General features: G+C 39.5%; 38 protein-coding genes, 3 long non-coding RNA genes and 2 other non-coding genes across 68 annotated transcripts; 22 read left to right on the forward strand and 21 right to left on the reverse strand.

Annotated features, from left to right (window-relative positions):
* The first annotated feature begins 928 nt into the window (after positions 1-928).
* LOC123878887 lies at positions 929-22,003 on the forward strand. Its single transcript, XM_045926267.1, has 3 exons — positions 929-2,791; positions 3,036-7,271; positions 20,119-22,003. The coding sequence occupies exons 1-3, from the start codon at positions 929-931 to the stop codon at positions 21,928-21,930; spliced, it is 7,911 nt and encodes a 2,636-aa protein (XP_045782223.1). The 3' UTR covers positions 21,931-22,003.
* A 7,423-nt stretch (positions 22,004-29,426) lies between these two features.
* LOC123878911 (helicase domino) lies at positions 29,427-41,036 on the reverse strand. The gene is made up of 11 exons (XM_045926282.1): positions 40,376-41,036; positions 39,317-39,492; positions 38,845-39,250; positions 38,624-38,764; positions 37,260-38,545; positions 35,900-36,550; positions 33,255-34,230; positions 32,530-32,745; positions 30,641-31,582; positions 29,984-30,115; positions 29,427-29,492 (listed from the first exon to the last, which is right to left on the reverse strand). Exons 1-11 carry the CDS (start codon positions 40,433-40,435, stop codon positions 29,427-29,429), a joined length of 5,052 nt encoding a protein of 1,683 aa, XP_045782238.1. The 5' UTR covers positions 40,436-41,036.
* A 4,457-nt stretch (positions 41,037-45,493) lies between these two features.
* LOC123880677 (protein-tyrosine sulfotransferase) lies at positions 45,494-48,690 on the forward strand. Of its 3 annotated transcripts, XM_045928930.1 has the most exons (4): positions 45,494-45,808; positions 46,844-46,940; positions 47,419-47,445; positions 47,640-48,690. In XM_045928930.1, the coding sequence occupies exon 4, from the start codon at positions 47,670-47,672 to the stop codon at positions 48,669-48,671; it is 1,002 nt and encodes a 333-aa protein (XP_045784886.1). In that variant the 5' UTR covers positions 45,494-45,808; positions 46,844-46,940; positions 47,419-47,445; positions 47,640-47,669; the 3' UTR covers positions 48,672-48,690. The 3 variants fall into 3 exon arrangements, with proteins under 3 accessions (XP_045784886.1, XP_045784876.1, XP_045784896.1); XM_045928920.1 differs by lacking the exon at positions 46,844-46,940; XM_045928940.1 differs by lacking the exon at positions 46,844-46,940 and having other exon boundaries at positions 47,645-48,690.
* Positions 48,691-52,721: 4,031 nt separating this feature from the next.
* Positions 52,722-56,605, forward strand: LOC123880690 (probable G-protein coupled receptor Mth-like 1). 3 transcript variants are annotated; one of them, XM_045928961.1, is made up of 3 exons: positions 52,722-54,062; positions 55,545-56,202; positions 56,243-56,605. In XM_045928961.1, exons 1-2 carry the CDS (start codon positions 53,005-53,007, stop codon positions 56,182-56,184), a joined length of 1,698 nt encoding a protein of 565 aa, XP_045784917.1. In that variant the 5' UTR covers positions 52,722-53,004; the 3' UTR covers positions 56,185-56,202; positions 56,243-56,605. The 3 variants fall into 3 exon arrangements, with proteins under 3 accessions (XP_045784917.1, XP_045784928.1, XP_045784909.1); XM_045928972.1 differs by having other exon boundaries at positions 55,545-56,197; positions 56,238-56,605; XM_045928953.1 differs by having other exon boundaries at positions 55,545-56,605.
* Positions 56,606-142,585: 85,980 nt separating this feature from the next.
* On the forward strand, positions 142,586-425,902 carry LOC123881079. Its single transcript, XR_006799404.1, has 3 exons — positions 142,586-142,621; positions 284,886-284,890; positions 425,866-425,902. It is a non-coding gene; the product is annotated as an uncharacterized LOC123881079 (long non-coding RNA).
* On the forward strand, positions 221,997-250,977 carry LOC123881066 (rhomboid-related protein 2-like). Of its 2 annotated transcripts, none has more exons than XM_045929631.1 (7): positions 221,997-222,261; positions 246,087-246,190; positions 246,366-246,728; positions 247,107-247,259; positions 247,794-247,969; positions 248,295-248,476; positions 249,281-250,977. In XM_045929631.1, exons 2-7 carry the CDS (start codon positions 246,161-246,163, stop codon positions 249,403-249,405), a joined length of 1,029 nt encoding a protein of 342 aa, XP_045785587.1. In that variant the 5' UTR covers positions 221,997-222,261; positions 246,087-246,160; the 3' UTR covers positions 249,406-250,977. The 2 variants fall into 2 exon arrangements, with proteins under 2 accessions (XP_045785587.1, XP_045785586.1); XM_045929630.1 differs by lacking the exon at positions 221,997-222,261 and adding an exon at positions 228,266-228,485.
* Positions 251,756-265,822, reverse strand: LOC123881046 (mucin-5AC-like). Its single transcript, XM_045929591.1, has 11 exons — positions 265,757-265,822; positions 257,531-257,584; positions 256,722-256,934; positions 256,476-256,553; positions 255,912-256,142; positions 255,271-255,480; positions 254,231-255,023; positions 253,729-254,159; positions 253,526-253,642; positions 253,255-253,449; positions 251,756-253,168 (listed from the first exon to the last, which is right to left on the reverse strand). The coding sequence occupies exons 1-11, from the start codon at positions 265,797-265,799 to the stop codon at positions 252,225-252,227; spliced, it is 3,309 nt and encodes a 1,102-aa protein (XP_045785547.1). The 5' UTR covers positions 265,800-265,822; the 3' UTR covers positions 251,756-252,224.
* LOC123881076 lies at positions 283,275-287,991 on the reverse strand. The gene is made up of 3 exons (XM_045929640.1): positions 287,909-287,991; positions 283,931-284,095; positions 283,275-283,746 (listed from the first exon to the last, which is right to left on the reverse strand). The coding sequence occupies exons 2-3, from the start codon at positions 284,078-284,080 to the stop codon at positions 283,603-283,605; spliced, it is 294 nt and encodes a 97-aa protein (XP_045785596.1). The 5' UTR covers positions 284,081-284,095; positions 287,909-287,991; the 3' UTR covers positions 283,275-283,602.
* Positions 292,679-366,615, reverse strand: LOC123881049 (probable GPI-anchored adhesin-like protein PGA55). The gene is made up of 6 exons (XM_045929595.1): positions 366,464-366,615; positions 322,890-322,963; positions 298,620-298,667; positions 297,769-297,948; positions 297,084-297,275; positions 292,679-296,780 (listed from the first exon to the last, which is right to left on the reverse strand). The coding sequence occupies exons 1-6, from the start codon at positions 366,469-366,471 to the stop codon at positions 294,604-294,606; spliced, it is 2,679 nt and encodes an 892-aa protein (XP_045785551.1). The 5' UTR covers positions 366,472-366,615; the 3' UTR covers positions 292,679-294,603.
* Positions 329,163-351,346, forward strand: LOC123881083. Its single transcript, XR_006799408.1, has 3 exons — positions 329,163-329,172; positions 342,790-342,797; positions 351,224-351,346. It is a non-coding gene; the product is annotated as an uncharacterized LOC123881083 (long non-coding RNA).
* Positions 337,017-337,098, forward strand: Trnas-uga. The gene has a single exon. It is a non-coding gene; the product is annotated as a tRNA-Ser (tRNA).
* Positions 376,135-376,216, reverse strand: Trnas-uga. The gene has a single exon. It is a non-coding gene; the product is annotated as a tRNA-Ser (tRNA).
* Positions 377,565-394,252, reverse strand: LOC123881065 (ester hydrolase C11orf54 homolog). Of its 3 annotated transcripts, XM_045929627.1 has the most exons (9): positions 393,830-393,997; positions 393,552-393,640; positions 392,907-393,005; positions 391,797-391,972; positions 390,997-391,176; positions 390,392-390,488; positions 390,098-390,264; positions 389,366-389,553; positions 377,565-377,758 (listed from the first exon to the last, which is right to left on the reverse strand). In XM_045929627.1, the coding sequence occupies exons 1-8, from the start codon at positions 393,925-393,927 to the stop codon at positions 389,380-389,382; spliced, it is 1,080 nt and encodes a 359-aa protein (XP_045785583.1). In that variant the 5' UTR covers positions 393,928-393,997; the 3' UTR covers positions 377,565-377,758; positions 389,366-389,379. The 3 variants fall into 3 exon arrangements, with proteins under 3 accessions (XP_045785583.1, XP_045785584.1, XP_045785582.1); XM_045929628.1 differs by lacking the exons at positions 377,565-377,758; positions 393,830-393,997 and adding an exon at positions 394,074-394,252 and having other exon boundaries at positions 386,521-389,553; XM_045929626.1 differs by lacking the exon at positions 377,565-377,758 and having other exon boundaries at positions 386,521-389,553; positions 393,830-393,996.
* Positions 377,755-384,615, forward strand: LOC123881059 (E3 ubiquitin-protein ligase rififylin). Its single transcript, XM_045929617.1, has 7 exons — positions 377,755-378,034; positions 378,668-378,859; positions 379,327-379,413; positions 382,041-382,217; positions 382,522-382,707; positions 382,966-383,151; positions 383,421-384,615. Exons 1-7 carry the CDS (start codon positions 377,770-377,772, stop codon positions 383,594-383,596), a joined length of 1,269 nt encoding a protein of 422 aa, XP_045785573.1. The 5' UTR covers positions 377,755-377,769; the 3' UTR covers positions 383,597-384,615.
* On the forward strand, positions 385,042-411,430 carry LOC123881081. Its single transcript, XR_006799406.1, has 3 exons — positions 385,042-385,297; positions 409,257-409,265; positions 411,420-411,430. It is a non-coding gene; the product is annotated as an uncharacterized LOC123881081 (long non-coding RNA).
* On the reverse strand, positions 389,198-449,162 carry LOC123881039 (vacuolar protein sorting-associated protein 13D). Of its 4 annotated transcripts, none has more exons than XM_045929566.1 (70): positions 448,927-449,162; positions 448,512-448,702; positions 447,257-447,436; positions 446,547-446,795; positions 446,251-446,418; positions 437,917-438,070; positions 437,095-437,276; positions 436,380-436,702; positions 435,619-435,966; positions 435,037-435,211; positions 434,625-434,808; positions 434,097-434,211; positions 433,584-433,707; positions 432,725-432,882; positions 432,251-432,392; positions 431,514-431,692; positions 430,743-430,900; positions 430,111-430,401; positions 429,594-429,745; positions 429,043-429,181; positions 428,348-428,563; positions 427,653-427,866; positions 427,247-427,375; positions 426,785-426,947; positions 425,918-426,070; positions 425,213-425,371; positions 424,863-424,989; positions 424,259-424,395; positions 423,493-423,738; positions 423,132-423,281; positions 422,560-422,701; positions 420,862-421,153; positions 420,232-420,394; positions 419,518-419,719; positions 418,993-419,175; positions 418,519-418,850; positions 418,013-418,137; positions 417,330-417,467; positions 416,765-416,939; positions 416,346-416,516; positions 415,872-415,974; positions 415,158-415,354; positions 414,565-414,663; positions 414,291-414,478; positions 413,558-413,723; positions 413,028-413,161; positions 412,717-412,942; positions 412,173-412,314; positions 409,428-409,659; positions 408,943-409,123; positions 408,074-408,259; positions 407,277-407,480; positions 406,745-406,975; positions 406,101-406,294; positions 405,436-405,580; positions 404,558-404,772; positions 404,138-404,245; positions 403,668-403,779; positions 403,211-403,403; positions 402,848-403,014; positions 402,297-402,542; positions 401,679-401,884; positions 400,955-401,156; positions 400,479-400,661; positions 399,970-400,144; positions 399,644-399,775; positions 399,083-399,346; positions 398,530-398,698; positions 398,135-398,415; positions 389,198-389,208 (listed from the first exon to the last, which is right to left on the reverse strand). In XM_045929566.1, the coding sequence occupies exons 1-69, from the start codon at positions 449,021-449,023 to the stop codon at positions 398,169-398,171; spliced, it is 12,573 nt and encodes a 4,190-aa protein (XP_045785522.1). In that variant the 5' UTR covers positions 449,024-449,162; the 3' UTR covers positions 389,198-389,208; positions 398,135-398,168. The 4 variants fall into 4 exon arrangements, 3 of the variants coding, with proteins under 3 accessions (XP_045785522.1, XP_045785521.1, XP_045785523.1); XR_006799399.1 differs by lacking the exon at positions 389,198-389,208 and adding an exon at positions 395,494-397,474 and having other exon boundaries at positions 398,022-398,415; XM_045929565.1 differs by lacking the exon at positions 389,198-389,208 and having other exon boundaries at positions 395,494-398,415.
* Positions 449,163-449,600: 438 nt separating this feature from the next.
* Positions 449,601-454,600, forward strand: LOC123881069. The gene is made up of 6 exons (XM_045929634.1): positions 449,601-450,021; positions 450,295-450,420; positions 450,577-450,618; positions 451,279-451,346; positions 451,690-451,893; positions 452,368-454,600. The coding sequence occupies exons 1-6, from the start codon at positions 449,697-449,699 to the stop codon at positions 452,470-452,472; spliced, it is 870 nt and encodes a 289-aa protein (XP_045785590.1). The 5' UTR covers positions 449,601-449,696; the 3' UTR covers positions 452,473-454,600.
* Positions 454,601-460,460: 5,860 nt separating this feature from the next.
* On the reverse strand, positions 460,461-469,539 carry LOC123881064. 2 transcript variants are annotated; one of them, XM_045929625.1, is made up of 6 exons: positions 469,064-469,539; positions 467,784-468,017; positions 467,038-467,151; positions 463,560-463,902; positions 462,832-462,955; positions 460,461-462,410 (listed from the first exon to the last, which is right to left on the reverse strand). In XM_045929625.1, exons 1-6 carry the CDS (start codon positions 469,199-469,201, stop codon positions 462,254-462,256), a joined length of 1,110 nt encoding a protein of 369 aa, XP_045785581.1. In that variant the 5' UTR covers positions 469,202-469,539; the 3' UTR covers positions 460,461-462,253. The 2 variants fall into 2 exon arrangements, with proteins under 2 accessions (XP_045785581.1, XP_045785580.1); XM_045929624.1 differs by having other exon boundaries at positions 467,784-468,032.
* A 723-nt stretch (positions 469,540-470,262) lies between these two features.
* Positions 470,263-476,484, forward strand: LOC123881061 (protein CNPPD1). 2 transcript variants are annotated; one of them, XR_006799401.1, is made up of 6 exons: positions 470,263-470,466; positions 471,372-471,468; positions 472,181-472,386; positions 472,872-473,000; positions 473,449-475,633; positions 475,731-476,484. XR_006799401.1 is itself a non-coding variant. In XM_045929619.1 (5 exons), the coding sequence occupies exons 1-5, from the start codon at positions 470,416-470,418 to the stop codon at positions 474,169-474,171; spliced, it is 1,206 nt and encodes a 401-aa protein (XP_045785575.1). In that variant the 5' UTR covers positions 470,263-470,415; the 3' UTR covers positions 474,172-476,484. The 2 variants fall into 2 exon arrangements, 1 of the variants encoding a protein (XP_045785575.1); XM_045929619.1 differs by having other exon boundaries at positions 473,449-476,484.
* A 49-nt stretch (positions 476,485-476,533) lies between these two features.
* LOC123881057 (caspase Dronc) lies at positions 476,534-486,839 on the reverse strand. Its single transcript, XM_045929615.1, has 9 exons — positions 486,665-486,839; positions 486,170-486,320; positions 485,325-485,511; positions 484,935-485,015; positions 484,729-484,842; positions 483,475-483,656; positions 482,644-482,870; positions 478,476-478,657; positions 476,534-477,541 (listed from the first exon to the last, which is right to left on the reverse strand). Exons 2-9 carry the CDS (start codon positions 486,299-486,301, stop codon positions 477,309-477,311), a joined length of 1,338 nt encoding a protein of 445 aa, XP_045785571.1. The 5' UTR covers positions 486,302-486,320; positions 486,665-486,839; the 3' UTR covers positions 476,534-477,308.
* A 6,346-nt stretch (positions 486,840-493,185) lies between these two features.
* On the forward strand, positions 493,186-493,846 carry LOC123881075 (selenoprotein M-like). The gene is made up of 2 exons (XM_045929639.1): positions 493,186-493,386; positions 493,489-493,846. Exons 1-2 carry the CDS (start codon positions 493,291-493,293, stop codon positions 493,729-493,731), a joined length of 339 nt encoding a protein of 112 aa, XP_045785595.1. The 5' UTR covers positions 493,186-493,290; the 3' UTR covers positions 493,732-493,846.
* A 661-nt stretch (positions 493,847-494,507) lies between these two features.
* LOC123881041 (eIF-2-alpha kinase activator GCN1) lies at positions 494,508-517,443 on the reverse strand. Of its 3 annotated transcripts, XM_045929568.1 has the most exons (41): positions 517,351-517,443; positions 517,174-517,276; positions 516,285-516,480; positions 515,628-515,808; positions 515,309-515,473; positions 514,469-514,721; positions 513,649-513,827; positions 513,248-513,445; positions 512,721-512,873; positions 512,278-512,437; positions 511,312-511,641; positions 510,886-511,079; positions 510,270-510,448; positions 509,818-509,947; positions 509,463-509,543; positions 508,715-508,938; positions 508,125-508,324; positions 507,499-507,672; positions 507,295-507,425; positions 506,832-506,968; positions 506,052-506,283; positions 505,699-505,932; positions 505,003-505,197; positions 504,695-504,823; positions 504,080-504,203; positions 503,446-503,682; positions 503,007-503,186; positions 502,261-502,550; positions 501,675-501,870; positions 501,057-501,378; positions 500,396-500,588; positions 499,776-499,913; positions 499,212-499,364; positions 498,737-498,925; positions 498,061-498,320; positions 497,387-497,738; positions 496,823-497,053; positions 496,106-496,301; positions 495,518-496,005; positions 495,092-495,319; positions 494,508-494,672 (listed from the first exon to the last, which is right to left on the reverse strand). In XM_045929568.1, exons 1-41 carry the CDS (start codon positions 517,363-517,365, stop codon positions 494,550-494,552), a joined length of 8,073 nt encoding a protein of 2,690 aa, XP_045785524.1. In that variant the 5' UTR covers positions 517,366-517,443; the 3' UTR covers positions 494,508-494,549. The 3 variants fall into 3 exon arrangements, with proteins under 3 accessions (XP_045785524.1, XP_045785525.1, XP_045785527.1); XM_045929569.1 differs by lacking the exons at positions 517,174-517,276; positions 517,351-517,443 and having other exon boundaries at positions 508,715-508,940; positions 509,465-509,543; positions 516,281-516,422; XM_045929571.1 differs by lacking the exons at positions 512,721-512,873; positions 513,248-513,445; positions 513,649-513,827; ... (4 more) ...; positions 517,174-517,276; positions 517,351-517,443 and having other exon boundaries at positions 508,715-508,940; positions 509,465-509,543; positions 511,312-511,630; positions 512,278-512,407.
* Positions 517,444-517,938: 495 nt separating this feature from the next.
* On the forward strand, positions 517,939-522,358 carry LOC123881058 (U11/U12 small nuclear ribonucleoprotein 48 kDa protein-like). The gene is made up of 7 exons (XM_045929616.1): positions 517,939-518,047; positions 518,123-518,272; positions 518,733-518,898; positions 519,217-519,279; positions 519,948-520,086; positions 520,784-520,940; positions 521,362-522,358. Exons 2-7 carry the CDS (start codon positions 518,159-518,161, stop codon positions 522,055-522,057), a joined length of 1,335 nt encoding a protein of 444 aa, XP_045785572.1. The 5' UTR covers positions 517,939-518,047; positions 518,123-518,158; the 3' UTR covers positions 522,058-522,358.
* A 3,541-nt stretch (positions 522,359-525,899) lies between these two features.
* Positions 525,900-603,154, forward strand: LOC123881051. Its single transcript, XM_045929599.1, has 11 exons — positions 525,900-526,161; positions 553,703-553,797; positions 555,705-555,795; positions 560,953-561,003; positions 586,347-586,474; positions 586,608-586,823; positions 587,255-587,401; positions 598,788-598,922; positions 600,178-600,316; positions 600,680-600,841; positions 601,009-603,154. The coding sequence occupies exons 2-11, from the start codon at positions 553,730-553,732 to the stop codon at positions 602,278-602,280; spliced, it is 2,409 nt and encodes an 802-aa protein (XP_045785555.1). The 5' UTR covers positions 525,900-526,161; positions 553,703-553,729; the 3' UTR covers positions 602,281-603,154.
* Positions 603,149-615,573, reverse strand: LOC123881050 (dentin matrix acidic phosphoprotein 1-like). Of its 3 annotated transcripts, XM_045929596.1 has the most exons (12): positions 614,777-615,573; positions 614,086-614,318; positions 613,480-613,583; positions 613,091-613,244; positions 612,729-612,899; positions 611,370-612,484; positions 610,911-611,118; positions 610,515-610,628; positions 609,115-609,198; positions 607,477-607,648; positions 606,861-606,945; positions 603,149-604,679 (listed from the first exon to the last, which is right to left on the reverse strand). In XM_045929596.1, exons 1-11 carry the CDS (start codon positions 614,983-614,985, stop codon positions 606,912-606,914), a joined length of 2,598 nt encoding a protein of 865 aa, XP_045785552.1. In that variant the 5' UTR covers positions 614,986-615,573; the 3' UTR covers positions 603,149-604,679; positions 606,861-606,911. The 3 variants fall into 3 exon arrangements, with proteins under 3 accessions (XP_045785552.1, XP_045785553.1, XP_045785554.1); XM_045929597.1 differs by lacking the exons at positions 603,149-604,679; positions 609,115-609,198 and having other exon boundaries at positions 606,885-606,945; XM_045929598.1 differs by lacking the exons at positions 603,149-604,679; positions 606,861-606,945; positions 609,115-609,198 and having other exon boundaries at positions 607,627-607,648; positions 610,392-610,628; positions 614,777-615,571.
* Positions 615,574-615,919: 346 nt separating this feature from the next.
* On the forward strand, positions 615,920-626,354 carry LOC123881071 (E3 ubiquitin-protein ligase RNF185-like). Its single transcript, XM_045929636.1, has 4 exons — positions 615,920-616,422; positions 617,619-617,757; positions 621,915-622,077; positions 623,362-626,354. Exons 1-4 carry the CDS (start codon positions 616,268-616,270, stop codon positions 623,457-623,459), a joined length of 555 nt encoding a protein of 184 aa, XP_045785592.1. The 5' UTR covers positions 615,920-616,267; the 3' UTR covers positions 623,460-626,354.
* A 561-nt stretch (positions 626,355-626,915) lies between these two features.
* On the reverse strand, positions 626,916-632,128 carry LOC123881055 (pre-mRNA-processing factor 19). The gene is made up of 8 exons (XM_045929609.1): positions 632,000-632,128; positions 631,622-631,771; positions 631,011-631,144; positions 630,196-630,336; positions 629,670-629,852; positions 629,042-629,283; positions 628,505-628,649; positions 626,916-628,229 (listed from the first exon to the last, which is right to left on the reverse strand). The coding sequence occupies exons 1-8, from the start codon at positions 632,016-632,018 to the stop codon at positions 627,738-627,740; spliced, it is 1,506 nt and encodes a 501-aa protein (XP_045785565.1). The 5' UTR covers positions 632,019-632,128; the 3' UTR covers positions 626,916-627,737.
* Positions 632,129-635,014: 2,886 nt separating this feature from the next.
* On the reverse strand, positions 635,015-653,460 carry LOC123881042. The gene is made up of 10 exons (XM_045929572.1): positions 653,308-653,460; positions 652,444-653,232; positions 648,872-651,025; positions 648,023-648,248; positions 639,904-640,215; positions 639,278-639,431; positions 638,068-638,130; positions 637,917-637,977; positions 637,526-637,771; positions 635,015-637,413 (listed from the first exon to the last, which is right to left on the reverse strand). Exons 1-10 carry the CDS (start codon positions 653,458-653,460, stop codon positions 637,222-637,224), a joined length of 4,350 nt encoding a protein of 1,449 aa, XP_045785528.1. The 3' UTR covers positions 635,015-637,221.
* On the forward strand, positions 641,315-643,799 carry LOC123881070. The gene is made up of 2 exons (XM_045929635.1): positions 641,315-641,756; positions 643,068-643,799. Exons 1-2 carry the CDS (start codon positions 641,585-641,587, stop codon positions 643,742-643,744), a joined length of 849 nt encoding a protein of 282 aa, XP_045785591.1. The 5' UTR covers positions 641,315-641,584; the 3' UTR covers positions 643,745-643,799.
* Positions 641,754-644,588, reverse strand: LOC123881060 (protein ALP1-like). Its single transcript, XM_045929618.1, has 2 exons — positions 644,158-644,588; positions 641,754-642,992 (listed from the first exon to the last, which is right to left on the reverse strand). Exons 1-2 carry the CDS (start codon positions 644,508-644,510, stop codon positions 642,116-642,118), a joined length of 1,230 nt encoding a protein of 409 aa, XP_045785574.1. The 5' UTR covers positions 644,511-644,588; the 3' UTR covers positions 641,754-642,115.
* LOC123881053 (BTB/POZ domain-containing protein 9) lies at positions 653,368-666,229 on the forward strand. 5 transcript variants are annotated; one of them, XR_006799400.1, is made up of 17 exons: positions 654,849-655,050; positions 655,912-656,017; positions 656,492-656,655; positions 657,046-657,109; positions 657,666-657,822; positions 658,259-658,358; positions 658,491-658,619; positions 659,142-659,301; positions 659,802-660,024; positions 660,482-660,641; positions 661,275-661,402; positions 661,943-662,182; positions 662,502-662,580; positions 662,832-662,985; positions 663,400-663,426; positions 663,763-664,025; positions 664,162-666,229. XR_006799400.1 is itself a non-coding variant. In XM_045929605.1 (16 exons), exons 2-16 carry the CDS (start codon positions 655,936-655,938, stop codon positions 663,924-663,926), a joined length of 2,031 nt encoding a protein of 676 aa, XP_045785561.1. In that variant the 5' UTR covers positions 653,368-653,477; positions 655,912-655,935; the 3' UTR covers positions 663,927-666,229. The 5 variants fall into 5 exon arrangements, 4 of the variants coding, with proteins under 4 accessions (XP_045785561.1, XP_045785560.1, XP_045785557.1 ...); XM_045929605.1 differs by lacking the exon at positions 654,849-655,050 and adding an exon at positions 653,368-653,477 and having other exon boundaries at positions 663,763-666,229; XM_045929604.1 differs by lacking the exon at positions 654,849-655,050 and adding an exon at positions 654,248-654,352 and having other exon boundaries at positions 663,763-666,229.
* A 575-nt stretch (positions 666,230-666,804) lies between these two features.
* Positions 666,805-668,068, reverse strand: LOC123881063 (GTP-binding protein 10 homolog). The gene has a single exon (XM_045929623.1). It carries the CDS (start codon positions 668,009-668,011, stop codon positions 666,851-666,853), a length of 1,161 nt encoding a protein of 386 aa, XP_045785579.1. The 5' UTR covers positions 668,012-668,068; the 3' UTR covers positions 666,805-666,850.
* Positions 668,069-668,298: 230 nt separating this feature from the next.
* On the forward strand, positions 668,299-672,679 carry LOC123881067 (post-GPI attachment to proteins factor 3). The gene is made up of 7 exons (XM_045929632.1): positions 668,299-668,650; positions 668,831-668,985; positions 669,421-669,576; positions 670,517-670,641; positions 671,146-671,282; positions 671,847-672,051; positions 672,540-672,679. The coding sequence occupies exons 1-7, from the start codon at positions 668,515-668,517 to the stop codon at positions 672,604-672,606; spliced, it is 981 nt and encodes a 326-aa protein (XP_045785588.1). The 5' UTR covers positions 668,299-668,514; the 3' UTR covers positions 672,607-672,679.
* A 530-nt stretch (positions 672,680-673,209) lies between these two features.
* LOC123881044 lies at positions 673,210-677,546 on the reverse strand. The gene is made up of 4 exons (XM_045929590.1): positions 677,349-677,546; positions 677,049-677,128; positions 674,220-676,966; positions 673,210-673,915 (listed from the first exon to the last, which is right to left on the reverse strand). The coding sequence occupies exons 1-4, from the start codon at positions 677,351-677,353 to the stop codon at positions 673,304-673,306; spliced, it is 3,444 nt and encodes a 1,147-aa protein (XP_045785546.1). The 5' UTR covers positions 677,354-677,546; the 3' UTR covers positions 673,210-673,303.
* Positions 677,547-677,978: 432 nt separating this feature from the next.
* On the reverse strand, positions 677,979-682,527 carry LOC123881047. Its single transcript, XM_045929592.1, has 4 exons — positions 682,290-682,527; positions 682,081-682,181; positions 679,155-681,442; positions 677,979-678,884 (listed from the first exon to the last, which is right to left on the reverse strand). Exons 2-4 carry the CDS (start codon positions 682,166-682,168, stop codon positions 678,099-678,101), a joined length of 3,162 nt encoding a protein of 1,053 aa, XP_045785548.1. The 5' UTR covers positions 682,169-682,181; positions 682,290-682,527; the 3' UTR covers positions 677,979-678,098.
* A 664-nt stretch (positions 682,528-683,191) lies between these two features.
* Positions 683,192-684,234, forward strand: LOC123881074. The gene is made up of 2 exons (XM_045929638.1): positions 683,192-683,525; positions 683,975-684,234. Exons 1-2 carry the CDS (start codon positions 683,262-683,264, stop codon positions 684,167-684,169), a joined length of 459 nt encoding a protein of 152 aa, XP_045785594.1. The 5' UTR covers positions 683,192-683,261; the 3' UTR covers positions 684,170-684,234.
* A 6,946-nt stretch (positions 684,235-691,180) lies between these two features.
* On the reverse strand, positions 691,181-703,208 carry LOC123881054 (D-glucuronyl C5-epimerase B). Of its 2 annotated transcripts, XM_045929608.1 has the most exons (8): positions 703,010-703,208; positions 701,874-701,991; positions 700,685-700,827; positions 693,332-693,907; positions 693,089-693,223; positions 692,673-692,857; positions 692,423-692,587; positions 691,181-691,699 (listed from the first exon to the last, which is right to left on the reverse strand). In XM_045929608.1, the coding sequence occupies exons 2-8, from the start codon at positions 701,983-701,985 to the stop codon at positions 691,333-691,335; spliced, it is 1,683 nt and encodes a 560-aa protein (XP_045785564.1). In that variant the 5' UTR covers positions 701,986-701,991; positions 703,010-703,208; the 3' UTR covers positions 691,181-691,332. The 2 variants fall into 2 exon arrangements, with proteins under 2 accessions (XP_045785564.1, XP_045785563.1); XM_045929607.1 differs by lacking the exon at positions 703,010-703,208 and having other exon boundaries at positions 701,874-702,006.
* A 2,099-nt stretch (positions 703,209-705,307) lies between these two features.
* On the forward strand, positions 705,308-727,091 carry LOC123881056. 4 transcript variants are annotated; one of them, XM_045929612.1, is made up of 5 exons: positions 705,424-705,524; positions 719,365-719,483; positions 721,245-721,341; positions 722,609-722,782; positions 722,863-727,091. In XM_045929612.1, exons 2-5 carry the CDS (start codon positions 719,463-719,465, stop codon positions 723,768-723,770), a joined length of 1,200 nt encoding a protein of 399 aa, XP_045785568.1. In that variant the 5' UTR covers positions 705,424-705,524; positions 719,365-719,462; the 3' UTR covers positions 723,771-727,091. The 4 variants fall into 4 exon arrangements, with proteins under 4 accessions (XP_045785566.1, XP_045785568.1, XP_045785567.1 ...); XM_045929611.1 differs by having other exon boundaries at positions 705,433-705,594; positions 719,335-719,483; XM_045929610.1 differs by lacking the exon at positions 719,365-719,483 and having other exon boundaries at positions 705,308-705,524.
* Positions 727,092-731,461: 4,370 nt separating this feature from the next.
* Positions 731,462-745,207, forward strand: LOC123881062 (myeloid differentiation primary response protein MyD88-like). 2 transcript variants are annotated; one of them, XM_045929622.1, is made up of 7 exons: positions 731,462-731,753; positions 732,590-732,807; positions 738,084-738,271; positions 738,691-738,856; positions 738,950-739,118; positions 739,940-740,075; positions 742,935-743,069. In XM_045929622.1, the coding sequence occupies exons 1-6, from the start codon at positions 731,629-731,631 to the stop codon at positions 740,043-740,045; spliced, it is 972 nt and encodes a 323-aa protein (XP_045785578.1). In that variant the 5' UTR covers positions 731,462-731,628; the 3' UTR covers positions 740,046-740,075; positions 742,935-743,069. The 2 variants fall into 2 exon arrangements, with proteins under 2 accessions (XP_045785578.1, XP_045785577.1); XM_045929621.1 differs by lacking the exon at positions 739,940-740,075 and having other exon boundaries at positions 742,935-745,207.
* A 326-nt stretch (positions 745,208-745,533) lies between these two features.
* LOC123881052 (probable elongator complex protein 2) lies at positions 745,534-753,829 on the reverse strand. The gene is made up of 13 exons (XM_045929600.1): positions 753,605-753,829; positions 753,111-753,402; positions 752,581-752,799; positions 752,149-752,364; positions 751,392-751,606; positions 750,845-750,992; positions 750,248-750,445; positions 749,752-749,871; positions 748,571-748,736; positions 747,686-747,950; positions 747,428-747,491; positions 746,408-746,561; positions 745,534-745,711 (listed from the first exon to the last, which is right to left on the reverse strand). The coding sequence occupies exons 1-13, from the start codon at positions 753,728-753,730 to the stop codon at positions 745,573-745,575; spliced, it is 2,322 nt and encodes a 773-aa protein (XP_045785556.1). The 5' UTR covers positions 753,731-753,829; the 3' UTR covers positions 745,534-745,572.
* Positions 753,830-754,005: 176 nt separating this feature from the next.
* LOC123881048 (regulator of telomere elongation helicase 1 homolog) lies at positions 754,006-757,126 on the forward strand. The gene has a single exon (XM_045929593.1). It carries the CDS (start codon positions 754,089-754,091, stop codon positions 757,032-757,034), a length of 2,946 nt encoding a protein of 981 aa, XP_045785549.1. The 5' UTR covers positions 754,006-754,088; the 3' UTR covers positions 757,035-757,126.
* A 186-nt stretch (positions 757,127-757,312) lies between these two features.
* LOC123881072 (39S ribosomal protein L21, mitochondrial) lies at positions 757,313-758,088 on the reverse strand. Its single transcript, XM_045929637.1, has 2 exons — positions 757,943-758,088; positions 757,313-757,835 (listed from the first exon to the last, which is right to left on the reverse strand). The coding sequence occupies exons 1-2, from the start codon at positions 757,989-757,991 to the stop codon at positions 757,360-757,362; spliced, it is 525 nt and encodes a 174-aa protein (XP_045785593.1). The 5' UTR covers positions 757,992-758,088; the 3' UTR covers positions 757,313-757,359.
* Positions 758,089-835,671: 77,583 nt separating this feature from the next.
* On the reverse strand, positions 835,672-836,952 carry LOC123881068 (carbonyl reductase [NADPH] 1-like). Its single transcript, XM_045929633.1, has one exon. It carries the CDS (start codon positions 836,942-836,944, stop codon positions 836,057-836,059), a length of 888 nt encoding a protein of 295 aa, XP_045785589.1. The 5' UTR covers positions 836,945-836,952; the 3' UTR covers positions 835,672-836,056.
* Between the last annotated feature and the right edge of the window lie 52,708 nt (positions 836,953-889,660).

An 889,660-nucleotide genomic window follows, 5' to 3' on the forward strand; every position in this document is an offset into this window, starting at 1 on the left:
GGACCGAAGGCTGCGCCCCCGCGAGCATCATCACACGGAGGACCAGTACATCAGGCCATCAGGTGAGCTCGAGGGAACTCCTAATTCTTATGCAGCAGACCCCCCGTGTTTGGGCTTGTTCAGTTCAGCTCCGCGAGCCCCTTCCACACAAAACCCCCCTGACCCCCTAACTCGGACCCCCCAGACCCCCTATTTTTCAAAATTTTTGAATACAACTTTGAAAATTTCACAAGTCCTGGACCTTCCCGACCCCCCCAACCCCAAAATTTTTTGACCCCGGGAATCGACCCCCCACGGGAGACCCCCCGGACCCCCCACTTTTTTACATCGGAAATAGTCCCCTTATGAAACCTTTCCCCCCCCCCCTTTAACATTACCCCTCAGGTGAAACCCCCGCGGGCTATATCTCGGGAACTATAAGAGTTACCCCCCCCGAGTTTGGGTTCATTCAACGCGCCCTGGAAAAAGGAAACTTTTGGCTCCGGCAGAATTCCAAAATTCCTTGCGCACGAACTCCTACGGCCCAAAAACACACTTGGGATCTTTCCAAATTCGGACATCTGATTTGGATTCACCATAAAAATTAATTTCCCCCCCCCACCCCCTCGAGCAAAAACCCCCGCGGCGGCTAACTCAGAAACTATAAGAGCCACCCCCCCCGAGCTTGGGCTTGTTGTAACCGGCACGAGGAGAGGAATCTTTTGGCCCCGCCAGATTTCGTAATTTTATCTTGCGGAGACCACAAATCCACAAAGGACGACCCAAGTGACTCACTGCACAAAAGAAGGCACAAGAGCCAACAACATCAAGCTCCAGCGTGCAACGGGCAGCACTCAACGCACAGCATTAGTTATAAGTAGCTAGTAAATATAGTAATTTTAGATTAATTAGTGTTGTTATTTAGTTTAAAACAAATTAAAAACATAAAATGTCTGACAACCAAAAGCTAGCGGCGACGGAGACTGGTTCGGTTTCATCCAAAGCATCAACCAAGTCAGCGACCACGGGAAAGTCGGCCTCGCGCCCAACGAGACAGAAAGAGCAGCTGGGTGCGAGGCCGACAAGGCCCACTCGGTCGCTACGAGAGAGGGTCCTCGCTCGAACTGCATCAGCGCGGTCCTCAATCAGCGAGGACACCTCTCTACAGTCCCCGCCGCCGTTGCCTCAGTCACTCCCCCCGTCCCTAATGGACATCTCAAACGAAAGGGTATGCACATGGGACCAGGAGGAGATCCCTCCTCGGCCTATACAATCAGACGACGAACTTTCGGAGGGCTCATCGATCTCTGAAAGAGCGCCGTCGGGCCGCCGCAGTATGCTCTTCACCACGTCCAGACGGACGGGAGTCGAGATGGACGCGGCAACCAAACTGGCGAACGAAACGCTCCTCAAAGCGAAAGAAGCTATTGAGGCAGCTGGGAATATGAAAAAGGAATGCAAGGCTATCGCACTGGACAGCTTGCAGGTTCTCTACGAGACTGTCCTCTCGCTGTCGGACTCCAGGTCAAGGCACAAGCACAACCTGGAGAAGGAACGAGCCAGGCACGCCCAGGAACTGGTCAGGGTAGAGCGCGCCCACAATAAACAAACTGCGGAGCTGCTCAAAGACCTCAACCAGCGGCTGAGTGAAGCCCGAAGCGACATCTCGGGAAACCTAGAAGAAACAAGAGCAATCAGAAGCTGGCTAGGGTACGAAACTCAGGAACCCTATAGACAGATCAGTGAGATAGCCGAAATGACAAAAAAGATAACCGCCATGGAGAGAAGCATTGGTGAACGGTCCCATACACAAGGGACAGGTCAAAGGATGACAGACATAGGGCCGCTCATCAATGACCACCAAAAAATGACATCCCAGCTGGACCACATGACCAAACAACTGGACGACATGAGACGGACATTAGACAAAAACTTCGAAATGACAAAACAACTGCAGCTGTGGACGAACCACGACAAAATCGGCAAGGGTATGACTGAGGTCAAAGAGGCCATTCTACAGGCTGAAAAGAACCTCAGTCAGACCATTGCCGAGCAGCCAACACCAACACCGCAAGTCGGACATGAGGCGCCGCCAAAAGGGGACCTCATGGAACAGCTCCAACCAATTACAGAAAAGTTGGAAGCGGTGTCGTCGGAACTCCGCACCATGCGGGAGGCTAGGAACAAAACCCCGCCTCCCGCCACAAGTCTGGGCACTGAAATAGCCCTAGCAGAACTGGTCAAAACGGCCACCCAAACTGCGGGCAAGGCAACATACGCCCAAATAGCACAGAAGCCCAGACCCCCAAGACCCAACCACACACTAATAGTGTCGGCTACCGACCCCGACAAAACGGGGGACAAGGTAATCGACAATATCAGGGCGGTGTTGGACCTCCAGCATACGGGGGCGAAAATAGACAAGGTGCGGAAAGCAAGGAACCATAAAATCATCCTCAGCTGCAGCACTAAGGACGACCTCACGATAATTAAAAACAAACTCAAGACGGACAACGGCCTAAAGGCAGAAATCCCTAAAACCAACAATCCTTTGGCTATTGTAAAGGACGTTCTCACCTATAACTCTGATGCAGATATTGTAAAATTCATAACATCCCAGAACGCGCACCTTCTGGAGGGAATTCCGGCAAAGGACGTGGCGGTCCGAGTGCGCTACCGCAAGAAGGCACGTAACCCGCTCGAGTGCCACGTCGTGTTGGAGCTGTCACCAGAGGTGCACAAGCGATTTATCGACCATGGGAAAATATATATAGATCTGCAGAGGAGACCGATCGAGGACCAGTCGCCACTAGTACAGTGTGCAAAATGCCTCGGTTTTGGGCACACAAAAACAATATGCAGGGAGGCGGACCAACTCTGCAGTTACTGCGGGGGGGTGCACTCATGGGAGGAGTGCTCCCGCAGAACAGGAGGAGGACTCCCGTCTTGCAAAAACTGCCAAAGGGCCAATAACAAAAATAATGATCACATCGCTTTCAGTGGGGATTGCCCAGAAAAGTGTAAGTGGGACTCCATAGCGAGGTCCCGAATAACTTATTGCTAAAGGTGCCCCACTGAATGACAACACAACAAAGCCAAAATACACTACGCTAAAATTTATCCAAGCGAACCTACAAAGATCCAAGCTCGCCACGGCGGAACTGCTGGAAACGGCGAAGAGAAAGGGAATCTCAATAGCTCTGGTCCAAGAACCCTACGTGGGACGATCCGGAGTCTTGAAACAACACCCAGGCACTAAAGTCATCCAGTGCACTCTGAACCGTCAGAAGCCAGTGAAGGCGGCAGTAATAGTGTTCGGTGACCAACTGGAGGTTATCCATGACCCTCAGTTGGTGACTGAAACGGAAGCCGCTGTCCTCCTGGTGGCAGGGACGCTGAGGCTAGGAGTCGTGTCAGTCTACTATGAAGGGGACCAGGACATAGAGCCCTACCTAGTCCGCACACAAACAGCGTGTGAAAAGCTAAATGTCAAGCACCTCATAGTAGCTGGTGACGTAAACGCCTGGAGTCACTGGTGGGGAAGCTCGACTGAGGATCAGCGAGGAGCAGCGTTTTCTGCCTTCCTGAATGGCATGGACCTCCAGATTCTTAATACCGGAAATACGCCAACCTTTGAGACGCACAGAGGTGACAGGCTATGTACCAGCATCGTCGATGTCACCGCCTGCAGCGAATCATTACTAGGGAAAATAAGGAACTGGAGTGTGGACCGAAGTATAACAACATCAGACCATAATGCAATTACCTTCTCTCTGCCACTGGGAGTAGCCTTGACATCGCTCAGGCCTCTCACGACACGGAGATACAATACAAAGAAGGCACGCTGGTCTGACTTCGCAACACACCTCAGAACATCTCTTAAGGAAAATAACATTACACCCGATAGAATCACAAAGGCCAAAACACCGGAAGAACTGGATACAATCATTCAAACCTATATCAACGCCGTTCAGGAAGCATGCAATCGTGCAATACCTTCAGTCGAACCAGCGAAAGGAAACCCCAAACCACCATGGTGGACCAGTGACCTAGCGCAAGCTAAGGCTGATGTGTTGCGTAAAAAACGACGCATAAAGAATGCTGCACCAAGGCGTCGGCAGCTAGTCATAGACGACTACCTAGCAGCCAAGGAGAAGTACGCCAACATGGCGAACGACGCCCAAACTGAGAGTTGGAAGGAGTTCTGCACAACGCAGGAAAAGGAGAGCATGTGGGATGGTATATACCGTGTCATAAGGAATACAGCCCGAAGACACGAAGACGCGCTGTTAAGAGATGGTGAAGGAAACACCCTAAGCCCGAAAGAATCAGCTAAACTTTTGGCAAACACCTTCTACCCCGAAGACACAACAGCAGCGGAAACATCATACCACATGCGCCTCAGGGAAATGACGGAGGGAAACAACCATAGAGTGAAGGAGCAGTTGTCAGAGGATGATCCACCATTCACGCCAGCGGAGCTTGACTCCGTACTCAAGGCACTAAATCCCAAGAAAGCCCCGGGACCAGATGGATTAACCTCTGACATCTGCACTAAGGCCATAGACTGCGGAAGGGAGGAGTTCATGGCGATAGCAAACCAATGCTTAGCGCTGACGTACTTCCCCATGCAGTGGAAAGTGGCCCACGTCGTCATACTCCGGAAACCCGGTAAGGACGACTACACTCACCCAAAGTCATATCGACCCATCGGCCTACTATCAATCTTCGGCAAAATCGTCGAGAAGATGATGGTGGGCAGACTGCAATGGGCAATCCTTCCAACTCTCAATAAGATGCAGTATGGCTTTATGCCACAGCGCGGAACCGAGGACGCCCTCTATGACCTTGTAAATTACGTGCGCTCTGAAGTACAACAAAAGAAGAGCGTACTAATTGTATCACTGGATATAGAGGGAGCCTTCGATAACGCCTGGTGGCCCGCACTCAAATACCAACTTATATCCAAGAAGTGCCCCGCAAACCTATACGCCATGGTATGTTCGTACCTCACAGACAGAAAAATCAAGGTTAATTATGCCAGAGCAACCCATGAGAGGGAGACAACAAAAGGATGCGTCCAAGGATCTATCGGTGGACCAACCTTTTGGAACCTCATACTGGATTCTCTGCTTAATAAACTAACAAATGAAGAGGTACACTGCCAAGCGTTTGCAGACGACGTGGTTCTTGTTATCTCAGGACATGATATGGACGTAATGGAGCAAAAAACGAACGACACACTGGATGGAATAGTGAGGTGGGGGAAGCGTAATAAGTTAAACTTTGCCGCACACAAGACCAATGCGATGCTTATAACAAAGAAACTTAAGTACGACACCCCCAACCTCTATATGGCCAACAGTAGGGTAAATCTAGTCGACGAAATAAAGCTCCTCGGACTAATCATGGACCGTAGACTTACCTTCAAACCGCACGTTACCGCCATATGTAAAAAGACGGCGGACATCTACAAACAGCTAGCGTGCGCAGCGAAGGTAACCTGGGGTCTAAACCGCGAGATAACAAGGACCATCTATGTCGCGGTGATTGAACCCATCGTGCTATATGCCGCAAGCGCGTGGTACCCTGCCACGGAGCTCCAAACGGTCAAAAACCAGCTGGAGTCTCTTCAAAGGGGATTCGCACAGAAGATCTGCAGAGCGTATCGCACGGTCTCACTCACCTCGGCACTCGTCTTGTCGGGGCTACTCCCCTTGGATTTAAGGATACAAGAAGCGGCAAATCTATTCATGGCCAAAAAGACCTGGTCAAAAGATTATTTGCCCCCCGAACGGGAACTAGAAAGCAACATAAAACACATCAACCAACCACACCCGTCACACCTTATAACAACAAAGTACACGATCCTAGAGAGCTTGGATCAAAACTCCCAGGACTCGCACCACATAACGGGCCCACATATTTACACCGATGGCAGCAAACTAGAGGGAAAAGTAGGCGCTGCCCTCACCTGGTGGGAGGAAGGGAGAGAAACAAGATACGCCCTCTACACATTGGATCCAGCCTGCACTGTTTTCCAGGCAGAGCTCTACGCCTTACACAGGGCAGTTCTGCTTGCAAAGCAAAGCGGGTTGCCAGTAGTCAACATCATGAGTGACTCGAGATCGTCACTCGAGCTACTGGAGAATCCAAAAACAACACACCCACTGGCTAGGAAAATCTTAGACAACTTGAGAGAAATTCACCAAGACAACAGAGAGGTGCGTCTGTTCTGGATCAGAGCCCATATAGGTACCCCAGGAAATGAAAGAGCGGATGAACTCGCGAAAGCGGCATCACAAAGAATCAACTCTATTCCAAACTACTCGAAGATCCCCCTATCCTATGTCAAAAGGAAAATACGAGAGGAGTCTGTACGGAAGTGGCAGGACAGGTACAGTACTTCTCAAACAGGGCGAGTTACGAAGATCTTCTTCCCAGACGTGGCAAACGCCTATAGCACGGTGAGGAAGATCAAAATAACTCCTCTGCTCTGTCAAGCCTTCACAGGACACGGGGGAATAGCTGAGTACCTACATCGGTTCAAACTGAGAGACAGCCCGGGGTGCGAGTGCGACCGCGACATTAGTGAATCGGTCGAGCATATCATTCTGGACTGTCCTCGCTTTGAGGCGATGAGGATGGGAATCGAAATCGGAGCAGACGTAAGACTCACGACAAAGACATTACACGAGATTCTTCGCGACAATGACACAAGAGACAAATTAACAGACTTCATAGAAAAAATCTTCCGGATTGCGACGAAAAGAAACAGCACCATGACACCAAGACAGGCTGAAACAAGCCATACAGCCGGCACTGACTCTGTGAACCAACCCGTCACACCCATAGACATTAGTCCTGCAGCAGTGCAAACCATTACTATCAAAGAACTGCTAAAGTCTGGGGAAAAAGGCGAACCGGGGATCAGACTGCGCGGAGTAGCCACGTTCATGGACACCAATCTCGAAGCGTTGGGAATTTGCTTCTGTAATGCGCACGGTGCAGCCAGAGTGGAATTGTCCCCAGGACTGGCCGCTCTGCTTAACGGAAGCACATCTAAAAATACCATGAAGCGCAGAACATACAACGCAATGCCTGTGACTACAGTGGCTGAAAAGCGCTGTCGAATAGTGCGAGCAAAGAACAAAATCATCGCACTATTTGAATGGGATCTCCTCGAGACCCCATTCACACAGGCAAGTTCTGTGCTTAAACGCATAGGAGAAATGAACGTGGACGCACCGAGGCGTATCAGTGTCGATGCGATGGCTGTCGGATACTCAAAGGGCATAGTGTAGTCTGAAACTGCAGCTCTCAAGAAGGTATTGGAAGAGCATAGCAAGAAACTTGCAGAAAATACCGAAAAAATGGACAGGCTGAAAGAGGCACTGCGGACTAGCCAAGAAAATATGCCAAATATCTCATATGCTAGTGCAGTGGCAAGACAGCCTACAAAATCACCACCTAGGCAAACAGTCCTCCACTCTATAGCCGTAACTACAGAGGATGAAGGAATAACGGGTGAAAAAGTACTCGATAAAATAAGGGAAGCAGTTGACGCTAAAGAAGAATGGATCAGAGTTGATAGGGTGAGAAAGGCGAAAAATAGGAAGATCATAATGAGTTTTGAAAAGAAGGAAGACAGAGACAAGGTAAAGGAAAGACTGAGGGTGAAGGGAACCGATCTCACCGTCGAGGAGGTGAAAAATAGGGACCCGCTTCTGGTCCTCAAGGGAGTCCTAACTGTAAACACTGATGAGGACATAACAAAAGCCTTGAGGAACCAGAATAGGGAAATTTTTGGAAACCTCAACGACGGGGACGACCGGATCTCAGTCAAGTACAGAAAAAGAACCCGCAATCCGCACATGGCCGATGTGGTACTGAGCGCCTCGCCTGCCATCTGGAGGCAGATCACGGTAAAGGGCAATGTCCACATAGATCTCCAGAGGGTCAGAGCGGAGGACCAGTCTCCACTGATCCAGTGCTCGAGATGCCTGGGCTACGGCCACAGTAAGAAATTTTGTAAGGAAACTGAGGATGGGTGCAGCCACTGCGGAGGACCGCACCTTAAGACCAAGTGTGCGGAGTGGGCCGCGGCCACCCCGCCCTCGTGCAGGAACTGCTTGAGAGCGAAGCTCGATAATAGAGAGCACAACGCTTTCAGCAGCGACTGCCCGATTAGGCGGAGATGGGACGAACTGGCCCGCTCCACAGTGGCGTATTGCTAAGGTTGCGCATGTGGATACGGTGGCACTTCATCTCCTCCAGGCGAATCTCCAGAGAAAGAAATTGGCGTTCACAGAGCTGCTACTCGAGTCGGGGAAATGCGGGGCGCACATAGCGCTAGTACAGGAGCCATATGTTGGTAGAGAAGGCAGGGTCTCGGGTCGGAGCGGGATCAGGGTCTTCCAGAACGTTGACAACGGGGAGGGTACGGTAAAGGCTGCAGTAATTGTTTTTAATGCGGACCTCCACGTCATACAGTACCCAAAACTCACCACGAACAACATCGCGGTGGTGGGGATCCGAACCAGCGCCTGGGAGATAGCCCTGGTATCGCTCTACTTCGAGCCTGACCTAGAGATGGACCTCTACCTGGCGCACCTCCGCAAAATCCGGCTTGAGTTGGGAGCACAAAAATGGATAGTCGCGGGTGACTGCAATGCCAAAAACATTTGGTGGGGTAGTCCCGTGACGGATCGCCGGGGAGAAGAACTGCATGGGACTCTGGAGGACCTGGGTCTTGTTATCCTTAACAAAGGGGAAATTCCCACGTTTGACGTCGTAAGAGGTGAGCGAAGATACACCAGCTTCGTCGATATCACAACGGCGTCACCCGACCTCCTGGACCTGGTGGACGGCTGGCGCGTGCGCGAAGACTTAACTACCTCGGACCACAACGGCATATCGTTTAGGTTACACCTAAAACGCACAAGACACAACTATATCAAGCACACAACACGATCATATAACACACGGAAAGCCAATTGGACCCAGTTTCGTGAGAAACTGGGTCAAATTTTGCAATCCCAAAACATTACAGTCACAAACATCCAAGACACTATCACAGCTACACAATTAGATTACATCATACACAAACTTATACAGGCGTTAACTGAAGCGAGTGAGTGTGCAATTCCCAAAATTAGGAGGAAGGACACACTCACGTTGCCGTGGTGGTCTGAGGAGCTGTCGACGCTGAAGCGCGAGGTGGCCACCAGGAAGAGGAGGATCCGGTGTGCGGCACCGATTCGACGGTCGAAAGTGGTCGAAGAATACCTGGAGGCCAGGACAAAGTACGAGACCAAAGAAAAAGAGGCTCAAACTAGGTCCTGGAAGGAATTTTGCGGGAAACAGGACCGAGAGTCTCTCTGGGGGGGTATATATAGGGTGTTGGGCAGGACGGCCAAGCGGGAGGAAGATCCACCGCTGGTGGTAGAAAACACGGAAATTGATGCCAAGAGCTCCGCCCGACTTATGGCCGAGACCTTTTACCCCAAGGACTCCGAAGAGCAAGACTCCGAGGAGCACCGACGGGTGAGGGCCCTGGCGGAGCTCACGGATAGCGAGACTCCCTCGGACCAGGGGGACCCCCCGTTCACTCATTTAGAGTTAAAGCTGGCGAGCCGTTCTTTCGACCCGAAGAAAGCCCCTGGAGCGGACGGCTTCACCGCCGACATATGCCTGCATGCGATAAACCTCAACCCGGACCTCTTCTTGTGCCTTTTCAACCGGTGCCTGGCAATCCACCACTTTCCCGGAGCCTGGAAGGAGGCCACAGTAATCTTCCTTCGGAAGCCCGGAAAGGCCACCTACACGACCCCAAAATCGTATCGTCCTATAGGCCTCCTTCCGGTACTTGGAAAGGTCTTGGAAAAGATGCTTGTCACTAGACTACAATTTCATATAGCGCCTAGGCTTAGCACACGCCAATTTGGCTTTATGCCCCAACGGAGCACCGAAGACGCCCTCTACACCTTAGTGAAACATATCAGACATAAACTAGACAGCAAGAAGATTGTCGTTCTGATATCACTGGATATAGAGGGCGCATTTGATAACGCTTGGTGGCCCAAAATAAAGGTCAGGCTGGCGGAGGAAAAATGCCCCATAAACATCCGACGGCTTTTGAGCAGCTATCTAAATGACAGGAGCGTCAAAGTCAGGTACTGTGGGGAGGAGTACGCAATAGCTACCGAGAAGGGTTGCGTGCAGGGATCTATTGGCGGACCAATATTATGGAACTTACTTTTAGACCCACTGCTCCGGGACTTGGAAACTAGTGGCGCGTACGTGCAGGCATTCGCTGACGATGTGGTGTTGGTGTTCGAGGGCGACACGGCCCTCGAAATCGAACGGCAGGCCAACGCCGCCCTTGAACGTGTGAGAATGTGGGGAGCGGCAAATAAACTTCGATTTGCGCCTCATAAGACCAATGCAATGGTTATGACGCGCAAATTAAAGTACGACGACCCGCGTCTACGCATGGGCGGGGTCGACGTTGCCTTGTCGAACGAAATCAAACTGTTGGGTGTTGTCATTGACCGAAAACTCACATTCAACGCCCACGTCGCGAGTGTCTGCAAGCGCGCGGTAGCCTTCTACCATCAGTTGGCACGAGCAGCTAAGGTCAGCTGGGGTCTCCACCCCGAAGTAATCCGTACTATCTATGTAGCGGTGGTCGAACCTGTAGTTCTGTATGCCGCCAGCGTATGGGCGCCTGCTGTGGACAGGCTCGGAATCCGGAAGCAGCTGAACGTGGTCCAGCGAGGCTTCGCACAGAAGCTCTGTAGGGCATATCGCACTGTCTCCCTGAACGCGGCCCTGTTGCTCGCTGGGATACTCCCACTCGACCTTCGCGTCCGCGAAGCCGCGGCGCTGTATGAGGCGAGGAAGGGGGTGCCCCAGCGAGAGATAGGGGATCGGGAGGTAGAGCGAATGTCCTCGGCCCTTCGGTCACCGCATCCCGCCAGTCATCTCGACCTCGAGTTCAAGTGCCTGATGGACCAGGAGCAACTTATGGCCAATAATGACAATGACTTCAATATCTATACGGACGGTAGCAAGATTGAGGGCAAGGTGGGGGCGGCGCTATCCATATGGAGTGACGCCGCCGAAACCAAAGCCCTCAAGCTTGCGTTACCGTCTTACTGCACGGTCTACCAGGCGGAGCTTCTGGCGATATGCCGGGCGGCACGGATGGCCGCAGCAAACTTGGCCGGATCTGTCGGAATTTACTCCGATTCATTGTCAGCATTGCAGACGCTGCAAAATCCAAAGGCTCTCCACCCCCTGGCGGTAGAAGCGCGAGGGTTCCTGCGAGACGCTTTGCTCCAGAACAAACGTATAAGCTTGTTCTGGATCAAAGCCCATGCAGGACTGGAGGGGAATGAGCGTGCCGACAATCTGGCCAAGGAGGCTGCTCTGAAGTCTAAACGCAAATTTGACTACGACAGCTGCCCCGTCTCATTCATCAAGCGGAGCATTCGTATGCGATCGCTTGATGAATGGAACGACCGGTACCGAGCCGGTGAAACGGCCGGCGTCACCAAAATATTTCTTCCTGATGCGGTGGCGGCCTACAGAGTTGTAAGTAAAATGGAGGTGGACGGACTCGTCACCCAGGTGTTGACGGGGCACGGCGGATTCTCCGAGTACTTGCATCGCTTCAAGTGCAAGGAGAGTCCGTCCTGCATCTGCGACCCCGGGGTGTCCGAGTCTGTTCCCCATCTCCTGTTTGACTGTCCAGTTCATGCGTATAAACGAATGAAGCTGGAACAAGAGATCGAAATTCAACTGTCGATAGGCAATATTGCGGATATCATACACGATAATAAAAAAAGGGATGTTTTCTTTAAATATTGTAAAGATATATGCACAGAAGTAAATAAGCGAAACAGTAACCTGATTGGGAACAGAGCGGACTAATGTAGACACAATGTTCCTTGTATATTATTGAATATAGTAACCAACATGTGTAAAAATTAGATCCGCTCTGTCCCCAATATCGTATTGTTAATTATTCATCATAAAATAGTATATATAAATAATAGTATATATAAATAGATGTAAATAGATATAAGAATGTAATTAGATTTGTGTAATAAAGAAATAAAATAAAAATAAAAGAAAAGAAAACACCCCCGAAAGTAGAAAGATGGATAGGAAGGGAACCCACCCATCGAGTGAAAGAAGATGCATGAAAGAAAGATCTAGTATGAAGAATGAAAGTACGAGCAGAATGTTAGCGAGAACTGGAATGAAAGAGTAGCCAAAAACAGAAAAGCAGTCACAGTCTCTGATAACGTCAGAGGTCAATGTATTTAACAATTAAAAAAAAAAAAAAAAAAAAAAAAAACCTAACCTAACCTAACCTAACCTAACCTAACCTAACCTAACCTAACCTAACCTAACCTAACCGATAGCAACGATAAACGAAGCATGAAACCCACACGCTCCCTTTGAAAAATTAATTACTTCGGAAATTGTAGTGCTGCGCGCGTGATTTTTTGTGCAGTGAATAACAGTGTTGTGACTCACCAGGATTATCGTTTGCAGCGTCATCCCGCAACGGTATCCTGAGATACAGTGTCCAAACTTTAACCATCAATACAACCGCAGCCCAACATCCAACAAACAAGCCACAAATACCATCTAACAGCCCGCAAGAAGATCTACCGGAAGGTGAAATCCGCTTGAAGATCGGACGCCGGGATCACCATAAAAAGGTACAGCGAAATTTGGGAAAACACGTGCTTCTAGCGTGGAAAATTTTCAACCGACCTAGATTTCGCGGCGTGCCTCGTGTACCGGTGACGTCGGCCGACCGGCGAACTTTGCCTAGTACTCCAACACGGGACCGAAGGCTGCGCCCCCGCGAGCATCATCACACGGAGGACCAGTACATCAGGCCATCAGGTGAGCTCGAGGGAACTCCTAATTCTTACGTAGCAGACCCCCCGTGTTTGGGCTTGTTCAGTTCAGCTCCGCGAGCCCCTTCCACACAAAACCCCCTGACCCCCCAACTCAGACCCCCCAGACCCCCTATTTCTCAAAATTTTTTGAATACAACTTGGAAAATTTTACAAGTCCTAGACCTCCCCGACCCCCCCAACCCCAAAAATTTTTGACCCCGGGAATCGACCCCCCACGGGAGACCCCCCGGACCCCCCACTTTTTTATATCGGGAATAGTCCCCTTATGAAACCTTTCCCCCCCCCCCCCTTTAACATTACCCCTCAGGTGAAACCCCCGCGGGCTATATCTCGGGAACTATAAGAGCTACCCCCCCCGAGTTTGGGTTCATTCAACGCGCCCTGGAAAAAGGAAACTTCTGGCTCCGGCAGAATTTCAAAATTCCTTGCGCACGAACACCTACGGCCCAAAAACACACTTGGGATCTTTCCAAATTCGGACATCTGATTTGGATTCACCATAAAAATCAAATTTCCCCCCCCACCCCCTCGAGCAAAAACCCCCGCGGCGGCTAACTCAGGAACTATAAGAGCTACCCCCCCCGAGCTTGGGCTTGCTGTAACCGGCGCGAGGAGAGGAACCTTTTGGCCCCGCCAAATTTCCTAATTTCATCTTGCGGAGACCACAAAACGCACAAAAAACGACCCACGTGGCTCACTGCACACAAGAAGGCACAAGAGCCAACAACATCAAGCTCCAGCGTGCAACGGGCAGCACTCAACACACAGCGTTAGTCATAAGTAGCTAGTAAATATAGTAATTTTAGATTAATTAGTGTTATTATTTAGTTTAAAACAAATTAAAAACATAAAATGTCTGACAACCAAAAGCTAGCGGCGACGGAGACTGGGTCGGTTTCATCCAAAGCATCAACCAAGTCAGCGACCATGGAAAAGTCGGCCTCGCGCCCAACGAGACAGAAAGAGCAGCTGGGTGCGAGGCCGATAAGGCCTACTCGGTCGCTACGAGAGAGGGTCCTCGCTCGAACTGCATCAGCGCGGTCCTCAATCAGCGAGGACACCTCTCTACAGTCCCCGCCGCCGTTGCCTCAGTCACTCCCCCCGTCCCTAATGGACATTTCAAACGAAAGGGTATGCACATGGGACCAGGAGGAGATCCCTCCTCGGCCTATACAATCGGACGACGAACTTTCGGAGGGCTCATCGATCTCTGAAAGAGCGCCGTCGGGCCGCCGCAGTATGCTCTTCACCACGTCCAGACGGACGGGAGTCGAAATGGATGCGGCAACCAAACTGGCGAACGAAACGCTCCTCAAAGCAAAAGATGCTATTGAAGCGGCTGGAAATATGAAGAAGGAGTGCAAGGTTATCGCACTGGACAGCCTGCAGGTCCTCTACGAGACTGTCCTCTCGTTGTCGGACTCCAGGTCAAGGCACAAGCACAACCTGGAGAAGGAACGAGCCAGGCACGCCCAGGAACTGGTCAGGGTAGAGCGAGCCCACAATAAACAAACTGCGGAGCTGCTCAAAGACCTTAACCAGCGGCTGAGTGAAGCCCGAAGTGACATCTCGGGAAACCTAGAAGAGACGAGAGCAATCAGAAGCTGGCTAGGGTACGAAACTCAGGAACCCTATAGGAAGATCAGTGAGATAGCCGAAATGACAAAAAAGATAACCGCCATGGAGAGAAGCATTGGTGAGCGGTCCCATACAGAAGGGACAGGTCAAAGGGTGATAGACATGGGGCCGCTCATCAATGACCACCAAAAAATGACATCCCAGCTGGACCACATGGCCAAACAACTGGACGACATGAGACGGACATTAGACAAAAACTTCGAAATGACAAAACAACTGCAGCTGTGGACGAACGACGACAAAATCGGCAAGGGTATGGCTGAGGTCAAAGAGGCCATTCTACAGGCTGAAAAGAACCTCAGTCAGACCATTGCCGAGCAGCCAACACCAACACCGCAAGTCGCACATGAGGCGCCGCCAAAAGGGGACCTCATGGAACAGCTCCAACCAATTACAGAAAAGTTGGAAGCGGTGTCGTCGGAACTCCGCACCATGCGGGAGGCTAGGAACAAAACCCCGCCTCCCGCCACAAGTCTGGGCACTGAAATAGCCCTAGCAGAACTGGTCAAAACGGCCACCCAAACTGCGGGCAAGGCAACATACGCCCAAATAGCACAGAAGCCCAGACCCCCAAGACCCAACCACACACTGATAGTGTCGGCTACCGACCCCGACAAAACGGGGGACAAGGTGATCGACAATATCAGGGCGGTGTTGGACCTCCAGCATACGGGGGCGAAAATAGACAAGGTGCGGAAAGCAAGGAACCATAAAATCATCCTCAGCTGCAGCACTAAGGACGACCTCACGATAATTAAAAACAAACTCAAGACGGACAACGGCCTAAAGGCAGAAATCCCTAAAACCAACAATCCCTTGGCTATTGTAAAGGACGTTCTCACCTATAACTCTGATGCAGATATTGTAAAATTCATAACATCCCAGAACGCGCACCTTCTGGAGGGAATTCCGGCAAAGGACGTGGCGGTCCGAGTGCGCTACCGCAAGAAGGCACGTAACCCGCTCGAGTGCCACGTCGTGTTGGAGCTGTCACCAGAGGTGCACAAGCGGTTTATCGACCATGGGAAAATATATATAGATCTGCAGAGGAGACCGATCGAGGACCAGTCGCCACTAGTACAGTGTGCAAAATGCCTCGGTTTTGGGCACACAAAAACACTATGCAAGGAGGCGGACCAACTCTGCAGTTACTGCGGGGGGGTGCACTCATGGGAGGAGTGCTCCCGCAGAGCAGGAGGAGGACTCCCGTCTTGCAAAAACTGCCAAAGGGCCAATAACAAAAACAATGATCACATCGCTTTCAGTGGGGATTGCCCAGAAAAGCGTAAGTGGGACTCCATAGCGAGGTCCCGAATAACTTATTGCTAAAGGTGCCCCACTGAATGACAACACAACAAAGCCAAAATACACTACGCTAAAATTTATCCAAGCGAATCTACAAAGATCCAAGCTTGCCACGGCGGAACTGCTGGAAACGGCGAAGAGAAAGGGAATCTCAATAGCTCTGGTCCAAGAACCCTACGTGGGACGATCTGGAGTCTTGAAACAACACCCCGGCACTAAAGTCATCCAGTGCACTCTGAACCGTCAGAAGCCAGTGAAGGCGGCAGTAATAGTGTTCGGTGACCAACTGGAGGTTATCCATGACCCTCAGTTGGTGACTGAAACGGAAGCCGCTGTCCTCCTGGTGGCAGGGACGCTGAGGCTAGGAGTCGTGTCAGTCTACTATGAAGGGGACCAGGACATAGAGCCCTACCTAGTCCGCACACAAACAGCGTGTGAAAAGCTAGATGTCAAGCACCTCATAGTAGCTGGTGACGTAAACGCCTGGAGTCACTGGTGGGGAAGCTCGACTGAGGATCAGCGAGGAGCAGCGTTTTCTGCCTTCCTGAATGGCATGGACCTCCAGATTCTTAATACCGGAAATACGCCAACCTTTGAGACGCACAGGGGTGACAGGCTATGCACCAGCATCGTCGATGTCACTGCCTGCAGCGAATCATTACTAGGGAAAATAAGGAACTGGAGTGTGGACCGAAGTATAACAACATCAGACCATAATGCAATTACCTTCTCTCTGCCACTGGGAGTAGCCTTGACACCGCTCAGGCCTCTCACGACACGGAGATACAATACAAAGAAGGCACGCTGGTCTGACTTCGCAACACACCTCAGAACATCTCTTAAGGAAAATAACATTACACCCGAAAGAATCACAAAGGCCAAAACACCGGAAGAACTGGATACAATCATTCAAACCTATATCAACGCCGTTCAGGAAGCATGCAATCGTGCAATACCTTCAGTCGAACCAGCGAAAGGAAACCCCAAACCACCATGGTGGACCAGTGACCTAGCGCAAGCTAAGGCTGATGTGTTGCGTAAAAAACGACGCATAAAGAATGCTGCACCAAGGCGTCGGCAGCTAGTCATAGACGACTACCTAGCAGCCAAGGAGAAGTACGCCAACATGGCGAACGACGCCCAAACTGAGAGTTGGAAGGAGTTCTGCACAACGCAGGAAAAGGAGAGCATGTGGGATGGTATATACCGTGTCATAAGGAATACAACCCGAAGACACGAAGACGCGCTGTTAAGAGATGGTGAAGGAAATACCCTAAGCCCGAAAGAATCAGCTAAACTTTTGGCAAACACCTTCTACCCCGAAGACACAACAGCAGCGGAAACATCATACCACATGCGCCTCAGGGAAATGACGGAGGGAAACAACCATAGAGTGAAGGAGCAGTTGTCAGAGGATGATCCACCATTCACGCCAGCGGAGCTTGACTCCGTACTCAAGGCGCTAAATCCCAAGAAAGCCCCGGGACCAGATGGATTAACCTCTGACATCTGCACTAAGGCCATAGACTGCGGAAGGGAGGAGTTCATGGCGATAGCAAACCAATGCTTAGCGCTGACGTACTTCCCCATGCAGTGGAAAGTGGCCCACGTCGTCATACTCCGGAAACCCGGTAAGGACGACTACACTCACCCAAAGTCATATCGACCCATCGGCCTACTATCAATCTTCGGCAAAATCGTCGAGAAGATGATGGTGGGCAGACTGCAATGGGCAATCCTTCCAACTCTCAATAAGATGCAGTATGGCTTTATGCCACAGCGCGGAACCGAGGACGCCCTCTATGACCTTGTAAATTACGTGCGCTCTGAAGTACAACAAAAGAAGAGCGTACTAATTGTATCACTGGATATAGAGGGAGCCTTCGATAACGCCTGGTGGCCCGCACTCAAATACCAACTTATATCCAAGAAGTGCCCCGCAAACCTATACGCCATGGTATGTTCGTACCTCACAGACAGAAAAATCAAAGTTAATTATGCCAGAGCAACCCATGAGAGGGAGACAACAAAAGGATGCGTCCAAGGATCTATCGGTGGACCAACCTTTTGGAACCTCATACTGGATTCTCTGCTTAATAAACTAACAAATGAAGAGGTACACTGCCAAGCGTTTGCAGACGACGTGGTTCTTGTTATCTCAGGACATGATATGGACGTAATGGAGCAAAAAACGAACGACACACTGGATGGAATAGTGAGGTGGGGGAAGCGTAATAAGTTAAACTTTGCCGCACACAAGACCAATGCGATGCTTATAACAAAGAAACTTAAGTACGACACCCCCAACCTCTATATGGCCAACAGTAGGGTAAATCTAGTCGACGAAATAAAGCTCCTCGGACTAATCATAGACCGTAGACTTACCTTCAAACCGCACGTTACCGCCATATGTAAAAAGACGGCGGACATCTACAAACAGCTAGCGTGCGCAGCGAAGGTAACCTGGGGTCTAAACCGCGAGATAACAAGGACCATCTATGTCGCGGTGATTGAACCCATCGTGCTATATGCCGCAAGCGCGTGGTACCCTGCCACGGAGCTCCAAACGGTCAAAAACCAGCTGGAGTCTCTTCAAAGGGGATTCGCACAGAAGATCTGCAGAGCGTATCGCACGGTCTCACTCACCTCGGCACTCGTCTTGTCGGGGCTACTCCCCTTGGATTTAAGGATACAAGAAGCGGCAAATCTATTCATGGCCAAAAAGACCTGGTCAAAAGACTATTTGCCCCCCGAACGGGAACTAGAAAGCAACATAAAACACATCAACCAACCACACCCGTCACACCTTATAACAACAAAGTACACGATCCTAGAGAGCTTGGATCAAAACTCCCAGGACTCGCACCACATAACGGGCCCACATATTTACACCGATGGCAGCAAACTAGAGGGAAAAGTAGGCGCTGCCCTCACCTGGTGGGAGGAAGGGAGAGAAACAAGATACGCCCTCTACACATTGGATCCAGCCTGCACTGTTTTCCAGGCAGAGCTCTACGCCTTACACAGGGCAGTTCTGCTTGCAAAGCAAAGCGGGTTGCCAGTAGTCAACATCATGAGTGACTCGAGATCGTCACTCGAGCTACTGGAGAATCCAAAAACAACACACCCACTGGCTAGGAAAATCTTAGACAACTTGAGAGAAATTCACCAAGACAACAGAGAGGTGCGTCTGTTCTGGATCAGAGCCCATATAGGTACCCCAGGAAATGAAAGAGCGGATGAACTCGCGAAAGCGGCATCACAAAGAATCAACTCTATTCCAAACTACTCGAAGATCCCCCTATCCTATGTCAAAAGGAAAATACGAGAGGAGTCTGTACGGAAGTGGCAGGACAGGTACAGTACTTCTCAAACAGGGCGAGTTACGAAGATCTTCTTCCCAGACGTGGCAAACGCCTATAGCACGGTGAGGAAGATCAAAATAACTCCTCTGCTCTGTCAAGCCTTCACAGGACACGGGGGAATAGCTGAGTACCTACATCGGTTCAAACTGAGAGACAGCCCGGGGTGCGAGTGCGACCGAGACATTAGTGAATCGGTCGAGCATATCATTCTGGACTGTCCTCGCTTTGAGGCGATGAGGATGGGAATCGAAATCGGAGCAGACGTAAAACTCACGACAAAGACATTACACGAGATTCTTCGCGACAATGACACAAGAGACAAATTAATAGACTTCATAGAAAAAATCTTCCGGATTGCGACGAAAAGAAACAGCACCATGACACCAAGACAGGCTGAAACAAGCCATACAGCCGGCACTGACTCTGTGAACCAACCCGTCACACCCATAGACATTAGTCCTGCAGCAGTGCAAACCATTACTATCAAAGAACTGCTAAAGTCTGGGGAAAAAGGCGAACCGGGGATCAGACTGCGCGGAGTAGCCACGTTCATGGACACCAATCTCGAAGCGTTGGGAATTTGCTTCTGTAATGCGCACGGTGCAGCCAGAGTGGAATTGTCCCCAGGACTGGCCGCTCTGCTTAACGGAAGCACATCTAAAAATACCATGAAGCGCAGAACATACAACGCAATGCCTGTGACTACAGTGGCTGAAAAGCGCTGTCGAATAGTGCGAGCAAAGAACAAAATCATCGCACTATTTGAATGGGATCTCCTCGAGACCCCATTCACACAGGCAAGTTCTGTGCTTAAACGCATAGGAGAAACGAACGTGGACGCACCGAGGCGTATCAGTGTCGATGCGATGGCTGTCGGATACTCAAAGGGCATAGTGGATGACTTCATTGGGTGCATCGAAGCCTCAAAAACACACGAGGTGGTGGTTTATGAAAACAGAGGTGAAGACCTCAGTTTTCTTAAACCGCAAAAAACCAGCAACACAAAACCACCTTGCTCAAGCACTGACCCAGAGGGATTGTCAAGAACTCCTGCGACACTTAGCGGCTCGGAAAAACTGCAGCTGAAGCTAGTGTCAGCAGGCAAGGCAACCGCTGGGGTAGTTAGCAAAGGAAAGAGCATGCTGAGCGCCACGGTGAGTACACTAGCCGAAGCTATCCAAAGCATGTCCGGAAGAATAGACAACATAAGAGCTACGAAGACAACGAAGAAAGTTGAACAGGCCGTACGGACTTTTACCGAACCCACGACAGACATCCGACCAGGACCATCCGGACAGGACAGAACTAGAGCTGATAAGGGACAAGTCTCCCCACCCGTCCTTAGAGATGTCAAAAGGCCCCTAGATCATGTCATAAACGCCTTTCTCGAATTCCAAGCCATCACAAAAGCAGAACAGGAGGTCAGCCGCAAGACTTGTGCAGACATCATGCAGGCTTACCTCCTGGAGAACACCAGCCTGCTAAAAGTGAGGCTGAGGGAGGCGGAGGCATCGATCTACAATAACAACACCTCTGAAATCATCATCGGAGAGGAAGGAGGGGACCACATGGCCGCATATAACACCAAACGCGGCTTCGTCGAACTGGACGAGGAGGGGACGAAAGGGAGCGGTAAACCAAAGTTCCGAACTGATCCAGATGACCCGGTGGTGGTTGTCGCCCGCTGCACCAGGATCATGTTACAAGAGAAGATCCTGGAGAGGGCTAAAACCATCGCCGGTAATAACAACGAGGCCCTGGTGCTCTGGGAAACTCCGAAGATCAAATGGGTTAACGGAGTGCCAGGCTGTGGCAAGACGACTTGGATCGTGAGGAACTTTGACACAAGTAACGACATTGTCATAACCAGCACGACGGAGGCAGTTAACGACTTGAGGGAGAAGCTGGAGCCCAAAATTGGAGCGCAAACCAAGAACAAGGTGCGCACTATGGCCTCAGTTTTAGCCAATGGTTTTAGGGAGCCTGATCGGAAGGGATGTAAGCGTCTTATTATCGATGAGGCTCTCATGAACCATTTTGGGGCCATAATGATGGCAACCAAGCTAGCGGGAGCCAGCGAGACCCTCATGATCGGTGACATGAATCAACTGCCGTATATCGACCGAGAAAACCTCTTCAAGATGTCCTACTGCCGCCCTAACCTAATCGCGTCAGTCGACCAGGAGCTGTTATGTACGCACAGGAACCCACTCGATGTAGCGTATGCCCTCAGTGAAGTATACGGGGGCATATACTCATCCAAGACTCAGATTCGATCCCTGGAGCTGAAGCAGTATACAGGCGCGAACATCCCGAAAGGTACAGACAACACCTTGTACCTCACTCACACACAAGGTGAGAAGGAAACCCTAAAAAAGGAGGGTTTCGGGACGGGATTGGGATCGCGTGTGAATACCATCCATGAAGCCCAGGGAGCGACCTTTGAGACAGTGGTAATAGTGCGTACATCACAGAAGAAGATACAGCTCCTCGACAGTGTACCACACGCAGTCGTGGCCGTGTCACGTCACACAAAAAGCTGTACATATTACACCGATGACAGCAGTGACGCGACCGCTTTATTCATCTCGAAGGCGGTCAAGGCTACGTCCACCACCATCAGGGACTATAACATCAAGATGGCGATACGGGGGGGAGACGAGGCAGTCTGGAGGCAACTACTTACAATAAGTCCCTAGAAACTAGAGTCTTACTTAAGTAACTAACATAAACAATAAGTGACGTGCACGTTTCGATAAACTAACAGAGTAACTGTAAATTGTTGATCACTATAATAAGATTAATATAAAAAAAAAAAAAAAAAAAAAAAAAAAAAAAAAAAAAAATAATAATAACAATACTAATGATAATAATCTAAAAAAATAAAAAAAAAAAAAATAAAAAAAGAAAAAAAAAATAAAAAAAAAAAAAAAAAGAAAAAAAAACCATGATTGCTACATCAACACAAAAAAAAAAAAAAAAAAAAAATTAATTAAATATAAGTAAGCATGTATTTTAGTTTGTAATTTAGTTTTAAGGAAAAAAGCTGTGTAGAAGTAATTAAATAACAAAATAAATCTAAAAAAGGTCGCGGACCACGCGTCTGCGGAGTTGTCAATTATTTAAAAAAAAAAAAAAAAAACCTAACCTAACCTAACCTAACCTAACCTAACCTAACCTAACCTAACCTAACCTAACCTAACCTAACCTAACCTAACCTAACCTAACCTAACCTAACCTAACCTAACCTAACCTAACCTAACCTAACCTAACATAACCTAACATAACCTAACATAACCTAACATAACCTAACATAACCTAACCTAACCTAACCTAACCTAACCTAACCTAACCTAACCTAACCTAACCTAACCTAACCTAACCTAACCTAACCTAACCTAACCTAACCTAACCTAACCTAACCTAACCTAACCTAACCTAACCTAACCTAACCTAACCTGGCGGCCTACAGAGTTGTAAGTAAAATGGAGGTGGACGGACTCGTCACCCAGGTGTTGACGGGGCACGGCGGATTCTCCGAGTACTTGCATCGCTTCAAGTGCAAGGAGAGTCCGTCCTGCATCTGCGACCCCGGGGTGTCCGAGTCTGTTCCCCATCTCCTGTTTGACTGTCCAGTTCATGCGTATAAACGAATGAAGCTGGAACAAGAGATCGAAATTCAGCTGTCGATAGGTAATATTGCGGATGTCATACACGATAATAAAAAAAGGGATGTTTTCTTTAAATATTGTAAAGATATATGCATAGAAGTAAATAAGCGAAACAGTAACCTGATTGGGAACAGAGCGGACTAATGTAGACACAATGTTTCTTGTATATTATTGAATATAGTAACCAACATGTGTAAAAATTAGATCCGCTCTGTCCCCAATATCGTATTGTTAATTATTCATCATAAAATAGTATATATAAATAATAGTATATATAAATAGATGTAAATAGATATAAGAATGTAACTAGATTTGTGTAATAAAGAAATAAAATAAAAATAAAAGAAAAGAAAACACCCCCGAAAGTAGAAGGATGGATAGGAAGGGAACCCACCCATCGAGTGAAAGAAGACGCATGAAAGAAAGATCTAGTATGAAGAATGAAAGTACGAGCAGAATGTTAGCGAGAACTGGAATGAAAGAGTAGCCAAAAACAGAAAAGCAGTCACAGTCTCTGATAACGTCAGAGGTCAATGTATTATAATTTAAAAAAAAAAAAAAAAAAAAAAAAAAAAAAAAAAAAAAAAAAAATAACCTAACCTAACCTAACCTAACCTAACCTAACCTAACCTAACCTAACCTAACCTAACCTAACCGAATCGCGCGCGTTTTAAGTGCTCCAACGCCCGCTCCGCAAAGTTTTAATCTTTGGAAAATAGAAAAAGTGGTTTTTTCTTATCAGATTGTGAAGTGTTATGCATCAAAAGTTGCGCCTCGTTTAGGCCTTCAATTTGGCGGAAAGTGCAAAGAAATAAGTTGAAAATTGGACGGGCAGTGGCCAAAAAACCTAAAAGTTTGAAAATTTTCGAACTTAAACGGCGTGCGCCACAAAAACCAGATCGACGACATACCTTTTTTGTTGCTGGAGTCGACGAGCCTTACGGAGCCCTACAAGGCGACACCTTTGCTGGATTTTTCCTGCACCGCTAAGTGGGGGAAATACAGGAAAAACCACCGACCACGTGGCCACGTGGTCCAGGATCGAGACGACTTGGGTTGCTCCGGGAGGCCGCATTTAAAAGAAGAAATCAAGCCCCGCACGGCGACACTTAGATTTTAAAAATCGGTTAAGTATTCGCAGAGTTATTGAAAATTTTAAAAATTTCAAAATTTCAAAATTTTATTTTAAAAAATATAGATCGAGAACCCCTATTTATTTTTATTAGAATCTGTAGATCTCAACTAGTTGTACACACATTTTAAATTTCAAAATTTTCGGCCTAATAGTTTATTAGATATTAAATTTTTTAAAAAATTCGGGGTTCTCACGACACTCTCAAAAAACGGTGCAATAACTCTGCAATACACCGGACCTACCGCGTGCATAGGCCTTAGATTGTGCAGTGATAGTTAATTAGACTGTTAGTTAATTAGTATAGGTTCTTGACAGTAGAAGGCCCCATACACCTCCAACTTTTTAACTTTTAAAACTTGTATATAGCAAAATACGTACTAACAGTGGACACTAAATTCTATTAATTTTAAGTTATTTAACTGAGTAGACTGTACACTGCTAGTTAGTCAGTACTTTAAATAAGTTAGAAATAGGTTTTAAATTTAGTTAGTTATAAGTATCTTAGGCTATCTTTTGACTGTTGGGCCTTTTACACCCAAAAATATCTCTGTCAAAACCAATTCCGACTACACAAATCTTTTCATTGTGTAAAGGACGATTCTTTTTGATGTACAAACCTTATGGAGGCTAGTTTGTGTTGACCATTAACAAGACTCATTGGACCAGATTGATTGTACACTGATAGTTAGTACTTTAAATAAGTTAGTAATAGGTTTTTGACAGCTGGAGGCTTTTTACACCTCTAACTTTTTCAAATCTGGTTTAATTTGTTAAAAGTAGCTTTAAGTTTTAAGTTTAATTTTAATTTTGACTACAGGCCCTATACACCACTTAGCGATTGACTGTAAAGGTTAGGTTAAGGTTATTGACAGCTGGAGACCCTATACATCTCCAAATCTAATAATTAGTTTAACGGGCTCTTTACACCTGTTAAATTAGTAAATTGACATAGGTTAGGTTAAAACAAAATCTGTGCTGTTATAAGTATACTGTCTTCCTCGGAACAAAATGCTTGGATTAAGAACACCTATCAAAACACAGAGCCCTGGAGTTCCAAGGAAATCAATTTCTGCAGCTGGAGAGATGGCCGAGCCTAAGCTTACTCAGACGCCGAAGGCGGGCGAGGATGCGAGTGGGTCTAACCTGCCGATGCATGAAAAAGACGATGCAGCCAGCCCCCCCAAGCCGGGCACGCTGGACACGCCGCTGCATGGCGATGGTCAAGTGACTCAGAAAAAAGGGACTGCGATGAACCTGACGTACCAAACGTTCACCTCCCCGGGGCCGGACACGAGTATAACTAAAGGGAGGGTTGCGGAAGCAAAAGGATGCCTCTTGAAAGCCAAGCTTCAACTCAAAAACTCTCGCAACCTTAGAACCGACATTAAAACGGACGTGCTTCAGGCCATTGAGAGGCTGTACCAGCTCGTGAAGGAGGCAGAGATGGCGAGACCTCAGAACGCCGAAACTTGCACCGATCAGAGCAAGGTTAAGGCTAAGGAGCTGCCGAATAAGCAAGCGAAACGACAAGGCGCGCAAAGCGAGAAAAGTGAAGGTGTGCTCGCAGTCGATATAGTCCAAAAATTGGACGACCACCAAAAACAGATTATGGCCGAACTCCAACACCAGAAAGATTTGGCGGCCGCGTCCAGACGAGACATGGGTGCCATAAAGGAACAGATGGAGCGTCTTAATGAAAACATCCAGGAAAGGGCTACCACATATGCGGCGGTGGCAGCGACCGCCAAGCCCGCTGGTGCTACCCTCCAGCCCCGGCCTGTCCACTCAATCGTAGTGTCTTCCGTTGACACCCAAGATACCAGTGAAGACGTCCTCAATAAAATTAGAACAGCTGTGAACGCGAAGACATCAGGCGTGCGAGTGGATAGACTGAGAAAGGCAAAGGATCAAAAGGTAGTGCTGGGCTGCCAATCGCGAGAAGAGCTTGCCAAAGTGGCAGAGAAACTCAAGTCTGGCAGCCCAACACTCCTCACACAGGAGGTAGAGAATAGGGACCCCCTCATTATACTATTAAATGTCCTTAACATTAACACAGACGAGGACATCTTGGGCGCCCTTAAACTCCAAAATGAAAACGTGCTGGGGGCGATACCTGACGATGACTACAGGGTAAGCGTGAAATTCCGAAGAAGAGCTAGAAACCCGCTCGAGAACCATGTCGTCCTGCAGGTGTCGCCGCCAGTATGGCAGTGCGTCACAGCTGTGGGGAAGGTCCATATAGATTTGCAACGAGTTGTGGCTAAGGATCAGTCCCCGCTGGTTACGTGCTCCAGGTGTCTCGGCTACGGGCATGGTCGCAGGGCCTGCCAGGAGTCCGTTGACACCTGCAGCCACTGCGCAGGTCCGCACCTGCGTAGTGAGTGCCCGGCGTGGAAGGCTGGAGACCGACCCACGTGTCGCAACTGCCAGAGTGGCCGACTGGACCGGACGGATCACAACAGTTTTGATGATAGCTGCCCGATCCGGAAAAAGTGGGATGCTCTGGCAAGGGCGAGAGTGGCGTACTGCTAAGGGCTCCTCGGGCGAATCAATTAAGTCTAATAATATAACCCAAGGTAACTTCCAAACAAAACAGCTGGCCTTCAAAGAAATGACGCTGGAGGCACAAAAATGTGGGATTAGTCTTGCCCTCGTTCAGGAACCATATGTGGGGGCGAAAGGAGAAATCGCACAAAAAAGTGGCTTCAGGGTAGTTCGGCGATCACAGAATCGGACAAAGCCAGTAAAGAGCGCAATTGTTAATTTTAATGACGAAATGCAGATCGTTGAATGCCCCACAACCACTTCTGAGAATATAGCTGTCGCGATTATAAAAACGAATACAATATGGGAACTTGGAATCATCTCCGTATACTTAGAGGACAGCCTCCCCGTGGAACCAAATTTATCACAACTTAAAGTAATTATAGAGATTTTAAAAACAAGATACATTTTAATAGGGGGGGACTTTAACTCATGGAGTCCATGGTGGGGCAGCAATTCAGAGGACCTTCGAGGAAAGGAAGTACTCGGAGTTTTTGCGGAGATGAATCTAAACACACCGAATGAGGGCAGGACTCCCACTTTTTATACGATAAGGAATGGTAGGGAATTTAAAAGCAATGTAGACATCACTGTATGCAGTCAGGCCAAAAAATCGCAAGATCAACCTCTCGTAAAGGAAGGAACCGTCCTAATTCCGGTAGAATCTGCAAGATTACTGGCCAACACTTTCTTTCCCCAGGATGTGGAATCTGATGACAATTCCGATCACAGGAAAATACGAGAAAGGGCTGGAAGTATAATAGAACCTATGGAAGATGAAATAAAGGACCCTCCCTTTACGAGAGAGGAACTAAAATATGTGATCTCAACATTTAACCCTAAAAAAGTACCAGGAAGTGATGGTTTCACGGCTGACATTTGCGCGGAGACCATAAATGCTGACGCAAGTGTATATTTGGCTATTGTCAGCAGGTGCCTCGAAATATCATGTTTTCCGGTACTCTGGAAACAGGCAACGGCAATCGTTCTGCGGAAAACCGGAAAATCTGACTCCAGTCAACTAAAATTATATAGACCCATAGGACTGTTGCCGGTCCTCGGAAAGATTCTGGAGAAGATGATCGTGAGGAGGCTTCGATGGCACCTGTTGCCAAGAGCTAATCCAAGACAGTATGGACTCGTACCACAGCGCGGTACCGAAGGCTCCCTCTGGGACTTGGTGCAACATATACGAAGCAATCTTGATAATAAACTTATCAATGTTGTCGTATCACTGGATATAGAGGGAGCCTTTGATAGCGCGTGGTGGCCGGCGGTGAGATATCGCTTACTGGACGAAAAATGCCTCCTGAATCTCAAGCAAATTGTAAATAGTTACCTAAACGATAGAGAAGTCAGAGTACGCTAAAATAAAATTGTTATAATTTTAATATATTAAGCTAAAATAAAGATTGATAGTTGGATATTTATTATAAGAATAGATATTGTTAACTTCGATAAAAATTTTGGATGTAATATAATAAAAATATAATAGGTAAAAATAAAAAAAGTTAAAAAAAGGTCTCTGATTCATGTCAGAGGAACTCTGATTCATTTAAAAAAAAAAAAAAAAAAAAAAAAAAAAACCTAACCTAACCTAACCTAACATAACCTAACATAACCTAACATAACCTAACATAACCTAACATAACCTAACATAACCTAACATAACCTAACATAACCTAACATAACCTAACATAACCTAACATAACCTAACATAACCTAACATAACCTAACATAACCTAACATAACCTAACATAACCTAACATAACCTAACATAACCTAACATAACCTAACATAACCTAACATAACCTAACATAACCTAACATAACCTAACATAACCTAACATAACCTAACATAACCTAACATAACCTAACATAACCTAACATAACCTAACATAACCTAACATAACCTAACATAACCTAACATAACCTAACATAACCTAACATAACCTAACATAACCTAACATAACCTAACATAACCTAACATAACCTAACATAACCTAACATAACCTAACATAACCTAACATAACCTAACATAACCTAACATAACCTAACATAACCTAACATAACCTAACATAACCTAACATAACCTAACATAACCTAACATAACCTAACATAACCTAACGGTTAGCATTCTGTCCTTAAGTTTACAAAGTTATAAATGCTACTCTCTTCTCTATACTTTGTTCGAGGTAGGGCGCTGCTGACTACACGTTAGGTTGGTCGCTAATATCTCATTAGATGTTTACTTTGTGTTAATCTTGAGTACGTATATAACAGCGTTGTGCTATGCTGCAGTTAATTATAATTTTACAGATTTTTCAGTGCAACGGTTCAGGAGATAAAGAGGCTGTTACTTCAAGTGACGTGATAGATTTTTTTTAATGTTGTCTTTCGTAATAGGGTTGTTTTATACTTAAAGGCGTCCAGTTGGCGACATTAAATTTGTATGGGCATAAATCCATACTAATATTATAAATGCGTAAGTGTGTCTATCTGTCTGTCCGCTTAACCGATTTTGATATGGTACAGATTTATCTTACATCCCGGGGAAGGATATAGGCTGCTTTTTATCCCGGCCGACATACGCGCGGCGCCCCTTTAGAGCGCTTCCCAGGCAGTTCCACCACCAAAAAACACCAACTAACACAAAAACCAGCCACTCTTAACAAAAAAAACACTCCAAACAAGCACAGCACGCGCGCCAGCAAACGCCATCGCAGACGAAGACCAACAGAGTTCTCACGGGGTTTTAAAGTAGCGGGTATGTGCCTACCATGATTAATAACTATAAATACTATATTGACACAAGACCTACTCGTATAAGCGGCAAATCATTGTTTTCATATTAGACGCGGCGTCCAGTCAACTTCACAGTGCATGGCTCGGTGTGCAAGACGCCATGCATACTGACAGCCATAATTAGAAAATTAAATGATTAGTGACACTAATATTTTGTAAAAGTTTTGCCTTTGAATCCCTCACTACGCTCATGATTCAAACTTCAAAGCAAATTAGATTTTTATATATTTCATTGTCATTCATAAAATAAATAATAAAATATGTAAAAAACGAATTTTCTTTTATTTCGGTTTCATTTTGTTTTACAATATAAGTTTAAAGTCTGTGTAAAACACATTTAATTAAAAGTCAATAGTTTAAATAATAGATTTTACAAAATGCTTATGAAATAAAACGTTGGGATTTACAATTAATTATATACAAAAAATTCCAACGTTTCTGGAGTCCAGAGCGTTCTAAATTGAAAAGCAGTGGCGTCGCTCGCACGTTTCTGCGCCGAGGGAAGGGCGGTGCGAGTGAAAGTCTCCGGTGCTCAGACACAGTGTATTCGCGGTCAGTGGTGCGCGTCGGGCGGCGCGGCGGGCGGCGCGGCGGGCGCGGCGGGCGCGGCGGGCGGCGCGTGCGGCGCGAGGTGCGCGAGCACGACGTGCGGCGCGTGCGGCGCGGCGGGGCGCGCGCGGCGCAGCGCCAGCTGCTGCAGCTGCAGCGTGCGCAGCGCGGGCTCGGCGCCCTGCAACAGGCGCGCGTCGTCAGCGAGCTACGCGGTATGGGGCAGGGGGCGACGCCTTCCAGCTCCAGCGTGGGTTTACATTTTATTAAAATCCTGTGGAAACTCTTCGATTTTCCAGGAAAAAGTACCAAAGTTGACAGACGCATTTATACCATTAATTATCTTATGGATGAGTGATAATAATCCATACTTAATATTATAAATATGAAAGTGTCTGTCTGTCTGCTACCTTTTCACGGCCCAACAGTTTAACCGATTCTGACGAAATTTGGTACAGAGTTAGCTTATATCCCGGGGACGGACATAGGCCACTTTGTATTCCGGAAAATCAAAGTGTTCCCACGGGATTAAAATAATTTAACTAAAACTAAAATAATTTTGAGATTGAGTTTTTGAGCCTTATTAAGTTTGTCTAATAAAGTTGATCCACATGAACATACAATACAAGTTGACAACAATAATGATAATAATCGATTTCCGAACAAATGGCAGATAAAAAGTATGAGAGGATCTAGGGTACGGTACCTGTGCGGCGGGTGCGTGCGCGTGGTGCAGGATCTTGAGGTGGTGGCGCGCGCCCAGCGCCTGCTGCCGGTACAGCAAAGGCGCGCGCGGCGCGGCGGGCGCGGGCGCGGGCGCGGGTGTGGGCGCGGTGGTAGGGGCGGGCGCCGGTGCGGGCGCGGGCGCGGCTGCGGCGGCGGACGTGGGGGCCGCCGGCGCGCCGGCCGCCTTGAGCTTCTCCTTGGCGATGCGCTCGGCGCGGCGGCCGGCCACGTCCATGGGCGAGGGCGGCGCGTCGTAGTCCACGCCGTGGTCGGCCAGAAGCGCGGCGTGGCGCGGGTTTCGCGGCGCGTCGTCGCGGCGGCGCGCGGGCGCGGCGCGGCGGCGCTCGGCCGCGGCGCGCAGCGCGTCTAAGCGCGCGAGCGGCGGACGCGGCGCGTCGTCGGCGCGGCGGCGCGGCGGCGGGCGGCGGTGGCGGCGGCGCGGGTCGGCCAGCGCGTCGTGGCGCTCGCGGCACGCGCGCGGCGAGCGGAAGGCGCGCGCCGCGTCCGCCACCAGCTCGGCGAGCCAGTCCCAGTTGGGCGCGTGCGCGGCGGGCGGCTCGGCGGGCAGGCGCTGCAGGCGCAGCGCGCGCCGCAGCGCCGCGTCCTCGGCGGGCGCCCAGTCGGGCGGCGGCGCGGGCGGCGAGCGCGCGGGCGGGGCGCGGGCGCGCGCGCGCGGGCGCGGGCCGGCGCGCTCGAACAGCGAGGGCGGTGCGGGCGCGGCGCGGGGCGCGGGGCGCGCGCGGCGCGGCTCGCGCGGCGCGCGCTCGCGCCAGCGGCACGGCGGCAGCAGCGCGTCGGGCGCGGCGCCGCGGCGGTAGAGCGCGCGCGCCCACGCGTCGCAGTACACGTCGCCGTCGCCGGAGGGCGGCGTGGGCGGGCACCACAGCGGCATCTGGTCGGCGCCGTCGCCGCTGAGCCACACCTGCAAGGGAGGGCGCGTGAGTCAACACAGCGGCGACACTGCACCAAACAAGTACAAGTACACGACTCACCCCCGACACACGAAGACACTGCAGACTCCCAGATGCACACGATATAAAATCACTCTTGCAAAGAATCGTAGGTTTAAAGCAGCCATTGAACCAAACGAAACTTCTTTACCTGCATTAGGCGAGGGGCGAGGGGCGAGGGGCGAGGGGCGAGGGGCGCGGCAACGAGCACACGGTGAGGGTGAGCGTGTGATCATTGGGCACAGCGCATGTTGTTTGTCATTTCGTGACAGATGTCTCATGTGTCGGCCGCTGCGTGTGCTCCAAGGGGAGGGCCTGCTTCGTTGCTTTTTGTGCTTTTTTAATGTCGGTAAAGAAGTTCATTTGAAAACCAGTCGAACTTATAAAGTTTATATGCATTAATTTATGTACTGAGATTATTAAAACTCCTGAAATGGTATTGTAGGTTCGGCCCGCCCGTTCCTTGCAAGCGTGTGCGCGACGGGCGGCACCGAGGGTGGGCGGGGGTGGGGGTGGGGTAGGCGCCGCTCGGTGTCGCCCGTGAATGCTCGCGCGCCTTACATCCCTGACGTTCGTTTGGTGCGCGGCGCGACGCGCGGCGCGACGCGCGGCGGCGAGCATTGACGGGCGAGAGCGAGCGGCACCAAATGGAACGTCAGAAATATATAGGCTCGTGCGTTCGTGAAGTCGTTTATTGTTCCTCGTGTCGGGGGCCGGGCGTGAGCCAGGCGTCCAGCGTGCCGGCGCGCAGCCGCCGCCGCGCGCCCGCCTCGCCCTCGTCCAGCGTCCACAGGTTGATGTGCACGGCGCCGCGCGAGCGCGTGCGCGGCGCGGCGGGGACGGGTGTCGGCGCGGGCGGTGCGGCGGGCGGCGAGGGCGGCGGCGAGGGGGGCGCGCGCGGGCGGCGGCGCGCACGCACCTGCGCGCGCGCGTCGTCGCGGCAGTAGGTGAGGTCGGCGGGCGGTGGCGCGGGCGCGGGCGCGGGCGCGGGCTCGGGCTCGGCGTGCAGCGCGCGGCGCGCCTGCTCCCACTCGCGCAGCTGGCGGCGCATGTCGGCCAGCGCGGCGCGCTCCGCCTCGGCGGCCGCGTCGCCGCTCTCCACGAGCCGCATGGCGTACTTCTCCACCGGCGTCAGCTGCAACACCACCACTCGTCAACTTATCGCTATCGTACTGTAACTGGGGGCATCCGACAACTTCTCAGTTTAACCCGTCGATAACAATTGTATCAAAAAATACAATGTGCAATTTATCCTCGTCCCTAATCCATACTTCCATATTAATATTATAAATGCGAAATTAATATAATTATAAGGAACACTTTATTTTATGTGGCATTGCAACGCATGCCGGGTACAGCTAGTTATATATAAAATACTATAATTTTAATTTTAATGCGCGGCAAATTCAAATTATGCTGCCATATAAATGAAGAACTTCATTTACATAAATTATTATTATTAAATAAATAAATAAATTAAATTGAATAAAGGCATCATATTATTCTGCTGTTTCGACATTTTTATGAAACTTAACCTTGAATGCTTTAAAAAATGAAAACAATACAACTACGATTATTCGATACAACAAGCTATTGGTCGCCATTTGAGTTGTATGGGAATGGATAGTTATCATGAGTACGCACCTGCTTCATGAGCGCGGCGAACTCGGCGCGGTGCGGGTCGTGCGGCGCGGCCGAGGCGGCGGGCGGCGCGGAGGGCGAGGCGGCGCGCGACGCGGCGGGCGAGTCGGACGCGGGCGGCTCGGGCTCGGGCTCCAGCGGCAGCGTCTCGTCGAACTCGGCCAGCTCGCCCTGCGCCTCGGCGCGCGCCGCCGCCGCCGCCGCCGCGTCCGCCTCGTCCTCGGCGGCCGCCAGCGCGCTCTCCAGCTCGCCGGCGGCGGGCGCGGCCAGCAGCTCGGCCGCGCTGGCGGCGCGCAGGTACGCCGTGGTGAAGTGGCCGTCCTCGATGGCGGCGGCGCCCAGCGCGCGCTTCTGCTCCGCCTTGCGCAGGATGTTCTCCTCCACGGTGGCGGCGGTGACGAGGCGGAACACGTGCACGTCGCGCGTCTGGCCGATGCGGTGGCAGCGGTCCTGCGCCTGCGCGTCCATGGTGGGGTTCCAGTCCGAGTCGTAGAACACGACGCAGTCGGCGCCCGTGAGGTTGAGCCCCACGCCGCCGCTGCGCGTGGACAGGATGAAGGCGAAAACGCGCGGGTCCGCGTTGAAGCGGTCCACGAGCGGCTGCCGCGCGTCCACGCGCGTGGCGCCGTCCAGCCGCAGGTAGGCGTGGCCGTGCAGGCTGAGGAAGGCCTCCAGCACGTCCAGCACGCGCGTCATCTGCGTGAAGATGAGCACGCGGTGGCCGCCCGCCTTGAGGCGGCGCAGCAGCGCGGCCAGCGTCTGCAGCTTGCCGCAGTCGAACTGCAGCAGGCGCGGGTGCGGGAACGCCACGGCCTGGCGCGCCGCCGCCGCGTGCAGCAGCGCGAGCGCGGCGCGCGCGGGCGGCTCGGCGGCGCTCTCGGCGCGCGCGGCGCGGCGCCGCCAGTCGCGCGCGCCCGCGCCCGCGCCCGCCAGCAGGCGCGGCGCGGCGGCGCGGCACGCGCTCCAGCATACGCCGAACCTGCGCACGACGCACCCACGTCAACACACTGCACTGACCGCTGCCACGACAACAGCGGTTGTTCCACTGTTTAATGGAGCGTCAGTACAAAGTATCAAGGTGGAAGCGACGGGCCTGCGCGCGAAATTCAAATTTAATTTGGTTTTTCGCAATTTGTAAACTAATACGACAACGTAGGCTTATGGTATTTTGTTTGTGACAATGGCAGTATCATCCTCACAGGTTTATACAAAAATCTTTACTTGAAAGGGTCCAGTTTAAGAAATTAATTCTAGTATCAAGTAATTTGTGAGAATAGTCAATACTAGAATTAATTTCTGAAAACACAAATTAAATTTGAATTTGGCGGGCAGGCCCGTCTCATGCCCCTTAAGGTATAACTAGATAGATGATCTACAAAAAAAAACAGTTTTGGTAACAGCTTACAAATTATTTTATAAATGGTTTTCAGTATTTGTTGTGTAAATATAGTTAGTATATGGTACATGATAAACCGAAGTTTCATATCCCTCACTAGTTTAGTTTTTGAGATAGCCACTGACAACTTTGACAGCCTCCCATTTCATTATTTTTTGTAATTCATTTCGTCAGACGGACGGATGAACAGACAGACAAACAGCAAAGTGACATGATTCTGTTTTTAACCTTTGAGTACAGAACCCTAAAAACTAACAAGATAAAGTTGAAAACTAAAACCGGACTGTGATCGTCTTAAAACACTGGAATATTAGAGTAAAATTGTTTGTCTTTTGTTTGGTGTACTTTAATGCTGTTGTACAGTTATACCCATGAATTCAGAATTCTCTCGAATATTCACAAATATTTTTGGAGACCCCACTTTTTTCGATGTAACATCCTCTAGGTCAATTTTTTCGTATAAAATACTAGCCGATGCCCGCGACTTCGTCCGCGTGGAATTAGGTTTTTAAAAATCCCGTGGGAACTCTTTGATTTTCCGGAATAAAAAGTAGCCTATGTGCTAATCTAGGATAGTATCTATCTCCATTCCAAATTTATGCCAAATCCGTCCAGTAGTTTTTGCGTGAAGGAGTAACAAACATACACACACACACACACACACGTACAAACTTTCGTCTTTATAATATTAGTGTGATAGCCAATGTCACCCGGACCTTTACAATAAATCAATTGACACCTCATTCATCAAAATCGGCCCAGTAGTTTAGGCGCTATAGTGGAACACACAGAATCTGGATACAAACATACATTATACATTTTATTTTTATTAATTTAATAAATGACTACTCCAGTCAGGACATACAATCACATACGCGCGCGCGTATACAACCGAAAAACCGCCACAGCATCCCTGAAGGAGATTCTGGAGCCTGGAAGAATTGCTTAGACCAAAGGTTTGTGATCTTTCTTGTTGGATTTGTTTTTAGGCCTTATTTTGTTGTTGGTCTAGGTTTTAGGTTGTACCATTTCCGCAAACGCTCCCGGATCCTTGGCTATTTACACGCTGAGGATCCACATGCATACATAAATACATACATACTGCTAAAATCATTACCCTTCCGTTTGGCTTTGCCGCAGTCGGGTAAAAAGTAAGTGGGGACAAGAGAATAGATGCTAAATTAGATCCAGCGGGCAGAGACGATCAGCTAACTGGATCCTGTGCCTAGATACAAAGCGTGCAGCTTGTCACCTCTCGATGGTGTCGCGCATCTCGTCGCACAGCGCGGCCAGGTCGCGCGGCGCCACGAGCGGCGCGCCCGCGTGCAGCGCCGCGCGCAGGTCGGCGCCCCACAGCGGCAGGCGCCAGCAGCGCCGCTCGTTGTCGGCGGCGGCGCGGCGCGCGCAGTGGCGGCGGTGCGCGGCCAGGCGCGCGGCGGCGGCGGCGGGCGCGGCGCGGGGCGCACGGCGCGCGGGCGGCGCGGCGGGCGGCGGCGGCGGCGTCTCCGGCGGCGCGGTGGGCGGCGCGCGCGGTACGAGACGCAGGTGCAGGCGCAGGCGCGCGGGCGGCGGGCGCGGCGGCGCGGCGCGCGGCGCGTCGGGCAGCTCCTCGACGAGGCGGCGCGGCGGCGCCAGGTGGCGCGCGCGGTGCGCCGCGAAGGCCTCGGCGCCGGCCGCCTCGAGCGAGGCCAGGTCGCCGCCGAGGCGCGCCGCCAGCGCCTCGCGCGCCGCCACGCCGGGCAGCAGCGCGCGCGCCGGCACGCGCAGCGCCAGCGCCGGCAGCTGCAGCGGCGACTGCACGGGGCGCGGCTCGAACAGGTCGGGGTGGTTGCACACCTTGCGCAGCTGCATCAGCACGTTGATGACGCTCAGCAGGTTGCCGGACTGGAGGCTCTCCTTGGTCCTGCGGAGGCCGCGAGGGTCACTCTACGCCGGAGCTATTCCATTCTTCTCACTAGTTGGTGATGTACCAATCACCTACCTACCTACTTAGCACCGGCCCATCTCAAAATAGACACTTTTCATAATTTTTGTATTTTCCTTCTAGTGATGGTACAAAATATGATGTGTATAATAATATTTTTACTAGTTCAAAAAAGAGCGCCTTTGCTACCTAAACCAGTGAGCAAAAGTCGTTTTTGCTCAACCAATGAGAAAAAGTTTTTGCTTACCAATTGAGAAAAAATGTTTTTTAGAAAGCTCTTAATAGACATTTCTTTAATTCATTGTCTTAAAAATTATTGGGAAATTTTGTGATATCGAAATAACTACCTCATATTAAGCTCATATGGTTATTTGAACGATACCGTAACCGAATCAGGCTATTACGGTCCTGGGAAATCAAAAGTTCTCACGAGATTTCTAAAAACCTAAATCCACGCGGGTGAAGCTGCGGGCATAATCAATCACTACATAGTATAGAACAAAGTCGCTTCCCGCTGACTGTCTGTCCCTATGTATGCTATAAACTACGCAAAACATTTTGATGCAGGATGGCATGTCTATCTCTTAGAGATAGCCCATTTTTTACCCTTTGCTTTTTACGAATGAATGGCTTATTTACGAAAGGACTTGATGCATGAATCCAATATAAGTGAGGCAGCGGTACTCACTTGGCGCGAGACATGAAGTCGTCGTAGAGCGCGCGCTGGCGCTTGGCGAGCCGGCACAGCAGCACGTGCTCGAACTTGCGCGGCATCTGGCGCTCCACGTCGGCCTTGAGGCGGCGCAGCAGGAAGGGGCGCAGCACGGCGTGCAGGCGCCGCAGCAGCGCGTCGTCGCCGCGCGTGGCCACGGGCGCGAACCACTCGCGGAACTCGGCATGCGACGCGAACACGTCGGGCATGAGGAAGTGCATCAGCGACCACAGCTCCAGCAGGCTGTTCTGCAGCGGCGTGCCCGTCAGTAGCAGGCGCCGCTCCGCCTGGAAGCCCAGCAGCAGCTGCCAGCGCTGCGACTTGAAGTTCTTGATGTTCTGCGCCTCGTCCAGCACCAGGTAGCGCCAGCGCTTGCGCCGGAAGCTCTGGTGGTCCTGCACGACCAGCTTGTAGGACGTGATGCACACGTGGAACGAGTTGGCCTTGGTCCAGCCCACGCGCTTCAGCTTGCGCTCCTTGATGCTGCCGTAGTAGGTGAGAATCTTGAAGGCGGGGCACCACTTCTTGAACTCGATCTCCCAGTTGAGCACCACGCTGGTGGGCGCCACCACGAGGTGCGGGCCCCAGTCACGCCGCTCCAGCGCCAGGTGCGCCAGCAGCGCGATGGTCTGGATGGTCTTGCCCAGCCCCATCTCGTCGGCCAGGATGCCGTTGAGGCGGCGCGCGTGCATGGTGGCCAACCAGTGCAGGCCCACGTGCTGGTACTCGCGCAGCGCGTGGCGGAGCAGGCGCGGCACCGGCGTGCCCACGTCCGTGTCCGACAGCGTGGTGCCCGTGGGCTGCAGCGACGCCGCCAGCGACGCGGCCGCCTCGACGCGCGCCTCGCCCGCCTCGCCCGCGCCCTCCACCAGCGCCTCGAGCCGCGCCGAGCCGCCCGACGCGCTGGACGCCGCGTCCGCGTCGCTGTCGTCGTCCGAGGCGGAGGGCGGCGGCGAGTGCGCGGGCGCGTAGCCCGGCGGCAGCAGGTCGTCGAGCGCCAGGCGCGATTCGCGGCGCAGCGCCTCCAGCTCGTCGTCGTCGTGCGCCGCCTCGCGCTCGGCCGCCGCGATGGTCTCCTCGTCGTCGTCCGAGTCGTCGCGCGGCTGGAACTCGTCGTCGTCGGGCGGCGCCGGCGAGGGCGCCAGGTTGGCGGCCAGCTGGCGCGAGTAGCGCTCCGTGCGGTCTACGATGTAGCTGAGCTGCTCGTCCAGCGCCTCCTTGCGCGCGCGCTCCACGCGCCGCACGCGCTTCCACTCCACCAACTGCAAGCAGGACCGAGACGATGCAACATTCACATTTCATCCCAACCAGTCAAATCTAACTACAAAAGTATCCTTTACCTTTTCCACGTTGGACCAAAACATCCGGATCTCCTTGGCAGCGAAGGCGGCTATCTTCTTCAGCTGCAACTCTTGAGCCTTCTCGGCCTTCTGCGCGGCGGCCGCTTTGTCTTGGAAGTACTTCTGCACCGCTCGCGCGCACTGCAACCAGAAACGGCACGTTGATCGACCGACGCTCGGGCTGCGACGTGCGGGCGCGGGGTGCGAGGAACGCGGCCTACCTTCTTGGCGGCCTGCTTCTTCCACTTGCGCTCGTGCGCGAAGTCCTGCGCCAGCCACGCCATCTCCTCCAGCAGGTAGTCCCAGTGCGTCTTGGGGCGCGGCGGCTCCAGCACGCGCGGCAGGCGGCGCTCCGCCCACAGCCCCGCGCGCGCCAGCTCGCCCACGCGCGCCGCCACGTACGCCTCCTGCTTGGCCTTCTCCACCATCTCGTCGGCGGGTGCGGCGGCGGCGGGGGGCGCGGCGGGGAGCGCGGCGGGCGCGGCGGGCGTCGGCGGCAGGGCGGGGCGGCGTGCCTCCACGAAGGCGGCGAGCTGCGGCGCGGGCGGCCGCTTGCGCCACGCCGCGTAGTCCATCATGTTGCCGCCCGCCTGCAGGAAGTACAGCTCGCTCAGTTGCTCCGTGAACCTGTAAGCAGCGCGGCGCTACAGCGGCGTCGGCGCGGCGCCCCCGCGCCCCCGCCCCGGCACTCACCTGTCGCGCAGCGTCTTCAGCCGCAGCAGCTTGTGCTCCAGCACGCGCTGGCGCAGCGCGGCCGCGTCGTCGAGCAGCTTGGCGCGCTTGCGCGGCGGCTCGTCGCGCTCGGCCGCCGCGCCGCCGAGCGCGTCATGGCCGCCGGGCGCCGCGCACGCGCGTCCGCGCTCCACGCCCTGACCGCCGATCGCAAAATAACCAATTTAAATAAAACTGTTTAACAAGATAAAGTTGAAAACTAAAACCCTACAGCAATCTTCTAATAAATTCTAAATATTATAGTAAAATTTGTTTTTCTGTCGCTTGGTATATTTTAATGTTGTAGTACATTTTTATTTATGAACTCAGAATATTCTCCTCTTTCATTTGACACCCCACTGGATACAATAGCAAAAAAAAAATATTTTGGAGACCCCCACTTTTTTTCATGTATCATCCGTAAGGTCAATTTTTTTCGTATAAAATGTAGCCTATGTCACCTGGACCTTTACAATAAATCGATTGACACTTCATTCATCAAAATCAGCCCAGTAGTTTAGGCGGTATGGTGGAACACACAGAATCTGGATACAAACATACATACATACATACATAGACTGCTAAAATCATAACCCTTCCTTTTGGCTTTGCCGCAGTCGGGTAATAAGTGAACAAACTTCAAAAGCACTAAAATAAGTGAACTAATTATACATTATTGATATCATTCTACTTGCTTAATTAAACACACATGCCATTTTAATTTTTTTGATACTGTTTTGGGCTAAGGCTTGTATCTGTTAATGTACTTAGTTAATGTGTAAGGGCAGATAGTCGCAACTTGAAAATTGACATTTTCGCCAAACAGAGTATAGTTATACAGGTTTCTATACATATACTTATGGCTCTTGGCCATACTAATATCGCAGTGATTTGAGACAGAGAAACATCAATTGTTCCATCTCAGACAATGCAGTATCTGAGCTCTATAAAGGCAATTCGCTGCAACTTCAATTGCGGTGGTTAGCTTTTACACATTTGAGCGTAATACTAAGAAGTAGAGGATATCAGTGTGACAAATACCATGAGTGGCGAGATCGAAGTGGCTCCAGGGGGTGAGGAGGGCTCATGTCGTGCGCTCATGCTGCAACATTGCGGACGAAACTAACTTCCATGCTCTGCACTGTTTACTTCCTATTCACTTCACCAGTCACTTGTCACTATACACCAAGTCCACACATCAAGCTTTATCACAATCCATCTATATGCATTCGACGGCAAAATACTTCACGATTAATTTATAATTATGTACCTAAACTTATATAAACTTTTATTATTGCCAGTCCTCCGAAATAGGTAACTATCATTATAATTTTTTTTTAAATAGTACAGTAGGTATCAATATCTCGCGTTTGTTGGAGCCTTTGATTTGTTCCAATAATTCAATTCAAAAGTGCTGTGAACCCTGTTCAAGCCGTCACAAACAAAACCCTTTGACTCTAATCCGGCGTCCGCCATATTGAAGGTTTGAAGCAGTTGATGTTTCACTTTACAAAGCGACTTTAAATCGGCGAATATTTTTCCAAACACTACATGATCCACAAAAATGATATTGATTTATGACTTATTTTGAAAGCTACTGCTTAAAACCACTAATATTTTTTTTAAATGCATAGAATATCACTATATTTCAATTAATTTTTTCTGCAATTTATTTTTTGTCTCATTCATAGGGATGCACATCGTTTCGACCACTTTTTTTTTTTTCTCTCTCGTCTGGCTTTTACAATGATTAACCAATGTCAAGTTTGTAGTTATTTGTAACAAGTTAGCTAAACTATACAAGTACGGACCCCGTCTGTGCCGGCGCTCGCCGACATACGCACGGCACCCCCTTAGAGCGCTTTCCAGTCAGTTTAAACAAAAAAAAAAACACTCCAAAAAGCCACAACACGCGCGCCAGCAAACGCCACCACAGACGAAGTCCTCGACCACTTCGACTATCCACTTAAGTACTATCCAGTATCCTGTATGTTATTGGTCTGTGGCTGCCCGCGAAATTCAAATTTAATTTGGTTTTTCGCAATTTGTAAACTAATACGACAACGTAGGATTATGATATTTTACTTGAGACAATGGGAGTATCATCCTCATAGGTTTATATAAAAATGTTTACTTGAAAGGGTCCAGTTTAAGAAATTAGTTCTAGTATCGACTAAGTAAAATATCATAATCCTACGTTACTTGTCGTATTAGTTTACAAATTGCGAAAAACCAAATTAAATTTGAATTTCGTGGGAAAGCCCGTTGCTTTCACCTTAAATACACAATTTTTGTCTATCGATCTTCAGAAGGATCGACTTATCTAGATCGTAATTTTATTTCATAGTCTACGATATATTTTGATAAATTCTACTTCTATGCCATCTCAGAACGTTTTTTCTAGCTGACTAATTAATATCATATCACCATATCACTTTATGAAAATCCAACTTGGGTATTTCGGCTGGAAAGGCTGTTAAAATTACTATTTTTTGAAAGTTCAAATGTTATGGATTGGCATTATGTAAAAAGTATGAAGCAATGAAATCGTATTGTTAGTGCATAAAGGAAGATATTTTTGTATTATACAAAAGCAAATATTTTTCAATAATTTTATTAGTTCGATTCAACAACACACTACCGAATTTGATTCAGAATCGATTCATAGCAAAAAAACGTTATTCCTATAGTGCGTTTCATCAAATAGTACCTATGGCGTTATGTTGGCTCCCCTGTCTGTCCAAGTCATTGGCGCCATATTTGCAGAAGACGCAGATTTTGTTTATTTTCATTTGATTTTCCTAAATGAATGAAATGAAAATCAAATGAAATAAAAAAAAGTTGAAAAAACTATAACCCGACTACGGAAAAAATAAGACAACTTGAACCCGACTTCGTACAAGTAAAATAAACTAAAAAGAAAGAAACAAGATTGTGCTTAGTGCTATCATCGTCTTGATTGAGATTCAACACAAAGGCCGTGTGCCATGTTTGTGTATCAGGGGGCACGGCAGTGCCCCCGCCAAGACGAGCCAAACGGCGGCCGGGGCGCTACGTAGTACCTTTTTCTCGAAGTGTTTCGCCGTATTTTCGACCCGTCATAACTTCGGTCTGGATGACGCTAGAAAGTTGAAATTTTCAGTATAAGGTGTCCTCAGCAAATATACCAAATATACTAAGTATCAAATATCTAGCTTTTATAGTTACAGATTTATTGATACCTAAAATACGCCGTTTTCGTCCCTCACTGATGATCATCACAATTCATAGTCTGTAATTCTAGGGTACTTCCAGAAGTCCTAGAAGGCTGAAATTTGGTATGTAGACTAGAAATTGCATACAAACTACAGGAAAATTAAGAAATTGGCAATGCCCCCCTCTACGACTCTTATGGGAAAAGCAAATCTGTAAATTCTGTCGGTAGAATGCTGATATTTTCAGGATAAGATGTCCTTGGCAAATCGATTAAACGCATTGAGTATCAATTGTCTAGCTTTTATAGTTTCAGATTTATTGACAGTCAAAACTTCTAGTCTGTAATTCTAGGGTACTTCCCGAAGTCATAGAAGGCTGAAATTTGGTATGTAGACTAGAAATTGCATACAAACTACAGGAAAATTAAGAAATTGGCAATGCCCCCCCTCTACGACTCTTATGGGAAAAGCAAATCTGTAAATTCTGTCGGTAGAATGCTGATATTTTTAGGATAAGATGTCCTTGGCAAATTGATTAAACGCATTGAGTATCAATTGTCTAACTTTTATAGTTTCAGATTTATTGACAGTCAAAACTTCTAGTCTGTAATTCTAGGGTACTTCCCGAAGTCCTAGAAGGCTGAAATTTGGTATGTAGACTAGAAATTGCATACAAACTACAGGAAAATTGAGAAATTGGAATTTCCCCCCCTCTACGCCTCTGTATGGGGGAAGCAAATCTTTAAATTCTATCGCTAGAATTCTGATATTTTCAGGATAAGATGTCTTTGGCAGATTCATTAATCGTACTGAGTATCAATTGTCTAGCTTTTATCGTTTCAGATTTATCGACATTCAAAACCTCTAGTCACAAATTCTAGGGTACTTTCTGAAGTCCTAGAAGACTGAAATTTGGCATTAAGTAGGAATTTCAAGAATTATGAACAACAGATAAATTAAGAAATCGGGTCCCCCTTCATCCCCTCGTATATGAGATGCATATCTGTAAAATCTGTTGCTCGAATACTAAAGTTTACGGCATAAGATGTCCGTGGCAGATTTATCAAACGTACCAAGTATCTGTGTTTCCTGAAGTCCTAAAAGACTGAAATTTGGTATATCTGCTTCAAAATTGAGTTGCAAGATTCCACCCGAACAAATATACTTACATACGAGTACATTGCAAGTTGAATAAAAGCTTTTAAAAAAAGAGGTAACGATAGAGAGTGGGCCATGAAAATGATGTACCTACAAGAAATAGATCCGAAAAAAATTTAGGGCACCTGCCAAAAAGAAATGAAATCCCACCAAAAACATTTCATGTAAAAAGTTAGCCAAGACTCACAAGTTCATAATGTTTTCACTGGTAAAAAGTTATGAGATCTCTAGTAGAGCCAAGCCCCTAGCTGAGCTTAGATATGTGCTGGCCATGGGACCTATCCCAAGTCCAAAGTAATATAGCTCTTAAATGTTCTTGACTGTATCAAATTTATAACAATAAATAACAAATCACTCTACTTACAAGCTCTGGTTCTACAAACCCTATATCTTGGTAAAAAAAGTACGGCTTGGCCGTTTAATGTTCGTAAAACTATTACATGACATAACATATTAAACGTTAAAAGTTATTAAACGGCCAAGCCGTCTTTTTTTTACCAAGATGTAGGGTTTGTAGAATCAGAGCTTGTAAGTAGAGTGATTTGTTATTTATTGTTATAAATGTGATATAGTCAAGAACATTTAAGAGCTATATTACTTTGGACTTGGGATAGGTCCCATGGCCAGCACATATCTAAGCTCAGCTAGGGGCTCGCTCTACTAGAGATCTCATAACTTTTTACCAGTGAAAACATTATGAACTTGTGAGTCTTGGCTAACTTTTTACATGAAATGTTTTTGGTGGGATGTTTGTTACTCCTTCACGCAAAAACTACTGGACGGATTTGGCTGAAATTTGGAATGGAGATAGATAATATCCTGGATTAGCACATAGGCTACTTTTTATCCCGGAAAATCAAAGAGTTCCCACGGGATTTCAAAAAACCTAAATCCACGCGGGCGAAGTCGCGGGCATCGGCTAGTAACTAATATTAAACTTTAAACTGGTTGCCAGGAAAATTAAAAATAAATAAAACTGTTATTTCGTGTGCGAGACCGATTCACAGATTCACACTTTCACAATTGTCAAGTGTCACTTGACCGGTTTTTTTTTTAATTTATACAGAGTTATAAGTCAAAGAGTATGTATTCACTACGATACTTGTATAGTTTTTTTTTTCTCTCTCTGGCTATACAAAGATTATCCAATGTCAAGTTTGTAGTTATTTGTTACAAGTTAGGGAAATTATACAAGTATAGACCCCGTCTGTGCCGGTGCTCGCCGACACACGCACGGCACCCCCTTAGAGCGCTTTCCAGACAGCTTTACCAAAAAAAAACACTCCAAAAAGGCAGAGCACGCCCGCCAGCTAACACCAACACAGACGAAGTCCTACTTGTAGTTTTCCTAACTTGTAAATAACTACAAACTTGAGATTGGCTAATCTGTGATGATCTGTGTAAAGCCAGACGAGAAAGAAAAAAAATTTACCTCAGTGGACAAAAATGTCAGTGGGACTTCGTCTGTGATGGCGTTTGCTGGCGCGCGTGCTGTGCTTGTTTGGAGTGTTTTTTTTTTGTTAAGAGTGGCTGGTTTTTGTGTTAGTTGGTGTTTTTTGATGGTGGAACTGACTGGGAAGCGCTCTAAAGGGGCGCCGCGCGTATGTCGGCGGGCGCTGGTGCAGACGGAGTCCATACTTGTATAAATTCAATAACTTGAAAATATCACAAACTTGACATTGGCTAATCAGAGTAAAGCCAGATTTAAAGAGAAAAAAAAAATGTCAGTGTGTCAGATTGACATTTGACACGAGAGTAATTTTTGTCTTGTCAGTTATCTAGGTCAGATTCGTGGTCTGTGATCTAGGTACACTAGGTAGCTAGGTAGGTACCTATTCGGCAAAGTATTCGATTCTTGATTTTGGACTGTAATTCTTTGATTTGTGAAAAAGAATAATAAATTCTTTGAAATTATAATTAATAATATTTTTATCAAATTGATTGACCACTTTCAGTATTTAAAAATCTTTTGCTTGAGAACTAGGTACCTATCTTAAGACGTTATTTTATTTTTTGCTTTGACAAAAGTAGTCGAAATTATTTATTGTAGTTGTCGACCAAGATGTGTTGGCAAAACAATAAAATAGTATTTCTCAGTTTCGGGGTACTGTGATGTCCGCAGGTAAGTGGAATTATGCCTATCCGAAAACATGTAGAATGTAATTATTGTAGAGTTGCAGCACTAGCCTGTGGATTGATTGTATGTGTTGCATTGAAACCAATATCAACAGTTCAATAAGTTATTAAATAAAGCCTAGTGTAATTTTATAATTTACTTATTACTTAATAGGCGTTATTATTTAACTGCTACCTCAACTTTTAGGGTTCCCTACCTTAAAAGGAAAAACGGAACCCTTATAGGATCATTTTGTTGTCTGTCTGACCGTCTGTCTGTCTGTCAAGAAACCTATAGGGAACTTCCCGTTGTCCTAGAATCATGAAATTTGGCAGGTAGGTAGGTCTTATAGCACAAATACAGGAGTAAATACATATGTTTCAATTTTCAAAGTAAGATAACTATACCAAGCGGGGTATCATATAAAAGGGCTTTACCTGTACATTCTAAAACAGATTTTTATTTATTTTTATGCATAATAGTTTTTGATTTATCGTGCAAAATGTTGGAAAAAATACCCGAGTATGGAACCCTCAGTGCGCGAGTCTGACTGGCACTTGGGCGGTTTTTTATGCGGTTGAACACTTAGGTTCTTTTAGGTAATGTGGGTGTGTGAGTGGTTTCTAAAAGTGGGGAGAACAGAACTCCTCAGTGGATAAGAGCATATTGCTCGCTATCAGTGTAATAGCTTAGTAACAGTAGGGTTTTAACTGGGCATAGCGTATTATAGACAGTGGAGCCACTAAAAATTGTGAAATAAAATTTTCAAAAGAAAAATAAAACTAACTTCAAAAACCACAAACACTAAAAAGTAAAAGATAATTTTTGTTTAGCTACACATGAAATGTACCTAGGTATGAAGTTGGGCGAGCTTCAAATCAAATCAATTTTATTTGCTTATATGCAGGTTAAAATAGTTATTACAAATTGGTTCTGGTATCACCACATTTGCCATGGAATGTGCACACTTGGATTTCTAATTTTGTTTTATTATGCTCGCTCAACTTGGAATTTGGAAAAAATAAAAATGAAAAATTTCAGTGCAGTGAAAGTTTAACCAGAGTGAGAACCTCCCGCCCCCTTCCTGCCTGTGTCCCGCAACTCAACAAGACACACACACACACATTCTATAGCAACCGTAATATTTAGTTTAATCCTATATAGCTTGACAGATTTTTCATAACATTTTCTTTTATGTAAGGAAAGGAAGTTTTTATAAAGGACACGATCCCCTCCAGTCCAGGTACAGGTTGCTGTGTCGGGGTTGGTCGAGCCGTCCACTGCATTTTATCAGAAAGTGTTTGTCACCAGACTCTATTCAGCGGAGGAAGGAGGTGCCACGGGATGTTTTCAGGCAGACAATTTCTGATTGTGGCTCTAATCCCTAATGTTTAATATTATAATGAGATGTCTTTCTGCACTAGAATATATTTATAGGAATTACAAATTACAGTGAATGGTAGGGAAATTCATTATGATAAAAATGATCACTGTGGCGCACGATGTCGCAAACTTTTTCTTAATTTAGTGTTGGAAGCCATTTGCCGAACATAACATGGTTATTAACACTATATAATTTATGAGTGAGTTGTAAAAAGAGATGACGTTTGTTGCAGGGAGCTGATACCTGCCACCGGACTATTGTAAGTCAACGAGAGAGTTCATTTATTAACTAATTTACTAGATGAATCCTCTTAATACTAATGTTTTGAGTTTAATGAAACTATTTCATGCTAATACCAATACTAGTCCTCCCGCTCCAGCTTCCGTCCAGTGGAAATCCTGGAAATTGAGGTGGACTTTTTAAGAATTCTGAATGACATGTTTTAATTTTAAGGAAAGGCCTGCGCGGGGACAGCCGGGCGGCATGTGGCGGGCGCCGCGCGCGCGGCTGCTGGCGGCGCTGGGCGCGGGCGCGCTGCTGTGGCTGTGGCTGTGGTGCGGCGCGGGCGGCGGCGGCGCGGGGCGCGGCGCGGGGGAGGCGGGGCGCGTGGCGGGGCGCGAACTGCCGCTCATCTTCATCGGCGGCGTGCCGCGCTCGGGCACCACGCTGATGCGCGCCATGCTGGACGCGCACCCCGACGTGCGCTGCGGGCAGGAGACGCGCGTGGTGCCGCGCATCCTGCAGATGCACCAGCACTGGATGCGCTCGCAGAAGGAGAGCGTGCGGCTGGAGGCGGCCGGCGTGAGCAAGGCCGTGCTGGACAACGCCATCGCCGCCTTCTGCCTCGAGGTGATCGTGCGCCACGGCGAGCCCGCGCCGCGCCTGTGCAACAAGGACCCGCTCGTGCTCAAGATGGGCACGTACGTGCTGGAGCTGTTCCCCAACGCCAAGTTCGTGTTCATGGTGCGCGACGGGCGCGCCACGGTGCACTCCATCATCTCGCGCAAGGTGACCATCACGGGCTTCGACCTGTCGTCGTACCGCCAGTGCCTGGGCAAGTGGAACCACGCCGTGGAGCTGATGCTGGCGCAGTGCCGCGCGCTGGGCGCCGCGCGCTGCCTGCTGGTGCGCTACGAGGCGCTGGTGCTGGCGCCGGAGCGCACGCTGCGGCGCGTGCTGCGCTTCCTGGCGCTGCCGTGGAGCGCCGCCGTGCTGCACCACGAGCGCTACATCAACGCGCCGCACGGCGTGGCGCTGAGCGATGTGGAGCGCTCCAGCGACCAGGTGGTGCGGCCCGTCAACCTGGACGCGCTGGACAAGTGGGTGGGGCGGCTGCCGGCCGACGTGCGCGCCGACATGGCGGAGCTGGCGCCCATGCTGTCGGTGCTGGGCTACGACCCGTGGGCCAACCCGCCCGACTACCGCGCGCTGCCCGACGCCGCGCCCGCCAACGCCACGCCGCACGACGAATCTCGCCCGCCATAATATAAACGTTTTATCCTCTTGTACTGTCTCATTTATCAGTTATCACCCCTATGCCACTTGCACGGCGACTTTTCCGAAGTTTTACAAAAGCAAATCAGTTGAAGTTGTCTTACCTTACTACTTATCCATCCATTGGTAATTAAAAACTTGATCAAAATAATTTACTCTGACTGGAATGCTCTGCTCAAAAGCTGGAGTAAATAATGACCGATTCATGTAGACTGCTTTGTCACGGTGTTGTAACGTGCAACTGGACGAATCGGCTGCACGACCACGTGTCTAGTGCTGCAACATGCGGGTGACGCTGCTGTGGAACTTGCCTTGGATACCTTCAGACAAGAAATCAATAATCTACCTACAAAGAAGCGGCAAATAGTTAAAATTGCTTAATTCTTTATTTCCAATTTATTTCTAACATTGTTCATAAAGTATACAAGTAGCAAATAAGTAGGTAGGTACGTAAGAAATAAGTTTCAGTTGTTATAGTAGTATCGCATATCGGTTGTGAGGCTGACCTCTGAGCTGTTTCGCAACTTAGATAAGCCGCAAATCATTTTTAAGCGCAAAATACGATAAAAATATCGAGTCAGTAACGACATCTACGACAACATTAGCGAACGAGTATATGATAATGTATACGTGTGGCGACAGACAGTGCTGGCCGCCCGCCGCCGCGCCGTCTCCGCGCGCTGTTCTGCAAAACGACGACAGGTGGCGCTTGTAGCTGGCTTAGGCTGCCAGCAAATAAAATCTCTTTAGACAATGTTATTGTTGAAAATCGAGTACATTTTATCTAACTGGATGATCGGGAGAGCCGTCCAGTGTTTTTCACTAGGAAAAAATAATAAAAACTACTGGTATCATGACATTCGAGCAGGTGCTCAAATGCTTACTATATTATCGTGAAGTTACGTATACGGAATGGCTCTTAATATTAAAAAAAAAAAAAAAAACCGGCCAAGTGCGAGTCAGACTCGCGCACTGAGGGTTCCGTACTCGGGTATTTTTTCCAACATTTTGCACGATAAATCAAAATAGTATATTTCATTACAAGTGCGGAAAGGCTGTCATTGCAAAGAGTTCCGACAAATGTCTACCCGAGCCGAGGCGTAGCTGAAGGCGAGGGTTGACAGTCGGAACGAGTTGCAATGACGGTTCCGCACGTGTACTGAACGACTATTTTTAATACAGTTGCGAAAAAATGAAGCAATTTAATAAAATAATAAAAACACAATAAACTCAACTAACTTAATTTAATTTAATTTAAAACAACTTTATTGTTAATAGATATAAAAAACTAGGGTCGAAATTACTCATTTTAGGCAACCATCAACTAAACTTGTGTTGAACAAAATGAAATTTAATGAGATGAAATGAAATGAAACCTAACCAAACTCATTCAATCAAATCATTAAATCTGATATTGAAACAAATTAGTAGCTTCTTTTTAGAAATATACGTATTTGCATGAATCATAAAAACTTCTATGAATTTTTTTAGTAAAAACTTCATGGTTGGTTTTTCTTTTTAATATTTTGACAGTTGGGAAAGAAAAAGCACGAGTGCGGGAAAGGTAAAAAAAAAGCACGATTATGTAATAGCACACATCCCGAACGCTATACGTCCCTGCAATACGCCACTTTTTGAGCAACTGTATTAAAAACTATTATACATTAAAAAATCTGTTTTACAATGTACAGGTAAAGCCCTTTCATATGATATCCCACTTGGTATAAATATCTTACTTTGAAAATTGAAATGTATTTTAATTTTTTTTTTTAAATCATGTGACCACAAATTCGCGGTTTTCAGATTTATGTACTAGCGCTATAAGACTTACCTACCTGCCAAACATGATTCTAGGTCAACGAGAAGTACTTTATAGGTTTCTTGACGGACGGACGGACGGACAGACAGACAGACAACAAAGTGATCCTATAAGGGTTACGTTTTTCTTCTTGAGATACGGAACCCTAAAAATAGTGAAATTCGGGTTTTTTACTTTTTTTTCTCTCTCTCGTCTGGCTTTGGAAAGATTAGCCAATGTCAAGTTTGTAGTTATTTGTAACAAGTTAGTTAAACTATACAAGTATGGACCCCGTCTGTGCCGGCGCTCGCCGACACACGCACGGCACCCCCTTAGAGCGTTTTCCAGTCAGTTTTAACAAAAAAAAAAACACTCCAAAAAGGCAGAGCACGCCCGCCAGCTAACACCAACACAGACGAAGTCGGTTTTTTACTTAGCGACACCACATGCAAGGGGTCAGCGTGACACTTCACAAGATGGCGGCGTTAGTTCCGACTGGCCACGCGCCAAAAGATCCTGGTCGCGCTGTACACGCCTGCGCCCTTCAAAACAGCTCGTGAGTAAAACGTACTCTGGTGGTCACCTACAAGTACATACCTTCTAGTCTTTCCTCGCGACCTAGAAGATGCCCCCTCGTGGATTTAGGTTTTAAAAATCCCGTGGGAACTTCTGATTTTCCAGGACAAAAAGTTACGGATAGGCTATACCGGATGCTGCTATTCTGTACCCGTAAAAATATTTAAGCGGATGATTCTTTAAAAATCCCGTGGGGTCCCCACGATTTAGGAATGCAATTCCATACAGCGTCACGGTTGAGGAGTATGGACTTCGAGTTCAACTGTAAAGTTTTTACTTAGTAGGTACCTACCTCCAATTGTGCATTTAATAGTTTTGATTTATCGTGCAAAATATCAGAATAATACCCGAGTACGGAACCCTCGGTGCGCCAGTCTGACTCGCATTTGGCCGGTTTTGGAACTATTGAAAAATGCATTTGGTCACGCTCCGTCTTGCCTGCGCAGTTAGTACTGCACACTGCAGAGGCAACACCGAGAATTGTGCAGTCCAATGTTTAGCAGCTTTTGGCGTCCACACTCCACAGCACGCACTGAACTGCGCCAACTGGCTTGAGCTCTCGAGTCTCGGTTGAGATGGATCGCGTAGCCCCGGACGCCGGCACTGGGCGGGTCGAGGAGCGCCAGTGTGGCAGCTGCCCTGCCAACTGTCAACATGTCACTACTCACTACCTCACTATCGCATTCGTACAGTATTATCGATTTCAACGCGTGCGAGGCTGCGTTTAATAAAGCGTCCAATTTATTATTAAGTATTTATTTTCGTATTCTAGGCTAAGCACTTTCTTTACTTTATGATTTATCTTCATATAATATATTATTGTAAATTGAATACTTCAAAAGAGCAACCGCCGAGTTTCTTGTTGGTTCTTCCCCATGGCCGTAGCCAGGGGGGGGTTGGGGTTCAAACCCAAAAGAGAAATTGTTTCCAAAATGCATAATATACTAGTTCTCGAATTTACAAGCTTTTTTGTAAATTTTTGTAAAACTTCGTTCAAACCCCGTGAAAACTCTGATTTTTTGGAATAATACTTTTTATTCAAATTCAAATTATTTTTATTCAATTAAACTTTTACAAGTTCTTTTGAATCGTCAAAAGCATCTACCACTGGTTCGGAATGCCTTTCAAAATCTAGTTTGAAAAATATCGCAATCCGTGTTTGTCTGTGTAGGTGTATTCGCTCATAGCCCCTGAACTGGCGGAGGTCTCGGTGGATCGTAATACATCGATGATTGCTGCGCTTTTCAGATACTACATCAGATTAGTACAACTCATTTTACGAGGATGCTATGTAGGTATTGAGGGATACCTGAGTGCGGGGACACTTGAATGCCTGAGAGTTCTTCAAAATGTTCTCAAAAGGCACGTGTGCTAAGGCTAACAGCCTAAACTCTTCTCATTCTGGAGGGAGACCCATGCTCGCTAGGGCATCGGTGATGGGTTCAGATGCCGATGATATTATGTCGTACCTATTCTCTAGCCTAGCCCCTAGCACACAGTGCAGCAAAGTTCCTGCACCACGTACGTAGCTCTGCCGGTGCGACTCTGAGGGAGCACAGCGCTGATGTCGACTGCTACGTTGCAACTTGCAAGCTGCGGCCTGCCAAACGGAATTGCAAGTGTACACTATCCGCCTTCCGATCGCAGGCACTATTCACTTCGTCGAGCGTCGAGCGAGTCGTGACTCGTGTCAGTGTCGCTCGAGCTCCCGCAGCGACAGGTCGCGCGCGCCGCGCAGCACTCCGCGCCTCACGTGCTCCGCTCTCTCGACGGCATGTTGTGTTTACTGTTGACGGTGTGCCGGTGAACTTCCGAGTGCATTCCGAACTTTCACATCGAGGAAACTTCTAAACTAAATAAGCGACAGTTCAGTGCAGAAACAGTGCTCTCGGACCTCGGCGGATTTACTATGCGGTGTCGTATGTGCGGTCGCGCGCGGTGAGACCCGCGATGCTGGCGACGGCGCTGCTCGCGCTGCTGTGCGCGCGCGCGGCGCGCGGCGAGCAGGCCGCGCGGCCGGCGCCCGCGCTCGTGCCGCGCTGCTGCCCGCCCGCGCACAGCCTGGCGCCCGACAGCCTGCGCGTGGACGAGCTGCGCGCCGCGGACGTGGCGGCGGCGTGCGCGCCCGACGAGCGCGCGTGGGCGCCGCTCGTGTTCGCGCCCGCGCGCAACCGCTTCCTGGAGCGCGGCTTCGTGCCGCAGAACTGGCGGCTGGCGTACGCGGCCGTGCCGGCGTGCGACGCGCTGCGCGTGCTGCGCGAGCACGCGGCGGCGTACGCGCTGCTGGCGCACAGCGGGCGCCTGCAGGTGCGCGGCGGGCCGGCCGCGTTGCCGCCGGAGCGCTTCTGCGCGGACGCGGAGGCTGCGCTGGCGTGCGCCGAGGACGTGGGCGGCGGCGGCGTGGCCAAGTGCTGCGCGCCCGGCCACGCGTTCGACGGCGGGCGCTGCGCGGCGGCCGAGGCGCGCGCCGAGCGCACCATGGAGGAGCTGCGGCGGCTGGGCAACGGCAGCGCCGTGCGCGCGGGCTGGCCGGCGTGCGCCGAGGGCTCGCAGTACGCGGTGGCGGGCGCGCTGGCCGGCGCGGCGCTGGAGACGGACGGCGCGCTGCGGCTGGGCGCGGCGCGGCTGGCGGCGGGCGCGTGGTGCGCGGAGGCCGTGGACGCGGCGGAGGGCGCGCGCGTGCTGGCGTGCGCGCGGCCGGCGGCGGCGCGCTCGGCGCGGCACGTGGTGTACGGCGCGGGGCTGGCGGTGGGCGCGGCGTTCCTGGCGGCCACGCTGGCGGCCGGCTTCGCGCTGCCGGCGGCGCACCACGCGCTGCACTGGCGCTGCCAGACGCACTACGTGGCGGCGCTGATGCTGGGCGACGCGCTGCTGGCGGCCACGCAGCTGGCGGGCGAGCGCGTGCCGCCGCCGCTGTGCCGCGCGCTGGCCGTGTGCATGCACTTCCTGTTCCTGTCGGCGTTCTTCTGGCTCAACACCATGTGCTTCAACATCTGGTGGACGTTCCGGTGAGTGTAATGACTGACGAATATCTATTAGCCTCTACAGTTCATTGTTTCCCCGAGCAGTTTTGTCCATTTTTGTCTGTCCTAACTCGCCGCTATAACAACAAATAATATACCTACTTAATTACAAGTGCAAATTAAAAATTTATAACACCCCCGATAAGTGAAGGTTACAGTAACTAGAAAAGAGCTGATAACTTTCAAACGGCTGAACCGATTTTCTTGGATTATAGCTAAGAACATTCTCGATCAAGCCACCTTTCAAACAAAAAAAAAACTAAATTAAAATCGGTTCATTAGTTTAGGAGCTAGGATGCCACAGACAGATACACACGTCAAACTTATAACACCCCTCTTTTTGCGTCGGGGGTTAAAAAAATTCAAAACGGCCGACATGGAAGGAACCGGTCAAGTGCGAGTCTGTCGCACCGGGGGTTCCGTACTCGGGTATTTTTTTCCGCCATTTTGCACAATGAATCAATAACTTTGATGCCCAAAAATAAATAAAAATCTGTTTAGATTTTTAGAATGTACAGGTAAAGCCCTTCATAATGATGGCCACTTGGTATAGTTATCTTACTTTGAAAATTGAAAATACATCGTTTTTAGGGTTCCGTACCTCTTAGGAAAAACGGAACCCTTATAGTTATAGGATCACTTTGTTGTCCGTCCGTCCGTCCGTCCGTCCGTCCGTCGGTCGTGTCTGTCAAGAAACCCGTAGGGTACTTGCCGTTGACCTAGAATCATGAAATTTGGCAGGTAGGTAAGTCTTATAGCACAAGTACAAGAATAAATCTGAAAACCGCGAATTTGTGGTTACATCATTAAAAAAAAATTAAAATGTGTTTCAATTTTCAAAGTAAGATAACTATACCAAGTAGGGTATCATATGAAAGGGCTGTACTTGTATATTCTAAAACAGATTTTTATTCATTTTTATGCATAATAGTTTTTGAGTTATCCTGCAAAATAATAAAAAAAATACCTGAGTATGGAACCCTCAGTGCGCAAGTCTGACTCGCACTTGGTCGGTTTTTTAGGGTTCCGTACCTCAAAAAGAAAAATAGAACTGTTACAGGATTACTTTGTCTGTCCGTTTGTCGGTCTGTCTGTCCGTCTGTTTAGTCTGTCAAATTAAAGCTATTCAATTTTTACTGGCTAGATTTTAATCTAGATTAATTTAGATTTAGAATGTTCTATATTGCAGCTATATAGAGAGGCATATTCGCCCAGCGAATAATCTCTTAAAATAAAGATTTAAAAAAAAAAAAGTAAACCAAGAGTCATAATAAAAGAGCTTTACCTGTACATTCTAAAACAGATTTTTATTTATTTTTATGTATAATAGTTTTTAATTTATCGTGCAAAATGTTTGAAAAAAAATACCCGAGTACTGAACCCTCAGTGCGCGAGTCTGACTCGCACTTGGCCGGTTTTGTAGTTGGGTAGTGTAAGTCGGGAAGCTAACGCGGCCGATGTCCGCAGGGACTTCCGGCCCACGTCGCTGGAGCGCGGGCAGGAGGCGTGCCGCCTGCGCGTGTACATGGTGTACGCGTGGGGCGGGCCGCTGCTGCTGGCGGGCGCGGCGGCCGTGCTGGACCGGCTGCCGGCGGGCGCGGCGCCCGGCGTGCTGCGGCCGCGCTTCGCCGTGCAGCGCTGCTGGTTCTACGGCGACATGGAGATCCTCGTGTACTTCTTCGGGCCCGTGGGCGTGCTGCTGCTCGTGAACCTGGCGCTGTTCGCGTCCACCACGCGCCAGCTCACGTGCGGCCTGTGGCGGCGCGACGAGGTCAAGTCCACGTCGGAGCGCGCGGCGCTGGGCCGCGTGTGCGCCAAGCTGGTGGTGGTGATGGGCGTGACGTGGGGCGCCGACGTGGTGTCGTGGGCGGCGGGCGGGCCCGAGTACGTGTGGTACGCCACGGACCTGCTCAACGCGCTGCAGGGCGTGTTCATCTTCCTGGTGGTGGGCTGCCAGCCGCACGCGTGGGCCGCGCTCAAGCGCGCCGCGCACGCGTGGTGCGCGCGCGCGCCCGCCTCGTCGTCGCAGCTGCCGTCGTGCGGCGAGTCGCTCACGCACACCACGGCCGCGCCGCCCGCGCGCCTTCCCATGGAGACCGTGTGCTGACCGTGTGCTGACCGTGCGCTGACCGTGCGCTGACCGTGCGCTGACCGTGCCTAGTGCGACGCTGTGACAGTACTCCTGCTCCCACGTGAAGTGCCACGTATTTATTCTGCAGTATTATTTTTGTACTATCGTATGTGAGGACTGAGGATTGCGACTGCATCGACTGTCGGTGTGTAGAGGCTGTATATAAGTAAACATAGGTATCGTAGAGTGTACTACGTCTGTATGTATATAATAAGTACTGTTACTTGTACGTATTTGTATGATAATAATAATTAAAGATTATGTATGTACGACTGTACGTGTTATTATATAACAAAGCATTTGATGGACTATTGACGAAATGTCTTCGCCGAACGTCTCGCCCGTTTGATTCGATGTTAAAATAGAACTGAATGTGGAAATAAATTGTTTTAATTAATTTCTCAAGTAATATTACTACTATTAGTATAACTTGTCTAAGTACGAGAGGCCGGGGGCAGCGGGAAAATCATAAAAGCTTCTTTTCAGATCTGGGACGAACTACTGCTTGTCATAAAATGAAAGTGTCTCGTTGTCAATGTTCGGTGTGCCTAATCAAAAAGCGAGTGAGTACTGGTAGGTGGTCATTAGTGCATACAGATATAAGGAACGAGCTAATTAGTAATTAGTAACGATAAGGCAGACATAACTATACTAACGCCATCGCCGCGCGCCGCTGCCCGGCACTGATTTGAAATAATTATTTATTTTATGAATGACAATTGTTACCGCAGACGAAAACAAAAAAAAATGTCATTAAGAGGGGTCTCTCCGTCACTCGCTTCATACAAACGTAGTTCCAATTTCATTTGAATAGTAAGCAACCAAAATCCATGAAATTTTGCAGACATATTCTAGAAACTTTACGGTTAATATTTACGGTTTCGCGGTCTTAAAAATTTACATAAAAACTTTGAGCCCCTGTAATTTTAAAACTACATATTTTAAGAAAAATCTAAAACACCACAGGCACAGGTATTAGTTTCTAGAATATGCCTGCAAAATTTCATGGACTTTGGTTGCTTAATATTCAAATGAAATTGGAACTACGACTGTATGAAGCGAGTGACGGAGAGAGTCCTGTTGAGTATCAGTAATTTATTAATGAGGTACCTACTTTCTTTGGAAATACTTGTAGGTAAAGTATTTAAAAAGTAACAAAATGTAAAAGACTTTGTGCCTATCGCTGAATTGTTAATATTATGTCAGCGTGAAAGTGTCAATACGGTTGCATTATACATTATATATATCTCGCGAGATTGTGAACTGGCCAAAGATGGTGAACCTCTCTATTTTGAGATCGATATGTCACAGCGAAATGGCATAAACCGGGAGTTTGTTAATACGACTACTCTACTAGACCGCTTCACTAAACAAATCTAGTGTTAACCATGTGATAACATAGAATACTGAGCGTAGTTTATGCAATGTAACGACAGATCCAACTGACCTTTTTTCTTCACAAAAATACTCTAGGGGTGGGATAGATGATAGACTGCATGGGAATTGGGATGATCAGATTTTGAGTTTGGTCTAGTAAAACACTAATTAATAATATAATAATAATAATATTGGCCAAGAGAACCTAAGTATTTATGTACTAACCTTACCTAACTTTCAATTTTGGAGCCCTTCTTCTTTCTCTAGGATTTTACGACCTATCAAATGAGGTAATCGCATTTAGGTTCTATCGGCTAATATTATCAAGTGTTTCATTTTCACTTTCGCTGCGACATACAGATCTCACAATAGCGAGGTTCACAATCTCGCCAAATAGATTATAATCTAACCGTATTTATAATTTTACGGTGACATATATTTACTTCCGGAAAAGTCGCATGAAAATAACTATAGGTGTATTATATATATACATACATCTTGTATTTTGTCGCTATTGAGGTGAAAATTTGTACACGAAAGCAAAGATTTTTTCGTCTCTTGTTTTGAAAATACCTATACACATTTTCGTCTCCGTCTTCTTTGTTAGCCCTTACTTGTCCACCGCTGGACACAGGCCTCCTCGCGCCAGCTCGGGAGTGTCGTCGTGCGCATAACATTATACACATGAGTATCGTAAACCTTGAAGTACAACCCGGTTACTAAAAGATTGATGTTTGTGAAAAACTCTGGATGCTATGTAAGTATTGTCTTAGTTTGGCGTTTATAATACATTGAAATTGAAAAAAGTGAGGTCCATTCTTTTAGTAACCGGGTTGTAGCTATCAAAATAGGTTCGTAAGTCGTAACGTAAGAGTAACGTAGTTAAGAGTGGGTAATATGTAGTTGGAGGAATGTGCTCGCCGGCTGCTGTGTGGTTGCGAGTGGCGAGGCGCCGCAGACGCCGCCACGTCCCGAGCGGCAAGGTCGCTGTGGCTGCAGGCCCGGCCCCGCTTTCACCGCGCGTGGAATGTGTCGTCCCAACGCGACGTCACACACATGCGTCTGCGCACGCACACACGCACACGTACGATTTTGTACGTCGAGAACCTACTTCTTATTGAACCTTTTGAAAATGTAACTTACCTACATCATCCACTTTCTGGCAATCAATGACGTTAATTCTACAATGACCAGATGTCTCTTATATTCAGACAGGCTCAGCAGGAAGACTTATAAAGGGAGCAAGCGCGTGTTGGGGACTTTTGTATAATCACGAAGGATTGGCACGCGCTGGCTCTTAGTTTATTATTAGTTTGATTGATTAGATTTTAGAACCTAGAAATCACTGGATTTCTATATTAAATGTTAACTGTAACATTTTTTTAAGTTTTCTTTATAATACGTAGATACCAAGCTACATGATGCTCCAGACTTCGTCCGCGTGGATTTAGGTTTTTAAAAATTTCGTGGAAATTTCACTGAGATAGATACCTAAGTTAATAAAATTAATTAGTATTACTAGTTCAATGAGGAATTCTTTGTTTTCCGGGACCAAAAATTCTAGCAAACAGACACACACTTTCGTTTTTATAAAACGAGTAACAATGATGAACACATTATCCTTGATGTCTTTGCTGACAAAGGCTTACACTTATGCTGAAAAGATCAATGTCGGAGAATGTGACGGGACAGGTGCGTTCGAGAGCTGGTTTCACGTCGCGTCGCACCCCTCCCCCTCCCCCCCACACGCACGCACACCGGCGCTGCTCCTCGCTTGCTTGCAGTCAGTCTGCTTAGTCTAAGACTACAATATAATATTATCATCAACGCTTGATAGAACCGTGTAGGTAACAAAGGTGTAAAAACAATAAAGTCAAACATTCGGTACCAGCTGATTGTAGATGTACCGACGAACTTGAGCATTAAAACAAGATATTTACATTTTCAGTCAATCTTAATTTAATGTCGTAGATTCGACGCCCGGATACTATCAACGTCGCGTCGCGTCGGTGAGACGTGAACTCTCACAGTAAGCCCACAGCGGATACGCAGTCACGCGAATGTAACTGCCCCAAGTAGGTGACTGCTGGGACTGCGCACTGACTGATCTTCCTATAACATTCGCTGAGGAGAAGGGAATTAGTCGTTATCAGAGGACATCGATGGCGAGGGCAGCAGCTTCGCTCGGCGATCGCAGTAAACAATTGTGGTTACAATTGTGGTTTCGCGGAATCGAGTCATTTGTTCTGCATACAACGGTGTCTCACACGCGGAGATGTGGCGGCCGCTACGCACAGGGTTGCCACTACTGTAAATGGAATAATAACATGTTTCTAAGGGGGGCCAACTCACAAAATATAAGAAAAAAATAAACGCACCTCATTGGAGCACCCGCTTCGTCTCTGTCGAGGTCCCACCACTAAAATATAAGGTCCGTATAGAAACCTAAGATGGGTTTAATAAAAACTGCCACCACTTACAGGCTAGCCCATCTCCCTCTTAGACTGCATCATCACTCAAGGGCTAACTTGTATAATTGTACAGAAATCAAAACCTATTTTTTCAATAAGTAATTTTTTGATACCTACTAGGTACATAATATTTCGTTTTAATAATACTTAATACCTATACCATTAGAAGGAGACCTAGTAAATAATACTATCCCTCTTCAGTCCAGAGAACCCAACTACATTATTCATTATTATGTAATTCTGCACGGCGTCTACTCCTCGCATACTACTGCAAGGTTGGACAGTTTAATGGATCGCGTCGAGCGCCGAGCGTAAGTTAGGCATAGCTTCGATTGGTCGACAACCCTAGGCGCCAATCTATGCAGCAACTCACTCATGTCCTTATAAGATAATAAATACTAAGGCATAGAATTAAAACATTATTATTAGTTATGTAGGCGTTATTAGTGTATGTAGTAAGGCATGCGACTCCAGCGGTGAGAGGCAGCCCTGGCGCGGCGCCTGCACTGATAACACTGCACGGCTTGCAGTGCGCCGCCCGCGCCGCCGCCGCCCGGCCGCGTCACGACAACTACTCAGATCATAGATCACACTTACCCATTGTATCAAACCTTTCCAACGCTATTTGTAAGAGCAACGACATGTCCTAGGGGAGCCCTATTCAAACATATGTGGTAGATATTATCTTCGACTGTACGTAGATAAAAGGATCAAGTGACTCCCAGATCGATATCACCCAGGTTGATACCTGGGTTTAGAAACTTAAAATTCAGCACGCGGGTTTCCCTCTGGACAAACAGACCGCACTAAAAATATAATTTTTAGTGCGGTCCGATGCGGCGGATAGTTGATCGACGACAACTTGGGATAGTATTATAATGCTTCCACTTATTATATTACACATAATCAGTAGAGGCTTCTTCCTGCTACGCGCGGGGTCGGTCGGCTCGACTTGTGTCATCCGTCAACGCGATAGGCGTTCGATATCCACTATCCAGTAAACACTCAAGTGTCGAAATGTTCTAGCTAAGGATACAATTTGTTATTGCATAACATTAGTGGAGTTGTCAGACCAGTCCACGTTCGGTCGTGTTGGCAACAACTCGTTCTCACGTTCGGTGTTGCTTGGTGTTGGTGGTTATGCTGTGGTCGTGACGTCAGAGCCCCCTCCATCGAGACGAAAAAGATGGCGCTAGGGCGAGGACGTGGCGTGCAACGACAAGCTTCAGTTGCTGTTTGCGTTCCAACCGATTCACATTGCATTATACGGGTTGATTTTACTATCTGAGACTTTAATTGTTTACATCAGAAGTGTGTAGTAACTTACGCTTTGAGGAAAAATCGGTCGAAACGCAAACGTACTTTTCTACCTAGAGGTCTTCAAGTGCCAGGACACCGTCGGCCGCGATGGAAACGTAATAAGGTATCTCGTAAAGATACCGAAACTGTGAGTACTTTGAATAATTATTAAAGATTAAGTGAATATGGTTTAAATTACTAAATCGTATTCTCAAACTTTTGTATAGTCAGGTGAGATAATTCGTTACTAAACTAAGTTGAAGGTATCAGCTAAAAGTCTGACACGATTTAATATTGCGTACAGTCTATAAGTGGTCCTCGTGGGAATAGTGATCGGTAAACGAAATTGTCTTTTAGTTCCAAATTCAAAGGAATATGTTTTAAAATGGTTAATTTTTAGTTTGTTCGAATTTTATTTTGGAACTAAATGTTAAATTCACGTTTGTCTCAACTTTTTTTTTTCGAACAAAATATTATTTAAATTATAGTGGGTCAATTATTATAGTAGAATCAGTAATATACGTCCTTAGAAGATAATAATTTAAAAACGTGTGACTATTGAGCTTGTTATTTACATAGAAGTTTTTATACTAAAAATATTAAACATGTGGGTAGTATACGTGACGAACAAGTTAAAATGTTATCGAAGAATGTCTTAGGTTAGTCAAACTTCACAAGCGAAATGTTAGCTCAGATATAAATCATGATAACCAATCCTGAACTCGTATACTGAAATGAAATGAAATTTATTTATTTGCTGAATATCAGTTGTTGAGTTAAAAATTATAACTAAGCAGCGACCTTCATATTCTACTTCATAAGCATGCAAATATTTAATACTCATCAGGAATAATCCGTACAAATAATCCTGATGAGACCAAAAAGTGAATTAATTTCTATGGTAACATGTCTCTTAATTAAATGTCAACATTAATATTATAATAATAAGTTATTATATTAATTGTAAGTAAATGTTACATAATATATGGGGTTAAAAAGTGTATATTTTTGATACATGTCACGAGGTGTTTAGAGATACCGGAAGTAGTTGTCCGCGCATATCAAAATCGTCAGTAAAGGGATTTCAGTTTAAAAACATTTATTTATCAATAAAGAGCATAACAGTCCTTTTAAATATCAGGAATTACAGCTATTTACATTTACAATGGTAGGTACTTACGCACATGATATCAAGTATCCATTTTAGTACTTCATATTATCTACATTGAATAATTGTGTGGGTAAGTAATAACATCCATACGTTTACAATACTAGTTTTTAGGGAAGTTTTCGTAATTGTTCTTCTTTTAAAGCATAATTGGGAGTGTATATATCCTGTTATTATTTTCCTGATAGGAATACAAGTTTGAAGCGCGTACGAGTGACTTATATTTAGAATTTTCGTATCTTTATAGAGGTAATTCTTTATTCTTCCTTTATTTGCATTCATGTCTTACATCATAAATAAAAAAATATCATAATATTACAACATGAAACCCCGTTGGGGCGTTGCAAAGTAAAACATATGTAAATAATCAAAGGTAATATTACAATTCTTATGAAATATGAAATATGAATAGCAAAAATTATGAATTAATTATATGGTCATTAAATAAAAATAAAATAAAAAGGTCACATATAAATAAAGACTATGGGAGTTTTCAAATTATGTCCTATTATAATTAATCAGACTTTAAAAAAAAAGTACTTACAAATAAAAAGTGGTTAACAAAGTTATTACAATCTTTTTATATCGTATTATCGTATAATTGAGGTATATTCATTCAATAGTTCATGCACACTGTAGTAACATTTTTGGATTAGCCATTTTTTAGTTTTGTTTAAATATTGTTTCTTTTGTTTCATCTATTATTATTGCTATACAGGTTATTTAAATCAGTAAATATTTAAAAAAAGAGCCTTTGTTGCAGTTTTAAATAAGTACTGTACAGGTTTACCTTAGTGCTACCTAAGTAAATAATTAATTAGATAGATAATAACTTTAAATTATTACAGTAAAGATTATTTACATATGAAGTTTTAGTTTTATTTTTTTATATTCTGCGTGATCATCGACATAAGCATCCCCTTTTCGATATAATATTCAATATACAATAGAATAGAATAGAATAGACTAGACTAGAATAGAATATGATATAATATAAAAGAATAGAATATAATATAATAATTCAAGTAAACTTTTACAAATGCTTTTGAATCGTCAAAATAATTTACCATGCATTACAATATGATGTTTGACTAGAGCGTTATAATATTAGGGCGTACTTTTGGCATACAAGATGAATAATTTTACGTAAGGTTTCTATTTAAAGATAAAGCTGATTTTTTTTGTTGATACAAGGGTTTTAGCAAAATTACAAAAAGGTAATAAAAAAAAAATGTGTTAACATTCCTTTTGATTCAATTGCGTTAAGCGAATTTATTTTTAGGTTATAGGTATGTACCTATTGGGTACTAGGGAGTAATAACTTGCTTGGACGGAATGTAACAGAGTGATCCGATTTGGTTTATCCCCGAGAAAAGTAATGTAATAGTAGTAGACTCGTATACACATTGACCTCTGAAAGCATTTTAGCTATTTTTTGTACATCCAAACAGAGAACCGTTTTGTATACATGTACAAGTCAATTAGATTGAACTAGAACGAAGGTAAAAGGATTGTACATTATATTTTAATAAAATAGACACAGACAGACTAGTAACGATGAAAGTAATATTTCTCTTCAGAGTTAGAACTAGTGCCTGTAGTTAGTCTGTTCAATTCAAAAGTTTTGTTGCATTTGTTGGGTACCTGCTTCAAAAACAAATAATAATTACGGATTGTGGTGTGTATAATATGATAATGAAGCTTTATTTAGTTTGTAAAGTTATAGTATATCATTAATAATGCAAATTAGAATAATATTAAAAAAAAATAACTATGATTTATGTTGGTAGTTAATACCTAATATTACAAATTTGGGTAAAAGCTTCACATTTGCGTTGAACAAAGAAATATTCTTGTCCGGATAGCTAAGTGGGTATTATTAACTTGAGAAATTTTCATTAAAAAGATTACAATAAGAGGGTAGACAAATGCAACATTTTTATGCTCTCAGCTGCAATTCTGTGCTATAATCAGGACGGGCCGAAAATAATAAAGAGTGACAGTAAGAGTATATTGTGCGAATAGAAATATTAAATAGCATACAGTGGCAGTAGATGAATTCCCTGCGCGAATGGACAGATGAATGAGTTAAAAAGAAAGTCTTGGTTTTGGCAGTGGCATGCATCGGTGTCGCTCATAATCCATGACTCTCTGTTTATCATTTTTAATTAGCCTAATAATTATTTGAGATAGCGTAATTTAATATTTGCATATATGGAATATGAAATACCAATTATTATTATTGTTTGATACTAGAGTAATTCATGAATTAAAATAGTTTGTGGGTTATAAGATTATATTTGGTGACCAACCCTTGTAATTAATAATGCAGTGAACTAGTGAAATCATTAATATAACTGCAGTTAAGATATTGATTAGTTTAAAAAGTGATAGTTTTAGTATGATAATAATTATTTAAAGTTAACTTTGATAGCACCAGCTTTACAATCAAATGATCCGTTTATAATAATAAAGCATTGATAGTTAAAATAAAATGGATGAGATCAAATATGATTCTTATGAGATCAAATCACTTGTATTATGGTGAACTAGGCACCGGTGATCCCTTGCGTGGATGCGCGGTAGATAAAGATAGTGTGGTGATTGCATACGTGGATGAATAGTGTCGGAGCACTGTGTGGGTGCACGATGCTATGGCATTGAGTATGTGTTCAGAATTTAGTAAAGAATTTTGAGATTTAGTAAAGAGGTATGATCTGATTTTAATCGTGAGTGCTAATGCATTGCTTCTTTAAAGAATATTCATGGAGTATTAAAAACCGTGTTGGCAAGGCTACCCTGTGTATTATGTTGAGTAATCTATTTAAAATTAAGTATGTATAGCAACATAATTGATACAGCGAGCCGTGATAAAATTTTGGAAGAATAATTAGTTGGAATATTGCACCATGGATATAAGATATCACACTGGGATACGAAGCTTGAACTTTGATAAAATATTCGAAAGATAATTGGGAATATTGTACCATGAATATAAAATATCACATTGGAATACGATGCTTAAACTTGAAGGCGAACTTGGTACGCTTAAGTGAGTGAAATGCTCTTTAAGTGCAAGTGGTCTTCAAGCGATCTTCTACGATGCTTGACCTTGATGGCGAACTTGGTACGCTTAAGTGAGTGAAATGCTCTTTAAGTGCAAGTGGTCTTCAAGTGGTCTTTTATAATGCTTGGAACTTGAAGGTGAACTTGGTACGCTTAAGTGAGCGAAATGCTCTTTAAGTGCAAGTGGTCTTCTAGTGGTCTTCTATAATGTTTGGAACTTGAAGGTGAACTTGGTACACTTAAGTGAGCGAAATGTTCTTTAAGTGCAAGTGGTCTTCAAGTGGTCTTCACCAACTTGGTACGCTTAAGTGAGCGAAATATTCTTTAAGTGCAAGTGGTCTTGACCAACTTGCTGCATTTAAGTGAGCGAAACGCTCTTTAAGTGCAGTTGGTTTTCAACTACGACAAATCTGGTCCCCTAAGTGTGGCAAAGTCCCTTTAGATGCGGTTGTTTTGTTCTTTAAATTGAAAGCTGTTGTTGTGATGAGTGATAACGAATGGACAATATTCCCGGATCTTACGAGTACATAGTGGAGGTATCTTGTTAAGTTGCGAGCTGTCGTATGATTGTTAAGTGATAAGTGACAATGAATGGGCAATATTCCTTAGGAAGTTAGGAAGGATCCTTACAAGTAGGTAATGTGAATCAGGTGTTAACGGTTGTTTATTTTGCAGTAATTTTATCCCGACTCGTGGGGTGCCCGGGACGGGCACCATGCAGCATGGCCGTGTTGGCAACAACTCGTTCTCACGTTCGGTGTTGCTTGGTGTTGGTGGTTATGCTGTGGTCGTGACGTCAGAGCCCCCTCCATCGAGACGAAAAAGATGGCGCTAGGGCGAGGACGTGGCGTGCAACGACAAGCTTCAGTTGCTGTTTGCGTTCCAACCGATTCACATTGCATTATACGGGTTGATTTTACTATCTGAGACTTTAATTGTTTACAGTCGTGGATTACAATATGAAAGTGATTGAATAATAAATGGGTCTAGTAGTTGTAATACAATGTAGTGAAAGGTTCCCTGTTTATTATTATCACCGGCGGCCGGCCTGCCACCGCCCGCGCCACTCACGGAGCGGTTTTCGTGCTACTTGTGGGTATACAGAGATTTCAACGGAAGGTGTGACTAAATCCTTTCTGGTGACTTGATGTACATATGTCAAGTCAAACAGATGGGCGGTGCTTCCGTATACAATTTTGTGACTTTGATCCTGCTTTTGCGGTCGCTCCTAGCCTAGTTACACAACATAGCTCAGAATTTCCTACAACAGGCAAGGCAGCGGTGTCCAGTGTTCGAGTCACTGAATTTCAGCTAAGAGTGTGACAGCGTTGAACTGCTCGCAGGTGCTCGTGATGGTCACACTGCACGCGCACAGGCCTCCCCCACCCCTACCGCCTCTAGCTGACACTCTCTCATTCAATCGCAGGAAGAATCCCATAGATTCAGCCAACTCACAGTAATCTCGATTGTAACGTACAATACGTATCCATAACCATCTACCGTCACACAGTTATGCAATGAGCCTTACTTCTTTTAGATGTTATTTATTAAAAATTTTATTAAACAAAGGTTATTATGATGTTAATGAATTTTTGAATGACAAATTTTAAATAGTGAATGCAATAATTAATAATAATTTGACATGTTTGTTATATAATATTAAATAAATTCAATAAATTTTGCACGCCATGCTTGGCAGAATATGCGGTTCCATATAATATTGAAGACCAATGTACTTGTATATTATACCATATTCTAGCAAATAAACACTTCTTATTCTTATTCTTATTAACGATGTGATAATCACAACGTTAGTGCCGAGAGGGAATGCTCTCTATTCTCTGCGTAGGTATGATAGTTCGATTAGAAGCAAGATACGAACGCAGCGATGCGCGTTTCGACAGGGCTTTGTAGTGGAATCAACGGCGCGGCGGCTACTTGTTGTTATGTCGTAATGCTGCTTCCTCTGACCCGCTTCCTTTGTGCGTCCCGCGGCTCCGGCACCCGGCCGCCGCGTGCGGCTCGCCAGTCGCCACCCATCCCATACGAGCTTCTTAGAACCGCTCCACTAATTGCGTAGCGTAACATGTGCGTATTTGACCACGCGCCGTCACTCGTCAGCTCACGGCGGGTGGGTTCTGCTGCAGTGGCTAAACTCTAAACACACGTCTAGTCTCATGTAGTGAATCATCGAAGAATAATGTCTGAGATCGCGTTGTATTCGAGAAAACAACAAAATGCGGTACCTACCTTACCTAATATAGAGGCCGATTCGTTAATCGCTTCGTACATTAGCGGTCGAGCCGGTCCTATTTGCTGACAGTTACAAAAGATCGCACAATAATACTTTGGTCTGCAACAATATTACTTATAGCAATAACGGCTTTTATTTCGAGGTTTATTCCGAAAACAGAGAAAAAACCACTTTCCAGCATCTGATATGTAATTACATAATACATATTATAAGGAACGGTTTGGGTTAGCGGGTGGTTCAACTCGAACGCATGGTCGGCCGCCGCTCACTACGAGCTGCCCGCTGCTGACGCGGACTTCACTTTCAATACGATTGTTTTTGTAACTTGCAGCTGAGCGCGGCTTGAGGCAGCGACCTTTGATAATTACAAAAAATATGCGCCGAAACGAAAAATTCCTAATTGCATACGTTTCTGAAAACCGGTCCATAAAAATCCATTTTGAAAGTAGAGCGGTAAAGTTATTGACCAATTTCTGTGACGTTCCGTTCCTTGTTTCCGCCGTTCACTGTTTATTGCCCGTTACAGGTTCGCGTACCCACTACCGCTACCCGGTGATGTCTCTAGTGGTACTAGTTTCTAATCTCTTTGGTCAATATGTAAGAGAAATATTTAAAATCTCTTTGATTTGATAACATGGGATAGTTAAATCATTTTTGCGCGTCATCATAATATAAAGCAGCGCGGCGCGGCGAGGCGAGGCAGCTGCCACACTAGCGCACGTGGACAGTTTCTGTTTGCTAGCATTCGAGTTTAAAGAGTCAAAGTCGTCGGCACTCGCCACCGTTACGTAATGCTTACATTATCACGACTGCTGCTGATTACTCGTAGGCGGGCTGTTTACGCGGACAGGCCTGGGTGACATCGCTTGCGTCGGCTCATGTACCGCCGCAACGACGGCTTTATGATGATAACAGAGAGTCTTGAAATATTACCAGGAAAGCAGAATAATTAATTGAACAAAAGATGACAATTGCGTTCAGGTGGTACGTCGCTTCAGTAATGTGTCAACAGCGGGCTCGCACTAGATAGTGCTAGATAGCGTCTGACGGAGCACAAGCCCGGCGCGTGCGCACGCCGGCCACGAGGCACAGCCTCCACACAGGCACAGGCATTCATTCAGAATTATTGATGTAGGGTTGCGGTTTGGCAGTGCCCATAGAGTAGGATGTATATACGGTAGCAGTGCCTTAAAATATCAATTTCAGGTAGAATATTATAACGTACCTATGAGCGTCGACGACGTTGAAAGCCATGAATGTCGCAAAATTAATGTCCAAAATGACAAGTTTGGGAAGTTTATCATTCTTTTTCTGATTTTTTCTTCAGAATTTTCGTCGGATCAGAGTTATAATCTAATTGTAACGATAGCCAGCCGCCGCCGGCCGCGGCCGCGAGCCGCGAGCTCACCCGACCGCGAAATTGCGGCTTACAACTTCATACCGACGACGCTGAGACGAGTCGCGAGAGAGTCAACTTACTAGGTCTTTCCGTTCTCTTTGGTGATTTTGTGATAAACTGCAGTAGCTATAGTAAAAACAAGGGCGATCGCAACTTACGAACTGAAAATTTGCCACCGCGTTTTTGATTCAAACCGCTAAGATATCATCATCTTAGCGGCATCAGTTTTCCCCTCCATTTTTAATATAGACAATTTTTATATAGTCAAGGATAAATAGCCATCTTCCAGGCAAGCGAGCTACATTTAGGCTGCATCATCACTTGCCAGCTACAGGTACGATTGCAGACGAACGCTAATCTATTTAAAAAAAAAGCTGAAGCTGTATAAAATTTAACATCGTCAACAGGGTCATCAAAGTCTTCAAGAACTATAACTTAGCGACTTATGAGTTCCTATTCGAACACAATGTGAAGGTCCGCTGGAGTGTAAGTACCTACTCAGCCGGTCGGCGAGGATTGGAATACAAGATTCCGTTCGGCACATGATCGTCCGTTTCAGCTGAGCTCGTAGAGGCAATGTGTCCGCAGCGGAAGCAATCGGGCACAAAGCGATCCACCCCACAGACAAACACAACAATGTTGCACGCCGTGTCTGCGAGCCTGCCTCTGTCGTCCATGGAATCTCACGCCTTTAGCTAAGTAGGTACCTACCTCTCGGAGAAATGAGAATGTCGCAGGTCAGTGGGCTGCGGGGCGCGGGCAGCGAGTGACCGAGGCTGCTGAGTGTTACAATGACAATCATTATTTTAGCTTTCATTATAGAGCTTACTTACCTACTTTATACATCTATAAACAACTGATGTGAATTTTGAAATCTGAGGAATTTAACTTATCGCCTGACGATAGAATAATTCCTCTGTCGGATTTCACTTGAATGGTTATTTATTACGAGTACCTTTTAAAATTCTTATTTTCGTAGAATTAGTTACTTGTAAGACATCTTTTTTTTATACTTATTAAAAACAAAAGCGCACCCGTAAAAACTTTTTCTAGAATTAGTATTAGTGCTCAGTGCTCTGTGATTAGTATTATAATAATAATAATAATTGGAGAATTTTCTCTTACTTTCTGCTTTTACTTTGTTGCCTTTGTTGCTTTTTACGGAAGAAGAACATGTAGGTACATTTACGAACTTGCACCGTATCGATGCAGTTCGCTTGAACTTCACATTTATGAAAAAAAAAATCAAAAGAAAAATAAAACAGACTTTAAAAACCACAAACATTAAAAAATAAAAAATAATGTTTGTGGTTTTTGAAGTCGGTTTTATTTTTCTTTTGAAAATTTTTTATTTCACAATTTTTAGTGGCCCCACTGTACTGTAATATGCTATGCCCAGTTAAAACCCTACTGTTTACTAAGCTATTACACTGATCGCGAGCAATTCGCTCCTAACCATTGAGGAGTTCTGTTCTCCATCTCCGAAGGTATTCATCAGATCTTCACCAAAATATGGCACCACCTGCACAGTTATACCCTTGCAAACAAAAAAAAATTTCCAAATCGGTCCAGGGGTCGTTGAGTAATCGGGGAACATACATGAGAAAAAAAAGATTCCGACGAATTGAGAACCTCCTCCTTTTTTGGAAGTCGGAAAAATGGTTGACGATCATGATTATTATTAAGACAACGAAAGGAACTTCTCAATTTAGCGGTTGAGAGGTAAACAGTTAAATAAACAACACTTTCGCATTGAAAATTGAAATGCAAAAAGCGACATTATAAGAGCCACTGAGCTGATAAATTGTGGTAGATTGGGCCCCAGAAATTGGGGGGAATCTTGTACCTGCCTACTATGATTAGGAAAGTCGTATCCTGTACTTTCTAATACACGCAATACAAAGTGGGCAAAACCTCGAATCCCCTGTAATATTTCGCAATGTTATGACAAACTAATTTTTCCTCGCGATCATTACGAGCTCTTGTATAATGTTACCGTGTGTTCAGCGATGTACATGTTGCACTAGATGCGACACGTACAAGTTGCGATAATATGTTCCACCCACATCGCGCATCGGTGTCCGCATTACCACAGTTGTAAGTACATCGTAGAACTGTGGCATTACTGTTTATCGTAATCCGCTTTAGACGTATATTCCGCTGTAGTCCGTTTCTACGAACACAGCTACGTTGGAATCACAGATAAGGCAAAGGATAGACTATGGGTACTAGAGCTACCCGTGTGAGTGTGACCAATAATTTAGAGTTATCGCGCCAGTTTACTAATCTTTACAAACGGACTACGTCTCGGTTGACGGCTGGAGCGCGGAACATGTTGTCACTATAAAGCGCGCCGTCTAGAGAAACATTCATATCGTTGTTGGTGTGTACTCAACGTCTGCAGCTTTATATTCCGAGAGTGTCCGCCCAGCATCCGGCTCGGCGAGTGTGAGATCGATGGCGGCGCAGATGATGATGATGATGACTTCAGCGCCTGGCGAGTGGCGAGTGGCGAGTGGCGAGTGGCGAGTGGACACTCGTAGCGAATATTTCCAAGACCGCTATTAGTTTTTTGCAATCGTTGTTGTAGTGGGCAGGTACTTAGTCGTTATTAAAATCTGGTTGTTGCAAAGACATTAGAGTATAATATTTATACTGTATTCATTCATTTCATTCAAGGTAGGTATCTTGTATAGTTGTAGGCGTACTGCATACGTGACTACACGACATAGGCTTAGGTAAGTAAACGGTCATCGCACCAGCTCTGTTTGTGTTAGTGTCGGCGCGCGGCGCGCACTCAACACCAGATAACGGCTGTTGTTTAATCACTTCTTGTTTCTTCACCGGCCAGCGGCCAGTCTACTGCTGTGACGTAGGTAGGTCCGTTTGAAATAGATACTTAGTGTACATATTTGCCCAAACAGGAGCTTGCGTCAAACAGTGACAGATAGCAATCATGAGCTCGTATGCGTACTGAGACATGATACTCGCGACTTCATCCGCGTGAATTTACTTTTTTTGTATTTCTTTATACACAAAGTTACATGAAGTCGAGGCTTTGTTTGAAAATTGATAAAATATTTACCACATTTATTTTAAAAATTCCAGACAATCAAAAATTTAATATAATCTTATCCAGATCCGTTACTATCGTTGTAATTCTCAAGTTTTTATTTGAAAAATATATTTTGAGTTGTTAAATCTTACCCTAAACTTAAGACTGCGGCCGCTGGGAGCGGCGCAGCGGACGGCGCGGCGGGTGGCGCGGCGGGCGGCGCGGCGGGTGGCGCGGCGGGCGGCGCGGCGGGTGGCGCGGCGGGTGGCGCGGCGGGTGGCGCGGCGGGCGGCGCGGCGGGTGGCGCGGCGGGCGGCGCGGCGGGCGGTGTGGCCGGCGGACGCGTCCTCATCGAGCGCGAGGCGAGAGCGTAGCACCGCGCCCGCTGCCAGCTCCGCCCGCCGCTCCGCTCGCCGCGCAGCAGCGGGGCCGCAGACAGAGTCTCTTCTTTATCGATATCGTTGTTATAGTGCGTTTCATCGGATAGTATCTATGGCGTTATGTTGGCTCCCCTGTCTGTTGGGTGGTCATTGGCACCATATTGGCATAAGAAGACGCAGATTTTGTTTATTTTCATTTGATTTTCATTTCATTCATTCAGGAAAATCAAATGAAAATAAACATAATCTGCGTCTTCTTATGCAAATATCGTGCCAATGACTTGGACAGACAGGGGAGCCAACATAACGCCATAGGTACTATTCGATGAAACGCACTATAACTGAAAAAATCCTTCAGAGTTTGTCACTAAAATTGTTTGTTGCAAATCCATGGCCATTGATGCCATACCTTAGATACCTAGATATTTTGTACTTGTGAAATAATTTAATCGAGTTTAATATAAATCGTTGCTTTGTACATATAAGTTTTTTACCTATACTTTGAGATACGTTTTGTGTTTTGATTTTTGACCAAAATCTAGCTAATACCTACACCGATTTGAATTTTCTAACTCCTTTGCTTTTCGTTGAAAGAAAAACATCGTGAGGTTATCTGAGTAGCGAGTAGCGAGTAGCGAGTAGCGAGTAAGCTCTATAACTTGTAATCCTCTCACCTTAGACAAAGAAGGCGTTTTTTAAAGGTCAGAAGTGGCATAAAAGGCTGTTATTTACCTCATATACATAGTTTATTTTTACCTCATATAGTTAGCGTGCAGATGGTTGGTATCACCAGCGCTCGCCTGCGGGCAACATGGCATCAGAACGCGATGCCAATGAGCGCCAGAGCCTCATGAATACTTCATCACTTGGGCCTATCTGTGGAATGTCGGTGCAGGCCTGCTGATAGTAACAAGGGATCGCAGCCCGCGGCCGCTCCCCGCGCCTGGGACGGGGCGAGGCAGTGTTTTGTCTGCAGCTAATCTCCGAAGAAGTTGAATGAGATGTAACTACGCTCTTTGTTCGAGTACATACCTGCCTACATACATTTCATCTGAAGTATAGATTATCAGCTTTTTCCTCAAAAAATTTGAATGAAGAATCCCGTTTTGTTTGAATTGTATGGAACTATCGATGTATATAATATTATGGAATATACTCGGAGCTGGTCGCCTACTATGCTTATGCCAATCCCGAGTTGGAATGGTTGGACCGAGGATAATGTGATCGTAGGTAGGTAGGTACTTAAACAAAAACTTTAAATAATCCCTTTGTATTTATATATCCCCTTGACATGCCAGTACTTTCTTCTTTTGTAAAATCAACGACTCGTTTGATAAATAAAACATACTTAGGTACCGTTCTTCAGACAGCACGAAAGTCAGAAAGCAGCAGTCTTTTCTTTTTCGCAATTATTTTTCGCAACTATTTTGGAAAGCAAAGCAAACGTCTTTTGAAATGTGACTCGCTTTATTTCTCTTTGTGTTTTAGTTAAACAATCGTTGCTCGTAGTGTACCTATCTATGAGTTCATCAAGAGTTATGCTGCAGCGACGTGTGTACTGCATGCTGCTCTACGACTATGCCAGGAATCGAACCTGCGACCGCCCACTTGTACGTTACAGCACCACAGAGCCAGGGAGGTGTCACACACAACATACCGTCGCGACGTGGTCGAAAGTGATCACGGCTCTATATTTATTTATATCTATGTAATTAGGTAGGTGCATGATACCTCTCTCCTGAACGAACGGAGTCTACAGCCCAGTACTTAGCTGCTAAATCTATTTATCTACTACATACACCGAGGTAGGTGCGAGTAGGTCCGCTTACAAACAAATATACTTTGGATCTTTGTTCTGAATCATCAAGTTCAGTGGCAGCACGTGGAAGTGGTCAGTGGACGTTGGTGTGACGACTGATCCACGCGACGTGGGCGGCGGACGAAATCGTCTTTCCGGATTAAGGAGTTAAAAGGTAATTCACTGACCGGTTAGAGGGCCAGGGACGCCAGGGACGCCAGGGACGCCAGGGACGCCAGGGACGCCAGGGACGCCAGGGACGCCAGGGACGCCAGGGACGCCAGGGACGCCAGGGACGCCAGGGACGCCAGGGACGCCAGGGACGCCAGGGACGCCAGGGACGCCAGGGACGCCAGGGACGCCAGGGACGCCAGGGACGCCAGGGACGCCAGGGACGCCAGGGACGCCAGGGACGCCAGGGACGCCAGGGACGCCAGGGACGCCAGGGACGCCAGGGACGCCAGGGACGCCAGGGACGCCAGGGACGCCAGGGACGCCAGGGACGCCAGGGACGCCAGGGACGCCAGGGACGCCAGGGACGCCAGGGACGCCAGGGACGCCAGGGAGGTCCGAACAGTGGGATTTACAACATTAAGTAGAGATTATCTGCTTTTTCATTTGGGATTATTAATACCTATTAATAGTACAAGTTATTCACGCATCACTACTTTTGTTTTGGAAGATTTGTTATGAGCTCGCAAAAACTGAGTAAAATCTGTTTTAACCGACTTCCAAGAAGGAGATGGTTTTCAAATCGGCCCGTTTTTTTTTTGTTGTAGTTTTTTGTTTGTGCACAGAATCGGGTGTACTTTACTCATAAAAACCGTTTTTTAATCGGCTTACAGCGATGATTGCGAAGGGACGTCATGCGAGTCGCGCACACGTGCTGCGGCGCGCGAGTGTGAGTGACGTGACGTGAGGGGCGCGTTTGTATCGCATTGCATTTGGGTTTTTTATTATATTCGGAAAAAACTAGCTCAGGTTACAGTCCCTTTTATCCATTTCAGGTCGGTTGGAATTTTCCATGGCTTTATTCAGATGACAAAATTATAACGCACGTTTTTAAATCATGAGTCTTGCCAGCCTATTGTTTTACATACAATAAGTAAATTGCGGTTCCGCGTGATAACGCGTGGCGACCCAGAGGGAACACTTTAAATCACGCCTCGCCTCTCGTGAACGCTTCCTCATCAAAGTCCACTGCTGCATATCCACACACGCTCCACATGGTCTTGCGCGGTCCGCGGTGCATTGCCTGAATCCGGTGGATCCCTGCTGCGGCTCGTTTGATGTCGTCTATTGACCTAGGGGGTCGTCTAACGCTGCACTTTCCGGTGCAAAGTGGCCATTCTAGCACTCTATCAGTTCATTGACACTTCGACTTCGCAACTCGTTGAGCCACGTCGCCTCCTCCATGTCCATATTGTCATCATGTCATCATTCCATTGCTCAACCAAATAGTTAGCCACCACTGAAGAGGGCCATCGCCCTGAGCAGTCACCCCGGGACCCGAAAGGGTCCGCGTGGACGACCTCGAACCAAATAGACTGAAGCTTGCACGCAGTGGCGCGTTGCGGCTCGACATCTGAGCTCTGAGCAGTGCAAGGCGCGACCGGCGCTCGCCGGTGTGAACTTAGTCTACGAAACATTTGGATTCAAATTACCCATCTGATGAATCACTTTACATCGATTTTACATCTGAGGAGGCCCTCAGCAGTACTATTTGATGTTACTTATTTATGAAACGAAGATTTGGTAAATACTAATAAATAAAGTCGGCGCGGGCGTAGGCACGAGTAGTAGCGGCTGATGATTTATAAAAGTGAAGTTATGAATGATAGGTCTATGTGAATAGGAAAAGCCTTTTTTGAATGTTGCTTTTAATTTATGTGCCACGTTCGGTAGCTCGTACTATGTGCTACGCGTGTTGATTGCAATATTTATGCGTAGTCAGATATAAAAATATTGTAAAAGGGGCTGCGAGACTTGATAATAAAGATAGTAACCATGTGTCCGATGTGGGTATGCTAGGTATATGTGCAAGCTGACCCCGGCGACAGCGAGTACAGTCGCGTGGCGGCGCGTGTGTGGCGACGCGTGTGTGGCGGCGCGACCGGCAGTACGATTTGCAGGGGGTTGGTGTCTCAAGGTCAGCGTGTTTATGTGCCGATAAGTGGTAATCTATACTAACATAAAAAAAAGGAAAATACTAAGGAAAAGTTAACATACAGATAGATATAATATTATGTTAAGTAAGTATATATAAGTACTATAGGGTGATGTCGGTTGGAGGCTCGACACGACGGGAGCGAGGCTGTGTGGCTGTGCATTCCTCGCAGCCCATATTGCACCGACATCGACATACCTATGCGATATACTGCATAATGCATACTACTGCTATTGAGACCGAGCATGAATTGCCTTAATAAGAGCTTTTAATGATCGCCTTTAAACAGATACAAAGGGTTTTGTGATTGCATTACTAAATTATCTAGAGCCTAGTAGCTCTCAATACAGGTAAGTAAGTATCTCATTTATCTGTACATCATGACCTACCATACAATTATTCAAAAGGTTGATATAAAAACTAGCTGCGTGGTAGGAGCTACCGCGCGTCAGAGACAGGAACCTCCTCACAATGTACTATGTCCGTCTCCCGCCAATTACTTACCTTATCTGACGAATCATTTGTATATAACAGCTTCTGTTCGTAGGTAGGTCCTTACTCCTTACGTATCGAATTACTTATTTTCAAAGGGAATTCAAAAAGGTTACTCTTACCTATTTCAGTGAACATATTAATAATTATGTTTTGCATTTACACTTAAATTGTATTGCGTTTGAAGGAGTTGTAACAGCCCACATCCCGAACGCGAGTTGTAACAGCCCACATCCCGAACGCGAGTTGTAACAGCCCACATCCCGAACGCGAGTTGTAACAGCCCACATCCCGAACGCGAGTTGTAACAGCCCACATCCCGAACGCGAGTTGTAACAGCCCACATCCCGAACGCGAGTTGTAACAGCCCACATCCCGAACGCGAGTTGTAACAGCCCACATCCCGAACGCGAGTTGTAACAGCCCACATCCCGAACGCGAGTTGTAACAGCCCACATCCCGAACGCGAGTTGTAACAGCCCACATCCCGAACGCGAGTTGTAACAGCCCACATCCCGAACGCGAGTTGTAACAGCCCACATCCCGAACGCGAGTTGTAACAGCCCACATCCCGAACGCGAGTTGTAATAGCCCACATCCCGAACGCTATACGTCCCTGCAATACGCCACTTTTTGAGCAACTGTATTAAAAAAAATATTTAAGTACTTATGTAATTTTTATTGTCATAGTTTGTTGCAAAGGGGCCCATTAGGTAAGCCTAATTACTAAAACTAAAAGCCTGTAAGTACTATTAGTGCGTTGAGCTAAAAGGAGGATCATTTGCCGCGGTCGGCGAGTGCGGAAATGCAATGTCAACTGCGGGGGAGGTTTGGTTTCACAATGAACCCTTGTCGCCGAGCAGGGTAATGTTACACAGACTGACTTAACACTATGATAGTTTGCGTATTGGATTACCTGCCTAGTGAAAACCACATGTGCTTCGAGTAGCTATGCTAACCTTTGTGATCGTTTCTATTCATCATGAATAACCGGCTGAAATCAAACATTTAATACTCCCGATACTACTTTAGTGAGCGATGCGAAAACAAGTAGAAAGCGAAAATAAGTTAATTTGAAATCACCCGCGGCCTTGACCTCTGGTTGTACGCCAGCTGCGGCCTGCGCGAGTGACGAGTCTGCGGGTTGCACTCAGAGGACTCGCTACGAGGCAACGATTAGCCTATATATATTATGATTATCTAAAGAAACCTACAGGAAAGTAAAGTTCTTTGAAGCGGCAATATAGACGCTTGGCTCGCAAGGAAAAAGGAAAAAAGGGATCCTGGAATTGATTCCTTTCAATATAGAGATACATTTTGTGAATTGGTTTTTCGAATATTGAAAGACTACACCCTGTAGCTGTGGCCGGGTTAGCTTTGCTCGGTGAGCGTTAGCTTCAGAAACTTTAAAACATTTGAAACTTACAATAAACACCAGAGCTGAAAGTTCAAGAGTTGGAAATCACCATTTTGAACTGTTAGATACTATTAAGCTAAATAAATGTGAGTTTAGGAAATACTGCTTATAGTTTATTTGAAAAGGCAAATGCAATGCAGGGCTGAAATAAGATTTCCTAGCCCCCGGGACACGTGCATATCTAATGGCAATGCATTAGCTCGACGTGTTCCGAGCGATGCATCACGTAGCTCGCGCCGCCGAGTGACTCGGAGACTACATCACTGTGTTACGACTCGACTCCAGCACAAACCTGGAGTACACGTCTTTTTAACGTTGCAAATAATAGTAAATCCTCTTCATCAAAAGGGAAGATGCAAACACGCGGAGCACTCGCGTCGACGGCCGCGGCCGCCAGTAGCACGTCTGATCCGAGGACTGCAGGCAATATGGTCTAATTTACAGCTTGCGATTTCCCGCGAGCTACGTGCAGAGACATCAAAGCCGGCGCATCAAGCGCTCGTGATTAATTGCACCAATCAGCCGAATCAGAGGCAATTGTGGATCTGTTCCCTCCACCCTCTGCCTCTCGTGCCTTCATTCATTTCGAACTAAGTGGTTTCCGACTTGACCACATTACCCGCCGCTTAGAGCACTATCTGATGTGAACTCTTTAAGGTATCACTTATCAGCGCTACGAGAGGAGTCAGTCTAAATTTAGCTTCTTCGTAAGTCAAACGGCGATAGCTTAACGACTCTTGGATGCACGACACATCGAGATAAGACGTTTCTGGAACTGTATGAAGGTTTATTGCCATTTGTCATATGAGGTTTTTCTAGTCTGCGATTTCACAAAGTAATTTTATACAGAGGGCTGAGGGCACGATACGATAAGCAGTTCAATATAAGTTCTATATTATGGAGTTTCTACATGTTCCTGTTCCTGTATAGTTGTACTACGTACTGCGTAGGTATGCCAGTTTCCTATAGGTACTATTATAGCTCCGTAATACTAATCTGATGATCATTACCTATGATAATGAAGAAATCATTGGGACTGTGCAGGTATTTAAAGTCCCTGCATCACTTCGATCGACTCCGATTCATCGTGATCGCAAAATCCGTCACAGAAGATGTAATAGGTCCAATGGCATTACTCGCGGCCGCCGCACAGCAGCACTTGTCTGACTGCAACTAGAGTAGCTTTCTCAGGGTGTACTTACTAGTTGAGTTACACTAAAGTAACAAAAATAATGAATATCACTACAGGTCCTCCATCACTTGCACGCTGGATATGATCACGCTATTTTGTTGTCGGTCAGACTTTTAAGCTCGATCTAATATTTTAACTGAAACAGTCTATTTACCTTCGTACGAGACTGTGGTATATGCAAGGTTTGGTGCAGTGAAGTAGAAAGTTTCACAGTAGGTAGGTGTAGTCGTGCCTCGCCGATCGTCGCGCGGCTTCCATTCGTCCATTCATATGCAGAACCTTATCAAAGACCGTACTATACGCCGAGGGGCGGCGGCGGCGCGGCGGTCGGAGCGGGAATGTTTGCCCTCCGTCTACAGACTGCACATCTTAAAATTTAAGACGTGCAATCTGTAGAGTGTAGACATCTTTCTCTTTCAAGCAAACTTTAGTTTTGTTGAATGAAATTACTGAAATACCTTAGTCCAGCAGAGTCTTGTTACGAATACGATCAATACTTTCTTTGTGGATGAACATTATAAGGGTAATGTATCCAGTTTAGTTGTCAACCTCAAGTTATAAATTTTTGAACTAACTAACGCTCCGTGAAAAAGCTCGGTTTTTCTAATCTGTATGGAATGAACATTGAACATGAGCAACCATTGCCGGTTAACCTCATTCTGCATGTGTGCGACACTGGCGCAGGGATCTGTTCCGAGACACATCTAAAAGCCATCAATCGGGAATGAATTAAACCATTGATTAACAGTATAATTTCTCACTCTGGCACTCTTGGCAGAGTGGTCGAGCGACTTCTGTTAGCTCACGCTACTCGGGGGACGGACGTGTTTGTGGGGAACGACCAGGTGAGCCCTGGCTTGGACCTCGCACGGGTCGGACCACGAGGTGTTCGACAATAGGTACCACTCTTCGTCGTTAAACGTAATGTGTTCCAAGCATTTGAGGATTCGCAGCTGTACGAGTGACAAAAGCCTTAGCTTTATGAACAGTATGACGACGACACTGGTTTCCATCGGTGGTACACCTAATGCGTGATCTGTAACCTGCAACTCTTCCGAATAGAGTTGACGTATTGAAAATGCTACATTATCGAAACTTTATTATATGGGTAAAACCATAGATAATAGTGGATATTATCCAAGTCAGCCTCCATACTCAATCAATTAACGCATCGTTCCTAAGAGGTTCATCATCCGGATATAAGTTAATCCAACCACTCGACTTGTGATGATTGATGGCGATAGTGATTGATAGTTCCGAGGGCGCAGGAGACGCGCGGAGGGACCGGAGGGGAGGGCAGGGTGGGGAGGGGCGAGTGAGTCAGCGCAGCACAGATCTTCCGAGTTCAGGCGAGAACAATCGGGCTCTGTTGCGAGCTCGTCTGTAGCGATATCAGCTTCCAACGAGAGTTGAGAGCGTTATAATTAATCACAATAACTTCGGAGCGTGACGACCTTATGGCAATCCTCACTATGCGTCGCAGGTTCGAATCCTGAGCAGAGAATTCTGAGATGTTAACAAATAAACTTTCGTTATTAACACGAACAGGAAATGTGTCTTCGTGAATTCATGAGGGTTCCTACTTCCTACATTAGATACAGTAAACACATTTTCAGAAATATGTTTTAAGGGCAAAATATATATTTTCCACGCAGGTCTGAAATGTATCCGCGCGTGTGGCCTCCGCCGATAACATATTGCGTTAATTGATTGCGGAAATACATTAAGGAAATCAAAATAGCGATGACAACCTTTAATCCACAATATTCACATCCATCCAAATGTAATAAAGCAGCAATCGACACGAGTATTGTAAGAGGTTTAATGTGATAGTAATAGCACAGTTTAACGAAATACTACTTCAAGGCTGTGTGTGTGTAACAGGTACTGCCCGCACTACACCGTGTGGCTCGCTAGTGTCTCTTATTATTATCGCGGAAGGGAAAACAACTTCAGTGGCATGTTATGTACCTTTTAGTATTTACAATGCCTAAATATCAGTGAGATCAAGCTTTTGACAAACCGACTTCCTTTACGACAGTGTAAACTGTTCAGGAATAATAATTTTCAACTAATATAAAAAATTATAGCCTTGGACACTTCGCTAACTAGCGGCACCTAGTGTGTGGAGGTTTAGTCCCTACAAAAGACCTATGCCCAGCGGTGGACGTCTAGCGGGTGATAATGATGATGACGGTCATCGTCGCAAGTGCTTGATGCTTGAGGCTTCCAAATAGCTAAAGACTCTAAATGCATTAGGACTCCAGTGGGGAGAGTCATCGTCTAGTGTGAAAAGTTGCTCAAATTAAAGACGAAGATGAATATTATAGCTGTAACTTGTATTTTCAGTAGATTTACGTGTACTTCCTTGGTTCCCTTAGTCGTATCAGTTTGTGGGTGGCTGGGTGATACCTGGTAGGTGGTCGGAACAATCAATCGGTGCAAAGTATTGCAGGAAAGGCTCAAACAGGAACGCTAGCGAAATAATTAGGGAATTTTTGCAGCAGTGAAGAATAATTTGTAATACAAAGCATTAGGCTTGTTGTTGGGGTGTCCTTGAAGCAGTGTTAGTTAGCCAGGGTGAAGCGAAGTGTGATGAAGGGGTGAGCACGGAGCAAGCCGTCCCTCGGGAAACTAAATTAATTAAACAGCCGTCGCCGCCATCCTAACACACATCATAATAAAATAATTATTATATCTGCCCAATCCAGTCCACTATAATACTCTGCATATAATTACTTTACTTTGGCTTAATATAAGGATTAGTTTAATGAAGTGCTTGAATTGGATTAGCAAGACAGAGCCTTAGTAAATGATACTTTATTATTATTTCAGTAGAGTTGTCTAAAATCTATCAAAACAATTACTTTGACCGTGCCCTTTACAGTACCTATACGTTGAATGAATTGAACTGGAAGTGTAGGTCTGCAGTGCAACATAATGCACTGTGCTCTATTTCTGTCCTACCCGCAATTTGCTCGACACTTTGAAGACACCTGAGAGAGCGGCCGGCAGTCGGCGGTCGGCGCGGCCGCATCCGTGTCAGCGTGTCAGCGTGTCAAAAGACGCCTATTTCTGCGCCGATGTACCGCCGATGTACCGCCGATGTACCGCCGATGTACCGCCGATGTACCGCCGATGTACTCGCGCGACCTGCGTTCCGCATCGTTTGCGTTACGTACTAGTAGGTATACTATTTGACCAGCAATGCCATTTTGCACACGAGGAGCCATATAAATGCGATAGTTTAGGGGCATATCTTATTGGTTCCTCTACTTACTCCTTAGAAGCGGAAATCTTCATGAACATCGGAATCGGATAGTGCTCGTCTTCAATTTGCAAAAACCCCTCCTTTCTCAAAGCAATATTGTTCCCACTCTGTTGGCCTACCATTACTTCCTGGCTTATTTTTTATTTCTTTACATTATGCCTTTCATATATAGGTAGGTACTTCTGGATTATTATCAACCACTTCCTTTTCTCCTCCAACATTGTACATATCTTATTCTTTCTTAAACTGAAAAAAGCATAACAAACTAATTAGTATGCTGTGCATAGTCCATCATGTCCGTCCCATATTCTTATAGACTTCAGGTTCAAGGTATATGCGGTAATATCTCTTTATTCGCTTGTTTATGCAATAGCACAGTTTAACGACATTTAAACTGTGGCAATAGTTACCCTGTTGGGCTACATATGTGGGAAGGATCCCGCAAGTGGCGTTTGTTTGGTGACCACCGCGCACCTAGAGGCGCGGCGCGGCGCGGCGCAGGCGCAGGCGCAGGGTTCGACGATCGCGCCAGATAGTGAAACCGTTGACGCAAGCAACGCTGATTTATTGCCACGCTGACTCAGTTCACGCAACCGATGCACACAAACCATTAAATAATTATTATCAATTATAATATGTTACACACTAATTATAGAACAAGATTAAATAATAAGTTAGCAGGCGCCAGCAGTAACGTTTGCTTCTATCTTACTTAGGAATCCAATATTCCAGGAAAATGTGTAACACTAATGGTTTCCAAAACCAGTTAACCATTAGAGAAGCTGGCGATCTGAACGGTGGAATTATGTGTTTGATCAAAATTCTTTTTTTTTCTTTAATCCAATTTTTTTTTGCCGTGAATACAAATAAATGTCTCTATACATATACACACCTGTATTTCCAAGCAAAACGATTTAAAACTGTGCTTTTGAGTCCAAATTAATTACACATGAGTTCATGAGTATGAACAGCTTTTTTCAGTTCTTTAAATACATAATTATAAATTATGTACATAAATTGCACATAAATCAAATACATAAGTTGCTAATTACATAGTTCGCCAGCTCCTCGGTTGTTATTTTGAAGCAGAAAAGAAAAGGCAGTCAGTTTTCATCTATTGTTCTAAAAAGAATGCTAGGATGTTAGACGTAAACACTGAACGCGATGAGATCACTTCTCACGCCAATCTCGCGGGCGATCGCTGACACTACTCACGATTAGTAGACGACGTTGCGGGCACATTGAACACACCACCACGTAGTGAGATGGAAAGCGATAGATCGCTCAGATCGCTCAGTGGTTATCGTCGTGTAAACGCGTCGCATTAGCATGCTGCATGCTACGTGAGATGGCGGGGCAGCGCGCGATTCTCGCTAGTCGTGTACGCGGAGGGAAGCTGATGCATCTGCGTTGCTCGCTAGGGCTGACAACTAAGTACCGGTATACAGTGACATTTTCTGCACTGTAAGTATATTGTTAGTAAGAAGCTATATGTACCGAAAAGTTGCGTGTGTCGCGCTTCTACTGCATGTGTTGTGTCGCCGTGGGCAAACACATACAAAGAAACCTCGAACTCAACCAGAAAATTTTACAGGTTCTTTTGAAACGTGAATTAGGTCTTTTTGTTGCGTCTCTACCAGCGGTCTAAAAAGCAGATTCTCTGTCTCCCTCTGCATTGTATTCTTCATTGGTGAAAGTCGTTACCCTTTCCATTATTCACATCGTAGGAGTTTTTAGGATACTATTGCAGTGGCTTCCCAAATCCTTCCGCATACGACTCGAGTAAAAGAAAGAGATTTTAACTTTTGGGTTTAATGTTTATTATCAGATGTTAACGATAGTAACAAATAGGATAAATTCGGACTCCCAAAGTCAGTCACCTACCATTTACCGACCGGGGTCAACGTTATCAACAGGGTGATCATTTCATATACGTATCCCTTCATTCTAGTGAGAAAGCAAATAGTAGCGGAACTCGCACGTGACAGCCCTAAGACCTGCAGATGCAGGCCACCATCTGGCGCCGACACTTCACACTCCACAGTCACACATTCAATTCGTGTTTATATCGCGTTCCAACGAGCCGTTATGACGCGCCATTCATTATTATGGGAGCCATATTAAGTGGCTGACAATCCCATTTGATTGTTTGAATTCATAAAACATACATTGTCTTTTGTTTTATTTGAGTACATATACCTAACTACGCTACGATGTCAGTGATTCATTGCTGTACGTAATTAAACCGGTACGCGCTCAGTTAAGCACGGGACACGAATATGCTACCGATACCGACTTTCTTTTTCGCTGTCGCAAGTGAAATTGTTGTTAAACGTCGAACTTATAGGTGGTTCCTTATCTAAGCTCATTAAGATAGTTGCAAATTCGTATTTTTAAAGGTTCTCAATTCGGCCTATTTTTAAATGTAGACATGTACGTATCACTGTATATGATGTATTATGGTGTAAAACTATAGGTGCCGACTGAGTTATAGAGATTCAGTATTAACATTATAATCTCAACCTTGGTAAAGCCATAATGAATTTTAGTATAAGTGCATACATACATACTTAGCCGTGTACATAGAGAGACTATGAAATACAAAGACACTTAGATGTACATACGTATATATTCTTGACACGGTTCTTGTCACGATTTTTGGAATAACGCACGGGGCACGTCTCTATAGAGGCTGTGATAAATCGTGAGCTTGTCGTGAGGCGTGAGGCGTGCGGTAGGTCGTGTGCACGGCAGCCGTAGTCGTCACGTCGCGTTACACACAGTACCGTCTAACTCCGAGCCATCGTTCGGTGCTTAGCTGTGCCGGAAGTCAGAGGTCGGCTGCGGACGTTACTCGACGTCACAACATGACATTGTAACACTGCCTCGTTACAATGCTCGATCTAGTGGCCAGCTGATTCGAGTGTGGCTTAATTAGAGTTTGAGTTCCGTCGGACCTGATGAGTGAATGGGGGTTTCTGCCCGATGTTGGGAAACGGCGGCGCTGTACCGTGTCTCTCGGAATGCAGTAAAGCAATAGTCTTGTGTCTCATTGTTTTCTGGTCTAGATTGGTCAGTTGGTGATTTTTTGTCTAGTATTGTTTCTATTCTTTGCAGTTTGCGGCATATTATTGCGACGCTATTTTCGTACAACTCAATAAATAAACTCGCAAAAACTCCGCTCACGCACACGAGCTGATATTTGTAGTCGAGGGTTGTCGTCCGCCGCACGGGGCGCACCCACTGAGCGCTAGAGCACGGTGTGCGGCCGCACCCACACCCTGCCACGTGTGCGCCTCACATTCAGCAGGCAAACAATTAAACACACATTAGTATGTCTATCAATTTACGCCTTTTAACCTCAGTTACCCGCCATGAATCAATACACTTTGTGCTGGGTAAGGTGACTACCCTAGTTGGTATCTCTTTCTTTTGGTTCTAGGATTAGGTACCTAATTTTTAAATATAAACTCGTGGCAAGGAATCGCAGTTAGGTTTGGAAGGAAGCAGCAGACGTTCAAGATCGCGTGCAGACGTCGCATTAGAGTGCAACGATCTCTCTGCGGACATCGGTAGGTACCTATTAGGTAATAGGTATTCAGAACAAGTCACTCCACCGATCCATACTTTAGACACGTCCTTACGTTAGCCTGTTAGGTAACAATACCGTTACACCCCATGCATGCATTTTCCGCGAAGTGCACCAGCGCGCGCCGCATACACGTCTTTCCAAGCGAAAAAACTGCTCCTCACCTCCGCTCTCCTCCGCTCCGCGTCGCTTGGCATCGTGACGTGTACCTAGTTAAGTGACACACGCTGCACCAATTACGTATTGCAGCTTTTTTCGCTTCACATTATGTATAATATTAACACAAAGAGATGCTCGCGACTTATAATTATAATATGCTTTACAGTCATCATTATAAGTTTCATTGCAACCTCAGTTCTTCATCACATCTTCACCAATAGTTCAATTTCATAAAAACCTGTGTACACCAACCGCTGGACGTGGGCCTTTCCCGGCAAGGACGTTGTCCTCAGCCTGCCTCATCCAGCCACTTTAATTCTTACTATAATATTAAGTAGATATTTTATAGACAGAAACTGGCTGGCTAGACGAATAATTAAACTAATTGAGTGAAGAACTTAGGATTGGTCAATTGGACGCGAAGTGGGACACGACCGCCCTGACTGGCATCTATAGTGTCCTTTTTGGTTCACTGAGACTACGAATTAAGTAGGTAGTAAGTAAGTACCTACCGCAGGATCAATCCTCAGACATGACCGATCAGTTTTCTTACCATACGTCGTTATTGTCTAGTTCGTCAGATGGTCAGCAGGTAATCAGTAGGTAAGCTGTACATGGCGATGCAACTAAACAGCGCTAGTCCTTACTGAGGCGACGCGGAAGCGCTGCGCGGCGCATTCCGCCGGTCGCGGTAGTCAGTGCCGAAGCCCTTAACCTCAGCACGGATTTAAATGGAAACCAGGAACACCACGTTGTTCATAGCTGCCCCTTATGGAAATACAAGCTGTTGATAAGACTTTGTCGCATTTAAGAGGGGTGTCTCCGTCAACCAAAGTCCATGAAATTTTGCAGACATATTCTATAAACTAATATAATATGCCTGTGGTTTTGCAGATTTCCGTCAAAATATTCGGTTTCAAAATTACGCGGTCTTAAAAATTCACAGACAAATCTTTGAGCCCCTGTAATTTTAAAACTACATATTTAAAAAAAAATCTAAAACACCACAGGCACAGATATTTGTTTCTAGAATATGTCTGCAAAATTTCATGGACTTTGGTTGCTTAATATTCAAATGAAATGGGAACTACGATTGTATGGAGTAAGTGACGGAGAGAGCCCTGTTAATAACAAAATTTAATGATAAAGTAGGTAGTAGGTTCACAGCAGAAATGGTAAATAGTAAGAAATTCGTTGTTCAAAACACTTGACGAACAAATCAATGAAAAAGCTTATTTATTTATGCAATTTAAAGTAAGTATAATATATTTTCAAAAAAAAAAATTGTAACTAACTACTCTCGTCAAAGTACTTGTAAAGTTCAAAAGAGCTGGTAGTTAGAAATTTAAATTTTCAACGAAACTTTACGTAAGCTAAAATGCTAGGGGTTCCGAGTAAAGATTTTGTTTCCACCAACTTCCGATACCCTACAATTATATTAGACGTCGGTGGTCCAAAACATGACAAAGAATCACAAATGGAACATAACAAAAGTATTTAAACCTCTCTATGCATTTTAAGAACTTAGAAAAGGTTATAGATTAGATAGGGCGAGTCATAGCTAAAGTATTTGAGAAATTCTCTTCCAGAAAAAAGATTTCACCATTACTTTTTTAGCTAGACTCATAGATAACGATTAACGATAGTAAACAGTGATTAGATTCCCACTTAATGATTATCACCTCCAAAGCTCCAAAAAGCTGCTTTTAAGAAAATAAATAGGTAGGTAGGACAATAGTGCAACGGGCAATCTATAACCGTTGAGTAGATCTCATTCTCGGACCGTTGAACTTGCGAAGACTATTGGAGATCTTACTGATACTGATTGTAGATTATACCATTTTAATTACTGAACAGGGGTGTCATTATAGAATGCGAATTCTGATCGCAGGCTTAGTGTGGATTGGCAGACTTCACACGCCTTTGAGAATATTACGGGGAACTCTCAGGTATACAGGTTTCCTCGCAATGTATTCCTTCACCGATAAAGCAAGTGATATTTAATCGATTAAAACCTCCGGAAGGTAATTGCTAGCGGAGGACCCCCCGAATAGGAGGGCAATAGTCTTAGCCACTGCGATCGCCATATTGATATTATTATGAGTGTGTAGTGTTGTTTGTATTACGTGGTGTGAGCAGATATCAGCAAACAACAACAAGGCAATAAATAGCGCCGCAGCTGACAAGGGCAGGGGTCGCGCTGCAGCCTCGCGCCTCGCGCCTCGCGCCTCGCGCCGCCCCAGCGACCAGGCTCTGACGAGCATAAATACTTGCATCAAAGGAATACGTGCATTGATAAACTATTAACATCCATTATAAACATTTCATAGTTTTGGTAGAAGAGCGGATCCAAATCCTAAATATTATTGGTATTACAAAACAAAACCGTTAGATTATTATAAGTAATACTCATCATGCTAACAGTACATTCATATTGCATACCAAGAAATGGTAGCGTGTATTTTTGGGTCCAGTGTACCTCATGGATTGAATACTTTTCCAAGGATGACGTTGAACTAACGCGATTATATGTGTTAACACACATATAATCGCGTTAGCTTTAAGTTTACTAGAACAGGTACACTAGGGGATGTATCCTGGCCTGATGCCTGTCCCGTTCCTCTGGTTTCTAGTCCAGCATGTTTCAAGGATTCTTGCTATTTCAATGCTTTGCACGTACGACCAGGTCAACGACCCAGATCCTAAAAATATATAAAACTCAAGGTGGTCGCGTTCAAGTTCAATTACGCAAGAGATAGGTATTAGGAGCCAGTGTACGCATTATTGTAGTCACGTAGTCATTGTGCCCTGCGATTGTTCCACTGTCATGTTTGGCGCTGTTCGTCGACAGACGCAGCGGGCGCCTGCCCGCTACACACCTATTTTCTTACACCCTATAGATACAATATTCGGTAATTTGTTTTGTCCAAATGGACGTAATTATTACTATTTTTTAAAAATCAAAGTGGCAAACTAGGCCTGCAACCTTACCTGTGGCGTCCACACACTGCTCTACTCGCACAATTAATCGCGACGCCGCCTCACTAGGTCGCTCGCCTTTGCAACGCGATGTACGTCGAAGTATTGCGCTATTGCATACTTACCGACCGAGCGATGGGCGTGGTCGAGGAACACGCGAGTAACGCGTCCACACTACGTCCTGCCTCCGTGCCTCGCCCCCTCCCATGCCACACGGGCAGTGTGTGGACGGGGTATCACAAGCATATTATTGATTTCTGCGATGATTTTACATAAAATATAACAGAGTCGGCATGAAGATTCAACGTTATATTATCTATCAACATTTTATGTGAGACGTGCACAACGATGTCACAATTTGACTCTTGCTGCTGCGATTGATGTCAGCGCGTGTGAAGCGGCCGCGAGGCGCAAGATAGTCCCGCACATAAATAGATCCGCGAACAATGACAATTATCGCCCTCGCGGTTATCGCCGCATCGCTGACGCCCGCCGAGTGGCGTACATGGCGTACATGGCGTACATGGCGTACATGGCGTACATTCGCCACGTGCGCCACTCTCGCTGCCACGTTACATTTGTTTAGTGACGGACAAAAAGTCAGCTCTGTAGTTACCCAATCGGAAAAGTATTGTATTGTTGATGACCAGTAGCAATACTACGGGCGTTATCGACTGTGACTGTGAAATAGGGTTTATTTTTATTTGCTCATAATGCCCGCTGCCTATAATATTATAATATAAGTACAGATCTATGTATTTACTCTTCATAGGGGATATAGGGCTAACATATTGCAGAATTGAAATTTTAGTATACAAGGAACTGCGAGCTTAATTCGCGATAATCCGCCAAAATAGACTAAACTGTAAGTACATACGTGCAGCGCAGCATGCGACCGGCACCGCCTACGTTCCCACTACTAGAGAAGAGGGAAAAGCAAGCAATACACACCACCGACACGCAACACCACACAAACTCCGAGGACACCGGAGCATCCTCACAAGATACAGACTCTACAATGCACAATTGCACTCTACAATGCACAGTTACATTTTAAGGGTTTTTTAACCTCTCATTTGTGTTTTGTTGTGCAATAAAGCATATACATACATTATATACCTACACAATTGTGTGTTTATCACGGATTTCCGCAAACTAACGCCTGCTTCTATCCAACATTTTAGTATTTTTCTTTTCTTTTTTAACTTTCAAAGTAATGTCGCGTACTTATTCGCCGGAGTAAGTAGTTCCTACCTACCTACGTTCGGTGACTTTTCCAAAGGTTTTGTTATTCCAGCATGCAACCTGGATTTTTCATCATCTTTTACGACTATTTATCATGCTATCACATATACATTCTAGTTTTATAATAGTCTCGAAATTGAAACGTTTACCTATTTATAAAACACCATGATTAAGTAATATGTAAGTACATAGATCCTAACAGACAGATCCAGTTACTATACAACGGATGAAGCGGCTACGAAAATAAATATTTAATCAGATCCTAGATTCTAGACCCTGATTAATTGACGAGCGCTGCCCTGTTGTCCTGACGTGTAACGGGTGCTCTACTGTGCCCCGAGGGTCGGCCATTCCACCAAACTGATTAGGTATACGTATTTTTGACATTAAAACGTTTTCATTTCTTTGATGACTAATAAAATCTATTCGGCTAAATTGTAGGGGCACGCCATTGTCCTGTTCGATAAAAGTGCCCTTTTGTTAGTGAACATACTTAGTACAAATGCGCAATAGCACGGAAGGGTATGGTTCCACATAATCTATGTTATTTACGCTCCATACACGTGCATACTGCATACAGCTGACCTTTTATTTTGTGTGTTCATTGCTTTTCTACGTTGGCTGCGTTCTCGTCCGATGGTATGGTAGTGACAATCGTTCGAAAAGACATCGGGCTATGTAGGATTTTTAGTATTTAGTATTTTTACCTACATAAATCGATGGATTCGAAACTAACGAGTGAATACGTGAGTACAGCTGGTACATTGTATACTTAAAATAACAATAATTCACGCTAGTTTAAACATTAAAATACATCATCATCATCATCATCATGATCAACCCATTTCCGCCCCACTACTGAGTACGGGTCTCCTCTCAGAATGAAAGGGTTTAGGCCATAGTCTGCCACGCTGGCCCAATGCGGATTGGCAGACTTCGCAAACCTTTGAGAACATGGAGAACTCTCAGGCATGCAGGTTTCCTCACGATGTTTTCCTTCACCGTTAAAGCAAGTGATATTTAATTGCTTAAAACGCACATAACTGCAAAGTTAGTGGTGCGTGCCCGGGATCGAACCCGCGATCTCCGATTAGGAGGCGGACGTTCTAACCACTAGGCTATCACAGCTTTTTTTATTAAAATACATAAATCGATTAATTAATAATTACTTTAAATTTGAACTGTCTAACATAAAATGTCTCGTCAGTAATTTTTGTTACACGCTCATAGTCTAGATGCATAAATGTAATGATTTTATAACAATATCATTGATACGGTTTACGCTACAGAGCAAGGCAAGCTGGATTTGCATACTTGGCCGGGGTCAACGGCCTCTAGGCACAGTGCTGTATCATTGCATGCCGTGCAACTCGGCACGCCGGCCGCGGCACTCCGGCATGCCGCGAATGTGACGAGTTAGCAGACCAGCGGCGGAATGCCATTATTTATAGCGGAACCGGTTCAGTTAATTAGATTATGAGCACCTACTCACGACCGGTTGGTCTCCGGAGAAACTATTTTAAGCCTGGTATGGTGTTGCAATGGAGAACAATGCTAGGTAGGTAGTGAGCAGCTAGACTCAAGGGAGAAGTTGTGTCGCTTTCTCTTTAGCTGCTTGCTTGGTGCATCCTGATGAAGACCATTGCATTTCGAGTTTGGAATTAGCGAATACATCGTGAAGATTGCGTGCTGATATGGAAATTAGTAGATATGTATACGAGTATGAATAGCGCGAAATAGTGCCTTACTGGTACAGTTCACTAAATTCTGGAATTTTTTGACAAAAAATAACGTTGCTAAATAGTGAATAGGTAGGTACTATGGATAAGTTGGTACTTACTTGGATAGGTTGGTAAAGAACTTGAAAAATATTGTACCGAGCTCTGGGGTTCAGAAACGTTTCGTAAAAGGAAGTGCTACTTTTAAGTTTTACTAATAAAGAAAGGTGAATGTTATTTATCTTAGCCTATACATATAACTAACAACAGAATAGGTACATTATGTTTTGTAGGACAAGCGATAAAAATGTAAGTAGGTACCTACTTAAGTAAGTGTATTTAACATTGTTATCATTGGCTCCGTTAAATAATGGAGTTATTTACATACTAGCGAGTAGCGACACACTTACTTCCTCGTACATGGAGCGTATCAGTTAACTTAATGGTGAGAGTGAAATGTGATAGTAATTGAAGAAAAAGTTGGCTTTGGTTCATCGATGTATCTTGAATCTTACGTCATCGTCATTGACAAAGTCAAGAGACTTTTGCAATTTCTCTTGACTTTTTGAGCGCGTTTTTTATCTTCGAAGGGCCCATCCATATACATCGATGCTTTGGTTACTTTCATTTTTTATCGCATTTTTAATTCACTTCAAAAACAAGGTTTTTGATCGATCGATAAATTTATTTAAATAATTGCCGTATACTAATATGTATACATCTAGGTATGTAGTAACATAGCATCATAGCGGCACACAAATGCGTCATTACTACAGTGTGCACATAAGGTCTGCAGATATGTTCATAATGTCTAAATCCGGAGCAGGCTCTGCATAATATCGCTATGGAGGAAAGCCGAGGCAGTGTATGTGAAGAGAAAGGCCTTGGCTAAGCGGGTCCGGGTAGCTTCCGCTGCCTCTTTGTGAATAACTTCATATTTATAAACGTAGAGCCTTCAGGCTTTACCCGTGATACATCGAGCTAAGGCAGGTTATCGCGCAGACGTATTATAGCTAATTCTCTTTCTGACTTCATAATAAAATACATATTGAACCTTTTCAATTGCTAGAAAGCGCAGTAAAAATAAGTTGGCCTGTGCACGTCCTTTTCATTGTAAGTGTACTTACCTACATGTGTTGGCTAGGACATACCTATCAGATGATGCCTGTGTCATTTCAGGTATAGCTAGAGGTGTAAGTATAACAAAAGTAAGGTAGGTATTTAACACGATCGGAAAGTAAACAACTGCCACTAAAGTGACGGACTCTGCCGTGAAAGAGATCCCACGTGCGCGGGCGCAGAGGGGGGTTTGCACGTTGCGTCCGGCCTTCTTGTTATGAAACCGGACTCCGGAGTGCAGCGCGAACGCGGCGCAGTGAGCGTACAGTTGGCTACACAAAATTCTATTTATGTGGACAAACAGCGGGCTCTACGGGTACACTTTAGTTTAAACAAATACAACCGCTCTGCTGCTGTGTACCTATATAAAACTCAGCGAACTTTCATCGATAAGCTCGTTCAGTTTGCGCGATTGACCGGCACCAGAGCGGAGTGAACTATGCCAGTACAGTACACACGAGGGCATTGAAAATAACGTAAACAAAGCAATAACGGTGTTCAAAATGTCGAAATGCATCGAATTACACCAAACCTAAACTTATTGGACAGCAGCTCTAAATACATAATCTATTACGAATAAATTGCGATGTGATTGCGATGCAACTAGTCAAGTCATCCTTTGTGTCCCCGGCAGCAGTCGCCAGGTGTCAATTCGGTGGCGTAACTGTAAGCCACTACCGTACCTGCGTAGTACTACGCCGAATGCACTAATTGCCACCACATTGTCTACTTTACGAGTTCGAGGAACGCTGCAACGCGAGACCCTTCGCCGCCCGGCGATTGTTTGATTCCAGTGAACTATTGATTACCCAGAAATGGAGAACACTTTACTTACCTTGCACTTTGCATGCCTTGTAACACGTGACTCGCCTCGGGTTACAGTATACACTAGAATTAGATCATCATTATCATGAGCAAACAATGACCGCCCTACTACTGAGCACGAGTCTCCTCTCACAACTAAGAAGGTTTAGGCCGCAGTCTGTCATGCTGACTCACTGCGGATTGGCAGACCTCACACAGCTTTGAGAACATTATTAACATCTCGGGCATGCAGATTTCCTCACGATGTTTTCCTTATCGTTAAAGCAAATGATATTTACTAGTAATTGCTTCAATAAAACGCACATAACTCGGAAAAGTTATAGGGGCGCGTGCGGATGGAAATTTTCTGAGAGGCACTCTACCTTTTTGATGAAAACTAAAAGAAAAGTTCAACACGCTTTCAAACAGACCGAGATGCACCAAGCTTACTCCACTCCACTGTAAACTGTTGGGAAATAGCCACAGTCAGCTATTTTTTCTCTAAGAAAATAGATAGGTAAGTAGGTACCTACTTACCAACCTGAAATAAATTACATTTTTTTCTTGTTTCTCCTCGTAAGCAGCTGAGCCAATTTTCTGTCATTTATCGTTGATTAATTTGGAGAGAAAAGAAAAACTTCACATTAATATCTAAATAATATTTTTAAATTAAATCATAACAAAATATTAATAGTAAGTACCGAAATATTCTATGACAATTAATCATAATACATATGAATTCTCACGTTACAGAGTGGTCGTTAATTCGTGCGACGTGTGACTAACATAACAATTGGGCAAGTGCGAGTCAGACTCGCGCACGAAGGGTTCCGTGCCATCGAACATTTTTTTTAAATTTTCATTGCAGCCTCTTTTAAATTTTAAGAAGGTGACAGACAGACGAATGGACGGACGACTGCTGGATGGGCGGATAGCGTGAACGGAGGCTCAAATTCAAATTCAAAATATTTTTATTCAATTAGGCTTTTACAAGTACTTTTGAATCGTCAAAAGCATCTACCACTGGTTGGGAATGCCTTTCCCACCGAGAAGAACCAGCAAGAAACTCGGCGGTTGCTCTCGTGTAATCCCGTGCTCGGTAGTAAAGTCCCTTTGGGAATGGAACTCTGAAAACTAGGCACATCGAAACCGAGCTATTAATGCCGGTTCGCTTTTGCGTAGGACACACACAAATAGAAGGAAGGCAAAAATAGCACGACAATATCCTCACGACAGAAACTCTCGGCTCACCGCGCACTGCGCAGTGCGGACACACGCCCGTCACTTCGCCGCGGACACACAGGGATTCATTGTCTCTAATTGTTTTGGACGTTATTTACTATCAGATTATTGTTTAGCCGATGAGAATCACGCAGGATAATCGAATACGTGACCAACTTTTGTGAGCAAGTTTTTTGTGTGGCTTTTTAACATTGCATTGGAATAACATCATTACAAGATTCAACTATATTTATTTCATCTAGGTCAAATGTCAACTAATATGGCTCTTATCAATCTGGTATGTCAACACTTTAGCACGGGCCTACCAACCAACATACCAAAATATTGTGTTGCTCATAGCTACAATACAATGACAAATATGTCGGTGGGTATTGGAATGGAGAGAGCGTCGCTATTTCATGAATAGTTTCGGCACATGACGTGCCCTACAAGTCGAGAGTTGTACCTCTCTTGACCCTTCCAGACAGCTTTCTGGTGGCGATAATGAAATAAAATTAGATTTGCGATGCGTTTAGAAAATCTTGGTTATATAATACTTTGTCTCATAGAATTTTATACTTAGTTGCATGTTCTAAGGTCTTTTAATATCTAAGTCACTCTAATAATTTCCATTGTTAATTTCCCAATCGTGTATGTTTTAGCTAGTAAGATACCTATGTTATTAAACATTTCTTTGGTGTACGCCACAATATGACGGCATATTGTCATTATAATATTATTCCAAATACAAGCTTATTACGCGACTACTCAAAACAATGGACATAAACTTATGAGTAGAGAGAGCTACTTAAGGTCTGGACAAACAAAGCGCTGCGGCAGTAATCATATGATGGCAATCGTCATATTGATCGAGTACTGATACGATTTACTTACACGACTCCTCCCCAAGGTGATAATATTATGTTCATTTAAGTAATTGTTTCATTTTGTTTTCAGTTCGCGTTCACACGATACCGCAATACAACATCGTTGGATCGGTTCACTAATAAATGCATTCGTCACTTTTGATTCATTTACATTCAGACGTTTCAATTTAAGTCAAGGATACCGAATGAAAAGCTTCTAACAAAACATAAACAGTCTGATATCAAGTTAAGCACGTACCTCAGTCACTGTATAAAGACAGGGTCAGTAGTCCAGTGCCTTAGATCTCATGGTAAATGATGACAATGCCGAGCCTATAACATGGGGTCTCAACGTCGTCCCTTTGTTCGCACTTACCACACGATTGCTTTGTCTCGATGGGTTCGTCGGACCTCTGTATATAATATTAATGCATAATAATAATTAAACAAAGTTGGAATACATATTATCATATCCTCACTCTGTGCTTCAGTGTTCACGCTTCCATACCAGTTTTCTTGTACTACAACTTCAGGAGATTTGTACTGAACACGTGTCGACACGCGTCGTGTGTCTCCAAGGCTTTAGCACGTAAGTTAGTATCTAGAACACACTAGGTCTCAAGTGTCGTTGTGCCCTAGAGACGCAGGCACTAGGTGGGCTGCAGGTGTCGTGCGTCACGGGGCGTCGTGGCCTCGTCCTACCGGTCAGCGGTCTGCAGCGAACAGTCACACGACTTGACATAACGACTAGCGACGAATGAAGACCAAGAGGCGCTTACCCTGCGATACAGGTCTTGCCAAACTTACCAAGTACATGTATACTTACATAAATTATACTGATTTTACATGCTTCTACATACTAATTACACTATGACATGCTATACCGACCTACCATTCAACAGAAACTCCTGCACAGTTTTTTTTGCTTTTTTCTGTCATATTCTTTTATTTGGTCCACCACAGTCTCTGGGAAGTGATTAAGTAAAGAAGGGAGGAGTTAGCGGAACCCTCCTCATTAATCACTTCCCCTCATTATCCTTGCATGTGAAATGGGACACTCGTTTTAGCTGTTGTTTCGGTTGCTTATGAGAGAAATAAGAGATGTTATGAAAAGATTAAACGATTTTTTAAAAGCCACAAATAGATCGTTCAAAACGTTCATTAATTATTCATATTATGTACCTAATTGGATGCATATTTAACATTAATTACCTAATTAATTATACTAAATAGGTATAATAATTATGTTATTATAAGTGGTATAATAGAAGAACTTGGTAGAGAATTGAAGCCATATGTTAACCCACTTTATAACGCACAAAACAAGGTGGTCTGTTTGCCACAATAATGTGTGAAAATTTCAAAAATACCTACCTATTTCTTTCATGTAGGCCAACTTATGAATTTTATGATAAGTCAAACTCAAGAGTCAAGACTCTATCACAGATTCGGAAGCAAATTCTACTAAGAAGAGCAGCCAAGAAACTCATTAGATTTGTTCAAAAGACAAAAAGTAATATTACTAGTGTATAGTGCTATAAGCGGTACCCTGGAAAGTTTTTTCACAAATAAATCCTACAACCTAATATTATAAACCCAAAAGTTTGTATGTATGTATGGATGTATGTCTGTTACTGTTTCACGCAAAAACTACTGGATGGATTTGGCTGAAATTTGGAATGGAGATAGATTATACCCTGGATACATAGGTTACTGTTTATTCTGGAAAATCAATGAGTTTCCACGGGATTTAAAAAATCTATAACCACGGGAACGAAGTCGCGGGCATCAGCTAGTACTGATAATATATCAATAAACTATTGCCGTGTCAATGTAGAAAGGAATTAGGTGCCACACACCACAACCCCTATTCATAGTATATCTAACATTTCCTTCATTTCTAGCATCTATAATTTATTTCGCCGAGTTTAATGGATGTGGGCACTCTCGAGTGTGGCTTGTGCAGTTTCGTGAAAGCGCTCCGCACTCATTTCACAGCTTTTCATTAAAACTCGTCGCAGCTCCGACCATTTCAGTTGCGTGTTCGTTAGGCTTTGCTTCCACTCAAGGATTTTATATCATTAAATACCGTAGAGTTTTGAATTAAAAAAAAAAAAGCATTTCTACAAATAAACGTCGAAAATCATGAAGGATGTCATCAATGTCCATAATCATTTCGGAATCATCGTCATAACGATGATTCCGAAATGATTATGGACATTTTCAAGCCATCGCCGCCCCACTACTGAGCACAGATCTCTTTTCATTATGAGAAGACCAAACTCCGCCATGCTGTCCAAATTCGGGTTAGCAGACTTAACATACTTTTGAAAACATAATGGACAATTTTATAATTTCTTGATTTCTTAATTTCTTAGTCTGGTGGGAGGCTTTGGCCGTGGCTAGTTACCAGCCTACCGACAAAGCCGTGCCGCCAAGCGATTTAGCGTTCCTGTACGATGCCGTATAAAAGCCATACGCCTTCCAGGTTAGCCCGTTTCCATCTTAGATTGCATCATCACTTAACACCAGGTGAGATTGCAGTCAAGGGCTAACGTGTATTTGAATAATAAAAAAAGATAATAGTAACGACGAACGTAACAATAGGAACGGACCGGGAAGTGGACGGCAACTTTAATCCATACAGTTTAAAACCTATCACGAATGAACAGTCAGTCATTATGGAGTCGCGAGAAATAAACCCGTCAAGAGGGAATGAACGCGCGTACGGGAGCCGCGCGCTCATGTCAACGAATCGTAAATAGTGACCGATAGGCGGCTCTGTCTCTCCGGCGTATTCCATCGAGCAAACGGGAGTACGAGACACAGCGGGCGCACGAGCGGCGGCGGAGGCACAAGCGGCAGAGGGAGCGGGAGCGGAGGCGGATATTGTAAATGCTAAAGGAATTCTAAAGTTTGAACATAATTAGCTTGTATTCTAACGAGTGATGTACAGTTTCTTCCATTATAATTCCGAGGAGCCAGGGTCGAATGCTGCTGCTGCGTTTACATGCCGTCGCATCGCGTACTGCGTAGTACGTGCGTGTGCCTCGCGTATCCACGAAAAAAGATTTTTTTATTATTCCAATATAAGCTAATCCTAGTGGCAACCTCACGCAGTGGTAAGTGATGATATGTGTGGTAAGATGGAAGCGGGCTAACTTTGAAGGGGTTTGGCAGTTTTAATTATACGGGGACCCCTTATCAATGTCTACACGGCATCGTTCCGCACCGCTAAATCGCTTGGCTCTGCTGGTAAGGGGGGAAGAACTACCGACAGCAGAACTCTTCCCCCCACAGCTCCGCCCAGACCAGAGCAGAGACTGCCCTTGCTGAGAATCGAACCCAAGACCACTCGTCCACCACTGCGCCAGAGAGATCGTCAAAATACGGAATTTCCACGAATGTAAACGGGACTACTTTATCACTACACACAAAAGCGTGTGTTTTAGAAATCTTACATTTAATAGTAAATACTCGTACATTTCAATGTAAAGGAAGGGTTAGTTGTTTATATTACGCTGTGTCCATGTCTCATTCTAATCACCCGCCTATACGCCCGTCGTAAATCTGTACGCGACAGGGGTGTACATGGAGGAATCAGGATGTGTTGTGAATATTCAAATGTTACTCGGATATTTGCAAGACTACTTAATTGATACCGACCCGACCACTAACATGATATATTACCATAGCTCAATATACATTATAATTTGTAGCACAACATCAAAATAATAGCTACCCTTGGTTTGAATTGGTAACATTCTAGGCAATCTGAAATCCACGGTCTTGTGTCGTGTCCAGTGACTAGGTATGTGACTCGTGTGATACCATGTACTGTATACTGTATAGTTCAGTGTAAAGAGACACAGTAGTCTGACGCCTTTGACCTCGTGGTAATGATGACCACGACGACCCTATAGGGTTGTAACTACGGAGATCAGATAGGGTCGCTTCTTCCTACACTATTGCTCTGTCTAGACGACTTTGTCAAACCACTATGTAATATCATAGTTAGCTTTACTCAGTGGTACAGTCTTGTACAGGGTAGTGTACGTACGGCCGGCGCAGGCCTGATGTTTCCCAGCCGCCTACAACTTCCGACAGCCGCGGATTATGCTCAGATTTGTTGTGTTTATTCCCAATAATTGATTACATAAACAACACGTGTTAGTTCTGATACGTGAGGTTGGAAGAAGTTATGAAATAGATAACACGTTGTATTCAGACAGGTTGCATTTAGATATGTAGGCAGTTGGAACTGATAAATTATTATTGTGTGAGTTCAAAGCAACATTGAGTGGTTTACAGATTGAACCTATAATGGATAAGACAACGTGTCTGAAAACATATCTACAGATGTAGTTCGTGCAGGCACACAGCATCAGTATTCATCCAATTTGCGTGATACTTACTCGTAGTTTGATTCAATCGGCAGTTCGTTGTACGTGTGCTCGTTATGCACATCCCCATAAGGTCAAATCTTCAAGCCACATACAAATTCGACGATAAATTAATTGACGGAAAGTAGCCTGTTTCCTTCACCATTATAAGCAAGTGATATGTATTAAGATTCCGGAGCCCTCCGACAAGGAAACCGATGTCTTAACCACTGGGCTATCACCACTTTTTCCCCACCCTTTTTTCTTTCTTTATTATTCTTTATTTGCGAGTACATACCTCTTACATCATAAAAATACATATAAAATTATAACATGAAGTCCTGTCAGGGCGGTTTTGGGGCAATAGCCCCATTCGATCTAAGTATATTTACTCGATCTAAGTACGGTATTTCCGTATATTTGTTAAGTTGACCGCGGCCCAAACGTGAGTAACAAGTTGGAGAGAGCACTGGGTGAGCAAGTAGTTGGTGAACAGCCCGCGCGACGCACGCAGCCTGCAGGAAGCTTGAATGGGGAGCGAGTGTAAAGGGCGAAGCTTTCAGTCGTCCTACCTATCAATGGACAACGGGGAAAGTTGGTGAGTGGAAAGTTTAGTACGAGATTTTGAATTCGAGCATCGCTGCATAACAAACACAGAGGAAAATAAATCTAAACTTCCTTGATTTAAAGTTAAAAATTCAGTCATCGTCGTCATCATATCGTGAACCGATAGGCGTCCGCACCTGGACACAGGTCTCTTGTGGGGATTTCCAGTTTCCATACGCCATGGTCTCGCACCACCGCCGCTCAGCGTTAGATGTCGTCTGTCCAGAGCTGTGCGTTGTCAGTGCGGAGTGTTCCCGCGCTACGCTTTCCGCTCCCAACTCACCTTTCGAGCACCTTGGGACTCCCAACACCTCTCGGTTTTTCTGTGATAAGAATTCACAACTATCAGTTTAAATTTTTCAATGTTTCTACTTGTAGGAGTGCTGGCTGTAGATAAATGGACGAACTTGAGCTATTAAAGCTCTAAAGCTCAAAATGGTGGTCCAAGTGTTTCGGCGCTCGAATACTGTCAACGTTGGTGAGATGTGAAATCTCATACTAACCCTACAGTTAGCAGCTGTACCACTTGACGAGTAGTCACTTCATTTCACTCGCTTAGCGTAGCGCTGTTACCGCGGGGCCACAACCTTGTTGCGTTAGCGACTACGTAGCGGCTGCAGCAAGCTCTAAAACAATAATTATGATTAGATTCTATGGCCCGCGCCACTAGGGTTAGACGTTCAGACAAGCCAGAAAATAATATGCAAAAGTACTGGTAAGAGCAACCCAGTTTTTGCTGATCCTTTACGGTAGGAATAGCATTCCGAACCAATGGTAGATTAATTTGACCATTCAAAAGCACTTTCTTCTTCTTATTCGTATCCAATGCTTCGTGGAGTTGGCACGACATGTCTTCTTTCCACCCGCTTACCCTTCAACTCATTATCCACACCTTTAACACGCTTATATCCTCTTTCACCCAATACATCCATCTTTAATTTGGGTTTCTTCTCCTCTTTTGCCTTCCACATTCATGTTTAACATAGATGTTTTTCCCTCTCCGCATTACAATATGCTCATACCATGCCAGCCTATAGTTACTAACCTTCATCTTTTGCACCACTGGTGCCATTATAAAACTTCCCGTTATAAATAAAATAAATAAATAAAAATAAATAAAAATATTTTATTTCAGACAATAATAATTGTGTCCATAATTTTTTATATGTATATCCATTCCTTAGCTTATCCATCGTTGTCACACCACACATCCATTTCAACTTTCGCATACCTATCGGTTGCATTTACTCGTCTTTTCCGTTTTTCGTCCCTTCCGCCCAAAAATCTAAACCTCGAAAGCACTTTGTAAAAGTTCTATTATATTCTAATAGAAAGCCAAATCAGCTATAACGCCGCGGTCGTGGCCCCGTGGTAATGCAGTTAGGGAGTGCAGTAGCGGTCAAGTTGAACGCGAGGTAACCTCGTTACGCCACAAAGAGGGCAGCAGAGGACGGAGGCGGGAGGGTCGCTTCAAACGGTTAGCAATAAGTGTTCTATAATGCTTTTAGCGACCCTATCTATTGCCTGCCAAGTTATACCCCTGTACAGGTGCTCACTGTGCCGTGTAAAAGTCAAACTCCCTAACTATAGTCTCTATAGTCGGTTTAGTAGGTATACGTATAGGTTGCAAAATGACCTGTACCTTTTTGTTTGTTCGTCATCTAACAACAGTTCCTCTAGCAGGTACTATGAAAAGCGGTATTCGTCCAAGTGGCTGTCATTTTCCATAATTACAAGTTCTACAGTAACTACTCTTATTTTGTAGTTCTGTGACTTCGAAAACATCTTTACCCAGTTCAATGTTACTTGGCCATTGAAAATCTACAGCTCGATTGCGGCAGAATGACAGCTACAACGTAACGATCGCGATCACTTCTGATTGGTTGACGCTCGCTCGCTATTGGCTACAATGCATTGTTGCTACAAGAGTTGCATAGCCAATAACAGAAATTGCGATTGTGATAATGCTGCAGATTTTACGTAATCGAGCTACTGTGCTATATTGCATAGGTAGGTATTTATAACGTAAACAAAACACATGACAGTAAAATCAACGGTAATTTAATAAAAGTAGCAACAAGTTTAGTTCCATTTTATTGCAGCCGCAGCGCGCAGCTCGCGAGTTGGCAGCGAGCAGCGAGCAGCGAGCAGCGAGCAGCGAGCCACTTCCACTCGCTACTCCCTGGTGCACTGCAGCATTGTATAATGAATGTTGCTGCTGTTGTGTCGCGTCGCGTTAGTACTGCACCTAACTACATCGGCAGCGACCAAACTATTCTGATTGTTCTGCGAATACAATACGGCAGCTTATGCTGTGTACCCTTCAAATTGCCACAGTCGAATACTCCCGCTGCGCGTGTAGGCTGTAGTGTGGGATAGGGAGGGACGTGAACGCTTTATTTTGTAACGATATATCGTTACTCTAGAATTAGGTGCTTGATGGCCGCGACTTCGTGCGCGTGGATTTTTAAAAATCCCGTGGGAACTCTGATTTTCCGAGATAAAACTAGCATTGTCACTTGGCGTGTATCATATCGATCTGTTGCTCCGTTGCGATGACAAACCAACAAACAACCTCTTCCGCATTTATAATATAGGGAGTGATTTTTACGCAAATAGTTTGTTTCCAAATAACCAGCAATTGCCTAGCTAGGTACACTGCCAAATTACTTTGCAGTGTAGGCAGTTTTAGATTTGCTAAAATGATACTTAGAAACAAATGAAATAATTAAGTAAATGGGAATAGCTTTAAAACTCATTAGTATTCATTACTTATATTATTAGTGCCTATACTATACAGAATTACGTTACGAAATTAATTTTACACATGAAATGAGAAATGCTGGTAGGTAATGTTTAATCACAGCGTGCGATGTGATTTAAAATTACAGGTATTACTTTTTATGCACTATCAACCATTGCAATTATCGATTAAGCACTATTACAATTATCGATACAATCTCGAGTAACATCGATATGTATAGCGTCCTCCCTTAAACTGCAGGACGCATTGCGGACAATTCCTTTTTGCGGAAGTATGCAAATAGTGTTGCGTCTCAGATATGCAAGGCCACGGTTCGATGACCTGTTGGAGTTTACACAGACAGATAGACATAGCTATATTATGCTTAGTACAGTTTGTCTTTTGGGAAAAGAACCTTCAAAGTTCCCTGACCTCAATACTAGTTTACAGTTACGAAATAATTTTACTACCGCTTAAAATTAACTTTACAGTTATTTCCCTACCGTCATACAAAACTAGACGGATCTTACAAAACGTGTAACGCAACACCATACTATTATCCAATGTTATTTCAAGGAACGTTCCGAACGTAAAAGTGTTGTGATGAAATTGCTGTATCATTATAATTTCCAGGGCGTATGTGTTTGCGCAACACGGATGCTTGCAGACCGCACTGTGGACTGATCACTGACCACTCATCGCGATTTCCAAACTTAACTTTAAAATTGGCTAAACAGTTTGTCATTCCTAATTACTTCTTCGTCGTAACACTTGGCAGTGTATTTGTGGTCTGCCGAAGTGACGTGTGTGCGGCAGATGTTACACGCTTCACGAGCATTCACCACACGTAGCCTCTAGCCAGGTGCAGGTACACTCATGCTAGGGGTCCTTCGCATGGGCGACCTTCTTCTTGCTCTGCTGACCTCCTAGATTCCCCCACCGGGCGTTCTGTCCAGCAATAATTTAAACATCCAATGAGCAGAGAAGAATGCGCGCAGTATATCGCTCGAATTGGATTGCCTAGGTACGTATAGGCACCTAATTCGAGCTACAGGCATCAGCTACTTAGGTACCTAGCGAGCAAGAGATTATGAGCAATAATTGCCATAATATCTGGACGATTTGCTGAGCAGATATACCGCGTGCGGAATTTCGCTTGCAATCTTTCGTTGGCTTTCAAGCTGAGCCAGCGGAAAATGGATTTGCGATTAGGCTCTGACGCCATAAGTTCGGAAATAGAGTTGATTTGCTATTTATATAATGCCCTGTAGTGGTATGTAGTAGCGGGCGATTAGATAATGTGTAGTTCAGCATAAATCATAACCTCGTTTCGCGGCTGACGCAACGACGCTCGCGCCGCGCTCAGCTCAACAAGATTGAACAATTTGAACAACAAGCTTTTATGCCTATTTGTTAATGCGATGACGAATGGTGGCTATTAATCGCTTTGAAACGTAAAAAATATTATTTTTGAATAATCTAAATAAACATAGTGAACGTTGGGGTTCCAAGGTGCCAGAATAGCGACCTCGTACAAGAAAGCTGAAAGAGCCGCTGAATTCAGCCTATTCATTCTTATTTAGTTTAGAATTCAGTGCCTATATAGATATTATGCTATAAGGTAGTAAACATATATCAATTTAAAGTTTTTTCGCTCGAAAGTGTGAAAAACTCTAAGTACGACTTTTTATCAGATACTAGTAGGTATCTACCAAGGACCAACCCATATCAGAAACATTCATTGACAAAGTTATTTACCTTAAAAACCCAAATATTTTGCATTGGTAACTAATTGTACATTGTGCAAAATCCTGTTAATAAGTAGGTAAACAGAAGTTTTAGTGCTAAACAAGTGTGGAAATCGTTTTATTTAATCGCACCAACCGCTCCCTCTGTGTACGGCGCACCCTCGCGCCCACATTGTACGATCTCGTAAAAGTTTAACGGCGGCGCTCGTAAACTGTAAAAGTGAGTGTTCAGTTCAGCCCGGCTCACCCGCTGCTGGCTCCTCGACCCGCTTGTTGACTTACGACTTTGTGTTCCCCACGGCCACTGCATGTCATCATTGATGAGTTATTCATTTGAGTTCTTGATGTTCATTTATTTGTGTAGCTTTGGGTTGATTCTTACTTATCTAATCCATACTTATATTATAAATGCGAAAGTGTGTCTGTCTGTCTGTATGTCTGTCTGTCTGCTTATTTGGATTTCTGTGGTCTGCTACCTTTTCACGGCCCAAAAGTTTAACCGATTCTGACGTTTGGTACAAAGTTAGCTTATATCCCGGGGACGGACATAGGCTACTTTTTATCCCAGGTCTTTGACTATGTCCAAGCCTAAAATCCCGTCGATCCAATGCTCCGTTGCAGCGTGATCCAGTAAACACACTTTCGCATTTGTAGTGTAGTGGGATCCAAGGGGAATCAAATGGAAATAAGTAATTAAATACACAGCGAGTAGGCACCTGCTTAAATGCTAGTAATAATGTGAAAAGGCTTTGAATAAATAAATATGGCTACTTATGGGCTCTGAATAGATATGTAATGGTAATTTTATAGGCGAAGTGACGAAGTTTATCTTTAAACCTTGTGTACGCAGAGCACTGGTAAAGGATAAATCACCCACTCAAGTCTGAGATCGCTTTCAAATCAAATAGTTAGGTGACGATCGCATAAGCAGCTTTTATCTCAACTGCATAAAGCAGAGAGAGGGCTGAGAGTCATGACATGCGCCCACACTCACGCCCTCACATTGCCTTCACTTTGAATAGCTATATGTTAGTAGAGTTTACACTTTAGAAAACTATTTACCTACTAGCTGATGCCCACGACCCCGTGGGAACTCTTTGATCCCAAAGAGAGATAAAAACTATATTATTTTCTAGGTCTCTAGCTTATTATATTCATAAAAAAAATGAAATCAATCCGTTGCTCCTTTGAGACGTGATTGAAGGACTAACCAATAAATCAACAAACAAACACATTTTTGCGTTTATAATAATATAATCAAGGGTAGGGATTGGTTCCTAGAGTTTTCTAAAGATCAACTAAGTACCTAGTTACATAATATTTGATTATTGTAAAAGTTGCAATCGGCTATAATCTCTGCTGAAAATTTCGCTGACTTGGCTGAAAATATATGAAGTTTATAACTTGTAACTGATAATAAGGCTTTGCCAGCGCTACAACTAAAGAAACAGAGAAGACCAACGATTGTTGAGGCGTATTGTCCAAAAGGACTAATCGCGTTTCATTGTATATTATATCGTAACTTTCTACCAATTAAAATCTATTGAAACCAGTACTCTTGAATCCTCGGTAGGTACTTATAGTGGGTTCAATTGGAAAGAGAAAGTATCTTATTACTAAATGCAACAGTGTTCGCCACAAAGCTCTTTTGTTGGCTCCAATTTGTAGGATTGTGGGTTAGGGGTGCCACATTGTTTGAAAATATTGTACTGAATTATAATTATTCAGCTTTGAATTAGAATCCACATTAATTTGGGGAATTCCAAGAACGTAGTAAATATACGCGTGGTGTTATTAGGAATTCAATCGGATTCTTCAACATTGTGGAATGGTTATTTTCAAGTCCCTTGATAATATTTTCAGAATTATGAAACATCTAGACCTGTGTAAACCAGAAGTTGGGCGGGAGGCTTCGGCCACGGTTAGAGTAATCAAATTTTGATTTGAGAAGAGCAATCGCTGAGTTTCTTACTGGCTCTTCTAAGTAGAATTTGTATTCCGAACCGGTGGTAGAGTCACTGATGTAGCATAAGAGGCACTAGTGTGTGTGTGTGTAGCGTAGTTGTAAGGCTTATTTAAACGTCATTCACTGATTGATTGCTATTAGACAACGAATTTGTCCTCGCAGGGCGAGTCGCACGTAACACCTATTTCACTATAAATATCGTTGCTAGTTTTTAATTTAGAAGACATTGTGTTAGGGCTGTTACTCTTCTGGTTAACAAAATCGTTGGTTGTTTATTCTGTTACAGGTTAGTCTTTGACTGCGATGTCACCTGGTGATAAGTGATGATGCAGGCTAGATGTACCTACTAACGTGGAAGAGGTACGGCAGTGTTATTAAGCTCTCTATCGATTTCTATGCGGCATCGTATCGGTATGATAAATCTCTTGGTGCATTGGTTTTGCCGGTAAGGTGGTAACTAGCCACGACCGAAGCCGTTCACCAGACTAGACCAGAGACAATTTAGAAATTATAAATTCCCAAACTGCCTCTGCAATCGAACCCGGAACCTTTCAATTATGTCTTATGCGTTCACCACAGTGTTGTACCTATTCATTATTTTTGTCTAAACAAAATATCGTTTTTAGAAGTTGACCGATATTATTATATAAGTGTATTTGTTAAAAACCCATCGAAAGTGAAAGTAAACGTTACTTTGTTGCATGCCGCCATGTTCACGATGCCACAGAATATACAATGACAATACATCTGCCTGCGTGTAATCAGCTGGGGTCATCAAATCTACTGCGGCCATTGTGTGAAATGTGCGAGACATCAGTTTACGAAGTGAAGTGCCAGGGACGTGGCTAGCGCGTGATCTGTTCAACTGTAGATCCACTACACATTGAGCAAGTGCCAGCCAATGTGAGCGCAGGCAACGCGAGGTACGCCGAGTAGGAAGGTAAATCTTTGCCGAGTGGCCAAGTACGGTAGGCCAAAGTGTACAAGGCTCCTTAAATAACAATTAATCAATGGTAAGTAGGTATATCAATGCACAGCTGGCGTAAAGAGTGTATAAATTATATTTTGGTGAGGATACGGCCGCGCCACGTCACGGTTGTGTGTAGATGTAGGTTTAGCAGCAATCTGTCGATTCATTGCATCGCAGTTCGGTCGCGGGCCGACGGAGAAAGTCGTCCTGTTGCTGGAGGCTGAAGGCTGGAGGGGGACTGGTCTGAGCACTTTGCTGCTCTTTTGTTTCACATAATTAGAGTTATCGAGTCAAACGTAATCAAACCGTTTCGTTCCGTTATGTCCACTTTCCAATACACAGATATTAGTAATTAGAATTAAACTTACACCAGTTTAGATTGTTCAAGTATTGGTGAACTGTAGGTACATAATTATAAGTGTTCTTATAGAAATCATTAAAAAAAGTGAAGCCAATTTTGTCATCGTCATCAACCCATCGCCAGCTCACTACTGAGCATGGGTTTGTACAGAATGAAAATGGTTTGGTCGTAGTCCATACACTGACTGAACACACTTTTTTTAATTCATTATAGGCAAGCGTTTGAACACAATCACACCTTATAGAAAGTGATGATGTGGCCTAAGATGGGACGCGTTTGAGAAAATTATGGTGAACTCTGAGGCACGCAAGTTTCCTCACGATATTTTTTAGGGCTGCGTGCCTGGGATCGAGCCGCAACCCTCCGAACAGGAGGTCGATCGGTCTTAACCACTATGATTTTGCTGCTTTTTGTCAGTTTACCTGATGCTAAAGGCTGATGACATAATGAGAGCTGATGACATCATCGATTATATCTTTTAAAAAAAATTTTTCCTTTTAAGGAAAGTCGTTCCGCAAAAATTTATTATAGTGTAGTTAGGTAAAGATTTAATGTTATTATGCGTGGAATCTAGATAAATAGTCATGGGTGTCTTATTTAACTTAAACAGATATTTAAGTAAAAAATCATTCGTGTACTCAGCTAGTTTTGCCTTAATAAATGCTTTATTAAAGCAGAATGTTTTTTATTTTTTGCTAGGTTATACTCGCAACTTACTATGCACCCACGGACGACACAAATTTCAAACCTCTATTTCACCCCCTTAGGAGTTAAATGTTCAAAGATCATTTCTGAGCGGATGCCTGCGTCATAATAGTTATTTACATGCTAAATAGCCGTCCGGTAGTTTCGTCCATCAGTCAGTCACCTTTACCTTATATAATTATTCAGATTGTCAAACATATAACATTTTGTATGTAAATAAAATGTAATGGTGAGCCAGTTCAAGTATCGCAGTTGGAAAGAGAAAGTTATGTCTTTACTGAATGTTGCTGAGTTCGCAGTAAATCGGATTGCATAACAATATGTAAAGCTTACTTCACTTCCAGGGTTGCCGTTCAAAGAAAGAAAGAAAGAAAGTAGTAGTACATTTGGCAAAATAGTGTAATATATAATGTAGTTCACTGTTAAAAATACATAACGTAAGAGAAACTCTTACTCTCAAAACTAGCTTTTATCTGCCGTGAAATTTCATTTAATCGAGTTTTTTTAAATCGAAAACTGATACAAGTCATTCTAAAAAAATTTATGACTGCCGTGCCAAAAAATATAAGTACAGCCGCCATATTTAATTTTTTCAAAAGGCTTATAGCCAGTGTCACTCGAGATGACATAAGGTTACCCGTACATTCCAATCTGTTTGGACATTTACAAGTTATTGTGGGATAAAGAAACTGAAATTCGTACATTACATTATGAATTCTAAAAACATTACACTCCTTTTTAAAACGTGTAAAAATGTGATGTGTGGCAACCCTAGCTATGAAGATATTTATTGGTGGGTGTAGGTGGACGCAAAGGTTACCGGAGTCACATAGCGCGCTATATTATCTAACAGATATCTGCTGTAGTCGTGAAAGAGTTATTTATTTCGGTACGCGGAAACGATTAGCTGTGTGTAGGGAGCACATGTTAAATGATGAAGCATTTCAATACAAGACAAAATAAAGAAACTAAACTGAGGAACAACAAGCTTGACCTGCAGGAATTTATATACCTATCTATGGTGCCACATTTTGAAATACAATAAGTATAGCGAAAAAGTTTGCTGTTCCTTGTGTAATAACAAATAATCAGATCCGAAGTGAAAACTGTGTAACCAATATATTCGGATACTAGATGATGATGAGAACTCTGTGACAAACAGCCCGTCCCCGGGATGCAAGCATACCTGTAATCTCATTCCCTTTCGTCAAATGGATGTACCTACCTAAGTGTGGATTACTACGAACAAGTTAATTGCGTGGATACAATGTATACAATCTAGAGAGTGTAGGTATTGGTCGCAATGAAGAAATGATTTGATTGAACACAAAGTTACAAGGTCTACACATCTGTACAAACCCAGTCTGCTTTCAACTGTAGGTACCCAGGTATAACAAAAAGGTACTCAGTACTGACACAAAGTGAATGTACTTACGCCGAGCACCTAGCGCTGGTGTCAACAAGTGCTTTCAAAGCGAGCTTTCCCTCAACAATAACCTTTCCATGAGTGAAGGTATTTCAAAGGGAAGTGCATTCGAAAGCGCACATATTCGCCATTAGGTACCAAAGCATAAAGCTAATGGTGCAGACACGTCGAATAAAACTTTTTCTTTTGCAACCTCGTAGGTAGCCTACGATTTACTTCCGCATAGTTTGACCTTTTCAAATAGGATTCTAAATATTTCTCACAAGCTGATGTACATGCATTTTTAAAACACATGTTTACAAACAGCAGCTTTGAATTGTTAGGAAAGCTTTTCGGCTGAACGCCTTCGCTAGGGACAGGGGTAGGTATTGGGGGTGCAAATATCTCGCTTTAGTAAGTCACTGCTGCGAGTGCACATCGGATGAGATGAGAGGGGAATATGACGAGATACGGACCGTCTGGGCCGGGTTTATGCCTGATCTATATGATAGTTTAAACCTTTATTCCATTTGTATAATCTTTTAAATTTTAAAGCGCTTGTATGACTTGTGTCAGCTTATCACTGTATATTATATTGGAGACAACTGTGTTATTTTAATTAGAGAAGTCTGTAAACCGTTATAGCTACTTGTTCACAAGAATATTGGTATGATAGGAGCCACAGACAGTTCACGTGGCGAGGGTGACTCAGCAGCGAACTAACAATGCCTTGAACTATTGTCTCTGTCAACACCACTGCGACTCACACTGATAACATATTGCTTTCTCGGAATCTCCTCTACTTCGATTTGCACTCACTAATTACTTATAACTGTATCTACCTATAAATCACTCTGACATAATCTCCGTATAGTAAATAAAATATAACTGTCTGTCTGCAATTTCGAAATACATACTGTACCTTTTACCCCGTTTAATTAGTTTGGCATTCACCACTTTTTACTTTTTGTACCTAATTCTCATTTGTATGTTAGAAACTCAGAATCAATTTTGACTGGACTTACAGAGGTACGTAGAGAATTAAACAAGGAGTGGTACAAACTGCATTTGACTCAGGAAAACAAAGGGTTTTACTTTTTACGGGATTGAATTTAGTGTTTTAACAGTAAATACGCAAGCAAGGCAGACGTGGTCTGTAAAACCAGACTTAATAAAACTACAGATTCGGTTAGTCTGCAGCCACAGATGCTAGGCACTTAGTTAGGTATTCTGATGAATGAACAGCGTGTGGGCTCCTCTCGGCGGGCATTAGTATGCGCCGCGCCCGCACACAGCGCGCGCTATCCAGCATCCTGCCTGTGCCTACGTCATATCTCCACGTGACACATCTGATTGATGAATCCTAGTGGTTTTCATATTCGGTATATACAGACCTTCTCCGTCGCAATCAAATTTACCTGCTTCCGTTGCCAGATGAAAATCTTTAAAAATAAAAAATAGCGAGCAAACGAGCAAGCGGGTCACCATGATTACCGCCGCCCGTGAACATTTGCAGGAGCAGAGGAACCGCCAATAAATTGGCGGTCTTTCAGGAATTTGTTGTTCCGCCCCTTGAATAACCCCATGCTGTACAGTGTACACGTACACACTGTACGCCGTACCACGTGCGTAGGTTCCTAGTGAAATAATCTGAATCCTTTACGCTGGGACCTTGAGCGGTGGCTAGATAGATAATTGCTCAATTAATGCGCACAAAATACAGATTTGGGGAGAGATCAGAGGCGCCAAATCCAAATCAAGTAGTCAGAAAGTTTATGCTTCAACAATGTTTTCTCAAAAAACAATGTGCAACATCGCTCCAAAGAATCTTTCAAAATATGTTATTTTCAATGGAGATGAATGTTGTCATTTCTCTGGTCCACGCGACGTTATCACAACAAGCTCATAGCTTTGTAATACATTCCTACTTCATATTTATACTTTATACACATCGAATTACTGGTGTATTTCTTAGTATACTTAGTTCGAATATTAAAACAAGAACAAAGTTCTGTTAAGATGTTTGTATATAAGCAATAAAGAATAACATGGTAGGTATATAGGGAGCCTATCTTTACCAGCTCACGTAAAGCAATGTCGGGCGGGAGACACCAACTTACTTTGGGAGGTAGAGGCACAAAGTGGAAGCACTTGGGCTTGCTAAGTAAGTGTAAAAACCCTCCGCGGCAAATATTGTTATTGTAATAGGATAGAGACTTTTACTCCAGAATTGATTTTCACTAAGGCACTTGAACGAAAATTAATCCTATGGTAAAATGTACCTATTTGTATTGTTACATATTATTACATAAGAGACACTTAATTTTGGTTGATAGGTAAATAATTATGCTTCATTACCTAGGTATTTGTGCAATGTGTAACTGTAGTTTTGCTTAGCGAAACACTTGTGTGTACGGTTCATTGTGTTGGGCGGTCGGAGTTGTGTGGAGCCCCTTAGCTGTGAAGTAAGTGCTTGCAGCTGGCTCGCCGGCCGCGGCGGTCGTGTCGTCCGCGTCGCGTCGCGTCGCGTCGCGTCGCCGTCGCGCCGCTGTGCGTCACAACGATGTGCGCGCAGCTGTGATTTATGCGCACATGCAGGCTGCAGACAGCCATTCATCATGTTATTAATTAAGATTATATTAAATCAAGAGTTTAATATACTTCTTCGATATTATGTTATATTCGTCATTACTTATAATAATTCTTTAATTTACATATTTAAAGCCCTTCATAGTTTACTGTACGTTTCGTTTACTTTTGAATTACACAGTTTCGCGTAATAATCTCGAGGAAGCCCCTGCGATTTTTCGAGATAAAGAGTTGCCTCTATTCTTCCCTGCGATGTAACTGATCTCTATACCAAACGTGAAAATCGGTTAAACGGATGGGACGTGCAAATCTGCAAGACCATTGCGCATTTACGTGTATATTAATTAATTAGTATGGTTATATGTAAGCTGGAGCTCTGATATTAAGAATCTAAAGTAGGTAAAAAATAGTACAAACTCTTTTGAAAGTCTAGTATGCTCTATCTTTGTAAATCAGTCTTTCTGTTTTTAGTCACTACCAAAATTTCGGAACGCAAAAGCTCGAACAAAGATTTGCGTGAAATATAAAATAGAAATAATTAACAATGGTAATAAGGGCACGTAATGCAGTAGAAACCCCTGCTAATCCCTTGTCGCAAGGGGCTGCGGAACCCGCGAGGGCGTCGGTACATCCTAAATCATTGGACTTCGCTTTATATGCAAATGAGCATAAGCTGCTAAAGAACAGTGACCTGCTACACACCACTTAGTGCTTCATAGTCTGATTGCATGACATGCAATTTTAACTCGCTTGTCTTGATAATTATTTACAATCGATTTCTAACCAACTTCCAATTAGCTAGACCTTTAAAATATAGCTCATAGATAGAGAAATCACAAGTACAAAAGGTAGAAAATAATAATTAATTAAATAAAAAGTTTTTTTTTTTTAAATTAATTAATTATTAAGTGTAAGTAAACTTTTTTAAGCGCAGCGGAACGTATGCATCACACAGAGTAAGGAATGCGTGAATTAGTTGAATCGCATCGGAGCACGTGCTCCGTGACGACCCCCCGGGCAGTATGGCGTGCTCATTGCTCTAGAGTGTGCAGCCTCCATCTTCCACAAGATCTAATGTCATCTGTCATCACTTACAACAAAGTTAAACAATATTATATTATTATATTTTAAAGTGGATATACATATAGCAATACTTTCATATTGTGTTTTTGTCACCTCGACACCTTTTGTAAACTCATCGTTTCATTATGGGTTTATTTTAATATCGCACTAATTATACTTACCTACTCTATAAACCTAAGGTTTTTGTAAATAAAATACTTGATATAGGTACCAGTATTTTACTGATATATCATCTGGACTCTGGAACCACCTCCCCCTAACCTTTTAGACTCTCTCACAGTGTGCCATGCGCGTCGCAGCCCGCACTACTCGCAGTCTCCCGGAGACCCTTTGAAAAAGGACCCCGGACGGGTCCGAAACTGATCCCACTAACGCGTGAGTTTCAGCCATCAGACGTTTATATTTATAACCAACCTACCTTTTAGGAACTGATTAAAAATATAGGCCATCTAAAACCCATCTTAATACCTAAGTCCTTTCGATAGACAAACAGATGATTACGATGGCTTAGTACGTATAATGCCTTTCGTTTGATAAATTTAATTTAACGTACAATAGACCCTTGCGTGGGCATGGTTTAATTTGGAAGCTCCCAGGGCAGGGCTAGTCGCAGTACGTACAGTTCGTTATCGCCAGCCCCGGGGCGCGCGTCCTGTGGGCGGATAAGCCGCCGCAGACGTCGGATTCACTCAATGAGCCGCCGCACGCCGCCCGCTATCCCTTTCACGTGCATGAGAATGTCAGATAATCTATTCACCGGCATACGCTATTGTAAGTATCTATCTATTGACTTAAAGCTTTATATACTATGAGTATGTATGATTTGTAGGGGATTGACTGCCAAATTTATGTGTTGGGATTTCAATTTCGCAAGGATCTATTTTACGATACGAGTGTTTGTGCGTTATGCGCGATCGAATGTGTTGAATAACAATGAGATGGAATTATTTGGTTTTCAACCTTTAGTACAAAAGGTCAGTCGGTTCGAAGTGCATTTGCTTAGATCGCACATTTATTACGAATTCCGTGGGAACTCTTTGATTTTCCAGAACAAAAAGTACCTAGCCTATGTCTTTCCTCGGGATGTAAACTAACTCTGTACCTTTCATCAAAATCGGTTAAACTGTTGAGCCGTGAAGCAGACAGAGTAGACACACTTTCGTATTTATAATATTAGTTTAGATAATATTGCATTTGGATGAATGCGCTTATGAGTTATGACTATAGAATAGTCATCTACTTTCCGTCTGCTCAGAGGCGACACGATGACGATCACAATAAAACAAAGCAAGTACATTTAGTTGGTGTTATCGGCTGTCAGTCATCCGGCACAGTGGCGTCTCGTTGTGCGAGATGCGCCTCCGAGTCGTTAAGTTATCTGAGTGGGGCGACGCGCGACGCTCACACGACGCGTCCACCGCACTAACATCTGTCACCATAAAGTGCTGCAATAAAATATATTTGCAATCGCTTTCGTTCAATAACAAAGTTAGCCTTTGACTGCGAGCTGTGCTGCAGCGTGAGATGGAAGCAGGCTAATTTGCAAGGAGTATGACAGTTTTCAGTACACTCGCTTTTTCGCTACATTCTAATTCGGCACGCTTGCGCAGTTTGTCGGTAGGGTGGTGACTAGCCACGACCGAAACCTCCATACTAGCTGATGATCGAACCCGAGACTCACTGCTTATGAGACAATAGGGCTCATTGCTGCGCCAGGGTGGTTAATGGAAAATCATTACGTCGGATGAAATATGAAGCAACGCTCAATATCAGTAGAATCCTGATACAATTCCGGCATAATAATAATTATTTTATCGCTACACTTGGAAAGAGACATGCGCGCGCGCCACTCGCCACGTCTGTATAAGGATCTATGGATGCTACAGTTATCATGACTTTTCCCCGTTTTTCTGCCTGTATCCGTAGATAGCGTTCGCTAAACACCGCAGGAAACACATTCCTGTAGCCACAAGTACCTATGTCCTCAAAAGGTATAACCGAGCATGGATAAAGTCCCTCTATCGTTAGTGAGGACACCAATGGCTCCAGGTCTGACAATTCTGGGAAAACGAACCTCGAACGGTATTATTGTATCCTTTGAAGCAGTTATGGGTACCTTTTTACTGTTTTCTGTAGTGTATACTTACCCGGTTGTCTTGTTTCAACTCTTGGTTTACTTACATAATAAAATATGTTACTATTTATGTATTCATATTAGCATTAGCGATTACGTCATATCGACTGGCAGCCGGAAGGTACTACCTCAATTTTAACTTTACGGGATAAAGGAAAATATGTTTCCTCGCTAACTGGTGACTGTATACACCTGCCAGTTTTGCTGTTTGCTTTTCGAATATTTAACAGTCACAGTTTGTTTACATAAAAATATTTTTATTTCTATTTGTCTTGTACCCTGTGTTTCACAAACGGAATATAGCACAAAGAGCTAAGATTTCTTGCTGTGTGAAGACAAAGACGTTTCCTTGTTGCAGTGGACTCATTAGTGAGCGTCTGTCCCACAGCACCCCACAGAACCCCACAGCCACATGCCTCTGATCGCGCGCCAGCTGGTTCTAGTTATAGTATATCTTACAACATTCAATACGTTTCTATTAGGTATGTATTTACGAATCGTTATTTTCCAGTTAAACCGTATTGACATATTATTTTGAAAATGGAATTTTTGAAAGGTCAAGTGCGAGTCGGACTCGCACGTGAAGGGTTCCGTACTATACCATCGTACAAGACAAAACAATTTTTTTATTTATTTAATTTTCACGGCAGCCATTTTGAAATTTTTCTTATTTGTTGTTTAAATAGCGACAATAGAAATAAACCATTCAAAATTTCAACTATCTACCGATTACGGCTTACGGGATACAGCCCATTGACAGACAGACGGACATATGGACGGACCGACAGCGGAGGCTTAGTAAAAAGGTGCCACCTTCGGGTACGATACCATAAAAAAAAGACATTCTATGTCGTCTACGACTCATGCGAGACTCAAACGACAACGAAACAGGAACGTCAGCCGCGCGGCGGTCACCTCCCCGGTATTTAATGGCTCCACTTAAATCCATCCTTGCAAAGTCCTCTACCTGCATGTGAAAGTTTCATAAAAATCGGTTTGGCAAAGATCAGAATTTTGAAAAATGAGTGCTTAGATTTTAATATTGTTTAATATAAAATAGTTTTTATATTTTTTTTATCCAGATACAAGTTAGCCCTTGACTGCAATCTCACCTGGTAGTAAGTGATGATGCAGTCTATTATGGAAGTGCTTCATTTTCGAAGACACATTAATTCGAATGAAATTGTTGCAAATAATTGATTCAATAGAATCTAAACGTTTTGCAATGTACATTTAGATGTTACAGATGAATATCAATAACACTTTAACCCAGCCTGCGGCACCGATACGGAATAAGGTCGGCACCAAATCGCACATTACCGACACTTGAAAGGCGAATTACTGTATTCTAGTACTCTAGTACCAGTCTATTTATCTCGAAAACTACCATCGTTTTCGTGAGTTCCAATATTATCTACTAGATGATGCCCACGACTTCGTCCGCGTGGATTTAGGTTTCTAATAATCCCGTGGGAACTCTTTGATTTTTCGGGATAAAAAGTAGCCTATGTCCGTCCCCAGGATATACGCTGAATCTGTACCAAGTTTCATCAAAATCAGTTAAACTGTTGGACCATGAAAAGCTAGCAGACAGACAGACAAATATTAAAAAGTGTGTCACTTTCGCATTTATAATATTAAGTATGGATTATAAATATTACAGAGCAAAATTACCATAGAGGCTTGTATATATTTTTTATTTTAATAGGGTTTCGCTCATGTGATCCGGGAGCCCATGGCATTATTATCGCAAGAAACCTCTAATCAGCTGAATAAGTAATTAAATAAAAGAGTTACGATCCTCAACAATGAGCATTCGTAGACAGGAGCAAAGTTTTTTTATTCTGATAAAAGTTAGCCCTTGACTGCGATATGTCCTGGTGGTAAGTGACGATGCAGTCTAAGATGGAAGCGAGCTATCTTAGAACGGGAATGGTAGTTTCATTAAACCCATACTCCTAATCGGATAGATTTCAATACGGCCGCTGCGCTGGCTCGCTGGGTGCTTATATTTTGTGGAAGAACTCGCAACGAATTAAGTTTTCGAAAACTATAAAGTCTCGTACTATGAGTGATGATGATTAATCCAAACACATGGATCCATAATATCTATGAAACAGTTCATTCCAAGTAGGTTTATCGAGTAATGGCCTAATAGCACTCTAACACTGACTCAACTTGTATAACATTCATCGAAGCTCTTGAGATGAGGCTAAAAACTAGCCACATGGCTATTAACTGCCTGAACTGTTTACGCCGGTGTTTAAACAGTTTACACCACTAGGCGTGGTTTTATATTCGGATAGATTCTTCGAACGGCTTACCTGACGCGTACTATAACTTGTATAGTGTATTAGGAGTCGTTGAGTAGGCGGAAGATAAAATATAAAGGTCTGGACAAACACGAAGCAGCACGGCAAAACGTCACGCATCGTGCTTGAAAGTGGTGCTATACATTTTCATCAATAACTAACATGCAAAAGTGGGTTTTTATTTGTTAGTTTGTTGGTTTATCCTTCAGTCACGCAGCAATGTATCGATGTGATTTTTTGCATGGATATATTTAAAGACTTGGAGAGTGACATAGGCTACTTTTTACCCCAGAAAATCAAAGTTCACGTGGTTTAAAAACGTCGACAAAGTCGCGTGCATTAGCTAATAGTGTATAAATATTCTGGCTTCAGCCATGGCGCGTCCATTGCAACCGCCTATTGCTCTGACCGCGATCCACGGATTTTTTTAACGTGTGATTGTAATCCAAGGAACGATATTAACGACTACTTATTGCAGAGCATTGTTATCACGTTATATTACGTGGTTATGTCCAATAGTGTGAACGCCTGTGTGTTGTAGGAGACAGGAGCTGAGTTTTCCGTAAAGCATCGCTACCGCTGCGCGGTGTGTCTGTCCGATCCTTAAAGTGCAGATGAGGACGATAACCACAGCTACCTAACACTCACCTCTTACAAACAATTCACAACAGATCGGTGAGCATCGCGTATGGGAATTATTTTTTTACAGGAGCTCGTCGCAATGACTTCTCGCGTTCAAATATGGCGTCGCGTCAATGGTTATGCGCGGCAGTGCGCAGGCGCGGGTGTTAGCCTAAGCTTAACCCCTAGCGTCATCTATGAATCCAGGAAGGAATTAGCTCAGACGAAGGAAGGCGACCGTTCCTGTAGATATAGTTTTTAAACCATAATTTGCGTTTACTACTAGGTTTCCGTTGCACAACCATTACCTCACACCTCTAACATTGCCTACACAATACATATTATAAATGTGTACATAAAAAATACAAAAAATCTGCAAAATTATGGTGTAAAGAATCTTTAATATGTAAATATTTGAAATGTTTAATTTTGTTAATAGGGTTTTTGAGCCCTGCCTTCCTACCTAGATACCTACCTAGATACATAGGTAGTAGGTAGATACCTACTGAATGTTAATGAAATGGGATGCGCTGAAACAGTTTTTATAAAGCGAGTGTTAATAAGTTGGTATATTTACCCACTCGCCGGGGATTTGCCTGGGACATGGGCGCGGGCGTAAAGGCACAGAATTAATTATAACAAATACCTACCTACCTACCACGGATATCTAGGTAGGGATTACTCAGGAAAAATAGGAATACCGGCTAAGCGCGGTTAGAAATCCCGTGGAAACTCTTTGATTTTCCGGTATAAAAAGTATGTCCGTCCGTGATATAAGCTAACCCTGTACCAAAATTCGTCAGAATCGGTTAAACTGTTGGGCCGTGAAAAGCTAGCTGACAGACAGACAGACTGACACACTTTCACATTTATAATATTAGTATGGATGTATATTTTATTTTCTTAACTATGAGTACTTTAATCAGTTTTCAACTTCTTATTAGCAGTAAAAGTAGTAAATAGGAAATTGAGAACGTGGAGCCGCCACGCGACGCGAATTTTATCTTTTAGCAGCTCGTTTTAGTTGTGATCCAAATGAAATGAATTTATTTATTTCATGTAGGACAGTCACAGTGCCACTCAACTAGTTATAAAGAATTAAAATAGCATTAAATATATTAATACAGAGGTAATTTTTAATAGTTCGCAATGTAGGTATTGCAAATAAAATATCTGACTGATGCTAGAGAACAATTAACATTGCGTAGATAGGTTCCGCGGGGTCAATGCCACGTCGTAGGCGGCGCATTGAGCCCGAGTTTTACATGCATTGTGGATTTGAAAAATAGTAAATCACTAAAACTGCAACTATACGGCAAATAGTTATTGGTAAAAGATTTTGTTTACTTTACATTGATTACACCCTGTATATTATTCTAAGCTAATATTCATCGCTCTTTCACATACATAAAGAAAAGGAAACTGTGCACGTGTCGGACATGTATCTGTTTGATATGAATGGGAGGCGCATCGATACGCGCCTGCTTGATGTTTTATTGATGGTCGACGCATAAATAACGGGTAGTTACAAGAATTGGGCGATCAATCCCGGCGCATTAGCTCTGCGCTGATGGCGTGGCTCCAGAATCAGGTGCGAGTTAGATGTTAGAGGCTACATTAGAAGCATTAGAAGTCAGTGCCAGTTCTAATGTCCACTTGTGCAAATGGCCATGTGCATGTGATTTAAGGCTGTAAGCTTCTTACCCGTATCTATTGCTGCGTGAATGGAGAAATTACATTACAATTTATTATTTAGATGGAAAGAAGTTTATTTGTAGGGAGCATGATCATCATCATCGTTAACCGATACATACCCACACTAGAATAGAAATGTTTTTATTCTGATAAAAGCTTTACAAGTAAGTTTTGATATAGGTCTTCTTTTCCACAGGTCACGGGCGAGCGCCGCTTGATGCCATTTGTCCACCTAGTGAGGGGTTTTCCAACGCTTCGCAATCCAATAGTTAACTATGAGCACCATAAGAAAGCTCCGAGTCAATAAGCGGGCTATGGAGAGAGCTATGCTTGAAGTTTCTCTACGTGAGCAAATTAGAAATGAGTAGATCCATAGTACCAAAGTATTCGACATAGCTCAACGGGTGGCAAAGCTTAAGTCATATTTTTATTTTATTTTAAAGAATATTAGCCATGCTAATCATGACTAATACTCCCCTTTCCCCTCCAATTAAGCGTAAAGCTTGTGCCAGGAGTGGGTACGACAATAGTGCAACGGGTGGGGTTTGAACCGCCGACCTTAAGGAATTCAGTCCGCTCCTCAACCGTTGAGCTATCGAGGCTTTATGGCACTGAGCAGGGCACATGTCTAGTTTGGAAAACCGACTGACATTGTATTTAATTGATAAAACATAAAACCCGAGATCAAGACTGTATGGTGTCTAGTGGATAAGGTTTGTGTTGGCAACGAAGTTGACACTGCAGTAACATTCCTGAGTCGAGGAATCTCGCACAAGGGCGACTGGTCTGTTCGGTGGCCGGTTGTTGTAAGCAATCCGCGGAGGTAGTTAAGAAAGTTCACCTTATCTTAACCTTAATGCTTGGATAAACAAAACACATGAAGTTCGAAAAGTTTCGATCAAATGAAAAGAAAAACAAGTAGGTACGTGTGTCAGGATTTTTGGGACTCACTTCAATCCTTAACCGATTTTCAAAAATTTCACTAGAGTGAAGCTGGGGAGAAACAGCTAGTAGCGCAATAAAAAAGTTGTATTATACTGATCATATTAATTTTTATTGCTTTACATTTAAAACTGAAGGTTCTTAATTCTAATCAGTTATGTTTAGTGGCCGGCCTCGGCGAAGAAAGCCTATAAAGCGTCTCGTTAATGGACTCTTTATTGGGCTAAAACGCAATTTAATTTGGAAGGATTAGAGTAAGGAAAGTATCGCGTGACGTCACGAAGGCCGCGTCTGGCGACGGACGGTGATTTATGTGCAGGGACTGGTGCGTGTGACGTTGTTCCCACACTGCCTTAAGGGCAAGATATTCAACTTTCGGGTGATTTAGATGTTCAATAAAAGTCAAACTAAAGTTCTACTATACTATACAAATATACTTAATTTGTCACACACATATTTCAGGTACGTACGGGTTGTCAAATAATAATCGGCGAGTAGCCCAATAAAGTGAAACTACGCCCTTGATGCAGACTAGCCGGCGGCCTTAGGGGAAATTTGGGAATTTGTAATCTCTAAATGGTCTCTGGTCTGGTCTGATGTGAGATTTTACTATCTGCCACTTGGATATTTACCACCCTACTGGCAAAGCCGTTCCGCCAAACGATTAAGCGTTTCGATAGGATGCTGTATAGAAATCGATAAGGGGTATGGGTTTAATAAAACTGCCTTACCCCTTCCAAGTGATCCCGCGTCCATCTTAGACTGCATCATCACTTACCACCAGATGCGATCAGTCAACAAAGGTTAACTTGTAGTGGAATAAAAAACTACACTCAGACACAGTAGTCCGACGCCATTGATCTCGTGGTAATTGACGACCAACGACCCGTCGACATTTTGAAACATTACGTAGGCCAGTTCGGGTCACTCCTTCCCTTTGTCCCGCACTTGCCATACTATTGTATGTACTGTATTGTATATACTGTCCAGACGGCTTCGTCGAACCTCTGTATGTAATAGTAATATATATTTATTCTCCGGTGAGCTATTGCCACTTAATATGGCGAACAGCTTTAAAAGCTACCCTGGACATAAGGAAGGTCAGTGAAAAGGATTACTGTTGTTTGGAGGCCACTGTCGACTCGTTACTTTAAACGTTGACCTCAGCCTGTCCCGTCTCCGCCCTCCCCTCTGTCCTCCATTCTAAAGATATAATTGGAAGCGGATTAGATTCATCTTAATGCGCTATTTGAATGTACGATTAAAGCTTGTTAGTTTCGGATTGCGAGGGTATTTGGTTACTGAACTATTTAGCTAAGTAGATTTAAAGTGATTTGGCCTCGCGCTCAATATGTATGCATGTTGTATGTATTCATTGAAAGGCTCAGCATAAGCTAATACATAAATTATTTTGGAAACTTCCGTTCGTTAAAAGCCCATTCATCTTTTTCAGGAAATATCGAAAGAAAGAGGCCACGCGGATGTAGCACGATCAGCGACGAACACGACAATCATTATCAACCTGTAGATGTCCACCACCACACCCGGTCCTCTTCACTTTCCTCTTCACTTTCCGCCAGCCTCTTTATATCAGTTAGCCGTGCGCAGCGGTCGAACGCGGTCATGTCTGTAATTAGTTAGTGCGTGAATGCGTACCTACCGAATCGTTTGTTAAATAAATAATTATTATTGTTAAAATGACGAATCCTTGTAGCTGTAAAGTCATAATAAATGAATTATTGGCGTACCTACAGTGTAAACGCAGCTTAATGGATGAAGTTGCTCTTATACAAGTTTGTTTATCGGGTTTTAAGGAATCAGATATCGAAAGTGCAAAGTTAGTTCTCTTTGAGGCTACCAAACAGAGGATCACCAGGAAAAGAGACGTAGAACAAAAGAAGACGCTAAAGGAGATCGTGAGAATCCTTAAGGAAACAGATCCTGAGGATCTGCCCATTTTCGTGGCGAAAGATCTGCACCGACTTCCACCTGTGACATTTGACCACGTTGACGCCACAGCATTATTAAAGGATCTGTTGATTTTGAAACAAGACGTGAACACTATTAAAACCAACTACGTGACTTCATCTCATCTGGACGAGCTGAAAACCCTATTTCAGCCGAAAAATCTAAACGAATACCCGAAGTTGAGGGTAGACGAAAAATTATCTGCGCGACCGCCGCCGGTGATATCGAAAACGGTTGGAGCAGTGACGCCCGCTGCCCCGGCCCCTCCTCCGTCCGACCACGCCTCCACGCCGCGGCTGCCGGCGCTTCATTGCGGCTCGGCGGCGCCCGCGCCTCCGCGGGCTCGTGAACACCGAGTCCGTCAAAACTCCGGGGCCGCTGCCTCTGCCACGCTACAAAAAGGAGGTAAACAAAAGGACAAAAGGCAAGTGACCCTTATTACTAGTAGCCCGAACTCCAAAAGCCTCTCGAGCTTTTTTGACCCAGAAGGCGGTTTCGAGACCGTTACTCACAAGAAAAGACGCAGGAAAAACAAACCTAAGAACAACAAACCTACTCAATCGATAGGATCTGTAAAAAGAACTGGGACAGCTGTTGCATCGAGTAATATTAAGGTGGCACCACGATTGACATACATCTACGCGTCCAGATTCGATTCGCAAACCACCGACAGTAATATCACAGATTTTCTACTAGAAAACAACGTCGAGCCTGTAAAGGTTGAAAAGTTAATTCAATTCAAAAAGTCTAACTTTTCATCGTTCAAGATAACAGTAAATAAGACGGAAGAAAATACCCTACTGTCAGCCGATCTTTGGCCAATAGGTATAGAGTTCAGGCTATTCCAATTTAGACCTAAACGCTATTATCGCTCGATCGTATTTCCCGCTGATCAGCCCTCTACACTGATAGGCGTCGAGAGTACAGTCGTAAGCAAAAATGACTAGTGTAAAAATGATTTCATTTAATTGCCGATCGGTCAAACGTTCCTGCCAGCATATTCGAGATCTATGTAGTGACTATCAGGTTATCGCGATCCAGGAGCACTGGCTTCTACCTGATGACCTTGACTTCCTGAATACTATCGATGATAAGTTTAGAGCGTACGGTGTGTCTGCGGTCGATACGACGACTGGTGTACTCAAGGGTCGACCCTACGGCGGCGTCGCGATACTATGGAGAAAGGATATGTTCCCGACTGTCACCCCTATCGACTGTGGTAACCCACGTGTGGTTGCAGTTCGCCTAGAGCTCGCGCGTCGCAGTATCATAGTGGTGTCGGTGTACATGCCCACAGAGGCCGCGGATAACCTACCGGTGTTTACGGAATGCCTAGGAGTCATTAGTGCAGTGATCGCGTCACATGACGATGTAGAAAGTGTCATCTGTCTAGGTGATTTTAATGGTGATGTGTCACGTAAACATAGCCTATTTGGCCGCGAATTAGTTGCCTATTGCGAGGAGGAAGAATGGACTTGTGCGGATGTATGTACTCTAGGCGTTACATCAGGTACATACACGTACCTGAGCGACGCGCACGGCACGACCAGCTGGATCGACCATGTCGTAGTCACGAGCGCTGCCCTGCGCGCGCTCAGGAGTGTGCGTGTACTCAACAACGTCTATTGGTCGGATCACTTTCCTTTAGCTGTTGACTTTGATTTTGATGTAATTGTGCCAAAAAGTAATTTGATAAATAGAATACATGTGAATAAAATTCAGTGGGGATATAGAACCTCGGACCAGCAGTGTGAATATACCGAATTATGTAGCCAATACCTAGATAAGTATAAATATGATAACCTGCCGTGTTATGGTACTTCTTGTAACATGCATGGTCATCACCAGTATATAGATTCATTATATGCCAGCATGATTGAATGTTTGTCTAGGGCTGCCATTGACACCTACACAGGAGGAGCTAGGATCAGAAAAAAGACAGTGGTGGGCTGGAATCGACATGTGAGGGACTCCCATGCCAGGGCCAGACATTCATTTCTGATGTGGAATTGGCATGGGCGTCCTTCTCATGGCGATATTTACGAGGAAATGACTAATTCAAGAAAAACTTTTAAACAAAAATTAAAATGGTGCCAATCTAATCAGGACAAAATTAAAATGGACATAATCGCAACCTATAGACGAAATAATGACTTTGGAAAATTTTGGAAGGAAACGAACAAACTACAGCCTAAATGCAGTACTCCTGTGTCGGTGGGTGGTTTACACAACCATAAAGATATAGCAAACTTATTTGTAAATAAATTCCGCGTAGACTGCCCGATAGTCGGCGCGTGCCCTAGCGCTGAGTCACTCTCCGGTGGCGGCGCGAGCGCGGGAGACTCGCGCGCGCTGCATGTGTCGGCCGACGAGCTGGCGCGGTGCGTGCGCGACATGCAGCGCGGCAAGTCCCCGGGCCACGACCACCTCAGCGTGGAGCATGTGCTATATGGGGGCCCTAGGCTCTTCCAAATAATGGCTACATTTTACAATACATGTATCGATCATAGCTATCTTCCTGTAAATATGACGAAAACAAATGTAATACCGATCGTTAAAAACAGAGCTGGTGACGTCTCCGACCCTAAAAACTACCGCCCTATTTCTCTTGCAACAATATTCTCAAAAATTTTTGAGAGATTGTTAATATCTCACTTAAATTGCAATATCGAATTACACTGCGGTCAATTTGGCTTTCGTAGCGGTTTATCAACAGACTTAGCTATTTTTGCCTTAAAAAGTACTGTAAACTATTATCTCGCCCGGGAAACATCCGTATATGGATGTTTCCTGGATCTGAGCAAAGCATTCGACACCATTAATTACAATATTTTGTGGAATAAGCTACGAGCTACAAAAGTACCTAGTAAGATAGTGGATTTGCTACAGTTTTGGTATACAAACCAAATTAACCAAGTAAAATGGCAAAATGACTTTTCCGATACCTACCGGCTGAACTGCGGTGTTAGGCAGGGTGGTCTGACGTCACCAATTCTGTTCAACCTCTATGTAAACGAACTGATCGAGGAACTGAGCAGTGCTAGGGTAGGCTGCCAGATTGGAGGCGTCAGCGTAAACAATCTTAGCTACGCCGACGACATGGCCCTGCTCAGTCCCTCGGTCTGCGGCCTGCGTAGCCTAATTAACATCTGTGAAAAATATGCAGAAAATCACGGTTTATTATATAATGTGGCAAAAACTGAAGTGATGATATTTAAATACAAGAAAGGCCCAGAAAATGTACTGCCAATAAAACTATATCGTCGTCCTTCGTGCTGGAGGGCGACACACGACAGGCATGTCCTGCCCACTGCCACTTAGGTTTGCTAATGTTTGGGCTATGTCAGCAACCTTGGTATCCTGCGGATCCACTCATTTCGGATCTTAACTCTCAGGGAAACTCTTAACATAGCTCGTTGAGCTAGTAGGAGTATCAAAATATCTCCTTTGATATTTTTGGAAAGTGACCACTATTCTCTGGAATAATGCAAGGAGGTGTTTTTCACAAAAATTGCAAAAATCCTGCCGGTTTCTAGGTAGGTACCTTACAAGAATTACAGTATCAACAAAGCATGAAACCCATTCTTCGTAAGCTACGGTCATCGTCGGTGGAACTAGATAATTGCGCTAATGCGATGGGCATTCAGATCTCTAATAGTACTCAGACAGATATACAATTAGTGATATGCGCACACATAATACCTAAAGCGGAAACAAAGCAATTCATAGCATCAGAACGCAGATTCATTCATAAAGCTCAGCGCAGACGAACCGCAATCTGCTCCCGCGTACAACGCTAGCCCACTCAGATTAGCCAGCGTTTTGGAATAGAGTTCTAAAGGAAGTCGGAGACAAAGCTTGTGGATAGCACTCGTTAGATCATTCTATCTTCCAATTTTTTACTAAATTAACCCTATAAAGATAATCTATTATAAACTTACATCATAAGTAACCGAAAATAAATTTGCTCCGTAGCCTGGCGGTTAAAACATCAGCCTTCTTTTCGGAAGTCGGAGGCTCAATCCCGGCACGCACGTCTAACTTTTTAGAGTTACGTGTGTTTTGAATAAATAATGAAATATTACTTCCTTTAATTGTGAAGGAAAACATCGTGAGGAAACCTGCATGCCTGAGAGGTCTCCATTATCTTTTCAAAGGTGTGTGAAGTCTACCAACCCGCACATGGTCAGCGTGGCCTAAGCCCTTCACATTCAAAAAGAGACCTATACTCAGTAGTGGGCCGGCGATGGGTCGATCATGATGATGGTGACTTCTTAATAGCTTACAATTAAATTTTTATAAGATATTATCTAATTTTTCGTGCAAAACTTTTTTCAGCGTCACGTCAGAGAAGTAAGTCGTCTGCGCTAACCCTAATGTGCATTAGTTATTTTTAACCGAGCTATGGCAGATAATGCCTGGTCCAGATAAGGTGTGTATTGACTCGCAACTGGCGGAACGTAAACAATCCTGTCGTATCACTTCCGCAAGGTGTTGCAGATACTCAGCCAGCTGTAGATTAATACTTGGAAGTCGTTGATAGAAGGTGACTCCGCGCATTGATCCTACGTAGTGATAAACAACTATTGTTGCTATTTTAGGGTCAGGGTTTGATACACTGAAGATTGAAGATTGATTATCTGCCGACCTTTAACAATAATAAATATATTGTACTTACTATGAAAACATAATGTAAAGGAATCACTATCCTCCGAGAACAGAGAGAGAGAGAGAGAGAGAGAGAGAGAGAACTATGAGGTATAAAGACATAAGGTAGCTTTTATTGATATCTATTACCTACCTTATTTCAACTTTAAGCAGCTTTTCCTCAGAAAACTTTCTCATTTAAATTCTTGATCCTCGAGACTAGGGGTTTGCACCCCTGCAAAGCAAACTACAATACTACACTAATTTTAAAACACATAGATGGCATTGAAGTAGTCCAAACATAATTTATTTTGTTTATTTAATTTATTTATTGATTGAATGCTAAAATAACACTTAAAGCTAGCCTTATCTAATTACTTTAAAAATTATGCCAGTACGGAATGGTACCAAGGGTACTAGCTGCATTCCCTCGCAGGAACAGCCAGGCTGATCCTTTGCGCATAGAATGAGCTAGCGCTTCTGGTATTAGATAAGACTATTTACCACGCTTTAATATCTCGCAATTTTTTTTGCACTAAGACTTCACGGCCCCAGGATCTCGGCGGCAAACGGTTTCAGGCATTTCTGCTGGGCTCCCGGTCTTGATGCTGTGCCCCTGATATGACACTTAAAATAAAAGTGAAACATGTGCTGCGTGTCAGCCCTGCCCCGGCAGCATTGGCCTTGTTTCGTGGTGACGTCACGCGGCATTCCTCCCTCTATTTCAAGGCCGCGGCCGTCACGTAATCCTTCAAGACTCCTACTTCGTATGCGCGACGCGGCATCGAGCGATGTTAAGCGATGTTAAGTAATGTTAAGCAGTGTTAAGCTCGAGAGGTCGGGATTCGGGAACGCGCGAGCACTAATGTCGGAGATTATGACTTGTTTACAGGCGGATGTAACTCTCTTCTCCAGCACTTGCTGTGTGCGGAAGTGTGGATATTAGATGATAATTTACGAAAGTTTTTGCGGTGAGTATGATTCGGCAGCTCTGCATAACCTTTACATAAAATAATTTAATCCGTCCATCATTCATCGGTATTATGGCCAAGACGCTGGCGCCAATGTCTCTCTAATCTAGATCACCAGACTTAGTCGTTAGGATTAGTTAGCTCCTGAAAAATTCGAGTTCTATTTTTATTTTTGTGCTTTGCCTTCCTGTGAGTAGAGCAATTTAATCTTTTCTTGAGAATTGTCATACGTAATGCAAACTTAGTGTCCCCCGGACATATTATTTAAACGACTGATCTAATGTGCTCCCTACTATTATAATCTCTATGGGCGCAGATTACGAGTTCGTAACGTTATGTTATGTTATTGAATGGTCGTAAAACCCGCAAAGTGGCGCGCGCTAGCCGAGCGACCGCGACTGCCGAAACAGAAACGCGTCGATGTAACCTTCGCCATTGCGCGTCGGCGGAGTGCGCGGTGCACAGTTTATGGCACATTACGGAGCTTTGGCCGCGCGCTGTTGCATCGACTCGCACATAAGCCACGGCCACACCTGCGCCACAGTTCACGACAGTTCGGAAACCTGTAACAAAACGTTGAGGCTGCACCTACACTGACAGGTGTTAAACGTTACCTACATTGAAACTAGGTAGGCTATGAAACGACTACCTATCTTTGATTTCACGTCACATAGAGTGGTAACTATAGCCACGGTCGTAGCGTCACACACCAGACCAGAGATAATTTAGAAAATATAAATTCCCAAATTACCCTTGCTTAGAGCCCGGCAGTCTGGCGTAATTTGAAAGGTATCAATTCATCATCAACACCAAGAGTTTCTTTCCTCACTCTAATTCACCCTGCCTGCGCGTCATGAACGCGGGATGCGGGAAGCGATGCGGGAGCGTGCACGACGCGAATCTACAAGTGCAGGTGTAGTGGTCGCGTAAGCGTGCATATGATACTGAAAGATAACCGCCGCGCGGCTGACGTTTCCGCTTCGTAGTAGTTTTGGTCGCGCAGGTTTGGATGATGTGTTAAACACTGCGACCTAAAATATTCACTACGTCTTAATTCAACTCTCAATATGAAGTATCTACTATAGAAAATCAACGATGAATTTAAATCCAATTCATAGTAACCTACTTAATATCCAAAAGTGTGTCTGTCTGTGTTAGCTACATTATCTCGGACCATCCGTTTAATCGATTTGGATGGATTTTGCATTCCAGCACAGAGGAAGCTTTTACCCCGAAAAATTAGAGTTCCTACAGGATTTTTAAAAACTTAATAAGTATACGTGAAGTCGCGGGCATCGGGTATCATACCATAGTCTACTCACACCACTAGTCGATTTGTACACGGTATCATACGCAATTATAAATCGAAAATTCCCTGACTCCCACTTATCGGTGAAAACCAGCACCGCAGCACAGGGAGGTAAAGAGGGAAGCGGGGAGATGTAAAATGAACAATAACAATAATTTGGTACAGCATCAAGCAGCTGAACTCATCTTCATCAGTCACGCTGGCTGCAGTTATCTCCGCGTTATCTCACTTGCTTTGGTCTAGTAGTGTGCAAAAAAACAACGCCACTAGATTTGATTTCCCTATGACTTAGAAGATACGATCAAAAAATATGGCTGCTTTTATAATATTTGAGTAACAACGACTTTTGAGTAAATATTGGCATACGTCATAACTATTTTAATAATATTACAGTCTACAGTAACAATAAAAAAGATAAAAAGTTAAATAAGTCAACTACCAACGTTCGTTGACCTCGACGAAATTTTTTAAAAAATTTTGAATTTTTAAAATTTTTTCGTAGTTTTTTATGGTATCTTATAGTAACTACTATCACCTGTCTTCGTTTTTGCTGGCGTTCGGGTTACAGCCTGTATTATCGGAGCCTTTCAAGTTCCAGCTGGCGTCCCCAGAACTCCGTTGGCGCCGGTCTATACTGTTGCAATAATTGTGTGGTTGTGAATTTAGATCTTTAAAATGAAACTGCGCCGAATTTCCATCGCTTGTATCTGTATTGTACCTACTTAGTTCGTAGGCTTCAGAATAAACACATTACGCATACACTCATTCTATTTCCATTTCTCAAATTAGGTGGGCGGGTACGTTCGGTTTATGCAAACTGTTGCAGATCTAACTTTAGCCTGTAGTAGTATGTTTCTAATTTTAGTACTGATTCCCGCAATGCACAATTTGTAGTCAAATGTGCATATACAGTGTTTGTCATACAACACCAGATCGCGATGACGTAGGCAGCTGACCGCAATGTTGCCTTATCGAAACAATAAATAAGTACTACTCACCGAATCCTTGATATTAATGTTAGCATGTTTGTAATCTTAGTTTTGAATCACACACTATTTTACTACTTCTAGAAATTCAATAAATATTAACTAAGAAGTTTTATACTGCTAGTTATAAGACCTGGCTTCAATTATTATTTAGGTATATTATAGGCTGCTTAGTGCACAGTCAGATAAAATATAACCGTACATATAATATAATGTATTGTGACCGTTAAGCATTAAGTACTAGGTACCTACTTACGTCCTTGTCTCCGTCCATATTAATTTTATATTTATATAAATTATTGGTTATATAAATGCAAAAGTTCATCTGTCTGTTTTGTTAGCTTACCACGGCCCATCCGTTTAAACGATTTTGACGAAAATTGGTAAGTATAAGAAATAGCTTGCATCCCAGGATTACTTTTTGTCCTGGAAAATCATAGAGTTCTTACGTTAAATCCGGCTGGACGACATCGCGGGCATCATTTATTTGGTACCAAGGTAGCTTGCATCCCAGGATCACAGGCTATTTTTATTCCAAAAAAAAAACGAAGAGTTTCCGCAGAATTTTTCAAAAACCCAAATCCAATTCGACCTTCGAACGGATGAATTCGTGGCCTTATCTAGACTAGTATGAAATAAAAAGAGTTGAAAGATCATAAAACAAAGCATTTTATGGCTCGCAGTTAATTTATTATAGCACGTAGAGCCTCCGCGCGCCGCCGCCGAGGCTCCAGCGGGATCATACACAAATACCTACTCCCCACACGCCGGCCAAGGCCGTCTAAATATAGGCTCTTCATAAATATTCCTAAGAATCCTAAGGTAACAGATCACTTTATATGCCTTAGTGAAATCCTTCAGAGGCCAGTCTCCAATGCCATGCACAGGGTTTGAAGCCAGTGAAAGCATTTAATTTCCCACTTATCTATATTATCACAGCCATCATAGTCTATTTACTGGTAAGTCACAATGAAAAAGTAAGCATTGCGTTTTTACAACTACAGTGCTTTTATGTCTCTATGACCCGCATGCTACCACAGCGCCACTGAGCATTAAATTGAGTAACTTTTTTTTTGACATTTGTTAAGCTTGTATGGTACTTAGATAAAGGAAGGTATGGTATATGGATATAATATTCAAAAAAAATGAGCGTTAAAAACGTTTCAGTTTTCAGCTATGGGGTTAGTAAGTACCTCATTCTTAAGTAACTAAAAATTTCTTTGTTTTCAACTATTAGACTCCTAGAATCTACTGAAAAGTCCTCTCCAATTCCTTATAATTCTAAATCAAAACTCAGATTTGAAATAAGTAATTCACACTAATATATATTATAGGTACATGCGAAAGTGTCTGTCTATCTGTCTATCTGCTAACTTTTCAAGGCTCTTCCATTTTACCGATTTTGACAGGAAAAGCTGGACCCAAGGAAGAGACATAAGCTATTTTTCACCCCCGAAAATAAAAAACTTCCCACGGGAATTTTAGAAATCTAAATCCACACAGGCGAATCCGCTGGCATCATCTAATATAAAATAATTACCTACTTCGATTCTTGAAATGATGTCAGGTCGAACGGAATAGCACAATTTGCGCACTAGTGCAAAGGCGTGAAAATCCTAAAGGTGTAAACAATAACACGTAGTGATTAGTAAGTGGGTGAACTTGACCCGAGGTCGGTGTATACCTACAGGCTAGTACACTCTTCTCCTTGTTCAGCGCTGCGTGATAATTGGAACTAAGTTGTGTTACCTTGTAATTTTTAGCCCGGCAGGGATTTAAGGAGGATGTATGCAGACATACACCACATTACCAGTTGTATATTTAGTCATTATCATCCTGATCCCATCACCGTCTTCCAACTGAGTACGGCTCTCCTTTCAGAATGAGAAGGGTAAGTTAGAAGAACCGCGCTGGCCAAGTGTGGTTTGGCAGACTTCAAATACCTTTGAAAATAGAGGTCTTGTCGATTTCCTGCTGTACGGTAGTAGAAAGATGTACCTACCCATGAGGAACCAGGTCATAAAGCTCTCGGGTACACATTCCCAAATATACCCATCCTGTAAAATTTACTGGTGAAACCAGTTACTGTACAATGCTAGTGGTTAGCGTCTTTTAGAACAAGTCAATATTTAAATACAAGTTGTTATCTCTAAGCCTATCATATTATTAAACATAATATGCAAACAATATATCGTCAATGCCCCGCAAACGTCCATTACTGCCGAGGTCCATTGATATGCCACGAACGGTCAACTCATTAGCAACATCGTCTTTTGCGTGCATTGTGGCCTTTAATCGAGTACTTGCTTTGTTGGCCGAGCTTTTATTGTCTTCTCAAGTACATACGACTCATGTTTATCACTACATTGTTGTTCATACTACTTAATATGTAGTTTTATTGCGAGGCTTGCACTTAACGACAATCATAATAAAACGTTTAGGTTGGCGCGAGCTTGCCAAGAGGATGCCTATTAACTGTGCATTGAAGGTATGTAGGTTATACGCGGCAGGAAACACGGATACCGGAAGGGCATTCCACATCTTAGCGATGCGTATCAGAAACGTTGAGCAAAAACGTATGGTGTGGATGTCGTACTAGTAATTTGTAAGTTTCTCTTTTTGACAACGCTTATCTCTGAAACTGTAGAAGAGCCGTTTTTGTTATTTCGAGAGCTATAAGCTCATATTCCTAAACAGTATGTCACCAATGCGTATCACTTATAGCGAGCAGCACAGCTTTGCAAGTCAGTTTGATATTTGCCAGTTTATTTCTTTGTGCTTTTCCTTCTCTGCATCATTTCCTTAATATTTTTTCTAGGTAAGTAAGTATATTTTTAGATGCGTATCTCGTAATGCGTTAAGTTTGATCATATGTTAATTAATCTGTTGAATAAAACTTGAAACACCTTCACCTTCTTACGCTGACAAAGCCAAGGAGAGTAGTTAGCAAGTGGCTACGTACGTCTAATGCTATTTTATGCCAAGTACGTTTCAATGGAGGCAATTGGCGTAGGTACAGTAAGTTTGTATATAAATGACATTGTTTAATTCCCGATGGCCTCGGTCGCGGTGAGGCGTCTCGCGTTACGTGTGGTATTGCCATTGTATTGGATAACTGCAGAGAGGAATTTTAATTAATACCTTAGGCTGTAGAAATTAAAAATAGAAGTCGCCTTATGAACGGCTGTATTTGTAAAAGTCGCCATAGGAATATATCGCACGGAGGCAATGGGGACAGAGTTTATTGAATGTTGAGAATAATATAATTGGTATGGCTGGGTAGCGAGCAATCCTCTTATGGAAATGACCGATTCTCGTCCGGGAAATTACGGTTTCAAATCTGAACACTGATTAGATCAGAGATCACGTTCAGATTTGAAAAGTAAGCCTCATACTAAGAGATACAAAGGTATTTAAGAAGAGATATTGTGGTGCCTAAAGTCTTTTCCATTTTTCTACAAGACTGAGACTTGAACAAAATTAATATGGTGGATGTTGTTACGTATACAAAAAAGTGGGGCCTTTGAAATTTTTTTTTTTGCTAAGTATGAATGGGATGTCAAACGAAAGAAAAGAAAATTCTAAGTTCGTTAATATAAATATAGATACTAGATCCTTAGTACAATCTTAAAATGTACCAAGCGCAGAAAATCAATTTTACTCTATTTCAATGTTTATTAAGAAGAGTAATCGGATTTTAGTTTTTAACCGACTTCCAAAAAAGGAGGAGGTTCTCAATTCGTCGGAATCTTTTTTTTTTTTTATGTATGTTCCCCGATTACTCAAAGACCCCTGGACCGATTTGGAAATTTTTTTTTTTGTTTGAAAGGGTATACTGTGCAGATGGTCCCATATAAATTTGGTGAAGATCTGATGAATATCTTCGGAGATGGAGAACAGAACTCCTCAATAGATAGGAGCAAATTGCTCGCGATCAGTGTAATAGCTTAGTAAACAGTAGGGTTTTAACTGGGCATAGCATATTATAGTACAGTGGGCCACTAAAAATTGTGAAATAAAAAATTTTCAAAAGAAAAATAAAACCGACTTCAAAAACCACAAACACTAAAAAGTAAAAAATAACTTTTATTTAGCTACACGTGTAATGTACCTAGGTATGAAGTCGGGCGAGCTTCACTCTTGGATTTCTAATTTTGTTTTAATATGCTCGCTCGACTTCATACCTAGGTACATTACACGTGTAGCTAAATAAAAGTTATTTTTTACTTTTTAGTGTTTGTGGTTTTTGAAGTCGGTTTTATTTTTCTTTTTGAACTTTACTTTGTAAGCACTGGTTACTATATACTACGTACTACGTCAATAGAAGTAATGAAGACTGATATTGATTTCACTTTGAAGAGAATAGCAACATTTTAAATAGCGAAACTTACAAAAGGGCAGTAAGCCGGCAAACGCGTGGAGAGCTTCAATGGCTAGAAATAGAAAGGTTAAAGTTAAAAATAAAATATAATTAAGCCTTCAATTGCCACTCCAGTGCGCATCTTCAGCGATGACGTCACGTCTGTCTAGCTGTTTGCGCAAGCAGGAAGCACCCCGCTATGGAATCATAAATTCAGGACGAAACGGGAATTTTAAACTAAAAATGAATACTGAGTTAAATTAAGTCAGTAATAATATTTTTTGATGTACCCAAACTAAATTTACATCTTGATGTAATAACTACTGCGAACTGCAGATTTACCAGTCAGCATAAAATAACTTAGGGTGCTCAGCGAACTATTGCTGAGTTTGCTTAAATTGAATAGGCTGAGCTATCTTCTTCTATAATTCTTCACTGGGTTTTCCATGGAGAAAAAAACTGGCCAAGTGCGAGTCAGATTCGCGCACTGAGGGTTCCGTACTTGGGTATTTTTCCAACATTTTGCACGATAAATCAAAAACTGTTATACATAAAAATAAATGAAAATCTGTTTTAGGATGTACAGGTAAAGCCCTTTCATATGATACCCCACTTGGTATAGTTTGCTTATTTTGAAAATTGAAATACATTTTAATTTTTTTTAAATGGTGTAACCACAAATTCGCGGTTTTCAGATTTATTCCTGTACTTGTGCTATTAGACCTACCTACCTACCAAATTTCATGATTCTAGGTCAACGTGAAGTACCCTATAGGTTTCTTGACAGACACGACGGACAGACAGACAACAAAGTGATCCTCTAAGGGTTCCGTTTTTCCTTTTGAGGTACGGAGCCCTAAAAAATTATACTTAATTGTATTTTTACATATAAATGTCTGACAGTAAAGTCACGTGTTTTGTCGGCGTATGCCCGACTCATTTCCGATCCGGCCCGGTCCCTTTTTCAATGGATCTCTGCTTGCAATACGACCCTAAGGAGACTGCGAGTTGAGCGGGTTGCTAGTTGCTACTTGCAAGGCATTCTGTGAGGATAGCTAAGGTTAGGGGAGGGGGAGGTGGCTCCAGATTATATCCAGACTGTTCCTGCTGTTCTTCATCGCCGCCACCGTCACCATAGTCTAAGCATGCGGAACTAACGGTGTCCCATCCCAAGAATTATGGCGTTGCCTTAGCGTTGAAAATAAGTTTATACGCACGCTATAGGTATCTATGCTGACGACTCACGATTGACCACAGTTATTATTTCACCCAAATATGAACTTAACCACTTTTGATTTTGCAGCAAGCGACTTGGAAATTTTCAGCTATCCCGAAATCGACCAAAGCGCCTAGAAAAGCTTTTGCTTCAAAAAATTTAATGTCCCATAAAATAATGTGAGTTAGTTGGTCGCCGTACGCAAATATCGGGCTATTATGATATAACTTAGGTGATAATGGAAGCAGCATTAATATGCAACGCTATTATTGGAAAGTTTATTGTTTTCATCGATTACGAGTTAACTGACTGACGCTGACATCATAGTGGATGTAAGTAGACGAGATTGTGGAGTCCGTCCTCGATAAATGTGCTCACTTGACAACTGAATGAATGATTGATAATTCTGATAACAAATTAGTAACTACGTAAACTTTAACAGGGCTCTCTCAATCACTTACTCCATACAATCGTAGTTCCAATTTCATTTGAATTAGGGTACAGATGTTAACTCAAGTGGATGCCATGGAGTTTTTGAAAACCTAAATCCGGACTGCGTTAAACTTGACGCGGACAAAGTCGTGGACATCATGTAGTATCTGTTATATAATTCTGCGACACTAGGCGGTCTTATCCTCTGAATAAGAATATGTTAATATCCAGCTTCAGCGTAATGGGGCCGTTAAACGTATAATGCCGCTATTTGAACTTGTCACCTGTCACATTAATGTTACTGCTGAAATGTTTGTCGGCGCGCAGCGCTGGGGTGCTATTCACTAATGCGCGCACGCGATGCTATCAACACATAACACATACCTCTTGATCGCAGCGGACACGCGACGCGTCACGCCCGCGCTGCGTGTCTAGTCTAGATACAAACAACTGAGCTAGATCTTTTACAGTTCGTTGTACACTCTCAAACATTCATTAAACACTAGCTAACAGCGACTTCATCCGCGTGGATTTAGGTTTTCAAAATTTCGTGGGAACTCTTTGATTTTCCGGGATAAAAAGTAGCCTATGTGCTAATCCAGGATATTATCTATCTTTTGCGTGCAAGAGTAACAAACTTATATACATACATAGTACATACATACACACAAACTTTCGCCTTTATAATATTAGTGTGATTTGTGATACGAACCGCAAAGGAATTCCGGCATCCGCGTCACTTGCGTATAAATTTTAGGCGAGCGCGCGTCATCTTAGGCTGCATCATCGCCAGCAGCTTTGATTGCAGCCAAGTGCAGTGCTGTTAGGCAGGCATGGTCAGGCGCAACGCTACACGTGCCTGCTTAGCGTTCCCACAGTCGCCGCGGAAACTGACAGCTGACGCGGCAGGACTCGCGAGCACCGCGTGCGAGGACTGCGAACCGACACATCACAATTACCTAGCCATAGAAGCCTCCGCTACAAATCGGAGTTAGGGAGTTAGTATAAGTATTATGTAAAAGCTTAGTAACAAAAGTCCTTTCGCTCCCCATGCAGTCGCTTCCAATATAACTAGTCTATAAATTAAAGTCGTGATGCAAACATCAGTCAAGCAACAGGCGGTAGCTATTATCTCTGCATCAGTTACAGCAACTGATTGTGGCAGAACTGAAACCCAAACCTATAGTATAGTATAGTGGACCTCTAACATCTTGAATGACCTTAATTTTTGGGGCATTGGACCGCAGTGTTTATCTCAATTATAATGATTCAAGCAATTACAACGATGGAGGCCATTGTTCTCTAAAAGGCACAAATTCAGTTCAAAATACTTACTTAAATTCGTAACTGTGGAATATGACACATCATTACGACAAATTCAAAATACTCTTTATTGTAGTGATTGTAGTACAATTTTGTGATACGAGCTTTGTCGATAGTGACGAAAGTACCTACTTCTATTGATGCTGCAAAACTTTGGTACCTATCTATCTATACTAATATTATAAAGAGGTACTGCTATCAGGAACTATACTGAACCGATTTTAAAATATTTTTTACCAGTCGGCTATATATAATTTAAAAAAATTTGAGATCCCTACAAAAATTGTAACAACTAATAAGCTACCCGTGCGAAGCCGGGGTGAATCGCTAGTTTTGGATAAGTCCTTCATTGGCTACTATTGGCTAAAATTGGTAAGTTTCGCAACGTAGCTACTGAATTCTACGATTCAACCAAGAATAAGAGAACAATAACCAAATTAAATTGTGAATGCCACCAGGTTAATGCAAAGTAAAAATGGGATAACAGAGTTTAACCGCAGTTAAACCATGAAACGGCCGCCGTATCTCGTGTTTCCATCAAACAAAGCAACCAGAAACAAGTCCGGCGAGACGGTGCCTTCGCTGGCTATGCAAAACAGACGGGACCAGTTGAAAGCAAGATAAGTTGCGCCTTTCACGCGCGCCTGACACCACAATACTGCAGGCCCCGGCTCACCCCGAATAGTTATTGTTCTGTGGGGCTTACGGACTCCCACCACACTCCTACATGCTGTCGATTCAAATAAGAACATAACTTAATAAAACTGAAATTAATGAATCAATCTTTCCGCGATCTGTCGATAAGTTACTTCGACGTTGTTAATAGACAAAAAATACTACAATTTGGACAAAATATAACAACGTTGCTAACGTCGTCAGATTCAATCAATCTGTAGTCTATCGATTTGTTAGCAAAGTTATTATTTTTTGTCAAGAATAGTATTTCATTTTCGGCATATCCATTGACAAGCGTGGCACGTGTTTTGGGCATCGTCTGTGGGCACTTGGGCGGCTGGCGTGGGCGGGCGGGTGGCGGGGCGGCGGGGGCGGGGGCACTCGAGCGCGTAAAGATAAGATAACGTCCGCTCACGCAAGCGGGGCTTTCTTTTATTCATAGAGGTGTTGTTTATTACATCTTCATTTGGTTATCTCTGCTTTATAGCATGTAAAATGTCTTCTTAAAGTATTTATTTATAATAATGTATAAACAGTATAAAAAGTCGCATTCCTCGTTATCCGGTGTTTCCGCTAAATCCTGTATTTCATTTAATCATGTCGTCAAGCTTACCCGCGCGAAGTCGGAGCAACTCATTTAATTGACAGGGCAACGCCCGCGGCTTCGTTCACACTGAAAACATAAATCCTCTGTATTTCCTATCTCGTGGCAAAAAATGCGGCCTTGTTCCTTGTCTACAACAAGGAATCTCTGTTCACAGCTTTCTAGGTCCAAGGATTTGGGCTGCGTGTTGATGAGTCTTTTATATACTTACGTTTTGATAGCTATGCGGGTAACTATATCAGGCCAGAATGTTCTGGAAACCAGCACACCTGTGCAGCGTACACGGTCGGTGATTTCATCCGGCTAACATGCAAAATGGCAACAGAAGCAGGTGGTGTATCTAATGTAGGTAAATGAGAATAAATCTCGAATTTATCCGATAGCGCACGCGCAACAATCATTCCGTATGGATAGAGTGTAAAGGCGGCTTGTTTATCTTATTGAAAAGAATTAATGTTACGAGATGTCGTAGAGCATACATTAAGAGTGCTCTTCATGGTCACCCCAAGTCGATCGTGAGAGCAAGCTATTGCAATCAGTATTAATCACAAAACTAGATGATGCCCGCGACTTCGTTCGCGTAGATTTAGGTTTCTTAAAAACCCCGTGGGAACTCTGTAATTTTCCGAGATAAAAAGTCACCTAATATGTCAGTTTCCGGGATGCAAACTACCCCTGTACCCATATAAATCGGTGAAACGGATGGGCCTTTAAAAGTCCCGTGGGAACCCTTTAATTTTTTGGGATAAAAAGTAGCTTATATCCTTCCCCGGGATACAAGCTAACTCTGTACCAAATTTCATAAAAATCGGCTAAACTTTTGGGCCGTGAAAAGCTAGCAGGCAGACAGACAAACATACTTTGCCATTTATAACTACTAATAGTATGGATTGCAAAACTATTGCTTTAAGGCAAACTTTACTTAATAATGATTTCAAAGATGAATGAATGAATGAATGAATATACTTTTATTGTACACCACAACATTAGTACAGAAAAAACACATACAAAGCACAACAAAATAAAAGATCTTAAATTCTGTTATAAAATTTTGATTAGTTTGCAAAAAATTAACGTAGTACCAAACGATTGATTCGCGTTGTTCACCAACATGCATCTCGCTTCTGTTTATGTCCCGCCCGTAAATGTTCAATGTTGATTGCAATAGCATGGTCTCACGGCCGACTTGAAACGACCATGGAGGGCGCTCTTAAAGAGTGGCATCGGTATCGCTGTATGCTCGGCACACACTTCCTGTAAGGAGAGGAGTAAGGTCGCGGTCCGCCACCACTGGCGACACATTACGCACGTCCTCTGATCTTAATGCGCGTCTCGGCTCGTATTTACATCACACATTAAAACTTTATAGATCCCCGCCTCATTGCAATGGATGAGCTGTCAGCGTGTGCCAGGAGAAAACTTGCATGCAAATCGACTTTGAAATTACCTTTTGACGTGACAACGTCTTATAATTCGATAGAGCCGGCTGCACGCACGAAAAAACATGACTCATGCGGCGTTACCTCGCTCTGAGGCGTTCCATGTAAGGCTTGAAGTGCAAGCGAGAGCGCGGAACGAGCGACAAAGAAGCACAATCGGCCTTTGTTGTCACGTTCAACTATCGTCAGTAAACCGACTTTACAGACAACCAATTTTTTTTTGAAATAATAAAGGATGTAAGGAGAAGTAGGGCGTAGAGCCATATGGCTCTGATATCAGACGGTTAATTTTTCGTTCATTTCTTTCTTTCATTCGGCATCTTTCACTTAAAATGAAACTCTGAACACAAAATGAATCTAAAATAACAAACAAAATGAGATTGACCGACTCTTCAACGCCCAACTTCTGAAATTTTGCAAAGAAGTTCTCTTTACAATGTAGACAAGGAACAATAAGTTCTGATTTTAGAAACCTCCATGAGACTGAAGCCGCGGGCGGTTGCTAGTTATATTTTGTAACAGAAACGTAAGCTGCTTAATTGTACCCTACTGCGCACCGCAAAGGGGTGATTATGTGTTCATCGATCTACATATTTAAATCTATTCAAGGGCTAACTCGTATGTGAATAAAAAATAAGTGCACATCCTTTACTTGTGTTTGGTTGTAAGTGTGTGCTCTAATTAAACGAAATAATAACTTAATTACGTATTCCGTTTCGGAATAATTACATCTCTTCCTATTTTGCGTGAAGGGACGGCGGCTAAATTAATAATTCACAAAATAATTACTGGCTGCTTTAATCTGCGTTATATCAAGTGTTTAAATATTCAACAAAGCGGCTAACATTTCCCGAATGATGATTATCATATCATACAAGTATATTAGCTAGTTGTCGCACAAAGGGACTAATTCCTATCTGGAAGGTTTTGCTGAAACGTTAAGCCGAAAGACCTATTGTTCTTGATACCCAATTTAATGTTTAGCAAAATCTGGGAGTCGTTAGATAAGATTTCGTGATTTAATTCATATAATAATATAAATAGTTAGGTATGTTACTAATGGATAGTGTTTATTGGAACTTACTAATATGGTGAAGCCCCGTGCTTCGGAAAGCACGTAAAACTATTTACCTAGTTCTATACCTGGTATTCAGAGGGTCGTCCCATTTATTAGGGTTCCGTACCTCAAAAGAAAAAAACGGAGCCCTTATAGGATCGCTTTGTTGTCTGTCTATCTGCCTGTCAAGAAACCTATAGGGTATACTTCTCGTTGACCTAGAATCATGAAATTTGGTAGGTAGGTAGGTCTTATAGTACAAGTATAGGAATAAATCTGAAAACCGCGAATTTGTGGTAACATCATTAAAAAAAATTAAAATGTGTTTCAATTTTCAAAGTAAGATTATACCAAATGGGGTATCTTAAGAAAGGGCTTTACCTGTATATTCTAAAACAGATTTTTGTTTATTCTTATGTAATAGTTTTTGATTTATCGTGCATAATGTTGGAAAAGTACCCGAGTACCGAACCCTCAGTGCGCGAGTCTGACTCGCACTTGGCCGGTTTTTATTATTAGAGTGAGGCATCGATGGAGTGAAGGAATGGAAAGTACATTTGTGTTCGCACACTAAACTTGTCTCCTGCACAGTTGGCTCGCCTCTGCCGAAATTCAGTCAGGAGTATTCATTATGCAACATTTTATTAATAAACTATCCAAAGGATTTTGTGGGATTTTTGAAAACTGAATCAAGCGGACGAAGTCACGGTCAAAAGCTATTTGACAAGTGTAAATTAAAATTTATAACACCCCCGACAAATGAAGGTTACAGCAACTAGAAAAGAGCTGATAACTTTGAAACGGCTGAACCGATTTTCTTGGATTATAGCTAATAACACTCTCGATCAAGCCACTTTTCAAACAAAAAAAAAAACTAAATTAAAATCGGTACATTAGTTTAGGACCTACGATGCCACAGATACACAGATACACACGTCAAACTTATAACATCCCTCTTTTTGGGTCGGGGGTTAAAAATATAACAGCAGGATCGTAGTCGTAACTCATAAGTTCAAAATATCCTGCAAATGTTTTTCACCCTATTAAATATTTCTTTAGCAAAACAATAAAAAAATGAACAAAAGAAAGACTCGTTCGTTCCATATTATGATGATTTTTGGGTATAAAAGCGAATAGGTATAAAGCAAAGATATACGCGCCTGTAAGTGTAACAAATATAACTGTAAAATATTTAAGTACATGTTCGCGCCGCAAGGTGTCGTCCTTGTGAGATGAAAGTGCCTCGCGTTTTACAGCTTTTACGACAGCGTGTTTATTTACATATTCAGTTTTTTACACGACTGCTCAAAAAAAAGAGTGTTATGTTTTCAGAGTTCATTATATTATGTGAGTTTATTTATTCCACCACTAGCAACCTTTCTCAGCTTCGCACGGGTAGTTTATTACAATTTTCATAGGAATTACTAATTTTTTGAAATAAAATATAGCCTGTATCAGTCAGGAATAATGTAGCTTCCTACTGGTGAAAGCATTTTGAAAATCGGTTCACTAGTTCCAGAGATTACGCCCTACAACCTCAATTACGTGTTTATAGTATTAGTAGAGATAAATAAATGCCTGAACACTAGGCATCTGTCTGTGGTATCGTAGCTCCTAAACGAATGAACCGATTTTAATTTAGTTTTTTTTTTGTTTGAAAGGTGGCTTGATCGAGTGTTCTTAGCTATAATCAAAGAAAATTGGCTCAGCCTTTGAAAGTTATTAGCTCTTTTCTGGTTAATGTAACCTTCACTTGTCGGGGGTGTTATAAATTTTTAATTTACACTTGTTACTTATTTTTTTTACTTACGACATGTTTCCAGATATTTTATGCATGCGAGAAGTTTATAGTTTTAGGTTTTGGTACAACTTTATTCCCCACTTTATCCCCAGGGAGGACAATCAGACGAGTTGCAGGTAGGCGCGGGATTTGCGCGGCGAAAGCCCGTTGCGTATCCATTAAAGTCCCTGCAAGTCCACTGTCCAGCTGATATGGATGTTTATCGGTCATCATTGATGGTATCATTATTATTAGTATTGCATTTGAATTTATAAAAACGCATATAAAATACTTTTATTGAAACTATTATAATTACAGGTGTACATGCTAGAAATTTAGCAGGTAGACATGAATTGTAAATGTTATGAATAATTACTATAGCCATTATTATGCTTCCAAAGATAACTGGAGATTTGGCCAACAGACTGTTTGATGAGAAATCCGAGATTATATACGGCTTATGGAAATGATTCAACCTGTTGATTAACAACATTGTTAATAATAAATGTTTAATTTACCAATTGCTTGTCTACAATTAAAGATTGCCAAAATCTCCTTTTGTATTCTACGAGTACAACTGATACATCATTAATAAAATGGTAGGGACCGTGGCCAGATGATATGATGATTTGATCATGTAGAGAGACTCTAAGCATGCCTCTTCATCGCCGGCGAGTGAACTAGGCATATTATTGTCTTACTTTATTGTCGTTTATTATGACGAGGAGGCTGTCACACTTTATCTAAGGCGATGAGTAACAAAATAAGTCCAGAGTGTAAAAGCCAGCGTTGCGTGAGGTCCTCGAGCATGAAGTGTAACTAAGCCCTAGTTAATCCTGTGGGTTGCGTGTTTACGACGCTCCAAACCGCTTCCTACTTACCGGCCATTACGCTGTGTGTGGGACAGGGTACAGGATATTAAAGGTGATATTTTCTTAACGAGTGAATACTTTAAAAAAAATAGACGACTTCGTCCGCATGAATTTAGATTTTTAAAAATCCCGTGGAAACTCTATGATTTTCTGGAATAAAAAGTTGTCTATATGTTACTCTCCTCTCTCTCTCTCTCCTTTTGTCGCAATCACGTAGCAATGACGTGGATTCGTTCCGCCGTTACGATGGGGTTGAAGGACCAACCAATAAACCAACAAACAAACATACTTTCACATTTGTAATATCATCTTGATTTCACCTTGATGCCTTCTTCCGTATACAAATTGTGACTACGGTATAATGTCATTCCATTCAAACTTATTTTGACTTATTTAGTAACAAGTGTAAATTAAAAATTTTCAACACCCCCGACAAATCATTTTCAAATAAATAATTATGTATATCTAGGCAACGTCCATCTTGACAGCTTGACATTTGTCAATTGACACTTGAATATTATGAACCTAAGGGTTATCTAACCTTCTTTTCTACAAGAAAACTAGAAAATAGCTGATAACTTTTAAACGGCTGAACCAATTTTTTTGGATTATAGCTAAGAACACTCTCGATCAAGCCACCTTTCAAACAAAAAAAAGTAAATTAAAATCGGTTCATTCGTTTAGGCGCTACGATGCCACAGACAGATACACAGACACACAGATACACACGTCAAACTTATAACACCCCTCTTTTTGGGTCGGGGGTTAAAAAATGAATATTGTCTAGTAGATCAGGACTCGGGGCTTATGTTTTTAAAGAAATTATACTCTCAGAAAGTAAGTATCTCAGTATCTGGAAAATAATAATCAATACAACAAAACCATTTTTTGTTTGCAATGAATGTTAAGTATTTTGTCAATAATCATGTTCTCCACGCACCGTACCTTAACTTGACTGAAATCTGTACTGCTTGCGGTAGGTACCTACTACCTACCCGTTATCAGCGGGTTTGTAAGCTTTTATGATTACTTACCGTTTATAGCTAAGTAAATATTATAGGGTATTTCAAAATTCTTAGCTAATTATCTAGTTGGGAATGATTAGGCAGGTAATTCCAGTTGTTGAATGCACGATTCATTTTAAGATATATTGATTTAGGTGGTGACTTGAACAACGGCAGTAGAAATACACACTCTGTAAAAATTTAACGCTCTACCTATTACGGTTCATGAGGTACAGCTTGTTAGCAGACAGACAGACGGACGGACGGACAGTGGAGGCTTAGTAATAGGGTCCTGTTGGCACTTTTCGGGTAGGGAACCCTAAAAACTCAGATAATTCCGAAAGCTCAGCGCGTGGGCGGCGTAAATTCGCTACTTCCGGTCCGGCACGGGGCTCCATTTAGCTCCATTAGGCAGTTCGGAACACAAAATCTTAATGGCCCACTTCCGGTGGCCGGCAATTGCATTTGCATCTTGCTGTCACGAGGAAGCCAAAGTTAAGGGACACTTACGAACTCTATCTATATTCATAGTCACTGACAAAGGTATTAAGTGCTACCACCTACGTACTCACTTTGCATCAAGCATTTAATAGTTATGGTCATTATCTTGATCAACCTATCGCCGGCTCACTACTGAGCACGGGTCTCCTCTAAGAATGAGAAGGGTTTGCTCATAGTCTACCATACTGACCGAGTGCGGCTTGGCAAGCTTCACACACCTTTGGGAACATTATGGAGAACTCTCAGGCATGCAGGTTTCCTCACGATGTTTTCCTTCACCGTTAAAGCGAGTGATATTTAATTGCTCAAAACGCATGTAACGCCGAAAAGTTAGCCCCGGGCTCTGATCTTTACTACCATCGCAACATTTCCTGTAACACAGTGTGTGGTGTAAATTCGTATGCGGCCTGTTCAAGAAACTCTTAGCTTACCTATGTCTTTACAAGCATTAGGTAAGTACATCTCGAATGCGTTCACTTTTTAGAGTTCCGTACCTCAAAAGGAAAAAGGATCTTTTAGGAACCCTTATTGGATCACTTTGTTGTCTGTCTGTCTGTTTGTCTGTCAAGAAGCCTTATTGGATTACTTACTAAAATCATGGTCAGAGGTAGGTCTTATAGCACAAGTAAAGGGAATTTGTGCTTACATTATAAAAAATAATTAAAAATTGTTATTCTTTGTCCGATGGTACGGAACCCTTGGTTTGCGAATCCGATTCCCACTTGACCGGGTTTTTTTTGTTAGCATCCAAGCTTTAAAAGCTACAGAGAAAAACAGTAGACACAACACCGTACAGTGTTCGAAGAGACAAGTGTCCATTACACGCTAACGTACAACTAACACGACTAATGGCCAACTTCCGGCGTTGTAATACATCTCACTGACACACGCCGAGACTCGGACGCGTTGACAACTCGATTATACGCATTAACAAGTCCTTGTTATACCCTGACGAAGATTTATTACACATCACTAGCTGACCCGCCCCGGCTTCTTTCGAGTGGAACTTTTGAAAATTAGCGAGGGGGTGAATTTCGAAAAATTTTAAAACACGTAGGTACCTACCTACTTCTTATTTACTGTCCGAAAGTCCAAGTAGCAATTTTTATAGATAAAATTAGATGAATTTTCATGCATGATTTCATCCAAGGGGTCCAAAGATGCTAAAACGGCGACCTCACATCAGAAAGCATAGCACTAGAAGGCCCCCCACTATATGGACATGTGCAATGATGTTAGAATAAAAAGAAGGACATATGACATCAGACGAGTAGCAGGGAGCAGCTGGATGCAGGCGACACAAGACTATGGCGTGTGGAGGTCCCTACAAGAGACCTATGTCCAGCCGTGGACCTCTGTCGGTTGATGATGATGACGAGGTGATCTCTGCAAGCATGGGCTGGCATATTCGCAAAGTTATTCACTTCCCGGTAAAAATCACCCGGCAACTATTACTTATGAAAAGAGTCTTTGATAATAAATAAGTTATTCAAAGTAAGTTGAATTTCATAGCCAATATTTTATGAATAGTTCGGGTGTGGGAATTGAATAGTTCCAGTTGTAAAGGTGCAAATGATGAGGAAAAGGTTCACATCAAATGACATGATTCCTTTCATTACAGATGAACAAGCTTTATTAGAAGTTTCCTGAAAATACCTAACTTCGTCATTTTCTGAGCTAGGTCAACAGTATCATAACAAGTGACAGTAATTTAGTTGATTTTGTAAAGTTATTTTTGATGTGTGATAATATCATGATGATATGATGTGTGATGTTGAGAGCCGTGCAATATGCTAAGTGGTTAACAGGGCTCTCTCCGTCACTTACTCCATACAATTTCATTTGAATACTAAGCAACCAAAGTCCATGAAATTTTGCAGACATATTCTAGAAACTAATATCTGTACCTGTGGTGTTTTAGATTTTTCAAAAAATATGTAGTTTTAAAATTACAGGGGCTCAAAGATTTGTATGTAAATTTTTAACACCCCGTAACTTTGAAACCGAATATTTTAACGGAAATCTGGAAAACCACAGGCATAGATATTAGTTCCCGGAACGTTTCTACAAAATTCCACTGAGTATAATTGGTTAGTATTCCAATGAGAGACGAACTACGTTTGTATGGAGCGAGTGACGGAGAGACCCCTCATAAGAGGTCCGCCTCCTATTCATAACCTATTCGGAAGGTCGCCGCGCCGGTTCTATACCGGGGACCTCTAACTTTTCGGAGTTAAATATGTAATATTTTAAATATTAAAGATCAGTGTTGCTTTAACGGTGAAAGAAACCCGTATGCCTGAGAGTTCTGCATAATGTTCTCAAAGGTGTACGAAGTCTGTCAATTGACGCTTGGACAGCTTTGCGTACTATGTCTTAAACCCTTCTCATTTTGAGAGGAGATCTTTGCTCAGGAGGCCGGCAACGGGTTGATCATGATGATGATATCCACAAGTAAGGCGGCAAAACATTCTAGCCTGACAATGCGACAACGCATCACCACAACCCTTCCAATAAAGCAATCCAAGCATGTCACATTGGAGCAGAATAATGATATTGTCGGATTTCCATTCGCTTCATACTACGGGTTACGGAGTAATGTATTCGTTGAGAAATGGGAGTAGGTACAAAGTTGCTTTCAAACTACGGAAATATAATATTATAATAAAATACGTTAGATGTAAAAATAATGTAATATTATTAATAAATCCATAATTGATATATCCATACTAATATTATAGATGCGAAAGTGTGTCTGTCTGTCTGTCTGTTTGTTAGCTTTTCAGGGCCCAACAGTTTAACTGATTTAGTACAGTCATCCCGAGGATGGACATAGGCTACTTTTGATGCCAGAAAATCAAAGAGTTACCAAAGGATTTTTAAAAATCTAAATCTAAATAGAAATAAACCAGCATGAATTGAACCTGCATTCCTATGCTACTATGTTTACCTAGTATGTTTGACCACGGTCCTTTCACTGTCAATTTTTGATAGGTATGTATTAAAAATTTATTTCAGAAAAACTTCGCCACTTACTCGTATCTGTCGTGACGTAAGTTTTCATAACTAGTGGAGTTCGCTCCGATAGAGATCCGTGGGTCAGGCGTGAGCATAACTTAAACTGCCAGCGACCATCGATTCTGATAAGAAACTTGCTCAACTAAGCTTGACATTGAGATAACCCAAACGTCCCAAAAAATATTACGAGTTTAATAAATACCACACAGAGTGTGAAGTTTCTGCCAGCACTAGGTACTATAAAATTACTGATCTCTTCTCACACCTCGCAAAACAATAAAATCAAATCTTCGTATGCTGAAATTGGTACATACTTCTGGACTTATTTATTCAGATACAAATAGCCCTTGACTGCAATCTCATCTGGTGGTAAGTGATGATACAGGATGGAAGCGGGCTAATCTGGAAGGGGTATGGCAGTTTTTATTAAACCCATACCCCTTTGGTTTCTACACGGCATCATACCGGAACGCTAAATCGCTTGGTGGCAACCAGCCACGGCCGAAGCCTCTCACCAGACAATCTCTCTTAATTTATGGATTTAATGTTCTGTGAATGGCCTTAATGCTAAGTTCCAGGTGACAGCGCGCGAGCAGTATTATGTCGCCCGCAGAGCGTGCAGCGCGGCCAGCCAGCGTGCAGTAACGGGACACCAGGCTGTCACATCGTCACGGCCGCTGCGGTACATTCATGCCGCTGCACTTCATATTCAGACGCACCGGACCCTCATCTGTGTCAGCTTTACATTGGAAAACTTTACTAATGACTAATATTCCCCTTTCCCCTCCCTACATACTTTACCTAGATTCAAGATTCTTTATTTGCAGAAAAAAAATTACAATGAGATGTTATTACGTATAGTATTGTCCAGTAGTAATGTTTCACCTCACATTGCCTCACATAGTCAATCAGGCAAAATTAGTTAAAATTCGAAAATACATCTGTTGTGTAGAAGCATCCTAATCATCATCATCATGATCAACTCATCGCCAGTATTCAGTTGTGACTGAGATGTCTCCTCTCAAAATGATTAGGGTTTTGTCATAGTCCACCACGGTGAACTCTCCAGCAAGTTTTCCTCACAATGTTTCCCTTTACCGTTATTTGATTGGTTGAAACACACTAACTCCGGAAAGTTAGAGGTGCGTGCCCGATCCAACTCCGGAGACCCCTAAACTCCTCCCGACAAGTGTAAATTATTTATAACACCCCCGACAAGTGAAGGTTACTGTAACTAGAAAAGAGCTGACAACTTTCAAACGGCTGAACCAATTTTCTTGGATTATATTTATAGCTAAGAACACTCTCGATCAAACCACCTTTCAAACAAAAAAAAACTAAATTAAAATCGGTTCATTAGTTTAGGAGCTACGATGCCACAGGCAGATACACACGTCAAACTTATAACACCCCTCTTTTTGAGTCGGGGGTTAAAAAGGTGAAAGAAAGAAAGAAAATACATTTATTTTTGAAAGCTGTGCCACACATTATCAGTTATAGGGTTGTTACTATGTTATTGCACTTAGCTTCACAGTTGAAGGAAGCCGTTGAGAAAAACATTGATACAACTTGAACATTTCCCGTTGCGCATTTCAATATGCAACATAATATGCAAATGGGGTTTTTACGCACAGTTGCAATGAAGCGCATGCTATTGCAGCATTTACATAATGGCCAGCGAGCTTCGTCCGCTTACTGCTCATTGCTATGCTGACGCGGCAATGGAGCGTGCGGTGTGACGACACGGCCATTGATCGCGCTGAATACATTCCGTGGCAGCTGAAGCGTGTAGGTACGCACATTATACACGAGAGATATGCATTGCTTGTTTATACAATACTACATCCCCCCTTAGGGTTGAATTCCCAAAAATTCTTTTTCAGCTGATGTAAGACAAAAAACCTCTTTGAAAGCGATGAAAACGTTTTGACAACCTTGAAAAGAAAATATCCCTACCAATATTTTGTCTTCTAGCTAGAAATAGCTTATGCCCGTGGCTTCGTCTGTATGGACTGCATCAATTTCAAAACCCTATTTGACCCTCTTAGGGGTTGAATTTCCATAAATCCTATCTAGTTTATGTCTACATCATAAGAGCTACATCTGCATGCCCAGCCCGATCTGTCCAGTAAGTTTGAGCTGTGCTTTGATAATATATCAGTCAGTCAGTAACTTTATTTGCGTTAACGTTATTTAGAACGTTTAATATAAAAGAAGACTGGCCTTTCCCTGACAATTATTACCGCGTGGAAAACCCAAATCTATCAAACACCAAAAGGAGTTTCCATGCGATTTTTAGAAATCTAAATCCACGCGAGTAAATCCGGCTAATCTGACCATAATTTATTTATGTATCGGCCTTCCTCGTGGCGACAAACTATAGGTATCTATAAATAGCTGATGCAAGTTTAGAGCGCGCCAAAGAGGCTAACGATGTTCCGTGACGCGGCTGAAGGGGTCAACTCACGACGGAAATGACTGCGGTATCGAGCGCGGCTATTTTGACTGCACTGACTAAATTATGCCGTCTGACTGGCCTGTCTAAACGCGGCACTCAATAAATAAATATATCCATATTCGATACCTTCCTACTGATTTTTACAAGATAAAGTTAAAAACGAAAATCCGACTGGGATCGTCTTGATAAACGCTGAAATATTACAGTAAAATTGTTTTCCTGTCGTTTGGTATATTTTAATGTTATTGTACATTTACATTTATGAACTCAGAATTTTCTCCTCTTTCATTTGACATCCCACTCGATAAAAAAAAATTTTTTGGAGACCACCGCTTTTTTTGATGTAACATGCGTTAGGTCTATTTTTTTCGTATAAAATATAGCCTACGTCACCCGGACCTTTACAACGAATCAATTGACATCTCATTCATCAAAATCGGCCCAGTAGACGCTACGGTGGAACACACAGAATATGGATATTGGATACATACATACATAAACTGCTAAAATCATAACCCTTCCTTTTGGCTTTGCCGCAGTCGGGTAAAAAAAGCGAAAGTGTGTCTGTCTCCGATTTCCGGTTAGCTTATACCGGAGTCGGACTTGTACTACTTTTGGTCTCGAAAAACCAAAGAGTTCCCGTGGGATTTTTAAAAACCTAAATCCACCTGAAGAAGAACAAAAAGAAATACACGCAGATGAAGTCGCAGGCGTCATCTGATGTTGCTGAGTGAGTATATCAACACTGTAGAGATTTGAGATTTAGCATGTATGATGCAGGTTACCTCTACAGCATAGGGTCTATGTTGTAGAGATATTATTTATATTAGAGGTAGAATTACTTGAAGGATAAAGCTCTAGTGCCTAATAAAGGTTTATTTATGGGTACATTGAAATAAAACTATATTTCCTTTCAAAAAGTTCAGTGCGGAGGAAAAATTAAATCTAAAAAAGTTAGGTAGTATGCGAGCGTATTTTGCATAAATTATTTAAAAAACTTGCATAGGCAGCTATTTTATTAACTTTAAACCAAAGATCACGCAACAATTTACGCTAGAAAAGACAACAAAACAAACCCATCGAAGCAGGAGTATGATTATTCTAATCAGTTAATGAATATTTACGAGTTAAGTGCAGCTTAAAAAGCTCTTCCTAGGTAGCTGTTTATGTCTGGATGCGGCATTAGCGATGCGCGCTGCGTCTGCGCAGGCGCCGACGCAGCGATGTTGATTGCGCGCTGCCTCGCAATGCCACAGGAAGCGATAATTATACCTGCCTTGTACGTCTGATGTCTAGATTCTTAGAGCCAAGCACTAAACACATTCCTTTCAAGGAAATGGCTGTAGCGCCACTTCTATTCAATTGACGATATAGCCTTTTGTAAGCCTTAATAGCATCGTTGCATCCTTCTCCTCTGTATTTTTTATGCTGCGACTACATTATCGGCCATCAACGCGTTTTTCAACAGGATTTCCCGTTAACCGTAGGTGTGGCCACGATCAACGCGATAATTTGATCAACGGCATTCAACAAAGAGGCAATTATGTCCGTGTATCTGTGTGTGTAACTGTGTGTGTAACATCGTAGCTCCTAAACGAATGGATCGATTTTGATTTAGTTTTTTTTTGTTTGAAATGAAAGGTAACTTGAAAGAATGCTATTACTTCAAAATTTTTTCAACTTGAACATTATGTTAGGTGATGGTACATACTACTGCTACTACTGAGTCACACGTTTTTTTAAATTTTTTAAAGTATCTAAAATCAATGAAACCTGTAATCGCTGCCTGTAAAACACAAAGCTCTCGTGATATAATAAAGCACGCGCTAAGCCTCTGCATGGGCAACCAGCTTAATATACCTGGAGATTAGAATAAAGCAACCCGTGAGAACCCCGCACCCCGGAAGCTGCGTAGACACTGGCCAGTGCGCATGCGTGCCGCGCCGCCATCAGTATGCGACGACGACGTACCAGAACAAAGGAAAGTAAACAATAATAAACCTGTCTACCGCCGACTTTCCAGTTATGTGCGCTTTGAGCAGTATCACTTACTTTAATGTTAAAGGAAACCCGTCGGAAGGAAACCTTGCCTGAGAGTTCTCCATAATATTTTGCAAGGTGTGTGAAATTTTCCAATCTGCAAGTGGCCAGCGTAGTAGACTATGACCTTCGCCCTTCTAATTCTGAGAGGAGACTCGAGTATTGGACAATTCAAATAGCTGTCTAAATTACTGTATAAACATGTGCTTGGAAAATAAGAAGAGATAGGTATACCTACTTAGAAAGATTTTTACCTCCTGGTTATTAATTCGAACCTCCAAGATTTATGAAACCTTCCGGCATCAGTTTTCCCCTCCACTTTTGATCTACAAGTCAAGAGTGAATACGTATCTTCTAGGCAAGCGCGCTCTATCTTAAGCTGCATCATCACTTGCCATCAGGTCTGATTGCAGTCAAGCGCTAGTCTATAATTTGAAAAAAAAAATATTCAAATAAACTTTTACGAGTACTTTTGAATCATCAAGCACGGACTGACTGGTTCGAAATGCTCGTCCTACTTGAACTGTATCAGACATGCGGTAGGAATGTCGTCACGCGGAAGTATACGGTAGTAGAGCTGCGCTGGTCGGAGGGTCGCGCGGCACGGTGCGTCTTGATAGCCAGGTCGCGGCGGACGTGGCGCCGACCTGCGACCTGCGATAGCGCCACGGCCAGGAGCAACGACCTGCATCTCTCTAGTGCGCCGCACATCTCGCCGGAACCGTGCGCGCTGCACCGAGATCGTTTTTATTTTGTGGATAGTAAATATAAGTCCCATACTACGCTTGCATACGCGGTCTCCACTCAAGGACTTTCCGGTTCCAACGGCCATCGCCTCTACGACAGGCATGGCCTGCCTGCTGCTACTTCAGCTTGCTAATAGATTGGGCTGTCAGTGACCGTGGTTCTCCCGCGGATCTCCTCATTTCGGATCTTATCTCTCAGGGAAACTCCTAACATAGCTTTCTCCAGCACGATGGACCGACGATATAAAGCGGCTGGCGGAACGTGGCTGGATTAGGAAAGTTGAGGACCGGGTGGGGTGGCGTTCTTTATAGGGAAGGCCTATGTCCAACTGTGGACGTCCACAGGCTGATGACGATAATGAAAATATATAAGTCGACTAGTCCGTGCTTTAAGTTTTCCGATATTTATGTATCGCCTATGGACCAGCAGAGGTAGAGAAGGGCATATACCTACGTGTTCGAAATATGATCCTGGAAGCGTATGCCATCCATGCTTCGGATACCGTGGACAGCCAAGCGTACAAATATGTCTATCCTGTCGCAACTTGGCATAACTACTCAACTTTCCTCCCCTTGTTACCAAGTCCGAAAGCCGACTTTTTACCGGTCCGATATTGAGTTGGAGATCAATGAGCACTTAGTTACGAGTACGTACTACACCGACAAATAGTTCATCACACTTCACACTTCACCTCAATGTTGTGTTCACAACACTCCTCCCACGAACCACGCTGAGAGATCGAAAGTTTGATTTATCTATCTTCACGTCACGTGCAGCGCTTCTCAAACTTTAGTTTTTACTGTCTTGTAAATGGCTGGTTTTTCTTCTTTTTTTTGTACATGGTTTTAAAATAACTGTATTAAAATAACATTTTATCAAACTTTTTTAAATTACATAAAGTTTGAAACAAAATGTAGGCAGATACAGGGAAGAGTGGCAAAATGGCATATTTTATTCTAGGCTGGAGTGGAGAACTGGGAAACTTCAAATAGCATGCTTCAATATCCCCCCCGGATGCAGCAAGCAGATGGGTTTGGTGGCCTTCTTTCACTGCACGCACTTTCTTTGGAAAAACCTGAGCAGTAGTGTACAAACTACAGTGCAAACGTTGAGAAATAACGGGTCGGTCTGACCCGAGGTTTGTATAAGACTTGTTTATTTTTCTTTACATTAGCGGGTTTTTAGAGGTCTTTACCTAGTAAACAAGGAATCTTTATAGTTTGGTCATATCCGAGTGTAAGTATACATGTCTGTGCGTCCATTCGTCCGCGGCTTAGCTCAGACTATTAGTATGAAAAAAGCTAGACGAGAAAAAAATAGTTAGTTTAGACGAGTAAAATGGTTAGTTGGATAGGTCTCTCAAAAAAATTGCGTGTCAAAACCATTTTTCAATTCAGGCACAAATTTTTACTAGAGTCAAGTGTGTAGTTACCGCTAAGATTGACCGCCTCGCCGGTGGCCGGAATTCGGTCAGGGGAACGTTATTTAGTAAGTATGTAACCTCATATCTCAAAGCGTCTCCCATGAAATGAACAATAATCCCCTGTCGGCCGTGTCCGCTGTCACCGAAGTGACGCATTGGCACATAAACCAGCGGCTCCAAGGGGACAGCATATTCACGTGACGGGGAACACGATCCCGGATGCCTTGACACTGTTTCCAATGTCAGACGATAAAGCTTTGTCACTAACTCGTATCGACTAGTTCTGGAAAACCAATAAATAATAATTTATTCAGGAGAACTAGCTAATACTCCCGGCTTCGTCGGATGTAAAATCCTGCTTGCGTTGCGTTGAAGGGAACAAGTCTAATTATAATTAAAAAGATTAAAAACAAGACTGCTCTGCCAGCCAAATTAAATTTATTTCTCAAATATTTATAGTCCGTGCCACTTCGGATAAACGATACAAAATATATGTTCAGGCATTTAGAAGTTATGGTGGAATAAAGAAACTCACATACATACATGAACTCTGAAAACATTACACTGCTTTTCTAGAGTCATGTATATTATTGTCAGTGTGTAATCCTTTTACAAACAAACGCGCAGTTTTCTTGTGTTTATCGGTTATTGTGTGATTTGTGTTGACACAATTTTTTAATGAATGAATGAGAAATGACTGCATCGTTGATATAAGGGTCACAGGGACAGGAAATTTATGAGCATATAATAAATTACTAAATATTTCTCCAGGCGTTTTACATTGTTAAGACTAGCGGTCGCGCCCCAGCTTTGCATGGCTGGAATTTCCATAAATCCAGTGGAGATCTATGTTATAAAATGGTTCAAAGTGATTAGTATTATAAACATACTATGCAGGTATAGCTTAATTGATTATATTATTATTACCTTGATAAGTAGAATTATTCTCGACTAGCTGATGCCCGCAGCTTCGCTTGCGTGGATTGGTCAGATCCCCTGCAGCATCAGGATTGAGGAGTTGGACTCCAAATTTTTTATGAGACAATGTCGCAAAGTTCCTCTATCGATTAAAAAAGAAATGACGCAAATCGGTTCAGAAATCTCGGAGATTTCGGTGTACATAGGTAGAAAAACACAACTCCCTTTTTGAAAGTCGGTTAAAAAAGTAGCCTATGTTACTCCCTGGTCAATTCTCTACTTGTCTGTGAAAATCCCGTCAAAATCGGTTCAGCCGTTCCCAAGATTAGCCTTTTCAAACAGACAGACAGACAGACAGACAGACAGACAAAAATTTTAAAAACGTGTGATTCAATTATAGTATCGTTCAAATAACCATATGACCTTAATATGCGGTAGTTATTTCAAAATTACAGACAGACACTCCAATTTTATTTATTAGTATAGATAGGAAAGTCATTCTGAACCAGTGGTAGGTAGATGCTTTTGACGATTCAAAAGAACTTGCAAAGTCTAATTGAATAAAAATATTTTGAATTTGAATTTGAATGTCCCAAAAAAAGTTTTGACGGGAATCGAACCCGGGAACTCCCACTTATAAGGCCAAAGAGCTCACAACTGTGCCAGGGACAGTTTTAATATAGTTAGGTGAATAGTCATCTTATAGGCAAACGCGCTCCATCTTAGGCTGCATTACTTGCCAGTAGGTCTGATTGCAGCCAAGCGCTAGTATAGGAAAGGGAGATCGTAACACGTATCCAGTTATATAACCATTACAAAATCATACATTTAGTTTATTTAGTGGAATTTGACCGTGGCCCACGTGTGGCCCACGTGTGGCCCACGTGTGGTCCTCGCGCGAGACGTTCGACGCAGTCATTAGAGCGACGGCTGCAGTCGCCGCGGTCATTACTGTCAATTATCGCGTCATGACACCTTCACGCCGCGCCAATTGATGGCGATCGGAGCTTTCATTTTTTATTCTGTTTACGCCCGCTCTTCACTCGCACTGCGAAATCAAACGCTGCGGACTTGAATGACCATTGAGCTGCGAAACAAAGAGTCCGTACGAATCGCACCGAATTGCGTGGAAAATAAAATAACTATAGCAATAAGGCCACCTTTCCAACATCAGTATAGTTTCTTCTAATATTTTCTATATATATGTTTAGTTGTGTAATGAGGTTTTGCAAAAAAGATATACTATACACAAAGTTTCGCAAAGCGCGTACAGAAGCTGAGACGGCATGTACGTTACATACTTTCCGACGTGACTCTAGGACGGAGCATAGCAGAATATATAAACAGTTAAACTGTTTGTTTGCATGCTCTTTGTTCAAATCTTTGGCGGTCATTATATTTTGTTAAATGGTAGTTTTTATCCAAAATCAGTCTAAGAAACCTCATAATGATTTAAAAAGACATATTTAAAAAAAATATATAAATGTAATTTATCTCAGGTAGCGGTAATAGGTTTGAATAACTATTGTAAATTTTAACCTTACATCTTTTAAATAGTTTATTTTTGAAATAGCTGTGATATACTGGGAAATGGCCACACGCACTGACTCTAAGGCTTCCTTGTTTTAATGGTATGGATGGTATCGCCATTTTGGGTTCTCTCTGCGCGGCTTTCCTCGTCCAGTTTATTATTATGTATTATACGCGATGAGACGACTGCGAACTAGACAGCGAAAAGTTGTGAAACCCTGCCACTATTTCTCGGGCAGAGATCAGTTGCGGGTAAACTTCACAGCAGTGATTGACGCAAGAGTGTAGAGCGGGCTTAAGAGATTATTTAAATAATGTCATGTTTATTTATTGGTAAGATGTTCTTAAAATATTTAACTTTTTATCCACGACACTTGATTACTTTACCGCCAACCGGTAACTGATGATGGTGTCAAAATGTTAATGTTTTAGATGGAAAAAGAGGAGGTATGCTTAAACTTTTTTACGGAAACCATGGATCCATTGAAAAATCTTTAGAAAAACTACCGTTTAGTTGTTTATAGGGCGTTTGATCTCAACTGAAATGTGTAGACTGGCCATAAGCAGTCGTTCGATATTAAAAAATATTCGACCACAAGTTTTTATTAGCTTTTAAAATTTGTACCTTTACGAAAACTAAGGTTCAAATTTTTAAAGAAAACTTGTGGCTTTATAGTTTTTAAATCAAATGACAGTTTGTGGTTGTCTAAAAGCTAGATTCTAGACGCAATCTTAGCCTCTTAGGTATTATTATTGGTCTGTAAGGAAGAATTTACACAAGAACTAGGACGCGTTTTAGCAATGATCTATCAAAAAAAACATTTGAATTTGATAAGTTTTTTAATACTTTCATACAACGGAATACACGACCCGTTTTTGGTAGTTGATACCAGCGTAGCAGTTCTGTGTACATAGTCCCTTATTCCCGGCATCACAACGTATTGTCGGCGCCTCCTCCAAATGTCACGCGGGACTGTTTTCCGCCGTTCAAATCCGACATTTCAATTTATTGCGCCTATTTCTCGTGTCGTATCGTATTATTTTTATATTTCATACAAAGACATTTAGCTAAAGAGAAGAGCGGCTATCGGTACCTGTCTTTAAATACGAAAATCATTGTAGAAATATTGTAACAGGCTTTATATTTTCTATTCATCGGAAGAAAAACATTTTGAACTAGCAGATGAAACATTAGTTATGGATTACGAATCCTTATAATTTGAATAGCGTAAAGTAGCCAAATAGCGCCCTTTTCTTGAATTATGACTTTGGTAATTATGTCCTATCTGTCACTAATATGGAGTTTAAATATCCTGTCTAAATCACGCCTCATCAAATGATAATATTATCCGAGAAAATAATATTCCAACCACGTTCAAAGCAGGTAATCACAAGCTTGGTTTAGACGATAGCCGCTTTGTCTGGTTTGTTCTTCGAAGAACTTTCGCGTTAACGTTCGATTAGATCGCGAAAATCCCAGATTAAACAATCTTGTTTACTCTCATCACGATCAGCGTTTTCCTGTAATTATATCTCTTTGAAGAATCACAAACCCAAAGAAAAAGAAGGATGGATTGATTGACGTAACCTTTTCTTTTAGTATTTATTGATGTACGATTATCTTGCCTTAAATTTACTCATTTACTTACTTACTTTTTCTTACCCTAACATTAACGGGTAGGTACCTATGCATTTGTATAAATATTTATAAAAATTAATCATTTCTTTTACATCTCAGCAACAAGAATTTCTACCAACGTTTTTTAGGAAATGCTTTTATTTTGGATCCGTGACCTCTTGCTAAGAACCCATGTTATTTTCTATTTACGGCTTTCAATTCTGGTTTCCCTTTGATAACCGTGGTAACCATATTCATTTAAAGAGCGGTGTAAGCCTAGGCCCTAGGCCCTAGTGGTTAAGACGTCGTTGGCCTTCTATAATTCGCGAGGTGGGTTGTTCTATCCCGGACACCTCAACTTTTCCCAAGTATGTACGTTTAGAGCACTTAAAATATTACTTGCTTTAACGGTGAAGGAAAAATCGTGAATAAAACTGCATGTCTGAGAGTTCTCCATAATGTTCTCAAAGGTGTGTAAAATCTGCCAACCGCACTGAGCCAGCGTGGCGGACTATGTCCTAAACCCTTCTCATTCTAAGAGGAGACCCGCGCTCAGTAGTGGGCCGGTACTGGGTTTATCATGATGATGATTTGTTTAAAGATACTTTTATTTCTTTTTCATCCAAATTAAGGCCGTATCGAGTACACCATAAATTATTATGTTGGGAAAGCGGAACTTTAGGCAGAACCGACCTCGGCCTTCACGACACGCTGCCTGCATTTATCTCCCACACAACCCGCTCTATTCTCAACCTTATCTCGTTAAACTGAGAGTATATTATGCGTTAACCGATGGAAGTTAATGAGTGGATCCAAAACGTGTATGTATTTGGTGAATAACAATCAAGATGGGAGGATAATGTGGAATCGAACTGTGTCCCGTGTTTGGGGACGCTTGCATCAGTTAATAATAAAAACCGGTCAGGTGCGTGTCACTTCACGCATGAGGAAGGGTTCCGTAGCCAAACAAAATTATAAGTATAGATCAAAATCTAAATATATATAAATAGAAAAGTCCGGATATGACTCATTAACGCCCAGCCCAAACGCTTTGACATAGAAAGCTGAAATTTTACACAGAGGTTCCCTTATTGTCGGTACCTGACCATTATGTAACCTATTCATAGACAGTGAATGAGGCCAGATTTTGGAAAATTCCTACAGGAGCCGCGGGCGATCGTTTTTGTTCTTACGGTTTTTTTTTTTTATCACTATTATATTTTAAACCGTAAAAACAAATTCTGTTTCTTTATTCAGAAGGATATTGGTTCATTTATCGGCCACGGGACCCAAATAAAACGTCGTTTTATAATTAATACAAGCTGATCGTATCAGCTGTTGGTATGGGCCGTATAATTGGGTTACGCAATGTTTAAGAGCCTTCCTATATGGACTGAGGTCATTGAGGCCGTCTGCAACTTGATACTTGCATCGGATACTGCAATTTGTAAATGAGATGACAAGTGTGAATCATCATTTTGAGGCAGGACTTGTCTATTACCTTCACACTATTTTTTAAGGCTTTTAAGATAAATCACACTCGCTAGATCACTGTTACAGCCGATCACACAGCAATGCACCATAAATGGCTTTCTAACACACCTTCAACACTTTTAAAACGGAAAACTAAAATCTCGTAAAATTCGCAATAAATATGCTTAATACTATCACAGGGGCTTGTGACCAACAAAGGCCCTAGCCTCAGATGTGTTGGGCACAGATGAATAATGTGCCCAGCAAAAAAAGCTAAAAAAAAATTGTGACAAAGCCAAAAAATATATTTTTGTTTTTGTCTTACCTCTTTAACCTTTAGAATTCGCATTCCGAACCGGTAGTAGAGTGTTGACTAATCATAGGTAAGTGGCACATGCTATCCTATGTGAAATAAATTCATTTCATTTTCATTTTGACGAGTCAGTTTGAAAAGGTCATTCGTAGTGCGCTCATATTTTGATTCAGCATTTTCGTAATGTCTGATTTTAAATAACCTTATTAAAGGCGGTCTCTCCATCACTCGCTTCATACAAATGTATTTTGAGTCTTATTTGAATTAACTAATCGAAGTTAATGAAATTTTGTAGACACATTCTGGAAGCTAAATATCTGAGTGTGTGGTTTGCCGGATTTTCGTAAAAATATTTGGTGTTAGAGTTACATGAGTTAAAAGATTTGTATTAAACGCGTACAATCTGAGAAAGTCTACTGGTCATATTTCTACGGTATAACTCTAAAACTCTATAAACGTAGGGTAAACCATGCTTTTGACATGACATGGAGAAAATATTATAGCGAGTCTTTTTTCAGATTGTACTCCCAAAAATCTTTTAAATCATATTTAACTCTAATTTTTACGAAAATCTGGCAAACCACACACATTGATATTACTACCTACATAATTTCATCGAATTCAATTGGTTAATATTCAATTGAGAGTCAAATTACGTTTGTATGAAGCGTGCGACGAAGAGACTGCCATTAATAAGGCTAATTTAAAATCTGCTATTACGAAAATGCTGAGTCAAATTACGAGGAAATGTTATCGTGTTCCACATTACACCACGTACCTACGTCGCTTGTATTCATTACAATATATAGCTTTCTTTCATTACTGTTCAATAAAAATTGAGTTGATGCTTTCAAACGTTGTGAAAATAAACAAGAGTTCAGTGGCTTTAATAAAGAATTGTAGACATTACTTACTAATAAAACCTACCTTATGATTACTTATTTTAGTAAAATAGGTATTTTGTATTGATAAGTTCCATGAAATAGAAAGCTAAAGATGCTAACCTATCTAATCCATCATTGGTATTTTCAGAAAATATCATGTTTTTTTTATAACTCTGCTATCAAAACAACATTTTAACTTCCTTCGGTCGAATTATCTTTGAAAAGTTTGCGTGATCTGAATATTTTATAATAAAGACAGTTTTAGATGAATTTTCTTTCATTTTCTTTTTTACGTGCTTTAATAATTTTGATTTTAATACGAATTTGTTTAAACTCCAATGTAAAAATACTGCAAACAGATCACAAAAATGAATCTATTATAAGGTATTCAAAGGGCCATCCTTCTTAAATATTTTTATCTTATATTACGTTTGTCCAGTCGCAGGAACAACGAAAGATTCTAGGCACTAGCCACTAACTATTATGCGCTACATACCTCATTTGTTATGGTAAGTATATAATTTATCAAATACGCTGGATAGTTAAAAACCTCCCAAAACGCATTAAATAAATGACTTGAAAGGAAAATCTAAGTAATGGGTGTCGCGCATCGCATTCCGAGCGCAGCACTCTCTCCGCTCCAAGCCAAGCTAATGATCTACAAATATGTGGACCAATTAACTGTATGATGCTGTACTGCTTGTGTTGGATTACTGTTCATCTGCTCTGTGCCAGTAACATCGATACTATAGTGTTTGTAGATTACATTATGCGCACTTATAGACAAGTACCAGTCACCAGTCATATCATTGTGATTTGTAGGACGTTTTTAGGGTTAATCGGAACCCTTATAGGATCACTTTGTTGTCTGTCTATTTGTCCGTCCGTCCGTCTGTCTGCCTGCCTGTCTGTCTGTCTGTCTGTCTGTCCGTCTGTACGTCTGTCGTGTCAGTCAAGAAGACCTATTGGTCGGGTCGGACCTTTGTCGGGTTTTGAAGCTCAAAGAACTGCTCCACCTAAAGGAATATTTTAGGATTATGGTTTTGTGAATGTTTCGTACATAGATTTATTTTGTCTAGACTTAATTAATTGATATTTATACGAATTATGTTACTCTATTTCGATAGCAATCTGTTTTAATTAACTGCCATTAAAAATGGTACAAAAAAGAACGTCTGTAAACTTTGAAAAGAGTCTTGTGAAATAAAAAGCCGAGATAAGACAAAGTTTGCTAATAACAGAAACAAGTTTAATGATTAATTTATGTAAGTAATGAGTTGCGGCGGCGAGGCGTTGGAAGCTGGCGCTGTTGTGGGCGGCGACTGTCAACTGTCGAGGCAGTCTGTGCCTCTCACTTCAAGGTCAGTAAATGTAATAGTCACGCTGATTTACTGACCTGAAGATATTATACAGGTTTGCGTGTATTTAGAGCTAATAGTCACGTTGATTTGCTGCGCTGAAGATATATACCTACTCTTACCACAAAAACGTTAGGGTGGGTTTCTACCCAAGCGGAGAGGAGTAGAGAGGAGACGAATGTTTCGTAAATAGCCCCTGCCCGGCTAGCATGGGCCTACTGCCCATGCTAGCCGGGCTGGGATATAGCTATTTTCACATCTTCTCTCCGCTTAGTTTTGATGGAAACCATTCAAACGGGGAGGAGAGAATACCACATTATTTTATTTTTCTATGGATTTTGCGTGAATTGTATTGGTGCTAACTTCGTCGTATTCAAATCTTTAATAATACTTAACTGACATGTCTAAAAGAAATGGTTTTCCACAATATTGACTATGCAAAAGCAAGGCATTAATGGTAGAGTTGTAGAGAAGTTTGTATAACCAAGTAAGCACCTTTCACTGGACCTAAAATGCGCCAAAAAATGAAATTTTACCCCTTTTCACGGCTTTGTACTTGACTTTAGCTGTTGAAACCTGTGCAGTTCAAACTTTCCTGAATTGAGGTAAACTTGTGAATCTTTAAGTTTCTAATATCAATGTGAAATGAGCAAGTTTGTTATCCACTCATGGTCGGTGGGCCCTCCCGCCTCGAGAGACTGTACCCAGAGCCTTGTTAGCCTTGTCACCGCTTTCATTTACAGCCTAATTAATTGCTGATCACATTTCAAATACTAAGAAGGTATCTACTTAAGTTTTTAATACGGCAAGTATCCGTTAGTATGGTAGCGAGTCTTTTTCTTAAATCTATGGGTATCACGCTTCGGTGTTGGCCTAGTGGTTAATACCCACGTCTATCTTTTATTGGAAGGTCGGGAGTTCGATCCCGGACACGCACCTCTACATTTTTGGGGTTCTCGTTTTAAGAAAATAAATATCACTTACTTTAACGGTGAAGGAAAACACAGTGGAAAAAACTGCATGCCTGAGAATTCTGCATAGTGTTCTCAAAGGTATGTAAAGTCTGCTAATCCGCACTGGGCTAGCGTGGCGGACTATGGCCAGACCCCTTCATTCTGAGGAGACCTGTGATCATTGGTGGCCGGAAATGGGTTGATCATGATGATGACAATTCTTCCTAAATACTAACAGCTCGGCATAAAGTTACTACTTGCTACGTAGCAACATGAAGGAGTTTGTCCCAGCAAATTGACTTCTACCACACTAATCCATTCATTCGTATGAACCTGAGAATTATTAATAGGTGTAAAGCCATTTATGTAGGGAAATCAGGGTTTAATGAAACAATTCTCCATCCAAGTTAGCTCGCTTCCATTTTAGATTGCATTATCACTTACCACTAGGTGAGATCGTAGTCAAGGACTAGCTTGTAATGGAATTTAAAAAATTTGAATAGCTAACACGAGTAGTTAGGTACCTACATTTTTTTGAGTGACGAATAGACACGATGATCCGTTAAAGCAATTATTCAGCCTTGGTAGATGTTATAAGTACTAGAAGTAAGTTAATGAGGTAGTAGGGCGCACAGCCACATACTAGTAGCGCCGCACCGTTATGCCTGCCTCCTGGGAACCGGGCCGACCCACTAGGTGCCACTACTTTAGCGGCTAACGGAAGTACCTCTTATATGACTCTATGAATTATGATTATGACATACTGACCTTCTGGAAAATAAACATACCTAAATGTTTTGGCAAATAGAACATTTTTTAACAAATTCTTCGTATCACATGTACCTGTGTTTTTAGTTTTTATATGGACGAAATTTTATTGCTTGAAAAATATTTATTTCAACCAAAAAAATCAGTCCTAATGCCACTACAAAGTAGTAAATGTTTGATGTACATCAATGTAGAATGTACATTCTACATACCTAACTTGTAAATCCTATTTTGACCTTATTAGGTACTCTATAATATTTACATTGCAACCTAGCGCTAGTCTTCAAATTAAAAAAACGTGGGACAAATAAAATTAAAGAGTACCTAAAAAAAGTTTTGTAGAGCAAATTGAACAGTCTGCTGATCATGGAACGTCTGTCAAGCTATCAAGCTAGCGGTACCTACTTGACGAGCTCTAACTTATTACAATGATAGTCCTACGAGCACTAGGAGACGTTTCCGCCCCTATCAGACTGCCCCTATTACATAACCCTGTCGCTATTTAAATTATTAATAAGTAGGTACTGTTATGAGTCTTGTGGTTTTTTATTACCATCACCGAGGTCTTGAAAACTAGATAAAGGTAATATTTTAGTATAGTATAGTGGAGGAGGCGGTATATAGTGTACGAGTAGGTATAGTAAGTAGTTTTGCGAATCTATTCGTTAGAATTAGAACATCAAATTAGTTGCTTGGAACTTACAAGTGTAAATTAAAAATTTATTACACCCCCGACAAGTGAAGGTTACAGTAACTAGAAAAGAGCTGATAACTTTCACACGTCAGACTTATAACACTCCATCTTTTTGGGTCGGGGATTAAAAATAAATATACAATCTAATAAATATTTATGTATAGGATCAAGCCAAAATATAATAATTAGTGACATTTAAACGGAATCGTTTTCTCGGAATTCTATAAAGCAATATGAAGTTTGTTGTTTATTACTTTGTTTTAATGTAATAATGAGAAAATTCAATATTACAATCATTTTGATATCATATTCACTCACCCACCCACTCACTTTGTCCATCAGATGTTACTATAACAACTTACTAACTAATTTTAATATATTATAAAAGTCGAGGAAAAGTTAGAATAAATAAACAATTCAAAGAAAGAAAATTATTCGAAAATTATTATTATTTATCTTTCAAGAAACTTTCTTATTGGGAAACCTCAAGAAAGTTTATACTAAAGTTATTATTTATAACTTTCTTGTTTTTACTGAGAGAATTTTGATATTATTATTTTACCAACCTTTTATGGACTGACTTAAATAGGATTATTGTCTCGTACCTACCCTACACTTAGCACTAAGCTACACGCTTTGCTAGAGGGAAAGGTAAAACAGGTATTATAATAATGAAGGCATCTATTGAGGATATAAATTACATTTCTGTAGAAAATGTATCTATTCGGAAGTGATTACGTATTGATTTCATTAAATTGATTAACTTTATTGGTATCATTCAAAATCAGAAATGCGATTCATAGTTAAAGTCACTTTGTTCAAGTCCTTTTGTCAGAGCTTCTACACGTGCAGTCTGTGGGTTGACTATACCCAAAAATCTATAAACGCTCTCCGAGTCCAGTATAATAACATCTTCAGTGTGCCTAGTGGGAGATTTTTAACCTATTCGATCGCGTAAAAGTTAACTGCGTTTTGTATGGAATTGAAACAGCATCATCTTCTTGTCACTAGATGGCGTTGTTTCAATTCCATACAAAACGCAGTTAACTTTTACGCGATCGAATAGGTTAAAAATCTCCCACTAGGCACACAGAATAATGTTGGGACTGCCTCGGTACTGTAGCGCGTCCGGTATGTTTGCGGAGAACTGTGTAGACGGTTTCTTCGCAATCATGCGGAAAAGGATCGCCTCAATTAAAAGCAGGCTGGAGAGAAGTCCCAACATTGTTCTGAAGGTGATAGCAGACAGACAGGACAGCGCTCTCAAAGCGCACTGGATGTCTGCATTAGTTAATAAGTACATTAATTATATTAACTAACATAGAATAAGTTTCTTACTAACATACATTACATTATAATTTAGTTACTAACATAGGTTAAGATGTTTACTAACATAATATTGTGGGCCTTTGTTGCTTGAATAAATAAAAGATATTATTATTATTATAGGAGAACCAGAGTAACTGACACGATTCAACGGGTTGCGAAGCTGAAGTGGCAATGGGCAGGGCATATAGTTCGAAAAACCGATAGATTTTGGGGTTCCAAGGTGCTAGAATTTCGAAGTAAGCGCAGCGTTGGGAGTCTTCCCACTTGTGGACTGAGTAAATCAAACGAAACCCAGCCGTTGGATGGCAGTGGCGCAACACCGTAGCGTGTGGGAATCCCTACAAGAGATCTATGTCCAACAGTGGACGTCTAATGGTTGATAATGTTGATGGTGATGATTGATATCATTGAAACAGTTCTGTAATAGTGGTTGCGACCGCCACCGGCGACCGGTTCCAACCCGGCGCGCTAACGGGACGGGTGATTACGGACCGCACTGCAGCTCAAATTGGAAATAAACCTGTCATTTCCCAGCACAGTAGTTATTATGTAGGTAATTGCGACATAACGGGATAATACCTGATGGACGTTTACCTTTACCTTGATAACATTGTACGAGGCTCCGAAAAAATGTTGTTGTAAGTTAACTTATTATTAAATATACACTACACAGTGAAACAGTGAAAGCTTGTTTCAAAGGTTTCATTAATTTACGGAAATTTAAAGTTTAATTTACGATGACATTGTATGATTTTTTTCGGAAAAGTAGGTCCTAAGTATAATAATATCATGTTCAAATTTACTTAATCGGAAAAATGAGTTCAATATTGCAGCTACTTGGCATGAGCTTTTCTATCCAAGTTCGATAGAAGCAAGTGTTCCTTGGTGGAAACCCATGGAAAATATGGAAAAGCGCCAAAATAGACAAATCTGTATGGTACAATGCGCAGCATAACGCTTTCCCATTGCTAAAGAAGCAGCAAAAGCACAGATTGCCTAAGTATTGGCAAAGCTTTTCTAGCCCCCGACCCAAAAAGAGGGGTGTTATAAAGACGTGTGTATCTGTGTATCTGTCTGTGGCATCGTAGGTCCTAAACGAATGAACCGATTTTAATTTAGTTTTTTTTGTTTGAAAAATGTATGTATGTAGTTTAGTAGTAGTATTATAACTATCTAAAAGGTCCGAGTATGTAGATATTTTGCGTCACGCTTTTCAAACACAAAATATCTAGGTACTGTTTCGACAAGTGTAATCTCATAAGCCCACTGTATCTGTAGGCGGGAGTTAGTTTTATGGCGGCACCCGATTTCCATGAAGCCCCAATCCAAATGATATTCCGATCCGGTAAACATCTCGTTTTCTGCTCAAATATTGACATGTTGCCAAATCTGACCGCAGGACACACACACACACACATAAAGTTTTTTTTTGTTGGGAAAATTTCAGATTGTCAGAAAAATATATGGAAGACTAGCTGACGCCCGCGACTTCGTCCGCGTGGATTTAGGTTTTTCGAAATCCCGTGGGAACTCTTTGGTTTTCCGGAATAAAAAGTAGCCTATGTGCTAATCCAGGATATTATCTATCTCCATTCTGAATTTCAGCCAAATCCGTCCAGTAGTTTTTGCGTGAAGGAGTAACAAACATACACACACACACACACACACACACAGACACACACACACACACACACACACACACACACACACACACACACACATACAAACTTTCGCCTTCATAATATTAGTGTGATTATTTGTATGCGAATGTTGATAATTCCTAGGAGTTAATAGCTATCTAGTATTTATACAGGGTGTAACCAGAACGCTCATTATTATTGAACTTATTGAAAACTTAGCGTTATTATTATACTACCTTAACACAATCTAATGCCAATAACCATTTGCCTTATCTGAGTTTTTTTACTAAATTCTTGGTCCTTGTCATTGTATGGGATTACGTAACAGAGAGCCATATACTAACTTCTCACCGTGGAAGAGTATAGAAGCTTCCAAATAACACTATCTGTTTCGTAGAAGAAACTAAAAGCTCGTAGAATTGTCTACAACTATAAATAAAGTTGAAATGAAAGCACGCCAGTAGAGTGCGGTCACGTGGTCGATCAGACTCCACAGGTTCAGCGGAGTCCGGGGGGAAATTACCTCGCCAGGAAATAACTCAACTCAAGCAAAAGGATAGCGGCGAGAGTTCACGTGCGAGCGGCGCTCTTTGAATGCATATTTGCGGTTCTTAGGTTCCGTACCTCAAAAGGAAAAACGGAACCCTTATAGGATCACTTTGTTGTCTGTCTGTCTGTCAGGAAACCTATAGGGTACTTCCCGTTGACCTAGAATCATGAAATTTGGCAGGTGGGTAGGTATAGCACAAGTACAGGAATAAATATGAAAACCGCGAATTTGTATTTATATCATTAAAAAAATTAAAATGTCTTTCAATTTTCAAAGTAAGATAACTATACCAAGTGGGGTATCATATGAAAGGGCTTTACCTGTATATTCTAAAACAGACTTCTATTTATTTTTAAGTATAATAGTTTTTGATTTATCACGTTCAAAAGTGCGTGCCGATTGTTATACAATGTTTTGCGTTTGTTATTTTAGCGTGTTACAAAATGATACAATATGTTCTGTTATAGCCACAATGATTATAGCCCACTACAAAGTAGGTGCGTGGAAAACATTCTGGGGTGTTATTATTAAGGTTCGGACGTACTTTTCGCTTTGTATTGCGTTAATATGTTTACATTTAACTTGTGAGTGCCTACGTTAATAGATATCCGTTGTTTTCAATAAATAAAAAATAGTAAAACCATTGATGTTATTGCTTTGCGAATACTTTGCTGTAATTTGTAAACATATTACCATTACGTTAATATAATTGAATGAAACTTGAAAATATTAAATATTTAGCATCAGTAGGTGATCAAAGTTATAAAATTAAATTTTCGAAGACTACTATTTAATTTATAGTAATTTACAAGGTACTTTCAATAATTTTAAAGGTTCGAGTAAGTGCCGTTAAGTGAGTATAATACATAAAGTATTTGTAATGTAATGCACACCGCGCACCGCGTCAACGCACATCACATCAGGGGACTGCGAAATTATATCCGTGTTTATTCGGTACAACAGTAAAAGTAGGTTCTAAATAAAATAAACGTGCGAAACTTCTGCGCATCTGAGATATGCCTTGTTCACGATAAAAACCGACCAAGTGCGAGTCGCTCATTTAGGGTTCCGTACATAATTTTTTGGTTACAGCTTCCAAACTGAAGCTACTTTGTGAATCGTTGATTTCAGTATTTGTTATACATTTTCCTGACTTACTGGTTTCATTTTTTAAATAGATCCTCTCATAGAAATTATCTGAAACTGGCAGCTTTGAGGTTTGTAACTCATTTCGTCTTCAAGCTGTGACACGCGGACAGACAGACAGGCAGCAGACATTGATAGGAATCCGTTTTTAGCCTTTGGGTACGGAACCCGAAAAATCAATAGTCATTTAACTTTTCATGTAGGACAACTACTTAGTCGCAACCTCGAAAGCTCCTCGACTCCAACTCACTCGAGGGAGCCTCAAGGTATGACTCGAACGAACCTCGAAATTGGTATTCTTAGTTGTGAGGGTAAGGAAATAATGAGGTTCCTCGAATGAGTGTGAGTCGAGGCAAAACGTCATGAATTTCGTCATCATTTGGAGGAATATTTCGTTTTTGAACGAAATTTTGCTTGCCTTTTATTTTCAGGGGTCAAAATACATTGTATACCATAATAACCTGTTGCATTTTCTGTCCTTTACTGTACCTATACTTTGTTTCGCTTACTCATTTAGACGCACTGGCCAATCAATCATGTTTCTTTGCCGCGTTCGTTCGTTTGATTCACAGTTTGTGAGTGATCTAGGTCCCATATCAAAATATGGTATATCTCTAATGAGCGTGCTGCCCAGCCAAAAAGTTATGTGTCATCGCCACGTTTGTTCGTTTCACTTTCTGTGAGGTACATCAACCTCCCAAAACAATACCTTCACACATAAATCTGACGTGCTGCCCAGCCAACAAGTTGCGTTTCATCACCGCGTTCGTTCGTTTCACTTTCTGTGAGTTGGACCTCCTGCCCACAGCCCAACCAATAATATACGTTGCATTACCGGGTTCATTCAGAGAAAACCCGTGCTCTGTAGTGAACCGGCGACACTGGGTATCATGATGATATTAAAAACACCTCATTTAATCAAAATAGATAACAAATAAAATGCACTTTGTTCCAGTTAACATACATAAAACATCCTCAAGGTAGATCGCGATCAACCTTACGTTTCACTCAACTCAAACTCACTCGAATGAGGAAACTCTTTGAGTGGAGGCGAAAATTTATAACTGAGAATATAAAAACGCCTCAGTGAGGTTGAGTCGAGTCGAGGAAATCATGAGGTTACGACTTAGAATATGGGTGTTAGTATCTCTTATGCTCTCTACTTCTGTGTATGATCAGGTTTGTAAAGCTCTCCCGAATAAATAATCTTGTAGCTCTTATAGTTCTTTTTAAATGGCTGTGACACACGGACAAACGGACAGTTGGACTGGACGACACTATAAGGGTTCGTTGTTTTACTAGGGAGCCTTAAAAGCTAAGTTTGAAACATTTTTCTGAAGCTACAATAAATGGGCATGGCATTTCTAATACCAGTTGTGCTATCTGAGTAAGGAGGGTTATGCAAGCCTCGTGGTTTGCATGCCGGGAGCCTGCCAGCACTGATATGGTCTCCTGCGGCTTTTCATATAAGGCTAGTACATGGTGGTACAACTAGTTGCGAGATCAGTTAGTAAAGGTTATTGTTGAGGGTAATTATAAGTCCATGGATGAGGTGTGATTTGCAATTAGCGATGGGCATGATTGCTAATTTTAAATCATTTTCATTTGGTGAATATTTTTTTTTCACAGTGATTTCACGGGCGATTTTTCAAGGGAATGTTTTCCGTTTCAACACTTACAATCGTTATCATTTATTTAGGAATTATTGTCAAGATCAATAGCGCTGATATTTCGTAGGTACGTTTTCAAGTAAAGCGAATATTCGCACTAAGTATACAATTACCCATTTTTTGAATTTGCTTTTGAATCGTCAAAAAAATCTACCACTGGTTTGGAATGCCGTTCCTACCGAGAAGAACCAGCAATAGTTTTGATATTTTTCTTTGGAAGTCGAAACCTCTATTTGACACACGATTATTATGCACCTAGTCGTTTACTAAGAATCACGTCGTCGAGTGGCGACATAAGTAAGTACTTACCCATTTCTAATTTTAACATTAGTGAGCTACAGAATTCCAGTCACATTTACAAGTGCTAGAAGTCATGTAACTATATTATTGCTCCCTATTTCCATGAAATGCATACTCGTGTTTTGCATTTAACACATTCCACTAACAAAGAGTTATACGACTCTTCTAAAAAACTATTAGCCGCCAGATTTCGTAGAAACTTGAACAAATTCTTATCTTTTGTAGTAATTCTGTAACACAGAATATCAGGTCACTTACATGCTAATGGAGAAATAGGTAAGCTATGTCTTTTCTTCCTTTCTTTGTTTCCATTGCCGGCCCACTACTGAGCCGGGGTCTCTACTCACAGTGAGAAGGGTTTAGGCGATAGTTTGCCACGCTGGCCCAATGCGGATTGGCAAACTTCACACACCTTGCACATGAAGAACTCTCAGGTATGCAGGTTTCCTCACGATGTTTTCCTTCACCGTTAAAGCAAGTGATATTCAATTGCTTAAAACGTTCAGTTATGTGAACTGAAAAGTTAGAGGTGCGTGCCCGGGATCGATTTGTTTTGTTGTTGCCGTTTAGTAACAACAAGTTATAAAAAACCGGCTAGAATATAGTGCTTGTCAAATAGATACGCCTTCTCTTGTTTATATCGTATCGGTGAAAAATATGTTTTTGGCCCGCCCCGGAAAATGAACCCTCGCCGCAGTCAAACAAGCTAACCACTAAACCTACGTGACAGTTATAACATGTAGTGTATGTTATTAATTAAGTAACTGCACGGCTGCGGCGGACAGCGCGGTCGCTTTACACAAACATTAAACTTTAATTACCTAACTAAACCTCTAACCTCAATTAAACTTTAACACAACTATTACGCGAAGCTAGGAAGTTTGCAAACTTAATGATCGCTCGTTTCCCCGCTTTAGGTAATTACTAATTATTTATTTATCTTTCATGTACTTATTATTTAAAATCGTTTATTTCTTCAATCTATCATTTTGTTGTACATTTTGTATTTGATCTCGAACAATGAATACTCAGGTACATTTTAAGTGTTTATTTTATCTCGATTTGATCCAAATTGCGTTGTTTGATATAATTTTTCTTCCCACACTCGAAACAATCAAAAGCCGTAGACATAGTATAGGCACGAATCTTTAATATTATTATATTAAAAAGAAGAATTTTCCAACATCCAATTTTCGTATAGGGTTACGTTCATTTATCTAAACATAAAATGACATGTGGTTAGCAAAACATAATCTCATTTTCTGTACATTATTTTCACGGAAAATTCTGTAATGTTCTCACATAATAGGATATATTTATAATATAGTTATATTTGTTCACGGAATCTATCTATCATCAATCCGTTTCGTACCTCAAAAGGAAAACGGAACCCTTATAGGATCATTTTTATGTCTGTCTGTCTGTCGTGTCTGTCAAGAAAATCTAATAAGCTAATTCCCGTCGACCTAGAATCATGAAATTTGGCGGGTAGGTAGGTCTATAGCACAAGTAGGTACAGGAATAAATCTGAAAACCGCGAATTTGTGGTTACATAATTAAAAAAAAATTAAAATGTGTTTCAATTTTCAAAGAAAGCTAACTATACCAAGTGGGGTATCATATGAAAGGGCTTTACCTGTTAATTCTAAGACAGTTTTTTATTTACTTTTATGCATAATAGTTTTTGATTTATCGTGCAAAAAGTCGGAAAAAATATTCGAGTACGGGACCCTCGGTGCGCGAGTCTGACTCGCACTTAACCGGTTTTTTTATTTAGGTACCTAAGGAAACTACGAGTTTAATTTTACGTTAAAAAACAAACAAGGCAGCTATAAAAGTCAATAAAATTGGTTATTCGAAGCAATTTGTCGTGCGCTGTCCATACAAAGCGAGCAATCTGGAGCGACGCGCGACTCCAAGGCTCTTTTAATTTACGTCCGACCCTGCGATAAATCTCTCAAAGCAGACCTTAGGTAAATTGGACACGATGTTATCGGCTCGGGGAATCGTTTTAATTCCTAAACCTACCTATAGTTCGCGATAGGTCGTGGTGGCACAGGTCACGGCGCTAAGCTAGCGCGGCGACGTGCGCGTGCGTGCGCGAGAGTTCACGTGCGAGCGGCGCTCTTTGAATGCATATTTGCGGTTCTTAGGTTCCGTACCTCAAAAGGAAAAACGGAACCCTTATAGGATCACTTTGTTGTCTGTCTGTCTGTCAGGAAACCTATAGGGTACTTCCCGTTGACCTAGAATCATGAAATTTGGCAGGTGGGTAGGTATAGCACAAGTACAGGAATAAATATGAAAACCGCGAATTTGTATTTATATCATTAAAAAAATTAAAATGTCTTTCAATTTTCAAAGTAAGATAACTATACCAAGTGGGGTATCATATGAAAGGGCTTTACCTGTATATTCTAAAACAGACTTCTATTTATTTTTAAGTATAATAGTTTTTGATTTATCACGTTCAAAAGTGCGTGCCGATTGTTATACAATGTTTTGCGTTTGTTATTTTAGCGTGTTACAAAATGATACAATATGTTCTGTTATAGCCACAATGATTATAGCCCACTACAAAGTAGGTGCGTGGAAAACATTCTGGGGTGTTATTATTAAGGTTCGGACGTACTTTTCGCTTTGTATTGCGTTAATATGTTTACATTTAACTTGTGAGTGCCTACGTTAATAGATATCCGTTGTTTTCAATAAATAAAAAATAGTAAAACCATTGATGTTATTGCTTTGCGAATACTTTGCTGTAATTTGTAAACATATTACCATTACGTTAATATAATTGAATGAAACTTGAAAATATTAAATATTTAGCATCAGTAGGTGATCAAAGTTATAAAATTAAATTTTCGAAGACTACTATTTAATTTATAGTAATTTACAAGGTACTTTCAATAATTTTAAAGGTTCGAGTAAGTGCCGTTAAGTGAGTATAATACATAAAGTATTTGTAATGTAATGCACACCGCGCACCGCGTCAACGCACATCACATCAGGGGACTGCGAAATTATATCCGTGTTTATTCGGTACAACAGTAAAAGTAGGTTCTAAATAAAATAAACGTGCGAAACTTCTGCGCATCTGAGATATGCCTTGTTCACGATAAAAACCGACCAAGTGCGAGTCGCTCATTTAGGGTTCCGTACATAATTTTTTGGTTACAGCTTCCAAACTGAAGCTACTTTGTGAATCGTTGATTTCAGTATTTGTTATACATTTTCCTGACTTACTGGTTTCATTTTTTAAATAGATCCTCTCATAGAAATTATCTGAAACTGGCAGCTTTGAGGTTTGTAACTCATTTCGTCTTCAAGCTGTGACACGCGGACAGACAGACAGGCAGCAGACATTGATAGGAATCCGTTTTTAGCCTTTGGGTACGGAACCCGAAAAATCAATAGTCATTTAACTTTTCATGTAGGACAACTACTTAGTCGCAACCTCGAAAGCTCCTCGACTCCAACTCACTCGAGGGAGCCTCAAGGTATGACTCGAACGAACCTCGAAATTGGTATTCTTAGTTGTGAGGGTAAGGAAATAATGAGGTTCCTCGAATGAGTGTGAGTCGAGGCAAAACGTCATGAATTTCGTCATCATTTGGAGGAATATTTCGTTTTTGAACGAAATTTTGCTTGCCTTTTATTTTCAGGGGTCAAAATACATTGTATACCATAATAACCTGTTGCATTTTCTGTCCTTTACTGTACCTATACTTTGTTTCGCTTACTCATTTAGACGCACTGGCCAATCAATCATGTTTCTTTGCCGCGTTCGTTCGTTTGATTCACAGTTTGTGAGTGATCTAGGTCCCATATCAAAATATGGTATATCTCTAATGAGCGTGCTGCCCAGCCAAAAAGTTATGTGTCATCGCCACGTTTGTTCGTTTCACTTTCTGTGAGGTACATCAACCTCCCAAAACAATACCTTCACACATAAATCTGACGTGCTGCCCAGCCAACAAGTTGCGTTTCATCACCGCGTTCGTTCGTTTCACTTTCTGTGAGTTGGACCTCCTGCCCACAGCCCAACCAATAATATACGTTGCATTACCGGGTTCATTCAGAGAAAACCCGTGCTCTGTAGTGAACCGGCGACACTGGGTATCATGATGATATTAAAAACACCTCATTTAATCAAAATAGATAACAAATAAAATGCACTTTGTTCCAGTTAACATACATAAAACATCCTCAAGGTAGATCGCGATCAACCTTACGTTTCACTCAACTCAAACTCACTCGAATGAGGAAACTCTTTGAGTGGAGGCGAAAATTTATAACTGAGAATATAAAAACGCCTCAGTGAGGTTGAGTCGAGTCGAGGAAATCATGAGGTTACGACTTAGAATATGGGTGTTAGTATCTCTTATGCTCTCTACTTCTGTGTATGATCAGGTTTGTAAAGCTCTCCCGAATAAATAATCTTGTAGCTCTTATAGTTCTTTTTAAATGGCTGTGACACACGGACAAACGGACAGTTGGACTGGACGACACTATAAGGGTTCGTTGTTTTACTAGGGAGCCTTAAAAGCTAAGTTTGAAACATTTTTCTGAAGCTACAATAAATGGGCATGGCATTTCTAATACCAGTTGTGCTATCTGAGTAAGGAGGGTTATGCAAGCCTCGTGGTTTGCATGCCGGGAGCCTGCCAGCACTGATATGGTCTCCTGCGGCTTTTCATATAAGGCTAGTACATGGTGGTACAACTAGTTGCGAGATCAGTTAGTAAAGGTTATTGTTGAGGGTAATTATAAGTCCATGGATGAGGTGTGATTTGCAATTAGCGATGGGCATGATTGCTAATTTTAAATCATTTTCATTTGGTGAATATTTTTTTTTCACAGTGATTTCACGGGCGATTTTTCAAGGGAATGTTTTCCGTTTCAACACTTACAATCGTTATCATTTATTTAGGAATTATTGTCAAGATCAATAGCGCTGATATTTCGTAGGTACGTTTTCAAGTAAAGCGAATATTCGCACTAAGTATACAATTACCCATTTTTTGAATTTGCTTTTGAATCGTCAAAAAAATCTACCACTGGTTTGGAATGCCGTTCCTACCGAGAAGAACCAGCAATAGTTTTGATATTTTTCTTTGGAAGTCGAAACCTCTATTTGACACACGATTATTATGCACCTAGTCGTTTACTAAGAATCACGTCGTCGAGTGGCGACATAAGTAAGTACTTACCCATTTCTAATTTTAACATTAGTGAGCTACAGAATTCCAGTCACATTTACAAGTGCTAGAAGTCATGTAACTATATTATTGCTCCCTATTTCCATGAAATGCATACTCGTGTTTTGCATTTAACACATTCCACTAACAAAGAGTTATACGACTCTTCTAAAAAACTATTAGCCGCCAGATTTCGTAGAAACTTGAACAAATTCTTATCTTTTGTAGTAATTCTGTAACACAGAATATCAGGTCACTTACATGCTAATGGAGAAATAGGTAAGCTATGTCTTTTCTTCCTTTCTTTGTTTCCATTGCCGGCCCACTACTGAGCCGGGGTCTCTACTCACAGTGAGAAGGGTTTAGGCGATAGTTTGCCACGCTGGCCCAATGCGGATTGGCAAACTTCACACACCTTGCACATGAAGAACTCTCAGGTATGCAGGTTTCCTCACGATGTTTTCCTTCACCGTTAAAGCAAGTGATATTCAATTGCTTAAAACGTTCAGTTATGTGAACTGAAAAGTTAGAGGTGCGTGCCCGGGATCGATTTGTTTTGTTGTTGCCGTTTAGTAACAACAAGTTATAAAAAACCGGCTAGAATATAGTGCTTGTCAAATAGATACGCCTTCTCTTGTTTATATCGTATCGGTGAAAAATATGTTTTTGGCCCGCCCCGGAAAATGAACCCTCGCCGCAGTCAAACAAGCTAACCACTAAACCTACGTGACAGTTATAACATGTAGTGTATGTTATTAATTAAGTAACTGCACGGCTGCGGCGGACAGCGCGGTCGCTTTACACAAACATTAAACTTTAATTACCTAACTAAACCTCTAACCTCAATTAAACTTTAACACAACTATTACGCGAAGCTAGGAAGTTTGCAAACTTAATGATCGCTCGTTTCCCCGCTTTAGGTAATTACTAATTATTTATTTATCTTTCATGTACTTATTATTTAAAATCGTTTATTTCTTCAATCTATCATTTTGTTGTACATTTTGTATTTGATCTCGAACAATGAATACTCAGGTACATTTTAAGTGTTTATTTTATCTCGATTTGATCCAAATTGCGTTGTTTGATATAATTTTTCTTCCCACACTCGAAACAATCAAAAGCCGTAGACATAGTATAGGCACGAATCTTTAATATTATTATATTAAAAAGAAGAATTTTCCAACATCCAATTTTCGTATAGGGTTACGTTCATTTATCTAAACATAAAATGACATGTGGTTAGCAAAACATAATCTCATTTTCTGTACATTATTTTCACGGAAAATTCTGTAATGTTCTCACATAATAGGATATATTTATAATATAGTTATATTTGTTCACGGAATCTATCTATCATCAATCCGTTTCGTACCTCAAAAGGAAAACGGAACCCTTATAGGATCATTTTTATGTCTGTCTGTCTGTCGTGTCTGTCAAGAAAATCTAATAAGCTAATTCCCGTCGACCTAGAATCATGAAATTTGGCGGGTAGGTAGGTCTATAGCACAAGTAGGTACAGGAATAAATCTGAAAACCGCGAATTTGTGGTTACATAATTAAAAAAAAAAAAAAATGTGTTTCAATTTTCAAAGAAAGCTAACTATACCAAGTGGGGTATCATATGAAAGGGCTTTACCTGTTAATTCTAAGACAGTTTTTTATTTACTTTTATGCATAATAGTTTTTGATTTATCGTGCAAAAAGTCGGAAAAAATATTCGAGTACGGGACCCTCGGTGCGCGAGTCTGACTCGCACTTAACCGGTTTTTTTATTTAGGTACCTAAGGAAACTACGAGTTTAATTTTACGTTAAAAAACAAACAAGGCAGCTATAAAAGTCAATAAAATTGGTTATTCGAAGCAATTTGTCGTGCGCTGTCCATACAAAGCGAGCAATCTGGAGCGACGCGCGACTCCAAGGCTCTTTTAATTTACGTCCGACCCTGCGATAAATCTCTCAAAGCAGACCTTAGGTAAATTGGACACGATGTTATCGGCTCGGGGAATCGTTTTAATTCCTAAACCTACCTATAGTTCGCGATAGGTCGTGGTGGCACAGGTCACGGCGCTAAGCTAGCGCGGCGACGTGCGCGTGCGCGGGGTGTCCCTCCGCCTCATACCCCGGTTGTCATCTCAACCTGTCGCTATACCTACCTATTCACAATCCCCCACTATAACCCGCAGCGTCAGTGTTTTCATAATATCGTTATACTTGTAATAAAAGGGTGGTATTCCCCGTTGGCTCCGAAGTATCATTTCGCAGATTCATCTCCTGGCACGGCTCGAGCATCTTATTGAATTACCTATAATTTGGTTCGTCGAGGCGAAAGTCTGGAAAGCTTTATATGAAAAACAATTATGGGAAATTATTAGGGTTAGTTAGCTTCTTCTTATTTTTACTTAGATACTAGCTGATAACCGCGACTTTGTCCGCGTAGATTTAGGTTTTTAAAATCCCGTGGGAAAAGTGCGGAGACGAAGAGTTCCGTACTATCGTTACAAAATTATGTAAAAAACTTAATATTACATGCCGAGTGTTTTGCAATTTTCATTATTTGTTGTTATGGCGGCAATAGAAAACACTCTCTGTAATATTTCAACTTTCTACCTATTAGAGTTCATGAGATAGGTATAGCCCGCTGATAGAGAGACGGACAGACCGACGGACTGATAGCGTAGTCTTAGTAATAGGGTCCCGTTGGCCCCTTTGTGTACGTAACCCCAAAAAGCTAGCAGGTTAATTTTTGGAACATTTCAGTAAATAAAATCATAATAATTATGCAGTTTGTTAGTCCATCATTAAAATCAGCATTACGTATGCCTAATTTAAAACTAAACTGTTTTGTATTTAGTCAGTATGTTTGGATAGCCATAAACCAAACTGTTCTGCGCTAAACTGACGGCGAATAAACAGGTGTTAAAAATAACACAGGATATTTTCATACGGAAAAATCCATTTGCAATTATCACTTTGATATCAAACAGTTGAACATAGCCTTTGTGAATTGTTAGCTGTTTACATTTATGTTTTCGGAGCCCATAGATCTTGATATTATACAATCGTTTAAAAGTAAGTGAGTCCTTGCTATTCTGTACTACGAGTATGTATTGCTTCACCCATCACTTCAAGGAAGGAATTCGTAGGCTAGAAAGCTAATTTTAAAGACGCCTACGCATACCTCATCATTACAAATCACTCACAGTACAATCTATTGAATTGTGGAATGCCTTGCCTCTTGCTATCAGGGAGGCCCAGTCGGTTGATATCTAGAGGCTAGTTAAAGAACACTTTCAGTCACAATCAATTTAGCTATATAGTAATTCATTGAATTATTGATTGGCACTTCACACTAAAGCTCTTAACTATATTGTGAGGATTTTTCATTTATGTATGTACCTATCATACAAAATTGTTATACTTATAACGTCCACGCGAACGAAGTCGCGGGCATAGGCTAGCCTGCAATAAAAAAATTAGCACGTGCCATTTAATAATAAACAGTAATAATAACTAAGTAAGTACCTAGTCATTAACAACACGTGTAACCGACGCTTCTACATAATAATCTTGTTATCAGTATCTGAACATCTGGCATCGATAACCAATTTTCAGCTTCAACAGGTTCATAAAATTAGGTTTCAAATGGTTTTACACGTGGTAGAGATGTTTCAGCTCAATATCGAACCGATCTCTTGCTAAATAAATTAAGTACTTGAACCGTTAGAAAATCAAATTAAAATATTATAGATGAAAGACACGTCTCTTGTCGTAGGTATGTAGTTTTAAAAAATTTAAACATATCAAGATATTATGAGTGATACATACTACATTCTTACTACGTAGACTTTAGTGGAAGAAGCGCAAGAATTCTCTTATGAGCATTCTTTATGCATGATACAAATAACTTGTCATCCATAATAATTCATACAATATTGGATTTGATATTGAATATAATATTGGATTTGATAATAATAGGTGTATCCATATCCTCCACGTTGATAATATGTACTAGCTGATGCCCGCGACGTCGTTCGCGTGAATATAGGTTTTTAAAAAATCTAATGGGAACTCGATGATTTTCCGGGATAAAAAATAACTTATGTGTCAATCCAGGGTATAGTCTATCTTCATTCCAAACAGCCAAATCCGTCCAGTAGTTTTAACGTGACAGAGTAACAAACATACATACATACACACAAACTTCCGCCTTTATAATATTAGATAATTAGTATGAAGTGTGATGTGAATTGTGATGCAAATATGTTTTATTGTATAAGTAGATAGTAGATAAAGCATTGGTTCTTTGTTAGGTAGGTAATTTTAATATTTTCACAAAGTCTTGAGCTATTCTAACATTTTCAATAAAAAAAGTTAAAAGAAAGGTGTCAAAATATTTTTTACTAGAGGATGCCCGCGGCTTCGTCCGCGTGGATGTAGGTTTATGAGGATCCCGTGGGAACTGTTTGGTTTTCCATGCTAAAAAGTAGCCTATGTCCGTCCCCGGGATTTAAGCTAACTCTGTACCTTTCGTCAGAATCAGTTAATCTGTTGGGCCGTGAAAAGGTAGCAGGCAGACAGACAGAAACACAGACGGACAGACAGACAGACGAACAGACACTTTCGCATTTATAATATTAGTATAGATTAAGTATATCCACTGCGGTTCCACGAAAATAACTCATCCAAAGAGCTAATTTTAAATAAAGATTTTTTCCAGTTTTTCTGATTATTGTAAAAAAGATTCCGCAAAAAATTATAAAGTGTTTAAGCATGTGGTTTTCTAGCTAATTTATGTATCCTCTTATCATAAAAACTGGCGACGCTAAAATATTGCGCGCTTACAGAGGATATGATGTATTAATATTACCGTGGTATAAGTTTGCAAAATAGAACACTAATAAACATCTCAAAATTTATTATTACCTACCTAGCTAGGCAAAAAGATAGCCCTCGACTGCGATCTCAGCTAGTGGTAAGTGGTGATACTGGCTAAGGTGATATAGGCTAACCTGGAAGGAATATGTATCACGTATGGCAGTTTCATAAATCCACATCTTCTATCTTCAATAGGTTTCTTATCGTACTAGAACTCTTGGCATATCGTGCTTGTCTATTTAGCTGCGATCGAAATCCCTCCCTAGTTCATACTAGAAACTTCCAAATCACCACTGGTGGGATTGCAACTCGGAACCTCTCACTTTATAACCCCCGACCCAAAAAGAGGGGAGTTATAAGTTTACGTTTGTATCTGTGTATCTGTCTGTGGCATCGTAGCTCCTAAACTAATGAACCGATTTTAATTTAGTCTTTTTTGTTTGAAAGGTGACTTGATCGAGAGTGTTCTTAGCTATAATCCAAGAAAATCGGTTCAGCCGTTTGAAAGTTATCAGCTCTTTTCTAGTTACTGTGACCTTTACTTGTCGGCGGTGTTATAAATTTTTAATTTATATTTATTCAGTGAGAGGTTCCGGAATGCAATCCACTATAGCGTTCATCACTGCACCAGAAAGGTTGTCAAAATATATCGCTGTACGTAGACAGATGGTCGTGCCTGATGCAGGCGGATGGCTTGCAAGGCAAAGCCGTTTTATTGAAGCCGCCGGAATGAGGCCGCCGAGTGAGTACTGAGCTGGGCAAGGAATGTAATGTTTTTACTGTCTATTTGCGATATTCGATAAATGGGGTGGTTATAACAAATACCTAGATATTATACGTATTCAGATAATATTATTAGGTACCTATTTATGGCCTCAATATCGTTTTGCTTTGTCAACATCGATGTTTGTCACAAAGAAATTGCTTCAGGCTGGCGTCCTTTTTCTTCAACGGGTTTACTGCAGAATCGCTAAAAAATGGAAATTTTCAAAAACTGACCTTTAGAAAAGAATGCTACGTAAAAGCAAGGTTTTTAGCTTGGTGCTATGTGGGTCCTATAAAGCCAATTTTTTTAGAAACATGCCTTTCTATTTCCATGTTTTTGGCGATAACTGAATAAATTACTCTTTAGGGTTAGTTTTAGAGTTCCGTACCCGAAGGGGCAACGGGAGTACGGGACCTTGTTACTTAGGCCCCGGTGTCCGTCCGTCCGTCTGTCTCTCAAAACAAATTGGTAAACAAATTAAACATTTCTTAAACAATGATACGGAAACCTGCTTGTATGAGTAGTAGGTACTCGCACCTGACAGATTTTTCTAAATTTCCATATTTTTGGCGATAACGGACTAAGAAAGTAGTATGTTAATATTATCTGGTACTAATAATACGTGTCCGCATACCTAGGTAGGTATCTACCATACTTTCGTGTAACGAATACATCAACTGATATTTTTACGCTCGTATTTCGGTCACCACACTATTCCAGCCGGAACGATATTTTTATTAGCTATTCTAGATTTATTTCAGTCCAGTCTCTCAACCTCTCTACTAATTCATTAGAACATTAACAAATAACTGTTAACAATTAACGATCTGTGTTTCCTACCAATTACAATCCGGGTATCTTTAAAACAAGAGTGAATAGGCACCTTCTAGGTAAACGCGTCCCATCTTAGACCACATCATCACTTTCCATCAGGTGTGATTGTGGTCAAGCGCTTACCTATAGTGAATTAAAAAAAAAAAAAAGTTGTTTTACTTACTAATACGCTCTTATCTATAATCTCTGAAAATAATGACAGTAATCGACTCTCTTTCTGTATTATACTGAATAATGATCCTCCTTGTTGAGGGTCGAGACCTCTTAGGTACTTAACCTTCTTGGGAAAGTAATTCGGTATGCTCTCAGATCTTTCCGATCTAGACTAACAAGTCGAGATTAGACTTTACTGATGGTTAGAGAGACTGACTACGGAGCATGGGTCTCCTTTCAAGACGAGGAAGGGTTTGGCCATAGCCCCATAGTTCACCCCGCCCTGCAGGCTTCATTCACCTTTGAGAATATTATGGACAGCTCTCAGGCAAAAATCAAAAATCAAAATAGTTTTTTTTTTTCAATTAAACTTTTACAATTATTATTTCGTTACTCTTGAATCGTCAAATGCATCTCTCACTGGTTCGAAATGTTTTCTTCACCCGACGTTTTGGTTACACGTTTCACAGATGTCGTGAACTGTACTATTGACATAGTAAAATAGTGAATAGTGAGTAAAGTAGGTATAATAATAGCGGCCGCCACAGACGGTCAAAGTCCTCGTCTCACCTTGGCTATGAAACTCTATCCCCGCCGCTTCCTACAAGGCTTCACTTAATATTCATATTACCGAGCTCTGATTTTCTTACTACATAGTTTTAACTACAAACATTTATATTAAGTAGAGGCATATAATATTATGCTTGAGATTGTTTGCTAACTACTGTGGCTAACTATTATCCATACAAATGTTATAAATGCGAAAGTGTATAAGATCTGTGTCTGTCTGCTAGCTTTTCACGGCCCAACAGTTTGACCGATTTTGATAAAAGGTACACAGTTAGCTTACATCCCGGGGACGGACACAGGCTACTTTTCCTGGAAAATCAGAGAGTTCCCACGGGATTCTTAAAGGTCCATCGGTTTAACAGAATTATATATTTGATTCAAAGGTAGCTTGCGTCCCGGAAATTGATGAGTCAAAGAGTTCCCTCGGGATTTTTAAAACAACCTGAAGCCATGCTGATAGCGCCGTGTTCGTTGTCTACCAATGTCGTGAGGAAATAATACAAAAGTTCATACTAGAAAATTACTGATTTAATTTCTTTGATTTTAATGACAATACAATAAGCCATTAACGCGGTGAGCGGGGAACAACTGACTCCACCAGATCATTTCAACAAAAAGCCAACTTGGCGAAACGCTGGCATCAGCTTATTATGTTCCCTACACAATTATTTTGACATAATGTTTTATAAAATAGCCCGTAATAATCTGTAGTGCCAACACCTACACAATTAACTATAATTGAATTCATTTAGGAAATACGTTACGTAGTATACAAACAAACTGGCGAACCCGGAAAATGATACTTTGAGAAATGTATCCGCAACGGACGGGCGTTAACCCACTCACTGAGTTAAAAGCGCGCCTGACCTCAAATCGTGCTACGGGCTTTGAAGGCCTGGACCACAGAATCTGTGGCCTGGACAGATACAATATGTCACGGTAACACCACAGCAGAATGTTATACTGAACAATATTTTTTGAAAAAAAAAAAAAAACAAATAGGTGGTTCTGGATATTACTACCTCACAAAATTCTCTCTTCATTATATTACTGAAGTATAAAATATAGATTAAAGGTGAGTATCAAATCTAAACATTTGATTAATATTAGCCACCATCGTCAAGAATCTACCACCTATAAATAAATTATATCGACAATCGCTGGCAAGAAACTCAGCAGTTACTGTTTTGAAATGCAAAATGTTACAAAGTATGTTCCTTGTATTCTAGCTCGTAGCTGCGGTCATGCTTCATGTCACTCTTGTAACCGATAATAACATAATTTATATCAATGCTTGTGCCGCTATGTGTTTGTCCAGACCTTTAACTCGGGTTTAGACGTCCAGCTGAAGGGCTTAGAGATAAACAACTTTGTATAAAGTACACCCACCAGGTTCAACAGTAAAAGTTTTTCAGGAGAGTATCTCAATGTGACATTTAAACTCTGTGCTCTTCACTTATTTGCAAACACGATTGTAGAATGAAAGTGTCTTTTTTCAGTCTCAAATCGCAAATGTTTCAAAGTTGTGTCACAAGTTCACGACCTTTTCGTCTTTTTCTTAAGATTGCTTCAAGCTACGTTTAAATTATCTGCTCAAGAATTAAAATGTAGCTCACTAGCGGTCCCGCCGCGGTTTCGCTCGAGTGAAATTTAGGAAAATCGATTAAATGGTGGAATTTCAAAAAATCCTGAAATATACTTACTTCTTCATTTTTGTTCGAAAGCCCAAATACCAATTCAACGAGAGACTTAAAAAAATATGATTTCCATACAAAATTCCAATACTTTTCAAAAATCCTTATCTACGAGATACTTAGTGAGCTCGTGCGTTATAACAGAAACCTACTTACTGTCCAAATGACAAGTTTCTAAAGATCAGCCAGTCAGTCAAGTCTTCTGTTTTTAGACATCGTTGTAAAATACTAACGATGGGTCTTCGTATTGCAAGACCAAAATAATATTGGAAACTCGACGTATCTACGAGTTATACTAATCACTGCTCTCATTACACTCAACGTACTGCAGACTTACACATCAAAAGTAGCTCGCTCCAACCGTTTCGCTAAACTTTGACTTTGTCCGTTCGCTGTACCGTTAACGGTTAGCGGGCAATCGAAAGCGATATGAACCTTATCTAGTATTGAGTAGGTAGTTGACAAACTTCCACCCCACTTGCCGATATAATATCTCAAAGTGAAACTTGGACTGTAACCAGCGACACTCAGCTGTACTGAAACTTTGTCGTATAAAGCTGTCAAAGGTAGGTCCAATGAATTAACGAATCGAAATGAAATGAGCTTATAATTTATATTATTAAATGTACGACAGCCTTGAATAGCATGTGCTACTTAATATTGGGATATGTCAAAACTACCACTCGTTGTTCTTTTTTTTTTTTTAAAGCAACCTTACATTTTGACGAACTTCAATAATGGCAGTTAAGAAATTCGTTAACTATATCCCACCAAAAACATTTCATGTAAAAAGGTAGCCAAGACTCACAAGTTCATAATGTTTTCACTGTTAAAAAATTATGAGATCTCTAGTAGAGCCAAGTCCCTTGCTGAGCTTAGATTTGTGCTGGCCATGGGAGCTATCCCAAGTCCAAAGTATATAGCTTTTAAATGTTCTTGACTATATGACATTTATAAGAATAAATAACAAATCACTCTACTTACAAGCTCTGATTCTACAAACCCTACATCTTGGTAAAAAAGGACGGCTTGGCCGTTTAATGTTCGTAAAACTAATACATGACATAACATATTTTAAGGCCATAAGGAATAGTTTGTTCGACAATTACTAATTTGTATTGTACTTCGTGATGGTCCCAGAAGCTATTCCGGGCTTAAATGTTATTCCAGATAAAAAATCCACGAACTGTAAACGGCCAAGCCGTACTTTTTTACCAAGATATAGGGTTTGTAGAATCAGAGCTTGTAAGTAGAGTGATTTGTTATTTATTCTTATAAATGTCATATAGTCAAGAACATTTAAAAGCTATATACTTTGGACTTGGGATAGCTCCCATGGCCAGCACAAATCTAAGCTCAGCAAGGGACTTGGCTCTACTAGAGATCTCATAATTTTTTAACAGTGAAAACATTATGAACTTGTGAGTCTTGGCTACCTTTTTACATGAAATGTTTTTGGTGGGATTTCATTTCTTTTTGGCAGGTGCCCTAGATTTTTTGGATCTATTTCTTGTAGGTACATCATTTACATGGCCCACTCTCTATCGTTACCTCTTTTTTTAAAAGCTTTTATTCAACTTGCAATGTACTCGTATGTAAATATGTTTGTTCGGGTGGAATCTTGCAACTCAATTTTGAAGCAGATATACCAAACTTCAGTCTTTTAGGACTTCAGGAAACACAGATACTTGGTACGTTTGATAAATCTGCCACGGACATCTTATCTTGAAAACTTTAGTATTCGAGTAACAGATTTTACAGATATGCATCTCATATACGAGGGGATGAAGGGGGACCCGATTTCTTAATTTATCTGTTGTTCATAATTCTTGAAATTCCTGCTTAATGCCAAATTTCAGTCTTCTAGGACTTCAGAAAGTACCCTAGAATTTGTGACTAGAAGTTTTGACTGTCAATAAATCTGAAACTATAAAAGTTAGACAATTGATAGTCAATGCGTTTAATAAATCTGCCAAGGACATCTTATCCTGAAAATATCAGCGTTCTAGCGACAGAATTTACAGATTTGCTTCCCCCATAAGAAGCATAGAGGGGGGGCAATTTCCAATTTCTTAATTTTCCTGTAGTTTGTATGCAATTTCTAGTCTACATACCAAATTTCAGTCTTCTAGCACTTCGGGAAGTACCTTAGAATTACAGACTAGAAGTTTTGACTGTCAATAAATCTGAAACTATAAAAGCTAGACAATTGATACTCAGTGCGTTTAATAAATCTGCCAAGGACATCTTATTCTGAAAATATCAGCATTCTAGCGACAGAATTTACAGATTTGCTTTTCTCATAAGAGGCGTAGAGGGGGGGCAATTTCCAATTTCTTAATTTTCCTGTAGTTTGTATGCAATTTCTAGTCTACATACCAAATTTCAGTCTTCTAGCATTTCGGGAAGTACCCTAGAATTACAGACTAGAAGTTTTGACTGTCAATAAATCTGAAACTATAAAAGCTAGACAATTGATACTCAGTGCGTTTAATAAATCTGCCAAGGACATCTTATCCTGAAAATATCAGCATTCTAGCGACAGAATTTACAGATTTGCTTTTCCCATAAGAGGCGTAGAGGGGGGGCAATTTCCAATTTCTTAATTTTCCTGTAATTTGTATGCAATTTCTAGTCTACATACCAAATTTCAGTCTTCTAGCACTTCGGGAAGTACCCTAGAATTACAGACTAGAAGTTTTGACTGTCAATAAATCTGAAACTATAAAAGCTAGACAATTAATACTCAGTGCGTTTAATAAATCTGCCAAGGACATCTTATCCTGAAAATATCAGCATTCTAGCGACAGAATTTACAGATTTGCTTTTCTCATAAGAGGCGTAGAGGGGGGGCAATTTCCAATTTCTTAATTTTCCTGTAGTTTGTATGCAATTTCTAGTCTACATACCAAATTTCAGTCTTCTAGGACTTCGGGAAGTACCTTAGAGGTTTTGAGTAGAGGTTTTGATGATCATCAGTGAGGGACGAAATCGGCGTATTTTAGGTATCAATAAATCTGTAACTATAAAAGCTAGATATTTGATACTTGGTATATTTGGTAAATTTGCTGAGGACACCTTATATTGAAAATTTCAGCTTTCTAACGTCATCCAGACCGAAGTTATGACGGGTCGAAAATACGGCGAAACACTTCGAGAAAAAGGTACGTAGCGCCCCGGCCGCCGTTTGGCTCGTCTTGGCGGGGGCACTGCCGTGCCCCCTGATACTTATCTATCTAATTATGTGTTTTTATGCAATGGCAAATCTGAGAACTCTTATTTAGAATAAAGTTATAAAAGTATATTACTCGAGTCATTCCTTATTTGGGCTGTTTCTTGAATATGGATAGTTGAGACTACGATAATGTCGAAGTTACTTTTTGATCCTTATGACCTTCGATCGAAAATTTTCTGGGACTTGCCACTTTAACAGACTAGATCACGGTCAAATGTACTTGTCTTTGAAAGCCTTACCTTCCTTCTGGCGCTGTCGAGTAAAAAACATCCGGTCCACATTTCTAATCTTACCATTTCCTGTCGATATTTATTTAAATATCATGTTTCAACTCATACCATTTAATTAAGATTAAACTCCATCTAATCCCTCATTAAAATGTTGCGGGCAAACTGTTTATAAATCTACCATCTTGCAGTTTTCCTGTTTACTTTTGCAACATGTTAAAAATCAAGGAAGTGTTTAACGATGTTCTGGAACTGTAAACTCATCCCGGACGCAGTTGCGGTTCTGTTCGCCGCAGAAACCGCCTGAAAGATATTTCTTGCTTTGCTCATAACATAAACTTTTATTTATTATATCTAAGAACAATCTCGAGCCGCCTTTCAAACAAAAAAAACTAAATTAAAATCGGTTCATTCGTTTAGGAGCTACTGCGATGCCACACACACACAGATACACACGTCAAACTTATAACACCCCTCTTTTTGGGTCGGGGGTTAAAAATAAACAATTTAGCTTACAGACAGTTCCAACAGATTCGACTCGGCTCGGCGAGTCTAGTGCACGCCAGCCTTTACACGCCAAGGGGACACGCATGCGCGAACCTGCGACCTCCTCCTGAACATCAACGTTCTACTGCTACACCATCACGGCTCTACAAAACTCTCATTATCCATAATTGATTGAACTAGAACGTCTCATAATTCGATTACGCTGCTTGCCCTTGGCATACACCCAAAACATTCCCTCGATTTGAATTCTGCTTGAACTTTATAGTTCCGGGAAAAATGAAAGCTAGGTACCTACTTATCTACTTCTCTTTCTGATTGCTAATTGAAATTTAAAGACTTGATGACATAAATCTTTGGCATCTTTATGTTCGGATGAAATAAAAAGTCTTGGCTTTCATCGTGTAGTAGCTTGCAATTAAATAATATTTCTTTTGATGTTAAAGTGTTTTAAGTCCGATTTCTTCAATCACGGATCTTTTAAAAATCCGATCAAATGCGAGTCGGACTGAAGGCGACGCTTTGACCACGAGGCTATCACCACCTTTTGATTAGATTAAAATCAAAAAGCTGTAACTTCAAGAAGCCGCCAGTTGATTGATTTGTATCAGGCCAGGGGGGTCGGGCTCAGAATAAATGAATGGCGCTCCAAAATCATTGGGGTCGGGTCAGAGGTGTCGACGCACGAACTTGACCCGCGGCAACAAGGTCTCGGCCGCTGCAGCTGTCGCGAATCATTGAAATTCAATGCATATATGTGACCTTGAACCCGTATCAGGTTCGTTTATTTGTTTATGTGGGTGTTGTCGTTGTTTTCAAAATAAAAAAGTTCCTCTTAGGGTTCCGTACCTTCTAAGGAAAAATCTTGTAGGATCACTTCGTTGTTCTTGTCTGTCGTGTCCGCCAAGGGAATTAAAACCTATAGGCTACCTACTTCACGTTGGTCTAGTCATTCAGGCCACGTCGATTACTACTTGTTTGATGAACATTATAATATATCTGAGGAACTCAAGGCTCAACATTTTGAAAATCTTTATTTCTGGATCAGATCTCTAATTGACTATTCCAGAAAAGGTAGTTACTGGTCGTTTCCTTTGCAACGGAATCTAGGTATTAGATAGGTATTTATGTACGGGATGGAGTGGGAAGGATGTGGGCCAGCAATTATTGTCAATCAGACGATTACGCTGCGGTCAATCGACTCTCATTAAAGCAGATCGGATTCGCCGCGACGCGACTGCAATGGACATGATTAGAGGTAGGCATGTGAATTGTAGAGTCATTCACTCTGTAAACTTTGCTCTTACCAGTACTTTTTTGCTTATACCTAGACTTAGTACCTAACTACAGTATATTTTTTGACATTTTATCTTTTATTTTTGGATGTCTTTGAACTTGAAACAAAAACTTTCATATTTATAATAGGTAGTAATATTGTCGCCATTTTGCCAATAAACAAAATCCAACGGTAGGTACCTACATATTGTACAGATTTTTTAACCGACTTCAAAAAGGGAGGAGGTCGAAATCTTTTTTTCTGTCAACAATGTTTATTCTAGTTAGTCAAAAATTGCAGCATTGTGCTGAGGAGTGGCCTTAGTTCACACGCGGAATAGTTTTTGTTGCTTGTATTTTGTGACTCGTAGTTCAAAGTTTAGTTTTAATTATTCTCAATTCATCTTCTGTGTTTTTCTCATTGTATTGTATTGCTAAATAAACCTTTATTTATTTATATTTAGATTTAGATTATGTAAATGATAAAAAAGCGTGGATTTGACCTGCAATTCGCTCCAGCAATGCGCAGGACTTCAATTGCTTTTATACATGGCATAATATTGTATATCAAATCTTTGAAAAGAGCAACCGCCGAGTTTCTTGCTGGTTCTTCTCGGTAGGAAAGGCATTCCGAATCAGTGGTAGATGCTTTTGACGATTCAAAAGAACTTGTAAAAGTCTAATTGAATAAAAATATTTTGAATTTTGAATTTTTTTTGAATTTATTTTGTGACTTCGAAGTCCGATGCCACCTGTATATGTACCGCCTGAAGGTCAAGCACAATAAATACGACACAACATGTGCATTGTGCGTCAATGCTTTCTCGCGTCTTTTTCGTCGATAAACCGTTGCCAAAGAAAGATTTATAGCGCTGATCCTGCTCAAACTGCTTGCTCTACAAAGCAAGTTATTTCGTGCTCCAATGTTATCTGCACTGAAATGCGACTTTATCATCCCAGCACGTCATCACACAAAATAGCTATAAACAGTTAAATACGAACTCGCTCCAATTACATTGAAATTTATGACGGATTCAAGGATTCGCCATCACGCGCCAAGTGTATTAAAGCCCTAAATCTGGAGCTTTCTGAGCTTTTGGCTTTATCGTGCACGAAATTCATAAATCCGCGATTGCTCTTATAACTGATGCGAGGGCTTTGTTTCAAAAATATCATTTACTTACAAAAACCGGCCAAGTGCAAGTCAGACTCGTGCACAGAGGGTTCAGTAAACGGGTATTTTTTTCGACATTTTGCACGATAAATCAAAAACTATTATGCACAAAAAAACAAACTGTTTGATAATTTACAGGTAAAGCCCTTTCATATGATACCCCACTTGATATAGAGATGACAAGAAATGGGTGGATGAGGAAAACGGAGGACCGTCTATGGTCCAAAAAGTCTCAGTGGACCATACAGGCTGCCGCATGGATGAATGAATTTTGTAAAAGAGATTTGCAATGCAATAAAAGACAGTCCAAAAGTGGTAAGCAAATACATAAAAAAAAAGATTAATTAAACCGGACAAGAGTAGTAGAAAATCAATTTACGCAATTGACCGAATCTCGTAAATCCCGGAAATGTAGGCGCGCGATATTTACGAGGCTGACTTCAAAGATCAGTCGCTTTTAAATGTGGTTTATGTATTTTACTATCAAGTCTATCAACCGCTAGAAGTCTTTCATCATTTTTTATTTCCTTATTCACAAGGAATTTTATCGCTACTAACTTTAAATGGCATTGGTGACTACAAGAATAATTTCTATTGACTTTGTTGTGGGCTAAGGAGTGTTTCATCATCATTATTATCAAATTCAAAATTATTTTTCAATTTTATTTTTATTCAATTAGACTTTTATACAAGTACTTTTGAATTGTCAAGAGCATCTACCACAGGTTCGAAATGCCTGTCCTACCGAGAAGAAACAGCAAGAAACTCGGCGGTTGCTCTTATCAACCGATAGACGTCCACTGCTGGACATAAGTTTCTTGCAGGGATCTCTACATGCAACGATCTTGCCCTTCTGAATGCAGCGGCTCCCTGCGCGTAGTTTGATGTTGTCTGTGCACCTTGTAGGGGTCCTCCACCGCTGCGCTTTCCGGTGTAAAATCGCCATTCTAGCATCTATAGGATGTCTATCGGTTTTCCGAAGTACGTGCCCTGCCCATTGCCATTTTAGCTTCCATTAGCTATGTCGGTTACTTTGGATCTCATACGGATCTCCTCATTTCTAATTTGATCACGTAAAGAAACTTCTGTCGCCCGCTAAGATGCTGTTGATTCTCAGATCCATATTGTCAGCACTGGGATGTCTCATTTTCAAGTCGACGAATGTGATTATCATCATCAAATAATTAAGTCATCATTTTTCGGTAGGTATGACCTACCATGAAAAAAAAAATCTTTCTTTCTTTCTATCACCTCGCTACAACAATAATGTTTATTCTGCGCATTCTATAGATCTTTGAGCCGGCATACATAATGTAAATTTTAATTTGCTCCTGTTGTTTGTTATTTTCAGCTACCTTATTTACTTACATAATTCCAACGCTTACTGCCCAATTTTTTGGCGACATAGATGAGATGTCGGCCATTAAAAGTTCAAACAAGATTTTTACAAAATGGCTTTGCATTTTTATATTTTAACTTTCGATGAGAGCATAATTTTGTAGGACGTTTAATATAATAACCAAAAGCTTTTAGAATAATTTATAAGAAGATTCTAAAAGTTAATTTAATTTAATTCTTTATTTTCTTAAATATGGGTGTTTACTCAAACAATAATTTTTTTAACCTAGCTGTCTGGCAAGCGTTTACAATGCAATTTACGTAATTTAGCCGATATTTCCACGGATACTTTTTGAAATCCACTCACTCTTGTAATTTTTCATCATGAATACCTACCTACTTATTTCTACAAAACTGTTTAAACCAGTGTTATATCTCAGTCATTTTACAGGTTTCTTCAATAACAAGGAAGGGTAACCTCAAAGAGTGCCGTTAACACCAATAAACACAATACTTATAATATTTATTTTGATCGCGCTCTACCACCGTACTATTCCGCTGTTATTGCTGCATGCCCTAATTTCTTATTATAAAAGTATATGTTTATGAGAAAAAATAAGTATTGGATACATGAAATATGTGGAAGAGCGTTTAACGGCCCAGTTGTAAAATTTTGCCATTTTGGAAGCTTTTTATTTGAAAAAAACTACAATTTAAATGACTTCAATGTTTCAATGTGTGCTTCCAATGGGCTTCGTTCCCGAAGGCAGCCAACGGGACCTTAAATCTCACTAAGCCTCCTCTGTCCGTCCGTCTGTTCATCCGTCTGTTTCTCAGGCAGTGGGTTGTATCTTATGAACCGCAATAGGTAGTTATTTATAGTGTGCATTTCTATTGTCACTATAACAACACATAATAAAAATTTCAATACAGCACCCCGTAAATTAAAAAAAAAAGATTATCTTGTACGTACGATGGTACGGAATCCTTCGCGTGCGAATTCGACTCGCACTTGGCCGGTTTTATTTTGTTTACCGTGAAATAGAAGTACGATTGGATACAATTTCCTCTCATTTGGAGTTACGTGGATAGTAGGTAGGTATACGTGTTATTTACAAGTCCAGGCTTGTACCTATGAGTCAAACGAAGAAAACAAACTAATCATACACTAGTATTTACACGTTTCTATTTATACACGCCTTTTATATTTACTAGCACCAGTCAATAAGGAAGACTCGAAACCAAACGCACCTGTATCTCGAAAAGCTATGTAAGTGTACTACATTATATTCAATCATGCTGGATACATTCAATTCATGACTACATAATATTCAATGGAAGTCTTTGTTCTGAGTAAATGTAGGTATTATTTGCAACGGTAAAAATAAACGTAACGTCTGTTCCACATTTTCTGCCAACAAAATAATGTACTAAGCGGGTAGCATGTTTATTTGTACCGTACGTACGTGTCATGAACTGCAAAAGACAGTTTTATTGATGGTGAGAAAGACGCAGAAATAACACATTTTCAGAAAACATTTGAGATGCACTGATGAAGATTGTGTAGATACCTACTTGCTGCTATCCTTTTTCTAATGATTGCGCTTGACGACAATCATGCCTTAGAAATAGAGCCATGATGAGGCTTAGAAGCTCAATTATCTAGAAGAGGTCTATTCACTTTTGCCTTGAAGGTATTCAAGTTTTTTCAAGTTATACATACTACTACTATACATAGACAACTAATTCATATTAATTACCTAATTACTTTGGTTCTCATCCATAATTCTACATTATAAAGTCAAAAACATAAAAGGTACTTATATAGATTTGGATAAAGCCTGATGTGGGTGTCAGTGGGTCAATAAAATTCCGAATCTATTTCAAGAATGTAAGTAGGTATTTTGTGTTTCCGTGTTTATAGCAAAGGTTTTAGCGATGATTCAGCGTTTGAAGGCCGTTGGTAATTGGTATCGTTGATTGGGTCGCCGGATTCGCACGCTGCTGTCCTTTTGTGAGCGGCGGAAGCCAAAATGCCGGATGGGCCATTTGTTTTATCAGACCATGCGTAAAATTGTCCAATCAATTATTTTAATGATGTTCTAACAGTTATGAAGAATCTATACTAATAATACCTATTATAAAAACGAAAGTGTCTGTCTGCTAGCTTTTCACGGCCCATCTGTTAACTCGTTTTTGACAAGCTACAGAGGCAGCCTGTATCCCAGGGAAGGATATAGGCTATTTTTAGTCCCGGAAAATCGAAGAGTTCCCAAGGGATTCTTAAAAACCCAAATCAACATGGACCAAGTCGCAGGCATCATCTATTTGGTTCAGAAATAGCTTGCATCCTGGAGATGGGCATAGCCTACTTTTATCTCAATTTAAAAAAAAAATTGCATTGAAATTTTTACTATTTGTTATAGCTATAGAAATACACACTTTGTGAAAATTTCAACTCTTTATCTATTACGGTTCATGAGATAAACATGAGATACACACAACTGATAGATAGACGGACGGACAGGTAAGGGTGTACGGAACCCTAAATAGAATCCTTTTTACGACAGATCCTAACTCTAATAGCCTAGCCTAGTATCCGACCGTAGTCAATCAATTGGTTCTAGTCTACAATTCTAGATTAGTCATTAGTCATGTACGGTATGATGTCTCACAGTTTTTATGTTAATGCCGGCAACACACTTGTAACACGCCATGCTACCTTGTAAGCAATCGCGCGGATTTTCTTCGACAAAGATAAACAGATAGGTAGAGTAACTATTTTCTTTATTGTTACATACACAAAAAAGAAAAACTAAAAAGTATGCAAAGGCAAAAATGGCTATCACAGCTAAATTATGTGCGTTTTAAGCAATTAAATGTCACTGCGTATTGTATGCCTAGAGTTCTGCACATTGTTTTCAAATATGTGTGAAATCTGCCAGTTCGCGCTTGATCAACTTGGTGGACTATTTTAATATAGCCTAATTATAGTCTTCATTCTGTAATGAAGGCCAGTGATCAGTTTTATACATATAGTGAGCCGAAGATAGGATGAAGATGATGATAATGATGTAAAGGTCGCCACTTTAAAATACTTCGATAAAAGAAGGCTGTACCAAAACAACTACTGTTCCATTTGACGGTCATCTAGACCTCTAATAAAATTTGAATATGAACGGAAGTAGATGAAGAAGTGTCGCAGAAGTTTTAATTCAAAGTTAAGATTTTTTCTACCACTAATATTGCATGGCATTAGGTTGAGTGACGTTTTTTAAGTATGTTTCCGCTCCTATGGGTTTTATTTATGTAAAGTAGGGTGCTTTGTCGCGTTAACGATAGGAAGTGGAAAGCGAGAGTCGGAACAATCAGCGCGTAGCGGCCGACCCACAGCGGACGTTCCTCAGACACTATGTTTACACAAATCAACAAACAAAAGGTGAAAACGTAGAAAGTCTCCAACACGGTGACTAAACGGCATTCGGATTGTATGGCTGTTTGGATATTTACACTGATTAATGTAATATGGTGAAAGAAATATTTGGATTCGTGGTAATTTATTTTTCAGCGAAGATCAATTTGTGGTGTTATACATCCGGTTATATTTACATATTATTAATCTTTATTCTTTACATGCTGATGCCCGCGATTTGGTCCGCGTGGATTTAGGTTCTTAATAATCCCGTGGGGACTCGTTGATTTTCCGGGATAAAAGGTAGCCTATGTCACTGTCCAGGTCTATAACTATATCCGCCAAAAATCACGTTGATCCGTTGATCCGTTGCAACGTGATTGAAGGACAAACGAACAAACCAGTAAACCAACAAACAAACACACTTTCACATTTATAATATGGGTAGTGACTAGTGACTAGCGGATAGGTACCCTGCGTGTGGAAGTTGGTACACTAAAAACACTTGAAAAAAGATGTACCTAATGCATTGTTTTAGTTGTATAAACCCATCTTCGCATTATTGCCTTTCTAATGAAACCAGATTGGAACACATCAGTTGAACGGTTTCAAAGTTTCATGCAGGGTTCCTCACGAATCACAATATAAGAAGATGAAGTTAGAGGTGCATGTGCGGGATCAAATCCCGGACTCCCCGGCTGGAATGCCGACGTCTTAACCACTAAACTATAACCGCTTTTTTTATATCTAACTTAGAAGACTATTAAAAGAAAATAAATGGCAAGTTTCCGAACAATATAGCAAGTAATCATATCGGCGCAATAAGTTGTAGCTACTGAATTATCCGGCAGATTTCCCCCGCGGCGCGCGGCCTTGCGCTGATTGCTCACAGAGATTAGGGATTGTTCTATACCAATCTTATATTGTGTTAGCGAGTAGCTACCCCTCCCTTCCTTTCTCTTCTTTTAATTTATCCTTGTTTCTAATGCACGCTGATAGAAATTAATGGAACACCTTCCCGGCTATTTCCTGTCATCTTACAACATTGATACCTTCAAAAGAGTGAATAGGCATATTAAGAGTGTAGATTTGACCTGCAGCTCGCTTCAGCAATGCGCGGGACTTCATTTACATTATACATGGCATAATATTGTATTTCAAATCTTTGAAAAGAGCATCCGCCGAGTTTCTTGCTGGTTCTTCTCGGTAGGAAAGGCATTCCGAACCAGTGGTAGATGCTTTTGACGATTCAAAAGTACTTGTAAAGATTTTGAATTTTCAAGCAGGCGCATACTCCATCTTAGGCTGGACTATTGTTATTAGAGGTGATTGAATACGGAAAACTATTAATTTTACGACCACAATATTTAAGACTCACTATGCTTTCAAAAAGCACCGTACATATACCTACAGTGGTTTTTGATTTTGATCATGAAATGATTTAAAATTTAGCAGGCTAGGTTTAGGGGCTTTATGCCCAGAGGCGCAATGAAATAAAAGATTTATCATAGAGATACTTACCTAGGGCCTTCTACCTTCATCTGTATGATATGGGTCTTTGTTGCTTGAAATAAACTTTTATTTATTTACGACTGCCCAAAAATGGAGGGTTTGTTTTCAGGGTTCATGTATACCTACTAACTTATGTGCGTTCCTTTATTCCAGCATAACTTCAAAATGTCGGAACAGATTTGAACGTATGGAGTATGATTAGAATCCTTACATCATCCCGAGTAATGTTGGCTATAATTTTTTTCAAATAATCAATATGGTGCCTGCATGACGCCATTTTAAATCAAATCAAATCAATTTTATTTGCTTAAATGCAGGTTAAAATAGTTATTACAAATTCGTTTTGGAATCACCATTGATTTTGAAAGAGCCACCCCACATTTGCCATGGAATGGCGTGCAAATTACGTGCGTAATTTGTAAAATTAAATTGCAAAAGTGTAAAAATGTGATAATTTTTACTTTTAGTTAGTTTTTGTCAGGGTAGTCCATTTTTAAGACAATTTACAAAAGTTTAAGAAATAGTTTAGGTAACTGTGGAAGATCCAATGGACGTATCAAACAATAAAACATAGTATAAACTTCTTACGTAAACGGATACTCATGGACCAGTGGGTAATGTTAGTAGGTACATTAGTTTACAGCCAACAGTTCTATTTGCTAAGATTAATGTTCTGTTGGCAAACGTTTAGAGAGACGGATGTTAGGTAGTTTCTCTTGTATTGAAATATCGTTTTTTAAGGAGACTACATACCAAAGTCTACGGGCTGAATGTCTCGGCTTAACTTTATTGCAAAAAGGTCTCCGACTTTTCGACTTTCTTATTTTGGATTCAATTGGTTCTACAATATTAAATAAGTAGATATGTACCTAACTTCTTACATCAACATTTTTTTTTTTATTTCTGTTATATAATGTATTTACTTAGATACCATGTGAAAGATACAAACTGTAATAATATTAGATATAATATTTGGTGTAAATTTTTCAGGTCTTATCACTCTTACCAAAAAGCCTCGTTTGAATAGACTTTACACACCATTATGCCTTACTGTTTAAACCGCGCCTTAAGTTTTTTGGTAAGGCGGTATGATTTCTAGATAACTGGCTCACTACTGAGCACTGGTCTCCTCTCAGAATGAGAAGAGTTTTGTTTGGTCATGGTGGCCAAGTATGGGTTGGCAGACTTCATACACTTTTGAGAACATAATGGAGAACTCTCAGGTAGATATGCAGATTTCCTCACGATGTTTTACTTCATCGTTACAGCAGTTAGTTTATTTAGTTTGAGATTTAATTGCCTAAAGCTCACATTACTCTGAAAACACGGGTTTACATAATCCATAATAATATTATAAATACGAAAGTCTGTCTGTCTGTCTGTCTGCTAGGTTTCACGGCCCAACAGTTTAACCGATTTTGATGAAATTTGGTACAGAGACAAACAGAAATTTGGGAATTGACATAGGCAAGTTTTTATCCCGGAAAGTAGAGTTCCCACAGGATTTTTAAAAACCTTAATCCAGTCGCGGATATTGTCTAGTAGTAAATATTTCAGCATGTGAATAAAATCTATTCAACGTTTTCAGTGTGACGAGTGACCGCGATCAGCAGCACGGGGTCGGCTCGTCGCACGACGCGCTGTGAGAAGCCACCTTTGGAGTACAGCCACGCAGCGGTTAAATGTGCTCTGATGAAAGTGCACATCAAACGGCGCCATAAATTCCGATGTAGTTCACGTTTATCGCTGTTTGTAGCGCAGTCTTGATCGCTAATTTTAAATCATTTTCATTTGGTCAAATCATTAGGTAAGTATTTATAACTTCACAGTGATTTCACATGCGAATTTTCACGGAACGTGATTTTTGCAATTTACCCACTTACAATCGTTTGCTACATGAATTTAATTCGGAATTAAGGTCAAAATTAAAAGCGATGATATTGCACAAGTTGGTTTTTGTGGAAAGTTAATTTTCTCACTTATAATGACTCTAAGTGCGAAATAGTATATTTCATTACAAGTGCGGAAAGGCTGTCATTGCAAAGAGTTCCGACAAATGTCTACCCGAGCCGAGGCGTAGCTGAAGGCGAGGGTTGACAGTCGGAACGAGTTGCAATGACGGTTCCGCACGTGTACTGAACGACTATTTTTAATACAGTTGCGAAAAAATGAAGCAATTTAATAAAATAATAAAAACACAATAAACTCAACTAACTTAATTTAAAACAACTTTATTGTTAATTGATATAAAAAACTAGGGTCGAAATTACTCATTTTAGGCAACCAACAACTAAACTCGCAAAGAAAATTTCTGAAAAATTGCGCCAACCGTAGAATATAAGCAGAGTTTTTTTTTTCTTCACCCATTCTGGTAGGCAAAGGGAACTATGCTATACAGCCAAGTCTTCAGTAGAAGTTTTTTAGTGATATGAAATGAAAATGAAATTTAATGAGATGAAATGAAATGAAACCTAACCAAACTCATTCAATCAAATCATTAAATCTGATATTGAAACAAATTAGTAGCTTCTTATTAGAAATACGTATTTGCATGAATCATAAAAACTTCTATGAATTTTTTTAGTAAAAACTTCATGGTTGGTTTTTCTTTTTAATATTTTGACAGTTGGGAAAGAAAAAGCACGAGTGCGGGAAAGGTAAAGAAAAAGCACGAGTATGTAATAGCCCACATCCCGAACGCTATACGTCCCTGCAATACGCCACTTTTTGAGCAACTGTATTAAAAATTTACTTTTCATGAAACGTAGCGAACTGTTATTTGTTTTTTCTTTCTAATGTGTGAGTGTTCTCGCTTGCGTGTTCTTTAGTTCGTGTCAATGACCGTGCGTGTGCGAAATTTTAATAATAAAGCGGGATTAATACCTAATAATTTTTAAACTACTTAAGTAAGATTTTGCTTTGTGATTTCCCACAGGCTACTTTAAGTAAGGTAGCAAGTGTTACAAATAAAAAACTTTTCATGTGACTTTTCTCTTGCTACCTGTGAAACGGTCCACCTCTCGGTGTTTGTATTTGCGGTCTGCGCCGCCCGCCGGCCCTCATTAGCCGCTGTAAACAGTGTAAACAAATTACTGTTATATTTACGACGACAGCCCGGAAGAGTGGTGCGACTGCTCAATGTTTGCTTAGGCTGTGTACAGACCTTCGTTGATGGTGGACAGATGCAAGGGAAAGAAAAGAGGAACTGTTGCACTTGACTGCAATCTAGCTCAATAGCTCAAGTCAAGTGGACTGAAAGAAAGGTCTACGATTCAAAGCGCGCCCGTAGCACTGTGCGATCTCACATGCATTTGGAAGAGTTCCGAGGAGTCGCTTAGTAGATATAAAAAACTGACGTATCCATCTAAGTAGCCTCAATGTAACCAGCTACAGTTAAAAGTTAGGGCTTGAAATTCCGACTATTCGGAAAGCTCAAGCTGTGCGTTGATTAGGTAGATTAGTCAGTCTTTTCCTATTTTATATATAGGTAGGTATTTATGTGCGCTACCACTAGCGAAACCTCTGATGTGCAACCGTGGAAATCAACTTCGGGCGAAAGAAAAGATAAACAAATAAGAGCTATCGTTAATCCTTCAAAGAACATCACCCGTCGTTTGTCTGTGATGAATGATATTAATACACAAAGCATGTCCGTTGTTTATTAATTTACAACTTTTTACGTGTTCATTTTCACGGCAATGTAAATAAATCGTAACATGTGTTTAATGTTGGATTGAACTTGAAACTTCTGTTTTTTATCCGAATATAACACAGCGCTTTCTTTCCTTTCATATAAAAATAACTTGTAATTTACGCGTGTACTTGGTAAATACTGTTTTTCTATGGAAATTGGAAATATGTACATGTAAGCATATTGTACTGAAAATTTAAGAGTATTGGGATCTAACTCAAACCTTCTCGCAAAAATTTATTTTCGGAACCAGTGGTAAGTAGACTCATTATAAAAAAAAATCTGTAAGTTCCTCTTTAATGACCATTATAACCTATTTATTAATCATTAAAATACTCCCAGATATCGATTTTGAAAGAACTCCATGCACAATGCCCCTTAGACCGTCAGAGGTGAACTATGAGAGTGAGGGAATTAATAAATTCAATCAGTAGTTGCGTCTCGATATCTAATTATATCACTGTGAAGGAAACAATGACAGTGAGAGAAAGTTATCCCCCAAAGACGATGACGGTGCGATTTTATCTCATTTAACTCCCCACAGTTAATTGGAGGAGGTAGGTACATAACGTTCGATAGAAAGCTTCGATTCAAATATAGTTTGTAGTTAGACAAGATTACTTCTAAATATAGCCTAGAAATCCAGTTAATTCGTGGCAATCAAATAAAATCTGCGGCAGGCGAGGCCGCCCGCCGCGCGCCGACTCGCTAAGCCTAGTTTCACGCTCCGTTAATCTGTGATTTGGTTAACCGGAACGGAAACTGCGCCGGAAAGCCTCACTACCACCACGCGCGTTAGCTTCTCGTTAATCAAAACAAGTAGGTTATTATTTATCGTCTTTCTCAAAACTAGCTTTTCCCACGAATGCGGCGGCGGCGGCGCACGACCGTGGCATGTGGAAGTTCCAGCACTGTATTTTCATGGTGTGTCTGTCGGTTTATAGATTTTTCATGGCTAAACCACTAACCCGATCTTGATCTCGAGGCATCACTTAGGCAGAGATTACTAGTACCTACCTTCATAGTTTATATTTTCTACAATATTTACATATAGTTCAGTTTAAGTGAACTTGTTATTTACCACGGGAAAACAGAAAATACACAGAAACCATGAGAAATTAATAAAAATAAAATTACTAAAAATATCTATAAAAAAACTCAAGAAAACGTTAATTCACATTGACTAAATTAACTACGAAAAGAAATACTGTATCGCATCTACTTTAAAATTAATTGTTAAACCACAATAAAAGTGTCAGTTAGTTCAAAACATACTACAAATCTCTGTTCAGTAACGGTGATGCTCAGCCAGAAAAATAATATATTACACGGTGACTATGTTTCTATCACGATTATGTATTTTTTTCTTAAATCCGTGCGTATTAATAAATCCCACCTGATCGACTAATGCAGATACTGTGTATTTATTTTATTTTCACATATCTAGTGTTTACGATATGAATGTTATTTAAACAGGAAACCGTCGGTATAAAACTGAGCGAGTAATTTTATACTTTTCACGTTTCGACAAGGGAAGCGTTAAATATACAACCAGCTTACGTCAATGATGGATAAGTCATAGGAACTACACATTTTGTGATTATTACTGCTTATCCGGATTCTTATTCTCAGCTATCTACCTACTGTACATATTTGTGCTGACTGACGGACGGAATGACTGATCTACCAACGCACAGCCTTACACGCTGGGGTTCATCATCATCATCATCATTATCAACCGATAGAGGTCCATATCGCACAAAAATAACTATTCCGACCATCAAAAGGAGAATAATAGTACCTACTTTGAATAAATGATTTTGAGTTTGATTTACCGAATTATGAAATAATTTTCTAATAGATTGCTTTATGAACTAAAGCTATTTTTCCTAATGATGTAATTCTAGAAACTACTTAGTTGCTAACGATTTTAACGACCTGTTTTCTCGTAATTAAAAATAAATGAAACGGGAGATTAAAAGATGAACATTATCATTATAAAAATACCAGATGGAAAAAAAGACTGAACTTTTTAATTCAATCCTTTAGTTTTAAAATGTATATTTTTACTAGCGAGCAAGCTGGCTGCATTGCAATAAAATATTGAAGCAATTTCGATCGGTTAGAGCAAATTGCTGCTGTTTTTCTTAGCTTAACTGTTTAGAGTTTAGACGCATTCAAGTAAAAGAAACCAACAAATTAAGTAATGCTTTCTACTGCAAACTCCACAGAATACCTTCTTGTAGCGCCTTGCTGCTTCCGTCTGTCCCCTTAGTAGGAGTCATACAATGCTGCATTGTTCAGTGTGGACTGCGGGAAGCATGATCAACAAATCACCGGCCAACTACTGAGCAAGGACTCAAAGACCGCCACGCTATGGTAGTGCGCATTGGCAACTTCGAGCACATTATGGAGAACTCTCGGACATGCAGGTTTCCTTCCAATGTTTCCTTCACCGGTAAAGCAAATGATATATTACTCTGAAAAGTTAGAGGTGCCCGAGATCGAGCCCCCCGACTTCCCGAATTCCGCCTGTCTTTTAGTCGGAGACGTTCACATGTTCATAAATACGGCCATAGCTACTCATGTGCCTTAACGATCTCGACTGGCATACCATATCGTGGCATGGCATGGCATATCGCGATCGTATTGTGCATTGGGGGCGCAGACTTTAGAGTCTGCATACACAACTTATAGTCTAACGACATTAGTGTCGTTAGCAGTAATGAGGGTATGTGGATCACGGATGTGGGCGGCTTGGCTGGCCGTGCAGGGTACCTTGTTAAAAGTGCTGAAATCGTAGGAATCTCGGAGTTTTATTTATACGCTGGGAAAAACAGTGTTCATTAAGTTTAGAATTTTATAAATAGCTCTTCGTTAGCGACTTAAAATCGAGACAAAAAATAGTAAAAAATTAGTTAGATAAATGTGAAAACATTATGTTTCGTTTTATTAAAAGACATGCTTAACCGATTGGCAGCACAAGCTTCTGGTAGAAGGGTAAATAGTTGCAGCAGAAGCCTTTCCCGCCGAAGAGCAACCGCCGAGTTTCTTGCTGGTTCTTCTCGGTAGGAACAGCATTCCGAACCAGTGGTAGATTACTTTGACGATGCACGATTAGGTACTTACAATTTACATAGCTTAAAATCGATGCATGTTTACCCATTCGATATTCAGTGGATAAATCTAGTCTAACACTATAGTGTTAGACTAGATTTGAAAAACCGACTAAGAGCGAGTCAGAGTCACGCACTGAAGGTTCCGTATTCGGGTATTTTTTCCAACATTTTGCACGATAAATCAAAAACTATTAGACATAAAAATAAATAAAAATCTGTTTTAGAATACTACTACTTTACTACTTTTACTTTAGAAAACTATACTTACTACTATACACTTGGTATAGTTTTCCAATTTTAAAAATTGAAACACATTTTAATTTTTTTTTTAAATGATATAACCACAAATTCGCAGTTTTCAGATTTATTCCTGTACTTGTGCTATAAGACCTACCTACCTACCAAATTTCAGGATTCTAGGTCAACGACAGACAGACAGACAGACAACAAAGTGTTAGCAACACTGGCTAAAATACTGTTTATTATCAGCAACACTGACCAAATTACTATTTTTATATAACTTTTGTGTAATGAAACAAGTGTAGCCACGTCAATACACCTTATTAAATATGTTATTATACCTTTGTCAATATACGTTTCATGACAAGACGTATATTGACAAAGGCAATTATTATTGTCCGGAAGTAGTTGGAGTTTTCTTCGAGAGTCGGGCCAGCCCGCTCAGTCAGTGTATTTTTGTACTCCAATCGAGAAAGTGTGAAGTGGAATATTGTCAAGTGTTAAAGTGTTAAAGTGGCAAATTGTAAAGACAAGTGGTAAAGTATAAGAAATACAGCATTAATTATGAGTAAGTTATGTTTTATTTCACTACTATTAATAATAATAAAATTAAAATCCTGAGATCACAAAATGTAGGTATCTGTTGGCGCGATCTGAGTTAGCGCCAACATTTCAGAAGTGGGATGAATTAACGCAAAATCCACTAAGATATACAACATTTAAACTTTAAAATTTCTTTTTATCAAAATGAAATAAAATGAAACACACATTTTGTGATTATTTCATTTTGTGATACTAGTTACCAACAAATAAGAACCGTAAACTTGTCATTTATTTTTAAAATACCCATATTTTGTGAAATTGAAATTGATGCTAGTCACGAGACAAATAAAATACCGCATGCTATTCGTTTTTGTTTCAAGTTTTTCTTCAAGGCAAATCCTTGATATAATCGACTTCTTGTGGGTATTGCATAAACATTAAAATTAATTCTCATTAGTTTCTCTGAGTGACTTACTCGTACGTCCTCACGGTGATAGTCAAGGAGAATATAGTCGCGTAATGATCAGAAAAATATCAATATCTGTATTTATAATTCATAATTGAATAAAACTAATATGTTCCACATGCATAGAACCTCATATTTTTTCGAACTTTTACTGCCTCCCGTATCTGGTATGGCTTACAGCGAACCCTCCCGAACAAGATGGTGTCTACGTCTCAGTCCACCGAGATGGTGCGGCATCGCGGAAGGAGGCGAAACGCTCCAGGATCTCGGTGGCCGCGCCAGCCGGCGCCCGTGCAGCCGGCGCCCACACAGGCGGTGCTTGCAGCCGCGCCAGCCGGCGCTCACGCAGCCGGCGCTCACGCAGCTGGCGCTCGGGCAGCCGCATCGCCGGCGCCCACGCAGCCGGCGCCCACACAGCCGGCGCTCGCAGCCGACGTCCGCACAGCCGGCGCTCGCAGCCGCGCCAGCCGGTGCTCACGCAGTCGACGCTCGGGCAGGCGCGCCAGTCGGCGCCCGTGCAGCCGGCGCCCACACAGGTGGTGCTTGCAGCCGCGCCAGCCGGCGCTCACGCAGCCGGCGCTCACGCGGCCGGCGCTCGGGCAGCCGCACCAGCCGGCGCCCTTGCAGCCGGCGCCAACACAGCCGGCGCTCGCAGCCGCCGCTGGCCGGCGCTCACGCAGTCGACGCTCGGGCAAGCCGTGCCAGCCGGCGCCCATGCAGCCGGTGCTCGCGCAGCAGCGACGGCCGGCGCCCACACAGCCAGCGCTCGGGTGGCCGCGCCAGCCGGCACTCACGTAGCCGGCAGTTGGGCAGCCGTGCCAGACGGTGCCCGTGCAGCCGGCGATCGCAAAAATGAGTCTTTTCTTTTCGAGTATTTTTACGAAACTTTTAGATGCCTTGAAACCTAGGATACGCTCAGATTCTCATCTAGTGGGTGAGAATGGCAAGCTAAATTGTTAACTGCGTTACTTTCTGACGAAAATTACGATCGGATGCCATGATAACCGATCATAGCTAACCTTTCCCAATTTGGGGATTCGCTGGAGACATTCTACTAGGGTAAAATTGCTTTAATAAATATTTGTCATATGGATTATGACACAAACCGAAGTAAACCATTAAAAGCGCAGTCCTCAGTTAAAACTATAAATATGCAATCCAAACAGGGCCTGAAGAGCTCTCGTAGTTGTAACTATAAGCTCGAGGGTCACAAACAGACGGCTCGAGGGGCTTGACAGAGCCTTAGTCCAATTTAAAAAAAAAAAAACAAATGTGTCACGAACTTTGTGTGAGTGTGTGGCAAGTGTGACGTTGCCACGGAACCAAGCAGTACTAGTTCAAGCTACTAGCTTACAAGTATTATTTATTATTTATTATTATTTATTATTCTATTAAGTGTTAACATTTATGAAAATCATAAAGTATGAATAACAATTAGTAAATAATCATAAAGTATGACTGACAATTAGTAAGGAACAAGAAGTAAATAAATGGAAATAAAATATGACTTATAAATAAACGTTATAGGAGCGGTCATATCGTTAATCAATCTTAAAAGAACTTAAGTATAAAGAAAAGTGTATAATACATACAAAATCACTATCGTATTATACCCGGTCAGTCAAAGAAAAAAATAACGGTTATGATAGTTTCAATAATTAATAATCACTTATCGTTTTTTTTATATTAACATCATAAGGCTGTCAGAATAAATCAAATTTCGTTCAAGGCCTTCATTGATTTTGGCAGCGAATGTTGCATAATTAGATATTACGATTTAAATAAAATCCGTAGTAACTAATATACTGACAAAGATTTGAGAATACTGTGGTACACACAGTAAAATAGTTATATTTGCACCCGTCCAGTGTCGCGTAACACACACAAAAGCATACATATAGCACACGTAAATATTGAAGTTACAACTACTAAGGACGCCCACATATTATGTAAGCAAAACCAGTTTAGTGAATGCGTATCACGTTGCGTTGGTTAAGTTAGAAAGAATTCTTAATAATTAGAGCAATGAGGATAATATTAATCACTCTATGGATTTAAGGTATCGTCATTCGGGCTAACACGCTTTGCACTTGTGGTGTAACAGGTAGGCCCACGATTAGAGGTTATGAGTTCAAATCTCTCTTGTACATTGTCTTTGATGTTTTGTTATTTGTAGTTTAAAAAACAAAAATGCTAATATCAGCATCGATAAAATGTCTCAAAAAAAAAACCAATAGAACAGCTGTTAACAAATTAATAGAAAGGGAGTTAGCTTCCGTAATGGAATTGAGATCCCTGTTCTCTTCAGTAAAGCTAATAAAAGTGCCATATGATACAAGTTAATCGAACAGTTACAGTTATAGACATATTTCTTTCTTTTGTACTTTTTATTATTTGAATAATTACATAGGTCTAAAGACCTAAAAACAAAATCAATTCTTATACATATTAAACTTATTATAAACTAAAAGTAAGAAGATAAAAAAAAAAGGGGTGTCCGTACTCTTCGATAATATTTATAAATAATTGCTTATGCAGTTTTGCAATACATATGAATTTTATTGAAATGGATGAGCTTTACATTTTATTAACAATATTAACTAAATGAGCCATTGGTGTTATGAATTAACATGATTAAATGAATGAATTAATGAATTAAATAAATAAAATCTCTATTGTTTCTAATGTTACACCTAAAAATTAGTTTGAGCTTCTGATGACCAAACTAAGCTTTATTTAACACTGATGCACTATCTATAACTAGAATTGAAAAAAAAAATGTAAATGTAGGCTTAACCTTTTTATAACTCTAGTTTTTATTTTTTTTTTAATCTTAAAATAAATTGATCTTTTTTTTTGTCAGCCCTAGCACAGACTACGATCTATTTGCAAATATTGAAACACCAGTCTCAGTTTTAATTATCTAGTGCTTTGGTCTACAACAATTAGTGTAAAATGTTATTTTTAATTAAGTCTTTAATTAAATAAATAAATAAAAATAAAATAAATAAATAAACCCGTGTTATAGGTAACAGTGCTCTCGCCTTACAGACTAGAACTAGAACAATACAGAAATTACACAGATAATTTAATTCAAGATTGGGTGACGTTAGACTGTGTACATTTTAATGCACATATCTACTTATGTACAAACTAGATCACTTTTCTGGGGAGCCCCTCTCTCTGTTAGTATGAGATATGAGGATCTCTAATCTCATTAACAATAATTGTGAAATATTTCTGGCTGGACAGTCACTAAAGTGGAACCATTGTATAACCGTTATACAGTTGCACCGTTCACCCTTGCAGACAAATATAAAAGTTTACTTTATGGCAAAACATAACTAATCTTCCTTCATAATATAATTAAGGTTAATTAAATAAATACATATAATACAAAATACAAAATACAAAAATATTTATTTCAGTAAAAACAAGTTTAAATATATTTTAAATATAACATAGAAATTGGAACCGTCCCAGTAAGTAACTGGTATTAAACTAGTACTTATGGCGGGCGACCCCGCTCTTCCATTACATATTCTGTTACAATTGAAATAAATAAGTAGTTTCTAATAGTAATAAAGTATATAGAATAATATAATATAGAATCTCTTTAATTTTCAATCTATATTTTAAAAATTTGGGTATACTTCTCGTATGATACTTACCAATATCATTAAGTGTCGTGTGACCTCACTAATAGGTAGGTTTTGTCCAAACAAAACAAATATACTTGCAACATCGTTAGATTTTTCATAGTTGTGAGACTTGTTTACGTAAAAGAGACACAAAATCACGGGATACAAAATTATGTCGTAATTTCACGGAATTGCGTCTTAAGTAGGTGCGATATAATGGTAGTTAATAGTTTTTTGTAATGATTTTGAATTGTCAAAATAATATAAAATTATAAATTTATCTGATGAAGGTAGTTAGATAAAATCGATATTTGGCTTATTCGATCTCATACAATCTATTACTAGGAGGCCAACAATATTGAACTTTCATAAACATGGGTGTTTTGAAGGTTTTGGTTTAGTCTCCATCTGAGATTCGGAGCGATATCGCATATTTTCGGTATTTGTATTGTGAACTGGATAATTAGATGTTGTGATAGCAATCACGCTCTAATTAAATTATTAATTTTGCCATTAAATTTTTAAATTAAAACTCTTGAATAAACTCTTCGCATTGAACCTGTGTTTACGTAGGTTTTGGGAGGACATTTCGATAATTCAACAGTATTTAAATAATACCTGCTTTTCTGAGTGACGCTTATAATAGGTTAATATTATTGGTTAAGGGCAGCTCACTTCTTATGCTGAATGCGTGAGATGAGTATATAATACTTTTACGTATAAGTTTCACCTATATGTGCGTGTTAAGGAATTTACAGTTATATCGTTGGTAATATCACACATTCACACGTGGATGCGTGTTGGTATGCCTTGCAAACTTTTGTTGTTCGTACATCCTTATCCCAATAATATAATACAAAAGAAAAAAAATGTTACTATATATGCCCGTTACAGACTTTGAAACCATCCAACCAATGAGCCTGAAATCAGTGTCATTAGAAAGTTAATGATGCGAAGATTGTCGTAGACTACTAAACCAATGCGTAAGGCACATTTCTTCTAGCATAGTACCATACGCCAGGTTATACGCTGGTGTGTTGTAAAAGCACTGCGTTTGTAATAAAGTTGACGAAGCAAAAGTAGAACTGTTCAAAGTGTTGCACATTACAATCGTCTACCAGTCATGGTAGGACAGTCCTCAACGGAACAGTCTCATATTGTTATTTAGGATATATGATAGATTGCATATGTCGCAGGACAGTAGTAGTAGGAAGCTATTTTCAATAGACCACATGAACACTGCTTAATGTCTTCCAGTGAATCCTCAGAAAGGGACCCGTAATTGGCTAAACATCTAATTGAAATAAATATCACAACAGTTGATGAATTGACAATTAAAACGTAATCGTTTCATTCGAATCGGATAGTAATTGCATACAAAAGATAGTTCACAATAATATAAAATGCTAAGTAACTAATGGATATGGTTATAGGTTGATGGACAACCCTGGTCCTAAATGAAAATAAAAGGGTCATTCAAAAATATTTTCGTGTTGGAAATAAATGACAATAACATTAAAGTTTTGTTAAATTTAATAAATGTAACACCAAATGAAAGAGAGAACTAGATTTTTATCAATGGAAAACAACCATTTTTAAATGGCAATCACTAACTTTAAATTCGCTTAATCTGGAGCTAAAATTTCAATCATCAAAATTAACTTTGCAGTAACGGATCGTAAATTTTGCTTTCCAGATAGCTTCATAAGAAAAAGTCTGTGAGGATTAAACCTGGACTCCTCGGTGGCCAATTAACGTCGTCTCGATTACGCTCTTACTGTAGAATTCGAGTCAGTTGACAGGGTTATCGGGATTTATTTCCTGTACGGCAACAGCTTTATTAGAACGCAAGTGTAATGCCTTTAATAATCGGCAGAACTGTGATTTATTCAAATTTAGAGTTTTTGGGACCAAACGCATTATAGTCCTATATTAGCTGAGACAGATGGACATATAGTAGACGGTTTTCCCCGTTCTTGAAGTTCTTATGGCCGGCATTGTGTTCCCAGTCCCCTCTTGTGGACCCAATTGAATTTGCACTTAGAACATTATTTTTACCAACATTAAATTAAAATATTTTATTGAGACGCCCAGTAAAGATATATATATTTAAATCCTGATCCTTGTAAAAAGAAAAAAACCTGTAGACCTTTCCTCACCCTCTGTTACCTGCGTATGACAGACTACAGACAAAACAGAAACGAAAATATTTCTGAATCACCCTTTAAGGGACAGCCCTGGTCCTAGAATAAAATATGCTGGGACAACCCTGGTCCAATATTTATTTTAAGGACCACCATGGTCTGTGACTATGTTTATAGTTAAAATAGAATTTGTTAATTTGAAATTATTAGAGGCCTGGTGGCATACGAACAACGTTGGTCTTAGCATTTAACATTGGACAACCTGGTCCAATATTTATTTCAAGGACAACCATGGTCCATGATTACGTAAATACTTAAAATAAAATTTGTTTATTTAAATTATTAATTATATTTATAGAAAGTTAGAAATTATTAGTGATACAATAACGTAAATCTGCCATGTTTTGTTGCTTGTCGCTCGAGGTCGACGACCCAATTTGGATGGCCGACTGTTAGCAACACTGGCTAAAATACTGTTTATTATCAGCAACACTGACCAAATTACTATTTTTATATAACTTTTGTGTAATGAAACAAGTGTAGCCACGTCAATACACCTTATTAAATATGTTATTATACCTTTGTCAATATACGTTTCATGACAAGACGTATATTGACAAAGGCAATTATTATTGTCCGGAAGTAGTTGGAGTTTTCTTCGAGAGTCGGGCCAGCCCGCTCAGTCAGTGTATTTTTGTACTCCAATCGAGAAAGTGTGAAGTGGAATATTGTCAAGTGTTAAAGTGTTAAAGTGGCAAATTGTAAAGACAAGTGGTAAAGTATAAGAAATACAGCATTAATTATGAGTAAGTTATGTTTTATTTCACTACTATTAATAATAATAAAATTAAAATCCTGAGATCACAAAATGTAGGTATCTGTTGGCGCGATCTGAGTTAGCGCCAACAAAAGTGATACTATAAGGGTTCCGTTTTTACTTTTGAGGTACGGAACCCTAAAAATGTTGTTTGCAAAAATATGCAAACGCGCAAACAATTTATGGCAAAGTAAATATGGTTCCAGTATTACGGATTCATAAATCAGGAGAAAGCTACAATTTCGATCAGTGTATAGTGTGTAGTGTGTAGTGTGTGCGTTGCAGAGGAAATGGAGTGATAAGCGGATTTGCGTATATGTGGAGCACACGGGACTTTTCTAAGTAGGATTTGGGGAGTGAATTTTCACGAATAAGTTGACTAAAAGCAGGCTTAGCTAATGTTTTAATCTTAAAGCTACGACTTTCATAATAATATTCATTGTTAATGTTTTTTTCTTTCGTCACTTTAGTTTTCTGTTGTTTCTGTTATTTTATTAACCCCGACCCAAAAAGAGTTATAAGTTTGAAGTGTGTATTTGTGTATCTGTCTGTGGCATCGTAGCTCCTAAACGATTTTAATTTAGTTTTTTTTTAAAGGTGGCTTGATTTCTCTTTTGTTTCTGTTATTTTATTGTTTGTTATTTCTGTAATTTTTTGTAAACATTTTTTTTTAAATAAGGTAATATTAGAATAATAAATAAATGAGAGTAATAATTAATTGTGTTTTTCCATACTAATATTTACTAATATAATATAATAACTATAAAAAAAGCCATGGTAGCCTAGTGGTTAAGACGTCCACCTCCTATTCGGGAGGACGGGGGTTCGATCCCGGGCATGCACTTCTAACTTTTCAGACGTGCGTCTGAAACAAATATTATCACTTGCTTTAACGGTGAAGGAAAACATCGTGAGGAAACCAGCTTGAATGAGAGTTCTCATAATGTTCTCAAAGGTGTGAAGTGTGCCAATCTGCACTGGCCATATCCTTCGCATTCTGAGAGGAGATCCACGCTCAGTAGTGACCCAGCGATGGGTTGATCATAATGATGATGATGATGATCGGAAATATACAAGTTCTGTCAGCCACAGTTCGGATTTACCGATGCGAAACACACGAGTCAATTACATACTGACTGACAGTTACTGACTCTGCCTAATACACGGTATTTTTCCATTTTTTCCCTAGTTTATTTTTCTGGTGTCTGAAGTAATTTAATAGAGCTGATGAATCAATTACGATAATAAATAAGATGACACGGAATGACAACAAATATTTCCCAGCGTCCAGAATGGCGGCGGGACAGGAGTCTGACAGCAAAAAATTTGGAACCGAGCCACATACGGCCGAAATACTGGAAACTTAGGGTTGTCAAGTGTCAAAAATCATGTTAAAAACCATTGACGAACGGATTTTCATAAGTGAGCTCTAGATCATCAAAATGCGAATAAGCTGCCCAAGCATAATCAACGACAAAGCTTTCTCGCAGCTTTTGACTCCATCAACAAAGCGTTGCAAAAGCTCCGAAAAACATGTGTCGCACTAATTGTGCCCGGACTGCATGCATGTATTTATTCTCAGAGTAAGTAGATAAACAACTCAAGCATAGATAAAGTAATTTCTGTTATTCTATAATGGTAAGATATTAGATGACAACTTATGGCGCTGAAAAGTGGACACCGTGTGTGATGGCGCGCTCTCTGGATGGTCCATATCCAGAAAAAGGCTGAAAGGAAGATATTAGATACTTACCTACTAGAAGATAATAGGTTTTAGCTGCGACTTCGTCCGCGTGGAATAACGTTTTAAAAAATCTCGTGCGTTTTCTTTGATTTTCCGGGACAGATAAATAATTATAGCCTGTCCGTCTCCGATGAGAGGTATCTCTGTAGCTTTCGTCAAAATTGGTGGCAACTGGGCCGTGAAAAGGTAAGAGACAAAGTGTATTTGATTATGAGATCTAAAAACGAAGAGTTGGCAACCCTACAAGCGCCTGGTTCCTTGAACTCGAAGGGATTTCGGTAAGGTGACGGCTTAATCCTGGGATTAGTGCAGGATTTACAACGATGTAGGGATAATGACTGGGCAGCAGGTGGACCACTCTAAATTATTGACTAAATTATTAATTACAGTGTTGTCTTTGTAATTTAAATACCGAAAAAACAAGCAGTCGGGTCACCTGATGCTAAATGACTACCCATGAACACTTGCAGCATCAGAGGAAATGCCAATGCGTTGCCGGCTTTTCAAGAATTTGACGAATAATGTAGCAAGTGGTAGAACAATAAGCGCAGGCATTATAATATATACCTATGTACCTAATAAAAATCAATTATCTATGCATTAGAAAAATAGGATACCCATTAATACGAGCATATAATATTACGTTACCATTCAAATCAACCATTCAAAATCATCGAGGTAAAAATATTGCGTTGAAAGCTTTAGCATCCCGTCCAAAAATAAACCATTTGTTTATTTTTGGATACTAATTTATTCTTTCCATTATTTCTTGGAAAAATAGACTTGTTTCTGGATAAACTGCGTCAGTGATTTTATTTCAACGCGATGGAATTTATGGTATGGGAACGGTTGAAACATTTTATGGATAGCTATGGTTTTTGTGACGTGACTTATCTACTCGTATTGTAAACAAATATTTTATTTAAGTAAATATCTATAAATATTTATAATATACCTACTCTTATTTTTGTAGGTATTAGTTATAGTATTATGTAATTATGTATGCCTCTATAACACTAGATAATATTATCGTAAATCATAAATAGCTGGAGCCTAACCTGAAAAAATAGCAATTGTACAAAGTCATGGCAGGCGCAAGTGGTTTTGAAAGTTATTTTTTAACCCCTGACCCAAAAAAAAGGGTGTTATAAGTTTAACGTGTGTTTGTGTGTTGTGTGTGTGTGTTGTGTGTCTATGGCATCGTAGCTCCTAAACTAATGAACCGATTTTAATTTAGTTTTTTTTTGTTGGAAAGGTGGCTCGATCGAGAGTGTGTGCTTATGATCCAAGAAAATCGGTTCAGCCGTTTGAAAGTTATCAGCTCTTTTCTAGTTACTGTAGTGTAACCTTCACTTGTCGGGGGTGTTATAAATTTTTAATTTACACTTGTTATACTCCGAATCTGTTCACAATATTCACATAGATGTTCCATCAACACATTTTTCTTTACTGTGTCTTTACTTGATAACAGCTGTTAGATTACGGAACTCTACAAAAAATAAATCAACTACCCCATCTTACAGAATGCATCAGAACCACGTAACCACTTTAGTAATTGAAAAAAAGAACCACCTCGCCGTGAAACAAGAGCGTTGTCAGAGCTTTATTTAGTACGTACGGAGTACAGTCAATATCCGTTAGATGGCAGTAAAACAAATGAACCCTTAAAATGTTGATTAAGTATTAATTGATCTTATTTAAAAAAAAAGTGAGTTTACTTAAAATTCAAATACATAACTATAAATTCAATAAAGAAGAAACTGACTGTATACAGCAATTGAAAATCTTATTTTCTACCTTTATAATGTAGATCTGTTAGAGAAAATCCATACTTAATATTATAAATGCGAAAGTGTGTCCGTCTGCTACCTTTTCAAGGCCCAACAGTTTAACCGATTCTGACGAAATTTGGAACACGGTTAGCTTATATCCCGGGGACGGACATAGGCTACTTTTTATCCCGGAAAATCAAACAGTTCCCACGGGATCCTTAAAAACCAAAATCCACGTGGACGAAGTCGCGGGCATCCTCTCGTTTTCCATAAATTCCACCCGAGCGAAGCCGGGTCGGGTCGTCTATAGAAATTCAAATTGGATCGGTACCTACTTAACTTACCACTGTATACTTTTTAATCGTCAATTATTGTGGAATTTGTAAGATAATGGTGATACCTACCTAATTAATTACGTAACTCGAAACTAAAGATACGAGGGTTCTTAACGCGCTCTGGTCTGATAAGAAGCCCACAACAAAACTCAGACGAGTATTCATTAACTTATGATAGGTCTTCCACCGGTTCGGACAGCAGGTTCTACTGAGTCAGCTGGCAAGAAACTATTTTTAGCGACTCTCCTATCAAACTAAACAGCACAGTTTATAAAATGGAGCAGCTGAGCCTTGACCGATATTTCACCTGGTGCCGGTTACTGAATACATATACCTGGTGGCTGCGATATAAATATATGATATGCTGTATCTTACATGTATGTGTATGTCGCAGCGAAATCGCGTAAGCCGGGAGTTAGCCAACTCCCTTAGTGATATGGCTAACAATCGGAAAATTCCAGAGGAAGAAAAAGGGTGCCAAAATCTAGTTTGGTTAGGTTATGTTAGGAGATAATTAATGACATTAATGTTATGCACATGAATATTTATGCTATCTATATGAAACCTCATGCACACTTCCGATTCGGACGATTCGACGCGTATGCGAGGTTTCATGACATTTCATAATTTAGGTACATTATTCTTAAATTCGTTTCGTTCGGCTCGTTCAACGCGTTCGGCTCGGATAAGACGTGTGCGTTCACCTTAAAGCGGATTATGATTCAAATTCAAATTATTTTTTATTCAATTAGACTTTTACAAGTACGTCAAAAGCATCTACCACTGGTTCGGAATGCCTTTCCTACCGAGAAGAACCAGCAAGAAACTCGGCGGTTACTCTTTTCAAAGATGCAAGAAGAACATGGAACATGTTGTCACTATGAAGCGTCCCATCTAGTGGAACATTTATATCGCTGCCTGGTGGCGACGTGTGAGACGCAGAGCCAGAACGACTTCAAAGAAATTAAACAAACAAATACACGCGAACTCGTGGTAGATGAAACATATCCCACAGGCCGATCGATGTAACATTACTTTACTTACTATTGATCAATAGTTTACACGAAATTGAACACGTGCAACCGAATGAGGTTGTTTATTGCAAGTAGGTCGATGTCTGCATTTCTGCTGGGTTCGAAATAGATACTTTCTGAGGCAAAATACACTTAGTGTACGTAAGCTTATAATATTATGATCTCTGCCAATTTTCGTCAAGACACACTTTCGCTTCATCCGCGTAGATTTACATTTTTTTAACATGGAAGTTTCTTAGAATCCTTTCTTAGTCTTCTTAGTATGGATATACAAAATTGAGAACACCTAATTACATGCAAAGTCTCAAGTTTCCAGACACAGTGGTTTGAGGTCCACCGGTCTACGTAAGTTAACTGTCAGTTCCTTTTATATACATCGAATATATACATCGAAGTCACATCAACCGTCAAACCAATATGAGATTACCCTTAGAATAAGATCAACGCATCCATGCATATTCATCCCGAATTGCATCGATGTATGCAGCCGTCGCCATGGCAACGCGGCGCGGCCGACGACCTCGCGCGGCGCGTCCCGCCCGCCCGCACGCCGCCCTGCACGCCGCCCGCACGCCGCCCTACGCCCGCCCTGCACATTTTATTTGTAAACAACAGCATTAAACCTATTTATAACGTTTTCACTACATTTATAGCTCTCGAGACATTGTCCTTTAGTGGATCCTCAGTTTAGTGTGCATAGTTTTGCCCCATGCATCTGTTGTAGAGTTGAAAACTCCGTCGTACGAGAAAATTAGGGGGAAAATCGAAGTGTGCGTGCAATCAAAAAGTGAAGCGAAAATGTGCATTGATAGCACACGGATGTGAAGTGAATTAGTGTGTTATTTGTGATGGGGTTTATGTGGGGTTGATAGATGGTGTTGATAATGAAGTGGGAAGGGCTTAATGGGGATTTGATGAAGGGTTTTCTGTGTTTGTGATAATGGTTTTGTCATGGTGTGCGTAATGGAATGCGTGCTGGATTGAAACTCGAGTAAGTTGACTTTATTATAAAACGAACCATATTATTAATTCGAAAGTGTGTTCGTATGTTGGTTTATTAGTTTGTCCTTCAATCACGCCGCAACAGGTCAACGGATCGACGTAATTATTTGTATGTTTATAGTTAAAGACCTGGAGTGACCTGAGCTACTTTTTATCCCGGAAAATCAACGAATTTCCACGGTTTCAGTCACGGGTATCAGCTAGTTATTTTTCTTTTGGTAAATTGATCATTGTGAAATCTGAGCACGGGTCTCCTCTCAGAATGAGAAGGGTTTAGACCACAGTCTGCCACGTTGGCCGTGCGGATTGGTAGACTTCATATAACTTTGAGAACATTATGTTCTCCATAATTCTCTTGGTCATGCAGTTTTCTTTACGATGTTTTCCTTTACAGACATTATTAATTGTTTAAAACGCACAGAGTTCCGAAAAGTTAGAGTTGCCCAGAATCGAACCCCCAACTTCCCGACGGTGGACGTCTTTACCACTAGGCCATCACGGCTTTTTGTAAGATAAATACTCATAAACGTTATCTGTATCCGGTATTGGCGCTATTGTAGTAACTAAGGCGCCAACCGTAATGCATGGCTATCAAGATTTATTGCGAATAACCATTCACACAACGCTTTATTCACTGAACCCATTCATTGATAACTGTTCTGCCAAAACTATTTCCGAAATGCTCTTACTCACTTACTGTTGTTACATAGTTATGTGTAACTTTTGTGGAACGAAACTTGTGCCAGTAAATTTATATAATATTCTATGATAGGTATTATTTGACTCTCTATAACTATTGCCTTTGCCCATAATTTCTCAAAGTGTTTGTCAAAGTATTTTTATAGATATCCTCACTTTACAGAAAGAGTGAATCAGGGATATCCCATGATTCTCTCTTTCTGTACTGTATCCATTGCTGAAGGTGCTTGCCACGAATCAGCTTTCTTGCACAATATTTCTTTCATTTGGATATTGGAGTGCTCTCCACAATGTCGAGAACAGATCGACAGATCAGACAAACAGACAAACAGGCAAAAAGACAGACAGGCAAATTAGAAATCGTAAAAGGCACGTGACTTCTACACTCCGTCACAGGAATTCCTAGCTAAAGCTTTACGCTTATTAGGAGGTCAGTTTGGAGGGGAAAGGTGAATATTAGTCATGATTAACATGCCTAATTCAACGACTGATGGCTAACACCATTCATCGCAACGTGACAAAATTGTAACCCTTATTTCCTTAAAAATAATAATTAGTTAAGTATGTTTTGTAACTAAGAAGGTACCTACTTACGTAGAAAAGTTGGAAATATAACGAGGTAAGCAAATGAATCAGCATAAGTTATGGGACGGGCGCAGCACGCCATAGGCCGCGGCGGGGGTGAAACATGTGCCGCGGCCCGCGAGATTTGCGTGCGGCGAATTTGGAAATTTATGGTTTCAGTTTTAGTCACGATTTAACTTGGTAAGCCTTTTATTTTGGTTACCGTGTACTTACATGCTATGAGTGTTAAGCTTCATTTACGCCAGAGCGACACAGTGCCGTGGTGCGCCACAGGGCCGCATCATTACCCTTTTTTTTAACTAGCCCTTGACTAGAATCTCACCTGGTGGTAAGTGATGATGCAGTCTAAGATGGAAGCGGGCCAACCTGGAACGGGTATGTAAGTTTTCATTAAACCCATAATCCATTGGTTTCTACCCGGCATCATACCGGAACGCTAAATCGCTTGGCGTCATGGTTTTGCCGGTAGGGTGGTAACGAGCCACGGCCGAAATCTCCCACCAGACCGGATCAGAAATTTAGAAATTACAAAATTCTAACCCCTGCCGGGAATCGAACCCGGGACCTTCCACTAAAAAGACAGCGCTTACCACTGCGCCAGAGAGGCCTTCAAAATCCGTTATTATTATCCAATGGGATTTTATTGATTTGAAATGCTGTTTAAAGGATCGTTTGTCGTTCTAAGAAGCTCGTAAGTAGGTACGCCCAGATATTGGCGGTAACATAACACATGACGTCACAAAGTAGAGCTCTGCCTAAACAGGTCGGGGTCACTGGCGTGCGGTGTAGGTCACTTGTTGCACTTCGCGACGACGCCAAGTCGCCGCACACTTAACCCACACTTTCCACTCAACGAAACTGTTTTTCTTTTTCTGCCTCATTATCTATCTAGTGGGGGCATTTATTACGAAGAATAATGACTATGTCAAGCACACCTTTTATAAAAATACCCGCCGTAATAAAGGCTCAAAATTCTAGAACTCAGGGCCGTATGCAGTCTGATGGAAACGGACTAACTTGGTAGGGGTGTGTATGTATTTTGGTCAACCTATAGGTATTCTTTATCGGTTTCTACACGGCATCGTATCCGAACCCAAAATCGCTCGGCGGCACGATTTTGCCGGCTGGTGGATAACTAGCTACGGCCGAAGCCTCCCGCCAGATCAGATTCAGAGATAAAGAAAAGTGTAAACTCCCAAATTGCCCCTGCCGAGAACCGAACTCGGAAAAATACACACAAGCTGATTTCGGCTGGATTTCCTGAAAATCCTTTCTAAGTGGGATCTAACGAACAATCTAACGAACGCACAACAACGCGTCAAGTGTTGTACCTATATATTGTGAACTTGTAAATTCAGAAAAACAATCGAAGGTTTCGGAGGAGTCGGCGATGGTAGGTATCTCATCAGTAATCATCAATACCTACATAGTTATTTTCGTTTTTGCTATCGTTCTGGTAACATCCTGTATTTATGTAACATAATACGGTACACAGCCGTCCTTTGGGCTCTACGAACAAAACAAAACTATACAAAGAACAAAGTTATCTGCGATCAATACAAGTGACTCACTTAGGTCCTACTTGTAAGTTGCAAGTTAGGTGGTGTGTCCGCTAACCGGGTGACCCGTTGGGCGCCCTTGAGCGACTTGGCGACGACGCGTCTGCCGCGCTATCTCCACAGCACATCACTAAACAAACGAACTAACAAACAAATACACTATAATACTAGTATGTACAAAGAATAATTATTCTATCACAAAGGGATGAGCAAATTACCTACCTGTGTAACCAGGAACTTGGCAGCACGTTTTTGATGTTAGGGAAGTAATCTATACCACTTTGACTTTGCTGTTAAAAGAAGACAGCGTTATAATATATACTTACCGCTGGCATAAATCTATCTCGTTTTAACTGAAACTTAAGTATAAGCAGTCAAAATGCGCTCTGAATAATAATTATCTATAGATCTCAGCCTTATCTTATCACTAGAGAATCTCATAAATCGATTGAGGGCGTTGCATTGTGATATTTTTGAGTTGAGACAAAGAACCTTCTCCTGCTAAAGATGTGCGAGGCCCAATCATTTGCGACCTACACTTACTATCTGCGCCTTTTTAAGAAGAGAAGGTAAAAAATTAACTGTAACTGCAAATATGGAGCTGCATTAATGTGAATAATATAATATGAGTCAGGAGTTGGACCTTTTGTGTCTCACGGACCACTTTAATCATTTACAATTTATTGGCATCAACCGTTTATTTGGGATGTTGAAATTCACTTCTTTGTCTAAGGTCAAGTGATTTAAAGACCGACATGTGTGGGCCAAAAGCTCCTTGGCTTAACATAATTATTGAAAACTATCTATACATTTAAAAAAAAGATTCCGAAGAATTGAGACCCTCCTCCTTTTTGAAGTCGGTTAAGAAGACTTATCAACGCACAGCCTAAGCCATTTGGGTGGTTGTAGTTAGAAACTTAAAATGTTGACAGTAGGTTCCTTTTATAACGCAGGTTTAGGTAGGCTAACTAAGAATTTTTTTTTGGGAATTCTGCGTAAAAAGGGTTAAATCGGGGATGAAAGTTTTGTACGAAAGTCCATCATTCGTCTATTTTCTCATTTTGGGCAGTCGGGTAAACACATCGGAAATAGGATTTTACAAAAATATTACTATCAATCTAAAATCTAATGACTGACTGACAAGCTAACTGACTGACATAATCAACATACAGCTCAAACAGCAGCAGTGTCTACGAACTTGAGATTTAAGATTCTCATAAATTCCACGTAAGCGAAGCCGGGGCGGCTAGATTGTTTATTTATTGAAAGACATCCTCCTTCAGTTCACTCAATGAGCTGGTTTTCGTTGAAAACAACTTTACCCATTAAGGAAACAGGAAGTTATGTTTTTTAAAAAAAACTATAAGCTTCTGAAATCGCTGACAGGCTTTCCATTAGCGATGGGCATGATTACTATATTAAATCATTCATTTGGTGAAACAATTATTTTTCTTCATAGTGATTAATTCACAAATGATTTTTCATTGAAAGTATTTTGTTTAATTTTCGCCCTCACAAGTCACAATCGTTCGCTACATTCATTTAAATAGGAAAGTTCACGGAAAGTATATTTTCACACGATTGTACGTGTGAAAATTCATTGAACTAGAACTAGATGAACCTTTCTAACAGCGATGCGAGTGTTCTCGCTCGCGGGCTCTTTGCCTCGAACCAATGACCGGTACTAATAAAGTGGGATTAAATGGGTGATTAACTGAAATATTTAAATAATTTTCAAACTTTGAGTAGCAAGTGTTACATATGAAAAGGCTTTTCACGTGATTTTTCACTTGCTACCTGTGAAATGGTTCGTCTCTACAGTTTCTATAATGAACCCCGACCGCCGACGTCGCCCATCGATCCGTTGCTTGGTAAGCAGGTACTTACCTTCCTATTTTTAAACTCCGGTGGGCAAAGCTCTCAAAAAAAGCAAATAAGTTAACATTTTATTACGTTCTCTTTACCGATTTGATGAGCTCGTAATAAGTTTATTTTTATTTCGTAGAGCTATCCTAGTTTATTCGAAATAACCATTTTATTATTGGTATTTCTTATCGTTTATGTGCCACAGTTAATCCAGTGGAACTGATTCGCCCACGCTTGATTTATTTTAATGCAAAATAAAATGCTCATTAAAACACTGTAAAATTTTAAATCCTACCTTTCCCTTGATTTTTAACCCCCGACCCAAAAAGAAGGGTGTTATAAGTTTGACGTGTGTATTTGTGTATCTGTCTGTGGCATCTAGCTCCTAAACTAATGAACCGATTTTAATTTAGTTTTTTTGTTTGAAAGCTGGCTTGATCAAGAGTGTTCTTAGCTATAATCCAAGAAAATCGGTTTAGGCGTTTGAAAGGTTATCAGCTCTTTTCTAGTTACTGTAACCTTCACTTGTCGGGGGTGTTACCTACTATAAATTTTTAATTGTTCAATTATATAAAGAAATCTATTTGCTAGGAACCGTCGGCCTTCTATTTCCAGGGAGGTCGGAGCTGAGATTAGTTTACTCACTTGTTATATTTTGTGGTCAAGGGTTCGATCCCGAGCACGCATTGTGAGGAAACCTGTAACTATGCCTTAGAGTTAATAATGTTCTCAAAGTTCTGATCACTGGGCGAGCAAAGCGGACTATGGTCTAAACTCTAAACCATTCTTATTCCGAGAAGAAATCCATGCTCAGTAGTGGGCCGGTCATGGGTGATCATGATGATGATAATGGCCACAAAATACAAACAATGTGTACTGAGATTTTATTGTAGTACATAATATAAAAGGACAGAAGCAGAAAATACTTCACGTTGTCTGGTGGGAGGCTTCGGCCGTGGCTAGTTACCACCCTACTGGTAAAGTCCGCAAAGCGATTTAGCGTTCCCGTATGATGCCGTGTAGAAACCAATCAGGGGTATGGGTCTTTAATGAAACTGCCGTACCTCTCAAAGTAATCCCGCCATCCATCTTAGATCGCATCTCACTTACCATCAGGTGATATCGCAGTCAAGGGCCAACTTGTATCAGAATAAAAGAAAAAAAAAACTAAGTTTATATGGAGCGAGTGACGGAAGAGATCGCCGTCAAACCAATTAAAAAAAAACTCCAATCAGCTGTCCGTTATCAGAATTTGTCGTCGTTATCAGTACTAGCGCGGACGCCGTGTCGGCTCCACGCGTCCTCACCAACCGCTGCAGCACCGACATGTTTGTTATTGTTAACTTTAACCGAGGTCTAATCTGTGACTAATGTAAACAAGCAGAGATACGCAACAAAGTGCCTTTTCGCCCGCTCAGCTCAATCTTACACGTGGAGTGATCGGACGAGACTGAAAATAAACCGTCTGTGAAAATAGGTAGACTGTGAGTGAACCTTATTAAATGTAAGTTTTTCTTTTTTTTCCTGCATTAATTATCATTTTTTATTATTTCTGCAGCTTCTAAGTGCAGCTTCTAAGTGTACATGTTTAGGGCAGTTTGATAAGTTCATTTTAAGTGAAGCGGTGATAGCCTATAGTGATAAAGACGTTGCTTTTTTTTGGAGAGGTTCGATTCCAGAAACGCACCAATATTTTTACGTATGTATTATTTCCTGTTTCGGTTAATTATTATAGACAGGTAGTGAGCGATGTAAAGTAAATCCATGTCTGTGCAGGTCGTCAATGTCGTCAACAGCCAAAGACCCTAATTACCGTTTTTTAAAACCACGTTCTTTTGAAATGTATACTAATTGGAGGATTAAGGTGACTAACTACCTACCTGCCTACCTACCTACTTAACCAGGACAGGTAGGAGTTGCGACGAACTGACGGGACATTTTAAATATTTTTACTAGCTGAAATTTTGAAAATCTGAGAGGGTGGAATATCCGAAAATCCTGAAACACGAAGCTCTACATTTTTGACCGAAAGCCCAAAATCAATTAACCTCCTTAAGGGTTGAATTTCCTAAAATCCCTTCTTATAAAATTTTGAGAATGGGTAGGTACCATTCTCAAAATTTCATGTTGCTAATTTCTAACCTCAGTGGTTTTGGCTGTGTTGATAGAATAGTCAGTCAGGACAAGTTTTTCATATATAGAGTGTAAGTATAGAAGAAGAAATGTATAGAAGAATATAAAAAATATGCTCTAGAAATATAGAGCATTTTGGAAGGCTTCGGCTGCGACTCCGCGTACTATCTCAAGATGTGCTCAAGATCCGAAAATTGAGCAAGAGATCCTTTTGCTCTAAAAAATGTGTGTCGTAATGCGATTAGCTTTATAGCATCCTATAAAGCTAATCCCTTCAATAGTTCTCTATAAATATTTTAAAACCCAGCTACGTTATTCTATTATTTTTTATACAAAAATTGATTAAAAATACATCTTCTATTGTATTTACTTAGTTAGTCGCGACGAATGCATTTGAAATGATTTTAATAAAATCGTCACTAACCTGAGGTTCATCCATAGATATAAGTGGACAGGCAGATTTAATATAGTTGTCTTTATAGGTATAACATATCAATTTTATTGTAGTCGGTTTATCACATCGTTAAAATATATTGATATTGATGATAACTAAGAAGTAAGAACCTACCTATAACACCAAGTATATCATTTTAATTAATGAATTACTAGCAATAATATTATTTTAATGAAATTTATACTTTAATCGGTTTTCGTATCTATACTAATAAATAAAATTGGAGTGTCTGTCTGTAATTTCGAAATAACTACCTCATATTATAAGCTCATAATATGGTTATTTGAACGAATATACCATAACTGAATCACACGTTTTTAAAATTTTTGTCTGTCTGTCTGTCTGTTTGAAAAGGCTAATCTTCGGAACGGCTGAACCGATTTTGACGGGATTTTCACAGACAATTAGAGGATTGACCAGAGAGTAACATAGGCTACTTTTTCAACCGACTTTCAAAAAGGGCGTTGTGTTTTTCTACCTATGTACACCGAAATCTCCGAGATTTCTGAACCGATTTGCGTATTTTTTTTTTAATCGATAGAAGAACTTTGTGACATTGGTTCATAAAAAAAATTGGATTCCAACTCCTCAATCCTGATGCTGCAGGGGATCACACCATCAATATTGATGGGATTTAGAAACTGTCGGTTATAAATTCGGGACGGGCTATTACGGATAGGCTACTTTTGTCCTGGGAAATCAAAAGTTCCCACGGGATTTCAGACCCTAAATATACGCGGGCGAAGCTGCGGGCATCAGCTAGTTGTAAATAATATTATTATATTTATCTACCTATCAATGCCGGATAAGCAAGGAATAAAAACCAAAAATATATTTTAAACCAGTTTTAAACCAAAGATACAACTATGTGGTAATCCTCTGAAGCAAGTAACTGAGTTCAAGTATCTCGGTCATGTAGTAACCGACAGCCTGAGGGATGACAGTGACATGGAACGAGAGCGCCGAGCTCTGTCGGTCCGAGGCAATATGTTAGCCCGCAGATTTGCGCGCTGTACTCGGCAAGTAAAGCTGACCTTATTTAGGGCTTACTGCCAGTCATTCTACACGTGCAGTCTGTGGACGGACTACAGGCAGCGGACCTACAGTGCCTTGCGTGTTCAATATAACAATGTGCTGAGAGCGGTGTTGAGGAAGCCTCGACACTGCAGTGCGTCGGCAATGTTTGCGGATGCTCGCGCGGATGATTTCTACGCGATCATGCGCAAGCGTGCCGCGTCCATGATGCGCAGGCTGAGTAGTACCAACACTTCTCAGCGCATTGGCCAGGAAACTAGATAGTCCTCTCTGGAGGTGCTGGGGGGGTGCGCACATAGGCGCCAAGACGCTCCCTCGGACTTTTTAGTTATAGTTTTAGTTATAGAATTAGTTGTTAAGCTAGAAATAAGTACCTACTAACATAGTTTAAGTGATTTGTCATACTAACACAATTATGGGTCTAATGGCCTGAAATAAAAGTTTATTTATTTATTTATTTATTTTATTTATTTAATTGATTACGACGTGATAAATATTAATTTGTTTATCACGTCATAATTTATTACTTTGACGGCGTAGGTACTTATTTATTACCTAGATGTTGGACTTAAAATACTTCATCAGTTTAGGACCTCATAGGGCAGATTGTATTCCACCTCAAGTCTTTATGGGTTCTAATTATCATAATTAATTTAGTCTAATTATTGTCGAACATATTCTTATGACATTAAAATTTGGTAAAAGAAAGTTATAATATTTTGAAGCATGCTCAAAGGTGTCAAAAGGTGCGAATCGCACATCAATATCTATGTAGTCTGTGTAGGTAGGTATGTGTTACGCACACAAGCGTACGAATTTGTCTTCACTTTTATAAATACAATTGTATGAGCTTTGCTTCGATCATGAGAGTTTTATAATAAGTAATAACTTCTGATGTGAAAAGTACGATTGATATAAGGATATACTATAACGTGCTATAACACCTGCTGGGTGGTGAGTACGGAACAGCCGCATGTGGCCACACGTGACACGAACAGACAATTACAATTACTGGTTTTCCTCAACTTCTGGCCATATTCCATTATCTCTTGCACCGTGTAAGTCAGGTTTCCTTATAGACTGCTATAATATCTCCTGTAAATAAATGTTTCTACGTCAACATTTCATTTGAAAGCTTTCTCCTGGATATCTATCTACACAAAGTATACTCAAAAATATTTCCTTATATCTGTTGAAAAGTTAAAAAAGGTTAAAATACTAAAGAAATTCAATAAACGAATATTTTTTTAGAACGGCTGTTGCAGCTGTCAACAATTTTATTATCCAACTTATTTTTTAAATTCCTCAGCCAAAACTAAACATTTCAGAAATAAACCTATGCCCATTTCTTTTTTATTTCTTTTTGTAATTTTAAAATAAAAAAAATTATTAAGTTTAAATTGATACGTACCCAAAATTAACCGGAGTGTTTTAAAAAACCTCTGACAATCAACAGTTATTATCTTAATACAATGGCAATGATAACCGTTATCACATATTATAGTGCGATCCAACAAACATGCCGCTATTATCTATGAACGTATTATTAGTAAGTTTGACGAAGATTAAAATATTATGTTTTAGATTGAAGTCGTTGAAATCTAATAAATTACCGGGCCAGACTTTATTCTACCTGCTTCGGCTCCTCTGTTCTATCCTGGTCCTATCCCTCAGTTTTGAGTTTATTTTTATATAAATTAATATTTTCATTAGTAGCGGTGAATAACGTTAAAATGATCAATACATTTTATAGTTAATTACAGTTGAACGTTGTTGGTTTTTAACTTAACCAGAAAAAAAATGCTTTGTATGTCACCTTGAATTAATACCTATTATAGAATTTAACTATATTTAATTTACTAGTAGGACATTGTAGTAATTAATTATATTGTTATCATTATTTATATTTGTGTGGTTTTACCATTTATAGGTGGTTTATTTCTTGAGTCAGACATAGGTATTATCTCATAATTTGTATTTACAAAATATATTCACACCATATGTATTTTAGGTAGGTACCTATAGTTATAACATTTACACTTTGATTTCTTATTGATTTATGAGGAAGGAGTCAAGTTCAAAAAATCTTTAGACATTGGGTTCCCAAAGAGCTGAAATGGCGACCTCGCGTGGTGGACCTCGTGGCTTGTCCCTGCAAGAAGCCTATACCCAGCTGTGGAGGTCTATCGGTTGACGATGAGTCAAGTTATGGGAGGCGAATAGCGATGGATTCAGTAATTTCCACTTTACAGGACCATGGTTTATGGAAATTGTTGTGAGAGATTTTAGGGCTAGATTAGTTTAGACTTAAAATTTAATAAACTTTAACTTGAAAACCTTCCACTAGATACATTATACACCGCTGTGCAAGAGGCCAATACTCGATAACACAATTTAATACCTAATCTATAATTCTTGCTGTGCGTTGATAGGTTGACAGCTTAGTGTGGTAAAGCGGGCATTGACACCTTAAACCCCCATTGCACCCCTCACGGTAGGTACAACGTTTTATTCCTACCAATGACCCCCCACAGGGCTATCGACTATTCAACTTGAGCTAGGTAACTTTTATTGGGCAACAGTAGGCTAAACACCTCAATGACTCAGGCCATTGTTGTGTAAACGATGCAGATACAAACTAGGCTAAGATTAAACAGGATGTTGAACTAAAAATATTTATTTTATATTTGTGACAAAGTTGCGTGAAGCAACCGGCTGAGCTTTCAGTTGCCCACAAGATAATTGTAGTACATACGTATTTAACTGTATTGTCTGCATATACAAAAGGAAATAGTGACTGACTGACTGACTGATCTATCAACGCACAGCTCAAACTAGTGAACGGTTCAGGCGCGGCATGCAGACAGCTATTATGACGTAGACATCCGTTAAATAAAGAATTTTCGGAAATTCAACTCCTAAGGGGGGTTGGGGGTTTGAAATTGGTGTAGTTCACGCGGATGAAGGCGCGGGCATAAGCTAGATAGTTTTACATACAAAATGTAATTTTCATGATTTGAAAAGAGCAACTGCTGAGTTTCTTGCCAGCTCTTCTCAGTAGAATCTTCATTCCTAACCGGTGGTAGAGTCACAGACGTAACATAAGATACACTAGTTGTCCTAGCCTAGATGAATGTTCATTTGCTAAGCTAAAAAAGTATGAAATTATTTAATTAGGTAATATTAGGTACTACTTTAGGTACGGCAAAATAAATGCACCTACATTTCATATTTTTCCTTGTAACGGCAAATTGAGCCAACTCAAAACGGGAAAGTAACGCGTTCAAATGTTATCGTTGAGGTACAATAATTAATGATGCCTAAAAGTATATGTATATGTATTGTATTAGGTTAATATACCTACTTACTAAATACCTACACCTAAAATCATTTATAATTATAATGTCCTTTTACCCCATTCTACACCACATCAAACTGGAATTAAATATCGTTTATCAGCATTATTTGCCTAACCACTAGCTGATGCCCGCGACTTCGTCCGCGTGGATTTAGGTTTTCCGAAATCCCGTAGGAACTCGTTGACTTTCCGCGATAAAAAGTAGCCTATGTGACCTTCCGCTTATAAGACCACAGACCTTACAACTGCGTTATATTATAGGTAAGTATAGGTCGACAGAATTCTCTCATTTAAAAGAAAAATATTCAGTGTAAAACTTTGGGGTGTAAATCAAAGGAAGCGTCGTATAATGAATGCAACGTTATGGTTCCGCATGCAAAACGCGCGCTTTGTGGAACCCACGCTAACCTCATTAGCACGTAAAGACGCAGCTCTCCACTCTCCAGGCCTAGACTGGTGGGTGCAGCTGCTTTGTTTACAACTGCGATCGATATGACCTGACGCGTTTAATCTGTTTAATGCAAACACGCACCTTGCTACGTAAATCTTCCTGCAGGATGGCAATAGTAAACATAGTTTGTTTCTTTATTATCGTCATAAAAATGTCTATATTAATAACTCGAAATTTAAAAAACCCCCGACGCAAAAACCTCTATAAGAAAACTAGAAAAGAGCTGATAACTTTCAAACGGCTGACTGATTTTCTTGGATCATAGCTAAGAACACTCTCGATCGAGCCACCTTTCAAACAAAAAAAAACTAAATTAAAATCGGTTCATTCTTCAAAACTTATGGTATATTACTTTAATTTAATCAATCATTTTCTCAACAAAATATCTAATTGCTTTCCGAAAAAAAAAATTGCGCTCCTATTTGCTGTTGAGTGTACTACTCAACAGCAAATAGGAGCGCTTTTTTTTAAGTACTTACTTTAACTTTCTTTACCAGAGCCGAGCCAAAGCAGTAGGATAGAAATCTTACTGCTATGGCTCTGGTAAAGAACACGTAGATCCGTTGCTCAGTTGCAGCGTGATTAAAGGACAAACCAACAAAATAACATATACATCATCGCATTTATAATATTACTAAAATAAAATAAAATCAAAAATAAATATTTTATGGAGGATAACTAATGTCTCTTATGATACTACGCCCGGCTTGGTTCGGAAAGCAGATTCTAGGAGAGCCGGCAAATTTTTAGCACATTCCTATCTACAGTTTAATTGGCCTGCACACATCGCATCGCTTTAGTGGTCATACATCTCTAGGCCATAGAAATCCTGGTTAAAACCCTACAAACCACTGAATAAGTAAACCTATTCAGTGGTACAAACAAATATTTTCAAGGTACGGTCGGCCTCAGAATTCAAGTAGCAATTATTTTTATTTTATTTTTTATTTTTATTAATTAGGTTCACTTACAGCTACTTACATTAAACATTTAAAATAGTACTTAGTCTAAGCTTACTTACTAAATGTAGTCGCTATTTACAAGTGAACACAACGTTTTACGCGAAACTATTGCATGAAAAATTTGTCTCACGTATGAACTTTTTCTATAAACACGCCACACACACCTAACGCATGTGCATAACCGTGCCACGCGAATATGATCATTAATGTGCTAAACGATTTAAGGCCTTTGACTGTACAACGGTATCCACAACAAGGTAGTAGTTACGCATGTTGTAGCTGTGCGTAAATGTAATCCTTATTACAGTCTCGATGGCCTCTCGAGCAGGCATGTCCGCTGGCTGCCGCAACAGCCTTCACCACTCCACAATGGAGCTCCGATCGATAGGTCAGCGACTCCAGCCCTCGACAAAGCCTGCGATGCCTGAAGTATTGCAGCTCGTATCAAAGCCCTGCGACAGGCAATGAACTGAACAATGGAAATGTTTCCACTCGTGGGTAGATTGTTGTAGCTTTTCCATTTAGCGTTTAAGTTTATGGTTATTTTTTTTTTAATTTCCAAAGATACCACTGAATAATTAAGTTATTATTGTTATTTTTCTTCAGACAAGTAGGTTATTGCAATCATTACCCTCGGCTTCGCACGGCTAGCTTATGAGGATTTTCGTAGGGACCTCTAATTTTTTGAAAATCAAGTAAAATAAGCTCATGTCACTCAGGAATAATGCAGCTTTCTACTGGTGAAAAAATTTTCAAATCGGTCCCGTAGTTCTAGAAACCACCTCCTACAAACAAACTTATGAACTTTACCGCTTATTAGTATTAGTATTGCCTCTTTGTAATATTAGTATGCGAAAGTATGTCTGTTTGTTGGTTTGTCCTTCAATCACGCCGTAACAGACCGGATTGACGTAATTTTTTGCATGGATATATGTAGTTAAAGACCTGGAGAATAGGCTATTTTAACCTATAAGAAAATCTAAAAGTTCCCACGGGGTTTTTAAAAACCGAATACCTCGCGAACGAAATCGCGGGCTAGTTTCCAACATAATATAATATTACGTAATTAATGACAATTATTGTATGATAATCACTGAATAATAATTTATTTTTTGGTATTGTTCACTATACAATTAAAATCAATTCAGTAGGCATTGCAAATTTTACCAGTTTTAAATAAGGACACTAATTTTCCCCTCAAAAGTGAGGATACTAAACTATAATCAAGGTTTTAAAATATAAGGAAACTAATTTTTCCCTCAAATTTGAGAGGAAAATTAGTACCTATCCTTCTAATTAGATGAATTTAGATCTTTTTTATTTGGATCCCATTAAACTGGGTTTTTTTTAAATTAAATAATAAATATGAATTTTCATCGATTTCTAATGATAAAATCTCCGCAAATGAATCTAGAAAAGTTCTGAAAAGGAATTAATAAGAACTGTTTTTTATAAGCTACCGCTTCATAATTTCTGGGATTGAAAGCGAACCAGAGCCGCAAAGTTCTAAATTAGCCTCTTGAAATTTATCCGATCTTATTTAAATCCATAACTTGTGTTCCTTAATAATACCTTCAATAGTCAGGTCACCGACTCTGTCCTTACTCCATGATTACAGCAACAAAAGCTTGAAAAGATATTTCAGTTTTCATAAAAGCCTAGGACAATGGGCTAGGGTTGTCACGTCCCTACGATAGCTCTATTTTGTACTTGTTCATTAACTTTTAATTCTGGACAAATATCTACTGTACTTTTTGCTTGGAATTAATGAAAATGTTTTCCCTCATTGTGTTCCAGAACAAAAATATGAAGCCTGAAATATGTACTTATTTACAAAACATTTTTGTACAATTCGTGAACTACCTTTCTTCATAAAAAGCTTTTATTCAACCTTAATTAGTAAGTAAAGTACATCAAAATATATTAAATAATAATAAATTAAGTATACTTACCTACTAAAAAAATTGATTGTATAATATGCGGCTTTATCGGTAAACCAACAATCTCTTCAAAGAGTCTATAGATATAATTTTTAACTGTACCAAAGTACTTATTAATCCATCATCCATCCATCCATCAGCCTGTAAGCGTCCAATGCTGGACAGGCCTTTCCAAGAGCGCGCCACCAAACACGGTCCTCCGCCTTCCTCATCCACCCGCTCCCCGCCACCTTCTTCAGGTCATCGGTCCAGCGGGCTGGAGGTCGTCCTACACTGCGCTTACCGGTACGCGGTCTCCACTCCAGAACACGTCTGCCCCAACGGCCGTCGGTTCTGCGACAGACATGGCCTGCCCATTGCCACTTCAGCTTGCTAATCCTTTGAGCTACCGACATAGCTCAAAGGATTAGCTCAAAGGATTACTTATTAAATTGTTATTTAATTCTGAGATCTTTTGAAACAATACCTACATACAGTAGATAGCCGAACCAAAAGATTAATCTGATCACAAAATCAACAAGTGTAAATTAAAAATTTATAACACCCCCGACAAGTGAAGATTACAGTAACTAGAAAAGACCGAAAAGACCTGATAACTTTCAAACGGCTGAACTGATTTTCTTGGACTATTCCGCGCCTACGATCTAAAGTATCTGAGTTTTCCAAAACATCATTTTCAAATAAATAATTATGTATTTAGGCAACGTCCATCTCGACAGCTTGACATTTGTCAATTGACATAATATTATGAACCTAACGGTTATCTAACCTTCTTTTCTACAAGAAAACTAGAAAAGAGCTGATAACTCTTAAACGAGTGAACCAATTTTTTTGGATATAGCTAAGAACACTCTCGATCAAGCCACCTGTCAAACAAAAAAGAGTAAATTAAAATCGGTTCATTCGTTTAGGCGCTACGATGCCACAGACAGATACACAGATACACAGATACACAGACACACAGATACACACGTCAAACTTATAACACTCCTCTATTTGGGTCGGGGGTTAAAAAAGGATATTTCAAACTTCCAAGTTTTGAATAAAAGCTTTCAAACTACGGAAGTAATTTTTTTAATTCAACGGTTTTCTTGGAAATGTGGTAGTATATGCCTAATAATAGAACAGAATAAAATAAAATAAATTAAAATATTTTTAATAAATACCTAGGTACTTTTGAACAGTGAAATGATTGTACATCTACCTGGGAAGCAGTGAAGTTGTCACCCCTAACCGAGAGCCATCGTGAAACAATACGTCTGTTTCTACTCCGGCTAATGCAGTAGCGAGTCGAGGCTTGTATACCACTACACTGCAACTGCACAGCCTGCCGACTGACGACTGTCGACTGCCCACTGTCGACTGTCGACTGGAGATTGTTCTGAGCTACCTACAATCATGTAACTGTTATTAAGTCCTGTGGTTAAGACAGAAAATTGGAGCACTGCAACATTATCTGTTTCTTTTCCTCCCTACCAGCAAATACATGCTGCCAAGAGATGAGCATTCTTGTACAATGCCGCGTAGGAACTACAAACCGATTAGGGGATAGGGTCAACCATCCAAACACCAACATGGATCAGAGTTGCCTACCCAGTCACCTAGAAAAAGCTGTCGCAACTTATCTAAAACATTCTCCTGCAGTTTTATCTATTGTTAACTGAAAAGAGCAACCTCCGAGTTTCTTCCTGATTCTTTTCGGAGCTTATTCCAAACCAGTAGTAGATTCATTTGACGATTCAAAAGCACTTTGTTTTATTAGAATAAAAAACTTCTATTTCCATTACAAAACTGAAAGCACGCCATAAATACATCAATAAACCTTAACGGGCGTTCGCTCAGGGAGGTAATGGCACTTGGCAGTGTAGTGTGTATTCACGTGGCCTTCGCCTTGAAAGGGATATTTGAACTCGTCGAGGGTATGATTATGGTATCTCTAGTTTATGCGTTGACGCATTTCGGATAAAACAAGTAAAAACGCTACTACGCTCGTTTATAATATGTAGTATGTACTAGCAGCTGCCCGCGACTACATCCGCGTACAATTTTTGATTTCCCATGAGATTAAGAAATGTTTTCACTGTAAAAAAAGGCTCACTCACTGTTAACCACCACATAAGAGGTCCTTTTTACCATACACATAATATGGAACCACTATGACCGAAATTCGTATAGCTTTCATAGGTTCTTCAACCCCACTTTGCCCACTTAGAGGTGAAACGAAACCCATTTTGTTATCCTGTTGAGTTGCGTCATTCGTTTCAGGCCCTTTTGATGATTACAATAATGTATACCTAATACCTAGTAAACACTAACCCAATTGAATTTTGAGGAATTCCACACATTACATGTAAATGATATAGCTTATTCGCTAATTCAATGGTAAATTAAATGGTTTTCCCTGTCTGCAAATAAATACACGGAATTACAAGTAGAGAAGAACATAGTTCGAAAACAGTAGATTTTCGATTATTTGAGATATTTAATTAATTTTTGTTTTTGTTTTCAAAAATAAAAATGTATTTTTCATTTGTTACCATGCTTACTATTATAAATGCGAAAGTGTGTCTGCTTGTCTTTCACAGCCCATCGGTTTAACTGATTTTGACAAAGTTTGGTACAAAAATAGCTTGTATCCTTCAGAAGGATATAGGCTACTTTTTGTCCCAGAAAATTAGTGTTTCCACGGGACTTTTAAAAATCTAAATTAGCGGGGATCAAGCCGCAGGTATATTATCTAGTTTTTGATAACGGAATTCGAAAAACAATAATAGAACAGTCTTATTGATTGGCGCATGATCATATTATTTAAATGCATCGATGTATGAATGGAGACACTTTGGTAATGTACATACGTATTATTTACAGTAAGTAAGCATAATATTTTTATCGAAACCAACCATTACATTTACAATTTTAATTTAATTTAATTTCATTTCATTTTATTCCACATTTTTATCACACAGGTAGGTAAAAACTGAATCTTATCCTAAATAAAAAAAATTATGTAGGTATGATACGATATCCCAAAAATAATTAAGTGATTACACTATAAACTCATTCAATTATAGTCATATTATGCGGTAAAATAATTAGGAATGGCTATTTTAATGCCAATTATCCGCAGACAAAGCGGCGGTAAGTAACCTGTTTTAGCCATAAAAACAAAACCAAACCGCGCCACTTCTCGGTAATGATAATGGAATTAAATTAATTTACTTTAAAGTTCATTGTTTTATATGAAATGCACCAGTTACGCACTGATAAGATAATAGGTAAGTACGTTGAATTATTTGGCACTAATGACCCGCCCCGACTTCGTACTCATTGCCAAAGCCAGATAATGACATTTTTTTAAATTCAGATACAAGTAAGCCCTTGACTACAATCTCACCTGGTGCTAAGTGATAATGCAGTCTAAGATGGAAGCGGGCTAATCTGGAAGGGATATGACAGTTGTTATTAAACCCATATACCGCTTTAGTTTCTAAACGGCATCGTACCGGAACGCAAAATCGCCTGGCAGCACGGCTTTGCACGGCCAAAGCCTCCCATCAGGCCAAAGCATTGAACTAATAATACCTGAGTGGGCCAAAGGAGTATTTTCATATGTATAACCAGTAGCTCAGTGATACAGAGTGAACTGTTCGGCCAAATATTTGAACTATTAGCGTAGTAACTAGAGTAGCCTTGGCCCGCTGCCCGCGTGAATGGAGCGATAAATGTCTAGGTCAACCACCATACAGAAAACTATGCGTTCTACACGCATGTCGCATAGTTTTCAGTTTCAGCTAACTTTCCGTTTACCACCATAGCAATGGAAGTATAAAAAAATATAATAATACGCCGAAAAAGAAATAATATGCCGCATGCTACGAAATAATGGGAACATTAATTAACTCTAACTAGGTAAAGTCGTAGCGTAGTTAAACTTTCTATAGATCTCAAGCTAGGGTTTCGCTTCAGTTTATCGGTATGTGGTTGTTTACCATTGAAGATAAGGGACGTCATGGTAGCATAAACAAACGCGACACTAACGCGAGCTTATTAATCTGAACAATTATGTAGGTACGAGTATAAAGCTAATGTGGATAAACTAGCCAGACCAAAACAATAACTACTGCGTACTGATCTAATCAGGCATAAGTATTCATAAATGCTGAGTAATCGCGGATGATCCTATAAGCATATCTGATGGCTTGGCTATAACCTGTGGCTATAACAAACAGACATACCGACCTATCTAAGAGTTAGCCACAAACAGGGCATTAGTCAGAGAGCTGATGGGAAAGAACAATGCGACATCTGCAAGGAAAAACATCGTATCTCATTTTTCGTAACTTCTGTAAAGCTTTAACGCCGTCCAACTTTAAAAGTGTTTGTCAGTAAGGTAAAATCTAAACTTTCATATAGTTTATAAATAATCATTCAAATTCAATTTATTTATTTGCTATTCCAAGTAGGTACCTACCTACTTTATTATTTTTTGTGAGTTACAATTATTTTCTACAGTAAATGAATAATGGCATTGTAATTAGGTATACAATTCAATATTATGTATTAATATCTCCTTTATACTTAAAAATATTGTAAGTTACCTGGGATAGGATGAAAGTTCGCTTGACACGACAAAATACTTGCCGAGAAGACGGTTAATTAATACCATTTTAGTAATACCATTTTATTATCACCAATGGATGCTGAGTTACAATCTTTTTCCACTGACTAAAATCGTACGGCACTTAATTTAGATAAAGGGGTGAGCGCAAAAAAAGAGCATTTTTTGTTCGCTATGAATATGATTGTAAAATAAGTTAATTTTGACTATACCTACTGTTCAGGAATTCTTGTACATTTTTGTCACCTGCTCATAGCATATTGCAAGTAGAATGTAAATCCACCAAACTCACAAATAAATCTAGACTCTACCCATATCAGGAGGGGTTTAAAATACATAGTCTTTCAGTTTTTACCAAATAGGTATCTTGTAAAATCCACGAGTTCTTGAAGTAGGTACATCGGCTTGCATTGCAACGGCGACTGCATACAGAATAGGTACCAGAACACCATGCATGACACTTCATTACATGGGATACCTAACTGTCAACACCATAGTCAATGCTGGACCGATTTGGATAGTGATGTTTTATTTAGTAGTGCACTGTTGACGTGCATGATAATTTTTTATACCGTTACTGTAACTGAATATTTTTAATAAATATAATAAAAAGTATATAAAATATATATAAAAAAAAAAAGTTACATTTTTGAATGTTTTAACCTGCGATCCAAAAAGAGGGGTGTATAAGTTCGACGTGTGTATCTGTGTATCTGTCTGTGGCATCGTAGCTCCTAAACGAATGAACCGATTTTAATTTAATTTTTTTTGAAAGGTGACTTCAGCCGTTTGAAAGTTATCAAGCTCTTTTCTAGTTTTCTTATAGAGGTTTTTGTGTCGGGGGTTTTTTAAATTTTCAGTTATAAATTATTTCTTGTTTTAATAGTTATAATTAAAACTTTTCAGCACTAACCTCTACTAATATAATACAAGTAGGTATGTACCTACGCTGGAACTGCAATTGCCGACCTGTTTTTGATGCAACTTAATTTTCGCCATTTTAATTTTGGCTGATAGCAGAATAGAATAGAATAGATTTTTATTCAAATAATAAACGGCCCAAAACGTAACTGTATTTTTTTTTGTATGAAACACCCTTCCACCCTAGGTAGGTACTACTTGTAGGTCCATTTCAGGGGTTTTTAGTTATTCGTAATTCGTCTCTGAATTTTTTGAATATTTTATGTTTTTTTAAATGTACCTCTTGGCAACATTCCCCGAGGGCATGATTGGTTCAGTAATTAGCATAACTTATGTAGCTTAACATTTAAATTTCAAGTAGATAGCGATATGAAAACTCTTTTTATGTAATCTGACATTTAGCAACAGTGGGAATTTGGATTTGACATTTCATGATAACCCAATTTTTATCTTATCTTTGTAAGTAGGCACCAATGATAGTGACAGATAACCTGTTATAACCTAAACTGTTATTTTAAATCTAATCTCTTTATTAACATAATACTTAATTAAATGCTAAGTAATGCTGTGGTGATAGTATAACAATAATATTATGTTAGCCTGATAAAAACGTCTCAATAATATTTTGGTAGGTAAGTAGATTTAATTAAGTTGAAATTAAATTACCTAAAAACAGGTCCATGCTGATTTCTACCAAAAACCAAAAACATTTAAAAATAATTTGCGTAATGCTTATTGCGCCTACTTGTCATAATTACAAAACATGCATTTAGTAACAGTATGTAAAAATACTACACTTAAAACTACTATTATTAAAAGTTATTTAAATGACCACACCATTAGGCCCATATTAATTATATTCACTTACATAATAATTAATAATATTATGGTATGGATAGGCAGACAATAATAAATATAATTATTTAAAGAGGATATTAATAAGGTGGAAAAACCAATATTTAGGGATACAACGCATAAGCACAGTCCTACAGGGTCACTTTAAATAGGCGATGAAGTCATATTATTTTCACGTACCTCTAAGTACATACTGTAAAGTACTAAATTACCGACGTATTCCTCATGATCAACCTATCGCCAGCCCACTACTGAACACGGATTTCCTCTCTGACTGAGAAGGGCTCAGCAAGAAAATAAATTGAATTGAATTGAATTGAGGGTTTAGCCATAGTCCAAGCTGGTGACTGCACTTCACCAGCTTAGCAGACTTCACACACCTTTAAGATCACTATGGAGAACTCTCAGGCATGCAGGTTTCCTCAAGATGTTTTTCTTCATCGTTACAGCAAGTGCTATTTTAATTATTTTAAACACACATAGGTACTTAACTCTGAAAAGTTAGAGATGCATGCCCGGGATCGAAACCCCGAACTCCCGAAGAGGAAGCGGACGTTTTAATCACTAGGTTATCACGGTGCTTAATTACTGAGTATTGATTTTTTTATGACATGATAAAACACTTAACTAAGTAGACGTTTAGATTAACTCTTTTAACTTCCATTTATGTAATTGATAATTACTTAGATCAATTTGTAAAGATAGAATGTTTATTCATTAGTAAACAACTAGCAGATACCCGCGACTTCGTTCGCGTGGATGTAGGTTTTTTAAAATTCCCGTGGGAACTCTTTGATTTTCCGGGATAAAAAGTAGCCTATGTGCTAATCCAGGGTATAATCTATCTCCATTCTAAATTTCATCCCAATCCGTCCAGTAGTTTTTGCGTGAAGGAGTAACAAACATACACACACACACACATACAAACTTTCTCCTTTATAATATTAGTGTGATGGTCATGGAGAACAAAAATTTAAAAAAAAAATAATTATCTATCAAACTACTCGTAGATAGAGCCGATGTGCTTTTTGAAAGCAACTCAAATTCAGCTCTATTGACTTTGGCATAGCGACGGCGATTAAAAAAGCGCGCCGCACCATCTCCTGCGTGGTTTATACTAATTTCAACTATATATTAAAACGAATAAAGCTGAGTTTAAGTTATCAAAAAAGCTACATCTGGGCCCTCTCCTTTGTGCTTTATATTTTCAACCATATGCAATACCGATAAAGCTGCGTTAAAGTTTGCTATCAAAAAAAGCTCCATTTCTGGTCCTCTCTCCGTCCGTTTATTTTAACCATACACAACACCAATTACCTACATAAAGTTCAGTTTAAATGGCAACCTTGCCTATACGTGCGCTTCGTACAGATTGAAGCGACAGTTTTTTTTTAAATCCTGAAGTAAATATCCTTTTGAGTGGAGTATCATGTCGTTTACGAGGTTTTTCATGCGAGGGCCCGCACTTTACGACGCGACGTCCAGTTCACCGCAGTTGACAGCTATTCACTGCAGACTTCGCAATTACTTCGCTTTTACACAAGAATTTTTCTAAATACGTAGTGTTTTTCAAAAAGTTCGCTGATGAATCTTTTTCAGTCGGTAAAATTTTCTTTCAATTATGAATTCTATTTAGGTCACTATTTTTTCTGGTGTACTTAATTCTAGGTGTACCTATTCTTTTTTCTCCCTTATAAAATTAGGTATGAAAAATATACTTAGTAAGCAGTGTTTTAAAGCATAAAATGAGCTTAAAGTCTATAGTAAAATTATGAACAGCATAAACTGTGTTGCGGAGAGTTAGAAAGCCATAAATAATATTTTCCTTAATTGAATGATTACCTAAATGAGCTTCTAGTTTACGTCGCATTTCCTTACCATCAGGTAACGATGGTGACTTATAATGTAGGTGTGTATCTTACTCTCGAGAGCTAACTACTCGGCAGCACCAACAGAGTCGTGAGCATGATAGCCAGTAGAGCAAAGAGTATGCAATCACTACGCAGTAGAGGTCGACTGCTGTTATCCAAAACTCGACAACTTGTTATCCAAAACAATCTAACTCTAGGAATTCCGGCATCGTCAGGTATTTTCGATGACAAAAATTCTGAAACGCACCTTGATAACGCTAGTAAAGGGTAAAACACATAATCCTTTGGAAAACCATAGCGAATGATAAGAAGACGTAGTACTCAATATAACAAATCTGTGTCCTTTAAACCAATAAGCAAACCGCAATAGTTTATTAATAGCTCTAATTTCCGGGCAAATTAAAGGGAATCCCTAATTAGGGAGTTAAATATAATATAATTGCTCGATTTTCCTTTAACACGGTATAAATTTGATGGGATTTGACGAGAGGTATCATTTGTTGCCAGAACTCGCCGGAGGTATGGTGTAACGCTCTTGTGACTCTTTTAGAAGATGACCAGAGTATCTTCTGCGGCGAACAATGGCTCCGGATGCGGAGGACTGCGAACAGGTTGGTATAAAAAATAAAAAAGTCACAAAACTAAAACTACACTGTAGCTTACTTCTAAAATATTCTTCGGTAGTTATGGAACTCCAAGTAAATACAAAATATAGACAAGATTTTCTCGGCATAGTTTTAGTAAATTCTTGCGGATAAAGTCTAATTCTTATCATATCGAAATCAGGTGGAGCGGCTAAATGGAGACTATCAAGAGGTACCAGTTCATCAGGGAAGACGGATCCTGCCAGAAGAGCCGCCACCAGCGCAGGCCTGGGCCGAAAACGAGGAGTTGGGACTCGGGAACGATAGCAGAACCAACAGCCCCGGGGAGAACCGACGACTCCTCGGAAGCAAACCCCTTCAGAAATCCTCGTGCCGTCTTCAAGCTGGTCTCACTTTAGGAGTTTTGGTTGTCAAGAAACCAAAATGTACGTCAGTCAAGTCCGGATTAAAAACGCAAGCGAAAACGAAATTCCAAAAGAGGAAAGAAAAGCTGAAAGACGTTTTAAGGCCTCCCTACTTCATCATTACCATGCTGTTTCTCAATGTAAGTGATTTTTGAATATTTTTTTTTCACCTTTCTTTTTTCTTTATACTTTCAATAATTTAAGAGACCCTCCTTATGTAGGAGATCCGCCCGGGTGCCTACAAATTATTTATCTCTGTCTTTGTCACTTGAGTCTTTCTCGCCTTTCTGGGACAGACGTTTACAACATGCAGATCTCCTGCGTGTCCCGCGGTTCAGATCCTCTCTGAAACACCCACTGGTTTGCGATCACGGTGCCAAGCTGTTCCACCTCCTGTACCACTGGTGCGCGAACTCCCATAGCTTCCGAAGCTTTTTCACGAACGATCCTGTCCAGCAGCACGCACCGAGATACGGCATACTCCAAGTAAACTTTATATGAATGTGACTCTTCCCCAGGTGATGGTTCACCTGTGCGCTCCAGAGGAATGGCGCGCCAAGCTGGAGTGGGCGCCGGGCGCGTGGTGGAAGGAGCCCTGGAGGCTGCTCACGTACGGCCTCGTGCACATGGGCACCACCCATCTGGCGCTCAACGCACTCATGGCACTGGCTGTAAGTTTACTTTTATATTAGAGGAGCTGGCGAACAAAACGATGCAATTACCTGCATTTCTGACCAAGGAAGTTTTTGGACCACTGAATACACCACCAGCACTGAGTGGCCAAAAACTGCGCTAAAATTAAGTCCAAAGTTCGTGATTTCTATTAAAACTGTAAAAGTGCAAAGTGCAAGTGAAATTTCAATCGTTTTTATTGATGTAGTATAGAAGCAGGCGTTATTTTGCGGAAGTCCATGATACACAAGGAACCAAATTGATTCTTGCTCAATCCGTAATTTTTTTTTCGTTCTATTGGTCTGTTTTATTCGCTAGCTTCATTTTTTTTGGCTTGACTTGACTACCTGTGAGGACACGCCTTGGCAAAATAACCCTGCCTCGAAGCCCCTGTTCCCAAAAGAGACGAAATAGCAGGACAGAAGGACGAAATAAGTTTCATAAAGCTCAATTTTTCTTCAATTTTATGTACCTATGTGAAATTCAGATAACAAGCTCAAATGAATCTTAAAAAAGTTTTTTTTTCATTATAGGTTGGCTGGCGTCTCGAGTGCGAGCAAGGCTGGTTGCGCGTGGCCACGATCTGGCTGGGAGGAGTGGCGGCAGGAGCGCTGGGGGCCGGAGCCCTGCAGCCGCAGGTGCGCGTGGTGGGAGCCTCCGCCGCTGTCTATGCTTTATTGACTGCGCATCTGCCTAACGTGTGCCTTAGGTATGGAATATGAACTTTGTATATTTCAGCTCAACAAAGCGGCGATAGTGATAGGTTCGGAAGGTTGGGGGCTCAATCCCGGGCACACACTTCAAGCACGGTATCAAGTTCTTGGTCATGTACGTTTTAAGCAATTAAACATCACTTGATTTAATGGTGAAGGAAAATATCATAAGGAAACCATAATAGTTTTTGATTTATCGTGCAAAATGTCGAAAAAATACCTGAGTACGAAACCTCTAATTTTTGATACTATGTATTTAATCTTTTTTTATTTAAACTAAAATAAAATTATAAATTAGCTACATCAATGATTTTTTTACAGATTCGGCCACATCCCCCTTTGGTGGTTTCGGCCTCTGAGTGTGGTGGTGTTGGGCGTCTCCGAAGGCTGCTGGGCGCTGCTGCGCGTGCCTGGGCCGAAGGTGTCGTACAACCACGTGGCGTGGGCCGCGCATGCGCTGGGCGCCGCCGTCGGAGTTCCCCTGGCTTTCCTCGTATTTACAGGTAAATTTAAAAATATTTCTGCCACTATGCCCAAGGAGAGAACTTAGAATAGGGCTCTGTCTGTTATGTAATCGACCATACAAATGACGTACCTATAGCTTTTTCCTGCGACATTGTCGAAATCAAAATCAACATTATTTTATATCATGTAGAACAACTAAGTAGTATCTCTTATGCTACGTCTGTGACTCTACCGCCCGTTTGGAACGCAGATTCCACTGAGTCGCCAAGAAACTCAGCAGTTGCTCTTTTCTAATCATTAAAAGTTACAATACTAGTAACTACACCATCTTGTGGGGAACTGAAAGCTGGTTGCTTTCACGCAACTGTGTCACTAAAGAATTCATCAATTGGATAATAGCCTCGACTCAATTTTATCTTCGTTACTAAAATGTACAAGGCATCTATCACCTGTGCAAACTTTAATAAATGAGTTTGTGTTTGGTTTGTCGCGACAATTAATATACATAGTCGTACGCTATCTTATTGTTGTGCGAAAATAGTACTGCGACATCATTCTCAAAATCTACCGTTCTACTTTGAGTTTAGTGTTGTCATCTTTACTCTTTAATACTCTAATAGAATACAAATAAATGCACAGTTTTAACTGCATGTGCCATTTGTTAATTTTCCTTTTATCATTTTACGCGCTCAATTCCGATTAGGTAGATAGATGTCCTGTTTAATATATATAAAGATAAATAAATAAAATCACACTTTTATGAGTTAAAACTCTTTGACATAATAAAGCTACTCAATGGTGATAAAAATTAATAATATTAACTAAGAATTCATTTGTTTCAGGAGAGAATTCGCCCAAACGAAGTATAACAGTGTGTAGACTATCATCGATCCTTCTGCTCGCATCAGGCTTGTGCGCTTCTGTCGTTCATTACGTGTACTGGTACAAGATCGACCCATGGACTTGACGAGAGAGGGGGTGAAGTTTAGGATCCATTGATTTTGACTCCCTTCGTGAGAGTAAGGAGACCACCAAGGGAGGCTCGATTACTTTCGACGTAGCTACAAAAATAGCTCGAAGAATCGGTGCCTTGCAATTAAGGCCGTGAGAATTATTGTAATCCGTTCCGAATTGAATTCGAATGCGATGTAATTCCAAAAAGCTAGTTTCGAAAAACCAAATATGTAAGAATAAGGAAAACTAAGTAACCTAACCGGGTGTCTTAAGTAGTTACCAATAAAATGAATTCGAAAACAAGACTGCCAATATTATGATCCACGCAACAGAGAAAGGATTTCAAATACGGAAAATAAAATCTAGAGAACTGTAAGTGATTATTTGGGTGTTTTGTGAGAACATGAAAAAAGTTTGAACCAAAATGATTGTGATGATCAAATCTGAGCTTAAACTTAATTAATTAATGTGAAGTAAAAACAACGATATGCACAAAAGTCTTCCAGAAAATGTAATGAAATTGAAATACTCTAAACATTATATTAACGGACTTGTACTTAAACATTTTAGTACTGTGCTTTTTACTGATGTCAAACTAACCAAAGTGATTTTAATAGATTTAAGGATAATTTTATTTTAATTACTTAATGTTGTACAAGTTTGTGATATAAATATCATTTATAGTTCTTAATCCATGGGTAATTTTACTGCAAAAATATTGTTCATTAAATATTTTGTGAAAATATCTCATAAAAACATTAAGGCCAGTGTGTGCCAGATTATAATTTCGGTACCTACTTAGTGATTCTTATGCATATTATAATTATCTGCCGTGCTTTTTAATTTTACTTTTTTTCTAATTTCTATGAAATTATTAGGTAAGTTTCAGTCGTTTTGTATCAAAACATTTTAAATTGTTATGGTTAACTAACTAAGTACACTATGTGATAATAATCATTTTTCCCTACATGTCTATTTTATGAAAGAATTTCGAGGAATTGCTGATGTCGGAGCTAGGTAGATATTTGATGCATACGTGAGGTAATCAAGTAGGTAACAAAAATTTAAAATGTAATTTTTAATTCTGTACTTATCTGAATAAAAAATATGTTCGTACCTAGTTGTGATAATAATGTAAAACTGCAACCACGGACAACCAAAGAGATTCATAATCTAGTCCAATTTTATGATGTTTTTGAAATTGTTAAGTTTCTTTAACTAAACAGTGTATTATAAGTAGAATGATAAATTAAATTTTGTATTGCATATCAATAATTGTTTACTGTTTTAAATAACATGTATATTCCGTAGGAGTTAACGAAGCTTTTATATCAGCTGTATACAGTCTTTAATGTTACCCATTGTCATTTAGGGATTCAAATGATACCTTCTGAAGTGTTCGTAGTCTAAGGATATACTTACTTACTTAATTAAAATTACCTTGTTCCAAAATTTTACAATGTTCAATTTACGTTGAAGTTCTGATGTTGAAACCTTTCACTTTTATATAAATACCTATTCTTTATAAAGTTCGTATGTTGGCAACATTATTGTGATATGTTGTTAATAAAAGTCATTTTTGTACTTAGCCCTCCTTTTATTTCATTTACCACTTTCTTGGATCTTGTAGAAGTAGATTTCATACAAAAAGCGATAACGTTTTTCTCTCCGTACATGCATTATCAAAATCTGCGTGACCAAAGCAACTACGAAGTGGAAACGTCAGCCGTGCTGTGGTCGTCTCCCACGATATTGCATTAAAATATATCGTGGCAGGCGAGCACCGTCTTGTATACGACTACAAAGCGATTCAACAGTCTGCAGAATGGATGCACACGTCTAGTGATCAAGTGAACAGCAATATATACAGCATCAACATCAACAATACAGGGTCTAACCAGAACACTAACAGAAACTTAGCGTTATTATTATGTCGTGTGAAAAATGTAGTGTGAAAATCTTGGGTCAATGCCCCCTACAACGCGGTATTGACTTCGAGTGACCTATTTACGCCACGTTCGATGACCTCGAACGTCATTCAGATGTTTTATTTACAAAATATTGTAAACTTTAAAACAAAAACAGGATTTAAGAAAATCGTAGTTTTTATAGTATCATATGAGTAGTATCATCTATCTTCGTTTTTGTTTTTGCTAGCGTTCAGGTTACAGCCTGTAGGTATACCTATTAACAAATAAGGTTCGCGATTTGCATATGTAGTAGATTCCTGTCGTAGGCGCTCCCGCATCACGCGCAGGTTCACCGAATGAAGAAAAACAAAATTTTATCAGTCAATCATTTAATTTTACTCAAACAAGACGGCTTATTTTAGTTATACTGTTCTGGCAAGGTTTAATATTTTATTGGTTGAAAAGTCAAAAGTATGATACTGTTATTGAAATGTATTACTACTTGAGATCAAAACCGACGTGTGACGGCTGTTTACTGTAACTTTTAAGCAATTTAACGTACTTAATCCATATTATAAGTGCGAAAATGTGTCTGCCTGTCTTTCATCTAGTTTTTGCGGCCCATCCGTATTACCGATTTAAAAACACTTAATTCCACATGAACGAAGTCGAGGGCATTCTTTAGTTTAAATATATTTATAAGAATAAAACTTACGTCTAATATCTATAAGTACACACAAACTCACATATTACACACTGTACAAAAGTTAATTCAACACAATCCGTAGGAGAACCTTGCAGCTCAATCTTACTAAATTGTTGAATATCGTCACCATTTCTTTGTAATGTTGTACACTTTAAGTCTTTACATAAATTATCACTCATAGTAGAAAGATATTCTACAATTTGACCGTCCGGATGTTCAGCAGCTTAGCGACCGACACTGAACACCGAGTTCGGTACATTTGCATTCTTGGCAGGGAGACGACAACTCGGCGATGATTCTACCCACCCGATACATTCGGCCGTAAATATTGCATCCAGCAAGTTTGGGTAAACCTAATCCATAGCCAGATACGAAATTAGGACTAGGAGGACGCACTTCTACAGGATGTCCTCCAAAACCTTCTTTACTTGAAATCTCTACAGTCTTCGTAGTAATTGGCTGCGGAGTAGTTTTAGCACTGGTCACCACTTTTCTTGTTGTTGTTTGTGTAACAGGTTTCGGAGTTGACTTTCTTATAGCATTTGATTCTCCAAGCACAAGATGGTCAATTCTGTTGATGGTGTTAGGTGAATATAACTTTTTTGGTGGTACGTAAGGAGAACGATGTGTTACTGGTACAAAACCATTTTCAGATGAAGTGAATTGCTTTCTTTTAGTTGTGGGAACAGATGTAGAAGTCATTTTAGGCATCGTGCTTGGTATTACTGTAGTCATCTTCTTTTTAGGTGATACAGTTGTAGTGTCGTATGTTTCGCTGAGCAAGAGCTTAAGAACATTTCCCAAGGAAAACCCTTCATCATCATCATCTTCTTCATCGTATTCCAGAGACTGGTTATTATTTTCTACAACCGCATTGTCAGCAGTTTGAGTTGTCGTTGTATATGAAACTGATTTTTCAGTAGTGCTGGATGTGACTGATGTTATTGGTGTCATGTTCTCGAATCTCTCATTAGTTTCTGAAATATTAGTTCCTAAACTCGTATCCTTTACTGTATCAATATTTGTGTAAACGCGTGGTGTAGTTGTACTATCATGGTAAGTGAATGATACTTTTTCGTATTTACTTGCTATTTCAGTCTCATTTGGGTTGATTGCAATATCGTTCGTTGTCATCAATGGCATGGATGTTGTATTTTTCACTGAAAACATATTTAAAAAAAAAAATGTTATTGAATCTTTTTATTTTTTTAAAGGAAGTAATTTGTTGCCCATTACATAGACTTACATTTATCACAAATTAGTTCCCCACAGCATAAATCGGTTGTGCTAATATTTGCAGCATTTCTCCTGCACCCCGGCGGTGTGTTGCATGGTAGCGGGGAGCAGTGCAACTCTCCCCAGGCGCAAGTACATATAGAGCAGGAGAGAGAAATTGATTCGCCTTCAGAAACGTGCCTCCCATCGCCAGAAACACATTCATCTGAAATTCAATTAATAATTAATAAAGAGTAATCGAAAAAATTACCATTAATATCAATACAGAAATATTGCGTTACCCTTTGGCTCTAACTGCATCGATGTTGTTAAATGAGACATAATATTTCCTGATGGCGTGCTGGAATACACAGAATAATAATCATCCACAATTCCAGGGCCCTTCGGTACGAAACCACCTAAAAATGAAAACATATGTAGACATATAACGTTTGTTTTATATTATTAGTGTACATAGTATAGTTATGGATTAATATCGACTAACCTTCTGTTTCTATTGGTGGAGAAAATAAGTTAATGGCTGGTGGCTCCACTTCAAATTGGGTGTTTGGAGCAGTTGGTGGGTTATCTCCTTTATAGTTTATCTTTGCTGAACTTCCCAGCGAAGCAGTAACTGTGTACTCCTGAACGGGAACTGGCATTTCATTCCTTATGCTCGGAAAAGGTACGTTCGTATTATCTGCTTCTTGTGTTAAACTAGGATAGTGAGGTTCAACTTTCTTAGATATAAATATTGGATACTGTGTTGGATTATAAACATCTACTTTACGTGTTGCATAAATCGTATCTTTCGTCTCTTTACTTGGATAATAAACTGGGAAATTGTCTTCTCTCTCTATTGTAGGATAATCAAGACTTTCTTTCGATGATACATCGTCTTCTACAACGGCATCAGCTGCTACAAAGGGAATAATTCTGAAATTGAAAACTATTTTATAATACACTTTTTAAATAGAAAAAATCAATAAAATACTTTAGATATTTACTTCAAATTCGGCAATGATGGTGGTAACGTTGGTTCCGTATAATCATAATCGTATTCTTCCTTCTTTGTTTTGGAAACATTCACTTTTCCAAGAAGCGCAGGTGGGACAGTTTTTGGGACGACAGGCGAAGGTTTTACTGTAGTGGTGGTTGAATGACTTGTATTAGTTCTTAGCGAGCTGGTTACATTGATGGTAAACGTTTCATTGTCATCATACTCTTCTTTATAACTTCCTTCAGTTATTATATCATTTGGCGGAAAGGTGTGAGCTTCGATATCAATCGTATTGATGATAGGTATACGTGGTTGAGTCTGACTGTCAATCCATACAGTGTCGTTTGTATCTGACACGTTTAAGAGTAAAGACGTGGAAGATAGTTCCGTAGTACAATTTATTGTCCCATTAATTATCACTTTTACAGATCCTGGAGGCTGCTCCATGGGGAGTTCTTCTGAAGTTTCATCCAATGTTGTTGTTTCAGTCGCTAGTGTTTGTGTTGCCTCATTTAATTTTTGAGTTGTTTGTGCAATTGATGAAGTACTGGTCTCGCTTTTTTCAGTTCTGACACTTGAACTTGTAATATTTGGCACCTCAGTCTCCCTTTTCACCTTAGCCGTTGTAGTTAAATCTTTTTTTGTAACAGTAACAGCTACTGTGCTTTTGTCGGTTACGGTTGTCTGTTCCTTTGCTGTTGTGTCACGTTTCGTTGATTTCGACGTGTGGAACGATCGATCTTCATCCCTCAAAGACATCAGTATGTTTTGGCGTTGAGAATGTAAGCTTAACTTAGTACCTGGAAAGATAAATAAAAGAATTTAACTAAGTAAATTTATCTGACGAGCCTGAGAGTTCTTTGTAATGTTCTCAAAAGTATGTAAAGGCTGCCAACCCGCACTTGGTCAGCGAGGTGGACTATGGCTAAACCCTGGTCATTCTGGGAGGAGAACCGTGCTCCGTAGTGAGCCGGAAACGGGTTGATGATGATGATGATGATATTGTTGAGTTAAGGAAGTCAATCCTAGTTTTAAATAGATACTTACCATTAGCATGTCTATCGCACTGGTACTGATGAGGGCAGCACTGTCCCGGCTGCACCAGTGGCGTACAGCCTTGCAGCGAAGGAGCGCAGGACAGGTGCTGGCAGCGTATGGAACCGCGGAGACAGAAGCACTGGATGCATGACAAGCCCGTCTCCGCTGTCTTTACCCGCTCTCCTTCCGAAGCCCAAGAACCCTCGGGAGTAACGCAATCTGAAATAACAAATAATCAAGTAATTTAAAGAAAACTGGCCAAGTGCGAGTGAGACTCGCGCACCGAGGTTTTCCTACTCAGGTATTTTTTCTGACATTTTGCACGATAAATCAAAGACTATTATGCATAAAAATAGATAAAAATCTGTTTTAGAATGTACAAGTAAAGCGCTTTAATATGATACCCCATTTGATATAGTAATCTTACTTTGAAAATTGAAAATACAAATTTTTCCTTTTTTGTAATGTAACCATAAATTCACGGTTTTCGAATTTTTCCTCTTATGCGTGCTATAAGACCTACCTACCTGCCAAATTTCATGATTCTAGGTCAAGGACAGACGGGCAGACAGATAACAATGTGATCCTATAAGAGTTCCGTTTTTCCTTTTGAGGTACGGAACCCTAAAAAATAGGTTATGAGGTCTTACCATGTGAGTTCTTTTCGTCTACAGGCTTAGAGATATGCTCGCAGTAGTATCGTTGGGGACAGCAGGCGCCGGACGTCGGGCGCGCCTGGCAGCCGGGCGGCGGCGGCAGGCAGCGCGGGCGCACGCAGCGGCGCGCGCCGCCGAGGCAGAAGCACTGCTCGCACGGCGTGCCGGAGCTCATGGCGGAGCCGGCTGCGTACACCGTCCCACCTTCCACGCACGCTGGAAACACTCGGAATCCAATTGATTTTGAGACCGCTGTTTTAAAGTCAATGATGAGAAGAAATACTTTGTATAGAAGCAGGCGTTATTTTGCGGAAGTCCATGATATACAAGGAACCATAAGCTTAATTTGCTGTCGAGTGGTTTGGGATTTGTGTGGTGCTGCGTGGTGGTGGTGCGCATTGCTTGCTTGGTGGCTGGCGTTTCCTGCATGCTCAGCAGTGGAAGGGCGGGCGGAGCATGTCGCATGCTGCATGTTGCACCATACGATTTGTCTGTTTCAGCGGATTATAGTAAATTAAGCTTTGGTTCCTTCATAAGGAATACTTAGAAGATACATACCGTGGCCCAGTGATGTTGGCCTGTCGATGTCCGTGTCATCGAGTCGAGCTGACGCCTCGTGTTGGTGTTTGACGCCATCTGAAAGTAGTTTAGATTTACTGTAGATAGCACCGATATAGAGTAGGTGTCATGCTCAGGCCTCAGCTGGCGCCATGAGCATGACACCCACTTGGAGGAATATCTTCCTACTGTACGGTCGAGCCCATAATACATTTCTGACGTAGGATTGGCAAGGACGATACTAACCAGGGCATCGTAGTTCGGGGCAGCAGTCTCCCTTCCGGTGCAGCACGTGGCACCGCGGCGGCGGCTCGGGCAGCGGCACGCACGTGCGGCGCGCGCACGACAGCGCGCCGTGCGCGCACGCGCACGACAGGCACGCCTCGCGCGTACGCACGGCGGAACCGGCGACGTACCATCGCCCTTCGTATAGGCACCCTGCTTGTTGATCGGCTTTACCTGAAAGAATACACGTTCATCAAACTCAAACTCAAAGTAATTGATTCAAATTGGATACTATCGTACACTTTCTGACTGTCAAACAATGATGTAGTGCCGATAATAATAATTACGTTAACTTAAAACTAAAGCTACGAGGATTTCAAACGCGCCCAAGTCTGAGAACAGCTCACAACAAACTCGGCCGGGTATTATTATCATCATCGTCAAATTATAAACGTCATATCGCTCTCCTGTAGAGATTCCATTCCACCAATGGTGGTGCAATTAGGTCGTACCTACTATCAACAAAATGTATTTACAGCTCTATGAAGTTTACCTCACCTGGTTGCGCAACCAAGCGGACACCAGGCTAATGTGTAGAACACCAGGTGCGTAGTGCGCAATGTAATCGTACCTGAAAACCAATAGTTTGGCGGCACGGCTTAACTAGCCACGGCCAAACCTCCCACCTGACCAAACCAGGGACAACTTAGAAATTATAAATTCCCGAATTGCCCCTGCCAGGAATCGAACCTGCGACCCCTTACTTAAGTCATACACAGCACCACTGCACCAGGCAGGTCGTGGAAGCACAACACAAAGCTGGTACTCACTCAAGGCTCTGAGGACTCTACTGCCAGAAGGGTATCGGCCGTTTTTGTGACTTTCTGAAACGTAAATACATACATATGTCAATATTTGCTTTATACTTTTGAATGATCTAGATTTACCTTGAAAGGATAAGCGCCTTATTATTTTCCTACCAACTATTTGGGGCCTTCTTTCTTTCTCAGCACCAAAGCTAGGCTTGCAGCCGTCCATGGTCCCTTTAGGCACGATCTACATTAAAGTCGCAATAGGACATGAACGCACTATCAAATTAATAATAATTAGCGTTGACAGTTGATTTATTGTAGGTATAAAAGATGATGATGTTGTAGGTATAGAAGATACCTACTCTTTTTGCGTAACAAAATCATTATTATGAAACAAGGTCTAATCTTATCAGCACATAATTGCTAACTTTGCCAAATAAAAGCTTCCTCAAAGATCGTCCGTCCGGTCTTTGTTTAGCGTCCTATAACAATATCAAAAGGCTAGAAGTTTGTTTACATTTTAACCTTGTTGGAAATCGTCAAGATTGGAGTTTACTATGACAATAACTGGTTACAAATCCACCCATAAACAAGCCAAAGAATCAGGATTGGCAAATAGCCGTCGGACTGGTCGGAGCGTGGGAACCCCGGCCGTGAATGGTCGCCTGCAGGAACCCGTCTCACGGTTACATCGCTCCTGCTGCGACCACACTATCGCAAGGGAATAGGGCTCAATATGCCATGACTGCGGTGGCGGTTCCGCACGTAACAGTACTGTACCCTGATGCCGATTGCCGACCCATTGAGATGGAACTTGGTACTGTATGATTTCTAGGACGTTTGTTGTGAGGATTGGTAAATACGACAGATCAACTGAATCACATTTTAGTTATTAGGGTTCCGTACCTCAAAAAGAACGGAACGGAACGTTTGTCAATTCCCTTTCCGCGTTCCCCATTCTCAACATCTCCCTCGCCTACCTACCCTAAATGCACTTTATCGGTTTTCGCTAGGTACCAGTGATGATCAACAAATCGTACCCTGTATTCAATGACTTCTATTGCTTCTCTCATCTCGCTCTCTCATGACTTTGACTTGGGTTGCGTTTGGACGTGGTTTGATTGTTATTTTTAGTAATTTAGAGTAGGTTACGAAACGAAAGTTGCAGTATTGTATGTTAATAATTATCCATCTTGGCCGTGTTATATTATTCGCTTTTTTGGACACAAAAGAGATGGCAAAAAATCATGTGAATGAAAACAAAGAAATTGTTTTAACGGGCAAAATTAAGGTTATTAGTTAAAACATTTTAAATTCCACGTTCACACGTCTATGCGCACAATATCATTGAACTATATTACTAGCGTAACCTCAATGCACAATATCATGAAAGTTTTTTCGTTGAGATTTTTGGAATAAAGAGAATTAAAATAGAACTTTTGAATAGAACTTCATGAGGTTTCTAATTGGTGATTCCGACATAACCACTGTCACGGTAATATTACCGTGCCACTGTGCTGCCCCGTGGCCCGTGGTATCCATGACGGATTTTCCTCATGAAAACAAAAGATAACATAATATTAAGAAAGTCATAGAACATTTTTGTTATTAGGATCACAAGCCTGCGTGTGGGTAAGTAAGCGGGTACCAGGTAGGTAATCATAATAAATGAACATTGAATTGTTTCCTAATTAATTTTTTTCGGATGTCTTGATAGATAATATACATACTTATATCTACTTAGATATAAGTATGTATATTAGTATTATTAGACATATCTAACTAAAACTCCAAAAAAAATGGAATAAATTATAAAATAAGTAAAAAATGTAACATAATAGGCTCCCATGCAAAGTAGAGGTCATGGGAACGCCCATGTGGTATTTCCGCCGTCCGGCGCGAGTCCCACCGCGGGGAACGCATTGTTCTACGATATTAGTAGCTATTATAACGCGGTGCGTATTACAGGAGTGACAGTCTAGTGGTTAACGTTAACCCATTATTTGGTATTGGAAAGATTCTGGATCCGTTAGATTATATCGTTTCACACATAAGTTTTGAAGGGAAATTTCGATAATCATTAATCTCGAAGGATATAATCTTTAGTCTTTACAATAAGCCTCGATAGCTCAACGGTTGAGGAGCGGACTGAATTCCGAAAGGTCGGCGGTTCAAACCCCACCCGTTGCACTATTGTCGTACCCACTTCTGGCACAAGCTTTACGCTTAATTGGGGTGGAAAGGGGAGTACTAGTCATGATTAGCATGGCTAATATTCTTTTATTTCTTTAAATGGTTCATGTTTTTGGCGAGTGAAAAGGACGCCATCAAACGTCGAAGGCCGAAGCGAGACAGCAATAGTTGATGAGCTAAAAACTCCTTTAGAAAGAAGGAACTTTGGGATTTGCTTCGGGAGCGGGATGTTCTAAATTCAAATTACAATACATCCTTAAGGCGTAATGGGTTTCAATACAACATTACATACTGGAACAACAACATATTGGAATGTCATGATGGACTTTACCTTTAGGTAACAGGTTTGTAATAAAGCATTTTCGAGCGAGTGGTATAAAAAGTTAAAAACCTCTTTTAGATTACTTAGCTACCTACATGCTAGGGATCGCGAAGTATGGCTTGGCTCCCATAACGGGTGCAACCTACAGAATATATCTTGTACATCTAGGCTTCTAAGCTTATGCTGTAAAATAGTTATCGGTGTAAACAACCTTACGTCATCCAAGCCCACACACAGTACCTACCTGTCTGTCCACCCGTAGCGATAATATATGCAAATGTGACCGCTATTCTGCTATCATTCTACAAGAAGACCAGTTTAAAATCAACCTTATTCCTTGGTAATAAGAAGCTTTTAGGAATACAAATGCTTATTTTAGAGTGACCACTGAAAAATGAGCTGTTTTACTGCGTATTAGAAGTAGGTACCTACCTACTTTCTTCTCCTATACTATTCCGGTATTGTGGGTAATATAAAATGCCAGCATAAATGGACTCTATTGTCAGGTGATAAAGGCGTATAAGTGTTCGTGGTAATCGGTGGTATACTAGTGAATGACTTCCAAAGCAAATATTTGTCCCTAACCAGTAGGTATAATAAATATGTACTAATTTTTCAACGCTAAACTTTTCGGAGTCAAATGTGCCTTATTAACCCCCGACCCAAAAAGAGGGGTCCTTTAAGTTTGACGTGTGTATCTGTGTATCTGTCTGTGGCATCGTAGCTCCTAAACTAATGTCTTTTTTGTTTGAAAGGTGGCTTGATTGAGTGTTCTTAGCTATAAACCTAAGAAAATCGGTTCAGCCGTTTGAAAGTTATCAGCTCTTTTCTAATTACTGTAACGTTCACTTGTCGAGGGTGTTATAAATTTTTAATTTACACTTGTAATTAAGTACCTATCACATTGCTTTGGTTGCAAATACATATAACATCGTGAGGAAACCTGCATGCCTGGGAGGTCTCCTTATTAATGTTGTCAAAGGTGTGTATTGTGTAAAGAGTAGTATCCAAGTAGCCAATCTGCACTTGGCCAGCGTGGTAGACTGTGGCCAAACCATTCTCATTTTGAAAGGAGACTCAATGTTCAGTAGTGAGCTGATGATGGGTGATCATGATGATGATGATTAGAGGTTAGGACTTAGGAACAATAACCGGGACTCAGGACTCAGTGCGCGAGTCGGACTCGCACTTGGCCGGTTTTTTCTTAAACTTAGCAATAAATAGATGTGAAGTAGCGATTGGGGTTTCCCGATCGTCTAAAAAGTGAACTTTGATAATAATAATCCAAGTGTAATGACACCGAGTGATATCTACCCAGTAGATCTCAGATTGACAGAAACGAAGAGCTTTAGCTGTATATTCTAAAATAGATTTTTTTTTATGCATAATAGTTTTTGATTTAGTTGGAAAAAATTACCCGAGTACGGAACTCTTTACTTACTACGTAACATTCTGATTTCACTGGTTATGAATACTAACCGGGGAAACATGCGGGTGGAACCATGGTGGAACAGATTAAAGTACCTAATTACCTATATATCTATCTATTTAGAATGGCACGATCTACTAGGCTATTTAAAATAAAGCACTATAAAGCAACATGTACATTTTAATATTAAGCACTACTAACATACACAAGCCTATATTCCTATAGCCGTCTAGCCTAGGCTAGTATAAGCAATATGCGAAACATCAGCGCTATTAGTCTTAACGATTGTAAGTTGATTGAAAAATCACTTTCCGTGAAAAATTGCCCGCGAAATCGCGAAGAAAAATAGCAATTTCGCTAAATGAAAATGATTTAAATTAGCATAATCGGACTACCGGTTTTACGATATACGATATGTACTATGTATATCGTAAAGTGCCAGAAAGTAGATTCCACTGAGAAGTACCAGCAAGTTTGGCTGGCGAAATTTAAAGTTGAAAGCTTCATAGCCACCACAAGCCAGTGGTCGGTGGGACTCTCCAAGGAGTTCAAGCGCCTCTCTTTTTCCGTTCTAATAAAGCATAATTGCCGCTAAGACAATGGGCATTATTTATAAGCGCATCGGATGTGCGACCGCCGACCGCCCACTTGGCCCTATTTCCCAGAAATACATAGTTTTTGCCACTTGTTTTCACTCGCATCAAAGTTTTAATTCGCTTGAAAGTAAGACGAGAGAAGTTTAAGACGACCTCCTCCTATTCACAAGGTCGCGGGTTCGATCCCGGCCACGAACCCTTTCGGTTATGTGCGTTTTAAGTAATTAAATGTGACTTCTTCAACGGCGAAGGAAAACATCGTAAGAAAACCTGCATGCCTGAGAGTTCGCCATAATGTTCTGAAAGGTGTGTGAAGTGTTCCAATCTGCACTGGGCTTGCGTGGCGATGCCTCGATAATGATGATCATAATGATCACAATGCATTACACTTTCATATTTTGATAAAGATTATTAATTATGTCACGACATAAGTAGTAAATATTTTTTGTACCTATCGAGAGTGTGGATTATACTTGCTTGTATGGCAGATTGTGATATGTGCCTCCTTAATAATCTTAATCCATACTAATATTATAAATGCGAAAGTGTATCTGTCTGTCTGTCTGTCTATCTGTCTGTCTGTCTGTCTGTCTGTCTGCTACGTTTTCACGGCCCAACCGCTGAACCGATTTGAATGAAATTTGGTACAGACATGGGATACATCCCGGGGAAGGACATAGGCTACTTTTTATCCCGGAAAATCAAAGAGTTCCCACGGGATTTTAAAAAACCGAAATCCACGCAGGCGAAGCCGTGGGCATCCTCTAGTAATTGATATAACATCGTTCTTGTACTTATAATCTTGCAGTAAATGAATAAATTTAATCCTTGTATAGATCGCACCCAGTTTACTTTATGCAGGTAACTCAAAAATCTATGAACTCATTGACAAAGATTTCCTAGTAAAGTTGGCTGACCCGTTTGTTTAATATCTATTCGAGTGCTCTACAAAGGGCGTATTTTCCCTGGAGTGCATTTACTGTTCTATTTCATTAGGGAATGAAGTCTGTTAAGTTTACTTTCTGATTAACAAATAGGTACATACTTAACAAATCACTGTGAATTTATAATGATTCTATCATAACTTTTCAATACTTAGTTCTTTCTTCAGGAAAAAATTAAAGAAAAAAGAATTCAGCAAAAAAACAGCTCAATAGCATTTTCATATATCCAATCTTCACTTTCATACTAACTTAATACTAAAAATGCGAAAGTGTGTATGTCTATCTGCTAGATTTTCACGGCCCAACAGTTTAACCGATTTTGATGAAAGGTATGGACTTAAGCTTATATCCCGAAAATGGATAGTTATAGGCCATTTATCCCGAAAAAAAAGAGTTCGCACGGGGTTTTTACAAAACCTAAATCGACGCGGGTGAAGTCGCGAGCATCAACTAGTGCTATATATTATATGTATTAGTAATAAGGTCTCGTTGGAACTCTTAGGTTCGGGTATGGACCTCTAAAAAGTTATCACTTACCTCCGTCGCGGAAGATGGTTTAGAATCTGCTCCTAATTTGCATGCGTGCCTCCTAATGCCAATGGCACGGCAAGTGTGTCAGTGGCTCAGGCATTGTCAGGACAATTACCACTACAATGCACTACTGTACCACCACGGATATTTACATACATTAAAACTGCCTCGCTGGTTTAGTGGTTAGCATGCTCGAATTACGGATGACGAGGCGCTGAGTTGGATTCCCGGGGGTGATTCGCTAACTCTATGTCCTACACCGAACAATAGCCCCAGAGCTCATCTGACATTGGTTGGTTTTACATTGCTGTTCACTGAGTGATAGTAAAATAGTTTATCTAAGAAAACCTTCAATGAATTAAAAACAAATATCAAATGAGCTCGGTGGCTATTATTCAGTGTTAGACACAGAGTTAGCGAAACAGTAGCGCCACTAAAATATACATAGACATGAATTTAACCTACTTAGGCAGTTGTCGTCGAAGGCGGTTATTAATTAAATATTGAAGCAATAAAGGTAAAGAAGGTGCGAGTGACTCGCGCGCGTTGAACTCTATTGCGAGCGAACGACGCACGATCCAGTTCCCTGCTTACTTTATCAGAAAAATTACGACTAAATAAATCATCGAATAGTTTTATTATTTTTAGCTTATGACATCAGTTTAATGATCTTCTTTGTAATCATGCGAAATAGTAATGTAAAAGATGTTATGAGGGATCTTATAAAATAATAGTTTAAATGGTGAAAAAGCTGTTTTTTCCTAGCTACGTACATAATACACCTTACATCTATTTTTTTAATTCACGCAATATAATATCCACTCAGGTATAATGTACGTACTATGTTTTGCCTTTGAACTTCATAAACAAATTGTTTAGGGAAAATTATAAAATGTTAGGTCAGCAAATACAAAATTTACATTATTTTATTTTTATGAAGTAAGTAATAAACATCAGGCAGTCTCAAATCATCGAAGAGTATCCAAATATCCATATTTAATCCATTAAAACAGGCTCTATTTAGATGAGAAATAAAACACATAGGCCAGTTTGAAAAACAGATCAAATCCAGCGCAAAAAACCTACTTAGGAATTCATTTCTGCTAAAATTCATCGAGAAGAACGATTTGAGAAGGCTGTGATACTGCAAGGCATTCGGGATACAAGCTGAACATACTCACGACCGGCGGTTTCGCTCAGAATAGCAAAAAACACAAAACCAAAGGAGCGTCTGGGCCTCAAGGATGTTCACTCGGCAAGCTCACCGACAAATAAACTAACAAAGTATTGATATATGTAATATGAAATCGAAGATTCTAAAGCCTCGTATGAAGATCTTGTGAAAAATTCAAGATTTGTATTTGAGTAGGTATTTCATAGTTATAATTAGGTGTTACACATGTTGGTAAACAATTTACAAAAGTTCTCGAGTTCAAATTCATTTATTTGGGTTAGGTGTTAACTCTACACAGTTTGTCGATTTATCTGATCGATTTATTGCGATGAAAATCATAATTAGGTACTACCGAATGTAAGATCAATGCAAATAGTCTGTTGCGTACCTTGGGTCGGTCGATTAGTGGGTGGTGGGTAGACATAAAAATGAGATCATAAATGTATAGATAGTTCTTATAAGAAAATTAAGTGTTTTGATAAAAATCGTGACACATTTTTGGTAAGTTTGTAGCATAAGGAAAATGCACCTTTCATAATATTTACAAAAATGTGTCTGTATTATACGTTGAATTTAGGGAGCAACGTAAACGAGTTGCAATTAAAAAAAATTAGAAAACACGTCTGGCATCCCAAAAAAAATTCTACAAAATAAAAAAATCACATTTAAAAATGGCACCATACAGCCGCTAAATTGAATTTTTTCAAAAAACTTGTAAGATCACTCAGAATGGCGTAAGGCAATACGCATCCTACCTACTCTATGATACCTATGTAAGGACTCTAACGATACATACGTCCAAATCTGTTCAGGCATTTAGAAGTAACGGGGGTATAAAAAACTCACATATATTCATACATATATGAAGCCTGAAAACATTACACTCGTTTTTTTGAGAATTGTAAAAATATTGTGCTCGAATCTTTGATTTTTTTATATCAATGAAAGATGGAGAAAAAAAATAAGTGAAGCTATCGGTGTCGTCCGGGGCATGGGCGCTTATCCTTAGCATAAATCACTGGGGTCATCGACCGTGTTTCGCGCGAACTACGAACCTGCGACCAGCGCGCCCGCCACCACGAGCACGGCGACCCACATGGCGCGTGCGACCTCGGCGCCGCTCCGCATCGCACTGACTGAGCACTTCAGGCCTCAGGGGTCAGCTGAGCCACTGACCACCACTACAGGTATCACTGCACTCTTTAGCTGAGCTGGGGTACTCAATCAAGCCTGTTATGCTGGCTCTTCACTTGCGGACATGCGCGACTTCTTAAATCTTTCAAGCAAATTCGATAGCGCCAGAACCAAACGCATCTATACCCCTTCACTTCAACATGTGGATGGTGGGTTAACCGGACAAAAGTTTTGCGATCGTGTGCTACCGCCTTTATTTCCGAGTACTTATGAAACTTCGAGCCATTTTTCTTCGCTGCTTGAATACCATAGTCTTAAAACAGCGTGTTGCCAGTCATGGCATAACATGGATCCGAGACATAGTTGCTATGAACCCAATAAGAAAGTTCAGTCACTCAACGGGGATGGATAGAGCAATGCTTGGAGTTTCTCTGCATGATCAAATCAGAAACGAGGAGAATCAGAGTAACTGATAAAGTGCAATGGGTTGCAATGTTGAAGTGGCAATGAGCAGTGTTTGACGTAGTTCGTAAAACCGACAGATGTCGCTACGTGTTGTTCCAAGGTACTGGAATGGCGACCTCGCACCGGAAAGCGCTTCGATGACGCGCAGAGAGCCCGCGCTCGATCGAAGCGGAGCTAGTTTGTGGCGTGTGGATGTGGAAGTCCATATCTATGTCCGGCAGTGGACGTCTATCGGTTGCTAATGATGATGATGATGATGCAAGTCAGCCAAGTAAAAGATGGAGAAGTCAAAGCAAATCAAAAGAAGTTTTGAATTGAAACATTTTGTGCATTAACCTCATTTTTAGCAGAAAAACTTTTAGAATCACGATATCTCAGGAATGGTGAGTCTTAAAAAAAAATTGTAGATAATTTTAAGATCTACAATTTATGTCTTACAAAACACCCATTTTTGTGAATTTTTACCTTCAATATATTGTTTGCAAATGTGGGATCGATGGTGACTTTTCTCAGTTTATTTATATTGGTATTCCCAACATTTGTACCAATTTTTAGCTTAATCCGTATTATTGTATCCTTGAATGTCTATTTTGTACCGGACTATTATAGCCCATTATGAAAAATTAGCTTTAAACATTGTGCGTGTAGATTGTGTGTTGGGCTCAACATATCTGCGAGTGTATGAAGCTTGCTCGTCGAGCGTGCGCCGCGTGAATGCCCCGCTTTAGAGCTTCCAGAGGCTTTCAAAGCGTCGCGCCGCGCTTTGTATAAAGACTACGCTTGCGAATCTATTACAGATGAATGAGTAATGATTAATGTTGTTGTACGAGGATGTTACGGATAATTAACTAAGCTGATTTCTAGTTCCATGGCTGCGGTGGACATGTGACAAATAGGAATTTCTTTCAAAATTACTTGGAGCTTTGGTTACTCACTGACTGATGCCCGTGCCTTCGTTCGCGTGGACTTAGATTTTAAAATTCCGTGGGAATCCGTTGGTTTTCCGGGATAAAAAGTAACCTATGAACTCTCCAGATGTTTCAATTCATGCAAAAAAATTACGCCGATCCGTTGCTCTGTTGCGGTGTGATTAAAGGACAAACCAATAAACCAACAAATAAACACGTTTAAATAATATTCGTAGGGATATAATAAGGAAGCGTGGCAGCTTGAGTGTTATACATATTTTTTTTTTTTTAAATTTTATGTAAGATGGAAGCAGGCTTACTTTGGAAGGGGTGGGCTTACTTACTTAATTATTCCCATACCTCTACTCCTAAATAGGTATTTTTGTTGTTCTACCTTCTTGTGTGGTAAGTAACTAGCCATGCCCGAAGCCTCAGCAACAGACACGAATCACTACCCATATTATAAAAGCGAAAAGCATACCTAATTAAAGATCTGGAGAGTGACTTGAGCTAATTTTCATTCCTGAAAATCTAAGACTTCCCACAGGGTTTTCAAAAACGTACGTGGTAAATTATTTTGACGATTCAAAAGCACTTGTAAAAGTTTACTTGAATAAACATATATTATATTCTATTCTAAATCCACACGGATTAAGTACCACTATAGAAAAAACGTTACATTTTTCCTGTAGAGATCTATGATGTTACAGTTGACGGTGGGTACCTACGTCTAAGACGTCTAATAAATGAGTTTTTGCCACTTAATGTTAATTATGAATGGTGACCGGATGGCCGCGGCATGTAACGGGCCGGCGGCGTGTGTGTCCTGCCTTAATTGACGAGGCTGATTACGGGCAAAAAGCGTGTGTGTGCCGCCTTACCGCCGCCCGCCGCCCGCCGCCTGCCCGATTGTATCGATACCGCTTGTCTGAAGTTTGAACACGCTTCCCCGAACACGGGCTTGTTTGTATGTAGTTTTTAGGGTTCCGTATATCAAAAGGAAAAACGGAATCCTTATAGGATCACTTTTTTGTCTGTCTGACTGTCAAGAAACCTATAGGGTACTTCCCGTTGACCTAGAATCATGAAATTTGGCGGGTAGGTAGGTCTCATAGCACAAGTACAGGAATAAATCTGAAAACCGCGAATTTGTGGTTACATCATTTTAAAAAAAAATGTGTTTCAATTTTCAAAGTAAGATAACTATACCAAGTGAGGTATCATTTCATATGAAAGGGCTTTACGTACACATTCTAAAAAATGTTTTTATTTATGTATTTTTATGTGTGATAGTTTTTGATTTATCGTGCAAAATGTTGGAAAAATACCCGAGTACGGAATCCTCAGTGCACGAGTCTGACTCGCACTTGGTCGGTCTTTGTATAACCTATCTAATCCTCTTAACGGTGGTCTCTCCGTCACTCTCTCCATAGGTAGGTACATGGTTTGGTTCTCATTTGGATATTAATCAATCCAACTCAATGGAATTTTGTAAACACGTTCTAAAACTAAAATCTATGTGACAGATTTCCGTAAAAATAACTACGTAGTTTTAAAATTACACGGATTTCTATGACTGACAACCTCAGAGCAAATCTGGCGCACAACAATCTTTTTCGGGTTCCGTACCTCTAAAGGTAAAACGGAACCCTTATAGGATCACTTTCTCGACTGTCTGTTTGTCTGTCTGTCTGAAAAGCGTGAATTTGTGGTTATATCATAGGGAAAAAATTAAATAATCTTCACGAAAAATTTAAGTCACTAAATCACATATAGATGGCGCAGACCGTAATATCAGATTGTACTACGATGGTACGGAACCCTTCGTGTGCTAGTCCGACTCGCACTTGACCGGTTGTTTGAGGTACAGAACCCTAAATACGAGAAATTTTCACTAAAGCACTACCCCTTAATTTGAACCTCAATAGTCTCTTAAATCTACCTACGGGGTCTAGTATAAGTAGGGATATCTATACTACGCGACAGGTTGAGATGGCAACCGGGGTATGAAGGGGAGGAGGGGGGGGGGCTTCCAGCCCCAGCCCCGGTTGCCATCTCAAGCTGTCGCGCACTATACCTACTCATGTGGCTAAGTTTACACCATGGTCACCTTAGAAGCAATGGGCACAGTCACATCAGTTTTTCCCGCGACATTCCCGCACAGTTAGCAGACATTACAGCTCCCATTAGTTACAATGATGTTCATATTATGAGCCTTATAATTACACTTAATCCTAATACTTAATATTATAAATACGAAAGTGTGTCTGTCTGTTCACGGCCCAACAGTTTAACCGATTCTGACGTTTGGGACAGAGTTAGCTTATATCCCGGGGACGGACATGGGCTACTTTTTATCCCGGAAAATCAAAGAGTTCCCATGGGGTTCCTAAAGACCCATTCGCTCAACCGATTTGCATGAAATTTGGTACCGAGGTAGCTTGCGTCCATGTTATTGACATATAGACAACTTCTTTTCCGGAAAACCAAACAGTTCCCACGGGATCTTCAAAAACCTACATCCACGCGGACGAAGTCGCGGGCATCCTAATAGTAACTACCTAATGTCTTTCTACTATGTTTCTACACTTCTTAAATTGTTTCAGCGTTTGACCAATAATGACACCTCTTCACGTCGTCTAGGAGCTTAGGATACCAACGTCTATCCGTTTTTAGGGTTCCGTACCTAAAGAGTAAGAACGGAGCTCAATGTCTCTCTGTGACAATAATGTCTGTCTGTCCGTATGTCTGTCTGCCCGCGTGTCACAGGTCTCTAGCTGGGACACCGGAGACGAAATGAGTTACAAACCTGTTGGTGTAAAACGTGTGTAAAACGTTTTTACAGAATGTGTAGTATTTCTTTTGCCGCTATAACAAAAGAAAACAGAAAAAAAACGACATGAAAATTGAATACCTACAGTATTGTATTGTTTCTTGTAAGTACGATGGTAGGTACGAAACCCTTCGTGTGTCAGTCAGACTGGCACTTGACCGATAATTTTTTTTGGTTTTAGTTTAGTAGACACTATGAAACATACTTTGGAGCTAAGCAATCTGGTAGCTATAATCATAGCAGCTAACTGCGCGACCAATGAAGTTAACTACACACTTAGTTGTCATTTAGACAAGAAAAATGTCACATACTCGCGAGCGAGCAGCGACGCAACCATTCATTTTTAGGGTTCCTTAGCGACAAAATGAAATATGAGTAGTTACTTATACTTTGAAGATTTATTTCATTGCTTGTAATTTTTTTATGCTTTATAAATATGTATGCTTTATATATAATTAATTCTTTGTCATAGGAAATTTTACCTAAGTTTGTTCAAAGAACACATTCATGTGTTTGCCTTTTTATGTTTAAAAACATACAATATCTAAAAAATGATATTAAATTCATTAAAAATTAAAACACACTTAACTCCGAAAAGTTAAAGGTGAAAAGTTGAAGGGTCCGAATAGGAGGCGGACATCTTAACCACTAGGGCTATCTTGCCCTTGCCCAGCGTGGCGGACTCTGACCTACGAGAAGTCATCCCGAGACGAGACCCGTGCTCAGTAGTGGGCCAGCGATGGGTTGATCATGATGATGATGATGAAAAGTTTATTTGAATAAAAAAAATCTACTTATTTTTGTTTTTTTTTTTATTCAGATACAAGTTAGCCCTTTACTGCCCGGCTAGTATGGACAGTAGATAAAAATTATATCCCCTGCTGATTTGTATGACATCGGTCGATATAATCGGGGGATATAATTTTTATCTACTGCCCATGCTAGCCGGGCTGAAATATCAGCTGGTGGTGATGATGATGCATTTCAGATAGAAGCGGGCTGACCTGGAAGGGGTATGAGTTATGACCCGTATGGCAGTTTTCATATTACTCCTGTGGTTTTTAAACGTCATCGTACTGGAACGATGAACACACTTGGCTATTTTCTGTTTATATTGGAACCCTCGTAGCTTTAGTCTTAAGTTACCTACGTAATTAATTATCACCACTATATCGTAGATTTAACAGTTTCGACCATCAAAAAAAAACAATAGTATCTACTTTGCATAAATGATTTTGACTTTGACTTTATTGTAACTTTTGTGATGTTCTACATCAGACACTTGATCCGACTCTACCTTGCCCAAGTGTTGTTCTCCGAAGTTGACATAAGAAGCAGCGATTATGTAAGCGATTAGCATCATTAGCACTGTTCGGCGACGAGCGCAGCGCTATGGACATTAATTACTACGTAATGGGCGTGTAGAGGGTGATAAAAATATGTGCGTAATTATGGCTAAGTATTCTTGACAGTTGGCCGTGTCCACAAGTTCAAACTCGCTCAGCGTGCTATGGAGCGGGCTATGTTGATTACATCCATAGGAGAACCAAAGTCACCGACATAACTCAACGAATTAGCCATCAAAAGCGGTAGTGAGCAGGCCATGTCTGTCTCAGAACCGCTGGGACAGGCGTGTTCAGCTAGGACCTGGGTGATTCGCTAACTCAGTGTCTAACACTGAATGATAGCGGTTGGTTGGTTCTACACTGCTAGAAGTAGCAGTGTAGAACCAACCAACCGCAAAAATTTTTTTTCGTAGAAAACCGTCGATGGATTTAAAAAAGAGCTCGGTGGCTATCATTCAATGTTAGACACTGAGTTAGCGAATCGCCCTGCTGGAGCACGTAGGTAGGTTCCAGCAAGCGCAGTGTGGGTCAACCAACAACCTCCAACCCGTTGGACTGACGACCTTAAGAATATAACGGGAAGTGGGTGGATGAGGAAGGTGGAGGACCGTGTTTGGTTTTCAATAAAAAAAAATCGAAGAGTCCACTGTGCGATTTTTAAAACCTAAATCCACGCGGATGAAGGTTACCTACTATATTTTCCTTTTATTTAAAAAAATGTCAAGTAACTCCATCTCCGAAAAAGTTTATGGATTACGTCGCTACGATCAATAATTGTAGACATTGTCCAACCACATTAAGCTTATGTAGTTTTACTTATGTAGTTCTGGACGACGTTCACAGATGTCGCCTCTACAACTATCTTTCTAGTTTTCTGCATCTCAATTTATTCTTAGGATAATCAAGCAACACATTTCGGAGTAGACACAGTGCTCCCATCCGACACATAGTTCTGCTATTTCATGCGAAGACAATCTCCATAATAAACTTAACTGTTCGGATGTGGAGTTAAATATGAAAGGTTTCAGACTCAAATCACATCCTTTGAAAAGCGATCGTACTTATTTCGTACTAGCTGATGCCCGCAGCTTCGCCCGCGTGGATTTAGGGTCTGAAATCCCGTGGGAAAGTTGTCACAAAGTTCCTCTATCGATTAAAAAAAAATTACGCAAATCGGTTCAGAAATCTCGGAGATTTCGGTGTACATAGGAAGAAAAACACAACTCCCTTTTTGAAATTCGGTTAAAAAAGTAGCCTATTTTACTCCCTGATCAATCCTCTACTTGTCTGTGAAAACCCCGTCAAAATCGGTCCAGCCGTTCCGAAGATTAGCCTTTTCAAACAGACAGACAGACAGACAGACAGACAGACAGACAGACAGACAAAAATTTTAAAAACTTGTGATTCAGTGTTGGTATCGTTCAAATAACCATTTGAGCTTAATATGACGTAGTTATTTCGAAATTACAGACAGACACCCCAATTTTATTTATTAGTATAGATTCCTCGAAGGTGTGGGAAGTCTACCAATCCACACTTGACCCATGCTCAGTAGTGGAACAGCAATGGGTCGATCAAGATGATAATCAAAAAACCAATGCACACTACACATGCTATATATGCATGAATGCCATGGTGTCTATGTACTTCTCTAAAAAAATTGTAGGTACCTACTTATATATGTAGATTATGTCACTAAATTAATATATTTTTTTGGGCTACGTGGTCCAATAATTTGGCAGACGAGTAGCTTTTCCCCTACGCGGTGAAGGTCCACGGTGCTTTACCATAACTTCGTCTAATTTGGTAATGAATCGCTTTATATGAATATTGCATGGAGCTCGAGCGTCCTCCTTTGGCGTTCACTCTTCCAAGTTATGAAAGACAAGTATACATATTTATCTTAAACTAGCCGATGCCCGCGACTTCACCCGCGTGGATTTAGGTTTTTCGAAATCCCGTGGGAACTCTTTGATTTTCCGGGATAAAAAGTAGCCTATGTGCTAATCCAGGATATTATCTATCTCCATTCCAAATTTCAGCCAAATCCGTCCAGTAGTTTTTGCGTGAAGGAGTAACAAACATACACATACACACACATACACACATACAAACTTTCGCCTTTATAATATTTAGTAAGATATAGGCGTTTGCTACTTCTTTAGACTCCCTTTAGTTCACAGTAGTTGCTCTCTCAACGTAGTCTGCATTTGAATTCCCAGCGATTGAAAAGATGATTCCAGTGAGAAAGTGGGCAAGGTATCTACTGAAAATTACACTCAAAATATACATGCTAATTATCCAAATATAAGTATAACAGTGAAAGGTGGGTGACTGACTGACTGACTTATCAATCACCGCACAGCGCAAACCACTGGATGGATCGTGCTAAAATTCAGCACACATAGAGATAGCTATTAAAAAGTTTGAAAATGGCGCTTCACAGCCACTATATACCTATTAATTTTCGTCAAAAATTTAAAACAATAAAAAAAAATTATCAAATTACTTTACCCTAACTTACGATACCCCATACATACAAATCTGTTCAGGTATTTAGAAATCTTGGTGAAATAAAGAAACATGCATGGACCCTGACACCATTAGGTACGCTCCTTTTTTTAGGCACTCGCATGAAATCCGACTGAACTATCTAGAATTAAAAACCACTAAATATTCCAGTGTCACTATGTATGTTTTATGGTTAAGAAGAATTCGTGTTTTTTTTTCTCTTTCGTCTGGCTTTACAAAGATTAGCCAATGTCAAGTTTGTAGTTATTTGTAACAAGTTAGTTAAACTATACAAGTATGGACCCCGTCTGTGCCGGCACTCGCCGACATACGCACGGCACCCCTTTAGAGCGCTTTCCAGTCAGTTTTAACAAAAAAACACTTCAAAAAGGCAGAGCACGCCCGCCAGCTAACACCAACACAGACGAAGTCCAGAATTCGTGTGCCTGACCAGGATTGGATAGTTATAGCACCACAGTGTAAAGAGAGGTACAGTAGTCTGACCGTTCAACATAGGACTTCGTCCCGCACTTACCGCACGATTCTTCTGCTGAAATCTATATATATAATAAATAAAATTGGAGTGTCTGTCTGTAATTTCGAAATAACTACCTCATATTAAGCTCATAGGGTTATTTGAACGATACCTTAACTGAATCACACGTTTTTAAAATTTTTGTCTGTCTGTCTGTTTGAAAAGGCTAATCTTTGGAACGGCTGAACCGATTTTGACGGGATTTTCACAGACGAGTAGAGGATTGACCAGGGTGTAACATAGGCTACTTTTTTAACCGACTTTCAAAAAGGGAGTTGTGTTTTTCTACCTATGTACACCGAAATCTCTGAGATTTCTGAACCGATTTGCGTAATTTTTTTTTTAATCGATAGAGGAACTTTGCGACATTGTTTCATAAAAAATTTGGATTCCAACTCCTCAATCCTGATGCTGCAGGGGATCTGACCAATCCACGCGGGCGAAGCTGCGGGCATCAGCTAGTGCGTAATATTGCGGCTACATTAAGGTTAACGTCAATGCCCAACAATGCCACAATTATCGCGATAATCAACGCGTTAAACTGAGTGGCCATACTTGAATGCCAATTGAATCGGTTAAAATTGTCTAACGCCAAACGGCATTATGAATGCCGTTGTACGTTGATTGTGGCCACATCTACGTTTAACGGGAAACGCCGTTGAACATCGCGTTGTTGGCCGTTAAACTTCAGAAGGTCTAAAATGCCAGGCGAATCGCAAACGTTTCTTCGAGAAAGTTTCACGATTTGTTTATCTTTTAAGCAAGCTTGGAAAAAACGGACTATAGACGGCTTCGTCGCACCTCTGTAGGTACATGTAATATCAAATCTGATAGCTCTGCCGGCTGCCGCCTGCTGCTAACAACTTTTACTCGGTTGCATCATTGCATCTGATTAACTGATATTGTTACAAGTTTTGCTCCAGTACTTACTACTTCCTTCCATTGTTCGTGATATCTTTGGTAAATCGGTATAAGTATGAACTACGCTCTACAGACTAGAGTCTACGCACGCAGCACTAGATACTTACCTCAATTACCTACTACCTAATTATTCGCAGCAAATGCCTAAGTTTTAATATGGGTACCATTAACTCAAGAGTGAAAGGCAACTTCTAGGGAAGCGCGCTCCATCTTATGCTGCATCATCACTTGCTAACACCTCTGATTGCAGCCAAATAAATAATATAATAATAGTATAAATTAAAAAAAAAGTTGTTTTGATAGCGACGGTCTCTACTCTCTACGTATAATCCACTGTTTAGTTTCCATGACCACTATTATAACCCATCGTTTAGTTCAACAAAAATAACGCCAAACTTTTCCCATAGCTACAACAGTTTATAATGTACAGCATAAAATGGCAGTTAGGACTATGCACGTAAAACTAACAATAGTGCATAATTTTGAGAAAGTTCTCGCCATATCCATACTAATCCATACTAATATTATAAATGCGAAAGTGTGTCTGTCTTTTCACGGCCCAACGTCGATTTTGAGGAATTTTAGTACAGCGTTAGCTTACATCCCGGGTAAGGACATAGTCAACTTTTTATCCCGTAAAATCAAAGAGTTCCCACAGGATTTTTAAAAACCTAAATCCACGTGGACGAAGTTGCGGGCATCATCTAGTTTGTAATGTCAACTGTTCATATTATGTCAACTGTCAAAAACTATTGATTGAAACTAAATACATGAATTCGAAACGTTTCTCAAAATACTTATATGCATTATACATGCATGACTATTTCGTGGTAGAATATGATTCATTATACATATATTATTTATTAGTATAGATACCTACACCTATTTTAAACCGTTTTAACCGACTTCTAAAAAGAAGGTGGTTCTCAATTCGGCCCGTATTTATTTTTCAATGCATGTACACTGATTTTTTCGAGGTTTTTCGACCGATTTGCAATTTTTTTTTGTAAATAGGAGATTGTACGTAGAGACCGTCATATAATATGGTACAGCCTTGAAGTTTTGAATATTTGTTTTTGACTGGCCTCTTATATTTTACGTGAGATGTCGTCGTGTGCCCTCACACACATACTTTCTCCTTATCGCCGCACGACGCAACGATATTTTATTATAATTCGATCGGCACACGATGTCGCAATGGATGCAATAGTACGTAATCCTCGACGTATGCGCACGCGCACCCAAAAACGAGCTTATCGTGATGATGGAAAATACAACCTAGTTCCTCGAGAATCGGCTTTCAAATCTTTTCTATTTTATTTATATTTAAAAATATATGATACCTGCGGCTTAGTCCGTGAGAATTCGGTTCTTTAAAATGCCTGCGGGAACTCTTTAATTTTCCGACTTAAAATGCCTTAGAACTTAATTATAACAGATACAATCATCATTCATCAGTATAAAAAAACCTCCATCGAATTGTATTGAACGCACGTGCAGCGATCATCTTGGTGTCAATAAACTTTAATCTGATCCTCTGTCAAGCTTCTTTTTTTTTTCAATTTGGAATAATATAATTAATGTGTGAAAATATTACAATAAAACTTAAAGCTAGCCTTATCTAATTACTGTACAAATCATGCCCGCGTGGAATGGTGCCAAGAATACTGGCTGCATTTCCGCGTTGGACAGCCAGGCTGATCCGTTGCGCAAAAAATGAGCCAGCCCTTCTGTCACCCGATGAGGCTATTAAACGCGGTTATATATATATTATATATATACTATATCAAATCAAGCTTCCACATTGATTTGATATCTCTGAGAGACATCTATGCATCTTTCGTAATCAACATAAGCTTTAGGATGGTAGGAATTTTCGTGTGCCTGCAATGTTTCTTAATCTTGGGTTCATCAAAAAGTTCTTATTTCCTAAGTAACCGCAACCCATTTTATAAATGCGAAAGTGTGTTTGTTTATTGATTTATCCTTCAATCACACCACAACGGAGTACCTAGCAGATCAGCGTGATTTTTTGCATGCATAATGATTTAAGACCTGGAGAGTGACATACGGTACTTTTTATCCCTAAAAATCATAGAGTTCCCACGGGATATCTAAAAACCTAAAGCGCGGGGATTTAAAATGAAGTCAAAGGCATCCCGCATCATCTAGTAATTTATACTGGCATGTACGAGTATGTGTAAGCGTTCACGCTTTATTAAAGTTCAGAAGTGGGATCTACGTATATTAATTACTATCTAAGAATAAGCTTTTAAGTGTCTTGCGCAAGGGTATCATGGTTTTATATTGTAAAATACCTATATCGTGTGCTTAACATACCGCCTGTAGACACGTCTTACTATTTATACAATTAATGATGAAACCTTTCAACAATTATAGCCTTCACATAACTATTTATTGACATCGTTTAGCATACGTACATCGAAGGTGAAAATATTTCTTTCGTAACGATAGATCATGAAATTTGGCAGGTAGGTAGGTCTTATAGCACAAGTGAAGGAAAGAATCCGAAAACCGTGAATTTGTGGCTACATCACAAAAATAAAATGTGTTCATGAACAAGTAATAAATTAGTATTTTCAATTTTCAAACTAAGATAACCATACCAAGTGGGGTATCATATGTATAGGCTTTACCCTTACATTCTAAAATATCTATCACAACTTTATTAAGTTTATTAATTTGAATAATATTATGTATGTGAAGCCTACATGCCTGAGACTTTTGAAGTTGGTAAGTGGGTACTGTTATCGCACATGTTTGCCGCGCTTTTGAACGGAAGTCACGTGACATCTGTTGGTAATGTTTTTAGGAACGCAACCGTGGCGCCACCTCGAAAAACTATCTTGAAAATGGCCTGTGAGAGTTCTACTCACTTTGGTTCGGTCGATCTTAGTGTGCGGACGTATTTTATCAATCTGGTATTATTGCGCTAACTTAGTTTTGTTGAGTCTCAAGCCTTAATCATGCAAATAAGGGTTATATTTATCCATTCTTATATTTTTATTGAGGTTCACTTCTGGTATTCTTATATCAGAAGTGGGATCGTAACCTAATTGCCCACTCGCTTTTGGTTCATCTGACCGACATTAGAATCGATTAATCAAAATAAAGTACTTAAACTTGATTTTTAAAGTTTCGTAGTAGTTTTGCTTTTTGTAAATTCTGTGTAAGTGTTGTTTCAATGTACGAACAATCGCATTGTGGTAAACGGAAACGTGATTCAAGTAAGAAAGTGTTATCCTTCCACTGTCACCTCCGTCGTCCGAGCTACGTTTACGGGTTGCGTGGATACCCGACAATCGCTGCTGCCCGGTACCCGCGCTAACGAGTGGTACAGGTACCAACATTGTGCGTGGCGACGAATCGACTGCTAGCCGCACATCTACCTACATCTTCGTTGATTAAAGTAAGGTCTAATTACTATTTCATTTGTAACTTTGACGCGCATATTTTCAATATCAACGTTTGGTGTGGAAAATATTCCACGGAAACGAGTGTGTGGCTTAACGAATGTTTAAATTTGTTGATTGTTGTCATAGTACTAAGGGTTATCACATACCCTCACGTTTAGGCTACTGCCATAAATAATAATTTAGTGACAGTAGATTTTTTGTCGATGTAGGTAAAACTGAAAAATTATTTCCGTTCAAACCGTGATATCCTACGGTTTTTGTGAACTAGTTTTGGTTCTTCCGCTGTCCGATGTCTATTAAGAAAATAAGAAAGAAGCCGGTAAATTAATGTGTCATTTCTATTACTGTCACCTTCCGTGAAAACCTACCTACGTTTGATAAAAATAAAATATGGCCACGTTATGTTGACTGTTTTGATAAACGTTCAGAATCAGTCAACCTTGATCCATTAATGACTAATGTAACTTTTTGTGAAGTACCAATAATGTAAATTTTTGAAAAATAATAATAATAATAATTAGACATAGCGTCTCAGAATTCAGTACCGGCGTTATGCTGTCGTTGAAGGTACCGGTGGACGTTACATGTGTTGGCAATAACAGAACGTGAATGGTTACTTTCAGTCCAAATGTAAAAATCTAATATTTAAGACGTTGCCTATTGAGTTTTTCGATATAACATTTGAAATTGATTTTAATATGGTCTTAAATCGTTATGTGAACAGGTACACCTGTCATAATAGAGACAGACGTACTTAACCGAACGAGAGTTCCTTCATTTGAACTCTGTGCTCACATTTACCTTGTTTTTCTTTGAAATTTCCGGTGCAATACTGCGCGTTCCACGTGGATGCGAGGCTTGTCACTTGCCGTAACATGTCGATAGTGCTGTGGTGCTACGCCACGCACGTTGCTGCGAAACGTACGTGGTACCTCATCGTGGCGTCTCAGTGAGATTTGCTGCCTGTCTCATGAGGCAATATGATAAGTGCTGCTAAGCGTTTGTTTATGCTGTTTGGTAAGACCATTCCAGTTTGTTTTTACTAGTGTTCATGATGTCGGTATGTGTTGTAGTATGAGGCACTTTCTTTGAATAAGTTGCGAGCACAGTAAGTAACTCTTACTCTCACATACCGACTTAGACTTGATCTTGTGAGATATGCAAGCCAGTGTATTGATACGTAGGCACATTCAATGCTTTGAGAAACGTTATAATGCCAGTTACCAATTAGACATACTTATGTTTTTAATAATGCTTCTTATACTTCATAAAAGGGAAGTGCTTATAATGTGTATACTGTATACATGTGACTTACTTTAGCCACAAAGATTTCAATCGAGTCAGTCTCATTTTAACTTAAGATTTCCGTTAGTACTTTTATTAGAATCGTATTAAATACGAATGTTCTTTTGCTCTTCATTGTTATGATCAGGACAAGCCGAGCTAAAAAAAAAAAAATTAATGACCGAGTTGTTAGCAAATAAAATATACCCACCGACGGACTGAATATGATAGGAGATGGGTCGTTCCCATGACATGTACTTGTGACAAGCGTTTAGAGATGGCCTAAGATGTTTTCAAGTAATAATACCATTTTAATGCATCGCATGGCTCTTGGATTGATTGATATTATTTTAAAGTACCTACTATGAGCCTTATTTTTACCTTATCTTAAATGTCTAGTGCATTATGCTTCACACTTGTCTATCGTTACGAAGATAAAAGTTGTGACGGTATTTAATCGTGTAGAATTAAACAATTACAATAAAAGTTAAGATTTATAGTAAGATGAACTGGCCGCCGATGGAACAGTTCAGAATAAGTCTACGTATCAGATATACAAGTAGCTCGTACATCCCTTTGTTTAATTGGTTAAATTTCTCGAAGTTCTTGTTGGATGGACCTCCAATTACTGGCCGTTGATGGGATAGTAGATTGGAGGCCACGTATTGGAATTTGGGACATGTGGACCTCCAGTTGCTGGCCGTTGATGGGATAGTAGATTGGAGGCCACGTATTGGAATACGGGACATGTGGATCTCCAGTTGCTGGCCGTTGATGGGATAGTAGATTGGAGACCACGTAGTGGAATATGGGACATGTGGACCTCCAGTTGCTTGCCGTTGATGGGATAGTAGATTGGAGGCCACGTATTGGAATACGGGACATGTGGATCTCCAGTTGCTGGCCGTTGATGGGATAGTAGATTGGAGGCCACGTATTGGAATTTGGAACATGTGGACCTCCGGTTGCTGGCCGTTGATGGGATAGTAGATTGGAGGCCACGTCTTGGTATTCGGAAAATAGCCAAATCAAATTTTCTTATTGCTGTTTTTGTTCTCAGCAACTGCACCAGACATAAACGCCATCCAGGGACGGAGGCGTGCACAGGACGGCCGTGTTATCGCACATGTTTGCCGCGCTTTTGAACGGAAGTCACGTGACATCTGTTGGTAATGTTTTTAGGAACGCAACCGTGGCGCCACCTCGAAAAACTATCTTGAAAATGGCCTGTGAGAGTTCTACTCACTTTGGTTCGGTCGATCTTAGTGTGCGGACGTATTTTATCAATCTGGTATTAATGCGCTAACTTAGTTTTGTTGAGTCTCAAGCCTTAATCATGCAAATAAGGGTTATATTTATCCATTCTTATATTTTTATTGAGGTTCACTTCTGGTATTCTTATAGTACTTCACTAAAAAGCTCAAGGCATTTCTCAAGGTTGTACATAATACTCGAGGTGACGTATTTTATTGCAACCTTGTAATTTTATGCTTTGTATGTACAGAATATAAATAATAGTATTATTTCATTTACCTAAGTGTTTTATAAATGAAATATATGTATTTATAGATTAAAACTAATTATCTCAGCAAGATTTTTCTCCCATGAGAGTACCTACCTTGATCATGATCTCATATACCTACTTTGTCACTTGTTACCAAAGCTTCCGCAAAAACGTCATTGTTCTTATTTTATCAAATACGTGAAAGTACTGGGAGCTCACCGTATCAATAATGTCCATAGAATTTGATGGTCATGGTAAGAGGTTCACCTTCAGTGATGAGGAATATGAGAGATAGTCAAAAGTTCATGATAACAATAACGAAAGAAATCGTTTGTTTTGAACAAAGATAGATCATGACAATTAGTTACTTATTCCAACTCTAAGAACTACTACCACTATAAGAACTCCTATTCATTAAATTATTTCAGTTTTTACAGCAACATTCGACTGTTATTAATAATCTCAATTTATTCGTAGTCAGTAGATGAATTAGCTATGAAGTTATTATAATGTCAAAAAAAAACAGATTCCGACGAATTGAGAATCCTCCTCCTTTTTTTTAGTCGGTTAAAAATATTCTACCACCATGCCATATCATATCGAAACCATACCATAACAATTTTTGACCAACAACAACGTTTCCCATAGAGTTCTAAAAGTACTAAAATGTTTCGAAGTAACCTATAATTGACGGATTACAGATTTACTAACTATTATGATTAGTTTCGGCTGTAACTATACAAAACCAAAATAAAATACTGAACCTTCTCGTCTACTGCCACGACTTACATAATTCCACAAGTATAGGCAATCGCAATAAAACAAGGTATTGATTTCGACCATTTATTATTAAACTCTTTATCTACAAACATATAAAAGATGTTACATTATCACATTCTCAGCTTACTGCGACACCAATAAATTAAACATTAATCAACAGGGTGGACCCACGGCCCTTACAAATCGAAACCAGTAACAGAAATTTAAGAATTTTCATATTTTTACGCATTCAGTAAAAGATTTTCTCTTAGTATTGAGTTTTTAATACTAAATAGTATTACATTTTATACATTTTATCTTCCAGATGTAATTTTCGGAAAGCGCAGCGTTGGAAAACCTCTCAATAGACGGACAGAGACATCCAACGAGTCGCAGGGAGCCGCTGGATGGCGGCGGCGCAAGACACGCGGCCTGCAGTGGACACCTATCGGTTGACGATGATGACTATATCCATTCCAAACAGCAAACCAGAGTGTTATAGATGCCAAGGAAGACCCAGAGGTCAGTGGATCGAGGGAGTGGAGAAGGATGAGGATATGAAGGTTTTGGGAGTTTGGAGCAGGAAGGAAGATGCCTCTAACTAACTCCGATAGAGAAGTGAGAAGGATAAGGATATGAGGATTTCAGGAGTTCGGAGTAGGCAGGAAGGTGCTTCTGACTATCTTCAAGTTTGCTTGACCAAGCGTAGCCGCAAAAGCATAAAAAAGTTTGTCTTTGTTTCCTTTCGACTTCCAAGTGTACAACTTTTGCTAAGATTTGGAGAAAGCTTGAACCATACCATCGGTCAACTTTTTTTTTCGTCGTACCTACTTACTAATGAACTTTTTTAATTTACAAACTAACGCTTAGCTGCAATCAGGCCTGCTGGCAAGTGATGATACAGTCTAAGATAGAGCTTAAAAGATACCTATTCACTCTTTACTTGAAGGTGCCCACATTAAAATGATAGGAAGGGAAAACTGATGCCGGAAGGGCGTTCCATATTTCGAATTAGAAACGAGGAGGCAAATCGCTTCGTACGTGTCCGTGGCATTCGTGCAGACCTTGTTCTGCTTATTTATTTCATAACATTTTAATTTTCTTGGAATTTCCATAGATATGACGATTCTTTTTCTCATGAGTTCTTCTTCTTTTCCATTCTTGATTTTTCCTTTAGCAATGTTGTATATAAACATCTGTAGGTAATGTCTCGTATTTCGGTTACTGGTATCCAACTGTGACTACCTATGTTCTACAGCGGGGCTTAGTGCTGGCCCACGTTGTCGATCTGGGATTGGAGGTTGTTGATCACTTCTGACGGTATCTGGTCACCGAGGATCTCGTAGAGGTTGATCTTTTGGTTGCCGGGGATGGACTCGTAAGCTGCAATTTCTACGCCTTCTTGTACCTGGGTGATTACAAAAATACTCATTAGTACTTTGAATACAAAATACAAAGTTGGCTTCCATTCCAGAGGAGGGCATAGGCTACTTTTTGCCCCGGAAAGTCAAGGAGTTCCTACGGGTTTTTTTTTAAAAAAACCTTACAAGAGACCTATGTCCAGCAGTGGACGTGTATTGATGATTATATACCTTGTGTATGACAGCGTCTTTGGGGATGAGGTGGGTGCTCTGGGCCTGCTTGATGGCCTCCTTGCTGTAGACGGCACCGTCGCGCTGCGGGGCCGCCGCCGCCGCCGCCACCACCGCCACCAGCACCAAGCACAGCACCACGGACCTCATTGTTTCACAAGATACCTGTGTAACGAGGCAAAAACCATGTGACATGTTAGAATACAATCGAATAGAAAGATTTTTTAATGCAAATAAACTTTTACAAAGGTAAGCTTTCGAATCATCACAAGCCATTCCAAACCAGTGCATGGTAGATCGTCGAAACAATCTACCACTGGTTCGGAAAGCCTTGCATTACGAAAAAAACTAGCAAGAAGCTCAGCAGTTGCTCTTTTCAAATGTTCAATTTACAATAATATTATGCCATTCATATCCATATTTCTATCCATACTAATATTATAAACGCGAAAGTGTGTCTACTAGCTTTTCACAGCCCACACGTTAAACCGATTTTGATGAAAAGTACAGAGATAGCTTGCACCCCGAAGACGGGCATGTGTTACTATTTGTCCCGGAAAGTCAAAGAGTTCCCACGGGATTTTGAGAAACCTAAATTCAGGTTTATAAATTCGCAGTCATCATCTGTTTTGATCAGATAGCCTGCATTCCGGACACAAATAAGTATAAATTACTTCATATCCAGGAAAATCCACATTTCCACGGGATTTCTAAACACCTACAACCACACGGATAAAGTCGCAAACATCATCTAGTTTCATCATAAAATATTACACATATTTCCACAAATCACAGATCATCAATGAACCGGAAAAATATTGCATAAAAATGTATATTTATGTAATAAGAAGTCATCTCGCATAACATAATATGTTATAATGACTTGACTCTAGTAACATCAATTTGGATAGATAGAACGCAACGAGAGCGCGACAGCTACTTGCGTAACTATGAGGAAACGTGCACACAAACTGATAAATTATTTAAATAAAGAACACCGAGAGAAAGCGCACTCACGATCCTGGCCGTGCAAGTGAATTCAAAATGTTCATTTGCCATTCTCTTATCAATATGTATAGGTTATAGACTATATAATGGGAAAGAAAGCTTCGAATGGGGTTTGTGGTAATAATAAAGCGGAACCTTGACTTCTTGAGAGGTTCCATGTTCCAAACCTGAAAGGGTGTCAACGAGAACGTATTACTAAGCCTTCACTGTCCGTCCGTCTGTCTGTCAGCGGGCTGTATCTCGTGAACCGTCATAGATAGAGAATTAAAATTTTTACAGAATGTGTATTTCCATTGCCGCTATAACAACTTTTGTATAAGTGATTATGTAAAGAGGTGATAATAAAAAACAATACCCTGTTGAGTTTGTTGTGGATTCTTCTCAAACTTGGGCGCGTTTGGAACCATCGTTTAATTATCACCACTATATCATCTTTCAAATCTAACAAACTGACTATCAAAAGGTGTACAATAGTACCTATTTTGAATAAATGATTGTGATTTTGAATAAAAAAAAATTTAGAACGGCCATCGAAAAAATAAAAAAGTGTTATTTCTTGCGATGGTACGAAACCCTTCGTGTGCTAATCCGAATCGCACTTGACTGATTTTTATTGGAATTCACTATCGAAAATGTTATATAACCGGTAATAGCCTAGTTGGTAAAGGCTTCAATTCCTATTTGGGGGTCCGCAGGGCTCGATGTAACTTTCAGAATTAATTGTTAATTAGCTAATGATAGTCTATAGATACTCTATAGGCCTAAAAACGGGTGGTAAACTGTCTCTACCTAAGTCTAACAGTATGCCTAATTGCTTACGCATAAGATATCTTTATTAAATTCATCGGGGATTGATCCCGGGCACGCACCTATAACTTGTCAGAGCTACTCGTAATAAGTATGTGCGTTTTAAACACCTGCGACCACACGCCCTACAACTCGCTATCAATTCTTTGAAAAGAGTAACCGCCGAGTTTCTTGCTGGTTATTCGGTAGGAGAGGCATTCCGCAACTGTGTAGATTCATTTGAAGATTCAAAAGTACTAGCAAAAGTTTAATGAAATGAAAAATATTTTGATTTTGTGTGAAGTCTACCAATCCTCACTGGGCCAGCGTGGTCTACTTAGGCCGCTCTTATTTTAATGAACACAAGAACACTGATTCACCTGCATAATAACTACCTTATAAAGCTAGCGGTTTAATCTATATTAAGAATCAGAACATCTGCATTTATGTAGTTTCTATAAAAAACTTAGATAAACTCTAGGTACCTACTACCTACTTATAAGTAAGAAGCCGGTTTAGAGAAATAATTCTATAAACCATGAGAGGCTATGGTTTATACAACCAGTGTACCAGTCTTGACTTTTCGGAGGCCTACATAAATTAATAAATGACTATTGAGTGGAGGACATTCTAAAAGTTTAGTACCTATCTACTTGCAAGTTGTAACTTATTGATTTAAATGTCTTATTTTTAACCCCCGACCCAAAAAGAGGCGTGTTATAAGTTTGACGTGTGTATCTGTGTATCTGTCTGTGGCATCGTAGCGCCTAAACGAGTGAACCGATTTTAATTTAGTTTTTTTCAAGTCTGTTTCCATACTTGGATAGAACTTATTCAGAGCATGATAATTATAAAACATCATTAAAGTTTGTACAGTGTTAGCTTATGCCCGCGACTTCGTCCGCGTGGAGTACATAAATTTCAAACCCCTGTTTCACCCCTTTAGGGATTGAATTTTCAAAAATCTTTTCGTAGCGGATGTCTACGTTTATAATAGCTATCCGCATGCCAAATTTCAGCAGTAGCAGTCCATTAGTTTGAGCTGTGCTTTGATGGATTAGTCAGTCAGTCAGTCAGCTTTTCCTTTTATACATACAGACATCTAGATATACCAGCCGGGCGATTCAGAACACTCGATTCGGTAAGTTATCGTTCGATAAGACGTATTTTTCAATGAAGAATACGTCTTATCGAACGGTAACTTACCGAATCGAGTGTTCTGAATCGCCCGGCAGGCTTGCTACGTTACCGGTGATTCGAGATGTTATCATTTTCCTTCGGTTACATAATAATCGACCGAGATACGAGTATATTATGTACAATATATGTATCAGATTCATATGCGAAAGTTCCACTTACATATACTTTTACATTTTATCTACATCACTTAGTTTAAATAGTAATCGTAAACAGTAAATTTTAACTTGAGTTTATAAAATAAAAAGTACATATATTCTTGGCTACACTCATATAAGCTTTAAATGGTCACTTTATGTAAACACGTATTTTAATGTTACGTCAACTATAGGAACTAATTAAAACTGAGATGATTATCAACTTTAAATGAATGTAGTCAGTCGTAATTGAAGAGCTATCTAGTTAAGAATCTTTCAAAAAGAAACTATAAAGGAAGTAATTAAAATATGTTAAGTTACTTTTATAATTACACACACACACAAATAAAATGACGTCATAAACAATTAAATCTCTGCGGATTTTCTAATTTAGTTTTTAAAAGCCCTATCTATTATCATGTAAGTTCATAAACGTAAACACAAAAAATAACTCCGAATTCCATCCTTTCCTTAAATTACTCATTTTTCAGAGGATTGATTTTTTCTTTCAAATCTTTGAGGCCGTTTCACTCTAACACTCCATAACAATTCTTTTAAATTTATAAAACAAAGATACAGATATTCATTTTTAGAATATGTCTGCAAAATTTTATTGAATTTGATTGGTTAGTATTCAAATAGGAATCAAACTCCGATTAGATATATGGAAAGCGTTCAAAATTCACTACTTATCTGTATACATTTCAAGCGTTTAACTTCTAATTTGATTTTTTTAAGTTAATCTGTCTTACAATTTAACAGATTTGGAAAATGAATAAAATAAGGATACCTACTTATCAATTATCATAATATATACAAAAACACATAAATCACAAAACAGTATAATTACCTTCTTAATGAATATCTCACGATGAACCACGGTACTCACACTAAACTATACAACTCACAGATGTTGGATGCGTAAGGAGTTACTTAGGTTACCAAGTGCGGCCCGCGCGCCATCGCCCTGCTCATATAGACACCCCCTCTTGGGCGAAGCTCCCCACGGAGCACTTTCACGTTACCGTCCCGCCCCGCGCCACCCGCCGCGGATTCCACTCCTGCGCAACTCCTCCGTGGAGCTACGAAATATAAAACTCATCATAGGATTCACTATGAGTTCTTGAAAGCATTTATATTATGATCACATAAGTATAATTGGAAGAACGATGATAGCCTATTGGTTAAGAGTCGGCCTCATATTCCAGAAGTCCGGGATTCGATTCTATACATGCACCTCGAACTTTTCGGAGATATATGCGTTTTGAGCAATTAAATATCTAGCCCAAGCACAATCGATAAGACAACTCTTTCTCGCGCCTCTTGCAACCCTTTGTTGATGCTGTGTTTATTGACCTTTCGTTGTCAAAACATACTATCGAGCACATAATCGCGTCAACGTTTATGTAGATTGTATCCTGTGCATGTATTCCTACGCATAGGTATGTGTCACGCACACAGGTATCTTTGTCTTCACTTTTTAAAATACGATTGTATGATCTGCCTATTTGAAAGAAAAGAAAGAAAAACTTTTATTTTGTAAATTGTGCCGCACATCATAACAGCTAAGAGTTGGTTATCCCAGCACTTCCTCCACTTGAGCATTATAGCCAAAACCCCTCAAGCAGAAGAAACGCTGGAATAAACTCTGTTATGTGTGGTATAACACTAAAAAAGGTTCCAACTCAGCATAATCTATTAACCACATATTCATATATTCTATCTTATCTTTTATACTATCAGTAACTTCTGGCTCCACGGAAGACCAGCGCTGTGCCTGCGTTCCCGACACAGGCGCAGCAAATGCTGAGTGGAGTCCAAGAGTATCTGGAGTTTTATATATCTTTGCTTGTGTAAGTGACATTAATTTAATCAATCTTTTAAAAATCGTCGCATGTTTAGTGGCTCTCCACCGGTTAAGGACTGAACCAATTACTTACCGCGAATGTTGTTCATCTCGAACTCGCCAAAACTGAAGCACTGATCCCAAAGCAATTTATTGATGACCATCACGTAATCAATTTACTTTAAACAGAGTGTTATAACTTTTAAGCAAATGATTATTAGTGTGTTTGAAAAAATTTCTCCTTATTTTTATTAAAATCTCACGAAAGGAAAAAATCGTGCCTCTAAGGTAGTTATGCTCTTTGGCTTTTGTAGAATAGGATAGAATAGAATAGATTTTTATTCAAATAAAACTTTACAAGTGCTTTTGAATCGTCAAGTAATTTACCACTGGTTCGGAATGCCGTTCCTACCGAGAAGAACCAGCAAGAAACTCAATCATCATCAAACTATTGTGGCCAAGGTGTGGAATATTCTTTCGAATTTAGTACCCAAATACCCAATTCGAGTAATTGTATACAATTTCTACATATGATACAAGCTCAATAACTCAGTGGCAAGGGATTGAAACCCAAACTTCCGATTTCCGATGTCATAAAACGAGATTCGGATCTACCTGGTGCTTAACTCTCATACAAAATAGTGATACAGCTACTTCGGATCGAGAGTTCTTGGACCCGAATCGGATGTTGTGTCTAAAAAGCCTTATAGGAATTAGGACCACTTCATATCCGTCTGTGTGTCCGTCCACCAAAACCCTTTTTCTCAGGAACGCATGAAGATATCAAGTTGAAATAAAGTAATATTACTCCCATAGGTTTACAGTCCCTTGGAATTGTAACAAAATCGAGCATCCAAGTCAACGCAATGAAAAAATACGTCCATTTATGCCGCATATTTCGACACTCGCAAATAAAACTTTTAGGTACTCGTAAGCATGGTATTTACTTGGTCAAAGAGTTCCCACGGGATTCCTTAAGACCCATACCAGGTACCGAGGTAGCTTGCGTCCCTGTAATTGACATAGGCAACTTTTTATCCCGAAAAATCAAACAGTACCCACGGGATTTTGAGTTCGAGTTTCAGTTTTGACTTATAACTCGTTCTCACAACATACAATAACTCCACCTACAGTAACAATTCATGTCACCAATGCTTTTACTAGAACCGGATACATTCGAGTGTGGCGCCTCGAGCCGCGTGTGACGTCACGACTCACGATTCCCAAATACTTTCATATTGTGCCCGATAGCATTCTAATGGGCAGAGCAAGTATTAGGAAACCTCTGCGCAGCGCGTTTACACACAAACACTAACCATAAAAAACCGTCCAAGTGCGAGTCGGACTCGCACACGAAGGGTTCCGTACCATCGCACAAGATATACCTACCTAAGCTGGCTAAGTGCCGTTTTGCAGACCTTTGAGAGCATTACGGATGACTATCAGGCATTGTTAAAGCCAGTGATCCATCCATCTATTTTATCAGGAATTGCTTAAAACGCACATAACTTCGGAAAATAGATGTGCGTCCCAGGCACGCACATCTATTCATCAAACCCCCGGCCTGCCCATTAGCAGGCGGACGTCTTTCCTACTAGGCTATCACGGTTATTTAGCCCGCTCCGATCCAAGTGCAAAGCCATGTAATCGGGCTAAAATATGAACCTACAGCAACAAAGTTAGAAAGGCAAAGTGCATGAGTGTCTAATTAGTGATGTTCTCGGGTGAAGGTAGGTCTGCAGCCTGTTGCAACGGCCAGTAACAGCCGGCGATTGTTTCCGCAATCGCGGTTACTTCACTCCCATACCTGCCGAGCTTTTACTGTAGCCTGTAGCTATCTAGTGCGTCTTCTTCATCTTACAACGAACCTTTTATTATAAGTTCATTATACATGCAGCGAGGCTCGTCGTATAATGATGACTGAGCATTAGACTGTGGATGACTATGACTGCGTTTGTGAGAAAATACATCGAAAATAAATGTCGAGAGTATACAACTGTAAAATAAAAATTTATAACACCTTCGACAAGTGAAGGTCACAGTAACTAGAAAAGAGGTGATAACTTTCAAACGGCTGAACCGATTTTCTTGTATTATAACTAAGAACACTCTCGATCAAGCCACCTTTGAAACAAAAAAAACTAAATTAAAATCGGTTCAATCGTTTAGGAGCTACGATGGCACAGACAGATACACAGATACAGGGATAGGTACACAGATACACACGTCAAACTTATAACACCCCTCTTTTTGGGTCGGAGGTTAGTTATTATAATATAGAAGAGCGTGATAGCGAGAAAATGCAACCAAAAACAGCAATTTTGTTAAAAATCGCAATATTGTCCATTTTGTCGAACGGGGGCTAGGGGCCCTGTGTAGCCATGGGAGCCTCGTGGCTATACATATTATACAGGGCGTTAAAAAAAAATTAAATGTGTTTGCAAAAAATTTAATTCACTAAATCACATATAGATGAGGCAGACCGTTATTAACTTGCAGAGTTCTACAATAAGGTTTTAGGTATATCTTGTACGATGGTACGGAACCCTTCGTGTGGGAATCCGACTCGCACTTGACCGATATTTGTACTGTCATCAAAAAGCGCCTGGTAATTTCCACACATCAATACCTAATACGAGTACCTACTTACTTCGAAATACCATCGTTTACAAATCTCTTTTTGTGTTTGGAAGCCAAGATTGTGAGCACGCGTGCAGAGTTAATCGTCCAAGCTAGGTCAACGCGTTTCTAGAACCTAATAGGCTACATAAGAGCGACATTGTTGCGACGTGAGGTCAAAGGTCACCTGCGTCGACAGTCACTCCGTCTGCGATTGGGTAACAGCTCCCTCATTAGACCATCATTCGCGTAGATATACGCAAGCAAGCGTCAAGATTAGGCCAATATTTCATTATTACACCATGGCGGCGCCACCAGTCGCGGCCATTGGTGTCTTTAGCTATTTGACCTGCAGGCTGCAGCTCGCTCCAGCAATGCGCGGAATTTCAATTAAGTACATGGCATAATATCGGGTATCAAATTTTGAAAAGAGCGACCGCCGAGTTTCTCGCTGGTTCTTCTCGGTAGGAAAGGCATTCTGACTATGCAGATGCCTTTGACGATTCAAAAGTACTTATTAAAGTGTAATTATTATTTAATATAATATATAATTATAATATTTTGATTTGGATTTTATCAAACGAAAATCAAGGTTTCGTCGAGCTCCCTGGCGCAGTGGTTTTAAAGCTGGGAGGTCGGGAGTTCGATTCCCGGTAAAGGCAATTTAGGACTTTATCTAAATTATCTCTGGCCTGGTCTGGTGGAAGGCTTCGGCCGTGGTTACGTAGTTACCACCCTACCAGCAAAGTCGTGCCGCCAAGCGATTATGCGTTCCGGTAAGATGACGTATAGAATGTAGAAACCCACACCTCTTCCAAGTTAGCGCGCTACCATTTTAGACTGCATCATCACTTACCACTAAGTCGTAAAGGACTAACTTGTAATGGGATACTAAAATCTCAGTAGGCCCAGAGTAAGGAAGTTGGCGGTGTTGCAACACATGCCTCGGGGAGTACCTAAAGTCGTCACCCGTCTGCTCTCTCTCCGATCGTTTCGGATTTCCCTCCCATCGGGATATGAGAGTGAAGAGTAGAGTGCACCTGTTTTTGCACACACTTGTATACTATAATATTTCCCGCGCAGTTGTCTTATCTCTATGTAGATCGGCTAAGTAGGGTTAAAGGATTTAGGTTTCAGGAAATAAGAAACAAACAATTTTCAGTCTAATTTGTTTTATTTGTAAAAAAACAATACTTTTAAATAAAACATAAATGAGCACATGCGCTTATTGCCCGGGAAAAGATAAGGTCTTCCGGAGCAAGAAGGAGCATCCAGGATCTCAACTTAGTGAAGCGGAGCGAACCGAACCTGGCCTGACCGAACTGAAGCCACGACGGAAATACTGGAGGTAATTAGTACGATACCAAAAACGAACACAGGTGATGGTACTGATGATTACTGATAAGTGATAAGAAACCACAAAAAAACCTGTACATTTAAAAAGTCCGCAATGTATTGCAAATAAAACGTCTGACGCTAGAGGTCAACGAACGTTGCGTTGGTCAATCCGCGTCGTAGGCGGGGCACTGATCCCGAGCAAATCCCGATTGATGACGTGCAAATGTCACACGCTATACATTGCGGATTTGAAAAATAATAAATCACTAAAACGTTTAAGTGTAGGGCAAATGGTTATTAGTATCGTATTTAGGTAGTATTATAATAGCGCTAAGTTTTTGCTAACGTTCCAATTACACCCTGTATAGCTAACACAATATAGAGGAGTTAAGAAAATGTCCATAAAATATTTGCATGCTTTACACTCTTACAACATATTTGAGCCTTTCAGGAATAAAAAGCTTTCCTTCAAAATTTCCTTTCATCTCGATATAATATCATAAAAAGTGCAGTAAATAAAGGCTATGTGCAATCACATGTATACTAATTGAACTAAGACTATTCATAAGGTTGAATATTTTATATCAAATTCGTTTTGTACCAACCTACTTTGTTACATTCGTTCGAAGGGCCAAACGGTCCCGCGTCAGAGTCGACTAAGGATATGATCTCACTTCATCCTAAAGGAACTAGGTCTTTGCGGAGTGATCGTCACCACTATAGTTATGGTACGAGATCCCAGTGCTGCCAGACGTTATTTGTTTCCTAAGAAATAAAATGTGTGGGATAGAGTAGTGTTAGCATGTGCTTTTAACGTACGCATATTTGCTATCTTGTGTTGACGACTCATTTATAGGTATCAGCTGCTAAAGGTACGCTAAAAAATAATACAGCTTTTCTTAAAGTCAGCGGTGCTTTTTATGTATATTATCTGAGTATCACAATAAGTATAAAAATTACGACTCAGATTATAAGTATGATCAAATATGTTATTTTTTTTGCGAGCTCTAAGGCGTCTGGCGAGACAAGGAAGTAGCTGGCAGTACTGAATATTAATTTTATTACTAATAATATTCTGTAAAAATACATACATAAAAATCAGCACTCAGCGTTTACTGTCGTACCTTTAGCAGCTGATACCTGTAATTTGGCCATATCAGCACCAGCTTGCATTTATACGTACGTTAAAAGTATACACTAAAACTATTCTCTCCCACAGATTCTTTTTCTCATAAAGTAAGTACGGTCTGGCGGTCCTGAGATCTTGCTCTATTACGAGCGGCTAGTGGAAATGGCAACGTGGCGTTCGAGAAGGCGCCGCTCGCCTCGTCACAGGATGACTAGCTTAGTTGCTTACTTATCAATCGTTCTACTCACGTTACTGTCACTAAAATAAATTACTTATTCTAACACGAAAAGCTAGTACTTCTTTAGTCGCATTGCGGTCGAGCGACTCGCACTCGACATCGTCCCGCGATACGCTATCATCTAGAATGTTATAAATAATTTGTCCAGCTAATACAATTAATAAATTCAACCGATCGTCTGGCGTCTACTTACATTATAAATATGAATCCGACCGCGTTACGCTGCAGGGATACCAATTGACAATTAAATTAACTGACAGGGTCTTCGTAATCGATAAACCTAATAGTCTCTACGTAACTTATAGTTTCAAGAACGAAACTTTATAACTACAAATGCTGAAGCTGAGGTTCCGTCGACAGTCGCTCGCGCGAGCCTCACTGAGTGGTGTTCGGCAACTCTGTTGTATCTTCTTTCATTTTATCCTCAGTGTTTGAATTGGTTGCACTGACGTCTGAAACACTGGTGGCTTCGTTGAAAGAGCTGGCATTGCTTTCAGAAGCTACCTCTGTTGACGTAGCGACATCTTCACTGGAAGAGTCCTCAGATATTGGTTTCTCATTGCTCTTTTTCATTACAACTTTAGTTGGCCGCCTATTGATTGTTGGCACGTAAGATTTTGTTATTATTTCAAAGTCTTTTCTGTCTGTCGATACTGTCTTATTTTCCGGTGTATCATCTGAAACGTTGTCGATTATGGGCGTTTTTGTCGTCGGTTCGACCTTGTCGTATGGCGGAGGTGAATCGGTGATGGTATCGGAGTCCTCCTCGATCTCTACTACTTTCTGTTTCATCATAGGAACCGCTACTTTATTCTTCAATGGTACTTCAGTGATAGAATTCAAGTTCCAGTTTTTGTTTTTACTTTTATAACCAACGTTGACTGGAATTAATTCCTCAGAGTCAGAGATAGTAGTCGGGTTCGAATTTTGACGTTCGGTATTAGGCCCTGTTGTATGATCGCTGATGGATGCGACATCGCCTACTAAGTTTATTAGATCTGTTAAAACATTATTGTTTCTAGCCCGAGGAGGCTCAACTATAGCTGAGCTTTTATCAGTGTCTGATGAAACTTTAATCAACTCGACGTCTTCTGTCGTGCTTTCTTGAGAATCGAAAGATGTCAGTATAAATTCCGTGGTCTCTCCGTTTTCAAACGACTGGTTATCTATTTCAGATAGTGTAACTTTAGATTCAGTGTTATCCTTATCACCTCCAAATGGTGATATAGAAGTTGATTCCTCCAAGGAATCTGGTGTAGAAACAGTAATTTTATCCTTATTATCTTTGTCTGAAGTTTCACGTGGGTTTTGATCACTAGTTTCAATAGGTATAGAGCTGAATTCAGTCCTTGATATTATTTCTGTAGATTTAGACAAAGTGCTAGTCATTTGATCGGGTTCATCTATTGATTGTATATTTTCCGATGTTTTTGGTACGGGTTCAGAAGTCGTTGAAACATTATAGTTGGATTCAGAAATATTTTCTTCAATATTTAACTGGCTTTCGTTATTTAAATATTTAGGTGCTATATCAGTATCGGTCATCTCTGTTGGAGACGATTCATCACTGACAGTTCCTGTTGTAACTGCACTTTCAGTAACGTCGAACACGTCACCTGTGACGTCATCGGCGATTAGTGAAGGAGCATTTAAAATGTCTGTCGGGATCACTGATCTCATGTTCAACATAGAGTTTTCTCTTGAAGTTGAAGATGGTTGTACGGTGCTGACAGAATCCTTTAAAGTACTAGTCTCGGAAGACATCTCTTGTAAATTATTTTTTGTAAACAAGACCGCTTCTGAAATATAACCAACTGTCGATCCACTAGTTTCCTTAAAAATTGGTTCCTCCGTAGAAATTGGCACACTCGATACACTTATGACCTCATGGTCTATTGGCACATGTTCACTATCCACATTTTGATCAGAAATTGTTTCCTCCTCATGATTGCCTATAACTAAAAATAAATCATCAGGAATCGGTGGAAACGCAGGATTATGATCCAAATCCTCTTCTTCAAGTATTGGAGCTTTAGTGGTCAAGGGCTCCGGGTGTACGGCAACAGAGGGACCTCCCATCATTGGAATAATGCTAGGAATTTTAGGTTCGAAAATAATTTCTGAATCTTGTTGAGTAGAAAGACTTATTTTGGATGGAGACGGATCATCGTTTCTTTTAATTTCAGCAGATTTCTCGTTAGATGTTGTGGACAATTCTGGTGAAAGTGATGACACGTCTTTAGTATCGGATTTCTCGATACTTTCATTTGACTCGACGCTCGAAGGACTCTTTTCAGATGTGGCCTCTCTCGTAATAAGTGGTGATTTTGATGAGGAATATTCAGCGACTTCCATGCTAGGGGACGGCAATATTTCCTTTATCTTAACATTGGTTATAACAGGGATTTCGGAGACGGGCGTAATCTCTTTGATGGTAATCTTTGATTCTGGCATCACCGGTTCAGCAGGCTGCACAGGCGCATCGCTCGCTTCGACATCAGCCACTGATGGATTCGGCATTGATGGAGTCATGCTGGGCAATGATGTCACACCTGAAACACGTTGCAATGTTAAAACATTTGTATTCAAATTAGATTATTATGAACAGGTCACGTATTTTGACCAAAATAATCGTGTAAAAGTATGATTTATGATCATTATATAAACATTAAACATCCATTGCCATTAGCATGTGGTGCTCTTTGGGAAAGTCCTATGTTTAGCAGTGGATGTTTGCAGGCCCATTAGTCACAATGATGCCATATTATGGATCCATAATATGGCATCATATTATATGCACGGGTCCATAGGGTCTACCAGCTTCACCCCGTTGCCGTAGATGATGATGACGTTACCTCTGACGGGACAGTTGTCGTACTCGGGGCAGCAGCGGCCCGGCACCAGACGCGGGCGGCAGTCGTCACGCACGAAGCACGCGATGCGGCGGCACACCACCTCGCCGCCCTGGCAGTAGCACACGCGGCACGGGTCCATAGGGTCCACCAGCTTCTCCCCGTTGCCGTAGATGCGACCTTCTTGTTCGCATTCTGGAATATGACAACAGAAAACTTTAATGAAACAGATGATAGGGTAGAGGGTATAAGACAGCTATTTTAATTCAGTGTAAGTGCATGTTGGTTCATCATTCATCTATTTATGATGACGAGATATGTTCGCTAACTATGGGCCTCATAATAAAGCTCAGAGACACTCAGCGGGGGCGATGGGGAGAGCTACGTGATCATAATATCACAAATGAGGAAGTCTGGTAGGAAAACCAGAATAACCGACATAGCCGAACGGGTTGCGAAGCTGAAATGGCAATGGGCAGAGCACAAAGTTTAAAAAACTGAAAGACGATGGGGTCCCAAGGTGCTGGAATGGCGATCTCACACCGCAAAGCACATCGTTTGGAAGACCCTGTCCGACCCGGTTGACCCGGTGGAAATATCGAACGAGTCGCAGGGAGCACTGGACGGCAGTGGCACGAGACAGTGACGTGGGAAGTTTCTGCAAGAAAGATTGATGATGATGACTCACCACATTGGTACGTGGGGCAGCAGTGGTCGGGCCGGTGCACCGCCTTGCAGCCCGGCCGCGGCTCGCAGCGCTGCTTGGCGCACTGCACCTCGCCGTGCGCGCAGCTGCACTTCTCGCACGGGCCGCTCCCCGGGAACTCGTCCCCTGGCATGTACACCACGTCGCCTAGAGCGCAGCTTCCTGGAAAAATATACCAAAATATTAGTGAACTGGACCGAAATAGCTCAACGAATTAGCAAGCCAAAGTAGCAGGCCATATCTGTCACAGAACCAATGGCCACTGGGCCAGACATGTTCAGCAATGAAGATCGCGTACCAGCAAAAGCTGTGTGTTTTTGACCAGTCATCGCGAAAACATTTTCTTGGGACAAACAGGTTGACAAGGTTTGGTTACTCATCTTGTTATTAGGTAAAAATTACCTATTAAGTACCTACAAGTTTTTTTATATACAAGATATAATTTTTTAACTAACGGAAATTTAACACTATTATTATAACTACTACCTAAACACAATCCAATACTAATAACCATTTGCCTAATTTTTTAGTTTTAGTTATTTAGTATTTTTCAAACCGATAATGTATAGCGTACAAAACTAGTGGTCGATGTCCCGCCTACAACGTGACATTGACCCCACGGCACCTATTTACGCAACCTTCGTTGATCTCTACCGTCAGTCAGATGTTATATCTGCAATACATTGCGAACTTTTAAAAATAAGGATTTTTTAATTATTTCCCCTTTTTTGGTATGTTGGTAATCATCAGTAGATATTATCACCTGTCTTCGTCTTTGGTAGCGTAAAACTCCATGTAACTAATAATTTTTGTAAAAATGTAAGTATATTTACCTTCTTTTAACCCCAAGTCGGCACTCGTGATATTCGCCGGCAAGGGACCTGAAATGATTTAAAAAAAACATAATTAGGTATTAATGATCTAAAGAGCTGTCCGCGCTATCATTGTTCACTATTCATTGGTAGAAAGATATTTTTAGAGTTCCGTACCTGAAAAGAAAAAAAGGACAGACAGACAACGAACTAATCCTATAAACAAGGGTTATTTATAGGATCAGTTCGTTGTTTGTCTGTCTCTCTTTATGCCTGTCTGTCTGTCAAGAAAAACTCGTCTTATAGCACAAGGAAAGGAAAAAAACCGAAACCAGTGAATTTACATTACAAAGAAAATGTGTTCATGAACAAATAATTAGTATTTTCAACTTTCAAATTAAGATTACTGTATCAAGTGGGGTACATCATACGCAAGGGCTGTACAGGTGTACATTTTAATTTTTAAAACTGATTTTTTTTTATGCATAATAGTTTTTGATTTATCGTGCAAAATGTCGAAAATGTACGGAACCCTCGCTGCGCGAGTCTTACTCGCACTTGATCGATTATTAATATCCATTTCATACTTAATTTAAACATTTCAGAAGTCACGGAATCTTAAAAAAACATCATGATAATAATGTACGTAATCTAGTTGATAAATTACTTGAAAGAGTTCGTATATCTATAAAAATAGCTCATCAGTAACACGGACGGGCGGTCAAGCGTGAGCGGTGTGCAACGTCAACTCTGCAGCTAGTCTGTTACGCAGGCGAATCACGTAACTTGCCGTTATTGTATTTTGGAATTATCAGCTATTTTAGATCGTTTCTGGATCGTGGAAGCAGAAACAGCATCCTGCGCATGAAAGCTGATAAAATGGATGGTTCTCTGGTGGGGAAACTCATGCAAATTACTAGATTCCTTTTAATTTTGTTAAGTACCTACTATAGGACCGATCACCTGAAGAAGGTGGCGGGGAGCGGGTGGATGAGGAAGGCGGAGGACCATGTTTGGTGGCGCGCTCTCGGAAAGGCCTATGTCCAGCTGTGGACGCATACCGGCTGATGGAATGGAGCATAGAGATTAAGTATGTTGTCACTAATTCCTTAGTGTTTAAGTACTAACAATGTCAAATTACCATTGTATGGCCAACGCACTAGAGTTACTTCTCTTATCTTATCAAATACCTACCTAAAATTACCTGCTTTATTAAACAAACACCTCCTCTAAAATATAAGTCCGTTATTCGTTCAGTGAGGAAATGCCGCGAAAATTGTGAAAAATTAGTAAACATGTAATATTAAAAATGGTTTCAAAAAGAAGTAAAAAGCGGCAAAATAAGGAAACGAGCAACGTCGGCGTCTGGGCTGAAAATTAAGCGCGAAAATGACATTACCGAGGCAGCGGCGCTCGAGATTATCACGAGAGAGAAAATCTGTAAACTCTAAAGAAGGCTACTCACACATCTGCCGCAGGGGCAATCTAGGGATTTGACCCAAAATGACCTCCTTAATTATTATGTTTCCAATTTCAAAGTCAGCAATTTCCTGGATTGTTCCATCAGCAGGGTGACAGGAGCGCAAAACCTTCCGAGTGTAATATGAAGGTTGCTTATGCTTCGAATCGAAAGAAAGGCGATGCAAAATTATGTAGGTTATGTATCTTTAAGATTTTTTTGGTATTGTTAGCACTAAGTCTGCAGATCATACGCCTTCACATAATAAAGATGTTTATACCAACGCCGTCTCTGTCATTAATCTACCTACTAAAGAGATATACTTCACTAGCTCCCTAGATCCTCCTCGCCGCCCCGCCACACGGTCGTGTGTGTAATAAGATGGGGGCAATTTCTGAAACTTATCTTTTTTTCCTTTGGGATTTCGATAATACTGGTGCCATACTCAACACACGTGTCTGCGAGACGTTTACTCGCACACTGAAGGCTTGTGTGTACTGTGTAGCGAAAAATTCTAAATTACCCCTTCCGTCGTACGACAAATTATCCCCGCGACAGGTGTGTGAGTAGCCTGCTTTAGGCAGCTCGGTTGCGGCAGTCAAGTTGCGGCAGCAATCCTAAGTAATCCGATCATCCAATGCATGCAATAGGACGCGAAGGATCGACCAGATTGGCTGCCACGGCCATGCTGCGGAATGCGCGGCCAGCAAAAAAACTGTTTGCAGATTACAGGCTAACGTGAACGAATTTTTGAAAATAGCGCCGTAAAGAAGGCCATGATAAGAGTAGTCAAGATGTCCGTCTCCTATTGGGAAGGTCAGCTGTTCGATCCCGGTTACGCACCTGTAATTTTTATCGATAAAGGACAACCTCGTCAGGAAACCTGCATGCCTGAGAGTTCTCCGTAATGATCTCAAAGGTGAGCGACTCTACCAATTTTTAAAAATAAGAAAATAAGGAGCAAACGAGCAGGCGGGAACAGCACCAGAGGAACCAGTAATGCGTTGCCGGCCTAGGAATTTGTAGATCCGATGATTTGGCCAGCGTTTCGGACTATGGCTGAACCCCGTTCATGAAACGCGTGCTCAGTAGTGGGCCAGCGATAAGTTGATCATGAAGATAACGATCACATATTAGTGTAGATGAGAAGGTTTCCTACCAACGCAATCACTGAGGTCAATGCTGCGCTTCCCGAAGCGTTACAGCATCGAGTATCGAGTGTCGACATTGACTCGACCTCTGCGATCCCAGCCCTCGAGGGAGGTCGCCTGGCGAGGACCTCTTCACTAACTTGGGAAGGGGCACTCGTAACAAAGGCTCTACATATACCGCTATAGAACCTACTATAACGTAATAAGTAATAACGGATCTCTATTGCTCTTCACGCATCTATGTACAGTCAGCAACAAAACTAGGTTTGCACCCGCCAATACTTAGCGACTATAGGCGGGTGCAAACCTAGCTTTATTATTGACTGTACCTATACCTACATCTGGTAAAAGATAGGCATTACATGAAAGCTTTCAAATAAATTGGAATTTACATAACCCACCCATATCCAGTATTTGAGGCTCAGATTTTTAACGGTGTTATTTTTTTTTATAATAACTAAATGGGCTTGCGCTTGGCTGCAGTCACACCAAGCAGGAAATGATGCAGCCTAAGGTAGAGCGGGTCTGCCCAGAAAATGCCCCTTTTTGAAATGGGTTAATAATGTAGTTTTCCTAGACCTAGTCAGGAATCGAACCGCGAACCTTTCCCTTATGAAGCCATGTCTCTTCTACATAGTGAATAATGATGTTTATCTATGGCTCTAGTTAAAATTGCGTCAAATGACTAATTAGGATCTACGTGACCGAGCCTAAACCTAATAGTTTGGCTAAGTGGCTATCCACAAGACGCTATCACTGGAGGAGGCAATCATTTAGCAGAATTAGATCACCCGTCCTCCTCATTCCCTCCCTCGCTCCTCATCACTCCCCGGTGAAGTGGGAGTAGGTAAGTGAACGCCCTTTCATGATTGAACGATTTTGAGGTTAATGAATCCAGAACGAGCATTTTAACAATAGTTCAATTACTCTCTTCTTCGATTCGATTCTTATATTACGTGCCTAACGTTACCTAGTCCATTTAATACGTACCTATTTTTTATTGGGTAAATTCTAAAATGGTCTTTAGTTTGTAGTTAATTTGCTACAAAAGCGTCTAGATTTGATTCCACGATCAAGAAAGAAGAAAAATTGTTATTTTTTTAAATGATGGTACGGAACCCTTCGTGTCCGAAGGTCCGACTCACACTTGAGAAGTTTTAAGCATGATCCTTACTTACTTACACTTGACAAGTTTTAAGTCATTCTACCTAACCTACATTGCAATAAAAACTTATTCAGTTTTCTACTTCAATATATTCAGCAGAGCAAAGAGAAAAAGTTTTATTTGCACATAGGATGGGAGTTGTTTTTCTTTTGGAATAGGATTGGATCGGTCGAGAGGCACTTGTGGTGGGTGAACTTGAACGAGACGGTCATGTCGAGGCCGCGCCGGTCGAGTCAATGTCGGCCACAGGCATTGGCTCTAGGTACTCTACACCGATTTGGTATCAATCGTTGTATAGAAGAAGGCGTTCCTTTGCGGAAGTCCATGATATCAAAGGAATAAAAACCTTAATTAGCTATAATCCGTAGAAAAAGGTAAATCTGTATGGTACAACATGCAGCAAGCGACATACACGAAATACACATTCTGTGAAAATGATAACATTAAACTATCTATCTATTACGGTTCACGAGATAGGTACCTACTTAGATTTATAGATCGCACTTTGACTTAGCTTAGACTGAAGATACTGTTAAAACGAGACAACGTTATATCACTGGCATAGATTACATTTAATTACTCTTTGAAAAGCCAAACTCTCACTAAAAAGACATCGGCAAAGGATCTGGGTGTCATATTCGATGATAAATTGACGTTTAGAGACCATTACGAATATATAATTGCCAAATGTAACAAATTGGTTGGATTCATCTTAAGATCGACGAAGAATTTTAAAAAGCCTTCTAGTTCGATACATCTTTACCAAGCCATGGTTCGGAGTATAATGGAATATAACTCTGTAATATGGTCTCCGTACTACGCAGTTCACTGTGATCGCTTAGAAAGCGTACAAAGGAAATTCATACGAATCTTATCTTTTCGCTATCACTTCGGCCATAGACGCACACCTTACCATGACAGACTAAAACACTTTGGGTTGAAAACTCTAGAATTTCGTCGGAAGTATTACCATTTGATATCTTTACATAGGATTATTCACTCCAAAATAGATTCTCCCGTATTACTATCTTTGATTAATATTAATTTTAATGTCCGATTAAGAAACCCTAGACCTTTTGTCCTTAATGTTTACAAGAATAATACTTCCTTCTATAATCCAGTTGTTCGTATGTGTCGCCTGTATAATGATCTTTTCACATTAAATCATAATATTGACATTTTTAACAATAATTTTAATAAATTTAAAAGAGAAATTCATCAACTTTTGTCGTAACATTCTTCTTTCATCTTTATTTTTTAAATACTGTTCGTATATATATAAGATTTAATTTCTATGCATATTTGTCATTTAAATACTTAATCTCATGTAGTAACCACTTTATATTGTAAATATTATTGTAAATTTTTTAAGCCTTCATGTTAAAAATTCTGTGTGTATCTTGTGTAATGTATATTTTATTTAGGTATAGTATTGCTGTGTACACCTATTAGGGGTTGTCACTTAGATTAGGATCTTTTGTTTTTATGTTTGGACCATTTTTAGTTACAACCTGTTGTGTGTACCTTTGAATAAATAAATAAATAAATAAATAAATAGATCTGTCACGTTTTAACTGAAACTTAAGTCTAAGCAAATCACCAGCAAATTAAAAGTGCGCTCTATAGATTTCAACCAGTAGGGTCCCGTTGGCACCCTTCTGATACGGAACCCTAAAAAAATCTTTCAGTGGTTTTATTTTTACGGCAGGTTAGTCAGTTATTTAGTATCCCGGCAGTAAGCTGAGGACATGACGACTGACGATCGGCAGGACGTTGTGCAATCACAAGCACATTAACGACCAAGGCTCGGTAATTTTCCAATTCCGCCACCGCTGGTGAATTCAGCCTACTCCACGTTGATTAGGTAATTAATTGATGATTAAATTATGATGTTCCTACATCAAACTGGCCGCAGCGAACCGCTAGGTACAAGCGAGCGTGGAGTGTGGAAATCTCTACACGAGACCTATAGCGAGCCTGTAGTACGCGACAGAACGAAGTGGCCATCCGCTAAGAAAGGATTTTTAAAAATTCAACCCCTAAAATAGGGATTTGAAATTTGTATAGTTCACACGGACAAAGTCGCAATAAGCTAGTTTAGTTAAACTGACACTGGAATAGTTTTACGTTGAATTTGTTTAGCGAAAAAATTGTAAGTCTATGAGTAGAACCAACAATTTTGTCAAACTGTATTATTGTAAATCAAAAACTGACTGCCTTGCGTGATTGATTGCTGTTTCAATCCACCCGATTATCGATCATTATTGTAAACTAAAAACTATACCTATCTTTAAGGACGTCTTTGCAAAATGAATAGGTATCAAAATTGCACTACTACATAAGTACACTGCCCACACGCACACAGCTGCGTCAAAATGAGTGAATCGACTTGATTTTGATACTTTGATATTTTTATTTTATTTTATATTTGGTCATCTATTTTTTTTTAACAGTTTTTTTTTTAAATATGTATCTTGACAATAATACAGTAAGTAGAACAGTGCCTACAGACTAAGGGTCTGATGATGAAATATTTCACCATGACTTCTTGGCAATGAACAACATTTCCATGCTTATGAAATTATGAGCTCCTACTATGACTAAAATAATCTGAGAAGGATAGCATTACATTACCTCCCGACTTGATGAAATTGCATACTTTGGAACCTACTACTGGAACTCAGAGACGAATAGAGCTAGGTGTTTCGAGTTTGGGCTCATTTTCTTAGTCATGATGAGATCTTACCTCCGGATTTGTGGAGTGACCTGATGGTATACCTCGGAAGTCACTATTGGAACTCGGAGACGAATAGAGCTAGGTGTTTCGAGTTTGGGCTCATTTTCTTAGTCATGATGAGATCTTACCTCCGGATTTGTGGAGTGACCTGATGGTATACCTCGAAAGTCACTATTGGAACTCGGAGACGAATAGAGCTAGGTGTTTCGAGTTTGGGCTCATTTTCTTAGTCATGATGAGATCTTACCTCCGGATTTGTGGAGTGACCTGATGGTATACCTCTAAAGTCACTATTGGAACTCGGAGACGACTAGAGCTAGGTGTTTCGAGTTTGGGCTCATTTTCTTAGTCATGATGAGATCTTACCTCCGGATTTGTGGAGTGACCTGATGGTATACTTTGGAAGTCACTATTGGAACTCGAAGACGAATAGAGCTAGGTGTTTCAAGTTTGGACTCATTTTCTTAGTCATGATGAGATCTTACCTCCGGATTTGTGGAGTGACCTGATGGTATCCTCGGAAGTCACTATTGGAACTCGGAGACGAATAGAGCTAGGTGTTTCGAGTTTGGGCTCATTTTCTTAGTCATGAAGAGATCTTACCTCCGGATTTGTGGAGTGACCTGATGGTACACCTCGGAAGTCACTATTGGAACTCGGAGACGAATAGAGCTAGGTGTTTCGAGTTTGGGCTCATTTTCTTAGTCATGATGAGATCTTACCTCCGGATTTGTGGAGTGACCTGATGGTATACCTCGGAAGTCACTATTGGAACTCGGAGACGAATAGAGCTAGGTGTTTCGAGTTTGGGCTCATTTTCTTAGTCATGATGAGATCTTACCTCCGGATTTGTGGAGTGACCTGATGGTATACCTCGAAAGTCACTATTGGAACTCGGAGACGAATAGAGCTAGGTGTTTCGAGTTTGGGCTCATTTTCTTAGTAATGATGAGATCTTACCTCCGGATTTGTGGAGTGACCTGATGGTATACTTTGGAAGTCACTATTGGAACTCGGAGACGAATAGAGCTAGGTGTTTCGAGTTTGGGCTCATTTTCTTAGTCATGATGAGATCTTACCTCCGGATTTGTGGAGTGACCTGATGGTATACTTTGGAAGTCACTATTGGAACTCGGAGACGAATAGAGCTAGGTGTTTCAAGTTTGGACTCATTTTCTTAGTCATGATGAGATCTTACCTCCGGATTTGTGGAGTGACCTGATGGTATCCTCGGAAGTCACTATTGGAACTCGGAGACGAATAGAGCTAGGTGTTTCGAGTTTGGGCTCATTTTCTTAGTCATGAAGAGATCTTACCTCCGGATTTGTGGAGTGACCTGATGGTACACCTCGGAAGTCACTATTGGAACTCGGAGACGAATAGAGCTAGGTGTTTCGAGTTTGGGCTCATTTTCTTAGTCATGATGAGATCTTACCTCCGGATTTGTGGAGTGACCTGATGGTATACCTCGGAAGTCACTATTGGAACTCGGAGACGAATAGAGCTAGGTGTTTCGAGTTTGGGCTCATTTTCTTAGTCATGATGAGATCTTACCTCCGGATTTGTGGAGTGACCTGATGGTATACCTCGAAAGTCACTATTGGAACTCGGAGACGAATAGAGCTAGGTGTTTCGAGTTTGGGCTCATTTTATTAGTCATGATGAGATCTTACCTCCGGATTTGTGGAGTGACCTGATGGTATACTTTGGAAGTCACTATTGGAACTCGAAGACGAATAGAGCTAAGTGTTTCGAGTTTGGACTCATTTTCTTAGTCATGATGAGATCTTACCTCCGGATTTGTGGAGTGACCTGATGGTATCATCGGAAGTCACTATTGGAACTCGGAGACGAATAGAGCTAGGTGTTTCGAGTTTGGGCTCATTTTCTTAGTCATGAAGAGATCTTACCTCCGGATTTGTGGAGTGACCTGATGGTATACCTCGGAAGTCACTATTGGAACTCGGAGACGAATAGAGCTAGGTGTTTCGAGTTTGAGCTCATTTTCTTAGTCACGATGAGATCTTACCTCCGGATTTGTGGAGTGACCTGATGGTATACCTCGGAAGTCACTATTGGAACTCGGAGACGAATAGAGCTAGGTGTTTCGAGTTTGGGCTCATTTTCTTAGTCATGATGAGATCTTACCTCCGGATTTGTGGAGTGACCTGATGGTATACCTCGAAAGTCACTATTGGAACTCGGAGACGAATAGAGCTAGGTGTTTCGAGTTTGGGCTCGTTTTGTTAGTTATGACGAGATTATACCTTGAAACTTGTTGGAGTGCTCTGAAGGTATACTTCAAAAGCCACTATTGGACTTTCGAGTCGAGTAGAGTTAGATGTTATGAGTTTGAGCTCGTTTTGTAAGTTCCAATAGTGACTTCCGAGGTATACCATCAGGTCACTCCACAAATCCGGAGGTAAGATCTCATCATGACTAAGAAAATGAGCCCGAACTCGAAACAGCTAGCTTTATTCGTCTCCGAGTTCCAATAGTGACATCCGAGGTATACCATCAGGTCACTTCACGAATCCGGAGGTAACATCTCATCATGACCAAGAAAATGAGCCCAAACTCGAAACACCTAGCTCTATTCGTCTCCGAGTTCCAATAGTGACTTCCGAGGTATACCATCAGGTCACTCCACAAATCCGGAGGTAAGATCTCATCATGACTAAGAAAATGAGCCCAAACTCGAAAAACCTAGCTCTATTCGTCTCCGAGTTCCAATAGTGGCTTCCGAGGTATACTATCAGGTCACTCCACAAATCCGGAGGTAAGATCTCATCATGACTAAGAAAATGAGCCCAAACTCGAAACACCTAGCTCTATTCGTCTCCGAGTTCCAATAGTGACTTCCGAGGTATACCATCAGGTCACTCCACAAATCTGGAGGTAAGATCTCATCATGACTAAGAAAATGAGCCCGAACTCGAAACAGCTAGCTCTATTCGTCTCCGAGTTCCAATAGTGACTTCCGAGGTATACGATCAGGTCACTCCACAAATCCGGAGGTAAGATCTCATCATGACTAAGAAAATGAGCCCAAACTCGAAACATCTAGCTCTATTCGTCTCCGAGTTCCAATAGTGACTTCCGAGGTATACCATCAGGTCACTCCACAAATCCGGAGGTAAGATCTCATCATTACTAAGAAAATGAGCCCAAACTCGAAACACCTAGCTCTATTCGTCTCCGAGTTCCAATAGTGACTTCCGAGGTATACCATCAGGTCACTCCACAAATCCGGAGGTAAGATCTCATCATGACTAAGAAAATGAGCCCAAACTCGAAACATCTAGCTCTATTCGTCTCCGAGTTCCAATAGTGACTTCCGAGGTATACCATCAGGTCACTCCACAAATCCGGAGGTAAGATCTCATCATTACTAAGAAAATGAGCCCAAACTCGAAACACCTAGCTCTATTCGTCTCCGAGTTCCAATAGTGACTTCCGAGGTATACCATCAGGTCACTCCACAAATCCGGAGGTAAGATCTCATCATGACTAAGAAAATGAGCCCAAACTCGAAACACCTAGCTCTATTCGTCTCCGAGTTCCAATAGTGACTTCCGAGGTATACCATCAGGTCACTCCACAAATCCGGAGGTAAGATCTCATCATGACTAAGAAAATGAGCCCAAACTCGAAACACCTAGCTCTATTCGTCTCCGAGTTCCAATAGTGACTTCCGAGGTATACCATCAGGTCACTCCACAAATCCGGAGGTAAGATCTCATCATTACTAAGAAAATGAGCCCAAACTCGAAACACCTAGCTCTATTCGTCTCCGAGTTCCAATAGTGACTTCCGAGGTATACCATCATGTCACTCCACAAATCCGGAGGTAAGATCTCATCATGACTAAGAAAATGAGCCCAAACTCGAAACACCTAGCTCTATTCGTCTCCGAGTTCCAATAGTGACTTCCGAGGTATACCATCAGGTCACTCCACAAATCCGGAGGTAAGATCTCATCATGACTAAGAAAATGAGCCCAAACTCGAAACACCTAGCTCTATTCGTCTCCGAGTTCCAATAGTGACTTCCGAGGTATACCATCAGGTCACTCCACAAATCCGGAGGTAAGATCTCATCATTACTAAGAAAATGAGCGCAAACTCGAAACACCTAGCTCTATTCGTCTCCGAGTTCCAATAGTGACTTCCGAGGTATACCATCAGGTCACTCCACAAATCCGGAGGTAAGATCTCATCATGACTAAGAAAATGAGCCCGAACTCGAAACAGCTAGCTTTATTCGTCTCCGAGTTCCAATAGTGACTTCCGAGGTATACCATCAGGTCACTCCACAAATCCGGAGGTAAGATCTCATCATTACTAAGAAAATGAGCCCAAACTCGAAACACCTAGCTCTATTCGTCTCCGAGTTCCAATAGTGACTTCCGAGGTATACCATCAGGTCACTCCACAAATCCGGAGGTAAGATCTCATCATGACTAAGAAAATGAGCCCAAACTCGAAACACCTAGCTCTATTCGTCTCCGAGTTCCAATAGTGACTTCCGAGGTATACCATCAGGTCACTCCACAAATCCGGAGGTAAGATCTCATCATGACTAAGAAAATGAGCCCAAACTCGAAACACCTAGCTCTATTCGTCTCCGAGTTCCAATAGTGACTTCCGAGGTATACCATCAGGTCACTCCACAAATCCGGAGGTAAGATCTCATCATTACTAAGAAAATGAGCCCAAACTCGAAACACCTAGCTCTATTCGTCTCCGAGTTCCAATAGTGACTTCCGAGGTATACCATCAGGTCACTCCACAAATCCGGAGGTAAGATCTCATCATGACTAAGAAAATGAGCCCAAACTCGAAACACCTAGCTCTATTCGTCTCCGAGTTCCAATAGTGACTTCCGAGGTATACCATCAGGTCACTCCACAAATCCGGAGGTAAGATCTCATCATGACTAAGAAAATGAGCCCAAACTCGAAACACCTAGCTCTATTCGTCTCCGAGTTCCAATAGTGACTTCCGAGGTATACCATCAGGTCACTCCACAAATCCGGAGGTAAGATCTCATCATGACTAAGAAAATGAGCCCAAACTCGAAACACCTAGCTCTATTCGTCTCCGAGTTCCAATAGTGACTTCCGAGGTATACCATCAGGTCACTCCACAAATCCGGAGGTAAGATCTCATCATGACTAAGAAAATGAGCCCAAACTCGAAACACCTAGCTCTATTCGTCTCCGAGTTCCAATAGTGACTTCCGAGGTATACCATCAGGTCACTCCACAAATCCGGAGGTAAGATCTCATCATGACTAAGAAAATGAGCCCAAACTCGAAACACCTAGCTCTATTCGTCTCCGAGTTCCAATAGTGACTTCCGAGGTATACCATCAGGTCACTCCACAAATCCGGAGGTAAGATCTCATCATTACTAAGAAAATGAGCCCAAACTCGAAACACCTAGCTCTATTCGTCTCCGAGTTCCAATAGTGACTTCCGAGGTATACCATCAGGTCACTCCACAAATCCGGAGGTAAGATCTCATCATGACTAAGAAAATGAGCCCAAACTCGAAACACCTAGCTCTATTCGTCTCCGAGTTCCAATAGTGACTTCCGAGGTATACCATCAGGTCACTCCACAAATCCGGAGGTAAGATCTCATCATGACTAAGAAAATGAGCCCAAACTCGAAACACCTAGCTCTATTCGTCTCCGAGTTCCAATAGTGACTTCCGAGGTATACCATCAGGTCACTCCACAAATCCGGAGGTAAGATCTCATCATTACTAAGAAAATGAGCCCAAACTCGAAACACCTAGCTCTATTCGTCTCCGAGTTCCAATAGTGACTTCCGAGGTATACCATCAGGTCACTCCACAAATCCGGAGGTAAGATCTCATCATGACTAAGAAAATGAGCCCAAACTCGAAACACCTAGCTCTATTCGTCTCCGAGTTCCAATAGTGACTTCCGAGGTATACCATCAGGTCACTCCACAAATCCGGAGGTAAGATCTCATCATGTCTAAGAAAATGAGCCCAAACTCGAAACACCTAGCTCTATTCGTCTCCGAGTTCCAATAGTGACTTCCGAGGTATACCATCAGGTCACTCCACAAATCCGGAGGTAAGATCTCATCATGACTAAGAAAATGAGCCCAAACTCGAAACATCTAGCTCTATTCGTCTCCGAGTTCCAATAGTGACTTCCGAGGTATACCATCAGGTCACTCCACAAATCCGGAGGTAAGATCTCATCATTACTAAGAAAATGAGCCCAAACTCGAAACACCTAGCTCTATTCGTCTCCGAGTTCCAATAGTGACTTCCGAGGTATACCATCAGGTCACTCCACAAATCCGGAGGTAAGATCTCATCATGTCTAAGAAAATAAGCCCAAACTCGAAACACCTAGCTCTATTCGTCTCCGAGTTCTAATAGTGACTTCCGAGGTATACCATCAGGTCACTCCACAAATCCGGAGGTAAGATCTCATCATGTCTAAGAAAATGAGCCCAAACTCGAAACACCTAGCTCTATTCGTCTCCGAGTTCCAATAGTGACTTCCGAGGTATACCATCAGGTCACTCCACAAATCCGGAGGTAAGATCTCATCATGTCTAAGAAAATGAGCCCAAACTCGAAACACCTAGCTCTATTCGTCTCCGAGTTCCAATAGTGACTTCCGAGGTATACCATCAGGTCACTCCACAAATCCGGAGGTAAGATCTCATCATGACTAAGAAAATGAGCCCAAACTCGAAACACCTAGCTCTATTCGTCTCCGAGTTCCAATAGTGACTTTCGAGGTATACCATCAGGTCACTCCACAAATCCGGAGGTAAGATCTCATCATGACTAAGAAAATGAGCCCAAACTCGAAACACCTAGCTCTATTCGTCTCCGAGTTCCAATAGTGACTTCCGAGGTATACCATCAGGTCACTCCACAAATCCGGAGGTAAGATCTCATCATGACTAAGAAAATGAGCCCAAACTCGAAACACCTAGCTCTATTCGTCTCCGAGTTCCAATAGTGACTTTCGAGGTATACCATCAGGTCACTCCACAAATCCGGAGGTAAGATCTCGTCATGACTAAGAAAACGAGCCCAAACTGGACACATCTAGTTCTTCTAGTCTTCAAGTTCCTGTCGCAGCCTTCGAAGTTCACTATCAGATCACTATCATGCTCAAGAAAAAAATCCAGCTAACGATAAAATGTGATAATAGGTACATAATATTATCATTATTATCTTACCTTGCCAAAATATCAGCACAATCACGGAATAAGTACCTATAAATATCAGTTAGGGTTTTGTCGAACTATTTTGTGTTCGTACAGCGATCTTTTCCACATCAAAAAATTATAGCAACCGACGCAGAGACCACCCACGAAGGCGGCTAGCCGCTGACTGATATAATTTTGAAATCATACCATTGCCTGCCCAATATCAAAATAACCCTTAGTGCACTGTATTAAGGTTTGCGGTTGAAGCAAAATACGTGAAAAATTTATACACGATGTTTTTATTTATTTTTATAATACTATTAATATAATAATCTCACATTTTGAGGTACACATTATGTGCTAACGGAAAATATTTATTAGAAGAATAAAATCCGTACGTAAACTGAGAAAAATGTACCTAAACTTGACCCTAAATCGTTAATTCTGCGTGGAAGAGGTGAAGGAAAATCGTTCTTATAGTATCAAAATTAATGAATTTATCAAAAAATTACTCGATCTCTGGAGATAAAGGACCAATCTATTTTTAGCAATCTGTAGTTCCAATTTACTTAGTATATTTTAGCCACAAAGCGTACCGAAAATCTATACAAGTGTGCAAATACGTCCTTAAGTAGATCACTATCACTACCCTTGTTATGAATGCGAAAGTGTGTTCGTTTGTTGTGTGGTTACTTGACTTGTAAGTTTGTCCTACAATCACGTCGGATCGATGTGATTTTTTGCATGGGTATAATTAGAGACCTGGAGAGTGACATAGGCTCCTTTTTATCCCAGAAAATCAAAGAATTTCCACTGGATTTTTAGAAACCTAAATCCTCGTGGACGAAGTCGCAGGCATCAACTATTACTAGATGCGGTAACGATTCAAGATAAGTATATGAAACACAATCGTCTCGTATCGATGCTTCGTTATATCATATCGAGGAATGAAAACATCTAATGATTCACACGTTCTCATACTCTAAGGCTCGGACAAACACACCGTGTGACTTCAGCGATGGGCGACTGCAACCTGTCTAAGGTGGCTTTCAAAGCGGCATATTTACTTTCACCGAAGGGTCAATCAGGTTTAGCCAACTTTTTGAAAAAAAAAAAATAGAAGTATCTATGTAAAGTACCTATACTCTGCTTACCTATTTCTTAGTCATTTTAGTTTTTAGATTTACTTGTGCAACATTTTTTTCTATCCATACTATAAATGCGAAAATGTGTTTGTTTGTTGGTTTGGTGGTTTGTCCTTCAATCATGTCGCAATGGAGAAACAGATCGACGTAATTATTTGCAAGAGGATAGTTAAAGACATGGAGAGTAACATAGGCTAATTTTTATCCTGCAAAATCAAAGACGGGATTTTTCAAAAACCTAAATCTACGCGGACGAAGTCGCGGACATCAGCTAGTGCTTAGTAAAAAGCAATGACGAGATCTAGGTTGGAGAGCGCTTGCCTGGAAGATACGTGGTATAAGATCTGTGGTAGTATGGTGAAAGAGGTCTAGCACGAATAAGTAGGTATACCTGTGCTTACCTAGTAGGTACTTGGATACAGGATACTAGGTTGAATTATAGAACGAAGTCATGTTTCTGAAATATTACCTATATTCATAGAACCATGCTCCAATGCACAAAGACTAGTCATGCAAAAGTTCGCAAACGTAGGCGTAGTAGAACAAAAAGCTACCGAATCAAAACAAGTATAAATTCGAGGACAGCGGGGGCGGGCGGTATCGATCGCCCGTGTCACCCTGTATCAGACCTGCACCCTCACAGACTCTACGATGTATCGCTCTGTATCACATACATTGCTGATCAGGCACTAGGCCTGATCAAGGTTTCGTAATGGATTGTTGAACTTGTATGCGCAAAACTTTTTTCAACCCGAATAGCGGTTCTACGCTTTTGGTATCTACAGGACTACGGGAAAACTTGACTGACAAAGTTGTAACGTTAGGACGGAAATTGTTAAAAATTTATATTTGTATTTCGAAGTGCATAGAAAAGTTGACGGTTGTTTTTTAGGTTGCGCACCCAAAGGGTAAAAACGGAGCCCTATTAATGTCACTCTGCTGTCTGTTTGTATGTCTGTCCGTCTGTCCATCTGTCGTGTCTATCAAGAAAACCTATAGGATACTTCCCGTTGACCTAGAATCATGAAATTTAGCAGGTAGGTACTCGTAGGTAAGACTTAACTCTTATAACACAAGTAAAGGAAAAAATCCGAAAACCGTCAATTTGTGGTCGCATCACAAAAAAAATTAAAATGTGTTCATGAATAAACCAATAATATAATTAGTATTTTCAATTTGCAAAGTAAGATAGTATACAAAGTGGGGTCACGGTAATATTATACATAATATTACCGTGGTGGGGTATCATATGAAAGGGCTTTACCTGTACATTCTAAAACAGATTTTTATTTATTTTTATGCATAATAGTTTTTGATTTATCGTGTAAAATATCGGAAAAAATACCCGAGCACGGAACCCTCGGTGCGCGAATCTGACTCGCACTTGGCCGGTTTTTTGATTAAAAAAGAGAGAAAACTGCAAGAAGCTTTTCAGTTTTCACACATACACGGTATTATCAACCGCAGTGAACGCGCCAAGTTGCCATTCTTTAGTGTAGGGCAGGACGATAACACGGACAGACGGCCGGCACGTCCCGGCCATTAGTCCCTCTCGGCCCTCTTGACACACTTCACAGACGAGAGGAAAATACGCTCGAGAGGGAAAATCTCATCGGAGGAATCGTTCAGTCGTTTTTCTTGCGCATTCACAAAGGGATGCCGTTGTCACTCGCTCACAGAGTAGGTACAGTCAGCAACAAAGCATGTTTGCACCCGCCAGTAGGTACTGACCTAGCTCTGTTGCTGACTGTACTATGTATATAGGATTCTCGTATTGTCGACAGTGTTGGAAGCTTGTTTCTTTACTTTGACACTTGTATCTATGTGAAGAGCTTGTAGTGTGATTCTGAGCACAAATCTGACAGATCATCGAGCTGGAAGAAACAGTGAGCGAGTTGCATTGAGATATTATAGGATTGTTTGAAGTCCCTTGAGCTTTTTGTGCGAGTCTGAGTCGCGTTTGACCGGGTTTTTAATGTAAGTAATTATTTTTTTAAGATATTTTTAAGTAAGTAGGTATGTACATATGATTAGGGTAAATAAAAAATCAAAACACTTTCAGTTTCGCAAGCAATCCGACCAAATATACCTATCAACGCGGCATGCCTCAGGTTGTCGTATTTCGCAGTTTCTATTGGATACGAGCTTTATCCCGAAACTAGGTCGAGCAGATGCTACATCGTGAATAAATAATATAAAAGCTTCTTTGAAAGTTCTCAGGAAAAGTATTTAGAATATACATAAATAAAAAAAGAAAATGCAATGAAAGATTTTAATATTATGTTCGAGAAAAAATGAGTTTTCCATTAAGCAAAATAATGCTTTCAAGCTCTTTCTAAGTACTTATGAACTATTATGTAAAGTAACAACATTGTTGCAAGATTTCAACGTATAATAGATGTTATACTCAAGTAAAGTAAATATTATAGGTAAACAAATCGTATTCTTTTTTCTTACATCTTTTGTAAAGATAAATGATTTCATGGTTTTACAATTTTCACAACTATTGTGAACGGTAACTTCGCAGTGTTCGTAGTATGATCAAATAATAATAAATCACTGTTTATGTATGCCATTGTAACGTAATTCCATTATACAATTCCAATTTATGTAAATTAACTCGTTCACATGACAACTTATTACACGTTCATTCAATCTGGAATTGCTTTCATTTCGATAAAGATATTTTGAGATGTAACAAGCAGCATGTATTATAAGATTACTTAGAATTAATCACAGAGTTACCTAACCGATACGAATAATAATAACAGAAGTATTATTAGGTTCATAAATTACCTAGTTCAAGTATTAGGTATAAAATATGGAAGCCATTTTGAAATCTTTATTATTTAGCGATAGTAATAGGTACACACTGTGAAAATTTCAATTCTCTACCTATTACAGTTCACGAGATACAGCCCGTTGACAGTCTGACATGCGGACGGACAGACGGACAGCGCAGGCTTAGTAATTGGTTACCGTTAGCACCCTTCGGGCACGGAGCCCTAAAAAGTAGAGCTTAGTTTGATTGTATTCTACATCACAAAGTATTTCAAGTATGTAGGTATCTACTTGAAACAAATTAATATCTTATTTTAATGTAAACATTAAAATACTTTTGTAAACAAAATACTTAACTAATCTTTTATGTATAAAATTATAACTTCTATATTTTTGTTTAATTTATTAGGGTTCCGTACCTCAAAATGAAAAACGGAACCCTTATAGGATCAATTTGTTGTCTGTCTGTCTGTCTGTCAAGAAACCTATAGGGTACTTCCCGTTGTCCTAGAATCATGAAAGGCAGGTAGGTAGGTCTTATAGCACAAATACAGGAATAAATCATTTAAAAAAAATTAACATGTGTTCCAATTTTCAAAGTAAGATAACTATACCAAGTGGGGTATCATATGAAAGGGCTTTACCTGTACATTCTAAAACAGATTTGTGTTTATTTTTATGCATAATAGTGCAAAATGTTGGAAAAAACTCGAGTTCGGGACCCTCAGTGCGAGTCTGACTCGTACTTAGCCGGTTTTTTTATATTTATAATATCTATAATATTAACTATGTAGTTAACAGCTACTAGACGAGCAATGTAATAAAGATGGGTCATGTGAGTACGCTAGTTACTCGCTAAGTGTCCTCTAGGGTCCATAAATATGGCAGTCTTGACCTCACTCCATCTTAATGAAAATAGGGTTTTAGAGCCGCAAGTGCCTCTCTATGTACAAGTACCTATGTGCTAGCTTATTTGTCCTTGGTTGTTATTTATTTGACCTTGTTGCAACTTCACGTCCCGGGTTCGATTCCCGGTCGTCCATTTAGGACACTTACTATAAGGTTGCTTCGACTATCATAATAATTATGGTCCTCTATAATTTCCACCATATTAGCAAACCCGGACAAGCTGCAATAACATGAGAACTAAATCGAACAAGACAGCCTGATGTTAGGTTAATGAGATATGGGTTTTCCCTCGTGCAAATTTCTTGTGAGGATAACTTATAAATATATTAGTAAAATTGCGTGGAAGCAATCGGTAGAGCTTCAGTTGTCCACAAGATGGTGTATAGACAGTGTAACTTTTATAATTTGAAAAGAGTAGAGAGTTTCTTCCTGGCTCTTCTCAGTAGAATCTACATTCCGAACGGGTGGTAGAGTCACAGACGTAGCATAAGATACACTAGTTGTCCTACATGAAAAAAAATTAAAATACATTTTGATTTTGGTTTGTAGGATTCCGTATCTCCAGAAAAAAAAAGAAACCCTTATCACTTTGTTGTCTGTCTGTCTGTCGTGTCTTGTCAGACCGGCCAAGGGTATCAAAATCTATGGGGTACTTCCCGTTGACCTAGAATCATGAAATTTGGCAAGTAGCACGGTCTTATGGCACAAGTAAGGGAAAAAATCCAATAACCGTGAATTTGTTGTTACATCACAAAAAAAAAAAAAGTGTTATTTCTTGTACAATGGTGCGGAACCCTTCGTGTGCGAATCCAACTTGCACTTGACCGGGTTTTTATTTTAATCAGGAATACTACTCAGAGAGACGGATTTTGATAAAAAATCCCGTAGGAATTCTATAAATTTCCGGGATAAAAAGTAAGTAGCCTATGTGCTAATCCAGAATTTGATCTATCTCCATTCTAAACAGCCAAATCCGTCCAGTAGTTTTTGCGTGAAAGAGTAACAAACATTCACACATACACGTAAACATTCGCTTTTATAATATTATTGTGACAACCAAAATACCATTGATTGTATTCGAACTGGCAAGCTCTAAGTTAGGATCCACTTAACCACGGCGCTACCATGGCCTGGCCCATGACTCACATTATGTAGCGTCGTTGGCACATATTTGATCGCAACACATTCCTTTGAGACAGCGAGATGTGCGCGGTCATTACGGACCCGGCATGGTATGTATATGTCTCAAATTAAATGCCCTTTTTTCGTGAGGAAAATCCGTCATGGATACCACCAGCCACAGGTGAACACAGTGGTTATGTCGGACTCCTACCGACTAAAAACCTCACGAAGCTCCATTTCACCGCTAACGACGGAGCACAAAGGACCGACAACACCTCGTTACTCTGCCAGCGGATTTCCACCTCAGCACAACCACCACTGAACTTAAATGCCCGCTAACCTACCCAAGGTCGATTTCAAGATTCAATCTATAGGTAAGTCGTTTGTGGATAAGTTACCGTGATTATTTGTCAAAAAGATCATACAATTTTTGACAAATAACATCGCCACTAAGTAACTTATCTGCAGATTACAGATAGATTGAATATTGAAAACGTGCGTAGGTAAGGTAAACCTAGCAACTCATTTATTGGCAATTGTGTATGTGTTTTAATAAGCTTTCCGAAATCATTTTGGACATGTGTATACAAATTCAAAAAATTTATAAAACAAAACTTATTGTAAAATAGGATTTAAAAAATTGAAAATCCTTTTACAACCCTAATAAATAATTTTATTTAAATGATAAAAGTTTAGTTTAGTTTTTCCTATTGTATATTTCTCTCTTTGTTTATGTAAGCGCATTGCGCGTGTGTGTGTGCAATAAAGTATTCAAACAAATAAACGAATGAACGAACAAATGTTAAATTACTATCATAACTTATTAAACTAATCACAAATTCAAATCTCATAACTGGCAATGTTATGCACGCAAATACAGTAAGTAACGATCATTACGAAGGATATAATTAAGGCATATTCAATGCAACACGTGTAGCGCAATTAGTTTGCCTAAATTACCCGATAAATCGCGCATTAGTACACAATGAACCAATTATTTACATCGGTTCTACACTATTATCGTTTATCACGTGTAAGTTAAACGATTTAAGAGGTTACTATAGTGTTGTATGCGATGCGGCTATGCCTTGATTTTCATATAATATGATACAAGATGAAAATCCATTTAATCTACTAAAAGCTCCAAATGTTTTTCAGTACCTTACCCCTGTATTTAAACACGTCTTACAACACAAGTAAAGGGAAATCCGTGAATTGGTAGCCGGCTAAAAGTGCAAGTCAAACTCGCGCACCGAAGCTTCCCAGGTATTTTTCCGACATTTTGCACAATAAATGAAATGCATGAAATAAACAAATAATAATTGTTTTAGAACGTACTGGTAAAGCCCTTTCATATTATACCCCACTTGGTATAGTTATCTAACTTTGAAAATAGTAAATAGTAATCATTTTAATTTTTTATTTTGTAATTTAACTACAAAGTCACGGTTTTTAATCTTTTACCTTTACTTGTGCTATAAGACCTACCTACCTGCCAAATTTCATGATTCCAGGTCAACGGGAAGTACCCTCTGGGTTTTCTTGACAGACACGACAGATGGACAGACGGATAGACAACAAAGTGATCCTATAAGGGTTCCGTTTTTCCTTTTGAGGTACGAAACCCTATAAACCTGTGTTTCGTGCGTGTATATTAATTCGTAAGCTATGCATGACAGTAACATACCACAGCGCTCGCCAGGCTGGATCGGAATGCCACCGGGCCGGCCCCGCGCCGCGTCTAGCAACCACCAGCGTACCATAACCATAGCCATCACCATGGGAACCGCATACCTCCACACGAGAACCACCATATCATATCGCCTATCCGATTACAGTGCAGACCGTGCTGGAGTATCTCATTCCAATAGGGTAGCCAACTATTCATCCATACTTCCATCTAACTATAAATGCGAAAGTGTGTCTGTCTGTCTGTCTGTCTGCTAGCTTTACACGGCCCAAAAGTTTAACCGATTTTGATGGGTACAGAGTTAACTTACATCCCGGGGAAGGACATGGGCTATTTTTATCCCTGTAAATCAAAGGGTTCCCACGGGATTTTTAAAAAATCGACGCGGACGAAGTCGTGGGCATCATCTAGTACCTACAGAATAAAGTGTCTGATTGTCATCTTGATTGTCATGTTCAAATAACAGATTTTTAGTATTATGTATTTAATTGATTTCCCGCCCGGGATAAAAAGTAGCCTGTCATACTCCAGGTGCAAAAGATCACGTCGATTTATTGTTACGTTCCGGCGTGATGGAAGGACAAAACAACAAACAAACACACTTTCGCATTTATAATATGGGTAGTGAAAGTGATTCACTTTGACACCATGTAGCTTCTTTCGTCATAGCACTATCACTACCCATAATATTATAAATGGGAAAGTTGGTTTTTTGGGTTGTCCTGCAATACTGACCTGATTTATTTTTAACTAGCTGATGCCCGCAGCTTCGCCCGCGTGGATTTAGGGTCTAAAATCCCGTGGGAAAGTTGTCACAAAGTTCCTCTATCGATTAAAAAAAAAATTACGCAAATCGGTTCAGAAATCTCGGAGATTTCGGTGTACATAGGAAGAAAAACACAACTCCCTTTTTGAAAGTCGGTTAAAAAAGTAGCCTATTTTACTCCCTGATCAATCCTCTACTTGTCTGTGAAAACCCCGTCAAAATCGGTCCAGCCGTTCCGAAGATTAGCCTTTTCAAACAGACAGACAGACAGACAGACAGACAGACAGACAAAAATTTTAAAAACATGTGATTCAGTGTTGGTATCGTTCAAATAACCATATGAGCTTAATATGAGGTAGTTATTTCGAAATTACAGACAGACACTCCAATTTTATTTATTAGTATAGATACATATTTGAATACCCGTAGGGTGACATAGGCTACTTTTATACCGTAAAATCAAAGAGTTCCCGCGGGATTTTTCCAAAATCTAAATCCACGCGGATGAAGTCGTGGGCGTAAGGTAGTATAGAATAATATAAAATAGTATAAACGATACTTTTTGATGAAGGAAAAGATAAAAACCACCTTCTCGAACCTACCATAAAGTTGTACACAACTCACGCATTCGCGGAAATGATTCAGTATTCGACGCAATTTGTGAAATGTCAAACAAACCCGAGACAGAACGTCTCAATGAAACCCGTCGGCCTTGACCCCCGACCCCCGACCCCCCGACCCCCGGCAGCGTCCGACACGTCCGGTGTGGACTCACCACAAAACCGTCAAATATTTTGTCGCAGAGATAGCCGTGGAATAACCGATGGCCCGAAAGCATAAAGAAATCATGTTCCAAAAGGCGTCAAACTATAGACACACGTTAGTTTAGTGTCATAGAGTTCACGGGACTTACGGTCTTTATATTAATTTGATAAGTGCTTCCCTGTCCACTTCTTAGCTTTTTTCTTTTAACTATTTGTTTTTGGTACAATTAATTATAAACACAGTTAATAACCAATTTTATCTGTACCTACTAATCTGTCTTTCTGTGAAGAATCCTGTGGTATTTTCTGACAGATAACGTTGCAAAGTAACTTTCCCAACTATCCCTTTCATAATTTCGTGGCGATAGGTAAAATAACTATTTACTGAAATAATCGACTGTGACAGACGGACAAAAAGTCGCAAAGGCTCCTATTTTTACCATTTTGGTACGAAACCCTAAAAACATAATATGTGCAATTTACACGCGGTAGAAAACAAAACTTCGAGAGAATGAGTCGAATGCAGAGTACTACTACTAACATGAGTAGCATCATTTATTGTTACTGTAGACTCCAAGTTTTCCATTTCAACAAATGACACGAGAGGCTAAACTCGCGTGACCAAAGTATGAAGTAATAGGAGGCACATTTAATGTGTTCTATGATCTCACTCTCATTCTTTTTCGTTTCATCCAGTTTTAACTTTCAAATCACAACTGCACTAAAGAAGCTTTCAGCTCAAAAAAAAAGCTGTCTCAGTACTCGATTCCTAGCGAAAACTACCACCTGACTCTTTGCCTATGTTGTATACCACTCCCACACCCAATTCCGCACAATATCACGTCGTTAAGATAAAGGCGTTATGTGTCACTGTGTCGCGAATTCTTATGCAAAGTGTTCATCAATATGGATCATCAATGATATGTCTATTACGTGGGTAAATACCTCAATCGCCTCACGATAGATGTCCATTTAATCTTCATTTCATTTATTGAAATCATTTTCTTCGTAACTTTTAAAACAAAATCTCTCTGGCATTCAAAACTCTCTCAAAACAACAACAACTCAACTCAACAACTCGCAAAACCTTGGAAACTTGCGTCGAGTGCTTTTTGAGGGATACGTGTGGTGTGTACTTGGTGGCTGACTTTTCCTGCATATTTTGGCAGTAAGAAGACGCATGTTGCACCATGGTTTGTCTGTTTCAGGGGAGTATAACAAAATGTCGTGAACTTCGCAAAGTAACGCCTGCTTCTATACAATTAAAGCGATTCGTTGAAGAAACCTTAAAATACTATGTACTCGTATATTGGCTAGTGGCGGAAACAGATAGCAATAGATAATTTAGATATATCTTGTAACTCGTAAGTAACAGTATAAGTAACTCACTTGAATTGCAGATAACGATGCTGAAGATAAGCAGTAGTAAGCTATATGTAGGCGAAGCCATGGCGCCTTTTGACCTGCAACAGACAAATGATAATAATATTATTAAAAACTGCTGAAAATCGCTAAACATATGAGGGCGATTTGGATGCTCCTTGATATAGGGTATTTGAATTTTTCTTTTGGAAGTCATATCTCCGGCCACACGTATTTATCTATATGCATATATCTTATATATTTTATGTACCTATTAGATTGTATCTTTATGTATACCTATGAATGTATATGTATAGTTGCATTGCGACTCCCCGTCTTACAGTTCTCTAAGTTCTAACTATGGGTCACCTGGACGAGATCATTGTCATGATAAGGTCGCCGTTTGTTATTAAATCTATCCTGTATTTTTATTCTTTGTCATAATATTAAGTAACAAATAAAAAGATACACCAGATAAAACTATTTTAATCGACTTCAAATACTTAACATAACATTACCATATAAATAAAACTATAGTAAGTTATCCATAAGATCATTTCGATAGTATCTAATTAGGTAGGTACTCGAGCTATGAGTCAATTCGCTTGCGCAGTGTTTTATAATAAAATGAGAATTGCGATTCCAGACGTAATCAGAAGATAAACTGGATTAAAAAGGATGCGATGCGAAAAAAAGCAAACGAGATGCGCCGGCGCATACTAGCGACCAGCAAGGGCTGGGTCATTGACCCCGACTTGGCTAGATCAGGCCATGTTGACGTAATGCGATCCTGCGCCAGGTACAGCCTGGGTATAATACCATAATACTATGTAATAAGTTTTTGCTCGATGCTATAAATGAGTGAGCGGACGCATAAGAGTTTATTTATAAATCCTGTACACTAGTATTAGTGAGGCATGTAGGTAAGTACTGACTAGTATATTTGAGGCTAGACGATTATTTTAATTACGTAAGTAAACTTTATGCACGCATTTATTACTTAACGTTTAGAAAGTGGTCAATTGACACTTATTGGGTGTTTTCATGAAAATATTTAGATAACAAGTGTAAATTAAAAATTTATAACACCCCCGACGATCCAAAGTATTTGAGTTTTCCAAAACATCATTTTCAAATAAATAATTATGTATTTAGGCAACGTCCATCTTGACAGCTTGACATTTGTCTATTGACATAATATTATGAACCTAACGGTTATCTAACCTTTTTTTCTACAAGAAAACTAGAAAAGAGCTGATAACTCTTAAACGGCTGAACCAATTTTTTTTAGATTATAGCTAAGAACACTCTCCTTTCAAACAAAAAAAACTAAATTAAAATCGGTTCATTCGTTTAGGCGCTACGATGCCACAGACAGATACACAGATACACAGACACACAGATACACAGATACACACGTCAAACTTATAACACCCCTCTTTTTGGGTCGGGGGTTAAAAATAACTCTAAGCAGTGATAGTAGCCCGAACTCTAGTCTGGTGATAGCCTAGTGAGTAGTGACTTCGATGAAGCGGGCTGACATATTCTGTCTGTCTGTTGATGTCGAAAGATTATATTGAATAATTTTGCTCGCAAAAAATCAAGTCACCTTATATTCCACATCCGGTTCCCGCGTTACCCAGAATATGACAAATGTCATACGCTTTAGAAAGTTCCAATTGGCGGTGAGTGATATTAGTGACGTCCAAATGACATTTAAACTGACAGCTGTATCCGCCATTGTTTCACTTTCTAACTAGTCCAATGAAGAGTGACACACTTGCCCCCAATCGATTCCGTCGTGCACCACTGAACCCTGCCCCATATTGTATCAGATAAAAATAAATATACTAAAACTGGGGGGCAATGTTAAAGGCATTGAAATAAAGCATTTATGCTTTGACGATCATCTCTATGTGGAAAGAAGACTACATTTTTTTTTGCAGTTAGTGGACTGACTGACATCAGAAGTGAAAAGTGATCTCAGCTATTTGACACTGGAGAAATACATTGTGCGGGACTAGCACTAAAAAAAGTCATCCAACAAGAAAAGAAGAAGAAGTATTATATAGTGGTCTATAGTTGGACTTTGAAAATAAATTAATATTGACTTATAATAAAATAAAATCTTAAATTAAACCATTAACTTTAGTTTAGTTTTTGCACCTATCTAAGAAAGCTTCTGCGATGTGTTTACCTTTTATGTCAACTAAGGAAAACTAAAGTATCCCACCAAAAACATTTCATGTAAAATGTGGCCAAGACTCACAAGTTCATAATGCTTTCACTGTTAAAAAGTTATGAGATCTCTAGTAGAGCCAAGCCCCTAGCTGAGCTTAGAATTGCGCTGCCCATGGGACCTATCCCAAGTCCAAAGTATATAGCTCTTAAATGCTCTTGAGTATATCACATTTATAACAATAAAGAACAAATAACTCTACTTACAAGCTCTGATTTTACAAACCCTAAATCTTGGTTAAAAAAGTACGGCTTGGCCGTTTAATGTTCGTGAAACTATTACATGACATAACATATTATATTAAGGTCATAAGGAATAGTTTGTTCGACAATTACTAATTTTTATTATACTTCATGATTGTCGCACAAGCTATTCCGGGCTTAAATGTCATATCAGATAAAAGTACCACGAACATTAAACGGCCAAGCCGTCCTTTTTTAACCAAGATTTAGGGTTTGTAAAATCAGAGCTTGTAAGTAGAGTTATTTGTTCTTTATTGTTATAAATGTGATATACTCAAGAGCATTTAAGAGCTATATACTTTGGACTTGGGATAGGTCCCATGGGCAGCGCAATTCTAAGCTCAGCTAGGGGCTTGGCTCTACTAGAGATCTCATAACTTTTTAACAGTGAAAGCATTATGAACTTGTGAGTCTTGGCCACATTTTACATGAAATGTTTTTGGTGGGATTTCATTTCTTTTTGGCAGGTGCCCTAGATTTTTTTTTGGATCTATTTTTTGTAGGTACCTACATCATTTTCATGGCCCGCTCTCTATCGTTACCTCTTTTTTTAAAAACTTTTATTCCACTTGCAATGTATGTAACTATGTTTGTTTGGGTGGAATCTTGCAACTCAATTTTAAAGCAGATCTCTTCTTAGTCTTAGAGTCTTTTAGGACTCTAAGACTAAGAAGAGGTCTTCGTCTTAGGAAACACATTTTTTAAATGTACAGACTGGGAAAAGTTTATTTTCCTGTTGTTTGAATAAAATTCCTAGCCTACATACCAAATTTCAGTCTTCTAGGACTTAGGGAAGTACTTTAGAATTTTTGACTAGAGGGGTTTTGAATGGCAATAAATCTGAAACCATAACAGGTAGACAATTGATACTTGGTACGTTTGATAAGTCTGTCAAGGACATATTATCCTGAAAATATCAGCATTCTAGCGATAGACTTTACAAATAATTTGCTTCCCCCATACGTGAGAGTGGAGGGGGAAAATTTTGAATTTCTTAATTTTCCTGTAGTTTGTATGCAATTTCTAGTGTACACACCAAATTTCAGTCTTCTAGGACTTCGGGAAGTACCCTAGAATTACAGACTAGAAGTTTTGACTGTCAATAAATCTGAAACTATAAAAGCTAGACAATTGATACTCAATGCGTTTAATAAATCTGCCCAGGACATCTTATCCTGAAAATATCAGCATTCTAGCGACAGAATTTACAGATTTGCTTCACCCATAAGAGGCGTAGAGGGGGGGCATTTCCAATTTCATAATTTTCCTGTAGTTTGTAGTCAATTTCTAGTCTACATACCAAATTTCAGTCTTCTAGGACTTCGGGAAGTACCTTAGAGGTTTTGAGTAGAGGTTTTGATGATCATCAGTGAGGGACGAAATCGGCGTATTTTAGGTATCAATAAATCTGTAACCATAAAAGCTAGATATTTGATACTTGGTATATTTGCTAAATTTGCTGAGGACACCTTATACTGAAAATTTCAGCTTTCTAGCGTCATCCAGACCGAAGTTATGACGGGTCGAAAATACGGCGAAACACTTCGAGAAAAAGGTACGTAGCGCCCCGGCCGCCATTTGGCTCGTCTTGGCGGGGGCACTGCCGTGCCCCCTGATATATATCAGTGTGTATTATATAGCTACGCTTTATCGATGTCGTTCAAATTGCAAGTGTATGCGCAGGAGTTGACCGCGGGTGTCCAGGCGGCAGTCATTTTCCAATCGGTGTCTGCTCCCAATTGGATAATAGCTCCTCGCTCCACACTCTCTGAGCATTCCGGCCTTCCGTGTGAAAGTTCATGGCGTGACTCAACAGTCTACTGACAATCGCTTTGCATTGATGTGGCCCTGGTAACTCCGCGAATTAGGTCTCATCGTAACATTACTCTCAGTGTAAGAAGTAAGCGTTCCTCATCCACACGTTGCACGCCATCTTCAACATACAGTTTAACCCAGTCTAATTGATTATTACAAAATAATCATGATTTCGTAAAACAGGAACTGGTATTTTTACTAGGGTTTCAGAGATTCGAAGGCTTCCTTTCATTGACAGAAAGTTTGCGTTTAGACAAAATTCTGAAAGTAAGTATGACTAGTCAAAAGCATTTAGCTTGAGTTAAACGGACATAGAGATTCATCTAAATAGCCTAGAGATAGAAACCAGGCTAGGCCTTTATTGATACGAATTGAATGGTAGAGAAATCTGAAGAGTCATTGAAAGGAAAGGCCCTCCAGTGAGTGGTTTAGTACAAAAGCCGACGGCATAACATAAATAAGCTGACATTCCATTTTGTTAGTTGTTCAAAGAAAATTGTTGTAGGTACTAAAACTAGTACCTAATTTTTTCAATCATCATCATCTTCATCAACCCGTCGCCGGCCCACTACTTAGCACGGGTCCCTCTCCGAATGAGAAGGGTTTAGGTCACAGTCTGCCACGCTGGCCCAGTGAACTTCACACACCTTTGAGAACATTATGGAGAACTCTCAGGCAGGTTTTCTCACGATGTTTTCCTTCACAGTTAAAATAAGTGATAAGAATTCAATTGTTTAGACTAAGTTACATCTGTGGTGCTCTTTTTATAAGTTTGGTCCCGAAAACATACCCGAATCAGGTCTTTCCAAGGTGAATAAGATTTGTTTTGTAAATCAGCCTATAAGACGACGACATTATTATTCCGCTTGGTCTAATCAAATTGGTTTTTTAAAGAACTCCAAAGGATAGATTTAAGTTTGTAAAACTGGAAGTTACATTTAAAGGCTAATAATATATGAACGTCGACTTTAGTGATTTTCTTGATGGTTTAGTTAATTTTTCGCAATGATGTAGTCAGCAGCTACTGGTGAAGTACTCGTGATCAGCTTAGCGATTCAGCGCGGAAATGCAGCAAGCATTCTTGGAACCATTCCACGCAGCGCATGATTCGTATATCAATTATTGCCACTAGTCAATTAGCTTCACGTTATTTGGACGACTCAGGTCACAGGATTGCTGTGAATACTCAAATCGCCAGCATGCGGTTCTGTGGCCACGTCACTGTGCCACGTAAATCTCTTCAGAAAATAAATTACTCTATAGCTGTTATCGCATCGAAAGAGCTAAATTACTTCATTACTTCATACTTTATCCCTCCGAGCATACTGTGCTCTTTCCATAGCACGCTCAGCGAGTTTGTGGAGCAGCCTCGCTACCAGTGTCCAGTTTATATCCCAATAATTAGAATCTTGTATTTATAACATCTTCATCATCATCATCACGCGCCCTCTTCGAAACGATGTTTTTGCGGTCATCATACAAAAGCTTCTCTAACTAAAGCCGCCTCTTTCGACTTCGGGTAACTAAAACCTGTTCACCCCCTTATAATATTATCGTCAATAATAATATGTTAAAACTCTAAATATTTGCTACACCGCGTGGGATTTGTAATATTTGTGTAAAAACTGCAAAGTCCGTAAAACTACGGCAAACATGGATCAATATTTGCCTGCAAACAGCGAAACGCACGTGGTCTAATGATTTGTTTACCGCGACAATTGCGCACAGAATATCTACTTCTATAAATTGAAGAATATCTAGATATAGGAAATTAGGTGTGGAATAAAAGAAAGGAAGGAAACTTGTTGGCTTAAACACTGAATATGAACAGAAAATTGTTATTTGTTATGCAAGGCTGCAAAGTTGATATTTTGTCGCGAGAGTTTGTATTGAATTCCGAGCCAGCGAAGGATTCTAAGGTTAAAAATAGAATCCTGAGCGTAGTGAGGAATTCAAAGACTCGAGCGCAAATAAATTTCATGATTCTAGGTTAGCGGTTAGTACCCTATACTAGGTTTTCTTGACAGACACGTCAGACGGACAGACAGACGTGATCAACGTGATCCTATACGGGCTACTTTTCTATATTTCTATATATGCTATAAGCGCTTATTTTCTAATAACAATATGGAGTACGCGCAAAAAGTACTTACCTACCTACCTACCTAGTACCTACTCAGTAAAAGTAAAGAAAATATTCCCAAACGATTTTATTTATCACTAGCTGATACCCGCGACTTCGTTCGCGTGGATGTAGGTTTTTTAAAATTCCCGTGGGAAATCTTTGATTTTCCGGTATAAAAAGTAGCCTATGTGCTAATCCAGGGTATAATCTATCTCCATTCTAAATTTTAGCCCAATCCGTCCAGTAGTTTTTGCGTGAAGAAGTAACAAACATACACACACACACACACACACACACACACATACAAACTTTCTCCTTTATAATATTAGTGTGAAGATCGTCACGTCAAAATATTAAAAAACATCGCATAGTGCATCTACTCGTATCACCTACTATAAACTCGTCCGTAAAAACATCTACTTACCGCAATTCCAATCAAAGTCTTTTAGTGAAAAAGCTCAGTAAAAAATAAACTCAAATTGGATACGCGCACAATAATTATTGCTTCAATTTCACGGTGGCGCCAAAACCGCTACTTGTGGTTGATTTTTTAGGGATCCGTAGCCGAAAGCTATTGGTAAGCCTCCACTGACCGTCCGTCTGTCAGCGGGCTGTATTTCATAAACCGTAATAGTTAGAGAGGTAAGAGAGTTGAAATTTTTACAGTGTTTATTTCTATTGCCGGTATAATAGAAAACCGTGATGGTGAATTTCAACATGACAGCCAAGCAAATCAAAAAGTACATAGTGTTATATATCTTGCACGATGGTACGGAATCCTTCGTGTGCGAGCTCGACTCGCACTTGGCCAGTTTTTATTTTTATTTAACTTATTAGGTCAACGTTCTCTCCTCTCTCGCCAATCTCGGAATGTACCTGTCGCAAAGCCAAATAAATAAATAAAAATAAAAAGATGTCGAACGGTTCCTTACAAACTGGTATGAGATAATAATATGCGGTACTTTGTATCATTGGCTAGGTATTTATCTGCTAAGGAATGTTGAAAACAACGGAATGTGTTTTTAAACGACAGTAAAAGCAGAGTGAACTAGAGGGAACTCTCGTTTTGCTTTTGCATTGACGATATGTCAAATGAAGGGTTCCGTACCATTGTATAGTGCGTTTCATCGAATAGTACCTATAGCGTTATGTTGGCTCCCTGTCTGTCCAAGTCATTGGCACCATATTTGCATAAGAAGACGCAGATTTTGTTTATTTTCATTTGATTTTTCTGAATGAATGAAATGAAAATCAAATGAAAATAAACAAAATCTGCGTCTTCTCATGCCAATATGGTGCCAATGACCACCCAACAGACAGGGGAGCCAACATAACGCCATAGGTACTATTCGATGAAACGCACTATACAAGAATCAACACTTTTTTTTTAATTTTCATGGCGGCCATTTTGAAATTTTTACTACTTATTGTTGTTATAGCGGCTATAGAAATACTTTTGTGAAAATTTTCAAAAGAAAAATAAAACCGACTTCAAAAACGACAAACACTAAAAAGTAAAAAATAACTTTTGTTTAGCTACACGTGTAATGTACCTAGGTATGAAGTCGAGCGAGCATATTAAAACAAAATTAGAAATCCAAGAGTGAAGCTCGCCCGACTTCATACCTAGGTACATTACACGTGTAGCTAAACAAAAGTTATTTTTTACTTTTTAGTGTTTGTCGTTTTTGAAGTCGGTTTTATTTTTCTTTTGAAAATTTTTTATTTCACAATTTTTAGTGGCCCCACTGTACTATAATATGCTGTGCCCTGTTAAAACCCTACTGTTTACTAAGCTATTACACTGATCGCGAGCAATTTGCTCCTATCCATTGAGGAGTTCTGTTCTCCATCTCCGAAGATATTCATCAGATCTTCACCAAATTTATATGGGACCACCTGCACAGTATACCCTTTCAAACAAAAAAAAAATTTCCAAATCGGTCCAGGGGTTTTTGAGTAATCGGGGAACATACATAAAAAATATAAAAAAAAAAAAAAAAAAAAAAAAAAAAGATTCCGACGAATTGAGAACCTCCTCCTTTTTTGGAAGTCGGTTAAAAATTGCAACTCTCTACCTATAACGGTTCACGAAATACAGCCAGCTGATAGACAGACGGACGGACGGACAGCGGAGTCTTAGTAATAGCACGTAATAGGGTCTAGTTGGCACCCTTCGGATACGGAACCCTAAAAAGTCGAACAATCAGCCAAAAGCAGTGATTACGTGATCCAACACATCACTAGCACTAGCCTCTACAAATGGGATTGATCGTTAGTGCATTTTTTGCTGTCAGCTTAAAAGCTTACACTCACATGAAGCAAGACTTCACTGAACGCGCGCGTACGAGTGACGGATTTCAGTAACGAGTGTAGAAATACGAACTCTAAGGAATACAAAAGCTGTGCTTAATATTTTTTTTTCCTATTCAGTTTCCCAAGTGTTTTAATTTCTTTTTTATCCTATTACAAGTGATAAGTAATGTGAAGTCTATATCCATGCAAAAATTAAGTCAATCCATTGCCCTGTTGCGGCGTGATTGAAGGACAAACCAAAACAAACACACTATCGCATTATTATTAATGGCATATTAGTAGTAATTTCAAGGGCTAAGAGCCACGTTACTCTTTCGGTCGCGCACTGTGTGTGTGGCTTTATTTATATTGAAGATGAGACTTGTTTAGCGAGTTCCGAGTTGATAGAGTCCTTAGAATTACACCTATATGGTAATGTGTGCAAAAAGGCAACGTATACACATAGACGAACGGGTAAAAAACACGCGCGCTATAACGACTGCAGACACAACTAGCTTTATACATGAACATTATCATTAGGAGTATACAAGTAGACATTTCAAATACAGAAGCAGATATAGAGATGTTTCAAGAATAAAGCCCTTTTAACTAAAGATTGCCATAGAAAAGTTACATATTAAATTTTACCGGATATAGCCACAAATTCACAATTTTCGGATTTTTCCTTTCACTTGTGCTACAAGACTTACCTACCTGCCAAATTTCACGATTCTAGGTCAACGGGAAGTATCCTATAGGTAGGTTTTCTTGATGGACGCGATAGACGGGACAGACATACAGACAGACAGATAACAAAGTGATCCTATAAAAGCTCCTTTTTCCTTTTAAGGTACGGAACCCTATAAAAGAAAAGCTTAGGAATACTAACCACGAAGGTAATCGTCAGTAAAAACAAACCCTTAGCTGAGCTTTGTTTGAAAAGCTCTACTCCAAAGGGATTAGTTGGTGTTATGTGGAGATAAGCTGGGGATCAGCAGGAACATGTTCGTTGAGTGGTTCGCAACAGAACGTTGCGTTTGCCGCATTAATTAATTATGTTCATAATACTAACTTTGTAATGTCGTACATGAAATCCATTTATCACTACCCATATAATAAATGCGAAAGTATGTTTGTCTGTTGTTTTGTTGGTTTGTCTTTCAATCATGCCACAACAGAGCAACGGATTTACGTGATTTTTTGCATGGATTTAATTAAAATACCTGGAGAGTGACATGGGCTACTTTTTAACCTGGAAAATTAAATAATTGTCACAGGATTTCAATAACTTGAATCCGTCCGGACAAAGTCGCGAGCATCAAAAGGAATAGCTGACTGACTGATTTATCAACACAGAGTTCAAATTAGACTGATCGGGCTAAAAGGTAGTGCCAAGCGGAGGTCAGGGGTTCGATTCCAGACGCGTACTCTAAATTTTCGGAGTTATGTGCGTGTTATTTTAGGTGAGTACATATGTATATGTAATTCAACAATATTGATATCTCGAGGAGACCTGCATCACATGAGTAAATATTACTCTGTGCCTGCATGCCTGAGAGTCCTCCATAATGACCTCAAAGGTGTGTGAAGTCTGCCAATCTGCACTCGGCCAGCGTGGCGGACTGCGAGTGAAAGGAGATCAGTACTCTAATGGACTGGCGCTGAGTGGAGATGATGATGAAGCTACATCATCGTACAGAGTAGACGCGACGTAGGCTAGCTCTAAGACCAAAGTTAGATCGAAACAGGTCTATATCTCGATGATTACATTACGATCGGCGCGGGCGCATAGTTCGCCTGACTCACCGCGTGATCGCGCGTTTTTGCGCGTTTTTTGCGCTTTTTTACGTTTTCGCAACAGGTCGGACTAGCTCCGCCGTTTGCGTACATTGCGTACATTGCAACACTGAGATAATGAGGACGTTGCTATGAGAGGAATTCACACACGATTAAACGTTTGGAGTAGGTACTGCAATAATTTAAAAAAATAGAGTTTTCGTGAGAATTTGGTTCTCCTACAGCCACAGTTTGAAGCACATCACTTGACACCATTGAAAGCGCCAACGCTTGACACGCATCAGCAGCGGTCTTCAAGAAGACCACAGTAATAGAGAGAGACGACATTCGCCAATCAACTGACCCACCTACGACGCTCGACACTGTTTCCGCCACAGGCCACATAACAGCTGAGCAAATAGGTAAAATACGTCAAACTACAGACTAGAGGAAAACTAGAAGGAGCTTTGAGAGTTGAAATATTCACAGAATTTCTATTGCCGCTAGAACAACAAATGAAAATAATTTCAATATGGCCGCCATGAAAATAAGTGGTTTTTCTTATACGATGGTGTAAACTGTAACCCATCGTGGGCGAGTCCGACTCGACATGACCGTTTTTCTATTTTATTCAAAATTCAAAATATTTTTATTCAAATAAACTTTTACAAGTACTTTTGAATCGTTAAGTGGTCAAGTGCATCTACCACTGGTTCGGAATGTCTTTCAAATCCACGCTCTTAATCATTTACATAATCTTCGATTGTATAATATGCTTTTCTCAGGAGCATAATTATAAGAGATTTTTAATCTTGTGTAAAGGCAAGTCCAAAATTAAATTTTGTAATAAAAAATTATACCCATTCCCATATTTTTTTTTAACATAAACTTTTGGACCTTCCTGAGGTGGAGCGTATTCTATTCTCATTCTGAGAGGAGACCTATGTGTGGGTGATAATGGGGTGAGTTGATGATGATGAAGAAGATAGATATTACCATCTTTGTGTTTCATTCAGTCTGCGCATAAACAAACAGCAATAACAGAATTACCGTGACGCGAGTGCAGCGAGGCACAATGTGTGATTCGCCGCAGACACACAAACAGACAATGCGCATTGTCTTCGATTATCTCCGTCACTCGGTCACAAGTGGACAAACATTGCTGTTAATATGTAACTTTATTGGTACTAATATTATAACAAAACTAGCTCGCTCGCCCCGACTTCACTCGAATGGTTTTTTTGACAATCCGAGGTAAAGGTAAGGGGGTGGAATTTTCAAAAATCCTGAAACACCAAGGTACCTACTTAGGTGTAGGTTTATTTTCACGCGAAAAATCAAATACCAATTTCCACAAATATAACTTGAAAAATCACAGATTTTTATAAGTACATTATAAACTTTATTCCCCTATTTAAACCCCTTAGGGATGAATTCTAAAAATAATAAGAGGAACAATCTTTTTAATTTGTAGGTAAGTATATCAAGTCTCTGAAGCTTCACCAAAAGAGGTGAATCTTCGTAAGTATATGATTATGTGTCTCCTAGCTCGCCGATGACAGCAGCGTGTAAAGCAGCTAGTTGGTACTTAGAGGAGCCATCACAGAGATTACTGCAGTAGGTATTCTACGCACGAACTGACCCTCAGGGTAACTCGCTGATTGATAGAAACCGAGCTCATTTTTTCCATTGAAGATTTTCTACGAAACAATATTTTAATATCACCCAGTGAAGCAGCAATGTAGAAGAACCAACAATGAAGAAAGGTGGCTACCATTCAGCGTTAGACATTGAATTAGCGAATCACCTAGCTGGACTTGATACAAGATAGCCAGATTCTTCATTATTTCAACCTATTGTACCTGCACTTTAGTGAATAAATCATCAATCCTCAATTAAAGTATGTCATACATTTCGATGGCAGTGATGAGTTTACACAAAAGCTTGCACGAGGCTGAGTTGCAAATTTCAGTAGGTAGGTAGGTAGGTAGGTATATTGACAATTTAGCAAGTGCAGGCGCAGGTTTAACGTCCTCTGCGTTGTCAATGACCCAGTTAGCTTATTGCTGGCCTAGCCTTACCCCCCTCCCACTTGGCTAGAACAATCAAACTTCCATGCCATTCTCATCCTTTCCCAAAATATACTAAGGCCTAAATCCCTATGAACAGTTTTGACAATCGTTACTCGTCAACTGTAAAATTAATTTGAAGTTTGAACAACTGAAACTGCAAGCCATTGTCGTCTTTCCCACGTGGGCCGACGGCTAGGTTTTGCATGATGGTGGTCAATAACCGGCAAACTTATGGCACCTGCTATTGTTAATTACAAAGCATTATTATCGCAATTAGATGCGAAATCATTCGCGGATTACCGAATATTACCTAAGTATTGTGGTAGGTATTTTTATTTTAGTTTCAATAATAGCAATTGTTTCTCTATTGAATTTCCATAAAATAGTTGGGCTTGTTTTTAAGTCCATGCGCTTTTATGAGTGAGTGGCTTACTAACAATTTATCAATTAGCGACCGTGGCTTCACTCGGGGAAAATATCGAACCTCTATATTCCCTATGTCGTGCAAATTTTGGAAAATTCGGCCTTATTTCTTGTCTACGTACATTATAAAAATTTCAACGTTCTAACTTGACCATAACTTGACTCTTGACACATATTATTATGACAAAGTAAATATGACTATAGACTATACATCAGACTATGACTATACTCATTTTCAAAAGTTGTACTTTAAATTTACCATAATGATACATCAAAATAGGACCTATTTTCTTGAATAATAAAGTTAAAAAAACTCCTAATTTTATTGGACCGTAAGGCAAATTAATTTGAAGATGTAGCTATGCTATATCTATATTACTAACTAGCTGATGCCCGCAGCTTCGCCCGCGTGGATTTAGGGTCTGAAATCCCGTGGAAAAGTTGTCACAAAGTTCCTATATCGATTTAAAAAAAAATTACGCAAATCGGTTCAGAAATCTCGGAGATTTCGGTGTACATAGGAAGAAAAACACAACTCCCTTTTTGAAAGTCGGTTAAAAAAGTAGCCTATGTTACTCCCTGATCAATCTTCTACTTGTCTGTGAAAACCCCGTCAAAATCGGTCCAGCCGTTCCGAAGATTAGCCTTTTCAAACAGACAGACCTTTTCTTCTAAAGGAGCGATACGGAACTACATTTTTTGGTGCGAATAAATCTGGTTCTTCAATACAGACAATACTTAACCCAGGCAAATAAGTATCATCACTTCATTCATTTATAAAAATGCCCAAGTCAATAGAATAGATACTTTTCTTTGTAACTAGACCACATCGGGAACCACACTAACTACTCACTCCAGACTCTACTTTCTCTAATTACTTATTATCGAATCGAATACAGCTTACTTTAAAGGATCGCTGTAATCTTAGCGTTAGGTAGTAACAATAATTGCAACTGAATGATATCATAATTCACAATATTAAAATATCGAAAAAACGGACAAAAAATAAACTTATTAGGTATAACTCCACATCATAATAATAAACATATCGCTGGAACCGGTTATTTTATAAAAATAATAGACATTCAATGAAGTCACTCTTTCATAATAGACTTATCATAAAGTGTATCGCATGAAACAAAGCAGTATTTCAAGTCAGCTGATATAGCTGAGGTGTCCGAGTGGTTAAGGAGTTGGACTTGAAATCCAATGGGTTCTACCCGCGCAGGTTCGAATCCTGTCCTCAGCGGAGTACTGTTTTTAATTTTTTTTTACTTAATTTATAATAAAATGTCAAGGTCTACAGATAAAAGTATATAATGGAAAGTTAAAATTTACAAAAAAAAAATGTAAGAAAACACAGAGTTATTGTTTTGTTTGTCACGTGTATAATAATAATTTTACAATTGACTGCAATTAAAGTACCATGTCTGCCTACTGTATACTTATCGATGACATTGTTTATTTGATTTCATGTTTAAACACCATAACAATGCCATTAATAACGTTATTTTTACCTTCATTGTCTATGTCTGAGAATGTGAAATGTGAGCCACGCAAAAAATGCCTGTTTCAGGTTTGCGTCAAGAAAAATCCCATAATATGCAGGATGTTAGTATATTTTATCACTAGCTGTATAATATACTGGCAGGAACTAAATATGGGTAACAGTTCAACTTATCCAGTTACCGAATTAAGTTACCGTTGCTATCAAGCACAATAGATTGATGTATACTGTCGCAGCTTGAAATCAGTCATCAGTCAGTGCCATACTCCTTCTAGGTTAGCCCGCTACCATCTTAGACTGCATCATCACTTACCACCAGGTAAGATTGTAGTCAAGGGCTAACTTGTATCTGAGAGATATTCTGCTCACTAAGTTTTCCATGGAATAGTTGTGGACTATGGTAGAGTATTTAACCCCCGACCCAAAAAGAGGGGTGTTATAAGTTTGACGTGTGTATCTGTGTATCTGTGTGTCTGTGTATCTGTGTATCTGTGTATCTGTGTATCTGTGTATCTGTGTATCTGTGTATCTGTCTGTGGCCTCGTAGCGCCTAAACGAATGAACCGATTTTAATTTAGTTTTTTTTTTAATATTATAGTTCTTAATTACATTGTCACGTGGCGCTACCGGTGTCGGTCGGTTCACACGCCAATATGACGGTATTGTTTATAATTGCTCATTAATTTAAAACATATTTTACACGAGCTGATAGCCGCAAGAAATACATCCGTGTGGATTTATCATATAGGTTTTTAAAATCCCGAAGAAAATCTTTGATTTCGAGAGCATTGAAGCTGATGATTCAATAAAGATTCAAAATTTATGTATTCTATAGGTTTAGCACAAAAAGGTATCCTTATTTTTTACTATAATCCATACTAATATTACAAATGTGAAAGTGTGTCTGTCTGTCTGCTAGCTTTTCACGGACCAACAGTTTAACCGATTTTGATAAAAGTACAGAGTTAGCTTATATCCTGTGGAAAGACATAGGCTACTTTATATCCCGGAAAATCAAAGAGTTCTTACGGGATTTATAAAAACCTAAATCCACGCGGACGAAGTCGCGGGCATCATCTAGTATTTTGTAACCCCCGACCCAAAAAGAGGGGTGTTATAAGTTTGACGTGTGTATCTGTGTATAGGTATGCGTATCTGTGTATCTGTCTGTGGTATCGTAGCTCTTAAACAAATGAACCGATTTTAATTTAGTTTTTTTAGTTTGAAAGGTGGCTTGATCGAGAGTGTTCTTAGCTATAATCGAAGAAAATCGGTTCAGCCGATTGAAAGTTATCAGCTCTTTTCTAGTTTTCTTATAGAGGTTTTGGGGTTTTTTAAATTTTGAGTTATATATGTTATAAAAGTCAGTAAGAACGTACGAATAGACAACCTCGGTACTAGTAAACACTGTATTCCAGTGGGTTGACTTCCCCCATACCTAAGTACCTAATTAAATGTGTTAGCATGGTGCGCTAATGGTCGGTCGGAATAAAGTAGACAGAGTAACTACTTGGTGCTACTAGGTCATACATCATCCTCGTCTGCGCCGAGCGCTGACCTTCGGAGGAACGAAGGAGGAATTCGTAATTGACCAAAATTACGCGTTAGGTTTTCCCTGTTGCACACACGACATAAATAAACAAATGTCATCGTTCAACAAACGTGAGTCAAAGAATTGTCTTTTCTAATGCAAAACAATATTAACTGTGACTAGAGGATGCCCGCGACTTCGTCCGCGTGGATATAGGTTTTTGAAAATCCCGTGGGAACTGTTTGGTTTTCCGGGATAAAAAGTTGTCTATGTCAATAACATGGACGCAAGCTACCTGGGAGCGGATGGGCCTTTAGGAATCCCGTGGGAACTCTTTGATTTTCCGGGATAAAAAGTAGCCTATGTCCGTCCCCGGGATACACCTACGCTAACTCTGTACCAAATGTCGTCAGAATCGGTTAAACTGTTGGGCCGTGAAAAGGTAGTAGATAGACAGACAGACGGACACACTTATAATATTAGTATGGATATGGATTAAAATGTTATAACAATAAAATTATAAGTGGATGTCGAAATTGTATCAAGAGTCGAGAACTAATTAATAATGTTCATGTATGAGATAAAATACGAGATTGAGTATGAGATTTTGTCACTAACAATGCGTTGTTAGTGACAAAATGTTATCAATGAATTCACCTATAATTTCCTCTATGGCCAAATCTTTTCAATGGCCCACTAGGTGAGCTATTTATCACACTTCACACTAATCACACTAATATTATAAAGGCGAAAGTTTGTATGTGTGTGTGTGTATGTTTGTTACTCCTTCACGCAAAAACTACTGGACGGATTTGGCTGAAATTCAGAATGTAGATAGATAATATCCTGGATTAGCACATAGGCTACTTTTTATCGCGGAAAATCAAAGAGTTCCCACGGGATTTCGGAAAACCTAAATCCACGCGGACGAAGTCGCGGGCGTCAGCTAGTATTTTCATACATCCATGAGCTACTCGTAACTTCAGATGTACAGTGGAGTTTATGTTTTCATTACACATTTTATAGACACGCACGGGTAACCTATTGCGCACTTCGCACCGGTAACCTATTGCGAGTTTCGTAGGGATCTCTAATTTTTCGAAAATAATATATGGCTTAAGTTATTTAGGAATAATATAGCTTTCTACTAAAGAATTCAAAATCGGTTCTGGTTTTCCAGAGATTACCCCCTACAAACAAACTTTACCTCTTTATAATGTTAAGTATAGATTAGCTTCGCCTGAAACTTCGTTACAATGTAAGAGAATCTAACAACTTACTTTAGTACATTGATGTTTTTTAATCAGTTGTCAATTTAAAACTTTTTTAAAGCGCTTTGGGAGTTTGAAAATACATATTCGCAGTAGAATCGATCTCAAAATAGAACGTTCCGATCGTTCGTTATATTCGTATCACAAACAGGTATACCAAATCCGTAGAGATACAAGAGCAAGTTACATAAACAAAGGTTAGTTAGATTAGGTTAGGATTAGCAGCAATGCGACAAGATAATCTGCGCAGCTTCCGCATAGCCGCTGCCGTCTGCCGCGTGCCTGCTTCGCCTTCTATCGAGAATTGCTTCATTTACAAGCATGATGGCACAGACGTCTGCCGAGGTCCTTCGTAAGAATGAACTAATGCTTTCAGAAAGTTTTTAATCCAAATGAACAGCCCAATGAATTGGATTGGAAACTTTACCTAAACTGTTCCTCTTATGAACCCTTGAACTACAACTTCAACATAGTATTCGTATGAGGTAATCACTCTCTTCCACGCAATCCACGCGGCAAGAAACAGAGAGAAATGGAAGAACATCGTAGCAAAGATTGCATCATAAGGGGAGCCACGATCCTCAAAATTGAGGAAACGACGCAGGAAGAGGGATCACTCTCTTCATTGCCGAGGGTCGTATCTCTTTCTATTTAATACATATCAAATGGTAGAAGCTTTCTGGCATAATAATATTATGGCATGACAGACAGACAACAAAGTAAAAAAACCCTTATATGATTATAAGGGTATTTTTTTCTCTGGAGTTTTCACACGTCTCTCCTCGTCTCCATGAGGTTATGGTTCATTATCAATTGGTTAGAACATTCTTAATTCAACCGGCATTGAGTGTTGGAGTGAGGCTGTACGCTAATGGCGAGGAAAACCCTGCTTCCTGAAGACGTGACCCACATGTGGAGTGTGTCTAAACACACCTACTTATTGTGCGCTCTTGACTCCGAGGCGGCTGATTGCCGGCTTGTTAGCAGAAATACTCCGCCATTGACTCTTCGCTGAGGCTTGTACTTGTTCTTGTGACTGTTCTTGAATACCCGTGTCACAAAAAATACATATTTAAAAATTTATAACCGACAAGTGAAGGTTACAGTGACTAGAAAAGAGCTGATAACTTTCGAACGGCTGAACCGATTTTCTTGGATTATAGCTAAGAACACTCTCGATCAAGCCCCCTTTCAAACAAAAAAAACTAAATTAAAATTGGTTCATTAGTTTAGGAGCTACGATACTACACGCAGATACACACGTCAAACTTACAACACCCGTCTTTTTGAGTCGGGGGTTAATAAATGAGGTGCCGAGTGGATGCATGGGCGAAGCATAAAGAAAAACTAGTCAATTGCGTGTCAGTACACGCATGCGGTAGGGTTCCGTAGATGACTGGTTGTTAAAAACTTTGACGGTTATTATTTTGTAAACGGTATTTTTCTAAACTCCCACAAAATGTAACTTACCTGGTACATAAAATATCACTGAGAGCTAATTGAATAAGAATATAATGTTGTGGTAAAAAAAAATTACTATCGGAAGATTTAAAATTTTTAAAAACTACCTATAACAATCAGAGAGGGGAGTATTTTCCAGACAATCTGTACCGATAACTATTCACAACAAAATCCGTTATATAAAATTAAATTCGCACTCCATTATTCTAATATTATAATTTCATGTTAATTAATGCTAATACTGGGAAGGTTGTAAGTTGTAACGTAACATATATGTATACCTACACACCTACCTACTTGTTATGCATACTGCCTGTTATAAATAGGCATAACGCTTCTTTTGATTAGTTTTTTGTAAGAGCCTTGTAAAAGGATTTCACCTTCGGGCAATAAGTAGGTAAGTCTACGGTAATTTATGAAGAAATAAGGTACTCCTAGTAATTTGCAAATCTGCAGTCCCCGAATTCCCCGACTTTAACCAGGATCTAGCGCCTGTTAAATATTCATAACAGAATCTTAAACATGGCATACAGCTCCGAGCTTTAGAGAGGGCATTTGCAAAGGTCGAAACTCGGTAAAAATCAGGCCAGAAAGAAAATGGATCAATCCGAAGCATACATCGTAGCTACCTACCTACATCGATGTATGTTTTATAAAGCTAAATATCACAAAAACTGTTATTTTCAAAAGGTTTCAATAACAAAAAAATAGATGAAAGGTAATCTAAAAAAAAACTTAAAAATATCAATGAAAAAATCCCAAAGAAGTACGAAATTCAGTTAGGTCGACGTCAGATGAAAATGTGGAATAAAGAATTAACTGTTTCGATTCTTAATCATTCTATAATATTTAGAATTTATTCTGTTCATATAAACCTACTAGCTTATGCCCACGATTTCATCCGCGTGGACAACGCAAATTTCAAACCCTCATTTTACCCCTTAGGGGTTGAATTTTCAAAAATTCTTTCATAGCGAATGTCTACGTTATAACAGCTATCACCATGCCAAATTTTAGCCGGATTCGTCTAGAAGTTTGAGCTGTGCGTTGATAGATCAGTCAGTCAGTCAGTCAATCAATCAGTGAGTCAGCTCTTCCTTTAGGTTTCAACATAACCTACAAACCCACCCAAATGAACAATCAAAGAGAAATAATTTAAGCTGTAAAAAGATAATGAAGTAGTCCAAGTAGGTGAACAGTTATTACAGTTACATATTTCGGTTATTGGTCCACCGCATGAATATTGAACACATCTCCGCAGACAAGGTCACTTGTCCAGCACGCTGGCGCGGTCCACCACACGCGAAAGTGGCCCACTTTCACACGCAGCAAATACTAACAGACAGACGACCCGAATTGCTTGCCGAGATAAGATTTTAGCCTAACGAAATTGGGTAGTCTTTATGATGGATAGCTTGCAACTTGACAACCTTCATTGTATATTTTTGGCGGTGATGATGCAGACTAAGATGGAGCGCGCTTGCCTAGAAGATGCGTATTCACTAAACCTTAAACTAATATCAAAGGTGGACGGGAAACCGATGCCGGAAGGGAAGGATGTCTTATATCCTTGCGGTTTAAATGAGAAACGAAGAGGCAAACGTCCACGGTTCTAAAGTCACACACAACGGTATAACGGTATCAATATTGCATTGCCGAAAACTGATTTTGTTGATAAAATGATAAACGTTTAACGGTTTCGATTTATCTTTAAAACATATTGTAGAGCTAATAGTTTCAGACAATACTAATGGCTTAAAGATAGTTACGAACAATTAATTACGTATCATTAGCAAATAAATAAGTCTTTTGGAAACTGTATTTTAGATAAAGAAACATACTTTTTTTCTTGATTGATTTTACGCTTGATAAATAATATAATTAGAGTAGGTAAATAAGTAAATAGTTACAACTTTATTGAAAAGAAGTTTAACAGTCGTTTTGCTTTTGGCCTCCACACTAAAGAACCTGTATCGAGGAGACCTCAGGTATGCAAAGACTTTATCATAATATAAAGAGACTTTGACTGTAAAACTAACGTAATGCAGAGAGAGCATAATTTAATGCAGTAAAAAGTAAGTCAATAGGTATATACATTTGCAGAGTGCACGCAACGTAAGGTATTTAGTTATTTCATGCAAACGTAACACTTGCATGTAACATTACACCCAGTAACGCATCATTTAAATATTAACTAGAACATCCCATTCGTATTTTGAGTATCATGAAATACATATATTACAAATTAGAACCATAGATAATATACTAATATCTGCTATTTAGATTAGAACCTTAGAATATCTGATGCTTACGACGTCATCAACGTGGATCTAAGTTTTTTAAAACCCGCGGGAACTCTTTGATTTTCTGGGATAAAATGAAGCCTATGGTATTCTTCAGGTTTTTAACTATTCCCACGCAAAAAATCACATCGATTCGTTCGACACATAATACGCAGACTTTGCAATTGTGTATTGTGGAGTGAAACGCAGGAAAGAAGGTAAGTAGTTGAATGTGTTCTGAAAGATCTGTGGAGTTTTGTATGTTAGTGGTGTGTAATGCTTTGCTTTTCCTGCTTCTTTAGTAGTGGAAGGGCGGGTGGTGCCGCATATCGCACACCACATGTTATGCCATACAGATATCTGGTTTACCAGATTATAGCAAATTAAGCTTGTACTTAGTTCCTTGTTGGAACTCCGCAAAGTATACGACTGCTTGTTTCCAACTAAATTCCTATAAGCAAAGAAAACTGTCCTTCTCAAACAAGGTAAAGCAATTAGGCATTCTAAGGTCAACATGTCCTGAGGATGCTTCGGTGTCGGGGCGAAACGTGCGTCGAGTGGTTTTGGGATTTGTGTGGTGTTGCGTGGTGGTGGTGCGTATTGCTTGTTTAGTGACTGGCTTTTCCTGCATGTTTATCAGTGGGAGGGCGGGCGATGCATGTCGCACGCTGCATGTTGCACCATACAGATTTGTTTGGTTTTGGTTCCTTGTATAAGGTAAAGACAAGCAAATGAAAAGCTAACACAGAACGCTGATGCTCATTTCAGAGTGATGAGACGCGGGAGGCGCCGGAAGTGGGTCACGGGGCACAGGTGTTCAAAGACAGTAGGTATAAAGTAGGTAGGTAGGTAGGTTCAAAGGCAGGTAGGTTTTACTGTGTCACAGCTGCATATGGATGTCAAACAATACCGATGACATGCGTATATTAGACGACTAGCTAGTGCCCACGATTCCGTGTGGATTTAGGTTTTATGAAAATGAAGAAACCATTGATTTTTCACCGCCGGGAACTGACAGACAGACAGGATGTTACTACATACTTACTATGATTTTTAAACTGAAAAGTTGAAAAGGTATAAAATATAATTGGTTTACCAATAGAAAAGATTCGTAGCTAAAAACCAGAAACAAGTGTATCTTTTGAGTTTATATCAATTTGGAGTTTTTTCATCTCTAGAACGATCAAATCATTAGTATCTAAGTACTATATTTTGGATTAGCTCAGGCTCATTTCACTATATCAGCTAAAGTTTCTAAGTCTCTACTCAGTCGTTGTCAAATATTACCAATTTGTAGTTGGCCGTCGCGTTGTACCAAGACCAGAGACAAGCGTATCTGTATAGACTTTGCACCTTTTTTTTGTCTGATCATTATTCATTAGTACTCGTATCTACTATTTATTAGTACTACGATTTGGATCAAGTCAGGCCAATACTTCAGTGTGAGACGACTTTTTAGGGGGAGGAAGGTCGCCCATGCGATGAACCGACCAAATTAAATCTGCTGTGGGCGGTCCCTTGCACGAGTGTACCAGGCTGTCAGCCAGCAGGGAGAAGTGGCGAATGCTCGTGAGGCGTATAACATCTCCCCTCAAAAACGTTGCTTCGTGATGACCAGGACCGTTCCGCCAAGAGTGATACGACGAAGAAGAAGAGAGGACTTTTAACCCGCCGGACTGACGATAGCGGGAAGTGGGTGGATGAGGAAGGCGGAGGATCGTGATCGTGGCGCGCTCTTGGGCAGGCCTATACCCATCCAGCAGTGGACGCAACAGGCTGATTGCTTTGATTTGATTATATCAGCTTTGTTGGTTTTAAATTTTATTTCCGTTGAACATTCCAAAGTTCATTGTGATTTATTATAATGGAACGTGTATCTAAAAACTGGCATCGAATGAAAAATAATAAGCAATTACGTGGAACATTGTGTTGGTGATCGATTGGTCACAGTCGTCACAGCCGATTGTTGACTGAAGGAAGGACGCGCCACGCTCGGGCTATCAACAACATAGTAGATGCCCACGTGCACATTTGAATACATAAGATGATATATCTTACACACATTCAAACTTGCTCAGCGAGCTATGGAGAGGGCTATGTTAGGATTTTCTTTGAGGGATAAGATCCGAAATGAGGAGATCCACAAGACAACCAAGGTCACTGACATAGCCCAAACTATTAGTAATATCAAGTGGCAGCGGGCAGGCCATGCCTGTCGTAAAGGCGATGGCCGTTGGAACAGGAAAGTCCTTGTGTGGAGACCGCGTAAAAGCAAGGGTAGTGTGGGATGCCCTCCAGCACGATGGACCGACGATATAAAGCGACTGGCGGGAACTGGCTGGACGAGGAAGGCTGAGGACTGGGTGTGGTGGCGCTGTTTAGGGAAGGCCTATGTCCAACAGTGGAGTCCACAGGTTGATGATGATGATGATGATCTTACGCACAAGTCGATATTGAGGATAATGGTTTTAAGTGTGATGACGCAAAAACAAACAATTTATTCTAATAAATCTTGTGAGTCAGTATTGTTGCAGCATCAAAACAAATGAGTCTCAGATTTTGAACTACAATGTGGATAACGGAACACTTCTCAGTGGTGGATAATGTCCGTAACATCGCAGGTGCTAATTATTGTACTCGTATATCGATGCTAACATCCCGTTAGGTAACTGATAATAATAATTATAGGACCGATGTGCACATGTACCAAAAAATTATGAGTCTCGTAAAATATTCTAGTGGGAGATAAAAGAGGACTTAAAAACTCACGATACCCCGATACCACGTTGTAATTGCAAAACCTTTATTGTGTAGATAAGTTCTAGATAAACAAAACAGTTAGGCACATTTTTAGTCCAGTTTCGTGCTGCGCTAAAAACATCTCAAACTGCACTGTTTTGTGTCACCAAAATCTCAATCACCCGAATTGAGTTCAAAATAAATAAGAACGTTCAAAATGAAAGGCGTGAAATTGTTCGAGGGCCACAAAAACATCGGGCGCTCTCGTCCGCCGGAATGACAATGTGTCATAATGATTCATAAGCGGTATTGTGAGTTGAGGAGGTTGTGAGTCAGGCTAGCGGACGTAAAACTGTACACATAATAACCCTAAGGGTTTAACGCAGACAGACAGACACTATTGAAAGTTTAGCCGATGAATGCCCTATGGACGTTAGAACTTAGAAGCACAGAATAATAAGCTCAACTGAGTCCTAGTTCAATCCAGAATATAATTCGAAAGATAGTTTAGATAAATAGAAAGGAAGTAAGTAAAGCTGAGAAAGCAGCAAAATGAAAGATGAAAATCTCTAGACAATTTAAACTTTGTAGAGATTTTATTGTAAACTAATCTAAATCCCTAAAAGGAAAAGGTGACTGGCTGATCTATCAACGAACAGCTCAAACAACTGGACTGATCGGGCTGAAATTTGGCATGCAGATAGCTATTTATGAGGTAGACATCCGCTTAGAAAGAATTTTTGAAAATTTAACCCCTAAGGGGTAGGGGTTTGAAATTTGTGTAGTCCACGCGGATGTAGTAGCGGGCATAAGCTAGTAATATAAGTATATCAAGTAAACATGTCGATTTGACTCAATCGTGGTCACTTAAAGTCCAGCATTATGTAAACAAAGACCCCAAGACACCGCGTCAAACAATACGGTAATATTCCGCGATAAGGTATAGTGTGGTAACGCTGCAATATTTCCAGAAGAAATTATCGTGGGTTTTAACATATTATTACTTGGCAATATTAAAACAATGGAACTCATAACTAACTTAAAACGTAACTTGTCATCTAAGTTCTAACTCAACAACTGTTCTAATCATGTCCTTATGTGCAATGATGCCAAAACAGTTAGCTGAATTCCACACGGATCTTCTTTGCGTGAGAAATGATCCTTTCGGTCATCCGATAAGGCAATATTAATAATATAATTAATCTTGGTTTAAAGCTGCATTTTTTTTACAATAGCCAACTCTCGTCCAACATGGCATGGCAATTGTATAAATTAATTTGCATTAGCCTGGAGGCGATATTTATTTTAACATTAGTTAAATAACTGTTCTTCAAGTTGCAGAATAGTTCAGTAGGTAATAACCTCACGACTTATAACCCCGGATGTGATCTAGACAAATTGTCTCGATTCGTTTGATTGATCCAAGTGAAGAAATTGTCCTCTAAGCTGACTCAAAGTTATCCTTTGGCAGCTTTACAAAGCTGCATTGCTGCATAAAACGAAAGGTTAGATTCAAATTCATAAGTCTTTCAAGGCTTGGAAAAATAAGTCGAAGTTACCTATAAAGAAAATAAAATAAATTGAGAATACTTAGAATACTTATTGCACGCCATATCCACATGAAACTGGTAGGAGAAACGTCTGAATAATTATACCTAGATATAGTAAGTAGGTAGGTAGGCGAGGCTTATGGCTAAATAAGTAGTCATTTCTTCATGACATCCGTCCAAATTTTCACGAAAAGCATTTTCTCAAATTCCGATTGCAAAATTTAATTTAGATTGTTTTTAACCCCCGACCAAAAAAGAGGGGTGTTATAAGTTTGACGTGTGTATCTGTGTATCTGTGTGTCTGTGTATCTGTGTATCTGTGTATCTGTGTATCTGTCTGTGGCATCGTAGCGCCTAAACGAATGAACCGATTTTAATTTAGTTTTTTTTGTTTGAAAGGTGGCTTGATCGAGAGTGTTCTTAGCTACAATCTAAAAAAATTGGTTCAGCCGTTTAAGAGTTATCAGCTCTTTTCTAGTTTTCTTGTAGAAAAGAAGGTTAGATAACCGTTAGGTTCATAATATTATGTCAATAGACAAATGTCAAGCTGTCAAGATGGACGTTGCCTAAATACATAATTATTTATTTGAAAATGATGTTTTGGAAAACTCGATACTTCGGATCGTCGGGGGTGTTATAAATTTTTAATTTACACTTGTGCTTTATATTTGATAACAATAAAAGCAAGCAAGCATGAACGCACGAGAGCTGTGTAGTGTGCATAGAAGATAAAAGGAAAATAAGTACATTGTTGCCATGCCTATGTATTTTTGATTTGAGGTTCCAAAATCCAAACAAAGTAAGTAAAGATGCCCATTGATCGCGTAGGAGGACTCGACGAAGCCGAAAGTTTCACGGTCCAGCTTAAGGTCGACCGGTGATCGGGAAGATGAAATTAAGTAGGTACTCGATGGGTCAAAAAATAAAGAAAACTTTGTAGGTATAATAAAATACAAAGTAGATTTTATTTTTAAAAAATCAAAGCAAACATTTCGATGTTTTTATTGGATTGGTTGATGTTTTGCATAATATTATTGTTTTGAGTATTGACACTTGAAACATCTAAATAGCTCGGAGGCTACATATACTTTAGTTACCTAATGTAATAAATATAAAGTTTTATTTTTAAGAAGTTCTGTGCGAGAAGCTTCTGGGGCCTATTTAGTACAATAATGTCACAACTTTATACGGCTTGGATAATAAAAATCCCTGTAATTTTTTTAAATTAAATGATAATATTTACATAATGCAAACACTTGCATTTGCATTTTGAACAGTTTTTGTTCATGGATATCACTACCCATAATATTATCACTATAATATAAATGGGAAAGCGTGTTTGTTTGTTGACTTGGTTTTTGTAGTTTTATTGGTTTGTCCTTCAATCACGTCGCAACAAAGCAACGGATCAGCGTTATTTTTGGATGGTCATAGTGAAAGTCCTGGAGCGTGACGTAGGTTAGTTTTATCCCGGAAAATCAAAGAGTTCCCACGGATCCACGCGAAAGAAGTGTCCTATAAGAATTTTACTTGTTGTAGTATAAATTCACCAGCATTTCATTTTCCGATACTTATGCCTACAATTAGAAAGGTTTAGCGTGAAATCTAAACATAATGATAACTTGTACTTTTCCAATTATTATTTATGTATGATTGTTAACACTGCAGTTGTATGAATGTGTGTCGGGTCGTCCACTCGTGGACGCGCATACCAACACACACTTTGCTTATTCAAATCGTGTGTGCAAGGAAAGTGGAGAACCTCCGCTCGATACACCTCAAAATATGTCTTATGTCGTTAATCATAAGAGCTATAATAGCATACGTGGATAGCTATAAGCGATTGGTTTATAATGCATAAGCTATATATAGCAACCATGGAGTGAATAAGCATTGTGGGTGACCAGCTGATTGTTAATGTTACATCTTATACAGTAATTTTACGATAATACTCGTCTGTATTTGGAATAACCTGTGTAAATATTTAGTTCATGCTCTACAATTAATGTCTGCGCAAAATATAAAATTCTACTTAAATAAACACTAGGTAAGAGTAAAATAAGAACTATGAAAACTAGGCGCTACTTACAACTTATGAAAAGTTTCCTAATACGCGAAAGTCTGCATAAACTATAGATAAGGGATGGCGCCCACCGCAACGCTTTGCAGCACAGTAGCGATACAATCGCAAAAAGGTCGCGATACAATAGCGATTCGTTCCTGTCCTGTATTCGTATTACCTACCTAACTTCGCCCACAAGTCTGTATCGCTACAGACTGTCGCGATTCAGAATTACATTGAAGATACCTAGCGCGGCTGTATCGCTACAAAATGTCACAATGGGCGATGCCCCCTAAGCAATAGAAGATAATATTTTGTATAAAAAGTTACAAATGCAAAAAACACCTACCTAAGCCTAGGGCATTTTACGTGAAGGAATTCCCAAAAGAGCAGGTTCCCAAACCCTTTTTTTAAACTAAACGTATAAAAAAAGCAAAGGCTGCGAACTAGGTGTTTGGTAAAATACACCTCTGAACCAAAAAGGACAAGAAATTGCTTTATCTTAAGTTCAAGTAAGGATACAGATAACATCTCCAGGCATAGAAACGTATAGTCTGGCGTAAAGATTGAAAGATTATCATGTAATTGTCGCATTGCCAAACAACTGTAAAGTGTAAACTAGACATCAGATAGTTTCGCAACCCGGTGCGACATACTTTCACTTCTAAACTATATATCCAGGTTTCACGTATTATATTACAAAAAAAACTATAAAATTAAGAACATCACAAATTATTATCAAGGAAAATATGGGTCCCTGGCCACTAGGTAACTTAAAAAAAATTGAAAGACCAGCGAGGTGGCATAAAGAGTCTGTGAAATCAACAAATCTTCGACCTGTCTAAGGGTCAATTTAATTCAAATAATTTCGACCGTTTGCGGCTATAACGTGTTATTTCGGAAAAGTGTAATTTTTAACTTACAATGTATAAACCTATTTATCCTGGGTATAGGTATTATAATATGATAAGACTTACATTCAATTTATTTTGTTTCTTAATCTATGATACTGGACAGTTAATCCCACAGAACACAGTATCCTTCCAAACTCGACAGAAAATAATTTACAGCCATTGCAAATCTTTTTTATACAAGTGTAAATTAAAAATTTATAACACCCCCGACAGGTAAAGGTTACAGTATCTAGAAAAGAGCTGATAACTTTCAAACGGCTGAACCGATTTTCTTCGATTCGATTTGCTTCGATAGCTAAGAACACTCTCGAGCAAGCCACCTTTCAAACAAAAAAAACTAAATTAAAATCGGTTCATTCGTTTAGGCGCTACGATGCCACAGACAGATACACAGACACACAGATACACAGATACACACGTCAAACTTATAACACCCCTCTTTTTGGGTCGGGGGTTAAAAAATCAAATTTTTGAAATAACACGTAGTCACAAACAGGCGATTTAAACATTTTTTTCTTTGAAATTCAAAAAGATAGAAGAGCTGTGATTAGCATAGTGGTTAAGACGTCCGCCTTCTATTCGAGAGGTCGTAGGTTCGATCCTGCTGGGCACTCACCAGTTGTGTGTGTTTCAAGCAATTCAAATAAAATACTTAATTTGTTTAGTGAAGGAAAACATCGTGGGGAAACCAGCATGCCTGAAATTCATGGTATTCTCAAAGGTGGGTTTGGTGAGTAAGTACCAACTCGTAAGTATTCGTATCTAACGCCTTAACTTACTTGCCACAAAACAACGATATTTTAATCACTCTCGCGATATACCTTCTACATATACTTATTAGCTACTTACTAAGTATGTGGTGGTACAAGATTCCCCATGCTACAGTAAACATGCAGGTGCATCCACCTACAGCTGGTGGGCGTGGAATGGAATGCTGATGCAGGACTTGTATCTACGGGAACGTAGTACAGTCAGCAACAAAGATTGGTTTGCATCAATCAGTACATACAAGCGACTGTGTGCAAACTAGCTTTGTTTTTGACTGTACTTCGAACGACATACAACCAAAGCGAACAAAATATGATCAACTAGCTGATCCCCGCGTCTTCGTTCGCGTGGATATAGGTTTTTTTTTTAATCCCGTGTTTCTGGTCGGGGCGGCGACTACGACGCAAGCGCCCCTCCTTGCGACATCCGTGCGACCACGTCGCGGCATCACATCGAGTCTGCACTGCTTATAGGCTAGGAGACCTTTAACCTAACTTTATTATGCGTTGTTTAGAATCTTCTCCATACTCTTTTTGTTTAATTGTGAGATAGGCTTGCGCATGACAACAATCATGCCTGAGAAATGGAGCAATGAAGACGCCTATTCACTCTTGCCCTGAAGGTATTCAAGTTGTACTTCCAGGAAACACGGATGCCGGAAGGGCATTTCACACCGCGGTTCCCGTCAGCCCCCGATTCTCATCTCGATTCAGAACCTCAACACAGGTCAGAAGCCCTAACGTAGCTTTTCAAGGTGCTGAAATGGCGATTTCGCACCGGAAAGTACAGCGCTGGACGAGCTCTTAGGGTGACATTTATAGAGCGCACTTTGACTTTGCTTAGACTTTTTTTAGTTAAAACGAGACAGATTTGTGCCAGCGATATATCGCTGTCTCGTTTTAACAGCGTCTTAAGTCTGAGCAAAGTCAAAGTACGTCGCTGGACTTCGTCTGTGTCGGTGTTAGCTGGCGGGCGTGCTCTGCCTTTTTGGAGTGTTTTTTTTTTTTTGTTAAAACTGACTGGAAAGCGCTCTAAGGGGGTGCCGTGCGTATGTCGGCGAGCGCTGGTACAGACGGGGTCCATACTCGTATAGTTTAACTAACTTGTTACAAATAACTACAAACTTGAAATTGGCTAATCTTTGTAAAGCCAGAAAAAAAGAGAAAAAAAAAAAGTGCGTCGCTCTATAGATTTCAACATTAGCTCTTGGACTACAGGGCGCAGACGCAAGCCGCGCGAGTTGCCACGAGATGCTCGCGATTCAGTGAGCGCACAATCAATTACATTACGCAACTTAAGCGTTTTGTACACTACCTACAGCCTACACCTCCGACTGGCCGCGCCGCCCGGTGCTTGGCATTCGATGCGCGAACAGGATTCATACCTGCTTTACTTACTGTTTTAATTGCATAAGCGATTTATCTATATTTGGTTGCATGAAACTGTAAATATGTAAGACAAACTCACAAACACTTAAAATTCTCTTTTATAAGTGCACCTGTAATGGACAACCATACTGCAGTGAGTTTGTATATTATAGTCATAATAGTATGGAAGTTGTTGGTGAGAATTAAAAAAAAATTATATAAAAAACTATGATATTAAAAAAAAAATGTTATGTGCATCCTCTGCTGGGTATAGATCAACGTAAGACTCGCCACAGAATATAATTTTGTGCAAGCTGTAACGTCATCACCAGTTCCACCAGGCGATATCACAGTCAACAGCTAACTTGTCATCAATTAAAAAAAATTAAGGAAACATAATTTCAGGATGAACAAAAGAAAGTTATTGTGCAGGGTCAAAGATTTGTCTTATACCTACTCTGAGTGCATCATAAATAAAAACAGATATTAATTTGTAGAGCGTGTCTACAAAATGTTATTGCGCTTGTTCTTTACTTACTCAATATTCAAAGGAATCAACCTTTTTCCGTAACTACGGTGTGCGATTAAACGGCACTTTTATAAGATTTTAAAGACAAGTGTGCCCTAGACATGCCCTAGAATATTGGCATAGATTTTGGTGAGTTTAATTTCCTTTCAGCGCATAACATCATGAGAACAGTTCTCCCAAGCTCTATAAATATAGCGATTTGCATACAATAATGGTTTGCGCGGATGCATGCGCATGCGCATCCTTCCTGACGTCACAGCAGATGAGCGTGACTGCCAACTGTCAAGTTGACGTGACGTCGAGGGGATGTCACGATGTAGCGCACTCTCGAGCTTTGGGATTCCGTAGGTACTCAAATGAGCAGTGGCTTTTTTGCACTTGCAAGACTTATAACGAAATACATAGACTGCTAAAATCATAACCCTTCCTTTTGGCTTTGCCGCAGTCGGGTAAAAACGTAGGGCGCACGCAATAGTTATAAAGTACCTAATAAATAGCATAGTAAGTAGCTGTCGTTGATAGTTCAACTCTTCGTAGAAGAATAAAATTGTTTCTGATTAGTGTCAATTCAATTATGTACCTATATTCCATAAGCCCCAGATTTATAAGGATGTAGTTGATATTTAATTTTTTTTTCTATATTTTCCTTGATATTTTACTGATACACTGAAAAATTGAAGCGTATGTCCAGGATCGGACCTCTGATCTCCCAAATAGGAAACGGACGTCTTAACTTAACTACTAGGCTATCATGGTCATTGGCATGGGCACAAATACACCTAAGTATAAAATAACTGCGCCTAGATCGTAAATTAATTAGGTTATTATGAAACTGACATATCTAGTCACATAGTGATTAAAAGATCCCCAACAAGTTCAGAATTACAAAAAAAAAACGAATTTTCAATAAAAATCGTATTGATGCGATGGTTTTTATAAGTTACTGTAGTGGCATTATTCTGCCTACAATTATTATTAAAAAATAAACATAATACTTAGTCTCTCGACCGTACCAAGGCCTTAAAAGATTTTACACAAAAACAAAAGTAGGTCAGCGAAAGTAGAGCTCTTCAAAACAAAAAGCAGACAAAAGCAAAACAAAAAAAAGCATTTTTGAAAGTCGTCTTCAGTGTTTACAGTATAGTTAGGCTTTATAATTTATTCTGTGACCTTACTAACAATTCACTTATTCCCATTTAAATAAAATGGTAGTCCAGCTATTATTATTGAGTAAAAGCCGATTTTTCAGTCGTTAAATAGATATAGAGATAGCTTTTATCTGAGGAGTGAGGAATAAAGAGATTTTGACATCTTTGTATAGGAAAATACATTTTTTTACAAAAACACATTCATCAGGAAAACTTCTCCACAAAACGCGTAGAACGCAGGTAGAGATAGATGCTTTATAGATAGCTATGCGACGCGATTTGCCTCAGTCTAAAGTCTACGAGTCTAGACCTTCTGAAGTTGGGATATTCATTAAATTATCAGGATTTCATTGCCACTTTGTGGTAATTCTTTTGCACCATGCATAGTGTGTCGCTTACGCGTTTTTGGGAGAAGCGACTTGTTTATCTTTTTAATTTAAAAAAACAGGTTTTAGGTTTTGTTTTGAAGAGTGAAAATTTGACATTTACATTTGGTAAGCTCAATGGTAAGTTTCGAAAAACTGCTACTTTATAGCTATTTGTAGTATGCGATGATCTGAATGGTGATCCATTATTCCAATCAGTCCCAATGTCTACTGCAAGCCACGGTGTCGGAGATGATGACGTCATCCATTAAAATTCGCCTTTGCAGCCTGCCGGCGCAACCTTCGCAACTCCGAGGAGATCCGCCGTCTATGCGAATCGCAATGACACCAACAACCTTTTTTTTTGTTACTGGGGACATACCTGACGTCCTGGGAAAGCCATTGGGTTAGGATATGATACATCATCAACATGATCAACCCATCGCCGAATCACTACTGAGAACGTGTCTCCTCTCAATATAAAAAGGGTTTGGCCATAGTCCACCACGCTGGCCAACTGCCGATTGGCAGACTTCACAAACATTTGAAAACATTATGGAGAATTCTCAGGCTTGCAAGTTTCCTCACGATGTTTTCCTTCACTGTTAAGGACGTATTTGCACACTTGTATAGATTTTCGGTACGCTTTGTGGCTAAAATATACTAAGTAAATTGGAACTACAGATTGCTAAAAATAGATTGGTCCTTTATCTCCAGAGATCGAGTAATTTTTTGATAAATTCATTAATTTTGATACTATAAGAACGATTTTCCTTCACCTCTTCCACGCAGAATTAACGATTTAGGGTCAAGTTTAGGTACATTTTTCTCAGTTTACGTACGGATTTTATTCTTCTAATAAATATTTTCCGTTAGCACATAATGTGTACCTCAAAATGTGAGATTATTATATTAATAGTATTATAAAAATAAATAAAAACATCGTGTATAAATTTTTCACGTATTTTGCTTCAACCGCAAACCTTAATACAGTGCACTAAGGGTTATTTTGATATTGGGCAGGCAATGGTATGATTTCAAAATTATATCAGTCAGCGGCTAGCCGCCTTCGTGGGTGGTCTCTGCGTCGGTTGCTATAATTTTTTGATGTGGAAAAGATCGCTGTACGAACACAAAATAGTTCGACAAAACCCTAACTGATATTTATAGGTACTTATTCCGTGATTGTGCTGATATTTTGGCAAGGTAAGATAATAATGATAATATTATGTACCTATTATCACATTTTATCGTTAGCTGGATTTTTTTCTTGAGCATGATAGTGATCTGATAGTGAACTTCGAAGGCTGCGACAGGAACTTGAAGACTAGAAGAACTAGATGTGTCCAGTTTGGGCTCGTTTTCTTAGTCATGACGAGATCTTACCTCCGGATTTGTGGAGTGACCTGATGGTATACCTCGAAAGTCACTATTGGAACTCGGAGACGAATAGAGCTAGGTGTTTCGAGTTTGGGCTCATTTTCTTAGTCATGATGAGATCTTACCTCCGGATTTGTGGAGTGACCTGATGGTATACCTCGGAAGTCACTATTGGAACTCGGAGACGAATAGAGCTAGGTGTTTCGAGTTTGGGCTCATTTTCTTAGTCATGATGAGATCTTACCTCCGGATTTGTGGAGTGACCTGATGGTATACCTCGAAAGTCACTATTGGAACTCGGAGACGAATAGAGCTAGGTGTTTCGAGTTTGGGCTCATTTTCTTAGTCATGATGAGATCTTACCTCCGGATTTGTGGAGTGACCTGATGGTATACCTCGGAAGTCACTATTGGAACTCGGAGACGAATAGAGCTAGGTGTTTCGAGTTTGGGCTCATTTTCTTAGACATGATGAGATCTTACCTCCGGATTTGTGGAGTGACCTGATGGTATACCTCGGAAGTCACTATTGGAACTCGGAGACGAATAGAGCTAGGTGTTTCGAGTTTGGGCTCATTTTCTTAGACATGATGAGATCTTACCTCCGGATTTGTGGAGTGACCTGATGGTATACCTCGGAAGTCACTATTAGAACTCGGAGACGAATAGAGCTAGGTGTTTCGAGTTTGGGCTTATTTTCTTAGACATGATGAGATCTTACCTCCGGATTTGTGGAGTGACCTGATGGTATACCTCGGAAGTCACTATTGGAACTCGGAGACGAATAGAGCTAGGTGTTTCGAGTTTGGGCTCATTTTCTTAGTAATGATGAGATCTTACCTCCGGATTTGTGGAGTGACCTGATGGTATACCTCGGAAGTCACTATTGGAACTCGGAGACGAATAGAGCTAGATGTTTCGAGTTTGGGCTCATTTTCTTAGTCATGATGAGATCTTACCTCCGGATTTGTGGAGTGACCTGATGGTATACCTCGGAAGTCACTATTGGAACTCGGAGACGAATAGAGCTAGGTGTTTCGAGTTTGGGCTCATTTTCTTAGACATGATGAGATCTTACCTCCGGATTTGTGGAGTGACCTGATGGTATACCTCGGAAGTCACTATTGGAACTCGGAGACGAATAGAGCTAGGTGTTTCGAGTTTGGGCTCATTTTCTTAGTCATGATGAGATCTTACCTCCGGATTTGTGGAGTGACCTGATGGTATACCTCGGAAGTCACTATTGGAACTCGGAGACGAATAGAGCTAGGTGTTTCGAGTTTGGGCTCATTTTCTTAGTAATGATGAGATCTTACCTCCGGATTTGTGGAGTGACCTGATGGTATACCTCGGAAGTCACTATTGGAACTCGGAGACGAATAGAGCTAGGTGTTTCGAGTTTGGGCTCATTTTCTTAGTCATGATGAGATCTTACCTCCGGATTTGTGGAGTGACCTGATGGTATACCTCGGAAGTCACTATTGGAACTCGGAGACGAATAGAGCTAGGTGTTTCGAGTTTGGGCTCATTTTCTTAGTCATGATGAGATCTTACCTCCGGATTTGTGGAGTGACCTGATGGTATACCTCGGAAGTCACTATTGGAACTCGGAGACGAATAGAGCTAGGTGTTTCGAGTTTGGGCTCATTTTCTTAGTAATGATGAGATCTTACCTCCGGATTTGTGGAGTGACCTGATGGTATACCTCGGAAGTCACTATTGGAACTCGGAGACGAATAGAGCTAGGTGTTTCGAGTTTGGGCTCATTTTCTTAGTCATGATGAGATCTTACCTCCGGATTTGTGGAGTGACCTGATGGTATACCTCGGAAGTCACTATTGGAACTCGGAGACGAATAGAGCTAGGTGTTTCGAGTTTGGGCTCATTTTCTTAGTCATGATGAGATCTTCCCTCCGGATTTGTGGAGTGACCTGATGGTATACCTCGGAAGTCACTATTGGAACTCGGAGACGAATAGAGCTAGGTGTTTCGAGTTTGGGCTCATTTTCTTAGTCATGATGAGATCTTACCTCCGGATTTGTGGAGTGACCTGATGGTATACCTCGGAAGTCACTATTGGAACTCGGAGACGAATAGAGCTAGGTGTTTCGAGTTTGGGCTCATTTTCTTAGTCATGATGAGATCTTACCTCCGGATTTGTGGAGTGACCTGATGGTATACCTCGGAAGTCACTATTGGAACTCGGAGACGAATAGAGCTAGGTGTTTCGAGTTTGGGCTCATTTTCTTAGTCATGATGAGATCTTACCTCCGGATTTGTGGAGTGACCTGATGGTATACCTCGGAAGTCACTATTGGAACTCGGAGACGAATAGAGCTAGGTGTTTCGAGTTTGGGCTCATTTTCTTAGTAATGATGAGATCTTACCTCCGGATTTGTGGAGTGACCTGATGGTATACCTCGGAAGTCACTATTGGAACTCGGAGACGAATAGAGCTAGGTGTTTCGAGTTTGGGCTCATTTTCTTAGTCATGATGAGATCTTACCTCCGGATTTGTGGAGTGACCTGATGGTATACCTCGGAAGTCACTATTGGAACTCGGAGACGAATAGAGCTAGGTGTTTCGAGTTTGGGCTCATTTTCTTAGTCATGATGAGATCTTACCTCCGGATTTGTGGAGTGACCTGATGGTATACCTCGGAAGTCACTATTGGAACTCGGAGACGAATAGAGCTAGGTGTTTCGAGTTTGGGCTCATTTTCTTAGTAATGATGAGATCTTACCTCCGGATTTGTGGAGTGACCTGATGGTATACCTCGGAAGTCACTATTGGAACTCGGAGACGAATAAAGCTAGCTGTTTCGAGTTCGGGCTCATTTTCTTAGTCATGATGAGATCTTACCTCCGGATTTGTGGAGTGACCTGATGGTATACCTCGGAAGTCACTATTGGAACTCGGAGACGAATAGAGCTAGGTGTTTCGAGTTTGCGCTCATTTTCTTAGTAATGATGAGATCTTACCTCCGGATTTGTGGAGTGACCTGATGGTATACCTCGGAAGTCACTATTGGAACTCGGAGACGAATAGAGCTAGGTGTTTCGAGTTTGGGCTCATTTTCTTAGTCATGATGAGATCTTACCTCCGGATTTGTGGAGTGACCTGATGGTATACCTCGGAAGTCACTATTGGAACTCGGAGACGAATAGAGCTAGGTGTTTCGAGTTTGGGCTCATTTTCTTAGTCATGATGAGATCTTACCTCCGGATTTGTGGAGTGACATGATGGTATACCTCGGAAGTCACTATTGGAACTCGGAGACGAATAGAGCTAGGTGTTTCGAGTTTGGGCTCATTTTCTTAGTAATGATGAGATCTTACCTCCGGATTTGTGGAGTGACCTGATGGTATACCTCGGAAGTCACTATTGGAACTCGGAGACGAATAGAGCTAGGTGTTTCGAGTTTGGGCTCATTTTCTTAGTCATGATGAGATCTTACCTCCGGATTTGTGGAGTGACCTGATGGTATACCTCGGAAGTCACTATTGGAACTCGGAGACGAATAGAGCTAGGTGTTTCGAGTTTGGGCTCATTTTCTTAGTCATGATGAGATCTTACCTCCGGATTTGTGGAGTGACCTGATGGTATACCTCGGAAGTCACTATTGGAACTCGGAGACGAATAGAGCTAGGTGTTTCGAGTTTGGGCTCATTTTCTTAGTAATGATGAGATCTTACCTCCGGATTTGTGGAGTGACCTGATGGTATACCTCGGAAGTCACTATTGGAACTCGGAGACGAATAGAGCTAGATGTTTCGAGTTTGGGCTCATTTTCTTAGTCATGATGAGATCTTACCTCCGGATTTGTGGAGTGACCTGATGGTATACCTCGGAAGTCACTATTGGAACTCGGAGACGAATAGAGCTAGGTGTTTCGAGTTTGGGCTCATTTTCTTAGTAATGATGAGATCTTACCTCCGGATTTGTGGAGTGACCTGATGGTATACCTCGGAAGTCACTATTGGAACTCGGAGACGAATAGAGCTAGATGTTTCGAGTTTGGGCTCATTTTCTTAGTCATGATGAGATCTTACCTCCGGATTTGTGGAGTGACCTGATCGTATACCTCGGAAGTCACTATTGGAACTCGGAGACGAATAGAGCTAGCTGTTTCGAGTTCGGGCTCATTTTCTTAGTCATGATGAGATCTTACCTCCAGATTTGTGGAGTGACCTGATGGTATACCTCGGAAGTCACTATTGGAACTCGGAGACGAATAGAGCTAGGTGTTTCGAGTTTGGGCTCATTTTCTTAGTCATGATGAGATCTTACCTCCGGATTTGTGGAGTGACCTGATAGTATACCTCGGAAGCCACTATTGGAACTCGGAGACGAATAGAGCTAGGTTTTTCGAGTTTGAGCTCATTTTCTTAGTCATGATGAGATCTTACCTCCGGATTTGTGGAGTGACCTGATGGTATACCTCGGAAGTCACTATTGGAACTCGGAGACGAATAGAGCTAGGTGTTTCGAGTTTGGGCTCATTTTCTTGGTCATGATGAGATGTTACCTCCGGATTCGTGAAGTGACCTGATGGTATACCTCGGATGTCACTATTGGAACTCGGAGACGAATAAAGCTAGCTGTTTCGAGTTCGGGCTCATTTTCTTAGTCATGATGAGATCTTACCTCCGGATTTGTGGAGTGACCTGATGGTATACCTCGGAAGTCACTATTGGAACTTACAAAACGAGCTCAAACTCATAACATCTAACTCTACTCGACTCGAAAGTCCAATAGTGGCTTTTGAAGTATACCTTCAGAGCACTCCAACAAGTTTCAAGGTATAATCTCGTCATAACTAACAAAACGAGCCCAAACTCGAAACACCTAGCTCTATTCGTCTCCGAGTTCCAATAGTGACTTTCGAGGTATACCATCAGGTCACTCCACAAATCCGGAGGTAAGATCTCATCATGACTAAGAAAATGAGCCCAAACTCGAAACACCTAGCTCTATTCGTCTCCGAGTTCCAATAGTGACTTCCGAGGTATACCATCAGGTCACTCCACAAATCCGGAGGTAAGATCTCATCGTGACTAAGAAAATGAGCTCAAACTCGAAACACCTAGCTCTATTCGTCTCCGAGTTCCAATAGTGACTTCCGAGGTATACCATCAGGTCACTCCACAAATCCGGAGGTAAGATCTCTTCATGACTAAGAAAATGAGCCCAAACTCGAAACACCTAGCTCTATTCGTCTCCGAGTTCCAATAGTGACTTCCGATGATACCATCAGGTCACTCCACAAATCCGGAGGTAAGATCTCATCATGACTAAGAAAATGAGTCCAAACTCGAAACACTTAGCTCTATTCGTCTTCGAGTTCCAATAGTGACTTCCAAAGTATACCATCAGGTCACTCCACAAATCCGGAGGTAAGATCTCATCATGACTAATAAAATGAGCCCAAACTCGAAACACCTAGCTCTATTCGTCTCCGAGTTCCAATAGTGACTTTCGAGGTATACCATCAGGTCACTCCACAAATCCGGAGGTAAGATCTCATCATGACTAAGAAAATGAGCCCAAACTCGAAACACCTAGCTCTATTCGTCTCCGAGTTCCAATAGTGACTTCCGAGGTATACCATCAGGTCACTCCACAAATCCGGAGGTAAGATCTCATCATGACTAAGAAAATGAGCCCAAACTCGAAACACCTAGCTCTATTCGTCTCCGAGTTCCAATAGTGACTTCCGAGGTGTACCATCAGGTCACTCCACAAATCCGGAGGTAAGATCTCTTCATGACTAAGAAAATGAGCCCAAACTCGAAACACCTAGCTCTATTCGTCTCCGAGTTCCAATAGTGACTTCCGAGGATACCATCAGGTCACTCCACAAATCCGGAGGTAAGATCTCATCATGACTAAGAAAATGAGTCCAAACTTGAAACACCTAGCTCTATTCGTCTCCGAGTTCCAATAGTGACTTCCAAAGTATACCATCAGGTCACTCCACAAATCCGGAGGTAAGATCTCATCATGACTAAGAAAATGAGCCCAAACTCGAAACACCTAGCTCTATTCGTCTCCGAGTTCCAATAGTGACTTCCAAAGTATACCATCAGGTCACTCCACAAATCCGGAGGTAAGATCTCATCATTACTAAGAAAATGAGCCCAAACTCGAAACACCTAGCTCTATTCGTCTCCGAGTTCCAATAGTGACTTTCGAGGTATACCATCAGGTCACTCCACAAATCCGGAGGTAAGATCTCATCATGACTAAGAAAATGAGCCCAAACTCGAAACACCTAGCTCTATTCGTCTCCGAGTTCCAATAGTGACTTCCGAGGTATACCATCAGGTCACTCCACAAATCCGGAGGTAAGATCTCATCATGACTAAGAAAATGAGCCCAAACTCGAAACACCTAGCTCTATTCGTCTCCGAGTTCCAATAGTGACTTCCGAGGTGTACCATCAGGTCACTCCACAAATCCGGAGGTAAGATCTCTTCATGACTAAGAAAATGAGCCCAAACTCGAAACACCTAGCTCTATTCGTCTCCGAGTTCCAATAGTGACTTCCGAGGATACCATCAGGTCACTCCACAAATCCGGAGGTAAGATCTCATCATGACTAAGAAAATGAGTCCAAACTTGAAACACCTAGCTCTATTCGTCTTCGAGTTCCAATAGTGACTTCCAAAGTATACCATCAGGTCACTCCACAAATCCGGAGGTAAGATCTCATCATGACTAAGAAAATGAGCCCAAACTCGAAACACCTAGCTCTAGTCGTCTCCGAGTTCCAATAGTGACTTTAGAGGTATACCATCAGGTCACTCCACAAATCCGGAGGTAAGATCTCATCATGACTAAGAAAATGAGCCCAAACTCGAAACACCTAGCTCTATTCGTCTCCGAGTTCCAATAGTGACTTTCGAGGTATACCATCAGGTCACTCCACAAATCCGGAGGTAAGATCTCATCATGACTAAGAAAATGAGCCCAAACTCGAAACACCTAGCTCTATTCGTCTCCGAGTTCCAATAGTGACTTCCGAGGTATACCATCAGGTCACTCCACAAATCCGGAGGTAAGATCTCATCATGACTAAGAAAATGAGCCCAAACTCGAAACACCTAGCTCTATTCGTCTCTGAGTTCCAGTAGTAGGTTCCAAAGTATGCAATTTCATCAAGTCGGGAGGTAATGTAATGCTATCCTTCTCAGATTATTTTAGTCATAGTAGGAGCTCATAATTTCATAAGCATGGAAATGTTGTTCATTGCCAAGAAGTCATGGTGAAATATTTCATCATCAGACCCTTAGTCTGTAGGCACTGTTCTACTTACTGTATTATTGTCAAGATACATATTTAAAAAAAAAACTGTTAAAAAAAAATAGATGACCAAATATAAAATAAAATAAAAATATCAAAGTATCAAAATCAAGTCGATTCACTCATTTTGACGCAGCTGTGTGCGTGTGGGCAGTGTACTTATGTAGTAGTGCAATTTTGATACCTATTCATTTTGCAAAGACGTCCTTAAAGCAAGTGATATTAAATAACTTAAAACGCACATAACTGAAAAGTTAGAGGTGCATGCCCGGGATCGAACCCCCGACTTGTAGACTATCACAGCTAAGTTGACAGCTGGAGGCCCTACCTCCCACTCCGGCTTCACTCAGGTGGAATTTTTGAAAAACTGTTGGGGGGTGGAATTTTTAGAAATTCTAAAACACGTACATATTTCTATATTTTTAACCGAAAGCCGAAATACAAATTTTCATGGATGTAACTTGAAAATTGACTTACTTGAATTTCCACAATCAAAATTTTATTTTGTAACGCGGTTTCAGTCAGTCACTTAGAATAATCTCTATACATTTTCACAAATTTGAAATTCTGATTTATTCGATCTGTTAGATTCTAGATGTTTGTGTTTTCCGGATAGGCAATTTCTTAGCTTTAATTGTCTGTAATCGACGACGACGTTATTAACTTTAATATAGATCTGTCATCTGTGATTAGATTGATAATATCTTCTACGTTAACGGTACAACGTTTAACGTAATTAAATACAAGTAGATCGATGGAGATAATTGACGCTTTATCACAGATTTTCCTGTCATCTAACCGAGATACCGAGTTGTGAGTGTGACAGCTCCAATTACAGAAATCTCAGGTCCTGAGACAGAAATGTTGACAATGACGCAAACCAAATGTGTGACCGCGCAAGGCATAATTAAACTAAAAGAATTTACTCGTTTCTTAATCCATTCAAAAAATTGCATGACAATTGCAAATATGTAGGTAGCAAGTAGGTACCTAGTAAGGTTGACCGCCAATTAGCATCTTAATTTTTTTGATAAATAGTGAGGAAATAAGAATACCCTAATGTCAAGAAATTATCCAAAAGAGTCACCAATATTTTTTTGACTTTTGAGGAATTTTAGTTATTTATACGCGCCTTGAGTAACATCATACCAAAGCTTTGAAAAAGCTCTGTGAAAACACAGAATGCGAGTTCCGCATTTTGTGGGTATGTAGAGGAAGTTACCTGAAGGAATCATCATCACAGCGTCTCCTCTGAGTATGAGAAGGGATTTGGCTAGTTATCCAACATGCGAAATGCGGATTGGCAGATTACACACGCTTTGAGAACATTATAGAGAACTCTCAGACATGCAGGTTTCCGCACAAAGTTTTCCTTTACCGTTACAGCAAGTAATATTTCCTAACTCCGAAAAGTTAGAGTTTTTTGAAGGAGCATAATTAGCAAATTATCTGCTTGACTACGTAAATTATGAATCTGTAACTAAACCAAGAATGGCTACTAGAGGTATGTATAACTTTTGAAGTTTACGTTTATGGAAACAAAAAAAAAAAGTTAATAAATAATTTCATTTCTATATTTTAATTGTTTTCCCGTAAGTTTTCTATCCTTACTAAATAATAGACTTACGCACAGGAGAGCGTTAACCGTTAACTTAAAAATTTACACCAGAGCCTCTGGTAAAAGAACGACAGACAGTAGTAGTCAGATAGGTAGTTGTATCATGGTTCAAAGTAAACAATAACAAGGAGGTAATATAAGAAGAGTACAGTATGGAAACCGAGCCTTTAGTGTGCCAGAAGAGGGATAGCTAACGATCAACAAATGTTATCAAATTGCGCGTATCTACTGATTTCATTGCTAGAGGAACCGTGTGGATAGGGCTTAGAATAAGAACCCCGGGATTTCGATAGGAGATTCCAGAACCTACAAATATGAACAAGGGATAGCCATTGAAAGTTTTAGTTTATAAAAAATCTTCATAATGCTATTTATCCCTCCCCAAAAAGTTCCACACAAGGATAGAATGTCGAAGAAGGATGAAGTTTGAAGTTTTTTAACAGAAAGAATGTCCTGTTCAGGTACGTAGAGTAGCGATAATTCTAGGACGATAATAATGTAGTACAGCATCATTTAACTTATTCAGGGGTTGAAATGCGCGAGGGATATTCGGGAAATCCTGTATCTACTAACAGCCATAGATCCATATCACATTGTACCCTAATAACTATAGAATAAACAGAAAAATTAGTACAAAAATAAATGATTTTTGGAATAAATATTCACTGAACTAGGTATTGTTTATGTATGTGTGCAGGAATAGGGCTGGAATTGCGCGTGCGAAATTTCGGGAAGTAGCTGTACTAGTTCCCACTTCCCGGTCCTTAGTCGGGGGTGACGGGTAAACCGATCAATTTGATAGAAATGTGGTACTCACGGAATCATGTTGTTGTACGAGTATTATGTAGTTGGGGAAGTAAGTCACAGCACACACGTTAGGCGCGGGCGGAGTCGGTGTTCGCGTCAGGGCGCGGAGGCCATCGCGTGCGGTGTCGGCGGCGGCGGAGGCACGAATGCCGGCAGCCGGGCGGAGGCCGGAGGGCCAGGGGCCGAGGCGCGCGCGCGGAAGCGGCCTCCGACTTCCATGCATCGCGACCTGCATTCTGCGGATTTGCGATCAACCCATCACTTCGACGCTGAGGTCGACGACTCCTGCCCAATTTCTAACTATGCTAAATTAATAAATAAGTAATTAAATTTCCGTGAGGTTTAAGATTTAATTTAATTCATTACAGTTTTTAGTTTTGTTTTTAAATTTTAATCACACTATAATATTATAAAGGCGAAAGTTTGTATGTGAGTGTGTGTGTGTGTGTGTGTGTGTGTTTGTTACTCCTTCACGCAAAAACTACTGGACGGATTTGGCTGAAATTCGGAATGGAGATAGATAATATCCTGGATTAGCACATAGGCTACTTTTTATCCCGGAAAACAAAGAGTTCCCACGAGATTTCGAAAAACCTATATCCACGCGGACGAAGTCGCGGGCGTCAGCTAGTTTAGATTAAAGTTTATTTCATTAAAAAAAACAACTAAAATTAGAATCACTTAGTGATAGTAAATAAGTTGTTTTATTAAGTTCGCTGGTGTAAGGTTTACATTTATTAATAAACTAAACGGATGTTTTTTTTTTTGACTTAATATCATGCTAAGAATACTTGTGGATCTTAGCTTTTTCTAATATTTTCCTCTATTCATTTTTTCCCTATTAGGTAACCCACGATACAGGATTACCTAGTGTGGGTACCACCAGACACAGAAAAATTGTACAAGACTTTGAATTTGGTAAATAAACATTTTCATTTCCATTTCATTCATTTCTTTCTTTCACGATATGAGTTCCAATTTTTTCAAACTCTTTCTTCCTCCACGCAATCCATCCATCTTTTTCGCCTTTTTTGTTGTACTAGCTTACCCATTTTGTCATCCATTGAGTGGCATCCTCTCTACTTGCCTTATTCACTCACCGCAGACTTTGGAATTTAGTGTTTCACTATCGTTTCCTCACTAATTAGACCGAAGTTCATCGCAGTACCAAAAGGCTCCATTGGCTTTTGTAACTGGACCGAAGATTTTACGAAGAACCTTTCTTTTGACTTGTTTTCTTCTTTCACACAGTCAGAGATAGGTATAGGTAGATATTTATACACGAAGACATGTAAAGAGAATTATTAATTAATTTCTTTTTCTAAGCAATTCAGTTACTAAGCTTTTAAAATAAAATTGATAGGTAGAGTCGACAATGAAATACTGAAAATGAAAGCGTAGGTAACAAGAAAATTAACACCTAAAATCTGAATTCAATGAACGGAACGTAAACTGTACTTGCTAAAATTGTTAAATTATTTTAGATTTCATGTACTTAATTGTAAATTGCCGGCGTACCAAGCACAAAAACTTATATCTTATTAAACTAGAAAATAGCAATGCCTCTACCATAGATCTATCGCATATTGACTTTTTTGTATGTTTTATATTATTTTTGTGTTTTTTTTAGTAATCAGTAGCGAAATAATCGATTTGATTTTAGTCATTTTAATTTTATTTTAAACTAGCTGATACCCGCGACTTCGTTCGCGTGGATGTAGGTTTTTTAAAATTCCCGTGGGAACTCTTTGATTTTCCGGGATAAAAAATAGCCTATGTGCTAATCCAGAGTATAATCTATCTCCATTCTAAATTTCAGCCCAATCCGTCCAGTAGTTTTTGCGTGTAGGAGTAACAAACATACACACACACACACACACACACATACAAACTTTCTGCTTTATAATATTAGTGTGATGTGATTTTTAACGCAGCAAGATTTGTTCTACAAAAAATGAAAATGTCTAAAATAAAACGGGGTCTTCTTTCAGTACCAGTTTAAAAACAAAATTAGAAGGCAAACTAACAAGTCGTAACCTCATAATTCTATCACTTTTCTTTTTAAGAATGGACGATACTTATTTTTGATTTATTTATCCAGGTACATACATGTCAATCTACTGTCCACCACGTTGGCCAAAAAATTAGACTTCACACACCTTTAAACTTAAGTTAACCACAATTTTAAAATGTAAGTTTAGTATACCTATAGTCTATACCTAGTCACCAATTGTTGAACTTGAATGCCTGTTACAATCCTTCTAATCCATATTACAAACTTGACAGGCTCCAAGATAATCAGCTTTTAGCTTACGGCTTACACAAAGTATAAATGTTTCGCGCTGTACCGATTTATCAAAGAATTTCCGATTACAAAATGGATTAACTTTGCGTTAGTCGACGTTTTCGTCACTCGATACCGAATTATGAGTAAACGAGATATAGTCTCGTCAATCCATTATCGAATAGCTATGATTTATATGTCAAACAACACATAGGTAGGTGATGTCTGTTTGTATGTCGGGTGAAATCATCAACCACCACTGGTCTGGCTAACTTTGTTTAACGGGCCGGAGGCAGGTCAATTAGACGTGATAACTAGAGGTGTCGGCTTACTACTTAGAACGTGATAATATGCTTACCTACTAAGTATATAGGTGTGTAGGTTGGTAGTTTACACAAATAAATAGAATCCTTCTCACTCTGAGAGGAGACACACAGATTCTACTGAGCACAGCAGTAAGTAGTCGGCGATGGGTTCATCAGGATGATGATAATATAATGTGGTGGAGTCAGTCAAATCCACGTAAGTTACGAGATCAAAAAAATTAAAAAAATTACGAGTAAGTACATAATATTATACTTATAAGAGTTTGAAATTATTTAAGTTCAACGGACTCAGCTATTTCAAGATGACATTTAGGCAGTCGAGCTCCCCTCGAAGATCGTCCAGGCGCGAGCCTCGGCGCTCACCTCATTGCTCCTCCGCAGCTCCGGGCCAACACAGCCGTGAAATAGCTATACCGGCAATAAATTCCTAATAATCGTCTGCTGGCCTCACGTAGACGCCTGCTTTCTACAAAATATTATATGTATTGCATGCGGAAAGACCTGGGAACTAACTGCTTTATTATCCCCAGAGAACTCCTACCATTAGATATTATGTGATTAATGGAAAGGGATTACGACCTTCAGCAATGAGGAGTATCAGGTATATGAGGAAGACGATATATTAACTCTTTCATGTAAATAAAAACATGACTTGTGTAGGGAACCCCTCTAAATAAGCGTAAATAAGTGCCTATCCAAGTACGACTATTATTATACTTACTTTTTTTCATGGGGAAATCCTCATGGATACCACCGCGCGCGGGGAAACACGAAGGTTCTGTCGGACTCTTACCGACTAGAACCCTACGATGTTCCACGCAACGCCTGGTGGCTGGGCTACGGGGCCAATCGCGTTCACAATATCCAGCCAGCGACGCCTGCTGCGGACCCTCCTCAGAGGACCAATATAGTCCCTTTACACCGTCTGAGATGCACCAGGAACACAAAGGTGCGCCTCCCGACTCAAGGACTAGTTTCTTTCGAACGACAGACTCCGTGTCTATCGATCGCCCGGAAGCCCACACCTTATATAGAGTTTAAATCTTTCGGATGTCAGTCTACCCAATGACCGTCGAGTTAGCGAGGCTCAGTAGTAACCGATATTCAATTTATAAGTTTTTCGACTAATTTCTAGTCTCTAACTCGTAATACATGTGTAATGTGAGTTGCGTGAAGTGGCGTGCGCGCGCCGGAGCGTGCAGAAGGCCGCCGGTAACGTAACGATGACGAAACGATGCATCGCGGCAGTCTGCAGGAAAGGGTTTATTGGCGCCGAGAGGGCTCGCACAGCTAACATGCTTCCTGTGTGAGTTACTTATCATGCATCATCATGATCAACCCATCGCCTGCCCACTGGCGAGCTCAAACCTCTGATTACTCGTTTTATTCTGAGAGGAAAGTGGAGACCCAGTGAGCCGTGGATAGATTATATGAAGATGATGAGATGATTGATGTTTTTAAAAATCGGCGTGGTTGAAATACAAACCAGTAAATAAACACATTTTCGCATTTATTAGTATCGATTTTAAGAATTTAATAGGTAAAAGTAGGTTATTTATTGCCAAGTGCTTACACAGCAGCGTCAGTGAGCTATACCACACGTGCGAGACTGATGACGGTGGCAGAGGGAACGACGGTCAGCAGCAAACATCGCGTCACCAGCCACCAGGTGACACAAATAGACAATACCTACCTATCTATACTTATATTAAAACTGTAACGGGACGATTTCTGTATTACATTAAATATATTTTGAAAATTTTAGTGAGGAAACATTATTATCGATGTAGACACCAATTTTTTTTGGAATTTTTATCTGTCTGTCTGTACGCGCATCACGCGAAAACTACTGAATGGATTTAAATGAAAGGTTCAGTAACAATGCAATCGGTGGCGTACAATATAAGTATACTTAAGCCTTAAGTTCCTAAAAACTTTCGTATAATGACTTGTAAGCAATTTGTGAACTCCACGCCACGGATACAGAATCGCGCGCAACCGTTGGTCATAGACATTAGTGAAGGTGGTCCGATGAGGATCTGAGTCAGCACTCTCAGCAGGTCATTGACGCGTTGCGCTGATGCAACTTTTTTCAAAATAACTCTGGCACATAGCGACAGCTCGCGAAGCAATCGCAAGTTGACCTTCTTTTTATACTAGGTACGCAAACAGATACGCAGTAGGTTTAAAGTTATTATTGCGACATCATCCATACTAATATTGTAAATGCGAAAGTGTGTCTGTCTGTCTGTCTGCTACCTTTTCACGGCCCAACAGCTTAACCGATTCTGAAGACATTTGGTACAGAGTTAGCTTATATCCCGGGGACGGACATCTAGGCTATTTATTATCCCGATAAATCAAACGGTTCCCACAGGATCTTCAAAAAACTACATCCACGCGGACGAAGTCGCAGGCATCCTCTTATACATAATAAAAAGTGTCTGGCCACATTGTGCGAAAAACCGGCCAAGTCGAGTCAGACTCGTGTACCGAGGGTTCCGTACTCGGATATTTTTCGACATTTCGCACGATAAATCAAACACTATGAAATTTGGTACAGACTTAGGATACCTTCCGGGGAAAGACATAGGCTACTTTTTATCCCGGAAAATCAAAGAGTTTCTACAGGATTTAAAAAACCCGAAATCCACGCGGGCGAAGCCGCGGGCATCCTCTAGTGTAAAATAATTTTATTACAAGAATAGAGAAATAGAATCCTCGGTGCGCGAGTGAAATTCGCACTTGGCTGGTTTTTTCTAAGGTCTACAGTGAAATGCCTGAAACTCTTACTAACTAATTTTTTTTTACCGAGGGGCTGTTGGAATCCTGCGGGTTCCGACCTACCTATTTTGAATTATTCAAGTATTAACTAAAGTTTTCTAAATTAGTTCGCTACCCCAACCACAGTTTTGCAACTATGTTCATCAATGAACATTAACTTGAAATTACGATGTCCAATGAGTTGGAATGCAAACAAACTCAAAAGCTAACTGTTTATACAGGGGCGAACTTCTGCACCAGCTGCACAGCTGCTGCCCGCTTGCAGAACTCGACTCATTTATATTCAAACAACTTTAGTTACACAAACTTTACCAAGCTCCGGCTACAGCCCAACATTTTTCAACTTTACAGAAAAACTACAAAAAACGTTGAACATTTATGAGATCTTGTTTTATATCATCTCTGTAACCTACCTATAGTTTGCGACAGGTCGACGTGGCAATCGGGGTGGGGACGCACCGCACACATGCACAGCCCGGTGTATAGCACGGGTGTAATAAATTAAATTATTTTTTACTTTTCAGTGTTTGTGGTTGGTTATTGAAGTCGGTTTTATTTTATTTTTTGATTTTTTTATTTCAGAATTTTTTGTGACCCCACTGTATTAAAATATGCTATGCCTGATTAAAACCTACTGTTTACTAAGCTATTGCACTGATCGCGAGCAATTTACTCTTATCCATTGAGGAGTACTGTTCTCCATCTCCGAAGAGATCTTCACCAAACTGAAATGGGGCCACCTCTAAGTATGACCTACCAAACAAAAAAAAACTATCATAATATTCCTCTTATAACGTCCTAAAGTTTTCCGAGCTAAAACATCGTAATATTGCTAAAAAATTGTTTTTTTTTTAATTGTGAAACCTAATGATTTTAAAATATAACCTATCAATAATTAATATATCACTGGGTGTGATGCGAATTAGCCACGTCCTCTCCGCAGCATCCAAGGAGCGCAGTTTCAAATTATTTGATGCGTGAATCATCTCAGACTACTTCACAGAAACACTTGCCTCAACTGTCCACTTCCGAAGGCAAAAATATCTTATTTTTTTCCTTGTTTAAAAATGAATATTTATGTGGATAATCTTAAAATCTCATATGTAAAAATGCCTACATTTTAAATGCAAAAGTGTTTAATTTTATCTATCTATATAAGTACCTACTTATTATTCTATCCCTTCCATACCTACTTTAAAATTATAAATGCGAAAGTGTGTCTGTCTGTCTGTGCGTCTGCTAACTTTTCACGGCCCAACAGTTTAACCGATTCTGACGAAATTTGGTGCAGAGTTAGCTTATATCCCAGGGACGGAATTAGGCTACTTTTTATCCTGGAAAATCAAACAGTTCCCACGGGCTCTTTAAAAACCTAAATCCACGCGGATGAAGTCGCAGGCATCCTATCATATTTAATATTTTTATTCGTAAAAGTAAGAAATAAGAAATCGTGATTGCTGTATTCTTATCAAATCCTTATCCTACTTATGTACTTAATTATTTTCTTGCACATTTTTTTATATCTTCGATGATTTGAAGGTTCCATTAATCGATCACTGGCCCGGAACATTGCTTGCTAAGTACTTGCTTCCTACTTGGGTAGAAAAACTAGTCAAACGTGGAGATACCCATTACCCATCAACCTTAGGTAATTGGTGCCAACAATTGTGTTTAGGGTTGCGTATCGTAAAAGGAAATACGTAAGCCTTGTAAGATCACTCTCTCGTGTCCGTCTGTCGTAGACGCTTTTCTTGAAAATGTAACATAGGAAATTGGGCCCAATGTAGGTTGTAATTAAGTGTGCATCGTTATCAATCACCCAATCAGCTATTCAAAATATTATTTGCTGTGAATTGGATATTGGACAATAGGTAAATGAGTTTCAAAAAAAATCCTTCAACTGCGTAGAATATACTCGTATAGGTGGGTCAAAATCACCAAGGTGGCAAATTCCAAATTCTGTTTTATGATAAATATAACTAGCAGCAATTACTTTGATAATCAGCTTAAATGATCACTAAACTTGTGTTTAAACAATATGTACGTTGGCAGAGCATAGAATTAAGTACTTCTCTCGTAATTTTATGTCCAAAGTGACCTGTCGCTGAAAACAATTATTCTGGGAACGTTTTTGTGAGGTTTAGAATAACATTAAAATATGACTTAAGTATTTCTTTTTGACCCTGTTCAGTAGCGGAAGTATACAATTATTAACAAGAAATTAAAAAACTCTGAAGAAATTGCATATAAAAACGTTTAAAAGCAAAATATCACTACAAATGGAGCTACTTCACTATTTCCTTGTATAAAATTAACTAAATATGCCAAAATTGTTGACTAATATACAAATTAATAAACTGTAGGTATTGAGGTCCGCCTTATTGTAATATTATCAGGGACTTTAAAAAAAAAATTAAAATAATAATGTGTTATTTGTGATTTTAGTGATGTTCCCAGAAATGATAAGGTGTTCACGAAATGATGCGTATACATGACGATGTAGATACAAATTAGGTTTATAGAAATATAATCGAAATGTTTGGATGTTATACTTATTTAGTTATTAGTCATAAAGTTTATTCACAACAAAGTGTGACTTAAATCTCTTCTTAACAATATTTTAATTGGTGTTTACAACCAAGTAAAATTTCTTAACCATTATATTAAACTTTTTAATGATGGTAATAATCAAACCATTCAAACATGAAAAAAGTTCTGTAGAACTATAGTCTTTAAATTAAACTTTTAATCAAAAACAATTTCTCTCTTAATCATATTAATTAAACACGAGAATATTATATAACAAGAAAGAAACAAACGTTAGAATTTTTCGTAAACATCAATATCAATATCAAAGTAATTTAATACTCTCGATTATTTGCTTTTTTCAGCAATGGCATTGGAATAATACTAATTATTTGCTCAAATTCAATGTACGATACATCATTTGAACTTAATTAAATTTTTTTTGGTTAAGGGGATATTTTACATCCCCTGGAACATATTATTTTTATTTGGATGTAGATTTTCCTTGCCTTGATCGTAAGATGTTCCAGTTTCAACAATAATCGGTTTTTGCGCAGTCTGCTGACGAACAGAAATCGACTTTAAATCATCATCATCGGACAATGATGATGATGAGAACGCTCCGTCAAGTACGGGAACGTTCCCAAAATGACCGTTCCCGAAATGACGTTTTCAAATAAACGCGCTTTTTTTGGACGGCAGTCATCTTTGATCTCATGTTTGGCTTGGTTGATGTAAAATACTTGAGATTACTATTCGTTATAAGCACTATAACACGTATTTTTTTTAATATTCCGAATTAATAAACGCGTTCCCGCTATGACGACCTATTGATGTACGCTCTGTAAATAATAAACAGAAAAGTAGTTACCACTTATTTTTTATTATTTTGTCGAGAAAATCTCTTGACAGCCGCTTTGTTTACATCTTCCACTGCACTGTACCAGAGATATCTACAGGCCATGTTCAGAAACACAATTTTTTTAGGCAATCAAAATTGCGTTCACTCTAACGACGCTTACATTGTGGGACATGATCTTTTGACTTGATTTTCTTTAGTTTCTTTTTGTTTGATAATAATGCGTATAACTACGTGATATTAGATAATATTGAAGGCCAATAAGTCAGAAGAACCGTGAAATTAATGTTCTTTTATGTATATTTCCAATGTTAGTTTCTAACGATTGCTACTTAGGACGCGTTCTCTAAATGATTTTTTGTAGTTATTTCTTCAAATAATAATGAATCTATTTTACTTTTGAAGTATAATATATTAGGTACAGTCAATATGAACCCTATTAAGTACCTACATATGATAATTTGTTTAAAAAATAAATAAATTTAGGCATTTATTTGCTAGCGAAGCTGATTTTCCACCTTGGTGATTTTGACCCAGGTGTATCTACTCGTATCTACTAAGGTGGCCATAATAATATTGAGTAAGTATGTAATACACATATTATTTTGGCTGAATAATGGGTAGGTACCTATTTGTCTATTTATTTATACATTAGTGGTCGGTACATAATTAACCGCGGTTGAAGTCTTTCACTACCCGACCAATTCAGTAGAGATAAGAAAGATTAGATCCTAATGAGTTTATACTGCTGTCAGTTGTCACTGCGCCGATGATAGTTTCAACGCAAGTCTTTACAAATTGAAAAGCAAATAACTTTCGTCAAATCAATATTTTGTAAAAAAACACATGCTAGATTTAATTTTTAGATAAGTAAAGAAATAATTAATTCTTGTAAAAAAGTTCGCTGAGGACAGGATTCGAACCTGCGCGGGTAGAACCCATTGGATTTCAAGTCCAACTCCTTAACCACTCGGACACCTCAGCTGTGTCGATGGTGGCGAAATTTAATGCTAGTTTCTAAAGTCTCATACAAGTATAGCTATAAAAGCTTGCCTGTAGGTATCGGAATCATAGATTATTTGCTTAGTCTGGTACCTATTACGAAATATGTTTGTGAAGCTTGTGCCTGAGTAAGCAATTAAATTTTTTCATTGTGCATTTACAATATTACCGGCGACCTATATTCACCTACAAATTACAGTAGGTGCCTACCGTCGAATAAAGTTAAAATTATTATTTTATTGCTAAAACTCATCTAAAAACCAACAAATGAGCTAAAAAATAATTAAGTAAATGTTAGGATTGTTAGGTAAGGTAGATCCAAGTATTAGCATACACATCATCACACCTTATCACACCACTCTGCCCATCAGCTATAGACTTATAGAACATTGATAGAACTTTATGAGAAAAAGTATTACCTACCTACTAAGTATGATACTGAAATATTTTGTAGTCATTTTAAAGAAAAACCAAAAACTATTATAATAATATGGTAGCTTAGACTAAGAATTGGTCTCCGCCGCGCTCGGAGTGGAGACCAATCTGTAATCTAAGATGGTAGATATAAGTATGTACATCACAATTCACAACCTAGTAACCCCTTATTAAAATTTCCAAGCCCCCAATAAAATGTCAGCAAGTTCCAAGCCTTATCTAATAGACGCCTTATTTTGATTAATAGCAATAATTTAGCTGAAAATATTGCTCTTGAAGTTCAGAACTTTTAAAACTAAATTCATGCCTTGTTTCCATTGGATGCAGGTTTTTCAAAAGTCAAACCCGAATATCAGTTAGGATTTCCCTTTTCTTAAAAGTGATGAGTGGTTAGCGATAGAGTAAAGGCGAACTAAATTACTGATCGAGTAATATGGGAAGGCTGAGGTGAAGCCGAGGATTTTTCATGTGATTTTGAAAGAGAAAATTTTTTTTAACTAAGCGAGGTCGGTCGGCCGAGACTTGTATATGTGAAGAATTTATTTTATTGATACCTAGTTAGTTTGTTGTATATTTTTTGTTTATTGCGATATTCTAGCTTGGAAAAGAAGTATTTCGTACACTCAAAATATGAAATTCATTTCGTATGAAGTTCGTTGTGGCTTAGGTAATCTAGTTATATTTCGTAAAGCTCTTTATGCTCCTTAGAATAAGTTTATACGTGCTCTACTTCTTTGGTTTATTTTTAGGTTAAAAAAGCTAGAACTCAAATCTGCAATAATTGAAAAAATTGGTTTTTATTAACTGGATGCTATCTGTGGTCACAGATCACAGTGACTGACAGTGACAGTTGTTATTTTCTGTCATTTTACTTCATCATTTACTGCACCTGTCATTTACTTCCGACAGGCGACAACCGTGATGGCTATTTTGTGATGTTTTGGTTTTTTACTTTAAATTTAATTTTGTTTCACCATCACACGCGACAAAATTAAACAACAAAGGAATTCTGTACTATACACAGTGATACGATGTTAGCGATGTGTTGCGTGTTGGCGAAACTGTTATCGTGAAACTGAAGTGGTAGTGGAGTATGCCCGATGCAAGTGCGAGGACGCGGGTGCTGTAAGATGCCGTGCGAGAGCTGCGCGGTACAGTTCAGCGTGTTCAAGAGGAAGCGGGCTTGCTCTGAATGCGAGCGCTACTACTGCAGCGGCTGCCTGCGGCGCGGCGGCGGCACGATGTGCGCTGCGTGTCGCGTGCTCACCACCCGGCCCCTGGCGCGTCAAACCATCGCTCACCTGAAGGTCCGCGACTTGCAATGCTTCCTCCAACGACAGAACGTTTCCACCCGAGGATGCGTGGGTAAGTCCAATAAATCTATTTTCTAGTATTTAAGTACTTAGATTAGGCACTCTAGAACACTATGAATGATTGTGCAAAATGCTAATAGTTGATCTGGCATGTATTTATGTTTTTTATTTGGAAATATGTTATCATTGTGACCTTTCACTACTTGTTTGAAACAAAAAATAGATTATGGGGCAATAAAAAGTACTTATAAGGTCTAAAATATTGTAAATATCTTCTACAATAATTTATTAAACTTAGAGATTGTGATGAAACTTTTAACATGGAGTAGGTAATCATTATTTAAAATTCAAATACATAACACACTCTTGTGCGTCATTATTGTGTAGAGTCTACTGTCTGAAAGAAATTGTATTAAAAAGTCTCTTAATGAACAGACAATCTAAATGGTTGAATATTTGAATCAAACAATGGGGTTCTCAGCTCATTAACAGAAATTTATTGCTAGTGTCATTACACTAGCACTAAAATAATGATTAAATATGTTTTGCTGACAGTGGCTCTTTCTGAACATCTAGACAGTACTCCTAGTTATTGAAGTGTAAAGGATGTGCTCCCAAAGTGCTAGGGTACCGCTCACGGCACTGCCTACACTGCCTTATCTAATCCAAAGTATATGTATTGCAGAGAAGGAGGAGCTGGTGAGCCTGTGCGTTTTGCACGTGAACAGCGCGGCGTACCGGCGCCGCGGCTCCCGAGCCGCCGGCCCCTTCACGGCGCTCAAGGGGCTCACCACCAACCTCAACGAGTTCCTCTCCTCCGCCTTCGACCTGCGCAACCCGCCCCCACAGCCACAGCCACCTGGCACTGCTTTCCGCAGTAAGTTTCACTCTATCATGCAGATTTCATCAGTCCATTGCATGGCGCTATGTTCCGGAAGTCTCTTTCTGTCCTCTTCCTGCCCCTCTTTACTTCCCCCTAGTGATTGTTACATATAATGTAGTCCCATCATGTATTGTTATTGTGAGTACACACATTGTACACATTCTCTTATCATTTCTTTTAACTTTTTCTAAATAAATTTCGGTTTAACTGCAGCTAGTCAAACTGCCCATTGCCTTTTTTTTTATTCACTATAGGCAAGTGCTTGACCACAATCACACCTGATGGAAAGTGATGTAAGATGGTATGCGTTTACCTAGAAGGTGCCTATTCACTCTTGTTTTAAAGATACCCGTATTGTAATTGGTAGGCAACACAGATCGTGGAAGAGCATTCCAAACCTTAGCCATGCGTATGAGGAATGACATAATATGCAGGTGACCTAAAGTTAATATTGTTTGTAGGTAGTTGCCGGAACGCGGCGCACGCGCACTCGCCCGGCAACGGGGTGCCTCATGACATTCCTGACCGACGTTTCACTCCAACGCCAGGTGAGGGATCAACTTAAAAGTATTGCAGCCAAATATGGATAATGCTTCTTGTAATGCTTAAGAGTAATAGAATTAGTATTTAGTAAGTGACAGATTTTAGAGTATTCACGTCTTTTTATTACCAGTGTAATAAGAAAAGAACAGACCAACTTAAAACTGTCAAATCTTGTGACTCTAGGTGACTGTCTTGAGCATTTGTAGAGTAGCACTAAAATGAGTTAAACTCATTTTCTGGTTTTTTTAGCAATATTAAAAAGAAAAAATGCTGATACTCCAAATTTATCCAAATCAGAATTGATGCCTTTGATGGAAACAAGACAGTTTTAAAATTGTCTTTAACATATAATATTTTTCAAATACTAAAACTTTTTTTTCTAACCTTGGGCCCTGATGTGATTTGCATGGCGCAACTGCATCAGTGACAATCGCATATTTGGGACAAAGTTTTCTTTCCAAGCCATTCAATTTTTAATTGTTCACTTCTGTATTATTTACTACATGATGCCCGCGACTTCGTCTGCGTGAATTCAGGTTATTATAAATCCCATCAATCAGTTCATCATCAGTTGTTTATGCCAATTTCTGGGACGTAAGCTGCCTTGGTAAGTTTCATACAAATCTGTTAAACCGATGAGCCTTTAAGAATCCATTGGGAACTCTTTGATTTTCCGGTCTAAAAAGTAGCCTATATCCGTCTCTGGGATGTAAGCTAACTCTGTACCTTTCATCAAAATCAGTTAAACTGTTAGGCCGTGAAAAGCTAGCAGCCAGACAGACAGACAGACACACTTTCGCATTTATAATATTAGTATGTATTGTAATCAATTCAAGAACTAAATTGTATTACAAACTAGCCGATGCCTGCGGCTTCGCCCGCGTGGATTTAGGTTTTTCGAAATCCCGGGGAAACTCTTTGATTTTCCGGGATAAAAAGTAACCTATGTGCTAATCCAGGATATTATCTATCTCCATTCCAAATTTCAGCCAAATCCGTCTGGTAGTTTTTGCGTGAAGGAGTAACTAACATACACACACACACACACGCACACACATACAAAATTTCGGCTTTATAATATTAGTGTGATATAGAAATAGGAGTACATAATCCCTTTTTGTGATTCATAAATGTTTATAATTACATATTTCAAGAATGGCTGGCATCATATAACACTTGACTAATGACTTTGCTAAACAGAGGGCCGTCCCCTTTTGTAATGTAGAGTTACTGTGGGCTAATGCTGTTTAAGGCTGACCGCACATTCACTGCTATCGCTTGAGCAAAGAGTTGTTTCGCTAGGTTTTATATTAGCTCAACACAATTTTATGAAGAATTCCGCTCATCGATTACGCCGCAACGGTAAGGCTTGGCTTCCGTGATCCGCTTTAGGGCCGAAACAGAAAGCGTTGCGACGCTATGCCAATTCGTAACGCATACTGTAAATACGATACGATTTATAGCCACTGGGCCTCTTGTAAGGACGTATTTTGCTCGTTTGCGATACTGTAATGTGATGCGCTTTCTCGCAAGTCGTTTTGCTGTCATATTTCGCATAGCTAACCAAACTATTTAAACAGGGATCGTGCAAATCGGTGCTAATTTGCAACGCGTCATAACACAGTTTCTGAAGTTCAGCCCTTAGGTGCTTGTGCTGCCCTATAGGCACGTGTGTGTGTGTGATCTTGTCGTCTTTATTTTTCGTGCCAAATAAAATAGTAGTCGATTTTTGCAAACGTTCAGTCACTCAAGAATCTGTACTACGGTTACAGTCGAATATGTAAAATGCGATAGTAATCAATGTACGGCCAGCCTATACATTCTAGCTTCTGATAAGGGTTATTTCCACTACTCAGTCAAAACTGACTGAACAGTAGAAATAATCATTCTAACAAGTGGTGTCAGGCACAAATGGCCACTCCCCAATTGAGAGCTCCTGGGTGCAACTGTTTGGGGCGTTTTAGAAAACTATTTGTTCTAAATGCGCTCAGACCTAAGAAAAATTATCATGGTTAGTTACAATCACAACTCTTAACAAATGACTTTTCCCACTCAAGTTCAATATGCTTTAAATTTGAATTAGTAATCTATCTATCTCTGTTGAAAAATTACTTAGTATCACTGTTACTTTTTAAACTATTATTATATATATTTAATATAATATACACTTTTTTTTTTTAATGAAAATATTACAATAAAACTTAAAGCTAGCCTTATCTAATTACTATACAAATCATGCCCGCGTGGAATGGTGCCAAGAATACTGGCTGCATTTCCGCGTTGGACAGCCAGGCTGATCCGTTGCGCAAAAATTAGCCAGACCTTCTGTCACCCGATGAGGCTATTAAACCTAGTGAAATGTCTCGTAAAAAATTTTTTGCACTAAGACTCCATGGCCCCAGGGTCTCCACGGCAAACGGATACACTATACACACTATAATATACTATATTAAAACAAAACAGTAGCTTTAACGCTAAAATTTTCCAATGCTTGAATTCTATCAACATTTTGGGTGAGATGTAAAATTTTGTGTTATATTAGGCTATTACCGGTTTTCGTTGTAACCTTCCCGAGCTTTATGCACTTATCGTCAACGGTACGTTGAGATTGAGGTTTATCTATTCTGTTGAGGTGGTGAGCGCGACATCCGGGTGCCGGTGCCGGAGGCGGGCGGAGAGGGGGAGGCGGGCACGAGCGAGAGGGAGGAGGAGGGCGCACGCGTCGACACCACGGACTGCTTCGAGATAGAGGACCTCGCCGACACCGGCTGGGAGTTCGTCACGCGCCCCGCTGACCCGCTGCCTAACGGTGACTACTTACTGTTTGTTGAGGGGGTGAGCCAAGCCTAGCAAACAGACAGACTCACTTTCGCATTTATAATATTAGTGGAGACTGGAGAATTATTTGTTTTTTTTATAAAGAGCCAAGTTTGTCTTTAATATTCCCTTTTCCCCTCCAACTAAGCGTGAAGTGCTAGAATTAGGTACGACTAGTGCAATGTATGGGGTTCGAACTGGCGAACTTTTGGTATTCAGTTCGCTCTGTGAACCGTTACTATTGAGCATATAGCCTCAATATGGATAGTATGGATCATTATGATTTTCACCGCCAGACTCTGAGGTGCTCCTGCTAGCGGCAGAGCGGAGCTCCCGCGGCGCTGCGACGCCGCAGCGCGCCGCCTCCGAGCTGGAACTGCACCGCAGCGAGTCGGTGCTCACCGCCGCCAGCCAGGACTCCATAGGCACGGTCAGCCTGCACGAAGAGATCATGCCCACAGACCTTGCAGACTCATCTGAAGGTACTGCGACTTTTTTTAATATTTTTCTGATGTTTTAGTAGGCTTTGCCAGCCTATCAGAACTGCCCTTTGAATGTGAGGTTTACTAGTGAATTTGAACTATCAGTTACTCTGGTTCTCCTTTGATAAGCTTTAACCAGACCAGACCAAAGGCAATTTAGAAATCATGAGTTCTCAAATTGACCCTGCCGCGAATCGAACCCGGTTACTGTGCCAGGAAGGTTGTCTAACTTCTAATGTCATAAACTGCCAATTTCAGATAGTCCCCAGGAGCCAATCAACCTAGAACAGTTCAAAAAGGTGTCTGACCTGGACCTGCTGAGCGGCAAGCAGCTCAAGGAGCTGCTGTCGCGCAACCGCGTGGAGTACCGCGGCTGTCTGGAGCGGCGAGACCTGCTGGAGCGGGCCAAGATGCTGTGGCGGGACCACGCCAAGTACAAAGATCGTGAGTTCACCCTCTTTTGGTTTCTTCTTCTTTCTTCTTTGTAACTCCTGACGCAAATGAGACAGCTTTTATAATATTAACCTCGGCAGCAAAAAGATTATAATTGAGGAGCTGACAAACAAAACAGCGTAATTGCATGAAATTTAATTTAAAAAAAGCTGTATATAAACTTTACTGCTAGAAGATGTCTATTCACTCCATTACACAAATAAAATAAAATATAAAATAAAATAAAATTACACCAGATCTCATTACATCATATCTTGCAGAAATCGACAGTCTGCCGATAGAAGACAGCTGCAAGATCTGCATGGCGGCGCCGCTGGAGTGTGTGCTGCTGGAGTGTGGCCACATCGCCGCCTGCACCGCCTGCTCCAAGCAGCTGGCCGAGTGCCCCATCTGCCGCCAGTACGTGGTGCGAGCCGTGCGCTTCTTCCGCTCATAACCATCTTCTACTCTTTCCTTCTAGCCGCAGCACACAGCTGCCAGAACAGGACGGCACTAGCGCTACCTTACCGTCTGTTCTTGCCATCTCCCATATTTTCTTGCCCTTCTGCCCGCTTATTATACAAGGTTTTTGGACGGGTCCAGTCCAATCAAGTCTGATCCGTTTCATTCAGTCTGTCAATACGAAGTCAAGTAAATTAAGAAGTTGCTATCTAGTGTGCCTCGGAAAAGTTAATGGCAGGGTGACGTTATTTCGCATGTTACTTCCCGACGGCGAAGCTGGCATACAGAATAAATACCTCGTTTCTTACATCTCTTTCTCCTTTCCTCATACCTATCCATCTCTGCTTCTCACACTCTATATATACTTTGTTGTTAATAATAAAATACGTAGTTAGAAATTATACAAAAATGAGAATTAATAGTGTCAAATAGATCGAATCTATGTTACTCAAAACACAGAAATAGACTTGCAGATTACTCAAAAGTTTTTTGTTAAGAGCATCTTACATTAAGTGCTTACAGTGTAAACTCTATAGCGAAATTGAAAGGAGCGGGTATTTTATTGCGTTATAAAGAGTTACGGACAGTAAAAGAGTAACAATGTAAACCAAACAAACAATTTCTACGTTTTAAAGAACTCTACAGCTGTTAAGGACTGTTGAATTCTTAAACATAGAAATTGCTAAAAACTAACCTAACCTACTTAAATGTAGAAACTTCTAAAAAAATATAGAAAGGTGACTGAAATCTGGAAGGTTACTTGTTAACTCCACTCGTACTATTGTTGTACCTACTCCTAGCATAAGCTTTACCCTTAGTTGGAGGGGAAAGGGGAGTATTAGTCATGATTAACATGCCCAATATTCTTTAAAAAAAACAGTAATTCGCAATATAGAGTTTACACTGTATTCCGAAACAATCAAAAGAACCGTGAGATCCTCTTAACTTTTAAGGTGTTTTCAATAAACTAGGGCTAGTTAGTTAACATTGCATAGCCATAGTTACTGAGCAAAAGATGTTCTCAAGATACACTTTTATACAACGTTGACTGAATTCGAACTTTAGTGTCAAAGTAAAATGACTACCTCGTTTTGAAGTTCAAGTTTGTCCATAAATCTACAGCCAGCGCTCCAAGCGGAAACCAAGTGCATAAAAATACCGGTCAAGTGCGAGTCGGACTCGCACACTAAGGGTTCCGTAACATCGCACAAGATATACCTAACACCTTTATCTGGAACTTTGCAAGTTAATAACGGTCTGCGCCATCTATAATATGTGATTTAGTAAATAAAATTTTTCGTGACACACATTTTAATTTTTTTTGTATGATATAACCACAAATTCACGGTTTTTGGATTTATTTCTTAAATACCTACCTACCAGCTGCCAAATTTCACGATTGTAGGTCAACGGGAAGTACCCTATAGATTTTTTGACAGACAACATAGTGATCCCATAATGGTTCCGTTTTTCCTTTTGAGGTACGGAACCCTAAAAATCGGTAGTACTGAATTTTTACTTTAAATCAAGGCTATTTAGGTCCATTTTGCTTTGACGTCAGGGTGTTACGACGCTCGAATTCAACAAAGTTGCTTTTATAGACTGTTCTACGAATTACCATAAACCCTATGCACAGAGAAAAGTTAACATAGGGCTCTCTCTGTTACGTAATCCCATTCAAATGACAAGGACAACAGTATTAAAAACGTGCCTTTGTTTTCGTACTACTCTTAAAGTAGCCTATGTTTGTGATTGGTTGATCAACTCAAAATGGTTAACGCTCTGACATTTTTGTCTTTGTCATTTATATGGGATTACTTAACAGAGAGCCATATACTAAGTTCTCTCCGTGGCTAGAGTATAGTAATAGAAGTGGCAAAGCATAGCATTGTAGTAGTGGGAAAGGTTTTATCGACCGGAAATAATACATATGATAGATGAAATAAACTCGATTCAAAAAGTTTTTGTGCATGTTTAATTTTTGACGAATTGAACTTGGAATTGTTAATGTAAATATTATTTTTATTCGGTATAGTTATGATTTTATGTAATAGGGAAAAATCATGTAATTTTGTATTGTTTAAAATATTCATACTGTTGTAGTATAGTCTGAAAGAATTGATTGGAAATTGACATTCAAACATCTAATTTATTCCATCCGAGACCTCATCATTGCTTTTTAAAAGCATGATTACCGTCAAGCGCATTAAAAATAACAGTAGGCCTGCGAAATATTATATCGAGAAAAGAGTTCTTTCATAAACCTGAAAATCTGATTTTACTAGATTACATTTTATGTGCATAGAACCTGTGGAAAGGTTCTTTAATCACGCGGACAGTGTGTTTTTCGATTTCTGAAATTATATTCTCTTAAAATGTAAATCCTCATTTGTCAATCATTATAAAAAGTTTGTATACTTTAAATAAAAAAATTAAATTATTCGATATTAATAGGAAATCATGAATCTATTTTACATGCAATTGTTTTTAGTCTATTTGTATATTTAATTCCTATCTATATGTACTTTAGCATAAATTATATACTCAAAATGATATATGTAAATGGTTTCACGCTCACTGATGTATTATGACCGAATACTGAATTGTTAAGTGCGCCTTGTGCCAAGTGATGATTTATGAATTTTTGCTGTTTAGCCAAAATAAAACAATAATAAATTAAAACTTTTAGTATCCTATACTTTTATTAGCATCTCAGTATTTGGGTTTCATTTTTTATAATCTTTGTGTAATGTCAATTGTCATCAATTATCTGTTTTCCTCACTACTATTCTCTTACATATATTTTTATACACCTACAGATCTTAATGACACAATGAAATTCTTCTCTATTTTAAAACGTCCTCAAAGAAAGGAGGAGATTCTCAATTCGATGTACTATGTTTATTTACAATCAAGATTAGTTCTACATAAATACTGAATTTATTTATTTTATACTCAATCCAGTATAATCAAAAAATGAATGAACTTAATATTTAAAAAAATTGTTTATTCATAAAATATTAATTTAAAAGGAGTGATTCGCCAATGAATTCGCGGGGTAACTTCACAAGTGAAACGTGCCTCGGGATGCGCGGACGCAGGTCGCCTCGCCCGAGCAGCCGCGAGGTGCGCACCGAACGAACATGTGTCTCGTGCTCTGCGCTCGGTGTTGACAACAATGTAAATGTTAGGCTAACTAGATGTTAAATATGGTATGGATATAATTGGTAGCTAGCGATTCGTTTAGGAACTAAGCATATTTCATATGGGGTGCGTTGCTTAATATGTATGAGATATTGAAGTAGAGTTAGTATGATGTTTTACATCTCGTGAATGTTGATAGAATTGGTACCTTAGAGACCTTGCTTTAAAGCTAAAGTTTGTGTATACATTCTACACGTTGTAAAATAAAAGACGATGAAACCGAAATACTTTAAATCAATGTCACTTTTACTTTCATAAACAAATTAAATAAATGTAATGAAAAAAATGTTACGGTGTTTCGTAAAATCTCATACTGACGCTACAGTTCTTCACGTCAACGCGCATGATCTTTATAGCACTAGTTCGATTCTCGAAATCCATCGACGTTTACGAGATGTGCAAAATTGTACTAAGGTTGAGGTTACTACACTTTAATATACAATACATACTACTTGCTCTCCTGCTCCATATGAAATTAGCGTTAAGGTTGATTTTTGAATCTTCAAATAAACTTTAAAGTGAATGAATAAATTTGACATTTTGCCAAATTTCTAATGCGAAAACTGTCAAAACGTCCAATTTATTGCTCAGTGTAGCTTTATTTGGCGATTGAAAGTTCGGCACTCAATAAAATAATATGGGCTGTGTGAAATTTAGAATTTAAAAAATTCGATACACTTTCTATAAGATAACAAAACCGTTTTTGATAAAATCCCGCATTGGCGAAGAATTGATCTCAATTTGCTGTTATGGGCCTGCGCAGACAAGGGGCCTTTTGTCCGCGGAGGGCAGAAATCCCCGACGCATAATGAAATATCCACCGAGGACTTGCCACGGACTCAACGCACGCGGTAAGCGATAATTTCAAACTCTCGAGCGCTCAACGCGGACTAAAATTTGCCGTGTGCGTTGGCGCGCCTTGGAATCGTTAGTTCTATTTTTTTTCGAGGAGCCCCTCCGTACTTTTTGCGGGCTGGTCTGTCGATGTCCTAATTATTCGAGGGACTTTGTATGGGGTACTTTTAGTCCCCCGTATGCATTATTCGATGCAGGTGTAACTTGGAAGCGATCTATTTTGACGGACAAAAGGTACCCCGAGGACTGTCCCTTGTCTTTGCAGGCCTTATGTGTTTGCTTGGTAGTAGACTAGAAATCTCTATGAATTATTGACAGGTGGAATAGTGCTATCCCGTTCGGATTGGACTATTATGAAAAGGACAGAGAGATTTGCATACTTACCGAGTAGGCACTACCAAACATTTTGGGTAAAAAGTGGTGTTTCGATTTAAATCTATTTTTGTATGAATATAGTTAAAACTTTTACTAAATTCATTTCATCGAATTGTTGAAATAATAAATAATTAATTCCCGATTCACATGATTCAAAAATTTTGTAATCGCTTATTAATGTGAATTAAAGATGTATGAATGTTTGCGAAGGGAGGTAGTGTAAATAAATAAAATACGATGCCACAATATACGATACTTTTATTTGTTTCTTCTTTTGTACAATTAGTTTATGCCCGCGACTTTGTAGATTTTAAAAATACCTATCGGCCTTCGTCATTTTCCATATAAAAATCACGTCGATACGTTGCTCTGTTGCGGCGTGATTGAAGGATAAAACAACAAACAAACCCTTTCGCATTTATAATTTGGGTGGCGATTGATACCCGGCATGCGTTGCAATGCGACTCGGACGCAACCTATTGTACTTTGATGGCTCTAAGTTAGTAATCTGCACTTCAAACTGCACTGTTTGTTCGATCGAATCGATCAAACGAACACAAACATTAATTTTCATAATATGTATGGATTTCTATGATTGGGTAAAACATTAAAACTCTAAAAGTATATAAAAAAGTTTATTTTTATCAATAAATCTTAACGAGCGAGCTGATACGGCATAGCAACGCACGTCCACGTGCCCACACTCTTATTTGTATAATTATACAACTAAGAATGAAAACATAATAACTTAAAGACGTTGTGGCGGCCAAGTATAGATAAAATTGCCTAATCTATACACAAAAATAGACATCTTATATTTCTAACGAGATTACATCGTAGTAGTTACAAGCCGAATATAACACAACATTGGGAATGACATTAGCGCATTTGACTTAATATTACCTATTAATATACAGGGTGTAACCAAAACTCTAGCAAAACCGAAGACACGTGATAGTACTGATGATTACTGATAACATTCCATTAAAAACTATGAATATTTAAAAAAAATCCTGTAGTTTTAAAAGTTCACAATATATGCAAATAAAACATCTGACTGATGCTAGAGGTCAACGAACGTTCCCTAAATAGGTCACTCGAAGTCAATGCCGCTTTCGCCTACGACAAGCCATTGACGCCACGACACCAGCTGTCTAAGCAATGTTCGTTAACCTCTAGCGCGTCAGATGTTTTATTTGCAATACATTGCGAACTTTAAAAAAATACAGATTTTTTTTTGTAGAACCTATCTAATCATTAATCAGCAGTACTATCACCTGTCTTTGTTTTTGCTAGCGTTCTAAATACACCGTGTACACAATATGTAATCTTTGGAGAGTACGGTCAATCTCGGCCGACGCCGTGCGTGTCGGGCGGCGCGTCGACCCTGATGATGGAGGAGGCGAGTGCGAAGTAGCCCTCATAGTGCACGTCGGCGGGCGTGGTGTCGTAGTGGTAGTGGCCGCCGTCGCCGTGCTGGCTGAAGCCGTGGAAATGCTGCACGCGCAGGTCCAGACCCTGCACATAACATATTCATTCCTTCACACCGATTCATTCAAGACAACGTTGCAACAAAAGCAATCCTTTTGCTTTTCATCATCATCATCAACCCATCAGTCAGCACGGGTCTCCTCTCAGAAAGAGAAGCTATTAAAGTTGTACTGATGGCTAGAGACTTGATGACACCATCGGTAAGACAGAAAATGAGAAAGGAAAATGTTACTAAATTGTGCTATACTTAAGAGTTGCTTACATACAGCATCTACCAGTTGAGCATTAAAGCCAAGATGTAACCATGCCTCAAGCAGAAGAAGTGCAGAACAACTTTGATAGCTTATATTATTATTATTATCTTGGAACCTTGACACTTGGGAGATTTCGCCTCATACAATACTCGCTTGTATTGATGCCAGCTGTTGTTTAATACAGGTTCTATGCGTGGCCTTTATTTTGCAGAAAAAAAGGAAAATGGCGGACTATTAAAGGTCAAAATCTTCTAAGCCTTAATATAAGAATCTGAAAGTCAGTCCACAGTTCACCAGAACTGTCTTCGTTGCTTTACCAAGTCTCCGGTGACGAGCGTGCCGACGTGCACGATGGGCGCGCGCATCTCGAAGAAGTGCAGCCACTCGTCCACCTGCGCGTCCGTGCACACCGGCGCAGCGCTGAAGTCCGGCATCACGTGGTGCCTCACCTTGCCCTCGCGGAGGAGGAACGTGCCTCCCAGACCTGAGTACGCATACCACAAACTAAGAAGATTTCTAGTTCATTTTAGTTTAATAAATAGAAAGTAAGTAAGTACTTACAAGATAGTATATTGTGAACAGCTAGCAATGAAGTTACAAATAAAATTTACCAACAACTTTATCAGCATAGTGTTCTTTCAGTGCCTCTCTGATGGCAGTGATGAAGTTAGCCTGCCCGATTCGTTTTTTGGCAACTACTTTAATAACCTGCAAAAAAGATATGTACCTATAATATTTCCCATTTCTCAATATAAACTAACTCTAATACAACAGAAATATGGCAAATCTAAACATAAAACTTTTTCAAAACGATGAAAGTAAAACCATTTTATCATTAAGAATCTACAATGATTGAAGCCGACGAACCAACGAAGAAAATGAAATGAGAGATTCCTATTTATTCAATCTACCAATTTGACTATTCAATCTAATTCACGAGCCGTCGTCACCTCGCCTGCCACGCTGGCGTTGATTATTTTGCTTCAGAAACAGATTTTGGCCAAAAGACATATGGTATGTGCTCCCAATTTAAGCTAATGGCTAACCTAATCTACATTCCTTAGGCGATTTGTTTTGTAAACCTCTTGCTTGGGCCAACTTGTAGCAATCCTTTGGTTCGGGCTTCTGAGACGGAATCCTTTGGACGAGCTTCGTGCGGGATCAAATCGGCACAATATATGAAAGATATGAAAGATATGATTAGATACTAAATGACCTTGCCAGGCTTCCCCTCCGATAGCAGGTAGTTCCCGAGCAGCGCAGTGCGCGTCTCGTTGTTGGGCAGCTGCCTCTGCTTGTAGCCCGAGTTGCCCTTAGCCGCTCCCACCGGCTCCACCGACACCACGCGTGTGCCTTGCGACGCCTGACCCTTGTTCACGTACAGGTTGATTATACCCTGCAATGACACAGTTAACGTTAATGGGTAAATTCATTAGAATTCAAATTCCTGAAAGGCCGGCAACGCATCGGTGGTTTCTCTGGTGTTGTCTCTGGTGTTGGAGGGCCAGTGTTGTCAAGAAATTCGCAATAGCTGCTGCCCAGAGTTCATGGTGACCTTGTTAAACCGTTGGTCCTACACATAATCTCACTTTTGTCGTGTCGGTTTGCCGTCCGCTCGGAGTAAGAAACTGTCCTACAGTTGTGTCGGGCACCCGTACGTACGTGTAATCGAAATTCCACAGACACGGACGAAGCGATTTCCCTCCTCGCTTCTGATTCATAGAATATGGAATACCTTACCGGCATCAATTTCTCCCCCTCCCACTTTTAATACAGCTATCTTCAAGTCAAGAGTGAATAGGCACTTCTAGGTACGCCCGCTCGATCTTAGGCAGCATCATCACTTACCAGCAGATCTAATTGTAGCCAAGCGCTAGTCTTTTTATATTAATTAAAAAAAAACTTGATCATAATAGGTGTTTCCTGCACAGTTGGCTAATTGGGATTCGGTCAGAAGAACTCATGATTCATGATGATATGGGTACTTCATGTACAGTAAGAAGCAAGAACAGAGACCTCGCAGTTGACGCCGAGGTAGGGCCAGGGCCCCGCGCCGGCGCCGGCCAGCAGCGCGGGCTCTCTGCCCAGGTGCCGCAGCAGCGCCGCCAAGTCGTACACTTTGTCGCGCTGCACCAGCGGCAACAGATACGGCGGCCCGCCTATCTCCACCAGCTTCACGTCGCCCGTAAGGCCTGAGCACAGAGTAGGTACGTTATATAGGTACACGTATTTGGTTAATTTTTTATTAGAATAAGGAATGGTGGAAAAATAGGACGGAGGCCTTTGCTCATTCGTGGCACAGGAGATACAGACTAATTCAAAATAGAAATAGACTAAAAAGACCTAGCTGTATATTTTTTAAAATTCGTACTCCTCTAATGGGTCTTCGTCACTAGAGAAAACCTACAAAAATCTTATCTACTTGCACCTACCTATGTCTTAACTCAGCGAACAACTTGCATCGATACAGTTGCTATCTTATCACATTGTAAACAGCTACTGCAATTGCTTCAATCAACATTTACTTGTGATAAATAATACAGCTGTCCGATGAGACGACAAAAATAATAATAATTGAAGCGAAATAAAAAGATATCATAATATCAAAAGGTATCATAGTGATAGTTAAATGATTATAGGTATCTATCACGTATTCCATATATCTCCAAAATTATTATAATAAATTAAAATATTCACTGTCGATGTGATGAAAAATTGGCCTAAAACTTACTGAACCATTTTGCACCTAAAATATCATCATCATCATCATCATCATGATCATCCCTCACCGGCTCCGACTGAAGCGTGGGTCACTTCTCAGAATTTGATTTTGGTTTTAGGTTGATCATAGTTCACCATGCTATGCACCGAGTGCCGATTGGCGAACTTCACACACCTTTGAGTACATTATGGAGAACTCTCAGGCATGCAGGTTTCCTCACGATGTTTTCCTTCACCGTTAAAGCAAATGGTAGGAATTAATTGCTTAAAATGCAGTATAACTCTGAAAAATTATATATGCCCGGAACTGAACTCTAGAGTCTGGACCCCCTAATAGAAGGCCAACGTCTGAACCACCAGGCTATCACAGCTGAACCTAAGATATAGAGAAATGGAAGAGGGTACCTGGTGCACTGAGGCTGAAAGGTGGCTGGCTGAGGTCGGGACTGTCCTCTGCAGACACCTTCACATACTCGAACGTGGCGGGCAACCGCTGAGACAGCACTAGAAAATGAAGGCATAGGACAGATTGTTAAAAATTTAAAATTCACAAAGTATAAATTTTAGAGCCTACCTATTTATCCTAATCTTATCAAGTATCTTTAAAACAAAAGTAAATAGGCATTTTATAGGCAAACGCATCCCATCTTAGGCCGCACGTTATCACTTCTCATTAAATGTGATATTGGTCAAGCATGTGCGTACAGTGAATAAAAAAATACATAAGTAACTACAAAATGTAGGTGTATTAATTCCAAATTTTCTCGACCTTCGTAATCAAAGTGGGAGGAGAGCTTTTGTACCTACGCTTGATGTAGGAATGAGATCTGCTACTCCTCTGTTTATGGTCTGACTCAAAGCTAAAATGAGTAAACCTGCCAAATAGGCAACGACGTCCATAATTTTATATCGCTGCAAGTAAGTAATACCTAAAAGCTTCTAAAAAATACAAATAGCTCCTGAGTTAAGTCTCCTATCCCTAATTATTATTATTAATAGGACGGATTCTAGATCCTATCTATAATTCTATAGTAGGTACATATACCTTACCATCTACAATTTCCTCTAACGGCGGAGTGTACAGCGGCTTCTCATTGACCGGCACTTTGGAGTAATCCACCGATGCCGCCATGCTGGCCCTGGAATAACAATATTTCTTCAATTGTGGGATGAAACAGTTTAATATTTAAAAACAGTTTATTTCAAAATTTTATCAAAATCGGCCCAGGCCTATCCTCTTATAATGGCTATTAGGGTCTCCAATCATTTATAACATTTAGCGCTCAAAATTAAAAGCAGGTTCAAAATTAAATTCTTTTTGTACTCACGTTTTTGGCTCTAAAGATTTATTCTCACTTAAAGCCGCGCAATTCGCTGCTTCACTCAACGCGAAAATAAACAGTAAAATACTAGTAAAAATGTACATATTTGTCGCAGAAAGTAAGTTCTATAAAATGAACAAAAACTAAATTATCGAAGTTGATGTGTAGAGGTCAATATCACTGACCTAATGCTAAATAAAACATACTATTTAATGTAAATAAGTTGTGTTAAGTAATAAATATAATATACCTAATATCTGTGATGTTGTTAGGTGTTCTGCGGCAGATTTGGAACGTCGCGTCGTTGGACCTTGAATGACGACCTCAAACAGTGTCGACGAATAATTTTATTACCGCCTCAGTAAAATTGCGGTTATCTGTCGTGCGCACGCGTCACCGCGCTATGCCTACTAAAGTACAAGAATGCAGATGGACAATTTAATTATTGTAAATAACTTGTTGTACGATATTATTAGGTACCTATCAAGGGTTATTATTTATTTAATTATTTTGTACATAACAGCTATCTATGCAAATAATTCAATTACTTTTAAACATGGCATAATATTGTACCTATATCCTATATTATTGGTAACTGTGTACTTTTTTATAATAAGCTTCCAGAAGACATATTGGAGATGTCTCTCAATAAGTTCAAAGTTTTCGTGAAACGTAAACTGATTGGAAAATCCTATCATAATGTAAAGGATTATTTAAATGATACGAAAGCTTGGGAATGAGTTGCCAGTCAGCTTTGATAGTTCTAATAAGTTTATGTGATTTTGTAAAGTGGTGATAATAAAAAAAAGAATAGTCCGCCTGAGTTTGTTGTGGGCTCTTCTCAGACTTGGGCACGTTTGGAACCCACTATATCGTACAAGTTTAACAATTTCGACCATCAAAAGGAGTACAATTGTACCTACTTTGAATAAATGATTTTGACTTTATCAAATTTTTTAAAAGAGCAACCGCCGAGTTTCTTGCTACTTCTTCTCGGTAGGAAAGACATTCCGAACCAGTGGTGGATGCTCTAAACGATTCAAAAGTACTCGTAAACTTTTACGAGCTAAAACTATTCAAACTATTTTAATTCAATTAGACTTCTAATTGAATTAAAATAGTTTGAATTTTGAATGACAAAAACAGAAAGTATAATACCTCGAGCTATCACTCTGTAAGTAGGTATGTTAGTACTTAGGTAGGTATACACGTTTAGCATTAAACTTGGAGTGCTTTATATCCACAAAATCAATAGTTCGAACTTACATTAGAAATTCTGATTGTTCTATGATATAGATAATAATGAGTACCTACTACCTAGCCCTCTCATTCTTCGCCATCATCATATCTATCAGCAGATGTCCACTGTTGAACATAGGCTTTCAAATAGAACTTACTTAACTTCAACAATCGTAAGTACTTACCTACATTTAGACTGCAGTATGGCTTCAGGCATTATTATACTTACCTTCCTACTTTTAGTTCTCCTCCACAAAATAAATAGTGCAACACCAATCGGATCAGTGTGCTTAGTACGAGATTTCACATCTCACCAAAGTTCATATATTTCACATCAACGTAGGCGAGTAGTACTTAGCAACTTAAATAATGTTATCTCTATATTCAGAGTAGGCACTGGGGTTCTTATTTTCTAAAAATAAAAGAAGTAATTTAATTTTAATAGAAATTTATTCGGAGGAAACTTAGGTATGTTCACTTGGTGTTAACTTTTACACTTAGAATAATTTAAATAAGTTATTAACAATACTTTCGAGTCAATTAATTATCACAAAGTTAAGCTACATCACCATATAAACAAAAGTCTACTTAGAGTTGTTCTGAATCAATATTGCGCGTTTAGTCCTATGTGCTCATCTACCTAGCTATGTCAAATATATGTAGATCTATATTTGACATGGGTAGCACGTGGCAAATGTAAGCCAAATGGTCTTCACACGTTCGCCGAGTGGATTGGCCGACAGCGTTAGACCAATGTACACTACACTCTTTAAATAAAAAAGGTGGTAGAGTAGATACTCGCAATATCGAATAGCTATTGATAGACTTTCTCTTTGTAAATTATTTCTTACAAATATAGAACTTACATTTTAACACAGCTTTAAAGCCTTTGGAAAATCTAAAGTAAATTTAACAATACAAACCCGTGTAGTCTACAGTCAGTAAAAAAAGAAAATTTTAATACATGCCATGGTCGAATTAAATTTAATTATACTAGGTAAGCGCGCTCCAAACTAATCATTTTTATTAGGCATGATTGTTGTCAAGCGCAACCCTATCTAACAATATAAAAAATATAGAGAACTCAATGAGCATTAACCCGGGGATTAAATAAATAATGTACTTAATAACGATCTTTGAATTTTCACATTTATAGACTCAACTTTAAAAACGGTTGTGACTTCTTGCTGACTGTACACTTGACGAAAGCACAGCCTTTTGCATTTTACTAACTCTAACAGAACTCATTCCACATCGTTTTATATAAAACGTATGAGCGGCATGATATATTATTTTACATCTATCTAATTACATACAAACTTAATTATATTAAGTCAAACTTTCTATGACTATCAAGGCAATAAATAATAATTGTGTTTGGTATATATAGCATAAAACTAATTGTTAACCAATATCATAAACCAACTTACAAGGATGCCCCTTAAAGTAAATAAAATTAAAAATTTTAAATAGTGCTTAGTCTTACTCGTTTGAAATGACAATTGCGAAAACGAGACAATCTTAATTTTTGTAACACTTTCATGCATCAATGTGCTAAAGGCGCAAAGGGTGTAAGTTTTAACCATTTAACATTATAAGGGATGAAGAATTGCGTTTATGCATAGACACTAGACAGTAAGTGATTCATAATGATTATTAGTAAAACATGTACTCTAGAGCTTCGAAACTATTAAAGGTACACACATATAAAATTAAAAGTGATTGTATAACCAACAGTTTACTTGTATGTATTTTAATGTCACGTAAAACACTTTGGCCACTATTATTACTTGTATATACAAATTACAGAGCCAATGTTTCGTTGTTTTCATAATAATTATAAACATAATCGATCAACATGATATTCCAAGAAATGCATAATTTATGCAATCATTATAGCGCAGTCACAGTAATTCGTAATTTTTCACATTAGTTTCGCTAAAGTTTAAAAGATACATCGAAATAATAAAATTGTGCGTCTTTTGAGGGCAGAAAGTTTTGTGTCATATATACATTTATACAAATAAGAACAATACTGATACAAGAATGTAATTTTTTTTCGAAGACCATTATTTGTTATATACTTTTGAGCTGGTTTCAGTAACAATAATACAATTATTAAAAAGTTATTTAGTATATTAACTCTTACGAATACATTGCTTTTCTACTCGTAAAATACTATGCTGAAGACAAATTGTGGCAGGCATTGTAGGACTTTTACTCCAGATATAAAAATACTGTCAGATATCAGTTCTATACATTTACATTCACTGACGAATATTTCACGCGTGCTTTTATTCTCATCTCAGTTCAGACTTTATCTATCACTGTAGGGGACACTAACATTTCATACAGACTCGATCATTGTGGAGTCAGCCGACATCACTTAAAGGTAATAATATCCACTAATATCTAGTCACATGTAACACATAAATTGGTAGCCATTGTCGCAAACAAAATCAACAGGTACGCTGGACATGAGCACACAATTTAATCATAATATTATGTCACAATTGGTATCCTGTATTAAAAACAAAATTAAACCCGTTTTCCGCCTAAACGGAAAGGAGAGGCGAGGCGTTCGGTCAACCAATCAGATTTTTGAAAGTTTTTTTTGATATTTTTTTTCACATCAATTATTAAAAATTGGTGGACTGAACACATCCACTCCGCTTGAATGACAACCGGACCTCAGGTTAGTGTGTTTAGTATATGAGATTTTGTACCTCATCAAGGTTGATAGAATTCGAGCCTCAGCACATAATGGTGTTAGCGTAAAATGGACTTACACTTATTTGATATAAAGACAAAAATTCAGTACCACTGATTTTAATCATTCAAAGGCTGAATTTTAAAGTACTGACTGTATGGGTGAACTTGAGCTTTAAAACAAGACAAAGTGCATTTTACTTTAACAATGGTCGAATTCTATCAACATTGGTGAGATGTAAAATCTCACATTAGGGCCGCAGATATGTACTTATGAACTATCCACACAAACGCTGTCATAAGTCACTCGCAAATTGGTAGCCCTTGTCGTAAACAAGGACGACAGGTGTGCCGAACTTTCACTATAGTAAATATCCTTGCATAGTCGATAGTATACTTAAAGATCGGTGTGCGGCAACAGCGTATGCCTGCGGTCGTGGTACAACTGCCTCGCCGCGGCCGCGTTCCTGGCCAGCCATCGTGCCACGTCTCCACTGTCACACTGCACTCGAGGCCTTCTCACCGCCTCCCCGGAGGTTCCCCCCGCGGAATTGTTCCCCCCTCCGCTCGCACCTCCTCCACGAACACCCAGTTCCACAAACCACGCACCATCAGAGAAAACCGCCGTGCATGACACCAGGTTGCTGAAGACAAAATACTTAATCTGTACATCAGGAATCAGGATAGAGATAATTATTTTGCGTAGCTTAGTAGAACAGCCTGGGGCTTTTATGATTAATCCTGACAAGATGAGATACCTTAAATGCGTTTCCATGACGACTTGCGGCGTGGTGTGCTTGCAAGTGACGATGCGCAGATACGAGTCGGACAGCAGCGCGCGGATGTCGTGCGGCGTGTCGCGCACGATGCGGTACGCCAGGAAGCGCTCGCCGGGCTCCGACGGCAGGGCCAGCAGTAGCGCTGCACCTACATACAAGATACAAGATACAAGATACAAGATTTTTATTTGCATTGTTTTCATTTGTATTTGTTGTTTCTATTTTCGAGGCTTTATGGTAGCCATTTTAGGTTTTAATCCAGACTAGTATCTGAATTGACTTTATTATATTAGAACATTGAGGTCAAGACCGTAATGGCACGGCGACCGGTACTGCTGCGCCACTTTCACTCAATTACTACTTGATGTCTCGCGAGCAAGCGCTGATGTTGCTAACACATAGCGTTGTCCCTTTCCCGCTCAATTGGCTTCACTCAGACCTCAAGCATGCTCAACTTCACACAAACAGTGTGCAGACAGGTAGGTATTCTAGTAGCAATAGTAATTAAATCAATAGAACCACTAAGACATACCTGCGGCTAGTTCCGGGCAGTATCTCGGCAGCGGCGCGGCGGCGGCGGCGGCGAGGCGCGGCGCGCGCGCGCGCTGCGGCGTCGAGCCCGCGCGGCGCGACGTGTCCCGCAGCGCCGCCGCCGTCTCCGTGGCGAGGTCCAGCACGCCGATGACGGGCTTGGTGACGGTGCCCACGAGCCCCTTGCCCACGCCCGCGAAGAAGCCCGCCACGCCCTCCGCCGCCGCGCCCTCGTAGCTGTGCTTCACCAGCGACGTCATGCCGCCTGCACACGCGGCACACACAACCGTCACAGAGAAACAACTTAGTGGCGATCTTAGATACGCTTTTAATCGTGAAACTGCCGACGTTTCAACTTGAAAAAAAATATTTTTTTTTGAAAAACTTATTGTGAGGGTAGGTAAGAAATATATATGGTATCCTGTTATGTGGAAATAATAAATCAGTGCATGCCTAATGCTTGTGTTTGATTCACACTTATTTCAATAACGAAAGAAACACAGGAGAATGGTTTCCAAAATGATAGAAGAACAAAAACCAAAGAGAAAAAGTGAATAGTCACCTAATATCCCGAGGCCAAGGCCGCGGAAGCCGGCCGCGATGTGCGCGCCCGCCGCGCCCGATCGGATGCGGCGCCGCGTCTCCTCGTGAGCCTCGTCGCCCACCACGCGCTCCAAGCCGTCGCCCAGTGTCTCTACACAACACACTCAATTATACACTTACTGATAAATGGCAAAGTCATAGCTTAGTGATTTACCAACGTTAATATAACATTAAACATTAAACGTAAGAGCCGAAATCTCGTTCTCTTAGGTTGAAACCTATAGAGCGCACTTTGACTTTTGCCAAAGTAGACGATAAGATTAAGGATACAAGGAAGAATATCACCTGTGACTTTAGCAGCAGAGTTGGATATCCCGTGGGTGACGTTCTTGAGCAGAGCGCCCACGTTGCCCTCCAGCAGCAGCCCGGACACGCCCTCCGACACGTCCGCCACGAAGCCCAGCGGGTTGCCCAAGAAATCCACCGAGCCCAGGATCTTCGCGGCTTGCCATTTCAACTCCTGACAACATCAAGCCGTATATAAAACACTTACCAGATACATCGGACAGCTATCGGTTAGCGACGAAGACCACATAATGATTCTAATTGATTCTTTTGACAAAAGGAAATGTTGGTCTTCTCAGACCTGGGCGCATTTGGGACCCTCGTAGCTTTAGCTCTTTGGAAGGCTATATACTTTTTCGAACTAAGATTTGGGTTGAGCTAATAATTTATAGACTCTGGAAGCATGGCATCACAGTGCATCATATACGTACATACGATTGATTGACGGTGTTTTTTTTAAAAATAATAAAGCAATTTCCGGGCAAGTGGGAGAGAAAACAATGACTCACATCCTTGAAGTGCTGCAGCAGCTGCCTGGCGAGGCAGGCGGCGGTGTCGAAGGAGTGCGCGCGCACGAAGGGCTCCAGCTCCACGGCCGCGTCCTCGAAGCGGATGAATGTCAACCCCAGCCGACGCTTTAGCGTGCTGAGCTCACCTTCCAGCTTGTTCGCCGTGAACATCGACAGCCGGATCTACGATAAACATTGATGCTGTTAAAATAATACAGCCGAAAATACAGAGTAACTATACCTATACAGTATACAGTTATATCTTATTTGCTTCACGCTAAGATTTCAAACACAATTACAATAGAGACTCGTGTTAATTAGTATTAGTTGAGTGCTCGGGTATAATTGGCGCGTAGGCATCGGCCTATAGCAGATGGACGTACGCTATGATTGGCTGGGATGTTTCCTCGCTATTCAAAAATAATTTTTCTGCGCAGTACATCGGCGTAACTTCGGCGACGGCGATAGTACAGTACCTGACTGGGTATGATCTTGATAAGCGCGAAGTAGTATCGGGTGGCGTGCAGCGCGGTCAGCTCGTGCAGCACGCGTCGCGTCTCGAACTCCGCCTCGTCCGGCTCCTCCGCGTCCTCGGCCTCGCCCGCCGCCGCGCCCGCGCCGCCTGCCCCGCCTGCGCCCGCGCCCGTCTCCACCCACGACCACATCAGCAGGATCAATCTGTTCAATCCATTACTTATATCAATAACTACTTACTTATATCCTATCTCATCTTATGTACTGTCTGAAACGTCCGGCTCCACGCAAGTTCAGCGCTGTCCTGCGTTCCCGACACACGCGCAGCTAATGCTGAGTGGAGTTCATTTTGGTACCACACATCTTATTTCGAGCAATTGTTATTTTATCTGTACTTTTTGTGGCACCAAATAAACAATTTTTCTTTCTTTCTTCTTTCTAATTAATGTTATTCTGTTAGTATGAAAACTACGAATCGTCCTGTCATACGATTGAAGAGTACTTTAAATATAAATGTCAGAGGCTGGCTGTCAGTCAGAAATAGCAGACTATTTTCGAACCCGATGACTGAAGTCATCAGAGAGAATAGGGTAGAATTACATTTGACTGTCAAAAATATTATAGACTACAAATGTCACAGATAAACAAGAATTGGTAGAATGCACATAGTAATGGTTCGTTTGCACTACACACACACGTTCCAACACATCTGGTCGGGAGACGTACCTCTCATCGAGCCTGACGGCGATGGGGCGGAGCGCGACGACGAAGTGGTTGAAGTACACGGCGTTGTAGTTGCGCGGCGGCGCGCGCTGCAGCTCCAGCGACACGTGCAGCGCGGGCAGCGTCGCGCCCGAGCCGCCCGCGCCGCTCGTGCTGCCCGAGCGCTCCGGCAGGCAGTGCAGCAGCACGGGGCTGGGCGTGCTCGGCAACTGCTCAGAACCCATGCTCGCTCATGTCGCAGTATAAACAGAGACACTAGTGTCACGCCTTTGATCTCGTGGACTTCCACGACGGCCCTAGGCCTTCACCAACAATTCCTGAATATCTAAAGTTTAGGAGTCTCCATCATCGTGGTTGAGTAATTGGGACTTGGAGTTAAATTTTGTAATCGTCACTTGGTATCTGCAATATTCAGCTACTATCAACAATTCCTCCATAATTTAGGTGAGTTGTTATCCTGCAGCATCAGAATCAAGGACTCAGATCTAAAAAAATATGGGACCATCTCACAAAATTCCTCTATTGGCGACATGGACAACCCGCCCGGCCTCAGCCGTATGCCCGATGCCCCCTCCTTCTCATAGCTGTCCTGTAGCCACTTCCTGTAGCTAGACTACTGACCTGGTTGTCCCACTGCATGGAGTCGACGGTGAGCGCGAGATGCGCCGTGTTGTGTGCACGCGCCGCGTCCAGCCGCACGGCCGCAAAGTGCGCGTACAGCAGCTCCGCAGGCGGCCAGCGCGCCACCAGCGACACGGACAGCCCGCCAAGCGTCAGCCGCACGCCCCACTCGCGCGTCCCCAGCGGCGCGAGTGAGGCCTCTTCGGATTCTCCGTCCTCCTCACAGCTGTCCAGTAGTTTGCAGTCCTGTGTACGCAGTATATTGTTGCTAATTTGGGGCGTATTTCAAGGATACAGAAGTCTTTCAGAGATTTTGTTTTTTTGTTGTTAGACTGATTTCTTTGAAATCTATATCTGTGGTTCCTTCGATTGAAATCTAAATCGACACCGTTACCGCCGCCGAGAAGAGGCATAACCTCTTTTGAAGACTTACTCGAGTTTTGGTCTCGCTGATGGGCCGAAACAGTGGTAGTACTGTATAAGCTTCGCTTCTGACGAGTGTCCCCTGAGTCTGAATTTTGTTTTTGCTAAATATCCATGAGAGCACTTACGGGGTTGGCCTGGTCTACGATGCGCACGAGGCGCGTGGGCCCGTCGGCGCACAGCGTGACGGCGAGGCGGCCGGAGCCGGGCCGCAGCGTGTGCCACGCCACCGCCTGCTCCGGCGGCACGCCCGCGCCGCGCGCCGCGCCCGGCAGCCCCAGCACCACGCGCCCGCCTGCACACCACACACCGCACACGTCTCAACAATATACCGAGCAAGCTGACCGACACGCTGACCAAAATAAACATTTGAAATAATGGACTCTTTTGAGACCATGCTGCGTTTGGAAGTATATTTAATATATTTAATTAATTCCTTATGAGAGAACTACGTCCAGCAGTTGACGCGTATCGGGACATGATATACGTACCGGGTGCGAGCCCCATGAGGCCGTGTTCGGGCTGCACGCACAGGTTGGCGTGCGCGCACGCCATGCGCGCGGCGCCGCGGGGCTCGCGCAGCAGCCGCCACGCCTGCGTCGAGGCGCGCCGCGGGTCCGCGCGCCGCAGCACCAGTGGCGCCGCGCGCCCCGGCCGCGGGGCCGCCTCCTCGATATCCAGCACCTATCACATTCATCTAATATTAAATCACTAGAATAGGAGTCTATTTAATATTTAGGACAAGAAACGCTAAACAAATCCAAATTGCACAAACACCCAATAACCACTAATCGAGTAGCTGTATGGGTATGAACGAATAGGAAAATCTTGTCGCAGTAGATGCCCATAGTTGGGTATTCACGCGAACCCCTCCGTGTTCGAACTAGTCCTCAGCCACGCAAATAAGTTTTATTAGTGAAATATCAAAAGCAGAGTTAAATAGAATACCAGAGCGTGCGGCGACAGCGTGGTGTCGTCGGAAAGAGCATCGGTGGGCTGCGGCGGGGAGCTGCCTTCGTGGATGAGCTGGTCGTTCGGCCCGCGGCGCCACAGCTGACACCTGCCACACACATTATGTTACACATTTGCTTTTAAAGTATTTATTAAAACTTTATACAAAACTTATTTTAATTCTAACAGAATAATATTTTTACTTTTTAAGAAATCGCACGTCATTGGTCTCAGGTAACGGACATAGGACACGTTCACGTTGCGACCAAAATTTACTCTTAACTGTCCAAGATTGTGAGTGTAGTGTGAATGTTTTGTACTGAGCAATATAAACCCACACTTACATTTATGGCGATTGGTCACACTAACTGACCAATCACAAGCATAGTGCGTCCTTTTCACTCCTATACCACTGTGCTAGAGAGAGCGCCCTTTGCTAGCTCCATTCAGATAAGATATAAACTCACCTGTCACCGTATCGTTTGCGTGCGAGTTGCACGCGGGTGGAACCGAGAGGCACTTCTAGCACGAGAACATCTGACTCGGGCGATGCGGTGTCGGTGGGCGTGCCGTCGCTGTTACACAACAAAACATCTAATATAACTATCTTACACCTTGACAATCATTCATTTTAATTCACTAGGTCATGATGTTTAGAAACGAGCAAATTCAGCTCTAAAACAAAGCACTAATTTTCAAAGTGAACCCAAATCGGTCACAATTTCATTCGAGTCACCCATTGTAAACTTGAAAAAAACTTGAAAATTTATGAAAAAAGTTACTCATTGACCTACTAGTAGTTAGTCAGTGGAAGCCCACTGACCAAATGAGCCGGGCCTGATATTAATCAGCACTCCTCCATGCATTAGTCCGTACGTAGTACGTACCTCCCAGCGGACGCGGCGGTGGCGGTGGCGACGAACGCCACGTAAATGAAGTTCTGGTAGAGCAACGTGTGCGTGTCGTGCAGCGCGTGCAGTGGCAGCGAAAGGCGCGGGCCGCCCGGCGCGCGCAGCGCCAGCGCGCACGCGCCCTCCGGCTCCGGCAGCGCCCAGCGCGCGCGCGCGCCCGCGCCCACCACGCACTCCTCCGTGCACCCCACCTGCAAGACGGAAGCTCTGATCCGAGGAGGGCCTACAACGCCCTGTGAGATCTCACATAAGCGTGACATATGACCTAGAAAAGGACAGGGATGAAGGAGTGGAGAGGAAACATGTTGTATAGAGGTGAGAAATCACCACAACAACGAGTACTGAGAAGGCACCCCCATAATTCAGCTAACCGTTATGGGAGGTGGGTTGAATCCTATATATCCTATAAGGTTGAATCAGCACACACACACCCACACTATTTTTCGTACATGTTTATGACATACCACCGAAACTTTCCTTAACCTTAATATTTAATCCGCCCACGTCGTAAACCCTTTACGACGTGGGCGGATTAAATATTAACTTCACTTGATTCCGTTGGAGAGAGTCTATGATGGCTTCCAAGGTGCAAAGATGTGGATGCCAAGAGTAAGGAAAGCAAACGGTAAAGTCAAAATTTTACTTGTCAATTGTCAAATTTGACAAATAAATTGTCAAAATGGTGATTATTAAATACGTAAACTTAAAAATAGGGCTAAGAGATATACAAATTAGTCAAATGCACGAAGACTCTTTATGCTTTCAAAAAATGTTAAAGCAAGCGCGATTCAAGCGCGATTCAGATTTCTACTAGCGCCATCTTGTTATATATCGGCACTATGTGTATCTCGTACCTGATGGAACATGATGGCCACGGGCGCGTAGTTGTCGATGCGCAGCGGTGGCGGCGCGGCGCGCGCGTCCGTCAGCACCACCAGCAGCGTGGCACCCTGAGCCACCACCTCCACGCGCAGGATATGGTACGCGCCACCGCTTTCCCTGACACCACACAAAACTTCGTAAAAGAGATCCGTAGGAGAGTAACTGAGACAGCTAAACGGGTTGCGAAGCTGAAGTGGCAACGGATAGAGCACATAGTTCCGTAAACAGCTAACGCCATTCTAGCACCTCGGTCTAGAATGGTGTCGGCTGTCGGACGTCACACCCAAAAGCGAAGCGTTGGAAGACCCCTCTTGGTCCCATTATGCACAGTGGTATGATGAGAGCACCCACCATTTGACGCCGAATTTGAACAGCAAAGAATGCGAAATGCGATAGGGATAAAGCCTAGTGAATAAGACGTCGGGTTCCTGTCCGGGGAGTTTAATCCCGAGCCAAATCGACGACGACGAGTACGAGTCAAATCCATACGGAAACGCGTCAAAAGTACGATAAGCCTAAGGATGTTGGTCACCATTTTTACTTCTATATCTAGAAGTAAAAATGGTGACCAACATCCTTAGGCTTAATAACCACATTATTTTTTATCAAAAATAATGTGGTTTAGTCATACTCGTACCTGCAAGCGACATGCAAGCTCCGTGCCGTGTCAATCCTGAACCCCCCGGACCACGCGGTAAGCGCGCGCGCGTCGGCGGCCGACACCAGCACGCGCACGCACAGCAGCAGGTCGCGGTCCCAGCGCGCCCAGTGCCACGGCAGGTAGCAGCCCGCCACGGCCGACACGTGCGTGGCCATCGCGCCCGGATCGTTCTGGCGGGCAAGACCATACACTCCCTATTCATGCAAAACGTTATCTCATGTGATTATGGATGTTTCTACACTACTATGATAAATGGGGAAACGTTTAATAGTATAGGTATTAGGGTTTATCGTCAGATACGGTACAATGGATTACTGATTGAATAAAAATATATAAATGAATTAATGAGTAGTTGTTAATATTGAGGAACATTTGACAAGAAAAATATTAACGACAAGACATGTATTAATAGTCGGTGATCCCTAAAGGGTCTAACGCAGATTAAATTGTTTAGATTTCGCTTCTGATCCTGGTTTCCGTTTTTGACATTATTTTTCTACAAGGAAGTTTAAGTTTTTACTTAGAAGTTTGATTACAACCGAACAATTTCACGATCTGACAATTATTTCTCCAAGTCTTTAGAAGGTTATTAGACTAAGACTATAGGTGTGTGTACTCACGAGCGTAGTGGCGGTGCACTTCTGCGCGAACTGCAGGCAGTGCTCGGTGTTGTTGTGCAGCTGGTAGCGCGGCGTGAGCGTCACGACGTTGGTGCGGCGGTAGCGGCCGCGGCCCGCGCGCACGGCCACGCCCACCGCGAACGCGCGCTCGCCGCGCTCGCCGCACTCGCCGCCGCGACACTCCAGCCGCTTGACGGTGACGCCCGGCCCCAATCCGAAGGGCGAGCACCACTGGAATATTTACAATGTTGTACATTTCATTTTAGTGTGCGTGGCGCTCAACCGCGACGCGGTTAACATCATGCGCACAATTATGCTGATACTTATTATACTGATTAAGGTGAGAAGACTTCGTGAAATAGAACAACTACACTGTAAAACAAGAAAAGAGGTACAGACTTCTGTTTGGAGAAAGTGTATGGATATAGGAACTCTTAAAAATCCTAGCAAAAAACTGTTCGATTCGATTTTTTGATTTTCTGTAGTGAATTTGGAAGACCTGAAAAAGAAGGGTCAAGGCCAAGGCGCATACCTCGGAGGAACAGGAAAGCCCAGCTCCGAGTCGCAGGGAGACCGTAGGCCCGTCCCCGTCAGCGAAGGAGAAGGGCAGCGGCGCCACCATGCGCGCCACCTCGTGCTCGGAGAACTGCCCCGCCGCTTCCGCGCCGCCCTCCGCGCGCACTACCAGAGGCAGCCCCGTGCGGTTCACGATCCAGTAGGCGGCTGAGATCGACACCTAACATCATATCATAATAAAATCCTCTGTAGTCTATGATATCACTACATAAATATAGCCAACTACTACTACTACTACATAAATATAAACATAGCATACTGACCAACATATCGGATCTTGTCACAAAACTTTAGATACAGTTTAAACTGACGTTAAGCTTGTGCTTTATAGCATGGAATGCACAAATACTGATCATATCTACTTCCAATTTGGAGGTTTTAATTTAGAAAATACCAAAAAATAGTGTTGCTTAAGGACACGGCGAAATTTTCCGTAGGCAATTGACAGTCTTTAAAGGCAACCAAAAGCCATAGTGGACACGAAACACACTATCCAATTTTGCATAGTCTTTACAGCCGACGTAGATTCGTAAAACGTGCTTCGACTGCGCGTAAAAATGTACCATTATACCGGATCACTTTGACATAACTTTGGTGAACTTTGGTCCAAATGTTGAGAGGGACGTTAAAAAGCCCTTAATATCTCGCCAATGACAACCCAGGACAGAAAATTTTGGCACTTAAGTACAAGGAGGGCCAATCCCTAATGAAATGGGACAAGGGCAAGGGAAAGAAGAAGATCGGCGTCGATACCTTGATGCCATCGGTCTTCTTGACAGTGACCCTCGCGTTCAGGTACAGCCTGCGACTGCGCTGGTCGCGCAGCTTGAGGCGCGCGGAGAACGAGCCCGAGCTGGTTGCGCCGCCCACGCTCAGCGCTGTCGACCATCCGAAACCCTCCAGTTTCACGCACAGTTCCACTCCCTCCTCCACATTCACCTAATGGAAATATTGACAGTTTCGAGAATATCATTCTATCACAGAACAGCGAGAAACCGTTCACGTTGGCACGCTTTATGTGGTCGACATCGAATCTACACATACAAAATGTTTTTGTTCAATGTTTCTGATACAAACTGCAGTTAAAGTATGGCATGCCCAAATATCTTCAAGGCAAGAGTGAATAGGCCTTTTTTAGACAAGCGCGCTTCAAGCTAGACCTCAACACTGCTTTTTATTAGGCATGACTGTCATCAAGCGCAAGCCTATCTCATAATAAAACATAGAAAAATATGTGAATTCAGCTCCGACTCAAAATTTCTCCAACATTTAATTTTCGAACGAAAGCTGTAATTTCGAGTTTTTCAAATAGCATAAGCGATGTACGTCTTCACAACCGTTCAAATTTCAAGACCGTCAATGTCGACTGGTAGATAACGTTTTCGAATCTGCAGTCTGCCTTTTGTATGACTTCTTACTTGTGCAATATAGTATTTACAACTAAGCATAATGACCGTTTTGGACTCCTACCTCACTGAGTTACAATGAATTTTCGGATGTGTTTCATGATGCCATTGAGGATATTCTTACTTCAAGGCATCTTTCACAGTTAAGTTCAAATTATGATTCATATAATGTGATGTAATTATGTGTGACCTGCTAAGTTGTCTGGAAAGTGGTACCTGGTGGAATGGCTGAGTACTGGCGGGAGCGAGCGTGCCGACCACGTGGTCTGCGCGGTACTGTAGTTCCAGAGGCAGCAGATTCTCCAGACGCAGTGCCGGTACAAGCGTAAGCGTGTGTCCTGCCAATAGTTCCCCGCGGTCTGGGGGGAAGCGCTCTCTGACTATGACGCAGCAAAATCTATTAAAAAAATTATGTTTTTAGTTTTAATAAAACTAGCAAACTATTTTATCAATTGTATTTTATAATGTCCAGTTTATACTTTTTAGATCTGCACTGTAAGTTTTGCTTTGCTTTGAGTATGCTTGAGAAGATTTGTGTGGTGTTGTGTAGTTGTACGTGTTATTTGCTGTCCCTGCACGTTATACAGATTGTAAGCTTATTGTCCCTTGTGACTTCAACAAAGTTTTTTGTAACCTCTGACGCGGTATGCGATTTCGCATCGCTGTAAAGTAACGCGTGCTCCTGACCAATACCAGCATACCTGTAGACGTAGTCATGCGGCGCTCGACACTCGTGGTGCAAAAGCGCGCGCTCGGCCGCGGCGGCCGCGGCGCGCCAGTCGACGGGCGCGGGCGGCAGCGCTGGCACGGGCGCCGTGTGGGCGCGCAGCAGCGGGCGCGCCCACACGGCGCCCGGCCGCGCCACCAGCGGCGCCGCCCAGCGCTCGCCCGCGCCCACGGAAACGCTGCGCGCGCCGCCCACGCTCCATGGCCCTGCGCAGCGACACCCACTTTATAATGCACCCAAATCATGAATAAATATATTATATGGACCGAACACTCCTACCTACTTGAGCTAATACCTACCTAGAAAAAATCAACCAAGGAAAGAATTATTTTCTCACTCTTATAGTTCCCTTCACCTCTGCTGTGTGTATGCTCTAGCCGCACTGTTTAGATAGCCTGATTAGTTAGTATCGAAAAATCTATATATTAAAAATGTATTGAAGCACTATAAACCAACTAAGAAGTCACTTGCGGAAATTCATTCCTATTCTTATCACTTCCAACTGGTGTTGTAGTTAATAAAAAAATAAATTGTTAAAGCATTTGGCAAATATTCTTTTTCCAAACCGATCGCATACAAAGAATTTGCTTGTCAGAGAGAAATATAACCCGCGCCGAATGGCACTCTGTAAACTGTCAGAATTTTACCCAATCGCACGACAACCGGAGATCAAAAATTTGTCCAATCAGAATGTCAAAAGATGCGATCTCAATACTATTTTTATAAGACCATCAGAAATATGATTCAATATCAGTGTTCTTTTAATAATTATATAGGCTTGCGCTATCACACGCTGAGCTCAGAATCACCGGAACGAAAAAATTTACTATGCCGGGATGTGCAGATTCCAGCTTGCGTCAGAAAGATTCCTGACACACAAATTCTTACAATATGCGGCCAGCCTTAGAGCACCAAAGCGCATATGAAAATGTAATAGTGATTTGTGGCTTATTTTATGAATACATGGTTTGTAGGCAGCTTTTGATGGAATTTGCTAGAAATAACTGAAATAAATACAAACAATACAATTTCAATGAACAGACAACAGCTAAGGCAACGACTAGGGATACTTTCTGAAAAGCGCGATGTACGCTGACGCAACAACTACCTCTTGATGAACAGCCCATTCACATTCCAAGTCGCTCCAATAAATAATCAACTTATAAGATTTGTTATTAAAAAAGCGACTTAATAGAATTTAAATACGAATATGCACCAAGTAAAATTTTGCGCGTGGTTTTCACATATTTTAACACCGATCTTTAGTGAATCTAAAAGTGTCCCGTTTCTTATTTTTTCTGGAGGGGGTCCATTGAAGCAGACATTGAAAGAGTAGGACTATCGTGGCCATGTCAAGGCAGCAGCCGAAGTTCCACGGGCAATAAAATGACTCCATCATCATCATTATTGTGGCGTTTTGGAATGCTCCGGGCTCTACTATTCACCGCAGTTGACAAATATGGGGACGTTAGGCGCCGGGCGCGCCAGGCACGCAGACAGCGCGGCGCGGCGCTGCAGGCCCGCGCACGCCGCGCGCACGTGCGCCGCCGCGCTCCACGCCTGCAGCGTGCTCCACAGCGCACGCTCTAGCGTACCATATCATCCATTTAAGTCATATGGGGGTACACTCCATTTTATGGCAATTTGAGGCTACTATTCTTTTTAATTCTATTAAGTTAGCCCTTGACTGCAATCTCACCTGGATTTAAGTGATGAAGTCTAAGATAGTGCAGGCAGACTAACTTGGGAGGGGTGTGCCAGTCTTTATTAAAACCCATACCCCTTATCGGTTTTCTACACGGTACTGGAACGCTAAATCGCTTGGGAGCACGGCTTTACCGATATAGTAACTAGCAACAGCCATAGCCTCCCTTCAGACCAGAGCAGAGACAATTTAGAAATAATAAACTTCCAAATTGGCCGCGCCGAGAACTAACCCCGCGACTTCCCAGTTATAAGACCACAGCGTTCACCATTGCGTCAGGAAGGTTGTCAAAATAAGTTGTAGTATTTTAACTTTTTCAAACTAGGTTTTAGAGAATTCGGGTTTTCTTGAGGTTGTATTAGAGAATGGCATCGAAAATAAATACGCTAATATTACATTAATTTTAACACTCAACACCCAGTAAACCCAATAAGTATTACGTAACTAGTTTATATGTATTGAACTCTAAGTTTCAAGATATTTCGAACTTTATAATTTACCCCATATTTCTCAAATGCGATAAACATTCCAAGACCGATTTTATCAAGAAAATTAAACATCCCACACATAACTTAATATTGTTTTAATCACTTTTAAGTTGAAAGTAAGACTACCAAAATCATTCAAGTCAGGAAATAAGAAAAATGGTAAATCAAGTTACTGATTCTGATGGCCAACTAAATTTTACAGTATTCACATCTTTTTCTTTCCAATGTAATAAGAAAAGGAAGACAAACTATTTTGATTTAAAACTCTCAAACCTCGTGACTTTAGGTGTCAGCTTTGAGCATAGTGTTTTTTGAAGAAAACCAAAATTTTAAGTCATTAATTTAACTTTTTTAAATAAAAATAGAAAACGAGCAGGCGGATCACCTGATGTTAAGTTATTAGGTATTACTGTCGCCCATGAACAAATTCATTTTCGGTCCTTTTTAACAAATGTTAAAAGAAAAAGATGCAGATACTTTAAATTCAGTTCAGAAAGACATCAATCAGATCGACGCCAAAAGTTACCTTGCGCGGGCGCATCGAGCCTCAGCTCCACCGGGTGGGGCAGCTTGTTGACCAGCTGCAGCGCGGAGCGCACCGTCACCAGCTTGCGCGCAGACCCTTCCAGGGACACTTCTAGTACTACGCGGGCCTCTGCACCGGTTTTCTGTATACACGTAACCCGTTATAGTGCAAACTGCGTTTAATTATCCCGTAGCAAAAATTGTACGTGGCTCAAACTACTTAAAAACATAATAATAATTATATAATAAACAGAAGACTTTTTGTCGTAATCCCTTGAAAAAATCTATGTTAACATATTATCTTCGCTAATTGATTTTGTTCATATGAAATGTAGCTTCTGTCACCCAAACCATAGTAACAAATCGATTTGTCACCTCTTTCATCTCGGCTCAGTAGTTTGGACCCTAGATGGAACAAACATAAGTACAAACATACATAGACTGCTAAAATAATAACCTTTCCTTTTAGTTTTGCCATAATCACAAAAAAAATTTCAACACCCGCTACAAAAACAGTTTTTAGGTATTTAGGTCCATGCAGTTACCATATGTGTAATGTGCCTGAAGAACACGCCCACACGGTCGACGCACACGGGGTCGGGCGGCGCCCAGCCATCCAGCCGCAGGACGAGACGCAGCAGGGGCGCGGGGGCGGCGTGGCGGCCGCGCGCGCGCCGCGCTCCGAACGAGAAGGGTTCGGTGTCGCCGCCGCGCACCATCACCCACGAGTCGTCGGGCCCGCAAGTCTCCGTCGAGCCTGACTCGCGCAATCTGTTCACACAAGTAAAAGAAAATAAAAAAAGATTCCGACGAATTGAGAACATCCTTTTTGGAAGTCGGTTAAAAATGAACTCACTCATCAGACGTAGTGGTGAGCGTGGTGAACCACAGCCTCTGTCCGGTGAGGTTGCGCAGCGCGTAGGGCACGAAGGGCGAGCGGCGGCGGTGGCCGGACGGGCTGCCCTTCGGCGACTGTTCCGATGTCACCGTCTAGATGGAACCGTCAAATTGGAAAAATGATTGACCACAGTAATGAGTTTATTGATATCTTCTCATTATAGTGCCACTTACAAGAGGTTGGCGACTATGCCAATTTGAACAAATCAATCGCTACCCCCAACGCTAAACGGATTTCAAGCTTATGATAACCACTGGTACATACGTTTTAAGCCGAGATGTTTCTCCTCGGTCAGGTTTTTTCTCCCATTTATCTTTTCTTATAAGGGTTATTTAATGTGGCTCGAAACGATACAAAATACGAACGTTTTCATAAATGTGTGATATAATTTGACCTGCAGCCGATGATATGTGTATATGTATGCAATCGTGGCCAGTTAAGCGATGAAATTTTGTTAGTGACCTATCTAGTACTTTCCTAATCAATACCTGTGGCGCATAGTAGTCGGATGTCCAGTTGTGCCGGACGAGTCGCACGAGGTCCACGAGCGCGGACGTCACGTTGGTGTCCAGCGTGTCCGCCGAGCGCACGTCCACCTGCACCCGCCCCAGCGACAAACCGCTCGATAGAGTGTACTCCCAACTTGTGTCGAATCTGCTCAAAAAAAGATATTTTTTTAAATAAAAAAAATGCCAGCGAGCGAGCAGGCAGATCACTGGTGTTAAGTGATTATGAATATTTGCAGCACCAGAAGTACCGCCGATTCGTTGCCGACCTTTCAAGAATTTATTGGCCCGCCACATGTTATAATCTAGTGGGAACACCACCGATGGGAGTGGATTTCACAATTTGCATGTCCATGGGAAAAAGGATCTGGCACAACGGGCGGTCGATGAGCACCAGGCAGCCAGGTGGTTAAGTAGTCGAAAGCATGTCAAAGGAAAATACAACTGATGGTCTCAATTTTTTTATTTATTTTATTTTATTTATTTAGTAATAGACTTAATTTAAAGAGAAACATTTTTCACCCATGGGTATAGACCAAAGCACTAGATAAAAGACAGACTGGTGTTTGGAATTTTGCAGCCCAAATAGACCATAGTCTGTGCTAGGGCTGACAAAAAAGAAAAAGAAAAAGATTAATTTATTTTAAGATTTAAAAAAAAAAGTTAAGCCTTTATTTCCATATTTTTTACAAACAAAACCTCCAAATTAAATTACCTCCAAGGTTCTACGACGGGCTCCCAGCCGGATAATGTGCGGTTGTAGTAGTCCGCGCTGAGCTGCGCGCGCAGCTTCCCGCCGCCCGCCCCGCCCGCCGGCTGCGCAGCGCCCGTCCCGCCCAGCTCACTCGCTGGCGTCGACACCAGCAAGGGATCCTCGAAGGATTCCTCTACTTTACGTAAATCCTGCCCAAAACGATACATAGGTACATGATACACTTTAATCAGTTGTATAAATTACATCAAATTTAATAGCTGGTCGTTTACCCTACCTGTTCTACTTGTAAGTCCACCAAAGAAACCTCGAGTAATGGCACGTCCGAATCCAAGCAGTCGTCGATCACGCACAACGTTACGCATTCTGCATTCACCTGGGTACACGACAAACGCTATTAAAATTTACACATTGTCAAAATAGTATCAAGATCTGGGATGCGCTTCCGACTCCAGCAGTCTCACCCCAACGCTTACCCTTGTGGCGGTCGCCACACGTTGACATTAGATGCGCTTCTCACGCACGAATCATACAGCGATAACACGTTACGTATTGTCGGAAAGCAATCTTTTTTTTTAGATGGCATCACAGGTTTCTTCAGTGACCACTCATTATGGAGCCTGAATCAGACTAACAAAGCGTTAATCCCTGAAGCCTATGTACACGAATTCCAAGATATAACGGTCGGACCAGCGGGGCCCCGAGCATGACACCCTCTCGGTGGAAGATCTTTCTTATCTCACGGTCGTACCCACAACACACTGCCCCCGGACATTCTCATTTACTAGCTATTAGTGAGTACAGCGGTCTCTACTGCCTGCTCATTGACTCACCTGATGGATGGTATCCTCAAGTAACAGTCGGACATACCTGTATGGCCTTGAGCGCCCAGTGCGCAGGTTTCTCCGGCGGCGGCTTCACGGCGTTGGCTGAGCGCAGCCAGCGCGGCAAGGCACCCACCGCCGCGTTGCCGTAGGGCGCCGCCACCCCCGGCCCCACCCCTGCGCTCGCCCTCATGTACACGCTGTTCGCGGGTGCTGTCGATGCTGTCTGCTCTTCAGACTTGCCTACGAAGGTTATGACATAGGTTCAATTCAATAACTGAGCCATTTTTAGTTTTTTTTTTATTGCGGATAGTTTTATGACTGGCGACAATCATGCTTGTATTAAGCAAACCAATGATGACGTCTAAGTTGGAGCGCGCTTGTCTAAAACATGCCTATTCACTATTGCCTTGAAGGTATGTAGGTTGTACGTGCCAAGAAACATTGACGACGGAAGGGCATTCCACACCTTAGCGGTTCGTATCAGAAGAAACGTTTTCAAAAAAAAAAAAAAAAACGTTTCGTACGAATAGATTGTATGTCAACTACATAAGGGTGCTACCGTTCACGGTTTCTTTCTGTGATAGAAGTGTGAAGGAGAAACACCTGGACACACTCTCCAAAGCATATCCGATTAAAGACCGAAAAGCAGGCAATACAATGAACAAACTACAGCTCTCCTAAATTACAGCTCTACCACTATCCGAACGCAAAGAAACTCACACATAAAACTATAACGATTGAAACTTGAATCAATTACCTGATAGCGCAACCCTGGCCTGCGCGGGCAGCGACTGCAGCATGGCCGCGAACATGCGCATGTCGTGGTACGATAGACGCAAGTTCAGCGTGCCTATTGCTACCTGCAACATGTGGAAACTTAAAAGTATGTATAACTATTTAATACCAAGGAAAACTAAATAAATAAAAGATCAGCAAGAAAACTTACGGATTCTACTTTACCATTATCAATTCTAAGCAAAGTATATCACATGCATTGTTTTATTTTAATTTTTAATTTTATTAAGGCCCAAACAGTTTACATGCTACTTAAAATTAAATATATACAAAAAATTCAGACACCGGTAAAATGTTTTTTAGAAACCAATGTCTTGCTGAAAACTGTTTCAAAATTAAAGAGCAACCATAAAAAAATTTGATTCCTCAATTATTACAAAGTACCTTAACAAAACTAGAACAATCAAGCGTATAGTGTCAGGTGTGGAATACGCACGTGAAGCACGTTGTCTGCGTGCAAAGCTGCGTGCACGGCTGCAGGGTCCACAATAGACAACGCAGTCTCTTCCTCCAGGCCCAGCACGCAGGAAAACACCTCTAACTCGTTCAGCTCGCACACCACCGGCCGGGCCACGTCCGCCGGCCGGTACGTGATCACTGTCGTACTCTACAACCAAATGTTGTATATAATATAATATCTTCAATTGATTCGAAAGTGTGTCTGCTAGCTTTTCACGGCCCAACAGCTTAACCGATTCTGATGAACCACCACTTGGGACCAGAGGTTTCAAAGGGAGGGGGGAGTCCTTGCGATCTCTGGTCCTAAGTCCGTTGCGCGTGCGGTCGTGCGGTGCGGCGACGCAGTGGCACCACACTTACAACGCCTCGTGTGGCTTCACTCTCGAAAATATTTACCTTTAATATAACGGCATTAGTGTCCCAAAGCGAAGCGTCTTCAACCAACACCAGTTGGGAATCGGTGACATTCAGCTTGAGTTCCACTTGTCCGCCCCCCTCCTCCGTCCGCGCCGGGCTGCCCGCGCCGCTCCTGCTCCATTCCCCGTCCATACTCTCCACCGATAGATCTTCTCTGTGTGAAAAACGATCCTTACTTCCTTACGTAATCCCGATTTTTTAAAATAGTCGCTTAGGTTCTTACACCACCTAAGTTAAAATTATTTTCAGAAGTTGTTAGATTGGATCGTAGTTAATAAGAGGTTTTGATGGACGTTTTCTTGTTCACCCGACCTTGAAGTTTTTAACCATCCCAAAATCACCCAACTCACATAAAGACGTTTTCAGTTGGTAGAAGCTCTTGACGATTCAAAAGTACTTGTAAAAGTCTAATTGAATAAAAATATTTTGAATTTGAATCAGTTATACAAGTAATTTCAAAAGTTCTCAAAAACCCTGAAGTGTTAAAGAGATAGGTTATGCGTAAAGCGCGACGTAATGTTATGAAGGTATCGGATATTCTCACAGATGCTGCAAGTCGGGGTCCACGGCAGGCGGCGGCGGCTGCATGATGAACTGGTTGGCGGCCTCCCACCAGTCGAGGATAGCCATCAGCCGCATGTTGTTGACGAGGATCGTGTATGCGGACGAGTCTGGGCGTTTCCTAGTGAATACATACCACCTTTTAGGAATGAACTTTTATTAATCAAACTGTTATGTATATGTATTATCTGGGTCACACAATCCAGTTAGGTAGATCCAATTTCGAGAAAGAGGTTACCCGCTCAATCCATCTCGGCTGGGCAGCGTTTGGGAAGCTTCGAGATGTTTTGTCATCCCAAATTCCTCAGCGATTCAAGACTGTGGTGAACTAGAGATCCGAGACATGGTCACTGACTATGGGTCTCATAAAAAAGCATAAAGTCACTCAGTGGGCGATGGGGAGAGCTTTGTTTGGAGTTTATCTACCTGATCAAAACAGACATGACGAGATCCGTAAGAGACCCAGAATAACCGATATAGCTCAACAGGTTGCGAAACTGAAGTGGCAATGGCCAAGACACATAGTTCGAACAAACCGACAGACGTTGGGATCCCAACGCGCGACAGCGACGACACCGGAAAGCGCAGCGGATACGTCGCAGGGAGCCGCTGGATTCAAGCGGCGCAAGACTGTGGCGTGTGGAATGAAATGAAACGCGGTCTCACCTAGCATGCACTTCAGCTTGGACGCTGTGTCGATGGTCGGGCATGGGCTGCACGATGTGGCTGAACACGTTGCCGCGTCGGTTGGCCGGCTCGGCGGCGTAGCGCATGTCGCTCACTAGGATCTCCTGTCAAACATATCCTACGCTGTATGAATTCTTCGACAGCTCCATACTGGAAATACTGTTTTATTAACATTCAGTACACCATATAAAAAGTTACAAAAAAAAAGTCCAGGTTTTGGCACGATCTTGGTGGCTGTCGTTGAATAAATTATGGATAGAAAATGTCAATTAAAACCTGACGTATGCTGAGCAAAACTCAAAACTCTGGAATATAGAAAAATCGAGAGCAACCCTTCTGTGCTCCAATGACAATGGAATTACTGGTGCAGACAATACAAGTCTGCCCGAGTAATGTCCAGAGATGAAATCTATTAAATAGTACAGATCCTGTATTTATAGAGTAAGAAAGTTACGTATTTTTGCAGTCGTGGATTCCTCAGTTACCTGTGAAACTAAATCAATATCCTGCGACAGATCCGAGTATGTTTCAAGCAGTAGCCTTGACTTGATAAAGTTTATGCAGGCCAATGGCGGAGCGCCTCTCGAGCCTCTCATCTCCACACACACATCTTGAAGGTCCAGTTGCAACGACCAGGTCGTCCACACCTGGCACGGCGCTGGCGGTACTTGCGGCAGCGTGGGGAGAGGCGGCTCCAGCAGCTCGGCGCAGGGTTCGGCCAGGTTGTGAGTGAGGACTCCCCGCACGAGGCGATACTGCGCCGCGTCGAGCGATGCCTGCAGTGTTGCGAGGCGACCGTGCACCGTCATTTCTGGCACTGGGTAAACATTTATAACGATTTTTGATGAATTCCTTAGTGACAAAGTTGCGTGGAATACTGCATAACAAACACTAGCTGTATTACATGGAAATAAATGTTTTTTTTTTTAACTTTAAAGAGCGTGTAATAAGTGGGTTACCGTTGTGCGTGTCGGCGCAGTTCTTCTCCAGCTGTAGCGTGAGCTCGGCGGGCGCGGGCAGCAGCGGCGCGCCTCGGCGCCGCAACCGCGCGCCGCCCGACGCGCCGCCCCGCGCCGCGCGCGCGCACCACAGCGACAGCCCCTTGGCACGCACCGTGCGCACGTCCAACACTTCGCGCTCCACTACGGGTCGATAAGAGGACAAATCACATTTTTGACCCGATAGAAAAGTCAATATATCAGATAGCAAGCGTCATCACCATCATCATATACTGTTACACGTCCACTGCTGGATCTCTTTGCAGAGTTTTCCACCGCCTAAATCCACCGGCTCTCTGCGACTCGTTTGACGTCATCGGTCCACCTAGTGTGAAGTATCCTAACGCTGCGCTTTTTAGTGCGAGGTCGGCCCTTGATCGCACCTTGAGACCCGAACTTCTATCGGTTTTTCGAACTATGTGTCCATTGCTTCTTCAGCTTCACAACCCGTTGAGCTGTCAGTTTCTCTAGTTCTCCAATACTTACCAATAGTGGAATCTTGCAGCTTGCTGACGGTGCCGGGATCTCCGGCGCGCTTGAAGCAGTTGTCGAGCACCAGCAGCTGCAGCTCCGCGGCCAGCGCGGAGCGGCTGCGGCTCGACACGGGCAGCACGATGATGGGCGCCTCGCAGCGGACGCTCAGCTTCATGCGTTGCAGTTGCGACGAATCTGGCGCTGCACTGCTCACCTTGAAGACAAAATATATTAAGAAGAATGTCTTAGTGTCGCTTGAACACCGCAAGCCGGGTGGACAATACCAGCGCTATAGACATCTAAATAAGCAGCATCTTCACGCTTTCAAACTGAAAAACTGCTCATTAAGCAAAATAAAGTCAAACAGCACTAAGGCTGAAATCTATAGAGCGCATTTTGACTTTGCTCAGACTTAAGCCACTGTCAAAACTAGACAGCGTTATATAGCTGGCATACATCTATCTCGTTTTAACAGTGTATAAGTCTAATTACTAAAAGGCGCTCTATACATTTCAGCCTAAAACCCGACTACTACAAGTTGTGGTGTCATCTCAACCAACTGAAGTCTGTCAGGCTTCGAAGCCTGCACGGCTTCGATGCCGAGTACTCTGTCCAAGCGTGTTCTCACAGGTGTCATGGACTACTTGTTTAAGCCCTTTTCAGAGAGAGTTGAGGCCGCAACTATTCTGCATCGTCCTTACGATTGTCGAGTCTACTGTTCATCACCTTCCGCCTCGCCTGCGCGATGACGCGCCGCAGCAGGCTAAAGTCCCTCGCGAAGGCCTGCAGCTCCAGCACGAAGCGGCGCGTGTGCACGTACGTCACCGGCCCCATCTCCAGCGACAGGCGCGTCTCGTGCCCCGCCGCCGCCGCTTCCGCTGGGCTTAGCCTGCACCCATCAATCATAATCATTTTTAGTAGGCATAAGTTAGCTTAGAATACATTGACGCATATTAGGACTCCCTGTAAAGACAGTGTACATTATGAACAAATAAATAAATAAATTATGTTCAGATGACAAAAATCGACATATATTTTACAGACACTCGCTCACATGAATGCTTAGTAGAAAAACTAGTCAAATTGCTAGTATGGAACCCTTCGCGTGCGAACCCATCGCACGCGAAGGGTTCCATACATCCGTACAAGAAAAACACTTTTTTATGATGTAACCAAAATTCACGATTTATGGATTTTCCCCCTTACTTGCCTTTCATGATTTTAGGTCAACGGGAAGTACCCAATAAGGTTTTGACAGACAACAGACAGACAACGAAGTGATTCTATAAGGGTTCTTTTTTTCTGCAGATATAGAACAGTAAAGACAACCTTGAAATGAAAATAGCCCCATTATACCTTTCATAATGTATATCCAAAGCATGTGTAGTCCGCATCCTCAGTCGTTCTCGCCAGAGCACGGCTCGCGGCGCCAGATCCGACAGAGCAAGTGCACCCAGCGTAGCGCGCACGTCTCTTCCCGGCGCTTCGTCCCTTACTCTAACCCGCACGCGGGAGACTAGAGCACGGCACGCGTCGCCGCGTGCTCCGACTACCACCACGGAAAGTGAACGGACGTTCATTTCTAGCTCTGTGGCGCCTGATTCAACGGTTGTTCTCGATTCCTCTTCGTTGTTTGATGCTGTCGAACCTTAAACAAAGCTACAGCTAAGAATTTGGACAGCAAGGTTGAAATCTACAGAGCGCACTTTGACTTTGCTTAACTTAAGGTAAAACGAGACAGATTTATGCCAACGGTATAACGCTGTCTCGTTTTAACAGTGTCTTAAGTCTGAGCAAAGTCAAAGTGTGCTCTATAGACTCGGCCTGAGGCCCACTTGCAAATGTCATCCGGATCAGCCTCACTAATGGGTGTTTCTCAAGGCTCTATCCTAGTTCTCTTCATGTTTTTGGTATATATAAACGATTTAGCATATTTTGTCCAAAATACTTGCGATATTGTACTAATTGCTGATGATACGTCTTTGATTTTTAAAGTCGATAGAAATGAGAATAATTTTGACGATGTAAATCCAAAACCATATCGCAGGTCACTCATTGGTTTACTGTTAACAATTTGCTTTTAAATGCAAAGAAAACAAAGTGTGTCGAATTCGCATTGCCCAAAACCAAGGGCAAATGATTTTAATTTAATGATAAGTAAAAGAGACCACCATGTTCCTGGGGATAACTTTAGATGCAAAGCTTCAATGGAACGCCCATATATCAACACTTGCTGGCAAACTCAGCTCTGCTGCTTACGCTGTTAGAAAGATTCGACAGATAACTGACGTGGAAACTGCAAAAATTGTATATTTTGCCTATTTCACAGTATTATGTCTTACGGAATCTTGCTATGGGGTAAAGCGGCAGATATTGGAAAAAAATTTGTGTTACAAAAAAGGGCGATACGCGCAATCTATAATTTAAAACCGCGCGATTCCCTACGAGAGAAATTTAAGGAAATAGGTATTCTTACAGTAGCTTCTCAATATATTTACACTAATATAATTTTTGTACGACAAAACATTCTTAGTTACAAAAAAATCGGTGATTTCCATGACCGATAAACTAGAAACCGTAATAGGCTCGCATATCCTACGCTCCGCCTCAGGAAAGTGGGAAAGTCATTTGTGGGAATGAGTGTAATATTTTATAATAAAATTCCACAGTCAATTTTAGACTTGCCTTTACACAAGTTTAATAAATCTGTTAAAAGTATGCACCTGAAAAAAGCTTATTATACAATCGAAGATTATCTAAATGACAAAAAAGCTTGGATTTGACTCGCTCCAGCACTACACGGCGCTGCAATTGCTTGTATACTTAAAATGAGCAACCGCCGAGTTTCTTGTTGGTTCTTCTCGGTGGGAGCGGCATTCCGAACCAGTGGTAGATTTTTTGACGATTCAAAAGCACTTGTAAAAGTCTAATTGAATAAAAACACTTTGAATTTGAATCAATCGCTGGCTTCCTGCTGAGCACGAGTTGCCTGTCAAAATGAAAAGGGTTTGGCCACTCTTACGAACAGAAAAGAAGTGTAAAGTGTATAGTTACTGGTATTGGTCATGTTAGCGGAAGGCGAGGGGTGGTCGGGCTCGTCGGCCGCCACGCCGAAGAAGTCCAGCACCGCCACCCAGCTGTCGATACTGAGCACCAGCTTCAGACAGTTGAACTCCACCTTTGTCAGTTTCGACACCTAAGCACATCACACTTACGTCATATCAACTGTCAAAAAAGTTTCTTCTTATACAAGTTATTTTATTGTTTACAATACAGAATAGGGTATTTTATCCTTTTTTGAAAGTGTCATTTGATTCTAAGGCGAAGTACCAAATACCAAATAAGGTGATAAAGTACAAAAAATTCACAAAAACTTGTATTTTCATAATTTCAGAATAATTGTAACAACAACAGTGTCATAAATACCAAACGTAACTTGTGCAAATGTGTTTAATTGTAGTTAACGACAATTTAACTTACATTTCTTGCCATAATTAAGGGACCCAGGTTTCCTGTTGTGGGTATGATAAGTGCGCCCAATAACAAACCGGGATGAGTTACTTAGTTGAAAGGGAGGCCTTTGCCCAAAATTCAGACACATCAGGCTATAATAAATCAATGTAGACCTTATTGTACTGGTCGCTGAAGTGTGGATGTGTGGGGTGCCTGGTGTGCACGGACACCCACACCAAGTTGTCCAGCTCCGGGCCGCGCGCCGGCGAGCAGGGCGGCGTGGGGCAGTTCACCTCCGACTTCTCGTCCACGCTCCTCTTGTACTGCGGGGACAGATTGGAGACTTAGGTTAGGTTTACTCAGCAAGCACTATTTGAATTTGAATCAGATTTTTCGCCTCTATCACCTTCGGGACTGCTGGAATCTGGATACATATGGCACAAAATAGTATTTGTTTTTTGGAGATCACTGCAAAAAACCTTCGTGTAGCAGTAGACGTTTATCGGTCTAGATAACGGCAAGATATTTACGTACCTCCCTGTCGGCGGTTCTCTCCACGCCGTTGAGCTGCGTCGGCAGCGAGGTGGACAGCGGCCGCGAGCAGGGCAGGGAGCTGGCCGTGGAGCCGTGGAGCGGGAACTCCGTGACAAAGTCGGGGCAGGACTTGGACACGAACACGGCCTTGGGCGGCATGGGAGGCGTGTGGGACACCATCAGCATGCGGTGCTTCGAGTCCGGCTCCTTGGTCAGGTCCTCCATCGTGATGGAGTGCAGGGACACCTATGATCATATAGCCGTGATAACAAGAGCTAGCACTACAATACATTCACACATTGCGCTTGTGGAGTAAGCGCAAGTGTCATGAAAAGTCGCTCCGTCTCTCTCGCACGCAGCCAGCTTGAAAGTAAAACAGAAAAAAATTACTGTTTTGTTTTTACTATTATGAACTACAGCGTGATTTTTATGTTCAAACCCATCCGTCAGTCAACTGGTAAAGTTTATTTTAAGAATAGGTTTTCTGAAAAAACCTTTTATCGAGCTGGTAATACTAAGAGTATAATGGAATGGAGATGTCTGATGGGCACACTGTACAGTCACAGGCCTTAAGTCGTTTAGCACCTTGATCATATTCGCGTGGCACGGTTATGCACATGCATTAGGTGTGTGTGATGTGTTTAGAGAAAAAGGTCATAAGTAAGGTTTTTAGATTTAGATTAGATTTATTCATTAATTGCATGATTGTAAGTATTAGTTTTTATGTAATAGTTTCTCAGAATTGCTACTCGAATTCTGATCGTACCTGCAACGTGGACTCGTGAGGATGCAAGTGGTCTCGCCGCAGACAGAACTCGCGGAAGGTGAGCGCGACCAGGCTGCGCTCGCCCGCGCCGAGGTCCGCGCGCAGCTCCACCGTGAAGTTGGCCAGCTCGAACGTCACTGTTCACACTAATTATTTTACTACAGCTCGTTTACCTACTGCAATATGTAAATCTACATAATAAACCGGTCAAATGCGAGTCGGATTCGTACACAACGAGTTCCGTACCATCAACCGAAAAATAACACTTTAATTTTTTACCACAAATTACGGCTTTCGTATTCTCCCTTTACTTGTGCGCTAAGACATTGATACCTGTCTTTCATGATACTAAGTCAACGGAAATTACTCCATAGGTTTTGATTTCCTTGACGAAGCTTGGCCAGTAGCTGCAGCGACCGGGTAAAGCTGGCCGGTCGTTACAGTCAAATGCGCGATGCGTAATGGGTTACAACACTTCACCTGCTGTATTATAACCCATTACGAACTGACTGCGGCCATTGCCCGTGGTCGTAGCCGTGTAGAGCATGAGGTGCCTTAGTTGTGAACCCTAGTACTGTAACAAGAATATGGCAATTGAGGTTACCAGTGAGCGGCGTGTGCGTGTGCGGCGGCGGCGCGCGTGGTGCGGGCGGCGGCACGGCCAGCAGCGCGGCGCGCAGCGCGGGGTCCAGCCGCAGCACCGGCACCGCGGGCTCCACCACCGACGCCGTCTGACGAGTGACAACCAACATTACTTCACACCGCACCCTAGTCTGACAAGGATCTTTTGGTACTTGAGTGACATTAACACGGGGGGCGTAGTGTAGAATAAAGGCTGCCAGCAATTAGAATCTCCTCAATTTTAGGAAATAATTATGTTGAAAATGTCAATGTTAAAAATCGACTAAGTTTTATCCAATTTCATAAGTAAGTAATAAATAATTGGAGGCATACCTCGGGCGGCGCAGGCGCAGGGGCGGCGGGCGAAGGGCCGTCGGTGACGTCGGCGGGGGCGGAGTCGCCGAGCCAGTGCAGCGTCTCCAGCAGCTGCTCGTACTGCTCGCGACTGGCGGTCACGTGCAAGCCGCCCACCACCTTGCCGTCTACGGTGCACTGTGTAGAAACAGGGACAAGTCACATGTAACGTTTCTCGAATGAGCTTTTACAATGACTCTTCTCAGTGGAACTTAGCCTTCTCAGTGCTTTCAAAATCGGCAGAAGAATTTTCGGCATACATATCAAGGTGCCATAAATTGGAGCAAGTGAATATTTTAAGCCAATCGAGGCAATTTCGTTCGTAAATAAACCATGTCAAAACAACAAAATTGCAAAACTAACGACCTTAAAGCACTTGATACTAATTTCAAATGTGTTACGATCGTTTTTTTATTTAGATACAAGTTAGCCCCTGACTGCAATCTCACTTAGTGGCAAGTGCTGATGCAGTCTAAGATGGCAGGGGGCTAAACTGAATTTGAAAATAATAACGTAATACCAATAGTTGATTTGAGCGCCAGCGTCAGCGCGCGCTCCAACATGTGCGTTTGGTTTGCGCGCGGCACGTCCACACCAAACGCGCCTTAGGATCGTCCGGTAGCCAGCTACAGAACATGCGCTCACGCTCGACTTGGAGCGACCGTGGAGACTATTTTTAAGTACCTGTGGTCCATCATCGAGCTCGTCGAAAGAGACGGCGAGCTGCAGCGCAGTGTCGTGCAGCACGGGCAGGCCACGCGCCGCGTCGTAGATGTCTGCCATGTTGTCCGTCGCGGCCGACAGCTGCTGTGTGCGCAGCTTCTCGCCCACGTCCAGCTGTGGGACAGATATTGGGTAGAAACAGGCGCTACTTTACGGAAGTCTCTACAACTTAATTCGGACGACGACTAGCCTGGCGCAGTGACGAGTGCTGTGGTCTTATAAACGGTAGGTAGATTCCTGGCAGGGGGTGTTTGGGAATTTGTAATTTCTAAATTGTCTTTGGTCTGGTCTGGTCTACAAGGACCTCCTGCGTACGAGGAACTCCGGCGCGCCCTGCTGGACGGGGTCGTTCGTGAGGAACAGGGTCCAGCCTTCTACCAGAATCTCGTTGCTTCGGCGGAAAGCTTCAGGAAGCTACGCGAGTTCGCGCACCGATGGTACACTAGGCGGAACAGCTTGGCACTGTGATCGTGGACCAGCAGGTGTTTAAGAGAGGTTTCGGACCGCTTAGCACGCAGGGATCTGCGTGTAGTGAACGTCTGCCTTAGTAAGGGGAGTAAGACTAAACAGACAAGGAATGATATAAACAACTTGTAGGGAGTCAAGAAAGCGTCCCTGGGAAACAAGATCAGAGCAAGAACGGGGGGGCTCTCCCGCGATTTGGCCCATATAACCCAGAGGTTGGTGAGGCCATGAGAGGTGGAGAGGAGCGTTGTTCTGGTCCGGTGGGAGGCTTCTGTCGCGGCTAGTTACCATCCTACCGGCAAAGCCATTTAGCATCGGAGCGATCACGGAGAGCACTCTTAAGCTAACATTGATAATACGTACGGATACGAGTGAGATATCCCGCACGCGGACGCGGTAGAGGGTCCGCTGCGGCGCGCCCGGCCGGTTGGCCAGGCTCATGCGGCCCAGGTGCGCCACGAATACCTGCGTGCTGCGCGCCGCGCGCGGCAGAACCACCACTGGCGACTCCAGCTCCACGCTCACGCTGGATGGAAAATACCGATTTTTATGCTTAGTTCAATTCACGAAGACGAGCTCCACTATTTATCGTGCGAGGAAACCACGGGGTGCAATCTAATTCATGTTTGTGTTCACGCACTGCTGATCGGTGCGCAGCGATAGGACTCTGAAACCAATATCTCACTAGAACATCATGGCGACGCTACCGGTCGCGCCACCGTGGTGTCTTGAGCTACCAAACCAGAAACACCAGAGCATGATGGTCAACCGCTGTCACCATATAGTGAATCCAGCGAGAAAATTATGATGACGAAAAAAACTTACCTGAGAATAATTTGGCGCGTATCCCGGTCGGGTTCATCCAGCGAACAACCAGCGCTGGTGGTGCGGCGCCGCGGCGACACGCCTTCCGTCGATTGGGACAGCTTGGGGTTCGAGTACAGACTCTCACCTCTGAGAACGTTAGAGTCAGATAGTAGTTAAAGTCACGGGTTAGAAAAGGACGGTCCCCTTTTATGAAAAGTTTTTCAACCTGATCCAATCCTATTGCCAAAGGAACTCTGGTTTGCTGGTATCACTCCAGCTACTCAATCCCGAAAGCTCACAAATCTGATCTGAAGCTCAGGATTTATTAATAGAAATATTTTAAAAATTGACCATAAAATGATTGAGATTTGAATTAAGGAATTTGGGGCAGATATAATGTAGAATAACACTAAAATGAATGTACCTAGGATGAACAAGTCCGATGGCCATATCCGCCGCAGCGGCCCGGATGGAGCGCGCCAGGTTGGCGAGGTACTGCTGGAACTCCGCTACGCAAGACTGCAGCTCCCGCAACAGGGGGCCGGAGTGCGTGTACCACACGCTGGCCACGCGCACGGACGCAGTCACCTCCACCACGTCCCCCGCTTCGGTCATGTCGTGCGTTGGATTTCCCGTTGCTGCAGGAATTTACAAGCATTTCATTTTACAAATGCCGCTGAAGGGTTGAATTATGATTTGACCAATAGCTTAAAGCTCACATTTCGTATCACAAAACATCTTTTCAACATGGACAAAAAAAAATTTTTATAGATCGCTATCAGTCAGTCAAGCCATGATATCGTCTGTGCAGTTTTACCCTTTCCAAAGACCAGGGTTTTTATCGCAAAACGGACGGAATAGGTTCTTTAAGCAGTTTTGCCGTATGAATTGGGAAGAAATTTTATTCCGTGAAAAACGGATAGCTGTTGTGTCTGACTAGCCAACCCGTCTAGTTTTCGCTAGAGTGGATTTTCGAAAATCCTGAATAGAGGTCTACGTTTACATCTTTGGAGGATGTTGCAAATGGGGAGATCCATGTTGTATGGCAAGACTCCTTCAAAAGACCGTGGGTCGCAGGGATTTACTTTAACTAGGAACTATCACCCTGTTTACACTTACGCGAGTAATCGTCGGCGGTGGGCGGTCGCACAGTACGGGAGATGGTGAACAGCAGCGCCTTGTCGTCAGCGGAGGCGTCGTGCGCGGCGGGGTGCTGCGCCGGTGCCGAGGGCGCGCGCCCCGCCGCCAGCACGCGCGAGTGTATGCCCGCACGCTCAGACACCGACACCACTTGTACACCGCCCAAAGACCCGCCCACTTCTATACGCTCTCCATCTGTTATACAATAACATAGAGAAAAAAATTCAAGCCTTGGGAGAACTGAAGATTCTACGCATTTTTCGGTGAAAGTACTTGACTGGACCAGTAGCCAAATATGTACAAAGTAATACACATGTGATAATTACACTTATGTCACTGATATTTTTATACGCACACCGATTTTTCTGAGATTTCTGAACTGATTTGAGAAAGTTTATTCAATAGGGAAAGTCCTATTTTTCTGAGATTTCTGAACTGATTTGAGAAAGTTTACTCAATAGCGAAAGTACTACTTTTCTGAGATTTCTGAACTGATCTGAGAAAATTTACTCAATAGGGAAAGTCCTACTTTTTTGAGTTTTCTGAACTGATCTGAGAAACTTTACTCATAGGGAAAGTCTGCGAGATGGTCCCATAAAAATTTCGACTCAGAGTCCAATCTTATTTGAAACACAGAACGAACGGCAGGTCATGCAGGTAGATGTAGTAGTTACCGAGCGTAGCTTGTATTCGAGCGTCGCCGACGGTGGCAGTGGCGATCTTGTTGGCGACGACGTTGCCTCCACGCACACTCGCACGCAGCAGGAGAATACCGAGCCGGTGGAAGTCGAACGTGATCTCGGTGCGCACGCGCTGGCGTAACAAACACAAATCTTTTTGCTATGGCTTTTCGATTTATTTGCTCGGAAAGTTTCATTTTAATTATTTCAAAGTAATTTTTGACGCCTAATGTGTATTTAGATACATATGATGTTTATTATTATTCAATTTACTATCGTTATCGAACTGAACAAACAGCAATATAACTTTTCTTGAACTCATTTGTTTATTGTTTTCTCATAAATAAAAGAAAATTATTATACAAGTCTAGGCCGAAAGACTCGGCTGGCGCCTCACCCTTACTCACATCACTTAGAAAGTAGTCAGCTTCGCCTCGTCCTGCCAATACTACTCAGCCATCAGATACTTTAATTCCGATCTGTACAGAAATGTACTATGTCGTGGTTGTCGGAGGGTGTAGTTTAGTACAGGATCGCTGTCGTACCTTGACGTCATCATCCGCAGCCGGCATGGACAGCAGGCTGGCGCCGAGGGGCGCGGCGGGCGCGGGGGCAGGCGCGGGTGGTGCGCGCCGCAGCCCTCCGCCCGCCACGCGGTGCGCAAACCCGATCAGCTCCACTATAGTCTCCTGGTTGGCTGATAGCAATTGGAAAGAAAAAGAAGAAAAAAGATAGAAAAAACATTTATTTGTAAATTGTGCCACACATCATCAATTGTGAAACAGGCGTTACTTTGCGGGAGTCTAAAGAACAACAGGCTTAGTTCACTATAATTTGCCGTAACAGACAGATTTATATGATTTCGCGGAATATAACAAAATAATTTTACTGTTCGTTTTGTTTGGTAATTTTTAAGCCACATAATTAAAGAACACAGCATTACTAATTCCCAACAACTAGATACTAAATTAATACTACATAACTTACTAAATTTCGGTATACTAAAATAGGTAGTATCGGATAAAGGTACACAATTTGATTTCACTATATTTCGAAACTCACCTATCACATCCAAATTGTTGAACAATATATTGGCTATCCGCAAATCTTCCGAATCGCCATCGCCCTTCACGAGGCAGAGTTCCACAGCGATTAAAGCTTCAGAGTCCACAAGCCCCGGAGCCCCTCGGCCGCTGACGTTCGTCCAGATGTCCCCTTCGACCCCCCACGGGACATTATCCGCCCCCCACGGCCCGCTCGTGCCCCAGTTTGACCCCGAATTGCCGAAAGCATTCCAACTGGCCCCAGTCATCCAGCTCGGTGCAGGACTCGTCCGGTCTTGTTCAACGTTGGCTAGGAATCGAAAAGATTAGGTTATTTTAGATGAAAATTCATAATAATCGACTCAAATTCCTAATCATTCACACGAATGTACCTGTAAGATAGTATTAAGTATTCTGTGGTAACACTAACAGTTCAGAGTAAGATTGGTGATTTTGACGTCAGCCCATTGATCCACTGATACAGTTGGAGCACCTGCAAACCCGAACGAGTAATCTGAGTTCTGCCAAATTCTACCAGTCGGTATATACCTCTCCCAGCTCGTCCTTGTCATCTCGCGTAACTACTCAGTCTAGACGTCTCCATCGACCGACTATATGAAGACTATTGATGTGGTAAATGGTAATACTGACAAGGTGCAGTGAGGTTGGAGGCGTGGTGCAAGCTGTAGAGCGCGTGGTGCAGCGCCAGCGGCGTGGGCGGCGGCAGGGCGGCGCGCGAGTCGGGCGACGCGGGCGAAGTGGGCGACGTCGGCTCCGAGCCGCGGATGCTGCCCGACGCTGTGTCCATCCTGATTTAACAACCACCGAGATTTAGAAACGTTGCAACGCGGTTTTGGCATATTCGGCACTATTTCACTGGCCTATAGAGATTGGAAGATGATTGAATGAATGAAAAAGTCTCATTCATAGTTTTTAGGTTAACTGTGTATAAGTTAACCTACGTTTAGCAAAGCGGGAAATCGCATGTTTAGGATAAGTTTGGATTATAGTTATTAAGAGCCAGGTCGCCAACATCAGACAACAGACATTTCAATTCTTTAAAATGAGATTTTAAAATGTCAAAAAGCCACACCGGGATCACGCCAAAGCATGTACCGCGAGGGCGCCCTCGCACGATTCGGCCCATATAACCAAAAGGTTGCTGAGGCTACCGGATATGATACATCACTCACCGGATATGACGCCTCTATCAACACATTTCAAGCACCAACATAGAAACGAATTCAGTTGCCTCAAGGCCGATGCCGAACATTCTGAAAAGGGCTAAAACAAATATGTAGTTCAGGTAGCCGAATCCGAAGAAGACTCGGCCTCGAGGCCCGTACCCTTTGAATTCACTTTGTTGAGAAGACACCACAACAACAACCATGGGAGGTGGTAGGGTGGGATACAGTTACGTACCCAACATGCTTGTGGCTGGCGACGAGCAGCTCGAAGTCGGGGCCATAGGTCTGCAGCGCGTCCACCAGTAGCAGAGAGTGGACGGACAGCGACAGCGAGGTGTCGGCCGCGCGCACACACAGCGCCGCGCGGACGCCGCAGACTTGCACCTCGGCGATGCTGCGCCCGCGGGACTGCACCTACACACGAAATCTCATAGGTCACACCAAACTTCTAGCTCGCTGTAAATTTGTAACGTCCGCGTTTGTTCGCCCGCGTGGATTTTGGTTTTTAAAAATCCTGTAGGGACTCTTTCGATTTTCTGGGATAAGAAATGGCCTATATCACTCCCCAGGTCTTTAACTATACCCTTGCAAAAATCACGTTGTTCCGTTGCAACATGATTGAAGGACAACTAACAAACACATTTTCGCTTTCAAAATCTGTAAAAGTTTGTTCGTTAGTTAGTTTGTCCTTCAATCATGCCGTAATAGATCGACGAGATTTTTTGCAAGGGTACAGTTAAAGGTGTGACGAGTGCTACAGGTCCAGTTTTATTTCGGAAAAACATAGTTCCCATGGGATTTTTAGAAATGTAAATAAATCCACGCGGACGAAAACGCGGACATCAGCTAGTTTATAATAAATTCAGCAGTTTCCCGTTAGAGTTAAGCATTATAGTAGTGATAGAGTCTTGACATATCATAAGCGGCATCATGTGAAATAAATAAACTCAATTCAGTTAGTGTAATAATTACCTCAAGTGACATCTGATCGATAGCGAACTGGAGCATGAGCAGCGTCGCGTTCTGATTGACAGAGAAATCAGAGAATTCCGTTTCGGTGTTTTCGTTACTTTCCTCTTCCTCTTCCTCTGTCTGCCCTTCTATGTTTGGTGATCTAAATGAAAAAATGTGGAAAATAATGCGATGAGTATTATTGCTGCCTTTGAATCATTTTCATTTGGTGATATCACACTAATATTATAAAGGCGAAAGTTTGTGTGTGCGCGTGCGTGTGCGTGTGCGTGTGTGTGTGCGCGAATGCCCTTCCGGCTTCCGTTTTTCCCGCTAGCCATAATATTGGTACCGTCAAAAGAAGAGTGAATAGGCACCATCTGGGCAGGCGCGTCACCTTAGGCTGCATCATTTCCTGCCTGGTGTGATTGCAGTCAAGTGCAAGCCTATGTAGTTATTAAAAAAAAAAACAAATTTGTTAAGCTGCGCACTCACGGGTCAGGCTGCGGCGTGGGCAGGCTGGCGCGCGCCGCCACCGCGCGCACCGCAGCTAGCTTGTGCTCACTGAGGTGCACCACGAGTGCGGGCAGGGAGCCGCACAGCGCCGCGCGGGGGTACATCGGGTCCGCAGTCTGCACCACGCGACGTTCCGCCTGCCACACATTTACTTATTGAAGTGAAAACTTCTTCAGGCGCATTGGGCATTTTTGGTATACCTAGCTAAAAAACTTCAAGATAATGTCACCGCCATGTTTTACACAAACAAAATTATTTTTTATTTTTATTTATTTATTTACAGACAAAACGAAAAGTGAACATTTTACACCAAACTTTGTAGACCAACACACTAGATAAAAACTGAGCCTGGTATTTGCAATTTGCAGCCCAAATAGACTGTAGTCTGTGCTGACAAAAATTATTTATCGGCTCATTATATTCTAAATTCTAATACATTGCAATGAATTTTAATTTTTACTGTCTATTATGTATGCACTTAGTTTATTGACATTCAATTGCCAAGAAGATGGTGTAGTTGTTTTGCTACACTGTTGTACTATTTGACTAATTAATTATTATATTAATTACTATATTTGCATGCCAGAAATGGTGAATACATTGGACTCATTGTATGCTCTTTGTACAACTTTTTTTTACCTGTATTCAGCAAATAAAGAATATGAATATGAATATGAATGAATATGAATACATATTGTAACTCTTTATGATTTGGAAAGGGCAATTACTGCTGAGTTTCTCGCTAGCTCTTCTCAATAGAATCTTCATTCCGAACTAGTGGCAGAGTCACAGATGTAGCATAAGAGATACTGTCCTACATAAAATAAACGGTAGTAACCTGCAGCGATATGCTGAAGCGGTCGAGCAAGTGCAGCGCGGACGTGGCCTTGGTGTGCGCGTACTTCCAGTTGTCCCGCGCGCGCCCCACCAGGATCTGCAAGTCGCTCAGCTCGATCTTGTACCTTCATGCAATGCAAACACTACTTACAACACAATCAAATAGATCTTCTTGGACATTGGTGTAGGATCTAAGGCTGAAATCTATAGAGCTTACTTTGACTTTGCTGAGACTTAAGAGAAAATTCCTATTTATAGACGTTACGATTTTATTATCATGACATGTTAAAAATATTTCTACCAGTCAATTTTCTATGTAGTCAAATCAGCTTCAAATAATAATTTATGAAACGACAAGTTAACACAAAAGATTGTCACAGAACATGATCCTCATCCTATGCTGCTTATGTCCATTGACTCTCAGAGAATCGCTTCAAATCGTCCGTCCGCCTGGCATTCCGACATCTTTTTGTTTTGACTGTAACACACGCGATCTCCATAGTTCTGAAGTTACCTGTCGTAGAGGCTGGTGTGCAGGCGCGCGGCGTCCAGCTCGCGGCGCGACTGTAGCGGCGACGACGGCGACAGCAGGCTGCCCGGCGGCGTGGAGCACGGCGTCATGAACATCTCTGTACCACAATTCATAGTAGCGATGGGCGATTCATTCGAATAACAATCGAATTATGACATGTTGTTATTATTCGTAATCATAATTAAATACACGTTTTACAATAGGTGGTACAACAGTTTCGTTAACAACCGAATAACAATTGAAAAATCGAAAACAATCGAATGTTTCAATTGTTCAATTGTTACTTAGCGCGCGGCTCTGGGACGAATGACTTAATAATCGAATGAATGAAATAATCGTACAATCGGTTGTCGATTTTTATTCGATATTTTTTTGGGAAGATGAATAAAAAGATAACGATTGCACAATTGATCGATTCTTTCAATTGTTTGCAACAATCGCCCATCGCTAATTTATAGTGCACTGTCAGTTAAACATTATTTGAAGATTGAAAAGAGAATAAAAGCATACCTTCGTCTTCTTCAGTGGACTGGTGTTTAACAGTCACTTCCTCTTCGGGCAGGTTCGCGTTGGCCAGCCGGAGGCGACCGAAGTCCACCACTAGCACCGAAGCGTCCCGGTCGCACAGATCCTCCACAAACAGGATTTGTGGCGCTGATATGTCCATTTCAATCTGCCATGACCGACGCTCGTTCTGGACATTCAAAAACTTGGCTTTAGTATTCGGATATTTATATCTCCAACTTAGAGTGTATTAATTTACTTTTCATTTATAGATTAGTACTTGGCTGCAGTCAGACTGCAGCGTCATTACATATGTGGGTATGGATGCAGGTTGGCGCGCAGCATACAGCGTGATCGATCGCAGTAACACGAATGCGTGAATGCGTTGGAGCGTGCGCGTGTGCGTGTCGGTACGTACGGGTCGCCTGGCGTGCGCGTGTTTGAGCAGACGGTCCCAGTGGTGGTGCAGCGTGGCGCGCGTGTGGTGGCGCACGTGCGCGATGGCACCCGCGCCCGCCGCCGCCCAGCGCCGCGCCCACTCCGCCGCCAGCGGGCACCACACTACCTCCAGCGAGCTCGACTTGACGCGTAGCCTGCGGTGACATGCCATAGATTACTCTGGATTATTGGTGAGCTGACATTACGAATTATTAGACTAAGGCTGAGTATCTAAGATGTTCACAAAAAAGTATCTCGTCTCAGACACAAAGCATGTATTCAAAGTAGGTACTATTGTACTCCTCTTGATGGTCGGAATTGTTATATTTGTAAGATGATATAAAGGTGATAAATAATTAATTACGTAAACATAAAACTGGAGCTACGATACGTTCTCTACGTACGAACTCTAGTGAATACGTTGCGTGTGATCTGGCCAAGACTCAAATCGCACACAAGGGACTAAACCCTTACAAAACATCCATCCAAGCGGACGAAAATGCAGTAAACAGCTAGCAGATTGCTACAAACTTTTCGCACGGATAATAATTACACAACTAACTTGTAATCGCAGTTGAGGCCGGCGGGTCGTTTCTCGTAGGACAGTTGAAACAGCGATTCCTCAGTAGCCACGGGCGCGGGGTGCGGAGGGTGCTGGCTCCGCCACCACGCGGCGGCGCTGGCGGCCGCGTTCATCGCACTCAGGCCCTCGCGTATGAGCCCCTGCGGCGCCACCAGCACCGGGAACAGCGTTTTAGGAGTGACTCGGTCCCTCAAGCACACCGCACCCAGGGACACGTGCAGCGCGTGCGCACTCGCCCGTGGCCGGGACTCAAATCGCACACATACTACTGAGAACTGTAGCTCTAGGCCTTCTCCTTCCACGGGTGTTTCCTCCCCGTTGATGGCGCTAGGAAAGAAAGGACTAAAGGGTAAATTTTAGTTTAGTTAATTAAAACCGTTGGAACATTTACGAACTCTTTTCAAATCCCTTACAAGCTCAATCAAACCTTAATCTCTATCTAATCAAATGCTGAAACTTTTTATACTTGGGTGTTATAATGCTAATAGCTTTTAGCTATAATTCTTGCACTGGTGAAAGAAAATTTTGCACTAAATTGTATTTCATAACAATATTTGGCGTATACGATCTTGACGAAATTCGGCACAGCAAAAACTTGAACCCTGAAGACGGATAGATATTTATTATCCTAGAAATCCAAAGAGTTCCCACAGGATTTTAGAAGAATATTAATCTTCGCGGGCAAAGCATAATCAGCTAATTATTTATTATTAAGTAGAATAATGACCCAATCATCTTACCCAAAATGTTCTTCCGTCTCAGTACACAAATCTAGCGATCCTCTCTGCAGAGTAAACTCAAAGAGGCCAAACACAGCATCCCGTCTCAGTAGTGTGTTATCATCGAGAGAGTCCGCTATCACATCCAATATCTCGTCTTCCAGCCGCGAAGTGCTGGTACTTGAGTTCGACACGGGCGCGGTGGCGGGCTGTGGGGCGCTCGGTGGCGGCTCCGCGTACCAGCCCCACCACTGGGGAAACCAGCGTACCAGAACGCTTCGTCCTGAGCTAGCCTGTTCTGGTGTTGATACTGGTGTCGAAATAGGTACTTTACGCATTGCCACCTAAGGATAAACAAAACTGGTCAAGTGTCGGACTCCTACACAAAGGGTTCCGTAGAATCGTATCAGAAATTTTCATGTAATTAATCATATCAGCTCAACAGCTATACAACACTGCAAGTTAATGACGTACAAGACCGTCTAGTGATTTAGTATACATATTTGTTCCTGAGCCTTTTTTTTGTGATTTAACTACAAATTCACGGTTTTCGGATTTTTACCTCTAATTGTATTAATAATACATTGCTACCCTGCTTTTAAGATTCAGCACAGCGGTAAGTACCCTATATGTTTTGATTCTCTTGTCATTTTAAGGGTTCCTTTTATCCTTTTAAGGTGGAACTCTAAAAAGTAGTAGAAGCTAATCGAGCAGATCTCAGCTTCAGACAGGTTACCTCTCGTAAGGGCTTGAGCACATGCAGCGGTTGCTTCCACTCGAAGTCATCCTTGGCGGCTTTCCGCTCGGGCGGCAGTGTCGCGGCCGGCTGGCACAGCGTCTGCAGGCAGATGTCCACGTACTGACGCGTCTGTTTAGCCGCTTCCACGCACTCCTCCCAGCTGGGTTTCGGGTCCATCCCTGGATGACGTGTTTGACATAAAATCGTTCGATATTCTTGATACAGTGCAAAGAGCTTTAGCACATTCGGAAAATAAGAAAAGGAAAGGACGTCCGGCGAAAGTGGTGGTCAACTGTGGTTAGATAATATATTAAACAGGAAGAATAAAGGGTTTCTAATAGAATGCAGACCACTTTTTCACACACTTAGATAAGAGATTCACAGACCAACAAGACTTCTTATATTTGACACTGCTGTGATACGTCAATGGCTTTGATGCCTGATTTGGACGCTGCAAGAGAGCGTCAGATTATTATTTTGCAAATGTAGGGAACATAATTCGAGCGCAGCGACACTGACACTGCACTCTAATGACGTTCCCTACATTTGCATAGTACATTAAGGTGAACTTTCGACTTGAGCGTATGTGGAGTCAGTAGACGCCACGGACGCTTAACGCTTAACTTAATGTTTAAGTACTAACAGAGTTATTAAGTTTTTACTGTTACTAATATTAAACTGGATCTTGTTGTCCGAACAAATAAATGAATTAAATTAACTCGAAAGCCCACCTTACAAGAATTTCTGGTCAATCATTTGACCATTTATTGTACTATGTCATCCAACCAAAAGATCGGCCGCGTTCTTGAAAATACTTACACGTGTGGTGCGGCAAATGCGCTTTGACTGCGTACCGCCACCACTCGCGGGCGTGTCCGCGAAGCGCTTTGACGGGGCGCAGCGCGCGTATCTCACGCAGCCGCGCGACGCGTTCGAGCCCGCGCGAACAGCCCACCATTTCACTGTATTGACTCTGCAAATAGTTCCCATGCATTCATTACAATGATTCCTTGACAATGCACAGAGAGAAAATATTTGGGTGTTCACAAGTTCAGTGGCAAACTGATACGTATTTATAATTATGTAACGTTGTGAAGGCGTTACATTTTTTTAAATAAATAATTCAAAGCATGACATAATACTGACGGACAATGTTACCCGCCACCACTACGTCCTAGACGAGTTGTCCCGTGCGGCCGCTTGAAGCAGGAGGGCACCTCTGCCACGCGGCGCGTGCGCAGGAAGGGTTAGGGTGACGCTGGAATCGTTTTTCACGTCTGACGCGTCGCAGTGAACATATCTAAAGGTAACGTGTTCCTGTTGGGAATACAGGAACACAATATCCCTGTACCCGCACTACCAACTACTACGGTGATCTTGTAAACCCGTTATACGGGTAAGTACTGAATTATTCGCCGTATTAGGATAGTTTTATTTCGTAGCTAACCCACGTGTCATGGATGACCTTGCATTGTTCTTTAGAAAACTATTGTATCTTATTTTACTGTATTTAGCCAATGCAAGCCTTTCATTTTGTTTAATAATCATTTAATCTTTTTCAAATTACATTAGACCTATAATAGCCTTTTAATAGTTAGTATTTCACCTCGATAATATAACATACCTAGCTACTTACTTTGTAAATTATTATACTAGCTGCCTTCTGCATTTAATATGATCTTTTCTTTTGTACCTATGTTAACGTAGCTTCACTCTTTTACTTGTAACTCCGTCTGATTGTGACCACGCATACTACCATCTCACGCTGTGCTTCCGCTTGCTTGTACCGCGTGGTTCACGATCGGATGCGTAGTGAGAAACTTTGCTCACCCACTGGAATGTGCGTTCCAGGTTTCACTGTGACCCTCAAGATTCCACGGTACCCCTCGTGTTCTTGGTACTCCTCGAGCTTCTCGGCACCACCTTGTGCTACTCTGGTCTACGCCAGGCACGCTTACTCGTGGCACCCTCTCCTGGTGTCACGAACCTCCAGGCGCACCTCGCGGCACCCTCTTCTGGTGTCGCGGACCTCTCAGCACCTGGCCGGCGGCCTGCAACCGAGCACCAACCAGCGCGCATTCCACCTCCCTCGAAGACCATCTCGCCGGGTCCCGCTACCTCCGGGACGTCACCGCACGGCACAGCAGGGAAGTACCGCCTACTGCAAGCCTTAGAGACTGTAGTGACAACCGCGAAAGCCCACGACCCTACCTACTTACCACTAAATAAATTCTTGTGTTGGCTTTGGGGTGTTTTCTTTATTCTCGTCTTCACTGACCAACCCCCAACGTCACACTGGCGCCTCAACTGGTATTTAGGGTCACTATAGTCCTAAACTTGTAGTGGTGTTGATTTGGTGTGTGTGCTCATTCTAATTTTCTTGTAAAACGTTTTATTTTTATTTTTGGTTGACTGCAACTAAGGTGTTCGACGTACAAAGACACCTATTGTAAACTTTGTTAAGGGGCTTAATTCACTTAAAAGCCATCTTACATGAGCCATTTTTACAAATTATACTTTTTCAAATTATTATAATTTTTTGTTGTTTGCATTAACTGTATATTATTATTTGACCCTAAATTTTTTCCTTATAGACGTCCTCACACATTAGTTGCAAAATTCGTTTTTATTTTTATTTGCTGCTTTGACATGTTGCACTGGTTGATTTAGTTCATCAATCAATCAATCATTCGTCAATCACTCAATCACTTTATGGTAATACTTCACGCTTCAAAGAACAAACAACCAAAACGTTATTTTAGTTAATTTTAATTGTAACAGACGGAGAATTTAGTTATTTTTTTTGTTTTTCGATATTCAGTACTTACCCAGTGTATTTTTTAAACTGTATATTATTTTAAATTTAAACAACAATGGCTTACGAGGTCAAATTTATGTCACTTCAAAAAGTAGAACTTGAATATGAAGTCGCTATTCGAGGTGAAACTCCAGGTTCCACTGTTCAAGAGCTGAGGAAACAGATAGCTAAATGCGGTCCATTATACCCTTCTGAGGATATTTTAACTAGTCCCTTCGAACCTTCGGTAGATCTAGAAGGCGTATTTGATACTCTCGAGAAGGTTGAACAAACACTTTCGTCTTCTTCAGACAGAAGTGCACTTTTGCGAACCCAAAACTTACTCAACCATGTATATCATCGGCTTCACCGTATTCCATGCTCTGATAAAATAAAACAGGATTACGATGAAACTGTCTCCTTGTATAAAACATATGCAATGAAACTTAGCACGCTCTTAGACAATGCTACAGATCCCCTAGCCATTGCGAGTAGTAGTTCTGCGAATCCTACAATATCTACAACGCCACTCAATGTCAACCTTACTTGCGAAGGAAACAACTCTAATTTGTTTTCTAAATTAAAATTTGATGGTAAATCTTGCGTACGGACTTTTATCCAACGTGCTAATGAATTTTGTCAAGCAAAAAATATAAATTCTGAAAAAATTTTGAAAAATGCCACTGAAATATTTACCGGCAATGCTATTCATTGGTACCGAGGTATTAAGGACTCTGTACATACTTGGGAGGAACTTTTAGTCTTATTAAAGAAAGATTTTAGTGAACCGGATTACGATTACAAATTGAAAGAGGAAATTAAATCACGTACGCAAGGTGAAAAGGAAAACATAGTGATTTACCTTTCTATTATGGCTGGACTTTTCTCGCGACTTAATAAAGAACCTTCAGAAGAGGACAAATTAGAAATACTTCTGCATAACATTCGACCTTGTTACGCGAATGCTTTATCTTCTGTTTCGTCCATTAAATCTATTGACGAATTGAGAACACTTTGTCGGAATCATGAAACTATACAATCCCGATTTTCTCAATTCAAAGATCCTCCAAAAGTCACATCTGATACTCTGGCACCAGATTTTGCTTATTCGGGTGGTAAAACTTACTCTAACCCTACACCAAAATTTAGTAACAACAATTTTAAATTTAACAGAAATAGTAATGAAAACAACAAATCGTTTCACAACAAACAAAATTCCCCAAATTGTAATAATTATGTACACGCTGTTGCAACTAACTCTCAAAAGCGAACTCAGTACTGCGTACGCTGTCGCTCGGACTCGCATAGTACTCGACTGTGTACTGCAGATAGATCTAAGATATTTTGTTTTATCTGCGGCCTCAAAGACTTTAAATCAAATAATTGTCCAAATTGCTCTAAAAATAAACAACCTAATCCAAAAAACTAGAATTTGAGAATTGTGCGGATGGTAAATTTAATGAAAAAGATTGGAAAAATTGGCTTAGTATTATAAATTTATATTTTAAAACTTACAAAATCCACACAATTCTCGACAAAAATTACAATCATGATGATAGGCCTCACGCATCGATACAGGTTAACGGTCTTAATCTTTTAGGTCTCTTAGACTCTGGCTCTAGCGTTACTATACTAGGTAATGGTATTCATTATAAACTAGGCAATCTAGGTCTGCCTCTAATTAATGACGACTGTATTTCTGTGACTTCAGCCGGTGGTCAATGTTTAAAAAGTATCGGTTACATTAACCTGCCTGTTGAGTTTGAAGGTCAATTTCACATCTTGAAAGCATTCGTAATACCAGAAATCAGAACTAATCTTATTCTAGGTGTTGATTTTTGGCGGAAATTCCAACTTTGCCCTAAATATGTCAGCAGTGTTATTACTACGAATAACAATGTTGATAATAACCTTAAGGCTGATGCTTCACATCAACCTTGCATACAAAGCTATAGTAACTTGTCTGATACTGAAAAACAGTTAGCTGATAACATTATTAAGCAGTACGAAGATATTTCATCAGAAACTAAAGGTCTGGGTCTTACTAATATTATCACTCATCATATCGATACTGGAGACTCCCCGCCCATCAGACAACGCTACTATAGAATGTCACCAGCTAAACAACGCATTTTATGTGAGGAACTGGACGAAATGCTAAAGTTAGGTGTAGTCGAATCTTGCGAGAGTCCATGGTCTTCACCAGTCCTTCTGACTCCTAAAAAAGACGGTAAGCTTAGGTTTTGTCTCGATAGCCGTAAACTAAATTCTGTTACTAGAAAAGATGCTTATAAACTACCCTATGTATCTGAAATATTGGACAATCTCAAAAACGCTAAATATTTGTCCAGTATTGATTTATCAAAAGCATTTTGGCAGATACCAATAGCACCTGAAGATCGAGACAAAACTGCATTTTATGTTCCCGGTCGGGGTACTTTTCGCTTTGTTACAATGCCTTTTGGGTTAACAAACGCTCCTGCCACTCAACAACGCTTAGTCGATATTTTATTTTACGGTCCTGAATTTGAAAACTCAGTATTCGTGTTTGTAGACGATATAATCATTGTCTCACCTGATTTTAATACTCATATTTCACTACTAATGAAGGTTTATAAAAAATTGCAAATGGCTAACTTAACCATAAATTTATCAAAATCGGTTTTCTTTAGAAGCGAACTTAAATATTTAGGTTATGTTGTGAACGCTGAAGGATTACACGTGGACCCTGGGAAAGTCGACGCGATCCTTAATTTTAAAACTCCCACTAATAAAAAGGAAGTTAAAAGATTCCTAGGAACAGCTTCTTGGTACCGAAGATTTGTACCTAACTTCAGTACTATCGCAGGACCACTGAACCAATTGACATCTACAGGTAAAAAAGCTAAACCTTTTATCTGGTCTAAAGAAGCTGATGAATCTTTTAATAAACTCAAGGAATGCTTAATTTCTGCTCCTATTTTGGCTTGTCCTGACTACAGTCTGCCATTTGAAATTCATACTGATGCTAGCGACTGCGGAATAGGTGCGTTGTTAACTCAAACTATTGACGGCATTGAACATCCTATTGCATATATGAGTAGATCACTGACGGCTCCAGAGCGAAACTATAGTATCACGGAAAGGGAGGCACTTGCAGTCTTAGTTGCTTTAGAGCATTGGCGATGCTACATCGACAATGGTCTCAAATTCACGGTGTACACTGATCACTCCGCACTCAAGTGGTTCCTCAATCTTAACAATCCTACTGGACGTCTAGCTCGCTGGGGCATTCGCTTGTCTTGCTTTAACTTCGAAATTAAACACCGTCGTGGCGCTGACAACATTATTCCCGACGCCCTCTCTCGCGCATGTCCCGTAGCAGCTTTAGATGCGAGCGATACGTCATCTAGTATCAGTAGTAGTTCGGACCAATGGTACTTAAACATTTACAATGGTTGCCAAAACTCACCAACCTCTTTTCCAAATTACATTGTCAAAAATAATAAATTATACCGCTTTATGAAAAGTAAATGCGCCTTATTACAAGAATTTGAATGGAAGGAAGTGATACCTAAAGAAAAACGCGAACTAATTCTTACCGAATGTCATTCAGAGCCTACAGCTGGTCATTTTGGCGTATTCAAAACTTACAAGCGCTTAACGCTACGCTATTATTGGCCCAATATGCACGCTGATGTAGTGAACTTTATTTCTAACTGTGATACATGCCTATCCTATAAAACTCCTACTCACGGTACTATGGGACAGATGGGTAGACCGAAGGAAGTCTCGCGACCTTTTCAAATGATCTCTATAGATTTTGTAGGTCCCTTGCCCACTAGTCGGAAGCAGCATAGCTATCTTTTAGTAGTAGTCTGTTGTTTCTCGAAATATACTATGTTGTTTCCACTGCGACGCGCTAACACAGAATCGGTTATTCGAGTGCTAGAGGACAACGTGTTTCTAGTCCACGGAATTCCTCAATCTATTGTCCTGGATAACGGAACTTATTTTTGCAGTAAAGACCTGGATACTTTCTTTAAAAAGTATAAAATACCCAACGTATATTTTACACCTAAGTACACGCCGCAAGTTAACACAGTGGAGCGATATAATAAAACGGTCATCACTAGTATAGCTACTTTTATAGAGAACGATCACAGATCTTGGGACACAAAACTGCCAAAAATACAGTTCGCTATGAACAGTTCTGTGAACGAATCTACAGGGTATACTCCGAATTTTATTGTTCATGGGAGAGAACTCGTCTCTTGTGGTTCTCATTACCTAAACTCCGATGTAGGTGATGAATTTATTTTTATACCTAGGGATATCTACTGCGAAAATCTGGGTTACCTTGCTAGTATATTTGATGAAGTTCAAAAAGCATTATATCACGCACATGCAAAAAATACGTCTAATTATAATTTGCGTAGAAAACCTTTTGAATTTGAAGTAGGAGACGTTGTCTATAAGAAAACTTATGTTTTATCTGACAAAGATAAGTTTTTTAGCAAAAAGTTGGCACCTAAATATATAAAGTGTCGCGTCATAGAAAAACGTTCGCCACTTGTTTATATTTTAGAGGATATGTCAGGAAATAAGTTAGGTACATGGCATATAAAAGATCTTAAACCTGTATCTTCTCACTATAAAGTTTAACTTAACTTCACTCAAAAAATATAATTATTACATAGAAGAAATTTAACTTAAATTCATATCATAATATATATAATTACTGTTAATATATATTCAACTTAACTTAGGCTGCGAATTATACTTATTTAACTTTCAGTACCTCGTGTTGATTTACCATCTTGTGGCTAAGTTCGTACGAGAGTTATTGGTTTCTGTACAACCATAAACTCATAATATAAGGATGCGTCAGTAGTTTACAAGAATAATTACTGTTGCTTTTATTGAATGCGTGATGTATGTAAGAGTATGAATGGTGATTATGACAGTGTGTAAGTACGAGCGTTTTCAGGCCTTAGCGAATTTTATCCGATAGGGATAAAATTCTTCGCCAGGCGAGGGGGATATGTAACGTTGTGAAGGCGTTACATTTTTTTAAATAAATAATTCAAAGCATGACATAATACTGACGGACAATGTTACCCGCCACCACTACGTCCTAGACGAGTTGTCCCGTGCGGCCGCTTGAAGCAGGAGGGCACCTCTGCCACGCGGCGCGTGCGCAGGAAGGGTTAGGGTGACGCTGGAATCGTTTTTCACGTCTGACGCGTCGCAGTGAACATATCTAAAGGTAACGTGTTCCTGTTGGGAATACAGGAACACAATATCCCTGTACCCGCACTACCAACTACTACGGTGATCTTGTAAACCCGTTATACGGGTAAGTACTGAATTATTCGCCGTATTAGGATAGTTTTATTTCGTAGCTAACCCACGTGTCATGGATGACCTTGCATTGTTCTTTAGAAAACTATTGTATCTTATTTTACTGTATTTAGCCAATGCAAGCCTTTCATTTTGTTTAATAATCATTTAATCTTTTTCAAATTACATTAGACCTATAATAGCCTTTTAATAGTTAGTATTTCACCTCGATAATATAACATACCTAGCTACTTACTTTGTAAATTATTATACTAGCTGCCTTCTGCATTTAATATGATCTTTTCTTTTGTACCTATGTTAACGTAGCTTCACTCTTTTACTTGTAACTCCGTCTGATTGTGACCACGCATACTACCATCTCACGCTGTGCTTCCGCTTGCTTGTACCGCGTGGTTCACGATCGGATGCGTAGTGAGAAACTTTGCTCACCCACTGGAATGTGCGTTCCAGGTTTCACTGTGACCCTCAAGATTCCACGGTACCCCTCGTGTTCTTGGTACTCCTCGAGCTTCTCGGCACCACCTTGTGCTACTCTGGTCTACGCCAGGCACGCTTACTCGTGGCACCCTCTCCTGGTGTCACGAACCTCCAGGCGCACCTCGCGGCACCCTCTTCTGGTGTCGCGGACCTCTCAGCACCTGGCCGGCGGCCTGCAACCGAGCACCAACCAGCGCGCATTCCACCTCCCTCGAAGACCATCTCGCCGGGTCCCGCTACCTCCGGGACGTCACCGCACGGCACAGCAGGGAAGTACCGCCTACTGCAAGCCTTAGAGACTGTAGTGACAACCGCGAAAGCCCACGACCCTACCTACTTACCACTAAATAAATTCTTGTGTTGGCTTTGGGGTGTTTTCTTTATTCTCGTCTTCACTGACCAACCCCCAACGTCACAATTAGTAGTAGCGGGGCTACTGATTTAGTTGCTTTGAAAAATTGAATTGCTTCGAAAGATCGAAAGTTTTCATATTGTTGGTTTGAACTGTTAGTAAAATATTACAAGTTCATACTCACATCGGTGAGCCTTAGCGAAACTGCGTCGAGAGTGAGATGGCACGCGAGGCGAGGACGCGCGCGGTCGCGCAGCGGCTGCTCGCATCGCTCGCGGCGCACGCGCGCGCTCGCGGTCGACGGCGCCAGGATGAACCGGTGTGCGCCCGCCCACGTCGCCCGCATGCGTTCCTAAAACAGAAACGGTAAGCAGGTGAGGCGTGTTCTGGACCCAGGGTTGGCCTTGTTTTAAACAAAATACTTATAGTGCGTAAATTTTGAGAAACACGTACAACAGTAAGTGGTCGAGGTATACTCACCGCCAGCTCCGCGAGGGTACAGGCGGCCATCATGCCCGCGGGCACCGGCATAGGATCCCAGTATATCGCCAAGTTGTTGAGCTCCAGCAGCTTGAAGGAGCAGGGCTCCTCCAGCGGCGTGAACCCGCGCAGCCAGTTCGCGTCGCACGACTCCGCCGCTAGCGACTCCACGGCAAACCCGCACGCGAACGCGCGCCCGGGACATGTTAGCGCGTCTTCGTAGCGGATGTGCACGTCGTTTAGTTTTAACTGCACACAAAATATTATCTTGGTTTTGGAGTTTCAATGCTTTCTAAAAAGAGTTCTTGTGCGCATTTTATGATTTATAGATCTGAGTTTAAGTCACCAGCTATCATAGGACTTTGATTTCCGCTTCAGCCATATTTTAAGCAACTAACTTATTGAAAAACTTTGTCATGGCATGGTAGGGGCTTACTAGTTAATTTACCTTAACTCAAGTGCGACTTCCTTGCCATGATAGCATGCTTAGTTAGTTCCCATCGGTAGGAAATGTAAATCGGTGGACGAGTATAAAACCTAACATGGATAAAGCAGCAAAAGCAAGAAGACACATAAATCCGACATTTTAATGGCACTACATTAGAGTACATTTTTCTACATCTAAGTATATTTTTATGTAGATGTACAAAAACGTTTGTTCAACACAAGGCATTCGTCGTATACTACACATGGATAGTTAGGTGATGCACCTGTAGGTTTTCCACGATGTTGGCGAGCAGGCCGGTGCCGTAGCTCAGCCAGGAGGAGTAGGAGGCGGCATAGTAGCCCGCGTCGCTGGCCTCATGCTCAGCGCGCCACTGCGCCTCCAGCGCGTCCAGCAGCGCCACCTTGCGCTCGTGTGCGATGGACGCCTCCACGCCACTGTCCCACTAAACCATTGGAAAGATCGAGGTTGAGTAGGAAGAGACGGGAAATCGAGTCTTACAAGACCACAGTTTAGTGTGTCAATATGTGAAGAAAGCATTACTTTGCGGAATTTCATAAAATACAAGGTACTACATGCTTAATTTGCTATAATCAACTGTTGCTAAAAGCAACATACACCACCAACATACAAATACGTCTTGTGTGTTAGTGGTATGTATTGCTTGCTTTTCCTGCTCCTTTAGTGGTGGAAGGGTGGGCGGTGCATAACACGCGACACTTATTGAGTCAAATTAAATCATAGGAGTATAATATTCAGTGGGTTTGCTTGTTGTGCGTAAATCCTGAAATAATCTGAATAAACCGGACGGGACATGATGACAAATATTTTTGTTGGCTTTAAAATATCTTATCTCTCTAAGATGTAAACATTGTCTCAAATTTTTTCAAGATTGTTTCAGCAGTTAATCCGAAAAGTTAACAGACAGACTTGACATTAATAATTTCACTATGGAAAATATAGGTTAAGTATGTGTTGGACCTATGCGCCATCTTTAGGTATATGATGTTATATGTAATAAGGAGAATGCATAGCACAATCATGAGTAGTTTTACCAGCTTACCTTATCATATCATTCTTTATACTATTTACAAAAACTCTTATCTGGACACAAGTTCATATTCAAGGGCAAAGATGACTCTTTAGATTTATTGCCCAATACTAGAGTATCTATTTGATAAATAATAAGTAAACTTTTTGTGAGAACCTACTACCTAATGGACAGACAGAGGCTAGGGTTGAGTTCAGATCTATTATTAGACTTTATTTAGAATAAAAATGAGTTTTACTTATGTTACAGCCTGTGACTTACAGTCAGTTTTTTTGAGTTAAGCCTCATATTATCACCAGAAAGATGAAAAATTACATTATGCACATTTTTGTATCAAAACAAGGTGACAAATCTTGAGCCGCAATAAATCTGTATTCTTTTAACTGTCATAAAGTTGAGAGCAAAGTATACTTATTGTCAATAGATCTTAGCTTTTATGCAAAAAGTCAGGAAAAGAAAGAAGACTTACCTCATCTAGATTGACAGGAGCAGCCACTAGATACAGCTTTTCAATGGCTATGAGCCAGGGTGCGGAGCGTATCTGGCGCACAGGCACCTGTAGCTGCACCTTGCCAATGAACCCTGCCTTCACCTCGATTGGCAGCCCCAGGTGACGCAGAGCATCTTTCTTTAGCGGGAGGTTTTCTAATTCTACTTTGCCTGTGATAAATATATATAATATTATCAATACAAATCAAAAGAAAAGTCCTGACTCAGACTGGCGCTTCCCACCTTTGCAGCCCAAACCTTTGAACCTAGAAAGTTGTAATTTTGCACATAGGTTCCCTGTATAATGTAGACAAGGTAATAGACGACTAATAGATTTGAATTAAAGCGGCAAAATCGAGATACTGGCAGACATTAATAAAGTCGGTCTGGATTACCCGACAAGAGCGCGACGCTCAGCTGATCCGTGTTCAAGTTCTCCACATATTTCCCCAAGTAGTTGTTCAGAACCCATGCCACCAGACCTTCCAACATCGTGCATGGTCGTCTTCTTTTCGGTCTTGCGTATCAAACGCGCACTTCTCTTCTAGTCTCGACACACTGGTCAAAACTTATTTCCTTTTTAAAAATATTTGACTGTCAATATAGGTACTCTTGGAGGTTGGTTTAATATTTTATTATAAAACTGAAACACACATCCTAATTGCCTGAAAAGGAACACTTTAATTGTTATTTTAAATTATTTACTTCCATTTTCAGTGTTTTCATAAAATTGATATTTTGATTTTTGACGTGTGCGGTGTGTCAAAAAATATGACATAATTTTCCTTGACATAATAGTGGTCAAACACCTTTACGTTCCGTTTAACCGAAACAGGACTTGTTATAAAGAACTAGACATTTTGTACATACTTTTACATACTTATTGCCAGTGATTTATCATATAACGAAGACTTTTATGGCATTTTAAGCTTATGATGGTAATTTTTTGTAAATATTGAACACAAATTTAGGGCATTTTTGTGATTTTAACTAATTCAAAATTCTGAAAAAGTTGACAATGCAGTCCGTACAACAATACATAATCACAAAAGTCAAATGTCATTTGATTTGTCAAATGTCAATGCTAAAATTAGCCCAGTCGATGAATTCATAATTTTTTCGTTTCTATGTTTGTTTTGAGTCACAAACATTAGAAAATAATATAATGCAAATTATGAGAAGGTTTTGTAAGATTTCTACGCCAAGTGTAAATGTTTGCTGTCATAAAAACCCGATTAGGTTACATGTTCGATACAGTGCCTCAGTGGGATGTGCAAGTTACAGGAAATTCTCTCCTATTCTTACAATTATCCGAAATTTAGGCCTGGGACCAACCTCAAAAGACTTCGAGGAGACCACTCAGATCTCAGGGCCTCTGACGAAATTGCACGCGACAGAGCTTGTTTTACGATTAAACGATGAAGAAAGAAAAATGTTATTCAATGCATTGGAAGAATTCGCATCAAATAAAATTAAAGAGGAATTTGAAGGTAACTTTATTATAAGTAACCCTGTATCACTGGCTATCGCGGCTGGCGGCTGGAGTGTGTTGTGTTGACCATTTCAACCAAAGCTCCAAAGCTCCAATGTCCGCTCAATGATGATTGATGGAATCTTTGTGGTAACAAATTTCGTTAAGTGGATAGACTGTGAAAAGATGATAGACAAACAGACAGAAGCTTTTGCATTTCTAATACTAGTATGGATGGAGAACACTCTTTCTAAAGTACTTGATATATGTACACTTTTATAATGATTTTCAGATAAATTGGCTGGTCAGAGGTGGAGGTCCAAGCTGGGGCGACCTAGCAAAGTGCCCACGTTAGGTGATGTTGATCCCACAGGCTGCTATTGCCCAGTCCCAGAGGACTGGTTGAAGAAAAAGTATGGTAAGTAAAACTTTTGGAGGTGACTTGCTCAAAACTTAACAGTAATCATTCACCACTTTATGATTCTCTAAAAATCTTCATTAAATTTATTCCAACATTACTGACTCAATTAAAAATAGCTTACTGGTTCATTAAAAAAAACTGTTTTTGTTTCAGCTGCTAGTGTCCCAAAGCCAAGTACTAAAGAGTTATTCCACTGTAAGTATTATTAAGTTCTGAGTTTTATTAGTGCTGTGCTAATTTTACTGTATTACTTTAATTTATAGTGTCTTTCAGTTGTGCACAAAATCTAAACAAACTGACATTTTTGAAACATATAATATAATCCTTATTAAACTCAACTCTTAATTTTAAGTTGTCTGTAGGGTTGGTAAGCGCTTGTATCAATCAATCAGTCAATCAATTTATTGCTTTGGGTTATCTACATTGGTGCTATTCTAAACTTACAATAAGTACAGCCAAAGTGGATGAATTCTTGCTGGGCATGGTATTTCTTGGTATATCACCTGTGTCTACCGGGTGCCACCTGCATATAACACGTGCAAGCATAAGATTCTTAGATTTTGTATGTTTGGTTGCTGTATGAGGTTTCTATAAAACTATGTGTTTGGCTATTATACTATATGGTGTGTTCAGTTTGATAGTAATGATTGCATAAACAATGTTGATGTAAATAATATTCTTCCTTTGTACAAACTTTGTTTAATTTTATTGTGCAAATAATGTGGGTTTTATTAAAATATGTATGAAACTGTTTTATTGGACCTAAATCCCACACTCTAAATAAATTTTTGTCATGTGTAATCAGTTATTTGTGCACAACAGAATTAGCACCAACATGCAGTTGTTTGTTTCCAGTGTCACTAGCAAACTCTATACCCTTCATTGGCTTTGGTTTCTTGGACAATTTCATCATGATTATTGCTGTAAGTCAGTATTTGTATAATGAGTATTTCTCACCTCCTCCATTTAATTGGTATTGTTAATCCAAAAGTGTGTCTGTTTGTTACATTTTTACTCTACCTATCTACTAAATAAATTTCAATTGAATTTTGCACAGAGCTTGTATCTTAGAGGGTCAAGCATGTGCCTATAATGAATAAAAGAATTAAAAAAAACCTGCTTTTCCCCAGGATTCAAGCTATTTCTGTGCCTTTTGTCAAAATCTGTCAAACAGATGGGACATATAAAATTAGCAGACAGACTGACACTATCTCATTTATTATAATAATATGGATTCTATGGATTAATTCTCTTAACTAATACCAGGGTGACAGAATAGAGAGCAGCTTGAGTGCATACATCACTCTGTCGACGATGGCGGCCGCGGCGCTGGGCAACACGTTCAGTGACGTCATCGGCATCGGCTCGTCATACTACGTGGAGCGCGCCGCCGCCATGGTGGGGCTGGGCGCGCCCGCGCTGTCGCCCGTGCAGCTCGATATGCCAATCAGTCGACGATTCTCCAACATGGTCAGTGAAACTTCTTCTTTCTTCCTTCTCTCTGGGCTGGTTTCCGCACTTAAACGTTTTCGTCTTTTGTGCGTGCGTTGCCTCTCCCCGCCAAAGTCTTCACTCCAGCCATCCAATCTCGCTCCAGAAGCCGAGTAGACTGCCCAGGTTGCCTAGGGCTTCATGAAGTGAATTTGGGGATCCCAAATGGCACTCTCATTGTTCTGCCTCGCCCGTGCACTCTAAGAGCACATGCGTCGGTGTTTCATCAACCTCCATACAGGGTCAACATAGAACTGTCAGTGATGCCCATAACGAAAAGGCGTTTATTTAGTGAGCTATGCCCTGTCATGAGTCCCACCATCTTCCTAAGTTTACCTCTGTCCAGGCAGAATAGTTTGTTAGATTAGTTATTCCGTTCAAAGTGAAGAGTTCCATGTTAGAAATATCACAAATTTTTTTTATTTCATTAAATTTTGTTTCATGTTATTTCAGGGTCGAGTACTAGGCATCACAGTTGGCTGTTTCCTGGGCATGACGCCGCTGCTGTTTAAAGACGACGAGAAGAAACCTGACACCAAACAAACTTCAAACACTTGAACTATGAACACCAAACTAGTAATGTAAGATTGACCTAGCTTTATTACTTATAATTAGTAGTTTTCTAAGGATTATTATCAACCTGTATTATATATTTATCACACATATCTGGATATTATTGTATTTTGTATTTATTTATGTACTTAGCACAAGTAATAAAAATGCTTCGACCTGTATAGTGTAAATATACTAGTGACATATTTGAAATACAATATTCGTGATACGTGGCGCATTGGCATTCTATGTCTACTTAGCTGACTGAAAAACAATCTAGAAACGCGTTAGCGACACATGCAAGTACGCTGAAAGAGGTGTTCCATACAGAATGACAGTCATTTTTGTTGTCAATGCAAAGCGCCTCACCAAGAGCCATCCAAGAATCTAAGTTCGCAAATGGTCCTCATGTTGACACTATGTAAACAGATATCTCATCACTAACACTTAGTTACGAGTAAGATCACATTACGCTTGCTGTTGCTAATGGCGAAAATCAAGTTGCCTCAAAACAGGTCGGCAATAGCAGGTCCAGCATACTAGTATTGGTTAGTACAGGTCAGTGAACGCGCTTTTCACGCGACGATCATACTTGCCGCGAACTAACAATCAAACCAACCAATACAGCGTGAGGCAATGTGCGTGACTTATGGGTTTCTGTAAGTTTTCCGCATGTTTTTATCTTTTAAGCCAGCTAATGTACCTTATAACTATTAAGCTAAGCTAAGAACAGTTCTGTATTTAATATGGCTATATAGAGTTACACTGGTGTTTTGTCTAGAAATTATTGATTGAACGCGGCACGCTTCAAATTGTTCAGTAGCGTCGCATATTAACAGTATGTTTCCACCTTGCAAGTATATTGAGCCAACAGCACATTTAAATCTTAGCTATAAAGTGCATCAATAAAAGGATGTGTAACCAGGCTTAAAAATATCGTTCAAAATAATTTAAAAAATTGCAAAAAAATATTTTTCGTGTTTTTTAAATTTTTTTATTTGTAGCAAAATAAAATTGATATTTTAATATATTGATATTTAAACATTTCTAATTTACCAGTAGCTCGATTCCGTAAAACCTGCATAAATCATTATTACAATCGCGATTGTTCATTAACTTTTACTATTCTTGTTATAACAATAGTGAGTGCATTGTAGCTAATAGTGAGTGAGCGTCAACCAATCACTGAAGTGATTGCGATCGGAACATTATAGATGTCATTCTAACGCAACCGAGCTGCAGGTATACCTGTAGGAACGCTATTTAGTAATTTTATAAAAACTAAAATTAGTGCCATTCCTTTTAAAATATTTTACTATGGCTCGATTTTTTAATGTTTACAATTTAGTTAAGTTAAAAATTTACGATATATTTATGGCCTCGCAAAGTGTAGTTGTAGTGAAAAATTTTGATGTTCTCTTCGCACACTATAAAATTATTCTATACTCGTTTTCTAACTCCGCCTCGAACGGATTGTATCAAACGGATCGTTAGTAGGCAATAGATACATCTTCTGTATCCGCAATAAGAGTGCGGTCCGTGTGATGCTAATCAATGCATCCAGTTGTATATCAAAATCCGTTGCGTCCGATGCGTGCGAGGCGGAACTGTAGACATTTACTTAGACAACTAGACAAAGAAACAAAACTGTAAAATCTGCTTGATGCGATCCTTCCGGCCACTTATCTCAGTACGGTCATTGCGTGCTGCTGACGTCACTCGCATGATCTGTGAAAACTGCGTTACATTCGGCGCGTGCGCTTCGCTCCTAGTGTACATACTTGTCTCAGATTCACGCACGCAATAAAAAACAATGTGACTTATGACTAGTCTATAATAAATAATGTATATCTATGTAAGTATAAGCTATTGAAGAGTGAGAAGTTTCTATTAAACTAAGCAAAATGTATACCTAGTTATTTATAACCTAAAAATGGCAGACGAGTCGCCAAGATATTTAGCGTCATGGAATGGCGAGGTTCAGATGTCTATTAATAGGTTCTATGCGTTTAAATTGAGAAGACCATTGGCAAGGTATTCCAATCTTACTACCGGAAACAAAAAATCACTTGATTTTTAATATGTGTGTTTTTTTTAAACCGTCCATTCTGCCAGAGCCTTTTTTCCACGCACTTGCAAACTGTGGAACCAACTCCCTTCGGCGGTGTTCCTACTAGGTAGGTATTAAGGGGTTATTTAAATGGCGGACCAACTAATTCCTGAAAGACCAGCAACGCATTGGTGGTACCTCTGGTGCTGCAATTGTTCGTGGGCGGCGCGGCGGTAATCACTTAACATAAGGTGACCCGCCTGCTCGATTACTCGCTATTTTTATTTAAAAAAGCAACAAAAATATAAGAATAACCAGAACATTTTAAAACACTATAATAAATTTGGTGATGCTCTTCTTAGTTGAAATGCATAGTATGCGTCTATAAAACGACCAGATAGCAATCATGGCTAAGGTTTGGAATAATCTTCCGCGATTTGTGTTTCCTACCAATTACAATCCGGGTATAATCAGGTGTGATTGTGGTCAAGAGTTTGCCCATAATGAATTAAAAAAATTGGAATATTGTGGAAATTGTAATTGATATACTTACTCGTACGAGTTACGATCGAATTTAAATCTATCTGTAATCTGTCGATAACTACTTATAGGATTAATTAGAATACGTGTTGAGAATAGGTACAAGCTAATGGACGATCAGTGGCTTTAAATATAGTCACTTCCACCTGGCGTGTATCCTACCCTGACTACAGTACAGATACATGCCCCAAATGCCGAAAGTTGTCGATTGAGTCCCAAGATATCTTTCCGCTTAGGTCGTCGACGGAACCCGAGTTGAAAGAATTAGAGAACTCTAATGACACGACAAGTAGGTATATTAACTTATTGACAGATTAACAGAGATTGAAGTAGGTACTAATTTCGGCCGTTAGTCAAAGAAAGAAAAGTTAGTTAAAGAACAAAAGCTAAAGACCGACGGACAGGACGAAATTAGGGTTCCCTGTTTAATACGGAACCCTAATTAAGCAAATGAAGAAATATAAAAAAAAAACCATAATCACTCTTTTATAATAATAAAAAGTAACCTTGACCTGATTCACTAATCAATGTTCGTTTGTGTAGATTTATTAGGAACAATTATGATTGGTAAAAATACTCTTCATTTGTTTAACAAATGGGTGAAGAAGATTGCTGTTATTACTTTGTAACTGTTAAACTTTCGGCGCTAGGGCCATTGGTCATTGCTTAGACTGCATCATCATTCGAAATCATAAAGATCAAAGCACAAATGTTATTTTTCGAACAATTCTAATTTTAATTTAACTAAGTAGTGACAGTTTTCTTTAGTCAATGTAAACGAATTTCATAATGTAAATGTATTCATATTACCAACTGTAATTTGTTATATCAACTATCAATAAGAATTTTTGACTTTGAGAGAATTATAAAATGATTATCTACATCATAAGATTTTTTTGTTTTATATTACTCATCTAAATGTTTAGGTCTTACCACAAAACCTTTAGGCTGTAACCTATAGAGCGACTACTTTTGACTTTGCCAACTTAACTTTCGAGCTAAATGCAGTTTAAACCGACGTTTAATACGTGTGGGTGTGTTGTATCGGATAATTAGGTTTAACGTCTGTTTAAATAGCACATAAAGAAGTTATTGTGGTGAGACCTTTAAGCTTAGCTTTCAAATTCATCATGATCAATCCATCGCCGACCTATACTGAGGACGGACCTCTACTCTCACAATGAGAAGGGTTTATGATTGACAGATATACAATTTCCTCACGATATTTTTAAACAAGTCAAAACATTTTTAGTAACTAAACTTTTAAATCGTCAAATGCATCTACCACTGGTTCGCAATACCTACTTTTCCTACTGAAAATAACCAGCAAGAAACTCGGCGGTTGCACTTTTCGAAGTCTAACGAGCTGCAGGTCAAATAATATATAATCTTCGATTGTATGTGCTTTTTTCAGGAGCATGATTTAAATGTGATACCCAAGTGATACTTAATTGCTTAAAACGCACATAACTTCCGAAAACTGCAAGCCTGGGATCGAACCCCCGGACCCCGAAATAGGAGGCAGACGTGAGACGTCTTAACTACTGCTATCTACGCTGCAGGAGCAGCACTCCGGGCAATCCCCGCGGCCACTACCAGGGACTACTATTCACATGTAGGTATACATAAGTTCACAGAGGGATATGAAAGGAATCAAACACTTGAGTTTCATAATTCAATTTTATTTTTAATACTGTCTAAGAAATAATTACATATTATTAGCTTAAATACAAAAGCAATTAATGTGATTAAAATGCACATATCCCCCTTGCACACGAATACAAAAACTTACTATCCAGAGTTCCGTAGCAGCTGCCAGTCTGATTGCTGTTAGTAGATAGAAAACAAACTTATACAAAAAATTTGTACCGAAGTATTATATTATGCATACTACTTATTTTAGATTAAACCATTAATTCTCACATTTCACAGCCTTTATACCAATAATTCTTAATACAATAATTTAATTAACAAATAATCAACCTAAAGGTCGTCCTCGACTTCTAAGTCGTTACAATATAACCCACATACATATCACACCGCTCAAAACGCTGGTTCAGAACAAACCGAGCGACAAACTCTAGATGCATGCTCGAGCACTTTTATCACGGATAATTTGGTATCGTCCTTATCCATTGTGGATAGATTTGTCATAACATGGGATTTGTGGCTGCTTTGATCGATACAGTTGTAAGAGACATATATTGTGGGCCAAAAAAGTACCCCGGGACTGTCCTTCACTTGAGCAGGCCTTAAGTTATTCGTGGGAGAAATACTCGGGCATGCGAAAGTACCAAAGCGTGCACTTGTCGCATTTTCTTTTACTTCTGTACTGCAAACTTGAGTTTTACAAATTAGGTGTTATTCTTTACAAAATATGATGTACAGACAAATCCTGCCTTTCAGCATGCAATACATGTAATTTTAAAATAATTTATTCTATTATAGTTCTTTTACATACCGTTCATAATATTAATTTTGGTACCTATACAATACTGTTAATTTATTAAATTATTAAAAATCTTGCCATTGAAAGCGTATCTACACAACACGACTTAAGGCTCATATTGAAACGATAAACGCTGAAATGACAGAACCTGTGCGGCGCGAGTCAGTTATTACCTTTAGAAAAACTTTTTTCTACGGAACCCTCGCATACAATTACTAATGATTTATTACTAGTGATAGTTTATTAGTCGTACCTTAGGTATACGTAATTGGTTCTTTTAAAATTATACTGAGATCCATTTTGATAACCACTATCTTTTATGTTATTTTGTTTTCACAATTTTTTGTTAAGTATTTATTATGGTCTCTTTACCAAAAGAACTACACATTGAGCCAATACAAACAGTGTTTACTAGAGGATACAGATCAACCATTTCAGAGTAGCCTGTAAATAAATATTCACCAAGCAAAAGTTTGAAAATTATTAGATCAATCCCACTATTATTTAAATTTTGCGCGCGCACGGTCATCGACCTGAAATAAAAAGCGCGCGAGCGAGTTGTCACCTTTGCGCCGCGTCGCGAGCAATCTTTATACAATATCACTCACGATAGTTTAAACGCTAAGATATCAAAATGCAAGCCTCTTCCTTACATGATTGTAAGCAGCGTGCAACACGACACAGTGCCTTTAGTTATTTAGGTTTTAAATTAGGTACTTACATTTTTTATTTAACTTATTAATTAATTATTAAGTTAATAAAATGGACAGCGCTAAGGCCAAGGCATATTATGACAGAGTCAAAGCGACACGACGCGTCTTTACTCAAATGTTAAAAAATAAAGTGAACTTTATAACGCGTCTCATCTTTCTTCGCTTCGACAATGCGGCAGTGTACCTTGAGCCTAACAAGCGACGAGGGACGACTGTTGACTAGAAGGCATTTTCAAGTAAGAACTAATTGAGCTGCAGAATTTAGTTTGACACGGTATTGTTAAAAGCTGATATTATGGGACCTAAAATTGATTTTTACGTTTTGTTTCATTCATTCATTCGGATATTCATTTCAATAATAAGACAAGTGTAAATTAAAAATTTTCAACACCCTCGACAAATCATTTTCAAATAAATAATTATGTATATCTAGGCAACGTCCATCTTGACAGCCTGACATTTTTCAATTGACACTTGAATATTATGAACCTAACGGTTATCTAACCTTCTTTTCTACAAGAAAACTAGAAAATAGCTGATAACTTTTAAACGGCTGAACCAATTTTTTTGGATTATAGCTAAGAACACTCTCGATCAAGCCACCTTTCAAACAAAAAAAAGTAAATTAAAATCGGTTCATTCGTTTAGGCGCTACGATGCCACAGACAGATACACAGATACACAGACACACAGATACACACGTCAAACTTATAACACCCCTCTTTTTGGGTCGGGGGTTAAAAAAAAAATTGAAATAGTATAGTACACCCGCAGGATCAATTAATATGTTGTGTTGCATTGCACAACTTTGTTTGCATGTGCGTACCACGAACAAACATCGAACAGTGTATCTGTTCATGATCGTGGCGATCCAACTTGTTTGTATTCGTACGTGCGTACTCACTCATTACCTATATACGAAATCTCAATCATTCAATATCACATAATTAGAATATTTAAGTAGATCAACCCAAATTACAATTTAGTATCTCCTGCAAAATCACATTTTTAAATTTTACAGGGCCAGCCTCACAGAAACCAAAAATAGTCAGTTTTCAACTTTGACGCGGCTAGGTACCGCTTCGGCACAAAGGCAAAGGTCAGACGGTCAATAAATATCGCATTAAAATTTATAGGACTAATCTAATCATTGATGAGTGTGATGTTTGAGTATAGGGAGAATTGTGTGAGGCTACCTTTGCTCATCTATTTTAAAATAGTTGCTAAATACTTACTAAATAGAGCTTATTATGCTATAACAACGTGGACCGTAGACTCGATGGGTAGGCGCAAAAAAATCGTGACAAATAAGCACGCCCTAAAGCACAACATTGATTTATGTATTCATTGAAATACCTTATGAGTGCTAACTATTCGTTACTCAAATGCTTAGGTCTACTTTCCTGACGAATTATTGCAATATTTATTGACCAACAGAACCTTGTCGAGGTGCTATCACGCACAATAAGCTATAATGGTCTAAATAGTCACACCGACCAGTCATCTGTAAATGCACTCAAACAATGGTGCTAATTCTAGTAATACTATCCTTTTCCGCTAAGAATAATGTGAAAGGGATACCACTAATTTTAAATGTCAATTTAGTTTATTTAAAACGTTCCCACTAGTTTAACAAGAAACAAAGATGTTATAAAACAAAGTCTGTTTTAAGAGATCTTAACTTTAACAGACTTAAGACAGCGTTAAAACGGGACAGTGTTACACCGCTGGCATAAATCTGTCTCGTTTTAACTGAAACTTAGGTCTAAGTAAAGTCAAAGTCCGCTCCATAGATTTCAACCTATGACTATGTCTTAAATTAATCGGATACCTGGCGTGTTTACTTCGCTAAGAAAATATTTTTTTTATTGCTCTATAATTATCGATCTATGCATTATTGCCTTTCTAACGAAACCAGTATGGGCGCATCGGTTAGATGGTTTCAAAGTCTATAATGGACTCAAGTAGAAATATTTTTGTGTTTTTTATAGATAGATTGTTGAGTGACTAGTGGAAACTCACAGAGATATATACAACCGAATTAGCACCGTTGTTTCTTTAAAATGTGCTTTATAAATAAAACATAAGCAAATACTAATTTCACACACAATACTGATTCACTTCAATAACCACACACATAACAAAATATCACAACATAATAATCAGTATTGACAAAATCAGTTTAAATTAAACATAATAAATTAACTGTACATACATGTTTAGAATCTAATTGTGATATATCTATAATTATTCATTAATTATGCTATAAATTAATACAAATGCTACAGTATTTTGAAAGATTTGTGGAAAAATTATGGCTGCATCTTAGTCTCACCAGACATCATCATCGATCCAATATCTGCAGCATGCGACAGGAAATGTTGCATATCGAACTTTAGAAAGAGATAACGTAGGTTTTGTAGAGCATTGTCTCTGTCGTTGAGACCAACAAAAGTCGAAAAGTCACATGAGCACAAAGCAGAAATCTCTTTCTAGCGAAGTTCGATATACAATAGTTCCTTCAGAGGCGAAAGCGTCACAGAAGCTCCGGTTTCTCTACATCTCATCGTTGGACGTCCGAGCGCCTCGATGGAAGCCAAAGCTGTTAAAATCCGAAGGTTCGTGACAAGAAGCGATATAGCATTTAATGCGCATGAAGTAACAATGACAGCACCATCTGTCAACTGTCATTTCAAAAGTACGATTAACACGCGTTATAGCTGGCGATAGTGATGCTTGCCGCGACAAATATGGATATTTATGAATTCAACTTTACCTACCATATCCACAACGCTGGTATGTTCTTTAGAAAGTTGTGCAAAGCATTAAATATCACTAGCTATTGAAGAACCAACGAAAGATTTCGTTTTTGACGTTTCATTATTATCATACTATTATTATTTATAATAGACTGAGCAACTTTCGCTGATACGTCTGTATCAGAAATGCATCAAGTTTTCCAAATGTTTGCGATTTATCAAAGTACCATGCGCGAGAGAGCACACAGCATTATTTTGTAACTGACAGATGTCAAAAACGTAATCTCTCTTTGGCTCTGTTATAAGACATGAATATCTATTTAGTATTTACCTTTCGTATCCACTGACAGTAGACTTCGTGTGTATTGATAAAAAATTTACATTTAACCGATGATATTAGACTCTCAAAGGTTCATAAAATATGCACTATTTCAATGCTTAACTGTTTCTGAAAAAGAACCCTCATAACACTACCGGCACAGCCTATAGAGATACTTTACACAGTCGGCCTATACAGAGCCAAAGCTACAGGTCACAGGGACGAGGCGGGGGAGGGATATCCGACCAGCAGAACTAATGACTTTGATTAGTTGGATATGTAGGTGCTACCGTAAAGCCGACTCGTCTCCAAACATCGCCTTTTTACCCTGCTGTAAACCAACCCTCCCTTTCATCCATCCTTTGTCTTTGTGACTACTCATGTCTCGGGAGACCCCCAGAATAATACTAAAGGCTAAAAATTACATTTTTGACACCTATTTCCTTATGAAACTTCAGATGTCACAAGTTACTTTTCGCGCACATTTACGGATTCCCCCCATTCACACAGACATATCAGACGCTTTGCGGGAACTGATTTATGTAGGATCCGATTTAGTGGCAACAAGTATTTCAATGCACACGTTCACACAACCATACCATTGCATGATCCGGCGAAAAATAGGATCTTACTAAAGGTATCCGATTTTGCAACTACAAATAGATCCGGTCGTACTTAATAATGCAGGATCCAATTTAGTGGTAACAGTATTTCAATACGTGTGCTCACACACGCTGGGGTCAAAAATCCCGCAAAAGGACCGCAGTATCTTAAAAAAATGACATCTGTGTGAACATACTATCCAGTTTTGCAGGATACGTCAAAAAGTAGATCCGACAAAACTTGAGGCCGTGTGAACTCGCCGTGAGAGAATCAGGCTTTTAACAGTTCGAGAACCAGTATTTTCTTAACACGTGTAACTGTAAAAGGTGAAAGATTAAGTAGGGGCGCGGTCGGTTAAGTGACGGGGACGGCGACGGGGGGCCCGTGCGGGGTGACGACTCGCTCGGTGCGTTCCTCGTCCGTGGCGTTCTGCTGCAAACTCGCGAACAGCGCCTTGGCGGCGCCCGCTCCCACCTTCCTCCACCCTCCTTTCGCGCCTCGCACCGCGTACCTTGAATAAACAAAAACTTTATAAGCTTTTCAAGTGAAAACTTCTTCAGTACCATTGTGAGCAGCCCACATAAAAACTTGATGTTTAATCATCATCCTCCCCCTCCCCTTTCCCCCTGTTGCGTCACGTCCAGTTAATTAAACGTTTAATTAAGTTAGTTGTCGTGGTTTTTCTTCATTACCACGTGTTGTGGTTGGAAAGGATGATGATCACGAATTTCGCTTTGTGGCCTTTCTGCGTGTTGCCACAAAGTGTTGTGAGCTATTTTATCGCTTAATGAGCGTTTTCGAGCGTAACAGAAACATTGCACGCCAGTCCTTCATAGAACGAGTAGGTATTAGTGTACATGCGCGCAAGTATCCAAGCTCGTGCCTCGAGAACCATGTCGTTTACTATACTTCAGTTAAATGTACGTATATACCTTGACTCCTCATACCCGGACCGCACTCCCAGGATGATGCTGAGCGCGGAAGCGTCCTGGCCGTGGCAGCCCGAGTACCGGTACTGAGGCTTCTTGTCGAAGCGGCAGCCGCCTGACTGCGCGCCTGCAACACGAACATGTAGTTGAGAGACGTGTGGCTTAAGGGTCTAGTTGTGTATCTTATTCCACAGACACGTACGAAGCGATTTGCCTCCTTGTTTTAATTTGAACTGCTATAAGGAACGCCTTTCCAGCACCACTTTTCTTCTCTAATTTTAACATGGATAACTTCGAGTCAAAAGTGAATAGGCATTTTCTAGGTAAGCACGCTTTATCTTAGACTATATCATCACTTGCTTGCTGCTGTTGGCAAGTCTGATTGCAATCAAACGCTAGTCTATAAATTAAAAAAACAAGCTTATCTAGAGATTAGAGCAGTGGTTAAAATGTCAGTCTCCTATTCAGGGAGTCGGGGCTTCATCCCGGGCACGCACCTCTAGCTTTTAGAGTTTTATGCGTTATCAGCAATTAAGTATCACTTGCTTTAACGATGAAGAAATATGTCGTGAGGGAACGTATTCTTCTGAGTGTTATCCATAATATTTTCAAAGATGTGTAAATTGTGAAGTCGGCAAATCCGCACTTGCCAGCATGGTACACTATGGCCAAACCCTTCTCATTCAGAGAGGAGACCTGTGCTCAGATGTGAGCTGGCAATGGGTTGATACCTATAGGCATGATGCAATCCAGCGTGAGCGCGCACTGTATCCACTGTCGCATGACGTCAGCGACGGGCGGGCGCGCCGCGACCAGCAAGCGCGACACGTCGAGCATCTGCACGAACAGGAAGTCGTCCGTGTTCGCGTGGAAGTAGTGGAACATGCGCGGGTGGGTGAGCGACGTGACGGCCGCGTGGCGCAGCCAGCCCAGCACGCCCAGCGAGTCCCCCGCGCCGGTCGCGCCGCCAGCGCTGGACACGCGCTCCCACAGCGCCGCCAGCTCGCCGGCCGAGCCGGTCCAGCGCTGCGTCGTCTCGCAGTAGATGACCCCGCCCACCCGGCTGAGCGCGTGCTGTCCACACAAATTACATACATAAACCATTCGTAATTTAAAAACACGGGGGTCTACTAAACAAAACGAACGAAAAAGTAAACAATTGAAGAAATTTTTTCACAATACAAACTGGCGCCATATGAACGCCATATTGAATTTTTTCAAAAAAATTATAGCCAGCATCACTCTGGATGATTTAAGGATTCTAATGATATCCCATATATCCAGATTCGTTTCAGGCATTTAGGAGTTCAAAAAACAAAGTCTCATTCTAAAGGTTGATGTACAATATTTGGTGCCGGCTACTATACCATGCTTACACTGTGACAATATTGTAACAAAATGTGACCATGACCGTAGTGATTCAAAGTAGTATGACCTCGCACCTCGATCACCTACGCACGTTTACGGTTATGACATACAATGACATGAGTGATGATTGTACATGTTTATTTTAATTCCATCCGCCTCAGTTCAAACAGATGAATGACGATTGGGTATAATTAGACCAGAACAGTTTTTATTTATCCTAATAATGAAAACTGAACACTTTTTTTCCCGTGACTATTCAAGATCACCTAGTCTTTCCCGACTTGTCTATCCGCGTGCCGCCAAGCGATTGAGTTCCGGTATGATGCCGTGTGATGCCGTGTAGAAATCAAAGTTGCCATACTCTTTCCAGGTTAGCCTGCTTCCATCTTAGACTGCATCATTAATCACCTACCACAACTGAGATTGCAGTCAAGGGCTAACTTGTATCGGAACAAAAATAAAAAAAGTTGAACACGGTGTACCACCATTTTGAACTATCACAGCATTGCAGAGACCAACGTGGACATGTGTGTTTGTAATGCTGATTTGATTATGTATAGGGCTACTTCCCATTGACCTTTTTACCAATTTGCCAGTGACAGCTTCTCAAGGTTTTAAAATTTGCTTTTCGAATCGGTGGTATAACATCATCATTCAGCGCCGAAAACTCTCCTGTGTCACATTGAAATAGCAAGCGATGTACGAGTGTGTGTGTGGATAAGCCGCAGTGGATGACGAAAGCTAAACGCCTTTTGGGCAAGGCAATTTGCCGCAGCGGCGCCGCTAAAGATCAAAGATGCTACATAATGTAGTAGTCACATCGGTCGGCGGTAAAACTGACTCACGATAAGTTCAATAAACTACTTCAATGACCAAATTGTTCAAGGGGAATCGATAAAAATGTCATTAATGTGTTAGGGTGCTTCAGATCTTTATCTGGCCATTGACGTTGAACCTGATGTCTTTATCCAAACAAGAGTATCTGCATCTTTTTCTTCTTAATTTACTTTAAAAAGTCAAAAAATTTAAAATTTTAGTGCTACTCTGCAAAAAAACCGGCCAAGTGCGAGTCAGACTCGCGCACCGAGGGTTCCGCACTCGGGTATTTTTCCGACATTTTGCACGTAAAATCAAAAACTATTTTGCATAAAAATAAATAAAAATCTATTTTAGAATGTACAAGTAAAGCTCTTTCATATGATACCCCACTTGGTATAGTTATCTTACTTTGAACATTAAAAAACATTTTAATTTTTTTTCTATGATGTAACTACAAATTCACGGTTTTCAGATTTATTCCTTTACTTGTGCTATAAGACCTACCTCCCTGCCAAACATGATCTAGGTCAATGGGAAGTACCCTATAGGTTTTCTTGACAGACACGACGGACGGATAAACGGATGGACAGACTGACGGACAATAAAGTAATCCTATAAGGGTTCCGTTTTTCCTTTTGATGTACGGAACCCTAAAAATACTATGCACAAGACTGGCACCTAAATTCAAGTTTTGATAGTTTTCATTAAGTTTCTCTGTCCTTTTCTTTTTACATTGGTAAGCAAAAGATGCGAATACTCTAAAATTTTGTTGCCATTAGAATCAATATCACTAAAAAACCACTAAGCGCGCGATCGCCTGTTCAGCTATGCTTTTCTTACTATATTGGTAAGAAAAAGATGCTAATATAAAATTTTGTTGACATCAGAATTAGTATCATTAAATATCGATTAGGCGCGCGATCGCCCGCTCAGAAGTGATACCATCAGCTTTCATGTGACTAATGATAGCTTATCTAGGCCAGGCTTCATAAACTCAAACTTTGGCCAGGCAGCAATACCTTCACCTATGATATGTACTAGCTGATGCCAGCGTGGATTAGGGTTTTAAAAATCCCATGGGAACTGTTTACACACACACACACACACACACACACACACACACACACACACACACACACACACACACACACACACAAACACACATATTAATTTAACATTGCATGCACTGATTTTTAATACATATTGTTATAAATTGTTCTTTTTCCTTTCAAGTAACAAATTTTTGTAAATCTGGAGGTGGGCGTTAACAACTGCAACACAGTTTTGAAACTAATGCAGTTGTTATCGTACTTTACTGTTAAGGATTTGTAAAGAGCTCTAAATAAAGATTTTTCATTTTTATTATCTGAGATAAAAAGTACTGTCATTCTCCAACTCTTCAATTATATCCATACATTTACGATCGAGCTGTTGCTTCATTGCGACGTGATTGAAGGACAAACCAACACTTTCGCATTTATAACAAGGGTACTAGTGATATTTCAGTGCCGAGCCCACGTCTTATCTGGCCAATGGTTATCGATTAGGCGCGGGATCGCCTGTTCAGACGTGATAGCATCGGCTTTCGTGTCACTAATGATAGCTTATCTAGGCCAGCTTTTACAAAAAATTTAGGTAGCAATATCCGTACCTACTACAAGTATATTATGTAATAATTAGTAGTAATAGTATAAAGCTTTATTGCAACTAAACACAGAAAAAAGTTAATAGCAAACTTTTAGAAAACATCCGTTTCTCTAAATTCGTTTTTCTGGTGATAGCTTAAAAACTTCTTTTAGTAAATAACTGCTTTTTAGAAAAAGATTGGCAGTATGGTAGTCTAGAACTACATAATCTCATACAATCATATCTAAAGCCAAGAATTGCGTGAACAGTAAGTATGCTTCAATTTGAAGGAGGCCTGAATTACGATAAAATAAATGCAGCTATCTTAAACCAATGCACGTCAAAGATAAGTAAGCCATAATGACACCAATCAAATGGGTTTATTATCTTCCTCACCTGAATGATGAGCGGCCGATACGCGGAGATGCTCTCGTCGCTCACGTGCGAGGGGAACAGCTCCAGGTCGAAGTCCACCACGGCGCACTTCGATGAGTTGCAGTAGCTTGACACCTGCAAGTTGCCACTATAGATATAAAAAGCAATCCATTTTAACATAAAGTTTGTGTGTGTATTCACCCGTCTGTTACCTTATCACAGTTCATCCACTTAACAGATGCTAAGCTTACTTCCAGGAGATAGACATAGGTTACTTCATATCTCAGAAAATGAAATAATTCCTACAGGAATTAGTGCCTCTGTACTCCTACATTGTCGAAATTTCATGGACTCATACAAAGGGTTCCTCTTTTCTAATACAAATAGTTAAAATAATGTTTGTTACCCTCAAAAGAAGAGTATATAGGCACCTCCTAGGTAGACGCACTCCACTTTAGGCTGCATCATCACAAACTATTTGAAGTGATTGCAGTCAGCCTGTGGACTTCCACTGATGGACATAGGCCTTCCTTAAGTGTGCCAGCACAGCCAGTCCTCAGCCTACTTCACCCAGTTGCTTCCAAACAGCCTCTTTATATTGTAACAAACTACACATTTAGCCTTGAATTGACATATTATGAATTGAGATAGTCTTAATGTTAGTTAAACACCATAAAAGAGCTCTCTCTAACCTGTAGATTTTTTATTACTCAAAATTACAAAAAATACAATTATTACACATAACTGTTGAATGAAAGTGCACTTACCATAGCCAGGGAATAGGGCTTCAATCCTAAGTTATAGACAAGCACAGTGTAGGGCAGGCGGGCGGCGGCGCGCACAAACGCGACCACTAGCGCATGCTCGTCATTCCTCGCGTGTGTTACGAGCACGGGCACTGTGGTGTTGTGCCACGCCTCCGTCTGCCCCTCCAGCCCCACCAGCCGCAGATAGCGCTCCTCCTGCACCAGGTGCTGCTCTTCCTCATCACGGAGCTGCTCCTGGGACAGAGAAACCTGTTTTGTTGTGATTTTATGTTAATATTTGATATTTAATAAACACTACCTTATCCTACAAGTGCCAAAGCCTCATACTTAGTAAAATCTATACTAATATTATAAATGTGGAAAGTTACTGTGTCTTTTGTTTTGTTTGTTGGTAAAATAAGCTTATGTTGTCTATGCCTTCGGTCAAGATCAGTTTAGTGGCAAGAAATTAAAATTATATGAATGAAGAAAGTATAAAAAGGTTACAGGCAGACAGACACACTTTTGTATCTTTTATATGACTACTAGCTGACGCCCGCGACTTCGTCCGCGTGGGTTTAGGTTTTTCGAAATCCCGTGGGAACTCTTTGGTTTTCCGGGATAAAAAGTAGCCTATGTGCTAATCCAGGATATTATCTATCTCCATTCCGAATTTCAGCCAAATTCGTCCAGTAGTTTTTGCGTGAAGGAGTAACAAACATACACACACACACACACATACAAACTTTCGCCTTTATAATATTAGTGTGATAGTGTGATATGGATTAAAGTCTATTGTTCATGTCTACCCAGAATTCTTTATTTTCCCAGCTAAACTACTAAACCAATTTAGATGAAATAATAATTAATTAGCTCAATGTTAAATCATTGAGCTAATTTTCTAGAGAAAGGCATATTATGATACTTTTTTATAAAAGAAAACATCTGAGATCTACAGGAAACAGAATTTTTATGTAAACTTTGCTGCCTGACCTCCAGCTCACTGGCCCAACTATCTTAAAACGTTAGCGGGAAGTGAGTGGAAGGCCATGTGTAGTGGGGTGCTTTCCAAAAGGCCTATGCCCAGCAAGGGACACATACGAACTGAAGGATGGAGCTTTATCTAATTTCAAGAAATTTCTACAAATAGTGATTTTAAAGAGATGAGCTTTTATAGCTTGGGAACAATATAAAACTTATGCAAGTGATCTTTAAATTTGTATCTAAGCTTAATTTAGTTACATAAGCCTATATCAAGTTTTTTGTTCTATAGTATATTGACATGCCAATGAGGCAAGTACCTGAAAATCCTTGATATGCTGATGGGTTTGTGTGACAATACTTTGGAACGATTGTGGCGGCTGTGAGTGGAAGATTATCAGGAATAGACTTATTGCAAACACTGACGTAGAAAACAGCAAGAAGCTTTTAGTTTTCATGTTGATTACATTATCACCACAGTTTATATGAGTACTTTTATCATACTTTTATTTTAAAAGTCACATTTCCTACATCTATCTTTGTTCAAGTTTGAAAATTATAACAAATCAATAACACTGACAGAAGCCTACACACACCCAAAAAAACTTATGTAAATGATTCAAACTTTAGTCGGCTTGATTTACAGACGTTAGCAGAACTTTATATTCTTTTAAAATAATTTATAGAACGCCCAAGGCCAATATTAATATAATATTTTAATCCGAAACATTACAGAACATTCGCTTTTCTTCCAAACATCAAATCAAAATCAAAATTTTTGGCAAGAGAGTAGAGACCCATCAACTATCAATATGACAATTGACAACCATAGTTGACACCTGACAAGACGTGACCATAGATAATACTAAGCTAGTGAAGTGTAAATACAGTAGATACGGATAACATTAATGTAGTAGCGAAGATTTTTAGGATGCCATTGTAAATATTTTACGTAATTACTTTTGTGAAAATGATGAAAATGATGAGGTAAAATGATTTTGAATTATTGATATTTTGCCCCAGTTTCTGGAGCCACAATCACGATTCACGATAGTGATAACTAGATAGTTTCCCTCTTGTAAATAACTACAAACTTGACATTGGTTAACCTATGTAAAGCCAGACCATAGACGAGAGAGAAAAAAAAGAAAAAATATTATGAACAGACCAATAACCAATCATATGTCATGCATGTCTTGCCAAATCAATGTCAAAGTGGGACCACAGACCACAAATCCGGAGAGTGGGACTTCGTCTGTAGTGGCGTTTGCTGGCGCGCGTGTTGTGACTTCTTGGAGTGTTTTTTGTTAGAAGTGGCCGGTTTTTGTGTACTGCTGGTGTTTATTGGTGGTGGAACTGACTGGGAAGCGCTCTAAAGGGGCGCCGCATGTATGTCGGCGGGCGCCGGCACGGACGAAGCTCAAACTTATACATATAGTTTCCATAAACTTGTAAATAACTGCAAACTTGACATTGGCTAATCAGTGTAAACCCAGACGAGAGAAAAAAAATGTCAAAGTCAAATTCGTCAAATTCAAATTCACCTTTAGATTGATGACTGTGTGCGTGCGTTTTTAAAATAAAATCACTTTTTGCACTACAAATTCCTAATTTACATAGTACACGCACATATGTTTTGGGTTTCTTCAAAGAAAGTGATTTCTAAAATATAATGTCCAATATATCGAAACGAAGAAAGGACGGCTCAAGAGCCAAGATCAAGGTATACAAAAGAGGTCATGTTATGCACAACGTAGCAAAGTGCTAAGCGTATGAAATCTGAACAGAAATTATGTGAATTATACATAACGGGGCTACTTTCTATAATTTAAAAGTAATTTCGATTTGCATAATAAATAGTCCACACTTCGTGAGGGTCGTAGGAAAATGTACGGCATATTAAGCTGCGATAACAATGTGATTGGTGATAAACAACTAAGTATCTACAATAATTATTTTAACATTGAACTTTATTGTGCTTGTTTTTGACTTAGTCAATGCAGACCGCATGGAAACTATACCTATTAATTGAATGTTCAACTGAGCTCCCACTAAACTTTCATACCTAGGTCATCTTAGAATACAGGTGTTTTTGAGTATGACTCATCTTAAAAAATAATATTTATACTGTTGAGTAAAATACATATTATACTATGAACATGGTATTTTTAACTTGTAATTAATAGTTTATCTGTGATTTTTCTTAAATTTACACATTTTCCCTTAAATATAATGAACTGTTTTGCATTACTTATAGCTTGCACAGTCGTCCTTGTACTTTTTGTCTGACAAAGTAGATGCTTACAGCTGCATCGAATAATGCATAGGAGGTATTAAAAGTACCCTGTACATAAAGTCCCCAAAATAGCCTACATCAACAGACCAGATGATAGGTACAAAAATACATCCTCGAAAAAAATTGTGCTGAGTGCTTGAGTTTGTTCACTTCTGGGGAACAAATGATCTCACAATGTGTGTGTGAGTCCTTGGCAAGTTCTCTACGGACATTTTATGTATGCTTTGGGATTTTTGTCCTCCACAGACAAAAGTCCCTCAACAAGAAGCCTAAAAAAGGTACTTAGGAAAGCATCTTCTGAATTTTGTCAACCTACTGATTTATTTGTACAGACTATGGGTGATCACAAGGAGTTTCTAAAGAGAATCACCAAGACCTTGTATTACGGAGAGCTTCCCACTCTGCCCTGCCTGAGTCTCCCTGTCACTGGTATGTTATCTCTTACTTAATAGAGATAAGAATTTTTCATAGCATAAAAGACTGAATTTGGTATTAAAAGACTGAATTTTTTCATAGCATAAAAGACTGACTGAAATGGTATTAAGTGAGTCTTGGAATCGAAAGGGATAGAGAAAAAAGAAGGCCTCTGGTTTGATTTGACATACATAAGTTGCAAGATTTAAAACAAAAAGGAGGCTACCATTTTAATAGTATTGTCACTTACCATCAAGTGAGGACAGTTAACGGCTAACCTGTCATTTAATAAAAAACTGGTTGTGCATATTGCACATTGATTGTGAACTAGCAACATGTCCTACCTAAAAAATTATAATGATTTCATACACTGCAGTCTCAGTTGAGTTTATCTTATATAGCTGTGCTAGATTAGCCTTCTCAGTCTTGGTTGAAGTAGTGAAGTGTACCGATCAGCATGACACATTTGCATGCATATGCTGGCACTATTGAGTGGGCTTATATACACACTAAAATGCATGTGTATGCACTACAACAAATATAGATAAAGGACTGTATGAAATAAAACATTAATTGTATCATTCTCCTTACTGATGTAAAGTAGTTTCACTTCAAAAATAAATCCAAAACGCGTCCCATCTTAGACCACATCATCACTTTCCATCAGGTGTGATTGTGGTCAAGCGCTTGCCTATAGTGAATAAAAAGAAAAAAAAATCTATTACAGAGATCTCGTGTGCGGCGTGGTCGGAGGCGCAGCGTGGGCGCTCGCTGCGGCGCCTGCACGCGGACGCGGCGGCGCGCGTCGCGCGCTCGGCGTGCGTGTCGCCGTGCGCGCTCGTGCTGGCCATCCTGTACCTCGAGCGCTTGAAGCGCTGCAACGCCGACTACCTCTGCGCCACCTCCCCTGCTGATCTCTTTCTTGTTTCTTTGGTGAGTAAGGGGCAATGCACTCCTGTAGGGTGAAGTAGAGCCAAGATGAAGCAGCTTTGTTTAACACGACCGAGAGTCAGCTTTAGTCACTTGTCATACAGTCTAAATTGGTATAAAGGAATGAAAGTAGGCAACATTGTTTCTAATCCGAACCACTCAGATATGGAACACCCTTCCCGCAACAGTTTCCCCGTCCACTTTTAATATGGGTACCTTCAAGTTAAGAGTGAATAGGCAACTTCTAGGCAAGCGCGCTCCATCTTAGGCTGCACCATCACTTGCTAGCAGGTCTGATTGCAGCCAAGCGCTAGTCTGTAAACTAAAAAAAACCAAAGCAAAGGATGTGTGACGCTGTCACCGCCTGCTGCACCTTGACACTATTCTACTATGCAGAAATGCACATCATGCTGGTATCAAATATTCTCAAGTCGAATGACGTCATCATTGCAAGCCTCGCTTTTCACATGTAACCATTAATTTTGCAGATGGTAAGTAATAAGTTCCTGCAGGACGATGGGGAGGATGATGAAGTGATCTGCTCGGAGTGGGCCGCCTCCGGGGGTCTAGACCTGGCTCAGCTCAAGAAACTAGAAGTGGAATTCCTTAATGCTATAGTAAGATGAATCATTTACGCTATTAGACTAGGCTGAGAGCTTTCTGCATGTTTACTACTAAAGTTGATTTTTTGTGGGATTTAGGATTTTGTACTAGTTAAATTTTAAATTAGAATTTAGAAGTCTCAATAGCTCAACAGTTAAAGCACCAGACTGAAATGCGAAAGGTCGGCGGTACGAACCCCACTCGTTGCACCATTGTCGTACCTACTCCTAGCACAAGGTTTACGCTTCGTTTGAGGGGAAAGTTTCTCATGATAGCTAATATTAAAAAAAAAATTAAATGAGTCCCTTAATGCCTTTATGATTGATGGATATGTGAACTTTACTAGTCTAGACTCTGGACAACTTTGTTTTTTATGAACCAACCAGAAAAACATGAGAAACTGTTATGTGTAATTGATAAAAATCTAAGATACTGAGTTGACCAAAGAATTTAATTTTTCAGGATTGGAATGTATTTGTGAGTGACAAATCATTCGAGGCAGGCCTGCAGTGGCTGGAGCGACAAGTCGCGCTGCGTCAGGCGCAGTCGCGGGGATTCTTCACGTACACCGACCTCACGGCGACTTGCGACGCGGCGCTAGTCGCCGCTATAGCTCGAGACGCGATACTCGGACTGACCGCGATAGTTGCGCTACTCACGTCAGCCGCGGTGTTGCTGCTAGCTCACAGCGTCGCCAAAGCGACTATACCTTCTAACATTTCCACATCAACCCCCCTCGAAACCCCCCAAATCCCTTCACCCCTTCCCAATGCTACTGCGGAAACACAAACCTATGATACTCTCTATGGTTTCAATGAAGACCCATTACCGACCGGTTTCGATTGCTGCAACCAATGGTCGAAGTACCAGGAGACCACAGAAACGAAGAGGAATTGGTTTGATGCCCTCGTTCTTTATGACTGGAAATCCTTCGAGCCGTGGTGGTCGAAAACCTCTGTCATGAACTGGTTGTACCAAAGTTCGTTGATAACACCGATGCAAAGATGGCTAGAAAAGATTAACTTGTATGCAGAATTTTTGTCTAAAGAGGTTCATATCAGTAGTTTACCGCAAAGACAGGACGGTTGTGGAAGCGGCGCTAGATTCAGTGAGAGAAGATGCGTCCGCCAGTGGCTTAATCTTAGTAAACTGAGCGTTTTCGTGGCGTCCGTGTCTGATCGATAGAACACTTTTCTATGAAGTCTTTACCAGGAATTAGCGGAGATAAACGCAAAAAGAAAAAAATGCAGTTTCTAATGGTTGTTGATATCTTTAATAAGCGCTCAAGCGATAAGCAATGATACTTGAATCGATTAGTGTCTTTTAAATAGTGTTACGAGTTACGACCGAATACTGAAATACCAATTTGATTAAATTGTGCCAACTTAGTGCTTTAGGTACCAAACCTAGTACATTTGTGATAGGTATTGTCGTACTTAAAATTCGACTTTGGTGCCTAGTGTGAAGCAAAAAATTCTACCAAACATGTTTATTCCTGTTAATTTCTAGGAATGCATGAGTTTTTTTGCTAAAATTTTTCGTGACTTAACGCGGCACCTTATAACAAGCGTAGTTTTATTTGATTTTCAACCGATTTTTTAACAAATAGACAATTGCTAATTTCCATGATTCAGTATGGTTCAATTCCTCATAAAATCAGTAATTTTATTTTCAAATATTTAGTATTAGTTAATTTTATTTTCAATCATTTGAGGTTGGTGGTGCATTTTTTGGAAAGAAGCAGTTCACAACACTGATTTAATTGTTAAAACCATCTCATGCATTGCATCAATGTAGATTTCCAACAAAATGTGAACAAGCAGACAGTTTTTGTATTTGGTGGTAAGGCGATAACATTTGTGTCCAATGTCTATCTATAGTTGTTGCAATTAAAATTGGATTTGGTGACGTCACCAATGAAAGAAAAAAATGTATAAATAATAGTAATTTTACAAGAACTTTATATCAATTGAACATTTAGGCGTTTACAAAAAAATTGCACACTGCTTAGTTATTATTTAATTGTACATCTATGGCCGCAATTACACCTGTAGGTTTACTCACGTAAGTAACTTACAGGACTAACTTCTGACAAAACTGATGTATTTATTTATCTTAGTTGTCAATTAATTACGTAAGCTCCTTACACGAGCAAAACTTAAAGGTGTATCGCAGTCTACGTGTATAAGGGTAAGCCCGCACTGCGAAATTTCACCGCGCGATATTTTCCGCAGAATCCTATAACATGAAAAATTTACGAAACCATTCGCACGTATTTTTTCGCGAATGCGTGCGACTTCTAACAATTAAAATTCGCAGTACAGGCTACTAGCTTACCTTTAGTAGTGTGTAAATTTTTATTAAGCCTGCAATCCACTTTCGGAGCAGAGATGTGTTCGGCAGATCTGTCAGATCATTGATAGATGACGAAAACATTATCACGTCATCTAGAATACTTGTCGTGAAAAGATTGTCATGTCATCTATTAGTAATCTGATTGGTCTGCTGAACACTTCTGCACTCATCTCTACTTTGGTGTATGGAATGTAAGGAGTACAATCTCCATGTATAAAAAGTACCCCTTAAATGTGCTAAATAAGGGTGGCGCTACAGTAGCCAGAACAAACTACATAACTAACAGCTGCAGGTGCTGGGAAAGTAGACCGATCTCCAGTTGGATACTAATATCTGTAATTCGAGAGATCAAAGCGACGGCGAGACTGTACGTACGGTAACAGCTGCAGCTGTTGGAAAAGTAGACCGATCTCGGGTTGCATAAATTGTTGAAGTATGGTGGAAACTTGACTGTCAGTAACTACTCCAGTCACTAAAAATATTTATTCTAACTACATACTACATTAAATTTTGTAACTCAGCATATCACTTTGTTAACAATTGCTACATTCATACCACTACCCCTGCCGACGCTAATGCCATTTTATAGGGGTTTTTAACAATTTTTTACTGTTTATAGCTGGACACTTTTTCCCCATAAGAGATTGTGCTCCTTACCTATACACTTCATACTTTGGTGGTTGGGCCAAAGCTCCTAGCTTGCAGTTGAGGGACTGTTATCTGCACAGGACAGAGTCTGTAGTCTTTTACAAAGTAAATTACTCAATCGCCGTCTTATTAGGATAAGATCTATAGAGCGCACTTTGAATTTGCTCAAGACTAATGATAGTTAAAAAGAGACAGCGCTATATCACTGGCATAAATCTATCTCGTTTTGAATGAAACTTAAGTCTGGGCAAAGTCAAAGTATGCTCTACAGATTTCAGCCTTAGTGCATGCTGTGCGTTATATGATGCAGTTCTAATGAAAGCAGTGAACAATTTAAATGTCCTCCACAGACAACAATCCGTCGTCTGCACAGGCCCTCAGGCCTTCATACTTTAACATCTTGTCGAAAAAACTAAACTTGTAATTGTTGTGAAACTCTGTACTATGTATATATTTTTGTACGTGCGTGAAATTATTAAATAAAAGGGATTTTCTTAAATATTGTTTTTATTTTTTATAAATAATATAAAAATATCCTATTACAAAGTATAAAAATATGTCATAACTCATAATACGTAAACACGTCGATTGAGCAATAATAATTGATTTATTATTTAATAGTAAATGCATCACTTACATAGAAATATATTTATAATATTACAATATAGTAGAACTTATGAAACAAGTCCATTTTCGTTATTAAAGTAGCCTAAGTTTCAGACCTGATAGCACCAAAATTATTTATTTAAACAGTTTTCAGGATGGAGCATTTATATTCCTATTGATATGAGCTCAACCTCGGATCTCTCATTTACTCTAGCTAGAGTTGGAATAAGCTTCACTTCTGTTGGATGGCTCAACACCTCATGGCTTAGTTTAGTGATAAGTATGTCTCGATTCTTTCGTTCTTATTGAGAGGAGACTCTTACTCAGTGGTAATGGGTTCAAATGATGACGACAACTCGTTTTCCCATCGTCATCCATGAATGTCACGGTCAGGGTTTTCATACAGCCCGGAATGTAGGTAGAGTCTGCAGTTCAAGTCTCAGCGGTCTACGGAAGTTTGTATATGGAAACTGGCGTGTCGGCATTTAAGAACCCGTCAGTGAACGTCCCACAATGGTCGAGCATTCTTGTTGCTCATATGAGTGAGCGAGACAGTGTAAAGCGAGAGAACACTTTTTCGCTCTCTCGATTGCCCATGAGTGGTAGAGGTAGAGTTTGAGTAAGCTTCTCTCCTGTGGGGTCACATTTGAAACCTTACTGCTTTATTTTGCAATACTCGTGCTCGGTAGTGGGCCGGTGTCTCGTAGTCCCATTCAATGAATGTCATGGTCGGGGGTCTCGTAGAGGCCGGGATGCAGGTAGAGCCTGCAGTTGAAGCCCCAGCGGTCCACGGAGGAGGTCTGGATGTGGAAGCGCGCGTGCAGCTGCCTGTCCACGAGCGTGAACAGCTCATCCACGTGGCAGTCGTGCGCGCGCGCCGCGAACACCTCGCACAGCGCCTGGATGTACCACGAGCCTTCCATGCCGTCGCGGTACGACACGTTGCCTGCAAAAATTTTTTTTTAAAAATTATATAGACTAGCGCTTGGCTGCAATCAGACCTGCTAGCAAGTGATGATGTAGCCTAAGATGGAGCGCGCTTGCCTAGAAGTTGCCTATTCACTCTTGACTTGAAGGTACCCATATTATAAGTGGAAGGGAAAACTGACGCCGGAAGGGCGTTCCATATCCTAGCGGTTCGAATTAGGAAAGAGGAAGCAAATCGTTTCGTACGTGTTCGAGGAATTTCGACTACGTACGGATGCAGACCTTGACGACCTTGACGTATAATTATATTAGTATTAAATGATGACTGCGACTGACATCTACCACTGGTTAAGAATGCCTTTCCTTCCAAGAAGACACAGCAAGAAACTAGGCGAAAGATGTAAGTTCTCTGTAGTACTCAGAAAGTCTTTTTTGTCTCTGGCATCTTTGCTGAAGTGCAATAATGTGTGGTGTCTTCGCTCACATTTTTGACAGGATGTTGCCAGCCTGCATATTTTACTGAATGGAATGGCGCTAGGCAGTTTAAACAAAGACCTTGTACGAAGTCTCGGCTTTCCTTTGGTTGTTGCGTACCAAATTTCTTACAAGCGAAAAGGTGATGATTTTCTTTACATAGAACACAAACCGGCTCTTTATTCTGATTGTCAACGGAAGTATGAAATGATTTTGATTGGCTGTTCTGAACTGGATTTGTGTTGGCTTTCTTGATATCAATCATTTCTAGTATTCTGAATCTAGCTTCAGAAAAATCAGCAAGGTTCCATGTGGGCATTTGGTAAAGTGCTTAATGGCTCATTTGAATCTCCCACTTTTTATGAGATTCAACGTCTAATTTGGAAATCACTCCACAGCCAGCCCGAGCACGGCCAGGTCAGGTAGTCCTCGGTTCTTCGTCGGAGCCTCTGAAGTGCTAGCAACGTAGGGTTAGTTACCTGGCAGCGTGGAGTGCGCGATGAGTATGTCGGAGTAGATGCGGTCCCTGGGGCGGTCCCGCGAGGGTTTGACGGGTGGAGCGTGGCGCGGCTGCTCAGCGCGCGCCTGCCCGTCCGCCACGGCGCCCCCGCGCCCCAGCCAGCCCGAGCGCGGCCGGGTCAGGTAGTCCTCGTTGGAGCCTCTGAAGAACAACCAGTTCGTCAATGCAAATCATTTTTTTTATGTATAGACTAGCACTTGGCTGCAAATTGCAAGCAGACCTGGCAAGTGATGATGCTGCTCAAGATTGAGCTTGTTTCCTAAAAGGTGCCCATTCACTCTTGAATTAAAGGTACTCATATTAAAATTGGAGGAGAAAATTGATGCTAGAAGGGCGTTCCACATCCTATTCAAATGAGAAACAAAGAGCCAAATCGTTTCATACGTGTATAAACTGATCAGGGGTATGGGTGTTGTCAATGCTAATTTTATTAAGTTGATCGTGAGCTCATGTCCTATTGCGACTTTAATATAGATTGTGCCTATAGATTATGTATGGAAACATATTGTATGTAAGAACTGTCAGAAATTAAAACCGTTACACTCTGCTGAAGATATGATCGTTTTATTGTTCCTTCTCCACGTACCTGAAAGAACGATCTGTCCTTCGAGTGTTCAGTGTTAGTTAGAATAACTAATTTTTTTTTTTTTTTTTTGATATTTCTAGGCTATCTGCAATCAGTCATTTGCCGACTATAATCAGATTGTATGAGTGCGTTGCGGGTTTGGAGAAGGTCACTCCATCAAGAGACTCTTCTCATAGGGCTATCCCTGGCTTTATTGTCCACAAGACAGTTCTTCTATTGTGGCTCGTTTTAGCCTATTTACTCTGCTGCATGTGGTAAGTGACACTGCCAGACTATTCGCATGGACTTCTAGCTTGGCTTTGTGTTTTTTAGCATTATTATTAATTTCTTCTTTGATTGTGGGCATTGCAAGATACTCATGTGTTTCACTTGTTTTAGTAAACCATGGAGCATTCAGTATTGTGCGAAAGACTGAGTTTTGATAGCGCTGTAGTATTTCTATGTTAGAATTGCTGGCTGTGCCCCACAACTCCAAGCCATATGTCCATACGGGTTTTAAAAAGCTCTTGTATATGAGTACTTTGTTATTAAGTGATAGTCGGGAGTGTCTGCCAAGTAACCACATTAGCGATCTCGTGCGTACACGCAGCTCTTCTCTCTTTTTTTTTTATATGTGTTTGCCATGTTTGTCTTCTATCAAGATGCATACCAAGATATTTGGCTACATTACCATGTGGCAGAGTTTCGTTGCCAAGTTTCACCTCTGGGCAATCGCCGGGCCTAAGTGTAAAGGTTACGTGGGTTGATTTGGATGCACTAGCCTTGATTCTCCACTTTCGCATCCATTTATCAATATTATCCAAGTGGCCCTGTAGTCGCTGGGATGCTACCGTCGGATTTGAGTGAGTACTCAGTGCCGCTGTGTCGTCAGCAAACGTTGCGGTGAGGATACTTGGTGTCTCGGGTAAGTCGGCTGTGTATAGGGTATAAAGGGTCGGCCCTAGCACTGATCCCTGTGGAACACCAGCTTTGATATCGTAGAACTGGGAACAATGCTCTCCTACTACGACTTGGAATATCCTGTCTTGTAAATACGACTTCAGCAGAGTATAAATATTATGAGGAAAGTTAATCTTTATTTTGTACAAAAGGCCTTTGTGCCAAACCCTGTCAAAGGCCTGCTGAACATCCAAAAATGCGGCTGAGCAATATTCTTTTCTTTCTAGGGATTGCCTTATTTTGTTAACTACTCTATGGATTTGTTCTATGGTTGAGTGACCTTGTCGAAAGCCAAACTGGTGATCTGGTATAAGAGTTTCTTTCGTGATAATAGCTTTTAAACGACTTAGAAGAAGTTTTTCGAATAGTTTTGATATGACAGGTAGTAGGCTGATGGGTCTATATGATGAGACAATAAGGGGGTCTTTCCCAGGTTTTGGTATCATAATTATATGGGAAACTTTCCATACTTGTGGAAAATATGATGTCCTGAGTATACAGTTGAAAAGTGTTGTGAGAAATACGATAGCTTTCTTTGGGAGTTGCTTAAGAACTTCTCCAGTTATAAGGTCAAATCCTGGTGCTTTTTTGTTATCAAGGCGTTTTATTGCTCGCGAGACTTCTGCTGGGGTAAAGCACTTGATAGGAAGACTAAGTTGGAGATCGCTGTTCAGGTAATCGTCAATTTCTTTTTCATTATTGTAGGTTTCATCCCTTGTGTTCGGGGTAAAAATTGTATTGAGAAATTGTGCATACACTTCTGCCTTATGAGAGTCAGTTTTTGCCCATGTGTTATCATCTAGTTTCAACGGATGTGACTGAATCAGCGGGCCAGTAGTCGACTTAATAGCCTTCCATAAGGAATGTTCTTTATTGCCTGTTGGAGACATATTTTCTAATCTGTTTTGAAGGGTTTCATCTTCTACTTCTCTCAGATATGCTTTTAGGTCATGAATGGCTTTATTAAGTTGCGATTTGTCTTTTGCTCTTCTTTGTGTTTGCCATATTCTTCTTAGGCGTCTTTTCTCCAACACTTTTTCTTTAGTCAAAAGAGGTACATTTTGGAACGCAATTGGCTTGGCTGATTCTTGAGGTGTACTCAACCAACAAGCTTTTTGAACCAAGTTTGTGAAATTGACCGTCGCTATTTCGATTTCTTCCTCTGTCTTAAGAGATACGTTGAGGTTAATGTGTTCAGTAATAAACTCGCTAAATGCATACCAGTCAGTTCTTTTATTGTATAGATGTTGTTTAGGGCTTTTCTCAATTATAGTAGTGCTGATAGTAGCGATAATAGGCGAGTGGTCATCTGACGTATCGAAACAACTTTCTATCTTCAGGTAGTGCTCTGTGAAACCTTTGTAAAGGAAGAAATCTAGAAGATCTGGCCTTCTGTTCGGATCTGCAGGAAAGTATGTTGGTTGTCCTGTACTGAGCGCTTTAGTATTTTTCTTGTCCATCGCATTTTTTAGTTCCCTGCCCCTGGTTAAAGTAAGCCTAGAACCCCAGCATTCATTTTTTGCGTTCCAATCTCCACCTGCTAGGAATCTTGGGCCCAGAGATTTGATAAAATTGGTAAAGGTAGCTTCACCTATCTTATGCTTTGGAGGGCAGTATACAGCAGTCACATTAAATATACCAATTTTGTCATGTATACATATTGTTGTTGCTTGTATATATTCTGTGCGGAATGATGGTGCAAGATTGTGCTTGATGTTCTTTCTTACGAGTATTGCAGTGCCTCCGTGACTTGTACCATCGGGGTGATTAGTTGTGTACACACAAAATTCTTGAAGCGAAAAGGCTGTTGATTCTGTTAGGTGTGACTCACTTATGAGCATAATGTCAACTTTATTTATGTTTATCATTGTTGATAATTCTAGTTTGTGGCCTAAAAGGCCGTTTATGTTCCATGCTGCTATTCTAAGTGCCGTTATTTGGCTAGTTTGTTAATGACTGTGGTCAGTAAGCCCATAAGGGTGCTCATTTGTCCAATCAGTATATCTAGCTTTTCAGCTTGTTTTGTGAGAAGATGTTCGAGTTTTTCTAGATGTGTTGAATCTTTGTTGGCAGCAGCTTGTGCATATGTTTTTCTGGTAGATTTGGTGGTATGTGATTCACTTCGATTGTTATGTTCTGTTTGCTCTGTCTGGCGGTCAGTGTACTTTTGGTTTGCTGGGTCATCTTTTTCCCTTGAACGTGGATTTGGTTTGTTGTACACGTTTGACTGATCAGTTTTCTTATTGAATTTTCTGTTTTTAATTTCCAGATAAACATTGCAGCCTTTGTAGTTAGCAGGATGGTCGCCAAGACATAGGGCACACTTAGCAGGAGTATTGCGGTCCTTCTTGGTACATTCTGTAGTTCTGTGTGCCCCTGCACATTTGACACATCTATAAGGTCTCATGCAGTTATTTTGCGTGTGGCCATATTGTTGGCAACGTTTGCATTGTGGCACTGTCTTTTTGCGTTTGGGGTCTTCTATGGTCACTATGGTATTATAGATTTGTTTGATTTCTTTAGCCGCTTTATTATTGGGTCCGGGTTCTAGATTGACAAATAGAATAACTAATAGGTTTAATAAAATTGGCATGCCACCTACCGACACAGCTGGAAGATGAACACTTTGGGGATGTCCCTCAGCGCGGGGCAGTTCTTGTTGTTGAAGTGCTCCACTATCTCCGAGATGCGGATGAGCAGGCCGTCGTGGCAGCGGATGTCGTTGTCGGAGCTGCCCGTCAGCTCGTACCCGTGCGAGGAGACCACGATGAACACGCACTCAGTGTCCACTATCGCTTCCTTCAGGAACTTGATTGTGTCTAGGGTTTGCTATACAATCACAACTTCTTAAATTAATTCTTTAGGACTTCAATTCTCTGGAGTGATTTCAGTGTATATAATTCAGGTACCATAGATTCAGAAAAGTATGAAATACAACATAAAATAATTGAATTAGTCGGTACCTACTAAGTTGTTTGATACTGGATCTATACAGATTGCATAGGTTTGATTTCAGTAATTTAGGAAATGCAGATCGAGAGATGAATTTGAAATATTTTAGGAGCTATAAAACTAACACTTGGGTCATCTTCTTAATATATATAAAGGCAAAACCTGACTGCTGATCTATCAAACTACTGGACAGATCAGACAGAAATTTGGCATGCAGATAGCTATTATGACCTAGATATCTGCTAAGAAAGGATTTTTGAAAACTCAACAATTTTTTTTTTGCTGTCCATCTGTGACCGGCCCTCCGGCAATAATCAGATTTGGGGAGTATTACAACTTTAGGGGGTATTCCTATAAATGTCCTCATCATCATCTCAAATTCAACCAAATAAGGGTTCAATCAAATAGGGGTTTGAAATTTGCGTAGTAGAAGCGAAGTCGCGGGCATAAGCTAGTTATGATACAAAATGATAAAACTCACACTCCTTGTGAGGTCCCGGTAAGACAGCACCTTGAACCCCATCTCGCTGAAGAGGTACTTCAGCTTGGTGCAGTCCACGTCCACGCCGTAGCGGTACGCCTCCACGTTGTTGTGGAACTGGATGTAGCTGAACACTACGAGCACGCCGCGGTTCGCCCCACGCGTGCGATATAGCTTTATGTCTGTGGACAACAGAGAAATACAAATGACACTTCGAGAGGAAGCCTTGAATATTACTTGAATAATAACAACAATCCGCCGCTGGATTCAGGCGCACAAGACCGTGGAGTGTGGTAGTCCCTATAAGAGACCCATGTCCAGCAGCGGACAGTGGACATCTATCGGTTGTTGATGATGATGATGATTAATAATTTGGCCACAAAAGTCAATTAATACAAAATAATAATAATCAAGTCTTAGTGCAAAGAAATTTTTACGAGACATTTCACCGCGTTTAATAGCCTCATCGGGTGACAGAAGGACTGGCTCATTTTTTGCGCAACGGATCAGCCTGGCTGTCCAACGCGGAAATGCAGCCAGTATTCTTGGCACCATTCCACGCGGGCATGATTTGTACAGTAATTAGATAAGGCTAGCTTTAAGTTTTATTGTAATATTTTCAATAAAAAAAAAAAAAAAAATTAATACAGAATATAGACATTTTTTTTTTGTAACCTGTCATTTGCGTTTTTTGGTGCAATTAAGTATACATACAATAATGCTGATTTAGTAGTCATTGATGTAGGATAGTTTTACAGTACACAAAAATCTTATACAGGGTGTATATAGAATGCAAGCAAAAACGAAAACAACACCTGTTTTGTGTTGCAGTGCTGATAGTTACTGATAAGATACCACAAAAACCCAAAAAAAAATTTAAAAATCCTGAACTTTGTACAAGTTTGCAATCTAATAGAATCACTGTTTTGCTAACTTATTTCATGTAGAAGTTAGTACAGAAAACATAGAGTAGTTTGTGATTGGTTGGTCACTCAAAGTGGTTAACACCCACTGAGTTTTTGTCTTTGTCACTTGTATGGGAGTATGTAACAGAGAGCCCTATTATAACTTCTCTTTGTAAAGTCTTATATTAGATCTGTCAATTTTGTTTAATATAATAATTATATGTAGATAGTAGATATTTTTAAACAAGTGCCATTACTTAAGCCATATAAACATGATCAAAATTCACATAGTTGATGATGTCAAAATTCGCATAATGTACAACAACAAACTAATCATTATTACACATACCATCACCATTGTCCTCCATAAATCGGGTAGACTTCACCACATGGAATTGAGGTATTCTAGAAGGATCCGGCAGCTCCTTACTGTGAGGCATCACAGGCTCTGCATTATCTACATCTGCAAGTAATAGAACACAATGCATCAACAGATACGGGGTTAACATACCAAAAGTGTCACCATCACTTCACCCACATGTGTATTTTACCCACTTTTACTCGCTTCAACTCCAGTTTTGGACTTTTTCTTCTCAGTGCTCAGGCTGACATAATTGCTTTCATTTGATTTTTTACCTGTAAGTCAATCAATTCATAATATTATAATCATTTAATTATTTTGATTGTAAAATGGATTTGCTGATACATAGTATTATTTTTCACTACCCATATTATAAACGCAAAAGTCTGTTGTCTTTCAATCACACTGCAACGGAGCAACTGATCGATGTGATTTTTTTGCATGGATTTAGTTCCATTCCATAGAGGCAAAATTGTATCCTGGAAAATCAAAAATTTCCCACAACATTTTTAAAAACTTCAATCAACTGATACCTGCAACTTCAAGGATGAAGTTGCAGGTATCAGCTTGTAATAAATAGTTACTTGTGCTGGGCACAGGGTTCCTGGGCTGGCGCAAATGCAGAGAGCTGTCAGGGTCTAACTCTCGCACTAGGTCCCAATAGCCGGCCTCCGAGAGTGCATCAAGCAAGTGCCCAAATGCCTCAGGGCCTCTCCGCGTCACATCCATGTACAGCTGTCGTTTGCGGAGTCGCACCTCTCTGTTTGTATCCTATGAACATTTACTAAAGTAACTTAACTAAGTAGTTTGAAAACTCTGTTTAAAAAAATTAAATACCCCTATGTTACACTGCCTGAGATCTATAGTGTACTTTAACTTTCCTCAGACTTTACTTGAGTTAAAACACCACAGAGGTATGACTGATATAAAACCTTCTTGTTCTCAACTGTATCTATCAAAGTATGCTTCATAGATCTCAGCTTTAGACAACATAGTTACTTAAGATCGCTAAATAACTATCGCTAGCTAACTAGTGATTCTAAATGGCTATGCATTACAAGTCTCTATCTTTTCTTATAGTTGCATTTAATCAATCAGACATGTAATGGAAGCTCTCTTGGGATGATAATGCAGTGAGGTCCCAGATCCTTAGAACCCAACTAAGAGAAAAAAGATTTCAACTCTTTGGTCTTAAAGTTATTTTCAGATGCCAGTGATAATAATTGGCACAAACTGCTAAATATGCTTTCTGAGGGACAGAGGAAATGAGAAGACCAAAATTCAGTTCACTAAAGTCAGTCAACAATCGATCACCAACTTGGGTCAAGGTTGCTTAACAATCACAATCAATTTTATTGATATGCAGTGTCACCCTCTACCAAGTAAGAACAAGTATTAAATCATTTATTTACAAGGCTCAAGATCTTACCTTATAAGGCTCTATCATTTGCTCAGAGAAGACTCCTTTTTCGTACAAAGCTGTCACCATGTGGTCCAGGTCAGTTTGCTCCACAAGGGATACAAAGTTACTCTGTATCGCCTTCCTGTGCTCTTCCTGCATGTTGGAACCTGTGTCATATCTATTGAGGCAGAGGGGAATGGTTAATTGGGTTGTACAATAATAAAACTAAATTAATAGGTAGGTCTAAAACAAATACTAAGTATCTTGTTGTACACAGAACATTTTAAAAAAGCACTACTTGTAGGCGTCCCAATAGTCAATACGTTTGTTGAAAACTAGTCTTGATGATTCATAATTACATGGCGCCTCGCAAACTCATATCTGTATTTAAACCACAAAGCAATGGCATGGAAGACCTAAATATTATGTATTATCTAAATCAGAATATGTGAAGACAAAACCATAGGACCACAAAAGATAAGATCTATTCATTATTTATTACAAGTAGGTAACTATACTTACGCTATTCGATATTTCTAATTACAATTTCGAAATTACAGCTGTTTTTATAGCATTCACATAAGTACATCACTGAATTCGGGAACTTAAAATTAAAACACTTTGCAAATATGGGCAAAGCAAAATCAAAATTGGAGCAAAAGTCAAAACAAAGGAAACAAGACAAGACCCTCGAAATCATCGAAATGCTCGAATCTCCATTGTTTGTGGTAGAATGACAGCTACAAAGTCACGATAGCAATCACCTCTGATTGGTTGGCGCTCGCCCACTATTGGCTACAATGCATTGTTGCAACAAGAATCCATTACTTTAGCTAATCACAAAAAACACGATTGTAATAATGATTGATTTGTGACGCAAACAATATCAATAACTAAACCCATAGAGATATTATTTTTTTTTTTTTTTCTTCTCGTCTGGCTTTACATAGATTAGCCAATGTCAGGTTTGTATTTATAATTACAAGTTAGGGAAACTATATATTATGTATAAAATAATGAAAAATCGGGATTTGGAATTGGAAAGGAAAAGGATTTTTTTAAAATAATTACATAATATACATATATCTAAACATATACATAAATAATAATATAATATAAGTAACTATACATTAACTATATCTTGATATCATTATGTTCTATGAACAAAGATAAAACTTTGTAAACATTAAATGAATTTGTGTATAACAAACATAATATAGATGTAGGAAATGGAATGTGCAATGATTCGAGATTAGCAAGAAAGTCAGTTCGATCATATAGAGTGCATGCAAAGAAAACATGGTTCAAATCCCCATACTCCCCACAGGAACAGTGAGGATCGGGAACAATTTTCATCCTGTGTAAATGCGCCGGGGTACATACATGACCCAGGCGCATTCTACACAGAATAGAAGTATGTAACAGTTTTTGAGAAAACTAACTGGCTGAACCATGGTTTCCTCGGAATGGACGTCTGAATTTTTCTATAATGTTTACCCACTGAACCATCGTTACTCCATACCCCATCCCACGCTTCATACAAATATACTTTGGATAAATTTATCAAATCAGAACAATAATTGGTGAATGGAACAGTATCTCCAACACGTATCGCCTCATTTGCCAATTGGTCAGCTCTTTCATTTCCGGGAATGCCCACATGGCTTGGAACCCAAGCCAACACAACATCACAATTTTTCTGTGAACACTTATATAAAAGATCTCTAATGCCAAAAACAATTGAAGACTGCTTATGGGATTTGAATGGAAATCTATTGATAGCTTCTAGAGCACTGCAGGAATCAGAGAATATGACTGTTTTTGGTATCTTTAAAATTAAAACATATTCTAAAGCTTTAAGTAAACCATAACATTCACCCGTGTAAACGGAAGCTTCAGGTGGAAGTTTAACTTGTTGTATACCCTTATATTGTGAATGATAGATCCCAATGCCAACGCAACTCTTATCCTCATGTTTAGAGGCATCCGTGAACACATAATGCCAGTCAGGCCATTTATCATTGAGAATGTTTATAAATTCTTGTTTTGAGTTAGGGTTATTTTTTAATTTGGATCCTATGTCGAATTTAATTTCCGGGACAGTAATAAGACCCTTGTAGTTGTGTTGGTATAGAGGAAGAATAATACTTCGATGAGTGGGAGCTCCCAAACTTTCATATTTTCTAAGACTGTTTACAAGACATGGAGAATCTCTATTAGTCCAGTAGTTACCGGTATCAACCTGATAAGCAAGTTGACGTATCTTTAAAAACAAAGGATGAGAACTTAGCTGTAATGTACGGAAAAAGTATTTATCACAAAGGAACTGTCTCCTTAGATATAAGGGCGGATCACAACATTCTACCTGAAGACATTTTATTGGAGTTGATTTCATCGCACCCGTAACCAACCTCAAAGCCTTTGCCTGGATTATATCCAGCTTTTTAACTGCAGTTTTATTACCAGGATGTAATAGGAATGTTCCATAGTCTAAAACACTTCTTATTAAAGCATTGTATAGCAGTCTCATTGTAAAAGGATGAGCACCCCACCATACTCCTGTAAGACACCTTAAAATATTCAAATTTTTCTCGCATCTTAATAAAACATATTCCCAATGTGGAATTCCAGTAAGTTTAGAGTCCAATATTACACCTAGAAATTTCGCCTGATCTTTAACTGCTAGCGGAATTCCATTGTAATTAATATGAGGAGATGGTAGATTTCGCTTCCGAGAAAATACTACAACAGAGCTTTTAGATGGTGACAAATCTAGACCATTATTATGTAACCAACATTTTAAGGCATTTAACGCTAAGTTTAACAACTCACTAACATTATCTAAGGATGGCCCAGCAACATACAAAAGCAAATCATCTGCATATTGAAGCACATTTGCATATCTATTTACAGAAATGTCCAAATCGTAAGTATAAATGTTATATAAAATAGGGCTCAAAACAGAACCTTGTGGCAAACCCTTCCACACAGTTCTATAAATAAATTCATCTTCGACCGAATCTAGCGAATACTTTATATATCTTTCGTACAACATATTTACAATAAAATTAATTAATAAGTTAGGAATATTCAGGGCAAGCAATTTATGTTTTAGAATTGAAATATTTACATTATCGTAGGCGGCTTTTATGTCCAGGAAGGCAGCAACCAATGACTCATTTTTAGAGAAGCTTAGTCTTATGTCTGTGGTAAAAATGCTTAAGCTGTCAATAGTACATTTACCTTTCCTAAAACCAAACTGGTTTCTCGATAATAATGTATTATGTTCTAAAAACCATTCCAGCCTGATTTTAATAAGGTGTTCAGCAGTTTTAGCTAATACTGACGATAATGCTATTGGTCTATACGATGTTGGATCTGAACTCGGTTTATTCGGCTTCCGTAATAAGATCAAAGTTTGGGACCGCCAGGATTCGGGGACGATACCCGCCATCATAACGTTGTTGATCAAAGAAAGGTAGTACCTGAGACCATTGTCGTCAAGATTCGATAAGAAGGAATAAGGAATTCCGTCTTCACCTGGTGCAGAGTCTTTAGTCGTTGAAAGTACGCCTTTCAATTCGTTAAGTGTAAATGGCGAATTTAAATCTAAATTACAATTATTAGACAATATGGGGGTTAAGGCCATGGGACATTCAGGTACATAAGGAGGACCCAAACGATCCATGACTTGCTCTGCTAGAACTGGAGATATTTTATTCTGTTGGGAATCTTTAAATGCAGATCTAAACCTTCTTATATTTTGCCAAACAATTGATGGTGAAACATTAGGACTTAAGGATTTACAAAACCTGTGCCACCCTTCATATTTTTTTACCCGAAGTAGCTCCTTAGTAGTATTAGCAATTTCTAAGTAACGCTCAAAATTGTCATCAGTCATATTTTGGCAAAATTGCTTCTCTGCTTCTTTTCTTTGCTTAACTGCATTAGTGCATTCTACATCCCACCATGGTGGTGATGGAATAAATTCCATACCACACCTTTTTACAGGAAAAGTTTCATTTGCAGCTTCAATTAATATTGTAGATAATGCTTGTGAGCATTCTAATATGTTAGAGTGACTAATTTCTGGTAAATTATTGATTTTCTTTTCTACAGCTACACTATACAGACTCCATTTAGCGTCTATCAGTTTATGTTTTATGCGTGGCTGTCTTACATGTTTTGGAGGTTTTTCAAAAGGGAAAGTAATGATTAAAGGGTAGTGATCACTACCACCAGTAGATTCAGCGGGAGACCAGATGAGAGATGAAGCAAGATCAGGAGTGCAAATGGACAAATCAGGAGCACTAGGTGTCCGTGCCAACCGAGTGGGAGACCCAGTATTCAAAATGCACAGATTATGGGAGCTTATTAAATCTAACAACTTTTCTCCATAGAAGGTTGATGTGGCACAACCCCATAATTCGTGATGAGAGTTAAAATCCCCTAAACATAAAAATGGTTTCGGTAAAAAATTAAAAATTTCACTAATTTCATTAAATATATCATTATTAGGACGAGAGAAATATACAGATACATAACATATACTATTTACAATAACTGCAATAACAGACAAGTTATCGCTATGTACAGGAAGAGTGATAGGTGTGAATGTCAGAGTATTTTTGATGAGTATAGCCACTCCACCATACCCATCAGGTCTGTCTTCCCTGAGACAAACATACCCCGGCATTTTGAATAAAAATTCCTTTCTCAACCATGTCTCTTGGAGACAGATGAGAAAAGGATCATGTTTATTTATGAGATGTATTAAGTCTTGTTTTCTACTGTTGAGACTCAAGCAATTCCACTGAATCACTCTGGCTCTGTGATCCATTATTATTAGATATTTGATATAAGGCTTCAATTACTGTGGCAACGTGGGACGGTGTAACTATATTCGATTGTGATAATAATTGAATCAATATTTTAATAATGTCTGCCATTTTCATGTTACTTTCAGTACTATTGTTATTAAAATTAAACTTCTGTTTAGGTAAAACAGGATCTCTTATTATTTCTGAGTGGGCAAAGTGGTCATAGCCTTTGCTAAGCTTTGAGGGTAATCTTGGCTTTGCGAAGACTGTTTTTTTATATGAATGAGGCACTGAGTTTGAAGTGGATGGAATGTTGGATTTTTGAGGACCATGTATATCCTGTGGTGGAGAGGATGATACAGGTGTTGAAAACAAAGCTTCAGCATATGACATGTTTGAAACTGGTGGATGCATTTTAATTGCTTCCATATAAGAAATACAACTTTTGCTCATGGTTTCTTTAATTGCTCTTTGTCTGTTATGTTCTAAACATTTTTTATTTATAGCTTGATGCGCTCCCTTGCATAAGCAACACCGGTAATCCTCCTCTTCCACCTGACAAGTATCACCAGAGTGCCCTTGGGTACATTTATAACACTTTGGCACTGACCTGCACTGATTTTTCACGTGGCCAAAACGGCAGCATCGGTAGCACTGCACAGTCGGATAAATATACAATTCAACAGGTAAAGCCGTGTAACACATGTATACCCGGGTAGGTAAAATTTGGCCATCAAAGGTTATTATTACTGTCCCAGTACTAATGAATTGGTTTGTATCATTTACAACGATTTTTCTTTTGATCCGCCTTATTTTAATGATTGGACCACAACCAAGTGGAACACTCATGTTAAGTAATACCTCTTCTTCGGACCAGTCATTAGGTACACCTTTTACTACACCCATGCGTGTGACATTAAAAGTAGGTATAAATGCCCTATATTTTGCGGATTCAAGAATTTTGTTTGTCAAGAAATTATTGGCATCCAAGTAGGAAGAAAAAGCCATACTAATGCGATTCCTTCCTACCCGTTTCAAGCTTCCGTTCACAACACCATTGAATTTATTATGTTTTAAAAAGCGACCAAAAGTTATAGGATGCAGAGTAGTTGAGCTATCACTATTTTCGCATTCTTTTTGTATATGCACTACATATGGGGCACTATCGGATTGTTGGTAATAAGTACGGCCAATTGGCACTCGAGTTGGTAGTGAGGAGGTTCCATTATTATCGGTGGGGTTTGTAGATTCAGTAGGGTATGTCGGATTTGGGTTAGCCTTGTTATTATTACTATTATTATTAATTTCAAACTTGCAATCGCAACTGTACTGTTCTTTTCCATCTCTAGTTTTTGTTTTCCTTTTTCGTTTATTACATGTTAAACAAATGCGTGAGAATATTTTCCTTTTAAGAGTTTTGTCGACATTGGACACGACAGATACATCAGTGTCCATTGACGACTCAACCGCTGCTATTAGTATATCCATTTTTGATGTATTATCCAATGATCCCGAAGGATTTGACCCCCCTGGATCGGGGGGCCGGATGTCCATAACGTTGAAATTTAAACTATACTAAATTTTAAAACTTACCTATATATACAGCTATCTACTATGAAAATGTCACTAAAACTACAATATTTACACTATAAAACAACACCAATCCCTTTCCAAATTGTATTAAAAAATTAAAGGAAGAAAATTTCACGTCCGCTTATGTACGCAGTTTCCCGCCCTTTCAAGAGATATTATTAAACCCATAGAGATATAATATAAACAAAATACGTCCATGACTAAACCGGACTTCGTCTGTGTCGGTGTTATCTGGCGGGAGTGCTCTGCCTTTTTGGAGTGTTTTTTTTGTTAAAACTGACTGAAAAGCGCTCAGGGGGTGCCGTGCGTATGTCGGCGAGCGCCGGCACAGACGGTGTCCATACTTGTATAGTTTAATTAACTTGTTACAAATAACTACAAACTTGACATTGGCTTATAAAGCCAGACTTGAGAGAAAAAAAAAAACTAAACCATAGAGTAAAGATATTTTGAAAAATCTGCAGATTGCAATTGCTGTTATTGGCGGAATTTGTGGTATTCTTGATGCAACATTACATTGTAGCCAATAGCTGTGGAACACTCCATACAATAGCCAATAGTAAGCGAGCTTCAACCAATCAGAGATAATTGCAATCGTGACAGTGATTTTGACATTGACAAATAATATTTGAATTAGACATTTCTTCTTTAGAACTTGGAAAACAAATACGTGCAAGAAAAATATTAAAATCGCGCAATATATTTGCTAGTTTTATAAATAATTAAACAATAACCATGTCTGTACTTGTGCAGTTATGTTTTATAACAGTCTGTCTTGTCGCATGGGTCACAGCGTACGAGAAATCCGATATAATTTCGGCTAAAATTGAGGTACAAGTACTTTTTCATTAAACCTCTGATTTTATAACACTTGCAATGTATTTATGATATTAATCAGAATATTAGCCTAACAATAAGTCTTTGATGTTTCAGACATGCAGAGGATGTTCACTGAACCGCCTTCCGGAAGTGAAAAGTTTCGTGATGGAAGACGCCCCTTTTTATAACAAATTGGACGTTAAATTCATTAACGGCGCTCCACCAGAGCTCATTTTCCAGGGAAACGGTGACAAAGAACTGGAGCGAGTGGCGCTGTCCAGCCTTAGTCGCGAGGAGTGTAATGAACTCCTGCTTAACGCAGGTTTCAGTAAGAAAACTAAGAAGGAAGAGTTTTAAACGTAAATAAATGTATTTAGCAGTTTTTCAGACACCTAATTATGCATTTATAAAGTACTTTATATTTTATTACCTACCTAATTTACATTTGTGCCGAATTTTAAAAGTAGATAAACATTATCTAGCAGTTGTTCAAACACCTACTTATAAATTTATCACCTACTTTTATAGGTGTTACGTAATTTACATATATTTCTGCCAATACTTAATATTATATTTTATTAAGTACACTGTTTTCAGTGTTTGATGTATCCAGTTTCTGTGACAATGAAATAATAAATCACATTCCAATAATGCGTTTTTCTTACTACAGTTACTTGCTCCAATGGTAGCCTCATTAGTCAAGTGGTTAGCATGTTTGACTGCAGATGAGATCCTGGGTTAGATTCCCAGACCAGGCCAAAACCAGGTACACAGTTTTTCTGTGAAGTAATTCTTAATACTAGCCTGGAGTTCAGAAGTCGGCTGTGTTTCACCCCTGTGCATCAGAGAGTATGTATAACCATGCATCCTACCCCTGATCATGTCAGATTTCCATCCTATTGGGCTATATGAGGAGGCTATAGAGGGCACCCATACTTGTGTTGTTTGCTTCAGGCGATCAATACAAAATGATCACACACCATGTATTGAGTCTGGCCGACATTTCATCAGCCAACCCTTAAAGCTTTATTTTTTTTAAAACCCCTCGTTTTTGGATATAACAAAAAAATTTTTAGCAGTTAACAGCTTTAAGTTAAGGGATGGCAAGGGTATTGGAATAAAACAAGCGCATGTATAATATGAATAAAGATATATTGGTGGTAGCGTCGGCGCGCTCAGGTGACAAGCGTGCAGTCGAGGTCCTCGTCGCGACCGTCGGGCAGCGCGCGCCGCAGCACGCGCGACACGACGTCGCCCAGCGCCTCGCGCCCGCCCTCCTCCAGCAGCGACATGCATTGCTGAGGGAAACAACAACAACTTCATGACTAAATCTTGACTAAAATACTACCACTTTTGTTAGTTAGATGTAAAGTGTGAGCAGAAAAACGCAACCTACTAGTACTCACTACTAAAACCGAGTTTACACCAATGAAATACAGACCTTATTACTTGACATGATTTTAAACACAAGAGCAACAGAGATTCGAGCTAGATGCTCATAATTCGCGTGCATAAAACATGACGCGTAGGCAATATTCGATGTCAAGACGAGTATAGGTATTTTCTAGGCAAGCGTGCTCCAACTTAGACCTCATCATTGCCTTTTATTGTGTTTGTCATTTACAGACAAAGACAAATTTTATGAGTGAGTAGGAGTGAGTGCGAATGTGTGGGAGAGTATAAGACTGAATGAGAGTGTGCATTTCATATGACTGACCTGGTGGAAAGTTTCGTCCTGCGGCAGGCGCAGCACGGCCCGCAGCGCGATCTCTGAGTTGGCGCGCACGTAGGTGTTCTTCTCCTTGGTGCCGTTCACCAGCGCCGGGAGGAGCGCGCGCAGCACGTCCGCGCCGGGGCCCTTCGCATGGAGCGCGCCGCTGCGCCCGACCAGCGTGCTGGCGCGCGCCATCAGTTGCTTCACTTCATTGCTACTGTGGTTCATACTCTGTGGAGGAATGTAAGTGAACTTTTAAATGCCTTAAAAAATGAGGAGTTTTGTAATGATTTATATTTTAAAAATTTGCATAAAATACGCTTTTTTTTGTATTTTTGACTGTGTCAAAGTTATATAAACACTCGTGATATACCAGCGAAAGACTCCAGCTAAATATTGGTGTAACAATTCAAATAGAAATAAACTCACCCTAACAAACTGCGACAGTATATTTGGTGGCACAGGCCTGTCCTTCTCCAATAAGTAGCATATCAGGTATCCTATACCCCGGATGCCGTTACACACGATGGGTATCTTGTCACTCGCGAGATACGCTAACAACGCTTTATCTATCTTCTCTTCGAAGTGATCCTTGTAAATCTGATCCGGGGTTTCTTTGAGGGCCACGAAGAGTGCTGACGAGCGTCCGTGTGTTAGCAACCAGTCTTCGGTTGGGTTTGATTGCGTGGGGTTTCCTTGCGCGAGCACGTGGTGGAGTAAGGCCGCGTCTCTGTGGGCGGGAGCCAGGCAGTGGAGTAAGGCTCCGAGGCAACCCCCAGCCCCACTTCTTGGGGGGTCTTCAGGGTGTGCGAGTAACGCCGGGCAGGTTAACATAGCTAGCACTGTCAGAGCCAGTTGCTCTGACATTTTGTCTCCCCCGTTCGTTATGACACTTCGTAAAGCTTGCAGCATTGTTTCTGTTGAAAAAAATAATTATTTAAGTCAATTAACAAAGAAAGAAGATTCTTCAAAATTTATGATTGTGTCGAATAATACGGCTCAATAAAACAATAATACCTTTAACACTCAAGTCGTCAGCGTTTTTGACTCCGTTATGCACCTCCAGGAACAGCGGGTCGGCGCGGGTGTGGATGAGCACGAGCTGCGAGAGCGCCAGGCCGGCCTTGATGCGCACGGGCCGGTTCGCGTCGTACAGCCCTTTGACGAACGTCGTCTGCAGTTGCGGCAGGAACTGCTTGAGCATCACTCCCACCTGGAGCAAGTCATTTCATGTTTTCAACAAAATGAAGTTGAAAACCAAAACCTGACTGCGATCGTTTTAATAAACGCTGAAATATTATAGCAAAATTGTTCTTCTGCCAATTTGTATACTTTAATGTTGTAATACATTTATATTCATAAACTCAAAATTTTCTGCTCTTTCATTTGACATCCCACTCCATACAATAGCAATAAAAATTTTTTGGAGGGCCCCACTTTTTTTGATATAACATCCATTAGGTCAATTGTTTTATATTTTATTCTAGTCTGCATATTATAATCGATTATCTGAATTTATTTAATGAACACCAAAACATTGAAATCCTAACTAATATTTTTATGACACGTTTACCGAATACTAGCCCGTCTGGCGTCAGCACTACGCAATCCACGATTCGCAATTTTACCATCATCGATAACCCACAAATATAAAATAAAGTAAAATCAAAACAATATTTTTAAAACGCGCCCAAGCGCCCATTTCACTTCTAAAACATCACAAAGATAACTTACCTTGGACAGCAGTAAGGCCAGGGTCTCCAGGACAGCAGCTTTGACGCTGGAGTTGAACCTGTCCCCGAGGATCCTGATGAGTGGCCCGGTGATGTGGACCACGGAGGGTTGTATGGCAGTCGCAGTCGTCAGTTTGATCACTTCGCCCAACATCAGCGCTGCGTTTTCTTTTTCTTCCGGTAGACCGTTGAGGATTGCTTCCCGGAATAACGGCAGGATTGGTGCTATACCCTGTGCAAAACCAGTTAATAGTAAAATATTTATTTAAAAGGGTTTAATTAACTGTCGGGATGTACATGATTGTGACTTTTTATAAGAAGACACGGCCAGTCTGACATCCCCACACATTCGTCAATAAACGTCACCGCGTAAGAGGAGGACGACACGGCCAGCCAGACGTCCCCAGATATTCGTCGACTAATGTCGTGTTGTCCAATCCAAAGCCAAAGTCCAGTTATACAGACGTTTCCGTCCCACAGTAGAATCTTCATGTTAGATTTGACGATTCAAAAGTACGTATTAAAGTTTCTTTAGTTAAAAATGTTTGTGTTGTTCCTCGTTTACCTTGGGCAAGCAGAAGCCGGGCAGCGGCTCGCCCTTGAGATCGGCGGCCGCGTAGCGCACCGCCTGCCGCACTTCCGATACGTAGTCCAACTTCTTCTCGTTCTCCAACATCCGCGTGAGCGCCGACAGCGCCTCCCACGCCATCAGCAGCACGTCCTGCTCCTTCTCCGCGAACAGCAGCAGCAGGCCGCGCAGCAGCGCCTGCACGTGCGGGATGAGGTCGGCGCGCGTGTGCGTCACGAACGCGCACAGCAGCGCGGCGGCCGCACGCCGCTTGTCCGCCGCGGCCACGTCGCCGTTCGCGCTCGCGGCCGCACCCGTTCGCACGCACTCCATTAGCGTGTCGATTATGCTGCAAGAAATCAGAGTTGAAGCAGAACGGTAGGAGAGCCAGAGTAACCAAGATAAGCCACTTTAGCTTCGCAACCCATTGAGCTAACGGGTTGGGAAGTTTAAATGGCAAAGGATAGGGCACATACATACTTGCGAGTGTGTGAAATGTTTTTCTTCTCGTTTCTATTTTGTTGTGAAGAATTTTATTCCTGGTCCCAACCCTGGGTTTAGTTTGCAGTCGATTGGGACACAAGATTTCCAAGATTGAGCCCTAATTTTCAATAAATATTCAAAATACCAATATAAACAAATATTATTTAGGTGTCAATTGTCATACATACCATCTAACACCAGCGTCGTCCAACACGGGCAGTAGCGCATCGCGGCAGTACTCCAGCTCCCGCGCCTCGGCCGGCGTGCCGCGCGCCACCACCAGTGCGTTGAGCAGAGCGGGCAGCACGCGCGGCAAGTGACGCACCAGCGCGTTGCCGGCCGCCGCCGCCAGCGCGGACAGCGCGCGTGTGTCGGCGCCGCCGCCGCCGCTGCCCGTCAGCACGGGCACGAGGTAGGGCAGCACAGCGCGGGACTTGATGGCCATTATCTGTCACGACCATCAACAATTTTAGGGTTGAAGAACCGTCACAGATCAAACGTTTATGATACGTATTTATTTCATTTATTTATTATTTTACGGTACACCAACAGCATGTTCACAAAACACTTATAAATAATACATACATTGCCATGATGGATCGGTTTCCACTTCCCGACACACATTTAGCGTAAAACTAAGTCAAAAAGATACCTAACAGAAATGTTCTGGTGTTGCAAAGTCAATTTCAAAATTTTAAGTTCATACATATCATATCATAGAGAGCTTTTTTACAGTATGAACTTGCTGAGTTGCAGGTTTTAAGGTTTGTCGATCTGGTGATATCCAGGACGTTCAATCGAGAGTTTTTCTGTCTAACACTATCTAGTATGCTTATCTCACACCGTAGGTACAATATTACTAACCTGTTTAAGTCCATCCAGAGTAGCATCGGCGACTGCGGGGTCGGGATGCCTCAGCCCGTCCAACATCGGAGGCAGGATGTCGTCGAGAGCCTTGTTGCCGATGGTGGCGTGCAGAGAGTCGAAGGCGCGCGCGGCGGCCATCCGTACTTCAGGCAATTCGTCGCATAATGCTGTGCGCACTGTTGGCACCTGTACAAAAGGTATAAAGATAAGGGCCATTATACGCGACTTGTTGCAACGCTATTAAACTTTTGGATCACGTCACTCGGGATGATGTAAGAATTCTTACGATATATACCCCGTACATCTAAATCTGTTGAGGCATTTAGAAGTCTCATTTAAACTGCCATGTCAAAAGTACGGTTTACCTTTAAAATAAGGACATTAGTCTTAAGAAGGTCAGTAAGGATGTTATAACCTAGAAGAAGTAAACATGATAAAAGTGAGTGTTCCTCAGAAAAGTGTGTCATCTCACCAATCCATCTGCAAAGCTGAGCACGGCATCTCGAGACGTAGAGGCGAGGATCTCCCCGAGCCCGATGCAGACTCCCTGGCGCTGGTCCGCGCGCTCCGAGCGCAGCCCGCGCTCCAGTATTGGCACTATGTCTGGCAACACGCGCTCTCCTAGCTGAAATCAAAATATTTATTTGTAGAAACATTTTTAGAGTTCCGTACCTCAAAAAGGAAAAAGGCACTATGTTGTCTGTCTGTCAAGATCCTTCAGGAACAAATGAGGTATCAAGTTGAAATAAATAAAAAAAAATACTTAGGATCTACGACTGTAGACAACTGTGGAACTGTAAAAAAAATTAAGCTTCCAAATTTTCAATTAGTTTCAAGTATTTAGTAAAGATAGAAAATGCGTTTTTTGAAAATGACTTAGTAAGTAGACATAAAGTAATAAAATTATTGAACAAATTTCAACAATCAAGATTTTATTTATTTTTTATATTGTTTTATTAAGATTCTAGAATTTCAAATATTCGCCTTTATGATAATAATACAACTCATAAAATGATAGTGAAATCGTAGTACGAACCTTTCTGACCAAGTCGCCAAGCGTCCTCGCAGCCACCTGTCGTTTATCGTAGCTAGTGGACGCCAAGCAACCCAGCAGCAAGTTGAACAGCGTCGGCAAAATCTCCCGAAGTGTTTTTGGTGTATTTGTCACAACCACCTAAACATTAAAGTCAAAATTTAAGTTTGAAAAAAAATGGCAATTACAGTGGCTTTTTTTTGTGGATTTTCAAATCATTTGTAGTAAATAAAATCAAATTCATTTCAAAAATTATATGTACACACACAAACACATACGCAGGCACTTAAACTTGTGTAAAAATTAGCATGTCGTTGACGCGAACTTGAAGTTTTAACCCATCCCAAGAACTGATTTCACTTCAATAGTAATGTATGAATTATGGCCACATTATGAGAAATAGCAAATATGACCTCCTTCAGCTCATTATTTAGGAGGAAATAGCCGGCAGAAGACCACCTGGCCGAAGAAGAACATCGTGGCTCAAGCATTTACGCCAATGGTACGGGAAGAATACCCAATCTCTTTTCCCGCAGCAGCGTCCGATTTGCAGATAAGCCTAATAGTTGCCAACGTCCGGTAGGAGACGGCACTTCAAGAAGTATAGTGAATACATTAGGTACCTTCCAAACGTGCAGCGCCGCCTGCCGGACCATCAGCGCGACGTCGCTCCTGCCCATGTACAGGCCGGCCAGCACCCTGTTCCTGCGCTCCGGCCCCAGCGCGTTGATGATCGCCTTGTGCGAGTGCTCCGTGCCAAAGTTATCATCCTCAGATGCAGTTTCCGTACTCATCTTGCCGGACACTCCGGATATCCTGAAATTTGTTTCATCGCCATCATTATCAACCGATAGACGTCCACTGATGGGCATGTGCGGTTGCCACACTCGCAGATGGCGCCTCTCACTCATACGAAGAAATCAATCAACAATCACTCTATGCACGAATCCAAGCCGGACGCCAATCACCAATCTCTCACTAGATGGCAGTACCAGTATATTACAGCTGAAGCTTAAGTAGAAAACGCAAATGTGAATCGCACTAACGGAGCGTTTAGAAATCTGTACTATAAAAGTTTCAAGATACAGCCGTCGGCCCAGCTGGCGCTACCGAGCACAACACTGCTCGTTGGGAAAATTTCCCTTTGGTACGGTCGAGCCTACACACCGCTTCCATACCATATATAAATAAAATATTTTAACAAACTACAAATAAGTACAAAATTATCATGCAATGTGTCGTATATATGTGTTATTTTGTGTAAATAATGAATTGAGAAGTCACCTATAGAGTAGATCTCCCAGTAGTTGTACTGAGCTGTATCGGATCCGCCAGTTGTCGTCGAACAGGCCGCGCTCCAACTCCGGGAGCAGCAGCTGTATGGCGGACTCCGCGTACAGGTTGACTATTCTCTGTCCCGCCTTCAGCGCTGTTTCGCGGACGTACTCGTTCTCGTCGGCGAGCGCTTTGAGGATGGGGTTGATGATCTGGCCGATGTAGGGCAGGAATTCGTCGGTGAAGGCGCCTGGCATGTAGATGAACATCATGATGTAGCCGTCTTTGACGTGAGGTGCGATGTCCGTGCGCTCCGCTGTCGCTATTATATCTGTTTGGAATATGGATGAATTAGTTTAGGTCCTGCTTAAAAACGAACTGAAAAGTTAAAAAAAATCTGATTTGGAAATGGCGCCATATAGCCGCCATGTTTAATTTTTTTCAAAAATTTATAGCCAGTGTTACTCGGGATGATGTAAGGATTCCAATGATACCCCATACATCCAAATCGGTTCAGGCATATAGAAGCGGTGAAGTATAAAACTCATGTACATATGTACATGAACTCTGAAATAAACACCTTTTTTGGCAGTCATGTAAAAAGAGGATGCTGAAATAGTAGGTTACCGGGCATAATCTTGTGTAGTTTGTGCGAGCCGAGGCCAGCGACGACTTCGGAGAGGCCCTGAGCGGCGCCCGAGCGGTCCACGGACGACGACTCCGATGTGAGCGTGTGCATCAGCCATGGCAGCAGCTCCTCGAAGCTGCCCTCGCCCATGCCTCGCACCATGGCTCCCAGAGCGCGGGCCGACACTGATCGCACCTGACGTGGACAAGATCACAGTACAGATTCATGATCAACCCATTGCCGGCTCACTACTGAGTACGGATCTCCTCTCAGAATGAGCAGTGACTGACTGAGATTACAGAAGCTTCCTCAGTACGACGTGCCTTATGCCACATAGCAGGGCACTATTAGATAATATGGGTCGGCTGCTGTATCTGGCGGCCACAGGTTTTGACGTGGAAATATGAAGTGGAGGCGATCGGAGACAGTCGAAGCGATACAGGGTATACAAGAACCTGGGTATATAGCCCCAAAGCAGAAGATTAGAAGAATATGCATCTGAGTCTCTGAAAACTCCTGGCCTTGAAGCTTAAAGTTGTACGTGTTTGATAAGTCCACAGTAACCATGTGATGCTAGTCTCTTACCTCTGGCACTGGGTCCAGCAGCGAGCTTTTGAGGCCGGGAATGATGCTGGGCAGGTACGGCATGAGGTCCTTCTGGTCGGTAAGCGAGTACATGTTTCCGATGATCTGCGCGGCCATCTTGCGCGTCTCCGTGCTGCGGTCAAGAAAGGCGCGCTCCACCACCGGCATGATGAGCGCGAGCGAGGGCGCGTCGATGAAGTGCACGAACTTGGTATCGAGAAGGGTCTGGAGGCAGAGCGATGTCTTGTTGGACGGGTCTTGTAGCGCTTGGAGGAGGACCGGTACGATGGCTGTAACAAATGATATTAAGCTAAGATGGAACGCTCTTCCGGAGGCCGAATTTCCTGCCATGTTTAACTTGTGTACCTCCTAGACAAGAGTTAATAGGCAAGTTCTATGCAAGCGTTCTCTGACCTAAGCCTGATATGATTGTCGTCAAGCATAAGTCTATTGGAATACTGATTTCCCCATTTAAAATTGGCTCTTTGTAAAAAGCAACCGCCAAGTTTTAGCTGGTATGGTTGAATACGCGTAACGGACGGCACGTCTCTGATGGGACAAGGTTCGGTCGGAGTCCAGAATCTCTAACCCTGTCAACAGATCTAGCTTAAAGGATTTATTGGTGACTTTTTTTAGCATAAAATTGACATATTGATCCGGAATTTATTAATATAACTTCAACATATTGTAGACGTTGTTACTAAAAAAAAATTAGAAATGTATGCCTTTGGATAAGAGTGCCATACCTTGAATCTCAGGGTTCCGTATGACGGAGCCGATGACCTTCAGCGCCTCGGCGCCGGCCTCCTGCACGCGCATGTGCGAGTCGCTCAGCACCTCGATGAGCTTGGGCACGATGGACGGCAGGCAGGACGACAGCTGCTTTGGGGCGCAGTAAGCCATTGCACCCAGCAACTCTATTGAACCTGTATTACAACAAATTCAATAATATTAATACAAATAAAGCCTGTGATAGCCTACTGATTAGAACATCGGGCTCCGAATCGGAATCGATTAGATCCCGGGCACGCACCTCTAACTTTTCAGCTACGTGCCTTTTAAGCAATAAAATATCACTTGCTTTAACAGTGAAGGAAAACATCGTGAGGAAACCTGCATGCCTGAAAGTTCTCCATGAACTCAAAGTACCATATCTTGCCATTTATATCAATGGGGATCACTCACCCGCTTTGGTCCTCCAGTTGTCGTCCTGCAGCGCCTGCAGCAGCGACGGCAGCACCAGCTTGACGCCGTGCGCGGAGAGGCGGCTCATGATGAGCTTGGCGGTATCATCGGCCGCCGCTCGCACGTACTGGGAACTGTCGCCGAAGCAGAGCAGCAGGTGCGGTAGTACGTGGACTATGTACGGCTCGAACAGGCGGCCCAGCTTGCAGCACAGCATCTCGAAGCCGAATAATGCACCTGGATAAGGAAATCATTTTTTTAATCTATAGACTACTAGCTAATGCTCGCGACTTCGTTGGCGTGGATATAGGTTTTAAAAATCTTTTTGGAACTCGTTAACTTGCCGGGATAAAAAGTAGCCTGTGTTAATCCAGTTAAACTATCTTCATTCTAAATTTCAGCCAAATTCATCTAGTAAATTTTGCGTGAAATAGTAACAAACATACACACAAACTTTCGCCTTTACAATGTTTGTGTGAATATGAATTTGTGTGATCGCCTATTCTCTCTTAAGACTTGAAGGTACCCATATTAAAATTGGAGGGGAAAACTGATGCCCGGAACTAACAGTTCGAATTACGTTATCTTTGTGCACACACCCACAAACATACATCTATAACGCATTTAGCCTTACCTTCCCTGTACTTGTAATTCTTCTTCTCTTGTATGGCTTCGGTGAGCTTGCCCATGACGTCCAGCTGCTTGAGCGACAGGATCCCGAGCCCCTTGATGATGCCGGCGATCCCGTACGCGGCGCCCTACAACAAAATATTCTGTCTTAAAGAGACAAGTTGTCCTTGTTTCCTTTCAATGTTTATGTTTTGATATTTAAGTTTATGGTACAAAAAAAGGCACTAATTATAAATATGTAATTTTAGGCCCATTTAAAACTCAAGTTCTTACTGGACGCACTACATCCAAATCCATGAAAATACGTTCTATGGTAGTCATAGAACTATTTGTACAGTAGTTTACGCATAAGACCTAAATTCCGTCATCCTATTTCTCTCCGTCATTCAGCCGTAAAGAAATATTCGGACCAAAGTAGCCAGGGTACTGTTTGAACGAACGCTTTCGTATTACCTTGGATTTTCGGTGCGTAAACAATATCCGAATTCATTCAGAGTTTTACTTATACGTTTTTTTTTTTTCACGGGTTCGGATCAGAATAATGTAACCGCTAACTTAAACTTTTGGGATACTTTTAGTGTTTCGTAGTTCAGCAGGTTCATTTACTGCTATATTATACCTTTCTATCGCCGTACTTCTCAGCAGTGAGGAGTTGTTTCAGCAACTTGTTGACAATAGTTGGGATGTCGTCTTCCAGTGCGGGCGACGTCACCAGATGTGGTAGGCAGTTGCTCACCGCTTCTTGCACCTGACCAAAAACATTGAAAACTCAATTTCTAAAGAGAAAACAGTCCAATCCTACTGTCAGATAATTTATAAAATATGATTGATATAATCAATACAAAAATTCATTCAAATTCAAAATATTTTATTCAATTAGACTTTTACAAGTTCTTAAGTTAATGATTGTTTTTATATGTTCCATACCTGCTGGCTAGGCGTGGACAGAGCCGCAATGAGGCGCAAGGCTATCGGCCGCACGCGGGCGTCGTCGGGCGCCAGGTGCCTAGCTAGCGAGCCGACCAGCAGCACCACGCATTGCCGCACGGCGTCGTACCCGCCGGACTTGGGCGCCGTGTCGAGGAACTGTTCGAATACTGGCAGTTGGCTGCTGAGGGTTTCCTGTACCAAAAAATGAGGCTTTAGCGTATGCTGTCACGCAGGCGACGTAGCTCATTTTTATGTAATGTATGGTCGCAGGCACGTGTGACGCAGACATGTGTCTGAAACTCAAAATCGTTTTTTCAAAGTAGGTAGCACGGCATATTCGAAAAATATCAGTATGGCAGCCTGAATTAGTACAGATCTGGAATAGCCTAATTTGATATTTTAGGATTATTTTATTTTCATTTCTGTTCTATCAAATAGATTATTCCAGGTATGTTATACTAATGTTGTGGTGTTGTACTGACATTTTTTGAATTTGGCGCACTTTTCCAGACTCTACTTTCGTTGGTGAGACTATATGGTCGAAATCTATAGAGCGCACTTTGACTTTGCTTAAGTTTCAGTTAAAACGAGATAGATTTATTCCACCGGTATACCGCTGTCTCGTTTTAACAGTGTCTTAAGTCTGAGCAAAGTCAAAGCGCGCTCTATAGATCGCAGCCTATATCCACATACCTTTCCGTGTAGATCGACGAGCGCCATGGCAGCAGCGAGCATGGTGTCGCGCACTTGGTCGGCGCGGTCGGCGAGCGCGCGCTGCACGAAGAAGGCCATCGCGCGCGGCACGGAGGCGGCGGCCACCTGCGGCGCCAGAGCTAGCAGAGCGCGCGCCACGCCGCGCCGCGCGCCCCACGCGTCCACGGCCGCCATCTGCTCGTGCCCGAACTGGTCCAACACCGCGGGGATCATCTGGACAAGCAAAAACTGTCCCGTTTTAAGGTGAACGCACACGTGCGCAGAGAACGGCCTTTTTACTAGACGAGAGCTGTACAAGAGAGCTATAGAAGGAGCAACAACGTGGTACATACCGGCAACTTGTCGTCATATATCTCGTGCAGCCTCTGCAGCACGTCGTCCGCGGCAGCGTGCGGCTCGGGCGCGCGGCCCACCAGCGCCGCCAGCGCCGCCGCCGCCGCGCGCTGCAGCTCGTCCGCGGGGTGCTGCACCTGCTCCAGCAGCAGCGCGCGCACGTCCTCCGCCGCCACGGTGATCCATTCCTCCGCGCGCGGGAGCAGGGACCACACTTCGTCTGCTAGTTTCCTATCCAAAGTTATTATGATAATTTTCTAAAATGTCACTATATTTATAAATACATTTTAATTTCTCATGCTCATAAAGTTCTTCTTGCTGGGTGTAAGCGGACTAAAACTGTTTTATGCTCCCGTGTTGTATGGAAATTTCTGTAGTGCTCAAGCCTAGCCTCATATGCTCTAATGCCCTCCTGGTACTTAATGTAAGCTACATGTCAAAACCCCTACAATCTTTAACTTCTGCAATTAGTGATATATCGATCAACATATTTGGTGTTTCATTAAAAGGCCTTGTACCTGTACAGTGTATGATTTATCGATGTATGGCCAGAGCATATATAAAACATTTAAAAGAGTATAATTTTTACGTTCATTGTATAAAAATTATTTAAATTTTTTCATGTTTTCCCATGACCCATAGCTACACGACCTATGTTATTGTAGATCAGAGCCTCATACTGTTAATTTCGCTTGTTCCTCCGCCGTGTGTATGATTTCCATACTAAAGTGCTCGCTCACCTTTATTCTGCCTACCAAATTATTCACGTAGCAACTTACTTATTATCTTCGGAAACGTCGAACGTAGCAATGTACAAGCGCATAGTAATATTCAGGGCATATTCCGGCTCCTCCAGGAAGGGAGGTATGCGCTCCACCACACACAGCAGCGCTCGCAGAGCTGCGTCGCGAACTACCTGTGAGACACATCGTCATTTCAGTTCTAAACTCAAAATTGGCATCTTTATAGGAGAGCGAAAAAACTGAGAACTGTTAAAAATTATTTTGCTATAATCCGCCAACTGTTGGCGGATTATAGCAAAATAATTTTTAACTGTTTCTTGCTAAAACATGAACTTCCGCAAAGTAACGCCTGATTCTATCCAATAAACTGAGAACTGTTTCCAGAGGTTTAGGCTGTTATGTGCATTTCTTGCACTTGCTTGTATATTTCTTTAAGAGTTTCTGGTTAATGTTTTCTTTAGTTTGTGGATTGGAGCTATAAAAAGTTATGACAGCTTACCTCTAGCGGGCTCTGCAGGCCATCCAGCAGACAGAGCACGTCCTCATAGGAGAGAGGCGCCCGCGCCGCGCAGCGCGCCGTCTCCAGCAACGCCACTGTGCACGCCGCGGCCACGCGACCACTGCTGCTGCCTATCAATGGAGAAGTTCCAATTATTTTTCATGTATTTCATTATAAAAATTTAAGTAAAATGCAAGAACTCACCAATGAGATCAACGAGCAGCCTGAACATCTGGTCGATGGGGAAGAGTTGTGGATGCAACTGGTCACGGGAGAATATGTCGCTGGTGTCGCCACGCAACGCCGCGTGCTGGGATATGATCGCCAGTCCGTTCACCATCATCGCCTCGTTACTGCGTGCCATACTGCTTGTTAAACCTGGAATTTGTATTCATTATTCAGTTAAATGTCTGCTGTCCCTTAGGCTGAGATCTAGAACGCAGTTTTAAGCTTAAGACACTGTTAAAACGAAACAGCGTTATACCGCCGGCATCACGTTTTAACTGAAACTAAGTCTAAGCAAAGTCAAAGTGCCCTATGTAGATTTGAACCTTAGAGTGATGTCAGATTAGTGGTTCACTAGCTGACATTCACATGGGCTAATAGTGTTAAGAAACGTTCTCGTGTACCTACTAATTAATGGCAGAAATTTCACTTTTTTCAACTTTTTTTTTTACTATTCTTACAATAATTAGTCAAGTAGAACAATGTCAAAATTTAAAAGATGTTAAAAAATTAATATTACTAAACTAAACTATTGAATGAAATATCCTTATATTAAAACTATTGTTAAACTAAATACAAATATTAATTATTACTTAACAACTAACCTTGTTTGAGCAAAGGAAACACGTAACAGAAGCCAGGCGCGGTGAAATGGTTCGCCCGGTGCGGGTTGTCCTCGCTGTCGCCGCTGCCCTTCTTAGCGGCTGCTGTTTCTGCGTAGACTAGGTTGATAGTGCGGACGGTGGCCTTATTCAGGTCTTCTTCTTCCCAGCTGGGTTCCAAGTCACATTGGGGCTTGTATAACCTGTAAAAAAACCAATATCATTTGTAAGGTTTTTGGGATACTGATCACGAAAATCACATCCTTTTACAAAGCAAAGATGGGTCATGTGTTGTGCTAATTTCCGAGGTTTTTGGGGTGGTAAATCACCATTTTCAAATCCAAGATGGTGGACTGAGATCCATTAAAAAAATCTAAAATTTTACTCAAGGGGGCGAACCAACAAATTCGTGAAAGGCCGGCAACGCATTGGCGGTTCCTCTAGTACTGGCAAATGTTCAGGGGCGGCGGTAATCACTTAACATCAGGTGACCCGCCTGCTCGTTAGCTCGCTATTTTTATTTATTATACTGTGTATACTGGATAAGGGCGCTGATTTTTTAATAGGATTGTATTTCCTAAGTTGTTACTTACCTGAGCGTAGTCCTGGCCACGTGGTCGGCGAGTAGCGGATGTTGCGGCAGCAGCGCGAGGCGCAGCTTCATGTGCGCGGGCGCGAGGCGCGGCGCGGCCAGCGGCGACCTCAGCGCGGCCAGTATGGCGCGCACGATGCGTCGCGCGCACACGCCCAGCGCGAGCGGCGACCCTCGGCTCGTGGCTTCCAACAGCTGCACGGCTTTCTCCACGCCGCTGTACAACTATAAACAACGATTGTTGTCAAGCAAGGCTGACCAATCAACATTTAGCTACGCAGCGCTGTTACGTATTCCACCGGTATCCTCGTGGAAACCCAGAGGTATTGTATCAGAGGAATTTGTATGCCCACGTATTACGTGTGGTAATTTGTCGGCACGGCACGACCATGCGCATAGCACCACCGGCAATTTTGCTCGCATCTGTACGTGATCTCTGTAACTGACGACTGAAGTATGGAAGAGGGTTCACGCACATAAAACTGAAGGTTGAGCCAATAAGAAATCATTAGTATAATGAACGACATTGTCACTTAGATAAGATAGTTAAAAATAAAGTTAATAAAGTCAAGTCTTCGTTTCCCTTTGTCCACCCTGATAAACTTGCTCAGCTAAGCTAACTTTACGTAATGCACCCTAAGTAAAGAGATATCAAGTAATTAGTGACATATAGCAAGAGTTAATTAGAACGGAATAGAATATCTTACACACCTATATCAACAAAGTATATATAATATATATATACTCACAACAGTCAGTCTTTCTCGGATGGCGTCTTCTTTGGCAAGTTGCGCTTTCATGGCCTCCTTCTGTTTAGCCGACAGCGGCACCTGTAACACACAAACTGAATTAAACAAAGCGATATCACTAACCATCAGATAGTACAATCCAAAATCTATGTAAGTTTGTTTGTAGCAAGTAATCGCTGGAACTACAGGACCGATTTTGAAATTCTTTTACCATTCGAAAGCTTCTTTATCCAGAAGTAACATAGGCTATATTATATTAGCAATATAGTACATCAAATTCCATGCATGCAAAGCCGGCCGTATCAGCTAGTCTTTTACAAAGAACGTATGATGTAAATCAACTGTAACCACACACCTCTTTAAGTTTGCCCTCCTTGCGTCGCTTCTCGTCTATCTCGCGCCTCAGCTGCAACTCTTCCAGCTGTTCCTTATAGCTGTACGCCTTGCTCTCGCGCTTGAGGTTCATCTCCTTGCTCTCTTCGTTTCTATTACAAACAATCATAAATGAGGGTGATTTAAACAAGGACGTAAAGGCGGCCTAGCCCGTGACAGTGGGAGGAAGAGGGAGAGAGAAAGGGAAAGGAGGGGAGAGACGAAGAGGGGGAAAAGAGTTTACGAGATAGAAAGAGAGGCGTTTGTTAAATTTTAGACTGCTGTGCTGTGCGAGCTGAAATGCACTTTATTGCGTCGTAACTATAGTCGCTATTTATTTAAACGTCTGCGGAGTGATTTTTTTAGCCTGGCAGACACTAAGTATTCCATGGTACTACATCTGATAGTAATAAGTTTCTAAGCTAAATGACTTACCCAGGAACTGCGCTCTTGTCATACAGATGTCCAGGCGGAGTGAGGTACACGAAGTAGTCGTCGCGGGACACCTGCAGCAAGTCGGGCCGCTGCAGCGCCTCCAGCGCGGCGCCCACCGCCGCCCCGCCCGCGCCCTCCGCGCTGCAGCGCACCAACGTCGATACTACATTGCGTACTGTCTGTAACAGATACACAAAATCATGATGATCAGCTGTAGAAAATTTAAGTCAGAAAATTAGAAAGAGAACTTCAAGAATAAAAGAGACAAAAGAATGATAGTTTGTTTTTATTTTATTCAGATACAAGTAAGCCCTTGACTGCATTCTCACCTGGTGGTAAGTGATAATTTAGTCTAAAATGGAAGCAGGCTAACCTGGAATGGGTATGGCAGTTTTTATTAAGCCAATATTCCATTGGTTTCTTACGGGCATCGTAACAGAACGCTAAATCGCTTGGCTGCGCGACTTTGCCAGTAGGTTGGCAACTAGCTACGGCCGAAGTCTGCCAGACCAGAAATTTAGAAATTCCAAACCTCTGCCGGGAAACAAACCCAAGATCTCCCACTAATAAGGCCACAGCGCTTACCACTCTGCCAGGGAGGCCGTCAAATAGTTACCTCAGTGGGAGTGAATCCAGTGATGTACAGCTGTTTGAGCTCCGTGAGATGCCTCGTGACCAGTCGACAGGCGTCCAGGCGCAGGTACGTGACCAGCTTGATCCACGACTTGTTGTTCATCGCCTCAACTAACGGGTAGTGGGAGCACGGCAGCGCCTCCAGCGCTAATCTCTCTGCATCCTCTATTTTATAGTCTAAAAGAAAGGTATTACTTTGTTGAAGGAGTTCGAAAAAATATAATTATAGCTCTAAGCTTTGGAGCTTGAATTCCTACAGAAAGAACTAAAAAAGGGGGCAAAAATTTGTCAATTTTTTAGTATTTTATTTATATTATTATAATGAAATTATGTTCAAAAAGATTAACAAAATAAATTGGAACTTAATACCTACACAATATTTTTTTATATCAACGTAAGTATGCATTACCTCTAAATGAACACAGTGCTTGAACACAATCCAAAATCATCTTCCCAGTCACATCCACTTTGTCTTCTGGGGGAGTCTTCTCTTTCACTGTAAATATCTTTCCTTCCTCCAGCACTTCATTCAACTTTTGCACTAAATTCCTAGCTAATAAGGCTCGATCTTCTCTGGCAAGTAGAGCCTTCACTTCCTCTATGCCAGCTGTTCGGACTGACTTGACAGGGGACAGCAGGACCATTATGAACGCCTTCAATACGGGTGAGTTTTGATCACTGGCAACACTCTCGTACTTTTCCAAAACGGTTCTGCATAGCAACCCCACCTGTATTAGGACTATAAAGGGGTAAATGTTATAGTGCTACCTTAGAGCAAATAAATAAACAACTACATTTTTGAAATACATATTTATCCAATTATATCATTACTCATTCAGAAACTGTTTCAAACTAAATTTCTTTTAAATAAGTGTACTTTGGAGAAACAAGCAAATTAACTAACTGTGCTGGGTGTAATTAGAATGCTAGCGAAAGCACAGAATAATATAATAGTACTATGCGAAAGGTAGATACTATTATTATGCTACCTTAGCACAATCCAATAACCATTTGCCTTACATTGTGGGGTATTATACGCAATATAATTTTGATACAGACAATTATTACAATAATTTTCAAACTGTAAAGAGGATGACCTTAACATACTGCCAATAGCTAAATTCCCAAGAGAGGCCCCATTCAGTGTATGCATAGCTTTTGGTGGGAAAACCATAACTGCTGTCAAAGAATGTCCAAAAGTATTTACAAGGCAACATGTAAAGACCAGGCCTTAGATCCAACAGTCAGCATGGTTTAGTATGAGCGTGCTTTACAGTGGGCGTTAAGAACTCTGACAGACATCAGTATGGTATTAGTATTATTACTATATAGACGGGCCTAAAACGGGTAAAAAAACAATATTATCAATAGGTACCGTCATCGGGCGCAGCGGCGAGCACCCGGTCGTGCAGGAACACGTGCTTCTGGTGGTGCGTGAGCGCCGCCCATGCCGCGCCGCACGCGGGCAGCTCCTGCGCGCCGTCCAGCTGCGCCAGCGCCGCCATCGCGCAGATGCCCTCGCTCACTATCAAGTGCTATACAATAATAACACTTGTTTTGATTAAATCAAACTTGAGTAGCCCCTTAACTTACTAGCTCAAGCCGGAAATTCATCCACGTGGATTAAAGTTTTAAAAATGTCATGGGAAGTCTTTGATTTTCCGCGATTAATAGATGTTTATGTCACTCTCCAGAGATCTTCAACTATATCCATGTGAAAAGTCAGGTCAATCCACTGCTTCATTACGGCGTAATTGAAGGACAAACCAACAACGAAAATGTTAAAAATTAATTACTTAATTAGCCAAATGCACTGACCTGTAGCGGTTGCTGCGCGGCTTTCTCTGCAGTGGCTAGTAGGGAAGCCCACAGCGCGGCTTTGTGCGCGGCGCCGCGTCGCAACGCGCGCGATATTAGCGACGTGTACGCTATGCGAACAGTCTGTGTCGTACTTTTAGCTGATAGACCTTTCTGTAATCAAACAACAAATAAATAAAAATATGTAGATTTAATATCAAATCCTTACTAATATTATAAATGCGAAAGTGTGTTGTCTGTCTGTTGTGCTGTCTGCTACCTTTTCACGGCCCTACAGTTTAACCGATTTTGATGAAAGGTACACAGTTAGTTTACATCCTGGAGACGGATATAGGCTACTTTTATCCCGGAAAATCCAAAGAGTTCCAACGGGATTCTTAAACTTAACTCTTATTCTCTCCACCTTAACACCTCTCTTTCTATCGCTAAAAGTAACAAATCACAAATTAATTTTGCAATAAAAAAATTGAGTATAGAGAAAAATAAAGATTAGAAATCTTAAAGCAATGTTATAATCAATATAAAACCTTGTATATCTGCAAGATGTTCTCAGGCAAGGGGCCATTCAGACTCTGGATCCAGCGGTACAGGGCCTCCAAGGCGACGCACAGGGTGCGCTCGTGCGACTCGCTGTCGAGCACGCGGCCCGTCTGCGTCACCACTTCGTCGAACAGCTTGAGCCGGTCCTCTGCCAACACCGCCAGCTCGCTCAGTGTGCCTACACCCTGCATTCAGTTGTGTGAATTTAATGCACCGTTAAAGTCTGTTCACTAACATAGTGTCGCTTCCTAACTTGTGTTTTTAATTATTGTGATAATTAATTACGTAAACATGAAACTAAAGCTAGGAGGGTTCCAAACGCGCCCAGGTCGGACAACAACAATTCATCCGCGTCTTCTTCTTTATTTTTTAGAAAAAAAAAACTTACGTTTAACACGGCGATCTTATCCTCGCTAGAAGTGAGTTTGCCCGAGGCGCCGTTGTAGTGCGCGAAGGCGTGCGTAACCAGCGCACGCGCAGCGACGGGCGCGGAGCAGCGGCGGCTAAGCGCGCCCAGCGCAGCGATAGCCTCCGCGCGCACCCACTCGTCGCGCGAGTGCAGGTTCACTGCAGAGCCAAAAATATGGTTACTAACTCACCCTAGTAATAGGTACAGTACTATAGGTACAGCGCATAACTGAGTAGGCTCCTGCGGTAGTGGAGCGATGCGGGAGGGGACAGTCGCCACAAGGTGACAAATCAGTTAAGCATTATACCTTTACCACTTTTATAAGTCCCATCAGCAAAATTCATTTGCGCAGATAAGCGCAACCCAACGCGTGACTTAAACCGAATGTACACACCAATTAAATACAGACCAATATTTTGCGACGTTAAGATAAACACAAGAACAACAGACTCGTGCTATTTCATTCATAATTCGCGCGTACAAAACATGGCGCGTAGGCAACAACCGATAGCGGCCGGACGCGCGTTATTATAGGCTGAGCTATTTTCACGCCATTTACAGATAAGATTTCTGTGCAGGTATATCGGCATAAAATATAAAAGTAGTACTGTAAACTATTTTTAAGAGGCCAAAACCAAGCCAACAATGTGAGAAGTTTAGATTTCTTCACTGAAATGTAGAGGAAAAGAGATGGCAATAAAGTATTGTACAGGATAAAAAATCAAAGTTTAAAGTCATTTCAAATAAAATATTAACCAGTTTATTTTGATAAGAAAATCTAACCATATAGTATGCTTACCAATCAAACTCTTGCCAATATCAACTGCTATACCATCCACCTGAATGTCTAAGTTCTCCAGCACAACACCCACAGCCTGTATGATGGTTTCCGGACTTCTCAACATGGCCTTGTGCAGGGCTGGCAGTAATGTGTCTTGTACGTCAGACTTTTGTAGCAAATGTAATAAATCAGAGCAAGCCCTGATGTAGTTGGCGTTGGGACGGTTTTTGACGCTTATCAAACTTTTTGTTAGGCTCTCTAGCATTTTGACCTGGAAAAAAATTACATTTTATAGGGTGCTATTTTGAGACCAACCAATGACAAACTAGGAAGGCCGAAACTCTATAAGGTAAAGAGGAAATTGTTGTAACAATTTAATAAATTATTAGTTTGAAATGGCTACACTGAACAAATATTGTGTTCTATGAAGCTGTCAAAATTGGTATGACACTGTAGGTTGATTGCGGAAAACCTGCATCAATCATCAATACAATCACAATTGTTGTGATTGGCTGAATTTATGGTACTTCTGTTGCAGCAATGCATTGTAGCCAATAGTGAGCGAGCGTCTACCAAACAGAGAGGCGAGGTTACATTGTAGCAGTTATTTTATCGTAATCCAGCCCCTGGATATCAAGTTGTAAGCAGAAAAGAGTCACAAACTGCAATTTTTTTCAGATCACCTGATGCCAATCATCAACTCTACCACTGGACTGGTCAGAATGTCTTTACTAGTAAGAACTAGCAAGAAACTCTGTGGTTGTTCTTTTCAAAGATTCAACTTACAATATTTAAATGTCAAATATAAAAGTAATTGCAATCTTTATAAATTGTATAATTGGGTTTTCTACATCATACCTTATGTGTAGAAATGAGGGCATTGTCCCCTGTCTGTTTGACATGTCGACAGATGGCAGAGAAACTGACGCACACTTGCGGTCCAGAGTCCGTCGCTTGTGACAGTAACACATTCACCCATTTCAACAGCTTCTCACTGCCCATCAGCGTCCACGAGTTGTGCAGCTAAAATGTTAAAAGTACTATTGAAACTAATGTTATAACTACTAGCTATCTAAAAATACAAACAACTGATCACGTGTTTATTATAATTTATGTACATTGTACATGTATTTAAAAGAAAATGTACTGCAAAAACTTTGTTAAAAAAAATTCTCACCAAAGAGTATCCCTTCTCATTTTTCTTCTTATCCCCATATGCTGTAACAACAGCCAGTAGATTTGCCTGGGCCAATACCAGCATATTATAATCCAACACATCCTCTGTATCCTTAAGGGCTCCTTCCACCAGCACTGTAGTCCAGCGGAGTGCATACAAGCCTGTTTGGCTGGTGTTTTTTCTTGATAAACAAATATAAACTTAAAATTAGCTGGCTCCAAAAATTAGTAATATCTAAATTAATTATTAGTCTTTGTATGGACTTATTTATTTTTCACATTATTCAGAAACTGCTACCTATTCTTTTAATATATTAGACAAAACTGAGTCATTCCATAGAAAAATGGCCCGTATGGCAATTGTCCAATGCTGGTGATTATTATTGAGAAAATGATTGAGCTAAAAACTAGAAAATGAGTTAGTGGGCAATGAGAAGAGAGTGCATCATATAGTCTAAAACTACTTGGAACAGCTTATTTTTATTTCTGTTCTATCAAATTAAGTTATTCCAGGTCTGTCTTACTAATTTTGGAGCTGCCACACTGTTATTATTTAAATTTCCTAGTCTCTTCTTTCGTTAGACAGACAGAGAGTTATTAATATTATTTTATTGTATTATTATCAAGTGTATCAATTAATATCAAGTATAGAACTTACGAGGGTGAAATGTTTCTCAGTTGTTCAGAAACTTCAAGTAACGCAGGCAAGAGGCTCTTCAAAGTCCATTCTCTGTGCTGTGTCGCGAGATAGGCTAGTAGGCCCTTCACATAGGACTGAGACGTGGAGTCCCTGTACCGGTTCAGTGTCAATAACAGCACTCGGCACACAAAACGTACCGCTGGTTCTGTTATACCTGTGTATTCATTTATATTTTTTATTATTAGCTGCTTATAGCTACAGATTACTGTACTTATGTGTCTCTCTCTCTCTTTTTGCTTCATATTTGTCATTGCTGAGGGAAATAGTATAATTTGAAACTTCAAAGTCACACCCACTTAACCAATTTTGACAAAATTCTACATATAGATCCCAATGTCAGAGCTGGACATATCTACTTTTTATCAAAGAGTTCCTAAAAGATTATTTAAGATCTAAATCTAATCTATACACACAAAATCACAGGGATCATTTTAGTAATTTATAAAAATATAAATCTTTAGACTTTATGGCTGTTTGTCTACAATGATCTCCACATAAAGGCCACAGTTTCACAAATGTATGAATTAATAATAATGTATGACTAGAATGAAACAAGCAATTAAAAATTGGTAAAGAATTCGGGGTTTAGAAATGAGGTTATGTTAAGAATTTTACAAGGAATTATGGAGATGTAAAAAATATATAGTTACAAGGTTCAATAAGCGTACCGGTCTTCAGTGACCCGCATGTTTGCGAAATATTCTGGATCACTGCACTTTTGATAGGTGACATACTAGCAAGAATGGATCAATAAAGCTATCCCAGCAGTCGAAACTCCACGAAATGAAACTCCACTGTCTGAGGATCATTTGTATACACTCTTTACATTGTTTCTTTGCTTACTGACCTGGAGTTGATAGAACATTCTGAATCTCCTCAATCACTTCACGTCTCCCTTTCAAACTTGCGGTTTGAATTTTAAATGGAATATCCTTCAACTTTTTCAGGACCTGACAATAAACACATCTGTTAGATATCCGGCAACACTCGGGTAAGATAAATCTCGTAATGGTATTGAATTTACCTCGGAATCTGCCATTTTTTCAAATCATTCAGAATTTCAGAAAGAACGGCCTGCAAAAGCACACGTCTCGATAGACATTACAGATTATAAAGAATAAAGAATATGTCAGTTGTCATAGTGACAGCTGTTAGGAAATTAAGTTGGCATTATTGGAAACTAATCCTTACCACAGATCCTTACTGTTCCAAGGTTCCACTGAAAAACTTGGCGCTAGACACTTGTGGCAAACAACAAACAGCAAGCATTGGCAAACATCACAGATAGCTTGTCGGCCTATCGGAACGCCACACTCTTCCAAATCATTGGTATAGTAAGCATACGCAAACACCCGTCCACAGATTTGCTGTTTGTCACAAGCGTCTGGCGTGGGCAAAAAAGAACTTCATAGTGACATAAAAACTCCCACAGTTCAACGGGTGAAATAATCAGTGGGAACGAGCGATATTATGGACCTAATCAATAACATTGTTTAGCGCCGCAACAAGAATGTAATGGGGTCATATTATTATTTTTTGTTCAAATTGTAGTTTTCAGTTATTTGTCGGCATTTGAATGAAGCTGACAATTTTGAGTTTTGACTTTTGACTTACATCTTGTCTCTTGTCCATTGTCTATGGTTGTTTTGAAAACAAAATTTTTATTGGGAAGATAAAAATATATTGAAAATCTTCAAATCAAGATTTAAGAAGGCGTACAAGTGCAGAAGCATTATAATTTATATTAAAACATTATTCATGTGTGATTTATTACTAAATTAGATTTTTCCTTGTAGATATTTTTAGGTTATGTTGTTCAGATACCAAATACAATGTCTTCAAGGCAAGAAGAGTTGTCTGAATTACAGAACTATATCAAAGAAGTCGACAAAGAAGTAACAATGATATTACAAAGTCTGCAATGGGACAGGAAACAATTACTACAGGTTTGTTTGTATGTTGGTCAATAAGTTAACTGACAACTTAGTTTTCGCTTCTCTTTTCTAGGAGTTCTCCCGATTTGAGCAGATACCTCCGAAAGACAAGTAGAGGAGGGGTTGGAAGCTGTCTCATTCGCAAATCCTGGATTTGCTATCCAAATAGTTAGGGTCAATTCACAATGGCAGTGAACTGAAGCAAATTTGTAAAATTTTACTATATACATAAATATATAGGGGGGGGGGGGGGGGGGAGGAATTTGTGCTTTATCTGGTATAGATATGATTCAATATGCTATGTAACATTTTAGAAATTAGCTTGAATTCGCTGCCAATGTGAGTTAACCCTTAGGTTGGGCACAGATCTTACAATTTTTTGCTTCAAAGTACATATCTGTATTACTAGGTACTTACCACTATTCAGGTATATCTTTCCACACATGTTTAAATATGAATTTTTATGTTAAAGAGCAAACCAAAGAGAACATGCAAGTATGACTCAAACCACAAAGTTCCTCCGGAAAAACTGGAGGAACATGAAGCCAAATGTGCTCTTAAATCCCAGGGCTACGCAGATGATGATATTTTCCTACCAGATGTATTAGACGCTAATTCTAGTACAGTTTTGAAACTTTGTAAGTATTGTAAATTGATTGCAATCAATAGTACTGATATTTCATTTTATTTGATGAGAACATTTTGTGTATTTGTATTTGCATTGTGGGACTTTTTGATTTTCTGAGATAAAAGTATACGATAAGAGTGACGTGATTGAAAGACAATAATAAACTCACTTTCTCATGTACAATATGAGTAGTGATTAATACTAAAGCAGCTAAGAACAGAAATTTTTCTATACAGGGGCTGTATTATTCTGACATTAAGGATTTTAAAATTGAGTGAGCCAATTGTGTATAGTAATATTTAATTAATTTGAACCTTTATCTTTACAGCTTCAGAAAATATTAAAGATATTATCAACTATGCTTCCAAGACAAATCCAGTGTTTATAAGAGGTATCCTATTAATGATATTTACTTGGACGATTTATTTATTTATTGATATAAATGTGTTTAACAAAACAATTCATTAATAATGCATTGAGAAATGACTTGCTGTAGTTGCTCGGTGTCAACTGTCATATCAAAAGTACGCTTCCTTTAGACTAACGACAAAAACTGTACTTTTCAAATGACAGTTGACACGCAGAGCAAATATGGGTCCTTTCGTAATTTTTATGCACTGTATAAGATTTTTTAACCATTACAGTATATAGCTATGACCAGTTTCTCCTGACTATGAAAATCTATATCCTTTTTTGTGATGTATCCTTTATGAAATTATTTAGATATGATAAAGTATTTGATATAAAACTATACAATAATACAACTAATGAATTTTCCACATAATATATTTCAAAATTTATAAACCGTAATGAAAACACTGGTATTTCAAATTTTTAGACATCATTTTGATATAACATTCCATCTTGTAGAAACTACAAATCAGATTTTGTAAAGTATTAAATAAAGTGTGTAAATAAAAATACACAGAGAATATTAGCCATGCTAATCATGACTAGTACTCCCCTTTCCCCTCCAATTAAGCCATCTTATACCATCTATATCATCTAGCAATTTTATACCATCTGATGAAATAATGTAGTCTTAACTCAACAACAAAGGTGATGCGAATGTGGAGTCGGAACCACAGACAGTAGAGCGGCTGCAGGCGACGTACACAACGGACGAGAGACGAGCTATCTACGATGTCGTAATACATTCCCGACCCTCGTGTGAAGAGCTCGCGGACTTGGCTGTAGGGTAAGAACATATTAAAATTGTAATTTTCATATAACTTTTACCACTAATAAGTATCTCGGTGCCTCATACCACCCGAACTACTGCCACTAGAGGGCTATTCAAGGGGTGGACCAACAAATTGCTAAAAGGCCGGCAAAGCATCGGCGGTGGTGGTGGTGCAACCTCTGGTGCTGCAAATGTTCATGGGCGGCAGTAATCACTTAACATCAAGTGAGTCGCCTACTCGTTTGCTTGCTATTTTATTATAAAAAAAAACTAGTCACTACATCAGTGATAATACTGGAGCCAGAGTGGAAATATATACAGTAAGATGCTGCACCGCAAGTTAGTGTACACAAATAAAAATCTGATCTGAGTTGCATCACTGCCCCGTCTCACCGGCCCTAAGCCGCGGTTTTGTGTATACTACAATGAAACATAGGTACCACGATGAATTAATCGTGGTATGTACTCGTTCCTTAAACCACGAAATAAGCCTAAAATCATTTGCATATACTATTTACTAGGAAAACCCCATCAACCATCCTGGAAAATGGAATGGAAGAGGGATTTTTAAAAAACCTAAATACATCGTACGCATAATTTATTTGGTACAGAGCTGCTTGCATCCCAGTCAAGAGTATAGGCTACTAGTTATTATCTTTAACAGGCTTTTAACCACACGGGCATCATCCAGTTGTTATAAATGTATGTGCAGAGAAGCGGGCGGCGCATCGCAGTCGCAGAGCAGTCGCAAGTCGAAGCTGGAGCAACTGGCGGAAATGCGCGACATGAAGCGGCGCCGCGCCAAGTACAGAGTGGCCGTGCGCTCGCGCAACTACTCCAACACTCTGCGCGGAGTTATCCAGGCACAGGTAAAACATGCAGCAGGAAAAAACGATACTCAACCTGGCTATCTGATAGATAGGCAGTTAAATACGAGTGCTGGCTTCTAAGGGCCTGCACAGATGAGGGACAAAAATTCCTGAAGCGTACTTAAAATGTCTACCAAGAAGTTGCCACGGGCTCAACGGCCACGCGGTGTGCGATCATTTGTTCGCCGGACGCGAAGAAGCTCGAGCGCTCAACGCAGACTAATACCGGTTGAGCCGCCTTGGACCGGTAGCTCCATTTTTCGAGAACTCCTCCGTAGTTTTGTGTGGTCTGATCGGACGGTCCTCGATTATTATTAAAGTATCCCGAGGACTGTCCCTCGTCTGTGCAGGCCTTAAACATTTAAGTACAGCCTCAATAGCTCAAAACAGTTTTCGTGTACAAATCGCATTTTTTTCGCAGATGGAGATGTATGCTGAAGCACAAGGTCACACGAAATCTAAACCCAGTGATGAATCGAATATCGAATCTGATAAAGAATATCGTAAAGTTAAAGAAGAACATCCAGACAAATGTTTTGATAACTTAACAGACAGTAAAACTAATCATAGAGAGTCACATAAAGATAGAAAAGATACTTATGATGATAAAGATAGAAGAAATAAACCTGACAATAAAAGAAAACGTGATTATGTTGATGATAGAAATACTCGAAAGTTCGACAGAGATCGATATCAATCTTCCGCGGAAGAAAGAAGAAGACAATATGATAACTATAGGAGACACGAAAGACAACGGGATCCTTATAGAGAATGCAATAAAAATCGACACCAATCTTCAACAGAAGAAAAAAGTACAAAACATTATAGCGATAGAAGGCAGGAAAAAAATAGAGATTCTTATAGAATAAAAATTGAAAAGGACGAAGCAGAAGATACAAGATGGCATTACAACAATGATAGCAGGAATTCAGGAAGAAACAGAGATACATATGAAAAAGAAGATTCCAAAAAACATGATAAAAGTATAAATTTATATAATAATAGGATTTCTATAAAAGAAGAAAGAGACAGTTCAAGCTCAAGGGACAGTTGGACATATTGCGAGAGTGAAAGAGAGGAGAGATATAAGGATAGATTGAGTTCTCGGTATACATAGAAATGATAATGAACATAAACCTTATGATAAAATCAATATAAGAACAAGAAAGAGAGCATTCAAACCATAGAAAAAAACAAAGATTTAGTAAATTTTTATTTTATAAATTAAAACTATACCTAAAATATGTTCACAGAAATCTTCAACTGCAGTGTTGATAGAAGTTCTATGAAAATAAAGGATGATTTTGGATTAAAAAATTAAGTTTAGGAAGATTTTGTTTTCGTATTTAGTATATGGGGTAAACTTTAGACTATTCGCTTTAAGTTTCTGGAAAATAAAGTAATATGACATTAAATTACGTACTTTGTTTTAATATTTTGTCGAAAATTATTTTAATGTTCCATTGGAGCATAGCCTACTGCCTAGATACCTACTCGTACCTGAATAACTTATTTTAAGCTGTCTGTTACGAGTTACTTACAACGACCCCCAGCTCGTAACAATAATCTTCGAAATGTACAGAAATCGTCCACTTACAGTTTTTTATATAATATTCTCGTAAGACTGTTCTTGTGTGTAGAAATAGAAATCTACTACCCCATCGAATATTTTCTTTTGTACCAAAACATAAACATTGAAAAGACATGCACGCGATAACTTAGGTATCTTTTCGAGCCCGAGGGTGTAAGCCCGGACTATAGCCTAAATCCTTGTCATTCTAAGAGACCTGTGCTCAATAGGTTGATCACGATATTTGATCATCGTCATCATCTGCCTGTGGACATAGGCCTTAAGAGCGCCACCACACCCGGTCCTCAGCCTTCCTCATCCAGTCACTTCCCGCCAGCCGCTTTGTATCGTCGGTCCATCGTGCTAGAGGGCGTCCAACACTACGCTTGCTAAACGCGGTCTCCATTCACGATGTTTAGAAAATTCTTAAATGTCGTAGTATTCAAATGATCACCTGATGGCGTCAGCCGTCTGCAAGGTGTGTTTAATTTCACGATGACACGCACGATGCAGGCCGTCATTAGTCAAGTAGCGTTTCACTCATCTGCATATTATTGAAGGTATGCATTAATTTTTTATACATTGGGTAATAACATGTGGAGAGATAAATCACGTGAAACGAATCGAGAATTATTAATAGCGGCACAAAGAAACTCTAAAAAGCCGGCAAAGGTATTTGAAGATGAGCATAAGAACTTTATTTTTTATTATAAACACAATTAATAAACCGCATTTTAGGGTTCCGTACCCAAAGGATAAAAGGGAGCCTTTTAACTCAACTGTATGTCTGTCTGTCTGTTAGGCAAACGAGAAGCCTTTGGAAGTCCCTATTACCAGTTGTGGATATCTATCGTCTATCGGTCGATAATGATGATGATCATGCGCCCCGATTGCCATGTCGACCTGTCGCGAACTATAACTACGGAATTACCTGCTACCATATGAGTAGGCTACGCTGTTATGCTACGTAAAAGGTGTAGGTAAAAACATTTACCAGGCAATCCGGCGTGACCTGCTAGAGTAAGGGTTCACAAGTCTAAGGGTGGGATTCCTAGAGCGGACTTCGACTTTGCTCAGTTAAAACGAGACAGATTTATGTGAGAGATATACATCTGTCTCGTTTTAACTGTCTAAAGTCCAAGCAAAGTTAGAGTACGCTCTATAGATCTCACCCTAAGAGTAAGTAGGTACTTAGGTTAGGTAGCGCCTATTGGCATGTACATATTTATTCTAAACATTGCGATTATGCAAATATAACAATAAAATTACCATAAAACACTCCAATCTACTCTGAACCATTAATTCATAATTTTCTCACGTTTGCATACCTACTCATTATATATTTGTTGCGAGAAACTGAATGACGATTTGATTGCACAAAAACGTTCTTTACGAGATAAGAGACCCAATAAAGACTGATTTACAGCATGTTCCGTATTTGATCATGGTAATACGGCAATAAATAATTGAAAAGAAAGAGGACAAACCAACTGTGCTTGTTTACAGTTATCAAGGACTAGCGACCCGCCCCGGCTTCGCACGGGTAGCTTATTACAATTTTCGTAGGGATCTCTAGTTTTCTAAAAATAAAATATAGCCTATGTCACTCCGGAATAATGTAACTTTTTACTGGTGAAAGAATTTTCGAAATCGGTTCAGCAGTTCTAGAGAATACCCCCTACAAACAAACTTACTTTACCTCTTTATAATATTATTGTATCTAGATACCTATCTACCTAGATATGCCTGTATGTACCTACCAATTGAGAAAAGTTCATTTTAATTAGATTCTACCTATATATACCAAAACAGAGCTCAATGTATCGCCATTCTAGCTCGTTGGACCCCTATCAATCTTAGGATTCTATAGTTTTTAGGGTTTCGTACCTTAAAATGTAAAAAGGAACCCTTACAGCATCAATTTCTTGTCTGTCTGTCTGTCTGCCTTGCCTTCCTCATCTGGCCCAACGCCACTTCAGCTGATGATTGATTACAGTATGCTAGTACTGCTATGCATGTGAAACACCAGACTAATATGTAGGTGTACTGGATTTATAGAGGTTGGTGTGATTTCATGCCACTGGGCGATGCGCTTGCAGCCCGCAATGAGAGTGTGACGAGACCGGCGGAGCAATCTGTTTACACTTTACTTCACGGATAAACAACCCGGATACCGGCGAGAAAGTGTCGCATTAAAGACCACTCACGATTTTGAATATCACTCATAATCTATACTAATATTATAAAGAGGTAAAGTTTGTAAGTTTATTTGTAGGAAGTAATCTCTGATACCACTGAACCGATTTTGAAAATTCTTCCACCAATAGAAAGCTACATTCTTCCTGAGTTACATGGGCTATATATTTTATTTTCAAGCACCCGTGCGAAGCCGGGGTGGGCCAGACTCAGCAAAAGACCCTCGATTGTTTTTTCTGTAAAACAACGTCATATTGGATTAACTTACCTACAACCGCAGTTTGAGCTGTGCGTTGATAGATCAGTCAGTCAGTCAGCTTTTCCTCTTATATATTTAGATAAGTATAAGATAGATTATTCAGAAATCTAAAATCCTATTATAAAAAATATTGTAAATCGGTAATCCGGTTAGCTGGCTTGATCTTTGCTTGTAATGCGAAAATAACTCGAAAGTTAAGCACGAAGAATGCAAAAAAGGGTTCTAAAATACCGCGATCGCGAGAAAAACAACCGTCGCACGCGCGCCGCCCGAACCGCGCCGGGGTCAACTCAGTTAGGCTGAGAGACAGTGGATTATTTGAACATTTTTATAAACCTTTATGACTTCGAGTAGTGATGAGTGCCGTGGTCTAATGAAGGCTAATAATTAGGATATTTTTATTATTATTAAGGTCCCCATCAAGGGAAGCACTACCTGTAGGGTACCTACTTTGTATGGACCTCATCATGAAATTTGACAGGTAGCAATGGCATACTAGAATAAGTAAAGGAAAAAATCGAAACTGTGAATTTGTGGTTATACATCTTAAATGTTTAAAAATTAAAGTTTTAGTTTTTGTACGATGGTACGGAACCCTTCTGAGCGAGACTTCTCGCACTTGATCGATTTTTTATTATTATGCTGATACAAGATAGCTCTTGAGAGCGATCTCATAATGGCATGGCTTTGTCAGTTGGGTGGTAGTTAGCCACGGCCGAAGCCTCCCACCAAACCAGATCAGATAGGTACTTGCCCCTACGTCGGCCGGATATCAGTTCGTGAAAATATTGGTTTTATCAATCTGCAAACAAAACTATAGTCTACACTGATACCTGTCTCCCAAACTATTGAACAACAAAAGCCTGCTCGTTGGGGTCCGATGCGCCTCAGTGCCTCACCTCGCGCCTCGCGCCTCGCGCAGTCTACCCGCGACCTTCCTATCGCACAACCGCGCCGCTGTCACGGGACCACAAGCCACAGGCTACAAACACTCGCGGTACGCTCAAAACAAAAGCCAGCTTACAACAATTTCAAGTTAATATCCTTTTGATGCGGGCGGCGCCAAAATTTTTAAACTATTGAACAAAGTGTTACAATGGTGTGTTGATGGTGTGACGATGGAGTGATGTGATTTTGAAAGATTTCGTTTTAAATTACAATCCTTGGAGGGATTTTTCTTTGAGCGATTCTTTGGGGTGAGTTTTTATAAAGTGTGAAAAATTTTAATGTGAATTTTCAGCTATTGAGTATACTTACCTATTTTATTTAGGACTAGCGACCCGCCCCGGCTTCGCACGGGTGGACATTTATTTTTTCTATTTTCCGGGATAAAATATAGCCTATACGGATTCGGAAGAATCCCTCTAAGTAATGGTAAAAGAAATTTTGAAATCGGTCCAGTAGTTTTTGAGCCTATTCAATACAAACATACAAAAATACAAAAATACAAAGGTTTCCTCTTTATGATATTAGTATAGATAATTTCAGATTTTTTTATCGGGACGTAAAGAAACTTGAAAATATGTAATAGATAAGTGCTTTTTTTTTTTTTTTTTTTTTTTTTTTTTTTTTTTTTTTTTTTTATACACAGGAAATGCCTAACGCATACCCTTCCGTCAGGGGAAACGGAGGGGTTATGTGGGGCTTGCACCCACTAAAACCTGTGTTTGTTCCTCAACGGACTGGCGGTTGCGCGGGTCTCACTAAGGTAGTATTCACCGCACTCCCGCCAGGACTTGACCCGCCGCCAAGCGGACGGGTCCCATCGCTAGGCTGGCTGCTACCAGCTCCGTCTCAGAAGCGCACCCGGAACACGGTGCGCTACCTCCTGACCTGGTTATGTATCGGTTGACGAACGCCCCTTACGCCCGTCAACCGCAGGTCGGCAACTCATGGAGGCCGGAGGTCGTCGTTTGCCCTTCGGCGCCCGCTGCGTCTCCTGCGAGAGGGATCCACCATTGAAATTTCCCTCTCACGTTCCGCCGCCTCCTTTGCAGACATCACCTCCTCGCAAAAGGAGGCAGCGGCACTCCACGCTGTTTCGCTCCGAACCATCGCTTGCACGATGTTTGGGAGCGAGAGACCACCACCAGCGATATTTTCCCCAACAGTGCGTTCTGAGAACGCATCATAATATTTTATCACTTAACGTCGTATGAAATGGTTGATTTCCATTGCACACCATCATCTATAATATACCTATTTACCTAAATGTATAAAAATATTTCGGTGGGCCTTTGTGACATGCAGATAGCTGTTATGACGCAGACATCCGCTTAGAAAGGATTTTGGAAAATTCAACCTCTATAAGTAGTAAAATTGGGTTTTGGAATTTGTGCGGTCCACGCGGGCGAAATCGCGGGCAAAAGCGAGGGTACTATATTATTATAAAAGCGTGGTAACTTTAACCATTAATGGATTAAACGTTATAGAGTAGGCATTCATGCAATGCAGAATTAGGGAAAGTGCCGATGCGCGCAGCAACCGTTGGATTCCATGCGTTTATAAATTGATATCTGCACCATCACATAATTGCTCTGCACGACAGTAAAAATGTTTGTTTTCTATTCGTGAGTTTATTAGCTATAGTTATATCGTAAAAATAAAGATGATCTTACATTAGTTCGTAGCACCCGCACCCCGCGCTACGGATTTGCTGAAGGCACCGACTTTAGAGCTGTCAGGCATCCGCATGTCCCATTCTATCATGACCAGGTACAGTTCTTGCAATTCACGAAGGCGAGTAGCTTATGCTTGTGTTCAAGTCGTATCGGTATAAGTAAGGTACACTAAATGTGTGCGTTTGCGAGCGCTGGCTCGCGACTGATTGGTCCAACACGCACGCACACTTACGCAATGCCCATGTTTACAAGTAAAGATCACTCGCCTTCGTGAATTGCAAGAAGTATAGTTACGCATCGTTCGTAAGTAAGCATACACAACCGTTGGGCCCGTTTTCCCTATCAATACATCCTAATAACTTTATTAGATTACATAACAATGGCGGCAGTCATAACTAAGGTTGAATTAAAAAAAAACGTGCGGCGTGAACAAATATGCGAGGAGCATCTTACAACAGTAATTTAAATAAAGTGTTATCTATTTGATGGTTCTCTTGAAATGTTTTCACTATAAGTAATCAAGTGGGTTTATTTTTATTGAATTTGAACTAACTAATTAAGGAGTCAGAAAAACATTTATCTAAGATTTCAGAACATTACGAACATGAAAAATAATGGTTTATTTTTTTTATTTCTTTTTAAATATGAGATTATTTTGAAGCAATTGTTTCGTTATAAACTTGTTTGAATTTTATCATTAGAACAATTATTTCAAGATCATTTATTTTCTTAATTAGGCGTGAATAGGTCTCGCTTCTATTGTAAGTAATTAATTGTTTTTAATCTAAAAGATTTTGCGTTTGATTATGATTATCACAGTTTTTTATTTCTACAATGAGCTGTAACTTACGAGCTACATGCTCTTATTGAATTATTTTTAGGATAAGCAAAAAAATGTTTTAATTGAAAATCAACGCGGCAGTGTTGAAATATTGCAGCTTTATGATGAGGCAGTAGCCTCTTTACTTCTTTGTTTTCTCTGTTTTCTTATTGTGTTATGTGAGCTAAATAAACTTTTATTTATTTTATTTAAAAGTTCTTCAAAAATATTTTCATTACTTAATTCCTTGGTCAAGCCTCTCAGTTTAAAAATGAATTTAGTACTCAGTACTTACCATTATATTTTCAAGTATATTTTCAAGATTTCAAAATGCAGTGTAGAGTAGTAGAGCCTTAAGTAAATAAATGTAAAAGAGCATTAAAGAGATAATGATGTAAATTTTTGACTGTAAATAACCGTTGTTTTTGTAGATAGATAGATAACTTTAAAGTTTCAATCTGATATACCTACTTGATACTTAATTATATTAATCTGCACCAGTGCATTAGTAGAAACCGCGTCTATTCCCTGAGGAAAAGTGGAGCGGAGAAAGCAAAACAAATGCACGCATGCTTTAATATAAATATTCAACAGTAACAGTATAAAAATACTTATAAGTATACTTGATAATTGTGCATTAGTGCTGTGGTGACACGGCTTAAAGCCGAGTTTCCACTAGCAATAAAACTTGCAAAAGTTAACTCATGCAAATCATTGGAATAATATTAGTAAATTGGAGCATTCGAAACCATCGAAAATATTTGAAAACATACCAAAAGGGTTAAAAAAAGCTGTATTTGAGTGAAAACTTACTAATATATGATACTCGCAACTTCATCCGATTGGTTCTAGATTTTTAGATTTTTTCTGTCTTTCTTCAGGCTGCAAGCTATCTCTGTATCAAGCAGGTTAGGCCCACACCTTCGTCCACGTGGATTTAGGTATCTAAGAAATGAATCCCGTGGGATTCTTTGATTTTCTGACTTTGAAAAATTAGCATACCTATATCCTTCCCCGGAATTCAAGCTATACTTATCTGTGCTAAGTTTAGTCAAAATCTGTTAAAATGCGCCGTGAAAATTTAGCAGGAAGACTTTCGCATTTTTAATATTATATTAAGTAGTATTGATTAATTGGCATATTTCTCACACCAACCTTATGCGATAGGTTCACATACCAAGCAGTAGACGGTAGAAATCTGACTAGCTATTAAAATACCATTTAATCAAATCCAGGTCAGTTTTTATCTGCCGCTACCCAATGCTCAACTCAACCCAATACGAATACTTTTCCCTATACGGTTAGCGGATAGCGTTAGATAGTTAAATGGATTTAATTAAGACTTCCACAGTCCACATTGAATACCGAAACCCGTTTATCGTTGGCGAGACAATGGGCGCTTGCAGTTCCCAGGCAACGCTTATTTGGAGACGGAATGCTGCAGCTAAATACACCCAAATCAGCTCTAAGGGTTCTTCTATGCGGGCCATGATGCGATAGCCACAAGTATCTGGCTATTGACAGAAAGGCTGTTTGAAAAGTATCTCTAGTCACTACCCATATTAAAAAATATGTTTGTTTGTTGGTTTGTCCTTCAATCACGTCGCAACGGAGCAACAGATCGACGTAATTTTTTGTATGGTAATAGTTAAAGACCTGAAGAGTAACTTTTTATCCTAAAAAATCAAAGACTCTCCTCGGAATTTTTGTAAAAACTAAATCCACGCGAACGTGGTCGCGGGCATCTGCAAATACCCAATAAATATATTTTGGCAGCATAAATGCATAAAATAATTACTTGACTAGCCACTTAAGTGGTTAACATTTTCTCTCACTCGGAAATTGTTTCATTATTGAAAAAAAAAAAACTTCAAACGGCTCGTTTCTTTACGCACTACAGCAATTTCCAATACGACAATAATATAAAAATTGCTGGACAGTTTCTTTCTGGTTACTGTAGGTACACACTGATATAAATTTGGTTTAGCTATACGATACTATTATTTCAATTACATTTCTTTTTAATTGCGTTTCCTCGCAAATGAGAGATAATTACTATGCAAGTCTCGACTGAAATAGCAATTAACAGCCTCGTTTGGTTAAATCCCTTCTCATCTACTTTTAAAATCACAGTAGATTCATCACCTAAAACCTTTACTTCCTGGTCTGTTACAGTACATCTGCTACCAGACTAATTGAAAAGTTCATACAAAATGTACTAACTTTTGTCACTGTTTCTTTCTTCGAGTGGCCCACATGCAGGGACCCTTATTTGTATAAGTATAAATCAGAGCTGTCTGAAGACTGGGATATTTGTAAACAAGTAGCTTTTAATTAACTATGTAGATTTTTTGAAATAATAAAATATGATTGTTTCGAATTCGCACGGCCAGCTTTTTTGACTTTTTTTTTGTTAAATGTACGGTTAATCTTATACACATCTCATGTTTAGTGTTCTTAATAATTAATTACGCATTTTGAATTTATAATAAGTGTATAATTATTTCTTAATTATCTTAATTATAATGTTTAGGCACGTTATAAACACCTACTGGAACTGACGGCATAAGAAAATGTGTGTTATTTATTCAGCTTTAAAACCTTACGAATATTGTATTTATGATGATTAATATTTCATTCCAGTTAGATGCAACTGCATCAGTATTGCGGCAGCTGTTCAAATCTTATGTTTAATGTTGTGTATTATCATTTATCAGTTAAGAGAATAAATTAAAAACGATACTGACTGACTGACATAATCGTAAGTACCTGCTGCGGCTTAAATCGAGACTAGTTTGAGATTTTGCACTAGTTAGTAGATTAGACTAGTGAAGATTTTAAGAAAAAACTACGCGGACGATATCACAATTTTTCTTGTAACAGACTCAAAAATAATTGGCAACTCTGCGCGCGTTGAAGTCTTTTCTATGTAGAAAAAAATTGGCTTCATTGATTCGGTGTAATTTTTTTATTACATTTTTTTACATACGTATCGAATACGTTTTTATTAATATTTTTAATTGTTTAATGTAATTACAATTATACAGTATCTTGAATTGATATGCAAAGCTGGATGTCTAATTAAGGCGTGTTTTCCTTTCTTGTCTAATTAAAGGTATTATAATAATGCCCTTTTCCTATACTAAACGGCTGTAGATACGACATCCTGTTTTTTTTAAATTAATTTCTATCAGCGTTTATAGAAAATTAAACTCTATTTGAAACCTAACAATGTACATACTACAATGATCATCTATTCTGATTTATTTCTATAACAGACTTTAACAGTGTTTTAGTAAAATAAACTTTATCAGTTACTGTTAAAGGTATATTATCCTGTGCTAAAATGTTAATGCTTTAATGATTATTATCCCGAAATCTCGCACCCTCCTAACGGATGCGTTAGAAAACCGTTGATGGTATCGGAGCATGCTAGGTGATTATGTTTTTTTAAGAGTTTTTATTTTATGAAGACGATATGGTGAGATGGAAACGGAAATTAAGTATGTTAGTTAGATATTAGAGGAAACCCCAAATGTATCTACGCCATATGTGTTTTTAGGGTTCCGAACATTTTTTGGGGGCTTCTTTCACGGTTTGTTGCAATGTTCTAGCTCGGAAAAGAAATAATTATTTTATATACCCAAAATATGATGATCATAATTATGTAAGGAACCCTCAAAAGGCGAGGCCCGACTCGCACTTGACCGGGTTTTAATTAAACTAATATCCTTTGGTTTCCACACGGCATCGTACTCATCAGGTAGCCCGCCTGCTCATTTGCTCGCTATTTTTATTAAAAAAAGGACATTACATTACCAACTGTGTTGTGTATGAAGTTAAATATAACTTCCAACTTTTTTATCGCAACAAAAATCGCAGACAAAACAATAAAACAAGTGAAATGCGTAGTGGTAGGTCCCTGTATGTAGTGATGTAGGTAGTAGGTACATACGAGTAGTCTTCGACAAGGCAGGCATCCTCCAAGCGCGACGCACTCACTTATTATTCTCTCCACTGCATTCCACTACTCTCGTTATAAGTTATAACGTTTAAAAGCAGGATTTATGAATCTGAAATTTTACGTTGATTAAATTTTTGCAACTACGAAGATAAATAAATGCTTTATTCTTGGACGTTTCAAGTCTTTCTACAGAAAGTTATGAGGTCTTTATAAATGACAGCTTAAATCCTGAATTAACACTGGGCTGCTTTGTGCCCCAGAAAATTAAAGAGATCCGACGGGATTTAAAAAAACCTATATCAACGCGGGCGAAGTCACGGGCATCATCTAGTAATTTAATTTAAAAAATACGCTCACTGCGCTTGCGCTTGTTTTGCTAAGATTTGCCAAAAAGTCTGAATAAATATACAAGTATTTTTGTGTTTCTACAATTATTGTAGCAAACCATTAACTTGTCCTTATGCCAGAAAGCCTACTGCCATTATGTATTTTGATAAGTATAGGTACGTACATTAACGTAATTTAGTTTATAGTTGTTTTAGCATTTAGCAGTTGGAAAGGCATTGTGTTGGGTTGGCACGAGTCAATCACACACAATTTACGCGCGATTGTCGGGCCGCGTATGCATTGTGCGCCCGCGCATAATGGCACGTACATTACACACGCAATACTACACTGTTGTGCCTTCACTGACCGCACGCTTTTGTATTTATGCCCCTTAATGAAAATAAAGTATAAGCTGTAAGAAATAATGGATGATTCTTAAATTATAGAGAGATAGAGATATTTGATATTATAAGAACCTAACCAAGTGGTGTCCAGTGATGCACCCTTAGGTGGAGCGAGCTTGCCTTGAAGATAGTAGATACCTACCTATTCACTCTTCTCATGTCACGGCCACATTAATGGTCAACACCGCGATATTCAACGGCGTTTCCCGTTAAACGTAGATGTAGCCACGATCGACTTACTACGGCATTCACAACTGTTCAAGTGTGGCCACTATCGCGATAATATGGTGTTGTTGGGCATTGGCGCAACATTAAAAGTAAAAATTAGTTGTTGGTGTCACAGACAAAATATGTATTTAACATTTTCTTCTATGACACCACTCTGTGAACAGCTCAGCGTAATCAGCCTTGCATCATATTATTATGCGCCAAGCCAATATGCATGAAATCCAAGGTGCTGATTTTCAGCTGTGACCCGGGTGTCGCCACAGATTACCTATAGCAAAATGATAGGCTTATTTCCCAGGCAATAATATCTATTAAGAATACCTATTACACATTCTTCATACTCGCTAGAAAGCAATTAAGCCTACAAATTATGAGTTTATTCGCCCACGGAACGCCATTAAAATGTTAAGCCGATTATGATAACAAAAATCGGTTGATCGTAAACATTTATTATTAGGAAATGGTCCATAGAGCAAATACAAAGGCCTTCCTCTCGATAATATCGACACAAAGCATGATCCGATCGTAAAATAGTGAAATATAGAGCATTCAATGAGCAGAGGTGAACAAGTAATGTTTGGTTGACGTTAACGATCGATGTAAATAAACCGTAATTATTGTAGGTATACACTCTATACACTACATACACAAGCGCACATACATTGTAGCGGTATTAAAATAAATAGGTGGATACTTTTTTTTTTAGACACAATTTAGCCCTTGAGTGCAATCTCATCTGGTGGTAAGTGATGATGCAGTCTAAGATGGAAGCAGGCTGACCTGGAAGGGGTATGGCAGTTTTTATTAAACTTATACCCCTTTGGTTTCTACACGGCATCGTACCGGAATGCCACTTGGCGGCCCCAGACAAGACCAGCAAATTAGAAAATTCTAAAACCCGGGGACTCAAACTATTAAGACACACAACAGCGTTTGCCACTGCGCCAGGGAGCTCATCAAACATTATTATAATTTATAGTCGTCATGCAGGTATTGTCCGTTTTTCTTTGGTATGCTTAAAGGGTTTGCTTAAAATACTTTCTTGAGAAGGTTTATGAACAGGACCTCTTATTTTAAACTCTCGCCCTTTTTTTACAATTATTAGTACATTTGTCTGTAAATCATAAAAATGAAATTTGAAATAAACAAATTATTTCCGCTTCACCGTAACACTTGTACCACAAGCTATGATTGGTCCATTGTAGAGTTTAGTTCAAGAGCGGATTATTTTAGGGTCGCTCCCCGTCGCCCCTCCATTGAACCGGGAAGCTCAGAATTTGATCGACTTCGACAATAGAGCTCTGATTTTGATGGTAATAATGCAGTGTAAGCATTAGGAGCATCGGTCTTCATTAATAAGTGTCTACCGTTGAATACATTATGGCTGAGCCGAATTAAAGCATTTTTTTATTAGCATACTGTGATATTTCACTGTCATCGTGATAGAGTGCCTTACTGGCGACTATAGACATAACCTTTCTCTTCTACTTACTTTTTCTTTCGAATTTTTTGGCTAATTTAACTTTTTACTTTTACAAATAAACGTAGTTTGGTTCTCATTCGAAAATAAAATAAACCAATCAAACTCAATGCAGCAGACACGTTCTAGAAATTAATACCTGTGTCACAAATCTTCGATTCTTGTCACTTCAACACATTTTTATGGAAATCTGGCAATCCATAAGTAGGTATTAGCCTTGTTCTTAGCAAGTCAAACAGAACACGATGAGTACAGTGCCCACTTGTTGCCTCCAAAATAAATAAAGCTAAGTGTCCAATGCAAAATCATACCGATCACTAAGTATATTATTATCAGCTTTTAAGGAATTAAAAAAAAACAGGCGCCCACACTAACACATTATTATTATTATTAAATTATTATTACATAAATACATAAATTACATTATTATTATTACATTAAAAAAAAATTAGATGATATTATAAGTTCATCAGTTAGATGTTATAGCATAATTTAAGTAATGGCAAGTTTAACTTACAGCTTTGTCCTGGTGAAAGAACAGTTATTCACAGATATTATAATAAGTTGCTATGAAACCATACCTAAATATAATAAACATAATAATTGCATAAACTTTATTATTATTTAATCTCTTATCACTTGAACATCAAATGTCTCTATTGCAGTAAGCGAAAATAAATTCATTAGCTCTATCTGCTAATAAATAATTGTACTTACGTGTATTGTGAAATTAAATGCCTCTATACCGCTGATTTTCTTAGTAAGTTTAATCTTAAAGTGTTCTGTTCTGCCCGCATGTGCCATGCATGTTGAAACATTCCTGAACGTATAGTAGCTGCGCAGTGCGGAGCTCGTTCATCATAGTCGCACTTCACCAGCGAGCTTTTTAACATATTTCAGAGAAAGCTCCGTGTTCTATGTTAGGGGACAAAAACAGGTACGAAGAGAAGTTTCTACTTGTTTTTAGAAGACTTTTTTTTCTTTTTAGGGTTCTGTACCTCAAAAGGAAAATAGGAACCCTTCTAGGATCACTCCGTTGTCTGTCTACCTGTCTATTTGTTTGTCTGTCAAGAAAACCTTTAGGGTACCTACTTCCCGTTGACCTAGAATGATGAAATTTGGCAGGTAGTTAGGTCTTTTTAGGTTAGGTCACAAGTAAAGGAAAAATCCGAAAACCGTGACTTTGTGGCTACATCACAAAAAAAAATTAAAATGCGTTCATGAACAAATAGTTTCAATTTTTAACATTCGCCTAATCTACATTTATAGCAATATTTTGCCGAATCTATGCAAAACAGGGGAGCCTCCATTTCATATTTTTACACAAATAATATTTCGCATGCTAATTCGCCAGGCCATTATCACTGAGGGCCGTGTTTGCTGTCACTCGATACTCCCGCTGCATCAATTTATATGCAACAAATCTTTCGTATTTAGTTTTTACAGTTTAATCATTTTGTCCGTACGTTGATGTCCATTGTTGTATGATTTATGTATGCCTGTTCCGTTTTAATTTTAAATATTTTGTATTTGAAGGGTGTATTGTGTTCAACAAACACGTTTCAAATGTCACCCCATTTTTTAAAAGCTTTGTTGAGAATACGAACGCAGCTTTTTCAACAATCTTTGTATTGTCACCGTCCCGCGAAGCTGAGGTATGATATGACACCTAAGTATAGTAAATCTATAGTGTAAAAAATAATTTTTAATAAAGAGAGAGATCCTTAATTAGGGATTTCAGGGTTCCGTAACCGAATGATGCCAACGGAACCCTGTTACTAGCCTTCACTGTCCGTCCGTCTGACTGTCAGCAGGCTTATCGCATAAACCGGAATAGATAAAGCGTTGAAATTTTCAACACAGAATGTATATTTCTATTACCTCTGTAAGAACGATTAATAATAAAGAATCGGGCGAGGGGTTCCGCATCATCGTACAAGATATAACACTTTGAAATTTTTAAATATTTTTGCTATTATAGCTACAATAGCTCTGTGAAAATTTCAACGCCCTACCAATCACGGTTTACGAGATACAGATCGCTGACAGACAGACAGACGGACAGCAGAGACTTATAGTAATAAGGTCCCGTTGGCACCCTTTGCGTACGGAACCCTAAAGAGTATAGCATGTGCATTGCTACGGAAAAAATAAGGATAGGCACAAAATCAAGTCGATTTTTTGCATTGATTAGAATCCTTCGAAGCCTTTTATGGACAAGGCAAGTGGTTACCCACGTATCTAAATGCCGTTAAGTAGCAACGATGAAGGACCTTGCAGCTCTGTAGGCTGATACAGGCAGCTAATGAGCGCATCGGCGGAAGTTCTAAGTAATGTTAATTATTGACTTGGCTTTACTTCGCTTACACACAGCACTGGAGAAAACTGTTTGTTTTGGTTTGATGTACCTACCTACAGTAATTCGTCCAAGATAATTATGGCGTTGTTGGGCATTGACGTTAACCTTAATGTAGCCGCAACATTAGACTGAGCGGCCACACTTGACTGGTTAACGTCTAATGCCAATTGAATTGTAGTTAAAATTGTCTAACGCCAAACGGATTGTGAATTCCATTGTACGTTGATCGTGGCTACATCTACGTTTAACGGCAAACGCCGTTGAACATCGCGTTGTTGGCCGTGAATGTGGCCGGGACATTACGACAAAACGCGGTAACCAGAGTTGCTGCGTTTTGTTATCCGGGGGCAGCGGTAGGTAGGTAGGTCTAGGTACCTAAAGTACAGAATAGATCTAATGTTTATAGTAAGTACTGATGTACATAGGTAATTCGAATAACGTACGTAGATACTTGAAAAACTGTAAATATTTAAAGAGATAAATGCGCATTCAAAACGATATTCTGAGGAAAATTGCTAGTTTTTTATTTTATTTTTTTACGTTTAGGAATAATGCCAAGGTTAAACTTAACTCTAGAAGATTAAATAAAACTTGTTTGCCGACTGCTAAAACAATTTTATTTAAATAATTGAGAACAATCTAAAAGTAGGTAGATAATTATTATGTGCCTTACGTTACATACATTAGTTTACGATTAATTAGTTGCATATCAGACCGTTGAAGTAATGTTTCATAATCCTTATCTAAACCAAGCGCTGGCCCACTACTGTGCACGGGTCTCCTTTAAGAATGTCAGAGTTTAGCTCATATCCACCAAGCTGGCCAAGTGCAAAGACTTGACACAATATCTTTGAGAACATTATAGTAAACACCCAAGTATGCAGGTTTCCTCCTGATGTTTCCCTTCAGAGATAAGCCAGTGATGTTATAACTTGGAATCTTGGAGGTGTGATCCTGAGATCGAACCCTGAGCCGCCCGAATACGAAGCTAAAGCCTTAACCAATAGGGTTCAATAGACTATCACCGCCATTCCAAAAATACCAAAAAAGAACAGCTACTTGGTGTTGGTTACTATATTTCAGGGAGAGTATTTTAAACTCTTTAGCAAACCACGGAGGTATGAACAGATGAACCACGAAAAGTGACTTTTGCAACCCACTTTGGTTGTTTTTGGTAGAGCAAGCTTAACATATTATTTAACGGTAACTTAACTTTAACCTACCGTGGAACTGGTCCTTAGGTAGCTACTACAGCATACCTTATTAAGCTTTATAATATACCTAGTTACAATAAACGACTTGTTAGGAAAAAGTAAGTAAGCTGTAATGTGGGCGATAACAATACGCATTAGGATATCCTGTAGTTAATAGAAAACTTGTCTTTATCTCTGACACGGTCCGATGAACCCACACGAGCTCATATGCTCATATAGCTAGTCGTATCATCCTACTTACATTATTGAAGTTGTCAGGTATACTCGTAATTAATACGGGCACAGAACATTATGGCAAAAGACAAACAACTTTTAAATTAAACTTAGGCACAGTAAAGATTTTAGCAATCTTCTTAAAATTTTGAAAAAAATTGGACATATATAGAGAACACTGCAATACCTGGTTCTAAAACCTATTGATACCATTATAGATTATTATAATCCCGAAACTGTAGGTATATATATCTGTCTGTTATCTTTTCACGGCTTTTTGACGTTTGGTAAATAGTAATAGAGTACTTTTTTAGCTGGAAAACCAAGTAATTTCCAACCAAGGATTTTCGAAAAACCGGAACTCATGAAGTCGACAATTTTATATTTTAAAGTATGCAACATAGTCAGAAATTACTTATGTAAGAGCCCTGACGCGAAATTAAGTTTCCCAAACGGTCTGCTTGGAACGCTTTCCATTTTCCTATAAAAACAAATGTTTGTTTTTATATGGAAACAAAATATGTTTGTTTTTAAACATTACACTTACACTACGGTAGTAGATACTATTATATTCTGTGCTCACACTGGGAGCACTGAACGTACCATTGCATCGTAAAGCCGGGTCCAGACGAGTGTAACGTGTAATGTAATCCACCGTGTAATGTAACACGAATTCTACGTGTGGACTGTGGACGGCACTACGAACATTTCATGTAACGCTCGGCGCTCGGACATGGCTCGGACTGATCCATCTGCTGTTGGTTTTATGCGCGAACACAAAGGCGCTCGCAGTGCTTGTGTGGACTTTACAGATTCGCGTTCACAATTCGCTTTGAGTTCGTGTGCCGTCTACACTGTTGACGCTAAATTACATGTAATGTTACATTACACGTTACACTCGTCTGGACCCGGCTTAACGTAGTACGAGTAGGAGTAGTGTACTCGCTCGTAAATTCCTACAGACTCGCAGTCGATCACGTGTATGTTTTTGCTCGAGTTTCTCTCACCGGTGGCAGATCGAAAGTGGTTATAATAACCCCTCATTTCGTGATCGACGCCGTCTGTGTAATTCATCAGAAATTGTACAACACATTCGTCATGTTATTATCTGATCGCGTAATATAGGTACTTGGTAAATTCAACACGATTTTCATATTCTAGATTCACAAATCTAAGTACCTATATAGAATTAGAGCAATAGATATTACAAACTGAAGTGAATAAGAGACCGTAAATAGAAAACGTAAATGGGCGGACTGAAATCGGATCCGTTGAGGTGTGATTGAAGGAAAAACTAATATGTTTTCATATTTTATAAAAAGGGCTTTGCTATTGTTTTGCCCATACTGCATAGAGGTGCTTAGGCCTTAATAGGATAACGCATATTTGAATGTAAAAATTAATATAAAGCTACATCTTAACTACTTAGTTGGCATTATTGATATTATACTTAGCGGAACTTTAAATTACACATAACCAACAACATTTTGTTTTTCCGAACACCTCATAAATGCAGAACTTACCTAATAATTAGAAAAGTGCTTAGAGTAGCCTAGAATAGAATAGAATATATTTTTATTCAAATACCCTTTTACAAGTGCTTTTGAATTGAAGTTTCATATATGTACGACATATCACACTAATATTATAAAGGAGAAAGTTTGTATGTGTGTGTGTGTGTGTGTGTGTATGTTTGTTACTCCTTCACGCAAAAACTACTGGACGGATTGGGCTGAAATTTAGAATGGAGATAGATTATACCCTGGATTAGCATATAGGCTACTTTTTATCCCGGAAAATCAAAGAGTTCTCACGGGAATTTTAAAAAAACCCACATCCACGCGAACGAAGTCGCGGGTATCAGCTAGTTTTTTATAAACAGCTTTATCTAACGGGTAGCTATTGCTTTATGGCGTTTACAGCATAATTTTACACCAGTTTCCGCTAAATAGAAAAGAAATCTAGATTTTTGATGTTTTTAACAGATATCACGCCAATAAATTGATGTCGGCTAGGCATCAGCTCGGCCGGGGCGTGGTAATGGCGTGATAATGGAGCCGGGTAATGGCTAGCGAGCGGTGTCGGTTGACAGACATAATGACAGCGTCGTCGGTCCACTTCGCCAACTTGGTGTTCTTACCACGCCTATAAAACAATAAAAATACATATTAAGTAACTCACTTATTTATAACTACATATTATGCTTACTAACCATTTATTAGTAAGTATAGTAACATAGTTAGTCATCATCATATACTATATGATCATAATCATCAATCTGTAAGATCAACCGCCGAGTTTCTTGCTGGTTCTTCTCGGTAGGAAGGCATTCCGAACCAGTGGTAGATGCTTTTGACGATTCAAAAGAACTTGTAAAAGTCTAATTGAATAAAATATTTCGAATTTGAATTTGAATATAGCTGGCTCACTACTGAGCACGGGCCTCCTCTCAGAGAAGGGTTTTGGTTATAGTCTGTCACTCTGACCAAGTGCGAATTGGCAGACTTCACATACCTTTGACAACATTGTGAAGAACCTGTGTGAAGAGCTCTCAGGCATGTAGGTTTCTTCAGGATGTTTTCGTTGTACGCATATCGCAAGAGACACTAATTAATAATAGCATATAACGCACATAACTTAAAAAAACTTAACTTTTAAAGAAAGGGTTTTTTTAAAGACCGTGGGAACTCTTTGGTTTTCCGGAAGAGCTCTCAGTAGCTGAATAAAAAGTATGCCCGTCTCTGCGTTGTAACCCATTGATGTGTCCTTTAAAAATCCCAATAAGTCCGGTAATCAAGTATGATGCCAGTTTGAAGGTGCCTAAGTAGATATCTACTTAGGTTAGATAATCCCTCACAAGGGATACATGTTACAAAACTTTTGATTAACATTTTTCTATGATAATGTGAAGACTGACAGGCAATAAATTGCTTAATGACTTATAGGCGGGCGTGTGGCAGGGGCGCATGGTAATAGGCAGAGGTAATGGCTTAACGAGCGGTTGTCTTGGCGGCATAATGATACACTCTTCAAGTCCCAACCTGCATCCACTGTAAAGTTACAGCCACACCTGCGCGCTGTGACTCGCGCGTGCTGACGCGATGCGGGAGCGTCCAGCGGGGTAGTTAGTTAACTCAGTTACCAATACTGGATGATAACCACCGATCTCGTTTGACATTTATTTTTAATCTAAAGAGGTTTTCTACGAAAAATTATTTTAATGCTCAGTTAAAAGCAACAGTGTAGAGCCAACCAATATCAAGTGGTTTTGGCTATCATTTAGTGTTGTTCACTGAGTTACCGTATCACCTCGCAGGACCCGAAGCGCATTGTTGTTGATCACTAGATGCGTGCGTCCCAAGTGCGCAGACGCGGTCGATTCGCGTTATAGTTGCGTAGGTGTGCATGGCGCCATAATAGGCGACCGCCGCGCGGCTGACGTTCCCGCTTCGTAGTCGCTATGGTCGCGCAGGTTTTGATATGCGTCAGAGTCAGCTATAACAAGCCTATAACAGATCAACGATAGTAAATTGACAGTTATTATCACGTTAACGAGCTTTGATAACAAACGTCGTTTATTTTACGTTACATACATAATTATATATTCAATGTAATATTTTTGTGATTAAATTAAAAATGTTGATTTGGAGTTAGTTTAAATCAATACATAATGAGGTTAAAAATGGTAATCCTTTCGTTTTATGGGCGTCCTCTATAAATATCATACATATTATGGTAAAAAATATTAAAAATTATTTCCCCGCTTCGTGAGGTAGGTAGGTAATTCTGATTAAATAAATCATATAAAAAAAAATGGGAGCTGTTTCTGAGGACTTCCGAAGATTGGCTGTTTTACGGCTTCATTGGCTCCACTATTAAAAGAAAGCTTTCTATTACAAAAGCTGGTTGCATAAAAAAATTGACATTTTGTAATATAATGAATAGTGGTCCTATAGGAGATACGAGTTAGTATAGTAAGGACCCGCGCGCACCCGTGGGAGAGCTCCCACAATGGCGCGCGTCACGCTCGGGCGCGCGCCCTGCACCTGCGCGCGCACTGCACGTCACGCGGCGCGCACAGCACGATAACCCGAGGAATTGGAGCCGCATTGTTGGCTCTTCCACGCCATTGCGTGACCTACGAAATCTAGTCAACAAGGAAATTATAATTAACTTTGACTGCAATATTTATATATTATGCTGTTGCCGGTGATAGCCTAGCGGTTAAGACGTAGGCCTCCTGGTCGGGAGGTCGGGGGTTCGACCCGGGCACGCACTTCTAACTTTTCGGAGTTATGTGCGTTTTAAACAAAAGTGTCACTCACTTGCCGTTAGGTAAAGGAAAAAATCGCATGCCTGAGAGTTCACCATAATGTTCGGAAACCCTAAATCCTTCCCTTTCTGGGAGGAGACGTGTGCTCAGTAGTGACCCGACGATGATTTAATGTCTCGCGGGCATAGCTCGTAATTTATAATAGCTACAATCAGCCAAGTGAACAAAAGGATACAGTTTGCAATAAAACAACAGCAAGATAATTGTTGTGATATTGCCTCATTTCCCAGCGATGGTGATGAAACTGTTGATTGACAGGCTAGATGCGTTCCGCCAAACCGGCCCGATAAATCATACTTACAACTCACTTACACCATCGATAAAGTTATCATTATAGGCCTGTTGCAGCATGGATGTAATAGCTTCTAAACTAGTAGAGTTGAAGAATTTCACAGGTATGTACTTAGCATGTGAAAAATCACGTGAAAAGCCTATTCATATAATATAACAGATTAGAACTACCACCGAACCCGTGGCAGATGCATTTGACGATTCAAAAGTACTTGTATAAGTTTAATTCAATCAATAAAGAACTATCTATATTCTATTCTAAGGAACTAATATTAGGTATAAAGAGGTAAAGTTTGTAAGTTTGTTAGTAGGGGGTAATCTCTGGATCTGATCTTATAATTTTTAAAATTCTTTCACCAGTAGAAAGCTACATTATGCCTGAGTAAGCTATATTTTTTAGAGATCCCTAAGAAAATTGTAATAAGCTGAAGTCGGAGCGGGTCGCTAGTAAAAATATTTCGATTTGATTGGAACACTTGCTATATTATTAAGCTTGTGGATAACCTAATCATAATCAACACGTTGCCAGCCCACTACTGAGCACGAGTCTTCTCTCAGATTGGGAATGGATTAGGCCATAGCCACGCTGTCCGGATTGATAAGTAAGTAGTCTTCACACAACTTTGAGAACATTATGGAGAACTTTCAGGCATGCAGTTAAATTAATGTTGAAAAATCACCGTAATCACCTGTGAAAAGAAAAATGATAATTTCATCAAAAAAAATCATTTAAAAGTAGCAATAATTCCCATCTCTAGCGTCTAGATTCTAGATTAAACTCCATTTCCAACTACGATAGGTACCTACCTATTGTGTCTTGTACCTATCTATCGTTTATCGTTATGACTTCGAAACTATCTGATCTGTGTCGAAATCATTCGAAACGCTATCATCATTTAACAGGTTTGGTAAAGGATTCCCAAATTAGGTTTATAAATCTTACAGGTCGTTGTTTACCAAATTTTATCTAACATTCTGATCATCTAAATATAACAAGTGTAAATTAAAAATTTATAACACCCCCGACAAGTCAAGGTTACAGTACTAGTCCAAAGTATCTGAGTTTTCCAAAACATCATTTTCAAATAAATAATCATGTATCTAGGGCAACGTCCTTCTTGACAGCTTGACATTTGTCAATTGACATAATATTATGAACCTAACGGTTATCTAACCTTCTTTTCTACAAGAAAACTAGAAAAGAGCTGATAACTCTTAAACGGCTGAACCAATTTTTTTGGATTATAGCTAAGAACACTCTCGATCAAGCCACCTTTCAAACAAAAAAAAGTAAATTAAAATCGGTTCATTCGTTTAGGCGCTACGATGCCACAGACAGATACACAGATACACAGATACACACGTCAAACTTATAACACCCCTCTTTTTGGGTCGGGGGTTAAAAAAGGAAAAGATAATGATCTATCATGCCTGATCTATCAACGCGCAGCTCAAACTACTGGATGGATCTATCTGAAAACATGCAGATCACTAATGTGTCGCGTGATGTAGACATCCGCTAAGAAAGGATTTACAACCTCTAAGGCGCCAAAATAGGGGCTTGAAATTAGTGTAATCCATGCGGACAAAATCGCAGGCATATTCTAGTACTTAATAAAACATCAAGAGTGTGAATTTCGCAGTGGCCGCCATGCAAATTGAAAACAAAACCAAAAAGTACATTATTACACATTGTTGTGTTGTACAAGTACAAAGTAGTGTTTAGTTTGCACGATGGTACGGAACCGTTCGTGTGCGTGTCCGACTCGCACTTGGCCGCGATAGCTCCATTGAAGTTTAATACCGCGATAACTAGGTAAGTCAGTACTATAGAATAGGATTAATAATGTTGTCTACTCTATGACAAAATACAGCTTTAACTACATGAGTCATTATTACGTCGCCATAGAGTTTTATAGCCTCTTCCATTTATTAAAAATGTTTTCGAATTAACGTTATGGCCTCTTGAATATTTAATTCAATGCTGCTGTAAATTACGACTTTATGTTAAGCAAAGATATTAAGTAGGTACTTACTCCAGATAGGTAGGAAAAACTCATACAGTCTGTTATCTTTTTCTGTGTGACACGCCACTTACAGGTATACACAACTGCTATATGAAAAACTATACCATAATAAGAATTTATTACGCAGTTAAGTTGAAAAGCCCTTTTATACGTAATAATTGTACCAGTACTTAATTACGTATCCTTAAAAAAGTAACGAGTAAGTATAAAGACTAAAGTGGGCTCCAGAATGGGGCAGAGTACGGAAACGGTAAATTAGCGAGAGAAATCCACCAACGATTAACGGCTGCTTACCCGACATCGATTGATACCGTCTGTCCAAACTCCAAACATGATTACTGCCATTGATAACAAGAGACAGCCTTCCTTTTTAGGTTTTCAAAAACCTATAAAGCCTAAAAATCTAGAAAAATAGCCTATGCAATAAAATCACGCCGATCGGTTGCTCTGTTGCGATGAGATTGAAGGGCAAACCAGCAAATTACTCGTATTGTAAATGCGTAACGATATAGATTGATTATTTTTATAATTTATTGATGCCACTAAGTGGCCGTTAAGTTTATGAAGTTACGAACTCTATAAAACTGAAGTTGATCGCTATATATCTACGATAGAATTCACAGGTAGCGGTAAAATAACGAGTAACAACAGTTAAACTATAAATTAACATAATTAATGATAAAATCACTTTGAACTTTTTGACGCGGACGTAACTCTATAATTTTGCGCTATCTTACTTATTTAGGTATGTAATTTAGTGAATATGAATCATAATTTATATTTTTTTTATTCAGAACTAGGGGATGCCCGTGACTTCGTCCGCGTGGATTTAGGTTTTTAAAGATCCCGTGGGAACTGTTTAATTTTCCGGGATGAAAAGTTGCCTATGTCAACTACAGGGACGCAAGCACCTCGGTACTAAATTTCATACGAATCAATCAAGCGGATGAGTATTTAGGAATCCCGCGGGAACTGTTTGTTTTTCCGGGATAAAAAGTAGCCTATGTCCTTCCCCGGAATGTATCCTAAATCTGTACAAAATTTCATTAAAATCGGTTCAGAGGTTGAGCCGTGAAAGCGTAGCAGACAGACAGACAGACAGACAGATAGACAGACAGACAGACATACTTTCGCATTTATAATATTAGTATGGATTAAGTTATATGCGTATTCGGGTTCCTTGCAGATTAATATAATTTACTAGATGATGCCCGCGTCTTCGTCCGCGTGGATTTAGTTTTTTAAAAATCCTCTGGAACATCTTCAATTTTCCGGGGAAAAAAGTAACAAAAATTCATTCTCCAGGTCCTTAACTATACCCATGCAAAAAATCATATTGATCCGGTACTCCGTTGCGACGCGATTGGAGGGCAAAGAAACATACCAACAAACAAACACACTTTCGCATTTATAATATGGGTTGGTATTTATTGGAGGTTTTGTTTTTTAACCGACTTCAAAAAGGAGGTTTTCAATTCGTTGGGGTTTTTTTGATCGTCTTACTTCAGATTTAACCCTACCTCCCTAATTAATGATTTCGTTCTTCAAAAAATGCATAAATGGATGCCGTTGACGACTAGCTTAGCTACAGATTTATCTAAACAATTTTTTTACCACTAATGCCTGCCTATCTAATGAAAGTTACTAGGTATAGATAGGTAGGTACTCTAGGCATAGGTACCTACTTAAAGAAATTTTAAAACGTAGATTTACGAATAAAACCCCAAATATAAAAGTAAAATGTAAATTGAATCAAGCATAAAGTTTTCCAAAACTAAATATTTTATAACTTTAAATTGGAAAGCGGAAACTCAAATGGAAATTATTCATATCTACGTGCTATCTAACGAGCTGCCTAGCGCCTAGCTAACCGAAGATTGTAATTGTGGTCTTTTAACGCTATGAATTATTCATTCCATACGTATCTAATTAAATTCCTGTAGAAACAATCCCACTTTCAGGGCCTTTATACACTCATTCGCGTCGAAATGAGATGATCTTAAAGGGTACAAAAGTTAAGTAAATATATAGTTGACGTACCTATTTTGAGAAATCAAACACTTATCACTGACTTTAACGGTGAAGAAAAATATCGAGAGAAAACCTGCATGCCTGAGAGTTTTCCGCCATGTTCTCAATGGTGTGTGAAGTCCGCCAATCTACACTTGGCCAGCGTAGTGGACTATAACCTAAACCTTTCTCATTCTGAGAGGAGAGCCGTACACTGTAGTAGGCCGGCGATTGGTTGATCATTATGATGACGATGATGGGTTTTTCGTTATTCTGATATAGCGATAGTAAAAGTTACAAGCTTTTGTATAATATATATCCACTCAATATTAATATATACAAAGTAAAGATTTTTTTTTAAAAGCATTTCAGTAGAACATGAAGCCGTGGGCGAAAATTTTAAAACTTTAATCGAAGGTCTGCTCACGTGCGAGTAAGTGTGATTGGTCCCACAGTAGAATCGCTTGTGCGGCGGTCTGTTATTATGTGAAATAATAAAAGTAAAAAGTCGGGCGCTTCGGCCCGGGTCGCGACCGGTTCTCAGACGGCTATCATTTTGGGCTCCCGGGAAATTGCCCGGGACCAGACGCTTGTGGTTTGAGATCACGGCGCGCTCATGTCCTCCAGTCATGCGAGACGGTCTCTACCTCATGTCACGATCAACTATTAAGTTACGGAATGTTTGTAGGTACCTACAGGTTATTCTATAAAGTTAGGTAGCCATTTACGTGCTTGGCGGGACAGTAAAAGTTACTTAATAAAAAGTTCAACGCCCTAACTCGACATCTTCTCATATTGCAGTTTCGACGTTCATCATATTTTTTCTTATAAGAATCATGACTCGTACCCCTCCAAGTTCCAACTAAGCGTAAAGCTTGTGCTATTTATAGGTTCGACAATAGTGCAATGGTTAGGGTTTGAACCGCCGACTTTTCTAATCCTGCGAGTAAACCTACAGTATTTAGTACTATATGGCACATTAAAGCTGTTCTAACTTCTAATATCCATTCATCATTTTACTAACCACAAACACAACCAACGACCAAACCAGTTTCAATCAAACAGTAAGTAAATCTTTTTCTGCATAAGACCCGTCTCCATTTATGGATAGGTAATGGAAGAGGTTTTCTTGGGATACCTATTTTTTCTCTACCTGCATAACACGTCACAAATAATAATAGGCAGAAACGTATGCAATTATGCACTAATCAATGTATAACAAGGAGCCAACAGCCAGCCCTGAGCGCTGTCTCTGTGAGCCCTGCAGCCATGTAGGTTGTAACACGGCGAGCCCGTAAATCAAACGTCATGTCACAGCCATGTTTGTGAGTTGCCATTGATTTACAACCCAAAGATATAGAGTACAACCTTGAAATGCAATGCTTTGCGATGTTTATACGGTGAAAAACATTACACTTCCAAATCACCACATAATATTAAGTAGGACCACGTATAGGTAAGTCATTTTTTGGCGGTTTTAACATTTCGAAGTCATTCGTTAGAGAATCTAGAGATGCGTCGTTTCAGCCAATCAGAACTTCACCAGACACTTTTAAAAGGATGGTGTCTAGAGGCCTTAATACCCCTTTACAAAGATTAGAATTTGGGTTTATTAAGTAGGAACCCAGCTTTTAACTAACCAGACACATGCAGTAATTTGTAGAAAGTAACGATTTTGGTTTGTAGTAAATGTGAAAACACTGACACATTGCAAAATTTCAACATTAGTGCTGTTTCTAGTAAGGTAGGTATTTGCGATAACGTTCATAATCTTTTGAAATGTAGTTAACTGTGAGTAAGAGAATGGACCTCTGTTGTTGAAGTTGTGTAGGAAACTTTGTATCTTTGGCTGTTATATCAATGCCAATGGGTGAAACACCTCGTTCGTTATCAATAATGCATGTTTTGTGATAGCTATGATTTATCTGCCCCCGCAGGCGGCGACTTCCATCGCTAATCGTGAGGCGATCGCTGGATGATCGCTCTTCGTCAGAGATATGTGTCGTTTATAGTGACATTGGAACTTGGCTACGGAAACACGGAGAGGACAAGACGAAACGAGTGACCAGTTTACTTTATACAATCTACACTTCTCCGGGATGATTCGCAAACTCATTGATCATTCTTGGATATAATTATTGATAGGCATCAAGCTCTTTTAATTAATTTTAATAATATAACTGTGACAGACAGACAGACGGACGGATGGACGGTCGGAGAAAGTCGCACTTCCATTTTTACCATTTTGCTACAGAACCCTAAAAAGATGAGTTGTGACTCACTTCATCAACGTCCAGGCCATACCGTTGAACTACTAACTAAGTCTATTACTAATAAATTAGAGAATTAAAAGGATTTGTTTTCACCGAGCAAAGTTCTGAAGTAAATCATAAAATTAAAAACCTAAGTTAGGTACTTTCTGAAAGGGAAAGTGCCTAACATGCTGAAGAAATTTAAGCCCGGCTAGGAAAGCAGATGTTTGACGTTACACTATCGTATCAATATAAACAGGAAGCTTTTAAAAGCCAACGGCAACGAGGCGGTACGTTCCGCCATCCAGTTGTGAGACAGGCGGTGAGCATCGACCCTTATCTCCCTGAAGATTATACATTCCTTAATGTGACAGTTTTAATGGACCCAGCGCTGATAACGCGATTTATATTCCAACAGTATCACGTGCTCTTTGGATATTCATTAATCCAAAGGGTATTTTTTTAATTAGTTTTTTTATGTGATCTTCCGTGGGATTGTTTTTTTTTTCTCTACAGGCACACGCTGGACCACAATCACACCTAAAGGGAAGTGAGATGTGGCCTAAGTTGGGACGCTTTTACCTTCAAGATTAACTATCTATAAGTGTAAAGATACCCTTATAACAATTGGTAGGAAACACTGATATCGCAAGAGTCTTCCAAACCCCAGCCTATTGTTCTAGTATTTGCATAGACTTACGAATTTTTCGCTACGGTATTTGTCTGCTGCAATATTTTTACTTTAATCTTTCAACCATTTTCAACCCTTGGAATGGTCTCCAATTTTCTCTTTTATTTCCACTATGGTTGAACTTGTAAGGTTTCAGTACCTACTGAGGCATTTTAAGCAATATAGTTTACCTATATATACCACAGAATATGTAATACTTAGTACATACGTCTATATCTACAATATCAAGAAGATGAATCTTGAAACTTAAAAATAAATGAGCGGAGAGATATAAGGATCCTACGGCTAGACTATCCGTGACGAAGGCTTCAAATGAACCATAAACAAGGAAGTAGTAATTTACCGGGATCACAATCCCTAGCGGCCAGCGGGCTTGATGTAACGGCTGAGATAGAGCCGCTACAGCCGCGTGTGCCGTTAAAAGTGCCTGTACCGCACGCGCTCCGTCATAATAATAGGCCTTAGAATAGGCATAGGCTAGCTTGGTAAACAAAATATATAATTTAGAGCAGTGCTGGCTTATACCTACCGTGCGGGTGTGCAGTGCACATGGACGCAGGGTCTTAGGGGGCGCCGAACGGCCGAACGCCTCCAACGAACATGCGTCACTGGCAGAGCTCTCTCTTTACCTAAATTAAATATTTTTGAATTAACGACAGAGTTTTGTTTCGTTTATCATTGTAAGTATTTTCTTCCTAAAATACTTTTTACATCTAACCCGCGGATCTACGGAGCGTCCCATATAAACGAGCTATATATTTACATCATGTACCTACATATTATTTGCACCCGAATTTCCGATCACTGATAAAAATATAACTTTAAGTAGTCGATTTTGATTGCGCACATACTATTAGGTACTATAGGGCATACCGCATAAGGATATTTGATTGCACCCGGGCGGGATAGCCCTGGCCCAAAAAAAAATAGATACTTACCATACCTTAAGATGGGGGGACCGTTAACAAAAAAGAAGGTTTCCTAATGAGGATGTGTTCCTTCACTGCAGGCACCCGCAAGTTTTTAAAACGCAGTGCATACCATTTGAGCGCACGATCTTTTGATGAGGGTCTATATTGTACCTACATGTTTTAACTTTTGACCACTAACATGACATCGTGGTTATAAAAAAATGTCGTTGCGGATTTAAAAACGGTGCTAAACACGACATTCGCAATTTTTTGTTCACACATTAACTATTGACTTTACATTAAGCATTGTGCTCGTAGCACTAGAGGTGTTTCGCAGAGGTGGGTTCCCAAGGAGTCACACCAAAAATTTTAATATTACCACAGTAGGTATTGTTTTTTTGTAACTTGTGAGACAAATTCGACAGACTGCTTGACGAATTAGATATTTTTTAAAAAGGTAAACATGTTTTGAATTTTTCACGGAGTTTAAAACGAGCTTTTGACCTTTGCCTACACTAACTTAAATAGGTACCTACTCTTTTAGTACCTATAGTACAATTGTAATATTTAGTTTGTCTATACACACATCACCCAATAACTACTAAACTTTTAATATACTTCGCTCAGCGACCAGCTAACCTTAATAAAATCAAAGACTTCGCTAGTCAAAATTGGTTGAGTATCGTTGAGTAGAACTTGAATTTCGGGTACGTACGAGTACTATGGCTACCAAAGGGTAGCCATATAGTAAAGGTAAGTAAAGACTTAGCTTGACGCAAAAGTAACGCAAGCGAAATCTATGGAAAATAGAAACCAGATTTTGCGAGTTTGCTAATTTTTCTTTGATGATTTAATGCAGAAAATGAAACTTGTTGAATTGTTAGACATACGACATACCTACAACGAACGAACAAAATCTTTTTAACCCCCGACCCAAAAAGAGGGGTGTTATAAGTTTGACGTGTGTATCTGTGTATCTGTCTGTGGCATCGTAGCTCCTAAATTAATGAACCAATTTTAATTATTTTTTTTTGTTTGAAAGGTGGCTTGATCGAGAGTGTTCTTAGCTATAATCCAAGAATATCGGTTCAGCCGTTTGAAAGTTATCAGCTCTTTCTAGTTACTGTAACCTTCACTTGTCTGGGGTGTTATAAATTTTTAATTTACACTTGTATAATAAGTTGCGGAACCATAGTAACAAAGTAACGAGATCTGCAATATAAGTTGACAAGGTCAGTACGGTATGCAAACTCGTAATCAGATATGTTTCAAGAGTTCGCTGATGCAAGAAGGAAATACCAGTGTCAAATTGGCGACAATCTATTTTTTGTGAGTTGATTAAAGATTGAAACGAAAGTTTTAAACAGATTGAAAATAAAGATGCGGCTTTTTAACATCCGTCTGCGGTGGATGCTCGACTACTTCGGTTACATTGCTAGGAATGCTAGAAAAACGGGAGAGCATAGCGAAACTCTTGGCCACGGGCAAGGTTGGGGAAAAGACACCCCGACGAAGCCCGAAACGTTGGTCCAACCAGATAAGAGAACTGGTCGACACATCCTTCTTCAATATGCCTTCTACTTCCTCCAACAGGGAAATGGCGTAATAGTGTAAAGGAAGTGATATCTCGAGAGAGCCACGATCCTGAAAACTGAGAAACTGACGCTAGAAGAAGAGGTAGAAATAACAAAGAGTTGCAGCATCCCAAGTACAATTCAATACGACAACGTGTTGTCGAGGTTTTTATCGCAAAAAACGATGCAAAAGGTGCCAGGGAGATACGAGTGTTATAATGTCGCACTAACTGTGCTCGGATGACGGATCCCAGCCTTCAGGTGTTGTTAGATGTTGCGAGTGATTGATTACAACACGATGCATTTTCGTTTGGAATCTTAAATTACTCTGCAAAGTAGGTTCAACTTATATATTTTTTACGTTTTGAAATGGCTAAAATTAGTCAGGTAGGAATTCAACTATTTCAAATATTTTTATGGTAATAGGAATAAAATACCACTTTTAAAAGATACAGTTTGAGGCGAGGCTGTTTGCCCCCAAAATAAAACCTCATGAGGGCGACTGCGTAGGTAGGTATTTATTCCATCTCTCTTCTTCCATCCTTCTTTCCTCTTCATTTCATTCTTAATTTTAATCCTTCCTTTCTATCCTTGCCCTCGACAGTCTTACTTTCCAACTGTTAAAAAGGACCCTCCATCGTCCATCTCTCGTCGGCTTGCCGTTTTTCGATAATAATAATCGGTTAGGACTTAGGTAAGATCAGTGAAATGCAGATACTCCATAGTAAACTTTACTAAGTCTAATCTCTTTACATTAGGCCTCTACTAACACAATTAGGTACTTAGTTACTACTGCTCATTGTTATAATTATTCGTCTTTTCCACAAAACCCTTGTTAAATTCGACTCGCTCTCGTTTTATTTCCGTTCCCGTCTGACGTTACGCTCTATCTGTCAGTCGTTTTTGACACTCCGATGACATGCATTTCAGGGTTGCTAACACAACGTAAGTCCCGAATACTTAGGGTTGCTCCATATGTACACTATATTACAGTTACAACACGTATTTGTTGTTACAGATGTGATGTGCGCTCCGGCAGGTCAACATGTCCGCGGTGATGAGCACGCTCTCCATGATCAGCGGTGGACGCCGCGCGCACCGCAAACTTGCCAGGTAACATGCCAGCATCATCATAATCAGCTTATTCAATACTAGCCGATGCCCGCGACTTCGCCCGCGTGGATTTAGGTTTTTTGAAATCCCGTGGGAACTCTTTGATTTCCCGGGATAAAAAGTAGCCTATGTGCTAATCCAGGATATTATCTATCTCCATTTCAAATTTCAGCCAAATCCGTCCAGTAGTTTTTGCGTGAAGAAGTAACAAACATACACACACACACACACACACACACACACACACACACACACACACACACACACACACACACACACACACACACACACACACACACACACACACACATACAAACTTTCGCCTTTATAATATTAGTGTGATGCTGATGCCGAAGATGCCTGCTCTCTGAAAGGAGAGAGACTTCTCAGAATGATTTCATTCGCGTTAAGTTCGAGAGCTTCATGCAGTCTATGATGGAAGCGGGCTAACATACCGTAGAAAGAGGAAGTATAGCAGTTTTATTTAACCTCTCAGGTTTTACATACCTACATCTCGAGAACCTAATACTATATGGATTGGCGGTACGTCTTTGCCCATAAGGTAGTAACTAACGTCTCACGTCTCCCACCAGACCAGAAATCAGCCAATTTGGTACTTATTTATTTTCTAGATAATATACCGGGAAATGAACCTAGGGCTTCAAACATCGCAGCAATCACTACTCACTACTGCGTCACTCACAAGTTAGGTAGATACAATACAAGTTTTCGAACTTGTTCCTATGTTTTTACTGCAACGTAATATCTAAATCTTCCCAAGAGTGCATTAGGTGCCCACGCAACGCGCTTATCGTGAAATCCCACGAGCCGAAGAATACGAGTAGATTGGTAGGCAATAGAACATTCCTTGCGTTTTTACCACCCAGCGTGTCTGCTGTTGAACACAATGTTTAGGTGAAAAGTAATTCATAACTAACAATCAGTTCAAACTAGCATACCTACCTGATTTGATAGAAATTATTTCTCTGCGGAAGTTCGTGCCTAAAAAAACTAATGTTCTTGTAATTTTTTTAGGAACTCTAAAGGAAACCTAAATTATTGTCATTTCTCGCAAAATAAGTAAACTTTTCTTTCATTCAATACATTTATTTGAAATGCTCGAAATCGTACTCGAGGCTATCGGACTCTACTACTTCTACTCTACTAACGAACTGATCCTGACCTGAGGGTCATTAGTATGACCCTCAGGTATTATGACACCTATATTACCTTAGCACAGTTTATCTTTCAAAGTGATAAACGCCCACAAATAAAGGCGAAAAAACTTTCAAAGTGGAACTGTAGATTTCCGAGCATTCAATCTAACCCATCTATTCGAAGGAGTTCATTAATAAAGACCGACTCTTGTAATTTTACAATTACCAACTAACGCTATTCAATCTTCCATTGATATTGTTGTGAAAATGTAACTAAGGCAGTATTTCAAGGTTGAGATACTGTCTAGTAAGCAGTAAGATAATAGGTATATCAGGTTACTTCACAAGGCTATTAGCAGTAGGTACCGGATCACTGCTTTTTCATCATTAGAACGGAATTGAAATCTGGTCAAGAACACAGCTTCTTGGAAGGAGAATGTACAGAATAACCTAAAGAGTGACTTCAGAAATGGTTTATTGATGGTTTAGTTATGTTCGGTTCTTGGTGCTATCTTATCCTTCACGCGCCATCCTGTCCATGGCTCACTAAGCGACTTTGAATTTGTGATTCAGGCCGCTTAAGAGAAGTTGTTTATCAATAAACCAGTGCATCGGAAACTCGCTTAGTTTTTCCTTGATAGTTTCCCCTTAGTAACTAAAATGCAGCAATGTGATCGAAAGACTCATTTGAGACTCAAAATTTTGCGAAATTCATTGGTGTTACAGTAATATAATGTTTTGTGTTGGCAGCTCACGCAAGTCGGGGCAGTTCTCGGACGCGGGCGAGGAGCGCGGCCGCGGTCAGCATGACCTCAACAAGCAGCAACGGTCGGCATCCCTCGTAAGTACATTGACTTCTCATACTATAGCTATTTCAAGAGCAGAGATAACCTCATGGTTATTAGTTCGATTTCCTATCGGGCGTTCGGACACTGTAACTTTTCGGAGTTATGTGCATTCTAAGCAATTACCATAATAACTTACTTAGATATTACTTGCTTTAACGGTGAAGGAAAACATCGAGAGAAAATTTGCCTGAGAGTACTACATAGTATTCTCAAAGTTGTATGAAGTCTGCTAATCGCATTTGGACTGAAAGTGATAAAATCTACTTACTATCTACCTATTTTATCTTTAGGTAGGTAGGCACTTTGTTGTAGTTAAATTATGAGGTCAAGTGGTGTGATGACTGGTAGGTACCTAACTAATTTTTTTTTTAGCATTTAGTTCATGTTTAGTTTCTACATATACAATAAAATCGTTTAACCAAAAAAAACTTATTTTTTAAATAGTTAGTGCGTATTATAATATTCTAGAGTCGAAAGCAGGCGTGGGAAATTCACTATGGTAATAATTTAGTATTTACTTGTGTAATAGTTCAATTCACTTAAAACCTACCTTACCGCACACTTGATCATTACACAAGAGTTCAATGCGAATCGAATTGGGTCGTGGGCGGCGGGTTCTAGGCTCTAGCACCAATTGATAATTTACGAAATTTCATGTATGGCACAAGTATGTAGGTATTCTTTAAAGATATCAAGATAAGTATTATCAAATCCGTTTTTTACCCGTGCGCATTTTAAGTAGGTACTTACTTCTTATAAATTGACGAACGTGAATGCACAAAATACAAAAGTAATTTTATGGTGAGTGCACGTAAGAGCTAAAAACTTTTCCAAGATAAGTAACAATTTTATTATGTGGATAATATAAACGCAGATACTTACTAAGTAAATATGGTTTATTTATCGATTAACGAGATTATTCCCGCCTCTACAATGTTCACAATCAATAATTGATTTGATGATCATCCGCCCTTATGATTAAAGTCGGTAATCGGTATCAATAAATCAGTGACATCTATCCACATTTTTAAACATCGAAGGTTAGTATCACTGTGCGCAAACTAAACACTTCCTCTTACGGCTAAAATAAGGACGCATTAGCCCTTTAATGAAAATATAGACTTCTTAGGTTACTAGTTTTATTACTGAATTAGGTTTTGATATGACTCAATCTATCACTGTTGATCAACCGTTGATTAGTTGTTACTAATGCTTGAAAGCAACGGTCTCTAATCCAAAGCTAAAAGACTTAGTTTATTAGTGATCTGTGACTGGAAGGTATTTAAAATGATAAATGACAGCCATAAAATTGTAGTGAAAAAATTTTCATTTAGAATTCAATAGCTGAATTTATCACAAGACTCACGGTAAACGACCCAATAATTAAAACAACCCCATCCTCTATAAGTATTCTATAGGGTTTAGAGTTATAGACTATAGAGTATAACTATAGAAAAATCTCTATACTTAGAGTGCAAGATAGAGAGTCCCTCGATATACCTATATTTTTGTACCAGATATTGTGATGAAAAAGTGTAGAAATATCAATTAATAAGTAGGTACCTACGCTTGAAGTTCTTATCTCCTACTCGACATGAGAAAAAATCTTTAAAAATTTAGGATCTGTAAATGCATACCTAGATAATGATTAAACTTTATACCTAGACGGAACTTCTTGAAGTCAATCTAAACTTTATCAGTTGTTGTCAGAGTTCGAGCATTTTTGTAGCCTCAGTTTACGGCGTAGCCACATCTCGCTCGACAAGAATGTGAAAAATGCAATTAGCCGATCTCAAACGAGCGTTCCCCACTCTTTCCCCTCTTCTCGGAACACTCCACGTAAAAACCGATTTTCTAGTGCGCTCCAATAATTGAGCATTAAAATTTTTTCCGACTCAATCTGAAAGCCGAATACCACTAGCGAAGCTAAGCTAATACTCTTAATTTAGATCTTTTGCATACTTTTTGGCCCTTGGAAAGGCCTATGTCCAGCAGTGGACGCTTACAGGCTGATTGATTGGATTGGATTGGATTGCATACTTTTTATACGACTGCGGCGAAAACCTAAGGAGTGTTATTGCTTATTTAATTGTTTAATGTACGCGTTTTTTTGTGGTATCTTATTAGTAACCATCAGTAGGTACTATCAGCTGTCTTTGTTTTTGCTGGCGTGCCAATTACATGCTATACCTATAATACATAGAGAGCTTCAATCCTCAAACTCCTCGAGATCTGTCTGTATGTATGGTCATTGGTCATGAAACATAAACTAAGAATATAGCGTAGCTAGTACAAGCTTAGCGTCTCTCGCGGTGGATAGTGCGCTTCACGCTCGTTAGGAAGCTGGCGTCTTAATAGCAGAGCAAAGAAATCATTAGAACAAGCCCTCTAATTAAAATCTAAGAAGCTACTTTAAATTTTTACTCTTAAAAATGGGCAATTTTTTGTTTTACTTTTTAAGAGTAGATAATTATGTGTTCTGTTAACTAGAGACGTACGGGGTTTTTGTACATAATATTAAGTATAATTACAAAAGTGTGTGTTGTTTATTGATTTGTACTTCAAACCCACCGAAACAGAGCTACGAATCGACATCATTTTGCATGGAGGCTTAGCTGTTGAGGGCATAAGCTACTTGTGATCCCGGGAAAACAAGCAGTACCTGCTGGATAGTACCTATAACGTCGATATTATGATGACGAAAATCGCATAGAGTCAGAATTATAACCAAGGAAGCAAAGAACGATGGTTTCAAAGAAAATAAAGAAAGATGCAATCCAAAGATATGATAGAAGATGGAGATAGAACCAAAGGTATACCTACCTACTCACTTAATTTTTATACAACTAGGCAGTTTATCTTGGCTTACAATGAGTAAATAGCATAATTACAGCTACACAAACAAGTAATAGAAGCCAGCGCATTGAAACCGTAACAACTGACACGCACGTGTCTCCGCCGGCGACTCTCCTCGCTACTCGCTGAGCAAGAACCTGGTAATTATCTAATTACGCCCGCCGCGTTCGTCATTGCAATTGTAACGTGAAATTGTCTAGGCGTATCTACTTGGTCTTCAAGATCATGAAATATGCTCTGCAAGATATACGCCTTCGTTTTTACTAGAAAATTACTTCGAATGAACAAAGATATGATACCTACGTATGAATGTAATGATTACATTGATACATAAAATCATCATATCTGCTAGCCATGACACAAAAGACAGCAGCACCATCTTTCAGATGAAAAATGCAAAGGTGTTACCTGAAAGATAGAGTAGAGGAGCGGTTTTTAGTACGTGAGCCATTTATCAATGCAATGGAGTCAAGCATGTCTGTCCCTCGGGCATATCCATAAGCATTTCTACTCCCTAAACGAAAAAAAAGTTTGCAGAAAATCTTGCAAATTCTTGCAAAAAATAGTTGCAGCTCACTAATAACTGCACTAGTATTACACAAAACCTTCAGCTCGGGAAATATACCTCATATTTGCTTTTTAGGACACCTTGAAAATGCTAAAGTGACCAAACCAATAAGTGATTTATAGTTTTTAATTGAAATGCCTGTAAACGAAATCCACTATATAACAAATTTTTGAAAATTGATACTGTGATGAAGATTTCTTTGTATAATAAACAAACTAAAAATTTTGAGGGGGGCAGTTGCAATTTTTCAGTTGCAGTTGTTCGATTTGCACATATAGATATTAATTCATCCAAGCATTTGCATATTTTCATAAATCGGCTTTACGTCAGATTCTACGAAGTTATAAACACACTAAATGTGTCTAAAAAAGACGGAATCCCCGAAAGTTTTCTAAATGAGGCACTTGTACGTTGTGCAAATAATACTCTGTCCGTAACGAGGCCCTCGCCCTGAGGCTGACTTGTATCTTGTAAACTTGTCAGTACTCCGGGCGGGCACGAGCTGCGGGCCACGGGCTGATAACCTCTAATATGAACTAGGTATGAAGTCGATTCGCTCCGTTAACCGACCAGTCGCAACGTTCAAAAATGACTCACCGAAAATGCGTTTATCAACTCCTACTGCTCCTACTATCATTAATCATACCTTTTATTTCTACCGAGGAAAAAATGCTCTTAAATCCTTAGATTATTTTATCTTTCGACTGCCCAAAAAAGGAGTGTAATTTTTGCAGGGTTCATGTGCCTATGTGAGTTTCCTTATTCTACCGTAACTTTTAAATACCTAAACATATTTGGATGTTGGTTCTGATTGTTGATTTGTGGAACAGGTTATTTTTGTGAGAGTCAATGGATATGTTGTGGAATGAAAAATAGTTAGACTGTGAATTTTTAATTTAAAATATTATCATGTCTCTGTATTATTCCCCGATTAACCTTTAAAATAGAAAATCTTGAAACATAATATTTTATTGAATTTATCATGATTAACACGGGCAATTCTTCCGCCTCTCCTCTGCACAGTAAAATTGGTTCGGTAGGATGCTCAGGAAATATTAAAGGGAAAGACAAAATAACAATTAAAGAGACAAACTTATTTTAACTCTTTCAATGGTAACTTTAAAATACAATCCCAAGAATTAATTAGCGTAGAGTACAGCTTGAAAATATTTCATAACAAGCATTCATTCTTTGCAAGTAAAAAACCGGCCAAGTGCGAGTCAGACTCGCGCGCCGAGGGTTCCGTACTCGGGTATTTTGTCCGAAATTTTGCACGATAAATCAAAAACTGTTGTGCATAAAAATAAATAAAAATCTGTTTAGAATGTACAGGTAAAGCCCTTTCATATGATACCCCATTTGGTACAGTTATCTTACTTTGAAAATTGAAAATACTATTATTTGATCATAAACACATTTCAATTTTTTTTGTGATTTTACCATAAATTTACGGTTTTCGGATTTTCCCCCTCACATAAGACCTACCTACCTTCCAAATTTCATGATTCTAGGTCAACGGGAAGTACCCTATAGGTTTCTTGACAGACACGACAAACGGACAGATAACAAAGTGATACTTTTTTCCTTTTGAGGGACCCTACAAAGTGCTTCGCAGGGCTTTGTACTGGTCGGGGTCCGGCGCTGGGCAAACGGAGTGCACAAAGGGAGGCCCTTTGTCCGACACTAATTACCATAACTTTTAAGACATTCCGTTTCATTGTTGCAGCAAACCCTGGAGCCTGGAGGGGTCGTCAACCTCGAGAGCTTGGAGGCTAAGGTTCGTATACTGGAGGATACAGCCCACACTGCGAAATATTCACGCGTGGATATTTTTATGGGAAAATATAAACTTTTGGTGCAAAATAAAACCTGTTCAATGAAAAAATCTGTCTCATGACAAAAGGTGATCTTGTAAGCCAAACAGAAATAAGGCAATCACACTAATATTATAAAGGCGAAAGTTTGTATGTGTGTGTGTGTGTGTGTGTGTGTGTATGTTTGTTACTCCTTCACGCAAAAACTACTGGACGGATTTGGCTGAAATTTGGAATGCAGATAGATAATATCCTGGATTAGCACATAGGCTACTTTTTATCCCGGAAATTCAAAGAGTTCCCACGGGATTTCAAAAAACCTAAATCCACGCGGGCGAAGTCGCGGGCATCGGCTAGTTTTAAAATAAAGTGAGATTAACTGATTAGTTTAAATCTATGGTATTAATGGCCTTAATTAATATGATACCTATACTTTTAAAGTTGGTCTGTTCGTGTGTTGTTTGTCTATTCGAAACAAATTTAAAATCGATCTAAACTAACTTCCCGATGAATTAGAAGCTTGCAACTTTGGACATAGGTTGTAACTGGATGGCAATGCAGCCTCCGCTGTTCGTCCGCCCGTCTGTCTGTCAGACTGTATCTCGTGAACTAAAATCGTAATAGGTAAAGAGTAGAAATTTTCACAGAGTGTGTATTTCTATTCCCGCTATAATAAAAATTTCAAAATGGGCGCCATGAAAACTTAAAATTTAAAAAGTGTTATTTCTTGTACCATAGTACGGAACCGTTCTCGTGCGAGTCCGACTGTGGCTTGGCCGGTTTTTAATTATTCAATCCTCTTTTGGTGTTTGTAATTGCAAAACAAAATAATTAACATACAAAAAAATCTTCGCTCGCGCTTTAGTTAGACGGCTGGTGTTTTTAAAATGATTTTATGAATTGTAGAGTGAAAAATAAACATTTTAAATCTGCGGAGCCATTATCCTTGCGAAAAATGTTTTCCTCGGAGCTAAATTATACGTACGTCAATTAAATTACAGTTACACTTAATTGATAATTACGGTAATTAATAATAATTAATTACACTATAAAGTAGGTATAATTACTAATTTTACTTTAAAGTGTAATTATTTATATGACATGTCTTGTTCATTAACCGCCTTTCTAAAAAATAAGAATTTACGCACGTAAGCATAAGCACAAATTTTTATAAAAGCGATTACGCATTCATCCGATCCGAGTAAGTGCCTACGTACGTAAAACATTAAAAAAATATATAAAAAACTTGGACCGAACTCGAATATTGCTTACGCACTAATTCGATTTTGATTAAATTCCTACTTTAAGTAGAGAGAATAGCAAGATATAAATTCCTTTTTAAAAACTGTTTATTCTTTTTAAAAAGTTTGCTATAAACATAATATAAATAAATTACTATTCACAGTTTGTGTATGAATTTATAGCATAGCAATTACATAATCGTGATGCAAAATAAAATGTAAGGGTTTATTTCCGAGATGCTATCTATAATCTAAATCATGTCCACTAACTAATTGGCACTCAACACACCATCCAACATATCTTCCATTAGCTAAAGGTACTACAAGATAAACTCGAATGTTGTCGTCCGAGTGAAGATTTATCAAATTCATAAAACGTCCTGTTGCCATTGAGATCCTTCGTTCCTCAAAAAAACCTTTGCGGAAGTACCTATCTCTGATTGCAAGTAGGTAATAGGCACTTCAAATATTTCGGAGTTATGTGCGTTCTAAGCAATTAAATATCACTCGCCTTAACGATGAAGGAAAACATCGTGAGGAAACCCGCATACCTAAGAGTTCTCCATAATGTTTTCAAATGGCGTGTGTGAAGTCTGCCAATCCGCACTGGCATCGTCTAAACTATTCTCATTCATAGAAGTGACTCGTGCTCAGTAGTGACTAGTGAGCTGGCGCTGGGTTGATCATGATGATAATGGTTGTGCTATTTAGCAAACTTATGGTTTTTTAAAACGTCTTCTTTATCATTTCATCCGCTACCCACAAGTGGCGGTGCCTGGACAATTAGCGGCGGCCGATACCATCAGGTTCCGTGGCGATGATTGAGCACGATAGCGTTGTTTATTGTCATTCCGCGCCGCGTCGCGCAGTGCACGCGAAACGAGATATAATAACATGAGAAAGAAATGCTGCGCAATAACGCACACCAGGGGAGATGGAAACAGGAATTCTTAAGGAATACTAGTACTTAAAGACTACCCACCTTGGCAAGGGTGCAATTTACTAGTGAAGAAAATGATAAGTGTTTTGAGACTTGAGATTTTATACAAAATGCCGGCCAAAATTCCGATTATTTCATTGGATTTTCCAAAAAATTTCTTTCACACAAATCTTGTCAACAAAAAATACCCCAACAACAAATAAAACAAACCAGTCAAACCGTTCTCATGTTATGGTCTTTCATAATATTAGGTACCTAACTACGGTCAATTTCACTTGCTTTAACGATAAAGGAAAACATCGTGAGGAAACCTGCACGCCTGAGTTGTCTACATATAATGTTCTTACAGAGATGTGAAGTTCTCCAATTCGCATAGGCCCGCGTGGCAGACTGCGGCCTAAACCCTTCTCATTCTGTAAGGAGACCCGTTCTCAATAGTGAGCCGGCGAGACGTTGATGATGATGATTCGCCACGAAAACGAAGTTGCGGACGGTCGCAGTATTTATTCAACCACCACAAGCCAACTCTAGAATCCTATACTCATTAAAACTAAACAGTGCAAAAGAGACAGTCAACTTTACGATTATCACATTAATTGCACGGAGCGCGTAATCCCAAGCTCTTTCCACGCAATTAAGTAATACTTCAACAGATAAGTGAATCTTCGTTAATTCATCTACTTAATAGATAACAGATAAATAGCTACGTTAAACTCTCGCGAATGACTCGTGTGAAGACACATAAACAGTTGTTAACTTTACAAAACAATCGGACAATCGGTGGGAAAGTTAAGATTAGGCACTACGGCTATAAATATACAATGCCGTTTCCGAGATTGTCAAATGAGTTGTCGGCTTTGGTCCCTACTTCACCGGACTTCGTCCATTATCCGAGTAGTTATTTGATCATTTACTGCCTGCCTAGCTACTTATCTTGAAAGTGTGATTCATGTGATTGTGAAAACCATTGTAGCCTGTAGGCACCTGTAGGTAACACACTACACACGGACATCCATAAAAATGCTGTTGTACGTAGAACATTGCGAGATCTCTTTTTTGGGGAATATGTAAACCGATTTTTCTTTCAAAAAATGAGAAAGAGAGTACTTATTGTAAAGAATATAGGTATAAGATGCCCATCACATCAAGCTTTGAATAGGTTCATCTCATGACATAGTATGAATTAATATAAATAATTATACACTTGCTAACGTATCAAATAATAACCTGCACTGCCTGCCTTTATAAGTAGGGTAATATTGTGTGTTCTAGCTCAAGTCTCTAGATGACGCGGCGCGCCAGCGCGCGCCGGATCTATAAGACTTAAGCTAGAACACACAATATTTTCACAATAGATATCAGTTACAAGAGAATGATCAGGTTATTGTTACTAACTCATGTAGAAAGATGATTCAATGGTTGATTTAGCACATTCTCAACTGATGTAACTACTTACGATACTGAGTTGGAATATTTTATACAAATTCTATTCTTAAGCATCGATTAGATTATTTAGAATAATTTATATTTTGTACTGGAACCCTCAAGAACCTACCTAATGCAATTAATGTAGCACTCATCTCAAATTTATGTTAAGCGGAGGTTCAGTTTATGATGGGAGCAAGTTAAAGCGGAACAGGTATGTCAGTTTATTAATATAAGTAATTAGTAACCACACTCCTTTATCGTAAAGTAAAAATTCAAGTGTTGCGGTATAAAGGTTCAAACACGATCGTTCAATTATTCAATCATTCATTTATTCATTTATTCAAGTATTCAACTCATGGTAAGTGGTGTGTCAGTTTAAGATGGAAGCATACTAAACCAGAACAGGTACGTTTGTCAGTTTATTCATATAAGTATAATTAGTGACCACACTCCCTTACCGAACATTCAAGTGTTGCGGTATAAAGGTTCAAAGACAATCGATCAATCATTCAATCATTCATTCATTCATTTATTCAAGTATTCAACTCATGGTAAGTGGTGTGTCAGTTTAAGATGGAAGCATACTAAACCGGAACAGGTACGTTTGTCAGTTTATTAATATAAGTATAATTAGTAACCACACTCCCTTATCGAAAATTCAAGTGTTGCGGTATAATGGTTCAAAGACGATCGTTCAATCATTCATTCATTCATTTATTCAAGTATTCAAAACATGGTAAGTGGTGTGTCAGTTAGGATGGAAAGCATGCTATGCCGGAACAGGTAAGTATGTCGGTATATAAGTATCAATAATAATTACTAACCACACTCTTATAATAGAAGGTTAAAATTCAAGTGTTGTAGTATTAAGGTTCATCCAATTCATTCATTCATTCTAGTGTTATGGTATCCCACTAAAGCAAGTGTCCGAGTCAGAGGTGCATGCCCGGGATCGAACCCCTGCCCGACTTATAACCGGAGGCAGCGGACGTCTTAATCACTATGCTATCATGACTCATAGAGTAGATCGAGTTCGGTTGATAGACCTACTATTCCATAAAATACTTACATTAACACTTTTCTACCTAACTATTTTTGCCGATAAAATCATATTTCATATAAGTAAGTATAAGTACTTTTTATTCTCTAAATGGGCGATAATTTTTATAAAATTATTATTAATCGATCCTCTTTTGGTAAGTAACTAATGAAATATTATATTGTATTTTGGCATTACACTATTTCAATTGCTGTAAACATTACCTACATAGTGCATAATATGCATACTTATCTAATGTAGAAATACAGAACAGACGCCATGAGTGTTAAAAAATAATATCAAAGTAGGTATAGTCGGGATACATCATGTGTTAACTAAAAGTGATTCTTTTTCGGTGTCTAATGACTCGTATTGCAGGATTGCATATTTGCAGTTTGCTTCCTAATAGGGAATCCTAAACATGCATGCGGCATCTTATGTATGTGTGTAATAATGAGATCTTTGAATGTCATTCTAATTACTTTTATGTTTAAGAGTCATTATTCTATGCAAATACTATGAACTTTTGACTTTATTGATTGACTATTAGAAGAACCTAAATTCTGTAAGCACTGTTTTCACTACGCATTTCTTTTGTGAGCACTTCAACGAGCAAACGTTTACTTAATTCACTTAAAAAATCATTTTTTAAACTCAAAAAGCAGTTGTTTAGCTTCAGTATGTATGTATTTTTTTATTTTTTTATTTTTTACATATTTTAATGAAAGAGTTGTTGCATCTACAGAGAAATAATATTTTTTTTAATATTAACTTCTTACCTAATAGTATTTTAAAAAGTTACATTAAGTACATACATGTTTAAATTTCATTTCACCAAAAAATCTTTAATTGTTTCAGAACTAGTTAATAGTATGATGTGACAACATTAAAAAAATGTTTTTTCTATAACAGGGCTTCGAACTTTAGTAATAATCCTTTTAATTCGGATGACGAATTACCTATAACTTCAAATTCAACTTCAAAGAGTAAATCACTCAATAAATTGAAGAAATCGAAAAAGCGGCAGTCAGATTCAGAATCTGAACCGGAACCACCTGTAAAGCGTAAGAAAGCGCTTCAAAAAAAGCCTGTCAAGGCTGCACGTCCTTCATGGGAGTCTGAGGTGAGTTATTACACTTTATTTTTACTGTAAATATAATATTATTACAATTGTTTTCAAGAAATATTAGAATTCTGACTGAATATAAGCATCAACTAAACCCTTTAAGAAGATATTAATGGTTTTTTTACATCATTATATTTAATTATTTAATTATTAGTTAATATTAGCTTAGCACGTTTGAATATGGAGCCTAAGGTCTCAAGTTCGATTCTTGAGCTGGATCAAATAAATTGTTAGCTTTAGGGGAGGTTTCGCAACTCAACTCTGGGTTGTTGAATTTATTGATGGAAACCTATTTATTAATAAACATTTTATTAACTGAGTTAATATTTTTTAATAACTAAAAATATTATTTTTGTCTTTTCAGTACGAAGAAGAAGTGGTGCAAAAGCTTGAACCACTTAAAAATTTTATCACCAAAAAAATAGCATCAGGGTATTCTACCCAGCGAAAACCAGAGAAATTAATAACGGAAGGCGATTATTACTTAGAACTCCGCATCTATAACGCTGCTGAAGCATCAAAGATAAGCCCGGGTAATCGATGGCGTCACGCCCTTTTTACTTATAAGTCATGTATGGATACCAACTCAGAAATTTGGCAGGCAACGAATCGCTTGATCGCTGCTGCTAAGGAAGATTTTAAAGGGGTTAAACCTACACTATACCCAGCATGAAAATTTTAACTGCATTTTACTAACTTCAAATAATAAGTACTCTTACTTAGTATAATCTCATAATGACTTTTTGTGATATTTGTAATATAACAGTGCCAAAATACTTTTCACATAAGAAAAGTTATATACATAAGTCTAATTGTTTACTTCGCACAGAATTCGATAATGTTCAAATAATTGGAACTGCTTTTAAGAACAGAATACTAAGCTATCGTGTATGTCCATCAAAAAAATTTTTGTTACCTGAGCAATTTTTATCTGAAGTTGTAAATACGATATGTAATTTAGTAAAAAGAAGTCTTGAGAAACATAATGCTCTTAAAATAAATTTTGAACTATTTGCGACTTTTACTTTGCCAAAAAATAATGAAAAATCTTTGAAGTCGTTTAATACTAAATATGTACAAATTTTTCAATCCACAAACATAAAAAATATATATTTAGAGTGTGTAAAAAGCCTGCTTAACAAATTATCAGAGTTTGAACATTCAGAATCAGGCTGGTCTTTTGACTCTTTGAATAATTTAGAAGTAAACATTAATAAATATAATCCTTTAAGGACAGGCTCCTATATTCCACTACCAATAAAAATTCTGAAAACTAGATCTTGTGTAAATATTAAAAATAGTGATGATAAGTGTTTTCTGTGGAGTATATTAGCACATATGTATCCCACCGATAAAAACTGTAATAGAGTATCTTCATATCCTCATTATTCAAAAGTTTTAAAAACAGATGGTATGTCGTTTCCACCATCTTTTGAGGATATCACATTATTTGAAAAAAATAATTCTGACATAAGTGTTAATATATACAGTTTAGAAAAAAATGGTGATATTAACGGACCTCTGTACAAAACCAGCAAGCGTAAACTTGTTCATGTTAATTTGCTTTACATTACTAAAAACAATAAAAGACATTTTTGTTTGATAAGAAACTTTGAACGGTTGGTTCATAGTCAACTTACTAAAAATAAGTCTAAAATTTTTTTATGTGAGGAGTGCTTCATTTATTTCAATTCAGAAGAAAAATTATGCAAACATAATTGTGCTAGAATTAAAACTGTTCTTCCAGAGAAAAATAGTAAATTATATTTTGATAATTATGAAAGAACTCAAAGAATACCAATTGTGATTTATGGTGATTTTGAAAGTTTATTAAGAGAATATTCTGATAAAAGTAAATCTGGGCATACTGAAACCATACAGGTTCATGAAGCCACATCTTTCGCGTACTATATTTGTTGTGAATCTAAACCTGAACTTAATGAACTGGTTTCATACATAGGAGCTAACTGTGCTCAAAAATTTGTAGAAACAATTTCAAATGATGTCAAACGATTACATGCAATTTTGTTAGAAAATAATCCCATGAAACTACTTACTGAAACTGAAAAGAAATGTTTTCATAATGCAAAAGTTTGCTGTATATGTAAACAAAAATTTACATCCACAGATAAAATTGTAGCAGATCACGATCATTTTACAGGGGAATATAGAGGCGCGGCTCACAACATTTGCAACTTGAGTGCAAAGAAATGTCCTTTTATACCTATTATATTTCATAATTTAAGTAATTACGATTGCCATCTTTTTATTAAAGAGTTAGCGAGTATTAATGGTCGTATAAATATTATTCCAAAAAATAAAGAAAAATACATATCTTTCACAAAATTTATATCAATTGATTCAAAAACTGCTGCTCAGCTGAAATTCATCGATTCTTTTAATTTTCTCAGTTGTAGCTTAGATAAATTAGCTAGATCTTTACATCAAGATGACTTCGTAAACTTGCGTAGGTATTACAGTGATCAGTATTTATTTGATTTGATTTGCAGAAAGGGTGTGTACTGCTATGATTATATAGACTCTTTAAAACGTTACGATGAAACTGAGTTACCAAAACGAAAACATTTTTTTAATAAACTTACTTCAGAACTTATTTCGGAAGAAGATTATAAACATGCATTGAAAGTTTGGAAAACTTTTAAAATAAAAAATTTAGGCGAATATACAGATTTATATTTAAAATGTGATGTTCTATTACTAGCAGATAGTTTTGAAAAATTCAGAAAAATTAGCTTAGCAACCTATTGCTTAGATCCGTGCTATTATGTTTCTTCACCTTCTTTAAGTTGGGATGCAATGCTTTTGCATACCAATGTAAAATTAGACCTTATAACTGATGTGGAGATGTATCAAATGATTGAAAAAGGTATACGAGGTGGTCTAGCTCAGTGTTCTTTAAGGTATGCTAAAGCTAACAATAAATATATGTCTGACTATGATATCAACAAATCAAGTAGCTTTTTGGTATATTTAGACTGTGTAAACCTGTATGGTTATGCAATGATGATGAAACTTCCTACAAGTAATTTTAAATTTTTGAACAAAGACCAAATTGAGACTTTTGAAATTGATTCTATTACTGTTGATAGTAACATTGGTTATATACTTGAAGTAGATCTTAGTTATCCATCTGAAATACATGACGCTCACTCAGATTTACCATTTGCTGCTGAAAAATTCACACCTTTTGGTCATAGAAATGCCAAGCTTATTGCAAATTTATACGACAAATGTTCCTATGTTATTCACTACATCCATTTAAAAGAATGTCTTAAAAACGGTCTAAAATTGTTAAAAATTCATAGAATTCTATCATTTGAACAAAAAGAATTTTTGAAACCATATATTGAATTGAATACCTCTTTGAGGCAAAAAGCAGAGTCTGAATTTGAAAAAGACTTTTTCAAAAAACAAAATAATGCTATTTTTGGTAAAACCATAGAAAATAAAAGAAAACAAGTAAATGTAAAACTTGTTAATACATGGACAGATAAGAATAATAAGACAAACAGGATTATTGGAGCAGAAAAGTATGTAAGTGCGCCTAACTTTAAATGTTTGTCGATATTTACAGATAATTTGGTTGCAATCCAATTAGAACAAACGAAATTAATTTTGGATAGACCAATTTATGTGGGGTTTACTGTTTTAGAGTTAGCTAAAACACATTTATATAACTTTCACTATTCTATAATGAAACCATTATATAAAGAAAATATTGAACTTTGTTATACTGATACTGATAGCTTACTATATCGCATATATACTGATGATTTTTATTCAGACATGAAAAAGAATATTAAGTTTTTCGATACCAGCAATTTTAGCGATAAAAATGTTTACAATATCCCTCAAGCAAATATGAAAATTCCGGGGTTTTTTAAAGATGAGATGGGTGGAGATGTTATTGTTGAATTTGTTGGCTTACGAGCAAAATTGTATTGTATTGAATCACAAAAAATGTCTATTAAAAAGGCAAAAGGAGTGACAACATCTGTTACCAAAAGGTTGGATATAGATAAATACAAAAATGTGTTATACTACAATCAATCAGTCAGAAAGAATATGTGTGTTATTAGATCTAAAAATCATAATGTATATACCCAAAAAATTAATAAGTTAGTTTTAAATAGTGAAGATGATAAAAGACAAATTTTAAAGAAGCAATTTAAAACGTTGCCGTGGGGGCACTACAGTACAATTTTTTAGTTGTTAATTTGTACAAGATTTTATGTTATTCATTACTGTGCAATTTTGATTGTTCATGTATGCATGCAAATATTGAAATAAATATTTACTACTCATCATCACTGTCATTTTATTATTTTACCTTTTAGTTTTTTATTTTTATATTTATCGAGATCAATAACTTGAGTTATAGTGATATCATAGCAGGTGATAATGTTTGCTTACTGACCTTTACGTTTGTTTATATAGACCTTCAATTTCAACATTATATCCTTATCACCTTGGTCAAGAAATGAAAATGCAGTAAGCAAACATTAAGCAAAATTAAAAAAAACCTTTACATTGAAGGGAATCGAACCCTTGAAATATTTGAAAAAACTTGATTGTACTACCTAATATTTACATGGAATACGTTAATATTATTAGGTACTTAGTACAATCATAATGTTTTCAATTAATAGTTTAAAATTTAAAAAAACAATTTTATTCTTTTAACTACGTTTATTTCATAAATAATGAATTCATGCTACAGCTCCTTACTCTAAAAAACACTATTTTTATAAACAAAAAATATGATGATATTTAAAAATAAGCAAATTACATTTCAACAATAGTTCACATTTATATGGAGTGAGTAATTTTTGACATTATTTTACCTATCAAATTTTCTGTAGCATCCATAACTTCATCGTAATTATCCTTGACTACATACTGTGCACTAACACTAGGAGTATCACCATTTATATTTTCATCTTGTTCTCCTCCATTTAATCCATAAATATTTATTTTTATTAAATGAAGCCGTCTTCCAGTTGCTTTGCGAATAACATAGGATGTTGATGTAGAAGTCGGGGGTGAAACAGGCTTCAATAGTGATAAACTGCATTTTTTCTTTTTTTTCATCTCCTTACTAGATGCTTGAACTGGTTCTGCTGCTTGTTTTTGAGCTAAATCCTCGCAAAGTCTCTGAAATTCAGTTTCCGCGAACCCGTTTACATCTTGTGCGTAGTAAAAAGGATTTGTTAGATTTTCGTTGGGTAAGATAGGAGTCGACATAATTCTGAAACAAAAAGAAAAATAATTAATAAATAACGGTAAAAAAAATACATGCTTTATTAAAAGTCAGCACATTGTTATAAAATAATTATAATAACTTACCAAGTAAAATACTCGATATTTATTATGATAAAATTATGAGCGCGGCTACTGTTTTCTTCGGGAGCTGTAGCAGGAATGAAGCTTTAATAAATAATAATTAATCTAATACTGTCTTGCGATCTAAAACGATGTAATTTGAGCAAAACGAAAACATAATGCTTTAGTGACACAGCATCACATTCCAAGTTTTTCCCGAGAGCTGTAACAGGAATGAACATGCATCGATAGTAAAATCTTATATAATCTTGTATTCTCAAATGGGTAATTTGAGCAAAGTGAAAACAAATCTTTAGTGACACAGCAACGCATTCCGAGTTTACACGTGTATGGTGTCATTTCTTTAAATTGGTTATTAACATTATGTTACATTTTAGTTATAAAATTATATAGAATATAATGTGAAGACTTTATAACAGGATTTTATCTTTTTTAACAGAAAACACAATGAAGTTGATCAAACAACCAGTAACATTGGAAATTAACAATTTAAATATAGAAGCGTCATCAATCCAAAAAAGGCATAGTTTGCTATTGCCCGATACGATTCGCTGTATAATATGTGGACCATCAAATTGCGGCAAAACAAACACAATGTTAAGCTTATTACTACATCAAAATGGTCTCAAGTTTCAAAATGTTTACCTATATTCTAAAACAACATTTCAACCAAAATATTGTTTTTTGAATAAAGTTTTAAGCATGGTTCCAGCTGTTAAGCTCTTTACCTTCAAAGATGATAAAGAGGTTATTCCTCCTACTGAAGCCTTGAAAAATTCTGTATTTATTTTTGATGATGTTACTTGCGAGAACCAAGTAAATATCCGAGATTATTTTTCAATGGGTAGACATAAGAACATCGACTGTTTTTATTTGACTCAAACATATTCTAAGATACCAAAACAATTAATTCGAGATAACGTAAATTTTTTAATAATTTTTAAACAAGATGATATAAATTTGAAACACATCTATAACGAACATGTCAATTCTGACATGACTTGGTCAGACTTCAAAAAATTATGTTCAGATATATGGAAAGATCCATACACATGTTTAATAATTAACAAAGATTGTGAATTAAATAACGGTAGATATAGAAAATCTTTCGACGTTTTTGTAAAATTTTGAATGAAATTATTTAAACAGATTGTAATTTAAAATTAGTTTCATTTTAATTTTTACTACATAGTTCAATGGTTGTGTAAAATAATTAAAAAAAGAAATGGAAACAAGTTTGAAAAAAGAGTTAATTAAATCAGTAAAGGCTATTAAAAGTAAAGTAAAAAGATTACGTGATGAAGATGAAGAGTTAGAACTGAGGCGGAAAAAAATATTTAAACCACTGTCTGATCCTTTGAAAGCAATTGTTACACTAAATAAATATGCTACAAACAAATCTTATCACGAAACTAATTGTAACAACGCAAGTGTTGAAAATAATCAATCGCCTGAAATTCCAAATATAAACTCAAAACAAGATGGTGATATTGAAATTACTCACAACGATAATAACTTTGAAGAAAATCCGAAAAAACAAGAGGAAATGTCTGAACCTTTGGAATTTCTAAATGATGAAGTCAACATTTCCGAAACACTGGCAGACAATGATCTGTTTGGCGAGCAAAGCAATGTATCTATACCATTTGGTATACGTCGCATTAACAAAAAATTGATGATAGGAAATACCCCCGTCAAATTTTCAACTGTAGATGATATGTCTTCAAACAAATTAACTTTTATTACTATTGATAATAAAAGTTATGAACTAACTGCTGGTTTAATAGAACTTTTATTAAGAAATAAACCAAACTTGAATAAAGTAACTGAAAGTGATAAAATCACATATAAAGATATCTTAATTAGTACTAGTGCTCATAAAAGGGATTACAATCCTGCTAATCAAATTAAAGGTGACAAAGGAAAAAAATATTCTCAAATCATCAAACCATTATTTTATGAAAAGGATATGTGTGAAACAAACAAATTAAAGTACGGTGGTAGGCTACCAGTTTTAAAGAAATACAAAACTGATACTGATCTCATCTATTGGGATGATCCTAATGAGTTAATTGAAAGATTAAGATTGATTATTGCGTCCAGAGACGCTGGCAACACTAATCATGATAATGAAATTCTTTCGATTATTGAAGAGTTAAAAGAAGCGGGTATAATAAAAGAATAAAAGAAAGCACATTTATGGAGCGTGTTCAGTATTGATAAGCAGGTTGAACATGAAAGTTGATAAGTTTGGACATCATGTTAATAAGATGCGAAGAATGAAAGGAGTGTTATTAGAATGCGCTTTGAAGTGTACAAACAATAATTTGGATGCTCAGCATAAAAGAGTAAAAAATCTTGCGCAGCCGGTAGATTCTAACGATTGTGTTACAAAAGAATACGTTGATGTTTTGGCAGAGAATCTTTCAAAAAAAATATCATCAATTAATCAGTTTATTACAGAAATAAATATTAAAGTAAGTAATTTGATCGAAATCACCGAGGCTAGTAAAGTAAAACATGAGCAAAAACAGCGTCGTAAATGAAATACATAAAAATGCAAGAGTAAACTTCCCTCGTCGACATGTTGTCATGAGAGATATAGACGATTTATGGCAAGCTGACTTGATTGATATGAAATCTCTTTCGAAACAAAATTCAGGTTATAAATATATTTTAGTTGTAATTGATACATTCTCAAAATATGCTTGGGCATTTCCACTAAAGTTTAAAAATAAAGATCAGGTCTCTAAAGCGTTTGAATCTATATTAAAGAAAGGACGTATTCCAAAAAACCTTCAAACAGATTTTGGAACTGAGTTTTACAACGAAAATTTTAAAAAGATAGTCAAAAAGTTTAACATCAATCATTATTCTACATATTCCACTAAAAAAGCTTCTATAGTTGAAAGACTTATAAGAACTTTAAAAAATAAAATGTATAAACAATTCAGTTTCCAAGGAAACTACACTTGGACTAAAGGCGTGCTAGAAGAAATAGTTGAAAATTATAACACCTCTAAACATAGAACGATCGGTTTATCCCCTAACGCAGTTAATGAAAATAATAAGAAACTTATACTTCAAAGATTTAATGTAGGAAAACAGTTAAAAATCCTTAAGAAGAGAAATTTAAAAGTTGGAGATTTTGTGCGGATTAGTAAGTATAAAGGTGTTTTTGAAAAAGGTTACACTCCTAATTGGTCCACCGAAATATTCCGTATTAAAAAAGTACAGAAAACGAATCCTGTTACTTACCTTATAGAAGATGCTAAACATCAGCCAATTTTGGGCTCATTTTATGCAGAAGAACTTCAAAAAACAGAAAATCCTAATGTCTATCTTATTGAAAAAGTTTTAAAAAGAAAAGGAAACAAGATATTTGTAAAGTGGTTAGGATTTCCATCGAGTGAAAATAGTTGGATAGATAGAACGAATATTTTATAACTAACCAGTTCCCAATTTATTTATTGTTATTTAAGTGATAGTATAGTTATTTTACATTCATTGTAATAAAAGTAATGAAAGAGAGCAGTATTCTCAATTGGTTTATAAATCATTTACCATTTGAACTTCATCTACCTGGATATAATTACTGTGGTGCTGGTACAAAATTGTATAAAAGGCTTGCACGGGGAGATCAAGGTGTAAATAAATTGGATGAATATTGTAAACAACACGATATTGCATACGACTTGTCAACTTCATTAAGTGATCGTCATAAGGCTGATAAAATATTGATGAAAAGGGCTAAGCAACGTGCTTTAGCATCTGATGCAACTTTGGGAGAAAAGATAGCAGCAAATTTAGTTAATAAAGCTATGATAGCTAAATTGTATACCGGGTCGGGACTGACTAGTAAAGCCAACAATTCTAAAACAGTGTCGCCAAAAAAATCCGCTTCAGGCACTGGTTTGAAAAAACACTTTAAACATGTTGTTGCTCATGCAAAAAAGCATGTGCAAAAAATGAAACCCAAATGTAAGAAAATGGCTATAGAATTAGCCATAGCAGCGGCTAAAGAATTGACTAAAGACTCGTCAATAAAACTTCCTCGAATTATACCAATTCCAAAAACTGGTGGAGTACTTCCTTTGATACCTATTTTTGCCGGATTATCTGCTGCGGGTAGCTTAGCTGGTGGTGCTGCAGGAATCGCTAAAGTTATAAATGATTTGAAAGACGCTAAAAAACGTTTTACAGAATTAAAGAGGCATCATGAAAAAATGGAAACCCTCCATATAGGCAAAGGTTTACATATCAAACCGCATAGAGGTAGTTTAGGAATTTACATTTCAAATGAAAAAAACTAAGAGAAAGGCTACCCAAACGAGCGCTCACCAATATCGACATCATCAACCATTCGCAAGACATTCCTTACTTTCGAGGGGTGTTTATGAGAGATGAGATGCCAAAACATCCTTTTCGAAAAGAATGTGGTATAGTTAATTTGGATAGCTCCAATAATCCTGGCTCTCATTGGGTAGCCTATGCAAAAGTAAATAATGAAATTCAATACTTTGACAGCTATGGAAATTTAAAACCACCTAAAGAGTTAATTCAATATTTAGGAACTGGTATGAGTTATAATTACAAAAATTTTCAAGGTAGTCATCCTTATAACTGCGGTCATCTATGTATAAAGTTTTTAAGAAGTTTTTGGAATACACAAAATAAAATGTATAAATAGTTCAGTGAAATCAGTAAATATTTAGTTTACGATCATGTCTGTAACAATCACTATTACCGGGCACAAATCTGTGTTGGAATCATTTTTTCAACCTCCTCTTATTCTCGATGGTGAATATGAATGCGGTTTATTATATTTTTCTGCTCTGAACTCAATACCAAACATAAATCATAGCAATAACATATTTGCATATGGTGATGAATGTAAATATTTAAAAATTCCATATGGTACTTATGATTTATATGACATAAGAGAATATCTTGCGAGTAAGTTAGACAACTGTGAAATTGAAATAAAACCAAATAATAATACTTTAACATGCTCGCTTTTTTGTTCCAAAACTGTACATTTTGACGTAGAAAACAGTTTAGGACGCTTACTTGGTTTCCCAAATGTAAAACTTGAAGCAAATAAATGGCATGAGTCTGTTAATCCAGTTAACATTCTTCCCTTGTCTGTCATCAGGATCGAATGTGATCTTATATTCGGATCATTTAATAATGGGTTTGCATCACATATTATTCATGAATTTATTCCTAACGTTCCTCCAGGATATCGATATATAGAAATTCCAAAAAATATTATTTATCTTCCTGTTAATAAGAGTAATATATCATCCATAACTGTTAAAATCATTGACGAAAACGGTAACAATATTGATTTTAGAGAAGAAAATATCCAACTGAGACTTCATTTACGTAGAGCAAAATGATAGTGTTTAATAAAACACTTGGATATGAGGTGAAAAGAATCAATCATTTGCCTGCTACTAAAGCGCGTACACGTATTAAAGCAAATCGTAATATTGTAACAAAAAGAAACAAAGATTTTCTCCGATCACTCGGATTCAAAGTATGAATATTCTAAATATTAATAACACCCCAGTATTCGATAATTCTATCGAAAGTTATGAGATCCACACGTACAATCCATACAATAACAGCTTTAAAGAAAATGATGAAATTCGCATTCCAATACATCAGCAAGACATATACATATTACCATGTAATAGTTCAATTTATGTTGAAGGCTTTGCCACAGTGACTGGAAAAGATCAATCGGGGAAAGAAATAAAGAAACCTGTAAATTTTACTAATAACCCTGTTATGTTTCTATTTCAAGACATAAGGTATGAAATGAACGGTATTGAAATAGATCGCGTAAGAAACCCTGGAATAACCACAACATTAAAATCATACATATCGATGAATGAGGGGGATAGCAAAGTCGCAGCATTGTGGGGTTGGCAAATGGATGGTTTTAAAATGACAGAGGGATATTTTAATGCTGTTATACCATTGAATAAAATAATGGGATTTGCTGAGGATTATAATAAAATTATTATAAACTGTAAACATGAACTTATTCTGAATAGAAGTAATAGTAATTTAAATAGTGTAACAATTCACAAGGATGATAATATAGATATAGAAGTACGAACAATTCAGTGGCGTGTGCCGCATATAAAAGTTTCGGATCGTGAAAGACTCTCACTACTTAAGTATTTAGAAAAAGACAAACCTATTCAAATAGCATTCAGAAATTGGGATTTATATGAATATCCTTTACTTCCTAAAACTACAAAACATTCGTGGTCAATTAAAACTACTTCTCAACTTGAAAAGCCTCGATATGTTATTTTTGGTCTACAAACTAATAGGAAAAACAGTAAGACTAATGATAGTTCTATATTTGATCATTGCAAATTAACAAATGTAACACTGTTTTTAAATTCACAGTATTACCCATACGATTCACTTAATTTGAAATTTGATGAAAATAAATACAGTATATTATACGAAATGTACACTCAATTTCGTCAGTCTTATTATAATCTTCCTGTTGACCCGTTGTTTGATCTGATCACATTTAAAGAAAAGGCACCACTGTTTGTAATTGACTGTTCAAGACAAAACGAGAATTTAAAGACAGGACCTGTAGACGTACGTTTGGAAATTGAAAGTTCGCAAGATATCCCGGATAAAACATCAGCATATTGTCTTATAATAAACGATCGCCTCTTTGAATATAAACCCTTAAGAGGATCATTGTCAACGATCCCCCGTCGATTTCCTACGTATGATATTATTGTTCTCATCTCTATCTGCCCTGGTTCGTGTATTCTCGGTTCCTAGATCGGTGCATTTGTGATAACCAATTCTAATTGCTGTGATTGGCTGAATTTACCATGTTCTTGCTGCGACAGTGAGTTTGAGCCACTAGCGGAACAATGTTAGCCGGTCAGAAATGATTGCAATTAGTCAACCTGTATGACGTCCGTGTTCTGTTTTTGATTACAAAAAAGAAAAAATTGTTGTTGCAATCATCAATTTTAGCAAATAGTGAAAGAGAGTCGACCAATCAGAGGTCACAACTACCGTCACACTTTCTGTGAAACTATGGCAGTAGGCTTACCGAGTAATGAAAACAATTTTTCATTCTGTAATGTCATGTGGCAAGTAGGGTTGCCACCTGCCTCTTTTTGATTTACAGGCTACCACCATCAAAAATACGGGGTTTAGATTTGAAGAAATTTAAAAATTTGAAGTATTTGAAGAAATAGGCGGTGGTTCTCTCTGAAATGCATGGAAAGCCTATTTAGATATTTCAGTTTATTTGTAAGTTTTGTATTTTTTCTCTGTATGTTGCCGTGTCTTGATTGGTGAACTGTGTTTGCAATGTGATTTTAAATAAAAGATTTATTTATTTAAATAGCTTTTAAAAACTCTAGTTTTGTAAAGCAAAATGTTATACATTTCATGCATACAATCTTTGCATTTTAACTTAAATTTACATTTAACTTGTAATTCCACCTTCACAGTATCAATACTATGGCCGTAGCCAGGAATCGATTTGGGGAGAGGTTTTATCAGGGCCGGAACTGAATCCTGTCATGAGGAAAATAACATTCGCTCAACTTTATGGGCTAATTACCTGGTTAGTGGAATTTCGCCTTTCAATTTGACAGTGAGATAAAATACAACAATAAAAAAGCGCGAGCGCAGTGAGCGTAAGTGTTTTTGGTTCAATTACAGAAAGAATTAAAGTGAAAGGGAAACGAGTTTAGCCATAGCAAGATTTTATTTTTAAAGCTCCCTATCCATACTAATATTACAAATACGACAGTATATCTATTTGCCTATCTATTTGTTACCCTTTCACGGCCCATCTTCTTTACCAAAATTTTGGTACTTACTTTTCAGAGGTAACTTGCATCCCAGACATAAACTTTTTAGCCCGGAAAATCCCCCACGGAATTTTTAAAACTCTAAATTCATGCAAACGAAATTGCGGGGCTTACACCAAGTAATACAAATTCAAAGCGCGAGTGAAGTGAGCGCGAAATGTTTGATATATTTCCAAAAAAAAATTGGTAAGCAAATGCAAGAAATAGTGTAAGTATTATTTTAGGCTTAGGTTTTTGACGGCTTCCCAGGCGCAGTCGCCATTTCTAAATTTCTGGTCTGGTGGGAGGCTTCGGTCATGGCTAGTTATATGGTTAGTATGGCCCTAACGGCCAAGAAATTAGACTGCATCATCACTTACCACTAGAAAAGATTAAAGTCACGGGCTAACTTGTATAAAAAAAGGCTAACATCCTCAAACCAAGCCCCGCCGCCTTGGCTACGACCATGATCAATATCGAGTGGGTTTCGGCTACGCATTGCCGCAAAAGGAAAATATTCTTTCTACTGGACATAACGTCAGTGTTCGGTTTCGCCAGCCAAGTGCGAGTCAGACTCACGCACCGAGGGTTCCGATTCGGGTATTTTTTTCGACATTTTACACGAGAAATCAAAAACTGTTATGCATTAAAAAAAATATGCATAAAAATAAATAAAAATCTGTTTTAGAATGAACAGGTAAAGCCCTTTCATATGATAACCCACTTGATATATGTAGTTATCTTACTTTGAAAATTGAAAATACTAATATTTGTTCATGAACACATGACAGACGGATAGAAGGACAGATGGACAGACGGACAGACGGAAAGACAGACAGACTGATAGACAACGAAGTGATCCTATAAGAGTTCTTTTTGCTTTTGAGTTACGGAACCCTAAAAATATTTAGTTTTATTTGCCCCGTATTTTATTTTCATAATTACCGGTTTCTCTATCCTGACATACGGGGTAACCAGTAAAATACGGGGCCTCTGGCAACCCTATTCGGAAAACACTGTCACATTCAAGTTAATGTCAAATATTTTGTTTTCAATTACAGAAAGCTGCATCAATCATTATTACAATATTTTCTTTGTTGTGATTGGCTGAATTTTTGAGTTTCAGCCAATAAACAGACTGTTTGCCAATTAAACGTCATAACAATATAAATGCCAGAAAGTTTAACCAAATAAAACAAACTTAATGAGAACCTAGTGAGAATGCAAACGGCACACAATTTATAATACATATTATGTTAGTCGTATATAATAGATATTATAGTAGTCGTTCACTTTGGTAATAGTCAGATTGTCATCAGTAAAATTGATATTGGTCGATGTATCGTAAATTATTGTTTCGGTGACAAATATTTTTATTATCTATTTATCTTTGAACAGAATGGAATAGAATGAAATGGAATGGAATACAATGATAAATTTTTATTCCTGTAAACTTTTAGGTAAACTTCAAAGTGTTTTTGGATGGTCAGAAAAATTTACCACTGGTTCGGAATGCCGTTCCTACGTTTTCTAGGGTTTCGTACCTCAAACTGAAAAACGGAACTCTTATAGGATCACTTTGTTGTCTATCTCTCTGTCTGTCGTGTGTGTCAAGAAAACCTCTAGGGTACTTCCCGTTGACTCAAAACCATGAAATTTGGCAGGTAACCTAACTGCGTAATTTTGGGTAGTTTTTTTAATCGATAAAGAAAGTTTGCGACATTGTTCAATAAAAAATTTGGATTCCAACTCCTCAATCCTGATGTTGCAGGGGACCTGACTACTAAATCTAATGGGATTTAAAAAGTGTCGATTATTAATTGATATTGAAGGTATCTATACCAAGTAAACACTTTGTCGTTGACCTCAACCCTGATGCTGTAAGAAATTGCATTCCTAAATCCTGGTGATCCCTCGGGATTTGAAAAGGATAATCCGTTTAAATATTCTTACGTGATACAGAAACAAGTTGCATCCCGGAGACGGGCTATTACGGAGAGGCAACTTTTGTTCTGGGAAATGAAAGGATCGGGATTTTTAAAAACCTAAATCCACGCGAGCGAAGCTGCGGGCATTAGCTAGTTGTAAATATATTTAGAAGCTACTATAAGATAATAGATAAGGTACTTATTTCCTTATATTTTTATTGTATGGCAGCGCGCGGTTTTAAATTATAAATTGCACGTCCTGTCCTTTTCTGTAATACATTTTTTTCTCAATATCTACCGCTTTATCTCATAGCAAGAGTCCGTAAGACATAATACAGTGAAAATAGGCAAAATATACAATTTTTGCAGTTTCCACGTCAGTACCTGTCGAATTTTTCTAACAGTGTAAGCAGCAGAGCTGAGTTTACCATCAAGTGTTGATATGTGGGTGTTCCATAGAAGCTTTGCATCTAACATTATACCGAGAAACACGGGGTTCTCCTTTATTTTCAACATATGATTATTTATCAATGAATTTATGTCATTTAAGGTCCTGGTATTGGGCAGTGTGAATTCAACACACTTAGATTTCTTTGCATTTGGAAGTAAATTGTTAGCAATAAATCAGAGAGTGACCTGTGATATGGCATTACATATAGTATACATTGTCAAAAATTATAATATTAAAGCTGTGCGTATTGCGTGAGGAATAGGTTGCAAGAGAGTTGCAACTTGCAGGGTTTGATGCATGCGCTATTGCCAGCAAACATGAGACATATTTTTATCTACAGGCAACGTCTGAGTAGGTAACGCATACGTCTAACGCAAGTTGAAATGTATTTAGTTAGACCTATCGACAAGTTTGGAGTCGGGTGCAGTCTAAATGTGGCCCGTGTGTTTAGACTGTCCGTTTCTGTCAGTTTCACGTGTCGTCCCCCGCACTTCACCACCCCGCTTGCACAAATCGAGACAGCACGAAATTTTCAAGATTTCTGGGTGTAATTTCTGGTTTTCGTAGTTCCCACATAATTATAACAATATAAAATATATAACGATAATTTTTTTACTACATAATATTCATTAAATTTTCTAGGTCTGTGGTTTTTCCAAATTTCATTAAATTGCTTCGTTGTCTAGAAAAACGAGCACAAAGTTGGGCCTTTTTTTAAAGAAAAATACAAATCTTTGAGCCCCTGTAATTTTAAAACTACATATTTTTAGAAAAATCTAAAACACCACAGACACAGATATTAGTTTCTAGACTATGTCTGCAAAATTTCATGGATTTTGGTTGCTTAATATTCAAATGAAATGGGAACTACGATTGTATGGAGTAAGTGACGGAGAGAGCTCTGTTAAGTAATATTGTTCGCAAGTTGTCATGAGTGTCATCATTGATGTACAAGGATTCAAGACGGATTCCAATGAGTTTATAGTAAAAGAAATAGCTATATTGTGTAATAACCATATCCAGACTTATTTAATCAAGCCACCATACCCATTTTATAATTTAACGAAAACGGAAAGAAAACAAGTTTGTTGGATAGAAAAAAACAGAGGAATACATTGGAAAGAAGGTTTTATTTCATACTTAAACTACAAAGATTATGTAAACATGAATAATTATTTAAATAATAAACGTGTTTATGCTAAAGGTGTAGAAAAAGTGCAGTGGATATCGAAAATGTTTGGTTGCGATAGTGTTTATAATTTGGAAGATAAATCTTGCCCTAGCTTATTAAGTTTGTATGAACAATACGAAACGAATAGTGATGTGTTTAGTTGTTTATACCATCCTTCAATATGTGCATTAAAAAACGTGCTTGTTTTAAGAAAATGGTGTCTCGATAATAAAATTTTCTAAAAAAAAAAATATATATCTAGTAGTTTTTATTTACTTTCCTTTTGTTAAGGGTTGATTAGTAATATAAGTATGACTAGCAAAGTATAGTCAATATTTTTATTAGTTGTTGATTAATACGACTTTAGTTTATTCATGTACATGGTCTAAGAAAGTCATTCCTTTTCAAAAACTCAAAGTAATCATCATAATTATAAACAAATAAAAATGATATTAAAAGTTAATGATTTAGTTGACGTTGTTATTGTAAAATGGAATTTGTGTGGGCTGCATCATGTACATATATTAAACTATAAGGAATACGATGGTATTCTGATATCAACGATCTCAAAGAAATCCAACATTTATTATCAAGGTCTTAAAGTTTCCGCACGCGTATTAAGAATAAATAATAAGTATGTTGACTTGATACCATCAGCTGATTAATGTGTAACTAAAACCGTCTGATTTTCATAAATAACCTTATAAAGCTGAGTCATTAGGATTTATCTGAAATTGACACATTAAAAGTAATTTGTTGAACGATTTAAAATAAACGATTACTTATATAAATCCAAATAATGCTAAAATGAGATGTCAATAGCGATAAGTAGGCTATCCAAGAATAATATCACCATTGAATCATCTTCGAGGAGTTTGTGACAACCTGATCATTCTCTTGTTACTGATTATATTTAACATCGATCGTGAAATTGGAAGTTGTAGCTCACGTCTATACGATGCGCGGCGCGGTGCAGCTACACCGCTAGACGCGCCGCGCTTTATCTAGAGACGTGAGCTACAACTCCCAATTTTACCCTACTTTTATATACCTGCACCTCATCTGTATTGCTGTTAAACTTTCAAAGTGATGGAGGTAGGTTCCGAATGTATTTATTTGTCACTGATGAGTCCTAAAAAACGGACAAAGATCAGGAAATTACTCATCATATTTTTTTCAGTGTTTACATTATGTGGCATGATACATACATAATTAGGTGATTACAGTCTACAGGCAGGTACTGTACGCCAAGTCAAGGTTACCTGCGCCCGCGTCGCAAGCAGCGGAGCGTGCGCAGGAAACTGTAACCACCGACCACTTCCCAGATCCAATACGAGTTACAACACGCCATTTCAAAGTCATTGAGGTTCCTGTAATATGGTCTTCAAAGTTAGGAGGTTAATTTGAATCATGGCTCATTTTTAGTTCGCTATTTAAGCGCCGTGCATAGTAAAAAGCTTAATTGTGATTCGAAAGGGATGACATGACCAAGTGGTAAAAAAGTTCCTACAGTTGTTCAATTTCCCTGACTGTCCGGATCATTGTAGCTTACTCACGATATCATTCGAATAATTAATAAGCAAGTTAAAAAACTTGTCATTATAGCCGGACACGGACGATAAATTGCAAGCACGTGGTGAATGTAGCGTAACATTGCCCGTGGCACTACTCGCTAAGTAGGTATTCTTACGTCGAGTTACCTGCAGCGAGTTACGACTGGCTTTTAACTCACTCGTAAATGCGTAATAACCTGTACCGTTGTCCATTCCGAGTTATTTATAACTGTGTAACTAGTCACTAACTATAAATAACTAACTTCCGGGATTTTCTTTCGGCATGTCACAAACTGGCTCTTAATCGCGACATTCGTCCGTCCTTCCAACATTTTTCTGGTTTCCCGTGAGACTGATATTTTCTCGCATCTAGAATGCAAGTTACTTATCTCTGTACCCTTTTATCATTCTCGGTTCAGGGGTTTTGTAGTTACCTATTCATTAGTGAATGAAAACTTCACCAACTAGATGGTCTGACCAGTTAAGGGAGTGCAATTCGTTGCAAGAATTGACCTCAGTACAATTGGTCAGACCATGAGCGAGATTTAAAAGATCGCGAAAATGCCCACCAATGAGGATGAAAACCATGAATCAAAGTTAGGACAGGACGCGCAATGCGCAGGACTTCAATTGCTTTTATTCATGACATAATATTGTATATGAAATCTTTGAAAAGAGCAACCGCCGAGTTTCTTGCTGGTTCTTCTCGGTAGGAAAGGCATTCCGAACCAGTGGTAGATGCTTTTGACGATTCAAAAGAACTTGTAAAAGTCTAATTGAATAAAAATATTTTGAATTTGAATTTGAATTTGGATGTTGTAACCGTCGCATTGGGCAAAGGATCGCTAAACACGTTTTTCCGAACCAAGATCGGTCTGTTTGCTGTGCAGATACTCGTAGCTATTATGAGGTAGACATCCGCTAAGAAAGGATTTTTGAAAATTCAACCCCTAAAGGTGTAAAATAGGGGTTGGAAGTTCATGTAGTCCACAACGACGAAGTCGTGGCCATAAGCTAGTTAGTTAGTCTAAAATTTCATGGAAGCATTTTTTCCTGCGCCGTTTTCGGGCACGTTTGCCACGAGGACCATACTTCCTCTTAGAAGACCCGCTCAGCGTTATTTCTCGGAGAACTTTCCTGCGATTTTTTTTTACCTTGGAAGTCAGCTAAGGAAATATGTATGGATGTAAATATAGTGCTGTGTTCCAGATGGCCAGTATCGAGGTGTCGCTGGCGGGCGTGGGGTCGCGGCGCCGCAGCGCTGGTGTCCGCGACGCCACCAGGGAGCTAGACGCGCTGCGAGCCGCGCTCTCCGACAAAGACACGCTCATACAAAGGTACGATCTTAGCAGGATCCAGGCACGCGGCAGCCAGTCGAAGTTTCAACAGATAAAATATATCTCATGCACGGTTTAATCAAGTCCAAAAAGGAAAAAAACTAAAACAATTTTTTCCCTTTTCTGCCTCTAGTCTAAAGAAGCAGCTGAGCGCATCTCTAAGCGCGGCGCGGCTGGCTGCGCACGCGTCGTCGCCGGCCCCCTGCAACCGAGACGAAGCCACCACGCTGTCGCAAGATGAGCGACGTGCCTTGGAGGAGCGCGCAAGCGCGGTGCGCGCTGAACTTGACACCAGGAAGGCCAATATATTGGAGCTGAAGCGGCGCTTGGAGAAGACTCATGTCACTGAGTGAGTGGTAAAATGGTTATTAATAGGAAAATGTAGGTATAGTGGAAGTTCAATGGTAGCGTTGAAGCGTTTGAATGGATCGTTTCAGCTTAAACCGTATCAGAAGCCATTAGTAGGTACATCATGATCATATTGCCAGATAAGTTTGCTCTTGACATAACCATGCTTGATAAAAAGCAATGATATAAGTTGGAGTGCGCTGACCTAGAAGTTGCCTAATTACTGTATTGCCTTGAGGGTATACGTGACAGGAAACGGAAGGGCATTCTACACCTTAGCGAATTTCTTATCAGAAACGATGAGCGAACACTTTTTGGGCGAGTGGATTGGCTGTCGAACACAGAACAGCAAGAACCGTTCACGGTGTTCCGTGGTAGAATGGTAATGGACTGCAATGTAATATAATCATTAACAAAATAAATTTCCATCAGGAACATAGACACCCGCATCGAGCAAGCCGAGCTGCAGTACCAGGTGGGGCGCGAGGAGCTGGAGCTGCTGACGCTGGGCGAGCAGGCTCGAGCACTCGCTCTGCTCATCGAGCAGGCGGACGCCGCGCATCGCACCACTCTCTATAGGTAAGTGTGGTGGCAACTTAGACCGATTTTTTAATCGCCAATATAATATAATCATTATGAAATACATAATGATTATATATTTATGATATGATATGATATGATGCCTTTATGCAAAGTACACTGTGTTTTAGTAAATCAATTTGCATGATTAAAAATCTCTCAAATCGTGTTGAGTGCCTCTCGGCAATGGCTTCCACCAACTCTCGCCACTCGCCAGTCATTACAGTGAGGAATTTTGTTTTGATAGATTTTGTATATGTTATCTAAAATTATAGGTAATTAATATTGTCTAATAGTTATAGGTTTATGCTATTGTCACTTTACCTATCCCGTCGTCTAAATAAAATCTGTTATTGTCGTTAGAACTACGATTGATATCAGCTATTGCAGGAGAAATTTATAATTTCCGTAATTTTATTAAAAGCGTCAGCGCAGATTGGGCTCCATATGGAGTTACGGACGAAATGGGTGCCCAGTTTGGGGCCAGCCACTCAGATAAGGAATTCAAGATTTTCAACAAAGCTGTGATTCTTCTACACTTTCACAGCTCGACGTATTTCTAAATAATCTATTGCACGCACAAGAGTAGGTGTTGGTGAAGCCGACGGCTAAGTGACATGTTGAGCGTGATAATATGGTGGCAATAAATGTTGTTAAGTAGACACTTATGGCAAAAATTAGAACGCAGTTTAACATCGTTTTGGTAATGGCATAAACGTGATCCAACTGCCCAATTCTATTGTTATTTTGTAACTTACGAGTACTTACGAATCTACTGTTTGTTGTCGATTTCAAAACATAATTCACACTTATTACAAAAATTTCGCGTACTAATAACACAGAAGTACTAACAATAATAATGACCACCCATAACTACCCAAATTATAAATGCGGAAGGGTTTGTTGCTTTATTGGTTAGTCCTTCAATCACGGCGCGACGGTGCTTTAGGGCGAAATGATTTTTGCCTGGCTATAGTAGCGATCTATAGACCCTATAGTATAGTAAGACTGGACTAGAGTGACATAGACTACTTCTTATCTCGGAAAATCAAAGAGTTCCCAAGGGACTCATAAAACTAAAACGCGGACGAAGTCTCGAACATCATTAATATTTCAATAAACGTTTAATACGAGTTGTATAACTTTTACTACCGAGTTAAAGTAAGTAGTTTACTCAAGATTTTTGTAACACTAAACATAATGAGAACGTGTAGAGTGTTACATGATTTTATGTCTCTATTGAGAGCATTATTTTGTAGGTACGTATATGCAAGAGCCATTGTAAATTGGACTTTTAACATCTTTCTAAACTTTATGTATGTATACATATGCCACTCTACATGGATTTTACATAGAAGCAATACTAAGTTTCATAAGGTGAGATTAGATACTTAAACCCGACTAAGCAATCCCAGCGCATATTGGGAGGCTGGAAATCGATTTATTCGAGCAGTGAGTAGGTACCTTAATCTAGATAGCGTTTTTGTTAAGTACAAAATGTTGCCTCCCTTATTACCTAATATTACGCTCAACGATTCCGACCAAAGCGAGCTACGATCTTCCCAGGATCGCATGGAAGTTGGTTAAAAGGGTAGCCATTTAAATATTTCAAAACTAAATTGCTAACGAGGACATGTAGCATTGAAAACCACGAAAACATTACAAAACCAAATGAGGACGTGTACCTACTTACAAGTAACATAGCGTTTAAAAATTAATTCGGTTATGTCTGAATTGAGACCGACAAAGTGTTTGTAATCAGAACCGTGTAAATTGTGACGGAGTTTTTAATATCTCTCTAAGCGGAGAGCCGTTAAGATGTAGCGATAAATGCGTACAAATTGCCAGTAATTGTTACATTGATTACGCCACAAGCGCCATTGTCCGGGGGGCGGAGGCGATCTCCTTGCTTTCTTTGATTCTTTTATGCTAACGCTAATCTATGGGAACGATCTCGGAAACCGAATGTAGGTTAATCCGTCAATAGTAGAAAGTGCAGATGCAGCAGCCAGCAATTTAGATACCAGTAGTTTATTACTTAGTTGCAGGAAGCACTTGCTTACACAAGAAATTCGCGATAGAAACAGGCCAACGAAGAATTGCAGAAATTACAACTGATGTAAGCTAGCTCATTAGTGGGGACCATTAGGTACCTATCATACATGTTCGCTAATCATCTTTGGACCTCATAAAAAAACTTAGAGTACTCAGCGGACGATGAATGGAGATATATGATTCGAGTTTCTCTACATGAAAATACAAAGTTGCGAAGCTGAAGTGCCAATTGGCAGGGCACTTAGTTTGAAAAACCGATAGACATTGGGGTCCAGAATAGCGACCTCGCACCGATAAACGCAGCGTTGGAAAGACACCTTACTAGGTAGTTTGACGACATCGAACGAATCGCAGCAGGGAACCGCTGGAATGACGTGACGTGTGAAAGTCCCTACAAGATACCTAAGTCCAACTGTGGATATCTATCAGTTATTTTTATTCAGATACAAGTTAGGCCTTGACTGCAATCTCACCTGGTGGTAAGTGATGATGCAGTCTAAGATGGAAGTGGGCTAACCCGGTAGCAGTATGGCAGTTTTCATTAAACCCACACTCCTTTGGTTTCTACACGGCATCGTACCGAAACGCTAAATCGCTTAGCGGCAGAGCTTTGCCGGTAGGGTGTTAACTAGCCATGCCTGAAGCGTCCCACTAGACCAGATCAGGGAAATTATAAAATTCCAAACCCCTGCCAGGGATCGAACCCGGGACCTCCCACTAATAAGACCACAGCACTTACGACGGTGCCAGGGAAGCCGTACTGATAAAAATTATGCAGAACGAAATAAAAAGATATACCTACCAATCCGATAAAGCATAAGTAAGTGAATATATTAACGTTTCCCATCGAGCTACAAGGCATACCGTTAAATAATTACGGTTTCGTGTTACAATAGGACGCGTAATAAGATCGCGAGGCGTTCGGATGGATGGTGCACCGCCGCGCGCCGCCAGCGCCAATGTTACCAGGAATAAAGGCCTAACTTTTTGAAGACCTATTCAAAAGTTTCCCACTCTCGAACTTAGTTGCTACATGATTTGATAACGGTCGCGGTGGAACACCATTGGAACTCACATCTCAGTTCCTATTGTGAACAAACTTTTTTATCGAGATGCATTCTTTCATTACATGTTTGATTTGAATTATCCTTATAGTTAATTGAGTTGGAAAATTCTCCATAATGTTTCTACATAAGTATAGTTGAGAAGGGGTTCAATGGGCAGTACCTACAACCATTTTCGAATTTACACTTTATTCTTGTGAATGTGGCAATTGTGTATTTAGTCCTTAATCTTAATCCATGATTTGCGCAAATGTTGCAACATCAGACAGGACTACATTATACGTGCACTATACTTACGCGTAAGAAATCTTTATACGAAAACAACGGATTGGAAAAAACCTATTTCGACGAGCCATTACGCTTTTCCCATCGAAGCGGACGTGTGGCTTGATTGATATCGACGGAACCCGTTGCACTATTTCTTATGAATGTCGGTTGACACCTCACTCAATCATCGCGGTTTATAATAAATGGAATATCACACGCTGCTTGCGGGGAACTAATGGGTGAAAATTATTGCGCGCTGTTGAGGAAGCAAAAACGTCTTTGATGGATCTGTTCGCGGTAGCTAATTAATAATATCTACTAAGTTACTAGCGATGATACCTAGTGGTTAAGACGTCCGCCTCGGGAGATTCGGGAGGTGCGTGCCCGGGCATCTCTAACTTTTAACAATTAAATACCTATCACTTGCATACATAACATTATGTTTTAAGAAGGTGAGATGAGATGCTGGACAAAATAAATTGAATAAATGCACACCGTGCTTGGCAGAATATGCGATTCTATCTAATCTTTAAGACCAATGTAAATTTTATATCATATTCTAGCAAATAAACATTTAAAGAAGAAAGAAAGAAAAACTGTTTATTTGGTACCAACAATAACTTAAAATAAATAAAATATAAAATGGGACGCGTGGTGTGTGGTGCCAAAATGGACTCCACTCAGCATTTGCTGCGCCTGTGTCGGGAACGCAGGCACAGCGCTGGTCTTCCGTGAAGCCAGAAGTTTCGGACGGTAACTACCTATATTCTCTATATATTATATATATTTCTTATTCTTCTTATTCTTGCTTTAACAGTAAAGGGAAACTGTGGAGTTCGAAATGACTTTCAGTAAGTACGAAACAGAGTGAGAAAATGGTCCTATGCTTTTATTTAAATGGAATGTAATAAAACAAAACTAACATTATTTAACAAAATCGAAGTAGATATTCTACAAAGAAAGATGTAAACAAATTTTAATTACGCAGTGAGAATTTTCACAATAGAGCATCAATTTTCGTCTGACTAAGACGTATAACTCTTGAGAGATGTAGTGAAAGCGAAGTTGTGCGGAGCCTGCGGTCGCTATGGTTACTCTATTTTCTTGCGGTCAAGGTAAAAGTATAATTTTATCATCAACGGGATGATCTCACGGGTGGGTTCACAGATCCACACCTGAAATGCGATTTGTTATTGAGTAGAAGATATGGATGTAAAAGGGACGGAAAAGTGTTCCCGTCAGATCTAACCCACATCATCATCATGATCAACTCCTCTTGAAATGAGAAGGTTTTAGGCCATTGACTGACACTTAGTCAGCCAAGTGTGGATTTGTAGACTTCACACACCTTTGAGAAAATTATGGAGAACTCTTACGCATGCAGGTGTCATGCCGATGCTTTTCTTCACCTTCACAAATTATATTTAATTACTAATTATATGAAATTTATTATTCCATGAAGGAATTTCCATCATATTAAACTCACATTTAATTCCGAAAAGATAGAGGTGTGTGTCCGGTATCGAACCTTAGACCTCCTCGGACGTCTTGACCACTAGATTATCACGGCTCGAATAGTAATAGAATAGAATAAAAATAGCACAGTTTTATGGTAATAGACTAGTATCACATACTTACAGAATCGCTATAAAACTTCAAGTGACATTTTTTCTTAGCTTGCTTTTTAAACACCTTATGTTCCTTGGGATGATAAAGTTCAATGCAATAAATGCAACAAAACTGGTAACAATCAACGTTGAACAATAAAAAAAACATAATCAAGAACAAATTGAGGTATCTATCTCCACAGGATGGCTCCTTTTAGGGAGCTTCCATTTCCATTTCTATAAAAAGCTTCATCGAAACGCATTAGCCAAGTCCTTCTTTGACCATTAATGCGAGCTTTCGATCCATTTGATGAATTTAATCACTTTCCTAACTTTACAAACCTTCAAGAAAAAACCGGCCAAGTGCGAGTCAGACTCGCACACGAAGAGTTCCGTACAATCATCGTACAAAAAACCTCAAACCAGTATAAGAAATATTTCTCGCCCCAACAGCTGTACAAAACTGCAAGTTAATGATCTTGATATGATTCAGTCGACTAATTTGGTCGTGTACACAATTTTTTTTTGTGATGTGACCACAAATTCACGGTTTTCGGATTATTCCCTTTACTTGTACACACACATTGCTGCAAGCCAAAATACATCATTCTAGGTCAACGGGGTATAGAGTTTGATTCCCGCGAATCGACAGATAAGTAGGTACGCCCGACTAGACAGACAATGTTGTGATCCTGTAAGACTGAAGGGTTCCTTTTTCCTTTTGAAGTACAGAACCCTGAAAAGTAATGTAAAATCAATAAAGTATTTCGAGTTCTAAGTTGACTTTGATAAAGTTGATTGTATATTGTGATAAAATGCAAAGGCGCTGGATTAAAAATGTTAAAAGTGCAAGCGCAAGCGCATAAGACTGCTGCCCTTATTTGGCGCCGACGAGCGACGTATCAATCTCACTGTTACAGACACGGGCTTTTTAATGATGGGACATGAGGAACCTCCTCAGTGCCACTTATAATTACTCAGTACCAATAATAGTCATCACCATCATCATGTGAACCCACTACCAAGAACATTTTTCCTCTCAGAAAGAGAGGGGGTTAGGCCATAGTCCACGAAGCTGGTCAACTGCGGATTGGCAGACTTCACACACCTTTGAGAACAGAACATTATAGAGAACTCTCTGGCATGCAGGTATCCTTACGATGTTTTCCTTCACCGTTAAAGCAAAGGATATTTTAATTGCTTAAAACGCACATAACTCTGAAAAGTTAGAGGTGCGTGCTCGGGGTCGAACCCACGGTCCCCTGAATAGAAGGGTGACTTCCTAACCACTAGGCTATCACGGCATTTACCATTTAAAGTTTAAATATTCAGTATGGATGCTTTGTTAGTTCGCGTCCTATGTAGGATCAGCGCGAGCTCGGACCGCGACCGGTTTCAATTCAATTACAAATTCACACCATCTTGGATTCGATCTCTTTAATGTTGTGGTTTTTGCGTTTGTTTCTTATAGAAATACATAATACATTAAAGCTCCGATGCAAGACACGGTCATATACCTTTAAACCAAAAAGTTTGTTTGTATGTAGGAAAAACAAAACAACTTGTCGCGCCACATACCTATAGGTAAGTTGCTCCTGGCTTTGATTCCGGGTCTGGACAAATGACAAATACAAATATTTATACAAATCAAATTATACATTTATACAAATGCTCTAAGTATTGTAGATTTCGGCGACGAAAGTATATGTCACGAGTCACGACAGACGGTCAACCAACGCCGAACCATTTCTTCTACAAGTGTAAATTAAAAATTTTCAACACCCCCGACAAATCATTTTCAAATAAATAATTATGTATATCTAGGCAACGTTCATCTTGACAGCTTGACATTTGTCAATTGACACTTGAATATTATGAACCTAAGGGTTATGTAACCTTCTTTTCTACAAGAAAACTAGAAAAGAGTTGATAACTTTTAAACGGCTGAACCGATTTTCTTGGATTATAGCTAAGAACACTCTCGATCAAGCCACCTTTCAAACAAAAAAAAGTAAATTAAAATCGGTTCATTCGTTTAGGCGCTACGATGCCACAGACAGATACACAGATACACAGATACACAGATACACAGACACACAGATACACAGATACACACGTCAAACTTATAACACCCCTCTTTTTGGGTCGGGGGTTAAAAACAGAAAGGCACGGCTATTTAATCCCTGAAATAAATAGCGCATTGCACCCATCGATGTATACGCACCCCACAACCTCAACTTCTCACTTTTTTACGGTTCACATCTAATTGCCATGGAAAATAGCCAAATGTAATTTTAGAACAACTTTCTCTACATAATATAGGCACGTATTTTACGTTTAAAAAATATGTGCTTGTCGGTAATATTATTGTGTAAGAAAATATGTAATAATATAATCCTTTCGTTTGAAAACTCGAATAGCCGCGGCCGCTTGCAATGGCTCTTGAAATGGAAATGCAATTTTTTTTTCATTCAAATAAACTTTTACAATTACTTTTGAATCGTCAAAAGAATCTACCACTGGCTCGGAATTCGGCTGACAGCATGACACTCGGCGGTTGCACTTTTCACTACCTACCTAGTACCAGCTATATTATAAGAGCGAAAGTGTGTTTGTTTGTTAGCTTGTCATTCGATCACGGAGCAACGGATCGACCTGACTTTTTGCATATAGTAACATATTCTAATTTTTATCCCGGAAAATCAAAGAACTCTCACGGGATTTTAATTTCGAAATCCACGCGGACGAACGTCGCGGCGTGTTAGCAAGTTTATATTGCGCCATCCATACTAATATTATAAATGCGAAAGTGTGTCTGTCTGTCTGCTACCATTTCACGGCCCAACAGTTTAACCGATTCTGACGAAATTTGGCACAGGGTTAGCTTATATCCCGGGGACGGACATAGGCTACTTTTTATCCCGGTAAATCAAAGAGTTCCCACGGGATTCCTAAAAACCCATCCGCTTAACCGATTTGTATGAAAAGTACCAAGGTAGCTTGCGTCCCTGTAATTGGCATAGGCAATTTTATCCCGGGAAATCAAACAGTTCCCACGGGATCTTTAAAAACATAAACCCGGATGAAGTCGCGGGCATCCTCTAGTATTTGCAGTCCGACAGCACCCCGACCCGCACTCTAGCCGCTAGGTTTCCCGTGGCGAGGCGCTGGTGCTGCGGCTCTGTGTACGTCGGCGTCGGTCTTTTCAAAGCGTCTCACGTTCCTCGCATGAGCTCGCGAGGCGGCGAGCGTGGGAATTACGAACCTACGCTTTTTGTTTGAACTCTACATTCACTAAGAGATTTGGAAATGTACAGCGGCTAAGGAAACCATTTTATATCAAAATTATTTTAATCTCTTCTGCAACTCTCATTAGTATTCTATCTAGTTAAGTAGTATATCTAAAGTTCTCGTTGCTGTCGCCAATAAATAGACGCCTAATTCTGGATAAGGTCTTTCGTAGAGACTTCCACATGGCACGGTGTTGTCACGCGCGCCGCCTGGATCGAGCGGCTCCTAATACTTCATACCTATATCTATAGTATCGGTAGTTTTTAAAGGCTACTCCACCTCTTGCACGAATTTTTAGAAATCTTCGGGTATGAAATTCGATATAAAGATTCGATATGCACCTATTCTAGAATATAATAATATGTGTCGTACATACCTTTAGTAGCAGCTATGCTCTTATATCACGAAGTTGATAGCAGGAATTCCGTACCACCTACATATCGTTTAAATGTAAACACGTTCTAGTTCTTAGGCCTCTGCAGTACTAAGTAACAACCTTTTACTTTTAAAACTTTCATGAAACGTACTTAGATATGAAAAGACGCCAAATGGCTCCTTTTTCTTACCCTTTCTTTCCGTTCTGCGGCTAACATAGCGCTCAAACATCTTGTATCGTTTAGCATGGTTTAACACCACTCTCCTACAAATAACCGGAGCTTAATAAGTAATCGCTAATGTGGTAAAAATAGTATTGTAACAATAAACCGTGTATCTATAGAAGGGTTCCAGTTTACTTTGTGCCTTGTATCTTTCTTCCTTAATTTTAGGGTTCCGTATCCAAAGTATGCTAACGGGACCCTACTGCTCAGAGTCCGCTGTCTGTCCGTCCATCTGTCTATCAGCGGGTTGTATCTTGGCCGTCTGTCCACCTCGTGGAGGTTTTGCTAACACTGGGCTGTTCGGTACAAGATCGCCATTCCAGCACCTTGGGACCCCAACGTATATCGGTTCATCAAACTATATGTGCCCTACCTATTGCCACTTCAGCTTCGCAACCCGTTGAGTTATGTCGGTTTTAAATAAGTAATTCTTCTACGGATCTCTTCATTTCTGATTTGATCACGAACCACCTAGATGCCTATCTGCAATAAAAATGATTATTTATGCAACTTAACTGATTAAAAACTATCAAGTTGTATGCGTAAGCTAAGCTGAGCTATAATGTTTTATAGCTGGGCGCTAAAACAATCCACTTCGCATGAAACTCCTACATTGCAAGTTATTTTATAGCCCCAGTTAGGGTTACCACATTTTTACAATTAGGTACTACGAGTATAAATTATAAAATCAAGGTAGGTAGATAGCATGTATTTAACATAAATAAATCACTAGAATTATAATAATAGGTAGATTACAAGATTTAGGTTTTTTCAAAAATACCGTGGGAACATTTTAATCTTAAGGGATAAAAAGTGTCCTATGTCCATCTGAAAGATGCAGTCTATGTATGTAGCAAATTTTATATACGTGGGTATTAGGTTTATGAATCCCGCAGGAACTCTTTAATTTAGCGGGCCAAAGAATAGCCAGTGTCTGTCCCCGGAAAACAAGCTATTTCTATACCAAATTTTGTCGGTTGAATGGATGGGCCATGAAAAGCTAGCAGACAGGCAAACAGAAAGTAAGCCAGACAGAGAGATGGGCTAGATAAATACCGTCTGGCTTTTATCCATACTAATATTATTAGTATGATTTAGAGGAGACAACCCTAGCCCCTATGAGTACAAGGTGCTGAGGCCCTGAGAATGGGGCGTAGGTGTTTGACACTAGACCTTCGTACAATCTGTAGAGGGGCTTGCTTTTCGTAACAATCCGGAGTAGTTAGGTATTTCGACAAACACTAAATATTGATTCAATTACTATGAGTAGATTGGTATTTAATAAGCACGTGGGAAGATGCAATAAACATAATATTTGAACACCTTATTATATTGGCAAAGGGTGTCATCATCATCATGATCAACCATCGCCGACCAATCACAGGTTTCTTCACGATGTTTTCCTTCACCGTTATTATGGCTACGTTTCACTCCGACACCGGAGTCTTGTCTGTTGGTGGTGTTTATTGCTTGCTTTTCCTGCGTCTTTAGTAATGGGGTGGGTGTTAGTGCATATCGCATGTTGCACGTTGTACCATACACATTTGTCTGTTTTGGCGGATTATAGCATATTAAGCTTGTAGTTCCTTGTATATCAGGGAATTCTGCAAAGTGACGCCTGATTCTATCCGACATTTGAAAATAATATATGGTCACCCCGCGGTCAGCGAAGCGAATGCCCTAACATGCCCTCCTTCGTAAGTAGGTTCTTACATTATCCCTGAACATAACACATCATAGCCTCGTAGCGCAAGTATCGCGATAGATCAGCAATTACCTGGTTACCGCAGTGTATAGAGCACGCCGCCAGCTCCGGTCAGTGCTCCAGGGCGTCACGACTCACGATTATACCCTGAGATAGCTTAGTGCTAGCACACCAGTAGAAAAGCCTATGTAGTAGGATAAGGCGTGGTTATGAACATAACACATATCTTGAGAAGGCTCAGAACCAGCTAGTAGAAGAAAGAGCCCATGCAGTGGACTTTTTGTATGTTCGATAAAATAATCGGGCCGATGATTTCGCAGACTTCCTAAGCTACCACACGAAAGGAAATTCCCGCGAAGTCGCAAGAATTCCGCCGAATTTTTCATTCGGACGATGCGTGTTCGACGATCGATTTGTGACGATGATCCTAAAGTTCCATATTTTTTTTTCATTTTTTGAGATATTTGAATGTTTTTTCATATTTTTTATTTATTTGGAAAACAAATTGCTATATTACATAATTTCAAACTTAGTCTAGATAAATATAGTAAGCCTAAGTTTTCACAATAAAGAGGATTTATAAGTTACTAACACATTTCCCGATCGGGTAGATATACTTATTTAATTTTTAATTTTGGCTCGCATATAATAGTTATAGGTAAGGTTTGCAGCTGCAATCAGGAAACGTTATTGTTATTAGTTAATACATATATTAATAAATATACATATATTTAATTTTTATATAGGCACTTAATTAATTCATTAAAATAATGATTCTTTTCCACTTTTGTCCAACAGCACGGTGCGAGAGTGCGGCGGCAACGCTGTAGTCATCGCAGCCGAGGCGCGCGACAACGTGTGGAGCGCCGCGTCCCGGGGCTCCGGCGTCACCATCGACTGGACGGAGCACGCCGCCATGAAGCCTGGCGACAGGTTAGCACTTTGATACCTACTGAAACATTACATGTAGACTACTCAGCGGGCGATGGAGGGAGCTATGAAGTGAAAAATCATGTGAAAAAACGTAACACTTGTTAGGTACCTCTGTCTGTCCGTCTGGCGAGGCCGAGGGTGTGAGCTTGCCTCTAAGTTTTCGGGTGTTAAGTATGTGCGTTTTACCTACCATTCCCGTTCCAGGCTAGCCCGCTTCCTCACTACTAGACTGCATCATCACTTACTACGGTAAGGTTGCAGTCAAGGGCTAACTTGTATCTGAATGAAAAAAAAAATGCACGTAGCAGCGTAGGTAATTATAACTATGGAACCGATAGGTTTCATCGATTCTGAATAACGACCAGTCCTATAAAATGCGCCTACAAATTGCGATGAACATTGGATCCACCTATTAGCTGCATAAACATTAAAGGGTTGATACTCTTTTTATTCGTTTTCTTGCAATGGTAACAAAGTATACTTTATAGTCCTGAGATTCTTGTTGAAGGATACCCTCTTGAACGGGGTGATTTATTGGCTATTTACAAAGTCTAATAGAAATTAAAATGGAAGCTAACCATTTCAATGTTTTTCATCAGACCATGCTAATAGAACTTGCTTTTACGGTAAAGGAAAACATCGTGAGTGAACCTGCGTGCCTGAAGGTTTTCCATAATGTACTCAAAGCTGAAGTGTGAAGTCTGCCAATCCGTATAGGCTACCTATTATTGGCTACTACTGGCTCAGTGTGGCAGAAAGTGGCCAAAACCCTTCTTATTCTGGGAGAAGACCCATGCTCAGTAGTGGACTGGCGATGTTAGTCTTGATCATGATGATGATGATGACTGGAAACTATTGTCGGCAGGGTTTAATTTTCAATTTAGGCCATTCCGGAAAAATCGTGTAAATGGTGACGTACAAATTGTATCATTAATACTGTCAATGTTGCAACTAAAACAAGACAATATGTTGAAACCGGCCAATTTTGTTCTTCGACACTCGTGGTCGTAGAATTTAGGTCGTGAAAAGACGTTTTCGGAGTAGACGTAAGCTCAAAGCAGTCATGCAAAGGACCACCCTCAGTTGTCTTAATCTGAACGTCGCATCGCTTTTGCGAGCTCTCTATGCTTTCCACCTTCCACTTTGCCCGCACAACATAGAGCTCGATGGAGTCATTTTCACGCCAAGAGACATAAGCATAACTTTATTAAGTTTGCCGGTGCCTTATATTATTTCCTGTTTGTTTTTATTGCAGAATACTAGAAGTGAACGGCACATCGACCCTGTGTTGCAGCCAGGAGGAGTTCCGTCGCGCCGCAACCAGCGCCAGCCCGGCGCGCCTCGTGCTGCTGCGGCCGCAGCACACGCCGCCCTCTGCACTGGCTTTTACACAAGTACACCCGCTCTCCTTCACTATGAAAGTTCACTAAACCAATAAGGCTTCATATTGAGCAAAGAATGTATGTCTGACAGCTGAACTCACGTAAAAGTCGGAGTATGCCCGACTAGTTTCGAACTCGTCCGGTGTCCATTTTCATATGCCTCAGCTCGTGACGCGGCGTCAAGACTGGGAGTCGAGCTATACACAAGACACACTGTGATGGGGCGAGGCGTGAGAGGAATGGGGAGGGGAAAGTGGCTCCCAATCATGGCACCGCCACTGTTAATCCAGGCGTGCGGAACCAATAGTGTCCTGTCCGAAGGATTTAAGCGAAGAAGCCAAATTGAGCTCCAATATCTGAATGTGAATATTTCAGAATGAAGCAGCATCTCTTCGCGCCGAGCTGGGCGCGCTTCGGGTGGCGGCGGAGGACGCGGAGAGAGCCAAGGAGGGGCTGCGCTGCGACAACACCAGGCTCACACACCGCATCTCCTACCTCGAGGAGCAGGTCGCCGAGCTGCTCAACAGGCATCCGCAGGTATTGACCCTTGAAGTTAGCTGATATAGGCCACGCTAAGGTAGTTTGATTAATTTAAAGGTATTATATTCTGGAGAAGTTACGGTGCGGCATGTGACCGCACTATATAACTATACCTACAATAACTTCATAAAAAAAATGTTAACACCTGTTTTGTATCTTTTCAGCTACAATCAGTAAGCAGTAACGACAGCTGCATAACAGTGAACAAAACAAAGAAAAACGTGACCAGCATCAACATAACCACGGAACCACAACAGAAAACGAGTCCAAAATCAGAAGTACAGGTTTTCCAGAAAGGACCAGATATTACAGCGATCGTTGCAAAACTACCAGGACTGGATGGCGCAGAGACTAACTTGCCAGTTATCAGGCCGAGGTCGAATGCCTCCGGTGCTTCCTCCAGAGTAGCGACTTCCCCGAGAACATCACCCACGCCAAACAGAAGATCCCACAGCTCCCATAGTCTAGAACATAGGGCAGGCCGCATACGACATTCGCTCTCGCATCACTGCATACACGACTACAGCGCGGAAACCGACGCAGCCATCCGAATGATTGAAAGAAACCAAAGACACATGGAGAAGCAGCGCATGAAGACAGACAGGTTCAGCAGATCCAAAACAGAAGAAAACTTCCGCTCCGACAGCGATCTGGACAAAGATCCGCGATACAAAGAAGAACCGATCGTGTGCGACCAAAGACGTAGCGAAATCAAGAAAGCGGCTGAAAGAATCGAAGAGAGCATCAAGAAAACAAACTGGGCGGAACGAAAGACTATGTCAATAATTGAGAACCTCAAGCGCTCGCAACGTCTACGTAAAATTAAGAAAAACGAAAGCACTGAAAACATACAAGTGGAACCTGAAAGGCATTACAGCTACAACAGGATAGATGGGAAAGTATTAGAAAACGCACACAAATCCAGTCGAAGATCGTCAAAATTGCACTCACGCAGCGCCAAATCTTCGGAATTCGAATCTGAATGTTCAGATTATCCGAACGGCGACGTGTACAGCAGTTCACCACGGTTGGACTACGGTTCAGAAAGCTGTTCAAGGCTAAGCCATTACATCAAGAATGAAGACCGCGAGGAGCTCAAACGACCCACGCCTCCGAGGAAACCGATGCGATTGTCACTACACAAAGCGAGAAGTGCTCATTCTCTAATGAACGGGAGTGAGTCCGAGACCACCAGCAGACCTCCTTCGGAAGCTCAAAACGGGGATATAGGACAGATGCATTGTAAACGGCCAGTGAAAAGGACTCATGCGAACGACAAGTGGGCACGGGAGAGGATCAGGGACGGCGGTCGTGCCACGCCGCGTCCTGCGCGGAAACTGTTGAACGGTCTGACCGCGTGCGAAGCACCCGCTGCTGACGATTTGTACCCGGAGTCCATGCACGTCCCGACGAGAATGAAAGGCAAATGGTGCTAGCGACTGATTCATGGATACATTAAGGACCTGCACTGACGAGGGACTTTTTGTCCGCGGAGCGTTGAATGTTGATAGTAGGGCGATCAGGTATATTTTAATAATAAAATAGAGCATATAAATTTTATATGATTTATATATAAAAACAATTATAAAACAAATTCGTATTAATGCCGGAGGATAAACTGTAAGGGCTCGTTCACATTACAAGATTTTCTTAAGGTGTTCTTCCTTTTTTATTGAATATAATAGACATGCAGACTGCAGGCGTAATGTCTGATAGACAAATTATGTCTTAACTCTTAGACCAGCCGCATATTATCAGAAATGTACTCTGCACATATCTGTAGCCTAGATACGTTCGATCCTGCAATATTCTGACCGTATGCGGAGCAAGCAAGCAATAGGTACGTACGTCCACACAAATCTTCCAGAACACACACAACGTACGATTCACTCCAACAGTGTGACGAACTACGTCATTTTGCAATTAGTCGTTGGAGCGAAACGACGTTGTGTTCTACCAAGAGTGGTAGTGTGTTGCTTGCTTGTCCCGCTTATTTACCTAATAGTGGGGGGAGGGCGATGAAAATCTTATGCTGCACATTTACCATTTGTCTGTTTTGGCGGATTATAGCAAATTCGACTTAACGTTCTTTGTCATGGAATTCCGCAAAGTAACGCCTACTTCTATCCAACCTTCATAAGAAATTCTTGTAAAGTAAATGAGTCCTAAGAGGCTAGAAAATAAAGTTTCGTGTATACCAATGTTATTGACAACTTTTGTAAATATAAATTATAACTCAGCACCCACCGTTAAATACTCACCTTTGTAAAATGTATTTATAGAGAGAAAAATAAAAAACAGTAATTCAGACAACATTAGCGTTTTATTAAACAATCATTCATCATTTGCAACCGACGAACACATCTTTAGTTAATTTGTTCAGAGCCGCGGGTTAGCCTCCCTTGGCACGGCCGCTTTTCTAACGCGTTAAAATAAAACCGTCGAGTGAAGAGCGAGCCCAATATAATTTTTATTCAACACCGCTGAGCGTTTTAAATCTAACACTGCGATAAAAAAGCAACTGCGATATTATTGTAAACATATCAATAAAATTAATTAGTCTAACAATTTTAAGTGCGCGTTAGAAAAGCGTCCTTGTGAACGAGGGCTTATTTAATTAGTGAACACAACTCGTCACAAGTCAGCGTTAATCTGTCAATTTACTGCCGATTTTTTTAGGCTGAGATAAGTTTGGTGAGGATTTAGGCAGCATAAGTTTTGAAAAAGGACTAGGTGTCAATAGTCATGCCAAAAGTACGATTTTAATCCTTAACATAGAGATAGTATATAAATAATTTTAGATTCATACGTAACTCTCAGCCTTAAAAGCCAATGCGGTGTATAAATTGACAGATTAACGCATATTCTATTGAACGAGTTTTCACTCAAAAATCTATGATTCGTTAAATTAATTCTTTCTCATATCAATCAATTAAACAAATTCGATAAACTTATATAATTGCAACGAAAACAAATGACTACAAATCAGTAATATTTACATCAATATAAACAAATTCTTAACTCTCCGTACGCGCAAACTACGACGGACCGCGACGCAACGCGAACTAGTTGGCGATGGACGATTGTTGCAAAAAAAAAAAACAATCGAATGAATGAAGATTCGACTGTCGATTTATTCGCCTTCTCTAAAACAATCGAATAAAAACGATAATCGATTGTTAGATCTAAGAATGCGGGGCACACGGTCTGGAACGAATAAATTGGAAATCTAAATCAATTGCACAATTTCTTTCAGTCGATTTTCGATCCACTCGATCCAGACCCGCGCGCTATGGATGGATAACAATGGATTGTTATTCGATTGTTCAATTGCTATTCGATTGTTGTCGTATAATAAACACATGATGTCGTATAATAATTCGCCAATCGCTACTCTAATCGACAGGAGCGTTTAAGCGGTGCCCCGCGGTCCGCCCAAGAGTGCAGAAACCTTAAATTCTAAGATATAGTAGGTGTAGACTCTAATACCATTAATAACTCTTATTGGCACTAAATCAACTGGCACCAGGCACCGACAGTGACCCCGAGGTCAAATCAAACCGACTGCAGCGGGATAGTGAAAATATCAGGGTCTTTGCATAGGGTCTTTAATGGTACGGTACCCCTTAAAGTTGGGTTAAGTTCCCGTGATCTAATCTGAAAACCTGCTGCAAAACCCCGTACTTTAGGATTAGTGCTAAATCAAGAGATAACATTTTTAGCTATGTGATTTCGTCCTCAGAATGAAGTCTTTTTTAAAATTGTGTAGTACCTAGTTTCTTCCGTAACCTTGTGATTTTCCACGTAGCGGAATGCGCATGCGCAGCGACGATACCTGTTATTCAACAATTTATCGCAATTTACTTGACGCATGCTTTTTCATTAAAACTATAATGTTATGGCTCGCACAACACCGAGAGGAATGGCGTGCACGTGAGGAGGCCTATGTCCAACAATGGAATGGTCGTCGTGCTCCGAGCCTTGTACGTGGCTGTCCGTGGTCGTCAGCCGTACGTGATAAGCCGAAGAATCACGCACCGTGGGAAGCCAGTATTAGATGACATTTTTAGAGACAAGTGTAAATTAAAAATTTATAATACCCCCGACAAGTGAAGGCTACAGTAACTAGAAAAGAGCTGATAACTTTCAAACGGCTGAACCGATTTTCTTGGACTATTCCGCGCCTACGATCCAAGGTATCTGAGTTTTCCAAAACATCATTTTCAAATAAATATTTATGTATCTAGGCAACGTCCATCTTGACAGCTTGACATTTGTCAATTGACATAGTATTATGAACATAACGGTTATCTAACCTTTTTTTCTACAAACTAGAAAAGAGCTGATAACTTTTAAACAGCTGAACCAATTATTTGGATTATAGCTAAGAACACTCTCGATCAAGCCACCTTTCAAACAAAAAAAAGTAAATTAAAATCGGTTCATTCGTTTAGGCGCTACGATGCCACAGACAGATACACAGATACACAGATACACACGTCAAACTTGTAACACCCCTCTTTTTGGGTCGGGGGTTAAAAAATAAACGATTGGCCTCTAATCTGTGGCAGACTGATTTAAAGCAGCTAAAATAAAGTATTTTAGGTCATACCTACATTAAAATCGATTTGAATAGATCTAAGAACAAATTAACTATTATTATTTACCCACTTAGAATGAGGCGATACTAACTTAAGGGCTGATTTTTCATTTTCAGAACAATTTTATACTAAACTACTTAAATATAATATTATGAATGACAAGACAGTTAATTACTTACATACAATACACGTTCATAGATAAAGAATGCCATGATATTATGTCAATTTTATTACTTATTTGGATTTGCCCAAATTGGTAAAACCAAAAGTAGAATCCTTTTCTACAAACAAAAAGGGCAATCTAGTTTTTGTCTAGTTAAATAAGTCCAGTTTGAGTTTGAGTGTTTTTAAAATTAAGGAAGTGTCTAGAAGCCACAAAAGGCCCTTTCATTTTAAAAAATTATGGCCACAAGTGAAGTTATTCCATTAAAATTGAGCATCACTACTTTATGTTAAGGGGCATGAGACGGGTCTGCCCGTGAAATTCAAATTGATTGTAATTGATACATTTACAAATAGGTAATGAAATTGCGTTATCTCGACATTCTTTGTCTATGATCATGTGAAACAATAAATCACTATTTATTCAGTCCTTACGCATCCATAACGTATAATATAAATTCCATGATAGGGCGTTTGTGCACTAGTTCATTCCGAATACGAGGAAATATTATGGATCAAGAAAGTTCTGTAATATATTATATGAATCAGTGTGTTATTATAATCTATCCGGGGAAAGAAATTAGTTAACCACTCTCTCTGTTACGTAATCCCATCAAATGACAGAGACAAAACTATCAATGGGCATAAACTATATTGAGTCACCAACCAATCACAAACATGTTTTCAAAAACATTCGAAATTCAATTCGAACATATTTTCAAAAAAACATTCGAAAAATTCGAAAACATAATTTCGAATATGATGGATACATTTTTTCCGATACAAGTTAGCCCTTGACTGAAACCTCACCTGGTGGTAAGTGATGATGCAGTCTAAGATGTAAGAGGGCTCCCTTGGAAGGGGTATATCAGTTTCATTAAACCCATACCCCTGATCGGTTTCTACGAAGCATCGTACCGGAACTCTATATCGCTTGGCGGCACGGCTTTGCCGGTATGGTGGTAACTAGCCAAGGCCAAAGCCTCCCATCAAGCCCAGACCAGAGACAATTTAGAAATCCTATTGTCTTTGCCAGGAATCGAATCCGGGACCTGTCACATATTCACACACACATTCATGTCACAGCGCTCACATTGCCAGGGAGGTCGTCAGAGCTAAATACTGCTATTTTCTCTTTTTCGGATTTGTCTAGTGCACACGAGCCCTACCTACAAATATCGAAACTAATCTATCAAATCCTAGGAGCATTCTTCGTAGTTATTTATTTCTCGATTATCGAATATTCTATTTACCTTATTCTAACATCTACAAATGGGTAACTTCTCATTCTCTTGTGATAGGGCTTAAAACTCGAAACAACGACCCAGGTTGACGAACCTAAAAAGAATAATCAAAATTGTAAAAAGGAGAACAATGGACAACAAAAACCGGTCAGTTGCGAGTCAGACTCGTGCACCGAGGGTGGTAATTTTTCCAACATTTTGCACGATAAAACAAAACTAATATTCATAAAAATAAATAAAATCTGTTGTAGAATTTACAGGTAAAGTCCTTTTATATGATACCCCACTTGGTCTAGTTATCTTACTTTGAAAACTGAAAATACTAATTATTTGATCATAAACACATTTAAATTTTTTTTTGTGATTTAAACACAAATTCTTGGTTTTCCGATTTTTTTCCTTTACTTGCACTATAAGACCTATTTACCTGCCAAACATGATTTTAGGTCAACGGGAAATACTCCATAGGTTTTCTTGACAGACACTACAGACGGATAGACGGACAAATAGACAGACAACAAAGTGATCCTATAAGGCTTCCGTTTTTCCTTTTAAGGTACGGAACCCTAAAAATCGAATTAATGCAGACAACGTGATCGCGGGAAAATGTGCGTATAATACTGACTTCTTGAGCGCGTGCGGCAGCGGCAACTCGCGCACCGCCTGCTTCATGAGGTAGGAGAGGCGCGCGCGCCGCGCGTCGCCGCCGCGCGCGATGAGGCGCCGCCTGCGCTCCTGGTGCGCCAGCTCCTCGGGCGACGCCGACCAGTACGACGGCGAGCGCGACCCGCCGCTGCCTGCGGAAACCAGACCACTGACATTTTTGTCTCTGTCATTTGCATGGGATTACGTATCAGAGAGAGCGCTATACTAACTTCTTTCCGTGGAGTGACGACGTCTGATTACAAACATACGGTGGATACTTTTTTTATTCCGATACAAGTTAGCCCTTGATCGCAATCTCACCTGGTGGTAAGTGATGATGCAGTCTAAGATAGAAGCGGGCTAACCTGAAAGGGGTATGGCAGTTTTTATTAAACCCATATACCCCTTTGGTTTTTACACGGCATCGTACCGGAACGCTAAACGCTTGGCGGCACGGCTTTGTAGGTAGGGTGGTAATTAGCCACGGCCGAAGTCTCCCACCTGACCAAACCTGAGATCTAGAAATTATAAAATTCCAAACCCCGCCGGGAATCGAACCCGGGACCTCCCACTAATAAGACTTTTATAAGACAGCATTTACCACTGCGCCAGGAAGGTCGTCAACTGGCTGCAGTGGCATCAATACATCATGTCTTGTCGCATTGACCAAGCTCAAAACAGACGATAGGTAAGGGACCAACACTTATATACTAGCATATATACTAGCATAAAGCACCATTGTGTTTTATTCCTACTACAATCTAACCTACAGGCTGGTAAATAATATTTTTCTAGCTTAAAGTTCTTATGAATAATTTCTAAGTGGCGATTTCACCAACGTCGTTTAATCAAGGAATAAATTGGGCGTAATTATAACAGTTTTCTAAAAACCTGTCAAAATATCTAAATTATACTCAGATAAGTTTTATTTCAGGTTGGTGAAATCGGCACTAAATCTAATTCACAGTCCAATAACTGTCCTTAGTTTATACTAATATATGTATACTTCTATACTAATAAATAAAACTGAAGTGTCGTGTTTGTTTGAACGGGCTAACCTTCGGAATGGCAAAACCTATTTTGACGGGACACGGAGTACCATAGGCTAATTTTTTAACCAACTTTGAAAAATGGAGTTGTGTTTTTCTACCTATGTACACTGATATCTCCGAGATTTCTGAACCGATTTGCGTTTTTTTTTAAATCCCTAAGGGAACTTTGCGACACTGTTCCATAATAAATTTGCGTTCCAACTCCTCAATCCTGATGCTGCAGGGGATCTGAACAATCCACGCGGGCGAAGCTGCCGGCATCAGCTAGTACATAATATATAAAAAGCTAGCTGACTGACTGATCTACCAACACACAGCTCAAACCACAAAACAAATTAGGCTGTTTCGCACACAGATAGCTACTTTAACTAGAGACTAAGGTGAGATAGACTAGACTATAACTTACCCCCATGAAATCCTTCAGTGTCATTGATAGAAGAGTCTGACTCTCACTCACTCTTACTAACCAAGTAAATGCATCTAAGGTTCTCGTTGAATGATTAAGACAATCTGCTGTCTGCAACCCATGATGAAGAGAGAAAGAGAAAGGCAAAACCATAACTCACCTTCAGTGTCATCGGTGGAGGCGTCTGACTCTATCTCACTCTCAATATAGGAAGTCCATTTACTGTCTTCATCCGACGCTGAATCTAGAGGTGGGGCAAACAGAACACCTCGATTGGCAAATTAAAATAGCAGAAAAGAAAACAAATCAAATAAATTTGATTTGGGGGAAAGGGGAATATTAGTAAATAAACATGGCTAAAATTCTTTTTAGAAAAAATAAAAATTATATTTTCTAATAAGTTTTGCTTGAATTAATCACCATCAGTGTGTCCTTCCCGTCCTCACCTATGGTGCTGAAACGTGGACACTGACAAATGGCCTTGTTCACAAATTCAAAGTTGCTCAGCGAGCTATGGAGAGGGCTATGTTAGGAGTTTCCCTGAGGGATAAGATCCGAAATGAGGTGATCCGCAGGAGAACCAAGGTCACTGACATAGCCCAAACTATTAGCAAGCTGAAGTGGCAGTGGGCAGGCCATGCCTGCCCACTGCCACTTCAGTGGAGACCGCGTTTAAGCAAACGTAGTGTGGGACGCCCTCCAGCACGATGGACCGACGATATAAAGCGGCTGGCGGGAAGTGGCTGGATGAGGAAGGCTGAGGACCGGGTGTGGTGGCGCTCTATAGGGAAGGCCTATGTCCAACAGTGGACGTCCACAGGCTGATGATGATGATGATGATGATGATGAATCACCATCAACCCATCGCCGGCTCACTACTGAGTACAGGTCCACTGTCAAAATGAGAATGGTTTGGCTGGAGTCTACCTCACAATTCAAGTGAGGATTAGCAGATTTGTATTATAATACAGGCTAAAAAGTTTTTAAAAGTGCCTACACACCATGTTTTGTACGGGCGAATTTTGAATAAGAAAGCATCTTGTTTTTAAAATCTTAAAGTCGAGCAATAAGGCCTGTTTTCATTGGTGTGTAGTCAAACCGGCCGGTTCGGAGCAAAAGCCATAAAGTTAACTAAAAGCTATAAAAGGTCATAAGTAGGTACGTACACATTCAAAACGCTAACTTAACTTTTTTAAGTTAAGGTTCAAAGTCAAATGCCGTCATTAATATTAAATTTGTAAATTGTAATGTCGACTCTCTCACTCACTGTCACTTTACTCACCTCATGCTACACAATTAGCCGTAGCACAGCCCAAAGAGACTCCATACAGTCGGCCGACAGAGACGTCTAGACACAGCAATCCTACAGGGTCATAGGGGCGAGACGGGGGATAGATTATACCGACCGGCAGAAGTCGGCGTGGTCTCCTCTATCACTTTCACATGATCCCTCGGCATCTTCAGTAGGGAATCGGAGTGCATGGCTGTTGGTGTCGGAATTCTCACTCTTGGTCTTTTCGGGCGAAGACACGCTCGGTGTGGTCGCCCCTAACTACTCACCTTCACGTGATCCCTCAGCATCTTCAGTGGGGCAGTCGGAGTGCAGATGGCTCTCTGTGTCAGAGTTCTCACTCTTGGTCTTTTCGGGCGACGACACGCTCGGCGTGGTCTCCCCTGATCAATAAAATAAACATTTATTAGAATATTTAAAAAAAACAACTGATTAAAATTTTGGGTGAAATCCAAAAATATATAAAAGAATAAAAACTGGTCTGTTCTGTGAGTTGTTTTTGTAATTTATCCTAGATCATTTTCACACCTCTAGCTAAGTGTCTCTACTAACTATAGCTAAACTCTTTCAATGTTGTAGTCAGAGTGTTGGCCCTGGTCTGCTCCTATGCCATCTTGTCATTAGAGATGCATGCGGTCGGCCTTTTAAGTGGGTAAAATTCTCACCTATTCCACTATCAAGCTTCTGCCTCTTGGGCTTGCTGTTGGAGGTGTCAGTGTCATCCTCGCTGCACTCCAGAGTGTCGCGTCTGGTTTCCTCCCACGCCATCTCTTCAGTGGAAGTAGTCGCGGCCTGTGCCATTTTGCCCAGGTCTATTTCCACTTCCGAGGGCATGCCGGGCAACTCTGGACGGGGAGGGACAGTATTTGGATCCTGCAATAGAGTTTTTGCTATTATCCTCAACGTCTACCAAAGATGAGCCTCAATAAATGTCTGCAAAATGAAAATAGAACTTTACTGTTTTGAGCCTGCGATCTGAATGACGACGCACCGCGTATGGCGGAATGTGGAGCAGATTTACACAATTGTAGACATTCAAAGTGATACAGGGAATCCAAGGACCTGCATCACTTCAAAGAATAAGAGGACCTAATAAAACTGTTAAAACTTCAGGAACCACTAACCTGACTTGTGATATTATCAGTAGTTTCTCCTTTCAGATCTGTGGGATTCTTTGTGTCAGTGCTACTTTTGGATTTGTCGCACGAAGTTGAAGGCCTGGTATCATTTTCGTACAAAGACATCAGGAGGGGGTCGCGGGATTTACCGTACAGAGACCTGGTGCGCCCTGACTTGCGACTGTTGCTACACTTCTCATCTGTGCTATGTGCTCTTGGTCTGAAACCATCGTGGACGACGACCGAAGGCCCCTCAGGCTTGCTAGGCTCACTGGCTGCATCATTACCTACAGTGGTGCTAGCCGGTGGATTACCAGATGTTGAAGTATTAGCAGAACTGTTTGGATCGCCGAGTCTTAAATCATCAGTATCAGCAAGCCTTGGCCTACTGCTGTCGTTCACAGACATCGTAGGATAATTTCTCAAAGTGCTATCAAGTGTTCTTCTTAAATAATCTTCATCATCTGAATCTAAATAATCCCTGAATAGGACTTCTGTGACCAAGGTTCCTGCTCTGGGTTCATTTCTAGGAGGATTGTTCAGTTCGTCTTCACCTAAACGCCTGCTACCCGGATCTTCGTCCTCGGGGAAGTGTTCTTCTGGTATGTAGCCTCTGTAATCTCGGTTATCTGGGTAGTCATCATCCTCATCATGGTTATCTCGGTCATCATCATCTTGGTTGCCATTATCCTGGCGATCATCATCTTGGTTGCGGTTATCCTGGCGATTATTGTCTTGGTTGCGGTTATCCTGGCGATTATTGTCTTGGGTGGGGTTATCGAGGCGATCATCATCTTGGTTGCGGTTATCTTGGGGATCATCTTCCTGGTTGCGGTTAACCTGGCGATTATTATCTTGGTTGCGATTATCGTGGCGATTATTATCTTGGTTGGGATTATCTTGGTTGCGGTTATCTTGGCGATCATTATCTTGGTTTTCACTATCCGGGTCGGGGTTATCGTCGTCCTCGTCCTCGTCCTCGGAGTCAGAGGGCGTGAGGCGATCGAAGCGCAAGGCGCCGGCCACGCGGCTCTGCCCCATGCTGATGACGAGGCTCAGGAGAGCGTTCATCTCGTTACCTCCGTTCTCGCCATCCAGGTCATGAAGCACATTGAGGCCCTCTGTGAAATGAAATCTAGCTATTTTAAAATGAATTTCAACTCGATCCTTTGCCTAGGAGAGACCACTTTTATTCATATGGCAACATTTATGCCTCAAGTACAGGGTGAAAAGGTGTATGTAATTTTGTGCGACCTTCATGCAAGTGTCAATGTCTTGGGTGCACAGTATTGGCCGGTAGCAGTAGATGGTAGCGATCACTACACATCGACAGCGGCCAATCCCGAGAAGAAGGCAATGACTCACCGACGGCGCCACCAGGCTCGAGGGGTATACAGATGCGGCGCGGGCAGGCGGCAGGGGGCGGCGGGCGGGGCGCCTCGCGCAGCTCCGGGTTTCGGCGCGTCACGCCGCCGCGCATGGACTCGCGTATTGACGCTCGCGCCAGGTACATCAGGCGAACTGGCGTCTGCTTGTCTGAAATGAGGCAATATGGCTAAAAGAGATGTATTCAATGTATGTCTTATCAAGCCTGTCATTCTGCACTGGCCCTAATCATACAATGGTCTAAACCCTTCTTATTCTGAGAGGAGACCCGTTCTCAGAAGTGGGCCAGTGACGGGTTGATCATGGTGGTGTTCTAGATGTATTTCTAACAGTAACCATACCTAGCGTCACTTTGTTGGTGGCTTCCTCCGCGGTGGGGATACGCAGCGTGGCGAAGCTCACGTTGAGCAGACTGCGCGACGTCCACTTGTCCTCCCCCAAGCGCCGCACTTGCAGCAGGGTGTCATTCAACGGCATCACGAGTATCCCCCCCACCTGAACCAGATTACGAGTTTTGAAACCAGTGATATAAAGCATTTATTTTACAACAGATTTTTGGGGCAGCCTCATACACTCCTGATATCGTAACGACAAACCCCAACCAACCCATCCGTCCCAAAGCCTATCCTAAGCCGTGGTCTGAGCCTCATAGGAGGGTGTTGTCTCCCGACCTAAAGAAGTTGGAATAAAAATGTATTCTATTCTATTCTAAAGATATAAAATGACTTACTTTAATGAGCTTCTTGAAATAATCCTCATACTGCTCTGGGCAGCCAGCGCCGCAGTACACGCGGTCATACCCAGATACAAGCTGCTCCAAGCACAGCCCATTACCTGAGTGAAAAATAACAAGACCATTGCAAACATACAGCATTCCAAACCAGTGGTAGATTATTTTGATGATTCAAAAGCCCTTGTAGAAGTATACTTGAATAAAAATCTATTCTATTCTATTCTATTCTATTGATGATATATTTTTTGATTAATCATGTTTTTATTTTTAACTAGCTGATAGTTCTACTAGACTAGTTTGTGTGGATTTGATTTTTAAAATTTCATGGGAACTCTTTGATTTTCAAGATATGTAGCTTATGTCTGGTCCATGCAGAAAAACACGTCAATCATGTTTCTCTGTTGCGATAACATTGAACGACAAACCAATAAACTAACAAATAAACTCACTTTTGCAATTATAATATATTATGGGTAGTGATAAATGACATAAATAATAAAATATAAACTTTTGCATTTATGATTTGCTATTGCATATCAATTTATTAAGGTGTAAAAAAATTATGGGGCATGTCTATAAACTGTCAAAAAAATACAAGCTTACCATGATAAAACTTTGGCTCGCAGAAGTCAAAGTCATCCAATATACTACAATTCTCAAAGAACAGTCTTATCTTCTTTGTAGCGTATTCCACGACTGCTGGGTGCACCTCCACTCCATGGCTGATACCCGCAGTGCCCAGGATCAGGCCTGCAAGGGTGCTGAGGTACCCTGTCCCTGAGCCAATGTTCAGGAAGGAGAGACCTGGTTTCAGCTCTAACCCCTCCATCACCTCACTATGGGAAAATGAATTGCACTCAGAAATAGAACCATTCCAGATCAAAATTAAGGGTTTGGTGGTACCCAAAAAAATCAATCCTATTTTAAGAACCTACATTTTTAAGTATTCTTAGTTGTTTAACTTCCAGTATTTCAAAATATCTCTAATATCCAATCATAAAACCCAACATTGAAGCAGCAATCAGCATGCAGAATATATCCATTTTGTCTTGACCCAATCCATCTAGGCAAGTTAAATAAAATGCCCAAAAATTGTTTAAAACTGACTTATAATAGCTGAATAAAAGCAGTAGACATATAATAAGTTTTAATAAAACATTTGAAACACATATTTAGCTAACCACTACAAAACTATAGGAATTCAACAAAAACAAAACAATTTGAAGCAAGACTCATGATGAGTCTTGCTTCAAATTGTTTTGTTTTTGTAGTAATGTTGAAACATCAGGTTTACCTATAAATACACGGCGAAGACAAGTGCAGTGGCCCATTCCTCCAGGCCAGATCTTTGTAGGCCTGCTCCCGCGCCTCCGGGGTCATGTACTCAGCGCGATCTAGCGCACGGAATACCCTCTCTACCTCCTTCGTGCGTATGTAGTTCCCACTCATCAAATTGTCTATCAACTCGTTGTTATCACGCCCTGAACTCACGGCGCCCCCCATTTTGCTTTTAACTAAAAACGGTCTCCCCAAAAACTACTTATTACCCTCAAATAATGGGATTTGTGACGTCACACTTGTTTTTCAATGTATCTTTTGTAAAACACCAACCATTTCGTATTAAGCTGGTGTGGAAGATGTTTTCCAAACACTCCCTGACCATTTAGCCTTTTATTATGGCTAAATAATATGGATAAGTAAAACACAGAAAATGAGATAGACCGCACTCGAAACACAAAACTTCGTAAACAGCAAAACAGAAAATGAAATTCGTTGATAATTCTATCAAAGAATATTAATTTTCACTTTGACGTTTGACAGGTCACAGATTTGACAGGATTGTTTGGGTTTCACTAGGTTTTTGTTGACATGAAGTCAATGTTGTTGTTGGCTTGTTTTTTGCCAAGTTTTTTGATTATTTTGACCTTATAGATAAGAATGCTTTGATAGCAATACATTGTAAGGAAATTTCGTTTCTAATCATCCGTGCCAGAACACTGAAATCACATTTACATAATATTACATGGTATGGAACTTGGAACCCTTTATAATACGTCCATGATGGAACCATGGAACCAAGTGGAACCAAGGAAGCTTTATGGAAGGTTTTTTTTTTCTCTCTCTCGTCTGGCTTTACAAAGATTAGCCAATGTCAAGTTTGTAGTTATTTGTAACAAGTTAGTTAAACTATACAAGTATGGACCCCATGGACCTGTCTTATAATAGCTTTATGATGGACCCCGTCTGTGCCGGCGCTCACTGACATACGCACGGCAGCTCCGAGCACTTTTCAGTCAGTTTTAATAAAAATAAAAACACTTCAAAAAGGCAGAGCACGCCCGCCAGCTAACACCAATACAGACGAATTCGTTTTTTTTCTCTCGTCTGCTATTGGAAGGTTCCTCATGTTCCTCATATTTTGTCCTAGTCAGTAGTCTGTGTATGTACTCTGTGGTCTATGTCTTGGTTGCATGTCGTCGACGTATAAAAAATTCTACCAAATTCTACGGTACCCGTAATATAATTGTTTTTCCAATTTTCCATTCCCCCACAAAAAAATCCTCACGTCGTTGATAAATTGACACAGTACCTAATAACCGAGTCTTTTCCTCTTAAATAAATAAATCGTGATTCGTGTTCTTTATCATAAAGTGTAATTGGATTAAAATTATAACATCAGTGTCGTCGTAGTGATTGTTCTGTTTGTGTCGTTGTGTTGTGGAAAGCTTGGAAAATAGTTCTGTGAGTGACGTAATATCGAAAAAAGTTATTTTATTGAAGAGTAATGGCAGAGACGAGTGAGGCACAGCCCAGCGCTTCGGCGCCAGGCGGCGATGCTGGGGGCGAGGAAGAGAAACGGGACGAGCGGATGCTCGAGTGCAACATCTGCCTCGACACGGCTCGCGATGCCGTCGTCAGTATGTGTGGACATCTTTTCTGGTGAGATTTACCATGATTTACATCCACACTAGAGTCTAGATAAGCTGTTGCGGCTCCTAAGCTGCTGATATTGATGTATGTACTATACAAAATAGTGTCAGATGTTAAACAAGTCCCTGCAAAATAATTTTCACATCAAAATTTTAAAAACATGGGTCTTCTGAGTTACCAGTCACCTAGGTCATACATGCATTATTTATGATATACTGTAAGTGCATACATAAATCATAGCGATCATGATCAACCCATGACCGGCCCACTGCTGAGCCTCGGTCTTCTCTCAGAATGAGAAGGGGTTAAGCCACACTCCACCATACTGGATGTGTGGTGTGGCACACTTCACACATCTTTGAGGACATTAGAAACTCAGGCATGCAGGTTTCCTTACGGCGTTTTCCTTACATTCAAAGATAATGTGGCTAATTCTGTTGTACACATTCTCTTGACTAAAATGACAGGTCTAAATGCATTGTTATCCCTTTCAAAACCTGAGGAAAAGATTATTTTAGGGGCAATTGTGTATGTTTTATAATAAGCTCCCAGAAGACAAATTGCAGGTCTCTCAACAGGTTCAAAGTTTTCATAAAACATAAACTTAATGAAAAATCCTATTACAATGTAAATAATTAATTTAAATGATAAGAAAACTTGGGTAAGAGGTGCCTAACAGTATTATTAGTTGCAATAAATTCAACTGATATTGTGAAATGGTGATAGTAAAAAGGTTACCTGGTTGAGTTTGTTGTGGGCACTTCTCAGAACTGGGCATGTTGGGAACAGTGTAGCTTTATTTCAACTTTACTAATTAATTATTACCATTACATCATTCTCTTACAAATTCAAAACCTACTAATCAAAAAGTGTATAGAAGTGCCCATTTGAGTAAATGCTTTGAGTTCTGCTTGTTAAGTTTAAACATTACTAGCTGATGCCCACAATTTCGTTCGCGTGGATGTAGGTTTTTTTACAAATCCCATGGGAACTCTTTGATTTTCCGGGATAAAAAGTAGCCTATCTGCTAATCCAGGGTATAATCTATCTCCATTCTAAATTTCAGCCCAATCCGTCCAGTAGTTTTTGCGCAAAGGAGAAACATAAGTAACAAACATACACACAAACTTTCGCCTTTATAATACTAGTGTGAAGTGTGATTCATAGCAGAATTAGCCACAATAACTAGCATGTGTTTCCTGCAGTTGGCCATGCCTACACCAGTGGCTGGAGACGAGGCCCAGTCGGCAGGTTTGTCCGGTGTGCAAGGCAGCTATCAGCAGGGAGAAGGTCATTCCACTATACGGCAGAGGCAACACTAAACAAGAGGACCCAAGAAATAAGGTGAGATGAGAAAACATAATATATTGTGCCATGTAAATGTATATAACAAATTAGTATGTAGTACCAAATGTATAATGGCATAGGTCCTTTTTGTAGTGTCTACTACTGGACAAACATTCAAACAGTTTTATGAGAACTTTTTAAAGAATTCATTTCCACTAAGCTAAAACCTTGTAATTTGTATATCACTGTCTACAATGCCTGCAACTTTAGCTATGTAGATTTAGATTTGTTAAACTGCTGTAGGAACTCAGTTTTCATGGTAAAAGTGTCTTTGGGATGCAAGCTATCTCTGTAACTAATTTTGCCAAATTGGTTAAACTGATGGGCCATGAAACATATCAGATGGACAGATACACTTTAGCATTTATTTTATTCAAATGGAGTAGGAGCCAATTTGATACCCAATAAAGCCACTTACAATGAATGAATATAGTGTTAGTGATGTCTATAACTTGCTTTTCCTGCTTCTTTAGTAGTAGGAAGGATACATGCAGATTTGCCTGTTTTGGTGGATTATAGCATTAATTAAGCTTGTGGTTCCATGTGTATGAAAAAGATGAAGAAACTCAATAAAAAACTTGCTCCTCTATCTGAACCTTAAGCTCTTTATCAGCAATAAAGCTGTCTTTGCACCGTTTTGTATTGTTTTCTGTAAGTATATTTGTCTGTGTGTGCAATAAAGTTTTCTAAATAAATAATTGTTAGACATTGCACTGCTATTGTCCTAGCGGGTTCATAATTTAATGTTAATTAATAATATGTAAATTATGAAAAAGGCCCCTACTGAAATAGTTTATTGACTCTATTATTTAGTTACAAGTACTAAGTAGAATCTGAACATGAGGCATGAGGCTTACATATTGTATAATAACAAGTGTTAATTAAAAATTTTCAACACCCCTGACAAATCATTTTCAAATAAGTTTCAAATAAATAATTATGTATATCTAGGCAACGTCCATCTTGACAGCTTGACATTTGTCAATTGACACCAAGATTGACACTTGAATATTATGAACCTAAAGGTTATCTAACCTTCTTTTCTACAAGAAAACTAGAAAATAGCTGATAACTTTTAAACGGCTGAAGCAATTTTTTCAGATTATAGCTAAGAACACTCTCGATCAAGCCACCTTTCAAACAAAAAAAAGTAAATTAAAATCGGTTCATTCGTATAGGCGCTACGATGCCACAGACAGATACACAGATACACACGTCAAACTTATAACACCCCTCTTTTTGGGTCGGGGGTTAAAAACAGAATTAGACAAGTTTGTGTATGTGATCCTTCTTCTATGACCTGAGCAAACTGTTATGTTGCAACTTAGGATTGATCTCCTTGTTTTGTGATTACTGTATTATGGAGCACATAGTGCAGGTCCCGAGTTTATATTGTCAGCTGGGCAGGAGTTTACGGCTGTAACTTCTATGCAACAACGTTGTAATCCAGAAGGGTTGGTGCCAAACATCTTAGAATTTGTCTTCCGTCTGTCAAACTGCACTTTGTTAATATTGCAGTGATATTGAATAAAAATAAATATAAACAAAATAGAAATAAAGTAAAAGTAAGTAATATTAATTACTAGCCGATGCCCGCGACTTCGCCCGCGTGGATTTAGGTTTTTCGAAATCCCGGGGGAACTCTTTGATTTTCCGGGATAAAAAGAAGCCTATGTGCTTATCCAGGATATTATCTATATCCATTCCAAATTTCAGTCAAATTCGTCCAGTAGTTTTTGCGTGAAGGAGTTACAAACATACACACACATTCACATACACACAAACTTTCGCCTTTATAATATTAGTGTGAAGTGTGATTAGTGTGACTACATCCTTTCCTTTAAATCTTGATCTATACTCAACCCTGAACTTTATTTCAATGACAGATTATTAATAGATATTATTATCACAGTAATAAATAATTAATGTGTGCGATGTGTGAACTGATGATGAATAATAACATAAGTAATAGTATAATCAGATTCGGATTGCGTTAAAAAACGTCGATTGTCATTGATGGCGAAAATATACCTAATTTGTATATAAATATAATTAATTAATGGAATCAATTACGTGTGAACTGACCCATTCCAATAATTTTCAAGGGCCTCTCTATATATTGTATTCGAAATTTCGAAACAACCACGTAGATCTTTCGAACCACTCTTTCGACAATTTCGTCGCAGTTGCTTTTTACGCATGTTTGAAGGGTGATTAGGTATTTTTTGAATGTCCTAGCGAAAACATTTACGTATTCACGGCCTTGTCTGACCAATTTGATTATAAATCGTGTGTGTAAATAGTGCGTAAATCAGGCTCAGTCAAGTTATTTAGCGCTCAACGTTTTAAAAAATAGCCCTATTAAAAATAGTAGATTGTACAACATGGACATAATATAATGAGGTTTATGGCCGGGTTAAAGCATAAAAGTAGTCTTAGCATGAGAATATTTTTAAACATAGTTTACTAGCTACACTGATAAGTTTTTGTCATATCATTCATATGTGATGATGACGTACTCGTATACTTATCATTCGCTTATCTCAGCGCCTACTTCGCAGATGCGCTCACTCTCATCTACTCTCTGTTCAGGTAGTGGGGATAGGTGATACCCAGAAACGATACCTCTAGTTGGTTGGATTGCTCTCTCGCAGGACTATGAGACAGCAATCTCAGCAATCAGCCCATCGCCGGCCCACTACTGAGCACGGGTCACTTCTCAGAATAAGGATATAGGCCTTACTCTGCCACGCTGACCTTTGAAAACATTACGGGACATTCTCAGGCATGCAGGTTTTCCTCACGATGTTTTCCTTCACTGTTAAAGCAAGCGATATTTAATTGCTTAAATCATACATAACTTCCGAATAGTTAGTGGGACCTGCCCCTAATCGAAATGTTGACCTTCCGAATAGAAGGCTGGTGACTTGTCGCTGATTATACAGGCATATCAATGCGACAAACAGAAGGAAGGACACAATATGATAAATCAAACATTGTATTGCACAGTTATATATAGACACCTCTCACATTCACTCCCACTGCATCGTAGATCGTAGCCTCCGTTATACGTTCTTATCACACTTTTGTGTTGATATAATAATTGACTAACTGACGCCCGCGACTTCGTTCCTGTGGATATACGTTTCTAAAAATCCCGTGGGTATAATCTATCTCCATTCCAAACAGCCAAATCCGTCCAGTGGTTTTTGCGTGAAAGAGTAACAAACATCCATAAGTAGGATAAATTAACGGTGACGTAGGTACTTACGCAAGTAGATATTTATTTACGCGTGTCCTCCGAATGTAAGTGTCATTGATCTCTGAGAGAGAGGTGTTTTAACTTTTTTCTGTCTGTTCATTAGAATTTAGAATAATATAAATTGTTATTTTTGCTAGGAAATTGAAATAATTTATTTGTAGAGATAGTCTAAAGCAAATGACATACCTACCTACTTGTGTAAAAAGCACTTTCAGTGAGAATTATATTTTTTTTTTTTTTGTCAAAACAATGAAGATGAAGTAATTACATATTTTATTGTCACATGTCTATAATATAGTTTACTATTTACCACAATGAACAACCATGTAATACGTCTAGTCTTTGCTAACTGCAAGATATGTTACACTAGCTGATACCCGCGACTTCGTTCGCGTGGATGTAGGTTTTTTAAAATTCCCGTGGGAACTTTTTGATTTTCCGGGATAAAAAGTAGCCTATGTGCTAATCCAGGGTATAATTTATTGACATTCTAACAGCCCAATCCGGCAGCGTTCGCGAGAATCGTTAACGTACGGCAGTTTTTTCGACGCCTTACTCTACAATTTTCACTACCACGAAAAATCCTATCTATTTTCCGGGATAAAATATAGCCTATACGGATTCGGAAGAATCCCTCTAAGTAATGGTAAAAGAAATTTTGAAATCGGTCCAGTAGTTTTTGAGCCTATTCAATACAAACATACAAAAATACAAAGGTTTCCTCTTTATAATATTAGTATAGATAGAAGCAAGCGTTACTTTGCGAAACATGGCATAAACCAGGATATGACCAAATCCCGTTTTTTTTTTTCATTCAGAGATTTCGTGATGGGTTAAGATGATGATCTGATGAGTATTAAGAAATGATAATCTGGTTGTTCTGGTTACGCAGGTGCCCCCGCGGCCGGCCGGGCAGCGCACGGAGCCCGAGAGCGCGGGCGGCTTCCCGGGCTTCGGCTTCGGAGAGGGCTTCCACATGTCCTTCGGCATCGGCGCCTTCCCCTTCGGCGTCTTCACCTCCACCTTCAACTTCGGCGACCCCAGGCCTAGTGCGGGTATGTCATCCACCATCCACTGTCCACTGTTCACCTCATCCACCCACAGCTTGAGCTCATGGGTCGCTCATGATGGATGTCGTCTTATACTTCATAACCTTGTTCCTCCTTCACCATTCTACCACAGAACTGCGAGAAACCGTGAACGTTGGCATCCTTGTGTTATCCAACTCACTCGCAACAAACGTTTTTCTGCTCAACATTTTTAATACTAAGGTTGAAATCTATAGAGCGCACTTTGACTTTGCTTAGACTTAAGTTTGAGTTAAAACGAGACAGATTTATGCTAGCGGTATAACGCTGTCTCGTTTTAACAGTGTCTTAAGTCTGAGCAAAGTCAAAGTATGCTATAGATTTCAGCCTAAGGTGTGGAATGCCCTTCCGGCGTCCGTGTTTCCTGCCACGTCTAAATTAATACTCCAAAGCAAGAGTGAATAGGCATCTTGTAGACAGGCGCGCTCCAACCTAGACCTCAACATTGCTTTTTATTGGGCATCGTCAAACGCCAGCCCTACCCATTGCCATTTCAGCTTCACAACCCGCCAAATAAGTAAATATAGTGATATAAATAAATGTATGCACCTGATAATCCCGAGGCCGGTTTAAAATGCAGCGCCTAACTAATTGTAAGGCCATTCCGCCAACGTATCGACATTCGACACAGTGCAGCGCGCGAAGAATTCTCAATAAGCGGCCTTGGTCAAAGTGAATAGTCTGGCGTTAATGCCAGGAAACACAGGATCATTTATTTATAAGGCATATACATATGTATAATAAAAGAAAGGACCCTTATAGGATCACTTTATTGTCTGTCTGTCTGTCTGTATATCTGTCGTGTCTATCAAGAAAACCTATAGGGTACTTCCCGTTGACCTAGAATCATGAACATGAAAAGCTAGGTAGGTATTATAGCACAAGTAAAGGAAAAAATCCGAAAACAGTGAATTTTGTGATAACATCACAAAAAAAATGTTTTCAATTTTCAAAGTAAGATAACTATACCAAGAGGGGTATCATTATGAAAGCGCTTTACCTATAAATTAATTCTAAAACAGATTGTTATTTATTTTTATGCATAATAGTTTTTGATTTATCTTTTAAAATGTCGGAAAAAATACCGAGCACGGAACCCTCGTTGCGCAAGTCTGACACGCACTTGGCCGGTTCTTTTATACTGTAAATTGTAATTGAGTTTGCTGATTTTTTAATATAATGGTATGTAGTGTATGTACTTCTATTTAGTGGTATTATGTACAACCTAATAAGCGGTATTGTTCTTTCCAGCACCCCGCGGCACGGCCCAGTACGAGGAAGAGCAGTTCCTATCCAAGATATTCCTGTGGGTGGCCATCCTCTTCGTGCTGTGGCTCATCTTCGCGTGACCCCCGCTGCGACAACCCGCCGTGCCTCGCGGAGCATGCGCCGTGCCTCGCCGAGCACGCACTGTGCCTCGCGGAGCACGTTGTGCCTCGCAACACACAAGCACTCCTTTACAGCGCCGGTCACATACCGAAATACTAAATTGAAAAGCAGCTGTGCATAGCAACATTCATAATAACCTTTCACTGATGCTAAAGGAAGGCGCCCACGACCTCGAATCGCTACTAAAGGTCCCTTCCCTAATGGTCAGTGGAAGCTTGTATCTAGGGGCAAATCGTTTTTAGATTTTGTATAATTTATTCGTAAAATTAATGACTACGCTCGCTTCGCTCTTGTTGATATTTTATAAGTACTTATAAATCAATTTTCTTAGTGCTTTTTTAAGAATATTCAATACAAGTTAAATTTTCGCACTTTTACTTCGGAAAAATATTTCCTTACTAAAACAGATGAAATGTGCATCTTATTTCATTCTTTCTATTCTTAAATTCGGAATTTCTTAGTTTTAGTTTTGTGCTTTATCAAAATATCTACATTAATTAAATAATACTATTACATTAGTACCTACAGTTGACGCCAAACTTCTTGTTTACTTAACTTACTTCATAACAAATTATAATATCAAACGATACTATACTAGCTGGATAACCAGCAACATTATTTTTTTCAGGAAATTCACTAAACATAGTCTGTGCAGATTGTGCAGTTATTTTCGTTTTAATTTAAGCTAGACTTTATATTATTAGTGTTGATTTTGGATGCAAATAAATTGGGGGTGGAGTGTTCAGATTTATTTATACTTTGGATTGGATGATAATGGATAAATCATGTTTGTGCTGGATCGCATTATAAGTAAAGGGCGAGAAAATACTTGTATTTAAAAAAGAAAGGGTTATGTGCATACATTTTGTGAACACACTTGCCATATTTGCTCTGTGTCAACGGTCATGTCGAAATTACGTCCTTCTTTTCTTTTTTGGTAGCTTTTTGTAGTGCCAGCCCAGCACTATCCACTTCACTAATGTTGAGTAGCTTGAGGGAGGCACATAGGAGATTGGTTGGTAAATGTGCCAATTTTCTGAGTATTGTTCTATTCTATTCTAATTATTCTATTTTGACATTACAATTGACAAAGAGCAAATATAGCGAGTGCGTTCTCAAAATGTATGCATTATAAATGCCATTAATTACATCACACTAGTTTCACAAAAAAAACATGCACCGAATTGAGGTATTATGGTTCGGTATGTACTGTAAGTAATTTTGGTTAGCTATTTTTGCCTTATTAGCTAAAGTTTGCTTTGAAAGTAAGGTTATTTAGATCCAGGTTACTGTGACGTAGTGTTTCGATGTCCCAAATCTAATATTGTTGTCGAAATGTACAAACTTCGACTGAGGGCCGATTTTTCAATTGTTTTTGTATAGGAAATCAAATTTATTCCTCAGATAAAAGTGATTTGCCGATTGAAAAATCGGTCCTAAGGGTTCTGTTTAAAGAGAAGGTATAATTTAAAATTAAAAGGTCTTGTCGGTAATTTATTTGATATGCTTTAGTTTTTCTTAGTTTGCTTAAACAATACGAAAAAACCTTTTCGGAGAAACGCGTAAGCGACGCGATTTGCTCGGCGCTTTAGAGCATTAGAAGTTAAAATTTCCACTAGCATCATTTTATTGTCAGTTCGCGATAACAAGGTCGTAAGAGCCACATACCGTACGCGTTTCAGTGAGAAGCTACTTTTAAGTAAATCAGGGAAAACTATGGCTTTTTGTAGTTCATTATAATTTTAATAAATTTTATGTATAAATAATAAATATTATGTATTTAGTGAATTGAGCTCGCCAGTACAAATGTGGCCTAACCCACAGTTTCATAAGCAATAATATGTGGCCTATGCAACCTTATGAGTTATGACCTGAGCTCAAAATACGGTAAACTGTAGGTCCAAAAAATTTCAGTAAAACCCAAAGTTTACCAAGTCTTTTACATCAGAGATATGATAAAGTCAGACTAATGTCTAAGATAAGTTTGAATTCGACGTTTTACCGTGTGAAGCAGTGGGTATAAATAAAAAGATCATATCAGGATAATCACACTAGTTTATTTGTTACTATTTAATTTTATACTACACTAATAAATGTTTACATACGCTCGCTGGGTAATGTTAGATTTTAATGCGAAATAAACGATTAAGTAATACACAACAATTCAGACTTTAGCTATTTAGGATTTAGTATGTTTTGGGTTTTGCTGCAAAATGCTACGATTAACAATACTTTGAGCGTTTACAGTTATAGCACATATATCATTAATCCAATCATTAAGGGTTTTAACTTTTGTTGGCTGATACCACACTGTTTAACTATATTAGCACTAATCCTATACATACTAACGAAAGTGTGTCTGTCTGTTACCTTTTCAAAGCTCCTATTTACATAATTTGGTACTGAGTTAGCTTCCATCTTGAAGATAGACATGGTATACTTTTTATCCCAAAAAATCAGAGTTCCCACCGGATTTTTAAAAATCTCAATCCATGCGGATGAAGTTGTGAGCATCAGCTAGTTGTAATATTAGGTATAAGTACACTACAGGTTGAGATGGCAATCGGTGTATGAGGCTGGGAGACGCTCCGCACACCCGCAGCGGGTTAGCGAGGAGGCTGTGCGGGATGTCTCCACCCCGGATGCTATCTCAACCTGTCGCATACTATAACTACAGCTATGTTCGATGTAATATAGTTGTACAGTACAGCTCTTGAGTGTAAGACCACTAATTTTTATTGTTTAAATTCGGTAGAAAATTTAATTTTGAATATTCCTATAATATTATGGTATAACTGTATATAATTTATTTCCAAATGTTTGATGTAAATTATGTAATTATAAATAAACGTGCTATCAACTGTGTGCTTTTTATTTACAAACCCGTCTGATGGTGATACAAACATTGGACTTGGGCTGTCAGGTATGAATGAATATACTATTATTTGTAAACCACAAAATTAGCATACACAAAGCAAAACAAAAATATAGTCAAGTGTAATTTGGCGGCCTTATCGATACCTAGCGATCTCTTCCAGGCAACCAAAGTCGTGCAAAGGACAGGTATTTCTTCTATGGATCTCATCCTGATTTGATCATGTAGAGAATCTGAGTTCCGAATATGGGCCGGCGCACATATGTCGGAGCGCAGCGCAGAGCATTTTTCAGTCAAAATATTATCGACATTGTCCTCATTGAAATAATATCTAAAATTAATTGTGCATCCGTGCGGATACTCGCGCATCCGCGTGCAGTCCCGCGCATTCTCTGGTAGAAATTCGCGTAATGTGTCACGCGATTAGAAAACTTCGCGGGCATGCTCTGCGCTGCGCTCCGCCATATGTGTGCCGGCCCTTAATCCGCTTTTAGGTAGGTATAGGTACATTATTTAAATTAAACACATTTTCAATGTCACTCAATTTATTTACTTTAAGTAGGTACAATAATAATAATAACAGACATGGAAATAGAACACGAAATTTAAAAAAGGTTCAATCATTTAGTTTATAGATAGATAAACTATAGTACGCGACCAGTCGAGATGGCAATCGGTGTGAGGACGCCCTGCCTCACATCCTGATTGCCATCTAGACCTGTCGCATATTATAAATTGATACCAATGTTACAGAACAAATGGTAGTCTAAACCAGTAATTAATATTTATATCTCTAAGCTTACATCAAACGTTTAGTAACTAATTAAAAATATAACTATGATCCTATCTGCTAAATACGATAATATCTAAGAATTCACACATTTTATAAGTCAACAAAACACCACTTCATGTCTTTAATACAGAAATTCCTGACAATTTTATCTTAGAACTATATATGTCATCCATGCATGTATACTATGATTATTATTACTATAATTTGTTGTGGTAGGGCTAAAATTAAGTCAGTTTTTGATTCATCTCTCTATTATCTATGTCCCACAATAAGCCATAGTGATTACACACTGCAACAATAGTATGATGCCCGCGACTTTGTCCACGTGAATTTAGACTTCCGAAAATCGTGTGGGAACTCTTTGATTTTCCAAGATAGAAGTAGTCTATGTTATTCTCCAGGTCTTCAACTGAAATCAGATCAATCCGTTGCCCTTTTGCAACGTGATTGAAGGACAAATCAACAAACAAACACACCCGCATTTATAATATGTATAGTGATACCATACAGAAACGAACATGCCGCGAATGGATTGATGTTATTACGACTTATTAGTATATAGAATAATATTTACTCTAAATCAATACCATACAACTTAAGCGTCCTATCCATACTCGTAGAAGCCAGATACTGAGCATTCTTCCCAAACCTCACTCCAGTGGCTGACGCTGTATGCTCATTGAATACCTTCAGTTCCTGCCATTGTCTGCATAAGTATACCCTCACATCCGTACCAGCGATGGCCAAATATGTACCACTCTGATCGAAGCATAACTCCTTAATAGCATAACCTTCTTCCAACTGGATGGTCTTAAAGTTCTTCAGCTTGCGGAGATCCCATAGTTTAACACATGCATCTTCAGCAGCCGTGGCCAAGTAATATCCGTTTTCTGAGAAAGATATGGAGGTGACGGGGCCCATGTGTCCAGGGAAGTTGGCCACGTTGCTCTGTTCCTTCAAGTCCCAGATCTTGACCTGAGAGTTCTCGGTTCCGGTGCCGAAGATCAGACCGTCTGGATGGAATTGGGCAGTTGTCAGGCTGACACCTGATGCATCGCTAACCTGTTGAACAAGTGAAAAAAAAACATTAACTACACTTTGCAGCCTATATATTTCTATTTAGAAATATTTTTGTTCAAATAAATTTTTACGTATGCTTTTGAATCATCAAGTGAATCTACCGCTGGTTCAGAATGCAAGCGATATTGAAAAGAACCAGCAAGAAACTCATCTGTGCTATCCCTGTACCTTTGTCAAAACCTTTTACATGGATTGCTTGTGAACTTGTGAAAAAGTAGCAGATATATTAATATGGGAGTATGAACATAAGCACTTACCTTGGTGAGCAGGGCTCCGGTGCGTATGTCTGAGAAGGCCCAGTGCTGGTCCGTGGAGGTGGACAGCACATAGTCGCCCGTGGGGTGCAGCGACAGGCCCGTCACCGGACCGTCGTGCGAACGGAGCAGGACCGTGGTTTGAGACCTGCAAAAGAGAATTCATAAATATAAGCTATATTCCTGTTATTAACATGCCTGTAATTTTAAAATCAATTATTCGCCGAATTTGACGTAATAATGGTAATGGTTTTCATGGTATAGCTCTTAAACATGAAAATTCAGCTTAAAAAATTTGCTTATACCTTTAATTGGAACTTCGTTTATTAAATACTTTAAGACCAAATCATGTTTCATTTGTACATACGTTTTGCATACGTGCAAGCATAGCATGCATTATTAATTTCCGTTTGAATGATCTGACATCTAAATTGTACCTGCTTGCGTTTAGATGATTTATTTAATGCTGTGGTATGCCAACAGAAATATACTCAGATAACAGATATGCAGCTAGAGGCTACATGGGTAGTAAGTACTCACGTAGGCACATTCCACACGCGGATGGTGTGATCGGGCGAGGCGGTGATGACGGTGTCCTCGTCGGGGTGGTAGATGACGCGCGTGACCTTCTTGGTGTGGCCCTTGAGGATGGCCACCACCTGCTCCGTGTCCTTGTTGAACACGGTCGCGTTGCGGTCGTTGCCGCCCGTCAGCAGGCGGCTGTGGTCCGACGGGTTGATGTCCAGCGCCAGGATGCCCGGCACACTGGCCGAGTGGAGGCCCTACGACCGAGCAGAATGGCATGAGTCATAGTGTAGTTATGGTGTGACGCGTTACACAGTGTTTTTTTAACTGGAACAGGATGGAAAATCCAAAACCATCTTACGAACCTTTAGGTGTATTTTTGTTAAAACAATTTTTGGCATTGTCAATTTTTCAGTCAAGTGAGAGTTGTCACAACTTAAATTTGACCAACCTCTGCCCCCATTTTTTCTTTCAATAGAATGAAGTTATCCTCACATGAAACTGAGTCGATCAGCATTATTTTATGCCAAAATTGTTTTCACAAATTGGACCTAAAGGTTCCTGAGCCAATTTTCTTGTATCTGAAATGGTTTGGATTTCCCCATACTGTCCCACTTAAAAAAAATATATACGGCATACATACGGGATGCGAGGCGAGAGTGAGGAAGGAGCGTATTTGGTCGGGCCCCACGAGCCCCTCGGGCACGGTGCGGCCGCGGCGCTTGCGCTCCTGCGTCAGCGCCGTGGCGCGCTCCTGCAGGCGCGACACCACCTCCGCCGACATGCCCACGGGGACCGCGCCCCCTGCGCCTGCGCCGCTCTCCACCTGTGATACAAAACAATAATATTGATATTCTATTCAAAATTATCGATTCATGCTCTCTATTGAGGAGCTTTTGTGAGCTAGGTTAGAGAAAATGGTCTAAAGAACCCTGACAAAACAAAGATGGATTAGATTTCAATTTGGAACCCTCGTAGCTTTAGTTTTAAATCTATGCAATTAATTATTATCACTGTATTAACTTACAAATCTAACAAGCAGAAAAAACTCCAAATTTCTAAAAGTAATTATTTGTACATATAAAATACACCAACAATAAATAGCCATTTATTGTTTAAAAACCAGTCCATCATATGATAAATAGTGAAAGAAAGTAAATATGGCATACCGCATGCGCGGGCTGCGGCGCCACGATGCCAGCTTGCGGCTTGAGGGTGGCGAGGGCCTCCCTGGCCGCCGTCACCTCCTTCGTGAGGCGCGCGATCACGCGACACGCCGCGTCGTGCTGGTACAGCGCATGGCTGAGCTCCTGCAATCCATCTCAATGTATAAGAGGAGGAACTGTTATATCAACGTGCTGCTGGTTCTAGTCCAAGAATTTCTTGACCTGGTTCCTCCTTCACTATTCTACTATCGTACTGCAAGACATCAACAAGGTCTGTGCCAATACTTAGTCAAAATTCCACAGACACATACAAAGAGATTTGTCTCCTTGTTTTAAACTGCTAGGATATGGGTATTATTACGGCAACAGTAAATAGGCATCTTTTAAGCAAGCATGCTCCATCACTGCTAGCAAGTTGTGGTGCTAGTGAATTGTCCTCGCAACAAAATTTAGCCCATTGGGACTTAATTTTTTTTAAATATTTCAGTATCTTTTTTCCCAGGGACATGGGCTTCCCGAGATATTATACTTTAAGGAAACCATGAAAAGTCATGAAATAAATTGTGACATAATTTGAAAGCATTATGTACTGTGTAAGTAGAGTTGTCAGCTATGTCAAATGGGGCTTGATTATGGCAAAATGTTGTTTTGTTTACAGTGAGACGATCACAATCGCCTCTGATTGGTCAATGCTCTCTCGCCAATGGCTAAAATGAATTATTGCAGCAAAAATATCATCAAGTCAGCCAATCGCAACAATTGAGATTATAGCAATGATTGATGCAGCTTTTCCATAATGGACCAGTTGTCAACATTACCTGTCTAGCAGTCTGCAGCTGCTGCCTCTGAGTGAATGTGTGCAGCATGAGAGCATCCCACTCATCCTGCATGCTCTTCAGAGTGGCCGGGATGGATGTGGCACTGGGGGGCTTGGGCTTCACAATCGCAGGGGCTGCACAGAACATGCACTTCATTATGTTATTCTAAGGTGCTTTGAACATTACTATTGATATATTGAATCAAATGAAATTTTTATTTAGTATGATAACTAGTGTCTCTTATCTATCTATCTGTGAGCAAAGTTAGGGCAGGTCAGCTAGCAACAATTCAAGTCAACAACTGAGACTTTAGCACGGGGATAATTACAACTTACATGCAGAATACTAAATTTACCTGGTGTCTTTACCAATAGTAGTAGTATAATTTATAATTAACCATAGAAATAGTATTAGAAATATAGTAAGAGATAGATAAGAGAGAGTAAGATAAGTATGATAATGGTATTTTACTCAAAAGTCATGCTTTACAATAATTACATTATTATACCAGTATCATATTATATATTATATGTCATTCTGTTGATCTTGTTTAAACATCGCAATTGGACTTAGTTCGTTTTTATAAATAAGTACTAATGAATAACACTCACTTTTTATTTCAATAAGGTCTTCAATCCTCAACTCTTTTCCACTGATAGGGTCGACGCCATTTTCTATTATGTATTTCTCAATAATACGCCTCTCAAACACGGCCCCCGAACACGGGGACACCACGGGAACTTCAGGCACCTCATTAGATACTGAAAAAATAAGGTTATGTTACCCTACACACCAGCGATGAAATATAGAAAATTATTACAAAACAACTTTGTTTATCGTTAAATAACAATGATATTTAAATAAAACACGTAGATTATAGGTAAAACCACTAATAATCATGAAAAAATCCAAGTAATTAACCGGTTTCTGCCGCCACCTTCTTATCGTAAATAATAAGACCTCACATAAAAACTTGAGTAAATACATACTTGCACAATAAAGAGCCATGATGTTTCATATAATTTAGCTATAAATTAGCCAATTTAATTAATATCACTAACAACAAAACAAATTCCCTCCGTAAAGAATTTACTGCAATCTGCAATTGACATTGATTGACATTTGACATATGTCATGGTCAAAAATTCAAAATCACAGACCATCACAGACCATGGACCAACAGACACATTGTAGATAATCTATGTACTTTTTATGTTTATATTTAAGGCCACAATGTCCTAATGGCGGATCTACATGCATGTGACAAATAGCAAACTATAAGCACTTGCCGTTAGACGTGTCTGGTGGTTAAATCAATAATTCTATGAATAGTTAGTGGTTTAGTCTTTGATAATATGGACTCACATGGACTATACAAAACAACAAAATAAAATATGATCTTTTTATGTTACTCTAGTCTGTGGCTCAATGCATTAAAAAAAATTAACCGAAAATCATATTTTACCGCGCAATTTAAAACAACAGAAGATAATGTAGGTACTCTGTGAACAGTACCTACTATCAGTCTCGTCTCGTCCAATATCCAACTCTTTTAATCTGAAACTATGCATAGTCCCTACCCGGGTTGCCATCTCAACCAACCAACAATCTACTACCTATAGCGCCAGCCTCCATGTACGCTCTAGGCAAAGAGAATATAATCACCACTAGGTAGAGCTTGTGAATCTTCTAGGGAAGTGCTACTTCAAATCGAACTTCATCTATTGAATGAAATTGATTTTTTCTGAATGGGAGGCTTCTGCCATGGCTAGTTACCACCCTACCGGCAAAGCCGGTTCTGGTACGATGTGACGATACCGTGTAGGAACTCATAGAGGTGAAGACTTAATAGAACTGCCACACGCCTTCCAAGTTAGCCCGCCTCCCATCAGGCTCGCATTCTGTATCAATAGTTCAATAGGTCATAGAGATCAAAGTCCTGATCATATGCTGCTGAGAGTCCAAAGTACTCTCAGCAGCATATTACAAATAGAATGATACACATCTTGGAGCTTGCTCTCAGCAGACATGGGAGGACATTAGTAATTTGTGATCTTTATATTCGAGGGTTTTTGAGAAAAAAACGATTTTAGTATAGAAACCATATTACAAAAGATTATAGAATATTCAGCTTTTAGGTAAATATTACTTTTTCAAATAACATAATCAAAGGTTAAAATAGAAATAAGCCAGGACTTTTAAAAAGGTTTATTATAATTTCAGAACATTTTAGAACAGTACGCGCCCAGTAAATGGCACAATGTTAGCACTAGACAATGTGTAAAAACTTACAATATATTATCTACTACATTATAACTGTACATGCTTTGCTGTAAAAATATGTCACCTCAAGGGCACACCCAATTTTTTTTTGCACAATTCGAATCTAAAAATCATAAAATAAAAAAAATTATTCCCCCTTTTTGGGTATCCCGTGAATTCTGACAATAATTAGAGACAATATAACATATTATTAAAAAGTTTATTAATAAGTTTAACAAATATATATTATTACTATGTAGTAGCAAACGGTAATAACTACTTGGTCATTACTGTTAGCTAATTCATCGGATAATTTAATTAGTTGGAAATAATAGTTGAAGTGAAAATAGGATGCTATTAAATTTTTAAGTATTTACAGATATATTTTCTTATATATAGTGATAGATATGCCTTTCATTGTTAAAAAAAAATATTTAAATTGTACAGAAGTGTACAATAATTGTACTTTATGTATAAAAAACGGGTCAAATGCGAGTCAGACTCGCGCACCGAGGATTCCGTACTTGGATTATTTTTCTGACAGCACAATAAATCAAAAACTATTACGCATAGAAATAAATAAAAATCTGTTTTAGAATGTACAGGTAAAGCCCTTTCATATGATTCCCCACTTGGTATAGTTATCTTACTTTAAAAATTGAAACACATTTAATGTTTTTTTTATGATGTAATCACAAATTCACGGTTTTCGGATTTACTCCATCTTGTGCTATAAAACCTACCTACCTACCCATGATTCTAGGTCAACGGGTAGTACCCTATAGGTTTCCTTGACAGCGAGATGCGGGACGGACGGCCAGACAGACAGACTACAAAGTTATACTATAAGGGTTCCGTTTTTCCTTTTGAGGTACGGAACCCTAAAAATGAAGTATGCCTACTATTATTTTGTCTGAGCCTAAAAATAAAAATATCTTTTCATGATAAAAATAAAGGAGACTTACATAATATTATTACCTTATCTAGAAATTCATACTAAAAAGAGATTTCTTTTTAGTTGAGTGGAAATCAAACTCAATAAACGGAGGATTAAATTAAAGGTGTAACTTTTCTTTAACTTTTGTATTGAAATTATTTTATGATATTTAGACCTAACTAGGGCTACCTACATAACTAGATTGCACTATTTTAAAAATAAATATTTACAAATATTTATAGGTAGGTACTTTAAAAAGTTGACTTAACCAAAATATAGATTTCGGTTTAACTATAATTTTATTTACATTAAAACTTTCTATCATGCTAACTAGGTAGTACAATGCGATCGAAGTAAGGGAAAACCAATGACCTCAAAAGTTTGCATGAAAATACTTCGCTTACATATCCGTTTTTTTTTATATTTTTTTGTGAACTGGGTATTAGAAACATGGTATTTCCACCTGCTGCATAAATATAGAGATTGACTCGAGGTTCATGCATCTTTTGACATCTACAAGCATGCTTCATATGGTGGTCCCTTACCAGGGTTGATACTGAATTAAAACTATATTATCAGATAAAAGTTGAGAAATCACAATATGGCGAAAAGTAATTCACATTCTTACTTAGATCGCATAGTAAGTTTAATGATACCTTCTTTGGTTTGGTTTGATTTATAAAATGTGTACTTCTAATCTTTTTATTTTTATAAATGTAATTAAAGTGAACCATTTTGTATCTTTAGTTTTCATAAATACATGGAGTTCACCTATATTTTTAAGAGCTGTCTGCCTACTTAAGAAAATTACATAATTCGTTTCAAATTCATGTCAAATTTAAAAGGTTCCAGAAAGTTACGTATTTTATACAATCACAACCTCAAACCTTGCATTTGTGCTAATAGAAAAGCTTATAGGTAATACAAATTAAAAAACTATAATAGCCTACTTCCAAAATATTGTCGAGGAGTTCTACGGCGCAAATATTCGCATATTCTGCACTCATTCGTATTCGATTCATATTCGTTTTCGTAATTCGTATTTTTACAAAAACGAATCGAATACAGATGAATGCACAAATGTCCTAAAGCTCGCTCTTCACTTTACAGAGACTGCCAGAAATATTAGCACAGTATAAAGAGAGACAGTAGTCCGGCACCTTTGATCTCGAGTTAAATGACGATTCTTCAACATAGGACCCTACGGCCCTACGTAGGCGGCAATCTTCTGCTTCTTAAGACTTCTGTACTGATTTTGATTTCTGTGGTTTCAACACCATAACTGTAATATTGTCTGGATTTGAAGCTTGTAATCTTTGTTACTGCGATCATACTCGATACAGCGCCATCTAGTTTGAAGCGTACGGTAGAAATCAGACAGCAACTCTTAAAACCAAGCAATAAAAATACGTCTAATGCGTTCAAATTCTTGAGGACTATACCAAAAATAATAAAGTTGTCTATATTCATAGCACAAAAAATAGTCAATTTCTCGTCATAGAAAGTCATGATATAATATTTTAAGTCATTTTATACAGATTTTTTAGGTTTCTTACACCTACTAACATAAACCTTGTTGCATGAATTGTTTTTCATAATTTACCTTAAGCACATATTTATGGCAAAACCATCTTTCATCAACATAATATAGAATATGTATTTAAACATAATATGACTATGAGCAAAAAATACTTCTCATAATTTTTTTGAGTCTATGCCGTGAGCATATGCGCAATAATTTCACATCAATAACACTTTGAAAAGTCCATTTACCTGACTAAAATTTTTATATATATTATGTATTTAATTTCAAAGAAAAATAAGAGAAAATTAATCTACAATAGACTTCAGCTAAATACTGACAATGGTATATAATAATTATATACAGGGTCATGAAAGTTGTATATACAAATAGCATCATGTATGTTGTATAAAGAACCCCAAAAAACACACCTACAATACGTTCACTATAACTTGACGCTTAACTTTATGTTGGCACCATTGCAAATCACACAATAATAAACCCTAAGTTCTTGGGAATAAAGCAAACAAAGCGATGGTGCCAAGATAATATAAAGATAGGCGCCAATTATAGTGAACGAACAACATGGGTGAAAGCGATGTACATCCTCCTTGAAAGTCTCACAGATTTCATAGGTAAATATAAAGATGGAATAAATCATCAAGTACATAAATAATGCATCTAAGATAGGTTGAGAGCTCAGAATGAAATCTGATCACCCCAACTCCACACAGTACAGTCGTACAGTACAACCACTTTTATATGTTACACCGGTGCGCTGCGCAAATATCGTATTCTTGAACAGCGCGAGAATATACCACTTAACAATAACGGGCGTCCGTCCGCTATTGCCTGCGCGGTATGTTTTGTAGGTGCGAATTATGAGCGGGATAGCAGAAGTCTGTTGTTATTGTGTTTAAAATCTTAATGTCAAGCAATAAGGTCTGTATTTTATAGTTTTGGTTCGGTTTTAGTCGGCGTTAGATTGCGCTTATCTGCACAAACAAGTTTCGGCGATGTGACTTATAAAAGTGGTTGTACAACACTAGGAGTAGGCACCCCCTAGTGATTTTGTTTCGCTTGAAGACAGGTCGCGAAGGTACTGAGAAGCGAGCCTACGAAGCCGAGTGGGGTGAGGCAGGGAGGAGGCGAGCTAACGAGCCGGCGACATCCTCATCGAAACCAAGATCAAACCAGTGAAGCTGGATGAAGGAGGCAACGGAGCGAGTCTCCTGTATGTTGGTAGTCACAGTTCACACTAGTATGTGGAGGGCGAGGCTAAGATGGCGCACGGCCACATACATTTTGACGACGATAAACACTGTAGGGTGGTATTAAGAAGCATAGCCGACGATCACACTAACATGTGGACGCCCGCACGTATTCACTTCGTGCGCAAGGTGAGGGCGAGCGAGAGGAGTTTTACGACACTGCATGTTGACAGTCACAGTTCACACTAGCACGTGGAGCGCGTGCTGCAGAGCCCTGGATCACGACAGCGAGTCCCGCAGCTGACGCACGGCCGCGTACACTTTGACGGCGGGCCCGAGCCGCAGCCGCAGGCAGTGCACGAGCTCCTCGCACGACGCCATGAGCAGCTCCGCGCCGGACACGCGCGCGGCGGCCGCTGCGGCGCCCGCGGCCGCTCCCGCGATGCGCGATAGTAGGGCTGCCACATCCTTCTGTAATCAGGAAAAAAGTATTGTTTCATGCGTTTGGTTGACGTGCCTTACAGGCATATTATGATGAAGTCATCGACAGCGACTCGTCGTCTGATTTATAGTAGAAACAGACCTGTGTCCAGGAGTCGGGATCCGGCGGCAGCGCGAGGTCGGCGACGTGCCTCGCGATTAACGCGCGCGGCATAGCGGGCACTGGCGCGGGCGAGTGCGCAGCGGAGCGGAGCGGCGCGGAGGGCGGCGGCGCGGAGTGGCGCGAGGTCGGCGCGGGCGAGTCGCGGCGCGAGCTGGCGCGCAACCGCTCGTCGCTGCCGCGCCAACGCTTGCCGCCGCTGCTCGAGAGCGACTCGTCGTCTGATACCTATAAAAGATTTAATATAGTGATTTACACAAAAAATGTTTGCCAAAACATCGGAATAGCGCAGTCCAGCAAATCGAGCACAAAGTGACGAACAACGTTTACATATAACGATAAATATTAAGAAAATATGGGAATTCTTGCTTACCGGATCGTTCTTGGAAACTTCTTCAACTCTTTTGTGTTTGGGCGGCCGTCCTCTCGGAAGCCTAAAAGTTAAATGAATATAATATTATTTTGAGCTTAAAAATTCAAGTCTGAATTACTTGTCAATGAATATTTAAGTTTATAGGACTCACTTTTCTTTGGGAGCATCACTGTTTGGAGTACTAGTTGAAATTGATTTAGGTTTACTTTGTGCCCTGAAACCAAAAGAACAACACTTTATTTTGTACTAGCTGATGCCCGCAGCATCGCCCGCGTGGATTGGTCAGATCCCCTGCAGCATCAGGATTGAGGAGTTGGACTCCAAATTTTTTATGAAACAATGTCGCAAAGTTCCTCTATCGATTAAAAAAGAAATGACGCAAATCGGTTCAGAAATCTCGGAGATTTCGGTGTACATAGGTAGAAAAACACAACTCCCTTTTTGAAAGTCGGTTAAAAAAGTAGCCTATTTTACGCCCTGGTCAATCCTCTACTTGCCTGTGAAAGTCCCGTCAAAATCGGTTCAGCCGTTCCAAAGATTAGCCTTTTCAAACAGACAGACAGACAGACAGACAGACAGACAGACACGACAGACAGACAGACAGACAGACAGACAGACAAAAATTTTAAAAACGTGTGATTCAGTTATGGTATCGTTCAAATAACCATATGAGCTTAATATGAGGTAGTTATTTCGAAATTACAGACAGACACTCCAATTTTATTTATTAGTATAGATAGTATAGATATCTATTCATACTAATAGAATGCGAAAGGGTGTCTGTCTGTATGTCTGTTTTCACGACCCATCCATTAAACAGATTTCGACGAAAGGTACAGAGCTAGCTTGCATCCCAGGGAAGGATATGGATTATTTTTTATCCCAGAAAATAAAAGTTTTTACGAGGAATATTTCCCTCCGAGCGGGTATCATCACAGTTTTACGATATAAACTAATACTAATAGTATATATGATAGTAAAACTGTGGGTATCATGCTATCATGATAGGGTGCAACTAGTCTGGCTGATTTATCTTGGAACTTGTATATACATAGGCTTCTGAAGATAACACTGTTAGCGTGATTCAGGATTCATTTTCATTTCAGATTGAAGATAGCTGTGGTGCCATCTAGTGAGAGCACTGTGATTTGCTTTCAGACTTAGATCCGTTTCACGTTCTTCCCCGCGCCACACCCGGGCAAGGAGGCCAGTCCGTAAACCTGTCTTGACCTAGGTCAAACGGAGAAGACACCGCTGCTCCGTTTCGCTTGATTGCCATATATGATCCTTTTTGTATAAGTTTGTGAAGTCTGAATAACGCCACACTGCTAGACGAGCTACTGACGCTGGTCTCGGCATACCTCTGCAATCGGTCAGGCGGCGACGGCGGTCTCTGCGCGCGGTACGGGCAGGCGGAGGCAGCGCCGTGCTGCTTGTGTGAGCCGCCGCGCACCGAGCCTAGTCCTCTACACCCGCCCACTCCGCACGGACCGCTTATTCGAAGCTCCTCGGCAGCTGCATACAATAACAACATGTAATGAGCTTTTAATTTAAGAAAAAAAAAATTATGCCATTAACTACTTGGTTTTTTTTTTCTGATACAAGTTAACCCTTGAGTGCAATCTCAACTGGTGGTAAGTGATGATGCAGTCTAAGATGGAAGCGGGCTAACCTGGAAGGGGTATGGCAGTTTTCATTAAATCTATTCCCCTTTGGTTTCTACACGGCATCGTACCGGAACGCTGAAACGCTTGGCAGCACGGCTTTGCCAGTAGGGTAATAACTAGCCACGGCCGAAGCTTCCCACCAGAGCAGACCAGTGTGAAATTATAAAATTCCAAACCCCTGCCGGGAATCGAACCCGGGACCTACCACTAATAAGACCACAACGATTACCACTGCGCCAGGGAAGCCGTTAACAGATGGATGGTATGTTAAAAGATCCCGTTAAAAGATGGCGTTCACAAGACGGCTATTCTGTACTCACTCAGTGGGGGCTCCAAGGGATGTCCGGTCTTCAGGCACCACCCCACGGGGTGTATGTCCGGCGAGTCGTCGTCCAGCCAGCACGACAGCTCCTCGGGCCAGCCGTCGAACGACACGCGCACCTGGTGGCCCTTCACCGCGCTTATGGTGGCCACTCGGATGAGGAAGGGCACCCTGCGGTCGACCACCTCAAGCTTCATCCCCGGCTTGAAGCCGAGCGGCGGGCGCGTCTTGAAGGCGCGGGGCGGCGCCGCGCTCGCCATGCTCTCCGACAGGTAGTTCTCCCATGAGAACGACGATGAGTCCTTGTAGTCTGTGGACAATCAGCTTTACGTCAAACTCAACTAACTCTAAGGCTAAGATCTAAAGAGTGCACTTTGACATTGCTCAGACTTATGGCACTGTTAAAACGAGACAGCGTTATACCGCTGGCATAAATCTATCTCGTTTTAACTGAAACTTAAGTCAAAGCATCAAAGTGCGCTCTATAGATTTCAACCTTAGATCACATGCGGGATGCATGTGATCTAAGGTTGAAATGAATGAAGCCGAGTGGAGAAACGTCTCTTTCGTTGTATATTTACAAATTAACGACTTTAACCATTTCTTCCTTTAGTAAACTTGTGCTAGACCATGTTTATTGCATATCATGATTTTAGGTCAACGGGAAGTACCCCAGTTGTAAATAAATATTAAATAAATAGATACATATAAATAATTTCAACTGGTAACCTCCACGCGTTCCTGAGATTTTAAAATGTGTTTTAAACATGTTTGTTTAAAAAAAAAACAGTTTGAATCATATTTTGATCCTGTTTTAAACAAAAAAAATTTAAACTGTTTTTTCAATCCTGTATTGAGGCACGAAACCATAAAACTCCAGGTAAACATTACGACATTCTCTCTATAAGATAAGCAGATTCGTTTTTTATCACAATCCATCCATTGCAACTGATAACGACTGCATCTGATAATAAGTGAGGGTTTAGTCGATTTAAACAAACATAACATTTTTTTGTGAATTCCATCTGAATACTAGATCATGCCCGTAATTTCATAGTATCCGTGAATTATTCAAACTCGCGTGAGTTTCCATGTGATTTTCAGGAATAAATATTAGCTATGTCAATCTCTGTGAATGGCGTTATTTCTGCACCAAATTTTATAAACAAGTGTAAATCAAAAATTTATAACACCCCCGACAAGTAAAGGTTAGAAAAGAGCTGATAACTATCAAACGGCTGAACCGATTTTCTTGGATTATAGCTAAGAACACTCTCGATTAAGCCACCTTTCAAACAAAAAAAAAAAAACCAAAAGTAAAAAGTAGAATGACAGATACACACGTCAAACTTATAACACCCCTCTTTTTGGGTCGGGGGTTAATAATCTGTTAAACGGATGATCCTTTAGGCCTCCTACGCACTGGCGACCATGGTCGCCGCGACCTGGCCGCGGCGGCCAGTGAATTCTGGACTTTATATGGCAATCGCTATAGCCCCTACGCACTTAGCGGCCAGCGACCAGCGGCCACCGTTGGCCGCGGCGTCCAATTTGATGCCACGCGACCAGCGACCAATCGTGGCCGTCGAGAACATCACTTCTGTATTAAAATTCATCAGTGCTACCGCATCGGCCGCGGCGACCAGACGTGTAGCTAGCTACAGAGTGATTATTTTACAATGGCCAATTTCGACACGGAAAGGTTCATAATTGAAGTTGAAAATAGAAGAGGTTTATGGGATTTAGCATCAAATGATTACTCCAATAAAGATGTTAAGCGGCAGTTGTGGCTTGAAGTGGTCGATATATTTGGCGGTGAATCCATGGAAGATAAAGAAAAGGCAGAACTTGGTTAGTATTTTATTTTATTATGCCTAAGTAAATTAATAATGCGATGAACTACAATAAACGCAGCAGGTGCTGTAGTAGCATTCGACACGTATATGTGACATGAGTGATTTTTTTTTAAAGTTGTTCCGTTCATTCAAAATCTAAGAAATTTTAGCAAATAGGTAATTGTCAAAAGTATAACTATTTTATTTCTACTATTTTTCGCTTTGCACATGAGTTTTGACAATTATTTGCTAAAATTTCCCAGGTTTTCGTAATGATTGGAATAACTTTTTAAAAAGATTACTCATACCGCATGTGCGTTCGACGCCATTTTGTTTACGGCGCGCAATGGCGGCTCGCGGCGAGCACCCATATATTTACAAATTGTGCCAGGGCAAGCGACCATCGGTACTGAAGTAGTTTGCGAATATATCTCGATATTCGGTTGATGTTCTATTTGCTCTATTAGGTAAACATGCAGGTATTTCTAATAAAGCCTCTGGTACAGTTAACGTGTCCTTGAAATCATATCCGTCTCTTTCTCGCACAAAATTATGAAGCACACATAGAGCTTTTATAATCACAACTGCAAATTCTTTCTTGACGTTTAGGGGTCGGTGAAGAATCTGCCATTTATTGGCTAATATTCCAAATGTACATTCAATATAGCGGCGGGCACGGGATAGTCGATAATTAAAATTAGTCTTTACATTATTCAAGTTTCTCCCAGCATACGGTCGCATCATATGTTCCGATAGTGAAAACGCCTCATCACCCACTAAAACGAACGGCATTGATTGGCCATTTTCTTTGATGGGGTTATTGCTCGGAATATCGAGATCATTATTTAAGAGCCTATGATAAAATACAGAGTCTTTGTAAATTGACGAATCACTGCATTTGCCGTATGCTCCAATATCTACGTAAAGAAATTTATAATTTACATCACATATTGCAAGTAACACGATTGAAAAATAATTCTTGTAATTGTAATAAAGAGATCCCGAATGTTGTGGTTTGATAACTCTAATGTGCTTGCCGTCGATGGCTCCGATGCAATTAGGAAATTGGGCGTATTTTTGAAAACCTTCAGCCGTTTGAATCCACTTATCTCTGGTCAATTGTGGCATCACAATTGGTTTTAATATCTCCCATATTGCTTCACAAACATCAAATACTATTTCCGATACTGTAGGAAGCCCTATACGGTATTCATGACTTATATGAGATAAAGAACACCCAGTAGCCAAATACCTGAAAATAAAATTCACATTAATAAACATAATATTAGTTTTGTAATATGTACTACATTTATTTATTGATTTACAGGCATTACTCTCCAAAAAAGATGGAAAAACCTTAGAGACTGTTTCACAAGAGAGCTGCGCCGTCTTAAAGATGTCAAAAGTGGTTCTGCTGCAAAACGTAAATCACAATACACCTATTTCAACCAATTACTGTTTTTGAAATCAGTGCTGGACACAAACGCAACAGAAAATAGTCTCGAAGAGGCAAGTCAAGAAAATGAAAGTGCAAGATCTTCTGATCTTGAGACTCAACAGTCTGCATCAAAGTCGCTTAGAACAAAAAGGAAGAAAAAAATACCAAACGAAGAATCCGATACAGACCCTCTAATTTCAGTTCTGCATAAGACCATAGCGACTACACAGAATGATTCAAATTGTGACAGATTGTTTCTTTTATCCCTCCTCGAAAGATTTCAAACAATCCCTGCTGCAATGAAGACCAAAGCGAAAATGGAAATCATGGAAATTATAGAAAAATACCAACCGAACTGTACACCTACAACAGCGCGCATAAACTATTCAAGTAATTTCAATACTCTTAACGACCAAGAATATGACCCGCATCGACCGAGTTATTCAGGTTATTCTACTACCAACAGGATATCAGATGATTCAAATTACAGCGATACTCATACTCATTATTCTGATATTTCTCAAAATTCAGAAATGATAGACCTATTTCCCAATTTGAATGATTAATTGTTCACAATTGCCATTTTTTAAGTTATGAAAATACAAATAATTTGATTATCTACTTCAGTTTTTTAATATTTAAAAACATGTTATAAGCAAGCCCTTTTCCTCTCCTTTTCAAAGTCGTAAAGTAGAATACTACTGAACAATAGTTCATAAATTTTTTAAAGTGGCAAAACCTTGGTCAATGAATTATACAGGTTGTTGTGAAAAACGCAACAGTGGTGGTTTAGGGTGATTCAGAATCAAGTCTTGTATAATTCAAATTTACAAAAAATCCGTTTAGCAGTTTAAGTAAAAAAAAAGGCCCTATCACATTATTTTTATTTTTCCTGTACACAATACTCCATTCCGAAACATCCTTTAAAATATATCACGTATTTTTTAAACATTCTGTATTTAAAAAAGAAAAAGCTTACCTTATTGTTATTACTAATTTTTCTTCTGCTGGAATGCATTTCCGATAGTTGTTACCAGTTCCAGTAATTTTTGGTTTTATTGTATCCAGTAACAGGTTAAAAGTATTCGTTGACATTCTCATGTAATTAAAGAATCTCTTCTCATACATTTTTAAATCCAAAAAATAAGTATAATATAATCCTTTAGTCTTTCTCTCGCAAAGTAATGGATGCACCCAAAACTGTCTTTTACGTGAAATCTTCCGTTTTCGTTTTCGTAGTAAATACACAAGCACAGTTAGCGTGATTATCTTCTGCACGTCCATCTTGACACATCCTTGGAAGTCGACTGCAAATTTTTCGGCCGTCCACATGTCGCGCTTGCCTACGCACCGGCGACCATAGCCGCGGCGGCCTGGCCGCGTCTATGGTCGCCAGTGCGTAGGAGGCCTTAAGAATCCCGTGGGTCTTTAAGAATTTTACGGGATAAAAAGTAGCCTATATCCGTCCCCGGGATATAACAAGTTTTATCAAAATCGGTGAAATGGATGGGGCGTAAAAGGCTAGCGTAAGGACAGAAAAGCGTAAGCGCATTAGCCTACGTGTATGCCCGTCCCCGGGATGTAAGCTAACTCTATACCTACCTTTCATCAAAATCGGTAAAACGGATGGGACGCAACGGAAAAAATCAAATAGACAGACACACTTTCACATTTATAATATTACTTAGAATGGATACGAGTTTTTGAACGATAGGTAGATATAAGAATGAAGCCGCGAAGCTATATAGGCTCGTTTCAAACTTACATTATACATAACAAGATATATAACATAACAACATAACCAAAGCAATTCATTACGATAATAATAATAAATTGACTCACGTGAAATCATCCAAACAATAACTTATATCCCACTTAACTTCAATCCATCAATACCATGACAAATGATCGGTAAATTGGCTTCTATTTGTCTAGAAGTAACTTGAATTATCTAGTAGGAATTCGCGATGTAAGTATATTAAATGTATATTGACATAGGTCTGGCTTGGTCGAGTGTTGGTGGGTGACTGATAGTGTTTTGAAGCGACTATGTATTGCCGACTCCGCAACGTCGCTACCATAATGTAAACAGCCAAACGATTAAATTGTAGATACTTAATTATCCTCGTTAGGTAACTAATGGAGAAATCGAGTGTTATTTTACCAATTTTGGAACTGTTTTGTATTAGGTTACGGTTCAACGTGATTTTCCTTGGACTTGACCTGTATTAGGTCCTATACATAGCTTTAGAGGTTTAACATATTTATAAATATGTATCGAAATATACAATTTTCATTAAAAAAAATAAGTTTGTGACCATTATTTAAATAGAGCTAAAAATTAACCAGTTACAATTATTTTTTCGGTATATATGAATAAATAAATCTAAACATATGAAAGGAAAAGCCGACTGACTGACTAGCTGACTGACCTATCAATGCACAGCTCAAACAAGAGGACGGATCGGGCCGAAATTTATGACGTACGGATCCGTTAAGAAATGATTTTTGAAAATTCGACCCCTAAAAGGGTGGGAGAGGTGTTTGAAAGTGTAGTCCACGCGGACCAGCAAAGTCCATAAAGCTGAGTTTGTTATCAAAAAGCCTCGATTCGAATCTGCTCCGTCTGTATGCGTCAGCCCTAAGTGTACAGTTGACAAATATGGTCACTTAAATACATATTACATATTATACTTCTCATTTAGGTAATGCCTACGAGTACCTACATAGGCACATTGAGAGTTGAGACGGCGCGACATTGATAACAAAACGAGTTTGTTTGCGCTCAACAAAATAAATTCTCTTCCGAGCACGTGCTACTTGACCATGTCATTCTTTTACCGAACAATTGTTTCTACATCTGTAAGATATCATGAATAGTTAATTTTACTAGCATATGCCCGCTTCAAATATTAAGGTCTATGGTCCCTTGAAGCTGTAAAAAAATTAAACTTAGTCAATACAATTAAGAAATACCGCCATTTGTGCCGCATATTTTGACATTTGCAAACAAATCAAAACATAAAGGGTACTTTCCCTTTGACCTAGATATATGAAAGGTAAGAAGCAAGGTTACACAGCACAAGTGAAGGAAATAACCTGAAAATCATTATAATTAATGTCTGTCTGTCCACGCTTTTCGCGGCTCATCTCTTTAACCAATTTTGACGAAATTTTGTTCAGACACAGCTTGCATCCCGGGGATCGACATAGGCTACTTATTGTCCCGGAATATCAAAGTTTTCCGAGAATTTTGGAAAGACTAAACCCAAGTAGTCGCGGGCCTCATATAAAAAAATTGAAACTTACATTTGCAGTTGGAGATAAGTTAAGAGGGGTCTCTCCGTCACTCGCTCTATACAAAATTCAAAATATTTTTATTCAGACTTTTACAAACGTAGTTACAGATATTCATGTTTCTAGAATATGTATGCAAAATTTCATGGACTTTGGTTGCTCAATATTCAAATGAAATTGGAACTACGATTGTATGGAGTAAATGACGGAGAGAGACCTGTTAAGCTATACTTAATTAGGTACAGGTACAGGTATTCAAGGCACTAAACTCTCGGTGCACGAGTCACATTTTCAACACTTTTTTAAATTATTTCAAGGCAATTAATAAAAACTGCTGCCACCTTGAAGGCTCAAGACTGCCTTTGGCGGGTTTACCATGCGCACTAGCACCTAAAATGACTAAGTACATTTTCGCAAGATAATATTTATACGTAAAATGATTATGCTAATAAAGTCACTCTGTCTTTCGCTTCACTGCGGATTGCGGCCTTCGCGGACGCAGAGATGCGACTTTTTTTTAATTAACTTTATATTTACGATTTATTTTGAACTAGACAACGCCTGCGACTTCACACGCATAATTCATTGCCGCTATTAGCCGCAGTTGCAATTGTATGTCGGAGTCGGTCTCATACAAATTAACAGGGCTCTCTCCGTCACTTACTCCATACAATCGTAGTTCCAATTTCATTTGAATATTAAGCAACCAAAGTGCATGAAATTTTGCAGACATATTCTAGAAACTAATATCTGTGCCTGTGGTGTTTTAGATTTTTCTAAAAATATGTAGTTTTAAAATCACAGGGGCTCAAAGATTTGTATGTGAATTTTTAAAACCACGTAACTTCGAAACCGAATATTTTAACAGAAATCTGGAAACCACAGGCATAGATATTAGTTTCTAGGATACGTCTGCAAATTTCATGGACTTTGGTTGCTTAATATTCAAATGAAATTGGAACTACGTTTGTATGGAGCGAGCGACGGAGAGACCCCTCTTAATACTGTAAATTACTCCTTAAACTTGCCGTGAAAAACCTTTGTCAAATGTGATCTATAAATTTGCCTTACTATAATTAAATTAGTTAAATCAAATGACAGAAGACAGACAACAAAGTGATACTATAAGGGTTCCGTTTCTCCTTACGAGGTACGGAACCCTAAAAAAGAGTAACTTTATTGATTGACAAGTGAGGAAAAACGCAATTTCAAAAGCCCCTGTATTGATATTCAATGTTCCAAAAAGATGTGCAGTAAATTCTTTGCGAAATTTTAGGGATCTCCTTTTGGATGTACGATCTTGTTCACGAAGAAGTCTGTGTTTATTTTGCATATACAATACATGATTAAAAACGTACACGTATAAAAAGGTACGCTGGCGCCTTGAGTAAATTTATTTCTATAACTTATTCCTGGTGCCAATGACGTGCGGTGAATCCGTAAATTGACAAATATAATATAGTGGCAACCAAGTTCGGCCGTAAGATCAACATGGGCATTTAATGGGTTAAGATAGAAAGCAGAGATATACAAGTCAAATCACTCACAGTTGGGTGGAGTCAAAGCGATGCCGTTCTCCTCCGCCCAGCCCACAGGGTGTATGTAGGGGGAGGATGGGTCCACCCAGCAGTCGTACACCTCGTCCCAGCTGTCGAACGTGACCAGCAGTCGGTTGTCCAGCATATCCCCCACGGTGGCCGGGCAAACCATGTCGTTGTGGCGGTCTTCTGCTTCTAGCTTCATGCCGATACGGAAACCATTGGGTTTTATCATCTACAAGGAGAAGAATCATTGAACACATTTGATAAAAAAAGGAACTGTCTAGACAGCCTCAAGCGGTTGTTCTATAGTAGAAATAATAATCAGCCACAAGTTTTAAGAACTATTTTTAAATTAAACGATCGTTTGTGGCTATCTAGAGTCTAGACTCTTCCAAAAGAAATTCGAGCGGATTGGAATTTTTGGAAGTTGATTAAAAAAGCAATGGCAAAAAAAAAATTGGGCTTAGACTTATCGCGAACAAGGAGTCTGTAAGCGATTCCGTTTCAACTTAGACATAGAAATGTTGAAATTCTCGTTTGGTAAAATTTAGCAACACTATGTTATGCGTTTTGATAGAAACCTACAGGCGTACAAACTCAACGCAAATTCAAAATAGATAGGTCCTATCAGCACTTTTTGTTTGTCAATTATTAATTTTTTTTAAGTTAATGATGTAATGAAGATAATTAATTAGGTACGTAAACAAAACTTAAGCTACGAGGGTTCCAAACACCCCTGATCTGAGAAAAGTTCACAACAAACTCAGAGGGGTGGAGTGAAATATTTAACTCAAAATGCAATATTGAGGCATAATCAAAAATTAAAATTCAATTAAGAAAGCCACTGATACTTACAGCAGAAGTGATATGTGAGAAGAGGTATCTAGGCGCTGTGACAGCACGCATCTGCTTTAGGTACAACGGCCAGGAAAACGTAGCTGAGTCGTATCCTGCAGGCGGCTTCAACGGACGGCTGTTCTTCTCGCACCACCCCGCGGGAAAGATGTCGATCGAATCCGCATTCACCCAGAAATCGTACATATCCGGATACTCGTCGAAATGTAGGCGCATTCTGTAGCCTTGCACTTCAGCAACAGAAACCACGCAAAATAAAGAAGGATGCTGTGGATCGATCGCCTCCATCCGCATGCCCACCTTAAACCCATTCTTATTATAAGGAAAGGGGTCTTTAAACAGTTTCACTGGCGCAGCTTTAGCTTTGCAAACGTCCAAGTAGCGCATCCACGAAAAACCATTCTTTCCGCACATCCACGGATACTTCTCATTCTCCACCAAATCTTCTCCCATTTTCATTATCTCAGACATCTGAGTGTCACTTGTTGCGGAATCGTAGTGCTTTAGTGGAACCTTATCGTCTTTATTTTCAACGATGTCTGAATCGGACAGCTGCTTCCTCATGAGCAATTTCTTCATTTTGTTCCTTTTCTTGGCCAATTCCATCCTTTCTCTGTCTTTCTTCTTCTGCTGTATCTTTTGAACCTCAGTTTGGCAGGTGGAGCTGCAAAAGTTGGGCGTTATAAACTCGGCTGCCATGCCGTGGCACCCGCACCCGTCACACTTGTACAGATCTTCTGGAGAAGTCGGTTTTTTCTCCTTACTCCTTTCTATTCTCTTTTTCAGTGGAGTATGATATTTGGTGATCAGATTACTACAGTCATCTTGCTGCGTTTCCTCAATGACATCGATGAGACCAAATTCATTGGTGCGAAAGTGTAAATTGCTGCCTCGAAGCTGGGCTATCCCGTTTTTCCATACCAAGCCGGGTGGATCTTCTTCTAATGTAGGATCATGTTCTCTAACCTTTATTTCATCTTTGAATTCATACGCATCAATTTTCTGATAGTACACGTCGTTAGGTTTGTCATCAACCTTGTCCTTGTAATCTTCAGGGTCTGAGTCGCCCAGGTTTACTTTGGCTTCCAGATCTTTATCGAGCTTTTCGTCGCAGAACAGAGAGGGGACGCGATGATCGTCGTTAATATCGGCATCTAAATTTTCATCTGATTTCGATTGGTTCACAACTTTCGTCGCTGGTAAAGTCAATTTCACAGTTTTGCTCGACATATTTTCCGTACACAACGATATTCGACGCTTAATATTGTTAGCGGTTGTGGTTTTCCTATCGCTGTTGTCGGAATAGGAACGCCGCAAAATTGCAGGTGCCGCGATCGGTACAGGACCCACATCGTTTCTGTCAAGCAAGTTTCTATTTAGAAGGCTCTTGCCTTTCTCTGGTATGGCCAAGGTAAAGGATTTCTCCCGTGTCATACCACCTTCGTCATCTGCTATGGACACCGTATAAATATCATCATTCATGGAAGCATTCGTCTCCGGTATGGACAATGTGTACTCGCCTTGCTCTCCCGTAGGTTCTGCTCTCGATCCTGGTATTGAAATAGTGAAAGTTTTATCTGTCTTGTTAGGACTCTGGGGCACGCAATTATCTTTCGCATTAACCGTAACTAGTTTCGCTAAAGGCTGCAGTGGTGGCATGTCAGAGGTTTCCACCGAGGTGTCTCTCATGACAGTGATGTTTCCTTGGGGGTCATTCTGTATTTGTCCATTGGCTATTTGAAGGTTTATTATTGGACCCTTGGAAGCCATAGTTGCCGGTAGAGTCACAGGTAGAATAAATTTGGTGTTTGGCATTTTAGGCATGTTCATGGGGGTCAGAAATAGTTTTTGATTGTTGGAGTTAACATTTGTTTGGTTGCTAGAGATGAGAATTGATTGATTCTCTGGCATTACTTTGGTGTTTGGCTTTTTGACAGAGCTCAGGTACGCTATAGCTTGCTTCGCTTGAGTCCCGGGCGCAATGCTAACTGGAACCATCATTTTGTCATTTGTTTTTGGTTTTTGAATCACTATCGGTTGAGCAGCGTTTGCTGGTGCAAGTATAGATGATTTATTTTGTCCGGGCATCTTAGGTGCAATGTTGGGTTTGGTACCAACATTTGATATTAAGTGTATATTTGAACTATTTGTGACCTGAAATACAAAGATGCTATAAGAATATTTTTAGTGTCCTTTTAGTGCATAGTAGGTATGTAGCGAGTATAATAATTATTACAATAGAAGTCAATGGATATTTAGTGATTTTATTTTATCAATAGCAAGCGCCCGCAGCTTTGCTCCTTTTGGAATGTAGGAAAATAAGTTCATATTCTCTGCTTACATTAAAAAGGGAACCTGTGTGCAAAATTACTGCTTTCTAAGTTAGCCCTTGACTGCAATCTCAACTGGTGGTAAGTGATGATGCAGTCTAAGATGGAAGCGGGCTCACCTGGAAGGGGTATGGCAGTTTTCATTAAACCCATATTCCTTTGGTTAGAAACCATCAGCATCATACCGGAACGCTAAATTGCTTAATGGTAAGGTTTTGCCAGTAGGGTGGTAACTAGTCACGGCCGAAGCCTCCCACCCGACAAACAGACAGACAGTTTGAGCTGGGCTTTGATGAGTCAATCAGTGAGTGAGTCAGGACTTTACTTTTTTTCAAAATTAAGATAGAAAATGAAAACTTTAAAAAATTGAAAAAAATATTTGAACAAACAAAAAGGTAAATCATAAAACATGCACTAAAGAAAAAAAAATGTTCTTAGTAGATGTCTAGTTGCATCAATTTAAAAGTTTACATAACATTACTATGATCACATTGCAGATGCAGACATTTTGTACTAATAAATAAAAAAATGAAATAAACCATTTCCAATTGTAATATCCAATTACAATATATACAAATATTAAAAAAAAACCGGCTTAAGTATTAACAAACAAAATCAAGCAAATGGACACTATGTATATCACTATCAGATTAAAGTTGCAATTAATCGCAAGCTGTGAAAAACAACTTTATAACACATCCTTATTTAATATCAAACTATTTTAAACTTAATACTTATTAAATATGAATTATAATATTTTATAATATTTATCATACATTATGGATTGTTATGTAGTAACAAAATTTTACAATAGTTATCATAGTTATACAGAGTTAGAGGCCTTGCAACTTAAGAAAGTATAATTATTATGATAAAATAATTGGGTAAATCTAATCTAAGTATCTATATGTTGCAAAAGTTTAAAAAAATTACTTATAATTAGATATTTTTTTACTTACAATGTACATATTTCTCAGTAACAGTAAATACATTAATTTTTATTACATTAATAAAAGAGAGTTATAAAAAGTAAATTAGCTTTTAAATTATTTTTTATTGTGATAAATGTGAACTATACATATTATATATATGCACTATGCAGTAACACTATTCAGTTATTAAATTATGGTTACCTATTGGCCCTATTGACTGAATAAGTCAACAAAAGAATACTTAAACTGATAAGTTTATATTATTGCAAAAACAAACACAACTTATGAAGTAATATAAAATGATACTTACCGGTCTCCTGACAATAATCTGAGGTGGGTTTCCACTGGTGCTGGCTTGGCTGATCACTTCTGTACTGGTCACAGGTTTCAATCCCGTGGGGGTCTGTATGTACACTACGTGAGGCACTGTGCGGGGAGCACCCCTCAGCTGGACTGCGCCTGCACCCCCAGTGTTAGGCAGTGCCAGTTGAATCGAGTTATTAGATGAGTTAGGAATTTGCATAACAGTCGAGTTGGAACCGACTTGCATCTGTGCCACTGACGTAGGATTGTTCATCTTCACTTGAACCCCAGAGTCTGGGAGCTGAAGCTGTGTGGAAGTGGAGACATTCATGTCTGCGCTACCATCGAAGTTAGTAGATCTATTGGAACCCATGTGGACGTGAATGATAGAGCTGTGGAGAGGCTGAGTGTTTTGCAACAGAGGCATAGAGGGCAGGGTGGGGCCTGTTAGTTGGATATTCTGGCTGTTGGGAATCTGTAGAGGGACGTTGATGGTTTCCCCGGCCGGCATCTGCACGGGGATGTTAGTGGTGGCAGACACTTGCAGGGGCAGACTCACCGGCGCTATCTGCAGCGGCATGCTACTCGTAGCACCGGACAGCTGCACGGGCACATTGATATTGGAGGTAGAGCCCGGGATCTGCACCGGCACGTGCACGGTGGAGAGCTGCAGGGGGTAGGGGGAGTTGCCGATCTTCATGGGAGCGAGGGAGTGGGTCACGAGGTTGTGGGTGAGAGCCATCGAGCTCTGCGGCGCCTGCACCGAGGACACGATCATACTGCTCGAGATTGGCGCCTGAAAAACCGTAAACAAAGTCATTGAGGGCAAATTGTTTTGCGCCTATCGCTAACGAAGAATATCGACACTCACGCGTAACGTGTTCAATAGCACATTATGCTGAGAGGTGCTCTGAGCCAGACTGCCACTCGCGGAAGTGCCAGTCGCCTTTAATAATCTTTTTTTCAAAATTTCCGTTTTCGGATCGTCAAAGTTTTGAAGTGAATTACACTGCTGTCTCTCCATTTCTCGCCCCGAAAAACGTAAGCGACACCATTACCGATGTTTAATTATGCTTTATAACTCATTACTGACGACCTGCAATGCAAGAAAAAATAAAAATTTGTAATGTAAAAATCGTCTCGACGCATTGCTCGCTAATGTTTCATTGACAGTCGTAACTAAAGTTTTCGCACTTAATTATCTCAAAATAATAAAAATTACAAATTTATTCCATGCTTAATTTTATTTAAAGAAAATATTTCAATTTTCTTTCGCGAGTATCGCACATATCAATATTGTGCAGCTACTTTTGTAGATCCACAACCTTTAAAAAGAAAAGTTCATAAAACAGTAAAACATCAATATATTACTTACCTTTTACTATTTTAACATGTACAACGTTTTCACAGGTATTATTCTGAGGAATTAATTAAGATTATCATTTTGAAAACCATTAAAGAAAAATAAAATTCAGTCAGCAAAGCGACGAATTTTACCTGCCTACACAACTGGTAATAAATTCTGACAACATAGCCAAAATTTACAGGCAGCTGTTAATGTTGGTACTTTCGAATATTTTGACCAATCGCTAGCTAGCATTTCTATATCGAAGCTTTCGCGCCCTAGGCGGCCGATTATTCAGCTAAAAAAATTGGCTGATTTATTTTATATATATTATTTTGCCTATTTGTGATAAAAATATTTAATGATCGAAACTTGGATACATTCCACTTATTCATTGATTATAAATAAATAAAAACGTAGCAACAATTACCATTATTTTCTTGTATATTTTAGAGTCTGTTTGTTTTACAAAGTTGAATAAAATAGTATATAAAGTATAATTTGATAGATAGGTATGAAATATTATTACGTAATAAGGTCAATGGAATGGGAATACTAAACTAATTTAAAAGTAAGTGATTTCATGTTTCTAAACAAGACTAAATTTATTTTTCTTTAATTATTAATATATTTTTTTATGATTAAAAGCGTGTCAAAGATTAGGAAATGGTCGGAAGACGGAAATAGAACATATGAACAAGTTTTCAATATCATCTTCCCGCTACGAGTTTCCGTTCCAGACGTTCGGATACATGCACTCATGTCTCATGCACTTATGGTACTTGGCAGACATGAGAAAACATTTACTTCATTATAACTACTATACACAACAACTAAAAAAACGATTATTTAGATTTTTTCATAAATCGTAATCTAATGCATATCTGATGCTGCTTGGAGTGCATTCTAGGGAGACTCGCGAGTCGAGAGATCCTGAGATGAGCTGAATGCCGCAGTCCGCAAGAGTGTAGCATGAGTGTAGAGTGTAGATCTGTGCAACATATTATTATGATCGTCAATCATTTATGTCAAATGTCATTGTCAAAATGTGGTCAAAAGATGTTATTGGTCTGTGGTCAAAAGTCAAAATAAAAGTGCTTTGCAAGTGTTTCGTGTTTCGGAGTTTTGTTATTATTCTCTTCAAAACCGTATTGTTTGATTGTTCAATATTATATGTAAGCGCTTTTTAGAAATAGTTTTGAACCACATTTGAGCGTTGATTCTTAAAATTACAACATTGCAGAAGTCTCAAGTCAGTCCTGTATGTAGGTAAGTTGCTGCAGTGGTATTTTGCAATGCTTGTTCCAAAATCCAATGATTATAATGGCAAAGAACATAAAATAAGTATACTTCAACTTTGTTCAGTGTAGAACTTTGTGTAGAACTTTCTATTACCTGTTCGATGCATTGAGAGGTTGATTTTCCTAAAATAATTACATTTTCCTAAATCAAATGAGGATAGACACTTTTAAGTGTGATACTTATTTGTGTGTCTAAATTGTATGCTTCAGCCATAGACTATTGCCAGTCACTAAGGCAAAATAATTGAAATTGAATTTAGCATTATATAAATTATATTTTTGTACTGCATCATGAGATTATAACTTTTGCATTACAAGTAGGTAGTCATTGCAAAACAGCTTCACTTGTGTGTTATTCAGGTCGAACCGTATCTCTAGTTCTACTCTACCGATTTTGATAAAAGTTGAAGCAGTATGTCTGACTAGCTATTGAACACCTAAGTTTTGTCTCTATCTATCTGACTACAATCTCCCTAATCCAGCACTTCAATAGACCAGCACTTCCAATAATGAAGCACCTAAAAGGACCTACCTAAGGACTACATTTGCACAAAAACAGACCTGAATTGCTCTCTAAAGTTATGTGTGGAATTAATCATACCAAACTTGTGTGGGATTCTGGTATTTCAAGCTCTCAGATTGCAAAGTCAAAGTTAAACAATTTGTTCAAAATAGGTGCACATTGTATTCTTTTTGATAGTCAGTTGTTGGATTTGTAAGATAATAATGTAGTGGTGATAATTATAACGTAAAATTAAAACTGATGCTACGAGCCTTGCACTAGTTGCCTATTTGCAACCCAATAATATTACAATTATTTGGTTATCAGGTAAACAGACTGGGTCTGATGTAGATGAGCAACATGAGTAGTCAGCACCAGTACATGTCGGTGAACAACCCCTCCAGCTCAAGAGTGGGGGATATTGAACACATTAGTGAGTAACATAACCAGATCCTGAACTCCTATACATATAATTTTAAATGTACCTGAAATACTTATGATTTATTGATATACATACATATACATGATATATATACATTATCAGGATCAGGAATAAAAATACATTGCTCGAGTGGGTACTTTGAACACACATATTTCTGTATGTCTTACACCTATTGGTGGCCATACTAGTTAGCTTCAACTTTTTTAGGGTTCAGTACCTCAAAAGAAAAAACGGAATCCTTATAGGTTCACTTTGTTGTCTGTTTGTATGCATGTCTGTCAGTCTGTCCATCTGTTCATCCGTCTGTCCGTCCGTCTGACGAATAAAGTGAGTTCAGCTGTCAGATATTTATATTGGATATCACATGATCTTTTAAACGGATATCAATAACATATTTTTATATAAATGACATATTTTATATTAAATATTATGTATTGGTTGGTAAATAAGAGAGCAATTCCCCAGGCCACTTGTCAGAACACATTGGGTCTCTGTGCCTGTCGTCAGAGTACTCAGATGTGACCCTGATCGTGGAGGGGCAGCGCATCCCTGCACACAAGGTCATCCTCGCCGCCAGCAGCGACTACTTCCGCGCTCTGCTCTATGGCGGCATGAGGGAGGCCAACCAGGTAAGTGGAGCCCCTGTGATTCTAACATAACTTCAGGTGTAAGAGTGCGCTTAGATTTTCATTATCTCACTCAATTTTAGGGTTTGGTCATAAAACTACTGAGCTTCTCGTCAGCCCTTCTCAGTACACTTTGCTTACTGCTCGTATTTGTATTCACTATTCAGTCTGTGTGTATTCACTATTTTATTCAGTATACCAAAGCTGTAAAGTTAAAATTTGGCACAGTTTTATGAACTTGTTACCACTACATTGATGTATTATATTCAAATTTTGAAAAAAAAAATTCTTTTTAAAACATGCAAGTGAAAGTCAATAATTTTATGTCACACATCTTCATGTTCCCTCTAAACATGTATTTTCATTCATTATGCATTTTGCTTTACCATTCAGGCAGAAGTGGAGTTGCAGGCACCTCTACAGGCTTTTAAAGCCTTACTGCGCTATGTTTACTCTGGTAAGTTTAAAAACATATTTCCTAGGCTGTCTGCAATCAGTCATTGGTATTGGTATGGGCTAAAATCAGATTTTTATGAGTGTGTCAAGAGTTTGGAGGTCACTCCATCGAGAAACTCTTCTTTGCATTGCATTTGCTGGCCTTAGTGTCCACATGACAGTTTTTTTACTGTGGATCTTTTTAACCTGATGACTCTGCTGCATGTGGTAACGCTAGCCATACACAATCTAGTTCGTCAACTTTGCATGACACCTCTTTCTGCTCATGTGAACTTAATGGTGTATGGCTTCAAGTACACATGATGAACCATTAACTTAATAAATACACAACACAAAAAAATCAAGTAAATACTTACTAACTTTATAGAGTGTGTACGGTCAGCCTCAGAATTCGAGTAGCAATTCCACGAAACTATTGCATCCCGCTAATGACCTTTTTCTATAAACATGCCACACACACCTAACGCATGTGCATGACCGTGCCACGCGAATATGTTCATTAAGGTGCTAAACGACTTAAAGCCTTTGACTGTACAGTAATAAATTATTATGTTCAGGCCATATGGGCCTGTCGTTGCTGCGGGAGGACACAGTGCTGGATATGTTGGGGCTGGCGCATCAGTTCAACTTCCAGGAGCTGGAGGCAGCCATATCTGACTACCTGCGTCAGGTGCTCGCCTTGAGGAACGTGTGCGCCGTCCTCGACGCTGCTAGGTAGAGCTTTTTTTTAAAAAAATTTGTATTTTGTTTTTTGTATTCGTAACAAAATTGTTCTTAATTACATAATTCTATAAATATCGTGTTCACAATGGCAAGCGAAACGAATTTGTATTGCCAAACTTTTATGAAATAATAATTTTAAATTTAAATAAAATATCATTGATACATGGACTTTAATATGACAAAATTTGGAAACTAAAGGGTTAGGTACTTCTTTTATGATAAAGCTCTAATAAAAATAAGATTTCAATAGGCATCTTATAAAAAAGTACGCTTAACACTAGGCTGCATCCACCAATATGAATTCTATATCAGTGGCTGCATAGTTACCAAGTATGATTTCAGTCAAGATTACATACTAGTAAAAAAATTGTGGACACTTTAGATTCCTCTCTATAAGTCTTGTTTGTAACTTTTGTATCGCTTGTAGGCTGTATGGCTTAGACGCTCTGATGGACTATTGCTACAAGTTCCTGGACCGAAACGCTGCAGAAGTGCTGCAGCACGACACTTTCCTGCAGCTTTCTGTTGTAAGTATATTAAAAAAAAAATCTACCCTATAGGAGTTTGACTTGTAAAACATTAGAACATAATGGACCTGTCATTTGTGTTTTGTGGTGCAATAAAGTATAGTACATGTTGAACGTATGGTATGTTCGCAGGAAGCTTTGCAAGGCCTGTTGGAGCGCGATTCGTTCTTCGCGCCGGAAGCCGACATCTTCAAAGCGGTCGGCAACTGGTTCAACGCCAACCAGCAGTGGGTCAAGTCAGAGAGTGGCATGCCACAAGTTGTGAGTATGTTCACAGCTCTTAAGCTGCGCTTGCCGGTGCAAGCTCCAGCCAGGAGGATCAACAGCTTAACATGCTAGTGTGAATACTATGTTTGTATGGACTCTAGGTTGATGTGTGACTTGACTTGGGAAAGGTAAATCTTCACTTTACTTTTCCTTGAGATTGCAGTCAAGGGCTAACTTGTTCCTGAAAAAATATAGGTTCTCTTGGTTGTTGTCTATCTGTCAGGCAAGAAAAACCTAGTATAGGGTACTTCCCATTGACCTAGAATCATGAAATTTGGCAGGTAAGGTATCGTAGCACAAGTAAAGGATAAAAATCAGAAAACTGAATTTGTGGTTATATAACGAAAAAAGATTGATTGTGTTCACAAACTACTTAGTTTATTAAATCACATAGATGGTGCTGTCCGTCACTAACTTGCGGTATTGCACATAAAAATGTTAAAATATCTTTAACGGTGGTACGGAATCCTTCGCGCGCGAATGTGACGCGCACTTGACCGGTTTTTTTTCTTGCAGGAGAAGATTTTGAAATGCGTCCGTCTGACGCTAATGAGTCTGGAAGAACTATTGACAGTGGTGCGTCCCTTCGCTCTCGTCACTCCGGACATGTTATTAGACGCCATACAGGAAAAGACGCAGACCAAAAGCACTGATCTACGCCATAGGGGGCTGTTGGGTGAGCATTTCAAGTTTTAATCATGATGATTTAGCGCTCTGTCATAACCGGCGTAGTGTCCTCTCTAAAATTTGTGACGTGATGTTGATCTAATAGCACACATACTCACACACCCATATTCACATTCATTCATTTACTCACACACAGTCTCTTTCATACACACATAAATACATATTTTCGGTAAAAAAATTGACCCCGATTCTGATGACCTCCGCCGAAATCAATTCCTGGCTGCAACCTTATCCGGGAGCCTGGTTGATTGTAATACAAGTATCTTAATGCAGCAATTCAAGCAACACGAAATCTTTTCGCTCTTCTCAGACTTAGGCGCGTTTGTAACCCTCGTAGCTTTCGTTTTAAGTTTACGTAATTAACTATCACCACTATCATCTTACAAATCTAACAATTCTGATCATCAAAAGGTGTACAATAGTACCTACTTTGAATAAATGATTTTGAGTTTGTCAATGGTGTTTTGTAATAAAAGAAACTTGTTTTAGTTCCGGAAGAGAACGTCGCGACCATGAAGCGCGGCGCCCGCGTCATCGCCGGCGACATGCGCTCCGCCTTACTCGACGGCGACACGGACATGTACGACATGGAGCGAGGATATACGCGGCACACCATATCCGATGCGCCGGACAACCCGGGCATCATCGTGCGGCTCGCCACTACCACCATCATCAATCATATCAGGCTTCTGTTGTGGGACCGGGATAACAGGTGAGCCTGTCGAAAGAAGTGAAACGTCTTGGGGAGGGTATTTTTTGATTTCATTTTCCCCTCCCACTTACCTCCAAAATGAGGAGCATAGGCTGGATTTGGTTAATGATTGAATTTGATGTTGTTCTCTGGTTATAAAGATCTGGTACTGATTTGCAGTTTTTTCATATTTAATCTCCGAGAGGATTATCTATTAATAGTAACCGCCCGCGGCTTCGCTTGGAAAAATATATAAATCGTTCTTATTACCTATCTTGTGGGAGTTAAAAAAGTTTTTGTCTACATCGTAAAGGGAAACTATGTGCAAAAGTTCAGCTTTTTAGGTCCAAGGGCTTAGGCTGGGCGTTTATGTGTCAGTCGAGCCTTTTCTTATAAACCAACTTCCAAGAAAGGAGGAGGTTCTCAGTTCCGTGCATTTTTTATATATTTAGATAATTGAAACTGTTGCTCCATACAGATCGTACGCATACTTCATCGAAGTGTCAGTGGACCAGAAGGACTGGGTGCGCGTGATCGACCACAGCGACTACTTCTGCCGCTCGTGGCAGAACCTCTACTTCGAGCCTCGCGTCGTGCAGTTCATCAAGATCGTGGGCACCAGCAACACTGTCAACAAGGTTAGGGTCCAGTGCCATGAACCAAAAACGTAGCACAAAACAACAGGAGCAAAAACTTGACAAAATATTTATAATAAAAATTAGGACTAGGCTCGGGCAACCTGCTTTATTCCTTGTTAAGGGTTCAAGACAGTGTCCTAATGTGTCTGATGCCCATGAAAAAAAAATTGGGATGAAGCGAAGCTTCTATGAATTTTTTGGTGAAAGTAATTTTTTCCGGTCCAATCCAGTTAGTCAAATATCAATCAATATCAAGAAGTAAATGTCCGTTGTGTAAAAAAGTACAATGAGAAGTTTCTATCTCGTGTGTGTCTCGTTTTTTGTCGTTAAAAAAAGCTTCGCTGAAACAATGTGAAAGGAACAAGTTGAAGAAGAATAATGGAATCAATCAGCAAAGAACCCATTTAGGGGATGTTGGCCTCTCCTAAGGTGGGAGATATAAAGAAATATTACATCTCCCTTATAATCTCGTTTATTATCAACGCGTGTTACCAATAAGGGAACGTAGTACAGACTGCGTTAAAATATATAGAATAAAATTATAATTCCTCGGCAGCCGCGGTGGTCCGCTGACTCAGGCGCGGGCATCATGTTACTTGTGTCCCTACACCCATAACTGATGAATTTGCGCAGGTTTTCCACGCAGTATCGTTGGAGGCGCTGCACACGTCACGCGTGCCGCCGTTGCGCGACGGACTGGTTTGCCCTACTCACAATGTCGCCACGTTGGACCTCTCCGCTGTCGTCATTGAAGGCATTAGGTGAGACTGAGAACCCGACCTCCCCCCCGTCTGGATATTGCAATACAATTTAAATTGCTGTGGTTGGTCTAATTTATACTATTTTTACATTTGCAATGCATTTGCAACAATGCATTTTAGCAAATAGCGGGAGAGTTTCGGCCAATCAGAGGTGATTGCGATTGTCACACTGTAGCTGTCAAATTACCGCGGTAGAGCAGCAGATTGATCGTGTGAGATGCAGATGGATAGATAATAATCAATAGTTATAAGTAATCTAATTTCAATAATCAATAAGTAATCTAATTTTTACACGTTCAAACTCGATTACGGTAAAATGATAGTTATAACGTCACAATCGCAATCACCTCTGCTTGGTTGACGCTCACTCATTATTAGCTACAATACATTCTTGCAACAAGAATTACATTTAGCCAGTCGACAATTGAGATTGTAATAATGATTGGTGCAGGTCCACAATCGACCAGCAGTTGCAATCATTGATGTTGATTGTCAATGATGATCCGGATTGATAGCTTAGTTAGTTCTGTTTGCTCGCAGCCGCTCCCGCAACGCCCTTCTCAACGGCGATACAGAGCACTACGACTGGGAACAAGGCTACACGTGCCACCAGCTGGGTTCCGGCGCCATAGTGGTGCAGTTAGCGCAGCCCTACCTGCTGTCCTCCATCCGCATGCTGCTGTGGGACTGCGACTACCGCCACTACTCCTACTACGTGGAGGTCTCGCTCAACTACTGGCACTGGGACATGGTGGCTGACAGAACACGTGACCCTTGTCGGTGAGTTAAGAACACTTCAGGATCTGTTGCAGTACTTCGGGATCTATTTGAGGACTTGAGGATCTATTTTGGGGCTTGATAATCTATTTCAGGATTTCCAGATAGGTATTAGGTTTGATTCAAGGATTTATTCGGTATTGTCAATCTTCTTTTAAATTAACATCAGAACATAGTTTCCATTATATCTGTTTCGAACCGGGAACCATTCCTGGACTTCAAAACCTAATAAAAAATTCTGGGATTTATTTTGGAATTGATATTCTTCATCTGGGACTTTGGGGCTTTTTTCATTTGATTGAAAGTACGTTGTTTCTTGCAGGTCATGGCAAGTGATCTACTTTACTCCGCGGCCAGTCTCCATTATTCGTATCGTCGGCACCAATAACACTGTTAACGAAGTATGTAATCTCCACTATAGAACCATACTAGATTTGGTCGACGACCATAGAATGTGACGTCATCGTACATTCAATATGGTAGATGTTTTAAGGAATTTAATTTCGACTTCTCTGTTCTAGTTAAAGACCTGGAAAGTGACATAGACAACTTTTTATCACGGAAAAGCAAAAAAATCCTACAGGATTTATAACGGATCCACGCGGACGAAGTCGCAGGATTCATCTAGTTTTGTAATAATTATGTTTCCCAGGTTTTCCACCTAGTGCATTTGGAGTGCCCCGCTCAAGTGGAGGAGGCGCGCGAGGACCCCGCCGCCAAGAAGCAGCGCCCGTCGCGCGACCGCGACGCGCGCGACAGTCGCGACGCACGCGAGTCGCGCGACAGCAGGCGCAGCCCGCCTGAAGGTGAGTTCTGTAACGAATTACACTGAAGAACACCGGCGTGTTCAAATGTTAGTGTCTTAGGTTGAAATCTATAGAGCACACTTTGACGTGTTTGGGCGTGTAACACCGCCAAAGACCACCCTGCCTATGGATCCTTACTTCATCATCAATCCATCACCGGCTCACTACTGAGCACGGGTCTTCAGAATATGAAGAATTTGACTATAGTCTACCCTGGTTAAATGTGGATTGACAGACTTCACACATCTTTGACGCCAGAGAACTCTCAGGCATGCATGTTTCCTCACGACGTTTTCCTTCGCCGTTCATAAGTTCAAATAATGTAATTAAGTTATGATGTGAAATGAATGAGAAAATTAAAGATTAATAATAAATTGTCCTTGTATCAAAAACGAAATTTGCTTTATGTTGCAGGTCTTAGCCTGTTCAAATTTGAACTAAGTATGACCTTATTTAATGTTTACATTGTTGCTTCATTAGTGTTAGTATTTAAAATATAATGCACGCATTTAATATCGCCGTAATATTTTAATGTTTTATCTTCGACCTAGTAAGTTTCCATATTTATTGTTTTAGGTAGAAGGAACCTGCATCTTTTCGGTTTATGTCTAAACATACTCTTAACTTTAGTTCATGATTTATTTTTGTATGTTTTGATTCTACGAAAATAAATTTTATTAATCGAAAATATTGTTCTAATAATGCCTCAAATAATACAAAAAATTACGACTCTGCAGTCGGCAGCCCTGTGCCTTGACACAAAATATCACGTTCCAGGTAACGGCACCCCGGAGCCCCGGCCCCGGACCCCCAGCCCCGCTGGAGATGGGGATTCTTCCAGCGGCGAGGGCGGAGCACCCTCCCCGCCGCCCGCCCCCGCGCGCCGCTCCCTGCCGCCCGCGGAGACCGCCACCGAGGCTGAAGAAGGATACGACGACTGAACCCGGGAGAAACGACTAGTGCCACTCGCTTTCCACCTTCCAACATGCACTTTCATAGCGGCCTCCGCAAACCATACAGACTGAGAGCCACTACGCACGGTCGATTAGTCGCCCGGAAACTCGGTCGACAGCGACTGTTAGAATCTTTAAATTGTATGGAAGTCACCGTATGTATACGCATGCAGTCGCCGCAACATCGGGTGCATACGCACGGCGACGTACATATAAATTACAGGTTCTAACGGTTTCCGTTGACCGAATTGCCGGGCGACTAGTCAACCGTGCGTAATGGCTCTTAATGGCATCCTTAGATGCTGTACGTTATATGCTGTATTTACAAACATGCCTGTATTAAACCTGTTTTTATAATACTACAAAATTGTATGGGCTTTGCTTATCTAGAGTTTATATCATTGCCTGGACATGGGTACTTTGGATTGAGGATTGATACCAAGATTTGTTAATTATTTTGCTATGTTTGATGTGCCGTGGAAAAATTTCTAAAAACTGTTGAAAATAAAGGTAGGTAGGATAGCTTCAAACTTAAGCATTATAATAATATATTATTTCCATATCAAGAGAAAAATATATATTTGTATGTTATTAAAGTGAAACACTAGAACTTAAATTGAGATTATTGTCGATAACATAAAAAGATAAAAATCACTTACTTTAATTAGTATTGAAGATGTGCTACGTAAGTCCTTTGTTTTTGCCAATGCTAATTGGCTTCTTTTATAAAAAACTAAACGAAAAACTTAAAAATATATCCTTTTTATTTATTTTCGTACTGTAATGACATGTAGCTGAAGTAATTTTCTGTTGTTCATTCATTATTTAGTTTGTAAGTAGTTTAGTGATTTCTAGTCTATTATTATCTGTCAGCAAAGAGTGGCTATAAAGCCAATGCTATAAAATTGCTGGGCGCCAATTTGCCGTGTCACGAGAGTTGACAAAATAGATGGTTACAAGGATGTGCGGAGCGGAGCAACCGCCCGCGCACTGCACCTCTGATGATATTTGTAGGTGTCTTTACTTAAAGGGTGCCAACGGGAGCCTATTACTAAGCCTCTGCTGTCTGTCCGTCTGTCAGCGGGTTGTATCTCATGAACCGGGAGGTTAGAGGCTTGCAATTTTCTCAGTATGTATTTCTATTGCTAATAACTAATAAAAAAACAAAATGGCGAATTTCGAATTGGCCGCGATGTTTAACCTGTATGGTAGAACAGTACGGAATCCTTTATATGGAAGTCTGACTCACACTTGACCGGTTTCAAGACCGACCAGTGCCCAGTAACTTCAAACTGTATCCATCTTTATATATATCTTTATCAGTATATGAAATAATTTTGCATGTGGGCTGTCCATATGTGAGTGAGTCTTAATATTGAACTAATCTAAAATGTTACCTTTGCATGGTATTTACGTGTTTTAATTTATTCCATTCTAATTATACCATCTAAGTTTTAGTGTAATATCAATCTATGTATTCTCAAATATCTTTGCTATGGAACTTTTCTGTTTAGGTTAAGTGATTGTTTGTATATTAGTATCTTATTCTCCTCTGCTGAATCTTAATGTTAAACAGACGGGACAAAAATTGGAAAAGGGATAATATGAACAAAATTTAATATCATATCCTCTGTATTAAATTAACTAAATCAAGATTTCTTACCAAGTATTATAGTGAAGTGTATAAATAATCCATTTTATGTATCTGAGTGTATGTCCATTAGGGATTTGTAAGGTGGATAAGAAATCATCTAAGAACTTTGTACTTTGCACCCACCTTGAGAAGTCACCATTACCAGTTACTGTTATAGCATTATAATTAAGTAAATTGTGTTGTTTCTGTACTTAGTTTGTAAGAGAATGGGTAAGATTATGTACTGTGATAAAAGAATTTGTAAAGTTGATGTTAATCAGTGAACGATAAAGCATAGAAATATTCCTACACTCCATTATTGCCTAACAAAATCTCTACTGTGGTAGACAGTGCATACTGCATTATACATACTCTACTGCATCTCTATCAGTGTTTGGCGAATCATGGCTGCAGCCAGAATACATGACATAAATATAGTAAAGATCAATCATGAGCTTGTTGCAGTTTAGACAGATGAGTTTGTGGCCCCTGTCTTTGTAAACGATTGTTAGAAACACAATGTCTATGCTTTGTCCTTCACTGATGGTATTTAAAGTATATTATGATTAGAGTTATCTTTGATTATTATATAGATGCTAATACTATCACTAAGGCAAATTTCATTGAGCTTTTATTTTAATAAAAATAGATTGTAATTTTAAATTGGCCTTTTTTACTTTAAACCATATTCCTCAAATTTCAGGTTTACTTTTGGACATAAAAGCATATACAGAAATGCTGCAATTGCAGCGAATAAAAGGAAAGAAATTCTATTTTACATGTTTTCATCACGAAAAAAGTTTTACCAAAGACCAAAATTGGTTCAGTATTTTTTTTTAAATTTATAGACTACCTAATGCTTGGTTGTAATCAAACCTGCTGCTGGCAAGTTTGCCTAGGATGCCATTGAGTTTTATTTAAATTGACAAAAAAATAAATTTATTCAAATTGCTATTTCAATTATTGATTTTATGAAGAACTAGCTGACGCCCGCGACTTCGTCCGCGTGGATTTACGTTTTTCGAAATCCCGTGGGAACTCTGGTTTTCCGGGATAAAAAGTAGCCTATGTGCTAATCCAGGATATTATCTATCTCCATTTTGAATTTCAGCCAAATCCGTCCAGTAGTTTTTGCGTAAAGGAGTAACAAACATACACACACACACACACACACATACAAACTTTCGCCTTTATAATATTAGTGTGATAAAGAAAATTAAACTAAATTTAATAATTATGAATCCATTTTATTTACAACTAAATGATAAGTTTGCTATTATTAAGTAACTTGAGATCCTCTTTCCCTAATGATTGCTCTGTTCTTTCTCAACAGTGTACTTGCATCTATAATATCAGGGTTATTTTCCTCTGCATACTCATCTAGCCGTTTTCTCAACACGTGCTTCAATTCATCAATGGATTCTCCTTTCGAAGCAGATATACCAATAATATCTTCAAATTTTATAACTTTATTGGGTCGGATTTCTTCTGGGATGTCTTTAATAACTTGATCCATATTCTTAAGGGCTTCTTTAACTTCTAAAAATTTATCATTTGTGTCTGGCAAATCCAACTTATTAACAGCTAATATTGCAGGCTTATCTAACAACTCTTCATCATATAACTCTAGCTCTTTGTTGAGAAGCAATATTGTTTCTAAACATGATCTAAATGGATACTTATGGCTTAATTTGAAACCTTGAATGTCAGCTATGAATAGAAGTAATTTAGTCCTCTCAACATGTTTCAAAAACTTATGCCCCAGACCAACATTAATGTGTGCACCCTCTATAAGACCAGGAAGATCCGCTATAGATATCTGTCTCAGATCTTCATATTGTATAATGCCTTTATTAGGTTTTATTGTAGTGAATGGATAATTTGCTATTCTAGGCTTGGCTCTGGATATCGCACGTAGCAAAGAACTTTTTCCTGCATTTGGGAAGCCTACGAGGCCAATATCGGCGATTAGTTTTAAGTCTAAACGTATGTGATGCATTTGACCAAAGTGTCCAAGGAAGTTGTTGTCTTTGATGCCTCCCGGGCCACCGCGCGCTACTATAAGCATCTCATCCTCTTTGTCAATCGACCCTAAGACTTGACCATCTTCTCTGTATACTGTGACTCCGAGCGGAACCTCGAGTTTTACGTCTGCACCGGGAGTACCCACGATCTTTGTTTTGCGACTATCTTCGCCGTGTCCTGCAGTAACAGTTTTGCCTCGAAATTTATTCATAATAGACCTTAAGTTGGCATTTTCTTTGCCCACACAATAAACACATCCTCCTTGTCCGCCGAGGCCACCAAATTTTGGAGTCCCGGTTCCCCCTGTACCTCCTTTAACGTGAATTCTTACGGTATCAATAAACTTACTGCGAAGAAACTTCCGCGGGCGCTTAAATTCTTTAATTGCAAACCAAGTTCTACTAAGAAAAACCATTTTAAAATAATATTAAGCTTTTATACATTCTCATTAATAAAAATCTAAATAAAAATAGATTTTAAGGTTAATTAAAAACTTGACAAAATGACAATGAAATAGTGCTGCGCTCGGCGCTGTACGATTTTCCACTTGTTGATTGATGAATAGATTTCATACACACTATCAACTGCTGCTAGATTCGTTTAGCAGTTATCTATGGTGAAGGTTATTATCATCTGTGATGCAAATGTCAAGTGTTATTTGATTTTGACAAGCTTATCATGTTATCAATTATCAACAAAACAACAAAAGGAATAAAACTAAAAACATTCACTACGTTGGAATTTCATTCCCATTAATTTTTTTTTAAAATACATATTGCTACAGAAAAGTGTATCCTAGTTGAACATTCTGTGGAATACATAACATGAATCCATGTCAGTTAATCCATCATCAGTTACTATTTTCCAAACATAAGTTTTAATCGAATCGGCTTACGATTTTCCCTAATATTTTTAACGATGTATGAATTAAAACATTATATCTTATTAATTACGTTATCACTATTAGTTCCTCTTATTTCATGTAGTGACGGCGATCGATCGCCTTTCTATCAAAAATGTTTACAAAAGTGCAAAAATACCAACTGCACTTCAGGTAAATAAATTACACTTTCTTACATTTTCGGAGTCACTAAATAATCGCTTGTGTTTCAGACAGTAAAATTACTGCTCTGCATTAAATTAACAGACTGTAATTCAAAAGTTCACGACCTAGGTACCTGTTGGATTACTATAGTATCAACCTTTCATTTCAATCAATTATTATTAATTTCAGATGGAGTATTTACTCGAGAAGGAGCAAAGTTGCAAGACACCTGGGCCTGGCTGCTGGGCTGGGGCTGTGAGGACGAGTGCCGCTACCACTGCATGTGGCGCACGGTGCAGGGCTACCAAGAGAGAGGATATCAGATACCTAAATTTCATGGAAAAGTATGAATCCCTCACTCACATTCAGTTCATTTCAATTTGTTCATACTGTCTTTTGGGGTACAACCTACTTGTATGTACCATAACAAACATGGCAGCAATTTTGTAGTTTTGTCTAGATTATGTGTATTGTGCTAATTTAGTGTATGCAGTCTCTACACAATGGATCAACAGCAAATAATTTATTTATTTAGAAATCCTTATTGCTAATACAAAAAGGAAAACAATACAAGATACATAAGACACCATACAAAAGGTTGCAAGGGCGGCCTTATTGCTAAGGCAATCTCTTATATTGAAATAATTTAACTAACCAACACATGGAATAGTGCTAGACTAGACTATCAGTGGAAAGAACTATGACATAAAATTAATAAGACATTATATACATACTACATACAAGTGTTTGAGGCTAATAATATGCAATTTGTCCACCAGTGGCCATTCAGAAGAATCCTGGGAGTGCAGGAGCCTGCATCAGCCTTCGCGTCAGTGCTCAACCTGCTTGTACATATCTACATGTACAGAAAAATCATCAGGGAGTTTCCCATCAAGGATACTCCTATGGTCATGTTCTGGCATGGTTTTGCTTGGGTAAGACGTAAACCTATACCTTACTTTTAAAGTTACTTTGTTATCTTTCTACAATTTAATCAGAGTCAGTTTATGAATCTAAACAGATCTTTTCTGCAATAAGTATAAGGAAAAACAGACTAGAACATTTTTCTAATCCTTGATCTAAGTTTCATTTAAAGTTTTGGTTAAGTATGTAAGTTAGCTTAAGATTAGTTATGTAGGAAATGTTGCATGTTTGGGATAAGTTAGGATTTGTTATTAAGAGAGATAAGCAGGTACATTGTAAAGAATAATATTGTCACTCTAATATTATAAAAGCAAAAGTTTGTGTGTGTGCGGTGTGTGTGTTTTTATTTTTTACTCTGTCACGCAAAAACTTCTAGACGAATTTGGCTGATATTTGGAATGGAGATAGATTATACCTTGGATTAACACATATGCTACTTTTGTCCCGTAAAAATTTATGGTTCTCGCTGGTTTTTTTAAACATAATGTATCCACATTCCACACAGACTAAGTTGCAAGCATGATCTAGTAAAAATAAATCACACTATAATATTATAAAGGCGAAAGTTTGTATGTGTGTGTGTGTGTGTGTTTGTGTATGTTTGTTACTCCTTCACGCAAAAACTATTGGACGGATTTGGCTGAAATTTGGAATGGAGATAGATAATATCCTGGATTAGCACATAGGCTACTTTTTATCCCGGAAAATCAAAGAGTTCCCACGGGATTTCAAAAAACCTAAATCCACGCGGGCGAAGTCGCGGGCATCGGCTAGTAAAACATAAACCTCACAACTGCTTATATCCAGCTCATATAAAAAGCCTTCACCTAGTCCCTTCAGCACTAGAGACTTCAGCACTAAGTATGTTCAACTGTGGGCATCTAGCGTATGACGACGATGTATGTACTCAGAGTCTAAACTTATAGTTCGCCTTTCCGGTCCTTCTTTCAGGTGTGTATAAACGCATGGATATGGTCGACGGTGTTCCACACACGCGACAAGTTCTTCACAGAGTTCATGGACTATGCGTGTGCTCTGTCCATGGTCATGAGTCTGCTCATAGCGGCCATAGCACGGTGAGTATCGATAAGTAAATCTAAATCCATAAACCGGCTAAGAGCGAGTCAGACTCGCGCACCGAGGGTTCCGTACTTGCATATTTCTCCGACATCTTGCATGATAAATCAAAAACTATTATGTATAAAAATAAATAAAAATCTGTTTTAGAATGTACAGGTATGGCCCTTTCATATGATATCCCACTTGGTATATTTATCTTACTTTGAAAATACTATTTGTTCATGAACACATTTTAATTTTTTCTGTGATAACCACAAATTCACGGTTTTCGGATTTTTTCTTTACTTGTCCTATAAGACCTACCTACCTACCTATTGCATGATTCTAGGTCAACGGGAAGTACCCTATAAGTTTTCTTGACAGACACGACAGACAGACAACTAAGTGATCCTATAAGGTTTCCATTTTTCCTTTTTTTCAACAAGCAAAATCTATGTGCTTTGGAAGCCCTTAAAAATGTTGATTGTCATATACTTGTCTTACAAAACTCCTTGTTCCAGAATATTCTCCAGCAGAGCACGTGCGGTGGGAGTGACAGTGATAGCGCTACTGACGCTGTACTATGTGGAACACGTGCGGTACCTCTACACGGGCCGGATTGACTACGACTACAATATGCAAGTTAACGTATTCTTTGGTAAGAACGAACAAGTGCGAAACGATTAGCTAATTTGGAACCGTTAGAATATGGATGCCCTTCCGGCAGCAGTTTTCCCTCCAGTTTTAATATCCTTTAAAGTTCCTTACAAGTTTACCTACCTTCAAGCCAAGAGTGAATAGGCATCTGCTAGGCAAGTGTGCAAGTAGCAATCTGTAGACTGCTTCATCACTTGACAGCAAGTCTGATTGCAGCCAAGCGCTAGTCTATAAACTTTATTATTTTTTATTGAAGTTAAATCTGTTTAGACGCGTTGGCCGATTTTGGTATGTTCAAAAGTGTATAATGGTATAGTTCGCGACAGGTCGACATGGCAATCGGGATATGACGTGAGTCGTGGAGGGGGACGCGCCGCACAAGGTCCGCGCTATCACAGGATAGCGCGGGGGCTGTGTGGGTGTGCGGGGCGTCCCCACCCCGATTGCCATGACTTTGACTTAAAAATATGTTTGGCGGGAAATTAATCTTCACCTTTTAAAATACTATTGTATAAGTTTTGCATGTCTGGAGTTTTATAATATTATCTTTGAATTGTCTGTACAGGCGTGACGGGCTCAATTCTGTGGCTGCTATGGTCGTGGTATCAGTACGTGGCGGGCGGCCGTTATGTTTGGCGGCTGGTCACGTTCACGTTCTTATCGGGAGTGTTTCTGACGATGGAACTATGGGATTTCCCCCCGCGCCGCGGGTGGGACGCGCACGCGCTGTGGCATCTAACCACTGCGCTACTGCCGGGGTTGTTCTATAGGTTAGATTCTTTTACTATCATAATTTACTACACTCTAGCCACGGTCAGAAGTATATATAGGCCTCTCTCTGTTATGTTATCTAAAACAAATGACAAAGACAAAAAAGTCAGTGGGTGTTAACCATTTTGAGTGACCAACCAATCACAAACGAGCTTACATTTTCTGTACTATTCTATCCACGGAAACAAGTAAGTATAAGACTGAATAGCACCATGTACCAACGTTTAAGTACTTACTATTTATTAGTCAAGCAAAATCTTTTTCCAATGCTTTGTAAACGAACGTATAACTGCGGTTTCTTAGAGAAATCTGGTCAAACCTACCTTTCAAAACATATTAATATACATCATAGGTCTGACCAATCACGATCATAGTGCGTCCTTTTCATTTCTATACAATTGTGCAAGAGAGAGTGCCCTATGTTAGCTCGACTCCCTGAACGAGAAATAGAAGTAGTTGGTTTTATGGTACATGACCTTGTCCACAGATTCGTGATCGACGATCTGAGGTACCTGCGGCTATCGAGCGTCAAGAGTGACTTGAAGTTACCATAGGTATTTGTACGTGTGCTAGCTTTATTTACTTCCAATTATTTTTAAGTTAAAAATAAACCACTAGTCGAACTTTTACGAGAATTTTATTTAACTGATACTGCACATTACATAGGGAAATTGACAAAAAAGTAAACATTTAAGTATTTTAAGGTACCTATAATGCGTTGCTGAATAGGTTTCCTGCGGTAGTGGAACGGTGAGGGAGGGGTGTGACGTGACGCGAGAGCTCAGTGATTCCTCAACTTATGACAATTGGCACTGCTCCGGTGTCGCTCAATTACCTCAGGAGGCTACTCAGTTATATGCTAAACCTTTAACACACAGTGACCGGGGTGGGTGAAATTCCTGGCCTAAATTATAGGTACAATGTATTTTTACTGAGCTGACTCAAATGATAAACAAGTCTCTTCTCGCATAAACGCGTAAGTGACGCTCTGTCGACGCTTAGGACATTCTTTCCGCGAACTAACAATGAAACTGCGATACAAACGATAGACAACCTATCTATTATTAACTATACGTATATTATTACATAAAGCGCAGGGAAACTTGCGGCGCGGCGTTTACGCGTTTTTCCGAGAAGTTTTGTGCCATTCATTTACCTACGTTTTATTTTGAGTTAGCTTAGGAAAAACAGATTATATCTATCTGCGGCGGTACTGTGTGTAGCTTATGCCAATATTTTTAAACGAACACATCAGTTCTCCAATACAAACTTCTTCCACTGTTCTCCACAATTAACTACCTTATGTTTCTTAAACCATCCACGATTCTCTTTCATTCGAGTAGTGCCACCGTTTAGTTTTTCGAGCGAATCACGCTTTAATTCATTCGTCTTCGCTTTAGAATTTACATATTTGAGCGGGCTTCGCTTGTTGTCAACCAAGACGCTTCTAGCGTCGTAGTTAGTCCAATACACAGGCTGTGAATTTTCTAGAGGTGATGGTTTGGAGATACGTCGTTCGGAGGAATATTTCCTCTCTTGCTTGTTGAACATGAGTCGTTCGTTCCACTGCCGCCTGTACTCTTGCTCCAAATATGGTGACCTTCTACCCTTTCCGTGTATCGGTCTCAACGCATTTTGTTCCTCGAATCGTCCTTTTGTGTAAGTTTGGTGTTGATAGCTCCGTCTGTGGTTCTTCGGCTGCAGTACAGCTGTCCTGCCACTGTAGATAGTTTCGTAGTCGTCAGAGTCACTTGCACCGGAAGCTTCACTTTCGCTTTGTATTTTCTGGTCTGTTTTTCTTTTTTTAAACATTTTTACTGAATTGAACATTGTTTTCAGGAGGCCTTTCATTTCTTGTTTATCCTGAAATCATACAAAATAAATTATCAAAGATTATTCACGTCACCTATGCGAGTGTTTTTTTTTTATGATTTACCCTTCAATCAAGCCGTCACGGAGGAACGGATCGACGTAATTTTTTGCATGGACAAAGTTAAAGACGTGGAGAGTGGCATAGGCTAGTTTTTATTCCGAAAAATTAAAGAATTCCCACACGATTTAGAAATCTAAATCTACGCAGATGATGTAGGAATCAGCTTGTAATTGATAATACAATAATGTTGAATGCGTGTAAAAATAACGACATATTATTATGTTAAATATTTACCGGTGTTTCGGATTCCTTAACGATATCTTCGTCTTCAGTATCGCCACTGGACGTATCGGTTTCTTCGTCATCCTCAAGGATAGGCTCAGCGCTACGTTCGCATCTATGTAATATTTTTTCATGGTTTCTTTCGTTTGCTATAGACTTATCGTAATGGTGCTCCTCGATCGATCGTGCCATGTCTCTCGACTGGGTACTGGTGTTGTATACTAGTCTACTATTATTTGGCACCTTTGAAAGAAGCAATGCTTCAATTTCAATGTCACGTTTATCTACGACTGTACCGATACTTCTCACATTTTTCTCGCTCACGGAATTTTCTTTTGTCGGAAAGTCCATAGTAGCAGCCATAGACTTATGAATTTCTTTGATGAGTTTTTCTATTTCTTTGTTTCCATCATTCTTCTGTATTTCTCCGGCTCGGTATTTGTCTGTGTTGGTGGCGGCCGCTGAGGCTTGCTTATACTTTGAAGATTTATGCGAACAATGTTTGTGATAGCAGGCGCATAAGCGTCGTCTTGAAGGTTGGACGAATACTGGAAAGTTTTGTAAATACTTTATAGAAGGTTGGTAAGGCACGCCCGCTAAGCAATATTGGCCAGCCGAAAGTTGTCGTGAACAGGAAGGCAAGTAAGGGTTTGCGTTGTAAGAATTATTGTAAGTGAAGCTATGGAGTAGAGTCGATTGGCCCTGCATGTTATTTTGAGAAGGTCCTTTTTGCACAACCGCATCTCTTTTCGACGTTTTCTCCATAGAGCCATTTACTTTTGATTTTGTTTTAACCTCTGCTAGAACGGATTGCAAGATACTTTTTATCTGATTTAAAGTTGATTCCGTTTTGTTATCATCTGGAACTAACTCCAGCTGCGTGCTCTGGTTGCTGAAGAGAAGATTCGTGTTTGAATCGTCTGTGTCGATTGATTCGTTTTTGAGCATAATTGTCTTAACGGGTTCAGATTTTTGTACCTTAGCTGAAGAGAAATCGTCATTTTTGTCAGCGTCACTATAATGAATATAACATGTCTTTGGAGGTACCTTACTTATTTCGTGAATGTGTTTATTGATTCGCTTTTGCTGCACGTTATATTGCTCTGATTTCCCCTTATGGTATATTGTTTGGGCAGTTAAATTATCACGTCGTTTCAGAGAAGTTTGGTACTTAGCTGTCTTGGGATCGTCTCGATATTTGCTGCGAAATTGTTCAGGCCAACATTTTATTTCTATGTCCTTTTTAGGCGAATTACTTTCCTTTAGTAGCTTATTTGTGTTTTCTTTTACAGGTACAACGTCATAGAGATTTGAATCGTAATATGTTCTGTTTGTGTAGTTTGGTTCGCACTGTGTCAATTTATTTACGAAATCGAAACCTTTCGGCATATAGTTATCGATATTTTGAAATCGTCCGTGGCAGCACGAACACACATCGGATTCATACAGACCCGAACGTGCAAACCTTTCACTAGTATCTCTGCAAATCGGTCGTGAAAAGTAACTGGTGTCTGAAAATTCCTGGACGACAAATTGAGGATCGTATTGTTTTCGAATTACGTTATCTAAATATGCGTCGCTTAGTGACACGGTTTTGTTATTCAAAGTTTCATAAAGATTCAACGAAGCATTCGTATTGAAAGGATTGTTTTCGATATGTTGGGCGAAATATATTAGGTGTGTTTTCGTTTTACTCTTTCCCCTGTCAGCTTTTTTCTTCCTTTTCGACTTTTTAAATAGCTTATTATAATAACGTTCAGCTGCAGCTAGTTTCCGTTCGGCCTCGGCGATATTTTTGACTGGGTTATCCGGATCAGTGTTTTCATAGGAACTAGTGCTACAATATGCTTGTTCTTCTCTATCCGTGGTCGCTACGGGGGGTAAAACAAAGGAGACATTAGATTTTCTGTGCCGGGATGCGCCGCTGCCGCTATAAGGCTTGTAACGTAATCTGTCGCTTCTTAGCGACTTATCGTTCGAGTAAGCTATAGTCTTAGACTGATTGGCGTAAGACCCTCTATATAGAATGCTGTTCACTACCGCGCCTGTATTGGGTTTACTAGATTTATTACTAACTGCATCATTCTTTTCATTGTCTGCCTCGCTCTTGTCACCAACTACATTATCTTTTGCACAGTTCTTATTACAGACTATACCGTTCTTATAACCAACTGCACCATTTTTCTTACGGATCACAACGTTAATTTCACCAACTCTGCAACTGCAGTGCACCTTTTCAATTGCCCCGTCCTTATCACTAACTTCATTGTCCTTGACAACATTCTTATCACTGACCTTACCGTTCTTATCATTGACAGCACCATATTTCTTATCGACTATACTGTTCATTTCACCGATTCTGCAACTGCAGTGCACTCTTTCAATTACCCCGCCCCTATCGCCAATTACATTGTCCTTTGCACCGTTCTTATCACTGACTGTACCGTTTTTATCAGCGACTGCACCATTTTTTATATCAACTGCACCGTTCGTTTCACCAAATCTGCAACTGCAATGCACTCTTTCAACTGCACCGCCCTTATCACTGACTTCACCTCCTTTGTCGATTTCTCTACGTCCTTTCAGAGGTCCTAGCGGCGGTGTTACTTGTACGGATGTCTTTGATTTTGATATCCTGTCATGGCATCTACCCGTTTCTTGCAGTTGCCTTTCTAAGAATTGTATTTTCGCCTGCAAATCGGTCACGTCAACGGGGATGCATGAAATGATTTTAACTTCAGTCTGTGATGGGGTGTTGCCTGCAATAGACTCGCAAATTAATCACATGTATACTTAAACAAAGTCTTGTAAATGATTGCACAAATGAAAGAAGGCGCTCACCTAAATTAAAAGCAATCCTGCGTAAAAAATGTTCGATACCTTTGAAGCGTTGTTTACAAGCTTTGCTTATATTAATATCACTGAAAAATATTTGGTTGTAAGAATTTACTCAAGACTACTTATTACTTCATTCCGTGTGATTTCCTGGGAAATAATGCGAATAATATCTAGAGTAAAGCATTGTTTTCGACTCTTAAGTTATTGTTTCCCAGTTATTTCCATTGTTATCCTTATCAGTTAGAGTAAATATCATTAAAATTGATATAATAACATTAAAATTGAACTACAATAAAAACTCACGTCATTGTAATTGTAGTATAACGAACTTTAGGTACTAACTCCAAAACACTGATAATTTCATTTTGTTGTCTAAACACAATTTTATTGATTCCTAAAAATATTTTTACTGCTTTTTTACAAAGATTTTTTATAATTTATAGAATGCTGATTTTGTACGTATCGTGAATTGTCAATTTATTTTTAATTGTTTGTGGACAAAATGTCGCCAGCTTGTTGTCTAACTCCAAAATATAGGATATAAAAATTAATTAAAAACTCTATGGCACATAACTGTGCCTTTATCTATATTTCCTATATTAGAAGAGCGTTCGATTAGTACCTTCGATAAACAAATGACTAGGATGACTAGTAAATTCTGGTGTTCTCTAATTCGCTGGTCTTCATCCCTAATCGGTTCTAGCATCAGTGCATTACTCATCAGCGTAACATGTCACCGTTATTCAGGAACGCTTCAGTGGTAATTCCTACTTCATATTATGTATTACCTCTGAATAGTAAGTAATACATACATATTGACCTTCGGCGCTGACGATCAGCGTGAGAAGACCCCTAACTATGTTACAGTTACTTCAATAGGATTTGAATACGTTATTAGCTAAGTATAAATGTGGAAATACAAACAAGTTTTACATATTTTCCTAAGTATATTAACGACCATCTTGAGTCTGACAAACAACACAATACTACAACACTACAACAACACTTACAATTGAAAACGCTTTTTTAACAGAAACACGGATACAAAACACGTCATATGAACATTCGAGGTCGGTACATCTTCGGAGGTTTGCCGTAGCTAGACTTGTCCTTCCCGAGTAAAGTTCGCACTATCAAGTTCTTGGGCGAGAAAGGGTTTCTTTTGTAAAACAGTTTCTTCATCATAGCATTTTTCATGTTCACATCCCCTTGTGCGAGTTGCATTTGCATTTTCAGAGAAAAATTCTTGGTGTCATTGTCGGCTTGCTTAGCGTTCTCTTGTAAACTCTTCCAAAAGTTTGACTTCTCTTTAACGGGAGCGTTGTGTCGAAAGGCTTCTTGTGCTGGCTGTTGTACTGCTGTTGGTATCTTCTTCGCGAGTTTCTGAAAAATAGACACTTTTCTTTCACTCTGAGTGCCTATGCTTTTCACTTCGATCTCTTTGAGACATAGAGGAACTTGGGGAATCTGGTTGTAGTTAGGATAAGGTGGTGCTGTTGGGTATTTCGGGTGGTAATGCGGGGCGGGAGCGTGGTCGTGCTGGTGTGGACTATAATTACAGAAGTCAGGAGGTGACGGAGGCTGATAATTCGTTCTCGGCTCGTAGTGGCAACAATCATAGCGAGGAGAACAGCAGTGTGGGTGGGGAATCGGCGGTGGGTGGTAGTACTCTTGGCTGTGCATCGCATAGCTCTGTATGCGCTGCTTGAAGGGAGGCTTCGGCTTCACTTCCACTGGCACAGTGCTCCCGCTTTCGCTCATTTCCTCAATCAGGTCTTTTTTCTTCTTTCTGAACAGTCTCCAAGGATTGAAAACTTTTCTTAATTTGCCTCGTTTGACCTGAAAAGAATTTTTGCTATTACAATCCGTTTCAAATGTTAAGACCATCGGCAAGATCGGTTTTTCTTAAAGTTATCAAAATTTTACTACTTGCAACAAATTTTTTCGCTTCACTATATTTTTTTAAAGAAAACTTACAAAAAGCAGAACAATATAGAAAATTTATAAGTTTCATATGTCAAAAGAAAGATGAATAGTATAAAGACACAATTTCAGTGCCATAGTTGATTGTGGTATTATATTTTATGGGTTCGAAAACAAACTATGTACCTTTTCTTCTGGAACATCTGTACTTGAATCGTTTTCAGTCGAAGACTGGGTCGCTTCCAAGTTTAGTTTCTCTAATATCGTATCTGAGTAGCTAGCGTTAGTATTATATTTATCTGAAGGTGTTTTTGACCTAATCGCTTCATAGCTTTTAGAGTAGTACTTCAGATGTGGTGTTCCAACGTTCGCATCATGTTTTGAAGCTTTATTACTGCCGCCTACGTATTTATTACTAAGGATCTTTCTGTCAAACAAACGTTCATTTTTTGATCTAGCGCTATCCTCATTGCCATATTCTTCTGTCCGGGGTGACTTTGGTTTTTGGGATACAAATTTGTATATTTCCTTAATGAGCTCCTGGGTTTCGTTGTTCGTATTAACTTCTTCAAGGGGTTTGTTATTGTGAGACGATTGTTTATCAGGACAGCCGTGCTCTTTTGAACTTTTAGCACATACAGCGCAAGTGTAACTAGGACTCGGTACTATGTAGCCGTTTTGCATGCAGTGTATAGGACATACTGGAAGTATGGGGTAACAGGATAGATTTGGAAAGGCCGGCAAATAGGGCGGTAAACCACTTTGCCCGATGCCACAGTTATTAAAACTTTCTCCACTATTTGGTATCATGTTGGAGTTTGTCTTTGTACCCTCATGTTGAGTCGATTGTTTGGTCTCAATTTTACTCGTACTATTAGATCTATCACTATACCTCGATTCCTTTTTAATTTCGAGCAAAAATGTTTTCAATATGTCTTTGATTTCGCAGAGCGTCTTATCCGCTTTATCTGCGGTTAAATCTGTCAACTGTGTGTTTAATGTCGTGTCATTGTTTGGTATGTTCAAATGTTCGTTGGCAAAATTAGAATACTGAAAACTGTTCAATGTTCCAACGTCTTCATGAATTGGAACAGGTTTCTGACACTTTGCGCTATTGAGGATTTCTGCCCGTGTTCTTTGGGAATAAGAAACAGAAGAGACGTCACTTTCTGTCACATTTGTGGCTTTCTTTCGAAACTCACGCGTGGGTGAGTTTCTTCGGCTCTGACGCCTTCTGTTATACGAGTATACGCAATCATCGTAGTCTGCATATTGTTGTACTTTTAAATTGAGTCTCGGTCTATGACTTCTCGGAGAGGGTGGAACTTCTTTTAAACATTGATATGCGATCATATTATCTTCTGTAAATTTTCTCCTGGTCTTTGGGCTTGATTTTTCTCTTACAGGGACAACGTCATATAAAGCTGAATTATTATAATCGTCTACTCTTTCAAGTTTATGTCTTCTGTATTTCTTGGAACTATAGAGACGCTTGTCGCAAATGCCTTTCATGTCACTGAGATCGGTGTGACGAACATAGCGATGTTTCTTTCTCCTGCATTCATCAAAGCAACATGAACATAGTTTAATACCTTCTCGGATTTCATCTCGTTCTGTAAAGTCTTGGTCACGACACACGGGGGCAGAAAATTGACTAAAATCCGAGTTTTTCCTACCAAATAACTTAACAGGTCTATATTGTCTTTTTATAATATCAGCTATGAAGTCTTTATCGACTTCGGAATAAACACGTTTAGTTCTCATCGTTTTGTATCGCTCATCATCTCCTCTTTTGTAATTTCTTAAAAGATTCCTAACAGTTTTTCTGTCTCTTTCATCGTTCAAAACAAACGGTTCGGTAAATTCTTTTCGCGAGTGTCTTTTTTCATGTCGATGATTGGAAGGACCAGGTTTTGAATATTGTTTATTTCTCGACTCTACCAAAGACTGAAAGCTGCTAGTTGAATAAATAGGTGTCATTGTTTCATATTTTGAACGTGTTCTTTCTGGGACTGTTCTTAATGGGTCAACCAAATCAATATCATTTTTTTCACGCCTTTTCTTTCGAGATTCGTTACTGTTTTGTTTAAATTGAAAGTTTTGAATATTGTGGGTGTTTTTTTGATTTTCAGATGCCATATCAGCTGTTGTATGATCGTCATGTCGATTGTCGTATACGGTTTTGTGGTTCTCATCAGACTTGCGATGTTGGCTATCCAAAGAGTTGTATAGAAGTTTTGTTTCTACCTCATTAGCATCTGTGTCTTGTTTGTTTATGGATCCGTCATCCCGCTGCACCTGCTGTAAAGAATTTTGAGATTCCTTCCTGAAACTGTTCTGGAGACAAGTTATGTCTTGACAGTGTTTGCTGACATTGTTTAACTGCTGTTCTATGTCTGTTATTTTGTTTTTCAGATCTGAAACGCTAATTTCGATACTTGAACTTGTTTTAGTACCCCACTGAGATGAAGTTCCTGCAATTACAAAAGACGATGTATGTAGGTACCTACCTAGATAAGTATTTGCAGTAAATCTATGAACTAATATTCTTCTTCATTCTTCCTGGGTTTCTCTTCCGCACTTAGAGGTAAGCGTGCTATGTACCTACATGAGACCCCTGGTGCTGCGACCCACCGAATCACTTCAGCAGCCAAGCTCACTTCAAAGTTTCAGTAGGCCATTCAGGTTGGCGAGGATGAATTTAATATTATTTTTAGGGTTCTGTACCTCAAAAGGAAAAGCGGAACCCTTATAGGATCACTTTGTTGTCTGTCTGTTCGTTCGTCCTATAGGTAAGGTATTTCCCGTTAACCTAGCATCACGAAATTAGGTAGGTGGGCCTTATAGCACAAATAAAGGAATAAATCCGAAAACAAACAATTTGTGGTTACTTCATAAAAAGAAAATTAAAATATGTTCACAAAAAAAATAATTTACTAAATGACATATAAATGGTGCTGTCGTCATTAACTTGCTGTGTTGCGCATAAAAATATTAAAATATCTTGTGCGATGGAAAGGAACCCTTCGCATGCGAGCCCGACTCGCACTTGACCAGTTTCTAACATAGGATAAGACAAAGGTAATTTTTCTATGAAAAGGACAAAACTCACTGAATGCTCTTCGTACGAAGTCCTTTATGGCTCGATATTTGCGCTTGGTGCGAGGCGATATTCGGCGGCGCGGAGTGCGACGTATCATAACCTTCCACTATCTAACATTCCAAAATTTTACATCACGTTTATTAGAGAGTCTAGGAGTTGAGGGATATTTAAAGGTCCATGTAGTCGAGATTAATTACGAAAAGATTAAAATATCTTACCAAGAGACAAAGAATCAAACGAATAATAATTTGGTTGTGTTCGTTGTGTTATAAAATTTCTCTGGCATGTTTAAATCTAAAGTTCATGGTTCATATTTAATCTTTTTTTTCTTTTATTAATTTCAAATATCTAAATAATTTTCTCTTACAGTTAAGTTTTTTATTGATCTATAATAATAATTGAAGTTGTTTGACTTTTGAATTTCATCCAATTGACAAAGGACCATGGCATTTTTAATTGATTGATATGACTACTGTAGGTTACTTGACTATGATATGACTTAAGTGGGCTCTACACTCGCGGCGCGAACGGCCGCGAAAGCTCGCGACAACTGTGAATCACGAGTGTAGATGCTGTTCACGCCTTCGCGCCTAGTTTTTGGTCCGCGACAAAGGGTTTGCGGCGGCGCGCGAACGTGAATGCATCGTCAACGTAACGAACAAAAGTTGCGAGTGTGGAGGGACACAGTTCACGCGTGGATCGCGGCATACATTCACGGCGCGTAATAACGGCGCGACTTCGTGCCGCGAGTGTAGAGCCCACTTTATAAGTAGATAGAGTAATATATAGGTAATCAACAAGTGTAAATTAAACATTTATAACATCCCCGACAAGTGAAGGTACAGTATCTAACTAGAAAAGAGCTGATAACTTTCAAAAGGCTGAACCGATTTTCTCGGATTATAGCTAGAATTCTCTCGATCGAGCCACCTTTCAAACAAAAAAAAAAAACTAAATTAAAATCGGTTCATTAGTTTAGGAGCTACGATGCCGCAGACAGATAGATGCACAGGTACACACGTCAAACTTATAACACCCCTCTTTTTGGGTCGCGGGTTAAAAACTTTCAAAAACCTTATAAGCTTGAAAAAAAAATATTTGACAGTCAACTTTCGACATGTACCATGACATGTACCTACTTATATGTCAAGAGTTATTTTTAAGAAGATTTCGGCCACAATAATTATAAAATGCTTTCGAAATTCTTCAGACCCCTATACCCTCTCACAAGATCCCTTCTAGTGCCGAATATCAGAGTCAAGAGACTTGTCCACCAGAGCGCGAGCCGGTATGGACAGCTGATACCCGCCTCGCAGTACGACGCGCCTTTGCCGAAGAGACTGCACCTGACCTACGCCTTGAAGAACTACTGGGAGTTAATACCTCTGGCCCTCATCACGCTGACCAGCCTTACTCTCATGACACTGTCCTTAATATGGGCTTCTTTCCATAAGGCTAGTACCACAATATAATAGTTATTCATATTAACCTCTTTCATAATTACACTGGGATCGGGTATTCGATACGTTATTTACCTATACAAGCGACTAGATAGGTACCTACCTACATCTGCCCATTTTATGGTACCTACCTATACTTTAGTTTCCCTTAGATTGCTTAAAAGATAAACAAATCGCAGAAACCTTGAAGAAACAAGTAGTTAAGCGATGCGATTTGCTCGGTGCTTTAGATCGTCTGGAGTTAGGTTTTTCACTTGTATTTTGATTTCATTGTCAATTCGCGGTAACCAAGTCGACTGATAGTGCGCATCTTACGTGAACTAAGAACCACGCTGGTCTAGTACCTACAGGCTACATTTGACGCCTGCCAGACCCTGTGTGGGTTAAGTGTCGTGGTTTAGTTACAAGTCTCACAGCTATCGTGAAGTGCTGGCTTTGCGCAGGTGGACGTGGTGTACACGGCGCACAGCCGCGCCAACATCTCGCGCACGATGGACCTGCGCAACCCGAGCGTGCACAAGCTCGTCATCATCAACCAGCGCTACGAGCCGTGGCCCGAGATGCAGGACGTGCTCGACAAGATGCGCATGGCCGAGAAGCGCGCGCTGGTTCGCCTGCAGACTTGCGCCCACGCATAGACAACATGTTGAAATCCTGTTGTATTGTTGGTTGTTATTGAAAAATAAACTTGTGAGGAGTTTTACTTATTGTTTTATCCACACTTCCATACTAATATTATAAATGCGAAAGTGTGTCTGTCTGTTTGTCTGTCCGCTACCTTTTCACGGCCCAAAATTTTAACCGATTCTGACGTTTGGCACACGGTTAGCTTAAAGGTATCCCGGGGACGGACATAGACTACTTTTTATCTCAGAAAATCAAAGAGTTCCCACGAGATTCCCAAAAACCTATCCACTTACGCGATTTGTATGAAATTTGGTAAGTACCGAGGTAGCTTGCGTCCCTGTAATTATTGACATAGGCAACTTTTTATCCCGGAATTTCAAACAGTTCCCATGCGATCTTTAAAAATCCTAATCCACGCGGACGAAGTCGCGGGCATCTAGTTTTAAACATTTGCCACGAGTGGCTGGAGTGGGGCTCTGGCCGACGACCTTAGGAAGACGGTAGCTGTCTGTGGCACAAGTAGCACTTAATTTGTTACGGGTTTAAAGTATAAATAGATACCCCTTAGTTAGGACCCCTAAGAATATGATGCCCTAGCTTACTTAGCTAATAAGTACCTACCAATTACTGTGGTGGACCTTTTAATATTCTTGTTCAGATGGTGGCTGTGAGAATCTGAACAAAGATAATTGAGCTTTGCTTTAAAGTTTAGATATAATAATTGTTTGAAGGCTAAACTCATGCGTTTGTGGAAGTATGCCTAACTAGTCTCAAACCCGTTCGGAGTCCTATCGTGCCTGCGTTGTGCAGTTTGCGCGGCTCGCAGTATGCTTGTTGTCGCATCGTCAGCAAAGAACCATTGAAAGATGACCCCGGATAAGTCCGAAACTAGTCCGGCATACTCCAACTAACACGTGAGTTCGACACTTGTCTGTGAAAGTCCCGTCAAAATAGGTTCAGCCATTCCGAAGAATAGGCCGTTCAAACAGATGGTCACTTCAATTTTATTCATTAGTAGAACTGATGAATATCACTCACAATAGTTTAAACGCTAAAAGATGAGAGTTTAGCTTTTGTTTACACATAGAACTTTCCATAAATAAAACGAACCAAATTGTTCAGAGATGTTTTATTGTCATTCACAAGTGCATTCACTAACTCTACAATGTATTATACAGAAATTCATACATTTTGTTGTCCGCAATGATGTTAAACGTAGTTCTTATTTTTAATTTACCAGTTTTGTTGGGGTACCTACGCATCACGAAAATAGCACACGTTGAAATCATGCTCGCAGTTTAAATGCGTTAATAGGGCCATAACACCATTGCTCACAACTTTAACAACAGTCAACAAATAAAAACTAAATTAATGACTACGGGTGTTAACTACTAGTAAGCTCTTACGAGTGGAATGTTTCTAATAAATAAATTATATTAACTTAAAAAGTCTTACTAGCCAAATACTTAATCGCTACTTAACTCTCAAGCGCACCTCAAATACAAAACTAGGATTTTTTGAGTTTTCAACAGGTTTTGACCAAATGCAAAACAACCGAATGCTGTGTAATTAAATAATAATTTAAATAAAAAATATTTAAATTCCAATAGGTAACTTATTTTTTCAATATTGCAATTTTATGATTAAATTTTGAAAGTGCCTAAGACAGCTACAAGCGGCCGTTCGATGGTAAAAAATATACGGCAACAATTTTTTTTTATTAATATTTTTTTTTTATAAATAATAATAATTAGTCAAGATTATATTTTAATTCACTTGAGGTCGAATATTTTTTAAATCAAACAACCGTTTGTGGCCCTCCAGACCCTTCCTTTTTTTTAAAAAGTATATTGCAGTTGTTGTCCTTTGCCCCATTTACACATTTTATTCAGAGTATTTTTAACATTATAAACTAGGATCTACAAAATTTTATACAATTTATCTGATAATATTTTAACTAGGTAGGTACTTACTTATAGTTTTTATTTTTTAAATTTGTGCTTCGGATCACAACCGAATAATCAATAGATATATTTAATATCTTAAAAAAGTTTATTTAAGCGTAATGTATGTAAGTGTTCACATCTAAAAGGCTTCCGAGACGGCCAAGCGGCCACTCGATGAAATAGCAAAAAAAAAAAAAAAATAGACTCCCCACTTTTTTGGATGTAACAACCGTCAGATCAATTTTTTTCGTATAAAATTTATGTCACCCGAGCTTTTACAAAGAATCAATTGACACATCATTCATCAAAATCAGCTCAGTAGTTTAGGAGCTACGGTGGAACATACAGAATCTGGATAAAAACATACACACATACATACATAGACTGCTAAAATCATAACTCTTCCTTTTGGTTTTGCCGTAGTCCGGTAAAACGTGATTTTTGCTGGCTCAAGCGGCTTTACAGGCGCATCAAGCTGCTTGATTAAGCAAAACAAAACTACGTGCTTGAAGTCAGGCCGTTTAACCGTCTCGGAAGCTCTTAACTTAATGACAGCCGTCGACTGTGAGCAGACTCATTATGAGTGTGAAGGCAGACTGCATTTCTCCGTGTGCACTATGCTGACGAGACGCCGTAGTCAGTCTTCCTTCATGACGTGGCGTAGTTTAATTATATCGGCCACCGAAAGTCGTTACTACACATCGCGTAATAGCGTAAGGTTTGGTATGAACGAATAACAGCGTTGTGGTTCCATTGTGTATCCACAACCTTAGCTGAGTTCGAGCCTTTTCGTTAGCACGGCACATAGTATACACACTGCCTAAGTTAGATTTTAAGGCGTTATTTTTCTAAATGTTTATAGTGTTTAATATGTGTTGGATCAGCAAATAAATCTTATTCTATTCTAGAAGTTGAACATGTAATGGAAAAACAGTAAACTGCGTAACGTTCACTCACAGACAGCGGCTGACAATACGTAAGATGTGAACGCGCGCTAATAAGTCAACATTTAAAAACTAAGAATTTTGCTTAGAAAAAATAAATAAGTTGAAAACTATTTTTTCAGAGTTGAAGAAGAATGAACAACAGTTAGTCAATTTTTTTAAGAAAAATTAATCATATCTTACATTATCTATACATACAAATTTCTAACAGTCGCATCTGTCTTTACGTATACATATTACATACGCTCTGTGTCCGGTATAAAACATCATAATATAATTATAATATGATAAAAACATTTAAGTTTTCTATATTTATAAAGCCAATTTGGCAAGACAATACTTAATACAAATAACCTATTAAATAATCCTCGAGTCATTTACATATCATATACGTAAAATTTAAGCATAAATTAGTGAGAAGCCTTACATAACTTTAATTAATTAGATTCGATTTCAGTGACTTAGAAATTGTAAATGATCAAAACTTTACATAAAATATATCTTAATTTAAACAATAATATACAGATATATAGCTACATTTCTACTACGTAGTAATTTTATTCATAATTTAGTACTAAGTATTTACATTGATATGGTTTAATAAGTATTTCATTGACTTTTGTGTTAAATAATATATTATTATCACTTGAAATTATGTGATTTAAGTACATAAATTACAACAAAGTACAGTACTAACACTTTTATAAGTCGCAATGGCAATTCGTTTGCGCAGAAAAGGGCAACCTAACCCAGACTATTGCCTAATAAACACCAATGAAATATAGACCTTATTGCTTGTGGTTAAGAGTTTAAACACAAGAACAACAGATTCGTGCTATCTCGCTCTTAATTCGCGCGTACAACACATGGCGTGTAGGCAACAACCAATAGCGGACGCGCGCTTTGATTCATTGCGATATTTTCGCGCCATTCAAAAATAAGATTTCTGCGCAGATACATCTAACTTATGAAATTCAAATTCAAAATATTTTTATTCTATTAGGACTTTTACAAGAACTTTTGAATCGTCAAAAGCATCTACCACTGCTTCGGAATGCCTTTTTTATTGAGAAGCAAGAAACTCGGCGGTTGCTCTTTTCAAAGTTTTGATATACTATATTATGCCATGTATAAAAGTGGCAGTACTGTACCTTTATTCATCCATTTTTATGGAATTAAGGATAGTCTTTTTGGAACACTAGGTCGTTAGTTTTTTTTTTTTTTTTTGCCAGAGTTTGTAGAATATAGTCAGTCTTGAACGACAAAATGTTTTTATTTGGCTAAAATCCAATAATTTATACATGGTCAATATCATAGACATATTTATATACAATTTTGTACCGATTTCTACCAATTTAGTAGAAAAGTGACAGCCGCATTAGTCTATAAAGTGAGTTCCCATACTTGTTTATTTATTGGAGTATTTTTATAGGAAACATGATTAAAAGTGTATACAATCTTTTTGTATAATTTTATGGTACGTGCTATAATAAAAAACAAAATGAATAAGGATAGAACCCGTGCATAATTCCTACACTCAGTCTTATTTGGTCACAAATTAATGAATTATTCCCGACGTGAAAAAAAAAACGGGCCATTTTGGAAACGATTCCACAAGACGATACGGTTTTGCCACAGGAACTGTTGTGACTGACGGATAACCTATCATCTAATGCGATGACTGATGATGACTGATGATCAGTGAACTCAGATTCGGTACCGTATCTTCACAGTTCCATATCAGTACTACAGTAATACCACTCTCTTTAATTTACTAAGTCAATGATGTCTCATTACTTTTGTGGACTAGAGCTTATATTGTGATGGTTCACGATCTTCGTTCGTCCATGATATATGATCCTACAAAAATATCGTCGTCGCCGAATTACGTCCGTGCTTGTCGGCGTCAGCACTAACACTGAAGAGCTTTCATAGAAAATGTACGAAACAATAATAATAATTATAATGGTGGCGGTACTGTGCCGGAACTGTGAATTCACTGATATGTGTGAATAGACCTTATTTGTCTGACAATAAGGTTGAAAACTATAGAGCGCACTTTGACCTTGCTTAGACTTAAGTTTCAGTTAAAACGAGACAGATTTATGCCAACGGTGTAACGCTGTCTCGTTTTCAGTGACTTTGGTCTGAGCAAAATCACAGTGCGGTCAATAGATCTCAGCCTAAGTATCCATTAGTAATTCATCAGTCACGCTCGAATTGACTGATGGAGAATCTGTCTTCTAATGAATATAATATCTGTCTTGTAATGAATATAATCAATCATATTCTTGTGATGATGACTTTTAAATAAAAATATGGAGTTGACTTGTCTTAATGAATTCATACTTAAATATGTCAGTCTTCAAACGCATGCCTATTTTGCGTTAAAAACATTAACATGTGAATGATAAGAGACCAGCCCTGCAAAACTTTTATCGCTACTTAGCGATGAGAACGCCTTTTTGCACCTACACTTAAGTTTTCTTTTTTTGTTACCTGTCATTGTGTTTTGTCGTGCAATAAAGTACAGTATAAACTCTATATAACGACACCGAAGGGACTGTGCATTTTATGGCGTTATAGAGAGTTGTCGTTAAATGGAGAGAAGAAACATCAGAATTAGAAAAAGAAAAAGTTTATTTATGTGCATAAAAAAGAATGTTATTTGAACGCTAGAAAGTTTGTGAGCAACTAAGAATATGATAAGGTATAGATAATCCATGACTCCTACTTATGAGTCATGGTCAACAACAGTGTACACGTACAAGCAATCCCAATTTGTAAACAAAAGAACGAATTTCTTAGAATGTTCGTATGCATGATGCCGACAGTCGAGTTTATTGCGGGCTAGGATAATAAAGCGACAATAGATCGTACACAGCTGCGCAGTTTTTACTAATTTTAGCAACTTAAAAGGTACTTTTTATTACTCAATTGTTGTCGTTATTGAGAGTGGGTGTAATGCTATGTAGAGTGAAACATGGTATGAAAGACAAGCTAAACCAACCGAAGCCAATTGATTTCGACGCTTAAGGGAGTTTGTCGTTAAATAGAGTGACGTTACATGGAGTTTACACTGTATATACATACATTCATACTTTTACAGTTACCAAATATTGTAATAATTGAACTCTTGAAAGACAGTATGTATTAGTTTATATTTTTCAATTAATACTTGTTATAAAAACTACCTTCTCAATACAAATTTCTTGAATATTCTTGAATTTCTCGAATAAAGAGGAGTAGATGGATCCCCAAATTTCTATACTTCAGTTCTTTAATACTAAAGCTCCCTAATTATCCTATTCCCCATGGTCAATGAAAACTATGTATCAAAAGAAAAAGTTCTATAAACTTTTCCCAATTGATAAGTATCACGCTATTCCAAGATTTAATAAACAGCAGGGAAACTATCGGTATTTTTTTTAAGGTACCGTTATGTTAACGTTAAAAATTACGATAAAATATTACTACCCATACATTCATTAACGTCCAATCTAGATACCAATAATAAATAATATCTACCGTTTAAAGTAACAATACGTATACCGATTATTTATATCTAACGATGCCGTGTATCAAGTAGCATTTTCGCTCGGCGCGTATTTACCGTTACCTTTTTACCGTAACGTAACGAAATGTTTTTATAGTTCCAACGTTAAAAATTTAATAACGGCAATCGGTCCCTGGTGGAGAGACACATTCAGCAATTCGAATATCGATATTTCTGGAACTTTTCGTGTCATCGATATTTCTTCAAGGGTTATACCTCTATATCTCTCAACTATGATTCTTCTGGTTACAACTGAAAATCAGCGCCCTGTATTGTATGCGAATTTGGGCGTATGATACAGAGTAGAAATCTGAGCTGATCATTCCGATACAGCTGATTCCGGGTGGTGTCACAGACAAACATACACCCTATCCGTGGAAAAAAGTTAGTACTGGGCTCTCTCTATACAAAAAAGAGGCAAAAATCTTAGTGGGTGTCAACCATTTCAGTCACCAACCAATCACAAACATGTTTTTCAATAAACATTCGAAATTCAATTAAAAAAATTATTTCGTTAGTCATTGATTGGCGACTCAAAATGGTTAACCATTTTGAGTCGCCAATCACCAAAACGCCCACTAAGATTTTTGGCTCTATCATTTGTTCAGAAAGAGTGATATACTTACTACTTTTCACGGATAGGGTATTATACTAAGTATTGTCAAAGTTTATACGTGACACTACCATTGAATAAATTCACTTTCTTTCTTATACAATTATTTGATACGTCAATTGTGAGCCGCCCGTTTCCCTTGCATATAGCCCTCCCATCTTTTGGCCGTGTTAATCAAAATCGGATCAGAATCGAGACTAGCTAGAAGGTACAGCTGGTTCACATGAGTCGCATGGTAGTCCCATCTGGCGATATTGGGACTCACTCCGAGGGTGAAATGTCTTAGGTCGTAGAAGCTTCCGCTGCCCGTGTCGAACAGAGGGAGTAAGGCTTTGAGGGAGAGCATGCCATCGTCGAACATTTTCTTGGCTAGAGAGATGGAGTTCTCACCTTCGATCACGTGTAGATCGTAGAGGCCCAGGAGCGTGTATATGAAGCCGTTTAGGACGAAGAGGGGCGGCTTTGTTGGGTATTCTTCGTACCTGGAAATGAGTAAAGAAAATCCTTTATACCTTTCTATTAAATTTTGAGATTGTGTTTCCCTTCAGAGCCGTTATAGCCTGGTCTAGTGGTTAAGATGAGAGACAGAAGAGTTCGGGAGTTCGATCTCGGCCAAGCGCCTCTAATTTCTCGGAGTTATGAGCATTTTAAGTAATTAATTATTATTCACTTGCTTTAACATGAAGGAAAACATCGTGAGGAATCTTGCATGCCGGAGAGTTCTCCATAAATAATGCTACGGATGACCAAATTAAAAACTAACTGAAAATCTTGGTCCTGTATAGCATGCTTTTTTACAAATATGTATCGGTTTTTTAAAAATTACCAGTTTTTTGCAATAATTCAAAGACGGTTTTCAGAAATAGGACGGCAGAATGGACGTCGTATCGCCTAAGCGGAATCTGCCTACAAATAGAAGCAAGGGTTTGCACCCCTATATAGTCGAAATTCCACAGACTCGCACGAAACGATACGCTTCCATTTCTCATATGCACTGCTTGACTATGGAATTCTATTTTCCTCTCCAATTACAATATTTTGGACCTTCAAAAATGAGTTAACAGGCACCTTTTAGGCAAGCGCACTCCACCTTAAGCTGCATCATCACCTACTTTGGATGTGCGCAAGCGCAGTTAGTTTCAGAAAGTTTTTAAACTGCGCTCAAGGTCTAATAAACTAACCTATTTAGTTAAAAACAGGCTTACCACAGATACTTGTCCATCCACATCGCTTTGACGCCGCCGGAGTGGCTGGGAACGTCCAGCAAGTATAGAGCGCGTTGCGCCGCGCGCAGGTAGCTCGTGTCGCCGCTGCGGTGATACGCGCGAGATAGGACCGATATCGCGTGCCCTTGGCTCATCGCTGAGTGCCTGGCCAAAAAAAATGGTCAAATGCGAGTCAGAACACGTACAAGGTAGGGTTAGCGCGCGGTCGCTAAGAATGTAAGCGACTTACCATCCAGGTTTAAGGTCGGGCGCGGCGGGCGCCAGGCGTCTCCGCGCGTGCACCGGCCAGCCGCCCCGCGCCCTCTGCGCGCCCACCAGCCAGCGCGCGGCCGCGAAGAAGTGTGCCATGTGCGACGACGACGACACCTTCACGTTGCTCACTGCGCCCGACCCGCTCAGGATTATACTCGATATCTGAACACGGAACAACCCAAACTTGAGATAATTCTAAAACAAACACGGAAAAACCCATAAAATTACCATTACGGCCCGCGCAAACGAGGGACTTTATACTCTGCCTATTGCAAATTCAGCTTGACAAACCGTTGATAGTTAGACTATGTTTTGAAATCGGATGCGTCCACATAGGCCACACTAAACAGGCAGTTTAGAAGTTAGGTATGGTAAGGTGTTTATAAAACATACCTTAAACTTATTTCTCGGCGATTTCCGTTTGGGCCGGTCTTGTAGCGCCCAACCCTTCTGCATATCAATAATGAGGTCCCGAGTGAGGCGTCGCCATTTCTGGTCCACGCCGATGCCGTAGTAAATGTGGTCCTCCTGCAACACAGCGCAACTTAAAGCTAATTGTATGTGGTCCCGCTGCAAACACATCACAACTTAAAATTAATAAGTATAGGGTCTATGATATAAGTATCTCTAACAAACCTGTGCATATATCAACTGCTTACTCGTCACATAATGCAGGTACACCGTCTCCTTCTTTTCTTTATTCTGTAAAACCACTGTCATTGACGAATTAGGTTTCAACATTAGATCCATACTCAAAACAAAATCCTGGGTGATATTAACTTTTAACCACACTTGGCTCGATACGTGGTTTGTCGTCGAAAACCTTAAAACATTAGCTTTTAGCTCTGGATCATACTCCCTGGTCATCACAGCGTCTGTGCTGACGATCCAATTTTCGTGAAACTTTTCCCCGTCTTCTATGATCCTTATTCTAGGTTCTGGTTCAGTAATATTTTTGCTGTAATGTGCTAACCCAAACTGTGCTATTTGGGTCGGATAGAAGAACCCTTTCGGCTCCCATTGGGTGGAAACTGGTACACCTTCGATGCCACTGATGCATTTGACTCGGTCGCGGACTTCGACGTTATAGTTTTCGAAAGTCGCAAAAGTCCCCCGGGGATCGTATTTCTTCTTCGGGTGGTAAACTTTGCCATAACTGTGGGACCACTCGAACTTTTCCACGCCATCTACTGAAGTTATTTTGCCGTATATCTGTCAACAAAATAATTGTTATAAAATTGACCAATTAGAAAAAAATCGCTCAAGTGCGGGTCGAGTTCGCATACCATCGTACAAGAAATACGCTTTTCACTTTTTATTTTTTTAAATTTTTTTTGCCGAGAAAATGCGGAAAAGCCCGCTGACGTACAGACGGACAGACGGATGGACGGATCACGGAGACTTAGTAATAGGGACCCGTTGGCACCCTTAGTTTACAGAACACTAGCAGGCTGTATAGTGTGAACCGTAATAGGTAGAGCTGAAATTTTCACTAAATGTGTATTTCTATTGCCGCTACAACAACAAATAATAAACATTTCAAAATAAGCAAGAAAATTAAAAAAAAATTAAGTATCTTCAATAAGGAAGAAAGAATAACGTTGTATAGAAGCAGGCGTTATTTTGCGGAAGTCCATGTTATACAAGGAACCAAAAGCTTAATTTGCTATAATCATGTTGCACCATACAGATTTGCTTGGTTTAGCGGATTATTGCAAATTCAGCTTTTGGTTCCTTGTAGAAAGAATATCTCTAAGGGATATCCTTAAATTGTGCCACACATTACACGTTATAACTAACGGCCGTATTCACAATCATTACTATGAGGTCACATAATGCGCTCGAACGCATAGTGTAGGTTCCACCAATCAGATCATTGTAAATTGACGTGACACAGTCATCTGATTGGTGGAACCCACACTGTGCGTTCGAGCACACTATAAGACCTCATAGTAAGTACCGTTTGTGAATATGGGTGTAAGAGTTAGTTATCCCGGCGCTTTCTCAACTTGACCATTAAAACCAACATATCTCAAGCAGAAGAAGCGCCAGCATAAACTGTGTCATGTCATGTGTTAATTAACTATTTTATTCGCCAGCTCCTTAAAATTTATGAAAGACTAATTCATAACAACTGATAAGCGGTATATCCGACGAAGTAAGTATTGAATTAGACTTTATAGGTCGAGTTTCGATTGCTTTTCGCGATAAGCTTAAAAGCAAATATTTTGTTGGCACGTTAAAAGGTCATTCTAGATAAATAATATTTTGATAAGGTGTAGAGATACGATATTACTAACTGGTCGCTTAACAATGTCTAAAATCCCGATAATGAGTTGATCATTATCACGATCAACCCATCACCGGCCCACTACTGAGCACGGGACTCCTCTCAGATGAGAAGGGTTCCTTCCCTATACAAAGGTTCGATTTAGGGGAAAAAATCTTCTTTTTAGTAAATTAAATTAAGTAAGAAGAAAAACAATTCAAACATTTCATTAGAATGGCTTATAGGTATTCTAATGTAAATAACACTTTAATATTTGTGTATGGTATAGATAAGGTCTATTATACCCTATCTGCAGAAACTACATAATCCCATACATTTGATAGAGCCAGTGTATAACTTCATTCCCCAGATAGAGTATAGAAGGATAATTTAACTGATCGAGGCTCAATATTGCACAATCTTATTACTGTTCGTAATCTAAGTGCAGTATCAATTTGCTTTCACATAAACTTCAGGATTGAAAACTTCAAGTCCCAAAGGGAGTCAGCCCAGTTAACGTACATGCGATAGGATATTTTTTTTTTTTTTTTTTTCACATCTCTTCCATCTGCAATCAGTCGGTGGACTATGAACAGATTTGAGGACCAAATATTTTATCAGTTTAGGCTTTGCACATCCAGCGATGTGACATCCCTTCAAGATAAGTATTAATTACTATATGCTGGCCAGTCTTGTCCTCTTAAGGCGGAACATGCTGTAACTGGGATCCAGAAGTTGGACTGCTAGGCTGTTTTTATGACCCTCAAGTCTCTGTTTATAGGCCTCAAGTGACCTGTCTATTTCCTCCTTTACTGTGGGGATTTCTGTGTAGGCATGCACTTCACTGTTTTTTGTGAACCATGGTGCGTTACATAAGACCTTCAAAACATTGTTCTGGAAGCGCTGGAGTATCTCAATGTTTGAGTGGCTTGCTGAACCCCAGAGCTGAATGCCGTAAGTCCATACTGGTTTGACGATGCATTTATATATGAGAAGCTTATTTTCAAAGCTCAGTGAGGACTGTCTGCCTATCAGCCAGTATAGTTCTCGAAATTTCCAGTTGGCCTGATCTCTTTTTTTCTTGATGTGATCTCTCCAAGTCAACCTCCTATCCAGGTGCATACCTAGGTACTTGATTGTTGTTTGCGTAGGTAGGATGGTCTCGTCTAGTTTGACAGGTGGGCAATCTCCTTTTTTCAAAGTAAAAGTTATATGGCTCGATTTCGCTGCACTAGCTCTTATTCTCCATTTTTTTAGCCAGGAGCTTATTTTGCTGAGATGTTCTTGTAGTTTGAGCGATGCAATATTGGCGTCGTTGTTGCAGGCCAGTAGAGCAGTGTCATCGGCATATGTCGCTGTGATCACGTCTTTTGACACAGGTAAGTCGGCAGTGTAGATGGTATACAAGACAGGGCCTAGTACAGATCCTTGTGGAACTCCTGCTTCAATGGGATAGAAGGTAGATAAGCTGTCATCACATTTGACTTGGAATATCCGTTGAGATAGATAAGACTTCATAAGCATATATGCTGTGTTTGGTAAACAGCGTTTCAATTTATAGAGTAGACCTTTGTGCCAGACCCGGTCAAAGGCTTGTTGGATATCTAGGAATGCTGCTGAACAATATTCTTTCCGTTCCAATGCTTGACGGACTGTGTGTGCAACTCGATGAATCTGTTCAGTTGTTCCATGGTGGGCACGAAATCCAAATTGGTGGTCTGGTATTACATTTTGTTCTTCTAGGAGTGGAAGAAGACGCTGTAGGACTACTTTCTCGAACAATTTTGAAAGTAATGGGAGAAGACTTATTGGCCTGTATGAGGATACTTCCGTTGGGGGCTTTCCTGGCTTAGCTACCATGTTTATAATAGAAGCTTTCCAAATCGAAGGAAAGTACTGTAATCGTAAGATTGCATTGAAAATTATTGTAATCAGCACAATTCCTTTTCTTGGCAATTCTTTTAGAACCTCAGCTGTTATGAGGTCATACCCAGGCGCCTTTTTTAACTTTAGATTGTTGATATGTCTACAAACTTCTCTTGGAGTTACTGGTCGCATTGGGAGTGACATTTGGTGATCACTTTTTAGAAACACGTCGATCTCGTCTTCAGGATGTGAGACATCTGGGTCGTTAGGTTTAAATACGCCTTGTAGGAATTGGGCAAATAATTCTGCCTTTTCTGAGGGGTTTCTAGTCCAGTTACCATCAGTCTTCTTTAGTGGTGGCACGTGTTCCTTTGATCTTTTGAAGGTCTTAGTGATTTTAAAAAGAGAATAATCTTCTGCTTTGTGGGGGGATAAGGTTTTCAACCGATCTTGTAGGGTTATGTTTTCATTTTCATGCAACATCATTTTTAATTCTTTCTGAGCTTTGTTGAGAAGTCGTTTATCATGTGCGTTTCTACTTGTGTGCCATTTTCTTCTAAGGCTTCTCTTTTCAGTTATCTTATTTCGGATTGCTATAGTGTAGTCCCGAATTTGTGGTGTAGATTCAATGTAAGGAGTAGATAACCATGCAGCTTCTTGTATAAGGTTAGTTGTATACCAGACAGCACTTTCTACTTCTTCTTCTGTTTTAAGAGATATACTCAGATTTGTTTTATCCTCTATGTAGTCCCGAAAGGCTTCCCAGTCTGTCTTTATATTGTATAGAGCGTCTCGTGGTTCCTTCAAGATAATCGTTGTGCTTAGGGTACACATAACTGGTGTGTGGTCAGATGATCCATCTAAACTTGATTCTACTTTGGTGTACACCCCCGACAATCCTTTACTGATAAAGAAGTCAATAAGGTCTGGGGTTTTACTTCGATCAGTTGGCCAATGAGTTGGTTCTCCGGTAGATAACACGCTAAGATGGTTTTCGTCAACTGCCTTTTTTAATTCTCTCCCTCTTGTGGTAGTTAATCTCGAGCCCCATGTGGTGTTTTTAGCGTTCCAGTCACCACCAGCAATGTATTTCATGCCAAGTGTCTGAAAGAACTCACGAAACATGCTGTCAGTGATTCTATGTCGGGGCGGACAATATACTGCAGCGACATTTAAAGTTCCTTGCCAGTCATCTATGGATACTATAGAGGCTTGTAGATATTCATGTCTAAAGTTAGGAAGTACATGTTGTTTAATATTTTCTTTTATTATTACGGCGGCGCCTGCATGCGATGTTCCATCTGGGTGGTTAGTGAAATATACATTATACCCTTTAAATTTAACTGTCCTGTCATCCGTCATGTGAGTCTCTGCTACTAAAAGGATGTCTATTTTGTTATAATTAATAAAGACTTCAACTTCATTCTTATTCGGAGATAAGCCATTTATATTCCATGTAGCAATTTTTAGGGATTTCTCTGTTGACATTGGGCTATTAGAGTAGTTAGGAGTCCCATAAGGGTACCTAATTGTTGTATGAGAATGTCTATCTTTTCAGATTGTTTTAATATAATTTGTTCTAACATATTTGTTGGCTGAGCTTGAGTGCTCTGTGTTCTTTTTTCCCAATATCCAGTGGTTTTCGCGTTAGACATGTGGGGATGTTGGCGTTCATTTTTTTCTTGTGTTTGTTCTTTATTATTTGTTGATTCTTGTCTGGCATACTTGTTTTTCGGCTTTAGTGGTGGAAAATCGTCAGGATTTACAGGCATGCGTGAATTTGTTTTCCTATTTTCCTTCAGATTCGTGTCTGCTGGTTTCGTACCCATTTTTCTTGCTCGAATTTCTTTGTATACCTGACATCCTTTGTAATTGGCTGGATGACTACCAAGACAAAGGGTGCAAGTGGCCGGTGAGTTTCTGTCCTTTTTTGGACAATCTGTGGTTCGATGTCCTTGGGCGCATTTAACGCACCTAAAAGGGCGCATACAATTATTTTTTGTGTGACCATACTGTTGACATCTAGTACACTGTGGGATCTCATTTGTTTTTCTTGGGTCTCCTATCTTTACCCTTGTGTTGAATATGAATTCGATATCTTTTACTTTTGTGTTATTTTCACTGGGTTCAAGGTTCACAAAGAACATATTCAATGGCATCTTATTTTTTCTGGATTTTGCACAGATCACTTCACCCCTGACTTTGTTACCTGATTTTTCCATTTCTTCTATGATAGCCTCTACTGGCGTGGTATGATGGAGGTTTTTAACCACTATTCTATAGCACCTGTTCTGTTTCTGAGTGAAAGTATGGCCAATGAGACTATTTTTTCGCATCAGTTCGATTACATTTTTATATATTTCAGTAGACTGAGTAGTGATCCTAAGTTGGTTTCTATTAATTACTTTGTAAGTATAGCTATCACTAGGTATGGTACTGTTTAATAACTCTGTTAGTTTTGATACATCTTCTATTCCGTAAAGTATAATAGGTGGTGGCTTGATGATTTTTTTGGGATATTCATTCATTGGGTCATCAGTCAGATCTATAGGTAATCCACTGAAACGATTTGAGGTACTGACACCTTTCTTTGTGGGAACGTCTATATTGCTGTATGGTGGGCTATTTGAAGCTTTTTTTCTTTTAGGGTTTCGTTCAGTTGGTAGTCTTTGCCAGGAAGGAGGGAATTGTGCTTCATTATTATCACAGTCTTCAACTTTCTGTTCCACTGTCTTTGTAGGTGATATATTTGTTGGATGGCTGGCTGTGGAGATGTTCCCCATTGAAGAAGACCTAGGTCTTGTAATAAAAAGGCTCGGATGGAACGCCTGCTGTATAAGCTTTTTGGTAGTGCCAGTAGCATTCACTGACACAGGAGCCTGGTCGGCCGCTCCTGTGTAGTCTTCGGTAACCAACTTCTCACTCATAGGCCCGGGTACCCATGAGCGCCGGGGGCTAGCCGGATCGCAAGGCAAATCGCATTTCTCATTATTCGACATTTTCATAAAAAAGGGGGGTTGGGAGAAATAGTTATAACGCTTTCCCAAGGCGCTATACGCAGACTTTTGGGGGGGATTTGGTTCCTCCTGGCTCCTGCTAGCCGACGCGAGCAAGCCCGCGTTTGTCGGGTTAGTTTCCGCCGCCCGATGTTCGGCGTTGAAGTGTAGCTGTCTGTTTTGTGTAGCGTGCCTGTCTGAGTAGCTGGGGGGTGTTTGATGGTAGGTGCAAGATAGTGCCTGTACAGTGTGTAGGACGGTAGAATAGGAGTAAAATAGGAGCTTGGACACAAGGTAAGGGATGATTGGGGTACGGCTGGTGGTTTTTGTTATATCTGATTCAGAGGGAATCAGACCAATAACAGGCAGCAACCACGGGAAGGAAACACACCAGCCTTACCTAGCGATAGGATATAACACTAACATTATTAAAATAGAAATGAGATGGTAAACATAAAATTCTCACATATTATCCTGTATGATAATATTTTATTCTATTTAGGTACTTATAAGATTTTAAATTTTATCTTGTTGAATAAGAGACAAACGAGACAACTGATTAAAAAAATTGATTGTCTGTAAAATCGGTTTACTGACGATAGTTGAACGTGACAACAAAAGCCGATTGTGCTTCTTTGTCGCTCGTTCCGCGCTCTCGCTTGCACTTCAAGCCTTACATGGAACGCCTCAGAGCGAGGTAACGCCGCATGAGTCATGTTTTTTCGTGCGTGCAGCCGGCTCTATCGAATTATAAGACGTTGTCACGTCAAAAATACTTTACGCCAATGTTCCGTCAGGGCGTTGGATAGCACTGAGCTTACTGGAGAGAAATTACCCTAAGTCATAAATACCTCGTACCTCAAAATACTTGTGTATGAATGAAAATGGCACGTAGACCTGGTCGCGGTCGCGCAGACACGCCACCGAGTACTCGCCGTTGATCCAGCACTCAATCTCATCGCTCGACCGCTCCGTCAGTGCGTTTGATAGCACTGAACTTACTGGAGACAAAAAGGGGCTATTCATATTCACATAGTTCACAGAAACCGATAGACCTTGGGGTTCCAAGATGCTGGAATGGCGACCTCGCACTGGACAGCGCAGCACTGGAGGACTCTCTACTAAGTGGATGGACGATATCAAGCGAGTCGCAGGGAGCTGCTGGATTAAGGAGACGCAAGACTGTGGTGTGTGGAAGTCTCTACAAGAGGCCTACACCCAGCAGTAGACCCCTATCGGTTGACGTTCGTATCCTTTATATTTCCTTAATACATGTTTTACAAGGAACCACAAGCTTAATTCACTATGATCCACCAATACAGGCAAATCTGTATGGTACAATGTGAGTATGCAATATGCACCACCCGTCCTCCTATTAATAAAGAAGCAAGAAATACACACCAACACACAACACCACACAAATCTTCTACATACTCAATGTACATTTTGAAGCATTCTCCAGAGATGTAGTCTCAACAGTGCACAATTGCAAAGTGCCAACTTTGCATCTTTGCATTGTGGAGTCTTGTAAAGTCACAAATGTATACTACAATATCCTATTAAATAAAAATAAAATAGCAAATAGACTTGAAGCATACTATCCATACTATAATATTATAAATACGAAAGTGTCCGTCTATCTGTCTGTTACCTTTTCACGGCCCAACAGTTTAACCAATTTCATGAAATTTGGTACAAAGTTAGCTTACATCCTGGGGACGGACATAGGCTACTTTTTATCCCCGAAAATAAATTCTCACAGAATCCTTAAAGGCTCATCTGTTTATCTGATTTACATGAAATTTGGTACAGATGTAGCCTTTGTGTCCTGGATGACATAGGCAACTTTTTAGACTAGAAAAGCAAAGAGTTCCCACAGGATTAAAAAAAAATAAAGTTGGCCATCATCTAGTAAGCCATAATTCTGTGTTAGTACAGAACAATCACTTAACCTATATTAGTACTTATTACTAGTTTAACAACTTATCTTTGGCGCCTATGTGCTAATTAAGCTGTACTAGTTCTAAGAAGCGAAGGGAGGACTCACTAGGTCTCCGCGTCACGTCGCCGCAGCGGCCCCAGTACAGCGTGACGAGCAGCACGCCGCCGCACAGCGCCGCCAGCGCCATGCGCATGTTCAGCCGCACCAGCATCATCATGACAACCTGCAGGGCATACATTTGTGCTGACACTTCATTTGAATTTGACTAGTATTAATAAGTGCTTGTAATTCGAGGAAAGCCTGCCTACAACTCAATAAAAAGGTGCCCAGTAAAACTGAGTGTGGTTTTTGTGGCAATGTAATAATAATGCCCTGTAGATTCTACAAATTTAATAAATATCAATGTAAAATATGAAATATCCAGGGGTCTGATGTGGCAACTGTTAGTTTCAAGTTGTCTGTAAGATTGCTCAGTACTTGTAATTCAACAAAATCTATATATCAGTGTCTATAGCTAGATTCCTTAGTACAGCAGGTATGAGGGTACATTTTCCTAGAAATCCAGGGGGTCAGATTTGGAAGCTCTTATTTTTAACTTATCTGTTGAATTACAAGCACTTAGCAATCCTACAGACAATTTAAAATTAAGAGTTGTCACACATTCATACTATACTTGTACACAAACAATACTGAACAGGAGGCTCACTCCACAGACATTTAATTATATACCTAGCGCCTCTTGTTATGACTAAGAAGAAGAACTAGAGTGGCAGCTTCTACCAGGCAGTGGCGGGCCACACAATATGTAAGAGATTGCTTTAGCAATAAGGCCATCTTAGCACACTTTTGTATAGTTTCTTCTGTACCTTTTACTTATTGTTTTCTGTAAGTATATAATATGTGTGTTTGCAATAAAGATTTTTAAATAAACAAATATGCAGTCTGAAGATCACAACTTAAATGTCAGGTACTCTGAACATTTTCTTTGACTAGTTTATTTTACACAGAATAAGGGTTTAGGTCAAACCAAACAGTACAACAAAACAGACATAGAACGAATCAAAACAGGTTCGTAAACCACATCGGTTTACGTAGGCGTTATAAATAGTCTAACGTTTGTTGACATGCTTCTCAAGGTATTAAACTAAACTGAGATTACGTGTGTTAGTCCGCAATACAGAATGATAAATTCTTGTGAAGTACCGTGCCAAATAGAGGATAATATAAGGCAATATACGTACTCAAAACACTGTGATCCATCCGTTGCGTTGTATGAAGTGATGTGGACACTTCTAGGCGAATTCAGTCACATTATTAACAACACTAATTCGTGCAAAACTAACGCGCACTCTTTTAACTTTCACTTTAAGTATTAATTACAATAAAAACGTTGAAATTAATCACCGAACGGTGCATTACCGTGCTTGCTGTCTTGATGCACCAAATCTGGCACAAAATAATGAATGACAATGACATTTTGTGAGTTTTGACATTGACAGCATTTTCCCAAAAGGTTCGCTAGAGCTGTCTTGTCTATGAGTCTCTTATTGGTGTTAGCAGCCAGCAAAATCGCGGAATTTGGTGGCTTTGTTAAATTTTTTTTATTTTTTATTTTCTGTAGCATTTTTGATTTTAAAAAACTAATCGAGTTTCTAACGGCCGTTTTAATAGTATTCAATCTATCTGTAATTTGTAGAATTGTAGATATTTAAGTTACAGCTTAAATAGTAACGTTGTTATATTTTGTCAGAAAACCCCAGTGGATCTAGGAAATGATAATCCTTGAAACCATACAATTAATAACAACAATTTTATCGATGTATCCGAATTCCGATTACAGAAAGATTAAATAAATGTATTTAAAACGGACGTAAAAGGACTAAAAGTATGTAACTACCTACCTGTTAGATATGCGCATGCACCATGGATATAGGTAGTAATAATTATAAGTAGACCACGTACCTATTTTTACTACTTCATTTAGATCTTTGGTAGGTGAGTACTTTTGGTCCTTTGAGCCAAATTTGGATTTTGAATCTAGCGCCACCCAATTTACCTACCTTCAAGATCGCTGTTTATTATTTTCAAAATAAAAAGTTATGTTAAAGTAAAGAATTATGTATCATTATTTCTGTTTATAAAAATGCTTTAGGATATTGGGTAACTTAGCTGTTTAGAAGATCTAACAGCGAAAAAAATCACGCAAACGCTTAAAATCAACTCTGAAGTATACTTAATGTTTGCTTTTATTTCACAGTTCGTTATTCATTGTTTGGTCTCCCCGGCATATAAATACCAACTTATCTAGTTTCTCAGTGCAATAGATGCACGGTAAGCGAACATTCAGACTGCTATGTTCTAAATTGCATACACGATTAACGCTATTATAAAAAGGGATTAAAGTTTAAAGTAGCGTGATCATTGCTACAGCAAGGGTAGTTTAGAAACGCGGAAGGGTGTAAATGTCGCATCGAAGCGATTCGCAATTCGGTTCGTTCCCATTGTAGGACTACCACATAGTGTGTCAGTATTTTTAGGATTAGTCCTGAAGTTTCTTAAGTTGGTTAATCAAAAGTCAAATTATTTATTTAAACTGGATAGGTACTATTGTACACTTTTTGATGGTCAGTTGTTGAATTTGTAAGATGTAACGGTGATAATTAATTACGTAAACTTAAAACTAAAGCTACGAGGGTTCCAAACGCGCCCAGGTCTGAGAATCAAAGAAGATAGGTATCTACTCTAGATACGAAAATATAGTCAACAGCTTTTAATCGTATGAGAATTGAATTAAAATGCAAAGATGGAACCTAACCCATAATTTTTTGCGAAATTGGCATTTTGAGACAGTTCGTTTCATGTTCTAATAGTGTTCTTGTTTTATTGGTAGCGAACATGTACAAATATGCAAGAACATTCGAATGGGCTGTAGGTAGTTATATTTTTTCTTATCAAATAAAAATATTTTCTGTGAGTGACGATGTCGTGAACAAAGTGTGAAGTATATTTTGTAGTAACAATAATAATTAATCTCTCTCAAGCAAAATTGTCTGTCTTCTGCCTCTCAGATGTCTTTCTCTATATGAACTTAGGGCAGTTTTGAGCACGATAAAAGGACATCACACAACACCTCTTCATACTGGGTATCACCGCCAACCCTCTATACAGAGCATGCATGGAGTGGAGAGTGAAAAAAATGCACTACTCAAATGCAGCGGTTTGTCCTAAATGCGCGAAAGAATCCCAGGAACGACGAAGAAGAATAAAGATTTTTTTTAATTTACAGGATAAGCGCTAGGTTCAATCGACCTGCTAGCATGTGATGATGCAGCCTAAGTAAGAGCGCGCTTGCCTAGAAGTTGCCTATTCATTCATGACTTGAAGGGTACCCATATAAAAAGTGGCAGGGAAAACTGATGCCGGAAGGGCGTTTCATATCCTAGCGGTTCGGATTACTAGTGTCCTGAATGAGGCGGGTGTGCGATGGTTCGCGTAGTGGATTGTGGCGTGCGGCGAAGGAGGTCAGTGTGCGCGGGAAGTGGGTCAGGGCGGATGCACCGGCGCGCTCGGGGCGGCTCGGGCGCGCTCGGGGCGGCTCGGCGGCGCAGGCGCGCGGCGCGCATCGATCCTCGCCCACGCGGCGCACCGCCGAGAGCTCCGCGAGTCGCGACGCGAATCCCGGGCTGTGCCCCTCGACGATGGCGGCGTGAGCGCGCGCCCGCGGCCTCCGGCGGTCATGCCGCGATGGCCAGAGAGGTAACCGCGCGCGAGCGGCGCCGCGCCGAGCTCTTGCGTAACGGCGGCCCCCGACACGCCCGGAGACATGGTTACTATCCCGCCCCGCGGTCACCACGCTCCTCGCCCGGCGCCCAGTCCCACCACCCGCGTCCCGTCCCCAGTGTCAGTGAAGGTGTCATGGTGCAGCAGGCGGGTTGCCGCAGCCGCGCGCCGTCCCACTCGCGCGCGCCGCCCTTCCATGCGCGCGTCCCTCTCGCTCTGCCGTACACCGTTGCACATGCAACCATCATTATTCAAAATCTGTGCCAGATTACATACTATCCTTATGTGAATCGAGCCTTTTCATGTTTAGAACTATTGATTAGTTTCTGCTTCATCTCTGTCTTCAGAACTTTATATACTTATAAGTATACATATATGTGATATTTTAAAATGAAAATAATTTTATGTTTCATCAGTTGATGAAAGTTAAAAATGCAGCATTATTTTCGGGAAAAAACGATAAATCGAATAATATACAAAATTTCTTAATCCACTCATAACATCATAACAATTAGCAATTAATGTAAATAAAGATCATAGTGTTTGAAAATGAGTAGAAATGAAAAAAATAGTGCAGTGTTCTTTGGCACATGCGTGAGACACGGCCCATGTAGCAGCGTAGCAGCGGCTGCTCGTAGCCTCCTCGTAGCGCTTCGCGTAGCTTCTCAGTTGTCGGGTTTCGCCTACAGCTCGATATCCATATTTCTTTATTATCACCCTTGCATGATGGAAGTGAGAAGTTGTTGTTTTGATATGAACTTAAGTTTGTGTGGTACTACATTATTATAATCATAAACTTCAGAAGCAATGACCAAGTAGTTACAGGCTCTTAGCAGCTACAGAAGAAGGGAATGTTGCAACTTGCAATACAGGTTTTTTCAAGAATTTAATGAACTCATTTTGATACTTACTATACAACTACTGTATGTACTACTTTATGTGATATTGTTATGAAATAGGTACAAAATGTGTCCAATTCGAACTAATTCAAAGGAAGTTTTTTTCAACTAAACATAAATAAATATCTTAATATAGGGGCAAGGATTTGGGTTAGGATATATTGCTCAATACAGATGATACTTATAATATATCTACTTCTATCCAAAGCAAAACCCAAGGGCGTATCTATCAGGCTTACCCATAAATCATACTAATATTATAAATGCGAATGTGTGCCTGTCTGTCTGTCTGCTAGTTTATCACAACCCATCCATTTAACCGATTTTGATGTTTGGTATGCATAGCTTGCATTCCGGGATAAACATACAATATATTCTGTCTCGGATAATAATCAAATAATTCCCACGAGGTTATCAAAATACCTAAATCCACATGGACAATGTCGCGAGAATCATCTATTTGGTAGACATAGACTACTTTTTATCCCAGGAAATCAAGGAGTTCCTGCGGGATTTTTAAGATCCACGTGGATGATCCACGAAATTTGTACGCCATTCCATGGCAAATGTGGTGATACCAATATGAATTTGTAAGACCTAGGTATTTAACCCGCATTTAAGCAAATAAAATAATTTGATTTGATTTGATTTGATGAAGTCGCAGACATTATCTAGAGTCTAAGAGTATACAATATTGCTGGTATTGCCGTGGGTTACAGCAAGCCTAATCGATAGCTGTTTATATACTGGAAATCTGCAGTTGTGCTCGATTTTGCTAACTTTATATGTTTACACGTAAACCTGTGAGGTTTTCCTGAAATTACTATACAGTTAAACTATATACAGAATGGTGGAACATACCACCATAACTCTTTCATTTAAACGCTTTGGGTCATTTTTTGTTATTTAATGATTATCATCATTATAAATCCATCCCCGGCACACTCACTGACTGAACACGGGCTGATGAAAAAAGCTTAGGCCATAGTTTACCATGCTGGCTCAGTGAGGATTGGCAGACTTCGCACATCTTTTGTGGACATCATGGGAACTCTCAGACATGCAGGTTTCATCAAGATGTTTTCTTTCACCACTAAAGCAAGTAATATTATTTTAATTGCTGCTTCTAAATTCCCAAAGTTGGAGGTGTGTTCTCGGACCCCCGACAAGGAGGTTAACAAATTAACCATTAGGCTATCACCTGTTATTTTTTATACCTACCACCATAAAATCCATCCATACCAATATTACAAATATGCGAAAGTGTGTCGTCTATCTGTCTGTCTGCTAGGTTTTCACGGTCGAACAGTTTAACCGATTTTGATAAAATTTGGTACAGAGTTAGTTTACATCCCGGAGACGGACATGGTTTACTTTTTATCCCGGAAAAGGTCTATTCGTTTAACCCTCAGAATAAAAAAACTATGGCGGTTCTAAAATCAATGGTTTAACCAATTTACCTATATGAAATGTGGTACAGAGGTAGCTTGCGTCCCGGAAATTGATATAGGCAACTTTTTATCCCCGAAAAGCAAAGAGTTCACACTGGATTTTTAAAAAACCTAAATCCAGGCGGACAAAGTCGCGGGCATTATCTAGTAAGTAATAAATGAATCGCAAGTTTCTATAATGAAATCTGCTAATCAACGTTTTCCCGAACAGCGATATTGGCGGCGTTTATGGAAACTTTATGAGAAGATTATCGCTAAGCCAAGGAATTAACATGATCCCCTGCTTCGGTAGTGTATCACGATCAGGCGACGAGATTTTGCTATGCTTACATTCTTACGTGATGTTCTGTAACGTACTACTTAATAGACCGTTACCCCTGTATTCAAATTCAAATTCAAAATATTTTTATTCAATTAGACTTTTAACTTTTAACAAGTACTTTTGAATCTATTGAATCTATTATTTTTAACCTTTGTATATTCGCAATACACTTATACAGAACTTTAATTTTAGTAAAATGGTATACCGAATGAAGTATCTACTTTTTTTTAATGAAGGATTCAAAATTACCTGCATTTACAGAGATAGGAGGTAGGTATATTAAATATAGCAATGATATAATTCATCCAAGTATTTTCATCCTAAAGATCGCGTCATACGACACGCTGGCAACACCTTTGGTACAATTTTGTTCAAATAATCTTAATGGATTTTTTAGAACACACTGTATACTAAAATACTTAAAAGTTAATTGCTTGACAACCGACATGTATATAAGCAACCACGTGCTCTAACTGTCAGACTGTTATTTTCATCCATTTCTTCTTCTGGTGACAGACAGGCTGGCCCTCAATGAAAAAAGATAAAAAGTTAAATATCACTTAATCCGACTACTACCCGCGAACTGCCGATAGATAGCGATAGATATACGGCCAAAATTAAAATCAATCTATCTGTCTGTAATCTGTCGATAAGTTACTTAGCAGTGTTGTTATTCGTCAAAAGCCTTTTTGACATATAACAGCGTTGCTAAGTAACTTATCGACAAGTTAAAGATAGATTGAGCATTAATTTTGGCCGATAGTAAAATTGTTTTCTGTCGCTCGGTGTATTTTAATATTGTACTATATTTATATCTATGAACTCAGAATTTTTTCCTCTTCTAAAATTATTTAGAGACCTAGCACTTCTTTGGATGTAACATTTGTCAAGTCGATTTTTTTCATGTAAAATGTAGCCTATGACACAATAACGAATCAATTGACACCTCATTCATCAAAATTGGCTCAGTAGTTTAGGCGTTACGTTGGAACACACATAAATACATACCTACATAAACTGCCAAAATCATAAACCTTTCTTTGGCTTTGCCGTAGTCGGGTAAATAAAGTGATCCTATAAGGGTTCCATTTTTCCTTTTGGAGGTACGGGATCCTAATAAAAGTAAACCCCCTCGAGGCATAGTGGTAACACGGAAATTCGTCCGCCTACATCTTTTTCTTAAAATAGGAACACAAAAAGTAACTTAGTTGTTTTATTAATTTAGAGTTTCAAGCATCGCTCCTCTTAATAGGTGTCCTCCTACAAGAAACAATTTACGCTTTCTTCTACAATTTCTTATATTTTCTTTAACAATTTGCTTCTACGTTAATTTTAGTGGCGTAACTAATTAATCGCAAATCGTAATTTTTTCACTTGACACTTCGTGACATGTCGTCATGTAAAGAAATTTCCTCCAATGTAAATAATTTACTGGAAATTTTTAGGGTTCCGTATCTCAAAAGGAAAAAAGAAACCCTTATAGAATCACTTCCTTGTCTGTCAAGAAACCTATACGGTACTTTAATTTTACGCATCACACTTCACACTAATATTATAAAGGCGAAAGTTTGTATGTGTGTGTGTGTGTGTGTGTGTGTGTGTGTGTGTGTGTGTGTGTGTGTGTGTGTGTGTGTGTGTGTGTGTATATGTTTGTTACTCCTTCACGCAAAAACTACTGAACGGATTTGGCTGAAAGGAATGGAGATAGATAATATCCTGGATTAGCAAATAGGCTACTTTTTATCCCGGAAAATCAAAGAGTTCCCACGGGATTTCAAAAAACCTAAATCCACGCGGGCGAAGTCGCGGGCATCGGCTAGTACTTAATAATTTTTGATTTACCGTGCAAAATGTCGAAAAAACGACTGTTCCCCCTTATCTTCGAAGTTTACCTCTTGAAAATTCTGAAATAATTGTAGTCAATAGTAATTTAAATATATTTTACATGAAAAATAAAATTAACGCTCTAACTGTCGTAGTTTTTTTATATTAATAACAAGCCTCTACAAACAAAGTTAGTTTTCGATTCGTGATTTTCACGGTTTTAATTCTTCTGTAATACGAACCCTCGGTGCGCGAGTCTGACTCACACTTGGCCAGTTTTTTTTAAAGTTAACCTGAATACTTTGCTCAATTGTCCAACCCACAAAAGCAACCCACGCTTTCTAAGTATTTTTCTTATATTCTTTCTGAAAAAAAAAGATAATTTGCCTTTCGGGTACATCTTGACATTATTATGATTTGGCAAAACCTATTATTATCTGAGTCCCTCAATAATAACAAATTAACTGCGTGCTAAGAGATTTTAAAATTAATATTTAAGGATCAACAACAAAAATAACAAACACGATTTGCCTTGCCAAAACTCGGACAAAAAGTAAAAAAAAAACGCATTTGAAAATGGCCGCAATGTTTCCGCTATTTTTTTCTGAAAAGAGACCCGTGCTCTGTAGTGAGCCGACAATGGGTTGGTCCATCACTCTGGCCAATTGCAGATTGGCAGACTTACACACCTTCGAAAACATTATGGAGAACTTTCAAACATAAGTACAGATTTCCTTACGACTTTTTCCTTCTGAAACGCATCGTAACTCCAAAGGAGGAGCTTGCCTTGGACCTTCCAAATAGATGGTCCACGTTTTACCCACTAGTCTATCACTGTATTTACGAATCATCTTTATTTTTTAACTGGGAACTTTTTCTAAGTATGAATTCGTAACTTAGTACTTAGATGAGACTTATTTTGTAGAGATCTTAAAACCCAAATCTAAATTTAAAAAACTTCGAATAAAGTGTACTTTAATACTTAGTAATACTTATAAGTATAGAATAGAAGGCAAGTCTAAAATTGACAGTGCAATTTCATTATATCTATGTAAGTTGTATCTAGGTCCATTTAATGAATACATACAAGTTCACACCACAAGGGTTTCCTTATCAGACCTGTCAAAACAAGTGCAAAGTTACTATGATCGTAATTAAATTATAACGTAAGACCTAGCTGATGTAACTAGAAACACCAGGCAAGTGCGAGTTGGACTCGCACACCGAGGGTTCTGTACTTTGGAATGACATAGGTACGTACCTATAGTTATTTTGTTGCTTAAACTATCTCTAAATGGCCTCTCTAAAATCTCTATATATAAATGGCCGTAATTTCTGATTGAATTGACTAGTTTGATTTTTTACAACTCTAAGGGGTTGAGGACCTCTTAACCCCTATACTTTTTTTTAAATCTTTATTTTTAGAGATTATTCGCTAGGTGAATACGGCTCTCTATATAGCTACAATATATAGTGCATTCTAAATCAAAATGATTCTAAATTAAAATCTAGCTAATCTAATGTAAAAGAAGGAATAAGATTGGCATCGAGAAAAAAAAAACCGATATACTTAATATTATCAACCTAACAAATCCCTATATCAATTTCAACTTGATATGCTTACACGTTCTCGCACTTGATGCGGTGACAAAAAAAAATTCAAAGACCCCATATTTTTGAATGTAATATCCGCCAAATCAAATTATTTTGTTCATATACAAGTGTAAATAAAAAATTTATAACACCCCCGACAAGTGAAGGTTATAGTAACTAGAAAAGAGCTGATAACTTTCAAACGGCTGAACCAATTTTCTTGGATTATAGCTAAGAACACTCCCGATCAAGCCACCTTTCAAACAAAAAAACTACTGAAATTAAAATCGGTTCATTAGTTTAGGAGCTACGGTGCCACAGACAGATACGCAGATACACACGTCAAACTTATAACACCCCTCTTTTTGGCTCGGGGGTTAAAATTTAGCCAATGTCACTCAAATCACAAGTGATTCTGTAAGAGTTCTTTTTTTCGTTTAGAGTTAGGTAGGTTCCGCCCCTAAAAAAAGGAAAAAAGGAACCCTAAAAAAATAAAACGTAATAGTTTTCGCCACAGGCGGGATAATTGGAGCAAGCACGTGTAATTGCAGGGTATATGTTATGCATGTCTGGAGAGGGCTCGTCCTGTGCGCGGCAATTCCTCGAGGACGTCTTGACGCTTGACAGCTTGAAAGGCTCTCCTAACCGCAGGCTTGGCTTCGGTTAAAAACTACGTTAGTTTTTTAGAATTCCTTACCTCAAAGGGAAAAAAGGGTTCCTTTTAGACAGATAGACAACGAAGTGAATCGTGAAAATTGGCAGATAGCAATGTCTTATAGCACAAGTAAAGTTACATCACTTCTTCTTCTCTTCTTCTTCTCTCTGGGCTGGTTTCCGCACTTAAACGTTTCCGTCTGTTGTGCGTGTGTTGCTCCTCCCCGCCGAAGTCTTCACTCCAGCCATCCAAGCTCCCTCCAGAAGCCAAGTAGACCGCCCAGGTTGCCGAGGACTTCATGGAGTAAGGTTTGAGGTTTAGTTAAGTTACATCACAAAAATAATTAAAATGCGTTCACGAGCAAGTATATAATTAGTTCATTAAATCACATCATAGATGGCTCTATCCGTAATTGACTTACAGTTTTTGCATATAAAAGTTTTACATCTTTACGATTCGCGGTACGGGAACCTTCGCGTGTGAATTCGACTTGCACAGTTTATGCTTTTTATTATTACCCTTTCAAAATATAACTAGCTATCACGAACTATATCGTTATAAATCACAGCGTTTTCATATTCGTTTAAAAGCTGTGTAAACATAGGTATGTTTTAAGGTTAAGGGTTAAGCGTACAAAAACGTAGATACGTAAAAAGTTTATTTTTTGCTCTCCAGGATGTTAAAAAAGAAACAGTTTAGGCATAAATCAAGGCGTGAGTTCACAAAAGTAGTGCAAGCTGTTAAGCATTAAGAGGGCTCTCTCCGTCACTCGTTTCATACAATCGTAGTTCCGATTTCACTTGAATATTAAGCAACAAAAGTCCATGAAATTTTGCAGACATATTCGAGAAACTAATATCTGTGTCTGTGGTTTTACACATTTCTGTTAAAATATTCGGTTTCAAAGTTACGCGGTCTTACAAATTTTCATACAAATCTTTGAGCCCCTGTATTTTTAAAACTACATATTTTTAGAAAAATCTAAAACGCCACAGACACAGATATTAGTTTCTAGAATATGTCTGCAAAATTTCATGGACTTTGGTTGCTTAATATTCAAATGAAATTGGAACTACGATTGTATGAAGCGAGTGAGTCACTCGTTTTAAGCTGTAAACGAGTCATAGTTATTTTATTTAAAAAATCAATGCTTTTTTCGTTATTGGTATAGTTTTTCAATATTTTTATGATTGAGACTTTTAACAGCTGTCGGAGATACTTGTAAATTACAGCATTTTAAATGATATTTGCTCATGTTACATTATGTTTTAAGGTTGTACCTATCATTGTGTCCGAAATAGGAAATATAATCCTCGTAATTCCACAAATCAATCTAAATCATCTAATTATCACGAATTGTTAGAGAAAAGACTGTAGAGTCATAAAATAGCTTATTTTCTAATCCGCAGACCATTTAAACGTGACACAGTTTAGGCTGAAACCAAGGCTGAGTTCACAAGAGTGGTGCAAGCTGTCAAGCGTCAAGACGCCCTTGAGGCGTTTCCGAGTCCACGACGACCGCTCTCGAGCCGCTTACATAATAATATACAGACTGTATACATGTGCTTGCTCCAATTAATGCGAGCATCTAAGTTGTAACGTTTTATATTCACAGCTCCTTATTTAAAAATGCGAGGCATCTTTTTATTTCAATGTATGTAACAAAAGATTTTAGCTTTCGTTTGATTATAATAAAGCAGAAAGCAAACTATTAATTAGGGACTTAAAACATATTCATACGGAAGATCTAACGTAAATTATTTACGAAAATAACTTATGACATAAACTAATTATTATTATTATTTAAAAAGTCAGTCAAAAGCAAACACATGAACCCCTTCGTGTGTGAGTCTAACTTGCATTTTTACTATCGTACAAGAAACAACACTTTTAATTTTGGTCTAATTTTCATGGTGGTCATTTTGAAATATTTATTATTTGTTTAGCAAGAAACAGTTGCTAAACATTGCTTGCTAAACATGAACTTCCGCAAAGTAACGCCTGATTATATCCAATATTTATTATTTGTTGTTATAGCAGCAATACATATTCTTTGAAAATTTAAACTATGTACCTATTACGGTTCGCGAGATACAGCCCGCTGACAGACAGACGGACGGACGGATGGTTTAGTTTCCCGTTGGCACTAAGTACTAAGTTACTACGTACGTAAATTACTTACTTTTCTTTAAGTTTTAAATGGTTAACAGTGGAACGGGGCGCTGTTGTCGTCTCCTTGGGCAAAGGTTTCGCGCTTTGGGCTCATGAATGGTCACCGGTTTTATTGGTGTTGTGTCCCAAAGCTGATCCACGCACCAGGTGGCCCAAGAGCTGGCGTTTATTTAGCTAATGTCTAAGCCTAGCCATCCAGCGAGGCAATAGCGCCAGTGTGTTGGGTATATGGCAGTCAAAGTCAAAGTCAAATCATTTATTCAAAATAGGTACAACAACATAATTATAGGTATTTTTGATAGTCACTTTTTGTGGATTTGTAAGATAATGATCTAATGTTGATAATTAATTATGTAAACTTAAAACTTTAGCTGAGAAGTTTCAAACGTGAGCAGATCTGAGACGAGCCTACATCAAACTCTGCCGGGTACTCCTTTTCAACCCCCGACCCAAAGAGAGGAAGTTATAAGTTTGATGTGTGTATCTGTGTATCTGTCTGTGGCATCGTAGCTCCTAAACTACTGAATCGATTTTAATTTAGTTTTTTTGTTTGAAAGGTGGCTTGATCGAGAGTGTTCTTAGCTATAATTCAAGAAAATCGATTCAGCCGTTTGAAAGTTATCAGCTCTTTTCTAGTTACTATAACTTACACTTGTCGGGGGTCAAATTCAAATTCAAAATATTTTTATTCAATTAGACTTTTACAAGTTCTTTTGAATCGTCAAAAGCATCTACCATTGGTGTTATAAATTTTTAATTTACACTCGTTTATTACTATCACTACTTTATACAATCACATAAACTTATTAGAACAATCAAAGCTGTTTTAAGCAACTCATTCCCTAGCTTTCTCATCACTTAAATAATAATTCTTTACGTTGTAATAGGATTTAATTCAATAAGTTTACATTTTATGAAAACTTTGAACTTATTGATAGAAATGTATTAGAACTTGTAGTTAACAGTTAATGACTACTTGGATTATATATATTTTTTGTACAAATATTAATTTTATGTGGTAAGTTTTTACGTAAATATTTTGATAATACAGAGATTCATTAATTAGCTAAATATCAAATTGCATTCTTATTCGTTCAGTAGTTTCAGCGCGATGCGCGCACAGACAGAAATGCACATCTTAAAATTTAAGAGACTAGCAGATTTCGTCCGCGTGGATTTAAGTACTTATTTAAAAAAACCCATGAAAACGTTTTGTATTTCCGGGTTAAAAAGTAGCCTATATCATTCTCAAGGTAATCAACTAAGTATTTAACCATAAATAATCAGGTCGGCCTGTTACTCCGTTGCGCTGTGATTGAAGCATAAACCAACAAACACATTTTCGCATTTATGAAATGGGTAGCGATATTATATGCTATTTTAACTATACTATGATGAAGGTATCCCTCGACATTTTCGCCTAATCTCACTAAATCCTTGTCTCGGTCCTTAGTTATCTCCAAGTCCAAGCCGGATATACCGGAAAATATCCACGAGATTACTATTTTTATATGGTATCCCTATCAGATACCTACCAGATATAATAATAATAATAATCAATGGTTAGCCGCCAACTACCCCTCGAGTAATCAGCGTTCAGGAAGCTTCGAGACATCTTCTCGTCAAAAATTCCCTACTATTTCTGCTTGCAATGTGTTCGAACAGTGCGTGTTGCCAATAGTAATTAGGTACACTTCACGTGCTGTTATTTATTATTTAGGATTCATGACATGATCTGTAACTATGAAACGCTTATAAGAAAGCAGAGTCATTCAGCAGGCAATTTAGGAGAGAGCTATGCTTGGAGTTTCTCTATGTGATCAAATCAGAAATTAAGAGATCCAGAGGATAAGCGGAGTAACAATGTCATAGCTCAACGGGTTGCGAAGATAGGGGCAATGGGTAGTTGGTAGTGCACATTTTTTAACCCCCGATCCAAAAAGAGGGGTGTTATAAGTTTGAAGTGTGTATCTGTGTATCTGTCTGTGGCATAGCTCCTAAACTAATGAATCGATTTTAATTTAGTTTTTTTTTGTTTGAAAGGTGGGTTGATCGAAAGTGTTCTTAGCTATAATCCAAGAAAAGCGGTACAGCCGTTTGAAAGTTATCAGCTCTTTTCTAGTTACTGTAACCTTCACTTGTCGGGGATGTTATAAATTTTTAATTTACACTTGTTAATAACCGATCACATCAGAAAGCGCAGCGTTGGAATACTTCCCATCAGGTGGATACTGGACAGACGACGTCAAACGAGTCGCAGAGAACCGCTGTATTCAGGCGGTGCAATATCGTGGCGTGTAGCTATCACTACGAGAGAACTATGTCCAGTCGGGGATATCTATCAGTTGATAACAATGATGATGATGATAATCAATGTCTAGTCATTAAGTTAATGCATCCGAAAGTGTTAATAGTTTTAATGAAATCTGATTGAGATAGATCCACCTACATACTTTAGCTAGGTTATTAAGATTTAGAACTATTTATAGATACCTATATGGTGTAGAGTATGATAAATGATAATATTTACTGAGTAGGAGGACAGTGATGTACATTTAAAGTTTATTCATATTCGCTTAGAAGTCGGGTTATAACTCTATAAGGAGAAATTCACGCATAAAAGATAAGTAAAATTTATTAATTCCTCACGTCCTGTCCATATTTATACTATCTATGATCTATCTATATACATATAAATAGACTTGTCCTGTCTGACTCATCTAACAACGTACAGCTTAAACCACTGTGGTTAGCAACTTGACATTTTTACAATAGATTCCTTTTATAACGTAAACACTAAACACTGACTAAAAAAAGGATGTCATTGGAAACACCGCCCCCAAGTGTGAAAGGTTACAACATAGTTAAAATAAGTTTACTTAGATTGTGCTACTCAAACGTTTTTAGATAGGCACAATAGACCACGTCAATGTCGTAGACCGTCTACGAGCTACGGCGTAGAGTGTTTTTAACTAGTGTTTTCGATAGGCGAATATCGTAGACCACATCAATGTCGTAGATCGTCTACGAGCTACGGCGTAGAGTGTTTTTAACTAGTGTTTTCGATAGGCGAATATCGTAGACCACATCAATGTCGTAGATCGTCTACGGGCTACAACGTAGAGTGTATTTAACTATTGCGTTTTCGATAAATGCTTGTATCTAATTGTTCGAGACACGTCGAAATGACAATCAGGGTATGAGGTGAGACGTGCAGGGGGGACACCCACGTTTCATAGTTTTAGTGTTGCACGAGTTCGAATCGACCGCGTTTATCGATTTCATCGTTGCTTGTAGTTTTGTGTATTAATAATAAGAAATCACACGTCACCCTTGTAAAAATAAAATAATTAATAACCCATTCTCAAATAGGTAAACTAGCTTGAAAAGTATTAGCTGGAATATCGTGATATTGAACGTAAAAATATTGTTAAAGTACATTGAATAAAGTTCTACACTGGCATATCGAGAAGAAGTCTATTTTCAGAAAATAATCCGATTAAAATCAGTAAGACCACATGAACATTAAAATCATTTTTAACCGACTTCGAATAATGGAGGAGGTTTTCAATTCGTCGGAATTATTTTTTTATGTATGTTCCCCGATTACTTTTTGTTTTAAATGGTACTTTGCAGGTGGTCTCATACAAATTTGGTGAAGATCTGATGACTATCTTCGGAGATGGAGAACAGAACTCCTCAATGGATAAGAGTAAATTGCTCGCAATCAGTGTAATAGCTTAGTGAACAGTAAGATTTTAACTGGGATTATTATTATTTATTAGCATATTATATATAGTACAGTGGGGCCACTAAAAATTGTAATAAAAAAAAATTAAAAGAAAAATAAAACCGACTTCAAAAACCACAAACACTAAAAAGTTAATAATAATTTTTATTTCTACACGTGTAATGTAAGTATGTATGAAGTCGGGTGAGCTTCACACTTGGATTTCTAGTTTCTTTTATTATGCTCGCTAGACTTTGGTCTTAGACTTCTTTGAATATACATTGACAATACAATATACATGAAGAAACGTTCATGTTAGTAAATGAAAATTTGTTTTTGGTTAGGCATGTGAAAAAAGTAACTATTTATCCAATAAATTGCACAAAGTCCTCTGGTTGGGTTGTGGATAGAATTCTTTTCAGCTAGTCAGTTCGTCACAGGTAACTTTTTAAAGCACGATAATATGAAATTGAACTTACTCGTAGCAATCAGCGCACGTTATCGTGAAACATGGTTGGCCACAGTTGTAGTAGGTAAGGCCGAAAAGTGCATTATCGAGGTTGCTAATTCCGAAGATGTTACGGTTACGGCATAGGGTAGGGCGCTGCAGTGCGGGCCGAGGCCTCGGCGGGCGGGCGGGCGGGCGGGGCGGGGCGCGGGGCGGCGCGGGGGGAGGGGTCAGGCCGCGACCCGGTCACGAGTCACGAGTCGCGAGTCGACAGTGCGGTCGCGGCGCTCGCCGGCGCACCGCGCCGCCTGTCGTCCGATAACATAACCTGGAATGTGATTCGACGAGACAGTTTTACCTATATTTACGAATACGGCTATTTGATGAATTTAGTAATGATAACAGAGAGTGATTTCTATTTTAAAACTAGATAGATACGTTCCCAATTATACAGTTTAGGGTATACATAATATAAGAATTTTTTACAAGTTATTCAGCTGGTTTTATCGACGGAGGTTCTGTGGCTATCGCTTCATTTCAGGTTGTGCTCTGAGTTTTCCAAACTTTATACACTTACGTGTTCAGTTTATTACTAGTTATGAATATCATTCTTATATCCGCAATGTTGATTCACTTTCTTCACTTTTTGGTTACATACTTCATCCCTTCATTCTACACCGAATGTTATAAAGTTGATATTTTTCTTGGACGTTTTGAAAAAGTACTTAAACATGAAAGAGACTTCAACTAATTGTAAAAATTGTTGTAAACGGAAAGTGACTTTAAAGTGAAATAAAGTGAGAGTGAGTGCACCGTGAAAATGATAGTCGAAATACAAGAGGTAACTTAGCCAGTGTAGCCGACACCCGCTCTAACACTGCTCATCATTCCATGGCGAACCGTTGTAAATAGACCCTTAATCTTTGTTGGTTTTATTTGCGGCATTTCCATTTATTTTGGAAGTAACTCAAGCGAAATGTTGCCAACGAATCGCTTTTCTATTAATACTCTTCGATCATAGTACATCCAATCATTGGTTTCCTTAGGTATTTCACACGGAGCCATCTAGTAAACAATCTTTTATTTGCAGTTAGACTCCGCTTCATAGAAATAACTTTACCGATTTTGTTTTGACTTTCTTCACCCCGCTCAGGAAATCAGCTGATCTTTTTGATGACGTCCCATTTTTTGTGAAAATTGAAAAAAAAAAATCTTCCTGCTGCCGACGCCTGTTGATTGTCTGTCTAGGAGTCCACCACTGGGCAGTGGGAAGTGGACAGTGGGCTAGTCCAGTCTGGATTAAAGATCGTTCGGGCGATGTCAGTAGGTCAACGCACAGTGCGTGCGGTGAGGGGCGTGTCGGTGAGAAGGGGCGCGGGTGGGTGCGGGGGGCACGGGAGGGGGGCGCAGGTCGCTCGGGCGTTGCACCGCTGCATCCAGTGCAGGCTCTACGGACGCCGGCTACGACGTAGCCGCTACGCCGTAGCATCTACACTATGCATGATTTTATAATATGCTTTGTAGTATGATTTTGATGATTGTGCTGTATCATATGCTCGCATTGTAACAATGTCGTATGACTATTATAATACTGGTTTGAAAATTGAGTGAATGTTGAGTTATTAGATCAGTTTTTATTAATTTCATATTCTATAAAAAAATACTTTTAATAATTACAATAAATTTTGTATTGTTAATGAAATAAAAAATAATAAGACTGATAACAATTGCCTGCAAAATTATGAAATTATGAGATAAGGGTGTTATGATTGGGAAGTAAGGGTTCTTCCATATTTTTTTGCAGTATTCAATATTCTGTTTTATTTGCCACATTACATAAAACCATTATCGCCCTTTCATCTAGATTAAGCCCTGCTTTTATAGATTTATTATAGAATATTACTAAATTGTTTAATTTTAATTAACTTATTCGTGATAAATGTATAATATGATATTTGTTCTATACGAGAGGTGGCTGTGCGTGTGTGTGCATATGTGTGCGTGCATATGTGTGTGTTAATGCGTGTGTGTAAATAAATTATACGTAACATGAAACGCATAAATTAATATACTAAATAATATCTTCTTTACTGTTATAAAATTGTTTTGTATGGAAATATTTTATTAGTCATTTTTAATGACGATCATATTTTTTAAACTTTAGCAGTGAATCTTTGAAGACAATTGGTTTTCAAAGCTCAATAACAAAACCGATGTAGGTAAATGGCTTATCAAAATTTAAAATTTAGGGGGTACGTATTACTAAACTAAATCTGTATGTGTTTGTGTGTGTGCTTGAGACGGGTTAGTGGGTGGTTGACAGGTGTGTGTGTGTGTGCTTATGATCATGAGATTTTGTATCTAAAGCTGCGTGAGTATATAGGTACGCACCTACGTGTCTGTTTTTTTTACTGAGCACTCTAGAGCACAAAGTCAAAGTTCGCTCTATAGATTCCAACCTGAGTCTAAGATAAATACACAGATACGTACAGACGTAAAACCACATGATACATAAGATATATAAAAACAAGATAGATATGATTTTCGTAAATATTTGTGACGTAGTTAATGGCCATGAGTAAAGCAATGTGTTTGTTAACAGGAGGTTAGAGGGAAGAGGCCTTTTAAGATATGGGACAGTTCTCGAAACGTGAGGAAGGGGCTGGTGGTGACTAGCTTCGAGGAACTTATACATAGAGGTTGGTCTTTTCATATTATGTTGTATAGAAGTAGGCGTTTCTTTGCGGAAGTCCATGATGAATACAAGGAATGAAAAGCTTAATCCATACTTCCACCCATACTAATATTATAAATGCGAAAGTGTGTCTGTCTGTCTGTCTGCTACGCTTTCAAGGCTCAACCGCTGAACCGATTTTAATGAAATTTTGTACAGACTTAGGATACATTCCGGAATAGGACATAGGTTACTTTTTATCCCGGAAAAACAAACAGTTCCCGCGGGATTGCTAAAGACTCATCCGCTTGACCGATTTGTATGAAATTTGGTACTGAGGTAGCTTGCGTCCTATTAGACATAGGCAACTTTTTATCCCGGAAAATCAAAGAGTTCCCACGGGATCTTTAAAAATCCTTTATGGCGCGGGTAGAGTTGTATATAGTCTCTTTCTAACTATTTTTAAAATCATTTTCTTTTAGACACCTCGCTGATTCATTGAAATAAACGTCTATAATACATCTAATTTATGTAAACAAGTGATTTTGTAAATGGAAAGCGTTACCAAAGTTGCCACACGTGGAATTCGATTATTAAGTTTAATTGAACCAAGTTCTGTCGTCGTTGTTATAATAACGGGAACTGTGTGCTTAGTATGAGATTTTACATCTCACAATGGTTGATGGAGTTCGCGAGTTGAGTCGCAATAACCTAAGTCTACAACGTTTTCGCTTGAAGCGCTGGCTTTAGATGTGCCGACAAACTTAAGCTTTAAAACAAGACGTTCGATAAGGTCCATTTTACTTTTACGCTGAAGTGTTTTGACGCTAGAGAATTCTATCAACGTTGGTGAGAACAAGATCTTATAATAAGTCTACTGCTATTAAGGCTCTTGCTAGTTTTTTTAGATTTGAAATCAACGATTAAGTAATAATAATCAATTGTTAGGCGTAATAGTTTCTAAGCCTATCTGTTACATATGTTTCTGGTGGATTTTAATTTCAGTGGATTTCGATTTCGGTGGATAGTTATTTCATATCGGTGAATGACTGTTTCATTTCGGTGACATGAAAATTTTAAACACGTATTTTCTAAAGTTCATCATCTAAATATATAAAAGGAAACGCTGACTGACTGATCTATCAACGCGCACTCAATCAGCTGCTTTATCCGATGAGCTAATTGAGGCTCTAACTTAAACTACTGGACTGGTAACGTGAATCAGTTCATACAAAAGTATACTATAGATCTGGTGTAATGCAAATCGTTTATTTTTAATTGGTATTTTGCAGGGAAGGAGAAGTTGTCAGTAGCGGCGAGCGAGCCGGTGCGGCTGGTGCTGGAGAGCGACGGCACGCAGGTGGAAGACGGCGACTACTGGCGCACGCTGCCGCCCAACACCGTGCTGCTGCTGCTGCGACAGGGCGAGCGATGGTACCCCACCGGCGTCGACGTCATCAAGGCTGGTGAGTGGCGCGTGCCGAATGTATAGTGAACACTGTGGGCTCAGTACTCGAGTGATACAGCAATTCCTGTTTCGTTTCAGCTATATCGGCGATACCGAAAATCGTGTGCGAGACGATACACGCGCTCGAGTTACACGATGAAACGCCTTCATGGAAAATCATGGACAACAAGGGGCGAGTCACAGTGGTGCTGCACTGGGACCAGCGGCCGCAGGCGTCGCCGGCCGCGCGCTCGCCGTCGCGCCAGCCCAAGCCCGACCGCCGGCCCTCGCTCGTCATCCAGACCTCGCTGGAGCGAGCGCAGCCGCCGCCGCCGCACATCACCGTCGTGAACCACGACGAGCCGGGCCCGGCGCGCGCGCGCCGCGCCTCCTCGCTCGAGCAGCACGTGCACACGGCCGAGTGCCGCGCCGCGCCGCCGCCGCACGCGCCGCGCGCCGCCGCCGACGAGTGCGACTTCCACTGCTGCGCGCTGCACGAGGAGGGCCGCCGCATCGCCGTGCACAAGAGCGTGGCCACGTCGCCCATCCAGGACGCGCAGCCGCGCGCCTCGCCGCAGGGCCGGCCCAAGGGCCACGTGCGCTTCCTCGACGCCGAGTCGGCGCGGCGCGGCGAGCGCGACTCGTCCGAGAGCGAGACCGAGAACACGCTCGTGGAGGACGAGGCCGTCACGTCCGAGAAGTTCCTGCTGCTCATCGACCAGCTCAGCGTCGACCAGAAGCGGCACCTCACCATCAAGGACATCGGCATCATCCTCGAGCGCCTCAGCTCCAAGATCCTGGACGTGGAGCGCCTCGACCGCGAGTCGGAGTCGGACGACTGCTACAACTGGACCATCAAGGCCACGATCCGCGGCGACGCGCTGCGCGAGCTGGGCGTCATCTACAACGGCAACTACTACGCCATCAGCGAGCACCCCGGCTACCGGGAGGAGAACGAGGAGGCGGGCGACGAGGGCGAGGAGGAGGAGGAGGAGGACCGGCTCTGATCGGGCCTGTGCGGCGCCGCCGTGCCCGCCGCCGCCGCGCTGCGCCTCGCGCTGTGCCGCGTGGCCGCGCGCTGACCGCCGCGCCCGTGCGCCGCACGCCCCAAAGACTTTACTCGCCGCGGTCCGCCCGCCCGAGCCCTAGTTAATATAAATAGCGAAATTAAATAACTAAAACTGACTTCCTATCGATTCCTAAGACGATAACTCCCCGCGAGTCAGTCATCGGACATCATTTCGAATCGATATTATACACATATTCGCAAGAGAACAATGGGATATTTACTGTAGCGTAATGTGTATCGATTTATCCGACTTCGTCGAACAGCAGCACAAATATTTATCATCGACGTTATTGTCTTTATTAATAGGTAATAATAAATTATAGACGAGTTAGTGACGAATGCGAAGTACGTACACCTAGCAGCCATTTGATCAATGTTCAGTATCCAAATAACATTCCTGATTTGTATTGTTGTATGAGTTAATATATTATCTCACCGTCACATCCCGTAGACACGTGGTAGGCCTAAATGTTTCGACCGTTATCGATTTGTGTTAGAACATGTTACATAGTCTTTTCCATTCTCTAAAACTGAGTAACACCATTACCTTCTAAAATTATGGTTAAGACTTAAAACACAATAAATATAGCGAAATTGTCTTACGAGTACTAAACAAGGTCAGTATTAAATAGGCGTCAGCACCTAATGGTTGCTACTGCAATATGTTCATACGTACCTAAGTCGTACTTGTATGTATTTGGAAGTCGTTGTTGTACGACGAATATATTTAGCTGTCGTGGTAGATAAAAGAATATAAGTATTGTATGAGATGATTCGAGCTGTGCGGAGTTAGACAGACGAGCGGTTGCTCTTGGTGTATTATTTTTACCTAACCAGCAAGCCTATTGCGAATCTCAGTGGCTATGAAATTGTACACTACGAGAAGTGTTCAAGTATTGATAATGTGTTATCATATTGAAAAGTGTTCAAGAATTGAGTTACGGTGTCCACCACTATTGTTCTCTATCACTAAAGATGAGATTCTATTAGAGCGCACTCAGATTTAGAGTTAAAACGAGACCGATTTAAATATCAACATCTCTACACAAATCTCAGATCTCTTTAAAGCCTAAAATTTGGTGTTTATGATGCTTAGTTATAATATTTTTATCTTGCAAAAAGATACATAATAGTTAATACAATATAGAAAATATCATAGAAAAAGTGTCGCTTTGACTTTATTTTCTTTAAAAGAGTATAAAAAAACTAAAACATTACATTGAATAAAACTTACCTCATTCAGTAAAAATCGCCTAAATTACAAATATGTGCCCAATCGTGGTTGAGCTGATATTTTAACGGGCACTTTAAGAGGTCCGTAAGCTTTTTCAATTATTTATTTACCACAGTGATGATGTCAATTCGATTGGTTATATACCAAATAGAAATTGAACACTTTCCGTAGCGTAAAACTAAATTACATGTCGCATCCCTAGATCAAAACTGTTACAACTCAAAAACATTTCAAGACTTTTTTCGAAACTCAGTTTTTATAATCTATAGAAGATTTTAAAGAATATTTAGAAGGAATTATTGTGCTCTGAACACTACATAAAACATAGTTACAACAGTTTTTCTGTACAGATCAGGAACTGAGATTATAATATCAAAAGTCAAGGTTTTTGAGTTGAAACAGTTTTGATCTAGGGGTGCGATGTCCACTAAGATACAAAATAAGACTTTTTATACACTGCATCCGATCCAAATCCGTGAATCCTCGATCCTTACTAATACCTATTTGTACGAGAGGCTGAGCACTAGATATGAATTTCGTTTTTCAAAGCCATAAAACGAAATTCAGATCCAGTGTGCAACCCTTCATACAAATAAGTAAGTAAAAGACTACTTCGGACTGAGAATTCTCGGATTCGGATCAAATGCAGTGCGTAAAGAGCCTAAGCATTGTATCTGCCGAGCGTAGGGTTGTGCTCGTGAACTCGGCAACCGCGTCTTGCAAATGAGTGAGTGAGTTGCACTCGAACATACTTGAGGCGTCTCCGAGAGAACGCATGAAATATTGTTTCATAGATATTAATAAAGCGTCTAGCTAATAAACTGAATATTATTAAAAAGGTTGTAACTAAAAATACGATATACCGTCACCGCAAGGATTCATCATGCCAAATTGGTATTTGGTAGTTGTAAGTCGATTCTTGTATTTGTAAGCTCTATGATATATCGGTAGTTATTAATGTATAATGTTTTTAATTTTTGTATAGTACCGATAACGTAATACGAATGTATAAAATATTGAGATTTAATAAGTTTTACAGCCCCACTGGGTGTCATGAGAATGTATAGTTATTTAAGGTGTAATATTAATTAATACGATGATTAAATTATTATCGAATAGGCGCCCGCAGTGAGTCTGGGCGCCGTGGGCGTGTCACTACTGAGTATGTTTTGATTCCAACGAGTGTATACATTTTGGTGTACGAGTTGATTTGGTGTAAAAGTTACATTTTTGTGTGCTGTCTGTTTTTTTTTCTGTGACATGCGTTCAATACGGTTCATGAAATCTTTAACATTTTATTTCACAATTATTGTGCTATAAACTCGCTACTCACGTCTATCTATCTATACAAATAACAAATATTATGTCGATCTATATTTACATGTCACTATAATAATGTTTTTTAAATGCGGTAAATATGCATACATAGTCAAAATTTAAAGCAAGCGTTTAAATTGTTTATTTTATAAAAATGAATGAAGTTGGAATAAATTTTTATTTTAAAATAAATGCTAGAATGTACTATAGCATTAATAACATTTATATGTATTTTAATAACATAAACAGTGAGTTTTTTTCCATTTAAGAAAATAATCATGAACCGGTTATTAATATTATATGATTGTAATAACACTTTTGATGTTTTGGTACCTATGTGTAAATTAATAATATGATTTTATTTTAAGGTTTGATATTGTGACTTGTCTTTATTAATTATTCTAATTAAATAATTTCTAAAATACTATTGCTATGAAAATTTAGGTGAAGCTATTTCGAAAAAGTGGCTAAGTTTCATGAAGGATTAACGGGACTTTGCAAAAATATAAAAAAATAACTTTATTATTATTAGAAATAAAAAATAACATAAAATAATCACATGTTGGTCGTAGAAACGAAATGTTACGAATAAAGAACAGTTCAATATATTCTTCTTTGAAATACCAGTGACTTCAAATATAATATATAGGTATAGTCCTAACTCACTCCCCATTTTAACTCTGAAAAATCATGTCAAAGTACGGTTCATCTTTAAAAAGAATAAAATCGTACTTTTGACATGACAGTTAACACATAAAGTTAAAATGGCAAGTGAGTTCTAATTTTTTAGGCATTATACATAATTGTTTTTTTAATGAAAAATAAAAAATATGTATTAGAATATAAATAACTGAGCGTATTATATTATTACCTTAAGTATCTTGTTGTTGTCAATTTATTAAAAAAATAGCTGTTTTTTATTGCTACTTATACCTCTAAACGCTAAGCGCCCCTTAATTTATAAAGAATTTTATCTGTTATGTTGAATTTAAAACCAAATATTAAGTAATTAAATTGTTCTTCATTGTTTTTCTATTTTAAGATTTGTTTGTACAGCTTGTGAGTCTATGGCGTTAAAAGAAGTTTATTGTTATTTGTGTTTTAATATATTTTTAAGTATAATTGTGATGATGTTAATCATGATATATTTTTCTCATAATACAAAAATATGTATGCTTAAATGTTTTTACATGTATTTATAAAAAATATAAGTAAGATATCTATAGTATGATATAAATGTATAACTATAGAAAGACGCGTTCTAGTTCACTCATCTGAACTATTCGTAGGACTATGAACCTGAAATAGTTCCGTTTATTTTACACATCACTAAAATGTATTTGAAATTCAACCCTTGAAAGGCTAATACGAAAAGTTTGTACAGATTTTTTTATCGTGTATAAATGATTGATACTTACTCGGTCACGTTATTTATAAGATTTATTTGGTGTTAACAATAAATACCTAACTATAGTAGAATTGTTTATCCAGAATATAAATAGAATAACAAAAAGATAAGTAGCTATTTCATGGCTGTGAAACGAATTTTCTAAAAGCATTTGAACGTTTTCACGCCTTAACTATAAATGGCCATTTTCGACGCCCTAAGTATTTGTTAGTTGCTCAATAGGTATTGCCGATGAGAGTTTATTAGATTCGTAAAATAGAACCTAGTTAAGAGACCTTAAACTATTACAGATAATTCCTAAGTAACTTTATTAATGTAATCAAGATCATAGACGAAATAAAAAGTTTACCTAGGAAACCAACCGCTATAAAAAGCAAAGCACGTGAGTTACCTGTAGATACGCAAAGATATAAAATTCCAGATAGGCAAAGCTCATGACAATGGTATTTTAAAAAGTGAAGATAAACTCGTATGCATGTAGTACGTCGTATGCGTAGTGACACAGGCTCTTGGATTTCATCCAAGCACAGGCTACATCTGATATTGGCGCGGGGTTTACGTACCTATTGACTAATTTGAGCGTTGCTTAAAAAACGACGATTATATTATGCTTGAACGATGAAACTGAATAATATGCATGTCTTTTACACAACTTTCATGAGTCTCTTTTTTCGTTCGTTGGAAAGCTGTAGTTAATATTTTCTCCAACTGAGTAAAAATTCAGTATAAAAAACATTTTAATTTTTTTGCTCTACCTGCATCCTATGGCATACCTACTTAGTTATTATGGAAATATTAACGATAAATTCCAATTTGTACAATGGCATAACAAATGTATATTGTAACGTAATTAGAAAATTTAATGCGCCACAACTAATGGTAGGTACAGATTAATTTCTAATACCATATAAGTGTCAAGATGGACGGTTTGTATTTGGCTTTCGGTGCACAACGCTTAAAAGACGTAAAACGCTAAATTCATATAAAATGCCAAACATCGCTATAATAGTAAAAAAACAAAAATAATAAAAAGCATAAACTGTACTAGGTACTCATATACTATATTAAACTGTAAAATAAGGGTGTCTAATTTAAGAATTCCTTAAAATTAAGATACCCTTAAAATTTAAAGAACACAATAAAACTCAAAAACACCAATAGGTGGCAATCATATTCGATTTTGGCATTTTGAGTTTTTGGAATTTGGTACTTATACTTTGCGTAAGTAATAAGTATCTAATATTTTTTCATTTTCGCAAAATATCTTTAGGCGTTTTGGCGTTATGCGTCGAAATATGCTTGCAGTTCAAATGCAACCCGTCTAGAGTCTAGACTCTACTTTGACAAATACACAAGTTTGTCAGAGGACCCTAACTGCTCCTATTTGTGCCGCGCACCGAGGGTTCCGTACTCGGGTATTTTTTCCAACATTTTGATGATTAAATTTAGATTTAGAGAAGGTTTAGATTTTTCCAACACTATGAAACAAAAACTATTATGCATAAAAATAAATAAAAATCAGTTTTAGAATGTACAGGTAAAACCCTTTCATATGATACCCCCCTTGGTATAGTTATCTTATTTTGAAAATTTAAACATATTTTTTTTGGTGATGTAACCACAAATTCACGGTTTTCGGATTTTTTCCTTTACTTGTACTATAAGACTTACCTACCTACCTGCCACATTTCATGATTCTAGGTCAACGGGAATTATCCTATAGGTTTTTTGACAGACACGACAGATGGCCAGACGAACAGACAGACAGACAACAAAGTGATCCTATGAGGGTTCCATTTTTTCTTTTGAGGTACAGAACCCTAATAATGCAATCACAGATCAAGCAGGACCATAGAATGTTGAATAGAAGCAGGTGTTAAGTTTTGAATTCCCATGATATACAACGGCAAGCTAAATAATTTACTATAATCTGCCAAAACAGACAAATCTAACGATGCTTCGGCGTCGAAGTGAAACGTACGTTAAGTGAGTTCTGAAAGATCTGTGTAGTGTTGTGTGTTGGTGGTGTGTAGGTAGTACTTATTGCTTGCTTTTCCTACTTCTTTTGTAGCAGGAGGGCGGGCGGTGCTTATTGCATACTGCACGTTGTACCTACCATACAGATTTTGTCTGTTTGGTGGATTACAGAAAATTAAGTTTGTTGTTCCTTGTAGGCATAGGAACATAAAAAGCAGTCCTAACAAAATTTGTAAATCGAACTTGAAATAGTGATATTACAATAAAATTTCACAATTTCTTACTAAAATTATAAAATTAGCAGTGTTTTCTTTTAAAATTAGATACTAAGAAATGAAGTCACTGTTGTTATTTCTAAAGTGCAAAAAGAATACGTAAGGCTAACCGATAGGTACTTACACATAAAGCTAATAAATAATAATAATGATAATTAATGTAATCCACGAAGAATGAAAGCACGTCTAGAAGATAATTTAAACGTGCCAATGGTTTTTTATGGAGTTGTCATTTTGAAAGCAATTGCTAATAAAAATTTTGTAACTAACTTCAATGGTTTATTTAAATTATAGGTAACATTTTGTGTGAATAGATTCAAAAAGAAAAAAATGTTGTTTGTCATCGTTTTTTATTGATAAACTAAGCAAAGACCTTAAAACGGTATCCAGTCAAGAAAAATAACTTCTTATGTATCATTATTGTATTCACGAAACTCAGATTTAGCTCGTCTTTGATTGATTTTCTATTTTTTAAAACTTAAGATTGTGTGTTCAAGTGCCAAAATGTGTATTTTTTTTGATAATATCCAAGTCTTTACAACGTATTGTAGCCCTTGGGCACTTAGCGAAAAAACCGTATGGGATTTGGAATATTCCTAGGTACCTACTTAATATTTTTTTGAAAATAAATTTACTTGGCAGGGCCCAATATTTTGTTTTAGGTAACTTAACTTACCTACTTAAAATCGTCTTAGGGAAGGACGTGACAGTTTGTTTCAAAGTCAAATAATAATAATAATTCATAATTATTACAATTATTGTCTGATTAACTTACCTACTTTAATAATAAATTAGATCACTGCGCACCAGTTGTGTGAAAATAAAATGCTGTGATGACTTGGATATTTTTCGAAATAGTCAATGTTTTAGCATGTTTTAGGTAAATTATTGTATAGTTAATTAATTATTCGTAACGACGACTGTGAGAACCGGATTCTGTTAGTACCATTAAGCAACATCTCGTAAAAACTTCACTGCCACTAATTTAAAAATAAAAATATTGGAAACGAATATACTGGCATTTTATTATAAATTTTGGAATTGAATCGAGATGGAAAGGATAATGCAAAACAACAAGAACTGAAATAAAACAAAAACAGTATCCCGCTAAAAATAAAAAAATATTTTTCCCGCTAAAAATATTTTTTTTGGTTCTACCACCAAAAACACCAGCAAAATACAAAACCCGGCCACTTTTAACAAAAAAAAAAAACACTAAAAAGGCAGAGCACGCGCGCCAGCAAACACCAACACGGACGAAGTCCAGAACATGTCCAGAAACATACCTATTCATGTTTGTCATTATTGTCTATGACAGCTGTTGTTGTCAATGTCTATTAATATGAGTAATATAATAAATAGTCTATGGTCATGGTCTTCGATATCCGTTATTAGTCTGTGGGTCTGTGATTTTTGGTTTTGACAATTGACATTTTAATCATTTCACACAAACAAAATTATTTTTGCGTTAGGAATTTATTTTTATTGTATTTCATTTCCAAGAATCGCTACGAAATGAAAGTGCCCCAAAATCAAACGCTATAGGACAAGTAAATTGTGGCGAGCGACGAAAAAGAGTGACAAAATGATAGGTTTGAACGCTGTGCCATTGAGTGCACTCAGTGGCGAATCTCGAAATTTGCTATCTGAACGTTTAAATCCAAGAAAAGTGCTGCCTATTCGTAGCCACGATGGAATAACTAGACACAGGTATTTATATTTTACAGTGATAACCTTTTAAACTCCGTTAGCTGCGATATTTTTCAATTGACTTACGAGATTTCTCAGTCTTAAGAATCTGTTATATGATTGTATTTTCTAGTCTTCATTGACTCGCACAACAATCTTTGCAATGTGTTTGTATGTACTACTTGTAAGATTTATATATTACATATTATAATTTATAAGATATGTACCTACATAAAATATTATTGAAATAGTACCTGTTTGTACTAATGTCTATGTCTATATATCAGCGTCGTGAGCCCTCATTGTTGAGGGTCGTGACCCCCATCGATTAATCAGAACGGTAGGGTTTTGTTTGTAACTATAAAAGAAACACCCGCCATTGTCTTAGTTAAGTGGATAAGTCTATTATTTCATGCAATTTCATCCATCTATGGACCCAGATATTTTTTCCATTACAAGCTAGCCTTTGGCTGCGTCCCACCTGCTGGTAAGTGATGGTGCAGTCTAAGATGGAAGCAAAGACATGGTAGTTTTATTAGATCCATTCCTTTTATGGATTTCTATGCCACATTGTACTGAAATGCTGAATAGCTTGGTGGTAGGAACAGCTTGGCTGGCAGAATGGAATTTTGTTCCATATCAACTAACAATGCTGAAGTAAATAACTAACGGTTTATTTCTTGGAATCTGGGTATAAGTAAAACTGACATTCATTGAGTCACCTTACACATTCAACCAGATCCTGGTGTGCAAATTTTTAGTAAATCTTACCTATATTAAAATTATTCTGGTTCACAAAGAAATTAAAAAGTTAAACATTAATTGTACTATAATATTATACTATACTATAATTTTAGAGATTGGCGAGGCGTTGCATCCCTTGTACCCATATCCGCAGAAGTAGCGGCCAGCATCAATGGGGTTCAGGACCAAATGAGCAAAGTCTTGGGCATATGGATAAGCAAAAACGATGGAACAGCAAACTTTAGCCGTCTGTTGGATATTCTACAGTTGTTGGACAGATATGATGTATGTGAAGACTTGTTAGAACTGGCACGGGACAACAGACTTTTCAGTAAGATTTCGTTTGATTTGATACTACATATCTAACCAGCTCAAGCTAATAGGCTCAGTTAACCCATTCAAGAATAGATTGATGACAAGGTGTTTTATGCATGAGTATAATTAAAGACATGGACAAGGACAAGTGACATAGGTTACTTTTTATCTCAGTAAATGACGGAGTACCCACAGGAATTTTAATAAACAAAATCCATGCAAACAAAGTTGGGGCCATTAGCTGTTATGAATAATTATATTGTAGAGATGTTTGAGGAAAAAGTTCAAGAAACAATATTAGGCCATTATTTTGAATAAGGTGTAGCAATCATTGAATGAATATAATAATATTATGATGTCATAATTATTATATTGCTTTTCATTTTTATTTTTGTTTTTATGCTGTATTATTCAATAAAAATAATGCAGTTTTGATGTAAAATCACTAGCTTTATCACCCCTATTATAAATGTGAAAGTGTTATTAGTTGCTTTGTTGGTTTATTGATTTGTTGGTTTATTGGTTTGTCTGTTTTGTTTTGTTTTGTTTTTGTTTATTAAGCACACAATACAGATAATGACAATAATAATACAATATTACAATAAAGCCATGAAAAAAAAAAACTAGCCACTCTCCAAAAAAAAGTGTGTACATATGCAGTCAATAACATAATGGATGTGTCGCTTAGAACAGCTATACACAAAAAACTAAAATTTTAGAAAACTAGAAAACAGAACTAAACAATACCAAAAATCGAAAATAAATTAATTGTATCGTAACATTTAAACTTAAGTAAATAACTTAACCTAAAAACTAAGACATTAGTAGAACTATTGAGATATTATTATATATTATTTAGAGCATCACAGCTTCGGACAGATTTAATAAACACAGTAGCTTTGCTATTAAATATATCAATATCGTTAGTGGAGACCAACTCATTATAAAATCTACACATTCTAACTATTGGGTTAAAAAAGGAGGTATTATTTTTATATAAGTTGAGAGAAAACGTCTTACAATTCCCCGGATAGCGACTCCGATATCTAATATTAATGTCAATCAAAGACAGTAGCACAGGAGAATCAATATGTGAGTGCAGGATCTTATATAAGTATGCCAGCAATGAAATGTCTCTGCGCACTCTTAAGGAATCAACCTTGTAATACTGTAACCTACGGGAATAACTATTCAGAGAACGATACCGACCATTTCGCCAAGCCAAAGTTCTGAGGCAGCGTCGTTGAACTCGCTCAATGCGGTCTGAATGAATTTTATAAAAAGGTGACCAGATTACAGATGCATATTCAACTACGCTCCTTACGAAACAGTTATATATGATTAGCAAGGTATTTGGATTTTTGAAGTCTGCAGTGTTCCTTAACACAAAGCCAAGCATTTGATTACCTTTTTTAATTATATGGTCATAATGATCCCGAAATGTGAGTTTACTGTCCATGAGTACACCCAGATCCTTTACCAAGTTCCTACGTTCTAGTGTACATTGGTCCACCTTGTACTCATATAGAATGCTATGTTTTTTGGAAGAGAAAGTTATTACTTGGCATTTATTGGCGTTTAGTGTCATATGGTTCTTAAAGCACCATTCCGTCACCCTATGCAAATCATTTTGTAGAGCTACACACTGTTCAATGCTTGTGACCTCACTGAAAATTTTTAAATCATCAGCATATAAAAGACATTCATTGCTTATAGCTTTCTTAATATCATTTATAAAAATAATAAACAGAAGAGGTCCAAGATGCGAGCCCTGCGGTACGCCAGACGGAACAAGAGCAGCAGCTGAGAGATATCCCTTCAAAGCAACGATTTGGCTGCGTCTCGTGAGATAAGACTTTATCCATCTGAGCAAATTACCATGGATACCATGTGCAGCAAGTTTTAAACACAACAGTTCATGATTCACGCGATCAAAAGCCTTCGAAAAATCTGTGTAAATAGTATCAACTTGCTTAGTTTTTGCAAATGCTTTACAAATATAATTCTTAAAGATTAAAAGATTACTAACGGTAGACCTATTCCTGCAGAATCCGTGCTGTTCAATGCATATATCTGGCTTGACATGGCTGTATAAAGCATCATACACAAAGCATTCAAATACCTTTGCTATACATGAAAGCAGACTTATAGGGCGATAGTTTTCACAATTGTTTTTATCTCCCGACTTAAATACAGGAATTACATAGGCCGTTTTCCAAGCTGTTGGAAAAATGCCAGTATTAAGTGATTCGTTGAATATAATACTGAGTGGCATAGACAGTTCATTAGCACATAATTTTATAAAGTGTGACGGTAATCCATCTGGACCGGTGCTTTTGTTGCCATCCAATTGATGTAGCTTTTTGCTAACCTGCTTTCGATTTATTTTTAAGTCAGATAGCACTGAATTATTGGTATTGGCGATACTTGGATCTAGGTCAATATAAGAAGTAGTACTATGAGTATACACAGAGTTAAAGAAAGCAGCAAATAAGTCACAAATTTCCCCCCCGTCACTTGCAGATTCGCCATTATAGGTCATAGTATCAGGAACATAGTTGACATTCTTTTTGGCATTAAGGTATCTCCAAAATGTTTTAGGATTTTCTTTTAAAGATTCTTCTGCATTGCTGGTGAAATTAGCATAGCATTTAGTCATAAGTCTCTTGCACCTAGCTCTAAGCATGCTAAACGTATCATAGTCACGCGGATTATTGAATTTTTTATAACGTAAATGATATTGGCGCTTTTCTTCAATACAGCGAATCAGCGGATAATTATACCAAATAGGATAATCTAAAGTAGGATCCTTGGAAAATGGCGTATGGCGTAGGATTATTTTGTTCACTATATTATAAAAAACACTCACCATTTCATCTGGACTTTTATTGGACAACCTCGCTTCCCAATTAATATTGCTTAGTTCCTTTTTAATTTCTACGTAATTACCCTTATGAAAGTTGAGACGCTTAGCACCAATATTATGTTTCAACTGTCGCCTGTTTATACCACTATCGATATCTACATCTACCTCAAATGGAGGATGATGATCATCAGGACTTATTAAGGGTTCTGTATCCGCAAGTGAACAATTCAATTGACGTGAAAGCACCAAGTCGAGGATTCTACCATTCTTGTTGACTAAATAATTATGTTGCTTAAGATTACATAGAGCCATGGAGTCGATCAGAAGCGAGGCTTTAGTATCCCGAGGATCTTTTGGAATTACAGTAGAATTTTGATTACTCTTAGACCACGTAATATTTGGAGTATTTAAATCGCCAATTATAAGAAATGGAATGTTAATATTGTTGTTATCCATCATTATTTTATAACAATTCTCATAGAAGTCCGATAACACGCTAGAATTAAAGTAAGGTGGAAGGTAACATGTACACAGATGTATTTGGTAAGTGCTGACTAGAGGATTAGGCATAATGGTTATCCACAATTCTTCAAATTGACTCTCCCATGCGTACCGTCTTAGATAACCTATCCCTTTTTTGATGGCAACTAGTACTCCACCCCCGCTGATTTTCGTATTACTACTAGTATGCCTATCACGTCGGAACACAATATACCTGTTATCGACCAATTCATCAGAGAAAACACCACAATCAATGTTGGTCTCCGTTAGACATATAATATCATAATCATTGTTGCTTATATTTAAAAGTAATTCCTTCGTTTTAGTCCTTAGACCGTTGACATTTTGATAGTATATATTCATTATTAAAAAATCACTAATTCATTTAAGTTACCAAATAAAATAAACTAAACGACTGATACTAAAACTATTCCTTCAATCATGCTGCAACAGAGCAACGGAACAACATGATTTTTGTTTGGACAAAGTTAAAGACTTGGAGAGTGACATATAGGCTACTTTTTATCCCAGAAAATTAAAGAGTTCCAACAGGATTTTTGCTAATCTAAATCCATGCGGACAAAGTCGAGGGCATCAGCCCACTTCATCACTTCACTGTGGCTCAACTAATATTAACAGGGAAGTAAATAATTACATACCCATGAGAACTTTAGAATATAAAAATACTGGTTAAATGCAATATTGTGTTTAAGTCATACTTTTCGAGTTTTGTGGACACAAACATACAAAAGCTGAATTTTTATGTATAAAGAATTTGTAGATATGTAGTTGCTACTGAGTTATTCATTTAGTTCGGTTCCATACAATTAACTTGTGTCAACCAGCTTTTTTAAATAAAGTATATTTTTGTTCAGAGTTTTACAGGCCCTAAAAAGGATTTTTTTATGTATGTACTTATTATTAACTCCCTTTGTTATCTAAATCTTAATAATTTTATTTATAAAGTTTTAATTTGGTTTTTATATCTAATCAATTTGGGTTTCCTAAATTGTTTTCTTGAACTTTTGCCCCTGACATATCAACAGTTACAAAAAAAAACATGTACTGATTGATAAAATGAGTACTTTGTTAATTATATTAAGTAAATTAAAAATTAGATGACTAATTTACTATAGATACCAATTATGAAAGTATGCTATGAATTTGATGTACCATCATGGTAGCAGAGCATTTTCATATCACAGTATTTGATATTTGTGCATATATGTAGCAATACTTGCAGCAGATTGCATATTTAATACATAAGCATATTTCAAAAACTTGCTGAACATTGATACTTAGAAGTAGTGATTAAGAGTTCAGTCTTCTATTCGCAGGGTCGTAGGTTTGATTCTTTTTGGAATTATGTGCATTTTAATATTTAAATATTTAATGGTGAAGAAAAGTATTGTGAGGAAACCTACATGCCTGAAAGTTCTCCATAATGTTCTCAAAGGTGTGAGAAGTCTGCAAATTCACACTTGGCGAGCATGGTGGACTATGGCCAAACCCTTCTTATTCTGGATGAGCCCATGCTCAGTAGTGAGCCAGCAATGGGTTGATAATGACGGGGTGATATTGATCCTTATTACCACTATTTTTTATATGTACAGTTAATGGAGGAGCATATAATATTATAATATTACAGAGCTATTATAAAAAAGCTTCAGTACTAATTTTTATGGTACTAAGTCCTACACTGGTCAAAATTAGTGCTTTCATTTGAGATTGTAGTTAAGTATTATAGGTATGGCACATAACTGAGGAGTCTCCTGCGGTAGTAGAGCGATGCGGGAGCAGTGACAATTGTCACGTTGAGGGATCATCACAACCCTCCCTCACTCCTCTACTAATGCAGGAACCCACTAAGTTCTGCATTATGCCTATAACTTGTCAAAGAATAAAAAAGATTTCATCTGTTACAGAACAAGAGAATCACAATGACAATAATCAGATAGTGATTGCAATTGATGGGTCTGATGAGAACATAATCACATATGACGACAAACTGTTTGGGACTCCTCAACGGTACCATGCATATGTGTTGTACGCTAAAGAGGACAAGATCTTTGTTGAAGAGCTACTTACAAGGATGAGGAGTGAAGGGTTTAAGGTAATTTTAGGTGATATTCCTCTGCAAAAAACCAATTTGTCTATATAAAGTTTTATTATTCCTAGTTTCCCAAATGCTCTTCAATATTTGTGAAAATAGGATAAAGGGTTTTAGTAATTCCTTTTAGTACTAAAACCCTTTGTGAGTCTTGACCAACGATTTTCCTTTATTCATCTCTTATCTTTTACTCGTCCACAACCTTTCCAATTTTCTGTAGATCTTGCACACAATTCCCAAATATAACCTGTACAAAATATGTAGGCCTGTGCCAGTGAAGGTTGCAGTATAAGTGACCAGCAAGAGAAAAAACTTAATTGAAAATCTTGGATGGTTGAAACTGGGTTCTTTCATTTTAGTCTGCAATTCGAATGAACCTATTTGTTCTAGGTATTATTTTTAGTTTTAAAATTATGTTCCAGCTGTGCACGGAAGAAGATTTGCTGCCGGGCCACGCGACGGAATTCGAGCCGGTATCGAGGCTCATATCGGAGCGTTGTCGCTACATTGTGTTGGTGTACTCGCCAGACTTCCTCCTGAGTCCCGCCATTGCGTTCTACATGAACCTCGCGCAGGCCGACGCTATCAGTGAGTTCTTTACCTTATCCATTGTCTTTAAGTTGTTTTTACATTATATACTGAACAGGGAACATATCATAATTGTCTCTTGTGGGATTGCAGACAAGAAGCAGAGCAAGATAATCCCTCTCATGTACCGCGAGTGTGTGCTGCCGCGTCACCTGGCGTACTACCACAACCTGCGCTACCCGCACCCGCAGAATGGCCTACGACCCCCGTACAACTTTTGGGAGCGCCTGTCCAACTCGCTGCGTATCGTCGACCGACCCAGGTGAGCTGCACCCACTACAGCACTCTGCGCTACCCGCATCCTGCGCTACCTGCACCCACAAAACCGCCTACGGCCCCTGTACAAGTTCTGGGAGCGCCTGTCCAACTCGCTGCGCATCGCCGACCGACCCAGGTGAGCTGCAACCACTACAGCACTCTGCGAGCCGCACCCTGCGCTACCTGCACCCACAGAACGGCTTAAACCCCCCTACAACATCAGGGTTCGTCTGTGCAACTCGCTGCGCTTCGTCGACCTACTCTGGTAAGCTGCACCCAGTACCCTGCGCTACCCGCACCTATAGAATGTTAGGTATGTAATCTAAAGTACAGCTAGTTGTATCAGGAGAGATTTGGTTAATTGATAACTTTCCCCGCTAAAACCTCAATGGCCACCCTATAGCTAATGAATAGATCAATGTGAGTAAAAATAAATAATTTAAGCATTGAATAAATTGTTCAAATTAAGTCCTTCACAGGCAAAACAACTTTGTCCACTGAAAACTGATAGTTAAGATGTCGGTCTTCTAATCAGTAGGTCGGAGGTACGATCTCAGACACGAACGCCTTAACTTTCGGAGTTATGTGTTTTACTTTTAAGCAATTAAATATCACTTGCTTTAATGGTGAAGCGAAACATCGTCACGTCGGAAACACCTGCACGCCTGACACTTCTCCATAGTGTTCTCGAAGGTGTGTGAACTCTGCCAATCCGCACTTCTCATTCTGAGAGGAAACCGTATCAGTGGGCCGGCGATAGGTTGATCATGATGATGATGATGATGATGATGATTACAGTTGAGAATGTTTGGATTTGATTGCTAGAGTATTGGTACCTCGGGAAGACGGAAACAATGCATACGAGGATGACAGACATCAAAGATTTGCGCGAGAGACGCTGCCTTGGATAGTGGCCTTGCGGAGTGACTAAACGACGATCGCGATAGTTTTGTTAAGTAGAGTATGTAATTTTGACTATTTGTTGCAATCGAATTACGCATGGTGTCTTTACATTGGGGTTTTCATTAGTAGATCGGCTTTTACCAAGCATCGTCGCATGCATCTATTCTTTGGCTTAAAGTAAAAATTCTAAATTGTGGCTATCCAGTAAAGATGAGAAACATCAGAGAACAACCAGATCACAGAACCAAATCTCTCCAGAAGTGTATGAGTTTTTAGAACTTTTTGGTAGGAGCAGAATTTGGCCTAAGCCCTTCTCATTCTGAGAGGTGACCCGTACTCAGTAGTGGCCCGGCATGGGTTGAACATGATGGTGTTGATGACAATTATAAATATTTGGATTTGATTGCTAGAGTATGGGCACCTCGGGAAGATGACAACCAACGTGAAAGAGTCTGGGGATGCTGCCTTGGATAGTAGCCTTACCAAAGAACTGAATGAAGATCACGATAGTTTTGTTGAATAGAGTATGTAATTTTGACTATTTCTTGGGTTCGAATCATGCATGTCGCCTTTAAAATTGTACGCTATCGGTCTATCTATTATCAGGGGGCACGGCAGTGCCCCCGCCAAGACGAGCCAAACGGCGGCCGGGGCGCTACGTACCTTTTTCTCGAAGTGTTTCGCCGTATTTTCGACCCGTCATAACTTCGGTCTGGATGACGCTAGAAAGCTGAAATTTTCAGTATAAGGTGTCCTCAGCAAATTTACCAAATATACCAAGTATCAAATATCTAGCTTTTATGGTTACAGATTTATTGATACCTAAAATACGCCGATTTCGTCCCTCACTGATGATCATCAAAACCTCTACTCAAAACCTCTAAGGTACTTCCCGAAGTCCTAGAAGACTGAAATTTGGTATGTAGACTAGAAATTGACTACAAACTACAGGAAAATTAAGAAATTGGAAATGCCCCCCCTCTACGCCTCTTATGGGTGAAGCAAATCTGCAAATTCTGTCGCTAGAATGCTGATATTTTCAGGATAAGATGTCCTTGGCAGATTTATTAAACGCATTGAGTATCAATTGTCTAGCTTTTATAGTTTCAGATTTATTGACAGTCAAAACTTCTAGTCTGTAATTCTAGGGTACTTCCCGAAGTCCTAGGAGACTGAAATTTGGTATGTACACTAGAAATTGCATACAAACTACAGGAAAATTAAGAAATTCAAAATTTTCCCCCTCCACTCCCACGTAGGGGGGAAGCAAATTATTTGTAAAGTCTATCGCTAGAATGCTGATATTTTCAGGATAATATATCCTTGACAGACTTATCAAACGTACCAAGTATCAATTGTCTACCTGTTATGGTTTCAGATTTATTGCCATTCAAAACCCCTCTAGTCAAAAGTTCTAAAGTACTTCCCTAAGTCCTAGAAGACTCAAATTTGGTATGTAGGCTAGGGATTTCATTCAAACAACAGGAAAATAAAGTTTTCCCAGTCTGTACATTTAAAAAATGTGTTTCCTGAAGTCCTAAAAGACTGAAATTTGATATATCTGCTTTAAAATTGAGTTGCAAGATTCCACCCAAACCAACATAGTTACATACATTGCAAGTGGAATAAAAGCTTTTAAAAAAAGAGGTAACGATAGAGAGCGGGCCATGAAAATGATGTAGGTACCTACAAAAAATAGATCCAAAAAAAAAAAAATCTAGGGCACCTGCCAAAAAGAAATGAAATCCCACCAAAAACATTTCATGTAAAATGTTGCCAAGACTCACAAGTTCATAATGCTTTCACTGTTAAAAAGTTATGAGATCTCTAGTAGAGCCAAGCCCCTAGCTGAGCTTAGAATTGCGCTGCCCATGGGACCTATCCCAAGTCCAAAGTATATAGCTCTTAAATGCTCTTGAGTATATCACATTTATAACAATAAAGAACAAATAACTCTACTTACAAGCTCTGATTTTACAAACCCAAAATCTTGGTTAAAAAAGTACGGCTTGGCCGTTTAATGTTCGTAAAACTATTACATGACATAACATATTATATTAAGGTCATAAGGAATAGTTTGTTCGACAATTACTAATTTGTATTATACTTCATGATTGTCGCACAAGCTATTCCGGGCTTAAATGTCATATCAGATAAAAGTACCACGAACATTAAACGGCCAAGCCGTCCTTTTTTAACCAAGATTTAGGGTTTGTAAAATCAGAGCTTGTAAGTAGAGTTATTTGTTCTTTATTGTTATAAATGTGATATACTCAAGAGCATTTAAGAGCTATATACTTTGGACTTGGGATAGGTCCCATGGGCAGCGCAATTCTAAGCTCAGCTAGGGGCTTGGCTCTACTAGAGATCTCATAACTTTTTAACAGTGAAAGCATTATGAACTTGTGAGTCTTGGCAACATTTTACATGAAATGTTTTTGGTGGGATAAATATCTTACGGCTGGGCTCACATGATTAGTTGGAGTAAGTCCGTCTAGTTTCGAACCCGTCCGTGGTCTTTTTCAAAAAGAACTTTTCGATCTTCCGACGGTTCTTGCAGGCATCGTCAGCGTAGTCTAGGCATGCGGAACTAATGATGTCCTGTCTATCCCAAGGATGATGAATGACATTGTCTTAGCATTAAAAGCGGTTTCCATACTCATGAGGGCAGCATCCATCCATTGTGTGATTTAAAAAACATAAGTTCATGTGTTTAGTACATAAATTTTGAGAATGAACTCGCTGTAGTTGTTCTGTTTCAACAGCCATGTCAAAAGTATTGTTATATAGTTATTAGTTATATAGTTAGTCGTGAGCGTTTTCAAAATTTATGCCTTATTCTATTTAGGTGTATGCCCATATTTAAAGTTTTTATAAAATACAATTTAATTGATAACACTACTCATTTTGTTTCCAGATCAAACAGCACAGAAACAACACATTCAAAAATAAAAATAGTTGAAGAATCAAACACGCAGAACATGTCAAATGGGTATCAAGTGTCACAAGCGAACGGGTACAAGAACCACCTGGCCCTCCCGGAGATACCCAAGGAATCATCCTCTCTGATAGACCTGCGCTCAACACATATAGAGATACCTTCCATACATTCCTTCGAAACTAAATCCTTGAGCAGTTCCAGCACGAGTGAGGTCAAGAAGAAGAAATATGGAGCCATCAGGAAGTTCATCAACACTTTTCGGGGAAAGAAAGAGAAGAAGGCGATTGCTGTAGAAAATTAAACCGAAAATCGCAAACAGGAAGTGAACGAATTTGTGCCCGTAATTTTTTTAATTAATAAAATAGCGAGCAAACTAGCAGGCGGGTCACCTGATGTTAAGTGATTACCGTCGCCGATGAACATTTGCACCAAAGGTACCGCAGATACGTTGCCGGCCTTTCAGGAATTTTTCATATGAAAATATTATTTTTAAGTAATCATCTTCATGACCCGAAGAGCGATCCTCTAGAATGAAGAAGGTTTTAAGCCATAGTCCACTATGCTGATCTAGTGCGGGTTGGCAGACTTCACACATTCTGGAGAACTCTCAGGCATGCATGGTTCATCACGATGTTTTCCTACACTGTTAAAGTAAAAGAGTAAAGTAACAAGTGTATTTACCCTTAAGTTAATAACTATTTTAAGGCATACTCATAATAATTGTAATTTAAATTGCTCAGAACAACGATTTCGGCACCTTCTTTCATTAAAGTAAGTATATTATGTAAAGTTAGGTCTAAAATCTAGATTAGGGTTGACCTTCACACATCTGTTAACCACATTAAAGTATTCTTTTATATTTTTATGCCAAGAAGTAACAATTAAGGTCGACTATATTCGAAATTTTGTAACTATTTATCTGTTGATAATATTACAGATATACAATTATTATGGTTATAGAAATAGTAAAAGAAAGATAATTTCAAATAAACTTTTACAAGTACTATACCATAATAGGAATATCCATTAATGAATAAAATATAGTATAAGAACAAAAAATACTTTTAATTTTAAACTTGATTGTCTGTGGTAATCAGGGCATGACATTGATAAGTAGTCTGTTCTTTTAGTTTCTGACACCAATAAAATAAGTATGGTAGTTTCTCAAAGAAAACCTACTGTTTGCAAAATGTTTCTTTGAAATAAAGTTAGAATTTTCTAGGAGAACAGACTATATAACTCATACCAGTAAAAAAACAAATCGAAAATAGCTGCATAAATAATTCCCTTTCACTTACACATTGTAACTTGTATAATGTGTGAGTGAGACGGAATGATTAGCGCTGCTGTTTCGATTCTTTTTTCTTTATTGGCACGAGTATTACGCGGGTTCTTGTTCCGTCGCGTCTATCGAAAACTAGTTTTTAAGTTTTTTTTGAATGGTTCTTATTCGGTTGTATAAAACCAAAATGTAAACTAAAAAAACACAGATCTAAAATGAGTGCCATACTTTTCACAATGCATTATGTGAAAGAGTAGGACACTATTTTCAAAAAAAACGAAATTAACAGGTTTAATTGAAGAGCTCTTGGAACTCAAAATATGATGAATCGCTTTCGATCAAAGGGTCAATAGAATAAAATTAAGATATTTTTATGTTAGATTTTTTTTAAAGATTCGATTTACAATTTTATAACTAAGCCATGTATAAAAGTATTTGCAGACCCGTGCATCAATACACAAGAAAAATCGGTCAGGTGCGAGTCGGCCTCGCACACAGAGGGTTCCGTAGAGTTCCTTTTTTCCTTTTGAGATAAGGAATCCTAAAAATTGGCTCAAGTCACTTGAGGCTATCGAAAGTGCCTTGTGCTGATTGGACACTGCCAAAAACCATAAATCAAGAGAAGAAACCTGTCAATTTAGATTGGTCCAGAGATTTGTATACAACCGATTTAGCACCATGATGTAATTAAAATGTATATAATATTTTTATATAAGTAGTTCATGAGTTCTCAAACAAGACGCAAGGTTACCTATTGATTTTTTAGAAATCTAAAAATACCACAAAGAATTTATCCAAGGTGCTTCCAAACAGGCAATATAACGTTCAAATTGTTTACTATTGTAAACAGTATTTTGTTGATTCTATGTTTTGTATAAGACGTACTGTTTTATAGGCTGTTAAATTTTAAAGACTTACAAAATGAAATTATTATGTTAAATATTTTAATAAAATCTTGTCAGAATTATTCTTGTTTTACTTAATTTTCCAGACCCTACATCACCATCTAGTTAAGATCTATCTATAAAATTTATACGTAATAAAATCAGGCCTCCAGGCAAAAAATATATAATTCACCAAAATCAAACAAAATCTTTTGTTCCAAAAAATTTTGGATATATTTGCGATAATATACTATTAATTTTATTCTAAATTCTGAGACACTTTTGGGCCATCTTTCCATTGGTCATTCCTTTCGGCCGTAAACCGATTTTGACGTAGAGATAGCTTTCATCCTGGAGACAGGACATCTGATGGAATTTTAAGCTTCATAAGAAAATTAAAAAAAAAAACTTCAACAAAATATAGTATTTATTATGGTATTATATTTATTTACAATAAATTTATTTTACAAATCCTAACGAAGGTATCACTGCCACAGCTGGCCAATAGCAGTTCCTTGCTCGTTTCAACCTCGTCAGCTCGTCTCGGCTTGAAGAATAAGCGCTTCACTGTTATATGGTGCGCCGTACTGGAACAAAAAACGGAAAAAATAAGAAGAGAAACTCCACACACAACTCTCTCCATTGCCCGCTGAGTGACAGCTTTTTATATACCATTGAATGTCAGTAAAAGCAAGTTGCACACCAATCAGTTAACTTTAAACCAAAAATTTATCTTTAAGGTGAAAACGACGGGCCTGCCGGCGAAATTCAAATTTAATTTGGTTTTTTGCAATTTGTAAACTAATACGACAAGGTACGCTTATGGTATTTTAATTGCGACAATGGCAGTATCTAATATTAATTTGTGGATTAGTCGATACTAGGATTAATTTCTTAAACTGGACCCTTTCAAGTAAAGATTTTTATATAAACCTGTGAGGATGATACTGCCATTATCGCAATTAAAATACCGTAAGCCTACGTTGTCGTATTAGTTTACAAATTGCGAAAAACCAAATTAAATTTGAATTTCGCGGGCAGGCCCGTCTCATGCCCCTTAAGGTCATAGGTCAAGGACGGTGGTGATGATCGGGTGCCGGATAGCTCTAATGAGCTATGACTTTTAATCTTAATCATAGAGTCATAGTTTAGTGGGTTGCACAAGTGCTTTTTATTGGTTTTCAAAAACAGACACAACAAGGTGATCCTATAAGGTTTCCGTTTTTCCTTTTGACTTACAGAACCCTAAAAACTTAGATAACCAAAAAATTAAATGATGGTACCTATTGTCTAGCTCATACAGCAAACTCCAAGTAAGGTCGAACTTGTATATCTTTATAATGCCGGTTTCTAAGCCCACTGCAAGTATTCTAACATCTGCCGGCATCGGCGCGAACGCTAGCGCGGTCACCGAGTTGGCTAATTCTAATGGTTTACCTGAAAGTATTAAAAAAATATACATCATGATGATCAACCCTTCGCCGGCTCACTACAGAGCACTGGGTTTTTCTCAGAGTGAGAAGAATTCGGCCACATAGCCACACTGGCCAAGTGCAAATTGGCAGAATTTTGACTCCTGAAAATAAAAGGCAAGCAAAATTTCATTCAAAAACGAAATATTCCTCCAAATGATGACGAAATTCATGACGTTTTGCCTCGACTCACACTCATTCGAGGAACCTCATTATTTCCTTACCCTCACAACTAAGAATACCAATTTCGAGGATCGTTCGAGTCATACCTTGAGGCTCCCTCGAGTGAGTTGGAGTCGAGGAGCTTTCGAGGTTGCGACTCAGAATATGGGTGTTAGACATACACCTTTGAGAAGATTATGGAGAACTTTCAGGCATGCAGGATTCCTCATGATGTTTTCCTTTAGCGTTAAAGCAAGTGATATTTAATTACTTAAAACGCACATACTCCAGAAAGTTAGAGGTGCGTATCGGGATCGAATCCCCGACCTCCGATTAGGAGGCGGACGTCCTAACCACTAGGCCATCACAGTTAAAAAGTATATGGTTCAGGTTAAAAGAATAATGTTGAAAATTGCGAACCGGCAGGATTTGAACCCACAAAATAACTGAGCACTGAGTCCGCACAAATTATTTTCAGAAAATTGATGCTTGGGTGGATTTAGGATTATAATAAAATCCAGTAGGAACTCTGTTTTTCGGGATAAAAAGCATCCTATATTCGTTTCCGGAATGCAAGCTATCTCTGTACCAAATTTCGTCAAAATCGGTCTTTTTATGTATCTAGGTATACTATAATATATGGTAGTAGACATCTAACATTTAACTTACCAAATAAACTGTAGTCTTTAAGCGAGGAGTCACTTGTTGTGTCGGTTTTAGACCATACGCATACCTAAAAAACAATAATCATTGTTTAGTTTGATCGATATCACTAATAGATATAATTTTTAGCGGCCGCCCTAGCGTAGTGTAAGCGATATAATCTTATTAGTGGGAGGTCCCGGGTTCGATTCCCGGCACGGGTTTAGAATTTTATAATGTCTTATTTATTAATAATGCCGCAATAAACGCGACATATAAACTCACCTTTCCATCTCTAGAGCCAGTACTAAATACACTGTTATCATGCGCCCACGCACAACACCAAATTATCCTCGTGTGTACTCCGTTCTTTTTGTCCGTACTGGCGGCTATGTTGAAGGAATTTGAACCCTCTGTCCTGAGGTATAAGGTCCATCTTCGATCTCGGGATACGGAGAGTAGTTGCTGGCTGTCCGGTGAGAACGCAAGCTGAGTGATCGTCAGTGTATGGGATATTAGTTTTTGGATTTGTTGCCAGGTTTTGGTTTCCCTGTTAAAATAAATTTATCATAAAACAAGTGTAAATTAAAAATTTATAACACCCCCGACGATCCAAAGTATCTGAGTTTTCCAAAACATCATTTTCAAATAAATAATAATGTATTTAGGCAACGTCCATCTTGACAGGTTGACATTTGTCTATTGACATAATATTATGAACCTAACGGTTATCTAACCTTCTTTTCTACAAGAAAACTAGAAAAGAGCTGATAACTCTTAAACGGCTGAACCAATTTTTTTAGATTATAGCTAAGAACACTCTCGATCAAGCCACCTTTCAAACAAAAAAAACTAAATTAAAATCGGTTCATTCGTTTAGGCGCTACGATGCCACAGACAGATACACAGACACACAGATACACACGTCAAACTTATAACACCCCTCTTTTTGGGTCGGGGGTTAAAAAATCAGAAAAATAATGTTCGCCTACGTGTTCGCGTATAGTTCATTTGATTGCATTTATACATAGTTCATTTGTACAACTGTTGTCAGCCCTTGCGCAAAGGTTTCTGGATCGATTTCCTAAAACTCGTAGTCTAAATATATTGGGATATTTCGTCGGAAGATATTTAGGTTACATTACTTATTTATTATTATTATTTAGTTACCACAAGAGCACGGCCGCGTGCTCCGCCGTGGTGGCTTTGCAGGCGGAGGCTATGAGACTGCCGTCAGCACTTGCGTCTACGCAGTACACCTCGTAGCCGTGGCCGTAAAGTTTGTGCACTTCCGGCCACAGAGTGTTCTGCATCAGAGTCTCTTCTGTTGGGGGCTCTGAAAGTTAAGGTTTTTTTTTTAATCTTTACTTTTAGAGATTATTCGCTTGGAGAATACGCCTCTCTATATAGCTACAGTATATATAGTGCATTCTAAATCAAAATTAATCAAAATTTAAATCTAGCTAATAATCACTTTATATGTAAAAGAAGGAATAGGATTGGCATCGAGAAAAAAAAAACAGTAGTTATTTGTTGTCTTTTCTCGATGCCAGTCCTAACCAACTGTAACAAATTGTGTGGTTACGAACCTATTTAAGCCGATCACTTTATTACTTGCCGTTCAAGATCTAAAACTAAGCCAGATATCGATTTATCTCTCCATTATCGATGCCCGAAAATAATATACTATATTATTTAGATGATGCCCGCGATTTCGTTGAAAAATTCTTTGGGAACTCTTCAATTAATTAGGGTTCCGTACCTCAAAAGGAAAAAAGGAACAGTTCAGGAAAATTCAAAAATTCTAAATATTTTTATTCAATAAAACTTAAACATGTACTTTGAATCGTCAAGTGCATCTACCACTGATTCGTTGTCTGTCTGTCTGTCTGACGTGTCCGAAAAAAAATTCGAAAACCGTGAATTTGTGGTTACATCACAAAAAAATAAATTAGTATTTTCAATTTTGTGGCTGTAATCGTATCCCGACGGTTCCTGCTGATTTCCGTCACTGACACCATCACCGAGTCCAGGCATGCGGAGGTAATGTGTCCTGTCCCATGGATGATAATCAAATATTAGCATACCAGAAGTGAAACTCAATAAAAATATAAGAATACAATACAATATAAATACAACCCTTATTGCTCGATTAAGGCATTAAACAAATTGATATAATACGTCCGCACGCTAAGATCGACCGAACAAAAGGCAGGTAGGCAATTAGGTTACCGCCCCACTTCTGATATGCTAATACAAAGCATCTGATGAGTGGAGACCCTTTGAAAAAGGACACTGGAAACGCCAAAACTAAGGCAAATCGCTTTAGTATTTTGTTTATCATAACTTACCATGTAGTTCCATGGGCACAAAGTATCCATCGTTGTCGTCGTCTGGTTTGCCATTTTCCTGTGCGCTGAACACTGCCTTGTTGGACAATCCTAAAGACGGCACTGCAGCTCCCTCGGGACCTGGGGGCAAAATATTATGCTGAAACTATAAAATAAGTTATATCACTATAAAAAGAATAACCTAACCCATAGGTACAACTTATTGCTTACGTGTTAAGTTTTATTTTAGAATAAATATTTTTATTCAAACCAAGTTTGTGATCTGACTTTCTTACTATTCTATATCAATGTCCATTAAAAAAATAATTCTCTTATTTTCAAGGATTTTCGGGGGAAATTGATATTCATTTTCAAAAAGCCTGGATAGTGTTCCTTCAATTTTGCTGACAACAGAGTTAAAAGTTGATAGAACTTTTCATACGTTCATTTTCCTCCTGCGATAAAGTATTTTATAGATTTGCATGGAAAATTCTAGAAGGTGCAAGCAACAACTTACCCTTTACATCATCTGCAGCGAGGGTCTCGCCCGTTATATTGTGGAAGTTGCGTGTAAAGTTGTGTGGTGCTTGGAACACCCGCAACACTTTCTCCTCCGCGGCGGAGACGAAGGTGGTGGGCGACACGAGAGCTATGGCCGCCATGTCGTAGCCGTGGACTTGGGGACGGGCTATTTCGTGCCACTGTGTGCCGCTGCCTGAAAAAAAAAACTTATCAAGTGCGTGTGACACAATACACTATTACCTTACACTCCTTACAGGTACAAAATGCTCTCAAATGACGTGCAAAATGTTTTATAATACTGGCGTGAATTATTAATAGTACAAGTCGTGTGAGTATAGCAGCGGATAGTTAAACCGTTAGTAAGAATACATCTGCGCCAGAAATGGTGGGCGATTTTAAGTTTTGTAAAAATCCTCTTTCCATAAACATTCTCTCTGATTTTCCGGGATAAAGGTAACCTATTGTATACCTCTGTACCGATCGGAATCGGTTAAATGGATAGGCCGTGAAAAGCTAGCTGACAGACAGTAACGTATAAATAATATTAGTATGAAGTATGGAGTACTACCGTCATATTATCGTATTGTCTTACCGTCAGCTCTCAGCCAGGGCGCGTGTAGCCTCGTGGTCTGGTCGAGGGACACACTCACGAGGTATCGACCTTTGGATTCCCAGCGGATGTCTTCCACTTCGCTGAAGTGACCGCCCACCACTACGCTGGGTTGCCATTGCTTTGACTCCTAAAAAAAGTAAAAAAAAAACAATGCTAAATGCATTGTTTTTTTGCACCTTTATTATGTGTGTGTGTCTGTCTGTTACTTTTTCACAGCTTATACGTTTAAACGATTTTAATGGGTACAGAGTTGAGTTACAACCCAGGAACGAACATAAGCTACTTTTATTCCGAAAAATAACACCTTAAATTTAAATTGTCCATCTTCCCACAGGAAGATGGACAATTTAAATTTAACCAATTTTGACGAAATTTGGTGCAGATTTAGCTTATATTTTGGACAAGGACATGGGTTACTTTTGGTCCCATAAAATTAAAGAGTTCCCACGGGATTTTTAAAACGTTAATCCACAGGGACAAAGTCGCGGGCGTCATCTAATAAAACTTTATATCAATTATGTCTTACTTTATCATATTTCCATATATGCAGAGATCCATTGTACCCGTGGCCCAGAAACGCGTCAGGACCGAACCGACTGCCATAGAAGCCCAGCCCGTTCCCCCCCACTTCCCCCACTCGGACGGTCTCCACCCACGCGCCGCCGCGGCTCTCTGGTTGCCATATTATGAGGGTCTTGTCGAGGGAGGATGAAAGGAGGCGGTAGATGGGCTGATTCGTTTCTGGAAAAACAGCTATTATTATTATTAGCTTGAAGTCTTTCTGGTCGTCATCGATCCAATCTAAGACGCTAAAGAGTGTGCGAGCGAGAATAGTCACTCGCATTGCTTCGTGTTAGAAAGAGAAAATCAAGTTAAAAGCAAACGATTGTTAGCGCGAAAATTGAAAAATCATGATTTCACCAAATAAAGATCTCAATATACAAAAGGAAAAGTTGACTGACTGATTGGTCTATCAACGCACAGCTCAAATTACTGGACGTATTGGGCCGAAAGGCATAGAGTTACTATGACGTAGGCTGAGCGCACTTTGACTTTGCTCTTAAGACACTGTTAAAACGAGACTGCACTATACTGCTGGCATAAATCTGTCTCGTTTCAACTGAAACTTAAATCTAAGCAAAGTGAAAGTGTGCTCTATAGATTTAAACTGTAGTCGTAGACATCCACTAAGAAAGGATTTTTGAAAATTCAAACCTTAAGGGGTGTCAGTATCATAGTCACGGGCATAAGCTTGTGTGGCAATAATGCCCATTACCACTTACCATCATCAACAGTGGTCTGCCACTGCACCCCGTACACCCAGCCCTCATGCCCCGCCAACACAGCATCCAGTTTGACTGACCACTTCACTTGGTATGCCTCAAACACCTTCTGTTCCACCTTGATGCCTGTCACTGGTTCATCCTCGTACCGCTGGATCTTCCACAGGCGTATGTATGTGTCTTGTGAGGCTGATGCTAGTATTAATGTGTTATCATCTGTAAGATTCAAACAGCTAAAATAAACCAATTATACTTGGTAGTATAGAAATAGTTCTTGACCATTGGTGCACTTTCCAAGTCATATAAACCATATGGATTTTTTTGATATTACTATAATAATATCTCATAGGTACTGTAATACAAGTTTGCTCATGATGCACTTGGCCAGCATGACTATGAGAATTAGCATTATCAACATAAAAAATTCCTTACCAACATTCAAAACATCAAGGCCTCTCACCCAATCCTCATGCCCTGTCAACATGTGAACCCTGTGATACTGACTATCCCCCTGCTCAACAAATATGTGCACCTTGTGGTCATCTAGAGCACAGAACAGTATGGGCTTGTTGACTGAGGACAGCACATAGCTGTGCAGCGTCAGGGCCAGACCTGAGTGCAGGTTGATTTTCTGTTTCAGTGTTGTTGTACCTGTAAAAAATGGAATTATAAATGAGAGAAAATCCTTAGTTTACTACGTTGAGCATAATTTTAAGATTTTTCTTAGTTTACTGTAGTGAAAGACACTTGATTTAAAGCAGTCTATACAAACGTTTATAGTTACTGACTCATCTCATCTTATTTTAAGTTAAGAAAATATACATAGCAAGACTAAGTGTGCAAAACAAGTGGTTTTAGAATGTAGAAAGAAAAGCATGTTTAAAATTCAGATTGGACTACAAGAATGGCACACACCATACTCTTCATAAAAGGCAATTTTATTTTTTTAATGTGTGATTTACCATCTATCCTCTCCCAAACACACACACTAGAATCAATAGACCCAGTAAAAACCAATAGATTGTCCCCATCAACATATACTCCATGGCCACAAGTCACACCATCTTTATGTTCCACTAAACTACTTGAAACCTTCCAAAACCCATTGTCTAAGGTCCAGATAGCTGCCGTCTTGTCTGCGGAACATGATAAGAGTTCTGTGCAGGAGGTGTTAGGATTTTGGAGCCATTTTACTAAGTTTACTTTTGATTTGTGATGGCTGAGGACCGTGAGTGGGTCTTTGCCTTTGGCGTTCTGAAAAAAAGGATATTTTATGAAGTATATGTTTATGTATGGTTTATGTATCCAGGGTCATTAAATAAATAAATAAATAAAAATGTATTTATGTGCTTATATATTATTGTCCATACGAATATTACAAGCAAATTTAAATATTTGCACTTTAGTCTACACACGTTGAGTGCTTTAATAATATTTAAAAAAAAACATGATTTACCGTGTCGTAAATAACCACTGCATTGCAAGCGCCGAAACATATAAGACCAGCGTTGTTCCAATCCGCTATTTCTGGGGATCGGTTGCAAGCTGCTGATGTGTACACTTGATCCACTGATATTTTCATATTTTATTTTATAGATTTATAATTATTGCACTGTTTGTGAGACTATGTTCTTGTTTTGTTGTTTGTTGACAATTTTTAACTTTTTAGGTTATGTTTTTGACATTCTCTGCTCTGCTTGTCAAATTTTTTAGAAACCATAGACAAAAGATTAAAAAGTTACCAACATAGCCAGAGTAACTAAGGCCGTGACCACACATTAAGACCTTTTTTTTTTTTGAAAGATAGATTTAATACTTTATCTGTAGATTTCGGCGGGAAATCGATCAGTCAAAAAAACAACAGCTGGTCTGTGGTCAAAATAATAATTGCATTTTATGGACTTTAATTTTATTGAAAAAAGGATTTATTTTAAATTAATATGCCGGAAATTATGATACATGGCATTCCAGTGAATTTCCCTTTCGAGCCATACAATGTACAAAAGGTGTACATGGAAAAAGTGATTGAGAGCTTACAAAATAACACAAATGCGTTACTGGAGTCACCAACGGGAACCGGGAAGACCCTCAGCTTGCTGTGCTCCTCGCTGGCGTGGTTATTGGTGAAGAAGGCGCAGTTACAGATGAATGCTCAGCTGGGGAACTTCTCTGAGCATAGCGGTCTTAGTGGGAATCTTCGGGACAACCTCAATAAAGCGAGTGCGGGAAAAGGGAAGGATAATACGACTTGGGGTATGCCAAAAATTATTTATTCTTCGCGGACACATTCTCAGCTCACTCAAGCTATGCAAGAATTAAAAAGATCCAGCTATAGACATGTTAAAGCATCAGTGCTGGGTTCCAGAGACCAGATGTGTATTCACCCGGAAGTGTCTAAAGAAACCAACAATATGAATAAAGTACACATGTGCCAGTTAAAAGTGAAATCTCGTACTTGTCATTTTTACAACAACGTAGAATCTAAAAAGGATGACAGATCCGTAAAAGGTGATGAGATTCTAGATATAGAAGATTTAGTTAATGCAGGGAAGAAATTAAAATGCTGTCCATATTATTTGTCTAAAGAGCTCAAACAAGAAGCTGATATAGTTTTTATGCCTTACAATTATTTATTAGATCCAAAATCGAGAAAAGCAAATGGAGTTGAACTTTTGAATAACATAGTTATACTTGACGAGGCACATAATGTAGAGAAAATGTGTGAGGAGTCAGCTTCCTTACAAATAAGAACAACTGACGTTGCATTGTGTATTGATGAAATAACTCATGTCATGAAATCATTTGTTGATGGGGCCGATGAACAGATGGATGCAACCCTGGATACTAATCAGCCTAAAGACTTTACCTGTGATGACTTATGCATATTGAAAGAAATGATGCTGACTCTTGAAAAAGCTATAGATGAAATAAATGTGGGTACAGAAGGCATCACATTTCCTGGTGGTTTTATATTTGAGCTCCTCGCTAAAGCAGAAATTAGGGATCATAACCAGATGTCTGTGATTACTTTGATAGAAAATCTTATTCAATACCTGTCCACAGCAAGTGCATCTCCATTCCAGAGGAAAGGGAATGGATTACAAAAGATTGTTGATCTATTGAATGTAGTATTTAGTGGCACTACACATACTTATAAAGAAAGAGTAAAGCTATGTTACAAGGTTCATATTCAAATAGAAGATAAGAAGAATAACAAAAAGACAGATGGCTGGGGTGCACTCAAAACAGCAAGTAGTAAATCAGCTGAAAGAGTATTAAGTTACTGGTGCTTCAGTCCAGGTTTTGGCATGAAACTATTGCTAGATCAAAATGTCAGAAGTATTATTTTAACTAGTGGTACTTTGGCTCCTCTAAAACCTTTGATATCAGAGTTAGGCATTCCAATTGGTGTGCAGCTAGAAAACCCACATATCGTTAAATCGAACCAGATCTATGTCAAGATTATAAGTCAAGGTCCAGATGGTGTCCCATTGAATTCAAATTATCAAAACCGGGACAATCCTAAATACATTTCCTCTTTGGGTAGAACTATCCTAAGTTTTGCCAGAGTTATACCTGATGGCTTATTGGTCTTCTTCCCATCGTACCCTATTATGACCAAATGTCAAGAAATGTGGCAGGCTGAGGGTATCTGGTCGAGCATTTGCAAGATAAAGCCAATATTTGTAGAGCCACAGAGAAAAGACACTTTTAATACTATCATAAATGATTATTACAGCAACATAAGTGATCCAAGTACTAAAGGGGCTTGTTTCGTGGCAGTATGTAGAGGCAAAGTGTCAGAAGGCTTAGATTTTGCTGATATGAATGGAAGGGCTGTGATTATAACAGGGTTGCCATTCCCTCCTCTTAAAGATCCAAGAATAATATTGAAGAAGAAGTATCTTGAAGAGGTTAGAGCTACACAAAAGGAATATTTGTCTGGTGATGAATGGTATTCCTTAGAAGCCACTAGAGCAGTGAATCAAGCTATAGGACGAGTTATCAGGCATCAGAACGACTATGGAGCCATTCTACTCTGTGACACTAGGTTCAATAATCCAAAATTGAAGGGTCATTTATCTGCCTGGTTGAAGGACTACATTAACCTTTCCAACAAGTTTGGTGAGACAGTCGGGGAAATTTGCAGGTTTTTTAAAACTGCTGAAACATCTTTGCCAGCTCCTAAACTAAAACCTTTAATGCCACATGAAACAAATACCAACTACAATGAAAGCAGTACTGCTAGTTTAACAGGAGTTTCATTCCCAACAGCAAATGTGAGAAAAATTAATAAAAGTTCAAGTGAAAAGTCTGTCAATCAGTACCCAAACTCTAATGAAGTGTATGCAGATTTCTCAATGGACTTTTATAAGAATGCACAGTCATCATCTTATGTTAATGAGTTTAGGCCTAAAGAAACAAAGGATCTTTTTAGTGCATTAGACAGCTATTATAGCAATAATTCTAAACCAATAGCAACACAATCAGTGGTTACAATAGATAAGAGAAATGCAGAAGAATCTAACATCACTACAGTGCCAAAGAAAAAGAAGTTAAAAATCAAACCTTTTGGATTTGAAGAAAGTTTGAACAATACTGAAAAAAATGTGGATGCAGTTGAGGAAAGGGTAGCTCCAACATCTCTGATAGATTTTGTTAAAGAAGTGAAAACATTTTTGGGTCAAGACAACTATAAGAAATTTCAATCAGCAGTTTCTTCATATAAAAAAGAAGAAAATTATGATCTGTTCATCACTACACTGTCTGGTTTATTGGAAAACAGAAAATTATTTTATTTATTTAAAGGCATGAAAAGATTTTTAAAAGGATCCCATAAAAATAGTTTTCAAGAATACTGTGATAATGTTAAGTTTCAAAGTTGACATACATCTTTATAAATTTTTTCAAATAAAATTTAGAAACAAAATACATTTTAACGTTTGTGTATTGACTAATAAATAATAGGTATTATGTAAGAATAATAATGTTTTAAAAAAGGCTATGTGAATCTAAATTATGTGATTAATAGGTAATAATATGTAGTAATACTAATGTTTAAAAAAATGTTTAAGTATTTCAATCTAAATTTTAAACTAAATTTTACTATTAAGATTTATTCCAATTATAAATTATTTATTGAAAAGTATAATAAAACAACTGGTTTCTGTATAAGATATTTTATTAAAACTACTTGCACTAAGTTACAACCTAAAATACATTCTTGGGAGCTTCATTTAACTTATTTTGTATTTCTACAGAGTTAATTCTCAAAATAGTTTGCTGCGCTCTCTGAAAATTGATCCTCATGAACTGCTTCCTTCTTTTCTTCTTGAAATGTGTTCTTGTGTGTGAAAGGCCCTTTGATATAATTGTTGCAGTTACTGTTACAAGGCCTGGTTGGACTATTGGTCGGCCGATTAAAGAAAAATCTTTGGAAGCAGCTAGCAATACTTTGTCCAATGTTATTTTGTCGCCAATGTTTGGTGGCCAATAACCTTCTACCACTAGTAAATCACCGTCTGTGACACGCCACTGTTTACCAAGTAAATGCACTATGGCGAAATTGCGATGAGATTTTTCTTCAATTAGTTTGTTACATGTTGCTATTACGTCCTTTGTTGTGTCTGCAGCCGGTTGGGTCTGGGCTGGCGCATTGTGTGTTATAAATCGAGAGAGGATTCCACCTGAAACAAAAAACAAACAACAGTTAAAAATATATATAATTTACTGAAAAGATTTTTAAATTAGAACCGAATGCACCTATGGTACTAATTGCTTTTTATTTCCATACCTTGACTACTGAATACACTAGCGAGACGTTGTAAGCCGGCCCTGATCATTTTTATATCCGTAAATCTTAATAATTTTTAATAAAACATTTTAGGGAATACAAATTACAAAATAACATAACCTTAAATACACAATTTGACAACCAACCGACACTGACATTTGACAACAAACCATAGACACAAGAAAAACTCGTTTAAAAATATTTTTATACGCTTTTATACTATCCGACCCGACATCAGATATAGAGAAAACACGCGGTATTAGATGAGATTACGTACAGCGGATGAAAAACAAAGAATTGGTGGATGTTTGTTACACCTTCCCAATAAGTGAACCGATTTGGCTGAAATTTTAAATGAAGATGTTAGTTAGCTAATAACCTGAATTATTATAATAAATACGATACATTTTATCCCGGAATTTTTTAAAGATCGGGATTTTTAAAGATCTGAATCGAAGGCATCATTCATTCATCTATTTGTTTATTTTAACACCGTTATTTCCCTAGGTTATTTCTAACTATAATTTCATAAAGAATAAATACATGACACACTACAGTGATCTCTTCCAGGCAAACCCATACATAATAATATGAACCTAATTTAAATTATTGTATCGTTTTTTTGTCATTTGGCACAAAATAATAACTACTGGATTACTTGCTGGCTCTTTTCTGTAGAATCTTCTTTCATAACCGGTGGTAGAGTCTTAAATCTAAACATAGCATAAGCGGTATAGTGTTATTCTTTTGGTGCCACACTTATAGTGCTACAACAGGATAGCACTATTTTGTGAATTATTTAGCTTTGAGATTAAAATATCATCATATAACAGAGTTTACTTAGTTACTTAATAAACAAATCCAGATACAAATGCTTTTTCCAATATGAATATGGTAGCTTATTTTGCTTGATTTATTTAGAAATCAAGTTACTCGTACGTCATTCTAGTTTACACTAACTAGCGATGGCGCACGTTTCCTAGAATTTTAGTGTACCTACATGTGAAATTGCCACGAAATGCCATATGAAATTAAAAACATTTCTGCCATGGTTATTTATCAGAGAGCTGTCGCACTACTAGGAGAGCAATGTCCCGCAAAACCTGACTGTTGTACAAGTTTACTTAGGCCTCAGCTTGCTATTGTTGTTCACTAGATGATGCCCGCGACTTCATCCGCGTGGATTTAGGTTTCCAAAAATTCCTTTTTTGGAAACTGCAAAATATCGGAATATATACCCGAGTACGGAATCCTCGGTGCGCGAGTCTGACTCGCACTTGGCTGGTTTTTATAGAAACCGTAGAACTATGAGACCGTAAAGCTACGAAGTCGTAGAGTGACAAAACTGTAGAGCAAGAACCCGTAGACCCATCTACGGAACTGTAGAGTATTTGTAGCGCTACGAAACCGTAGAGTATCCGTAGAACTACACTTGTTATGTAGACACGGTAATACATCAATTGTGCGTTTCTTGAGCGAGAAAATAGTCGATAGCTACTCGCTCGTCCTCGGTGCGGGGGGATAAGTGCCTTAATATTTAGTCCAGCTTTAGGTCACAAACAGACTTATCTAGACAATGGCACTAAGCAGTAGCATGCAGTGCGCCTATTAGCACAGGATGAATAATTGCGTCGCACTGTACAGCTAAACCAGTGTGCTTAGTACGAGATTTTCCATCTCACCAATTGATAAGTTACTTTACGAATCCAACTCGGCTGGAAGCTTCGAGAAGTCTTCTCATCCAAAGTTCCTCAGTACTTGAAGACCAAAGTCTTTGAACAGTGCATGTTACTAGTGTTGACATCATATGGCTCCGAGACTAAGCTCATGACAGCGCAGCTTTTTTAATGCGATTTTTTCAGGACCCGCACAGACTTATTTACTATCCAATATCATAGTTTTTCACATAAACTAAGCTCATGCTCCGTCACTCGGCGGGCGATGGACAGAGTTATGCTTGGAGTTTGTCTACGCGATTAAATCAGAAATGTGAAAAGCCTGAGAAACCAACATAGCTCAAAGATTGCGAAGCTAACAAGTGCGAAGTAGCAATTCACATTGTTTCAATACTACTGATTTTAATTTCATAAGTTTTCCGTTTGGAGTGCTGGTTGTAGATATTTAGACTACTTGGCATTTGCGGTCCATTTTACTTTAACCATACTTTAACACTGAAGTCCGTCGACGTCTATCAACGTCGGTTCGATGTGAAACCTCATACTAAGCATACTAGTAAATGTGTCAAGGTTTTTTTGAGCTCAAAATAGAACTTCTGCTTTAGTTCGTTATATTTTACGTATGCAGGTCTGTAACCATTGAAGACTTTTATAAAGTACTAGCTGGTGCCAGCGAGTTAGCTCACATTGATTTAGATTTGTAAAAATCTCGTGGGAATTCTTTGGCTTTCCGATATAAAAAGCTTATTAGGTTAAATTTACGTCGATCCGTTGCTTCGTTGCGACATCATTGAAGGATGAACAAACACAAATATTACTTCTAGTACGTGATTATAAAATTGCATCGAGTTTGATTGGTTAGTATTCAAATGAGAACAAAACTACACACGTTTGTATGGAGCAAGTGACGGAGAGTTAACGTTAGCTTGGAAAATTATCCTCATTCCTTTTTTCTATTATCAAATATATAAATCTAAGTAGAAAATGCAGATCGAAAATCACTTTTTCAACAAAACACGCCTAAGATTCTATTAAAAGCACGAGAATACAAAATGGAGCAATATAGCCTCGCATTTATTCCGAAACCGGCTAGGTTTTTCAGGGCATTCGCTCGGGTGTTTCCGTGAGCTATCGGCCAGCTTCGCCCGCGTCTGGGGCGCGTTGGCATGGCAACGGTCGGCACGCGGAGTGCCTCGCCCGCCGAAAATAAACACGAGAGGCCTCCTGGGCCTCACGTGACGTTCGGTTGCTGAAAACTCGGGGACCTTGTGTGTATATCTGTAAACTAGTCCGTTAGCAATTAAAAAAGCTGCTGGTGAAACTGCTACGGCATGTTGTACCATCTTCCATTTCAGGGTGAATTCATCACCATTTTGTAAAATATTAGGTTAGTTTCAGTATTTTTTGATTGATTGATTGTTGTCCTATCTCGCGTGTTTTAATCAACCACAGCCCACAGCTGTTGCTACTCTACATCGTTAATTTAGGCATATAATTGTGATTTGTAGCGTATATTTCGAAATGATACATAATCAGTTGTGGCAAAATTTTGGCTCCTCGTTGTGTTCAGATAGGGGTTAGGTTCGGCTGGCAGAAAGGTTTGAAAGGTTGTGGAAACTCGTGAAAACGGGGGTGCTGTTTGCTGGGCCCGGGGCGGGCGGGGTGCGGTGCGGGTGCCGGGGTCGGTGCGGGGAGGCGGGGAGGTTGTGTGATTGTGTGTCGGGGTGTGCGTGCGCGCGCATCGCTCCCGCGTCAGTCGCTGGGCGGCGCGGGCCGGCGCACGGTCGATAGCTGCCGGCACGGGCACGGCCATGGTGCGTGACGCGTGCACGCGCGACCCGCCTCGACGCGCGGTGTGAGTGTTGTGTGGTGTGGACGCTAGCCCCGACGGCGTCTTGTGCTTTCGGTTAGTATCCCCTACCACCAGTTTAGCTGGCCTAGCCGCTAATCAATCGACACTCAACAGCGTTGATTACGTATGAGTGTGTCACGAGCAGGTAGAGATTGTTTTCGGCCGGGAATGAGATGAGATGACAGTTTTCACAACGAATACAAAAACCAGCGCTGCTTTTTTAATGCTGATTTTCAGGAGCCGCACCGATATAATTAGTACCAGTATCATCATTTCTCACATAAACTATCCCTAAATAATCATGTCACAGTAGTTGTGTAGGAACATGAGATTTGTTACGCAGCCACGCGGTTCTTAATTTCATGGACTCTAATTAGGTCATTCGTCAAATTATTCGAACCGACCATGTGTACCAGGTTCTGTCTGCTATAACCTGACGATTCAACAACGTTGATCTGTACGTATGATTGTGAGACGACCAGGTATCAGATAAATAAGATGTAATCAGGTAATGAGATGAGAGTTTTGTTCATCGAATGATAGAAGGTGGGCTTTTTCAACGCTGTTTTTTGTTCAAGACGAAACCAACCATATTGTTATAACTTCTCACAAAAAATATCACTAGACTACAAAATAACAATCATCTCGTATTAGCTTTAAAGAGGATATAGGTGTGCTTGTATCATAGGAACATTGCAGCGTGGGAATTGTACGCAGCCTCGCGGTTCTCAGGTCGCAGTTCTGAGCACTCTAATTAGGTCATTCGTCAAATTATTCGAACCTAACATGTGCGGTTCTGACTGCTAACTGTCAATACTCAACAGCGTTGATTACGTATGAGTATGATACGAACAGAGTGGCCACGCGGTTCTCAGGACTTTCGTCAAATTATTCGAACCGAACATGTGCTTTAGGTTTTGGCCGCTACCAACCAACACAGTCAAGAATAAATTGAACATAAATATTGTTAACATTTCTTACAAGAATCATACCTATTTAGTCAATGAAATAATAATAACATCTCATATCATTTTATAAATGAATGACAAATGGTTCGCAATTCGCGATACGTGTTAGTGTGACACCAGCAGATAGATCGCTGAAGATGGTTTCGAACCGGGAATGAGACGAGATAGACCATTTCTTTAATTCAACTTTTTCTTTTTTTCAAAGGCCAATGTCCAATATCGTTATACGATAGCCCATAGGCCCATCCATATTAAATGATAGATTTATACTTATGTAACGTTAGATAAGTTAAAATATAGCACTAGAGTCCCGGGATCACTGGGAGTTCCGCGGTTTTCAGTTTTTAACCCCCGACCCAAAAAGAGGGGTGTTATAAGTTTGACGTGTGTATCTGTGTGTCTGTGTATCTGTGTATCTGTCTGTGGCATCGTAGCGCCTAAACGAATGAACCGATTTTAATTTAGTTTTTTTTGTTTGAAAGGTGGCTTGATCGAGAGTGTTCTTAGCTATAATCTGAAAAAATTGGTTCAGCCGTTTAAGAGTTATCAGCTCTTTTCTAGTTTTCTTGTACAAAAGAAGGTTAGATAACCGTTAGGTTCATAATATTATGTCAATAGACAAATGTCAAGCTGTCAAGATGGACGTTGCCTAAATACATAATTATTTATTTGAAAATGATGTTTTGGAAAACTCAAATACTTTGGATCGTCGGGGGTGTTATAAATTTTTAATTTACACTTGTATGCATTCCAATTAGAACATTCATCACCGTACGCTCGTAGCAAATTCGTAGTCACGTAGCGTCCTCGTAGCACCGTAGCACTGAAACAGCCGGTCACAGGGTTTTTGGTTATGTTATACGTGTCGTATTAATTTTGAGGTGGTGTGCCCTAGTTGCGACACCGTATGTGAATCGATTGTGCTTGTTAAGCAACGTTGCCCTAAGTCGGCACTGGATGGGTGACCGACTTCGGAGGTTCGAATGTTTCCATTACCGTTCTAACGTGCCTCGGAGAGCACGATAAGCCATCGATCTTAGTTAATGCCATTAACATTTATACTAATATTGTAAAGAGGTAACTTACAATTTTGACATTATAAAGACGTAAAACTGATTTGATCACGTCTCATCATCTCAGAATCTTAAGCATAGTTCTCTCTATCGCCCGCATAAGTAAGCTGTGAGCTTACTTATGAAGCCCATAGTTAGTGACCATGTCTCATGTACCCAGGCTTGGGATTGGCACAGAGAGACCCCAGTGGTGGAGTTCAACGAGTTCTGAATAACGACATACGAACAAGTAAAACAAATAATGGTTTTAAAAAGAGTAATTTTCTAGTTTAATTTCTGAAAAAGGTAGTCAGGAATTAAATTAAAACCAGGAATTTAATATTAATGAAGCTGCAGTGGCAGAGTGCTTTGGCCCGGAGGAAACAAAACGAGCTGTTTCTGCGATAGTGAGAAATGGGGTCAATGACACATCGCTGTATATGCCTCTACACTTTACAGTCTACTCTATACAGTGCACACCACACAAAATAAGCATTCGTTTGTTGAGGAACTACTAGACCTAGAAGATAGCTGTTTTCACGGGGTTCACTCTATGCATCGTATTTGCGACAGATATGGTTTTTTGAAGTATTACAAAAAAGGGTAATAAGTGAAATTTATGATTTAAAACCACACGATTCCCTAAGGGAGAAATTCAAGGACATAAGTAGGTATTCTTTTCTTACAGTAGCCTTTCAATATATTTACATTAATATAACTTTTGTACGACAAAACATTCTCAGTTACAAAAAATTGGCGATTTACACGATAGGCAAACGAGAAATGTAATGGGCTCGCAACTTCTACGCTCCGCCTCAGGGAAGTCGGAAAGGTATTAATTGTAATGTTTTATATAATAGAATAGAATAGATTTCTATTCTAGTAGGTACTTTGGTATCGTCAAAATAATTTACCACTGGTTTGGAATACTATTCCTCCCGAGAAGAACCAGCAAGAAACTCAGCGCTTGCTCTTTTCAATTTACAATAATATTATGCTATGGCATAATATTGGTGTATAAGCAGTTGCCCCGCGCCTTGCTGAAGCGGGAGTAATTAGGATTTTTTTCCATTCCAATGCAAGTGATCACCTGATTGCGATCTCACCTGATGATAAGTGCTGATGTAGTTTAAGATTGTAGTGGGCTTGTCAAGGAAGGGGTGTGGCGGTTTTTTACACCCATACCCACCCCTTATCGGTTTCTACACGGCGTCGTACCGGTACGCTAAATCGCATGGCGGCACGGCTTTGCAGATTAACGTAGCTTGGGTATTAGTTCACTGGCTTGCGTGTCACATTCCTAAACTATGTATTCGTTCAGAATTCTGGTCAGGAATCAACTTCTATGGTGTTCGTTGGATGTCTGGTCTGAACTCTAAAGTCCTGGCGTAGTTCAGTAAATCTCCGATAGATGCCACTGCATGCCACAAGTTCATATTTCAGCTCAACCGACGTAGATTATTACAAGTGATAAAAATTTGACATCCCATTTGCATTTTTGGATCGGGTTCAATTTTAAAAAAAGCTCCAGACATAAATATGTATGTTTTTATCAGTTTTATTTGGAGAAAAATGTGAATTTTAAAATTTATTTTCAAATTGCCGTGCGGTTATCAGAGTAAGTAACTAGGTCAAGCGGTTTTCTTAACGAAGAAAAATTTATTTTTAAAACTTTACTAATTTAAGTGTCCCCAGGTTGATAAAAATGTTTGCGGAATCATTAGTTTTTGCTTTTTGTTGCGTCATGTGACGTGGAAAGGTATTTAGTTTTTATTAATGAGTAAAACATCCGCATTATCATTTAGGCTATTTCCTGCCACGCACTTGGAACTTGAAAATGGTGGAAGGTTTGGAATACTCTTCCGCGATCTGTGTTTCCTACCAATTACAATCCGGGTATCTTTAAAACAGGAGTGAATAGGCACCTTCTAGGTAAACGCGTCCCATCTTAGACCACATCATCACTTTCCATCAGGTGTGATTGTGGTCAAGCGCTTACCTATAGAGAATAAAAAAAAAAAACCAGATTCTATCTAAGTCCTTATTTAACTACTTTAACGATAATAATAACGCCCGCGACTTCATCCGCGTGGATTTATGTAAGTAGTTGTTGAAAATTCCCCGGGAACTCTGGATTATTCAGGTGTTTAACTGTATCCATGCAAATTATTAGGTCAGTCCGTTGCTTTCTTGCAGCATGATTGAAGGACTAAGCAACAAACAGACACTGTCGTGGTTATAATATAAGTAGGATACCTAGAAAGATATTTAAAAAGAAAAAAAAAACGAAATTCATATTCAAGAGGCATTTTTTATCTTTCAGACACCTTTTAAGATAAATGTGTCTATTTTGGGTTTTTAGTTCGACGTACGTAAATCATGGACCGATTACCGGATTGGATCGTAAAATGAAATCTTATTTTCCATTAGCCGTTGCTATAAAAGTAAAATGTAGGTAATGTAGTTTGTCTGAATTCATGGTTCGTCTGCGATCGAAATTTACTTAGGGGCATATTAGGTTTTATCGAAATTAAAGAAGTTGAGGAATCGTTATTTTTAAGAGCATATTTTATGTGCCTATCTTTATTATTTGAAGCCAGCCCAGAGAGATGAAAGGAACTGCCTACCTTTAAAATAAATTAAGTTTCGCACTCAGTTTATCAAAATACTATTGTAAATTTTTGATTGACAATTATTGTGAGATAGAAGTGAAATAATATATGTAATTGTGATATCTAATTACATAAACTAAAGCTCCCCCTGAAAAATAATTTAATTGAATTTCTAATTCAATAGGTGTTTGGTTTTGGATTAACATTTTACTCCAAATACCAAAACTTGAGGTTTCTAAATCATTTCGTCTACGAGCTAGAGCTGTGACACGCAGACAGACGGACAGACAGACAAACAGCTCCGTTTTAATCCTTTGAGTACAGAACATTAACAAGTGTAAGTTAAAAATTTACAGTACAGTAACTAGAAAAGAGCTGATAACTTTCAAACGGCTGAACCGTATTTTCTTGGATTATAGCTAAGAACACTCTCGATCAAGCCACCTTTCAAACAAAAAAAACTAAATTAAAATCGGTTCATTAGTTTAGGAGCTACGATGCCACAGATACACACGTCAAACTTATAACACCCCTCTTTTTGGGTCGGGGGTTAAAAAGTAGCATTCATTGTAATTGATTTTCCTACAGGTAAATTATTTTGTCATTTATCGCCGTATTATCCAGTAAGTTTCCTTTACTCAAAAAGTTACGAAGCTCTGACCTTAAACGGAACAAGTAACTAACTCCTCGTGGAATCCTCAAGAGCATTCCCACCGACCGATTATAAACTATACCTCACTGCGTTTAATAACTACCATTAAAACCATCTAGCGAGCAGCTAATTTGTTTATTGGCGATATTTGCCCTCAGATTACGGCTAAACGCTTAAATTACTATCCGTCGTTGCCAAGTTTAGTTTGAGTGCCTTCAATGAGGGGTTCAAATGTTCTGGAGAGAACGATTATAGTAACAAACATAGGCATAACGCGTCCAAAGGTAGATTGTTTTAACCATGTTAAGTTTTAAAATAGATTTGTCTGGTCCGAGGCTAGCTACCATCCTTTCGGCAAAGCCGTGCCGCCAAGCGATTTAGCGTTCCGGAGCGATGCCGCGTAGAAATTGACCACAGATATGCGCTTTGAAACTGCCACACCCCATTCAGGGTAGCCCGCTACCATCTTAGACTGCATTTTCACTTACCACCAGGTGATATCGCAGTCAAGGGCTAACTTGTTTACTTGCGGAGTTAAATAAATGGAAGATATATTACGTCCAATTTAATATTATGTATTTACAAATTTTGTAGGACAAATATTCGATAGATTTTGTGGGGCAAAATTCATTGAAAATGTATCTTAAAACCATAGATATGTCTTAAAACAAATCAATTCAAGCTAGGACATCATAACACACACACGATTACCCTTGCTTAGTTTGGTTTGGATGTATCATACTAATTTTTTTTCGTCGTTTGCTATCTCAGAGTTTTTCTGAGTGATCAAATCAGAAATGAGAAGATCCGCAGCTGACATCGCCAACGGATTGTGAAGATAAAGTGGCAAAGTACCAATTAACAGACGTTAGGACCCCGAGGTATTGGAATGGCAACCTTGTACAGTCGTACCGGAAAACGTAGCATTGGTACCCCACTTGATGGACAGACGACATCAAATGAGTCCCAGAAACCGCTGGATGACGGCAATGCAAGACTGTGATGGGTGGCAGTCTCTACAAAAGACCTTTGTCCAGCCGTGGACAAAATGTCTATCGCCTGGGGGACGTGTGGCCTAGTTGTATCAGTCGATCACACTGGTTAAGCAACAATAACTCACATCAGTAACTGGATGGGAGACCGGCTTTAGAAGTTAAAATTTGGCCTTTAGTCTATAACTAAAACAAAATTCACTATTATTGACTCCAAAAACTATTCAAGAATAAGTAGTTTTCATCACAACAAAATGTATTATCGTGAAATCTATTCCAAATCGGCTTAAAGCGCACCGAGGCATTTCGTCAGAGCTTACTCATCTTACGATATATATTTTACAAGCGATTTTATTGCTGCATTCGTAAGGGATATAAGGGGCGTTCTGATTGAAAGGAATTGTGCAGCTCTATGGTTACCGTACATTTGTAAGATATAAGTTGATGCAATTTTTATCACTGGTTCAGTCGTCTTAAAATTTTTGACAGCGAATAATAAGAATCTTAATATTATGATGATACTAGTTTATGCCCACGACTTCTTCTGGAAAAGGACTGATAGACTGACCAACTGACTGATATCAACGCTCAAAGACGGGACTGGGCTGATTTTTTTTAGCTAATATGACGCAAACAGCTGAAAGAAGGGATTTTTCAAAATTCAACTCTCAAGGGGGTAAAATTAAATAAGGGTCTGAAATTTGTGTAGTCCACCCGTGAATTAGTCACAATAAAAGACGAAGAAAGTCTAACCTAGATCGAGTAAGGTACCGCAGCACCCTACCTAACTTGACTAAGCTCTTCAGTATTTACAAACTGATTTAATAAACTAAAAACACGGTTCACAGTTGAACTAAAATTAAATAAGCGACAAACTCCGAAGTTAAACGTATTATTAACTCTGAATATAAAGTTTGCAGGCCCGTTCTATTGAATTACTGTAATGGTGTAGTTTGTTTTAAAGGCCTGGTATACGCCTCTTTTTTACCTACTCTACAACTATGGCCATACCATATACCATATATACCATAAAAGATTGAGAACCTTTTATCAAGGCGAAAGTTTGTATGAATGTATGTTTGTATGTTTGTCCATCATAACTTCTAAAAGCCTGAAGAGATTTGGATGTAAGGTGTATCGTTAAAATCCTTATACTAATCTCGAGTGATACCTACCGGCTATAATTTTTTGACAAAAAATAATAATAAAATGGCAGGGCAGTCACGTTTCTTATATATTTTTAACCCCCGACCAAAAAAGAGGGGTGTTATAAGTTTGACGTGTGTATGTGTGTATCTGTGTATCTGTCTGTGGCATCGTAGCTCCTAAACTAATGAGCCGATTTTAATTTTGTTTTTTTTTTTGTTTGAAAGGTGGCTTGATCGAGAGTTCTTAGCCATAATTCAAGAAAGTCGGTTCAGCCGTTTGAAAGTTATCAGCTCTTTTCTAGTTATTACTGTAACCTTCACTTGTCGGGGGTGTTATAAATTTTTAATTTACACTTGTTAATTATTATCTGTTATAATTTGCCACTATTTCTCAATCAGCTTTCACTACACAGATTTCTATCACAGCAGTTATCACCCAGAAGCAATTTGCATAACAAGTGCCCAGAGAAATCATAATAACGATAAAACTAATCGTCTATTCCGAATCAATTAGTCTGCTTGGAGTTTGAACTGTGTCGATTCATTTTAATTAAAACTTTGCCATCTTCGATTGGCCACTCCGAAATGCAATGGACGATCAATTAGATCGTTGTATGACTACCAAATCTTGTTAGCCTCTCCTATTCCCCTGTCGTCTCGGAGATTACATCGCGCGACGCTGATTGGTTTGACTTGTTTTTGCTTTATTAACTTGATACCTACTTAAACAAAATAGTTGAATAATTAGCCTAAGGTTAATAACTAAGGCTTAACTTCTATGCGTAAATCTGTCATTTGAATAAATTATTTTCGCGGCTTGGAATTCGAATAGTGTAGGTTTAATTAGTGTGTTTGCCAATTAGTTTGTTCTTCAATCACGCCGCAACGGAGCAATGGATTGACCTGAGAAATCGTTACTAGGAAATAATATTGCATTACCATTCAGTTCCAACTTCCAACTATGTTTAAAAGAAGCCTCTAGCTCATCGAATAGTTAGTTTAAAATCGATTGCTAAATTTTATCGAACAGACAAACAAACATACTTCCTACCGACAACGTGTTATCAAGAGCTTGAACTTTTAAATTCAATCCTGATGAAACTAATAAACTAATTCTGATGGACATATCCAATCCGTTCTCTAAATGAAGAGTATTTCGTGTGCAACAAATCCGATACCAATTTATAACTTAAATTCTAAAATGTATCACATATCCATTTAAACATTATACTCATTTATATAGCTTAGTATAAATGCTTTATATAAACAAGGACATTTTAACTGATTATTTTGAAAATCTGTCCAACCAGTAGATTAGTTAGTTAATTAGCAAGCTTTAAAAGAGCTTTTCACTTAATTTTACGTTGCACGCTGAGTCCTAAGAGACATGAAAATGCCTGAAACTGAGTGGCTATTACAAAATAAGGTAATGTTTTAATAGTCTTAATGGCAGCGGCCAACCTTATAATAGCCAACAAATTTGTTTATAGGTACCTATAACCTACTTTTGGCCCCTTGGTAATCGCTAAGAGCTGAAATTGTAGTCCACATTCTAAGTCTGCGTGAAATTCTATTGGCCATTAATAATCCTACTTCTGATCTCTGAATTCGTCTCTTTCCTTCGAAGTTTAGTTTTCTGAAGGTTTTACTTATCCCGCTTGTGAACATTATGTTTTCTTAAACTTAAAAGCTCTAAGATCCTGCTTGAAGCTATTATTCTTGGTAAAATACCATTTGCTATTCAGAAAATTGTCCAAAGAACACTCCATTCATTTCATGTTTTGCATGCAATAAGATTTTCTATCTATCTATCTATCTATCTCTCTATCCATCTCTCTATCTATCTATCTATCTATATATCTATCTATTTATCTATCTATCCATTCTAAAATCCATCATCTCCATTGTCAGATCTACCACACACGCAAATGCCCAAATTCGGATGATGCCTATGTAAAAAATAAATTATTTCTTAGGAATTATTAAATAGACGGCCTTCCAAATATCGTAACCGTTGTTAGTTTTTAGTTTGATAACCATTTTAAATCATCGATTTAGCTAAAAACGTCAAATTATTTCAAATGTCTATGACGCTACATTTGTTAATTTCATGTAAAAAACCACACAATTTTTTTACAAATACTATAAATACTAAAATACATAAATGAATTTAAAAAACATGAATGAATATAAAAATTATATAACGAAAATGTCATCCAAATCACTGTTTAGTTATTGAGTAGGTATTTTTAAAACATTTGTGTGGTTTTTTACAAATTCATTAGCATGAATAAATAAACTTACCTACTTACTTACATCCTGCAATGGACGCTTGTCTTCTGACGCCGGCCATTATGAAGATCGTCGGTGTATTTAACGGTTGCAATAAAAACCTTATAACGTCCCACTAATTTGTTTATAGCTACTGTTTACTGTTTTTGCCCGCAGATTAAGGCAAGTGTTTTAATTACTAGGGCACTTTTGTTGTGTTTATGTTAACAGCTCTTTTAGTTTGTTATTCCTTATTTTTAGGGTTCCGTAACCGTGGGTACCAACGGGATTTTTTTTACGCTATTCTATTTCTTTGCTGTCCGTCCTTCTGTCTGTCAGCGGGCTGTACCTCATGAGTCATGGTAGACTGTTGAGAATTTCGATAATTCAAAATTATCATATTACTTGTGCTATGTACCTACCTGTTATTTAAATTATGCTATGTCGTTAAATCACGAAATATCCTACCCAATTGTTTTTTTTTCGACTTTTCATATTCATTTAACTTTCAAAATCCTGATTCCTGATTCAACGAGGTACAAAATCTATACAGTCAAACAAATAAATAACTTAGTTACTTCTTTATTTAGTTTCGTAGTAAAGAGTTTTTTACTACGGGTGTTTTTTTATTTTTCAACTAATGCAATAGGTAAGGATTCTGTTGGTCTGATGCTGATGAAACTACAAATCAATTGCAGAAATATTTTATTTGCGACGAGCGATGTCAATTACAAAAATTGAATTCACTCCAATTTCAAATAGAAAAAAATGTTTTGTTTAAAAACACGTTATGTAAACATGAAAATATGATTCCCAAAGGGGTATCTTAAATTGTGTCATGTATGAAACATACAGTATATCATATTAGCATATACATACATATTAGCGAGTCACAGGGCATCGCTGGGTTCAGGCGGCGCGCAAGGAATTCCATACAAAAGATCTATGTCCAGTTGTGGAATCTATCTGGCCATTGAAAAAGCAACCTTAAGAATGTTTCTTTTGTTTAAACTAAACTAATTTGGACTTCGTGTGTCATAACCTGCAAAACCAGTTTTATATAATATTTTGTCAAATTACTCATCCAACACGTTAAATATAAACATGAAAATATGATTCCCGAAGGTGTATCTCAAAGTGTGTCACGTATAAAATATACAGTGGGATATTTTAAATCAAATAACGTGAGCAAGGTTGGAACGCAGCGAGCGCGGCGTGAATGCAGTGCGGCGCGCTACTTCCGCGCGTGACGTCACGCCGCCCGCCGCAGCGCTGCAACTCTCTATCCGCCGCCCTGACCCCTTTCCCGCTCGCGCTCGACGCTGCACTGGGCCACAGACATCGATGCTGTCAGAGCGAATTCAGACAAACTATCCGCAACATCATCACACTAATCACACTTAATATTATAAAGGCGAAAGTTTGTATGTGTGTGTGTGTGTGTGTGTGTGTGTGTGTTTGTTTGTTACTCCTTCACGCAAAAACTACTGGACGGATTTGGCTGAAATTCGGAATGGAGATAGATAATATCCTGGATTAGCACATAGGCTACTTTTTATCCCGGAAAACCAAAGTGTTCCCACGGGAATTTTAAAAAACCTACATCCACGCGAACGAAGTCGCGGGTATCAGCTAGTCATTCATAAAATCTATTAGTACAGAGATAGCTTGCATCCAGTATGATGATACGGATGTACGGATGATAAGGCTACTTTTATGCCGGAAATTCAGAGTTTCCACGGAGTTTTCAAAAAGACGAAACTGAAACGGACATCATCTAGTAATAAATATTTTCTAATCTCCATTCACCGAATCATATAACTTGGTATAGTACTACCACTTTCGTAAGTCGCATCGGGATAATTCGTTTGCGCAGAAAAGCGCAATCTTATTGCTTGACGTTAAGATTTTAAACACAAGAAACTCGTGCTAGGCGCGCGCAAAACATAGCGCGTAGGCAACAACCGATAAAGCACGGATGCGTGCTATGATTGACAGATAATTACGCGCCGTTCAAATATAAGATCTCTGTGCAGGTACATCGTCGTAACTTATAAAAGTGGTACTGTAACGTAGCAAACGTTATTTTACTTCCTGCAATTATAAATCGCAATATAAAGCCTGCACGATAGAGCGTATTTACGACTGCTTTGTTTCTTTTTTCATTTCAGGGTTTATGCGGTAAGGTCGCCGGTGTGAACAGCTCTCAAACAGTACTACAGCGACTGTTAAACAGTTTTTGAAATATTATAATGGCGGCGACTGTTATTTTAAACTTTCGTGTTTAAAGTTCACAAGGTTAAAATGCTTTCGTAAGCTTTTGTTGAGTAATATTAAGAAATTGAAAAAACTATATTCATTTATGCTCTCAAAACATTGAAAATCATTTTATACATATAGCCGAAAGTGTGTCTGTTAGTCTGTTATTTTATTACAGGTGAACTTCTTAACTAATTTTAGTAAAATTTAACTTACTCGGCTAATAAAACCTTAATAACTTTTTGATCCAACCGAGGACGACTTAGGCACCTCATGCGCCCTAGCCTAGGCACTACTACACCAACGAGACAGTTTTAATACAGAAAGCTCAGCAATGTGGAAAAATGGATAACGCGATTTGAGGACAAGTAAAAACTTTTTCACGAGCTCCCCACTTTTGTCGCGATGGCCGACTTTAAGACTCTTTATTATTCTAAGGAACTTTGTCGTATTCACCCGAAGAATACCCGACTTGTAATACATAACAGTATTATATTTAATCATATTATTTCCTTTTTTCTTGTCCCATATCTGTCTCATCGTTTAGAAACTTGATAAGAAAAATGTGGCTTCTCCAAATACCATAAAATATTGTAAACTAGATGATGCATGTGACTTCGTCCGAGTAGATTTAAGTTTTTTTATGGATCCATGAGAAATCTTTGACTTTCCAGATCTTACGTCACAAAGTATAGAAAAATCCAGAAATCGTTAATTTGTGCGGAATCTTCAGCGCACAAGTCCAACTCACACTTAGCCGGTTTTTTCCTCTATGGATTACATCGCTGCCCAAAGTACAAACAGTTGGCCGGATTAAACAAAACCGCTCAAAAAACCCTAAAAAAATAAATGAACTCTGTAAATACACTACCTCAATACAGCGTTGCAGCTATTCAAATAATAGAAGTCATGATAATATGAATTCAGCGTTGAAATTCAGTGCCGTGTACGCAAACATTGCGCGAATCCACCATATTTTACATTTTGGGTCGGTGATAACGCGGAACGGGTTAGTATATACCTACTTAATTAAGCCGTGCTATAATTAACGTTATGACGTTTGCTTTCATTCGTATTTGAATATTATATTTTTGTTTCATACCATTGTACCACTTGGCTGTACTGCGAAATGGTTAACTTTAATGTCGGTATTAATAAATGTAAGTTTTTCATGTCAATATTGATTTGTATAAAATTTTAGAATATTATTGAATGTATCCATACTCATGTCTAATCCATATCCTACTAATATTATAAACGGGAAAATTTGTATGTATGGATGTTTGTTACTCTTTCACGCAAATAAAATGGAGATAGATTATACCCTGGATTAACATATAGGCTACTTTTTATCCCGGAAAATCAACGAGTACCCACGGGATTTTTAAAAACCTTTATCCACGCGAACAAAGTCGCGGGCATCAGCTAATATTTAATATAATAAATGTCTGCCTGATTAGATTTTCACTGCCCATCTATTTAACCGATTTTGACGAAATTTGGTAATCCAGTCTGTCGATAAGTCAGTAATATTATAATCAAAATTAATTAATAAAATAACCATTAATTCATAACTATATAGATATAGGCCCACGACTTGTCTGCGTGGATTTAGGTTTTAAAAATCTCGTGGGAATTCCTTGATTTTCCAAAATGGAAAAGGTAGAATATCTCTGTTTCCGGAATGCACACCATCTTTGTATTAAAATTCGACATAATCGGTTTACCGGTGGCCCGTTAAAAGGTGACACACAGACAGACAATTATTCGGAGACATTACGGTCTTACCATAAATATTTAAACGCTGTTTAAACTGACGCTCAACCTGCACGTACGTTGTAGGACGTAGGTTGTTGTGCCTAAACAAGTTTAACGTCTGCTTAAACCGCGCATAAAATTTAGTAAATAGACATAGACTTTAGCTGATTGGTACGTAAACAAACAACCCCAAGTAAATAAATAAATTCAACATTCTAGTGAAGCCTAGATTGAAACTCATAAGCTATGCCTACATAGTATAGGAACTAGGAATAGGCTGACGTACGGTTCTCCGGAAATAACCGTCGGGTCACGAACGGATTCGGACCGCTTGCGAGAGCGAAAGTGATTTATTTTTAAATCCTTCAATTACGTTTTATTTTCCATGTAACCCTGACGGTCCGTAAGTACTACAGTGTACGAAATCTAAAAATAGGTTCCACTTATGTTTATCAATACATATAAAAAGGAAATTTCAGACTCACTCAATGACTAACTTATCAACGCCCAACCCAATCCTTAGAACCATTATACGTAATGTAGACAAGGAATGAGGCTGGATGTTCGAAATTCCCATGGGTAGGGAATAAGAGGATTCATATTTTAAGAGGATTCATTTTTCATATTTAAGAGGATTCATAAATATATCAGTTTTAATAAAGTATATGCACATACACATACATACCAGCTCACCCAAAAGTTTCTTTATCGATCAGAGTACTTCACTACTAACAGATCACAGAATTAGTTGTACCTACTTACATGAATTTTGCAAGGAAATAGACCTGGAGAGATGACTTTATATCTTTCAAAAATAAAAAGTTCCCACGGGCTTTTTTAAAAACGTAAATACACACGGATCATCATCATGGTACTATAATCTTTAAAATATGAGTGGTACCTATTAACATTTAAAAGTCGTTGTTATAATAAAAGCATCTAGCAGCAAAAACTAATTTGCTAGGAAGCAACGATATCAATTTACCTACTACCTACTACAGTTTTTGAATTGGTTCGATGTAAATGGCATACTTCTGCCTCGTTTCAAAGCTTCTTGCGCCAGATGATTGGAATTGCAACGGCCACAAAAACGACCACGTTTCACGAATCGGGACGCAGCCCCAAACACCAGCGCCGGCCGACCGTGAACGCGGCGGCACTGGAACTCTGACAAACGTTTTGTCAAATGGTAATCGAAAGTGGCGGGATATTGGGAATCTGGTAAATTGCGAATTGGAATTTAACCATTAAATTCATTTAAAACTCAAAATTGTCGTCTAAACTGAATACTAACAGGATGACGATGTGAAATTGTTAAAGTTTAAAAAGATTTACGAATAAAATCTTACTCAAATTATTGAAGTAATTTTAAACTAAAAATTAACATTGAAACTATTGAGTGCGTCTACAGAAATAGACACATACATTGATGTTTTTATTGTAAGTATGTTTATAATAATTAGTAATTTAATTAGTGTAATTGGGCTCTATTATGTTTCCGTTTTAATTAAATTATAAATAAATAAATGTTGATGATATTATGAAATCAGTAGATTTTTATCTAGTAATATGAAAGAATTCAGAAGAAATATAAAATCAACTTGAGAATATTATATAAAGTCATTTCAAACTAAAAATTAACGTTGAATGAACTACACAGATTTAACAGGTAGGAACACTTGTACGTAAGGACAAAGATTATTGGTAGAGTTTTAGTAAGTAATTATTAAAGTAGCTTGTATCAAAACAAATTTGAAAAAAAAATGCATGAATAAAAGTAGATATACCGATCAGTTGCTTGCAAAGGAAACACTGTGAGTAAACCTGCGTGCCTGAGAGTTCTCCATATTATTCTCGAAGGCGTGTGAAGTCTACCAATCTGTAATGGGCCAGCGTGGCGGACTATGACCTAAGCATTTCACTGTACATAACTCCTAGGAAGCCGACGCGACGCCTTAACCACTACTGTCAACTCATCATTATTAGTAGTGGTTCGACGTAATTATATCTAAAAAAATCTTCTAATAGTATTTTCTTAATTGAAGCGAGTAAAAGAATCGTATCGGCGCACTGTAAAATCTAGGTCGCAATTAAATTACCACATGGCTGAGGTATCGCTTATTGCTGCGCGCGTTTCCTTCCGGAAATAGACGCTGGGTCACGGACACTCGGCCGATGAAAGCGAAAGTGATTTATTTCCAAAATCTTGGAACTTTGTCCAAACTGCAGTGTTTTTTGGGCTTTATTAACAAACTTTACACTTCGAAATAATAAATCAATCCTTTCTGTACTCTATCGATAGATTACTTAGCAATGTTGTCAAAAATTGTATGGTATTTTTCGAAAAATTAGACAATGTCACTCTTCAACTCTTTATAAGTCTTTAATCGGCCTTTGATTTACGATACGGGCGATTACGGATATCTTCGGTCTCTTTCGGCTGTTAGCCAGCTTGTAGTTATAGCTTAATGACTTGAAGAGTGATATAGTCTACTTTTATTCCGGAAAATCCAAGAGTTCCCATGGGATATTTATAAACCTATTTCCACACGAACGAAGTCGCGGGCATCAGCTAGTTTAAATTGTTTGTACCGATCACAGACTTTTCGCGTATCTTCACCTGAGGAACCTTGCTAACATGTTCCAAAATAAATGCTTTATTTTTCTATACGTACGAGTAGATACACCAGAAAATAAATGGTAATGAAGTCTAAGATATACCGTATGAACACTACTGACTAAAAAGTACTCGTAGATATGTGCGGTCATACTACTATGCCACGACCCTAATTGGCTTCAGATGGCATCATAAGGGAACGCAAAATCTTTTGGAGGTAGGTACGCCTTTGAACACCGGCACACACAGTCAAACGGAATATCTGGAGCAGCGAAAGAGGTTGACAAACATTGAAAGGAAACTTAATTAAAGTCGTATTTCCTTGACAGTACTTACTTTATTTTTTACTCTCTTCTTCGAATATGTTTGAGTTTTCATTTTTAAGCCCTTATTCTATTTTGTCAGTCAACTAGTCATGTATCTTCATACCGCTACACTACTAAGGACCGAATATATTTTTCTCATCTTGGGATTATTATGATAACAAGTGTAAATTAAAAATTTATGACACCCCCCGACAAATGAAGCCTGAAGGTTACAGTAACTAGAAAAGAGCTGATAACTTTCAAACGGCTGAACCGATTTTCTTGGATTATGACTAAGAACACTCTCGATCAAGCCACCTTTCAGATAAAAAAACTAAATTAAAATCGGTTCATTAGTTTAGGAGCTACGATGCCACAGACAGAAAAGAACACCCTTCTTTTTAGCTTGGGGGTTAATAACATAACAGCGTCGTCAGTCGTCACTTTTTCAATTAATAATGTAGATTGTATTCTAAATATTGATTGAAACTAGGGTTTTTCTGTAAGTATTGGTGTCTTGAGCAGGAGCGCCGAGCGGGAAAGGGGTCAGGGCGGCGGATAGAGAGTTGCAGCGTCGCGTCGGGCGGCGTGACGTCACGCGCGGAAGTAGCGCGCCGCACTGCATTCACGCCGCGCTCGCTGCGTTTCAACCTCGCTCACGTTATTTGATTTAAAATATCCCACTGTATATTTTATACGTGACACACTTTGAGATCTTCTTCTTCTCTCTGGGCTGGTTTCCGCACTTAAACGTTTCCGTTTGTTGTGCGTACACTTTGAGATATACCAAGGGTTGCGCACCATCGTTCAGGATACCTACCTCAAACTAGTATGATAAAAATTTGCAAGTTAGACTGGTTGTTGCCATCTATATGTGATTTAGTAAACTAATTTTATTTTCTTGAACACGTTTTAATTTTTAATAACGTTACCAGGGAAGCGTTAATCCCTGCGCCACACCCGGGCAAGGAGGCCATGCCTCGAGGCCCGTATCCCCGTCTTGACTTAGGTCAAACGGAGAGGACCACTTTTTCTTTACTTGTCCTATAAGAGATTGCTACTGCCTTACATGATTCTAGGTCAACACAAAGTATAGGTTGTCTTGACAGACACGACGGACATACAGACAACAAAGTGATCCTATAAGGCTTTCTTTAGAGGTACGGAACCCTAAAACAGAAAACTGCTACAAAAATATTATAGTAGAGAGATAAAAAAGGAGTTTATAGCATTGTCATAATAAATTACTTAAGTACAAAATCAATTATGAACACTGCGACGCGCTGTTGATTTATTCGATTTGAAACTGTTGCCAAGTAATGGACGGTGATTGTATATTAATTATCATTTTATTCGAAGCCCCCGCCCCGTACCTCGGGCCCCCTGCTCCGTTTGTGTATTGTTTGAATTATGATTAATTGCTTCATCTTGAGTACAGGTTGCTTTCATACTGGGTTCACAAGTAAACTAAGGTTAAGTACATTTGTAAATTGAAAGCTGATTTTGAGGTAATCATTAATAAATTATTTATTATTTTACGTATTGCTAGTGTTTAATTATTCTATAATAGATGTAGGTATCCCACAACAATACCTACCAAGTTCACATATATTTCAAGGAGTGCCTGTAAAAGGCCCCTACTTCCACGCCTGCATTTTATGGACAGTAAAGAGATCAGCTAAGCATAGCTCTATTTTGAATCGCCTTTTAAAAATTGTCTGTATGTGTTTTTTCGCTATAAAATATTGGGAATATTCCCTATCACAAACCATGTTAAATTCCATTATTTTCAGAATAAATTTAATCAATTATGAACAATACGACGCGCTGTTGATTTATTCGATTTGAAACTGTTGCCAAGTAATGGACAGTGATTGTGTATTAATTATTATTTTAATACGTCAGGCCCCCTCCGCTTGGGTCCTGGCTCTCGCCAGGGTATTGTTTTTATTGTGATTAATTGCTTCAACTTTGTACAGGTTGTTTTCATACTGGGTTTACTTTGTTAAGAGTTATATTTGTAAATTGAAATATAATTTTAAGCTAGTCAATAAATAATAAATCAATGTTAATTTTACTGTCAATATTTAATCCACATCTACACATCATTAGAAGTAGGCATTTCACAATATTACTGGTCACATCTACCAGACTCGCATACATTCCAAGGAGTCTCAATAAAATACCCGTCCAAGCCTGTACTTTGTGGGCTACAATAGTAAAGAAACCATCAAAATATAGATCTGTTTTAAATCACCTTAAAAATTCTATGGGACTTTTTTTGGATATATTTCCGATCATCAACCACGTTAAATTCCATTATTTTCAGAATAAACTTAATTAATTATGAACAACGCGACGCGCGGTTGATTTATTCGATTTGAAACTGTTGCCAAGTAACGGACGGTGATTGTGTATTAATTTATTATTTTAATACATCAGGCCTCACCCCGCGTGGGGCCTGCCTCTCGCCAGCGTATTGTTTTTATTGTGATTAATTGTTTTCCTACTGTGTTTACTTTGTGAAGTTTCTTGGGAGTGGTATTACTAAAATTTAAGAGTAATTCTGACTACCACTCTGTAATGAAATGGGAGGAGTACAAGATACAAGATACAAGATTTTTATTTGCAGAAACATTTTTTGTTTACAGTTAGGTGTTATTAAATACATAGTAGAAATGTTTCACCTTACATAATCAGGCATGCAAAATTTGTACAAGGTCATTCATATTTAAGTTACAGAGTATTATGAGCAGAGGTGCTTGCAAAATGTTCTTTGGGTTTGATTCTTGATAGAGTTCATTTTCGGTATTGCGGACGGTGGTAGCTTATTTATTACAGGTGATATTATGTATTATATAAGATTCACAATTTTGCCACAGAATAATATAATCTGTAGTACCTATAGTAGTAGGTATTTTCGTTTTACTATTCCTAGATTACGAGCGCTATACCTAATTTACTCGAAAAACATCGTGAATCTGCATAATGCCTTAGAAGAAATTTTAAGCCAAATTACCCTTTATGCCGAGACAAGTCAAGCTTTAAATCCTCTTGTTAGAGTAAAGGGCGTTACATACTGAAGGAAAACGTGAAGAAAATTCTGTCTGGAATTAAAATACACGTCATGTATTAAAAGATTACGTCCTCCCTGACGAAATGGTGATAGCATTGAGGACTGCCTGGTTTCTTTTCTCGCTAGGTTAATTTTGGAATTTTAATTTTCTAAATCCTCTCTTGTCTGGTCTGGTGGCAGAGTTCGGCCGTGGTCATTTTATAAAAATATTATGGTCCAGATAAATTATTTAACTGGTAATTTTTTTTTAATTCATAATGCCACCTAAAGCCGTATACCTACCTACGTAATTTAATAGGTAAAAGTTTACAAGGGATATTATCAAAGGAACGCTTACTTTGGTTTAATGGGTGCAATTAATTTTGATCTGGTTTTAATCCAGGCAGTAATAACAAGCTCTTAGAAATACCAGCCAGCTTGATCCCGGGAACTTAATTAAAAATTCTAAAGAAATCAGGGCGTCTTAAATGCGTAAGAATTCAAGTGCGGAAATGTCTTATTGAAGCTACGGCCACACCTGAGTGTCATGAACGCGGGATGCGGGGCGCGAAGATCCACAACACGGACAGCATACGTGGTGCACACCTAGTAGTCGTGTAGTTGTGTATGGCGCTAGCTTTAGCATCATCCAAACCTGCGCGACCAAAGTCACTACGAAACGGGAACGTCACTGGTCGTAGACCACGATGTTCAATAGTGCCATGCATACCTACGCCTCCATTAACGTGCACGTACAGAATTCACATCGTGAACGCTCCCGCAACTCGCGTTCTCGATGCGCAGGTGTGGCCGTAGCTTTAAATTACGACCGTCGCGCGGCTGATGTTCCCGCTTCGTACTAGTCTGTCACTGTCAAAAGTCACTGGTAGAGATCTTTTATAGAGATAAATGCTTCCATAATCACTGTCCACTTCTTATCTTTTTCTTTTTCTGGCACGATTAACCCAAAAAATTTGAGGGGAAAAAAAAGAAAAAGAAAAATCGAGTGCGAGTCAAAATCGCACATAAAGGGTTTCGTACCACCATAAATGAAATATGAAACTTTTAATTTTTTTATATTTTCATAGCGGCCATTTTGTAATTTTTAATAAGTGTTTGTGTTAATAGCGGCAATAGACATACAAATTTCGTGAAAATTTCAACTCTCTATTTATTGCAGTTCATGAGAAAAATACAGCCCGCTGACAGATAGACGGACGGACAGTGGAGGCTTAGTAATAGGATTCCGTCGTTGGCACCTTTCGGGTACGAATCCTTCAAACGCTGCATCTCGGCTGCGCTTTACTCTGCCAGTGTGGATAGCACCTAAGCATCGCAGCGATATAATATGTTCGCTGGACTTTTCTGTTGACAAGATAAAAGTTAATCCAATGTTATGTTACTAATCAAACCATTTAGATATTGGCACCATTTCAGCCCTTTATTGTTTAAGACGTTCAACTGAATGCTTTGTAGCTGCCATAGATTTCAGCATTGGCTCTATCCACGACACTAAACATAATTGTTTATATCCTATACTGAATTGCAAATATAACCTTTTTGACCATAGCAATAAAGGTCATTATCAAATGGTGTCACGGCACTAAACATAATTGCTTATCTCATAAAGCTGTATTGCGAAATTGAACTTAATTCTAGTAAAAATAAGAGTGAATTTCGCGTGGTGTTACAATGTAACATGTCAATTTTATTCCCATCGTCATCGTTAAAGCTCGGGAGTGGAGGCTGGATGATAAGATGCGAATCTTAAAGTTATGTGATTATCTTTTTATTTGCGGGAATTCGTGGTGGAAAATTTGCTCAAAATCTCAAAGTCTTGTTTATTTAACGATTTTATTTCTTTAACTTAAGGGCTGGCACTGACGAAGAGATTTTTCCATAAAAGTATTTTTTTATTTAAAAATAATACAAATAGCTAGATGTGCATTTTCTTGAGTCCCAAAATAGTCAAGGGCTGTATTTTTATTTTTCAGTCGCCAAATAATTAATAAAAATCAGTCACGTGCGAGTCGCATTTGCACACGAAGGGTTCCGTACAAGAAGTAGCACTTCTAATTCTTCCCAATTTTTCTGGCGGCCATTTTTAAATTTTTATTATTTGTTGTTATAGTGGCAATAGAAATACAAATCCTGTGAAAATTTCAACTCTCTACCTATTACGATTTATGAGATACAGCCCGCTGACAGACAGACCTCTGAAAACGGACGAGCCCGAATTTAGGTTACTTTTGAACGGATCGCGGCGATTTGTCGTTTGCGTGTATACGCCCTTACTTGAAAGGTTCAAACCGCGCTCTCTTTTAGTCCGCTACTGTCTATACCTATTCTGAATCTGTGAATGCAGTACACATCTTAAATGACAATCATTTGTCCCGATCTATCTAGATCTCTCCATAAAATCAAGTAGATAAAAGCTTTCTGGAGTGGTTGTGAGACAGATGCTAGTAATTGACTGTCGAGGGAACGGATCGCGGCGATTTGTCGTTCGCGTGTATGGCACCCTTACTTGCAATTTCATCCACGTCTTTCTGGGCTCAGAGTTGCACAACCGATTGTTTCAATTGAAACTTGAGCAGAGTGGTTTTAGTAAAAATGTAGAAAATATTTATTCTTCCTATTTTTTATTTATGATTGCCTAACACAAGTATAAGTTACCATTTATTCGTTCAAATCTATTCTGAAACTGTTTAAATATTTATTATCATTTAATCGCGAGATTTTTTTATTTTATTTGCTATGGGCATTTTTAATCATTAAATTAATTTCAGTGGAATTAAGAATACGTATGACGAATAAAAAAGTCGTATTTTTATTAATCTCGTAAAAAAATTAAGTCTGAAAATGCTTTCATTTTTTAGGATTTCACTCCCAAACAAACAGTTTTCTTTAGTCTCAATTCATCATGCACTAGAAATACGATTGAATAAGTATAATTTTTTCTACTCTGTACCTACTAATCTGATCAGATTAGAAATCTCTTAATAACTACATAATATGTGGGATCCTTGTTTAGCTGCGAAACTCAAAAGAAGAAAATCAAAGGATGTATTGAATGAATATCAAAGTTATTTACTTTCTAATAAAAAGCTTGCAAGAATCACAAAATTTTTCAAATGGTCCTTTAATAACAAGTTTTTTCAGCGACTAGCAATCTTGGAATCAGGAATATTTATGTACAGGTGGATTTAGATCAAGAGAGTGAATGTTCGCTTTGTCTCCAATCTGTCAAATTATTTATCTTTTGATAAAAAGAGCCCGAGCATTGACTTGTCTCTATATGCCTAAAGAGAATTTGACAAAGCGAATATAGAGCGAGCGAACTTGGTCTAAATCCACTTGCCGAATTGTGTTAGCATTAAGTAAATAAATAAATCAAATGATATTTATAAAACTGAGTTTTATTAATTGTAATGTCTGGCATGCATTCTAGTTATCATCACTAACATCTGATAATAACTGTAAATTAACCTAAGAGTCGAAATTTCGTTCTCTAAGGCGAGTTTTTTATTTTTTAATAAAGAATATTAGCCATGCTAATCATGACTAATACTCCCGTTTCCCCCCCACTTCCAATTCTTGTTATCATTATTACAGTGATTTCGGAGGAATCTGTCGGCCACGTGTAAACGCCCTTACACAAAATTTCACCCACTCTATTCAGAATACAATTTTACGCGAAAAATTGATTCGATTTGCGTTTCTGCGAAGTGATCTTAGTTTCCCCGTTTATGGATGTTGTGTCAATGTATTTCGTCCTTACATTTTTTATCGTACATTTGCACATAGATTTAACACTTTTTAGGTTGTATCTTTTTTGCTATGATTTTTAGGGTTTCGTAGAAGTTTTCCTCATGGATCAAAGTAAGACGTAAACCCGGGATTGAACTCTGGGTCCCCTGCATACCTAGTGTGTAAATGCACCTTAAAGATGAAAAGTTGTGCAATGTGATTGCTAAAATTTGAATGTTAAAAATAACTGTAAATTCTATAAAATAAACTTTAAACTAAAAAAAATTAATTAAATTAAATCGAATATTATTATATTGAAGACTTTATCTCTAGTTAGTTTCAATTTGATGACTGGCTGTGGTGAAATGCTTGCATTCAAAACAATAGAAAACAAGCTGCCTTTATTTGAACGAGGTACAGAAGTCCAGTATATTTATTTTAGCAGTTCTAACACAATTTATAATTACTCTCACAGAGCTCTGAAGCTGCATGTCCCCCCAATCGTATTAACCTAAGTTTGAGTGGAATACCAAATAATTGTAATTAGTGCCCGGGATCCCGTAATGCGTTTATGCAGTTTCTTTGACACTGGTAATTGGTTTCTCTGTACCTTGTTCAGTCTATATTCTATATACATATATAGGAAAGCTGACTGACTGACTGATCTATCAACGCACAGCTCAAACTGCTGGACGGATGAGGCTGAAATTTGTCATGCAGATATCTATTGCGACGTAGAGATCCACTAAGAAAGGATTTTTGAAAATTCAACCCCAAATCTTGGACGAATAAATACTCCCCAAATTTGGTAAAATAGGGGGTTTGAAAATTGTGTAGTCTGTGCGAAGTCGCGGGCATAAGCTAGTAGGATAATAAATTATTTCCACTTGCACTTGGATTAGAGACAGTAAATTGCTATTTTTTAATGACTTTATAATAATATGGTTCCAAAATAATTTATAGATTTGCCATTAGGTTTATTTTAAGCATAGCGTAAATACACTTATTACGTTACAATACGAGGCTATTAAACAAATTCGTTAGTGACAAAGTTACGTCGATGTAACCGGCTCTGAGCTTTCAGTAGTGTAGTTGTATTGTTACATAATATTAAGTACTAGCTGATGCCCGCAGCTTCGCCCGCGTGGATTGGTCAAATCCCCTGCAGCATCAGGATTGAGGAGTTAGAATCCAAATTTTTTATAAAACAATGTCGCAAAGTTCCTCTATCGATTAAAAAAGAAACGACGCAAATCGGTTCAGAAATCTCGGAGATTTCGGTGTACATAGATAGAAAAACACAACTCCCTTTTTGAAAGTCGGTTAAAAAAGTAGCCTGTGTCACACCCTGGTCAATCCTCTACTTGTCTGTAAAAATTCCGTCAAAATCGGTTCAGCCGTTCCAAAGATTAGCCTTTTCAAACAGACAGACAGACAGACAGACAGACAAAAATTTTAAAAACGTGTGATTCAGTGTTGGTATCGTTCAAATAACCATATGGGCTTAATATGAGGTAGTTATTTCGAAATTACAGACAGACACTCCAATTTTATTTATTAGTATACTTAGATACATTTTAACGCTTAAACTAACTCCTCAACCGCAACGCGCAGCGAGCTGAGTCCCTATGAAAAAGGACCCTGGATGTGATCGAAAATAGTCGGGCTTATATCGACTAAATATGTGACTATAGTTGTAACAATCTATTCTGTCTATAAGAGTTATAATTTTTTATGATTTGAAAAGAGCAACTGCTGAGTTTCTTGCCGGTTCTTTTCAGTAGAATCTTCGTTTCAACTAGGTGGTAGAGTCAAAGACATACGAGGAGCACAAGAAACACTAATTTTCATAAATGAATTGATTAAATTTTGTTTTTATAAGCTGCTTCGTGTTATTTATTAATAGAATTTTACAACAAAAAGAAAGTTAGTGAAATTGAAAAAAAGTTTCTTTATGTTAAAAAAGAGGCCCTAGGGTAAACGCGGCAAATAACAAAAAGGCACAGCCAAAAAGTTATTTTTGTTTTCGTCAAGAAACTTCCAGTAGCAGCCTGGAGTCGGTAAGCTGGCCGTGTTACGTCTGTATCGGAAAGCATACTATAAAGTAGTTGAGCGACTGATCTTTCTCCGGTCGTGTCTGATTGCTATCTCATCGGACTATGAGATATACTTAACCTATGGAGAGTAAATTAAACCACGAACTAAAAGTATGTTATAAAAAACATTCACATTTGAAAATGGCACCATACCGCTTCTATACTTAGGTACCTATTGATTTTCTTCAAAAAATTTATAGCCAGTGTCACTCTGGATGGGGTTGCGATGATGTAAGCATTCTAACGATACTCCATACGTCCAAATCTGTTCAGACATTAGAAGATATGGTGTAACTCACGCAGATGAACGCTGAAAACATTAGGTAGGTACACTTCTATTTTTGGGTAAAAATATTATCTTTTGAAAATTCAGATACATAGTAATATATTATTATCATGCCATCGAAACTTTCGTGTCGTGTGGTCAACAAGCTCTCAACAAGTTAAAATTGTGACAAAGTTTGGGAGGAAAATCGTTATTGTCATCACACGTCCCCAGTAAATAAGCCGGCGGCAATAAAAAACTTTTAAACGAAAAACCCCCAAGTCGACCGCGATTCACTAAGGCGATGTAATCAGTGAAATCTTGGCCAGTTTTAAATCCGCTACACACGAGCCCAACTTCATACTTCCAACTTTGTCTTATTGGAGTCTTCAGCTTTTAATTTACCATCTAAAAGCAAAGTTGTATCACCAGGTAATTTTGCTTTATGATACGCTGCTGCGTAGAATCCGATAAAGGTAGCATTACAGCACCGGCGCTATGCGGCGCGTCGTCTCGCGTTAAAATATGTAAACTGATATGTGAAATTATATTTTGACGCTTTGTGCCTCGCTGTGCAGCGCTGCCTAGCGCCGCTGTAATGCGGTCCGGTCCAAAAGTTTTAATAAAGTTTAATAAAGTTATTATCGCTTCCATCTTTGATCATTACTTAACACAAGTTGAAACCGTAGTTAAGGCATATCTTGTCATCAAAAAACATAAATTTTCCACGCTCTGCAATAACCATGCTACAATGTGTTTGAGGGCGAAACCATCCTCACCATTAGGAATCAAGTTGGCCCGAATTTTCCTCGAGTGAATTCCGACTTCATTATTACTACTTGGTTGGAAGATAGGTTGGAGGCCGGTGTGTAGTAGCTTTCTAAAAAGATTTATTTATCTGCACATTTTCCCGCCTGTGACGTTGTTAAGGGCAGATTTATATCCCATATTTTAAGGGTGCTTAGCGCTGCTTTGTTTTGATTTATATTATTTTTACATAATATAATATTGCTTCATGTTATTATAATATTCAACAGGAGCTCTGATTAAAATATCCAATTTTCAAATATTTTCCCAATATTTATGAGCTACCTGATTAATTTTCATTTTAAGGGTATAAAAATATGGAAACCCAAATATTTTACACAGTTTGGTCGTGTTTTCATTCCAGATCTGAAATATTAACGATTTTGTCATGATAAATGATAAACATAATTTCAAAGTGGCCGCCATGTACCTAAATTTAGAAATAAATAAAAAGTACATAATTTTGTCGATGGTTCTTTAATAAATACGAGTCACAAATCCTTTTCGGAGAGTAATTTTTGACTGATTATTGCGTGAAAACGGTTAACCGTAGTGTAAGTGTACCTTTCATTCAACACGCAGAGCTTTTAAGCCGCACATTCTCGGGGCTTAATCACTATCGCCCGATCTTTTCAAACAGCGGCTGCCTCGTTGACCAAGTGTCATTATTTGATCAGATTTTCTATCATCATCATCATCATGACCGACCCATCGCCGCGCCAGCCAACTACTGAGCACAGGCCTCCTTTCACAATGAGTAGGCTTTATGCTATGGTCTGCCACTCTTCTAAGACGCCCTCCCTGGCGGAGTGGTCTTATTAGTGGCAGGTCTCGGGTTCGATTTCCGGCAGAGGTTTCGAATTTTATAATTTTTAAATTTCGGCTTTGGCCGTGGCTATTTACCATCCTGCCGGAAAAGCCAAGCGATTTAGCGTTCCAGTACGATGCCGTGTAGAAACCAAAGGAGTATGGGTTTAATAAAAACTGCCATACCCCTTCCAGGTTACCCCGTTTCCATCTTAGACTGCATCATCACTTACCACCAGGTGATATTGCAATCAAGGGATAACTTGTATCTGAATAACAATAAAAAAGTGCGGATTGGCAGACTTGCAAACCTTTGCGGACATTATGAACAACTCTCAGGCATGCAGGTTTTCTTCATAATGTTTTACTTAACCGTTAAAGCAAGTGATAGATTATTAACTGCTCAAAACGCACATAGCTTCGAAAAATTGAGGTGCGTGCCCGGAATTGAATACCGATCATTTGTATGAGAGACCGACGTCTTAACTACAAGGCTACCACGGCTCCACCTCTACACTCATTCTTAAATTCAGCTGAAAATATGTCATTTTAAACTCTATAATTACAAGTGTAAATTAAAAATTTATAACACCCCCGACAAGTGAAGGTTACAGTAACTAGAAAAGAGCTGATAACTTTCAAACAAAAAAAACAAAATTAAAATCGGTTCATAAGTTTAGGAGCTACGATGCCACAGACAGATACACAGATACGTCAAACTTATAACACCCCTCTTTTTGGGTCGGGGGTTAAAAACCATATATTTTCAGCTGAATTCAAGAATGAGTATAGAAACAGGCGTCAAAGGAGCAACCATGGAGCTCGCCCCACAAAGGCCGTCAAAGCTAGATTAACATGATAAAACTTTGAGATTCTCGCCTCCAGTATTCGCTCTTAATATTTTTATACCCGGTCTTAAGCAGAGATAATAAATTCACTTTTATCTTTTACATATTAATGGGAGCTACTTTCCCATTTACCTGTAATTTACATACCCCTAAGGCTTAAGCATGCATAGAAATACCGGTCGTAATCTTCGGACGGAATTGTTTCATTGCATCAAAATTAGTTAGATACTCTGATTCTCCTTTGGATCTCCTCATTTCTGATTTGATCACGTAGAGAAACTCCAAGCATAACTCATTGCACGCACTGTTTGAAGACTTTGGTCTTTAAACAGTGAGGAATAAATAATCTTAGACAATATTTGAAAAAAAAACTGCCATTTAAAAAATAATGATCGCTAAGGTTTTTAGCAGTTATCGTAGCTACAGAACCCTACCTTATGCGTACTCTGACACGCACAAATTTTTTATTATTAAAAATACCCTAAATTAAGATTTCTGATAATTTTAATTATTGAAATGATCTCTGATGATTCACGTCATATAATTTATTTAGCAAACCAATAGGTATTAAGATTACCTGTAATAATTATATTGTGGCCAATGAGCATAAGGTTCTGTTTGGCCACGGAGAGACGTCATCAATTTGCATTGCAAATACACACTACGTGCTTTCGACGGCGTTTACCGTTAATCCAGATATAGCCAGATATCTAATTGCACCTGCATCCATAATTAATCCATCATCACCATCATCAACCCATCGCCGGCCAACTACTGAGCACGGGTGTCCTCTCAGAATGAGAAAAAGACTTTAATTCGTTTGAAGTCCGGGCGAGCGAGGTTGAGAAATCTAATAAACTTATTTTGGTCTTTGACGAGTTGTCAAATACAGGGGGCCTGGTTGAAATGGGTCAGATCTATCAAACTGAGATAGAGTTTATTATTTGGAAAATTGGAATCGTATTAAACGTTGTATGGAATAGAATATTTCATCATGATTAACCCATCGCCGGCTCACTACTGAGCACGGAAAGAGAAGGATTTCGAGAACACTCAGGTTTCCTCACGATATTACTTCACCGTTAAAACAAGTGATATTTAAGTGTTTAAAACGCACATACCCTGCCCGGGATCTAACTCCCAAAGTTGACTAGGATGTCTTACCTAACTTAAATTAAATAAAATTTTATAGCATGTGTGTCGGTTTCTTTGTTACTTCTTCACGCCTCAGATACTTAGCTGATTTCAACAAAAGGCGATCTCACTATAATGTAATCAAACATAACACATTCAAAATATTGTACAAGCTTTAAAACAAAGAATTTGCATGAAAACAAAAGACATTAACATATCACGAAATGTAAAGAAAACGAAGCTAACATACCTGTCCGGAATACAAGCCGGTATGCTTAGTATGAGATTTTACATCTCATCAATTTTGGTAAAATTTGAACATCGAACTTGTTTTAAACTTCAGTTCATCCAAATATCTACAGCAAACGCTCCAAGCGGAAAATTTATAATATTGAAATCAGTAGTTACTACCTACTGAATTTTTTACTTTATAATGTTTATACCAAAGATCTTTAGGCCCATTATACTCTTAACGTTATTTGGTTTCGATATTTTTGCCATTGCAAACACTGTTAAAGAAAATATTTTGGTTGTTATACAATTGACGTCTTTCTAAATGACAAGGTTGCATAGAAATGATCGGCTTTGTATTCAGCAGCCCTTCAAGGTAGTGAAATTGCTTATTATTACATATTTTGTATATTTTTTTTAAAAGAGCAACTACTGAGTCTATTGTATCTCCTCGGTAGAGTCTGCTTTCTAAACCGGTGGTAGAGTCTTGAGATATTGTGTTATTAGTGGCACATGCTCTCCTACAAGTTCTATCAATGTTCGCGAGATGTAAAATCTCATACTAAGCACACAAGCTCATTTTGTTTTGAGTGAAACGAAAGCAGAGTTTTCGCGAGCTGCGATACGGATGACATGAATATGTTACAGAAATAAGCCCGGAGGTAATTGCACAAAGAAAATAAAGACTTCTATGTATATTGATGTTGGATTTTACTTGTGTTTGAAGAGCACGTACACATTGGCCCAACGTGATCAAATGTATTTGGCAAATGTGTACAGAGCCACTAAACAGGTGGATTTCACGTATTTTCTAAAAAAAATCTAATTTTCAATCAAGACATGCTATTTAATCATAATCGCTGTAGTCAGTTTTTTCGTAATATCTCAATTTTTGATTGAGCGTTGGAACGCTTTTCAGAAAATGCGTCCAATTCAAAAATATTATTAACATCTTAAGGATAACTTTTTTGCGTCATATTGATCAACTTTTGTGAAATTCTGATACAAAAAAGTAATTTCATTTTTCAGACAAAAATAAAAATATTTAAATTGCCTGCTCTAGATGGCATTAATCTACGCGGCGCGCAGCTAGCAGCCAGGTCAACGATCACCTAGTGCCCACTAAAAATACACAAAATATACAGCAAAAACTTAAAACGTGTTTGGTGAATACAGTATTATTAAGTTTTGTAAAAAGTTATGGAATAAAAGTTTTTTAGTAGTATGTTGAAAATTTACCCTTAAGTATTAGTATTTTTAACCCAGTATTTTCTGCTAGTGGCCAGTGGAATTCTGTGGGTTTTCACACGAACATCAAAGGAATTTGGCAGGAATTTCCAAATCAAGCAGCGTTGATAATAATAATCGTCGAACGATGTGCGCCAATGGGTAATAGAGTTTTAAAATTAATTTTATGACGCCGAATTTGACACCTCTTCGTAAGAGAACTATGTAAAATCTGTGCACACTAAAAAATCTCAAAAGAATACCTCTTAGATTTGTTTTTTCAAACTTACTGATAAACAAGTGTAAATTAAAAATTTTCAACACCCCCGACAAATCATTTTCAAATAAATAATTATGTATATCTAGGCAACGTCCATCTTGACAACTTGACATTTGTCAATTGAAACTTGAATATTATGAACCTAAGGGTTATCTAACCTTCTTTTCTACAAGAAAACTAGAAAATGGGTGATAACTTTTAAACGACTGAACCAATTTTTTTGGATTATAGCTAAGAACACTCTCGATCAAGCCACCTTTAAAACAAAAAAAAATAAATTAAAATCGGTTCATTCGTTTAGGCGCTACGATGCCACAGACAGATACACAGACACACAGATACACACGTCAAACTTATAACACCCCTCTTTTTGGGTCGGGGGTTAAAAATAACAAATAAAAAAATACTTGGCTTTCTACTCCCATATTCGTGTTGAAAATATAGCTTTCTGCATATAGAACTGTGACATTAAACACTGTACATATTATATGTCCTAGCCATATATCTAAAAATTCAGGTTGCTAACAAGATTTGCGACGGGGAATTGTAGGAACGAGCATTTTAGGGGTCCGCAGGTGTAATAAGTGGGGCTAATCAACCGGGCCGGCTTAAGCTGGGTGCTCACTAGCGCAATCGTAACCGTTACATGTTTGTTACTAAAAAACTTAGTGGTTTAAGATAAGATGGATAGAAAGAAGACTTTATTGCACACAAGAAAAAACCAAGACAAAACAAGAATCGCATTGAGCCAACAATTGTCCATTTTTCGTAAACTAATATTTTGCCTGGACCATTCATCGTTCACATGTTTTCTTATCATTGATTGTAGCATTTTTGGACCCATATTTCATACCTCTTCACTGGTCAGCATCTGTGGCACCAAACTGTCTTGTTGAGCGGTTCACCTTCTCCGCGTGCGTTGATCTTTATTTTTGTGAACGAACTGCACTCAAAAATTGCGTGTTTTGGTGTATTTTCTTCACCGCAGATGAAACAGTTGTCACTGGCTGTTTTCGATCTTGAATCTAGTTTTTTTTTTAAATGTTTTATAGACCAGCGCTTGGCTGCAATCAGACCTGCCAGCAAGTGATGATGCATCCTAAGATGGAGCGCGCTTGCCTAGATTATGCATATTCACTCTTGACTTGAAGGTACCTATATTAAAATTGGAGGGGGAAAGTGATGCTGCAAAATCCCTATCCTAGCGGTTCGAATTAAAAATGAGAAGGCAAATAACTTCGTACGTGTCCGTGGAATTTCAGCTACGTAACTATGGTAGTAGAAAGGTGAAGGAGGTTACTGTAACAGTACAGTTAAGGTTGCACCTCGCTAGTGAGTACTCGGCTTTACATGTGGATCACTATCCACACCTGGGGGGAACAAATGGAGGGCAAAGTTCCATTTTGACGTTACCTATGTGTGGGATTATTAAATAGTTTGGCACTGACATAGATTTTTGGGCAGGTTTCTTGCACTTATTACTTTCCATTTATAAACATAATAATTGTCGTCAAGCGAAAGCTTTTCTTACGATAAAAAAATCTTAGGCTATTCCATTGATGTCGCAGGAATCTACTGGCTATTCCATTACAGGATGACAGAGGATTAATATCTTTTGTCGCGGATCAATAATCGTTTTGGCGGGAAAGTGAACAAACAGGATGTGACGTCACGGCAAGGAACTGCTCGCCGGAAGTAACGTGGGACGAGGAAGTTGTGTAAATTCGTTTATTGTCATCTGACTAAAAAATGCCCTTATTATATCGTTGTCTGTGACGTTACCTTATATTAAAAAATTTGCTTAATTCTTTCTCGAGCAATTATGAATTAATTTTATGATCTTGCTGAGTGATGAGCCTCAAAGTAGATCTCGGGTTTGGTACCTTGCAAGGGTAATTAGGAAAGTTTAGATTTCTAAATTGTCTCTGATATGGTCTGGTGGGAGGCTTTAACCGTGGCTGGCTTTACTACCCTACCGGCAAAAACGTGCTACTAAGCAATTTGATGCTTCAGTATAGGTACGATGCTGCGTTAAAACTATTGAGAGTAAGGATGATTATTATGCACTGCATCCGATCTGAAACCGTGAAAATACGTTCCGAAGTAGTCATCAAACTATTTGTATAGTAGCTTACGCACTAGCTCCGAAGTGTCCGAACTCCGTCATCTGAGTTCTGTCCGTCACCCGTGAGAATATGTCGGATGTGCCTCGGATTCAAATAGATTATGACGTAGATATGTCAATGATGTACACTGAATAGCTTGGATTTGGATCAGAGATCGGATTAGTGCGTAAGCAATATCCGAGTTTGGTCCGAGTTTTTTATATCTGTATTTTCACGGACTCGGATCGGATGAGTGCGTAACCGCTAACTGCTATATCTCTTCTAAGATTTATATATATTTTATAACAAAAAATTTAAACTACGTCCACGGTAAAAAGCATTGAGAATTAGTTAATTGGTGGGAAAGAATCGGCTAACTGTAGGTCTACCGTCCACCATGTCCCTACCATAATTATTTTAGTTGAAGGCAGCTTGATGGATCATTTGTTTGACGGGGAGTCGAAAAGTGTATGAGACGTTTATTGCTTTATGATGTAATGTTGTTTGATGCACTGGCCTTGGCCGTTGGAAAGAGCCAAAAATATTTAGATATGTCAAGCTTATAGGCCAGGTATGTTCTACATGGTTTTAACTAAGTCAAGAAGCTTGGTAAGGACTAAACAGGTTCTACTGAGATGAACTAGCAAGAAACAGCATTCCCTACGTTTTACTACTAGATGATGGTCGCAACTTTGTCCGCGTGAATATATGTTTTTAATAATTCTAAGTGAACTCTGATTTTCCGCAATAATAAGTAGCTACGTAATTAATCAGCCTATAAACTATCTTCATTCCGAACTAGTAATGTCATTGTAACGTAACAAACATCCAAACTTTCACAAGTGTATTACTAGTTTATGCAAATGACTTAGTCCGCATAAACTGCACAAACAAACCCTTATTTTACCTTTGTAGGGGTTGAATTTTCGAAAATCTTTTCTTAGCGGATGTCTGCGTCATAATACCCAGCTATCTGCATACCAAATAGTCTGATCCGTCTAGTAGTTTGAGCTGTGTGTTGGTAAATCAGTCAGTCAGCCAGCTTTACGTTTTAGACTGGTATTATGATTATTATTTTTAATGTCCTGAATAGTTTTATTAACATTATTATTAGTAAAATAAGATGAAACTTATACTAATTAGGTAAGAAAACTCTTTTTTATCATAATTCACAGTATCTTTTGGTCAAGAAGTGATTAATCAAGACAACTCGCTCGCATTGTCGCCGCGCACCGGTCCGATTGTTTTCCTTGCCGGGAAGAAGACATTTTCCATTTTCTATAATACTTGTACTTACTTAAAAAGCATTTTTCATTTTTGCAATTACTATTGGTTTTTCCTGTGACTTTGAGATACCCGTTGAAAAAGAAAACCTACGTGCAAAATCTCAAGATGAACTCAACTTAGCAATTTAAATTGTACTTTAAAGTACGACGACGTGGAGTTGGGATAATGCCTTAGATGTAAAAATGTAAAAAAAAATTAATACAGGGGTGTTCCAAAATTCGTAAAATCAAATTCCACCGTTAGTTTTGAGTTTGCTAACCATTTGAAATTATCAATTTAAGATGCTGGTCGAATATTTATGACGTCACATTTGTGTATTTCATAAAGGTTCTCAATTTTTCATTTAATCAAAGTTTGATCAAAAGTCGCTGATTTCCATCTTCCCCATTTTTAACCGACTTCCAAAAAAGGAGGAGGTTCTCAATTCGTCGGGATCTTTTTTTATTTTATTTTTTTATTTTTTATGTATGTTCCCCGATTACTCAAAGACCCCTGGACCGATTTGGATTTTTTTTTTGTTTGAAAGGGTATACTGTGCAGGTGGTCCCATATAAATTTGGTGAAGATCTGATGAATATCTTCGGAGATGGAGAACAGAACTCCTCAATGGATAAGAACAAATTGCTCGCGATCACTGTAATAGCTTAGTAAACAGTAGGGTTTTAACTGGGCATAGCATATTATAGTACAGTGGGGCCACTAAAAATTGTGAAATAAAAAATTTTCAAAAGAAAAATAAAACCGACTTCAAAAACCAAAAACACTAAAAAGTAGAAAATAATTTTTGTTTAGCTACACATGTAATGTACCTAGGTATGAAGTCGGACGAGCTTCACTCTTGGATTTCTAATTTTGTTTTAATATGCTCGCTCGACTTCATACCTAGGTACATTACATGTGTAGCTAAACAAAAATTATTTTCTACTTTTTAGTGTTTTTGGTTTTTGAAGTCGGTTTTATTTTTCTTTTGAATTTTTTTTATTATGGAACCATTCCATTTGTCAAAATGGAAAATGATTTCCATTTAGGCTTGGAAAACAATGGCTCAAGTAAATCACGGGCGTCTCTGTTGCGGGACGTCAGTTGATTGATCGCTTCCTTGGGACGAAGCCTTGGGAACTGTTTTGACGTTTAGTATTTTTTAGTGTTTTCACATTACGCGCTAAGTTGCTCGGAGCAAACAGTTTCAGAAGTGCGACAGAATGCGACAGAGTAGGCAATTAATGCTCGGGAGCAGGCGTAGGGGCCTGAACCAGAGAACTGATAATCTAGTTGGAAAAATGGCACACGAGGCAGCAAGGCTGGCTGACACAAGCGTTTAGCAGCCATGGGGTGTTCAACGCCTACCTCTTCATAGGAAAAGCACCGAACGAAAACGGCTACTTTTGTGGAGAGAAAATCACATAGGATTTCTTATAGAAATAGTTCACAAATGCTGAGCAAAGTGATTTTCGGAAAAAGGAAGTTCGTATGTTTTTAGGGTTCCGATCCCGAAGGGTGCCAATGGGACCCTATTACTGAACCTCCGCTATTCATCTTTCCGTCTGTCTGTCAGCAGGCTGTATCTCAAAACCGTAATAGGTAGAGAGGTAAGAATGTGTATTTCTGATGCCGCTATAACCACAAAAAAAATCAAAATGGCCGCTACAAAGTTAATAAAAAAATTAAAAAGTGTTATTTCTTGTACAATGGTAGGTACAGAACCATTAAACCAGAGAACCACTAAACTGATTTTTTTCATTTTAGTCAATGATTTCGAAGAAGAAAGATGCGGAAACTAAAAAAATAAGCAGTTAATCAAGTAAAAACGGTTAAAACTAAAATGATGGAATTATTGCTTAGGAACAATTGTTTTTGCAGCCGGCATGGAAATGATTTTCCCTTTTACTTTGCTTAACTGTTGATTTTGCTCTTTTGTTTACTTCTTATGTTATGAAAAGTAACAGAAATTATTTCTTGTCATATTACTTTCGTAGGTACGAAAATAACAAAAAGTTTAGTGCTTATTAAGAGGGAAAAATTGTTATATTAAGAAAACCATGGCTCCTTTTACAATTCTTTTCTATTAGGTATAAAAAACAAGTGAATAAAAAGTCTGAGTTAAAATATTAATAACTCGAAATTTAAAAAACCCCCGACTTAAAAACCTCTATAAGAAAACTAGAAAAGAGCTGATAACTTTCAAACGGCTGAACCGATTTTCTTGGATTATAGCTAAGAACACTTTCGATCAAGCCACCTTTCAAATAAAAAACTAAATTAAAATCAGTTGATTAGTTTAGGAGCTACGATACCACAGACAGATACACAGATACACATGTCAAACTTATAACACCCCTCTTTTTGGGTCGGGGGTTAAAAATTAAAATTTTCACATTTCAAAATGGCACTATACCTACATTACAGCCATATTGTTTTTTTTAGTCAATGTCACTCAAGGTGATGTAAAGATTTTAACAATACCTTGTACATCCAAATCACAAGAAATTCACATAGATACATGAAAAAATGAGGTAGGAAAATATTACACTCCCTTTTCAAGCAATCGTGTGAAAAGCATACATTTTGGATTAATTTCAATGTTTTAATCAACGCACATCACTTTCTTTATCTATAAGTGCACTAAAATTACAGACAAAGGACTAGTATAAGTAAAGAACAAGTGTAAATTAAAAATTTATAACACCCCCGACAAGTGAAGGTTACAGTAACTAGAAAAGACCTGATAACTTTCAAACGGCTGAACCAATTTTCTTGGACTATTCTGCGCCTACGATCCAAAGTATCTGAGTTTTCCAAAACATCATTTTCAAATAAATAATTATATATCTAGGCAACGTCCATCTTGACAGCTTGACATTTGTCAATTGACATAATATTATGAACCTAACGGTTATCTAACCTTCTTTTCTACAAGAAAACTAGAAAAGAGCTGATAACTCTTAAACGGCTGAACCAATTTTTTTGGATTATAATAGCTAAGAACACTCTCGATCAAGCCACCTTTCAAACAAAAAAAAGTAAATTAAAATCGGTTCATTCGTTTAGGCGCTACGATGCCACAGACAGATACACAGATACACACCTCAAACTTATAACACCCCTCTTTTTGGGTCGGGGGTTAAAAAGAAATAGATAAATAAGAGGCTAGTATAACAAAAAGGACAAAGTTTTCGCTCTTTTAAAATATTTGTAAAGTATGGATGTTTATCATTTATTGGAACCTCTTAAAGTTCTGTTATCAAAGATGCATCAGATACTGGCTTCGAGGGGAGAACACGAAGTGTACAAGTCATAAAAGTAAATTTTTACGTACACTAAAATGGCAATGAAACAAATTTTTATGGGCGTTAGATGCTAGTTTTGTTAAGCACGTCGTAAATGTTGGTGTTTTGTATTTCACTTTATAGCGAGACGTTTTCTGAAAAGTCCGCGAATATCATTTTAAAATAAGTATATACCTGCCCATTTAGTACGCTTCAGAAAACTGAAACGAAATGAATTTTGTTCATAATATATTAGCTTGTATAATATGTCTACTTCTGGAAATAAGCTTTTTGTAATTTTCCGGGATAAAAAATAACCTATGTCCTTCCTTAGGTTGCGAATTGTTATCTCTGTACCAAAAGTCAAAATCGGTTAAGTGGATGCGTGGTAAAATGCTAGCTGACAGACGGACACATTTTCGCAATTATAATATTTATAGTTATTATAACGAAATGTTTCAAGACCTTTAGTTATACAAGAATAAAATACCTTTAGTTTTGTTTAAAATATGTGGTGAGGTAGCGGCTATAAATATAATTTAACTATACATATACATATGTATAAATATAACATAAAGAAAATTAAAAACGCTTAAATTATCGTGAGTGTTTTCCACTATAAGTACATACGTTATTACATATAAGTTACGGGTATCAATCTGAAAATTTTAAAATTTTGTAAAAACAATATTTTGCTTGATGAACAGCTAATGTGCGTGCAAGCTTTACTGGTTTAGGACTAAATACCACTTCAGGGTCAAATTTTTTGTAATTCATGTTTTTTTCTGTTTCAGGATTTTTTTTTCAATAATGCAGCGGTCTAATGGAGTCTAGCTTAGGCAGAAGGAAAGCCGGTAAGTCATATTTAGCTATTTTTTGCCCCACGCCACGTCACCCACGTAAATCAAGACGCGCAGTAAAAGCCTACGGACGTTGATCGATTGATTCTTTCTGTGTACCTAATGTTGATGGTTGATGCATGTGTATTTTTAACAACTAATGTGTCTTTTGTGTGGTTTGCCAAAAATGTTAGTAGTTAGCCGACCCGCCCCAGCTTTGTTCGGGAATTTCTATAATTTGCTGACAACTAATGTTTTTTTTGTTGCTCTATTAAATACTTGCAATAAATACTAGTAATAATTCTTATTATTTATTTTTATTTATTTAATTAATTATTAAATTAGAACGGACCTTTTAAGTCCAATTACACTAATTAAATTAAGTTACACAATAAAAATAAATTTGGTTTGGTAATTTTGATTTTTAATATTCATATTTAAGTATTATACCATGATTATAAAAATAATAATTAAATAATTGTATTCTAATTATGGGTTTTGTAGTGTTAATTATATATTGAAGCTTATTTTTTTAAAGAAATCCTACTCGCCACTAATATAATAGTAGCTGATGCCCGCGACTTCGTTCACATGGATTTAAGTAGGTTTTTAAATGGGAACTCTTTGATTTTCCAGAATAAAAGTAGCCTATTTCTCTTTAAACGACATCTGTTCTGTATCAATATTGTTAAATAAATACGACTAAACAAAGTAGCTGATATTATATTTATGTATTTTATCATCGACATACAGCTTACACCTTGGGTTTTTAGAAAATTGAGCATTTGTATGTAGTTTTTAATTATAATGTAGAGCCCATTAAGAAAAGATTTACACAAATTCCACCAAAGAGAAGCTGGAGCAGGTCAGCTAGCAAATAAAAAAAAATTGGCATTCTTATATTATTTACTCAAATGAAGTATTTATCCATTTGCAATAATTTAATAATAAAGTCAACTCAAAGTTAACAGGTTTATCAAGAACTATGTTTTACGATATTAGTGAAATAAATAAAAATTCGTTACTCAAATAAATGTCGCCATTTTTAGTTCAATACCTAGCCGCGGCTGTAAATCAAGACACACCGCAAACGATCCGCGACGTTGATCGATTGATTCTTTGTTGTGTTCTGTTGATGCATGTGTATTTTTATTCAACTAATGTGGTTTTTTTCCAATTCTTGTAGTGAGAATCTTAGTTTTGTTCGAGAGAATGTTATATGTTAGACAAAAATTATTAAAATCAAGGTCCAAATCTCAAAGTCATATCAGTTCCAAATGGTTATTCCGTTTTACGCAATCTCTAAAATAAACTGAATTGACAGCTCTAAATCTAATGCTATCCTTTTCTACAGGGTGTTTTGTGATAATTATGTGAAAGTGATGCAATCGATTTAGACCTGTCATATTAAGTTAAGGGATTGTGTACTTATAACAGAATTGTAATAAAAAAATACAGACAATACTTAATTTAAATTAAAACTGTCAAACCTCATGACTTTAGCGGCCAGTCTTGAGCATAATAGTGTTGGTAGAGTTTCAAAATTCATTTTCCGCTTCTCTTAGCAATATGAAAAAGAACAAGTGTAAATTAAAAAAGTATAACACCCCCGACAAGTGAAGGTTACAGTAACTAAAAAAGAGCTGATAACTTTCAAACAGCTGAACCGATTTTCTTGGATTATAGCTAAGAATACTCTCGATCAAGCCACCTTTCAAACAAAACAAAAAAACTAAAATAAAATCGGTTCATTAGTTTAGGAGCTACGATGCCACAGACAGATACACAGATACACACGTCAAACTTATAACACCCCTCTTGTTGGGTCGGGGGTTAAAAAGAAGAAGATACAGATACTCTAAATTTAGTGTAGAGAAAAACATCAGAATTGACGCCTTTCTGTACAACAGAATTAGCCACACTGGTCTAAAACGTCGAATACGCTTACGCAGCGATCAAAGCTTCTGCAGAGAGCTCGGCTGTGCGTTACGTGTGTAAATCAAGACGCAGCACAAAAGCGCCGCGACATTGATTGATTGATTCTTTGTGTACTCACTTGATGCATGTATACGCTTTCAAACTAATGCCTTACGCACACACATTCAAATTGTCCGCTTTTGATAGTGGACTGAGAGCCAGCGCATGCCAGAACCTCGTTATTCTATATAAGCTGAAAGTTTTCCTGCGTATTGTCCCCAGCACAGGAAGGAACGATCAGCGACTATGAAGTTTAGACTATGGAGATTGCGGGAGATAACCAATTCAAATTCAAATTCAAAATATTTTTATTCAATTAAACTTTTACAGGTGCTTTTGAATCGTCAAAATAATCTACCACTGGTTCGGAACAGGTAATAACGGTGTGCAAAATCATACGTCAATTAATAAAGTCTGATTTTTTTATATTTTCTTCAGAATAGTCACGTTATGAATTACCAGACAGTGTCGTGGCAACCCCCTGCCAGACACCATTAAACTTTTAAGGGCGACTGTCAGGGGGGTCGCCAACAAGAAGCAATTCCACACATTGGTTTAAGTAGGATAGGTAAGTAGAATAATATTATAATGAATGCAAAATTGTAGGTGAAGTGTTACCCCGCGCTAAGCGTCCCTGGATGATTGATTCGCCCCCGGGACAATGGCTTAATGGAATAAAGAAAAGATTACGAATCTCTTACAGCTGTCGTGGCAGTTTTAAAATTGTTTTTCTGTAATTTCGTTTTAGAGTTGGAGTGTTGACTTCTCTTTGTAACTGTATCTTCTTTTTCATTTCTTTTTACAAATTACAAGTGATTTAGATAAATACAGGTTTTTTTCTGGGTTTCAATGTAAGTAGGTGCTCGACGAGCGAATTATATAAACGCAACATCCTTAAAATTGGCTTAAATTAAATCAAAAATTCAAAAATATAATAAGGGCTCATTAGGTGATAAATCTGTCAATTTTGCCACAGTCATTGCTGTGTACAATGTTATAATACATAAGTCTATGGCTGTGACTGACCGAGCGTCATCTAAGGTAGATATGAAGAGTTTTATCCCGGAAAATGGAAGAGGTATTGTTAGAGTTTATTTTGGAAAAATATGCCAACCAATATTTTGTCTTACACATAGAAATAGCTTATGCCGTGATTACGACCGCATGTACTGAACAAATTTCAGACCCCTATTTTACTCCTTTAGGGGTTGAATTTTCAAAAATCCTTTCTTAGTGGATGTCTACGTCATATCTATTTGCAAGCCAAATTTCGGCTCGATGTCCAGTAGTTTGAGCTGTGCATTGTTAGATCAGTCAGTCAGTTCTTTTCCTTTCATATATTTCAGTTAGCTTTCATTTTATATATTTAGAAGAGAAAGAGACATCCCTCAAAGCGATGTAAAAGTTGGAAAATTGTCGGTCGGCTTCCCGCGCCCCGCTTCCGTCAATAATTGATAATGGATGCCGTCATTGTTACAGCAGTGATTGATTGGCGCGCCAGAATTATAAAATAAGCCGTCATATCATTTGACTTACCCGCCCAGTGCCCGCCTAATTTATGATGAAGAACTTCTTTAAAAGCGATGAAAATGGTTTGACAACCTTGAAATTTTGCTTGGGTACTTTAGTCGTAGTAGCCCAGTTTACGACCGTTAGGAAACTTGTCACAAAATGTCGAGGCTTCGAAGTCACTGGCAGGCGCTAAATGTTCCTAAATTTTGACAGTAGGTACCTAGCCTATATTAATCGCTTATTTTTCTTTGCTTTCACGTCACCTATAGCCATTCCGGATGAAATCGACAGTTCCCTCACTCTAGTTCACTCTGTTATTGTAAGTAGACTTTTTAATGCAAAAATCTTGTTCGATGTCGCGCAATTGTTGAGTAGGTAAAACTATTGTTCAGTGGGAGACACGGACAAGGAAGTCCGGGACGTGAAGCAGGACACTTTATGTCCGGTAACACGGTCGGAGCGTTTAACACCAACCGTTAACACAAATTACCGCACTCATAACACATCGCATTAGGGACCTCTGTCTAGTAACCGCTCCAGAATAACGATTATTGCAATTTCGTGATCTAGAAAACTTATTCTTATAAAGATTTTCTCTTTGGTAGATTCACTTGAGGAATCAAAAGCACTAGTAAAAATTAAATAAAACTACTTATTTGTCTTTTTCCAATCTTTAAAGTGTAACGTATTATTTCCGTAATTAAGTCCGTTTTTATAGTTTTTATTTAGGGTTCCGTACCTCAAAAGGAAAAACGGATCACTTTGTTGTCTGTCTGTCTGTCAGTCTGTCTGTCAAGAAACTTATAGGGTACTTTCCGTTGATCTAGAATCATGAAATTTGGCAGGTAGGTAGATCTTATAGCACAAGTACATGAATAAATCTGAAAACTACGAATTTGTGGTTACATCATTTAAAAAAAAAACGTGTTCAGATTTTTATTTATTTTTATGTAGGTATAATAGTTTTTGATTTATCGTGCAAAATGTTGGAAAAATACCCGAGTACGGAACCATAACCATACTTAACCAAATTCCAGGCAGATTTTATTCCATAAAATAAAGGGAACTCACGGGATTTAAAAAAAATCTAAATCCATGCATACGAAGTCGCAGGCATCCTTCAGTTTTAAATAAACTCTACAAGTTTTTCCAGTTACGCCATCTGTGAGTTCAGCTCGATATAAAATTCAAAAAAACGTGCAGTATCATAACAGATTCAAGTAGCAGCAGCGGAAAGTTAGACTCTACGAAATCTGGAGTTGGAAAGTTTTCAAGTGAGTAAGTTTTTGAACGCACCCAAGCAGAAGGAAAAAACTCGCGAAGTTTACAACGCTTTATATGTACTAGAGCAGTTAACATGTTTTGCTGGCATCTAGTATCGGGAGAGTACGGCCACTTAGGACAAAACAGATTGTATAACTTTTTAGATCATGGAAGTTCCAAATTATAATTTCTAGCTGAATCAAAATCTTTTACTTGAATAGATTTTATAATTCTGAATAGTTAAGGGATGTGGCGATCTAATGGCGTGCATCAAAGTGATGTATTAAGAAAAATTTATTTTATTTACCACAAAAGCATAGAAAAATTACACCTAGAACCCAGAACAATGACTGTAATTTATAATACTAAATTCTTTTGTGATAAAAAGATGCTGCGCTTACACTCCAATTTACAGGCGTAAATTGCATCTAAGCAGAGATAAATAATTGAATAAATTGCCTAAATAATATCTGTCATGCTTGTGGTTGCTTAGGTTGCGGGTTCTCTTCTTGGCGGCTGTGCCATGCTCTTCCAGATCTTGTGTCACATTGGCTGTTGCCGATTTATTTTTTGCCGATTTATCTACGACTCTTACTCTGATTACTATCTGATTTATCTACTTACTGATTGAAATGGTGTACTTATAATTACTACGCCTAAGACCACAGTTGTAGTGGTCCCGTCGTTTCGGGATGCATAAGGCGGATCTGGCGATACATTAATCACGCGAGACAAAAGGTTGATGCTATATTGTTACACTGCTCACTCCCAAGAGATAAGGAGGAGGAGGGACTGTAAACTGTGTCATATTATATACACATACTAGCCGATGCCCGTGACTTCGCCCGTGTGGATTTAGGTTTTTTGAAATCCCGTCGGAACTCTTTGATTTTCTGGGATAAAAAGTAGCCTATGTGCTAATCCAGGATATTATCTATCTCCATTCCAAATTTCAGCCAAATCCGTCCAGTAGTTTTTGCGTGAAGGAGTAACAAACATACACACACACACACACACACACACACACACACACACACACACACACATACAAACTTTCGCCTTTATAATATTAGTGTGATAAGGTGTTACATAACGTCCGTAACATCCCGGCAAGCTGAGGTTAGGACCGATGTGTAGATGTATCCAAAAAATAATCAGCCCAATGCCAATCACTCCAATGTGTCAACCCTATAAACATCTGGTAAAAACTGGTAAAAAACATCTATGAATGAACTCGAAGGCCAGTCCAGTAGCATAGACAGCAAACGCCTTGCTTCTACGACTTTGTCATGATTCAAAAAAACTAGTCAAGTACAAGTTCCGTACCATCGTAGCAGATTTATAATACTTTAATTTTTTATTTATTTACATGGTGGCCATTCTGAATTTTTTATTATTTTAGTTAATAAATATGCACACTCTGTGAAAATTTCAACTCTTTACTTATTAATGTTTATGGCATACAGCCCTCAGACAGACAGACAGCGGATAATCACTAATAGGGTCCCGTTGCCACCCTTCGGATTCGGAATCCTAAAATTAAAAACAAAACGACATAATGTCTAGGTATGTCTATTAATCTTTTTAATTTGGTTTTAGGTGTGAACGAATCCTTATGAAATAGCTTGATAAGTTATAAAGAAAGAAGTTATAAAGTCATAAGTGCGGAATATTATTACGAGCTAAGTTAGGTAATTTAGGTAAATGATGAGCTAGGTTTCCGTATGTGCGTTGTTTTCCCTTATACGCTTGTCGTGAAATTGTGCAAAGTAATGCTTGCTTCCATCAATCTTCTTGGTAATTTGAGATATTTTATCAAGGGTCGTCTACACCGAACCTTTGTAAAATCTAAATTTATATATAAATAGAAAAGCTGACTGACTGACTGACCGACTGATCTATTAACGCCCAGCTCAAACTACTGAATAAATCCGGCTGCGTTTTGGCATGCAGATAGCTATTATGAATCTCAGAAAATTCATCTCATAAGGGCATATAAGGGCTTGTTTGTCTAATTCACGTGGATGAAGTCGCGGACATAAGCTAGTAGAAGATAAAGTTCAAAACAAACCCGACTACTTTACTTAATAAACCCTGAAATATAGTTAAAATTGTTTTTCTGTCGCTTGGTATATTTGATTTGTTCCTCTTTTATTTGAGATATCCCATTCGATACGATAGCAATAAAATATTCAAAACTCCACTTCTTTGGATGTAGCTAACATTCGCCATAATTAATTGTATTTGTGCAAAATTAATTATGGCCTATGTCACCCATACCATAATAATGAATCGCCTCAATCATCAAAATCGGCTCAGTAATATACTTAGGCGCTAACGTGGAACATACACATATGAAATACTTACTTCATTTTGGAAGTGCCAAAATAGTTCTCTAAGGATATTTCGTTAGCACGGAAGCGAGCTAAGTGAGCTTCTTTAGTTAAATGAGGAGCTCGGTTTCCATACAGGAGAATGTCATAAAATTCAGCAAAGTAACACCTGCGTCTATTAGTCTTGTTGGGAATTTGTGCTTGGATGTGGATAAGCTCTTAGAAAATAGCTCGAAAATTTTAAAAATAGCACGTTGGATATGAAAACAAGCTAAGCGTACTTGAATTATAAGCTAGTTTTATTTTTGTAATGGTGTTTATATTGTAATCTTTCTTTCTTTCTTTCATGAAACACTATAAAGTAAAGTTGGTTTTCAGCAATCCTCTTTTTCATTTGAGCTAAATATTTCATCAAGGCATTTATTTCCATGTTCGTATCCTAAAAAACTACTTAAGAAATCCTAGTAAATCTAACAGAAATATGGAATGTAGTAATTAGTAAGGCTACTATTAGAAACTGATAACATTGGGTATCTGATATGTGTTTGTAGAATTTTTTCCTTAAAAATTTGTAGAATAGTTTTCCTTTACGACTTATCATGAAATTCTGCAAAGTAATACTGGTTTCCATCAATCTTCTTGGTAATTCGAGATAAGGATATTACGGCTCATCCATACCATATCCATACCCATATTTTATGAAATAGCTTGAAAAATAGTAGTTATTTTAATCGAATCATGGAATATAGAATGGTATAAATACTAGAAGAAACTGACAAACTTAGGTCATATGTGATGGTATTTGTGTGATAATATCGTCAAGTGTACGAGTCTGTCACGGAATTCTGCAAAGTAATGCTAGTACCCATCAATCTTCTTGGTAATTTAAGCTATTTTACTAAGGTTCGTCCACACTCGCCTTTGTGAAATAGCAAGAGGAAAAGCTATAACGTTAAGCACGGAAATGAGGTTAAGTTGCTATTTTAGCTAAATGAAAAGCTGGGTTCTATTTACAATTTAATTTCTGAGTCTATTATATTATTTTAATGTATAAACTATCGTGAGTGATTTGCATTTTAAGTAAGCATAGGTAGAATTTACCGACTATACTCACGTATTTAGACGACTAATTTCGAACCCATCCGGCGTCCTTTTTTACAGGTACTCGGCTCGCTGCGCGTCGCGGTTGAGACTTTATTATTATGGTGTTGTCATACTGTTGTTTTTTTTTTTTATAGATAACAGAAATGTATTGTAGTATTTCGAACGTGGATAAATGCTCACAGAATTTTTCTTACATACAGTACAAAAACGGATGTCCATGTCTATGTGCGGATAAGAAATCTGGTACAAAGACGTAGAACACCCGCGGAATTTATATTCAGATTTGATGCTCCCCTCACATTTCAATATGTAACTTTACAGCTGAATTCCGCATGCGGAATTAGCTCGACGGGCAATCGAACCCAGGACAAATAAACCACAACCCTTTCCCCCGTGCCCTAAACTGCTGTCCAGTTTTATCGCGCGCCTGCACGCGCTAATCCTGCCATTGTCTACACTCCACGGGTACATAATAACCCCCCGTATGTATGATACATACATTCTGAATACAAAGCAACAGGATCTTGGACACTAATAATAAAATTTACATAGTTCAGTAATAATACATTTTTTACATAATAATAGAGTAATTTCTGCAGGGTTTTTTATTTAGTTATTTTATTTAAACAACTCTATTGTTACAAAATTACAAAGACAGAATATACGATACACTTAATTAAACAAAGTGCAACCTTATCACTAGAGTGATCTCTCCCAGGTTTATGTTAAAAAATTGAAAAATATTTGTAGTTTATCGTCTATTACTACGGTCCAAGACTTTATTGTTTCATACATAGTGTAAATTATAGCCCAACTTGGCTGTGCAGCTTTCGGGCATTTTCGAAATGTCTTTTCGTCCGAAATTTCTCAGCGCTTAAAGAACAAAGTCTTCAAACTAAGCTATTGTCTTTGGAGACTTCAATATAGACCTTTTAACAAAAGACAAAAAGACTAAACAATATAAGGAACTCATTAAAGGTGCAGGACACATACTACTGAATAAAATAAGCGGAAAATACTGTACCAGAGAATGCTTAACAAAAAAATCTATCATAGATCATATCAGTACCAATTTGAAGAATGATACTTTTCACATTGCTATTATTGATTCACCAATGTCAGACCATAAGCAATTATACTTGAATATAAAAAAAACTAAGCCCCCCCCTAACTTACGGCTACAATATAAAGCAATAGACTATGATAAACTAACAACCTTACTGAACAAAACTGAGTTGGATACTTTAACTGATTTCATGCAACTAGAAAAGCAAATAAGAAATGTTACAGATGCAAGTAAAATATTAAAAACCAAAATACTAAACCCACCACAAAAAGATTGGATAAATCGTGAAGTAATTAAAGAGATTAACGAAAGAAATGAGTTATGGGCAAAACTTAGGAAGAACCAAGACGATGATAACTTAAAAATGAAATTTAAAACAAAGAGTGCTTCTGTATCTAAATATATTCAAACTACTAAAAATGCCTACTATTACAAAGAATTTAAAAAGTGTAGTAATAAGCCGAAACAAATGTGGAAATTGATTAATTATTTAGCTATAAACAAAGTAAAACAAAACTCTGCCCTTCCCAAACTAATAATAGACAATAAATCCATTACTGATCCAAACGAAATCTGTGAAACTTTCAATCAATACTTCTCATCCATTGGACCTATTCTAGCAAACAACATTCCTAAGTCCTACCACAATAATTTCTCCTACGCCTTACCTCAAACTTCTCTCCAATCTGGCTCTGAGCTATCCACTTTTGAACCCTGTACAATCAATGAAATAACTAAAATAATAACTAACCTTAATAATAATTGCAGCGTAGGAATAGACGGCATAAGTACTAAAATAATAAAATGCATACTAAATCAAATAGCTAACCCTTTAAAAGAATGCTTCAATTACTTACTTGTACATGGAGTGTTTCCAGATACATTAAAACTTGCGAAGGTTACACCAATTTACAAATCAGGCCATAAATCGGATCCGGGAAACTACAGACCTATCTCTGTGTTGCCATTACTGTCAAAAGTTCTGGAAAGAATATTGTACAATAGGTTGCAACAATATCTTGACTCAATTAATTTTATCTCTCCTCGACAATATGGCTTCAGACCAAAAAGCAGTACTCTTACTGCTACGATTGACCTTGTCACTAAAATCAAACACGGTATTGATGGCAAAAATATAGTTTTAGGCATTTTTATTGATTTGAAAAAGGCCTTCGATACCGTAAGCCCAAAATTGCTATTAAAAAAACTTGAAACAATTGGAATAAATGGCATTGCCCTAAAAATGTTTCAATCGTACCTAACCAATAGAGCACAAATTGTCAAATCAGGCGAACATCAAAGCAAGGCTTTAGCTGTAACATGTGGTGTTCCACAAGGTTCTATTTTAGGCCCGTTACTTTTTTTGGTCTACATAAACAATATCCAAGAATTAGGATTGCATGGTCATTTAACTCTCTATGCAGACGATACCTGCTTGTTCTATTTTGGGCCATCTATTGGAACTCTTATTAGTCAAGCTCAAGAAGATTTAAACACTTTGTCTGAATGGTTTAAATATAATCTATTAACGATAAATATTTCAAAAACATCCTACATAATCTTTAAAGCTAAAAACAAATTAATCCAATCATATCAACCTCTTACAATTGACAATATTCCGTTACATCAAAAACACAATGAAAAATACCTTGGATTAAGGTTAGATAATTATTTAAATTGGAATACTCAAATTGAATACGTTAGAAGCAAATTGGCAGCTATGACCGGGTCTATCAGAAATCTAGCAAAATCTATACCACGTGAGCTTCGTTATACTATCTATAATACCCTAATTAAACCACACTTAATATACTTAATTGAAGTCTGGGGAAGTGCTGCCAAGACAAGATTAGCTCATCTGCAAACTGCTCAAAACAAATTAATAAAAATTCTTTTCCAATATCCCTTTCGAACATCAACTAAAAAACTTTATATTGACACCAAAATTATGAACGTTCATCAGTTATATATATACAACACATGTATTTTTGTTAGAAAAACTATAAATAAAACAATTCACACAGATATCACATTTACAAAAATTAAAACTAAAACTCGTCGAGCCAGTTACCTTGTCCTACCCAAAACCAGAACAAATTATGGCAGAAAAACCCTTACCTATGAAGGAGCTAAACTTTACAATAAAATACCGGCACAGATAAAAAATGTACACTCATTCAATGCATTTAAAACTGAGTTAGCTGCTCACATTATGAGTAATTCAAGTTACTTCGATAAATGCATTGAATGAGTACTATTTATTTAAGCAAAAAAAAATGGCGAATAATGTATTCTTAGAGTTAAGTTCTCATGTGAATGACTTTTCTATGTCTTTATGAGAATAAATATCTTTAAACCTAAACCTAAACAGTGCGTGTTGCCAGTGATTACAATATATTGAATCCGAAACATGGTCGCTAACTATGGGCCTCAAAAGAATGCTCAGAGTTATTTAGCGGACGATGGAGAGAGCTATACTTGGAGAGATACAATATTTCCTACGAATTCTACACATTTCGTAAACAGCGAGCGAAAATGTATTCGATTCGGGATGAAAAATATATCCAGATACAAATATTCATATACAAGCTCGATTATGTATGCCTCTCTGCCATCCAGTGACGCGTAAGGGTCAAATGTGGTCCAGAACGAAATCTGAGCAAAATACAATTCAAACCCAAAAAATATGTAATAACACGCCATAGAACTTTGCAGTTCCTATATGTATAATATTTCCCATAGAGTTGAGGGGCTATTACAATATAAAATAGGACTTAGTTCCATTATCAGTGCGAAGTTTGAAATAGAAAAACTTACGTCGTTAGTGGACGGGCTTACGTCCTCATAGTGTCGCTTGTGTATGGGACACCTCGGCTGTGCTATTGAATTATAACTCTTATTCCTCTAACCATAAGGGTGCTAGCTACGCCTACGTTGTTTCGAACAATTTATCGAGGTCCTCGTACATCATCTTCGTTTTATCGACACGTCCTTTTTGTGTAGGGTCGCCATATGAAAATTAATAGGAACAGGATAGTTTTGTAGCGATTGTAATAACTTATTGTTATTATTTGTCGTCAGTTCAACTGACAAACGTTTACTGCTGGACGTGGTCTCCTGCAAGGATCGCCACCATCTTGAATCATGACATCTTGAATTGGACGCGTCGTTTCCTCATGGGTATGATAGGTATCTGATAATAACTGTTTTACAATCAGAGTCGAAATCTCGGTTTTAATGGCCGAAATAATTAATCAATTTATCCGTTGTAAGTATGTCGATTAATAGTAGGCCTATACTTAGCGATGTTATTGAATACCTACTTACCGATGTTATTGACTGTCAAAAAATAGCGTACAACTTATGGCAGAATATTATAATAACGTTGCCAAGTTACCTATCGACAGATTACAGATAGGATTGATTTTATTAATTTCAGCTGTTAGTTGTGTTGTATGCGGATGGGTTTGGGAACCCACTGTACTTATTACTTATACAAGAAAATTCCTACCATAATAGAAATAATGGAAAGGGCATACGAACCTGAGCAACGAGGAATATGACGCAGAAAGATAAACGTGGCTAAAGTGGCTATTTTCTCGAGTTGTGTTTTTCCTATCTTGCAATTTCTTAGTCTATGGGGAATGGCCACCCCATTATAGCAGGGTGCTATTTATAAAAAATAGTGAAATACACCGGGTCGCAAGATGGCCCCTGCCCGCAGTGATAAGTTATTGCTCGTTACCTTGGTAAATACGGGAAACTTATTGTAGGGGAAGTTTTTTTTTTGTAATGGCTTCGATTTATTTCTTCGTGGTTATAATGACAAAGTATGTTATTTTTTTTATAGCAGGGCCTAGTAAACTTATTCATAAATTTAAAAAACTGGTCAGGTGCTAGTCTGACGCTCACACGAAAGGGTTCCGTAGCATCGTACAAGGCATACCTAACACTTTTATGTAGAACACTGCACGTAAATGACTTAATAATTTTTTTCGTGAAAACTTTTTCTGTGCATTTTAGCATCCTTTTGAGTTTATGGTCAATCTGTAAGAGAGGCAGGATTTTTTTTTATATAAGTATTTAATACAATTTCGTCCTTGTCTTTCTACCTAGTTATATCTATTTAAAAAATTTACACCTGAATAAGGTTAAGCCATTTTTATAAAACTTTTTCTGTAGTGTGTTTTATTCGGATTAAATTCTGTGTCCACCAAGCCTGTCATACAAGCATTGTCTTTTGTACGCCTACCACCTGGAGTTTAAAAATACAGGTGCTTTTATTTTACGTAAAGTCTATTTTTTAATCCCAGAGATTAAGAGGGGTCTCTCCGTCACTCGCTTCATACAAACGTAGTTCCAATTTCATTTGAATATTAAGCAACCGAAGTCCATGAAATTTTGCAGACATATTCTAGAAACTAATATCTATGTCTGTGGTTTTCCAGATTTCTGTTAAATTATTCGGTTTCAAAGTTATGCGGTCTTAAATATTTACATACAAATCTTTGAGCCCCTGTAATTTTAAAACTACATATTTTTAGAAAAATCTAAAACACCACAGACAGATATTAGTTTCTAGAATATGTCTGCAAAATTTCATGGACTTTGGTTGCTTAATATTCAAATGAAATTGGAACTACGATTGTATGAAGCAAGTGCCGACACTTAGAGAGTGAGAGAGCCCTGTTAAAATGACATCAAACTGGAGCCGCTGGATTCAGGCTCAAGAGACCTAGGTCCACTAATGGACATCTTTTGGGTGATGATGAGCAAAGCGAGAGGTTCGATTAAAAATCAATGATAACATGATAAAATTGAAAAAAAAAATCTCGGCTAAAACTCTAGAGAGAACAATTGATACCTATGATTCAACAAGTTTTCCGCGGGCTATGCTTGTGTCAATACAACTTCCTTAACAGGGCTCTCTCCGTCACTCGTTTCATACAATCGTAGTTCCAATTTCATTCGAATATTAAGCAACCAAAGTCCATGAAATTTTGCAGACATATTCTAGAAACTAATATCTGAGTCTGTGGTGTTTTAGATTTTTCTAAAAATATGTAGTTTTAAAATTACAGGGGCTCAAAGATTTGTATGAAATTTTTTAAGACCGCCCAACTTTGAAACCGAATATTTTAACAGAAATCTGGAAAACCACAGACATAGATATTAGTTTCTAGAATATGTCTGCAAAATTTCATGGACTTTGGTTGCTTAATATTCAAATGAAATTGGAACTACGATTGTATGAAACGAGTGACGGAGAGAGCCCTCTTAATCGAATTAAAAATGTGCAACTGGTGGGGAAGAGTGGGAACGCCGATATTACTGTAACGTCACGTTTACAAGGCTACATTTCTGTTGCATAAAAAGGCGTAAAAAATAATATTACTAGTGTAAATTAAAAATTTATAACACCCCCGACAAGTGAAGGTTACAGTCACTAGAAAGGAGCTGATAACTTTCAAACGGTTGAACCGATTTTCTTGGATTGTAGCTAAGAACACTCTCGATCAAGCTACTTTTCAAACAAAAAAACTAAATTAAAATCGATTCATTAGTTTAGGAGCTACGATACAACAGACAGATACACAGATATACACGTCTTATAACACCCCTCTTTTAGGGGTGGGGGTAAAAAATAGGGGTTTGCCACGATACTAAGTGTCTGGCAATGCATGACGTGATTTATAATAATATTCCAAAGAAAAAAAAATTGACTTTATACTTTGACGTAAGATTTTTTACACTTTTATAACCCGTTATCTCCCAAAACCATGGAATGGATCATGATCAAACTTCATAATCTCGTTTCTCCCTGTGGTGGGAACAATACGCACAGAAACTTTCAGTTTTTATAAAATAACGAAGATCTCTCAAGCACTGGCTCTTAGGCCATAAAGGTCCCTTTTTGCTACGAAGATACGAAAAAAACAGTATTTAAAAAAAAAAAGAATACTAAGCGTAAAGCTTGTGTTAGGAGTGGGTACGACAATAGTGCAACGGGTGGGATTTGCACCGCCGACCTTTCGGATTTCAGTCCGCTCCTATAATCGTTGAGCTATTGAGGCTATGAAACAGTATATTAAGTGAAAAAACAGTATATTAAGTGAAAAGATGTTAAGAATATTTATTATGAGTTATGACGTAAGACAAAAGCAATAACTCAGTGCGTTCACGTTCGCATGAGCGATGTAAGCTAATATAATATTTGTAACATGTTACAGCGAGGCGCATCAAAGCCGCGCAAAATAGACGCGGCCTGGAAGAGCCCCTTTCATATAGAATTCATTAGACAGCCCAATAGCAGCCCCAGGGCTTTGTTTGTGACAGCCACAGATGCAAGAAAAATGATAGAAGGAGCTCTCGGTAATAAACGTATTCTGAAGCCGGTCACGCATGCACCATACTAAAAAAAAACAGGTCAAGTGCGAGTCGGACACACACGAAAGGTTTCGTACCATCGTACATACAAGATATACGCACCTAACACTTTTATATAGAATCCTGCAAGTTAATGTGATTTAGTAATTTTTTCGTGAACACGTATTTTAATTTTTGCTGTGCTCTAGCTACAAATTCACGGTTTTGTAAGACAACATAAAAAACTTTGAGAAACACTGTTCTATTATCCTTTTAAAATGTTGATATAGACACAATTTGAGAGCTCCTGTTACGATTTGACAATTCAAAAGTACTAAATACCGGTCAAGGGCGAGTTGGATTCGCACGTCCAAGCGGAGGCTTAGTAATAGCCAAGTGTTTCCCATCAGCTTTGGACAAACCAATATAGAAACCTCCGAGAGACAAGCTGTTACTCTATTAAAATGTTAACAAAGACAGAGTTTGACAGCTTCTGTTAACTTCACTTACAACTAAATGTTATAAACAATTAACATTTTGTGAGTAAAGTTACCTAATAATATACTATTTATATTACTATTTTCCCACTTTTGAGATAAGTGCTTTTGAATGGATCAGAACCATGGTTTGATATTATTTTGTGATACATAACGTAGATTGCGCTTGCTATTGTAAAAAATTTACTTTTTAAAATGACGTCTATAACAATACTTTTTGCATTTCATTTTGGGCCCGGTGCTAATATTATTGTAAATTGAACAATTGAAAAGAGCAACCGCCGAGTTTCTTGCTGGTTCTTCTCGGTAGGAACGGCATTCCGAACCAGTGGTAATTTATTTGACGATTCAAAAGCACTTGTAAAAGTTTATTTGAATAAAAATCTATTCTATTCTATTCTAATGTGTTCGACATATTATAAAGTGAGCGCTGTTGGATGTGCGATCATTTCTATTTAAATTGCTTTTTGCAGAGTTGGTTGAGTTTGATTTATTGCTGGCCAGAGTACTATCTACCGTTTACCTTTAGTCTGTGCTTATGATGCAACTTGTACTGGTGGTTTTGACAAATGAAACAAGCCCTTTCTTTCCAAACGTAGGTACTTACTTTTTTGATGCCGTATCTTTTTGAATTTTTCTGTAATGAGTACAGTTTCAGTATAGTGCTGTATGAATTAGTCTCGCTTTCTATTGAGGCTGGAAGGGACTCGGGCAGAGTCTTTTGATTTTTGGCCTTTTCATACAAAACATGTTTGAGCTACTCAATTGGTGATTTGTTATCTTTTTTGGGTTATATATACTTAAGTATTATTATTATCTTGAGTTGAGGCTAAATATAATCCTAGACATTATAATAGAATTTTTCATCTTTGTGCTCAATTTTCTCCACGTGATATTTTAGGACATTGTTTTATATTATGATACTAGCTTATACCCGCGACTTCGTTCGCGTGGATGTAGGTTTTTTAAAAGTTCCGTGGGAACTCTTTGATTTTCCGGGATAAAAAGTAACCTATGTGCTAATCCAGGGTATAATCTATCTCCATTCTAAATTTCAGCCCAATCCATCCAGTAGTTTTTGTGTGAAGGAGAAACAAACATACACACACACACACACACACACACATACATACAAACTTTCTCCTTTATAATATTAGTGTGATATTTTATTGTTAGGGTTCCTCAATATCCTCAATCACAATACATTGCGCGACACGATAAACCCCATCGCAAATCGACAACTCTGGCTACTCCTCCATCGACAAAGCGTTGCAAAAGCTGTGAGAGAGATTACTGATTATCACATTGATTGTGCTGAGCTGTTATAAAAATTTGAATACAAATAGAGGGCGTAACTATGCCAGCGCTGTTTTATCATTATCTCTGTTAGTAACTACTGAATTAATATGAACCTGCGTGAATGTGTTTCTAAGCGTACGATAGAAGCAAACTTGCATCTTCAACAGTTTCAAATACAATTTTATTATCACTAGGTCGCTGAAATAAACATAATGAAACACTTTATCAACACTCAAAGACCGTATGCAGCTAAATTCTAGTCAAATGCTACCGTATACTATAAACTTATACTCTCTTGCCTCAAATAAAACACATCCCAGTCCCAACAGCGTACTTAGAGAAATAAACTCATGAAATGTCTTACGACAGCGTATTGCAATTTAGCTCTTGTTTAAATACCATTAAGGTTCAAAAACAAGTTCTTTGAGCAGTTATGGCACGTCTACCGCTTCTAAGTTGCTGGTATCCTGGTATTCAAAAATTTAAGACGTCAGACATGTGGACATGTTTATATACGGCGAGCAGCGGGGAAGCACGTGGGAATGCGAACGTGTTACTAGACTATTCGCTAGTAATTTCGTGTCGATATTCCCATTTTTTATGCTGCGACTTCGTACCGTAAGGTAACGCACCTACTCTACTCTACGTTACGTTACGTTACGTTACGTTATCCCATACCAATGATGGAGACAAAAATCTCAGTGGGCACTAACCATTTTGAGGCTCTAACCAATCACAAACAATTATTCAGATACAAGTTAGCCCTTGACTGCGATCTCACCTGGTGGTAAGTGATGATGCAGTCTAAGATGGAAGCGGGCAAACCTGGAAGAGGTTTGGCAGTTTTTCATTAAACCTATACTCCTTTGGTTTCCACACAGCATCGTACCGGAACGCTAAATCGCTTAGCAGCACGGCTTTGTCGGTAGGGTGTTAACTAGCCACGGCCGAAGCCTCCCACCAGACCAGACCAGAAATTTAGAAATTATATAATCTCAAACCCCTGCCAGAAATCGAACCCGGGACCTCCCACTAATAAGACCACAGCGATTACACTGCGCCAGGGAGCCTAGACGATTACTCTTTCTAGAGGTCTTCATCGAACCTCTGCAGATAATAACATACCATCCTTATTCTGTGACAATGCCTTACAAAAGCGGTGAGAAAAGTACCTATAGGTATCAGGTATCTAATTGTGCTCAGTTGCTGGAGCAGATAAAATTCAATTAACCCAAAAAGGAACAAAGAAATACAATATACAGGTAGCTACCTAATCAAACAAGACGTTTTATTTGTCCGAAATTCACCCCATCCCAAACTCATTGAAACATTATTCATTAACAATTCACGAGTCTTGTCCGATATTATCTTCGCTGAACGCACACTAGAGGGACCTAGGCTGTAGATGCGAGCCGCAATATAAGTTCCATGGGTCGCGGTCGAATCAATTAACGCACGCAACGGACGTGCCGTGGCTGACACTACTAAAGCTATGGCCACACTTGCATGTTATGAATGTGGGATGTGAGATGCAATGCGGGAGTGTCAACGCGGAAATGCATGGTACCATTAAATATCATGGGAAGTGACCTCCGCGCGGCTGACGTTCCCGCTTCGTCGACGTTTTGGTTTCGATTATACTTAAGCATAATCTAACACTCTTATCTTTAAAAAAAAAGCTCACACGATGGTGATGCTTTTTGCACATCCAATGCGATCTACTTGGGCTTGCGGCTTTATCGGCTCTTGCTGCAATCTGCAATCAGCTTTATCACCGCTCCTCCCAGTGCTCGTCGAGTCAAGAGTTGCCAACTTTGCAGACTTTTCGCTTGTTCTTAGCGAATTTAAAGTCTTAACAAGCCGGCCTGCTTGTTTGCGGCGATAACTCCTCGGGTAATGGTTGGGTATTGTGGAATAAATTATACACTTATACAGCTCAGCTCTTTTACAGCCAGTAATTTTATGCAGAAGTAGATTCTTTGAACTGGCTATTTTTAAGTGTTTTTAGGGGTCCATGCCTCAAAAGGAAAAAAAAGAACCGTAATAGGATTGCTTCGTTGTCTGTCGTGTCTGTCAAGAAACCCATAGAGTATTTCCCGTTGACCAAGAATCATGACATTTGGCAGATGGTAGGTCTAATAGCATAAATAAAGGCATAAATCCGAAAACCCTAAATTTGTGGTTACATCACAAAAAAAAATTAAATGTGGTCATGAATAAATACAGACAGACAGACAGACTATAAAGGGATCCTATAAAGGTTCCTTTTCCTTTTGAGGTACGGAACCTTAAAAATGTAACCTTCTGACATGGGGCCTTCTGAGGCCAATAATATTGCGCGTTGTCACAAAACTTACTCAGAATTCTTTTGTGATTATGGCAACTAAGCAGCTATTGTATAACTAAAAAACATGAAAAAATCTCAAAGCAAAATAGCAATTGTTTTACTATCCTAGCAGGTCTATACCCAAAGCTACTATACCCTCTCCAGTCCAAGACATTCTATTTCCAAGACATCCTATACAAAAACAAACAAAACTAAAACAACTTAATCCACTTCACCATTATTTATGTTACTTACTCTCCCAGTTAAGTGAATTAAACTTGCACTAAGACAGAATGCATTCAAAGAAAACGAATTTCACGATCGCTCAGGCACCCCCATTAATCAGGGCCGGCGGAATTGAACTGCAGACCCCTAATTAGCTTTACAAATCCGCCGATCCTTTACCCGGGGAATCTTACATACTTTCTAACGGTCCATTCGATTTTCTTTTGAGTGTATTAAGCTTTAACTGGAATTTGTTCAAGCCTTTGAGTACTCTCCTATCTTCTTCTGCATGCCTGGTATGTTCCTGATATTTTCAGTATGGCCTGCTTATTGGCCTACCATACATAACCTTACCCAATCAATAGAATACGTTTTTACACATGCATGTCTAAGAATATTTTTCTTTACGTTTAAGTTATTCATAACTTTTTAATTCGATTTTCAACTCCACCTTTACTCAGGGAATTTTATTTATTCTAGCCGTTAATCTGTATCACACTAATATTATAAAGGAGAAAGTTTGTATGTGTGTGTGTGTGTGTGTGTGTGTATGTTTGTTACTCCTTCACGCAAAAACTACTGGACGGATTAGGCTGAAATTTAGAATGGAGATAGATTATACCCTGGATTAGCACATAGGCTACTTTTTATCCCGGAAAATCATAGAGTTCCCACGGGATTCTTAAAAAACCTACATCCACGCGAACGAAGTCGCGGGTATCAGCTAGTAAATAATATATCTAGGACTAGCTGATGCCCGCGACTTCGTTCGCGTGGATGTAGTTTTTTAAAAATCCCGTGGGAACTCTTTGATTTTCCGGGATAAAAAGTAGCCTATGTGCTAATCCAGAGTATAATCTATCTCCATTCTAAATTTCAGCCCAATCCGTCCAGTAGTTTTTGCGTGAAGAAGTAACAAACATACACACACACACACACACACACACACATACAAACTTTCGCCTTTATAATATTAGTGTGATGTCTTTTAATTCTAAATTCAAAATATTTTCATTCAATTAAACTTTTTTAAGTGCTTTTGAATCGTCAGAATCATCTACCACTGATTCGGAATGTCGTTCGAGAAGAACAAGCCAGAAACTGATGAAAAATATCGACATATAAATGACTAATGAAAAACATATCGACATATAAATTCAAAATGTCACAAATAGACTTTTAAAAGCTCAATTAAATTGCAAAAAGCTTTAGCTCAAAGTCGTATAGACTGCGCCAAATTAAATAAACTGCTATATGAAAACACGACTGCAACCGTACACTGCATCAAATTAAGTAAAAAAGTACCAAAAATAAAAGGTATGGAGCGGTATTATTGAATATTTAATATGAGCCAGTTATTGAATCGTTCCGTTAAGGTGAACGCACACAAATTATCTTATTGATGACTTTTGCCCGTACATCACGGTAAATGTGAACGATTTACATAATCGTTAGTCACTAAAAATGCATCGTTGATTGTTTAACACCACACAGATTCTCCAAAACGCACTCAACGCACGTTTCAGCCCGACAGCAGACCATGCTCAGAGGATGTAAACCGTTAAGGTTAAGGTGTTGCATGATGGTGGTGCGTATTACTTGCTTGGTGACTGGCTTTTCCCGCTGGTTTAGCAGTGGAAGGATATATGGTGCATATGTGTCACTATACAGATTTGTCTGTTTCAGCTGATTATAGCAAATGAAGCTTATGGTTCCATAGTATAGAAGTTGATAAGAAGCCGCGATTTGATGGCCGCCATAGATGGAGTGGATCTCCACTCCATCTATGGGCGCGTACAACTTCCGCCTAAGAGACTGCAAGCGCTTGCTTTCGGTTTGGAGACATAGTAGTGTAAGGTTATTTTTAAAAATTGATTTGAGTTGTCAAAAATAATATAAAATTATTAATTTATCTAATGCAGGTAGATTGATAAAATCGATATTTGGCTCATTCGATGTCATACAATCTGTTACTAGGAGGCCGACAAGATTGAACTTGCATAAATACGGGTGTTTCGAAGGTTTTAGTTCAGTCTCTTTCTGAGATTCGGAGCGATATCGCATATTTTCGGTATTTGGGTTGTGAACTGGATAATTAGATGTTGTGATAGCAATCACGCTCTAATTAAATTATTTATTTTGGCATTAGTTTGTTTAGATTAAAACTCTTGGATAACCTGTACACATTGAACCTGATGTTTTTTGTGTTGGTTTGAGAGGACATTCCAATAATTCGATAAAAATATTTAAATAATACCTGCTTTTCTGAGTGACGCCAATAATTCAGAAGCGGGACGTGTCTCACGTTGCCTTAATTTCGCTTTGGTATCTTTTTTTAAACAACCCACATTTGATTAAAATTTTAATTGAGTTTGATTTGGTGATTAAAATTTTTAGTTTTTTTTTTTTAAGAATTTAGTCTTTTGTGAAGTGGAAAGTAACTTGCAATAAGTGGTTCAGATTTTGTATACATCGAATGGGAAGTTAGTCGTTTGGAATTATTGTTGACTTGATATTAAAACTAAGAGTTCGGCAGTTCAAGGGTAGGTTTTAATGATTTGACGGAGGGCAGGATAGCCCATGATTTGGATTTGACTTAGGGCAAGGAAGCCCGCGACTGACATGACAAGATTATTTAGAAACACGAGGGCGTGTTAAATTCAGGACGGCCGAACTGTAGGAGGCCGACAAGATTGAACTTGCATAAATACGGGTGTTTCGAAGGTTTTAGTTCAGTCTCCTTCTGAGATTCGGAGCGATATCGCATATTTTCGGTATTTGGGTTGTGAACTGGATAATTAGATGTTGTGATAGCAATCACGCTCTAATTAAATTATTTATTTTGGCATTAGTTTGTTTAGATTAAAACTCTTGGATAACCTGTACACATTGAACCTGATGTTTTTTGTGTTGGTTTGAGAGGACATTCCAATAATTCGATAAAAATATTTAAATAATACCTGCTTTTCTGAGTGACGCCAATAGTAGTATGCGATCCGCTTTATGTTGGAGTTATGTAAAAGATTTAATCACGAAATGCCGATAACGAAAGAGTTCCGTGAACGGATGTATCGAGTTTGCGGTTAACGAGTGCGTTGTGAAACTTTTAACGAGCCACTTCTTTGATTGTCTGCTTTTATTTTCACATGAATCGAATTTATTATATTTTATTCGTATGAAATTCGTTGGCCGAAATAATATTCTTGTGATAGGTGCACTGACCTTTACAATAAGTACAAGCTTACGTCCGTGTCGTCGGATTTGTCCATGATAATAATAATTAATTAATTATAATTTCTGTTTCATGAGGATAAATCTTATGGACGTCCAATCGTCGTGATTTGACAACTTCTTGCCACTTATAATTGCGGAAATAAATTTTATCGGATGCGGCCGACGGACGCGACTTATACATATCTGGATATCAAACTATCGGACGTAAGTAGCGGTAGTAAACTTCGGCCGTCCTAGAGCGCTCGGACGTCCGATAGAACTCTAGACCGCTGCAACACAGCCCTTGTACGACACCACTTGTACAGCTAGCAGGCTACTCGCTGCCGCCGCACCTACAACTAGCAGCCCTCTGCGGTGGGAGAGTGGTGGCGACCGGCAGTGGCGGGCACAGGGTCTATAGCCAGAGTAGGCACAAGTTAGGTAGTGGCCTATTTACTAGCGGTCATGATGAAAAATTATCTATTATCATTGAACTATTTGAATTAGGGTAAGCAGCGCTTTTATGCCTCTATGACTTGCACGCCGCTGGCGACCGGCCACCCTCCACTCGCGCACGTACGCCGACCGTTTAGCACGCTTCAAGAAAGCAGGCGCCATGCACACTGTGCGCGGGCCGCTCTCTTGGGTGCGTAAGACGTCCAACTATTGCGTGGCAAAGTTGCAGCAAGTTCGCTTACTTTTGTGTTGTTACTGTATAGTGCGTCTCCAGAACACGATGTTAAGTCCATATTTGAATGCTCATACTTTGGTTGGGTGGGAGCGGAGTCGTGTAAGTCAGCTACGACCTTTAACCTAAGGCGCGTGTCACGTTTTTAAACATGAAAATTTACTCTAAGGTCGTAAAGTGACTTGAATGGAAATGTTATAGGTTAAATATAACGGTCACCTGAAGTGTCTGTATATACATATATACCAAGAAAATCCCTCTTACGTTGTTTATGTGTTATAAAATAGAAAACCCATTTCCCACGGATAATGTCATAAATTGAATTTCCCTCAACCGCCAAAGAGTTAAGGGCGTCGTAAATTTTTTACTACCTGGTAACGTCACTGCACTGGCCAAGGTCTGTACTTATAGCGAGTGTGTTTTATGGAATATAGATCTTATGCTAATGGCCTAAGGCTGCTTTTCCACCAGATATGTGCTATGAGGAGCTACGCTGTGAGGAGGTTAAAGCTAAGCTACTAAACTACGTGACCGTTTCGTCTAATGCTAATGTATAGCGGAGCGGGTACGATGTGCAGTGAAGATGCGCCGCTGCAAGGTATGGTAGGTGTGGGAGGTAAATATATGATTCGAGCTAAGCGATGCATAGATGGTAGAGAGAGCACGGGGCTACACCACTCGCGCATCCGTAGCTCCCATCCGTAGCGTAGCTCCCGTCAATTGAATCCGTTTCCATCAATGCTCAACAAATCAAGATGTTTTCAATCAAGAGCCTGGCACAAGTTTTACGCTTAATTGGAGGGGAAAGGGGAGTATTAATCACGATTAGCATGGCTATTAAAAATGATTGGTGGGTATCACACACATCTCTGGCGGAAAATTAGCCCAAGGGTTTGGTCTAAGCTTTAGGTAGTTTTCCTTTAGACAATTGTTCTGATTTTTCTGAAGGCATATAGGTACTTGATCAAATCAGGAATGTGGAGATCCGTAGGAGAACCAGAATAATCGACACGCCTAGCTAAACGAGACGTGATTTTATACATGCATATAGTTCAAGACGTGGGGCTATATATAAATAGGCTGTTTTTTATCCCGGAAAATCAAAGAGTTTTCACAATATAAAAGGAGAAACTGACTATGTAGGTACTTCTCAAACCTCTCAGGGTCTAGAAACTTAAGTTTTGCTTGTAGGTTCTCTCTATAAAGCTAGATTCCCTATTTTCAAAGTCCAAACCGAAAGAAACCGGGCGGGTCAACTAGTAATGACAGGTATTGTATACTGTCGCCACTCCACAAACTAGCAGTAGTAACATGATCAGCTTATTATTCTTTCAGTATAATTCCCCGGCAACATTATGATAATCGGATCAGTTATAAATTAAGAGATAATTCGATAACAAATAATATATCATGCCCGGAACACTAGATTATGGTTTTGCTAAACAAATATATTTTGTTTCACCCGAATCCAATTAATGCCTAATGAACCTAAACGGTTTTCCGTGAACTGAATGGTTTGCGGTTTGAATAGTAAAAAGTCTGTTTAAAAATTCTAAATCGAATTTAAAAAAAGTCCTAAATCCAGGTGGATGAAGTTGCGAGGAAAAGGATTATTTAAATATCTATTTTAAAACATTTTTTAGGGTTATTTTTTAGGGTAGGGTTAAAGGAAAAACGGAACCCTTATAGGATCACTTTGTTGTCTGTCTGCCTGTTTGTCTGTCAAGAAACCTATAGGGTACTTCCCGTTGACCTAGAATCATGAAATTTGGTAGGTAGATAGGTCTTATAGCACAAGTAGAGGAATAAATCTAAAAACCGTGAAAGGAATAAATCATCATTAAAAAAAATTAAAATGTTTTTCTATTTTCAAAATAAGATAATATAACTATACCAAGTGGGGTATCATATAAAAGGGCTTTACCTGTACATCCTAAAACAGATTTTTACTTATTTTTATGTATTTGATTTTGATTTATCGTGCAAAATGTTGGAAAAAGTACCCGAGTACGGAACCCTGAGTGCGCGAATCCAACTTGCACTTGGCCTGTTTTTTTTAATTTGATTGAGCCAGAGATTTTCGTTTATTCTTGAGGAATCTTACAGTATGCCAATAGCATACTTTTTTACTTTTAAATACACGAGGCTCAGAAATAATTTTATTTATTGTAGACATTTGATGGCGCTTACTTTTATACAATTAGAGATAAGATTATAAAATAATATGTGAGATAAAACAGGTAGTAGACATTCCTCAATATTTTTGTGTGCCACTGAGATATAATGCATGATTCACTTTTTGATAAATGGTTGATAATATTAAGAATAATATATATATTTATTTGTGAATGTAGGTAGGTACTTAATAAGGCAACAATAATTAATTATTTATCACGTGATTAAAAGACTATAAAACTCCTCCTCGGTGGGTGGTTCAATCCCGCGCACGCACCTCTAACTTTTTGGAGATATGAATGAATATACTTTTATTGCATACCACAAAATTAGTACAGAAAAAACACATACAAATCACAACAAAATATAGGCAGGTAGGATATAGATATGTGCGTTATAAGCAATTAATACTTGTTTTAACTATGAAGGAAAACATCAATGAGGAAACCTGCATGCCTGAGAGTTCTCTGTGATGTTCTCAAAGGTGTGTGAAGTCTGCCAACCCACACTTGGCCAGCGTGACGGGCTGTCGTCTCGGCCCTTCTTGTTCTGAGATTAGATCTGTGCTCAGTACTAATGGGCCGGGTGGGCTGATCATAATGATGATGATGATGATTGATCATTTCTTCACACAAAAACAGTTATACTTCCATCAAATAGTCCACAGAACTGGGACATTTTTCTCGCGCGAAATATATGGAATTTTGTCGAAATCACATCTGGCACATGGAATCGGAATCGCATTATGTTTATTTCACATTCGGTCGTATGTTTGAGAGCTGGGATAGATTTCTGCCTCTGTGACATCGTGTGAGTATCGTCTACCAAATATGGATTTTATCTTTCTTTCCCTTCTTTTTGGGCCGAGGAGGCAATGGAGATGGTGGAGTCGGCTCAGGTTGAAGTAGGTACTTCCGGTTCTGGCTCAGATTTATTTTCTTTATCTACGAGTATGTCTTTTCGGGGTGGTACCTATACTCATCAATATTTTTAGGGTTTCGTACCTCAAAAGGAAGAAAGGATCTCTTATTCGTTTGTCGATCACGTTGTATGTCTGTCGGTCAGTGTGTTCGTCGTGTTTATCGAGAAACCTATACGGCACTTCCCGTTGACCTAGAATCATGAAATTTTGCAGATAAGTAGGTCTCATAGCACACGTAAGGGGAAAAATCCAAAAACCGTTACAAAAAAATAATTAAAAGGTGTTCATGAACAAATTTGATATTTTCAACTTTCAAAGTAATATTTATATACCAATCGTGGTATCATATTATGAAAAGGCTTTACCTGTACATTTTTAAACAGATTTTTATTTATTTGTATGCACAATTGTATTTGGTTTATCATGCAAAATGTCGAAAAAATACGACTGCTGTACAGAACCCTCGATGCGCGAGTCTGACTTGCACTTGGTATTTTTTCTTATATAAGGATATAAAAAGTTTTTTTTTTTACGCAAAGATATATTAATTTAACTTGCGCTTGCGCTTGACTATAATCACTCCAAATAGTAGGTGATGATGCAGTCCTAAAGGTGGATCGTGCCTGTCTAGAAGGTGCCCATACAATCTTCTTTTGAAAGTACTATCAAAAATAAAACACAATTTCAAAAACATAAAATTTAATTTTTCATCTCATAGAGACAAAGTAACCAAAACTTCACGGAATTCTTTCTTGTGTTCCGTTCGAAGCCGGATCTTTCGAACTTTGTTTCGTCAACTACGTGGCGACTGCGATCTAAATTGCTGATCCATCCCTCTAGTTTGGCCTAACAAACGCACCCGCTCTTATTAGAATTGCCTAATAAGTCCATTTTATATTACATTTCGTATATATGTATTTTATAAAGCGTGGCATAATATTTGTCACGCATTTACAACGATCATATATCGTATTTATGCCACAATAATTGAGTTGTAGGCATCCCCCATACATATATAATTATATATTTGTGTATTTAATAATATATTGCATATTTATTAAATAAATTATACGTAAATTCATAATATTTCGTCTCGCAAGTCGCAACCGACCTAGGTACCCACATACTTTACGGTCGGATCGTGCGACGTTGCATTACCGCTTAGTCATTAACAAGCGATATCAACCCGGTTTACGCGTTGAATTATTTTATTCGTGTAAACATGGCGGACAAGAATAAAGGTTTAGGAACCGCTTCCTCGATTCCAAAAGATAGGGAGTTAACATTGTTAGAGGCTAAACGAAACGTTATTTTCCAAAGAATCCAAAATATTTATGATTCTTCAAAAAACGTACATACAAACGCGGATGTAAAGGAAAGTTTTCTTAGCTCGGTTGTCACATTAGATACGCTTCGTACTGAGTTTCAAAAACTTGTAGATCAATATAATGACCGTTTATTAACGATTGATCCTGATGCGACACCTCAATATTATTGCTTAATTTCCTTTGACGAGTTGTATGGTCATATTAAATTAGTGAGTTCGCAGATTAGCCCTCAAACTCAAAGCAAAGAAGCGTCGTTACGCAAAAATAAGCCAACTTTGCCACCTATCGAATTGAGGTCATTTGACGGTGATATTCTTTCATGGCCTTTATTTTATGCCAATTTTAAATCGACTATACACGATAATACAACTCTTACTGATTCGGAGAGGATGTATTATCTTCTCGGTAAACTGACGGGGAAGGCGCTTAGCGCATGCTCAGGAATAACACCCTGCGCCGAGAATTATTCTTTGTTGTTGCAAACTCTCATAGACAAATATGACGATAAACGAATGATAGCTGCTACTTATTTAGATCAGTTGTTAGAATTTAAATCTATAAGTGCCTCTGCTGATAACTTTGATTTATTTATAGAAAAGTTTGTGGCGGCCTATAGGGGCCTTAAAAATCTTAAGCTACCTGATTTGACAGATTTTATTGTTTTACATATCGCGCTTAAGAAAATAGATTCAGATTCTATACGTACTTTCGAACGGCTAGGTGATTCGTCTTCGATACCTACCTTCGAAGATTTAGTTAATTTTATTAAGAATCAATCTAAAATAATGCAGCGCTTGTCTCCAGCGTCTCCGAGCAGTGATACAAAGAAGGTTGTCGATCGTGGAAGCACAGCTAATAAGAAAAATGCTTCTTCTCAAAAACTAGCCTTTGTAACCACGGTTGACAATAATAAACCCGCTGTTAAATGTTTGTGTAATGATATAACACATCAACATTTATTCAAATGCCCGCGATTTGTGCAAGCTTCTCCAGAAGAACGCTTCCAATTAGTTAAACAATATAACGCGTGCGTAAATTGTCTTTCCAATAAGCACAATCAGGTTTCGCGCTGCAATTCAAATATGAATTGTAAAAAGTGTAACCTAAGGCACTCGACCTGGCTCCACATTACTACGTCAGATTCGAACCCCACTACCTCCAGTGGCATGCCCGACACTGTAACCACTGAGCCGCTAGGCACCGCGCCCGCCGCGTCGAGCGATGCGCAGGCGCCGCTGCCGGCCGTCATACAGCCCGTGCGCTCGGCCGCGGTCGTTAGAACCGGTCCAACGGTAACTTTGAACGAGAGCGTCGTATTATGTACGAGATCCATTGCCGCGTCGCAAACATCGTGCAATGAAAGTTCATCGGCACCTCGCGAGCAATGTAATATGCCTACTTCGGTTTTGCTCGCGACGGCTCAAGTGATAGTCTACGATAGTGAGGGAAACTCGCATCTATTACGTTGTTTGTTAGATACCGCGGCTGAAGCTAACTTTATTTCAGCTGATTGCTGTACGCGCTTGAATGTTCACCAAAACGATACCCTACACACAATTGTTAAGGGTTTCGGTGGCTCAGAAAAACCTATAAGTAAGTCGGTGTCCGTGCAATTACATTCTAAGTATAATACGAACATTAAATTCGATATTTCAGCACTGGTCGTAGATCATATAACAGAGAACTTGCCTTCGTCGCTTATCGATAAAGATGCGCTCGCGCATTTAAGTAACTTACACCTCGCCGACAATGCGTTCGCGAGTCCAAGCCCTATTGACATGTTAATAGGGTCTTCACTGTATCCGCATTTATTGCTTCCAGGCGTCGTACTCGGAAAGCCTTCCGAGCCCTCGGCTATACATACCGTATTCGGCTATGTTCTCATGGGCTCGGCGCCTGCACTGAAGCCTACTAGTGTTCAGTCAACTACGACTGCCTGCCTTGCCTTAGTGCGTAGTTCATCGACTTCCGCTACTGGCAATCTAAATAATCTTCAGGAGCTTACCTGCACGTCCGTTCAAGGTTCCGTTGGCCATGAATGCGAAAGATTATCTAGCACTATCACTGCACGAGTTTCCGTCGGTGATAGTCATTCAATTGCAATACCTTTCCGCAAAAATATATTTACGATTGGTAATTCTTCTAAACCTCCTTACGAACACCTGTTGTGTCTACAGCGTAAACCTAAAGCCTACTCCCAGCTGAGGCTGGCTTATAATGAGGTTTATCGCGAGTACTTACGGAATAATTACACTCCTCTGTCACCTCGCTTTGAGTCTGATCGTTCGCGTATACCTACTTATTTATCCACGCATCATGACGTCATTCGCGAGGGCAAATCTAGCGCGACCAAGTTACAGGTCGTCGCCGATGATGCCGGTGCGCTTAGCAGTTCAGCTAACCATTCCGTGTCGCTCCATGAGCCTCCGCGAGCATTGCTCGCACCATCCCAGCTGCCAATTGAGGAACTGGATGGTATCTCTGTTTCTGAAATACCAGAACAGAAACTTCTGTCGGATAAGCTAGCGTCTAAGCATAGAATATATTTACGCACCGAACTAGAACTTATTTTGTCTGCTCTCAGACCTAGGTTCCAAATGTTAACCGACCGACGTTTAATATTAACTCGCGTCAAAAATAATTATAATACGCGCGTTAAATTAAAGCCGCATTCTTCTCTTCTAGAAGTTGATCTGCCGAGCAGTAAAGACTCGCGCGCTCTCAAGGGTTTTATGCAGACAAGCTGCAATTACGCAGACCATGTAACCCGTACACCAATAAAATGTCGCGGCACTCGTAGGCGTAAATATTTTCTCTCATATAATTTTATCTATCTGACTACTCGCGCCGTTCACGTTGGAATAGTTGCGGGTAAGAATACGAGCAGTCTTCGTAACGCTAAAGCAACTCGTTCGTATCGCTATAAACCTTTTAATTTTTTATTTAAAAATTATCGCTCGCGCTTTAAGGAGAAGTCGACTGAAATTCATATTTCATACAAGTTACAACCTCCTGCTTCCCAACGTTGCGTTGAATGTTGGGAAAGCTTAATCATAAAATTTAATTTTCGCCGTTCTTTTATAAAAAAGATTGCCCAATGCATTAAGAAGCGATGGACAGGTGTTGTAGACAGGGTCCATCGTTCTAAAGTCGGCGTTGCTCATATAGCGTCCATTAGGCCGGCTAGGAAGACTTTCCTACGTTTGGCAGTTCTTACCTAATCGTTGAGCCGTTCTTTTACTTTAGTTTAGGTTAGATTAGGTAAGGATAATTAATTAATATTTCATGATTTCTATTGATAAATTTAATATTACCGCTATGTATATTTAGCATATATTTATGTGTGATATATCGCTCATTTATACATACAATTTCTACTGCTTGCTGAAAGCAGTCCGCTATTCAAGTAGTAGTATTTCTATTAAAGGCAACCCTTTAAGGGCGGGGGAATGGTGGCGCCACCTATTGGCTATTTATTGGTTAACATAATGTGATAAGGTGTTTCACATTTATTTCCAAACTACCCTCCATTTCCCTTCGTGCACTTTCGCCTATCTTCGTGGTGTTAACTGCAACGCCACGATGTTCGCGTCTTTATGACGCCAGTATGTCATGCACGCTCCGCGAGACGCACGTACGACAATTGAGTCGCGTCCTCGTGTTCATTCAACCCAAGATGGTGGATATGCGATCGCCGCTGTTCGTCTGAGATACGCCCCTGGAGTGTCCCGTGAAGTGAATTGTGCCTGTGCGAGGGACTGCGAGTGCTTGTGCGTGCTTGTTCCTGCCTTCAGACTGACGAGGTTAGTGCACGAGTCCTTGTATCCTTCATGTGCCCTTTGACCCGCGTGGACACCTTCCAAATTCGAAATTAACATCCATACAGTCCACGAAATCTCTCGCCGTCGAAGGTGGACAGTGGCCTCGGAATTGACACCATTCTTTTTGTGGTTTTCCACCAGATATGTGCTATGAGGAGCTACGCTGTGAGGAGGTTAAAGCTAAGCTACTAAACTACGTGACCGTTTCGTCTAATGCTAATGTATAGCGGAGCGGGTACGATGTGCAGTGAAGATGCGCCGCTGCAAGGTATGGTAGGTGTGGGAGGTAAATATATGATTCGAGCTAAGCGATGCATAGATGGTAGAGAGAGCACGGGGCTACACCACTCGCGCATCCGTAGCTCCCATCCGTAGCGTAGCTCCCGTCAATTGAATCCGTTTCCATCAATGCTCAACAAATCAAGATGTTTTCAATCAAGAGCCTGGCACAAGTTTTACGCTTAATTGGAGGGGAAAGGGGAGTATTAATCACGATTAGCATGGCTATTAAAAATGATTGGTGGGTATCACACACATCTCTGGCGGAAAATTAGCCCAAGGGTTTGGTCTAAGCTTTAGGTAGTTTTCCTTTAGACAATTGTTCTGATTTTTCTGAAGGCATATAGGTACTTGATCAAATCAGGAATGTGGAGATCCGTAGGAGAACCAGAATAATCGACACGCCTAGCTAAACGAGACGTGATTTTATACATGCATATAGTTCAAGACGTGGGGCTATATATAAATAGGCTGTTTTTTATCCCGGAAAATCAAAGAGTTTTCACAATATAAAAGGAGAAACTGACTATGTAGGTACTTCTCAAACCTCTCAGGGTCTAGAAACTTAAGTTTTGCTTGTAGGTTCTCTCTATAAAGCTAGATTCCCTATTTTCAAAGTCCAAACCGAAAGAAACCGGGCGGGTCAACTAGTAATGACAGGTATTGTATACTGTCGCCACTCCACAAACTAGCAGTAGTAACATGATCAGCTTATTATTCTTTCAGTATAATTCCCCGGCAACATTATGATAATCGGATCAGTTATAAATTAAGAGATAATTCGATAACAAATAATATATCATGCCCGGAACACTAGATTATGGTTTTGCTAAACAAATATATTTTGTTTCACCCGAATCCAATTAATGCCTAATGAACCTAAACGGTTTTCCGTGAACTGAATGGTTTGCGGTTTGAATAGTAAAAAGTCTGTTTAAAAATTCTAAATCGAATTTAAAAAAAGTCCTAAATCCAGGTGGATGAAGTTGCGAGGAAAAGGATTATTTAAATATCTATTTTAAAACATTTTTTAGGGTTATTTTTTAGGGTAGGGTTAAAGGAAAAACGGAACCCTTATAGGATCACTTTGTTGTCTGTCTGCCTGTTTGTCTGTCAAGAAACCTATAGGGTACTTCCCGTTGACCTAGAATCATGAAATTTGGTAGGTAGATAGGTCTTATAGCACAAGTAGAGGAATAAATCTAAAAACCGTGAAAGGAATAAATCATCATTAAAAAAAATTAAAATGTTTTTCTATTTTCAAAATAAGATAATATAACTATACCAAGTGGGGTATCATATAAAAGGGCTTTACCTGTACATCCTAAAACAGATTTTTACTTATTTTTATGTATTTGATTTTGATTTATCGTGCAAAATGTTGGAAAAAGTACCCGAGTACGGAACCCTGAGTGCGCGAATCCAACTTGCACTTGGCCTGTTTTTTTTAATTTGATTGAGCCAGAGATTTTCGTTTATTCTTGAGGAATCTTACAGTATGCCAATAGCATACTTTTTTACTTTTAAATACACGAGGCTCAGAAATAATTTTATTTATTGTAGACATTTGATGGCGCTTACTTTTATACAATTAGAGATAAGATTATAAAATAATATGTGAGATAAAACAGGTAGTAGACATTCCTCAATATTTTTGTGTGCCACTGAGATATAATGCATGATTCACTTTTTGATAAATGGTTGATAATATTAAGAATAATATATATATTTATTTGTGAATGTAGGTAGGTACTTAATAAGGCAACAATAATTAATTATTTATCACGTGATTAAAAGACTATAAAACTCCTCCTCGGTGGGTGGTTCAATCCCGCGCACGCACCTCTAACTTTTTGGAGATATGAATGAATATACTTTTATTGCATACCACAAAATTAGTACAGAAAAAACACATACAAATCACAACAAAATATAGGCAGGTAGGATATAGATATGTGCGTTATAAGCAATTAATACTTGTTTTAACTATGAAGGAAAACATCAATGAGGAAACCTGCATGCCTGAGAGTTCTCTGTGATGTTCTCAAAGGTGTGTGAAGTCTGCCAACCCACACTTGGCCAGCGTGACGGGCTGTCGTCTCGGCCCTTCTTGTTCTGAGATTAGATCTGTGCTCAGTACTAATGGGCCGGGTGGGCTGATCATAATGATGATGATGATGATTGATCATTTCTTCACACAAAAACAGTTATACTTCCATCAAATAGTCCACAGAACTGGGACATTTTTCTCGCGCGAAATATATGGAATTTTGTCGAAATCACATCTGGCACATGGAATCGGAATCGCATTATGTTTATTTCACATTCGGTCGTATGTTTGAGAGCTGGGATAGATTTCTGCCTCTGTGACATCGTGTGAGTATCGTCTACCAAATATGGATTTTATCTTTCTTTCCCTTCTTTTTGGGCCGAGGAGGCAATGGAGATGGTGGAGTCGGCTCAGGTTGAAGTAGGTACTTCCGGTTCTGGCTCAGATTTATTTTCTTTATCTACGAGTATGTCTTTTCGGGGTGGTACCTATACTCATCAATATTTTTAGGGTTTCGTACCTCAAAAGGAAGAAAGGATCTCTTATTCGTTTGTCGATCACGTTGTATGTCTGTCGGTCAGTGTGTTCGTCGTGTTTATCGAGAAACCTATACGGCACTTCCCGTTGACCTAGAATCATGAAATTTTGCAGATAAGTAGGTCTCATAGCACACGTAAGGGGAAAAATCCAAAAACCGTTACAAAAAAATAATTAAAAGGTGTTCATGAACAAATTTGATATTTTCAACTTTCAAAGTAATATTTATATACCAATCGTGGTATCATATTATGAAAAGGCTTTACCTGTACATTTTTAAACAGATTTTTATTTATTTGTATGCACAATTGTATTTGGTTTATCATGCAAAATGTCGAAAAAATACGACTGCTGTACAGAACCCTCGATGCGCGAGTCTGACTTGCACTTGGTATTTTTTCTTATATAAGGATATAAAAAGTTTTTTTTTTTACGCAAAGATATATTAATTTAACTTGCGCTTGCGCTTGACTATAATCACTCCAAATAGTAGGTGATGATGCAGTCCTAAAGGTGGATCGTGCCTGTCTAGAAGGTGCCCATACAATCTTCTTTTGAAAGTACTATCAAAAATAAAACACAATTTCAAAAACATAAAATTTAATTTTTCATCTCATAGAGACAAAGTAACCAAAACTTCACGGAATTTTTTGAAATATTTACACCTTCGGATTAAGAAACAAAGGTCAAAAAATTCACGTGACCCGCCTAACAGTTACGAGGTATACATATTCATTAAAGTAACTCAATCATTATTATTCAATGAATCTCCCGTAAATCTAATCAATCGTTTCTACCGTGAACTATGGAAAATCAAGCTTGGGAGCAAAACGTCATCTGTGTTAAACTTACGGTTTCAGCTTACCCCTTCAATACAGATAGTTTCATCATCATATTTATTTCCAATTAATTTCTATACACTAACCACTAAATAAATACTCGTATCTTAAAAATAAATAAAATATGAAACTGATCTACACAGTAGTAACTTCTACAAATGGGTCACTGTTCCATTCTATCACATTGTAGTTGCTCCACACAAAATTCCCTTTCAGAGTCAAAGGCGCCTCCAAGGCCAAATATAATATCGCCTTGGCGCCTTCCTCGAACACTTTAGTAGATTTCCTATCTTCGCGACTAGTGACGTTGCCTGGATTCACGCAGTTGATCACTACACCTTTATCAGACCATTGTCTATGTTGAAGAAATGTGACAGCACTTAGCGCAACTTTGCTAAAAGCTGTAACACTTGTACCCCAACCTTCTGTTTTTTCAACACCTTTTCTAGCAGCTTCTTCGTATTCTTGAATGATCGCTACTAGCTCATCTTCAGTCAGTTCTGGATTACTAATTCTTTTTCTTATAACTTCATTTTCAACTGTGGTTAGAAGGCCGGCTGGTCCCGACACGTTGACGACTCTAGCGTTTTCCGTTAACAAGGGATATACCAGTTTCCCAAAGTTTATGTATCCGTAGAAGTTAACGCTTAGTGTCCTCCTCACTTTTTCAAAATGCGACAAATGTCTCTCCGTGGGAACGTAGTCAGTGATGTTGATTAATAATTCAATCCTTTCATCTCGGTCTTGTATGTGGTGTCTAAACTTTATAATGCTTTTCGTGTACGCGAAGTCAACTTTGAAGTATTCCAGATTTGCGTTGTTTTTTTTCAAGACGTCGTGAATGTTGTACCCGGTGGACTCGTCTTCGGCCGTGAAGTATATCTTTCCATTGTAAACTTTGGTTAGCTTCTTTAATACTTGGTAGCCGAGATTGCTAGCCGCTCCCACGACGATCGCTACGTTAATCATAGCGGCTGAAATAATACTAGCGGCAAATAGAGTGATAACGTTATCCGAGGCCATCGCATCCCGAGCTCTTATCAGGAAAATGACAAGCGACCGTAGTTATAGCGCGAGATAAGTTTCCCTGAGAGTGTGGATTTTATCGAGTGTCTGAGATTAGGTGATGCTGCGAATGTAATACGTGTATTAAATGAGATACATTTGAAAAAGCTGCTTATTTGTATAATTTCAGATAATTGGTATTGTGAAATCTTAATGAATGATCAGATTTTTCAATACTTTATTAAAGTCCTTACCAATTAATGATTAATGCAGAATTTTGACGATGACCTCCGAATAAGAAACTGAATGAGTAGTGATGACTACGGACGCGGGAGCCATTAGTACCTACTCAAGAATGAAAAAAAAAAAAAAAAACATAAAATATTATTAAAACCCCGATTAGGGTATGAATGATATTGTAAACTTAAAAAAACATGTGTGGAATTCAGCCGATAACATAATCAAATTTAAATTTTAGTAGCACAAAGATAATTTATTATTAATTGTATCGTAACAGATACAACGATCGCAGTAGCCCTGTCGTCATTAGCCTTATCTCTCAATTTAGTTGTGTAAACAGGTTCAATGTTAAGGAATAGTAGAATTAAATATACCTAAGCTACTATTAATAAAACGTTACTAACCTAAGCTAAACTCCTTCACGATTTTATTAAATAACCAGTTTATTTCCGCGACTTCGTTCGCGTGGACTGCATACATTTTAAACCTCTAATTTACCTCTTTGGTAGTTAAATTTTCAAAAATCCTACTTAGCGGAGGTCTACGTCATAATAGCTGCTGTCTGCATGCCTTTCAGCCCAATCCGTTCAGTAGTTTGAGCTGTGCGCTCCTAGATCAGTCAGTCAGTCAGATTTTCTTTCTATATATAAACAAATTTATTATAAAAGTGGGGATTATTATTACATAAACTTGCACAATTTATATTTACACTCATACCTCATACCCAAGCTGTGTATCATCCATTTGATTCAGTATGCACGCTCCAATTCAAAGGAAAGCCATAAATATTTATTGCTTTTATACACAAACTTATTTCAAATGCGTCTATGTGTTGTTTTTCAATTTATTTTTGTGTAGCTAATGTGAAGTTTGCAAGGTCTTCTAGTGTTGTTGTTGTTCTCAACAAATAGCAGTCAAATTACTAATTAGTTATTTGCTAACTTTAGTAAACAAATGAGATGAGATCATAATCACTTAATCTCGGTAAATGTATATCAATAGAGGTACACCGATTTGTTACAGCTCTTTAATTTAAAACTACTGTGTGCGAGCACCACATTACAGTAGAAACTAAACAACCCTGGAGCCAAACATTCTCGAAAGTTCCCATCTAATTATGATACGTAGAATCATGTTATAAATTTTCACCATAGTCTATTTTGGAGAGACCAAAACAAACAACCTAAAATTACCCACAAACCTCAATTTCCACTCAGTTTAAGCTCTCTCATCCCAATATTATAATAGTTGGACCCTTCCCTATTTAAAAGGATATTGATAAGTTGTAATTTAATGTGCTATTACGTTTCGACAATAGTTAAATGGTCCTTTGCGAGCCGTGTGGCAGGATGTACTTGGGGTAGCTTCCGGCATCTAATGTGTTAGGTACTATCGACTTGTGTGTTAATTAATTTTGACTGAACCGTTGTATTAATATGTTCATAGACGTACTTTCGTGTGAGAAGAATGAAATGGCTGTGTGCGTATGACAGATGAGAGGTGGAGTGAGATAGCTCTCGAGAGCACAGAGATATACCTTCAATGGTGGAGAGGGACGCACTTTGCATAACGCAGGGCAGGTCTGCTGATCAAACGCTGGCAGGGGTCTAGACCGGAAGCTGTGGTAGAGCTACGGGGAGGCTTACTTTTTTGTTAAATTAATTTATTCATTATTAGGGTTCCGTACGTCAACAGGAAAAACGGTACCCTTATAGGATCACTTCGTTGTCTGTCTGTCTGTCTGTCCGTCGTGTCTGTCAAGAAACCTATCCCTATAGGTTTCTTGTTCCTACTTCCCGTTGACCTAGAATCATGAAATTTGGCAGGTAGGTAGGTTTTATAGCACAAATACAGGAATAAATCTGAAAACCGCGAATTTGTGGTTACATCATTAAAAAAATAAATTAAAATGTGTTTCAATTTTCAAAGTAAGATAACTATACCAAGTGGGGTATCATATGAAAGGGCTTTGCCTGTACATTCTAAAACAGATTTTTATTTATTATTATGTATTGTTTTTGATTTATGCTGCAAAATGTTGGAAAAATACCCGAGTAGGTACGGAACTGTCAGTGCGCGAGTCTGACTCGCACTTGGCCGGTTTTTTATTTTTATATTTTTATTCTGTAGTCTTTTTAGTCTAACTTGTAGACTTTGACAGCAATCTCACCAGGTGGTACGTGATAATGCAGGCTAACTAGAAAGGGGTATGACGGTATTTACGCGGCAACGTACCGGAACGAAAAATTGACATTAACATGTTCCTATTTTTACCATGAGAGAGAGAGAGAGAGAGAGAGAGTGCGCCATTACACACGCCTACAGATTTAAAGTCAAGGATCCTGTAATCAAATAAGTAAGTAATTATAGCAATTAACTGAAATCAAATGAGTTTTCAGTCTGGCGCCGCCGCTGAAAGTCAGTGTTATAAATAAATCGTTATAGAACTACAAACATTTCCAAGTATCTTTTAATTGAGGATGTTAAAGGTCGTAAACAATTCTGTTGGAGAAAATTCCGTCGTCGATGTTGTCAATTTTACAGCTCTCGTGGAACTCGATCTTGTAGGGTGACAACGGCGAAACTGAAGAGTGGTACTTATAAACAGAGACACACGTGCACGCGACGCGCTGTGTGTGTTTGTTTGTGTGCTACTTATTCCAGCCCGGCTAGCATGGGCAGTAGATAAAAATTATATCCCCCGATTATATCCACTGATGTCATAGAAATCAGTGGATATAATCGGGGATATAATTTTTATCTACTGCCCATGCAAGCCGGGCAGGGGTGGGGTATGGGGGTACGAGAGAGTAATGGAAGGGTCGAATCGCACAGCATTGCGGTCGATTAGTAACGATTCACTTTCTACCGCTTATATCTTGGGCTTTTTAATAAAAAATACGACAAGTGCGAGTTGGATCCACACACGGAGGGTTCCAAACCATCGTACAAGAAATAACACTTTTTTTAAATTTTTTGTGGCTGCCAATTTGAATTTTTTACTATTTGTTGTTAGTTATAGCGGCAACACATACAATGAATTTTTTTAACTCTAGCTCTATCTGTTCCGGTTCATGAGCTACAGTCTGCTGACAGACGGACGGACGGACGGACAGCGGAGGCTTACTAATAGGGTCCCGTTGGTACCCTATGGGTACGGAACCCTAAAAAGAACTTTTCAGTGCTCTACTTTGCTTCAATAAATATTTAGGAGGCAAGTGTCCTTGAAAAGGGAAACTTGTAGGTACCCTACAAGTCTATAAACTTTCATTGTTTTTAAACCAGTCGATATAATATTATGATGTGAGTGACTTTGTACGTCCTGTCGAGTCTTTATGTGTCGTTATTTGACAATGCTTCAGATACAGTATTATTCTTATGATTCCTTCCATCACATTAATTCATACGGGGTTGAATGATCTGTGTTATGGGACTATCGACCGTAGGGTTAACGGTTATGATTATATCTTGCAAGTTTTAGCTTACGTTGCGATTATGTAATGAGTACTTGTTTTTTAGATGTCTGCGTTTATGAGTCTTGATTTCATTGGCCTTGCAATTAGGTAAACTTGTAGGTATATTTGACAATTTTCTGGAATTACCAAATCTAAATCACCCATATTATAAATGCAAAAGTGTGTTTACTTGTTTTTTTGTTTGTGTGTTTGTCCTTCAATCACTCCACAATGGAGCAACGCATGGGCGTAATTTTTTACATAGTTACACATAGTTAAAGACCTGGAGAGTGACATAAGCTAGTTTTTATTCCGAAAAATCAAAGAGTTTCCACGGGATTTGACTACCACATTATAAATTTGTCATGTGTATAAGTCACTACCCATGTTATAAAAATGTGAAAGTGTGTTTGTTTGTTAGTTTCTTAGTTTGTCCTTCAATCATGCCACAACGGATCCGTGGATCTCATTTATAATATTTGTATTGTATAGATTTTAGACGGTATCATCACTTATCATCAAGCATCATAATACAAGAGTAAAAAGTTCATCGATGAAAAGAAAATGGGAGCCAGTTCTTTATTTAATTTTCCTTTCCCTCGGAGCTTTGTGCTACATTGGCGTCTAGTTAGTATTCAATTCATGAGGTGCATTCGACATCGCAAACCGAGCTTTTGACCTCATCAAGTTCTGAGAACCGCTCGCTTGCAAACCTTACTTTAGAATCTTGTAGTACGTACCTGACTCTTTGATAAACACAATCAAAAAGTTTTAGCATCCTGTTCAATGGAAATATTACGGCAAACTTTCATTCATGAATAAATATAAAAGATATTCAAATTAATAGAACATATTTTTCTATTGAAATAAACTTTTACAACCATATATTAAATAAAAATATATCATCAGCTTACAATGAAAAACTCACAGCATGGATGTAATGCTTTAAATATTATATTGGAATGTCTTTCTAGAAAATCTGGAATGATATGAGTATTGAGAAAGCTTCGTGGATCTGCATGAAAAATATGTGAGTGTCACAGCTGTAGATCCTTCATTACTTCGAAAGAGGATTTTTTCTCAGCTACTACTGGATATACCTACTTATGAGCTTATAAATGGGTCATTTTTTTTGAAGAAACAACACGCTGCAATATAAGGATTTGCAAAAAAACGTGAATAACCACCATCACCACAAGGTTTATACATCCATACTAATATTATAAATGCGAAAGTGTGTCTGTCTGTCTGTTACCTTTTCACGGCCCAACAGCGTAACCGATTCTGACGAAATTTGGTATTTGGGTTAGTTTATATCCCGGGGACGGAGACAGGCTACTTTTTATACCGGAAAATCAAAGAGTTCTCACGGGATTCCTAAAGACCCATCAACTTAACCGATTTGTATGTTTGGTACCGAGATAGCTTGCGTCCCTGTAATCGAAATAGGCAACTTTTTATCCCGGAAAATCAAACAGTTCCCACGGGATCTATAAAAATCTAAATCCACGCGGACGAAGTCGCGGGCATCCTCTAGTATTTCATATTTTGTCATGTTATCAGATATTAAATAAAAAAAACTTGTTTTTTAACTGAGTTTGCTAGAATTTTTTTAATAGATAAAATTGTTATATTATGTACAATGTACATCTTTGTTAAATCTAATTTTCAGTGTGGAGACTGGGGAGCCCGCGTAGGTAAAAATGCTACAGTAAAACTAAATATAGAACAGTTTTAGAACGTAGTATTTTTTAATTGTATCTGCAAGCACGTGAAAATGCAATTACATTTGCCGAACCGAGTGAATAATATGCAAAATGTGTATTTTTAACCCATTTTAAACTATATCAAACTGCGGGTTTTATTTAACACCAGCGATATGAATGTTCCACTAGATATGACACTTCATAGTAACAAAACGTTCCAACGAACATAGGTGTCCGCACTCCTGTCATTCGATCGGTCAAGTGCGAGTTGGACTTGTACGGGAAAGGTTATCTCCCTAGAAACATCTCTTATAATTTTTTTTTTGTTTTCATGGCGGAAATTTTGTAATTTATAGTATTTTGTTGTTAAAGCGGCAATAAAAATACACATTCGTGAAAATTTTAGATCTCTATCTATTTTGTATCATGAGATACAGCCCGCTGACATACAGACGGACGGATGGATGGACAGACAGCGGAGTCTTAGAAATATGGTCCCGTTGGTACCCTTCACGTATGGAACCCTGAAAACACTTTAGATGCAGTCCGATTGTAAAAATTAAATTTGCGCAGTAAATAAATTAAATAAGTCTTAATTACTATTCACATAGACAGCTTTAGTACAAAGTCTGTTCTAACTTATCTATGTTTGTAAAAACGGACTACGTCGATTGACAGAGTCACCGATGTTCATTGGAACTTGTTGTTACCACGAAAAGCCCCATCTAGTGAAACATTTATATCGCTGTTCAACTCTTTAATTTGAGGGTTCTTTATTGCTGTACATTGCCACAGAATAAATGATAGTTATTGCGATGTTGGACATCGTTTTATTGCTGGTAAATACTTAATTTTTTGTTGCGCGTAAATATTTCGTAAATTTCAATGAACATCATTTTGAGGTTCTTTTTTATTTATTTTGGGCATAAATCGGGCGATCTATCTTGTAGAGTGGTGTGAACATGTAAATGTACTAGATGATGCCCGCGACTTCGTCTACGTAGCCTATGTTCATCCCCAACATCCAAACTATCTCTGTACCAAATACAGGGCACACAGAGACAGAGATATCAAAATCTATTTTAACCGCGACGCGCAGCTTTCCCTATGAGAAAGGACCCCGAAAAGGACCCCGAATGGGTTTGAAACTAGTCGGGCTTATCAACTAAATACATGAGTATAGCCGGTACATTCTATACTTACAAGTGTAAATTAAAAATTTATAGCACCCCCGACAAGTGAAGGTTACAGTAATAACTAGAAAAGAGCTGATAACTTTCAAACGGCTGAACCGATTTTCTTGGATTATAGCTAAGAACACTCTCGTTCGAGCCACCTTTCAAACAAAAAAAAACTAAATTAAAATCGGTTCATTAGTTAGGAGCTACGATGCCACAGACAGATACACAGATACACACGTCAAATTTGTTGTATCAATCTGTGTATCAATTTTTTTTAACGGAAATCTAAGCTGACAGACCGACAAAACAAAAATTTTAAAAAACCACTTCTGGCATCTAAGCATACCGATAATAATGCTTCCGCTGTTAAAATTTTTGAAAACATTATTTAATTTTCTACTATTTATTTTATAACAGAAATGGCCACTACAGTTTTGTCCCAAATTATACTGACGATTTTTTTTGCAAACTTTTTGGAAAAAAGGAAAAGATCGCGTAGAAACCTGTTTGCCTGAGAGTTTTCACTAATGTACTCAAAAGTGTAAGAAGGTTTCCAACCCACACATGACTAACGTGGTGGACTATGGCCTATAAACTTCTCATCTTGAGAGGACATCCATGCTCAATAGTGAGCCAGCGATGAGTTGAGATGATCAGGTATCAGAAAAATCAAACAAAATCTCATCAGTTTAAAAATAAACGTGTCTTTTCTTTTTTGCGAGTATATTAAAAGTTATGGCGGTTGCTTACAAGTTTTGATTGACGTTTATTGCTTTGAGATAGTGAACAAAAGAATTATTAAGTGTCCCTCGGAGTTCACGAAGGGTCCTCTACGTGGGCCCTTTTAATAGCTTAAGGGAAAATTGGAACAGGAAAAAAGGAAGTATACTCTTGTTTGATGTGTACCTACCGAGGAGTTGGTATATCTTTTGTACCGGTTATGTCATTTTTGTTATTTCTAAGAGAGTTACGTCGTAAAATAAATGGAATGTCCTATAATATGACTATGACCCTCTTTTTATTCAAACTAGCTGATGCCTGCGACTTCGTTCCCGTGGTCATAGGTTTTTAAAAATCCCACGGGAACTCATTTATTTTCCGGGATACATAGTAAGTAACCTATGGTTAATCCAGGGTATAATCTATCTCCATTCCATATTTCAGCCAAATCAGCCTAGTAGCTTTTAAAACGAAAATTTTACTAATTTAGAAAGAGTAATGCAATCAAATGAATATTACATACATAGAAACTTTCGCGTTTATAATATTAGTAGGATGAGAAACTGACTGACTGAGCTTGAGGCTATTTGACTAATTTATGGAAATCATTTTATATTAATCTTTGTTACATAATAAGCACACTACATTGATATTTTTCAGAAGGTCTACTGTACTAAGAATTAAAATCAATGTCAAAGGTTAACTTTCGAAGACCGCGCCAAAAACCACATTTCTATAATGGCGCTGATCACATCACACAATGTCACCTAAGTGAAAATGTGACCTTGAGCTTTCTTATGAGGTCTATAATAGTAAGTGACCAGGTCTTGGATCCATATGTCATCACTGGTAACTCGCTTCTCTATTACAGACACATTCACCTATCTTTGAATCAACATGTATAACCACCGCGGCTGTTTGTGGAGCAGAGATTTGAAATTCATTAGAGTCGACATGTATACGAATATTTTTGAATTACATTGTCCTCGTTTTGCGTTGTTAGTTCCGTATTTGAGTTATGCTTGCTATGTTTTTAATTGACTAGAACTTGACAAAAATACATTTGAAATTAGAATGTACCTAACCAATGTATATTTACCTATGCCCACATTAGAATTTGCTACGTTTATATAACATGGTGTATAAACTTCGTACTCGTTGATGGGTCAGAAGAAACTTACTTTACCAAATATTACACGTCATATTACGGGTGATCCCGGCCGCCGCTATCAAATTGCTTGCGCAACCATGCGCAAATGGACACCAGATTCGCTAACTCAGTGTCTAACACTGGATGATAGTCATTGAGTTCATTTTATAATCCATTGAAGGTTTTCTAGGAAAAATATTTCCATATCACCCAGTGAAGCAGCAAAACCAACCTCTGTAGCGAATCACCTAAGTAGCTAGTGAGGTAATCTCCATTGAGTAAACTATACATGAGTCTTGTTGGTAACGCGACTGGTAGCGCCGCCACTGATATTCTAGTATCATAGTTTTCATAGTGCCCTAAGTTGCCATATTTTAATAAAATTGGCATATTTGAAACTTGCATTTTGACTGCAGATTATTGAAAAAAAAAAAAAAAAAAGTACAAAATAGATATTCGAAACACGTCACTGGATCAGAGTAACGAGTTTCATCGGCGGAATTCTGTCGCTGGCACTTTTGTGCATTTTCCGCCCACCGCAATCACAGCTGCTGAAATAAGGGCAGATATTAAATTCTGCCTTTTAAAATACCAATGAAAAATCGTAAAACATGTATTCCTATCACACTTCACACTAATATTATAAAGGCGAAAGTTTGTATGTGTGTGTGTGTGTGTGTGTGTGTGTGTGTGTATGTTTGTTACTCCTTCACGCAAAAACCACTGGACGGATTTGGCTGAAATTCGGAATGGAGATAGATAATATCCTGGATTAGCACATAGGCTACTTTTTATCCCGGAAAACCAAAGAGTTCTCACGGGATTTTGAAAAACCTAAATCCACGCGGACGAAGTCGCGGGCGTCAGCTAGTAATTCTATAAGAAACTAGCTTATGTCAAATTTAAAACCCCTATTTCACCCCTTTAGAGGTTGAATTTTCGAAAATCCTTTCTTAGCGGATAGCTATCCGCATGGTAAATTTCAGCCCGATCCATCAAGTAGCTGTGATCAAAGATCAGTCAGTAAGTTAGTTAATCAGCTTTTCCGTTTATATATTTACAAGATTTAATAGGCAGGTCCTTTTAAAGAACTTGTTTCTCTAAAATTAGATTTTTCCTGCGACTTGGTATGTGTAGATTAAGTTTTCTTTCCTAAATATGAATGTAAGAAATCTCGTAGTACGATGGTACATAGCTCTATAAAAAGCTATCGTCTGTAAGAAAAGCCTTGCCGACAGTAAATAGCCACAGCCGAAGCCTTCTCCAAGATAAACCAGGATATCTATTTCAAAGACAAGACTTTTGCCACTTTCCTGTTCTTATAACTTGATCCCCAGGTGAATAGGATCTCAGCGTGGCCGAGGTAATAGCTACTGGAATAATATATCCTTATTTATTATTAAAGCACCCACTCAAGGTGTATGTACGTGACAGTTTTATTAGATAGTTTATGAGCAAATCTGAAGGAATATGCAATTCGAGGTAACGCGTTTTGAAAAAATACCTACAGCTGTGAAACATTTATTAGATTTTTATGGCGTAGTGATGGGACTCGACTAGAAATATTACACTCCATAACTATTATAAATGTGAAACTGTTTGTCCTTCAATCACGTCACAACGGAGTAACAGATCATGTGATTTTTGGCATGGGTATCATTAAAGACCTGGAAAGTGACATAGAAATTTTTATTATAAAATATATAAGAATTCTGCATTATACCGGAACGCTAGATCACTTGGCGACAAATTGAAATTTTATTTATTTGCTGAATATCAGTTGTTGAGTTCAAAATCATAACTAAGTAGCGACCTTCATATTCTACTTCATAAGCATGCAAATTTTTACTACTCATCAGGAATAACGGCATCACGGCTTTGCCGGTACGGTGGTAACTAGCCACGGCCGAAGCCTCCCACCAGGCTAGACCAGTAATTCAAATCCTGCCGGGACCTCCCACTGCACCACAGCGCTTACCAGTGCGACAGCGGGATCGTCGAAATACAGAGTGTAACCGGAATGCTAGCAAGAACTTATCGTTATTATTATATTACCTTAACTCAATCCAATGCCAATAACCCTTAATAAGTGAATTGCCTTATTTTGTAGTTTTAATGACTCAAACCCGCAATGTATAGCGTACAAAGTTCGGGTCAATGTCCCATCTACGACGCGGCATTGATTCCGAGTGGCCTACTTACGCAACTTTCGTTGACCTCTAGCGTCAGTCAGATGTTTTATTTGCAATATATTGTGAACTTTTAAAAAATCAGTTTTTTTTTGTTTTTTTTTTTGTGGTATCTTATCAGTTATCAACAGTACTATCATCTGTTTTTTGTTTTTGCTAGCATTCTGGTACCAGCCTATATGACAACGTTCTAAATAATAGTGCTTCTATACAGATTGATTTTCCCAGAATGGATTGCATCGGGTATGCAGGCATGAATCAAGTCGCGCAACTCGCAAAGATGCATAATTCAGCGTGTATTGTTCCAGTAGCGGCCGCTTATCTTTGAGCAAACATTAATTTTAACGAGCCGCCTCAATGGGGACTCAGATATTGTCGGGAAATGTACGTTCGCGGCGAGATTCGATAGGCCTGAATGTATTATGACGGCTCCAGGCAGTGCTGGAGAAAATGTTCATTTTTAGGGGTTTGTACCTCAAAAGGAGAATCGGAGCCCTTACAGGATCACTTTGTTGCCTGTCTGTCTGTCTGTGGTATCTACGAAAGGGCTTTACCGGTACATTGTGAAACAGATTTTTATTTATTAGACTAAAACCGAATGTATCTACACTAACGAAAGCCTGTCTTTCGTTAGTGTTTTTTTTATCAGTCAGTCAGTTCGGAGTCTAGACAATTCTTTTTATACGTAGAGTAGCTTATGTCCGCGACTTCGTCCGCGTGGAATAGGTACACTTTTATACCCCCATTTTACCCCCTTCTTAGGGGTTGTCTTTTCTACAATCCTTTCTTAGTGGATATCTATATCATAATAACTAAGTACCTATACTTATCTGTATTCCAAACTTCAGTCGATCCGTCCAATGGTTTGCGCTGTACGTTCATAGATCTCAGTCAGTCAGCCAGTTAACTAGATTTTCCTTTTATATTTATATAGAAGAAGATATAGACAATGTTAGCGCAGGTCGGGGTAAAGTTGTAAGAAACATTAAATGGCCGAGTAAATGGGCAGTCATTATCCCTTCGGCGGCATAGAGCATCTTTAATATCATTATCACTGATATTATCAGCCATAAGATGAGAATGGCTCAATCAATGAGCACAATGTCATTTGGACACCTTTTTGTGTGAATGAAAGGTTTTTTAATACTTTATTAGGTATGGGTACTATTTTTGTGGAATAAGTCCTAGTTACCTACCTTTCCTACAAAAATGGTCCTTTCAAAAAAGCCCGAGCAAATGAGTTGAGCTTGCTTGTAAGTTTATGCGCATAACATTGAGAGATTTACACTTTCATGATAATTTATCATTATATATCTATCTCCATTCCAAATTTCAGCCAAATCCGTCAATTTTGCGTGAAGTACTCCTTCAACAAACAAACACATACACACCATCTTTATAATATTAGATCATCAACAATAACGAAGATTACCAACGTAGAAAGAGATGCCAAAGTGCAACTTAACTCACATGCAGGTGAGGCCAAGGCACGCCAAGGGTTCAAAGTTAGGAATAAAACATATATTTTCAGATAATATTTCATCCATACCTAAAATGTTAGTAACAATAGACCTAATTGACTATCTTAGTAATTAAATTACGTCGTTGTTATTATTAATTTTAATGAGCTTTTCGTAAACCGCCTTGGCCACTTGGTGTTTATAATGTATGTACGCCTAGTGCTTCATAAAATGTTCATCAGTTTTAAAATGGTTCTCTCAGTTTGCAGTCAAAGTTCTCAGAATACTGTTGGAGCTCCCGCGTACTCTGCTCATCACAGATGCAGCTCTTTCCCTCATAATGGCGTAAAAAATACATTCTGTGGTATGACTACTGAAACTGATGCAGAGAATAAAAAAAACAAATCTAGAGCTTTTGCATAAGACATGATGCAAAGTTAGCTTCAATTTTTGTACAATGAAATCCGAATTTAATCCGTTGGCCTAATGCCAGAGGGTTTTAAAATAATAATGGATCGAATAAAAATGAATGTGGTTTTAGCTGGTAGGTACAACGTTTTGGGTACATGAGATTTTTAGCACGATTTTCTCTCTCTAATTGGAAAGCTGATAGTTTTTTTGGCGACCAATTTGGCGATGAAACTTAGCTATAGATTGGGAAAGACGAATATAATGATTTCACACATTTTTCGATTCGGTTGTAAGGCTGTTTACCCGACGCAGCAAAAGCAAAAGGAAGGGTTATGATGTTAGCAGTCTATGTATGTATGTTGGTATGTAGGTGTGTATTTATGTGTGTTCCATCGTAGCACCTAAACTACTGAGCCAATTTTTGATGAGTGATGTGTCAACCAATTCGTTATATGGTCCGGGTGACATAGGCTACATTTTATACGAAAAAAATCGACCTGAGCAGTGGGCCGTGTAGGCCAGCGATGGTTTGACGATGATGGCTGAAGTAAACAACATTTCAAACATGGTTAATGGTTATAAGCTATACAATCAGTTCTATATCAAAATCTGTGATGAAGTCCCGGTAAAAGCTCCCACGGGAGCAACTGTTAGCTCAGTGCAGTATCAAACTAATCGATAGTTTAATTACTGAGCCCTGGCTTAGCGTGAACCAACTTTGGATGTATGCATTATAATCTTTTGGGAGTGAGAGGCTTCTGATTAATTGGATCGTTAGGACTAGCTTAATAGAGATATTTTGTAAAATTTTGATGGATCGCCGAAAGTTTTTGTTGAGCTGTGAATAAGAATAAGAATAAAGAATAAGAATTGTTTATTTGCTAGAATATAATATACATTGGTCTTAAATATTAGATAATCGCATATCTGCCAAGCATGGCAGAATATGCGATTTTGCTTGGAATGTGCTTGGCGTGCAAAATTTATTGAATTTAATTTATTTAAAACAGACAGACAGACAGACAGACGGACAGACGGACAGACGGACAGACAGATAGACAAACAACAAAGTGATCCTATAAGGACTCCGTTTTTCCTTTTGAGGTACGGAACCCAAAAACATTACGTCATCATGTACAAATTATTATTAATTATTATTAGACAATAATATACTAATAAAAATTTAGATAATCGGAGTGTATCTCGATTTTTCAAACTATGTGCCCAGCCCATTGCCAATCTAGCTTCGCAACCCAATTTTTTGAAATCACGATCGCGAATCAAATTTTATGTGAACAGCTAAAAGATTGTAGATTTATTCATACGTATAGTTAAGGACCTGGTAAGTGACAAAGGCTACTTTTTATCACGGAGATTCAAAGAATTCCTACGGGATATTTAAAAACCTAAATCCACGCGAACGAAGTCGCGGGCATCAGCTTGTATTTGTATATATACACAAAGAACTGTATACCTTTTATTTTGTACTAGAATTCATTCGCCAAGAGTTACCTAACCATCCCGCTGCATTCAATTTTAGAAGTCGACTTGGAAAATCCTGCACAAAATTTTTCATACAAAAGTTTTCATCCCTTAGAAATTGGTTTTCAAACATCCCCGCACCTGCAGGCATCTAAATAAATGATTTGTGTAAAAACCTAAACCATTAACAATTTCTGCAACGTGTCTACTCTCAAATTGTGGAACTATGGTTGACGACCCCACTAGCGCAGTGGTAAGCGCTGTGATCTTATTAGTGGTAGGTCCTGAGTTTGATTTCCGGCATCGCACTGACTGCAATCTCACCTGGTGGTAAGTGACGATGCAGTCTAAGATGGAAGCGGGCTAACCTGGAAGGGGTATGGCGGTTTTTATCAAACCCATACTCCTTTGGTTTTTACACGGCATCATACCGGAACGCTAATTCGCTTGGCGGCATGGCTTTTGCCTGTCGGGTGGTAACTAGCCATGACCGAAGTCTCCCACCATAAAACCGGGGACTTTCCACTAATAAGACCACTGCGCCAGGGAGGGCGTCAATCAGCCAATGTAGACTAAACCTAAGGACCTAAACCTTTTTGAAGTATCCGTCTATCTGTCGCAACATCTATTGGTAAAAATCTTATTCAGTAATTTATAAGATCAGCGCGAACTGAACAAACAAACAAACTGTGATACTCGGTGGGGGAAGAAAAGTACAACTACCACATCAGGCCGTCTCAGTTTCCCCAGAAAGAAAAAAAGATACTTTCTCCAATCTAGTTGCTCCCCCCTTTCCCCCCTCTTCCGTGCTGGAAACAATTCAGGTGCGCAAGCCGAGCGTGAAGATAATAGCGAATGTGCCAATATCCTTTATGGCCAGCGATTTACATTGCATCCCGTACAACGCTATGAAATTATATTTGAAACCACAAAGAGGAACTTTCGACGGCCTTCCTGGTGCAGTGGTGAGCCGTGGGAGGTCCCGGGCTCAGTTACCAGCCGAGGCAATGTGACACTTTCCAATTCCTATATTGGCTCCTATTTACCACAGAGGAGAAGGAGGAGTTGGGATATCCAGCGTACTTTGTAACTCGAGTACCTTCAAAGCAACGGTGATGATTAAATTTTCCTCCAATCGAGTGTGTCCCTGAAACTAGTCGGGGTTACATCGACTAAATACGTAAGTATAACTGGTACATTCTATAATTAATATTTAATTACTAGCTGATGCCCGCAGCTTCGCCCGCGTGGATTGGTCAGATCCCCTGCAGCATCAGGATTGAATAGAATAGAATAGATTTTTATTCAAATAAACTTTTACAAGTGCTTTTGAATCGTCAAATAATTTACTTTGAGGAGGTAATAATTTACAAATAGAGGAGTTGGACTCCAAATTTTTTATGAAACAATGTCGCAAAGTTCCTCTATCGATTAAAAAAGAAATGACGCAAATCGGTTCAGAAATCTCGGAGATTTCGGTGTACATAGGTAGAAAAAAACAACTCCCTTTTTGAAAGTCGGTTAAAAAAGTTACTCCCTGGTCAATTCTCTACTTGTCTGTGAAAATCCCGTCAAAATCGGTTCAGCCGTTCCCAAGATTAGTCTTTTCAAACAGACGGACAGACAGACAGACAAAAATTTTAAAAACGTGTGATTCAGTTATAGTATCGTTCAAATAACCATATGACCTTAATATGCGGTTGTTATTTCGAAATTACAGACAGACACTCCAATTTTATTTATTAGTATAGGTAGATTGCTTAAACGTACCAACCATAGCTATCTATAAAATATAACATAGCTTTTTATATAATATAAAAGAAACCTCTCAACTTCTAAACTAAAGCAAAATGGTAGGAACAAAATACAAGAATGATATCTTGAAACATGAAGTAATGCGAGTAGCGATCTACTTGTACAGAGTGGTACAAGTGGGCTAGTACAAGGTTTCACATACCACCAAGCGTTGATAGTTTTCGAGCGTCGAAACAATATACCGTTAAGATAAAATGAACCTTAACTGACTTGTTTGTAAGCTCAAGTTTGTCCTTACTACGACACCCAGCACACTCCGTGGAAACATATGGAAATTAAATCATCAACCAATCCCCAGCCCACTTTTAAGCACGCTTTTCGTTTCTCTCACTTCCAAAGTAAATTAAAGTGGTTGGTAACTCAAAATGGTTAGTGCTCACTGAGTTTGTTGTCTCTGTCATTTGGGATTACATAACAGAGAGAGCGCTATACTAACTTCTTTCCGCTGATAGAGTATAACTCGAATTCTGTCAACATCACTAAGACGTAAACTCATACTAACCCTAGATATGTTAGCGTACCTCGTAAGCGTGGAGATGACGAATAGCTCTCCTCCACGTCATGTCCAGACGGTTTAATACCACAGCTGCAACACCACAGCTAACAGACAAGTACAACCTATTTGATATTATGATATGACTAGCTGACTTGACCCGGCTTTGTTTGGGCGGATTTAGGAAAACCCTTCCTTAATTATGGTTTACGTTAAAGCGAAAACCAAATCTATACCTGCATGTGTTTAAACTTAGCTGTTATACTAGCTGTAGGACCCAGAAATAGGTCTAAGATGAACATTAATAATAACAATCTATACTAATATTATAAAGAGGAAACCTTTGTATTTTTGTATGTTTGTATTGAATAGGCTCAAAAACTACTGGACCGATTTCATTACCATTACTTAGAGGGATTCTTCCGAATCCGTATAGGCTATATTTTATCCCGGAAAATAGAAAAAATAAATGTCCACCCGTGCGAAGCCGGGGCGGGTCGCTAGTTAGTAATATACTTAGACAATTTGACTTTTTATACACTCACCGCTTCGACTATAATGATCAACTTTGCACACGTGTATCGTAATGCAAATTATAGACAAGGGAATGGCATGATGCGGCCACGTACCAATAAATGTTACCTGACCATTACCGCGCAAGTTGTAATATTCGATTTAAATGCATAGTGGCCAGCGGCCCTAATGCACGCGCCGGGAATACTGCACTTTCCACTTTCAGCTCTAATACTAAACAGTTTCTGAGTCGCTACCAGATCTCCTTACTACAATAATGATAATTTAATACTCATAATGATTAAAAAACTTTATTTACCTACTTATTTATTTTTTATGTGTCAGGTTCTACTGAGAAGAGCCGGCAAGAAACTCGGTAATCGCTCTTTTTAAAAAAATAAAAACATAAACGCATCGACGTGATTTTTTGCATGTGTATACTTAGTTAAAAACCTGGACAATGGCAGTTACTTTATATCCCGGGAAATCATAGAGTTCCCGCGGGATTAAAAAACTAAATCCGCCCGGAGTAAGTCAGGGCATCGTGTGATGATAAATAAAACCCCGCGGCATCTATCAACGCAGCGTTCGTTGACCTCTAGCCTCAGTCAGATGTTTCATTTGCAATACATTGGGAACCTTTAAAAACCTAAATCCACATGGATGAAATCGTAGACATCAGCTAACTCCGAGTAGCGTAAACGAAATTCACAGTGGCCATTGCTCAGCCAGCACGTAATGGCTGCGCGTAATAGCGCCACTTGCAATTCAAACACGCAAAAAGTTACGCGTACGTGCGCCCGACATCTGGCTAAATTACGTCATTTATCTCCCGCGTTATATCAAATCTCTATCCTACATGGAAAAACTAAATTGTACAATGGTGCTAGCCTGGCATGACGGACGTATAAAAAAACAAATTCTAGAAGTAATCTAAGGGCTGATTTTTCAATAGTCAAATAACTTTGACAGCTATTTCATGTTACAAAAAAACCGGTCAAGCGCGAGTCAGACTCGCACAGTGAGGGTTCCGTACTCGGGTATTTTTCAAACATTTTGCTGGATAAATCAAAAACTACTATACATAAAATAAAAACCTGTTTTAGAATGTACAGGTAATGCCCTTTCATATGATACAACACGTGGTATACTCGTAGTTATCTTCCTCTGAAAATTGAAACACGTTTTATTTTATTTTGAAATGATGTAACCACTTTGTGGTTTTCAGATTTATTCCTGTACTTGTGCTATAAGACCTACCTACCTGCCAAATTTCATGATTCTAAGGGTGAGATCTATAGAGCGCGCTCTGCCTTTGCTTAGACTTAAGACAGAGTTAAAACGAGACAGAGCTATTTCTCTCACATAAATCTGTCTCGTTTTAACTCAATCTTAAGTCAGAGCAAAGTCAAAGTGCGCTTTATAGATTTCAGCCTAAGTCAACGGGAAATACCCTATAGGTTTCTTGACAGACACGACGGAAGACAGACAGACAGACAACGAAGTGATCCTATAAGGGTTCCGTTTTTCCTTTTGAGGTACGGAAACCTAAAAACTGTTTTAACGTTCAAACTATCGTGATTGATTTCCTTTATAAGTATAGATTGTTACGGCTATACTCATGCATTTAGTCGACGCAAGTCCGACTAGTTTCAAACATATCCGGGGTGTTTTTCATAGAACTCAGCTCGTTGTGCGTCGCGGTTGAGACTGCGGACGTACGGAGATGGCTGCAAATCATCTCCCGACAGTTCCTGCTGATCTTCATCGCTGCCCCCGTCACCGTCATCCTGGCTAGCGGAGCCAATGGTGTCTTGTTCCACGACGGATGACGTTGTCTTACTTAGGTGCAGCAACATTAGGGCCGTCGCCTGTCATGTGGGCGATTGACAGTTAACGTGTGAGAGCGAGAGAGAATGAGGGGATAAAAATGGTAGAAGCTCGGAGTGTCTAATTATGTGGTCTATATAATGATACTTAAGTGGTGAAATAACTTGAGTATAGAATACTATGTGATCAAAGTCAAAGTCAAAGTCAAAATCATTTATTCAAAGTAGGTACAATCGTACTCCTTTTGATGGTCGAAATTGTTAAATTTGTCCAATATAGTGGTGATAATTAATTACGTAACTTAAAACTAAATCTACGAGGGTTCCAAACGCGCCCAAGTCTGTTCCAAGATCGACGAACAGTGTTTGATTTACTACGGCTCCAAGACCTCCAAACGCAGTGATTACATACTCTTGACCTCCTGCAAATGTCGCAGAAGAAAGTAGGTATCTATTCATGTAAAAAGTTAGCCAAGACTCACAAGTTCATAATGTTTTCACTGTTAAAAAGTTATGAGATCTCTAGTAGAGCCAAGCCCCTAGCTGAGCTTAGATTTGTGCTGGCCATGGGACCTATCCCAAGTCCAAAGTAATATAGCTCTTAAATGTTCTTGACTATATCACATTTATAACAATAAATAACAAATCACTCTACTTACAAGCTCTGATTCTACAAACCCTACATCTTGGTAAAAAAAAAGACGGCTTGGCCGTTTAATAACTTTTAACGTTTAATATGTTATGTCATGTAATAGTTTTACGAACATTAAACGGCCAAGCCGTACTTTTTTTACCAAGATATAGGGTTTGTAGAATCAGAGCTTGTAAGTAGAGTGATTTGTTATTTATTGTTATAAATGTGATATAGTCAAGAACATTTAAGAGCTATATTACTTTGGACTAGGGATAGGTCCCATGGCCAGCACAAATCTAAGCTCAGCTAGGGGCTTGGCTCTACTAGAGATCTCATAACTTTTTAACAGTGAAAACATTATGAACTTGTGAGTCTTGGCTAACTTTTTACATGAAATGTTTTTGGCGGGATTTCATTTCTTTTTGGCAGGTGCCCTAAATTTTTTTTGGATCTATTTCTTGTAGGTACATCATTTTCATGGCCCACTCTCTATCGTTACCTCTTTTTTTAAAAGCTTTTATTCAACTTGCAATGTACTCGTATGTAAGTATATTTGTTCGGGTGGAATCTTGCAACTCAATTTTGAAGCAGATATACCAAATTTCAGTCTTTTAGGACTTCAGGAAACACAGAGATACTTGGTACGTTTCATAAATCTGCCACGGACATCTTATCCTGTAAACTTTAGTATTCGAGCAACAGATTTTACAGATATGCATCTCATATACGAGGGGATGAAGGGGGACCCGATTTCTTAATTTATCTGTTGTTCATAATTCTTGAAATACCTACTTAATGCCAAATTTCAGTCTTCTAGGACTTCAGAAAGTACCCTAGAATTTGTGACTAGAGGTTTTGAATGTCGATAAATCTGAACTTGAACTATAAAAGCTAGACAATTGATACTCAGTATGTTTAATGAATCTGCCAAGGACATCTTATCCTGAAAATATCAGCATTCTACCGACAGAATTTACAGATTTGCTTTTCTCATAAGAGTCGTAGAGGGGGGGCATTGCCAATTTCTTAATTTTCCTGTAGTTTGTATGCAATTTCTAGTCTACATACCAAATTTCAGCCTTCTAGGACTTCTGGAAGTACCCTAGAATTACAGACTAGAAGTTTTGACTGTCAATAAATCTGAAACTATAAAAGCTAGACAATTGATACTCAATGCGTTTAATAAATCTGCCAAGGACATCTTATCCTGAAAATATCAGCATTCTAACGATAGAATTTACAGATTTGCTTTTCTCATAAGAGGCGTAGAAGGGGGGCATTGCCAATTTCTTAATTTTCCTGTAGTTTGTATGCAATTTCTAGTCTACATACCAAATTTCAGCCTTCTAGGACTTCTGGAAGTACCCTAGAATTACAGACTAGAAGTTTTGACTGTCAATAAATCTGAAACTATAAAAGCTAGACAATTGATACTCAATGCGTTTAATAAATCTGCCAAGGACATCTTATCCTGAAAATATCAGCATTCTAGCGATAGAATTTACAGATTTGCTTTTCTCATAAGAGGCGTAGAAGGGGGGCATTGCCAATTTCTTAATTTTCCTGTAGTTTGTATGCAATTTCTAGTCTACATACCAAATTTCAGCCTTCTAGGACTTCTGGAAGTACCCTAGAATTACAGACTATGAATAGTGATGATCATCAGTGAGGGACGAAAACGGCGTATTTTAGGTATCAATAAATCTGTAACCATAAAAGCTAGATATTTGATACTTAGTATATTTGGTACATTTGCTGAGGACACCTTATACTGAAAATTTCAGCTTTCTAGCGCCATCCAGACCGAAGTTATGACGGGTCGAAAATACGGCGAAACACTTCGAGAAAAAGGTACTACGTAGCGCCCCGGCCGCCGTTTGGCTCGTCTTGGCGGGGGCACTACCGTGCCCCCTGATACCTACCAGTCCTACCATGGACCTGTCTGTTACCTAGGCTTCTGTTGATACATAGCACGCTGAGGCTAATGCACTAACATTTGACGCTTGCAAGTGACGTCGAGGCCATTAACTATCGTGCTGTGTTATCGTGGATTCAGAATCGAACCAAGAGTTCCTTCACTCTAGTTCACTCTGCCTGAGTGAGTGACTCTGTTGCATTGAAATTAGTATTGCAACTAAGTATACCTATAATTAAAAGTTCATTCAAATTCTACACTTACTTGCAGTACAGTCCTGTTAAACATGAATTGTTCTAGCAGGGATCATGTGCATAATGTGTACATATCCTGTTTCATTTCGCTAACAAGTTTGCCAGAAATCCTGTTATACACCAACTTTCCCGTGTATATACAGACATACACGTGTGGTCTCGCTAGATTTCCAGTTACGAGTATATTACGTGTAGTTTCTAGAAACCTTATTATGTTTTGTGCAGTTTCTGGTCTATTTAGTGAGCAATATTAATATCTCGTATCAAGAAGCTGTGATAGCTTAGTCATCAAGGCGTCACGTCGGCCTATTCGGGGCGTCTGGGTTTCGTACCCGGGCACGGATTTCTAACTTTTTAAAGTTGTATGTTTTAAAGCAGTAGAGTTTCGCCAAACCCTTCTCCTTCTAATAGGAGGCAAAAGTCTCTCTTTCTCTCTCTGCATAGTATTCCTCATTGCTGAGAGTCGTGACCAATTCTACTACAAGGAAGTATGTTTTTAGGTCAGTGGCCACCTTAATAAAATCTTTCCAAATTACAACTACACAAAACATGTCTCCTACCTTTTCACCAGAGCATAATAATGTAGACAAAGTAAGTATATCGTATTTCGCCGTTTCCAAGGGTCGCCTTTCCAGCGGGAAGATCGATTGGGCCGTGTAGCGTGGAATTTGTAATTTTGGGACTTCATAAACAAATTCGACAAACCATAAAGCTATCAAATGAACTGCCTTTCGGAATTACGTTTCGGGTCGCAGTACTGTAGGCGTATGGTATGAGGGGCGACCTATCTTGTGTATTACCTACCTAGATATTTTTTTGGGTCAACATGGAAAATTAATGTGAATTCTTTTCAACTTTTCACTGAGTATCAGTTACGTCTCTTAAATGCAACTTGGCGTACCTAAATTTGAAGTCGCTCAGCGTGCTATGGAGCGGGCTATGTTGGGGGTCTCTCTGTGGGACAAAATCCGTAATGAGGAAATCCGTAGGAGAATCAGAGTGACCGACATAGCTCAAAGAATTAGCCAGCTGAAGTGGTAGTGGGTACCGCGTATCAGCAAGTGTAGGGTGGGATGACCTCCGACCCGCTGGACGAGGGTAGCGGGAAGTGGGTGGATGAGGAAGGCGAAGGATCATGTGTGGTGGCGTGCTTTCGGGAAGGCCTATGTCCAGCAGTGGACTCAAACAGGCTGATTGATTGATTGATACTTAAATAACTCCAGGTTAAGTATGTTACGAATTCTATCTACCATAGGAATCATTCAATTAAATTCTATCTACGGAAAATTATCGGTTTAAATCCAACAAATGCAGATTGACTTTACTCAGTAGATACTAAGTAAGTAGAGATGAAAGCATGTACCAGTTCGTGTTAATACTACAGGAAATCAATTGTATGATCTAGATATATCCAGTAGCGTACCTAAACCCCGCAGACTAGCTGTAGTCATTAGCGTAAGCCTAGGATTATGTCGGGACTTGCAACTCACGGCCCCTCCCATCGGAATGAGTTCGTCTTTGCATTACATCGATATCTATTCTAGATTCTACTACTGGAGTGTACCTCATCATGATCAACCTATTGCCAGCCCACTACTGAGTACGAGTCTCTTCCAGAATGAGAAGGGTTTAGGGCATAGTCTGCCATGCTGGACCAATGCGGATTAGCAGACTTCATACGCCTTTGGAGAACTCTTAGGAACGCACGTTTCCCTACGGCGTTCTCCATAACGGTGAATTATCCATACTTCCGTGCTAATAATATAAATACGAAAGTGTGTCTGTCTGTCTGCCTGTGTGTCTGTCTGCTAGCTTTTCACGGCCTAACAGTTTAAAAGATTGAAGTAATTGACATAGGCAACTTTTTATCCTCGAAAATCAAACAATTCCCACGGGATCTTCAAAAACCTAAATCCACGCGGACGAAGTCGCGGGCATTCTCTATTGACCAATAAACAATTCTTATTTTGAGAGCAAATCCGTACTCAGTAGTGGGCTGACGATGGATTGATATGATGATATGATGATGATAATGAATTCGTTACTGCTTAGATTAGGGCTGACATCCAGCCGCATAAATATAAAGTATAGAATAATTTTACATGACAAAATCTCTTTTGTTTCAGATTCATGTCTTGCGCTGCATTCACACGCTATGTTATCCGATACACGTGAGTTAACAGTTAAAACATACTTATTATGACTTAATTATAACCTACTTTATACATATCGATTATATATATTTACCTGTAACATTGTTGGTAAATCTCATCACAGTTTAGTTGATTTGAGATATTATTCTTTTTATAATAGTATTAGTTAATAAAAGATATTTTTTTTGTAACAACGTTATACACAAGAGACACATAATCCATTTATAGATTCACCTAGAAGCCCTACAAACTATTAATATCGATAGTAATCCAGTTATTTACTACAAAACACTTAAGGGATCACTTAAGAAGTATGGAAATACCTATAATGCCCCAGTCACCTTGCAAGATGCGCCGTTTGGGGCAAATGTACGGCGATACGCGTGGCCCCCGGGGTAAATAGGCAAACTTAATCGATGATGGATGTCGATGAATAAATTACATGGACGTTAATAATTATAGGCGCAGGTTGTTTGGTAATTGACCGAAATGGGAATCTCGTTGTTGCATACCTATTCATATTGATGGGTTGAGTACTGATAGTATTAGTCCGTATCTAGTCTAAGATGGAAGCGGGCTAACCTGGAAGGGGTATGTCAGCTTTTATTAAACCCATACCCGTTTGGTTTCTACACGGCATCATACCGGAACACTGAATCGCTTGGCGGCACGGCTTTGCCGGTAGGGTGCTAACTAGCCACGGCCGAAGCCTTCCACTAGACTAGATCAGAAAATTAGAAATTTATATGGGAAGTATACCCTTTCAAACAAAAAGAATTTTCCAAATCGGTCCAGGTGTCTTCGAGTAATCGGAAAAAAAAGATTCCGACGAATTGAAAACTTTCTCTTTTTTTGGAGTCGGTTAAAAAGTGTACAATGGTACCTACCAACTTTAAATAAATGCTTTGTCTTTGACTTTGGCTACGCTGATGAAATGCGTTGTCAAATGGACAGACAGCAGCTATACAGAACCCTCGGGTACAGAACCCTAAATACGCATCGAATTAAGAGGGGTCTCTCCGTCACTCGCTCCATACAAACGTAGTTCGTCTCTCATTGGAATAGTAACCAATCATACTCAATGGAATTTTGTAGAAACGTTCCGGGAACTAATACGCCTGTGGTTTTCCAGATTTCCGTTAAAAGTTCGGTTTCAAAGTTACGCGGTCTTAAAAATTCACATACAAATCTTTGAGCCCCTGTAATTTTAAACAGAAATTAGTTTCTAGAATATGTCTGCAAAATTTCATGGACTTAGGTTGCTTAATATTCAAATGAAATTGGGACTACGATTGTATGGAGTAAGCGACGGAGAGAGCCCTGTTAAGAACCTCCTCTTTTTTTAAAGTTGTATAAAAATACGCTTCAAATTGAGTAGCACATAACTTGAAGTAAATTCAAATCAGTTTCGATCAAACCTGAATAAAGTAAGATCAAACAGCATTAAGACACCGAGCATTTCTCTCGAAATAACATACAGGAGAAGAAAATTTTTATGAGCCAAGCAAACACCTAATGAAGGTTTAAATGTTTGCGAGTTCACAGCCGGCTGCCTTCGGCGGGCTTTTCAGAAAATTCCGGACTCCGAGTTGATTGCAGCATGAGCAGCGGCGCGCTAAATTGTGTATGTATGTCGGGCTTATGTATATTACTACTATTTATATGCTGGAGTAGTTTTGGCGTAAGTTCTTCTAAAATTGTTTATTTACTAGCTAATGCCCGTGTCTTCGTTCGCGTGGATAAAGGTTTTTGAAAATCTGTGGTTTTACGGGATAAAAAGTAGCTTATGTGTTAATAAAGGGGTTAATAAAGTTAATAATAAAAATAAATATAATCTATCTCCATTCCTTTCAGCCAAATCCGTCAAGCAGTTTTTGCGTGAGAGAGTAACAAACATACACACATACTTTCTCCTTAATAATTTATTGTAATTAATTTAGTGTAATTATTTTGCTCTGTATGATATTAAAGGACTAGGTATCTTGGGAAACTAATTTTAAAGTAGATTTAACTATTTTAGGAAACCGAGTTAATTTTAAAAGCATTCAATACACCTTTGACATTCCCAAATAATTTCTCCGAAAGGGCCGACTATTGCTATTTTAGTCATATGATGTAAAGGTCAAACCGCTACTACCTATTAACCTCTGTACCTGAATGTCAAGTAGAATAATAAAATTTAATTATTTATCATTCTACTGAATTATACCTAAAATCAATTAGTAAAATAAATCACACTAATATTATAAAGGCGAAAGTTTGTATGTGTGTGTGTGTGTGTGTGTGTATGTTTGTTACTCCTTCACGCAAAAACTACTGGACGGATTTGGCTGAAATTCGGAATGGAGATAGATAATACCCTGGATTAGCACATAGGCTACTTTTTATCCCGGAAAACCAAAGAGTTCCCACGGGATTTCAAAAAACCTTAATCCACGCGAACGAAGTCGCGGGCATCAGCTAGTAATTACATACATCTCTAATGACTTGCCTTTTCCGAGACTTTGTTAGCGAATTATCTTTTCAGGGTTCTGTTATAAAAAACCGGTTAAGTGCTTGCCGGACTCACACACGAAGGGTTCCGTACCATTTACAAAGATATAACACTATGTACTTTTTAGTTTTTTATTAGCAGCAATAGAAATACACACTTTCAACTCTCTACGTACCTTTTACAGTTCATAAAATACATCCCACTGACAGACAGACGGACGGACAGACGGATGGGTGGACAGCAGATGCGTAGTAATAGGTTCCATTAGCACCCTTGTGTTCAGAACCATACAAAGTATTTTTTTTTGCTTTTAGCTAAGGTTAACGATTAATTTTTATTATTTGTGTGACTGGCTACATGACTTATTCCCCAAGTCCATTGCCAATGGGAATTCCTGATCAAGTGTGATCCGAATTGTTCGAGCCAATACCCCGCCGGCGCAGATGCTTGCGGTGTATGATGGAATGCAATATCACTTAAGGGCAGCTCAGTATAACTATGTCTAAATGGGTATTCCAATGCTGGTCTGGTATCCAATCGTTGTGACATAGCTGCGTAATAACAACATGTTGGAGGATAGTGGCCAGCGCACACTACCTGCCTATAAAAGCAGGAGTGTAATGTTTTCAGGGTTCCTATTGTATGTAATTGAGTTTCTTTGTTTCACCATAACTTTTAACTAACTGAACATATTTGGATGGGGTCTCGCTACATTCCTTACAAATCATCCTCTAATTTTAATATGGGGTATCCTTCAAGTCAAGAGTGAATAGGCATCTTCTAGGCAAGCACGTTCCATATTAGGCTGCATAGTTACTTGCCAGCAGGTCTGATTGCAGCCAAGCGAAAAAAACCGGCCAAGTGCGAGTCAGACTCGCGCACTGAGGGTTCCGAACTCGGGTATTTTGCCAACATTTTGCACGATAAATCAAAAACTATTATACATAAAAATAAATAAAAATCTGTTTTTGAATGTACAGGTAAAGCCCTTTCATATGATATCCAACTTGGTATAGTTATCTAGCTTTGAAAATTGAAACACATTTAATTTTTTTTTAAATGATGTAACCACGCGGTTTTCAGATTTATTCCTATATACTTGTGCTATAAGACCTACCTACCTGCCAAATTTCATGATTCTAGGTCAACGGGAAATACCCTATAGATTTCTTGACAGACACGACGGACAGACAGACAGACAACAAAGTGATCCTATAAGTGTCCCGTTTTTCCTTTTGAGGTACGGAACCCTAAAAAACATTACAGAACATAGAAATTACATAAATATTGGCATGGGGCTTGTTTACACATCTTTTGACACTTACGTATTTAAAAAATGGCGACCCGTATTTGATATGTCCCTCAGGGAAACTCCTAACATAGCTCCATGGTTCTCCATGTATGACCGCTCAATATTCCAAGCAAATCTCCCAAATCCCCAAGACATGAATAATATTACCAGGAGGAAATGCTAAAGCAAGTCCTCCATAAACGACGTAGTTAATTTTACTAGTGTAGAGTGCAATAAAACACTGGATTTCCCCACAGGACGCCTAACTACGAACCTACTATAATAGATTTACGACCTCATAAAAGATAAAGCTTTAGCCTCTCCAATATTAAATTTTTTTAGATTCATTTAAAAACCTAAAAACTGCTGTTCATAATGGTCTCTGTCCATTCAAGTGAAGCGTAGAGTAGCAGAGCGTAGTATTTACATGACCAATTAAATTAAGTATTGATTTAAACCCTATTCTGTCAAATTTTACTTATCGCTTGGCAGTTTTTTTTTAGATCCAAGATTTTTTCTTTAATAGCCTCTCCTATTGCTAAGAGTCACTGGTTCGCATCTCATAATATAGAGCTAATTGTTTCGCTGTCCTCATTTATCTTCTTTCTTGCTAATTTTTTGCACAAAAAAAGATTAATCTGAGGATCCAAGTTGGTCCATGACTGCGATCTCACCTAGCGGTAAACTCCTTAGTGTTAACTTGCTAAAATATAAAGGCTATATGCCATAGATTCATTTATCTATCCTAATCTATACTAATAAATAAAATTGTCTGTAATTTCGAAATAACTACCTCATATTAAGCTCATATGGTTATTTGAACGATACCAACACCGAATCACACGTTTTTAAAATTTTTGTCTGTCTGTCTGTCTGTCTGTCTGTCTGTCTGTTTGAAAAGGGTAATCTTCGGAACGGCTGAACTGATTTTGACGGGATTTTCACAGACAAGTAGAGAATTGACCAGGGAGTAACATAGGCTACTTTTTTAACCGACTTTCAAAAAGGGAGTTGTGTTTTTCTACCTATGTACACCGAAATCTCAGAGATTTCTGAACCGATTTGCGTCATTTCTTTTTTAATCGATAGAGGAACTTTGCGACATTGTTTCATAAAAAATTTGGAGTCCAACTCCTCAATCCTGATGCTGCAGGAGATCTGACCAATCCACGCGGGCGAAGCTGCGGGCATCAGCTAGTGTTAAATATATTTATTTCATACTGTTTGTAGTGGCACAAGGTAGGAATGAATTGTGGTAATTCCCGCATTTTCAGTCCTCAAATATGTACAGCATACCATCACGTAAAGTGCAACGATCCGGTTGGAAATATTCACCGCCATTTTAAAGTTTTATTCTCGACGTGGTTTATGTGCTTCCACTGTGAAAGTGTAGGATATATTGTACTTTGTTTTTGGAAACCACATTCCGCCAGGTGTTTTATACATGGGTAATACTAGATGTTATAGAAATAAATCTATTTATTCGCGACAGCTTCTAAACAAAAATCAAGTACCATATTTCAATAACTACATACATAATAAAAATTCAAATAATATACATTGATGATATAAAAGTATATTTTTATTTATGTGCAGTTAAAAATAGACTGTTTACAATACATGGACGGTAATTGGTAATTGGAACCTTTATAGGACGGTTAGATAAATAATCCGCTAATCCAATATAGACCTCTAGAGAATATAAATAACTGTCAATCAATAAACCCAAGTTTACATTTCATTTTACCAATAAATCTACCACGAACTCTCGATTTACAGCCAATTTCCAGCAAAAAACTCACTTTGCATAAAGTAGCGTTAACATTTTTATACCGGTACGCGTATTGAAGAGACTCTATACATGAACCACGTTGAATCTGTGTTCTTAGTACGAGATTTTACATCTCACCATCGTTGATAGAATTTGAGCGTCGAAATACATTAAAGTCAGAGTAAAATGAACCTAAACTTTCTTGATTTAAAGTTAAAAATTCAGTACCACCGATTTTAATATCGCAACGTTTCCGATTGGAGCGCTGGCTGTAGATGTGTGGACAAACTTGTGATTCAAAAAATCCGTCAAGTGTGAATCGGAATCGCTTACGTAGGGTTCCGTACCATTGTACAAGAAATAAAATTTTCATGGTGACCATTTTGAATTTTGTATTATTTGTTGTTAGAACGGCAAGAAAAATATACACTCTGTGAAAATTCATTTCTTTACCTATTACTGTTGATGAGATACAGCCTGCTGATAAATAGACGGAAGAACGTACAGACAGACGGAGATCAGAGGCTTACTAATAGGGTCCCGTTGGCAACCTTTTGGTACGGAACCCTACAATGGCTGCTAAGAACCATTTTATTTTAAAGCTGAGGTGTTTCGATAGTTAAATTCGGTCAACGTTGGAGAGAGGTAAAATCTCATACTAAGCCTACTGGTGAGGTTTATGGATTTTTTACAGGGTTAATAATAAACATCGATTAATTTGTTTTTACAGCATGCGGGTTATCGCGATCGTATGAGTCGTGTGTGACACGTAGAGAATTAATAAAGTTCTAAGCTGAATAGTTTTTAAATACATATATATCAAAAATTGCGAAACCGGCAGTAATCGAACCTGCGTCTTCTTGGTTCGTCCAACGCTCTAACCTCTAAGCTACGGCATCGCGTACTACCAGTGACGAAATTTTGTTACAAAAATATAGTTTTAAGCTGGCGGTCCACGCTGATAAAAGTTTCCTATCACTATCTTTAACATAACTATCGTGATCGTGTCGTGAAGACAGATAATGACTTTATCAGACTTCGTTTAATAATATGCGGAGTAGGTACTTACCTATTATAGAAATTCGTTTTATAGTACGTTGAGTATTAAAGAACTTCGTTATTTAAAATGTAGAGTATTATAGGTCTTCGTTTTATAATACGTAGAATATTATAGAAACTCGCATTATAAAATATAGATAGAATATTAAAGAACTACGACTTATAATATGTAGAGTAAGGACTTCGTTTTATAATACTTCGAGTGTTAAAGGACATCGTTTTATAATATGTACGTAGAGCATTATAAAACGAAGTCCTTCTGTCCAGTTTTCTTTACGCGCTATATTCAGATATTGTTAGGGTTTTCATTCAGTTTTCACCAATGGATAGGAAGGGTTTATTCACCTCGAATATAATACGCAATGATAGTCTAGTGATTATGACGTCAATCTTCCAGTCGGGGGTCCAAAGATAGTTCGCATTCCAGCTACTTTTATTCCGGAAAATCAAATGGTTCACACAAGATTTTAAGTTATCATAAAAACACTTTGAAAGGGAAGATATATATCTACAGTCAAGGTACCTTATATTATAGACCCGTGAGGCGAGACGTCAGAATTACATATTACGTCCACATAATGAAAGATGGCGCAAAGATATTTGCTCTGGACTCATCCGAGCGTGAGCTAAAGCCTCGTTAGGCCTCGCTAATTGTACTTTTTTATTACTATTTACCCTTTCCTACCCTTTCCCTCCCCTTGCACCCATCGCCCGTGAAACTGCGCCCTTTGTGCAAAAGACAATATGAGCTTTTAATTTATTTACAAAACCTTGTGTAAGTCACTTTTGTTTTCACATATTTTTACCGGGAGCGGCTTTTTGCGTTGTCCAGTGGTGCTTTATATATTATAATAAAGCAACCTGTTTAATCCTAATTACATCATTTTTTTCAAGATATTTTATTTTATTTTATTCTCTCTTAGTTTGCTTTGGTACATTTGCGGTTTGTCCGGTTGTCCGTCTGTCTATCTGTCAGAACCTTCTTGATTTCATTTGAAATGATGACGTAAATATAAAAATTAATACTAATTTAGATTAAAATGTTAGGCTTAATTCTAATAAATTAATTCTATGGTTAGGAAAATCTGGATACTGGACGGTTGATTGCACAAAACACAACATCCTTCTAAACTTGATAGAAACTAATGTACAACCATTGCGAATCCTTTTCCTCAAAAAAAAAATCAAGTTTTTGACTTGTTTTTGAAATAGCACGTTGTAGTCGCAAACGTGCATTTAATGCCACCTTAGGACTTCAATGACATTTTATGTTGTTTTAGGAATTTATCAAAATGTTCAACTGATGAATAAACACAGTTTTTGCATTGAAAATCTGCAAAATGTCAATTCGTCAGTTGAAATTTATTTGGCGATTGAAAAATCAGCCCGTCATGAAAAATTTCTAGTCAAAATCACTAAAATTCCGTTTCAGCGTAGTACGTGGTTGAACTCCCAAACTAATATAACACACACATACACACACGTATGCATACACGGTGCACACACAAAGCGAATGTGATTTCGCGTCGAGGCCAGGTGTCCGCCGACGACTTCCATTTCCGCTTCCCCCCTCCCGCCTGCCTCACTACCTCACCCCCGCACCCAGCTAAGGGCTGAGATAAACACGACGCGGGAGCGAGGCGTGACGACAATAGCTCAAACCAATTACACAATTCACGACAGTTATGAAACTTGAAACAAAACTTCAAGGCTACACTTACACTGGCAGGCGTCAAATGCTACCTACATTTGACGCAAGGTAGGCTATGTAACGACTAGGTATATTACGGTGGCAGGCCCATGGTCCCATGCACCGTTTTATTCCACCTGGCGTATTAAATTCAGTCTTTAATTAAATTCCTTTTATGTATTTAATAACAAAAAGATGATCACAGAGTACTTCTTCTTGATTAAGATCTCTTTTACGTATGTAATATAATAACCTTATAATGTTCCTTTTATTACAATTTCTATAGTCCATTTATTAATCCTGGAGGCCAAAATGACGTTTCGTGCGTTGCCTGATGTGGTGCAATCGATACTTACCGATAAATATTAACCGATACCGATAATTATGTATGAGACAACAAAATGTTTTGAAAATAATTTCGATTCAAATGCAATTAGTATGGGCTGATTCTCAATTTATGAGTTTTACTATTGAAAAATTCCTTGGGTGAATTATTTTTTGTTACTTACTTTATTCTTTAAGTCTTTCAAATAAAATGTGATTAGTGCTAGTTTTTTTATCTCGTAACTAGGTACATATTTCATAGGTTTATTTTATTAAGGACTTTTATCTGAACCGGTGAGGAAACACTATTTTTGTTAAGCTGGTATCATTAATTTTAAGTTTGACATTTCTAGTTGTCATTTTGGTCTCTGAGATAAAAAAAATTACTATAGGCGACGTGTTGTTGCATCGCCGCGTTGTATGTGTTTCGGGCTTAATAGTCCCAAAATGCTGAGCTGCAATTTTGAACGTCAACATCTTTTTAATGTGAAATGTGATTTATATACAAGCTTCCGCGTAAATGCGAGAAGTTATATTGCGATAAAAATGCTCGTACCTTCCTATTATGTTATTAAGCAAGTTTCTCGGGATTTTTCTTCTATATTTTTTCATTCTTCAGATTTAACACCCCACCTTTTCGGAGTTCACTGAAAAGAGTCAATATTTCATCATGATTATCTACCCATCGCGGTATCGTCTCAGTCCGTTTCCTACAAAAAATAAATCTCCTCTCAAAATGTATTTGGCCATACTCTACTACGCTGGACAAGTACCGATTGGCAGACTTCACACTCGAATACTCGGCTGAGTTTGTTATAGGCTCTTTTTTCTCAGACCAGGACGCGTTCAGAACCCTCGTTGCGTTAGTTTTAAGTTTTCATTATTAATTATGATTATAATTACATAAAATTTCTTTCAGTAGAAAATATTACAATAAAACTTAAAGCTATCCTTATCTAATTATTATACAATCATGCCTGCGTGGAATGGTGCCGGGAATACTGGCTGCCTTTCCGCGCTTATGCTACGTCTGTAACTCTACCACCAGTTCTGAATGCAAAATGCAGAATTCACAATTAAAAAGTTTACTGTAATACGACTCTGATTTTGTGAAAATCGTTGACACCTGGTCCCTTAAAAGACAACAGATGGACCATTTCTACAGACGCGTAGTAACTTAAGTTCCAAACTTTACATCTTTTCTACTTTTATACACTCCGATACACAAAGCTAAAAGGCAAAGTAATTTCAAAATTTAATAAACCTCTCGAGAATCTTTATTAAAGGGGATCAATATTCAAAATTTAATAAACGTAATTTTCGCCATTCCGTCAAAATAAACGGAGTAAGTCACCGGACCCGAAGCGACTCCAACAAAAGCTTTGAAAGGCACTTTAAAGTTGATCTTCGACAAGTTCATTATTTCGCACCGGCTTTTCGGCAGCTGATTATCCCGGTGTAACTGAAAATCTGCTTTAACACCTTTGCATAAAGTCCGTTTTTAAATAAACTCAAGGTTTACTCTAGTTGGAGTTAATATAGAAGGATGGATTGATAAGATCTCTGTAGCACAGCGGCCACCTTATATCCCGGGTTATATTCGCGAATCTATTCATTCTTATTGACATTATAAATGCGAAAGAGTGTCTGTGTGTCTGTCGGCCTTTCACGGCCCATCCGTTCAACCGATTTTGACGTTTGGTGCAGAGATAGTTTGCATCCTGGGAGATCAGCTACTTTTTATCCCAGAAAATTAAAGATTCCCACGGGACTTTTAAAAACCCATCCCTTTAATCAATTATGCAGTTTGATACGGAGATAGCTTGCGTCCCGGAGGCCACTTTTTATCTTAGAACATGGAAGAGTTCCCATGGAATTTTTACAAATCTAAATTCACGCGAAGGAAGTGGCGGGCATCATCTAGTCTAAATGCATACTAATATTATAAATGCGAAAGTGTGTCTGTCTGTCTGTCTCCTACCTTTTCACGGCCCAACACGGTTAGCTTATATCCCGGAGACGGACATAGGCTAATTTTTATGCCGGAAAATCAAAGAGTTCCCACGGGATTCCTAAAAACCCATCCGCTTAACCGATTTCTATGAAATTTGGTACCGAGGTAGCTTGCGTCCCTGTAATTGACATAGGCATTTTATCCCGGAAAATCTAACAGTTCCCACGGGATCTAACCTAAATCCACGCGAAGTCGCGGGCATCCTCTAGTAATAGATAATAATTTAGGAGTAGGACAGAATAGGATATTTGTCAAGAGCAAAAGTAAAAAAATAATAAAAACTCTAAGTTCTTCAATGTAAGCGAAAATGTACTAGTTAAAGTTTGTAAAAGGGTTCACTTTTGATTGAACCACGTCGCTTGTAAGTAATATAGAAAGTCGGTGATGCCTGCTTTGTGAGTGGACATTGGCGACATGATTTAGCGAGCTATCAGCTGGAAACTATGTGCAGCTCCCGTGTGAGGACAATGGGGTCGGACGGTAGCTATTAACGATAAATTAATACGTGCCTGATACCTGACAGGATTGGAAATATTGAATGGTTATGTCTGGAGAGTAGGGATTACTTAGTATTAGGTTACAATATTTATAGTAGGTACGCGATGGGTCGAGATGGCAATTGTGGTATGAAGCGGGGGTACGTCACCCGCGCTATCCCACACGTGGTCAGCGCGGGGGCTGTGCGGGTGTGCGGGGCGTTCCCACCCCGATCGCCATCTCGACCTGTCGGGTAGGTAGGTACCTACTATGCATGATGATGATGCACTCAGTACAAAGCGGTGATAGCCTAGTGGTTAAAATATCGGTTTTCTAGTTCGGGGGTACCCAAGTAACACAAAACTGCATTAAAAGATGTCACATGAGGTCCACATCGGTACTTTAAGCGTTTATGAAGACTTATTAGAGTCCACCGTTACTGTAAAAGCCTACTATTACGCTTTCTCCTGTACATTGACTTTACTAAGTACCACGAAGACACCGCTGTAATGTTGCGAGCGTTACTATCAGGTGCGCAGGTCATGTTATTCAGCTTTTAGCAAGTTTCAGTACTGTCAGCTACAATAAAGTATTTTTATGGACTCAAACTAAGCTATTTTCTGAATAAAAGGTCACAAGTGTATCTTTCAAATTTTTGCATTTTAACTGAGCATATGTGAATTATTATAAAGCTATCAGTTGCTCTGTGAATTCTATTAACGCTTCATGCTGCATATAGTTGAACTTTCACAGTTTTAATCAGCTGTTATACACACTCTTATATCTGCACTTATCTAGCCCACATGATCCCTTTGGGTGGACGTATATGGTGTTAAATTACAGCAAACAGGTATAAAGCTATTCACTTGTAACCCTTTGTCCTACTTGGGCTGAATAATTGTACTCCCGTAGTCATTTAATCTGCTAATGGAGTTATTTAAGATCCTGAAAAGTTCTTTTTCAGCGCCTCGCCGTACTTGTACCTATATCATTTATATTGTCAGCGTTATAAAAACCGGACAAGTGCGAGTCAGACTCGCGCTGAGGGTTCCGTACTCGGGTTTATTTTCCTACATTTTGCACGGTAAATCAAAAACTGTTATGCATAAAAATAAATATTAATCTGTTTCAGAATGTACAGGTAAACTTCTTTTATATGATACCCCACTTGGTAAAGTTATTTTACTTTGAAAATTTAAAATACCTACTAGGTAAGTAATTATTTGTTTTGAACACATTTTAATTTTTTTATGATGTAACCAAAAATTCAGTGTTCGGATTAATTCCTTTACTTGTGCTATAAGACCTTCCTCCCTGCCAAACATGATTCTAGGTCAACGGAAAGTATCTTATAGGGTTTCTTGACAGGCACGACAGACAGACAGACAGATGAACAAAGAGACAGACAACAAAGTGATCCTATAAGGGTTCCGTTTTTCCTTTTGAGGTACGGAACCCTAGTAAATTATAGGGTTGTTGTAGAAAATGTGGAAAAAAGAATAAGAACTAGTGAAATACGGTTTATCTTCTTCTTTAAGAGTTAAGAGTTCTTTTCTTTAAGAGTTCTAAAAACGAGTTTTGGCCTATACTTTTCAACGTTTTTAAGAATCCTTTTTTCAGACCTTTTGTCATTGGCATTTATTTCGAAATAGGCAAAATGAAAAGATTAGACGCTTATTTGGAAAATTTTATTATTGAAATGGAAAAATTGCTTAAAGATGGCATTTATTTAAAATTAAAGCTTGATTAGCCATCAGTCTTCAAGGTTTTCGAGTGTGCCAGGTGCTCTGTTGCTTGTTGCTCTCAGCAAGCTTCTGCTTTGCACATTCACACTTAAAGTGCAAATGTCGAATAAGTTCACTTGTGAATTACCCTGAGAAATAAAGTTATAATAAGTATTATAAACTAAAGATAAAAGAACGAAAGAAATAAAGAAATAAAATAAGTCCTGACTTATTTACTCATGTAAAAACGTTCACCACGGACCCCTAAAAGCTAACCGTAATGCTAATAGCTTTGCGTAATGTTACCAACTATTCAGCTGTACATCAATCTATGGCTGACTTATTAGACACAAGAACTACTCGTATCAGCTTTTTGCTGATTAATATACCCCTAGCACCTTATTATAGCCCTTAAAGCATTTATTTGGCATTATTACGGATCACATTGCTTGCCCACCATTTTCTATGTTCTAAATTACAATATTTATTATTTATTTACTATTTATTTTTATTTTGTCTATCTATTGGACTTGAAAAAGATTTTTAGTTATTTATACGTAAAAGCTTATTAGCATAAGCGTAAAAATTCAAAGAAATTGCTGACATTTTTGTAATATTACTATCCATTTTATAATAGGTTTTCCAAGTAAACAGTTATATTTCGAGGGCGCGTGAAAATTTTGGTCTAAAAGTATATGATATTTGACAATAAACTTGCTTTCCCCATCAAACAGGCACTAATAACAAATACAAGTTCTACTTACCAAAAATGAATTAACTTTTTACTTCCATTATAGAAATGTCACATTGTGATTATATGATGGTTTGCGCACAAGCAGAATATCAAGATAGTGTGATGTTAAGGAATATATGGAGTAATATTTATTCACAATTTCGCCGCTCGTGCTCTTTTAACTGCATAAAAGCGTAAAAAGGGTGCTTATTTGTTGTTTGAGCTGCATAAAAAGTAACACACACTCTCTTTATCAGCCAATGTTCAGCTCTTGGGACGAATGTTACCTTTGTTAATGCTTATTAAATGCTTATATAATGCAGTTAATCAGCTAGTTGCTGCATAATTTGTGCCCAAATCAGAGTTATATCTTCTGAGGATGCTATTATTCAGATATTATTCAGCTTGTTTATAGCATGTTTTGGAGCTAAAGTTTCCAACGTGGACAGTGATTCAGTTGATATGCAGCACTTTTGTGTTACTTGGGTATGGGGTTCGATTCTGGACAGGCACCTCTAACTTTTCGGAGTTATGTGGTTTTTTAACAATTCAATATCACTTGCTTTAACGGTGAAGCCAAACATCGTTAGGAAATTCGCATGCCTGAGGGTTTTCCATAATGTTCTCAAAGGGGTGTGAATTCTGCCGATCCGCATTTGGCTAGCGTATGGCCACTACTGAGTACGTTTAACTTCTCAGAATAAGAAGGGTTTGAGTCTACCACGCTGGCCATGTCGAATTGGCAGATTTCACATACCTATCTTTGAGAATGTCATGGAGAACTCTCCAGCATGCAGGTTTCCTCAGGATGTTATCCATCACGTTTGAAGCGAGTAATATTTAATAAAATTATTTTTAACCCCCGACCCAAAAAGCGGGGCGTTATAAGTTTGACGTGTGTATCTGTGTATCTGTCTGTGGCATCGTAGCTCCCAAACTAATGCACCGATTTTAATTGAGTTTTTTTTTGTTTGAAAGGTGGCTTGATCGAGAGTGTTCTTAGCTATAATCCAAGAAAATCGGTTCAGCCGTTTGAAAGTTATCAGCTCTTTTCTAGTTACTGTAACCTTCACTTGTCGGGGGTGTTATAAATTTTTAATTTACATTTGTTGTTAATAAGCCACCAGGTAAAATAACAATTCTTATTTCGAACTATACTACTTGGCTCATAAGAAAGAAAATAATATAAGAACAATTTAGGAATAAAATAAGCTAAAAATAACAGGCTGTTTGTCCTCCCGCTGCAAGACAAAGGCCCGTATTAACGAGGCCCGGGGCCTTGCAACGCAACGTAACACAATAGTGAGGAAAAGGTAAAGAAATATTATTTTTCGGTATATCATAGCCTCGGGTGAAACTTTGGCATAGTGCAGACGACCTACTATACACACTACTCTTCCCTTAATATTTTCTCCTCTATTTATCTAAATATATTATATAAAAGGAAAAGCTGTGATAGTCTAGTGGTTTGGACGGTCGCCTCCTAATCGGAGATCGGGCGTTTGATTCCGGGCATGCCCCTCTAACGTTTCGGAGTTATGTGGGTGTTAAGAAATTAAATATCACATGCTTTAACAGTACAGAAAAACATCGTGAGGAAACCTCCATGCCTTAGAGTTCTCAAAAATGTGCTCAAAGATGTGTGAAGTTTGTCAATTCGCAGTGACTATATGGCCATAACTCTTTTCACTCTGGGAGAAAACTCGTGCTCTGTAGTGAGCCGACGATGGGTTGATCATGATGATGATCATAAAAGGAAAAGCTGACTGACTGGCTGACTAATTTATCAACACACAGCTTAAACTATTGTACGGATCAGGCTGAAAATTGGTATACTGATAGCTATTAATATGACGTAGACCTCCGCTAAGCAAGGATTTTTGAAAATTCAAGCCATATGGGGGTAAAATAAGGGGGTTTGAAATTTGTGTAGTCCATATTATGAACGAAGTCACGGGTATAAGTTAGTCTCTAATAGATATTTTTTGTAAAATGGTCGCCATTCGGGTTTGTACGTTGTGCTATATTTATGTAGATTTGTTTGGTTTATACAAAACTAGCTGATACCCACGACTTCGTTCGCGTGGATGTAGGTTTTTTAAAATTCCCGTGGGAACTCTTTGATTTTCCGGGATAAAAAGTAGCCTATGTGCTAATCCAGGGTATAATCTATCTCCATTCTAAATTTCAGCCCAATCCGTCCAGTAGTTTTTGCGTGAAGGAGTAACAAACATACATACACACACACACACACACACACACACACACACACACACACACACACACACACACACACACACCCACACACACACACACACACACACACACACACACACAAACTTTCGCCTTTATAATATTAGTGTGATATAAGCTTTTATTTCTTACTGTAATTACTGCGGGTGAAAAACGTGTAGAATTGAGAGTAGCGGCTATTATTATCGCACAGAAAACCTTGAAAAGCCTCAACAGGGTGAAAAAATATATAAGTTCCCATAAAAGCCGACGGCGGGCCGTATCAAATTAATAAAGTGAGTTACAAAGCCACTCAACTCGCGAACGCCATATTGGATCGGGGAAGAGTGCAATGAATCAATTCAACGGCTTGATGCCGTGTAATATTCATGCCGTACATCCTTGCTTCAATATAGATGGCCGTATATTATGAGTAACTATGTACTTTTGTGTGAAAAACGTAGGTATTGGTCCACAAATTTGAAATAGCACAGCGAGCTAGAAAGAAAGATAATATATGAAGAAAAAGAGAGAAATAAAGCAAAACGTTTATTTCTTAAATTGTGCCACACATTACATGTTATAGCTGAAAAATAATGTGAGCAATTTCCCTGAAAGGTTTTCATAGAAAGCACGTAAAAACCCAATCAATACCTATGTCATGCTTATGACAAATATAGCCGAAGCCAGTTGCCATCTCGACCTGTCGCGAACTAGATATGATGATGCACTCAGTCCAAAGTGGTGATAGCCTAGTGGTTAAAACGTCCGCCTCCTACTTTGGAGGAGGCGGGGATAAGCAATTAAATATTACTTGCTTTAACGGTGAAGGAAAACATAGCGAGGAAAATGGCATGCCTGAGAGTTCTCCATGATGGCAGACTACGGCTTAAGCATTATGAGAGGAGACCCGTTCCACTTATGTGAAATCACACTAATACCTATTCTAAATGCAAATTTTGTGTATGTGTGTATGTTTATTACTCTTTCACGTAAAAACCACAGGACGGATTTGGCTGAAATCCAGAATGGAGACAGATTATATACCCTGGATTAACACAGGTTACTTTTTATCCCGGAAAATCAAAGAGTTCCCGCGGGATTTTAACAAAACCTATAACACTGAATGAAGTCGCGGACACCAGCTAGTGTTCAAGAAGCCGTAGAATAACAATCTCTTCTTATATCTACTGCAGTTTAACAAGGATTGAGGAGCAGTATTGACAGATGGCGTCCCACATCTGTCAAGAGCCTTCCTTTTCCCAGCGTGGAAATGTACGGCGCATTTTTGTTCGCCGAACCGTATTGCATCAGTATTTCTATTTCCGATAATAACATTGTTTGTATAAGCCGTTTGCACTATAGTATTTTCAATGGACTTAAAGGCTTATATATCCATCTATCTATCACTACTTCACTGCCCATATTATAAATGCGAAAGTGTGTGTGTTGTTTCACTTCTTAGTTTATCCTTCAATCTAATCGCAACAGAGCAATGGATCGGTGTGATTTTTTGAGGCCTGGAGACTGACATAGGCTACTTTAATCTCGAAAAATGAAAGAGTTCCCACGGGATTTTTAGTAAAAGAAATCCACGCAGACGAAGTTACGGGTATCAGATACACTTATGTTTAAAAAAAACCTGTATTGACTGACTGATATCAAAGCACAGCCATGGGGTTAGAAACTTGAAATTGTGACAGGCGGTTCTTTTCGATAGGCAATCACACGATGACAATTTGAATGAAAGTCCATCACTTTTCATTCAAGTTATATCCATGAAAATTGATACATGGGCTAGCAAAAAAATATGAAATACGCGTTTCAGGATTTTTAGCAATTTCAACTCAATCGGGGCGAAACAGAGACAGGTCAGCTTATATGGAATATAAATATTATAAAAGCGAAAGTTTGTGTACATATGTGTTTGAGTGTATGTTTGTTAGGTACTCTTTCGCGCAAAAACTACTGAACGGATTTGGCTAAAATTTGGAATGGCTACTTCTTATCCCAGAAAATCAAATAGTTCCCGTGGGATAAATCTACGCGGATGAAGTCGCGGGAATTATCTAGTATGTATATTTTAACTATTTTCTTTGCGAAATAATGTCGATGCGATTTATTTTCTTATTGGCGAGAGTCATGTCTCTTGCACAAAAATATCCCGAGGATATCCTTGGGATATTTTTTATGGGATCGCAAATTGTTATAATTTCACTATCAACAAAAGTCTATCAAGCTTCTTAAAATATTTGAAGTAGGTAAGTACTTCGCAAATGAGTTTGTAAATTACTATCAGTAAGCTCTGTATTTGTACTTGATAATATGTGCGATCAGTCTAAGAACTCTAAGAGTCCAGGTATCATAGAGTAAAAAATTTCATAGAAAAAATATACTTACTTGAATCTTTTTTGTGCTCTTAATAATATTATTCCTATTGTACGTTATCGATAGTAAAAGCTTCTTAAGAATGCATACTTATTCAAGCGCCAAGCAATTATATCGTACTTATCATTTTAAGATTTGTAGAAGTTTAAAATACCGCTTGCCCGGGAAGGGCGGGGCTGTGACGCGCATGCGTCAAACAGTATCTATACGCGCCACCATTTCCCAGAATCCCAGGGACAATCTATAAAAAATGTGCCTCCGATTCTAATAAATAATTATTGATACATAATATTGATTCGGATAACTCAATATTACAAAAATATTATTCCAGTATCTCTACTATAAATTGTCCTATTAAAAATTAAATATCAATAACAGCTATAAAATTAAAAAAGGCAAAGGCTCAGTTAAATAAGGCTAAGGAAATTGTCGATGAAAAATAACCTATTAAAAAAATAGAACTCCAGTTACGTAATGGGGTAGAAAATAATGTAGGAGAGGGGGAAAGCGCGGCAACTTGACGTCTCCCCGCGTCAGTTAGCGGCCGGTTGCAGTGTGCGGCGGACGTGCATTATGCGCGCTCGGTGATGGTTACCACGCGACATGACTGAAGCCCGCAAAAAGTTGCCTATGTGTGATGGGTAGGTGGTAACTCGTGAAGTGATTGGATATATACGGTGATTAACTATTGTACTGTGACAATGATTCATGTTGTATTTATGATTTTATAGTGATCATTGGTAAGTAATTAGGAAATCATCCAGATTAGTGTGAAAATATTTCATTATTAATATTGTAAGCCAATTAATTTGTTTTTAAATTATAATTGTAATTAAATAATATTTTTTTAAACAACGAGCAGGTGGGTCACCGAAGCTAAGTAATTTCGGCCGCCCATGAACATTATTGTAATTTAAATATTCAGAGTAGTTTAAAATTTTATTTCGATGTAGTGCATATTTGACTTTATGGGTAATTTTTAATTCTCATTAAACTGTTACTTAGTAATGCTGTTAAAAGTTTTGTTAAAACCATTTTTCTCGGGTTTTTGTCCGTTTTTAAAACTCTTAAGGGTTCTTATATTTAATGCATCGACGGCGAAGCTGAAAAAGTAGAGCACCGCCAGAACACGGTTAGCGGCTAGAAATAAAAAAGCACCTACAATTTTTAATAAAGATTTTGCCTTGTATTTCAATTTTTTATTATAAAATTTCATTCAGAATTTTATTTTATTCCAGGTAAAAATTATAATCAAACATAAAAAAGTTTACAAGTGCCACTTTTTGTATGCTTCTGCGACTTTTTTCATGAATTCAATTGAAAACGTGAATTTGGTTGATTCAATACTTTCTCTGCGTATGTTCTTCATTGCTGAGAGCTGTGACCTCTTTTCATTAATCACGTAATGGTAGACTTTTCTTCAGATACTAATGATGAATAAAATTCTTGAGATCATGAGATAATAATGGTTTTCCAGATTTTCATGCAACTTTAAGAATTCAGAGTACAATTATTTCGACTCTTAGTTTCCTACTATTATTACCAGATGTTATTGATAATAACCGAGATCAATACGATGACTTAGCGTGCTCTCCCGAGGCAAGCAGGAAACGAAAGACCAAATTCGGTCACCCACCCCGTTACTGACTTGGATCAACGTTGCTTGCCCTGCGTAATCAACTGAGATGGGATCGAGAGTGGTAGAGATAGATAAATAAGCAAAAAAATATTTTTACCAAATGGTAAGGGTTTAAACCAACGACAGCCTAACTTTTTAAATCCATAGAGATAAGGTAAATAATATCGACGGAATGTATTCCCTAAAAGTTTTTCAGTTTTATTGTGACTATTTCCGACTCTACATAATTTTATTAGTAATAATAATAATTCATATTATTTAAAAAATAACATTACAATAATAACTTAGTTGTTAGTAAATCAAACCTGTTTCCACACCAAGATTCTAAACGGTATTATTAATCGTTTCTTACGTGTTATCATTTTAGATTACTTCTTGAACCTTAGAATAGAAGAAAATATGAAAGTGTTTGATTCAAATCAACTTTTACTAGGTGTTTTTAAACCTGACCCATTATTCTAAGTTTTAAACCTTAAATTAGTTTTAAGTGAATCTACATGAGCCAAGTAATGATCATCCAAAATTGAGTTTTTACAAGTTGAAAAAAAAAAACAATAAACGTGTTAAAAATATAACAAAAATAACTAGTTTCACCTCGCTGCTACGGAAACACAAAGTTATAATTGAATTTTGTACAAGTTCTACTGAGGCGAGCCTGTAACAATTAACCCTAGGTCTTTGCTACGGGCGTAGAACGTCTACGAGCTGCGTAGCAATTACCGCTACGACGTAGCGGGCATATTAAATCTTGGCGCTTAGAAAATTTTCTATGTATAATAATTATTATAATTAATATTGTACTAAGATAATGAGGTAAATGTAGGATAACACAATATTACACAGTCTTTAGTTTAGGAAGAACAGCTGGTTTGCAATGCAAAAACTCTTGGTTATATATTTGAATACAGACTTTTAAAAAGTCAATGTAGTATCAAAACTCATCAAAATTAGTTTTAATTATTTAGTTCATTTAAATTTTAACACTAATTGTAGTATTAATAGCATTACTCACGGAAACTCATAATATCATTCGCGTAGATTAAACTTTTTTATTAAAGTTTTTTTTGTTTTCCAGGATAAAAAGTAGTTTTTCTCTTTGGTGCAAATCCAAATTTCATCAAATCAGTTGAGTAGGTGGGCCGTGAAAAAGAAAAAGATATACATAATACACACTTTAATATTTAACTACCAAAATGGATCAATATCAAAATGGATGGATTAATATCAAAATTGATTATTTAACGCCGCCGACTTCGTTCGCATGAGTTTAGCTTTCTAAAAATCCTGTAAATATTTTATAAATTAGGCGTAATAATCCAAATCTTACAGACACTTTCCTATAGTAATACCTACTACCTGTACCATTTTACCATGATATTCTGCCTCCTAGTTCCATGAAGACTACTGTACATTATTGAAAAATAGTATTCCTTACTAAATCATGTCAAACCTACTCTAAGATATTTTATAATATCTGTTCTGCCATACTAGTACATAATATGCTTATATTTTAGTTGGTTTTTATTTCAGTTATTCAATATAGGCAGGTAGGTGCATTGTTTCTTTGTCAGGTCGTGACACCAGGGCTCTGCCTGAAAATCAGCCCTGCAGTAGTATTATGCTAAGGCAGAGCCCTTTTAGCTCACAAAATATTGTTCTTTGTATTTTCTAGTTTTAAGTTTAGTTATTATTTTGTACATATAGTTAAGTTTTTAGTTAGTAGTTTAAGTTTAGTTATTATTTTATATATATTTGTTTTAACATCATTTGTACTTTTATTTTTATTCTTTACTGTGTTATGTTTTCTTGAGCTGAATAAACTTTTATTTATTTTTTACTTATTTTATTTTATTGATAAAATATCCTATATCCGTTTCGATGCAAACTGGCTCTAGCTAAACTTCAAGAAGGGTTCAGTGATTGAGCCGTTAAAAGGTAACAAACAGATAGATAGATAGATAGACTGCTGGATGTAGGTCTATTTGGTGATTTTTACATGCCTTGGTTTTGCCCAGCCTGAATTCAGAGGCTCCCAACGACTCATTTGATGCAATATGTCCACCCAGTGGAGACTCTACATAAACTGCGCTTTCTGGTACGAGATTGACATTCTAGCACCTTCGGACTCCGTCTACTGCTTTTTCGAATGTGCTCTGCTTATTATCGATCGGTTGACAATGAGTAGACCCACTTTATTCAAAGCATAAATAATGTTTAACAAGTCTGCTTTATGACTGTTAAAACCATCGAAGGTTTATAATGTACTAGCCGATGCCCGCGACTTCGCCCGTCGCAACTTCGATTTAGGTTTTTCGATATCCCGTGGGAATTCTTTGATTTTCCGGGATAAAAAGTAGCTTATGTGCTAATTCAGGATATTATCTATCTCTATTCCAATTTCAGCCAAATCCGTCAAGTAGTTTTTGCGTGAAGGAGTAACAAACATACACACACACACATACACACACGCACACACACACACACACACATACAAACTTTCGCCTTTATAATATTAGTGTGATGTCATTATCGTCTACTATTATTAATACTTAACAGCATTTCTATAAAAATACTATATATTACTCACACGGTAAAGGAAAAGCTGGCTGACTGATCTATTAACGCACATCTCATACTACTGGATGGATCGGGCTTTTTGGCATGCAGATAGCTATTATAACGTAGACATCTGGATTTTTGAAAATCCAACCCTGAAGGGGTAGGGGTATGAAATTTGTGTAGCCCACGCAGACGAAGACGCGGGAATTCGTAAGTTCAAAAATAAAATTCATAATATTTAGTATGGATTTATTTTATCGTTAATATACTGCTGATAAAATATTGTGCTCATTCACCTTTAAAATACTTGTTTGTGAGTTTTAACCGAGGCATAACTAAACCAATTAAGCAATTCCAATTTTCATATTTATTACGCTCCCAATCAGTTTGCTTTGAAACTTGACAATTAAATTTATATTACGCAATATACAACATATTTCTGAACAAATTCCAGGTTTTATCAAAATTCCTAAATTAATGAAATACATTTTAGCATATATCTACCATATTTAATGCTCATAATTTTAGTTTTTTGAGGCCTTGGTAAATTTTTAATTTTACCTTAGCACTTTGTGAGTATTTAAAATCTCTCGTGTTGAAAGTGTGACCTTTATTTATAACTATTTTATTTAGATTATTATAAATCCCTTGAAAAAGACATCTACAATATAGCTTGCAAATTGCGTCGCATAGCGTATAACGCTTTATACCAATAGAATATACAAACAGCTTTCATTACCAATGAAATCAGTTTAAAATAAAATTAACGTTAACCGCTCATAAACATGGCATTGTTTTAATTAAAAACGGTTCATTTAAATTAATTTTAATTCACTTTAAGTGGTTTGTGTTCCGAAAGCACCGCACGTGGTTGTAACGGTAATCGCAAGAATTGATCAATTATTATAAATTAACCGATTGTAATTAAACTATCGATTCCCTAGAATCAGTATAGGTATTTTGGTATATTCCGTTATTATTGGTTGTAATTATAATGCATACTTTTTTACCTTTTTGAAAAATAATTAGTGGAGTTATATTCTAATCCTAATATATCTAAAATTATAAATGTGAAAATGTTGATCACGCAAAAACTACAGGATGAATTTGGCTGTTTGGAATAGAGATAGATTATACCCTAGATTGACATATAAGTTACTTTTTATCCCGGAAAATCAAAGAGTTTCCGCGGGATTTTGAAAAATGTAAATCCACGTGGAAGAAGTCGCGGGGTATCACACGTAATTTTATATTTTTTATGACTAAAATAGTATCTTTTTTAGTGTTTCTTCATAACTAGTCGAAATGATAATGTCAATACTTGGCTTTAACAATTACTAATAGAAGTGGGGTCATGCCGATAATTCTTAACGCCAGCTCAGGATTCCAAACGCGTCCCTTAGGGTCGTTTTGCCTTTTCCCTTAATCATAATCGAGCTTTTCTTGGAATAAATATGTGGTGGATCTCCTAGATTTGTTTGTATAGGACAATAAAAGTAAGATTTCGTGTTTTGTATCTGGAGTATGTGATAATAACCGGTACCAACAGCTGAGATACGAAGAAAAGCTAAAGGTCGAATTCAGACCACCACAGTTGGTCACCCATCCAGTTACCGACTTAGGTGAAAATTACTTAACCATCACAATCGATTGACGCAAAAACTACTGGACGAATTTGGCTGAAATTTGGATCGGAGATAGATTATACCCTGGATTAACACATAGGCTACTTTTTATCAAAGAGTTCCTACGGGATTTCATAACCCTAAATCCACGCGGACGAAGTCGCGGGCATCGTAATAAATCAATTTCAAAAAAAAAAAAAATATTGTGTGATGCATCAGATCTAAAAATAATAATTTTCATTAGCCAAGTAGGTAGGTATTTCCTCTTTTGACCTACTTGTCGCGCAAACTGCGCTCCGACATGAAGGGCCTTTGTCACGACAATGACACGACTACAGTGTGTCACGGCACCTTTGTGCCGCGCTTTTGTGTCACACTGTGTCATTAAATAAATTTTACGAGTATGTAAAATTAGCAAAGCTAAATAAATATTGGACAATAATACACTATTGAATTTGTTTTAATCGTATATTTTTATTCTTATTTTTTAACCCCCGACCCAAAAAGAGGGGTGTTATAAGTCTGACGTGTGTATCTGTGTATCTGGCTGTGGCATCGTAGCTCCTAAACTAATGAATCGATTTTAATTTAGTTTTTTCGTTTGAAAAGTAGCTTGATCGAGAGTGTTCTTAGCTATAATCCAAGACAGTCGGTTAAGCCGTTTGAAAGTTATCAGCTCTTCTAGTTACTGTAACATTCACTTGTCGGGGATGTTATAAATTTTTAATTTACTTTATTTTTTAATTTATTTTATATTTGACCTCTGTTAATTAAAATATGGGTATAAGCCTGAAATAAAGCACATTAATTATTTTGTTTATTGTTTTATTTATTTTTCATCATAAAAGTGCGACATACAGGATTCAAATCTCGAATACCTACTGAAATGTATCGTCATCGTCAACCGATAGTCCACTGCTGGACATGGAGGTCTCTTTTAGGAACTTCCATATGCCACGCCACCGTGGTAAAATTCTAACACCATCACAATTTTACGAGAGAGCGAAAAAACTTGCCGTTTCTCGAGGTTTGGGTTGTTAGATGGATCCCGTGCAGTTATTTTTTAGGGTTCTGCACCTTAAAAGGAAAAACCGGCCAAGTGCAAGTCAGACTTGCGCACCGAGGGTTCCGTACAACAGTCGTATTTTTTCAACACACGATAAATCAAAAACTGTGCTTAAAAATAATGAACATTCCTGTCCATTCTATCGTCGTTCTTATTTTTATGCATAGTAGTTCTTGATTTATGAAAATTTTGAAAAAATACGACTGTACTACGGAACCCTCGGTGCGCGAGTCTGACTCGTACTAGGCTGGTTTTATTATTATTTTAAGGTGCCATCTCCACGGTCTAGGAAATCGTAACGAGTCCGACCTATTACCGTCGACGAGAGTATCGCCCTATGGAGATAGGTCTATTTGAAACGTCTATAAAGACGTTCTCTTGTTTCTGATTTCCCGGAACGAGGCATGTCTTAGATTTTCTAGCTAGCGAATGGTGTCAAAATGTTGGAACCACCAAAAAATGTGTAACGTGGCATTAGAAATTAACCGACGAAATGTAAAATGTTGTAGGTATACGAACTGCAGACTAACAAAAGCATCCTTGTAAAGCCGCCATACCTTCAAAACTCGTACACTCGAGTTCAATACTCAAGTAAATGGCTCCTTTTCATGTTGAATTCTCTTTTCAAATTCAACCGCAGCACTCTAAAACATAAAATAACATGAATCGAACAAACCGTTTCCCCCTTTTTCATATTAACGATGACGGAAACTCGCAATATGTCACGCTGTTACTCCCGCACTTAATTTTATCTCGAGTGCCCCGTAACCATCTTTAGATGATCTTTTGCACGGTACCGAAATCTTTTACACGGATCTGCGTTGCGTTGATATAAAACATTGGGAAAGTTCAAGATATTTTGGTCGCTAAGTGTAACACTTGGACAGTTTCCAAAGTGTCCGAAACGTACCTACTCGCCGTGACATACCGGTTTCAGTTATGTTTAATATTAGATGAAATTCTTATTGACAGTAATATCATACCTTTATTTTGTTGGGTTCGGTTGTTAATATAACGGAAGGAATCTTTTTATTTCTACCAACAATGTCAAAATAAAAAAAAAATTTCAAAAGAAAAATAAAACCGACTTCAAAAACCAAAAACACTAAAAAGTAGAAAATAATTTTTGTTTAGCTACATATGTAATGTTTTTAGGTATGAAGTCGAGCGAGCATATTAAAACAAAATTAGAAATCCAAGAGTGAAGCTCGCCCGACTTCATACCTAGGTACATTACATGTGTAGCTAAACAAAAATTATTTTCTACTTTTTAGTGTTTTTGGTTTTTGAAGTCGGTTTTATTTTTCTTTTGAAAATTTTTTATTTCACAATTTTTAGTGGCCCCACTGTACTATAATATGCTATGCCCAGTTAAAACCCTACTGTTTACTAAGCTATTACAGTGATCGCGAGCAATTTGCTCTTATCCATTGAGGAGTTCTGTTCTCCATCTCCGAAGATATTCATCAGATCTTCACCAAATTTATATGGGACCACCTGCACAGTATACCCTTTCAAACAAAAAAAAATTTTCCAAATCGGTCCAGGGGTCTTTGAGTAATCGGGGAACATACATAAAAAAAAAAAAAAAAAGATCCCGACGAATTGAGAACCTCCTCCTTTTTTGGAAGTCGGTTAAAAAAGTACACAGAACATTCACCGGAATTCATAGATACTGGGAATATAGAAAATTAAATAGCCTATGTCCATCTCCGGGATGCAAGCTACATTTTGTTCAATTTTATTCAAATCGATGAAGGGGATGGATTGTGAAAAGGTACATTATACAGTACAGGTACATTATACAGTAGGGTACAGGTACACTATACATTACAGGTACAGTATGGATTAATATGGATTTCTTGTAGACTAACTATTGGCAGTTGTGAAAAGTCAAAAAACTCTACACTGATTTTTGGCAGCCTTCTCAGTAGAAGAGAGCCAAAAATACCACCATTTTCCGATCATAATTTTATTAGAAATATGTCTCTTATCTTATCATATTTAGAAATCCGTGGTCACCCAGGAATTTGTGTAGAGCAAAAGCATGTGTTGGATTAATTGATTTACTTATTCCTCCGTTTTTGGGAGTTAGCTTATTTTGGGGGACTCGCTCAGATGACTCTGTCAGCGAGAGATCGTTAGCTCCAAAGGGCTTAATCTGATTTGTGACCCTTTGTACCAACGTTCAGAGGCAGTGCATGGCTTATACTGGTGTACAATGAGATTATTTTAAAGGCAACAAGACAATGAAACAGCCTACCCGTAAAACGTATCAATACCTTTGTGAGCGTTCGCTTCTAACGTAATATCAGCCCCAACTGTTAGCACGGAGTAAGGATAAGTATTACCACAGTATACGTCTACAGTTAGGGAACTCCTAACAAAACGTCGAGGCTTCCACATCACTGGCAGGCGTCAAATGGTGGTCAAATGTTTGATGCTGGTAGCCCTATTATAGCCCAATATTTCTATGATTTCTATAGCCTAATGTTTGACATATCGTCGATTCAGGATCAAATCGAGAGTTACCTCACTCTAGTTCACTCTGGTATTACGGGTATTACAGAGGTCTAACGACCTCCCTGGCACAGTGATGAGCGCTGTGGTCTTATAAGTGGGAGGTCCCGGGTTCGATTCCTGGAAGAGGAAATTTGGGAATTTATACATTTTAAATTGTGTCTGGTCTGATCTGGTGCTGTGGGAGGCTTCAGCCGAGACTGGTTACCAGCCTACCAGCAAGCCGTGCCGCCAAGCAAATTAGCGTTCCAGCGCGAACCGCGTATAAACCGATCAGGGGTATAGGTTTAATGAAACTGCCATACCATATTGGATGTTTTATGAACAGCCGGATCATCAGCTTTATTTGTTACTAGATGATGCCCGCGACTTCGTCCGCGTCGATTTAGGTTTTCTAGGTAGGTACCTCTGTACCAAATCCATATCCATACTAATATTATAAATGCGAAAGTGTGTCTGTCTGTGTGTATGTCTGTCTGATACCTTTTCACGGCCCAACAATTTAACCGAACGTAATTTGGTACAGGGTTAGCTTATATTCCCGGGACGGACTTTTTATCTCGGAAAATCAGAGTTCCCACGGGATTCTTAAAAACCAATCCGCTTAACCGATTTATATGAAATTTGGTACCGAGGTAGCTTGCGTCCCTGTAATTGATATAGCTAACTTTTTCTCCTGGAAAATCAAACAGTTCCCACAGGATCTTTGAAAACCTGAATCCACGCGGGCGAAGTCGCGGGCATCCTCGAGTTTCGTATAAATCGGTTAAGTGGCCTTTAAGAATCCTGTGAGAACGCTTTGATTTTCCGGAATAAAAGTAGCCTATGTCCCCGGGATGTAAGCTAACTCTGTACCTTTCATTGAAATTGGTTCAACTGTTGGACCGTGATAAGCTAGCAGACAGACAGACAGACACACTTTCGCATTTATAACATTAGTATGGATGAAAATCACTTAGCTACAACTATTTAGAGGTTCATAATAATATGTTGGAGATTACAGTAAGGCATGATTCTCGCGTGCCGTGCCGCACGCCACCAGCACCTGTTGAACTGGTGAATAAATAATCACAAACAGACGTTCAATGTTACTGCATCTGAATACGGGGAGCCGTAAAGGTACGGTTTATGACGGTACGTTATTGGTTTATTTGTTAAGCAATAAAATAGAATTGTTATGATTTGCTCGGTGTTAGCTTGTGACTTCCGAACGTAGTGGAAACAGAGGATCTAGTGTATCTTTTTTTAGGGTTTCGCTGTCAATAAGGAACCCTTATAGTTTCACCATGTCCATCTGTCCGTCCATTCTCAGGCTGTATTTCCGTTTTTTGACATCATTATAATAATATAATCTCATTAGGTACTTGTAAAAGATTATTGAATATAGGATATTTTTATTTTTAATTAATTATTTATTTATTTTTTAATTAAATATCAAGGCAAGGCAAGGCATTCCGAACCAGTGGTAGATGAAATGTATGTATGTATGATGAACCAGTAGAATGCTTTTGACGATTCAAAAGAACTT

Source organism: Maniola jurtina, chromosome 3 (genome assembly GCF_905333055.1).
Source record: "Maniola jurtina chromosome 3, ilManJurt1.1, whole genome shotgun sequence".
NCBI classification, from domain to species: Eukaryota; Metazoa; Arthropoda; class Insecta; order Lepidoptera; family Nymphalidae; genus Maniola; species Maniola jurtina.

Coding starts and splice junctions, on each gene's coding strand:
- LOC123880690 (XM_045928953.1), top strand. CDS start 53,005: ATGCTGGCGACGGCGCTGCTCGCGCTGCTGTGCGCGCGCGCGGCGCGC. Junction 54,063..55,544: donor AACATCTGGTGGACGTTCCG/GTGAGTGTAATG, acceptor CGATGTCCGCAG/GGACTTCCGGCCCACGTCGC.
- LOC123881054 (XM_045929607.1), bottom strand. CDS start 702,006: ATGTATGCCCTGCAGGTTGTCATGATGATGCTGGTGCGGCTGAACATG. Junction 700,828..701,873: donor CGACGTGACGCGGAGACCTA/GTGAGTCCTCCC, acceptor TTTTGTCTCCAG/TAAGTTCAGTGCTATCAAAC. Junction 693,908..700,684: donor TCATACACAAGTATTTTGAG/GTACGAGGTATT, acceptor TTTTGTTGACAG/ATATACGGCAAAATAACTTC.
- LOC123881050 (XM_045929596.1), bottom strand. CDS start 614,985: ATGGGGGGCGCCGTGAGTTCAGGGCGTGATAACAACGAGTTGATAGAC. Junction 614,319..614,776: donor TCTTCGCCGTGTATTTATAG/GTAAACCTGATG, acceptor ATTTTCCCATAG/TGAGGTGATGGAGGGGTTAG. Junction 607,649..609,114: donor CTCCACCGATGACACTGAAG/GTGAGTTATGGT, acceptor TGGTTTCCGCAG/GCAGCGGCGGGTCGCGCTCG.
- LOC123881052 (XM_045929600.1), bottom strand. CDS start 753,730: ATGAAAATATCAGTGGATCAAGTGTACACATCAGCAGCTTGCAACCGA. Junction 751,607..752,148: donor GCAGACCACTGTTGATGATG/GTAAGTGGTAAT, acceptor CTGTTTTTCCAG/AAACGAATCAGCCCATCTAC. Junction 749,872..750,247: donor CGCTGCAGATGATGTAAAGG/GTAAGTTGTTGC, acceptor TTTTGCCCCCAG/GTCCCGAGGGAGCTGCAGTG.
- LOC123881053 (XM_045929605.1), top strand. CDS start 655,936: ATGAGCAACATGAGTAGTCAGCACCAGTACATGTCGGTGAACAACCCC. Junction 660,025..660,481: donor TTGTGGGACCGGGATAACAG/GTGAGCCTGTCG, acceptor TGCTCCATACAG/ATCGTACGCATACTTCATCG. Junction 660,642..661,274: donor CCAGCAACACTGTCAACAAG/GTTAGGGTCCAG, acceptor GAATTTGCGCAG/GTTTTCCACGCAGTATCGTT.
- LOC123878911 (XM_045926282.1), bottom strand. CDS start 40,435: ATGAGCGCACGACATGAGCCCTCCTCACCCCCTGGAGCCACTTCGATC. Junction 39,251..39,316: donor CTGAAGACGCTGCGCGACAG/GTGAGTGCCGGG, acceptor CGCTGCTTACAG/GTTCACGGAGCAACTGAGCG. Junction 32,746..33,254: donor TCGCCGCGCTCATGAAGCAG/GTGCGTACTCAT, acceptor GTGGTGTTGCAG/CTGACGCCGGTGGAGAAGTA.
- LOC123881064 (XM_045929624.1), bottom strand. CDS start 469,201: ATGAAAACTAAAAGCTTCTTGCTGTTTTCTACGTCAGTGTTTGCAATA. Junction 468,033..469,063: donor AGCATATCAAGGATTTTCAG/GTACTTGCCTCA, acceptor ACAACAAAACAG/GTTTCTCTGTCCCAGGAGCA. Junction 462,956..463,559: donor GGATTGCATCATGCCTATAG/GTATCAACCCAT, acceptor TTCGTGTTGCAG/GCGCGCAGTCAGGCGGCTGC.
- LOC123881058 (XM_045929616.1), top strand. CDS start 518,159: ATGTCTTCAAGGCAAGAAGAGTTGTCTGAATTACAGAACTATATCAAA. Junction 518,273..518,732: donor ACAGGAAACAATTACTACAG/GTTTGTTTGTAT, acceptor TTTATGTTAAAG/AGCAAACCAAAGAGAACATG. Junction 518,899..519,216: donor TAGTACAGTTTTGAAACTTT/GTAAGTATTGTA, acceptor TTATCTTTACAG/CTTCAGAAAATATTAAAGAT.
- LOC123881067 (XM_045929632.1), top strand. CDS start 668,515: ATGTATGAATTAAAACATTATATCTTATTAATTACGTTATCACTATTA. Junction 670,642..671,145: donor CTCATAGCGGCCATAGCACG/GTGAGTATCGAT, acceptor TCCTTGTTCCAG/AATATTCTCCAGCAGAGCAC. Junction 671,283..671,846: donor GCAAGTTAACGTATTCTTTG/GTAAGAACGAAC, acceptor TTGTCTGTACAG/GCGTGACGGGCTCAATTCTG.
- LOC123881071 (XM_045929636.1), top strand. CDS start 616,268: ATGGCAGAGACGAGTGAGGCACAGCCCAGCGCTTCGGCGCCAGGCGGC. Junction 616,423..617,618: donor ATGTGTGGACATCTTTTCTG/GTGAGATTTACC, acceptor TGTTTCCTGCAG/TTGGCCATGCCTACACCAGT. Junction 617,758..621,914: donor AAGAGGACCCAAGAAATAAG/GTGAGATGAGAA, acceptor CTGGTTACGCAG/GTGCCCCCGCGGCCGGCCGG.
- LOC123881044 (XM_045929590.1), bottom strand. Junction 676,967..677,048: donor CAGGATTGCTTTTAATTTAG/GTGAGCGCCTTC, acceptor AGTCTATTGCAG/GCAACACCCCATCACAGACT. Junction 673,916..674,219: donor TTAAGGAATCCGAAACACCG/GTAAATATTTAA, acceptor GTATGATTTCAG/GATAAACAAGAAATGAAAGG.
- LOC123881076 (XM_045929640.1), bottom strand. CDS start 284,080: ATGAGGTCCGTGGTGCTGTGCTTGGTGCTGGTGGCGGTGGTGGCGGCG. Junction 283,747..283,930: donor AAGACGCTGTCATACACAAG/GTATATAATCAT, acceptor GTAATCACCCAG/GTACAAGAAGGCGTAGAAAT.
- LOC123881055 (XM_045929609.1), bottom strand. Junction 630,337..631,010: donor AGCTGCAGACTGCTAGACAG/GTAATGTTGACA, acceptor GATGGATTGCAG/GAGCTCAGCCATGCGCTGTA. Junction 629,284..629,669: donor TCACTCTCGCCTCGCATCCC/GTATGTATGCCG, acceptor GCTCGGTCGTAG/GGCCTCCACTCGGCCAGTGT.
- LOC123881065 (XM_045929627.1), bottom strand. CDS start 393,927: ATGTACATTTTTACTAGTATTTTACTGTTTATTTTCGCGTTGAGTGAA. Junction 391,973..392,906: donor TTTCAGCCTCAGTGCACCAG/GTACCCTCTTCC, acceptor CTCTGTGCTCAG/GCCTTACGGGCGACGTGAAG. Junction 389,554..390,097: donor CGCTCGTCACCGGAGACTTG/GTAAAGCAACGA, acceptor TGTTATGTGCAG/GGTCTGGACCTGCGCGTGCA.
- LOC123881074 (XM_045929638.1), top strand. CDS start 683,262: ATGCTTTCGAAATTCTTCAGACCCCTATACCCTCTCACAAGATCCCTT. Junction 683,526..683,974: donor TATGGGCTTCTTTCCATAAG/GCTAGTACCACA, acceptor GGCTTTGCGCAG/GTGGACGTGGTGTACACGGC.
- LOC123881049 (XM_045929595.1), bottom strand. Junction 297,949..298,619: donor CGACTTGGGGTTAAAAGAAG/GTAAATATACTT, acceptor ATATTTTTCCAG/GAAGCTGCGCTCTAGGCGAC. Junction 297,276..297,768: donor CTGCCCCACGTACCAATGTG/GTGAGTCATCAT, acceptor GTCATATTCCAG/AATGCGAACAAGAAGGTCGC.
- LOC123881070 (XM_045929635.1), top strand. CDS start 641,585: ATGGCCAATTTCGACACGGAAAGGTTCATAATTGAAGTTGAAAATAGA. Junction 641,757..643,067: donor TAAAGAAAAGGCAGAACTTG/GTTAGTATTTTA, acceptor ATTGATTTACAG/GCATTACTCTCCAAAAAAGA.
- LOC123881056 (XM_045929610.1), top strand. CDS start 705,321: ATGCACCGGCGCGCTCGGGGCGGCTCGGGCGCGCTCGGGGCGGCTCGG. Junction 705,525..721,244: donor ATGCCGCGATGGCCAGAGAG/GTAACCGCGCGC, acceptor GTTTGTTAACAG/GAGGTTAGAGGGAAGAGGCC. Junction 722,783..722,862: donor CGTCGACGTCATCAAGGCTG/GTGAGTGGCGCG, acceptor GTTTCGTTTCAG/CTATATCGGCGATACCGAAA.
- LOC123881066 (XM_045929631.1), top strand. CDS start 246,161: ATGGCTCCGGATGCGGAGGACTGCGAACAG. Junction 246,191..246,365: donor ATGCGGAGGACTGCGAACAG/GTTGGTATAAAA, acceptor TATCGAAATCAG/GTGGAGCGGCTAAATGGAGA. Junction 246,729..247,106: donor TTACCATGCTGTTTCTCAAT/GTAAGTGATTTT, acceptor ACTCTTCCCCAG/GTGATGGTTCACCTGTGCGC.
- LOC123878887 (XM_045926267.1), top strand. CDS start 929: ATGTCTGACAACCAAAAGCTAGCGGCGACGGAGACTGGTTCGGTTTCA. Junction 2,792..3,035: donor TCGAGGACCAGTCGCCACTA/GTACAGTGTGCA, acceptor CCCGAATAACTT/ATTGCTAAAGGTGCCCCACT. Junction 7,272..20,118: donor TGGCTGTCGGATACTCAAAG/GGCATAGTGTAG, acceptor GGATACTCAAAG/GGCATAGTGGATGACTTCAT.
- LOC123881075 (XM_045929639.1), top strand. CDS start 493,291: ATGTCTGTACTTGTGCAGTTATGTTTTATAACAGTCTGTCTTGTCGCA. Junction 493,387..493,488: donor TAATTTCGGCTAAAATTGAG/GTACAAGTACTT, acceptor TTGATGTTTCAG/ACATGCAGAGGATGTTCACT.
- LOC123881059 (XM_045929617.1), top strand. CDS start 377,770: ATGCAAGTGCGAGGACGCGGGTGCTGTAAGATGCCGTGCGAGAGCTGC. Junction 378,035..378,667: donor TTCCACCCGAGGATGCGTGG/GTAAGTCCAATA, acceptor TATGTATTGCAG/AGAAGGAGGAGCTGGTGAGC. Junction 382,708..382,965: donor CCTTGCAGACTCATCTGAAG/GTACTGCGACTT, acceptor TGCCAATTTCAG/ATAGTCCCCAGGAGCCAATC.
- LOC123881072 (XM_045929637.1), bottom strand. CDS start 757,991: ATGATCAGGGCCGGCTTACAACGTCTCGCTAGTGTATTCAGTAGTCAA. Junction 757,836..757,942: donor TAGTGTATTCAGTAGTCAAG/GTATGGAAATAA, acceptor TTTTTGTTTCAG/GTGGAATCCTCTCTCGATTT.
- LOC123881046 (XM_045929591.1), bottom strand. CDS start 265,799: ATGTGGGTCGCCGTGCTCGTGGTGGCGGGCGCGCTGGTCGCAG. Junction 254,160..254,230: donor CCATCATTGCCGAATTTGAA/GTAAATATCTAA, acceptor TTTCAATTTCAG/AATTATTCCCTTTGTAGCAG. Junction 253,169..253,254: donor GGAACTAATTTGTGATAAAT/GTAAGTCTATGT, acceptor ATATGTTTTCAG/TGAAAAATACAACATCCATG.
- LOC123881047 (XM_045929592.1), bottom strand. CDS start 682,168: ATGATACGTCGCACTCCGCGCCGCCGAATATCGCCTCGCACCAAGCGC. Junction 681,443..682,080: donor CTTCGTACGAAGAGCATTCA/GTGAGTTTTGTC, acceptor TTGTAATTGCAG/GAACTTCATCTCAGTGGGGT. Junction 678,885..679,154: donor CAGATGTTCCAGAAGAAAAG/GTACATAGTTTG, acceptor AATTCTTTTCAG/GTCAAACGAGGCAAATTAAG.
- LOC123881069 (XM_045929634.1), top strand. CDS start 449,697: ATGCAAATTATGAGAAGGTTTTGTAAGATTTCTACGCCAAGTGTAAAT. Junction 450,022..450,294: donor AATTAAAGAGGAATTTGAAG/GTAACTTTATTA, acceptor AATGATTTTCAG/ATAAATTGGCTGGTCAGAGG. Junction 450,619..451,278: donor TACTAAAGAGTTATTCCACT/GTAAGTATTATT, acceptor GTTTGTTTCCAG/TGTCACTAGCAAACTCTATA.
- LOC123881048 (XM_045929593.1), top strand. CDS start 754,089: ATGCCGGAAATTATGATACATGGCATTCCAGTGAATTTCCCTTTCGAG.
- LOC123881041 (XM_045929568.1), bottom strand. Junction 511,642..512,277: donor CGCCGCTGCGCCCGATGACG/GTACCTATTGAT, acceptor ACCCCTTTATAG/TCCTAATACAGGTGGGGTTG. Junction 496,006..496,105: donor TGACGACTTGAGTGTTAAAG/GTATTATTGTTT, acceptor TTTTTTCAACAG/AAACAATGCTGCAAGCTTTA.
- LOC123881061 (XM_045929619.1), top strand. CDS start 470,416: ATGTCCAATATATCGAAACGAAGAAAGGACGGCTCAAGAGCCAAGATC. Junction 471,469..472,180: donor CCTGAGTCTCCCTGTCACTG/GTATGTTATCTC, acceptor AATCTATTACAG/AGATCTCGTGTGCGGCGTGG. Junction 473,001..473,448: donor TGGAATTCCTTAATGCTATA/GTAAGATGAATC, acceptor TTAATTTTTCAG/GATTGGAATGTATTTGTGAG.
- LOC123881042 (XM_045929572.1), bottom strand. CDS start 653,460: ATGGAGAGACAGCAGTGTAATTCACTTCAAAACTTTGACGATCCGAAA. Junction 651,026..652,443: donor AGATTATTGTCAGGAGACCG/GTAAGTATCATT, acceptor TTTGTATTTCAG/GTCACAAATAGTTCAAATAT. Junction 640,216..648,022: donor CGCTTTGACTCCACCCAACT/GTGAGTGATTTG, acceptor GATTGTCCACAG/ACTACAAGGACTCATCGTCG.
- LOC123881039 (XM_045929566.1), bottom strand. CDS start 449,023: ATGTTGGAAGGTCTGGTGGCATGGGTTCTGAACAACTACTTGGGGAAA. Junction 430,901..431,513: donor GCCAGCCACAAGCATGTTGG/GTACGTAACTGT, acceptor TTGTTAAATCAG/GATGGACACAGCGTCGGGCA. Junction 402,543..402,847: donor TCGTAGACCAGGCCAACCCC/GTAAGTGCTCTC, acceptor CTGCGTACACAG/GACTGCAAACTACTGGACAG.
- LOC123881051 (XM_045929599.1), top strand. CDS start 553,730: ATGTCCGCGGTGATGAGCACGCTCTCCATGATCAGCGGTGGACGCCGC. Junction 555,796..560,952: donor AGCAACGGTCGGCATCCCTC/GTAAGTACATTG, acceptor TCATTGTTGCAG/CAAACCCTGGAGCCTGGAGG. Junction 598,923..600,177: donor GCCATGAAGCCTGGCGACAG/GTTAGCACTTTG, acceptor TTTTTATTGCAG/AATACTAGAAGTGAACGGCA.
- LOC123881057 (XM_045929615.1), bottom strand. CDS start 486,301: ATGCAGGAAGAGCACAGGAAGGCGATACAGAGTAACTTTGTATCCCTT. Junction 485,512..486,169: donor AAATGATAGAGCCTTATAAG/GTAAGATCTTGA, acceptor AAATGTTCATAG/GATACAAACAGAGAGGTGCG. Junction 483,657..484,728: donor TATGGAGGACAATGGTGATG/GTATGTGTAATA, acceptor TGTTGTCCACAG/ACATAAAGCTATATCGCACG.
- LOC123881060 (XM_045929618.1), bottom strand. CDS start 644,510: ATGTGGACGGCCGAAAAATTTGCAGTCGACTTCCAAGGATGTGTCAAG. Junction 642,993..644,157: donor AAATTAGTAATAACAATAAG/GTAAGCTTTTTC, acceptor TTTTATTTTCAG/GTATTTGGCTACTGGGTGTT.
- LOC123881063 (XM_045929623.1), bottom strand. CDS start 668,011: ATGGTTTTTCTTAGTAGAACTTGGTTTGCAATTAAAGAATTTAAGCGC.
- LOC123880677 (XM_045928930.1), top strand. CDS start 47,670: ATGTGGCGGGCGCCGCGCGCGCGGCTGCTGGCGGCGCTGGGCGCGGGC.
- LOC123881062 (XM_045929621.1), top strand. CDS start 731,629: ATGATAGGTTTGAACGCTGTGCCATTGAGTGCACTCAGTGGCGAATCT. Junction 738,272..738,690: donor TGAGGAGTGAAGGGTTTAAG/GTAATTTTAGGT, acceptor ATTATGTTCCAG/CTGTGCACGGAAGAAGATTT. Junction 739,119..742,934: donor CGTATCGTCGACCGACCCAG/GTGAGCTGCACC, acceptor TTTTGTTTCCAG/ATCAAACAGCACAGAAACAA.
- LOC123881068 (XM_045929633.1), bottom strand. CDS start 836,944: ATGGCCTCGGATAACGTTATCACTCTATTTGCCGCTAGTATTATTTCA.